Source organism: Chiloscyllium punctatum, chromosome 9 (assembly GCF_047496795.1).
Source record: "Chiloscyllium punctatum isolate Juve2018m chromosome 9, sChiPun1.3, whole genome shotgun sequence".
NCBI classification, from domain to species: Eukaryota; Metazoa; Chordata; class Chondrichthyes; order Orectolobiformes; family Hemiscylliidae; genus Chiloscyllium; species Chiloscyllium punctatum.
The window spans coordinates 43,293,965-44,421,724 of record NC_092747.1 but is presented as its reverse complement, the minus strand read 5'-3'; the positions used below and the strand labels follow the sequence as shown (position 1 = coordinate 44,421,724).

General features: G+C 41.2%; 3 protein-coding genes, 2 long non-coding RNA genes and 1 pseudogene across 25 annotated transcripts; 2 read left to right on the top strand and 4 right to left on the bottom strand.

Annotated features, from left to right (window-relative positions):
- Nucleotides 1-236,854: 236,854 nt before the first annotated feature.
- Nucleotides 236,855-246,026, bottom strand: LOC140481345 (uncharacterized). Its single transcript, XR_011961506.1, has 3 exons — nucleotides 245,890-246,026; nucleotides 243,936-244,096; nucleotides 236,855-238,459 (listed from the first exon to the last, which is right to left on the bottom strand). It is a non-coding gene; the product is annotated as an uncharacterized lncRNA (long non-coding RNA).
- Nucleotides 246,027-260,307: 14,281 nt separating this feature from the next.
- Nucleotides 260,308-952,925, top strand: sgcg (sarcoglycan, gamma). 14 transcript variants are annotated; one of them, XM_072577376.1, is made up of 9 exons: nucleotides 260,308-261,224; nucleotides 379,878-379,976; nucleotides 604,259-604,450; nucleotides 711,713-711,814; nucleotides 754,828-754,915; nucleotides 796,556-796,675; nucleotides 899,462-899,534; nucleotides 947,204-947,327; nucleotides 951,955-952,925. In XM_072577376.1, exons 3-9 carry the CDS (start codon nucleotides 604,259-604,261, stop codon nucleotides 952,126-952,128), a joined length of 873 nt encoding a protein of 290 aa, XP_072433477.1. In that variant the 5' UTR covers nucleotides 260,308-261,224; nucleotides 379,878-379,976; the 3' UTR covers nucleotides 952,129-952,925. The 14 variants fall into 14 exon arrangements, with proteins under 14 accessions (XP_072433477.1, XP_072433475.1, XP_072433474.1 ...); XM_072577374.1 differs by having other exon boundaries at nucleotides 604,256-604,450; XM_072577373.1 differs by lacking the exon at nucleotides 379,878-379,976 and adding an exon at nucleotides 261,814-262,111 and having other exon boundaries at nucleotides 604,256-604,450.
- LOC140481342 (uncharacterized) lies at nucleotides 314,950-322,306 on the top strand. The gene is made up of 2 exons (XM_072577366.1): nucleotides 314,950-315,185; nucleotides 320,455-322,306. Exons 1-2 carry the CDS (start codon nucleotides 315,161-315,163, stop codon nucleotides 321,456-321,458), a joined length of 1,029 nt encoding a protein of 342 aa, XP_072433467.1. The 5' UTR covers nucleotides 314,950-315,160; the 3' UTR covers nucleotides 321,459-322,306.
- Nucleotides 863,508-863,627, bottom strand: LOC140481712 (5S ribosomal RNA; annotated as a pseudogene).
- A 10,827-nt stretch (nucleotides 952,926-963,752) lies between the features above and the next one.
- Nucleotides 963,753-1,104,316, bottom strand: sacs (sacsin molecular chaperone). Of its 7 annotated transcripts, none has more exons than XM_072577360.1 (11): nucleotides 1,104,271-1,104,316; nucleotides 1,042,618-1,042,975; nucleotides 1,032,485-1,032,635; nucleotides 1,023,052-1,023,142; nucleotides 1,022,476-1,022,561; nucleotides 1,019,518-1,019,629; nucleotides 1,018,606-1,018,752; nucleotides 1,014,444-1,015,926; nucleotides 1,010,412-1,010,503; nucleotides 1,001,334-1,001,360; nucleotides 963,753-978,369 (listed from the first exon to the last, which is right to left on the bottom strand). In XM_072577360.1, the coding sequence occupies exons 2-11, from the start codon at nucleotides 1,042,638-1,042,640 to the stop codon at nucleotides 966,803-966,805; spliced, it is 13,779 nt and encodes a 4,592-aa protein (XP_072433461.1). In that variant the 5' UTR covers nucleotides 1,042,641-1,042,975; nucleotides 1,104,271-1,104,316; the 3' UTR covers nucleotides 963,753-966,802. The 7 variants fall into 7 exon arrangements, with proteins under 7 accessions (XP_072433461.1, XP_072433463.1, XP_072433460.1 ...); XM_072577362.1 differs by lacking the exons at nucleotides 1,001,334-1,001,360; nucleotides 1,104,271-1,104,316 and adding exons at nucleotides 1,009,142-1,009,165; nucleotides 1,073,377-1,073,612; XM_072577359.1 differs by lacking the exon at nucleotides 1,104,271-1,104,316 and adding an exon at nucleotides 1,073,377-1,073,612.
- A 4,778-nt stretch (nucleotides 1,104,317-1,109,094) lies between these two features.
- LOC140481340 (uncharacterized) lies at nucleotides 1,109,095-1,112,090 on the bottom strand. Of its 2 annotated transcripts, none has more exons than XR_011961504.1 (3): nucleotides 1,111,878-1,112,090; nucleotides 1,111,168-1,111,308; nucleotides 1,109,095-1,109,386 (listed from the first exon to the last, which is right to left on the bottom strand). It is a non-coding gene; the product is annotated as an uncharacterized lncRNA (long non-coding RNA). The 2 variants fall into 2 exon arrangements; XR_011961505.1 differs by having other exon boundaries at nucleotides 1,111,918-1,112,090.
- Nucleotides 1,112,091-1,127,760: the final 15,670 nt, after the last annotated feature.

Below are 1,127,760 nucleotides of genomic sequence, written 5' to 3'. Positions count from 1 at the left end.
GCAGGAGAAAGTGAGGACTGCAGATGCTGGAGATCAGAGTCAAGAGTGTGGTGCTGGAAAAGCACAGCAGGTCAGGCAGCATCTGAGGAGCAGGGCGAAGCGATGGTTTGGGCAAGAGCCCTTTGTCAGTTGCAGGAATGCCATTTGAGTGAGATGAGGTGCATGGGATTAATACTAGGTAGCTATACTTGTTCATAGTTGTACACATCTAGTTAATGCAAGTAGTTTTTCAAAATACGTTATTGTAATTATTGTACAAATAGCTAGGAGCTGGTGCATATAATTTGCATTCAGGTCAGTGTAAGCTGCACTGTTGATTAGAAGATTTCAAAATTTGATAAGACCTGAAAACAAGGCAAAGTGATGAATGATTAACCAATGGCCATTGTTTCTGATGAATGCAATGTGCAATCTTCACCCCTCAGGCAGGTAGTTAACTGCTTGCAGCTTTGTTTTCTAACCTTAAAGCAGGATGTCCTGGTCGACTATCAGATCTTCAGTTTCAGCAGTGTCACCAGAAGCCGAGTTAGGGCACGATGGGTGTCTTCCAGTAGGGATGGCCCTTGCCATTCAGTGGCGGGGATGAGCGATGTTTTAAGGGTAACACCATTTAATAGATTGTCTTGATTTAATTAGGACTCATCTGGCAGGCAGGACGCTCGGTCTTACTGGGCAAGTGGTCGAGATGGCAACGTGCCCCTCCATGTTCACTCGGGTGATTTAGTCTGTAGTCAGTATGCAGTGTGTTGTCAAATGGATGCATACCTGATCAGGAGTGCATGACTGTGAAAACCTACCTTGAGCTAAAGGCACTCTTCACAAACTAAAACCTGTCTTTACCTTTTAAAGGTAATGTGCATTTTAGCAGAGGTTGATGGCAAAAAAGCTGTTGGCCAGATGGCTAATGTGTGGTTGAGATAACACTGACATTGCTGGGTTTGATCCCCATTTAGTCTGGACTAGACTCAGTTTTGCTTCCTTACATTCCCATAACAAAAAAAACATGTCACTTTGCTATGAATAATTACCAAGAAACTGCCTGCAGGCAGAGAAGTTGAGAAGAAGGTGCTGGAAGGCATTGTAAAACTGAGTGCAACCTGGAAAAGACGTAGGAATGATGCCACATAGAAGGGAATGGAGCAGAAGAAGGGACCCGGGTTCAATTCCCGCCTCGGTCAACTGTCTGTGTGGAGTTTGCACATTCTCCCCGTGTCTGCGTGGGTTTCCCTTGGGTGCTCCGGTTTCCTCCCACAGTCCAACGATGTGCAGGTTCGGTGAATTGGCCATGCTAAATTGCCCACCGTGTTAGATTCATTAGTCAGGGGTAAACGTGGGAGGGTCTGGGTGGGTTGCTCTTCAGAGGGTCAGTGTGGACTTGTTGGACCGAAGGGCATGTATCCGCATTGTCGGGAATCTAATCTAATCTAAGGTATTCAGAGTATGGCGGTTCTTTCTGGGGTGGCACGGTGGCACAGTGGTTAGCACTAATGCCTCACAGCGCCAGAGACCTGGGTTCAATTCTTGCCTCAGGTGACTGAGTGTGTGGAGTTTGCACATTCTCCCCATGTCTGCGTGGGTTTCCTCCGGGCACTCCGGTTTCCTCCCACAGTCCAAAAATGTGCAGGTTAGGTGAATTGGCCATACTAAATTGCCCATAGTGTTAGGTGAAAGAGTAAATGTAAGAGAATGGGTCTGGGTAGGTTGCGCTTCGGTGGGTTGGTGTGGACTTGTTGGGCCGAAGGGCCTGTTTCCACACTGTAAGTAATCTAATCTAATCTAAAAGATCTTTTTGTTACTGGTGTCCTTTGGTGGAGAGTGAGCTAAGGATATGAAATGTAATTTATCCACATCAGGCCATAAGGTCTTTGAAGTGATCTCTTAGAAGGAAGTGGTTTCAGGCAGCGGTGGAAGTCAGTCTGTCTGCAATGCTCAAGAAGTCTCCAAAGTTGGTGAATTATCTCCTCAGATGCCAAACCTCATCAGAATGTGTGGTCCCACTGCAATTGTGCACAGAGGGCTCAGAAGAGAACTTTGATGGGCCAAGATTAAGAAGCTAACATTTATGCACACAGAAATACATGGTGTATTGCCGAGTCTACCAGAAAGCCTGTGAATAATGGCAAGGAACACAGAGGAGTTCAACACTAACTTGTTACAGGAGTTGCATGTTTGAAGGGGTAGGATAGTAGATATCTCCAAAGCCAGGTCATGGTAGTCAACACCTATGAAAGAGGATGCATGCAGTGGCTGCAGAGAAACAGAGGACAAGCTAAACATAAAGCTGCCTGAAACAGCAGGCTCTTTAAGTAATGCCCCTGCAGTAGTGTTACTGTCATCACCATGATTTATCCAGACAAAGGTCAATTACCATAATACAGCTTTTAATATTTCAGTAAGTCCTCGATATCATGGAAGAGTCTAAACCAAGATGACAGGTCTCCACCATCAAATAGGATATGTCTCCTGCTATTTTGAACATTCGGTGCTAATTTTCTCTCTGCGCAAATGAATTTGTAGGGCAATGACTCTAACTGTAAACATAAATCACTGACTGACTCAACACCTCCCTCATCTCACCCAGTCTCCTTCCTCTAATGCCACGACCAATCTGATTATGGCAAGGATATTATTTTATTTTCCAGGATCTACCTTGCTGAGATTTTGTCGATTACTATGTACTGCATTTCCATTGGCAAAGCGGGTTTAGAGTTGACCATTTAAACCATAATTCATTCATTTCCATTAGTGTAAATGATAGCATTTTACAGGACATGACACTTTTTGCGACACAGAGAGGTTAAGTAATCAGGTCACTTGAAGTTTTCTGTGTGCTTTGTAAGACTGGGCTACTTTGCTTGTGGTTTACTGAGATGGATATCTCAGGGATTCTTAAACACCCTGGAGGCAGAAAAGGCAAACTGAAGAAGCCAGGACAATTAAGAGATTGAACTTACAAATATGCCAAGGATGATATCACACGTCTTTTCTTGTCTGTTTTGACTTACATTTGGCTCCAGGCGAGATGTTAAATGTACTTTATTAAGTTAAAAGTGTTTTTTTTGAGGCACGGACTTTACCTTTTCCTGCTTCACACAATGCTGCTCAAAACCCAGACAAAAGGCAAGCCAGCCACAAGAACTTCTCAATTCTTTTTATCATAAATACATCTTTATCCACTAATTTATGTGTAAAGACACTGACAAAATAACACTTTTATGTGAGAAACACAAGATTGGCTTCATATCTTATCTCAGGGTATTACAGCATTAATGGACTTTCTTGTTTAAATTAAATGTAAAGCTTTCAATACTGAATTAAAATGTTACCATGTGATTTTACAGCAAGGGGATCATTAATATAAAAGGTATGAAAAGGACACAGTGCATTAAAGGAAGCTACGTTTTCCAGTCTAAATTCTCGTTGTTGATTCTTTGTGTCAAAAATGGATTTTGCAACATTATATGTGCCCTTTATTTTCAAAAGGAATATTTTCCTTTCTGAAAGCACTTCACCTGCTCTTTAATTTTTTTTATGTACCATCGTGTTTTTACTCATGCAGGCAACATGGTTCTGTACATCCAGAGTTCAGAAACAGTCTTTTGTGTGCCTTCTCTGCCACCATGAGGCTGTTCATGTGAACTACACTTAGCAGGAAGATGAATGATCTACTTTGATTTTTGAAACAATATTGGATTAGACGATATGGGTGGCACCAGCAAAGCAATGTTCATTGTCCTTGTCTAATTGTTCAGATAATGTAGACACTCTCCTTATTATGCTGTTGCCAATGTGATGATAGTGCATGCAACTAAGAAAGTGGAGAAAGAACAGGCAATTTCGCCCTCAGAGTGTGCTCCACTATTCAACAAGATCATCCCTCATCTGATTGTAAACTCAAATCCACATCCCTGCCCTGTCCTAATAACCTTTTACCAAGAATCTATCTAACTCTATCTTAAAAGTGTTCACGATCTCTGCTTCCACACCTTTTCAGGAGGAGAATTCAAAAGACTCACAACCCTTGAAGAGAAAAAAAAACTCCTTGATCTCTTAAATAGCAGCACTCTGTTTTAAACAGTGACCTTCGCTTCTTCATTCTCCCATAAGAGGAAATATTGTCTTCACATCGACCTTGACAAGACCCCTCAGGATCACATACATAGTCATCAACATTCCATATACTTATCTAAACACTGGGAGGTACAACCCTCACCTGCAATTCTTCATGAACATCCCTAATTGCCAGAGGCATTTCTATGGGTCTGACGTTACATGCAGACCAGATCAGGAAAGGGTAGCAGATTTCCTTCACTAATGGACATTCAGTGAAGCAGATGGGTTTTTGCACCAGTCAATGGTGATTTTATGAGACCATAAGATAGAGGAGCGGAATTAAGCCATTTGGCCTATTGAGTCTGTTCTGCCATTTGATCATAATTCAAGATGGAGGATGGGAAAACAATGTAGCTGTAAGAGCTGCTCTTTTTTTGAGGTATTTTAAGTGTTGGAGCTAATTCCCTTGAATTCCAGGAGCAGTAATTACTGTTTTATTAGCTGCTGCGTTGTTTTGGAACTTCGGGGGGAGGGAAAAGATCAAAACAACAGCACTTTTAAAAGGAGGAAGAGAACAAAGGTGGAGACCATGTGCTCAGTGTGTGTATGAGAGAGAGGGATAGAAAAAAAACCTACACCACTGTCTGACACAGCAGTGAATCTGCACAGCTACAGCCTTTGCTATTTGAGTTTAAGTACCTCTGGATATCGGAGGTTGTGAGAATAATTAACAAAAAGCAAAATTCACAGCTGACCTTGGAGGAACCTGTGTGGGAGAGCTCACAGCACAGGAGCAGATAAGTGGGAGAAAGTGAGGATTGCAGATGCTGGAGATCGAGGTCGAGAATGTGGTGCTGGAAAAGCACAGCAGGTCAGGCAGCATCAGAGGAGCAGGAGAGATGATATTTCAGGCATAAGCCCTTCATCACAAAATCTGAGGAGCAGATAAATCTGAGGTTTTTAAGTGTAAACTTGCTGTTTTTTTTAGATTGTGAATAGAGTGGGTTCTTTTTGGTTATATGTTTTATTGAGATCTGTCTCTTGATTAAAATTTAAAAATATAAAACATACATACTAACTTAGCCAGGAACAGTGTTTTTAGAGCAGTAAGGTTGTGCTATTTTCTGTAGATTGTTAAGGTGCAAAGATGGCCTTCAGTAGAGTGATATGGCAGATTGGGGAGAATTTCCATGTTGCTGATGATTATGTCTACAGGAAGTGTGTTTGGTTGCAAATACTATCAGATCACATGGATTGTTTGGAGCGGCAGTTAGAGGCAATGAAGAACTTATAGGGATTAGGGGGTGTGATGGAAGGGAGAAAAATGGAGGTACAGTCAGGTAGATGAGTTACCACCAGGAAAGGTAGAAGAGGATGGCAGATAGTGCAGGAGTCCCCTGTGGCTACCCCCATCTCAATCAAGTATGCTGTTTTGGAAAATGTCGAGAGTGATGGACTCTCAGGGGAATGTAGCATGAACAGCCAAGTTTCTGGTTTTGAGACAGGCTCTAATAGAACATAGAACATAGAACATAGAACAATACAGCACAGAACAGGCCCTTCGGCCCACGATGTTGTGCCGAACTTCTAACCTAGATTAAGCACCCATCCATGTACCCATCCAAATGCCACTTAAAGGTCGCCAATGATTCTGACTCTACCACTCCCACGGGCAGCGCATTCCATGCCCCCACCACTCTCTGGGTAAAGAACCCACCCCTGACATATCCCCTATACCTTCCACCCTTCACCTTAAATTTATGTCCCCTTGTAACACTCTGTTGTACCCGGGGAAAAAGTTTCTGACTGTCTACTCTATCTATTCCTCTGATCATCTTATAAACCTCTATCAAGTCACCCCTCATCCTTCGCCGTTCCAACGAGAAAAAGCCGAGAACTCTCAACCTATTCTCATACGACCTATTCTCCATTCCAGGCAACATCCTAGTAAATCTCCTCTGCACTCTCTCCAAAGCTTCCACATCTTTCCTAAAGTGAGGCAACCAGAACTGCACACAGTACTCCAACTGTGGCCTAACCAAAGTCCTGTACAGCTGCAACATCACTTCACGACTCTTGAATTCAATCCCTCTGCTAATGAACGATAATACTCCATAGGCCTTCTTACAAACTCTATCCACCTGAGTGGCAACTTTCAAAGATCTATGTACATAGACCCCAAGATCCCTCTGTTCCTCCACCTGACTAAGAACCCTACCATTAACCCTGTATTCCGCATTCTTATTTGTTCTTCCAAAATGGACAACCTCACACTTGGCAGGGTTGAACTCCATCTGCCACTCCTCAGCCCAGCTCTGCAACATATCTAAGTCCCTTTGCAAACGACAAATGCCCTCCTCACTGTCCACAACTCCACCTATCTTCGTATCATCTGCAAATGTCCACAACTCCACCTATCTTCGTATCATCTGCAAAATGTAACAAGGGGTATGTCAGGTTCCAAGCAATCGATTGTGATAGGGGACTCTCTAGACAGAGGCACAGGCAGATGTTTCTGTGGCCGACAGTGAGAAAGCAAAATGGTGTGTTGCCTTTCTGGTGCCAGGATCAAGGATGTCTTGGAGAGAGTGCAGAAGATTCTCAAAGGGGAGAGGATCCAGCAGCAGGTTGTTATGCACATTGGAACTTACAACATAGGAAGGGAAAAGGATGGGATACTGGAGGGAGAATAAAGGAAGTTAGGCAGGAATTTAAAAAGGAGGTCCTCAAGGGTAGTAATATTTGGATTACTCCCAGTGCTACGAGCTAGTGAGGGCAGGAATAGAAGAATGGAACAGATGAATTTGTGTCTGAGGAGCTGACGCAGGGAGAAGTGTTAACATTTTTGGATCACTTGAGTCTCTTCTGGGGTAAAAGTGACCTTTACAAGAAGGATGGACTGCACCTGAATTGGAAGGGGACTAAGATACTGGCAGGGAGATTTGCGAGAGCTGCTTGGGATGATTTAAACTAGTAAGGAGACAGGTGGGACCCAGGGAGATAGTGAGGAAAGACACCAATCTGAGACTGATATGTTTGGAAAAAGGAGTGAATCGAACAGTCAGGGCAGGCAGAAACAAAGCAGGGAATGAGGTAAATTAAACTGCATTTATTTCAATGCAGGAGGCCCAACAGGGAATGCAGATGAACTTAGGGCATAGTTAGGAACATGAGACTGGGATATCATAGCAATTACAGAAACATGGCTCAGGGATGGTCAGGACTGGCAGCTTAACGTTCCAGGATACAAAAGCTACAGGAAGGATAGAAAGTGGGGCAAGAAAGGAGGGGGTGTGGCATTTTTGATAAGAGATAACATTACGGCTGTACTTAGGAAGGTATTCCTGGGAATACAATCAGGGAAGTTATTTGGGTGGAACTGAGAAATAAGAAAGGGATGTTTACCTTATTGGCATTGTACTACAGACCCCCTCAATTGTCAGCAGGAAATTGAGAAACAAATTTGTAAGGAGATCTCAGCTATCTGTAAGAATAATAGGGTGGTTATGGTAGGGGATTTTAACTTTCCAAACAAAGACTGGGACTGCCATAGTGTTAAGGGTTCAGATGGAGAGGAATTTGTTAAGTGTGTTGTTGGAGGGAATCCTGAGGGACAGGATTTACACGTATTTGGAAAGGCAAGGACTGATTAGGGATAGTCAACATGGCTTTGTGCGTGGGAAATCATGTCTCACATACTTGATTGAGTTTTTTTTGAAAAAGTAACAAAGAGAATTGATCAGTGCAGAACAGTGGATGTGATCAATATACACTTCAGTAAAGTGTTCGACAAAGTTCCCCATAGAAGACTGGTTAGCAAGGTTTGACCAGTGGAATACAGGGAGAACTAGCCATTTGGATACAGAACTGGCTCAAAAGTATAAAACAGAGGGTGGTGATAGAGGGTCCTTTTCAGACTGGAGGCTTCTGACCAGAGGTGTCCCACAAGGATCGGTACTGAATCCACTGCTGCTCATCATTTATATAAATTATTTGGATGTGAACATAAGAGGTATTGCTAGTGAGTTTACAGATGTAGTGGACAGCGAAGAAGGTTGCCTGAGAATATAACAGGATCTTGATCAGATTTCTTTACCCCATTTAGAAAATAGTCTACACCTCTATTCTGTCTACCAAAGTGCAAAACCTCTCACTTTTCCATACTGTATTCCAACTGCCACTTTTTTGCCCACTCTCCTATCTTGTCCATGTCTTTCTGCAACCAGCACATCTCCTCAATACCACCTGCGCCTCCATCTTATCTTTGTGTCATCTGCAAACTTAGCAACAACACTCTCAATTTCTTCATCTAGACTGTTAATATATAATGTGAATACTTGCGGTCCCAATATTGACTCCTGTGGAACTCCACTTGTTGCTGGTTGCCATCCTGAAATAGACCCCTTTTTCCCCAGTCTCTGCTTTCTGCCAGTCAGCCAATCCTCTATCCATGCCAATACATTATTCCTAACACCATGGACTCTTGATTTATTGCACAACCTCATGTGTGGTACCTTGTAAAAGGCCTTCTGGAAACCTGCTAACTCTCCTTTGTCGAACTTGCTCATTACCTCCTCCAGAATTCTAACAGATTTGTCAAGCATGACCTCCCCTTGATGAAGCCAGGCTGATGCAGTTCTTTTTTTACAATGGACATTCAAGTACACTACAATCTCATCCTTAATAATGAACTCTAAAATCTTACCAACAACCGAGGTCTGGTTAACCAGTCTATATTTTCCCAACTTTTGACACCCCTCTCGATTAAACAGATGTTACATTACCAATTTTCCAATCTTCTAGGACCATCCCTGACTCCAGTGTATCCTGAAAGATTACAAAGTTTATTAAATTTATATTTCACTGACTGCCATTGTGGGATTTGAACCCATGCCCCCAAAAGATTAGCCTGGTTTTCTCGATAACGATTTCAGTGGCATTACCAGTAAGCCAGTGCCTCCTCTTAGTACTATACATGGTATTTCAGATTTGTTCTCATTGGTAACCTGTATATTTGAAAAAAAACTTTTTTTCTTCTGTGTTAAATTCCTCTTGCAGTAGACAATAACGTTCTGTTCGCTTTCCTAGTTACTTGCTGAACCTGCACTTTCGTGATTCATGCACTAGGACATCCCAGATGATTCCTGTGCATTGCAGAGCTTTCCAATCTCTTGTTGTTCAATCTCCCGCGCTTCTTCATTATTCTTCCTGCCAAAATACATATCGTCACATTTTCCCACATTTTTCCCTGGTCGCTATTTCATTGCCAACTCACCGAAACGATCTGTATCTTTTGGTATCTTTCTTATGTTATCTTTGCAACGTACTTTCCTAGTAATCATAATGTAATCAGCAAATTTCTCAAACCTTCCATGCTTTAATCCAAATCATTACTAAAAAGTGGTGAACAGTTGAATCCCTGCACTGAACCCTGTGGCACATCATTCATTACTTATTGCCTACTCTGTGCTTCCTGTTAGACAATCGCCTAACCCTCAACACCAAGATCAAGATGGCATAAGTTTAAGGTGAGAGCGGGAAAGATTTAAAAGGGACCTAACGGGGCAACTTTTTCACACAAAGAGTGGTGCACATATGGAATGAGCTGCCAAAGGAAGTAGTGGAGGTTGATACAATTACAACATTTAAAAGGCATCTGGATGGGTATATGAATAGGATAGGTTTCAAGGGATATGGGCCAAGCGCTGGCAAATGGGACTAGATTAATTCAGGATATCTGGTCAGCATGGACAAATTGGACCGAAAGGTCTGCTTCTGCGCTGTACATCTCTATGAATCATTGACTCTATATCTGCTTCTACCATTTCCCCTGACAGTATATTCCAGGTACCTACCAACCTCTATGTAAAAAAAACTTGCCTCACACACCTCCCTTAAACTTTTCCCCTCTCACCTTAAACCTATGCCCCTCTCTTCATCAGTATGCTGTCTGGAATGAAGCATTGCAGCTATGAAGAGAGGCTGGATATGCTCAGGTTGTTTCCTTTGGATCAGAGAAAGTTGAGGGTGACCTGACCTGGGTGTATAAGATTATGAGGGGCATGGACAAGGTGTATAGGAAGCAGCTGTTCCCCTTACTAGAAGGGTCAATAACAAGGGGCTTAAATTTGAAGTGAACGGCAGGAGGTTTAAAGGAGAACTGAGGATTTCTTTTTCGCCCAGAGGTGGTGGGAGGTTTGGAATGCACTGCCTGGGAGAGCATTTAAGGTGGGAGACCTTTAAAAAGAAGTTGAATGAGCAGTTGAAGTGTCATGATGTTTAAGCCTACAGGTCTAGTGCAGGAAAATGGAACTAGAATAGGCAGTGACATAGGTTTTGCGGCATAGACTCAATGGGCTGAAGAGCCTCTTCTGTATGGTATAATTCTGCATTTCTATGATTCTAGTTGTTTATATGTGATAAAATAGTAATGGTAGTGGTGGACATGATTTTAATCCAGAGAAGCTTGTAACATGAGTACAACAGTAACTGTGTCTTGTTATCTGCTAAGAATCTATGTACGTATTTGTCTAATCAACTTTTCAGCAATGTTATTACCCACATTGGAGCAGGTGGGAATTGAACCCAGGTAAATCTAATGAGCACTAATGCTGTGGAAGCTGCATTTTGGGATTTTTAGGCCTAATTTCTAGAGCAGTGCATTGATAACCCAACTAGTGAATAGGCTATTTTATACCTAACATTTTCTGACACAAAAGAGCTAAATAGTAACCTTATAAAAGACTCGTTAGGGATTACTAGCCATATTATGATAGCATTTTAAATTATGCTTGGAAGTTAAGTAGTTCAAACTGAATCTAAGGTTTTAAACTGGCAGAAAGAAAATTATGAAGATTTGAGGTAAATTGGCAAATGTGAATACTGCAAAGGGAACCTTATAGAAGCCTGAAGGCCATGAGTTATGGTAGGATTTGTCACAGAATCCTCAACACCAACTCCGTAGCCAAGAAAACCCAGCAGCGTCTCTACTTTCTGTGTAGGTTGACACTACAGAGGGTTCATTGAGAGTACCCTGAGCAGCTGCGTCACTGCCTGATTTGTGAATTGCACCATCTTGGATTGTAAGACCCTACAAAGGATAGTGAGGACAGCTCTCTCTTCCCTCCATTACAGGCATTTACACCACATGCTGCATCTGAAAGATTAACAGCATTGTGGAAGACCCAACATATCCCTCATTCAAACTCTTCTCCCTCCTGCCATCTGGCAGAAGATACTAGAACATTCGGTCTCTCACAGCCAGATTGTGCAATAGTTTCTTCCCCCAAGCCATCAGGCTCCTTAACACTGTATGATCACAGTCTATTCCATTTACAATTCTTTGCATGACTTTTCGAATTGCTGCTAAAACAATAGATTTATTAATCATCATTCATTATTGCACTGTAATTTGTCCACCACTGTGCCTATTACAGTGTTGTCTTGTGTTTTTACACATTTCTTATGCACTTTATGCTGCCCTGTATATGATTGTACTCTCATTAAGTTTGTGCTGTCCATGTAACACCTTGGTCCTGGAGGTACGCTGTCTTATTTTTACTGTATCAGCTCTAATTGGTAGAAATGACAAATAAAGCTAACCTTGGCTCTTGACTTGACTCTCGAGAATCACATAAGAATTCTCGTGGGACCTATCTCAACTTTGGGAGTAATTTGCTGCATTATTTATGCATCTGCTGGGCATTGGGGTAAGTTCCTCATGAGACTGCAGTAAATTGTCTATGAAGGAAATGTTTACCTGTTAAACACCTTAAGTACACAAGTCGCCTCATTCACATGCATCTAGTCAAGTACGCTTAAAAAAACTAGATGTCAAGAATTCTCCATCTGGAGATCAAAATAGGCACCTGGCAAAAGAGTCATAATATTGCTCATGAAACAGCATTTCAGGGTATGGTCAATGGCCACTGGTCACATGCACCCCGTGTCCATGGACATATTCTATAATCCAATGCCAAGCCCTTAGTGTTCAGGCACTTGGTGCATCTGTTTCTATCACCAGGCTGGCCAAATCCTTTTTTATATTGCTTTTCTCTATCATCAAGCTCACCCTAACTTCCCTTGGTGTCGTCCGGTAAGGAAGGAGGCTCCAAGAGGATGCTGTAGTGTAGAGCGCAATGGGAATCCGGTTGTTCCTCATGGCTGCATCCTGGTGGGTCCTTGGACTAGGCTGCTTTGATGGTTGGCTTTGAAGACGAGGTGGATCTGTGCCTGGGATTCTAAGGACTGGCTTGGCGTTCATTTTCAGCAGCTTCGGGCGGCACCTTCCATCAGCGTCATTCTGGAGCTCCTTGTGGCAGCTTTGCCTTCAGTCTGTGATTCCATGTGGCTTTTCATCAGCATCACAGGGTTCCGGCCTGGGATTCTGAGGGCTCAGGGCCTGGAGCCATGAAATGGACTAATTTCTCTCTTGTTAAAAATTTCTTTTTTTATATACTATTGTGGAAGGACTGTTATTCTGAACTTCTTATTTCTTTTTTTTATTTGTTACTGATTTTGTACTTTTGAAAGTCTGTAATGGTGGACTTTTTATTTCTTTATTTTTCTATTTTTTTCCTATGAATTTATATTCAAGAATCTGTACCTAGTTACTTTTGGACCTAACTTGGCGCCATAAGTGGTAACTTGCAAAATCTTCACTATACTCATGTGAGTACATGTGACAATAAAGCTAATTCAATTCAGTGCCAAGGGCGGCACAGCAGCACAGTGGTTAGCACTGCTGCCTCACAGTGCCAGAGACCCGGGTTCAATTCCCGCCTCAGGCGACTCTCTGTGTGGAGTTTGCACATTCTCCCCGTGTCTGCGTGGGTTTCCTCCTGGTGCTCCGGTTTCCTCCCACAGTCCAAAGATGTGCAGGTTAGGTGAATTGGCCATGCTAAATTGCCCGTAGTGTTAGGTAAGGGGTAGATGTAGGGGTATGGGTGGGTTGCGCTTCGGCGGGGCGGTGTGGACTTGTTGGGCCGAAGTAATCCACACTGTAAGTAATCTAATCTAAAAAAAAGTTCGATTCAGAATCCTCATAGCAACTCTGCAGTGCATGTGTAGAACACTGAGTAAGCACAGGCTTACATCATAGGGCACACAAGCAGTTAGCATTGAAAGGCTGCTGCAAGGACACTTTGGACAAGCTCCCAGCTCACGGATTAAACCAGAGCTGCTTGCTTGCTCTAAAAGCCCTCACTCACTTAGCACTTACCTGCATGTATGCAGCATCCATGCCTTGCCTTAACTTGCCTTGCCAGTTACTGCAATAGATTTGGGAAACATTCCAGAGAATTTGAAAACTGCCAATGTAACATTCATTCAAAAAAGGATGGAGACACAGAAAGTTGTAATTATAAGCCAATTAGCTTAACATCTGTCTTTGGGAAAATGTTTATTATAAAAGAGGAGATAGCTAAGCGTTTAGAAATGCATAAGGGAAGTCAGCATGGCTTCATAAATGGGAAATCATGTCTGAAAAATTTACTACAGTTCTTTGAGGATGTTGCAAGTAGAATAAATAGAAGGGAACAAGTAAAAATAATATATTTGGATTTCCAAAATGCATTCAGTGAGGTGGTATCACATATAAGGCCACTTAATAGACAAGAAACCTTGGTAAGCAAAGACTTGCAGATACAGGAATTCAAAAACAAAACAGAAATTGTTGTGAAACTCAGCAGATCTAGCAGTACCTATAGAGAGAAAGCAGAGTTAGTGTTTCAGGTGAGTGACCCTTCTTCAGAACTGATTTCTAGCTGGGAAAGGATTGCTATAGATATTGAAGGTGTAGTGTGGGGCTGGGGGTGGAGTAAACAAGCTCTTGATGTTTGGGTTGTAAGTTAGAAGATTGGCTAACTTGGAGAAGACAGAGAGATGGGATAAAAGTGGCATTTTCAGCATGGTAAGCTATACCATTTGACAAGGGTGCCAGAAGTGAATGTACCATCCTCAAGTTTGGAGATGACACAAAAATAAGTGATAAAGCAAGCAGTGAAAATGACACAATGAGTCTACAAAGGTTAAGACAGGGTAAGTGAATCGGTAAAATAAACTTGGTGGATGAAATGTAATGTGAGAAAGTATGGGGTTACGCATTTTGTCAGGAAGAATAGAAGAGCTGAATATTGTTTAAATAGGGAAAGACTGCAGAAAGCTGCAGCATGGCCGGTCCTCCTGCATGAGTCGCAAAAGTTCATTGGATAATAGGGAAAACAGAAACACTATTGGCTTTTATTTCAAAGGGAATGGAATATAAAAATAGGAAAGTCTTGCTAAAATTATGCAAGCCACTAGTCAGACCACAGCTCAAATATTTTGGACAATTTTACATTTCCTTAATGAAAGAAAAATAAAATGGCATTGCAGTTAGTCCTTAAAAGGTTCACTTGGTTGATCTCAGATATAGAATAAATTTCTCAGGAGGAGAGGTTGAGTATTTTGAGTTTGTACTCATTGGAGTTATTAAGAATGACAGGAGACCTTATTTAAAAACATTCAAGATTCTTAGGGGTAAGACAGATTTTGTGGAAAGATTGTGGAAGTCTAGGATGAGAGGGATATTCGAGTATGGGATAGCTCATTTAACAAGGGAAGAGGAGGATTTTTTTAAGAGTAGCAAATATTTTACAATAGAGGGCTGAGTATATTCAAGGCTGAGGTAGAAAAATGTTTAATCAATAGGGGAATCAAGGGTTATTGGGAAAAGGCAGGAGAGTGGAGTTGAGGATTCAAGCAACACAGTAGCCCAGTGCTTAGTTAGTCCTGCTGCCTCACAGCACCAGGGACCTGGGTTTGATTCCAGCTTTGAATAACTGTCTGTGTTGAATTTGTACATTCTCCCTGTATTTATGTGGGTTTCCTTCAAGAGCTCTGGTTTCCTCTCATAGTCCTAAAATGTGCAGTTTAGGTGGTTAGCTATGTTAAATTACCTATTGTGTCGAGGGATATGTAGGCTGGGTTGTTTAGCTATGATATTGTGTAGTTCGGGTGAGGGTCTGGGTGGGATGTTCTTTGGAGGATTGCTGCAGACTCAATGGGCCAAATGGCTTCTTTCAGCACACTCATTTTTAAATTCACCCTTTCTGCTGCATCTCAGAATGTAAGAGTGAATGAACACAAATCACATCACTAGGTTGGACAATTGCTCACAGGGCACGCCTTTACTGAGTGGGGGGTGTGCTGCATGTTCCAGTCTCAAGTTGCTATCAGGTAATGTACCCTGCTATTGTAATGTAGCAAAGCAAAGCACTAAACAAATATGAGGTTTTAAAGAAATTCAATTATGATGTAACCTTAAATGAAAACTTTTCATAGCAAGTTTTGAGAAGATTTGTAGCTCAGGTTGAGGTTCTTGGTGTAGGTTTGCTCACTGAGCTGGAAGGTTCATTTCCGGATGTTTTGTCACCCTACTAGATAACATCTTCAGTGGGCCTCCAGGCGAAGCACTGTACTTGATTCCTGCTTTCTATTTATATGTTTGGGTTTCTTTGGGTTGGTGATGTCATTTCTGTGGTGATGTCATTTTTTGTGGTGATGTCATTTCTTGTGGTGATGTCATTTCATGTGGTGATGTCATTTCCGGTTATTTTTCTTAGGGGTTGGTAGATGGGGTCTAACTTGATGTCTTTGTTGATAAAGTTCCGGTTGGAATGCCATGCTTCCAGGAATTCTCATACATGTTTTTGTTTGACTTGTTCTAGGATGGATGTGTTGTCCCAGCCGAAGTGGTATCCTTCCTCAGCTGTATGGAAGGATACTAGTGAGAGAGGGTCATGTCGATTTGTGGCTAGTTGGTGTTCATGTATCTTGGGGGCTATTTTTCTGCTTGTTTGTCCAATGTAGTGCTTGTTACAGTCCTTGCACGGTATTTTGTAAATGACATTAGTTTTGCTTGTTGTCTGTATAGGGTCTTTCAAGTTCATTAGCTGCTGTTTTAGTGTGTTTGTGGGTTTGTTCACTACCATGATGCCAAGGGATCTGAGTAGTCTGGCAGTCATTTATTGGCATAAAATTAACTAAAGAGGAGGAAAACAACAACAAACTAGATGTCACAGTAGAGCCAACAGTCAATGGGCACCCAATGAACACAGTCCACTGATTTCTTAGCAACAAATCCAAACAAACAGACAAAGCACGTCCAGAAACCCTAACCACTCTCCCCTACATCAAAGACATCTCAGAAATGACTGCCAGACTACTCAGACCCTTTGGCATCATAGTAGCCCACAAACCCACCAACACACTAAAACAGCACCTAATGAATTTGAAAGACCCTATACAGACAACAAGCAAAACTAATGTCATTTACAAAATACCATGCAAGAACTGTAACAAGCACTACATTGGACAAACAGGCAGAAAACTAGCCCCCAAGATACATGAACACCAACTAGCCACAAAAACAACATGACCCTCTTTCACTAGTATCATGACATAAAGATAAGGAAGAACATCACTTCGACTGGGACAACACATCCAACCTACGAAAAGCTAAACAGAAATATGCACGAGAATTCCTAGAAGCATGGCATTCCAACCAGAACTCTATCAACAAAGACATCGAGTTAGACCCCATCTACCACCCCTGAGAAAAATAATCGGAAATGACATCTCCATGTGAAATGACATCACCGACCCAAAGAACCCCAAACATATAAATAGAAAGCAGGAATCATGTACAGTGCTTCGCCTGGAGTCCCACTGAAGATGTTATCTAGTAGGGTGACAAACATCTGGAAATGAACCTTCTAGCTCAGCGAACAAAACTACACCCAGAAAACTCTTCATATTTGTTCATCAACCTGGTTTAGGGATTACTGTGCAGCCTTATTTTGACAAAATTTCCCTGCTAAATGTCTGTCTTGTTTACACCCAAATCCCTACGTATTTTTAATGCATTTTCCTTTGCTCCCCCCTTCCCTACATGTTTTAAACACATTCTTATTACTAAAAGAGGCAACCACTTTTCAAACGATTTGTGAACCACCTGTTCCACTCCTGCATTAATGTACAATCGTCTTATCTGCTCTGTACTATTGCGTCACCATTTTGTTCAAATAGATTTCCCCCCTCATTGAGTACAGGGATGAACGTAATATTGGTTAGAGGGTGCTGACGTTGTCCAGAATGCCCATTTGAATTAGCTGTTAGGCCCATTCGTTTTGGACATCGGTGAACGAATGTATATTTCAGGCACTTTTCTAAAATCAAATTGCCTGGGGAGCTTTAGGCATTGCTGCTCCGCTATTGACAGTTCATGCTTTCTGAGAGATATTCTATTACTCCTAGAACCTCCCCAGTCTTAAGCAATTCATCCTGGCTTTCAGGAATCTAGACAATGTTGTAAATTATAAAGATACTGAAATAAAGTTCTGGCATGTGTTCCAGCCATGATTCCCCAAACCTTTCTCCTTACCAGCTCACTCTCAAATATTTCTTCTAACCAAGACTCATGTTTTAATCTTTCAATCAACAATGTCTTTGTTCACTACTGAATTCCCACAGCTTTGAGCTTAACTAGTATTGTTTTCATATATATGTGGAACTTAAAACCCTCTGGAAGTCGAGTGCTCAACTTTATAAGGTTTAACTCAGCACTGTATGTTTTTCTTTCCTTAATGACTTGATGAAAATGTTGGTCAGGCCACATCCATTGCTATTTACTTTCAATTATTATTCCTTTGAATTTGACTTGATTTGATTTATTATTGTCACATGTACCAAGGTACAATGAAAAGTATTGTTTTGAATGCTATTCAAACAAATCATACCTTACTTAAGTACATCAGGGTAATAGAACAGAATGCAAAATGTAGTGTTACATCTACACAGAAGGCACTGAGAAAGATAAACTCTAATCTATGAGAGGTCCTTTCATAATTCTGATAACAGTGGGGAAGAAGCTATTCTTAAATCTGTTGGTATGTGTTTTCAAACTTTTATAACTTTTCAAACTGCCCGATGGAAGAGAGTGGAAGAGAGTATAATCGACATGGGAGAATCTTTGATTATGTTAGTTGTTTTCCAGACACAGCGGGAAATGTAGATGAAGTCAATGGAAGGAAAGCTGGTTTTCATGCTGGAATGGACTGCGTTCACAACTCTCTGTAATTTCTTGCAGTCCTGGGCAGAACAGTTGTTGTACCAAGCTGTGTTGCATCCGGATAGGTGCATCTATAAAAATTGGTGAGCATCATTGTGGACATGTCGAGTTTCCTTAGCCTTCTGAGGAAGTAGAGTGTTTTCTTGACTGCAGTGTCAGCATGGATAGGGTTTTGACGACATTTACTCCTAGGAACTTGAAGCTCTCGACCATCTCCACCTCAGCACCACTGGTACACACATGGGCGTGTCCTCCATTCTTGATTCCTGAAGTCGATGACCAGCTATTGACAGTTCATTTTGCTGACATTGAAGGAGAGATTAAAACAGAAATTATGCAGCAGCTTTCAAAAAACTGTAAATTCATTTTTAAAATGCTCAAAGGAATCGCAATAAAATACCAGAGGGATAACTTTGTTTTCTACTTTATCCAAAAATCTCCTTATAACTTTAAAAGAAACCTTTGAATAACCAGTAGTGTTGGAAACCAATGTTCAAGGTTGTGTAATGTGGAGGTGCTTAAATGGTAGAATCGGGAACTAGTATTTTTAAATTCATTCACTGACTAAGCCAGCACGTATTAAATACTCTAATTGCCCAGAGAGCAGTTGAGAGTCCATCACATTGCTTTGAGTCTGGGATCACATGTAGGCTACAGCAGGTAAGAATGATAGTTTCAATTCTTAAGGACATTAGTGAACCAGATGGGTTTTTCCTGACAACTGATATTGGTTTTGAGGTCATCAAAGGGCAGTACAGTGGCACAGCAGTTAGCACTGCTGCCTCACAGTGTCAGAGACCCGGTTCAATTCCTGCCTCAGGCAACTGGCTGTGTGGAGTTTGCACATTCTCCCCGTGTCTGCGTGGGTTTCCTCTCACAATCCAAAAATGTGCAGATTAGGTGAATTGGCCATGATAAATTGCCTGCAGTGTTAGGTGAAGGGGTAAATGAAGGAGAATTGGTCTGGGTGGGTTATTCTTCGGAGAGTCGGTGTGGACTTGTTGGGCCGAAGGGCCTGTTTCCATAGCGTAAGTAATCATTAAATAGGCTGGAATTCCAGGTTTTTATTTGAATCTAACTTCCACCATCTGGCAGAATGGGATTTGATCTGGTGTCCCCAGATCTTTACTGGACTTGTTGGATTAATAGTCTAGTAATCATTCCAACAGGCCATTCCTTCCCCCTATAATTGTCACTGCCTCTCCATATAGTTGTTGTGTGAAAGGAGTTAACCAGTTTAAACAGCTAGTTAAAACATTTAAAACCCATGGGAGCAGGTGATAACTGTAAAATAGGACATCATACCAAAAATGCAATCTCTGTGACTATTTGTGGTTTCCACTTGTACTCAGGTTTGATGTTTATGGAAGCACAGAGGTGACTCTGCCTATAACCGGAGCTGATGTTAAGACATCAGGTAAGTAATAGCAGAGATTCACATATGTTCCAAAGCTAAATCAAATGACATATTTCTGAGTAACATATATTTCACAATTTTCTGCCTATTCTGTGATTGCTTTTCATGGTTCGAACCATGTTGCTGCTTCAAACATAGTTCTTTCTACTGATCAGAGCTCACAGCAGTGAAGCCTTGGTCTTTGCATGTCCCATTTGTAAGCCATAATTATTAGCTGTATTCTGAAAGGGTGTCAAACTACCCTGACATTTTCTCCCATGATAATAGGTTGTTCTTTTGCCTTTAGCTTACTATTACCTTGAATTACAACCTGGCTGATAAAAGAAAATTGTTTTCTGCCTTTGGGCCATACTCTGTACTCTGTGAAAGGTGATAATGATGGCAATCTTAGGGTTTCCTGGAATAGATCTGACAAAGTAATTATCTCAGTGGCACATCAGGTCCAATCTCATCTGACCAAAATAACACATGTGATATTGCAGCTGTCAATGTCCAACTGATGTGGGTTTGGACCTTCAGGGCTCACTTTATGTTCGGAACTGTTTTATTACTGCAGTTGCCACATGTCTTCATTTAGAACATTCTGCCTGAGAGGGACTGTGGTAGCTGATTAATTTGTACTGCTCCTGTCTGTGCATATAGAATCTGAACCCTGGACATTATTGCAAGGCAACATATAATGATCTACATAACAGATAATATACTCGTGCAGGCCCGGATCTCACGCCCAGAGTCAGGAGAATTCCTGGATCCATACCATGAACTTTAAAAAATGGCCACAAAGTGTTTAGTTTTGGTGTTGGGAGGAGGCAGGTGTGGTGGGGATATGAGCTATGTTACAAGTTGGTGCAGGTGACCCCTGAAATATTAATGAAAATCCAATTACAGGGGTGGTCTGTGTGCAAGGTCTATTTTGGGCAGCGTAGCCAAAAAATTAAATAAAGATATAAAACATCCATCCAGCCCTCATTGCTCATATCTTTTCACCATATCCATGCCAGCCCATGTGACCACATGCCCTGTAAATCCTACTTAATTTTTCATACCATCCATGCTAATATATGCCCTTTTTTCTCACAAACCATGGCCTCTCACAACCTCAGTGACAACCAATACCTCACCATGAAGGCTCATTGCCCTCTAAGATCCTATACCACTTAGTGTCAACTCAAGCCAACCCACGGTGCCTACCTTTTGCTTTTATACCTATCATGCAAACTCATTCAGTATCCCCCATGGGCAGACTTCAGGGTCTCTGCAGCGATGATATAAAATGAAATACCATAAAATAAATTGTGAAAATCTGTTACAGATTTTAGCATATTGAGAAAAGGTATTCTCATTCATAAAGACCCATTTATTACATTTCCATGATTTCAATTACATAAATCCTCATTACAATCAATAAGTCATTGATGTGCACAATCATGATTATTAAATTTCATAGTGCCATTTCACTCATAACCACCTGGAGCTGTCAATCAAACTGTGAAATAGCAGGTAAGCTACTGTGATAATGGGTCATTGTAAAATCATTCATCCAGTGATATTGAAGAATGGAAAGCCTCAGGCTGATGTCAACAGGCAAAGTAAATTAACAAGTTAACATCCAACGGGTTGTTTCAAAAATTTAAACTGCAAAGTTTTTAAATGACTGAAGAGCTTGACAGGTCCATTTAAGAGTTGTTTTTGACAAATCCTCTTACAGATGTTAGAAGATAACCAATCCTTTTCCATCACTTGCCTCTCACTTTTCTTCATTTCAAACTTCCTTGCCTCCAACTTTCTTATCGATATTAGTGAATCTAGCTTCCCTGAATATTTGAATTATCTTCTCCAAAAGTATTTACCTTCTTCCAGGTATCCCATTGTACTCTCCTGATACACTCATTTCTCGAACTTTAAAACGATGAAACTCCGTAACTCACTCAACTTTTACTCCTCCAGAGTAATCAGTCTTTTAAATTTTTTTTTACTGTCCAGATAATCGTTTTTGAAGCACAGATAAGAGTTTGAGAAGGGGACCCTGCGGAATCCCCAGCATAACAAACTCCGAAGGAATTGCCTGGGAATTGAAGACTCCATTGGGCAATTTCTCAGTGACTAGAACCCTCTGAAAGTAACCATTTAGATCAGAAAAATTGAAGGGTTCCTGTGCTGTTAACTAAATAGTCACTTGGGAAAAGTTGGACAAATATAAACATGGTCTAATCCTTGAGTAAATATTAAACTAAACCCCAACTTATCCTTCAATTCCCCCAATTACAGTTCCTCCAGACTTATTACACCCCTTACATACTAACTTGGCACCATCTACTCCTAGACCCCGACACGCATACACCCCACGGTCAGACCTGTCACACCCCTTTCCCTCTCTACTGGACCAATAGCCCTTGTCCACTCAACACCTGACACCATTCCCTCCAACAGTTGGACCAGACCCACTTCTCCCCCATGATTCTGTCCCTCTCCCGCTAACAGACATGACACTGCCCAGTGCACCTGGGTCTCAAAGCCTCACTGGGATCTTATACTCTACATCCCTCTCGACCCTAACCTACCCTAAACACACCTTTGTTTGCCTTGCTCTTTTAACATCTTGCGGTCTGGTAGCCTCCTTACCTGGCACCCTACCAACTAACACCCTACCCCTACCCACCTGGCACTCTACAACCTGACAACATTTATACGACACCCTCCCACCTGCCTTTCCAGCACCATAACCTTACAGATACATAGTTACCCTTGTAAAGATGGCTGTCTGTGAAGTTGGACCATTAACTTACAGAATACAACAACTGACTGTTACAAAAATGGAGTATGGTTTGCCTTGACCTCCAATTATCACACACTGTCAGAATTAAAATACAGCTCTGCATTTCAGAAGGAGATCTGATCAGAATTTCCTGTTGGAACTACGGAGCTCTTTCTGAACATAAAAAAGAAGCTGACTGTAAATGTGAATATGGGCGTAACTCCTTGGAAATTCTAATCCATGAAATTGATGTCACCTAAACACCAGCGTTTGATTTACCTTGGCATATGATCATGCAGCATTCATTGGGTGCTTGACTCGCTCGTTGTGAAAGGCTCTAAAACATTCGTCTTCATTCTTTATAAATGTAATGAAGTGTCCTACCACAGGATGGAGCACTTCATACAGCAAGCAGAGACAGTCTTCAACCATGAAGTTGACACAATTTAATGACTTAATACAGGTTCTGCAAACACTTTGTAAGTAAAACACATTGGTCTGTTTTATGACTTCAGTAATGAGTCTTTATGTTGCTCCTGTGCAAACCAATTTATGTTTTACCGAACCCTGCCCTTGTTAATTTTAGCTGATGGTCTCTGTGAGTATAGAACAGAGAAAAGCACTTTATGCTTGTACCATCAAGGTCGGTATCTGAATTCCTGGATTGTAATTTTCATATTAACAGAAGTGTGTACTTACAACTCAGAAGAATAATATTTATTCTGACATGTGTTCTTTTAAAACAGTTAAAGAAAATATATGAAAACTGGTCGATTATTTTTGTGACAGACGAGAAAGTATTAATTTCTCTAGTATGCTATCTCAGACTAGAAATCTAGTATCTTGGTGTCCCTGTTCTTAGGTAATCAAAGTCTGTGATAAGATTTGTAGCTCGGGTGCTCGTTGTTATGGTTCTGTTCGCCGAGCTGGGAATTTGTGTTGCAGACGTTTCGTCCCCTGTCTAGGTGACATCCTCAGTGCTTGGGAGTCTCCTGTGAAGCGCTTCTGTGATGTTTTCTCCGGCATTTATAGTGATTTGTATCTGCTGCTTCCGGTTATCAGTTCCGGCTGTCCGCTGCAGTGGCCGGTATATTGGGTCCAGGTCGATGTGCTTATTGATTGAATCTGTGGATGAGTGCCATGCCTCTAGGAATTCCCTGGCTGTTCTCTGTTTGGCTTGTCCTATAATAGTAGTGTTGTCCTAGTCAAAGTCATGTTGCTTGTCATCTGCGTGTGTGGCTACTAAGGATAGCTGGTCATGTTGTTTCGTGGCTAGTTGGTGTTCATGGATACGGATCGTTAACTGTCTTCCTGTTTGTCCTATGTAGTGTTTTGTGCAGTCCTTGCATGGGACTTTGTACACTACATTGGTTTTGCTCTTAGATAATGTTTTTGAATGGTGAATGAGTTCATTACAAAGATGGATAAACAAGCAACTTTGTGTTTTAGTTTTAGTTATATTCATTGATGGGATGCGGATGTTGCTGGCTGGATCAGCATTTATTGCTCATCCCTACCTGCCCTTCAGAAGGTGGAGGTGAGCTGTCATCTTGAACTGCTGCAATCCATGTGCTGTATGTAAACCTACAATGCCTTTAGGGAGGGAATCCCAGGATTTTGACCCAGCAACAGTGAAGAAGTAGCAATATATTTCCAGTCAGGATGGTGAGCAGCTTGGACGAAATGTGTAGGTGGTGTAGATACCATGTTTCTGCTGCTCTAGTTCCTCTGGATGGCCAGGATTGTGGGTTTGGAAGGTGCTGTTAATGGGGTCTTGGTGAATTTCTGCAGTCTGTCTTGTAGATAGAAACTCTGCTACTACTAAACATTGGTGATAATTAGACAGAATGTTTGGGAGTGTGGTTCCACTCAAGTGTACTGCTTTATCCTGGATAATGTCATATTCCTTGAGTGTTGTTGGAGCTGCATTCATCCAGGCATGTGGGGAGTGTTCCATCACACTCCTGACATGTACGTTGTACATAGTGGACAGGATTTGGGGAGTCAAGAGGTGAGTTACTTGCTGCAGTACTTCTAGCCTCTGAACTAATTTTGTACTGTTGTGCTTATATGGTGAGTATAGTCCAGTTTTTGGTTAATATTAATAGTGAAGTATTCAGTGATGGCAATATCGTTGGATGTCAAGGGAAGATGATGAATAGATTCTCTCTTGTTGAAGATGGTAATTGTTTGGCACTCTTGTGGTGCAAATGTTATTTACCATTTGTCAGCCAAAGCCTGGATGCTATCCATCCCTTGCTGCAGTTGGACATAGCCAGTTTTAGTAGCTGAGGAGTTGCAAATGGTGCTGAACATATGCAATTAACAGTGAACATTCCCACTTCCAACATTATGATGAAGGGTAGCTCATTGATGAAGCAGCTGAAGATGGTTGGACCTAGGACATTATCCTGAGAAAAGCTTGCAGAGGTGTCCTGGAGCTATGATAACTGACTTCCAACAAAGCAACCATCTTCCTATGTGCAAGGCACGACTCCAACCTATCGAGGGTTTTCCCCCGATTGCCATTGACTCCAGTTTTGCTCAGGCTCCTTGATGTCAAACTGGAAAAGCCTCAAAGTGGGTACTGGGGAAAAGGTTGGCATGTGGGTTTTTGGGTGCCATTGGTTTTGTGTGGGGCATTAGATGGCATGTGTTGGAATGGATTGGCTATTTGGAGCAAAGTGAAATTAGGGAGGAATGTATTATGTGTTAATGTTTACTTCGGATGTAATTTTTGAGTCCTGAGGTGCCCATCTTAGCACCAAGCACCTTCCTCATGTATTCCTGGGCTGCTCACTTCTACTTCCACTCCAGTCGTAGCTCAATCTTTAATCATAGGCAGCCATTTTAAATGTCCAATTTGTGTAGGTGGGAATTTAAACTAGGAACAAAAATTAGGATGCAAAGAAAAGCTTAGAGGATGAGAAACATTTTAAGAGGATAGAAGGTCAACATTTGCATAGGAATATTCGTGAGATAACAAGTTGATAAGATTGACTACCAATGCTAATCTAAGGAGGTGCCTTAATATAGAGGAACAAATGCACAAAGGAGCGTTGGTCTGACGATGTTCTGAGTAATGTACAAACATGCAAATCAGGATCAGGAAAAGGACATTCAGGACATTGAGACTGCTCTGCCATTTAATAAGATCGTGGCTGATCTGATTCTAGCCTCAAATCCACATTCTCACATGCACCTAATACCCTTTTAACCCCTTGTTTAACACAAATCTATCTATCTCCGCATTAAAATTGTTCAGGGACTCTGCTTTCACCACCACCTTTTCAGGAAGAGGGTTCCAAAACTCTCAAACATCTAAAAAAGTACTTAATTTTTGTTTTAAGTCAATATCCCCTCCATTTTCAAAAAAGTCAACAGTTCTAGATTCTCCCTTAAGAGAAAACATAGTCTTCACATATACACTGTCAACAAGACCCTCCAGGGTTTTGTATGTTTCAATGAAGTTACTTCTTATCTCTGAACTCCAATAAATATAAGCTGAATATGTCCCAATTTCATCATCAGATAACCTGCACACTCCAGATAGTAGACTGATAAACCTTGGAACCTTTACATCATTCTATAAGTAAGGTTATGAATACTGGGCACAGCACATCAGATGTGATCAGTTGTTAATTTTAAATCTGCGATGTCTAATTTTTTGTTGTTAAGCAAACACATTCAGGGATATAGGCCAACGGCAGGTATATGGAGTTAGGCCGCAGATCAGCCATGATCTCATTGAATGGTGCAACAGACTCGAGGAGCTGAATGATCTCCTCCTGTTCCTATGATTCATATCTCACCAGTGTCCTGTGTAACTGGAGCATAACCGCTCTACTTGTGTGTTGAATTTCCCTCACAATAAATAATAAAATAACATTTTATTAGCTTTCTAAATACCTTGCTGTCCCTGCACACTAACTATTTGAGATTCAGACATGAGGACACCCAAATCTCTTTGCATTTCATTGTTCTGCAATCTCTCACCTTTTGACAATATGCTTCATTTTTAATTTTTTTCTGCTGAAATGGGCAGTTTTACATTTTCCCACATAATACTCCATTTTCCACACTCACTTAACCTGACAATATATTTTTGTAACTTTCTTATGTTCAGTTCACAACTTTCTTTCTGACCTATCTTTCTGTTATCAGCAGTTTTGACAAACATACCTTTGTCCCTTTGGCTAAGTCATTTATATAAATTGTAAACCATTGAAGTTCCAGCATCAATCCCTGTGGCAAATCACTCGTTATATGTTGCTAATCTTGAGAAGACCATTTATGCTTACTGTGTGCTTTATATTAGCCAGCCAATACTCTATCCATGTTAATATGCTGCCTCCGACACCATGAGCTTTTATTTTCCACAATAACCTCTGATGTGGCACTTTTCAAATACCATTTAGAAATTAAATACAACGACTGGTTCCCCATTATCCACAGCAGATATGTAACCTCTTCAAAGAACTCAAATAGATCGGTCAAATGTGATTATTCTCTCACAAAAACATGGTTACTTTGTCTAGTTATCTTGAAATCATCAAAGTGCCCTGTATAAATTCAATGAAAATAGCTTTGAGTATTTACTCTATGACAAGTGTTAAGCTAATTGGCCTATAGCTCCCTGCTTTTTATTTCCATCCTTTACTGAATAAACATTTGCTATTTTCCAATGTAATGGAATCATCCTCCTAATAAGGAGATTTGGAAAAATAAAACCAATGCATCATCTATCTCACTAGCCACTTCTTTTTTAAACATAGGACAAAGTCCATGAGGATCCGTGCACTTGACAGGCTAGAGCTCCAACAATATTCTAAACTGATGATTATGATTTCCCTGAGTTCTTCCCTCCCTTTCATTTCTGAATTTATCACCGCTGCTGGGATGTTAGTCATATTCTTCACGGCAAAGATTGTTTAATTCAGCTGCCATTTCCTTATTTTCCATTGTTAATTCTTCAGTCTCACTTTCTATAGGATCAACATTCACTTTATTAATTCCACTTTAATTATTTTATTGAAACTCTTAGTATCTGTGTTTATAATTCTAGCTTGTTTTCTCTTCTAATGCCATTTTCCCTCTTTTTTGTGGTTATTCTTTGTTTTTTTTCAGTATTCTGTTAATTTTCTGAACTGCCACCTGAATTTACACAATTACATGCTTTTTCTTTAAATGCTAGTTGCTCATGATACCAGGCTAAACGTTATCTGCTTGCCCACCTCCATGTGAAGATAGGTTACCATTCCTTCTAAGCAGAAAACACTTCTTATTTTCCCAAACACTGCATTCATAATAGGTAGTGTGGTGCTCAAGAAATCAGTTGTTTATGCCTGCAGCAGATTAGTAACAATAGTATCACCAATCTGATGATTCTGTAATGACCTGGGTGGATAATGTGAATCTCAATGAAGACAAACCTACCATCTCTTCAAATCTCCTCATAGTTTTTGTAACAAAATGTTTTTTCATACAAATGTGACTTGTACTTGATTAGTATTGCGCAAATAATTGCACCTTGTTGAAAACAAGAGCCTTTTCTCTACCACTCTCAGTAGAGTGGACACTGTAGATTCCAACTTAAACAGGGGATGGTAGCAATATGTCTGCCTTTAAGGGATCTAAAACCTACAAAGGGACCAGCAAAACTATCTTATGGTGACCAGCAATCCAGTTAGTTTATAGCAACAGTGGCCATCTGAAGATTTAAGTTTGCTCAACCAAAACAACAACAAGATCTACCATCAATTCTGTGAGTTTTTATTTTTGCCAACAATCTTCTGTCCAGAGTTTTGAAGTTCCTTTGGACAATACCCAGACCCACTCCACTGTTCACCATCTTAAAGACTTTGTAAAAAAAAACATTGGCAGGGCATAGCCTGCACTTCAACACTCCAGGCTATTTTGATCAGACCAACAATCCAGCCAGCTCAAACAATATGATGCTTGCAGTGGTCATCTGAAATTTTAATTTAGCTACACAACTGCAGTATGAAGAAATGGAGGACTACAGATGCTGGAGATCAGAGTCAAAAAGTGTGGTGCTGGAAAAGCTCAGCCAGTCAGGCAGCATCCGAGGAGCAGGAGAGTCAATGTGTCGCGCATAAACTCTTAATTCCTGATGAAGAGTTTATGCTCAAAACGTCGACTCTCCTGCTCCTCGGATGCTCCCTGACCGGCTGTGCTTTTCCACCACTTTTTGACACAATTGCAGTATGACAGACAGTCATGCAGAATTTGATTTCACTGTACAGAATAAAATCCAGAAAATCCAGAAGAAATATCCAGTCACAGTTTTAAGAATGATTTGGACAGATAGTCAGCATTAGAAGGAGCTGAACAAGCAAGCAGCCTTCCACAGACAAACCCGTGGTAAGGTTCAACAAGAAGGACTCCACAGTTACTGCTAAAAGTACTGCAGATCTGGTAAGAGAAGCACAGAAGAGACTGTGAGCTAGAAGCTCCATGGAACTTGAAAGGTACAGGTCACATCAGATACCAATGAATTGTAGGAACAATCATGAATTGAATTTTAGCTCCAAATTGAATGGACGTGTGCATGGGTAAAATTAAAATCCATGGTGGGTGAGAGATAATCATTGAAAATACTATACATTTACAGGCTGAAAAATCAGATGTAAGCAAAATACTTACAGTTCAAATTGTGAATCACTGCCAAAATAAATATATAATGGGAGGCCCGACACAGTAGGTGAGATGAAAGGTGTATTAGTAATTTAAACCAAGGTTACAGTGACGGGAACTCATAAAGTCAAAATTAAAATGATAAAAGAGAAACTTAGAATGTGGAGCTGTGGCTAACAGAAGACAAAAATCACAACAGTATTAGGGTTGCCATAAGTGCAGAAAATCCATAACTGGTAGCATGGTTGAGAAGGGAAGAATTCATTATGGCTAAAGAAAATGGGATTCATTTGGAAAAGCTGATACATTGAATAGAATTCTTAATTAAAATTGTAAGGCAACAGGCCTTATTAGCAAATTTGCAGACAGTCTATATCATCTAAGAAAAAGTATTAAGCAAAAGGTTTCAGGCTGCAGGCAGCTGGATTTATTCAGTAAAGCTGTTAAAAAGGAAAGGCACCATTTATTAGGCCACAAAGGATGGAAATTCTTCATTTTGATCACAAAAACCCAAGAAAATCCTTCACTGAAGCAGAATGGAGAACCATTGCTCTACTACACTCTTAACAGCCTTTAGGACAAGAAAAACTTTTATTTCAGAATTTGGCTTTTAAAGTGGAGGAAGGTAGATTTTAGTTTTCAGTGCAGTGAAAGTCTAAGTTGTTTATTGTTTAAAGTCAGAGAGTCACTTGAACATAGAGTTCATAACAGTATTTACAAGAAGTCAAGTGATTTCAGTTAAAGAATCTTCAAGCCATTTGGGAAGATAATTGCTATGGGTGTTTGTTGACCTGGGTTTTATATGACTCTCAGAGAGCGAGAGATTGAGAGACTGTGAAAGTGTGTGTGTGTGTGTGTGTGAGAGAGAGAGAGAGAGAGAGAGAGAGAAAGACAGAGTGAGAGAGAGAGAGAAAGACAGAGTGCGCGAGAGAGTGAGAGAGAGAGACAGTGTGTGTGTGTGTGTGAGAGAGAAAGACAGAGTGTGTGTGTGTGAGAGAGAGAGAGAGAGAGAGAAAGAGAACATTCAGAGAGAACAGGTCCATAACACAGAGGTGCCATTTTTAACAGTGCCCTAGAGGTCAGGACCTGAAATATACTAAAGTAGCTTACAAAATAGTGGGACTAAAGCTCCAAAAGCAGAATGCTGGGGAGGTAACAGAGAATAAGACATTCTACAAGACCATTGGAGACATGGATTCAGAGAACTCCTGTTAATTAATAATAATGAACTAAGTTAGCAATTTGTTGTAAGGATGTTAACTAAGAAAATAGCTTCAAAGAATGCAGAGAAATTTGCAGAAAGGGAACTAATTACAGCTGCGTCAGCTGAGTAAGAAAGTTTAGTGTGGAGCTAGGAATGACTCTTCGCTGAGATTTGAGTGTCTGTAAGGTTACTGCTGTGTTTAAACAGATGAATCTTTCTTTCTGATATATGTGATGAGATCCTTCCAATAGATCTTGTGTAGTGTAACTTAAATCATGTATTTTCCTTTGTTAATAAATTTTTATGTTCTTTTGTTCAAAGTACATAGCAGCTTCTTGTGGATACGTTCAGCACCCGACCTCCACATAAACACAATGAAAAAGTTATATTTATGGTCTATCAAGGCAGTTTCACTCTGGTTCCTTACTTACCCAAAATGGCCATCAGCTGGAGTCAGAACACAGAATACATTGATGTGATCATTAAGATATTAAACTGCTTGATAGGAAAGATGAGCTTCTTCTCATTGGATTCTTGGAGTGGCTTTCCCCTACCACTCTAGGCAAATCAGGTCCCCTAGATACCAAACTAAAAAGGGATCAAGATAGCAATTGTACCGAATAGTGGCCAACAATCCAGTTAGTTTATACAGCCTGATGCCAACATTGGCCATCGGAAGATTTAGGTTAACTCAACCATTGCAACAGCAACATCATCTCTAATTCTCTGTGATTTTACTTTTGCCAATAATCTTTTGTCCAGAGCCTTGAAGTTCCTTTGGACAACACCCAGGCTGTTCACCATCCTAATGACCTTCTCAAAAAATACAACTTCTCTCACCAGGCACAGCCAACACATCAAAACTCCAAGCTGTTTTTGATCAGGTCATGGAGATTCAAGTGCTCGGTCACTTTGTTGATTATAGATTTGGGTAATGCAATAATTTACAACATTAGATAAACATGTCAATGGGTTATTTGCCCCTCTATATCACATCTTAACTAATTTCACTTTTCAATCGAGAGGCTCAACTCCCTAATCCAAACAGCTTTAGACAATACTGACAAATGTATCTAAAATATTCCTCCTCATTTATTTTACTGCACTAAAGAAGAAACCATTAAATCCTAGGTGCAAAGGTTTTGAGCATAACTATATCTGAAATGTATATTAAAATCAAGAAGTTTTGGACATTAGCTTATTTTAAATATTCCCTTGTACTTCTGCAAAGTACCAAAGATCTATTTATTTAACAAGACCCCCTTTCCTTTTTAACCACTTAACTTCAAGTGGATCTGTTTTTTAACAATCCTCTTAATATGTTCATAAAATCTTTGAATGCTGACTTTGATATCGCATTCAGGTTCATCTTCACCATCCTCATTAAACCTTAATGTCCTTTACAGCACTCCCAGACTGCTGCTTTTTATTCCTTATTCTGGTATAAAATGTGGAAAACAAACAGAATGAGAGTATGGTTGACACAGTTGTGGGAAATGAAGATTAAACAAAGAACTATGGATGCTGGATATCTGAAACAGACAAAACCAGAAATTGCTGTAGAAACTCGGCACATGTGGCAGCAAGTGTGGAGAGAAAACATAGTTAACTTTTCGGGTCCAGTGACCAGTCCGGCTCTGAAGAAGAATCACTGGACTCGAAACATTAACTATGTTTTCTCTCCACAGATGCTGCCAACCCACTGAGTTTTAACAGCAAATGAAATTTGATTTTAAAAAATGTATATGATGACACATCAGTCAGCAAAAAATATTTGAAAAGTTGTTTAATATCGCCAGTAATAAGACATATCGTGTTACAATGCAATGATGGTTTTGGAATATATAGTAATCAAGGATTTATGAAAAAATAAACCATGCGTGCTATATAATTTCTGTCCCATAACTTTTCCTTAACTGTTTTATTATGTTTTCATGTTATCTCATTTTTTTCACCTGCAGGTAACTCTGAGATTCCAATCATTTCTACAAAGACAGTGTACCAGGCATAATTTATGCTGATAAAACACAGACAGTCTCTGTTGAGGCTCACATTTATCTTACTCTGCAAGCATACACAGCCAATTAATCAGCTGTTTTCTACTTTGCACCTTACTGCAGTAAGATCATCCATTGGGAGCCACTAAGCACCTTGACCTGAAACGTACATTATGAACCTGTTAAGAGATGTTGACGGCACAGGCAGATGGGATTAACCCGACCTGCCAGCAGGTGAATACAAAAGCAAGAGAGAAGAGTATTTCTACTTTCTCTAATAAATAGAATTACTTGCTTCTTGCTGTCATTTCATTTCATGACAGCTTTCATCACTACTTGAACGATAGGTTAATGTGGGATATAGTGGGAAAGAAAATCTAATGTTTTTCTAATTGTCCTGACAGATCAGATAAAATCCAAAGATCACTTGGAATTGAAAAAGGTAATTAAGCTAATGAATGTGTCAAGAATTGACTGCCACCCTGGGAGCATCCACATTTATAAAGACATCAAACTATTTTAAGCTGATCTATTTGCTTATACCCACATTAATGTCTGAAACTGAATTGTCCTACAGGTCAGCACCTGTTCTCTTAGTAGCATTGACACTCTACAACATATGCATGAAGGGGAAGTGTATTTTGGAAAATTGACAAGTTTTTCATCAAGGTCATTCTCCTAGATTTCCAATCAAAATGGTAGGTGGCAACAATTTTTACATTGTCATTGTTCACTAAATATTTAGGGTGAGGTGGAGGTAGCAGGATTGCCAATGTTCATCATCATTGATTTGATGATGGGTAGAGAAATTACAAAACTAGCCTGATATCAATAGTGTGACAAACTATCCACAATAGAGCTGAGACAGAACATCTATAAAATATTGAAGGAGTGGGTAAAGGTCGAGGAAAACATTGAATAAGCAAGAGTGGGTCATGTTAGACCTGTGGGTCCAGGAGGAACATTTTGGCTGCTTCCGGCCCTATGAAAGTAAATCGATGTGGTGCAAAATTCTCCAAGCAAGTGTTTGGAAGAAACAATTGCTTGGGAATATAGAACTTAAATGTTGCATAACAGACTGACATGTGACTGAAGCTTTTTATCTTGCACTCATCAGGCCAAATTTCAAACAATCACAATATAACTATAATACACGTTGAGTGAATTACTGCAAACAATTCTTAAGTGAGGATTTTTTGTCAATGCAGTGAAGGATTTCTTCACTTTTGCCAATATGATAGGTGATCTACATGTTGACAGGGATGCCCTGCCTATGTGCTCATTTACAAATGTCTCAAGGGTATTTGCGAACAATATTTGCACCACTTCACTGTGTCACAGCAATGTTGGCACACCTCCACCTTCTGGACTTGATTTAACTGAACTTATGAACTTACCAACTCGTACAGTCAAGCTAATTTTTAATTATACTAGGAATGCCCAAGCAGTTGGCATGGCCATATGGATTCCCTCTAGGTCTTGCTAACACTTCCATTGGTTTCCATGAGAAACATGCTTTGATCACCTGAACTCTAACCTCCAAAGGATATTTATGTCCGGTGATAATATATTCATATTCTTTGAATCTGCAGTTGGTGTGGATTTCCTATAGTTGACTACATCCCATGCTGTAATTCACCTTTGAGATGAGGGGGGTCTAACGTGCAACCTTTCTTCAATGTGTGAGTTGTGATGATATTCTGCTTTTATTGTCCGATTCTTGTAGAAGGGTTTTGTCACAGTGATGCTGAGATGTCTCTTCGAGCAGGTAGTTTGTCAATAGATTTTTTGAAAGAGGAAGACAAAAGAACCATGAGGGTGCAAGGTCAGGTTTGTACAGACTCAGAGAACTTTGGTTTTGCTTTCAGTTGTTGTTTTTTTGTTAGGTAGCTGCTGGTGCAGACAACTAGAGTCCTCTCTGCTGCTAGATTTATGACTAAGAGAGTTTTCTTTTTAGAACTCGATTGTTCCTTTTAGGATTTCTTTCTACTGAACTGGAGAGAGACAGCATATAAGAATAATAACTATTTTGCTTCATTGGATTTTTCCAAAGGGTGTGTAGATAGCATGTTGCCTATATTGGAAGAGTTGATGTTTAGGGGTTAAATGATGCATTGATGTATTAAATATGTCAATAACGTGAAGTTATGCCGATTCTTTGTTTTGTTGCATTTTAATTGCAGTGTAAGAATAATGTGTGTTCTCATTAAAACTTGGTGGTGGACTAATTGAATCTGGGACACCACACCTTACACATGTCTTTGAAATGAACTAAAAGTTATGGCTACACTATCTCCATAATGTATTTTTGTGGGAGGTTAGTCTGGTCCCAAATGTAGTTGAGAAATCCATCAGTAGGTACTCTACTCCTATCTACAGTGAGCCTACCTTCACTGGACAGTGCACATGCTGTAACTTACACAGCTCCAAATTTTCTAACATTGACCAATCAGTAATCTGTACATAGGGCACTAGTCATAAGTTCAAATTGCCATCCTAACAGAGAAATAGAGTACATCAAAGCTATTTTGTGTGACAATGGTTATCTAAATCAGATCATTGGTACTATCCATAATGGAAACTCACAAATCAGTCCTAGGCTTCTACATTAATCCTTGAAAAGTGTCCAGTCTACCTAAAATAAAATTCAAAGTACTCCAAATGTATGAACAATAGGTTAAACAAGCCATTTTAGATTAAATTACATTCCCTACAGTATGGAAACAGGCCCTTCAGCCCAACAAGTCCACACTGACCCTCCGAACAGTATCCAACCCAGACCCATTCCCCCACCCTATATTTACCCCTAACACTATGAGCAATTTAGCATGACCAATTCACCTGACCTGCACATCTTTTGGATTGTGGGAGGAAACCGGAGTACTCAGAGGAAACCCATACAGACAGAGAATGTGCAAACTCCACACAGACAGTCGCTCAAGGCTGAAATTGGACCCGGGTCCCTGGTGCTGTGAGACAGCAGTGCTAATCACTGAACCACGGTGCCACCCCACAATTTTATGCTGTTACTAGACAATGTTTATGCACAGTTTGCTTTCCACTAACAGATGTTCTGCTTCCCCACAACAAAGTGACATCACATGTGAATTTCACAGCTCAAGTGATGGCAGGTACCTAGATCTTATACCCCCAGTACCTGGTTGATCAAATGAAATGCAGATTTATCCCCTTTATCTTCCTTGAATTATGCCAAAGGGGTCCTGATAATCAGAGATATGAATTTTCGAACAAATGAAATAATACGCCACTTTGGTAGTTCATACTCAAACAGCCCATGCTTGTAAAACCTAAAACAAACCCTGTTATGTGATTTCCCAGTTAGGCAGCACTTGATGAACAATCCTGAATAGTCTAATAGCTACACTAACAACCAATTTAAGATAATCGGTTGAGTTTGTAGCATGATACATGTATGGCTTACTGGCAGCAGTGTTCATCCACATTATCTGTAAACAAAAGGAGTATGTTTAAGCTTTGCATCTCTTTTGCAAAACCCAGCAACATGAAGCCTGTTGTTCTCTGACAGTTTCTCCATGCAATACCCCCACCGACCCTTCTTCAGGAGAAGCTATGAACAGATGTTTGTATCGGAAGGAATGGTGATCACAATGATGATTATAAATCTAATGCCCATGAGAAGCATGATTTAAGGCCAGGATTGTGAAGAGTTGGAAGATTGTGCAGACATGCCTAAATCAAAGTCTGTCGATTGCCTTTAACACCAGGAACCAATCTGCAATACATGTGTCAGCTGTTTGACAAATGTCGGTTTTCAGGAAAAGGTTCTGATCGAACAGATAGTAATCAGCGTTGATTGTCTCATCATTCTAGGAGCACTAAAATACTTCACTTTCAGCAATAAAACAATTGGAACTTTTGTTAGGTTTCAGTTTGTGTATATTGGAGAGTGGTTGAAAATTCATACCTCGAACTATCAAGACCCCTTTGGTATATCTGAAGCAAGATGAAGGGGATGAATCTGCATTAGACCCTCCATGTTTCCTCCTTTAAAGACCTTATTGAAAATTGCTTCCTTGGGGAAGGTTTTTGATCATCCCTCCTAATGCCTTTTCTTTGGCTGGGAACTGATTTATTTCTGATTATTCCAGAAGGACACAACATGAAGGACATTCCTCTTCTATTTAAAATGAAGAAAGTCTGCACTGTTATCTGTGGGTTCTTACTGTCAGAAAATCAAACAACATTTTTGAGGATTTACTTTTGGGATGTGAGTCAGTTACTGGCTGACATTTATTGCCCATCTCTAGTTGCCTTTCAGAAGGTGGTCGTGAGCTGCCTTCTTGAACCATTGCAGTCCATTTTCACTGTGGTTTTTCACCAAAAACAATTCATTGCACATAAAATATTCCTCAGAAACATGATATACATTGGCCTTGCCTTTTTATAACTAAGGCCAGTGCATTTTTTATCGCAATTGTTTTGTTATTGCTTATATCAGCTCAGAAACTGACATATTTGCTCACTCTGGGACTTTCTAATGTGAATTTGGAGCACTTGGCAGTAAATAGTGCTGCACGTGTAAAGTGTAAAAATCCACAATATTTATTGCTGGATGTTGTGCCTTTCCAAGTCAATTCTTTCTTTCGATACGAGACCAGTATTTTAAGAGCCATAGCTGAAGAGTGCTATGCTGAAAAGTACTGCCTTTTTATTGTGCTGAAGCACTTTTTGTCTATTTTATAAGGTCATAGTCAACTATTCATGCCCTTCAAAATAACTGAGGTAGTGAAATTTAAATCATAATTTAGCTATGATACAAATTTAAAGCTCTTGAAGTCTTGTCATAATTTTGTGGTCAAAAATCATATCTGAAAATTTTATATAACATAATGTTCACTGCAATCAACTACAGACATCAGAGCAAATTATAATGACATTTTATTACCATCATTGGCTACTTTTAGAAATGATAACTTGGTACAAAGTTAGCAGCCCCTGGTGTTGTATGGGCATACCAGTTTACTATGCTGTATCAGCTACAACTCATGGTAAAAGTTGCTACCACCATTCTTTTTAAGTACAGGGCCTACATGGTCAAATGCTATAGAGGAAATTTACTTCTTGGTTATTGTTTATTGCATACTAGCAACTAGTTACAGACTGCACCAATTTCCTTTTATTCATTCACCGGATGTGGGCATTGCTGGCCAAGCCAGTATTTATTGCCCATCCTTAATTGCCCAGAGGGCAGTTAAGAGTCAACCACACTGATGTGATGTGGTAGACACTGTTACAGAGACTTTGATCAGGACCTGCTATTAGGCCTCGCTCCTATGAGATTCTAAGCTGTTCTGCCCATGAATATAAATGACATCATCATAGCGTATGGTGCATTCGCACTGCTCAGTATTAACTCTTTTGGATCCAAACACAACAACCTGGACCCATCTAGAATTAACCAAATAAAGTCAGCATGGCTTGCCATTGAAACAGAGAATCATACATTACAGAAGCGTTCTTTCGGCTTCTCAAGCCTGTACTGCCAAAAATATACTACTACTTTCACTCGTCCTATTCTGCCACATGAGGTCTATAGCCTTGAATAGGATGACACTTAAAGTTAATGAGACATGATTTCCCATGCTCAAAGCTAGGTCGACTATCCCTAATCAGTCCTTAGCTACTGAGGCCCTGGGGAGTGTTGCCAAACAAAGAGACCTAAGGGTGCAACTGTATAGTTCCTTGAAAGCAAAGTTGCAGGTAGATAGGGTAGTGAAGAAGGCATTTGGTACGTTTGCCTTTATTGATCAGTACATTGAGTAAAGGAGTTAGGATGTCATGTTAGGGCTCTACAGGACATTGGTGAGTCTACTTTTAGAATACCACATGCAATTCTGGTCTTTCTGCTTCAGAAAATATGTTGTCAAACCTGGAGGGTTCAGAAAAGATAGACAAGGATTTTGCCAGGGTTGGAGGGTATGGCTTCGAGGGAGAAATGGATTAGACTGGGGCTACTTTCCCTGGAGCTTCACAGGCTGAGGAGTGACCTTACAGGGGTTTATAAAATCATGAGTTGCATGGATAGGATGAATATCCAAGGTCTTTTTTCCCATGGTAAGGGAGTCCAAAACTAGAGGACATGGCTTTAAGGTGAGAGGGGAAAGATTTAAGAGTGACCAGTGGGGCAACTTTCTCATGCAGAGGGTGATATGTGCATGAATGAGCTGCCAGAGGAAGTGGCGGAGGTGGGTACAATTACAATGTTTAAAAAAATCATCTATTTGGGGAGTTGAATCGGAAGGATTTGAGGGATATGGGCCAAATGTTGAAAAATGGAACTAGATTAATTTAGGATATCTGGACAGCATGGATGGGTTAGACTGAAGGGTTTGTTTCCGTGCTTATAACTCTGTGACTCTATTACTAAGTACTTTTAAAGATTTCCCACCCCAACTACCCTCTTAGGCATTGTGTTTCAGACCCCACAACCTCTGTGTGAAAAAGCTTTTCTTCAAATCTTGCATTTCACTTTAAACATATACCCCCTTGTTACTGACCCTTCAACTAAGGAGAACATTTGCTTTCTATTCACTCTGTCCATGTCCCTCATAATCTTATACACCTCAATCAAGTCACCCCTCCACCTTTTCTGCTCCAAAAAAATAACTCAAGCTTATCGAGCCTCTTCTAGGAACTGAAATGTACCTTCTCTGGCAACATCCTGCTGAATCTCCTTTGCATCCTCTCCAGTGTAATCACATCCTTCCTATAGCGCAGTGACCAGAACTGTACACAGTACTCCAGCTATTACCAAACCAAAGTTCTGTACATGACTTCCCAGCTCTTATCACCCATGCTACAACTGATATAAGCAAGGGTCCATGTGCCTTCTTGACTAGCCTATTACCCTGTCCTGCCACCTTCATGGACCTTGGACAGGCACCCCAAGATCCCTCTGTTCTTCTGAGCTTCCTAGTGTCCTGCCATTCATTGAGTACTAATGTGTGTTGTTCCTTCTTTCAAAGTTCATCACATCACATTTATCAGGTTTAAGTTCCATCTGCCACTTATCTGTCCGTCTGACTAATTCATCCGCATCCTCCTTTAAACTAACACCTTCACTGTCAACCATTTGGCTGAGTTTTGTGTCATCTGCAAAGGTATGTAACATTCCCCCACATAGTCCCAAACTTTCACTATCTCTTTGCTTCTTCTATCAATCTGCTCAAGAACTTCACAGCTCAGGTTCTCAAATTGTGTTCTTGTATCCTCCTTCTCCAGAGCAAATTATGTTTAACTAATTTGGTTGAACTTTTTGGATGAAGTAACACAGAATATCAATGAGACTAATGCATAGTGTACATGGGCTTCCAAAAGCCACTTGATAATGTGCCAGACAATTGACTGTCAGTAAATTTGAAGCCTATGGAATTAAATATGATAGCATGGATATAAAGTCGAACAGACAGTCGTGATGGAGTGCTGGAAGAAATTAATAAATGTTGTTAGCAGTCTGGACTCCTGATCAAGGGCTATCTGCCAAAACCCCTACTGACAGCATCAAGCATAGTAAAAAGGACACTGTTGGCAAGTGTTGCCAAGCTGTCATCTGCTGAGGACATAGGAAGGATTTCGCTTTGAACTGCGTTATTGTATTATGTGAGGTGTACATAGAGTCTGGGTGTGCCATTCAACTTGAGAGATGCCATGAAGATTGAACACCAAATAATTGGCTCTCTAACATGTGATGTAATACATAAAAGCAACATTCTGTTGAGCTTCTCTTTCACTTTCTCCAGCAATTGGTGGTTTGTGATCTGATTCCATTTTGAAGTAAAATTTTAATCTCTCTTTAGGGAACTCGTGGCTGGGTCTGTATTAGGGAGCTTTCCTTCTACCTAACAGTGACAACAGTCAGACTCTTAGGGTTCCATATTCTGCTCTCCAAGGTAAGTGCATCTCTTTCTGGTACTTACTATTCTTTTTCCCTCCTCAGATGTGACTGTTATATCACCATACATATCAATATCTCATTACTCTGCAGTACAATAGGACGTGACATGCCTCAGCTCAAGGAATGTTGCTTTAATTCATTAATGAACTAGATTTGAATGTACACAGCACAATTTTGAATTCTGCACATGACAAAAAACTTGGAAACATTGTGAACTGTAAGAACAATCATGATCAGCTTCAAGAGGGCAAAAACCAATTCTAATTTATACAGTCCTCAGCGTTTTTCTTTTCTCTGCTCACTTGGAACAGGCTTGGAGGGCCGAAGGGCCTGTTGCTGTGCTGCAACGTTCTTTGTTCTTGTTCTAGCATCAGTTACCATCAAGATCTGCCAGACCTACTGAATTTCTACAACATTCTCTGCATTTGTCCCACCAGCTTATTGAAAGTTTTGGATTGTAATTCATTCTGATTGACTTATTCATACTTTCATTTGAAATTTATAGCTCAATCTTGAAGAAGGAATTCAACCGAGAGGCCGCCTCAGTAGTTTAAATGTAATAAGGAATGCTGACAGTTGTATACAGTTGTAGGCTGGACGATTCCATTACAGATTCAGAATCATGAAGTAAAACACTTCCATGAATGTAGTGGTTCTGTTCGCCGAGCTTGGAATTTGTGTTGCAGACGTTTTGTCCCCTGTCTAGGTGACATCCTCAGTGCTTGGGAGCCTCCTGTGAAGTGCTTCTGTGATCTTTCCTCCGGCATTTGTAGTGATTTGTACCTGCTGCTTCCGGTTGTCAGTTCCAGCTGTCCGCTGCAGTGGCCGGTATATTGGATCCAGGTTGATGTGCTTATTGATTGAATCTGTGGATGAGTGCCATGCCTCTAGGAATTCCCTGGCTGTTCTCTGTTTGGCTTGTCCTATGATAGTAGTATTGTCCCAGTCGAACTCATGTTGCTTGTCATCTGAGTGTGTGGCTACTAAGGATAGCTGGTCGTGTTGTTTCGTGGCTAGTTGGTGTTCATGGATGCGGACCATTAGCTGTCTTCCTGTTTGACCTATGTAGTGCTTTGTGCAGTCCTTGCGTGGAATTTTGGACAGCTGGAACTGACGACCGGAAGCAGCAGATACAAATCACTATAAATGCCGGAGGAAACATCACAGAAGCGCTTCACAGGAGACTCCCAAGCACTGAGGATGTCACCTAGACAGGGGACGAAATGTCTGCAACACAAATTCCCAGCTCAGCGAACAGAACCACAACAACGAGCACCCGAGCTACAAATCTTCTCCCAAACTTTGAACTTTCATGAATGTTTAACAGATTCTCTGTTTTAGTTTGAGGTCAAGCCAGAACTCTGGAGAAGTTTTACATTCACAAAGAACTATATTTGGGAAACAAAGATAACAGGTGAATTTTATAGTGCTGTCAGATTTGAGGACAGAGGGTTTATAAAATGAAGCATGTCTTCTGCCTGTCTGCCTTTCCCTGATTTGCTTCGCAGGTTATGGGGTGGGGAGGGTGTCTGGGCTGCTCATGCAATGAAAGAATTGGGTGGCTCACCTTTCTTTGGGTCTATTGAGACCCTTAAGTTGCCAGTAAAGTTCCCCATCTCAGTACTGTGACAGGGGGAGGTCTCCACCAAGCAGTTAGCACAGCAAAGTGTCAATCACATAGACAGCTCCCTTGTGGCCATTGTAAGAATCCTGCCCCAAGATTAGTCCTCACCCCCTTTAAAACTCCCTCCCAAGCTTCTCAAAAATGGGTGTCCATTGCTCTCACTGCTACCACACATGCACCGCTGATGCACTGGGCATAACTTCACTTCAGCTTCTATTTGCTCTTCTTCAGGGACTGGCAATGGTCTCAGCAGTGTCTGAGACCTGAACCTGGCACTGTTGGGATTATGGCACTGAGGCTAGCCATTCAATTGGATGGTCCAGCAATACTTTGCCTTCAGCAAATTAGAACAAAGAACAATGCAGCACAGGAACTGGACCTTTGGCCCTCCAAGCCTGTGCCAACACGTTTTGCCCTCCCATACTAAACCTGTCTTCACTTACAGGATCTATAGCCCCCTAGTCCCTTCCTATTCATGCATTTGTCCATTGCTTCTTGAATGCTACTATTGTGTCTGCTTCCACCACCTTCTCTGGCAAGGAGCTGCAGGCACTCACCATCCCTTGTGTGAAAAACCCTGCCTCGGATGTCTCTATTAAACTTCCTCCCTCGCACCTTGAACCTGTGTTCTCTAGTAATTGATCCCTTACCCGGGGAAAAAGCCTACTTTCCACTCAATCCAGGCCATTCACAATCTTATAAACTTCTATTAGGTTGCCCCTCAAGCTCCTGCATTCCAAGTGAAATCAAAGCCAGTCTATCCAACCTTTCTTCAGAGCTAAAATCCCTCATACCAGGCAACATCCCGGTAAACCTTTTCTGTACCCTCCCCAAAACATCCACATTCTACTGGTGGTGTGGTGACCAGAACTGTATGCAATATTCCAAGTGTGGCCTAACTAAAGTTGTATAAAGCTGCAACATAGCTAGTCTATCCTTACACTCAATGCCCCTTCCAGTGATGGTAAGCATGCCATACGCCTCTTTTTACTACCTTATCTATCTGTGCTTGCAAATTCAGTGATATGTGGGCCTGCACACCCAGATCCCTCTGCATATCAATACTCCTCAGGGTTCCGCCACTCACTATATAATTTCCAGCTGGATTCAACCTTCTGAAATGCAACACCTCACATTTGTCCAGGCTAAACTCCAATTGCCATTTTTCTGCCCATGTCTCCAACTGATCTATATCCTGCTGTATCCTTTGACAATCCTCCTCACAATCCACAGCTCCACCAATCTTTGTATCATCCCCAAACTTACTAATTAGACCAGCTACGTTTTCCTTCAAATCATTTCCACAATTAATGTCCTATTGAATGTTAAATATCGGAAAGTGTCAGTGAGTATGCATTCCTCATTAACTCTTCAGAGTGGAGGAGTAAACTCCTCCATTTGAAAAAACCCCTGGCCAAGAGGTTGATACATTTTTTTTTTAACAAGCGTGAATTCTTTTGGTTTGAATGGTTTTAACTAATTTGCAGACTGCAAGAAAAAGTGACAAATTGACATTGATTGATGAGGCCAGAGATCATTCATTTTGAAAAACTAGGAGGTAATTTACAAAAAAAGTCAGAAAGTTATGAAAATTATTTCATTCCCCGCTTATTGCTGGGTGATTGTCCATTTGGTTCCTCACAACGTATTTGTGGCTAACGGGGATATGGCCAACAGATTTATGAAATTTTCAATTTGAGTAAAGACTTCTTCTTTAGTTCTGCTGTTTAAGGCAAGTCTGATCCACAGCATCATGACCTCCACCACGGTGAGGGCAATAACGCAGGTCTCAAATGTACTCCAGCCATAGAGTTAGTCAATCCATTAGCAATCATCTTCCAAATTTCTATAGATTCCGGAATGATTCCTCCAGATTAGAAGGAAGCAAATGCCATCCGACTGTTTTGGCAGAGTGTGAGAGAGAAAACAGGGAAACACAGACGCTGTTGGCTTAACTTCTGTTGTAAGGATATTGCTAGAATCTATTCTAAAGGGTAGGATAAATAGACACTTGGTTGATAATAATTTGATTGACATAGTCAGCATGCATTAACAAATGGGAAATCATCTTTGACAAACTTGGAGATTTTTGAAGATGTTACTTTCAAGCTCAGCAAACTAACTTATAAACTTATCATCAACCTGAGCTACAAATCTCCTCAAAACTCGCTGAAGATATTACTATCAAAGTTGATAAAAGAGAGCTGGTGGAATAGAATTATGGAATGGTTACAGAACAGTGAAGTCAATCAGCTCATTGAATCATCATTGCAAGAGCAAATTATTTCATTCCACCCTCTAGCCTTTCCCCACATTCCTGCAAATGTTTTCTCTTCAGGTACTTATCAAAAAGCGACACTTGAATCTATTGTCATTGCGTACTTAGGCAGTGCATTAACCCTTTGTTTAAACGTTCTCCTCTGGTCACCATTGGTCCTTTTGTCAATCACCTTAACTCTATGGTACCCTTTGCTGTCAGCACACACTATATCTCTTTTCAAGTCAATAGATTTTAAGAAATTGGGAAAGATGTAAGATGAGCTGTCTCTGCACCTTCTCTGCAGCTATAACAATGTATAACATTCTGTTCTACTACCCTGGTGCACTTTGTGTGGTATGGTCTGCCTGTAGAGTATGCAAAACACTACCTTTCACTGTATCTCGGTACATGGGACAACAATAAATCAAATCAAATCAAATGAAAACTATTGGCACAAACTCAAAATCTATCCTACTGAGTCAAGTTCTGCAGGATTGATTGTTGCAATCCAACAATGTGGATTGTGTGCTTTCAAATGGTAAATTGAAGACAGAGGGTCCAGTTAAAGATTTTCATGTGCACCTCAATTATTTTAACATTAAGCAGAGAAATATCAGATATAAAATTTTACATTGCGAATTGCAAAGTAGTGTTTATTGATCAGAAATTATTCATCACAGGCTTACTTATGAATATTGGAACTAAGTTAATACAGGTAATCGGAGAAAGAAACTTCAGATATGTAACTTTTTATGTTTTAGTAATATGATAAGACAATTAAGTAGTGATAATGTAGCCAGAGGAAGTATGGTCTGGATTTTCACAACCAAGCAGAATAACCCTGTGTACATGCATTTGCTTTAAAGGGCCTTATTAAAGCCAATGTTTGCTCGGGTTGGGGGAGCAAAGAAGGAAGGTGGAGTCTGGCCCATAGGCCCATAAATCACAGATTAGGCAGCCATGCTTAAGAAGGAAGACCCACCTTGGTTCTTCAGGACCCAGTTTTGTATTTAAGAAGCTGTCAGGCCCTTCAGCCATCAGTCCTCACAGCACCTCAATCTCGACCAATCTGCTTGACACCTTCCATGCCAACTCAGGCCCCTATATCACCTCATATTATGTTCACCTGTCATGTTAGCACAATGTTACCTCCTAGCTCCATGCTACCTCCATAGCCATTCAAACAATATCTAACATGGGCAGATCTCAGGAATCTTGTGGTGATAACATAATACTAAACTGCTAACAATATTATAGTTTATAGACACTTGATAGTGACTAAAGTTTTTGATTTATATTCATTCATGGAACAAGGGTGACACTGGCTATGCCAGCATTTAACACTCAGCCCCAATTGCTCAGAGGACAGTTAAGAATCAACCCTACTGCTATGGGTCTGGCATCACATGTAGCCCAGATGGGTAAGGATGGCAGTTTCCTTCCCTAAAGGACATTAGTGAAGCAGGTGGGTTTTGTGCAACAATGGATTCATGGTCATCAATAGATTCTTAATTCCACAAATTTATTGAATTCAAATTCTGTCATCTACATGGCAGGATTCAAACCAGGTGCCCAGTACATTATCTAGGTCTCTGGATCAACAGTCTAGTGATATTACTACTAGGCCACCACCATCACCCCTTACTCCCAGAGTTCCCCTTGATGAAATCTATTCAAAGATTTTAATTGTCTTAAAGGTTCAATCTGTTATAAGAAATAACTTCAATTCAGTAAATATAAGGAGAGGCAATCCTTTAATAGTCACATTAAACTCTCATTCAAAATGTGAATGTATCATCGTGCTCTCCCCACTCCCGCCCCGAGGTAAATGTTTATTTTGTAGCTTGCAGCCAAGTATATGTTATGATCCCAACAATAACAACAGCACTTGGGAACTGTGAATCAGGTCGATTAAGCTTTTTCCAGCTTCTACTCAATTAGCTGTAAGCAAAACAGTCTCAGATGCTTTTCCTTTAACTCTGATACCTTCAATTTTGAAACAATTTCAGATCCTTACACTTAAATAGACCTTAACTATGCTTCACAAATATACACATGAACACCAAAAATCTGTCATTACTGGGACTGGTTTTAATTCAGTACTAAATTCAAAAGACCCAGCTAAATTTTGAGTTCCCCACATATATATTCCATCCTAATTCCTGTGCTGTCAAAAAAGCTATCTTTAGTGAACAAGGTTCTAATTATACAGATGTTATGTAAATACACTACAATACAAAATAAACTTGCGAGTTGTATTCTACTTTACCTCAAGAAATTTATCCAGGGTTTGGAAAAGCTATTTAGGATTAAAATTCACTATACTTAAGTAGTAGGAATGAATCAGAGAAGAATATTGTAATTTGAAAGACTATCTGTATACGAAGTATAATCAATGCTTTGCATAATGTCAGACAAAACACGAGAGAAGGAAACGTGTTTCAAATGCAGTTAAATGCTGAGAAATCCGAGGGGGATTATTTGGATAAAGATTTGCTTTATGGGCCAAATGACGTCAAGGCATCCTTCACTTCTTCATGAGCATGAATTCCTATATTTTTTATGTAAAGAATAAATGACTTGACATCTTTATTATTAATCATAAAACATTAGCAAACATCAAGAACCTACTGGATGTGCTGGTAGATGAAAATTGATTGCTTAATTGATGGTTTCCTCCAGCTCCACTCAAAAGTTTCTTGTCTCATCAAGTGAAAAGTTCTGTTCTCTTGTGAGTACCTGCACCAAGTATCAGTCATCACAAAGCCAATTCAGAAGATTTTGACAGATGCTAAGTGAATTCTTTTAAATAAAATTGTATTACCCTTTTAGTGACTTGTCCTACCACTTCATGAATGTGGATATGATTTTCACATACTTGATCGAGTCGCTGAGTCAGAACGTCAATGAACAATGATGGATTTGATCAGCCTGTCAATGCATTGTAGAAGATTTAGTACTGTTCTAGTTTATAAGTGATTGCTGCATGACCAAGCATTGCAATAACTAAAGATGACAAAAGAGAGTAATTGTTTTTGATGGTTTTTAGCTTGGTCAAAATCATGATCATAATTCCATTGTGTGAATTGGTGTTTGAAAATTGCTTATTGTTCAACTTCATGATTTCTTGATGCTAAAACTATTGACTGAAGTTCCTGGGTTTGTGAGTATATAGTTTAACACAGCAAAGGAACCTGGATTTGCAATGTTTCCATGCCATTTGAAAACTGGAAGGGTAAAAGGAGTACTGACAACCCTTTAGGTCGATCCAGGAAATAATATTATGCGAATGAATTAAAAACATCATCACAAAATAAATTTCCTTCACCCAAAGCCCTTGCAGGATAAGATATAACATTGATACTGACCATTTAATGGTTGGGCTTCACAGGTACTTGTGTGTTTGTTAATTTATATGTTGCAAGGTCCCTGAAGCAGCAATTAAATAAATTATAATTTGTTTTACTGTGCTATTGTTTATTTGTACATTTAGTATGCTACTAATCTTTCTTGAATTGTGTCACATAAGAAGGCAAACAATGTCTCAGTGTGATACTTCGTCTGTAAGGTTGCACTTCTGACAGTGCAACACTCTCTCAGTACTGCGCTGAAGTACTGCATTTTCGATTATGTACTGGAGTCTCTGGAGCAGGTCCTACTAACAAATAAAGAGAGAGAGAGGTGTGACAAACAGGAAGCCTGAGCTGTGAGTGTTGGTAACAAACACTTTTCTCGGGGCCATCACTTGTGAAATTGTTTAACGTATGCATAATACATACCACGACCGGGTCAGACTGAAAATGGCAACTAATAATCCCAGAATACATATTAAATTCTTGAAGTGGATGACACTCTTGTGAGTCGAGCAGTATACCATATCAAAATAACATTGACAAAGATATCAGTGGCAATAAGGCTACAACACTACAGACCTCACTTTAACAATGTTACATTAGTCGAACAATTGCCAGATGTTGACTCCTATGTCTGAACAGTTACTAAATTAATTTTGTGCAATAGATATTTTCTGCAATTATTGTTATTTTTCAGCTATGCAATTCTAGGTGACATAACCTTTTAGCAATAAATAATCACTATAGTTTTTATGAATTTAAGAAATATTCCAAAGTGTCACATCCATCAGAAGATTAGTTACACAACCAGATAAATGTCACATTCCTTATAAATATCACTCAACATCTGGTATCTACGAGTCATACTGAGGTGATGGACGGACCTGAATCAAAGCCATGAAAGATGAGTTGGTCTGTTGCCAGTGAGTAGCAATGTCTCAGCAGTCTCATTGTCCAGACAACAGTAAACTGCATGGCATGGCTGAACTTAATTGAATGGATGGAATATCTCTGTCCTGCACCAGCATAATGACTAGATATGATCTGTTTGCAAAATACTGCTCACAAAGGAGGCCATGAAATATATACCATACTCAGTATTCAGTGATTTTGTGGGAATTATATCATTTGATATTGAGAGTCCATAGACACTTTCCACTTTACAACTTGCTAATGCAGTGGAGTCAGTAGTATACATGACTATTCAATGCTCCAGCAGTAACTGATTGATTTGAAGTCAGTGATACAACTGAAGGCACAAGGTCTTCTTTTTGAGGTTAACTCTCACTTAGCCACATAATGTAAGTATGAGCACACAGCAATGCTGCACAGAGAATGTCCCATTGATTAGAGTCATAGAGTCATAGAAATGTACAGCAGGGAAACAGACCCCTCGGTCCAACCCGTCCATGCAAACCAGATATCCCAACCCAATCTAGTTCCACCTGCCAGAACCAGGCCCATATCCCTCCAAACCCTTCCTATTCATATACCCATCCAAATGCCTCTTAAGTGTTGCAATTTTACCAGCCTCCACCATATCCTCTGGCAGCTCATTCCATACACGTACCACCCTCTGCGTGAAAAAGTTGTCCCTTAGGTCTCTTTTATATCTTTCCCCTCTCACCCTAAACCTATGCCCTCCAGTTCTGGACTCCCCAACCCCAGGGAAAAGACTTTGTCTATTTATCCTATCCATGCCCCTCATAATTTTGTAAACCTCTATAAGGTCACCCCTCAGCTTCCGACGCTCCAGGGAAAACAGCCCCAGCCTGTTCAGCCTCTCCCTGTAGCTCAGATCCTCCAACCCTGGCAACATCCTTATAAAATCTTTTCTGAACCCTTTCAAATTTCACAACATCTTTCCGACAGGAACGAGACCAGAATTGAATGCAATATTCCAACAGTGGCCTAACCAATGTCCTGTACAGCTGCAACATGGCCTCCCAACTCCTGTACTCCATACTCTGACCAATAAAGGAAAGCATACCAAACGCCTTCTTCACTATCCTATCTACCTGTGACTCCACTTTCAAGGAGCTATGAACCTGCACTCCAATGTCTCTTTGTTCAGCAACACTCCCTAGGACCTTACCATTAAGTGTATAAGTCCTGCTTAGATTTGCTTTCCCAAAATGCAGCACCTCGCATTTATCTGAATTAAACTCCATCTGCCGCTTCTCAGCCCATTGGCCCATCTGGTCCAGATCCTGTTGTAATCTGAGGTAACCATCTTCGTTGTCCCCTACACCTCCAATTTTGGTGTCATCTGCAAACCTACTAACTGTACCTCTTATGCTCGCATCCAAATCATTTATGTAAATGACAAAAAGTAGAGGATCCAGCACCGATCCTTGTGGCACTCCACTGGCCACAGGTCTCCAGTCTGAAAAATAACCTTCCACCACCACCCTCTGTCTTCTACCTTTGAGCCAGTTCTGTATCCAAATGGCTAGTTCTCCCTGTATTCCATGAGATCTAACCTTGCTAATCAGTTTCCCATGGGGAACCTTGTTGAACGCCTTACTGAAGTCCATATAGATCACATCTACCGTTCTGCCCTCATCAATCTTCTTTGTTACTTCTTCAAAAAACTCAATCAAGTTTGTGAGACATGATTTCCCATACACAAAGCCATGTTGACCATCCCGAATCAGTCCTTGCCTTTCCAAATACATGTACATCCTGTCCCTCAGGATTTCCTCCAACAACTTGCCCACCACCGATGTCAGGCTCACCAGTCTATAGTTCTCTGGCTTGTCTTTACTGTCCTTCTTAAACAGTGGCACCACGTTTGCCAACCTCCAGTCTTCTGCCACCTCACCTGTGACTATTGATAATACAAATATCACAGTAAGAGGCCCAGCAATCACTCCTCTAGCTTCCCACAGAGTTCTTGGGTACACCTGATCAGGTCCTGGGGATTTATCCACCTTTAACCGTTTCAAGACATCCAGCACTTCCTCCTCTGTAATCTGGACATTTTGCAAGATGTCACCATCTATTTCCCAACAGTCTATATCTTCCTTTTCCACAGTAAATACTGATGCAAAATATTCATTTAGCATCTCTCCCATTTTCTGTGTCTCCACACAAAGGTCACCTTGCTGATCTTTGAGGGGCCCTATTCTCTCCCTAGTTACCCATTTGTCCTTAATAGATTTGTAAAAACCCTTTGGATTCTCCTTAATTCTATTAGCCAAAGCTATCTCATGTCCCCGTTTTGCCCTCCTGATTTCCCTCTTAAGTATACTCTTACTTTCTTTATACTCTTCTAAGGATTCACTCGATCTATACCTGACATATGCTTCCTTCTTTTTATTAACCAAACCCCCGATTTCTTTAGTCATCCAGCATTCCCTATACCTACCAGCCTTCCCTTTTACCCTAACAGGAATATACTTTCTCTGGATTCTTGTTATCTCATTTCTGAAGGCTTCCCATTTTCCAGCCGTTCCGTTACCTGCGAACATCTGCCTCCAATCAGCTTTTGAAAGTTCTTGCCTAGTACCATCAAAATTGGTCTTTCTCCAATTTAGAACTTCAACTTTTAGATCTGGTCCATCCTTTTCCATCACTATTTTAAAACAAGTAGAATCATGGTCGCTGGCCCCAAAGTGCTCCCCCACTGACACCTTAGTCACCTGCCCTGCCTTATTTCCCAAGAGTAGGTCAAGTTTTGCACCTTCTCTAGTAGGTACATCCACATACTGAATCAGAAAATTGTCTTGTACACACTTAAGAAATTCCTCTCCATCTAATCCTTTAACACTATGGCAGTTCCAATTGATGTTTGGAAAGTTAAAATCCCCTACCATAACTACGCTATTATTTTTACAGATAGCTGAGATCTCCTTACAAGTTTGTTTCTCAATTTCCCTCTAACTATTGGGGGGGTCTATAATACAATCCCAATAAAGTGATCATCCCTTTCTTATTTCTCAGTTCCACCCAAATAACTTCCCTGGATGTATCTCCGGGAATATCCTCCCTGAGCACAGCTGTAATGCTATCCCTTATCAAAAATGCCACTCCCCCTCCTCTCTTGCCTCCTTTTCTATCCTTCCTGTAGCATTTGTATCCTGGAACATTCAGCTGCCAGTCCTGCCCATCCCTGAGCCATGTTTCCATTATTGCTATGGTATCCCAGTCCCATGTGCCTAACCATGCCCTGAGCTCATCAGCCTTCCCTGTTAGGCCCCTTGCATTGAAATAAGTGCAGTTTAATTTATTAGTCCTACCTTGTCCCTGCCTGCCCTGACTGTTTGACTCACTTCTGTTCTCAGCTGTACCAGTCTCAGATCGATCTCTTTCCTCACTATCTCCCTGGGTCCCACCCCTCCACCTGACTAGTTTAAATCCTCCCAAGCAGTTCTAGTAAATTTCCCTGCCAGGATATTAGTCCCCTTCCAATTTAGGTGCAATCCGTCCTTCTTGTACAGGTCACTTCTACCCCAAAATAAATTCCAATGATTCAAAAATGTGAATCCTTCTCCCATACACCAGCTCCTCAGCCATGCGTTCATCTGCTCTATCCTCCTATTCCTGCCCTCACTAGCTCGTAGCACTGGGAGTAATCCAGATATTACTACCCTTGAGGGCCTCCTTTTTAAATTTCTGCCTAACTCTCTGTAATCTTCTTTCAGAGTCTCAACCTTTACCCTTCCAATGTCGTTGATTCCAATGTGGACAATGACCTCCTGCTGGCCCCTCTCCCCCGTGAGAACATTCTGCACCCTCTCTGAGACATCCTTAATCCTGGCACCAGGGAAACAACACACCATTCTGCTTTTTCTCTGCTGGCCACAGAAACGTCTGTCTGTGATGCTTCCAGCCTACCCCAAGAAAATACAACATCATGTAATCATAATATATAAAACTTCCTAATTGAAAGTCATGTAATTTCCTGGAAAAGGCCAAATCATTTCAGACAATTAAATTTGCTGAGGAGAACACATGAAGTACATGGTTGGAATAGTAACACAGTAACACAGTGGTATGTTCATGGGCTAGTAATCTAGAGGTAGAGTAATGCTTGGCTTAAAAGTTCAAGTTCTACAAAGATAATGGTTTATTTAACGTCAATTAAATATATCTGCAAAAAAGGAACTTGTGTCAGGCATTGGTCTCAGCAACATGAGCTATAGGGAAATGTGTGACAGAATTAGGCAGCAAGTATGGTAAGACCTCTCTCAACATTGAAAGAATTTCACAGCAACTTTTATACTTTTCAGGATTCTCAGTGAGATGCCAATTGACAAGGATTAGCACTTTAACACTTTGTTGTTGCCACAGTATAGCTCATTGATATGCAACCTCCTATCTCATTAAACGAGCTAAATAATCTAGATGTCAGGAAAATTTGACAAGGAAAGCTGAGTGCATACCTGCTGGATTCAACTCGCCACTTGCTCCAAATAATTACCCATGTGGCATACAACCAAAGCATTGCCCAGTGCATGATCCAGGGGCACCAGCCTCAGGCATCCTTCCTCATTGGACATTGGCATGTCCAGAACCCTCATGACCATGCTACCCCCATTATCATTTCTCTATCTGCTTTGCATGTCTCTAATTTCACTCAGAATTACCTTTTGATATCTTTCCCACTGGCTGAATTTAATAGAACATGTGCAATATTGTAATGGCACCTCTATTGTTTCTTATCTCAAACAAAATACATTGCAGGAAGAATTATAGAGGATATGCAACACAGAATTAGAACTAATAGATCGACCAGACCATGACAAAGTTTTTGCATTGATTGAACGTACTTCTATATTTGCTCATCTAATTCTATAAGCATGGTCCTTTCCCTCAGATGTTTTCCTAACCTCAGATTAAACTCATTAAAATTCTGTTTCTTGTGGTGGTGAGTTCCACATTTTCACCACTCTCTGGGGAGAAGGAGTTTCTCTTGAATTCCTTATTTGATTCCTTAGTAAAGATTTTACATTGAAAGGCTGTAGCTTTGCTTTTCCCTTAATGAAAGTTAATATACTTTCTAGAACTATTCAATTGAATCCTGTTGCAATTTGAATCATTTCTGCTCTGTCACCTCTCAGCCATCTCTTTTTGAAAGGAAAGAGATCCAACCTTTTTTTTAAAGTAGTTCTGCTCTTATCTTTGTAAATGCTTTTTGTAGCATCTCCAATGCCTCTACATCCTTTATCTAATATGATGACTCTATATATTTCAGTTCTCTCAGAGTGCTGAGTTTGCTTTTGATATACTTTATAATCTGCTTTGCTATTCTGTATTGAAGTGACCCTGCAATCCAGATTGTTAAAGAACTAATGAAACCTTTTCATGAGCATGGATACAAACTCAATGTGGAAGCCAAGATTAAACCTTGCCAAACGCAGAGCTAGAACAGATAGTATTCATGCAGTGAAGTCTTGGGAAACTTTCCATTGAAACCAGACAGGCCTGGAACTGCCTGGCTTGGTACTAATGCCCACATTGTTTCAGAACGAACCATTGCTTATTCCTCCACTGAACCTGCTTTGTTAGATGAATGTTTTGTAGACTTTGTGGCACCCAGCTCAATGGGAGACCAGTGGCATAGCATGATAGGAACAGCACTTGACAATTGAAGGTTTAAAATCATGTTCTGTGACCTCCAAATGTGTAAAGTAGTCACCTCATTGAATCTTTCTATCCCTGCCTGAATCTAGTATTGGACACAGGCTTCGAGAAGGGTATGAAGAAGGGGATAAAGGGGCAAACTGGAGCACTCCACTCACTTTGCTTTTTGCACCTCCTTCAGTGGGATTTCTCAAGACACCAACTCAGTGAGATGACCCAAAGACCAGAACCAGATTTAGATGAGAAGGAAAGTACAAATTGATAGCTGCAGATCCTGAAACATCAGCGAACTCTCAAAGGACTGGAACAACCTGTCCCAACCTGGTATTACCAATCCTTTCAGAAAAACAGTTCAAATACTGTGGTAGGGACCTGTGGATAGGGTGTAGCAAATCCTCAAAGGAATGTGTCAGACGTGCATAGCTTATGGAGATATGAGGCTGCTCATTGGAGAACCCTGTAAAGAAATTGTTAGAATTTTATAGAGTTTACTTGAAGTATAATAGTCAAGTCTGATAAGTAGTTTTTTTCCTTGGTAAAGTGTTCAATAAAGTTATGTCGGTTCTTCCCTGAAAAATGTCTCCTTTGTCCATCTCACTGCAAAATGTGCCCAAGTTAAAAGGGTTACTGCAAACTGGTCAATGTTAGTTAGGTTACATTTACCCACCTTTCACTTTGCAACACTTCATACTGAGTGAAGTGAAGCTTCTAGTGAAGCTTCTAACCTGCCTCCAATGAAATAATATCTTTCCTTGAATAAAGGGCTTAAGACTGCTCACAGTACTCCAGATGTGCTCTCAGCAGCACCTTGTACAATTGCAATAAGACTTCTATTGTCTTATATTCCAACCCTCTTGAAGAAAAGGCCAACATTCCATTAGCCTTCCTGATTACCTGCTGCACCTGTGTACTATCTATGTTTTACGCTCAAATACTCCTGATCCCTTTGTATTAGAGTGTTACCATGGACTTTTATGATAGGGATATGCACATATAATCCATCCCAATGAGAAATTTTATCCTTAATGATTTTCATCAAGTTGTTCAACCTTTGATCTTTATTTCAAGCATAGTTTTGTCATCTCTAATTTTATCTTTCAATGGCACGTGTATAAGAACCTTCTACTTGGTAAATGCTAAGGCAAAATAATTATTACAACTGCCATTTTGATATTGCTTCCTCTGATTTTATCCTGTTCATCCTTCAGCAGCCCTATTCCCATTCAGATTTCCTACATTTCAATTTTCTACTTTTAGAATATTTTACTTTTATTTTGTTTACAAGTCTTGAGAGTTTGATTTCAAAATTCTGTCATTCTTACTTGTTCTGTGTCAATCATACAAGTCTGTTCACTTTTGATATACTCTATACTTCTTTGGTGAAGCCCAAGTGCAGAATCAGAGAAAAGAAAGCAAAACAGTCGGCATGGGAAAAGAGTTGAAAGCTGGAACTGGCCAAATGGAGCAGGTATTTTGTGGCTGCAGAGATATTTTAAAAGTCCAGTGAATTAAACCTGTGCCAGGCAGGCTAGTGTCATCTCTGCATAGCTCTGGGATAAATATAGTAGATACAAATGTGGTAACGTGGATAGAGGAGAAAATGTAAGTGCATCAACTCCTCTTTTCTTCAATGGGAAATCTATCCATGCTGCAACAGCTTTTATTGGATGGCAATCTGTGTGGTCTGATTTACATTCTGCAATCGGATGTGGCTGAACATGCTCCATCTGCTGGCCTTCATCCAAATGACATTCCAAGGAAATTGGCAAAGGTTAGCAAAGAGCTTGAGCAGTTAGCAAGCTGTTAATCCATTCTTGGCCTTTTCAACATGGAACAGGAGAAGAAAATGGCTTCAATGGTTAGTGCAAATGCAAAGTATTGATGTCTAGAAGCAATCACTTGTTAAATTGTTTTGGAGATTAAAGATCTACTTGCCCTTAGCCTTTTCGATGTTAAGAGGATGTAGATAGTGAGGTTGATTCAGGAGCAGGCTGGCAGAGTCTGGTGCACAATTACAGCACGCACTGATGACACGTTTTTGGCAAAGAGTCAAAGTTGAGGTTTTCTCATAGCCTGGCAAGCTTCTCCATGGTTCTGGAATCAGTTGCTGTGGTGTTTCGATCCTCTTCCATTGTAGATTCCTCCACCACCACCATCTGTGGAAGTTAATGGTTTCTCCATTGCTTTGCATTCCAACTCCTCTTCCCTTCACAATGCAACATTGTGCGATGCATGGAAGACTATGACAATCCTGGACATCCCCTCTGTGTCATGTATGGCAAAGCTCCATCAGATCTACAGCATGCTGGGAGCTAATTCTAAGGAATCCTACAGTGTGCTCTATGAGTGTCCTTGAACTGTGTGCTGCAAGGACATTGATGAAGCCACTTCTGGAGTATTATGTACAGTTCTGGTCATCCTGCCATAAGAAGGACATTATTAAATTGGAGAGTGTTCAGAAAAGATTTATCAGGATATTGCCGGGACTTGAGGGTTTGAGTTAAAAAGAGAGGCTACATAGGCTGGGAGTTTTTTCACTGGAACATAGGAGGTTGAGGGTGTGACCTTATAGAGGTCTATAAAATCATGAGGGGTATAAATAAGGTGAATGGCAATGATTTTTACCTCGGGTGAAGGAGTTCAAAACTAGGTGCATATCTTTAAAGTGACAGGAACAAAAGATTTAAAAGGGGCATGAGGGACAACTTTTCCACACAGAGGACAGTTTATATATGGAATGAACTGTCAGAGGAAGTGGTGGATGCAGGCACAGTTACAACATTTAAAAGATATTTCGATTGGTACATGAATAGTGGGCCAAACACTGGCAAGTAGGACTGGTTTAGTTTGGGAAACTTGGTTGGCATGGACGAGTCGGACTGAAGGGTCTGTCCCTGTGGTATCTGACTCTGTGACTCACCTGCTGGACTGGGGGGATGATGTGCCGGTGTTATGAGCCATGCCTGAGGGATAGCCATTGTCACTCAGGATCCAACCCAGCAAGTGGGATGGGCCTCATGGCTCTGTCAGCTGGGAGTTACGTGAAGTGTAGAAGTAACGGGAACTCTTTGTGAAATGAGCAGAGGGCAGAATATGCTATTTGCATAGTTAAAGTATTTGTGCAGCAAGGTACATTGTTTTCACGATCATTCAAACAAATTGTTCTCACACAATCACTTGGTCTTCACTTCATTAAATTCTGCAACCAGGCACTTCAAGAACTCATGTAACAGGAAAGCTGGAAATGCTTCTCAGTGCCAGGGGCTTTTGACATTCCTGTTGGTCCAACTACCCAGTTCTTCAGATGCTGTAAACCAGGAGCTGGCCCTTAGCCTGCAGTACTAGACCATTATGGCACAGAAAGGAAAGCTCACTCACCACCTCCATCAACAATGACATGGAGCTGCTGGTGGACTGAGAGGCGGAGAGGAGGGCAACATCATCACAGGAACATGCCCTAAGAACAAGCCGTCAGGACCCAGGTAGTGATTCCGGTCAGAACAGAGGCTCTGCAGCAGAGGAGAAAGGTCAAACATCTTCTGCACTTGACAATGTTGCCATTATCTTCTCTCTGCTGTTTAACTTAGGACTAACACTTTAACCCCATCACTGCACAGATGACTCAGAAACCCTCTTGGAATACAACTCAGTATTACATTCATTATGTCAGTTCAACAGCTCTCAGTCACTTCATCCTTCCAAATTACAGTTTTTTCTTGCTTTCTATATTTACCATTCACTCACTGATGGCCCCTCACCCAGCAGTACCCAGTAAACGATGTTCTCTCTAAATTAGTTGCCCTGCTGCATGGACCTCTGAGTTCCCTGCACAGCAGTTTCCAAAAGTGGTGCATTAGTGCACTGGCTGGTATGTGGAGAACGTCCGAAAGGTTGCAATGTTGCTTAGAGGAAACAATGCCCATGATCTTCTACAGGGAGACCAGTAACCAAGGTGCTGAACTCCACTTCCATCCCAGAGGAAGAAGCCACTGAAACCTCATAGGGTATACCCACAAGCTTTCCACCTGCACCCTCCATCAACTCAGATTATCACCTTATCCCTTCAAACTTGGACTCTTTCAGTCTGGTGAGCACATCACTCCCATGTCTCCTGGTTTAGAAGGAAATGTCCCACAGCTGACACTCAGGACTTCTGGAGACTGGGCACTCGGACAGGCTAAAGTAGATGGTGATCTCAATGTGTGGGCTTCTAATGACTTTGTGAAAATGCGCCGAGAATGAAATAACAGGCAGGTTTGTCAGAGGTATTTGACAAGATGGCTTGAAGGAGGGAGGAGTGCAGAAAAGTGGTCCAGCTGGTTTCAGCGTGTGTGCTTCTATCTGTCTGTACAGACAGATTGGCAACTGCCATGGAGAACCAAGTCCAGCACACTCCCTGCCCGCTACATGTACCAACCTGCGCGCCATTATTCCAGCCTTTAGGTTCAGCATCCATGGCAAGACAAGAGAGGAACAAGAGTGCTTGATCTTATTTCAGATACCCTTCCTCCGGGAATAAGAGTGATGCCAACAGGAACATGGTGGCCAGACACAGGATCTTCCAAAACATATTTTTAGGTCACTCCAGAAGTTCCTACCCCCTCTACCTCCACCCTATCTGTGATCCCAAAGCCAGCAAGTCAAGGAGGGTGAGCCTGTTTCTGAATGAGGCCATTTTCAGCAAGCCTAGGCCTTCTGGGCCTGACAGTGATGTACACCCACTACAGAGGCCAACTACAGAGCAGGATCCTACCATCTTAGCTGTGGAAGTCAGGACTGTGCTTAGAAATAGAGGGGGAGATAGGAAGCTAAGAGACCTTACTGACACTATATATATATTTACATCGGTGAAAAGTTACATTCACTTGCATTCTTTTAATGTTTGCTGTCTTCTTCACTTTTAGACCTGAGATGGTGCATCCATGAGAGATAGAAGCACCCTCTTCAGATACCCCAAAGATAAAAGAAATTGCAATCGCCAAGCATTGCTCATCTCTCAAGCGACTGACTCTTTGACTAGAGAGAAGCTCAGAAATCACGTATCCTTAAATCATGCTGTTCCAGATTTTAGTCATAGCAATCACATAAGATTCATAAATAATTAATCAGTGGGGAATGTCAGAATGTTAACCACTGATTGAAGTCACTCCTCAGCCCTCATATTATCACAATGAAGTTAACTGTGTGGTGCATCTCCATAAAGAGCCCTGAAGTACGTGATTTTTCAGTTGCACTTTTGACAGCCAATATTTTAATGCTCCATCAGGAAGAGAAATCTGCCAATGAACCACTATTAACCACCCCCCTCCTGCAACACATCCCCTTTCAACTCCTGGAAAACTCCAAAGAAAATGTTATGTTCCTAAATCACAGATAACCTAACTCCGTACGTACTGTTCCGTATGAAAATGTGGCAATTTTGAAGCATTTGTAGGACTTGATCAAACGCTATGAAAATCCAGCACACCACATTCACTGTTTCTCCCATACTTATTCTAATATTATGTCATTAAGAAAACTCGAGTAGGTGCGGCAAGCAATGTTTATAGATCCAATTGATATTTTCCAAGTGTCCTGTTATCACATTCTTTCCAAACTTCTGATGTTATGCTAACTGGACTGTAATTCCTGGCTTTGTCCCGACCTCCATTTTTTTAAAATAATGAAATTGTATTTTTCACCCTTTTGTACCCTAAGTACACAAAAAATAAACTAATTAGTATCAATCTGATACTAATCTCCTTCAATTCCTGATTCAGAAAAGGCCCTGGATTCCCTATATTGCTGTGCCTTCTTCTGTGAAGACAAAGTAGTGATTTAATTGCTCAGCTATTTTTTATTACTTTTCATCATCAATTCTCCCATTTCCCATCATAAATTCTCCTCATTTAAAAAGGGCTATACTTGTCTGCACTAATAGAGATGTACAGCGCGTAAACAGACCCTTTGGTCCAACTCATCCATGCCAATCAGATAACTTAAATTAATCTAGCCCAGTTTGCCAGCACTTGGCCCATATCCCTCCAAACCCTTTCTATTCATATACCCATCCAGATGCCTTTCAAATGTTGTAATTGTACCAACCTCCACCACTTCCTCTGGCAGCTCATTCTAAACATGCACCATCCTCTGCGTGAAAAGTTGCCACTCAGGTCCCTTTTAAATCTTTCCTTCTCGCCCTAAACCTATAACCTCAAGTTCTGGACACCCCCCACCCCAGGGAAAAGACCTTGTCTATTTACCCTATCCATGCCCCTCATGATTTTATAAACCTCCATAAAGTCAGCCTTCAACCTCTGTCACTCCAGGGAAAACAGCCCCAGCCTATTCAACCTCTTCCTGTAGCTCAAACCCTCCAACCCTGACAACATGCTTGCAATTTTTTTTCTGAACCCTTTCAAGTTTCACAACATCTTTCCTGTAGGAGGGTGACCAGAATTGCATGCAATATTCCAAAAGTGATCAAATCAATGCAACAGGACCTCTCAAATGCAACAGGACCTCACAACTCCTATACTCACAGCACTGACAAATTAAGGAAAGCAGACCAAATGCCTTCTTCACTATCCTACCTACCCACGACTCTACTTTCAAGAAGTCATGAACTTGCATTCCGAGATGTATTATGGACGAGGCCAGACCACTCAAAACATTCTTAAGCAGGCAGCTCAGACCATAACTTTGCAATTTGTTTCAGTAAGTGTACAGTGAAAATTACCCAGCGTAAGTTAGCAAGGTTGACTACCAGATTTTAAAACAGACAAAAATTTATTCATAAAGTTACACAATGAAACGCAAAGAACAGAATAAAAAAACTCAGTCAATCCAAACTAGACGTACAAAAGCTGTTCTGAATATAGACAACAGTCCCAATAAACACATCCCCTTAACACAGAGCAAAATGAAACAAAGGTCTACAGGGTCGAATTTGGAAAGGCAGAAGGAGAGAGAGTCTAGCAGCCTGTTTCTACACAGCTCCACAGCTGAACTCCCTAACTAGCTCTGGACGGAACTGCTCAGCTAGAGAACTGGCCACCCCCTCTTGACTTGTACAGATTACTTCTAAAAACATAAAAGCTTTGGCCAAAAGACTCATCTGTTTACATATAAACAAAAAGGCCTTTCATCTCTGTACCAAATCCAGCCGTTTCAGAGCCCGACCTATTTACCACTCCTCTGAAAAAAAAAACCAAGGGCACAGTATTCTTGAGAAAAGGAACAACTTTTAGAAAGAAAGACAGGTCTTTTTGTTCAGCTCACTCCCTAGGACAGTGCAGGACAAGGCCTTCAGCCCTCAATGTTGCACCGATCTGTGGAACCAATCTGAAGCCCATCTATCCTACACTATTCCACTTTCATCCATTAGGTCCTTACCATTAAGTGCATAAGTCCTGCCCTGATTTGCTTTCCCAAAATGCAGCCCCTCACGTTTATCAAAATTAAACTAAATCTGCCACTCCTCGGCTCATTGGCCCATTTGATCAAGATCCTGTTTTACTCTCAGGCAACCTTTGTCGCTGTCCACTAGACCTCCCATTTTGGTGTCATCTGCAAACTTACTAAATATACTTAGTATGTTCATATCCAAATCATTTGTATAAATGACAAAAAGTAGAGGACCTAGCACCGATCCTTGTGGCAGACTACTGGTCACATGCCTCCAGTCTGAAAAACAACCCTCCACCACCACCCTCTGTCTTCTACCTTCAAGCCAATCCTGTATCCAAATGGTTAGTTCTCCCTGTATTCCATGTGACCTTGCTAACTAGTCTACCATGAAGAACCTTGTTGAATGCCTTACTGAAGGCCATATTGATCACGTCCATCACTCTGCCTTCATCAATCCTTTTTGTTACTTCTTCAAAAATCTCAATCAAATCCGTGACACATGATTTCCCACGTACAAAGCCATGTTGACTATCACTAATCAGCCCTCGCCTATTCAAGTACATGTAAATTCTGTCCTTCAGGATTCCCTCAAACAATTTGCCCAACCACCAATGTCAGGCTCACCGGTCTGTGGTTCTCTGGCTTGTCAGTTCCACCCTTCTTAAGTAGTGGCACCACATTAGCCAACCTCCAGACTTCTGGCACCTCATCTGTGACTATCAATGATACAAATATCTCAGCAAGGGGCCTAGTAATCACTTCTCTAGCTTCCCACAGAGTTCTAGGGTACATTTGATCAGGTCCTTGGGATTTATCTACATTTATGCATTTCAAGACATTCAACACCATCTCCTCTGTAATATGGACATTTTTCAAGAAGTCACCATCGATTTCCCCACAAACAATATCTTCCATGTCCTTCTCCACAGTAAACACTGATGCAAAATACTCATTTAGTGTCTCCCTGATCTCCTGTGGTTCCACACAAGGGCCGCTTTGCTGATCTTTAAAGGGCCCTTTTGTCTCTCTGGTTACCCTTTTGTCCTTAATGTATTTGTAGAATCCATTTGGATTCTCCTTAACCCTATTTGCTAAAGCTATCTCATGTCTCTTTTTTACCCTTCTCATTTCCCTCTTACTGTCTTTATACTCTATCTACTGTCTTTATACTCTTCTAAGGATTCACTTGATCTCTGCTATCTATACCTGACATCTGTTTCTTCTTTTCCTTGCAACTTCCCCTCCCACGTGGTCGATGATGCCCTCCAGTGCATCTCCTCCACTTCCTGCCCCTCTGCCTTTGAACCCCATCCTCCCAATCACAACAGGGCGAGAACCACCTCTCCCCCCCCCCCCCCCGATCCTTAGCTGCCACCACACCAACCTCCGAATACATCGCATCATCTGCCACCACTTCTGCAACCTAAAATAGACCCCACCACAAGAAATATATTTCCCTCCCCACCCCTATCATCTTTTCGGAGAGACAATACCCTTTGCGACTCCCTTGTCCATGCTCCCCGCCCCCACCCCCCACCTGTCCACACCCGAAACCAGCACCTACCCCTGCCACCGCAGAAAGTGCAAAACCCTGCATCCACACCTCCCTGCTCACTCCGTCCAAGACCTCAAAGGATCTTTCCACATCCGACAGAAATTTACCTGTACTTCCACGCACGTTATGTACTGTATCTGTTGCGCCCGATGTGGTCTTCTTTACATCAGGGAGACAGGACGCCAACTTGTGGATCATTTCAGAGAATATCTATGGAACACTCACCCCAACCAACTCCACCGCCCCGTGGCTGAAAGCTTCAAATCCCCCTCCCACTCTGTCAAGGACATGCAGGTCCTGGGCCTCCTCTGTCACCAACCCTTACCACCCGAAACTTGGAGAAAGAATGTCTCATCTTCTGCCCTGCAAGCACATGGGATCAATGTGGATTTCACCAGTTTCCTCACTTCCCCTCCCCCCACCTTATCCCAGTCCCAAGCCTCCAACTCAGCACCACCCCCTTGACCAGGCCTACTTGTTCAGCTTCCTTCCCACCTTTTCTGCTCCATCCTCCCTTCTGACATATCACTTCCACCTGCACTTCCATCTACCAATCACATTCCCAGCAACCTTCCCCCAGACCCACCCCCCTCCCATTTATCTCTCAGCTCCCCAACCTACAAGCCTCATTCCTAATGAAGGGCTTATGCCCGAAACATTGATTCTCCTGCTCCTTGGATGCTGCCTGACCTGCTGTGCTTTTCCAGTACCACACTCTCGACTCTGATCTCCAGCATCTGCAGTTCTCTCTTTCCCCTTTTTTCTCTCTTTCCTCTCTTTTCCTCTTTTTTCTGTCATCCAACATGCCCTATACCTGCCAGCAATGCTTTCACCCTAGCAGGGAAATACTCTCTCTGAATCTCATTCTCTCATTTTTGAAGGCCTCCCATTTTCTAGCTGTCCCTTTACCTGCAAACATCCACACCTAATGAACCTTTGAAAGTTCGTGCCTAATACTGTCAAAATTGGTCTTCCTCCAATTTATTACGTTTAGATACTATCTGTCCTTTTCCATCACTATTTTCAAGCTAATAGAATTATGGTCACTGGCCCCAAAGTGCTCCCCCACTGACACCTCAGTCACCTGCCCTGCCTTATTTCCCAAGAGTAGGTCGTGTTTTGTATTTTCTCTAGTAGGTACATCCAAATACTGAATCAGAAAAGTCTCTTGTACACATTTAACAAATTCCTCTCCATCTAAACCCTTAACACTCTGGCAGTCCCAGTCTATGTTTGGAAAGTTAAAATCCCTTGCCATTACCACCCTATTATTCTTACAGATAACTGAGATCTCCTTACAAATTTGTTTCTCAATTTCCCACTAACAATTGGGGGGGGTGGGTCTATTGTACAATAATCTTTTACCTTTTAAACATACTTCTAGAAGCTCTTACAGTTCACTCTTATGTTATTTGCAAGTTCTCAGTACAGGTCGCTCTGCTATAACGCATGTTTTGTTAATATGAATTTGCTATAACGTTAAAAATCACACAACACTAGGTTATAGTCCAACAGGTTTAATTGGAAGCACACTAGCTTTCGGAGCGACGCTCCAAAAAGTGAGTGAGCTTCCAATTAAACCTGTTGGACTATAACCTGGTGTTGTGTGATTTTTAACTTTGTACACACCAGTTCAACACCAGCATCTCCAAAATCATTGCTATAACGTGATTGACTAATGGGGTACATTGTTTCTAAAGCACAAACTTTTAATACATGTGTAACTGTAACACAATTACATCGCCAATGTTTTAAGTTCTCTTTCTAAAACATGATTTTTCTATAATGCGAGGTTGCACCATCACGACATTTGACATGCCCATAAGGACCCCCACCAACTTCTTGCTCTTCCATCAATTTCTATCAAAGACTTAGCAATATTTTCCCCTGTTTGAAATCAGTCTCACTCCTCCTATGCTGAATTCTATACTGGTCCCAGTACTTAGGCTTACCACTTTTTTCTCGTAACTTTATATGACTACTCTTTAGATCTAATGCAATCTATAATTCCTTTGCTAACCACAGTTGAGACACTTTTCAATTTGTGATCTTTGACCCAAAAGGAAAATACAACTGTTGCAATGAAGACAGTGATTCCTTAAATGCTAAACACTGCCATGACTTGAATGCATTTACCTAGTCTATCATAGTAAACTCACCCCTTATATCACTGACGTTTATTTTGTTTAAGACCTAGGTTTTGGATTTGATGGCTTTACTTTCTATCTCAATGAAGAATTATTTCACATAATGATTATCTTTTCCAAGGACATCATACATACAGTCATACAGCATGAAAACAGACTCTTTGGTCCAACTAATCCATGCTGACCATAATCCCAAATTAAACGAGCCTCGCTGGCCTGCACTTGGTCCATATTCTCTTAAACATTGTAACTGTATCCATATCCACCCCTTCCTTTGGAAATTCATTCCATATACAAACCGCTGCCGAGAAAAATTGCTCTTCATGTCCTTTTTAAATCTTTCTCATCACAGTTTGAAAATATGCCCCCTACACTTGAAATGTCCCACCCTAGGGAAAAGACACCTCCCATTCACCTTATCTATGCCCCTTATGATTTTATAAACCTGAATAAGGTTGCCCCTCAACCTTATACAGTCCAGTGAAAAAAAGTCCCAGCATATTTTTTGAAACAAAAACCCTCTATCCCCAGCACTATCTTGGTAAATCTCTTCAGAATTCCAAAGGTGAGGTGAGAGTGACAGCCCTTGAAACTCAAGACTGCATTCCACCGAATGTAGCATCAAGGAGCCCTCACAAAACTGGAACCAATGGGCATTCAGAGTGCAAACTCTCCATACCCGACACATATGAAGATGTTATGAAGATGTGGGTGTACTGTACCTTTAAGAGAGTTAAAAGCTAACAGAACTACCTGACAGCACCAAGTGTTCTAAACAAGATATAATGTAACATGTGGTTCAGTAGCTAGGGTAACTGGTTGCCTGGAAACAACAAAACATATTCGATTTAGGTCAATCAGTTTAAGTTATACCCTGAAAAATACCAAACTTCAATCAAATTTGAATTGAGTATATTGACAATCTTAAAATCCAATGACACAATCGATGTTTTGGGGGTATAAGACCAGGGAAAATTGAACAGTTGAGAGGAGAACTGCCATGCCACCAGCAGATAGAGACTGCCCAAAAAATAGCTCTCTTAAAGGTACCTCGATTGATCAGTGACCTGTGAAACAGAAATCCCTAAGAGGAAGAAACGAAGATAGAGGAAGAGAAGATTTGATGTCTGGCTGGCTTTGAAAATTTGAATTTCTGGTAAACTTAAATCGGGGGGTTTATCGGACGAGTGTTATAGAAGGGCAAGTAAAAGATAGGTTGGAGGAAGGAGTTGTAATTGGTTGTTCATTATTCTCTGTTATAGTTTAAGAAATAAAGTTGTTAATTTTTACTTTAAATTGTTCTTGGCCTCTTGAAATTTCACAGATTACTGCACAAGATAAATCTGTGTTACTGGTTTAAATTAAGCAGGCGGGTTTATCCTGTGTGGTAACAGTCATGGTTGTTGGAGGTCAGTCATCTCAGCTCTAGGACATCTCTGCAGGAGGTCATCAAGGTAGTATCTTAGGTCCAACCATCGTCAGCTGCTTCAGTGACCTTCTCTCCATCATAAAGTCAGAAATAGGAATGTTTGCTGATGATTGCACAATGCTCAGCACCATTTGTGACTCTGGAGATACTGAAGCAGTCCGTGGTCAAATACAACATGATCTGGATAACGTCTAGGCTTGGGCTGAAAAGTAGCAAATAACATTCAGGCCAGGTTGTGACCATTTCCAATGAAAGAAAATGTAACCACCACCCCATGACATTCAGTGGTGTTACTATCACTGAATCCCCCACTATCAATATTCTGGGGATTATCATTGACCAGAAAGTGGACTCACCACATAAAAACAGTGGCCAGGAAAGATCAGACATTAGGAAACATCCAATAAGGTTATAAATTAACCCATTATTGCGAATAACAAGGCTATTCCCAAGCTAGTTCTTCAGTTTACTGCTTGAAAAGATCTTGTATACACCCCAGGAATTCATCTGCCACAGTATTATTGCAAATGTGATTTGCTCAATCGAAAAAGTAGATTAATTTCACCATTACTGTACATACTTCTGTAATTTCCGATTGAATGACCTCCCTTACTTTATCAAACCACTTGGAAGCCTATAAACAATACTACCTAGTTTTAAGTTCCACCTAGACGGGATTTAATACCTAGATTCCTGCACCAACATCCTCTCACTATTTCACAGAACACTCCATTTCCACTTCTTTTTCACCTTCCTAAAGATTGAATACGTTTGAATGTTCAATTCCCAGCCTTTGTCACTGCAACCACGTCTCCATAATTGCAATCGTATTGTACTCATTTACAAGAATTTGTGTTATTAACTCACCTACCTTATTGCAAATGCTCCATGCATTCAGCTATACAGCACATTATTTATCTTTTTGACACTTTTACATTTTTTTGTTCTACAGCCTTATTTCCTGCTGGCTTTTATTTCCTTTGCCTTCCATTTTTCCTCACTACGTTCCTATCATTCATTTTCATCTTTGTTTCTGCCATTTGGATATTAACTTATAGAAAATTATCTTCCCCAGTATTGCTGCCAACATTTCAAGAATTGAATTCCATTCCTCCAAAACCATTATGCATTCAACAAGTCTATTTGCCCTTACCTGATCTTACTGGCATGCAATGCAGGGAGCAGTCCTGAGATTACTATCATTGAGGTGATGATTTTTAATTTATTTTCTTTTTTTATTCATTTGTGGGATGTGAGCATTACTGGTTAGCCAGTATTTATTGCCCATCTCTAGTTGCCCTTGAGAAGGTGGTAATGAGCTGACTTCTTGAACTGCTGTCGTCCATCTGCTGTGGGTTGACCCACAATGCCATTAGGGATGGAATTCCAGGAATTTGACCCAGCGACAATTAAGGAATGGTGATATATTTTCAGGTCAGGATAGTGATTGCCTTTAGGGAAACTTCAAGATAGTGGTGTTCCCATGTATCTGCTGCCCTTCTCCATCTAGATGGAAGTGATCATGAGGTTGGAAGGTGTTGTCTGAGGATCTTTAATGAACTTCTGCAGTGCATCTTGTAGATAGTACACATTGCTGCTACTCAGCATTGTTGGTGGATGGAATTAATGCTTATGGATATGGTGCCAATCACACAGGCTGCTATATCCTGGATGGTGTTAAGCTTCTTGAGTGTTGTTGAGCTGCACTCAGCCAGCAAGTGGGGAGTATTCCACACAATCCTGGCTTGTGCCTTGTGCACTGGCCTTTGGGAGTCAGGAGGTGAGTTACTTGTTGCAGTATTCCTAGCCTAACTACTGCAGTTATGTGGCAAGTCCAGTTGAGTTTCTGGTCAATGGTAACACTCAGGATGTTGACAGTGGGGGATTCAGTAATGTTGAATGTTAATGGGAGGTGATTAGATTGTTTCTTATTGGTGGTGGTCATTTGCTGTCATTTGTGTGGCATGAATGTTCCTTACCACTTGTCAGCCCAAACCTGACCTTATGATGGAAGGAATGTCATTGATGAAGCAGTTGAAGATGGTTGGACCCAGGACACTACCCCGATGAACGCTTGCAGAGGTGTTCTGCAGCTGAGATGTCTGATCTCCAACAACTGTGACCATCTTTGTATGTGCCAGGTAGACTCCAACCAGAGGAGAGTTTGCCCTCTGATACCCATTGATTCTAGTTTTGCTAGGGCTCTTTGATGCCACACTCTTACCAACACCTCATTTTTCTTTTTAAGTTATGGCATTGGTATTGTATGGGCCACAAACTTTGTGCATTTTCCTTCCCCCTTCAGAATGTCCTGCAGCCTTTCAGTGACAGCCTTAACTTGGCATCATGGAAATAATATGTTATCCAAGTGTCATGTATGCAGTTGCAGCTCCTTTTACAATAGGAGCCCCCACCCCAGGAACACCATTGTTGTTCTGCTCTTTTATCTCCTGCCACCCTCAACCATACAGCTGAGCCACTGCTAATGCCAGAATTCCGGCTCTCATTTAATACTCCTGAGAAAGCACCTCCTCCAATAGTAACCCAAATTGAATATTGTGGGGTGGGAGTGGGAGATAGTGGTGGGAGTTGATTTTGGAATATGGCCCCATTGGAGTTCTGCACTACCAGCCTGGTCTAGTTCCTCTCTGAAGGTCACACATTCCCCCTCTACCTGCACATTCTTTGCCTGCACTATGATCACCTCACAGAAGATGAAAATTGCAGCCTTGAAGATACTCAGCCACAATAGCTCCAGCTGCCTCTCCAGATCTTGGCTTTGGAGGGAGTACAACGTACACTTACAAGAATGATACTTGGACTTCAGGGGTTAAGTTGCAAGGAGAAATTCATAGATTAGGCCTGTTTTCTGTACAATTTAGAAGGATAAGAGTTGATCTCATCAAAGTCTCCAAGGTATTAACAGGGAAAAACTGAGTAGAAAACTATTTCCACTGGTTGGGGATTCTTGAACTGGATGACATCATCTAAGCAGTAGGGCCGGACTCTTCAGGAGAGATGTCAGGTTGCACATTTACACACAAAGGATGATAGATATTTGGAACTCTCTTCCACAAACAGCAGTGGATACAGAATCAGTTGTCAATTTTACATCAAAGGTAGACAATACCTTTGTTGGCAAAAATTGAAGGGATATAGATCAAAGGCAGATAAATGCAATTAGGCCGTACACCAGCCATGATTTCATTGAATGGTAGAACAGGCTCAAGGGCCTAATTTAGTTCCTGTATGTTTCCTCTCTGAAAGGTGGATTTCCAGTAGATGCAGCTGGGGATATTTCCTGCTCACATTGTCACCCTGGAAATAGAAGTATTCCTGCCATTCCACATGGCTGAGCTGCCTTGCCATGACTTACCTCGAAGTTACTCTCTTTCTGTCTACTTCACACTTAACGAGTATTAAAAATGTACCAGGAGCCTGACCTATTCATTATGCTTGAAACATTCCTTGTCTAAACTAAAACCTTTTTTTTTAGATTGGAGAGTAGAAATACTCAGTTGCTCTCAATTACTGAGATTGACCCTCATCTATGCTGCTTCCTGTTCGCACTTGTTAGGCTTATATTTTTTCTGTGGTACTACCTTTGAATAGTCTTAAAGTTCCCCCGTCTCATGCAGCTATTTAATTCCTGGTCTCCTTGAGGCTGAAGATAAGAAAAGAAAATGGAAACAACAAGCACCTCTCTCACTCCTCTTGTTACCAAACTCATAATGCTATCAGTGTGTACCCAAATCTCTCATAACAAGATGCAATTAATTGAGACTAAGCTTAACAGACAGTTACTGAATTGGCTAATCTCATCTGTTCTGCAGCAGAGGACTTGATTTCCCCTTATTTTTGTATATACTTTACCTATTTTTCTAATCAATATATTCAGGGATTTTATTACACACCTCTGGAGCAGGTGGGACTTCAACCTGGGTCACTTGGTCTAGGAGTACGGACACTACCATTGCACCACAAGCGGACCCCCTATCAGTTCCTTTAGGCTTAAAACAATAAGTTTATGTAAAATATTAAATTTGCTGGCTAGTAATCTTAGATTAACCAGTAAAATTTAATATTTTAATCTTTTTTCCAACCGTGTGCAGGAGGAATTTTGTTACATGTGCCAAAATAAAGCTAAAATGCAAGTGTGCGCCACTAACACTGTGAAAAAATATACTTAAATGCGGTTTGAAAAAAAATACCATATGTAAGGAAGAAAATGAATATTATTCCCAGCCACTGACACAATAGCATGTTAGTCTACAAATTGTGTAAATTGCTGAATTCGGTTTTAAATTTATTATGTTGTCATTTGAATTCGTGACCTCTACATTTATTAGTTCAGGACCGGATCCATTATTGCTTCATCCCTGAGAAAGGTATTTGTTTGTTTTTATAATGTTGCTTGTAGTTTAGTCATTTGACAGAAGAAAAGTTATATTGGTAGCAAGACTAGGTGAGCATCCCGTGTTTTAATTTGACAAGCTTTCCTCAGAGTTTGTTTTCTTTCCTATCTTCTTCTGCTCTGCTGTACCTTCAGCCTCTCCTGTGATGCGTGTCATTCTCCCAGTGCTCTGTCTTGCTTCCTTTTCAATTTTCAGGGTTTCTGCTATGCTCCTCTGTGCTCTCCTGATCGCCCGTGAACATTACCCTGGAGACATAGTCAAGTTCAGTTATTGCCATCGAATTTTAATAATTTTCTGTTGACTTCCCTAACTGTTACTCATAAATGTACAACATTTTAACACTTTTCCCTGGTGTGGGGGATTCCAGAACTAGAGGGCATAGGTTTAGGATGAGAGGGGGAGAATTTAAAAGGGACCTCAGGGGCGTTTTGTTTTGCAGAGGGTGGTGCATGTACAGAATGAGCTGCCAGAAGAAGTGGTGGAGACTGGTACAATTGCAACATTTTAAAGGCATATCAATGACTATATGAATGGGAAGGGTTTAGAGGGCTATGGGCCAAATGCTGGCAAATGGGACTAGATTAGGTTGGGATATCTGGTCGGCATGGATGAGTTAGAACGAAAGGTCTGTTTCCGGTCTGAATTGCTATGATTCTATTTATATTTATAACTTGTACATTGTTTCAGTTGGGATAAATTAGTAAGCTATTTTGTTGGACTTGTAGACCTAAATACTCAGCTTGCCTATTTACCCAATGGCTTAATAGTTGGTTCTTTTTAATGAAGGCCCCAAGTTTTTTCACTGTTCTGATCCTAAATGACTAAGACCAAAGGGAACATTCAAATCATTTGGCTCAATCTGACATATTTTTTAGTAAATGTTCACTTTGGAGAGTTTTTCACTGTGAGACCTAGTGAGATCTCTCACCATATTTTACTGAGATCATGAATGACCTCGCTTGATTCTAGCCCCACTGTGCCACTCGCTTTTCCAAGAAGAACTTGCCACTCAGCATTTATTTGCCAGAAGACTGGTATCTCTCGTGCCTGCCTATTCTTTAAATAGTCCGGGTTCACTCAGACGAGCATCGTAACCTGGCATTGTGCCTCACTGGTAGTGTAAGGGCACAGTAACCATGAAACCCAAGCTGCTCATAGCTCATAGAAGGCATGGTTTATTCTCCATCAGACATATGGCACCATTCTCTCACTATAGTCACTGATAAGACCACAAACCACACAGTTTACCTGTTCTTGATTACACTTTCGACGTGTAGTGTCATTATCCAGTAGGCGACCATTACAAACAGGAAAGCAATTGAGTAATTCCAAATATGACCTTTTACTTACAGTCACCAAAAGCAAATGTAAACAATGAGTAGACGTTTGTCCCCACAATGCTAAGCAAATGCTGGCATGATGATCAACTACCATTTGACTGTCCATGACTTGCTGCACCTAGCTCTGATCGATTGGAACTGGGTGTCAGTCATGTCCTGTCTGGCTTGTATTGCCAAATGCAGCCCAAGTTCTGTTATTCACAAGAAGAGCTTCCTTCTCCACAATGTCTTTCCCCTCTCAATTGGAAAACTGCTGCTGTTTCCCCAGTTCCTCAGCATCTATCATATCATCTTATTTGCCTGCTTCAATTGTGCAGAACACAGCACACCAGGATCATGAGGTACATTCTGACTGGACTATATTGGAGGGTCCCCCCAGGATTGGTCCGAGTAGTGGAACTGTATCTCTAGCAGCCCCCTCAGCTACTCCCCACTCCCCCTCCCCCCCCAGTCCTGATCGAAGCCTGTGCAGCATTATATCTACACTTTGCTGTAGTCAGCGAGTTGTGCAGTGCTGCTATGAGACATGATCACAGTGGGTAGCCCTTGTCCCCCAGTAATCAGCTTTGAAAGGTCCCCAGACACTGAAACTCACCAGGTACATGAAAGTGCTCCAAAACTTGGGAATCCTGGCAGTTGCCAGGTTCGTAGGTATGCACCTCCAGGAACTGGAAATAGTGATCACAGGTCATCTGAACATTCATCAAATGGTTTCGGTTGATGAATTTCGAAGCCTTGTGATATGCCTTTTCAGTGTCACATGACGTCCAGTCAATGGTCCCCTGTACCTGGGAGAATCCAGCTAGGATCCAGAATGCTGCTGCCTGAGCTGTGGCACTGCCCTCAGGATGAACTACGGGGATCCTGCACTGATCGTGTCAGTCACAGTTCTGATACATTTGAGGGTGCACACAGGTCATTCTCACTCATATAGTCATATAGCCCAGAAACAGACCTTTCAGTCCAACTCGTCTTCTGGACATCCCCACCTGACCTAGTCCCATTTGCAAGCATTTGGCCCGTATCCCTCTGAACTATTTCTATTCATATACTCAGTCAGATGCCTTTTAAATGTTGTAATTGTACCCAACTCCATCACTTCGTCTGGCAGCTTGTTCCATACATGCATCATCCTCTGTGTGAAAAAGTTACACCTCAGTTCCTTTTTAAATCTTTCCCCGCTCACTGCCAGTAGCATGCATGTTCAAAGTGAGTGTCACCTTCCACAGCCACGGGATAGATCGCGTCTAACTCCCACAGGGCTCATTCTAAGATTTCGTATAATAACATCCTGGTGTCCCAGATCATAAAAAAACACTGTTCTTTATTCATCTGCAGGTAATAGAGTCAGAAACAAAGTTAAAAATCACACTACACCAGGTTATAGTCCAACAGATTTATTTGGAAGCATTAACTTTCGGAAAGTATCTCCTTCATCAGGTAGCTGTGAAGCAGGACCATAAGACAACGAATTTATAGCAAAAGATTACGGTGTCATGCAACTGAAATGATATATTGAATGAACGTGGATTGTTGTTAGGTCTTTCATCTTTTAGAATGGGCTTCAGGTTTCAGTTCATTAATATGTAAATCCCAGAACTTCTTTTAAGTCACATCCTCAAAATAACTTAAGGTTTTATAACAAAAGGTGACATCTCAACTCAGACAATATATTAAAGGTGCAGGATCAGAATCTGTCTGTATCCCAATCTTGGGTCAGACTGGTTCTATTTCCAAAGTGGAATTCACTAAATATTACATGGATTGACCTTCTGCAGATTGTGCACCTTTTGACCAAAATAGAATGTCTGTGCAAATATACTTCTGTAAATACAAATTCACCCCATAGACTTATATGTGTCAGTGTGTGCATGAGAGTGAGAGACAGAGAGAAAATATGTATGTGAGTGTGTGCATGAGAGAGTGTGTGTTTGTGTGTGTGCAAGCTTGGTAAAGTGTGCGTGTGAGTGTGATCGAGTATAAACCTGTGATGAAGGAACAGCACTCTGAGAGCTAGTGCTTCCAAATAAACCTGTTGGACTTTAAGCTGGTGTTGTGTAATTTTTAGCTTTGTCCAACACTGGCTCAGAAACAAAGACCTCTAGCCCCCCATGGACTCCGTGAATGTTAAGGAGCCCCATGTCTGTGACCCCTCTGTGATCTGGGTGCTCGCCCGCCTCTACAGAAACTGCTACTCCTTCTGGGATTGCTTCAAGTATCAACCTTCGCCATCTTGGGAAGGTAGCTACAGTGACCAGCATGCTGTCAGTGACTGAGTGCATGACCTCTATTGGGAAGATAAGGAGTGAAACAGGCTCCTGGCTCTGAGGATAGTCAGTGGTGGAACACCCCACAGGTGAGGGCTTTAGACACTCCTATAGACAGTAGGATGTGCAGCAAGGGCTATATCTCCATATTCAGCTTCAGCCTCAGCACGTGCAGGAACCTGGTGAAGGTGACATGACAGCTGGGTGACTGACACAAAAAGGAGATGCCTGCTGAGTTATTATCTACTTCCCATCCCAGACCCACATCAACCCATGAAACCTATCAATGTACTCAGTCACCTACATGGTAATAATTACATGAGAGATTTCTCGACAACTTGTTTATTTGGAGCAGATCATAGAATGGGAAATTGCACATTACTGAGGTGGGATGTGCAGTTAATAAGATTGGTAAAAAGCAATAATCTCCTTAATCATCATCAATGGTGGTGCCTTGCAGATGGGGATAACTCTCTTCCATTCTCAGGGTGAGTCTATAGGTAGCTGTGCAGACCGATATGGCTTCCACTACACGTGGGGCAGGTGGTGGTCACATGAAGGGGTGGGGAGGTGAGGGGGGGTGATGGTGGTGGTGTTGGTGAGTACATTGGGGTGGCAGCATGCTCCTTTCACCGTTTTTGCCTGGCTTCCATTTTCTCCTGATGATAAGTCTTGAGGTACTCGATGCCTTCCTGGATGCTGCTCTTCCACTTTGGACAGTTTTGGGCCAGTGATTCCCAAGTGTCTGTGGACCAACCACACCTTTGCCTATTGAGAATCTCACTTTGATGGTCACAAGTTATTTAAAAGATGCAGTGAACTGCTCCCGATGTCAAGATAGGTATCGCTGGATTTCTTACACGATTTTGCCCCCATCATTAATGCCTGTTTAAGATTTTGCCCAATAAGCTAACTAGAAGATTCAATTAGCTGAGTCCAGAGAAGTCAAAAAGCATGAATAAGCATTTCAGCTGTGGGTGGACTGGAAAATGAACTGGGGGCAATGCTTTTACAGATGTGGGAGTACATGATCTTTCAGATAAAAAGGACTGATGGTTCACTTTGAAGCTGAACGGAATAGTGCTCAGAGAAGCCACAGAGAGAAATCAGTAAATAAAATCCCAAAGACTTGAGGAACACATCATGGTACAAAGACAGTTACAGTATAGTTTACAAAATGTAATGCATTGTATTTGAAAATAATGCTGAAGCTCTAAAATTTAAATGGACAAAGGACACTAAGAGAGGGGGCAGATGAATCCTTATAATCCTTCAACTGAATCTGCTGCATGTTCTAACTCACTCACTCAATGTGACAGCTTTATTTGGCTGGGCCAACGTTAATGCATATTTTATGAAAGTACATTCTAAATAATTCTCAACTTTAAAGGCAAAAAGAAAGAAGTCAGCTCCTTTATCTTCTTCTTAATGATCCATTGAATCAACTCTGTCATTTACATGTGTTTTATATAGGCAATTAAAATGCTCGACTTGCAGATTTGGTTGTCAACAATTATTAAACTGCCACTTGGTGCTTGAAGCACAATGCAATTTCTCTTTGAGCTGAAACTTCACAGAGCAAAACAAAAATATTAAATTGGCCCATGTGAGCAGATGTGTTAATGGATTGGGACACAGGAAGCAATAAAGAGATATTCTTTTATTTTCAATTCTTAAACATTGTTTTAATCTGCTCTAGTCTGAGCTCTTTTTTTGACATTCTGTCAGCATACTTTTACAGAATTATGCTAATGGCAAACAAATAATGTCTAACGACATTGCAAAATATCAGAAATAACTGGGTAAAGTAACTAATGAAAGAGTTTCAGTAATAGAAGATTTCTGTGATACAAAATATCACACCTTGCACTCAACAAACAATATGTTGAACTTTGTCTGAAATTAAGCCTGATTAAATACTCATAAATTTGAATTACTATTTGTATACACTATGAAAGATAATTGGTATCTGTTTCTAATTTTAAAAATGCTGTGGTGTATAGATGTAAGTTTGCAGTGCTAGCATTTCTGCTGCATTTTTCCCACAGCAGCTGTACAACAAATGGCTGGTGACTTGTGAAAAACAGAAAAATGTAGAAACAATATTTAGTTTTGCTGTTGCATCAAGGAAGGGGTGAAACATTTTGATAAAGCATTTTTATTAATAATGATTTAAATGAATTATAACATTGGATTATGTAATGTGTTGCAATTTCAATACTTTAAACAGTCTCTTCATACAATAATTATGAAGTCTTACAGTTTATAGTTTGTTTCCTATCCTGCTGACTCAGATTGATACCACATTTGGGAAAACTCTCATAGTAGGTCCAGTGGAAGTAGGTAGGGATGATGCATTTGTTCCTTTCTCAATCATGAGAACAGATGTAGGTTCTTTATGTCTGCATGATTTTTGTCACTTTATTCCACAGTGAATTGCAAATTCTGCACTTGTTAATTATGGAATTATTCAACAGTTTCTTGTTAACAGTTAGAGATGACAACTTAGGAATAGAAAACAATATTGGTGGTGATGATAGCGGAGTGATAATGTTACTGGACTTGTAATACAGAGGAGGGCAAATGCTCTGAGGACATGGTTCGAATCCCAGAGCTGCTAAAGTGTCACACTGAAAGAAATGAAACCAGATGGACTATCACGCATCAATCTAGACTCCATGAAGTGTCATGACATCAAGTCAAATATGGTGGGGAAATCTTCTGCTGATTGTTACGTATCTCGCACCCCTTGTCCCGCCCCAATCCACACCAACACTGACTGTCAGCTGATGAATCAATATCCCTGCATGCACTGAAGGTGGCTAGGTGGCAAACATACTCTGAACGAGTCACATCACTAAGAGTGAGTTGGCAGCATCACTATTGCCTAAGCTGGCTGAGTCCAAAAGGGCTAAAGCTGCTCGACTGGTCTGTAACAAGTGATGAGAAAACTAACAAGAGGGGGGAAACATTCTTGACTTCATCCTAACCAATCACTCTGTGCATTTGTCCATGACAGTATTGGTAAGAGCGACCACTGGACAGTCCTTGTGGAGCCAAAGTTCTGCCTTCAGAGTAAGGATATCCACTATCATGTTGTATGGCACTGTCACTGTACTAAATAGGATAAACTTCTAACATATTGAGTAACTCAAGACTGGGTAGCCATGAGGGTGTTAGTAAGAATTGTTTTCAAAGACAAGATCCACTACATTTGCGTAAGCATCAAGCCAGGGATTAACCCTGTTTCAATGAAGGAAAGCATGTCAAGAGCTGCACCAGATATACCTAAAAATAAGGATTCAACCTTCTAAATAGGACTACTTGCATGTCCAACAGCATAAGCAGCAAGTGATAGAGTTAAGGGAACCCACATCCAACAGACCAGATCTAAGTGCAGCAGTCCTGCCACATCAGATGTGAATGGTAGTGGACAATTAAACAGCTCACTGGAGGAGCCTTCACAAATGCCCCCATCCTCAATGTTGGGGGAGTCCAGGGCATTGGTGCAAAAGATAAGGTTGAAGTATTCACAACAATTTTCAGCTAGACATGCTGAGTGGATGATCCATTGCAGCCTCCTCCAGTGGTCCCCAGCATCACAGATGCAAGTTTTCTATTAGTTTGAGTCACTCCATGTGATATCAAAAAACAGTTGGAGGCACTGAATTGTGCAAAGACTATGGGTCATGACAACATTCCAGCAATAGAAGGCTTGTACTCCAGAACTTCCCACTTCCCTAGCAAAGCTCTTCCATTACAGTTAATTATCTGGCATCTCACAGACAATGGGGAAAATTTCCCAGATATGTCATGTATACAAAAAGCAGGACAAATCCAATTCGGCCAACTTCCACCCCACCGTCTACTCTCCAACACCAGTAAAGTGATGGTAGGGTCACCAAAAGTGCTATCAAGCAGCACCTGCTCAGCAATAACCTGTTCAGTGACGCCCAGTTTGGGTTCTGCCAGGGCCAATCAGGTCCTGACCTCATTACAGCCTTGGGTCAAGCATGGACAAAGGAGCTGAATTCAAGAGGTGAGGTGAGAGTGACAACCCTTGACATCAGGCCACATCCAACTGAGTATGGTATCATGGAGCCCTAGCAATATTGCTGTCATTGAGAATCAGGCAATAAACATACTTGGCATAAAGGAAGTTGATTTTGGTTGTTACTGGTCCGTCATCTCTGCTACTGGACATCTCTACTGGACTTCCTCAGGATAATGTCCTAAGCCCAACCATTTTCGACTACATCGTCAATGACCTACCCTCCATCATAAAGTCAGAAGTAGGGATAATCGCTGATGATTGCGTAATGTTCAGAACCATTTGTGTCTCCTCAAGTGCTGAAGCATTCCATGTCCAACTGCATCAGATCCTGGAAAATATCTAAGGTTGGGTTCAGACATGATCAATATCATTTATGCCACAGTGTTAATCAATCCTCAATCTAACCATCATCACTTAATACTCAATGGCACTACTGTTCCTGAATTCTTCGCTATCAACATCCTGAGGATAACCGTTGACCAGAACTTGGATTAGATTAGCTATATAAACACTGTGGTTGCAACAGTAGGTCAGAAGCTAGGAATTGGGCAGTGAGTAACTCATCTCCTAATTTCCCAAAGACTATCCGCCATCTTCAAGGCACATGTCAGATGTATGTTGGAATATACCCCACTTGCCTGGATGGATATAGCTCCATCAACATTCAAGAAGCTTGACCCCATTCAGAACAAAGCAACTTGCTTGATTTGCACCATATCCACAAATATCCACTCTTTCCATCACTGATGCTCAGTTACAGCAGTGTGTGGCCTCTCCAATGGCTTGGTGGATATATAGCAGGAAATGGATTACCACAGGTCAAAAGCTGGCTCACCACCACCCTTTTAAAGAGTATGTAGGAATGGGCAATAAATGCTGGTCTGTCCAATGATGACTGCATCCTGTGAATAGCTAAAAAGAAAGATGGTGGAATTTGAATTCACTTAATAACAACTGGAATTATAAAGCTAGTCTCAGCGATGAGGTCCATGAAGCTATCATCGATTTTCATTAAAACGTTTCTGGTTCATTAATGTTCTTGAGGGAAGGAAACCTGTTGTGGTCTGGCCTACATGTGACTCCAAACTGACAACAATATGTCTGACTTTTAACTGCCCTCTGAAATGGTCCAACAAGATACTCAAATCAAGACCAATTATGAATGGGCTACAAATGCTGACCTTGCTACTGATGCACACGTCACATGAGAGAAATAAACAACGACAAACTTCCAAGTCCAGCTTTCGGGTTTAAACAAGAGAGGGTGAAGATTAGCTAAGACCCACGGAAACGCGAGACAAAATATTGTCACTCCTGAAATATCCATTTTTCTGATGTTTCAATAGACCTTCAGCTGAAGTTGCAACAAACACTTCAGGAAGTCACTTCTCAAATCATTTCAAACATTTTGTCATTATAATTTTAATGCTCTTCCTGACACCATAGAGGTTGCTTAGGACTTTCCTGCTTTTGAGTCTCCATACAACTGAGCTACAACCCAATTAATTTTAACCAGGCCCAATCACGCTACCAATTCCTGATTTCCTTTGTGTAGAACTCTTTGCATGCAAAAAGTCTGATTTCTTGTAAATTATGACTCCTGCCTGCTGTGATATTATGCGTTGGGGTTGAATTCTGTTTAGTCTCTGAAAGTAAAGTTACTGGATAAGAGGATTCTGCAAAAACTTTTCATTTACAGCTTGATCTATACACACATCCTCTTCTCTTCACATTAGGCTAGAGATTCCATTCCCTCCAAACTCTATCCACTGAATCACATGTGTCTAATATCATTGCAATATGATCATCATCATTCTGTCTGGTTCTTATGCTAATTCCATTCTTCTAATCTCGGTCCAAGTTTTGAGTCTCATTACATTTGCAGTTAGCTCCTCTCAAACTTCTCAGACTTCACAGGGTTAGTGCCTGTGTTGCTAAACTCCTTGATATGGTTCGGATCTCATTTAGAGATTGAGGATATTCCCCACTCTCCCTTGTGTCATCGAGTGAGTTCCTCCCTTGGGTGGTTGTGCTTTCTGCCTCTTCAGAGAAATACTTCCAAGTTTTCAATTGGTTTCCCTTGAATAATATCAGTGCCTTGTGAGTTCTCCTTATTTCTCTTTAGGACTCCATAATCCATTTCAAACACATCTGATCGCATTTGTAATGTTCTTGCTATTATCATTCCTTCTCTGATGATTATTTACATAAGTTCCTGTCTCAGGGCTGTAGCTTTAGTAACTAATGTGACTATACTTTTGACCAGTCCAAACCCCCTCAAAATATATCAAGGAGTTAGCCTAGATCTTATTTTTTATTTTATTTACAACAATTATAAGGCATTCTGTTCCAGATGTGATTTGATTGGTCACTGTTAGGCTTTAAGCAAAACATACTTTATTCTTACACCCAGTTAAAATACAAGCCAAGCCAAACCAATGCACTGGGATAACTTTAACTCTATTGAACAACTTACTAAAAGAATATCTTATTTAACTACTTGTAATCCATTACTCCAATATAGCAGCATCCCATAAACACACCCTTGGCCAAGATAAATTCAGCAAAACAAATTTTCTCACGTACATTCTCCAGTCAAGGAGAATGGAAGACCAAAAGAAATAATCTAACAGCAGTGCGAGTTCAAGCTTTTTACTTGAGAGAGAGAGCTGCATCTATCAGCTTCTACAGCCAAAAATCCCAATTTCAAATGAAAACAGAGCTAAAACCCTGGGTCTGTGTGAACCTGACTCCGCCCACTCATGCCTCTTTTGTCAATTTTTTATAAAAACACTCAGAGAACTCAAAGCTGTTTACCCACTGCTTGTGAAGCAGATATTCTGGCTCCAGTGTGAAACACTACTCTGCAAAAGAAACAGCACAGAACAAATCCCTCTTAAAGGCACAATACCATTACATTTTCCATTGAATGCAAGTTGAGAGCCTGGTTGTCCTTTGCTGCTCCTTATGTTACTTCAGTCATATTGGGTAACTGTCAGTAATATGAGGTTTTAACATTTGAGGCAGATATGAACACTGCCTTCAAATTTATGCCCATAATTATTGTTACAATGATAACTATTCTGTAGTGATGAAGATCAGTAACTTCAGAGTGCAAGACCCAAATCTTTATTTTTCTTCAATAATGCTTTAATGTTTGCACTGCTGCCTCTGTTTCTCCAGTTACTTGAGGATATTGAGCTGGACTAGCAACTTGAATAAAATTGAAATCACTTGCAAATCTCTTAAACTACTCATTTCCAAACTGTGGACCATTGTCTCATCCCACTGCGCCGGGAATCCCATATGTTGAGCAGATTTTCCTGAATGATTTTATTACTGACTGCTATGATACTCTGCAGATGGTTGAGTTCAATCCACCTTGAGTAATAGTCCATGACAAGAATGAAGGTCTTTTTTAAACTGAATAAATCTATTCTCAGGCAGTTGCACAGCTTTGAAAGAAGAGATAAAGGTGATAGTGGTTCTTTTATCTCCTTGACTGCTTACAATACACAGATGCAGTTAGTAATCATTTCCTGCAGGGAGTGAATGATACCTGGCCAGCAGACTGATTGATTGTTGCATCGCACTTCATAATTCCCAAAATGTTGCTGATGAATTCACTGAAAAGTCTTAGGTTGTAGAGCCCTTGGATTCAGTACTCTTTTGTGGAAGATTGACAAGTTGTTTGTGAAGGGGGTGCTCATACTATTCAAGGTACCAATGTAGTTTTGGATCATTTAGGTACAAAATCAGGCCATCCTTCTGGACAGTATTCTACATCCCATTCTTGGGCTTCTCCTACCTCTGCCACTTCCTTACCGTGCCTGAGAAGTGTCTGGTAACTTCTGATTTAGGGGCTTTGGCATTTTCAATGTAGTCTAAATCATCTCTTTTTTTGTTGCGCTGAATGGTATCCTTCAAAGCGTGTCTGTTGTTATGTGGTACTTTTCCTGTACTTACAGTCATAGAACTTTGACAGCATGTAATGAAGCCCATCGTGTCCGCACTAATCATCAAACTTCCATCTCATTCTTCAGCACTTGACCTATAGCCTTGTATGCTATGGTGTTTCAAGTGTTCATCTAAACAGTTCTTAAATGTCTTGATGATTCCTGTCTGTACTACATTTTTAGGTAACGAATTCCAGATACCCACAACATTGTGGGTGAAAAAATGTTTCTTCAAACCCCCTCTCAACCTCCTGCTCCTTACCCTAAAACTGTGCCCACTGATTGTTAACAGCTCTACTTAGGGAATAGTTTCTCCCTATCCAACCTGTCTAGGTCCTTAAACCTTTGTACACCCTCCCTCCCCTCCTTCACCTTCCCTTTCCCCTCAGCCTTTTCTGCCCTAAGGATAACAAGCCCCAGCCTATGTAGTTCTTTTTTGCAGTTGTATCACTGGTGGCATAGAAGATGCAACTACTAGCATTCTGTTATATCTGCTGCCACTGTCTCTCTACATGGTAACGGTTTGAGAAGTAGTGTCTAAGGGCCTTAATGAATTTCTACAGTGTATCTTGTACTACTAAGCATAGGAATAATTTTGGGGTTCATATACCAAAATGTTGTCCATGTGGCATAATGTGCCATCAAATACTTCCTACATTTTTGTTTTATTCACATATGGCATATGGAAATTTATAACGTGGTTCCACTGGCGCTTGAGAAGGTGGTGGGGAGTTACCCTCTTGAAACTCTGCAGACCACTTGATTTGGGAAGAGTCACAGGTCCAGTAAGGAGAGATTTCATCGCTTTTGACCCAGTAACTTTGAAGGACCAGCAATATATTTCCAAATCAGGATGGTGAGTGGCTTGGAAGGAAACATATGAGTAGTGTATTCATCTTTATCTGCTGCCTTTGTCCTTCTAGATGGAAGTAGTCATGTATTTGGAAAGTGCTGTCTACTCAGCTTTAATGAATTTCTCCAGTGCATCTTGTAGATGGTATACACTGCAGCTATTGACCCTCAATGGTATAGTGACTGAATATTTGTGAAAGAGGTGCCAATCAATCAGGCTGCTTTGCCTGGATGGTGTCAAGCTTCTTGAGTATTATTGCACTCATCTAGGCAAATTGAGGGTATTCCATCACAGTCCTAAATTGTGCCTTGTAGATGGTTGTTAGTTTTTGGGGAGTCAAGCGGTGAGTTACTCACTGCAGGATCAAAGACTCTGACCTGCTCTTGTAGCCACTGTATTTATAGGGCTAGTTTAGTTCAGTTTTTGCTGAATGGTAATCCCCAAGATGTTGATAGTGAGGGATTCAGTGATAATGGTATCATTGAATGTCAAGGAATGATACCTTAGAACCCTTCTGGTTGGAGATGGTCATTACTGGCCACTTTTATGAGGCATAAATGATATTTACCACTTCTCAGGCCAAACCTGAAATTGTCCATGTCTTGTTGCATTTGGACATTGGCTGCTTTAGCATTTGAGGAGTTACAATTGATGCTGAACATTGTGCAATCATTAGCGATCATGCTCACTTCAGACCTTATAATTGTGGGAAGGCCATTATGGAGTAGCTGAAAATGGTTCAGCCTAGGACACTACCCAGTGGAACTCCTGCAGAGTTCTGTCCTGGAGTGGAAATGTCTGACTTCCAACAACCACATTTGTCTTCCTATGAGCCAGATATGACTCTAACCAGTGGGCAGTATTTCCCCTGATTCCCATTGAATCTAGTTGATGCATAATGCTATACTTGGTCAAATGCGGCTTTTATTATCAGGAGCTGTCACTCTCATCTCACTTCTGGAGTTCAGCTCTTTTATGCATGTTTGAATCAATTGAGGTCAGGAGCTCAGCAGCCCTGGTGGAACCAAAACATTCAATGTCAGCAAGTAAGTTATTGCATATTGCTGTAGGGGACTGTCAATAATCAATGACTAAGCTGTTATATTGATGGTGCAAGTTAGGCCAGGAATTCTTGCTAATTAACTTCTAATAACTCTGCAATCAAATCCAACAAAGTATAGTCGCTCTAGATAAACAATGAGGAGTATTTAGTGCCTTCTGCTGCAGGCTTTGCTGGTTAACTCATTGTAGCAACCTGCACTTTCACTCTCCAAACTGATGCTAGGTTCGTGTCATTGAGGACAATGCTTGTTTTCAGCAAACAGAAACCAGGTTGATTTGAACGCAGAAATTTCATCATGAATTTCTGTGAACATCAGACTCCTAGCTAAACAAAAGCAAAAGCTTCTTGTTAAAAATGTGACATTGTGAAAAATGCAGGATAAAAGAGATAAAAAAAGACATGAAATCTTTAGTTAAGAACAATCTAATAAACCAAAATGCTTTCATGATAAAAAGTTCAGTTTTACTATATTTTACTATAATTAATGCAACTTCTGAGTTATTGTACATGATTCTGGGTAATTTATTAAATGTTAAAAATATTTGTGTGTTCATTAATCATTGCAATTTTACACTCTTGGGTCTACTTTAACATGATGTGGAAAAAATATCTCTATTGCTGTACGTGATTGTTGACTTCAATGCAGTTATAATAGACAACCATTAAAAATATTATAGCTAAATTTAAGAGTGTTTCAGCTGTTAAAAATAATTCTTAATCCATTAGAGATATTCCTCTGCTAACCTTGAATTTAATTGAATTTATTGTCACATGTACTGAGGCACAGTGAAAAGATTTGAGGTAGCAGCCTCATCCCATTTGGCACCCACTATAACTGTGATCAGAAACTGTGGGAGAAAGTTAAAAGTAGCCCCACCAGCTGGTGTGCCAGTGCCCAGCCTTCATGCTGCCTCCATGACATTTCTATGGAAACAGTTGATACAGCCATCCACCCTAAGGCAGCAAGTAGCCAAGTTGGCAAACTAAAAGCCAGTTAAAATCAGCTTAAGGAAGCCAATTGGGATTTTCCTTCTGGCCTCCAGGTTCCCACAAGTGAAGGAAGTTCATTGGGTCTAGAGGCAGCTTCCTTATGGTTAGCTGGGAGTGGCAATAACTCCATGGATACCTAGAGACATTACTGCCCTCCGAGTTGCAGAAGCAGACACAAGCCACCATTTGACAAGGGCTTTCTCCCAACTCTAGCAACCTGAACCCTCTCATCGCCCCCTCCCCCCATGCTAACAATGCTGATCTGGCTGACAAATGCATTTGTACAATATAGTTGCAATTAGAGGGAGGGAGGGCAACTTCATCTTGAGATTCCCTCTCTCTGATTTACCTTCCATTGTAAGCTCCTGTTCCTTTCAAGCTGGAAATCTGCCAGTAGCCCTCCAGCTTCAAGAGCCTGCTCATGATTCTTAAATAGATAGAAAACCTTGCCGCATTCAAGTTAAGGGAGCATTTTTCAAATTCATTTGTGTGACATGGGCAACACTGGCTGGCCAACATATATTGTTGTCTCCAGTTCCCTTGAGAAGGTGGTGGTTATCTGCCTTCTTAAACACTGCAGTCCTGTGCTGTAGGTAGATCCACAATGTCCTTAGGGAGGCATTCCCAGCATCCCTATCAAAATTACAACAAGTAATTAATTCACCCAAGTTATGGGTTTGTCATTCAGACTCAGTCCCAATCTCTGTTTCTGTCCTCTAAGGGATAATCCTGCCCCAGAACATGAACAAAATTATCTGAAGGACTAATAGGGTAAAGTGCCAATGAAATGGGTATATTATTATTTAAGTAAGACTTAATAGAAATCTTGCACATGTGCAATTTGTTCATCAGAAGTATTAAAATTAGTGTTATTGACCAAACCAGACACTACCACCCACCCCTCCAAATATATTATGGAGCTAGCCTCACCCCTAACTTTTATTTTATTTTTAAAAAGCAAGTATAAGATGCTGTATTCCAGATATGATTTGATTAGTCTACTACAAAGCTTTAATTAAAACACATTTTATTCTTACAACACAATTAGAATGCAACAAAAAGAAGAATTAGCACAACTTTACTCTATTGAATTACTTAGCAAGACAGTGTGGCATTTTACCACCAATTATCAACTGTTCCAATATAGGCCTCATCCAGGAAACACAGCCTTGGCAAAGACAATCCAGCCACACAGATATGATTCTCACACGCTGTCTCTGTCTCCAATCCAGTGGAAAGAAACACCAAAAGAAACAATCTGCCCTTTTTGTTTTTATTCAGAGGAAACCTCCTATTTAAGACTTAACTGCAGTAACAATAAATTCAAGCTTTCAGCTCCAGCAAAAAGACCACCAAATAACTAAAAGCAAAACTAGTCTTCATTTGGGGCTGTGTAAGCCTGATCCTACTCACTCATGATTCTTTTGAATTGCTTTTAAAAAACACCTAGGGAGAACTCAAAACTGTTTTCCAACTGCCTTTCTGAAGGAGTCATGTTAGCACCACTGTGATAACACCGCTTTGCAAGAGAAACAAGATAGAACACATCTCTTAAAGGCACAGTACCAACACAATAGATACATTAACTTACTTCAGTTAGTTAGAGCAAAAGACGGGAACATCAGTAGGCAGTTCAGCATTTCAGCTCCTCATCCAAATAGATCATGGTTAATTTGTATTTTAACTTCATTTCATCAGTTTGAACATAGAACATAGAACATTACGGCGCAGTATAGGCTCTTTGGCCCTCAATGTTGCACCGCCTTGTCATACTAATCTGAAGCCCATCCCACCTACACTATTCCATGTATGTCCATATGCCTGTCCAATGAAGACTTAAATGCACTTAAAACTTGGCAAATCTACTACCATTGCAGGCAAAGCATTCCATACCCTTACTACTCTCTGAGGAAAGAAACTACCTCTGACATCTGTCTTATACCTATCTCCCCTCACTTTAAAGTTGTGTCCCCTGGTGTTTGCTGTCCCCAGGCTTGGAAAAAGGCTCTCCCTGTCCACCCTATCTAACCCTCTGATTATCTTGTATGTCTCTATTAAGTCACCTCTCAACCTTCTTCTCTCTAACGAGAACAGCCTCAAGGCCCTCAGCCTTTCCTCATAAGACATTACTTCTATACGAGGCAACATCCTAGTAAATCTCCTCTGCACCCTTTCCAAAGCTTCCACATCCTTCTTATAATGCAGTGACTAGAACTGTACACAATACTCCAAGTGTGGCTGTACCAGAGCTTTGTACAGCTGCAGCATAACCTCCTGGTTCCGGAACTCAATCCCTCTATTAATAAAGGCCAAAACACTGTATGCCTTCTTAACAACCCTGTCAATCTGGGTGGCAACTTTCAGGGATCTGTGTACATGGACACCGAGATCTCTCTGCTCATCTGCACTCCCAAGAATCCTACCATTAGCCCAGTACTTTTCATTCCGATTGCTCATCCAAAGTGTATCACCTCACACTTGTCCACATTAAACTCCATTTGTCACCTCTCAGCCCAGCTCTGCATCCTATCTATGTCTCTCTGCAACCTACTACATCCTTTGTCACTATCCACAACTCCACCGGCCTTAGTGTCGTCCGCAAATTTACTAACCCACCCTTCTAAGCCCTCATTCAGGTCATTTATAAAAATGACGAACAGCAGCGGTACGCCGCTAGTAACTGGACACCAAGATGAACATGTTCCATCAACTACAACCCTCTGTTTTCTTTCAGCAAGCCAATTACTGATCCAAACTGCTATGTCTCCCACAATCCCATTCCTCTGCATTTTGTATAATAGCCTACTGTGGGGAACTTTATCGAACACCTTGCTGAAATCCATATTCACCACATCAACCGGTTTACTCTCATCTACCTGTTTGGTCACTTTGTCAAAAAACTCAATAAGATTCGTTAGGAACAACCTACCCTTCACTAAACCGTGCTGACTGTCCCTGATCAAATTATCCTTTTCTAGATGGTTATAAATCCTATCTCTTATAACCTTTTCCAACACTTTACCAACAACTGAAGTGAGACTCACTGGTCTGTAATTACCAGGGTTGTCTCTACTAACCTTTTTTGAACAAGGGAACCACATTTGCTATCCTCCAGTCCTCAGGCACTATTCCTGTAGACAATGATGATTTGAAGATCCATAACGTACTTAATGCTCTTGCCTAACAAGGTCATTCAATCTGAGATTCCAAATTCTCAATTGACCAAACATTAACCACTGTTTTGAGTTGAACTGGAAGGTTTTCATATAAGAACATACAAACTTAAGAACTAGGAGCAGGAGTAGGCCATCTGGCTCTTTGAGCCTGCTCCGCCATTCAACAGGATCATGGCTGATCTTTTCGTAGACTCAACTCCACTTACCCACCCACTCACCATAACCCTTAATTCCTTTACTGTTCAAAAATCTATCGAGCTTTGCCTTAAAAGCATTCAGTGAGGTAGTCTCAACTGCTTCACTGGGCAGGAAATTCCACAGATTCAAAACCCTTTGGGAGGAAATGTTCCTCCTCAGCTCGGTCCTAAATCTTCCCCTTATTTTGAGGCTATGCCTCCTAGTTCTAGTTTTACATGCCAGTGGGAAAAAAAAATCTCCCTATTTCCTCCTTATCTGTTCGCTCATAATCTTATATGTATCAATGAGGTCTCCCCTCATTCTTCTAAATTGAATGAGTATAAACCTAGTCTACTCAATCTCTCCTCATGTCAGAGATGCAAATGTACAGAGACAAAGTTACTACAATAATGTCTTCAACTGACTTTAAATTATTGTAAACCCCAACAAATATTTTGATTTAGGCATAACTTTTTTTATTATTCCAAATCAAAGTTGCAGTGAAGATAAATACCAAAGATGACAAAAGCAATAAATTTTCCGTTACATCATGTTAAAATGAATCCCGGTGTGTAAAACACAATGATTAATGAACATCTTTGTATTTTTTATTATCTCATTAACAACCCAGAATCACATAAAAGAATGTTTAGGATATATTAATTGGATGTTCAGAAGAAATAGAATAAGCTGATTTATTATTTCACTGTGGTTGTATCAAAATATTGTCATAATTATCTTCTTTACTGTCAGTTATTTAATTGTCTTTTTTATTTGATTATGTGAGGAAATACTGTTCTCCCTTTCACAAATTAGCTACATTTAAAAAGCACACAGCTATAAAACATCTTAACCTTTTGTACCAAATACTGGATCAAACACTTATGGTTAATGAGCAAAGATAATTCTTCTTTTCAATAATTAATTTGGCCTTGAGAAATAAATTATAATTACCAAAAATTAGCTGAGGTGTTAAAAACAGCTTTCCCAACAGTGTCATCTGTTAAAAAGCATAAAGGACCTATTGTCCTGTAATTACACTCATTCTTCAGTCCTTGATTTTTTTATTCTATTGCCCACCTAAACCCATACATTCTTGCAAAATTACAATGAAATATATTTCGATACAGAATTTGCAGAAGGGGTCATTTGGTTCCTGAGTTTTTTTCTAAAATCCCCACCATATATTATTTGCCAGTCTATTTGTCAAAAGCTCTCTACTGAAGTGCCTTGCTGCATGGTCATACAGTAAAGCTATAACGGTGTATGTCTTTAACATCAAGCTTAGACGATAGATGACATTCAATCATGGCAGCCAGGTCAAATGGGGCTTTAAAGTTTGCGATTGGAAAATGTTGTCCAATGTTACTCAGTGCTGAAAAGGTACAGTATTGTTGCAGGGAAAGGTTCAAAAACCTGGAGCCTCAGGCTGATGTATCTGTGTGCATAATTGTATGCAGTTAAGAAATGTGAGAATTTTCTTAGTGACCTTTCTCCAAGTTCTCTGCTTAAGTTTGTTGTGAGATCACTTACTAAGATATTTCATCAATGACTTTTCCTTCGCTCTAATGTCAGAACTGAGATGTCTGCTGATGACAATAGTGTTCAGCACCAGTCACAATTATCTATGACATTCTGCAACATGTTCTGGATTATATTATGCTTGCCTGCTCAGTGGCAAGAAACATTCATGCCACACAAGTGCCAGACAATAGCAATCTACAACAATAGAGATTCTAACCATTTTCCCCTGACATTCAAGAGCATTACTGTTGCTTAATCCTACTTGCAACATCCTGAAGGTTAGCATTGAGCAGAAACTGAACTGCAAGTACAACATAAATACTGCGGCAATACAAGCAAGTCAAATATTGGGAATTCTGTGGTAAGGTATTCACCTCCTGACTTCCCAAACCTGTCTACCATCTACACTGCACATCTCAGGAGTGTAAAGGTATACAGAGGAACCTCAACTATTCAAATGACATGGGCGGGGAGTCTTTTGTTTGGATAATCGAATGTTCGGATGATTGAATGTTCGGATAATCAAATGTTGGATAACACAGCTTAGCCAAGCATCAGGAACTTGTGACTTTGTTCAGATAATCTGAAATTTGGATAAACGAATGCTGGTTAATTGAGGTTCCTCTGCACTCCCTACTTGCCCCTGATGGGTGCAACTTCCATAACATAAAATAAACTCAATATTATCCAGAGAAGAAGTGACGACTGAAGATGCTGGAGATCAGAGTTGAGAAGTACGGCAGATCAGGCAGCATCCGAGGAGCAGGGGAATCGACGTTTCGGGCATAAGTCTTTCATCAGGAATAAGGCTTGTGGGACGGGTGTCCGAGAAATAAATGGGAGGGGGTGAGGGAGGGGGGAAGGTACCTGAGAATGCGATAGACAGATGAAGAGGAGGGAGAAGGTGATAAGTCGGAGGAGGGGTGGAGTGGATAGGTGGGAAAGATGATGGACAGGTCAGGAGGGTAGCGCCGGATTGGAGATTTGGGACTCAGATAATGTGGGGGGAGTGGAAATGAGAAAACTGTTGAAATCCTCATTCATCCTGTCTGGGTGCAGGGTCCGAAGGTAGAATATGAGGCGTTCTTCCTTCAGGTGTCGGGTAGCAGTGGAAGAGGCCCAAGGCCTGCAATTCCTTGTCGGAGTAGGAGGGGGAGTTGAAGTGTTCAGCCATGCAGCAGTGGGGTTGGTAGGTGTGGGTGCAACCTCCCTCTTCAGGTCTATGCCCCCCACCAGCCCACACCCCATTCCTGACATCTTCCCCTGCCACCGCAGGAATTGCAAAACCTGTGCCCACACCACTCCCCTCACCTCCATCCAAGGCCCCAAAGGATCCTTCCACATATGACAGAAATTTACCTGTACCTCCACCAATGTCATCTACTGTATCCGTTGCACCAGATGTGGTCTTCTCTACGTCAGGGAGACAGGACGCCTTCTTGCAGATCATTTCAGAGAGCATCTCCTGGACACCCACACCCACCAATCCCACCGCCCCATGGCTGAACACTTCAGCTCCCCCTCCAATTCCGTCAAGGACATGCAGGTCCTGGGCCTCCTCCATTGCCAAACCATTACCATCTGGCGCCTGGAGGAAGAATGTCTCATATTCTGCCTTGGGACCCTCCAACCACACTGGATTAATGTGGATTTCAACTGTTTCCTCATTCCCCTCCACTCATATTATCTGAGTCCCAAGCCACCAACTTGCCACCGCCCTCTTGACTTGTCCATCATCTTTCCCATCTCTCCACTCCATCCACCCCTGAAATATCACCTTCTCCCTCACCTTCATCTACCTATCACTTTTTCAGCTACCTCCCTCCCCAACCCCATGCCCCTCCCATTTATCTCTCAGCACCCCGGCCCCTAAACCTTATTCCTTATGAAGGACTTATGCTCAGAACGTCAATTCTCCTGCTTCTTGGATGCTGCCCTGTCCTGCTGTACTTTTCCAGCACCACACTCTCAACTCAATATCATCTGGAGCAAAACAGAATACTTGATTTGTATCTTATCCACCAAGCTAAACATGTACTTTCTCCACGATCAATGTGCAGTGGCTACAGTGTGTGCTATGGCTGAGGTACACTGCAGGAGCTTTTCATGGCTTCTTCAACTACTTCCAAACCTCTAAGGTGTACAACCCAGAAAGACAAAGGCAGCAAAAATAACCATCAGCAAGATCAATTTCAAGCCTGACTTGAAACTCTAGTGCTGTCTCCTCACTGTTGTTGGATAAAAATCCTTTAGCATCCTTCCCAGCAGCCCTGTAGAAGTATCAGTGGTTGAAGAAAATTGCTCATCATCACCTTTCAGCGGTAATTCAAGATTAACATCAAATGCTGGCCTTGCCAGTGATGTCCACACCCTATGAAATTTTTACCTTGGCTTTATTCATACATGGAAAGTAAGCATCAATGGCTAGGCCAGCATTTATTGTCTGGAAACATCAAAAGTAAGGAAAACTTGTAATTACTTTAAAATACTTGGAAATCTATAATAATTATTTAATAAATGTTTGAAAATAACTTTTGGTTTCAGAGTTTGCTTTGCAAGTAAAGAGAGATATTATGATTTATGGATAGGAAGTACTAGTCCTTGTGAATTTGTGACCCTTTACCTGGAAGCAGTACCCACAGAAAGGAAGTTATAGTGGAGGCTGTGTGGAATGCAGACACAAAGAAAGCAGAGCTGGAGAATGGAGACAGTTCTGGCAGGACCATATTTCTGTGAGTGATAGTAGCTGAAGGTTGAGAAGATCCCATAAAAAAGTTACACTAGACAGTAGATTTCATGGGTTGAACTTTGCTTGCATAGCTGCAGCTATCTGCAGAGATTTGGCTAAATCCTTGAAGAAAAGGGACTAGAATGTTGTTTTGAATAACTGTTCAGTTGAAATTGAGATTAAACAGGCATTATCTTTGCCACTGTAAGATATAGTTCAAATATACCCATGTTTTACTTGTGGTTTGATCTTTAAACAAAACGCATCCCAGATGTCAATCTCACCAGGGACTCAGATAATTATGGGCTCAATCCTACTCAGATGGCTTGAGCACATAGTCTTTCTCGGGTAACATATCAAGGAATCATTAAGAGATTGCTGCATTACTGGTCATGTTGTTTCTGGATGAGACCTGTTTATTCTCTCCAGATGAATCAAGAGATGTCAAGGCACATTTAAAGGACAAGTGACAGAGTTCCTCTGGTGTCATGACCAAAATTTAATCAGTCAACTTAAATCCCAAATATACCTTATCCTTTATTTGAAAGCTGTTCATTTTATCTTAGTATAAAGAATTGACTGCTGCACTTTCTGCATCACAGTAGTGACTACACTGTAATGGCAAAGGTCCTTTCCACTCAAGTACCCTGTTTCATGAACATATCCATTTCAGACACAAATCATTACATTGTTAATGATATATATCTGCACATTACACGTAATTAATTGTAACTTCAGTATTAAATATTAAGTACTGTTTGTATCTTCAAGTTCTCTAGAAATTTTACTGGTAAGTTCACGTAATATTAATTATGTTCTCTATTCATTAACCTTTGTATCGTATCAATAAACTTTCCACAGTTTAATTGGCTTTCAAAATTTATAATTTAATGTGGGATAAAAGGCATGGCAGTGGATAAGTTAAATGTTCCACTAAAAATATCATTTTTTGTGTTTTTTACAATGATTACGCATGCAGCCAGTAAATATTTTGACACATAATTTCTCAATTTTAATTAGCATTTAGGCAGTACCATTTGGCAAATGCTTTTGAATTTGAAGTCAGTAGAGAAACAGGCATTCTGTAATAAATTCTATCAAAGACTAACGTTAAATTTCTGTTTCTGTTTTATTCATAAATTTTGGTACTAACTTTATTAAATTAATTAACAATTCAAATTTTATTTTGCTCTGAGCACTAGAATTCATACTTTGAACAAGGCCAGTGGAAGAGCCAAACATTCCAAAACAAAAAAAAAACAATGTTATAGAGAAGCAGCCTACCCTGGGTTGAGATACATCAGCTCCTTAAATCTCTTGTTACTGATGTGCAGGTCTATGGTTTGACTATTATTTGAACAATGAGTCTAGCCTATGAAACCAATACCACTATTTAACATAATGGTTTGTAGCAGCCCTAAGAGTGATCACTTCTTCAGATATGATACTGCTGCAATTTTCCTTCATTCCATTTCTGTTAAGGATTTTCCAAAACAAAAATACTAAATATTAAAAAGCTGAAGATTACCTGCCTCTTTGCTGTCTTCTTTGTTTGTTCACTTTACCATGGTTGTCTTTTCCTGCCTCCCTGGGGTTGCACATTGGAAATCAAGCTTTGTTCACTTCTTTGCAGGAGGTACTGGGTGATTAGTACACTAACTCCTGAGTCTCTTTAATATCTGGGTTAAAGGCCAAAGCTTGTAGAAACTGGGAAGGGAAAATAAACTCGCTTTCTTTAGGCATTAGAGAGTTTGCAAGAGAAAAAGACATTCCACTGCCTCGCAGCAGTATAAATGTTTACACCCACAAGAGAATCCACATTCCTTTGCAAGTATATTCATTACCTCAGAATTTTCTAATATTCCTGGTTCCCAGTTAGCCACATACTTCTTGTGTTGACAGCTTTATAGCTATTCACTCTTCTTTACAACTTCCCTTTCTCTGCCTCACTTCCCTTTACAGCTTCCCACCTCTCTTGTAGCCATTCTTTTTCCCACTTAGAGTCACGAAAACAGACCCTTTGTTCCCGCCTGATCAGAAATCCTAAATTGATCTAGTCCCATTTGCCAGCACATGGCCCATATCCCTCTAAACCCTTCCTATTCATATACCCATCCAGATGCCTTTTAAATTGTACTAACCTCTACCACTTCCTTGGGCAGCTCATTCCATACACGTACCACCCTCTGCGTGAAAATGTTATCCCTTAGGTCTCATTTAAATCTTTTCCCTCTCATCCTAAACCTATGCCCACTAGTTCTGGACTTCCCCACTCCAGGGAAAAGACCTTGTCTATTTACCATATCCATGCCCCTCATGATTTTATAAACCTCTATGAGGTCACGCCTCAGCCTCCAACGCTCCACGGAAAACAGCTCCAGCCTATTCAGCCTCTCCCTTTTGCTCAAACCCTCCAACGTTGACAACATCCTTGTGAATCTTTTCTTAATCCTTTCAAGTTTCACAACATTTTCCTACACGAGGGAGACCAGAATTGCACACAATATTCTAAAAGTGGCCTAACCAATGTCCTGTACAGTCGCAACATGACTTCCCACTTGTGGCAAACTGAGATCTTAATGTCTTAAAAAACATTAAATTTTCCTTTAATTTCAGGGGTTTCCTGCTGCCTAATGTAACATCAAATCACTAAGTTATAACAATATGTTTTTCGGCCAAGATGTTTTGTCAGATGATACAGCTGTATGTGGTTCAGATTGATCATCTTTGTCAATAGGAATGGCTGTGGTCGTTTATGATGGTCTTCTGAATAGATTCTGTTCCCTAGATTTTTCTGTACTTTTTCCAAATCTCAGTTTCAAACATAGTTTGGATAGCCTTTCCAAGTGTGAGATTTTCCTTCAATCACAAAATAACTGAAAAAGTAAATCAGAAATACTGATGAGAATTCTGACATTAATTATTGCTTGCTGTCATGCTCTGAATTCAAAAAAAATCATTGATGAAGCTGTTAACAGGTTCCCCTGGAAACTGTATTATTTTAGTGAATCTTATATTCTTTTCATATAATTATTGGTTTTTAAAGTAAAATATTTGTCAAATGCTTTTCAAATGTCAAAGGTATCAATATTTTCTCTACGATTTTCTCTATTAATAGTGTGTCTATCCCATTGTTTCAAACTATGTCCAGTTCTGGTCACCTTATTATAGGAAGGATATTATTAAGCTGGAGACGGTTCAGAAGAGATTTGCCAAGATGTTGCTGGGAATGGAGGCTGTGAGATAGAAGGAGAGACTGGATAGGCTGGGACTTTTTTCACTGGAGTGTAGGAGATTGAGGAGTGACCTAGAGGTTTAGAAAATCATGGGGATACAGATAAGGTGAGTGGCAGATGTCTTTTCCCTCAGATGGGGGATTTCAAAACTAGGGGTCATATAATTTTAAGTTGAGAAGGGAAAGATAAAAGAAACAACATGGGGCAATATAGTTTACACGGGTGTGGTTTGTACATGGAATGAACTTTCGGAGGGAGTGGTGGATGTGAGTACAGTTAACAATGTTTAAATCATGAATAAGAAATGTTTGGAGGGATATGGACCAAGCACAGGAGGGAGGGACTACTTTAGTTTGGGATTAGGATGAACATGGACTGGTTGGACCAAAGAATCTGTTTCTGTGCTGTGTGACACTATCACTCTACAAAAATCAGTGAGTTCAATTATACTGCTTGTGATTTGGTGTGTTGACCTGCAGATTGTCTGAATCTTATGAATTGCTTCTTCCATGCTGACCAAACTAACACTCTGCATGTCTCATCTGTAATCCTGAATCAGCCGGGAGGTGTAATCATTTTCTCCATTTCTTCGTTTAAAATAAATTGCACACTTAAATTTTGTAAAAACAATGTTTAATGTTTGTTTTGTAAAGATATTTCTTCAATGAAGCTTTAAATTAAGTTTGAAGTGTTTAAGGTGTGTACATCTTCTTAAATCTTTAAGAATTAGGAAATGAAAGTTCATCTTCCCATTATAAATGGTTGTTTAGTTTTTTTCAGCAAGATGGAGAATTTGCACCATTCTCTTCCTTCCTGGATACTTTGTGCCTTTTTAACTGGAAGCACTGTGTGCTCTTCACACTTTTAAACAGTTTCTGTTGCTCCATAAAGTTTCTTCATTGCATAAAGATCACCTACTTAAGCGAAGTTTTATGTTATAGAACTATCGGTTATTATATCTTATTAACCATGTTTGAAGAAATGTTAGATACAGCCCAGTTTTGAAGATCTGTTTTGCAGTGGGTATTAAGGTTAAACATGATGAAGGTAATACTCATTTCAAACAATATTTTTAGAATTCCATGTTTTCCTTGTTTTTCAGCCAGAATTGTGCCTTAAAAGTAACAATATACTGATTCTACTGGGAGCTCAACTTATCTCTGGAGTCTGATTTTGACTGCTGCTTTGCCAGATAACAATTTTGATCTATTCCTAACTGCTGTTGTGAGACTCTGCTTCATCCTTACAAGCCTTTCTCTAGGATTCTGGCTAATTTGGACCCTTTGAGAAAGGCTTCTATCAGGCTGCTGTAGCTTTTCCAGTCTGAACTGACTGGCTGGCTTGCTCTTTATTTAAAATAATATTCTCAAAGGGGTAGCTTACTTTTTTGTGCACAATTTCTTCTTGTCTCTTCTGTTCGGATCACTGAGGATTCTTTGCACTGCTGGTGTTTTCTTCACTTAAGAAAGCAGTTCACACCAAGTTGCGATCAGATCTTCTTTGGGGAGATTTATTGCCTCTGATCCTTCTCATACTATGTAATAGTATTAGGTAGTGAAGGATTAACCATTCATAAGCTTTTAGCAAAATTGGCACACACTTGAGCAAAAAGAGGAGATAGTGGTATAATGGTAGTATCAATGAAGTAGTCATTCAGAATCCTAAACTAGTGTTAATCCTAAACATCTGTTCAAATCCTACAATAACAGGTGGTAAAATTCGAACTCAATAATTAAAAATGTCTGGAATTAAAAACAATGCTAGCTTAATGTCAAACAAGTAACCACTTTTGATTGCAGCAAAAATCATCTGATTTACTAATGTCCTTTCAGGAAGCTAATTTGCTGTTTGTCCTACATGTGATTCTATACCCACAGCAATGTGCTTGACTCCTAACTGACCTCTGAGCAATTAGGGATGGGTAAGAAATGTTGGTCTAGCCAGCGACACCCACATCATGTGAAAAAATCTTTTTGAAATAGCTTACAGTAATAATAATAAGATAACAAGTTACATGAGCATAGGAGTTGGGAGGTCATGTTGCAACTGTACAGGACATTGGTCAGGTCACTTTTGGAATATTGCATGTAATTCTGATCTCCTTCCTAAGGGAAGGATGTTGTGAAACTTGAAAGGGTTAAGAAAAGATTTACAAGGATGTTGCCACGGTTGGAGGATTTGAGCTATAGGGTGAGGCTGAATAGACTGGGGCTGTTTTCCCTGGAGTGTCGAAGGTTGAGGGGTGACCTTCTAGAGGTTTACAAAATCATGAGGGGCATGGATAGGATAAATAGACAAAGTCTTTTCCCTGGGGTGGGGGAGTCCAGAACTAGCGGGCATAGGTTTAGGGTAAGAGGGGAAAAATATAAAAGAGACCTAAGGGGCAACATTTTCAGGCAGAGAGTGGTATGTGTATGGAATGAGCTTCTTGAGGAAGCGATGGAGGCATCTGGATGGGTATATGAACAGGAAGGGTTTGGAGGGATATGGGCCAAGTGCTGGCAAATGGGACTAGATTAGGTTGGAATATCTGGTCGGCAAGGACGAGTTGGAACGACTGTACTGTACATCTCTGTGAATCTTCTGACTCTATGAGCATAACACTGGATAGTTACAGTAACATTAGAGTAGAGCAAATGGGTGGAATCTTACCATTCTCCGGCTACATATGTGTTGCGTCAAGTTTTTTGAAGATCTTTCCATCATGGAGCCTTGCAAGATTTCTTGTTGTAATTTACTAAATGTGCTTCATGATTAACCTAGACTATACCTATGGTGGTCATCGCTCACTTCTGATTCCAATACAACATTATATTGAACAACTCCCCACTTAATACATATTGGCCAAAAGACAGGCATTCCTTATGCCCATGCCATCTTTAAAAAGCAGCTGCACACCTGAACAAGCACTAGAATTCTGAAGCTGCCTTTGATTGCAGCAAATATCATCTGATTTACTAATGTCCTTCCAGGAAGCAAATTTGCTGTTTGTCCTACATGTGATTCTAGACCCACAGCAATGTGCTTGACTCCGAACTGACCTCTGGGCAATTAGGGATGGGTAATAAATATGTTCCCGAGGGAGAGGAGAAGATGGCACTGTGAATCACTGACAGGAACCTGGAGTTCCTGGTTGAGGGGAACGTGGTGAAGTTAAGGACACCTCTTCCCATAGGATCCTCACAGGGGACTACTGGACCCTGGCAGCCTGAGCTGAGTCCACCTCCAAGCTCAGTGTTGTCTCCACACTTTGTAGGAATACCTAGCAGTGCCGTAAGAAGGCTAATGAAGGGTGAATGCCACACTCTTCTCTCTGCTACCTCATACTCCATTTATTGTTCTTTGCAGTGGTATTTCTTCAGAGTCTTTTGACCCAATGATATGGTGTCCCAGTTTTTGTCCCGTCATGTCATTCTCATCGTGGATCTGCTTTTTTCGAGAATGTCTTGAAACGGTGAAAGGTGGATAAATCCCCAGGACTTGATCAGGTGTACCCTAGAACCCTGTGGGAAGCTAGGGAAGTGATTGCTGGTCCTCTTGCTGAGATATTTGTATCATCGATAGTCACAGGTGAGGTGCCGGAAGACCGGAGGTTGGCTAACGTGGTGCCACTGTTTAAGAAGGGCGGTAAGGACAAGCCAGGGAACTATAGACTAGCGAGCCTGACGTCAATGGTGGGCAGGTTGTTGGAGGGAATCCTGAAGGACAGGATGTACATGTATTTGGAAAGGCAAGGACTGATTAGGGATAATCAACATGGCTTTGTGTGTGGGAAATCATGTCTCTCAAACTTGATTGAGCTTTTTGAGGAAGTAACAAAGAGGATTGATATGGGCAGAGCAGTAGATGTGATCTATATGGACTTCAGTAAGGCATTCAACAAGGTTCCCCATGGGAGACTGATTAGCAAGGTTAGATCTCATGGAATACAGGGAGAGCTAGCCATGTGGATATAGAACTGGCTCAAAGGTAGAAGGGTGGTAGTGGAGGGTTGTTTTTCAAACTGGAGGCCTGTGACCAGTGGAGTACCACAAGGATCAATGCAATGTCCTCTACTTTTTGTCATTTACATAAATGATTTGGATGCGAGCATAAGAGGTACAGTTAATAAGTTTGCAGATGACACCAAAATTGGAGGTGTAGTGGACAGCGAAGGGGTTACCTCAGATTACAACAGGATCTGGCCAGATGGGCCAATGGGCTGAAAAGTGGCAGATGGAGTTTAATTCAGATAAATGTGAGGTGCTGCATTTTGGGAAAGTAAACCTTAGCAGGACTTATACACTTAATGGTAAGGTCCCAGGGAGTGTTGCTGAACAAAGAGACCTTGGAGTGCAGGTTCATAGCTCCTTGAAAGTGGAGTCGCAGGTAGATAGGATAGTGAAGAAGGCATTTGGTATGCTTTCTTTTATTGGTCAGAGTATTGAGTACAGGAGTTGAGAGGTCATGTTGTGGCTGTACAGGACATTGGTTAGGCCACTGTTGGAATATTGCGTGCAGTTCTGGTCTCCTTCCTATCGGAAAGATGTTGTGAAACTTGAAAGGGTTCAGAAAAGATTTACAAGGATGTTGCCAGGGTTGGAGGATTTGAGCTATAGGGATAGGCTGAACAGACTGGGGCAGTCTTCCCTGGAGCATCGGAGGCTGAGAGGTTTACAAAATTATGAGGGGCATGGATAGGGTAAATAAACAAAGTCTTTTCCTTGCGGTCAGGGTGTCCAGAACTAGAGGGTATAGGTTTAAGGTGAGAGGGGAAAGAGACCTACAGGACAACTTTTTCACACAGAGGGTGGCATGTGTAAGGAATGAGCTTCCACAGGAAGTGGTGGAGGCTGGTACAATTGCAACAAGGCTGATGCTTGCCCTTTGTGGTCAGCCTACCTCCGTCCCAATTGCCCGAGCCAGTCTTCTAGCAGAAGCTTCCTCAGAGCCCTGCACATCTTCAAATAGAACATTGCTATCATTGCTCCTTCAGCGAGCACTGCTGAAGTTGCTGAGACACTTACCCTCTGAAGGGGCCAGCAACCCACTGCCCTTCATATGAGTCACAGCCTAAGTGGTCAGCAGTTAATTGGCCAACATGGGAAATGTATCTGTTGACAGGGCACCTGCCAAAATAGCTCCTAGCAGTGAAACATCATGCTTCTACTGTTTGGGTCTGCAGTGTGTGTTTTTATAATATATATATAGATATTTGTGCCCACTGTGCGTATGTGTATGAATCAGATGAGTTTAAAGTTAAATTAATGTGCAGGTTGTACATAATGTGGTACTATCACCTACTGACATGCTTTTCCATCTGTTCACAGGAGCTGCAGAGGTGAAAAGTTGAGCTAAGACAAGGAGTTAGAACTCAGATCATACTACTAGAGCATGTCACCTCTGCTTACAAATTTGTTCAAAATTTCCCTGTGGTGAAGGGAGTGCAATAAATCTACCCGTCAATTGGATCTCATCCTTTTGCAGCTTTTATCTGCAGTCAACTTTTGTTAATCAAACTGGCATGTCTACCTTTTCCTGATGACATTTTACACTCCTCCTCACTGCACATCTGCACCAGCAGAAACTTTCACAATATTGTTCCCAATACCAAATGCAAATCAACTACATGTTGAAAACAAAAGTGGATCCAGCACCAACCCTCAGACTTTAAAACATTAGCAACATCACTCCTGTTTGACCAATACTCATCTACCCTAACACAATGTTTCATGTCCATTGATTGCCTTTTTGTTCAACACTACTTTCTCTGTGTGTTTTTATTTTCCCAATGATACTAATGCTGCAAACCCTCTGCACCCAGTTACGAATGGTGGTGATCAATTGAACAGCTAACAGAAGGAGGAGGCTATATGAATATTCCCATCTTCAAAACTGGGAGAGTCAGCATTTTACCAAGTCTCTGCCCACAAAAAGGGGTGCTAATTTACTCCTGAATGCCACATCCAGGACAAGAGACAGCAACCATGCAGGGTTTTCTGGGTGCCAGATGGAGTGGCAGATGGAGTTCAACCCTGCCAAGTGTGAAGTTGTCCATTTTGGAAGAACAAATAAGAATGCGGAATACAGGGTTAATGGTAGGGTTCTTGGTCAGGTGGAGGAACAGAGGGATCTTGGGGTCTATGTACATAGATCTTTGAAGGTTGCCACTCAGGTGGATAGAGTTTGTAAGAAGGCCTATGGAGTATTATCGTTCATTAGCAGAGGGATTGAATTCAAGAGTCGTGAGGTGATGTTGCAGCTGTACAGGACTTTGGTTAGGCCACATTTGGAGTACTGTGTGCAGTTCTGGTCGCCTCACTTTAGGAAAGATGTGGAAGCTTTGGAGAGGGTGCAGAGAAGATTTACCAGGATGTTGCCTGGAATGGAGAGTAGGTCATACGAGGATAGGTTGAGAGTTCTCGGCCTTTTCTCGTTGGAACGGCGAAGGATGAGGGGTGACTTGATAGAGGTTTATAAGATGATCAGAGGAATAGATAGAGTAGACAGTCAGAAACTTTTTCCCCGGGTACAACAGAGTGTTACAAGGGGACATAAATTTAAGGTGAAGGGTGGAAGGTATAGGGGAGATGTCAGGGGTGGGTTCTTCACCCAGAGAGTGGTGGGGGCATGGAATGCGCTGCCCGTGGGAGTGGTAGAGTCAGATTCATTGGCGACCTTTAAGCGGCATTTGGATAGGTACATGGATGGGTGCTTAATCTAGGATAGAAGTTCGGCACAACATCGTGGGCCGAAGGGCCTGTTCTGTGCTGTATTGTTCTATGTTCTATGTTCTATGTTCTAACCATCCTTTTAAAGATTGTGCTGGCACCAGGGATGCCTGTCCACTCTGAAATATCTCAATAGTGCCTTCATGAATACCAATTGGGTGGATTGTTGTCACAGGATCAGGGTAGGTTGTTAATGAAAATTGGAGATTGTTTCAGCATTCAATGAGATCATGGCTGATCTACCTGTCTTTTACCCATATCTCTTCATATCTTTGCTAAACAAAAATTTACCTATCTCAGATTTAAAATTACCAACTGATTCAGCATTCACTGCATTTGTGAAAGAGAGTTTCAAACATGTATCACTATTCTTATACTGTGCCTCCTAGTTCTCAAATCCCAAACCAGTGGAAATAGTTTATCTAGGGGTAAACTTTGGCAAAATATGGCAATATGTTTCATTCAGGCTCACTGCTGGAACTCTTCCATAAGGTTTAACAAAATGGACACTACACAGCCAAAACACATAAGATTTAGCTCAATGTTTAATTTCTTGCCTCATAAATAATGTTCTCTGTAATTTTTATTTCCAGTTCATGGATGATCTTGTAAGGGGCTTGGCCTGCTAGTGCTTGCATGCTGTAATTTAAAAGATTAGGATCAATACTGAGATTCTGGAAAATGTGCATCATTTTCCATCTCTTGAGAGCTTCCAAGAAGGCAGACATGACTGACGGAATTTATCATTGCTGCTCACCCTACAGTCAGCTGAAGAAAAGAGTCCTTGGGGATCAGGATTTCAAATCAAAGGCTAAGTTCTGAATGTCTGCAGTGATCCCCATACTCCTAAATGCTTCAAACACATGGATTAACTATTGCAGGCATCTCAAAGCACAAGAGAAGTAACATCAGTAACACTACTCACTGCTGGAGGATAGCATGTCTTCAGAGCATCCTTGAAAAAAATTGAAACCTTCACCAAATTGTGTAAGTCGCTTGCTTGTGAATGATCGAGAGAAGGTTCATCTAGGAAATTTCATTCTTGGTTATCCTGGAAAATACCGAACACAGACATGTCATTGGGATCATGTGGAAATGAATATGAGGTGTTGGATAGAATGCACAAAACTCCAAATAACTTAGCTGCCTAATTCCTCAAGCATCACCTTCTCCATGTATGGCAGTGACTGTAATCCCACTTATTAACCATCTCAGAATCCACTGAACCAGAGTGGAAGCAAAACATACCCAATTCTTACGGAAATCATTATGGAACTGCCTATTGGATTTTAGTCACTAAGATTTCTGTAGTCTGATTGTCAAAGGAGATAGATAGAGGATCATATTCATATTGAGCCTTTCATGCCACTGACTCCCCAAATGCTTCACATCAGTGAACAAATTCTGAATTGTTGTCATAGTGTAGGAGGTTATACTTGCCAGTTGAGAAAATTTGCCTTTCACTAAATAGTAAATAAAATCCTTTCCAACAAAAGCTAAGCATGAACCTTCACACTTTCCTGTCACCTTACTGCCATCCAAGTGGTTGACAATTAGGTGTTTCCATATCTTCACAGGCAGACACAGACAACTATGTTGGCAACTATTCAATATTGTTCCACAAATAGCCAATGCACATTTAAGTTATAAAGATGGACACATAGCTTGATCACCGCAATCTAACTTTATGAAAAAAACTTTAACCGTGCAATGGTGAAAGGGCAGAGTTGTGGGACTAATTGTCTAGCTCAGATCTGTAACCTTCAGTCCTGAAGCCACATGAACTTCAGTAAAAGGCTTGTGAAGTTCCTGACCTTGATCAATCGACCCATTACAATGGTAATCAAATGGCCTATTTCATTTATTTTATAAACTCATTCACACTGTACTTGTAAGAAATGATCATTCGATTACCACCTTGTTTGTAAATGTCTTTAGCATATTGTTAAAATGTGTCTCAGTCTTATTTTTCAATATTATTGCCATTTAAGTGACAGTATTATAGCTCTAAAGGTATTGTGTTTTTTAGCATCTTCTTTTAAATTATATTCTTATTATTAAGATCGTCAATCTCTGAACTAATTCTTTCAAAAAGACTGTACAAGCACAATGATGAATGGTCTCCTTTGATGCAGGATCTTTCTATGAATTAAATGATCCATGCATTTGCTTAAAATCAATTGCGCTTCAGAGTAAAAAAATGCTGGAAGTTCACAGCAGGTTGGTCAACAGCTGAAAGAAAATGATGGGATTATGTTTCATTTGGACACATCAGACTTCATAGTAAAAGTATGATGCTTCAACTATAACTAACAAAGTAGTAAACGCAGAATACTAAACTGTGTTATTCTGCTAGATGCAGACTGACTTGCTGCTCATTGCTGGCACTTTCCATTTCCATGTTGATCATGTACATTAATGAACCTGTGCACATTGCTGAAGGTTGTGGATGCACACAGTACACAAAATATAATGTGGACAGCGTTCTGAATAGAATTTCCGAATGTGATGTAGCATAACTATGTGTTAGGAGTTAATAGAAATGCTAAGAAACCAATATATTGTTCAATGTAAGATGAAACTAATTTTCTTTTTTGTTGAATAAGGATGACATTTAAATTAAATTAAATTAAAATGAAAATTTGCCAGTTAGGTTGACAGCCAGATTTCTCCTATTTGGAATCATTGCTACTCAGGAGCATATAATCAATTATGTCTTAAACAATGACCTTTCTCAGCTTGCTAAAATTATAGCAATATTTGGCCAATGATTTTGAAATCTTTCGCACATATTACGGTCACAAGTTACCTTAATTCATTGGTTGCAGGATCAATGCAACTTAATTAATCTTCAAAATGTGACATATTTCTTTGCTGACTGAAAAAAAAGGTTTAAATTTCTGCTAAAGATTTCATTGCGGTATTAGAAAAGACAGGCTGATCTGTTCTTTCCATGCAATCTAAAGAGGAGGAGTGACAGGCAAAACTTCTACATTCAGAAGTTATGGCCTTAAAGCCTCTAGACTGAAGGAACCTAAAAAAAAGCTCTACCTCTCCTTTGTTGAGTGTACCTCACTTCACATTTATCAAGCCATTTAATGAAACACTTGTGAAAGTCTTCTCTTCCTGCTGTTGTGGTAGAGAAAGCAAAATATGACTCTGCTATATCTAACATTACCAGAATTCACAGTGCTGTCTAATACTCAGCCTATTTAAGACTCATCCCACCAGTTGGCTAATAAGGAACAATGTTGTCAGGTTATGCCCCACATTGTGAGCTGGCTTATTAATATCCATTTATGTTTGATTTCAATTTCAATATCAGTAGTCCTCCAGGAAGGTGAAGCATTTGATTCCTTTACTATTCCCCTATAAGAAAATGGGTCTAGAGTGTGGTGCTGGAAAAGCACAGCCAGTCAGGCAGCATCCAAGGAGCAGGAGAATCGATGTTTCGGTCATAAACCCTTCCTCAGGAATGGACCTGTGGGCCAGGGGGTGCTGAGAGATAAATGGGTGGGGAGGTGGAGCCGGTGGTAAGGTAGCTGAGAATGCGATAGGTAGATGAAGGTGGGGGGGAAGGTGATGGGTCAGAGAGGAGGGTGGAGTGGATAGATGGGAAAGGTGATGGACAGGTCAAGAGAGCGGTGCTGAATTGGAGGCTTGGGACTGGGATAATGTGGGGGGAGGGGAAATGAGGAAACTGGTGAAATCCACATTAATCCCGGGTGGTTGTGTGTCCCAAGGTGTAAAACTGCCATCCCTTACCCCAATTCCTCTTCCTCCACTGCATCTGCTCCCAGGATGACCAATTCCACCTCAGAAAATCCCAGATGGCATCCTTCTTTAAAGATTCCAATTTCTCCAGCCACATGGTTGATGATGACCTTCAGCGCATCTCATCCACTTCCCGCTCATCTGCCCTTGAAACGCACCCCTCCCAATGCAACAAGAACAGAACCCCCCTGGTCCTCACCTTCCACCCCACCAACGTCCATATACATCGCATCATCATCCGCCACTTCCACCACCTAAAAAAGACCCCACCACTAGGGATATGTTTCCCTCCCCACCAGTATCAGCATTCCAGAGAGACCATTCCCTCTGCAACTCCCTCGTCAGGTCCACGCCCCCCACCAGCCCACACCCAACTCTTGGCACCTTCCCTGCCACTGCAGTAAGTCAAAACCTGCGCCCACGCCTCACCCTCACCTCAAACCAAGGCCCCAAAGGATCCTTCCACATCTGACAGAAATTTACCTGTACCTCCACCAATGTCATTTACTGTATTCGTTGCACCCGATGTAGTCTCCTTTACATCGGGGACAGAATGCCTCCTTGCAGATCATTTCAGAGAACATCTCGGGACGCCCGCACCAACCAACCCCACTGCCAAGTGGCAGAAAACTTTAATTCCCCCTCCCACTCTGTAAAGGACATGCAGGTCCAGGGCCTCCTCCACTGTCAAACCATTACCTCTCAACAATGGAGGAAGAACGTCTCATATTCTGCCTTGGGACCCTGTAACCACACGGGATAAAGGTGGATTTCATCAGTTTCCTCTCCCCTCACATTATCCCAGTCCAAAGCCTCCAACTTGGCACCACCCTCTTAACCTGTCCATCGTCTTTCCCATCTAAATGCTCTGCCCTCCTCTCCGACCTATCTCCTTCTCCCCACCTTCATCGACCTATCATATTCCCAGCCACCTTCCCTCTAGCCCCATCCCTCTCCCCTTTATCTCTCAGCACCCCCAGCCCACAAGCCTCATTCCTGAGGAAGGGCTTATGCCCGAAACGTTGATTCTCCTGCTCCTCAGATGCTGCCTGACCAGCTATGCTTTTCCAGCATCACATCCTTGACTCTGATCTCCAGCATGTGCAGTCCTCACTTTTTCCCTATAAGAATGTGCCTTGCTTTTATCTGAACTATTTCCACCTGGAAGTTCTTCCATTCTCATTTCCTGTTGTACTTACAATTCTTTGGGTGTAATTATTTTCAGTTAAAATGTTTGATGAGTCAGAATCATGATGTTCATCCTGCGTTGGCTTGGACCAACTTTTCTCGTGCAATCTTCTGCTCTTCACTTCATCAAACATGCAACTGGACCTTTGGGCAGCTTTCTTCTGGTAATGTGAAGACAGAGAGACGAGACTGATTGCCACTATCATGATCTTCATGCCACAAGCACTGCATTTAGAGTAGTTACACATATCTTCAGATGTTGCAGGCCAGGATCTGCGGCTCACCCCCTTGTGGTGTTTGTCTGTTACCATGGCCCAAAGGGTTGGAAATCAAGCCACTAAGAATCAATACCTCTGATTATTGATCTTCCCTTTGTGTCTCTGTGGCACCTGTGACAATTCAGCATTCCCCTGTTTCTATTAAACTGTTTATATAACTATTAATACACTCACTTTACCCATGGAGTTCATGAGTTTGGAAATTTCTATGCCCTTGTTGGCCCTACACCCTCCATATGTTGAGGGTAGAGTGACTGTGACTCATTAGATCCCTATAATTCCAGAGACCACAGTCTCCTCCTATTCAATGTGATGTACTAACTTACTGTCTAACATTGTAGGCAGAGTAGGCCATAACACTTCATGATATTGGCCTAGACTGTTAATTTGGAGACCCAGGCAACATTCTGAGAACCTGAGTTTGCATCTTGCCGTTGCATGGGGTGGAATTTGAATTCAATAAAAATCTGGAATTAATAATCTAATAATGACTACAAATCCATCGTGAATTGCCAGGAAAACCCCATTTTGTTCACTAATGTTCTTTAAGTAAGGAAACTGCCACCTTTATCTGGTCTGGCTTATATGTGACTACGGCAATGTAGTTGAATCTTAACCTTCCTCTGGGCAATTAGGGATGGGCAATAAATGCTGGCCTAACCAGCAAGTGATGCCCTCATCCTGTGAATGAATAAAAAGGAGTCCTTTATCTCGGTCACCATTCCCTCAGCAACCAGCACAATGAAGCCCACCTCCAGATGAGTTGCCTGATTGGTCGTGATCCAATGGGGTCGTGATAAACCCTGAAAATTAATGACCAAATGATCCAGACTGATTGTGCTCCAGGCCATGGATTGACTCGGCAGGATAGCCCTGACTGCCCACTGCCCAGTCCCAGAATTATGTCTCTGCGGCACCTGACTGACCTACCTGTAACCCAGATTGGATGCACTGGCCCTGCAGAACTGGCTATGGCTAATTCACAGACTGCAAGGATATTAATTCCCAGACAATGATAAAAACAAGCACTGACTGACTGTGGCTAACTGTCTGGACAGGAAAAGGATAAACCAACTATTGCAGTATCTGCTGACTGACTGTAATTCCCTTTGGCTGCACCGAGGACTGCTTCCCTTTAAAATTCACACATGGTCCTTTGGTTAAAGCAACATGTTTATTATGTAAACTATGGGCACTTGCTGCATGTGTGATATTAATGTAGCACTGTGCCACACACCTGACATGCCCACTCCCTTCACTGCTCAGTGCTCTCCATCTTGGCAAACTGCCTCCTTCTTTCTCTACGCTAAAAAGCAAGGCGAGCCACAAAAACTAGCAACCTGTAACTGAGCACTAAAAACCCTTTGTGTTCAGGAAGCAACATGACTCACACAGCCTGTAAGTCAGTGCTCACCTCAGTGAGTGTGTGTTAAGAAAGAAATGTGAAGGAGGCGGATGATTGCTGCCTTGAGGTAAACACAAAGTAAGTGCTAAGAAAGCAAGCTAAGAGCCATAACTCTTCATAAAGGTTCGATTTCATGCGGTCTGATCTACTTGCTTACTTAATGGGATACATTTTGCATTAATAATGAGATGTAGTTTACCATGAGACATGGTTTATTATCATTGAAACATAAGACAGATACATATAGACAATGTTACAAAACCTGTCTTTCCCTCTAATAGCCCAAGAAACCCTATAGTTCTTAAGTGTTTACACCCACACACTACTTTAAAACCTGTTTTGGGAGTGCAATACATTACAAAATGTATGCTATCCTGATTACAACTGGTCAATCTGGAGTTGAGGCTATATTTCCTGCTCTGAAAGTTCTTGTTTCTTGTTCCTGATATTGTCTGGAGCATTTGTGAGACTCTCCTGATTTGACTGGCTTCTTTTAACTAGTTATCTGGGTCAATTCCGAATACAATGGCTCAGCAGTACTTTAATACAATGATGTAATTAATATAATTTTAATTGAGTTTCTATTTCAGGAAGGATATTGTAAGAGGCAGTATTGAATATTGTAATTTCCCATAATGATTGAGCCGACCTAGAAGCCAAACTGTCTCAAAGTCAGTGCAACTGAAACTCAGATCTATTGTTCCACCTGAAACCTTGCAGCATTGTCTCATCAACAAACCATTCAATATTCAGTCAAGGTGAATTGCTTACATTTCTGTCTGGCTTGATTCAACTTGACTCTGAATGCCACATGTTTCCTGCCTTAATATCTCAGTTCCACTGTTTCATTAACACCAATGCAATACAATCAGTTAAGATTTGCATACCTGTGTGTCTGGCCTGATCCAATTCCCAGCATGCAGTTCAGTTGACCAGTTTTCCCAGCATGTAATTCAGTTGGCCAATATTGCTTTCAGTGTCCCAAAAGAGCTGTTATTTTATTTAAAAGGGGCATTTTTCTACCTGTAAGATGTATGTGCATTCCTGCAAGCAATGCAAACAGGTAAAAACATGCAAGTCATACATGTCAGTGAGCTCCATAGTAAATGTTGATGGGCTGAAGTGGTGTGATTTGATCTGAAGCAAGCATGATAACATGGTTCTGGATGTAAGTTTGCTCGCTGAACTGAAAGGTTTATTTTCAGATGGTTCTTTTCCATACTAGGTAACATCATCACTGAGCCTCTGGTGAAGCACTGGTGTTATGACCCACTTTCTAGTTGTGTGTTTTGGTTTCCTTGGGTTGGTGATATCATTTCCTGTGGTGATGTCATTTCCTGTTCTTTTTATCAGAGGGTGGTAAATGGGGTCCAAGTTGATGTGTTTGTTGGTAGAGTTCCAGCTGGAGTACCACACACCTAGGAACTCTCATGCATGTCTCTGTTTGGCTTGTCCTAGAATGGATGTGTTTTCCAAGCTGAAGTGGTATGCTTCCTCATCTGTATGTAAGGATACTAGTGATAGTGACGGGAAAAGATATGATATGATATGATATGATATGATATCACCAACCCAAGGAAACCAAAACACATAAATAGAAAGCAGGTCATAACACCAGTGCTTCGCTGGAGGGTCACTGATGATGTTACCTAGTATGGTGATGAAACATCTGAAAATGAATATTCCAGCTCAACAAGCAAGCTTACATCCAGAACCTCAACCTGAGCTACAAATCTTCTCAAAACTCATTAACGATGATATGGTGATTTACTCTAGCCAGTCTGGGTGGACAAAGGGCCACTGAGGATGGCATCAAGCATGCGGACATAGTTGTGACAAAGCAGGTAGATGAAGCCTGGGGTAAACATTCAGGGAGCTGGAGCTGGCAGCTCCCTGCTCTGATTTAAAAGTTGGGAAGTTGCACCTTCTAGTTTCACAGGGAAGGAGACGAGAGATGGAAGTTACACAGCAACACAAGTTGGGCATTAACAAGATGTAAGTAATGTAATTGCTGTCTCATGATGATATTCTGAAGTTGCCACTTCAAGCCTGATGGTCCAATTGCAAAACAATTTCTCAATATTGATTTTTAAATTATTTGCTTATTTTCCCACCTTTCTTGCTGTTGCTCAGGCTGTACCAGAAAGGAGAAAATTCTAGCCTTTATTTCTAATCCACCTGGGTCAGACCTTTTTGCTGATAAGTACAATTTATATCCCCGATTCGTTCTTGAACTTTTCCATAATCACAGTAAATTTAATAATATTATGATCACTGTTTCCCAAAAGCTCTTAAACTGAACATATTCCAGTTGCCTCATTTCATTCACAGCAATTTAATCCAGCAGTAATTCCTTCATCATTGAGCCAGAGATACACTAATCAGGAAAGCTCTTCTGTACATATTTCATTAATTCCACACCCCAACCCTTGACCTTTACATTGTTTTAAAACCTAATTTATTTAAGACAATCAACATTGTCCATTATCACTCAAAATCACTAACCTATTGTCTTTACAGGGTTTGAAATTTGCCTTCAGATTTGTTTCTCCAACTTCCTTCCAACTATTGGCTGTTGTATCCATACAACTGTTAAAGTAATTGAGACCTGTGAATAGAAAGTGCCAAAAGCAAGCTTAAAATAAGCTTAGAATATTATACTCAATAATACTACAAGAGTCTGCTGTGTTCAGCCACATTCCAAGAAATCATGGAATGTTTTTTAAATGGGATGAAAAATTAATTAGCAAAAAGGAATGGAAAATATGTTGTATTTCTATCATTTACACTCAACAGCCTAATTAAAGAGAATTAAGTTGAAGTATAAGATGCAAGACCTGGTAAAATAGACCTCTGACCAATTTTCTCATCCGTCATGCGTGATGTACATGTATCAGTCATGGAAAATCCAAGCTGTTGCACTAAGGCTGCCAAAAAATATCATTTTCAAGAAGCTAGCATGATTCCAAGGTGGGTAGCATAAGTCTAATTCTTTCCTACTGAGTCCTATTTTCACTTTTCAAAAACATAGCAAGCAGAGAGCACAGGAGAGGTGAAGCCTCAGATGAACAGAGAGAAAAGGGACTGAAAAGCAGAATGCTTGTATTCATGGCCTTCTGGTGTAGAGACATGTAGCAGGGCCCAAGATGAAACTTCATACTATTTCCTGAATTGTGACAACATAATAGGAGAATGAGTGGATGGGTGGCTAGTCAATCGGTCTATACTTTATTTTCATTTTTATTCCTTTCTAGGATGACGGGCATAGCTGACTAGGCCAATATTTATTGCCCATTACTAGTTGCTCTTCAGAATGTAAATGGGGTCTCAGTTCTTGAACCACTGCAGTCCATTTGCTGTAGGTAGACCCTCAGTAGCACTGGGAGGGAATCCAGGATTTTGACCCAGTGATACTGAAGGAAATATATTTCCAAGTAACGATGGTGAATGGCTTGAAGGGGTACTTGCAAATGGTTGTGTTCTTATATATCTGTTGCCCTTATCCTTTTCATTGGCAGTGATTGTTCGCTTTGAAGGTGCTGTCTAAGGAGCCTTGTTGAATTTCTGCAATGCATCTTATAAATGGTACACACTGCTGCTCCTAAGCATCAGTGGTAGAGGAATGGATGTCTGTGAATGTGGTGCCAATTAAGTGGACTGGTTTGTTCTCAATTTTGTCAAAGTTCTTGAGTTTTTATAGCTGATTTCATCTAGGCAAGTGGGCAGTATTCCTTCACAGTCCTAACTTGTACCATGTAGATGGTGTATGGGCTTTGAGGAGTCAGAAAATGAGTTACCTGCTGCAGATTTCCTAGACCCTGATGTACTTTTGTAGCCACAGTATATATGTGGCTGGTCCAGTTCTGTTTCTGCTAATCCTCCAGGATGTTGACAATAGAGGAGCAATTCAGTAATGATAATGTCATTGCATGTCAAAGGACAACAGTTAGATTCTTTCTTATTGGAGGTGGTCATTGCCTGGCCCTTGTGTCGCATGAATGCTACTTGCCACTTGTTAGACACAGTATAGAAATATTAAACAGGACTCAGAAATGCTACTTGAATAAGTTGAGATCTCTGATTTGATTTATTATTGTCACATGTACCAAGGTACAATGAAAAATATTGTTTTGCGTGCTATCCAGCCAAATCAAATCTTAGTAATAGAACAGAATATAGAATATAGTGTTAGAGTTACAGAGAAGGTGCAGAGAAAGATCAACTCTAATATACGAATGGTCTGTTACAAAGCCAGAAAGAGCAGAGAAGAAGCTGTTCTTGAATCTATCAGTACTTGTTTTCAAACCTCTGATCTCAAATCTCCTGATGGAAGAGGGTGGAAGAGATGGAAGGGGTCTTTGAATATGTTGGCTGCTTTCCTGAGGCAGTGGGAAATGCAGACAGAGTCAATGGAAGGAAGGCTGCTTTTTGTGACTGGGCTGTGTTCACAACTCTTTGTCATTTCTTGTGGTCTTGAATGGCCCAGTTGCCATACTAAGCTGTGATGCATCCAGATGCATCGATAAATATTGGTAATAGTCATTATGGACATGCCGAATTTCCTTGTCCTTCTGAGGTAATAGAGGTGTTGGTGTGCAATCTAGACTGTAACATTGATGTGAGTACCCCACTATTAATTTCTGCTGTAATATCATTTACATGCAAGGAAAAGTGACATCTTAAATTACTAGAGTAAGGCAGATTTAGAATCTTGATGTTAAAAACAATTACTTACAACAGTGTCTAATTCGAACACACAATGAGGAAACTGTCTAGCTGAAAATAAATACAGCAAATGATGATCGTAGGTAAATATATAGTAATCAGAAAATTCTCATAGACCAGTTTAAGAAAACTGTGGAGAATTATTCTGCACTATTCTAATGCAGTATGCATTGCATAATAATTTGCATTGTATGTACCTATAGATGGCAGTATTACAGTAGCTTGCTGTTTAAATCTCATCTGCAAATAATTTGAAAATACACAAAAGATAATGACAAGTGTGCTGAGGCAATTTTGTCTGCTCCATGCTAATACCTCTGAGTTCAGGGATCTTTTCTTCCTTGTACCTATGTTCTCCACTTGCTGCTTCATGCTTTTGATCCAACTCTCCAGCCGATCTGTACCATCTTTCATTTTTGATTCTTTCATCTTGCCTGGTGTCTCTGCCTTTAGAAGTTGTGGGTATCAACTTTGACATCAGGAAACCCTTCCATCTCTAATAATTCCCTCCCTCCCATTCTTATCATCTAACCCCGCTGTACTCCATTCTGCGTTCCTTCTCACCCAGCACTTTGGTAACTTCCTTGCATGTCTTTTAATTTTCTGCATTGCAGTCCACTGCCTCCAATTCAGTCCAACTATTCCAGTTTCCCAGAGTGCCTAATCCATCTCCTAACATGGTGCTGGTGAGGCAGGTGAAAAGCACCAGTTTGCTTCCAGTTCATAAACACACAACCCTGGCAGCTTATATACCACCTTATCAACCTCTAAAGAGATGGAGGTACTAGCTATCATCAGATCATCAATGTCCTGCTTGAATATAGAAACATAGAAAATAGGAACAGGAAAAGGTAACTTGGTCCTTCGCACCTCCTTTACCATTCAACACTGGGTCATGATCCAAATCTATCCCTTTCCCACTTTTGCCCCATTCCTTGTAATCCATTTAGCCTCAAGACTATATCTAACTCTTTCTTGAAAATATATCACTTGTGGCTGACTCCTGCTCATATTCCTGCTATTACTCTGTTTACTTGAAAGGCAGTTTGCCAGAGGAAGTCAAGACTGACATTACAGAACCTCATTGTGGTTGTACCAGCCTGTTTTGCTTTTCTTTGTATTTCTCATGGACAGGCCAATTGACAAGGGGAGCATGGTCTGCAACTTTAAAGATGATGAGTTTGCAAGAAGAGCACTGGACCCCCAAGTTGCCAATTAAGCAAAGATGCATTATTACCAGCTTCACTCTCTGTCCCATCATTTTCAGTTGTTTAAAAACATTGCCCTCAGTGGCAGTCATTGTCATCCTTTTCAAAGCCAAGATATCAAATGATTAATAAGTTGTAATAGCATCAGCAAACATCCTATGACAGAATGTCACATGATTGAACAGCTTCAAGCCGAGGAGAAGTCCAACAAATTCCTTTGTTTGGCAAAAGTACAGGGTTCTCTCATGTTGTTGCTGCAGTGCCTGGGGAATGTGAAATAATTGCTTGAACAAGTGATCTGATTGATGCATCTGTGTTTTTCAGATCCATATGCTTTTGATGTCCTCTGTGTCATGCTGAAGTGAGCCTGAAGTGTAAAAGTTAAATGATTTGTGACCTCAACACCCACTGATAGCAGTGATCCTCTGGAGGGATTTGCCTGGAGGTCAGGTTACAGCATGCAGTATAACTCCATCAGAAACTACTTATGAATCACAGTGTGAGATCTGTCTACCTCGATGAAATCCTAGCTGCCGAGCTGCTGCCTTTTTCCATTCCTCGAAATAATAAATAGAGGCAGAGCATCTCAAAGTGCTGACATAAAAAGCATCAACCAAAATTGGCAAAGTTAGTATCTCCAGTAAAAGTAGAACTGCCTGAAATAAACAAACTGACAATAGTTACAATATTAAATTTGTGGAATTTGCATAAGTCTAAAGAATCTTTAAATTCTGATGTTTATCAAAACCAGCAACTAGCAACCTAAAATGTGCAGCTTAGTCAAAGTGCTTATCTGAAAGCATTATGTGAGGGTATTATGGACCAGCCCAAACTCCCTCAAGACATGTCAAGTAGATAGCCCAGACCTTAACTATTCTTATTTTAAAGGCAAGTGCCAGGCATTGAGTTCTGAATGCAATTTGATTGGTCAAGCTAACAGACTTGAAGCAAAACATGCTTTATTCACACACAACAGTTAAAATATGGGAAAAATAAAAAAGAAAATAATTGGCTGAACTGTAACTCTAATGAAATATTTAACAAAATAATAAACTAATTATTAACTGTTCCATTGTAGTAACAACCCACAAACACAGACTTGACAAAGGCAAAGTCAGTAAAATAGATTGTCTCACATGCAATTCTAGCAGCAGGAAGAAAACCCAAGCTTTTAGGGACAACAGAAAGAGAGAACAGAGCTTCTACATCCAACTTCAAGACCCCAGCAACTGCTGAAAGTTAAACTAAAGCTCTTGGTTCTGTGGGAGTTTGACTCCACCCATTCAGGCTGCTTCTATTGTTCCAATGTTTAAAAGAAAGCCTAAGATTTCACATGGCGTTTACTTTATTGGTTTTGACCAGACTATTTATTACCTCTGTCTCAACCTTTCTTCATAGAAAAAGGATAAAATATACTTCTTAAAGCCACAATATCTTCACAGAGGGAGTATACTAAATAATTGAAGAACTGCCTATGAGTGAAAGTTTTTCACACCAATGTTCTGTCCAAGCAGATTTGTGAACTGGCATATTACTGGAGCTGTGGAATTAAACTATTTTACCCTACTTATTCTAAAATACAACATGAATATTGAAGCTTTTATCCGTTTTCTTCCTTGTCTCCATTGGCAAGACCCTTAGGGGCAATGATATGCAGAGGTTCTTGGGGTGTAAGACCATAGCTCCCTGAAGTGAATACAAGTGAAAAAGTGGTAAAGAAGGCAAATGGCATGCTTGCCTTCACTGGTCAGGGCATTGAGTGGCAAGTCATGTTATAAAACTATTGTTAGGCTGCATTTGGAATATTGTGTAAATTTCTAGTTGCTACACTGCAGGAAGGATGTGGAGGCTTTGTAGAGGGTGCAAAAGACGTTTACCAGGATGTTGTTTGGATTGGGGTATAGTAGCCATAAGGGGAGAATGGATAAATTTGGATTGTTTTCACTAGAGGGTCAGAGGCTGTAGGGTTATCTGACAGAAGTATATAAAATTATGAGTGGCATGGACAGGGTGGATAATCAGTATTTTTCCCACGGTGGAAATGTCAAATACTAGGTGGGCGTAGAATTCCCACTGTGTGGATACAGGCTATTTAGCCCAACAAATCCACACCAACCTTCCGAACAGCATCCCATCTAGCCTATCCCTGTAACCTGCATTTTCCATGGCTAACACACCTAACCTACACATCCCTGAACACTATGAGTAATTTAGCATGGCCAATCCACCTCACTTGCACATTTTGGGCTGTGGGGGAAATCCAGAGCACTTGGTGAAAACCCACAGACATAAGGAGAACGTGCAAACTGCACACAATCACCCAAGGCAAGAATTGAACCTGGATCCTTGGCTCTGTGGGGCAACTGTACTAACTACTGAGCCTCTGTGATGGGGGAAAGTTTAAAGGAGATAGACAAGGCAATTTTTTTACACAGAGGGTGGTAAGTGGTTGGAATGTACTGATGAGGGAGGCAGTAGAAGCAGATATGATAGCAATGTTTTAGAGACATTTATATAGACACATGAATAGGATTGGAACAGAGGAATGCAGAGCATGTGCAGGCAGATGAAATTAGCATCATGTTTGGCAAAGGAATGGTTGGCCAAAGGACCTGCTTCTGTGCTGTAGTGTTCTATGTTCTATTTTTGAGCAAGATTACCATAGATCACATTATGCTGTCCTGGTTACACTCAATACATCGCAACTTATCCTTTTAATATCCTTAATTAAGTGACTGAAATCTATTACATATTTGGGTAGCACGGTGGCACAGTGGTTAGCACTGCTGCCTCATAGCATCTGAGACTTGGGTTCAATTCCTGCCTCAGGTGATTGTCTGTGTGGAGTTTGCACATTCTCCCCATGTCTGCATGGGTTTCCTCCCACAGTCCAAAGATGTGCAGGTTAGGTGAATTGGTCATGCTAAATTGCCTGTTAGGTGTTGGGGAATGGACCTGGGTGGGTTGCTCTTCAGAGGGTTGGTGTGGACTTGTTGGGCCGAAGGGCCTGTTTTCACACTGTAAGTAATCTTATCTGTTTTTCAGTGATTTATTTGGAATATTAATTTGACTGACTGCCTACATGGGAATTGGATTTGCTATATCAAAAATAGAGTTGTTTGTAATTTGTAAACCACAAACTTCAGCTTCGTTCTTTCAATCATTATCATTATCATTATTTACAAACTACAAGTTACAAATATCCCTCTGCGTTTGCTTGATGCATTTATGACTGTTTTCAAAAACAAACCTGATAGTGGCTACCGAAAGCAGTAGCTCATCCACATTTCTTTTCAATTTTGGCACCTTTAACAATAGAAAAGAACATGCCACATACTGAAACTTCATATATATAGTTAAATCAAGTAGGAGGGAGAATCGTTTATGTCCTTAACTGAAATATTTCTCTGCCAGTATAGACCAGGGCAGTCCATTAACCAATCCTTTCAATAAGGCTCACTTCGGTCTCATTAAGGATTTAATAGGAATTACCTCTGAGCTCAGGTTCCCTGTGTTATTACCTCAGGAATACTAGAATACAAAAAGATGAAGAAATTATCATTGAGCTGTACAGAGCCTTGGTGAGATGCTGTTGGAAATACTATGTTGTTTTGAGTGCCAAACCTTTGAAAAAATGTATTAACCTTGGAGGGGCTGTTAAGTAGACTAACCAAAATAGCACTGAATCTTCCACTAGGGAATTGGGTTTGTATTCCTTGAGTTTAGATGGTTGAGGGATGACTTAATCAAAGTATTTTGAATTACGAAAGGATTTAACAGGTACATACAGACAAACTATTTTCCCGATGGAAAATCTAAAGCAAAAGGCATAATCTTCAAACTGGGCAAATTTTGGAGGGAAATCAGGAAGCACATCTTCAAAGTGTTGTGGATGCCATATCAATTGAAACTTTCAAAGTAATAGATTTTTGTCAAGAAGCATATCAAGGGGTGGGTCTTGTCGTGCAATGTCCCTATCTCTGACCCAGGAGGACTCGGTTCAAAATCACTTGTTTCAGAGATCTGTAATAACATCTCTGAATGCATTGATTAAAAAATATAGGAGCCTATAAAGGGACATGCATTGTCGACATGTAAATGGAATTAAGATGATAATCACTCAGGATTTGACTGCATGGTAGTTTAAACTCCAGGGATTGAATAAATTATTCCTGCGTCTATGTGTTATCACTCAGCATTGATACTCCAGACTGATACGCAGTCATTGTTGCTGAAAGAGTAAATGACTATGAAATTGGACTTGGTAGTTCCGCGGGTGCTGCTGCTATGGAAACCAAAAAAAGAGATCATGTTGACTGGACTAATTCCAGTCGACTCTGGTACAGCTCATGCAGTGCACACTGAGTGGTGACTATGAGCATAAACCTGTCAAACCTGGAGGAAGCACACTGAGCATGTCAGGTCAGAACAGCAATCTGGCTCTGCAGCTGATACTAGGCTGTGCAGCGACCCCTCACTTGTGTTATTTAAGGAGTTGACCATCCAACCTCCAGGAAATCTACTGCTGACTTTTGTTTTCTCATGGAGTATTTATGGACAGACTGCATTCTGTTCCTGACTTTCTGGATTTTCACAGGAGTGGTGAAGCATCCTGACAGAATGGACAGGGGAGTTTTTTGGCCCTTTCAAAAGTAAGTCTGCTCCAGTAACTGAACAACAGTTGCAGTCCTTCATAGCCTGCAGGTTAATCTGAGAATAGCACTCACAAAGTCAAGAAAGGAGGCTGAAGGTGACAGGGTGAGTAGGAAGGCTCTCCATAGAATAGCCAACCTACCAAGGATCTTTGGGCAACAAATCTCCTTCTTCCATACAATGTAGTTTGTGAGGCACCTGCATTTCAAACTGGAAGAGGCCATCGACAAGTTTCAACTCTGCATCTTGACCTGAAGCATGTCAATGGGGTTAGGATGGTCCTGTTAACAGCTATCACTGTTATCATAGTGCACAATGTCTGTGTTAAGGGAATCTTTTTAATCAGGGCATGTGTCACAGTTTGTAGTGGCCTGTTATATTTGATTTGACTTGATTTATTATTGTCACATGTACGTAGGCATAGTGAAAAGCTTTGTTTTGTGTGCAGTACGGACAGGCCACACCATACAAAGTGCATTAGGATAATAGAATGGAGCGAAGAATACAAGGTTACGGCTACAGAGAAGATGCACAACGAGCGAGATCAACATTAAATTTAAAATTTGAAAGGTTCATTCAGAAATCTAATAACAGGGAGGAAGAAGCTGTTCTTGAATCTATTCAAACTTGTATATCTTCTGCCCAAGGGATAGGAGAGTGGAAGAGAGTATAACTGCAGTTGGGGGTGAGGCAGGGTGTGGGGGTGGGGGGTTGTTGGCTGGGGAGGGGGTCTTTGATTAAATTGGTTGCTTCATCAAGGCAGCAGAATGCATAGATGAAGTCAGTGGATGGAAGGCTGGTTTGTGTGATGGACTGGGCTGTGTTCATGACTCACTGTAGTTTCTTGTGGTCTTGGGAAGAACAGTTTTCAAATCACACTGTGCATGAATGCTTCACAGTGTGATTCATAACCTTGCTTTATTAAAGCATAGCCCTTGCTCCAAAAGACACATCACAGGGGATTAGGGGAAGGTGGAGGAAGATGATTAAGGGAGGAGGCATCTGAAACGCCTTCACCTTGGGCAGGATGTCTCTGAGAGGATAGGATCACTTCTGTTCCCTGATACATCAGGCCAAACGTTACATTGTGCCACACACCCCCACCTTTCAATCCAGCTGCTATTTTGCATTATCGCGTCTTCTTGGTCAAATACTGAAATAATAACCATTAACAGCTAACATGCCAGAGCAATATTATCCTGCACACCTTCAATAACACATGCAAAGCAAATTTCAACTATTCGCAATCATGCATTGCCAGAAAGAAAATGAAGCAAAGGTATCAGGGAGAAAACACACCACTGGTTGCAGTCATATCTAACAGAGAGGAAGATAGTTAGGGTAGTTGTTACAATTCCTGTAAAGACCTATAATCTTAAAAAGACCTTCCAACTTAACCTATGACCTTAAAGGTAATTCAATCTTCCAGCTGGAAGAATAGCACAACAATATTTCACCTTTTAAAAATTTACCTGTACTAATTGACTCAAAGCATTGGATGCTATTTTCATTTTTAGACAACTTCTGTCATAAACTACAAAAGAGGAAATTCCCTGTTATATTTATCAATAATTACAATTTTCAGAAATTATAGTTCTTATAAGGGACAGTCCACATGTGTTCCCAAATTCTTGTGAAACATTTGCACCAAATCACAACTTGGAGTGACTATCTCCAGGTACATAGAGCTTTTAGAGAGTTTCTTAAATCCGCCATCAAAGCTATATGAATGATACTCCTTCCCTTGGCAAGAGCAAGACATACCTCCCAGAATCTTTAGGTGACTGTGGGATGCATCTCTTAAACAGGGACCATCTCCCTCCCACTTTTTATTATTGTAGCTTGCAAAGCCAAGCCTCCTTGACTCTTTGCTGACCACTCAGATCCTCTGTTCATTCACACTCTCTTTTCCTTCTGCCCAAAAAACATGAAGCTGACCAATCTATATTACCTTACAACAGCTGGCATGGTCCTTTTTGCCAGGTGTGAGAATTATGCACATTCCAGTAAGTTCCTCGATTCAGGCCTTTTATTCCCTAGTAACAACTGGCATGTTATCAAGCAGCAATACCTTCAAGTAATACAATATGTCAGCAAGCTTTTAAGAGACATGTTTCTGATTCATCACTATTTCATAGCATATGTCCTTAGGGTATAAAGGCCTCAGGCTCCATCTCACCTTGAGAGTTACTTGAAACATTACACCTTACTGAAAATTTGCAGTTCAGTTTAATCTAAAATCGTTATAAATAACGTAGACACTGATGTGCCTGTAAATCTAATGCTTGTATGTAACACCTAATTGTAATAATTTTATTTTGGGGTTTGTCAATGCCAAGAGATTCACAGCTAATTTCTTGTGTTGTGAGGGATAACACAAACGTTGCTACATCAAACAAAACGCTGGGAGGCAAAACCACATCAAAAGGTAAGAGAAGTTCTGAGGAAGGGTCTCTCGACCCAAAGCGTTAACTTTGAGTTCTCTCCACAGATGCAGCCAGAACTTCGGAGCTTTTCCAACAATTTCTGTTTTTGTTTCGAAGGAAAGGAACCATTTCAGTTAAATTTGTTGTGGCCAACTGAGAAAGAAAGTGAATAAAGAAAGGGATCTAATTTGTCTCTCCTCATTCAGGAGCTTAATAACTTGGATAGCCAATTATAATAAATTGGGAAATACTCATAAACATGAAAAGTTGTAACATCATTGGAGGTCAGTCGGTTCAGATACAGTCAGTGCTGTATGAGGTCCTCCAGGTTATTTCCTAGCTTCAACCACGCTCAGCTGTTTCATGGATGACCTTCCCTCCATCGTAAAGTCAGAAGTGAGGATCTTCACAGAGAAGTTCAGCGTGTGCTGTACCTTTCATGAATCTTCAGATGCCGATGTTGTTCATCTTCTTACTTGGCAAGACTGGAGGGCTTTCGTGTTTTGGGCCGATCAGTTGCTAGTGACAGTTGCACCACATATGTGTCAGCTGTAATTCAACTCTTGACTCTCCAAAGGCTTTTCACCATCTCCAAGGTACAAGCCAGAAGTGTGATGAAATATTCTGCACTTGCCTGGATTATTGCCGACCCAACAATGCTATAGAAAGTAAATACAATCTACAATAAAGCAGCCTGTTTGCTTGGGTACCACGGCCGCCACATTTAATGCTCATTTCCTTGACTAGATTGCAATAGTGTGTGCCAGGTACAGCATGCAGTGCAGGAACTTACCAGAGCTTCTTTAACAGTACCTTCTACACACATAACCTCTACCTCCGAGAAGGCAGCAGATATATGGGAGCACCATAACCTACAGGTTCGCTTCCAAGGCACACATCACACTAGAACAAAGAAGAATGCAGCACAGGAACAGGCCTTTCAGCTCGCCAAGCCTGTGCCAACACATTTTGCCCTCCCTTACTAAACCTGTCTTCACTTACAGGATCTATAACCCTCTATTCCCTTCCTATTCATGTATTCATCTGATGTTTCTTGAATGTTGATATTGTGCCTGCTTCCACCACCTCCTCTGACAATACGTTCCAGGCACTCACCACTGTTTGTGTGAAAAACTTGCTTTGGATATCTCTTTTAAACTTCCCCCCTTGCACATTGAACCTGTGTCCCTTAATAACTGACGCCTCCTCCTTGGGAAAAAGCCTCATACTTTCCACTCTATCCAGCCATTCATAATCTTATAAACTTCTATTAGGTTGTCCTTCAACCTCCTGCGTTCCAGTGAAAACAAACACAGTCTATTCTACCTTTCTTCATAGCTACTGCATTCATTCTCTGAACATTTTCCTATTGATCTCTTCCCGGTGATTCCAACATTCTGCTGTTGTCTCTGGATCTCTGTTTATCCTGGTCATTCTTCCCCATTTCCCTGGTCATCACAGGAACTTGGAAAACACTAGCATGAATAGGCCACACTGCTCCACTATTCAATATCCTGTTTCATTTTCCTCCCCACATCCTCTCATCCCATAAGCCCTTGGAGGTATATCTAGCTTCTTCTAGAAAACATTCAGAGTTTGGAGCTCAGCCGCTGCCTGTTGCAAAGAATTCCACAGGTCTCCCACTCTCTGGATGAAAAGAAAATCTCCTCATCTCTGGCTAAATAGTTTTCATCTGCTTGACTTCTTTTTAATGCAGGGAGACAGTGAGGTCTGCAGATGCTGGAGAACAGAGTTGAGAGTGTGTTGCTGGAAAAGCACAGCTGGTCAGGCAGCATCCGAGGAGCAGGAAAATCGATGTTTCAGGCCAGAGCCCACTGATACTTCCTGATGAAGTCAATTTTCCTGCTCCTTGGATGCTACCTGACCTGCTGTGCTTTTCCAGCAACACACTCTCAACTTCTTTTTAATGCATCTCGCTGTTTGTCTTTACTCTGCATTCACGATTGCTAATTTCCTATTCACACCTCATCCAGACACTTCTTTTGGATCATTACCTCTCCATTGATTTCACAACATGAAACGCTTTTTCAGTGAATCCCTCCCTCCCTTCACTCAATCATTCCCTATGTTCACCTTGCATTCCATGCCCCTCCCCCTACCCCCTTTCCCACCCCCCCACCCCCACCGGCAGTTGCTCACTGAACTGAACCGTTCATCCACACATGGCCGGATTCAGAGTCCACAGCAGAGAAAAAGGCCCTTCAGCCCATTGAGTCTGTCCTGGTCAAAAAACAACTACCTGACCTTTCTAATCCTATTTCCAGCCCTTGGCCAAGAGCCATGTGTAATTTGATGTCACAGGTGTACATCTAAATATTCTTTCATGAGGATTTCTTCCTCTATCACCCTTACTGACAGTGAGTTTGAGAGTTCTACCACCTCAGGGTAAAAATCATTTCCTCAGATTCACTCTAAATCTCTGTCCTTTACCTTTAATCTATGCTGTCATTCATTGAGCCATCCACCAAGGGGAAAGGCTTCTTTCTGTTTATCCTGTCTGTGTCCCTGATAATTTCACATATTTCAATTATGCCCCTCACCTCCTCTGCTCAAAAGAAACTAACCCAAGTGTATGAGGTAAATGTGGTCCCCTGCTGATGGAGAGAGACTAGATTCTACCCTGCTGGACACTTTGGGAAGGATGTTCTGCCATTATCATCAAATACTAAACCACCTTCTGCACACCCAAACTTGCACCACCACTATTCCACATCTTGCAGAGACCCTGGAATCTGTGGCCTGTAATTGAGATTGGGATTGGGAGAAAGAGGGGGAGGGATATAATCTAACACACAGTGACCTGCAAACCTTTCGCATTACCAGGATAGGGACAGAGAGTTCTAAAACGCACCAACTCGACTCCAGTGAAATATATGCATGAGGAAAAGCTAGTTTAGAATTATATAGCTGTTCCTTCACTGTCACAGGATCAAAACCCCAGAAGTCCTTTCTAACAACGTTGCATGTATACCTACACCACAAGCGTTGTAGTGGTTCAAGAAGGTATGTCAACAATGCCTTCTCAAGATTGGTCACTAAATACTGGCCTTGCCAGCCACATTCCACCAGGAGGTAAGATAAACAAATAGCACCACTTCTGTACCTTTTCATCTCCTATTGTATTACTTGGTGCTGTGACAGTAGTGTAGCTGAAAAGTTGCTGATCTTCATTTGGAAGACTATAAATGAACTTGTAAGAATGATCTGGAGAATATGTTGGTCTTACATGCTTGGTTTTGATTGTTCCACCTCAATATGTGTGCTTGCAGTCCAGGGTGGCTGGTTCAGATCAGCATCAGCAATGGCATTGATGGAATGATAGTGCCAGAAACACAAAATCTATTATCCTGACTGCAGGTTCCTACACCATGGAGTCACGAACAATTCCCCAGGACAATACCACAGCAATTCTAGTCGTTTTTGAACAGAAAGTCGCTTGACTGCTAAAAGAACCCGAACAGTTCTTTTTAATCATTCAAAATAGCAAAATCCTGTCTGACAAGCTGCATGATGGTTTGAGTTCAGCTGCCTTAACGATGAGGCAGAACGACAACAGAGAAGAAACTAAAAGGAAGGAACTGCTGCACTCTGGATCGCACCACCCTGTCAGACTTCCTGCCCCCATGTGTGGAATGATGTGCAGGTTGAGAATCAGTAGCTGAGTCTCATGAAGACCAATGGCAAAATCTCATGATCCCGTGAAGACATCATTCTTCAGTTCAGGCACAGCAGCTGCCATTGTTGCTAGAATGCTATAGTACCTGCAATCAAATCTGTGCAAGTGTAATCAAAACAGGAAAACAAAGAGTGAGAGAGAAAAAAAACACTCGATAGATCGGAAACAGTGATGAATTGTTCTCCAAAGTAATTACCAATATTTTTCAATTGATGCAAAATCTTAATACACTAAATAGTTGTCAGAGGCAGTAAAAATGAAACTTGCTTTCACTGTTAAATTATTTGATATTCATTGCTCATTCCAGACCTTTCATTTTATCTTTTAAAGCTTCACCTTTTCCTTTAAGAGTTAATGAAGCTCTCATTGTATAATTTTAGGCTTTTTTTTCAATTTCCTCACTGAGAATGAGAGAAGTGGCATCCATGAATGCCCCCAAATTCCCTTTTGGAAATGAAAAAGGTTGATGCTTTCATAAAAAGCCTGACAGAATGATTGATAATATTGCTTTCATCCCTTCTATTCACTTCACATACCCTTGCAACAAATTTTGTAATTACGTTTTACTTAACACCTCATTAAAATAATTACTTTGGCTGGCTGCATGTTAATGACTAGTCATTGCTGTCTGTGTTATTCTTTAGAACTTGTAAACTTTTGCAGATTTCTATTTGAAGAAATACATTGTTATTTGTTGCTGACCGTAGTAAGCATTGACAATAATCTTTGAAAACATTGCTTTATGGAGGAATTGAATGGATATTTGACAACAGTACAGGTTAATATAAATGAGTAAGCAGAATGCTTCAATTTACAACAATCCAGTTTGCCTGCTTTTCTTTTGCAGTGAAATGAATGAGATTGGTTTAATGTTGTGTCACCATATGATATTGTCACCCATTAAACAACTTGATTCATACTCCTGTTCATTGAATTCAATGGAAAGCAATCAGGCTGGTGTGTTCAATGGATCTTTGCTGTGATCTGATAGTGTGCATATCACTGCTCTGCTAAAGTTGAACATTTTGCCTTTTAACTTCCTGTTTTGTTTCACTCTCAGCCTACTACATTGTTATTACAGGTCATTCTGCTATAACCCGACAGTTGTGGTCCTCTGTGACCTCGCGCTATGGAAAGCCACTATAAAAAATTAAGGTGTAGAGCATCGCGAATAGGTAATCGCTGTATTCGTTCAGTAGAAAGTTTCCATTATCTAAACAATGTTCACAATTCATCGATCGCATTATGGCCAAATTGCACTGACTAAACACACATTATAGCAGAACGACCTGTAAATGATAGAATTATACAATACAACACGAGAGAACGAGGTGTTTCACCCAACCGTGGCTCTGCCAGATCTTTGGAAGAGATCTCTGCAGCTTCAGCAAACTCATGGTGATGGCGGCATTCGTGAAGGCAAGACGGTGTTAGAGAATGGCAGCACGGTTCCAGTGGAGGCAGGGCAGCTCAATGCCATGGCTGGGCTGGGCCCCTGAGAGCAGAGGTGGTGACTTTCTGGCTATGGCAGTGTGTTTGGGGAATCCTGAGATCATGGGATGGACTTCGTGGCTTTGTTTTTCTAGTGGCAAGGACTCACCGTGAGAGTGGGGGAGTGATCTGGACATTTGCTTTTCTTTCGGCTGAATCTTTTATTTTTGGTTTTGTTTTTAATCCTGTCTTTTGGATACTAAGGTGGCACCAGAGAGTGTTGACTATGTACACTTTTCAATGTGCTCCTATATTCCTTTACTCGTGCACACTTGACAACAAAACCTAAATCTAAAATGTAAATCTGACATCCAGTTTGTCCGGCTCCACAGCACATTCCCCACAGCCCAAATCTCCTTTTCCATGAATGGAGTCAATGCAGGTATCAAGTTGCAATAGAAAGCAAAGACAATGACTCCTTTATTCGTTCATGGGGTGTGGGCATCATTGGCTCAGCCAACATTTATTGGTCAATTCAAAATGCATTTGAGAAAGTCGCGGCTATTCTGAATTATTGTAGCCCTTGAAATGTAAGTACAGCGTCAATGTTATTAGGGAGAGAGTGCCAGGGTTTTTAACCCAGGAATGACAACAAACTCCTGATTAGGGCCGTGGATAGCTTGGGGGGAATGTACCTGTTGTGCTGTTACTATGTATGTGCTGCTCTTCTCCTTCAAAATATCCTGTTTCCAGGCGCAAGTATTGGCAACACTCTGGCAGGTAGGCATTCTTCAGGATTGGAAACACACGCCAGGATCAAAGGCAGCTTCAGCATTGTAGACCAACAGATGGAAAAGCTTTTCAATACACTCCGTTTCTACCACCACATCCTTGACTGGAGCGATACCTCTGCCTCAGATTGAACCTCTTCCAACCAGTGCCAGAGTTTCCCAGGAGAGAAGTGTCCTCTCGGGATAAGACCATAAGAAATAGGAACAGGAGTCAGCTGTTCAGCCTCTCCAGTGTGCTCTGCCATTCAATAAGATCATGGCCGATCTGACATTCTTCCTGTCCACTTTCCTGCTTTTTTCCCAGTATCCTTGATTCCTCAACTGATCAAGAATCTATCTATCTGAGCCTTAAATATACTCAAGGATCTCTGACCCCACGGCTCTCTGTGGCAACAAATTCCAAAGACTCACAACTCTCCCAGAGAAGAGATTCTTCCTTATCTCAGTCTCAAATTGGCACCCCTTTATTCTGAGACTATGGTCTGTGGTTTTACACTCTCCCATGAGGGAAACATCCTCTCAGCATTTACCTCATCAGTCCTCTTAAGAATCCGACACGTTTCAATGAGATCACCTCTCATTTTTCTGAATTCCAGTGAGTTGAGTCCCAACCTGTTTAACCTTCACCCAGAAGGCAATCCCTCTATATCAAGGATCATCTTTGTGAACCTCCTCTGAACTGCCTTCAATGAAATAAAATCTTTCCTTAAATAAAGTGACCAGAACTGCTCATCGTACTCCAGCTGTGGTCTCACCAGCACCTTGTACAGTTACATTAAGACTTCCCCACTCTTATGGGCTGCACGGTGGCTCAGTGGTTAGCACTGCTGCCTCACAGCACCAGGGTCTTGGGTTCAATACATCCTCGGGGCGACTGTCTGTGTAGAGTTTGTACATGCTCCCTGTGTCTGCGTGGGTTTCCTCTGGGTGCTCCGGTTTCCTCCCACAGTACAAAGATGTGAAGGTTAGGGTGGATTGGCCATTCTAAATTGCTCCGTAGCATTAGGTGTGTCAGTCAGAGGGAAATGGGTCTGGGTGGGTTACTCTTCGTAGGGTCAGTGTGGACTGGTTGGGCCAAAGGGCCTGTTTCCACACTGTAGGGAATCTAATCTAATCTTATACTCCAATCCTTTTGAAATAAGGGCCAACATTCCATTAACCTTCCTGATTACCTGCTGCACCTGTGGGCTAGCTTTCTGTGTTTCATGCACAAGTCCCTTCGCCTTATTGCTCACTACAGTTTTTCTCCATTTAATTGGAATTCTGTTCTTTTGTTCCTCCTTCCAAAATGACCAACTTCATATTTTTCCATGTTAGACCATTCACCAACTTTTCGCCCACTTGCTTAATATCAATATTTCTCAGTAAACTGTTTGTATCCTCTTCGCAACTTGCCATTCCACTGATTTTGGTCTCTCAGGATCAGAGATCCCATGACAAGAAATGGAGTGCTCTCCAGCATCAGAGCTTCCTGTAGGACAGAGGCCCTGTTGATGATACATATAGAGTTAAATTTCCAAAGCTCGACAAGACAAGATCATCACCACTCTTCTCCATGTGGGAAACAGAACACAGTGAAGATTGGGGCTTTTATTCTTTCACTGTGATTTAAAAATCATGGAATCTCACAGGTGCTTATAGAAATGTGGGCTACACCAAAAAAGGTGAGACAGAGAATCAGGTGACAAGTGCACTGAGGCCCATCTCAACTTCAGGAATAACTCTTAAACCTTTCACAAGCAGCATGGTGAGATTCTCATTGCATACTGCCAATCGACAGAGATTCTGAACTTGTTAAACACCTTGTTGGCAGCACAACTCACTGAATTAGCATTCAGCCTATTATCTTGTGGAGCTTATTTGGCAAGTTCAGCATCAGGACAGTACAACAAGAAAACCAGAGAGAGCACCTGGCAGATTTGGCTTGCTGCTTTTTCTGAATGACCTCCATGTTGGATACTGGGCCCCAACATCTCGGGGCATGCATCATGCTCCAGCTACATGCACCCCATGCCCATGCACAGGCTTTTGACATGTGCCAACCTCTAAGAACCCTTAGGACACATCTCCTATATGTCTACAGGATGTGCCTGCACCCCAGTCTGCACTGGCAACTGCCATTGTCACACTGCAGCAAGGATACTTTGTGCTCAGGGATACAGCTAGCTCAGGGACTGGACCAGGCTGCACCTTTGTTTACTCACATTGCACTCACCCACTCTAAACCTGCCTTGATGCTCACAGCATCCCTGCCTTGCATTTATCTGTCTTGCCTTTGTGCACTTTGTCTCCTCAGCCAGAAATGCCAGGCTCATATTATCTCTGTCTTGCCTTACCATTTAATGCAGAGACAAAGCCATGAAACTTGGGTTGGTTGTCAGCAGGTCATAGTCAAGTCAAAGGGGATAGACCTCACTCTAGGCTTCTTGGCAAAGTAAGTCAGAGGCAATGTCTGAAACCAGTATGGCCCTATCCCAGGCCAGTCAAAGTCAGGATCCACTCCTTTTATAAAGAGTGAGGAGCTGAATGGTGGACAGTGCACCACCTTTCTTGTCTCTTTCTGCTCTATTATGGGCTGGAATGAGAGAGAGGCGGTTATTATGGGTGAGTAGAATAGCTATAGGCGTTGGTGCAGGTGGGGAGATGTCACCCATGAGATGGCATTGCGAACATGTGGCATTAGTGGTGTCGGCATTGGCACAGGTGACTGTGAGAGAGAGATGTTGCACGAAATAGTTGCAGGAAGTTGTAGAGCATGTTGCAAAGTGAGACCCTGATAGTAGAGACAGAGTGTGAGGCATCAGAGAGAAGATGTTGGCACTTACATTAGTTGAATGGAGAAGGGCATGATCTTCTTCCTGTTCGCTATGCATTGCTCCAGATGCCTGAGACTGTTTTAACTCTGGGGGCAACCTGGGGCCAGGCTGGCATGGTGTCCTGTCATGGTTAGTGCCGTTGGTCCTGGAAGAAGAGAAACTCCCAAGTTGGCACCACTCTGTCTACCAAGACCATCAAATCCTTCCTCCCATAGCCGGCTATCAGCTTCTCCCGGTCTACCATGTCTGAAGCAGATGTCAGCAATGTGCAGATCAGCTCTGGACTGGCAGATGAAGGGCTTTTGCCCGAAACGTTGATTTTACTGCTCGTTGGATGCTGCCTGAACTGCTGTGCTCTTCCAGCACCACTAATCCAGTATCTGGACTGGCAGTCATTGGCCAGGTATGGCAGTTAAAGATAGCGCTGGTGCAAGGGATGCTGGTGAATTCTGGGATGTCCACTGAGTGGTGAGTTCTTCTCTGACCCAGAGGTGGCAAGATGGGACAGAAATTGCATGTGAGACATTGTTGATTATTACTGAGGCAAGTTTGGTAAGATATAATAAGAGAAATCATTCAGCATTATGGCAAAGACCCTTTAAAAAAAACCTTGATTCAACTCAAGTAACAATTAATTTTGAGGGTTAAAAATTGGGAGAAATGTTATGCTTGCTTTTCAGCTATGAAGCAGGTTTGACAATAATTAATTTAGCACAGATCTTCACCTCCCAGTTAAATTCATCTTGCTCACTACGTGCTGAGCCATAGTGTAAAATACCCATTAGACTCAGAGCATTTGTTAATTCAGAGGCCTCAGGATTCACCCATGTATTTCAAATGTAGTCCTAATATAGGTTTATAATGACTTGCTAAAGCAGGTTTAAGATTAACAATTTTGATATGTGCATATAAAATATATAGGTGTCTTCACAACCTGGTAGTCTCAGCAGGTAATAGCGCTCACAGGGTGCACTCCTTGAGAAATTATGATCCAGGGCTCATGATCTTCTGTTTATTAATTTTACCAGATGGAAAATCACCAGCTGTGTGCTGTAATATCCAGTGAGTGTTTCTTTCCTGATGGAAGTGCTGGGTCAGGCAATTAAACCTTCATGAAAGTGACTCAAGATGCAGCTGAGTACTGGGTGAGCATTGCTAAGTGCATCATATTATTTGCATATTTTCAATCACACATATATAATTTATATACATATATCACTGGAGAATCACACGAAACAATGGGGCCATGTAAACTGGTCATGTTCATCACCTTCTCCTTGTGGGAGGCAGGGGGTGGAAGGGTTAGAGTGCAGGTGGGAACCAGCTATTAATCAGCCTCTTTGAAGCATTGTGCACCAACACTCACTTGCAACTGGATAACTACGTGCCGGTTACATTTGGATTAAAGGAGCAATTCTTCGTGGATACAGTTTAGATATGTTAGAGTGAAGGAAGATATATGAGTTGTGTTGAGACATTTGCTCTTTGCTAAGGAGATATAGCACAGGGCAGGGAGTTGTAGTTACTCTTAGGAAATGTGAGCTGTTCATTATCCTAAATGGGTACTGCTCCAACAGCTCTCAAGAAGCTTGACGCCATTCAGGACAAAGTAGCCCACTTGATTGGCACCACATCCACTCTCTCTACCAGTGAGGCTCAGGAGCAGCAGTGTGTATTATCTATAAGATTTACATTACGTTACCTACACTGTGGAAACAAGCTCTTCGGCCCAACCAGTCCACTGAAGAGTAACCCACCCAGAACTATTTCCCTTACACCTAACACTATGGGCAATTTAGCATGGCTAATTCACCTGACCTGCACATCTTTGGACTGTGGGAGGAAACCGGAGCACCTGGAGAAAACTCACGCAGACATGGGGAGAATGTGCAAACTCCACACAGATAGTCGCCGAAGGCTGGAATCGAACCTGGGACCCTGGTGCTGTGAGGCAGTAGTGCTAACCACTGAGCCACCGTGCTGCCATGCAGAAATTCACCAAGATTCCTTTGACATCAATTTCCAAACCAATGACCAATTCCATATAAAGAAACAAGGGCAACAGATACATGGGAATACCACCACCTGCAAGTTCCCCTCCAAGCCATTCATCATCCTGACTTGGAAATATGCTTCTGTCCCTTCACTGTTGCTGGGTCAAAATTCTGGAATTCTCTCCCAAAGGGCATTATGGGTCTAACCACAGCACATGGACTGCAACAATTCAATAAGGTAGCTCATCACCATCTTCTCAAGGGCAACTAAGGATGGGCTATATGTGTTGGCCAGCCAGCAACACCTGGGTCCCACAAGTGAATAAAAAAAGGTCAGTGGCATGGAGACTGCTTTAAGAGGGGAAAGCGTGTATGCCCAGGATGGGAAAGGAGGAAGGGTACAGAATGTCTTTACATGAAATTATTGATCCAAGATGGTGCAGTCCTTGGTTTGAGATCTTCGCATTCAGTGTCTGTGCCATCTCCATCCAGCTATAGGGCTGACATTCTCACTCCACTTGCGAATCTGGAGGGATCTGTCCCTCCCATCTTGTTCCCTTCTGGGCAGGAATATAGTCCTAATACAGGATTACAATGGATAACTAAGGCAGCTGTGAGATGATTCATTTTGATAATTCCATACATTAATATAACGAGATTACTGGTCTTCTTGAGAAAAGATCAGAGTGCTTTGGTGACTGACACCCTGGTCATGATGCCCAGTGAGTAGCATTTTCTTCCATTTCCTAGGGCTTCTGGCAGGTGGGACAGACTGAATTCACAATATCTCCTCAATTAGACTGTACTTCTACACAGTACTTCCATGTCAATTCTGCACACCAACATTTCATGGCATAAGGCATCAGCAGTGCTATGTAACATATTACTGACATTGGAATAGAAGAAACATCCAGATGTCAAGGAAACCAATCTTTGCTCTCCTTTTTTGTTTCTGTACGCTCAATGGTGATCTAATGTTAATGTATGAATGTCATTCTAGCAGTAGCTTGGAAAGACAACACAGTGTCAAAAGCGAGTCCTTCAATGATTCATGTTGAGCTTCAGACTTGTCTTTGGACTTTGTGCACAGAATCAACAGAGGAGCAGTTGATTGTTGTAACATGAAGGAACCATTACTGCTTTCAGATAAACAGACACCTAACCTCTTACTCAGAGACCAGTTGCAAAATAAATGAGAGAGACAATCCAAGACACGTTGGACTTCAGAAAATCTTGAAATCTAGGTAAATCATTTGTGAGGGTAATTTTTAATAGGCTATCTCTGTTTTCTCATCTCAGATGTTACCAGATTTGCTGACTTTCTCCAACAAGTTTCATTTCTGTTTATTTCTAAAAAAAAATCATCTCTCTGGTCACAGTCTGCTGTATGAAAATATAATTGTTGCATCTCTCGTTTCGGGGGTATTGCATTGTTTATAAGTAGTTATGATAATCAATGATCATTGATTTCAACAAGAGACTAGCACATATGAAGACAGTTCTAGCAGTATCTTTTACTGCTGTCCATTAAATAATAGACTACCAAGGATATTCATCAAATGTTCATGAAGAGCTCAGTTGAACCATTGTCTCTCTGCAGTCAATCATAGCATTTTACCTCCAAAGGTAACAATTATTTTAATGAAATGCGAAATATGTTATCTAATAGCTTCATGACAGTTCATAATGACAAAGAAAATTAACATAGACCACAAAAACATAGTGAGCTTTGTGAAGAGTTTTGTTTAATACTGAAAGTTAAAACAGATTACTCTATTCATTTTAATATCTTTTGGAGAATTCTATACATCATTTCAATGCAGATTAGTAGTCAATTTATATTAAGTTATGAATAGAAGATCGTCAGCAGCAAATTTAAGAGAATTAATGTGTAAAATGATTTTCCCTGAGCAAAGCTTGTTGCTTTATATTTTGCTGCAAAATGCAGACCTTGTTTATTTTTCTGTTATACATGGGAAGTGGGCATCACTGGCTGGTCCCATGTTTATTGTCAATCCCGAATTGCCTTTCAGAAATTGGCAGTGAGCTGCATTCTTGCCCTGCTGCTGTCCATGTGTTATAGGTAGATCCTTAATGACATGAGGGAGGGAATTCCAGGATTTAGACCCAATGACACCGAAGGAATGGCGATATACAGCCAGAGACTCATAGAGATGCGCAGCACGGAAACAGACCCTTTGGTCTACCTTGTCCATGCCGACCAGACATCCTAACCTCATCTAGTCCCATTTACCAGCATTTGGCCCATATCCCTCTAAACCTTTACTATTCATATACTTATCCAGATGTCTTTTAAATGTTGCAATTGTACCAGCCTCCATTGCTTCCTTTGGCAGCTCATTCCATACTCACACCACCCTCTGCATTAATAAGTTGCCACTTAGGTCCCTTTTATATCTTTCCCCTCTCATGTGTCTGTTTCCATGTTGTATGACTCTATCTCTCCATAATACCAGTTTGGATCACAACAAACAAACAAATTCTGCTGTGGCCTCCTACTTGATGGGAGTTTTGTATTTATTTCCCAGTTAAAGCAGAAACGTACCTTTTAACATGTTGTTTCAAAGATTTACATGACCAGAATAACATGTTTGTAACAACAATATCTCAACCAACAAATTGCAGCTGCTGCTAAACTCAAGGAAAAGAAATATTGGAATTCTTCCAGGAATTGGTCTTTGCTGATAGAGAAGAAAAAAAGTTGAGCTTTCCATGAAGAAAGACAGTTTGACGGAAACTAAATAAACTGTCTATGGGGTCAGACACAGTTGTCTCTGGAATTCTGGGCTATGAGGATTCTTGTGAACTGAGGGAGAGGAGGATTTATCAAGAAATCCCTTGCCAGTGATAACTGTATTAGAGAAAACCCAGGAGGAGTGGAGCAATTATCAAAGGACTTTGGATGTTTTGACCTGGCATGGCAGGAAGAAGTGAACTTCTGCTAGAGGGCAGAGTACAGGACAGGGTGTACATCAGGGCCTAGTATTCAGAACTCAGGGTTCTGGAGAGCCACTGTACTTGAGTCAGGGTAGGGCAGCTTGGATGGAGCTGGGAGTCTGTGTCTGGAACAACTCTGGGACCAATGGTTTCTGGCCCTGCTCCTGGCCAGATGTATCTTTATGTGGAATCTTATAGAGGCTTGAATAATTTGTAATATGACAAGAAATGTGGCAGCATCACATTGATTGTTCAGCAAAGCCTATCTTGACATTGAATACAACTCGTTGCATCTTTTAACTCAGTTTGAGCGTCACGCCAAGACTCTTGCTAAAATGGCCATGCTGAAATAAAAGAGGAAGTGGTGTTGGGTGCTTTGAAAAATATTAAGGTAAACAGGTCCCCAGGATAGATCCCCAGATGGAATCTATCCCAAAATGCTGAGGGAGGCAAGGGAGGAAATTACTTGGGCCTTGTCCAAAATCTCTGTATCCTTTTTAGTCACAGTGGAGGTCCCAGAGGACTGGAGAACAGCTAACATTGTTCCTTTGTGTAAGGAAGGCAATAGGGATAATCCAGGAAACTACAGGTCAGTGAGCCTCAGTTCAGGTTAGGGAAATTATTGGAGAAGATTCTTAGGGACAGTATTTGCTCACATTAGGAAAAATATTGATTTATTAGCAATAGGTAGCATGACTTTGTATAGGGAGGGTCATGTGTTACAAACTCAATTGAGTTTTTTGAAGAAGTGACAAAATTGATTGAAGAGGGAAGGGTGGTGGATATAGTCTACATGGCTTTAGCAAGGCCTTTGACAAGGCCCCTTATGGTTGTCTGATACAGAAGGTGAAGTCACATGGGATCTGTGATGAGTTGATAAGATGGATACAGAGAGATGGAAGGGTATTTATCTGATTAGAGGTCTGCGACCAGTAGTGTTCCACAGGGATCAGAGCTGGGGGCCCTGTTATTTGCAATATATAGAAAAGGCTTGGAGAACAATGTAGATTATCTGATGAGTAAGTTTGCAAATGACAAAGCTACAGAGAGTGAGAAGTATTGCCAAAGGATACAGCAGGATATAGATGGCCTGGAGACTCAGGCAAGAAATCACAGATGGAACTTAATGGGAAAAAAATGAATTTGGATTTTTGGAAGGTCTAATGCAGGAAGAAAGTATACAGTAAATGGCAACACATTTAAAAGCACTAACATACAGAGGGATCTAGGCATACAGGTCCACAGTTCCCTCAAAGTGGCAATGTAAGTGGATAAATTGGTCAAGAAGGCAGATAGCATGTTTTCTTTATTGGTCAGGCCAGAGTATAAAAATTGGTAAGTCATGTTCCAGCTGTTTAGAACTTTAGTTAGGCCATGTTTGGAATATTGTGTACAGTTATGGTCACCACACTACCAGAAGACATGAAGGCTTTGGAGAGGGTACGAAAATAGTTTACCAAGATGTTGCCTGGATTGGAGGGTGTTAACTATGAGGAGAGATTAGACAATCTTTTGGAGTCAAAGAGTCATACAACATGGAAACAGATCCTTCAGTCCAACTAGTCCATGCCGACAAAGTTTCCCAAATTCAACTTGTCCCACTTACCTGTGTTTGGCCCATATCCCTCTAAACCTTTCCCTCCTATGTACCTGTCCAAATGTCTTTTAAATATTGTAACTGTACCTGCATTTGCCATTTTCTCTGGCAGTTCATTCCACTTGAATGTCAGAAGCTTAGGGGGTGCCCTGATAGAAGTTCACAAATTTATGAGACATATGGATAAAATAGACAGTCAGAGTCTTTTTCCTAGGAGACATAGCTTTAATGTAAAAGCGGAAAGTTTAAAAAAGATGTGAGAGACAAGTTTTTTTAAGCGGAGCATGGGTGGGGACCTGGAGAGAGCTGAAGCTTATGGGGTACACAGGATTCGCTATCAGGAAGGGGATTTGGTTTTTTGAGACTTCAATTGAGTATATAGTGTGTAGACAGAGACTTGAAACCAATACATGGACAGCTTTCGCTATCACCTTTCATCATTCAGCAAATCGAAACTATACAGTGGGAAAGAACTCAACTGTGAAACAACTCCAGAAGACCTAGCTCTATTTTTTTAGGTTATACCCCCTACTCCTAGATTCTACAGACAGAGTAAATCTAGATTCCCTCTCTAACTATCAGATGCCACTAAAATCTTGAAGCATTAAAGCATCGTTAATCTTCTAATTTCCAAAGACTATAACTTATTTGTGCAATTTTTCCCACCGAATTAAACTCTTAAGCCTCAAAATCATTGTCTCAAATAGCTACATTCAGGCATGGCAGCAAAGTCCAATCTAGCCCAGATGTACACGGTCAAGACAGATTCATTTAGTGAAGGTGACAAAAGATTTCAAGTATATTGCTGTTCCCAAAAATAGTAACGCATGAAGGATACAAGGATAAGAACCATGGGAATGCAAGACCAATATGAAGACATCAATGGGCATATGGTTCAGTGGCATTTTATTGTGGTCTGTGCTTGATAGTTTGATAACTGGTAGAGTGAATGTACGATTATGTGAGGTAGGTGTGAGGAGAATGTGCCTCGTTTTGCATTCTAATCTATCACCTCCACAAGATGGCGGTGCACAATACCTGGTAGGAGGTGGAGGGAAGACTCAAAGCTGTGTATAGTACCTGCAGAAACTAGAAACACATGCTAACCAGTCAGTAGGTGGAGATACAGAACAAATGTGGTTATGCAAAATGAAGGTGTGGGAAAGAACGAGGGCATGGGATTGACTGCAGGGCTTTTCGTTTCAGTTCAGGCAGCAAGATGCAATAGTATGGTTTACTATGTGGTTGGGAAACAAGGTTTTTATTGGTCGAGAGCTGGCCAGCAGCTGCCAAGGTGCTGTGTGGATGCTTCACCTCATCCATCTGTCTTCAGATAAACTTACTGCAAAAGGGCAGGTGGTACAGCATGCAACATCACACAATCGAAAATAGCAACAGTAATGTGTAGTCAGTACAGAGGCATGAAAACTGGGTTGTTTTTTTGTACAAAAAGTAAAAAAAATAATAATTGCCTTGGTCATACCAGCATGTCTCTTAACACAGGTAGTGCCGAAATGGCAGCTGTTCAATTGACAGCCATCATCATTTAAGGGTTCTCTCAGTCCCTAAGCTCTATACAGTGCTTGTGGAGGAAGTTTGAGCGCAGTTATCTGACAGCTATTGCAAGAAAGTTTACATCACTGACATTTCAGGACTTAAATAGTGTACCATTGTGCTGTCTCCCAGGTCAGATGTTAATTAGTGAATCCATCTGTCTCTTCAGCTGGATATTTAAGACTCCAGTGGTAGTATTGAAAGAATACCAGAACTCTTGATTTATATTCAATGTCCTTGATCATTTCTCTCTTAACTAACAGAATCAAAACAAATAAACTGGTAATTCTTCTATAAAACCAAAGCAAAGCACTGGAGAAGCTGGAATTAAAAACAGAAAGTGATGAAAATAGCAGGCTTGGCAGTATCTGTGAAGAGACAAACAATTAATGTTTTGATTGACTATGACTTTTCTTTAGAACAGAAGATAGAAACATGATGTGTTTTAAAATGGAAGAGGCATATAAGAATAAAATAGATGGGGTGGAATGGCTATGGGTTCCTGTGTGGGTACTAATTATAGCTCTTTTTGTGGGGCATGTGGAACATTCTTTGTTCCATTCCTATTCAGCTTTCCTCCTCTACTCCCTTCCTGGTACATCAATGACTGCTTCCTGACTGGGCAAAATTAATCATTTTTGCTTCTAATTCCACCCTTCTCTTACTTTCACATGGTTCATTTCCAACACTCCCCCATCTCAACCTTATTGTCTTTATTTTAAGGGATAGGATGTTGAATAATATTCATTATAAGGCAACTGATTCCAACATCCACATCAAATACATTTCAATAAAGCCTGCCTTCGTCAAAGACTCCATTCCATTCTTCAGTTTTCTCTGCTGCCTTCCATTTCTGTTCTGGTGGTGGTAGTTTCCACATAAGCGATTATGATATGTCTTCACTTTTTTCTCAATGAGTCTCACTAGCAGCTCCACACACACCACATCCCTTGTATCCCACTCCCCAATGTTGTTGACAGGGCCCTCAACTGTGTCTGAGCCATTTATTGTGTTCCTTTTCCCACTCTTTTGTTCCTTTCTCAGAACCACAACAGTGTTCCCCTTGTCCACATTTTCCACCTCACCCGCCTCCACATTCAAAAGGTCACATTGCATCATTTCTGCCACCTTGAGTGTGATGTTAGTAACAAACACATCTGTTGGGGGAGGATATCCAAGAGGAGTCTTGAGTTCATGTTTATTTGGAGCTCCTCTGGTGGCCCTCAGGTTAAAATACCATCAGTCACTTTTCTCGAATGAGAGAACAACCCCTACTGTCTGTTAAGACAATGGTGATACAACAACAATTGTGTAACATTGACGTCAACGTAGCATCAAACGAGGCAATTGACACAACAATGGCACACACTGACCTTTCGATCCAGCAATATCCTCCTCAAGAACATCTGAAGACCATTGTCGAATTTGGCTGCGCTGTCATACAGACTAGTCAAGCAATAGCCTGACAAAGTCATACTTACCAAATCATATCTTACCAATGTCTCAGACATCATCCCTGGTTATGCCTTGTGCCACTAGTAGGACAGAACTGCCAATGACATACAGTTTAGAGAGAGTGACACTCGGTGTTCCCAATATTGACATCAAACCACATGATGGTCCTTCGGCTGATAAATCAGTGCTCTGCTTTGAATGCCACTTGAAAGACACATGTGCATAGAAAGGACATAGAACATATTCTGAGTAGGATGCTTCAGTGCTCAGTAGAATCACTACTGGCCTGAAGCACATACCTGCTGGACTGTGGCTCCACCAGGTGACCACAAAACCAACACAAGGGAAAAACCTACATGACCTCCCCCTCAGCAATCTACCTGCCAACAGGTGTATCTGTCCATGATAGTATTGGTAGGAGTAGCCACCTCACAGTGGCAAAGTCCCATATTTTCAACGAGCATCCAGTCCATTGTATTCAGTGACCCGACCACTATGCTAAATGGATACATTCAGAGGAAATGGAGCAGCTCAAAATGAGTACCCCATGAGGGATTGTGGACTCTCAAAAGGAATAGATTTGTATTCAATCACAACCTGTAACTGCATGGCATGGTAACTCCCTCATTTTACCATTACCATCAAGCTGGCAAGGATGGGAGGGGGAGACCCTGCTTCAATGAGGAGCTCAAGAGAATATATCAGAAGCAGTACAAGGTGTATCTCAAAATGAGGTGCCAACTTGACAAATCAACATGCTCTAGATAGAGATATGTGCTCACGCAACCTGAATTGATCAAGGCCCTGGCGATGTGCCATATCAATGCATAAATCATGCCGCACAGAAATAAACATCGAACTGGAAAAGGAAGCTTAATGCATGCGCCCATCTTTGGTGAGGGTGGAGTATCTCACCGAAGTTCAAAAGATAATACTGAAATATTCATAACCATCTTCAGGCAGAAATGGAGAGCAAAGGAACTACCTCAACCTTCTTCTGAGATACCAGTCATCAGTGAATTCTATTTGTTCCACAAAATATAAAGAAATAGTTGAGTGCACTGGATGCAGCAAAGAATGAAGGCCCTGAAAACATCCTGATGGCCATGCTGACATCTCCAAAACTCAATTCCTGTACAACTGTAACACTGTCATCAATCTAACTAAGTGAAACATTCCCAAGGTATGTCCTGTTCACAAAGCCAGACAACTCCATTTCAACCAGTTGCTTTCATGAATTAACAAAGTGAATGAAGGTATTGTTGACAGTACTCTTGACTGGCTGTTACTCACCAATATCCTGCTCACCAGAGCAAAGTTGGGTTCAACAGGGCCTACAGGAAATAAAGGAATGTTCGATGAATGGGATATTAAGAGCCTCTGGTAAAATTGAAGTCATTGGGAACTGGGAAGGGGATGGGATGTGGGTTGAACTCTCCCTCAGTCCTCTTTAATTGTCTGGGTGACTGCAGCTTCAAAAACACTCAGCAATCTCACTGCCATCCTGGATGAAACAATACACTCATTGATGTTCAAGAAACACCGTGTGCATTCACTCCTTTGAACACGGTACACTGTGACTGCAGTATGTATCAGATACAAATCGCACTGCAGCAAATCACCAAGAGTTCTCTAACACCACGTCTGAGAACTGCAATCATTATCTATTAGAAGGACAAGGGGAGGGTACATGGGAATGTCGTCACCTGGAAGTTCCCCTTTAAGTAACACAACATCCTGACTTGGAAGTGTATCGCGGTTCCAAATGTTGTTGTGTCAAAATCCTGGAATTAACAGCATTGTGGAACTGGCTTCAATACACAGGACTGCAGCTCATTACCACCTTCTCAAGGGCAATTTGAATGATTTATTTATTGCCACATATATCATGAAGACACAGTGAAAAGTGTTTTGTCACTACAGTCCAGCTCCATTTTGATATACAATAAGAATAAAAAGAAATTATTTAAATGAGAGTTCATCTGCTGTTCAAGTTGGGGTCTCAAGCATGGCTTCAGCATTTCAGCAAGGTCTCTACAAGGTGTTCTGGTCCTCAAGGAGTCCCACTCTGGGAACAGCAACAACGACACCAATGGCCTCGGAGACCCTGCTTCTGCTGCTGCCGTCACCTTGCTGACACTGCCAAGAGTCCAGGCTTCAGGGCCTACCTCTGCCAGGAGTCCAGGCTCTAGGCCTACTGTCATCAGGAGTCCCCGCTTCGGGTACCACCACTGCCAAGAATCCAGGCTCTGGGCCTACCACCACCAAGAGACTCATCTCCAGGCACTGCTGCCACCAAAAGTCCAGAGTCCAGGCTTTCCAATGCCAGGAGTTCCCACTCCGGACATCACCACTGCCAAGAGTCCAGGTTGTGGCCTACCAATGCCAGAAGTCCCTGGTCTGGAGATTGCCACTACCAGGAGTCCCTGCTCTGGAGATCTCCACTGCCAGGAGTCCCTGTCCTGGCCATTGCCAGGAGTCCAGGCTCTGGACTTACAGCCACTACCACCAGGTGACCTGGTCCACACCACTCCTGTTGCAGCCACTGGCCCACTGACACTGCTCCAGCCTTGAAGATGAAGAATAAAGGAAGAAGAAAAGACAAAAGACAAAAAGTACATAGAGAAAACAATGCTGTTGGCCTAGAGCGGACGGGTTCTGACAAGCCTGAACACTGCATACTGTGCCAGCGCCATCTTGGAGCAATTTGTGATGGCCAGTAAATATTAGCCTAGTCAGTGATGTCAAATCCCACAAATAAAAGATAATTCATTTTAAAAAATTAATATTAAAGATTCTTTCTAGGCTTAGTGAAATGTTTTCAACTATAAAATAAATATGATATGATCAAAAGAAAAAATTGTATTTTGGATTTAAAACTTAGCTTGTCAGAGTAATGTTACAATAATGTACAGTTCAAAATATATCATTATAAAGCTCTTTGGGATGTGCAGAGGTGTTGGAAGATGATATTAGAAATGCAGGTGTTCTTTAGCTCTTGCAGCAAATATTACTGCAGTTTACTCAACAAACAGCAAAGTTATTGGTGAAATGTTTCAAAATAATCACCTTTTCATAAAAATATTCACGGTCATTTTCTAAGAAGTACAAAGGCTGAGCAATTAAGTGTCAACCTATCTTCAACAAAATGCATATTGCCTAGACAGTGGAAAATGCCGATAAGCAGTTATGGATTATATTCATCAGCAAGTCTTGAAAACACTGATTACAATGGAGTTTGTTCTTCGTTGTTCTATTGATGCAGATGGTGTGCTGAAAGGTAGCAAGTTATAGGACAGTATTATGCAATGCAGCAAATGTTGGTGGTACTACTTACATTAAAACACTCCTCACATAGCTTCCAGAATCATTTCAGTGATCGCTGATGATAAAAGCATCTACCTGGTAACTGTAATGATTAAAATTAACACACAGCACCATTATTGCAGATAGTAGTTTCATATAATAGACAAATGCCAAAAATAGAATGCTGCTTCTCCACCAACCACTCTTTTGTCCTGTAACAGTTTGCCAGCAATTCTTCAAAGCTAAACTTGGCTAGAAGCTGAATACTTAATAGAATAGAAAAGCAGTTTGTAATTAACTTCCAACATTCTGTACATCCTCCTCTGAAGGGTTAAAATATGAGAACCTGCACTGATTAATCTCCCAATTTCAGAAACCTTTCTGGGATTTTTAAAAAACAATTAATACAGAAGATGGCGTACTGCATTTCCAACATGTTTAAAATATCAAATGTTTGAATTTAAAATAATTCACTGTTTGCAAGTTACATTACTTGGCACCTTTGCAATTTGAATGAGTAATAAGTTCTGTGCTCCAAAAGTGATAACCAGAAAAGGACATGAATATTCAGCTTTCTGAGCACTTTTCGAGTACATGCTGGATTTTAATTGAGAAGGAAAAAAGACAGTCAAGCTTTCATAGAACATCATTTGATCGCTAGGAGGTACTTTTAAAGGCTTTCAAGAGGCAAACATATATATTCCCAATTATTTATGTTAGAGAGGAAATAAACCCTTCTGCGTAGTTGAATTAACAATCAGAAATAAGCTATATGGCTCTGAGCCCACATCTAACAATCCCCATTCTCCTTTCTTGAAGCTGCTGATATATTTTCATGTCTGATTACGTAGGCATCAAGCCTAGGTTAATCTGACTAACCCACCTAACCAGGCAGATATCTGCTTGAATCTCATAAAATTATTTGGCTATAAGGATCTTCACAGCCAATAACTATAACAAGCAGTTTCCACAATCAAAATACGATCTGTTTTCACACTGCCCCTGAGCTCAGGGGTGCTATTGTGGTGCAAGTATTATTTTTTTAATTGCAAAGATATACTTTGTTCATTAAAAACGTATCTGTAAGTACACACAAAGAGTTCTCAATCTGTTCCATTCAGTCTTTGTGAAGAGGAAAAAGAAACACAAATGACATATTGGAATATGATATCCCACAAAGCTACTGTGCAGTTGCAAAAACAAAGGTATTCTTAACTCATGTAGGAATAATATTTACATACATTTTTGAGGCAATGTGTATCACAGAACTAATGGACTCCCATTAACTTTTGGCAGAAAGACCTTCGATGGAGTCTTTCCCCACCGTGCCTTGGAAGCAACTGCCCCAAGCTTTAGTACATCCATCAGCACGTGGCCATTGCCCTTAGAATATGCCAGTCTGCAACATTTGGTCGAGAGTGTGATGCTGGAAAAGCACAGCAGGTCAGGCAGCATCCAAGGAGCAGGAGAATTGACATTTCGGGCAAGAGCCCTTCATCAGGAATGAGCTACTCTGATCTCCAGCATCTGCAGTCTTCACTTTCTCCAACATTCGGTTGAGGTCAACTCTTTGCACTGGAAGACCAAATAGATTCGGGCAGGCCAAAGAGCATCTTTTACTGAATTGATGCTCCTCCAGGCACAATTGATATTTGTCTTAGTGTGCGCCCTGGCGATCAGACCATACAGCACAGAGTCCTGTGGCATGGAGCTGCTCAGGCCAAATCTGGGCAAAAACCACTGCATCTCTCTCTAGACTTCCTTTGCAAAGGCACATTCCAGAAGGGAATGTGTGATAGCCTCTCTCTCTTCCCCCCCAGCCTCTGCATCTACTTCGAGAGCAGCATGCGATGGCAGAGAGGGTCCAGGCACACATGAAGGATCTGATGGGCAGAGCCATTTTCAACACCAGCTAAGTTACTCCTTGGCACTTGTTGAAAAGTTCTGGCAATGAGGCACTCTGCCAAGTGACTGCTCAGTAAGCCACCCAACAGTGATGCAAGTATCATTGCCCCTTCTCAGTCAGATACCTCAGCATACACCATACACATATGTGCTGAGTTGCAAACAGTCATATGTTAACGAATGTGACTGTGATATTATTTTCTAACTTCTTTTAAAAAATCTGACAGGACAAACACCTAGCATCAGAAAGTTATATTTCAGAAGGACAAACTGATGCTGCAAGTTAGTTGAATCATTTGAAGACTGGTGCTAAATTTTACATTCAAAGCATATCTCAAGTCTGCAAGCCCAGTGAAAGCTGCAGGATATGATGTCTGCACAATGAAAAGATCCAGTACTGCAGCATCTGTAAAGGAGAGAATGGCGTATCTATTGTAATGTTTAAAATTTTCAGCTTCAAGCTCCCAATCCGAGATAGCAAGGAGCAGGTGTAGTATGGATGAGGCAGGCTGAATAAATTAGCTTTAACTAATTGCACTATTTACAAATAAATGAATAATTTAAGCTGAGAGCAAGTGGTTGGAATTGTTATGAATGTAGAAAATTTCTTTTCTCGATAGTTTTGTTATATCTCTGTTATATAATTTCTCTTGTAAAACATGTTATGGATTCTGTGACCATGAGTATTTCTGAAAGGACATTTTATGCTTCAACAGGACATTGCATAAAAATTATCCTAGCTTCTCGCCTTCATCTTCTGGTAATGATTTTTCCATCTTGTAGTTGATTCACTACAGAATTGTACAACAGAAACGACTGACCCCCTATTTGTCTTATCAAACACACTCATAGACACATAGTCATAGAGATGTACAGCATGGAAACAGACCCTTCAGTCCAACCTGTCCATGCTGACCAGATATCCCAAACCAATCTAGTCCCACCTGCCAGCAACCAGCCCACATCCCTCCAAACCCTTCCTATTCATATACCCATCCAAATGCCTCCTAAATGTTGCAATTGTACAAATGGGTCTGGGGAAAATACTTGGTCTATTTATCCTATCCATGACTCTCATGATTGTACAAACCTCTATAAAGTCACCAAGGAGCAGGAGAATCGACGTTTCAGGCATGAGCCCTTCTTCAGGAATGAGGAAAGTGTGTCCAACAGGCTAAGATAAAAGGTAGGGAGGAGGGACTTGGGGGAGGGGCGTTGGAAATGCGATAGGTGGAAGGAGGTCAAGGTGAGGGTGATAGGCCGGAGTGGTGGTGGGGGCAGAGAGGTCAGGAAGAAGATTGCAGGTTAGGAAGGTGGTGCTGAGTTCGAGGGATTTGACTGAGACAAGGTGGGGGGAGGGGAAATGAGGAAACTGGAGAAATCTGAGTTCATTCTTTGTGGTTGGAGGGTTCCTAGGCGGAAAATGAGGTGTTCTTCCTCCAACCGTCGTGTTGCTATGGTCTGGCGATGGAGGAGTCCAAGGACCTGCATGTCCTTGGTGGAGTGGGAGGGGGAGTCAAAGTGTTCAGCCACGGGGTGGTTGGGTTGTTTGGTCCGGGTGTCCCAGAGGTGTTCTCTGAAACGTTCAGCAAGTAGGCGGCCTGTCTCCCCAATATAGAGGAGGCCACATCGGGTGCAGCGGATGCAACAACTGATGTGTGTGGAGGTGCAGGTGAATTTGTGGTGGATATGGAAGGATCCCTTGGGGCCTTTTGGTACTTACTGTCTTTAATTTCCGATATGGCTAGGAAGAACTGTTTGTTTAGTGTATGGATTCTTCTGTGGATGAAGAACAGTAGAGGTCCTTTGCAGGTCTGTGAGAGTGTTGTCCTGAGCTGGGGTAGGTCTAATTGCAGGGAATGAAGGTAGCCCCGATGTGGCCTCCTCTATACTGGGGAGACAGGCCGCCTACTTGCGGAACGTTTCAGAGAACACCTCTGGGACACCTGGACCAACCAACTACCCCGTGGCTCAACACTTCAACTCCCCCTCCCACTCCACCAAGGACATGCAGGTCCTTGGACTCTTCCATCGCCAGACCATAGTAACATGACGGTTGGAAGAAGAGCGCCTCATCTTCCGCCTAGGAACCCTCCAACCACAAGGGATGAACTTAGATTTCTCCAGTTTCCTTATTTCCCCTCCCCCCACCTTGTCTCAGTCCCAACCCTCGAACTCAGCACCACCTTCCTAACCTGCAATCTTCTTCCTGACCTCTCCGCCCCCACCCCCACTCCGGCCTATCACCCTCACCTTGACCTCCTTCCACCTATCGCATTTCCAACTCCCCTCCCCCAAGTCCCTCCTCCCTACCTTACATCTTAGCCTGCTGGACACACTTTCCTCATTCCTGAAGACAGGCTCATGCCCAAAACGTCGATTCTCCTGTTCCTTGGATGCTGCCTGACCTGCTGCGCTTTTCCAGCAACACATTTTCAGCTCTGATCTCCAGCATCTACAGTCCTCACTTTCTCCTCTATAAAGTCACCCCTCAGCCTCCGATGCTCCAGGGAAAACAGCCCCAGTTCATTCAGTCTCTCCCTATAGCTCAACTCCTCCAACCCTGGCAACATTCTTGTAAATCTCTTCTGAACACTTTCAAGTTTCACAACATCCTTCCAATAGGAAGGAGACCAGAATTGCATGCAACATTCCAATATCCTGTACCTCGGCAACATGAATTAGAACAGCTCTTATCATATCTCCTCTTGTTCTTTTATTCATTCTCTCCTCTTAACCAAAGCACAGTTCCTCTTCTTATTTTCTGAAAGAATCTCTTCTGTACCCTCTTCATGGAGCTAAAGGTCCATAAAACATCGGAGCCAAAGTGGGCCCCCAGCCCATCTGTATCCAGTCAGCCCTTCAATGAAAGCATGGCTCATTTGATAATCCACATCTCCACTTCCACGCCTTATCCCCATAGCCCCTGATTCCGTTATTGATTTAAAATGTGCCTACCTTGGCCTTGGCTATACTTAATGACTCAGCCTCAACAGTCCTCTCTGGTAAAGAATTCCCCAGATTCTCTCAAAAAGAAAACATCTCTGTACTGACTGGGCAACTCCTTCCTCACCCTTAGACTCACTGTGAAACAACCTCTCTGGGCATCTTTCTGTCACACCCTTTAAAAATCTTACACTTCAAATGATCACCTCTTATGCTTCTAAATTCCAAAGAGTACAGCCTTACCTGCACAACCTCTCCTCATAAGACAATCCCTCCATACCTGGTATCTATCTAGTGAACTCCTTGCACTGCCTCTAACGCCGCAATAGTTTTCCTTAGTCACGGGGACCAAATCTGGATGCAACTGAGGATCCTTTGGGTCAATTGGGTTAATTAAAAGCTGCTAATCTGGTACCAGACTGAGTCTAACCCCAACGCGTATGGAAGAAGGATGGGGAGCAGGTAACCAACTTGCCCCCCCGGAAAGGATTGGCCATTTCGATATTATGATACAGCTCTGTGTTTCATGTTTTACTACCATTTTAAACTTAATCTTGGTCACTCCCACCATGAGCCTTTAATTCTTCCCACTAAGGCCTCCAACCTCTGACCTCTGTACTCACTCCTGCTCTGGACCCTGCTCTTCCCTCTGACTTTGTTACAGACAGGAGAGAGAAGATGAGATGGTTCCTTTTCTTTCCACCCCTCAACTAACAAGATGTGTTTTAGAGAAGTGTTTTAAATAACTGAGTGCTGTTTGCTACTTTGGTAAACTGTCATAATGGTATTGCACAATCTTCTTGCTGTTAAATATATTCAATGTGCAGATTGTTTAATAATTATCAGTAAACATACCAGGCTTACTGTGATGACAGGGACAGATGAAGGATTTCTGGGAGCAATTTTATCACACAAGGTGATGCCCACTCTTCATAGATCAGGACGGATGTGGAACTTGCATTGTCCTAATGCAGAGCAGATCTTTTTAGGTGAGATTCCCTACAGTCTGGAAACAGACCATTTGGCCCAACAAGTCCACACCAACCTTCCAAAGAGTAACCCACCCAGATCCATTCTCCTACCCTATACCCTGACTAATGTACCTGACACTATGGGCAATTTTACATGGCCAATTCACCTGACCTGCACACCTTTGGATTGTGGGAGGAAACCGGAGCACCCGGAGGAAGCCCATGCAGACACAGGGAGAACGTGCAAACTCCACAAAGACAGTCGCCTGAGGTGGGAATCAAACCCAAGTCCCTGGTGCTGTGAGGCAGCAGTGTTAGCCACTGAGCCATCATGCTACACTTCTCAGTGTGGCAGAGGGAAAGGAGAGGAATCCTAAATTCAAATGTGAACAAAATATGCTGGGAAAACTCAGCATTTCTGGCAGCATCTGTGGAGAGAAGTATAATGGCAGCATGGTGGCTCACAGCACCAGGGACCCGGGTTTGATTCCTGCCTCAGGCAACTGTCTGTGTGGAGTTTGCACATTCTCCCCGTGTCTGCATGGGCTTCCTCCGGATGCTCTGGTTTCCTCCCACAATCCAACGTGTGCTGGTCAGGTGAATTGGCCATGCTAAATTGCCCATAATGTTAGGTGCATTAGTTGGTGGTAAATATAGGGCAGGGGAATGGGTCTGGGTGAGTTACTCTTCAGAGGGTTGGTGTGGACTTGTAGGGCCGAAGGGCCTGTTTCCATACTGTAGGGAATATAAACTAAAAAATACAATTAGCTTATATCAGAGCACTGATAAAGGGAATTAACTTGAAACATTAACACTGTTTCTGTCCACAAATATTACCTGACATATCTGACAAATATTTCCAGCTTTTTTTCGTTATTTCAGATTGCCAGCATTCACAGGATTTAACCTTTATATTAGTCACCCTAAACACAATCTGGCCTCTGTGCCTCTGGCTGAATATCAATGTATGCTGGTTACCAATCTCTCAGGTCAAAATATAAACGAAACTCGAGAATAACTAACTATCGGCTCCTGAAATGTCCAAATGCCTCTAGACAATAATACAACACCAGTGCAGACAGCAGCTCTGACAGCCCCGAATGCTGGGCAGGTATTTTATTGATGTCACCACTCGAAATGAAACAAGATTTGCAGAGGTCTTTCATGTTCCAGCAAATGGAATGGTGACTCCAAAAAGATTTTAAAGTTTTTAAAAACTGATTCATCTATAATAAAGATAGTTGAATGTTTCAGCGCAGATTATAGATTGTGTCCTCATTTCCCCTTCTCCCACCTCACCCTAGTTCTAAACTTCCAGCTCAGTAACTGTCCCCATGACTTGTCCGGACTTGTCCTACCTGCCAATCTCCTTTTCCACCTATCCACTCCACCCTCTCCTCCTTGACCTATCACCTTCATCCCCTCCCCCACTCACCCATTGTACTCTATGCTACTTTCTCCCCACCCCCACCCTCCTCTAGCTTATCCCTCCACGCTTCAGGCTCACTGCCTTTATTCCTGATGAAGGGCTTTTGCCCGAAACCTCGATTTCGAAGCTACTTGGATGCTGCCTGAACTGCTGTGCTCTTCCAGCACCACTAATCCAGTATTTAAAGTTGAGTAGTTAGTTTCAAAATCCTTAGTTTTGTTGATTGCTTGAGGTTTTGTTGTTCTGATTCCATTCAACCATTTCAACATTTAGGATGAAAAAGTCCTTTTTCTTGCCCTGTTTTCTTTTGCCTCATTTGTGACCTAGCTGGCTTCTAACATTCAAAGTGCTACAGTCCTTTTGCCTGAAACACAGGGCTAGTTCTCTATCTATGACATTTTCAGCTCACAAACGGCTCAAACCCAGGTGAGTACACATGGGTGTCTTCGTCCACTGACAATATGAGAGCATCAATTGAACATGTATAGTCCAGTTGAATTGGATCTAGATTTTGAGCTCCTGTCCTGTGTGTTCTTCAAAGGGAAAAACACAAAATGTTTGGGTGAAAATGCACAGGGTGTAACATGCTGTTGAGCAGGGAGTCATCAGCCCTTTATCACCTTCATAGTCACACGAGATTACAATCCATTCTCTTTGATTTACCTTTTCCCACTTTGAAGGGTCATTGTTTGGAGCTCGCTTCAGGTCTTTAAATGTGACATTTTATGGGTCTCTTGCTGTCTCTCTCTGTCTGTCTTCCTCTGACAGATACAAGATTTATATCTGCGGCCATTTTTCGCTATATCAAAGCTCTTTAAAAAGCACATTTGGAATCATAAAGTAAATGTCCAAAATACTTCTGGGTTCTGACAAAGGGTCATGATACATGTTTGGAGAATGACTCACCACTTGTCTAGATGAGTGCGTATCCAAGAACACAATAAGAACTCAAAGCCATCCAAAACAAAACAGCCCACTTGATGGTCACCATATCCACTTCCCTTCCCTACTAACACACACTGGCAGATATATGTTCCATCTCCAGATGCACTGCAGTAACACATCCAGACTCCTCTGACAGTACCTTCAAAGCTTGCAACCCTGACCACTTAGAAGGGTTAACAGAGATGCAAGGAGATCTGATCATGTGCAGATTTCAAGTGCAATATTCTGTCTGGACTTGGAATTACATTGCCCGTTCCTTCACTATTCCTGGTTCAAAATCCTGGGAACTTCCCCCTTTAAATAACACCAAGCATATATCCACATCCAATTAACTACAGCAGTTCAAGAAGGCAGCTCACCATTACCATCACAGGGAGAATTAGAGTAACAAATTCTGGCCTGGTCAGGGGCATTCACAGCACATGATTAACAAAAATAATGCTGTTTCAAGGTCTATACTGCCAATACGTTGATTCAGTGGTTGCTCAATTTAATCCCACCAAGGAACAAGGCTGGAATTATTGTGAGGTTTTCAGCAAGTCACTCAAAGTAATTCATGGATTACTGAACAATCATTTTTTGTCAGTTAGTCAAAGACAGTCAAAGTAGAACGTTCAAACAATTGGTCAGTCAGATAGAGAAACTCCCTGTTGACGAAATGTTGATATAGGTCCACAAAACATAGGAGCAGAAATGGCTATTCAGCGCACTGAGCCTGCCTCTCCATTTAATGAGACCATCACTGATCAGATAATCTTTAACACCTCTTTCCTAACTTATCCTCATAACCCTTGATTCCCGGCCTTAAGTATACCTCATGATCCAACCTCTAAAGGTCTCTGCTGTAACATAGTCTACAGATTCACTAACCTTTCAGAGAATAAATTCCCCTCATCTCTGTCTTAAATGTGTGACTCCTTATTCTGGTGTTGCAGGTTCCAAACAGTTATGGCTCAGTAAAGTCCTGGGAGCCAAAAGGTGCCCCTTTGAATTGAGCTTAGGGCAAAGGAAAAGACATGGGAGCCATTAGGAGCAATTGTGGCTTGATGGAAGACCACAAGCAGTATTTGCTTGGTGCAGTTGAGAACTATTGAAGCTTGAATATGCCCAAAGGTATTTCCAGCATGGTGAAAGTAGGAGTCTGAGAGACAGCCCGAATTGCACCTGTAAGAAGGGCTGGAGTTCAGTCTCAGGAATCTAGTGGAACACAGTCTTGAGAACAGATTGAATTACTGTCATTGCTTTCATAATCAAAAATGGTGCCTTAGACATGTGACTTCAAATGTCATTATTTACATTCACATTATTTACATTCAAAGATTAATGGAGAGGGGGGAGAAATAGGTTCTGATTTATGGGACACTGGCACCAGTATTGAGGAAAGAGAGAGCTGTTCCATTGAGATTGACTTCATCTGAACAATGGTGGGACCAGTGTCTGAGTGAAACATACAATTAGCATTGTAAATAGGAGTTTAAACTAATTAGTGAAGCAGGGAGGGTTCAATTGAATTGAAGTTTTAAAAAATCAGAAAGAAATGAGAGAGCAAAGGTGTGGGATAATGAAGAGGCAAATAATTGAAGTGTGACAAGAAGGGGCAAAAGATAATGGAAATTAGAACCAGAATAGTAACGGTAAAAAGTCAAATTTTAAGGCTCTTTATCTGAATGACTGCAGCTATTGCAACAAATTCGATGAATTGATGGCACAAATAGAAATAAATGGAAATGACTTGATAGTTATTACACAGACCTAGTTGCAGGCTGATTATGACTGAAAACTAAGTATTCAAAGGTATTCAATGTTCCAGAAGAATATGTAAAAGGAAGAAAAGATGGGTAGTATTTTTAATAAAGGAAGGTTATAGTTTGGTGGTGAGTAGCGATTTAGATGCAGTGGGTGACGCTAATCAGTTTGTTGAGCAATAAGGAATGACAAGGAAAATAAGTCACAGATCAGAGTCATCTATAAATCTCTAAATGTTGCCTTACTATAGGGCAAAGTATAACTCAGGAGATAATGGAAGTGTGTAAGAAGGACACCACAATTGCCATGAGTGATCTTACTCTTCATTTTGGCTGAACAACTCAGATGGGCAAGAGTGCATCAGGGATTGTTTTTTAGAGCAATACATTGCACAACCTACATGGGAACAGACCTACAAATGTGTATTGAGGTAGTATTTATAAGAGATCTCATCTTTAAGGATACTTAACGGGGTAGCAATCACAATTCTGTAGAATTGCAAAGCAGTTTGAGGGAAAGCAATTCAGGTGTCAAACCAGTGTCATCACCTTAAATAAGGACAATTACAGAGGGTATGGTGAAAGAGCTGTCTAAAACAGGCTGGGAAATAGAGTCAGGTGAAAGTCAGTTGATGAGTTGTGGCAGATATGTAAGCAGATATTTCATCATGCTGAGCAAAAACATATTGCAGGCGAATGAAGAACTAGATGAGAAGGATATGGTTAACAAAGGTGATCAAGGAAAATATCCAAACAAAGATGAAGACATTCAAGATTGCAAAAGTGAGTGGTAGGCCACACTAGTATGATTTTTTTTATTTTTAGAAACCAAAACAAAAACGCTGAAAGGTTAAAAAAGGGGTGAAGATTGATTATGGAAGTAAACTGGCAAGAAATATAAAAACAAACAGCAAGAGCTTCTATGGCTATACAAAAAGAAGAGCAGTCAAAGTATGTGTAGTACCCTTCAAAGATGCAACTAGAGAATTGATAATGGGGAACAGGAAATGGCAGATAATTTAAACTAATATATTGGAAGGTCTTCACAGTAGAGGACTTTGTTAACATGCCAAATATATTGGTTAAGCAGGCACTAAGGTGGAGGGTTGGTCTTGTAACAGTCTCCATCACAAAATATTTAACAAACAAATTGGACTGAAGTCAGACCAGTCACTAGGATCTGACAACCTCCATTCAAATGTTTTAAATGAAATGGCTGCAGAAGTAATGGATGTACTGGTCAGAATATGCTAGAACTCTCTAGTTTGCAGGTGGGTTCCAATGAATTGGAAAGCTATTAAAGTGATGCCTCTGCCCAAGAAGGAATGGAGACAGAAAGCAGGAAATTATACGCTAATTAATCTAACATCTGTCAAGGGGAAAATGTTAGAGTCCATTATTAGGGAAGAAAAAGCAGGACATTTTGAAAAGCTTAATGCAATCAAATAGAGCCAACATGTCTTTTTGTGGAAGAGAAGTGATGTTCGATAAACTTACTGAGGATATTACATACAGTGTTGATAAAGAGGAGACAGTGGATACAATATATTTGGATTTGTATTTCATTCAATAAGGTATCATATAAAGGGCTATTACACAAACTTGGAGCTCATAGTATTGGATTAATATATCAGCATGGATTGAGGATTAATTATGACACAGAAGACAGAACGTTGGCATTAATGGTCATCTTTTCAGGATGGAAAGGTGCAACTAATAGAGTGACACAAGGATCTGTCCCAAGACCTTCACTGCTTGCCATCTATATTCTCTTGGAGAAGGGCATGGAGTGTAATGTGCCCAGATTTTCTGCTGATGTAAAAATAAGCGATGAGCATATAAAGGATTTGCTAGGAATTAGAAGAGGTTAAGTGAGTGGACAAAAACCTGACAGATGGAAGGTAATATAGAAAGGTGAGAGGTCATGCATCTGGGTAGAAAGAATCAAAAGTTAGACTAATATTTAAATGTAGTTACTCCAACAAAATGCAGGGATCTAGGTGTTCTTGTATGCAAAACATAAAAAGGCGAACATACAAATGTAGCAATTAAGAAGGAAAATGGAATTTTTGCCTGTATTACGAGAGGATTGAAATCTAAAAAGAGAGAAGTCTTGTTACACTGCATAAGGTATTTGTGAGGCTGCACCTGGAATACCATATGAAAGTTTTGGTCCCATATTTTAAAAAAAGGTTATACTGGCACTGGAGGCAGTTCAAAAGAGATTCACTGAGTTGGTTCCCAGCATGAAGGAGCTGACTGGCTAGGCATTTATTCATTAGATTTTAGAAGAATGAGGGCTGGTATTATTGAGATATTCAAGATTTGGAAGGGACTTGGCAGAATAGATGTTGAGAAGATGTTTCCACAAATAAAATACTCTCAAACTAGGAGCTGTAAATTCAGAGTGAAGAGATAGTAATTCAAACTGGAACTCCTTCTCCCAGAGAGTAGTGAATGTCTGGTATCCTCTTATACAGAGGGTTTGAAGGCTGGACCACTGAAAATATTGAAAGAGGAGATAAATCAATGTTTTAAATATTGAGGAGGTGAGTGCTGTAAGGTCCTGGCAGAAAGAGGAGCTATTGCCGATGGCAAATCAGCCACGATGTTATAGATTGGAGGGAGAGGTTTGAGGGGCTGATGGCTTCCTCTGATTTCTTATGTTCTGATGGTGTTCAGAAAGGAACCCAATGCACTGTAAAGCAGGAAGAGACCCAGTGACCAATCAGAGCTCTGTGTGATGTGACTCTCCTCCACTGTGCTCATTTTGTGGTCTCGCAGGAGATGAAGTGCCCTGTCCCCTTGTGCCAGTTGAGATGCACATGGCATCTTGGAAGTGTGTGCGGTAGCAACTCAGGAGCTACTGCACCTACATCATGGAGGGACAGCCTCGGTCTCTTGGCCTTGCTATACAGATGATCCCTCTGTTCGTGAGACCAAAGTGGTTAAAGATGTTGGTGAATGGTGCCACTTTCAACCTGCTCAGTGATGCCCTCAGCCTATGGCTAGTCTTCCAGCTGGCTGCAGAACAGAACAACTTGGAGCATAATTAACAGCCTCTCTCTGAGCATCCCTGCATCACTCACTCTATAGGTCATATGGTACAGAACACAGTCAATATACACGACACTTGCTGTCAGTATCCTAAATACTGCCATATATTTAAAACTCCTGTGAGGTTAGCTATTGCCTCTATGGAGGAGCTTATGTGCTTATATCCCTTATCCACTGAGACAAACCTGAGCTAGATGACCACCTCTATTCTGAACACATGATCCCAAACTGTCTCAAAGAAATTCAACATGTTAGAGTAATCTGTCGAGGGAATATTTACATTCCAGTGATCACTGAGCCCCTGCTTCTGTGCCCAGTTGCATTTTCTTCACTTGTCTTTGAGGAATTGATCACAGCTCGCTCTGCCTCTGGTACCTCTTTCTGCCCACTAATGTATTGTTCCTCACCTAGTGCCACCTTATCTAAATGCCAATGGCACATATCCCGTGTGGCTGACACTCCTTCACACATACAACCCTATTCTCTTGATCCAGTCACCATTTAACCACCACGTCCTACACTTTACCTGTCCATAGCTATACCCTGTCTGAACAACCTCTCATGTCAGAGTTGACCTTTCCCAAGTAGGCACTGTAGAACAGTCTGGACCATCTCAGACTCCTCCCTCCCCTTCTTAGACCTTTCCATTTCTATCTTGGGCGACCGAATCAACACGGACATTTACTATAAAACGACCGACTCCCACAGCTACCTAGACAATGCCTCCTCCCACCCTGCCCCCTGTAAAAACACCATCCCATATTCCCAATTCCTTCGTCTCTGCCGCATCTGCTTCCAGGAGGACCAGTTCCAATACCGTACAACCCAGATGGCCTCCTTCTTCAAGGACCGCAATTTCCCACCAGACGTGGTCGACGATGCCCTCCACCGCATCTCTTCCACTTCCCGCTCCTCCGCCCTTGAACCCTGCCCCTCCAACCGCCACCAGGACAGAACCCCACTGGTCCTCACCTACCACCCCACCAACCTCCATATACAGCGTATCATCCGCCGTCATTTCCGCCACCTCCAAACGGACCTCACCACCAGGGATATATTTCCCTTCCCTCCCCTATCAGCGTTCCGAAAAGACCACTCCCTCCGTGACTCCCTCGTCAGGTCCACACCCCCCACCAACCCAACCTCCACTCCCGGCACCTTCCCCTGCAACCGCAAGAAATACAAAACTTGCTTCCACACCTCCCCCCTTACTTCCCTCCAAGACCCCAAGGGATACTTCCATATCCGCCACAAATTCACCTGCACCTCCACACACATCATCTATTGCATCTGCTGCACCCGATGTGGCCTCCTCTATATTGGGGAGACAGGCCGCCAACTTGCGGAACGTTTCAGAGAACACCTCTGGGACACCCAGACCAACCAACCCAACCACCCCGTGGCTCAACACTTCAACTCCCCTTCCCACTCCACCAAGGACATGCAGGTCTTGGACTCCTCCATCGCCAGACCATAGCAACACTACGGCTGGAGGAAGAGCGCCTTATCTGCCGCCTAAGAACCCTCCAACCACAAGAGATGAATCAGATTTCTCCAGTTTCCTCATTTCCCCTCCCCCCACCTTGTCTCAGTCAAATCCCTCGAACTCAGCACCGCCTTCCTAACCTGCAATCTTCTTCCTGACCTCTCCGCCCCACCCCCACTCCGGCCTATCACCCTCACCTTGACTTCCTTCCACCTATCACATTTCCAACGCCCCTCCCCCAAGTCCCTCCTTCCTACCTTTTATCTTAGCCTGCTGGACACACTTTCCTCATTCCTGAAGAAGGGCTTATGCCCGAAACGTCGATTCTCCTGTTCCTTGGATGCTGCCTGACCTGCTGCACTTTTCCAGCAACACATTTTCAGCACTGTAGAACAGCAGCTTCTTATTGGCCAACTCCTGCTCCTAGTTCTTATGTTCTTATTCCTATGTTCCTGTCTCGTTGATCAATTTTTTAGTCATCGGTTCTAGTATTTATATTGGCCCTGTTACAAGAAGGATATTATTTAACTGGAGAGAGTTCAGAAAAGATTTATCAGGACGTTGTCAGAAATGGAGGGTTCAAGATGTAAAAGAGAATGGAAGAACTGAGACACCTCTCACTAGAGCACAGGAGGTTGAAGGGTGATCTTATTGAAGTTCATAAAATCATGAGGGACACAGATAAGGTGAATAGCAAGGGTGCGTTCCCTAGGATGGGGGAGTTCAAAATTAGGGGACACATGTTTATGCTGAGAGGTAAAACGTTTAAAAAAGACATGAAGGGCAACATTTTTACACACAGATTGGTTCATGTGTGGAATGAACTGTCAGAGAAAGTAGTGGATGTAGGTACAGTTACAGCATTTAAAAGACATTCAGTTAAGTTCATGAATAGCAAAGGTTTGGAGGGATATGGGCCAAACACAGGAGGTGGGACTAGTTTGGTTTGGGAACATGTTGTGTGTGGACTGGTTGGAAGAAAGGGTCTGTTTCCTTGCTGTATGACTCTATGACTCTCTATGACTATTTCGTTTGCAGCTCGGTGCTAAATTTTGTTGGATGACATATTTGCACAGTGCCATGGGATGATTCAATATATAAAAACATTAAATAAATACAAACTGTTGTTGTTTTGTTGTCTTCCTTAATAAAATACTTTTGACACCTGTTTTATTGCCATGTGCTCTGGTATGTGAACAGCAACAGACTTCTTTTGACTCTAACTGCAAAGAACAGAATGGTAAGTGAGGACCTCTTACTTAGAGCCCTCATGACCCCCAGTTCCATGTGATCTGATATCACTACCGCATTAGTTCCTTTTGCATATGATCAACTGTTATACTCAGAGCAAATATGATTTCCTTCTGCTACATCAGCTGCCACCTTCAGTGATTCATTTATACAAATTCCCAAGTTGCTCTATTATAACACTACTTAAACATTTACTGTTTATATTGCCTATCCTTTTCATCCTTTCAATTTGCTGTGGTGCAGATTGAAAGGATGAAAAGGATAGGCAATATAAACAAATAAAAGGGATCGAATTTTGGCAAATACAATGTCAGCAATCTAATCAATTTCTTGGAAGTTTCTCTCTCAGGGAATTCTAATTGAATTGATCCAAACTGACAATTTGCACCTCTCAAATTGTCTCATTGATGTTTTTGTATAGAATTACAGGTAACTAAAAATCCTAGTTTGTTAAGATACAAAGACGTACAACAAACAGAAAATAAAGCAATAGGATATGCTACAGTTTGATTGATTCATCACATATTCAGAGAGGAAATTCCAGTCATTTTCAGATTGGATGGATCCTTCAGGAACTACTGCACTGGATTTCCTGACAATTTGCTGATGTTGCCTCTGACATTTCTTCTACTGCAAACTGACATCAGATATACAAAGCTGCAACCCAACTATGCTTCTCTATGTCACCAAACATATCGTGGTATAGGGGAGTCGGTGTTGGATTGGGGTGGACAAAGTTAAAGATCACACAACACCAGGCTGTAATCCAACAAGTTTACTTGGAAGCACTAGCTTTCAGAGTGCCGTTCCTTCATCAGGTAGTTGTGGTGCATAACATAAGACATAGAATTTATAGCAAAAGATTATAGTGTCATGCAACTGAAATGATATATTGAACAAACCTGGATTGTTGTTCAGTCTTTCATCTTTTAGAATGGGTTACAGATTTCAGTTTATTAATATGTAAATCTCAGGACTTCATTTAAGTCACTTTCTTGAGATAACTTAAGGTTTTGTAACAAAAAGTGACATCTCAGCTTGGACAATGCATTAAAGGTGTGAGGTTAGAGTCTGTCTGTATCCCAATCTTGAGTCAGACTGGTTCTACTTCCAGAGTAGAATTTACAAATTATTGCATGGATTGACTGCCTGCAGATTGTGCATTTTTTGAGCAAAATAAAATGTATTTGCAAATATAATTCTGCAAATATAAGTTCACCCCAAAGACTTATATGTGTGTGTGCGTGTATAAGAGAGAGAGAGTGCATGTGAATGTGTGCGAGTGAGTGTGAGTGCACAAAATTAGTAACTCCTTAACAACATTGGGCACAAGAAGTGGAAATCCAGAGGTTGTGTGTGTTGCAAGGGAGCGGATTAAGAAGTTAGCATCCAGGCAATCTTTATATTTAATTCATTCATGGGACTTGAGCATCACTGGCTAGGCTGACATTTATTTTCCTCTCTTTATTGCCTGTTGCTGGGACCATTTTAAAAGGCATTTAAGAGTCAATCACATGGTTGTGGAGTCACATGGAGGCCAGATGAAGTAAAGCCAGTAGATCTCTCTCCATTAGTGAACTAGATGGGTGGTTATGACAATTGACAGTGGTTAGTTACAGTTATTGTTGGGTTTGCTTTTGATTCCAGACTTTTATTGAATTCAAATTCAATCTGCCATGGCAGGATTTGAACCCATATCTCCCTTGACCATAAGCTTGGGGGCTCTAGATTACTCAAACAATAACATTTTCCTGCACCACCACCTCCAACTTGAACAAACCTATTGATTGCATAAGATCTTTAAAGTAAAATAGTGCTTCTGTTTGCATTAATTTCCAAAGCTGTGATTGTACCACAGCGCAACAGGCACAAAACGTTACATTGCCATTCCTTGGTCATTTCAAAGTGCTTTAAAGCAAAGTCCATCCACTTATCAGAAATGTTAAAATGATCTGATCCAAGATCTTTACAGTGCATGTCTGGACCTCCCTTCTTCACACAGTCCTCTATGATTAAGGCAGAAGATCCAAAGCATTTTATCCACTTCTTATTTTCAAAGTCACTTAATTCCATAATTGCTTTTGATATGACCAACAGGTGTATCAATTCCTTCCTAGCCCCACTCCTTAATTGTTCAAGGTACATTAAAAATTTAATTAAAGTGTGATATTGCCAATTGTATATATCTGAAACTACTTGATTTAGTATTAGAATAAAAGGAACTAGGTTTCTTCTGTCAACAAAGAATAGCAAGATAATCACCACAATAAAATGATCTGGGCTGTGCAAAGATATGACTTCCCTTTTGATATCCAAAGGTTGACATGAGGCAAATATGGGAAACAAATTATGGGTGAACATCGCAGAGAATATTACAAATACCATCAAACAGGTTCCATGGATTTTACAGCAATCTCCCACAACATTGTTGATGCTGTGGGTCAGCAAATCACATTAGAAGTTCTCAAAGGATTAGATCCTTCACTATTGATGACATGGTCTTGAAACTGTTGAAAAGGTCACTTCAGCATGGACTACTCATTTTCTGAAGATGGGATGTTTCTGGGAGTACACTCTACTGGATCCTTAGAAACTGCACTCCAGTTGACCCAAAGCCAACGTTTCATTATCAATTAGCTTCACCAAGCCAGTATAATCCCAGGACACGTTCCGAAACTCTGACCTGGCTCAGACGCATAAAGCAAAAATGGAAATTTCATTTAGGATGAGTAAAGTTTTAGAAAACACCAGGAGGTGCCAGGGAAAAATGATGATTGATAACATCCTCAAGAATTGCAATAACTCAAGTGGAATATCTAACCCAAAAGGCTTTTTCTTTTGATATTTCTCTTGGAATAACTGACCTACATTAACATTTCATACTGATGTCAAATATATGCTATTTTGACTAAAATAGTAACTGTAAAATACTTCAAAACACTTGATCATTTTGAATGGCAAAGGCTGTGATGTGGCAAGCAAAAGTGTTAGCAACTTACCACTGAGACTGAAGACTATTGGCTGAGCAAAGGATCTTGATTGGCTTACTCAAATTCTCTTCTTCAGGAGACCTTTAGAAAATACTTAGAGGTCTGAAGTGGGCAGAAAGCATCTCCATTGAACCAGCCATGCATAACAGAGTGCAGCAATTTCGAAGGACTGAATGTAAGCAAAGCCCAGACAAACAACTTTATAGGAACCTCAGATCCATAACCTGGCGAGCCCAACGTTACCAATTCATCAATGCTCACCAAGTAGCAGAAAAGCAAATTAACTCTTTATTGCCTAGAAAATATGGTTGCTGATATAGAATGGTAAACAATTAAACAGCTGGTATGTTGACCCTCCAGAGATGAATCCTAAGCTTTTTTGGTGAAGTGTCAGTTTCAGTGATTTTCACGGAAGGTTTCTTGCTGCGAGTGATCAAATTGGACAGCCCTAGGCAGGAAGAGACCAGATCCTTGACTGATGCTTGCACATTTCTCCAACTGAGTTAGCCTGGGGACTGCCTGCTGTGGCAGGCCCTCTGACTGACTGGTGCTCTCTATGGATTTCACTGAGGTCTACTCCACTAAGACTTTGAGACAATTTTATTTTTGGTTATCTTTCCATGAGCTAATGAGCATATTGGAAAGCAGCTAAATGTATACCATTGTTTATCGTATTACAGGACTATTCATTAATATTATGTGTTAATATCCATCAGAACTTATAGTGTTCTGTATGGATTGCAAAAACTAAGGAATGGATTACTACACAGAACTGCGAACTTGACTGTCCATGACAACACGCTGAGGAGCTGAAACAAGCTTGAAAGGTATTACAAATGCTTCAGACAGTTAAAGGTCTATGAGACAATGTAGCACCCTAGAGATTAGGAGGGGAAGGGACAGGAAGGGATGGGGTAGGGGGGAGGCAAGGGGAGGGGATAAGAGGGGAAGGGAGGGGAGAGGAAGGAGACAGCAAGAAACATAGATGTCAGGTGTCATCACCTCCAAATATGTCAAAGTGTTCTGCAATCAATTAAGTATTTTTTGAAACTGTATTCACAGTTGTAATGGAGGAAACATTGCAGCCAATTCGTACACAGTCAGCTCCCACAAATAGCAATGTGATAATGTCCATATAAACTGCATTTTAATGATGTTGTTTAAATATAACCAGCTGCCCAGCCAGACTTTGTAAACTGTCATACACATTAAAAAACTCTTTTTACATCAATGCAAATAGAAATCTGTTGGCAGTCATTTTGCGAAGAACCACAGAAGCAGCACACACAAAGAAGAACATGAACAACAAAGATCAGATTTAGTGAGCGAGAATGTTGGATTACCCTGAACTGGGAGTTTTGAGTGATATAATTCTCGTGGTGCTAAATAACGTACATGTGTTGTGACATACATTAGTACTAACTTTGCCCTACGGTCAACATTGCATCAACATATAAATTAAAGCAAAATACTGTGGATGCTGAAAATCTAAAATGAAAAGAGAAAATGCTAGAGAAACTCAGCAGGTCTGATAGAATCTGAGGTGAATGAAATAGAGAAAATGTTTCGAGTGAGAAGGAGTGTCATATCAGACTCAAAATGTCAATGCTATTTCTCTCTTCACAGATGATACCAGACCTACTGAGTTTCTGCAGCACTTTCTGTTTTTACAACACCAATGTATTTTGAGATTACTCTACAGCTTAAATCCTTTGCATAGCTGTAAAAGACGTAAATAAATTTTATTTTCCTCACTGTCCAGAACAGGAGATTTCAAAAAAGGAATCAATGTTTATGGAATTCTCGCTCCAACACCAAACCACAATGTTTTATCTTCCATGGGCATTGCCTTTTTTGTTGCCTTTTTGGTTCAAATAATATTGTCACACAAGAAATGGGAATAGGAGTTGGAGTCAGGTGTCATTAACTCTGAGAAGACATGAGGAGAAATGGAGAAGCTAGAGAAAGATGCTGGTGAGAGATCTGGTGAGTACAGTGGATTCATCAAAGGAGGTTTGATACAGGGGATCAGGAGGAGTAGGAAGGAAGGTGGCAGAGACAAGTGAATAAATGGTTTTGTCCATGAGCTCCAACAACTTATTGCTAGATGTGAAAGTGAAAGAATCTGTGGGACACAGTTTAAGAAGTTAATTGATTGCATAGATAAGAAGCCATAGGTTATTGGAGCAATCCAGGATGATCATGGAGTATTGAAGAGCATTGGTGGAGGAGAGTTGGATGTGATAGTGGATTATGTGTCTAGACCAACCTAGAGATGAAGACTAAACCAATTGTCCACCATAAACAATCAAGTCTGCATCCCTTTGTTCTGCGAGCTATGTGTTGTGGACCAGGCCAGACATCCTTAAAATATTTTAAGAAGGTAGCCTGGAGCTTACCTTTTTCTTATTTTAAAGGCAGATGTGAAGTGGATATTCCAGGTGTGATGTATCTGGTCAAACCACACTGCTTTAAGCAACACACAATTTATTTAAACACTACAGTTGAAACACCAATGAAAGAAAACAGAATTCAGAATAACTTAGTGATTCAATAGATAAGAAGCCATAGACTATTGGAGCAACCCAGGATGATCATGGAGTAGTGAAGAGCATTGGCGGCATGGTGGCTCAGTGATTAGCACTGCTGCCTCACAGTGCCAGAGATCAGGGTTCAATTCCCACCTCAGACGACTGTCTGTGTGGAATTTGCATATTCTCCCTGTGTCTGTGTGGGGTTGCTCCGGTTTCCTCCCACATTCCAAAAATGTGCAGGTTAGTTGAATTGGCCATGTTAAATTGCCCATAGTGTTAGGTGAAGGGGTAAATGTAGGGGAATGGGTCTGGGTGGGTTGATCTTCGGAGGGTTGGTGTGGACGTGTTGGGCCGAAGGGCCTGTTTCCACACTGTAAGTAATCTAATCTGAAACTGCAACTTAACCGAGGAGTTGTTCCAATCCAGTAACATCCTATAAACGGACCCTTTGGTGAAAGGTAAATGCAAACACAGGTCCTTACTGGCAGGAGAGATTTCAGAAAGAAAAGTCAACTGAAGCAAAGACCCTTCTCTGGACTGCAGCTACAGCTTCTTTGTTACTTCGAAAAGAAACTAGAAAAAGCCTGAACTGACCACTCCCTTGCCATTTTTAAACTAGGCTCTTCCCAGACATTTCTGCATCTCTGCCTTTACAACCTTAAAAAGAGGGCAAAATAACCTTGTTAAAGGGGCAGCATTGTCACATATGGGATGTAGGAAGGAGAATGACCAGGTAAAATACAATACTTTTTTGGGATCTAAGACAATAAAGGTAAAGATGATGACATGGTTCAGCAGGTAGCAGTAGAAATACCATGGTGAGCAGAGGGCCAAAGGTTCGACAGTTGGTTAGTTGAAACTGCAGCTGCAAGTGAATCATGCAATTGTTCTTTTTGCTCCCCCAGGGACAGATGCAGGAGGGAACGTTGGGGCATGGAACAAATATATAGTAGAGAGTGTGATGAGAAGTAGGGAATCTCACTGAAAATATTTGACAAATAGAATCACTAAAACAGCCTATTTCAGAAGCTTTTGTTTAATAATTTTCTTGTATTTTCTTAACTTCCTAAGTTAAAGAGCAATAATTTCCATATTCACCCATAAGAGAAATTATGAAATCAGTTGCTTCAGAAAACCGCCAAGAAAGTAATGGGTGAAGTATCACTAAAACTGAATAGTTCAATTTTCTCTAGGACCATGGAGAATTGGAATATAAACACATATTTCTCCAAGTTTATTTGACACCTTCAGTCATTTTGTTGCTAATCGAGAGTAGATTGATAAGGCAGTAATTAGCAAGAATAGATCTGTTTTATTTTATTGAACAGGTCGTTGTTTTCTTTTATTGGACAGGTCGTTTCTAGCCAATTTTCTGTTTTCTTGGATAGTTGCCAGCGGTTGTAGTGCATTGAAATAACTTGATGCTGGGGGCAACTTGTTCTAGGGCACAAGTCTTTGGCATTCCTGCCAGAATGTTGTCAGTGCCCCTGCCCTTTGCTGTATCCAATGCATTCAGCCATTTTGTGATGCCGTGTGGAGTGAACTGAGTTGCTGAGGACTGACAGCAACGATGTTAGGCACATCTGATGAAGGCCAAGATTAACCATTCACTTTGTATTTCTGGCTGTAGATGTTATAAATGGTCATTTCCCTCCGATGTATTGGGCACCCATCATTGAGGATGGGGATTTTATGAAGCCTCTTCCTCCAGTACATTAAGTGTTTATTTCTGATAAGACAGGACCTGATGCTGTGAGATTTCATGGAATCTGGTGTCAATGTTGTGAGTAACCAGGGCTATTTCCTCCTAGTCATATCCCATAGTGTCATCACTGCTAGTGGACAAGACATACCCAGGGATGGATTCTGGGACATTGTTTGTAAGATGTGATTTTGTGAGTATGAATGTGATAGGTTGTTTCTTGACTAGTGAGTGGGAGAGCTCACTCAAGTTTTGGCACAAGTCCCTGACATATGTATTTCCTTTGCATAACTGTAAAAGACATAAATACATATTATTTTCCTCAATAAGGAGAACACAGCGAGAGTACTACATTCAGTTCTGGGCAGCAGAAAGAATTTGGTTACATTGGAAAAGGAACAGAGGAAATTTATGAAGATGTGGTTAGGCCTGGGAGAATCCAGCTACAAGGAACATTTGGGTCGGCTGCAGGTTGCTTACTTCTGAACTAGATTAAAGGGAGATTCAACTGAGGTTTAAAATATTATGACGGTCCTAGTTAGAGTTATTTGGAAGGATCTATTTCTTTTATCAGAGAAGACAATGATAAATTTGATGGAATTAGTGGAAGGATTAGAGGGGAGTTAAGAATCTTTGCCATCTGGAGTTTGGCGAGAGGTATATGCAAAACTCACTACCAAAAAGCAGTGAAGATGCAGAAACCCTCATCCTATTTCTTCTCTGAGGCAGTTCTCAGGATTGAGGATGCCTTGTTTCCCCTCCAGTGTGATGGTTCTGAGCTGGCTGGCTAAGTCACACCCAGGGCACATGGTTCTTCAAAGTTGAGTTGTTTGGAGGTTTGTGAGCTCTCTTCACCATCTCATCTTCACCTCTGGTTGCTCATAGGCCAGGAACTATTGCGGGCTGACACAAAATGTTTTACCACTTCAGGAATGCCTTGAGGACATTCCTAAAGTATTTGCATTGTTCGCCTGAAAGCTGATTCCATAGCAGAACTCCAAGTGGAGCTATCAGGCAGCTGTCTTGCCCAACAGAGCTGGTTTTGAGCATTTAGCATTCTGATACTGGGCCTATTGGCTCAGAAGAGGATTTCATAAATGCACCATAAATCTCTCAGTGCTTTGAGTTGCCAGCAAAGGTTTGTCCAAATCTCATTAGAGAATGGAAATCACATTTTTTTTTAAATCATGCACAAATGTGCACCTTACTGCCCAGGCCAGCATTTATTGCCCATTCCTAATTGCCCAGAGGACAGTTAAGATTAGATTAGATTCCCTACAGTGTGGAAACAGGCCCTTTAGCCCAACCAGTCCACACCAACCCTCCGAAGAGTAACCCACCCAGACCCATTTAATGAATCTAACACTATGGGCAATTTAGCATCACTAATTCACCTGACCTACACATCTTTGGACTGTGGGAGGAAATCGATGCAGACATGAGGAGAATGTGCAAACTCCAAACAGACAGTCGCCCAAGGCTGGAATCGAACCCGGGACCCTGGCGCTGTGAGGCAGCAGTGCTAAACACTGAGCCATCATGTCAGCAACACTGCTGTGGGTTTTGAGTCACATGGAGGCCAGAACTGGTAAGGATGTCAACTATCTTCCCCAAAGGAAGGATATTTGCAAACCAGACGCATTTTTCCTGGTAATTGTTTCAAGGGGCATTGTTTCACATTTAATTCAAGATTTTTAAAACTCAGTTCAAATTCAGCCATCTGCCACAGTGGGATTTGAACATGGACCCCTGGAACATTATCTGGGTCACTGGACTAATAGCATAAGCTACAACACCATTGGGCCATCACCTCCTGCTTAGTAGATCATGTTTCAATTTCAACTCAAAGATCCTGATGCTCAATTACTTTAACCAGCCAACAGTTAAACAGAGGTTTTCAAAATCATGAGGTGTTGGACAGAATGGATAGGGAAAAAAAAACAATTCCCACTGGTGGAAGATTTGAGATCAAGAAGACAGAGAAATGTAGCAATGGAGACATGAGGAGAAGTATTATCATGCTGTGAGTAGTTAAGATGTTGCATTCTCTGCTTTCTGCCTGAGAGAATGGTGGAGGCAGGACGATCAAAGTATTAAAATGGAATTAGATTATTATCTGAATAGGTAGAGAGTTGCCGTGAAGGCAGGACTGTGGACTAGGTGAACTCCTCATTCAATAAGCCAGTAGCTGAATGGTCCTTTTCTGTACTGTAACAACTCTGTAATTCAATCAATGAATTCAGAGCTTCCCAAAGGGCAGTTTTGCTTTGATTTGATTTATTATTGTTACATGTAGCTATGTACAGTGAAAAGGTTTGTTTGCATGCAGTACAGGCAGATTGTACCATACAAAGTGCATAAGGGTAATAGAACAGAGTGAGGAATACAATGTTACGGCTGCAGCGAAGGTGCACAGACAGCGAGATCAACATTAAATTTTAAATTTGACAGGTCCATTCAGAAGTCTACTAACAGCAGAGAAAAAGCTGTTCTTGTTTTATCCGTACACATGTACAAACTTTTATATCTTCTGCCCAACAGAAGAGGGTGGAAGAGAGTATAACTAGGATGGGAGGGGTCTTTGATTTTGTCGGCTGCTTTCCAGAGTGGGATGTATAGATGAACTCAATGGATGGGTGTCTAGCTTGCATGATGGACTAGACTAGGTTCATTACTCTAGTTTCTTGCGGTCTTGGGAAGAGCAGTTGCCATCCCATGGTGTGATGCATCCAATTAGAATGCTTCTATGGTGCATCTATAAAAGTTGGTAAGAGTCCTTGTGCACGTGAAATTTCATTTCACCTCCGGAGGAAGCAGAGACATTGTTGTGCTTTCTCGACCATTTGAGGCAACTGAATTGAAAAGCATTCACACCATTTACGGGAGGTGGTAGTATAATGGTAACGCCTTGGGAATTCTGGAGAATTTTATGCTAATATTCTGGGGGCATGAGTTCAAATCCCAATGTGGCAAATGGCGAAATTCGAATTCAACGCAAACTTGGTGTAAAACTTTAACTTAATGGTGACAACACCATCATTGTCAAATGCATGTTGAAGACCATCTGGAAGGAAATCTGCCATCCTTACCTGCTCTGGTTTCCATGTGACTTCAGACAACAACAATGTAGTTAGCTATAAATTAGGGATGGAGAGCAAATGTTGGCCTAGCCAGCAATGCCCATATTCCATAAATTAATTTTAAATAAGTCAGACTAATATATTAAGCTGTAAGGATCAGTAGCTGTGAGAGGCATTATCTGCCTGAATAGGAAGGACATTTTTTGGCCCTGCTACCAAGATAACACCATCCTGCTTAGTCAACATTGGTCACTCTCAGTCCAGTGTGGACTGACCTGTGGGAGTTTCCTGTGCTGAAGAAGCAGAAAGTAATGCACAGAAGCAGCTCTTTGAGGCTGCTGCTGCCAGTTAAAGGGATATGATTGTTGCTGTTGGAAGTGAAAGAAATGGTTGTCGGAAGGAGTAGATCAATTTCATTCTTAGATACATAGTTGGAAGTCTCCTTGGAATTATAACAAAAAGATTTCACTCTTTTCAGCCAGAATTTAGCAGCTGTCTGGCAGAAGTTGGCACTCAGGGTATAACATCACTGAATTATAAGTGCATAAGGAGGTCATTCTCCACTGCGTACCTCTTTGTAAAAGCTGTCCAATTAGTCCCAGCCCCTTGCTTTTTATATGCAGGAACATAGGAGCAGGAGTAGACCATTCAACCCCACCGAGCTTATTCCACAATTCAATTAGATCATGGACGATATGCATCTTAGCTACATCTACCCGCTTTTCAATTTAATTCAAATAAGTTCCCTTTTGAATTTTATCGTTTAAATTTCTTCCACTGCACTTTCAGGCAATGCATTCCCAATTTAACAACTCGCTGCATAAAAATATTGCTTTTTATCCCCACTCCCTCTGGATCTTCTGCCAATTATCTTAAAAAATGCAGCATCCAAATGACCTGAAGACATCTGAACAGAAGATTATTAGCCTCAAAAAAGTCTGTCAGGACAGAGCTGTTCAACATTACACTCTATAATAAGCAAACCAGTAAATTATGCAGCCCATTAACAGTTATCCATGATCCTGCTGGACCCTTACTGATATTAAGGGTTCATGAAATGCTCTTTTAACATTTTGTTTTCTGCACTGTAAGTTGAACCACAAGGGGTGTTACTTGATCTTTTGGAAAATTACCTTCCTAAGTAACTTTACCATTCAACTTACCCACTCCATGTATATTAATTTACTTATTTACGCGCTAAGTAAGAAACCAGAAAAAGGCTGGGAAAGTGCTTTTAGCAAGCTGAAATGTTCCTATGTCATTCATGCTTTTTGTTTGTTTATTTATTTTAAAAGTTCTAGGCAAATTTAAATTGCTATTGTTGCTAAAAGAAATTGTTACCATCGAGATCCGTGGCTTGAAAGAAGGAAGTCATTGGCTGATTATTCTTCAACCATATTCTTTATCAGTTCCACTAATGTGTTTTCTTACTTTTTTTCTACTTTTATGCCTTGTAGTGAATAAGCATTGTTGAGCAGTTTTTTGATTGGCACAAGCTTCTTTTAAAACTCAGGATCAGACTACTGGAGAAGGGATGTGGCCACCCAGAATAGTTTGGGTTTGACTCATTGTGAAAGTTCTGGGTTAGTGGTGCTGGAAGAGCACAGCAGTTCAGGCAGCATCCAAGGAGTTTCAAAATAGACGTTTCTTTAGCCCAAAACGTCGATTTCGAAGCTCCTTGGATGCTGCCTGAACTGCTGTGCTCTTCCAGCACCACTAATCCAGAATCTGATTTCCAGCATCTGCAGTCATTGTTTTTGCCTCATTGTGAAAGTTGTCACTCGCTCCCAGGGCCAATGTTCACACAAGCCCAGCAAGTCTGATAGCGAGGGTATAAAGCATGATCAAGAAACCATGTAGTATTGTGTCACTACCAGGAACCCAAGAAGAATGCTTCTACTAAACAGTCAGTGAGGTGGGAGCAGGTCCAAACAGATGACAGTTACAGGTATGTAAAAGAAAGTGTTCTGAACACAATAGCCAGCTGTCTGGTCAGAAGTAATTCTGTTTTGGAGTGTTAGTAAGATGGCTGCCTGCAGGGTGTGTGCCTCCTTTCAGAGATCACATGTCAAGAACAGACGTGGACATTTGTACATGATTACATTTCAATCTTAACATTGCTCCTTTTGTCCAAAAATTCATATATGTGATCATGCACATTTTGAGTTACCCAACTATACGTTATTGTTATCACGTAAAGTGTAGTGATTGAAATGAGGTCAGCTGGGCCTATCGAATAAGAGTTCCCTGATTGAGGCTGTTAATCTGGTCCAGTTAGGGAGCCCTGGCTGACATATAAAAAGGGGAATAGCAGAGATGCTGACTCTTTGGTAGCTGCTCTGAATGTGGCAATACTAAAGGCAAGGACTGTTCATAAAGGGTGACTCAGTGATGGATAGTGGCCACTGTGCAGTTATTTCACATACATTGTTCAATTTTTCATTAGACTGTAAATACGCATTTCATACATGATCTTTAAATTATACTTGTCACTTCATAGTATATACATGTGTTGTTTACCAGAATGATATTCCTTTGTCAGGAACGTTGTTTCTGTGCCATTAGTTGTAGTTGTGGTACATTTTGTTCTTCCATTTTAGCTGTGGTCCTCTGGGTTTGATGGTTGACCTGTAGACTGTGCAGATGCTGAGATTATATCTTCCTGAAACATCTACTGCAGTTAACAGAACAACTTCTCCAGTTGGATGTACGTGTCTGCACTTGTGAGAAAGTTGTACAATTCCACTGTGTATGCTCTGAGATGTCAGCTCCTCTATGCAGGTCCTTAAGTTGCCACTTGGGCTGGAATTTTTGAGAACCTTGAAAATGCGTACCCTGTCTAGCTCTCCAGTGCTCAACTCTGGCAATGGTTAATCAGTCTTGTCAAAACTAAACTTGTCTTTCTGCTATTTCACCTTGATTTTGCCAATCATATCTGTTATTACATCTGGTCTCTCATTTTTGGAAGAATAGTTTGGGTGTGCATGATATAAGCCTTTAAACTGGACAACTTTCTAAGCCTTTAGTGCATCTGTTTCTCCACATGAGGTTTGCTTTGTATTCTTCTGTGCAGGGCTTGTTTGTTTTTTTATAACTCCTTTGGTGATTTTCGATGCTGCGTTTCTATTTGACAAGAGATATCGTTGAGACGATGTATGGTATTGAATTTCTCAATGCTTTATAACATGGCTGAATTCTTCACTTTTATACAGAAGGCCACTATTGTTCATGACAATGTTAGGGGAATGCTGTAATGTGCTTTTAGGCACTTGACTCTCTCACTGGTCGTCTGCCCATTCAGTAGTCAGAATGATAGTCTGGACTGGAATGGTAATCAGTTCCTGAGATTGGAAAGGAATCTATTCTCAGCTTCAACCACAGCCTATCTGTGACATCACGTATTATCAGTGGCTCTGTAGTTTGCTTGGTACTCATTACAATCATTGCACTGGCTGATGTGGTCGTTGATCTCTTTTTGCTTGTGTTTGGTTCTCAAGCACATCTCTTGCCTTCCTCAACCTTGAATCAATTGGTAGCTTGCATTCTGGTGCTGCAGCAACACTCCATATAACTCCATAGGGACAATGGCTCTATTTCCTTTGTCAATGTATCTCTGCATACAGAGGAACCTCAATTATACGGCATTCAATTATCTGAATTTCGGATCATCCGAACATAATTGTATGGTCCCAATGTTTGGGTAAACTGTGTTATCTGGCATTGGATTATTCAAACAAAATACTCCCTGCTCATGTCGCTCGGATAATCAAGGTTCCTCTGTACCCTGAAGAACACCCCACTTGCCCCCACATCTGCAGCTGCAACAGAATTCAAGAAGCTAGACACCATCCAGGAATCAAAGCATCCCAGTTGATTGGCACCACATCACAAATATTCACTCCTTTTACCTTTTTCATAGCATAGCAACAATACACAGCAGATGTTTACCAAAGCTGGATGTAGGTTTGCTCACTGAATTGGAAGGTTCGTTTCCAGCTCAGTGAGCAAAACTACATCCAGAACCTCAACCTGAGCTACAAACCTTCTCAAAACTTGTTTACCAAAGCTGTTCAGAAAGTATCTTCAAACTCGCTACCACTTTGGTCGAGAAGGACAAGGGCACCAGTTACATGGGAATCAGTAAGTTTCTCTTCCATTACCATCCCAAACTGAGCCTATAATCCCTTTTCATAGACTCATAGAGATGTTCGGAATGGAAAGAGACCCTTCGGCCCAACTCATCCATGCCAACCAGATATCCTACTCTAATCTAGTCCCATTTTCTAGCACTTGGCCCATATCTCTTCAAACCCTTCCTATTTATATACCCGTCCAGATGTCTGTTAAATGCTGTAATTGTACCAGCCCCTACCACTTCCTCTGGCAGCTCATTCCAAATGTGCACCACTCTCTGTGTGAAAAAGTTGCCCCTTAGGTGCCTTTTATATCTTTCCCCTCTCACCCTAAACCTAGGCCCTCTAGTTCTGGACTCCCCCATCCCGGGTAAAAGACTTTGTCTATTTATCCTATCCATGCTCCCACAACCATGATTTTATTAACTTCTATAAGGTCACCCCTCAGCCTCTGATGCTCCAAGGAAAACTGCCCCAACCTATTCAGCCTCTCCCTAAAGCTCAAATTCTCCAACCCTGGCAACATCCTTGTAAGTCTTTTCTGAACCTTTTCAGATTTCACAACATCCTTCTGACAGGAAGGAGACCAGAATTGCACGCAATATTCCAAATGTGGCCTAACCAATGTCTCATACAGCTGCAACATGACCTCCCAACTCCTATACTCAATATTCTGACCAATAAAAGAAAGCATACCAAACGCCTTCTTCACTATCCTATCCACCTGTGACTCTACTTTCAAGTAACTATGAACCTACATGCCAAGGTCTCTTTGTTCAGCCACTTTCCCCAGGACCTAGTCATTAAGTGCATAAGTCCTGCCCTGATTTGCCTTTCCAAAATGCAGCACCTCATATGAATCTAAATTAAACTCGATCTGCTGCTCCTTGGCCCATTGGCCCATCTGACCATCCTATATCATTAATGGTACAGAGTCCTGGAATTCCCTTCCTAAGAGTTTTGTGGGTCTATTTGCACCAAATGGACTGCAGTCATTCAAGAAAGCAGCTCACCACTAGCTTCTCAAGATCAACTTGGGATGGGCAATAAATACTGGCCATGTGCCATGAATGAATCTGAAAAATGCACTTATAGCAACAGTTGTGGTCTTCATGTTATTGAGCAGGCATTTAATCATTACTTCTTGCCACACATGGAGATTTGCAATAAATGTAAGTAGTGCTGGAGAAACTCAACAGGTCTGTGGGAAGAGGAACAGAGTTAATGCTTTGTGTCTGGTATGACTCTTCCTCAGAACTGAAAGGGGTGGGAAATATTCCTTTTTATTATTTTGACAAAGATGGAAGCCCAGTACAAAAGACAAAGGGTTATTAATAGTGGGAAAAAGAAAAGTTAGATGGGTCGGTGTGAAAGGGAGAGTATGGGTCCTAAAAACTCAGAGCAAACTAAACAAGGCCACAAACAATAAGACTGTGGGAGGAAGAGAGGAAATGAATGCCACTCTCGAGTTGTCACTTTTGTAAATACTTCCTTCTTTTCCAGCTCTTTTATTTTGTCTTCCAGGCTGGCCTTGAGGCATCTGGAGCTTCCCTTGGTAGATGCTGAATGGGACTCCCACTCTCTTCTGCTTCCAGATGATATTCTCCAAGAAGACATTGTAATACTGCAAACACATTGCTGTGCTACTCATACACGTTTTTGGTTTAGTGTTCTATGAAATGTTGCAAATCTATTTTGGCATGTTGAGGGTTAGCAGTCAAAACTTTAGACTTGCTTTGACTGAGATGAGTGTTTTTTTTCTTGCGGTCTATGATCTAGAATTCCAGACCTTTGTTCATGTTATTGCACTGGGCTTGCAGAATAATCCGTCCTCTCAGCGTGAATATGATGACAACAGACCGCCTCAAGCTTACTTTTGAGGTCTCCATTTTTCAAACGCCATACTAAGCCACTTTGCTCAGGTCTGTGAAGGTCATGACGCTGCAAGATACATCAATATTTTTCTGACATCTTATGTTGACTTTATGTTCACATTCTACACTTATCTTTCCTATGGTCACAAACCATCGACATGACTAAATCAATCAGTTATTATGCTGTGCAAGTGATTCATTGGAATCTTCAGCTGATCTCTCTCCAGTGGCCATACATACTTGCTTTCGTGCTTCCTTCTAACTGTATACTTGAAGTGCAAAATGTTTCAGCTTCTTAAGTGAAAACACTTCTTTCCGCGCAGCTCTGATGAAGAGTTACCAGACTCGAAATGTTAACTCTATTTTCTCCCCACGGATGCGGCCAGACCAGCCAGATCTGTTTTTGTTTCACTTCTTTCCACTTGCTAAATAGGCCTTTGTCCTCTTTGCATGATATCCTCTGCACTATTTACAGCCTTCTTTTTGTCCACGATCACACTGCTGTTTGACTGGGCTATCTGTTAGTCGAATGCATGCTTTGGTTGGTTCTGCTGTGCATATGCTCTAGCTACTGATATATAACCTCAGTATTGCTGCACGTACCAACTCCTTTCCAAAGTGTAGGATTTTCATCTTTCAGTAACATTGCTCTCAATGAAGAAACGCTTGTGCCAAATGCGATCCTGTCTTTAATTTGATCATCTTTTAATGATGCAAATTCACAGGATTAAGTGAGCTGAGTTAAAGTGGTCACATGTTGATCCACAGATTTATTTTACCTGGGGCTCTAATATTGAACATATACCATTCATAAGTTAGATTCCCTTGGAATTCTAGCATGCCTTCAATGTTTTCAAAATTTCTACAGTATGTTCTTTTCAATTCTTCAGAGAGATTCAGGGTGGAATACACTTTGAAACAATTTCTTCTGGAAAAGTTGCATCCAAGTTCTCTTATCATATTGCAGTTGTGGTCTGTTGCTTTGTTACACTTTAGTTTCTTTCAATTATTTATTAGAGCCTTCACAGAAATTGAGTATTTGGTATCATTTTGTCATATTAACCAGAAGCTGTATGTGCTGGGGATCCACAAAATGGTTTTTAATTGTGGAGAGAGCATTTTAAAATTTCAGATGCAAATACTGTTAGCTCACCTTTTCTCACAATTTTGACTGCATCTCCAGGGAAAGTACATTTGTTCCAGAATGTATGGCACAGTTGTGTTGACATATTTGAACTTCCTTCACATACTCAGTCTCAGCTCCACTTCTGACACCAAGTCAGAACACCAATAGACAGCAGTCAGATCAGAACGAAGTCTTTATTAAAGTGTCAATAAGATGGCTACTTGAGTGCGTAATGGTTTGAGACCGCACCATTATGGCAGACCAGGAAGGGCATTTGAACATGATTGCATTTTAGTGCAAACAGATTTCCAAAGCAGCGAAGTCTCTAAGTGGCTTTTGAAAGCTTCTTACTTATAAATGCCTCTATCAGCCCCAAAGATTGCAATAGGCACTGCTTGTGAGTCTTGCAAACTTGGTTTAAAATAATATATCAGTCTGGGCAAAAGTAAAGTATTGTGGATTCTGGAAACCTGAAATAAAAAGAGAAAGCGCTGGAAAAACTCATTGGGTCCGGCACATCTGTTGAGCACGAGAGTTAAAGTTTTGAGTAGAGTATGAATCTTCTTTAGAAACTGTTTGAGTGACATGTATACAGGCTCTGGTCAGAAGCCAAATTGTTTCTGCAAAAATGATGCGTATCACCAAATAAGCTAGTGGGATGTTATTTCAATTTTAACCCATTTCCTTTACACCACAATCTCTTTGTGATTGGTGATTAAGGTCAATTACCATTCTTTGTTAAAACCTCACAATGTTGAATCCTCTTTTCTCCATTAATATTTGCTCTTTCACAAGTAATAAAACCTGAACTATTGTCTAATCACAACTTTTTGATTTGTCCAACCTCCTTATCAGTTTTGCACCACTGGTCTCTCAGCTGAAACAATATGGGTATGTTCAAAAGGCTTCCAGCTTGTCAGGCTGCCTATGCATGGAAGAACCCGAGAGTTATATGCTGCAGGACATCCAGAAAGTTTGCTTCTTTGATTTCATGATTTCACAATAATACTGGATAGATTGAACATGGAGAAGATATTTCTACCAGTAGGAGAAACTATGACCCACGGCACAACCTCAGAGTGAAGGGACAGCCTTTACAATGAGATGAGGAGGAGCTTTTTCATCTAGACGGTGGTGAGTCAATGGAAATCATTGCCACAGAAAGCTGTGGAGACCAAGTCATTGAGTGTATTTAAGATAGAGATAGATAGGTTCTTGATTAATAGGGAAATCAAGGTTATGAGGAGATGGCAGGAGGATGGATTTGAGAAACATACCAGCCATGATCAAATGGTGGAGCAGACTCGATAGGTTGAGTGGCCCAATTTTATATTCCTATATCTTAAGGAGAGAGGTATGAATAAAAGAAGTTGAAGGAATATGGGAAAGGAATGTCTAAGAGTATTAGATTGCTTTGCTCACATGGAGAGCTAACACTGATGGGAATGTGTCAGATCAAATGGACACTTTCTAGATTGTAACCTCAACATATTTCTGAATCCAATTAGATCAGAAAATGTTTCAATTTGCCCTGGACAGAATCCACTTCTCAGACTGGCAAATCCAATTACCCACTGACATAACTTTTAGAGGTTAGAGTATAGGAGTTGAGAGATCATGTTGCGGCTGTACAGGACACTGGTTCAGCCACTTTTGGAATATTGCATGCAATTCTGGTCTCCTTCCTATCGGAAAGATGTTGTGAAACTTGAAAGGATTCAGAAAAGATTTACAAGGATGTTGCCAGGGTTGGAGGATTTGAGCTATAGGGAGAGGTTGAAAGGATAGGGCTGTTTTCCCTGGAGTGTTGGAGGCTGAGGGTGACCTTATAGAGGTTTACAAAATTATGAGGGGCATGGATAGGATAAATAGACAAAGTCTTTTACCTGGGGTGGGGGAGTCCAGAACTAGAGGGCATAGGTTTAGGGTGAGAGGGGAAAGATATAAAAGGGACCGAAGGGGCAACTTCTTCACGCAGAGGGTGGCACATGTATGGAATGAGCTGCCAGGGGGAGTGGAGGAGGCTGGCACAATTACAATACTTAAAAAGCATCTGGATGGGTATATGAATAGGAAGGGTTTTGCAAGATACAGGCCAAGTGTTGGCAGATGGGACTGGATTAGTTTAGAATATCTGGTCGGCAAGACGAGTTGGACCTAAGGATCTGTTTCCATGCCGGACATCTCTATGACTCTATAAAAGGGGAGGATTTCTTATAAAGGAGAAACATTACATTTATCTTAATTGCTAAATAAGAAACTTGTAATTGCTTTCAGGCAACCAAGGGATTTGTCAGACCTTGTTAGAACTGACATTATGTGTGCAGTAATTGAATATTTGTGCAGTTGGTAAATTATAGTTACACACATCTATGAAAATAATGGACCCTCAACTGTGAATTCATTTCAGGATTTTACATGTCAGCAAAAGTTTGTTACTCTTTGGGGGTCTCATATTAATGTTGTCTTGTTTCAGATATTACATCCTAAATGTCCTGAATGTTTAATGATCTAACAGTTAATGATAATGATGATGGCCATGTGATATCACTGTGAAATTATTAATCCTGCAATTCTGGGGACATGGATTCGAATCCTGTCTTAGTATATGGAATTTGAGTTCAATATCTATCTGGAATTAGAAGTCTAATGATGACCAATACACCTTTTCTAACGGTTAGGAAAGCCCATCTTGTTCACTAATGTCTTTTAGGGAAGAAAGCTGCCATCCTTACCTGGTCTGGCCTACATATGACTCCAGATCCATGGCAATGTGGTTGACTCTTAACAGTCTGCTGGGTAATTAGGGGATGGGCAATAAATGCTGGCCTAGCTAGTGATGTCCTCGTCCTGTGAATGAATTAAAAATTACTAACAAGCTACCCTTAAATGAAAGAACTGGATTTTCCACTGGAATGTTCTCCAATCTTCAGGTAAGAATCTATTTTCATACCTTCAAGATATTCCACTACAACCAATGTAGTACCTTATCAGTATAGTCACTATTGCTGAAGCTTTCTAATCAACCTGTTCAGAGAGATAATTACCCACCTCTGGACCAGTTGAGGCTTGTTCCCAGCCCTCCTGGCTCAGATGCTAGCACTGTGCCACAGGTGTTCTGCTGATCACTATTGTTTTGGAGACACTATTGTTTGGGGTGGCATGATGGCTTAGTGGCTAGCTCTTCTATCTCACAGCCCCAGGATCCTGGGTTTGATTCCACCTTCAGGTGACTGTGCGGAGTTTGTCTATTGTCTCTGTAGCTTTCCTTTGGGGCAGCACGGTGGTTCAGTGGTTAGCACTGTTGCCTCACAGCACCAGGTTCGATTCCAGCTCAAGTGACTGTCTGTGTGGAGTTTGCACATTCTCCCTATGTCTGCGTGGGTTTCCTCCGGGTGCTCTGGTTTCCTCCCACAATCCAAAGATGTGCAGGTCAGGTGAATTGGCCATGCTAAATTGCCCATAGTGTTTGGTGCATTAGTCACAGAGAAATGGGTCTGGTGGGTTACTCTTTGGAGGTTCGGTGTGGACTGGTTGGGCCAAAGGGCCTGTTTCCACACTGTATGGAATCTAATCTAAAGTCTAATCAAACACTGCAGCCAACATGCACACAGCAACTTCCACCAAGCAGCAACAAGGTACGGTCCTTCTAAACACTATTTGTATGATACATTTATGGATATTAGGTTGTGTATTGCGCCAGATAGGGGGTGCAATTTTAAGGTGAGAGAAGAAAGATTTAAAAGTAATCTGAGGGGCAACATTTTCACACAGAAGACGGCTTTTATGTGGAATGAACTGCCTGAGGAAGTGAGGGATCCAAGTACCGTTACAACATTGACATACGGATAGGTACATGAATAGTAGAGGTTTAGAGGGTTATGGGCAAATGGCATTAGTTTAGTTTTTAGGAAACTTAGTCAGCATGGACTACTTGGACCAAAGGGTCTGTGGATGTGCTATATGGCTCTATGATTCTATAACAGTTCCTTGGAATTATTAATTGGCAGGAAAGGTTAATGAGGATTAGAAAAAAAGGGGCAGGAATTGGCCATTTAGCCCATTAAGACTGTCCTGCTTTTCAACACAATCATGGCAGATTTTTGGCTTCAATTCCACTTTCCTGATCTTCCCCAAATCCCTCAATTCTTGGCGAAACCAAAAATGTGGTTATCACAGTTTTTAACATATTCAAAAATGGATTAGGGAGCAACCTGGAATTAAACGAGGGAAGTATTAGTATTATCGCAGCTGCCACCAATTCCAAGATTGACTTCAACTTGACCTGATTTCACTCCTGATAGATGAAACAGAGATTGCAAGAGGGAAGGAGAATAAAGGTGGAAACATCTTGCTACAATTGTATTGAGCAATGGTGAGACAACACCTAGAATACTGTGGACAGTTTTGATCTCCTTATTTACGTACTTCTACTGGAAGCAATTCAGAGAAGGCTCACTAAGTTGCTTCCTGGTATGAAGGCGTTTTCACGTGAGAAAACATTGAGCAGATTAGGCCTGTAACCACTGGAGCTTAGAAAGCTGGGAGGTGATCTTCTTAAAATATGTTCTGTGAGGTCCTGACAGGACAGACACTGAGAGGATATTTCCCCTTTTGACAGAATCAAGGCTCGGGAAATAAAGGATTCTCCATTCAAGACAGAGATGAAGACAGCGTCTTCCCTCACAGGGTCATTAGTGTGTGGAATTGCCTCCCCCAGTGAGCAGTTGAAGCTGAGCAATTAAACATAATCATTGATAAATTTGATGGACAAAGGAATCAAGATTCATGGGGGGAGCTGGTAGACATTGGGGTGAGGGGTGACAATCAGGAAAGTGGAGTGTGGCCAGTATTCTAGAACCAGGGGGCAGAGTCTCAGAATTAGGATCAGACTGCTCAGGATAGATGTTAGGAACCACTTCCGCACAGAAAGGATGATAGATGTTTGGAGCTTTCTTCCACAAATGGCTTTGGATGCTGGATCATTTGTTAATTTTAAATCTGAGATAGATAACTTTCTGTTAAGCAAAGATATTAAGAGATATGGGCCAAAGGCAGGTATATAGAGTTAGGGCACAGATCAGCCATGACCACATTGAATATTAGAGCAGGGTAAAGGGGCTGAATGGCCTACTTCTGTTCCCATATTCCTATTACTACAACAACACAAGCTCCTTCTATGTCATTTTTTCCCCAATGCTCATAGTCCAATGATGCAGGTCATCAGATGGGCCAATGATCCGAGGAGTAACAGATAGAGTTTAATTTAGATAAATGTGAGGTGCTGCATTTTGGAAAGGCAAATCAGGGCAGGACTTGTGCACTTAGTGGTACCGTCCTGGGGAGTGTTGCTGAACAAAGGGACCTTGGAGTGCAGGTTCATAGCTCCATGAAAGTGGAGTCGCAGGTAGATAGGATAGTGAAGAAGGCGTTTGGTATGCTTTCCTTTACTGGTCAGTGCATTGAGTATAGGAGTTGGGAGGTCATGTTACAGCTGTACAGGACATTGGTTAGACCACTTTTGGAATACTGCATGCCGTTTTGATCTCCCTGCTATAGGAAGGATACTGTGAAACTTGAAAGGGTTCAGAAAAGATTGACAAGAATGTTACTAGGGTTGAAGGGTTTGAGCTATAGGGAGAAGATAAACAGGCTGGGGCTGTTTTCCCTGAAGCGTCGGAGACTGAGGAGTGAACTTAGAGAGGTTTATAAAATTATGAGGGGCATGGATGGGGTAAATGGACAAGATCTTTTTGCTAGGATGAGGGAATGCAAAACTAGAGGGCATAGGTTTAAGGTGAGAAGGGAAAGATTTAAAAGGGACCTAAGGGGCAACCTTTTCATGCAGAGGGTGGTACGTGCATGGAATTAGCTACCAGAGGAAGTGGTGGAGGCTGATACAATTACAACATTTAAAAGGCATCTGGGGGATATATGAATAGGAACGGTTTAGAGGGAAATGGGACAAATGCTTGCAAATAAGACTAGATTAATTTAGGTTATCTGGTCGGCATGGATGAGTTGGACCAAAGGGTCTGTTTCCATGCTGTACATCTCTGTGTCTCCATGACTATATGAACATTTTCTTTTTATATTTGTCAGAACTAGGCGCTCAGCCCTATGAGCCAGCTTCACCATTTAATATGATCCTGGCTGAATATACATATTATCTGTGTCATAATGTGAATGAACAGTAGTGAAACAAAATCTTCCAAAATAAAGGAAATGGGTGAAAGACATAGATGATAGCATTGAAGAAATCCTGCCGAAATAATACAGCAATAAATACCTACATTAAGACAGCTTATTGTGAAATTCACCTTCTCAGTTTTTTCACACTCCCCATCTTCACAGAACTTAGGTTATTGATTTTTTCAGAATATGTTTCCCAGCCTCCCAGACAAGCAAAATGACTTTGTTAATCAATCACTCTAACCTCCCAATTCACCAGAGTACACAGACCACTACCAAATGTCACAAAAATATTAAATGACTATCCTCATCAGAAAAAATAATAGGTCTTAAAGGCTCAAACTGAACACACAAGGACTCGGAAGTTGGACAGAGATTGCTTTCTCTATAACCCTGCTCCATATATTCTGCACATGATCTTCCAGCCTGCCTTCCAGTCCAGCCTAAAGTGCCCTCACACATTCCATGTCAACCTTCATCGATTTAGATGACTCCTCATTTTTTTTTTGCTGCATGATCTGTGTAATGTCATGTCATGCACTCTGCCAATCCACCTGCAGTGAGAACCCAAGAGTTCTTAAGGTGGCAAAGGCTGATGGTTGTGAAGTCGATTTCTCTAAAAAAATCAACTTCTTGAGTGTTGTTACTGATCTTGTTTGATTTTCTTGTATCAAAACCTGGGAAATACTTGACTTGATATGGAAGAAATAACAACAGAAATTGCTGGAAAAATTCAGCAGGTCTGACAGCATCTGTGGAGAGAAATTAGAGATAACGTTTTGAGTGCGGTGACCCTTCATCAGAACTCATAGCAGCTAAGAAGAGATGGTATATATGCCGAAGATAGTGGGTAAAGGAGTGACAGGATAGTTGAAGAGGGAGCCCAGAAGGAGAGAAAGACAGACAAGTAAAGGTATGGATAATTGTAAGCTAGGAATTTTAAAAAGCTGATAACAGAGATCATAACTAGGTGAAATAGGTTGGCTGTGTTGAATGCAGCACATGCCATAACATGGCCAGGGGTATAGAGCTCAGTAAAGGACAATACAGAAGGTGCTCGAACCCTCAAATATTTGAAATTGATATTGAGTCCTGAAGGCTGCGTGGTCCCGAAGTGTAAAATGAGATGGTATTCTTCCAGCTTGCGCTGAGCTTCACTGGAGCGCTGGAGCAATGCTACAGGCCTGAGACATAGATGTTGGCCAGGGAACATGGTGGTGTGTTGAAATGGCATGTAACCAGAAGCTCAGGGTCATTTTTGTGGACAGAACATAGGTGTTCCACAAAGCGGTCACCCAGCCTTCACTTCATCTCCCACTATAGAGGAAACCACATTGTGAGCAGCGAATACAGCAGACTAGATTTAGTCAAGTGCAAGTAAATCGCTGCTTTACCTGGAAGGAGTCTGGAGCCATGGATACTGAGAAGGGAGGAGGTAAACAGGCAGGTGTTATACCTTCCTGTGATTGTATGGGAAGATACTGTGAACTGTGGGGTGGTTTTGGGAGTGAGGGAGGAGTGGACCAGGGTTGCCCAGAGGGAACAGTCCTTGCAGGAGGTTGACAGGGGAGGGGAGTGAAGTATGTATCTGGTGGTGGCAGAAATGATGGTTTATGATCCTTTGGATATGGATGAGGTGGAAAGTAAGTGCACCGGGGGATCCTCTCATTATTGTGGGAGAGAGGAGAAGTAATGACGGCAGAAATCCTGGAGATGTGTCAGACATGGTTGAGGCCTTGTCAACCATTGTCTTGGAGAATGTTTAGTTGTGGAAAAAGGTGGACATTTCAGATGCTCCCTTGCAAAAGGTAGCGTCATTTGAACAGATGTGGTGGAGATGAAGAGACTGAGAGAATGCAATGTGGAAGCAGGGTGTCAGAATATATGGTCCAGGTAACTGTGGGAATTGGTGTATTTGTAGTGGATACTGGTAGCCAACCTATCCCCCGAAGTGGAAACAGATGTTGAGGAAAGGAAGGGAGGAGTCAGAGATAGACCAGGTGAAGTTGAGAGAGAGGTGAAAGTTAGAAGTGAAATTGATAAGCTTTTTCTAATTCCAGACGACAGAGGGAAGCAGCACTGATGATGTCAACTATATACAGGAGAAGTAGTTGTGGGGAGGGACCCCATGAGGACTGGAACAAAGAGTATTCCACAAACCCACAAAGAGACAGGCAGAACTGGGTCCATGCAAGTATCTATGGCTGCCCCTTTGAACCGAAGAAAGTGGGAGGAATTAAAGGAGAAGTTGTTTAAAACGAGGATGAGCTTGACCAGATGGAGAAGGGTGATGGATGAGGAATGTTCAGGCCTTTTTTCCAGGAAGAATGGAGGGCCCTGAGATATCCTGATGAGTTGGACATGTGAAGGAATTGTGGACCTTTGGTCTATCCTCACCCACGCCAAATGCCTATTTTCAGTATATATTCCTGGGGTGGGGGAGTTCAAAACTAGAGGGCAAATTTTTAAAGTGAGAGGAGAAAGATTGAAAAAGGAGCAAACTTTTCAAACAGGGGGTGGTTCATATGTGGAATGAACAGTGAGAGGAAGTGGTAGATGCAAGTACAGTTACAACGTTTAAAAAACATTTGGACAGGTACATGAATAGGAAAACTTTGGAGACATACGGGCCAAATGCAGGTAGATGGGTCCAGTTTAATTTGTGAACATGGTTGGCATGGCCTAGTTGAACCAAAGGGTCTGTTTCTATGCTGTATGACTCTATGACTTCTCTGACTTTAAATCAATTGGACATTTTCAATAATGTATTTCATTGTTACTAAGGGAGATCTAGTGGATGTGGTTTAATTGTATATTAAGAAGGCTTTCAGTAACTTTCCACATAAGAGGTTATCATGTAAAATTAAAGCAAATGGGATTTAGTGTAGCATGGTGACATGGACAGAAAACTGGTTTGCAGACAGGAAACAAAGAATGGGTCTAAATGGGCTTTTTTTCCAAATGGCAGGCAGTGACTAGTGGGGTACCACAGAGATCAGTGCTTGGACCATAGCCACTAATTATGTATATTCATGATGTAGATGAGGGAACCGAAGTTTTCCGATGACACAAAGCTGGGGTGGGAGGGTGAAATGTGACCAGGTTGCATAGATGCTTCAATGTGATTTGGACAAGCTGAGTAAGCGAGCAAATGCATGGTAGATGAAGTATAATGTGGATAAATATAAAGTTATCCACTTTGGTAGCAAAAGCTGGAAGGCGGATTATTATCTGAATGGTGATAGATTTGGAAAGGGGGAAGTGCAATGAGACTTGGGTATCCTACACCAGTCACTAAAATTAAGCACACAAGAGCAGCAGGCAATGAAGAAGGTACTGAGAGGATTCAAGTCCAGGAGCAGGAATGTTTTTCTGTAATTATACAGGTTGTGGTGAGACTATGCCTGGAGTATTATTTGCAGTTTGTTCTCCGTATAAGGCTATAAGCTAAAGGAGCAGAAATAGGCCATTCAACCCATTAAGACCATTTGACTATTCAGTGAGATCATCTGATAATCCTCAACTCCACTTTCCAGCCTTTTTCCCAGTACCCTCAATTTCCGTATTGATTAAAAATCTGTCTGTCTCCATCTTGAATATACTTAATGACAACAACTTCAACACCTCTCTGGGATAAAGAATTCCACAGACTCACAACCCTCAGATGAAATTCCCCTTCATCCCTATCTCCAATGTGAGACCCTTTATTCTTAGACTGTCTTCAGGTCCCAGACTTTCTCACAAAAGGAAATAACCTTTCCACATCGACTCTGTCAAGTCTGTAAGAATCTTGTATGTTGTGATGTCACCTCTCATTCTTCTATATTTTGGTGAGTACAGGTGCAATCTACTCAATCTCTCGTCATAACACAGTCCCTTCATAACTGGTTTCAGCCTAGTGAACTTTCCCTGGACTGCCTCAAATGACAGTGTACCTTTCTTTAGATAAGGAGCCCAAAACCGTTCACAGGATTCCAGCTGTGGTCTAACTAGTGCATTATATAGTTTTAGCAAAACCTTTCCATTTTTACATTCTGTTCCCTTTAAAAATGAAGGCTAACATCTCAATTGTCTGTCCTATAACCCATTGAACTTGGTTGCCATCTTTTGTGAATCATGAAGGTCTCCAAATTTCCTGTTTTGTGGTTTTCTGCAGTTTTTCTACATTCAAATAATAGCACCCTATCCTCACACTCTACTCATACTCTTTGACCTCTTTAGTCCTAATTACTATACCTAACTCCTGCTTCAAAATATTCAATGGTTTGATCTCAACTGCTTTTTGTGGCACAGAACATAGAATTCTACTCATCTCACATAATTCCGTATTCTTAGATTAGATTACTTAGATTACTTACAGTGTGGAAACAGGCCCTTCAGCCCAACCCTCTGAAGAGCAACCAATCCAGTCCCACTCCCCTACGTTTACCCCTTCACCTAACACTACGGGCAAGTTAACATGGCCAATTCACATAACCTGTACAGTGTTGGACTGTGGGAGGAAACCGGAGTACCCGGAGGAAACCCACGCAGACACGGGGAGAATGTGCAAACTCCACACAGACAGTTGCCAGAAGCAGGATATGAACCCGGGTCTCTGGCGCTGTGAGGCAGCAGTGTTAATCATGCCGCTCTATTTTTAAACTGTAACCCAAAGTTCTGGATTCCCTGGTCATTGGGAACATGCTTCCTGCATTTATCCTATTTAATCCAGCTAGAATTTTATAGAGCTCTATAAGATACCCTGTCATTCTTCTAAACTCTAGTGAACGTGGTCCTCACTAATCCAATCTTTCTTCGTACATCAGTTCTGACTACCCAAGGAATCAGTCTGGTAAACCTTTATAACATTTCCTCCATCGCAAAACATTCTTAGATAATAACACAAAAATAGCAAGGGTCATGGGCGGCATGGTGGCACAGTGGTTAGCACTGCTGCCTCACAGCGTCAGAGACTCAGGTTCAATTCCCACCTGTCTGTGTGGAGTTTGCATATTCTCCCCGTGTCTGCGTGAGTTTCCTCCGGGTGCTCCGGTTTCATCCCACAGTCCAAAAAAAATGTGCAGGTTAGGTGAACTGGCCACACTAACTTGCCTGTAGTGTTAGGTGAAGGGGTAAATGTAGGGGAATGGGTCTGGGTGGGTTACGCTTCTGAGGGCCGGTGTGGATTTGGGCCGAAGAACCTGTTTCTACACTGTAAGTAATCTAATAAAAAAAAGTAATAGAATACTCCAAGTGTGATCTCACCAAGGCATAACATCCTTCAACTTGTTCTTGAAACCTCTCACTATGAAGGACAGCATGTCATTTACCTTCTTCACCACCTGCGGTACCTGCAAGTTGACTTTCAACAACCGATATACAAGGACACCCAGGCTTTTTTGTACCTCCCCTTTTCCAAATCCTTACCATTTTATACTTCCTCTGTTATGCAGTTATCCATTCACTCAATTTATCCAAATCACACTGAAACACCTCGGCATCCTCCTCACATTTCACCCTCCCATCCAGTTTTGTGCCACCTGCAAACATTTGTCATTACTGAACGAAATAAATTAATTAAACTATATTATGATTATACTTTTTGAACACCCTCTATAAATAATGGGAATATTTTGCCCAGCATGGAATCATGTTAATGCAATTATCAATATACAAAGTTAACTGTACAGGCTAATGACTTTGCACCAAAAATTCACATCAAAAACTGAAACCTCAATAAGGAAAAGGAGACAAATGATTTTCATCTCAGCATGTGAACTGTTCTCAGGAGCACTCCTTCACTCAAATATCATCAATATCTGTAATGGTCTTCAGTCCAGAGGTCATGGAGTTCAAAGCCTTGGAGCCATTGAGGAAACAGCTGGACATTATAATGGTGTAATACTGGAATGAATTTGACAGTCTGTATCTAATTTTAATTTATCTGTAAGTAACACACGCACACAAGCACACATACACACACACTGTTCAATACTCACACACTCACACAGACCCTCTCTCATACACATGCTCTCTCTCAGACACACACACACAAGCCCCCACACTCACACCCACGCACACACCCTCTCACAGGCCTATACTCACTCATGCAACACTCTTCCAAGCACTTATACATTAATGTATCAAAAGCTGCAACCCATTCTAAAAGATGAAAGACTTAACAGCGATCTAGGTTTGTTCAATATATCATTTCAGTTGCTATAAATTCTGTGTTTTATGACACTGCTCCCCAGCTATAATGAAGGAGCAGCGTTCCAAAAGCTAGTACTTCCAAATAAACCTGTTGGACCATAAGCTGGTGGTGTAATTTTTAACTTTATCAACTGAATGAGACACCGAATGTAGTGAGCCCTCTGGACTCCTCAGTAAAGATGAAGCCATGCCAGAAACCATGCATGGTATAAAGTGTCAATGAGAACTTCAGACCTGCAAATCTCAGACTGAGCTCTTCTAAAGTAGATATTTTATCAGGGCATTGTCTCAAAGTTGTTGGCAGATCAAGATATACTCTGATAACATCCATCCTTCTTTATCATGCTTTATTGAGCTGCACCAGTCTGTGTGCTGTTGTACTCTTATTGACTCAATTTCATTCCACTTTGACCCCAAGTTCAATCCTCAATTTGTCTTTTAAGTGGACCCTGCACTTAAGTGGTGTGTTAACAGAGGGGCTGGCATTCTCCTTCAAGAGCAACATTTCAGTTCAATTGAAACCACCAATTTTATCAAACTATTCTGGATATTTTGATGTCAAGTCATGAAATGAAGTGAGGGGTGAAGCTTCTGAACTTGGTTTGTTGTCTGATCCACCTTAGGTCATGACTGGTAGACCTGAAATTGTTGGTTTTAATAGTGTTTACAAAGTAGAATAACCATGAAGTGGAGATGGATTGACAGCATCCATGCTTTGCTTACTACAGAACCTGAATGTGGAATTAGTGAACCGTTGTGACCTGAAAGTTTTACATTTCTAGGGTTTTGTCATGGCTTCCCATGTCATTGGACGTATATTGTTTTGCAGAGCACTTTGTCAATCCTAGCCAATAACAAATAGTCACCACTTCTTGGAGAACAGATAATTCAGATATTTGCAAACAGTTCAGGTTGTGTGATGATATTAATTTTTTTTGCATGAGATTGACAGTGTGAAGCATGCATTCACTGCCCTTTGGATTCTGGTTTGTCAATCACTTTAATTATTTGCCTCTGTTGGGAAATCATATACATTTACCTTAAATTGCGTGATTAATTCAAATCTGAATCGAAGCCCATAAGTGATTGAACAAATAAGGTTACATAACTGAAATGATATATTGAACTAACCTAGATTCCTCTTAATTCTTTCATCTTTTAGAATGAGTTGCAGGTTTCAGTTCATTAATATGCACGTGCTTTTAGAGTGTTGTGTGAGTATGACAGAGTAGAAGCCTGTGAGAGGGTTTGTGCGTGGCTGTGAATGTGGAGAGAGTGTCTGAGAGAGTTCTGCATGTGTGTGTGAGTATGGAAGAGTGGGTGTGTATGTGTGCTTGTGTGTGTGCAAGTGAGCAAGTGTATAGTGTATAGTTTAGTGGGGTCACCTGTAGTGTGACATGGCAGCGCAAGTGAGGACTGCAGATGCTGGAGATTAAAGTCAAGATTAGAGTGGTGCTGGAAAAGCACAGCAGGTCAGGCAGCATCCGAGGAGCAGGAAAATCGACATTTCGGGCAAAAGCCCTTCATCAGAAATGAGGCTGGAAGTGTGACCTCCCAACTCCTGTACTCAATACTCTGACCAATAAATGAAAGCATACCGAACGCCTTCTTCACTTTTCTCTCTACCTGTAACTCCACTTTCCAGGAGCTAAGAATCCTCTACCATAACCACCCTATTATTCTTACAGGTAAATGAGACCTCCTTACAAATCCATTTCTCAATTTCCTGCTGACTATTTGGGGTTCTATAGTACAATCCCAGTCAGGTGATCATCCCTTTCCTATTTCTCAGTTCCACCCAAATAACCTCCCTGGAAGTATTTCCAGGAATATCCTCCTAAGTACCACTGTAATGCTATCCCTTATCAAAAACGCCACTCCCCCTCCTCTCTTGCCTCCCTTTCTATCCTTCCTACAGCATTTGTATCCTGGAAAATTAAGCTGCCAGTCCTGTCCATCTCAGAGCCATTTCTCTGTAATTGCTATTATATCCCAGTCCCATATTCCTAACCATGCCCTGAGTTCATCTGCCTTCCCTCTTGCATTGAAATAAATGCAGTTTAGTTTATCAGTCCTACCTTGATTTCTGCCTGCCCTAACTGTTTGACCCAGTCATTTTCGCAGCTGCACCAGTCTCAGATTGATCTGTTTCTTCACTATTTCGCTGTGTCCCACTCACCCCCACACCCCCACCCCCACCTTATTAGTTTAAATTCTCCCGAGAGCAGCTCTAGCAAATCTCCCTGACAGTGTATTAGTCTTCTTCCAATTCAGATGCAATCCACCCTTCTTATACAGGTCACTTCTACCCCAGAACAGAGTCTGATGACCCAAAAATGTGAACCCTTCTCCCCTGCACCATCTCCTCAGCCACACATTCATCTGCTCTAACCTTCACTAGCTCGTAGCACTGGGAGTAATCCAGATATTGCTACTCTCAAGGACCTCCTTTTTAAATTACATTTGAGTCTGTCTTGATACCTGAAACCTGGCTGTTCATGCTACATTCCCCTGAGAAAAGCCACATTTCCCTGGGAAAGGCCAGTTTAGCAATCCACAGACGTAGAAAATAGTACCGTCTTATTGCTCTTAAGAAACCCTGCTCCAGGCTATCTTAATACTTATGGCTTACACTTTTTAAATTTAATCAAGAGACAGATCTCAATAAAACACATAATCAAGAAAGAATCCACTCTACTCACTATTGTAGATTTACAATAGGCTGCACTTAAAAACTCTGCACTTATCTGTTCCTGCGTTATGAGCTCTCCCACACAGGCTCCTCCAAAGTCAGCTATGAATTTTGCTGCTTGTTACTTTTTCCTAGATGCACTCCGATGTCCAGAGGTACTTGAACTCAAACAGCAAAACAGTAACTGTGCAGATTCACTGCTGTGTCAGATAGCAGTATAGGTTTCTTTTTTTGACCATTTAGTCATTGCCTTTACCTGTCTTCCTCCTTTATAAAGTGCCGTTAACTTGATCTTGTATCCCCCAAATTTCCAAAAACAATGCTGCTCCTGGAATTTGAGGAAATTACCTCCAACACCTAAAATACTTCAACAAAGGAGCAACTCTTACAGCCACAATTTTTTCCCGTCCTCCATCTTGGATTATCCATGTGCTGATTGTGATGAATCCATGTTCTGACATGTTGAACAAGACTTGAAGGAACCACTGATAGTGGAAAGGCTCCAAAATTTCCTCTTGGTGCTGGACAATGAAATCTACTCCAGTGTATCTTGATAGTTCTTCAACTGACCAGGCTGGCTGAGCCCTAATGGACCACCACACAGGACTTCTTACATACTAAGTCCCATCTTCACTCCTAGATATTCTCCATATTGTGTGGGGTACAACCTGGGTGGCACAGTGGTTAGCACTGCTGCCTCACAGCGCCAGAGACCTGAGTTCAATTCCCGCCTCAGGCAACTGTCTGTGTGGAGTTTGCACATTCTCTCCGTGTCTGCGTGGGTGTCCTCTGGGTGCTTCGGTTTCCTCCCACAGTCCAAAGATGTGCAGGTTAGGTGAATTGACCATGCTAAATTGCCTGTAGTGTTAGGTGAAGGGGTAAATGTAGGGGAATGGGTCTCGCTGTGTTGGTCTTCGGAGGGTCGGTGTGGACTTGTTGGGCCGAAGTAATCTAATCTAAATGGGACAGATTTCAAATAATTCCAACAACTGAAAATTGCATATCTATGAGTCAGGGCCATCAGCAGTAGCAGAATCATAGTGCAAAACAATCTGCAACCTCACGGTCCAGCGTAACCCTCACTCTACCATTACCATCAAGCCAGGGATAAACCCTGGTTCAATGAAGAGTACAGGATGGCATACCAGAAGCAGCATTAAGCATTTATATATAAGTGAAATGTCATCCTGATGAAACTTCAAAACAGGAGCGCTTGCTTTGCAAAATAGTGGAAGCAACATGCAATAGACAGATCCCACAACCAGTAGATCAGATCTTAGCTATGCAAATCTGCCATATCCAGTCATGGACTATGATAAACAATTAAACAAATAACGGGAGTGGCAGGTTCTACAACTATCTCCATCCTCAACAACGGGCAGGTCAGCAAAAGACATTGCTGAATTGTTAAACCAATGATCTATCTAGGCCTCCTTCTAAGATCCCCAGCTTCACAGATGCCAGCCTTCAAATTAATTCCACATGATGTCAAGATTTGGCTGAATACACTGGATGTCTCAAAGGTTATGAGCACTTCACACATTCTGGCAATAATACTGAAGTCTTGTGTTCTATGAGCTAGCTATACCCCAAGCCTAACCCCTAGCCATACCTCAAACTATTCCATTCCAGGTACTAAAATGGCATCTATCTAGCTATATAGAAAATTGCCCAAGTACATCCTGTACACCTACACCATGTTATATCCAGCCTAACCATTTACCAGCCTATCAGTCTATTTGCAATCATTAACATGATTGAAGGGGGTTTTCATAGTGTTATCAATGGAGTTTGAAAAGGAACAGCTAGTGCTAGGACTACACAGTTCATAACCTCATTACAGCTTAATCCACACAAGAACAAGAGAGCTGAACTCCAGTTGTTAGGTGAGAGTGACTGCATTTGTCAACAAGACAGCATTTGACCAATTATGGCATCAAGGACCCAGAGCAAAGCAGAAGTCACTGGAAATCAGACAGAAAAGTCTCTGCTGGTTGATGCCATATCTAGCACAAAGGAAGATAGTTATGGTTATTGAAGGAAAATTATCTCAGCTCTTGGTCCTTACTCCAGGAGTTACCTAGTCTACAATGTCCCAGTCTCAATGATCATTGGGGACTTCAGCAATGATCTTCCCTCCATCATATATTCAGAGTTGAAGCTCTCCACTGATGATTTCACAATGTTCCGTATTACCCACGATTCTTAAGATACTGATATAGTCTGTATACAGCTGTAGAAAGACATTAATAACTTCCAGGTCAGGGCTGGTAAGTATCAAGCAACAGTTGTATTAGACAATGATCACCTCCAACAAGAAAGAATGTAACCGTTTTCATGAAATTTAATGGCATTATGATCACTGAATCCCCTGCTGTCAACATCCTGGGATTTACCATTGACCAGAAACTGGTCAATATAAATACCTTGGCTACAACAGCAGGTCAGAGGCTAGGAATTATGTAAAAGAAACTCACCTCCTGCCTCCCCAATGCCTGACCATCATTTACAAAGCATGAATTCTGAATGTGATGGAATAGCCTCCACCTGCCTGGATGGATACAGATCCAACATAATTCAAGAAGCTTGACTTCATCCAGAGCAAAACTGATTAGTACCCAAATCACTGCCTTCAACATTTACTCCCTCCAACATAGTAACATTAACGTGTACTATTTACAAGCTGCACTATAATATCAAGACTCCTTTGACAGCACCTTCCAACCTACACTGTCTACCACCAACAGCAGCAGATTATAAGGTCAGCTTCCACATTTATATTGCAGATATTGAAGACCTTTACCTCCAACCTCGCCTCTAATCCACTCACAATCCTGATTTGGAAATATATCGCTGTTCCTTCACTGTTGCTGGGTCACAATCCTGGAACTCCCTCCACCCCAAGGAATGCTGCAGTTCAAAAGGTAGTTGACCATGTTCTCTGGGGCAATTGGAAATGGACAATAAATGCTGGCCTAGACCGCCCACATCCAACAAGCAAACTTAAAACAAAATCCCAAGAATGACAGACAACATTACACGTAGCTAAGGGAAATCAGTTGTACATTGAGATGGCTTCACTGTCTTGAGACTGCACATATCAGAAAATTGCCTGCCAGTTATAGAAACCTAAGGCTTACATATTTCAATAAAATTACCTATCATTCTTCTAAACGCCAATGGATATTGGCTTAACTTGTTCAGCCTTACTTCATAAGAAAAGCCCCGGATGAAGCAAGTGAGCATTTTCTGAACTGCTTTGAAAGCAATTTTATTTTTCAAATGAAGAGACCTATATTGGAAGCAATCCTTCAGACCAATCCTTGACAACACTCTGCTCAGCTGCAGTAAAATTTCTATATTACACTACCCCTTGCAATAAATTCCATTTGCCTTCCTAGCCACTTGTTGTACCTGTGCACTAGTTTCATATCACAGGATATCAGATCTCTTTGTATGTCAGAGATCTGCAATGGCTTGTAAGTGATAGAAACTTACAAGTAGGTACCTTGGGGCCATTGCCTGTGAAATGAACTTAAAATGGAGTGCAGTCTTTGAGCTTAGAAGTGACTGGAAGCACATTTATTCAAACTATCAACCAGACTTTTATTCATAAGTCCAGATAATTATTTTTTTAAAAACTTCTATACTAAAACCTGTGAGTTCATTAAACTGTAAAATGTTCTAGAATGGCCACAGGAAGGATTGTGTACCATCAAGGCAGTTTTACTACAGTAAAGATATTTTTCACGTTTAAACAGTGCTGCAAGTGTCTCATCTGCCCTCAATTTGTGGGAAAGAAAAACTCCAAGTGAGGTCTTAGTGAGGCGTAAACATGTCACATCTCATTATATTTGTGTGAAGCACCTCGATGAATACACTGCGAACAGGAACATCCATCTTCCACAACCATCCCCCCCCCCCACCCCACAAAAACCCACACCACTCCCCCACCCCCCACCCCCCCATCCCATTTATCTCTCCACCCTGGAGGCTCCCTGCCTTCATTCCTGATGAAGAGCTTTTGCCCGAAATGTCGATTGTCCTGCTCCTTAGATGCTGCCTGACCTGCTGTGCTTTTCCAGCACTACTCTAATCTAGACTTTGGTTTCCAGCATCTGCAGTCCTCACTTTTGCCTACATCCATCTTCCCTGCCTAGGTGAAACCAAAGGATTATGATTCAAGAAACTTTACTTATCAAGAATAAAACTGATTGTTTGGTTGATTAAGTGTAGAGTTGCTCCTTGAAATTAGGATATAAAAACAGAGAGGGTTTGCACTTTCTAGATAGTCCAGTGATTGTTAATAGTCAGAACTCAACAGTACCTATCTAGAGAATAGTAGATAAGTAAAGGTATCTTCTCTCTATTACATTGTTTTAGAAAAGTTTACATTAAATATGATCTTATTAAAGTTTGAAGGACATTCCCTTTCCTCCTCCTCTAAGAATTTTTCCAGTTGCAGTGTGTGCACTGCTGCAAGTAGAAGTATATACAGGACAGAAAGTGAGGTGAACAAAGCCAATTAGCTGCCTATGCCAGCCAGGTACATACTGACAGAAAAGTCATTTGGTTATGGAGATCAAGGAAGACGAGAGAGAATCCAGCTCAGATACTGTCAGTCATAAGTAAATTGGATTCCATTAGAGCCAACAGTCTGAAGGGCAAGGAGATTTTCTGTTCCATGTTTTAGAAACTGTCATCTCTGACCAAGACAAGGTAACAGATTGACTGCCTGCTTCCCAAAAGCACAAGGCTGTATAAGCTCTAGAATATTGTTAATGATATCCATAGAACCTAAGCTATCCAATAGGCTGTTCAAAACTGTTAACTTGTAGCTATATGAAGATGTGATTTAAATTAAACACATATTGCAACAATGCCAGATTCTGACTCCTGCAGTAATGAGCAATTAACATCCATTAATGTTGATTTGCAATAATACAGTAAGTAAAGTCAATTATTTATATTATTACTTGGTTTTACAGTGATCATCACAAAATCCATGCTTTATTTTGTTCTTTCCATCTCTGTTAAATGCATTGTGACATTTTCCTATGTTAAATATAAATCTTGCTTCAAATATAGTAAAATAAACTAAGCAACTCTACATCTTATTTAAATGACTTAAGTCAAAACCTACTTGCTGTAATTAGATTACTGTTCTGCCAGAAATATGTTTATAATCTTGATATGTGTAACAAATAAACATATCCTCCATGCTATCTCTGAAGCAAATGAGAGAAATATATAAAATTGTTACAGTCAACCTTATCAGAAGCTATCCTCTCAATGTCTGATTGACATGGACAATATAGAATTAGTTTGGAAAATGTTGAGATTCTTCTTTCTTGCTGAGCAAAAAAATGAGATACTTGATGTTGAGAAAAGAAAAGTCGAATTTTGCATCCAAGGTGAGAGAAGAATTCACTAACGAGTGTTGGAAAGGACTCTTCACTTGCTTTCCCGACACTCACCCACTTTGCATCTACTTTGCATCTCAGCATCCCTGCCTTACCCTGCATCAACTTGCATTTTTGTACTTTACTGTCTCATTCAGAATGTAAAGAAGCGCAGCACTTCTGCTTTGACTTTTAATGCAGATTCCAAGCCGGCAATCTGTCCTGTAGCACTGATTAGTGGAGGGAGTGTACACATTTCTGTACAAAACCATGCTGCGTCACTGTTACATCTGCATCATTTGCTAGCATGTTAGGTGGCCAACACACTACATCTGCTTCAAGCAACTGGCCATGTCTCAATGTCTAAGGGGAGTCGCCCTCAGTCATGTTAAGATGGACTGTTGTCAGTCATGGAGTCCCACCACAGTCAGTCAAAGACAGCATTCGATCTCAGACCATGGCCTTGAACATGGCCAGTCAGCTGCTTAAGGCTGCCAAGGACAGAGGTTTCATATGATTACAGTCCAGGGAGTGGTCCACAGTCAGACTTGCAAATTCAGGGCAACCAGTCAAGGGATTAGCAGTTAGTCAGTCAGAGAGCTGCACAGGGATCAGTCAGAGGTCTAGTCACTCATCAGTTGGGGCTGCCCTACATTGGTCAGTAGGGGCTGGGCCATGGTCAGTGCAAGAGATCTGTTCATTGAAAGTCAGGGAAGGTTACCAGGAGCCACTGCTCTGGTAGGAAATTTGAAAAAAAGAAATCAATTATAGGATTGGCAGCAGCATGTTGGATATAGGGGGAATAATAATTGCACCTCAACATACAAGAATGCGAGATAACAGTGCATTGGGGGTATATGGGTCACACTGTGAGGGAATAGATCATCAATGGCTTCAGGGGCACAGTCATTTTGGCATGGTTAAGCTGTTGGCCTGGCGTACAGGCTTTATATTATGAAATGAAGGTTTAAATTAAAGATTTAGGTGGGGAACATCTGGAAAGTCAGAACTGATAGGGTGAATAGAGAGTGCAAGGGAGAAAGGAAATGAATGACTTGGCAGTCTCCTAGATTACCAGGCTGAGCCTGTGACTCCATGAAGCACAAGTTGTGTTACTTTCCATCCTCGTCTGAATCACAAAGGCACAATGCAAATGAAAAATGGCTGCCACCATGTCCAAGTGGGCAGAGTAAGTGGTATTTTCCTGTCTGAGCACACAGGCTGTACTTGTGACCAATGTGAGGCCGTCAAGAGATGTTTACATTCATCGGGCACTTATACCATACAGAATAAAGATATTCACAATCATAGAAATCTGCATGTAAAATATACCCAGTAACCAACTGTGGTGAATATTAATCCAGGCTACAAGCAATCTTGACCATGCCATCACTCATTACAAATTGCTCATTGTCATCTCTGTGGAACAGAAGTAGTCAGAGTGCTCACAACATCCATGCCTTGCCCTGTCTTGCATTGTCTTACCTCAGCCACAGCTACCAGTCTGATGTTATTTATTTCTGGATTAGTGGTGCTGGAAGAGCACAGCAGTTCAGGCAGCATCCAAGGAGCAGCAAAATTGACGTTTCGGGCAAAAGCCCTTCATCAGGAATAAAGGCAGTGAGCCTGAAGCGTGGAGAGATAAGCTAGAGGAGGGTGGGGGTGGGGAGAAAGTAGCATAGAGTACAATGGGTGAGTGGGGGAGGGGATGAAGGTGATAGGTCAGGGAGGAGAGGGTGGAGTGGATAGGTGGAAAAGGAGATAGGCAGGTAGGACAAGTCCGGACAAGTCATGGGGACAGTGCTGAGCTGGAAGTTTAGAACTAGGGTGAGGTGGGGGATAGGGGAAATGAGGAAACTGTTGAAGTCCACATTGATGCCCTGGGGTTGAAATGTTCTGAGGCGGAAGATGAGGCGTTCTTCCTCCAGGCGTCTGGTGGTGAGGGAGCGGCGGTGAAGGAGGCCCAGGACCTCCATGTCCTCGGCAGAGAGGGAGGGGGAGTTGAAATGTTGGGGACGGGGCGGTTTGGTTGATTGGTGCAGGTGTCCCGGAGATGTTCCCTAAAGCGCTCTGCTAGGAGGCGCCCAGTTTCCCCAATGTAGAGGAGACCGCATCGGGAGCAATGGATACAATAAATGATATTAGTGGATGTGTAAGTAAAACTTTGATGGATGGGGAAAGGCTCCTTTCGGGCCTTGGATAGAGGTGAGGGCAGAGGTGTGGGCGCAGGTTTTACAGTTCCTGCGGTGGCAGGGGAAAGTGCCAGGATGGGAGGGTGGGTTGTAGGGGGGGCGTGGACCTGACCAGGTAGTCACGGAGGGAACGGACTTTGCGGAAGGCGGAAAGGGGTGGGGAGGGAAATATATCCCTGGTGGTGGGGTCTTTTTGGAGGTGGCGGAAATGTCGGCGCATGATTTGGTTTAAGCAAAGGTTGGTAGGGTGGAAGGTGAGCACCAGGGGCGTTCTGTCCTTGTTATGGTTGGAGGGGTGGGGTCTGAGGGCGGAGGTGCGGGATGTGGATGAGATGCGTTGGAGGGCATCTTTAACCATGTGGGAAGGGAAATTGCGGTCTCTAAAGAATGAGGCCATCTATTGTGTTCTGTGGTGGAACTGATCCTCCTGGGAGCAGATACGGTGGAGGCGGAGGAATTGGGAATACGGGATGGCATTTTTGCAAGAGGTAGGGTAGGAAGAGGTGTAATTCAGGTAGCTGTGGGAGTCGGTGGGTTTGTAAAAAATGTCAGTGTCAAGTCGGTTGTCATTAATGGAGATGGAGAGGTCCAGGAAGGGGAGGGAGGTGTCAGAGATGGTTCACGTAAATTTAAGGTCAGGGTGGAATGTGTTGGTGAAGTTGATGAATTGCTCAACCTCCTTGCGGGAGCACGAGGTGGCGCCAATGCAGTCATGAATGTAGCAGAGGAAGAGGTGGGGAGTGGTGCCGGTGTAATTACGGAAGATCAACTGCTCTACGTAGCCAACAAAGGGACAGGTATAGCTGGGGCCCATACGTGAGCCCATGGCTACCCCTTTGGTCTGGAGGAAGTGGGAGGATTCAAAGGAGAAATTGTTAAGGGTGAGGACCAGTTCGGCCAAACGAATGAGAGTTTCGGTGGAAGGGTACTGTTGGGGACGTCTGGAGAGGGAAAAATGAAGGGCTTGGAGGCCCTGGTCATGGTGGATGGAGGTGTAGAGGGATTGGATATCCATGGTGAAGATGAGGTGTTGGGGGCCAGGGACACGGAAGTCTTGGAGGAGGTGGAGGGCGTGGGTGGTGTCTCAAATGTATGTGGGGAGTTCCTGGACTGGGGGATAGGACAGTGTCGAGGTAGGTAGAGATGAGTTCAGTGGGGCAGGAGCATGCTGAGACAATGTGTCGGCCAGGGTGGTCAGGCTTGTGGATCTTGGGAAGGAGGTAGAACCTGGCAGTGCGGGGTTCCCGGACTATGAGGTTGGAAGCTGTGGGTGGGAGATCTCCTGAGGTGATGAGGTTCTGTATGGTCTGGGAGATGATGGCTTGGTGATGGGGAGTGGGGTCATGGTCAAGGAGGCGGTAGGAAGAGGTGTCCTCGAGTTGGCGTTTGGCTTCAGCGATGTAGAGGTCAGTGCACCAGACTACCACTGCACCCCCTTTATCCGCTGGCTTGATGGTGAGGTTGGGATTGGAGCAGAGGGATTGGACAGCTGCGTGTTGTGAGGGTGAGAGGTTGGAGTGGGGAAGGGGGGCAGACAGGTTGAGGCGGTTAATGTCCTGGTGGCAGTTGGAAACGAAGAGGTCGAGGGCAGGTAATAGGCCAGCACGGGGTGTCCACGCAGATGCAGTGTGTTGGAGGTGGACGAAGGGGTCCTCGGAAGGTGGGCGGGAGTCCTGATTGTGAAAGTAAGCTCAGAGGCGGAGGCGACGGAAGAAGTGTTCGACGTCACGGCGTGTATTAAATTCATTGATGCGTGGACGGAGGGGGATGAAGGTGAGTCCTTTGCTGAGGACTGATCGTTCGTCCTCAGTGAGGGGGAGGTCTGGAGGGATGGTGAAAACTCGGCAGGGCTGAGAGCTGGCATCTGGTGTGGGTGTAGAGCTGGGAGTGGGGGCAGAACCTGTAACTGGAGTGGGTGTGATGGTGGGGGGAATGGGGATGGAGTCATGAGCAGGAGTAGTATTCCCCTCGGGGTTCTGGGGGGTGGGGATAGTGATAGTGGGGTCTGTGGGGGGCGTGTCAGCAGAGTGCAGGTGAGTGGCGCTGGTGGGGGTGGAAGTGGTGGTGACCACGGCAGTAGGGGTGGCGGAAGTCACTGAGCATGTGGCATCAGCGATATTTATTGTCATGCCTTGCAATTTAATGAGGACTCAAAGGCAGGAAGCTCGTTGTGATTGTCAGCAGTCCTCAGTCATATCATGAATGACAGCCATCACAAATTGGGCCTGGCTCAATCAGTCAAGGAGAAAGTGAGGACTGCAGATGCTGGAGATCAGAGCTGAAAATGTGTTGCTGGAAAAGCACAGCAGGTCAGGCAGCATCCAAGGAGCAGGAGAATCAACGTTTTGATCATGAGCCCTTCCTGAAGAAGGGCTCATGCCCGAAACATCGATTCTCCTGCTCCTTGGATGCTGCCTGACCTGCTGTGCTTTTCCAGCAACATATTTTCAGCTCAGTCAGTCAAGGGCCATCTCTGATACCAGTCCATGGGTTTGGAAGTAGTCAGTCAGTCATTTGGGACCATCAGAGTCCAGAAACCCTCCTTGTAAATGATGAGAAGCCAAAGGTCAGGCAGCCCCCCCAACCATCTTAACTCTTTCTGCCCTACGGTAAAGCTGTTTTTCCTCTGGAATGAAAGAGAGGCAGGTATTATTGGGCAAGTTCCAGCAACCATGCAGAAGAGTTCAGGAGGGTTGGTGCAGACTCATTGGGCTAGATAACCCCTGTCTATACCAATTCTATGATTCTGTGATACGGAGTTGCTCAAAGAACACAGTGTAATAAAATGGGCTTGTATCAGACCAGAGGGCTGCCATAAAGGTGGGGCAGGTAATTAATGAGGCAACTGTGGTAAGATCTGGCAAGAAAACCCATTATACCCTAAGGAGAAAATAAAGGTCAAGAAAGTTCAATCAAATTGGCACTTAGCCAAAATGATGTAAAATTCAGTTCAATAATACTTTGTTTGTCTGTGTCTGTCTGTATGCCTATTTACGGGTATAAAAGGTGGTTAGAATTTTAATTTAATAAAGCCATATGTTGATAATACATAGCTATTTACTTGTGATGAGAATTTACTAATTTGTTCAAAACTAGAGTTCTCACTGAACACTGATTCCGACACAGGTGAATTATAGAATTTGCCTGCTTTGAGTAGGTCATAAACCTTTGTGGTGATCCCGGAAGTAGAGGGGCTGAAGAAACAGTGCATTTTCCTAAGTGAGAGGTGTTACTGGTGAGAACAAGACAGTGCGAGTGTGACATCACAGAGGCATGGCGTACGTGTAATGAATTATGTGAAATAACCCACTAGAACTCACAGAGAAAACCATCATGAAACTGCACAGCAGATTATTGATAAAATTCAGCTCCTAGTTTCTGTAATGCAGCCGGTGCAAGTCTTTTCATTACTCATTACAGCTAAACCAACCAAAAATTTGAGTTTGGAGTTTAGAAGTCAGCGATAATTTAGGAAACCAGTATTTTAGTTAATTGGTTAATTGCAGCCAATAACCACAGGAAGCATTGTATACATTTTAAAGCGTATTTCAAAGATATATCCAAAATGGTCATTTACATTTTAATGACTTTTTAAAGACTTCTATAAACATTCTCACAGTTCCACGTGTTTTGGCAGAGCAAGGGAAGGTCACCTGACCTTTGACTCTTAATTTTATAGGAAGTGTCTATTTAGGTTTATAATTCCTAAGTTCATATTCCTGGTGTATAAGTTTGTATTATGTGAGTGCATTTACGTTTACTCTGCATGTTCCAAGTGGACCAATCATCTCATCCATCCGCTGAGGTGCACAACATCATAGATGTCAGCGTTCAAACAATTTAGTTCATTCCACTTGACATTGAGAAATGGTCGAAGACATTGGATACAGCAAAGACCATGGAACCCAATATTGTCACAATCTTAGAAGTGAAGGCTTGTGCTACAGAATTAGCCACACTCCTAGACAAACCACCATAATATTGCAACAACACTACCATCTTCCCGATAATGTAAGAAATTGCCCAGGTAGGCTCTGGTTGTAAATAGCTAGGCACCATATGAACTTCAGCCCAATGTTGTAAATGGCGGCTGATCAGTTTATTCTCAGTTGTCAACAGAGAATTCATAGAAACCCCACAGTGAGGAAACAGGCCATTCAACCCAATGAGAACACACCAACCCTCTGAAGAGGACCCCACGCAGACCCGCCCCCATACCCTATAACCCTGCATTTCTCATGGTTAACAAACTTTTTCTGCACATTCCTGGACACTATGGATAATTTAGCTTGACCAATTCACCTAACCTGCACACCTTTGGACTATGAGAGGAAACCGGACCACAAGACAGAAACACATGCAGACAGAGGAAGAAGGTGCAAACTCCATACAGACAAATGCCTGAGGTTGGAATTGAACCCAGATCCATGGCACTGTGAGGCAGCAGTGCTAACCACTGAGCCACAGTTTGCCCTTAACCAAGCTTATCATCAATGACACAGGTAAGTGACACCTACAAGGCAATGATCTGGTCAACAATTCTCAGTATATGTGCCATCAGGACTACTTGGCTCATTACTTTCGGCATTCCAAGCTGAGCTCCTTTCTTTACTTGGCAGATCTTGTCACTGTTGCCATTGCTTTCCACTGTCAAGAGGCAAGTGAGGAATTAAATCGCTGAACTTATGCATATGCATTTTATCCGATTGACTCAGTAAGCATCTTGTTAACTTAGTAAACTGTCCTCCTTCCTCTCCCTACACCCACATAGTATTTGCCTTGTTAAAAAAGCCTGCGTGCACAGAAATGCAGAATGAAAAATTTGTGTGCAAAATTTAAGCATTAAACAGTTAGCATACAGTCTGTTGTTCCATAATTGAGAGGGCATTCTCAGCCCATATAAGAAGTAAATTTGATTTATGTTCCATCTCTCAATGTGGAAAAATCTTATTTCATTACAAGGGAACAAATTTGTCGCCATGATACTCAAGCTGAAAACATTACACCAATACTAAAATTATTGTTACGATAGGTATATACTTTTTATGTGATATACTGTTCATTTGTCCAACTCATCAAAAAAATGTAATTTAATACTTAAATATTATAAAGAAGGTGGTCTCTTAATTCACTGATCCATGAAACAATAACTCCTCGTCAGCACACTTCTGCAAAGTGAAAATTGCCATCTGTTACTGCTATGTGCTACATTTTAATCATCTGCCTGCAGCCCAAATAGAGTTTTGTGCTAATCTGGACATAAACAAGAAAATTGGAATTTCTAGCATAAGAACTTCCTTGATACTGCAAATGCATGAAATACAGTTAAGTGTGGATCTATTGTATGAAAAATAGTCCCTTTTATGAGTTCAAAGATAAACATCTTCACAATGTTTTCCAACTAAAACTTGCAATATGACCTTTCCATAGGGAATAACTTACTACAACCTTATTGAGATGTCGATCAGGTATAGTCAAAATTTTGCTTCACCTGTGTTAATGAGTTATTCACATAATCCTTTAAGAGTGTCTGGCTCTCAGTCACACATGTATAATGAGGCTTGGCTGAGAGCCCAGACTCCTATAAAACTATTAATTTTGTTGACACGGATACAGTGAAGTAAAATCTTTGCTTCACTGACAGCTTTGTGGTGTCATGATAAGGTGTATTTCTCTAATTTTGTTTCATCAATGGTTCAATATTGATTTGTACAAGATGAAGAGATGTTAAGGACATATAGTTTCTATTGCAGATATTTAATGGTCCAATTGATTGACAATTCTTTTTGGGTTATGACAATAACATTTTTTCAAAAAAATAACTTTGGATTGTTTTCATTTGGAATTCCAGACATACCATTGTTACTATAGTGTTCTTTGATTCTGTACAAACACTGGGTGATTGGGCATAGTAGTGCCATGATTTGGTATAGAGGATTTGAGAGGCAATTAGCGATAGGCATGGATTGGTACAGAGCATAGTGTGGAGACATGGCTGAAACCTTTAACCCTTATCTTTCAGAAGTTCCTGAATCCAGATTATGGTCCACCAGTCCTCTGAGAGGTCATGAGTCAGGATCCATAAAGAAACTAGTCGAATTCCATGAAAAATGCAGGGGCTAGAACATTCTTAACTACAGCTAGGTCAAGAATGCAGAGTAAGTTCTTGCTACCTATCTTGGCACTGAGAAAAAGGATGGGAATTAGCACCATGACACCATTTCAGAATGGCTTCCTGGCAAAAATGGATCAAGCAATTTCAAATAATGTCAGGCTTTAAGCATGTATGGAGGATGGGAATTGGGGAGAAGAGAAAAGAACTAAAGAAAATGTCAATGATGTCATGAAAGAAAGGAGAGATTAAATGGCAAAAGGTCACAGATAGGTGATAAAGAGACAATTAAAGAAATTGCCTGCAGGTGGTGTGGATGGGAAAATACAGAACTATTACCAACATCAACAAAGTAAAATGAAAAACAAAACAAAGCTAGATAGAAATTATGATTCAAAAGTGTTGAACTCAGTGTTAAGAGCAAAGGCTATAAAGTGCCTTTTTAACTGATAAGTTGCTGCACCCTAAACTTGTGGTAATCTTCATTAGAATACTATAAGAGGCCAACGACCGAGAGAAAAGGGTGGGAATAAAGATGGGAATTAAAATGTTAGACAAATCATAAATTCAGGGTCACACTTGCAGACCAAACACACATGTTCTACAAGGTGGGCACTCAATTTAGTTTTAGCCTCTCCAGTGTAAAATACACCACCTTAAAGAAGCAAGGACAGTTTAGCAAATTGTAAAAATAGCACTTGCATTGCACTCGGCTGAACGTTCCCATTTTTGATCAACTGTTTTCCCAACTGTGATTCATCATGACTACTGCTCCATGGCCCATGATAACTTCTCTTGCACAAGTTTCCACTGTTTAGTTTAATGATTGTGCAGTGATTAATTTCCCAGCTTTTCACTGCCTCTGCTTGTTTAAAATGTATCATACTGTAATATGTAAAGGTCATCAACCTAAAATGTTAAGGTCTTTCTGTCTCCACAGAGGCTGCTTGACCTGCTGAGTATTTCCAGTATTTTCTGTCCATACTTCAGTTTTCAAGCATCTACAATATTTTGCCTTTTGTTATAGAACAAGATGTGCCTGTTACACATATGGAAAAAAAAAACATAATTTGGTCAAAATTTAACCAGAACCAATTAATAAAAATTGTTTCACCATCTGAACACCTTTCTCATGCACTGCCTCTCAATTCATCTTCGTCATTATCTCCCACTGTGGATAGTCTCCATTGCGACTCACTTTGAGCAATATTGTGAAAAGCCTACTCGTTTGAGTAATTATAGCTTCAGATTTTTAAAAAGGTATTGTAAATAATCATAACATGATGTAAATGACACCAGTTATGTTGTTTTGGCTGCTGTACAGTCTTTTCTGTATGTTAGCACATAATCCATATTTCTATTGGATTTTCAGATAAGTTTATTCAAAACTGTTTGAAAACCATTCATGGAGAAACAGTTTGAACCCACAACCTGATGACATTTGACTTAGGTAGCAACCCTTGCTACTTCATCATTTGGACACACACAAATTTCCAGGTCAACAGCATTCTGGATGCTTCAAATCTTGGTGCAAATGAATCCACAATGCCAATTCTGTCCAAGCACCAGTATTAGTTATCCTCACCTCATTTAGTGTGGCCACAAGGAAGCTGGAAATGAAGACATTACACTTAAATAATAGACAGTACTCGCTTGAGATTCAGAGTGCAAAATCAAATTGACCATGTTCATTAGCCATTCCCAGGTTGGACATGTTCCTATGAATATTGGGCACTGAATTGAATTGCTCTCTATCATTGACACAGCCATACAAAATTTACAAATGATTTGTGAAAGCAATATTATTTTGTAGATTATATGGTACAGATTTTATACTCTATATTAAAGAAATGAATAGATACGCATGAAGGATTCTGAGATGATCTGATCCAGAGGTTCCAAATACTTTACAATTTGGAAAGTAAAGCTTGAACTGTTTTCTGTTATCACTTGAATGTCAAGCTTACTTTACAACCTTGAAATTGCCCCATGGGATCTGTTATGTTTACATTTTATGTGGAGACTTTATTCCACTTCAGTGATTGCAGCAGCTGTCAGTGCAGAAGGTAACTGTCAATGCACTCCATGGCCTTAATGGTTGATGGCAATCACATAAGGATAAGATTTGCGAACTCATTACTGCAGAAACTATCTTGAAATTGATTACTGTGAAAGAGCAGTTGGATATTAATTTACAAACAAATTCAACAATCTTTAACACATTATAAAAGTTAAAGCAAGGATATTGGGGTTTCAGTGCACTGTGCCCTGGAGTGAAACAAGGCTGCAACATTCTTTTGGATTACTAGCCTCAACTCTATTAGCATGGGGAGGCATGGACCATCGTAGAAAGGAGAGAACCATAAGGGGAGACATTCAATTTTCATGGTAAATTGTTCATTCTTCACTATTTTAAAGGTCTGATTGCTTATGTTGGGCTGGGAAATGGCTTAAGATCCATAGATATGAAAAGTCTTCAGTTTTAAAAAAAAAGTTTCAAAAGATCAATTTGTGATCCATTCCAGAAAACTGCCACCAGAAAGGTTGCATTTCAGAATTTGTCACAATAGACTAACTCACCACAAAGAAAAACAAAACTTGCCTTAGTTTACCGTATGAAAACTATTCCATACTGTTCCATTTGCAGAAGTTTTAAAAGATAGAAGTGAATTCTGGCTTATATTCACAAGTTTAGTTAATGATCAAGGGTTCCTGAATGAACAATTATGTGCATAAAGTCTTTGAGGTACATTTTCATCTGGGAACCTAAGCAGCTTGCTCTTTATTGGCAGAGGTTCTGATCTTTGTATGATTAACCTCCTCCCCGAAATGAACTATTATGTGCAAAAAGTTAGTTCTTTGCTGATTCTGCAAATCAAATCTATTTTGCCAATCTGTTTTATTCACATACCTTTAAAGTTCTAAACCTCAGTAATTCGTTCCATTGAGCGTTTATCTACAAGAATTTTTCCCTGTATGATGTGCCACTTGGAACAAAATTGCAAAAAAACACTGATTACGATCTGATAATGTCTGGCACTCAAAAAAACTTCCCTTTGTTTTTTAAAGAAACAACAGAATGCCTTTCAGTGAAGTGCATGTCTTTTAATTGTACTAGCACCAAAGGTGAATCATCAAGAGTTGCTTCACTCTTTATTCAAAAAATCACTGTGCTCAGTGATGGAAGAAATTTACCAAAGTCTAAAATCCAATGAGTAACATAATGTGAAAAGCAGGTGTGTGTCAATAGGAGCAGCTCAGGAATGAACCCTTTGGCTGTCTTCCTGCAGAGATGAAAATTAAGGCATTTGGATTTTGTTCACAAAGTGTCAGTTATACCACAACTAATCAGCACATGCATAGCATTGAACTTTTTCAAGTACAGTGACTTTTTTTTTGTTTTTGCCTAATAATTTAAGCATTAATCTGACCACACTCTTCTACTTTGCTCAGTCTTAGGAAATAATGACTGAAAATTCATCAGGGTTGCCATACTCTAAATGAGTGGAATAAAGCTAGACTCCATTGTCAAGAGAATGGACGATGGCTAAATGGAGGGAAAAAGGAATTCTGGAGCTGAATTCGAAATGAGAGCTTCTACCTTGATACAAGAAAATCAGCAGAATCTATTTTGCTCTTAAGGTACAGAAACACTAGACGCTATGAGAGGCCAGTACAGAGAATAGGCAGGACAGCAGATACTAAGAATCAAAGGCAGTGCTTTGAAGCAGCAAAACCTCACAGGCAGAATTAGTGCCCAGCTATGAATGGAATGCATTATCCTAAAGCAAAAGATAATTTCTAAAAGGTGTGTAAAAGTAAGACACAGCAAAAAGTCAAGTAGCTACCGATGCGAGGGAGCTAATGGGATAGAATAGACAAGAATAAAATAAAAAACAAAGATATTTCTCAGGGAAAGAGGCGATACAAACCAAACATTTTTGCAAGAAGATATTTGTTAATGGACACCTCACAATTTTTAACCATATGGAGAGGAAAGTGTTATTGCATTATCAAATTATATACTATAGGTGAGGAAACAGTGTTTACAGCTTTTAACAATGAAGCTTCTTGGTCCAAGAAATATTGCACTCAGTTTAAAGGTGTATTGCAAGCAACTGTGCAATAAGACAGGTTATCTGACTTGACAGAACATACATATGTTACAATCAAGAATTTTTGCTCTTGATCATGAACTCGTGCCTTTGTCTCAACTTTATTTGAGTGCCAGAAACAGGTAAACCTGCTACAGTCAACAGGGAACTGGCAGAGAAGCAATCAGTTATGCCGCTAGTGTTCATGGAACAGCCAGTCATTCAAGGAAATGGTTGTGATTGAGCAACCAGTTGGCAAAGAACCAAGCAAATGATAACGAGTAGAAGATTTCATAATGCTTCCCAGACTCATGATAGAACTCTTGAAGAGCAAAGAGACCTGGGAAGGTGATAGGTAGATGCAGGTGAAGGGTGATAGTGGTTGGGAGGTCATGTTGCAGCTGTACAGGACATTGGTTAGGCCACTGTTGGAATATTGCGTGCAATTCTGGTCTCCTTCCTATAGGGAAGATGTTGTGAAACTTGAAATGGTTCAGAAAATATTTACAAGGATGTTGCCAAGGTTGGAGGATTTGAGCTACAGGGAGAGGCTGAGCAGGCTGGGGCTGTTTTCCCTGGAGCATCAGAGGCTGAGGGGTGACTTTATAGAGGTTTACAAAATCACGAGGGGCATGGAGACAGTAAATAGACAAAGCTTTTTCCCTGGGTTGGGGAAGTCCAGAACTAGAGGGCATTGGTTTAGGTTGAGAGGGGAAAGATATAAAAGGGACCTAAGCGGCAATGATTTCATTCAAGGGTGATACGTGTCTGGAATGAGCTGCCAGAGGAAGTGGTGGTGGTTGGTCTAATTACAAAATTTAAAAAGTATCTGGATCGGTAAATGAATAGGAAGGGTTTAGAGGGATATGGGCCCAAGTGCTGGCAAATGGGACTAGATTAATTTAGGATATCTGGTAAGCATGGACGAGTTGAACAGAAGGCTCTGTTTCCATGCTGTATGTCTTACTGGCACTATGACGCTGTGTTGTATAAGGTGTCAGGTTTGAAAGGGTTAATATTTAGGTGTGCATTAAGCCCTACTCAATAAGATGATGTAAAATGGACTTGAGCCAGGAGGTAGGTCTATCATCTAGGTTTCCCTCATTATTCCTAAAACCATGTCAGTCATTTTAAGATAACTTTTATTTGATTGTTACCATGGAATAAACTGCATTTTGTTTCAGATGATCTTCTTCAGGCTAGCCTACCTAATGGTTTTCTTCAACCTCGTTAGAGCAAGTGGACTCTACAAATCCCAACCTAAAATGAGGAAAGAAGCAGCAAATGTATCTTATGGTGACAAAGAACACAGCTAGGTGATACAGAACAATACGTAGGAGAGAAAGTTCCTCTTACAATATTACCTGGATCTGGCCTCTCCCAAACTAGCTGTTGGAGTAGATTTTCATCCCTCACCTTTATTTAACATTAGATATTGCAGCCATTATGCCAGGAATGAAGTTATTATTTGCTTATTATGTAAAATCAATATCTTCTAAACAACTATTGATACAAGCTCATCAAAACGTTTGTCATGAGACAGATTTATTCATTGTCAGAATTTATCTCAGTCATTTGATTGTAAATTATATTTTTATAGAAATAACTCATTTTACTGTGGCAAATGCAACACCAAGGTGCATGACATCCGAAAGCTGAACTTTATATTTTATCCACAAATTTCGATAAGCAGTTTGCTGTCAAATGCTGGAATAATGATCACAGATCTCTAGATTAAATTTTAACAACATTTTTGGATGTGGCATTAGATAATTTCATTTATATTTTCTTGAAAAGACTTCAGATCACCTCTTGGCACAATAACTGCTATAGCACCTTCCAAAGCCATGACCTCTACCAACCAGGAGGACAGAGGCAACAGATGCATAGGAACACTGCCATCTGCAAGTCCCCCTCCAAGCTACTCACCATCCTGACTTGGAAATATATCACCATTCTTTCACTGTCACTACAGCAAAATCCTGGAACTCCCTTCTTAAAACACAGTGGGATTACAAACAGCAGATGGACTCCAGTGGTTTAAGACAGTGGCTCACTTTCAGATTCTCAAAGGCAGTGAAAGATGAGTAACAAGTGCTGACCTTGCCAGTTATGACCACATCCCACACAAGGACAAAACGAACTGTTCTGTGCAACGTTTCAGTTGAATAAGATCTTCCATTTTCAAAAGTACAATTCAATGACTGTTTGTGAATTTGATTCTGCTGTACTTGAGCCAATTGCCTTTACAAGTTTAATGGGGAGCATTGGGATAGAAAGAAAGAAAGAAATAATATTTGCAGTTATATAGCACTTTTCACAGCTATCAGATGTCTCAAAGTGCTTCACAATCAATGAATGACGTTTGGAAGTGGAATCACTGTTACAATGCAGAAAACACCTATTGACAACACAACAAATGCTCTCAAACAGCAATGTGATAATGCACATAAGAATCTAAGAACTAGGAGTAGGAGGTAGGCAATTCAAACCTGCTCCACCATTTTATATAATCAAAGCTGATCTCATCTTGAGTTCAACTCCACTTTCCTGCCCGCTCTTCGTAATCCTTCAACCTGTAACTCGTTAAAAGTCTCGGCAAAAGTGAGGACTGCAGATGCTGGAAATCACAGTCTAGATTTGAGTGGTGCTGGAAAAGCACAGCAGGTCAGGCAGCATCCGAGGAGTAGGAAAATCGACGTTTTGTGCAAAAGCCCTTCATCAAGTCCTGACAAAGTGCTTTTGCCTGAAATGTCGATTCTCATTAAAAATCTGTTCATCTCTTCCTTAAATTTACTCAATGTCCGAGCAGCCAGCATACTCTGGGATAGAGAATTCCACAAGTTCACTACCCTTTGAGAGAAATAATTTCTCTTCATTTCTGTTTTAAATCTACAACCCCTTACCCTGACTAGATAATCAGGTCTCTGTGATGTTGATTGATGTTCCTTTAACACGGGGGAGGTCCCAGAGGACTGGAGAATTGATAATGTTGCTCCTCATTTAAGAAGGATAACAGGGATAATCCAGGTAATTACAGACCTGTCTGCCATCAGTGGTAGGGAAGCTACTATAATAGATACTGAGGGATAGGATATATGCCCATTTGGAAGAAAATGGGCTTATCAGTGATAGGCAGCATGGTTTTGTGCAGGGAAAATCATGTCTTACAAACCTAATGTAATTCATTGGAGAGGTGACAAAGTTGATTGATGAGGGAAGGGATGTAGATGTCATATAAATGGACTTTAGTAAGGCATTTGATAAGATTCCCCATGATAGGCTGATGAAGAAGTAAAGTTTCATGGGGTCCAGGGCATACTAGCTAGATGGATAGAAAACTGGCTGGGCAACAGTGTTGTAGTGGAAGGGAATTTCTCAAAATGGAGACCTATGACCAGTGGTGTTCCACAGGGATCCATGCTGAGACCCTTGTTTTTTGTGATATACATAAATGACTTGGAGGAAGGTGTAGGTTGCCTCATTAGCAAGTTTGCAGATGACACTAAGATTGGTGGAGTAGCAGATGGTGAAAGGGACTGACAGAGAATACAGCAGACTATAGATAAATTGAAGAGTTGGGCAGAGAAATGGCAGATGGAATTCAATCCGGACAAATGTGAGGTGATACATTTTCGAAGATCCAATTTAAGAGTGAACTATACAGTAAATGGAAAAGCCCTAGGAAAATTGATGTACAGAGAGATCTGGGTATTGAGGCTCATTGCTCCCTGAACGTGGCAACGCAGGTCAGTAGCGTGGTCAAGAAGGCATACAGCATGCTTTCCTTCATCAGATGGGGTATTGAGTACAGGCAGGTCATGTTACATTTGTATAGGAATTTGGTTAGGCCACATTTAGAATACTTTGTATAGTTCTGGTCACCACATTATCAAAAGGATATGGATGATCTGGAGTGGGTGCAGAGGAGGTTCACCAGGATGTTGCCTGGTATAGAGGGTGCTAGCTATGAGGAGAGGTTGAGTAGATTAGGATTATTTTCATTGGAAAGAAGGAGGTTGAGGGGGAACCTGATTGAGGCCTACAAAATCATGAGAGGTGTAGATAGGATGGATAGCAAGAAGCTTTTTCCCAGAGTGCAAGACTCAATTACTAGGGGTCATGAGTTCAAAGTGGGAGGGGAAAGGTTTAGGGGAGATACTTGTGGAAAGTTCTTTATGCAGAGGGTGGTGGGTGCCTGGAATGCGTTACCAGTGGAAGTGATAAGGGCAAGAATGATGGCGTCATTTAAGATGCATCCAGACAGATACATGAATGGGCTGTGAACAAAGGGATACAGATCCTTTGAAAATAGGTGGCAGGTTTAGATAGACAATCTGGATCGGCGCAGACTTGGAGGGCCGAAGGGCCTGTTCCAGTGCTGTAATCTTCTTCCTTCTTTGTTCTTTATGTGATAAATATCGGCTGAGAAAAAAGGGTATAACTGCCTTCCCTTTCCTCAAAATGCCATGTGATTTATTTACATCAACTCAAACAAGCAAATTAGGCCTCAGTTTAACATCTGATCTGAATGATGTCATCCCTGTCATCCCAATGCCCCCTCAGTACCACACTGATGTATCAGCCTTGATTTTTGTGCTGCAGACCCGGAGAGGCATTTGAACTTAGAACCTTATGGTACCGATTGAGCCACAGTTTATATATGATAAGAAGGGGAATGGGTTGATGTGGGGATGACGGGCAGGTGAGGGTGGAATTAAATCCTTTTATCTGTTACCTAAAACAAGTGAGGACAGCAAGGTCATACAGTGATGTGCAAGATATTATGGTCCATCTGTGCTTATGGCACAGCTGTCAGGACATTGGCAAAGATGATGTGGTCCCTGGCAATTGCAAACCATTGGCTTAGGTTAGGCCGCCTACCAAAAAATGGTCAACGATTCCCTGAAAGATGCACTATACATGCTCTAACTACATTTTTCTTATTGTAACATTGCCCAATTGTTAGCCTTTAATGAGATCTCATGAGGCGGCCAAATAAAATGCCTTATGCTATTAAAAGTTATCAGCTATTAAAATTCTGAAAAGTGTTATATTCAATTCAAAACATTAATTCACACCACAGATGTTAATAAACCTGCTGAGCATTTCCACGAAACTTTGTTTTTATTTGAAATTTCCTGCATCTGCAGTATTCTGATTTAAATCATTATTATACAGTTGTTCCTATTTATTTTCAGTTTAGCTTCACGCAAGTAGCAGCTTTGCCTTTCTTCCTTGCTGCTGTTGTGTTTGGGTCCAATAACATCTGTCACTTAAGGGCCCATTCTCTCATCTGCTTCTCTTCCTCTGAAATCATCTTTGTGACTTACGGGAAAAGCAGGCCACTATTTTACTTTCAGATGCGCTTTTTTACAAGAATACTCACTGACTTCCAAATGGTAAAGTCAACAGGAATTGCTGCATGAATTTAAACCTGGCAAGTTACACTCCTGAGAGCGCCAGCTCCCACATAATTATAGTCCATGCCAGCGGCATACCTCTCATTTTAAAATTAATGCTGAAGCTAAAACTTTGTGCTGAGACAGCTCACTTCAGTTGGTTAGATGTGAATTGAGTTATACTTATGGTTGAATGAATAATCTATATTTTTAACTGACCCTGTACTTATGAATTAACTAATTAATGCATGCAACAAGAAAAATGGTATCTATGTAAACAATAGAGCTCTAAGTTAACAGACAACAAATATCTTGGTTAAAAATACTAAATTGAGAAGCTTTGGCAAAGACATTGGCTTAAGTCTTTTGATCAATCAGCATGGTTGTGTCCAGTGCTAAAAGCTAAACACAGCAGGTGCTGGAGATCTGAAGCAAATACAGAAAGTGATGCAGGATCTCAGCAGGTCTGGCAGCATCTGTGGTGAGAGAAACAAAGTTAACGTATCAAGTCCAAAGACTCTTGTTTGGAACTGAAGGAGGGTGGAAAATGAGAACTTTTATGATTTTTATAATTTTGTCAAAAGCCTTTGAGTTTAAAGGTCCAACTTGAATGCTTGTGAATGAGTGAGTGGATGAAAGGGTGGGTGAATGAAATGGAGAGGTGTGTGAGGTGGATGTGAAGGTGAGATGGGTAAGTGGCTTGGATGAGTAAATGAATAAGGGCTGAAAGTGTGTTGCTGGAAAAGCGCAGCAGGTCAGGCAGCATCAAAGGAGCAGGAGAATCGACGTTTCGGGCATGAGCCCTTCTTCAGGAACCGAAACGTCGATTCTCCTGCTCCTTTGGTGCTGCCTGACCTACTGCGCTTTTCCAGCAACACATTTTCAGCTCTGATCGCCAGCATCTGCAGTCCTCACTTTCTCCTAAATGAATAAGGCGACAGGGTGAGAGTTCAGGAGTGGTGCTTGGGTCAGGAGGCTAGTCAAGTTAGCTACACAATGGAATGAAAATAAAGAACTGCGGATGGTGGAAATCTGAAACAGAAAAGAACAGAAACTGCTGGAGGAACTCAGCAGGTCTGTCAGCAGCTGCAAGGAGAAAAATAGTGAACAACCTCAAATCCAGTTTGCCTGCATCAGAAAGATGTATGGTAGCGAAGAGATAAAGCATGTCTCTTCTGGTTAGAGGGTATTCTGGTAACATTAGGAGGGTAGTCAGTTGACTGGGAGCTTAGTTTGGATGTTGAGGAGTACTTCTATTGTGAGGTGGTCAGAGTGTATTCAGGTAGTGGGGAAGTTGGTTGGGTCAGATCCGGGAGGTCATTGTGGAGTTGAGGGAGAAGTTGGATGGCTAGGGTACTAGTCAGGAGATTGGGGAGGGTGACTGGGCACTGTTGACTAGTTATCCTGGAGCTCAAGCAGGTTTTTGTTTGGTCCCCGAAACTATCCATGCAAATGTCATGGTACTATTCCAAACCTCTGGATCCGAAGTCATTCGTGCTAGATCCCAGGGTACAGGGGATTGCTGATATAAAGTGAAAACCTTTTTTGGGTAATTCTTACATTGATCTGTGCATTAGGACTTCCAAGGTTCCTGACACACATCTGCAGTTGTATGTCTGGTCTCTAATGATGTGAAGACTAGAAGATTTCACCTGTTCCTTTTCTGTTAAGCAGAGCACTTTAGAGCATCCAACAAATACACCAATGGAGTACAATGGGCAATTTTCACTAAATAAGTCAGGTAGATAAAATGGAATCTTCAGGTAAAATGTTCAATTTAACACACATTGCCATCTGGCGGCACGGTGGCACAGTGGTTAGCACTGCTGCCTCACAGCGCCAGAGACCCGGGTTCAATTCCCGCCTCAGGCAACTCTCTGTGTGGAGTTTGCACATTCTCCCTGTGTCTGCGTGGGTTTCCTCCGGGTGCTCCGGTTTCCTCCCACACTCCAAAGATGTGCAGGTCAGGTGAATTGGCCATGCTAAATTGCCCGTAGTGTTAGGTAAGGGGTAGATGTAGGGGTATGGGTGGGTTGCGCTTCGGCGGGGCAGTGTGGACTTGTTGGGCCGAAGGGCCTGTTTTCACACTGTAAGTAATCTAATCTAATCGAAAAAATCTTTGTAAAGGAGTTAAAGCCAGCACTAGGAAAGGTTAGTCATTGACTTGATAAATAATGATTATCATTTAAAATGCCCATTAACATTCATGTCTTCTGGAACTTCAACAAATACATTGTTCCATATGTCTGGGAGACTGATGCATTGTTGACCAATACATGATTGCCAGGCAATAGTGAATGTGACAATCCAGAATATATATTCACTCAACAATTCATAGCTAGTTCTTTGTTAATAATACGTCAATGTGACATCCTTCTATATTCAAAATAATTTAATGTTTCTGTAGAAATATAACTATTCCAAATATTAAAATTTTTCTGAGAATTTGGCATTCTTTGTTCTCTGTGATGAGTTGCCATGCAGCAAAGGCAATGTTATCTTTGTTACTCCTGATGTTGTACGAGTTGTGCTGGATGTTATTGACACTGTGTCACTTGCTGGTGACACTGATATTTCACTGTTTATTGGTGAGGCTGCTCTCATTGCTTCACCAGTTATGATGCTACTGGCATTCTTGATGATCATTACTCCTGTGTAGGTCAAATATAGACGGCCTTCTCATTTGTTTACTGGTTTCAACCTCATTGATGTGTGGCCTTGGGAGTTTCAGCTTCACCAATATCTTTTGCTGGGCTACAAGTTTTCAAAACTGCATATGTATGGGTACAGTTTGTCCTTTCAATGTCTCAAGCGGGGATTTAGCATGTGCTGAAAAATGTGGTGCTGGAAAAACACAGCAGGCCAGGCAGCACCCGAGGAGCAGGAGAATCGACGTTTCGGGCATAAGCCCTTCTTCAGGAATGAGGCTGGTGTGCCAGGCGGGCTGAGATAAAAGGTAGGGGGGAGGGAATTTGGGGAAGGGGTGCTGGGAATACAATAGGTGGAAGGAAATGAGGATGAGGGTGATAGGCCGGAGAGGGGGTGGGGGCGGAGAGGTCGGGAAGAAGATTGCAGGTCAAGAGGGCGGTGCTGAATCCGGGGGTTGAGACTGAGATAAGATGGGGGGAGGGGAAATTCTCCACTTGCTGCATTCTCAGCTCATGATGGGTTTCCATAAGACCATAAGACCATAAGACATAGGAGTGGAAGTAAGGCCATTCGGCCCATCGAGTCCACTCCGCCATCCAATCGTGGCTGATGGGCATTTCAATTCCACTTACCCGCATTCTCCCCGTAGCCCTTAAGTCCTCGAGACAACAAGAATCTATCAATCTCTGCCTTGAAGACATTTAGCGTCCTGGCCTCCACTGCACTCTGCGGCAATGAATTCCACAGGCCCACCACTCTCTGGCTGAAGAAATGTCTCCGCATTTCTGTTCTGAATTGACCCCCTCTAATTCTAAGGCTGTGTCCACGGGTCCTAGTCTCCTCACCTAACGGAAACAATTTCCTAGCGTCCACCCTTTCCAAGCCATGTATTTCTTGTACGTCTCTACTAAGTCTCCCCTTAATCTTCTAAACTCCAATGAATACAATCCCAGGATCCTCAGCCGTTCCTCATATGTTAGACCAACCATTCCAGGGATCATCAGTGTGAATCTCCGCTGGACACGTTCCAGTGCCAGTATGTCCTTCCTGAGGTGTGGGGACCAAAACTGGACACAGTACTCCAAATGGGGCCTAACCAGAGCTTTATAAAGTCTCAGTAGCACAACGGTGCTTTTATATTCCAACCCTCTTGAGATAAGTGACAACATTGCATTCGCTTTCTTAATCACGGACTCAACCTGCATTAGTTTCACTCCTGAATAGACTCCTCTGTCAACTAATCACACACAACTCCCGGTGTGCCACCATTACCAGCAAAAACCAAGAGATTGCAAATGCCGCCTACTTCCTGCACACTGTCTGAAATGTGCATCTTGTTTAAAATTCTACTCCAAATGTTCCAACCAGACTTGCTTTAGCGTCCTAACAACTCAGGATTTTGCACCAAAAAAACACTCCTAGATTGATGAAAAATTAGCTGATCATTTCTTGTCTTTGAGTGTAAAATAATTGATGGACTGTAAGTGGGTAGGTAAATGTTATAAAATTCGAAGCTTCAGTTTGTAGAAAATAGAGTATTGTGATATATGTACATCGTTGTGAGGTAATAACAAAACATAATAATTGCAAAATGCATCACACTGGAGTACTTAGTAAGTGCACAAGTAGTAACTTAATGGAAATAGGCTGCCAAAAATACAGCTGAAAGTGAATTATTAGTTGCAATGAAAATGTAAGTCTAAAAGAACAACCTCCAGCAATGTCTTTGTGTTCAGTAGTCTGCACTTGACAGTTCATATCATGCAAAGTTAAAATAGGTTTCTGCAGGTCATGTTACTGTTCAGCCAAAGATTTCATTATGTTTATTCAAGCAAAAACCAATGGAGAATCTTTTCATTGGCAGATGTAATTAACTGAATAAAATCTGTTGGCCCGAAGAGTAGGAGCAAGTAATGAAATTCTTTGCACTCTCAAACCCAGCATTTGTAATCGTCTGGACTGCACTCTGCTGATTACTTCCTCCCTCTCCCATTGCTGTGATCATAACCCCTCTTCCTTGCTCCAGTGGCCTCATGACCAAGTCCTGATCATGGTAACATCCTATCAAGCCCCAATGGTGAATCTGTCTCCCTTGACCTAATTGCAGCTCCCCCTTGCTGTCTCCACATGCGCACAAAAGATGAAAAGGTTGAGATTCACTGATAATTGAGTTAGGGTACGTTACCCATGCTGAAAAACTATAGTCAGTTCTCAGATGGAAAATAAAAAGAAAAATGAAAGGTCAACAGAGTCTTGCTGTAGAATTTTTGGCAGCACTCACTTCCCCTCCAACCACAGTTTGTGATGCTTTAGCTGTTTGCAGTCTCTCCAACACCCTTCACATAATTATTGATGTCATTGTTTGTACTGAAAACTAGAAGGTGGTTATTATATTCTGACAAATTAGAAAATATTTCTCGTCCCATATATACACATTTGGAAAAAAATGTCTTTCTGATGCATTTTTTCTGTGGCAAATCTTATTGTTGACAATCTTGTTGCAGATAAATAGCATTTCACACTTGCACTTTCACAGATTTTAACATTAACTGTACAATAGAAGAATGGCTCAAGGTTATTTTGGGATTATGGTCTGTCTTTACAAAGATGAATGTCAGTTATAGAAATGTAATTTTTTATTAAACCACACAAACACTCGAGCATAATGTCATGCGTCAAGGTTGGTGGTGCAGTCGTCATTGGAAATGTGAAAATATATCAACAAACACATCCCAGAGCACTCTAGCCTAACCTGTTCAGATGAGAGTTGCATCCACAATTACCCACTAGGGCAAATTACATCAAATTTCCAGAGTAAGCTTATTTGCGTGTCCATTGGTGTAGAATGGTGGGGGCAAACACAAGAGCACCCTGAAGCTTCAATGCACTATAGCTTTGTGGGTTAAAGCATGTCTCTAATAAACAAGAGATCCCTGAGTTCAAACCTCCGTGGTGTCTTGCTTCCAAACCAAAAGCTGATATAGGTGTGACTGTTTTTTTTTTCAGATCAGCCATAATCTTAATGATAAAATGGACCCAATTGACTATTTTTATTCCTGTGTCTCCCAGTCTTCAAAAAGTATAGCTCAGTCATTCTACTGACAAGCAGGTAAGCTTGTTTATCAGCTTTGCACTTTTGTTGTTTTCTCACTCAAATACCTTCACTGCACAAATCATCAAGATTTTCAGGGAAGCTTATCACTCCAAATGAGTGCCTGCTCCAACTCTGAAAGAGCTACCCAACATTATACCACATCGCAGACTTCTCCCCAAAACAGTGCAAATTAGTTCTCTTCAAGTACATTTTGAAGTTGTCTAAAGAATCTGCTTCCACTACCTTTCTGATCCTATGTTCCAGAACTTAACTTGCTGTGTTGTAAATGTTTCCAGATTTTCACGAGGTAGGGGACTCCAAAACCAGAGGGCAAAGCTTTAAGGTAGGAGGGGGAAAATTTAAAAGGGAGCTATGGGGCAACTTTTTCACACAGAAGGTGGTTCCTTGTATGGATGAGATGCCAGAGGAAGTGGTGGAGGCTGGTGCAATTACAACATTTAAAAAGCATCTGGATGGGTGTATGAATAGGAAGGGTTTAGATGAATATGGGCCAAGTGCTGGCAAATGGGATTAGATTAGGTTAGGTTAGCTGGACGACATGGATGAGTTGGACCGAAGGATCTGTTTCCATGCTATATGACTCTATTACGCTATGACTATGCTTCCTAGGTCTTTTGTCAATTCTGTAAAATCTTGTTATGGAGCTAGTTGACAAGGGAAATGGTTTCCCTCCACTTAAATTGTCAGAAGAACTCAACTTTGACAAAGGGTTAGTTAGACTCAAAACGTCAGCTCTTTTCTCTCCTTACAGATGCTGCCAGACCTGCTGAGATTTTCCAGCATTTTCTCTTTTGGTTTCAGAATTTGGAATACCTCTAATAGGTATTCCCTCCAATATCTCTGCTCCAAGGAGAACAATTTTAGCTCTTCCAATGTCTCCATATAACCAAACTCTCTCAATTCCCATTGTTGGGATCAAGCTGATAAACTACCTCTCTACCATCTTCGATGTTTTAAACCCTTCCTAAAATGTGTGTCTAGAATTGTACACATACTTCAGCTGAGGCTTAACCAGTAGTTTATGGTTTTTCTGTATTCAGTGCTTTTGTTTATACAGCTGAGTAGTCAGGATTAAGTGATGCCCACAATCAATAGAACAGAGCTCTGCAGTCCTGCCACATCCATGCATTAGTAGGGGTGGACAAGTTAACTTCCTGGGGTTACCATTCACCCGTTGGTATAATAAATACTGTGGCTTGAAGACCAGATCAGAGGCTTGGAATTCTGCGACAAGTGACTCACCACATGACTCTCCAAAGCCTGTCACCAACTACAAGGCACAGGATGTGATAAGTATTCCCCACTTGCTTGGATGAGTGTAGCTTCATTAAGACTCAAGAAGCTTGACACCTGCAGTAGGATTAGGGTTAGGGTTAAGGTTAGGGTTAGACAACGTAGTTTACTTGATTAGCACCCATCCACCATTTTGATCATTTACTGCCCCTACCACTAATGCACAATGGCAAAGACTTGTACCCTATGCAGAATGCTCTGCAATAGGACCTCCCAAATTTGTCACTTCTACCTTCGAGAAGAACAAAGACAGTAGATGCATGGGAACACTACCACCTAAAGTTCCTCTCCAAATCTTACATTATTCTGACTTGGAAGTAAATCACCATTCTTTCACTGCAATTGGATCAAAATACTTGATCTCCCTTCTTCTTAGCTATAGATGTATCTATCCCAGATGGACTGCAGCTGATGATGATAGTGAACCAACATTTTCTCCAGGACAATGAGAGAAGGCCAGTAAGTGCCTGCACAGGAAGTACTGCCTACAGCTTGTGAGTGGATAAGATATTTAAACAGTTAATAGGAAGAGGAAGTTCAACGGACACATTTTTATCAACAATAGACAACTCTAACACTTCAATGTGAAAGATAAAGCTGACTGCAACCACTTTCCAAGTTCCAAGTGGACCGATCATCTCATCCATCCGCTGAGGTGCACAACATCATAGATGTCAGCATTCAAACAATTTAGTTCGTTCCACTTGACATTGAGAAATGGTTGAAGACATTGGAGTGAAGGCTTGTGCTACAGAATTAGCCACACTCCTAGACAAACCACCATAATATAGCAACAACACTACCATCTTCCCGATAATGTAAGAAATTGCCCAGGTAGGCTCTGGTTGTAAATAGCTGGGCACCATATGAACTTCAGCCCAATGTTGTAAATGGCGGCTGATCAGTTTATTCTCAGTTGTCAACACAGAATTCATAGAAACCCCACAGTGAGGAAACAGGCCATTCAACCCAATGAGAACACACCAACCCTCTGAAGAGGACCCCACGCAGACCCGCCCCCATACCCTATAACCCTGCATTTCTCATGGTTAACAAACTTTTTCTGCACATTCCTGGACACTATGGATAATTTAGCTTGACCAATTCACCTAACCTGCACACCTTTGGACTATGAGAGGAAACTGGACCACAAGACAGAAACACATGCAGACAGAGGAAGAAGGTGCAAACTCCATACAGACAAATGCCTGAGGTTGGAATTGAACCCAGATCCATGGCACTGTGAGGCAGCAGTGCTAACCACTGAACCACAGTTCAGCCCTTAACCAAGCTTGTCATCAATGACACAAGTAAGTGACACCTACAAGGGAATGATCTGGTCAACAATGCTCAGTTTATGTGCCATCAGGACTACCTAGCTATCTTGGCAAAACAGATAAAATAACTGATTTCCAAAGGAGAAGTGAGAGTGACTGGCATTTGTATAATGGCAACACTTAACTGAATGTGTTCCCAAGGATCCCTAGTAAAATTGAAGTCCATGGGAATCAGAGGAGGGTAAAACTCTCTGCCTGGTTAGAAATTTACCGAGCACAGATAAAGATGGCTGTAATTTTGTGAGGTCAATCATCTGTGCTGGAATACCTCAGGTACATGCAACCATCTTCATCTACTCCATCAATGAGCTTAATCTACCATAAGGTCAAAGTGGGGACATCCGCTGCAATGTTCAACATCACCCTTGGATACTGAAGCAGTCTATGTCCATATGCAGCAATATCTGGTCAACTACCAGGCATGGGTTGTTCAGTGATAAGTAACATTCATGTCTCACAAGTGTTAGGTAATTACCAACAAATGAGAAAATCTCACCATCATCCCTTGACATTCAATGGTGTTCCATCACTTAAATTCCCCAAAATTAACCAGCTAAGGTTTATCATTGATTTGAAACTGAACTGGACCTTAGCTATGTAAATACTGTAGCTAAAAGAACATGTCAGAGGCTGGGAAATTCTGTGGTGGAAAACTCACCTTTCTGACTCCCCAGTGCCTGTCAATCATAGAGTCATAGGGTCAAGCGGCATGGAAACAGACCCACCAGTCCAACTCGTCCGCGCCGACACATCACAATCTGACCTAGTTCCATTTGTCAGCATTTGACCCATATCCCTCTAAATGCTTCCTATTCAGGTACTCATCAAGATGCCTTTTAAATGTTGTAATTATACCAGCCTCCACCACTTCCTTTGGCAATTCATTCCATACATGCACCACCCTCTGCATGAAAATGTTACCCCTTAGGTCTTTCTTAAATTCCCCCCCTCACCTTAAACCTATGCTCTCTATTTTTGGACTGCCCCACCCTCAGAAAAAGAATTGACTATTTATCCTATCCATGCCCCTCGTATTTTACAAACCTCTATAAATTCACCCCTCTGCCTTCGATGCTCTAGGGAAAAAAGCCCCAGCCTATTCATCCCCTTTCTATAACTCAAACCCTCCAGTCCCAGCAACATCCTTGTAAACTTTTTCTGCTCCCTCTCAAGTTTAACAATATGCTTCCTATAGAAGGACAACCAGAATTGTATGCAGTATTCCAGAAGTATCACTAATGTCTTTATAGTCCCAACATGAAGTCCCAATTCTTATACTCAATGCGGTGATCAATAAAGGCACGCATGCCAAATGCCTTCTTCAATAGGCTGGGTAACTGAGACTCAACTTTCATGAAGCAATGCACCTGCGCCCTGAAGTCTCTTTGTTCAGCAACATTCCCCAGGGCCCTACTATTAACTGTATAAGTCCTGCTCTGCTTTGCTTTACCAAAATGCAACACCTCACATTTATCTAAATTAAATTCTATCTTCAACGGCTCTGCCCATTGGCCCATGTGATCAAGATCCTGTTGTACTCTGAGATAATCTTCTTCACTGTTCACTACATCACTTATTTTCATGTCATCTGCAAATTTACTAACTGTGCCTCCTATATTTACATCAAAAATGATTCATATAAATGGCAAAAAACAGTGGATCCAGCATCAATCCTTGCGGCACACTACTAGTCACAGGCTTCCTGTCTGAAAGGCAAACCTCTGCCATCACCCTCTGTCTCCTACATTCAAGCCAATATTGTATCCAATTGGCTAGCTCCCCCTCGATTCCATTTCGTTTATTCTTACTACCAGTCTACCATTGGAATCTGATCAAATGCTTTACTGAAATCCATATAGACACCCTCTGCCATTCTGCCTACATCACTCGTCTTTGTCATCTCTTCAAAAAACTCAATCATGTTAGTAAGACACGATTTCCCACACACAAAGCCATGTTGTCTATCCCTAATCAGTCCTTGCCTTTCCAAACGCATGTAAATCCTATCCCTCAGAATCACCTAGAAGGCACTAGTCAGGAATATAATGGCATACCCGTCAATTCATTTAATGAGTAAATCCATCATTAATTAAAACAAATTGCAAGGCGAGTAGGGAAAGGATGGTCTGTTTGGAGAAACAGAAAATATGAATTGCACCAACTAAATGCTGTTAAGTATCTGGTGTCAAGCAGCACAGAGGATTCATGGTCAGATTTTGGAGATCAGGGGAGATCTGAGCATCATGAGAGAGCCTGGTTTTGAAAAGCCCAGTGTTCCATTTGTCATGTGTGATGCAATAGAAGACAGTTTTCCAGTACTTCACTGGGGAAGTGCAAACTTCTGAAATGGATCCCTTGAGCAAAGTCCTGGCAGGGGTGCTGTGGGAGGTTGGAAATTCTTACTGCTGCCTTGTGGAGTCAGATTGGTCACATTCTGTTCCTGGCAGTGTCTTTTATGATGTATAATTCTCTTTAATCCTTAACCTCCTGCTTTTGTGTTACCACCATTAATGAAGTACAAGATAAAATCCTCATTGAGTATTTTTAGTGAAGTTTTTCTAAGCACATATATATATGCCCTTGAGATTACACGGAGGCAGGTACAGGTCATTTTGCCATTCCCCACAGCCAGCCACAGCTCCCCTCCCCAGTATGTGTCCACCCAGCACCCACCACCTCTACACTCCATGCCCCTTCCCTAGCTCCAGAATAACAAATGTTCAAAAGTCTGAAGAAAACAATTTCTTGAAAGTCACTCAGTACCTTTTAGGGTTTAAGGTCAGAACTCCATCATCATCATTGACAAGCCAGTACTGTGTGCAGAACAGATATGTGACAGATCTTAGACTGGTTACCAGATGGCCGGGGACAGGCTCACCACCCAATTAAGGAAAGCAAAAGGGATCTGAGACACAGTGATAGGGATATAACTGGCAGAATATCTGGGTTCAAGTCCCAACCATCAAGTCCCTCTCCACCCCTCTCACCCACTCCAACCTCTCACCCTCAGAATGTGCAGCCCTCCACTCTCTCCGTTCCAACCCCAAACGCACCATCAAACCGGCAGACAAGGGAGTCACCTCCCATCACCAAACCATCATCTCCCAGACCATCCATAACCTCATCACCTCAGGGGATCTCCCATCCACCGCCTCCAACCTCATAGTCTCACAACCCCGCACCGCCTGTTTCTACCTCCTGCCCAAAATCCACAAACCTGACTGCCCCGGCCGATCCATTGCCTCAGCCTGCTCCTGCCCCACCTAACTCAGCTCTGCATACCTCGACACGGTCCTGTCCCTCTTAGTCCAAGAACTCCCCAACTTCTCCATGATTTTTGTTTCCCCGGTCCCCAACACCTTATCTTCACCATGGACATCCAGTCCCTATACATCTCCATCCCCCATCACGAATGACTCAAAGCCTTCCGCTTCTTCCTTTCCCGCCGTACCAACCAGTACCCTTCCACTGACACCCTCCTTCGACTGACTGAACTGGTCCTCACTCTGAACAACTTCTCTTTCCAATCCTCCCTCTTCCTCCAAACCAAAGGAGTAGCCATGGGGCACCCAGATGGGCCCCAGCTAAGCCTGCCTCTTCGTATGTGGAACAGTCCATCTTCCGCAGCTACACTGGCACCACCCCCCACCTTTTCCTCCGCTACATTGATGACTGTATCGGTGCTGCCTCGTGCTCCCACGAGGAGGTTGAACAGTTCATCCACTTTACCAACACCTTCCACCCCGACCTCAAGTTTACCTGGACCATCTCAGACTCCTCCCTCCCCTTCCTAGACCTCTCCATTTCTATCTCAGGTGACCGAATCAACACGGACATTTACTATAAACCGACCGACTCCCACAGCTACCTAGACTACACCTTCTCCCACCCTGCCCCCTGTAAAAATGCCATCCCATATTCCCAATTCCTTCATCTCCGCCGCATCTGCTCCCAGGAGGACCAGTTCCAATACCGAACAACCCAGATAGCCTCCTTCTTCAAGGACCGCAATTTCCCCCCAGACATGATCGACGATGCTCTCCACTGCAACTCCTCCACCCTTAAGCCCCGCCCCTCCAATCGCCACCATGACAGAACCCCATTGGTCCTCACCTACCACCCCACCAACCTCCATATACATCGTATCATCCGTCGTCATTTCCGCCACCTCCAAATGGACCCCACACCAGGGATATATTTCCCTCCCCTCCCCTATCAGCGTTCCGAAAAGACCATGCCCTCTGTGACTCCCTCGTCAGGTCCACACCCCCCACCAACCCAACCTCCACTCTCGGCACCTTCCCCTGCAACCGCAAGAAATGCAAAACTTGTGCCCACACCTCTCCCCTTACTTCCCTCCAAGGCCCCAAGGGATACTTCCATATCCACCACAATTTCACCTGCACCTCCACACACATCATTTACTGCATCCGCTGCACCCAATGGGGCCTCCTCTATATTGGGGAGACAGGCCGCCTACTTGCGGAATGTTTCAGAGAACACCTCTGGGACACCCGGACCAACCAACCCAACCACCCCGTGGCTCAACACTTCAACTCCCCAACCACTCCACCAAGGACATGCAGGTCCTTGGACTCTGCCATCGCCAGATCATAACAACACGACGGCTGGAGGAAGAGCGCCTCATCTTCCGCCGAGGAACCCTCCAACCATAAGGGATGAACTCAGATTTCTCCAGTTTCCTTATTTCCCCTCCCCCCACCTTGTCTCAGTCCCAACCCTCGAACTCAGCACCACCTTCTTAACCTGCAATCTTCTTCCTGACCTCTCCGCCCCCACCCCCACTCCGGCCTATCACCCTCACCTTAACCTCCTTCCACCTATCGCATTTCCAACGCCCCTTCCCCAAGTCCCTCCTCCCTACCTTTTATCTTAGCCTGCTTGGCACACTTTCCTCATTCCTGAAGAAGGGCTCATGCCCGAAACATCGATTCTCCTGCTCCTTGGATGCTGCCTGACCTGCTGCGCTTTTTCAGCAACACATTTTCAGCTCAAGTCCCAGAGTTGTCTTGTAACATGTCCAAACATTTTTTATTTAAAAATGTTCTTTTCCAATTCAGAATTGTGGCTATCCTCATGAAGATGAAGGGACAATAGGATGCTATCCAACTGAAATGAAGCAGTAACCTGCCATTGTGGGTAAGTAAGGGTGAGTATACTTCCATCTTGGGACTAGGAGATAGTGTGGACTGCTGACGCTGAAGAAGTCAGAGTTGGTAAAGTGTGGCACTGGAAAAAGCATAACAGGTCAGGCAGCATCTGAGGAGCAAGAGATTTGATACTTCAGGCATACCCCTTCATTGGGAGTGCTGATGATGCTATGCCTGAAACATTGACTGTCTTGCTCTTTAGATGCTGCCTGACCTGCTCTGCTTTTTCCAGCGCTACACTTTATTGATTCTCGACCTTGGGGTGTCTTCTCCTCTTCTTTTTAATCTCTTCCAGTAAAAATGTTTTTTCACCATCATGGGGTTCCCTGCCACAGGACAACCTACAGCCACAGCTATGACCAGGAAAGCGGGGAAGGATGCTAAAACATAAGAAACAGAAAAAGGAGCAGGTAGTTCAATCCCTGGGTCTTTACTGCCCAATCTGATCAACATTTCAGCCTCCACTTCATGCTTCTCCCTACATCATGTATAAAAGCCTGCCAGGAGGGATGATTCCCTGTCTGCCACCAGGCACTTAGCTTCAGTCCCAATGCCTCCAGTGGGCAGATATCTGACTGGAAGATTTACTCAGCCGTTCGGCCTTACTAGATCTTCAAACTCCCCGAAATAGTTTCCAGCCATTTGTGAGTGGGTTGCTCCCCGGACCCTCATCCTGCTCTGGGCACATGACTCTTTGTAGTACAAGAATCCCTGCTCCTTATTCCAGTTTCCCATGAACATTTTTTTTAAAAAATGTGATTACATTTTATACAATACAAGACCAGTGCCATGACATGATCATGTAATGGAAACAAAATCGCTTCTGCAACATATCATTTAAATAATGTCCAACTGTTCTTTGAGGTAAACGTCCTGCTAACTGGCTACAAGCAACAGTTGAGCAGCTGGGTGTATTATTGTGTGATGAGGGACCAGCCATGAAATCAGATTGTTCTGAGTGATTTTCAAGCAGAATGGGAGCTGCTAATATGTGAAGAACACAATCCAGATGTTTAAACATTGTCACATAAACTATTGGAAGTTAAAAACATACTGGAAATAAGCAGGCAATGCTTGAGGAGAGAGAAACAGAGTTCATGTGTCAGCTTTTAATCTTTCATCAGAACTGCAAGACATTGGTGAACATGTGCTGTCCCATTTTGTTTATTACAAATCAATAGGGATACTGAATTTTGTCAGAAGGAATAATTAGGAACTAGTTGTCAGTTTTAAAGTCAAGGATGGACATATTTATATGATCAAGGTTAGAAAAGGTTAAAAAAAAGGCTTTTAGTTCTATAAATTTGAATCAGTTGCCTCAAGATTTTGTACCCAGATCTGACTGAACTTGTGAATACTGCAGTGGGAAACTGTATGCCAGCCATCCCTGAAATTGTCACATGTCTGACGATTGATGCCCCATGATTCCATGCACAGTGCAGATGATGCTAATGGATTCCTCTACAATTTGTCCTTTTTGTAGTTGTTGAAAGTGTTTGGCGCTGTGTCCAACAATTGTGTCTTATAAACCATCCTTCTTCTAACTACAGATCTTTTGAGGTGCGCACTCAGACATCTGCTGAAGACAGATGCAAACAGCTTTTCTGGCAAAAATCATGGCCTAGGAATTTGATTAGGGTTTGTGAGAGTTGGTGTGCTGCATTCCGTTGGTTACACCACCCTAACACTATTTTGTTTCTGTAAATGTTCATATCCTTGTTCCTAAAAGCTACTGATCTCTGTTTTCAAATTTTCGGATGATCTACCTTCAACAGTGTTTTGTCGAGCCAGTTTTAGATTTCCAGTCCTGTAAAGGAATATTTCTAACATCACACTTGAGTGGCCTACCTGTACTTTTAAAATTTCAGCTTCTTGTTCTGATCTACCATCATTTGACAAAGTTTCCATGCCATTTATTCTTATAGCACTTTTATGCATCTTAAACCCCGAGCTGGATCATTCCCTAACTTTCACATTCAAGGATTTACAAACCTAATATATGAAGTTTGTCCTTGCCAGTTAACCCTTTAGCCTTTGACTGCTGCAGTGACTGTGCAGAACAGCAGAGGTCAGTGCTGGCAGAGGCAGCTTAAGTTATCATTGTCCAGCTGGAGGAATATGGAAGGTGAATCCAAGTTTTATTAGCTTCAGCTGACTGAACGAGAGAGAGAGAGAGAGAGAGAGAGAGACAGATATCTACAATTAACCCATTAACAAGTGGACTGAGAATGTTGAATGAATTCATTTAGTTGTTCCACTGGTCCATGAAATACCAGAAGATGGTAGGTAGTGAATTAGTTGTGTGAGAATGGCTGTCATGGGCAGCACCGGTGGCTCAGTGGTTAGCACTGCTGCCTCACAGCACCAGGCACTCAGGTTCAGTGCCAGCCTTGGGTGACTGTCTGTGTGGAGTTTGCACATTCTCCCTGTGTCTGCATGGGCTTCCTCCGGGTGCTCCGGTTTCCTCCCACAATCCGAAGATGTGTAGGTTAGGTGAACTGGCCATATAAACTGCCCATAGTGTTCAGGGATGTGCACGTTAGGTGCATTAGTTAAGTGTAAATCTAAGGTAGGGGAACAGTCTGGGTGGGGTACTCTTCAGAGGGTCTGTGTGTAATTGTTAGGCTGAAGGGTCTTGTTCCACACTGTAGGAATTCTATGATTCACAATTGAGACTTAACTGGAGAAAGCTGAGTTAATGTGAGTGGCAGAGACAGAGACATTTACTCGCTCATTCACTTGCCCAAGATCTGAGGAGGCTTAAGTTAATGTCCCTTTCAGGAACTCTCAGTAGCTGCATAAGAAAACCCTGCTATTAAGTGTTTAAGTGGAATCAATTTCTTCAGATCCTGGTGAATATTTACCACTTGGAGTCATTTGAAACCAGTTTGGAAGTTAAATGGCTTAACGTATTCCCTCCTTTCTGTCCTATATGTGTTGTATTTAGTTTAAAGGTAAGACTCCTGGGTACATTCTTTTATGATGGAATCATTATGTTTGGAATTTCATTTTCTGTCTTCAAATATCATTTCAATATATGAGTGAATCTTTAATTCCTGAGAATAGGATTTGCTCTCTTAAATGTTTGTTCTGAAAAATAGGGAAAATTTGAAATTTGGAAATGTAATTCCCTCTGCTAAAATCTAGAAAACCAAAGTCAAAGATTTTTTTTTCCCAAACAGCTTTGAATTTCTGACTTTGCTTTTGCCCGAAACGTCGATTTTACTGCTCCTTGGATGCCGCACTGAACTGCTGTGCTCTTCCAGCACCACTAATCCAGAATTTGTTTGCAGACTTCCAGCTGTTGATTTTTGGGGTTAAAGGTGAGATGGACATCTCTCCTGATCTCGCAAAAAAATCAAAACATGCCAGACAGAAATCCATGCATCTCAGGCCGTTAGCTTGCAAGAGCAGGCAGCTAACAACGAGAATAGAGTTGACAGCATTTTCACAACTGTTCCAATTCTCCGTAATGTGGCAAGGCTGGTATGTAATGTTATCCAGGAGCTGGAAAAGGTGGTCTAAGAAATAGGACACTAATGCACAGGTAAGGAAGAGATCAGCAAGTCCCCCTACCCTAGTGAAATTAAAGAAGCCCTGTATGAAAACTGGATTGTAATCACAGAGTGTTTCCTTGTGAGTTACAATGAAAGCATTCCTACATTTGACTGAAATCAGCACTCAAACAGAAAGTAGTCCTCAACCATTCAAAATTTTGAAATCTTATTTCATTGAAAAATTTGAAAACTTTTTTTTTAACTGCTAGAAAAGATGCTGTGAGAAGGAAGATCTAGCTTGTTCTCAAAACATAGATAAATCTTTTCTGAAGACATCCAATTGAAATCAAAATTTGGAGAGAGCAATGTTTTGTCCATATTTGTATTGTTTCTTTTTGAAGATAAGCTTAAAAGAAAGGTCTAGAAAATGCTTTCTTGGAGAAAATCGAGATTTAAAATGCCAGTTTGAGATTATCAGAAGATGTTTTTCATAGTTTTGAACTGAGTACATGAAAGTACAATATAATGTCACCGAGTGACTTGGGCTCTACACATTCTCAGAGTTAATTCTTCTGATAGTTTTAAATCTTCTCATACAGCTTCTGTGTTGTGTTGTGTGGATATTATTAGTTCAATGGCTTCTTTCAGAGCCAGAATGGATATTTTTCTTTAAAAAGTGCCAAGAACACAATGAAGGAGCTAGAGGATTTGTGAAGTCCTTGAAAACAGGAGAACTCTGAATTGACTACAAGTACTTGGATCTCCAATAGAAGGACATTGCTTAAAACCACCAAACCTGGATATAACTGCTTCTGAAATTAGGATTGATTAAAATTATTTGACCAACATTGCTAGTTCAAACACAAAATGAGAAATTCAGTTGAAGTTTAAAGAGCAAATAAACTTAGATTCTTAAATTTAGTTTAAAATAAGAGCCAAAGGAAACAGTGGAAGTGGTTTTAATTTGTGAAAAAAAATGGAAAGATTGTTCGGGAAGGTATGAATTGACACCAATGAAACCTGTCAGCCCAACAACACTGCTGGAGCTATGCAGAATAAAAATCTGTTGTTGTTAATTTTGCATTTGGAATTATTTTGAAAGAAAGTCGAGTATAATCTAATGAGTTATATTTGAGAAAATTGTATATACCTTTTTGTAAGAATGACCAAAGAAGCAAAATTTGGTAATACCCCAATCCACACAAGAACAAAGTTTGTTTGTTTTTTTTAAAGCTGTTGAGAAAAACATTCTTTTTTTGTTTACTTACTCATTTTCTCCAGACCTCCTGAATTAGTTATGATGGAAATTAAAGATGGGCACACTCAGATTAAAAGAATAATGATAGGGAAAAGGAGCTACAGCATCAAATGGAAATGGGAATGACTCACCTTGACTGTAGTTAACTGGAATATGTTTAATGAATTTAAAGTGTAGATAAAATTCGATAATTAAACACTTTTCTCTTCCAAATATGTGTGCCCTTCCCTGTAAGTTATTTTTTAAAGGGGACTGATTTGGGCACACCTGGAACATTGGACCAGGTGAGGATGATACACCGGCACCTTCCACTGACTTTTGATCTTTCAAGAGATTGGCTGAAAGTCAAAAATGCATGTCATTGAGATATCGATATAAGAATGCAAATGAGATAGTTATATCTGAAGCAAGAACAAGAGGGAATACACAGTGAAAATGCACTGAAGAACAGGTCTCAGACATGTACACTGACCTGACAAATTGGTTATTGTGGCCTTAGAAGAGCACAAAAACATAATTTAAGTGATAAACTGATACGCAACCCACAGAGAAACTGACTTCAAAATAATAAAGCGGCATTAGTGAAAAAAAATTGAAGTGAAAAGGGTAAATAGCTTTTATGTCAAAATGTTATAAAACTGGAAAGACCCCTGTGGGATTTCTGGCAGGTTGAGTGGTAGGGTCCATCAGTTACACACAGTTGCCCTGTCTTTAGCAGTTGCATGATACATGTGCCCCAGTGGTGAAACCACTAGGTGAAATTGTAATGTTATTAGATAGCTCGTATATGTTGTAGAGTCATAGAGATGTACAGCATGGAAACAGATCCTTCGGTCCAACTTGTCCACACTTACCAGATATCCAAAATTATTTTAGTCCGATTGGCCAGCACTTGGTCCATATCCCTCTAAACCCTTCCTATTTATATACCCATCTCGACGCTTTTTAAATGTTCTAATTGTACCAGCCTCCACCACTTCCTCTGGCAGCTCATTCCATACACACACCACCCTCTGCATGAAAAAGTTGCCCCTTAAGTCCCTTTTAAATCTTTCCTATGCCCTCTAGATCTGGACTCCCCAACCCAGGGAGTGTTGTGTGGATATTACCCTATCCATGCCCCTCATGATTTTATAAACCTCTATAAGGTCACCCCTCAGCCTCCGACGCTCCAAGGAAAGCGCCCCCAGCTTATTCAGCCCCTCCTTGTAGCTCAAAACCTCCCAACCTTGGCAACATCCTTGTAAATCTTTTCTGTATCCTTTCAAGTTTCACAACATCCTTTCTATAGAAGAGAGACCAGAATCGCACACAATATTTCAAAAATGGCCTGACCAATGTCCTGTACAGGGCTGAGATAAGAATCAACTTCTGCAGGAGAATGGAGTAAGGAAACCCCAGGATAAAGGTAAGCAAAATGTAACACAAAACTAAATGCTTGTTGCCTTACTGAAAGCAGGAATAGGGGTGTTAAATTCTATGGAAATGGAGACCTTATAAAATAAGATTGCTAGAGTTAGACAATTAACTAGGGAAGCTATTAAATTATCTGCTGCATGGACCAAACCACTAGCACATAGAGATTTAGTAAACTGGTTTCTGACCAAAATGGTTTGGAGATTTGCTAATTTGTAAGAGCTACATGGTTTGACACAATGGCATGGACTAGCTACTTCATCACAATTGGGACATTTGTGTTTTATGGCAAACAGCTGGAAGGAAACAACCAAAGCCACCAAGAGGATGATTGTGAACAATTTTCAGAAGGCCTACTCTCCCCCTTTCACAGCCCTACCTTTAAACTATGCAAATTGCAGCATAGCACGGGTACTTGCATATGGAGGAAGCTAGCAGTCAAGGATGCAGACATTCACAAAATCATCCCTAAAATAGCATTCATGGGTAAATAGCATTCCTGCTGTTTTTCTTAATGACAAGAGAGAGTGACTACCAATCAACAAATTTAGAGAAGAAAAAATATGTTATTTGTGGTGCAATTAGACATAAACAGTACATAATCAAAGAATGGGAGGCGATAATCAGCATTGCAACACCAATCAATCAAGTAGGATTCCTACGCAAGTGGCATTTAATAAATTATGGGCCTTCTCACACAGTATCTCATTTAGCAATAGTACACTATGGCTTCTTATGGCAAGAAACTGCTATGACTTACAGCCATGATTGATTTGTTTGCTATTCAAATCATTTAGGAAACCTTACTGCGCATCATTGGTGGTACATGTTTCATGGGTGGTCACCTAAAGCTTCAGCAGTACTTTCACTTTTCTGGCATTCAGTTATTGTATTCTTGTTAATTGGTCATTTCTTGTTTTTATGCACTAATGTGATAGCCTGTAAACTGTATCACATGGATAACCAACATATAACTTTTGTGAATGAAGAAGGGTCACTGGACCCAAAATATTAACTGATTTTTCTCCACAGATGCCACCAGACCTGCTGAGCTTTTCTAGCAATTTTTGTTGTTGCTGCTTAAGCATAGAGTTGTTATGATCCAGAATTCAACATCTAAAATGGTGTTGGAAGCAGATTCAGGAATAACTTTTGAAGAGAATTGCGCAAATTCTTGAAGAAATAAGTCACACGGTTGTGGGTATAGATAGTGGGAGTGGAGTTAACTAGTTAGTTCTACAGAGATGGCTTGTGGTCTCCTATATGATATGATTTTGTGAACTGGTAGAGGGCAAGATTTAAACTATTAATTTATGAAGCTAAACCTTTTCACTTTAAATCATAACAAAGGATTTGTAGTTCACAGTAAATGCAAAACTCTATGTGCCAGATTTTCAAGCCACTCGTTATGTTTGATGTTTTCTATCATTTAAATGTACTTGCATTTATACATCAAACTGACATATTCACTCTGGTAGACAACCCATCGATCAAACTGAAGGCCACGAACTTACATTTAAGTGAATTGACTGACACAAGAAAGCCCAGTAGACTTCGTGCAAGACATTACTACAGTGATCTATTGTAAAAAAGAAAATGTAACACAATTGTGCTTTAAATTAAATTTACAATTTAGGGTTTTTACAGAAGGATCCGCTGTCTATATGGTTTAACAGCAGTTGCCACTTGTGAAATTTATCCCATGTGAACATTTATAAATTCATCTCTCACAGAAATGCACATCTGAGAAATTAACAACTGTTTTACATCTGCCTTCCTGGTCTTGACATAGCCTCACAATAGCACATACATGACTGCATAGGTTACACGTCACACACCATAGTACTTAATATATTAATGAACAAACAAAGCATAAAAGTTTAGCAAACTAAATGTTATAATATTCGGAAATGACTCCACATATCCACTCTACAATAAATCTTGCCCACTAGAATTAATAATTAGAAATCTGAGCACACACTGTGCCATTTCAGGCTCGAGCCCTTAAACCTTTAGGTCTCAAGAATCATGTTACTGTTAGCTTCCTTTGAAGTAGAATTTTCCAAATCCACTTCACAATATATCAGCCATATGAAAGGTACATCACAGTTGGTATAATCCGACTGAAATCTGCTGTAACTGTTTGATCAAAATGGCACAGATCAAACAACTCCAACTTCTTGACAATCTGTAAAGTGCAATTGTAAAATTTAGTTAGGGAATCAGAGATTATGCAAAAATGGATCAAAGTGATAGGTGGTTTTGATGCAGTCTATTAAGAGTCAATGATTGATAGACGATGCATAAGCTAAAAGGCAGAGAAGGCAGATGGCAAAAGTGAGGACTGTAGATGCTGGAAACCAGAGTTTAGATTAGAGTGGTGCTGGCAAAGCACAGCCTGTCAGGCAGCATCCGAGGAGCAGGAAAATCGATGTTTCGGGCAAAAGTCCTTCACCAAGAATGAAGACAAATGGCCCATAACAGATGAGAATGGTTCATCGTTCCAACCAGGAAAATGTCAGAAGAAACAGTGATGCTTACCTCCCCTGGCTGGTGGTAGCAGTCCCAGTACTTGGTCTTCTTGAGCTAACCCGGTTGTCATTCTACATGCAGCATGAATTTTCCTTGAAAACCTTTCAATCACCCAATATCTTCTTGAGCTAATCAAGGTTTTGGAGTGGAGTCAGCATTGGGGCATCTTGAAAAGTTCTCCCCAATCTAAAGTTTTTCTTTCTTCCTGAGTGTTGGTGTACTTTATTTCTAGAAGACCGGCTGTTGTCTGATGTCAATCTGTCATTCAGTACCCTAAAGGTATAGATATTCAAGGCAGATCCCTTCAGTTCTGTCCACCAGTCCATGAAATCATTCCATAGCTTGAATGTTGTGTTGACAATTCCCAGACTTGGTTTAAATGTGGGGCAGGACATCCTCTACCTATTCATGCTCAGGAATGTCATCTATCAGGGCTGGTGCTAGTGTCATTGCCGTGGCAGAGGTAACAAAGCTAGACTGCATGTGTCAGTATCAGCTCCGCACACTGCTTTAGAAACTTCATGGAGAAAGACGGAGAATTATTTTTACAATATTTATTACTTTCTTAGGCTGTTACATGGTAATTATAGAGCTATTTCTTACATAAATCAAAACAAAATCAAAGGTCAATTTTTAATCTTCCTTTTTTTAAGATTGCATTAATTTCAGAAACAAATTTCTGTGGTGTCATGTTTTGGAAGCTCTACAATATTAGAACATAAAACAGTACAGCACAGAACAGGCCCTTCAGCCCACGATGTTGTGCTGACCACTGATCCTCATGTATGCACCCTCAAATTTCTGTGACCACATGCATGTCCAGCAGTCTCTTAAATGTCCCCAATGACCTCGCTTCCATAACTGCCACTGGCAACGCATTCCATGCTCTCTCAATTCTCTATGTAAAGAACCTGCCTCTGACATCCCCTCTATACTTTCCTCCAACCAGCTTAAACCCCTCGTGTTAGTCATTTCTGCCTTGGGAAATAGTCTCTGACTATCGACTCTATATTGGTAAGAGTAAATTAATTTTTGTCATAAAACAATGAAATAGAGTTATCTCTCTGAACTAATGTTACAGAACAGTATGGATTCTAATCATCTCACTGCATATGTTGTGAGTCTTTCTTTTTAGTGGAACTTTGCTGGATGTTGCCGATGTTTTCTTGATCCAGGGTAATTGTCTGAACTCTGACTAGTTCCCTTCCACTAGTTTTTATACAAAGCATTCCATATCACTCTGTGAGGCATGAGCATACCAGAACTATAGTGAAAGGAAGCTCAATGATTTTCATCTTCATCATTGTGGAAAATCTTCAGTGTCTCATGGAAGGGTGAATTTGTAAATGTGAAAGACTCCTCAAAGGTAAATCTTGAGGCAACTGAGCAAGGTTGGAAGGCATGCCTCCATGAACTACCATACTAGTAGCCTAGCCTTCAAACTTGGCTTGCATATATTTACAAGGTGGATACATTCCCAAGAGATTTCTGTATGGCAACATATTTGGATTAATAAGACTAGTAAGACCCCAGATCTCCTCTTCAAAGCTTCTTGCAAGCATCACCTTTTTAAACACAAACAGAAATTGCTCAAAAACCTCAGCAGATCCGGCAACATCTGTAAAGAGAAATCAGAGTTAACGTTTTGGGTCGAGTGACCCTTCCTCAGAACTCATTTTTTAAAGTGTATACTCACATATACTTCTTCCCTTTATGAAAATAATGCAGAAATTGTGGAAGGGTTTCTAGACTGATTAACAGTCTGCTGAAATCAGCCAGGAACTTTCTTACTGCCACCACAAGTCCTGATGTGAATCTTGAACCCAAAACTTCTGACCCAAATAGCAACGCATCATTGTGCTATAAGGCTCATCTTTAAGAATGATATGAAAGCAACAACCATTCATTTTCAAACTTGAGAAACATTAGCCGATGTCAGTGGGAAATGCTGACATTATCTATGGGCTGATGAACACTGGTACCCTGACAATCATGTAGATATAAGGTTTAATGGATATGCACATGAGCTCTAAGATGTGTTGTGATGTAACTGTAACTGTGGAAATATGAGAAAGAGTCTGCTAAAAAGCTTGGAGCTAAAGCAGTTCTGGGAAGAGATACCTGCTGTTAAGTGAATATATTCTTGGTAAATACTGGGCTGGAATTTCTGAGGAGTGGCGATCTCCTGTTTTTACAGCAATCAGCAACCTGTAAATCTCCAGATCCCAGATAGCCACTTCAATAGCTGCAGTCAAATGGTATGTACATTTTGTAAAGTTAAGTGTGATTTGGAATGCCAAGTGGGTAAGATGCCAAATGGGAGGGAGCAGTGAGTCAGGAGGATAGGGTGCCTAGTAGGTTGGGGTAGGATGGCAGTTGGGTAAAATTCCAAATGGATACTAGATAGAATGCAAGCTGAGTTGATGCAAAATGGGTAAGGGGAGGTTTGCCAGAGAGTTGGAGGCCATGTGGGTAGCATGTCAAAATGCAAGGTGACAAGGGAGACAGATAAGTTATGTAGTGTTTAGGATAGATCAAGGATGGTGGGAGATATCTGGTCCAGCAGGGGGGAGGGAAAGCTGGATGTTGGGTCCAAGAGGTATCAGGAGAAAGTGAGGACTGCAGATGCTGGAGATCAGAGCTGAAAATGTGTTGCTGGAAAAGCGCAGCAGAGTTTCGGGCATGAGCCGAAACTCATTCCTGAAGAAGGGCTCATGCCCAATACGTCTATTCTCCTGCTCCTTGGATGCTGCCTGACCTGCTGCGCTTTTCCAGCAACATATTTTCAGCTCCAAGAGGTATCAGGCCCAGCAGGGAGAAGGATCTGGTTTGTTCTTGGAGGGAGGGAAGTGGCGTTCGTAGACAGATGGGGTCCAGCGTGGTGATGGAGGGTGGTGTGTAGGGCAAGTCCAGAGCAGAAAAAAAGAGGCAGTGAGTGCAGAACAGAAGGGGCAAAGCCATTTAACCATGACACTGTGTACAGGAGCAATTCAAATGGGGTATGTAAATTGAAATGTCATGTTTGTAGGAGACTGTATAGACAGGAAGATAGACACCACTCTCTGAAAACAAGAGGATGACTTTGGAAGGTTATGTCCCCTACCTCGTGCCATGTTTCAGGACACCTGCTCAGGGCTGGAGAAGAACTTGGGAGTGGGAGAGAGTGGATGCAGGTGTTGTCAATAGCACAAATAGTATGAGAAAGAGGTTCCACTTCAGCATTATGAGCAGCTATGGGGCTAAATTAAAAAGTAGCACCAGATAGGTAACAATTTCTGGATTCATAACTGAGCCTTAGGCACATGGTCATTAAGATTAAAAAGTTGAATGAGTAGCTCAAGGACTGGTGGAGGTAAAATGGGTTGGAATTGATGAGGTACTGGCCCCAGTATTAGGGAATGTGGGAGTTGTACTGTTTGACAACTTCCATCTGAATAATGCTGGGACCAGTTTCTGGTGAGTCCTCTAACTAGAACAGTGAAGAACTTTAAATTAAGTAATGGCAGATGTGATGGGAGACATAGTAACTTGAAAAGACAAAGCTAAAGAGTTGGGTGATAACCATGACCAGGATGTGGCTGGAAGGGTCAAAGCCATAAACATAAGTGCTCCAGCAGATAAGACCACAGATTATAAGAATGATTTAAAAAAAAGAATTTAAGGTTCTTTATCTGAATACATACAGCATTCATAACAAATATGAAGAAATAATGAGGACTTGTGATAAAAGGATGATCATTTTTGGATTACCCTAATTCTCAGATAAATTGGCCAAAATGGATTTTCCAAATCTTTCTCCACTCACTTATCTGTCTACATCCTTTTGTAGGCTCTTTGGGACCTTTCACACCTTATCTTCCTAGCTATTATAAAGTAGCTACCATTCATTTGGTGCAGCGATCCAAGTCATTGAAATGGATTGTAAATAATTGTGACCCAAGTGTTGATCCTTGTGGTGCTCAACTTGTAACAGTTTACCAACTTGAAAATGAAGTTTTATCCTGACCCTGTGCCTCCTGTTTACTAACTAAGTGTAAGAGTTTTCACTTTGGAAGGAGTGTAGAACTAGGGGACATATTTTAAAAATGAGGGATGTTTCCATTTTAAGACTCAGTTATGGGGATTTTATTTTACTCAGAGGCTCATTAATCTGAAGAATTCTCCATATCAAGAGGCAGTGGAGTCTGAGCCATTGAATGTATTTAAGACTGATTTAAACTTTTTTTATTGACAAGTGATCAATGACTATAAAGGATGGTAAAGAGAATAAGTGTAAGGCCACAATCAGGTTGGTTATTATCTTATTGAATGCTAGAGCAGGTTCTAGGTGTCAAATAGCCTACTCCTGCTTCTAACTGTTGTATTGTTGTGTGGTGGAGGAAAGAGAGGTGATTTACAGAGCCACTTCCAGATTCCTTCACCCACATCCATTTTGCCTGACGTATGATCTCTTTTAAAAGGGATTCATCATTTAAATTTGACCTCTGACAATTCCAACTCATATTGGGTTAAATCACATGAGAATACCATGTGAGGGTGCCAACCATTGTGCCAGTCTGTCTGGTGGAGCAGGATGAGGATGGTACCAGTCATGGTACTGGTCTCCTCTTCCTCACCAGGGGTCTATGATAAAGCTGCAGAAGCTGCTCTCACAGAGTTGGAAAGGGTACCAGCAGGAAAGTGCAGATCAAGCAAGGAGCTGAAATTACCTCTAAATTTATAGAAGTTATCTCCAAATAAGAGAAAAGACACATTCCAGAACAGGTCTTATGAGCAGCTTACAGTAGGGTTATTGAGTCATGGAGCTATGCAGCATGGAAACAGACCCTTTGGTCCAACTCATCCATGCTGACCAGATATCTTAATTTAATCTAGTCCAATTTGCTGGCATTTGGCCCCTATCCCTCAAAACCCTTCCTATTCATTTACCTGTCCAGGTGCCTTTTAAACATTGTAATTGTGCCAGCCTCCACCACTTCCTCTGGAAGTTCATTCCATTCATGCATGAAAGAAAATTGCTACTTAGGTCCCTTTTAAAGTTTTCTTCTCTCACCTGAAACTTATCCTCTCTAGTTTTGGACTCCTCTACCATGGGGAAAAGACCTTGCTTAGTCACCTTTCCATGCCCTTCATGATTTTATAAACCTCTATAAGGTGACCCCTCAGCCTCCGACGCTCCAGGGAAAACAGCCCCAGCCTACTCAGCCTCTCCCTATAGCTCAAACCCTCTAACTCTGCAACATCCTTGTAAATCTTTTCTGAACCCCTTCAAGTTTTACAGCAACTTTCAATAGGTAGCAGGTAGCTTTCAATAAACAGACATTGATGATTGTAAGTACACAGTAAGCGGGTTGCAACTTGTGATTCATCTCCCATCCAATGTACCTTGCCGTGGTGCAACCAAACAAGAATAGACATAGGCAGAGATAGTGGCATAGTGTAATGTTGCTGGATTTAGTAATCCAGAGTCCAGGCTAAAGCTATAGTGAACTTTAGGCTGACTGATCTTGCTCCATATTGCTTGTTGCAAAAATCACTTGTGACCTTTAAGAAAGAAAATCTGCACTTTACCTGGTCTGGTTGACATGTGACTCCACATCCAAATCAAGTTGACTACACTCTGAAGTGGTCTAGCACATCATTCAGTTTAAGGGCAAGAGGGGATGGGTAACAAAATAAAGATTTTTTACAAACATCAGTCCCACCTTTGTAATACAAATGAAAATGGTGAAATTAATAGAAATAGGAAACTGAAACCCAGTTTAAATGCATCCATTGCTCTGCAGAGGCAGGCCTGTGATTGCAATTTTTAAGTAAGGCTTAACTTCTCAGATTTTGGATCAAATTTAGATTGGACATTTGACAGCCGGTGTTTTCTTTTGGGGAAAAAAGACAGCTACAGGGAGGCAGGAATTATCAACTGAAGCATTGAGTATTAATAGATTAAAAGGAATAGGAATGTTTCATTTATCCTTACAAGCAAATTTGCTTACCAAAAAATGATCTTCAGAAATCCCATCCAGATCCCGTCTTGGTGTCACTTTTCCTCACACATCGTTGCCTTTGCTTTGCCCCAGTTGCCCTAGACCTTCTTGAGCAACTCTCAGGTTCCACCTTCTACCTTTCCTGCCTAGCCTCTTAATCTGACTGGCTGCTAGGAGGGAATTGAGAGGAGAGTTAGTGAAATTGTGATTGGCAGGGCATTTTAAGATTCCTCATTGTGACCCCACCCCCTGTCTGTAAATATTTGAGCTAAGCTGCAGCAATCAGCTACCTTTTATTCCAGTCAGTAATCTTCATAAAACATTTAAAAATATAAATATTCAAGTACTTGCAACTAATTTTTTGCTGTAATTACTGAATGGAAGAAAATATATGCTTATAATTTGTTAATTGAGGCAAATAACATTGATCTCTGGAGCTCTGAAATCATTCTTCACCAGGAGCAGCCTTAGAAGTCGATTATTTAGGCCACAAAGTAACTGAATCTTTATGCAAAATAAACAACAATATTTCTGCTAAGTGATCAGTCAGAAAGAAAAAGAGATGATGCTGTGGTCCTGATGATTGCTGCTTAGTTGCTTCACTGAATGTGAAATGATATTAACTTATGCTCAACATGTTTGTATTCGTTTACATCATGCCATGATTTTTAGAACATAGAAAAATACAGCGCAGTACAGGCCCTTTGGCCCTCGATGTTGCGCCGATCCAAGCCCACCTAACCTACACTAGCCAACTATCCTCCATATGCCTATCCAATGCCCGTTTAAATGCCCATAAAGAGGGAGAGTCCACCACTGCTACTGACAGGGCATTCCATGAACTCACGACTCGCTGAGCAAAGAATCTACCCCTAACATCTGTCCTATACCTACCACCCCTTAATTTAAAGCTATGCCCCCTCGTAATAGCTGACTCCATACGTGGAAAAAGGTTCTCATGGTCATCCCTATCTAAACCCCAATCATCTTGTACACCTCTATCAAGTCACCCCTAAACCTTCTTTTCTCCAATGAAAACAGCCCCAAGTGTCTCAGCCTTTCCTCATACGATCTTCCTACCATACCAGGCAACATCCTGGTAAACCTCCTCTGTACCCGTTCCACATCCTTCCTATAGCATGGTGACCAAAACTGCACACAATACTCCAAATGCGGCCGCACCAGAGTTTTATACAACTGCAACATGGCCTCAGGACTCCGGAACTCAATTCCTCTACCAATAAAAGCCAGTACGCCATATGCCTTCTTCACAGCACTATTTACCTGGGTGGCAACTTTCAGAGATCTGTGTACATGGACACCAAGATCCCACTGCTCATCCACACTACCAAGTATCCGACCATTAGCCCAGTACCCCATCTTCTTGTTACACTTACCAAAGTGAATCACTTCACACTTACCTACATTGAACTCCATTTGCCACCTTTCTGCCCAGCTCTGCAACTTATCTATATCCTGCTATAACCTGCCACATCCTTCTTCACTGTCAACAACTCCACCGATTTTTGTATCATCCGCAATTATGTTCCAAGTAATGTTAAAATTGTGGGCTAGGTTTGGAATTTGTGCCAAAAATGGGTAGCTGTTGATATAATAAGCACGGCAAAAGAATGCAATCAGCTGCCAGCCTGACATACACTTGGGTCAGTTCATTAAATAATTAACATACATTCCCAATGGATATTTGGTCTTGCACTGGGAGCCAACCTAATGCTGGATGCAGGAAGTGTAGCCAACAGCTCAAATTTCAGCACATGTGCAATGCTTAATTGACATCATATGGAAGCAAATTTCTTACAATGGCTCCAAATGGATTTTAAATGTTTTGGCAAGGATGAAATACCAGGCAAAAATGAAATGCAAGGATACACACTAAATAATCACGCAATAGAGGTCACAGGGCTAAAACATCGATACCCTTTCTACACAGATGCCACCATACCTGCTGAGTACTACAATTTTTATTTCAGATTTCCAGCAGCAGAAGGATCAGGAAGATTGAAGAGTTGTGTGCTTCTTCCTCAAATGAAGGCACAATCAGTTTCCATCCACCAATTCTTTTCATTTGTCCTCACATGCTCCATCTCTGAGTCTTCCTTTCCCTTCTGTCTCTGTGTCTAACGATAGTTTATCAACTGATATTAACTATAAGCACTGTGATTCCAACAGTTACATTCACATTATTTCCTCACACTCTGCTTGCTGTATGAATGCCAGTTGATTCTCTCAGTTTCTCCATCTCTATCTCTGTTCAGATGATGCACTCTTCCACATTAGTGCTTCTGTTGCATTGTCTTATTTTCTAAATGAGGATTCTTCCTCTGTGGTGGTTAGTAGGACCCTTAACCATGTCCATTCACGTCTGCTCTTGTCCTTTCAACTGCCTCACAGAACAATGATTGGGTCACCCCTGTTCTCATCTTCCACCCTCATCATATTTAGTGGATCATTCCCCACCATTTCTAGAATGATGTCACCACCAAACGAGGAGGGAATCATTCTCTCCTGGCAACATTTCCTTTAAGCTCCTTGTGCAGCTGCTGCGAGGGTTTGCACGTGGTGAGTGACATAAAAAGGGGAGGTGAGGAGAGAATTTGTTTGCTGGTGGCTTCTTTTTAATGTCCTTCTCTGACAGCACTGTGCCTTTTCAAACATACTTGTTTATCTTTCAATTCAGCATACCGTAATTGCTGCTCTCAATACGTCTCCTCTACATTCTGGAGACCAAATGCAAACTGACTATTTTCAGAACATAGCTTTTGATCAATTCTCTACCTTGTGTCCATGCTGATCTTTCTATCCTTGGTCATCTAAATTGTTTCAATGAAGACCAACACAAGCTTGAAGAACACCAGCTTATCTTTTGACTGAGCACTATCCAACCTTTTGGACTTGAAAATTTAATTGAACAATTTTAGATCATGGATCCGCTTTTATTTTTTTTCTCTCTTGTTCCTCTTTCTTAGTTCCATTTCATTTTTTTTTTGGACAGTAGCTATTAAGGATTCTAATATACATATCCCTTCTGAATATATCTTCTATGTCTTTATTTGTTTCATTATCACTTATTTTGCCTTTGCACTACAAACATCATTTAATCTCTCCTCCTCTCAACCCTATCAGACACTTGCCCACACATTCTTTTCCTCACCTTCCCCGTTTTTTTCAAAACCTTTTACATTGTTCAGGGAAGTCTTGTTGCACAGTAATAGTTTCCTCCAATTGAGCCAGAAACTCTGACTTCAAGTCCCATCTCAGAATAACTTGTGGCAGACTGCAACGATTTTCCAGGGTCAGTTGGCACCTACATTTCTTACATGTGGTTTTTCATTAATATCAGTGAGGAACAGGGCACAGAGTGTACAGATATGTTCAAAAATGGCCAACAGCGCTGTGTCTAGGAAATTAAGGCAGTTGTGAAGCATGCTCTGAGGTATTATTATGTGAAAAAACTCTCCTTGTATGTTTGTGTTTTTCCCACACAAGGCCTCTAACTCTGTTAACAGCCTTATCTCAAAATTGACCAATCATTGAGAATACTTTGAAGGCTACTGGTTGGCCTATTCTCTGATTTCCACTCTCCTGAACCATTCTCCCATTTCCATGTCTATCTGAGGATTTTAAGCTTCTCTTTCTGCTCAGTTAACATTACGGAAAAACAGTTATTTCATAATATATGACTACCTGGATTAGAATCATCATAGAATTCCTATAGTGTGGGAAGAGGACATTCAGCTCATTGAGTCTGCACCAACTTTTTAAAGTGCATCCCAACTAGATGTTCCCCCAATCTATCCCTGTAAACCTGCATTTCTCATAGCTAATCTACCTCGTCTATGTGCTACAGGTCAATTTAGCATGGTCAATCCACTTAACCGGAACATCTTTGGACTGTCGGAGGAAACAGGAGGACCCAGAGGAAATCCACACAGATACATGAGAACATGCAAACTCCAACAGACAGTCACCCAAAGCTGGAATCAAACCCAGGTCCCTGGTGCTGTGTGGCAATAGTGCTAACTACTGAGCAACCGTGCCACCCCATCAGGGCAAAGGATACTATTGGGAAGACTGAAAATTTGTTTTCAATCCTTGCTCCAAACTCTGTTGCAACTTCATGACTCTCTCTGACAATAGTCTAAGATTAAGCCAGTACATTCACAACTTTGGGGTCACATGAATTTGCAACTGAAGGAGAGACCAAGCAAGTGTTTAAGACTAGGTTTGACGGTTAATTTTAGGAAAGGGTATTAATAATGTTTCAGCACAAGCTAAATGGGTGGATTTAGGTCTAAAGGTGAGATATAAATATTAATTTGTTAGGATAAGCGGTCTGTTTCTATATTGTAAGTTCCACATAATTCAGGGCAAAGGAAATCATTCCATGTTTCATATCCCTGAGAGCCATCAGACAGATGAGATTTGCTAAAGTGACCTTTTCCAATGAAATTTCCACTGGAAATCACTGCTTGTGTGAAAGATGAACACAAATATGAATTGTTTGGAGTAAATGGCCTGTCTCTATGTTGTACATTATATGTAATACAATGTAAAATCATTTATTTTGTGTTTCATATCCCTTATGGCTAGCAGACAGATGAGATTTTACAAGTGAATTTTCCAATGAAATATTCAGAAAGAATTTCCTTGGGGCTTTTCTTGCTCAACTGTTGCAACTTTTGAAGAGGTTTGATCGAAAGTCTGTTCTATTTGCATACAGGATGGCATGGGTACATATAGCCAAAGGGCAATTCACTGCACTCTGAAGATAATCTTTAAGGTGGAATTTAAAGAAAATGTACAAGTCCACAATTAATATAATTTAACACAGTTGGTAATGTAGAAACTTACCTGTGACATAACTAATTTTACATTTATACTGTTGACTTATTTCAACAAGGCAAATTGACCTGGGAAGCTACCTCTTGTCTCAAGCTGACATCAATGCAGAGATTCAACATGGCATCCAATCTGTGAGCGCCACCTTTTGGACAGCTAAGGATGAGAACCTTTGATGACTGCGACATCCGTGATGATACCAAGATCCTTGTGTATAAGGCAGTCAACCTTCTGACTCTTCTACATGGCTCGCAGGCTTGGCCTACATATAGTCACAATCTCAAGATCCTTGAGAACTACCATCATGATTCTCCACATCAGCTGGCAGGTGTACTAACATCAGCGTTCTTGAAGCAATTAACAGCGCCAGTATCAAGGTCATGATCTTTCAAAACCAACTGCACTTGGCTGGCCAAGTGCTTAAGATGTCTGGTTTCTGACTACCAAAGTAAATCATCTTCACCCAGCTCAAGGCAGGCACTCCCCGGTGGTATCCCTTAAGGAATGCAACACAGATATCAACACATGGGAGATGTTTTTCAGAAAAAATGCAACTTAGAGAAGGGAAATAATTCTTTAAGAAAGTGTGACAGCAACAGAAAGTATGGAAAAGGAAGCGGAGAATTGAATGATAACAATCTCGAAGCCAAGGACCAATACCACCTCCCATAAACACCTGCCAAATGTGCTGTCGGAGATGCAGTTCTAGGATCTGACTTAACAGGACCCATGATCAGTGACGTGAAATTTCCTAGTAGACAATCATATTCGTTAGCAAGTATTTGCCAATGATAGCAACTGTAATAATGACTGTACTTGTCATCTATTTGGGTTGAAAACTCATAATTAATCAAAATTTAACAAGTAAAAAGAAACTTGTTATATCAATGACAACATATAGCAGAAGGCTTTTAGGCCATACACAAAAATGAACTACTTTGCTTGTAGTAAGATAATCATTCCTGTCTAATTGGGGATTTGAACCAGCATTACTCGATATTGCAAACCAGCCAAATGAGCTAACCGTACTTATAAAAGCTAGTCAAAAGAATCCTCTTGTCACTAAGGAGAAAAAAGGAGGGGATGTAATGATCACAATGTTCACTGGCGATACAATGGATATCCTCATCTTAGTTTAGTGCATAGAGGAAATTGATTGGTAATAAATAGGAGGAATAATGAGTGTTTGAGGAAACACAGAACAACTGAATCTAGTTTGATTACAGCCTCATTTTAACTCCTTGTGAAGTTGGTATTTACGATCTGAGACTGAATTCTCATTTGCATTTTGACATAGTGAGCCATAGTATCTCGCTGCTTATAGCTGCTCTCTCTTTTCTGGATCCTGGTGAATTTCCAGGGAAGTATTAGACCTTTCCCCTCTTAAAGCAAAAAGCATCACATGGGGGTTTGAATCCAGGTAGAAATGCTGATTAGCTGTCCTTGAGACACCAACTAGTGTTTTGTCTTGGAAATAAGTGAACAGTTTAACACTAAATGACTTGCAGCTTGACAATCTCAGCAATCCTGTGGGACTTAGAAAACCCTGGGGATGGAATATCCTGTTTTTTCCGATTGCAAGTTTGAAGACAGGAATGGTATTTAATTAATTATGAGGGTGACAGTTGAATACCCTATCCTTCACCCCGGTAGAGTCAAGTGTAGGACAGCCTACTGTCAGCCATTGCATGTCAGTGTCAATTGAGGCCCTTAAGTTGACAATTAATAACCACTTACAGGCCTCATCTATTAACCTGTCTGGAGGTGAGCCTGTCACCATGCAGGGAACATAACCTGTGCAGGTTGCCTGTCATCTCTTCGCCAGGTCTTCCTCTTTCAATTGTGCTCAGTTCTTGATTCAGAGACCCAACCTCAAGAAAAGCCAATCCCCCACATTTCACTCTGTGACTCCTATCCTAGGTAACCCTTCCTGCCATTACTTACCTCCGGTTTAGGCAGCTCCTTGATCCTGGGCCTTGATTGATACTGCTGAGCTAAGGCCCTGTCACTGCCTTATCACCTAATAGCTCAAGGAAGGTAGAACCTCTGCCCCAGAGTACTGATCCCAGGGAAGACCTGCTGTGTTTTCTCAGCTGCCAGATTGGTATGTGGTTAACTGGCTCCTGCCAGCTGGCAAGACCCTCCGTCACCTCTATGAGATTATATTCCGAGCACTGTTAGATCACAGGCTGCTGTCATTGCCACCAAATTCAAATGCATTTGTACCTTCTGCTCAGTAAAATAAGCTGCCACTTTCCCCCTTAATCTCTAGTAACACTAATACAAAAGAACTAGTGGGAGTAATGTGTTTGGATGTTCAAACAGCTTTTGATCATGTCCCCAAATAGGAGGTCAGTGAACAAGATTAGAGTACATGGGATTGGGAGAACATATTGGTTTAGATTTCAAATTGGTTAATGTATGGAAAGTAGAGTTGTGAATCAACAGCTCATCTCAGGATATCAGGCTGTCATCAGTGGGACCTGAAAGATCAGTGCTACGGCCAAAACTGTTCACAATCAATATAAATGATTTGGATGTGGGACCACCTGTAATAATTCCAAATTCACTAATAGCCCAAACTAGATGGGAACATAAGTTGTGAGGATGATGCAAGGGATCTTCAAGGACAGGGTAAACAAATGGGTAAGACCTTGCCAGATGGAATTCTGGGTAGAGTCTTACCATTTTTTGGCTAGGTGCAAGTCATGTCAAGTTTGGAGGAGTGAATCTTTACAGCGAGGCGAAGTGAGTTTTCTTGCCATATCTATTAAAGTTTGAATTGCTCTTTAAGCCCTTACACCAGGAATAGTGCCTACTCCTGCCCCATCTTACCATATGCCATTACTGGAGCGACTCGCCACTCACTGAAGATTCCAGAATGATTGGCATCACAAGTGCTTCTGTCATCTTTAGAAGGCTGTTGTCTGCCCAGCCAAATCCTGTCTGTCTGGAGCTGCTCAGCACAGTTCCTGACATTCACCCCTGACATGGCAGACAGGTGGAGACCTACATTTCCCTTTGCAGATGTGGTTGTGGACCTCCTGCTGAATGGAGTGCTGCAATGGTGGCATTCTCTCTTTCTCCAGGAGCAGCAGTACACACCAGACCATAGCAGCCTGATCCAATGTTGCCACTGCTTTGACAGTGTGTAGGAATGCCCAACACTGCAGGAAGAATATTCACCACCTTACCAGCATAAGGACTGCAATCTCTCTCTAAGATCGCTCTGTTTCTATAACTACCTCCTACCAAGGCTCATGCTGTACCCCTCTCACTATTAACTGCAACATCTCCATCTATCCTCACCAGCCCCAAACTGCTGTACCACTGACTCTACACATCCTCTGTGCTGCTATCTCACTTCCTCGGGATACCACCCCATCTGCACCAACAAGAGTAGCTGTGCCATCACATTCACCCCACGTAATAGTGTCCTCTTTCATTCCAGGAGCACATCATCCCATAATAGGGCAGGAAGAGTCCAGTCAGGTGGCATGCTGCCTGTCATTCAACTGCTCACCTCTGATGACCACAGGATCCTGACTCTGACCGATTTGAGGAAGGTCTGGATGGGAATAAGAGACTACACTCACGGTACAGGGACCCTCTGAGCGAAGGCATTCCTCCTTTGATTGGGCTTAGGCTTACTGACACCATGGCAAACCTTCCTTCTTTTGTGTCGGTGCTAAATTGCATCGTGAAATGTTAGTAATATGAGCCCAGTCTCTTTGGATAATGGCAAAGTGCAAAAGAGCAAGGCAATCTAAAGCAGCGATGCTGTGAACATTCACATTAGCTTCAGGATGAGTGAGTGCTATAACGGTGAGTGAAGAGCCTGAAAATGCAGACTGGTCCAGTCCAGAAGCTCATTTAGACAGGTTACTGGGCATGTACTGTTCTTGCTGCAGCATTACAATGATAGCTGAAGCATTGAAGTGCAGAAGTTTCCTGAAAGTGTGTCAGAGATGTCCCATGAGGATTCATAGAGGTTGGCACATGTCAAATGCCATCTCCTTGGACATGGGTGAGTGTGGCTAGTGCCCTGTGATGCGTACATAAGATGTTAGCGCCCAGTCTCTAACGTGGATGTCTTTTGAAATTGCTCTAGTTTCCATGTCAAGATTTCCCAATTTGTTTGATGCAGTTGGTAAGATCACAAACCCATGGTGAACTGAGCTGTTAACAAGCTGTTTAACAAGCAATAAACAACACCAAATGGAAACTAGCTGCACCCTGATGAGAATCTCATCACATCACTTCCGCAAAATAGGAAAGTTGTCATGAGCTGATCTTGACGAGTCTAATGATGTCAATGAATCCAATGGCAATTGTCAGAAAAAAACACCTGATTCACTAATGTCTGTAAGGGAAGGGAACTGCCATCGTTACCTCACCTGCCCTACATGTGACTCAAGAGCGACAGAAATGTGATGGTCTCTTAACTGCCATCTGGGTAATTAGGGATGGGCAATAAATGCTGGCCTGGCCAGTGATGGTCTCATCCCATTAAGGAGTAAATGTCAGGACAACCATCTTGCCCAATTTTATCATTCATCTCACCACAGGCCACACCAGTCAGAGTCCGATATGGTGCTTCCCATAATATCAATAAGTGTAACGTCATGACTTTTGATTGAAAAAAACAGTAAGGTAGTGTATTTCTTAAATGGTGAGAGGTTGGGATTGATTCATATCCAAATGGACTAGAATCCTAGTTCATAAGTCACTGAAAGCTGGCATACAGCAAGCAATTGGGCAAATACCTTTCATCTCAAGGTTATTTGAGTGCAACAATAAAGGTTACTTGCTGCAGTTATAGAGCACATTTATGTGGTCTAACCTGAAGCATTGTGTACAGTACCTTTATCTGAGGAAGCAAATACTTGCAACATATATTTCCCACTAATGTGTAGAGTGGCACGTTGTCATGTGAGGAGAGACTGAGGAAAACAGGTCTGTATTCGCTCGAGTTTAGAAGACCGGGAGGTGATCTGATTGAAACCTTACAAAGTTATTGCTGTACAGATGCAAGTTCAATATTTCCCCAGGCTGACGAGCCTAGAACCCAGGAACACAAGCTAAGGGTAAGGGGCATGTCACTTAAAACTGAGCTGAGGAGAATTTTTTTAACTTAGGGGATGTTAGTCTTTGAAATGCTGTGTACCAGATGTTTCGGGTAGTACGTTTCAAATTGTTTAAGATTAAAGACAATGACCAATCGATCTCTGGATACTAATTACATCAAGGGCTCTAGTAAGGTCTGACTTACTGGATGTCACAGATCTGTAGGAGGATGGAAAGCCTCCAGTACATTCAAAGTTTCCACCTGATTAATGCTTAAGGTGACATAACACCACTTTTATAATTACATCTATAATTCAGTGTGTAAATCTGCAGATTTGTATTCACACATGCCAACCGTCAAGGTACTTAAATGGTCATTGGATAGACAAATGGATGAAAATGGAAAAGTGCAGGTTAGATGGGCTTCAGATTGATTTTACAGGTTGGCACAACGTCAAGGGCCGAAGGGTCTGTACTGCGCTGTTATGTTATATGTCTATGTTTTTTCTATGATAGAGCAAGAAAGTTGCAATGTGGAAAATTATTAGCCATGGTCTAAATGATTGGTGAAGCAGGGTCACCAGGCTGAATGGCCTACTTTTGCTCCTGAGTTCCAATGTTTCTAAATAGGCCACTCAGTCATAGTCCCAAAGCACGTCAATCTTGTAAACCTCCATCAATGTAACAATTGGCTGTATGCGTGGTCAAGTTTGTGCCCAGGTGTCCTTGGAGAGGGAGTATGCAGTGTCCATACCTTCAGATAGAAGTTGGCACTATGGCAGATGCAGTGCTTTAGTTCTTCCTCCATTTTGATTTAGCCCCTTCCTGTCTCCCTACCTCCCCCTTACTTTTGATGGTTTGCATTGACCATAATGGACTTGCTTGTAAATCTTTAATTGGCTACACGGGTTAGTAGCTTAAAAAAAATCAAGATGATTTGGAGGGACGAAAATCACTCAGTTCTGTTTGAGAACACTTCGGGACATGAAAAAAATCAACTAATTGAGGTTCTGTTCAAGGTGGAAGTGGAGAGGCCTCAAACCGTCATGGTGGCGTGGGCGGAGACTGGGTGACCCTGTTGAACAGGAGATGGCCAGGGTAAGGCAATTTGAAACTACTAACATGATGGAGAGTGTTTCAAAAATCAAAGATTTAAGTGCAAAAAGAGTGAACAAGAGAAGAAAAAAAGTGTTATGACAGGATTAAATTAGTTTGGTTAGATAAGAACAGGTTGAACTGATGGCTTCACCAGGTCAGTCCTGTTTTTTTCGGATCTCAGGAAGGAAGTAGAAGATTGGAGGTTGTGGAGGGGAGATTGCTAGGGAGTATGAGGTCAGTGACAGTCCTGGAGATGATGGTTTGATGTTAAATTCTGTGGTTGTGGTCTAGCAGGAGGTAGGAGGAAGTGTTGGCTTCCAGTTTCACCACCTCTCAGTGCAATATTTCATGTGCACAACCTTGTTAATCTTCTCAGAAATATACATAAAGGGGACATATCAGCCACAGCCATCAGGGTTTACTTCACCACACAGAATAGGCTTCAGATTCCCTGACAGAAGAACCATTCTATCCCAAGAGATTCATGCTCAAATGAAGCAGCCAATCACCTCAAAGCTGCTGTCATTGAGGAACAGTTCAAAGTCTCCCATGGCGATAGGAACACATGGCTGTTTATGTTGATAAAAGAACTGTGGTGATTGTCAATTGGTGGAGAAAAGCCAAAGGGAATTACATATTTCTGAACTTAAAGCAATTGTTACTGGGCAATGGAGACAACTGCCAGCTAAGAATGATCAGATGGATGTTAAACAAGAGACATAAAAGCCAGGATGATGTAGTCAATGGTACAGCTGAAGGCGTCCCTTATGAAATGTGCTCACGTTTAAATGTCATCTTGTAAAGTTCCTGTTGTGCACATTTTCTCTGGAGTAAAGGATTAATGCCAGCTTTTCTTGCTGGCTTTGGTTCCCTTTCTCTATGTACTCCTCATAAAAGCCACAGGGAAATACCTTAAGGAAAAGTTACAGTCTTCTGTAGACAAAGGGCAGCCAGACATGCAAAATGAACAGGCGTTAGCAGCAGAAAGGTTTTGCACATTTAATAATTCCTGACTATCTATTAGCTTTTGATTAACACAATTTCTGCCAGTCTCTTGCCACTTACTATTCAATGACATTTACGTATTCAATTTTTGAGTCCATAGACCAGGGTAAACTAACTTTAGTTAATGCATTCACAGGATAAGGGGTGTTGCTGGCTGTGTCAACACTTATTGCCTACTGCTAATTGCCCTTGAGGACCTGAGCAGTTTATTTATTTCACATTGACATGTGGCTGCTGGGATTCTGGCAGACAGTGTGGGTTGGTCACTGTTGATTGAACACATTAGATGTTAAAAGTTAACAATCAACTTGAACTCTATAAATAATAATTGGTTCGTGGGTCAACAGACTGTTGAGGCATAAGAGAAAGAGAGGGAGAGAACTGGAGGTTGCAGTGTGTAAGTAAACAGAAATAAATTACCTTCAATTCCAGCAGTCTTCTCAGCAGCTGCAAGGGATGATCATGGAAAAAAATATGTGACTCTGGCATGAGTGATTAATGTATAACTTTAGCGATTAGTGTAACAATATCAATAGAGGGATAGTATAGAATGGATGCCTGTTATCATTTGATTAAGCAGGCTATAATTGAGAAGCTCTGGGATAGCTAAACCATGGGCTGATGGTAGTTAATCATGAAAGAGCTGATGGAGTTAGAAATCCAAAGGTGGTGTAACCCTGAAACTTAATAAGGAGGCATTCCAGAGAAACCTAGTGCTATCCTTATGCTGTATCATTTGATTACTTAAGCTAGATAAGTCGTCTATTCTGCATAGTCAAATGTGCTTACTCATAGCAGAAGCCACTGAGGGAAGAACAGTTACATAGAAAACTGTAAACCGGACATTCCAGACTGACATTTGGCAGATCAGTAGCATCAGTCAATTTGCTGTGCGCAGTGACCTGAACCAAATCACAGGTTATTTTCTTGCTACAGAAAATCCGCTTATTCATTTTCCCCATTGACAACTGACAGCAGCTTGACATGATAAAGCAATTCTACAGAATGAAAGGACTGCCCAAGGTTGAAGAGATCACAACCCTACCTGCATACATACTCAGTGACTCAACAAGAAGAAATTCCAAAACACAGAAATCGCTGGAGAAACTCAGAATGTCTGGCAGCATCTGCGGACAGAGAAACAGAGTTAACACATTGAGTCCTTCAGAACTGAAAAGTGTTGGAAGATGAGTTCATTTTTATACTTTTGACAGAGGCAGAGGAAAAGCTACAGAACAGACAGTATAATGCAAGAGACAAAGGGGTTGTTACAGCAGAGAAAGAGGGGAAAAAAGATATAAAATAGGTTTATATAAGGCATGAAAGAGAGAGAATTGGTCCTTAGTACAAATGCAAAGTAAACAAAACACAAACACAACACAGCTGCTGGGGCAAAGTGAGAAAAACATGGATAACATGCACAGTGCAGTCAGTTTCTGAAGTTATTTAATTCAATATTCTGACCTCGAGCTGGTAAAGTGCCTCAGTGGAAAATGAAGTCTTCTTCAAGTTTGCATTGTGCTTTGTTAGAACACTGTAAAGCAGGCCCATGTTAGCATGAGAGCAAGATAGTTTATTGAAGTGGCAAGCAACTGGAAGGTTGGAGTCATTCGTATGGAGCAGCGTGTTCTGCAAAATAGTCATTTAGTGTCAGTTCAGTCTCCCAGTGTGAAGGATATCGCATTGTGAGCAGTGAATGCAGAGGAGATTGAAAGAAATGCAAGTGAAATGCCATCTCACCTGGAAAGTGTGCCTTGAGGCCTTTGACAGTGAGGAGGGAGGAGTTGAATGGGCAAGTGTTGCACTTCCTTCGATTGCATGGGAAGCTGCCATGTTACAGTGTGGAAGCATTACGAGTGATGGAAGAGTGGAGCAGGGTATCATGGAGGGAACATCCCTGTGGAATACTGCCAGATGATCCTTTGAATGCCGAGACTAGTGGGGAGGAAAATAATGACAAAGGAAACCCTATTATTGTTCTGGGAAGGAGGAGAGGGAGTTAAGGGTAGATGTGTGGGAGATGGATTGCACATGGCTGAAAGGCCTGTCAACCACACTGAGTGGGAATCTTTGTTTGAGAGAAAATAAGGTTATTTCAGAGGCAGTCAGGTGGAAGGTGACCTGATCGGAACAGATGTGATAAAGATGGAGAAAGGAGAATGGAATTCAATCTTCACAAGAAGCAAGGTATGTGGTGGTGTAGTCAAGGTAACTGTGGGACCTGGGAGGTTTTTAGTAGATATTGGTGGGCAACCTATTCCCAGAAATAGAAACAGTGAAGTTCGGGAAGTGAAGGGAAGAATCTGACATGGACCAAGTGAAAGAAGGATGGAAATTGCAAGCAAAACTGATCATCTTTTTCCAATTCCGAACAACAGCAAGAAGCAGGGCTGGTGATATAATTGATAGAGAAAGAGTTGTGGGTGGGGACCCAAGAAGTGCTGAAAGAAGAAATGTTTCACATACCCCACAAAGAACAGGAAGAGCTGGTATCCATGAGGGTGTTCAACATGGCGTAAACTTTCCTGCTTAATGTAAACCTGCAACACAGAAAAGATTTATCCTGTGCAGTAATCTGTGACAGTTCAAGAGACCAAGGGCTGTTTAAAGTAAAAATTAACAGCCTTATTTCTTAAAGTTTAACAGAGAATAATTAACTAATAATTGTTTACGACTCCTTCCTCAACCTAACTTTTACTTTCTCCTCTGCAATACTAGTCCAATAAAATCCCCCGATTAAGATTTACAAAAAAAAACAAAACTTCTTATCTCAAAACCAGGCAGCTTTCATTCTTCTCTGTATTTCGGTCTTCTTTCCTTTTCCTTGGGTATATTACTTCACAGGTTACTGATCAATAAAGGTACCTTTTAAGAGAGCTTTTTTGCTTCTGGGCAGTATGTAGATGTCATTGGCTTAGTAGTTCTCCTCTCAACTATTCAATTTTCCCTGGGCTTATACTCTCAAAGCATCGGATTGCGTCGTTGGCTTTTAAGATTGTCAATATATTAAATTCAAGCTGGTTTGGTGTTTGGTATTTTTCAGGGTATAATTTAAACTGATTGGCCTAATTCAGATCTGCTTTGTCATTTCCAGGCAACCAGCTGCTGTAGCTACCCCAGTAGCTGGAGCACATGCTACATTTTTTTGTTCAGAACACTTGGTTCTGTCAGGTAGTTCTGTTGCTTTTAACTGTCTTATATCTTGATAACACAGGTATCCATTGGTACACCTATGACTTGGAGGAAATGGGATGAGTAAAAGGAGAAATTGTTCAAAGGGAGAGCATGGTCAGCCAGGCAAGAGTATTGAATGGAGACTGTTCAGGCCTCTTTTCCAGGGAAAAACAGAGACTCTTCAGACCATGCTGATGGGGACTGGACATGGAAGGGAGGTGGCTTGCACCAGAAAGCTAGAAATCATGAAACCTTTGTAAAGCATCGGAAGAATTATGAATATAAGTGGAAAGAGACTGGATGGGGGTGTAAAATACAGTCAAGATGAGAAGAAATGAGTTCAGTGGAGCAAGAGCAGGCTGAAAGCTTGAAAGGAATTCCACTTTCTCAAATGCCTATGTTGTTTGCCACCAGCAACACAGCATTATCATAGATTCAGAGTCAGCATGGAAGCAGATCCTTTGGTCGAACTAGTCCACACCAGCCATGTTCCCAAAGTACACCAATTCCACTGAAATACATTTGACTCATATCCCTCTAAACCATTCCTATTCACTTATCCAAATGTCTTTTCAATGTTATAAAAGTACCTGCATCCATCACTTCCTCTGGCAGCTCATTCCACACTCTAATCGTGCTTTGTGTAAAACAAAATTGCCCCTCATGCCCTTTGTAAAACTTTCTCCTCTCACCTTAAAAATATGACACCTCGTTTTGAACTCTCCCATCCTAGGGAAAAGACTTTTGCTATTTACCTTATCCATGCCGGCATGATTTTGTAAACCTCTATAAGGTCACCCCTCAATCTCCTACTCTCCAGCGAAAAAGTCCCAGTCTATCCAGCCTTTGCTCATCACTCAAACCCTCCATTCCCGGTGACGTCCTGGTAAATCTTTTCTGATCCATTGTGTAAAAGCATGCTTGTTTTCTTAGCAGCTGGCACAATAGCTTCAAAAAACAGCCTAAAATCGTACAAACGCTCCTTCACTCAGAGGCGTGTCTGTGGTGGGTCTGCCGGGATTAAGAAGAGCTTCCAAAGTTAGACACACCTATGCGACTTCTCACATATCAATGATGAGCGTACCACTGTGATAAGCTCATTTTCAGTGGATGACACTTACTGACTGGTGGAGAACGCTGTGATAAAACCGGTCAGCTGCTGTTAGCTTTCACTGAGTGCGAACATTCTCGCTGGAAGAAACGAGTAGCAGTGACCGTCATGGTAACTTAATTGACGAACTGTTAATGGCAAACTTGTGATCAGACAAATGGAACACATCGGGTTAAACTATTTTAAGACTTAAGCGGTTTAACAATACACCTCAGATTTAGCACAATAAAACGATTTCTGGTTTGCCAGAGAAGCAGTGGCATTGCAAAGGGGCATTTCTGGCTGCGGGTTTGCACTGTCCTTCCCCAGCCGTCCTTCAGATGCCGCTGTGGAGACTGGAGACTGTATTGCGCTTGATCCCACACTGGGGCTACCCGCGGCGTCTCTCGGAGCCTGGTGTGAGAGGCTGAACTCCACTCTCATCTCGCCTCTGAAACTGGAGGCCGGCCGATGAACTACAAAGCCCAGAGTGCCACATGAGCGCAGGCGCTGCAAAGCCTGGAGTGCTGAGCCTTCCCCGAGTGAGGGATTTACCCGTTGGATCATATGGTGCTGTGCCAATAATATGATTCAATGTTTCGCCCTACAGCGAAGGAATGAGACCTTGTTGCCGCTGTGTGTCATAAACTGGAGTGTCCAGGATTGAATTACAAACTTAGAAAAAAACTAGTTTTTTAAAAATTTAATTTGTGAGGCCACGTGTGGAAGATACCTTATTTTTAAGAGTTGATTGCCAAATGTAATTTGAGAAGGATACGTGAAAATTGCGGAGTATGAATCTTGGTACGGTTGGACAGAAATGAGCGTATCTGCCGCTAGGTAGGCCGGGTGTTACCATGTTAAAAAAAAGGCGTGGTGTGATGATGAAAATGAACTTGTCAGAATTTGTTACTGTATAACACTGTTGCGGAGCACCCTCTTACCGCTGGCTTATCCCGTAATAGCTGAGGAACTCGCTTCTCGCAGGTGACGAGAGGATTCAGGTAAGGTTTTATTTTACTATGTTTAAATATTATGAACTTGAATCATAATTGAGCTGGCGACCTAAGTAATAAACAGCTACATTTGTTACCCATCATCTTTTGGTTAAACTATAAGGAGAAAAAAACATATTTTAACATGTTACCTACATGTAGATAATACAAAAAAGAACTGATCTTTCTGTATATGAATTAGAAAGAACACCATCTGTAGATGAAAAACTTCAATTATATTTAAATAACTTTTAATAGCCAGAGGCCTCGATACAATACAGTAATCTTGCAGGTTTATATAATCGTTAGAAATTTGAACATAACCACACCCGAATTCCAGAGGGACTCTAACTTGTAAAGAGTCGATTGAACCATGAGCAGCTCATTGGTTTTAGGAGATAAGATTTACCTCCCATGTGTTGGGTTATATATATATATATATATCTTAAAAGGACGAACTGCCGTGTGTTGCCTGCACTTCGTTTGCAAGTTTACAAACCCCAGCGCTTGGGTGATCGAGGCTGGTGCTGAAGGAAACGGCATTCACAGAGGCTGTAATGTTGTTTTGATATCTCTGTTCATTTATAACGCCAAACAGTATTCTCAGCGGAACGCTGCCTGTTCAGAATATAGACGGGGCGAAAAAAAAAGGCAGATCGAATCCGACCAGAATCCCCCGCACCCGATGGAGTAGTGTACTGTTGCAAAACTAAAACCTCCCATCACCCAGGGGGCTGCCTGCCAGATGGATTCAGGAACTACCGATTCTTGCTCAGTTTTACCGTGTGTTCAACATTCCCAACAGACAACAAAGTTAAGGAGCAGTCGGCTGCTGTGTGTCCGGTTAGCCTGATGACTGACTAACAATGTGGGACTGAAACATCGTGAAATGACGGGTAAGGTGCCAGAGCGTGTTTCTGAATGATACCCAAATTCGGGTTCTCTATCCAATGTATTTCGCGTATGTAATCATCGTGTTGTTACAGTTTGTAAAACTCGGCCACGCTGTTCATTGGTGGCGGTACCAGTTATTCTTTAACGTTATGTTGACATCCCTTAATAAATGAATGACAAAAAAAATCTCAGCTCGCTTTACGTTTTGGCTGCGCTTCGTGTGTTAACTTTGGGTTAAAGATGGGAAAGCTACTGCGGGCTATGAGTGAGGGAAATTTCCTTCCGTGATGGGACTTGCAACAATTCCCAGACACACGAGCCGGCGAAAAAGAGCCAGCTCCTTTTAAAACCAACTCCTGATAACAGTGGCAGGGAATGACCTTTTTTAACCCTCGATGGAGTGCCGCTTCTTTGAATGGTTTAGCTGCTTCTAATTAGCATTCCTTCCGATTGTTTCTTAACCAAAACGTTCTTCACCCTCAGTGAAGTTTGTATCAATCCTAACTGAACCTGATGTTCCATCAACATGATCAGGATATGGGGGTGGGGGGGTTACATCTCTGTGCTCAGCCTGACTCCCTCACACGGGATCTTGGAAGATGTTGTGAGCTCGATGGCGCCTTGTGGAGAAGTCAGTCATTCTGATGTGGCCGGGGGGGTTATGTAAGCGACGCTTCACCAGCACTGAATGGTCTGGCAAACGGCTTGTTGGCAAACGACAATCCAGAGGTTTGTCCTTGAGGCCGCCTGCCCGAGACTGAGAGTGATCCCACACTCCAGGTTTCCTCTGTGTTTAGCATTTTGCTCTAAGTTCGGAAATTGGAAATTGACCTGACACATGGATTTTACCCAACCAGCGAGAGAGGAACTTTTCCACATTTGTGCCGCTAGCTGGATTAGAATCATAGAATTGGTTACAGCACAGAGGGAGGGCATTCGGCCCGTCATGCCCGCACTGTCTCTGCAAGAGTAATTCACCAGACCTTTCTCCTGCCAGCGTTTTCGGCTTCAGATACTGACTGAGAGGCATCATGGACATTGCTTGAATTAAACTCTCAGGCATCACAGTCTAGACCCTAACCGCTCATTGTAATCTAAAAGCACCATTGACTAAACGCTATTTAGTAGACAGATAAACTCCAGAAATGTTTCCCCATTTCAATTTGAAAAGGCCTGACATTTCCACGCCATGTTTATGCTGTGCCCTAAATGGATAATTTATTCTCTGAGTTCCTGCAAAGGTATTCTCAGGTCCTAACAGCTGCTTCCTTTAGCAGCTGGTAATTGAAGTTATTCGTCCAGCTTCTATTAGATCCTCATAACTTCCACCTTTTCAATCTGTGCACAAACACCTACCACCTTTTGCTTCAGCTATAGGAAGAGCTGCCTGCATTTCCTGCTCTCTCTTTCTCACAGATTCTAACAGAGTCACGTGGTTGTGTGAGGCTCAGTGACAGCTGAGAAATTTGTTGGAAAGCTAGTAGTAGAGTGGATTGGTATGGATTCTTCCCAAAGTCAATGTGAATTGCATAAGCCTTGTATCCAGTGATAAATACCAATTAGCTATTCCCTAGACCTTCAACTTTATTCTAGCCTTGGAATTAAATATGCGGTTTCAAGTATAACTATTTACAAAAGGTGACAATATCTCCCTGTGAAACTTGGAGCACACACACAGTCTGCACAAACACACTTGCCACTATTCTCTGGTCTAAATATCTGGCATCTCTTCAACAAGTCATTCAATTTTGAGCCTTCTTGTTACTGTTGCACTCAGACTTCTTGCTGGGCAGAGCAGGACACATACACCCCTCACTTTGCTGTAAATTAAAGAGGAAGTCTCAAAACATAATTTTATAAATTCTATAGTTGTAACAGTTACTTTCCCCAAAAACTCAAACAAGTTAATAAACATGGGATGGTAAGGTGGATCTGTGGTTAGCACTGCTGCCTCACAGCACCAGGGATCTGGTTTTGATTCCAGCCTTAGCCAACGGTCTATGTGGAGTTTGTACATTCTCCCCATGTCTGCATGGGTTTCTTCTTGATGCTCTGATTTTCTCTCACAGTGCAAAGATGTTAGCTTAGGTGGATTGGCCAAACTAAATTGCCCATAGCATCAAGGGAAGTGCAGGCCAGTTAGATTAGGTATGAGAAATGTAGGGAGACAGGGATCAGGTGGGGGGATTGGGTTTTGGTGGGCTGCTGTTTGGAGGGTTACTGTAGACCTCGATGGGCCGAATAACCATTATAAAAATCTGTATCAGCTTCCCTTAATTAACATGCATTTTCCCAAATTGCTACTCATTTTGTTGTGAATTATCATTTCTAAAATTTGGTGCCTCCCCCCCCCCCCCATCAAAGTTCAGCTGACTATTCAGCTGTATAGTCAGTGTGGGACTGCAGAATGAGACAAAGGGCATGTGAGTTACCAACTACTGTTGGAAATTCAACTGGTGCATCCTTTCCCAAGTTCAGTTTTTTAGAGTTAACATCAGAATGGGACAGAAATCTTCAAGTAGTTAAATAGTTTAATAAAAGAAGATAGCTACTTAATTTGGGCTGAAAGAATTCAAAAAGCATGATTCCTTTGTCAAAATGAAGTATGATTAGTGTAGCTAAATAGATTCTCTGAATGGATCTTTATAAGAAAGAGAAGTCATTCACCACACAGTTAGTAAGGAGCACGGTCAGTGTGGGACTGCAGCAACGTGTGACAAAGGCTAAATGAGTTACTGTCCCTTGTAGGAAATTTGATACAAAGTGGATGTTCAGTACAAGGGGGTAGAGGTGCTTTAATATGGGTTTACTGCAAGAAGAAACTGTGTCCAATTCTGGTCTGCCAGTCATAGGGAAGAATATCATTAAACTGGAGAGTGTTCAGAAGAGATTTACCAGGATATTGCCGGGTACGGAAGGTTTGAGTTTTAAAGAAAGGTTGGATTGACCACGACTGTTTTCATGGAGCATAGGAGGTTGAGAAGCGACCATATAGAATTTTATAAAATAATGAGGGGTATAGATTGAATAATTGGTTATTGTCTATTCCCTTTAATGGAAGATTTCAAGATTGGGGCATATTTTTAAGGTGAGATAAGAAAGATTTTAAAAAGATATGAGGGGCAAATTTCTTACACACAAGGTGGTGCGCATGTGGAATGAACTTCCAGAGGATGTCATGGATACAGGTACAGTTGCAATGTTTAAATTACACTTGGATAGATACATTCAAAGTTTGGGAGAAGATTTGTAGCTCGGGTGCTCGTTGTTGTGGTTCTGTTTGCCGAGCTGGGAATTCGTGTTGCAAACGTTTTGTCCCCTGTCCAGGTGACATCCTCAGTGCTTGGGAGCCTCCTGTGAAGCGCTTCTGTGATCTTTCCTCCGGCATTTATAGTGGTTTGTCTCTGCTGCTTCTGGTTGTCAGTTCCAGCTGTCCGCTGCAGTGACCGGTATATTGGATCCAGGTCGATGTGTTTGTTGATAGAATCTGTAGATGAGTGCCATGCCTCCAGGAATTCCCTGGCTGTTCTCTGTTTGGCTTGCCCTATAATGGTAGTGTTGTCCCAGTCGAATTCATGTTGCTTGTCATCTGCGTGTGTGGCTACTAAGGATAGCTGGTCGTGTCGTTTCGTGGCTAGTTGGTGTTCATGGATGAGGATCATTAGCTGTCTTCCTGTTTGTCCTATGTAGTGTTTTGTGCAGTCCTTGCATGGGATTTTGTACACTACATTGGTTTTGCTCATGCTGGGTATCAGGTCCTTCGTTCTGGTGAGTTGTTGCCTGAGAGTGGCTGTTGGTTTGTGTGCTGTTATGAGTCCTAGTGGTTGCAGTAGTCTGGCTGTCAGTTCGGATATGCTCCTGATGTATGGTAGTGTGGCTAGTCCTTTGGGTTATGGCATGTCCTCGTTCCGTTGTCTTTCCCTTAGGCATCTGTTGATGAAATTACGCGGGTATCCGTTTTTGGCGAATACCTTGTATAGGTGTTCCTCTTCCTCTTTTTGCAGTTCTGGTGTGCTGCAGTGTGTTGTGGCCCTTTTGAATAGTGTCTTGATGCAACTTATTTTGTGTGTGTTGGGTGGTTGCTTTCATAGTTCAGGACTTGGTCTATGTGTGTGGCTTTCCTGTATACCTTTCCTGTATACACAATGGAACGAGGACATGCCGCAACCCAAAGGACTAGCCACACTACCATACATCAAAAACATTTCCGAACTGACAGCCAGACTACTGCGACCACTAGGACTCATAACAGCACACAAACCAACAGCCACTCTCAGACAACAACTCACCAGAACGAAGGACCTGATACCCAGCATGAGCAAAACCAATGTAGTGTACAAAATCCCATGCAAGGACTGCACAAAAAAAACTACATAGGACAAACAGGAAGACAGCTAACGATCCTCATCCATTAACACCAACTAGCCACGAAACGACACGACCAGCTATCCTTAGTAGCCACACACGCAGATGACAAGCAACATGAGTTCGACTGGGACAACACTACTATTATAGGACAAGCCAAACAGAGAACAGCCAGGGAATTCCTAGGGGTATGGCACTCATCCACAGAAGCTATCAACAAACACATCGACCTGGACCCAATATACCAGCCACTACAGCGGACAGCTGGAATTGACAACCGGAAGCGGCAGAGACAAGCCACTATAAATGCCGGAGGAAAGATCACAGAAGCGCTTCACAGGAGGCTCCCAAGCACTGAGGATGTCACCCAGACAGGGGACGAAACGTTTGCAACACAAATTCCCAGCTCGGCGAACAGAACCACAATGGATAGATACATGAATAGGAATGATTTGGAGGGATATGGGCCAGGAACAGGCAGGTGGGATTAGTTTAATTTGGGATTATGTTTGGCATGGATTGATTGGACCTTTGGGTCTGTTTCCGTACTGTATGACTCCATGACTATAAGTAAACTCTCCAGAGGTAAGTGAGAGAAATGAAAAGATATGAATCAAGAAGACAACCTGTAGTGAAACCAATGATGGAGTGGTATCACAGACCAATGAGCTGTAAGTTCAGGGAAAGAAGCTGATTGGTGAGGAAGATTGGTGAATATTTCCAGTCTTTAATTTAAAAGTGATGTATTTAGTTTATGTTTAGAGTCATAGAGATGTACAGCATGGAAACAGACCCTTTGGTCCATGCTGACCAGATATCCCAACCCAATCTAGTCCCACCTGCCAGCACCCAGCCTGTATCCCTCCAAACCCTTCCTATTCATTTACCCATCCAAAAGTTTCTTAAATGTTGCAATTGTACCAGCCTCCACCACATCCTCTGGCAGCTCATTCCATACACGTATCACCCTCTGGTGAAAAAGTTGCCCCTTAGGTCTCTTTTATATCTTTCCCCTCTCACCCTAAATCTATGCCCTCTAGTTCTGGACTCCCTCACCCCATGGAAAAGACTTTGCTATTTATCCTATCCATGCCCCTCATGATTTTATAAACCTCTATAAGGTTACCCCTCAGCCTCTGATGCTCCAGGGAAAACAGCCCCAGCCTGTTCAGCCTCTCCCTATAGTTCAAATCCTCCAACCCTGGTAACATCCTTCTAAATCTTTTCTGAACCCTTTCAAGTTTCACAACATCTTTCCTATAGGAGGGCGACCAGAATTGCACACAGTATTCCAACATTGGCCTAACCAATATCCTGTACAGCTGTAGCATGACCTCCCAACCACTATCACCCTTCACCTGCATCTACCTATCACCTTCCCAGGTCTCTTTGCTCTTCAAGAATTCAGTCATGAGTCTGGGAAGCATTATAAAATTGTCTACTCATTATCATTTGCTTGGTTGTTTGCCAACTGGTTGCTCAATCACAACCGTTTCCTTGGATTATGGTTCCATGACTCCCACATCTGACAAGAAGTACATATCACTCTATTAAAGGCCATTTTTGCTCCTTTACAATCTACAGACCCAGAAATTAATACTGTCTTATTCCTCTACAAACACTGCCCCAGGTTAAATTAATAGTTATGGCTTATATTTTAAGTTTAATCAAGAGACATATCTCCAAAAACATTTAATCAAGAAAGAACCCACTCAACTCACTACTGCAGATTCTCTGTAGGCCACACTTATAACAGCAATTAACTTATCTGATTCTGTGCTGTGAACTTTGCCCAACAGTTCCTCCAAGATCAGTTGTGAATTTCACTGTTTGTTAATTTTCCCAGATGCACTCCGATGTCCAACGATACATGAATTAGGTCTCCAGTGTTTTAATTCCTCCTTTTCCTAAAATTAGCTGCTTAAGTATTAGATTGATGTTGGTGATTTTATTTTTCTCTTTAGTTTAAAAGAATAGTGCATCAGTATAGTGAAGTGTAAAGAGTAAGAAATCGAGAGTAATTCACTTATAAATTCAATCAAACATGATAATGGTGGTAGGATGAGTGATGTGGAAGCAGCTGGACATCCAGAGTGAACACATCTACAGTAAGGGTTTGCAGTTTGAGGAACTTCAGATCCGAGTTAAGAAGCTGGAATCTGAGCTGTGGATGTTATACCACGTCAGGGAAGGGGCAAATTACCTGGGCACTTTGTTCCAGAGGATGGTCATAGATTAAGAAATTTACAATTTTTCTGTGATCAGGAACAGGAACATGGAACATAGAACATTGAACAATACAGCCCACGATGTTGTGCCAAATATTTGTCCTAGTTTAAGCACCTATCCATGTACCTATCCAATTGCCGCTTAAAGGTCACCAATGATTCTGACTCTGCCACTCTCACAGGCAGCGCATTCCATGCCCCCACTCTCTGGGTAAAGAATCTACCCCTGACAACCCCCCTATACCTTCCACCCTTCACCTTAAATTTATGTCCCCTTGTAATACTCTGTTGTACCCGGTGGAAAAAATCTCTGACTGTCTACTCTATCTATTCCCCTGATCATCTTATAAACCTCTATCAAATCACCCCTCATCCTTCGCCGTTCCAATGAGAAAAGGCCTAGCACTCTCAACCTATCCTCGTACGACCTATTCTCCATTCCAGGCAACATCCTGGTAAATCTCCTCTGCACCCTCTCCAAAGCTTCCACATCTTTCCTAAAATGAGGCGACCGGAACTGCACACAGTACTCCAAATGTGGCCTTATCAAGGTCCTGTACAGCTGCAACATCACCTCACGACTCTTGAATTCAATCCCTCTGCTAGTGAACGCTAATACACCATAGGCCTTCTTACAAGCTCTATCCGCCTGAGTGGCAACTTTCAAAGATCTATGAACATAGACCCCAAGATCCCTCTGCTACTCCACCTTACTAAGAACCCTACCGTTAACCCTGTATTCCGCATTCTTATTTGTCCTTCCGAAATGGACAACTTCACACTTGACAGGGTTGAACTGCATCTGCCACTCCTCAGCCCAGCTCTGCATCATATCTAAGTCCCTTTGCAGCTGACAACAGCCCTCCTCACTATCCACAACTCCACCAATCTTCGTATTGTCTGCAAATTTACTGACCCACCCTTCAACTCCCTCTTCCAAGTCATTAATAAAAATTACAAACAGCAGAGGACCCAGAACTGATCCCTGCGGAACTCCACTTGTAACTGGGCTCCAGGCTGAATATTTACCATCTACCACCACTCTCTGACTTCAACTGGTTAGCCAGTTCTCTATCCAACTGGCCAAATTTCCCACATCCATGCCTCCGGACTTTCCGCATAAGCCTACTATGGGGAACCTTATCAAATGCCTTCCTAAAATCCATGTACAAAGGGTGTGTGACTGCAGATGAGGCAGGTATGAGGATGTAAGGGATAAAATTGAGAAGCCTCAACCTCTAAGATTGTCGAGTAGTTATGATGTTCTTGCAAGCTGTGCAGATGAGAGTGGGGACTACTGGGAGGATGAGCAAATTGACCACACACCTTGGTACAGGGAGCCATTCAAGTTGGGGGAGGAAACAGGAATGTAGTTATGGTAGGGTAAAGTATAATTAGGAGAATCACTACTGTTCTCTCCAGTCATGATTGGGAGTCCCACAGGCCATGTTGCCTACCTGGTGTCAATGTTAGTTACATCTCCTCAGGGCTGGAGAAGGAAAGCAAGGATCCTGTAGTCATTTTCCACGTACCAGCAATATTTTTGCTGAAGGTCTGTGAACAGTTAGGAACAAATTGAACCTCCAAAACAATAATTTCTGGATTACTACCCAAGCCACAGGCAAACTGGCATTGGGTAAATATAATCAAGGAGTTACCTGCATATCTCATTGTCTAATGTGGTGGAGTGGGCTTAAGCTCATGGGGAACTGGCATCATTACTAGTGTAGAAGGGACCTCTTCTGGTGGCATAAACTTCACTTCAACCATCAGTCTCCTAGTAAATTGAATAATTATGGACTGTAGAGAGAGCTTTTAACTAAATAGAGGTGAGAAGGATTTGGCAGAGGGGAAATGTAGTCTTATAAAACAATAGAGAATAGGTAGCTATTTACATAGTGATACCTAGAGTCAGAGAGGTAGGGACAGAGTATTCATTGAAAAATGTTGAAAAAAAGCAATAAATAGGGTTAAAGGAGGGGAGGGAGTGATAAAAAAGGTGAATTTAATGGTTCTTTACTTAAATGCTCACCATATTCAGCACAAAATAGATGAATTAAAGGCAAAAATACAGGTTAACAGTTACAATCTTATAGCCATTGCACAGACATGGTTACATGAGAAGTTGGGAATGAAATATTCAGGTCATGCAGGAAGGGAAGGGTAGTGGGACCACATTGCTGATACAGGATAGAGTAAGCATCATAGTAAGAAATGAACTTGAAATCAGAAGATGTAGAATACATTTGGATAGAGGGAAGAATTTAAAAAATGGGAAAGAAGACACTGGCAGGAATAGTCTGGAGGCCCCCTAACAGTAGCTGTATGTTGGGACAGATAATAAATCTGGAGATAACATGGGCATGGAACATAGGCAGTATGTTGGTAGGTAACTTTAATCTTGATGTGTATTGGGTAGTCAGATTAGCTGAGGGAAAAAAACAATCATAGATGGTATTCAAGAGATTTTCCCAGAACAATATGTTGTGGAACCAGCCAGGGATCAGGTTATTTTGGATCTGGTGATGAGGTAGGTTTAATAAATGATGTTAAAGTAAAACATCCACTAGGAAACAATGACCATAACATGGTAGAATTTAACATTCAGTTTAAGAGGGAGAAACCTGGATCAGAAAGAATTGAGCTCAGCTTAAATAAGGGTAATTACATGGGAATGAGGGCAAAGCTGGCTGAAGTGGACTGGGAAAGGAGTTTAGCAGCAAAGAGAGTTGAGGAACAGTGGCGGACATTTAAGAAAATATTTATGTCTCACAGCAAAGACATGCCCCAGTGAGGAAGAATGATTATAGGAAGGGGTAAGATATTGGAGGGACTGTCTTTTGATGAGAGCTTAAGTTGATTGGAATTGTTCCACTGGCGTTTAGATGAATAAGAGGTGAGCTTATTGAAACGTACAAGATTCACTGAGAATTTGACAGGGTAGATGCAGTCACTTCCCCTTGTGAGAAAGTCAGATGCGAAGGCAGAGTCTGAGGATAGGGATCACACATTTAAGACAGCGATGAGGAGAAATCTCTTCTGTCAGAGGGGTGCAAAGTTTTTTTAGTGCAGAAGGCTATCAAGATTGGTTTGTTAAGTGTATCAAATTTTAATCAGTAAGGGAATCAGGATTATGTTCAGGACAGACCACTGGTCCATGCTTTCTATCAACCTGGATCTGAAAATGAGGTAAATTGGGGGACTGTGGCTACTTTGTACAATCTTTATCTTTTGACTCCAGGGCAAGCAGAGCTATATTTCCAATGCACTACCCCATTGAGTCAGAGCAAAGAAAGGTGATCTTTCAAAAGATGAATAATTCTGAGGATTTTGACAAGGTAGAGATATTTGTCCTCATGGAAGATTCTGGTACTACAGGCACAATTTCACAATAAGGGGTTCTCGCATTTAAGAATGCAGATTCTTTTGTCTTTCGGAAGGTGGTTAGCCTTTGGAATTCTCTCCCACAGAAAGCATAGAGGTTGGGTCATCCAGAATATTCAAGACTGAGTTAGATAAATTCCTGATTGCCTTGGGAATTAAATCTTCTGGGGCAACAAACAGGAGAGTGGAATTGAGGCCACAATCGGATCAGCCCTGATTTTATTGAACAGCAGAACAAGCCCAAGAGGCTAATGCCTGTTCCTGCTTCTGCTTCTTTGATCTTATGAGCTGGTTCACACAGACTAGATCAGAACACAAGCATTTCACAAGTTTTCAATACTAAGACTAAATATAATTTTTAAAATGTGCCACAATATTCTTGGGTTAAAATTTAATCTGGATTGAGGATTATGGTGTTAAGAGTGTGATGGGGCAGATATGAATTGGAGATTTCCACTGGATTGCGAGCCTAGAACCAGGAGACACATTCTCAGAATAAAGGCAGGTCATTTAAGACTGGGACGAGGTGGAATTTCATTGCCCTAAGGGTGGTGAATCTTTGTAATTCTGTACCCCACAGGGCTGCAAAGCTTCAATTATTGAACATGTCCAAAATAGAAATCAATAGATTTCTGGATAGCAATGACCTCATCAGATCTGGGGATCATAGGGGAAAGTGGCATTAAGGTAGATGATCAGCCATGATCTATTTAAATGGCAGAGCCAGCTGGATGGGCATGTAGTCAACTCCTGCTCCTAAACAAATTGTACATTTCATGTCAGTGCCCAAGCTGCATTACAGCATATAGTTTCAAATTTCGCACCAATTGGTATTAATTTAGAATCTTCTTTAATAGCCAAAAACATAGATAATAGTAAATGTAAATTTCAAATCAGAAAAGCAAAGAGTAGATTTCTAGATGAGAAGGCATTATAGGAGTATAAAGGAGGAATTGTACATTTCATCTGACGTGTTATTTTATGAGAGTTGCTGTGTCATTCGTTCTAAAGTGCTAAGATTTCAATTGTCGATTTACATTTTCAATGCTAAGTACATGAATGTAAAGGAAATGCACTTTACAAATGTGAAAACATATCATTGCATCAAGAAAATAGCCTGTAAGTTATTGAGGTAGAAAATGGTTTCGATGCATAATAAATAAATAAGGCTAACTATATAATTTGAAGATCTTATTCAGCTTTCTTTCTAGCACTTTTGAATAATTCAGGTTCATGAAAAGAAACAATATTACATTCTCATTGAATATTTCAGAAATATTCAGATGCCTGAAGAAATTTGTTTAAAAATTCAGATTGACTGCTATTAATATTTGAAAGATTTTCCCTATTGGTGTATGAGTACATGTTTTGAAAAATAATTATGTTTTTGTGGAAGATGAAATGAAAACATTGTGTCAGAATTCGCTATCAACATAATGGCAAGGCAAATAATCTTTCCTGTTAGTTATGGCTAAAGGGTACAATAATTTCAGGAGGGGAGCGGATATGTGAAGAAATGTAAACATCCAAAAGTTGCTTTCTGAACTACACCAGTTCACTGTTCACTGCAGCTTTGCAAAAACAGTATCCACTGTTTGCCTTCCTATTATTTTTGGGTACAGGGTATTTGCCACAGAAGGTTAAGTCTCGAGACTGATATAAGCAGCCTTTTTACGATATGGTAAGAGTTAATGTAAGAAGGGCTATACCCGAAGCATTGACTTCTCCATCTCCTGTTACCGCCTAGCTTGCTGTGTTCTTCCAGCCTCCTGCTTGTCTACTTTGGTATCCAGCATCTGTAGTTTTGTTTTGTCTCTGAGTTAATGAATGGCAAACAACAACAACTTTGCATGACATTTTTAACATAATAAAGTGTCTTGAAATACTTCATAGGAACATTATCAGACAAATTTTGTCACTTAACATGGAGAATATTATTAAATTGGGGAGAGTGCAGAAAAGATGTTGCCAGGACTGGAGGGTTTGAGTCATAACGAGAGGCTGGATAAGCTGAGACTTTTTCATTGGAGCATAGGAGGTGGAGGGGTTACCTTTTGAAGGTTTATAAAATCATGAGGAACATAGAGTCATAGAGGTGTACAGTAAGGAAACAGACCCTTCGGTCCAACTTGTCCATGCTGACCAGATATCCCAACCCAATCTAATCCCACCTACCAGCACCTGGCTTATATCCCTCCAAACCCTTTCTATTCATATACACATCCAAATGCCTTTTAAATGTTGCAATTGTACCAGCCTCCACCACATCCTCTGGCAGCTCATTCCATACAGGTACCACCCTCTGCGTGAAAAAGTTGCCCCTTAGTTCCCTTTTATATCTTTCCCCTCTCATCCTAAACCTATGCCCTAGTTCTGGACTCCCCCACCACACGAAAAAGACTTTGTCTATTTACCCTATCCATGCCCCTCATAATTTTGTAAACCTCTATAAGGTGACTCCTCAGCCTCCGACATTCCAGGGAAAACAACCCCAGCCTGTTCAGCCTCTCCCCATAGCTCAAATCCTCCAACCCTGGCAACAGCCTTGTAAGTAGATAAGGTGAATAGCAAAGCTTTTTTTCCCAGGGCTTGGGAGTGCAAAACTGAAGGGCATAAGTTTAAGTTGAGAGGAGAAAGATTTAAAAGGGAGCTGAGGGACAATGTTTTCACACAGTATGTGGTTAAAATGTGGAGTGAACTGCTAGAGGAAGTTGTTAGATGCAGGGACAGTTACAACATTTAAAAGTCATTTGGATAGGTACATGAATGAGAAAAGGTTAGAGGTGTAAGGGCCAAATGCAAACAAATGGGACTAGTTTAGTTTGGGAAACTTGGTTGGCATGGACAGGTTGGACTGAAGGGTCTGTTTACATTCCACATGATGCTTTGACTCTAAGGTGTTAGAACAGACAATCAAAAATCCAAAGAGATTTGTTTTAGGAAGTGTTTCACAGAGGAGAAGGAGATAAAGAACTTTAGAAATGGAAGTTCAGAGCTAACTGCCTAGGAAGTTACAGAAGGTATATCTACCAGAGGTAAACAGTAAAATTGAGGATGGTGCAAGATGCCAACATTGGAGGAGTGCTGGTCGTAGAGTTGGAGATGGTTTCACAGAGAGGGTGGGGTGAACCAGTTGGAGGTTGTGAAAGCAAGCTTTAGAACGTTGACGTTGAGCTATTGCCATATTGAGATCAGTATCACCATTCAAGCATAGGGGTGATGTGAGAAAGGAGTGATCAGAGTTAGAGTTTTACTAAAGGGTTTGATGAAATTCAGTTTATTGAAGGTGGAAAATGTAAGACCAGCCGGAGGAGCATTGGAAGTCAAGTCTAGAAGTAACAAAAACAAGAATGAAGACTTCAGCAACAGATGTGTTGATACAGGATGGAGTCAGATGATATTAAAGAGGTGAAAAAAGGCATTTCACTGATGGTCTGAATATATGATCAGAAGCTCCTCTCAAGATCAAGCGTGATGTTCTGGTTACTGATATCCAAACCTAATCTTTATAAATGTGCAATCTCATAACATAGGTTTTGAATGGAGGACCGGTGGATATTTTCATACTTTAGCATTTAGTTTCTTTTTATTTTCTCTTAATTAAATCTTCATCCCCTTTCTTTATTTCTCTCATCTTATTTAATTTGATATTGACTTCACCTGTTTAATTCACCTGTCTTCTCAGTTCCAATGTGTTTATTTGCCATCCCTGAAATCTCTCAGCTGAAGCAGGTACCATGTTGTTTGTGCTGTTCACTGAGATCCCAAATACTTGGTTGTGTCACTGCATCATTAATGGTTCACACTTCCACAAATACTCAGGAAAATCTTTTTCAAGTTGAAAGTCTATCAAGTGACGGATGCAGACACAGCACTTTTTAGTTCCGTTTATAGCTGGATAATATCATTTTTGTGTGATTTTACAAAACAATACTTAAAGATACATTTAGGTCAATAAACTTATACCCAAGATTGAATGTGCTTAACTGCTTGTACTGCATCCTGATAGAACCAAGCTTGGTGCATACAAGTACTTTAGATTTCAATTAGATTACTTACAGTGTGGAAACAGGCCCTTCGGCTCAACAAGTCCACACCGCCCCGCCGAAGCGCAACCCACCCATACCCCTACATTTACCCCCTACCTAACACTACGGCAATTTAGCATGGCCAATTTACCTGACCTGCACATCTTTGGACTGTGGGAGGAAACCGGAGCACGGGGAGGACGTGCAAACTCCACACAGTCAGTCGCCTGAGGCAGGAATTGAACCCGGGTCTCTGGGGCTATAAGGCAGCAGTGCTAACCACTGTGCCACCGTGCCACCCACAAAGTACTTGGGACTTAGTGAGTTTCTAACTTAACCCATGGATCAGGTGAACAACAAGTTGTCTGATTGTACAGGGAGAGAAGAATAATCTGAGGCAAAATTATGTTTGTTTACTGATGTGTATTTCCCAATGCCCGAGTACAGTTTAGAATCAATGGCAGCTGGGAATGGCTACATTACGGGCCTCCTGACATTGGATGTCATCTGTCATGGAAATGTAATGCTTTATATTTATTATCAGTTTTGGATTTAACTCTGTGTGTACGTCACAAGGCTAGACATGACATGGTAAACATGATAATTGTCGATTTTAAAAAGAGCTGTAATTCAGGTTTACTTAACTGTTTTAATTAAATTAATAGTGCCAGGCTAGAGATCCAAACAGGATTCCTTCAGAGCCTACTATAGCAAGCTGGGTTATTGAATTTGGTTAAATTGATAGTTTGTCTTTGCGCTTGGTAAATGACCACAGACATTGGTGGATGATGATAAAATTTCAACTGGTTCACTAATAAGACCATAAGACATAGGAGTGGAAGTAAGGCCATTCGGCCCATCGAGTCCACTCCGCCATTCAATCATGGCTGATGGGCTTTTCAACTCCACTTACCCACATTCTCCCCATAGCCCTTAATTCTTTGTGACATCAAGAATTTATCAATCTCTGCCTTGAAGATATTTAGCGTCCCGGCCTCCACTGCACTCTGTGGCAATGAATTCCACAGGCCCACCACTCTCTGGCTGAAGAAATGACTCCGCATTTCTGTTCTGAATTGACCCCCTCTAATTCTAAGGCTGTGTCCACGGGTCCTAGTCTCCTCACCTAACGGAAACAATTTCCTAGTGTCCACCCTTTTCAAGCCATGTATTATCTTGTACGTCTCTAAGTCTCCCCTTAATCTTCTAAACTCCAATGAATACAATCTCAGGATCCTCAGCCATTCCTCGTATGTTAGACCTACCATTCCAGGGATTATCCGTGAGAATCTCCGCTGGACATGGTCCAGTGCCAGTATGTCTTTCCTGAGGTGTGGGGACCAAAACTGGACACAGTACTCCAAATGGGGCCTAACCAGAGCTTTATAAAGTCTCAGTAGCACAACGGTGCTTTTATAATCCAACCCTCTTGAGGTAAATGACAACATTGCATTCGCTTTCTTAATCACGGACTCAACCTGCATGTTTACCTTTAGAGAATCCTCGACTAGCACTCCCAGATCCCTTTGTACTTTGGCTTTATGAATTTTCTCACCGTTTAGAAAGTAGTCCATGCTTGTATTCCTTTTTCCAAAGTGCAAGACTTCGCATTTGCTCACATTGAATTCCATCAGCCATTTCCTGGACCACTCTCCCAAACTGTCTAGATCCTTCTGCAGCCTCCCCACTTCCTCAGTACTACCTGCCTGTCCACCTAACTTTGTATCATCGGCAAACTTCGCTAGAATGCCCCCAGTCCCTTCATCCAGATCATTAATATATAACGTGAACAGCAGCGGCCCCAACACTGAACCCTGCAGGACACCGCTTGTCACCGGCTGCCATTCCGAAAAAGAATCTTTTATCCCAACTCTCTGCCTTCTGACAGACAGCCAATCCTCAATCCATACTAGTAGCTCACCTCGAACACCATGGGCCCTCACCTTGCTCAGCAGTCTCCTATGTGGAACCTTATCAAAGGCCTTTTGGAAGTCTAGATAGACCACATCCACTGGGTTTCCCTGGTCTAACCTACTTGTCACCTCTTCAAAGAATTCTAACAGGTTTTTCAGGCATGACCTCCCCTTACTAAATCCATGTTGACTTGTTCTAATCCGACCCTGCTCTTCCAAGAATTTAGAAACCTCATCCTTAATGATGGATTCTAGAATTTTACCAACAACTGAGGTTAGGCTAATTGGTCTATAATTTTCCATCTTTTGTCTTGATCCTTTCTTGAACAAGGGGGTTACAACAGCGATCTTCCAATCATCCGGGACATTCCCTGACTCCAGTGACTTTTGAAAGATCTCAACCAACACCTCCGCTATTTCCTCAGCCACCTCCCTCAGAACTCTAGGATGTAGCCCACTGGGGCTAGGAGATTTATCAATTTTAAGACCTTTTAGCTTTTCTAACACTTTCTGTTTTGTAATGGCAACCACACTCAACTCAGCCCCCTGACTCCCTTTAATTGTTGGGATATTACTCATGTCTTCTACTGTGAAGACTGAAGCAAAGTACTTATTAAGTTTTCCAGCTATTTCCTTATCTCCCATCACTAGGCTTCCAGTATCAGTTTGAAGTGGCCCAATGTCTACTTTTGCCTGTCGTTTGTTTCTTATGTATTGAAAGATACATTTACTATCATTTCTAATATTATTGGCTAGCCTACCTTCATATTTGATCCTCTCCTTCCTTAATTCTCTCTTTGTTATCCTCTGTTTTTGTAGCCTTCCCAATCTTCTGATTTCCCAGTGCTCTTGGCCACTTTATAGGATCTCTCTTTTTCTCTAATACATTTCCTGATTTCCTTTGTCAGTCATGGCTGTCTAATCCCTCCCTGGATAATCTTTCTTTTCTTGGGGATGAACCTCTGTACAGTGTCCTCAATTAAACCCACAAACTCCTGCCATTTTTGCTTTACTGTCTTCCCTGCTAGGCTCTGCTTCCAGTCTATTTCCGTCAGTTCCTCTCTCATGCCCTCGTAATTACCTTTATTTAACTGTAACACCATTACATCCGATTTTGCCTTCTCTCTTTCAAACTGCAGACTGAACTCTACCATATTATGATCGCTGCTTCCTAAGTGTTCCCTTACTTGGAGATCTTTTATAAAGTCTGGTTCATTACATAGCACTAGGTCCAGAATAGCCTGCTCCCTTGTGGGCTCCATGACAAGCTGTTCCAAAAAGCCATCCTGTAAGCATTTCATGAATTCCCTTTCTTTGGATCCACTGGCAAAATTATTTACCCAGTCCACCTGCATATTGAAGTCTCCCATGATCACCGTGACCTGGCCTTTCTGACATGCCTTCTCTATTTCCCGGTACATGTTGCGCCCCTGGTCCTGACCACTGTTAGGAGGTCTGTACACAACTCCCATTATGGTTTTTTTACCTTTGTGGTTCCTCAATTCCACCCACACAGACTCCACATCATCCGATGCTATGTCATTCAGTGCCATAGATTTAATTTTGTTCTTAACTAACAAGGCCACCCCGCCCCCTCTCCCCACCTCCCTGTCTTTTCGATAAGTTGAAAATCCTTGGATGTTTAACTGCCTGTCCTGACCCCCCTGCAACCACATCTCTGTGATGCCTACCACATCATAATCATTCACGATGATCTGTGCCATTAGTTCATCTGCTTTGTTACGAATGCTACGAGCATTCAGGTAAAGTGTCTTAATGCTAACTTTCTTATCCATAGAGATATTGGAAGTCATAAGATGTCCTAAGTTATCCTTCCTTTTTGCTGCGTTCCCAGTCTGCCTCAAGTTTAAATCCACCTGCACACATTACTTCCCTAATTTTCTTATCCCTATGCCAATTGGCACGTGGTTCGGGCAGTAATCCAGAGATTATGACCCTTGAGGACCTGTACTTCAATTTCCTTTCTAGTGCTTGATAATCCCCAAACAGGTCCTCCACCCTAGCTTTGCCTATGTTGTTAGTCCCAACGTGGACCACAACAACTGGATCCTCCCCCTTCCGCTCCAATATCCTTTCATGCTGGTCCGAGATGTCCCGCACCCTGGCACTGGGCAGGCAACACACCATGCCAGACTCCCAATCCGGCTTGCAAAGGATACTATCCGTCCCCCTAATTATAGAATCCCCTATAACAACTATAATGTCCCTTAGAGAAATGGATCTAGTACTTCCACCTCACCTGGTCTTCATTTCTTCATAAGTTTAAATTTTCCAGTCTTGATGCTACCTATCAAGGGCATTTGGTGGTTGCCCCAGTTTCCAGCCTGTGCCAAAATGAGAGGTTATCAAGGCAACGAGAAGTAGTCACACTAACACTTGTTAGTGTTGCTCACATCCCAAGAATAATTGAAATAGAATAAAGTGTAATTCTGAGGGGTAAGGATGACTACAATGCTGCATGTGGCATACACATATGCCATCTTCAGACCCATGGAAAACAATTGTTCTCATCTGTGAGGGATAGCCAGTAATGTTGATCTGGCTTTGGAACAAGCAGTTAACTCACTTTCATAACATTCTGAGATTCAGGGGTTAGGAGATGTAATTTCAGCTTGCTACATACATGCTTTTTAACTGATACGGTCTGAACATTTTTCTTGCACACATCTTTGTTTTGTCATTGTTATTAGAGACCATGGCAAACAGCTTCAGGAGCCTGTCTATGGAAGTTGCTGTTGTACAGATAAAGATGATGTGATGTTGGCATTTGTCTTACTCCTAGTTTCAGCAGCCAAGAAGATTTTTGACAATGATTGCTTTCCACAGCATGACATTGCCTTTGCTGTGGAGTTGCCAATCAAGTAACAAATGCAATTTGTGTTGTTTCTAGGAATGAAGAAAACAAAATCAGAATAGTGTTCTTCTTGGACTTAATTGCTGTAATAAGGAAATCCAGTGATTAAAAGCATCTGATATAGTAAATAATCCTGAAGAGAATGCTAACTATGAGCCTGGGAAGTCTTAAATAAACATGCCAGTAAACCAGATAAAAATTCTTACAAGTTCTTTTTTAAGTTGCATCTGTCAAAATCAGCCAAAAGGCACAAAGACTCCACCAATGAAAATATTATATATTTTCTGCCTAGTATATGTGTTCTGTATACCTGACAAGAAAACTATCCTAAATCTATTAAGAATTTTAAAAATCAGCATTAAAAATGCATAGTGTGCACTATCCTGTTATTCGTGAACCCCGACTCTATTTTAAAGATTATCATTATTTTTTTATGCGTCAAAGTAGATTTAGAATTTTATTCAAGGTTGGCATAAACAATGGAATCTGACAAACTGAAAATTATCCACGGGTTTAGACTAATCTTGGAAAAGCAATTATGCTTTTAAAAAGGGGCAGCGGTATTTAAAACGTTGCACTTTAATTTTCAATCTTTGAACTGAGTAATCTACTCATGTGCAGCAGGGTGAAATACAAACAGTCAAACTGGTAATTATGTAAGCCTGTCTAATAATAACACCATTAATTTTTCCAAGAGGACAAGTTGAGTTAAAACTTAATAGTCATATCATTTACGAATGTTAACCAATCAAGCACAGATATTTTCTTTGCAGCTTCCAACAGATTCACCAGTTATTTGACAATTTTTGATTATTGCACTTACAAAGTTCAAAACATTTCTTAAAGCACAAAGTTCTTCAATTGCAAAATCAGTTTAAGGAAAGAAGATCTATTAAAGTTTACAATTTGCTCCAGAAATACACTTCAGTTTGTTTCTGGACATCATTCAAACTTTGCTATCTTATTTTTCTTGATTATGTTATGGAAATCCTTATTCCCATAGAGATCTTTTACGTTCATAATTGTTACTTATTTTTTATTATTTCACTTTTGTGAAGGTAACGGTGGAATCTTCCAATCGTGGAGGAGGCAAGGAGAACAGTGGGTGGTAGAACTTAATTGGGCAAGAATCAAGAATTCAGAGCCCAATTTTCTGTTCCCAGAGGAGATGTGAAGAATGGCGGGCATGAGAAATTATTTGGGTGAGAATCCAAATTTCAGATTCTAGCCATCGAGATAAGCTCTAATAGTTAAATTATTCCTCCTCCAAAGATGAACGTCCCCATCTCACCATCAGGTATCAAGAATCTGTTTTGCATGCATTTACATCTCACCACTGAAATTTATTCATCCCTCCCAATTAAGTTTTATGTTCAATTGAGATATTCACTGCTTCAGATACTCAGTCACATACCTGGAAGCTTGGTCTTCGGCCTCCAATCTAGGTAACTCTCTGCCTTGTATTCTTCTAGCGAAATGTTGCAAATATTTGAGGTTTTCACTTTTGCTGTGAACTCTGTGTCCACAGTGGACGCAACCAAAGGGACCAAGGTGACATATGTCCCTGGGCTATCATTGAACTTGACAGAAGAACAGCAGTGCAGCAGTAGCAGCTTCTGGCTGTAAGGCACAATTAAACATCAATATGAGAGGGTTTCTCTGAAGTGCACGGTGCTGCATCCATTACCAGAAGTGGTACATGTAGGTGGCAAACACAGGACATGTGCAATGGAGCCATTTGAATGGGAAATGGTGCATGGTTAGTGGGGTGAGGGTGAATGCCTGTCAGTCAAGAGTACAGACACGGTAAGTAGGCCATTTCTACTCTTGGGTGATGACCACGTTCATGATGTGTGACTGACATGGGCTGCTTCTAACTGGGGATGGCCTGGCTCTATTAATTAGCTGAGGTTATGGTCAAAGGAAGAAATTGAATGGAATAGCATGGATTCTGGTTGGTCTGAAAGGAGGTGTCGTGGAAACTCAGGGTGACTCTAGCCTGGATCTAGGGAGGGATACAGACCAACACGAAATTGGCACCTTGATTGTGAGGGTCTCGGGGTGTGGAGAGAATGGAGATACTGATCATAATGTGGTGGGATTCAACTAAAACAGAGGGAGATTAAGGATCATTGAAGAAAAATGGATCATGAAATGGAGATGCTGATCACTGGGGTGTAGAGGTGGGTGGCATAACATGGGTCATGAAAGAGACTGCAACTCAGCAATGGACACAAATTCTGAAGACCACTGCCTCAACCTGAAAGCCATTGTGCAGTGTACTTTTGATTTTAGGAAGGCTACACCCAAACTGGCAGAAGTAAGTAATATCTTCTGTATAAAGGGGCAGAAATGAAGCTGGAATGTGTAGCCAAGTAAGGTCTACTCAAGTCATCAAGAGCACAGTGATAATTCAATATTCAACATCTGCCTGCAACTCTCACTTAAGCAACAAATCAGCATAACACTTTACATTCAACTGTGACTTGATCTCTTGAGACACTGATTGACATCTTCTAATGTCTCAGGTTTGCAAAAGTCAATGGAGCAGGGACATTCAGTCAATACCTCATCTTTCCAATTGGTGATGGCAGACCTTTATAAAGACTGCAAATTATCCCAATGCAAGTGTTGTGTCCTCACATAAAAAATGAAGGTTGGTAGCAGAAGTCTGGTACGGTAAGGTTAAAGAATTTTGGGAAGGGGGCTGTTTCAAGGTAGCCATTTCATCCAAGACTATCTGGCCACTTTGAGAGTAAATAAATTACATCAGGATGACTATTATGTATGAAAAGAGGTCTTGTAAGCAGCAGATACCTCCAAGAGCCTGTGATGTTGGTGGTAAGGAGTGGTCTCTTCAGCCACAGAGCAATGTAGAATCACATGGAACATGTGCTGGTTACAATTTACCCTAGTGAGAGAATAACCTCTGAGGGCACAATTGAGAGGGTTGTCAGGGATAAAATATCCCTTTAATAGGACTGTGTGCTTTCCCTGACTGTTCTCAAGGACCTCCTGCAAGCAAAAGGAGCATGACATAGGTCAACCCAAAAACTCTTGCTTTGCTCCTACAATTCCTCTTGAAGTATCCAATGTGAACAGTGACAGCAGCAGTTGTTGCTGGCTGTCATACAGCCTGAAGATGACAACCACCATATCGTGGGAGAACTCTCTTGTAAAATAGTGTCCAGGAGCTTTGACTCATTTCTAGATGGGTTAGAGAAATGTGTGCAATACTCTAGTATGTTCTCAGGGTAGTGTCCAAGGCCCATCGATCTTAAATAAAAACAGAAATCGCTGGAGAAACTCAGCAGGTCTAGCAGCATCTGTGGAGAGAAAGCAGAGCAATCTTTCAAGTCCAGTGGTCTTTCTTTAGAACATCTTCACCAATGACCTTCCCTCCACTATAAGGTGAGAATTGGGTATGTTTAATTGCATAATATTCAGCACCATTTGCGAACTCCTCAGACACTGTAACAGTCTGTGTGCAAATTCAGCATAACCCAGACAATAGCCAGGCTTAAGTTGACAAATGGTAAGTGACATTCACGCCAGATTGTTTGGAAATAACCATCTCTAACAAAAGAGAATTTAGCCAGCACCCTTAATATTCAATGGTATTAACATCACTGAATCTATAATTATCAACATCCTGGAGGTCACCAGTGACCAGAAACTGAACTGACTGTGTTATTGGCTATAAGAGCAGATCAGAGACTAGAAATCTTGCAGCAAAAAACTCATCTCCTGACTCCCGAGCATGTGTGCACTATCTACAAGGCACAAATGGGAGTGTGAAGGAATACTCACCATTTACCTGGATGAGTACATCACCAACAACACTCAAGACATTTGATACCATCCAGAACAAAGCAGTCTGCTTGATAGGCACCACAGCTACAAACATTCAGTCACTTCGTTATCAATGCTCAGTCACAGTAGTGTGTACCATCTACAAGATGCACTGCAGCGATTCATCAAGGCTCCTTGAACATCACCTTCCAAACTCCAGCATCCACTAGCATCAAGAATGACTAGGGCAGCAAATTCATGGGATCATTTTCATCTACACATACCATTCCAAGCCACTCACCATCCTGACTTGGAAATATATTATTATTCCTTTAGTGTCACTGGCTCAAAATTCTGGAACTCCCTCCCAAAGAGCATTGTGGGTCTATCTACTGCAAATAGATTTTTAAAAGAATTAATTCACTGATCTAAGTGTCACTGGCGAGGGCAGCATTTATCACCCATTCCGAATTGCTCATAGGGCAGATAAAAATCAGGCACGTTGTTGGAGGTCTGGAGTCACATGTAGGCCAGACCAGCTAAGGATGGCAATTTCCTTTCTAAAAGGCATTAATGAGTCAGATTTGTCTTTGTGATTATCAACAATGGTTTCATGATCATCATTAGATTCTTAATTCCACTTTATTCAAACAAATTCAAATTCTACCATCTACCACCACAGGCTTCAAACCTGGGTAGCCAGAACATTTCCTGGGTCTCTCAATAAATAGTCTAGCAAATATACAACTAGCCATCACCTTCGTAGTGGTGCAGTGGTTTACAAGCCAATTCAGCATCACCTTCTCAGGGGCAACTAGGGATGGGCAATAAATGCTGGCCGAGCCCACATCCCATGAGTGAATTAAACATAAATTGTTTCATATCAAGAATCTAATGGACAAAGATTAGTAATCACATGGACTGTGTGGAAATCCTATCCCATTAGTCCTAAAGGTAATAACCTCTCTCAACTTCTATCCTAGTAGGCCATTTCAGGGAGTCACTGGGGACCTTTGTGATATTCCACTGGCATCAATTCATAAGTGCATCAGGTACTCACAGATTCTCTGTTCATACAAACCCAGCAATACATCTCCTTCATCCCTTGACATGTGGCTTGGTGTCAGGGGAGTTGGGGGGTGTTGGTTGGGGCAGGGTTGACATTAAGCTTTTCTCCCATCATTTCCATAGGTTCAAGGTGCATTCGACAACAATCATATGATGCATCAACATGGTGAACCTGTGAAACAGGATGATTCACGTGCCAAACAGCAGAGGTAGCATGCAAGGGATAGGGCTACATGGCGTAACCAATGGATCAGATTTAAGCTCTATGGCCTTCTGACATCTAGTTGTGAATGGCAGTGGACAATTAAATAACTCACTAGAAACAGAAGGTCCACAAATATTCCAATCCTCAATGATGGGAGAACCCACCATGACAGTGCAAAATACAAAGCCAAATTAATTGAATCCTTCAGCCAAAAGTGCTGAGTGGAAGATCCATCTCAGCCTCTCCCTGAAGCCCCCAGCATCACAAATGCTAGTCTTCAACCAGTTTAACTCACTCCATGATTCCTGAAGAAGGGCTTATGCCCGAAATGTCGATTCTCCTGTTCCTTGGATGCTCCCTGACCTGCTGCGCTTTTCCAGCAACACATTTTCAGCTCACTCAATGTTATATCAAGAATTGATAGACACTGGGTAATCGAAAAGCTATGGGCCCTAACAACATTCTGGCAATAGTACTGAAGAGTGTTGTTCCAGGACTAGATGTCAAGTTGTTTCAACACTACTATAACAGTGACAATCTTTCTATATACAAAAAGCATGACAAATCCAGCCCAGCTAATTACCACCCTGTCGCTCTCCTCTCAATCATCAGTAAAGTAATGGTAAGGGTCATTGACATTGCTATCAAGTGGCACTTGTAAAGAAATAACTTGCTTACTGACACTGAGTTGGGACTGTGTCAGGAGCAATCAGCTCCTGACCTCTTTTCGGCCTTGGTCCAAGGCTGGACAAACGATCTGAACTCCAGAGGTGAGCTGTGAGTGACTGTCCTTGACATTGTAGCATCATGTGACCATATATAGCATTGAGAAAGTCGAGCAAAAACCTGTGTCAACATGACTGAGGGAGAAAATTCTGCCAGTTAGAAAGTAAAATAGACAAGCACGAAGCTGGAAGAACACAGCAAGCCAGGCGGCATCAGAAGGTGGAGAAGTCGACATTTCAGGTATAACCCTTTTTCAGTTAAAATGTAGGCAAAATAAATTTATACATACGTTGCACCTTTTCAAACAAAGGGTCATGGAAACTGCAAAAATCTATTGCATCCTCATGGCAATGCCCTACCTAATGAGAACCTACTTGCCTGGTGTGAAAATTAAGATTGACAGTGAACTGTTCTTATTGTAACTCTGTGCCAATTATGGCCCAGGCCATCAATATCCTTTCTCATTCTGTATGAAATGATGTCTTTTTTCCCCCAAGTCTGCTTCTCTTGCCCGAGTTACCATGAATGCATGATGAAAAGCTTCAACTTCTAATCTCTTTTTAGCAACATTTAAGCTTTAATTATCACCCCACAAGACCTTGCAGTTAACTGTACCCTGGTATGAAGTAGACTAAAATTGTAGACTGACCAAGTTTAATTTTTAATTTCCTTCACAAAAGCATACCAACACCCATACACGCAGGATCTCCAACCAACATTATACGCCAGGTACATTGACGACATTTTCTTCCTCTGGACCCATGGCAAAGAGTCACTGATAAAACTACACAGTGATATCAACAAGTTTCATCCCACCATTAAACTCACCCTGGACTACTCTCAACTATCTGTCTCATTCTTGGACACCTGCATCTCCATCAAGGATGGGCACCTCAGCACTTCACTCTACCGCAAACCCACGGATAACCTCACAATGCTACACTTCTCCAGCTTCCACACAAAACATATTAAAACAGCCATTCCCTATGGACAAGCCCTACGTGTACACCAAATCTGCTCAGATGAGGAGGAATGTGACGAGCACCTGGAAGTACTCAGGGATGCCCTCATAAGAACGGGGTATGATGCCCAACTCATCGACTGCCAGTTCCGACGTGTCACAGCAAGGAACTGTAGTGACCTCCTCAGGAGACAGACACTTGCTGCAACTGACAAGGTACCCTTCGTTGTTCAGTACTTCCCAGGAGCTGAAAAACTACGCCATGTTCTTCGTGACCTGCAGCACATTATCAATGAGGATGAGCACCTCGCCAAGACCTTCCCCACACCTCCACTGCTCACCTTTAAACAAACGCCAAACCTCAAACAGATCATTGTTTGTAGCAAGCTGCCTAGCTCTCAGGACAACTCCATACAACCCTGTCATGGTAGGCGCTGCAAGACGTGTCAGAGTGTGGACACAGATACCGCCATTACGCGTGGGGACACCTCCCACCTTGTACATGGCAGGTACTCATGTGACTCAGCCAACGTTGTCTATCTTATACGTTGCAGGCAAGGATGCCCTGAGACATGGTACATTGGGGAAACTGAGCAAAGGCTACGACAACGGATGAATGGGCACCACACAACAATCAACAGACAGGAGGGTTCCCTCCCAGTTGGGGAACACTTCAGCAGTTCAGGACATTCGACCTTGGACCTTCAAGTAACTCTCCTCTGAGGTGGACTTCGGGAGAGGCAGCAGCGAAAAGTGGCCAGGCAGAGGCTGATAGCTCAGTTCCATAACTATAGGGAGAGCCTCAATCGGGACCTTGGGTTCATGTCACACTACAGGTGACCACCATTGCACTATATACACACACACACACACACACACACACACACAGGCACTCCTGTACACAAACGTACACACGGGCACACATGTACACAGACACTTACACAGACACTCACACGTACCCTTACAGACACACACACACACATGCATCCTCTCTTAGACCACTTTACACTCACGCACAAATGTATACACTCTCTCACAGACACTCACAACCCCCCCATCCCAGACACACACACACACACTCCCACACTCACACATGCACCCCTTCACAGACTTAAGACACTCTACACTCGTGTACACATACATATACACACTCTCTCATACTTACAACCCCCTAACCCAGACACACGCACACAAAAACCCACATACAACACATATACATATATTTTGTGGGGTGAATTTGTACTTACAGAGTTACATTGCACTTTGCTCAAAAACTGCATGAATTAATGTAAAACTCTGTTATCCCACTTTTTAGATTAGAATCAATCTAAACATCATGGCATAGACGGAGAACACAGGGGGCTAACATCTTCAACATATTGTCTAGCTAACACAATTGTTACAGTTAACCTGAGAATGTAACTTTTAAAAAAAGGTTTTGTGATTTACACATGAAAGAAGTGAAACTATCATGGTATTCGAACAGATAATCAAGGTATTTTTCAATGTATAATTTCAGTTACATCACACTGTAAATTTTTGCTATAAATTCTGTGCCTTACAATTGTGTCCTCCACAATCACCTGATGAAGGAGCATCGCTCCGAAAGCTATGTGCTTCCAATTAAACCTGTTGGACTATAACCTGGTGTTGTGTGATTTTTAACTTTGAAAACCCATATAGCACTAGTTTGAAAACTCAACTCGAAAAAACGTTTATTGTACATAAATCGTACTCCTTTCATCACAGAAGTTGTAACTCAAGTGAGCTGATTTTTTAAAATACATTTGGATTTAACTAAAACTTGCAGTTTATATCCTTTCATGTCCTGCCTTCCTACATGCTTGTGTATGTGTATGGTGTCGTAAAGCAGTTATAAATCCAACTCACTGAAATTAAGGAGAAAGTTACTGCAGGTACTGGAACCTTGTGCTGAAAGCAAAAAATGCTGGAAATCACAACGGGTCTGGCAGCATCCATGGAGAGAAAACAAGCCAACATGTCTCATCTGGATGACTCTTCATCAGAGCCATCTCGATGAAGAGTCATTTGGAGTTGAAACGTTAGCTTGCTAACTGAAATTACGTTCTTGCTCCCAAATAAGCTCTATCCAATTGAGAAATCCAATTGAGTTTCAGATACTCAAAAGTGTTGTAATTCAAATCGTCTCTGGCAACCTTCACTTCTTCCTGGAATTGCTGCTTTGCCATTATATAAGTACAGCTTCAAATAATGCTTTCATTGAGTTGCAGTGTAAGGTCTGCAAACACAATTGAAACTACTAGGAGGATGGCCTTGACTGTGAAGCAAGCTGGAGCAAAAGTGGCTAGAAGTAGGAAGGTGGTTGTTACTTTGAGCAAGATAGTTGGAAATGGTTAAAGGAGGAAGAGACAACTGACCTAAGGTGGGCGAGTAACCATCTAACTGTTGAAAGCTGGACATCGCAGCAGTTTCACTCCTGTCTTGGAAAGGTTTTAGATTAGAAAGGGGATCAAGGATTATTGGGAGAAGGTTAGGAGAACGGGGTAGAGAAATAGATCAGCCATGATCAAATGATGGAGCAGACTCAATGGCCAAATGGCCTAATTCTGCTTCCATTTCTTATGGTCTTGGGGCATTTGGGTTGATGACTGACAAGGGAGAACACAAAGAGCTGGGTGCCCAGGGTGTGGCCCTTGCTGTGGGAAGCTCCTGCTCCAGCAAAAATTTGTTCACTGATGCCCAGTTTGGCGTCTTCCAGGACCACACAGCTCCTGATCTCATTGGTTTGGTGGATTGGTAAGGTGGAAGTTGGAGAGTCATGGTCTGAGATTGCACAGTCTCAAGGAGGTTATTGAAGGCAATGGTCTGGCATTGATGATAATAGGATAGAGATTCAGGAAGGGCAATGGGAGCTGGTTGGTTAGCGGCTTACGTGGAAAAGTAGGGGAATAAACACAAACATGGACGGGCTTGGCAAGAAATGGGGGAGGTCCCAGGATGACAATGGTGACAAGCATTCCAAGGCAGTCTGGGACATAAGGAATGGTGGAATTGTGGGTGGGTCAGAGGATGGGTTGCAGATATTAATTTAACAACATTTGTAAGTCACACATTTATGAAATTGTTATCCAACATTAGTCTCAGTTTTGTAAAAGGCAAAACCCAATGTAGGAAGAGATTTATTTTCTTCTGGAGAAGGTAAGGGTGGGATTTAAGTTTATAAGTTTTGGCTGACTAAATGAACATACTGGGACTCATGAGTCAGTGGATGAAGTATTATGATCAGCTTGAATCCATTCCCAGTTCTCCAGCATAGCTTCAGAATTCATGGCATCATGTCCCAATGAGATCCTATAAAACTATGGAGCAACAGCATATTGTGGACTGATAATGTGTCCCATTGGCACATAGTAACTATTTCCAGGACTAGAAGCTCTGTATTCCCAGGAACAAGCTCATGCTAGCTTGCTCCTGGGTAGAAGAGAGGTGGAAATGGGGTTGCGGGTCTATAATGCAGTTTGGTTGTATAATGCCTGAAGGGATTTGTCTTTACTTTTTATATGACATCTTCTCATCTTGGAAAATCAATTACTTTACAGGATGCACCTATTACAATGTGTCAGTAGTAATAGCAAGCTATATTGACTGTAACGAGAGAGACACAGAAAAGCTGCAAAAATAACAGAAGTAGAGAAGTGAATCAACCAGCGTTAGAAACTGGTGTTAAAGAGCAATAATGAACTCCATTTGTATTACACCGCACTAAAGGAACTACAGAAGTAACTGTCCTTGTCTTCAGCTGCAGTTCATCCTGTGCAATAGCCTGGTACAAATCATTGGGCTCTCCATTCTCATGTAAATGTTTTTGAGGCAGCAAAGAGAATGGGCAATACTTTGTCGTGAAAGTAACTGTAATGCAATCAGCATTTGTCACTTTTTATGTACAAATTAGATACCAGCTCTTAAGGGCTGCAGATATATAATTAAGACAAATACACACACCAGTTGTTGTCCAAGATGAAATGTTCTCCTGTTGCTATCTAACCATTGGATGCCTCAATTAATTATATTGAATGGTGTAAGATTCCTTATTTCATTAATATGGACTTAACTCTTCAAAACACAGTGAGTGGGTTCGTTCATTCCAGTTTCCCATCTCCTGTCATTCTGCAACTCCAGTCATACGCGTGGTGTGTGTGTGTGTGTGTGTGTGTGTGTGTGTGTGTGTGTGTGTGTGTGTGTGTGTGTGTGTGTGTGTGTGTGTCCAACAGAACACCAGGATCAGTTGTGCTGCTATCAAACCATATTTAATGGTGGGTATTGAGTATGTTCTGTGCTATCCTCATTGCTCCTTTCGTTGGTGTGCAACATTGCGGAGCACAGGTTTGTTATCTAAGGAAAGGAGTCAGATGCAATCAACACAAGATTGCCTTTGCCTTTTCCTATTTTTGAACAGAACCAGTGATTTATGGGATTGGAGCCAAGGTTGAGCCACACCCTCCTTCCTGGTTGTGCGCTACCACAATGCAGCCAGATTCCTGTAGAATAGAATAAAGCCCAGAAGGCAGCGATTGAGATTGATGTTTCCATGCTGACTCACTGCAAGAACACTCACCTAGTCCCATTCATTTGCCTTTTCCCTGCAGCCCTATAAATATGTTCTCTTAATATAGTTTAAAATGTCATGATTGTATCTGCCTCCTCTATCAAGGATTGCATTTTCGATTGTGACCATTCACCCCCTAAAATGTTCTGGAGAAAACTTGGTCCTCTGGCTCTCAAATTTTCAGTCAATGGGAACAGTTTTCCTTTATCCACTCTGGAGTTGGGTGTGATGATTTTGGGCATCTCTTTCAAATTCCCACTCATTCCTCTCTAAGAGGTGCAGTCCCAATTTCTTTACTTTCATGCTCAAGAATCTTTAATGTAATGCACTAGGACATGTCTGTTGGGTTACGTCTCATAGCTAGAATGTCAGTACACCTTTAACATACATGCACACAATAACATCACGGTATCATAGTGTGACTTGATGAGATAAAGATGTTAGATTCCACCTTAATTGAGTCACTTGAAGCATAACATACTGATGAACACATCCTGCTCTTTGTAACCAAATAGTCTACCACTAGCTCAGGCGCCTACACGTCTGTGAATGTAATGACTGCATATAATATTGAGTTGTCATAACCATTCTGTTGGATGTTGAATTACCATGTTACTCACACCTAAGTTTTCATGTTACAAGCAGTAACATAAGTATGGCTGCATCAGAGACAAATACCCTGTTTGAGGCAACTTGCTCTTCATACCCAGGGATGACTTTGGAGGAGTCTAGGATGAAGCGTTTAAGATATGATTCATGCATATGACTATGTTGCTTAACTAAAATTTCAGACAGTTTTTCAAATTTTAATACAGATGTTAGTGAGGAGGGTACTGTAAGATAAATATTTTCAATGATGAGTGGTCTTCATCTTATTTACATTTCTTTAGGAATTTAATACAACTGAAGGGCTTTCTAGGCCATTAAAAGCATAGTTAAGCTCGAAATACATTGTGATGGGTCTGAAGACAGCAGATTTATTTTCTTGAAAGGCATGAGTGAACTGAATGGGCTTATCCAACAATTCAGTAGTTTTATGCTCATTGCTACTAGACTGATTAAAAGATTGAACTTTAAACTTACCCACAGTCTTTTTTGAGTTACATTTTGAGCCCATGTCCCTGGCACATTGGTGTGCCATTATTCTACCATTCCATTGCCTACCTGGAGACAAGCTGAATGTTGTCTTCAGGTAAAACAGAATCATAGAATGGAAGCTAATTAGATTACAGCTATTCTTACTTTTATAAATTGCTATGTTCACATTTATAATAGAGTCATAGAGATGTACCGCATGGAGACAGACCCTTTGGTCCAACCCGTCCATGCCTACCAGATATCCCAACCCAATCTAGTCCCACCTGTCAGCACCCGGCCCATATCCCCCCAAACCCTTCCTATTCATATACCCATCCAAATGCCTCTTAAATGTTGCAATTGTACCAGCCTCCAGCACATCCTCTGGCAGCTCATTCCATACACGTACCACCCTCTGTGTGAAAATGTTGCCCCTTAGGTCTCTTTTATATCTTTCCCCTCTCACCCTAAACCTATGCCCTCTAGTTCTGGACTCCCCAACTCCAGGGAAAAGGCTTTGTCTATTTATCCTACCTACGCCCCTCATAACTTTGTAAACCTCTATAAGGTCACCTCTCAGCCTCCAATGCTCCAGGGAAAACAGCCCCAGCCTGTTCAGCCTCTCCCTGCAGCTCAGATCCTCCAACCCTGGCAACGTAAATCTTTTCTGAACCCTTTCAAGTTTCACAACATCTTTCCGATAAGAAGGAGACCAGAATTGCATGCAATATTCCAACAGTGGCCTAACCAATGTCCTGTGCAGCCGCAACATGACCTCCCAACTCCTGTACTCAATACTCTGACCAATAAAGGAAAGCATACCAAACGCCTTCTTCACTATCCTATCTACCTGTGACTCCACTTTCAAGGAGCTATGAACCTGCACTCCAAGGTCGCTTTGTTCAGCAACACTCCCTCGGACCTTACCATTAAGTGTATAAGTCCTGCTAAGATTTGCTTTCCCAAAATGCAGCACCTTGCATTTATCTGAATTAAACTCCATCTGCCACTTCTCAGCCCATTGGCCCATCTGGTCCAGATCCTGTTGTAATCTGAGGTAACCCTCTTTGCTGTCCACTACACCTCCAATTTTGGTGTTATCTGCAAACTTACTAACTGTACCTCTTAGGCTCGCATCCAAATCATTTATGTAAATGACAAAAAGTAGAGGGCCCAGCACTGATCGTTGTGGCACTCCACTCGTCACAGGCCTCCAGTCTAAAAAATAACCCTCCACCACCACCCTTTGTCTTCTACCTTTGAGCCAGTTCTGTATCCAAATGGCTAGTTCTCCCTGTATTCCATGAGATCTAACCTTGCTAATTAGTCTCCCATGGGGAACCTTGTCGAACGCCTTACTGAAGTCCATATAGATCATATCTACTGCTCTGCCCTCATCAATCTTCTTTGTTACTTCTTCCAAAAACTCAATCAAGTTTGTGAGACATGATTTCCCACGCACAAAGCCATGTTGACTATCCCGAGTCAGTCCTTGCCTTTCCAAATACATGTTCATCTGGTCTATCCTTTTCCATCATTATTTTAAAATGAATAGAATTATGTCCCTCAGGATTCCCTCCAACAACTTGACCACTACCGAGGTCAGGCTCACCGGTCTATAGTTCCCTGGCTTGTCCTTACCACCCTTCTTAAACAGTGGCGCCACGTTTGCCAACCTCCAGTCTTCTGGCACCTCACCTGTGACTAACGATGATACAAATATCTCAGCAAGAGGCCCAGCAATCACTTCTCCAGCTTCCCACAGAGTTCTCGGGTACACCTGATCAGGTCCTGGGGATTTATCCCCCTTTAACCGTTTCAAGGCATCCAGCGCTTCCTCCTCTGTAATAGGGGCATTTTGCAAGATGTCACCATCTATTTCCCTACAGTCTATATCTTCCATATCCTTTTCCACAGTAAATACTGATGCAAAATATTCATTTAGTATCTCCCCCATTTTCTGTGTCTCCACACAAAGGCCACCTTACTGATCTTTGAGGGGCCCTATTCTCTCCCTAGTTACCCTTTTGTCCTTAATGTATTTGTAAAAACCCTTTGGATTCTCCTTAATTCTATTTGCCAAAGCTATATCATGTCCCTGTTTTGTCCTCCTGATTTCCCTCTTAAGTATACTCCTACTTTCTTTATACTCTTCTAAGGATTCATTCGATCTATCCTGTCTATACCTGACATATGCTTCCTTTTTCTTAACCAAACCCCCCAATTTCTTTCATCATCCAGCATTCCCTACACCTACCAGCCTTCCCTTTCAGCCTGACAGGAATATACTTTCTCTGGATTCTTGTTATCTCATTTCTGAAGGCTTCCCATTTTCCAGCCATCCCTTTACCTGCGAACATCTGCCTCCAATCAGCTTTTGAAAGTTCTTGCCTAATACCGTCAAAATTGGCCTTTCCCCAATTTAGAGCTTCAACTTTTAGATCTGGTCTATCCTTTTCCATCATTATTTTAAAATGAATAGAATTATGGTCGCTGGCCCCAAAGTGCTCCCCCACTGACACCTCAATCACCTGACCTGCCTTATTTCCCAAGAGTAGATCAAGTTTTGCACCTTCTCTAGTAGGTACATCCACATACTGAATGAGATCTATCAATAAAAATGTCTTCACCTGAAGGTAAGACGTAATCACAGTGTGGACGGTTTATATAGGCAGTTTCCATTATATATACATGGGTATAGAAAGTTATCATACAAAATATTGACAAAAGTTATACACAGGTGTTAGATTATAGGTTTGCAATTTTGCAAGTTTGAATGCTTTCTAACTTTGAAGGATGTTGGATAGTCATCAATTCACAATCCAAAACATGTGAGGAAAGCAGCTTGAAGCTGCATCTTATTTCCTTGAGCCATAGACGTAGAGACAGCTTTGGCCTATATACCCCGGTAGCTACCCAGCAGGGCTGATATGAATTTAGGATCAGTGAAGATATCAAATTTTACCCCATCAGTTTGGGTTGTGTTTGAGCATCAAGCACAGTGGTGAAAGAGTGTTGTAATGATACGCTCTGTTGCATACTCCAAATGAAAAATTCCTTAGTGGATATTTTCTGGAGGCAAAAATAGCAGGCCAGGGCTGAAGACACCAGATTGCCATTTAACTGATATGAAAAATAAGGAACAGAAAGACTTTAAGAAAATCCTTTTGGCTATGTCATCCTAGTGCACCCATTCCACTTTTTGGTTAACAAAATCAATGATTGTAGAGCTTCAGGGAAGAAGTGCTTGGTGCAATTTCCCAAGTAATTGTTTATTAATCAAAATATCAAGGACTGATAGAGATAAATGCAACCAGTTTTAGTTATTACCCCTGGAGTTAATTGTAGCAGGCAACCTTTACTAGCTGAGAGAACAGGATTTCCATTTCCTAATCTACTATAAACTTAAGGAATTTTGCATCAGTCAAACAATATATAATAATGGTGCTTCCAGTCAATATCCATGGTTAACCCATGGTGGTTTGACATCCAATTAAATTGCCTAACCATTTCTTCCTGTGTTATTGTTTTCCATGATCGGAAGATATATTATCTGCAAACCCAGAGGGGAACTAATGAGATAGCACAAGGGTGAAGAGAATTTTGCCATTCAAATGATAATTAACTGTTAAATTCTAGTGCCATTTGTTCTTTGGTTAGAATTTAATTTTGTCTTCCATCTCTCTTAAAAATACCACCTGATAAAACTGCTTTTGGCACCGGGAGATCAGTATGACATGAATTCTGATTGTGGATATGACTATGGATTTGGCTCAGAAGAAACCTTACAATCAATATTAGCTTTGCTAAAATGTTATTTGAATTGACTCTTACATCAGTTATCAAGTCCTGCATTAATTTTACAGCTTTTACAGGGAAACCAGAATACAGAAATGTTTGAAAAGAATTTGAATATAATGTACAGCAAAAGCTTCACCAAGGGAATAATAGGCTAGCCATGCTTGACAGAATTAACAAAACAGAACACACATATGGTTGTGACAAAATGATGTATTTTTGTTAACATTAGATTATTTATTGGATTCCTTCTTGCTGAATATGGCACACACAGGATTAAGATTAACAGCCTGTAGCCATTTCTGCAAGTTGAAGTCTGAATAATTTTCTGAATAATACTTCAGAAAAAATGCAGAATCATACATATTTCAGATTGTCCTTAGTCTGTATGGTTCATTATCAAATAATAGGATCTTTATAACTTTGCACAGGGAAATGCATTAAGTTACCTTATTCAATACAAACAGTCTCACTTTATTAACATACTGATGCCACTTATAAGCTGGCACCATTAATTGATAGTTGTGCTTCTGGTAAAATCAGGTATCTGAGAGGAGCATAGTCAAAAAATTTTTGGGCTGCTTTAATGGGCAATTCTGTGGCTTGAAGTTTGCAGCTGTAGATTTATGTTTGGTTATTTTCCCTTCATTAACCTCTCCAGAAGGCAACAGATTTGTGGGTTAGTGGTGCTGGAAGAGCACAGCAGTTCAGGCAGCATCCAACGAGCAGCGAAATCAACGTTTCGGGCAAAAGCCCTTCATCAGGAGGGGCTTTTGCCCGAAACGTTGATTTCGCTGCTCGTTGGATGCTGCCTGAACTGCTGTGCTCTTCCAGCACCACTAATCCAGTATTTGATTTTCAGCATCTGCAGTCATTGTTTTTACCTAACAGATTTGTGGGGTCTATCAGAGGTTTGTAGTAACATCTTGTCTTATAAACAGTGAGTGATTGTGATTCAAGGTTCATTGTTTTGTTAAGAGCAATCACAATCAAAGTATCTTCATTAGTTTTATATTCTAAGAATATTTGTAAAATATGCCATTGAATATGCAAGCAGGAGAAGTCAAGTCAGCCCTTCGGTCTGAATCTGCTGTTTCATATGATCATGGCTGATCATCCAACTCAATGCCTTGTTCCTGCTTTCTCTGCATATTCTTTGAGGCAATTAGTCCTAAGAACTATATCTACATCTTTCTTGAAAGATTTCAATGTTTTAGCCTCAACACTTTTCTGTGGCAGAGAATTTCACAGGTTCACTATAGGCTGGGTGAAGAAATTCCTGCTCACCTCCGTCCTGAAAGGCCTACCTCTTATTCTGAGACTCTTACCCCGGTTCTGCACTTTCTGATCATTGGTACATCCTTCCTGCCCTTTCCAGTTCTGTTAGAGTATTATAAGCTTCTGTGAGATTCCCCCCTCATTCATCGGAACTACATGTAAGTATAGTCCTGACCAATCCAGACTCTCCCTGTATGTCAGGAGGGCGAAAGTGAGGACTGCGGATGCTGGAGATCAGAGTCAAAGATTATGGTACTGGAAAAGCACAGCCAGTCAGGCAGCATCCGAGGAGCAGGAGATGAAGATGATGAAGAACTTATGTATGACATGTCTGCTCTCCTGCTCCTCAGATGCTGCTTGACCGGTTGTGTTTTTTCAACACCACATTCTTCGACTCTCCCTGTATGTCAGTCCTGCCAACCCAGGAATTGTCTGGTAAACCTTTTTTGCACTCCATCATTAACCAAAACATCCTTCCTCAAATAAGTAGACCAAAACTGTAGACAATACACTTGCTAATGGTGTGGTCTTGCTAATGGCCTTTATAGTTGCAGCATGACATCCCTGCTCCTGTGCTTGAGTCGTTTCCCTATGAAAGCCAACATGTTCCTCTCAGGCATCCCATTAATGTCTTCACTGCCTGCTGCATCTGCAGGCTTACTTTAAGCAACTGTTGTGTAAGGACACCCAGGTCTTGTTGTACTTACCCCTTCTTCAATCTACCGCCATCCAGATAATGATCTGCCTTCTTGTTTTTGCTAACAAAGTGCATAACCTTGCATTTATCCCCTTTATATTGCATCTGTCATGTATTTGCCCACTTACTCAACTTGTCTAAATCACACTGAAGTATCTTCATATTTTCCTCACAGCATACCTTCACATCCTGTTTTGTGTTGTTTGCAAATTTGGGAAAACAACATACAGTTTCCTCATCTAAATCATTAGAATAAACTGTAAATACCTGGGATCCAAGCACTAATCCCTATGGTACTCCATTAATCACTGCCTGCCAAAGACCTGAAAAAGACATGTTCATCACTACTCTTTGTTCCCTGTCTTTCAGCTAGTTCTCCATCCATTTCAGTACATGACCTCTAAACCCTCTGCTTTAATTTTGCGTGCTGATTTCTTTTATGGGACTTTATTGAGAGACTTCTGAAAATCCAAGTAAACCACATCCACTGGCTTCCCATTATCCACTCTATTAGCTGCATCCTGAAAAATTTCCAGCAGATTTGTCAAGCATACCCTCCCCTTTGTGAATCCACGCTGACTCTTTTTGATCCTGTCATTATCTTCCAAGTGCATGACTATTCCCGCTACCAACATCAGGCTAACCAAGTCAATAATTCTCTGTTTTATCTCTGCCTCCCATTGTACACAGTGGAGTTACACTAGCTACCCTCCAATGGATACGAACTGTTCCAAAGCCTATAAAATTTTGAAAGATAACCACTAGCTCATCAACTATTCCTAGAGTCACTTCCTTATGTCCTCTGGGATGAAACTTGTCAGGCCCTGGGGATTTTTTTGCTTTTAATCCTATTAGTTTTCCCAATGCTATTTCCTTACTAATGTTAATTTATTTCAATCCCAAACTAAATTAGTCCCACCTGCCTGTGCTTGGCCCACATCCCTCCAAACTTTCTTATTCATGTATTTATCCAAATGTCATTTAAATGTTATAACTGTACCCGTATCCACCACTTTCTCTGGAAGTTCATTCCAGACATAACCACTCTCTATTAAAAAAAATTGCCCCTCATGTACTTTTTACATCTTTCTTATCTCAGCCCCCTAGTCTTGAAATCTCCCACCCTAGGGAGAAAGTCACCTGCCATTTACCTTATCTATATCCTTCATGATTTTATAAACCTCTATAAGGTCACCCTTGAACCCTCCTACTATCCAGTGAAAAATATCCAATATATTCAGCTTCTCCTTCTCACTCAAACCCTCCATTCCTAGCAATACCTGGTAAATCTTTTCTGAACCCTCTCCAGCTTAATAACATCCTTCTTGTAACAAGGTAACCCAAACTGGACACAGTACTCCAGAAGGGCCTTACCAATATCCTGTACAATCACAACATGCAGATTAGAGTTTCCTTTTTAATCCTTCTCTAATATTACTACTATGGTTTGAAAGTCTATATGCAACCCCTGCTATTGTTTTCTGTGCCTTAATGTTTCCATGCTCAACCCATATAGATTCTACTTCACCAGAGCTAACATCCTTCCTCACAATCTTATTGATGTCTTCTTTAATCAGGAGTGCTACCCCCACCCCTCTTTTCCTTTTGCTTTGTCCTTTCTTAACCCCTGGATATTCCATTACCATTCCTGGTCACCCTTCAGCCAAATCTCTGTAATCTGTAATTTTGACCTATCTGTTTGACTGATTCATTCATTTCTTTGTAAATGCTCCACGCATTAAGGTACAAAGCCTTCAGACTTGTCTTTTAGTTTTCTTAGTCATTGCGGCTTTGCTTGATTCCAGCCCTTGTTTAAATCGTTTAAATGTTGTACCTGCACTTGAGTGCACTCCACGACTTCCTCTGGAACTTCAGTCAATACATAAACCGTTCTGTGCAAAATAATTGCCCCTCATGTCTTTTTAAAATCTTTCTCCTCTCGCTTTAAAGATATGCCCCCTCACCTTGAAACCCCTGCCCCCCCACCCCACCCCCCCCACCCCCCACCTCCCCGAGGGCAAGACACCTGCCATTCACCTTTTAAGATTTTATAAACCTCTGTAAGGTCACCCTTTGGTTCAATCCTAGGCCTCCAGGAGGGAGGACTGTGTCTCTAACACCCTGTGAAATCTATAGAAAGGGTTACACATTGCTGTCACTATTGGAACAATATCTTTATCTGAAACAAAGTAACAGTGGACTCGCTTCCACTTCAGACACAACACTAGTCAAAGTGTGATTCAAGTGTTTCTCATAATTTATTTTGGTTCATCATGCCACATAGACAATTAACCATCGCATTTATTCACCGAAACTTTCATTAAAATTAATGACTGAGCCACTCAATGAATGAGCTCAGAGCTTACAGAACCCTCTCTGCTTCATAAATATAGTTTAATTTGGTAATTTAATTTCTTGGACATGTCTAAACATCTGCTACGCATATGTTCCTTCAAAAAACATTAGGTTCTAAATTACGTTCTAAAACTTACACATTTCACAACAATTTATTAACCTTCATTCTTTTGTACGCTAGCTATAATTTCTCATTAACAATCTGAAAGATCTTCCCTGCAATGGCATACATTGCTATTTGGCAAAACTGTTTATTAATGAAGATAAAAGCACTTTATGTACTGCTTTGAACATTTGAATCTTTCAACAGTGCGTGCATAGCAGAGATTAAAGCCCAGTGATAGGAAATTTTGAACAAACACAGTGGCAGGACTATGGTAAATTGTTTCACTGGTATTGTTTACTTTTAAACAGTGCCCTGCTAATCCAGAGACAGTTTACAAGCCCTGGTTTGGGGTTGAGGTATAGTGAAGTGGGACAATATCTGTTAACTCAGATGTCAGCTGAATGTATTAGCTCCTCGGATGCTTCCTGACCTGCTGTGCTTTCCCAGCACCACACGCTCAACTGTAATATCAATGTACCAATTAAAGAATGTTCACACTGGGTTTGTTAAACTGAGGATAATTTGGATTAAGAAAGCCAAAGTTAAAAGGTATGCTGTCAACCTGCAGTAATTTTTGGATTACACCAAAAGCCTTTGAGGCAATGCTAAACAAGAAATAATGCATCAGTTACTGTTATAAAGTCTACTTGAAATTCGACCTATTAAATGTATGAACATGCAGTGGAGAGTTTAATAGGAAACTCATGGCAAAGTCAGGTTCCTACTCTTACAACTACAGCCATTACTGCTCCTTCTTGGAAGTTTATCTTGCTCAGTTGGATCTTTATTAATGGGCTTTGATCTCCTGTTTTATCTAACAATTCAACTCTGCTGTGTTATTTATATGGTATGACCTGTAATAGAATTCAGTTGAACATCAGGGCCACCCTTAAGCTGAAATATCAAATCAAAACTGAAGAAACACTTCAAACGACCATATCTCAAATGATCAAATGTGGTGACTGTTGCAACCTACATAAACTTTTTGAAAGGAATATAACTGCAAGAAATAAAATCAGCTTACTTTCAAATTGTTTCAGGAAAATTCCAAATTTTTTTTAAATGACTTTTGCTTGACCTAATTTCTCACCACAAATCCTTGAGAGTTCTTGGAAGAATAATAAAATTACAATTTTTATCAAATAATTTGCTGTTTGTCAATGCTTTTTATGATACACGTTTCCTTGGAGAATACTTTATAAAAAGCTGTTCATTTACACATTGCACTTACTCAAAATAAACAGTTTTAAACCGTAATCTTTTAAAATTCTGTTGCTTGCATTTAAATAAATTATCAAATTGCGTGCTGCCAAGTTTCATCCATCCGTATATATGTAAATCCTTCTGGTCCAAAACCCATCAGAAATACTTCATTTGTTCGGCCACAACTTCTGTTACATCCTCACTTCCTTTTCTGCACCACTGGCAGCTATTATCTTCAGCTGTCTCAAGCCCAAAAGTTTTGAATTCCCTTCTTCAATTTCTCTCTCTATCTGCTAACTTCTCCTTTAAGACACTCTTTGTAATCAATGAATTTGACAAAACTTTTAATCATCCTATCCTAATGTCTCCTATTATGGTTCAGTGTCAATTTCTGTCTAATTATGCATCTGCAAAGTACCTTAGGATGTTTTACCTGCAGGCAAAATAACAGAAATTAACAGAATACAAACTTGCTTTCTGTATTAGATGCAAGTTACAAATTTAGTCCACTTAATCTTACTTAGGGTTAATCTATGTTTTGCTGGATGGTGAAATGAAAACTGATCTCTTAGATTCAAGCAAGCATAGGAGTCCACTTAAACTTGAGGAGTGCTTTCTGTGAGAGGTATTCTTATTGGAAAATAAATTGAAAAACTCCATCAGAGTCTGGCAAAAGAGCAATCCACTTCAGAACCCTAATTGAGAAGGACGGCAGCAGACTTTATCAGAGCTCAGAAAATTGTCACTGGACAGAGACAAAAATCCTTGGCCGTTAGTCAAAGGCACAGGAGACTAACTGAACAGGAAACAATTTGATGAAAGTGAAAGGAGGCGATAGCAAAAACATAAAGTGCATAAAGTTTGGATCAGTAGCACTTCCACACACAGCACAGGGTAAGTTGGAAGACCTTCAGGTTGGATACACTATGCCTTCAGTTGTTTGTGGCTTGGCCTGTGTGGGGCCCAATGCTGAAAAGGGGACCCCTGTGTTACAAGGCTCTGAACTGACTTCACTTAGCTACGATAAAGGTTTAAGATATCTTATTAGCATTTGCGAGTTTGAATTTACAATTGATTTTAGTTTGATTAGATTTATATATAATTTCCATACTTACAGTGTGGAAACAGACCCTTTGGCCCAACAAGTCCACACCGACCCTCCATTCCCCCCTTCACCTAACACTACAGGCAATTTAGTATGGTCAATTCACCTAACCTGCACATTTTTGGACTGTGGGAGGAAACCGGAGCACCCGGAGGAAACCCACGCAGACACGGGAAGAATTTGCAAACTCCACACAGACAGATGCCTGAGGCAGGAATTGAACCCTGGTCTCTGGCACTGTGAGGCAGCAGTGCTAACCACTGTGCCATCGTGTTCTGTGAAGGAATCGTGTTGGTATAAAAAGTCAGAAAGTAATTTTTTGAAAAGTTTTGAGGAAGACTGTGACTTAAGCCAAACAGATAGATTACCTCAGAATTTATTGATGAAATGTTTCCAAAGTTGAAATTTAATTACATATCGAAAGATAGACCAGGAGCTGCAATCAGGTTTCTGTTGATGTGAACATTTGCATATCACAAATTACAGAAGGCTAGTTTAGTTTGTAGCAGGCTTTCAGTGCTGGGGAAATGCCTTAAAACTGTCTCAGCATTTTAAATAGATGAGAGGACTTTTCTTTCTGTGCAAATAGGAAAAGTTAGAGAAGTAACCAGTATCCTGGAGGAAAGACAGTGACAGAATGGATTATATTTGGTGAATGATCAGAAATTCACTGAAAGAAAATGAATGCAACCTTGTTTGCAAAATAAAAGCTTTAAGAGTTAAGAGTAATACTTGCGACAAAGCTGCTCCTTTCACAGGGTTATGCAGTACTTGGCTTTTTTTTTCAAAGAGGTCAGAAATGATACAGACTCCGAAAAGTCTGGAGTTTTGGGTTTTAGGGCAATTTGATAATAGCTAACAGACACTGCCTCAGACATAAGGTTTTCGAATAAAACAAAACTTGTACAATGAAAGGGGAGTGGCCACTTTTCACAGCTCAGCTTTTCTCTGGTTTGTTTCTTTTAGCAGTTGTGTGAAAAAGAACTGCTGGATCCACAAAATCAGGTCCAGGCTGGTACTTTGTCTCTGACTTCTATGTTGTCAGAAGTTGTGTTTGATTTTATATTTTGTGCCAAGGGGTGTTTATGGGGATTGTTGCAAGTATTTGGAACAGCATCATTAAGTTGAGATAATATGTTGGGTTTTCAGAGAAGTTAAGTTATTCGGTATTCTGTCTTCTGTTGTTTGTGTTTCATTTAGTAATCTTATAAATAAATGCTGTTTCATTTAAAACTAAGCTGTTTGACCAGCTGATTCTCTCCTGGAATATCCGCTTTACACTTGCTTAAATAACTAGCAAAGTTAGGGTCTGAGCTACTTTCTTGAAATGTTTTGAGGGAATCTGACCTGGCCCATAACATACTTCACTGGCATTGAGTTACCTGTTAAGTAAATTGCTGGAAAAAGGGTTAAAGATTTTCTTTTGCTGTTTATGCTAAGATCTTTCAAAATGGTCATACACGTTTGCTTTTTGCATAATCAACTTAACTTCTTTTGTTTATCAAACATTGGGAAGATCATGTGAGTGCGTTCAGTGATCTTACCACCATGTAAAACAACCAAGAAAAACATAATATTATGATCTACCAGGTCAGGTTTTACTCTGGAACCTGACTTGTCTGATATCACCATCAGCTGGAATCATAACATACCTACTGACTGTTCTGACACTGTATTTGCAAACTTGGACTTCACAGGTTTATTTCATATATTCACTTGTCCCTCAAAGTAATGAGCAAGATATCCCACAAGGAACTAAGTCTGTTCAGATGCAAGCCATCTCCTCCAGAGCCAGTCCCAGTGTCTTAGGAATCTAAAGCCTTCCCTCATGCACCCGTTTTTCCAACCATACATTCCTCTGCCTTATCTTCTTATTTCTGTATGCACTTGCATGTGGTATTGGGAGCAACACAGAGATTATGACTTTATAGACCCTGCCATAATTTTTCTGCTTAGCTCCTTAAATTCTGATTGCAGGACCACAATCTCCTTCCTATCAGTGTCAAGGAGACCAATGTAGACTATGAGCTCTGGCTGTTCCTTCCCAGTTAAAAGCCCTGCAGCCCTTCTGCAACATCTGTGACCATGGCACCACGGAGGCAACTCGCCATCCGAGATTCAAGTTGACAGCCATAGAAATTTCTGTCTGTTCCCTTGACTAAAGAATCTCCTGTGAGTATCACCCTTCCACTCTCCCTCTCTGTACAGCTAGGTCACCCATTAAATCCATAGAGCTGGCCCCTGCTGCTTTGCCTTAAGGATCCATCAAACTCACGGATATCCAAAACAGAAACTTAGTTTCACAAATAGAGCTCTGGGAATCCTGCAGTGCCTTCCAGTTTCTCTTGGATTGCCTGGCAGTGACCTATTCCCAATCTGCTTACTTACCCCTAACATGTAATGTGACTATCTCTCTGAAGGTGCTTAGTTCTCTGCATCAAGGATGCCCTCCAATTTACCCCAGAGTACTCAGGAGGTGCAGTTTCAGGAGTCCCAACAATTTTGCTCAGTTTCCATTGGCGTTATGTGACACCTTGACCTGCAAGGGAAGGGTAGATGTCAATGAATATTTTGCACTATATTTTGGTAATATAACTGCCCCAACTAAATAGCAGGAGGTAGGTGGAAGCAGCAGGAGCTGGGTGTGAGATTGTCTTCATTAGAATGTGTGTAAGGAGAAGTGAATTACCCCAACGATCAGTATGAGTCCTGAATACCCAGGGCTTGTAATGAATGGGTGATGGAAGTGCAGTGTGAGATCGTTCATTTAGTGGGTAGGAAATATTTTGAGAAAGTGCATTCACTTACCTCTAACCCTTCCTCCTCCTCCTGTCCATTTCCACGAGGAAGGCTTCTAGCATTGCCAGCTTGAATATGAGAAGGAGCATTCCTTCTGTCATGGCGTTCTGTGGGTCCTTGTTTAAATTTGCATCATTGATATTTAGCAGTAGCCTATTGTGATTTACTACAACTTTCCATGAAGAGGGATACACTGTTTCAAAGTGGAACCATCTGTAGTCACCATTTGCTCTCAGAAAACTGTCAGCTCCTGCTAAATGCTCAGGCAGTCAACGGCAAAGGCCTGGTTTAGACTAGTACTGGAGTCACCACAATGACAGCACAGTACCATGTATGACAGTTGCGAAGTTCATGGCAAAAGGTGCAGACTGTTTGCAAATTGTGACCTGTTCAAAAAATGTCCAATTTCTAGACTAAAATAGCTGATAGCCGGTAAAAGAATTAGGGTGATATTATTCATTATTTTATCATCTCCAAGATCATAAAAGGAAGTAAAGAACCAGTCTAAAGACCTTTAAATAGACTCATATGCTGTCCAAAATTTTTACTACTTTAAAATAGAGCTTTGTACCATCTTGTGCATATCATCAAAAGCAGATCCTAAAATGTTTTATGAGGATTCTATGTTCTTTGTCTTTAGCTCAGATGACCTTGCCACCTTATAAATTCTCATTCACTGTGGGAGTGAGACAATTGTCATTTGTTTAGTTTGTGCAGTCAGTATCTAATAGAATCATAGAATCCCTACAGTGCAGAAATATTAGAATATTAATTTAGTGTGTAGAAATGAGTGTGAAAAATGGTAAGCATTATGTTTAACTAGGAAAATAGCAGACATTCTAGAGACATTGAAACTTTTGATTACATTACAAAGACACAACTCAAGACTTTTAAGTTCATCTCATGGAGTAGGGGTCAAATCCACAACTTTTCCAGGTGTAAGAACACTACCATTTAATCTAAATATCAAAGTTACATAATGGCCAAGGAAACCTAATGGTCTATACATGTAAAATTGGTTGTTTTAGGTTCCAGGCCCTGAAGCATGAATTTTAAAAATCCTTATGTAAATGTTGTAAGTACTCCCAACACTTATTGTTGAACCATTTTGCGAAACTGTACTTCCTAGCATAAGTTATCTTGAAAGACAGACTGACCAACTGACCAATGGAGTAGTTGCTTGAAATTTAGTGGGGATCAAATACATTGCTGGTTAGCAGTGTAATCCCAAAATTGAATTTTACTTAACATGTCTTTATCCTCTACTCTTTCTTCAGATATTGCAGGAATAGCCAACTGCAAAAGGTTAGTTTCTACAAATAGTCAATCTTCCAAGATATTAAATACCAAGATTTTTTTTTAAATCCCCTGAAATTCAGTCCAGTTTACCTAAGTCACTGACTTACTCACTCTAGTGCTATTTAGATTTAATTTCTAGCCCATGTCATAGCTTAACTACTTTCACTGCAGATATCTCCTCCCCAGTTTTTGCATGACACAAATCCTGTCCCATTGTGGATTCAGTAATGCACTTTCTTAAAGGTTGAAAAGTTGCAGAAGATACACTTGATACATTGCAGGCAATTTATAAATATGAGGACTTTCGTACAGCTCCTCAGTTACTATGGCAGTTCAGGAAAAACTCACAATCAGAACAATGAGTAGAAATCACTAGCAATCACGCTGCTTCCTTTATTTCAAAACAAAACAAAATAATAATCAACATCTAGGTCTAAGCCACAGACCCTGAACCCTCTAAGCTCAGTTATTGCCTCTGCTATGTAAATATCATTTTATATTGACCTTAAACATTTACCTTAAACATTCCCCATATGACTCAAGTTCTGATTCAAGTGGCTCAGAAGTTTTTGGATTCTTAAGTGACATGGGCATTGCTGGAAAGACCTGTCCTTTTATCCATTTCTGATTACCCTTGAGAAGACATTGAATTGACTTTTTAAACAGCTGCCATCTTTGTGGTTTTACCCATACTGGATTTTTGGTGGTGTTCTTGATTTTGGTTCAGCATCAGTGGAGAAACGGTTATATATATGATCTGGTGGTGCTTCCATGAACCTTTGTCCTGCTTGAGGTGATCGTCACAGGTTTGGAACGTGATATCAAAGCGTCATTGGTGAGCAACTACTGTGCATCTTGCAGATGGTATATACTGCTGCCAAGACACACCAGTGGTAGATATTGAAGGTGATGGATGGATGCCAATCAAGCAGGATTCTTTGGCCCTCATGATGTCAATCTTCTTGCATGTTACTTGTACCATATTCACGCAAATGGGCAGAATTCCATTTCACTCCTGACTGGTGTCTTATAGATAGTGGACAAACTTTGGAAGTTCAGGAGGTAACTTACATGGCAGAGAACTTTCAGCTTCTGACATATGCTTGTAGCCACAGTAGAGAAGTCTCACTGCAACTGTACACAGTGAGACCATATCTGGAGTACTGTGAGCAGTTTTGGTTTCCTTACTTAAGGAAAGATATCATTTCATTGCAGGCAGTTCAGAGGAGGTTCAAAGGATAATTCCTGGTATGGAGGGATTGTCTTATGAACAAAACCTAAACAGAGTTGGGAGTCTACTCACTGGAATTTGGAAGAATGAGAGGTGATCTCAGGAAACATACAGGATTCCTAAGAGGCATGAAAGAGCAAATGCTGACAGGATGTTTCCCCTCATGGGAGAGTCTAGGACCATAGGGTATAGTCTCTCAATAAAGGGGTATCAATTTAAGGCTGAGATAAGGAAAAAATTATTTTCTCAGGGGCTTGTGAATCTTTGGAATTCCATGCCATAGAGAGTTGTGGGGTCAGAGTCCTTGTATATATTTAGAACTGAGATAGATGGTTTCTTGATCAGTAGGGAATCAAAAGTTACTAGGAAAGTGGGCATAACAAGGGGCGGCATGGTGGCATAGTGATTAGCTCTGCTGCCTCACAGTGTCAGGCACCTGAGTTTGATTCCAGCCTTGGGCGACTGTCTGTGTAGAGTTTGCATATTCTCCCTATATCTGCGTGGGTTTCCTTCGGGTGCTCCGGTTTCCTCCCACAAGCCAAAGATGTGCAGATTAGGTGAATTGACCATGCTAAATAGCCAAATTATTCAGGGATGTTTAGGTTAGGTGCAGGAATCAGGGGTAAATGGGTCTGGGTGGGATACTCTTCAGAGGGTCAGTGTGGACTTGTTGGGCCATACAGTAGGGAGTCTAATTCAAATGTCAGATCAACCATGGTCGTATTGAATGGTGGAGCAGGCTCGAGGGCTGAACAGTCTGCTCCTGTCGCTATTTCTTACTGTCTTATTTATGTGACTGGTCAATTCAGTCTCTGGTTAATGGTAATCCCCAGGATGTTGAAGCTGGGCTAATCAGTGATGGTAATGCTATTAAATATCAAGGGCAATGGTTGGTTTCCCTTCTTTTGGAGATTATCATTGTCTGACCTATCTGTCCGAACCTGGACGTTGTGTGCATCTTGATGCATTTGCTCACAGACTGCCTCAGTAACTGAAGTGTCGTGTATGGTGCTGAACATTATACAGCCATCAGCGAATATCTCCACTTCTGATCAAAGAATAGAAGGATGGTCATTCATGAAGCAGTTTAAGATGATTAGGCCGAGAACACTACCCTGGATGTTAAATTGTCCTGGAACGTTAGGTTATTGGCTTTCAAAACCTTCAGTCACCTTCCTTTGTACTAGGTGTGACTCCAACCAATGAAGAGCCTTCTTCCATTCAGATTGACTTCAATTTCCTCCTTGATGTCTTTACATGTCATCTGCTACCATGCTGGGGAAGAAGGAGCTGTGCCAGTGGTGTGGGTTCCACCCAAATTGGGATAGTAAAGATGGGGTGACAAAGGCTTTAAGCCAGTAAGATGGGTGTAGGAATCTACAAGGAAAGTGAACAGCCTCACTGTAGAAAAACTAGGGTTGAAAAGCAAATAAAGTAGATAACCTAAGGGATAATATTAATGGCAAGGGGATAAACAGAATTATAGAAATATAAACAGAATAAAAAGATGATTAAAGCTAAGGTGAAAACTGTTACAAGGAAAGATTAGAAGTACTTATAGCCTTTTTTTAAACGTTTAATTCCAAAATATGCTTTTATTTAAAAGGAACTGCTATAGGAAACGAAAAACTGTGGATGGAAATTTTGTGATGAGCAAGGTGTTATATGAAGCTGATACAATAGTAAGGAAACTTCAAACACTGAGAAACTTCACAAGGAGAGAACTAAGGGGCTAGCTATTCCCCTTCTCAGTAGAATGCCTTTCGTAGATATGTCTGTTTTATTCTCCAGGGGTATACAAGAAAACAAAAGTTAAAAATTGTTTGCAAGGCTTATCAATGGGTATTATTGGCCACATTTCCTAGTGTGTGGATTAGCACACTCTGAGAGGCAGGGTTTTATTAAGTCAGTTTAAACACCCCTGCTCTGCTGTTCACTCTGAGTACTGACGGTCAGTTCAAAAGGAATCAGGAATCGACCTACAAAACTAATAATTTCGAGATTGAAGGCTCAACTGCCAATGTCACTGCTATAGGCACTATCCAGAAATGGCCACACCACCTTCATACCTGGTGTTCATCAACAGCTCAGAGGCTGATTTGTATTTTTGTTAATTCAAGAAAGTCTTGTTCACTGCAAAAGTGCATTTCAGTCTGGAAGAAAGATAATTACAAGAGAAGGGATCTTTCTAAAATTAACTTTAAGATAACCAGCCATTAGAATGGCTGAATAACCGAGGGGAGCCAACTCAGCCTTCCTCATCGCTTTAATAATTTGGGATATTCCGTTTGAAACCATAACAAATGGGATATCATCTGGGAACCAGTTGTATCCAAAGGAAATTCCATTAAAAGTTACTTTAGAAATCTGGACAGTAATGCCCAGGAGATTTATCAATTTTAAGACCTTTTAGCTTTTCTAACACTTTCTGTTTTGTAATGGCAACCACACTCAACTCAGCCCCCTGACTCCCTTTAATTGTTGGGATATTACTCATGTCTTCTACTGTGAAGACTGAAGCAAAGTACTTATTAAGTTTTCCAGCTATTTCCTTATCTCCCATCACTAGGCTTCCAGTATCAGTTTGAAGTGGCCCAATGTCTACTTTTGCCTGTCGTTTGTTTCTTATGTATTGAAAGATACATTTACTATCATTTCTAATATTATTGGCTAGCCTACCTTCATATTTGATCCTCTCCTTCCTTAATTCTCTCTTTGTTATCCTCTGTTTTTGTAGCCTTCCCAATCTTCTGATTTCCCAGTGCTCTTGGCCACTTTATAGGATCTCTCTTTTTCTCTAATACATTTCCTGATTTCCTTTGTCAGTCATGGCTGTCTAATCCCTCCCTGGATAATCTTTCTTTTCTTGGGGATGAACCTCTGTACAGTGTCCTCAATTAAACCCACAAACTCCTGCCATTTTTGCTTTACTGTCTTCCCTGCTAGGCTCTGCTTCCAGTCTATTTCCGTCAGTTCCTCTCTCATGCCCTCGTAATTACCTTTATTTAACTGTAACACCATTACATCCGATTTTGCCTTCTCTCTTTCAAACTGCAGACTGAACTCTACCATATTATGATCGCTGCTTCCTAAGTGTTCCCTTACTTGGAGATCTTTTATAAAGTCTGGTTCATTACATAGCACTAGGTCCAGAATAGCCTGCTCCCTTGTGGGCTCCATGACAAGCTGTTCCAAAAAGCCATCCTGTAAGCATTTCATGAATTCCCTTTCTTTGGATCCACTGGCAAAATTATTTACCCAGTCCACCTGCATATTGAAGTCTCCCATGATCACCGTGACCTGGCCTTTCTGACATGCCTTCTCTATTTCCCGGTACATGTTGCGCCCCTGGTCCTGACCACTGTTAGGAGGTCTGTACACAACTCCCATTATGGTTTTTTTACCTTTGTGGTTCCTCAATTCCACCCACACAGACTCCACATCATCCGATGCTATGTCATTCAGTGCCATAGATTTAATTTTGTTCTTAACTAACAAGGCCACCCCGCCCCCTCTCCCCACCTCCCTGTCTTTTCGATAAGTTGAAAATCCTTGGATGTTTAACTGCCTGTCCTGACCCCCCTGCAACCACATCTCTGTGATGCCTACCACATCATAATCATTCACGATGATCTGTGCCATTAGTTCATCTGCTTTGTTACGAATGCTACGAGCATTCAGGTAAAGTGTCTTAATGCTAACTTTCTTATCCATAGAGATATTGGAAGTCATAAGATGTCCTAAGTTATCCTTCCTTTTTGCTGCGTTCCCAGTCTGCCTCAAGTTTAAATCCACCTGCACACATTACTTCCCTAATTTTCTTATCCCTATGCCAATTGGCACGTGGTTCGGGCAGTAATCCAGAGATTATGACCCTTGAGGACCTGTACTTCAATTTCCTTTCTAGTGCTTGATAATCCCCAAACAGGTCCTCCACCCTAGCTTTGCCTATGTTGTTAGTCCCAACGTGGACCACAACAACTGGATCCTCCCCCTTCCGCTCCAATATCCTTTCATGCTGGTCCGAGATGTCCCGCACCCTGGCACTGGGCAGGCAACACACCATGCCAGACTCCCAATCCGGCTTGCAAAGGATACTATCCGTCCCCCTAATTATAGAATCCCCTATAACAACTATAATGTCCCTTAGAGAAATGGATCTAGTACTTCCACCTCACCTGGTCTTCATTTCTTCATAAGTTTAAATTTTCCAGTCTTGATGCTACCTATCAAGGGCATTTGGTGGTTGCCCCAGTTTCCAGCCTGTGCCAAAATGAGAGGTTATCAAGGCAACGAGAAGTAGTCACACTAACACTTGTTAGTGTTGCTCACATCCCAAGAATAATTGAAATAGAATAAAGTGTAATTCTGAGGGGTAAGGATGACTACAATGCTGCATGTGGCATACACATATGCCATCTTCAGACCCATGGAAAACAATTGTTCTCATCTGTGAGGGATAGCCAGTAATGTTGATCTGGCTTTGGAACAAGCAGTTAACTCACTTTCATAACATTCTGAGATTCAGGGGTTAGGAGATGTAATTTCAGCTTGCTACATACATGCTTTTTAACTGATACGGTCTGAACATTTTTCTTGCACACATCTTTGTTTTGTCATTGTTATTAGAGACCATGGCAAACAGCTTCAGGAGCCTGTCTATGGAAGTTGCTGTTGTACAGATAAAGATGATGTGATGTTGGCATTTGTCTTACTCCTAGTTTCAGCAGCCAAGAAGATTTTTGACAATGATTGCTTTCCACAGCATGACATTGCCTTTGCTGTGGAGTTGCCAATCAAGTAACAAATGCAATTTGTGTTGTTTCTAGGAATGAAGAAAACAAAATCAGAATAGTGTTCTTCTTGGACTTAATTGCTGTAATAAGGAAATCCAGTGATTAAAAGCATCTGATATAGTAAATAATCCTGAAGAGAATGCTAACTATGAGCCTGGGAAGTCTTAAATAAACATGCCAGTAAACCAGATAAAAATTCTTACAAGTTCTTTTTTAAGTTGCATCTGTCAAAATCAGCCAAAAGGCACAAAGACTCCACCAATGAAAATATTATATATTTTCTGCCTAGTATATGTGTTCTGTATACCTGACAAGAAAACTATCCTAAATCTATTAAGAATTTTAAAAATCAGCATTAAAAATGCATAGTGTGCACTATCCTGTTATTCGTGAACCCCGACTCTATTTTAAAGATTATCATTATTTTTTTATGCGTCAAAGTAGATTTAGAATTTTATTCAAGGTTGGCATAAACAATGGAATCTGACAAACTGAAAATTATCCACGGGTTTAGACTAATCTTGGAAAAGCAATTATGCTTTTAAAAAGGGGCAGCGGTATTTAAAACGTTGCACTTTAATTTTCAATCTTTGAACTGAGTAATCTACTCATGTGCAGCAGGGTGAAATACAAACAGTCAAACTGGTAATTATGTAAGCCTGTCTAATAATAACACCATTAATTTTTCCAAGAGGACAAGTTGAGTTAAAACTTAATAGTCATATCATTTACGAATGTTAACCAATCAAGCACAGATATTTTCTTTGCAGCTTCCAACAGATTCACCAGTTATTTGACAATTTTTGATTATTGCACTTACAAAGTTCAAAACATTTCTTAAAGCACAAAGTTCTTCAATTGCAAAATCAGTTTAAGGAAAGAAGATCTATTAAAGTTTACAATTTGCTCCAGAAATACACTTCAGTTTGTTTCTGGACATCATTCAAACTTTGCTATCTTATTTTTCTTGATTATGTTATGGAAATCCTTATTCCCATAGAGATCTTTTACGTTCATAATTGTTACTTATTTTTTATTATTTCACTTTTGTGAAGGTAACGGTGGAATCTTCCAATCGTGGAGGAGGCAAGGAGAACAGTGGGTGGTAGAACTTAATTGGGCAAGAATCAAGAATTCAGAGCCCAATTTTCTGTTCCCAGAGGAGATGTGAAGAATGGCGGGCATGAGAAATTATTTGGGTGAGAATCCAAATTTCAGATTCTAGCCATCGAGATAAGCTCTAATAGTTAAATTATTCCTCCTCCAAAGATGAACGTCCCCATCTCACCATCAGGTATCAAGAATCTGTTTTGCATGCATTTACATCTCACCACTGAAATTTATTCATCCCTCCCAATTAAGTTTTATGTTCAATTGAGATATTCACTGCTTCAGATACTCAGTCACATACCTGGAAGCTTGGTCTTCGGCCTCCAATCTAGGTAACTCTCTGCCTTGTATTCTTCTAGCGAAATGTTGCAAATATTTGAGGTTTTCACTTTTGCTGTGAACTCTGTGTCCACAGTGGACGCAACCAAAGGGACCAAGGTGACATATGTCCCTGGGCTATCATTGAACTTGACAGAAGAACAGCAGTGCAGCAGTAGCAGCTTCTGGCTGTAAGGCACAATTAAACATCAATATGAGAGGGTTTCTCTGAAGTGCACGGTGCTGCATCCATTACCAGAAGTGGTACATGTAGGTGGCAAACACAGGACATGTGCAATGGAGCCATTTGAATGGGAAATGGTGCATGGTTAGTGGGGTGAGGGTGAATGCCTGTCAGTCAAGAGTACAGACACGGTAAGTAGGCCATTTCTACTCTTGGGTGATGACCACGTTCATGATGTGTGACTGACATGGGCTGCTTCTAACTGGGGATGGCCTGGCTCTATTAATTAGCTGAGGTTATGGTCAAAGGAAGAAATTGAATGGAATAGCATGGATTCTGGTTGGTCTGAAAGGAGGTGTCGTGGAAACTCAGGGTGACTCTAGCCTGGATCTAGGGAGGGATACAGACCAACACGAAATTGGCACCTTGATTGTGAGGGTCTCGGGGTGTGGAGAGAATGGAGATACTGATCATAATGTGGTGGGATTCAACTAAAACAGAGGGAGATTAAGGATCATTGAAGAAAAATGGATCATGAAATGGAGATGCTGATCACTGGGGTGTAGAGGTGGGTGGCATAACATGGGTCATGAAAGAGACTGCAACTCAGCAATGGACACAAATTCTGAAGACCACTGCCTCAACCTGAAAGCCATTGTGCAGTGTACTTTTGATTTTAGGAAGGCTACACCCAAACTGGCAGAAGTAAGTAATATCTTCTGTATAAAGGGGCAGAAATGAAGCTGGAATGTGTAGCCAAGTAAGGTCTACTCAAGTCATCAAGAGCACAGTGATAATTCAATATTCAACATCTGCCTGCAACTCTCACTTAAGCAACAAATCAGCATAACACTTTACATTCAACTGTGACTTGATCTCTTGAGACACTGATTGACATCTTCTAATGTCTCAGGTTTGCAAAAGTCAATGGAGCAGGGACATTCAGTCAATACCTCATCTTTCCAATTGGTGATGGCAGACCTTTATAAAGACTGCAAATTATCCCAATGCAAGTGTTGTGTCCTCACATAAAAAATGAAGGTTGGTAGCAGAAGTCTGGTACGGTAAGGTTAAAGAATTTTGGGAAGGGGGCTGTTTCAAGGTAGCCATTTCATCCAAGACTATCTGGCCACTTTGAGAGTAAATAAATTACATCAGGATGACTATTATGTATGAAAAGAGGTCTTGTAAGCAGCAGATACCTCCAAGAGCCTGTGATGTTGGTGGTAAGGAGTGGTCTCTTCAGCCACAGAGCAATGTAGAATCACATGGAACATGTGCTGGTTACAATTTACCCTAGTGAGAGAATAACCTCTGAGGGCACAATTGAGAGGGTTGTCAGGGATAAAATATCCCTTTAATAGGACTGTGTGCTTTCCCTGACTGTTCTCAAGGACCTCCTGCAAGCAAAAGGAGCATGACATAGGTCAACCCAAAAACTCTTGCTTTGCTCCTACAATTCCTCTTGAAGTATCCAATGTGAACAGTGACAGCAGCAGTTGTTGCTGGCTGTCATACAGCCTGAAGATGACAACCACCATATCGTGGGAGAACTCTCTTGTAAAATAGTGTCCAGGAGCTTTGACTCATTTCTAGATGGGTTAGAGAAATGTGTGCAATACTCTAGTATGTTCTCAGGGTAGTGTCCAAGGCCCATCGATCTTAAATAAAAACAGAAATCGCTGGAGAAACTCAGCAGGTCTAGCAGCATCTGTGGAGAGAAAGCAGAGCAATCTTTCAAGTCCAGTGGTCTTTCTTTAGAACATCTTCACCAATGACCTTCCCTCCACTATAAGGTGAGAATTGGGTATGTTTAATTGCATAATATTCAGCACCATTTGCGAACTCCTCAGACACTGTAACAGTCTGTGTGCAAATTCAGCATAACCCAGACAATAGCCAGGCTTAAGTTGACAAATGGTAAGTGACATTCACGCCAGATTGTTTGGAAATAACCATCTCTAACAAAAGAGAATTTAGCCAGCACCCTTAATATTCAATGGTATTAACATCACTGAATCTATAATTATCAACATCCTGGAGGTCACCAGTGACCAGAAACTGAACTGACTGTGTTATTGGCTATAAGAGCAGATCAGAGACTAGAAATCTTGCAGCAAAAAACTCATCTCCTGACTCCCGAGCATGTGTGCACTATCTACAAGGCACAAATGGGAGTGTGAAGGAATACTCACCATTTACCTGGATGAGTACATCACCAACAACACTCAAGACATTTGATACCATCCAGAACAAAGCAGTCTGCTTGATAGGCACCACAGCTACAAACATTCAGTCACTTCGTTATCAATGCTCAGTCACAGTAGTGTGTACCATCTACAAGATGCACTGCAGCGATTCATCAAGGCTCCTTGAACATCACCTTCCAAACTCCAGCATCCACTAGCATCAAGAATGACTAGGGCAGCAAATTCATGGGATCATTTTCATCTACACATACCATTCCAAGCCACTCACCATCCTGACTTGGAAATATATTATTATTCCTTTAGTGTCACTGGCTCAAAATTCTGGAACTCCCTCCCAAAGAGCATTGTGGGTCTATCTACTGCAAATAGATTTTTAAAAGAATTAATTCACTGATCTAAGTGTCACTGGCGAGGGCAGCATTTATCACCCATTCCGAATTGCTCATAGGGCAGATAAAAATCAGGCACGTTGTTGGAGGTCTGGAGTCACATGTAGGCCAGACCAGCTAAGGATGGCAATTTCCTTTCTAAAAGGCATTAATGAGTCAGATTTGTCTTTGTGATTATCAACAATGGTTTCATGATCATCATTAGATTCTTAATTCCACTTTATTCAAACAAATTCAAATTCTACCATCTACCACCACAGGCTTCAAACCTGGGTAGCCAGAACATTTCCTGGGTCTCTCAATAAATAGTCTAGCAAATATACAACTAGCCATCACCTTCGTAGTGGTGCAGTGGTTTACAAGCCAATTCAGCATCACCTTCTCAGGGGCAACTAGGGATGGGCAATAAATGCTGGCCGAGCCCACATCCCATGAGTGAATTAAACATAAATTGTTTCATATCAAGAATCTAATGGACAAAGATTAGTAATCACATGGACTGTGTGGAAATCCTATCCCATTAGTCCTAAAGGTAATAACCTCTCTCAACTTCTATCCTAGTAGGCCATTTCAGGGAGTCACTGGGGACCTTTGTGATATTCCACTGGCATCAATTCATAAGTGCATCAGGTACTCACAGATTCTCTGTTCATACAAACCCAGCAATACATCTCCTTCATCCCTTGACATGTGGCTTGGTGTCAGGGGAGTTGGGGGGTGTTGGTTGGGGCAGGGTTGACATTAAGCTTTTCTCCCATCATTTCCATAGGTTCAAGGTGCATTCGACAACAATCATATGATGCATCAACATGGTGAACCTGTGAAACAGGATGATTCACGTGCCAAACAGCAGAGGTAGCATGCAAGGGATAGGGCTACATGGCGTAACCAATGGATCAGATTTAAGCTCTATGGCCTTCTGACATCTAGTTGTGAATGGCAGTGGACAATTAAATAACTCACTAGAAACAGAAGGTCCACAAATATTCCAATCCTCAATGATGGGAGAACCCACCATGACAGTGCAAAATACAAAGCCAAATTAATTGAATCCTTCAGCCAAAAGTGCTGAGTGGAAGATCCATCTCAGCCTCTCCCTGAAGCCCCCAGCATCACAAATGCTAGTCTTCAACCAGTTTAACTCACTCCATGATTCCTGAAGAAGGGCTTATGCCCGAAATGTCGATTCTCCTGTTCCTTGGATGCTCCCTGACCTGCTGCGCTTTTCCAGCAACACATTTTCAGCTCACTCAATGTTATATCAAGAATTGATAGACACTGGGTAATCGAAAAGCTATGGGCCCTAACAACATTCTGGCAATAGTACTGAAGAGTGTTGTTCCAGGACTAGATGTCAAGTTGTTTCAACACTACTATAACAGTGACAATCTTTCTATATACAAAAAGCATGACAAATCCAGCCCAGCTAATTACCACCCTGTCGCTCTCCTCTCAATCATCAGTAAAGTAATGGTAAGGGTCATTGACATTGCTATCAAGTGGCACTTGTAAAGAAATAACTTGCTTACTGACACTGAGTTGGGACTGTGTCAGGAGCAATCAGCTCCTGACCTCTTTTCGGCCTTGGTCCAAGGCTGGACAAACGATCTGAACTCCAGAGGTGAGCTGTGAGTGACTGTCCTTGACATTGTAGCATCATGTGACCATATATAGCATTGAGAAAGTCGAGCAAAAACCTGTGTCAACATGACTGAGGGAGAAAATTCTGCCAGTTAGAAAGTAAAATAGACAAGCACGAAGCTGGAAGAACACAGCAAGCCAGGCGGCATCAGAAGGTGGAGAAGTCGACATTTCAGGTATAACCCTTTTTCAGTTAAAATGTAGGCAAAATAAATTTATACATACGTTGCACCTTTTCAAACAAAGGGTCATGGAAACTGCAAAAATCTATTGCATCCTCATGGCAATGCCCTACCTAATGAGAACCTACTTGCCTGGTGTGAAAATTAAGATTGACAGTGAACTGTTCTTATTGTAACTCTGTGCCAATTATGGCCCAGGCCATCAATATCCTTTCTCATTCTGTATGAAATGATGTCTTTTTTCCCCCAAGTCTGCTTCTCTTGCCCGAGTTACCATGAATGCATGATGAAAAGCTTCAACTTCTAATCTCTTTTTAGCAACATTTAAGCTTTAATTATCACCCCACAAGACCTTGCAGTTAACTGTACCCTGGTATGAAGTAGACTAAAATTGTAGACTGACCAAGTTTAATTTTTAATTTCCTTCACAAAAGCATACCAACACCCATACACGCAGGATCTCCAACCAACATTATACGCCAGGTACATTGACGACATTTTCTTCCTCTGGACCCATGGCAAAGAGTCACTGATAAAACTACACAGTGATATCAACAAGTTTCATCCCACCATTAAACTCACCCTGGACTACTCTCAACTATCTGTCTCATTCTTGGACACCTGCATCTCCATCAAGGATGGGCACCTCAGCACTTCACTCTACCGCAAACCCACGGATAACCTCACAATGCTACACTTCTCCAGCTTCCACACAAAACATATTAAAACAGCCATTCCCTATGGACAAGCCCTACGTGTACACCAAATCTGCTCAGATGAGGAGGAATGTGACGAGCACCTGGAAGTACTCAGGGATGCCCTCATAAGAACGGGGTATGATGCCCAACTCATCGACTGCCAGTTCCGACGTGTCACAGCAAGGAACTGTAGTGACCTCCTCAGGAGACAGACACTTGCTGCAACTGACAAGGTACCCTTCGTTGTTCAGTACTTCCCAGGAGCTGAAAAACTACGCCATGTTCTTCGTGACCTGCAGCACATTATCAATGAGGATGAGCACCTCGCCAAGACCTTCCCCACACCTCCACTGCTCACCTTTAAACAAACGCCAAACCTCAAACAGATCATTGTTTGTAGCAAGCTGCCTAGCTCTCAGGACAACTCCATACAACCCTGTCATGGTAGGCGCTGCAAGACGTGTCAGAGTGTGGACACAGATACCGCCATTACGCGTGGGGACACCTCCCACCTTGTACATGGCAGGTACTCATGTGACTCAGCCAACGTTGTCTATCTTATACGTTGCAGGCAAGGATGCCCTGAGACATGGTACATTGGGGAAACTGAGCAAAGGCTACGACAACGGATGAATGGGCACCACACAACAATCAACAGACAGGAGGGTTCCCTCCCAGTTGGGGAACACTTCAGCAGTTCAGGACATTCGACCTTGGACCTTCAAGTAACTCTCCTCTGAGGTGGACTTCGGGAGAGGCAGCAGCGAAAAGTGGCCAGGCAGAGGCTGATAGCTCAGTTCCATAACTATAGGGAGAGCCTCAATCGGGACCTTGGGTTCATGTCACACTACAGGTGACCACCATTGCACTATATACACACACACACACACACACACACACACACAGGCACTCCTGTACACAAACGTACACACGGGCACACATGTACACAGACACTTACACAGACACTCACACGTACCCTTACAGACACACACACACACATGCATCCTCTCTTAGACCACTTTACACTCACGCACAAATGTATACACTCTCTCACAGACACTCACAACCCCCCCATCCCAGACACACACACACACACTCCCACACTCACACATGCACCCCTTCACAGACTTAAGACACTCTACACTCGTGTACACATACATATACACACTCTCTCATACTTACAACCCCCTAACCCAGACACACGCACACAAAAACCCACATACAACACATATACATATATTTTGTGGGGTGAATTTGTACTTACAGAGTTACATTGCACTTTGCTCAAAAACTGCATGAATTAATGTAAAACTCTGTTATCCCACTTTTTAGATTAGAATCAATCTAAACATCATGGCATAGACGGAGAACACAGGGGGCTAACATCTTCAACATATTGTCTAGCTAACACAATTGTTACAGTTAACCTGAGAATGTAACTTTTAAAAAAAGGTTTTGTGATTTACACATGAAAGAAGTGAAACTATCATGGTATTCGAACAGATAATCAAGGTATTTTTCAATGTATAATTTCAGTTACATCACACTGTAAATTTTTGCTATAAATTCTGTGCCTTACAATTGTGTCCTCCACAATCACCTGATGAAGGAGCATCGCTCCGAAAGCTATGTGCTTCCAATTAAACCTGTTGGACTATAACCTGGTGTTGTGTGATTTTTAACTTTGAAAACCCATATAGCACTAGTTTGAAAACTCAACTCGAAAAAACGTTTATTGTACATAAATCGTACTCCTTTCATCACAGAAGTTGTAACTCAAGTGAGCTGATTTTTTAAAATACATTTGGATTTAACTAAAACTTGCAGTTTATATCCTTTCATGTCCTGCCTTCCTACATGCTTGTGTATGTGTATGGTGTCGTAAAGCAGTTATAAATCCAACTCACTGAAATTAAGGAGAAAGTTACTGCAGGTACTGGAACCTTGTGCTGAAAGCAAAAAATGCTGGAAATCACAACGGGTCTGGCAGCATCCATGGAGAGAAAACAAGCCAACATGTCTCATCTGGATGACTCTTCATCAGAGCCATCTCGATGAAGAGTCATTTGGAGTTGAAACGTTAGCTTGCTAACTGAAATTACGTTCTTGCTCCCAAATAAGCTCTATCCAATTGAGAAATCCAATTGAGTTTCAGATACTCAAAAGTGTTGTAATTCAAATCGTCTCTGGCAACCTTCACTTCTTCCTGGAATTGCTGCTTTGCCATTATATAAGTACAGCTTCAAATAATGCTTTCATTGAGTTGCAGTGTAAGGTCTGCAAACACAATTGAAACTACTAGGAGGATGGCCTTGACTGTGAAGCAAGCTGGAGCAAAAGTGGCTAGAAGTAGGAAGGTGGTTGTTACTTTGAGCAAGATAGTTGGAAATGGTTAAAGGAGGAAGAGACAACTGACCTAAGGTGGGCGAGTAACCATCTAACTGTTGAAAGCTGGACATCGCAGCAGTTTCACTCCTGTCTTGGAAAGGTTTTAGATTAGAAAGGGGATCAAGGATTATTGGGAGAAGGTTAGGAGAACGGGGTAGAGAAATAGATCAGCCATGATCAAATGATGGAGCAGACTCAATGGCCAAATGGCCTAATTCTGCTTCCATTTCTTATGGTCTTGGGGCATTTGGGTTGATGACTGACAAGGGAGAACACAAAGAGCTGGGTGCCCAGGGTGTGGCCCTTGCTGTGGGAAGCTCCTGCTCCAGCAAAAATTTGTTCACTGATGCCCAGTTTGGCGTCTTCCAGGACCACACAGCTCCTGATCTCATTGGTTTGGTGGATTGGTAAGGTGGAAGTTGGAGAGTCATGGTCTGAGATTGCACAGTCTCAAGGAGGTTATTGAAGGCAATGGTCTGGCATTGATGATAATAGGATAGAGATTCAGGAAGGGCAATGGGAGCTGGTTGGTTAGCGGCTTACGTGGAAAAGTAGGGGAATAAACACAAACATGGACGGGCTTGGCAAGAAATGGGGGAGGTCCCAGGATGACAATGGTGACAAGCATTCCAAGGCAGTCTGGGACATAAGGAATGGTGGAATTGTGGGTGGGTCAGAGGATGGGTTGCAGATATTAATTTAACAACATTTGTAAGTCACACATTTATGAAATTGTTATCCAACATTAGTCTCAGTTTTGTAAAAGGCAAAACCCAATGTAGGAAGAGATTTATTTTCTTCTGGAGAAGGTAAGGGTGGGATTTAAGTTTATAAGTTTTGGCTGACTAAATGAACATACTGGGACTCATGAGTCAGTGGATGAAGTATTATGATCAGCTTGAATCCATTCCCAGTTCTCCAGCATAGCTTCAGAATTCATGGCATCATGTCCCAATGAGATCCTATAAAACTATGGAGCAACAGCATATTGTGGACTGATAATGTGTCCCATTGGCACATAGTAACTATTTCCAGGACTAGAAGCTCTGTATTCCCAGGAACAAGCTCATGCTAGCTTGCTCCTGGGTAGAAGAGAGGTGGAAATGGGGTTGCGGGTCTATAATGCAGTTTGGTTGTATAATGCCTGAAGGGATTTGTCTTTACTTTTTATATGACATCTTCTCATCTTGGAAAATCAATTACTTTACAGGATGCACCTATTACAATGTGTCAGTAGTAATAGCAAGCTATATTGACTGTAACGAGAGAGACACAGAAAAGCTGCAAAAATAACAGAAGTAGAGAAGTGAATCAACCAGCGTTAGAAACTGGTGTTAAAGAGCAATAATGAACTCCATTTGTATTACACCGCACTAAAGGAACTACAGAAGTAACTGTCCTTGTCTTCAGCTGCAGTTCATCCTGTGCAATAGCCTGGTACAAATCATTGGGCTCTCCATTCTCATGTAAATGTTTTTGAGGCAGCAAAGAGAATGGGCAATACTTTGTCGTGAAAGTAACTGTAATGCAATCAGCATTTGTCACTTTTTATGTACAAATTAGATACCAGCTCTTAAGGGCTGCAGATATATAATTAAGACAAATACACACACCAGTTGTTGTCCAAGATGAAATGTTCTCCTGTTGCTATCTAACCATTGGATGCCTCAATTAATTATATTGAATGGTGTAAGATTCCTTATTTCATTAATATGGACTTAACTCTTCAAAACACAGTGAGTGGGTTCGTTCATTCCAGTTTCCCATCTCCTGTCATTCTGCAACTCCAGTCATACGCGTGGTGTGTGTGTGTGTGTGTGTGTGTGTGTGTGTGTGTGTGTGTGTGTGTGTGTGTGTGTGTGTGTGTGTGTGTGTCCAACAGAACACCAGGATCAGTTGTGCTGCTATCAAACCATATTTAATGGTGGGTATTGAGTATGTTCTGTGCTATCCTCATTGCTCCTTTCGTTGGTGTGCAACATTGCGGAGCACAGGTTTGTTATCTAAGGAAAGGAGTCAGATGCAATCAACACAAGATTGCCTTTGCCTTTTCCTATTTTTGAACAGAACCAGTGATTTATGGGATTGGAGCCAAGGTTGAGCCACACCCTCCTTCCTGGTTGTGCGCTACCACAATGCAGCCAGATTCCTGTAGAATAGAATAAAGCCCAGAAGGCAGCGATTGAGATTGATGTTTCCATGCTGACTCACTGCAAGAACACTCACCTAGTCCCATTCATTTGCCTTTTCCCTGCAGCCCTATAAATATGTTCTCTTAATATAGTTTAAAATGTCATGATTGTATCTGCCTCCTCTATCAAGGATTGCATTTTCGATTGTGACCATTCACCCCCTAAAATGTTCTGGAGAAAACTTGGTCCTCTGGCTCTCAAATTTTCAGTCAATGGGAACAGTTTTCCTTTATCCACTCTGGAGTTGGGTGTGATGATTTTGGGCATCTCTTTCAAATTCCCACTCATTCCTCTCTAAGAGGTGCAGTCCCAATTTCTTTACTTTCATGCTCAAGAATCTTTAATGTAATGCACTAGGACATGTCTGTTGGGTTACGTCTCATAGCTAGAATGTCAGTACACCTTTAACATACATGCACACAATAACATCACGGTATCATAGTGTGACTTGATGAGATAAAGATGTTAGATTCCACCTTAATTGAGTCACTTGAAGCATAACATACTGATGAACACATCCTGCTCTTTGTAACCAAATAGTCTACCACTAGCTCAGGCGCCTACACGTCTGTGAATGTAATGACTGCATATAATATTGAGTTGTCATAACCATTCTGTTGGATGTTGAATTACCATGTTACTCACACCTAAGTTTTCATGTTACAAGCAGTAACATAAGTATGGCTGCATCAGAGACAAATACCCTGTTTGAGGCAACTTGCTCTTCATACCCAGGGATGACTTTGGAGGAGTCTAGGATGAAGCGTTTAAGATATGATTCATGCATATGACTATGTTGCTTAACTAAAATTTCAGACAGTTTTTCAAATTTTAATACAGATGTTAGTGAGGAGGGTACTGTAAGATAAATATTTTCAATGATGAGTGGTCTTCATCTTATTTACATTTCTTTAGGAATTTAATACAACTGAAGGGCTTTCTAGGCCATTAAAAGCATAGTTAAGCTCGAAATACATTGTGATGGGTCTGAAGACAGCAGATTTATTTTCTTGAAAGGCATGAGTGAACTGAATGGGCTTATCCAACAATTCAGTAGTTTTATGCTCATTGCTACTAGACTGATTAAAAGATTGAACTTTAAACTTACCCACAGTCTTTTTTGAGTTACATTTTGAGCCCATGTCCCTGGCACATTGGTGTGCCATTATTCTACCATTCCATTGCCTACCTGGAGACAAGCTGAATGTTGTCTTCAGGTAAAACAGAATCATAGAATGGAAGCTAATTAGATTACAGCTATTCTTACTTTTATAAATTGCTATGTTCACATTTATAATAGAGTCATAGAGATGTACCGCATGGAGACAGACCCTTTGGTCCAACCCGTCCATGCCTACCAGATATCCCAACCCAATCTAGTCCCACCTGTCAGCACCCGGCCCATATCCCCCCAAACCCTTCCTATTCATATACCCATCCAAATGCCTCTTAAATGTTGCAATTGTACCAGCCTCCAGCACATCCTCTGGCAGCTCATTCCATACACGTACCACCCTCTGTGTGAAAATGTTGCCCCTTAGGTCTCTTTTATATCTTTCCCCTCTCACCCTAAACCTATGCCCTCTAGTTCTGGACTCCCCAACTCCAGGGAAAAGGCTTTGTCTATTTATCCTACCTACGCCCCTCATAACTTTGTAAACCTCTATAAGGTCACCTCTCAGCCTCCAATGCTCCAGGGAAAACAGCCCCAGCCTGTTCAGCCTCTCCCTGCAGCTCAGATCCTCCAACCCTGGCAACGTAAATCTTTTCTGAACCCTTTCAAGTTTCACAACATCTTTCCGATAAGAAGGAGACCAGAATTGCATGCAATATTCCAACAGTGGCCTAACCAATGTCCTGTGCAGCCGCAACATGACCTCCCAACTCCTGTACTCAATACTCTGACCAATAAAGGAAAGCATACCAAACGCCTTCTTCACTATCCTATCTACCTGTGACTCCACTTTCAAGGAGCTATGAACCTGCACTCCAAGGTCGCTTTGTTCAGCAACACTCCCTCGGACCTTACCATTAAGTGTATAAGTCCTGCTAAGATTTGCTTTCCCAAAATGCAGCACCTTGCATTTATCTGAATTAAACTCCATCTGCCACTTCTCAGCCCATTGGCCCATCTGGTCCAGATCCTGTTGTAATCTGAGGTAACCCTCTTTGCTGTCCACTACACCTCCAATTTTGGTGTTATCTGCAAACTTACTAACTGTACCTCTTAGGCTCGCATCCAAATCATTTATGTAAATGACAAAAAGTAGAGGGCCCAGCACTGATCGTTGTGGCACTCCACTCGTCACAGGCCTCCAGTCTAAAAAATAACCCTCCACCACCACCCTTTGTCTTCTACCTTTGAGCCAGTTCTGTATCCAAATGGCTAGTTCTCCCTGTATTCCATGAGATCTAACCTTGCTAATTAGTCTCCCATGGGGAACCTTGTCGAACGCCTTACTGAAGTCCATATAGATCATATCTACTGCTCTGCCCTCATCAATCTTCTTTGTTACTTCTTCCAAAAACTCAATCAAGTTTGTGAGACATGATTTCCCACGCACAAAGCCATGTTGACTATCCCGAGTCAGTCCTTGCCTTTCCAAATACATGTTCATCTGGTCTATCCTTTTCCATCATTATTTTAAAATGAATAGAATTATGTCCCTCAGGATTCCCTCCAACAACTTGACCACTACCGAGGTCAGGCTCACCGGTCTATAGTTCCCTGGCTTGTCCTTACCACCCTTCTTAAACAGTGGCGCCACGTTTGCCAACCTCCAGTCTTCTGGCACCTCACCTGTGACTAACGATGATACAAATATCTCAGCAAGAGGCCCAGCAATCACTTCTCCAGCTTCCCACAGAGTTCTCGGGTACACCTGATCAGGTCCTGGGGATTTATCCCCCTTTAACCGTTTCAAGGCATCCAGCGCTTCCTCCTCTGTAATAGGGGCATTTTGCAAGATGTCACCATCTATTTCCCTACAGTCTATATCTTCCATATCCTTTTCCACAGTAAATACTGATGCAAAATATTCATTTAGTATCTCCCCCATTTTCTGTGTCTCCACACAAAGGCCACCTTACTGATCTTTGAGGGGCCCTATTCTCTCCCTAGTTACCCTTTTGTCCTTAATGTATTTGTAAAAACCCTTTGGATTCTCCTTAATTCTATTTGCCAAAGCTATATCATGTCCCTGTTTTGTCCTCCTGATTTCCCTCTTAAGTATACTCCTACTTTCTTTATACTCTTCTAAGGATTCATTCGATCTATCCTGTCTATACCTGACATATGCTTCCTTTTTCTTAACCAAACCCCCCAATTTCTTTCATCATCCAGCATTCCCTACACCTACCAGCCTTCCCTTTCAGCCTGACAGGAATATACTTTCTCTGGATTCTTGTTATCTCATTTCTGAAGGCTTCCCATTTTCCAGCCATCCCTTTACCTGCGAACATCTGCCTCCAATCAGCTTTTGAAAGTTCTTGCCTAATACCGTCAAAATTGGCCTTTCCCCAATTTAGAGCTTCAACTTTTAGATCTGGTCTATCCTTTTCCATCATTATTTTAAAATGAATAGAATTATGGTCGCTGGCCCCAAAGTGCTCCCCCACTGACACCTCAATCACCTGACCTGCCTTATTTCCCAAGAGTAGATCAAGTTTTGCACCTTCTCTAGTAGGTACATCCACATACTGAATGAGATCTATCAATAAAAATGTCTTCACCTGAAGGTAAGACGTAATCACAGTGTGGACGGTTTATATAGGCAGTTTCCATTATATATACATGGGTATAGAAAGTTATCATACAAAATATTGACAAAAGTTATACACAGGTGTTAGATTATAGGTTTGCAATTTTGCAAGTTTGAATGCTTTCTAACTTTGAAGGATGTTGGATAGTCATCAATTCACAATCCAAAACATGTGAGGAAAGCAGCTTGAAGCTGCATCTTATTTCCTTGAGCCATAGACGTAGAGACAGCTTTGGCCTATATACCCCGGTAGCTACCCAGCAGGGCTGATATGAATTTAGGATCAGTGAAGATATCAAATTTTACCCCATCAGTTTGGGTTGTGTTTGAGCATCAAGCACAGTGGTGAAAGAGTGTTGTAATGATACGCTCTGTTGCATACTCCAAATGAAAAATTCCTTAGTGGATATTTTCTGGAGGCAAAAATAGCAGGCCAGGGCTGAAGACACCAGATTGCCATTTAACTGATATGAAAAATAAGGAACAGAAAGACTTTAAGAAAATCCTTTTGGCTATGTCATCCTAGTGCACCCATTCCACTTTTTGGTTAACAAAATCAATGATTGTAGAGCTTCAGGGAAGAAGTGCTTGGTGCAATTTCCCAAGTAATTGTTTATTAATCAAAATATCAAGGACTGATAGAGATAAATGCAACCAGTTTTAGTTATTACCCCTGGAGTTAATTGTAGCAGGCAACCTTTACTAGCTGAGAGAACAGGATTTCCATTTCCTAATCTACTATAAACTTAAGGAATTTTGCATCAGTCAAACAATATATAATAATGGTGCTTCCAGTCAATATCCATGGTTAACCCATGGTGGTTTGACATCCAATTAAATTGCCTAACCATTTCTTCCTGTGTTATTGTTTTCCATGATCGGAAGATATATTATCTGCAAACCCAGAGGGGAACTAATGAGATAGCACAAGGGTGAAGAGAATTTTGCCATTCAAATGATAATTAACTGTTAAATTCTAGTGCCATTTGTTCTTTGGTTAGAATTTAATTTTGTCTTCCATCTCTCTTAAAAATACCACCTGATAAAACTGCTTTTGGCACCGGGAGATCAGTATGACATGAATTCTGATTGTGGATATGACTATGGATTTGGCTCAGAAGAAACCTTACAATCAATATTAGCTTTGCTAAAATGTTATTTGAATTGACTCTTACATCAGTTATCAAGTCCTGCATTAATTTTACAGCTTTTACAGGGAAACCAGAATACAGAAATGTTTGAAAAGAATTTGAATATAATGTACAGCAAAAGCTTCACCAAGGGAATAATAGGCTAGCCATGCTTGACAGAATTAACAAAACAGAACACACATATGGTTGTGACAAAATGATGTATTTTTGTTAACATTAGATTATTTATTGGATTCCTTCTTGCTGAATATGGCACACACAGGATTAAGATTAACAGCCTGTAGCCATTTCTGCAAGTTGAAGTCTGAATAATTTTCTGAATAATACTTCAGAAAAAATGCAGAATCATACATATTTCAGATTGTCCTTAGTCTGTATGGTTCATTATCAAATAATAGGATCTTTATAACTTTGCACAGGGAAATGCATTAAGTTACCTTATTCAATACAAACAGTCTCACTTTATTAACATACTGATGCCACTTATAAGCTGGCACCATTAATTGATAGTTGTGCTTCTGGTAAAATCAGGTATCTGAGAGGAGCATAGTCAAAAAATTTTTGGGCTGCTTTAATGGGCAATTCTGTGGCTTGAAGTTTGCAGCTGTAGATTTATGTTTGGTTATTTTCCCTTCATTAACCTCTCCAGAAGGCAACAGATTTGTGGGTTAGTGGTGCTGGAAGAGCACAGCAGTTCAGGCAGCATCCAACGAGCAGCGAAATCAACGTTTCGGGCAAAAGCCCTTCATCAGGAGGGGCTTTTGCCCGAAACGTTGATTTCGCTGCTCGTTGGATGCTGCCTGAACTGCTGTGCTCTTCCAGCACCACTAATCCAGTATTTGATTTTCAGCATCTGCAGTCATTGTTTTTACCTAACAGATTTGTGGGGTCTATCAGAGGTTTGTAGTAACATCTTGTCTTATAAACAGTGAGTGATTGTGATTCAAGGTTCATTGTTTTGTTAAGAGCAATCACAATCAAAGTATCTTCATTAGTTTTATATTCTAAGAATATTTGTAAAATATGCCATTGAATATGCAAGCAGGAGAAGTCAAGTCAGCCCTTCGGTCTGAATCTGCTGTTTCATATGATCATGGCTGATCATCCAACTCAATGCCTTGTTCCTGCTTTCTCTGCATATTCTTTGAGGCAATTAGTCCTAAGAACTATATCTACATCTTTCTTGAAAGATTTCAATGTTTTAGCCTCAACACTTTTCTGTGGCAGAGAATTTCACAGGTTCACTATAGGCTGGGTGAAGAAATTCCTGCTCACCTCCGTCCTGAAAGGCCTACCTCTTATTCTGAGACTCTTACCCCGGTTCTGCACTTTCTGATCATTGGTACATCCTTCCTGCCCTTTCCAGTTCTGTTAGAGTATTATAAGCTTCTGTGAGATTCCCCCCTCATTCATCGGAACTACATGTAAGTATAGTCCTGACCAATCCAGACTCTCCCTGTATGTCAGGAGGGCGAAAGTGAGGACTGCGGATGCTGGAGATCAGAGTCAAAGATTATGGTACTGGAAAAGCACAGCCAGTCAGGCAGCATCCGAGGAGCAGGAGATGAAGATGATGAAGAACTTATGTATGACATGTCTGCTCTCCTGCTCCTCAGATGCTGCTTGACCGGTTGTGTTTTTTCAACACCACATTCTTCGACTCTCCCTGTATGTCAGTCCTGCCAACCCAGGAATTGTCTGGTAAACCTTTTTTGCACTCCATCATTAACCAAAACATCCTTCCTCAAATAAGTAGACCAAAACTGTAGACAATACACTTGCTAATGGTGTGGTCTTGCTAATGGCCTTTATAGTTGCAGCATGACATCCCTGCTCCTGTGCTTGAGTCGTTTCCCTATGAAAGCCAACATGTTCCTCTCAGGCATCCCATTAATGTCTTCACTGCCTGCTGCATCTGCAGGCTTACTTTAAGCAACTGTTGTGTAAGGACACCCAGGTCTTGTTGTACTTACCCCTTCTTCAATCTACCGCCATCCAGATAATGATCTGCCTTCTTGTTTTTGCTAACAAAGTGCATAACCTTGCATTTATCCCCTTTATATTGCATCTGTCATGTATTTGCCCACTTACTCAACTTGTCTAAATCACACTGAAGTATCTTCATATTTTCCTCACAGCATACCTTCACATCCTGTTTTGTGTTGTTTGCAAATTTGGGAAAACAACATACAGTTTCCTCATCTAAATCATTAGAATAAACTGTAAATACCTGGGATCCAAGCACTAATCCCTATGGTACTCCATTAATCACTGCCTGCCAAAGACCTGAAAAAGACATGTTCATCACTACTCTTTGTTCCCTGTCTTTCAGCTAGTTCTCCATCCATTTCAGTACATGACCTCTAAACCCTCTGCTTTAATTTTGCGTGCTGATTTCTTTTATGGGACTTTATTGAGAGACTTCTGAAAATCCAAGTAAACCACATCCACTGGCTTCCCATTATCCACTCTATTAGCTGCATCCTGAAAAATTTCCAGCAGATTTGTCAAGCATACCCTCCCCTTTGTGAATCCACGCTGACTCTTTTTGATCCTGTCATTATCTTCCAAGTGCATGACTATTCCCGCTACCAACATCAGGCTAACCAAGTCAATAATTCTCTGTTTTATCTCTGCCTCCCATTGTACACAGTGGAGTTACACTAGCTACCCTCCAATGGATACGAACTGTTCCAAAGCCTATAAAATTTTGAAAGATAACCACTAGCTCATCAACTATTCCTAGAGTCACTTCCTTATGTCCTCTGGGATGAAACTTGTCAGGCCCTGGGGATTTTTTTGCTTTTAATCCTATTAGTTTTCCCAATGCTATTTCCTTACTAATGTTAATTTATTTCAATCCCAAACTAAATTAGTCCCACCTGCCTGTGCTTGGCCCACATCCCTCCAAACTTTCTTATTCATGTATTTATCCAAATGTCATTTAAATGTTATAACTGTACCCGTATCCACCACTTTCTCTGGAAGTTCATTCCAGACATAACCACTCTCTATTAAAAAAAATTGCCCCTCATGTACTTTTTACATCTTTCTTATCTCAGCCCCCTAGTCTTGAAATCTCCCACCCTAGGGAGAAAGTCACCTGCCATTTACCTTATCTATATCCTTCATGATTTTATAAACCTCTATAAGGTCACCCTTGAACCCTCCTACTATCCAGTGAAAAATATCCAATATATTCAGCTTCTCCTTCTCACTCAAACCCTCCATTCCTAGCAATACCTGGTAAATCTTTTCTGAACCCTCTCCAGCTTAATAACATCCTTCTTGTAACAAGGTAACCCAAACTGGACACAGTACTCCAGAAGGGCCTTACCAATATCCTGTACAATCACAACATGCAGATTAGAGTTTCCTTTTTAATCCTTCTCTAATATTACTACTATGGTTTGAAAGTCTATATGCAACCCCTGCTATTGTTTTCTGTGCCTTAATGTTTCCATGCTCAACCCATATAGATTCTACTTCACCAGAGCTAACATCCTTCCTCACAATCTTATTGATGTCTTCTTTAATCAGGAGTGCTACCCCCACCCCTCTTTTCCTTTTGCTTTGTCCTTTCTTAACCCCTGGATATTCCATTACCATTCCTGGTCACCCTTCAGCCAAATCTCTGTAATCTGTAATTTTGACCTATCTGTTTGACTGATTCATTCATTTCTTTGTAAATGCTCCACGCATTAAGGTACAAAGCCTTCAGACTTGTCTTTTAGTTTTCTTAGTCATTGCGGCTTTGCTTGATTCCAGCCCTTGAATTTTCTGCCAGTCAGCTTTCTTATTTCCCATTCTGTCTTTGGTTTTAGTCTTTATTTCCGTGTCATCCATTTCCTTGTATATGTTCCCATCTGCCTGCCATTTTAGTTTAAATTCTCCCCAACCACATTCACAAGTACTCCCCCTAGGACATCAGCACCAGTCTTGCCAAGGTGCAACCTGTCCAACTGATACTGGTGTATCTCCCTTAGATAAAAACAATGACTGCAGATGCTGAAAATCAAATACTGGATTAGTGGTGCTGGAAGAGCACAGCAGTTCAGGCAGCATCCAACGAGCAGCGAAATCAACGTTTCGGGCAAAAGCCCTTCCTTATTCCTGATGAAGGGCTTTTGCCCGAAACGTTGATTTCGTTGCTCGTTGGATGCTGCCTAAACTGCTGTGCTCTTCCAGCACCACTAATCCAGTATCTCCCTTAGAGCCTATCCTAATGCCCCAGGAATCTGAAGCCCTCTTCCCTTGCATCATCGCTCCAGCCATATTTTCACCTGATGTGTGCTGCTATTTCTACTCTGACAAGCATGTCACACCAGTAGCAATCCTGAGATCTGTACCTTTTAAGGTCCTTTCTTTTTAACTTGCTTCCTAACTCCCTACAATCTACCATCATTATAAATATGTTGCTTGTATTGAATACTCTTAATTAACAATTTATTGTTAAATATCTTGTTCATTGGTGTGTAACTTGATAGATAGTCAATTGGAGTCCATACATGACAGTGCATGCTATATTCTAGTGACCCTGGGACTTGCTGCTGTTACCTAGATGTTGGCCAATCAAAGGCTGCGCCTGTTTCATAACAGACTGCAGGGGTAACTTCTGAGATCCCAAGGTATCTATGTAGCAAATAAACGCAAAAATGCAATAGGTACTGTTCAATAGCAACAATTTTAATGGTCCAATGTTAAGTTCTCTTCGTTCTCAGCATTGACAAAGCTCAAATGCTCAAAGCAACACACTGAACAGTTGAAAATACACCTCTAGCTCTCTACTGACTCTGCCACAATTGATTTGTTGCTTAGCTATCGCTCAAAAAAAATATAACGGGAAAACTGAGCATTTACTCAGATATGATTTGCTTGATTGAGAATCTGAATTTGGAAGACAATGTGCAAATAATCTTAGCCTAACATGCACATGGGAACCTGACGGGATCAGATTGCCTGCCTGTTTTTATATCCCAACCAATTTTACTCACTAATGAAGCCAGTGCAATGGAAATTCAGGCCCACATAGACTAGGTGCCATATCTGATTCTGTCAGCTTCCCTCAGACGTGGGTTAGGTTAAAATGACTTCCTGTATCCAATTGTTTAAACTTCTTCCAAATTTGGAAGAGCTTATTCTAAACATCCAAATGCATTTTGAAAGAATATGCACTTTATTTATGGGAATAAGAGAATGAAACAATTGTACTCAGTGCTATGATTGTTGAATAGTGTAAAACCTCATATGTAGGTCAAGGCTTCATGGGAGATTGTAACTTGTAAACTGACAGCCTGATTTATTTCTGGATTTTGTAAATTGTGTGGTCTGTACATTATTATGCAGTTAGCTGGCAGGCTTCACAGTGGATTTGGAGTGCATTAGGAAAGGTAAATTTTACTAATACACATTTTCTTGCAGGACAATATACAGTTGAAAGTTTGTGCACAAAGGTCAGCAGACTGTGCAAGATTTTCCATCTATTGAAATCAGTGTTCACAAAATCCTACGAGACTTCTATACCTCTGTGGCTAAACTCATATAGATTTCTGGAATGCAGAGCATTGTGCTGAAAGCTCAAATGTGAAACATATACTCCATCCTGCACTGAATTAAGGGTTGATTGTCATTTTGCAAGCCTTATGACTTAGTAATATCATGTCATCATGATTACCCAAGGTAGAAAAGAACAACTTGGTGGCTGCAATTTTCGAGATTTATTGTCCAAAATGGCTATTGTTCACCAGTTCACGAGTATTTACTTTCCAGTTCCAAATATGTTCAGGAGTCATATATCGTTTCTGACTTACACTCTCAATTTATTTCTCCACAAAACAAAACAGCTCTGTGACAATGCTAAATACTTCTTAAGTATATTAATACTGATACAAACTGGGCATGGTCTTTGGTAAAGAAAGATGCTTCAATTTTCTTTCCTCCATATCCTTTTTAAAACTTTCTTAGTTTTCTGATTTTTGTGAATTTCTGGTTGTATTCAGGACTGATAGGATATATCTATTATTCATTGTTTTTGTTTGGCACAAAAGCTACCTTCAGAGTTACTTTAATTTAATGTTATTCAGATTTGAGATGGTCGGCTCAGTAAAGCAGGGAAAACATGTGACCTTCAGAGTGTTTAGTATTTTGATGACACAGAATTCCAAATTCAAAAGAGGACTTCTGATATCCCATGACAGTTTTCAGCATCGACACATCCAGTTATAATCAATGATCAACACCCAATATTGACTAGTGCTGTTTCCTTTTTGGCTGTAATAAGATCAAGTGTCTGCAGTGAATTATCAATATATTTTAATAAGCATGTTTTATCAGGTTTTTTTCCCTAATGCTTGAAACTTCCCACATTAATGAATAGAAGACATTGCAAGTGACATTCTGCTTCTTATTTTCACAATAATGATTCCAAAAAGTACTTAATTGATTAATTCATTCCAAATGTGCTGCACTACCTGATGTATAAACTTCTTATAACAATCCTAAATCCATTAATTTAAAATGATTGATTATCTCATTGCAAAACTTACATTTGTCTGAAAGATATATTATCAGAAATATTAATTTAGAATACAATTGACTGGACATTTTTCTATATGTTGAACTTTTTGGGAATTACAATTTTAAAGGCAAACAAGACTGACTGACTGCAACAGGGAAATACGTGACATTTGCAAAAAGAAACTCAAGCTGCTCAACTGAGTTCTTAAAATTTTCAGAGAGAAGTTATATATCTGGTTTGTAGGTGGAGCAAAGGCATTGGATCGGAACACAGACAGTAAAGACTAGACCCAGTCAAGTATAAAACTGGCAACTGAGGAACAATCGCTGGTATCTGTGACCTGGAGACAGACAGATTTGAAGGGCATTGGAAGAGGTAAGCAAAAATGAAAATTTGTTCTGGCAGAGAAGTTGGTCGAGAGAGATCAGAGACCAGGAAATCAAACATCTTCTCAGTCCATTGCAGCAGATCTGCAGCAAATTGGAGAGGCCTCCATGCTAGACCGAGTCACACCAAGAATGCTTAACATAGAGTGAGATGGTCGCTGCAATGCAAAATTTTGTCGTACTGCCAGAATGCTACCATCAATCATTAGGTCACTCCTAAAAGTCTGTTTTCTGGAGAAGGGGAACCCTTTCTGTCAAGCCTTCCTTATATGTACATTTACACATTTCAGGTGTCACGTTCATAAATCTTCTCTGCAACCCCTCCAGCATCTCTAGATCATTTTTGTAGTATGGTAACCATAACTGCATGCAGTACACTAAGTGTGGTTTAATCAAGGTTCAAAACTTGGCTTAACTGATCATGTAAGTGCCTCAATAGGATGAGGGCCTGAGGGCTATCTCAACTGCCATCCTCTCCTGTAAAATGATAAATAGGCTGTTGTGGATGGGCTCAGGACAGGGATGGGGGGGCTCCTCAGTAATTTTACAAGCCCAATCACTTGCACACTCACTGTCAGGGGCCTGTAAAATTTGGCACTGCGTCACTACAAATAATCCAAATAGTTTCTCCCTTTTTATCTTTTCTAAGTATGTTAAACCCTGCAACGTTTAAGTCCAAGTCCTGATTTATCTGTAGCCATATCTCAACACTTCATACTATGTCTTATTCCTCCCAACATATGATTGCAACCAATTCCCCACCCATATTTCATTACACTCTGTGCATTACTGTCCAGATTTCTAAAGTAACTTTTAATGGAATTTCCTTTGGATACAACTGGTTCCCAGATGATATCCCATTTGTTATGGTTTCAAACGGAATATCCCAAATTATTAAAGCGATGAGGAAGGCTGAGTTGGCTCCCCTCGGTTATTCAGCCATTCTAATGGCTGGTTATCTTAAAGTTAATTTTAGAAAGATCCCTTCTCTTGTAATTATCTTTCTTCCAGACTGAAATGCACTTTTGCAGTGAACAAGACTTTCTTGAATTAACAAAAATACAAATCAGCCTCTGAGCTGTTGATGAACACCAGGTATGAAGGTGGTGTGGCCATTTCTGGATAGTGCCTATAGCAGTGACATTGGCAGTTGAGCCTTCAATCTCGAAATTATTAGTTTTGTAGGTCGATTCCTGATTCCTTTTGAACTGACCGTCAGTACTCAGAGTGAACAGCAGAGCAGGGGTGTTTAAACTGACTTAATAAAACCCTGCCTCTCAGAGTGTGCTAATCCACACACTAGGAAATGTGGCCAATAATACCCATTGATAAGCCTTGCAAACAATTTTTAACTTTTGTTTTCTTGTATACCCCTGGAGAATAAAACAGACATATCTACGAAAGGCATTCTACTGAGAAGGGGAATAGCTAGCCCCTTAGTTCTCTCCTTGTGAAGTTTCTCAGTGTTTGAAGTTTCCTTACTATTGTATCAGCTTCATATAACACCTTGCTCATCACAAAATTTCCATCCACAGTTTTTCGTTTCCTATAGCAGTTCCTTTTAAATAAAAGCATATTTTGGAATTAAACGTTTAAAAAAAGGCTATAAGTACTTCTAATCTTTCCTTGTAACAGTTTTCACCTTAGCTTTAATCATCTTTTTATTCTGTTTATATTTCTATAATTCTGTTTATCCCCTTGCCATTAATATTATCCCTTAGGTTATCTACTTTATTTGCTTTTCAACCCTAGTTTTTCTACAGTGAGGCTGTTCACTTTCCTTGTAGATTCCTACACCCATCTTACTGGCTTAAAGCCTTTGTCACCCCATCTTTACTATCCCAATTTGGGTGGAACCCACACCACTGGCACAGCTCCTTCTTCCCCAGCATGGTAGCAGATGACATGTAAAGACATCAAGGAGGAAATTGAAGTCAATCTGAATGGAAGAAGGCTCTTCATTGGTTGGAGTCACACCTAGTACAAAGGAAGGTGACTGAAGGTTTTGAAAGCCAATAACCTAACGTTCCAGGACAATTTAACATCCAGGGTAGTGTTCTCGGCCTAATCATCTTAAACTGCTTCATGAATGACCATCCTTCTATTCTTTGATCAGAAGTGGAGATATTCGCTGATGGCTGTATAATGTTCAGCACCATACACGACACTTCAGTTACTGAGGCAGTCTGTGAGCAAATGCATCAAGATGCACACAACGTCCAGGTTCGGACAGATAGGTCAGACAATGATAATCTCCAAAAGAAGGGAAACCAACCATTGCCCTTGATATTTAATAGCATTACCATCACTGATTAGCCCAGCTTCAACATCCTGGGGATTACCATTAACCAGAGACTGAATTGACCAGTCACATAAATAAGACAGTAAGAAATAGCGACAGGAGCAGACTGTTCAGCCCTCGAGCCTGCTCCACCATTCAATACGACCATGGTTGATCTGACATTTGAATTAGACTCCCTACTGTATGGCCCAACAAGTCCACACTGACCCTCTGAAGAGTATCCCACCCAGACCCATTTACCCCTGATTCCTGCACCTAACCTAAACATCCCTGAATAATTTGGCTATTTAGCATGGTCAATTCACCTAATCTGCACATCTTTGGCTTGTGGGAGGAAACCGGAGCACCCGAAGGAAACCCACGCAGATATAGGGAGAATATGCAAACTCTACACAGACAGTCGCCCAAGGCTGGAATCAAACTCAGGTGCCTGACACTGTGAGGCAGCAGAGCTAATCACTATGCCACCATGCCGCCCCTTGTTATGCCCACTTTCCTAGTAACTTTTGATTCCCTACTGATCAAGAAACCATCTATCTCAGTTCTAAATATATACAAGGACTCTGACCCCACAACTCTCTATGGCATGGAATTCCAAAGATTCACAAGCCCCTGAGAAAATAATTTTTTCCTTATCTCAGCCTTAAATTGATACCCCTTTATTGAGAGACTATACCCTATGGTCCTAGACTCTCCCATGAGGGGAAACATCCTGTCAGCATTTGCTCTTTCATGCCTCTTAGGAATCCTGTATGTTTCCTGAGATCACCTCTCATTCTTCCAAATTCCAGTGAGTAGACTCCCAACTCTGTTTAGGTTTTGTTCATAAGACAATCCCTCCATACCAGGAATTATCCTTTGAACCTCCTCTGAACTGCCTGCAATGAAATGATATCTTTCCTTAAGTAAGGAAACCAAAACTGCTCACAGTACTCCAGATATGGTCTCACTGTGTACAGTTGCAGTGAGACTTCTCTACTGTGGCTACAAGCATATGTCAGAAGCTGAAAGTTCTCTGCCATGTAAGTTACCTCCTGAACTTCCAAAGTTTGTCCACTATCTATAAGACACCAGTCAGGAGTGAAATGGAATTCTGCCCATTTGCGTGAATATGGTACAAGTAACATGCAAGAAGATTGACATCATGAGGGCCAAAGAATCCTGCTTGATTGGCATCCATCCATCACCTTCAATATCTACCACTGGTGTGTCTTGGCAGCAGTATATACCATCTGCAAGATGCACAGTAGTTGCTCACCAATGACGCTTTGATATCACGTTCCAAACCTGTGACGATCACCTCAAGCAGGACAAAGGTTCATGGAAGCACCACCAGATCATATATATAACCGTTTCTCCACTGATGCTGAACCAAAATCAAGAACACCACCAAAAATCCAGTATGGGTAAAACCACAAAGATGGCAGCTGTTTAAAAAGTCAATTCAATGTCTTCTCAAGGGTAATCAGAAATGGATAAAAGGACAGGTCTTTCCAGCAATGCCCATGTCACTTAAGAATCCAAAAACTTCTGAGCCACTTGAATCAGAACTTGAGTCATATGGGGAATGTTTAAGGTAAATGTTTAAGGTCAATATAAAATGATATTTACATAGCAGAGGCAATAACTGAGCTTAGAGGGTTCAGGGTCTGTGGCTTAGACCTAGATGTTGATTATTATTTTGTTTTGTTTTGAAATAAAGGAAGCAGCGTGATTGCTAGTGATTTCTACTCATTGTTCTGATTGTGAGTTTTTCCTGAACTGCCATAGTAACTGAGGAGCTGTACGAAAGTCCTCATATTTATAAATTGCCTGCAATGTATCAAGTGTATCTTCTGCAACTTTTCAACCTTTAAGAAAGTGCATTACTGAATCCACAATGGGACAGGATTTGTGTCATGCAAAAACTGGGGAGGAGATATCTGCAGTGAAAGTAGTTAAGCTATGACATGGGCTAGAAATTAAATCTAAATAGCACTAGAGTGAGTAAGTCAGTGACTTAGGTAAACTGGACTGAATTTCAGGGGATTTAAAAAAAAATCTTGGTATTTAATATCTTGGAAGATTGACTATTTGTAGAAACTAACCTTTTGCAGTTGGCTATTCCTGCAATATCTGAAGAAAGAGTAGAGGATAAAGACATGTTAAGTAAAATTCAATTTTGGGATTACACTGCTAACCAGCAATGTATTTGATCCCCACTAAATTTCAAGCAACTACTCCATTGGTCAGTTGGTCAGTCTGTCTTTCAAGATAACTTATGCTAGGAAGTACAGTTTCGCAAAATGGTTCAACAATAAGTGTTGGGAGTACTTACAACATTTACATAAGGATTTTTAAAATTCATGCTTCAGGGCCTGGAACCTAAAACAACCAATTTTACATGTATAGACCATTAGGTTTCCTTGGCCATTATGTAACTTTGATATTTAGATTAAATGGTAGTGTTCTTACACCTGGAAAAGTTGTGGATTTGACCCCTACTCCATGAGATGAACTTAAAAGTCTTGAGTTGTGTCTTTGTAATGTAATCAAAAGTTTCAATGTCTCTAGAATGTCTGCTATTTTCCTAGTTAAACATAATGCTTACCATTTTTCACACTCATTTCTACACACTAAATTAATATTCTAATATTTCTGCACTGTAGGGATTCTATGATTCTATTAGATACTGACTGCACAAACTAAACAAATGACAATTGTCTCACTCCCACAGTGAATGAGAATTTATAAGGTGGCAAGGTCATCTGAGCTAAAGACAAAGAACATAGAATCCTCATAAAACATTTTAGGATCTGCTTTTGATGATATGCACAAGATGGTACAAAGCTCTATTTTAAAGTAGTAAAAATTTTGGACAGCATATGAGTCTATTTAAAGGTCTTTAGACTGGTTCTTTACTTCCTTTTATGATCTTGGAGATGATAAAATAATGAATAATATCACCCTAATTCTTTTACCGGCTATCAGCTATTTTAGTCTAGAAATTGGACATTTTTTGAACAGGTCACAATTTGCAAACAGTCTGCACCTTTTGCCATGAACTTCGCAACTGTCATACATGGTACTGTGCTGTCATTGTGGTGACTCCAGTACTAGTCTAAACCAGGCCTTTGCCGTTGACTGCCTGAGCATTTAGCAGGAGCTGACAGTTTTCTGAGAGCAAATGGTGACTACAGATGGTTCCACTTTGAAACAGTGTATCCCTCTTCATGGAAAGTTGTAGTAAATCACAATAGGCTACTGCTAAATATCAATGATGCAAATTTAAACAAGGACCCACAGAACGCCATGACAGAAGGAATGCTCCTTCTCATATTCAAGCTGGCAATGCTAGAAGCCTTCCTCGTGGAAATGGACAGGAGGAGGAGGAAGGGTTAGAGGTAAGTGAATGCACTTTCTCAAAATATTTCCTACCCACTAAATGAACGATCTCACACTGCACTTCCATCACCCATTCATTACAAGCCCTGGGTATTCAGGACTCATACTGATCGTTGGGGTAATTCACTTCTCCTTACACACATTCTAATGAAGACAATCTCACACCCAGCTCCTGCTGCTTCCACCTACCTCCTGCTATTTAGTTGGGGCAGTTATATTACCAAAATATAGTGCAAAATATTCATTGACATCTACCCTTCCCTTGCAGGTCAAGGTGTCACATAACGCCAATGGAAACTGAGCAAAATTGTTGGGACTCCTGAAACTGCACCTCCTGAGTACTCTGGGGTAAATTGGAGGGCATCCTTGATGCAGAGAACTAAGCACCTTCAGAGAGATAGTCACATTACATGTTAGGGGTAAGTAAGCAGATTGGGAATAGGTCACTGCCAGGCAATCCAAGAGAAACTGGAAGGCACTGCAGGATTCCCAGAGCTCTATTTGTGAAACTAAGTTTCTGTTTTGGATATCCGTGAGTTTGATGGATCCTTAAGGCAAAGCAGCAGGGGCCAGCTCTATGGATTTAATGGGTGACCTAGCTGTACAGAGAGGGAGAGTGGAAGGGTGATACTCACAGGAGATTCTTTAGTCAAGGGAACAGACAGAAATTTCTATGGCTGTCAACTTGAATCTCGGATGGCGAGTTGCCTCCGTGGTGCCATGGTCACAGATGTTGCAGAAGGGCTGCAGGGCTTTTAACTGGGAAGGAACAGCCAGAGCTCATAGTCTACATTGGTCTCCTTGACACTGATAGGAAGGAGATTGTGGTCCTGCAATCAGAATTTAAGGAGCTAAGCAGAAAAATTATGGCAGGGTCTATAAAGTCATAATCTCTGTGTTGCTCCCAATACCACATGCAAGTGCATACAGAAATAAGAAGATAAGGCAGAGGAATGTATGGTTGGAAAAACGGGTGCATGAGGGAAGGCTTTAGATTCCTAAGACACTGGGACTGGCTCTGGAGGAGATGGCTTGCATCTGAACAGACTTAGTTCCTTGTGGGATATCTTGCTCATTACTTTGAGGGACAAGTGAATATATGAAATAAACCTGTGAAGTCCAAGTTTGCAAATACAGTGTCAGAACAGTCAGTAGGTATGTTATGATTCCAGCTGATGGTGATATCAGACAAGTCAGGTTCCAGAGTAAAACCTGACCTGGTAGATCATAATATTATGTTTTTCTTGGTTGTTTTACATGGTGGTAAGATCACTGAACGCACTCACATGATCTTCCCAATGTTTGATAAACAAAAGAAGTTAAGTTGATTATGCAAAAAGCAAACGTGTATGACCATTTTGAAAGATCTTAGCATAAACAGCAAAAGAAAATCTTTAACCCTTTTTCCAGCAATTTACTTAACAGGTAACTCAATGCCAGTGAAGTATGTTATGGGCCAGGTCAGATTCCCTCAAAACATTTCAAGAAAGTAGCTCAGACCCTAACTTTGCTAGTTATTTAAGCAAGTGTAAAGCGGATATTCCAGGAGAGAATCAGCTGGTCAAACAGCTTAGTTTTAAATGAAACAGCATTTATTTATAAGATTACTAAATGAAACACAAACAACAGAAGACAGAATACCGAATAACTTAACTTCTCTGAAAACCCAACATATTATCTCAACTTAATGATGCTGTTCCAAATACTTGCAACAATCCCCATAAACACCCCTTGGCACAAAATATAAAATCAAACACAACTTCTGACAACATAGAAGTCAGAGACAAAGTACCAGCCTGGACCTGATTTTGTGGATCCAGCAGTTCTTTTTCACACAACTGCTAAAAGAAACAAACCAGAGAAAAGCTGAGCTGTGAAAAGTGGCCACTCCCCTTTCATTGTACAAGTTTTGTTTTATTCGAAAACCTTATGTCTGAGGCAGTGTCTGTTAGCTATTATCAAATTGCCCTAAAACCCAAAACTCCAGACTTTTCGGAGTCTGTATCATTTCTGACCTCTTTGAAAAAAAAAGCCAAGTACTGCATAACCCTGTGAAAGGAGCAGCTTTGTCGCAAGTATTACTCTTAACTCTTAAAGCTTTTATTTTGCAAACAAGGTTGCATTCATTTTCTTTCAGTGAATTTCTGATCATTCACCAAATATAATCCATTCTGTCACTGTCTTTCCTCCAGGATACTGGTTACTTCTCTAACTTTTCCTATTTGCACAGAAAGAAAAGTCCTCTCATCTATTTAAAATGCTGAGACAGTTTTAAGGCATTTCCCCAGCACTGAAAGCCTGCTACAAACTAAACTAGCCTTCTGTAATTTGTGATATGCAAATGTTCACATCAACAGAAACCTGATTGCAGCTCCTGGTCTATCTTTCGATATGTAATTAAATTTCAACTTTGGAAACATTTCATCAATAAATTCTGAGGTAATCTATCTGTTTGGCTTAAGTCACAGTCTTCCTCAAAACTTTTCAAAAAATTACTTTCTGACTTTTTATACCAACACGATTCCTTCACAGAACACGATGGCACAGTGGTTAGCACTGCTGCCTCACAGTGCCAGAGACCAGGGTTCAATTCCTGCCTCAGGCATCTGTCTGTGTGGAGTTTGCAAATTCTTCCCGTGTCTGCGTGGGTTTCCTCCGGGTGCTCCGGTTTCCTCCCACAGTCCAAAAATGTGCAGGTTAGGTGAATTGACCATACTAAATTGCCTGTAGTGTTAGGTGAAGGGGGGAATGGAGGGTCGGTGTGGACTTGTTGGGCCAAAGGGTCTGTTTCCACACTGTAAGTATGGAAATTATATATAAATCTAATCAAACTAAAATCAATTGTAAATTCAAACTCGCAAATGCTAATAAGATATCTTAAACCTTTATCGTAGCTAAGTGAAGTCAGTTCAGAGCCTTGTAACACAGGGGTCCCCTTTTCAGCATTGGGCCCCACACAGGCCAAGCCACAAACAACTGAAGGCATAGTGTATCCAACCTGAAGGTCTTCCAACTTACCCTGTGCTGTGTGTGGAAGTGCTACTGATCCAAACTTTATGCACTTTATGTTTTTGCTATCGCCTCCTTTCACTTTCATCAAATTGTTTCCTGTTCAGTTAGTCTCCTGTGCCTTTGACTAACGGCCAAGGATTTTTGTCTCTGTCCAGTGACAATTTTCTGAGCTCTGATAAAGTCTGCTGCCGTCCTTCTCAATTAGGGTTCTGAAGTGGATTGCTCTTTTGCCAGACTCTGATGGAGTTTTTCAATTTATTTTCCAATAAGAATACCTCTCACAGAAAGCACTCCTCAAGTTTAAGTGGACTCCTATGCTTGCTTGAATCTAAGAGATCAGTTTTCATTTCACCATCCAGCAAAACATAGATTAACCCTAAGTAAGATTAAGTGGACTAAATTTGTAACTTGCATCTAATACAGAAAGCAAGTTTGTATTCTGTTAATTTCTGTTATTTTGCCTGCAGGTAAAACATCCTAAGGTACTTTGCAGATGCATAATTAGACAGAAATTGACACTGAACCATAATAGGAGACATTAGGATAGGATGATTAAAAGTTTTGTCAAATTCATTGATTACAAAGAGTGTCTTAAAGGAGAAGTTAGCAGATAGAGAGAGAAATTGAAGAAGGGAATTCAAAACTTTTGGGCTTGAGACAGCTGAAGATAATAGCTGCCAGTGGTGCAGAAAAGGAAGTGAGGATGTAACAGAAGTTGTGGCCGAACAAATGAAGTATTTCTGATGGGTTTTGGACCAGAAGGATTTACATATATACGGATGGATGAAACTTGGCAGCACGCAATTTGATAATTTATTTAAATGCAAGCAACAGAATTTTAAAAGATTACGGTTTAAAACTGTTTATTTTGAGTAAGTGCAATGTGTAAATGAACAGCTTTTTATAAAGTATTCTCCAAGGAAACGTGTATCATAAAAAGCATTGACAAACAGCAAATTATTTGATAAAAATTGTAATTTTATTATTCTTCCAAGAACTCTCAAGGATTTGTGGTGAGAAATTAGGTCAAGCAAAAGTCATTTAAAAAAAATTTGGAATTTTCCTGAAACAATTTGAAAGTAAGCTGATTTTATTTCTTGCAGTTATATTCCTTTCAAAAAGTTTATGTAGGTTGCAACAGTCACCACATTTGATCATTTGAGATATGGTCGTTTGAAGTGTTTCTTCAGTTTTGATTTGATATTTCAGCTTAAGGGTGGCCCTGATGTTCAACTGAATTCTATTACAGGTCATACCATATAAATAACACAGCAGAGTTGAATTGTTAGATAAAACAGGAGATCAAAGCCCATTAATAAAGATCCAACTGAGCAAGATAAACTTCCAAGAAGGAGCAGTAATGGCTGTAGTTGTAAGAGTAGGAACCTGACTTTGCCATGAGTTTCCTATTAAACTCTCCACTGCATGTTCATACATTTAATAGGTCGAATTTCAAGTAGACTTTATAACAGTAACTGATGCATTATTTCTTGTTTAGCATTGCCTCAAAGGCTTTTGGTGTAATCCAAAAATTACTGCAGGTTGACAGCATACCTTTTAACTTTGGCTTTCTTAATCCAAATTATCCTCAGTTTAACAAACCCAGTGTGAACATTCTTTAATTGGTACATTGATATTACAGTTGAGCGTGTGGTGCTGGGAAAGCACAGCAGGTCAGGAAGCATCCGAGGAGCTAATACATTCAGCTGACATCTGAGTTAACAGATATTGTCCCACTTCACTATACCTCAACCCCAAACCAGGGCTTGTAAACTGTCTCTGGATTAGCAGGGCACTGTTTAAAAGTAAACAATACCAGTGAAACAATTTACCATAGTCCTGCCACTGTGTTTGTTCAAAATTTCCTATCACTGGGCTTTAATCTCTGCTATGCACGCACTGTTGAAAGATTCAAATGTTCAAAGCAGTACATAAAGTGCTTTTATCTTCATTAATAAACAGTTTTGCCAAATAGCAATGTATGCCATTGCAGGGAAGATCTTTCAGATTGTTAATGAGAAATTATAGCTAGCGTACAAAAGAATGAAGGTTAATAAATTGTTGTGAAATGTGTAAGTTTTAGAACGTAATTTAGAACCTAATGTTTTTTGAAGGAACATATGCGTAGCAGATGTTTAGACATGTCCAAGAAATTAAATTACCAAATTAAACTATATTTATGAAGCAGAGAGGGTTCTGTAAGCTCTGAGCTCATTCATTGAGTGGCTCAGTCATTAATTTTAATGAAAGTTTCGGTGAATAAATGCGATGGTTAATTGTCTATGTGGCATGATGAACCAAAATAAATTATGAGAAACACTTGAATCACACTTTGACTAGTGTTGTGTCTGAAGTGGAAGCGAGTCCACTGTTACTTTGTTTCAGATAAAGATATTGTTCCAATAGTGACAGCAATGTGTAACCCTTTCTATAGATTTCACAGGGTGTTAGAGACACAGTCCTCCCTCCTGGAGGCCTAGGATTGAACCAAAGGGTGACCTTACAGAGGTTTATAAAATCTTAAAAGGTGAATGGCAGGTGTCTTGCCCTCGGGGAGGTGGGGGGTGGGGGGGTGGGGTGGGGGGGCAGGGGTTTCAAGGTGAGGGGGCATATCTTTAAAGCGAGAGGAGAAAGATTTTAAAAAGACATGAGGGGCAATTATTTTGCACAGAACGGTTTATGTATTGACTGAAGTTCCAGAGGAAGTCGTGGAGTGCACTCAAGTGCAGGTACAACATTTAAACGATTTTTGAATAAACACGTGAATAAGAAATGTTTAGAGGGATATGGGCTAAGTGCAGGTATGTGGGACTAGTTTAGTTTGGGATTATGGTCAGCATGGAATGGTTGGGCCGAAGGGTCTGTTTCTGTGCAGTATGATTGTATCTCTCTAGAAATGACCTGCCATTTGAATGCTGTTTACAGTTGTCGAGTTGTCGTAATGTAATAAATTAAGGTGGCAACATAAAAGTTTGGTTAACTGACTAATTATTCAAATCAAATAGTCATAATCAAAATCATTGTTCACTGATTTCGCCATTTTGGAAATTATTAGGTTGAATTGTCAGATGAATCACTCAAATGCAACAGGGAGATAGTACCCCGGAAAATCACACAGAAGGTAATGGTGGAAGAAGATTTAATCTGATTGCCATTTAAGGAGAGGAATGGTTGAGCATCTATTAAGGAGAGGTTCCCTGCAACCAGCCAGTTGACAGGATAAAGCGTATCCTGAAAATGGATCTATGTTGAATTTGGGGGAGGAGGGGTACTGGAGCAACTGTGCTGCTCTTCTGAATGACACAAAAATACTATTGGCAGAATCTTACAGTTTTCTGCTTAAGTGTAAGTCATATTGGGTTTGGTGGAGTGATTCTGTCACTCTGCGTTATCTTGCCAAACTTTAAATGGCCATTGCCAGTCCAATGGTGAGTGTTGTGTTGTATCACCATCTCATGTTACTATGCACTATGCCCAGAAAAACCCACCACTCACCAGGCATCCACCAGAAGACCAGCTTCCATTGGGTCTGTACCATCATCGAGAGTGCATTATGCCCTGGAGGAGCGCTGCCATCTCCCATCTGTGCTACTGATGACTGGTGACTGGATGGAGATGGCTGGCATTTGACAGGATTGTGGAGATGCTGGTTGAAGGGGTGGTGCACAGGGTTACCTTCCTCTTTCTGGAGGAGAGACAAAGGAGGCTGTACCACTGCACAATGTATGCCTGGTCAGAGATCACCACCCAGGTCAGTGCCCTGTCCAGGGTTTGGGGAACTAGGCAGCAGTGCCTACAGAAGATCAATGACCCTCTCCATGGTTTCAGGCTAAGTGCATTCTCTGCTCTCTGCTGCCACACACTTTATTTCTGTCACTACACTCACCTCCCACCAAAGTGTCTGCTCTGACACTCCCTCTGTTATGGCCAACACCTTCCCAAACTGGCTCCCCTGACTCCCCCACCACACATCCTCCCCCATCTGTATCACTTCCACACTGACTCCTCACTCCACAGGAACACCTCAACACCTTTCCTCTGCACTCACTGGCACCAACAGCAGTGCATTCCACTTGTGTCTAACTCATGCATCCTCTTTATGTCATTACAGGCAAAGACATCCCACAACAGAATGAAACAAAGACAAACTCTTCGAGAGGGGGGTGCAATGCCAGATTTCAGCATCCTTCCCCCTCCTGCCCCCCTCCCCACCAATCCTACCTTCTCCAGGAGAGAGGATTCTCATCCTGGCTGGGGAGGATTGGGACAGGTCTGGCAGAGCTGTAGAGATGTCCTTGTCTGGCAATGTATAGCAAAACTGAAACCCTGACACTCCCCAGGTGCTCAGTGTGCTGCATCTGGCACTGCACCTCATCACTAGCCATGACTCCTTCTTCTGCCTTTTGTGTCTTTCAGCTGCAGCCAGTGTGCTGAGCACATCAGCTGAGAGGCAGCTATCGAAAAGACATTCCTCGCTGTTGGAGGAAGAGACTGTTCAGGGTGTAGCATCTTCCCACTCAACCCCCCCCCCCCCCCCCCCACCAGCGGCGACACTGAAATGTCAGTGTTCTCGATCGGCGAAGGGAATGTGGGTTGAGAGGTTGTTGAGGACCACATTTCCACATCAGGCAGGTGAGTGAGGGAGAAATGGCCAAATCATTGGCACTCTGCTTCTGGTGAGCAGGAGGCTATTCAGCCTATGGAAAGAGAGGACCCTGTTATTCAGGAGGTGAGAGGTTTCATGAAGGATTGAGATCATCAGGTGGATGTTTGAGATGTTATAGCTCTCTCTCTCTCTCACTGAGAAGCTGGAGTATTGCAGCCAGTCCATTGACTGTCTGTCAGTCTTCATCGACAGGTTGGTGGTTGCCATGGAGAGACAGGCCCAGCACCTCAGGGTCTCCCGGAGTGTCACACACCTTTCAGACCATTGCCTCAGACATTGTCCTCAGGACCAAAACCAGGGCGGAGTGGAGGGTTGCGTTAACCATAGTCCAGGTGCCCTGTCCTCACAAGGAGATGGTCAGGCCAGGGGGCACCCAGATGAAGGAGGGGCCACCCATAAAACCCTCGACAGCGTGTACTTAGGAGACTGAGTCCTCCACCTCCACTGCGTCACTCCAATCCTTGGAAGGTCTGACTAGGAATGGTCACCCTGCAACAGGCTAGAAGACTCTCCGATTGTCCAGACAAAAGTGCTCCTGGTATTGCTGCAGCAAATCTTCAAGACCAAAGGACTCCATCAACTCAACACAACATGGGAGCCCATTGAGGGGTAGCAGCAAGGAAAGGGAAAGAAACGTTTTGTGAGGGCCACATAGGGGTCCTAATTGACACTTAAATACTAAACTTGAGTCTGTGATAAAGATTTATTTATCACCGTTCATGAGGTTATCTTTGTCTGCAGGTGGGGCCTAGATGCTTCATTACACCGTATGGCATCATGCCTTTGTCCCTAAGGATATCATGTGGTGTGGGGATTATACTGAACACCAATGACTTTATGTGAGAGCAGGGTTAGCAGGGCGGGTACAGTGCATTGGCTCATTCCAACCCCACCCTTCACTACTGACCACTGTTCAGCTGGCTGTGTGTGCAGGAGTGTTTATCTCAGACAGTCTCTGACAGTAACAGTGGAAAGCTCAACACCTAGTGAGAGTCAATACTATACATTGGCCAGGGAGCACACAGTCTCCATGTCTATGTCATCTACATCTCGTGTACAGTGCCAATGTCAATATTTCTGTGAATGTCCAGTGATCAGTTGTAGATGCAGCCCCCTCCCTCCCACCGTTGCTCACTTACATCTCCAGTTGTGCATTCATAGCCATCCTCCTGGACATTGCAAATGTCTATGTGCTTCATGATAAAATGGCTCTGCTGGCATTGGGCTTTCACCCTCAGCATCAATGTGTGGCAGGGACTTCAACATCACCCTGTCCTCATCAACCCCACAGGACTCACACTCTAAACCCCATCACCGAAGCCGAGGAAAGATGCCTACACCTGCCTCACTTCATCATGACAATGACTCCCTGAAAGTCAGGTGCATTGCCTGTGGTGGAAGGATGGATGTGGCTGCCCTTGTGGGTTGTACCCTGCTCTGTGATTTGGTCATGGGCAAGCAGTGAGCTAGACCCACCAAATAGCTGCTCTGATTTTTCTGTCAAGCCTTCAGGCTAGTTCGTATAGCACATTTGGTAAGATCGCACGATATGGTGAGTTGGTCTGTTAAACAGGCACATCCTAAAGGCAATCAATTGGGAGCTCACTGCTCATTGGTGAGAATCTTACCACAGCACTTGAGCAAAGCGGTGGAGACGGTGGGGGGGGGAGGGGGAAGTTGATCCCGATGATCACCTCACTCGATTCTGCTGCCCGTGTCTCTATAACACACATCAGTCAGTTGCTGATGTGATTCCATCCTATGGGTTATCAGTACTTGTGCTCTGTCTCCTCAACTTCATTACACCCTCTATTCCCATGACCTATCTGAAAGTATTGCTGGGCTCCCAGCCAGCAGACACTCCTGTGGCCCAACTTCACCAATCTGCCTTCAGGTTCCAGTCTAAAAGCTATATTTCACTGCTGTATGGCCTCGGATAAGTAACAACTTCAGGCAGATTGTTGACATTTTGGCAATTCTTTTGAAATAATTACAGCAATTCAAAATTTCTTCAGTGATTTGAAAACGATTGTATACATCCACACAAATGAATTAAATCACTAATTGAACCAAATATAAGGTTTCTACCTGACTGAAATACATTAAGTTCCAATTTTTCAGTGTATGTGTATAATACTGATTTATGCCGAACGGGTACATTTAATTGCCTACCTGTTGCTCAGTTTGTTAGTCACAGTTCTGCCACATATATATACCGATCTGAATTATACACATGAGATAACTTTGATTCATTATTGGCTAATTAATTAATCTAAGAAAAAAAACCTTTGAGAATCCAAAGCCTACTTCCTTCAAATGTATTCATCAGTGATCTGTCTAAAGGCAGGTCTTTGTCTCATGGCCAGTTAATGCTTTATCCTGAGCTGTTTTGTTGACAGCTCTTATGAGTGGTGTTCTGCCACTGTCTTTTCACACCCAGCAGCAAGAGATGAGGGAATCTCATCTGGAACAGGAATTGAACCCATGCTGTCGATTTTTTTTCTGAACCACATACTAAGCATCTAGCTAACACTGCTAACTGCTCTATCCAGCCACGTGTGTCCTACCATCCATAATAGAATTGAATTAAAAGGACAGTAACAGATATAAATGAAAATTACGCATTTTACTCCCGAGTTATTTGTTACAGAATGTCATTTAAATGAGTTAAACGTTGCTATTCAGGATTGGGGCTATGAATCATTCATTTAAGATTGATCTTGACATTATTTTTCAGCTGCACATTTTGATGTAAAGGTTTGCAGGTGGTAAATGTATATATTTAACTCAAAATAATTTGAATAGAAATGTGCAAAACCTAATATAATACAATTTTTAAAATTCATCTTTCAAATATGTGTTTTGTTGGCAAGGCTGGGATTTATCGCCCATCACTATTTCCTCTGGGAAGTTAGTGAAGGGCCTTTATTTAAACTGCTGAAAGCCTTCTGGTGAAATTTCTCTCACAGTTGTGTTGAGTTATGAACTCCAAAGTTTTGACTTTGTTGTTGCTGTGTCCCCAATGACATATTGCCTTTGATATGCAGATTCAATTGCCTTTACCCTACATGTCCCAGGAGAAGTAACAGTAATGTCTGAAATTACATTCCTCTGAATTTTCAGCATCACAGGAAGATCCAGCTTCCAAAGATTATCTGACTTTGTGGAATTTAAGCTCACTAAAGCTCTTTTAATCCCCTGCACATTGATGGCATTGTTAACAGATTGATGGAAGTTATACCTCTTACAAGACATTATGGAAACTCCTAATGTAGTCAGTTCTTGGCATATTCTTGTCTTTCTAGTCATCCTGTAACAGGTAAGCTGAGAGTGAAAGCAATTGACCTCATAGTTGCATTTGACCAAATGTAGCATCAAGAAACCCAAGCAAAACTGCTATCAATGGGAATCAGAGAAAATTCGCCACTGGTTGGAGTCATACCTCTCACATAACAAGATGGCTGTGGTTGTTGGAAGTCAGTCATCTCAGCCCAGGGCATCTCTACAGGAGTTCCTCAAGAGTGGTCTTAGACCCAACCATCTTCAGCTGCTTCATTAGTGACCTTCATTCCATCATGAGGTCAGAAGTGGAGATGTTTGCCAATGTGTGCACAATGTGCAGCAGCATTCACAACTCCTTGGATACTGATGCAGGCCATGTCTAAATGTAACATGAGCCAGACATTTTCCAGGCTTGGGCTGAAAAGTGATAAGTAACATTCACAGCACACAAATGCTAGGCAATGATGACCTCCAGGTGGAGGCAATTTAACCATCACCCTTTGATATTACATGGTACTACCATCACTGAATTCTACACTATCAACACCCTGAGGGCTCCATTGACCAGAAACTGAACTCAGCATATAAATGCAATGGCTACAAGAGTGAGTCAGAGACATGGAATCCTGCAGTAACTCACCCCTGATGCCCTAAAGACTTCTCCACAAACATTCAGTTATTCCACCACCAATGCTCAATAGCAGCAGTGTGTACCATCTACAGTAAGCATTGCAGAAATTTACCACAGACCCTTAAGACAGCACCTTCCAAACGCACGACCACATCCATTTAGAAAGACAAGGGCAACAGATATGGGAACACCACTACCCACAAGTTCCCTTCCAAACCTCTCACCATTCTCACTTGGAAATAGATTGCGTTCCTTTACTGTCATTGTGTCAGAATCCTGGAATTCCCTTCCTAAAGGCATTGTGGGTCTATCTACAGCCATAGACCGCAGAGGTTCAAGAAGGCAGCTCACTGCCACCTTCTCAAGGGTAAGTAAGCACTGACAGTACATGCTGACCAAACCAGTTATGTCCATGTCCCACAAGTGAATAAAAAAGCCTCAGTTGTTTCAGTAGAAGTGCACCAAAAATACCACACACCTTTTAATTTTAGTGTAGCTTAGATTCAGAAAGTCACCAGATCCCTAAGAGTTATGTATATAATGCAAAATGAATAGAGATTTGAAAGACCTTCATTGTCTAATATTACCTGCTTCAATGCTGTTCTTGACAACTATCAAATCACCATGGGACTGCAAATTTTGCAGAACATTTTTCTGCTGCACTTGCTTGCTGAGTCTATTTGTCAAAACTTGATTGATGTTCTCTTGGCATTTTCTATCATCTTGAATGGTGCCATTTGTGTTCTTGGCAAGTATTGTGGTGATCTTGATGACTTGACTGCAGGATGCTATGAATGATCTCAAGAAAATTTGAAGCTTGAAATCCATAGAAGATCCACTTTCCTGCTTTAACTTCAATGAAACAACCATTGACAACCCCACTCACTCTTCAAAATATTTGAAAAGAACTGGCTGTTCTGAGTCACTGCAATTTAAGATGTTTGTTGAACTCTTTCAACTTATGTAATTAGAGTGAAACCTTTGTTTGCCTCTTTCAAAGTAAATGTTGAAATGGAGAAGGGTGGAGTTAGGTTGAGAGAATTCTCTTTTGAGGAGCTTAAACTTTAGATTAGATTACTTACAGTGTGGAAACAGGCCCTTCGGCCCAACAAGTCCACACCGCCCCGCCGAAGCGTAACCCACCCATACCCCTACATCTACATCTACATTTACCCCTTACCTAAGGGTATGGGCAATTTAGCATGGCCAATTCACCTGGCCTGCACATCTTTGGACTGTGGGAGGAAACCGGAGCACCCGAAGGAAACCCACGCAGACACGGGGAGAACGTGCAAACTCCACACAGTCAGTCGCCTGAGGCGGGAATTGAACCCGGGTCTCAGGCGCTGTGAGGCGGCAGTGCTAACCAGTGTGCCACCGTGCCGCCCACATGATCTGAGAAATCTCTGGCTTGCCATGTGATTACTGAGACATACTAATCTCTAACTGAAAGTGGCCCATGCCATTCAAATCCAGCTCATGGATCCATCGTGGTATAGGCTGTTTTTAAAAACTGATATTGGTCATCTTTGTGCGTGAATGATCATTATGCATTGATGAGGCAGCCACCAGGTTAGCTACATTTCATGCTCCCCATTCAATTTCTGTCGTCCAAACAGTAACCCCCATTTCTATGATTTGCACTGGAGCACAATCTTGATATATTTACTAATTCCTGCAGATTTCCTGACGCATTGGCTTATATTATTCAACAAATTGATTATGGCTATCTAATGACTATTTTTGACTCTTTTCTGTAAATGCTATTTATATGAATCTTATTACAGAATCAATTAACTTAGTAGAATGTCATCAACATCATTTAAACTTGCTTGATTGCAGCTCATTTTAAATTTGCCCGAATCTTTTGCTGATGAGATTATCAACAAATGAACAAAACGTGTCAGATAGTGATAGTTATACTTTCAGTAAATAAAAGATGCTGGAAGATGTGATGAGTTTTTTTTAACATTAAACTGAACCATTTGTAAGTCACAAGTGACAGAAGCCCAACTGAATTGCACGATAGCTCAGTGGCTAACACTGCTGCTTCACAGCGCCAGGGATCTGGGTTTGATCCCAGTATCGCGCAACTGTCTGTGTGGACTTTGCACATTCTCCCAGCGTCTGTGTAGATTTCTCTCACAATTCAAAGATGTGCAGGTTAGGTGGATTAGCCATGATAAGTTGCCCATAGTGTCCAGGGATATGCAGGCTAGATGGGAAATGCAGGGTTACAGCTATAAGGATGATGGGCAGGAATGCTTTCCAGAGGATCGTTGTGAAGTCAATGGGTTGAATGGGCTGCTTCTGCAGAGCAGGGATTCTATGAATTCTCAGAGTTCTCTTGCCAACATTCAGCTTTTAGTCATATATGGCATATGGATAACAATGGGTAGCACACCAGCAATTCACAATCATTGTATTAATTATTTAGATGCATGCTTACAAGTAGAAGCCATATCATTCATACAGGAGGCAAATTTAATTTTCTCTTCCATGTTAAAAGGTTCAATTTGCCCTCATTAGATGCACTAAATTTGTAGGCACCAAGCAGTTTTCCCATTTCTTGCCTTATTGCTGTGAGGCTTTAAGCTAGCCTCAGCAATCTGGGATCAGGTTTCACTTCGCAAAAGCACTTAATTCTATTTAGCATCTCAAGTGAAATCAGAAACAGTGGATGGAACTACATTGTATCACTGACTTATTACTCTCAGAGGTCAACGCATCCAAAATTAAGATATCAGAGAACTAGAGATCAATGAATGAATTTCCCAGGCTCTTTGCAGGGCCACTTAGGAAAGAAACTAACGGGAGCAATTCTGTGTTAAATGCATTTCTTGTCAGTCAGTAAGTGAAGATGATGAATGGGAAGAGTTCAGCAACCCAGACTGTCACATTTAAAGAATGGCAAGAGGAATGTAGCTGTAGATAATGGGTGGAGATCTGAGGGAGTGAATGTTGTAACTAAAAATAAATGTATTCAGAAAAGAGCCAGCCCCATTGTCAATTACCAAGCGTTATTTCACACGTGAACTATTTTTTGATCTTCATATGTGGCAATTGCTTGCCCTTGCGTGGTGACAGTACCAATAATGATCAGAGCATTGGCATTTCAGTTTCTTTTTGTAAATTCTGTATTAATGAATGATAAAGATAATGATTGTAAAATGTAAAGTTGGAAGATCAGAACAGTATGCTTATTAATTATTTAAAAATAGACAAAACCGTGGCTGAGACACACATCTGAATGTTTTTCATTACCCTGTGGTAATCTTTCAAATTTCTTGTCAAGTTCTGAAGAAAATCATTAATGGGTATAAAAGTTTATTAGGAAGAGAAATGACAGGTTTTCTAAAAATAGGTTGTTAAATTAATATTGCCTGTTGAACCTTATGATCTATACTAGTGCTTATTGAACCTTTGATTCTGTAATCATGATTGTGATATTGATGAAGTGTAATTTTTCAAGTCTTAATGCTTTCAGAATCTGAAAAATGTCATAACGGGACGCTGCCACTTCAATGAAAAATAATAAGCAGCAGCATTCTGCACTAATCGAACAACAGCAGAAAAGGCTGAATATATTTAATCTACTAACTGACCTTGTTTGGCATTGTTGGAATGCATGCGACTTTTCAATGTAATATATATAATCCTAACAGATCTCCCATTACATTATTCAGAGAAAAGAAAGAATGAACATAATGTCTCTCTATAATTACGGGCTGTATTTTAATGTGGGTTTGGGTACAGTTGGGGTTGGAGTAGTGTTAAAGCCAATGAATCTGATGGCATCTCAGGAAGCAACCTCTAAACTGCTGAGTGAATTGCATATGATTCTATGTACACAGTGTTCCCAGGAGAGGCGCACTGTCAATTTCCATATGCTAATCATCCAATTAGAGCCATGTTGCCACATTGTTTCAGATTAGTCTCTTAGCCTTCCTGAACCTTGCCAGTGAAACTAAGTCAAGTACGTGAGGGGATCGAGAGGATGAAGCAATTTCAGTCAAATATGGTAATAAATGTTTAGAAATTCACAGCAGTTTTTTTTTAACCTGCTTATGGGAAGGATTTTTTTTGGTACATGTTCACAGCATTTAGACTTTGGGCCAGCATCTATTGTTCATCCCTAATTGTCCAGGGGAAAGCTGCAGGTAATCTGCCATCTTGTACTATTGCCGTCCAGTTTGTGTAAGTATGCCCCCAGTGCTGTGGTTAGGGAGTTTGAGAATTTTGACCCAGCGACACTGAAGGAATGCTGGTATGGGTTTAAGTCTAGATGGCTTTGAGGGGAACTTGCACGGTTCCCATGTGTCTGCTGCCCTTGTACTTTGAGATGTAGTTATTGTGGATTTAGAGGGTACTTGGTGAGACTTGGTGAATTTCTGCAATGCATCTTTTAGATGGTACACACTGCCAATGAACATTGATGATGGCAGGGTGATGGTGAATGTTTATGGATGTGATGCTAATCAAGCAGGCTTCTTTGTCCTGAATGATGTTAAGCTTCTTGAGTTGGAGCTGCATTCATCTAAGCAGGTAGAGAGGTTTCCATTGCACTACTGACTTGTGCTTGGAGACAGTGACCAGGTTTTTGAGAGCCATGAAAAGAGATCCTTGCTGTAGGATTCCTGGCTTCTGAAGCCACGGCATTTATGCTGCTAGTGCAGATCAGTTTTTTGTCATTGGTAACCCCTAGGATGTTGATAATGGCGGATTCAGTGATGATAGTATTATTGAATGTCAAGAGCAGCTGTTAGATTCTCTACTTGTTGTAGATGGCCATTGCCTAGCATTTGTGAGATGCAAAGTTACTTCTGCTTGTCAGCCCAAACCTGGATATTGTCCAGATCTTGCTACATTTGGACATGGACTGCTTCAGTATCTGAAGAGTCACAAGTGGTACTGAATATCGCAGTTATCAGGGAACATCTCCACAACTGATCTTCTTATGGAGAAATGGTTATTGATGAAACAGCTGAAGATGATTGGGCCTAAGACTCTAACATTGTCATAGAATCCTCAAAATGTTCAAGCTAGCCATTCACCCCATCAAGTCACACTGACCCTTCAAAAAGCATCTCTCCCCATCCCTGTAACCCTGTATTTCCCATGGCTAACCGACCTAGCCTGCACATGCCTGTACATTATGGGCAACTTAACATGGCCAAAGTATCTAACCTGCACATCTTTGGACTGTGGTAAGAAACCAGAGCACCCAGAGGAAATCCACACAGAATTGGGTAGAATGTGCAAACTCTACATAGACAGTCGCCCGAGGCTAGAATCGATCCAGGGTTCCTGATGCAGTGAGGCAGCAGTGCTAACCACTGAGCCATCATGCTACTCCTGTTATCTGAGGAACTCCTGCAGAGATGTTCTGGAGCTGAGATGACTGACCTCCAATAAACACAACCATCTTCCTTCGTGCCATGTATGATGCTAATTTATGGATGTTTTCCCACCAATTCCCATTGACATTTATTTGGCGAGACCTCCTTACTTCCATGCTTAGAATTGAGGCTTTCCAATCAAGGGCAGTCACTCTCACCTCACCTCTCAAATTCAGTGCTTCTCTCAATTTTTGCACCAAAGCTGCAATGAGGTTAGGAACTGAGTGGCCCTGAAAGGAGTCATTGAGCAGATTATTGTGAAGCAAGTGCTGCTTGATAGCACTGTTGGTGACAACTTGCACCACTTTACTGGCGATCACCAGTAGAGTAAGGGTGGTAATTGGTTGCATTGGATTTGTCCTGCTTTTGCTATACAGGATATACCTGGGCCAATTTTCTACATCGTCGGGTAGTTGCCAATCTCACAATTGCACTGGACTGCCTGGCTTAGGTTATGGTAAATTCTGGAGCATAGATTTTCAGTATTATTGAAGGAATGTTTTCTGGGTCATAGGCTTTACAGTATCCAGTGCTGACAGCTATTCGTTGATAATACAAGCAGTGAATTAAGTTGGCTGAAGACTCGCATCTGTGATGCTGGCCACTTTTGGAGAAGGCTGAATCATCCACTCGGCACTTCTGGCTGAAAATTATAGTGAATGCTATAAGCATCATCTTTGGCAGTAATGTAGTGGGCTCAACATCATTGACGATGGGCATATTTATGGAGCTTCTTTCTGCAGTGAGCTGCATAATTTTCTATTTCCATTCATGACTGGATGTGGCAGGACAGCAGAGTTTAGATCTGATCCATTGGTTGTGAAATCATTTAGCCCTAGCCATTACCTCTGTCTAATACCAAGGAAAATAGATTTAAGACAAGAGGTGGAAGGCTAAGAGCAGAGTTGAAGATTTATTTTTCATTCAGAGGTAGTATTGAGTCAGAAACTCTCATAACATTTAAGCAATTTTTAGATATGGGCTATGGGCCAAAAGCTGAAAATTTCATATTAATGTAATCAGATCTTTGTTGACCAGCACAGATGTAATGGGCCAAAAAGCCTCCTTGTGTGTTGTAAATGTCTATGAGTCTATGATCACCTGATGCTAATGCCATGGCAGTAGGTTAGTTTTGTAGCATCACCAGTTTGGCACCCTATTTTTAGGTGTCCCTAATGCTACTCCTGACATCCCTCCTGCACTCTTCGTTGAAATCGAGTTGAATGTTTGATGGTATTGACAGAGTGAGGGATATATCAGGAGAAAGTGAGGACTGCCAATGCTGGAGATCAGAGTCAAAAAGTGTAGTGCCGGAAAAGCACAGCCGGTCAGGCAGCATCCAAGGAGCAGGAAAGTAGACGTTTTGAGGGATATATCCATCTATGAAGTTGGAGATTGTGTTGGAGTATGATTCTGCTGCTGCTTACGGCCCACACTGCCAAATGGATGCTCTGTCTAGAGCTACTAAATCTGGTCAAAGTCTATCCCATTTTGTTAATAGTGTTATAAATATGAGGGAGAGTACTCTCAATGTGAATATGGGACTTTGTCTCCATAAGGATTGTGTGCAGGTTCCTCTTACCAATACTGACATGAACTGCATTTGCTGTAGACAGATTGATGGGGATGAGGTCAAGTATGTTTTTCCCTCTTGTTGTTTCTCCCACCATCTATTGAAGATGCAATCTAGCAGCAATACCCTTTAGGACTCGACCAGCTCGGTCAGTGATGGTGCTGCCGAATTACACATTGTGATGGACATTGAAGTCCCTCACCTAGACAGCATTCTGAGCTCTTGCCACCCTCAGTGATTCCTCCAGGTGATGTTCAATATGTTGTAGTGTTGATTCATTAGCTGAGGGTGGCCAGTACATGGTAATCAACAGGCGGTTTCCTTACCCATGTTTGATCTAGTGTCACGAGGTCTTGAATCAATGTTGAAGACTCACAGGGTGACTTCCTTCTCAATGCTGCCATCTACTGTCCTATGAGTGGGACAGGACATATCCAGTGATGGTGATAGTGTTGTCTGAGACATCATCTGTAAGGTATGATTCTATGAATGTAACTATATCAGGCTATTGTTTGACTCATCTATGAGACAGCTCTTTCAATGTTGGCATTAGCCCCCAAATATTAATAAGGAAAGATAAAATAGAAATTGCTGGAAAAACTCAGTAGATCTGGCTGCATGTCTGGAGAGAAAGCAGAGTTAACATTTTAAATCCAGATATTTGTGTTCAAACTTCACTTTAGAGGCTGCTGTTCAAGCCACACGTAGAGTACGGGCTATTGTTTGGATCTCCAATATCACACAGAAGCGTATCTTCATTTTGGAGACAGTTCAAAATAAATTTTCTTCAGCTGATTTCTGAGATAAAGGAGTTGACTTATCAAGGACAGCTAGACAAGTTAGGCTTTTATTCATTTGAGTTTGCGAGATTGAGAAGTGTCCTTATTGAACGATACCAGATCCTGAAGGGGCTAAAGATAGGGTGGGTATGGAGAAGATGTTTTGATTAATGGAGTCATCTCAAACTACGGGATTATAGTAACAGAATATGGAGAATTTCATTTAAAACTGAGCTGTGAATGAACTCTTCTCCCAGAGGTTTGTGAATGTCTGGAATTCTCTATCCCAGAGAGTTGTGGAAGCTGGATCACTGATAGTATTTAAACAAATAGCAGAAAGATTTTCAAAATATTGAGGAGTGGAGGGCTACAAGGAGCTGCCCATGAAAGAAGAGTTGAGAACTTGGGCAGATCAGCCATGACCTTATTGAATCCTAGAACTGGCTTGAAGGGCCTATTCCTGCTTTTCATGTCCGTATCTGCTGTAGTAGGATTTGATTCTGTTCCCAGAGCATTGGGTGGGTGTCTGGAGAAGAATCATAATGGACTGGAAATATTAACTATTGCTATCTCCCCAGGTAATGCTAGACTTGCTGTGTATCTTGAACATTCTCTCTGTTTGTTTCTGGATTATTTGTCCAGATCTATTAGCAATAGCGCAATACATTACATTTATAGAGCTTGTATATTTGTGCTACTTTACAAAAATCACAGATTACTTTTACACTTTGGAGGTTTGCTGTTCCGTAGAAGGATGGATGCTCGTTACACTGCTTTAGACTGGACATCATAAAAAGATCAAGGTGACCAACAGCGCTCTGCTGTGTATAGGCCTGTAGCTGCATTGCAGAGAGCAGAGTGGCTCAGAGGGACAGTCCCCAGGATGTATTATCCACAGAACAATGGCCACAGTCTACAAACAAGAACCAAGCCTCATGTGGCTTCAGGATATTATAATACGTGACAAAAGACAATTACAGCATCCTTGAAGAAAACTTGCTCCCTGCTGGACCTCATAGCCATGCAATACCAAAATCATCACTGCCCTCAAATATTTTGCCTCCTGAGTTTTCCAGGGGCTCTGCCGGATAACAAGTGGGAGTCTCCTGCTCACTTGCCTATTAGCCCATTAAAAAAGTGACTGAGGAGCCAATAATTGATCAGTTTGGCCAGTCATGGTGCCAGTCAGTCAAAATGAGTGAGTGGCTTTTGTGGTGCAAGCTGGCTTCCCAGACGTGCAGTGCATGGCATTTGGAGCACCCAGAAGTATTTGTCAACTCCAAGCTCTTCAACATCTTAAAACTGCAGCTGGTGTGCAGCCTCTAAATTCCCTAGCAACTGCCATCATGCTTTCATCCTGCAGCTTTGCAAATTTCCTGATCTCTGAGCCTGGAATCAGTCTTCAGGCTGTCTCCTCATCTGTCTGGGACCCTGAAGTGTAGTGATCTGGTGTTTGGAGTGACATAACTGGACCTCAGTGTTCAAGTTTCTTTGCAAGGATCATCAGTGCAGTTGCAATGAGTATAATTAAATTTATTAAGGCCCCAGTTACAAATGATTTTTCAGGTCTGCTAGTGCTATGCCAGTTACAAATAGGCCCCAAGCCCGCTATGCTTGTGGAGCTGGCTTCCTAGTGACTTTCTGCAGTTGCCACCAGAGGTTCACTCCCCACAAAGGGACTGCAGCAGGGAAAGTTAACAGCACTATTTGAAGGTGAGTTGGAGATTTACTGCCAGTTGGAGGGGCCTGTCTGTTTGACTCCTGAATTTTTAATTTTAAATAATCTCTGTGAAGGTGCCTCTATGTTGAGGTAGCTTCTTGATTCTCCAAGTGCCTGAGGAATGCCCCTTCAATTCCTGATGGGACTGCTGAGGTGCCACTGCTACCTGGGAGCCTGTCTAACCTTCTTCATTGGCAACTAATTTGGAGGTAATCACTCCAACTAACACTCCCAAGGCCAATTTTTCATCAAGTGAATGTTGTAAGTGTATCTTGCCTTTAAGAGCATTCACCTTTGAAGGGCACCATATGTTGTGTGTATAATATTGAAATTCTACCTGACCATCAGACAGCTCGGTCTACAAACCAGAAACACAGACACACACACAGACACACATGCACAGACACACACACAGAAAAATCGGCTGGTTTACAGTGATGTCGACTTCATAATCAATTGTGTTTTACTGTTTTAAAGAAGGTAACTTACAGTTTTAATCAATCCATGGTGAGCAATTAGTTATCAGTTACTGTTAACATGACAGTGTGGACACAGGGCCCCTATTTGAGCCTGACAGTCAGATCCCAAAGCCTGTGTTAAATTCAGCCCAATAAAGCAGGAAAGCAAGATAAATCTTCATAAAACATTGGTTTGGACTCCACTGAAGTATTGCGTCAAAGCCAGAGCACTGCACTTTTGAAAGGGTATGAAGGATTTAGAGGGTAGTGTATACTTTCTCACTTCTTCTGAGTCATGACTCTAAATCTTAATTGCTTTCTAATTTCTAGGAATCCTTCCTGAGTTTTTCTAATGGCACAGAGCCTTCCAACTGTTCCTGATTTCTTCCCTGCAGGACAACTGAACATTAGTCCTGCGAGCATGGAGTTTGTCCTCTGTCTCTCTAACAACCTCTGTCCACAGAACTGCTTTTCAGTGATTTCCTGCATAGCCTGTGATAAAAATCTTGCATTTTTGCAACACAGAGTGTTGCTGATGATTCTGGGAATTCTTTGTATCCTTGAATGTCACCATTTTCGCAAATTGCTGGCTTTTTATACAAAGAATGTTCACTAAAAGACAGAATCACCACAAACTGGACCTAACCCATAGCTTCTAACACTCAGGTGGTTTTTCCCAACTTCCCAGTCATATTACCTTTCATTCTTTCCTTTTGGGTACTTTGCAATCCCCAGCCTCTCTTACTTCCTACTCTTTTACCACCTTCCCAGGCTGGAGTCCCGTTGAATAAAGCTTATAGCTCCTCTCTAGTGTCTCTCTTGACTTTCTACTAAAGACCCATCAAGAATCTCATCATGCCTCTTTGCATACATTAATTATCCGCTTTCCCTCTCTTGGTAAACAATTCAGATTGCTTGCTTAATCCTGTGCCAATTCCATTTCACTCACTTTCTCCCATTTCATTCACTCTTACCTCTCATTTAGTCTACCAACAATGGAGGCTGATGAAATCACAATGGGTGTAGAATATGTGCTGGAAGCCAAAGACTCCCCACTGAAATAAAGTACAGTTTATCAAAGATTGGATGCTGGACCAGGAATTTGAAAACATAGAAGTGGTAGAGGGTTAAAGAGGTGTTGGAGAGGTAGAACAGAATGTTCGGAAGGGTACTCATGGAAGTTACTGCAGTTTGCCGGTGGTGTTCTGAAGTAAGTAAAAATATCAAAGGAGAGCAGAAGGATGAGTCAGGATGTTTAGAGAAACAGATTAGCAACCTTCATTGTCTGTTTTTAAAGATCTAAATGAAGTTCTAAACTTGACAAAGGCAGCTATTGTGAATTCTAGATGAAAATCATCGCCATTTTTTTTCTAGCCTTGAGGTTTTCTATTTTAATCAAAAGTTAACTGTTGGTTCACTAATTACACTTCTGAAGCAGCACAGTAGAAACAAATCGACCATATTATAAAGTCTGCATAGACAAAACTGAGTTCATAACCGGACTTTTGCCAGTCCTAATGTCTCTTAAAGCTTCATGTGTGTAACTATCACGTCAATCAATTGCCTTCTTTTTATTATATGTTTTTTGAAAGACCAATGATTAAGACATTTTGAGTTTTGAGTAAAGCTTTTTTTTAGATATTGCCTGGCTGACCATTGTAAAATGATGAACTCTGAAACACTTTCACATCAAATCACTTTATTATTTCCCTGTGTTAGATTTACAAAATGTTGAATCACAAGTTAATACCTAAAAAGTGAAATGTAAGCTTTTTCATGCGATTTATGCTTTTTTTTGGATGCTGGGTGAATTGCAATTGTAGGATTTTAAACTGTGATTGAATCCTCTTTCCATTTATAATTGCAGCAGCTGAATTACAAGAGGGTTCGGGATTTCAAATCTATTTCAATTGAATTTGGTTTATATGACTTTAATTAACCCCAGAAATTTGATTTTATTACCTTGTTTTGTGTTGCTTTCAGTTTTATCTTATTTTCATTAAAATAATTTGATGATTTATTAAGATTGCGGTTTTAACATATTACTGATTTTACTGTTGTAACTCAGTCTGGTGGGCATGATTATGCTTTCAATAGAAAGTTGAATTGGAGTAAGGTGTTAAGTAAACTTGAGCCTGATGTCCTGTGCTGGGCGACTGGGCAAAAATGACCTCCTTGATATCTTGTCCAGTTCCTCTTGTGTAATCTGTTGAGCTGTTTGTGAATTCCACTGTGATACAGCTTGAAGATTCTGTTTCATTTCTGAAAGCACCTCCACCCATTTCTCACGGCCTGTCATTGACGTTGATAGCACCCCCTTGCATTGTTCTTGGAGTCTGAAACAATGAGAAAGAAAAGAACCAATGGAAGTTCAAAGAGAAAAGTTAACCAATGTTCAAGTTAAGCACTGTAGTCTCAGCTTGGAATTAGAATTACATGTGGCTAAACACAAATCCTATGAGACAGACAACTCATTTTTCACTTGGTTTTAATGAATTTGCAAATCAAATGAAACACTAACGGACTTATTTTAGATCTTTTAAACCGTTTTGAACTGTTATCGTTTTTCCAGCTAATATCCATATATTTCTTCCAAATGTATCTATTGCCCGTTTCTCATCACCCTGTGATGGTGGGGGTGGTCCTACTTCCTGGAACATTGCGAATCACTCATGTTATTTAAATGATTAAACTGTTGCATAAACATTGAGTGCAGCACCACTTACATGGTCACAGACAGAACTGGGCAGATTTCCTTCAGCTTACAGTGGTGACTGACTTCAAAGCTACTTTACTGGCAGTAAGGCACTTTGAAAGGTGCTATGTAAATGCAAATCTTTCTTCCTTCTGGAGAATTGTATTGACCACACAACTAACATAATATCGGTGACAGCTCTGCTTGGAGTGGAGTACAGTTTTCAGAATAGATTCCTTATGAAAATTTCCAGGGCCTGCACATTCTATGGAATGTGATATTATGTACTATACTGTCTTCTGATATGCTGCCCTGCTCTCCTTTCATGTGTACTGTTCCTCCTGCTTTCATCCTCAACTATAATTGCATGTCTATGGGGACTCCTGTAGTTGGCACACTGAATCTCTTACTGTGGCTGCAGGGAAGAAATTTTGACAGGCTGTCAGGTGTAAGTACCACTCAAATCCAGCTGCATGGCAACAACTATCACTTTAAAAGCTCTGCTGTAACTCCATTTAAAAACATTGCCAGATTTCAGATCTCCAAAGTGAACCATATTCACCTGTATGAGCTCAGACTTGCTACAGGTATGTGTCTGATTTAATACATAGCAATTGTTTGTGCAAAAGGATTACAAATTATGAAACCACTATCTTTGCTGCTTAATTTGATATAGTTCATGTCTAAATAGCTCGAGAAGCATTGGAAGCCTGTTCCTGGAACTGCTTTCCTAACAGCACTGTCCATACCCCAAAGATTGCAGTGGTTCAAGCAGGCAGCTCATCACCACCTTCTCAAGGGCAGTTAGGGATGAGCAGAAACTGCTGGCTGAGCTAATGACATCCACATTCCATAAATTAATTCATAAATTAAATGCATTAAAGACAGATTGGGCTAGGAATCTCAACACCTCTATTCTACTGCAGAAATCTAATGGAACTACATCCCACCAAGAAACCAGTGCACAAAATTGCATAAGAGCTGATTTACCATTTGACGCTTATCAAAAACAAAGCAAACTTGAGTTCAGCATCGCAGAACCTGCAGTATGACTCTGTATTTACAGAACCTGCAATGTAACTCCCTGTAATTACCGAACCTGTAACGTAACTCCCTGCAATTACATACCCTGCAAAGTTACTCCCTGTAATTACAGATCCTGCAATGTAACTCCCTGTAATAACCGAACCTGTAATGTAACTCCCTGCAATTACATAACCTGCAAAGTTACTCCCTGTAATTACTGAACCTGCAATTTTACTCCCTGTAATTACAGAACCTGCAATTTAGCTCTTTTTAATTATAGAACTTTCAACGTGACTCCCTGTAATTACAGAACTTGCAATATAACTCACTGCAATTACATAACCTCCAATGTTACTCCCTGTAATTACAGAACCTGCAATTTAACTCGTTTTAATTATCGAACCTGTAATATGACTCCCTAAAATTACAGAACCTGTAATGTAATTCCCTGCAATTACAGAACCTGCAATGTTACTCCCAGTAATTACAGAACCTGCAATGTGACTCCCTGTAATTACAGAACCTGTAAAGATTTTCCTCCCTATAATTACAGAACCTGTAATGTGACTCCCTGTAATTACAGAACCTGTAATGTAAGTCCCTGAAATTACTTAACCTCCAATGTGACTCCCTGTAAATACATAACCTGCAATGTGATCCTGTGTAATTACAGAACCTGCAATGTGACTCCCTGTAATTACAGATCCTGCAATGTCACTCCCTGTAATTACAGAACCCGCAATGTCACTCCCTGTAATTACATAACCTCCAATGTGACTCCCTGTAATTACAGAACCTGCAGTGTGACTCCCTGTATTTACAGATCCTGCAATGTGATTCTGTGTAATTACAGAACCTGCAATGTGACTCCCTGTAATTACAGAACCTGTAATGTAACTCCCTGCAATTACAGAACCTGCAATGTGACTTCCTGTAATTACAGAACCCGCAATGTCACTCCCTGTAATTACAGAACCTCCATATGACTCCCTATAATTACAGAACCTCCAATGTCACTCCCTGTAATTACAGAGCCTGCAATGTGACTCTGTGAAAATACAGATCCTGCAATGTGACTCCCTCTCATTACAGAACCTGCAATGTGACTCGCTATAATTACAGAACCTGCAATATGACTCGCTGTGGTTAAAAATCCTGTAATGTGACTCCCTGTAGTTAAAGATCCTGTAATGTGACTCCCTGTAATGACAGAACCTGCAATGTGACTCCCAGATTCTACTGTTTGGTATACCAATTATTGAAATGCCACTGTCATAGCAGTTGCCTTGTCATTAATTAATTATAAATGACAGATCTATTACTAATAAACAGTGTCTGGCCTTGATATTCCTGTGGGATTCTGGACTCTGTCCCAGGAGTCCTGAGGCCTCACTTCCAAAGAAGCGATCTCCTAATTGGTTGCCTCTGCACTCACTATCCTGTTACGGAAGGATGGTCTCCCATCAATCAGACCCATTGCAGGGATGTACTGAGAGATGGATGCTGCTAGCAGGACCCAGACTGGAGGTACATCTAGAGGGCCACCAAGTTGGAGTTGGAATTGGGGTGAGTGATAGGGCTAGGAGCCCAAACCAAAAGCAGCTTTTGATTGTGCAGCCTTACGTTGTAGGTACAATCCTCTATTTTAAATAAATCCCAGACCTACTACTTGGAGGTTGCTTCCAATGAGTTCATCATCTTCCCATAGGGTGGAAGGCTTGGTCTCCCCATAGCAATATTTAGACAATGCAGCTAAATCACCGGTAATTAATTGCCCTAATTGGCATAGTCAGCCACTCCTGTTACCTGTCTGACCCTGGGAAAGTTCCCAATGGCAGAGGTGCATTGGAGGGGCAAAATATAAGCCTGATCCTGTTGCAAAATGTATGTCAAGAATGTGAGGCTTTAGTAGGATTGAGTACAGCTACAATTTCTTATCATAAACTCAAAAATACTGCTAATGCTTGGAATATGTATGTAGCCTGGAGAAAGGGCTAAGGGAGTACTTAGATCTACATAATTATACCTTGTCTTGAAAGCAGATTTTATAGTTTTACCAACAGATAAAAACGAGAAGAGTAGCTGAAGTAAACATTGACTCTTTAGGAACAAAGCCATGGAAAATTATTCTGAGAGATGAGAAAATGATAGACACATTGAAATAATATTTTGTATGTATTTTCACAGCTGTTATACATCACAAGTTATACATCGGAAAGGGTGAGTAATCAGGGAGGCTGATAAGGGTTTTGAACTTTAGATAATTAGCATAAACAGAGAAAACATTAATGAAACTTAAGTGACTAAAATCCGACAAGTCCCCAGGATCTGATGATGGCCTATATCTTAGGGCTATAAACAAAATTGTTGCAGATATAATGATTATAGTTTCCGAAATACTCTAAATTCTAAAACAATCTGAGTAAATTAGAATGTAACAAATGAATCTGCTATTCAAGACAGGAGGAAAGGGAAAGTAGGGACCACAGGCAAGTTAGTATACCAGCAGTCATCAGGAAAATGCTGAAAATTATTATTTAAAAAGAAGTCTTAACACTGCACTTAGAAAACCATAGTATGATCAGAAAATGTCAATATGTTGTGAATCTTTGGAATTGTGTACTCCAGATGTTGTGAATACTCTATCAGTGAATATATTTAAGGTTGCGACAGATAGACTTTTGGTTTCTCAGGAAGTGAAGTGATATGGGGAGCGGACAGTGTAGTGGAGTTGAGGCTAATGATCCATCATGGCCTTGCTGAATGATGGAGCAGGCTTGAGAGGCCATATGGTTGACTTTTGATGTTGTTTCTTATGTCCTCAAAATGAATGAAGCCTTCAAGTCAGGAAAGAAGACAGTGAACAGAAAAAAAAGGATAACTATAGAATGGATATTAATCTCTCCACATCCACTCCTCCCCATCACATACACACATGAACTTGGGAACGGTAATAGGCATTTAGCCTCTTGGGTCCTACAAGGATTGAAGTGGTAGAGAGGTTAAAATTTTAAAATTGCTAGATGTGATCCTAGCATACGGTAGGCAAATCTGCCATCATTTTCACAGCAGTGGGATATGTAATGTACCTGTATCCCATCAAGAGAAGCAGCTGCAGTGAAAAGAGGTTCTATGCTTCAACAGAGTTCTTGCCTGAACTTTCTCTCTGAAACCTCTCCTGCCTGTAAGAACCTGTGTTTGAATTTACCTTTTGCCAAGGGGTGCGTTTATGAGATGTTGCAAGGATAGGAACAGCTCCTTCATTAAGTTGCGATACAGTTGGTTGGGTTATCAAATAAGTTAAATTATTCTAAATTCTGTTTTCCTTTGTTCATGTTTCATCTGTAGTGTTTAAATAAATTCTGTTTTATTTAAAGCTCAGTGGTTTGACCAGCTGCATCACTCCTGGAATATCTACTGTACATCTGCTTAAAAAAATTAAAAACGTTAGGGTCTGGGCTCCATTTGTAAAACATTTTAAGAGCATCTGATCTGGTCTATACCAGATTGGTGGTCTGGCCTGGAGCCCCAGAGACATGTATTGGCCCTTCTCTGAATGAAGCAGTATTCCCAGAGGGACCAATATCCAACATCTTTACACGTGCAATGTGAAGGGGGTGAGTGAATGAACTTCCTCACTGCAGGCAGTGGATAGGATATTAAGGAAATGGATGCTTTTGAACTCTCTGGAAGGGGAAAAACATTCGGAAAGACTCCTTCAGATCATTAATGTTCCTGAGACTGTTGCTACTTAAGATAATCTTCCAATTGTCTTTGCCAGAAAGTGACAACTTTCCCTGCAGTATGTTGGACACTGCAATTGCATTCAGGTTCCCTCCTTCCACATTTTTTGCTGTCCATTTTAGTGTCTTAACTGAACTCCAGCATGCTTCACTCTGCCTGCTTTCAATAACAACTATAACAGTGAGTCATTTGCTTGGAAAATGAGGATGAGCTTTAGTTGGGTAGGAACATGCTTTTACAATTCCTTCAACATACTCACTTTCCAAGTGCCACCTGAGGGAGAACAATAAATAGTGTCACTTTTAATATGAGTAATTTTTCTGAGAAATTATAGCCTAGAAATTCCTTGAGGATTTCACAATATCCCTCAGTGGAGAGTTCATGGAACCACAGAGCTGTACATAAAACATTATTTTCAGTGAGGGCAATGCTGAACACCTGTCACGAGGCTGGAAGTGGGAGAGTGGGAGGACCTTGTTCATTTTGCAAATTACCACTAAGGGCAAAGAAAAGATTGAGAAAAGAAACTTAAAAAATGGTTTCAGCTTTCGATTATATTGTTTGCATCAAAAGTTTATTTTTTAAAAAAGTGCAACCAAAGCAACCTCTTCTGTTTTAATAATTCTTTTACTGTCCAAAGAATATGCTAGTTGTTAAATTGCAGAGTCGCACAGTCATTCAGTACAGAAACAACCTCTTCAGTCCAACACATCCACGCTGACCAGATATCATAAATCGCACTAGTTTCATTTGCCTAGGTTTGGTCCATATCCCTCTTAACGTTTCCTATTTATGTATCTGTCCAAGTTTCTTTTAAATGTTGTAATCGCCTCTACCACTTCCTCTGCCAGGTCATTTTATACACACACCCTCTGTGTGCAAAGCTTGCTCTTCAGGTCCCTTCTAAATGTTGCCCATCTTATCTTAAATGTATGCTCTCTAGTTTTGACCTCCCCTGCCTTGGAAAAAGACCATGACTACTCACCTCCATTCTGTCCCTCATGATTTATCAACCTTTACAAAGTCTTCCCTCAGCCACCAATGCTCCAGATAATTAAAAAAAAACACCCCGGCCTATTCAGTATATCCTTATAAGTCATGGCAACACCCTTGTAAATTTTTTCTGTACCCTTTCTGCTTTAACCACGTGCTTCCTATAGCAGGGTGACCAGAATTGTACGCCGTATTCTAAAAGTGGCCTCACCAATGTCTTCTGCTGCCGCAGCATGACTTCCCAACTCCTTTATGTAATGCTCTGACTGATGAAGGCAAGCATGACGAATCCTTCACACCACCCTGTCTACGTGTCACGCCACTTTTGAGGAACTATGAACCTGCATCCCCAGGTCCCTCTGTCTAACAGTACTCCCTAGGGTCCTACCATTAAATGTAAAGTTTGCCCTGGTTGACTTTACCAAAATACAACACCTCAAATTTATCTAAATTAAACTTCATTGGTCAATTGATCTATCTGATCAAATTCCCATTGTACTCTGATATAACTTCCTTCACAGTCCACTATAGCACCAGTTTTGATATCATCACAAGCACAATATAACTAATTTCAGGAAGACTTTTATATATTTTTCCAGAAGATTAAATCGCAATGCTTTCAATAAACAGGCTTGCATTTATCTAGCACTGTTAATAGCTACAGGTTATCCCAAAATTCCTTCCAGCCAATGAAGCAGATTTAAAGTATAGTCACTATTATACAATACTGTAAGAAGTGGAGCAATCAATGTATACATGCAAGGTAAACTCCTACTAACAGCAATTATAGAGATAATCTGTTTTGTAATGTTGATTGACGGGTCTATATTATCCAGGATATTGCAAATAAGTATCCAGCACATCATAATGTTCTAGGATAGGTTGCACCAAGTTGAGAGTTCAGAAGGAGCCTCAATTTAACATCTCATCTGAAAGATAGCTTCTTCAATAGTGCAGCACTCTCCCAGCACTGCTCTGGACTAGTAGTCCTGTGTTTCTTGTGTGCAAGTCCCACAGTATTTGGATTCAGAGGCAAGATTGCCACCAACTGAGGCAAGGCTGCCACTCCTATCAGATTGTACACAGATTTGCACATCACTCTGCCACAGAATTCATAATGTTCTGGAAACTGACAAATTAAGACAGTTATCAGTCACTTGCGATAGTTTAACCACTTTCTATTTTTCTGGGAAGGGACTCAATATTGTCTGACAGCTAGTTACTCTTCTACTCATAGCATTATGTGAGGCAATGCTTGTAGTGCCACAACACAATTTATTAGCTCTGATCATGACGGATGTCACTTGTGGCCAAGGACAGAGTTGCTGCAGTCATAGCTGCATTGCTTACTTCCTGCAATCTGGTAATGGTAATTTTGTTTTTCTCTGTTAATTTGCAAGTTATGGCTCACCCCAAGCAGACTGAAAATTTAATTTGCTAGATAAGCATATATAGGATGCAATATCAGAGGCAGCTAACAAATAAGACATTGACTCATTGCAATGCTGCGAAGACCTCTTTACACATAAATTAATCATTGCTTAAGCTGTGGTGTCTGCTGTGATGCTTGTAGAAGGAACAGTGGTGCAAATTTGAAAAAGAAATCCAGTTTTCTTGTGGACTACCCATTGTGGAACTGACTAATTGAGGAATCAAGTACAATCTTTAGTTTGTGCCGGGATCACAATAGAGCTGTTGGTAGATTAGCAGAAACAATGATTTTTCTTCTAACATCAACTCAGAAATGTCTCAAAGACACTTCCTTTGCCTGTTCCTCATTTTAAAACTGACTTTTAATGCATCTGGTGACATGTGGTCAGATTGCATATATATGTTGAAACCTGATTTACACTTCACCCCCAATTCAATCCCACTATTTCTTTGTCCTATCAAATTGAGTGCTTAAAATATAGTCTATGACAAGCCATAATTTACTGCACCTAAACATTGGGAGATCAAAGCCATTGTTCTGACCCTGTTACAAACTTCATCACCCTTCATAGTGAACTGTCTCTTGCTCCAGGAGATTGCAGCAACTTTTTTGACTCTTGAATTATTGGCCCTCCACATTCTGTACATCACAAAGATAGCCTGTCTATATCAGTATAAGATTACTTACCTCCATCAATACCTCTATCATCCATCCCTTTCAGATTGAAGAGCATAATAGCCAGCTGGCTTCAAATGTCTGTTTCAGCCTTCCCAAAATTATTCTGCTCCTCACCCATCCGACACTGAACAGGCATAACTGCGGTAGATGGAATTCAAACATAAAGTGTTGTGGACCTGGTCAGACCCCCCAATCTGCTATGGACCAGGCCAGACCCCCTCAAAATGTTTAACAAAGGTAACCCAGAACCAAACATTTTTTTTCAGCTGATGTAGAATGGATATTTCAGAAGTGATGCAGCTGGTCAAACCACACAGATTTGAACAAAACAGAATTTATTTAACCACTACGGGTGAAGCACAAACAAAAGAAAACAGAATTTAGAATAAGTTATTTGATAATCCAACCAATCTACTGCAACTTAACTAAGGAGCTGTTCCAATTTCTACAAGACCCAAAAACACTTCCCTTGGCAAAAGGTATATTCAAACACAGGTTCTTACAAGCATGAGAGATTTCAGAGAGAACGTTCAGGCAAAACCTCGGTTGAAGCATGGAATCTTGTTCACTGTAGCTGCTTCTCTAGGTCCCCAGCAGTTTTTGACTGCTTGCTAAAACAGATCAAATTAGAAAAAAGCTGAGCTAGGAGAACTGGCCACTCCCCTTTCATAGTACAACAATGTTGAAAAAACCTAAAGGCTTCCTCTGATTGTTGACTGAGACAGTGTCTGTTAGCCATTTCAGCACCACTGACTTCACAACCTTCCTTGAAAAAAACCAAGGACTACATAACCTTGTTAAAGGGGCAGCATCATTACAAAAGTAAGCAGCTACCCAACTTGGAACTGGAAAGGAAAGATCAGACATTTGTTTTTTTCTTTAAGAAGCTAGGAATTGTGGTACCACAGTGAAATTTAAGGGTCCACATACAGAAATTACTGAAAATTAGTAGGCAATTAGAAAAGAAATAATTGAAAAGGCTGATAGAATAATAAAATGATGGCCTTGACCTCAGATTGCAAAGAGGTGGAAGTTGAGCTACTGTTGAATTAAGCACCAGTTTAATCAATTTTACAGTAAAGTGCTCACAGCACAATGCAATTCAGAAGGAATTTAATGACATGGATTGAGCACTGCACAGATTCACCAGAAAGGATTAAATTATGAGGACAAGTTATATTAACTAGGAATACTGTTTTTAATGCAGACAAGGTCTCGTCCACTGTCTGAAGTGTTGGTGAGACTTCTGCGTTGCCTCCTTTGATGAAGACTCACCAAATTAAGTGCCTTTCAGGCACTCATGTAACCAACGGTGGGTCTTGTCCATGATAAAGGACCCAAGTGAAAGAAATTGCACGTCCTGAGAGCAGCTGGTCATTTGGAAACTGGCAGCTGTCCATTGTAGACAGTGCTATCAGGAGCAGTGCTAACTGTCAGCCCGGCACCCAGTGAGAGACCAAAGGACACTGAGGGGCTTTGACCACAGAGGGGTGAGGGTGGGAGAGGATCTCAGTGGGCCATCTCCTTCATGATTCTGAGTCATTTGAAGTAATACTGAGTGTCCCCACCTTAGTACCTTCCAGGAGTCAAAACCAGTAAAACTGTTAAATGAGATATATTGGTCAAATCATACACTTCAAAATGGAAGTGTATTTTCCAATATGTTCATTTCTAAGTTTTACTGCTTTTGCCTACATTTTCTTTCCCAATGGGTCAAGCAAAACTATGTGGTGAGTGTCCTGCTTGCTTTCCAATGCATACCAGCCGTGGAAGGCTGAGGCCCTTACTGGACTTTAATTCCCCCTTTTAAGGGCACAAATTGCTAGCAGAATGGAAAGACTAGACTTACTTGTGGCAGAAGCAGAAAGATTGCTGTGTCTCCACCCACTCCATTAAATGTCCTGTCCACCTCTAAACTTGTCCTAGACGTGTATTCCCTTGGGTATCGAAGATGAAGGGGAGATATTATGATGCAGAAAATGATACAGAAGTTTGATCGGGTAGATAAACAGGAAGTATTTCCTCCGGTGACGATTCCAGGATAAAAGAACAGAACCTTAAAGCTAGGCTGTGTCATTGAGGCATCAGGAAAGGTTGTAGAAAATGAAATCCAGCCCCCCAAAACTGCTGAGACTTGGTCAATTGAAATTTCGTAAAGTGAATTTTTGCAGATATTTGTCAGGTCAGACTCTATAACCTAATCTTTAACTTTCATTTGCTGACCAGCTATGTGTTCGCATCTCTTTCAGAGAGACACCTATCCCGTGAGACATGAATGGGGCCCAGGAGTTAAATGGCTCAGGCCTCAAATTAATGACATTAGGTCAGTTTCATGCTTGGGCCACCCCCTTCTGGATGAAAAGTGCATAAATTCTGTAATGAACAGTGCCTGAGAAACACTATTAATACAGCATATTTAGAAGAGTAGGTAACTCAGTAGAATAAATAAGACAAATTTGATTCAGGTAGGAGAGATTGAAATAGAAAAGCACAAAAAAGGCATCAATTAGAAGACTAAAGAAGAAATCACTGTTGACAATATTAACTTACAAACATTTAACATGTTCTTATGACATTCAGTGTCCTCTATTTTAAGGGAAACATTAAATTACTTAAATTGAAAGATTAATGATTACATTACAAAAAGCAGAGGAACATTATAAGAACCTGTTATGTGTCTGGAAACAAAGTGATTTCAGGAATGGAAAGTATCAGGGAATCTGTTAAGATTGTATTTCTCCAAGTCAGTATCTCCGATTGTGCTGCTTTGTTAAATGCTCTTCCCAACATCTATACTACTTAATTAGTTTAATTTCATTTTATTATTAAAATGAAATAAATTATTAACACTTCAGCTTTGCAAAGATGTCTTATTCACTCTTTGTATTTACACATTATCACCTTGTGGAATGTCTTCCTGTTTCACAAAATACTCCTTGATTAATTTGAAGCAGCTTTGTCTTAAGCCAAACATGTTGGTCAACCTTAATTGAACTTTCATTGATGATTGCCTTTTCTATATACAAAGTTCAGCTGACATGAATCAAGAATGTATTTTGCAGGTTCGTTATGTAACCTCCTCTTTCTTCATCAGAATTTTGATTGTTCAAATTGGAGATCAGTAAATAGTTGTTCAGTGTGGCAATAACAAATGCTCCCACCCAAACTGTTCATAGTTGAGATACAGTTTCCAAACAAAATGGTTGCAAAACATTATTTGGATAAAGTTTGTTATTGCTTGATAACTTGATATCTTTCTTCCCACTCTTGTATCAAATTGGATTACAATCATTAAGTTATAGCTAACACTATATTCAGTCTGAAATCAGGGAGTGGATATTCAACATAGGAAACTGATGGATCAGTTCCGAGTCTTCACTAAAGTTGTGCCATTCTCACAGAGGCAGGCAGCTGCCATGTTGGGGAGATGCTGATGCCTGGCCGGTTAAAATGGGCAGCTTCTTGAGGTTGACCATGATGAAAATTGATCGTAAACAAGGCTGGCAGGAGTGGTGCTCATACTGAAACTAACTGTCTCAAAAAAAAAGATGTAAGGCATTTACCTGGGCCATATGGTAAACCTGACAACCATGCAGAGGACCCTTAGCATGTTCCTTAAGGTGCTGGTAATTGGCAGCAGCTACAATTCCCAAAATCTTTCAGGGAGGCACTGGATCCTGAGATGATCATCTGGACCTCAGTTTTGAAGACTTATCCACACCTGGTTCTAAATTTTCAAATCTTGTAAAATCTGATCCCAGCTATTTGTATTTTTATGTATTTGTTTTCTTCAAATGGAAAGTACTAATGTGTGAAAGATGATTTCTCCTTATTGTTATTTTAAGCTGAGTTAAGAAGTAATGACTGGAAATCAATTGTAACTGAGCACAGGGTAGATTTAACATTGAAGTGTATCCCTTGGGTTTAGCTCCCTTTGGAGCTGATCTGACATTCTGAATTAATGGCTTTGGCACAGGAGAAACATTAAATTATCCAGCAGTGACTGGATGCACTCAAATATTCTAACATTCCTTTTGAAGTAAAAAACAAACTGAGATGTACATCAGATTAGTCAGTATCTGATAGAGAAGGTTGAGTTATTTTTTGAGTTGAAACTTGCTTCAGATTTTCATTTTAACTCCCACTCAGAGGATAAACCCATTTTCCCTTGAATTGTTCTGAGAATTAGAGAGGAATCATTGTTAAAAAAAAATGTTGAGCTTGTCTTTGGCAATGTTGGGCAGAAGTAGTTGGGCAGATGGTAAATCTTGGCATGCAAGCGCACAGGTCATAAAATGTAGCAGTACAGGTAGATAAAGTTGTAAAGGAGGCATATGGCAGAGGTATAGAATACATGAGTAGGGATATGATGATGAAACTGTATATGGCACTGGTGGGGCCATAACTGGATGATTGTGTGCAGGAAGGATGTAATTGCTTTTGCGAGACAGCAGAGACATTTTACTAGCATGTTTCCAGGGCTGGAGAATTGCAGCTCCGAGAAGAGATTGGAGTTGTTTTCCTTGGAACAGAGAAGGCTGAGGGAGTGACATGATTGAGGTATACAAAATTATGAAGGAGAGAGGTAGGGAACCAGTTTACCTTGTCTGAGAGTTCAAAAACCAAGGGCATAGATTTAAGTGAAGGTGCAGAAGGGTTGGAGAGGATGTGAGGAATATCCTTTTTATGCAGAGGGTGGCGGGTGTCTGGAATTCACTGCCTGAGTTGGTGGTGAAGACAGAGACCCTAACCTCCTTTAAAAAGAACGTGGATCTGCATCATAAGTGCTTTGAGCTGCAGGGTTGTGGGCTGAGTACAGGAAGATGGGATTAGAAAGGGTATCTGGTGGTGTTTGGGTCTGCATGGAGAAGGTAGGCTGATTAGCCCCTTCTGTGATGTATCATTTCAATGGTTCTATGGTTTTATGTTGTGCTCTTTATGTCTTTGCTGCAAAATGTTAGTATTTTAAACAAGTTATTCATTTATGTAGGATTAGAATACTGAGGACGTTTAATCTTTCTGCTGATTAAGGAGAAAGTAGAAAATGCCCACCACGTTGATAGACTCATTTTGAAGAAGATCAAAGAAGGTGAGTAGTCTCAGCTTCTTCTCACACTTTTGAAAAATGAGATGTCTTTGTAGTGTCCCTGATGTTTGGCTGTCAGCTTTCCAGTGGCTTTCCAGTTATTATTTAATTCAATTTTTACTCAGAAAGGGGAATGAGGTAAAAAATTCATCAGAAGGAAAAGTTGTTTTATTTTTACATTGTTTATGTGTGTTGCCTTCCTCTCAAAGCTGTGCATTGAGAAACACTAAGGAAGATTGATTTGCCTTTAACCCATGTCACCTCAAGCCCATTGGTGATTAATGGAAAATAGAAGGGCTGGCAACATGGTTGGGGAAAACCATGGTATGCCCACCGTTGCCATGCCATATTGTTAGTTTAACTACTCACTAAGGGCTAATTCAGTCACTTAAATTGCCAAGTAAAGGCTACTCCAACAGCCCGCTGGTATTTTATTTGCACTGGGAGGTCTCATTGCATTAGAGGACCACATGTAAAGATTATTAGGTAAATACTGGCTGTCTCCAAGTTGGTTCATGGTGTGGGGGTGGTCACTCCTTCACAGTGCTCCATGTAAAAATGGAAGGGTCACCCACAGGAACGGTACTGCCAGTGCCCCACCAACACTCCCCTCAGCTAGACGTACCTTTCTTTCAGGGTGCCGCACCATCCTGGCATTCTCTTCCTCTCCAGATGCAGTCTCAGTTATAGCACTGCAAGCAGTGGCAAGCCCTAGTGAGCCCTAATTAGACTGGGCTGGCAGAATTTGGAAGAGGGGTCAGCCTCTTTAGTCAGCCAACGCCAGGATGTCATGTAGGGTCACCTTTTAGCCCTAATGGGACTTCAGGCCCAGAACATTGACAATTGATAGCAGTGGTACAGTCCCCTGAATTTGAGAAAGATAATTCTTCTCCAGGATTCTCTGAATGTACTGATAATTACATACAAGACCATAAGAGGTAGGAACAGCAGTGGGCCATTTAGCCCCTTGATCCTGCTCCACCATTCATAGGATCTTGACTCATATCCAAATTCCTGCCCTTTCCCCATAAACCTGGGTTCCCCTATTGATCAAGAATCTACCTTTCGCAGCCTTTAAGATACACAAAGATTCTGCCCCACAGCTCTTGTGCCAAAGACTCACAACCCTCTGAGAGAAGACATTTCTCCTCATCTCAGTCTTAAATTAGTTCCCCTTAATTCTGAGACTGTGCCTTCTGGTCCTAGGTTCTCCCATGAGGAGAAACATCCTCTCAGCAGTGACCCTCTCAAACCTCTTCAGAATCCTGTATGTTTCAATCAGATCACCTCTCATTCTCCTGAACCCCAGTGAGTAAAATCCAACCTGTTTAGCTTTTGCTCACAAGAGAATTCCTCCATATCAGGAAACATCCAAGTGAACATTCTGAAATGTTCTCCAATGGAACAATATATTTTCTTAGATAAGGGGACCAAAACTGCTCACGGTACTACAGATGTGGTCTCACTGGAACCTTACATACTTGTGGTAAGATTTCCCTATCCTTATACTTCAATTGAAATTATGCTCTCCTTGAAATAAGGGCCAGCACTTTATTCACCTTCCTGATTACCTGCTGAACCTGTGTGCCAGCTTTCTGTTCAGTAATTCACTTAAAGTTTAACCAAAATTTTGCTAAATATGGTCTTCACTGAGTTTTGAAAAGATCACAAAGCCATTTATGGATGAAAGCCATTCAGTCTCTACAGCACCCAATTTATTTTTTTCTTAAATGGATCATTACATGATTCTGTGGCGCATGCCTCTGCTACCCAGTCTATACTGAAATCTATCTGTATGTTAATTTAGTTTTTTCTATGATTGACCTCACCATGTGAACTCACTACTTTGAGTTTCTCTTGCTTTACTCTTGGAGTCTGTAAGGTTATATTCGCATGATCTTTTCCAGCTTTTAGATTTGTCGGTATACTTATATAAGATCACATGTCACACACTTGCTTTCAACCTGCAAAACCCAAGCTCCATCAGTTATTTCTCAGAATGGAACTTGGTAATGCAGACCCTTAGGCTGTTTGATTCAGCATTCTGTTCGCTTTTGATGTTCAGCATGATCTTATAGAATTTTGTCACGCGTTCTCTTGAATGGTTAATGCAACTTCGTCGGTAGATTATCAGAAATCTACTAACAGACCTATCTGTTAGTTTTGTTAGACCTATCTGTTAGACCTATCTGCTTTGCTGAACTTCCATTAAAATTACAGGGGGAACTGGAGTATTCATGGCATGTGAACATTAAGTTTACTGACATAACCCAGCTTTCTTTCAACTTCAGCCTAAGCTATTTCAGCTCATTCAAGGAGCACAGTCTTCCTGTATGCAATGCAGTTGTTGTTTGTTCATCAAGAATGAACAGAAGCTCAGAATTGAGACGAGTTTAACTCTTGGTCAAACCTTAAGCACAGTCAACTGTTTTCAATTCAGTGTCACCCAGTTTGAATTCTCTGCGCATTTGAATCATTTTCAAGCAAAGAAAAGCAAAGTTCGATTCATTTAAATCACATTGTAACACAGTTTCTACAACAAACTACAGGAGTGTTCCAGTTTACCATCATCATGTGGACATACTTCACTGGCTTCTTTCCTTTTTGGCAAAAGCAGAATGTACCTCCTTCTGTGAAGTGTTGATCTGCTGTACAGGGTCGAAGAAATAGGAAACTATCAGTAAATGTCAAGAACAACAAGGTATTCAGGGAGCTAGATACAGCAAAACTGTTTTCTGTGGCTGGGCAGTCTAGGACTAAGATTTATGGGGATGGATTTTATGGGACAGCATCATCTTCACTCATATGGCTAATAAGTCAGTGAGGAGCTCAACCAGGGAAAGAACAGCTAGCTGACATTAATGGCCAGTGAACTATTAATATCCTGGAGATGAGGTCTTCTGCACGTTAAGGACAGGAGGTCTTGCCTCAGGCAGCTGCCTGTCATTTGGATGGCCAGACACTCTGTAGTCCCTGCTATACCAGGCAGGGGGAGGGACTACTTTTGAGAATATAGACAGACACCAGGAGACTGTCACTGGTGCACACCAAGGTAAGTGGAGGTGGTTTCACTAGGGCTAGACTGGCAGGGAAGCTGATGAGGGAGTTGGAACGTAGGCTTGGGAGGACAAGGGAGGATAAAGGAGGATGTGTGATCCTCAGTGAGGGTGCTTCCAATCAGCAGAGGGGATTCACAAAATCCCTGCCAGTACCTCCCAACCCCCCACCCTCCCCACCCCCTGACCCCCACCTGCCATTCCTGATAGCAACCCATGCAGCTAAAACAGTCAGGCTTTCCAGATATGGTGGTGTCCTTCTGTTGTCAGGAAAACAGCAATCAGAGCCCAAACATATGCAGGGCACCTAAACCCTCCACCACTCACTATAAAGTTTCATCCAAGTCGGGGGCAGGCAGCTAGCAGGAAGGCCTGGATTCTAAAAGCCCTCTCATTGCCTTCAGACATGCTGACAGAGGAGCAAGCAATCAAGCCCATGGTCTAAAGATTAAAACACCCTTTCAGAAATGCAATTATAAAGCACTATTACACACAAAGCCTGGGAGAAATTTCAAAATCTCTTCCACAAACAGCAACTATTGTGAGGTGAGTTGTAGTTTTCAAATCTGCAATTGATAGATTTTTATTGTCCTAAGTTATTAGGGCACAAGGGGCAAAGGCAGGTTCATGGAGTCACTTGGCAGTTGATGACTCACTGAATGATGGAATGGATGTGATGGCTAAATGGCCTCTTCCTGCTCCTATAAATAGGTCATGGTGAAAGCATTTTTAAAATGCTTACATGACAGGTTACCACATTTAACAACTAAATCTTCATGGCGTTCAGGTCAAATGTATAAACTCATCTAGCCATTGCTGTTTAGCATGTTAATAATATTGTTTCAACTGTGTAATCACACAGTTAAAATGTAGTTACTGTGCAGTTAAATTCTGAACAAAGTGTAGTTACATGCTGGTTTATGGCCTCTGAAAACCATGTAAAATTCTTTAATAAACCTTTGCCAAAATAAAATCTCATTAACATATGTGATTAATTGACGTTCTGACTTTTGAATCTTGAACAAGGATGCTGAATGTTTTGCTTTGTCATTTAGCTGCAATTCAAACTTACCCTAATAACAGCTTGCCTAAATGAAAAAAGTTAATGAACTTTAAAATTATCCACATTTCCAGAAAGTACAAGTGGGACAATAGCAGGCTGAGGATTCCATTCACATTCCTTACTGGATGAAACTTAAAATTAGCCAGCAGGATACATGAACATCAACTAGCCACAAAATGACACGACCCTCTCTCACTGGTATTCCTTACATACAGATAAGGAAGGACACCACTTCGATTGGGATAACACACCCATCCTAGGATAAGCCAAACAGAGACATGCACGAGAAATCCTAGAAGCATGGCATTCCAACCAGAACTCTATCGACAAACACATCGAGTTAGACCCCATCTACCACCACCTGAGATAAAGAACAGGAAATGACATCACCACAGGAAATGACATCACCAACCCAAAGAAACCCAAACATATAAATTGGAAGTAGGAATTAGCAGCAGTGCTTAGCCTGGAAGTCCACTGAAGATGTTACTTTGTAGGGTGACGAAACGTCTGGAAATAAACCTTCCAGCTCAGTGAGCAAACCTACATCCAGAACCTCAACCTGAGCTACAAATCTTCGCAATACTTGCTAAAATTTAAAATAAAAATTAGGAAATTGGACCTGCCAGTACAACATTAATGTGGACTTCTTTTTTAAAAATTGCCCTATCCCATTTATTTTATCAATTTTAGTCCTACCTCCCCTTTCTTCATGTCATGGAGAAATGAATGTGAAAAGTTGTTACCTCAAATTTGCCAGCCAGTTTCTCACTGCACTGGCTGCTGGAAACATATAGGATCGTTCAGTGATGAGACACATTCAGTAAGATGCACAAAGCAAATAACAGCTTGAATAGCACCCATCAGGAGAAAACACAGATCCATATGGAATTTTTCTTAAACCTTAATGGTGTCAAAACTCCCCAGTCACCCTGAGATTGCACCTGTTGGTCCCTATCCTATTTATTGACCTTGAGGAATATCTGAGGCCAGTGTGAGAGTCACTCAGTTCTTTGAGAATTTTTTTGAGAAATCTGGTGGTTCACTGTTGGGGATTTTCCTGCAGGCTTTGGGGAGCAGGTTTTCTTCCTTGGAGGAAAACATTTGATTTCTGTTTGGCTCTGTCCTGCCAATTCAAGTAGAGTCTGAGAACGCATTTTTATGGGAATTGTTCTTGGGCCTTCAAGCTGTTCCATTCTGCAGCATTGCTACATCAGCTTGCCTGGCCATTTCACCAACCTGGGATGGTGTTTCTAACTTCCTTGAAAGCTTTGTTGAGGTGGATATTGATCACCTGCAGTATCTGAATCAAGAAATCATTTTCAAAACAGAGGATTATGTTACCACCACATTACATATTTCACACAAATCTCTCCAAAAGATGTTTACACTGATAAACTTAAAGAATCCTTTTGACACAGACAACAGATGTTCTTTTTACACTGTGCTTATTCCAGGCTTATTCTCAAGCCAGTTGACAAAGGTTGGATTTGTACTGTTCCTGATTGATAAAGTATGGCCAATGAAATGACTCCACATAGGCTGGTATCCTGTCACTAATTCACCCTTTATTTATCTGTGAAAATAATTGGCATTGGTCCAGCTTCATCAGAGCCAGCTCTCAGAATGAACAGAACCTCTGACACTCCTGTTTCTATCTGTCAGCCAGGTTTCCCTGATTGTACCAGGTTGACAGCCCCAATCAGGGAACACATATTCTGTGAGGTCCACCTGGCTGACCTCCTTACCATTACTACATCCCTCCCCCTGTCAGTCTGGGAATGTTGGCCTGTTCGTTTTCCGGTAGCCTCTCCTGGGGCATTTTCACACCAGGTCCAGTTCCTCGGACTCAGCCTCAGATATGGGCAGCATGTACGGGACCTTAGCCCATTTCTTGCCTCCAGAGCATCTCAGAAGAAATTTGTTCTCTTCTTCAGGCAATAAAGGCAGTTGAGACTGCGACATCTGGTGTGTCCATCCCAGACTCTGAGGTTTCTTCGATGTTAGACGGAGAGGGAGAACGTACGGGTTCTAACAGCCTTGCTGGATGTCGTGAGGGGCTGGGGTGGTTCTGCTCCTGCCCCGTTTTCAAGTTTGCAGCTTTCATGTGATCCGCGTGCTTGTTCAGGACGGCCTCATCTACCGGAACTTTGTACTTCACAGGAAGTTACCTCATGTCCACCATGCCTCTTATCCATGCAGGGACATTCCCTCCGTTACAGCACCAAATTTCATTCCCAGAAGGAAACTGTCTCTCTCACTTAAAAGTCTCTTATTGGCTTTTCTGATGCCATTTCATCCTCCACCCCAGGTGTGGAGTCTTCTCCCCATTAGCAACTCTGCTGGAGCTGCCCCTATAGTTGCATGAGGAGTGGTCCGATAAGCAAATGGAAATGGGAGTGAAGCTGTAGGCTGTTTCTTTAAGCTTGCTGTCAAAGTTTGGACTGCTGTTTCCACCAGACGATTGGATGTTGGATGGTGTAGAGCTGTCCTTTTCTGCAGTATACCATTTGACTTTAGGAAATACTGGAATTCCCTGCTGGTAAATGATGGCCTGTTGTCTGTCACCAACTCTTTCAGAAGCTATATATTGTGAAGGATGCTTGCAGCTTTTCTATCATCATCCCCATGTTGGATGAATTAACGTTCAACCATTTTGAATGGGTGCCCACAATGACTAAGAACGTTGACCCCTTGAAAAGGCCCGCATAGACAATGCATAACTAAGTCCAGGGTTTACCCGGCCATTCTTGTGATTGTGGGGGAGCTGTTGGGAGTAATTGTTGTCCTTTTTGGCACTCTGGGCACTACCCTACCATTGCAGCTACGTCAACATCCAATTCTGGTCACTGCCTGTACCTTCTCACCAACAGTTCTATTTTGGACACCCCTGGATGACCCTGGTGGAGTTCAGCCAGTATCCGGTTGTAACCTTTGCTCAGGACAATCACTCTTGCTCCTCATAAGAAAATGCCTTCCTCCTGTGATCTGGTCTTGCTGGATGCAGAAAGGTTTCATTTCTGGTTGTGAAGGCCCTTTTATTTCCCCCATCACCAACGGCTATTATAGTGGTGCCATAATCGGATCTTTTTGCATTCACAGTCTGATATAGTCAGCAGTGCCCGTAAGACAAATGGCACTGGGCAGGCCTTGCAGAATTGTGGAATTGTTTCTTGGTCAACAGGCAAGGTGGTCTTGGTTCTTTCGGTAGTCCCTAGACCCTCCTGAAAAATGTTTAGATATTTAATTAGGATTTTTCTCAGGCAGTCCTTTTCTAATCAAAAAATGTTGATCCAATCAAGGTGAATCTTGCTCAGCTAATTTCACCCATGAGGCTTGGGCCTGAGCCTTTTACAACAATCAGTGATAACTGAACCAGCTGTTTATCACACGAGAGTGATAAGTTGTACTCTTCATCTGTAAAGGCTCCCAGTATAGATTCTCATTCTGGCTGAGGTCTTACACAAAGGGTTGGAATCCAGAACAAATTTGTTAACAACTGGTTCTGCAATTGCTGATACACCCACGCTGGTATCAACCTCCATTAGAACCAAGTGACCATTTTACCAGATGTTTATATTGATTAATTCTGATTTGGATGTTGCTGAGCAATTTAGCTGTTCCAAGTCAGATGTAGATGGACCTTTCCAGTGTATACAATCTTCTGGATACCGGCCTAGGAGTTTTGTTACTCTATTCAGGCCTAGCAGGAGACATTTGCTGTCTCAAGTCCACGTGTAGTCAGCAACTACAATGGCTTGCCAGTCTGGATCCTGAAGAAAATGTGAATCGTTTGGCTGAGGCTTGACTTCATTTGGGGTTTTGCTGTGGGTTGATGGAGAGACCTTCTGTTCAGGGTATATCCTGAGTGAGGCTATACAATTTCTTTCACTCAAATAGTGTCCCTCAAGCTCTGTTGGCCTGGCGAGGATATTCACTTCCATTGGCATACCCTATAAATCAAATGCTCCTTTTGCTGCATTTTCTAATGACAAAGCCAGTTGTAATGCCTGTTGAAGTCCAGTTGAGCTTCAGATAGTAGGCGCTTTTGCATGGTCATATCATTAGTCCCACATACCAAATGGTCTCTCAGCCTCACGTTAAGGGTTAAACCAAAGTCACAGGCCTCTGTCTTTATCTTGTCAGAAATCCCAACATGGATTCCCCTGGTTCTCAAACTGCTGAGTAAACCAGATAGCATCTGAGAATTCGAGGAGGCCTGGGGTCATAATATTCATTAACTAAGTCTGTCAACTCTTGAAAGGTTTTAGTATCTGGTGCCTCAGGGAATGTTATGTCCCTAATAACCTAAAAATGGCAGGATAATTACGCATTGCTTTTCATCTGCTCCAATGTAAATTGCCCGAAAAAAACTCAGTTTTTTCCATATACTGGGCCTAGTCTTCAACAGCAGGATTGAATGAGTCAATCTTTCCAAATGATTGCATGATACTTACCCCAACTCAAAGATGACTTTTGCAAGAGGGTTTCTTCAGGAGTGTATTTTTTTCACTCGGCACCACTGAAATAACTCAATGGAGCCAATCTTCCATCATCAAGTCACCCTTTATTTAAACGTACATAGCACTTGACACAGGTCCAGCTTCCTCAGAGTCAGCTGTCAGAATGAACAGAACCTCTGACACTCCTGTTTATATCTGTCAGCCAGGGCTCCCAGATTTGACTGCATTAACAGCCCTAATCAGGGAACTCATAACCACATTCCAATCATTATAGCTTCACTATACGTCACATTTCTTGCAAAGTTCTCAGTTAAGACAGTGAAAATAATGTGACATCAGAAAGTCAAAGCAGAGCTAAACTTGATGATATGACCACTTTAACTATATGCATCAATGTGAAGCCAAGAATTAAAGTCAGCATTTTCTGAAGTTGTTTCACTTCGTGAAAAACAATTTGTAGAACATTAATGTGTTGAGAACTTTAAGACAGACCAATGAACCGGTGACCTGGTGCCTTCAGGAACTCAGAAAGAACTCACATCAATATGTCTTAATTAGATAGCTACACCACAGTTATTGGTTTCTACTCACTTACTGGCAACTCTTGATTGGTTTGTTCTTGCTGATCAGCCATGCATTGTTTCTTTCGTCTCGACTGCTATAAATTCTGATGCTTTACACCAGTCCTATTAAACTTGTCAAGGTCCATTGCTGGACCCCATTAAACTTCAATCTAAGTCTTGGCTTTTCACCAGACCTGCTCCAACTACATTCTATTTCGAGTTTTAGCTTCAAGTTGTCACTTATATTTCTCTACCTTCCTCAGAATGTGGTGACCCATGGTGGTTGCGACCATTTAATATAACACTTCAGTGGCCACGCTTCTTGTACCAACCTAGTCAGCAAATTGTAGGATTCTGTTAAGCCATAAGGATCACTGCCATTACATAATGGCCACATTGTAAGGACCAAATGGGTTTGACCCTGAGTTTTTTCCCATTTTCTAGTATTGAAATGTCAGGAAATGTTGATGATGTTTTGGCAAGAACTTATGTTTAATATAGAGGACAAGAGATTCATTTGGGTGCTAAAGTGTACAAGGAGGCATTTGGTTGGTGAATGTTCAGTCCATGGCTCAACGTGTTCAGGGTGGCACAGTGGTTAGCACTGCTTCCTCATAATGCCTGGAACCTGGGTTCAATTCCACACTGGGGTGATTGGCTATGTGGAGTTTTCACATTCTCTGTGGATATCTGCTTAATGCTTTGTTTTCCTCCCATGATCAGAGAGTCATACAGCACAGAAACAGACCATTTGGTCCAACTTGTCCACGCTGACCAAGTTTCCCAAGCTAAACTAACCCCACTTGCCTGCATTTGGCACATATCCCTCTACCTTTCCTGTTCGTGTACCTGTCCAAATATTTTTTAAATGTTTTAATTGTACCTGCATCTAAATTTCCTCTGGCAATTCATTTCATATATGAACTGTTTGTGTGAAAAAGCTGCACCTCATGTCCCTTCTAAATTTGCATCCTGTTTCTAGCACTGGGTTCAGGGATGTGTGGGTTTGGTGGATTAGCCATGGTAAATGCAGGATTATGGGAACAGAGTCAGGGGCTGTGTTTGAGTGGATGCTGTTTGGAGGGTGAGTGCAGACTTGATGGGCCAAATGGCTTCTTTTTGCGCTGTCGGGATTCTATATGCCACATTAGTTAGAGTGTCCAGCACCCATCATTGCTTCTGCATCGGGCATTATGCTGTTTAAGCAAATCAAGAAGTTGTTGAGGTTCAATTCCCAAACTTAGTCCCTGATTCACTGAAACATAAACATTCCATTTTCAGTTAATTTCTTCAGTGTTTGTAGATGCACACCAACCAAATGGCTGTCTTTAAGGATAACGCTGGAGGTTGTCAGCAAAAGGTTAGCACTCACCTAGATGACAGAAGGGTTGGAGTTAGTATTGTGCTGTTGCTGGCCATTGTAATCCTCCTCCACCCTTACTCCCCACTTTCCCAACAATTGTCTCTCAGGATTTATCCAGTTTTACGATCTTCTTGAGTCTTTTATTCTGAAACCATTTCTTTTAATCTATCTGTACAGTCTTGCTTTACGCTGTTATGGAAGAGGGAAACTGGACTTGGAGTCGTAGAGTCATAGAGATGTACAGACCCTTCAGTCCAACCCGCCCATGCCGACCAGATATCCCAACCCAATCTAGTCCCACCTGCCAGCACCAGCCCATATCCCTCCAAACCCTTCCTATTCATTTACCCATCCAAATGCCTCTTAAATGTTGCAATTGTACCAGCCTCCACCACTTCCTCCGGCAGCTCATTCCATACACGTATCACCCTCTGCGTGAAAAAGTTGCCCTTTAAGTCTCTTTTATATCTTTCCCCTCTCACCCTTAACCAAGCCCTCTAGTTCTGGACTCCCTCACCCCAGGGAAAAGACTTTGTCTATTTATCCTATCCATTCCCCTCATAATTTTATAAACCTCTATAAGGTCTCCCCTCAGCCTCCAACGCTCCAGGAAAAACAGCCCAGCCTGTACAGCCTCTCCCTATAGCTCAAATCCTCCAACCCTGGCAACATCCTTGTAAATCTTTTCTGAATCCTTTCAAGTTTCACAACATTTTTCCAAGAGGAAAGAGACCAGAATTGCACGCAATCTTCCAACAGTGGCCTAACCAATGTCCTGTACAGCCGCAACATGACCTCCCAACTCCTGTACTCAATACTCTGGCCGATAAAGGAAAGCTTGACTAGTGAAGTTACAGGAGCTTGAGAATTGGCATTCACCTCCAATCGTCCATTTGGAAGCTGTTGCGTTCCACTATTTGGTTTGTGATTTTGTGATGTGAGGATGGGGAGAGGTGAAAGGAAGTGGGAAATTGCAGCTCTCCTTTGAAGAGGTGCTTGGTTATTTCTGAGCAGAAAGCTGTATGAGAGGAAACCTAATGTAGGTGAGAGGCTGGGAGTTTGGGGGCTTAGGACAGATTTAAATGACCAGTGAATGGAAGTGTGAGGGCAAGCCAGTTTTGACCCATTGTTTTGTTATTTTTAAGCAGAGAGCAGAAAGATGGACATAATCAGCAGCATCCAAGAATTGGGTGAGCATTATAAGTAAGTCAATGAGGAAGTCTTGCCTTTAAACTGCTTTGCCATCTTTAACTGACCTGCTCATTTGGCTACACCTCAGAAACCTAGACGTTGCTGCAGGGTGAGGGTATCTTCAGGAAACACTTCTCCTGGGTCTGGAGAAGGGGCAGTGTGTCCTCTGGGTAGCATTTTAACCCGACAGGATTGATTCAGAAGCTCTTGAATATCTCCACCCACTGACAGAAAGGTGATTGTTTCTGGGAGCAGCTAATCAATTCTAAGCTAGTTAGTTCAGTTTGAGTTGATAGTCAGTTCCGCAGTCTGCAATTATGTCGCATAGACCTAAGGCTGAATCTTAAGGAACCGGCTAAGTCTTATTTTCGGCCTGCTTCATGAAGGGCTTCTCTCTGCATGGCTTCTCACACAATCTTTCCAAACGCACCTCATTACTTATGCACCACATCTCTTGCTTATCCTTTCCTCCCATTGGTCATATGTGAAAGTTCTTCACACTGGCGGGATCCTCGGATCCCTGGCACCAGCGGCATCTTTGACTGTCAAACATACATCTGGTCAAGTGCTAACTATCAGGTTTGCCCTACATGTACATAGTAGACCAGCAGGAGGCTGGAAGAACACAGCAAGCCAGGCAGCATCAGGAGGTGAAGAAGTCGATGTTTCAGGTGTCACCCTTCTCCAGGCCCCAAATCCTGAAGAAGGGTTACACCCAATATGTTGACTTCTCCACCTCCTGTTGTTGCCTGGCTTGTTGTGTTCTTCCAGCCTACTGCTTGCCCACTTTGGACTTGAACATCTGCAGTTTTTTTGTCTGTATATGCACATAGTGGCAGTACAACTACAAGCCAAGACTTCTCTGAAGAATAAAACCACACACTTAGCCACATCCCATCCCACAATCCTGACTAAGCGAGTGCTATTCTTTTCCTTAACTTAGGATTCCCCAGCTCAGTAGCTGATGGGGCCCTTAGCCATGTCCAACACTTCTGCCTTCAGACGTTCTCTTCCCTCCCACATTACTGACAGGATCCCCCAGTCCTCACTTACCATCACACCAGCACATCCACATCCAGAGGATCATTAGCCCCCACTTCTGCCACTTCCAGTGGGATGTCACCACCAGACACATATACCCTCCCCGATGAAGGGCTTTTGCCCAAAACTTCGATTTTCCTGCTTCTTGGATGCTGCCTGACTCACTGTGCTTTTCCAGCACTACGCTCTCGCCTCTAATCTCCAGCATCTGCAGTCCTCAATTTCGCCCAGCATTTTTCAGGAACCATACCCACTGAGACACCCAGGTCCACTCCTCCTCTACTCCCCACACCCATGGAGAAGATGTAACTCATCTCTCTCCTCAGTATCCAAGGCCCCAGACACACCTTACAGGTGAAGTAGTGATTTACCTGCACTTCACTCAATCTACTCTCCCGTATTCTCTGCTCATAATGTGGTTTCTTCTACACTGGGGAGCCGAAATGCAAACTGAGTGATTGCTTTGTGGAATACCTACATTCTGTCTGTAAAAATGACCTATAATTTCCAGTTGCCTGCCCCTTCAACACACCACTGTATTCCCTGGCCAACTTCTTTGTCTTAGGCTTGCTGCAGTGCTCCAGCGAAGCTCAGTGCACACTGGAAGAACAACACCTCATTTTCCGCTTGGGGACACTGTAGCATTCAGGAGCCAATATCGAGTTCAACAATTTTAGAACATTAATACCTTCCTGTATGTCCCTGACCCACCCACACGCTTCAGGCCTTGTCATGACATGGACTATTTCCAGCACAGCCAACACATTCGCACCTACATATGGTCCCCATTGTCAGCTGTCCTTTCTCCTGGAAAGTGAGCACTGCAGATGCTGGAGATTAAAGTCGAGAGTGTGGTGCTGGAAAAGCATAGCAGGTTGGGCAGCATCCAAAGAGCTTTCTCCCTGGATTGTTATCATCAAACTTTTGCCTGCCTAACCATCAATCTCTGTGTCTGGGCTCCATTTCTACCTATCAACTCATTCCATCTTCCACCCTTTGTCTTCAACCACCTTTTTCTAGCTACTGCTAATTCTGAAGAAGGGTCACTGGATTCGAAACACTAACTCTGTTTTCTCTTGAGATGCTGCCATTCCTGCTGAGCCTCTCCACAAGTTTCTGTTCTTGTTTCTCTATCCCTGTTGCCCAGTGTAGCCCAGCATCCTGTCATTGTTCAGTGAAACCATCAGACATTGGAAAGCCTTCAAATGCTTCACAGCATTTACTTCTATACAGCAACAACAAATCGAACAGAAGAACAGAAGCCGCAATGAAAACAGAAGCTACACTTGTCTCTCAGAACAGAAACTGACTGCTTGCCTTTTGAGCACCAATAAATTTGCTGACAACCATGACAACCTGCCTGTCTTTATGTCTGTTCTAAGCAGACTGAAGTACTGTGTGCCTTTAAGCGCAAGCTGAGTGGCAATTCACTAAAAGCCAAGCTAAGACTTGGATGCTGTAATCATTGAAGTAGGTACAAAGTAAGTAAGCAAGGAGTCTTGAGAAGCAGCTGTAAATCCTGGCAGCAGCATTCTAATGAACGGTGCCGGTGAGCTTGGAAGTGTAGTATTGAACAGCAGGACTACACTGTAAGTAGATCAGAGATGTACTATGGTGGTGTGATGAGTCTGGTACCTGGTAGCCAAGGTCTGTGGATGGGGAGGTGTGTGCAGTCACTGCCCATGGAGTATGTTCCAATTTGTTAGTCTTGGTTATAGAATGGGAAATTGCATATTGATGAAGTGAGTTTCGGTAACAATGATGACGGCCATGTATGTTAGCAATTGCAAAGAAGTCTCTCGCTGCTCACTTGCAAGAATCTTGTCTCGCTGTTCAACACTTGGTTAGGAAATGGGAAATCGGAAATTTTCTCAACCTTCTTGCCATTCTTACTATTGTTCAGGGCAGGGAAGATTCTGTTCCTAGTTACTATCTCTTATGTAACACAGTCTCTTGGTATTAATATTAATGCAGTTAATCAGTATGAAATGCATCTAACCTGTTATCTTGCCATTATGTAAACTACTTCTTGATACACAACTGCATACTTCTTCTGCTGTAGAGTTGTCAGTGTTTAATCCATCACCAGGTCACAGTAGTGATCCATGGATTACAAACAGGGTTGGTAGAAGCAAATCTATCCAAAGAATGACACAAGCAAGTGCAATCTGCAGACATTTCTCACAACACCCCACAGCCCTGAATCTCCATCCTCATTCACACGTACAAAACCACTCCACAATCAGACTCAATTCCTCCTCCATTCCCTTCCCCTAGGCCTGATATTATAACCATCCCATCCCAGGACTGGATTCACCATGGAATCAGAATCCCCTCAGGAGTTAGGGTTCGAATCGCCTTTGAGGAAGCATTAGTGAACCCATCTACCTGGAGTCACAGATTAGACCCCAACCCAGGATTAGTTCACCCTCCCAGGGTCCGAACCGCTCCCTAACTGGGGTTAAAGCTACTGCGACTGGTGACTCAAACTCCACCAACCCTACTTACCATTGTCTCCTATCCTAGTTGAGGATATGCACTACTTGGTCCTTCACCATTGTTTCCTGGAAACCAAACTTTACATCAAACTTTACAAGAAGGGAGCTGGTCAGTCTTATAAGGCACACGTTAAAATCTAGACTTTACATTGAACCCCATGGAGCTAGGCTGGCTCCAGCTGCTATCAGGTCTGAACTCTTTGCTGCCAAGGAGAGTGCACAGAGTGAAGAAAATTCCTAACTCCCCAAACTTGACTGATTGGAAATCTCTCCAAATCAACAAAATAAAAATCGATCCAATACATTTAAATTCCTTCGCATTCTTAATATCTACAAAAAAAAACTGTTATTTCCAAAGACAGTTAATTCCTTTATAGAAACCTGGAGCTGTCAAGCAAATTGTGAACTTTTGTCTCTTCAACTTCGCTAATGAAAGGTTGTGGAAATAGTCAAGCAGCGCTAATTTATTATGGTAGCCCTTAAGATCCTGTCAACAAACACGCATTGAAATTCCAAGCAATGACTTCCAGTCATTTACTGTTTCAAATTTTCAAGAGCAGTGGTTTTAAATGATTTGACCGTTTGACAGTCCTTATCCACTTTCTGCACAGATTAATCCCTGCTCTTCTCAATTTCATAAGCGTGCTGGGATTTGTCCAAAAGGATAAGCAACCTTTCTAAGGAACACTTGGGAAGATTTAAATGTTTTCGTCCACTCCATAAATAGGTTGAGTTGTGTTTTGAAAATCCTAGTAACCATCCTAGTAGGTCGGTTAGTTCAGATAATTAGAGCTTGGTGTTAGTAATGCCAAGGTCGTGGGTTCAATCCACACACTGACCAGGCATAGTGCTCAGGTTTGCAAGTGAGCGATGCTTGCAGTGTCAGGGTTGCTCATTGTCTTTAGAGGGCGAGATGATGGTTCATTGATTAGCACTGCTGCCTCACAGCGCCAGGGACCTGGGTTCAATTCCCGTCTTGGGTGACTGTCTGTATGGAGTTTGCACATTCTCCCCATGTCTGCGTGGGTTTCCTCCGGGTGCTCCGATTTCCTCCCACAATCCAAAGATGTGCAGGTCAGGTAAATTGGCCATGTTAAATTGCCCATAGTGTTAGGGACGTTAGTTGGTGTAAATGTAGGGGAATGAGTCTGAGTAAAAACAATGACTGCAGATGCTGGAAACCACATTCTGGATTAGAGGTGCTGGAAAAGCACAACAGTTCAGGCAGCATGCGAGGAGCAGTAAAATCGACGTTTCGGGCAAAAGCCCTTCATCAGGAATACAGGCAGAGAGCCTGAAGGATGGAGAGATAAATGAGAGGAGGGTGGGGGTGGGGAGAAAGTAGCATAGAGTACAATAGGTGAGTGGGGGAAGGGATGAAGGTGATAGGTCGGGGAGGAGGGCGGAGTGGAGAGGTGGAAAAGAAGATAGGCAGGCAGGACAAGTCATGGGGGCAGTGCTGAGCTGGAAGTTTGGAACTGAGGGAAGGGGATATGAGGAAACTGTTGAAGTCCACATTGATGCCCTGGGTTTGAAGTGTTCTGAGGTGGAAGATGAGGCATTCTTCCTCCAGGCGTCGGGTGGTGAGGGAGCTGCGGTGAAGGAGGCCCAGGACCTCCACGTCCTCGGCAGAGTGGGAGGGTAATCCAGAATGAGTCTGAGTGGGTTACTCTTCGGAGGGTCCATATGGACATGTTGGGCCGAAGGGCCTGTTTCCATACTGTAGGGAATCTAAACTAATCAAAAAATAGTTCCGGTTCTGAAGATCGGTCATATTGTACACACAATGTTAACTCTGTTTCTCTCTACACAAATGCTGAGAGATCTGCTGAGTTTCTCCAGGTTTCTCTGTGTTTGTAACAAAAAGAGTTCCTGGTTGAAGGCAGCTGCTGACTCTATGAAACATCTCTTGCTCCCAATATCCTAATCCACAGCAAAAATATGTGGATATGGGAGTCATAGTTGCAGAATCAGGACTCCAGCGGTTTTTAGCCAAGGCATAGAGCCTTTTAAGCTTTGTGAAAATTTGTGTCAAAGTCAAAATACCATCCTAAATGTCTGAGTGTTGATGCAAAACACCATTAGTTCTGCATACTTGTTTAGAGCTGTATATGCAATCTGGAGAAAGTGGTAAGTACAAGTACAGTTACAATGTTTAAAAGGCATTTGGACAGATTATTGAATAGGAAAGGGTTGGAGGGATATGAGCCAATTGTAGGCAGATGGGACTAGTTTAGTTTGGGAACATGGTCGGAGGGGACTGGTTGGACCAAAGGGTCTGTTTCTGTGTTGTATAATTCTATGACTCTAAGTACATCAGACAATCTCCTGTTTTGAAGAACAACAGCACATTTTTAACAGGTATGAATTGTTGCACAGACTGCATCATATGGCTAAAGGATTATGAAGTTAGATGAGGAATAAAACTTAGTAGACTATGGACATTTGCATGTGTAAGAGGAGTCTGAATGACAAAATATACATGATGCATATGGTTGCTTTCACTCTGCTCATCCAGAACAGAGGTGGATAAGTGAGTTCCTCTAAATAAGCATTTCCCATTCCTCATATATCTGCCCATGCCGATGCATAACAAATTCCATTTACATCACTTGCTCCATTACCATTTGGATTATGATCCCATAAAACTGCATGACAATACAATGTATTCATGTATTCACACAAAAACTTGCAACCTTTCAACATTACTCTTCTTTCAGGATTAGAGAGAGCATGACAAGAGAGAGAAAGTTTGAATGAGAGGGGAACCAATTATTTTAGATCAGAGGATCATTTTAACTGGCTATTCTCAACATCCTCAGGCAAAGCTAGAGGCTTCTCTGCTGCTGAGGATTAATTTTACCATTTTTCTGTTGTTCCACTCACTTTCACCTACTTATACTCTGGTACTTCAGAATTGTAAGCTATGTTTGGAAGTGGGTCTTGTAGCCCACATTCCATCCACTTTTACTGTGGGGAATCTCGAAGAATCCAAAACCATGCATCATTAACTCCATTTTAAATTATTAACACAGCTTTATTTACCCAAGAGGATATAATTAATTTGAGAAAGGTCAACAGGCGATACATTAAACAAGAATGAGCAATTGATAGTGGCAGAGGAAGAGAAGGAACTTGATTGTTTGTGCTTCAATTTGCATTCATCCTCAGTTGTAGCAGACACTACATTTATCACTAGGTTTGCATCCTAAAGCAAGACACGGCTCCTGCAACATCATTTTGTTGTCGACAGGACCTTAAATCCTGCAAGATATAATGCCAGCTGCAGAAAATTAACTACTTCCTTTTGTGCAGTTTTGTGAGTGCTTAGCAAAAACAGTGGAGTTTGAGCCCCTGGACTTTGGGGAATCCTGCAATATGATTAATTCCAAGGTCCTCAAAACCTAGTGTTAGACCTCCAGGGAGATTAACTTATTTGCTTAGTGAAGAATGCCTCAGTAAGGTCTTGATGTATCTGCGCACTGTGAAATGACACATTGTTTATCTTTAATGTGGTACCTTGGAATTAGCCTAAAGTATAAAATTCTGAGGCTCCAGTGACCCTCATGCCACTGTTGTTCCTCCGGTTAGATTCACGTTGGTGGCACAGGCCTCTCAAAGCTGTCCTCCGTAAAGACAGTTAATGAACAGTTTCCCTCAGACCTCAGGATTTGGCCCAGGGCCCATTGTCTGAATGTTTAAGGGAGATATACTCAATGTTTCTTCCTCATAATCAAAACATAAATTCTGATAATTCAGAAGTCGCAAACTCAAAATTAAAGTATGTTTTTATTGCACCAGTTAAGTTTATTTTCTTTGAAACATTGACATCCTGTCAATCCTGAACCATGTTGTTGTACATCAGCAGTGATCACAACTCACATGCAGTCTATTAGGCATGAATTCTTTTGCATTGTCTTGAAGTTGTAGAATAATTTTATGGAAATGATTTCCAGGCCATGGGAGGTTTGTCCCTGTGCTATTGCTTAACCTTTGTTATCCAAACATATGCTGCTGTGTTTTGTAAAACCGAAGCAAAGCTTATCTAAGCATGTTGCCTCGTTGTCAGTGTAAATGAATGCTGGTTTAAAAAATTAATTAGCATTATGTTTCATTAACACTAGCTGGTTAAGATAGAGTGATCACTTCATTCAAAGACACTGATTTGTTGCATTGAAGTAAAAATATCAGGATTGCAGAATTTTAACAACAACAAAAACAGAAATTGCTGAAAAATCTCAGCAAGTCCGGCAGCATCTATGGAGAGAAAGCAGAGTTAGTGCTGCGGGTCCAGTTATCCTTCTTGAGAAGGATCTGTTCTTGTTTCTGATTTCCAGCATCTGTAGTTCTTTAGTTATGTTTTGCAGAATTTCAACCTGCCAGGCACAATTAAAACTGTTGGATTCTGAAATAATAGAACGTTCTTAATTGTCCATTACAAACTGTTTATCCAAAGGTGGGAAGTTGGGACCTGTAGAAGGAGGAAGGGTTGCACCTGAAGTGGAGGGGCACCAATATCCTGTGTGGGAGGTTTGCTACGACTCTTTGGGAGGGTTTAAACTAGATAAGCAGGGGCTGGGAACCAGAGCTATGCATCAGATGATGGGATAGGTAGTGAACAGCCAGATACAGCAGGCAGAGAGTCTGTGAGGCGGGATAGGCACTTGATAGGCCAAAGGTGCAGTCAGTGTGATGGGTTAAAGTGTGTCTATTTTCATGCAAGAGTATCAGGAATAAGGGTGACGCACTCAGAGCATGGATAAGTACTTGGAACTATGATGTTGTGGCCATTACGCAGACTTGGATATCACAGGGGCAGGAATGGTTGTTTGATGTTCCAGGGTTTAGATGTTTCAAAAGGAATAGGGAGGGAGTTAAAAGATGTGGGGGAGTGACATTGCTAATCAGGTATAGTATCACAGCCGGAGAAAGGGAGGAGCATTTGTCTACAGAGTCAGTATGGGTGGAAGTCAGAAGCAGGAAAGGAACAATCATTTTGTTGGGAATTTTCTACATATCACCCAATATCAACAGAGACACAGAGGAGCAGATTGGGAGGCAGGTTTTGGAGAGGTGCAGAAATAACAGGGTTGTTGTCATGGGTGACTTCAACTTCCCTAATATTGATTGGAATCTCCTTAGTTCAAATAGTTTGGATGAAGCATTTTTTGGCAGGTGTGTCCAGGAAGGTTTACTGACTCAATATGCAAACAGGCAGACTGGAGGGAGGTCATATTGGATTTGGTGTTTGGCAATGAACCATGCCAGATATCAGATCTCTCGGTGGGAGATCCTTTCGATGATAGTGATCACAACACCCTGACCTTTATTATACTCATGGAGAGGGACAGGAGCAGACGGTATGGGAAAGTATTTAATTGGGGGAGGGGGAATTACAGTGCTATTAGGCAGGAACTGGGCCACCTATTTTGGGAACAGATGTTCTCAGGGAAACGCTCAACAGAAATGTGGATGTTGTTTCAGAAGCACTTTCTGATAATGCTGGACAGATTTGTTCCACTGAGGCAAGGAAGGGATGGTAGGTTGATAGAACCTTGGGTGACAAGGGATGTGGAACATCTCGTCAAGAGGGAGAAGGAAGCTTACTTAAGGTTGAGGAGGCAAGGATCAGACAGAGCTCTGGAGGGTTATAAGGCAGCCAGGAAGGAACTGAAGAATGGACTTAGGAGAGCTAGAAGGGGACATGAAAAAGCTTTAGCAGGTAGGATTAAGGAAAACCCTAAGGCATTCTACACTTATGTGAGGAACAAGAGGATGGCCGGAGTGAGGGTAGAGCTGATCAGGAATAGTGGTGGGAACTTGCGCCTGGAGTCAGGAGAGATAGGGAAGGTCCTGAATGAATACTTTGGTTCTCTATTCACTACTGAGAGGCACCTTGAGCGTGAGGCAGACTGAAATGCTCAACAGGTTAAGAAGGAGGATGTGCTGAAAATTTTGAAAATCCTAAGAATAGATAAATCCCCTGGGCCAGACAGGATGTAGCCTGGGCTACTACAGGGAGCGAGGGAAGAGATTACTGCACCTTTGGCAATAATCCTTGTGTTGTCACTGTCCACTGGAGTATGCCAGATGATTGGAAGGTGGCAAATGTTATTCCCTTGTTCAAGAAAGGGTATAAGGATAATCCTGGGAATTACAGACCAGTCAGTCTTACATCTATGGTGGGCAAAGTATTGTCGAGGATTCTGAGGGACAGGATTTATGATTACTTGGAAAACCATAGTTTGATCAGATAGTCAGCATGGCTGTGTGAGGGGCAGGTCATGCCTCACAAACCTTATTGAATTCTCTGAGGATGTGACAAAACACGTTGATGAAGGTAGAGCAGTGGATGTAGTATGTGTGGAGTTTAGCAAGGCATTTGATAAGGCTCCCCATGGTAGGCTCATTGAGTAAGTAAAGAGACATGGGATACAGGAAAATCTGGCTATCTGGATACAGAATTAGCTGGCCCATAGAAGACAGAGGGTGATGGCAGATGATAAGCATTCAGCCTGCAGCTTGGTTCTGCAGGGATCAGTACTGGGATCTCTGCTCTTCATTATTTTTATAAATGACTTGGATGAGAAAGTGGAAGGGTGGGTCAGTAAGTTTGCAATGACACGAAGGTTGGTGGAGTGATAGATAGTGTGGAGGGCTGAAATTGGTTGCAACAGGACATTGACAGGATGCAGAACTGGGCTGATAAGTGGCAGATGGAGTTCAACCTGGAAAAGTATGAAGTGAGTCACTTTGGATGATTGAAATTGAATGCAGAGTACAGGGTTAAAGGCAGGATTCTTGGCAGTGTGGAGGAACAAAGAGATCTTGGGGTCCATGTCCATAGATCCCTGAAAGTTGCCACCCAAATTGATAGGGTTGTTAAGAAGGCATATGGTGTGTTGGCTTTCATTCGCATGGGGATTGAGTGTAAGAGCCGCGAGGCTATGCTGCAGCTCTGTAGAGCCCTGGTTAGACCAAGCGTGGAATATTGTGTTCAGTTCTGGTCTCCTCATTATAGTAAGGATGTGAAAGCTTTAGAGAGGGTGCAGAGCAGATTTACCAGGATGCTGCCTGGACTGGAGGGCATGTCTTATGAAGAATGGTTGAGGGAGCTAGGGCTTTTCTCTTTGGAGCGAAGAAGGATGAGAGGTGACTTGATGGATGAGAGGTAGAGATAGAGTGGAAAACCAGAGACTTTTTCCCAGGGTCGAAATGACTATCACGAGTGGGTATAGTGTTAAGGTGATTGAACGAAGGTTGAGGGGCAATGTTGGAGGTAGGTTCTTCACACAGAGAGTGGTGAGTATGTGGAATGCACTGCCAGTAGTGGTAGTAGCTCAGATACATTAAGACATTTAAGCAACTCTTGGATAGACACATGGGAGATAGTACAATGAAGGGTATGTAAGTTAGTCTGATCTTCGAATAGGATAAAAGGTTGGCACAACATTAAGGGCAGAAGTGCCTGTACTGTGCTGTACAGTTCTATATGCTATGTTCTATGTTCTAAATATGAAAAGACCTAATGGGTTGAAAATCCCCCAAAATAACAGGAAGAATGTCAAAATCTACCCATAAATGGAAAAATATAATTACTCTGTAACTACATATCAGTTGACCTGGATATCCACTGTTATCTATAACGAGTGCAGATCCATCCTAAACTTTCAACTGAACTGAATCTTCCTGGTTATCTTCAATCAGCTGTTTATTGCCTCTCAAACTTTAGCTGCATTTTGAGAGCTTTTTGTCATGAATACTTCATATATATCATGGAAAAGGACAAAAGAAAATTTATACTCTACTAAATACCTACAAAATATGCAAGTGCATGTTCATAGATTTTCTTTCAGTGTAATGTTTTGAAATATAATGAGGGACATTTGCACCTATTGGTCACATTTTTGCTTCATTCAGGAGTGATATAAAGACATTGTATTAGTGAAAATGGAATTTAATTGTTAGCTCAAATATAAAACACTTGAGCTAGTGCAAATGTCTTGAAAATAAAGGTTTCATTGTGTAAAACCTAACTCTGTTTAAGTATCACAGGTACATCCACTGGTAATAGTTGTGTTGGTTTTTTTCCAATAAATTCAATAATGTCACAAATTCATGAAAGGTAGTTTGAACTGCAAAGAGACTACAGCACTTATTGATATATGTAAGTCTGCACAAATATCCTGGAATACATTTTAATTAAGACATATATGTTTCAAAGTGTAATGATTTCAGATAGAGATATTCAAAGATTAAGGACAAGTAACATGGTAATGGGATATAATTAATTTAAAAAAAACAATTCTGGGATATGTTATAGACATATAATGGAGCTCATTTGCACTCAGAATATAATGCAGTCCAATTTGTTTTTAATGTAGTCTATTGCATTTTTTCTTCCAAAAGATTTAAGATACACAGGCTAATACGCCTGGTAAAGTAGCAGAAAAGTGAATGAAGCACTTCCACATTTAGTTTTGAAATGTTAATCTGCAGTACAGAACCTTGATATTTATGGAAAGGTGGGAGGGAACATGGCAGTTATTTATGATTGTAAAGGCAGATGATCTGCCACGTTTAATGGCAAGATTGAATGACAAGCTAGAATTTCTCTGTTTCATTTCTCATTAAGCAGCTCCCCAGACTGGAAAGCTTTTGACACAAGGCAAGAGCTGCTGATAGTTAAGAACACTGGACATCATGATTCGAAGGCATTTGAGTGAGGAAGGAAAGAGAGAGAGGGAGAGATGAAGGGTGTGTTATCAGCGTTATGGGTTGCTGATCACAATCAGGAGATGGTGCTGTATGTAGAGACCCTGGGGTGTGAGGAAGGTTCATTTCACTAGCCAGTGAGCTGTAATGATGCAGCTTTTGGCCCTTCAAGAGCTCAAGAACAACAAAAGCATGACAAAAAAAAGAGGTTCTGTACAGTCAGCATGACGTGCTCCGTGTCAAATTAAGAAGCAGAACCTCAAAGATCATAATCTCTCCACGACATGAACATTCGCCAAATTGGCAGAGGGCAAATCAGATTAGAGAGAGACAGCATGGTGTAAAGGCTGTTGTGAGAGAAGTAAATTCCAGCTGTGGGGCAGTGAAACCAGTGCTGGGGAAAGTGAGATATCTACCAATGGGACAGTCTCTAATGTAAAATACTGGGGATGGTATTCTTGCCAATTGCATAACTTGGAAAGTGGAGATAATTTTAAACTGAATGCTGGGGCAAGGGATCAAATTTAGCACGATGTGATAAGTCAAAAGTTAGGGCTAAGGACATAGAAATAGGTATTAATTTAAATCAGATAGGCCAATGGGCTAAGGGGTGGCAGATGGAGTTTAATTTAGATAAATGTGAGATGCTGCAATTTGGAAATGTAAATCAGGGCAGGGCTTATAAACTTAATGTAAGTGTGTTGCTGAACAAAGAGACCTTGGAGTATAGGTTCATAGTTCCTTGAAAGTAGGGTTGCAGATAGATACTATAATAAAGAAGATGTTTGGTATGCTTCCCTTTATTGGTGAGTGCATCGAGTATAGGAGTTGAGAGGTCATGTGGTTAGGTTTAAGGTGAAAGGGGAAAGATTTAAAAGGGACCTAAGGAACAATCTTTTTACGCAGAGGGTGGTGCATGTATGGAATGAGCTGCCAGAGGAAGTGGTAGAGGCCGGTACAATTATAACATTTGATATATGAATAGGAAGGATTTAGAGGGATATGGACCAAATGCTGGCAAATAGGACTAGATTTGTTTAGAATATCTGGTTGGCATGTACGAGTTGGACCAAGAGTCTGTTTCTGTGATGACTCTATAACTCTATGACTCTAAATGATATACAGACCATGACAGGAAGGGGATGGTGAGAATTAATCTAAAAGTAAACCAACAGATGAGACTACAAGTTAGTAACAGAGTAAATGCTAAAACTAAAGAATTTGTATCTGAATTCACAAGGCTTTTAAAACAAGACAGATGGACAAACAATGTAAACAGAAGTGAATAAATCCAATCTGGTATCTATTACATATGTCATTACAGGATCACATGGATTGGGACCTTGGTCTTGAAGAGTACATGACAGTTAGGAAGGACAGAAAAGTCAGTATATTTAGAGGGGTGGCTTTGTAGCTAATGAGGCACAATACAACAAGAGAGAACGATAGCCTCAGTTCCGGAATCCCACACGTGGAAACAGTTGGGTAGAAATTAGAATTGATAAAGTCAAGAAGTCACTTCTGCGAATAGTGTACAAGGCCCCTGACAATCACCATGTGGTAGGGGGAGGCTTAAAGGAAAAAAAAAGTAAGAGTTTCTCAGAAAGACTCAATAATAATCAAAGGAAATTTTAATCTGTAGTTTGACTGCTGAAGTCAGATCGGCAAACATAGCTTAGATGGAGTTCATAGAATATTTACAGAATAGTTTCATAGAGACTGGTTAACAAGGTTGGATCTCAAAGGTATACAGGGAGAACTAGCCATTTAGACACAGAACTGGCTCAAAGTAGAAGACAGAGGGTGGTGGTGGGGGGTTGTTTTTCAGGTTGGAGGCCTGTGACCAGTGGAGTGCCACAAGGATCGGTGCTGGGTCCAATGGGCTGAGAAGTGACAGATGGAGTTTAATTTAGGTAAATGCGAGATGCTGCATTTTGGGAAAGCAAATCTTAGCAGGACTTACACACTTAATGTTAAGGTCCTGCTGAACAAAGATACCTTGGAGTGCAGGTGCATGGCTTCTTCTAAGTAAAGTCGCAGGTAGATAGGATAGTGAAGAAGGTGTTTGGTATGCTTCCCTTTATTGGTCAGAGTATTGAGTACAGGAGTTGGGAGGTCATGTTGTGGCTGTACAGGACATTGGTTAGGCCACTTTTGGAATATTGCGTGCATTCCTAGTCTCCTTCATATCGGAAGGATGTTGTGAAACTTGAAAGGGTTTTGAAAAGATTAACAAGGATGTTGCCAGGGTTGCAGCATTTGAGCTGTAGAGAGAGGATGAATAGGCTAGGCTTTTTTCCCTGGAGTGTTGGAGGCTGAGGGGTGACCTTATAGAAGTTCATAAAATCATGAGGGGCATGGATAGGATAAATTGACAAGTGCCATTCGCTACGGTGGGGAGTCCAGATCTAGAGGGCATAGGTTTAGGGTGAGAGGGGAAAGATATAAAAGATACCTAAAGGACACATTTTTCACACTGAGGGTGGTGCGTGTGTGGAAAGGGCTGCCAGAGGAAGTGTTGGAGGTTGGTACAATTGCAACATTTAAAAGGCATCTGGATGGGTATTTGAATCGGAAAGGTTTGGAGTGATATGGCCGAGGTGCTGGCAGGTGGGAATAGATTGGGTTGGGATATTTGGTCAGCGTGGACGAGTCTGTTTCTGTGCGGTACATCTCATGACTGTATGATTCGAACAGCACATACTTGATCCAAGCAGCAAGCAGGCTATTCTTGAGTTTGCACTTTTCAGTGAGATAGGACTAATTAATGGTCGCATCGTAAAGATGTCTTGAGGTAGCAGCAACCATCATATGATATGAATATATGAGCAAGGATCACATATGGTCCACCATTCAATAAGATCAGGGCTGATCTGATTTTAACTTCAGCTGTAGATTCCTGCATACCCCTGACAATCTTTCATTCCCTTAGAATTTATCCATCACGGCCTTAACAATTTTTAAAGATTCTGCACCACTGCCTTTTGAGGAAAGAAATTTGAAGGACTCATAATCCTATGAGAGAACTTTTTCCCCTCATCTTTGTCTTAAAACTGTGATCCCTTACTTTTAAATAGTGATCCCTAGTTCAAGATTCTCCTGTAAGAGGAAACATCTTTACATGTCAGATCAGGCAAGTCCCCAAGGTTTCATATGTTTTAATTAAGTCACCTCTGATTCTTCGAAACAGGCCAATTTGTCTAGCCTTTCCTTATAACACAATCTGGTTGTTAAATTTTGATTGAATTTTACATTCAGTTTGAGGCAAAGAGGAGGAAGTCCAACAATATTTCATAAAGTTTAAATAAAGGCAGTTATGAGGACATGAAAGCAGAACTGGCTAAAATAATCTGGTAGATTAGTTTAAGGTTTTGGCCAATAGAGATGCATTAAATGGGATATTTCAGAATACACAGAATATTATATATTTCAATGAGTAAGAAAAATTCTAGGTATCAGACTCACCATACGTGGTTAACTAGAAATGTTAAACATAGTATCAACCTACAAGACAAAGCATATAATTGTGCAAAGATTGTGCAAAGGTCAGAAGATTGGACCAAATATGATAAATGGCAAAGAATGGCCACAAGTAAAGAGGTAAAGATTAAACGAAGAGAAGTTAGCCCGAAATATAAAAACAAACATTAAAAGTTTCTATAAAAATTTAAAGAGTTACCAAAGTGAGCAGAGTCCACATGGTTTTAAGGAAAAGAAATTGTTTGACCAATGTATTAGAGTTCTTTAAGAAGATAAAACATGTTTGTAGAATTCAAAATGACGGATGTACTGTACTTACATTTCCAAAAGGAATCTGATAAAATGCTAGGTTAGAAGTCATTGCTGAAACTAAAAGCTCATGTTACAGGGAGTAGCATATTGGCATAGATAGAAGCTTGGCTGGCGAACAGAAAGCAGAGAGAAGGTCCAATTGGATCTTTTTCAGGTTGGCAAGTTGTAACCAGTGCTGTGCCACAGACATTGGTACTAATACAATTTATACAAGTGTTTACAGTTTATACAAGTGACTTGGATAAAGGGACGGATGAAACGGCTGCCAAATTTGCTGATAACGTAAAGGTACATAAGTTGTGAAGAGGATATAAAAAGGTTACAAAAAGATATTGATCAGTTAATTGAGTGGGCAAAGATCTTGCATGTGAAATACAATGTGAGGAAATGCAAAATGTTCCATTTTGGCAGGTAGAATATAAAAGAAGCACATTATCTAAAGGTAGAGAGATTGCAGTGCTCTGAGATGCAGAGGGATCTTTTATCTTGTAAAAGGTTACTATGCATTTATAGCAACTAATTAGAATGCTAATAGAATGTTATCACTTATCGTGAGGGAAATTGAATGTAATATTAGGCAAGTTATGCTTCACATATATTGCACACCAATAAGACTGTACCTGAAGTGTTGTGCACAGTATTGGCCAACTTACTTAATCAATCTTAACAATAAAGAGATCCCTGAGCTCCTTGTATTTGTTGTTAGAGTGAGGGGAGAGGGAAAAGGGAAGAGAGATGTATGAAAATGGCTTGTACAATAGTAAAAAAAGTTAGGGTTATGTTTGCATTCCAAGATGACCTTAAGAATACTAAGGAGATCAGGGCAAGTTAAAAATCACTGCAGCCTTAAACATTTTGCCATTTCTTCACAGGAGCTTTTTTAACATGAGTCAATCTGCGAACCAACAAGAATCAACCTAGGCCTGATGTAATGTTATGCAGAACAAACACTTCCATCACCTCCTCCAAAGGCAGACTCTACCATGATTGTGGCTTTCTCAAATTCCATACATTATATATTGCAATATGCATTCCAATCTGACTCTGCTCAAGTTGCTGCTCTGTTCATCCTTTACAAGCTTTGTATCCCATCAGTGTAGCTATATCATACATCTGGTGAGATCATTGGCTTTTTCTTCTGGCACTGCAGCCTGGATCTTGGGAGTAAATAGTGACGAGGGTTCCAATTTCCTGCCAAGTTTTTCTTAACTCACTACGTAATATGCATCCATTCACAGCAAGACAATAGCCCTCCGTTTTTAAACTCATTGGCAAGGTACATATGATGTGTTGCAACAGAGAATATCAGGAAATTCTGGACAAGGCAATTTTGATTCAGAATTTCAGTCAGAAAGAATTGATTAAATAATCTGCAGAAAATTGTGCAATTCTGAAGTGGCCTTCGAATCCCAATTTTACAGAGAATATTTGCAACTTGTATTGCAGTAGAATCCATACTACGTACTATTTTGAGTGGTCCCATTTAAATCAGGATAATCCTCACTAATGCAAATTATCTAGTAAATTACAGAAGACCAGATTAATAACATTCTGAAATTTCCCTCAGACTGTCTCTGATGACAGCATTAAAATTTTGATCAAATAAGATCTGTTCATAGAAATAAGGTTTGTTCAATATGGACTGTGATGGTTGTAATATTGATGAGTATTGGAATACAATGATAACCCCAACTTTTTTACTGTTCATAGAATAGAATCCCTACAGTGTGGGAACAGGCCATTTGGCCCAACAAGTCCACAGCAACCCTTCAATGAGTATCCCAACCAGACCCATACCCCTACACAATTACTCTACATTTACCCCTGTCTAATGCATCTGACCTACATATCCCTGATGACTGTGGGCAATTTAGCTTGGCCAATTCACCTGACCTGCACAGCTTTGGACTGTGGGAAGAAACCAGAGCACCCAGAGAGAATCCACACAGACACAGGGAGAATGTGCAAACTCCACACATGCTATTGCCTGAGGTTGGAATTGAACCAAGTCCCTGGTACCGTGAGTCAGCAGAGCTAACCACTGAACCACCATGCCACCCTCTACAAGCCATTTTCATACATCTCTCTTCACTTTTCCCTCTCCCCTCTCTCCAACAACACATACAAGGAGCCCAGGAATCTCTTTGTTGTTAAGATTGATTAAGTGAGGTGCCAATATTGTGCCCAACACTCCAGGTACAGTCTTATCAGTATGCAGTATAAGTGAAGCATAACCTGCCTAATGTTAGATTCAATTCCCCTCACAATAAATGGTAAAATGCCCTGAAAGGCAGTACTTCCAAATAAACCTGTTGGACTATAACCTGGTGTGGTGTGATTTTTAACATAGTTCTAATAGGCAGTATTTACTGGAACTGACACAGATCTCACTTTCACCATCCTGCCTCACACTCCCAAGCTGTCGTACACTCAAGAGCTTCTGTCCAGTCAGAGAGTGGACCAGGATCACCTGGATGCTGTAAGAGACACAGGCCCCAGGGTGGGATGGGGAGGAGCCTCTGGGGAAATCCTCAAGCAGCATCAACGGGGTTTTCTTTTCGCACTTTGTGCATGTCCACCGTATCGTCCGCTATTGGGCAAATACCTGTTTTGGGGGAAAATAGTTATTCGGGTAAGGACCTCAATAAGTACCAGGCCATAAAAGGCAGTGTGTGATCCCTTTGTTCTGGTCGCAGAGGCAGAAAAGTCATGATGTTCCTTACTCATTACCCTCCCACCTGATTAAAAGCTCCAAATCACCCAAGTTCCTAAGCATGTGGATTCAACTTTATCATTTAACTCCCAATCTTTTACCATTCTACTTATTACTAACACACTACTATATGTGAACATTATTTTAATTAGTTCAGTTCCTGAATTTTCTTTGATTTCTATTTGCTCAACCACAACAAAGAATCTGCCTCTCTGCTCTTAGCTGTGTCACTTGACTTTTATCCTTAGCTAGGTTTGCCAGATTTTCCAGCAGATCTGTTGACCCTCATGTTAGGCCTGTACAAACTCCTGGGCCCAGACATGTCCTCTGTGCGCACACTGGTGCAACATTCTAGCCACTTCTTAATTGGCCGTATCCATGTACAGATCCTTGATGCTTTTATCATAAACGTAGGGTACGTAGATTTGTCAGGCTAGCAGCAGTAGGCTCCACTGAGGCAGGGAGAGCAACACAAAGCTGCCTCAGCACAATAGTCTCCACAGCTGCCTTCATAAAAATGACAAACCTAAAAGGTACAAAATCAGGTGATCTATCAGTCCAAGGGATAGGCTTCATGGCGTTATTCCTGCATGGGGTTATGGCCTTTCATCCTTGTGGTCATCAATTAGGGCAGAGACCATTCAAATCAGATGGTCACTCAACAAGGGAGCAGATGGAGCATGCCCACCCAGATGGTTATGTAAGCTCTCATGCTACTTTCCATTAAGTCCAGCCCATGTTCAGAATTCATCCAATGCATCGTTAAGACCAGCAATCAGTGGAAGAAATTTAACTTTCGTGCAACTAAATCCTGAACCTATGTACTTGAAGAATTTCCTTGTTGGAATTCAAAATGTCGTCAGATTCATGGCACATTGTGGCATTTATGGATAACTGATTTATTAGAAAACCATGATGGTGGCCAGTGGCAAATTATGATGAAAATGCAAATAAAACAGATCCTTTTGTCAAAGCTTTTTACCTGGCTGTCCTCAGGATAGTTTGCAAGAATACCAATGTAAAGTGAAAAATCATTTATACTATATGAGGAGACCATATTGAACTGTTGGTGAGTAGACTCAGCATGGTAGGGATATTGCTATGGAAAATGCATCTGTTACATGATGGTCTGGCTCTTTGACATTACTAATAAGCAATAAAATGCTGAATGACATTTACTACTAATAGGATGCTGCCATTAAACCAAAAAGATTTTCTGTCTATCAGGCAAATGAGTACATTAGTATACGAATTTCAGAGCCAGTGAGATGCTAGATACATAGGCCACACATCCCAAAGACTGACAGATTATACCAAACAGCATAATCCTTCAGCAACAGGCAAGGTCCTGACCATAAAAAACAAGCTCATGTTTCCAACATTAGGCATTAATCTGTAGATGGACGATATTGGCAAAATATACCTAACTACATTGACAACCAATTTTGGTTTGTTAGTCAGGGTCACAGGAGGCACACTTACATGTACTGAAAGTTATATACATTAATACACAGGATCCTGTGTATGGTATGGCCAGTATCTTGCCTTTGAATTTAACTGACAGTGAACTGCCAAGATTTATTTAAAATTGAATGCGATACGTTAACTCTGGTCAAGGAATTTACCTGAAGGTGAACCAGAGAGTGGTTGTCATCTATTTGTTCAGATGAAACATGTACAATGTGTGCAATTTGCAGACAGAAAGTACATGTGCTGAATTCAAATTTAAATAAAGCGTGGCAGTTAACTGTCAGTCATCATTGTATGGTGCTTTCTCCATGGCAATGCCTCTATCGATCAAAGTCCACTAGTCAATCAATCAGCGTATTTATCTCACAAGTATAAAAATGTTGTTTTCCTTTACAATGATAATTGGGAATGTCACGATGAAAAGCTTCGACAAAATATTTTTTCTCAGCAATGCTCAAGTTTTGTACTATCAAGCAAATGCAAATAGAATAAGTAATCATTATTTATAACATAGTTACAGATAGTTATTAAAATAAACAAATGAAAAATAATAAAAAGAATTACATAATTATGAACATTACATCAAATAATTACAAAATGTTGCAAAATGCAGGACTCCTTAATGTATAGAAATTACACTGCAGATCCAATAGTTAAGAGTTAGCTCTGCTGCCTCATAGCACCAGGGACTTGGGTTCAATTCCCGCCTGTCTGTGTGGAGTTTGCACATTCTCCCAGTGTCTGCGTGGGTTTTCTCCGTGTGTTCCAGTTTCCTCCCACAATCTAAAGATGTGCAGGCCATGCTAAATTGCCCACAGTGTTAGGTGTGTTAGTGAGAGGTAAATACAGGGTAGGGGAATGGGTCTGGGTTGGTTTCTCTTCGGAGGGACGGTGTGGACTTGTTGGGCCAAAGGGCCTGTTTCCATACGGTAGAGAATCTAGTCTAATCTAAAAACTAATAATGTTATCAATTTCAGCTGAGTAATTTCACATTTTAAGTTTGAAAATTTGCAATAATGAACTGCACATTGTAAATATGAATGGGTGGACAGTCAGATGTTTCACAAGGCACAAACTGGTGCCAAACTGAAACCAGACTACAAGGATAGATGACCAGAAACGTAATCCTCGGAGTAGGTCTTAAGCAGTATCTTAAAGGAGGGAAGAGTGATAGAAAGAGGAAAGGTTTGTGGAGCGAATTCCAGAAGTTTGACTACAATCAATTAAAGTCAGAGTTATATGAAAGGCCAGAACAGAAAAGTGCAAATATCTTGGAGGGTTGAGAGTGTTGTGCTGGAAAAGCACAGCAGGTCAGGCAGCATCCGAGGAGCAGGAAAATTGACGTTTTGGGCAAAAGACCTTCATCAAGAATGAAGCTGTGAGCCTCAGGGGTGGAGAGATAAATGGGAGGGGAGGTGTGGGGCTGGGAGGGAAAGGTAGCTGAGAGTGCAATAGGTAGATGGGGGGGTAATGGTGATGGGTCAGAGGGGAGGGTGGAGCAATGGGTGGGACCCGAAATGTCGATTCTCCTGCTCCTTGGATGCTGCCTAATCTGCTGTGCTTTTCCAGCACCACACTCTCGACTCTAATCTCCAGCATCTGCAGTCTTCACTTTCGCCTATCTTGGAGGGTTTTTGGGCAAGAGGATGTTCCAAAGATAAGGAGGATCATGGCCATCCAGGCCATCACAAAGGAAAGGTTTAAAATTCAGCTTTGTCAGATCAGGAGCCAGTGGGACAGTGTCCAGATGGGACAATGAGCACAACATGATTAGGTGAATTAGACTTCGTGCAATACCGGCAACTCAAGTTTATGTCGGATGGAAAATTTGGAAGCCAGCCAGAAGTGCACTGGAATCATTAAGTCGAGAGAGAACAGAGGCTTGGATAAGGTTTTCAGCAGCCAATGAGTTGAGTAAAGCTGAGTGATGTGACAATGTGGTTTTTGCCTTAGAATGAAATGGGTGGTTGGAATCACATCTTGGGGCCAATTGTGTGAACAGTCTTCTTTAGCCTGCATTCCCAAAGAACGGCATATAGATGAGGCTGCCATACCCCCTTTGAGATTCACCAGTGAAATTGGATAATGATTGTCTCTTTCTAGCATCTCTCACACTCCATTTAAAATGATCTTCACTTCCTTTATGCAGCATTTTCAATTCACTGACCAGCGATTTTCCTCATTGTAAATTTGCTTTGCTTAAGACCAGATTTGTACTTTGACTATTTCTAATAATATAGCACCAGGGTTTTCAGATGTCTTGCACTTTTCACAGTTCTTCTGAACTCCCTCAGTATTCCTTGTACCCACATTTACTGTCAGTGCTCTCCCTTTTGCCAAGTCAGTTCTGTTCCATCTTAACTTTAACTTGTGATCATGCCTGACAAATCTGGTAAAATTCTTTGAAGAGATGATGAGCAAGTTGGCCAAAGGGAAGGAGCCACTAGGCATATTCTATTTGGATTTCCAGAAGGCCTTTGACAATGTACCACGCAGGAGGCTGCTAAATAAGATAAGAGCCCATGATGTTAGGGAAAGGTATTGTCATGGATAAAGGATTGGCTGGCTGGCAGAAGGCAGAGAGTGGGGATAAAGGGGTATTTTTCAGGATGGCAGCTAGTGTGCAGAGGAATACTACAGGGGTTAGTTTTGTGACCTCATTATTCACATAATATATTAATGAATTAATAATTTATTGTCACATATAGTTGGGGAATTACATTGAAAAGTGTTTGGTCATTACAATCTGGCACCAATTTGAAGTACAAAAGAATAAAAGAAGGTACTTATATAGAGTACATCTTCATCGACCAGGGTCCCAAACCTGGCTCCAGGACTTATGCAAGATCCTCTCTCTGGGCCTACTGCAGCCAGGAGTCCCTGCTCTGGGCCTACCTAGCCAGATGCCCCCTCTCCGGGCCTACCAAAGGCAGGAGCCCCTGCTCTTGGACTACCGCAGCCAGATGCCCCCACTCCAGGCTTCCCATAGCCTGGACCCCTGCCCAGGGCCTACCGCAGCCAGGAGCCCCTGCTCATGACGCCAATATAGACAGGGTTGACAAACCGCTGCCAATGAAAGAGTCCATGTTCTGAACCTATGAAGCCAGAAATTCCAAATCCACCGTCACTGCATCATCCCTGCAATGTCAGTAAGATGAAGAAAAGAAAAAGATAAAGAATAAAGGACAAAAAGGAGAGAGAGAAAAAGAATGCAGCCAGCCTGGAGCAGACAGGCTTGGCCTGAACAATACCTACTGTGCCAGTGCCGCCTTCTTGTGAGAAACATTATATGGACGAAAGAATTGAGGGCATCGTTGCTACATTTACAGATGATAGAGAGAAAGGTGGAGAGACAGGCAGTGTTGAGGGAGTGGGGAGACTGCAGAAGGATTTAGGCTAGGAGAGTGGGCAAAGGTGGCAGGTGGAATACAATGTGGGAAAGTGTGTGGTAGGAAGAATAGAGGCAGAGACTATTTTCTAAAAGGGAAAATGCTTTGGACATCTGAAGCACAAAGGGACCTGGAAGTTCAGGATTCTCTTCAGGTTAACATGCAGATTCGTTTGGCAGTTCAGAAGGTAAGTGCAATGTTAGCATTCACTTCAAGAAGGTGCAATATAACAGCAGAAATTTATTGTTTAGGCTGTATAAGGTTCCGGTCAGAATATGTTTGGAATATCTTTAGCAGTTTTGGACCCTTTATCTAAAGAAAGGTGTGCTGGCATTGAAGGAGGTCCAGGGAAGGTTTACAAGAATGATCCCAGGGATGAAGTACTTGAGGACTCTGGGCCTGTAGTTGATGGAGTTTAGAAGGATGAGGAGCAATCTCATTGAAACTTACAGAATACAGAGTTGCCTGGATAGAGTGGACATGGGGAAGGTGTTTCCACTAATGAGTGAGATTAGGACCCAAGGGCACAGGCTCATCTGAAGGGATGGCCAATTAGAACTGAGATGACGTGGAATTTCTTCAGCAAGAGGGTGGTGAATCTGTGGAACTCATTGCTACAGAGGGCTTTGGAGTCCAAATCATTGAGTGTATTTAAGACAGAGATGGTTCCTGATTGGTAAGGGGATTAAGAGTTATGGGGTGAAGGTATCAGAATGGGGTTGAGAAGCATTTCAGCCATGATCGAATGATGGAGCAGGCTTGATGGGCCAAATGGCCTAATTTTGCTCCTATGTCTTATGGTCTTCAAGTGTACCACTCCTCTAACATGTCAACTGACCCTGTATGTAGTTTAAATTCCAGCTAATATTTCCAGCCACGCATGATCCACACTTCCATTCCAGCCCTAAACATTGCCTTCATCCCCTTTCGAATGGAATTTAAAAGAGAAATCTTCTTGGTTATAAAAAGTAATGTTGTAATGCTAATTGGAGGATAATTGTTTGTGCTGCTGCGTTGAAAATCACTTCTACCCACTTTAAAACAGATTAATCAGGGGCGGGGTCAAAGTAATCTGGTATGGATCAAGAACAATATTAGTTGCAAGTAGGTGAATTTCAAAACACACTAGTCATCTAATAGGCACCAAATGATTAATAATACTGAGCAAAACGTACTAAAAATTCAAAAAGAATTGAATTTGCTGAGAATATCTCAAAACGTTCTGCAACTAAGATCACTGTAAACAAAGGATACTTAAAAATGATGGTTGGAATTTATGGATAGCTTTATTCACTCAACATTTTTTCACATCTGTCTGTATTGAGGAAGATCAGGCAGGTTGACCAAGTCAACATTTAAATTACCAGAAACAGCAGAAGACACAGCAGATAGTATGCAAATGGAAAAGATCTACAAGTTATATTGATCTACAAGTTGCTTTCAAACTAATAGCAAGGCTAAGAGCACTCACCATTATTTATGTGCAGTGCCACAGTGACTTCTGGAGACATAAGATGCTAAATTTAAAGCAGAAATCAAAAACACGCTTTCAAGGATGTCCTACTCTGCCATTAACTTTGTGAAAATGGCATCTTGCTGCCTGTCCCCCCACATTGAGTGACAAATGTTCTTCATTCGTAAATAGAATGTTAAATCGCCACAGAGAGTTACGTCACATCATTTTAAGTTAAAGAACCTTCTTATTGACCTGTTAAGTATTAGTTTCTACCAGTCACCCTCTCATGGAAATTCTCTCAAAATGGAAATTAGCATTTTAAAAAAAAGATACTCAGTTCTGCATCTTTTAATCATTGTTCAAAATTTGAATACAAAAGTTTTTCTTTTCCCATTCCAAAAATATGCAGGTCAGGTGAATTGGACAATGCTAAATTGCCCATAGTGTTAGAGGTAAATATAGAGTAAGGGAGTGGATCTGGGCGGGTTACTCTTCGGAGGGTCAGTGTGGACTTGTTGGGCCGAATGGCCTGTTTCCATACTGTAGGGAATCTATTCTAATCAAATCTAATTCTTTCTTGTCTCCCTCAGCACCCAATCTCTCTCTCCCTTGCTTTATTTCTGTTTCTGTGTCTGATTTGATATTGAATTCACTATTCTCAATTGCACACATCCTGGTCAGTCTTTAAGCTGCTAATTTATTCTAATGTGGTCCAGGTAGTTGAAGATGTTGCATTGATTTAAAAAGACAGTTTGTCAAATTTTTTCATCTTGCACTCAAAAGGACCATTTGCAAGAAAACCAATATAAAGAGAAAACAACATTTATACAGTGGGAGAGGAGAGTGCTGATTGGTTGGCAAGTGGATTCTGATTGATGGCGGTGTTGTCATGGTGAATACGCCCATTAATGCTGATTGATGGTTTACTGCAAGGCATTGTTCGAATTTTAAATCAGTTGCCTCTGATTGGTCAGTTAATTACCATGAGAAATAAACTAGTGAATGATGGCTATATTTCTGTGTTGAAGCAGGTGTAATATGTCTACGTGCTCTTTATATTTGCTAAGAACAATGCCCTTTATATTAGAAATCTACAGTGTTCTGAAGAAGGGTCAGTGGACCTGAAGTGTTAATTCTGATTTCCTCCACATATACTGCAGACCCACCAAGATTTTCCAGCAATTTCTGTTTTTGTTTCAGATTTCCAGCATCTGCAGTTCCTTGGCTTTTATGACAGTCTTAACTTGGTTGTCAGTATTATTCTTCATACATTCAGGATTATCTGGCAAGTGCTGTCCAATGATATAATCACATCTAATGTAGTGCACAGTGTTGTAAGTTTTGCAAGCATAGGATGATTGAGTACAATCTTGCTTGCACTAACAGGAAAAAGAATTGCTTTTTGATGCAATCCGCCAGTCTTTGGGGAATATGGCTGACATAACTGTCATCACATTGGCAAAATCTAAAAGTAAAATATTGCAGATGCTGGAAATCTGAAACTAAAAGTAGAGAACTTTGTCAGAACTCAACAGGTTTGGCAGCATCTCTGGACAGAGCAGCTCTTAAAATTTTGAGTCCAATAAGACTCACCTTCAGAATGGAAGAAGAGTCAAGTCAGACTCAAAATATTTCCTTTTAATAGTTAATAGGCTGACAATGTCAAATGAGCACATGGATATCACATTCCTATCAATATTCAAGCTCCTGTAGAATCTTCTCAAATATGAATAAATCTTCAACTATGTCAGTGGAAAACGTGCTCAAACTGATTGTAAAAATTCACCCATCTGTTACGAATACACAAAATCTGTGCTACCAAACAACTATTAGGATGGAAAGGCTTCAAAATTATTTTGAGAAGTTGGTTATGTTCCACCATGGCAATCAACGATTGACATAGTGAATCACTGGCTAAGAAATTAACTTTACATTGATTTAAAAATTAAAATAAAGGGATGTTAAACATTTAATGTTGAAGACAAGTTTATGTCCTTTATACACCAGGGTTGATGATTGACAGCTTACAAAATACTACAAAAAATGAAGAAAATCCAACCATGTACAATTATCTGACTGATAGACAGGAAATGCAGTTCACTACAGAGGTGTATAAAGTAATTAGCGTTGAGTCAAGTGACCTAAAGAGGAAGCATGTGTTGAATAGATCATATGATAGTTTTCTATTCAGGAAAAGATCATTACATCATAACTGATAAATTTATGCAACCATCAGACCATGCTGCAGGAGCAGTAGCTATAATAGCCAACAGACAGAGTACAAAGCTGAATTGTTGTATAAGGTTTGGTTAGTCCATATCTGAATGACTGTGGAATTCTAATCACTTAATCACATGAAGATCACGTGAAGCATACAAAAGTGAGCAATGCAGATGATTGCTGACATCTGAACTTTAAGGCAGAAAATGTAAAAAGTTGGTTTATTGTTTTTGACAAAACAAGACAACTTTGTGGTGGTTGGTTGAAAGCAAGTTATGAGATTGAAACAAGAATTCTACAAGGGGATTTAGAGACATAAGTGAGTGGGCAAAAGCCTGGCAGATGGAATATGATGTGGGGAAAATGTGAGATTATGCACATTGGTGGGAAGAATAAAGCAGATAAATATAACTTTTTTATTTGATTTCTTATTGTCACATGTACCTAAGTACAGTGAAAAGGTTTGCTTTGTGTGCAGTACAGGCCGATCATACCATACAAAGGGTGAATCAACAGACCAAGGAATATAAAGTTACGGCTGCAGAGAATGTGCACAAAGAGTGAGATCAACATGAGGTTTGAAATTTGAGAGGTCCGTTCACAAGTCCAATAACAGCAGCCAAGAAGCTGTTCTTGAACCCATTAGTACATGTGATTAAGCTTTTGTATCTACTGCCTGGTAGCAGAGGTTGGAAGAGATTATAACCAAGGTGGGAGGGGTTTTTGATAACATTGGCTGCCTTTCCGCTGTAATGACAAGTGTAGATGGAATCAATGGATGGAAGGTTAGCTTGCGTGATGGGCTGGGCTATGTCCACACTTTTCTGTAGTTTGTTACGATCCTTGATAGAGCAGTTCCCATACCAAGATGTGATGCATCCTCATAGTATGCTTTCTGTGGTGCATCTGTAAAAGTATGTGCAGGTCCTTATCAACATGACAAATTTCCTCAGCCATCCAAGGAAGAACAAGTGTTGTTATGCCTTCTTGTCAGATCTACAGTCACTCCTAGGAACTTGACAGTTTCAACCATCTCTACCTTTGGAGGGTGGAGAATGGAGAAAGGGTGCAGAAGGCTACAGCACAGAGGGATATGGGTGTCATAGTGCATGAATCTCAAAAAGCGAGCAATCACATTCAGTAGCTAATAGAGAAGACAAATGGACTGTTTGTCTTTATTTAAAAGGGAATGGAATATCAAAATAGGGAGCTCTGATTAATACTATACAAAGCACTCATAAGAATGTGCAAACTCCACACCAACTGTCACCTAAGGGTGGAATCAAATCCAGGTCTGTGGTGCTGTGAGGTAGCAGTGCTAACCACTGAGCCACTGCACAGCCTGTGTCATTAAACATATTGAAGGCTGAGATCAACCGGTCCTTTTTAATCTGTAAGGAAATCAAGAATAATGGAGATAAGGCAGAAAAATAAATTTGAGGGTTATCAGATGAACCATGATGTCATTAAATGGCAGAGCATACTCAATGGACTGAAAAGCTGACTTCTTTTCCTTTGTCTCATTGTCTTTTGGTCTTAAGTAAGGAATTGATGATGATTGAATTGGGGAAAATCTACCGGTGGTAAGAGTTCAAAAGATGAAATACAAATTACTTTGAAGTGGTGAAAATGTAGGCACTATTTTATCTGAAAGGCAATAGAGACATTGAATAAGTTTCCAGGGATGGCCTATAAAACAAAGAAATAAAATAAAGTTTAAGAGACAAGATACTATTTTTGAGGAAGAAAATATTGAAATTTATCCGAAGACTATTGATGGTTCTTTGTAATTAATGATGAAGTCCTGTCAGCCGAGGTGAGTCTTCAGATGAGTTGCAAGTTTGGACATACAGTTTTATTTTGCAGTGCGAACACATTGTTGCTGGTGCAGTTGGGAATTTGAGGTGTCGGGTTATCTTATTCCTTCAAGCTTTGTTGCCAGCTGTCAATCTCATCATTGAATCCCTGAGTCTCGAAGTGATTTGATAAATTAGGAGGGGCCAGACTAAGTACATGGCAGCCTTCTCCTCCCAGTCAGTGGTGTCAATGACTCCATGCTATAGGATGGTCTTCACAGTTTTATTGTTGGCTACCCTTTTAGCACTGTCTGACAGAGAGCTGGGAAAAGAGACAAAATTCAGGCAGGCAGTTTTCAGGCAATGTAGATGCAATAATTCATCCATCGAAGTTGGGTCTTCAAAAGCAGAAATTCAATGCTGGTCAATATTGGCCCAGCCAGACCCCAGAGCCTATGCCATCCCAAATATCAAGACACACTTACTTCAGCCTCCTCCCTTCCCACTTGCTTCTGCAACCATGGGCTGATTGTCTCTGGTGTTTGCTGCTAATTGGCTCACCCAGATTTCTGATTGCAGCAGCAACTTTCGAAAGATTCTGCCTTTCACACATGAGGCTGTTCCTTCTCTGATTGGTCCTGTCCCACTACATTTTGACTGCTGTCATATTGACTCCACAGCACAGGAGCAGACCATTCAATCCAGCTGATCCATACAGTGTTTATCCTCTTCATGGGTATTCTTTTACTGCTCACTCTCTCTGTCGATCTTCTCTTTTGCTGCAGTTTAACATCCAACCTTCTGTTCCTGCAGCTGTAATCTGTAAAAGGGCTCGTATTGTTTTAATGAGCCTATATTTGAGTGAACTGCATCATGTTGATGCTTCCCTCAGCCATCAAGACTATTGTGTGCTTAGAAGGACTAATGTGAACCATATAGTATATTGGATCAAAGAAATCCAAATTCGATGTGTTTATTAAATGTTATTATATGTTAATTGCCAATTAAGTATTTTATTGGAGATAGAGCATGGTTAATATGTGTGGACATTAGAGGAACTATTCAAAAGACCATTGGCAGACAACAGGAGAGTAACACTGAGAATATCTTTTAAAATCTGCATAGACGATACCATCCTTTCCTTAGGTTAAAGAGGTCAGTCCAGAGATTAGCCTGGATATGGTGAAGAAAAGGAAGAAACTATCGTAACTAACTAGAATGATTAGATGCGGCATATTGCTGTACCAGAACAGTACATTCCTAGGTTGTTCTTCAATATGCTCTGCATTACCTCAGCCTGGATTGGAGTGGGGAGACAAATATTAGGAACTGCACTGGGTTAATAAGGAGAGAATTAGCCAGGGATCTTGCTTCTGATTGTCACATAGTGAGCACTGGGGTATATATGAGGTGGTTGAGGACTGAGGGCCTATGTTGATTTTCATTGTCCCCAATACACTGTTTGAGTTCATTATGAAAAATAAACATGCGGGCAAAGCTGGCAATGGGAGCTAGCATCTATGAACTTGGAAGCCTGTGGGAAAGGGAAAGAGAAAATATGCAAACAGTGAAAACAAAGACAAATAAAAAATGTTGACCCAGTGACAGTATTGGAATACTCTGACCCAAGGAAAAATATTCACCTTTCCAGACTTTTTAAATTAAGGAAAACAAATGGAAAAAATTGCAGATAATAGAACAGCTCTGTTAAAATGATTCATAAAGTAAGAAGTGATAAACCTATTTTGCTTCTGATTTGAAATCTTACTTGGATAGTAATAATTTAATGTAAAGGTAGAGGAGGACCTATAAACCATTACATCTTGTATTAGAGAGGGTATCTTTATTGAATGTTGGCTTCAATTCTTTTCTTAATATATAATTGTTAAATATTATATTTTTAAATTGGAGTGTCAAACAAAATCATCTTGGGACATCTTTTTCCAGTAATTAATCGGAACGAAAGCCATTATCTTTACTTATCCAATACTATATCTAGTAATCAGAAAATGATTTTCAGGATTTGTAATAAAAACCTCATGTAATATGGAAGAATTATTAAATATATATGGTATGAAGAAACAGTTTGACAGGGAAGCAGATTTTAAAATGTTAAACATTAATAAATTGCAAGGGTAGAAATTAGATATTTGGCTCTTATTCATGCACTGTTGAGGACATAAATGGAGTGTGATTTGTCAAACCTCTGTTGTTATCAGTGTAATAGAAATATACTGATCCACAGAGACCAGCAGGAGATATACTGATCTACACTGACTGCAGCAGGCAGACTGAACCATGCCAATAGACAGACTGAACAGTTGAGAAAGAGGCTGAGTGAAACACTCTGACTGGGAGATTGTTCCACATGCATCAGTAGCTGATGAACAGGCTGAAACATTGAGAGCAGCAGCAATCAGAGGGTAACAGGCCCAGTGGGGAATTTACCTTGAAGTGTCTGGGAGTAGTTGGCTGTCCATAGGGGGTCAATAGTGGTGATAGTTAATACTATGCCAGGGCTTCAATTCAAAGGTTACACAAGAGGTAGAGCAGTTGTTGGTTCCTCTACCTTTTCCAGATTCAATTGGAACTCTCTGAAGTTTCTAAGTCTAATTGAGTGTCACCTTCATGGTCTTCCACACGGCCTCAGTGATGCTGTATTGGCTAACTTTCCATCACAAGATCTGAACATTTACTGCAACTTGTTGATTAATTTGGAGTTTCTTCTTTGCCATTGGTGATTGAATTACTGGTGAAAACAAAACAACTTGATCACTTCCTCAGTTTTGTTATCTGAATAATCCTTCTTGCTTATCGCAATATTCATTGTGGTAGCTGTGGATTCATTTTTGGAAGATGAAGTCAGATATTCTACTGAATCTTGTCCCTTTCTAGTCATCTCCACATGTACTGCACTGCTTGAATTTGTCCTAGCTAGTTGTTCACTGTGCTGTGTTACAATCTGACTCAAGTCAGTCACAAATGTTACAACTATCTCGAATGGGCAATTGTATTCAGTTGCTGCCTTTTTGTTTGCTTTCACAACTGAGTTCTGAAGAAAGGTCACTAGACAGAAACATTATCTTTAATTTTTCTCCACAGATGCTATGTTTGACACTGTAGCCAACGAATGTTGAAAGTGACATTAGAATTGGAGATTTTCCAGCAATTTTTATTTTTATTTCTAATTGCTGACATCTGCAGTTCTTTCAGTTTTTTTAACAGGTTTGGAGGGACTGTCTTATGAGAGATTTAGTAGACTGGGCCTCTACTTGTTGGAATATAGAAGAATGACAGGTGATCTTATTGAAATATACAAGATTCTTAGAGGACTTGACAGAGTGAATGCAGGAAGGTTGTTATGCCCTCGTGGATAAGTCTAGGATCAAAGGGCATCGTCTCAGAACAAGGGGTCACAGCTTTAAGACAGAGATGAGGAGGAATTTCTTCTTTCAGAGAGTTGTGAATCTATGGAATTCTTTACCACACCTGGGTTAAGTATATTAAAGGCTGAGACAGACACATTCTTAATCAGTGAGGGAATCAAGTATTATGGAGAAAAGGCAGGAAACACGTCCAGAAACCCTAGCCACTGTCCCCTACATAAAAGACATCTCAGAAATGACTGCCAGACTACTCAGACCCATTGGCATCATGGTAGACCACAAACCCACCAACACCCTAAAACAGCAGCTAATGAACTTGAAAGACCCTATATAGACAATGAGCAAAACTAACGTCATTTACAAAATACCGTGCAAGGACTGTAACAAACACTACATTGGACAAACAGGCAGAAAACTAGCCACCAGGATACATGAACACCAACTAGCCACAAAAAGACATGACCCTCTCTCACTAGTACCCTCACATACGGATGAGGAAGGACACCACTTTGACTGGGACAACACACCCATCCTAGGACAAACCAAACAAAAACATGCACAAAAATTCCTAGAAGCATGGCATTCCAACCAGAACTCTATCAACAAACACATCGAGTTAGACTCCATCTACCACCCCTGAGAAAAGGACAGGAAATAACATCACCACAGGAAATTACATCACCAACTCAAAGAAACCCAAATATATGAATAGAAAGCAGGAATTTTCAGCATTGCTTCACATGAGGTCCACTGAAGATGTTAGTTAGTAAGGTAACGAAACATCTGGAAATGAACCTTTCAGCTCAGCGAGCAAACCTACATCCAAAACCTCAACCTGAGCTACAAATCTACTTACAAAACCAGTTTATCAAGTATTTTCTTATTTCTTCTTTGAATGTTGCTCAGTGTTTAAGCATCTTCTCACTAATTTTGGCCAGATCAGGATCTGTAGTTCCATTATCCTCTGTGCCAAACCTGACCAAGCACTGATCTACCTTTCAATCAATTTTGGTCTGAAAGAGGCCAGTACTTCCCACAACCTGCCTGTGTTCAGATTTGTTGATTTACTGCAATATAAGACATATCTGACAAGCTAATGAGTTGGTTATGCACTGGTCATATGGACACTCATTTAATTTGACTCATAGAGAAAGAAGGCTTTCTTTCTGTCATAATCTCGGTGAAATTATGACATTCTTTGTAAAACTGTTTTTTCTCCCCAAACATGATGTGCATTTAATATGAAGTTGTAATTCTGATTTGAACAATGAAAGGACCTAATGTATTGAATATGGATTTTTTTTTAAGTGACCCAAGACCATCTCTAACAGATCCCATCCTTTACCATGTGTTAAATCAGACAGCCCAACTTGGACATTTATTGGTGGACAACAAAATAGAGCCAATACTCATGACATACATAGGACAGTCCCAGCCCAGGACTGACAGTTCTGTAGACCCATCGCTGGGTCTGCTTTAATTTTTAAAAATTCCATAAGTACTTTTACCGCAATGAACAGTTGTCCCACCACCAAATTGCCATTGGATCTGCAATATAAAGGGCTCAGGTGATGAATTCCAACAGGACAGACCACTACATGTTACCAGGCTAATTTATACTCAATGAGCTCCAGAGGGAGATTAGTTCGTAAATCCCCGTGGCATTAAAGGGGTTATCCCCTCTGAGCCCATGAGATACCCCCTTCTCCTGTGATGACCATTTTTCTGTTCCTTTATGGGTCTGGTCGAGACTACATAATAAATAGGTGAATGTCTCTTCCATGAAGACCATTGAAGATTCACTAAAGAGGTCTCCTCCTCCATGGTGTGTCAATTGGAACAGTACCTGTGTGGGTCCCCTAGAGTTGGTCATCATATTTTCTTTTTTGCTCCCAGTTTTAACCATATACAGTGCCAGACCTGTGTTTTTAAGAAGCACTCCCAGGACACCCTGAGAGACACACCAAATTTCCTCACATTTTCTGTGTCTCCCCCAATAATTGTTGAGACCGAGGAAAATGTTGACTCCATTGTGTTCCTTGGAGTCAGAATCCTTTTTTTATGGAATTCTCCTTCTCTTTTGAGAGGGTATAATCCATCTTTGTCAATTCTGTACCCAAGGTATGTTACCTCAGTTACCTGGAACACATATTTTTCCTTTTTAGTCTGATGTTGGCTTCAGAAAAATACTAGGCAAAAGTGAGGACTGTAGATGCTGGAGATTAGAGTCAAGAGTGTGGTGCTGGAAAAGCTCAGCATGTCAGGCAGCATCTGAGGAGCAGGAAAATTGATCTTTTTGGCAAAAGCCCTTCATCAGGGATGAGGCTGGGAGCCTCGGGGGGGGGGGGGTGGGGGAAGGTGGGGGGGGAGGGCGGGAAATAAATGGGAGAGGGGTGGGGCTGGGGGGAAGGTCACTGAGAGTGCAATAAGTAGATGAAGGTGGGGGTAAAGGTGATAGGTCGGAGGGGAGGGTGGAGCGGATAGGTGGGAAAGAAGATTGGCAGATGGGACAGATCATGAGGATGGTGCTGAACTGGAAGGTTGGCATTATGGTAAGGTGGGGCAAGGGGAAATGAGGAAACTGGTGAAATCCACATTGATGCCATGGGGTTGAAGGGTCCTGAGGCGGAAGATGAGGTGTTTTTCCTCCAGGCGTTGGATGGTAAGGGAGTGGCAATGGAGGAGGCCTAGGACCTACATGTCCTTGCAGAATGGGGAGGTGGGGGTCGGGGTAGTTGGAGTGTTCAACCACGGGGCAGTGGGGTTGATTGGTGCAGGTGTCCCGGAGATATTCTGTGAAGCACTCTGCGAGTAGGCTCCTGTCTTCCCAGTTTTCAGGAGACCGCACTGGGAGCAACGGATACAGTAAATGACATGTGTGGACATGCAGGTGAAACCTTGATGGATGTGGAAGGCTCCTTTGCGACTTTGGATGGAGGGGAGGTGTGGGCACAGGTTTTGCAATTCCTATGGTGGCAAGGGAAGGTGCCGAGAGGTGAGGGTGGGTTGTTAGGAGAGGTGGACCTGACAAGTTAGTCGTGGAGGGCATGGTCTTTATGGAAAGCGGATAGGAGTGGTGGGGGAAATATATCTCTGGTGCTGGGGTCCATTTGTAGGTGGCAGAAATGGCGGAAGATGATGCAATGTATACGGAGATATACTGTAATGCCTCCCCAAACTTTCCACATATTCCTTTGCTGTAGCTCCTGAGATTAAAATGTCTTCCAGATAGACTACCACTCTGGAGGATGTTCTCCATTTCCATTTGAAAGATGACATTAGCCAAAGATACCCTAAAAGGCAAGTGAGTGTACTGATGCAGTCCTTTGTGAGTACTTACAGTCATATACTTCCTGGATGACCTCTCAAGCTCCAGTTGCGCTCACGTTCAGTTTAGAAAAGATGTGACACCTGCCAGCTTTTTTACAAGTCCTCAATGCATGGTCCAGGGTATCTATCCCATTTATCCGTAAAAAGTATCTCATTCTTTCAACATATTGGGGCCAATCCTCCACACGCTCATCATAAGGTTCCAGTTTCCCAATACTTCTCATAAATCCCTTACAGGGTATTATTTGGTTTGTTGAAAGGCAAGGCTGTCCAAAACTTTACTCTTGTCACCAATGCAACAACGCAAGAAGCCCAACTGGAAAGGAACATTGTTTATTGTTGAACACCAAAACAGACCTGGAAGTGATTATGAGATACAGATAAGTTTTGGTGAAGTTATTTCAATTATACATAACAAAACCACACTAAATGTTGCAGTTAATTGATACCTAGAGACGTCCACTCTAAAGCCCTCCTTGTTCATGTGTTGAGCTATTAGATCTAGCATTCATGGGTAATATATTTCACCTAGCTCCTGTTTAGTGTGGCATTTGATGATTTTTCATGAGTAAAAAGGTTGGAAAAACGATCATAAAATATGGTTAAAGTTTTTGTTCATATGTGCTGTTAGTTATAACACTCATGATGTACATAGACTAGCCCCGTCTATGGGTCTGCTTTTTAGTTTCATTTTTCCTATTTTTCTAATCAACCTGTTCAGTGATGTTCTTACACACCTCTGGAATAGGTGGGACATGTACCTGGGTCGCTTGTCTCAATAATAGGGACCCAACCACTGCACCACAAGAGCCCCTGAGTCCTATTTATTTCTTTTATATACAGTGAGACAGAAATTAATGACACTGTTGTGAATAGACTTTATTCTACTTTACACCAGGAAAACACCCATGTGGCCAATCCTGTTAAGGGCAATGCTGACATCAAGAAAATGAGAGGGGTTAGGGAGAGAAGGAGGGGGCTAAATCAAAATGGAGTTAGATGGGGAAATAAATCACTGTACCCCTCACAGTGCCCACTTCTCCCAGTCAGTTTGTTTGGGTCTGCTTTATAAAGGGCTCAGGTGATGAGTTCTAACTGGTCAGGCCATTACCTGTTACCAAGGGAACTCATAGCCACAAGCTCCTTCTGTAGATTAATGAGCAATTCCCCATGGGCCTCAAAGGGGTTATCACAACATATCTCCAATATGACATTGTCCTGGGCAAAAGGGAAAATGGACATTATCAGGCATCTGAAATACAAAGTTGCTGTGTTTTATGCTTTGTGGCAAAGCTGCAACACTGTTGAGGGGAAAGGGCAATTTGCTCTGGTGCTGGGAAGAAGCCTGTTCTTGTATTCATGCAAAGTATTATTTCAAATAGAATTTGTACTACTAGGTTGTGGGAGTATCAAGAGTTTAAAGGATACCATTGTGCATATCCTGTTGACAAAACCTTCGATAAAATTCAACAGCCACTCTGCAAGTATTTATTATAATCAGGTCCAGAGGCTTGAAAACCTCCCAGTATTCATATTTTTGAAGTAGTAGTAAATATTTTGTATGCAAGCAAAGAAGAGGAATCTGGATAGGGAATTTATAAAAGGCAAGGGTGACTGGTACCCACACGATTAGTTTGAACCATGACAGACCTAAATTTATAACCTGCAGCTGTTGGATGTCTGATACGAGTCTCAGCATTAAACAGCAGTGTGAAACGCAGTAAAGCAGGGAGACTTGCACAGAAAAGCAAGCCCAGCACAAGAAACTAGGGTAGGAAACAGTTCAACTTTGTAGTTAACCCTAACCTTTATTATATCCGTTACTGTATTTTTCACAAAATATTATTATTTGTACGTTACCTTTTCTTTAACAACAGATAGAATTGTTTTCAGGCAAGACTGTAATCAGAGTCTTCTATTTTTGACAAGTTTTCAGTATAATAAGTGGAAGTGATTGTTGCTTATTATGAGATACAGATAAATTTTGGTGAAGTTATTTCAATTATACATAACAAAACCATGCTAAATGTTGCAGTTAATTGATGCCTAGAGACATCCACTCTAAAGCCCTCAGAATTAATCAAGCTGCGTCCTTGTTTATGTATTGAGTTATTAGATCTAGCAGTCGTGGGTAATATATTTCACCTAGCTCCTGTTTAGTGTGGCATTTGATGATTTACCGTGAGTAAAAAGGTTGGAAAAACTATCATAAAATATGGTTAAAGTTTTTGTTCATATGTGATAGTAGTTATAACACCTAATATTAATTTACAGAGTTTTCCAGTTTCCAAAAATACAGATTCTGCTTTTAACATTTGTTGTCAAAGGGGGACCACAAGCAAATACTTTGACAAACCTAGGTGATGGACATAGACTGACAAGTTTGTCTGAGTTTTGCTGAAGCAATCTGTTAATCTAATCATGTGGCAAAAGTATCTGAGGCAGGGTGTGGCTCAAAAAGTTCCATTCTACAATTAGAGCACAGGCTTTGCATTAGAATCTGATAGCAGAGAGGAACATAATTGACAAATGATGTCATTGAACAAATTTCAGAGATTGGACAGTCTTAGACATTAAAACCTTTTAACACATGGAATGATTGCACCCCATCACTCTTCAATATTGCAGTGTACTATTCAGCAAAGCTTGCCTTTTATAACTAATTTATTTCTGATTTCTTTTGCCTAAGTATGTAAGAGAAAATGTTTCAATGACTTGATTGTTTCTAAATTGCTCTGGCCTGAATTCATGTTAAATCATCTATGTGAATCCAGGGTCATGAAGTCTGTAACATTCACAAAGTCGAACTGGATCTTAGTCTTAGGAAGAAAAATATGTCCTTAAAATCAGAACTTGTTGGCATAGTGTATCATTAAAGTTTTGCAGAACACAATTGCGTTATTTGTAAAGGAGCAATCAAAGATTCTAAGGAGTGGGCTGATGTTATGAAGCAAACTCAGCAGCCGTTTTATGGCATCAGTCTAGAGAGTCAGAATGTGATGCCTGACACACCATGTGAGTACATTTCTCTACTAATTCTTTGCCAGGCTTAAAATATCCTTGGACCAGAACACTGCAAGCACCATGTGTGAATTCCAATGTGAGTTAATATACAGCTAGAGGAGCTAGTTTGAGCACCAACACATACTTTCTTTTAATTTATGTAAAACCAAATGTGAGCTCCCAAGTTCTAAATCATCTTTTCAGTCCTGTTTCCTAACTTGGCTCTTGCATTTAATAGGACTGTCAGTCTGATAGCTTAGACCACTAGGCACCTTCAGAATAGGTTTAAATGAATTCTTATCATTTAATGAACATATATTTTTAAACTTCAAATTTAAACTTTATGATTGCTAAACAATTTTAAATATGTGAAGCACTACTAGGAGTGATTTTTTTTTCTACTGGATAATAATTCAACTGTTTATTTATTGGTCTTAAAAAAGCATTGCCAGAATTCTCTATTGCTGCTTTCCATTAACCCTCCCACTCCTCAACAAATTTGACTGCTCTGTCAGATCTTGCCAGTCTGACCTATTCTTGATCGCTCCTTAATATGTGGTAACTTATTATTGCCTCCTTTTTTTTTCCAAAGTACTGGCTGTTATTGAATAAGGTCATTGGCTCCAGTCATTGTTCTAATGTCACACAAAAGCCTGTGGGTGGGGACATGAGTTCTACACTAGCTTTAGGGCGGAGCAGATGTTACATTACTAACCTTCTTGAGTCCTAGTACCTGTGCCTGACCAAATGTTGTCGTATTTGTTACCATCATGCAAGAAACATTCTTGCTTTCCAAGAAGAATACCACTTCTATGGATACTCCACATTGCTTCACCCTTTACCATTAATCCTTTTGATAAGTCCAAGACAAAACAAAGATAAAGGTGGACTATTGGCAGTAAATTACCTAAAACAATCCTGAGCCAGTACCAGACTAGATTACTTATAGTGTGGAAACAGGCCCTTCGGCCCAACAAGTCCACACCGACCCCACCGAAGCGTAACCCACCCAGACCCATTCTCCTACATTTACCCCTTCACCTAACACTGCGGGCAATTTAGCATGGTCAATTCACCTAACCTGCACATATTTGTGTTTGTGGGAGGAAACCGGAGCAAACCCACGCAAACATGGGGAGAATGTGCAAACTCCACACAGTCAGTCGCCTGAGGCGGGAATTGAACCCAGGTCTCTGGCACTGTGAGGCAGTAGTGCTAACCACTGTGCCACCATGCTGCCCACTGCTAGAGGTGGCAAATACTGCATGTCCTAGAAGTGGTCACTGGGAAAAATATCCCAGCTCCAACTTCAAAAGCATGAAGTCTGTTCTTTCCTTAAAAATAACACCATGGCCTTTCTATCCTTTTCTCTCTAATTTAGTTTTTGTCTGCATCTCCAAGCTCCATCCTTATCTCAGTCATCACTGTGTTGTGAGCTCTTTCAGTTTAGTTTACATTTTAGTTTAGTTCCAAAAAAAACCTGACAAAATCTCAACTTCTGTAACTATATAGAATGATGGTTCCTTCTTGTCTCTCAATGCATAGCTTTCAGCATTGTTGCCCACAGTATCCTCTCAAGCTTCTTCATTGTATTCAACTCAGTGGAATTGCAATCTCGTGCTCTACTCTTAACTGTCGGGAAGGAGCCTGAAAGAATATGCAATAACACTTGGCCATACATTGCATGGTTGCTGCTCATGCATCCCAAAGATTAATTCATGCATCTCTCGTATTTTGGGTCTACATGATGACTTCAGTAGTGATGGAAGTGAACTTGCATGGAGATTCTTCTGCATATTTTTCATGACTCAGAATGCTGAAAAAATGGTGTAAAAATGTATCTGAGACATCCATAGCTTTCGTATTGAAACTATGACAGACAAACAGGAGATGCATAACGTAAGTTCATTCCTTTTGCCCATGTGTAAAAATGCCTATGTATGGAAATGTAACACTGCAGCTTTAGGTGTACATCACAATCCTTGACTATTACTGCCCTATTGAATTCTTGCTGTGAGTGAACCAGAAATTTCTTCCCCTTAAAATTGAAAGATATGTATTTGGCTTCTCTCAGATATTCCATGCCCTTCTACCTTGCTGTTCTCAGATTGATGTGAATCTCAAACTCCCTGTGAGTTGCAGATTGCCTGTCTCCACAGGCCAGGCCCTAACTCTATATTTTTTGTGTAATTTTATCTGAGGAGTGCTTCATGTCAACCATAATATTTTAGAAGATGATTAGTGACCTCCAGACATATGTTTTTTTTACAAGTGACCACCTGCAGTTTACTCCAAATGTAGATGACAAACCAAAGACAATTTTGTAATCATCTGGCCTGAAAGTCCTGGGACAGTGGCTGAGATGCTGGGAACAGGATCTATGGTCATGGAGAGCACATTGTGCTTGCAGACTTCGACCACCTTTTTCTGTCTGCCTGTAAGTGAAACACTTCAAAATCATTTCTCTAGGTAAACATATCCTGGGATTGAAGCAGAAAGAGTTTTCAGTTGAAAGTCTTCAGCTTCAAGAGACCTGTAGACCAGCTACCCATTTGAAAAAGAGGGACTTGATCCCTTCAAAAGTTGATTATTTCTCTCAGGACCTCCTTTGGCATTTTCTGGGATATTGGTGTTACTTATGTTAACTCTTAGCTGGTGTGAGTTATATTAAGGGTACATGGAAAGTCTAAAAGTGGACTCCCAAAGCAAAACTAGAAACATTCTCAGACTTGCCCTCCTGATAGTGCAAGGGGAATGCAAATTCTGCTCTTGATATTCCCTGTTGATCTGAATTTAACATTCCTGTCTAAAAGTGACAGAATCCTGAAACAACTTCCCCCCCCCCCCCCCCCCCCAACCAGCAAGAATTTATGTTTCACTCTGCTTTCTGAACCTGGGATTTAAGGATTTAAAATCCTTGCTTTCTGAGAAAACAGATCCAGTCACAGCCTTTGAAAAACGGCAACCTCAGAGGTTGCAGGTGGGCATTGTGAAATGAACAATCAGTACTGCTGCTCATCATGTTTTGTGAGCTCTCTGTTCTGTTGCCCATTATAAGGTAGGTTTGCTGCTACCACTCTCTTCAGGGTAATGGTTGGCAGGGCCAGTTTGATGGAATGCTGGAGAGGAAAATCGAGTAAAAGAGATTCTTGTCTTAAACAAGATATAGTTTATTGAATGACAGCAGCGAGGTGCAAATTATATTGATTATTGCAGAGATTATGAGGCAGATCCAGGTGGTAGGACTCTTCCCATGTCCATAAATGGCCTTGTGTGCAGCATCTTATCGAGCACCTTTTTGAAATCCATCCATATCTCTTGTTTCTCCTTTATTGATTATGTTTGTTACCTCCACAAAGAATAAACCTGTCATGCATGACTTCTCCTTCATGAAGCCAAGCTAACTGCATTTGATTTTATTATGCTTTTCAAATGCTCTGTTATTGCATCCTTTCAAATGCAGTCTAGCAATTTGCAGATGTTAAGCTAAGTGGCTATCTCTTTTTGGTCTCCTTCCCTTGTTGATAAAGGTTGACACATCGACAGTTTTCTAATCACCTGGGAATTTTCCTAAATCTAAGAGTTCTTAGAAGATTACTATCAATTATCTTCAAAAATCCAGGATACAACTCATCAAGTCCAAGAGATTTAAGAGCCTTTAGCTCCATTAGATTTCTTAGTATGTTTTCGATGGCAATAGTTATTGTCTTATTTTTCTCCCAACCTTGGATTCCTTGGTTATTTAATACTTTTGGAGTGCTATTACTGTCCTCTACCATGAAAGCTGAAGTCAAGGATTTACTTAACTTCTCTGCCGCTCCCTGGTTCCCTATGATTATATCTTTAACTTTGTTCTCCAAGGAGTCCGTACTCTCTTTTCTTTTTTATATGTTTGAAGTTCTTATTGTCCATTTTTGTTATTTGTTAGTTTGTCATCATAGTTAATTTTCTCCCTCTTAATATTTTTTGATCATCTAAATTGGGGGAGAGGAAATTATGTCCGTATTAGGCAGGAGCCAGGGAGAGTTAATTGGGACCAGCTGTTTTCGGTCAAGTCCACATTTGACAATTAGGAATTGTTTAAATGTCTACTCATCAGAGTTCAGGGCCAGTATATTCCTGTAAGGAGGGAGGACTTGGATGGCAAGTATGAGACCCTTGGATGACAGGGGAGCTTGTGAATTTAATCGAAAAGTAAAAGGAAACATATGTAAGATTTAGGAAACTAAAATTGGACAGGGTCTGTGAGGAATATAAGAACATAGGAAACAACTCAAACAAGAAATTAGGAGAGCAAGGAGGGGTCATGAAATGTCCTTGGTGAGGAGGATCAGAGAAAATCCCAAGGAGTTTTATACATATATTAAAAACAAGAGAATAACTTGGGAGAAGAGAGGACCACTCAAGGATAAAGGAGCAATTTATGCTTGGAAGTGAAGATATGGGCAAGTTCCTAAATGAGTGCTTTGCATCATTATTCACCCAGGAGAAGGATATGGAGGTTAGTGAGATTAGTGTGGGGCATGCTATAATGCTGGGGCATTTTGAGGTCAAGAAAGAAGCGGCGTTGGGTTTCTAGAAGAGCATTAAGGTAGATAAGTTCCAAGGATCCACTGGGATCTATCCCAGGTTATTGAGAGAGGCAAGAGGAGAGATGGTTGGGCCTTGACCAAGATCTTTGTAATCTCTCTAGCCACTGGAGAGGTCCCTGAGGCCTGATGAGCAGTTAATGTTGTTTCTCAGTTCAAGAAGGGAAATGGATATATAGATCGGTGAGTTTCACATCGATGGTTTGGATATTATTGGAAAGAATTGTTATGGACAGATTTACGTGCACTTGGAGAAACGTGGTCTAATTAGGGACCGTTAGTATGGCTTTGTGCCATGACTTACTAATTTGATTATTTTTGAGGAGATGCCGAGGGTGATTGAAGGGAGTAGAGCGGTGAATATTGTTTACTTGGATTTTAGTATGGCTTTTGACAAGGTCCATCATGGTAGGCTCATTGAGAAGATTAAGATGCATATGGACTTGGACTTATGGATTCAGAATTGGCTTGCCATAGACGACAGAGGGTGGTGTAGGAGGGTATTTTTCTGGCTGGAGGTCTATGACTATTGGTGTTGTGCAGAGATCCATACTGGGATCTCTGCAGTTTGTGATTTATATGAATGACTAGGATAAAAATGTAAATGGGTGGATTAATAAGTTTGCAGATGACACAAAGATCGGTGAGTTGTGGATAATGTAGAAAATTGCCAAAGGATACAGTGGGATATAGATCAGTTGCAGATATGGGCAGAGAAATGACAGATGGAGTTTAATTCAGGCAAGTGTGAGGTGCTGCATTAGGGAGATCAAATGTTAAGGGAAGGTGTACAGTTAATGGCAGGACCCTGAACACCATTGATGTATAGAGGGATCTTGTGGTCCCAACCCAAAACTCCCTGAAAGTGGCCTCACAGGTAGATAGGTAAAGAAGGCATTTAGCATGCTTGTTTTATTGGTCGGGGAATTGGGTACAAGAGTAAGGAAGTGATGTTGCAGCTTTTGAAAAGTTTGGTAAGGCCGCACTTAAAGTATTGCATTCAGTTCTGGTCACCACACTACAAGAAGGATGTGGAGGCTTTGGAGAGGGTGCAGAAGAGGTTTACCAGAATGCTACATGGATTAGAGGGTATGAGCTATAAGAAGAGGATGGACAAACCCAGGTTGTTTTCTCTGGAGTGGCAGAGGCTGAGCAGAGACTCAATAAAAATAATAAAATTATGAGATGCATAAGTATGGTTGACAGTCAGAATCTTTTTCCTAGAATTGAAATGTCTAATATTAGAAGGCATGCATTTAAGGTAAGAAGGGGAAAGTTCAAAGGAGATGGGGGGGTGGGGGGGAGGCAATTTTTAATGCAGAGAATGGTAGGTGTTTATAACAGGCTGCCAGATGGAGGCAGATGGAGGCAGATTTGAGAATAGCATTCAAGGGGCTTTTAGATAAGCACATGAATAGACAAGGAGTGGGGGGGATATGAACCATGGGCAAGCAGAAAGGATTAGTTTAACTTGATGCCATATTCAGCACAACACTGTGGGTCGAAGGGCCTGTATCTATGCTGTATTGTTCTTTGTTCCATGTTCTATCTTCTGTTTGCTTTCAGAGCTTTACAAATCCTTTGTTTTACAACTAAATTTTGCCACAATGTGTGCATTTTTTTCAATTAAATACTATCCTTAACTTCCTTGATAGATTATGATTGTTTTATCCCCTTTATGGAATCTTTCTTCCTCATTGGAATATATCTTTGCTGTGAGACATGAACTATTTTCTTGCCATTGTTTCTCAACTGACTTTTCTGCTAAAATCTTTTCCCAATCCACTCCAACTAACTCAGCCATCATCCCTATGTAATTTCTCTTCTTTTAGATGACCACAGTTTTGTTTTTCTGCCCCAAATTGCCCCAAACTGTGTGCTACATTCTACAAGGTAATGGTCACTGTGCCATAGTGGAATTCTTACTCTGAGATAGTATATTAAACGTGCTTTCTCACACATTACCAGATCAAAAATAGTCTGATCCTTGGTTGGATTCACAACATATTGTTCCAGGATGTTCTCTCAAGTACAATGTATGAATTCGTCCCCATGGCTACCTGTGTCAAAAGTCACACGACGCCAGGTTATAGTCCAACAAGTTTATTTGAAATCAGAAGCTTTCAGGGCACTGCTTCTTCATCAGGTGAAGTCCATTTTGCTTGACAAAGGAGCAGCACTCCAAAAGTTTGTGATTTCAAATAAACTTGTTGAACTATAACCTGGTGTTGTGTGACTTCTGACCTTGTTCACCCCAGTCCAACGCCGGTATCTCCACATCTTGGTTATCTATGTCACCTTGAATTTGCCAATCACATGAAGATTAAAGTCACCCATGTGTTTTACCAATTGTACATGCTCTGTTATCTTCTGATTTATTGACAGAACAACCACCATTACAGGGTCTGAGAGACACTCCCACCTGTGTCTTCTTCCCTTTTCCAATTCCATTTTATTCTTTTGAAACAAGAACAAAATAATGATTTTAGTGTAAATAACTGGAAGTATCCTAGAAAGTATCAGATAATTCTAGGTTCACTATTTTTCACTTTTTCACAATCTCAGGAACTTTGTATCAGGACAGCCTATGCTTTTACATAATATTGTTGCAGGCTAACCATGCAGATATAAAAAAATTAGACTGAAAAGCTCTGAAAGAAAGGAAAAGGATTCACTCAAAGCTTGAGCCTATCTTCCTTTTTCAGATGTGGCTCGGTTGTTCATATCCAATATAATTTATTTTCACTTCACAGAAAAAAACGCTGCTCAATTTCAAGGATCTGTTCTGAACAAATGAATTCATAAATACATAAATAAATCAGCAGAGTACTTTCCAGTCTCATGCCGTATATGGTCCTGTCAGAAGGCTGGGATGATGTGGTTATGCTGCGATTGTGTATGGTGGCTGACCCCAAAAAGTCTACATTGCTTTGATGCTGACCTTTTTGGTCATTGCTTTACAATTGTTACAAAAGCTTATGAAAAACTCACCTTAAAAACTTGAGACTGATTTTGTGCTAGGTTTTGCAGTTGGGTTGTTCCCACTCTCACCGAGGGCATTCCTAATATATTATTGATATTTCTGAATCAGTGGCTTGCTCACGGGTGGGTGTGAATAATGTATTGTGGGATTATATTTTTCCCACAATGCTTTTAATGATTTATAACATTCTGAAGTTTCACTAAATGAGTAAAGGTGTGAAACTGAGAACTTTAGGATCTAGTATCTGAATGTACCACTGACGAGGAAGAACAGGGTCATTCGTCCTGCAAGAAAATGAGTTGTGTTTATGAAGCAACTTATCAGTTCAAAGCATCTCAAAAGTGCTTCACATAATGAATTGCCTTTGCAGTGCATCAACTACAGTTGACAAATATGGGAACAGTTCTGTCCTGGCAAAGACCAATATACAACACTGAAATGGAAAGGCAATGTCTGAGTGGCATTACCACTGGACTAGTAATCCAGAGACCCATGCTCAGGGGAACCAAGTTCAAATCCCATTGTGGTAAATAGTGAAATTCAAATTTAGGGGTGGCATGGTGGCTCAATGGTTAGCACTGCTGCCTCACAGCGCCAGGGACCTGAGTTCAATTCTAGCCTCGAGTGACTGCCTGTGTGGAGTTTGCACATTCTTCCTGTGTGGGTTTCCACCAAGAGCTCTGATTTCCTCCCACAATCCAAAGATGTACGGGTTAGCTTAATTGGTCATGCTAAATTGTCCATAGTGTTGAGGGTGTATTAGTCAGGGGTAAATGTAAAGGAATGGCCTTGGGTGGGATACTCTTCGGTGGGTCAGTGTGGGCTTGTTGGGCTGTTTCCACACTGTAGGGATTCTAAGAAATAAACTTGCTTCTAATGTATCTTTGATGATATTTTTGAGGAATGAACCTTAGCTGGAAGACTAGGAAACTCTGTAGTCTTTTTCAACTAATGCCATGGGATCTTTAATCTCCATCCAGATGATTGAAAACTATTTTAGCATGGCTTCCTCTTCAAATGCCACAGCCAGACCGAGCAGCAAGCTTCAGTTCAAGAATGCAGATGATGAGATTTACATCCTGGAGAACTGAAAAACTGACATAATTAAAACAATACATAATATGAATAAGCACAGGAAGTTATGGCAGCAACCAGGCAGGAAGGTATTAATGTCTGTTCAACAGGAGGTGCCACCTTTTGTACCTGCATTTAAAAAGAATGATGATGGTAGAACATCAAGAATTGAGGCAGACTCAAAAATCTATCAGATGATATGCTGCAAAGCAGCAATGAAGTGCACAATGAAATGCAGTGTGCCATTGGGTATGGCAGTTCCATAAACATCTGTGAACAAAACCCGGTGATAGGAGCAACTGCTTCCGTTGTATCATTAATGCCAGATTGTTGAAGGCTGTCACTCCAGATCTTGACAGGCAAAATATTACCCATTTCAGTGGTGCCAGCCATTCTGTGTTCTTGCAGATCAATACCCAGAAATGGTGAACTGGCAGGAATGTGCTATGATGATGGGACTGCCTCTTTGGATCGCAGCATATGTACCTCCCCAGGAGCCACATTTCCCTTGCAGCAGCAGAAAATGTGCAGGAGGTCTTTATCAGAACTTGTCTGAGGACCACCTCAGTCCCTGGAAGTTCACATTGACACCCAGCAGACACATATCTCATGCATTCATTCAACAGGTACCTTCAGTGTAAAGCTTCTTCATCTGCTGTGCACACTGCAAATCATCTGAAAAACAGCTGACCTTGGAACATTGCAGGAAATTATCAGGGAAAAGTGGTTCACATTTTCTGGATGCATTGCTCTGAGCTGCATTTCACAAGGATGGCAGTGAGGATTCATAAGACTGTAAGAAAATGGCCCCGTCCACCAATAGCTCAAGAGGATACTTGGGCAGGGGGTGTGGTCAGCCCTAGTGAATAAGTTGAATATGACTGGGATTATCATATACAAAGCAATATTGGACCAAGAGGATGGTGGGGAAGGGTTGTGGGGGAAGGGTTTTAGAGGTTGAGCGGGTGGGTGGATGGATGGAGCCACAAAGCTGGGGAGTGAATAACATGTTGGTAAAGGTGCTCCTGTTGGGAGCTTCTGTTTCACCATGTTCTTTCTCAGTTTTTCACCCAAGTTGGTGAAAGTATGGGCTGGTCTCCTTCATTCCACCTTCACCAGCCACATGTTATAATGCACCACTTCCCATTAACTATTCAATTAAGTTCTTATTAGGCCTAAAGGTGGGCACGCTGGTTGATGTATTCCTCATCCACCATACATGGGAGTAGCTCAGGCTAGTGTCACCTTCTGTGTAACCATCTTTCAAACTCCTGCAACAAAATGCCAACTGGGAAGACATAAAATATAAACCTAAAATGGTCATTGGAGAGAAACACTGAATTGAACTTGTCTTTTCTTTGACGAGTGCCAATGTATCTGCATGGACAAGTCCTGATTTTTCTGTTTTTATTTGAAAATACAGTTTCCTACTCATTTATTCAAATAACCTTTGCTGAATTATTTTCACCAATGTAGTACATTTAGTTAATCAATTTGCACATTCTCTGAATGTTGGCAGCTTGAAATGCTATAATGCTTCCACTCATTATTTTGGTTTGAAAACCTAATACTTTCGACTGATTCGACACTGGAAGGTGTTAGTGTGCTTGGTGTATGAAAGGTGGGATTCTAGTGGCATTTGACCATTTCATGATGTGCAAGTTGACCTTTTAGTGATGTTAATTTTGACAAATTTGAGAAAGTAAGTTTCACATGAGTAAGTAAAGGCAGGAGTAAGGAAAACCAACATTAATCCTCATCCCAAAAGTGTTGGCTCAAGGATCACTTAAGATACATCTCTAGGTAGTTTACATGCAGAATATCACATCCTCTTTCTCAGTATTCAGTTACATTGTTATATAAAATGTGTTATTTAGCTGCACAGCAGTGGCCCATTGTTTACATCTTTGTTTTGGAGGTTTCACTGAAGCTTGGCTTCCCTATACGTGACTTTGATTTTCGAGACTGGGAATTTGCAGATGAGTTGAGTCAGTTCCAATTCTGATCTGGCGGTGGAAAGCCCATAATGTCGAGTAGACATTCATGCTGTTAAAGTCATTAAAACTGTTAAGATATAAAATGTTGTCTTTTCGTACTGTTTGAGGGGAAAATAAAGATCATTCCATAATGTCCTGAATGATATTCCGATATGCAAATGTTACCCAATGTTAATACTGGATAGTTTCAAAATGAAGATGATGGAATTTGGATGTTCTGGCAGCCTGAGATTACACAGAGCAGAATAATTTTATCTGCTACTGCTGTATTGCCACTCTTAACAAATTCCTGTAACGCAAAGAGCTAGAAATTAATAAGAAATTGACCTTTAAATGCAATTTCATTTTCCTATTTTGGATAAGAACCAATGAACTGTGAGTTTGTTTGAAAAAAAAACATGCACAGTCATTGGACCCACGTTAATCCATGAATGTTTATCATGCAGAGTACTTGAAAATTAATTTGACTTCCTGACTCTGACTGTTACAATCAGACAAAGTGTGCACAGAATGTCACATGCACTTGCACTACATTGTTCACTAGGTAAGTAACATTCTTTCCACATGCACCTGATGAGATTCACAAATAGCCGTAATAGAATAGTTTATGAATGTATTCTTTTTCGAGAGGCAGCAATTGAAATTAAACAGCAGAAAGGAAAGATCACTACAGCAGTTTTCCAAAATGTGTCTCTTATTTTCATTTGCATCATTTCAGGCCACGTATAATGCTCATTAAGTGAATTGGGAAATACATATCAACATGTCACTCTTAAATATCAAAATGATAGTGAGCATAGTACTCATCTAGGTGCTACTATTTCTAATTTTGAATATAAAAGACCAATGTGCCCATCCAGAATATGTCAGTATATGCAACACATGGGATGTAACTGTTCTTACTTGCAAATGCAAAAAATGTTATGTGGAAGAAACATCTTTCTTCATAAGACAGGCCCTCCAGTCCAGGCAGCATCCTGGTAAATTTGCTCTGCACCATCTCTAAAGCTTCTACATCTTTCCTATAATGAGGTGACCAGAACTGAACATAATTTTCCAAGTGTGGTCTAACCAGGGCTCTATAGAGCTACAGCATAACCTTGTGGCTGTTAAATTCAATCCCCCTGCTAATAAAAGCCAACACACCATATGCCTTCTAAATTCAGGTGGCAACTTTGAAGGATCTATGAACGTGGACCCCAATATCCCTCTGTTTCTCCACACTGCCAAGAATCCTACCTTTAACCCTGTATTCTGCATTCAAATTCGACCTTCCAAAGTGAATCACTGTACACTTTTCCAGGTTGAACTCCATCTGCCACTTCTCAGCCCAGTTCTGCATCCTGTCAATGTCCCATTGCAACTTACAACAGCCCTCCACACTATCTACAACTCCACCAACCTTCATGTCATCAGCAAAATTACTATTCCACCCTTCCACTTCCTCATCCAAGTCATTTATAAAAATCACAAACAGCAGAAGTCCCAGAACCAATCCCCCGAGAGGTCACCGAGCTCCAGGCTGAATACTTTCCACTATGGGTGGTACAGTGGCTCAGTTGTTTGCACTGCTGCCTCACAGTGCCAGGGAGCCAGATTTGATTCCAGACTGTCTGTGTGGAGTTTGCACTTTCTCCCCATGTCTAAATGGGTTTCCTCAAGATGTTCCGGTTTCCTCCCACAATCCAAAGATTATGAATTGACTATGCTAAATTGCCATAGTGTTCAGGGATGTGTGGGTTAGGTGCATTAGTCAGGGTTAAAGTAGAGTGGTAGGGGAATGGGTCTGGGTGGATTACTAGGTGGACTTGTTGGGCCAAATAGCCTGTTTCCACACTGTAGGTATTCTTTGAAATTCTACCACCACCATCTTCTATGGGCCAGCCAATTCTGTACCCAGACAGCCAGATCCCTATATCCCATTCCTTCTTACTTTCCGAATGAGCCTACGATGGAGAAACTTATCAAACACCTTGATAACATCCACATACACCACATCTACTGCTCTACCTTCATCAACATACTTTGTCACATCCTCAAAGAATTCAATAACATTTGTGAGGCATAACCTGCACCTCACAAAGCCATGCAGACTATCTCTAATCAAACAATGATTTTCCAAATAATCATAAATCCAGTCCCTCAGAATTCTCTCCAATACTTTGCCCAGCACAGACTGGTGTGTAATTCCCAGGATTATCCATATTCCCTTTTTTGAACAAAGGAATAACATTTGCCACCAGCCGCCCCCCCCCCCCCCCCCCCCCCCCCCCCAATCATCTGGCGCTACTCCAGTGGACAGTGAGGATACAAAGATCATTGCCAAAAGCACAGCAATCTCTTCCTTCTCTTCTTGAAGTAACTCAGGGTATATCTCACCTAGCCCAGGGGATTTATCTGTCATTATATTTTTCACATCCTCCTTCTTAATATCAGTAAGATGTTATCTTAATAATGTTCAAGCATATCAGTCTGGTTCATGCTGTCCTCAGAAACATCAAGGTTCCTCTCAGTAGTGAATACTGAAGCAAAGTATTCATTAAGGACCTCCTACCACTCCAGGAGCATATTCCTGCCACTATCCCTGTTCGACTCTACCCTCACTCTGGCCATCCTCTTGTTCCTCACATAAGTGTAGAATGCCTTAGGGTTTTCCTTAATCTGAGAGTCCTCACCTCCTGACCATGCTCCCATCTCTATTATAAGCTGTAAGGTATAGGCTTTGGCATTAATATGTCATTTGGCCATATGCTATCCATTGTAGAAATTTCTCAATATTAATTACTGGATGGTTGAAAATCTACTATTTTGACCCACGGGCATTCCATGCTGGGACATTTGAGCTTCAGTCTATTTCATAGAATCTTAGCATGCGTACAGCACAGAGGGGGTTATTTGGCCCATCATGTCTATGCTGGGTCTCCTCAAGAGTAATGGCCAAGTTAGCTTAAGTCCTTCTTAACAGCTCTCACAAAACGTTACAAATCCTTTTGCCAAACTCTAATTGCTTAGAATTTTTACATCACATTGTTGCATTGAGAATGGGATGCATTTCCAAATCAAATGCAGATATTTGTTGAAAGCTGTTTTGAGTGATTGCTGAATATTGACTGTCATATTGTTTCTTGTACTCCAATTCCCCGCAAATAGTTAATGACATGAGACAAGCCCACGGAGCCAAAGGAAGATTCAAGCATCTTGTCAATCATTGGTTCAAGTCTATATTATTCAAAAAAGGCATGCTAGAGGCATTGGACAGAATATTGATTTGTTGCCACTCGGTGTCAATGACAGCAGTAAATAAATATTGATTGATCTTCATCTAATTGCTTGTGTACAAGGAGCATTGGAAAATTTGAACAAAAACCCTAAAGATGTGAACATCAGCAATTTAGTAGCCAGCACATTAATATTCGATTTGTTTAATTGACTGTGTGTGTCAAAAATTATGTCTGTATTCACTTTTTAATTTGACCAACTTCAGTTTGGGTTTAATCAGTTCAAACAAATCCCTGATTTGAAATGACTGTAAACTAACTGGCAGCCACTTGTCCCTATTTCATATTTGGCATTTCTAACTGATGGGCATATATAGTAAGCTCTCAGCATGGTTAAGTATCACATATGTCAAAGTTAAAAAAAATGTTTTGGCTCAGAAGTTATTATGGATTGCATGAAGGATAACAGTAGGCACGGCATGATAGCTGTATCACTTTGAGTTGTAACCAAGCAATTCACAATGTGGAAAACAATTGCATTATCAACACAACACCTAACATTTCTATAATGCATTAAAATTAGAAAAAAATCTCCTGATGTCTTTTTGAAATATGAGGAAAGAAATAATAATGGCAAGCTAAGTGAGAAGGTAGTGCTCCTCATGGCCAGAAGCTTTTTCAGTAGTTAGTCATGGTTAGGTACAAAATCCAGATTGCAGTTTGTGTGCGTCTTTTGCTACCTGGAGTTAAAGTACAAACTCTGATGAAGGGCCATGCAGCCTATGTTCCTGACAATATTTCCTTTGTTTACATGAGTTTTGATTTGACCAGAACGAGACCTTCACATTGAAGATAACAAATACGAACTGTTTTGGAACAGACTTGAGCAATGCCTTCTGTTATCAGTCCAAAACTAACTGCGATAACATATTGTGTTAAATACAATTCACAGAACTGATCTTATCTTCATTGGATGCTTGTTAGAATGAGTTTCGCTTGGGTTTCTGAAAAAAATCAAGTCAGTGAGAGTCAGGATTCAATTTGCTGTTTTGCCTGGGAGGCTATATTCTTCCTGAATCATCATGATGCAGCTATAGTTCTGAGACATAAATTTAGTTTTACCTTCAGTTATTCAATGTTATTTGCATTGTTCAATTGAAAAGAATATATTAATACTGCAATCCCATCCATGTCTGTCACTGAATGGTAGTTTACTGCTGATTTCAGGTGAGAATTAATTACAGTCACGATAATTAACTTATAAACATGGAGTCACTGTAATTAGCAGTACATGACTTATAGTAACATATTAAAAGGCTTTCATTTTTCCTTTGACATTCTTATGACTAGTTCCCAGAATTTAGTAGTATTTTTGTTGTACTGGACAAAAGTATCATGGTAACACCTGCATTTATTACTTCACATCACTGTTCAGCTACGCTAACTATTGATAGCTATGCAGTAGGTCTGGCTGCCATTTTGTTTGTTATTTTTATTTTGTCATCTACTTTGTATATTATGATTTATTTTTGCTTCCCCAGAGGGGAGCAATAAGAATAATGCTCGGTAATGAATGTGTTGGTCAAAACAGAGCACTGTTCTGAGGCAGACAAAACAAGATGCACCAGTATCCAGTCATTTCACAAGTTTTACTGATTTTTGCTTCTGTGTGGCCAATCTTCACCTTGTTCGAAGTTCTTACCTGTAATAGCTTGGCTGGACTAGAGTCCAGGACCACTGTCACTCTTTTGTTCTCCCTGCTTCTCTCCTGATCACTAGCTGTAGGCAATGGAACCCTCATTTGACAGCCTCCTTCAGTACTATACAGCTTTATTTCCAGACTTTACTTATCACACTTTCTCTCACCTCACTCTTCCTTTCTGTCTGATCCTGTTCCTGTATGGGTTTCATCTTCTTCCTAAGTTTGATCTCATTTACCTGGCCTCGAACCCCACGAGCCCCCATCCTGGACTCAAAATTTGTGTTTCCTTTATCTCCTCCTACTGGACCTGGGGGTCCCTCTAGTCCTGAAGCAGTAGCTTTGGCCCTATTTCCAGGCATTCAGACTCAATCAGCTCCTTCTTTTACCTCAGGACTTATTAGAGATCCCACGCCCCTGTCTTGCTGCCTTAATTCAACACTACTTGCTCCTTTCTGTCTCAGCTCTAATCCCAAATGAGAATCAGCGCAAACCAACAAGTAGGTGGTGATTGCGCCGAAACATTGATACAAATTGCATTCCCACTCATTTGCCCACTTGTTAATACATTGGCATTTGGCTGTTCATTAATCTTTCTACACTGTTACCCATTGTAGTATAAATTTGTCTGGAGGTCTTGTAAATTATTGTTTCCCTCGCGCCTGATCCTATATTAATTTAATTATTTTATTAATATTCCAGTGCTTTCTACACTAGGAATTTATTGATTGCTACACCCAATGCTTCACTAATTTAGATATTTTCCCAATCCCACTGCTATATTCACTTGTGGTTCCTGTATTTCTATTAATTTATTAATCATTCCTGGTCATTGTTTTTTCAATTTGTAACTGTTTCAGCAACTGCTGCTGTATGATTCACCAATTGGCTGGTGTCCATTACTTTATGGATTTATTGATGTCTTATTCTGTTAATATTGATTTGGTGGTGGCTGGTGCTGTATTGATTCTTTCTTTTGGCATGCACCTTACTGATTTGTTCAAATGCCTTTGGTTGCATTTTCATTACAAGTGAACTTGGTTCACTTGTACCGAGTTCTGTCCCAATTGGTTATAAGTAACGATTAGTTATTGAAGCATCACGTATCAGGTTTGACATTTTTCAGGCATTATGTAGTCTCAAGAGCACATTTTGTTCAAATTTGAAATCTCCAGTTTATTCTGTTGATTTCTGATTGACTTGTGACAATAGGAGCATCTCCTGGCTATGCATAGTTTCAGGTTTATCAGCAGGAGCTTTTTCCAAATCCAAGACTGTCTGGCTGCCAGATCCAAAACCAGAGGATATATAGGTATGTTACTGCTCTTATCCTTTCCCACTCCCCATGGAGAGAATGTCAAACACCAGTGGACCCACATTCATGCTGCAGGTACTAGTAGGACTGCAACCTCTCAGTGGAAGAATGTCCCACCTTCCAGAACCAGGAGAAAGTGAGAACTGCAGATGCTGGAGAGTCAAAGTCAAAGTGTGTTGCTGGAAAAGCACAGCAGGTCAGGCAGCATCTGAGGAGCAGGAGAGTTGACGTTTCGGGCATAAGCCCTTCACGACAGCTCATGCGGCCTCAACAGTGCCAGGACTTAGAGGTGGGAGCTGCTGGGGCTCCAACAAGTCCCCAGAATAAAAACCACCATAGTGTCCAGACCCCAAATAACTCTTGGGTTTTTGACAGGAAAGAATCAGGAATCCTTGGAAGGGGTCAGGGTGGGGTGTTCGGGTGGCTAGATGGAAAGTGAAAAAAGGGAGGGTAACATCATGGACAGGTGCTCCCGATGCGCAAAAGGCACTGCTACCACCTACCCTTCCCCCCCACCCCCCAACCCCACACACCCTCCCATTGCCCTCCCAATACCACCACTGTCAGGCATACAGAAAGACAAAGACTTCCATAGGGTGGGAGGGTGGCACAATGGTTAGCAATGCTGCCTCACTGTACCAGAGAACTGGGTTTGATTCCACCCTTGGGTGGCTGTCTCTGTGGAGTTTGCACATTCTCCGTGTCCGCATGGGTTTCCACCAGTTGCTCCAGTTTCCTACCACTGTCTAAAGATCTGCCACTTAGGTGGATTGGCAATGCTAAATTGCCTATAGTGTTCAAGATGTGCAGGCTAGGTAGGTTGGCCTTGGAAAGCACAGGGTTGCAGGATAGGGAGATGGGTGTGGGTGGGATGCTGTTTGGAGGTTGGTGTGAACCAGTTAGGCCAAATAGCCTTTTTCCGCAATGTAGCTCATTCTGCTGGCTTTGAAATGTTTACCCAGTAAATATCATGATGTGGAGGTGCTAGTGTTGTACTGGGATGGACCAGGTCAGAAGTCACATGATACCAGTTATAGTCCAACGGGTTTATTTGAAATTGGAAGCTTTTGGAGCGCTCTTCCTCCGTCAGGTGAGTATCTTTTTCGCGGTCCTATTGAAACTGCTGAAAATGCCCTGTATATGAGGGTATGGACAGAACGGGCTGAGCTGAGTTTCTTCCTGAATCTGTCACCTTCCAGCTTGCATGTGGGAAGTGGCCACAGGAATATTGTAGGTATTCGAACATTAGCCAGCCCCTAAATACAGCTCAGGAGATGGAAGGGGAATAAAATTTGCTCTTGTGAAATGAGAAACATTTCATAGCCATGTGGGTGTATTTATATATTTTTTTCTTTTTGCAAAAGACTGTTACAGTAAAGCTTCCTTGCCCTTATGAGCCTGAACCTGTAAAAAGAACTCTTGTAATTCTCTGGTGACAGTACAATTTCTAATGTATAATTCACATTTAAATTGTCTTTTAAATAATACATGATACAAGTATACTGCACATAATAAAATGTGTCAAATACAAGAGACATGTAAAAATGAATTTGATTCATTTGGCCATAAAGAAATACTATCATGTCTATCTGTTTAATCATTTCCATGTAGAATATATCTAATGATTATTTTATACAATATTTCACTGTTATAACAGTCAAATTAATAAGTGCATTCTTTTATCTGCTGAGCTTTTATTTGTTCCAAGATATATTGTTTTGTCATCTTATCCTATGGTGATGGTATGGAATGCAGCTTTTTTTTATTGAACAATGCTGGATTATATTTCAAAGAGAATTCAATGCAAACACACATCTATACCTCATCAAATCAACTGCAAATACCTGAAATCAGGAATAAGAACAGTGAACAATGGGCCAAATGGCCTCCTTCTGCTTGATAATACTTCTGCAATTCTGTCAACATTAGAATTGTGCAGCAGGCAATTCTGGATCAGAAAATACTGAGTAACATTTGCAAAATAACTTTTTGTGGACTGATCTTTGCAGGTTTTGCCTCTGTGGAGTAACTGATGATGACTGATTGCTATCACTTAAATAGTCATTCCTTCCTAACCCATTTATATAACGTTTTATAAATACATATATGAGACTTCTGTGGGTTTTTTTTTTCAAGCATCAGCTGAAGTGTACAAATTTTAATCCATTTTAAATCCAGCTGGATTTTCCTTTCCGTACCCCAGTAGCACACTTATCTCCATTTGAGGTGGCATCAGTCCCAGGAAACAGGAAGAGTGAGAATTTCTTTCTGCAATATGCTCATTCTATGGCTAAAAGATTAGCATCAGGGTAAACAACTCCCAGACACAAGCTCATGTGCTCGATCAACCCTGAAAGGCGTTGATTGTTAAATTACAAACAAACTTAACAAAGCCCTGATTTTAATGCAGTGCAGAAATGGCATGTACAGGACAGTGAACTCCAATGATGATTCCATTATTGAGGTTCAGGTATTTAATGGACTGCCATTTCAACTGTGTGAGTATGCTTTGGCCTGCCCATTTGACAAGTCACGTTTCGGTTGAGATGTCCAAGGCCCATTGACAGCCAGAACAAAACAGATTTACCCTAAAATGTGACACCACCATGATTCATGCTGACTATAAGTGGCAAAGTCAATGGCAGTAACATCACTGCCAGACCCTGACTACCACGTGTACATTAGTGAAACCAATTGATTAATCGACGAGGCAAGGGTAGTCCCGAGGAAAGATTCAGAGTGTATGAGGGATTATTTCTTAGATCAACATGTCATGGAGCCAATCAGAGAACTAGCTACTTTAGATTTGGTATTATGTAATGAGGAAGGATTAATAAATGGTCTTGCAGTTAAGGATCCTCTTAGAAGGAGTGATCACAACATGCTAGAGTTTCCAATTCAGATTGAAAGAGCAAAGATGGAGTCACATGTGAGAGTTTTGGTGTGAGGCAAAGGCAATTATACAGGCCTGAGGAAGGAGTTGGCCCAAATGGACTGAGCAAAAATATTAAAGGGCAGGACAGCTGTAGAACAGTGGCAAGTGCTTAGGGAAATACTAAATACATCACATTTAAAGTATATTCCTGACAGGAAGAGGAATTGTAAAATGGTGAAAAATCATCCACAGCTTATCAAGGAAGTCAAGGGTAACACGAAGTCAAAACCTAAGGCATACCATATTGTAAATGTTAGTGGCATTGTGGAGGACTGGGAGCACTTTAAATGTCAGAAAAAAGTTGCTAAACACAAAACTAAAAGCGATAAGATGAACTACGAAAGGAAACCAGCAGAAAACATAAGCACTGCTACCAAAAGCTCCTATAAGTATATAAAAAGGAAGAGAATAACGAAAGTAAAGGTTGGACCTTTAGAGGACAAAAATAGTGAGGTCACAATGGGAAACCCGGAAATGGCCGAGGCATTAAACCAATATTTTGTCTCTGTTTTCACAGTGGAAGATAACGTCTTCCCAAAAACTGCAGTTACGACAGAGGGACTTAGTTAAATTGATATGGCTAGGGAGAAGGTATTAAGTAAACTGATTGTATTAATGCCAGATAAGTCCTGGGATCCTGATGGCTTGCACCCCAGTGTGTTAAAGGAAGTGTCAGCAGAGATCATGGGTGCATTAGTTACGATATTCCAAAATTCCCTGGATTCTGAAAAGGTACCGGTGGATTGGAAGCCTGCTAATGTGACTCACTTATTCAAAAAAGGAAATAGGAAAATAATGGGAAACTATAAAGCAGTTAGTTTGGCCTCTGTAGTGGGGAAGTTGCTGGAGTCATTCATAAAGGAGGATGTAACTGAACACTTGGAACAACAAAGCTCAATTCACCAGTGTCAGCATGGTTTCATGAAGGGCAAGTTGTGCTTGACAAACTTGCTGGAGTTCTTTGAGGATGCAACCAGCAAAGTGGATAATGGGGATTCAGTGGATGTGGTATATCTAGACTTCCAGAAGGCATTTGACAAGGTGCTGCATAAAAACCTGATCCAGGAAGTTATATCCCAGGGTGTAAGGATAGAGTATTGGCTGACCAATAAAAAGCAGAGGGTCCTTCTCTGAATGATGAACTCTAACTAGTGCAGGGTTCGGTTCTTAGACCTCAACTATTTACAAACTATATCAATGATATGCAAGCAGGGACAAAAAGTAATAAAGTAAAATCTGTGGATGACAGTAAACTAGGTGGGGAAATGGGAAATGATGAGGAGATAATGAGTTTGCGGATGGATATTGATAGCCTCAGAAAATGGGTCAGAACTGGCAGATGATGTTTAATTTTGGCTGGAAAAAGAAAAGGCAAATTATTCTTTAAATGGGAAACATTTATAGATTCAAATTGCATCTGTGCAGAGGGATCTGGGTATCTTTGTGCATGAATCGCAGGAAATACGTATGTAGATGCAGCGTATAATAAGAAAGGCAAATGGAATCCTGGCATTTATTGCAAAAGGACTGGATTATAAAAGTAAACACCCTTGTTATAATTACAGAAGGCATTGGCGAGACCACATGTTGAGTATTGTGTTCAGTTTTGGTTTCCTTACTTGAGGAAGGATGTGGTGGCACTGGAGGCCGTTCAGAGAAGTTTAACCATGTTGACTCCAGGGATGATAGGGCTGCCGGATAAAGGGCAGTTGAATAGCTAGGGCTTGTACTGGCTGTAGTTCAGAAGAATAAGGGGGATCTGATTGAGGGACATAAAATGCTAAAGATGGATATGGAACAGCTGCTCTCCCTTGTGGGAGAATCTAGAACAAAAAGGTATACATATGGAGTGAGAGGAGGTAGGTTCAAAACTGAGATGAGGAGAAAATACTTCTCTCAGAGGCTTGTGCATCAATGGAACTCACTGTCACAAAGTGCAGTGGAGGCAGATTCAACCAACAGATTCAAGAACGAAATATTTATATTTTTGATGAAATGGGGGATAAAGGACTATAGGGAGTAAGTAGGAAATTGGACTTGTGACCAGGTTAAGATCAGCCATGCCCATTTTAAATGGTGGAGTGGGTTCGAAGGGCTGAATTGTCTACTCCTGCTCCAAATTCCTAATGTTATTATGGTCCTATGAATTCCTACCTTTGTACACTTGAGGGCCAAGACTCAAATATTGAAAGGCTTCAAGCTTGTGTCTTTGAGTATATTTTTCAGTCAGGATGTCTATAATAAGTATGGATTTTAGCAAAAAAATTAATTTCTCAGTAGAACCATCACAAATAATGTGGAGTAACTTCCCTTGTTCCTAAAGTATTGTGTAGAGGAGGGCCCAAACACATTGCTGATAAGAGGCACCTCTTCAAACTGAAATAACATATTTCAATTCATTCTATAGAATTAGCCTAATGTTGTAATTAGTAACAACTTACCCAAAAACATTATTCAGCACAACAATCTAGCAGTATGATCATTTGCTAAACAAAGAGGCTGTACTTGTGTACTATGCAAGTATTCTACATGAATTGTTTGTGTCAAATTCTACAGCACCGATGTAACAACACCTTTCATTGATATATTGCAGTTTATGTCAAACAAAACCACATGGTGATAGTGGTGAGGAGTTTACAAACTAGGTGACTAAATTATTTGCGGTCAGTTTTGGTCAAGTCATCACGCACAATTAGCTGACTCCAAGAGATGGCAGAGGGGTTGATGGGAGGAGGCGGGGGTAGGGTAGACAGAGAGAAGTCCCTTATTCATGTTATCTGTACCTACCACTACTGATTTTGTTACAGTGACGTGCACAAGAACTTTAACCAGAGCATCTTACTGACTACAAAGCAACATAGTACAGATGCTGGAATTCTGAAATAAAAACAGAAATTGCTAGAAAGACTCAAGTGTAAGAGAGAAAAAAAGTTAATGTTGCAGCTCAATGGCCTTTCAAAAAGAAATCAAATGTTTCAAAAGAAAACTATAGCACAGACATAACCCAAATTCTGAACTGAAGATCAAGCAAGTTGACTGGCATGTTGAGTGAAAGACCAAAAAATATCCATATTATTGACCAAAGTATTATGCTTGATGGAAATCACCATAGCAACAAACTCAACAAAACACACATACCAGTGCACAATTAAAAATCAGTCTCACTTCATAATCATTGCAACTGAAGGCAAATCTAGGTTACTGTTTGATCTGGAGGAACATATCTGAGTTAATAACATAAATGCATTGAAAAATCTACAGGGAAAATCTATTACAGTTCTCTGATTTTACACCACAGCATGAAATGTTCATCAGTGGGTCAGCAAATGAAGGAGGTGCATTTCTGTCATTCAGGGAATGGGAATGTTGCTGACAAGACTATCATTTTGCACAGTATTCGTTGCCTTGGGAAATGGAGCCATTTATGAACAGCAACAAGGGGTTTAATCCAGCTAAATGGCTTGACCTGTCATGCCAGAGAGCTGATTGCTGTAAAGCACTTTGGTGTGAGACTGTTGTTGTGATCAGTTTTCCACCAGCAAACTGTTTAGAGTTTTTGAATATCTAACAGTTTCATGATTCCTTTTCCTGAAGCTTTTTTTATTTTTATTTTTATTTTTAAACTAAATTTAAATTCTCAATCTTCTATTTTGGGAATTTAACTCAAATTTTTTGGATTAACAGTCCTGATCCCTGAATTACCAACCTAGTAATAAACATGACACTTTTATATCCATAAATATCCACTTCCTCCTCCACTTATGCTCAAGAGCAGCAGTGCACACATTTTACAAGACACATTGCAGAGATTCACCAAACCTCAAGAAACAGCACCTTCTGAACCTATGGCCATCCAGAAGGACAAGGGCAGCAAATACATGGGAACACCATCACCTGCAAGTTCCCCTCCAAGCTACTCACCATCCTGACTGGTCAACATCCTGCCCTAAGGGCATTGTGGGTCGATCTACAGCACATGGACTGCAGTAGTTCAAGAAGGCATGTCACCACCACCTTCTCAATGGCATCTGGAATGGGCAATAAATGTCAGCCACTGTCCGACACATAAATAAAAATAGTTCAAATTCATGTACTCTGTCAGTGTCAGCAAAATATTCCTTTCAGACCCACTCATGAGCTGGTATTGCTTAGCATCGAAGTACAATGGTGGGTTGGGCCCAATCATCTTTTCTTCCGTCTTCAGGTCAGAGTGAGGAATCTCTGCTGATGTTTGCACATTGTTCAGTCTCATGCAGAACCTTCAGATATTGAAGCAGTTCATACTGATGTGCAAACAAAAATTTGGACAACACCCGACTTGGGCTGATAAAGGGCAAGTAACACTTGTATAACCCAAGCCCAAAGAAATGACCAGCAACAACAAGAAATAATCTAACCATTGAATGGTATTGTTGAATCCACCCACTATCAATAACTAAGAATTACCATTGAATTAGAATCTGACCTGGACTATCCATATAAATACTATGGTTATAAGGGCAGATCAAAATCTAACAATCTTGCAGTGAGTAATTCACCTCCTGACTCCCTAAAGACTATCAACCATCTATAATGCTTGAGTCATAGAATCAGAGAGGCCTATAGCACAGAAAAAGGCCCTTTAGCCCATTGTATCTGTGCTGGTCAAGACCAGTGACCCAGTCAGTTCCAGATTTCCACCATTTTCTGGGTGAGAAAGATTTTCCTTGTATCTCCTTTAACCTTCTGCCTCTGATCTTAAATCTATGCGCTTGGTCACTGATCCCTCCATCACAGGGAAATGTTTCTTCCTGTCTGCCCTATCTATGCCCCTCATAATTTTATATACCATAATCATGTCCCCTTCTCAATCTCCTCTGCTGTAAGGAAAACAATCCTAGTCTGTCCAATCTCTCAGTCAAGACTGTGATTAAATATTCTCCAATTGTCTGGATGAGTGTAGCTCTAACACTAAAGAAGCTTGAAACCAACCAGAAGAAGACAGCCTATTTGATTGGCTTTTAACAAACAATCCCTTTATCATCCATGCATAGACTATATCATCTACAAGCTGCACTGTAACAATGTAGCAAGGCTCCTCCCAATCCCATAAACTCTACCATCTTGAAGGATAAGGGCAATATATCTCCTACAAGTGCACCATCCTGGCTTAGAACGATAGACTTTCCTTTACTGATGCAAGGTCAGAATCTTGCAACTTCTTTGCAGTACTGTAAGCGTATGTATGCCCCAAGTACCACAGCAGTTCAAGAATGCAGCATGCCACCACCTTAGTCTGAAGGAGAAAAAATGCTTCACCAGCCTGGGATAACAATGCACCATGAACATTATTTTTTAACATTGACATTTAGATAAAATTCAACTGTGGTGAGGGCTCAAAACAAATAATAGTAGATCAGCTGTTGTGGATTCTGCCCAACTTCCAATTCGCATATGTCCCTGCCAAAGGAGGAGCAATTTGATCTTGATGAGAAAAGTGTTATGGATACTGGAAATCAGAAATTGCTGGAAAAGCGTAGCATCTGTGGAGTGAAAGCAGATTTAACATTTCATGTCCAGTGATCCTTCTTCAGAACATTAGATCTAGCCATTATGAGATTTCTACCATTGCTATTAGCTCAGCAGAAATGGGGAGATTTTGTAAAACTGCCCCTGACATATCCCTTACACCGAGTGCCTTCCAATGCAGCTGGCTGATCCTGAACCATATTACACTACCGCACAAGCACAACATAATTATAGTGTCAACACATCCTCCAATTATTTCATATTGACAATATCAAGTCAGTTTCACAAAAGTGCATTCTTAACAGATAGAATCTCATTAAGAATCTACCCACAAATTCATAATAGCACCACCGCCACTTTCTCAAGTACAATGCAGGATGAGCAATGTTGGCCCAGCCAGCAATGCCCACATCCCATAAATGAATTTTTAAACAATGTAGTTATTGTGGGTGAAGTTCCCAACTAAAGCACAATTTTCTAAAAGCTCGATATACCACAACCACTGGAAATGTTAAACCAAGTTTCTGTTTGCCCTTCCCTTGAATATAAAAGACCTCTTGAAGGTTTTTCAAAGGAGAGCATGGAAGCTCTATTCTGTATTGTGACAAATTAACCAACATTAAAAAGCCAAATTATCTCGTCATTACCCCTTTGCTATTTATGGAACCTTGCAGTTATTGAACCTCATCCAGTGTTTGTGCATTTCCTATGCTGCATTTATAACAACTTTCCCAAAGGAACTTTATTGAATAATTATGAAATATGCATGATCATCCTGAAGCCATGGGAGATTCAATATTTAAATACAACTTTTTTTAATGCTTTTGACTCTGTTCCTGACACAAAAAGCTAAAGATCCCATTATAATTTTCTGAGTCTGCTGATGGGAGGTGCTTAAATGCTAACACACTCTTGAAATATTACATTCACAGTTATGTGGTTAAAATTTATTACAACAAGTGAAAAAAAGCCAGAAAAACTTAGCAGGTCAGACAGAATCTGTGAAGAGAGAAACAGAGTCATCCTTTCGGGTCAATGAGCTTCTGCTGAGATTTTCCAGCACATTTTATTCTTATTTTAGGTTTCCAGGTTCCATATTACTTTGCCTTTGTCATAAATTATTGCATGGCTTGTGACAGTACATGGGTTCATTCAGAACAATGAACTGAGCAAAGTATAAATCTGGAGCATACGTCTGAAGAAGAGAAGGTAATGAAAAGTATGCTTTATTTATTTGAGCAGCCTAAAATAGAAATGTGTTTGGTTCACATAAACGTTATAACTGTCAAGTATGAATGCCTTTCGAGAAAGGACATCCTTCGTCTTTTAGCCAAGAACTTGTCATGGAAAAGATTAAGCAACCCTTAAACATTTTTAACAATGTTCAGGCCTTTTGCACTTTGCAAAATGCCATTGCAAACAAAATTAAAACTGTGTTCAGCATTGGCCAATCCAACAACATTAATCAGTTGTCAATGCATCATGGGGGGTGTGCCAACGCTCAAGATGAAATAAATCACGACTACACATCTCTGTTTGCTTTAAATATGTTAATTGTTATTGTTCCAATGATATAACAATGTAAATCCTTACAATGCTTAATTCTTATATGCTGACAAGTAGCCTTGGGGATGAACGAAAAGGAAAGATTTATAGTCTGGTTTCTGCTCTAAAATGGATGTTTGGATTCAAGGAACTGAAAAAAGTTAGTTAATGCTAGCGTGGAAACCTTTCAATTGCCACAATGGGGCTGAATGTTACAAAGTGCTGTAATCCATATGTTCCCTTCAGTGTCAGGGTGGATGTCCCCTCATTATCTTGAAGGCTGCCCTGTCATAATTTAATGCTGCGATTAGCCAGCAGCTGTGACCACTGCTGATACTACTGGCAGCCTCATCATGCCAAGTGGCTGAGGGAACTTCTGGGATCATTGTTTTCTGTGAACAATAGAACATCAGAAATAGGAGTAGGAGCAGGCCATTCAGCTCCTCAAAACTTGATGGGCCATGGATGTCCCATAAGATATCCGAGCTGAGCAATTTGCCCTGTTCCAAAAGAGCTCTTCATAAAGTAAACACACTCACCAAGAAAACATGATCCTTATGCTCACCACTCTTATTTTGTAGGACTGAATTCAGAAGGATAACATCTTTGTTGAGTGTTGGGTGCATAATGTTGATGAAATCAAGAATGAACAGAAAGCTTGTTACCCAGTTGAATTTCAATGGTGTCCTGACAATTCTGCAAGGTCAAACTTTGATTGGCATTTAGTAGAAAGAGTACACTATTTTAAAAGAGCTAATGTTGTCAGCTGTATGAACAGATTTGATTAATTCCAATACATCTGCTAAAACAGTTAACAGCAAAATAAATTGTTCTTGATTTTTACTTAGGAATTGGGAAGATACATTTCCAACATCAATATTAAGTAAAATTACAGTTTGGTTTTCATAATTAAGAGACTGACTACAATAATTTATTTTTATTAACATATTAATTTGTAAAGGAAAGCTGTTTTGATAATTTTAATATTAGGAGATCTCTGTAGATCCCAGTATATTATTCCCCAGAAGAGAATTTGAGAAAGATTAAATGACACTTTCTCACTAAAAAATAATTTGCAACTGAGTAATAAGATCACAACTAATTTCAATATTTTATAATTTATTTATTAATATAAATAATGTAGGTGTCATCATCAGGGAGAGACATGGTAATCAAATTCAAGAATAGAGCCTGAAATGCACATGGATTACAGCTTGTTCAGTAAACCATAAGCAGCCCAATAAAAAGCTAGGTTTCAGTTTTTCAGAGTAATGAATGAGTTATGGGAACAATGGAAAATCAAAAATGCATACTTTTTGAAAAGGTAATCTGAAATTAAAAATAAGCATATTTATTTGTAAATCTACTGACCATACTTATTTTGGCAAAGTATTAGAAATTTGCATTTTACACTTGGGACATGGTTTGAATAGCTGATCAGAAATGCTTGCATGTTGAAAGTGATGTTTACAAACAAGCATTTTCTTTCCTGAATCAGCTCCTAGCCCACGATACCAGGGTTGAATTGCACCCTTTGCATTCTTATATGGTAATATCACTTGCAATCGAGTAGGAGACAGTGAGGTCAGCGGACGCTGGAGATCAGAGTTGAGAGTGTGTGCTCGCAAAGCACTGCAGGTCAGGCAGCATCCGAGGAGCAGGAAAAGCGATGTTTTGGGCAAGAGCCCTTTGGCCACGGTCCAAAACTTTGATCTTCCTGCTCCTCGAATGCTGCCTGACCTGCTGTGCTTTTCTAGCAACACATGCTTACCTCACTTGCACTCAAGCTAGTAAATAAACCACGACCAAATTTTATTCATTGGACATTCATATCTCAATTTGGTGCCACTGGGATCAGCTGACACAGAATCATTAGGGGGCAGACAATATCTGGCAAAGTACATGTCTTCTCTCTGTGTGTGGATGTCGGATTGAAGTTACTAAGCAGAAGGGAGCAGAACACCTCCTTGGCTGTTTGACACACCTGGCATCACTCCAGAACTTTTCTTTTTCTTATGATCATGTCAGCCTGAAGGATCCCTATCGGCAAAAATTTCCAATGCAAAAAGGGGAAGCTTGCAGCAAAAACAAGTACCTACCACGGAGTCTCATGAATAACCAAGACCAGCTGAAAAAACACAGAATAAGAATACAACAATTGAATTTAAAAGACATGAAACACATGTTCTCCAAAACCTACAGAGCCGTTATTGAGTCTCCTACCTCCCATCCTTCCCGCAAGTTTCTTTGGACATGCTCGGTGGGCAAAAACTTGGCATGGCATAATTCCCAGCTCCGTTTTGCAAATGTTAATGCAGTGCTGGTTGGCTACTAGATGCTTTGTTTACACAGATATGCAATGGGATCTCATTTGGGGCGGCACGGTGGCACAGTGGTTAGCACTGCTGCCTCACAGCGCCAGAGACCCAGGTTCAATTCATGCCTCGGGCAACTGTCTGTGTGGAGTTTGCACATTCTCCCCGTGTCTGCGTGGGTTTCCTCCGGGTGCTCCGGTGTCCTCCCACAGTCCAAAGGTGTGCTGGTTAGGTGAATTGGCAACGCTAAATTGCCCATAGTGTTAGGTGAAGGGGTAAATGCAGGGGAATGGGTATAGGTGGGTTGCTCTTCGGAGGGTCGGTGTGGACTTGTTGGGCTGAAGGGCCTGTTTCCACACTGTAAGTAATCTAATCTAATCTATGAAGTTTGAAATTCCAAAAATAACTCATGAATTCAGCTTCATTAGGGGTTGTTGCCCCATGCATCCACCAGAGTCAAGCTGGGAATTTACTGGAAGTTCTGTAAAACTGAATATTGCACCAAATTTCCTGGTCTACTCTACCACTGAGGATAGGGCAGGAGGACAACCAGAGATTCCCTGTATCCTGGACTGGTTGGCAGAGATGGATCTAGTCAGAGCCAGAGCTATCCAATGATTTTAAAATATATTTTTGTATGGTTCACTCATAAAGGATTTAGCTGTAATTGTGTATCTGGAGTGCCATGGTATACTCAGACCCTCCTCATTCCTGCAGGTTTCAGCTTCCTCAGCAAATTGGAATTTCATCTTGGTGTCAAATTGGAGAAAATCTTCCTGGCAGTGAAAACCTGGAGGATCCTGATGGACCCAGTCCTAAAGTAATAGACAGGTTGTGGAGTCAAACATTTTCAGGATCTGTAATGTTGCCGCTTTCCATGAGAAACCCATGAATGCAGCATGTCTGGGGGAAGAAAAACACTGTCAGTAATATACAGTGAATAGTGGCTCCATTTCCAAGGTGTAGGAAACAAACACTGTACATCAGACTTTATATTAATCAGCACCTATGGGAGCAGGAGTGTGCCAGTTGATCAATACTCCGGAAAATCAAGAGTTACGCATAACTGCAGCAAACCCTGACCAAGCAAAGCCTCAAGGCATCAACATCCCTAAAAAATCTACGTAAAAACATCAACTCATCTCCTAAAATCAATGTAAAAGCACAGAGTAAGTAATAGGAATGTAGTGCAGAGGGTATACACGTCACTCTTATACATACAGCATAAATACGCAGACATTGCAGGAGATCGCAGTATTTGAGGGGTTTTTGCCAGCTTATCAAGAGGGACAGTTGCTAGATGACAGTTAAAACAAAGTTCACTGTATTTATAGTTGTTTGACAATACAAACCTGAAACATTGCTAAAGAAAGGTACAAATTTGAAGCTTTTCATCTTGTCCTTATCAAGACTGAAGCTATAACTAAAAGAAGTTGCAGTTATTCACACATAAGGCTCTGTTCTTTTCAGGTAGAAGGGGTATGTCCACACATTGCACCTCTTTAACTGAATGAAATGACAATGGAACTAGTCAATCCCTGCTGTATCTCCACTGCAATGCCCTGACCAACCATATTTGACCTGCTTGGCTTGAATTAAACTGAGCCAGTTAACAGCTCTCCATGGAGAAAGTGAGGACTGCAGATGCTGGAGATCAGAGTTGAAAAGCATGGCGCTGGAGAAGCACAGCTGGTCAGGCAGCTTTTCAGATGAAGTGCTTATGCCCGAAATGTCAATTCTCCTGCTCCTGGGATGCTGCCTGACCTGTTGTGCTTTTCCAGCACCACACTTTTCGACCGTTGTCTCTTCCTTCTAGCCACAACCCAACCAAAACAAACACCCTATTTTCCTATTGTATAAATTATTGCTTCTTTCTAAAGTCCTGATGAGTGCGAGGTAAAAAGCTTCAACTTTTATGACATTTTAGCAAAACAAATGCTTAATTCATCAATATCCTTGAAGTGAATTGCTGGAGGTTTGCATAGCTATGTCAGTGTCCAACTTTTTTGCAAGTAAAATAATGGGATAGTTATTTGATGAAGTCTTTTTACTCAATATAAATTTTGGCACACTGGTGGTAAAATTGCTGAACATAGTGATTCTTACTCAACCTTGGCCATAAATACATATTTCAATAGAACTCTCTTCCCTTTCATTGCACATTTATTCAAGAATGGAGTTGTTCTGTTGAGAATGTTTTGCTGATGCATTCACAATTTCCTCTTAGCAAACCCTGAAATAATTGATTATAGGTTTACATTTTACACCACAGCACTCTCTTCCTTGTCAATCCCCATTTGTAATTGACTTCTCTTTAAGATCCTCCACAGCAATCTGAGCTTCTCATGTCTAGTTTCTGAATGGGATCAAGGTGTAGGCTTTTAAAATTATGAAACAAGCATGAACTAATGTTCACTCAAATTTTGCTGGGGAAATTGATTGAAAACTAGCATTGTGAAAAAAATTAGTTAACTGCTGTGTCGGTGCAAAGTGCCTATGACATGCTTATCCGAATGGATAAAGCTTTACTTCTGAGGTATCAGAAATTAGTGTTCAACAATTTGTGAAGTTCATTCCAAGTTATTCAAGAACATCTTTTGTTATGTCCAGTAAGAATTTCTGCAAATGTATTCTGACAGTTAAGCTGGAACACACTAAGGTCACAGGCTGTTATTATTGTCCTATACTCAGAGCTCATACTTTGTTTCACAGGAATGTGTCCATCTATGGAATGTTTTTAAACTATCTGTGTTAGCAATAGTCCAGCTGTACATTAACACCCGCTAAGTCAAAATCTTTCCCCAGCTTAGCATATTCAAGCACAGAAGCAAAAAGAAAACTGATAAGAAATGAAATAAAGGTCTGTGTTTATGCAGTAGCATGAGATTTTTATTAATGTAGTGTCACCATACAGGCAGCACCACATTTGAGTCATGTTTGATAAGCCCAGTAATTGTGTTTACCTCAGGAGAGTAATCTCTCATTCCTTTATGAACAATATTGATGCATTCCCACAACAAGACGCTCTTCTGTTAATGAACAGTGAACACTTTTGCATTATTCAATAGTATTCTTTTTAAACCTGGTCATGAGTCATATTTTAGCAGAAATAAGCCATTTTCACATAATGAAAATCTGTAGGTGACCTGGTCATTTTACGGAATTAAGATATATTTATTTTGAATAACCACTTTATTTTCACCAACAGAAAAGTTCATGTCTATGACATAGGAGCACAAGATGGCTGAAGCATATTTCCATTTCTAATTATTGCCTTTAGTGTGCTGAATGATTAAGGTCTGCAGGGAGACTTCAGTGTAACAATGGAAGGGAGAAATAAAGGAAACTTTAAATGATGAAATGATTAGAATAACTATGCATGGGGTTGGTTTAGTTCAGTTGGCTGAATGGTTGGTTTGCAAAGCAGTGTTTTGTTGATAGAGTAGGTTCAGTTCCCACACTGGATAAGATTACCATGACAAACTCACCTTTTCAACCTTTCCCCTTGCCTGAGGCGTGGTGAACCTCAGGTTAAATCATGACTAGTCTCTCTTTAATGAGGGACACCCTATGGTCTAGTAAGACTAAGGTGACTTAATTTGACACATCTGTATGTACATTTCATCATTTTTTGTTGAAATTGCATAGAAAGTTAATTTAATAGAATCTGAAGAATGTAAAATGTAACAATTTTAAAAACTATGAAAGGATAACCCGTATTTAGTGTGAAAGAAAGGAACTCTGAATGTGATTTTCAATTTTTAACATGAACAGTCTGATTAAAAATTGATAATTGGTCAGTGGTCTGGGTTTGTTACTCAATATGACTTTTAAGAATTTTAGTAAATGGTGTTAATATGACACTTGTTGTCAATTTCTCTTCAAGGTTATCAGGAAAGTGCACATTACATAGTCTGGTAAGCAATGAATAATTTCTTAAAACTAATTATTAAAACTAATTCTTAAAACTAAATCTGTAAGAGGCCTAAATATGTCCAGATGTGACCTCAGCAATCACAAAGGCATTGCTGCCCTCAAGGACTGACACCAACACAGAACATGGCAGGAGGACAGCACCCAATTACAGGATAGGGTGCACTCTAAAAATGCAGAAACCAAAATAAGCTGCAGGAGGACGCTATTAAGATGTTGAAATGGTCAAAAAGGTAGCACCTGAAAATCAATGTCAACAAAATCGGGATGATATATTATGGCTGAAAGAAAAACAAGCATAAGAAGGGGAAAGTTAGTTGATATGGATGAGCTAAGGGATTTGGGAATTCAGGTTCATAAAGTATTAAAAACAACACCTCAAGTGGATAAGGCTATAAAGAAAACTAATGGAATATTGGGATTTATGGCAAGATGAATAGAGCATAAAAGGTGAGCTGAAATGATGAAGTCACATAAAACCTTGTAACACCTTATCTGGAATAACATGTACAATTTTGGGTTCCACACTATAAGGAGCAAGTTGAAGAAATTGAGAGGAGCCAGAGCAAATTCATTAGGATACTGAAAATACCAATAAGAAAGAATTGGAAAGTTTGTGTTGTTTTCATTAGAACTAGTCAAGAGCTAATGAAGTGAAGGTGGAACTTATGTGAGATGTTTGAAAATGAAGGGATATGAGAGTGAAAATAGTGAAAAAAAATGTTTCCAGTGGCTGAGGAATTTGGACCCAGTGAGCACAGATATAAGATTCAATTGAAGTAATTTTAGGCAAAGAACAGGAAAAGATTTTCACACAGAGGTTTGTGAAGCAGTGGAATGAGCATCTTGGAGTTAATAAGTGAAGCGCATACCATGTCATCATTTATGAGTCATTCAGATGTATAACCAAAGAGAATTAAGGAATGTGGGAACAAATCAGACAAAAAAGATAGGCCTAGTTCTGATAAAGTGAATAAATATTAATAACGTGTGGGTTTTTTTTATAGGAATGATATTAGCTTGATGGGAGTATACCATAACAATTCTTTATAAGGAATAAGAGACGATAGCTACATGAGAAATTGAGCTGATTTCATTGGATCAGAGAAGATTGATCTAAAAGAGGTTCAAAAATGATGAAAAAATTGAGATAGCCTAAGTGTTGAACTTTGAAGCTTCCAAAACTCATTCCAAAAATGAGTGTCAACTATGGTTCATGTAGTGGGTTTACTATCTCCTGCTTTAATTCAAAGTAACTAGGTCAGATGTCACATGACTATGGAAGGTCTTAGTATACAATTTACAAATGCATTTCCCCAATGAGTATACGAGTATACAATGTAAACCACTGGTGTGGGCGGTCACCATTTTGAAATGTTCAGAAATATATAACATGGTAATTCATATTAAATGTCTGTGCCAAGGTTTATTGAATAAATTATTTGTCCAAAGATTTAACTACAAAGTAAACACTTTAACACCAAACAAATTATTTGGGTGGAATCTTATAAATCTCTGAAGAATGTGGGCTGTGACGAGAAATCCAGGAGAACCATGTGAGAAATCCAGCCTAGATTTTCTCAACCTTGAGAGCAATACATAACTTTTTAACAACAGAATTCTGGGGGGAGAGGCAGATTCTGGCTGCGGAGCAGTGAGATGCTGATTAATAGGGATTATCGCTTATGACCATAAATGTATGAGTCAGGAACAAAGGTAGGCCACTCAGATATTTGAGCCTGCTCTGCCATTCGGTAAGATTATGGCTGATCTGATTTTAATCTCAATTCTACATTCCTACATATTCTGGTAGTCTCATCCCCTTTATAATCAAGAACATTTCTTCTTCTACCCTAAAAATGCTTAGCAATTCTGCTTCCACTGCCTTTTAAGGAAGGGAATTTCAAAGACTTTCAACCTTCTCAGAGCAAAAAAAAGCCGCATCTCTATTTTAAATGGCTGCTCCTTATTTTTAAACCATGACCTTGAGTACTAGCCTCATTCAAATGTAGCTACCTATTCTATCATAGGCCAAATAGAAAGAAAGTGACGAGGATTCCCAACATGTTAAGTCAGTGTGAGTATTTGGTGACAACGGCTGACCATATGGTCCTCCAAAGCTTCATCCTGGACATTTGGCACCAACATTTCAGAGCAAGCTGCATGGACAGCAACCCTATGTACCTTCTGCCCACATACCTTGGCATCCGATGCATGTTAACCTCATGATAAATCTCGGATGCACGCACAGTACAATTCTGCGCTTTGGACCACAGCAGCAACTCTTAATGGAATACATCTGCAAGGACACTTTGTACACACCTACCTTACAGATTGGACCAGGGTGTGTCTCAGGGATCCTCGCTTTCTCTCCTAGTGCTCACTCACATTGCACTCTCTTGGATACTCACAGCATCTTTGTTTTTGCCTGTCTCCTTACTTTGCCTTTTAGCACTGACACAAAGCCAGGAGCAACTTGTCTTGGTTGTCAGCAGTCACCAGTCCAGGGATGGACGTGTTGCTAGTTAACAGTATTACACCTGCCCTCCGTTCCAACAGCTGCCATAGCCAGCACGCTGCATGGGATTCACTCAAATGGCCAAGTCTCAAAGAGTGTGGTGCTTAGCCACATTAAGGAAGACAGCCTTCTGTCTGAGGGTCCCTAACCAGTAAGCCAAGGACAGGTTCCTGTATTAGTGTGGGAACTTGAACAAGGGCAGATGATTCCTGAGCACAGCTAGGGTCAGAAGCATCTCCTCATTAGAGAAGAGGAATTGAATGCCGAGCACTCCAACTCTCATTGTTAGTCTGCCTGCCCTATTTTGGACCATTTTCTCTTGGATTGAGAGAAAGAAGAGGATTGAGTGAGATGTAAATGGGTTGCACAGCTATTAGTGCTGATAGAAGGGAGGGTGGTGATGTGACCTGGGTGAGTGAGAACAGTTGGAAATAGTTGGAGACCAGTCCTTTGTAAGTGTAGCTGTGTTCTCTCTCTGGGCTCCATCTCCACCTATCGTTTAGTCTCCCCCCCCCCCCCACTCCCAACGCAACCTCATTCTCTAGCATATGTACCAACCTTTTCCAAACTACAATCAGTTCTGAAGAAGGGTCACTGGATCCGAAACATTAGTTTCACTCCACAGACCTGCTGAGTTTTTCCAGAAATTTCTGTTTTCGTTTCATGCCATCTGCTCAATCGCTTAGGTCCTGTTATAATGAAAATGAATTTGTGAGACAAAAGAATCAAGGCTATTAATGCAAATATGTCACAGCTGAATGGACGTGTAAACTGATATACTACGTCAATGCAAAAGCACAATTTTTGCTTGTGTTTAAATTAGTTTGCCTTATATGTTGGCTCAACTTCTAGATGTGATCTTAGGTATATGCAATCTGAGCTTTGTGTTTCCTCAGATGCCTATAAGTTTTTAAAAGTGAAAGACTGTGTTGATGTTTTGAAGGTTTGCAAGAGAGGGATTCATAATAGGGTCGTGATCTTTGTTGGAAACTGAGACCATCTTTAAAAATGTGTTCTCTTAGTGATCCATATTCAGTATTTCCCATGTAACACAAGACCTCATTTAACTGTACAGTAGTGACTAGTAAACAAAGGTAAATGAAACATATATTGGTGCCACACTACCCTGCTATGAATGCAATGTTTTGAAATAAGGAATTTTTGTTCCCGGACAGAATGAAAACTGACTTCAAATGGAAGTAGGGAAGGGGACAATGATTATCCAACATCATGAGTAACTCCCCATGAATATGGGCCAAAAGGATTCAGATCATTTATTGACACAGTGTAAGCGACTAGCCTGAATAAAAGTGTATGTCAACAAGTGCCGCAGGTTAGAGGCCAGTCCTTGTTGAATCCAGATGGGAGCTGAACAGAAGAGGAAGAGGAAGACCCAAGGAAGACATCTGTAATACTTTGACAAGAGAGCAGGAAGCTGCCTTCTCAACTTTAATAAGAACAATACATTCCCTGCCTATATATCAGCTGGATTCAGTGAACCGTGCTGAATTGTGGCATTTATGTACTTTCCTTGTCTAATTCACTAATAGACCAAATCTAAACTGTTGCTTCTTAACAAACTCAGTAAACTATCAGAAAATTACGATAAACTGTTGACTGTTTGTATTAGGTAACTGGCACAAATCTCTGCCAAAATCAACACTCTGCTTGTGATTCCTGAATAACTATCTATTTGACTATAGAATCGTGACATCACAGAATCATAGAATGGTTACAGTACAGAAATAAGTCATTTTGGCTGTGACATGGATACTGGCCATCTGTAAGAGCCATTCACCTAACATGCTTTTCTTGCATAGCCCAGCAAATTAAAAGACAAACACATATTGAGTGCTGAAGTCACATGTAACATGGCATTAGTAAACCAGTTGGGTTATTATGACATTCGATGATGTTTCACAGTCACCATTGCTGGAGATGAGCTTTCAATTCCAGATTTATTAATCAAATTCAAATTCCACCAGCTGCCATGTGATTTTTGAACCCATGTCCCCAGTGCATTAGTGTGGGCTTGATACTACAGTAATGGTACCTATTTCCCAACTTGAACCTATGTTTTTGACAGGTTTATCTTATGCTTCCTTGCTGTTGCAATCTGTGTCATTATTTTTAAAGCTTTGCTCTTGTAACCAACCCATCAGGAGAAAGTGAGGACTGCAGATGCTGGAGATCAGAGCTGAAAATGTGTTGCTGGAAAAGCACAGCAGGTCAGACAGTATCCAAGGAGCAGGAGAATCGACGTTTCAGGCATGAACCTTCCTGAAGAAGGGCTCATGCCCGAAACGTTGATTCTCCTGCTCCTTGGATGCTGCCTGACCAACCCATCAACCTACTTTCTGCGTCAATGATGGATATGTATATACCTTCAGGTCACTATGGGCATTCAGTATTGTACTCTTTACTTTTGTCTTACCACTTGCAGGGGGAGCATGGTCGCTCAGTGGTTAGCACTGCTGCCCCACAGTACCAGGGACTCAGGTTTGATTCCCACCTCGACTGTCTGTGTGGAGTTTGTACATTCTCACTGTGTCTGCATTGGTTTCCTCTCACAATCCAAAAGGTGTGCAGGTCAGGTGAATTGGCCCGTAGTGTTAGGTACCCTAATTAGGGGAATGGGTCTGGGTGGGTTACTCTTTGGAGAGTAGGTGTGCACTTGTTGGGCTGAATGGCCTGTTTCCATACTGTAGGGAATATAATCTCTCTATTCTTCATTAATTAATTCACAATTTTCTGCAATACATTTTATCAGCTGCTTGTCCACCTACTCCACCAACATGAAAAAGTCCATTTGAAGTTCCACATGATCTTTCTCACAATTCGCAATGCTTCCAAGTTTATGCCATCCACATTTTTTTAAAATAGTGTACTGTGCATAGTATAGATAATTAAAATAAATTAAGAAGCAGAAGAATTCAGACACTGATACCTGGGGAGCCCCACAATAAAACTTCTTCCAGTCCAAAAACCAAATGTTCACCACTACACTTTGTTTCTTGTCAAATTTCACATACACATTGTTGCTGTCCCTTTTAATCCATTAGCGAGAATGTTTCTTACATGTCTGGTGTGTGGCAATTTGTTAAATGCCTTTTGGAAGTTCATGTGTAACGCATTAACGGTATTAACTGCGTCAGCGCATTCCATTAGTTCAAAAAACTCAAAAGAAGTTACTGAAATACAATTTACCGTTAAAAATGTTGTGATAGCTTTCTTTAATTAACCCACATTTGTCCAATGAATATTCATTTTGTCTCAAATTAGCAACAAAAAAGCTTTATCACCACCAAAATTAAACTGGCTGGTCATTGCTGGGTTTATCCTTCTACATTTTTTAAAAAATTAGCGTTTGCAATTCTCTGTTCCTTAGGCACTGATTCTAAGGAGGATTAGAAAATTATAATCAGTGAAATCTGGAGCAACAAAGAAAATGTATGATGCTCTGCCAACATTTCAAGAGATACTGTGCACAGCTGGAGTGGTGTTAGAGACGTCAATCTTGAACATGAGTAACCTGATTTCTCAGAACTTCATACTGATGGAAAGCTTGACCATCTGTTTGAAGCATCAGAAGTTGTAGGCAACAGAGTGCCCATTGAGCCTCACCAGTAGGTTGCATGCTTAGTTAGTCAGCCTAAGCATTATATTAAGGAAAGTCTTCCCTTGGCAGTTAAGTGTAAGGTACTCTCAACTCTTCAACAGAAGGGGAGTGCAGGGGCTTCATGAGAATGAAGATTGAGAAAGGACACATGAAACTGGGCACTCTGTTAGAAGTGTTTCCACACTGATCCTTCTCCACCTCCACAATCAGAGATCTGTAAGCTGCCTCCTGCCTGAGTGGTTGAATAAGTCCGGTCCTAGGTACATCCCACACTGACTCCAAATTTCAGAGGATGTCAGCCAAATGCATCTACTCAGTCAGCAGGGATATAAACAGTCTCTTTCTACTTCTGCAGAGGGCATCACCGTAAAAAGTAATAGAAAAGGAAGAGAAAGGATTATAATTGCATGAGTAGGGTATTTAACACTGTTAAATTGAAACATTTTCATTAAATATTTTGAGTCACAAACTTTATTTGTGCGATCTTTCCCACTTGTTCCTATTATCTTCCAGATGGCCTACTTCCCCATGAAGAATGGTAGGATAGGAATTAAAGGCAAGCAATGAGAGGAATAGATAAGTGTTCTGCCATGTTAGATATTAATTTTCTCCTCCCCACACAATGTTGAGGTTATCACCTCCAGTGTGCTGGAACTCTGTGTATTCCCTTCAGTCATACAGAGTGGTTGAGGAGTACAGTTGCTGTTGTTGGTATTACTCCTGCTCCTCCCGCTCAGCATGAGCGATCACTGCACTGCAATACAGGATGGTACCTTCATGCAATCGGCTGAATACAGTGACTATAATGATGGCAAAGATGATGACTGGATATCAGTATTCTAACTTCAGATTCTTATTTTTTGGTACCATGGGAAATTGTGCATATTCTATTTCATTGTGCTTTCAAGCGCTGGACTTCCACCATGTACATCAGACCAGGCAATTGATTAGTCACTTGGCATTTACTAACATGATATTCCATGGGACTCCTAAAAGATGAATATTAGATAGACAGGTAAGTAAAAGACAAGGGAGTGTTTCTCAAAACATAGTATTGTCAAAATTAATTGAAATGGCACTAGCTTGGATGTTATTGTTATTTTGAGTTGAGACAAAATATTCACAAAGCTGTAACTAGCTCAGTTCTTCACTCTAGAGTTCAGATGGCCAGATTGAAGATCCCACAGCAGTTTCAGTTGACCTCCTTCAACTCAGTTCAAAACATATAACTATCAGTCTTCTTGTGTATTGTGTACCCTCTGTAATGTGCTAGATGCAGGGGATGCCTCAGGCAAATTGTGTTCTGATACTTCTGTTCATGTCTCCAGAACACTCTTTGCCGTGTGTATCCATGAAGACCTGTCTGCCAGTGATTAGGTGTGCACTACACAGAGTCTATGCCTGAAAGCGAGTGCAGATGATTAATCGTCCAACTCCATGTAATGCAGCTCTGAAGCAAAGCACAGTGAAGTTCCATGTGATTGGAATAAATTCTCAAAATAAGAACTGAAGACAGCAGAGGTCTGACTTGTCTTTAAATTCGTGGACTACTGAGTACTCAAGAGAAGGTGGGAGCCTCAGTTTCTTGGAAAAATTGGTGGTGTTGAGCTAATCTGAGTAAACTTGAGGTCCAATTGGACTCATACCAGTGTTAGCACCCTGTAGACTTCATTCTCTTTGTGAGGGACAGTTAAAATTGTGCGAGTTGGAAGTGAAATTGTTTGAAGAAAGCAATGTAATGTGTCTGCCTTGTATCAGTGAAGTTTGTAGGTTCAGGATTCACTGGAATAGAAAAGCCTCACGTGTCAAATCTGTCGCCGCAAGAGAGGTGCATGCTGTCCTTTGGATTGGATCTTAAACTGAGGCTGTACCTACCTAGTCAAGAGAGCATTAAAACTCCACTGCCTTGAATATGGATAATCTTATCACTTACTTAAAAGTCGTTTCTGAGACCTTACTTTGTGCAATTTGGCTATCACTTATCTTACTTTCAAAAATGACAATAATTCAAAAACATTGTCTGTTAATAGTTCTAATAGATGTGAGAATCTTGATTAAAGTGTATTTATGTTGTCTTCCTTGAACTACTTTTGATACAAATATACAATTTCTGAAGAGAGAGCTTGGTTGACCCACTGTCCTAAAGGTAGTGCTAACCATATGAATAATTTCACTAATCTATTGAACAAATATGCAAATATTACAGCTTGCGGCTTTTATACTCAAATAGATTATTTCCTGCGCATCAAGAACTGACACAAATTGATCTCCAATACTGAAGGAGGATTGACATAGACCTGTGAAATATAGATTGCAGAGACTGCCTGTAATAAACAGTTTTAATGCATCATTTTATATCCCATTAGTTTCAATTGAGTTGCCATGGTGAGGAAAAAGGGAGGAGGTGTTACAATATAAAATGGTTGTTTGTTTTTATCCATGTAGTAAGTGCCTGAAATGAGCAGGCTGTTTTGCCAGGCTACAGAAGCAGCTGGTGACCATCTTAAGATATGGGAGTGGGTCCCAGATCCAAACTTAGCACTGCACAGCCAGCTTGGACCTGAGAGAAGAGAGCTGACATTGAGAAAAATTGATCCCCAGACCTCATCAGTATATTTGGCACCAGTGCTGAATATGTATCCAAACATCCAAATTGAGGGAATTGGAGCAAGTCACAGGCTAAATGCTATAGCAGGGTATTGATTGTGACTAATTTGGCCCCTGTTGTGTATGAATCTGAAAGCATTAATGTCTGCAAGAGTGGAAGTAACCCCATTGACTATTATAATGTCAGAGCTCACAGGGGAAGGATAGCTTGCATGGATTTGAATAGAGTCAGACGAGTGAGATTGTATGTTGTTTGCAAGTATGCAGTAAATTTGTTTCTACTAATGTACAAAGACTTTGCAAGCTTGAATAGACTCCATCCCAACACTGACTGCAGCTCTGGATCATCTAAAGAAGTATTCTGTGAGTTTACCAGACTGCTCATTTCAGGCATTTATTATGTGCATTAGAATATACAACCATTTATATTGTTACACCTCCTCTCTCTTTCTTTGCCAGGTCAATTCAATTGAAATGGGATATCCAATGATGCAAGTAATGACTAGTGTAGGCGTTCCCACTGTTAGATTATGTTTCAGGCACATTTCACTCCAAAAAATTCAGGTGTAATCAAAATCAATTTTCATTCTATATTTGGTTCCATGGCTCGTTTGATCATTTTACTGAACACTATGGGACTGAGGAACATAGACCCTAAAGATTTCTTATACTGATCTGCTTTAGCTTCTCTCTGCTCACTGAAAGCAAAGGCAACACTCGATTTCTGGACTAAGGAAACAGCAAGTGAACCATTTAGGATTCCTCCTCCTGTTTGCTATCAAGTGGCTCCTGTTGGAGAATGTTTGCATATTAATCCTAAATGTAACAGGATCAGTTGCAGCTGCAAGGTCCTCCCATGATTCTGTGGCCTGGCAGCATTCACTGTACAAAAACCCACTTCACTGATTTGGATGCCGATGGTCACCCAAGTGAAACTCTACTCCCATGTAACATATCACACAGAAGACGAAGGGAGGAAATGGGGGAGGAGGGATAGACAAGTTGATTATCATTCTGGCACTTGAATGTGTATCTGCAAGTTGTAGCATTTCATGCTGCTTTAGGTTCATTGATTTTCATGGCCGTAATGACAGCAAGGACCTAGCTCTGTAATGACCATTTTTGGATGAGAAATGCTACTGTAGGCTCTGTGTACTTTGGAAAGTCTGCTTTCTTTTTGGCCAAGCAGTTATATGATGTAACACTGCTTCTAAAGCAGCCAGCCACTTACTTAAAGCATGCGATGGATCCATTCCAAATATTACATTCTACAGGTTTCCCCTCTAGCATTGTTCAATATGTTCAGCATTGCTTCTCTAAATTAATGTAATTTAGATTTCCATTTCTTCATAAGTAAAATTAAAAATTAACTTTTTTATGATGGGACATAAAAGTGTAGTTTTAGTTCTGTAATCACACAGTTAATGGCTCATATTTTTATAGCTTAATTTATTCTGAGCACCATGAATTCATTATTCACAAACTAAAAATAAAAACTCTCCACACATAGTTATCCTATAGAGGGCAATTTGTTATTAACTGGATTCCATTCATTATATATTTGGACCTGAATTTTCACGTCAAGCCACAACATGTAAGTTGAAACCTGAAATATGCCCATTCTGTCAAATTCCTCTCAAGTTTCCTACTAATTTCATTTAGATTATGTGCAAATACAAACATTGGTGTAAATCATCCATAAATAACTGGGACCCAAGTGAAGTGATAAACTTGTAATATTTATTCCTTCTTTAGTACGAAAATTAAACAAATGAGTTCAACTGACCATTATTCATGTACTTCAAGCATAGCACTTTGTAAAACTTCCAACCAGGGAGGTCAAAAGTTAGTAACGAGGCACGTAATAACATAATGCTTTGCAAGACAAAGCAAATTCTGTTCAGGGATCCGTGATAATCTTGATTAAACAATTGAAAAAAGACAATGAGAATATAGCAAATTAGTTTTGGTCTGAGTTTAATTTTACATCCATTTTGAACCAGTGTAATTTTGATTTTATTACTCTTCAGCCTGAGAGTGGAACCATTATAACAAAGGTAAGTTTAATGACCGATGTATTATTGTAAAACGGCCAAACAGATTTGGATGTATTATAAATGTGTATGTAAATTGCATACACCATTTTCTGTGATCCGGTTGCACGGGTTCCTGGGTGTAAATACACAATAAATTCCAGGCCCAGATTCCTGTTGAATGCAGAGCTACATAAAAGTTATGGAGAGAATTTTGTATTATTTATTTCAACTAATACAAAGAAACTCACAGCACAATACAGAGACCATTAAAATCACAGAGCACGTTATCCTTTGAATGTTAATGAGTTGAGCAAAAGCAGTTTCATTTGCCTTATTGATCTCAATTTTGCTTGAATTTCAGAATGGCTGTAAGTGGAGTAGTGATAATTAATGGAAAATATACTTGTTGAGAACTTTCTTTCAAGTTTACCTGGGTGCATGAGATGTATGGAAACCCATTACATGACATAAGATTCTGAAAACTAATTTTCTGGTAGAGGAGGGTTAAAGGAAAACACTTCTGTTTGTCTAACATGTGGGGCATACACTCCATCCTCCTTTGTGAACTACTCAAATTATCTGAATTATTGGGTCCTAAGTACAGATTAGCAAAGTTAAGGAAAACTGAAGTATGGACACTGTGATGCTGAAATTTACCCCTCTAAAGCCACAGAGTTTATGGGCAGATTTACCCACTACTTATTGTTGGTAGTCCGTTTCAGAATACTGAATTAGCAATCTGAAGCATATTGAAATTTCCCTGCTCTAGTGGAAGTTCTACTTTTTCAGATGTCTCCAATCAACAATGCTGTCGGTAAATTAGTTCAGTATTTGGACCCATTTAGATCATTGGGTCTGCTGAGGAGGACTGGCTCAGTATGCTGACCAATGATGACAAACAAAAATCAGTCATTCCTACAAGTAGAAAATAGATAGGACTTGCACTTATATATGCCTTTAATATAGAAAATAATCCCAATGTATCTGTACATGATCAAACAAAATTGGAAGCTGAGACAAAGAAGATGTTAAGTGAGGAGACCAAAAGCCTGTGCAAGGAGGCGGATTTAAGGAGAATGTTAAAAGAATAGAGGAAGTGCCAGGGAACCAATGATGGAGTAAAGTCCAGGGGAACATATTAAAGAGCAAAGACATTGCTTGCTGAGTTTCTCATTCCTGCACTGTGACTCAGAATGGGGTTTGTCATTTAAAGGAAGGGCAAATATTAGCACAGCAAGTGCTTATTGTCAGTGGCAGATTTAAGGGGGATGCAGCTGCATCCTCATTAACCTGACCTTGGCTGGCAACTTGAAAGGTCATTACTCATTGAATTTTTTTTTAACACAACTTTATTAATATTTCTTCAGGTGAAGTCATTTTATATACCTCACTGCAGTTGAAAATCAGATTAATTGCACATCAAACTACAATACATCAGTCACTGTCTACAAAGCATAAGTCATTCAAGAACATAGGTTGATTGTGATTAAACTATTTGAGAAACCATTAGCTTAGGAATACTTCTACATTTAAATATGCTAAAAAAGGCCATAAAGATTTTGTTCTAGCAACCGTTTCTATTTATATGTTTTTTTTCACTCCTCATTCAGAGCTTTATTGACAGCCTTTGACTGATTGATGTGTTTTTGCCTGCTGCTTTGTGCAGCTATCGCAACTTTCGGAACCTCAGTTCAATTTGCCTTCTTTTCTTCCCTTACCTCTCACTTGCTGTCTCGGTTATATAGAACCTTTTGCTTAACAATTCAGCTGTGTAACCTATTTAGGTGCTGTTTTGGGTTAAAATTCGCTTCCACATCACATGTGCCCAGTTCTGGTGTTGACAATGCCAGAAGCCATTTTGGATAAGTCATACCAACCTGGGGGTATCTGCCCTCGAGTATAACATAGATCAGGGTGCAGCAATAATGACCATCGTTAGGATTAAGATTCGTATGAACTGTTACAGTTGCAGATGTCTAAAAGGAGTAATGTGTCCCATGGTGTGCCCTTATGAGCATAGGAATAGGAATTGGCTTGTGTCCCTCTGTGGTAATAATATCTTTCCTGAGATAAGGAGACCAAAGTTGCACACAATAGGTGTGGTCTACAAGCCCCTATACAAACTGAAATAAGACCTCCTTACTCCTGTACAAAACTCCTGAAGGAATAAAGTGAACAATCCACCAGCCTCCTTAATAATCTGCTTCACCTGCATGTTAACCTTCAGTGACATATCAATAAGTTCATGTCGCTCCCTTTTATACTTTTACACTTTCCAACATATCACCGTTGAAAAAACTCTGCACATCAGCTTCTCCTTCCAAAGTGGACAACATCATATTTTTTCACATTATGTACCATCGATCATATTCTCGTGCATTCACGAAGTTTGTCCAAATTCTCCTGAAGCCACTTTATGTCTTTATCACAGCGCACATTCCCACTTAGCTTTGTATCATCCATAAATTTGGAAATATTATATTTCCTTGCTACCTAAAAGGTGAAACTGTTTTTCCTTGGGGAGAAGAAGGCTAACAGGAGATGTGAAAGAAATTTTCAAAGTCATGAGAGGGCTGTACAGAAAGGGTGAAACTATCCCTGCTCTTAGGAGAATTAAGAACTAGAGGGCATTGATTAAAATATTTTGGGAGAGAAGCAAATGCAAGGTGAGAAAAAAATACCTTTGTCACTCAGTGTGTAATTAGAATCTGGAATTCACTGTTTGGAAGCGTGTTGGGGTAGGTTCAACTGATGCATTCAAGGGTGCATTGGCCAGTTGTTCAGATAGAAACAATATGCAAGTATATGGGGAAAAGACGAGAGACTGGCCTATGGTCAAAATGCTCAGATAAACAATGCAGGCACAATGAACTGATTGGCATTCCTCTGGACCAGAACGAGTCTGTGCCCCACAGGAAGAAACATCCTCCCATTATCCACCTTGTCCAATCCTGTCAAGATTTTATCAGTTTCAATACAATCATGGAAACATAGAAATATGGAAACTAGGAGCAGGATTAAACCATTTTGCCGTGAACATGAATGTTCCACCATTTAATCTAGTCATGGCTGATCCTCTACTTCATTGCCATATTCCCATTTTCTCTCCATACCCCATGATGCTTAAGAAGTACCTATATCTTTATTGAATATATTCAGTGACTTGGCCTTCACAGCATTCTGTGTTAGGCAATTCAATGCGTTCAGTACTCTTTGAGTGAAGAAATGTTTCCTCATCTTAGCCCTATATAGTTTACCCCATATGCCAAGGCTGTGACCCTGGTTCTAGATTCCCTAACCAGGGAAACATCTCCTTGCATCTTGCTTGTCCAGTTGTCTGATCTTCTCTCAGATTTCTAAATTTCAAAGTGTGAAGACCCAACCTCCTCCTAGGATAACCCCTTCATACCAAGAATCTGTTGAGAGAATCGTTTCAGAACTGCTTCCAAATTATATTCTTTCTTTAGGAAGGAGATCCAACAGCACACAGTACTCTAAATGCAGTCTTGTTGTCACATTGTGCAGCTGTAGCAACACTCACCCACTTTCATACTCAAATACCCTTCAGTGTAAATACAAGTGTAGTGATTGGTAGAGTTTGGCCAGGTTAATTTCATTGTGTAGGAGTTCCTGATTGGGGCTGTTAACCTGGTCCACTCAGGGAGTCCTGGCTGATAGATGTAAACAGGAGCCTCAGGGTTTCTCCTCATTCTCAGGATTGGTTCTGAGTTGGCTGGTCAGAATCTATGTACTGTACATGTGTAAATAAAAGGGGACTTGGTGACAGGATATTGACCTCTGTGGAGTTATTTCAATAACTATCTGTCAATAGCCAAGCTGACTACTCTCCCAGAAAGTGGAAAAAAAGAGATCTGAAAACACTGGAAAAAAAAGCATTACAGGGACCAATTTTGTGTTTCATAGTGTTGGCAGGGTTTATTCAGTAGGAATGTAATTGTTTAAGGTGGACCTTCACGTTCCAACCTGAACGAGCACAAGCTAAAACAACTTATGAAACTTTCAGAACCTGGCCTTTGCAAGTTTTCAAAATTACTTTTCACCATACTCCCAGTATCGACCAGATAATTTCAAATCTGAAATCCAATGGAACAGTACTTCCTGTTCAGTGGGATTAGTTACTACAGTAAGGGCAACTCTCATAGAAAATTTGATACAGATATAAATTGTTCTGGATTTTCAGACCAAATTCACCTGCTAAGAATTCACTTTACATAACACACCAGGTTTAGTAAATCTAGCTGCTCTTGTATAAATTTCTTGCAGAATATAGTTGATTTAACTGTTTAATTTATAAATGGACAGTTTTTTGTTCAGTATTCATAGAAATGTAGATCTAAAGTAAATTTGTTCACTTAATACTGTTTGGCAAACTCACAGTACAAGTATGACAATGTAGTTCCATTATGGGATGTATCCCAACAGTGAAGGACATTTACTCAGATATTGCTGGATAAATAATGGTGGTTCACCAATCACACGTCACTATGAAGGCAACAAATAGTTCTACATTCAGCAGATGAAGAGAGTGCCTTTACTTCTGAATCTCAAGAACTTGCAGATCAACTTACTTTCACAGAAACAGCATCTCACCCATAACGTCTCCATTATATTCTCAGAGCTTGCTGGGCTGACACATTAGTTGTTCATTAATTGTTCACTGCAGAAGGTTAGTATTCATAATTGCTAATGTATTATTTATCAATCCCCCCGGCATGAAAAGGGAATAACTTAAACTTTTGACCCTCCACCCTACATTCAGCAATTTTTGAAAAGTTTTTCTTTCATAGGATGGGGTGTTAGTGGCGAGGCCAGCATTTGTTAATTGCCCTCAGCTAAGTGGCATGTTAGGCCATTTCACGGGGCAGTTAAAAGTCAACCAAACTGCTCTGGGTCTGGACTTACAGGTAATCCAAAAGAGCTTTCTGTTTTGTAATAAATACAGAAACAAAAAAAAAGGTTTCCTCATGTAGCTTTTGGTTTTTCAGTCAGTTTCTATAAAACCATTTCCATTAGTTATTGAACCTTTATTTGAACTGGAAACAGGGTCTGAGTGACATAGGCTAGGGTGAAGTTTGTGGTGGAATAGAACAAGAAGTCTGACAGGCTCTATCTCAAAACTGAGAATCTGTTATGTCTTTGACGAGCAGTATAGCAGTTTCCCACCAAGCTAACAGTGACTTAGCTTTATTTATTTTCTAATCCAAATTGTTCAGAAATGGTAAATGATGGTATTGGAACTCAGACCTCCTAGACTGGAGTTAGGGACAATCCTGCTGTCCCATAAGAACCCTCAGCAGTAACATACCAATTAAAGGGGATTATTGCTTGTTAAAAGACATGTGAATGGCTCAACTTGTCTCAGCAATATTCAGATTCCTATCTTGTGAAATATGCTAATCAAGCTAGTTTTCAAGAAGCCTCACCATGGAAACCACAGCCTCCATGATGCATGTGGTCATGATCCAAGGGCTCCAACTATATGCACACTTCCTCTACAGATGTTCATATCCAGCATCATCTGCAAAGCCCTCTCAGCCTTGCATTGCATGGTGCCCTGGTAACTAGCAAAAACGTGCTGCTGCATGCATTTTTTTCACACACAGATGGAAACCTAGCTGCAGGATTGGGCCAGGCTACATCTCAGGCCTGCTCACTACCTACGTGTTTATACAATATATTGTTTGTCTTGACATGCTCACAACGGCTCCGTGTGCCAGCAATTCATATGGCAAACACAGTGCACGTGTAATAAACAAGCAGCCATCTCTCAAACTGTTAGGGGATTAGGCATCACCGAAGTCCATGGAGGCACCTGTCAGTCCACAGGTCCTGGCACAGTAATTATACCAGTCAGGAAGATTGGTCATCAAATACCATCTGAAGCCTAGGGAGTCAATCATAGTTCTGTGCGCATGGTCCTGTGGCTGCATAGCAGCCAGTTGGGGATGTGGTTGTAGGGTTAATGTGGTCAGGGAGATCAGGGGTCTTGACGCTTCAAGATCATTCAAGATCATTCAAAGGGATGGGCCATGGTCAGTCTGTATGGTCCACAGAAACTAAACGGAAAGGAGGCTGGGGTGTTCTGTCAAAGAAACAATGGAGCTGCCACTGTGGGCAGGAGATTTGGCAAGTTATTCTTAGGGATTGAGGGCTGCAGGCTTTGGGGAAAGGGGGATGAAATAACTGCACAGAGGCTGGTATCCTATCACCAAGTCACCCTTTATTTACTGCTGTACAGTACGCTGTAGCCAGCCAGCTCAGATTTAGTCCCCTGAACTGAAGCACATTAGGCCAATAGCAGGGCCATGGAATGACCTTCAAAGAGATTACATCAGCCCCCTACCACCCTGTAAAGGAGAGATAATATATCATGGTCATTGTGGACATTTCTAGCAAATGGGTAGAGGCATTCCTCACTTGAATGAATATCACGAGAGTTGTAGCAAACGTCTTAATTCAACACACTTTCACGAGATGGAGTCTTCTCTGCAGTATAGATGCAGATCAGGGAACCCAAATGTTCCACGTTGCCTACCATCCTCAGTCCAGTGGGATCGTACAGAAGGTGAATCACACCTTCAAAGGGACGCTGCAAAAGGTCATCCAGCAAAACAACTCGACCTGGAACGTGGTTTTACCCGTTGCCCTCATGCTCATATGGAACTCCTGTTCAACTGGATTCACCCTAATGTTCTAACGACTAAACACCCAAGAGAGGTATTAAACCCTCAATAGGGCTGATCTTGACGGAGACTGAGATTGAAGCTTCTGCCATGAGAAACTCTATTAGAAAATGTACAGGTTGCACACAAAGCAGCAGCTCTCAGAATGGCAATGGAAAGGTGGAGCATGGTCTATTTTGATGGGAAGGTGAACCCAGTACAAGGTAGGGCAGTTAGTGATGGTACAAATTTTCCAGCCAGGAACCACCTACCCCTCCAGATAACCAGGTCCCCATTCGATGGTGGACAGAACTTTTGCTAGATATAGCAAACATTGGGAGGTATCACATTAATCAGTTAAAAGCCGACGGAGCCCAGAGCAACAGCTGCCAACTCCACGTGCTTCAAAAGAATTGGGAGAATTAAACTCTAACCTGAGTCCTGATCCAAATCCCATTGATCCCATCCAAATTCCCAATCCTAATCCAGGACCAGTCCCGGTTACTGGTCCAGCCAGGATTCTGGTCCAGCCCTGGACACTGTTCCACCTGATAAGACTCAGCCTTGAGAACTGATCCATAGCTGGACCCACCAATTCTTGCCAGAAGAGGCAGCCTCAGTGTGCAGCATCTCTGAAGCAAAAGGGCTGGCTAAAGAGAGTCCAGCCAAGAAAGTGTCCTTTTAAGCACTCTAGCCCAGAGACAAAGACAATCCCTTTATGAAAGCAGTTGTTCTGAAGCTCTCACTGAGATGTGATGGAGGAGCAAATCCCTCACAGCCAGAGCCCTCCCACCGAGGAAGCTGATTGATGTGTGTAAGGAAGAGAATTTGTGTATTGGGCTATGTACAGTGGGAACCCAGATATTAGGGAGTTAGTCTATCGGTCTGAGACTTGATATGTGTCTGCACAAGAGTGTGGTCTGAGCCTGTGATGCTTCAAGGGGTAACCAGCACGGACTGTGGTCCAGCAACTACAGATCCACAATTGGACACTCTAAATTGACCCACAGCTGGAGAAATCAGGCTTAACAGAAAATTGGGCAAACTAAGTGAAACAGCAGCCAGCATCTATCGTCTGCAGAGAACAGTGGAAACCAAGATCAAAGAGTTACAAAAGTTCAAGGGGAACCAGTTACAACTTCTGCATTGGAGAAGTGCCAGTCAGATGTTCCAGCATCTTCACTGACTGAGGATATGCATTTTACATCTTGCAGCGTGGCAACAGTGAAGAGTTGGTACAACCCCATTGGATGATTTTTACCGAGCCAAAGGCCAAAGAATATTCTGGAAGGTCACAGGTTAAGGGGGTGGGGCTAAGAACACACACCTGAACACCACCCCCTCAGTAAAGACTCAGTGAAGACTCACAGCAAAGTCTCGATTTGGCCTACCGGCAGAGTTCTGATCAGCTGCAGAGAGCAACAGAGAGAGAGTGAGAGAGAGAGCGAGAGAGAGAGAAAAGATCTACTTTAACCTGCAAGACCCACCTTCTTGGAAGTGAGCCACCAAGTAGAATATGTGGAGGCTTCTTCTCCATTTTCTGCAGAAAAGAATGTCTAGGTGTTTGGTGTTGAATTGTTGTGCCATCTTTCCCTTCTCTGACACGTTCAGATTGTGTCTGTTAGTGAACAGGGGCAGCTTTGGAATGCCAGTGCTCGTCCAGGTACACCATGGCACAAGTGCCAGGGTTATCAGTCTTTCAATGGGTGTCTGCTTAGTTGTGAGTTGCACTGGGAGTGTTGCATGGTCAGATGGGGTAGACGTCACAGGGGTGGGGTGAATAGTTAATGGATTTGGTAAGATACAGCGAAAAAACACGTTTTGTCTCAGAGTGAAAATCCATTCCAAAAATTCAACGCAACTGGAATTAGTCAAACAAGCATAAAATGGTGTCCTTCTTATTTATTTTGAGCATTATCCATCAAATCTCCTCTTAATCTTTCTACTTTAAGAAGAATAATCAAGATTTCTTTTTTGTAACATAATTGTCATCCTGCATTTTTGGTGCTTCTTGTTGATTTCTTCTTTGGTAGCCTTCTTAAAGATAGCTGTCCAGAATTAGTTCAGTGAAGCTTGGCTGTTAGCTTATAAGTATATACAACATCCCTTTTAAGTTAGATATTTCTTGCTTTTGCTTGGGTCTTGCAGGTTAAAGTAGATCTTTTCTCTCTCTCTCTCTCTCTCTGTTGCTCTCTGCAGCTGATCAGAACTCTGCCGGTAGGCCAAATTGAGACTTTGCTGTGAGTCTTCACTGAGTCTTTACTGAGGGGTGTGTTCAGGTGTGTTTGTATTATATAGATAAGGATTCCAGCCTCCTGAACCCCCATAAGAGATTTGTGTACATTAATCCAGAACTCTGTTCTTATATTCCCTGTAAGATAATACAATTTTGTTCACATTGCCACTCCTCAATTTTTCTGTCAAAGAATCCATTCACCTATTTCTGTCATGGGTTGCATCTGCCATGAGTCCACACATTTTGCCAGTTTGTCTATGTCCTCCAAAAGGCTCCCACTATCCTCCTCACTGTCTGTACATTTCTGAGTTTCATGCCATCCAGAAACATTGAAATTAAATTCTGTATGACCAAGTCTATGTCATTAATATTTCAGTGTTCCCAATACTGATCTCTGGGAGGCATAATAACACAATTTGCCTCCACTCTGAAACTCAACATTCATCACTATCTCTGCTTTCTGCCCTTAGGCAATTTTATATCCCTACTACTGCCTCTTCACTCCCATAGCTTCAACTTTGCTAACAAGTCTATTGTGTGGTACTTTTTAAAATGCTTTTTGAAAGTCCATACATACACATCAACTACCCTATCTTCGTATTTCATCTATATACCCTACTCCAGCAATATTTGACTCATTAATATACTTGTTTTATTATTGGTGTCTGTGTTTTACTTGTCCAATTGTAAGCACTATAAATCCTCAATTATTCAAATCTCCTCCAGTTGAGTTGAGTCATATTTATCTCATCTTAAATCAAAAACAAATGTTGATGTTTTATTCAGAATTTATTGAGGACATTCTAGGTCTATAACTGTAATGTCTTTTGACAATTATCGATTGTCACTGCATTTTTTTTTTGATTAAACGGAATTTGACAGAACATAAGTGGGTCCATTATAAATCTCCCTCTGGATAGAAGAACATACTGACAACTATTTCTTAATAACTTTTATGTCAGATCTGTGAAACTTCATTGTGATATTAATGATGTTTTTTTGGGAGATGGGAACTCCTCCAAACTAAAGTTATGCCGTGAAAATTGATGCTATGATAATATTGAATAAATAATTCATGGGTTTGCTGAACAAGTGGCACATTGGGTTTTGTTAAGTTGTGTGATGTTTTCATGAGCTAGTGCAGTAGTCTCGAATCACTTCAGCTTTGGATTGGCTACAGTATAACTTACATGACTTTGAAGCTACTAACTGTTTTGATTTTAAAAAATGAGCTGACTATACGAGCCAGTTCCTCTTTACCATAAAGGAGCACAGGAGAAAGAGTCCATTCAGCATGCTTGGCCTGACAATAATGCAGAGCCAGCAGTATAGCTTAGCATTGCCAAGTTTTGTTTCAAACTGCCACCCACTAGATAGCAATGATGTTAGTAACATTATCACGCGGTAACACATTCATAGCATAATATGCTAGTGTTCCAGTATTGCTATATCTCCGAGATGATAAAGGTGATATCAATTATTTTTCAGACTGACAACATTGGAATTGAAATGATCTTATTTGTTTTTTCCTGTGTGAACTTAGACAGAGTAATATCCTTTTGAACACTGGGTAATTAAAACTATGCATGTCACTTAAGATAGGTGAAGTCAGATCTGGTCTGGGGTGTTGCTGGAAGGTTTTACACACCACTGTCAATGAACATCAACAAACCTTATTAAGTATAATTACATACAGGAGATGCTAAGAGGGGATGGTAATAGAACCCTAAAAACTTAGCTCCCAAGTCCCAAAACCTTATCCGGGATAACAGATAGCCAGTCTGGATATCTAGTGCAACGCCATTACCACTATGCAAGCTCCTTTCTCTAAATATCTGCTATGTGTTACAGTTAGCCTGTACCCTAGCAATTCCAATACATCCACTTATATTTCCCTTACTTTTATCAAGGATTTATTAATCTCTAATGATATGCAGCGAACAGCAACTAAGACTTGAGGACATTGGTCTGTTTTTGTTCCTGTAATGCTCTGGCATCCCTTGCAGAAAAGAATGTCTATATCTAATTGTCATTGCTGCTGTAGTTGTTGTTAAGGTCATTGGTGTATAATGGAATGAAGATACAAATTTACCTCTTTGTTCAACAATAAAGCAATTCTCTTCAAAAGAGACAATGTAGGCTTCATGATCAAAGCCACTTGTGTCAAAGAGTATAGGGTGATCTAGGGCCACTGCCTCCACCAAGTCAAGAGCATTAGGAAGAGTTTCATTCTCTCTTACTCCTTCCTCAAAGGTAAACTAATGTCCAGAAAACTATAGCTGGTCACTGTCATTCCTGATGCTTTATTCCACTGGCTACATACAGACTCTCTTCTGGGATAAATGACTGATCTATGTTATCTTCCTGTGGTCACAGAGATTCAGTTACTGTAGTAAAGGCTGATTCACACTAAATGAACCTCAATGTCTCTCTGAATGTTAATGAAGAAGATTCAAAGCAAGCTCAGCCAGGGTTAACATCTGAAAGAATGGATACACCATCCCCTTTAAGTTAGATGTTTGCTATTAACTATGATATATGCATAACAGAATCTGTCTTGTCTGTCTGTGCAATCAGAGGAGTTGAAGTCCTGCAATAGATCTTTTTCATTCAGAAATAATTCATCCATTTATCAGTATCTTGTAATGCTTGGAAAACTAGATACTGTTGTGAACTGTTTTGAATTCTCTTTATTGCCAGATCCAGATTTAAAATGATCTCTTTCTTGGATGGACAGGGAGAGCCTTTTTCCAAGTATGGGTATGGCAAAAACGAGGGGACACAACTTTAAAGTGAGGGGAGATAGGTATAAGACAGATGTCAGAGGTAGTTTCTTTACTCAGAGAGTAATAAGGGTATGGAATGCTTTGCCTGCAATGGTAGTAGATTCGCCAAGTTTAAGTGCATTTAAGTCGTCATTGGACAGGCATATGGACGTACATGGAGTAGTGTAGGTGGGATGGGCTTCAGATTAGTATGACAGGGCGGTGCAACATCGAGGGCCGAAGGGCCTGTACTGCACTGTAATGTTCTATGTTCTATGTTCTATGTTCCTGATTTCTGTACAATGGACTGGACAACGCTCCAGCCAATGGTGACCCTTAGTGAGTTCACTTTTTCCTGTTGCTTCCCATGCTTTCTGCTGGCAGACTTTGAGTGGTCTCTTCTTTCTTATCTCTGTGAAGACCTCTGATATACAATAATATTTTCATTCACTGTGGATGATAGATTTTCCAGCTTGCTTCATCCCTGTTGCAGGTTTTCCTAAGCTTTCTCAGCACTGTGCAGCTGTTCATTCTGTGCTTGAGTCTCTAGTTGTATTATACAATCATGTTAAAAATCACACAACACCAGGTTATAGTCCAACAGGTTTAATTGGAAGCACACTAGCTTTCGGAGTGTCGCTCCTTCATCAGGTGATAGTGGAGGGCTCGATCGTAACACAGAATTTATAGCAAAAATTTACAGTGTGATGTAACTGAAATTATACATTGAAAAATCAATTGTCTGTTAAGCCTTTCATCTGTTAGAATACAGTGATAGTTTCACTTCTTTCATGTGTAAATCACAATACCTTTTTTCTAAAGTTGCATTCTCAGGTTAGCTGTTAACAATGGTGATATTGGACAATATGTTGAAGGTGTTGGCCCCCTGTGTTCTCTGTCTATGCCATGATGTTTAGATTGATTCTAATCTAAAAAGTGAGATAACAGAGTTTTACATAAATTCATACAGTTTTTGAGCTCAGAGTTCTACATGAATGCATGCAGTTTTTGAGCAAAGTGCAATGTAACTCTGCAAGTACAAATTCACCCCACAAAATATATGTGTGCATGTGGGTCTTTGTCTGTCTGTGTGTGTCTGTCTGTCTGGGTTGGGGGTTGTGAGTGTGAGAAAGTGTGTGTGTGTAGTGAGTGCAGAGTGTCTTAAGTCTGTGAGGGGGTGCATGTGTGAGTGTGGGAGTGTGTGTGTCTATAAGGGTGTGTGTGGGTGTCTGTGTGCGCGTCTGTGTGTACCTGTGTCCGTGTGTATGTGAGAGTGTGTGTGTGTAGGAATATCTGTATGTGTGTGTAGTGCAATGGTGATCACTTGTAATGTGACGTGAACCCAATTTCCCAGTTGAGGCCCTCCCTATGGGTACCGAACTTAGCTAACAGCCTCTGCTCGGCCACTTTTCTCTGCTGCCTGTCCCGAAGTCCGCCTTGGAGGATGGTCACCTGAAGGTCCGAGGCTGAATGTCCTGGACCACTGAAGTGTTCCCCAACTGGGAGGGAACCCTTTTGTCTGTTGATTGTTGTGCGGAGCCCATTCATCCGTTGTCGTAGTCTTTGCTCGGTTTCCCCAATGTACCATGCCTCCAGGCATCCTTGCCTGCAACATATAAGATAGACAAAGTTGGCTGAGTCACATGAGTACCTGCCATGTACAAGGTGGGAGGTGTTCCCACGCATAATAGTGGTATCTGTGTCCACAATCTGACACGTCTTGCAGTGTCCACCGTGACAGGATTGTGTGGAGTTGTCCTGAGAGCCGGGCAGTTTACTACGAACAATGATCTGTTTGAGGTTTGGCGATTGTTTAAAGGCAAGTAGTGGAGGTGTGGGAAAGGTCTAGGTGACAACCATGATGCTTGTCTTCAGACTTCCTCCCCTCCTCTTTGTCTGGATTATTGCGCTGGTCATGTCCTTCACTTATTTTGATGTACTGCCATAAGACTTCACTTCTAGCACTCACCTGCTGCTTGGCTCTGATTTTATGAGTTTGCTCACTGCTTGCTATCATGCACTTAGATCAGATCAGGGTTCTTGATGGAAGGTAGGCCACTCTATGGATAGTAAAGATCAACAACATTTATTGAATGTAATTACATGCGTGAGCTGATAAATGAGTATTACTCTGGAAGCCTTCGATCTTGGATCCCAGTCCTTAGTAATCTGGCATTAAGAAGGGAAGGCTCCTGATGCAGATTGCTTAGTGGTGATTATTAAAGTGTTGTTAATCTTTTACTCCATAATATGCTCTGACTCAGTGCATAATAGAACAACAAAACAACATTGAAGAAGTGGACAGAAATTAAACCTTGAGGCCTTGTCCACATAGGAGAAAGTGAAGACTGCAGATGCTCAAGATCAGAGTCGAGAATGGGGTGCTGGAGGAGCAGGAGGATTGATGTTTCGGTCATACCTGAAACATTGATGTTCCTGCTCTTTAGATGCTGCCTGATCTGCTGTGCTTTTCCAGCACCCCACTCTTGGGCTTGTCCACGTATTCAGGAAAACTGATGTCACCTGATGCGCTTCCATTGGCTGCTAGCCTCAAGGAACAAATTTACTTGATGCTTATTATGAATTGTGGCTCCCAAATATGAGGAAGAATCACATTATCTTCCACAGATCATTGGAGCTGCCGTTGAATGTGTCTCACCATCTCCTGTAGAGTGATACACTATTGCTTTGTTATGCAGACTGTCATCTGTAGTGAGTGATGCACGCTCTGGATATATGTGTCTACCTACTCATGTTAATATAGTTCCTTAAATTCTTTTGGTATCATATAACAATATGGCACCTTCTGTTTAAAAAATATATTTCCCAAACATTAACTTTTTTATGTCTAAACTAAATAAAATGAACAATTAAACATAACAACCTCAGAGTTTGCAATAGCTTATTTTCTTTTCTCGAAAACATTATACACAGTATCACTTAGGTGTTAAAGTTTTATGCCTTTTCAAAGCTAAAGTAGCAGATTGCAGTCAGTAATGTTCCTGACAACAATTCTCCTCAATCTCTGTGTTACAATTTTGCAGCATATATTTCTCCTCCAACCACTCTATGCACCTGGTTTCCACCAGGGATTCGACTTCCTGCTGTGTGTGTTCTGCTTGGCTTATTACCTTTCATTTTACCTCTATTAAATGCTTCAGTATTCCTTATAACTTTATATTGATCTCAAGTAAATCATTACCTGACAGTGAGCTTGTGTTAAGAACAGCTTCTTCCGTGCTGTTATCAGACTTCTGAATGGGACCTCCCAAATTTTTAATTTACATGTTGATCTTGCTCTTATGCACCTTCTCTGCAGCAGTAATGTTGTATTCCTTGCTCTGCTCTATTACCAGAATGCACTTTGTATGGTACAATTTACCTGAACTGCACACAAAACAAAACTTTTCACTGTACCTAGGTACATGTGCTAATAATAGATAGAATCAATTTAAGTTTTAAAAATGTGCCTTTCACTCAGTTTTGTCTGAACTTTTTCACATTTTTCACATTTCCTAATTTGATGCGGGTGCTGTTGAAGTTTGGACCTGAGATTAAGGATCTCCCCCTTGTTGACCTCCTCTCATAAGAGTACACCTGCTTTTCAACTTGCCACATTACATCCTGCTCTTCATTGGTCATTGCCAATCTGGAACTTTATTGTCTTGTTCTAACTTTCCACAGAGTCATAGAGTCACAGAGATATACAGCACAGAAACAGACCCTTTGGTCCATTTGTCCATGCCAACAAGATACCCTAAACTAATCTAGTCCCATTTGCCAGCACTTGACCCATATCCCTCTAAGCCCTTTCTATTCATATACCCAACCAGATGCCTTTTACATGCTGTAATTATACCAGTCTCCACCACTTCCTCTGGCAGCTCACTCTATACATGCACCACCCTCTGCAATAAAAAAGTTGGCTCGTAGGTACGTTTTCTATCTTTCCTCTCACCCTAAACCTACGCCCTCTAGTTCTGGACTCCCCCAACCCAAAGAAAAGATCTTGTCTATTTACCCTAACCATGCCCCTCATGATTTTCTAAACCTCTATGAGGTCACCCCGCAGTTTCCAACGCTCCAGGGTGAACAGCCCTAGCCTACTCAACCTCTTCCTATGTCTCAAATCCTCCAACCTTGGCAACACCCTTGTAAATCTTTTCTGAACCCTTTCAAGTTTCACAACTTCCTTCTGATAGGAAAGAGACCAGAATTGCATGCAATATTCCAAAAGTGGCTTAACCAATGTCCTGTACAGCTGCAACATTACCTCCCAACTCTTGTACTCAACACTTATGTTGATATTGTTTCGTGGGCGGCACGGTGGCTCAGTAGTTTGCACTGCTGCCTCACTGCACCAAGGACCTATGCTTGATTCTACCGTTGGGCAACTGTCTGCATGGGGTTTGCACATTCTCCCCATATCTGCGTGGGTTTCCTCTGGGTGCTTTGGTTTCCTCCCACAATCCAAAGATGGTGGGGGGAGGGTGGATTTTATTGAAACTTACGCAATGCTGATATGTCTCAAGACAGTGGACATGGAGGAGATATTTCCATTAGTCGGGAAGACTAGGACCCAAAAGCACAGCGTCAGAGTGATGGACAACCCTTTAAAACTGAGGTGAGGAGGAATTTCTTCAGCTGCAGGCTGATTAATCTGGAGTACTCATGGCCACAGTGACAGTGGAGGCCATGACATGAGTATATTTAAGACAGAAACAGACAGGTACTTGATGAGTAGGGGGAACAAAGGTTACAGAGACAAGGCAGGAGAATGGAGATTGAGAAATTTATTAGCCATGTTTGAATGGCTGTGTAGGCTTGATGGGCTGAATGGCCCAATTCTGTTCTTATGTCTTATGATCTTATAGTCTAATTGAGTTCTCCTGTGGGCAATTCCTCTACACTTGTAATTCTCTGAAAGTCTCCATAAAAATCAAAGACTTCTGAGGGTTCTGATGAAATTAAGTAAAATAGTTATTCAGGAATAGTTAGACTATTAATTAAGTAATCCAACTCCTAAGTAATTATTAAAGTATCACATCTTAACACACCTCACACCTGATTGATTTCTCACCATTTTTCTATCTGCTAATGTTTCAGAAGATCAAAGCTGTGAGTGAAAGCCCTGTCAGACACATCACTCCTGAAGAGTTTTCTTTCTTTGTCAATTCTCTGGTGCCCTTGTTGTGGGGTGGGGTGGGTGATGGAGGAGGATGTAGAAGATCAAAACTTGATTACAACCTTCCACTTGAAAATGTATTCCTCCAAGTCAATTCTTTGAGAGAGCAGCAGTTTTGATGATTGTAAGAATGATTTATCATACACTTCCCATGTGAATGGCTTCTCCCATGTGTTAGTATATTGCTGTATGCAGAGGGTTGATGAATTTAAGAATGTTTTGTTACACATCTCACAGATGCATGGTTTCTCCCCTGTGTGAATGTGGAAGTCTGATGACCATAAGAGTGATTTTCCATTTGCCTTACACATGGAAAGGGTACTCTCCCGTGCGAATCCACTGATGGAACAGGAAGACCTTGTGAAGACCTTGAGAAAGGTTTGTCACACACTTTGCACACAAATGTTTTCTCACTACTGTAAATCTGTTACTGTTACAAAGTGTTGATGCCTGTGTGAAGGCTCCATCACACCCCTCATAGTTGTCTCTTGTGTGGATCAGCTGATGCCTCAGATCAGAGGATTGGGTGAAAGCTTTCTCACATAAACTCAGAGAGTCCTACAGCACGGAGACAGGCCCTTTGGCCCAAACTGGTCCATACTGACCAAAATGTCCATCCACTCTAACCCCATTTCCCTGCATCTGGCCCATACCCTTCGAATCCTTTCCTATCCGTGTATTTGTCCAATGCCTTTTAAAATGTTGTTGATGTTCCTGCCTCAACCACTGGCAGCTCATCCAATATGCGTACAACCTTCTGTGTAAAAAAGTTGCCCCATAGGTTCCCTTTCATTCTTTCCCCTCTGACCTTAAGCTGATGCCCTCTAATCCTTGATTCCCCAACCCTGGGAAAAAGACTGAGTGCAGTCACCCTATTCATGTCTCTCATGATCTTATGCATCTCTATAAACAACCGCCCCCCCCTTCTCAGTCTCCTACACTTTAAAGAAAAAAAGTCATAGCTCTCGCTATAACTTAGACTGTTGAGTCCAGGCAACATTCTTGCATAATTACTTCTGCACTCTTTCCAGTTTAATAACATCCTTCCTATAGCAAGGTGACCAAACTGAACACAATACTCCACATACTTCACATCTGAATGGTTTCTCACCTATGTGAATGCATTGATGTTTGTGGACAGCCCCGACCATGAGAATGATTTTTCATACACTTTGCATGTAAATGGTTTCTCACCTGTGTGATCGTATTTGTGTACATGCAGGGACCATGAGTCAGACAGTAATTTGTCACATACCTCACATCTGAATGGTTTGTGCCCTTTGCGACTGTGTTGGTGTTTTCAGAAGGTGTGAGACCAAGAAAGTGATTTGTTGCAGACTTTACATGTGAATACTTTCTTCCCAATGTGAGAGTGTTGATGTACACAGAGGAATGATGAGCCTGAGAATGACTTGTCTCATGCCTCACACGTCAATGGTTGCTCCCCAGTGTGAAGGCCTTGTTGTTTGCAGAGGCCTGAAGACCGCAAGAAGGATTTGTCACAGACTTCACACTTGAACAACTTCTCCCCAGGGTGAATGAGTGGGTGTCTGTGAATGTTCAGTCACTCCAAGAATAACTTGTCACACACCTCACTCATGAATAGTTTCTCCCCTGTGTGTGAATGTGTTTGTGGTTGTGGAGTGATAATTAGATAACTTGATCAAGGTTTGTCACTTCTCCCCTTTAACCTTAAATCCTTTAGCCTTCTGGGAATTGTGGACTCGATTTCGACAATTCCTCTGAGAGAAAGTTTAATGGTCAAACTGACACAACTGTGAGAGAGAGAGACAGACAGACAGACAGAGTTGGAGTCAGAGAAGAATTTGCTGCACATCTTGTATGTGATTGGTTTTTCTCCAGTGTGAATGGGCCAGTGTTTAACCAGAGTTGATGATTCTGCAAAGCTCTTGTCACACACATCACACTTGAACCACTTCTCCGTGTGAATGCATCACTGTTTTCCGAGGGTGTTGACTGTCTAAAGGTTTTATAGCACATCTCACATGACACTAATTTTTGTTCCATGTGGCTGTGCTTGTTGAAGTTGGACAGCACCTTGTGTGTTTATAGATCTTATGAGCATGTGGAGGTCTCCTCAGATATCCCATGTGACTTGACACTCTCACCATGGTTGAAGTCACTCACACTTCCTCCAGGTCTGAGCCTTGATAGAAGGCTCTACGCCATTGCTCTCCCACCCAACTAGTTGCTGGCTTGACTGCCCAACCTTATTTGTGTTGAGCAGTGTTGCAAAGGAGCAATGCTGCATTGTCTTCCAACAGTTATGCAGTTGTTCTTTGGGTGATGGTCAGCATCTCTCTCGGTGGTGATTCTCTTCTCTGGTGTAGCATGGTGCAAGTATTCTGTAAAATAGAAAAAGGAAACATGACTTCGTCCAAACGCCTTTTCTTCTTTGCTAAAGGGACTGATTCGAGAGTGTGCTGCTGGAAAAGCTTGGCAGGTCAGGCAGCATCCGAGGAGCAGGAGAATCGACATTTTGGGCACAAGCCTGATGAAGGCTTATCGACTCTCGATTCTGATCTTCAGCATCTGCAGTCCTCACTTTCTCCTAAAGGGACTGATTCCTTGGTTGGTGTGACTGCCAGTCTGCTGTTCTTTACTGGGGCCAAAAGCAATTTCTAGCCCCGTCCCCACCTGCGCTTTACAGTTTCTAACAGGGACACTGGATAGTGAACAGGAAGAGACAACATGACAACTTTCTTTCTTCCGCTCAGTCCCAGTCTTCCCATTTGGGTGGTGTGTAAAATAAACTATCAATTCACTAATTCACTCTGAGTTCACATTGGCCTGGCTATGACTAGTTTTGCCCTAACATTGTGTTTAATGTTAAAAAAACTCCAATGCAATCGTCAGGGAAATTGAAAATTCCGATGGCGATCCCCTGTATCCAGAACCATCCCAAGAAGTCCCTTAAATGCAGAGAATTCAGCAGGTTCAATTCTGAGGCTTCCAACTCAATTCAGCTCAGCTTAATAGTTACTTAGTAAATGTCAGAGGGTTAGAAACCTGCTCTGACCTCTAGTGAACTCTTCAACTGGAAACCTGGTTCAACACTCACTCTTCCCCATCCCAAACAACATCTTCTTGACACCTCATGGACCTGACAACCACACTGTCTCAATACCTGAACCAGCACCCCACCCTCCGCAAACCTGACCTGACATCCCTCCCCACCTGATTAATCCCACCAGAACGGAAACAAATTCTGCACCACTCCCAACACCATCACCTCCTACATGGAGCCAACTCTCACACTCTCTCTCTCTCTCTCTCTCAGTTGTGCCACTTTGACCATCCAACTTTCCCTCAGAGGAATTGTAAAAATCAAGTCCTCAATTCCCAGAAGGCTAAAGGATTTAAGGTTAAAGGGGAGAAGTGATGAAACTGGGGGTTAAACCTTGATGCTAATTATCCAATTATACTCAGCAATTTAAAGGAGAGAATGCATCCTCACCCAGTACCAATCTCGCCTCAAGATTCTGTGATTGGAAAAACATCCCTTGCCAGCAAGGTTGACAAATGTGAGCTGAAAAATGTGTTGCTGGAAAAGCGCAGTAGGCTCAGGCAGCATCCAAGGAGCAGGAGAATTGACGGTTGACAAATGTGTCAAAATCGTCACCCTATTGCTGGTTGTTGATGGGCAGGGACCTTGTTGAATATAGCATGTGGCCTCATCATGATCCTGGTGCCAGCGCTCCAAGTGTCTCCGGGTTTACGGGGTATGTGGAGAAATTGGATGGCCCACTCGCTCACAGACTACTGGGGCCATTAACTGGACAACTAGTGGCTGAACCCCATGTGACCCAGGGCAGGCAGCCTGCAAACTTTTCCTGTGAAAGCCAGTGCCACGTAAGGAGGGGTCTCTTGTGAGGGGCTCCCCTGTCCCCTTGGAGGCATCCCCTACTCCCATTTAACCCTCCACTTTCTGGAAAAAGTCACATTGGCCAGTGGGTTGTTCTTGAATGCAAAATGTGAAGAGTGGGAGTTGGAGTCTGTTGCTCTGATGTCCTGGCAGGGACCTTAGACTAGATAGAAAAGCACAGCATAGGACAGGCCCTTAGGTCCACGATGTTGTGCCGAGACTTAATCCTAATGTAAAATATTGTAACTTAACCTACACACCCCTCAACTCACTGCTATCCATGTGCAGGTCCAGCAGTCACTTAAATGTCCCCAATGATTTTGCTTCCACCACCTCAACTGGCAACGCATTCCATGCATTCACAACTCTCTGCATAAAGAACCTACCTCTGATGTCTTCTTTATACCTTCCTCCTAATATCTTCAAACTATGACTTCTCGTACCAGTCAATCCTGCCCTGGGGAAAAGTCTCTGACTATTGACCCTATCTATTCCGCTCATTATTTTGTACACCTTGATCAGGTCTCCTCTCTTCCTCCTTCTCTCCAGAGAGAAAAGTCCGAGCTTATTCAACCTTTCTTCATACGGCAAGCCCTCCAGTCCAGGCAACCTTGGTTTGTGAACATTTGGCTGTCTTATTCCCAGTATTGCAATAGTGACCTTTTTTTTAATTGGCTGTAAAGCACTTTGGGATATTTGGCAGTCATGAAAAGCTGTAGGGAATTTGTTTCTTTATAAAGGAGGTTACGAGATAAGGTAGGGGAAAGATTTGAAAAAACACAACATGCAGACTCTCACCTGACAGGGAACTGACCATTCATAGTCCACAGGATAACAACTATATAACACACAAACACACAACCTAGCAATAGGAAATCAGTCAGAATTCTCAGACATGTTGCACCTCCCAGATAATTATACCTCTGCTTCTCATTTTCAGAAATGAGCAATCAACAAACTTCAGTCTGCAAGCCAGAAAGGAAATTCTTGCAATAAACACAATATTCAACACCTAGCTCCTGTTAAACAGTTTCAGCACAAAGCCTTCTCACAAGCTGAAGGGGCATTCCCACATTACCAAGGGTTGCTGTGGATATTATGTGATACAGTTCGTATAAAGCTGCTCCTTCAGTCACTACCTCCTTACTTGTAGGAAGTGAATCAACTCTGGAAAAGGAAGAGAGAATGGGCAGTGTGAGTGGGCTCTCTAATTGACATTTCTCACAGCCAAGCTAAATACTTCGAGTCACAGACTCATAGAGATGTACAACATGGAAACAGACTCATCGGTCCAACTCGCCCATGCCTAAATGAAACTAGTCCCATTTGCCAGCATTTCGCCCAAATCTCTCTAAACCCTTCCTATTCATATGCCTATCCAGATGTCTGTAATTGTACCAGCCTCCACCACTTCTTCTGGCAGCTCATTCTAAATGCGCATCACCTTCTGCATGAAAAAGTTGATCCTTAGGTCCCTTTAAATATTTCCCCTCTCATCTTACACCTAAGCCCCCTAGTTTTGGACTCCATCATCCCAGCAAACTACCTTGTCTATTTATCTTATCATGCCCCTCATAACTTCATAAACCTCTATAAGGTTGCCACTCAACCTCCGACGCTCCAGGGAAAACAGCCCCAGCCTATCCAGGCTTTCCCTGTAGTTCAAACTCTCCAACCCTGGCAACATCCTCGATATATTTTCTGAACCCTTTCAAGTTTCACAACATCCTTCCTTCCTATGGGAGGGAAACCAGAATTGCACAATGTATTCCAAAAGTGGCCTAATCAATGTCCTGTAGAGCTGCAACATCACTACCCAATTCTGGGGCAACCTAAGTTTCCTAAAGCTTGAGAAACTGATCAATGACGTGACTTTTAGCAGCAGATCAGATGGAGATGAGAACTTGTCTTTGTTCCATCTGAATAATACACTTATTGTGTCTCAATTCCCCGAGCAAATGTTTGACTGAAATTTCTGAGTGTAGAAATAGCATTCATTATCCTCAGAGGCTTTCAAGCTGACAACATCAGTGTGGGGTGTGTGTCCTCAGATGTATTTGACAACAGATTAGAAGAGGAGGACCCACAGCATCTAAGACAATGATGACTTGCTGTGATGGGATGAGTCGACTAGAGAGAAACATGAGAGACATATACACATGTTTGAGGTGCACAGGAGTAGAGAGAGGCTATTGATCGAGTATGAGTGGGCTATAAGTTGATATCTGACAGTCCTACCCTGTTCAGGAGTCTCCTCATGTGGAGTTGTAACTCCACATTCTGAGGTTCAGCATCCACTTCTTTGGTTCCTCTCCTGGGATGTCCCTGTCTATTGACCTTTCCCATAATGTGCTGGTCCATTAACCATTTCTGGAACATCCTGGTTCATTTGCTTCTACCAGATTCTCTCCTAGACTGTCCCAATTCAGACCTTGTTTGAGAATGATATTGTTCAGTGTTCAGTCCAGTAGGAAAATTGTGGCCATTCTCTGGGAAATGCTGAGATCCAAGTGTAGCCAATACGTGAAACAATTCCCCACCATGCCACTTGCCTTATCACAGAGAGACACAGGTGCCAATAACCAAAACCTTCTCCTCGTTGTCTGGTGCACATTGTAATCAGCCACAGAAGGAAGGGATGAACTTTATCCTGAGTCAACTTACCATCAACTCATTCACCTTCTCTGAATATGGATGAGATGTTTGGGTTCCTGCTAATGAAAGTATTGTGGGTTGGTCCAGTTGGCATGGTGTTCTCATGTAGTATTCTCAGATGCCCATTAACACTACATGAAGAATAGGAATTGCTTCTGGTTCAGGTAACTCTGTGAGTCTCCTTGGGTGACCTTCAATACCACAAAGGGGCAATCTATCACTCCCAGCATCTTCGGGAAGCAACTATTCATAAACACCTAGTGAGTTCTCCTGCTGTTCTCTAAGAGCTGTCTTCAATTTCATTATGTAATTTACTCTGCAGAGTAATTTACTCTCCTGTCATCTTCTCCTATACTTCCTCATCTCAATTATCCCTCCTTTTTATTCTCTTTCTAATTTTTCCACTTTCGTTCTCATCTTTCCCACTTCTGTTTTTTTCTCATCTGGTATCTTTCCCTCTTTCTGTCTCATGTTCTCTCCTATTTCTCTGTCATCCCATTCTCTCCTCCATTTTATTACCATGAATAGTATAGACAGCATATGCACTGTTGTAAACTCGATCATTAATGAGAAACAATGAAGCAGGTTTTTCATGTATTATTGAAGTAATCCAAAGTCTGGCTATCTGAAAACAGAGCTTCCAGGAAACTGTACGTTTTTAGTATTCCAATAAATTGGAGAAGGCTCAGCTGTTTTATAGGCATCCAACACAGAGGGCAGTGCACACAGAAACTGAGACAGACACCCACTTGCCATATTAAACGAGACCTCAAAAGAAGCCACCCAGGACTGTGCCACAAACGGGAGTTAATGTCCATGCAAGTTCTAACAGACAACAGTGCACAGACATTCAGAGGCAGATATCCACATGTCGTATTGGCTTAACCTCAAAAGAAGTCTCCCAGGGCTATGCCACAAATAGAAAAGACTGTCTCTGCACTTGCCATTTAAAGGCCTCATGCCCATATTGTGTTGTATTTATGCAATTGAATGTAGCAGCAAGGATGACACACAGATTAAGCAACAGTCTTGAAAGAGACTATTCCTAGTCTCCACCAGCAGAGGAAAACCTCTTGCCTGAACACACAGGCGACTGTTGGCCACTGGTCACCCCTGATTCTGATTGTTACTTTTTCACAGAAATGTTCCACTCTTATTATTCCCACAGTCATCTCTGCAGTTGGTACCAACTTCTGCATGATGGTTAATAAATCAGTGTTGAAGTTTGTGAAAGTTCAATTTATTCTTGATGTGACTTATATCTAAAACTCCCAATATAGTCAATTTCATAAAAAGAACTGCGGGTGCTGTAAATCAGAAACAAAGACAGACCGTTGCTGGAAAAGCTCAGCAGGTCTGACAGCATCTGTGAAATCAAAGCTAATCTTTTGGATCTGGTTACTTTCTCATCTTCTCTGACCTTTGAATTGCACATCCAGGCCACCCCTGTCTTCTAAACCTTACCAAACCTCTCAGTGATCCAACATCAATCATCACCAAGCCTCCCTGTGGATAGCCAGCAGGATTGTATGGTTTATAGGTGCCGTGACCAAAATCCAGGGTAATTCAAAATCTAACATGGTCTCATGTTTGAGAATGCAGATTTTAGATTGTAGACCTGTAATACTTATATTGGTTTTAAACAAAACATTCTTCTATGTGACACAACTGAAAGTATAATTTATGTGTTGGCTTGTATTTTTCTGAAATAATTGCTGCCCCAGCTGGTAGACTGGCATCAGGAGCCCAACTGACCATTGGTGCCTGAACACCCTAAATCCAAAGTGTAATTTGAACAGCCACCTCAAACACACTCAGTTCACAGAAATGTTCCACTCTTATTATTCCCACAGTCATCTCTGCAGTTGGTACCAACTTCTGCATGATGGTTAATAAATCAGTGTTGAAGTTTGTGAAAGTTCAATTTATTCTTGATGTGACTTATTTCTAAAACTCCCAATATAGTCAATTTCATAAAAAGAACTGCAGGTGCTGTAAATCAGAAACAAAGACAGATCGTTGCTGGAAAAGCTCAGCAGGTCTGACAGCATCTGTGAAATCAAAGTTAATCTTTTGGATCTGGTGACCCTTCCTCAGAACATCCCTGGACCCGAAAGGTTAACCTCTGATTTCTCTTCACAGATGCTGCCAGACCCCCTGAACTTTTCCAGCAGTGGAAACCCTGTAAATCTACTGTAAACCTTTGGCTACAACCTGTAAGTGTATGGCTATGCTATCAAGGAGTTTTACTGAAGAAAATATTTCAATAAAATTGGTGTGTGCCCAATTGAAGTAGTTTGGTAATTTGTGTTCCAATTGGCTTCATGATCCATGCAGTATGTAAACTTCTACTGGATACTTTCTTCACTCATTTTACAATATGTGTTTGTCTCAATAGAATGAGGGGAAGGGCAGGTTCTCCGGGGAGCCCAGCGCCTGAGGAATTCTGTGTGTGACCCCAGCAATGACATTAATTCACCTTCACAAAATAATCCATCTAGAGTCAGAGTAGAATCTACAAAGTCCTTCTCGGAGTCAGAGCCAGTGTGGTTCAGTCTCAGCTCTCTGCTTTGGGGCAAAAAAAAGGAGGTGCCAAAGTGGAAATCTGTGTGAGATTGCCACCTCTCAGAAAATCTGGCCCTATCTGTGATAATGGAACCCAATTCGCCAGCGGAGAAGTTAAAGAAGTTGTTGGAAACTTTAGGCTCATCACCTCAGCACTAAAATACTCTTGGGGACACCATCTCCTAGTTCCTCTCCATGTTATGCACCCTTCCGAGTGGTCATCACTACCTTCTCCAGGGTAATTAGAGCTGGGCAATAAATGCTGGATGAGCCAGTGATACCCACATATAATGAATGAATAAAAACATTTCTGAATATAGGCAGCCCTCCGGTTACCAATATTCTGAATTGCTGTAGTACGTTGTGTAGTGACAAAGAGCATCATTTCTGTTTACAGTTTATTCCAAGCAGCCAAAATCCCAGGTTCTGGGTTTTATTATATGTAAGTCAGCTAGTTTAAACTCTGCATCATACTGTAACATTTCTACTGGAATATGTAGCTGTGTTTCTCTAGTTGCAAAAAGTCTTTTGAAACTTTTAAAACAAGCATTTGAGTGGTTAGAAAACCAATAGAAAATTTCTGCCTTACTGAGTGACATAAAGTACCACATCTTTACTTTGACAAGACTGTGTGTCAAAGGTATTACAGCATAGAGAGCTGGTCAGAACCACCTGGAGTAGTGGGCAGTTCTGGTTACTCAGCATCATAAGGATAGCAATTGGGCTCGAGTGTGTGCAGAGAAAAGTAAGGAAGTTGATTCCAAGTTACTGGGAATGGTGATGTTTTAAGGAACAGTTAAGAAAAAAAGTTGACTCATTTTCTCTGCAAAGCCCAGAGGTGCAGCCTGGACCAATCCATGAAGTGGGGGCATGGCCCTGACCACCCAGTGTCCTTGAAGCAGGGTGACAATGAGAAGTGCAGTGTAGTCTGAGGTGCAACATTGAAGTGCAGAAGCATCGTCTCTGTGACTCAGAGGTATCTCATGAGGGTCCTTAGAAGTTGGCACATGTCAGGTGCCAATACCCATGGAAGCCAATTGTGTGTGACTGGTACCCATGGAATCTGCCCTGAGATGTTGGTGATTGGTTTCTGTCTTGGAGCAAGTTGAATCCACAAGGTGCGCTCGCTCTGGTTTCCTTGTCAAGCTTTCCCAATGCTGAACTTGGTTGGCAGGTTTGGTAAGATGGGAGGCTGAATGTTATTGAGGCAAGTTGGGCATCTAACAAGGTGTTTAACAATCAGCGATACCCAGCAATTAGCAACTTGTTGCTGCCTAGCCAGAATCTCGCCATTTTGCTTGTGTCAAGTGTAAGAGATGGCGAAAGTTGCTCCTGACATTGAGATGGGCTTGGCTGTACTTGTCACCTGATTCTGCCACATACCTCACCATAGCCCACATCATTCAGACCACCGTGAGATTCTGCCAGTAGGTTGGGTCTCAATAATACCTGTAGACCCTCAATGTCTGAATTTCAGTGAGTTCATTGCCCACTTTGTACAACAGCTTCATTACTGGTAAGGATGCACTCGTTAAGACTGCACTAAGATGGGCTGAATGGCCCCCTTCTGTGCTTTACCACTTCTACAAGGCACAAGATAACAAGAGTAAGGTTGGTGTAAGAACCCCAAAATAAAATTGAATGACATGATTGAGTACGAAATGATGAACAGCTAATACAATCACCTGAACTTCCTCTCTCCACAATAACATTTAACATTTTTCATTAAAGATTGCAACACAGTGGGTTAAAGAAGTTGAGTTAATTGTGTTGTTGTTCATCCTATTGGATTGCATATGACCTTGATATCTCAGGTCACATGTTCAGAGTGAAAGCTGGAAGTATGCGTGGATGGAAAACTCAGAAGTGTCTGTTACTTGGCCTCAGGTAACCTTTTATATTTTATTCTCCAGGTTTTCCACCAACAGCCAGCACAGAATACAACAAATCGATCATTGTCTTTAATGCAGTAAAATATCTCCTGGTTTCTTCAGAACAATGCACTCAGTTTGCAGAGTTCTCAGCCTATTTATGGAAACTACCATCAAATCAGAGACAAATTATGATGGTTGGAGCAAGGCCTGAGCTGTAAAATTAGGTGGAAATTCTACAGGGGCTCACCCAATCACTATGTATCAACAAAGGCCATGAGGAACGAGGATTTCTGCAAATCCTTTGTGAAATTACATTGTACAATTTGGATAGATCTCTCATGGAAATTCTATCCTTATACCTTTAAAACAAAAATGTTTGTTGCTACAGGGATATTGTGAATGAATTACTGAGACCACAGGATTCAACTGGAAGCAATCAAGAAATGCATGCCAAAATTTATGTGACTAAAGCACAAGGCTGAATTTTGCTAGCCCTCTCGGATAGGCTTGGAGGTGGAAGGTGGGTTGGAAAGTAGTGAGGGTAGGGTAGGAGGGAATCTCGATTGGTTCCTGATGCTATGGAATTTTATCAGCAAAAGTGCTAAAGGTAAATTGGATCACTGTTGACGTTTTACCAAAGGCTGGAGGGGCCCCAACCATGTAAACAGTCTACCCAGTAAAACCTGCCAGCCTATCTGTGGGCTTGATGTAAGGTGAGAGTGGGTTTGCACACCCACTCAATCATGGACTCTGCTGCCCTTATCAGAAGGCCCCACAAAGCAGTAAGGGCCACCTTCATAGAAATGGCACATGCAGTAACAATATGGCTACATGTAAAGTGATACACTTAAAACAGAAAGGAAGAGTGTTATTTAAATGGTGACATATTGGGAAATATGGATATATAAAAGATCTGGGTGTCCTTGAATATCAACCATTGAAAGTAGACAGATAAATGCCGCAAGCAATTAGGAAGGTAAATGGTATGTTGGCCTTTGTTGCGAGAGCATTTGAGTTTAAAAGTGGAGATGTCTATTGCAATCGGGTCTTGGTGAGCTTACTGCATGCAACACAGCTTTAGATTCACTAACTATGAAAGGATAGACTTACATTAAGGAAGTACAGTGGCAGTTCACTAGGCCCTCACCAGGGGGGCAGCATTGTCCTATGAGGACAAATTGTTTAGATATGGCCTGTATTCACTCTAGTTTAAAAGGATGAGAGAGAATCTGATTGAAATGTATGAAATGCTTTTGGACTGTACAGATATGGTGCAAGAAGGATTTTTCCTTGGTTGGGGAATCTAGAACTAGAGGACACAGTCTCAGGATACATGGTTGGCCGTTTAGGACTGAGATGAGGAACAACTTGTTTCACTCAAAGGGTAGTGAACGGTGTGGAATTCTCTATCATAGAAAACTGTGGTATATCAGTGAATATATTCAAGAAAGTGATAGGTATATTTTTGGATTTTAAAGACATTAAGGGGTACAGGCAGAAAATAGGAATCTGTCATTGAGATAGAGGATCAGCCATGATCATATTGAAGGGCCAAATGATTTATTCCTGCTCTTAGTTCCTATGTTTCTAAATATCTCCATCCAAGTTTCGCAAGGCTCCCCATTGCCCTGATTATACTAACTTGCCAGGTAAGTCAATGTTGACCTTTGACAGCCGCAGTGTGGCAGTGGCCATGGTTTCTGGTGGCATTGCTGAGCCTGGTTGGCGTCAGATTGTCCACAACTCCTGGAGACAGTCTCCCATCTTTTAAAGAGATGGGAGCACCAACAGGAGGCAGTTAATTGGCCGATTACTACAAAATGAGGCTGGGTGATCCTCAACAGCCAAGGAGATGTTTGCCATCTTTGCTATTGGCACCCTGGTATGTGAAGTGTTGTACAAAAATAAAACATATATTTAATGTTGTGCACTCCCATGTCACTGCCTCCTCACTGTATCTTTAAGAGTACTGTGTAATCAAGCATAATGCGACCATTCAGAAGGAGAGCAATTACCTGTGTCGGTATTAGTATGTTCATTTAAAGTATTCCAGACAAAATAGATTTTTGTCGTATCTTCAAATGTGTTATTTACTTTTTAAAAACAATGAAAAAGGTTTTGTTAAATATTTGCATTTTTGCTCATGACAAGATTAACTAAATAAAATCACCACTTTATTATGAGATAGATGGCTTTTGGGAATATGCAAAGATAAAAAATCACAATACATGTGGCAGTGAATAAAGCAGTGTTTTATAAAGTACCTAATGTGTACATTACAGCGTTGCTGCAGGCTCACATAATTAAACTGAGCATTTATCCTAATAGTTGCAGTAGCAGAGTATAGGACTTTCAAACCTGTAGCTTGATGAGCTTCATCCCAGGTGGAAGATACCTCCATTTAGAAAGTTGTGTTCGTTTTTGGCCAGGAAACTAAAATAGTAAAAAAAAGCACAAGGAAGGAAAGGATGATCGGATCCACCTACCCTGCTCTGCAGAAGAGATTTTCTATGATCCCTAAGTTTCCATATACAGTCCTTCATCTAATAAACCTGCCCACTTGTCCTTCATGCCCATTTACTGAGATAGCTTATATTTCTTCTGAATTTATGTATCGAATTCTTTGTAAAAATACTCTCACTACACAATTGCAAGTATTATACAGCTCATATATATCTGACAAGACCATACTGCCGACTTGTCTAAATATAGCAGAAACTTGAATGTAAAGTTGAATTGGGTACTAGATTTCTAAAACAAAGGTGTGGAAAATTATAGCTTGTTTCAAACTTGTATAATTTTAACTTTTGTAATTAACTTTGATTGTTGAATACATGAAATGTTACTTGCTCGATTACTGTTGTGCATTTCATACAGAGTAATACAATTATATCAGGTACTTCCAATTATTTTACTTTTATTTTTCTATGGGAAGACTAAGTCACAGATATATATTAAATAGTCTCTAACCTAAAGCCGACCTTAATGAATTTTGAATGCAAAATAAATAATAAATTTGGTTCCATTCCAAAGCTGCTATTTCTTTTATTGTATACTTACTGAGGACTTATACTTAATTGCAAAAAAAATCTATAAATTATCTTTGAATGAAAATGCAGCGCTGCAGAATGTAATGAGACAATAAAAAAGATTTTTAATAGTTTGAGCTGAAGTTATGATTAAATAAGGCTATAAATGCATTTTATGACACAAATCATTGAAGCAGGTTTGAGTGACTGAAGAGAGAGTGTCAACGGTTTAATGGAAACATTGCAGGCAATAAAAATATGCATTGATTGCTTTCACTTAAGCTCAATTGGCAGACAACATTCCTCTCTCTGACACTTGCTTCTCAACATGTTTCTTGACCATACGCTGGTGGAAATTGCCATTAGTTTAATTTAAAGAATTTCTGATCTTTGTTTCAAAATAAAACAAAATTAGAGGGTTTTAGGAAAAACACAGTTCCAGCTGTTATACATAGCATTGTAATGTCATGAAAATTAAAAATAACTGAAGCGAGTGGAAGTAATGTTGCAGATAGCCTGTTTTACTCAAACTTGAATAACAAATTCAGTACAAGTAAAGCTTGAGACAGTGAGCAAATCCATTATTAGTGAGCAAAACATTTAAGATGATGCAATTGCTAAGGGTTCAAATGTTGAGACAGCTTATCAAATACCCTTTAGTAAGCTACATTTTGGCTTTTAGGAGTACACAACTTCAGTTTTGTTGAGAAAAAAATACATGTTTTGTCAAAGCTTTCCATCTTGCACTCATCAGGAGCATCGCAAAGCAGTAAAGTGGCATTTTAGAAGCCTGAGCTGACAGAGTCCATTGAAAGAAGTAAGTAAGGAGCCTATTAAAGCTATTGTAAGGATGGGAGATCCATAACTGAAACTTCAGTAAAGGAAGGCACAATTTACAAAGGCTGCAGACACCAGGATTCATTTGTTGAAGCAGTTAAAGAGAACAGGAATCGTTATTAGAATTGTCGTGCAGTGGGGATTATTAGCAACACCATAGACAGTATGAATTTTCTAGGGAAGGCCTTTTTACGAGAATAGGATTCAGCTTGAAGCTGCAGATAGAGGGATTTATTCAGTAAAGCTATTAAAGAGGTTAGGAATAGTTTCTTAGGCTGTAAAAAGGTGGGAATTCTCTGTTCTAACAACAAAAGGTGGAAATCCTCTATTTTGATAGCAAAAGCATGGGTAAACCCAAGGCAGAGAAGCAGTTTTGTTATAAGCCAGGGAATAACCAACACTAATATACTGAAGAAATAAAAAAAATCTTTAAAATGAGAATAAAGCAGGATTTATATACTGCAGACTGAAAGCCTTTAAACGAAAGGGGAATAAAGTAGCATTGTTAAATTGCTGAACTAAAACTCTTTAGAGGAAGGAGAACAAAGCAGCATTAATATCATAGAGTATTAAAAACTTTTAAAAGCAGGGGAAGAATATGTAGTTACATTAGGAAGAAATGGCAGCAGAAATAATATTGCCAGGAAGACATTTTAAGATTTTTCAGTTTTCTAAAAATAGAGCTGGCCCTACCTTTACGCCTTGGCAGGTTATAACATCAGCAGCAAAAAATCCAATTGAATAGAAAAGTGCATTTACTTGTTCAGTTTCTGATTTAGTGTCTAGCTTGGAAGCAATCCCATATCTTTAAAAAAGTTCTCTCCAAGATGTCTAATGCAGTTGTTGATGTGGCCCACCATTGAAGTTAAATGTTATGTCCATAAGGTATAGGAGCAAAATTAGGTCATTTGGCAAATCAAATCTCCTTCACCAATTTATCATGGCTGTAATGTTCCTCAACCCCATTTTCCTGCCTTCTCCCCATAACCTTTGATCCCATTACCAATCAAGAACCTATCTATCTGTCTTAAAAACCCTCATGACCAAGCCTCCATAACCCTCTGCAGCAATGAGCTATACAGATTAACCTTCCTCTTGCTGAAGAAATTCCTCCTATATTCCCTCTATAACCAAAATATCCTTTCTCGGATAAAGTGACTAAAACTGCATACGACATTCCAGGTGTGATCTTATCAAGACTGACTACAATTTCAGCAACACATCCCCACTCCTGCACTGGAATTCTCTCACTATGAAGGCCAATGTACCGTTGCCTTCTTCACCATCTGCTGCACCTGCATGCTTACTTTCAGCAACTGATGTACAAAGAATCCCAGGTCTTGTTGTACCTCCCCATTTTCCAATCTATTGCCATTCAGATAATAATCTGCTTTCCCTTTTTTGCTATCGAAGTGGATAACTTCACATTTAGGATAACTCGAAATATAACTCTACATCATTATGTATCTGACATGTATTTGTCCAGTCACTCAGTTTGTCCAAATCATATTGAAGCAATTGTGCATTCCCCTCACAGTTCATCTCCCACCCAGCTTTGTGTCATCTGCAAACCTGTAGATCGTACATTCAGTTCCCTTGTTTTAACCATTAATATATATCAATATATATTGCAAATAGCTGAGGTCCAAGCACTGATCCCTGCAGTACCCCACTAGTTGCTGGTTACTTGCGGCCACTCAGAAAATGACCTTGTGATTCCTACTTTTAATTTTCTGTCTGTCAGCCAGTTCTCTATGCATGTCAGCTAAGTTTAGAGGGATTGAGTGTTATGACAGTAAACAGCAGCCAAGAGAGGTAACCTACTCCACTCCCTGAACTGGGAACATATCACTTATCACATAGTGTCCTTGCTCCAGCAGTACAATACTATAGAACATAGAACATAGAAAAATACAGCGCAGTACAGGCCCTTTGGCCCTCGATGTTGCGCCGATCCAAGCCCACCTAACCTACACTAGCCCACTATCCTCCATATGCCTATCCAATGCCCGTTTAAATGCCCATAAAGAGGGAGAGTCCACCACTGCTACTGGCAGGGCATTCCATGAACTCACGACTCGCTGAGTAAAGAATCTACCCCTAACATCTGTCCTATACCTACCACCCCTTAATTTAAAGCTATGCCCCCTCGTAATAGCTGACTCCATACGTGGAAAAAGGTTCTCATGGTCAACCCTATCTAAACCCCTAATCATCTTGTACACCTCTATCAAGTCACCCCTAAACCTTCTTTATTCCAATGAAAACAGCCCCAAGTGCCTCAGCCTTTCCTCATACGATCTTCCTACCATACCAGGCAATATCCTGGTAAACCTCCTCTGCACTCATTCCAGTGCCTCCACATCCTTCCCATAGCATGGTGACCAAAACTGCACACAATACTCCAGATGCGGCCGCACCAGAGTCTTATACAACTGCAACATGACCTCAGGACTCCGGAACTCAATTCCTCTACCAATAAAAGCCAGTACGCCATATGCCTTCTTCACTGCACTATTTACCTGGGTGGCAACTTTCAGAGATCTGTGTACATGGACACCAAGATCCCTCTGCTCATCCACGCTACCAAGTATCCGACCATTAGCCCAGTACCCCATCTTTTTGTTAGTCATACCAAAGTGAATCACTTCACACTTACCCACATTGAACTCCATTTGCCACATTTCTGCCCAGCTCTGCAGCTTATCTATATCCCACTGTAACCTGACACATCCTTCCTCACTGTCAACAACTCCACCGACTTTATCATCCGCAAACTTGCTCACCCAACCTTCTAACCTCTCCTCCAGGTCATTTATAAAAATGACAAACAGCAATGGTCCCAAAACAGATCCTTGCGGAACACCGCTATTAACTGCACTCCAAGATGAACCTTTACCATCAACTACTACCCTCTGTCTTCTTCCAGCCAGCCAATTCCTAATCCAAACCTCCAAATCACTCTCAATGCTATACCTCCGTATTTTTTGCCATAGCTTACCATGGGGAACCTTATCAAATGCCTTACTAAACTCCATATACACCACATCTACCGCTTTACCCTCATCCACCTCCTTAGTCACCTTCTCAAAGAATTCAATAAGGTTTGTGAGGCATGACCTGCCCTTCACAAAACCATGCTGACTATCCTTGATCACATTATTCCTATCCAGATGTTCATAAATCCTATCCCTTACAATTCTCTCTAAGACTTTGCCCACAACAGAAGTGAGACTCACCGGCCTATAGTTACTAGGGTTATCCCTACTCCCCTTCTTGAACAAGGGAACTCCAAGGTCTCTTTCTTCAGCAACACTTTCTAGGACCTCACCACTAAGTGTATAAGTCCTGCTAAAATTTGCATCCCAAAATGCAGCTCCTTGGATGCTGCCTGAACTGCTGTGCTATTCCAGCACCACTAATCCAGAATCTGGTTTCCAACATCTGCAGTCGTTGTTTTTACCCATCTGGTCAAGATCCTGTTGTAATCTGAGGTAACCCTCTTCGCTGTCCCCTACACCTCCAAGTTTGGTGCCATCTGCAAACTTACTAACTGTACCTCTTACGCTCGCATCCAAAACATTTATGTAAATGACAAAAAGTAGAGGACCCAGCACTGATCTTTGTGGCACTCCACTGGTCACAGGCCTCCAGTCTGAAAAACAACCCTCCACCATCACCCTCTGTCTTCTACCTTTGAGCCAGTTCTGTATCAAAATGGCAAGTTACCCCTGTATTCCATGAGATCTAACCTTGCTAATCAGTGTTCCATGGGGAACCTTGTTGAACACCTTACTGAAGTCCATGTAGATCATATCTACTGATCTGGCCTCATCAATCTTTTTTATTACTTCCTCAAAAAACTCAATCAAGTTTGTGTGACATGATTTCCCATGCACAAAGCCATGTTGAATATCCCTAATCAGTCCTTGCCTTTCCAAATACATGTACATCCTGTCCCTCAGGATTTCCTCCAACAACTTGCCCACCACCGACGTCAGGCTCACTGGTCTATAGTTCTCTGGCTTGTCCTTACCGCCCTTCTTAAACAGTGACACCATATTAGCCAACCTCCAGGCTTCCGGCACCTCACCTGTGACTATCCATGATACAAATATCTCAGCAAGAGGCCCAGCATTCATTTCTCTAGCTTCCCACAGAGCTCTCGGGTACACCTGATCAGGTCCTGGGTATTTATCCACCTTTACCCGTTTCATGACATCCAGCACATCCTCCTCTATAATCTGGACATTTTGCAAGATGCCACCATCTATTTCCCTACAGTCTATATCTTCCATATCCTTTTCCACAGTAAATACTGATGCAAAATACTCATTTAGTATCTTCCCCATTTTCTGTGGCTCCATACAAAGGCCAACTTGCTGATCTTTGAGGGGCCATATTCTCACCCTAGTTACCCTGTTCTCCTTTATGTATTTGTAAAACCCCTTTGGATTCTCCTTAATTTTATTTGCTAAAGCTATCTCATGTCCCCTTTTTGCCTTCCTGATTTCCCTCTTAAGTATACTCTTACTTCCTTTATACTCTTCTAAGGATTCTCTTGATCTATCCTGTCTATACTTTACATATGCTTCCTTCTTTTTCTTAAACAAACCCTCAATTTCTTTAGTCATTCAGCATTCCTGATATCTATCAGCCTTCCCTTTCACCCAAACAGGAATATACTTTCTCTGGATTCTCGTTATCTCATTTCTGAAGGCTTCCCATTTTCCAAATGACCTAATTTTGCCATCCCTTTACCTGCAAACATCTGCCCCCAATCAGCATATGAGAGTTCTTGCCTAATACCATCAAAATTGGTCTTCCTCCAATTTAGAACTTCAGCTTTTAAATCTGGTCTATCCTTTTCTATCATTATTTTAAATCTAATGGAATTATGGTCGTTGGGTCCAAAGTGTTCCCCCACTGACACCTCAGTCACCTGCCCTGCCTTATTTCCCAAGAGGTCAGGTTTTGCACCTTCTCTAGTAGGTACATCCATATACTGAATCAGAAAATTGTCTTGTACACATTTAACAAATCCCTCTCTATCTAAACCCTTAATACTATGGTAGTCCCAGTCTATGTTTGGAAAGTTAAAATCCCCGACCATAACCACCCTACTATTCTTACAAATTGCTGAGGTCTCCTTACAAGTTTGTTTCTCAATTTTCATCTGACTATTAGAGGATCTATAATACAATCTAAATAAGGTGATTATCCCTTTCTTATTTCTCAGTTCCACCCAAATAACTTCCCTGAATATATTTCCGGGAATACCCTCCCTCGGTACAGCTGTAATGTTATCCCTTATCAAAACCACCCCCCCCACCCCCCCCACCCCTCTCCTCGTCTCTTGCCTCCCTTTCTATCCTTCTTGTAGCGTTTGTATCCTGGAACATTAAGCTGCCAGTCCTGCCCATCCCTGAGCCATGTTTCTGTAATTGATATGATATCCCAGTCCCATGTTCCTAACCATGCCCTGAGTTCATCTGCTTTCCCTGTTAGGCCCCTGCATTGAAATAGATGCAGTTTAATTTATTCGTCCTATCTTGTCCCTGCCTGCCCTGACTGTTTGACTCGCTTCTATTCTCAACTGTCCCAGTCTCGGATTGATCTCTTTCCTCACTAACTCCCTGGGTCCCACCCCCCCATCTTACTAGTTTAAATCCTCCTGAGCTGCTCTAGCAGATTTCCCTGCCGGTATATTAGTCCCCTTCCAATTTAGGTGCAATCAATCCTTCTTGTACAAGTCACTTCTACCCCAAAAGAGATTCCAATGATCCAAAAATGTGAATCCTTCTCCCATACACTAGCTCCTCAGCCTTGCATTCATTTGCTCTATCCTTCCATTCCTGCCCTCACTAGTGCGTAGTACTGGGAGTAATCTAGTTATTACTACCCTTGAGGATGTCCTTTTTAAATTTCTGCCTAACTCTCTGTAATCTCCCTTCAGAGTCTCAACTTTTTCCCTTCCTATGTCGTTGGTTCCAATGTGGACAGTGACCTCTTGCTGGCCCCTCTCCCCTGTGAGAACATTCTACACCATCTCTGAAACATCCTTGATCCTGGCACCAGGGAAGCAATGCACCATTCTGCTTTTTTGCTGCTGGCCACAGAAACATCTGTCTGTACCTCAGACTAGAGAGTCCTCTAACGCAATTGATCTCTTGGAACCCGACGTACCCCTCGTTGCATTAGAGCCAGTCTCCATACCAGAAACTTGGCTGTTCGTGCTACGTTCCCCTGAGGATCCATTATCCCCTACATTTTCCAAAACAGCATACCTGTTTGAAATGGGTATATTCACAAGAGACTCCTGCACTAGCTACCTTCCTCTCTTACCTTCCTGGAGTTAACCCATCTATGTGACTGTATCTGAGACTTCCCCCCTTCCTATAACTGCCATCCATCACATACTGTTGCTGTTGCAAATTCTTCATTGCTTCTAACTGTCTCTCCAACTGATCTATTCGATCTGATAAGATTCTCAGCCAACAGCATTTATGGCAGACATAATCCACAGTAACCCTTAAACTCTCTTTAAACTCCCACATCTGACAAGAAGTACATATCACTTTATTAAAGGCCATTTTTGCTCCTTCACAATCTACAGACCCAGAAATTAACACCATCTTATTCCTCTCCAAACATTGCCCCGGGTTAAATTAATAATTGTGGTTTATATTTTAAGTTTAATCAAGAGACATATCTCCAAAAACATATAATCAAGAAAGAACCCACTCTACTCACTCCTGCAGATTCTCTGTAGGCCACACTTAAAACAACGATTAACTTATCTGATTCTGTGCTGTGAACTTCACCCAACAGTTCCTCCAAGATCAGTGAATTTCACTGCTTGTTAATTTTCCCAGATGCACTCCGATGTCCAACGATACATGAATTCAAACAGCAAAGGCAGTAACTGTGCAGGTTCTCTCTCTCTCTCTCTCTCTCTCCCTCTCTCTCTCTCTCCTGCACTGACCTCTCCATGTGCTTCCTTTGTCTGTTCTTCTCCCTTTTAAAACTGCTGTTAGAGTCATAGAGTCAGAAAGATGTACAGCATGGAAACAGACCTTCGGTCCAACCCGTCCATGCCAACCAGATATCCCAACCCAATTTAGTCCCACCTGCCAGCACCTGGCCCATATCCCTCCAAACCCTTCCTATTCATATACCCATCCAAATGCTTCTGAAATGTTGCAGTTGTACCAGCTTCCACCACTTCCTCTGGCAGCACATTCCATACACGTACCACCCTCTGTGTGAAAAGGTTGCCTCTTAGGTCTCTTTTCTATCTTTCCCCTCTCACCCTAAAACTATGCCCTCTAGTTCTGGACTCCCCGACCCCAGGGAAAAGACTTTGATGAATTACCCTATCCATGCCCCTCATAATTTTGTAAACCTCTATAAGATCACCCCTCAGCCTCTGACGCTCCAGGGAAAACAGCCCCCAGCCTGTTCAGCCTACCCCTATAGCTCAAATCCTCCAACCCTGGCAACATTCTTGTAAATCTTTTCTGAACCCTTTCAAATTTCACAACATCTTTCCGATAGGAAGGAGACCAGAATTGCATGCAATATTCCAACAGTGGCCTAACCAATGTCCTGTACAGTCGCAACATGACCTCCTAACTCCTGCACTCAATACTCTGACCAATAAAGGAAAGCATACCAAACGCCTTCTTCACTATCCTATCTACCTGCGACTCCACTTTCAAGGAGCTATGAACCTGCACTCCAACGTCTCTTTATTCAGCAACACTCCCTCGGACCTTAGCATTAAGTGTATAAGTATAAGTCCTGCTAAGATTTGCTTTCCCAAAATGCAGCACCTCGCATTTATCTGAATTAAACTCCATCTGCCACTTCTCAGCCCATTGGCCCATCTGGTCAAGATCTTGTTAGTAATCTGAGGTAACCCTCTTTGCTGTCCACTACACCTCCAAGTTTTGTGCCATCTGCAAACTTACTAACTGTACCTCTTATGCTCGCGTCCAAATCATTTATGTAAATGACAAAAAGTAGAGGACCCAGCAGCGATCCTTGCGGCACTCCACTGGTCACAGGCCTCCAGTCTGAAGAACAACCCCCCACCCTCTGTCTTCTACCTTTGAGCCAAATGGCTAGTTCTCCCTGTATTTTGTGGGATCTAACCTTGCTAATCAGTCCCCCATGGGGAACCTTGTCGAATGCCTTACTGAAGTCCATATAGATCACATCTACTGCTCTGCCCTCATCAATCCTGTTTGTTACTTCTTCAAAAAACTCAATCAAGTTTGTGAGACATGATTTCCCATGCACAAAGTCATGTTGACTATCCCTAATCAGTCCTTGCCTTTCCAAATACAAGTACATCCTGTCCCTCAGGATTCCCTCCAACAACTTGCCCACCACCGACATCAGGCTCACTGGTCTATAGTTCCCTGGCTTGTCCTCACCACCCTTCTTAAATAGTGGCACCACCTTTACCAACCTCCAGTCTTCCGGCACCTCACTTGTGACTATCGATGATACAAATATCTCAGCAAGAGGCTCAGCAATCACTTCTCTAGCTTCCCACAGAGTTCTCGGGTACACCTGATCAGGTCATGGGCATTTATCCACCTTTACCCGTTTCAAGTCATCCAGCACTTCCTCCTCTGTAATCTGGATACTTTGCAAGATGTCACCATTTTTTTCCCTACAGTCTATGTCTTCCATATCCATTTCTACCGTAAATACTGATGCAAGATATTCATTTAGTATCTCCCTCATTTTCTGCAGCTCCACACAAAGGCCACTTTGCTGATTTTTGAGGGGCCCTATTCTCTCCCGAGTTACCCTGTTGTCCTTTATATATTTGTGAAAACCCTTTGGATTCTCCTTAATTCTGTTTGCCAAAGCTATCTCATGTCCCCTTTTTGCCCTCCTGATTTCCCTCTTAAGTATACTCCTACTTCCTTTATACCCTTCTAAGGATTCACTCGATCTATCCTGTCTATACCTTACATATGCTTCCTTCTTTTTCTTAACCAAACCCTCAGTTTCTTTAGTCATCCAGCATTCCCTATACCTACCAGCCTTTCCTTTCACCCTGATAGGAATATACTTTTTCTGGATTCTTGTTATCTCATTTCTGAAGGCTTCTCATTTTCCAGCTGCCCCTTTACCTGCGAACATCTGCCTCCAATCAGCTTTCGAAATAACGTCAAAATTAGCCTTTCTCCAATTTAGAACTTCAACTTTTAGATCTGGTCTATCCTTTTCCATCATTATCTTAAATCTAATAGAATTATGGTCGTTGGCCCCAAAGTGCTCCTCCACTGACACCTCAGTCACCTGCCCTGCCTTATTTCCCAAGAGTAGGTCAAGTTTTGCACCTTCTCTAGTAGGAACATCCACATACTGAATCAGAAAATTGTCTTGTACGCACTTAACAAATCCCTCTCCATCTAAACCTTTAACACTATGGCAGTCCCAGTCTATATTTGGAAAGTTAAAATCCCCTCCATAACTACCATATTATTCTTACAGATAGCTGAGATCTTCTTACAAGTTTGTTTCTCAATTTCCCTCTGACTATTAGGGGGCCTATAATACAATCCCAATAAGGTGATCATCCCTTTCTTATTTCTCAGTTCCACCCAAATAACCTCCCTGAATGTATTTCTGGGAATATCCTCCCTCAGCACAGCTGTAATGCTATCCCTTATCAAAAGCACCACTCCCCTCCTGTCTTGCCTCTCTTTCTATCCTTCCTGTAGCATTAGTATCTTGGAACATTAAGCTTGTTTGACTTTTTTTTCCAAAGTTCCAAAACAATGCAACAGTATGTAAAACAGTAATTGATGCTCCTGGAATTTCAGGAAATCATCTCCAGCCCCTAAAATACCTCAAAAATGGAGTAGCTGTTACAGCCAGAAATATTTTCCGTCCTCCATCTTGGATTACCCAGAATCCCTTCTGGGCAGATTCTGCCATTCACTTCACCAGAGTCCACATCACTCAGATCCCTACCAGATTCCACCCAAAGATTCTATGGCAGTATTTTACCCAACCATGACTTTACCTTGGAGAGGTACTCCAGCTCTGAATTCTGCACAAGAGTAAAAGCAAATTACTGCGGATGCTGGAATCTGAAACCATAGAACATAGAAGAATACAGCGCAGTACAGGCCCTTCGGCCCACGATGTTGCGCCGATCAAAGCCCACCTAACCTACACTAACCCACTATCCTCCATATACCTATCCAATGCCCGCTTAAATACCCATAAAGAGGGAGAGTCCACCACTGCTACTGGCAGGGCATTCCATGAACTTACGACTCGCTGAGTGAAGAACCTACCCCTGACATCAGTCCTATATCTACCCCCCCTTAATTTAAAGCTATGCCCCCTAAACCAAAAGAGAAAATGCTGGAAAATCTCAGCAGGTCTGGCAGCATCTGTAAGGAGAGAAAAGAGCTGACGTTTCGAGTCTAACTAACCTTTTGTCAGCTCTTTTCTCTCTGTACAGATGCTGCCAGACATGCTGAGATTTTCCAGCATTTTCTCTTTTGGTTTCTGCACAAGGGTAGACTGGATGCAAACTGAACATTTCTCTACTGAGAGAGAAGTGATGTAGGCATTTCCACTGTCAAGAATCATATTCTAACTTCTTCATCATTGGCATCAGAAAGAATATTCTTATCGCACCAGAACTGAACTTTTCTGAAATACAGTTCTTTTTTGTTTTATGCTGCTGGCAGAACAAGCTAGGAATTTTACATATTCTGTTCCCAAGCAAGTTAGTTTGCAAAATTTAGAAAAGTGAAAAACACAATAGAAAATGATAGAATAAAAACCTTGTTGTAGTATTTATTTTAGCTCTTCCTGTGTTTGCATTCACTTTAAGAACGGGCCAAATTGGTTTTAAATATGTGATTTTGTTTATTTTTTTCCTTGATGCAAATATATTGAGTGAGGAGGAGAAAGTGAGGACTGCAGATGCTGGAGATCAGAGTCGAAAAGAGTGCGCTGGAAAAGCACAGCAGGTCAGGCAGCATCCGAGGAGCAGGAGAGTCGGCGTTTTGGGTATAAGCCCTGCATCAGGAATGTGAAGGCAGTCATCCTTAAGCTCCGACTAGCATGTGATGGAAGAGCAGGTCCCTGAAGGCAGAGCCCTCCCACCAGGAAGCTTATTGATGCGTGTAAGGAAGATAGTTAGTGCATTGGGTATTATTATCTATGTACAAATGGGAACCCAGGTACATAGGGAGTTAGTCTAACTGTCTGAGACTTAAGATGTCCCTGCTGTTTATCTCTTGAAGCATCACAGGCTCAGAGCACACTCTTGTGCAGACACATATCAAGTCTCAGACAGTTAAACTAACTCCCTAAGTATCTGGGTTCCCCATTGTACATAGATAATAATACCCAATACACAAATTATCTTCCTTACACGCATCAATAAGCTTCCTAGGTGGGAGGGCTCTGGATTCAGGAACTTGCTCCTCCATCACATCTCAGTCAGAGCTTCAGGGTGACTGCCTTCACATTCCTGATGAAGGGCTTATACTCAAACCGTCAACTCTCCGGCTCCTCGGATGCTGTTTTTTTCCAGTGCCAATATATTGAGTGACACAAGGCCTCACAGAGTTGAAGGTAAATAGATTAACTAGAGTGGAGGACAGAGCAGACCTGATGCATTTTCAAGTTAAAAGTCTCTAACTAATGGCGGACTGCAAGAATTGGAGCTGAGGCTTCAGCTATTTACGTATAATATTAGTGAGTTAGATGAAGAGACAGTAATTTATCTAAATTTGCTGATGATGCAAAGCCAGATTGGAAAGTATATTGTGGGATGGATGCAGAGGGTCTGCTAAAAGTTATAGACAATTTATGTGAGTAGGCAACAAAATGGCTGATGGAATAAACTGTGGGAAACCTGGGATGAATGGATTGTCTTATGAGGAGAGGCTAGTCAGGCTAGGCATTCTTTTGAGTTTAGAAGAGTCCTACTTAATTGTAACATAGCAGATCCTCAGGGGATTTGACCATGTAGCTCTGGAAAAGATGTTTCCTCTTGTGGGAGAATCTAGAACTAGGGGTCATTGTTTAAAAATAAGGTATCACTCATGCAAGACAGATGAGGATTTCTGTTTTCTCTCAGGAATTAAAAGTCTTTGGAATTTACTTCATCAAAAGATAATGGATGCAGAATCTTTAAATATATTTAAGGCAGGGGTAAATAGATTCTTGATTATCAAGAGCAAAGATTATCGAGAGTATGCAGAAATGTAGAGTTGAGGTTATAATCAGATTAACCATTATCTTAATGAATAGTGGAGTCGACTTGAAGGCCAAGTGGCCAACTTACGTTCCACGTTCATACATATGCTGGTATGAGGTTCTTTACTTTGTTAGTAAGAAGGGAAAGGCAGATATTTTATAATAGGCTTGAAACTTATAAATGTTAATGTACAGACAGACTTTGTTGTAGCCAGGCAATGAACAGAACAGTAGCATGTTCGTAAAGCAAGAAAATAGAAGGGCAAATAATAGGTTGGTCAATATTTCAAGGGGAATGGAGTGCAGGAATGAGGCTGTTTTGCGATAATGGCGGTAATTTACTGAGACAATACCTGCAGCATTTTGGTTTCTGTATTCAAGGAAGATATAATTATCTTGGAGGTGGGATAGCACAAGTTCACTAAAAAGGGGCTTGGGCTGACAGATTTGTCCTATGATGAGAGGCTGCATACATTGCATCGATAAATTGTGGAGTTTTGAAGAATGAGAGGGTATCTCATTGAATCATGCAAGGTACTGAAGAGGAGCTCAACAGAGTAGCCATCAGGAGATTATTTCCCCTGGCTGGAGAATCTAGAAGTCAGATGCACTGTCAGGAAAAATGGTTGATCCTTTTGGTTTTAGATGAAGAGCAATATCTTCAAATCTTTGGATTTGTCTATCTTAGAGAGCCATGTATCCTCCAATGTTAAGTAAATTTAGGGTCTCTCAGCAAATTGAGGGATATGGGAAGTGGGTGGGAAAGTAAAGGAATGTTAGAAAATCAAACCATAAGCATATTGACTGGCAGGGGAGAGACCAAATGGTCTGCTTCTGCTCTTGTTCTGAAGTCTGAATGTAGGCCACTCCAACCGTACACTTTCTCTAATGGATGAGCAATGGCAAGAGGAACAAGAAAATATGGTGAAGGTCAAAAAAATTTGAATCTCAACGACTACAAAAGATTTTTGATCTTCTCCTTAAAATTTCAATGTCAAGTTCTTAATTTTGCTAATAGATGCTGATTACTTTACTGACCTTACTGACTGACCTTCCCCCTCACTCTCAATCACGCAGTCAATTTTTGTGTCATCTGCAAACTGATTTATCATCCCACCCACATTCTCATTTAAATCATTTATTGAGGAGGAACTTCTTCACCCGATGGGTTGTGAATCTGTGCAATTCCTGGCCCAATAAAGCAGTTGAGGTTACGTCGTTGAATATTTCTAAGGCAAAGATAGATTATTGAACAGTGAAGTAATAAAGGGTTCTGGTAAGCGAGCAGGCAAGTGGAACTGAGCCCAAGAAAAGATCAGCCAATATCTTATTGAATGGCAGAGCAGGCTCAACAAGCCAGATGGGCCACTCCTACTCCTATTTCTTACAATCGTATGTTCTTATGAATATCACAAACAATAAGAAAACCAGAAGCGATCCTTGTGGTACACCATAGCACATTAGGCTCCAGTCACACAACAGCCTTCCACCAGGACCAGGAGAGAAGGTGATTTGTGAAAATTCACTGCTAGCCAGGATGAGATGTCCATCATGAAACTCGCCGAAAATGAAACAGCCAAATAATAGGAAATCTGGCCCTCTTTATCAAATGTCCCCAGATATCTGATGATTTTGAACACTCCTTTAGTCTCCTCTCACCTGTGCTTTCTCCTGCTTGTTCAAAGTATCAATTTCAACTGAAATCCTTTAATTCTGTACTAATCCAGTTAAATGGCTAAAATTCCTCCAGGACTGTTGACCTGGAAGAAAACTGCCCACAACAGCCAAACAATCTAGGTAGCAGAACGTGCCTCACTCAGGATTGACATAAGTGATTTTTTAATGGTTAGACTGTTCAGAGCTTATTCTATGAATCATTAGAAAAGTTATCTATGATGATAGGTTTTGTCAAAAGATATAGGCAGCTCTGAAGTGATGTTGAATCTTCACTCACAATTCATTCCCAGCAGCCTTTATTTCTAACAAATATTGTCGTAAAGGTCACCATCATTTTTTAAGAGGACTCTTCAAGTCATTCCAAACCTTTATTAAATTTCTCCAGTCTAGGAAATTCCTAGATATTTAATCTCTTTGGGAAATGTATGTGTGGAAATACCAATATTTTTTCAGGGAAAAGATTATTATATACTAAATCTGGCCACTGGACAAACTGCAGAGTACAGAGCATATTGGAATCAAAGTCCAGCTGAACTGTTGACTTTAAGTCACCTGAGGGGTTTGGATGCATGTTCTCCAGTGTATGTATGATGAAAAGTTTGAAACAATAATCTGAGAGTGCACAATAACAGAATGAAAGCAGGAACCTTTGAAATATCAGGCCTATTAAAACAAAGTAGGGTATGCATTCAGCATGGGTAACAAGAGATTTGCATTGGAACCAAAGTCTTTTTTACATAATGGAAATATTTATTTAATCATCCTCATCTATTACAATAGATTGTAGTGTCACTGCAGCAAATTGGCTCATATATTTTGTGATTGTGAATGTTCTATGAAACCATTTGTGATGTATACAGCACATTAACAGATTCAGGTGGAGAATGAATGGAGTCGGTACAGCTAAACACAATACCTCATGACTATCCCTGACTGAGATGTTTGTTCATATTTTCTACTCATTCAGGATTCTTCAACAGCAGCAGAACAAAAGCTATCATTTTTTAAAGAAAAATGCCTTTCTGTAAAGTTGAGACAAGTCACAGTGTTTCACACAGGTTACAAATGATCTGTGCCCATCACTTTTTCCCTCCTGGGACAAAACAGTTTGCAGGCTCTACAGCATGTGTGACACAATATGGGTACCTTCTGGCAACTTGTCCCAGTTAATCAGACAGGATCCAGGGACCAATTCCATTGATCTTTGGCTTCTTATGTTAAATGCACACTGCCTCTCCAACAGCAATTCTGGGGTTGAAAATAGGTCTAGATTCACTTTTACTCCATAAAATGCAGTGTTTTGATGAAAATTATAGAAACTGATAAAACATGCCTTTCCTGTGCTTTGGATGCAAGAAATACTTGATAGCCCCAGGTACCCGACAGACTCCATCACTCTCTTCAGCCACAGTCTGAAGCTGAATATTTTGTAACTGTGTTCTCCTGTTTGACCTTGATATGAGCTTCCAATACTGCAAGTCCTTGCATACAAACACTGCCCATTTCAATTTCTGAGTCATGAGATGATACTATGTTCTTTATTTAATGAAGAAAGGTTGAGTCAGAGGTAGTCTGCTCAAAGCTAATAGAATAAACAGCTTGTGAGGCCTTGAGGTTTCCATTAAAGTTGGAACAATAGAAGCAGCCTGAATGGGTGGTGGTCAAGCTCCCACAGAACCAGAAATTTTAGTTTTAGCTTATAGCAGTTGCTGGGATCCTGAATCTGGATATGAAAGCTCTTGTTGGGAAGTACGGTGGCTCACAGGTCAATTCAGCCTTTGGCTCCTGTCTGCTTGGATTTTGCAGCTGTGGTTTTCCTCCAGGTACTCCAGTTTCCTCCCACAGTCTAAAGATGTGCACGTTAGGGAGATTGGCCATGCGCAGTTATCCATTGTGTCCAGGGATGTGCAGGCTAGGTGGGCTAGTTATCTTCTCCATATATTTTTAGGGGATTTGGTCCAGTCCGTAAAAGGCATTGACATCCTGCACTCTTAGTTCAGCTGCGACAGATTTAATGCAATTCTTAGCAGCCTCCAATAATACATATTTATAAACTTGAACTCATCCAATACTCTGTTTACCATATCTGAACTTACTCAAGCTCCCATTCACTCATTCACCATGTGCTGGCTGACCTGCATTGGCTCAGGGTCCAGCAACAAACCCATTCTAAAATCCACATCCTTGTTTTGAATAATGTTCATAGCTTTTTCCCTCCCTTCCTCTGTGACCTCTGTATGGCAACCCATTTTCCATTTAAATTACAGCAATACATGGACATGTGGTAATCAGGGTTGTGCTGTGTGGGGGCAAAAAATGTTGTATGTAAGTAATGTTCCCTTTGGGATACACATATGCCAGGAGCCAGGCCAAGTTAAAACTTGCAGTTCAACAAGCCAAAAGTTAAAGTAGACATTGATTGTAATCCTCCATATGTCTGAGTTCTTGCAATTTGGGCTTTTAGCAAATCCCAGATTTTCTTTGGTTTACTTTTGATGATCAAGCTTTCAGTTATATGTGCTCTGAATATTCATCATGAACCTTGTCCACTACACAACTTCTCTCTCCTTCAATTTTGCTCTCTCTCCCGTATTTAAAAAAAGAATTCCTTAAACTCCTTGTTAAGAAAGATTTCGGTCAGCTGTCCTAATATCCTCTTCTTTTATTCATTCATGGGATATGGGCATAACTGCCAGAGCCAACATTGATTACCCATCACCAGTTGCCCTGCAGAAAGTGATGGTGAGCTGTTTTCTTCAAGTGTAGCTCTCCCACAGCGCTGTTCTTAATGGAATTCCACTGACTGTGAAGCAACGGTGATATGTCCCAAGTCAGGAGGGGAAGTTCAGTTCATAATGTTTCCATGAATCTTGCAGTCCTTGTCCTTCCAGGTGATAGAGGCTTGGAAAGTGTTAACAAAGGTTGTTGAGGAAGGTTTGTCTATTGAGTTAGTATGGGTGGAAGTTACGAATAGCAAGGGAACAGCCACTGCATTGGGGTTTTTCTACAGACCACCTAATAGCACTAGAGAGATTGAAGAACTCATAGGCAGACAGATTCTGGAAAAATGCAGATGTAGCAGGGTTGTTGTTATGGGTGATTTCAACTTTCCCAATATTGACTGGAACCTCCTAAGTGCAGATGGTTTGGATGAAGCCGTTTTGGTCAGGTGTGTTCGGGAGGGTTACCTTACTCAGTATGTAGACAGGCCGACGAGGCGAGAGGCCATTTTGGATTTGGTGCTCGGCAACAAGCCAGAACAGGTGTCAGATCTCACGGTGGGAGAGCACTTTGGTGAAAATGATCACAACTGCCTCACATTTAGCATAGTCTTGGAGAGTGAAAGGAGCAGTTACCGAGGGAAGATATTTAAATAGGGAAAAGGAAATTATGGCGCTTTCAGACAGGATTTGGGAAGTGCAGACTGGGAGCAATTGTTCCACAGAAAGGGCACAGCAGACATGTGGAGACTAATTAAGGAGCAGTGGTTGTGAGTGATGCACAAATTTGTTCCTCTGAGACAGGTAAGAAGGGATAAGATTAAGGAACCTTGGATGACGAGAACAGAGGAGCTTCTCGTCAAAAGGAAGAAGGAAGGTTACGTCAGGTGGAGGAAGCTTTACAGGATTATAGGCTTGCTAGAAAGGAGCTCAGAAATGGACTGAAGAGAGCAAGGAGGGGGCACGAAAAAAGCTTGGCAAGAAGGATTAGGAAGAACCCAAAGGCATTTTACGTGAGGAGTAAGAGAATGATCAGGGAGAAGGTAGGGCCAATCAGGGATAGCAGAGGGAATTTCTGCGTGGAGTCTGAGCAGATAGGGGAAGCCCTAAATGAGTTTTTTGCTTCGGTTTTCATGAAGGAAAGGGACCTTGTTGTGAATGAGGAGCTGGGACACAGGCTTGACCAGATCAAGGTTGATGAAGTTGATGTGCTGGAAAGTTTGGAAAACATTAAGATTGATATGTCCCCAGGGCCAGACCGGATTTATCCCAGGCTGCTCCGGGAAGCGAGAAAGGAGGTTGCTAAGCCACTGGTGAGGATATTTGCCTCCTCACTCTCCACGGGAGTCGTTCTGGAGGATTGGAAGGAGGAGAATGTTGTTCCTCTTTTCAAGAAGGGTAATAGGGAAATCCCTGGCAATTACAGACCAGTCAGTCTTACGTCTGTGGTCAGCATAGTTTTAGAAAGAATCCTGAGGGACAGGATTTATGACTATTTGGCAAAGCTTAGTGTGATTAAAGGCAGTCAGCATGGCTTTGTGAAGGGCAGGTCATGCCTCACAAATTTTACTGAGTTCTTTGAGGAGGTGTCAAGACAGGTCGATGAAGGTTAAGCTGTGGATGTGGTGTATATGGACTTCAGCAAGGCATTTGATAAGGTTCCCCATGGTAGGCTCATTCATAAAGTCAGAAAGTATGGGATTCGGGGAGATTTGGCTGTCTGGATTCAGAATTGGTTGGCTGACAGAAGACAGAGGGTAGGTGTTAATGAAAGTATTCTGCCTGGAGGTCAGTGTTGAGTGGGGTTCCGCAGGATTCTGTTCTTGGGCCTCTGCTCTTTGTAGCTTTTACAACTGACTTGGATGAGGACGTTGAGGGGTGGGTTAGTAAATTTGCAGATGACACAAAAGTTGGTGGTGCCGTCGATAATATCGAGGGGGTAATGCAGGCTGAAGCACAACATAGATAGGAGGCAGAGCTGGGCTGAGAAATGGAAAATGGAGTTCAACTTGGATAAATGCAAAGTGATGCATTTTGGAAGGTCAAACTCGAATGCTGAATATAGGATTAAAGACAGGATTCTTAGCAGATTGGAGGAACAGAGGGATCTGGGTGTGCACTTACATAGATCCCTCCAAGTTACCACCCAAGTGGATAGGGTTGTTAAGAAAGTATATGGTGTTTTGGCTTTCATTAACAAGGGAATCGAGTTTAAGAGCCGCAAGATTTTGCTATAGCTCTACAAGTCTCTGGTGAGACTACACTTGGAGTATTGTGTCCAGTTCTGGTCACCCTACTATAGGAAAGATACAGAGGCTTTGGAGAGGGTGCAAAGAAGATTTACCAGGATGCTGCCTGGACTGGAGGGCTTGCCTTATGAAGAAAGGTTGGATAAGCTCAGACTTTTCTCTCTGGAGAGAAGGAGGAAGAGAGGAGACCTGATTGAGGTATACAAGGTAATGTGTGTAATAGATGGACTCAATAGCCAGAGACTTTTCCCCAGGGCAGGATTGACTGGTATGAGGAGTCATAGTTTGAAGATATTAGGAGGAAGGTATAAAGGAGATGTCAGAGGTAGGTTCTTTACGCAGAGAGTTGTGAATGCATGGAATGCGTTGCCAACTGTGGTGGTGGAAGCAGAGTCATTGGGGACATTTAAGTGACTGTTGGACATGCACATGGATAGCAGTGAGTTGACGGGTGCATAGGTTAAGTTATTATATTTTACATTAGATTAAACCTCGGCACAACATCGTGGGCCAAAGGGCCTGTTCTGTGCTGTACTCTTCTATGTTCTATGTTCTATGAGCCTGGGTGAGTTATTGCAATACATTGTTTAAATGGTACATGCTGAAGCCACTGTGTATTGGTGGTGACAGGAATTAAAGCTGAAGGTTTGTGACTGAAATATCAATCAAATGGGCTGATGTGTCCTGGGTAGTGTTTGTTCTATAAGGAATAGTTCTGAAAGGTTTAATGCTGGAGAATGCATTAAGATCCATCCGATCTGATGATACCATATAGAATTGAGTAGTTAAAAGGTAGAATAGCTCAGGATCTTTACAATAAAGAGCTACATCGTAGGACTCTTCAAAGTCTTAGTAATCATCTTTAACTTACCAATATGACATGTACCTGATTGCTGACATGCAATACATTACACCTTGTTTCGACAAGAGTATTTTCTCATTAAGATTCATAAGGGGTTTTCCCCAGCATGGCACATCAGGCCTCTGAGTCAAGCAATGAAAACAGACAGTGACAGCAAATGACCCAGCCACAATGCAGAAGTAGTTGGCATTGTAGCACAAAGAACAATCTTAAGGATCTTGAGTGTTGTTGGAGTTGAACTTGTCCAGGCAAATGGAGAGCTTTTCATCACATTCCTGACTTGCACCTTCTGGATGGTGAACAGCCATCAAGGAGACATGAGTTGCTCATCACGGAATTCCTAGTGTCTGACTTGATCTCCTTGTATCCAAGTATTTATAGGGCCAATGGTGACCCTGAAAATGTTGATGGTGGAGGATTCGGCTATGGTAATGTGATTAGACATTAACAGGTAATGGTTAGCTTCTGTTTTGTTGGAGATGGTTGGCTGATGTTTGTGTGGTGTCTGTGTGTTACTAAAGTAGCTTGGTGTCAAGTTCTGTTTGATTAATCCTCCTGTGAATCATTTTAGGTTGTTTCTTTATACTGAAGATAATGTATAAATTCACATCCTTCCTGAAGTGTGGAGTCCAAAGATGCACACCAATTCAGGAGTCATCACAGCTTCCTCAAGATTGCGGGAGAGTAGAACGCTCCAGTTGGAACTCCTCTGCTCGCCAGTTCTTTTTTTCATTTCCCTTTTCTTTCAGCTGCCACTTCGGTTTTACCCCCCACAGATTCTTCCCCTAATACAAGTGAACCTACCAGCCTCAATTATCTCTTAATGCACTTGTTCTTTTCCATCCCAGCATGAAGTCCTACCTTCAATCCTGGATGGTGTATGGTGTATCATTGTGCCACTGTCTGGTCTCCCTCACCCAGAACATGACCAACTACATTTGTGAGTTTTCAGGGCTATCTTAGGTTCTCCCCAACACATAGATGATAATGTGAATCATATATCCAAGTAAATAGTTCTGATTTGCTATTTTTGAGACTGCCTACTCTCTTTAATCTTGAAAATGAATGAACAATTTAAAGCACAAATGTTTACAACCAGCATTTTTAACACTTTTCTGGGACTTTGGAGCTAGTTGTGATTGGTACACAGGTAGTTATAGCACAGAAGGAGGCCATTCATCATGTTAACACTGGCTCATTAACTGAACATAATTACCAATTGCCAATTTCCTGCTTTGTCCACATACCCTCGCAAATTATTTTTCATCAAATAAATGTTCAATGCCCTCTTAAATGTCTCAGTTGAATTGGCCTCCACCACATTTCCAGGCAGTACATACAACTCACTGAATCTCAAGGTTTTGCCTTGCTTCACCCTTGCTTCTTCTACTATGCTCCCTCTGGTGCAATCACATCCTTCTTTTAATGTGGTATACTCAGTACTCTAGCTGCAATAATAATGATAATAAAAATGCTTCTTTGTGTTATATGTTGAAATGTTGACAAGTTTTATCCCCTTTGGTTGCTCGCAAGCTGCACAAAGGATAGGATTGTAACTTAATAAACCCATAAACAACGGAGCTTGAGGTGGGCTGCTGCTGGGTTGTGTGCTGGGCAGCTGTTAATGAGTCTGGATCTGTTTGTCATTGAAGCAGTTTCTTCTCTTTAACTCACCCTCAGTGTTAGTATTGCACTTCCAGATTTCCAGAAAGTGAGCTGCAGCAGTGTAATTCCTTGAACCTGGAGACACTGCCCTTGGAGAATGACCTGAGGAGGTCAGGAAAGACGGGTGACAAGACAGTTTCAGTTATCACCTCCCCCCTGCCCCTTGTCTTTTTTTGACTCGCCCACTTTCTTCAGCAGAGCACTGAAATCAACCTTCTGAGGTGTTGGCGCTCATGTATAGGCTGGGTGAATCTCCAAAGTCATGTATGCTGAGGGAGCTGATCCTCCCCCTGTACACCATGTGTTCGAATCTTGCCTTCTTGGAGCGAGATCTCTCCTTCCATTCCTCTGTCCCATGGAAACAGCCTGTGGTTGAGGAGAAGGCAGCACTCCTCCAGTTCCAGTTACTTGTGCTGTTAGCATCGTTGATGTTGTCCCTGACCTTCCTTCTGTTCGTCATCAGGGGTTGGAGGTAGAGCTGTGTAAGTTACCGCCATATTCCAATGAAGGCTGAAAGCTGAGCAGCATAGTTGAAAGTGAAGAAAGTCAAACAGCTAAACTGATTTCCATAGAAAATATAATCACTTATCAAACAAGAGAAGCAACTAAAAGGAAATAGTCCAAGCACCAAACTTTCATCAGGGCACGGCAGCAACTATTCGGGTTCAATTTCTTAAAGCTTTCCTCTATGTTGTTGCCTTCCATGAATTCCAAAGCTTGGAAACCCTGGCCACTGGGTTCTGAAGTCCTGAGTTAATTGGGGTCAATGACTATTATTTATCTGACAGCTCCATGGGATTTCCATGCCTGCCTATGAATGGGTCTGGGTTCAGTCCAGAAATGGGAGTTTCATGTCAGAATCCTGATCAATGCCAACTCTCAGAATTTTAACCCACCTACCCCCAATAATTCTTCTCCACCCCAACACCCTCTGTACTTGAATCTGCCATTAACCAAGGTCGCCAACTTTTTGATTGCAGTTCATGTTGTTTACTTGAAGTTTGGACTTGCAGCATCTGCCATCAAATGTCGATTTTTTTCATTTCCTAATGACAGTAAGAATGATACAATTGGCTGAACATGTCCATCATTATTGATTTGCTGGATGTAGGTTTGCTCGCTGAGCTGGAAGGTTCATTTTTAGATGTTTCATCACCACACTAGGTAATGTAATCAGTGAGCCTCCGGATGAAGCACTGTTGGCATGGCCCGCTTTCTGTTTATGTGTTTAGGTTTCCTTGGGTTGGTGATGTCATTTTCTATGGTGATATGTTTGTTGATAGAGTTCTAGTTGGAATTGCATGCTTCTAGGAATTCTCGTGCATGTCTTTGTTTGGCTTGTCCTCGGATGGATGTGTCGTCCCAGTCAAAGTAGTGTCCTTCCTCACCTCTATGTAAGGACATTAGTGAGAGTGTTTCATGCCTTTTTGTGCCTAGTTGATGTTCATATATCCTGGTGGCTAGTTTTCTGCCTGTTTGTCCAATGTAGTGTTTGTTACAGTTCTTGCACGGTATTTTGTAAATGACATTAGATTTGCTAGTTTTTGCAAGAACTGTAACAAACATTACATTGGACAATAGAAACCTAGCCACCAGGATACATGAACATCAATTAGCCACAAAAAGACATGACCCACTCTCACTTACATGCAGATGACGAAGGACACCACTTCAACTGAGATAACACATCCATCCTAAGACAAGTCAAACAGAGACACGCACGAGAATTCATAAAAGCATGGCATTCCAACCGGAACTCTATCAACAAACACATTGACTTGAATCCCATTTGTCACCTCTGAGAAAAAGAACAGGAAATGACATCACCACAACAAGAGACATCACCACATGAAATGACATCACCAACCCAAGGAAACCTAAACACATAAACAGTACTTCACCCGGAGGTTCACTGATGATGTTAGTATGGTGACAAAACATCTGAAAACAAGCCTTCCAGCTCAGTGAGCAAAACTATATCCAGACCTCAACCTGAGCTACAAATCTTTTCAAAAATAAATTGTTGATTTGATTGATTATGAGTCCTTTCCGCACTTATACTAACACTGAAAAGAAAAAAGTTCTCCAACTACCAATTATTCTCCAAAGAAGCATTAACACACAATACTATTCTCGAAATATGTAAAATTATGCAATACTTCCCTCTTTTAGAAACGATGAAAGGTATCAGCTGTATGCTAAATTAGTACTACCATATATTATTCAGAAATAATGTTTAATCAAGTTGATAATTTGATCTAGTTTGTCAGCAGCCAAATTCGAATCAAGTATCAGATTAAGCTATTCCATACCATTTATTATTGCCCAGTTAAATCTAATATGTTCATTAGCAGTGTCGTTTTAAATGTACTTTGCAGCTAATTAATTGAAATAAATACTGACAATGTGAATTGGACTCAAAAATATTGTGAGCATGAGATAAAAAAACACAAAATTTCATCTACCACCATGGAGGTTCAAGAATCAATTCAGCATATCATCAATTCAGGCAGGAAGATCTGTAAGTACTATAGACTTCTTTTAACCAAGAAAAGTGCAGGAAAATCATTTGTACAGAGGAAATGTGACATTGAGGTAAAAAACACAGATACAATTTACTGTGAACAGAAGTCTGATAAACACATTGGGTAGAAAGAAATAGCAGGATATGCTGACAATTTTAGATGAAGGGAGTTGAAGGAGGTTTCTGTGGAATTTAAAGTCTGGTATTGATGACTTGGGCAGAATGGCCTGTTCTTGTGCTGTAGACTTATTATAACAATATATATATTTGAAGTCTGCATCCATACAATCTCTGAGATACAAATAACACAGAAGACTGAGATGATTTCTTCTATTGAAGAATTAAGAACATATTAATCAGCATTCCTTGTTTGACCTTTCTGCTCATTTTGTTTGACCTTATATACTTAGGTAAATATTTCTAATGGAATAAATATATATTCTCCCCAAGATCACTTTTACAATTAAATGCTATTCCATATTTTTAAATGAGCTGGATTTTATTACGATTATTTATCTACTGGCAGTCTGTTGTTAGATCAGGTTAAGTGACTGGAGAGGTCTTGTCATTCTGGATTTATGAAATAGTTGTATTGAGAGCAATATTGCTGCTGATCAAAGTCAATATTGTACGTGAATGTATGTAAATGGAGTGAATACTAATGACTGCAATTTCCAATTTTCTGCTTGATAAATTTAAAAATGATCTTATCATTCTAAACAAAATGCTTGAAATGTATGGCAGGTTGATCAGCAATTCAATGCAAGGTTCAGATGAAGAATTATATTTGAAATGTTAATACTTCTGGTCTACAGATCTTAATGGATTCAGTACTGATTTCTAGAATTTTCTATGACATTGCCTCAAATTTTCAGCATCCTTTAGTTAATTTTCTTCTCCTCACAAATGGGAATTTTAAATTTGCTATCACGTGGGATTGTTAGGCAATTTGCTAAAGATTCAAAGAAGGATGCATTAGGTAAACACACGATGGAGAAATGAATAGAAGGATATGGTCATGAGGTGAGATTAAACAAGGTGGAGGAGCCCCGTGTGGAGCTTAATTAGCTGCATAGACCAGTTGAACCAAATAACCTGCTCCCGTACAGAAATTTTGAAGTAATTTTGAGTAAACCTGCAAGAAGGGCATGAGATACATAGGAAACCACTATCTTCAAGTACTCCTCAAAATAGCACGCCATCCTGATAAACCACCTGTCCTCTACTGTTGCTGAGTCAAAATCCTGGAACTCCCTGACAACACTGTGGGTGTAATGGTTCAGAAAGGCAGCTAAGAGTTATGTAATAAATGCTGCCTTTAACAAAAGCTTTCACATCTCAAAAACACATGACAGTAAATGATCCAATGACCAAAAATTGTTTTTGATATAATAAGAATCATTGCATTGTTAAATTATTTGTCCTCTTTGCAACCATGCTTTGTTCTGTTGATTGAAAGGGAGAATAAGAGGGATGCAAAAAATGTAATCTGCAAGTGTAGTTAGTGTAGTTTCAAGCTGCACATAGAATCAGCATGGGATTATCCACATAGTTGGTGCATAAATGCAAATTCAGTAATCTCCAATGAAGAGTACTGTGTAAGCTGGAAATGACTATTAGTACAAGAGAATTTACAAATGCATTGAACAAATTATTTAACTTGTCTGTTGTGTCAATAGTTCTACCAACTGTTAGGTTTGAACCAATAAAGTGTTAGGATTCAGGTGCATTCAGAGAAAAATGCTTTAGTTTGTCTCGAGGCACAGTAATCTCAGAAAAAAAATTGTTCCCATTTAGCTACTCCATTCAAATATAAAGATCCTGTGGGTTGAACTTTAATATGCCCTGATTGGCAGGTCAGGTTGCATTTCTGAGACAAAGTGTTAGATTTAAATGTTCACCCCTCTAGTGGTGAGTTTGCAGACAGGGACCTGTAAAATGCCTTGGGGATTGTGCCTGCTGTGGTGGTTGCTGCCATCATTTAACAATGGCTGTCAGGTGGCCTACCTGCCAGTGAGCCCTTAAGTAGCCAAATGCACTGATTTATAGGGTTCTTCCTGTTGGCACTGTAATTAAAATAGCAGTGGCAGAGATCCCCTTCCTGTTCCCCTTCCCTACACCCTATCCACCTTAGCACTCCCATTCCTCAGTACCCCTCGCTGATGCCTGCCAGTCTGGCCATGCCCACTGCCCTCCAGTGAGACCACCACCACTTCGCTCTCACTTCAGCTCCAGCACTACATCACTGGCGATTGGATGCAATCCCAGAAGTGGCTACCACTCTGTCAGATTGTCTGGCAAGCCCCAAAATGGTGTTGAAAGCTCCTCATCAAAACATTTAACAGCCTACTGACCATTAAATATCTGCAAGGCAAGCCACCAGAGTGGAATGGCCTCAGCGCCAACCTTTGGACCTGAAAGTGGATGGAGACTCTAACACTGTGTTATATCTACCCCGTGGAACCTAATGTTAACCACAATCAGTCTTCAATAATTGAGTAGACACAGAAGAACTGAAGATGCTGGAATCCAAGGGAGACAAGCAGAAGGCTGGAAGAACACAGCAAGCCACGCGGCATCGGGAGGTGGAGAAGTCAACGTTTTGGGTGTAACCCTTTTGACATCTGTAACGGTGACTTCTCCACCTCCTGATGCTGCTTGGCTTGCTATGTTCTTCCAGCCTCCTGTTTGATAAATGAGTAGCAGTGCAAGTTAACCACTCAATTGTTACTCCTCAAATGAGGTTTTATTCTGTGCAAAATTTAAGGTTTTTAGTGAAGTTTGCAACTGTGCCGGTTGAGAATTGGCTATGAAATTGCCCAAAAATGATCTAGCCAAGAGACTGTCACCAGGAATCTTGCACCTCGCGATGGCTCAAAGGAAGTAAAAAACCACTCCACCATCTTGGCATCTTCAGGACATAATTGTACCCCCTGTTGGACTCACTGGCTTTTGAACTCAGCAGCAGGCAAGTCCCAGTGACATCATCAGAACATGAAATGTACGTGTGGCTACAGACAAGTTTGCAAGACCCTTGCTGTTCAGTCATTAAAACATAGGAAACCTCAACTCTGGCACCTCCAGGATGAATAAGCAACTGGAGTAAATTAAAGTGCTTGATTTTTTGCTGGGCAAGTGAGATTATAATTGGCCTGTCAATTTAAACATCTCTTATCTCAGTCAAATTTTGAAAAGAATGATTCAAGCTGTCATTTTTCAATCAGATATCCCAGAAGAAACAATCTGAGGGTATAAATTGACTACAAAGAACCAGCACATTTTGGTTAGCACCCTGTATTTGATGTCACTATCTTGCTGTTTATTGCCGCTAATTGAATTTCTTGTTTTCTATCTTTTGAGCAAGGATTGTAATTCTTCCAATGACTGTAAATTATGACAAGGCATTTTTTTCTATTTTCTCATTTATTTACTGTTTAAGAAATTTGTTATGTAAGTCTATAGTTTAAGCAGGGTGAAATGAATGATTAATTCTACTAAACTTCCAAAACCCAGAAAGATCAAGTGACTGCTTACAATATGAAAATGTGTTGCTGGAAAAGTGCAGCAGGTCAGGCAGCATCCAAGGAGCAGGAGAATCGATGTTTCGGGCATGAGCCCTTCTTCAGGACTTACGATATGCCCAATAAAGGAAATTGTAGTAATTGATTTTCCTGCTCCTCGGAAGCTGCCTGATCTGCTTTTTTTCCAGCACCACTCTAATCTAGACTCTGATTTCCAGCATCTGCAGTCCTCACTTTTGCAAAATTGTAGTAAGTGCTGGTCTTGCTAACAGCATTGACATTCCATGAAGAAAAAGTAGCAGTGTTTCTGTTTGATTCCCAGATGAACTATAAAATACCCAGATAGTTTGCACTCTCCAGGTCACAGAAAGCAAAGACCCATATTGGTGAAATATTTGGTACAATCTAAGAAAAGTGTACAAAATGAAAATCCAAAAACATGATCAGGGTTATATTCAATTGTAATTGACAATCAAAATCACTTCATACAAGTCGAACTGCCATAAAATATTTATCTTAGTACATCTAACAATTTTATCATTGCTTACTGTAAATCTCGATTTGATGCTTTTCATGAAATCAATTTTAACTACAACACATTCCAGCACTGTTACTCTGTTCCACCATTCCACTCACCCTCTGCCTGGTTTGGCAGATTTGTGATGTTTGGAAGGCATTCTCTGACTTTACTGACATATCCAAGTTTTTATTGTTACAACACAACTAAATTTTATCTACACTGACTTTGAATTTGCCCAAGGCTGCCACTACAGACAGGCAAAGGTCTATTTAAATTTTAAGAAGACATTCATTATCATTGTACGAAATGTGATGTTCACAATGATCTGAGGTAGAGGAGAAAGGCTTTTTCAGAATCAAAATAATCAGGGTCACTTGGCTGGCTACATCCAGGCCGTGGTAAATATTTGTTCTTAGTCGTTGAGGTTCCTTGAGGGCTTTGTCCTCAGTGGAAGGAGTAAACAACACCAAATAGCATTTTTTCTGATCTACATTTCACTCTCATTGTCAGCTTGTAATATTCCGGCAAGGTGTTGATCTTGTGTATCGGATGTCAGCAGCTCATAATTCATTACTCACATGGACTACTTAAAAATCACTAATCTCTTTAGGCTGAATATTCTCATATTTTGGCAAAGTGTCATTTATGGCGAGTTTCGTGGGAGGCTTACTCTCTGTGAGGCTGAGTGTGTTTTCTCACAATCATCTCAAACTTGTATTATTAAAGTAGGTATGCTGCCCTGTGCAGTTCTCATGTCCAATGCTGGTCCGATTCTCCCACTCGCTGTGGACAGAAGTACTCACCACCACCTGAATATCCCAGGATAGACCATCGTACCTGGTGCCTGCACCATCATTACAAGGCCCTTGTACACCCAGACAAGTGCTGGTACTGCAGTGATCCCCTTCACGGTGGCACACAGGCACAGTAGCTGTGAACCAGCATCTTTCACAGCACAGAGGCAGGGCGGCACATATACCAGCCCATCCCTACCCTAAGTGCTGTTGAAACACCAGACCGCACATCTCTGATTCTGCGGCACATCCCACCTCACACCTTCTGTTACTCTTTTCTCAAAGTCCACCATAGCACAGCATCTTATTATTGTTCTCCATGGAACCATCACATACAGGGAAGCCTTCAAATGATGTAAAAAATGCACTTTTACTTACAAACTCCAAAAACAAACAGAAATCAGACAAACAGAAGCTGCGCTTCTCTCCTGTTTGCCTGTTGAGCACCAAGTATTCTTCAATCACTGAGTGATCACTGCTCCCAGCTCTCATTGGCTGGAATTGAGCATCGATTACGTTCTGTCTGGTTAGTGGCGGTCTGACATGCACAAGGTGAGGATCCTCCTGCTCCAGATGCTCATTGTCCTCATCAGAAGATTCATCTCACCTTCCCAATTTCTCAGGACTGACCACTTTCCCCTTTTGCTTGCTTCATTTGTGTCGGGCACAGCATGCCAGTTTGATGTGGTACACTCTCTGGACTGTACTGAAGGGCCTCATTGAGACTGGTCCAAGCGGTGAAACACCATCTTCCAGAGGACTGCTCTCTGTTCCAGGATGGCCTCAGTTGATGAATGAGCTGCATTTATCTACGCTCCACCTTAGTCAGTGGTTGTGTAATGGAGTTGATCATAGTCGTAGAGAGTAACCCTAGTCCCCAAGTAACCAACCTTGCATAGCTTTGAACTCTTGAATGTAGCTGGAACATGTGAGTTCTTCAGGATGTAGCAACCATGGCAGCCCCCAGGACACAGACCTTTAGGAAGTGACAATGATCATCATAGGTCACTTACACACTGATGAATTGAAAGTCTTTCCCATTGATGATCTCAGCTGCATTGTGATATAGCCCTCCCAGCACGATGTGTGTACAGGTGATGGTGCTGTGTACCAGAGTGGGGGGTGGAGCCAGCTATGTTCCTGAGGCCTAGTGCCTGGCCTGCAGCACTGAACTCGTCACTGGGAAGGGGAACAGTATGATTGAGCACAGTGACCATTGGTCACAGCATGATGTATTTGTAGCTGGACAATTAAAAGATCTCTCTAAGCCCCGCCCCCCGCCACTCCCACTCACCATGGTTCCTTCACATAGAGGTCCATTGCAGCTGTCACCTTGACAATCACTGTGATAGGATGGCCACTCAGCTATTAGGTCCATGTCCAGTATCTGGGAAAGTTCAGTCACAGTGCCCTGGGACACTCTCAGCCTGGGAAGATGCTACACCTTGTTCATCTGGAGGAAATGGTGTTGTGGACAACAGACTCTGGCCCTCCTCGTGTCTCCAGTACATCCTGAGGGACCTTTGAGCTGTGACCTCTCATTTGGTGGATGCTGTTCAACTGCTGCCTGTTGCTGCTGGCCCAGATTTTTTGGCACATCTGTACCTCCTCTATCTCCCTGCACCTTCACTGCATGGCAGCTATAGTCCCCATAACCCCTGCTGTGGCTAGGTCCCTCAGTCAAACCAGCAATGAGCCTGTGTCAGCAGCAATAGGAACACAACAGGTTATTAGCAATGAGAGCAGTCAACAGCCACATCCCTTACCAATGACAGGTTAATATACACCTCCACAGAGTGAGACATGTTGCATTCCAACAATGAAGAATAAGGAAGGATTCAACTTCGCCATAGGACCTTACTTCAAAGAGTGCCACACTAATAATGTGGAAAAGAGGTAGAATGAGCACTGAATCCTTCCCCTCCAGTCCGAGATCACCGATGAAAGGCATCTTAGCACATACCTGGGGAGGGGATGACCTAATGGTATTATCACTGCACTGTTAATCCAGTGACCCAGATCACGTTCTGAGAAACTGCGTTCTAATCCCAGCAAGGCAGATGGTGGAATTTGAAATCAATGAAGATTTGGAATTAGGAGTCTAGTGATAACCATGAAGCAATTGTCAGGAAAAACCCATCTGGATCACTAAAGTCCTTTTGGGATGGAAACTGCCATGCTTACTTGGTCTGGTCTACATGTGTCTTCAGATCCACAGCAATGGGCAATAAATACTGACCTATCCAGTGATGCCCTCATCCTGTGAGTGAATAAAAGAAAAATTTGCTTGATTCTTACAATTCAGGCAGAGAGGGAATCAGTTCCAGGTCCCTGAGCACTCAAGCGGTTTTGCATTAGCCCGTGCACTGGGGCCCCAGGTGCCTCTTTTAAGGTTGCCTGTAACCACTCTGTATCATAGAGATGTCTCTCTGTAGTTCGCAGTGGCATGGTTGACATTGCCTGTTCTGAGCATTTCTCCCTAAATCCCTGTACACTGTCTTTCACCTGGACCATGCATGATTCTAACTAATGTAAACCTGTACTCTGAAGGCTCCTGATTGATACAATTACCCTTTGAAGGACTTCGTGTCACACAGAAATGGAGCCTATGTTTTTGACTATCAAACTGTCCTGGACCTCCCATGTAGGTGTGACAGTCAAGAAGGCACAACAACACCTCTTCTTCCTCAGGTAGCCCAGGAAATTTGGCATATCCATAAGGACCTCACCAACTTTACCGATGCACCATTGAATGCATACTATTCAAGTGCATAATGGCCTGGTATGGCAACTGCTTTGCACAGGGTCATAAATGACAGAAGCTCATGTGCACAGCCCAGACCATCATGGAAGCGAACCTCCCATCCATAGGCTCCATTTACATTTCTTGTTGCTGCAGAAAGGTTGCCAACATCATCAAAGACTCCTCCCTCCTTTGTAATGCTCTCCTACAACCTCTTCCATTAGGCAAAAGACACAGAAGCTTGAACACATGCACGGACAGGTTCAAGAACAGCTTTTTACCTGTGGTTATTAGACTACTGAATGGACCTCTCTAACTTCAAATAATGCTGATCTTGCTAATGTTGATCTTGATTCGCACACTTCCTATGCAGTGTAGCCTGTATGCCTCACTCTGTCCAAGCACCTTATGACCTATATGTCCTGCTATGATCTGCCTGTACTGCTCACAAACAAAGCTTTTCACTGTATCTGGGCACACATGACTACAATCAATCAAATCAAATCAAACTAAAACCACCTCTGCCCACCCTGGCCATGGTTGCAGCCATTTTCCAAACACAGGTCTCGTCCAGCTATCATGGGAGGAATGACAGGTCATGCTGGACACTGTGAGTCCTAGACTCAGCCTGGCAATGATGTCCCCTCCGCTGAACCTGCATGTCCCTTTCTACCTGGCATTCCCTGGACAGCCTGTCTCGTCCAAAACCCCACATGTTCCCTTCCATCACCTTGAACTACAACTCCAGCTTTCTTTCATATTCTTGAGATCTGTAACTACAGTTCAATGATGCCCACTATTGTACTGTGCAATCTTCTATCCAAGCTGTACTGATGATGATAACCAGTCCATCTTCTGCAGCATCCCATGCCCTACTAGCTCCCACCTCCTTATATATCGAAATGCCTTCCTTCAACATTCATATCCCTCTGCAGCACAAGTTGCTGCCTACACCATCAATCTTCTCCTTCCAATCCCTACAGTGTCCCTTCATATGCCCCCAAGGCAAACTCCACTGACACCCAGGGCTGACTGTGGCCCACTTGCCAACTGCACTGAGACAGACCCCTGACTGTGACCACTCGAAGAGGATAATTCAGTGTGCCTATGCACCTGCGTTGTGGATGGATACTGGTCTTGACTGACTCATTTGACTCAGTTTAGAACAATTCCCTTTAATTTTGAGATACAGTTATTTGACTGAAACACAGTATATTTGACATTCAGACATCCTGACACATGATATTGGTGTGAGACTAACATCTCACTCTGCTCTACAGCAACATGTCCATCCACTTGACTGATGGCTACTGACAAGCATAACTTGTGTCTGCACTAAACAGCAAGGCAAGCCTTTAGGCTGTACCCGCGATGTCAAGGTGCAAGAACACAAGGCAAATCAAGGTAAGACAGAGATGTTACAAGCATCCAGGTAGATGCTAACTGAGTGTGCACTCAGCAAATGAGTGAGAAGCCCCGAGAGACAGCCTGGTCTAATCTTTGAGCTGGGCACCTGTTCCTGAGTATACAGTGTTCTTGCAAAGATAGTTGATGATGCACTCCGAAGTGTGACTTTACAATGTATATTCTTCCCGATAATGGATCAAAGCCATATTGTTGTGAAGAAATGGACACATATTGGACAACATCAGTGTCATAGACTGCAGTTGTAGCCCATAGCTATTCCCTGTGATGCAGGGTATCCCAAATGGGGTCTGGGAGAGCAAGTGGTGAGCTAGAGTCACTGGATACCCGTTCAGACTTTCATGTCAGGAATTCTCAGCCTATACTTAACAGGGACCTGCATATTAATGAGGCAACATTGAGTGTTAATAAGGATGATAATGAGTAATAGTCCCTATCAATAATCATCTTGCCACTTTCTAGCGAGTATCTTGATTCAACTCTACAATTCTATTAGAAAGCATGATTTGTTCCTCCCAACATTGAGAGCGTTCTGGCTAGATTTCTGACATCATTCTCCCAGATTTCATGCAATAGCCCACATTGTTCGGGGTCTGGTAAAATTCCAGCCTTTTGTTTCAGACTACAAGCCTCTAAATCAGTGCATCCTTAATATTATATGGGACCAGGTGGAGTGAGTGCAGCTTTCAGGTTCTGTAGCTCCTTGGTGAGATGAATAAAAATGCAAAGAGAACAGAAAGAATATTGCAATATGATCAGTATAATCCTTCCAACAAACTTGCTGCATATGCTTTGTAATCATTTTGTGGTGTGTTCTGGGTTTGTAATTGATGAGATTGTGTCAGTATGTGAAAGATTAAGAAAAAACAACAATTTTGAATACTCACCTGGAGCTGTGAGATGGTGCTTTCGAAATGGCTCCACCAATGTTGAAACTATTATCTGCAGAGTAATTTTCTCAAGTTGAATTCAGGGCTTCATGTAATTAGTCCTCGAGTTGTTGTTCAATCTTCCTTGGACGTCTACTTCCTGCACTACATGCTACAACCCCATGACACTGAAGAGCCTTGTTGTTCATCACATTGTCACTCTGCCCCCTTCAGCATAAAGCCTGTGAAGGATTGGTCAGAGTGATGACAAGCATTGCGGCCATATTGAAGACACACTTCAATCTACAAACCTTCACAATGTGTTAAATAATTTCACATCTGTTCTAGTAACCTTTGTAACATATCGAACAAGGACGACTTGCTTTGTCACTTTGTACTGTGCAGCAGATTACTGAAGGTTGTGTTCTTTGAACTCAGTTCAACTCTTTTCAATTCCTTGCCACTAAACCTTCAGGACTTTCAATGTTAAAATGCAGACCTTACTGCTCCTTGCGCATTTGCTTGACTATCAACCATTTCTTGTAATGCAGTTCACATCGTTTATCCTGCTCCAAATGTGAACTGCTGAACTGTTTTTGGCACAGGTGCTTCAAATCTGCTGCTGCATCAGATGTCCTGATTCCATGGTCTACATGACTGAAATTCCTTGTGTCTACCTGCATTGGGAGAACTAAACAGCTGTTTCAATAAGCAAACCTCGCAAACTCCTGTGGGCTTCATTTTTGCCCTTGGTGTGAGATGCATTTTCCTATTTCTACATAGATAGCCATCATTTTGCCACAGCAGTATATGCCAGCCTTGCCAATCACCTGACCATTACTAAATTACTTCTGTAAAAAGTAAACCATTTGACAGTTTCCTTTATTCTACAGGATTTTTAATGAACTTGCTCATGATTCTTCAATACTATTAATGTCTTTATTATTTGATTATGTTTATTTTAAATGAGCTGATAGCAGCTATAGATGCAGTTGACGCCATTAGTGTGGATCAAATCCTTGGTCTTTTCGAAATGAAATCCTCATCATGCAGCCCCATTGAGCAGCCCCATTCTAGTCACTTATGGAATATTTATTGAGTGTTATTTTAAATGAATCAGATTTAAGGACTTCTCAGAAGGTCTGGCAGCATCTGTGAAGAGAAATCAGTGTTAACATTTCAGGTCCGGCAACCTGAAACATTTAATTCTGTTTTCTTTTCACAGATGGTGCCAGACCTGCTAAGCTTTTCCAGCAATTTCTGCTTTTCTTTCTGATTTACAGCATTTGCAGTTCTTTCGGTTTCCATTCAAACTTAAGTTTGGATCTACAGCGGAGTATAAGGCTTAGTATAAAATTGGGAAGGCTCATTTTTTATAAACAATCTGTTGTTTTCCAGTAACTGTAAAATAACCACGGGGCTTGAAGGCAGTTTTAAATTCTGTTCCAAATAAAGATATTTATTACCTGATTGTCTATGTCAAGATTTAAGGAACAGGAGAATCGACGTTTCGGATATAAGCCCTTCTTCAGGTTCCTGAAGAAGGGCTTATGACCGAAACGTCGATTCTCCTGTTCCTTTGATGCTGCCTGACCTGCTGCGCTTTTCCAGCAACACATTTTTAAGCTCTGATCTCCAGCATCTGCAGTCCTCACTTTCTCCTATGTCAAGATTTAAACTGGAATCCATACTATTTATGTGCTAAACTGAGATGTTGATCAAACCTCTGTTACCCTCCAGTTACTGGGGAATATATTCTTGTGGGATCTTTGTATCAAATTATTTGCTGATATTGCAGATAAATTTATCCATCAAAGCACCACCTAAAATTGAAGCTATGGAAAGAATTGAAATTTCTGTGGTCAGAAAGCATGAGCCAGGGTAAGTGTGGAAGTTATCTGTGCATAGGAGTAAGGACAAGATTAAGCTCAGTGGCGATATCTCCCTTGGTGATGTGGAGCAAGCTGGGTGGTATATGAAGAATAAAAGTATGAATAAGATTCCAAGAACAACTTGCTCCTTCAGTAGATGAGAAAGAATGAACAATGAATATCTATTAGGGCTGAGTAATGTCGACAAATGCAACAGTGCATTTAACACCAAACATATGTGTTACTGTTCTGCTATTTGGAAATAAACTGCTGACACCTCATCCCTGCCCAAGTCCCAACTTGTGACACACTTTGAGATACTTTACCACGTGAAAATCATTATGTATAAATGCTAATTCCTGATGCTATTTCCTATGGTAAGGAAGATATGGTAATAATGCACTCCACAATGGAAAGAAATGGCTAAACTTCTGATTGGCTCCAGTTTAAATACTATAAGCATGTATGTGGTGAATGCATTATTGGATGGAGACCCCTGTGCACAGTAATGCTGCATACTGCCGCCTTATAACCTGCCCACAACTGCATCAGAAACTGTTTAAAGAAGGTTCACTAGACTCATTCCAAAGTTTAAAGGTTTGTTTTGTGAGGAGAGATTGTATAGTTCAGTCCTTGATGTACTTATTTTTGGAAGGATGATAGGAGATCTAATTGAGGTATATAAGATACTAAAGAGGGTTGACAAAGCAGACATAGAATGGATTTTTCTACTTGTAGGGCAACCTAGAATGAGATGTCATTGTGTTAGGCTGAGGGGTGGCAGATTTAAAACAGAGATGAAGAAGAATTATTTCTCTCAAAGGTCATTCACTGTGGAATTCACTACCCCACAGTGCCATGGATGCTGGCATACAGAATGAATTTAAGGAGGAGATAGACAGATGTTTGGGTCAGCTCCTGAGAAGGGTTGAAGGGTTATCGGGTGCAGGCAGAAAATTAGAGTTGAGATTGAGATGAAATCAGCCATGAGTGCATTCAATAGTAGAGCAAGCTCGAGGGGCTAAATTGCCTACTCCTGCTCTTAGTTCTAATGTTCTTAAGAGGACAGAAGCAATAGAGGTCCTGGATTGTTCCTTTTTTTTTGCTAGTCCTACAAGCTTACCCAGGTCATTGTTCTTAAAAATAAAATAGTCTGTCATCAAAATATCAAAGTAATTTTTCCAAATAATGCACATCACAGATAGTGCTAATACAATTCATAACATTATATTAGTTTGGAAATGCAATCATAAAAATATCTAAAGCAGTTCCAGACTCGCTTGGGGCAGTCTATCCCTGATGCTGACTTGGTACTCATAAAGGAAATTTGTGTGCACAGATATTTGACACCCATTTGCATGTAAACACAGCTATTCATTTCTTATGGCATTGAAGTAAAACTGTGGGATTAAAAAAAAATTTGAGTGCCTAATGCAGCTGTCTGAAATTCCTCTCCCTGCTGTTTGAGCAAAGGTTGAAAATAAATGTTTAATGTCTGCTGCAAAATAATGGAGAATGGGATTCTGAATGATACATTAAACTAGCCTCTAACAGTGTAATTTCAGAACTCATGCAATGAGGTGGAAGACTGTTGATTTACAGAGCTGGAGTGAAGCTGATATATTCAACCCTTTTTGAATAATTCTCAGCCAGTAATTTAGGTTAGAAATTCTAAGCTTTACAATTAGAAGAATACTGTCAGTTTTATTTGCATATAATTAACCAAACACTGCAACCCTCTGTCACTATTCTAGTGAGGTTTTCAACATTTACAGTATAACGAAATGGATTTCTCATAACCTATTGCTAATTCAGTTGACTGACTATTCTACTGCTATCATCAGAAACGTTCAGTTCTCAGGAGCTGACCCAAAGAATGGTGCACTTTTAATCACTGAATCAAAATCTATGAGTGGAGTTGGATTAATAATTTTGCTTCTTCACAACCAAGTCATAATATTACCAAAAAGGCAGAGTGGACATCTTTTTAATAGCAGATACTTGACAAAATACCTTACATAACAGCCACATAGTACTCTTGGTATATGCTTTCCCCACAACAGTGTTCATATCTGGCACAGCAATGCTTATCTTAAATTCCATTACCATAAGAACTAAACATGGTCTACTGTGGTAATGAATAATCCAAAAAAAATTATTACAGCTCACTGTTATATATAAACATACAATTCACAGGCATAAAAATGTTTATGCAGGTATTAGGCTATTCAGCTGCAAAGAGGATCATGATTCCATCAATGTATTATGCTTCAATTGATCCAATAAGGTACCCATTGTTTCTACAGATTGGATACTATGATATGATGCTGGTATCATAAGCATGTTTCTTAAAGATATATTAACATGCAACAGTGAGAAATAATGAAACAGTTATTAAATATGCTCTATCAGTGTGCGTCTTTCTGATGAGAGAGCTATACTTTTGATTGTGGAGGGCTATCATTCACTAATGTTGTATTGTAAGGAATATCCTTGATGTCCTTGGCCAAGCAGAGCGAATGGATAAATACATGGCTGGTGAAGGATAATGTGAATAAATGTGAGATTATCCACTTGATAGCAAAGCAGGAAGGCAGATTATTATCTGAATGGCAATAGAATGAGACCTGGCTGTTTTTGTGCACCAGTGGCTGAAAGTAAGCATGTATGTTCAGCGGGTGGTGAAGGAGGCATGTGGTGTGCTAGCCTTGATAGCAAGGGAATTTGAATGCAGGAACAAGGGTGTCTTGTACAAGGCCTTAATAAGACCACACCCAGTATATTGTGTATAGTTTTGGTCTCCTTCTTGGAGGAAGATTCTGGTTATAGTGGGAATGCAGCAAAGATTTGCCAGACTAATTTCAAGGGTAGTAGGACTGATGTATGAAGAGAGATTAAATTGGTCAGGACCATATTTACTGGAGTTTTGAAGAATTGATGGGTGGGGGGAGACATCTCATAGAAAATTATAAAATCCTAACAGGATTAGTCAGGTAGATGCAGGAAAGATGTTTCCAGTGACGGGCACGTCTAGAACCAGGGGTCACAGTATAACGATACAGAGTAGTCCATTCAGTTCTGAGATGAGGAGAAATTGCTTAACCCAAAGAGTGATGCACCTAGGAATTCTCAGCCACAGCAAGTGGTTGATATCAATACAGTGAACATTTTCAGGAAGGAGTTGGATATATTTCTGAGGATTAAAGGGATCAAAGGGTAGAGAAAGCGGGAACAAGATATAATTCAAATGATCAATCATGATCATATTGAAAGACAGAACAAGCTCAAAGTTCTGGATGACCTACACTTGCTCTTATTTTCAATGTTTCTAAAGTTATCATTGTACCTTAAAGTAGAGCAAATGAAATTGTTAGAGCACTTCTAAATTAGGAGAATACCTAAAAAAGTATGTTTTTATCCAGGAATTGGGTAATTGCAGAAGTTAAGAAATTTCCTGATTATCTGATGTGCCTTAGTAAAACCTTTTTAAATCTTCTCAAGTGTTAAATCTCAAAGGAAAAAGGGAGACTTTTTTAGAACCTACATCAAAGAGATCTAGTCCTTAATAAACTCAACAAACTATGAATTAAACTGTAAAGTCAGGATTCTCTGCTAAGATAATTGAAACTCAGCCAAATATTCATAAAGACATTATACTAACTCTTCAGGAAATGTCAAAAAGGACATTATTGAAAAGTTTGAACTTCTATTTAATAAGAATCAATACTTACTTTCCTGACCTGCAGCAGATGACCAAACAATCAGAGCAGTGAAAGGTCACTGGACCTAAAACATTGACTCTGTTTTCTTTCCATAGATGGTGCCAGAACTGCTGTATTTCTCTAGCAGTTTATGTTAAGCAGTTAAGCATTGGTCTTAGTACATTATTGAATAAATCTTCAAAATCCTCAGTGTGCTACCACCAATGGCTATCATCCAGAACTGCCAACCTCTAATTGTCCAGCAACTGTAAGAGATGAGACCTCCTTCTGGAATAGACTGAAATTCTCAACCATAATCATTGAAAGCCTGTTACTTTAAAATTAAAGTGGACTCACTCCTGACATTTGTATTTACATGTGTAGTCCAGCCTACGGTGGGAGAATTAGATGCGAACGACATCCCAGGGTATCCTGCATGAAGAGTGGCAACATGTACTCCATGTTCACAGAAATTGGCATCTGGTATGTACCAGCCTCACCATTTCATTACAGTTTACTTTTGGACATCAATGCTGCCTTTGAAACTCGCCAGCACCTTTCATTGCAATGCTGCTGCAAGGACACTTTGAGCTCAGAAACAGAGCCCAGCTCAAGCACTGGATGAGGGAGAATTTTAGCTCAGTCTCTTCATGACCAATTACTTTGAGCTTAACTGGATGCTCACAACTTACCTCAGCTTGCCTTATCCTTCATGCTTTGATCCTTTAGCCAGATGCTTAAAGGGTCATGGTACTTCTATCTTGCCTTGCTATTTGGCACAGAAACAAAGACAGGCATCTTCTCGTGCTTTTTCTCAGTCATCAGTCAAGGGGCTGGATATGTTGCTGTATGGTACTATCCTCTTTCAATGTCACACCAACAACTTGTGCCTTCATCCTACACAGCAAACACGCTACAGGTGCATCAAGTAAGTGGCCATACATCAAGATCTAAGAGGTGTGGTCCTGAGTCAAGTCCGGTGAAGCTTCAGTTAGTCAGGGGATTCCCATGTAGTCCACAAAGAGCTTCATCCAACATCAGTCGGGAGCATGGGTACAGTCAGTCAGCCACTCAGAGTGCTCACAGTAAAGATCCTCCTTTCGTATAGAGCAAGGAGCCACATGTTGGACATCCCAGCCCCTGTATTGGCTCTCTCTTCCCTTCTATGGTTTGTTTTCTCCTGGGATGAGAAAGAAGGATTGAGATCAAAGTGACTGGTTCAGCTGTTAGAGCTAGTGCAGGTGGGAAAAATTGGTGAGGTGCCCCGAGTGAGTGAACAGGAAGCACAAAAGCCACACAGGTTCAGTGATGTGAAGGGATTGAGCCGGTGACAGTGTCTGAGAGAAGATGTTGAATGTAACAGTAAAATTAAATCACAAGACCATAGGACTTTGCAAATGTGTAAGGAGATCTCAGCTATCTGTAAGAATAATAAGGTGGTAATGGCAGGGGAATTTAGCTTTTCAAACATAGACTGGGACTGCTATCGGGTTAAGGACCTGGATGGAGAGGAATTTGTTAAGTGTCCACTGGAAAAATTTCTGATTCAATGTGGATGTACCTACTAGAGAAGGACTAAAACCTGATCTACTCTTGGGAAATAAGACAGGGCAGGCATCTGAGGTGTCAGTGGGGGACCACTTTGGCACCAGCCACCATAATTCTATTGGTTTTAAGATAATGATGGGAAAGGATAGACCAGATCTAAAAGTTACAGTTCTAAATTGGAGGAAGGCTAATTTTGATGGTATGAGGCAAGAACTTTCAAAAGCTGATTGGGGACAGATGTTCACAAAAAAAGGGATAGATAGAAAATAGGAAGCCTTCAAAAATAGGATATCTAGAGTCCAGAGACTGTATGTTCCTGTTAAGGTGAAGGGAAAGGCTGGTAGGTATAGGGAATGCTGGGTGACTAGAGAATTGAGGTTTTGGTCAAGAAAAAGAAGGAAGCATGTGTCAGGTATAGACAGGATAGATCGAGTGAATCCTTAGAAGAATATAAAGGAAGTAGGAGTATATTTAAGAGAGAAATCAGGAGGGCAAAAAAGGGGACATGAGATAGTTTTAGCAAATAGGGTTAAGGAGAATCCAAAGGGATTCTACAAATACATTAAGAATAAAAGAGTAACAAGGGAGAGAATAGAGCCCTTTACAGATCAACAAGGCAGCCTTTGCGTGGAACAACAGGAGATGGGGGACATACTAAATGAGTATTTTGTATCAGTGTTTACTGTGGAAAAGGATATGGAAGATAAAGAACTTGGGGAGATAAATAGCAACATTCTGAAAAATGTCCATATTTCAGAGGAGGAAATGTTGGATGTCTTAAAGCACATAAAGGTAGATAAATCGCCAGGACCTGATCTGGTGTATCCTCAAACTCTGTGGGAAGCTAGGGAAGTAATTTCTGGGCTCCTTGCTGAGATATTTGTATCATTGATCGTCACAGATGATGTGCCAGAAGACTAGAGGTTGGCCAACAGTGGTGCCACTGTTTAAGAAGGGTGGGAAGGAAAAGCCAGGGAATGATAGACCGGTGAGCCTGACATCAATGGTGGGCAAGTTGTTGGAAGGAATCCTGAAGGACAGGATGTACATGTATTTGGAAAGGCAGGGATTGATTAATGATAGTCAACATGCCTTTGTGTGTGGGAAATCATGTCGCACAAACTTGATTTTTTGAAGAAGTAACAAAGAGCATTGATGAGGGCAGAGTGGTGGATGTGATCTATATGGACTTCAGTAAGGTGTTCATCAAGGTTCCGCATGGTAGACTGGTTAGCAAGGTTAGATCACATGGAATACAGGGAGAACTAACCATTCGGATACAGAACTGATCAAAGGTAGTAGACAGTGAGTGATGATGGTGCTTTTCAAACTGCAGGCCTGTGGCCAGTGGAGTGCCACAAGGATCGGTGCTGGGTCCGTTGCTTTTCTTCACTTATGTAAAATTATTTGGATGTGAATATAGCAGGTATGGTCAGTAAGTTTGCAGATGACATCAAAATTTGAAGCGTAGTGGATAGTGAAGAAGGTTACCTCAGAGTACAGCAGGGCCTTGATCAGATGGGCTGATTGGCCAACGAGTGGCAGATGGAGTTTAATTTAGACAAATATGACGTGCTGCATTTTATCCCCACTCTCTACCTTCTGCCAGTCAGCCAATCCTTAACCATGCCAATTCATTAGCTCTAACACCATTGGCTATTATCTTATTGAGCAGCCTCCTCTGCAACACCTTGCCAAAGCCGTTTTGAAAAACCAAATAGATCACGTCCTCTGGCTCTCCTTTGACCAACATTACCTCATCAAAGAATTCTAGTAGATTGGTCAACTATGACAAAGGTCTTGATGAAGCCGTGCTGACTCAGCACTATTTTCCCATGCACTTCCAATTACTCTGCAATCTCATCCTTAAAACTGGTCTCTTATGGTTTTTTTAGTTGTCCTCTGCTGGTTTTTAAAGGCTTCTTTGCTTTCTCATTGATCGTCACTACATTGAATGTTTTTTTTCTTTTGCTTTAATGCTGTCCCTGACTTCTCTTGGTGGCCTTGTCCTTCTCAGTGTATTTCATCTTCTTGGTTTGAGTTTCGTCTGTGCATCCTGAATTACCCACAGGAACTCATGTCATTGATGCTCCATTGTCTTCCCTATAGGCTCCCCTTCCAATCAGCTCCTCCCACATGTCTTTGGAGATACCTTTACTCAATTGTAACACCGTTATTAATGATTCCAGCTTTCCATCTCAAACTGCAGGGTGATATTATGATCACTTTTCCCTCATCAAATTGACCTCTTCACACATCACCAAATCTAGAATTGCTTGTTCCTTAGTGAGTTGCTCCAAAAAATCATCTCATAGACATTCCATAAATTCCATTCCTTGGGATTTGTTCTCACCTAATTTCCAGCTATATATTGAAATCCCCCATGATTATTGTAATAGTGCCTTTCTTACATACCCTTTCTATGTCTTGATTTATTTTCTGCCCCACATCCTACCCACTGCTGGGAAGTCTCAACACAACTCCCATCATGGTCTTTTATCCTTTGTGGTTCCGAAACTCAACATACACAGATTCTATGCCTTCTGACCCTGTATCACTTCTTTCTATTGATTTAATTTCAGCTTACCAACAAGGTAGCCCCACCTCTTCTGCCCATCTGCCTGTCTTTTCAATAGCATATCTATCCTTGGATATTTAGCTGCCATCCCCTTGCAGCCACATCTCTGTGATACCCACATCATACACAACATTGGTACAGCACGAGCCTTGGTGGGAGGTGGCTGCAAAAGCAGAGATAGAGTGACTGTGAGATAGCAGAGAAAAGACAGTCACATTTGTTCTGGTAGAGCAGAGAAAGCCATTGATCTTCCTGTGATATTGCTGTGCATTCCTCTAGATGGTTGAGACTACACTGACCAGGATGGCAACCTTAGATCAGACTGGGGTCTGGTGTCATGGTCTCCACTGCTGGCATTGGGGAAAGAAAGCGACCCTTCATCGCACTACTCTGTTCACTAGTGTAAGATGAGAGGGTGACATGGGGATGTGGTCAGTAATTAATGAGACAGGTTTAGGAAGATTGTGCAAGCAAACTCATTAGGCCTCACAGAAAGGAAGCCTCTGTGAAACAGAGATAACTCTTAGCCAAAATATGAAAAGATTCACTCCAGAAAATGTTCATTGATTCATGCAGTCAACTCATTTTGTCTGATCTGCCAAACAGTTGCAACTTTTGTTTTATAACGACTTAGAAATCTGGATTTTCTGACACACATCCTGCTAAATATCTTGATTCTGTAGAAATGAGGGCAAAAGGCTCTATTAACAAATTTCCAACAGAGTGCCTGAGGCAATGTTCAGTCATGGTTGGTGTGGTGTAATGATACTAGCAACTTAGAACCTGAACCTACAACTGGTAAGAAAATCTACATTTCACCCAATGTTATTGAGCCTCTCAATGCAATACATGAACCTACAAATTATTGCTAGCTGTGTAGCAATGCAAGTGGTTGGACAATTGTTAAGTTTTGTATGTCATTTTTCTGTCCACTGCTGTCTCTGGACATTAATTCAGAAGTCAATTTAATTTAAGTTTTTATTGACTAATAAGACATTTTCTCACCTAACTAACTACCGACCATATCTCTATGGTACTCCTTTTCATATTTGTTCCATGTTTTGTTCCCAAATTCATAATCGACCTTACCTTATGTTGTTCTCTGCACGGATCTGGGGGACGTTGTGGCTGATCCACACTTTGCCTTGTTTCAGTTTTTAACAAAACTGATTTAGATGAATGTTAAGTAAGATCTGATTTATTGCATAAGTATATTAGCACTCTCATTAAAATGAATATTTAAACTGGGCATGGAGACAAGCACAGGAGAGAAACTAGAAATAAACTACAGATGTTGGGGAGGTTGTTTTCAGTATCTCATGTAGACAAAGTAGGCTATTCATATTTAAAACAAATTACCAGAAGCAAACAAGCTATAACAATTACTGTAGCACAAAAATATGGGACTAAGAATTAGAATTGACTGGTCAGCTAGAATATCCTGTGTGCATAATCATGAGATTGAAATAAAAATAATGCATTATTGTTCTTATTGTAACCAGACTAAACTCCAGAAAGACCAAGAGTAAGTCCAGTACAATTATCAAAGGGCTTATTCGTGATTTTATGTGGGATGATGGTAAGATGAATTTTAGCAGCAATGTACACAGCCTAATTAGATCCAGTATAGGTGAGGACTTGAAAATGGGTTTACAGCCTTAATCTGGTCAACTTCAGATTGAAATTCCTGGCATCACGAAGTCTTCCTGGATCTCCATAAATGACTTGGCTGAAATCCGATACTAAATAATACAGATCTGTAAAGCAGAACTCTAAGCAATTCGAAGATGAAATTCATGCCTTGCTATTTGAATATACTGCACCGTGGATGTGAATTCATATTCACAGGTCTCTATTTCTTAATAGCATTCTTAAGCCCGTGTGGTGACCCCTGGGAAAGAGCGACCTTTCTCCAAATGAATGGGCAAAAATCAGAGGACAAGTTGAACTCAGTAAAACATTTCCGCTATTCCCAGTGGAAGCATAAGTGTGAGCAGAGAGAGCACATTTCTGATTTTGCTGCAGCGCATGAACAGAGGAAATGTTTTCCCACGGTGTTTCCACTCATCTCTTAGCAACAAGTTATGGAACAATATAAATGCCTTAGAAGAGGTGACCTATCAGTGCTGTTAGTTGGCAATTGATACTTTGCATACAGGTCAAATCTAAGGAACCAGAGAAATATAATATTCTCAAAGAAAAGCGGGGGTGGAAATGGAGAGATTTAGTTGTATTACAGAATTGTACTATATTCACTGATGAATCCTCCTGCTACTCCACCAGTGCTGTATTTCTCAGATGTTTGTATTAGAGACATTGCAACTGCATGTTCTTCCCAAGTGCAACCTGAGCATAGACCCAATCTGGGGCGAACATAACAGATTCATTATCATATCTAAGACCTGAGAAACATCCTGAAGGTTGAGTAATCTCAATAACTGAAATCAGGCGATCTCATTCTCAAATAAAGTAGGAGTGCTGCGGGCTGGATCTTATAGTGACATGGGCAATGGCGAGTTGTGTGGCAGAATTAGGTGAGAGGTTCGGCAAGGCCTATCTTGACATCAGGAGCAATTTGTTCCCTGGTTTGTGCAAGCAGCATGGTGAGGTTCTCATGATGGAAGTGGGTGGCACAACTATTATTGTTGATGTAGGTGGAGGGGTGGGGGGTGGGGTGGGGTTGGGGGTGGTGGTGTCCCAAATGAGAGTATCGGCAGCACAGTGACCATGCAGAGTTAGTGGTATCAGGGATTTGGGGGTGTGTGACAGTGAGCGAGGGAAGATGTTGCAGGCCTGAGTGACAGTGATAGAGTGTGAGCATTGGTGGGAGGTGGATACAGAAGCAGAGATAGCATGAGTGTAGAGTATCAGAGAGAAGATGTTGCTGGCGGAATGGAGAAAATCTTTGACCATCTTTTTTGGGTTTTTCTCCAGATGCTGAGATTGTCCCAGGAGGCAACCTCGGTCCACAATGGCACAGCCTAATATTGTGGCCTCCACTCCTGGTCGTAAGGCAAGAGGTCACCCCACCTCTGCATCATCCCGAACAGCGGATCCTCCAGGTCTCTGACCCCAAAACATAACACCAATATCCTCCAGTCTGCCAGATGCAGGGCAAATATCAGAAATCATGCAGAGCAACTCTGAACTGACAGTGCATAATGGGGTAGGCACAAGCGATGTTGGTGAATTCCAAGCTATCTGATGGCGTGTTGTTCTGAGAGTGATGGATGATATGATAGGGCCAGATTCAGTCTGAGATGACATAGGGCAGGGTAAATAATTAATGTGACAACTTGGCAAATGAATCATCAAGGTTTCACAGCAGAAAATTCCACAAAGCTCAACTCAACTTGGGCTTAGTCACAAAACTGTAAGATTCAGCCCTGTAGCTTTCTATTTTTTGCTATTTTGGACCATGGACTGCAATAGGTAAAAGGAATGTTTTAAACAAAGAATTGTGAAGGAATTGCTGGATTTTTAAAAAGCAAATTAGAGAAACTCATTGTAGATCATATTTACATTGCTGCTTTTTTCAAGCAGTGGGGAGCTGTTTGTGAACTGGTTGGCCCTGGGCATATGGACAAAGTGAGACTTATCTGCCCTCAAGTTGCTTGGTTGTGGAACTGTGACCAGTTGTGAATGCCAAAGGCCATCAGCCAGACAGCAACTCTCTGATTGGTCCCTGGGTAGCTGAACAGCTTGTGGGTGTGAACAATACTGTCAGAAGCTTTCAGACTGCTGAAAGAGACATCTGTCATATTTTTCACTCCAAGAAAATACCTAAGTATAAAGAAAGTCAATTTATTTTCTCTCTGCAGTGGTTGTACGTTGCAGCCTTTAACCAGTAACTAAGAGACTTTGTATTTAGGGTGCTAATTACCTATGCATCCAGAAAAGATTAGATTACTCACAGTGTGGAAACAGGCCCATTGGCCCAACAAGTCCACACCGACCCTCTGAAGAGCAACCCACCCAGATCCATTCCCCTACTTTTACCCCTTCACCTAACACTACGGGCAATTTAGCACAGCCAATTCATCTAACCTGCACATCTTTGGACTGTGGGAGGAAACCGGAGCAAACCCACGTAGACAACATGCAAACACAGACAGTTGCCCAAGGCAGGAATTGAACCTGGATCATCTCAATGAATCCTGTGGACTAAAATTTGCCTGGTTTCTGTTTCTACTCCATTCATAATGATAATATTTTTATGTCTGATGTGTGTCTGTATGTGTGTTTTGGGGGTTTTGGGAGGAATTTAGAATGTTAACCAGCAATGTTATATGTTAATGGATCATAGTTGCTTATCTGTGATTAGAACTAAAAATGTGTTGCTGGAAAAGCGCAGCAGGTCAGGCAGCATCCAAGGAACAGGAGAATCGACGTTTCAGGCATAAGCCCTTCTTCAGGAATGAGGAAAATGTGTCCAGTAGGCTAAGATAAAAGGTAGGGAGGAGGGACTTGGGGCGGGGGCGTTGGAAATATGATAGGTGGAAGGAGGTCAAGGTCAGGGTGATAGGCCGGAGTGGGGTGGGGGCAGAAAGGTCAGGAAGAAGATTGCAGGTTAGGAAGGCAGTGCTGAGTTTGAGGGATTTGACTGAAACAAGGTGGGGGGAGGGGAAATGAGGAAATTGGAGAAATCTGAGTTAATCCCTTGTGGTTGGAGGGTTCTTAGGCGGAAGATAAGGCACTCTTCCTCCAACCGTCGTGTTGCTATGGTCTGGCGATGGAGGAGTCCAAGAACCTGCATGTCCTTGGTGGAGTGGGAGGGGGAGTTGAAGTGTTGAGCTACGGGGTGGTTGGGTTGGTACCACAAGGGATGAACTCAGATTTCTCCAGTTTCCTCATTTCCCCTCCCCCCACCTTGTCTCAGTCAAATCCCTCGAACTCAGCACCACCTTCCTAACCTGCAATCTTCTTCCTGACCTCTCCGACCCCACCCCACTCCGGCCTATCACCCTCACCTTGACCTCCTTCCACCTATCGCATTTTCAACGCCCTTCCCCCAAGTCCCTCCTCCCTACCTTTTATCTTAGCCTGCTGGACACACTTTCCTCATTCCTGAAGAAGGGCTTATGCCCGAAACGTCGATTCTCCTGTTCCTTGGATGCTGCCTGACCTGCTGCGCTTTTCCAGCAACACATTTTCAGCTCTGATCTCCAGTATCTGCAGTCCTCACTTTCTCCTATCTGTGGTTAGAATCTATTTATTTGTAATAAATAGTCGTTCTTCTTAAGTACAGAAATGTGGTTCCTGTTTTCTGTTAACCCATATCTATCCGCCAAATAAATTGGGGATTTTGCACAATTTAATACATTTAAACAACTTTTTGATGACTCTAGGAATAATGGGCCTTCATTATCTTGCTACCTCAGTGAGGCATAACAAATATTCTTCAATGTTGTGAGCATAGGTTATTAAAAACAGAGCTGTTCTTCATACCTTGCTGGATCACATACTTTGGATATGTAAAAGGTAGATAAAGCACAAGATTGAAAAAATGCCTGAATTATGTATTATGTTTTGAACTGTATCTTAACTTGAAAGATTGAAAGGGAAGCTGAAGTGGCAATGCATCATCAGCCCAAATTCATGTTCAACAGCAATGCATTTGGATGTGAATGAGCAACTCCCTCAGGCAAGACAGGTTGTTAATTTCAATGGGTTAGTCACTTACTTCCAGCTTTTGAAATTCAACTGTGTGTCCATCAGTTTCCCTGGCTTCTGGAAACTGATCAGTAAAAGCAAGTTGAGAAAACATTGGTGATTTAGGAGGCCAAGGGAAAGGTACCAGTTAATACTGAAATGTCACACCTAATTTTCAGCCTGAATATGCGAGAGGTTTTGGTCACAGTACTTGTGATGAGGAGTAAATGTTTCTACCTTAGAGATTGCTTTCACATCCTTCAAGGTATGCGCATCTGAATTTGACATTGGACTTGGTTCTATCAGATCGGCATAGCGGTGGGGTTTTTTGCTGCTTTTCAATGGACCTCAAATGAGGTAATGACTTGAAGCAATGAGAGACTGATTGAGAAGTACATGGAATTGAAGGAGAGTGATCAGAAACTGGCTTAGTGATAGGACATAAAGGATAGCGGTGGAAGGCTGAGTGATGGAGTTCGGTGTCCAGCGGTATACCACAAGGATAAGTGCTGGGACAATTATTGTTTGTTATATACATAAATGATATAAATGAAAATGTGAGGAGAACATTCAGAAAATTTGCAGATAACATCAAGATTGGTAGAGTGGTTAATAGCGAAGAAGATGGTTGTAGGCTTCAGGAAGATATAGATGGGTTAGTCAGATAGGCAAACCAGTGGCAGATGCTATTTAACCCAGATAAGTGTGAAGTGATGCACTTCGAAGAAGAAACAAGGTAAAGGAGCATATAATGAATGGCAGGACACTGGGTAGTTTAGAAGAACAGAGGGATCCTGGAGTAATTATTCACAGAACCATGAAGTCAGTAGAGCACGTGAATAAGGTAATTAAGAAGGCATATGGGACACTTTCATCAGTCATGGCATAGAGTACAAGAGCAAGGAGATAATGTTGGAGTTGAACAGAGGGTTGATCAGTTCACAGCTGGAGTTCTGGTCACCTCACTACAGGAAGGATGTGATAACACTAGAGGAGATACAGAAGAAGTTCACAAGGATGTTACCTGGGATGAAGAAGTTGAGCTATCAGCACAGACTAGATGGGCTTGGATTATTTTCTGTAGAGCAGGGAAGATTGAGGGGGGACATGATTGAGGTGTGTAAGATTGTGAGGAGTATGGACAGGGTGAATAGAGAGCAACTGTTCCCCTTGGTTGAGGGTTAATCATGAGAGGACGTAGTTTTAGAATAAGGGACAGGAAATTCAGAGAAGATTTTGTAAAAGACTTTGTAATTCAATGGGTGGTGGGAATCTGGAATGCATTGCCTGGGAAGGTAATGGAGGCTGGAAACCTTACAACCTTCAAAAAATATTTAGATAAGCACTTTAAATATCATTACATTTTAGGATATGGGACAAGTGCAGGAAATTGGGATGAGCGTGCCTTTAGTGGTAGTTATGTTGGTGCAGATTTGATGGGCCAAAGGGCTTTTTCTGTGCTCAATGAATCTATGAGCAGGAAAAAGCAACCTATATCAAGTCATCCAAAAGTGAAATTCTGTGGATGTTAGAAACATCGAGTTAAGCCAAAAATGTTAGACAAAATCAATAGGTCAGGCAGCATCTGAGAAGATAAACAAAGTTAACATTTCAGGTCTTCACTTTTCATCAAAACTGAAGAAAGATAAAAATAGACATTTGGCAGTGCCAAACTTGTCTTTCACATACTCAGACATTTCACAAGAATATAGGTTCAAGGAAAAACATTTATGTAGTGTAGGAGAGGAGGATGTTGATTGACAGTAAGTGGACTCTGACTGGGAGAACTGTTGCCATTGAGAATGCACTTATTAATGCTGATTGACAATTAACTGCCAGACTTGGCTTCAATTTTAAACCAGGTAGGTTGATACTGATTGATCCAGATACTGCCCTGAGAAATATGGAATTGAAACAGACAGAGTGAATTTATATATTCATTCTGTTTGCAATGATCAAGAACCTGTGTATTTATATATTTTATTTCCAGGACATACAAGTGTGTGACACTATGATCCTGACTGACAATCATAAATTGGTTGTCAGATAATTTTGTGCAAATTTAGGATTATCCAGTGAATGTTGACAAATTGCAGAATCACAATGATGAGTTTCAGGCTTTACAAGTATGGGCTGGTTGAATGTCTTGCTTATTGTTGAAGGGATATGCTGTTTGATACTGTTATGGATTAGGCTAGACCACTCAGAACATTCTTAAGCAGGCAGCCCTAGACCTAACTTTGCAATTTGTTTCAGTAAGTGTACAGTGAAAATCACATGGAGTAAAATAGCTAGGTTGACTACTAGATTTTAAAACAGACAAAAAATGTATTCACAAAATTGCACAATGAAACACAAAGAACAGCATGAAGAACCCCTATAGAAGTCAACCTATCCGGCTAGACTTAATTAGGCTGTTCCAAATATACAAAACAGTCCCAATAAGCAAACTCCCTTTAAAATCCAGTAAAAATGGAACATATGCTTACAGGTTGAAGGGCAGAAAAAAGAGAGTTTTTCCACACATCTCCCTGTTGAACTTGCCAGTTCAGGACTGAGCAAAAAACAGCTCAGCTCAGCTCAGCTAAAGAGCTGACCACTCCCCTCTCTTTATACAGGTCACTTCTAAAGCATGACCACTTTGGCCTGAAGTCTCATCTGCTTACATATAAACAAAAGATCTCTCAAAATCCTTTTCATCTCTGTACCAAACTAGACTGATTGGAATCCAGCCTGGTTTATTGCCCCACTGAAAAATATCTAGGACAGTGTCTCCTTAAGCCAAGGAAAAGCTTTTAGAAAAAAAGGGATTAGCTTTGTGACAATATGCTCTATCAGTCTTTGGGACATACATTCCTGGCACTACACTGGCACTGAAATTCATGTACCACATTATATATTTGTGTAATAGGCAGAACATCATTCTTAACATTACAGCAGCATCCGTTTAGGCTGAACCCTAGCAATATTACTATTTCATGGAAGCAGATAGCTTCACTCAAATATTTTGAAATATTTTGCACTTCAATGCAATCTGAAGTATCAGGACACATTTTTTTCAGAACTAAGGGTGACAGCCTTATGGCTTTCCATGTGTTTGCATGATATACAGTGAGAAATCAGGGTAGCCATTCTCTTGCAGGATGGCTTTGAGGTGCCCTATTCCAGCAACAAATTTGCATGGTGAACCAAATTGGCCAGAAGGTTCTGTACGACTATCTGCCATATATCTACACTCAACGGTCAATATACATGTTGGGATTCCTATAGTTCCATGCACTATGTGATTGCCCTAATGGCAACCTCGTAAATAGGGCTTGGGCCATTTGTTCACCATGAACTCATGGTTCTGGGAGGAAAAGGTGAGGAGCAGAAGTGCATGAAATGGATTGGGCCTGCTAGAGAGTCCCGCCAACTACACTGGGTGGGAATCCTCAATTGAGGAGAAAAGCAGACATATTGAAAGCACTGATGTGCAAGGTTGTCTAATCAGAAATGGAGGAACTGTTGGAGTGGAATACAATTCTTACAGCAATTAACATATTCTATGTAATGTGTGTTGAAGCAGAACTTCAGTAAACTGATCAATATTCTAATTTATAATCCCCTTCTTTCCCCATTTTTGAACAACAGCCTCAAATATGATTGACCAACCACCAATTGACCTCAGCTTTCATTGACTCCCATTCTAATGTAAAATCTGACCCTTTCCACTTAGACAGGAAGCTGATCAGTGAAATCAGGGACAGGCAGGGAGATAGAATATCCACAGCTAAATAAAGCACTTTGTCTAAAGTCTGCAAACATACAAAGGGAGTAAAAGTAGGCCATTTGGCCCCTTGATCCTGTGCTGTCATGCAATAAGATCATGCACATTCCCAATTACCCCTTGCCTAACAAGAAATTACTACTGCAGCCTTAATGACCCCACTTTCATTGCCTTCTGAGGCATAGAGTTTCAAAGTTGCCCAACCCTTTGAGAGAAAAAGAAGTCTTCCTTATCTTGTTATTAAAAGGGCAACCCTTAATTTTAAAACAGTGATCCTTATTCGGGTTTTACCCCAAGAAGAAACATCCTTTCTATAACCACCTTGTCAATTCCATTCAGGATCTTCTAAACTCTCATGGAAACAGGCCACTACATTTATTCTAGATATCAACTGAGGAAACCTCCTTTGAACCATTTACATTCTTCCTTAAATAAGAAACCAAAACTGCACACAACAGACTTGCCAATGCTCTAAGAACTGAAACACAGCATCCTTAGTCCTAAATTCAATTCCTTTCGGATATCATCCTGTCGGCTGTCTTGATTTCAAAATGTACCTGCATACTAATTTCTTGTGATTCATGTGCTAGAATACCTCAATCACTCTGCGTCTCAGTATTCTGCAGTCATTCTCATTTTGTTCTTTCTGCCAAAGTGAACAACTTCACATTTCCATTATTGTACTCAATCTGCCAACTCACTCAACTAATCTATTTCTGTCTGCAAACTCCTTATTTCTTCTTCACAACATTGGCCTCAATATTCCAACAGTCATTTCTGAAAAGTAATTGGGATCTGTGCCTGAGGTACCATGTGGATTCCCCACCATTGATGTCCACAACCTGAAAATGACCCCGGATCTGAATTTCTTTTCCCCAACACCCCCTCCCCCACCAATACTGCCCCACAACAGACAAAACTGCAACCACCCCATTTCTCATCTAACTCCCTCCTTCTCCCACTGTAAACCTAAATCCGTATTCCCTGTTCCAGTCCTGACACATTTGACCCAGCACTGGACCGGATCACCTCCACCACTCCCTACCCCTGTCCACTTCGCATCCTATCCCCCTGACACCTTACTCCCCTACCCGATTGGTAGCTCACCCTCCCAGAATCCTCACCTCACAGTACTCCTATGTATTTTCCTTCTGACAGAAGCTGTCAATGTGGCTGTCTGTGATTCTGAGTGTTTAGTTTTCAGAATACGACAGCTAATTACTGGGAAAAGGGGACATAGCTTGCCTTTCCTCCACAACCATTCTATACAACAAGAGGCCTGTTAGAATGTAAGTATGGTTCCTCATCTCTGAAGGAGTCCCAATTGGAATTTCCTGTTAGAAATCAAGAAACTCTTTCATGGTGTTAAAACAAAGTAATAGAATGAAAATTAGCAAGAGATTGCCATTCTTGGAAAATCCTGCTTATAACTCACCATCATTATTCTAAGTTATGGAAGATGGTTATCAGGTGTTGAAAAAAAACCGCACCATAATGTATCATAGGTGTCAGCAATGATGCAGTAGATAGCACTCTTGCCTTTCAGTCATAAAGCTGCTGGTTCAAGTGCAACTTTAGGACTTGAGCACAGAAGTCTAGGTTTACCCTTCAACACTACACTCAGGGAATGTTGCATTCTGAGGGGTAATGTCTTTTGGACAAGATGTTAAACTGAAGCAGTGTTAGTATTCTCAGGTTAAAAACATATTTTTTAAAAATCCATGGCATGTTTTCAAAGAAGAGTCACATTGATCCTAAATCAATATCAAGGAGTCAGATTATCTGGTTATTAATACATTGTTATTTATTGAAGATTGTCATGTGCAAGCCAGTTGGCAGATTTGTACATTATAATAACGATTGCATTAAGTACTTCATTGTTTTGTGATGTTGTGAAAAGCATTAGATAAATTCCAGTCCTTTTTAAATCAATATTAAAAGAAAAGTTATGAAGTATTTTACAAAAGGGTGATCATTTTACAATAGAAATGAAAGATACAACAATTTTTGTCTTCAGTCTCTGAAATTTCCAAAATAATTTTCTACATATTGTTTTGTACTGCTGCCAAACTCTAAGGGGTTTCCATTCCTGATTTTTGTTCCTTTGCTCTGTCACTCCAGACTGTGAGTTATATATAGGATATAAAAAGATAAAGTTGTTATATATTTTCCCTCATTGTAGGAACAATAGTGCAAATAATATTTTGTCTGTTCAGAGCAAGTACCAGCCAGAAACTAATGCTGCACAGTCCATTTTGTCAGCATCAGACCAAGGTTATACAACATGGAACATTACAGCGCAGTACAGGCGGTTCGGCCCTTGATGTTGCCCCGACCTGTCATACCAATCTGAAGCCCATCTAACCTACACTATTCCATGTACGTCCATATGCTTGTCCAATGATGACTTAAATGCACTTAAAGTTGGCGAATCTACTACCATTGCAGGCAAAGCATTCCATACCCTTACTACTCTGAGTAAAGAAACTACTTCTGACATCTGTCCTATATCTATCACCCCTCAATTTAAAGCTATGCCCCCTCGTGCTTGCTGTCACCATACTTGGAAAAAGGCTCTCCCTGTCCACCCTATCTAACCCTCTGATTATCTTGTATGTCTCAAAGTCACCTCCCAACCTTCTTCTCTCTAATGAAAACAGCCTCAAGTCCCTCAACCTTTCCTCGCAAGACCGTCCCTCCATACCAGGCAACATCCTAGTAAATCTCCTCTGCACCCTTTCCAAACCTTCCACATTCTTCTTATAATGCGGTGACCAGAACTGTACAGAATACTCCAAGTGCAGCCACACCAGAGTTTTGTACAGCTGTAGCATAACCTCATGGTTCCGGAACTCAATCCCTCTATTAATAAAAGCTAAAACACTGTATGCCTTCTTAACAACCCTGTCAACCTGGGTGGCAACTTTACTATGGACTGAATTTTATCAACCTAAACAGAAAAACAAACTGATCAACTTTTTCTCAAAATGCATTAATTAATGTAGTTATAATTTACATTTATAACCCATTACCAATTGCCCTTGAAAAGGTGATGGTGAGCTGCTTTCTTGAGGAAATTTGTCATTCATGGGGAATATGTACATCCACAATCCTGTTCGGAAGTTGAATTCCAGGATGTTGAAAGAATTATAATATAGTTCCAATCAGAATCGTTGATGTGGCCTGGAGGGGAACTTACAGGTTCTGGTATTCCCGTGTGTCTGCTGCCCATCTGGTTGGTAGGGGTGGCAGGTTTGGAGGGTTCTGTTGAAGGAGCCTTGGTCAGTTGATGCAGAGCATCTTGTAGATGGTACACTCAGTTGCCAGTGTGCACCATAGTGAAGGAAATGAATGTTTAATATGTTAAGGCACAAATCAAACAGGATACTTTGTTTTGGATGGTTTCAAGAGTATTATTGGAAATCCACTCATCCAGGCACATGGAGAATATTCCATCACACTGCACACTTGTGGCTTGTAGATGGTGGATGGACTCTGGTGAGTCGGGAGGTGAATTATTCATCGCAGGATTCTCGGCTTCTCAGCTGCTCCTGTAGCCTCAGTATGTGTGTGGCTGATTTAGTTCAGTTTCTGCTTAATGATAAACGTCAGGATGTTGATTGTGGAGGAATTCAGCAATGGGAATGCCACCAAATGTCAATGGGTGATGGTTGGACTCTCTCCTGATGGAGATGGTCATTGCCTGCACTCCTGTGGTTCAAATCTTACTTGCCACTTACAAGCTCGGGTCTGGATATTGTTCAGCTCTTGCTACATTTAAGCACAGATCACTTTATGATCTGAGGAATCACAAATCATGCTGAACATAGTGTACTCATCAGCAAACGTTCCCACTTCTGACTTTATGATGGAGGGAATGTCATTGATGGACATTTGAAAATAGTTGGACCAAGGACACTCCTGAAAAAATGTCCTGAAAATGAGATGATTGATCTCCAACAACCACAACCATCTTCCCCTCTTCTAGGTATTACTGCAACCAGTCTGGTATCCATTGACTCCAGATTGCTGGGGCTCCTCAAAGCCATGCTCAGTCAAATGCTGTCTTGGTCTCAAGGGCAGTCACTCTCCCCTCACGTCTGGAACTCAGTTTTGTGCACCAGGACAAAACACTTGTTCTTCAGTTAGCTAAGTTTTAACATTGACTGGTTAGGCACAATGTTTGCTTCCTCTGAACATTGAAAAAATTGGAAAATAAGGTTTTGAAGATTAAATAATATCCATTAGCTCCATATCTGTCTGAATTACATTGAGAATGAGAAGTGTAACCATGCTGAGACTACAGATGAGAAGTGGGTTTCCACCTCTTGCTTTAGTGTGCCCAGGGATCAAACCAGAACTTAACTTCTGACTTATGCTGCCTGTTTCAGTGATGCACACTGAAACTGCTTTATAATGATAAAAGAGTGACAGTAAATCTGCAGTCTAAATGCTTTAGCCTTCAAACTGATGATAATTTAGGCTGAGTGTGATATAAGAAACTGGAATAATGTCACCTTGGGCTTTTGGAAACAGCTTTTTTACTATTGCAAAATGGCTTTATAATCACCGTTAATCTATTATCCTGATATTCCCTTCCTCATTCACATTACAAAGGTTGTTGTTTATGATAGTTCATCAAATTTGGCAAAACCTCAAGAATGCCTGCTGTTGAGATAGTTTTGACTTTACAATTATCCTTGGTTATTAAAGGAGACAGTTAAAGGGCTTAAGTCTAAATTTAAAATTAAAGGTACACACAACCTCCAAGAATAGCAAATGATAAACACGTTACACAATTAACAATAACGCTGAGCAAAGTCTGAAAATGTTAGCTGAAAGCATTCTATACAGTAAAAGGGGAGGAAAAACAAATTGTGTCAGAGTGACTTGACTTCAGTAAAAATAAGCAGTACACAAGCTAACTGGAGTGGTTTAATAAAATTACTTGATGCGCAACTTTGTCATATATAACATTTAAAATGTCATTGTGTTTAAATTTATTGGTTTCCATTTATGGCTCAGAAATAAATGTAACATCATTTATGTTCTGACACCAGTGAAGTATTGCCATCTCTGCAGGTTGCATTGGTTCAAAGTGCACAGGCATTGGGGAGGGAATTAGAAATACTTGGCTCACCTGAGTATTCAATGTGTTTATTTATACAGTTATTATTTTTGTATATACCCAGGAGAGAGAGCATGAGCATGATAGTAATTCTCCTCAAACGAGGTTAAACTTTTACACAGTAATCAGCTGACCAATAAAGATCAGAAATGTCACAGGTTTGAGCAATAATCTTTGCTGGAGGAATCGGTGCTCTCAGAAAGTTATAATGGGTCTCACTATATTAGGAGGGGAAAAGCAGCCCAAGATTCTTGCTTACGATTGCCATTGAGAATGCTTAGCTTAACATCTGTAGTGGGGAATATGCTAAAATCGATTACAAAAGATGTGTAATAACAGAATACTTGGAAAGCATTAATGGTATTAGAAACATCAGCATAGGTTTGTGAAAGAGAAATCATAAATAAATCTACTACAGTTTTTTGAAGATGTAACTAGTGGAGGAGATAATGGAGAACCAGAGGGTGTGGAGTATTTGGATTTCAAGAAGGCTTTTAATAAGATTCCACATAAGAAGTTAATGGGAAAATTGAAACACACAGGATTGAGGTTAATTTGAAGAATTGTAAATCGGTTGACAAACTGGGAATACAATGGGAATAAGTGGGTCTTTTTCTGGATAGCAAGTGGTGACAAGTGCTCTGCTGCAGAGGTCAGTGCTTGGGCCCCAGCTATTCACATTATATATAAATGACTTGAATGAGGGAACCAAATTCAATATCTTCAAGATAATAAAATAATATTTTGAGTCCAGTGATCCTTCTTCAGTACCTTTTCTAAGGAAAGGTCATGGGACTTGAAATGTTAACTCTGTTTTCTTTTCACAAATGCTGTCAGACCTGCTGAGTTTCTCCAGAAATTTCCATTTTTGTTTGAAGCAATATCTCCAAGTTTGCTGATGAGCTGAAAACTAGGGGTATTGTGGGTTGTGAACAGGATGAAAGGAGGGTTCAGGATTTCTAGACAAGCATGTGGGCAAACACATGGCAGATGCAGTATAACATGGATAAGTATGATATTATACAGTTTGGTTACTAAAACAGAAAGACAGAATATTATTTAAATGGTGAGACAGGGAAAAATGTGGACTTACAAAGGAATATGAGTCTCCTGAATCAATGAAAGCAAACAGTCCGGTGCAGCAAGAAATTAAGAAGGCAAGTGGTATGTTGTGCTTCATTGCAAGGGGATTTGAATTCAGAAATAAAAATGTCTTACTGCAGTTATACAAGGTCTTGGTGAGACTACACCTGGAGTATTAAATGACAGTTTGGTCTCCCCACCAAAGAAACGATATACTTGCCACAGAAGGAGTGCAGCAAAAATTCACCAAGCTGATACCAAGGATAGCAAGACTGTCATATGAGGAGAGGTTAGTTTGACTGGACTTGTATTCACTTGAATCTGGATCCATAGACTGCCAAAGTTGTGCACTGCACAGAGATAACTTGCATATGAGCAATTGGGGATACAGATACAAATTAATGACCAGTTCCGTGAGGAGAAAGATTAAATCCCAAGGCTCCTCATTACATACTCTCTATTTAAAGACACAATGTTATTCAGAAATAATAACTGCCTGGAAAGGTGGTGAATGCAGCCACAATAAAGTAAAGTTAAATATATACTTGCAGACAGTATACTCATGGATGGAGACTGGCTTCTATTAGGTTGAATAATTGAATGAACCATAACTTCTAAAATGGATTCTAACAGTTCCAATCTAGGTAAAAATTATGATTATGAAGAACCATCTCCTTCTTACACTGTTCAAAAATAAACAAATGTAGCAGTAGGAATACTAACAGACAGGTACCAACTACTGCAGTTAACTACCAGCAGATCAGTTATATCTAACCTTCATGGACTTGATGCATAAACATCACTTTCTTCCATAGAACGTTTTAAAAATAAATTTGCGATAGGATGTGGAAATTCTGGAAAGGCTGAATTTACTGCCCATGTCAGTTACCTTGAAGGCATTAAATATCAACAATAGACAGTGGAACTGGAGTAACCTGCAGATTAAGCTGGTTCTAGGGAGCTCAGGTTCCCATCCCTGATGGTCAATGGTGAGCCGGTTGGTGTTTTATGACCACGTAGCAATGTTCAGATTCCTATTTCTTTATGATGCCTGCCCACAATTACCAGATTTATTGAATTTGATTTTACAAATTACTTTGGTGACATTTGAACCCAAGACGTCTGGTTTGATATTCCAGTAGCACAATTTCTCAGTTACCATACCCTACATAAAGACTTCATTGTCTTTCAAAATGTTTACATTTTTTTCATTCATTATAGCCTTTCATATACCTGTCCTGTTTGCCTGAAAGCTATTAAGAACATAAAGGCAAACTCACATGACAAGAGATAGATCCATTGCGAGCGATTCTGCTAAGACGATAAAATGTAGGAGCAGAATTAGGCCATTCAAACCATCAAATTTGGTCCACCATTTGATCATGGTTGATATGTTTCTCAACTTCATTCTCCTGCCTTTTTCCCATAACCTTTGATTCCCTTACCAATCAAGAACCTATCCATCTCCGTCTTAATGCACTCAATGAGTTGGCCTTCACAGTCCTCTGTGGTAGCATTCCACAGATTCTCCATCCTCTGGCTAAAGAAATTCCTCCTCTTCTCAGATCAAAAAGGTTGTCACTTCAATCTGAGGCTGTGCCCTCGAGCCCTAGTCTCTCCTACTAATGGAAACATCTCTACTTCCACTCTATCCAAGTCTATCAGTATTCTGTAAGTCTCAGCCAGATTCCCCCTCATCCTTCTAAACTCTATCAAGTAATGACCCAGAGTCCTCAGTCACTCCTCATATATCAAACCCGTCATACCAATACCAGTCTTATAAACTTCCTTTGGACCACTCCAATGAGAACATATCCTTCTTCATACGCGGGGCCCAAAACTGCTCACAGTATTCCAAATGCAGTCTGACCAGAGCCTTATACAGCCTCAGTAGTACATGTGTACGGTTGTATTCTAGCCCTCTTAAAATGAATGCAATCCAAATTTCGTTTGCCTAACTGCCAAATAAACCTGTATATTAACCTTGAGAGAATCTTGTACTTGGACTCCTAAGTCCCTTTGTGCATCAGACTTCTGAAGCCTTTCCCTGTTTAGAAAATAGTCTACACTTGCTTTCTTCCTAACAAAGCATAAGCTCACATTTTTCTACATTATATTCCATCTCTGACTTCTACCCACTCTCCTAGCCTATCCAAGTCCTTCTACAGCCTCCCCACTCTCTCAATGCTACCATCCAGCTTTGTGTCATTTGCAAAGATCGTCAATGTATAACATGAAATGTTGTGACCTCGGCAGAATTTACTTTTCATGGGCTTCCATCCTGAAAAAGATCCCTTTATCCTCACAGTCTGCCTTCTGCCAGTCAGCCAATACTCTATCCATGCCAGTACCTTGACCCTAGCACCATGGCTCTTAATTTATTCAGCAGCCTTTTATGTGGCACCTTGTCAAAGGCCTTCTGGAAATCCAAATAGATGATATCCATTGGCTGTCCAATGTTTAAATTGCTTGTTACCTCCTCAAAAAATTCTAAAAAATTTGTCAGTCATGATTTCCACTTGCTCCCCACCCCCCTCTCCTCCCCCGCACCTTGATGAAGCCATGCTGACTCAGCCCTAATTTATCCTGCATTTCCAAGTGCTCCACAATCTCACCTTTAACAATGACTCCAAAATCTTACTAACGACGAGGTCAGGCTAACCAGCCTGTAATCTCCCATCTCCTGCCTTCTTAACTAGGGATGTTACACTTGCAGCTTTCCCAGTGCCTTCTCCTTAGTGATGGCCATTGCATTCACCTATGCCCACTGACTCACTATTTAATCCCATCAGTTATAAAAGGAGAAATGTCATTTAAATCACGGTAGATTAGAAAATGTTGATCACAGATTCATGGAAATCTTAGGGTACAGAGGAGGCCATTCAACCTTTCATGCTAGCACCAGCTCATTTTATGAGCATTATTACCTCATCTTCTGGTTCTCTCCCATACCTTTGCGTGTTATTTTTACCTAAATAACCATCCAATGCCCCTTGAATGTTTCAGTTAAACCTGCCACCACCACTCTTCCAGGCAGTGCATTCCAATACCCTAACTGAACGTTGACTGAAAAGGTTTCCTTCACTTCAACCTTGCTTCTTTTGCAGACCAGTTGAAATCTGTGCCCTCTTATTCATGTTCCTCTGACAAGCAGGAATAGTTTCTTCCCATCTAATGCATCTACCCTGCTCATGATTTTGAAAATTCGATTGAATCTTCTTTTAGCTGCCTTCTCTCCAAGGGGAACAGTCCCAACTTCTTCAACAATCCTCATAATTCAAGTACTTTATTGCTGTACAGAGGGGCCTAGTTGGCCTTTTTTACACCCGTAACTGAAAGCAAGTGTGCAGATGCAGGAAGAAGTTTGGAAGGCAAATGCAATGTTCCCTCTATGGCAAGAGGATTTGAATACAGGAGTAAGAATGTTTTGCTGCAGCTGTACAGGACCTTGGTGAACACACCTCGAGTATTGTGTGCCATTTGACATTCCTTAGCTAAGAAAGGTCATATGTCAATAGATGGAGTGCAGCAAAGTTCAATAGGCTACTTCCTGGGATAGTGGTGCTGGAAGAGCACAGCAGTTCAGGCAGCATCCAACGAGCAGCGAAATCAACGTTTCGGGCAAAAGCCCTTCATCAGGAATAAAGGCAGTGAGCCTGAAGCATGGAGAGATAAGCTAGAGGAGGGTGGGGGTGGGGAGAGAGTAGCATAGAGTACAATGGGTGAGTGGGGGAGGAGATGAAGGTGATAGGTCAAGGAGGAGAGGGTGGAGTGGATAGGTGGAAAAGAAGATAGGCAGGTCGGACAAGTCAAGGAGGCAGTAACTGAGCTGGAAGTTTGAAACTAGGATGAGGTGGGGGAAGGGGAAATGAGGAAGCTGTTGAAGTCCACATTGATGCCCTGGGGTTGAAGTGTTCCGAGGCGGAAGATGAGGCGTTCTTCCTCCAGGCGTCTGGTGGTGAGGGAGCGGCGGTGAAGGAGGCCCAGGACCTCCATGTCCTCGGCAGAGTGGGAGGGGGAGTTGAAATGTTGGGCCACGGGGCAGTTTGGTTGATTGGTACGGGTGTCTCGGAGATGTTCCCTAAAGCGCTCTGCTAGGAGGCGCCCAGTCTCCCCAATGTAGAGGAGACCGCATCGGGAGCAACGGATACAATAAATGATATTGGTGGATGTGCAGGTGAAACTTTGATGGATGTGGAAGGCTCCTTTAGCGCCTTGGATAGAGGTGAGGGAGGAGGTGTGGGCACAGGTTTTACAGTGTGGACTTCAACAGCTTCCTCATTTCCCCTTCCCCCACCTCATCCTAGTTTCAAACTTCCAGCTCAGTTACTGTCTCCTTGACTTGTCCGACCTGCCTATCTTCTTTTCCACCTATCCACTCCACCCTCTCCTCCTTGACCTATCACCTTCATCTCCTCCCCCACTCACCCATTGTACTCTATGCTACTCTCTCCCCACCCCCACCCTCCTCTAGCTTATCTCTCCATGCTTCAGGCTCACTGCCTTTATTCCTGATGAAGGGCTTTTGCCCGAAACGTTGATTTCGCTGCTCGTTGGATGCTGCCTGAACTGCTGTGCTCTTCCAGCACCACTAATCCAGTATTTGATTTTCAGCATCTGCAGTCATTGTTTTTACCTTACTTCCTGGGATGTCAGGTTTGTTAAGTGAGGAGAGAATGAGTCAACTGAACCTCTACTGAGTTTAGGAGAATAAAAAGGAGTCTCATTGGAGTGTAAAGAACTCTGATAGGGCTGGGCAGATTAGATGCCGGGATGATATTTACCATGTTTATGAGAACTTGGAATCAAAAGGTCAAAGTCTCAGGACTGAGGTGTATCCTTTCAGAATTTGGTGAGTCTATGGTTGTGTACAGAATCTCACTGAATATATCCAAGGAAGATATAGATGGATGTCCCAACACTACAGACAGCAAGGTTCATGGGAAGGGAGCAGCAGTATGCAATTGATATAGATGATCAGCCCATCATCATATGTAATGGCAGAGCAATGTTGATGGGCTGAATCATCTATTACTGTACCTTTTTACTATGGTTCAACACCCAAACACACACTGCAGCACATTCACTGATACACTTCCACTCTCTTGCAGACAAAGTGACATGTGGCAGCAGTACCTCATCAGTGGAGGACCTCAGGCTCCAAGACATCATATGGAGGAGACAGTACATGTCATTATTGGAGCAGCCACAATTGAGGCTGTAACCAGGGTTGAAATGATCCAAAAGTGATGGTGTGCTGATACCTGAACCTGTTCCTCACAATGCAGTCCCTCTTCATCTCACACTGTCTTCTGGCTTTACAATGGTATGCAAAGGCATCTCTTGTTTTCCAACCTGCTACTCATCCCCAACCTAACTCTCAAGACTTTGACTTCATTTACCAAGAACTACAACCTGACCACGTAACAGGAATAACAGGAGGATGCTGATGTAAAATTACTCACTTTCAGACTTATAACTACCAACTCAGATATTAGCATTGTATAGCACAGGGACAGAATCTATACATGTTGACCCACCCAAACAGAAATGTCTTGTAGCCAGGACAGGAAACAGTGCTCAGTTGCATGTACTCTGCTACAGAAGGCTTAGAAGATCATCTTGTTGTTGTAGTCTCCAGGAAAGGCTGATGGTTAGGCTTACTGAAAGTCTTGGTGCATTGACAAACCCCTCAAGAAGACAGCAGTTAATGTGAAGGTTAATGGAAGAGTACAATCATAAAAGTGGCACAAGATTTCTCATGGAGCATAGAACCCATCCTCTCCAGCCCAAAAAGTGACAAAGTGGAGAAGAACTGAAGCCACCTGAAATAGGTGTAACCTTATTGTTTTGTAATAGTAGCTTTGTTATTGTCATGACATTGCAAACGCTATGAAGACGGAATAACTGCTGGATTTTGTTTTCTTGACGTAATTTGTTTCTGTGGTTCAACAAATATGAGGAACAGAGCCTGAAAATTAATAACTCACAATGGCTCTGTGATTGTCGTGCAGGCACCATGATTGCAATCCTGTCAAAGATATAAAATGGACCTGCTGCAGGAGAATTCTAAAGAGCTTAATATTTTCATTGTTTATATATAAACTGTAATTATAGATGGAAGAACCAAAAGAAAATGAAATGCATTGCCATTCAATCTCTGCAAATTAACTTTTACTTTTTATCTTAACTCTATAATTACATTAACAAAGAACAACTTTTAGACACTTGTAGCTAAAGAAAATTACAATTATTAAATCTCACAGTTTTGAAAAAAGGATACATAAATAGATGCTACAATGTGATCGCTCTTTACAAGAATGTATTTTGTATTTTACAAGTTCCAACATATATTTATTGTTAGGCTAAGGTCAGTGGGTGGTAAATTTATGCATGCATAAAGCATTTTATGTGTTACTTTCTACCTGTCCATCGCTAATCTCCTTCCCCAATGCCAATGGACATAACAGCATTTGATGTGAAATCATTTAAAAAGAAGATTGGAAATAAACAATTGAGTTAGCATAAAATATATGGTAAAAAGCAATTTGTAAAGTACTAAGAGTCAGTTTTTGCATTGAATACATTGAACAAAGCCAGAAAACCTCTTGGGTTTCATTTCTGAAACAATCATGGCACGTGAAACCACACCAGTCTCTGTAGCATAATAAGTAATATAACTATGACTTAATATAAACAGCTTCAACCAGTAGTTTCAAGTTCTGCCTTAAATATTATCGCAATGTGTTGGCACAAGTGGTTGTCATACAGTGAGCCTGAAAAACAAACTTAGGTGTCTTTCCTTGTGGGCTGCTGAGGTGGGCATTGTCAGGCAATTAGCATCTTTTTGGGGGAGTCAACATCAAAGTGTGGGGAGAATACTGACAGCAATTGTCCTTGATGCCAGACCACTGCCTCCAAATACCCCCAGCCTGTGATGGTCCTTCCTTTTAAGCCATTATTCATTTTGCTTTGGTTCACAGTGACTCTAGACCTGAGTAGGTATGGTATGATCAGCAACTGCTACCTTCCAGGGGGCTCTGCCAGCTTCTGAGTGGTGAGCAGGAGCTCCAACATCTCCCCTCACACTGCCACAGTTCCTAATCCTGGTGGAAGCATGACATTGCCCAGTTAAGTTTTTAATTGGCTTTGAATGCGGTAGAATCTCCTAAGAAGAGGCAAAGTGCTAATCCCTTCAGTTTTCATGTATATGAGTCAGCATGGTTGGTTTGGGTCCCCTTCCACACAGTCCCAGTGAAGTTAGACTGCAGCACCAATCTGAGCTTTATGTCTTATGACCTACAGAGAATTCTTGTTCAATTCTCTGTCCAAGGCAAAACCAACCCAAACCCTAAAATCTCCTCCAAATGCGGATCAAGTCAGCAGGTTCGGAAACCACTCAGACCAGACCTTTAATCAAGCTCAAATTATTGGAACCAGTTTGATCCACACTGGCTGTCCAGCAGCCATTCTTCTGGAATCCACGTTGTGGCAATATATATGCTGAAAGGCATCTTGTCATCAGGAACTATGAATAACATTGGTGGTGGCTCCACATTTTTTTCTATCTGGTAAACAACCAGTAATTTCTCTCTTACTGCCTATAGTTGGGTATGTGAAAGGATTTGCAGATTGTTATGCAAATCTTTGGCACATGATAAGCAAACTCAAGTCCTGGACTGGGTCTCGAACTCAGAGTTATAGTCATAGAGTCATAGAGATATACAGCATGGAAACAGACCCTTCGGTCCAACCCGTCTATGTCTACCAGATATCCCAATCCAATCTAGTCCCACCTACCAACACCCGGCCCATATCCCTCCAAACTCTTTCTATTCATATACCCATCCAAATGTCTCTTAAATGTTGTAATTGTACCAGCCTCCACCACATCCTCTGACAGTTCATTCCATACATGTACCACCCTCTGCATGAAAAAGTTGCCCCTTAGGTCTCTTTTATATCTTTCCCCTCTCACCCTAAACCTATGCCCTCTTAGTTCTGGACTCCCCGACTCCAGGGAAAAGACTTTGTCTATTTATCCTATCCAATTCTCCTCATAATTTTGTAAACCTCTATAAGGTCACCCCTCAGCCTCCGACACTCCAGGGAAAACAGCCCCAGCCTGTTCAGCCTCTCCTGTAGCTCAGATCCTCCAACCCTGGCAACATCCTTGTAAATCTTTTCTGAACTCTTTCAAGTTTCACAACATCTTTCCGATAGGATGGAGACCAGAATTGCATGCAATATTCCAACAGTGGCCAAACCAATGTCCTGTACAGCCGCAACATGGCCTCCCAACTCCTGTACTCAATACTCTGACCAATAAAGGAAAGCATACCAAACGCCTTCTTCACTATCCTATCTGCCTGCAACTCCACTTTCAAGGAGCTACGAACCTGCACTCCAAGGTCTCTTTGTTCAGCAACACTCCCTAGGACCTTACCATTAAGTGTATAAGTCCTGCTAAGATTTTGCTTTCCCAAAATGCAGCAACTCGCATTTATCTGAATTAAACTCCATCTGCCACTTCTCAACCCATTGGCCCACCTGGTCCAGATCCTGTTGTAATCTGAGGTAACCCTTTTCGTTGTCTACTACACCTCCAGTTTTGGTGTTATCTACAAACTTACTAACTGTATCTCTTATGCTCACATCCAAATCATTTATGTAAATGACAAAAAGTAGAGGACCCAGCAGCGATCCTTTGGCACTCCACTGGTCACAGGCATCCAGTCTGAAAAACAACCCTCCACCACCAACCTCTGTCTTCTACCTTTGAGCCAGTTCTGTATCCAAATGGCTAGTTCTCCCTGTATTCTATGAGATCTAACCTTGCTAATATGTCTCCCATGGGGAACCTTGGCAAATGCCTTACTGAAGTCCATATAGATCACATCTACCACTCTGCCCTCATCAATCTTCTTTGTTACTTCTTCAAAAAACTCAATCAAGTTTGTGAGACATGATTTCCCACGCACAAAGCCAGTCCAACAGTTTATTTGAAATCACAAGCTTTCAGAGTCCCCTGCTCTTTCCTCAGGCAGCTAATGAGAGAGAATTTATAGTAAAAGATCAAAGGGTCATACAACTTATACAAATGTATTGAACAAACCTAGGTGGCTTTTAAGTATTTAAGCATGACAGGGTTAAGAAAAATTACATGAAAGCAGGTCAATCAGGTGCAGGGTTCTCTGAAGACAAGTATCTCTTTTTTTAGTGCAGCCAGTGATCAATTAAAGAAAATTTAAAAAGTAAGTTCTGGTTGGTTGGTTTAGAGTGGATCGAGCATTTTTGTTTCCACATATGGAAAATTCAGATACTGTAAACAACTTAAGTCGGAGAGTTGAACAGAAATAAGATTTGGTTTCAAGTCTAGTCAAGATAGGAATGCAATGACGCAAAGCTGATTTGGAAATTTCTAAGCTTTTCTCTAAAAATTACAAATACTCAGCAAGGAAAGCTGTCAGACCCTAATTCCAAGGACTCACTGTTGCTGTTGGATATATTTTTTAACTAATAGTCATAGCAAGTGGTGTGTAATGTATTTGCTGCAGCAATTGCCTCATGGTTCACTAGCATAAAGAAAACCATGCAGAAGTGAACCGCAGGTTTTGTGCAATTTTAAATTGATATCTGTATTGTACTTTAGCGCAGAAATAATTTTCATGGAATTATCTTTTTTCACCACAAAACTAAAAGCATTTTACACAGAACCAACTTAGCATCAATGATTCTCAATGTGCAACTGCATTGCTGCAATGTTCAGTGGTATCTCAAGGCACTGAGTAACATAATCCTGCCCCACTGTAATCATCAATTGGCAGCTATGCACAGGATAATAGCTTGACCAAAAGGAGGTGTCTCTTGTGGAGTAACAGACAAGGCAGACTGTGACCTTCAGAACAGCAACACTCATTGACAGGAATAAACCAATTGAAACATCAGTACTAAACTCATTTTTAAAACTGGCTTGCCAGGCTTGCGATGATATATCCAAATTCATCCTAAATGATGGGCAGTCATGGTCTGACAGCTATATGTGAAAAATGGTAAAGCAAGAGGTCAGTGCACTTGATTGACAGAGTGAACACAAATAATATTTGCAACAAAATGCTTGAATTTCCTCTGGTTCAGACACAGGTGGGTGAAAAATCATTGAGTGTAACTGAAGCATTTAAAAGAATTCATTCTCCGTATTTTTTGAAATCTTTCACAATAGTTTAAAATTAAAATCAACTCTTACTGTAATGATTCCACTTGAGACAATTCCTGCATGGACATTACCTCAGCTGCCTTGCACAGACGCAGTGCATACCAGATAGTTTTCATGACCATTTCAAAAATACTTCAAATAACTTTAAGATTTCCTTGTAATTCATATCCATCTTGTGAAAGAGCAAAGTGGTGTTGAACAAGAACAAATCATGTCTTGATTTGCTATTCCTTTCATTTACTGAAAGTATTCCAATGTAGGTAAACTACTCATTTTCAATTAAGGAATGTTGTTCATTATTAACTGTGTATTAGTACATCAAAAGTTTAATTATTTCGCTCTTTCAACAACCACAGGGCATCCCAAAGTGCTTTACAGCTCATTATGCATTTTTAAAGTGTAGTTACTGTTGTATTCCAAAACGTGACAGCCAATTTGTGCATGGTATGCTCTTGGAAATAGCAATGGGACAATGACCAAGTAATCTAATTTAATTTTGTTGATTGGGAATAAATATTAGTCAGAGGACCATGAATAACTCCTCTGCTTTACCCAAAGTACTTTCGTGGAATACTTTATATCAACCTGTGGGAAAACGAGACCTCATTTTAACATCTTATCTAAAAGGCAGTTACATTGATAGTACCCACTATAAGGTCCTTGAAAGGCATTTTGGAGTACAAAGGATTGCATCGTTTTTGCATCAACAGCAATGGAGACAATGAACTTAAAATGATCCAATCTTTATGTGATAAAATATCATTGTCTAACGTTTCAGCAATCTTATGAAAGGATAGAAACTCCACATCTTACATTTGTTGTGTTGCTGTTCATCTGAATGCTCAAATTTATTACCGTATGCCATCATGTCTAGGCCAACCTGGAGTATGAGACAATATCATGTTTCGGCCTACACTCAGCATATAAATTCAGCCCCATTTTCAAATAAGAAATGTATTTTTAGGGATATGCTGACATTCGGAGTTAGTCTGATATTTGCAGCTTACAGTTACATGGTTACGATTACACTTTTCTTCAATTGAGTAAAGAAAGTGATCTGAGCCATGTTTCCCAAGAAGATACAGAACAAGCTCGATTATCCAAACAATTCAGGCAGGGAGTATTTTGTTCGGATAACTGATTATTCAGATAACTAATCCGATCATAGTGTGTAACATTTTTACAAGATGTTGAGATCTTGTTCAGATAATCTGAAATTCAGATGATTGATAGCAAGTTTTGTGAAGATTTGTCACTCAGGTTGAGGTTCTGGATGTAGGTTTGCTCTCTAAGTTTGAAGGTTTGTTTCATACAGTAAGTCTAAGAGCCTTGGGAAAAGTTGATGAGCAGAGAGATCTGGGAGCTCAGGTTCATTGTACCCTGAAGGTTGCTGCACAGATGGATATAGTGTTCAAGAAAGCATACAGTATCTTTGCCTTCATCAGACAGGGTATTGAGTATAAGAGCTGGCAGGTCATGTTAAAATTGTACAAGACATAGGTTCGGCCACATTTAGAATACTGTGTACAGTTCTAGTTGCCACATTACCAAAAGGATGTGGACACTTTGGAGAGGGTGCAGAGAAGGCTTACGAGGATGTTGCTTGGTATGGAAGGCGCTAACTATGAAGAGAGGTTGAGTAGGTTAAGATTGTTTTCATTAGAAAAAAGGAGATTGAGGGGACACCTGATGGAGGTTTACAAAATCATGAATGGTATAGACAGGGTGGATAGAGATAACGTTTTCCCAGGGTGAAGGATTCAATAATGAGAAGTCACACTTTCAAGGTGAGAGGTGAAAAGTTTAAGGGAGATACATGAGGCAAGAACTTTACACAGAGATTGGAAGGTGCCTGGAACGTGTTGCCAGCAGAGGTAGTAGAGGCAGGCACAGTAGATTCATTCAAAATGCGCCTGTACAGATGCATGAGCAGGTGGGGAGCAGAGGAATTGGGTAATAGGTTTAGACCATGGATTTTGATCGGCTCAGGCTTGGAGGGGTGAAGGGCCTGTTCCTGGTTTGTAAATTTTCTTTGTTCTTTGAGACATTTCATCACCGAACTAGGTAGTATCTTCAGTGAGCCTCCGGATGAAGCACTGGTGGCATGCCAGAGGCTCACTGATGATGTTACCTAGTATGGTGATGAAACATCTGAAAATGGACCTTCCAGCTCAGTGAGCAAACCCACATTCAGATGATTGATGTTCAGATAACAGAGGTTGTTCTGTACATGGGAGCTTAAGACACACCCACATTGTAAAGACTGCTTATCACAACTGAAAAACAGAACAAGGCTCTCCTGCTCTAACGCCGTTGGTTCACGTTTTAGAAGAAAGTGAGGACTGCAGATGCTGGAGATCAGCAACCTAATCAAAGGCTTTTGTACGAAACACGACTCTCCTGCACCTCAGATGCTGCCTGACCAGCTGCGCTTTTCCAGCTCCACACTCTTCGGTTCACATTTCAGACTCAGCATAGAAGTTGGTCCCCATTGGTAATGGTAGTGTCCCTACATCTAAAGCATAGAAGACCTGTGTTCAACTCCCACCTGCTCTAGGTTTATGTTGTAGCATTTCTGAGCAAGTTGATTTTAAAAAGTTATTAAAATAAAACTTTCAGGCTTTTGTGGTGCAGTGGTAGTCTCGCTAACTCTGTGCTAAGAGACTCAGGTTCAAGTCTCACCTAGAGTCATAGAGTCATAGAGATGTACAGCATGGAAACAGACCCTTCGGTCCAACCTGTCCATGCCGACCAGATATCCCAACCCAATCTAGTCCCACCTGCCAGCGCCCCGCCCATCTCCCTCCAAACCCTTCCTATTCATATACCCATCCAAATACCCAATTAGAAACATAAGTTGATCTGCTTTCAGTGGAAGTAGTTGTCAATGTTTGAAAGGTTGCTTTATGTACTACATTCTATAGATATCTATTTTATTCACACATAGGCTTTATTTTAATGTGCAGACATGTTGACCAAGAGGGACAGAGGGAAACCTTAACATAAGGAAATTTAAAAAAAACATGGAACACATATACCAGTAATATTTTTGCACTTCCAAGCGTTAATGTGATTTCTGGGTTTCTCAACCAATTAGCATAGCAGGCAGAATGATGCGACTCACGACACAATTTCATCCCCACCATTTGAAACATGCATGAGAAAACAGTTGGCATTGGAAAGTTTGACTGTCTACCTCCAATAGCTGACTGAGACTTTGAACAGAGTGGGAGAAGTTGGGTAAGTAAGGGATGTTTACACTCTGTCTATAGTTTAATTTTGCATTTATTTAACAATTAATGTTTAGCTTAAATTTACATTTTTGATTCTTCATCCAGTCTTAATAAGGGACATAAAGGTTTTCACTGGAGAACAGCTAAAATTAGTTCAGTTACAAAACTAACTTGTTTCTGTCACTGAAGCTGAGCTAATTCAGAGCACATACATAAAGACAGGGTTCTTGTGGTGCAGTGTTAGCATCCTTATCCCAGAGGCCTGGGTTAAAATCCCATTTGCTCCAGTCATGTGTATTAACATCTGTTGATTAGAACATGGGAATGGTGATAGGCAATTCAGGCTTTCAAGCCTGATTTTAACCCAGGCCTCCTGGTCTAGAGATAAGGATGCTGACACTGCACCACAATAGCCATGTCTTTATGTATAGGCTCTTTGCTTAACAAAAAAAATATACTGTGGATTTAAAACTAACAACTGATCCAGCATCCATTGCCTTTTTTTGGAAGAGAGTTCCAAACCTTTATCACTCTTTGTGCGTAGAAATGCCTCCTAACATATCTTAAATGGTTTGGCACTAATTTTTAGACTATGCCATCTAGTTTTCTTTAAATCTGTTCACTCATTGAATGTGGGCATTACTGGTGGGCCAGCAATTATTGTCCATCCCTAATTGCCCAGAGGGCAGTCAAGAGTTCCTAGCCAGTCAAAATAGTTTAATTTTAAATACCTTGTCTTTTCTTGTTAATATCTTGAAGACAATGATCTGATAACTCCTTAACCTACTAAATTCTAGAGAAAACAAGCCTAATTTGTATAAGCTCCTCTCATAACCCAAACTCTGAAATCTAAGCATCATTTTTGTAAACTTATAATGTACATCTTCCAAGGCCATTACGTCCTTCCTAAACTGTGGTGTGCAGATCTGCTCAAAGTGCTTTAAGTGGGGTTTAACCGGAGTTTCGTTTAACTGCAGCATAACATCTGCATCCTTGTACTCCACTCCTCTTGATGTAACTAAGTGCCTTTTAACATTGGGTGCAACTTTGAAAAGAATGCCAAAAGTTACGTGAAAGAAATGCTCTTTTATTTTAGTATTTCTAACATTTTCACCCTGTAGGAATTGGTTCTTAGTCTTCTACAGGGGAAGGAGCCAGATATTATTTGGTGCGTAGCTAGTAAGTTGTTAAAATCTATTTGATTCCTAAGACTTAAGGTAATCCAGGAACTAGTGGTAAGGTTAACAATATATAGAAAAAGGAAAATAAATAATTGAATTAAACAATTAAGTAGAGTCATAGAGCCATAGAGATGTACAGCATGGAAACAGACCCTTTGGTCCAACCCGTCCATGCCGACCAGATATCCCAACCCAATCTAGTCCCACCTGCCAGCACCCAGCCCATTATCCCTCCAAACCCTTCCTATTCATATACCCATCCAAATGCCTCTTAACTGTTGCAATTTTACCAGCCTCCACCACTTCCCTGGTAGTTCATTCCATACTCGTACCACCCTCTGTGTGAAAAAGTTGCCCCTTAGGTCTCTTTTATATCTTTTCCCTCTCACCCTAAACCTATGCCTTCTAGTTTTGGATTCCCCGACCCCAGAGAAAAGACTTTATCTATTTAACCTATCCATGCCCCTCATAATTTTGTAAACCTCTATAAGATCACCCCTCAGCCTCTGACGCTCCAGAGAAAATAGCCCCAGTCTGTTTAGCCTCTCCCTATAGCTCAAATCCTCCAACCCTGGCAACATCCTTGTAAATCTTTTCTGAACTCTTTCAGGTTTCACAACATCTTTCCGATAAGAAGGAGACCAGAATTGAACGCAATATTCCAACAGTGACCTAACCGATGTCTTGAATAGCCACAACATGACCTCCCAACTCCTGTACTCAGTACTCTGACCAATAAAAGAAAGCATACCAAATGCCTTCTTCACTATCCTATCTACCTGCGACTCCACTTTCAAGGAGCTATGAACCTGCACTCCAAGGTCTCTTTGTTTAGCAACACTCCCTCGGACCTTACTATTAAGTGCACATTAAGGATGATAGGACAGGGGTTGTGTCACAGCTGCAGCATGTGGGATTTCCTAGATGCCAGTGTGATCCAGAATAAACAAGTCAGCACTTGCTGTTTCAGGATATTTATTTGGAATCAGTGAGCTGGAGGCTGAGCTTGTGACACATCAGAAAAAGAAGGGGAGTTTCCTGACATTTTGTACCAGGAGTTGAATGCACTTGTTAGATTAGGGTCTTCCGATTTGTTCAGTACTCAAGGATAAAGGAGCGTGGCTGCATCTGAGGCAGTTAAGGTGACTTGGAGTACAGGTGTCTCAGCATATGCAATTGTCAATCACTTTGATATTCTATTAGTTTATTGGGACAAGAATGGAGGCTGCAGGGTGGGTGAACTAAATGACTATGGTACCCACTTCAGGAAGCCACTTCAGTAAGGGTGAGGGGCATAAAAGAATGTCACAGTACCAGGTGATAATGTAACGAGGGGGATTGACACTGCTCTCTGCCCACAGCCAGGGATTTGGACATCTGCTCACAGCTCAAGATCTAACTTACCATGGGAGGGGGAGGATCTAGTAATTTTGGCCGATGCAAGTAGAAATGACATTGGACAAAGAAAAAAAGTTCTGTGTAATCAGTATGAGTGGCTAGGCACCGCATTACTATGCAGAACCTCAAAGGTAATATTTCTGGATTATTATCTCAGTCACTTGGAATGTAACAAATAAGATTGGAGCCATAAATGTGTGGTTCAAAGACTGAGAAGGTAGAAGTGGGATATGATAGGAGGCATTGCCAGCAGGACTGGGGAGAGTGGGTCTGTACCTTGGGATGCCTACACCTGAACCATGGTAGGTCCAGTGTTTTAGTGAGCTGCATAACTAGGGAAATAGAGGCTTTTTTTTATTAGTTCAGTAATTGGGGTAAGACTTCATATTTGTGAAGATGTTGTAAAACAAGGAGTAGAGGCAAAGCGAGAGAGGAAGTTATCAACATCGAAAATATAAACAGACTGATAACAGGAAGGGAGCGACGGTAGTAATGTAAGAGTAAATCCACAGGTAACAAAACAATAAACCAATAAAACTAAAGCTCTTTGTCTGAAAGCAGGTAGCATTCCAAACAAATCAGATGAACTCATAATGTAAATGATAGCCCAGGGGTTGATGCTGCAGGATGTTATGCATTGGAACCTGAATATTGAAGGGTACATGATGTTTAGAAAGGAAGGATGCGAGGAAAATGTGAATGGGTGGCACTTTAATTAATGTTGAAATTGACACAATATACAGGAAAACCAGGATATAGAGGTGGCTTGGGTAAGACATGGAATGATAGAGGCAAGATATCATACAGGGAAGTTAATATAATGCCCCCACCAACCCCAACATCAATCACATGTTAGGACAGAATAGAAAGCAATAAATAGTGGGGGTTTGTGGAGGATTTTGATCTGCATATAGCTGGAAAAATTAGGAAGGCAAAGGTAGCTTCAATGAGCAGCTTACAGAATATTTTTTAAGCAGTTTCTTAGAACAGCACTTTGGGAGCCAACCAGAAAGCAGGAGATGTTATTCCTGGTATTGTGCAAACAGACAGGATTAATTAATGAATTCACAGCAAAGACATCCCTAGATAGCAGTGATCAGAATATAATTGAATTTTACATTCAGTTGAGGGAGAGAAGAATCAGTGTAATTCCTGTATTCTAAGCATAAATAAGAGCAATTATGAGCAAATGAGAGCAGAACTAACCGACATAAATCTGGCAACTTCGATAGTTGAAAGGACTGCAGTAGCAGATATTTAAGGGAATATTTGTGTTTAACACACAAAATAGATACATTCCAACAAGAAAGAATAATTTCAAGGGAACAACCCATTGTCCATGGGTAACTAAAACAATTAAAGATAGTTTCAAACTTGATGAAAATGTTTCTAATTCTGCAAATATAGCAAGTCAGAAAATGGGACAGAATATAAAGCACAATAAAGAATGGCTAAGGAAAGGAAAACTTAGAGCATGAGAGAAAGCTATCCAGAAATACAAAAACAGTGGGAGTTTCTGTATATAGCTTAATATCTGTCAGAGGGAGGATGTTAGAAGCTATTATTTAATATGTTATAATAGGGTTCTCAGACAAAGTTACATTTAATTAGTTTTAGTATGGAAGGGCAAAAATGTGTCAGCACAAGCTTGAAAGGCTGAAGAGCCTATTCCTATGCTGTATTGTTCTTTCTAATCAGGTAGAAACAATGTGGTTTTATAAACAGGAAATCATGCTAAACAAATTTATTGTTTTTTTGGGGAAGTGATGTGCTGTGGATAAATGGGTTGGATCAATGTATTGTACATAGATGTAAAGAAAATATTTGAGAAGATTTCACATCAAAGGCTTTTGTGAAATATTTACAGTGTAGGTGGTAACATATTGGCATGGATAAAAGATTGGTTGACATGAAAATAGAGAGTCGGCATAAGTGGGTCATTTTCTGGTTGGCAAAATATGTTGAGTGATGAGCTATAGATGACTTAGATGAAGGGACTGGAAGTATGCTTGCTAAATCTGTGACAACACCAAGGTAGGTAGAAAAATTAGTTGTGAAGAGTGCACAAAGGAATATAGATAGGTCACATGAGCAGTAAAGATTCAGCAAATGGCGTTTAATGTAGAGACATGTAAAATTGGCCATTTGGCAATAAAAATGCAAAGAGCTTTCATTTCTCGCTCATTGCCCTCTACTAGGTACCCCAAACATTGGCTTATATCCAAATAACTACATCAGCATTTAGCCTTCATAAACTTAGAAGTTTGGTCTCGAGCCTCTCAGCTAATTAGAGCAGAGATCTGGGCAGTCTGATTTTACCTTTACAGAAGCTATATTGTGTCACATAGAAGTGCTCAGAAAGGTAAGAGTAATGATTGATTAGGGATTGGATTAGGGAACACTAGGTGAATGTGTATGCATTGTTAGAATGGTATGTTTCTGTTTTCTATTCAAGTCACATAAATGCAGTCACTTTTTTGTGTTGCTTACTCAGTTAGTAGCTGTCACTTGGTCTATTCAGTTGCATGATAATGAATGGGAAGACTTGTACAGATGACAAACAATGGCGGAATGTGATGAAAAGGTGTGTTAATTTGTAGGGTTGTTATGTGCTGGTTGCACTGGGATAGACGAAACAAAGGCTGCTTTTGCAGATGGCAAAAGCAGCCCTCATTGGAATCTGCATGACCCTCTTAATAATGACAGCATCGAAGGTAGAAAGGTGCACTGCTGATGATGTATTGTCATCAGCTTCTGTTTTCTCTTCCTAAAATCTCACTTGCCTCTTTGTCCTCCCAGAATTGGCTGAAGAGGTTCTGTTTCTACACTTTATTTCTCCCACAAGTCCAAAGCTTGCTACCATGTATTATTGTGCAGAGTACAGCACACTATGGCTCTTCTGAATGCCTGGCTGATCCATTCTGAAATGCATCTCCAGTTCTGTTTAGTCACCTGAAATGCATCTCAGTATGAAGATGGTTTTGTAATGACATATCTATTGATTGTAATGAGGTCAGCCTCATAGTATATGGGTTCCCTGATTGGGGCTGTTAATCTGATCCATTAAGAACAGAAGTGTCAGAGATTCTGGTCACTCTGAGAGCTTTCTCTGAGGGAATTGTATGTGTCAAAGACCCTCCACATGTAAATAAATGGTGTCTTGGTGATAGAATTCAGGTCTCTGTGGAATTATTTCAGTCTGTCTTTCACTTTATGGCTCATTCCTTAGATTTCAGGCTGGTCTCATCAGCCATGTTTTAACTGCATATCCATGGTCTCCAGGTCAGTGAAGCTTCATCCAAGCATATTGGGAGTGAGCTTCTTCTGTGTGATGTCACTAACCTGCTGCTTCTGCTGCGATTGCTCCTCCTGCTGAGCTTCTTAGTCTTCATCACCTTCCATAGTGTCACACCATGCGAGCCACCCACGCTGGTATAAATTTATCCAAGTTTAAAGATCTAAAGTGGAGATTAGAATATCAACCCACAGAGTGTAGGTGAGATCTCCAAACTGTGTAAAGTGACCTTCCACTTCATATACTGTGAACAAAACTTTTCACACAAGAAGGTAACAAAACAATTGATGGTACTGAGTATTTATGCCATTTTTCCTTGCCATGGCTTCTGATTCCTGAATTGCCACTTCATTTCCACTTTGTTTTCACTGTTGATTTCCCAAATGACTGGGAAACATATGGAGCCAAAATTGAACTGTATTAATATTGGTCTAAGTTATTTTTAATTAATACTATTGTGCCTCAAGACCCCTGTATTCAACACTACTCTAACTGAGCATTAATCATTTTGAAATTGACAAGCTGTATCTCCCAAGGCAGCCATGCAGCCTTTACCCACTGCAGTAAAATGTAGCCGTCAGTGGGTTCGAACTAATGCACTCGGATTCTTCCAGGATTTTGCCCACCATCAACATCAGACTCACGTGCTCACTTGTATTAACACCCACCTAGCCCAACTGCCAAAGTGACTATCATGTTCTTCAAATGGATGTAATAGATTCCATAGCAAGAGTCAAAGAAACAAAGTATTCACAGCAACATTATCCCTGCACCCAAATCAGCAAAGTAAATGAACCTGCCATTGATTTCACTTTAGCTGTTGGATCTTGTAAAGTACTCACTGACTGTTGTGCCATTTGCGCAATCTACTTCCTTAGGCATTCCCTTTGGGATTGGGAAATGGGATCTCTTTGATATCCGGACATTCCAAGATGAGGGGGAGGAGTTTCTTTGGCATAGTCAGGAACCTAGTCTCTTCTAAAATACAAATAGTTTAATCAAGCTTGAATGAGGCATTGCAACAAAGAATCAAATTGCTAATGGACACTTACTAACAGATTACAGAAACTGATTAAACCCAAATGAAAATGTCATCTTACTTCATGATGCTGCACTCCAATCCCTGTGGAATCCACTGAACAGAAAAGGCTTATCCTGTGACAATGGGCTGTAGGTGCTGCCTCTCCACAGACATCCAAGTACAGACATAACCCCAGAGGAGAGCAGACAGTTGGATGTTATGACCTTTCCCCCTCCAAGTCCACTAACTGGACATCTGACACTTTGGCCAGGCCCAGCAGCAGACCCACGAGGAGATCCTCCAATCTGCCCATTCCTTGCTACACAGGGTATGGATACCAGTCTCTGTGACTTCCTATAACATTGCTGATTTCAAACAACTCTAATGTTTATAATCAAAAGGTGCACCATTTGAAACAGTGAAATATTTGGCCATTCTGAGTTCAGGCCAGAACATCATTATTCATGGCCTGTTAAGTGTACCAACCCCTAATATGAGGGACAATGAAAGGGCATAGATGTATAGCTTATTATTTTGTAGCACATCCATGTGATTCCTGCTTTTAGCTGGCAAACACTGTGCAGTTGAAAAACAATTTTTTTTCCTAAGGTTTGCAATATTTCATAAAACATCAGCCCTCATGCAACCCAATATTGGAGGTTAATGTTGTGTGCTAAAGGACCATTTTCATCTGGTGTTGTCTTCCACTTGACTGATCTTGTTACCAAGGGATGCCCAACAGAATAATCAATAACTTGATGATGCCCAACATTTTTAAATGTATCTGAAGGTTAATTAAAATCAAAAACAAAAGCTGAAGCTTGAACTTGTTTGCACGGTAACAGCTGTTATATTTTTCCCCAATGCCCAGTGTATCTGTGCTTGAATTGAATGGTTATGGCATCAGTTCCTGTATGAAAATTCCCATTATTATAACAAGGTTTTGTTCGTTGTTATTAATTTCATGCATGAACTTGTTTCTGTTTGACTTTTTTTTACTTTATGTTCTAAATAAATGATGTGGAGTTTTGGGGAAGAGGTGAGCAAAATGTCATTTTTGGCCTGTTTTGATCAAGTATCCTGACAGTCTCTATATTGAGGGGCGTAATCCACATTGAAGTTCGGTGTGAAAGATGAAAGACTATTAATAATGCCGATAGGTTTCAGGACACCACTTACTCTTTTACAACCTGTATCAGTGCTGAAGGTATTGCCTTGTGTTATCGTATATTTTCGTAGTATGTGATCTTTTTTGAAGGTGAATTGGGAATGATTGTTTATAGGCTGTGTGGTGCTTACTCTACATCAAGGCCAGCTGTAACATTCCAAAAGCACCACACACCATGTCTCACCCATCTCCCGAATTTTATACAAAAACACTTCTGCACCATCTGAAAGTCAAACTAGAAGCCAGCTGACAACTTTCTGATCCACAGCTCAAACTGCAGCATAAATTGAACACACTTAGAAGAAACAGGTTGGAGCAGTTATAAGTAGGCAGGTTACTAAGTTGCTTGTATCTATAACCCAAAACTATTCTTTATTATAACCTGTGAATGGGCAAAGTACTCTACTATAGCAGATCGAGACCTTGTGAATTTCTGCAAACTAAGGCATAAATATGGCTTTAGTTTGTATACTTTAACCGGAGCCAGTGTGGGGAAGCCACTCTGACTTTACAGCTTGACTGAAATTGTTCTGCAACTACAAGGATGAGGTGACCTTTTGAGGTAAGTGGGACACTTCCTTCTCTGGCTGCAATAAGTACAAGAGTACTCCTACTGGCTCCAAAAGGAAAATCACAGCCTCTTCTTTGCCTCTGAATCCACCATTCATTCAATGAGATTCCCCTCTCCTAGAAATCCTTCCCTGTCACATAGCCTGCAAAACTGGTGGGTGATTAAGGGATGCCCTGTCATTACCTGTTGGAAGATGCTCTTCAGCTCCTTCACACTTATTCCAGTTAAGAAATAGAACAACACGTTTTCATAAATCTCAAGGTTTAAAATATTTTGCTCCTTTCCCAATCTGTCTGAAATAAGCTTTTGTGTAAAATTGACCCCATTAACACAGGATTATAGCTATTAATGTTACACCCATTTCTACAAATATTGATATGCGTATGACTTTGGAAAATTGCAGTATCACCTCAACACAAGGACTTTATAAATTCATTTAGTCACAGATACTGTCAGCATATAGATAGGTGTCACAGTTAGTTTAGAATGGATCAGTATATGGTTTGGTATGTGATATAATTACATTTATAAATGCAGCATTCACTTTTAATTTCAGTTTTAATGCTCAAAGGCAAAAATAAATATCACTATGGTTCACATATGATCAGTACCTTTGTTCATCTACTCTCTAAATGTTCTTGTTCTTTTGACCTGTATTTCTTTTTTGTCTCTTTATGCCATTTTCACATACCTTCTTCAGTGTAATCTCAAAAATTTATTCTTGTGTGTCTGCATTTTTGTCTCTCTTCTGCCTCTCTAATATTTTTCAAATCCCCTGATTGTATTTCAATATTGAACTTCCTTTAAGGACATTCCTATGATGTCCAAATCCATGGTGGCTGAGGAAAACAAGAACTACAGTATCTCTCTATCTAGCAGATATGTCATCTGCAAGCAATGTCTCCACTCACTTCATTCAAAAAGGATATGCCAGATAGAGGCCAGGACCAGAAATTATCATAACATTGAACTTGCTCTTCCTCACATGCACTGTGCTTTCCCACGTGTGATCTTTGCAAACTAACCACCTGTATTGTATAAAAATGACATCTCTGTGATGGTACTTGACCGGTGAAGTCATGTGAACCATTGGCTTATTCAGCTGCGTAAAAGCTATGGCGTTTGATGTTGATGGGCAGATCAGAGACAGCCCTCAAGCACTTCTCTGTTACTAGACTGAGAAATGTTGTTGTGGCAGTTGACTCAGTTTGATGAGGGGAAGTTGCTTTTGGAGATCAGCAAGTATGTAGAACACCTCCTCTGAACATGAATGGGTAGATTATAGTACATGATAGGGCACATTAGTTCATGAATGAATTGAGAATATTAAGTTGAATGGTATTGTCTGACTTCATGCTTGGGTTTGCATAATTGTGAAGATAAAGTAATAATATTTCATTCTCTTCACAGCTTTAATGCGATATGACAGCAATGTCAGACATTTGACGGAAGTACAAGTATTTAGATTACAAATAGCCTCTAAAAATGCTTTGAAAGGATGGCCTTGAGTTGAGAATAAGAATTAATTGAGAATTTAGATTCCAAATTCTGATCCCCTCTGCTAAATTTAATGCCGGTGTCTTTCTCAGTGCAGCAGGGTGACAATCAGCCACTTGTTGATGTATAGGGTCTGTGCCTAAATGCACTAGATCACATGGAAGCAGCAGATTCCAGAAATTCAGTCAAAGGAATTGGAAAACTCAAATTGCAACTTTCATTACAGTTGGGAAGAAATCCACTAAATTTGAGTTTTCCAATCCTTTGACTGGTGTAATCAGAGTCTTTCTAAACTTATCACACTATTTTATTTTAGCTTTTTCATCTTCATTATATAGTAGATTGGTTTCACAATAAATCCCATGTGATCTATAATGGCTTTAAAAGGCTTTCAGCATTCTACTTAAGTGAACATTGCTGTTATATTTAATACTGAAATTTGACTGGCTTCATTACTTGCATTGGACAGCATGAGAAAATGTACATCAGTTATCAAAAGATTCCATCTCCCAAAAGATTTTCAAATCATAATACCAATATAGGAAGTGACAATAATGGTACTGTTTTTAATTGGGCACAGGCTATCATTTCCAACATGTCAGAATGTGACAGTAACATCTAATGAGGACCTGAGAGATTAATTTGGATTATCTGAAAATAGTTGGTTTAAACAATTTCCATGAATTATTATATATTAGTCTATGTAATTGTGGGCTAAAATATAATTCATGTTACCTTTTCAATCTGAATGCTTGTAATTTCAGGTGAAGGCAATATTTCAGCCATCCCCATTCACCATAGAAAATCTAAAGAGCTTTAAGAATGCATTTTACCCATGAGCACAGATGAACTGTCATGATGTGTAAGACACTGATACTAGGTATTTTGATTAATATTGTTGTCAGTACTATCATTGGTCCTATCTCTGAATAGGAAATCAACTTGTAATTTTTGTTTATCTAATCCTTTTGGGCTAAATGGAGCATTGTGTACCATAGCAAAAATTCTTTCAAAACTGAGGACAATTCAAAGATGGAAAGCAGAACATCAAAGATGTAACAAGATTTTTTAGAAGACCATTAACTTTGACAAGCTACCTCTTTTATGGGCCTCAGTCTCACCAATCTGTCAATCTCTCCCTGACAGGAATACATCCAATTATCTTGTCAATCAATTTACATGGTCTGCTTCAATGGCTGACTTGCTAAATCATCACTATGGGAATTGCAGTTCTGCAATTCAGCATAGATTTAGTATCAATAAAAATAGTTCAAAGCAGACCAACTGCAATTGGCTCATGAATCATCCATTAACTTTCTACCTTTCTAACAGCAAGAGCAGCAACCTCTGTTGCTCCTGTGCAGCCTCCAGAGGGAGAAGCTATAGGTGAGTGCTCCAAGAAGATGGGGAATGAATGGAGCTGTCAGCTCACAGGAACATGGGTGCAAATTGAGGAAACTCCAGGCCATCATCACTGACCTGTGTCATCTGCTGAAACAGGGTCTGCAATCATGATGACTGGGTAGCCATCCACTCGCAATGTCCATTGATGCTTCCTAATTCTTCAAAAGTTATGTCAGCAGCTTATTACAAAGAGCAAGTGAGGACCTGTGTGCTATCTCCCAATCCACAGCTTACAAATTACCCAGGATATCACTGATGATATTTTCTCGAGGAAAGTTTACATGTTCCTTCTGAGACAAAGAGGATCAAAGACACCGAGAAGTGAGATTCTCCATAGATTGCATTCACGTTGCATTGACAGCAACCTATCACCAAACTGCAGAGTTTGCCAACAGGAAATGCTACAACTTCCTCAATGTTCAACTTATCTGTGGCCATTGATGGCAGATTTTCGAGATGTGTGCCATAAACACTCGGTTGGTTGCCATGGAGGTCTGTAGAATCATGCTCTTCTCCTACCTCGTCTTACATTTTCTCCTTATATGGAGTAAGGGGACCTATGTCTGCCATCCTGAGCCACACAGGTACACACACACACACACACACACACACACACACACAAACCCCTCCCCCCCCCCCCCCGTCTTGACCTTTGTCACCTGATGCTATGACACAAAATGGTGCAAATGAATGGAAGAGCCATTGGTAGTGATGCAGGGACAGGAGAAAGAGTAAGGTGTCCTCATTGTGAACGTAGGAAGTGCAGAGGGCAAGACGATTAGTAGTTTGGGAGAATGAGCTGGTGAAAACCAGTGTAACAAGGATACAGAATACAAAACAGAATATGCTGGAAGTATTCAGCACATTTGCCATCATCTGGGGAATCAAAAATCATGTCAACTTTTCAGGTCAAGGACTTTGCATCAGAAAATGCAGATTGCTGATCACATGGAGTGTGTTTCTCAGATGCATTTAAAACCAGTATGAAACTGCAAGCACATACTGCCAGAACACAAAAGCAATTAAATACCTTAATAAGTGTAAAAGCAGCAATTCTCACACTATACTGACTGTTTTGGAAAGCTGTCACTTTAGGAAGAGGCCAGTTTTACTTTCTCAAATTTCAACCATCAGCAAAGACTCTGAAACACAGATTGAGATGGCTGTTCGAAAAGTGACTCCAGTATTATGACCACTCAATCAATGAGTAACTTTTCAGTGTTGGTTTGGGCCCTAGTGAACTGACACAGACTGCACTCAAAGTTGCTTGAATTGTATTTTTGTTCACACTTCAATTCAAACTCATTTGCTTATTATAGAATCCCTACAGAATGGAAGTAGGCCCTTCAACCCATTGAGTCCACACCTACTCTCTGAAAAGCATCACATCCCATCCCTGTAACTCTGCATTTTCCATGGCTAATCTACCTGGCCTGCACATCCCTAGGCACTAGGGGCAATTTAGTGTGGCCAATCCATCTAACTTCCACATCTTTGGACTGTGGGAGGAAAACTGTGCACCTGGAGGAAACCCCCACAGACACAGGGCGAATACATCAACTCCACCCAGACAGTTGCGCAACAGTGGAATTGAACCCAGGTGCCTGGTGCTGTGAGGCAGCAGTACTAACCATTAAACCACCATGCCATCCTGTTTATAGCTGCAGACATAAACTCTTCTATGAACTAGAGCAGTTAGGCAATATTTCAGAAAATAATATTTAATTTTACATTTATAATTAAAATGTATTAATTAAAGTATTTAAGAATAGTTACATGATCTATTCTTATTAATGCAGATGAAATACATATTTTATCAGTGCCCAATAAGTAATATGATTTTAAGTGCTTGCAAAAGACTTTCAATTCCTATCAGATTAATTTCCTGATTATTCCCACAGTCATTTAAACATTTCTCAACACTTTAAAGCTTCTATGTTAATGTCTTTCCACTCCCAAAGAAGCCTCATTTGTAAGAGCCTTTTTGAAGGGTCAGAAATAGGCTTGATAGTTACCATGGTGTTAATTAGATCCAAAAGCATGTGGGTGGGGTCAACCTTCAGTACAATGTTTCTTTAATACAGCTTTAAAAATCAGAGAGATTTGATTTGTACTGGATATAATCTGTGCTGAAAATTCCTCGAGCTGTAAGTAGGTTTGATGGACATGGAATAAACTGTGCTGAACAAACCAGGACAACCGAGTAGAAACAGCACCCCAACAGATTCAACAAGCTGAGAGAGTGGGAGATCAATGCAGTGGTGTAGGAGAACTGGACAAGGTGAAGGAAGGATTGGCCTGACATAATCAAAGTCAAAATTAGAGTGGTGCTAGAAAAGCACAGCAGGTCAGGCAGCATCCAAGGAGCAGGAGAATCAATGTTTCGGACAAAAGCCCTTCATCAGGACATAATCAAAGTCAAGAAGAATACAAACACTGACAAATACTGGAAACAAGTAATCAAGGAAATGTGTTCTATTCCTCGCGCCTCATGAATGAGTCAACAAAAAAAGAATTGTGAGCCATAAAATACTCCTTTTCCCAATCCGAAAAGGTGATAAAAGATTTTTCCAAATAGGGACTGGAACAATTCAACATAATTCATATGGTACAAGACTCCAAAAAATACTTGGCCCGAGTTATGGAATTTGCAGAGATTTGATAGTCCACAGTATTTGGATTTCGTTAGAACTTAGGATGTTGCCAGCATGAACAAGGAAGTTAATGAAACATCACACCTCGAATTCAAGCAGGATTTTCTTTAGTAGTTGCGGCAGTGTGAGTTTTCCAGGATGTGTAGGACTTCAAAACATCCCTTCCCATACTCTCAGATAGTTTGCTGATTGGCACATAGGATTAATAGCGCATTTGGGAGAAGCAAAAGATAGATTCCACCAAGACCTTGGGGAAGAATTAGAATAAAGGCAAGATCTTTTAAACATTTGAAAAAACAAACTTGCCAATTTCTTGGCCCTGCACGTATTTTTTTTCTTTATTTTGAAAGGATTCAACATTGCACCTATTATCTCGATAATGTTAATATATTAACACGTGAAATGTCTATCTGAATGCAATGTTTGTGCTTTAATTCCTATTTCTAATCTCTAAAATAGGAAGCCAGCAAAGTCTTGAGTTTTCTAGTGAAATGCATGTAAGGAACTGATTTTTTTTAAACAAAAATCTGATGCCTTCCCTTTTATGCAGATAAATGTGTTACTGTGCATGGAATTATGTTGATTGTTTACAGAATATTGACAGTTCTTCCACAGATGTGTGAACTTTGAATGATGAATATAAGAAACAATGCTGTCATTTGTTGCAGCTTTCTTACTTTGATTCAGAACACTTTAAAAACAGAACCCCGTTCCAATCTCATCCAGAATGGTCAACATCAAATGCAACTTCCTAACAAGTATAAGATCCCATGAAAAGGAAAAAAAAAGGAAACAGCAACAAGAATCTAATTTAGCCTTCAGCATAACCGCAGGATATATAGACTTTACAAGTGACACTGAAGAGAGATTTTAGCAATAATCCATTCCTTTAGAGATGGAGCCAAATCTGTATATGCCAGTAATAATCTGGAATTAATCATACGATAAGAAACATTGCCTTCCTGAAGTCGGAAAGTAGAAACAAGCCATTACCCTTCAAGGCATATATATTCTAATGAATAGTGGGCAGTACAGTTGAAGAAGTGAATGTGTAATTTGAAATTAGTTCAGCATTGAGCAACTATATAAGTTATACAGTGTCTAACTGATCTAAGGTGGGCATCTGGGAAAGAGGCGTGATTGGGGTCATAAAAACGTCATAAGTAGGATCAGGAATGCAACATACAACCACCTCAAACCTGCTCTCCCAATCAATAGAATCATGGTTCATCTTCTATGTCAACTTCCCTTTCACATTCTATCTGAAATGTTCCTTGATTCCTGTTGGGCCTAAACATTTATTGATCTCTGACTTCAGTATACTCAATGGTGAAGTATCCAAAGCTCTCTGAGATTTACAGAGATCCCAAAGAAAAACTCCTTAACTGAAGATATTTCTCCTTGACATCTTATCCTGAGGGATTGACTTCTAATTAATATATAAGCTCTCTAACTAGATAAAACATCCTCAGCACCTTCCTGATATGATTGAACGACAAAAAGCTTTGCTCCAAACACCCATTGATATTGGACAGCAACAATTGTTTAGGAATGTCGGATGGTGGAGGAGATATCAGTTTGAGTTAGATATCATCAGGATACATATTAAAGCTTATAGAAATTTTCACTAAGATTGGCATGAAATGTCCCATGGATGAAATCTTGAAACACACTTAGCTGAATATGTGGAAACGGGAGTAGAAACCATTGCAGGAGATCTGTTGAGTTTATGAAGACAGACACTATTGGAAGTATAGGTGCCCGGTTCCATTGAAGACAAGGGAGTAGAAGAGTGCAATGTGGTTAAATATATTGACAATGGCAGGACAATGGCAGAAGTGAGATGGTATACCTCAACATCAAACAGGAAAAAGTACCACTGGTGATATTATGTAAGATGGTCTCAATGTTGGTGGTAATGGAAAACAACACACTGAAGAGATTTCTGGATTTGAAAGGAAATAGAATTGGAGGCTTGCATGGGATTTTCAAATATTACTGGATGGTGCCCCTCTATTCTCTCTGACTTAGATCTTCTCAGAAAGGGATGACGGTAACAGGTTTAAAAGAACAGAGGATAATTTAGTGGAGTTAACCATCCAGGAAACATGAACTGTTTGTATATTTCATCTTCGGAAAACTTAAGGTCATCCAAAGCTCTCCATGTCTTGCTTTTCACTAATTCCATAATTTCCTCCAACCCCTTCACTTTCAGTTACCTGCAATGAGGAGAAACTGAGGACTGCAGATGCTGGAGATCAGAGCTGAAAATGTGTTGCTGGAAAAGTGCAGCAGGTCAGGCAGCATTCAAGGAACAGGAGAATCGACGTTTCGGGCATAAGCCCTTCTTCAGGGCATAAGCCCTTCTCCTGAAGAAGGGCTGATGCCTGAAACGTCGATTCTCCTGTTCCTTGGATGCTGCCTGACCTGCGTTACCTGCAATGATCCAATTAGGCTTTCTTTCTCATCAGCAATTTTAAACACTCCATCACTGGTCTGTGCCTTCAGCTACAAAGCCCCTAAGCTCGTGTATTCATTGCTTAAACCTCTCTATTCTCCTTCAAGTTAATCCTTCAAACCTACCACTTTAACCAAGTTTCTGGTCACCTGCCATATTATCTTCTTAAGTGACTCAGCATCAAATTTGGTTCAATAGTGCCATGTGAAACACCTTGGAACTTTTAAGCACATTAAAGGCAGCAGGCCTTTCAACTTATTATTACGTGTTCACCCACTAATGTTGACAGCTGTAATTTTTAGGGTATTTTTAAGCAAAAGTATACTTTGAATTACCCAAGCAAAAATCAGTGCATTTATTTATGCCCAAGTTACTACGCTATGCTACTCCCTCTGTGTCCCCATGGGCTGGAGAATGTCTGATACATTACCATGTGCAAAGTCAAGCAAAAATCCAGATCCAGTTCCATACACGTGCAGACAATATTCTTTGAAAAAATGTTTCCTTGCCAAACAAGTGTTTTTTGTAATTTCCCCCAGGGTAGTCGAGTCCGAAACTAGAGGGCAAAGGTTTGAGGTGAGAGCAGAAAGGTTTAAAAGGGACCTAAGAGGCAACGATTTCACGCAGAGGCTAGTGTATGTATGGAACGAGCTGCCAGAGGAAGTTGTGGAGGCTGGTACAATCACAACATTTAAAAGGCATCTGGATAGCTTCACAAGGAATTTGGTAAAATGATAGCAAATGGGATTAGATTAATTTAAAATATCTAGTCGGCATGGATGAGTTGGAACAAAGGGTCTGTTTCTATTGTGTACGTCGCTATGACTCGAAGTTAGCAAACTGGGCTAAAAATAAACTGAACCTGATCACCTGATATCTATTCTTAACACTCCACTTCCAAATACTGCTTTTATTGAGTCTACATGCAGGAACAACTGTAAAGGTAGGAGTTGACAAGTGTCTGAGAGAGGTAGGAGTATCTTGGACAATGAAATTCATTTTGAGCTTTTTTTTGTGAGAATTGGAATAAAATCCATAACATTGAGTTGCTTCTTTCAAACAGCTTGCCTTTACAGCTAGCAGCTCCCTGGACTCTTTTTCAGTTTAGCTGGCACTTTCCTCTCCATCCCTCGCATTACAAACTCCTGCCATTGCCAGCACTTCCTTTCACTCTGCCTCCACCACACCACATCCCGCCCTCACCCACCACATGCCATCACCCTGCCCCCCTCCCCTCCCTCCGCCCCCTCGGGTTCCCCCAAAACCCCACCCCGAGCCTTGCCACATATTCACTATCCCCCGACCTCAAACTCTGGAGGCCAAATGATCCATCCTCAGGGAAGGACTCACATTTGTGCCCCTCCGATCCCATGTCAACAAATTCCGTACCCGGCAAGACATGGAAATCTTCTTTTACTGCCTCGGTCTCCATACTTTCTTCTTTGACAAAAACTCCCAACCTCTCTCTGCGGACCCCTTCTCCCACCTGCAACCTTCCTCCTCCACTTGGTCACCCCCGCAGCCTTGTACCTGACTTAGAGCGCTTCATTGCTGACTGCTGACGTGACATCGGACACCTCAATTTCTCCGCCCCCCCCCCGCCCACCCACTCCAATCTCACACCCTCGGAACGTGCAGTGCTCCACTCTCTCTGCACCAACCCCCAGTTCACCATCAAATCTGCTGACAAAGGTGGGGCAGTGGTTGTCTGGAGAACAGACCTCTATGTTGCAGAGGCCGAACGCCAACACTCCGACACCACGTCATACCTCCTCCTTGCCCGTGACCCCACCGCGACCCATCAGGCCAAAATCACTCACACTGTCTGTGCCCTCATTGCCTCTGGTGATCTCCCTTCCACTGTCTCCAATCTCATAGTCCCCCAGCCCTGTACCAGCCAGTTCTATCTATTCCCCAAGATCCTGGCTGATCCATTGCCTCGACATGCTCCTGCCCCACCGAGCTCATCTTGTCCTACCTTGACTCCATCTTCACCCCCTTCGTTCAGACACTTCCTACCTACGTCCGCGATACCAACCACACCCTCCAATGACCATTCCCTTGCACTTCCCCAGCCCCAGTGCTTTATCTTCACTATGGATGTGCAGTCCTTATACACGTCCATATCCCACAAGGATGGCCTCCAAGCCTTCTGCTTCTTCCTCTCCAACAGACCCATCCAGTCCCCCTCCACCAATATTCTCCTCCGCCTCACCGAACTGGTTCTCACCTTAAATAACCTTTCCTTTAACTCCTCCCATTTCTTCCAAATCAAGGGGGTGGCCATGGGTACCTGGATGGGCCTCAGCTATGCCTGCCTCTTTGTCGGCTATGTCGAACAGTCTCTCTTCAGCACCTACAAAGGCACTGTGCTCCAACTCTTCCACCTTAACATCGATGACTACATCAGTGCAGCATCCCGTACCCAGGCTGAACTGGAGCAGTTCATCAACCTCACCCACAACTCCCACCCCACCTTCAAATTCACTTGGTCCATCTCGGACACCTTTCCTGATCTCTGCATTTCTATCTCTGGTACAGTCTCCAGACAGACATTTACTACAAACCCACAGACTCCCATAACTACCTGGACTACACCTCCTCCCACCCAGTATCCTGCAAGAACTCCATCCCGTTCTCCCAATTCCTCTGCCTCTGCTGCATCTGCTCAGATGAGGAGATATTTCACTCCCAAGCATCCTAGCTATCCATCTATTTTGAACAATATATTTTTCCCCACTCTGTCATCCAGACAGCCCTCCACCACGCCACCTCCATTCCCCATTCCACTGCTCTAAACCCCCCTTCCAAATACAATAAAGACAGAGAACCCCTTGTCCTCACCTACCACCCCTACCATCCAACGCATCATCCTTAAACACTTCTGCCAACTCCAACTAGACCCCACCACTAAGAACATCTTCCTCTCCCCATCCCTCTGTGCCTTCCACAACGACCATTCCCTTCAACAGTTCTTGGTTTGTGGCACTCTCCCCACCAACCCCCCTAAACCCCCAGGTACTTTCCACTGCAACCGGAAACGATGTAAAACCTGGCGTGACACCACCCCCCTCACCTCCATCCAGGACCCCAAACAGTCCTTCCAGGTGAGACAGAGATTCACCTGAATCTCTTCCAACGTAGTTTACTGCATCAGGTGCTCCCGGAGTGGTCTTCTCTACATCAGGGAAACCAAACATAAACTTAGGGAACGGTTCGCCGGGCACTGTGGAGGCCGACCGGACCTCCCAGTCACTGCCCATTTTAATTCCCCTTCCCACTTCCTTTCCATCATGACCATCCTTGGCCTCCTCCATTGCCATAACAAATCAAACCGCAAACTGGAGGGACTACACCTCATCTTCCGCCTGGGCAACCTACAGCCCGGAGGACTCAACATCGAGTTCTCCAATTTCAAATAACCTCTCTTCCCAACCCCCAACTCCCTTCCCAGCGCCTCCCCCTCTCTTTCACTCCTCCCAGCTGCCTACTGGATTCATTCCTCCCGTTGACCAACCAGATTATACCCTCTACATGTCTTCACCTATCCCTACTTCACCACCCTGCCCTCGTCACCCCTTTATCTGTCGCTCCCCTTAAACCCATCCCCAGTCCTGAAGAAGGGTTACACCCAAAACATCAAATTCTCCACCCCCTGGTGCTGCCCGGCTTACTGCGTTCTTCCAGCCTCCTGCCTGTCTACTTTCTTTCAAAGCAAGGATTTGGCCAAATGACAATTGTCCCTGATTCCTGCTATCTGCCTGCAAGATGACAACCCACCCAGAGTGATTTCTGCACTCACTGTCAGCTGGAGAAATGACCTCGTGAACCTACAACGAGAGAGGAAAAAATAAAAGAAAATCTCTTAACTAATATGTAGTTAAAGCAAATGAAACATTATAAATATTCTAAATGATCTTTAAAAAATCCCCAAGAGAGGCCCAATCAAATTATTTTTCTCCTGATGCCTCGTTTTGTTTTTTTTTGTTTTGAATATAACTGATGAGGTTCCAACAAAGCCACAATCCAATTGGATTTGGCTTCATTGTTCTATTCATCAACTGCATGTGTTAATTAGAGATTCAGTAATTAAATCACAAAAGAGTCCAATCCACAGAAGGTCTGGTACAAATTGACTGTTGCTTTCCTGGAACGTTTCCCTTTGTACAATAAGGTTGAGCAAATGGCAATTGCATCAGATCTCAGCCAAATCCCTCATTCAGCTTAATCACTAGCTGAGAATTGGCTCAACTTTGGGTTTCTGTTTGACTTTTTCAAACAAACAGTGTCTGAATCAATCTAAGCTTTTTTCTCATATACAGATAAACTCAGGTATCAGCTCTATCGTTGATTCAATAATAAGGAAATCAAATTTGAAAATAAATGCAAATTCCCAGGTTGTGTTCTGAACTAACTCATAAAGCCAGGGTATCAGGTCAGGTCCTTTATACATAGATAAAGTTTACACTTGTACAAATTAAAGAATGATTGAGACTTCTGTTGAATTAATTTTGAAGCGTCGGTTATTATCGGTGGATTGATGAGAGAAGAATCTGTTCCAGAACCCGTAGACATCACTGTACATGATACCTTGCAAGTCAGACATGGCCAGTAGACGAGTAGTCCAGTATGGTAAAAACAATGACTGCAGATGCTGGAAACCAGATTCTGGATTAGTGGTGCTGGAAGAACACAGCAGTTCAGGCAGCATCCAACTAGCTTCGAAATCGACGTTTCGGGCAAAAGCCCTTCATCAGGAAGTAGTCAAGTATGTCTGCCATTACTTACAATCATTTGACTTCAAATTCATTCAGACAGATCTGACAAAGTGAATCTTATTGTGGCTTATTGGTTGTCGTGTCTTCCCAGATGTTGAGTTCAGTGTTTAAGGATTTTATTGCTGCCTTTCATTTTTTATTGGCATTTCATCTGCCCACATCCATCACGATATTGAACAGCAGCTCACCAACTTTGTGAATTCAAATGATAGGCCTGCAGGGGACGTGAGAAGGTACATGCTGAAACACTGAGCAAAGCCCAGAACAAAGCCCTTGTTAATGATACCACAGATTAGAAGATCCAGAGATCTGGTCAATATGCCTGATTCATTGTATTCCCAATCTTTATACAAAATTAAGTTAGAACAAAATTAGGGAGTTTTCTTCCCTGCCAATTTTCCCAGCCTATGTTCCATACTGATGTGAATAAAGCCTCACCAAACTAACCTTCTGTATGATGTATCCTAGTAAATGTCATCATGTTCCTTTGGAATGGGCCTTATCTCCCATCAGTATGACCTTATCTACCGAGGATTAGCTGTCCACTACAGGCTTCCACTTTCAGACAAATTTGAATAAAATGGGATGTCCAATGCTCAACCTTGTTAGGGGCTCTGAAAGGTCCATGGAATATGATTCCAACAATGGCATTGGGATTGCACCCACCAAGAATCTTCACCATTTAAGGGTCAGTGGAGATTCCCCATTTATTATAGAACATGCATAGAACATAGAACGGTACAGCACAGGAATGGGCCTTTTGGCTCATGATGTTGTGCAGAACATGATGCAAATTAAACTAATCACTTTTGCCTCCCCTTGGTCCATGTCGTTCCATTCCTTGCATATTCATGCACTTATCTAAAAGTTCCTTAAATGCATGTCTCCTAATATTAGACATTTCAAAAATGTTCTGATATTCAATGCTTTTCGTGCATCTCATAATTTTGTAGACTTCTATCAAGTCTCCCCTCGGCCTCCACCACTCCAGAGAAAACAACCTAAGTTTCTCTCGCCTTTCCTTATGGCTTATATCATTGAATCCAGGCAGAATCTTGGTAAACCTCTTTTACACCCTCTCCAAAGCCTCCACATCCTTGTTTATTGGTGACCAGAATTGAGCACAGTAGTCTAAGTGTGGCCTAACCAAAGGATTATAAAACTGTATAACTGATGCACACTGTTTGGAGCACAACCTGGAGCTTGAGGCAAAGTGCAGTGTGTTGAGTTGTGGTCCTGAGGACCTGTGTTATCATAATGGTGTATTTTCTATTTAGGGAGCCTTGAATGGTGCAAAAGTCAGAGCAAATTGAAGAGCAAATGACCCCATGCTTCATTATTTCTACCAGTGTTTACATCCTGGGAATTTTGCCCATCCCAGACAATAATTGCCAAACTCAGACAATAATTATATTTTTGGATCTCATTAATATGGCTGCAAATACAATTTCCTGGAAATGAAGCAAGTGTTCATGCTGCTACCACATGGTCTGAAATAGGTGTTCAACAGCTGATGTCCAATCGGATCGGCAGCCTGTAAGATACATCCGCAAATTTGTCATTTCAGTGAAGACACCAACAAAGTGAAAATTTCTGTCTAACACCTTCTGAATGGCAGGGGGAGGAATGAACATAAAACCTGAGAGAACCTGCATTTTCAAACAAACCAGCAGTCAAATAAAAATTAAGCACTGTCTATTTAATGATCTTAAATTTCATTAATGACAATGATGCTTAACACCAGCTTTGTTTACATGAAAGGATAGTCTCAGATAAAATGGTGGCAGCCAGTAACAATGAGCTGAATTTTAGTCGAAGGATCAGATAAGAGACCACAACAAGAATCTCTGTCCGATTTGATGGAAGGCTGCACAACTGGAAGGGACAATGTGTGTGCCTGAGTTTCAATGGAAGTGGCAAACCCACCAAGTGGTGTTGGGTACTGCCACTATTGGTGGGAGTCTGTGAGGGCACATCACTGGCAGAGGGAGCCTTTCTGTAGAATGCCCAGCTGTGCCTTTTTACAGCCCAGCAGACACACCAGTCGGCTTTGCAAGATGGAAAATACCAGTCTCCACCCTCAGCATGTTCCCCAGATGACAATTATTCCATTGATGGACTCCAGCCACAATTCATTTTTCACACACTGAATGAAGACTGACTTCAATTGACCAGATGGCTATGAGCTCAGAATCACAGAAATGTTGCGGTGCAGCTGGAGACTATTTGACCCATCATGCTTGCACCGACTCTACAAACGAGCATCATTGTCTTGTGCCAATCCCCTGCTTCTCCCCCAAAACCACTGCACATTATTTCTATCCAACTAATTAGCCCCTTCCCTCTTGATGCTTCAATTCGTACCTGCCTCCACCACATTTCCAGGCAGGGCATTCCAAACTCTAACAACTCGCTGTGCGAAAAAGTTTTCACTCACATCACTCCTGCTTCATTTGCACTTCACTTTAAATTTATCCCCTGTCATTCTTGTTCCTTTTACGAGCGGGACCAGCTTCTTCCTATCAACAGTACCTTGCCCACTCAAGATTTTTAAAATCTCTATCAAACCTCCTTTGATTCCAGGGAAAACAGTCCCAACCTCTTCAATCTTTCCCCATGACTGAAATTTCCCGTTCCCGAGAACAGTTTTCTTGTAAATTGCTTCTGCATTGTCTCAATTGCACTCGCATCTCCCCTATAGTGTGGTGCCCAGAACTATACACAACACTCCAGCAGGATCTAAAAAGCTCCTTCTACAAGTTCAACATCGCTTTCTTGCTCTTGTGGTCTTTGAGCTGCTGGGTCACGGTTAGTTTTCATCACACACCTCATCTACCAACTTCACCTCATCTACCCCCTACCTATTTACTTTCAACTCCACCCCACTGATCTTCCTCCTCTCTCCCTCTCCTCTCTTTCCCACGCACTGCACTCCCTGAAGCGAGACCTTTGAAAATGGCTGCAGGGAGGAATGCACAGGCTGCCTGAATTTGCATGAATTTACTGTCGGGCCCACATCCAAACTAGTGTCTGTCTCAGGATTTATAAGGGCCAACATGCCTGTAAATGCTGGTCTGAGCTGACTACAATCAGTTGCTTTCCTACTTCATTTGAAATTTCTCCGTGAGTCACCCTCAGAGAGCACGGAGATACTGTGGAGATGAACACAGCAGGAGTTTACTGAGGAGAACTCACGGATCTTAGCAGCACAAAATCTGACAATTAAGTTGTTTAACAGTTGGAATAACTTAGTTGCAAAAGTGAAGAGATTTAATCATGTTTGTCAAATTGTTTGTGCTGAACACAGTAAATCATTATTCCCTTGTGGAGATGCAGAACTATAAATGGGCCTCACTCTGGGCCCTGTCTTCATTCGATTAAGTTCTCAGGCTGTGAATCTTGTTGTGAAAATAGCAGAGGGGAGAATTATGTAGGCTTTGTGGATGGGAGGTCTGCTGGGACTCACCTGGCTTGAATATGTAATTCTAGGGCTTGCAGAATTGCCCAGCGTCCTGACAGTTGATTAGCTTCTGCATCGGGAAGCATTGTAACAGATGTTGCCTGCTGTTAGTGTTGATAAATAGACCATGTCAACAAAATTTTAATCTCCCAGCGTAACTCAAAGCTTTTATTAATGGAATGCCCTGGGAATTCTATGCCTGATGCATTATACATTATGGGTGTTCTTTTCTTCCTGACAGTCACCTGCAGTTGATTTCTCTTTTATTAAGAAGTTATTTTGCCAGTTTCCTGACACTGATGGATCTGTCTGTGTGATGACCTTTCATTACAAAGCAGGGGGCTTGTTCGCACAGCTGGTTTGCAATACAGAATGATGCCAACGGCGAGGGTTCAACTCCTGTACTAGTTGAGGTTACTGTGAAGGTGCCATCTTCTCAATCTCACCCCATACGTTAGGCTACCACCAGTCCTGTCCAGTGACAGAGTAGGACAATGGTGACTTTGCCTTTTATTTCTAACAGATGAAACAGAACTTGAATGACATCCACCACCTTTTTGCATCAAATGAACCTTATTTAGACACTCGGTTTGTCCATTTTACAATCTCCAAGGCTTGTCAAAAATAAGATATTTTTATTTGGTTATGGAATGTAACTAATTTCCCTTCTCTCTCTCTCCCAGCAGATGGTACGGGAACAATACCTGACAACACAAGGCTGCAGCCTACAGAGGCCAGAGAACCAATATGTCTACAAGATTGGGATCTATGGCTGGAGGAAGCGCTGCCTTTATTTATTTGTGCTGCTGCTTCTCATCATCTTGGTTGTGAATTTTGCATTGACCATCTGGATTCTCAAAGTGATGTGGTTTTCTACAGTAAGTGTTACCTCGGTTTTCTAGCATCCATTTATTTTATTTTGAATGCACTTCTCGACAATGCTTTGTTAAACAGACGATTAGAAATTTTTCATCTTTTTCTCTTTATCTTTTTCTGCTCCCTTCCTAATTCTATCTGTGTGTCCATCACCATCTCCTTCATTCTCCATATTCTCTCATTCATTTTCATTCGGTGAGATTCGATTGTTCTTGATGGTTTCTCATTTTTACAACTGATTAGATTATAAATTGCGCAATCAGATTACAAGGATGATTGCAAATGTCAGCTGCTCAAGTCACAAGCTTTTAACGCTGGACTAACTGCAGCTTCAGACACATTAGTTGTGTCTTTATGCGTACAGAAAACACATGCAATAAAGGTGAATATAGTATGACCTGAAGGATGTAGATGATAATTAAGAAGAATATTATTGAGTTTTAGAGGTTATTCTTATAACTTTAACAAGTGATGGATGTAAAAATGTTCTTGAGCATCATTTACAAGGTCTTCCGAATGGCTTATTTTATATATATATATGATTCAATAAATAATAAATGATTCAGCAGAATTGTTATTCTAGCAATACAGCACGGTGCAGCCAAATCCTTGACCCAATAACAGATTAGCAATAACAAAAGCTAGACTCATTTTAGGTACCTTAATGGTTTTTCTTTTTCAAATACTGGGTGTGAAGTCAAACTACTTGAGATCACTTACTCGTCCGGGAGCTTCTGGGAGATGACAGGTTGTTATTTCCATCACATGCAACACAAATACTAACTCAAAGCTACCAGGAACTTTTTAGCTTAAATGTGATGGCTGTATCTTAATACATGGTCTGTTCTATAAATGGCAGTACATTTCTCACTAGGCCATGCCTGTGAAAGTTGGATTGAAGCCAGAAGATGCCATAACTGGGAGGATTAGTGTTCAAATCACCCTAAGTGCCCACAGAGTACAGCAACGATCTTCTAGACTGCTGAAGAATACCTTAGGCTTTCACTGCTTTAATTACACTCTTCCCTATCACCGGACTTCCTATAGACTTTTGTTCTTCTGGTCTTGCCAGCTCTTGGCAGTTGACCTCATGGTCATTTGGATCAATGTCACTTTCTAATGCACAATTTCAGAATTAAATTTTCTAGATGAATAGCAGTGTCCAAGAAATTTTACCTAAGTTGAGAAATCCTGTTTATTTCAGTCAAAAAAATGTTCTGGAACTAAAAGGAACTATTACACCTGATTGGCAATTCCTGATTTTGTGGGATTTTGTTAATGTCAACAAGACCATTTCTTCTATAAAATGGATCATAAAGGTTATGTTGAGCTAAATTTGAGTACCTGCAGCAGTCTGGCTGAGTTGATGGTCTTTTCAAAAAGAGGTGATACTTATTCAGATCCCGGATCCCTGAAACTACTTAATAAAGCACCAATTTCCATATGTGACAGTGCCTGGCAGACCTCCAAACAATCTGTGGTGGGTCATTTGAAAGAAATATCTCCTGCAAAGTGTGTCTGTATAAATTGTATCACAAGAGAAGATCTCAGAATCCATTCCATTTATCAAACAGATAATATTTATTGTTGGAAAGCCAGATGTCAGCCAAGTAGCTGAACACTAGCAATGATTCACAGTCTTATTGTTCCTCACTACATGAGCTATCTAGTTGAATCCTACTCTTTGGCTTACTCCCCATGTCCTCTGATGTTTTTTTATTCTCTCTCAAACTGGCTTTTTGTTTTTTAATAGAATTTGTGATCTCTGCTACACAAAGGATTGAGATACAGAATTCACTTTAATCAACCAAGTGACATTTCTTTTCTAATCTTCCATCTAATTAATTCTGTCATCATATCACTTGCCTGCTGTTGGCCACTGGCCCCATGCTTTGATGGTCCAGTTTCAATTAATTGTAATCTGTGAGCTGTCTGTATGATCCACATGCCAGTAGGCAGCACAGCAACATGGAAGGGCAGGAAGTCAAACAGGGCAGCCATACAGCACATGCCTGCAGCACTGTTTTAAAGGAGAGTGATGGGCTGATTTAATGATGTAGATGAGGAATGACAAAGAATTACTGCCAGCAAAGAGCAGGAAGACTTATCCTGCTCAGCTACAAGTGTAGAAAATACAATATAGTCTGACTTTCTTCTTGTCAGATCTCATTCCCACAAATCTTTTAAGACTTGAAAGTTCTGTTTTTTCCCCAACTCCTTGCATTATGATGAGATTGCATGGCATGGTATAGAACAGCCTGTCTCTAGCCAAGCAATCACAAGCTCAGTTACAAAAATGTGATGGCACAGTGACTCAGTGGTTAGCACTGCTGCCTCACAGTGCCAGGGACCATTGTTTGATTCTGGCCTCGGGTGACTGTCTTTGTGGAATTGCACATTCTCCCCGTGTCTGCGTTTCCTCCAGGTGCTCCAGTTTCCTCCCATAATCCAAAGATGTGCAGGTTAGGTGGATTAGTCATACTAAAGTGTTTAGGGATGTGTAGATGAGGTGCATTAGTCAGGTGTAAATGTAGAGTGGTAGGGGAATGGGTCTGGGTGGGTTACTCTTTGGAGGGTCGGTGAGGACCTATTGGGCCGAATGGCCTGTTTCCACACTGTAGTGATTCTAAAAAAGATCCAGTCAAAGTTCATTTGAAAACCACAGCAGCAAAGCCTCTGGAACCTGGCAGTAGGCATTTCTTGTCTTCTTGGCCTTGCTTCAACCCCTTTATCGGTGAATTATAGCTGATTGAATGACCAGAATCAGGACATGTTCCTCTCACCGTAGATTCCTCTCAAAATAGGTTCCTCTCACAATAGATTCCTCTCACAATAGATTCCTCTTACCGTACATTCCTCTCACTGTAGATTCCTCTCACCGTAGATTCCTCTCGCAATAGATTCCTCTCACTGTAGATTCCTCTCACTGTAGATTCCTCTCACCGAAGATTCCTCTCACAATAGATTCCTCTCACTGTAGATTCCTCTCATTGTATATTACTCTCAGTGTAGATTCCTCTCACCATAGATTTCAGGCAGGCAAGCCCCTCATCTTCCCCGCATCAATAGAAAGAACAGGCTCCTCTGTTCTTTATCAAAACAGACTTTATCTCTGATCATGTCTCAGTAACCCGCACTGTACCTATTTTAGTAACTTTTGTATCCTCTCTGTAATGAGTTATCTCTAAGCTGTACACGAGTGAACTCTAAGCGAGTGAATTCAGTATTGCTTTTCAATTCCATTAAATCCAAAATCAGGAATAATCCCATTCACCATTTTTGGTGGTAAATGTTAATCCACATAGCAATCTTTAATCACCAGCATATTTATAACCTTCATCTCCATTTTATATATGTTTTTGCTTGTACAGGTCGTTCTGCTATTACGTGCATTACAATAATGCGAATTCGCTGTAATGCAATTGACAAGTTGGGGACTCTGTTTATAAAGCGCAAACTTTTAATGTATGTGTTGCTTTTAGCGCGAATCCAATCCCGTTAGATTAAATGGTGCTGTTATTGCACAATTTTCTTATAACATGGGGTTGCACAAGAATGGAACCACCATGTTACAGCCAAACCAACTCTATTTAAATTGTATATCTTGTTCCTACTCTTCCTTAGAAAATGCGTTGCTTTACATTCTATGCATTACTTCTGGAGATAGCAAAGGTCAGTTTGTCTAATCCTATGAGAAACTAATGATGATGATGTAAAATATGAGGACATTTTAGTTACAATATTCATAGTATGTTATATCTACAATGGTACACGGAAATGGAAGAAGTGGTTTAAAAAAAATATGGAAGAGGTGAATCCTTAAGAATGCTCGGTGTTGTTTGTAATTGTTAACAACTTTAATTTTCGGCAAGATGCTGGAATTTATAACCCAATTTGGCATGATGCAAGAAAAACCATTCCTCCTGAAGTCATTATAAAGTAAAGCCAAGTCGATCAGTATATTTCACAAGGAAGATATTTTGTCTCTGCCAGTAATTGTAATAATGGTTCACTAATTGGAGCTATGCTTTGAATCTTGTATACAATTATGGTACACTATATTGCAGGAAGGTTTGTTGGAAGCCAAGCTGGAATTTATTCCTTCTGCTAGAAATGTCAGAGCTGTGAAACTGCACTGTAAAAGTCTCAATCCTGCCACTTGAATATACAATTGAGGCCAACCTCCTGTTTGCAGTGCAGCATTATTGTAACTCTTAGGTTTTACAAAAGACATATGCCCATCAACTTTCTCAAGTGATTGTACAAGATTCCATGCATCATATTAAAAAGAACAGAGAATTGTTATAACCAACAGTTATCCCTCTATCATTATAACTAAATCAGACTATCTAGCTATTTGACTATTGCTGTATGCAGGAACTTACTCTGCGTAAATTGGATGCTACATACTGTGTTACAAAAATGACAACAATACTTTAAAGGCCATAATAAGTTTTGGGACATGCTTAAATATAGAAAAAAGTGCACCATCTATGCAAGATATTTCTTTCTTCATTTTCCCTTCATTGCCACAACAGAATTTAAATAGTTCCTTTAATGTAGCCCTGCAGTACTTTACAGTGTTACCAAACAAACACTGACAAGGGTGGCACAGTGTGTAGCCCTTCTGCCTCACTACACCAGGGAATTGAGTTCAATTCCAGCCTTGGGCGACTGTCTGTATAGAGTTTGCACATTCTCCCTATGCCTGTGTGTCTTTCCTGCAAGTTTCCTCCCACAGTCACAAAGATGGGGTATCACGGTGGCTCAGTGGTTACCACTGATGCCTCACAGAGCCAGGGACCTGGTGCGATTCCTGCCCTGGGTGACTGTCTGTGTGGAGTTTGCACATTCTCCCAGTGTCTGCGTGGGTTTCCTCCCACAATCCAAAGGTATGCAGACCAGGTGAATTGGCCATGCTAAATTGCCCATAGTGTTCAGGGGTACGTCAGGGCATTAGTCAGGGGTAAACATGGGTAGTGGAATGGGTCACTCTTTGGAGGGTCAGTGTGGAATTGTTGGGCCAAAGGGCCTGTTTCCATACTCTAGGGAATTTAATCTTAAATGTGCAGGTTAGGTGGATTAGCCATGGGATATCATAGAATCCCTACAATATGGAAACAGGCCATTCGATCCAACAAGCCCACACTGACCCTCCGAAGAGTAACTCACCCTGACTCATTCCCCCACCCTATATTTATCCCTGATCGATGCACCAAATCTTCACATGCCTGAACACTGTGGGCAATTTAGCATGGCTGATTCTCCTAACCTGCACAGCTTTGAACTGTAGGCGGAGACCCAGGCAAAATGGGAAGAATGTGCAAACTCCACACAGACAGTTGCCTGAGACTGGAATCGAACACGGGTCCCTGGCACTGTGAGGCAGCAATGCCAACCACTGACCATCCATGCCGCCCCAAATGGAGGCTTTCCAAGTAGGGGAGTGGGATGCTGTTCCGAGGGTCGGTGTGGACTCGATGGGCTGAGTGACCTGCTTCCACACTGTAGGGATTTGAAACAGTTGCATAAAGAGATTTGAGGACACATAAATTATAGATTGGCAAGAAATGCTAGCTTAACCAATAATATTAACAACCTGTGAACAAATTTAAAGGAAAAGAATTTGATGAAGGAAGTAAGTGTTAAAGTGAAGGGATAATGAGGCAGAAAACAGATAGATTTAAGAAAGAAATTCCAGGCCTTGGAGCCTAGTCTGCTGACAGCCTGGTCACTAAGGTGAACAGATTAAAGTTGGGAATGAGAAATAGTCAAACTGGCTGTTTTGTGCACATGAGTCAGGCCAGAGGATTTCCTGCTCTGACATTTCATTCATTTTCCCCAATAGAACTGTTGATGTTTTCACTGAAATTCACCTCCAGGCTCCATAACTGCTATATTTGGAAATGATTTTAGTTCACTGAGTGACCACCAATCCACTTGCTGATCCAACTCTTCACAGAAGAATTCCTGGAGGCAACTCCACAAACAAAGGAAGCCACTTTACTGAGAACAGGAGAGAAGCACCAACTAGTGGTGGGTCAGGTTTTTATCACTGACCACAAGCTGCTGATCTTGAAAAAAATCCGACTGCCCTTGCTGCTCTCATTTGCTAGAGGTTTTTGGTTAGATTCCCTACAGTGTGGAAACAGATCCCTCGGCCCAACCAGTCCACACTGACCCTCCAAAGAGTAACCCACCCAGACCCATTTCCCTCTGACGAATGCACCCAACACTATGGGCAATTTAGCATGGCCAATTCACCTGACCAGCACATCTTTGGACTGTGGGAGGAAACCAGAGCACCCAGAGGAAATCCACGCAGACATGGGGAGAATGTTCAAACACCACACAGACAGTCACCCGAGTCTAGAATCGAACTGGAACCCTGGTGCTGTGAGGCAGCAGTGCTAGCCACCGTACCGCCCCTAACAGTTCTAACAGCTAACTTTGGAATTGGGTTTCAATACTAAGCCTAAGCAGGTTTAATATTTTACCATACAGTATGCAATTATGTTCTTATTTGTGTAGAACAGTTACCAGGCCCCACCCCTTGCACAGGTTGTAAGCTCTACCTCAAATGGCAGCATGGTGGGTCAGTAGTTAGCATTGCTGCCTCACAGTGCCAGGACCTGAGTTCGATTCCCACCTTAGGCGACTGTCTATGTGGAGTTTGCACATTCTCCCTGTGTCTGCGTGGGTTTTCTCCAGGTCCTCCAGTTTTCTCCCACAGTCCAAAGATGTGCAGGTTAGGTGAATTGGCCATGCTAAACTGTCCGTAGTATTCAGGGATGTATAGATTAAGTGCATTAGCCACGGGTAAATGTAGGGGAATGTGTTTGGGTGGGTCACTGTTCGGTGGGGGTCGGTGTAGATCTGTTGAGCCAAATGGCCTGTTTCTACACAGTAGGGATTCTATGAATTGGTCAGCAAAAATAAAAATGGAGCTGTACCTTCATTGTTTGCTATGTGTGAGTGGCAATGAGTTTTTATTGGAGAGTTTCCCACTACGAGGTGTAGTGAGATTTCTCACCATTACTCACTATGATCATATCATTAACAAGCCACCCAACCGTGTATTCAAGAGACATCAGCTGGGCTGCACAGGAGTTTGGAGTGGAAAGGAAAGATCCAATTGTTGTGGTCCACATGGATAACAATGGCATAGATAAAAAAAAGAAAGAGGTTCCGCTGAGGGAATATGAGCATCCAGAGGCTGAATTAAAAAGCAACCCAAAGGCAATAATCCCTGGATGATGATCTGAGTCACACATTATTTGGTGCAGGGTCAACAAAATTAATGAGGTAAATGCATGATTCAAAGATTGGTGTGGGAGAAATAGATTCAAATTCATGGGACATTATCACTAGTACTAGGGAGAGAAGGAGCTGTTGCACTATCATAGCTTCCAGCTAAAGCATGCTGGGGCCAGAGTCCTCGCGAATCACATAACTAGGGCTGTTGATTGGATTTTAAACTAAATCAGCAGGATGGAGGGTTCAGTTGCATGGAAAATTATGAAAAATGTTAAAATGGGGGAGGGCTAAGCAGAAGTTATTAAAGTTTCCAGAACAAGTAATGGAACTGAAAATATGGCAGGAATCTAACTTCAGCCCATGGCAGATAGGGGACAACTATGAGAAGGGGGGAGGTCAATACAGGTCTGAGGGTGTTGTCCTTAAATGCAGAAGTATACAAAACAAGCTAAATATGCTTGTAGTGCAGACCACGTTTGGCGGGTATGAAATTTTGGCTATCACTGAGACGTGATTATAAGGGGATCAGGACTGGGAACTAAATAACCAAGAATACACATCATATTAATAAGACAGGCAGATAAGTGAGGTTGCCTCATTAGTATGAACTGAAATTAGATCAATAGCAAGGGGTGGTATAGAGTCGGAAGTCATAGAATCTGTGTGAGTAGAGTTGAGGAACCACAAAGGAAAAAAGACCATGATGAAAGTTGTGTACAGGCCTCCTAGCATCATGTGGAGAAGAAAATAAATCAGGAGGTACAAAAGGCATATGAGAAAAGTACTACTACATGGTGAATTTAATATGCAGGTAGACTGTCAAAATCAGATTGATTGTAAATCTTAATAAAAGGAATTTGTGGAATGTCTATGTGATGTTATTTGGAACAGCTTGTGGTACAGATCACTAAGGAGCAGGCAGTTTTGGATTTGATGATGTGTAATGAGGGAAACTTGATTAGGAAGCTTAAGGTGAAGGCTTTGACTGAAAAAAGGAGTTAAAGGCTGGTCAAGGGTTACAGGGGGTGGACAGGAAGATTGAATCATCAAGTTGATCAGCCATGATCTTATCAAATACTGGAGCAAGTACAAGGGACTGAAAAGCCTCACTGGCTCATAGTTTGTACATTTTTCATTTGTGGTATATTTAATTACAGTTAGGAAACAAAATAGCAGTAACACTACACTACAGATCATATTCTATCAACCATTAGTCAGTAAGAAAGATACAGAAAACAAATTTGCAAGAAGGTTACAAAATGATACAAAAACTGCAAAATAAGACTATTGCAGTACTTTATTTAAAGTGTTACAAAGAGATTAGAAACAAAGACACCTGGAGGTAAGTGTACACAAGTCTCTGAAAGTAGGCATGTTGTGAGAAAAGTTACATCTAAGAATATTTGTTTTATAAATAGAAGAACAAATCACAAACAGAAGGATGCTATTCTTAATTTTTTTTAAGGTATTTGTTAGGTCTGGGGTAGATTATTGTGGACAGTTCTGGGAACCACACCTTAGGAAGGATGCCGAGACCTCAGAGAGGGTGTGGAGAAGTTTCACTGAAATGATACCAGGGATGAGAAAGCTTGATTATGCTGGACGAGTGAATGGTTGTCTTAAAAGATGACAGATTTAATAGACTTCTTCAAAATTTTGAAGGGTTTTGATGGAATACACAAAGAGGACTTGTTTCCAGAATAGCAGTGATGCAATGCATGCAACACAGAGGAGGAGGGGTCTCTCAGCAAGAGGCCATGTCCACCAAGTATCCTCAGGGATTAATTCCATTCCTTCAGCCTAAACCAGGAGAGCACTGTGTATTGCGACTCTGTTTTTCAAAAGACAAGAAAAAGGCCAGACCAATTAACTGCCATATCCTCAGGACAGGAGGATGAAATCACAGCCAATTTCAACAGCAAGTCTGGTTAAGGTGGGGCTCAGTGTTGTTAATCCCTCCAACACACATGGAAAGGGTTTCAACAGTAAACTGCTGATAATCACTCAAGAAGAATGCTTGAGGGCTTGCAGCATCTGTGCAGCCAATATTCCAGCATGAGTCACTTGCCAGTCAGAAGGTAGAAAATGGGACGATTCAGCAGTTTATGTTCTTTGAACTGTGAAGCATGGCACAAATTATTGATATCAACAATACATTATGTTGATATAAAACTCTGACTCTTAGCTGATGTAAATGTGATAAACAATTGGCATGATCTTTGCTAATTATTTAACAGAGAGCTGTTATTGCTGATGAACCTTGGTACACCATGGAATTACTCTGCAGAATGGGAGTCATGGAGTCAGACAGCATGGAAACAGACCCTTTACTCCAACCAGTCCATTATAACCATAATCCCAAACTAAACTAATCTCACCTGCCTGCGCTTGGCCCATGTCCCTCCAAACATTTCTTAATCATGTACTTATCCAAATGTCTTTTAAACATTGTAACTGTTCCTCCATCCACCACTTCCTCTAGAAGCTCTTGCCACACACAAACCACTCTCTGTGTAAAAATATTGCCTGTCATGTCCTTTTTAAATCTTTCTCCTCTCACCTTAAAAAGATGCCTCCTGCTCTTGAAATCCCCTACCCTATGGAAAAGATATCTGCTATTCCTCTTATCTATACATCTCATGATTTTATACACCTCTATAAGTCATCCTCAACCTTCTAATCTCCAGTGAAAAAGGTCATTGAGTAATAGTCATTAAGTTCACCTAAAGTTCTGCATACAGAGGATTCCTCATCTCAGCCAGGCTAACAGACAGCAAGTGTTTCCTACAACAACTAAGGACATTGAATGATTAAAATCTTCTTATTCTGCTCTGCATTCGTAACAGCCAATAATAAGTCCAAAGCTGTGGAAATAGTCTGCCTTCCTCTTTCAAGAATAGTGTAATACCATAAATCCAAAAGGAGGGCAGATAATTTTATGAAATTGAAAGAAAAGTATGAGCTTGGGCTTCAGTCATATTAACCTTCTAAAGATCATTCATTTATTTGGAAGCTCAGGCTCACATCAGGGTATTTCCTTTCTGTAAGGTAAAAGAATTTATGAACAGTTTGAAATATACATTTCCCTGTTAACACACCAAATCTCTCATTGATAGAGTGTGGGCAAGTTAAAAAGTTGCCAGGAATACCAATGATGAATGAATAATGGACAGAAATTCAATTAAATTGTGACTGTTTTTCAAAGATGCCATTAACAAATGAGAAAACGTCAGAAAAATGGCCAAACTAATTGCTCAAATAAATTATTCACATTTTTTTTGGCTGTTATTTTTCTTCTCCACTTCAATTATTATGTAAAGGAAGAAATCAGACTTATTCCTCTTACTTTGGCTGCTTGATGGTACAAACATTTAATGTTTCAAACAAGCCTTTCCATAAGACTAGATATAGTCTTAGCAGGGAGAGAGTTCAGAAGAGGTGACTGGGGGTTCAGTGAAAAGATGTGTTTTAGGAAGATTTACAAAAGACTGACAGATTTAGGGAAGACATTTTGAAAGCAGCGTTTAAGTATATGAATTGATTTGACTGAATTGGAAGGCATGAACTGATTTGTTTTTCCTCATCTCACACCTTCACTGGTCAAAACAAAGTTTGAATTTAAAAAGGGAGTTGATATTACCAACTTATATATTTTAGAATAATCAAACCACATTATAAAGTTCAGTATCTGAAACTCAATCAGTTTCCTTAAGAAACAAATTGCTGCAAACAAACTTACTTAAGTAAATATGTAAATATGATTAGCAAAAGGAGTAAACTGTGTAAAAAACATAACTACGCTTGAAAAATAACACACACTGCACCAGAAGAAAACAAATATGACTGCCCGGAGAGCTATTTTAAATGTACTTTGACCAAGGAACCGTTAAATTCAGAAAATTTTTAACTGGTAGTCCAAATGTTGGTGTACAGCCAAAATCATTTTGCAAATCAGCTATTGACTGCATGCATTCAGCTTTCTGGCAACCATTTCAAATTCTCTTTTAGGAATCTTCCACTTATGGTGATGAGCTTTTTCTGTGAGATTACAACTCCTCATCTTTGGGATGGGTTTCAGAGAAAAGAGGGTAGCAGTGGCAAAGGTGACTGCTCCATCAAGTTGTCTCTCTCTGACTGTCTCTGTTCAAAACCAGTACTTTTATTTTCAACATGCTGGGTCATGTGACCTATCTGAAAATGTTGTTGGTTTGGAATCTAAATTCATGCAGCTGTTTCCTTTGCAAATGCAACAGTAATGGTGCTGTAGCAATATTGGCTGTCTTTTGCTTTGCGAAGTGCTTTCTATCATTGATTCGAAATAGACATAAATTAATATTTTGAACAACATGTTAATAACAGAATGAATACTCTGCAACTAAATATAGGGTAAAAGGACCACATCAGAGGTAAAGGTATAGTAAAAACAAAGTAGATATGGAAGAGCAGAGGTAAAATGGAATGAGCTATGAAAGGATTTAAGGGAGTGAGGATATTGAATACAACCAATGATAGATAAAGGGGTTTATTATGCGATACAATGTGAACATCTGTATTTTGGACAAGTTGAACTTTAATGATGGTAGATAAAGGAGTCCAACAAGGACGGTAAAAGTATTAAAATAATTCTAGGAATTTTAATGCCCCAGAGAACATAGAGGATACTGGCATGTCAGAATCTCAACATGATCCCTTTTATTTCCTTGATTAATCAAGCACATATTGAGGGAAGCTTACACACTTTGGCAGGAAGGATAGAGTTCGCCAAACTGATTCCTGGGATGATAGTTTTGACGTAAAGAGAGAGTGTATTAAATGGGCTTATGTTCACTAGGCTCCAGAAGAAAGAGAGTGTATTAGTACCATATAAAATTCTGGCAGGGCTGCACAGACTGAATGCAAGAATGGTGTTTCCCCCGACTGGGGTTTCAGGACAAGGGGTCACAATCTCAGGAAGCAAGGAAGACCAGTTCAGGCCGAGCTGACAAGAAGGGTCTTTGCTCAGAGGGTGGTTGACTTGTGGAATTTTCTACCACAGAATAGCGTGGAGGCAAACTCGTCGAATATGTTTAAGAAAGAAATAGATTTCTGAAAGTTGTCAGAGTATTGTGCCAAAAGCAGGAGTATGGCATTGAGATAAAGGATGAGACAGGGTTATGTTGAGTGATGGAACCAATTTGAGTGGTCAAATGGCCTTCTGCTACACCTATTTCCATGTTTCACTTCCCTATTAACCAACAGCTGGGGGACATTTGTCTACTGTTCAGAAAGTTGCTACTTGGCCAACATAATGTTTCCCCCCATGCTAATTAAAAAGTTAAATGGAAATACATGGCATTAGTTGGAATAAACTTGATGCTTCATGTAAGGGGCCATTCTTCCAAGGTGATGGGTATTACCTGAGACATCAGGTACTCAAGCTTGAGAAAGACTCCTTAAATCTCTCTTGGAGGAAGTGCAGTGCCTCTGTTAATGTCCTCAGGACCTCACACATGTCCTGCTGCTGCTGCTCCAGAAGTGTCTTCCTTCGTGAATAACACCCAAGGCTCACTATCTCTGTCCAGAGGAAATTATATCCAACTGCAGGCCTCTGTTTTGCTCAGAAGAGTTCATAAAATTCATGAGGTCACCGAGTGCATGGTACAAATTGTTAACCATGATCCTGTTAAACAAAAGCTACACACAAATTGTTGAAAATGCCAGTTCTTTGAATCAAAAGCTCCTGATATATTTTGTTTATTTTAATGTAACACACCTCAAATTACTACATTCAGAACTAATTCTTAGAAGAAGATTTTCTTTGCTGAAGTCAAATGTACTGAAGTGAGTAAAAGAGAAACAATCCAGGCAGAAAGAGTTAAGATTGGTGTAGAACAAGAGAAAGAAGTCTGCAGTTAATCCACCCTTTTGGAAACAATACATGAAGCCCAAACACCAGATCCAATTTTGACTTGCAAAAGTAACATGGCAAATGTTCTGTAACACAGGCAGAGTTCCAACACTTCCAGTTTTCCACTTTTCAGTCAAGAAAATAAATGGCTCTTACACGGTAAACAAATAAAAAACAAATAGGTACAAGTTGCATGAAATTGAAACATTAAATAATCTTTACATTGTGGGGGGTTCTATATGAACCAACCTAACATTTCTGCTGCAAACCACCTTGACTGCGCATATATATATGAGGCCCACATATTTTCATGACTTTTCCTGGTCGTTAATTCTACATCTATTATTATGATGCGCTTTCATCTTTACTTTCTGTATCAACTGAGGAGTTCTTTCTCTCATTCTATACTAATCATATCTCTTTCTGCCTGGATTGTTTCTCTTTTATTCCCTTCAGTACATTTGACTTCAGCAATGAAAACCTTGTTCTAAGGACTAATTCTGAACATAGTAATTTGAGATGCGCTACATAAAATAAGCAAAATGTATCACAAGCTTTTGGCTCAAAGAATTGGATGAGTGTACTAATACCCTCCTGTGGCCAGGTATCTTATATGTGCATAAGCAAACTAGAATACACCAATTCAGTTAGGAATTAGAAATCCATGTGTCTGTCCGGTGTTTCTGACTGCAAAAATATCATACTCATTGGAGGAATCTTTTATTAGTCATCCAAATAAGTGAAATGGAAAAAGAAAAGTTTTAAGAAAAGATTCTTTGCAATCAGGCAAACCTGTACTGGAGGTGGGCAAAATCAAAATTATAATGTAAATGACTGGAGATGAGGTTTTGGAGAATTAATTGCACACACCACAAGTCTCTTAACCATCTTCTCCAAAGTAGTTAGGTAACAGGACAGTATTTAATGTATGTGAAACCTATGTTTTATAGTCTTAAAAAAGATTAGGCTTCTTTTTGGTTTCATTCAGTCATCTGATATATTGCTGCAGTGATTTGCTGTATTAGAGATGGAAGAATTAGGTCATGCACTGTCTTGGGCTTCTAGGACATATTAAAAACTGCACTCTATGCCCTAGTCTGCCTGTGAGCAATGTAATGTCTGAAGGCTGTTCGCGCCTTGCAGTAAATATTATGAAAGCGTTTCAGCAGATAAAAATCAGCATTCAAAAGACCCTAAAGGGCAATATAACCCTTCAGTTCCTTGGAAAACAACTGTTCCAACTTAAGTCGTTCTGATCTGCAAATGGAATTTGTGTTTAACATTCAAACTAAACTGACTGATCTTCATTTACATAAAATACATTACTGAATTTTCATCGACAAAGCACATCTCATTTGTTTCTTATTACAGAGTACATTTTTAACAACCCGAAAAGCCACTGAAGATTTTGCGCTTCTCCACAGGAACAAGTGATTCAAAATGAAAACAGATCTTTTTCTTTCTGAAAAATTCAGAACTTTAAGAGACTTACTGATTTGACTCATTATAAAAAGCAAACCAAGAAACATAAATCCATGCTCTATCATTTTTGGCCCCGACAATTAGAATAAATGTTAAAATAAATTCAATATCAGTTACATCCCCTGCATTAAATGACAGTGAAGTTGAAACATAAGATAGACAAGGAAAGAGAGTGTGACTGTTTTATTAAGTGACAAACCTCTGGGACTTTGCTATGCAGTGCACTCAGGCTGTGCACTGAGCTCAGAGACTCTGTGAGAGTAGCAGAGCAACATTCTACACCTTTTACCAGTGTGTTTTGCATGCATTATTAAATGGAAAGAAACGTTCAGAGCACTACCTTTGAAGCTTTATCTACAATAGAAATTTCTTCAGTATTTCAGGAAAAATGTAGGGTTTATTGATGTCATAAAGGTTCCGAAGCTAATTGTCTTGTCCTAGCGATGTTATCGATAGGTTTGTTGCTGTATATCTCAATGCCGTGTTGTAAGTCATCAGCCTGGCTGTGATGTAAATTAACCTTGGCACTATTCCACTCCCAATCACTAATGGAGATGAAAATTAGGCACTTTCTACAGCACACCATTGATCCCCAATTCTAGGTTTATACACAGAAACAACAAGTTAACAATTCATTCCATATGTAATGGAAAAAAGTTGAGACATACTAAATAGAATATCAACAGGAACTTGTGCTTTGCAGTGAGAAATGTTGTACAGGTGCAAGAACTGGAGGATTCTGCAGTGGATTTTTCTAGTTTCTCACATAGGTGAGAATCAGCAAATACTCCAAAGAACTAACCTAAAATATCAATTTTTTGTGGGGTTCTACTGGTCATCAATTGAAAGTACAGTGGAAACTCCAGACCCCAAGATTCTTAATGCCATAAAAATGCAGTGAGTTTTGTTTTCCTGGAGACATCGCTAATTTTTGAGACTATTTTGCCATTTGAAAAGTAACCATTCTGAGCCTGTCCTTGGCAGAACTACCTGAGTGATTTAAAAGAAATATATTTTAGCTGCACTGAGATGAAGTGCATGATTCATTAAAAGATTGAGTTTTGCAATGGACTATAAATGCAGACCAATCACCAGGGATCATGATCTGAGCTTGTTACTGTGACTTCTCCAGAAATTGCCCACAACTCATAAATCAATTCAGACTCAAAACTGGAATTTTTCTATTTGTTTGAGAAACTCATACAAAAGAAGTGTGCTTCATGTTTGCTGCAAACGAATGTCTGGACCACCTTTCTGCAATTACTGCATTCTACTCAAGGCTGGTGCTTCTGCGATTCCAAAAATTTAATAGTTCCATTTATAATGAAAATATGACTTGAAAACATAGAAGTACTGAATAATCCATTCAGGCTATCATATCTAAACCAGCCAAAAATGAGCTAGTCACCTGAACCTGTACTCTCTCATTTTGGCTTGTAGGTTACAGCAGTTCATGTACACAACCAAAATTTATTTTCTAAAATGTAATGAGACTCCTGCTGCTGTCATATTGGGCTCTGGGTAGCAACCATTGATGTCACTTCCTCCTTTCTATGTTGAGTCCAATGCCCAGTTGAATTATCAGTGGTATAGAATAAATAATTACAGAGTCTTAACAAGAAGAATTGCCTAGCTTACATAACAATGTATTTTGTTTATTGCATGATAGCAATATATATAATTAACATTAACTAATCAGGCGTAATTATAACTATCACATCTGTCTCCATGGAGACCTCATGCAAGACATTAACTGGCATCTCATGTTCTCCATGATTCAGTCTTTACTTAGTGTATCTGTTCTTCTGAGTATAGATGCTTTTCTTTTCTTTATTCCCAGCATGTGTGTTTAGTTTGCAAGTCCACGGTTCTTATACAACTCTACTTACCCTGACATGATGGTGCTTGAGATACTTTTAATGGTGGTTCTCACATGCAATTGGTTTGGACCATGCTGAAAGTTACTGATTGGAGTCATATGTAGGTCAGATCATGTGTGGGTGGTAGGTTCTTTCCTCTGAAAGGTGTTCCATCTAAGGTTGTGTTTTCAATAGGGACTTAATAGCTTTTAGAGATCAGGATATAGCAGTAATGTCCTATGGAGGCGCTGATCCTGTGACAGTTTTCATTGAGTTATTCATGTTCGCCCTGCTGAAGCTGTGGTCCATTTACCAGCAGAACATGGTGATGTGGAGATGTTAGTGCAGCAGATATTCCACTATTCCTTCTTCTCTTGGTTCTGCTTCAATACATAATATTAGGTTGGTAGGTGATGCTGTTAACTATAACAGAAATGTCACACAGCTAAGGAAACCTTTGATTACACCATCTTGTCATTATGGCTAAAGATTGGCCAAGAAATGTGGTCCTCCCAATTTCCAAGAAAACAATGTGTCTAAGGAAGTCTCATTGCCAAGAGAAGCCAGAAAGTTACCACTTCCAGATTTGCTTTGGTCACCTCTTCAAGATCATATGGAACAAATATGGGGTTGGTTATTTCAGTCGACTGGTTTGCAAATGTGGATTGATGTCAACAACATAAGTTCAAGTCCGTACCTGCTGATGTTAACATAAATGTCGTGTCTTCTTGAACTTGCCCTGTGCCTGAGGCGTGATGACCCTCAGGTTAAATTCATTGCTAGTCATCTCTCTTTAATCAGAGAGCAGCCCCATGGCCCTCTGGGTTGATGGTGAATTTCTTGTGAGATGGAACAGTTTTATAGGCCTCCCAGCATGCAGTATCCCTGTAGTCACAACCAGTGATGGAAGAAACAAATTGGGGCAAGTAGAATTTTTTAAAAAAGGAATGATATAATAGTAAGTCTGGTTTACTAATAGGCTGTGTGGTTTTAAATGAGAGCAATTAATGAAGCTAAAATGGTGGGTAATATTCTGTTTTAGATGGATGTAGGTGTGTGCATTCAAATTTATGGGAAATATTTAATCATTATTAAGTCATATGTTGATAATTGTCTGGCATTTCCCACTAAATTAACATTAATGCTGAAACATTAATCAGAAATGTAGAAGCTCATTGTATGTGTAAATTAAAATCTTCATAAGTAAATGGCTGTCTCAACCACAGCCAAGATTGTATATGCAAGGTAAATGAAAAGAAATACAAGTTATGCACTAACAGCTACTCCATGAGATCTGCAGCCATTCCATTACCAACATTAGCAAGTCTATAAAGAGCATCTGAATATTTACAAGAATGTCTTCAGGGATGAGATCTATTTTCAAAAGATTGGATATTAAGGATTTTTACAATGTTGGGTGCTTTAGCTTATTACTCAGGTAAAAAAAAATGCTGCAAATTCTGTTACATAATATCATAATGGTGTTTAAAAAAACAGGTACACAATAGCTGCTCTTATATTCTTTAGCTCAGGGGTCTTTTGCAGTCAGTGACAACATCATTATAAATCTGCCAGAATCTTTTAGATTAGCAATCAGGGAAAGTCATTCTCTCTGGGTCATTTGAGATATCCATTATAATTTGAGGCACTAGAAATAATTATTGGTGAAATACACAGATAGTTTCACTAGTGGCATCCATACATTCAGGTGATAAACTAGCAATCAACTCACACCTTCAAAGGTTGATTCAGCCTCCCAGCCATAACCAACACCAATCTGTCATAGACATCAATCTTCACTCTGATCCTCTTCATGACTTCCAACTACAAATTCATGTCTTTCTTCATGTGCTGACGACTTGACCCTGGATTGCCAGACCAAAGAAGAGCAGGGCATTAAGGAAACATTTCTCGCAGATCTATGTTCATGATGTGGAAGCCTTCTTCAGAAAATGGAGACTTCAGCCAAATGCAGCCAAGGCTGTTGTTTCAGTCTTCTATCTGAACAATGTGAAGGCCACGGAAGAACTTCATATCCTGTCTGTTGCCAACCACTGGCCTAATGATTCAATGCTAAAGTACCTATGTATTATCCTTGAATATTCATTGACCTACCCGTCAATATCTCCAGAGGGAATCTCATATGGAAACTAGCAGATAACATCTGGTTTGGCAGAATGCAGCTTCAGTCACACTTTGTTTGTTTTGATTAAATTTGATTTGATTTATTATTGTCACATATACTTGAGTACAGTGAAACGTTTTATTTTGCGTGCAGTGCAGGCAGATTATACCATACAAAGGTCATTGGGTGATTGAACAGAGCAAGGAAAACAAAGTTACAGCTGCCAATAAGGTGCACAGAAAGCAAGATCAACATTAGGTTTGAAATTTGAGAAGTCTGTTCAGAAGTCTAATAACAGCAAGGAAGAAGCTGTTCTTGAACGCGTTGTATTTTTAAGTTTTTGTATCTTCTACCTGACAGAAGAGGATGGAAGAGATAATAACCAGAGTGGGAGGGAATGATTCCAGCCTCTGTGTGGAGTTTGCACATTCTCCCTGTGTCTGCATGGGTTTCCTCCAAATACCCCAGTTTCTTCCTGTAGTCCAAAGGTGTGCAGGTTAGGTGGATTGGCAATGCTTTAAAAAAAGGCATTGCCTCGTAATGTTCAGAGATGTGCAGGTCAGCCATGGTTAAAACCCCATAGACAGGTGAGGAGGATGCTCATTGAAGGCTGAATGGTCTCTTTTTTCAATATAGGGGTTCTATGATTTTAGACGTTGTTCTCTTTTTAAAATCCTGTTTCATATAGAAATGTGCCTGCTGCTTGTTCGGCATCCTTAAAGTACTTGTTTTTTGAATGTTCAGCCATAAGTGACACTGTCATATGTAATATTCTTGTGGAACTCAGCAGCTACCACAATAAAAAAAATCACATAAATGTCTAATCAAATGAATGCTGCACTGTAAATTGAATTACATGTGGCACACTGGGCACCTTCGCATGCCCAGCATGGTATGCACACTCTATTTGTCTGACGCATTTTATCAACTAATGAACAACTTCCATCATTCTGACTTCAGTTTTGTGGTGTTGTTTAGGATTTAAATTACCATTGTAAATTATGAGTTTGTGTCTTAAACACCTGATGTACGTGGAGACACCATGCACTTGTAGATGACTAAGCACACATCTTACTGCCTAGTGCAGTATGCAAAAGTAACCCTCTAGCTCATCATTAAAATAATGAAACCATTCTTAGTAAATAATGCACTACAATCCCACTCTGCTTAGAAGATGTTATACAAGAAAGGTTATTTACTTATTACTTAGACATGAGATATCTGTCAAAGAGAAAGCAGTGCAAAAATCTTAACCATTAAATCCATTAATCAGCAGCACTATCAACTCGGGTGATGATAATTGCCTTGCATTTCACACTAAATTAGCACTAATGCTCCAGGCATATCAATATAGAAAATGTAAAGAAGCTTAGGAGTATGTACAGTATAGCCCCGCATGAATGTTAATTTACTTTACCAGAGCCAAGACCATATTTGCTATTAAGTAAAAATCTTACAACAGGACCTCATTAATTTCTACCTTATCTTTTCCACGTCTGTAAAATAGTTGATTCAATATTTCTGAATATGTTAGCTGCTTGGTTTAGCCTTCTGAGTCAGGCAAAAGATTGCTATAATTGACTTTAGTTGCCCAATTAGCAATGAGACTTAGAGATTAGAGATGAGTCAAATGTTCATGTTCTTGATCATTATCCAGCCATCTCCGTCGGGAAGTGGGTGATAGCAGAATTGATCTGAGCAACACCGTCTCATCCAGTTGAATGGACAGTAGTGCTTGCTATTGGAACTTATTCTGAAGTTATCGGTGCTTGGATAAAATGATAGAGGTTAACATTAGTGTAAAGAATCAGAGATTAACTATTGCAAGTATTTTGTTCATAAATCATGTGCTTCTATAAATGTTAGTTTTCAGAATTAAACTATATTAAATGGGATAAACATTACTGAAGTTTCTTGCTGTTCATTGCATTTAAAACATGAAGATCATATTACTTTTTGAGATTAACAGCTAAGAGAGTGAAATAACTGTACAGAGGCCGGTATCCTGTCACCAAGTCACCCTGCATTTATTTGTGCACAGTACACTGGCTGTAGCCAGCCAATTCAAAGTCAGTCCTCAACCGAGGAGATTCAAATCTCCTGATAATATTGGTCAGCCAAGGCTTTCCTGATTGGCCTGGGTAACAATCCCAATCAAGGATCTCATAGTCCACCTGGATCTGAGCATTGCAGAGGCTAAGATAATTGAAATTCCAGGTTTTTGTGATTGTCTTAACACTTAAAACAAATGGTAGTTTAGACGCCAACTGACATTTGTTAATTAGTTTCGAAGAAATGTAGCTGTAAATATGTCAGATGACATAGCTGCAACCATGGTGTTTGCAAAGATTGTAAAGACAGTTCAGATTTTTTTTTCTGGGAATTAATGCAGAATTAGTTAAAAACACTCAGTGAACTCTGAAAGACTGTGAACCCTATTAACTCAGAGCAGGTAAATGGATCTTAAGGATCTCTGGTTTCAATTCATCTGAGTGTGTGTTTGCTGGGAAAAAATACTTGCAACTTTGAGCTGAAAGAGTGCTGAAGTAGAAGTGCCGTCGTTAGCAGAATCAAATCAGTTAGTTCTGGAGAAGTGTGTGGAAGCCATAGGGATACAGTAAGAAGCATCTGCTTTGTGCAGCTGAGAAATGTTGAAGCTCAGAGAAATTCCGAGAGTAGTGTCAGTTTGGCGAAGTTAGCTAAATGCCATCAAACTGAAAATGTGACCGTAAATAGATATTGGTGTGCAATCTCAGGAATCTAATGAAATACATTCTGAAGGGAAGAGGTTGAACTACCTACTATTGAACAGTTGTTGAGGTAACTGCTGACAGAATGGGGGAGAGGTCTGAAGCTAGATTTTTGTGAGTGACATTTTGGAACTCTTCATAAAAAGGACAATGTTTTAATGTGATCTGGAAATGCATAGTTTAACTAATGCTTGGAGGAATCACTGGAGATATGGTTTTGCAAGAGTGACAGTTCAGAAAGATTATTTGTTTTGGGTTTTAATGCTAATGTCGGTAAAAGCATTCAGTGAACTCTGAAAGAGGAATTCATGGGATCTGTCTTAACCACCTTTGCTATTTTACCACAATGTCTCTGTTGCTAAGTCTCTGAAAGTAGTGTGGAGTAGTTTTGGTGAGGTTATGATAAGTTCTTGGTTTCATCAAGAAGTGTTGTCATTTCCCCACAATAAGTGGGACAATTAGGTAGCTTGTATTAAAAGGGCTGCAAGAGGAATGGGGGCAGCTGAGGCATGTTTTTTAATCAGGAGGACAACCAGGAAGATTGAAAAAAGACTGCAGACAGGGAAATGTCTCTTCAGTGTCCTCTGCTGGCTTGCATCCAGACTCCTTTTTGCTCCCTCACAATGACAGAAACCTTCTATCTGGTTAGTCAGTGTACCCAGCATCTTGCGTATATGACTATCGGCATTCTTCCCTACACTGAGGTTCTTATTTGAATCCATTGCAGCAGAACTCTACTGTGATTTTGTCCTCCTAAGGGCTGGAAAACAAACCATGCTTTGTTCCTTCTTGACCTGCTGTCCAGATGACTTTCTGTTTGTTGATTTCAACCCATATTTCCTCTCAAAACATGTGCCAATGCGTGATTTGATGGCTGCAAGTTTCAGATCACATGATAGATCATTTTCATTGGTGTCGTGTTGTTACCTTCTCTCTTCCTCATTGAGCTTCTGGGGATTAGCGGTTCCTGGGTATCTGAAATTAGGAAATCAGAAAGGCAAGTTTGGGGAAGTCCGCAATCACACCATCAACACCGATTGAATGAGATAAGGGCATGATCAGAATGGAGTAGGGATACAGTCAACAAACATGCCCTCATCCTCCATGTCATAGAACTTGGGCTCTATTTCAGCCAGCACCACGGTGATGAGGGCTTTCTCCTTATCGCCTCAGGAGGTGCTGGTGTCCTTCTCCCCGATTGGTTCTGCTTCACTGCCTTTGATTTGTTGTTCCCCTGTTCCACAATGACAGGGCAGAATGTCAAAGTTAATACAGCAGTGTGTTTAAGTGATATACCTGCTTAAAAAGATGGAAATGTATGGAGGCTGTGAGATGGGGTACGAGGCTGGTAATTGTGTGAGGTTGAGCTAGAGTGCTAGGGAATGCATTGAGCAGCACATGGGCAGTGGTGGTTTGAAATGCTATGATATATTCATATTCACTGATGGTGATCACCTATGTGAGAGGATGATACTTCTCTTGGCATTATTGGCAGATCCTCTGGTCCATACATTCCAGAATTGATCTCCCCAGTCACTTGATTCCACTTGTGTTGTGAAAGCAATCCTTGAAGAGACATGAGGTCTCTCCTCCTGCGCCCCCCCCCCATGACTGATGCCACAGAGCCACGCCCATTATCCTGGAACCCCCCCCCCACCCCCGTCTCTCTCTCTGTCTCTCTCTCTCTCTCTCTCTCTCCCCCCCCCCCCCCCAGTGCTCCATTCTCCATGTTTTAAATGGCAGCTTCCCTGTGAGAAGCAGAGGATCTTTAAGAAGAGCAGATTGGCTGCACCACATATTCTGACAAGGAAGACTCTGGCATTAACAATTTTCTATTAATTCACAAGTAGTATGTGATACCAGTCAAATAATTTGGGCATGAAGCGATCCCATCCAGGAAGATGACAGAATTCATTTCTTCTTTGACAATCAGCAATATCTATTTTGTTTCATCGGAGAGCCGGATTAGGTCATAGATTGGAGATTTATCATACTTGACAGCACCCTGCTGAATCTTTATCCTGCTACCTCTCAGCAGTGGTTATTAAATTGGTGTCTGTGGACCCCCGGAAGATCTGTAGAGACTTTTCAGGGAGGTGGCAAGCTAATGAGAATTGAGCTGGGATCCCAGTATGACTACAACATGAGAAGCTCAAAGTGGGCTGGTTACCTCCCACAGAAAGAGAGTGCTGGAGGGTCAGCAGTGAAAAACAATATCTTCTTAAAATAATTTTTCAAACATGTTTTCCACCATGTTTTCAAGGCCAATAAATTCTGGTTTTATTAGAGAAGCCCATACTCCATAAATGAATTTAAAAATTGAAACATCTGCATATTATGATAAGATATTGTGTTAGAATTAAAACATGCGGGGGTGGGGTTGGTGGAGGGTTTGTTGAGAGTGGTCTGTGACTACTAAATATTCGTCCTTGAATGAAAGATATTTTGACAGGAATGACATAAAGCTGATGTGGGCTTTCCTGTCTCAAGCTACCTTTTGAGGAAGTTGACTCACCTTCCCTAGTCTGTTCAAGATTATCCAACAGTAGTAAAACTCACATGTGTACATCCCTACCACATTCAACTTTGATAAATTTTCAGTGACCTCCAGATCGCTGCTTTACCAAAGTCAGACAAGGTAATAATTCTTGGGGAGGTCACATTGACACAGGTCACCAGACATAAGAGGGAGCAAGCAGAGAAACAGGGCTGGCGATTGTGAAGGCAATACTGTTCACTTGCTGAGGATGTGTGCTGAGTATGAGCTCTTTTATACCCCCAATCACAACAAGACAACTTTGATGCAGACCACCTCACCCAATTCTAAACCCCTGAACTATGGCCTCTTATTGACTACACCATGACCAGGGACAGGGACAAGTAGGAGATATGTATAACAGAGGTCATATGTACTTGACCACCCATTTCATCATCTCAAAGCTAAATATCATGATCTACCTTGGCCAGATACCTGCAGGATATGAAGGTCCAGAAATATCTCAAAATCTCAAAATTCAACAGGACAGAATCTCTCTCAGAGAATCATGTGAGGTTCCTGCATGTGGCAAAAATGGACACTTGCTGCATCACAGATGATTGGATAACCTTCAGTGAATTTGAGCGCTCCATTGCTTTAGATGTGGAATTTATACTCAGGTTACGTAGAAAGACAATCTGCTTCATACCGGTGAACAGAAACTAATACGCATTCTGTGATTTTTTGATATACAGAGAGAGTTAGGTGAGAAAGAGCATTCCAAAAACATGTTGGCTTTGTCCCAGTTCCACTTGTCTGGACACCAGCAGTTGTTACCAATGATATATCTGTATCATTAGTATAGTGGGATGTGACCAGTGTCCTATGTAGCCCTACTTCTGGTAATCTTTTCCTCAACGGACTTTTCTTAAATGACAAGTCATCACTATCCAAGCACAATACCGACTAAAACATCCGTAAGACTGTTTCAGGTGAGCTCGGAGAGGTGCAAAACACTTGCGTGAATCAGAAAGCAGGTGAACTGCAGTCCAATGTAAACCACAGAGACCGGAAGAGATTCTACAATGCTTTGAAATATGTAGTAGTTTACTGGGTTGGTAACAAGCCTTAGTACTGACACTGTTCACAGAAATAGCCTAAATTCTCAAAAGAACACAGAGCACTTTAATCAAATATCATTTGGCTTCACCTATTAATGAGGAAGGAATCAGCAGGTTGCCACAGGTTTGCATCAGCTGAGCTTTTGGTGAACTTCTTATTACCATCTGAATCCCCCACTATCAACATCCTGGGGATATCATGGACCAGAAACTCAACTGAACTCACTACATAAACACAATGGCTACAAGAGCAGGTCAGAGACAAAGAATACTGCGGCGAGTAATTCACCTCCTGACTCTCCAAAAGCCTGTTCATCACCTACAAGGCACAAGTCAAGAGTATGATGCAATACACCCCACTTGTCTAGATGGGTGCAGCTCCAACAGCAAGAAGCTTGACACCATCCAGCCCACTTGATTGGCACCACCTCCACAAACATCCACATCCTCCACAATTGATGCTCAATAGTAGCAATGTGAACCATTTACAAAGTACACTGCAGAAATTCATCAAAAATCCTTCGACAGCACCTTCCAAACCCATGATCACTTTCAGTTAGAAGGACAAGGGGAGCAGATAAATGCGAGCACCACCACCTGCAAGTTGCTCTCTAAAGCACGCACCATCCTGACTCGGAAACAATCACCATTCCTTCATTGTTGTTGGGTCAGAATCCTGGAATTCCCGCCCTAACAGTAGACATGCGGAACATTTCAGAGAACACCTCTGGGACACCCGGACCAACCAACCCAACCATCCCGTAGCTCAACACTTCAATTCCCCCTCCCACTCCACCAAGGACATGCAGGTCCTTGGACTCCTCCATCGCCAGACCATAGCAACACGACGGTTGGAGGAAGAGCGCCTCATCTTCTGCCTAGGAACCCTCCAACCATAAGGGATGAACTCAGATTTCTCCAGTTTCCTCATTTCCCCTCCCCCCACCTTGTCTCAATCAAATCCCTCAAACTCAGCACCGCCTTCCTAACCTGCAATCTTCTTCCTGACCTCTCCACCCCCACCCCCACTTCGGGCTATCACCCTCACCTTGACCTCCTTCCATCTATCGCATTTCCAACGCTCCTCCCCCAAGTCCCTCCTCCCTACCTTTTATCTTAGCATGCTGGACACACTTTCCTCATTCCTGAAGAAGGGCTTATGCCCGAAACGCCGATTCTCCTGTTCCTTGGATGCTGCCTGACCTGCTGCGCTTTTCCAGCAACACATTTTCAACAGTAGTTTGGGTCAACTTACAACAGCAGTTCAAGAAGGAATCTCACTACCTCCTTCTCAAGGTCAAGTAGGGACAGGCAATAAATGCTCGACAACCAGCAACACCTATGTTCCACAAATGAATTATATTTTTAAAAATTTCAGTCTGGTGGCAAAGATTAAGAGCTGATGCTTTCCGATTATTTGGAGCTCAATACCAGATCAAGAAGTTCACTGATCACTTTCAGTTTATGTGGAAACACAAAATCATTGCCTGAGAATATAAAGTTATCTCCATTGTCTACCTGTGCGGACTGAAAGGAATTCGCCAACTTTACAAAATCATAGGGCAATCTGACTCTTCATGTAATGTTCGACAGAATCCTTCTGAATTGTTTGGTAAAACGTCCAAAGCAAGATCTATGTCAGACAGACAGACGGTATGATGTTGGAAAATATCGGGAAGCCACTGGCATGTTGTTTTCAGTTGGTTAGCTCCAGATTAAATTGCCAAGAACAGAGCATGAACACCTCGGCCAGATTTATTGTCCTGACCAGGGTCCTTTGACACAGTCAGCCATGTGGCTGCACTAAAACCCTCATCACTATGTTACGCCTGTTCCATTATGATGTGCCGTCGTGTGCTTTGGATGATATTGGGTGTTCCAACCCATCCTCAGTCACTCGTGGAGTTAGGCGAGGCTGCACAATGGAGTTAACCCTCTTCAGTATTTTCTCCACCACATTCTGCGATTCCTTTCATGTTGTTGATCAAGGTATCTTAAACAGATGTTGTCTGGACAGGCGGCAGATCAACCTGCAACAATTCCAAGGTAGGACCACGGTCTCAAAGGCATACTTTATAATTTCCTATTCGTTGCCGATTATGCAAGAGATGCTGGTTCAGAAATGGTGGTACAGTACAACATGGAGTTGTTATCCATTGCTTGGGAAAATCTTGGCCTGATAATCAACACAAAGAAAATTGAGGCAACATTCCTGTTTTAAGGTAAGCTAGATTTTGAGCCCATGGTTTCAGACTATGACCTAAAGCTATCTGCAGTGGCTAAGATCCTTAATCTCAGCATTTACACCAGCTTAAACAGTCTATACAGGGTTGACAAGACAGGTGCAAGATCAGCAATAGCCTGCAGCAGAATTTGAACATCGGTTTGAGAGTGCAGTAAGTAAATCTGATTATCAAACTGAAAGTCTGTCAAGTGATAACCTGTTCAGCAGCTTTTGAAGATTAGTTAACAGGACAAAATACCAGGCACTGAGGTGCTCACCTGAACAATCATACCAAATTTCCACAATATATTGAGACAGTCACAATTGTCCTTACCCTTGCTTGCCAAAATGAATCTTCTATGGAGTGCTTGAGTATGGAGTGCACTGGTCAATGATAAATCTACAAGGTAATTTGCTGAGAGCTTCACTTACAAGTTTGGACATCAACCCACATCCTAGGAGAAGATTACACCATGGATCATTACTGCTGCAACCACCAAAAACATAGCACAGGCTCCTTTTGAGAGCAATGACACACTGGGCGTAGAGGAAATCTCAAGCCAACTATTTGACCAATAATCAATCATCGTTGGCATCCGCCCTACTTGCGGCAGAATCTTCCATATGTAGGATGCCATTGGCAGTCATCTATTTACCCACCAGGACTTTATCAGACACTGCAGATGATGAGCATTGTCATCTTCGTCTCCTAACGGAGAAGGAATTTTTCAAGGGAATTTGTCATTTATCCTCTTGCTATTTGTTGGACACAAACTGGCAGCTATGTTTGCCTCCAAAAAGACAGTTTCTGCACATCTGAAGTAATATGTTAGCTGAAACTGCTTAGGGAGATCCTGAGGATGTGAAGGGATATATAAATAAAATCATTTTTCTTCTCAAACGCCAGCTATTCTACAAAACATTACATTGCATAATCTGTCCTTGAATTCTGAGACAATCCTCGTTTATCTAATTTCGAAGACCATTTTTTTTTGCCCAACATCTTGTAAGGCAGTAATTCATCACTTGTAGGAAGTAAACTAAATTAATGCTAAATCATGTTTCCTCCCAACACATAAACTTCAAGGATTTAAACACATTTTTATGTTGAAATATTAGCTGTATTTTAAATACTGCATTGACCGTTTTACAGAAATCCCCACTCTTTTGCAAAAGTAATATTCAGATAATATTCAGATTCCTCCACGATAGTCATGTTTTAAGGCCCCCATTCTGTGCTGCCGCAGACTACATGAGAAATGAACACTTCTATCACCAACTAGAAATCTTGTCACTATCAGTTCTCCTGATACTCCAGACAGCCATGGTATATAACATTTGAGAAAGTTAAGTGATAAGTTGGTTGAAATTTATGTGTTCCGCCAGAACAACTCTAATGGATTTTCTAATTTCAGATTATTTTTTCTCTTTACTGAAGCTTACAAATATTCACCACAAAGAGGAATTATGCCTGCCCAGGAAATACAATTTTAAACACTTCTGTATACAGTCTTGTCAGTTTACTTGATGAGGATCTGCAGGGTGATTCAGTTGCATAATTTAGTCATCTCAGAATGTCAAATTATGGCATATTTATAGAAGTGAGGGAAGGAACAATGGAACTTTGCAGCTTTGGTTTAGATCAGGGCAGTATAAAAAGAAGATCTATTCCTTGACCATTCAGCAGATTTTAGAAAAAGAAGGAGATGAATTGAATCATAGAATCCATACAGTGTGGAAACAGGCCCTTTGGCCCAACATGTCCACACCGACCCACGGAAGAGTGTCCCACCCATACCCATTCATCTTCATGATCCCTGACTAATGCACCTAACCTACACATCCCTGAACACAAGGGCAATTTAGTATGGCCAATTCACCTTACCTGCACATCTTTAGATTGTGGGAGGAAACCGAACCACCCGGAGGAAACCCACACAGACACAGGGAGAATCCTAAACTCCACACAGTCGCCTGAAGCTGCATTCAAACCTGGGTCCCTGGCACTGTGAGACAGCAGTGCTAACCACTGAGCCACCGTGCTGTCCCATAGTGTAAAACAATTGCTGTAACACTGCCTCCTTAATGCTACTTCGCAAGACTGTGTGGTAGGTGTACATATGAGCACTTCAGTTATCAACCTAAACATTCACTCCTTCCATCACCAATGCTCAGTAGCAGCAATGCATACCATCTACAAGATGCACTGCAGCAAATCACCAGTGGTTCTTCAACAGCGCCTTCCATGGCCTCTAACCCTTAATGAGAGACTTTGCAGTTGGCGTATCAATCATTGGTGCCACCTACAAAGAAGTGAAAAGAACATGAAGAGAGATTAAAGAACAGAAAAGTCTGGCAAGGAAAAGACTCATCTCAGTGAACCCTGTGGACAGGCCCATTGAACTGCTTTACCAGTTTTTTTACCCATCCAATCATAACACAATTCTGTTTTTTGGCCAACTATGTCTGTCTGAATGTAGAAGGTTTTATAAGGGGTTTATATGCTAACAGTTTGTAATTATTTGTCTACAGTTGGAATTTAGTTATTTGTAACAAAGATTCATCCTTGTTAAGTACTGAAACCTGGGCGATGATTTTTGATAACATGGGTCTACCCAACAGGTAAACTGGGGAGTTCATGTACTTCTTAACTTTTGTGATGACTCCAGGCAGAGTAAGGCTTGATTTCTAGCATGTGACCCAACTGAGGTGTAACAATGAATGTGGAAATCTCCCACCCATCCAGCTTTTCCTCCCAAGTGGTGTTCAAAATACAGGTAGTTCTTGTATAACGTGATGGCTGTGTTCTTGTACAACCCTGCATTATAGAAAAATCATTCTTTAGGAACAGCGCTTTAAGCGTTGGCGATGTAATTACATTACAGCCAACACACCATTACAGCAAATTTGTATTAATGAAATGTTCCTTATAGCAGAACAAGCTGTAGAGGAATATTGATTCATCAGCCAAGGGTTGGTGGGGTTCTGGGTGCTGCATTGAGATGCTTCTGTCTCACTGTAGTGGAAGCTGAGACTGTGGACATCAGGTTCTGAATCATGGTCAGGTCCCCCACTGCTGTCATGGCCACGATTCATATGCAATCCCACCTCCAGGACCTGACATATAAACTGTGCTTTTCCCCTGGCCAGCCTAGAGTTCATTCATGCTGGGTGATTCAACTTGCTGCTGTTGACTCTATATCACCGTCTAAAGTGTATGCCACACAAATATTTGAGATGTTAGCTGCAAGTTTCAGATGAAGTGACAGAGTACCTTCTAAACTCATGTCCACTCTAAAGTCTTATTTAAACATATATAAAAAGGAAGGAAGAGATCACAAACCCCTGAGGGAATGAGGTTAAGGAAATAATAATGAGGGTCCAGAAAGTGGTAGAAGAGTTAAATAAATACATTGCATCACTCTTCATAATAGAAGACACTTCAAAAAGAAAAGCATGGCAGAAGTCAGTATTGTGTGTATTTTTTGATCTCATTATCTGGGAAAAGATGTTCAGGCTATGGAAGAAAACAACAAAAATTGACCAGAAAGATTCCTGGGATGGCAGGACTGATGTGTGAAGCGAGACTGGATAAGTTCGGAGTATATTCACTGGCATTTAAAAGAATGAGGAGAGATCTCACAGCAACTTATAACATTCTAAGATAGAGTAAATGCAGCAAGGATGTTCCTGATGACCAGGCAGTCCAGAACTAAGGTCATAGGGTAAAGCATTAAGGACTGAGGTGAGGAGGAATTTCTTCACCCAGAGAGTGGTGATCCTATGGAATTCTTCACCACATAAAGCAGTTGAACCCAAAGCACTGAGTATTTGCAAGGAGTTATATATAGTTCTTAGAGCTGAAGGGATCAATGAGTATGGGAGAAAATAGGAACAGGTCACTGAATTGGATGACCAGCCATGATTATATTGAATAAAGAGCAGGCTTGAAGGGCTGAATGATCTACTCCTGATACTAATTTCTTCGTTTCCACATCTTTTTTCAAAAAGGAAGGGAAGCACCAACAAGTATCTATCGACCAGTTAGCAGAACATCTGACATCGAGAAATATTGGTGTCCATTATAAAGTGAAAGGAAAACATTTAGAAATATAATAAATATTCAAGCAGAGTCAGCACTGCTTAAGAAGGGGAAATGATGCCTGACAAATTTCCTACAGTTCTCTGAGGAGGTAACAAGCAAGGTAGATAAAGGGGAGTAAGCAGATTCAATATATTTAGATTTCCAAAAGCCGTTTGATAATGTACTGGACATTAGACTACCTAATAAGATAATAACCCATGGTTTAGGATGTAGTAAATTGACATGGGTTGAGGTAATTTGTCAAAGCCAGCAGTTGAGATAAGAGGGGTATTTTCATGATGGCAACCTGCAGCTAATGGATTGTCACAGGGAGCCATAAATATTTACAATATATGTGAATGGCTTTGACAAGGGAAGAAGACACAAAGAGTCTTCAGAGGTATGTAGACAGGATAAGTGAGTGATCAAACACTTGGTGGATGAAATACATGGGAAAATGTGAAGTTATGTAGAAAGAATCGTTGAGCTGACTATTATCTGAATGGAGAAAGACTGCAAAAGCTGCAGCACAGAGGGATTTAGGAGTTCTTGTCTGTAAATCACAAAAAGCGACTGTACAAGTTCAGCAGGTAATAGGGAATGCAAGTGGATTGTCAGCCTTTATATAAAAGGAAGTGGAGTGTAAAAATACCATAATATTACAAAAAGTATACAAGGCGAATACTTTAAACAGTTTTGTTCCTGTTATCTAAAGAATGATACATTGGCATTGGAGGCAATCCAGACAAAGTTTAGTTTAGATTAGATTCCCTACAGTGTGGAAACAGACCCTTAGACAAGTAACTCACCCAGACTAATATCTCTCTGACTGTGGGAGTAAACCCACACAGACATGGGGAGAATATGCAAACTCCACACAGCCAGTCACCCAAGGCTGGAATTGAACCTGGGACCCGTGAGGCAGCAGTGCTAACCACTGAGCCACCGTGCCACCCTAGGCTGCTGCCAAATATTTTCTTATGAGGAGAAGTTGAATAGGTTAGGTCTGCACTCATTGGAGTTTAGCAGAATGAGCAACTTTATTGAGATATACAAGAATCTAAGAGATCTTATCATGGTAGATGAGAAGAGGCTGTTTTCCTTTGTGGGAGAGGGTCAGACCAAAGGGCAAAATCTTATAATACAGGATCATCTATTTAGGATAGAGATAAGAAGGAATTGCTTCAATTAAAAGGGTAATGACACTATGGAATTCTTTGCTGCAGTGGGTGTCGTGGTTGGATCATTAAGTATAAAGTATTCAGTGCTGAGATAGACAGATTTTTAATGAATAAGGGAATCAAGGCTTATTGGGAAAAGGCAGGGAAGTGGAGCTGATGGTTATCAGATCAACCGTGATCTCATTGAATGGCAGTGCAGATTTGATGGGCCAAATGGCCTAAATCTGTTCTTACACTTCACGATCCTTCTGTCTGGTTATGATGAAGCTGTTCAGGCAGTCGTTCTTGGTTGATTGAAAACAAAGATCAGAAAGGGAACATTGGAGTGAGGGAAGGGAGGAGCAAGTGAGGATGAAAGTAAGAGGTCCATGGTCACACTTCAGTCTAAGCCTCAGGATGAGGGTGAGAAGGTTATACACTTCGCATCATCCTGGGAGCCTTTGGAAGCACCAGAAGTCACAAATCTGTTTTTTACTGGTCTGATGTGATGCACTATTGCTCAAGGAGACTCAAAGGATATGGTTGTGCAGATCCTCTTACAATTCTGTGGCTTTTCTCTTATGCTATGTCCAAACTTCTTCTCCTGTAAAAGAGAGAATAATGTCAGTGGATGGTTGGTACTATTAATGTGCCTGCCCACAGCTGAATAGTTAAAGGACTGTTGAGTCAGCATGAGGCTGGAGGTAGAATGTCTGAATGATAGTTACAAGTTCTGAATGGAACTGATTGCTGGAAGGTGAGGGAATACGGAGTGTAGTGGGTTGGAGGTACCTTCAATGATGGTGTGTTCATTGATGTCAGCTATTCATGTGAGGCCATTAAACTTTTCTCTGCACTGCTGCCAGTTCCTCAGGAGGATTCACCAGATATTCATGTCTATGGCCCCACTCCTTCATAAATTGTTCCTCAAGGGCCTCTTGCAAACCTCTTCCCCACCACCACCCCCCCACCCCCCCTCCAAAGCCATGGAGAAACATGGCCTCTTTCCTGGATTCAACCCTTGTGGCAAGTGCCTCCAATGTGCTGTCATAGAGATCCCTATCCTTTGGCTGCTGTGCCACTTCCCTATGGATACAGACTTGCAAAATTATTGATCAGCCTTCACTTCAGGAGAACTGCTTCGTCTCAAGAAGGATCCTTTGAGAAGATCAGGCATTGTGTCAGCACAATGCTGTATGGTTCATTGCCTCATGTGGAAGCTAATGTAGGTAAAGGAGCTGCTCTGTCAGACAAATCAGATGACATGGGTACCTCATGTTCAGGTGCTGCTTTTATGTCACTAGTTCTGATTCACCACCCAAATCACTGGGACACCTGAATTGTCAGCCTGAAATTCTCTGTGGCATTAAAATGTACGTTGACATTAGCTTTGTGAATATTCGAGGATGTCAACTAGATACATACAGTAATACAGCACAGAAATGGCCCTTCAGCCCACCAAATCTGCACCGACATAACTACCACTCAAGGCATACTAATCCCAAATTCCTGCGCTTGTCCCATAATCCTTAAATGTTATATTTGAAGTGCTCATCTAAATATTTTTTTGAAGGTTGTAAGGTTTCTAGCTTAAGCCATCTTCCCAGGCAATGCATTCCTACCACCTGTTGAGTGAAAAGGTTTTTTTTCAAATCTCCTCTGAATTTCCTGTCCCTTATTCTAAAACTACGCCCTCTCATGATTAACCCCTCAACCAAGGGGAACAGCTGCTGTCAATTCACCCTGTCCATACCCCTCGTAATCTGACACACCTCAATCATGACCCCCCAAGTCTTCCCTGCTCTAGAGAAAACAATCCAAGCCTATCTAGTCTGTCCTGATAGCTCAACTTCTCCATCCCAGGTAACATCCTTGTGAACCTCTTCTGTACCTGCTCTAGTGTTATCACATCCTTCATGTAGTGAGGTGACCAGGACTCCAGCTGTGAACTGACCAACCCTCTGTACAATTCCAACGTTACCTCCTTGCTCTCATACTCTTTGCCCTGACTGATGAAAGCAAGTGTTCCATCTGCCTTCTTAACTATCCTATTCAGTGCACTGCTGACTTCAGGGATCTGTGAATAATTACCTCAAGATCTCTCTGTTCCTCTAAGCTACCCAATGTTCTGCCATTCATTAAATACTCCCTCATCTTGTTTCTTCTTCCAAACTTAACAGGGTTAAATAACATCTGCCACTGGTCTGTTCATCTGACTAGGCAAAAGTGAAGACTGCAGATGCTGGAGATTAGAGCCAAGGGTGTGGTGCTAGAAAAACACAGCAGGTCAGACAGCATCCAAGCAGCAGGAGCATCAATGAAATTCATTCCTGATGAAGGGCTTTTGCCCGAAACATCGATTCTCCTGCTCCTCGGAAGCTGCCTGACCTGCTGTGCATCACACTCTGCGCATCTGACTAACCCATCTATATCTTTCTGTAACCTACAACCATCTTAGAGTCATAGAGAGGTACAGCATGGAAACAGACCCTTCGGTCCAACCCGTCCATGCCGACCAGCTATCCCAACCCAATCTAGTCCCACCTGCCAGCACCTGGCCTTCAAACCCTTCCTATTCATAAAATCCATAAACCAGGAGCTCCCCTCAGACCCATAGTCTCACTAACCGGAACACCAACTTACAGACTGGCCAAAGAACTACACGCGAGACTGAAATACCTAGTAGAAGAGTCACAGCACTCCATCCACTCCACCCAGGAATTCCTAAAAATCATCAAAAATACCAAAATAGAGGAAGACAAAACAATGATCTCATTTGACATAACAGCACTGTTCACCTCCATCAACATCGACCTAGCAAAGGAAACACTTACCACACTTTTAGAAGAGACCATCACACACACCTCAACCACCATCAATCACATTACCAATGAAAACATCATGAAGCTAGTGGACCTGTGCCTCACCACCCACTTCACCTTCAACAATATAATCTACAAACAAATCAACGGCACACCCATGGGATCTCCGCTATCAGGATTCATAGCAGAAGCGGTAATGCAAAGACAAGAACAAACAGCCCTACCAACCATCAAACCAAAAATCTGGGTCCGCTACGTAGATGACACCTTTGTCATCACAAAACGAAACAAGATAGAAGAGACATTTAACATCATCAACAACACCCTCACAGGCATAAAGTTCACCAAGGAGGAAGAAACCGACAACAAACTCGCATTCCTGGACGTCACAGTCGAAAGAAAGGACAACGGAGAACTACAAACCTGCGTACACAGAAAACCGACAAACACTGACCAAATAGTTAACTTCACCAGCAACCATCCCAACACACACAAACGAAGCTGTATCAGAACACTATTCCAACGATCCACCTCACACTGCAGCACAGATGAACTTCGGAAAACAAAGGAGAACCATCTATACAACGTATTCAAGAAGAACGGATACTCAAAAAATACAGTCCGCAGATTCCTCAACCACGACAAGCAGACCAAACACAGCCAGAAACCCTAACCACCTTACCATACATCAAAGAAGTTTCAGAAATGACAGCCAGACTACTAAGACCCCTCGGAATCTGAGTAGCACACAAACCCACCAACACTCTCAAACAAAAACCAACAAGCTTAAAAGACCCAGTACAACCCATGGACAAAACCAATGTCATCTACAAAATTCCGTGCCACAAACACTACATAGGACAAACAGGAAGAAAGTTAGCCACCAGGATACACGAACACCAGCTAGCCACAAAAAGATACGACCTTCTCTCCCTCGTAGCCCTACACACAGATGAAAAAAAACACCAGTTTGACTGGGACAACACATCTATCCTGGGACAGGCTAAGCAAAGACATGCTAGAGAATTCCTAGAGGCCTGGCACTCCAACCACAAAGCCATAAACAAACACATAGATCTAGATGCCATCTATCAACCCCTCAGAAAACGAACAGGAAATGACATCACCACAAACCGCAGGAACCCCATCCAGAACAAACCTATAAATAGAAAGCAGGAGACAACAGCTTCGCTTGACTTGGAGGTCACCACAGATGAATTTACCTAGCCAGGTAATGAAATGTCTGGATATCAAACCTACAGCTCAGCGAGAAAACCTATACCCTAAACTTCAACCTGAGCTGCAAACCTTCACAAACCTTGCTTCCTATTCATATACCCATCTAAATGCTTCTTAAATGTTGCAATTGTACCAGCCTCCACCACTTCCTCTGGCAGCTCATTCCATACACGTACCACCCTCTGTGTGAAAATGTTGCTCCTTATGTCTCTTTTATATCTTTCCCCTCTCACCCTAAACCTATGCCATCTTATTCTGGACACCCTGACATCAGGGAAACGACTTTGCCAATTTACCCTATCCATGCCCCTCATAATTTTGTAAACCTCTATAAGGTCACCCCTCAGCCTCCGACGCTCCAGGGAAAACAGCCCCAGCCTGTTCAGCCTCTGCCGATAGCTCAAATCCTCCAACCCTGGCAACATCCTTGTAAATCTTTTCTGAACCCTCTCAAGTTTCACATCTTTCCGATAAGAAGGAGACCAGAACTGCATGCAATATTCCAACAGTGGCCTAACCAATATCCTGTACAGCCACCACATGACCTCCTAACTCCTGTACTCAATACTCTGACCAATAAAGGAAAGCATACCAAACACCTTCTTCACTATCCTATCTACCTGCGACTCCACTTTTAAGGAGCTATGAACCTGCACTCCAACGTCTCTTTATTCAGCAACACTGCCTCGGACCTTACCATGAAGTGTATAAGACCTGCTAAGATTTGCTTTCCCAAAATGCAGCACTTCGTGTTTATCTAAATTAAACTCCATCTGCCACCTCTCTGCCCTTTGGCGCAGCCGATCAAGATCCTGTTGTAATCTGAGGCAACCCTCTTCGCTGTCCACTACACCTCCAATTTTGGTGTCATCTGCAAACTTTTAACTGTACCTCTTATGCTCACATCCAAATCACTTATGTAAATGACAAAAAGGAGAGGACCCAGCACCAATCCTTGTGGCACTCCACTGGTCACAGGTCTCCAGTCTGAAAATCACCCTCCACCACCACCCTCTGTCTTCTACCTTTGAGCCAGTTCTGTATCCAAATGGCTAGTTCTCCCTGTATTCCATGAGATCTAACCTTGCTAATCAGTCCCCCATGGAGAACCTTGTCGAATGCCTTACTGAAGTCCATATAGATCACATCTACTGCTCTGCCCTCATCAATCTTCTTTGTTACTTCCTCAAAAAACTCAATCAAGTTTATGAGACATGATTTCCCATGCACAAATTCATGTTGACTAACCCGAATCAGTCCTTGCCTTTCCAAATACATATACATCCTGTCCCTCAGGATTCCCTCCAACAGCTTTCCCACCACCAATGTCAGGCTCACTGGTCTATAATTCCCTGGCTTGTCCTTACCACCCTTCTTAAAAAGTGGCACCACGTTAGCAAACCTCCAGTCTTCCGGTACCTCACCTGTGACTATCGATGATACAAATATCTCAGCAAGAGGCCCAGCAATCACTTCTGTAGCTTCCCACAAAGTTCTAGGGTACAACTGATCAGGTCCTGAGGATTTATCCACCTTTACCCATTTCAAAACATCCAGCACTTCCTCCTCTGTTATATGAACATTTTGCAAGATGTCATCATCTATTTCCCTACAGTCTATATCTTCCATATCCTTTTCCACAGTAAATACTGATGCAAAATACTCATTTAGCATCTCCCCCATTTTCTGCGGCTCCACACAAATTCCACCTTGCTGATCTTTGAGAGGCCCTACTCTCTCCCTCGTTACCCTTTTGTCCTTAATGTATTTGCAAAATCTCTTTGGATTCTCCTTAACTCTATTCGCCAAAGCTATCTCATGTCCCTGTTTTGCCCTCCTGACTTCCCTCTTAAGTATACTCCTACTTCCTTTCTCCTATTCTAAGGATTCACTCAATCTGTCCTGTCTATACCTTACATACGCTTCCTTCTTTTTCTTAACCAAACCCTCAACTTCTCTCATCATCCAGCATTCCCTATACCTACCAACCTTTCCTTTTACCCTAACAGGAATATACTTTCTCTGGATTCTCGTTATCTAATTTCTGAAGGCTTCCCATTTTCCAGCCGTCCCTTTACCTGCAAACATCTGCCTCCAATCAGCTTTTGAAAGTTCTTGCCTAATACCATCAAAATTGCTTTTCTCCAATTTAGGACTTCAACTTTTAGATCTGGTCTATCCTTTTCCATCACTATTCTAAATCTAATAGAATTAAGGTCGCTGGCCCCAAAGTGCTCCTCCACTGACACCTCAGTCACCTGCCCTGCCTTATTTTCCAAGAGTAGGTCAAGTTTTGCACCTTCTCTAGTAGGTACATCCACATACTGAATCAGAAAATGGTCTTGTACACACTTAACAAATTCTTCTCCATCTAAAACCTTAACACTATGGCAGTCCCAGTCTATGTTTGGAAAGTTAAAAATCCCCTACCATAACCACCCTACTATTCTTACAGATAGCTGAGATCTCCTTACAAATTTGTTTCTCAATTTCCCTCTGACAATTAGGGGGTCTATAATACAATCCCAATAAGGTGATCATCCCTTTCTTATTCCTCAGTTCCACCCAAATAACTTCCCTGAATGTATTTCCAGGAATATCCTTCCTCAGCACAGCTGTAATGCTGTCCCTTATCAAAAATGCCACTCCCCCTCCTCTGTTGCCTTCCTTTCTATCCTTCCTGTAGCATTTGTATCCTGGAACATTAAGCTGCCAGTCCTGCCCATCCCTGAGCCATGTTTCCATAATTGCTATGATATCCCAGTCCCATGTTCCTAGCCATGCCCTGAGTTCATCTACCTTCCCAGTTAGGCCCCTTGCATTGAAATAAAAGCAGTTTAATTTATTAGTCCTACCTTGTCCCTGCCTGCCCTGACTAGTTGAGTTCCTTCTGTTCTCAACTGTACCAGTGTCAGAATGATCTCTTTCCTCCACTATCTCCCATCTATATGACTGTATCTGAGACTTTCTCCCTTCCTATAACTGCCATCCACCACATACTGTTGCTGTTGAAAATTCCTCATCGCTTCTAACTGTCTCTCCAACCGATCCATTCGATCTAATAAGATTCGCAGCCAACAGCATTTATGGCAAATATAATCTGCAGTAACCCTTAATCTCTCTTTAAATTCCCACAGCTGACAAGAAGTACATATCACTGTACTAAAGGCCATTTTTGCTCCTTCACAATCTACAGACTCAGAAAATAACACCATCTTATTCCTGTACAAACACTGTCCCAGGTTAAATTAATAGTTATGGCTTATATTTTAAGTTTAATCAAGAGACATATCTCCACAAACATATAATCAAGAAAGAACCCACTCTACTCGGTATTGCCGATTCTCTGTAGACTACATGTAAAACAACGATTAACTTATCTGATTCTGTGCTGTGAACTTCACCCAACAGTTCCTCCAAGATCAGTTGTGAATTTCACTGTTAGTTAATTTTCCAAGATGCACTCCGATGTGCAGCGATAAATGAATTCAAACAGCAAAGTCAGTAACTGTGCAGGTTCTCTCTCTCTCTCGTGCAATGACCTCACCATGTGCTTCTTTTGTCTGTTCTTCTCCCTTTTAAAACTTCTGTTGTTTTGACTTTTTTTTCCCAAAGTTCCAAAACAATGCAACAGCACATAAAACAGTAATTGCTGCGCCTGGAATTCAAGGAAATCACCTCCAGCACCTAAAATACCTCAAAAAAGGAGCAGCTGTTACAGCCAGAAGTTTTTCCCATCCTCCATCTTGGATTACCCAGAATCCTTCTCTTCACTGTTAACCACTCGAACAATCTTGGTGTCATCTGTAAATTTGCTGAACAGTCCCCCCATATTTTCATCTACATAATTTATGTGTATAACAAACAATAAAGGTGTCAGTACTGATCCTTGTCACACACCGGGAGACAGCGGCCTCCATTCTCCCAAACAGCTTTCCATCACTGCCCTTTGTATCTTGTTACTAAGCCAGTTTCTGAATTAGCTTACGAAGTTTCCTTGAAATCCATGCACTTTAACCTTGTCCCTATTCCCATTTGCAAGTCCTTTTACACGCTCCCTTTTTGCTTTTCTAATTGCTTTCATAACTTTCCTCTATCACTTCCAGCATTTCTCTCGGGCCACAGCCCTTTGAACTTGCTAAAAACCCTATTCTTCTTCCTCATCCAGTCCTAAATTGTCCTAGACATCCAGGGTTCTCTAAACTTATTGCTCCCACGTTTCCCTCCAAAGGGGAGATGTTGGACCTGTACTCTCCCCAGCTCCTTTTTGAATGTCTCCTGTTGCTTTGTTGTAGACTGACCCACAAGAAGTGGTTCCCAGTCTACGGTGGCTAGATCCTGCATTATTTTAAAGAAATCTGCCATCCTGCAATCCAAAGCCGTCTTTTGCAGGCCATCCTTTTCCTTGTCCAGAATAAATTACTGTGTTGGGGTCACTATCGCTAAAATGATCGCTAAAATCAAGCACTTGTCTAGCTTCATTCTCCAGAACCAGATCCAGCACTGCATCATCTCTTATTGGACTTTCTATGTAGTTATATAAAAACTCCCCTGGATACATTTCAAGAAATACGCTCCATGTAAACCCTTAACACTATGATTATCCCAATTTATGTTGGGAAAGTTGAAATTCCCTCATATATGTCCTGCCAACTCTTTGGGGACCTTTAATACACTCCCAGTAAAATAGCTGTCCCCTCGTTTGAGAACTCTTCCAAAATATCATCCCTCGTTATTGCAGTAATTGCCTCCTTAATTATTAGCACTACACCACCACCTTGCTCTAACCCTGCTCTAACTTGCCTAAAGATCCCATTCACAGATTATTGAATTGTCAGTCCAGCCCTTTCCTCAACCCTCCCTCTACTGAAGACCTCTCTGTGGTGAAGTATCAATCCCTTTGGTCCCGTGACTCCCAATGCCAAGCAAGTATGTATTTGGTAGACATTTAATCGAGTCTGAGTTTACAGGAATGACCTTAGGTTTTGGATGAGCCTATGGCCGTAAAGTTCAAAACAGTTCAGTGTTTGTAATAAAATGGTTTTTACCTCAATTTATTAAGAGATCCACAAGAAAGAATTCACTATTAAACCTAGCAATTGGGAAAGAATCAGAGCAGCTTCAAGGTGTAAAAATGACAGAACATCTCAATAACAATGACAATACAATAATATGCTTGACAAAGATGATAGAAAATTATATAATATGATCAAAACTAGGTTAATAAATTAGACAAAAATTGATTTCCAGAAGGTAAGAATAGAATTTAAGAAAATATGGACAAACGTTTTTACATGAAACAATGTCTGACAGAATCCAGGGAAAACACTTTCTACTAAAATAAAAGAACAATCTGAACATTAGGGATCATTCATAGATGTATAAGAGAACAAAAAATAATTCAGGAAGAGGTATACATAAATTAAATAGATAAATAAATAGAGTGCATGATAAAATCTCAGTTTATTAAAAGAATCTGAAAAATCAGGAGTGAAAGTGAAAATAAAATCTGGAAGACGAGGTGGAACTGGAAAGTTACATTATGAAATGAACATAAGACAATGTTGTAAGGTATTTCACAAAGACATCAATTTAAAAACAAGGTAAGGCTGTGATGGCAATGAGACCATTAAGAAATAGGCAGGAGAATACCACATAATAGAGAGGTGTCAGAAATATTAAATAATTATTTTGCTTTGGTATTTACCAATGGGATAGAATGGTTAGACATGACATTGAGCAGTGAAATAAGTAATGAGGTAAACGCATTTACATAAAAAGTAAATGTATTGAACTCTGGTCCAGATGGATTGTATCCATTTAGTTTAAAATAGTCGAGGAAAACATTGAAGAAGCATTACTGATCAGATTTAATAATTCATTAGAAAAAGTGTAGTGTTAGAGAACTGGTGGATTTACTCAGATTTTCAAAAGGCCTTCAATAAAGTGCTGCAGAATAGACAAATGAATAAAGTCAGGGAATGCACAGTCAGGGATCAAGTGGCTGAAATAATTGCTTTCTAACTTCAAGATGGAAAGCAGAGAGTGGAAGCAAGGAGAGCTGCTCAGTGAGGTAGAAGGTAGGATGTGGTATTCCACAAGGATCAAGATTGTTGTTATTCACAGTTTACATTGTGCTTTGGAATCAAAAATTTGCAGATGACTTAAAATGAAGGGGGATTGTTAATGCTGAAAAGACTGCAGCAAATTATGACATTACTAAGCTTGTGGATGAAAACATAATTGTAAATTGAGATTAATATGGATAAATGTAAGGTCATTCTAGTAGGAATAATAGAGAAGTTGTAAGTCAAGGTGGTTAATGGAATAAAGGGAACTCAGATCTCAGAGTTGACGTACATCAATCAATAAATATTGCACAATAAGTTATTCAGGCTATTAAAAAAGGCAAACCAAGCACAAGATTTAATTTCCAAAAGGATAAAACTGAAAAATTGTGCTAAACCTGTATCAGACCTTGGTTGAATCAAACTTAGAGTGTGGCAAGCAGTTGTCATCACCATATGAAAAGTTTACAAAGGCATTGGAAAGGATACAGAGAAGATTTACAAAAATGATATCAGAAATGCATGGGTCTGCATATCAGGAAAAGATTGCCTTGTTAAAATGAGGCTGAATGGCAATCAGATAGAGGTCTCTAAAATGTTGAAAGGCTTTTGATCAAATGAATGCCGAAATCGTTCCCATCACAGCCTTCCCTTGTTTTTAAATTGACATCTTTGTAAAATATCTTACAACGTTGTCTTATGTTCATCTTATGTTCATTCCATCTGTCGCTAGGGATGTCGTGACGTAAAAGTAATGTTATTGGATTAGTAATTCAGGTGGCCAATCTCATGAAAGAATAAATGAAAATAAACTACAGGCCATGAATATAGCACAGTCACCAAAAAATCCAATAGGGAATTTTGAAGACACTTCCACAACAAAAATCGGTGACAATAAATGGGTGAAGTGGATGGTTTTTAAAGGAGAAGCTAGTAAAGCTTATCTTTTTCTTTGTGACACTGTGGTCTTCCCAGACCATAGGGGCTGCTCTTTCATTAGAGAGAGATGGCTGGTGCTGATTTAACCTGAGGGCCATACCTCAGGCAAGGGAAGAAGTTGAGGAGGAGAGTCCTTTGTGTTAATTTCAGCTGGTGATAGGAATTGAACCCACGCTGTTGGCAAAACACGGCTTTGAAAACCAGCTATCCAAGCTAGACAGACCCTAGTAAAGCATATAAGGGAGATAGAAATAGTGGGCTGCAGTTTTATATTTGAACAAAAAAAGATAGGAAGAGACTTGAGTAATGCACACAAACTAGCATTGATTCATTGGACCAAAATGCCTGTCTGACTACAAAGTGCTTTAATATGTTTGTGTTTGTAGAAGGTGGGGAAAAAAAGGATGTTCTTTCATTAAGCATCTGATAACAGTAAACAATGTGTACTCTGAACTCTTGGCATATAGATGTCAGTGCCACATAGTGAACTACAAGCTATAATTATATTTTAACACTGTCTACTCCATAGTCATAGAGATGTACAGCATGGAAACAGACTGTTCAGTCCAAAATGTCCATGCTGACCAGATATCCTAAATTAACCTAGTCCTATTTGCCAGCACTTGGCCCATATCCCTCTAAACCCTTCCTGTTCATATACCCATCCAAACGCCTTTTAAATGTTGGAATTGGACCAGCCTCCATCACTTCCTCTGGCAGCTCATTCCATTCACGTACCACCCTCTGCATGGAAAAGGTTGTCCCTTAGGTCCCTTTTAAACTTTTCCCCTCTCCCCCTAACCTACTCCAGCTAGCAATTGACCCTTAAAACTGCATTTTTTTAAATGTTAGATGTGCTTCCAATGTGTAGATTTTTTTTCATTACCTGAATCATTATTTAAACAATATTTAAGCATTGGCAAACAGTGTTTGAACTTAATAATATTCACCCCTAGATTACATTATTGTCTCTGATTTATTTAGATACCAAAAAGCAAAACATGAGATTCAGCACTTCCTATTTGAAGAAACCTGAGCTTTCAAAACAAATGCATGGTTTTCAATATTTGTTTTCTTTATGAATGAATGTGAAGGAGTAGAACATTTCTCATTTCATACGCAGCCAGTTTTGATGTTTTTGCTATAAGAATGTTAAACATCACTTGCATATAGTATAGGGAGAAAGACCAGATTGGAAAAACCTTTATAAATAATTCCCTCTTGCCCCCCATCATTTGAAATCAAAGCAGAAGTAAGCAAACTTTGTCATCTGTGTGCCATCCTCAAAAGCAAAACTTTCCTCTTCACACTCCACAGAGGTGATGCTTAATATCTGGTGATAAACTGGAAATCTATTCAATAATATTAGCTTTAGCACTCCCAGGTCTGATACAAATGTTAGGTACAGAGTAATGCTGACTCCACTCTACTGTAACAACATACTTCATTCCAAACATGCTACTGTGCAATTTTACCAGTTCACACTTCAGTTATATTCTGGTCTTTCTGAATGAAATTGCCGATCAGTGTCAAGGTAGGGGCAGTTTATGCAATCAGTTTATGTCCTATAACAGCATGCTAAGCTGAAATTTTCTACGTTCCTTACAAAAAAGGCTTTTGTCACATTAGTCTGGACTAGGTTTGAATTTTAATCTCAGAAGCAAGACCCCAATTACCAAAGCCCTTCCAAGTCCTCTGTTAGTGATGCATTGAGACTATATTCTGCCTGATGTATTTTGTGCAGGTAAGTGTCAAATTTTGCACATTTTGTCGGAACCTTGGACTGAATTTTGCGAAATTCGACCAAGTGTTAATTTCATGGAGAGCTCCTATCTGTGAGCTCTAGTGAGTCATCACACACAGTTGGCTGATGGATTAAATGGATAAGACTCCTGTACAGATTTGGCTCCTATTGGCACTTACCAGCTGCGAAAGTGTTCATCACTGTCAGGCCTTTTGCATTTCCTGAAGGCAATGCCATGTTTACAGTCCAACTGTACATCAGGTCAATCGCTGCCAGCCACAAATAGATCTTCTGCTCAATATCTTCCTTGTCTCCCTTGGAAGACGGCTGTCATTTTGCCAGCTCTTCTGCATTCATTGTTCACCTTGCTGCCTGCTCTAACTGCGCAGAACACAGCAAACAAGGTTGCACAGCACACTCACTCCTTTAGTATTGGGAGATTTGCCGGGCTATGATTAGATTACATTTGATTCCCTACAGTGTGGGAACATTTGGCCCAACAAGTCCACACCGACTGTCCAAAGAGTAACCCATCCAGACACATTCCCCTACCTTATATTTATCCCTGACTAATGCATCTAACAGTATGGACAATTTAGCATGGCTAATTCACCCAAACCTGCATATCTTTGGACTGTGGGAAGAAACCCACACAGACACGGGGAGAATGTGTAAACTCCATGCAGACAGTCGCCCGAGGCTGGAATCGAACCCGGGTCCCTACGCTGTGAGGCAGCAGTGCTGACCATTGAGCCACAGTGCCAACCATGATGTTCACATTCTGCAGCACCCTATGGCTGGGAAAGTGAGCTATGTCAGCAAAGCCTCCTGCCTGGGTGCAGTACTGACCTTATCGCAGTGAAATGAGTTGAAGCGCTGTGATCTGTCTCAAATTGTATCATACGACCTTGGCATTGTGAGTCAAAGATTGAGAGATACCACACAGGACCCCAGTCAATCCTGGGACAGAAGAATGTAATACAGATGCCATTTGACTGCCTATTGGGATAGGATGGCCACCTACTCCTTCAGGAAAAAGTGAGGACTGCAAATGCTGGAGATCAGAGTCGAGAGCGTGGAAAAGCACAGCAGGTCAGACAGCATCAGAGAAGCAGGGAAATCGACGTTCCAGGCAAATGCCCTTCATCTTGTCTGGTGCTGTGCTTTTCCAGCACCACACTCTTGACACCTCCTCCTTCAGTTCATCTGTCCTGCTTCAGTGTCTTGGGAATCCTCAATGTGCAGCAGCAATGCATCTCAGATGGAGGAAGTTACATCAAAGATGCAAGACTGAGGGTGTTTGTCCTTCCTTCAGCCGTGACAACTTCATATGGAGGTTATTACTACTGGTCCTATGCTTGTTGGCAAATCTATTCTCATTCAATTTCTCTGCAATTTTGTAGCATTTGCAGCCATACCAACAATAACCCCTGTTATGGCTGGATCCACTGGTGGTGGTTCCAATGAACCTATGTGGGGAATATCCTAACCAAAACAGATCATTAGTAATGTGAGCAGTTAGCATTCATATCAAACACAAATGACAACTTATTGTAGTCCACAATACAACTCCAACAAAGTGAGTCATGGAGTGTGAACATGGACCTTTGATGGAGTGGAAGAAAGTGAGGACTGCAGATGCTGGAGATCAGAGCTGAAAAATGTGTTGCTGGAAAAGCACAGCAGGTCAGGCAGCATCCAAGGAGCAGGAGAATAGATGTTTCGAGCATTAGCCCTTCTCCAGGAATGAGGAGGGAGAGCCAAGCAGGCTAAGATAAAAGGTAGGGAGGAGGGAATGCGATAGGTGGAAGGAGGTTTATGTGAAGGTGATAGGCCAGAGAGAGGGTGGGGGCAGAGAGGTCAGGAAGAAGATTGCAGGTCAAGAAAGCGGTGCTGAGTCTGAGGGTTGGGACTGAGATAAGGTGGGGGGAGGGGAAATGAGAAAGCTGGAGAAATCTGCATTCATCCCTTGTGGTTGTAGGGTTCCTAGGCGGAAGATGAGGCGCTCTTCCTCCAGGCATTGTGTTGCCATAGTCTGGCGATGGAAGAGGCCAAGGACCTGCATGTCCTTGGAAGAGTGGGAGGGGGAGTTAAAGTGTTCAGCCACGGGGTGGTTGGGTTGGTTGGTGTGGGTGTCCCAGAGGTGTTCTCTGAAATGTTCCGCAAGTAGGCGGCCTGTCTCCTCAATGTAGAGGAGGCCACACTGGGTGCAGTGGATGCAGTAAGTGATGTGTGTGGAGGTGCAGGTGAATTTGTGATGGATATGGAAGGATCCCTTGGGGCCTTGAAGGGAATTGAGGGGAGAGGTGTGGGCGCAAGTTTTGCATTTCTTGCGGTTGCAGGGGAAGGTCCCAGGATTGGAGGTTGGGTTGGTGGGGGGTGTGGACCTGACGAGGGAGTCGCGGAAGGAGTGGTCTTTCTGGAATGCTGATAGGGGAGGGGAGGGAAATATATCTCTGGTGGTGGGGTCTGTTTGGAGGTGGCGGAAATGACGAAGGATGATACGATGTATCTGGAGGTTGGTGGGGTGGTAGGTGAGGACCAGTGGGGTTCTGTCCTGGTGGGGCTTGGAGGGGCGGGTTTCAAGGGCGGAGGAGCGGGAAGTGGAGGAGATGCGGTGGAGAGCATCGTCAACCACGTCTGAGGGGAAACTGCGGTCTTTGAAGAAGGAAGCCATCTGGGTTGTTCGGTATTGGAATTGGTCCTCCTGGGGTCTGAACGTAGTCCGGAGTCCATGTGGGGTCAGTCGGTTCCATAGACAGATGCTGAGGAAGGAGATATAGCTGTGGTAGCAAGTCTGTTTGAGGACGTGGCTGAAGAGCTTCAGGGCAGAGGAGATGACCTGTGGGGTGCAGTGAGACAGGGACTCACTGAGATCCTTGTAGAGGGAGGAGGAGAGCTTCTTCAAGGTAGGCATCCTTGCAAGAGGATTCACAGTAGGTTAAAATCAACTAGGAGAAAGTGAGGACTGTAGATGCTGGAGATCAGAGCTGAAAAATGTGTTGCTGGAAAAGTGCAGCATCCAAGGAGCAGGAGAATAGACGTTTCAGGCATGTCTGAACGTAGTCCGGAGTCCATGTGGGGTGTCTGAACGTAGTCTGGAGTCCATGGGGGGGTCTGAACATAGTCCCGAGTCCATGGGGGGGTCTGAACGTAGTCCGGAGTCCATGGGGGGGTCTGAACGTAGTCCAGAGTCCATGCAGGGGTCTGAACGTAGTCCGGAGTCCATGCAGGGGGTCTGAACGTAGTCCGGAGTCCATGCGGGGGTCTGAACGTAGTCCGGAGTCCATGTGGGGGTCTGAACGTAGTCCGGAGTCCATGGGGGGGTCTGAACGTAGTCCGGAGTCCATGCGGGGGTCTGAACATAGTCCGGAGTCCATGCGGGGGTCTGAACGTTGTCCGGAGTCCATGGGGGGGTCTGAACATAGTCCGGAGTCCATGGGGGGGTCTGAACGTAGTCCGGAGTCCATGGGGGGGTCTGAACATAGTCCGGAGTCCATGGGGGGGTCTGAACATAGTCAGGAGTCCATGCAGGGGTCTGAACGTAGTCCAGAGTCCATGCGGGGTGTCTGAACGTAGTCCGGAGTCCATGCAGGGGTCTGAACGTAGTCCCGAGTCCATGGGGGGGTCTGAACGTAGTCCAGAGTCCATGGGGGGGTCTGAACGTAGTCCAGAGTCCATGGGGGGGTCTGAACATAGTCCAGAGTCCATGGGGGGGTCTGAACATAGTCCGGAGTCCATGCGGGCTTTGATGGAGTGAACCTTATTCTAATGTGATCGGCACAAGTCATGTCATGCAATTGCTGTAAGAGAATTGTAAATGCAGTAAAATTACTGAAGCCCCCAACCTGACCCCCCGAACTCATTACCCAACAAATGCAGCATTTCATATAAGAGCATGTTGCCAAATGCTTACTGTTCAATATAACAAGAAAGCAGCTCTGTGACCCTGTATAGCCTATGAGAGCTTGGTTTATGTTTTGTGAATTGTGGCCCCACTTATAAGTCCTCCTGATAACATTGATGAATTTTCAATAACCAGAGGCATCGTATGTAAAATTGCTTGCGGTCAGGGCTTGTTTTCTACATAGTTCATTACTGGATGTGGCTCATAAGCTTAATTTTGAGGTGACAGATGTCTGATCAGGCACGTACACATAACAGGTCAATGCAATTGCCCCTTGAACTCACATCACTCACAAGTAGAGCAGCCTCCACAGTCATAAAAGAAACACTAACTCTGCCAGTTCTGGGTGTGGTGGCAGTCACTTACAATTTCTATTCAGCTTTTGTAATTTGGAGGAGAGTGGAAATCAGTACTGGTCGTTCTGCTATAACATGCATTTCATCAACGCAAGTTCGCTGCAACACAATTGATGAATTGGGAACGCTGTTTCTAAAAGCATGAACTTTTGAAGCATGTGTTCAGGGATTACAGCACCAACACTTTAAGTGCTGTTTCTAAAGCATGATTTTTCTATAATGCAATGTTGCACAAGAACGTAACCATCGCAATACAGAAGAGCTAACTGTACAGATTTTCTCTCCCAAACTGAGTCCCAGCCTCAGCCTGTCAATCTAATCGCTCCTCTCTCTAAGCCTTCATTTTCCACTCTGCCTTGCAGTCCGTAGGCCCAGCTCTCTTTTATCTCTCACCCATTAAGTGACATCCCCCTCACAACCTTATTGTCCTCTCTGCAACTCAGCATGCTGCCTCCAATATCCTCAACTGACTACTCCTGCTCTGCTGCACAGCAGCAGCCCCTAATAATTCTCCTTAACATTCAGTGAACAGATGCCCAGGACTGACCAAGGCCCAACTCCCTGTCCAACTTGGGCATCCCTAACTGATTTACCTCTGAGCCTAGGACTGGTTGAACTTGATCTGCAGGACTGACCATAGTCCAATCCCTGGAATGTAATTATATGAAATCCCTGACACGGAATATCTCCAGCAGCTGATTGATTGTGTACCAGCCCTTGGACCGAGATCAGACAATGTCCTTGACTGACCATGGTTACCCTTGCTTTCTATTGATAGTCCCATAAATTTGGCTGAGGAACATGGCTATTTGGCTGAAGGATGTCCAGTGTGCTTTCTGTGTAAGCTGCTGGCATATGGTATAAATGGGACATTGACTTGTCATGTTGCCATGCAGGCCATTGGCTGATCATTGCTGGCAACCGTGACAACTTGCCTGACTGTGTCTACGCTAGAATACAAGGCAAGTCAGAAGTGCAGTGATCCTGTCATGTCTGAATGAAGGAGCCATGTTTAAATAGGCAAGACAAGGCAAGGTAGAGATACTGTGAGCATCCAAAGTGATTGGGAACTACAAGAGCAAGTTAAAATCCCAGAGATACATTCTGTTCTGATGCAAGGTGCCTGACCCTGCATGCAGAGCAGCATTGCAAAGTAAGGTGTCACTGAGTTACAAACTGTAATGTTGAAGTGCTGAACTGTATTATAATTGAGACCGTGATGTGTCATAATGATGTGGTGAGGTGGACGTTTGTCCAGTACCAACAGAAGGCGGTGGTAGTCATTGCCCATGAAACAATGTTGGAGAATGTTGGCCACGATGCAGACCAGAGAAGGCATCGACAAGCAACAACCACTGGGTGCCTTCTCTGACTTCCACTTCATGGGATGTCACTGCCTATCTTTGTTTTCCTGCCTGGAAAAATAACAAATTAAATATAACTGAGGCAAGATCATTACATACAAGTTGGCCTCTCATTGCTTACTAACAAGATTCTCACCTAGCCATTAACACTTTCGGTGGAATGTCTGACTTTTTATCCTTGATACTGAGATCTCATTTTTCTGCTTTGGGAATATTTTCACAATTAACTCACCATTGCTTCGGTTGTTCAGGAGCTGGGAAAATTCTGCGCCTTGTTTGAATTTATAAGTGAACATAATAGAAGAATCATGTACATGCATATGTTTTCTAACAAGAATAGTATAGGGTCAGGTTATAGATTCTCAATTTCTCATGGCAGAAACAATGTGGAGGCAGGACTGAAGTATGAAGACAGATTGGATAAGTTAGGCTATATTCACAGGAGTTTAGAAGAATGAGGGAGGAATCTCATTGACACCTATAAGACTTTAACACAATTAGAGAGCATAAATGCAGGAAGGCTGTTACCAATGACCAAGCTGTCCAAAATCTGTTGTTGTCTAAGAATACGAGGTAGGCCATTTAGGACTGAGATGAGGAGAAATTGTTTCATCCAGAGAGTTGTGAACCTGTGGAATTCTCTGTCACAAAAAGTGATTGAGGCCAAACATTAAATGCTTTCAAGAAAGAATGAGATTTAGTTCTTGAGCCTAAAGGGAACAAAGGTGTAGGATGAAAACAGGAGCAGGGTGCAAAGTTGGATATAGCTATGATCGTATTGAATTGCCAAATAGCCTACTCCTGCAGTCATAGAGATCTACAGCACAGAAAATGCCCTTTGCCCCATCAAGTCTGTGTCAGTCAAAAACAACCACCTCACACTTCAAATTATGTTCCTATTTTCTATGTTTAAATGTATTTTCAGAGATAATTACACTGATTTCCCTTTCATGTGGAGAATCTGAATGAGATTTTGTATATGATTTTCTATGAATGCGGGTGTGATATTAGAGTCACCCAATAGTGACATTAAAATAGTGTCCAATAACAACAGAAAATAGACTATTTACTCATGGCATGGTTCTGTTGCAGGGCTGATTTGATTTTAGTAATTGCCCTCTGGATCAAACCCCACAGTGGAGTGAAGATTTATCTTGACAGAAATTAACATTTAGCATATTAGATCTATTTCACTGTTTCATTTGTCCAATTAATTGAGCATTTTCTATTTTAACTACATAGAAAATTAGGACTTATAAAAATTAATTCAGCTAATCAAGCCCATTTGTTTTTAACTATTTATATTATATGTTAAAATAATTTGCATTTTGGTTTACTCCTGATACCTCTCTTCCTTTCCTTTATTATGACTGAAGCATTTAGTACTTGCTTTGCATTGCTGGTTTGGGTAATCATTATCAAACATCTGTTCTGTTAAGCAAATTGCAACTTGAAAGCACAATGTATTAGTATTGGGGGCCATACTATAAAAGATAAAACAAAGTGACATGCCAATTTTAGGAGCTAGTTGTCCTGTCAAACAGAAGCATTTTCCTCTGGGCTAACTTTGACAAGAAAAAGCAACTGCAGACAATCATGAGCAATTGTGGTAGAAAACGACAAGTTATTTGTCAGTTTGTATTGATACTGTTAACACGCAGTTAAAAACTAATCTCGATCAAGCTCATGAAAAAAGTATGCTGGGCTGAGATAAACAGGAGCAAATCCTTACATTACAGACTGGTGTCAGATTAACTAATAGGACTAAGTCAGAATATCTTCACAGCTTTTAGACAATGGAGGCTTAAAATACTAAATAAATAAGGTAAAGCTCCACATGAATTTTAAAAGAGCCTATATTGGTGAAATCAAATGCTTTCATTTGCATTAGTGCTCTGGGACACGTAGCTACCCTGGCCACGTCCTCCCGTCCATTCGTACAGAAGTTGCAAATTCTTCAAATCAAACTGTTTGTTTGTCAAAGTACATTTTTATTGATTATTCTCAAAGAAAAAGGTCTTACACTGGACACAAGATTCTGGACTACAGCTACATAACCCATACAATTACTGAGGAGTGTGTAATTTTATTTGACTTTATTTTAAATTGATAAAAATAACAAAGACAAGATTTATGATAAGAATGATAATGTTGTTATTGTTAATTTCCATGGCCTAATGTCAGTGCCTGATTTTCTTATTGACATGGAAACCCTTAAGTTACCACATGGCTCATTTGCTTTGGCAATTTTGAATTGCAAGTAGCATCACATAGATTTAAAATACTTCAATACAAAGCGTGAATTTTCAACTCCAAAATGGGATGAATTTCCATCTCCTAAGTGGTCTAATGGAGAAGGAGCTCATTTTTAAAACACTGCATGCCAGTGAAAACTTTGGCATTCTCCATTTGAGCCATTACTTCCTTCCAGGGAGAGTCCATGATTAATAAATAATTGCACTAAAGTTAACTTTCCCCTTAACTGCAGCAATTATGCTGCTTCAGGTGTAAAATACTGCTGACAAAATGTCATTGACCTGAAACATAATGCTGTTTCTTTCTCCAAAGCTGCTGTCAGAAGCACTGAGTATTTCCAGCATATTCTGTTATCACTTATATTTCTTCATGTCACCATTTATTTTGAGAAGTTTATTGTCTCATAAATCTAGAAACTATAATGTGTGTTGTTCAGGCAATGTTCCCAAGGGAGTCATCATTACTGTGCTTAAAGGAGAATAGGTTACTTTTAATTTGGGAGAAAAACTTAGGTGATAAATCTTCCACAGACATTAATCAAAACTTTGAAATACTGATAGGAACAAAGCACTGTGGATCTTTCAAAGCCCTTGCTTTGCTTGTCCTTCTTTTCTACATTTGCACGGTGATACATATTGACTAGCAATACACAAAGTGGAAAAGTTTCAATCAATAGAAAGTTGTGGAAGGCAAATCATGAGAAGTAAGTAATTGCAGCAATGTACCAAATATAACAAAAGTAACTGAAAAACTATAAAGCAGCTTAGACACTAAATTCAGGCTCAGATTTTGACTCTATCATTGTTAATGCCTTTGAATTGAAACCACAAAGGAGATGGTCATTTTTATGAAAGCTACAAGATGAATCAAGCGTTAACCATGATACACTTGTAAGTGCCTTACTGTGAGAAAAGAAATATTCTCACATAGTTAATATCTACAAGTGTTCTCCAAATGTTGTGCCCAATAATGACACCTTTACAAATCTCACCATCCTTGTAAAATTTGCCCAGATGTTTTTAGGAACTAATCTTGGTCAGTTTAATAGGTCCAGGTATATCTCCGTTGTCGGGACCTCCGAGGATTTGTGCCATTGGCACCGTATTTAAATCTTTGCTGTGCATGACGTCAAATGCTGCCAGTCAGGAACTGCCATCCATTGCATTGCTAGATGGCTGAGAGAGGGAAGTTGACACTCCTCTTCGCCAACAGGGACCTGGTGGTTCTGGTGGACAGGGCCATGAGGGAAGAATGGTTCTCTTTGCTCAGGTCTGCCCGAGGGGCATGTGGCACTAGGCCCGCTGCCAGCCTGGTCTGAAGTTGTGGCATTGATCAGTGCAGCATCCAAGGTCCATAAAAACGCTCAACAATACAGGAAGTTGTTTAATGACCTTCTGCACTCTGCAAGGGTAAGCACACCACCACCTTTCACTGTGACAGCTCACACTCAGTCTATCTTTGCTATTGCATACACTTCTCACTAAGCCTCATTGAATACCATTCTCACACACAGCACGTTCCTTCAATCACTTTTAACATTTCCTCTACCCCGTTATCATCAAAGGATGGCATGGTAGCTCAATGGTTAGCACTGCTGCCTCACAGCGCACGAGACTCAGGCTCAATTCTAGCCTCAGCCAACTGTCCATTTGGAGTTTGCACATTCTCCCAGTGTCTGCGTGGGTTTCCTCCGGTGGTCCGGTTTCCTCCCACAATCCAAAGATGTGCAGGTTAGGTGAATTGGCCATGTTAAATTACCCTATAATGTTAGGTGCATTAGTTACAGATAAATATATGGGAATGGTACTGGATGTGTTACTCTTCAGAAGATCGGTGTGGATTTGTTGTCCAAATGGCCTGTTTCCACATTTTAGGGAATCTAATCGAATCTAATCTCATTCAACCACTTCCTTTGTCTCATTACAAGAGACAAGAGTACACAATAGGGCAGAGATGGCCAAGGCAGATGGTGGGTGTCTCATATTCATTCCTCAATGAGTAGAGAATCCTTGTCCTAGTGGGAGAGGATGGAGACGGCTCGAGTGGCGATGCTGAAATCTACACATGCTCAGTCCTAGGCAGGAGATGACTCATAGTCCTGAATATTAATAACTTCATTCAGATGCACAGACATATAGGAGGTGGAAGAGGCAGAATTGTCAGAGACATTTGGGAAACAGGAGCAAAGTTTGGAGCAATCTCTATTGTGCTGCTTCAGAATTAATGTATCAGGCTGTCTCCATGGATTCCTGATGAAAGGCTTATGCCCAAAACGTCGATTCTCCTGCTCCTCAGATGCTGCCTGACCTGCTGTGCTTTTCCAAGACCACATTCTCAACTCTGATCTCCAGCATCTGCAGTCCTCACTTTCTCCATGGTAAGATTATTGGCTGTCATGGAAACCCAAATCCAGTACATTTGATGTTATCAAGAATGCAGAGAGATCTGCACTCCATCACTCTAGCTATTGGCGTTTGGGGTGGGGGCAACTCAGTCCAGGGGCACCTTCCTCACAAGTTGATGCCAGTAGCATCCAGATGGAGGAGGAACCATACATAGACACCCTCCTCTCAGGATGCCCCAGAGGTGAACCTCCCCACCACTCACTATACTTCCATCCTGCTGGAAATCTCCAATCCTATAGGAGATCAGGTCAGGACACTGCCAGCCTGTCTGGACCCTCAAACTGGTTTGGAACCTTAGCTTATATTACATGCCATGAAAAGCATTAAAAAAACAAGCCAAGAAGCTCCTTTTCCAGTTCGGATCAAATGTGCGGCACTCCTGTGAGAGCTCTTAGTGTAGCAGACACAGAGCCAAGCACAGCTTGGCAGTTCCAAAGAGCCCTCAAGTTAATATCAGAACCAAAGCAGATCCTCCATCCTGTGATCACTCAGCAGTTGGAGCATACGCAAAAACATTTTTACAGTAACCTCCAAACACCGGGACATGGAGGCTACCCTCAAAGAAGCCTGTGAGATGCCTCTACATGTTTCGTGCACATTGGTGACCTGATTCAGATGTAGACAATTCAAGCCATTTGACACTTGGAGGGGATTGCATCTGTGTCAATGAGTGGGAACCTCACCCCCGACCCTGAACCTTAAACTCCACATTTAGCCAAGGAAGACAGTATTCCAGATCGAATAATAATGTCACCATTCTATAGTCCAGGGTGTGAAGTGATCTGCTCTGAGACCTTGTGTGCTCATTATGGGATTACACATTCTCCCTGCGTCTGCTCAGGGCGGCACGGTGGCACAGTGGTTAGCACTGCTGCCTCACAGCGCCAGAGACCTGGGTTCAATTCCCGCCTCAGGCGACTGACTGTGTGGAGTTTGCACGTTCTCCCCGTGTCTGCGTGGGTTTCCTCCAGGTGCTCCGGTTTCCTCCCATAGTCCAAAGATGTGCAGGTCAGGTGAATTGGCCATGCTAAATTGCCCGTAGTGTTAGGTAAGGGGTAAATGTAGGGTGGGTTGCGCTTCGGCGGGGCGGTGTGGACTTGTTGGGCCGAAGGGCCTGTTTCCACACTGTAAGTAATCTAATTTCCTCCGGGTGATCCAGTTTCCTCCTACATTCCAAGACTGGTTTAGGTGCAAGTTAAGTGGATTGGCAGTGGATTGGCAGTGCTAAGCTTCCCATAGCGTCCAGCCATATGCAGGCTAGGTGGATTAGCTATGGAAAATGCAGGGTTACAGGGATAGGTCAGGAGGTTGGATATGGGTGGAATGCTCTTCAGAGGGTCAGTGTGGACTCGATGGACTGAATAGTCTGCTTCCACACTGTCGGCATTCTATGATTCTCTGACTTCATGATTCTATAATGATAACCTTTGTTGATTGTCTTCAAGATCCATCTAATTTACTGCCATCCTTACCTGGTTTGACTTACATGTGACTCAAGATCCACATTCATGTAATTAACTCCTACCTGCCTCCTGAGCAGTTAGGGGTGGGCAGTAAATACTGGCCCATGATACCAGCACTGTTTGTGTGTCTGTGAATTGAAATTGCCCCTTAAAGGGTCATCCTGCCCTCTTCCTCAAATTACTCCACCAGATATGCTGGTATTCAGTTTCCATTTCAGTTGAACACTTGCGAGGATGGAAGGTAAAATGGGTAGCATTTTACAGTGAGTTACAGACTCAGTCTGTCAATCTAGATGATGCTCCCAACACTCCAAGCCTTCATGTTCCATTCTGCCTTGCAGTCCTCATCAACCCCATTTAGGTTTCAGCTTGCACATGCTTCCACACAACTCTTTTATTGAAGTCTTCATCTCCCCACTTTACCACCAAAGCCCAGGCATACAGCTAATTTATGCCAAACTTAGTCCTGCACTGTTACCCCCCATTGAAGCCAGTGTGCTGGTGATTGTTGGTGATACTCCTACTACATAGCCCCTTGCCTTCCCTCACTGTATTGTCTCCCACCTCAATATTGAGTTGTGTCTTGAACAATGAATATCCCTTCTGCATCCCATCATGCTGTCTCCAAACCCTGTGATTGATTTCTCCTGCATCCTCGAAACTCAATTGAACCCTGATAATAACCACCACACCTTTGCCTTTCAGTGAACAGTCTCCCTGGACTGACCATGCCCCCAGCCACTGATCCACTTGTAAAATCAATCTCAACTGACCAGACACTTGACTCACTTGAGAATGTAATTTTTAAAGAAGTTTTGCGATTTACATATGAAAGAACTGAAACCAACATGGTAATTCTAAAAGATGAGAGACTTAACAAACAATCCAGGTCCTTTTCAATATATAATTTCAGTTACATCAGACTGGAAACTTTTGCTCTAGATTCTGTGCCCTACAATCTTATACTCCACAACGACCTGATGAAGGAGCAACGCTCTGAAAGCTAGTGCTTCCAAATAAACCTGTTGGACTATAACCTGGTGTTGTGTGATTTCTAACTTTGTAGCCCCAATAACAGTTTTTTATCAACCAATAAATGGGAGAAGTAGAAGAAAATCCTTCATCACACTCCCTGCTCAGCACACTTCACTTCTTGCAGAAACCTGAACAAAAAACATTCCCTTCCACCTCTGCACCACATGCTCACTTTGGACCAAATTGTCAAATATACTCCCTTGGCCTCTGTCTCATGAAGGCAAAGTCTCTCTCACACTCACAGTGCACCCTTACTCTAAAGTACCTAATTTAAAGATGAGAGCCAGTTCTAGTCATCCCTGTTATAGGAAGAACATTATTAAGCTGGAGTGGGTTCAGAAAAGATTTACTAGGATGTTGCCAGGATTGGAGGATTTGAGCTGTAATGAGATCCTGGGTAGACTGGGACTTTAATCACTGGAGCATAGAGGATTGAGGGGTGACCTTACAGAGGTTTATAAAATCATGAGGGTGCTATGACACAGGGTAAACCCTCCTGCTTAATTTAAACCAGCAACACAGAAGAGATTTATCCCATGCAGTAATCTGTGAAAATCCGAGAGGACAAGAACCATTTTAAGTAAAAGAAAATTAACAACTTTATTTCTTAAAGTATAACAGAGAATAATTAACCAAAACTATTTACAACGCCTTCCTCTAACCTACCTTTTACTTTCTCTTCTTTAATACGAGTCCGATAAAACCCCCAATTAAGGTTTACTGAAAATTTCAAATTTCAAAACCATCCAGAAGTCAAACCTCTTCTTTATCTTCCTCTGTCGAGTTACTCTCCAGGTCGGTGTTGAATTTTTCCTCTGTACAAACTCCTTCTCTAGACAAGTACCTCTCAGAGAGTCCTGACTAGCAGCCTATATGTGTTGGTCGTTTCGCAGTTCTTCAACTACCTCGAAGAATTCCAAATAAATTATTGTTTCAATTCAGTGTTTCAGACCCTGAATAGAAAAATGTCAAGTGTTGCAACTTCTACACTTGCATGAGAAGATGCCATGAAATATGGAGGAGATGTTGAGAGTGATTAAAAAGTGAACCAGGATGCCACTGAGGAAATAGTCCCTTCCAATTGCTGAAAGGGAGGATGTGTTTAATGGTGGCATCATACTCGAGGTGGTGGATGATCAACTTTTGAATTTGGTGACTTGGGAGGTGAGACAAAGGGAGCTTTATTGTCATTCAGGGAGGAAGGAATGGGGGAGAATAGAAATGCGGGACTTAGGATGCAGATGGTCAAGGCCTGTCAACCACCATTGATGGGAATCCTTGACTGACAAGGATAAAAACCAATCAATAATGTTGACATAAAAAGTGACATCATCAGAATAAACAGAAGACATGGAAAATCTGGCAGAATAAAGTCAAATCCTCAGAGGAAGCAGAAATAGGAACAAGTGTCATCATGGATGGTCACTATAGAGGCCAATGCGCTTATGGTAGATATTGGGTGATTGCCTATTCTCAAAAATAGAGAAAGAAGTTGAAGATCAGAAGAAACGAGTCATGGGTGAAGGTAAGTGATTAGTAGAAATTGGAAACCAAATTTATGGTTTGAGGTGAAAAGAGGAAATAGCATTTAATGGTTCATTTTTATACCTCAAATAGAGATGAGGGAAGACATTTTAATTCTCTTGGTAGTTCACCAGTGATTAAGTGCACATGCATGCGATATGCAATTAAGAGTTAGAGATTACATGCTCAATGATGGTGGTAATTAGGTGAGTTTTATTTACCAATCAATGATGCAGTTCATCAGATTTGAATTTTCAATTAGTTACATGTGGCACGTGATTAAAGTATCTCATAATATTGTTTTTTTGTCCAATCATAGATGAGCTGCAAATTCTTTTGTCAATGATAGGAACAACTCAAACCAACACAAATCGTGTGTATCATGTGTGTAGTACAGGTATCTTATTTTTGTCTCTTGTAGGTAGCTAACCATCGTGTATACTTTGAAATTTTCTGAATTTTCCCATCCATTTGAGCGAAGCTTATGCCAATAGCCACTCATTTATAAAGAAGCACCACAACTCGGAGAAGCTTGTTTCACTGTCACCTTTGTGTAGAGTTTCTTATCAACCCATGTGATTATTGATTTCTGTGACATACTTGGGAGCTGGGTATAAATTATCCAATATTTTTCACACAGTTGATGTTTTTTACATCTTTTTTATAATTAATTAGCAGACAATTGAGAATTACCATCACATTTCCAGACCATTTTGCAAGGATATTGCTTGCCTTATTTTCAGCTTGTAATGTTAATGAGCTTTAACTCTAGATTTTTGCTAAATTCTGTAACATTTAGCATTGCAATTGGACAAGCTATAGGTAACTGGATGTGGTACGCATATCCTAAAAGCTAAATGGCATATTTTGTGGAGTAATCTGCTTTCTCATTTATTAAATTTTGGAAGTACCACATGAGAAAAATGAAATGCCCCAAACACAGCTTTGAATCAGCTAAATACTAGGCTACCAGAGATAATCAATCCCTGCAATATGAAACCATTTTAAGCTGCAACATGGGTTTTGGTGTGTTTCATGATAATGTCACTTGGTAATGCTATCATGATCTGTTCTATGCCAACTCTGCAACTCATCACATTGCTTTAATATAGTTTGTATAAATAGCAGTCAACACAAATGAAATTTGATCTTGAATCTGATGCATAACACAATGGAAATAAAAGTCTCCATCTGAAAAGAACACCTTCAAAATGTTAAATGGAATAAAATAGCTATATTATACATAAAGCATAGCTCATAGATATACAGCCTAAGCCATTCAAAGAAGGAAAATCCCTCTCTAAATCAACTGGGCCACAGCAAAAGAATGATAGGATTGGCACAGTCAGTTTCTGCAGCCTGAACTACACAATGGAAAATATCAGCCTGTACTTGCTCGGCTGATCACAATGCGATGACTTCAGCGAGTCTGAGCCGAGGGGAAATTCAAGTCTGGTTGTCTCATAATGGCAATCAAACAATTACTTTTCTGAGCTGTGATGAAGCACAGTCAAGTTTAACTGGTGGCACACTTGTTTCAGATTTAGTGTGACCCATGAGTATTACATCAGGCTTTTATTACTTTTAATCCCAACTAATGTAGGCCTGTAACAGTATGAGCCTTTCCAACATCCCAATGTTCACTGATTTTTTTAAATATATTAATTTCTTGGGATCTGAGCACCCAAATTTATGGACCACATCTTGTTGAGTTAAGTCAGATTATGGAAAAACTAACTTTGAAGCCAGAAGTGGCCAGAAAGCTGTAAATTCTTTTGGACAGGTATTACATTTTATACATTCAGGATCTTAGCAAGCTTTATTTGATTTCTTGACTCCTTATTGATTTTCCACTCTTTGCTCAAATGCATCTATTTTATCTCTCAGCATCGATTAGAAAGTTTTTGTCTGGTAGATAAATCAAGTCACACATTCCACATATGGCAGAAAATTTGTAGATTTCACTGAATCCAGAAGTATTCAGATTAATATTTCCTAGGATGACTCTCATAACTTGTATTGTATGTTTTGATCAATTTGTTATACCCCTACGATTGTGTGATGATACTGTGGCTTCAAGAGGTTATTTTGTCCTGGTTTTTATTTTGAGCGAGGTTTTTAAGGCAGAGATGATGAGAAGTCTACCACAACTACGAGAGCAAATCGCTTGTGAGGCCTTGTTGTTTTTAAAAATTGGAATAATAGAAGTAGCATGAATGGGCATGGTCAAATGTGCACAGAACCAAGATTCATAGTTTCACTTTCAACAGTTGCTGTTGAGGTCTTGAAAAGGTGGAAGCTTTTTTTTCTCTTTCTCTTGGTTAGAGCCAAAGACTGGGGATTCTCTGTCTGCTACAGGAGTTTCCTGCAAGACAATCTGTGTTCTGAATTTATCTTTTGTCAGGAACGTGTTTATGGGAAGATACTGTATTGGAACAGTTAATTAGTAATAGTTACTGTATATATTGTTAAGTATATACTATTAAGTTTTCCAGTAGAGTTGTTATTCCAAACCCTTCTTTCTTTTGTTATATTTTAACTATAGTGGATGAATAAAGTGTGTTTTGCTTTAAATCCAGTAGTTTGACCAATCAAATTACATCTGGAATGCAACATCTTACATTTACCCTTAAAATAAGAAAAAGGGTCAAATCTATCTTCTGTATATTTTGAGGGGGTTTTGTCTGGTCCATGACAATTACATATGCATACAATTACCAAAAGGAAAATTGTCCCTTTCCTTCTTGAATAATGAATATGTGATTGCATCCCAACTCAGTGTTCCTCAATGATGTCAGTTGTAATGTTAAAATTAACAGTGCAGTACCATTGAACTATTAGTCTGTTGCTGCCTGAAATAACTCCACAGAGGGCAGTATTCTGTCACCAAGTCAACCTTTATTTACAGATGGAGAGCCCTTGACACTGATCCCGCTTCCTTACAGCCAGCTCTCAGAATGAGCAGAACCTCTGACACTCCTATTTATTTATTTTTTTTAACCTGTTTTACTCTCATTGCCACTGAAATAATTCCACAGGGGATGGTATTCTGTCACCATGTCACCCTTTATTTACAGATGGAGAGCCCTTGACACTAAACCAGCTTCCTTAGAGCCAGCTCTCAGAGTGAGTAGAACGTCTGACACTCCTATTTACTTCTGTCAGTCAGGACTCCCTGATTAGACCATATTAACAGCCCCAATCAGGGAGCTCATATTCCATTAGGTCTACCTGGTTGACTTTGTTACAATCACTACATTCCCCACATCCCCCCGAGTCTGAGGACACAGGATGGTTTTTTTTTGTGATGTTTCACATTCCTCCAGCTCAGCCTCTGATACGAGCAGTGTGTAATACACAGTGGTTCACTTTTTGTACCCAGAGTGCCGGAAAAGAAATTCATTCTCCTCTTCAGGTAGCAAAGGTGTCAAGGTGGCAATGCCTGCTGTGTCCATCTCAGATTCTGAGCTATCTTCAACACTTGACAAGCAAGTTCCGGAACAGTTGGAAAGGAGGTCGAATTGGGCATGTTTTGCCCCTGCATCGTTTACAGGTCTCCACCTTTCATATGGTTTACGTGCTTGTTCAGGACCGTTGCACGTACCCAAACTTCCGATATCACTACACCTGGTGTTGAGCATGCCTCTTACCCATGCATGGCCATTTCCATGGTTCCTACACCAAATTTTGACCCCCTGAAGTAAACTGTGTCTCTCGCTTTGTGGGGTCTTGTGTCTGGCATTGTTGTTCCTAATGCTGTTTCACTCTCCCTGTCACATCTAGGAAGATCAGATTTAACTTGATAGGGAGTCTTCTCTCATTATCAACTCTGCTGGAGCTATCCCTGTAGTTGCATGAAGGATGATCCAAAACTCAAATAGGAACCAGTACAATTTGGTATTGTGAAGCTGTGGGTTGTTGATTTAAGCCTGCCTTCAAACTTTGGATTCTCTTTCTGCCAAACCATTGGATGATGGAGTTGTCCTTATATGATGAATACCATTTGATTTTAGGAAATACCCAAATTCCCTGATGGTAAACAATGGCCTGTTACCTGTGATCAACACTTCTGGGAGTCCACATATTGCAAAAAATGTGTGAGTTTTTCTATCATCATACTCATGTTTGACTAATGAACTCTATGCACATTCAGCATTTTGAATAGGTGTCCATAATGACTAAGAACATTGAACCCATGAAGGAACCTGCACACTCGATGTGTAACCAAGTCCAGGTTTTACTAGGTCATTCCCACAAATGTGGGGGAGCTGCTGATGCTAATGTTAGTCCTTGTTGGCACTCTGGGCACTGCCCACCAACACAGCTATGTCTGCATCCAGTCCTGATCACCAGACATAACTTCTTGACAGCATCTTCATTTTGGAAACTCCCAGATGACCTTGATGGAATCCAAGCAGTATCTGGCGGCAACCTTTATTCGGGACAATCACTCTTGCTCCCCACAATAATTTGCTATCCTTGACTGAGATCTGATCTCTCAGGATCCAAACAGGTTTCAATTCTGGTTGTGATGGCCCATTGGTTTCCCCATCACTGTCAGCTGTTTCAGTTCTGCTGGAACCAGATTTGTCTGTGTGTAAAGTCTGATATTTCCTGGACATGCTTCCTGTGACTAGAAGCGTGTCCAGGAAATTTAAAACCATGACAGACTCTTCCAATGACAGTGCCACCAATGGTGCATCTGTCAGCAGAGGTGTCTCAATGCAACCTCATTTGCTACCTGCCTTCCAGACAGTGTTGCAGCTTATAATTATACACACTTAGTGTTAGAGCCCACCGATGAATTTAGCCTGAAGCTAGTGGCGGCACAGCCTTGTCCTCTTTAAGTAGCCCTAGTTGTGCTTTGTGGTCCTTTATTATTACAAATTTATATCCATAAAGGTATTGGTGCAATCTTCTGACTCCAAACACGATCGCCAAACCTACCTTCTCTACCTGAGTGTATTTACGCTCTGCATTAGCCACAGTCCTGGATGCATATGCTATTGGTCATTCCCGTCAACTGGGCCACCTATGAACTAATATTATCCCAATGTCATACAGGGAGGTGTCATATGTCAATACCGGATCTTGCTTTAGAATCATAGTGTGCCAACACCTTAGAGATTGGTAGCTGTTCCTTCACTTTCCTGAAAGCTATGATATGGCTATGTGACCATTTCCAAGGCTGACCTTTTTTTAAGAGTTGATACAAAGGTGCCAGGATGGAGGCCAGGTTATGTCTGAACTTTCCTTAATAATTCACCAGTCCAAGGAAAGATGGTTCTAAACGGACGTGAGTTGGGACACCTTTGATTGCCCTCGCTTAATCTTCAAATGGTGTAGCCCAGTCTTGTCGACTCAGTAGCCCAAGTAGGTCACTTCAGGTGGCTGGAACACACACTTTCCCTTTGTAAGGTATATGCCCATCTGGGAGAAATATCTAAGGAGTACTATTAAGGATAGTAGTGGGAAGTTGTGCGTGGCGTCAGAGGAGATAGGGGATCCACTTCCCCTATGTCCTCTACTCCAAACACAATTTCCCACTATTCTCCTTGATAGTGCTCCTTAGATATTTCCACCAGATGGGCATACACCTTCTAAAAGGAAACTGTGTGTTCCAGCCACCCGAAGTGACCTACTTGGGCTACTGAGTCGACAAGGCTGGGCTACACCCATTTGAAGATAAAGTGAGGGCAATTACTTTATGAATTAAATGAATATTTTTCATCAGTATTCACACAAGAAAAAAATAATGTTGTAGAGGAGAATACTGAGATATAGGCGACCAGACTAGACAGGATTGACGTTCATAAGGCGGAGGTGTTAGCAAATTTAGAAAGTGTGAAAATGGATAAGATCGTTGGGCTAGATAGGATTTATCCCAGGTTTCTCTGGGAAGCCAGTAAGGAGATTGCCGAGCCTTTGGCTTTGATCTTTATGTTGTCATTGTCTACAAGAGTAGTGCCAGAAGACTGCAGGATAGCAAATGTTGTTCCCTTGTTCAAGAAGGGGAGTAGAGACAACCCTGGTAATTATAGACCAGTGAGCCTTACTTCGGTGGGTAAAGTGTTGGAAAACTTTATAAGAGATAGGATTTATAATCATCTAGAAAGGAATAAGTTGATTAGGGATAGTCAACACAGTTTTGTGAAGGATAGGTTGTGCCTCACAAACCTTATTGAGTTCTTTGAGAAGGTGACCAAACAGGATGAGGGAAAGCAGTTGATGTGGTATATATGGATATCAGTAAGGCATTTGATAAGGTTCCCCACAGTAGGCTATTGCACAAAATTCAGAGGGATTGAGGGTGATTTAGTGGTTTGGATCAGAAATTGGCGAGCTGAAAAAAACACAGAGTGCGTAGTTAATGGGAAATGTTCATCCTGGAGTTCAGTTTCTAGTGGTGTACCGCAAGGATCTGTTTTGGGTCCACTGCTCTTTGTCATTTTTATAAATGACCTGGATGCGGGTGTAGAAGGATGGGTTAGTAAATTTGCAGAACACTAAGGTCATTAGAGTTGTGGATAGTGCCGAAGAATGTTGGAGGTTACAGAGGGATATAGATAAGCTGCAGAGCTAGGCTGAGAGGTGGCAAATGATATTTAATGCGGAAAAATGTGAGGTTATTCACCTTGGAAGGAGTAACAGGAATGTAGACTACTGGGCTAATGGTAAGATTCTTGGTAGTTTAGATGAGCAGAGAGATCTTGGTGTCCATGTACATAGATCTCTGAAAGTTGTCACCCAGGTTGATAGGGTTGTTAAGAAGGCATACGGTATGTTAGATTTTGTTAGTAGAGGGATTGAGTTTCGGAACTATGAAGACATGCAGCAGAAAAACAAAACTCTGGTGCGGCCGCACTTTGAGTATTGCATATAGTTCTGGTCACCGTATTAGAGGATGGATGTGGAGCCTTTGGAAAGGGTGCAGAGGAGATTTACTAGGATGGTGTCTGGTATGGAGGGAAGATCTTACGAGGAAAGGCTGAAGGACTTGAAGCTGGTTTTGTTATAGAGAAGCAGGTTGAGAGGCGACTTAATTGAGACATACAAAATAATCAGAGGGTTAGTTACAATGGACAGTGCGTGCCTTTTTTGTCGGATATTATTGACTAGCACGAGGGACATAGCTTTAAATTGAGGGGTGATAGATATAGGACAGATGTCAGAGGTAGTTTCTTTACTCAGAGAGTAGTAGGGGCATAGAATGCACTGCTTGCAATGGCAGTAGACTCACCGACTTTAAGGGCACTTAAATGGCCATTGGATAGACATATGGACAAAAATGGAATAGTGTAGGTTAGATGGGCTTCAGATTGATTTCACAGGGGTCGGCGCAACATCAAGGGCCGAAGAGCCTGTACTGTGCTGTAATGTTTTATGTTCTATGACTATGTCTAAATTGTCTAGGTGTTCTTTATTGGTCTTCCCTGTTATTAGCATGTTATCTACATAAATGGTGACCTGGAGTAACCCTTGTAAAATGTTTTCCGTCATCCGCTGAAAAATTGCACAGGCTGCCGATACCCCAAATGCCAATCTTTTTTATTGGTACAAACTTACAATATTAATTATAGCGTACTTCTGGGAATCCTCATGTCCCCACAATTGCAAGTATGCGTGGCTCATGTCCAGCTTTGTGAACGACAGACCTCTCCCCCCCACATTCCCGCAGCCAGCTTTGCATATAAATCCTCTATGCGAGGGATTGGGTATTTATCCTGCTTTGAAAAGCAGTTTATCGTGTGTTGAAAATCCCCGCAAAGGTGAATCGACCTGTTGGGTTTCACGGTCAGTACAACCAGTGCTGCCCATTCTGCAAATTGGGCTGGTTGATGATTCATTCACTTTCCGGCATTCTGATTTCGGCCTCTACTTTTTCCTGTAAGACAAATGGCACTGTCCGGGCCTGACAGAATTGTGCAATTGCTTCCTGGTCAACATGCAAGGTGGCCTTGACTCCTTTGATAGTCCCTAGAATTTCCCAGAACCTTCAGGTATTTAGTTAGGACTTCATCCAGGTATTCATTTTCTAACCAAAAAATGTTGAGCCAATCAAGTTGAATCTTTCTCAGCCAATTTTGTCCCTTCAATCTTGGGCCTGATCCTTTTACTGCAATCAGTGGTAACTGAACCCATTGCTTCTCAGAAGAGTCCAGAAGTGAAATTATACCTTTAATTTGTGAAGGTTCCCCAGTATAGGTTCTTAGTCCACCCAAGGCCTTGCACAAACCTAAGGGATGAAGTCCAGAGTAAATTTTGTTAAAGACTTGTTCTATGATCACTGAAACAGCCTGGCCGGTATCGACCTCCGTTAGAACCAGGTGACCATTCATCTACACGATTATTTTGGTTGGTTCTGATCTGGATGTTGCTAAGGAATGTAACTGTTCCAATTGAGCTGCAGGTAGATATTGCAGGGTGTGCACTCTCCTGGATACCAGCCTAGGAGTTCTCTTACTCAATTTAAATCTAGTGGGACTCTTTTTTCCACATAGTAGTAGCAACTACAATGGCTTGCCTGCACTGATCCTGAACAAATTGTTAACCATTTGGCTGAGGCTTGGCTTTGTTTTAGAGTTTTGCTGTGGGCTGACCTGGAGTCCCTCTGTTCAGGTTCTGTCCTGAGTGGGGCTATGCAATTGCCTTCATTCAAATGGTGTTCCCCAAGCTCGTTCAGCCTGGCAAGGGTCTCCACTTCCATTGACATTCATGTGTTCCGCTTGTCCCATTTTCTAATGACAAAGCCAGCTGTAATGCCTGTTTGAAGTCCAGTTGGGCTTCAGATAGAAGGTACTTTTGCACTGTTACACCATTAATCTCAAACACCAAAAGGTCTCTCAGTATCTCAATAAGGGCTTAACTGAGATCACATGCCTCTGCCAGTCATCATAACCTGGTTCTCAAATTGCCAAGCCAAACTGACAGTGTCTCAGAATTTTCAGAGGCTTGAGGTTATAATATTGCTTAACTTACTCTGTCTATTCTTGAAAGGTTTCAGAATCTGGTTCCTCAGGAAAAGCAAAGCTTTTTCTCACCGAAAAAGCTGCGGGTCTACAAGCTGTAAGGAGAATTACTCATTGCTTTTCATCTGCATCAGTGCCATTTGCCCGGAAAAAAATAACACATTCTTCCCACATACTTGGCCCAGTCTTCGACAGCAGGAGTAAACAATTCAAGCTTCCCAAATAACAGCATGATGCAGTGTGCTGGTGAAATAATCCAATGAGCTTCTCCTGAATCAAAACAGTTGCAGATATCTTTGTCAATTAACAATGTATTGTCCTCAGTTTGTCTTCCCTCTTAGTCACCTTCATAACATTGGTGTCCTGGGGTACTTCATCTTCTGTGGTTTCTATTTCTAGTTCCTTTTGTGAAGAACACTCATGATCCATGTAGCGTACTAGGTACAAGCTCAGTGAAGATTCTGATAGAATGGATTTCATTGAAGTGGTTCTCAGCTGACAATCTATGAGCGTGCACGTGCATTGCCAGCTAATAATATATAATATGATCTTGATTCTCAGGATCTAACTTGTCACTTCCTTTTCTGCTTGAAAGTGCTGCAATACAAACATTATACAATTGCATCAAGATAACTGTCAAGGAAATGAGCATTGATTTGTATGATGCTGTGTTGATTACAAATTAACCAGACATTGAGGTAGCTGTAGCTATTTTTATTAAAGTGTTGAATTGATAGTGTGATGACATGTAATTAAGATCAACTTGTGACCTTTTCAGACAAACCCATGACCCATTGTCACATTAAAATTACATTAAGCTCTCATGCTATTGCCAGACATGACCTATAGAAAATATTATGAAATGACTTAATTGAGCAAACAATGGTTACATGACTGGCCAAATACCAATGTGTACAGTCCACTGAGTAATGTTGCTGGTATCCCTCAATGGCCAGCTATGTACCAGTGTGTACAGTCCTCTGAGTAATGTTGCTGGTGTCCCTCAATGACCGGCCAAGTACCAGTGTGTACAGTCCACTGAGTAATGTTGCTGGTATCCCTCAATGACGTGCCACAAGAACTTAACACCGTATTGAGCTTTACAGTCACTGGCAATGCAATGCACATGGTGGAAATAGACTGCAGCTAAGTTGCATTGTTTTCCACTGGAAGCCATCACTGAACCAGTTTGCTCATATCCTTTCCACCTTTAGCTAACTCCAATTGAGGTGTTACCTAGGTGGAATTAGGAGGCCTTGATGAGATGAGATTTGAAGATCAGTTCAAAGAACAGAATTGTTTCACACTGAATCTAATGATACGTTTACCTCTGTGTTATTGAAATAGCAAACACCTGTTTCATAAGGAAAGCAGTTAATAATAAGACAAACAAATGCACGGTTGAGAAGTCAGTACTGTTTCGTGTACCTTTGCGTCATCAGAATGGTAAACTCCTATTTTGTAAAGAAAGCTGTTAAAATTAAGACAAACAAAAGCACGTTGGTGGGGAATGTAATCGTAGCCCTGTTACAATCGTGCTGCTGCAGGCGATTAGTGGGATGTACCAGTGGGCTGTCCTCATGCATGACATCGCTTCAGATAAAAAATTAACTCATTTTGACATAGCAAGAGACAACTTTCCGGAAAAGAAGAAAATTACAATAACCAATCTGTGTGTATTATAAGAACAGTTGATAGTGGGTGAATTCATCCTTCACTGTTATTAAGGTTTTAATCTGAAAAGCATGTACCCCCAGAACAGCCATTAAACTATGTTTATTAACAGTGTAAGTGTGGTGACAATAATTGAATAACACATTGTTATGTGCTGCACCTTGGGGATTGAAAAAACTTAATTAAATCTTTTAACCAAAAAAAATGGAAATAAGAGACACTGCTGCTTGCTTGCAATCTGCTGTTGTTCATCATCATATTTCTTATAAAGCAGTAGCATTTAACTGCTTAAAAGCAACTATCTATTTATGTATCTACCAACATAATCGAGCCATGCTGGTAGATGAAGTTTAGATTCAGATCTGTCATGACCTCATTGACTATCAGGATATCTTCAAGGGAATGAATGGCTGACTCATATTTCAACATACCTAACCATTTACAAAAGTGTTGCATTGGATACTGTGCCAATGAGATACAGCAATAAGTCTTATGCTGCAAAATATTACAATTGAATCCAATCAAAAAACTATAAAATGTAATTGCTTCTGAAGCAAAGTTCTACTTAAATCTCTCCAGTGACTTTATTGTGCCATCACCCACCTCATTATCTTCCTCCAACAATTACAATTTTTGAACATAACAAGGCTCGTAAAAGTTCAACATTTTACTCAAGTCACAAAAAGTGTCAACTGATCCAGGCTTTCCCAAATTCCAACATGCGCACGAACTCTTACCTCCAGCCCAGCATAAGCAATGTTAATGATGATGTGTAGGAATGTAGGTTTCTACCTCTGAAACCTGATACCCTCAGGACCAAACCTTAGCCATACCAGAGAATTTGCCAGACCACAATAGGTCACATGTCAGGGTCAGCACGGACGCTTTTAAACATGTTTGAAAAGCACAGGGAATCCTAAAATGCTATGAAAACCTGTTATTTTTGAGAATACAGATGATCTTGTTACTTGTCAGCACAATTCCTATTGCTTTGTCAATGTTTTAGTCCATCTTCCTGCTGGTCACAGTCTGCTTTATGTGAGTTCAATCTGAATATGTGCACATCAACACCTAAGCAGCAACTTTACATGGATCCATTATGCTGACAATCAATTGGAAACTGGCTGGAACAAATCTATTAATTGTTCCAGCCAGAAAATCATTTTGGGCAGAAAGGTATGCAGTATTGCAGGGGCTCTTGTGGAGTGATAGTGTTCCCTCCCTCTGAGCTGAAGGATCCAGGTTCAAGTCCCACCTTCTCTAGAAGTATGCAATAACATCACTGAACAGGTTGTTTAGAAAATACCTATAGAGCATTGGAAAACCAGATGTTTTATGGACCACGGAGATTACCAGCCCAGAGAATGACAGATTAGGGAGATGTGATACGTATTTGCAAGGGTTTTACAAACTTCTTTTTGGTTACTAGACAATGCAGTTTTCGTAATGGAGGTGATAGCATACTGGCAATATCATTAGACTCGCAATTTTGACGCCCAGGTTAAATACTTTGTGGACATGGGTTCAAATCCCACCTTGGCAGATGGTGTAATTTGAATTCAATAAAAATTTGGAACAGAGAGCTTATCTAATTGTGCAGTTCAATATAGATTCCTACATAGGTCCTTAAAAAAGGAGGCAGCATAGGAGTAGGATGAAGGTTGTTACAATGGCATCATATTTAAGAATTTTGGTGGATTTAAGTTTGAAGATTTGTAGATACCTACATTGTTTCTTTTTAGAATGCTAATGAAATGGCAGTGGAATTTTAAACAAGGTATTACTTATAAGTCATGCATCTTCCCTGGGTTTATGACGGAGTTGTAGATTCTGCTTTTGAAATAGTTTTGAGTTTTCAGTTGATGGCCTACTTGAGGAAACTAAAGAGTTTCCAATACTCTCACAGATTCCAGTACATTCAGAAGCCTTGACTTCAATACTCAGCTGTACCTATTGGATCTGAAGCCATCCCTGAGGGCTAACTTACAGAACTGTCTGACTGTTCTTGGTATTCTCATTGCAGTCCTGACCACAAAGGTCGTCTCAGTATCATCGCTTAACTGCAGCATTTCTTTTTGTATGAAACCTAAATCATCTGTCTGACAGGTTTGGTTGGCTCATTTGGCTGGCCATTTGGTTTGCAATGCAAAGTAATACAAACAGTAGTTTTCACATTGCTTGAGGTTACCAGAAAGATTCTCTTTCTCGACCTCTCCTTTTACCTAAGGTGTGGTGACTGTTGGGTGAAGCTACAACCAGTTACCTCTGTCTCCGAAGTGGATTCCGAAAACTTAAAGATCCTGATAGTATCTTGAAAGCAGAAGTGACCAGGCAGAGGACTTTTAATAACCAGGAAACACAGTGATTTCCCGATAGAATTATTTAACGATCTGAGGACAATCAGACCGAGACACTGTCAGGCTGCCAAGCAGGCAGGGGAATGGAGCAGAGTCTTGTCAAAGACATGGGGTGGTGGGGTCAAGGGGAAAGGATGTTGGACAGCAACATATGGAAGGGGACAGTCAGGCATTGAGAATGATCTAACCGTCTTGAGGCACATTGGACCTCAAGATGATGTGGGTGTGCAGTCAAAGCTTGTGGTGGTGGAAAACAGACAACAGAGCTGGAGGGAGTTTCAAGATCAGGGAGATATTAGACATTGGAAGGAGATGAGTAGGACATCAGAGTTTAGATGTGGCAATCAAACCCGACGGGCAGAATGGATTGAGGAAAGTGTCCTTTTAATGGCCATCTAATAAACTAAGAAATAAACTGTGGAAATAAGGTGAGGAATCTCTCCTGTTCCACAAGATGCACTCTAACAGTACTCACTTAATGGATCCAGGCATTTTCTACTCTCTATTCTCTCGAGCTGCTGGGTTTCCTGAGATCAGCAAAATTCTGCTTACGGATGTTGAGACTAATAGTGGCGTGTTACAGTTCACTCAAGGAATTGCTGTGACAATATGAGTTTTACATTAATTCACATGCATGTTGTAGTTTGGAGCAATGGGTAATGATTATAAAGACTTCAAATTCCTTTCCATCGGATAAAACCTGAAATCATAGGGACTGAAGTCAGCCATTCAATCCATCAAGTTTGCTCGGCCATCTAATGAGATCTTGGCTGAACTGATAAATCTTAATCCACCTTCCTGCCCTTTTCCCATATCCATCAATTCCTTTACTGGTTAAAAACCTGTCTTCCTCAGCCTTGAATATATTTAATGGCCCAGTCTCAACTGTCCTCTGTGGTAAAACAAAATTCACAGCCACTCAACCCTCTGAAAGAGGAAACTTCTCTTCATCTCTGTCTCCAATGGACAATCCATTTTTCTGAGATTATGCTCTCTGATCCTGGATTGTCCTACAAAGGGGAAAAAACCTTTTCCCATTGACCCTGTCAAGTCCCCTAAGAATTGTAAATGTTTCAATGAATTCTCCTTTCATTCTTCTGTATTCTAATCTAATCGGGATTGTCTTCAACTCTTATTGTATGGAATGTATGATTCATGTTGTGATCTGACACCTTCTTTGACCTTCAAGTCCTGGAGTGAGAGCAGGTCAGAGGCAGGAATATAATCCACTGGAATACAAGAACGTCCAATGTTAAGAGTATTATTTATTTTAAACAGGACATTCACAAATTCATTCAAGGATAAGGGTACTGGAGTTGGGGGCAGGGTCAGTATCCAAATTCTGATATTTTCAAAACCCACTGCCCATCTTTGTAATATTATAACATGTCACCTTGTATTGCCCTCATATTATAACTATTTGAACTTGGAATGCTTAATTGTAAATGGTTTAAACAATGGTAATTAATTAATTCCAGAATCCAAATGCTGATATTGTACAAAGATATGTCCAAAACTATTAATAGGGAAAAACTAATGCATTAACAAACAGATTTTGGCAAGCTTAAGGGCTGACAGGATTATTGTACTCTCTGCAAGCTCTTCATTAAAATCTTGTCTTTGTAATCTACCACCAAAGTAAACAATAAAGTGGTTTCATTTCATTGTTGTACTGTTGCTACAAAAACTCATTCTTTCATTATGCTGAAATAAACAAATTCCATATTTTTTTGATTACAGTGTCTGCAGTGTCTGATATTGCATTGCTTCTATCAAATTATTCATCCTGTCTTGTTCTTCCTTTCACAATTTGAATCTTTCTCTGGAATTAGTTTTTCCTTCATTGTGCAGAAATAATGTCATTTCAGCTCCAGTTTAACCAGGTTTCTGTTTACCCGATAGTGGAGTTGAACCTCTGCAGTACCCAGTAATTGTGGGATGATTAGATTTCTGTTTGCATTTCAAGCTTCTGCACTAAATTAGTATTGTTCCATTTGACTGCGTTACTTCAGTCGCAACCATTAGACTGTAATTCCATCACCCTGTCCTCAGAAATCTATTGCAGTATTAAGGATATTCAGATTCAAAAGTAGGTTGGAGAGATGCAATTTAGAATTCAGATTGCAGTTTGCAGACATGGAGAGTCTTTTTAAGGGCATTTTTCATGGTCAAATATTTAAATTTAAAGCTCTCTATCTTTAATCTGCAGTTTCATTTTTCAAGAGCATAATTTCAGCAAACAGAACTAGACAATGTCGAGCACAGCAGAATATGAGTTTCTGAAACCAACATATTTAAGAAGGCTCTTCCCACTGAAGTGTGATGAAATTATTTTTCATGTGGGATCCACCAAAACACCAACTCGCATTAATGTAGTACCTCAAATATACAAAATATCTGAAGGCTGAATGCAAAGAGATAAGGAAACAAAAGGTATCAAGTCAAAGCAAAGTGAGAAAGGGGCAACTTTACTCAATAAAAGTATTTTAAGGTGAGCCACATAAGATGAGAATAAACCAGAAAGATCATGAGGGGGGAATTAAAGGATAGGGCTGAAGAAGAAGCCAGAGGAACCAAAACAGACAATTTGTTTGCATAGCACCACATTTAACAGCATGACACAGAATTACTTCAGTTCCCTAGGAGCTCACAGTAGAGTTACTACTTCAGCAGCCCATATAACTTTTTTCATTGTATCATCAAAGTTGATAACAGAAAATGTGCAGGTAGTGGCCCACAGAATTCCCTGCCCCTGGAGATTTGACTTCAGTCTGTATTGTATTGCAAGAAGTGGCATTACACATATAAATTTCTGCCACAAAGGCCTGGGTCAGAAAATTGTAAGATTGATGGAGATTACAAGGCTGCAAGGGTGAAGGCCATTGAGGACTTTCGCAGTTTTAAAAGAATTTTAAATGTGAGGCCCCAAGGACCAGAAATCACAGTAGGTCTGAGAAAACAGAGGTGAAGAATAATGTTGCTGCAACGCTATGTGGATAGATGGGCCCAAACCAGGCTGCACGCCTTCAACAGTGATAAATATTGCATTGGTTTAGCCTGAACAAAAATTAGGTGAATGACAAAATGTTTTGAAAAAGTGGCCTTGCACAACAATGAGATAAGAAACATTGATGTTTGGTGAATGGGAGTTGGCAAAGAATAGGGAGAACAGGGTAGAGTGACCCAATGAAAAGAATTTTAACTTGGTTAGGCTCTGCTGAATGGAAAATATAGCCAGACTCTGGAAAGGGATAATGTGTTTACCACCCACAAGCTAAATAACTGACAAAGTCTGAATGTCAATTTAACATCTGCAAGGATATTGTGAATAGAAACATAGAAACAAGGTGCAGGAGTAGGCCATTCGGTCCCTTAAATCAGCACCACCGTCCAATATGATCATGGCTGATCATGTCAATTCAGTATCCCATTCCCGCTTTCTCTGCAGATCCCATGATCCCTTTAGCTCCCTCTTGAATGTATCTGATGAACTGGTCCCAACAGCTTCCTGTGGAAGAGAATTCCACAGTTTCACAATTCTCTGAGTGAAGAAATTCTTCCTTATATCAGTCCTGAGTGCTTTCCCCCATATTTTTAGACTGTGACCCCCCCCCCCCCCCCCCCCAAGTTCTGGACCTCCCTAACATCAGGAAACATTCTTCCATCAGGATTTTATATGTTTCAGTGAGATCCCCCCTTCATTCTTCTCAATTCCAGAAAGTACAAGCCTAGTCAATCCAGTCTTTCTTCATATGTCAGAATGAGAACTTAATTCTTCTGGAAGAAACCTCAGAGAGAGGTGGAAAATTTTGATTTTCCTGCTCATTTCAGGTGGATTGGATAAGTCATGAAAACGAAAGAAATAAAAGGTTCCACAGACAGGCCATCAGAAACAAAGGAGAGAAGGGCACATGAAGGGCTTTATAAAAATAAGTTTTCTCCAGTGTTGATTATCCACCGTCCTTATTCATCTCAATGACACTGAGTTCCTATTAAGAATAAATTCTTCCATTTATCAGCATTTTTTTTCATTGCCTGTCATGCTTTTAAGTTGTAAAATCACATTACTCCCTTTTAATTACAGCTATATTATGTCAACAACAATTCCTCTGCTACAGGATTTATTACAAAAGTACAAGCAGTCTAAAACTGACAATGTTGTATTCGCTATTAAAGAAGCTAGTGCATAATCAGCTAAGGCTATTGGATTCAATGGTGCAGGGACTTTAAAGTAGCAATAAACCAGTTTCTCTGTTGACATTCAGATGGTGAAGGAGCTGTAATTTTGTTTTCGCAGATTTGTACATAAAATGTGTCTCTGAGATTAGATGAAACTAGTCACAGAAGACTTTTTGACAAAAGGATGATAATTGCAAGGTGGATATTCCTTTATTTTTGGTATGAGAAGCACAATTTGACCTCATTGTTCCACTTCTCCCTGGAGAAATCTCTCTCATCTTGGTACTTTTGAATACCAGTAATAATGAGAAAACAGGATCATCAATGACATTAAATGACAATGGCTGATAATATGATTTTATTTATTCAGTCGTGGGACGTGGGATGTTGCTGCCTGGGCCGGCCATTATTTGCCTTTCCTTAATTGTTCTTCAGTGGGTGATTAGATTAGATTACTTACAGTGTGGAAACAGGCCCTTCGGCCCAACAAGTCCACACCGCCCCGCCGAAGCGTACCCACCCATACCCCTACATCTACATCAACCCCTTACCTAACACTACGGGCAATTTAGCATGGCCAATTCACCTGACCTGCACATCTTTGGACTGTGGGAGGAAACCGGAGCACCCGGAGGAAACCCACGCAGACACGGGGAGAACGTGCAAACTCCACACAGGGTCAGTTGCCTGATGTTGAGCTGCCTCTTGATCCAGTGACCCTCAAGTAAGATTGATCGATTTCTAAGTCAGGATCACAAATGGCTAGAGAGGAACATTCAAGTGGTGGTGTTCCATGTATCCGCTTACCTTGTCCTAGATGAAAATAGTCATAGATTTAGAAGGTACTGTCTAAGGAACTTTGATGAATTTCTGCAGTGCATCTTGTAGATGGCACACACTGCTGCTCCTGAGAGTCAGTGGTGGAAGGAGTGAAAAATTGTGGATGTGGTGCCAATCAAGTGGGTTATTTTGTCCTGTATGATATCAAGCTTCTTGACTATTGTTGCAGCTGCAGTCATCCAGGCAAGTGGGGAGTATTTCATCATAATCCCAACTTGTGTCTTGAAGATGGTGGACAGGCATCAGGAAGGCAGGAATGAAGTTACTTGCTGCAGGATTCTTGGACTTGACATGCATTTATAGCCACTGTATTTATATGGCTGGTCCAATTCAGTTTCCGGTCAATAGCAACCCCTAATATGTTGATAGTGGCAGATTCAGTGATGGCACTACCATTAAATTTTAAAGAGTGATTGTTGAATTCCCTCTTGTTGAAGATTATCATTGCCTTTTTTTTTGTATGGCACAAATATTACTTGCCACTTATCAGCTCAAGTTTGGATAATGTTCAGGTCTTTCTGCACTTTGACACTACTTCTGTATCTGAGGAGTTGTGAATGGTGCTGAAGATTGTACCATCACCACATCAAATCACTTCTGATCTAATGGTGGAGGGGTAATCCTTGCTGAAGCAGCTGAAGATGATTGAGCCTACGACATTACCCAGAGAACTCCTGGAGTTGAAATGACCGACCACCAGCAACCATGGGCATTATTCTAAGTGCCTCTTATGATTGCAATCAGCATAGAGTTTTACCCCTGATTCTGACTGGCTCGATTTTTGTGATGACTCCTTGATGCCACATTTGGTCAAATACAGCTTGGATGTCGAGGACAGTCACTGTCACCTCTCCTCTGGAGTTCAACTCTTTTGACCATGTTTCAACGCAGGCTATGATGAGGTCAGGAACTGAGTGATCCTGGTGAAACCCAAACTGTGTTTCACTGAGCAGCTGGAATAGCAGGAACAGTTGTGTTTGGAAGTTTGTAAAACTTTAGCATCTAACACAACCCAATCCAATCATTTCAGGGATTCAGCTTCACCTCTGTTGGCTGGTTGGTAGGTTCCTCAAGTCAACAAGGTGAAATCTCCTTGGGGAGTTGAGCCAAAATCATTGCATGTTATTAGGTTTTGTTGCTGTACAGATTTTCCTAAAGCTGACTTCATCAAAATATTCTACCTGTCTCTGTCAGCTTTTATTCGCAGATGAAGATTTTAGGAAGTTTGTATTAATCTTCTGTCGCCCTGCTGGTGGCTAGTCAGGCTTTTTGAGACAAATAGATTCTGTCATAGTGGGTACTGCTGAGGACAATGAATCTGGGGACAATGAATCTAGCTCCTCTTCTCATGCTCGTTTGTCATTCTCATATAATCCCTACAGTGTGGAAAGACACAATTCACCCCACACTGACCCTCCAAAAAACATCCCAACCACCCACCCCATAACCTGCATTTTACCATAGCTAATCCACCTAATCTACAGGGCAATTCAGCATGGCTAATACCTAAACTACAGGGCAATTCAGCATGGCTAATCCACCCAATCTACAGGGCAATTCAGCATGGCTAATCCACCTAATCTACAGGGCAATTCAGCATGGCTAATCCACTTAACAAGCACCTCTTCAGACTGTAGGAGGAAATGGAGCGCCCAGCAGAAACCCACACAGACACAGGAAGAACATGCAAACTCCACCCAAGGCTGATACTGAACCCAGGTCCTTGGCTCTGTGGGGCAATAGTGCTAACCACACATCCACCATGCTACCCTGTATCACCGTGGCACATTCTGTCTCAAAAGTATCTGTAGCTCTTCTGATCAAAGATGTTTGCCAGTTCTTAAATCACAAAATGGACATACATTACTAAACACAGTTGAATTAGTACATTCTCTGCTGGCTCAATGAACATTTGTTTGAAAGCTGAGCAGGTGAGAGCTGTTAACAATAAGACTCATAAAATATATGATTCATAGATGTTGCTCAGGAGCTTTGACATTTTGCTTGAAATGGAAGGCCGAAATATCAGCAATGCCAGTGAGTCAAGTCAGCAGTAGTAAATACTGAGCTTCAAGGGTTGGCTGAGAGCCAGCACCAATACACCTGGTGAAAACTGGCAAAGTGAGAATCATAGCAATGTGGTCCAGAACTTCATATCTTCTATACTACGGACGTGCAAAGGGCCTGATAGTTTCCTGTCCACCTTGGCTCCCGCCTGAGTGACTCCCATGGGGAACTAGAATCATGGTTTTGCAGGTGAGTGTATTAACGAAGGGCTTGAATATAAAACCATGAAGTATCCGACAGGGCTTTACAATCAGGCTGGTTTGTTGTCCTCATGCAGAAAGCGTGCATGGTGTGATGACAATTAACCTGGAAGCCATACAGTTAGAAACATTTGTGCTTTCTTTAAATGGTCTATGAAATCTGTAATTGTTTTCAAAGAAAGTTTTAAATGGACTTTTAAGAGTTTGCATTCTTTGTAAAGGGACCAATTGTGATTTTCTTGGATAATAAGGAACACTAATCCATGTGACCAGATTGGTCTTGACCTGGAAACTACCAATTGGAATGAAGGTACATATGAAAGATTAGATACTGCAAAGACAGACAAAGAGAGCTGAAGTGAACAAAGAAATCTGCTGCTGAGGTAGAACAGAGGATGAGTGTTTTTGTAATCTGTTTAAGCAGATCAGAAATCTGAAGACAGGGTTCGAGCATGGATTGTGAAGTTGACAATTTTATTGCTGGTGCTGTTACTCCTGTTTTGCCAGGGTTGACCAGACCACTTAACAGGGTTTTGTTACAGAATTTGATCAAGGAGTCTCTGGGGAATCTGGACAATCAGACTTATGTGAACCTAACTAAGGAGGTTTTGTAGGATTGTGCCATTCGGGTGATGACTGTCTCTGCATGCGGCTATTCAAATTGAATATCTCTGCCAACAGATAACACTAGAAGGCCAAATAAATTGAGTGAAAAAGTTCCAGAGGCTGAGTTCGAGAACTTTGGAACTGAACGGCATCCCATATGTCTCTATGGAATTCCGTGAATGTTTATAGTTTTGTGAGACATGCGTCTGTTGTATCACTTACTTAAAGTGTCATTTAACTTTGGTTTTAATTTGAACTACAATTTGCCTGATAAATCATGTTACTTTGGTCATGTTTCATTTAAAGTGATAGCTATAAAAAATGAAATCACATTGGTCATTTCTCCTTTCGGCATGATTCCATAAATTTGGGTGTTTTGATTTATTGTTTCTGCAAAGAGTTCATGAATGTGGGAAAAATCTGTTTATTCTGTTATATAGCTAACTAACATATTTGCTGAAAGCAGCAATAATAAATTTTATACAGCAGAAACCTTCGCAAAATTCACTGTGTTGGATTTTCACCCTGAGGCAGGTCTTTAATATTTCAGTTACAGACTGAGCTTATTCCATGGCTAGCTCTTGCCTATGTAAGAGTCGTGAAGCTTCTAAATGTAATGATTAAGGTTTTAATTAAATGATGTCTTTTTAATATCTTGCTGATTTGTGATGTAACTAATGACAAACAGCAGAGGTTCACATGCTCTTTTCACTTAATACCTCAGCTCAATGAGTTGGGCCGAGCCCATGTTACAGTTCAGTTGGTCTTGTTGTTCTGTTTTCAGTAATAATATGTGGTCCCTTTCCCAGTCATTTCATCATTTATAAATAGCTTATTATAATCATACATCATTTAAACAAATTCCATATTAATCTGTGAGATTGATTCAGTAAATGCACTGATGAAATTAAAACCTTTAAAACAAAAATTTAGCTGTGATTAATTTTTGTTTTAGTCGTGAGATTAATCACTGTTTTTGTTTTACATTGCACGGCAGCCCTGGTTCAGATGGAAATAATCAAAAGCTCTGTTGAGCATGATTGTTCCTGAGCTGCTGGAACCTTGGATATGTCATGTCAAGGGAGGCATGATGTAGGGCATAAAATTAAGGTCTTCTGGAGATTTGCTCGACTCATCATGATTAGAGCAGGAAGAAACTTTGTGAAAGCTTTATTAAGAATTGGTAAAATGAAAGAGCGAGTTCTACATGGATGACAGAATCAAAAGTCTGATGAGTTGAATAACCTTCTTCCTTATTCCTTGCTTACTTATCTTCTTATTGTAGACTGGAACTCAGACTGAGAAAGGGGAAGGAGAAAAGCGAAAGCAAGATCTTGGCTTGTACGCTTGCTTAACTTTGACATATTTTAGATTAGAGTAAATGTGATGGTGAGAGATATAGCTTGACAAAAATCTGTAAGCTTTCAGGGATATTTAATAGCTTTTATGGCTCTGCTGAATATAAATAAAAGAATAATGAAGGATTCTGAAATCTCAGATAGGCAATAAGAGGAAGTGTCACTCGGGGAAACTCACTAATGGACTGGCTTGCTTTACATTTGTTTGCTGCATGAAATGATGATAAAATTCTGTTGCAAATAAGGACTGAAGGGAAATGCCAAAAAGTATATTACAGCTTTAACTTACTGAGCTGCTTTAACTAATGACTTTACCATGTAGTGAAGTGTGAAGGGAGAATAGATTTAAATGGAAAAAACAGTGCATCTACAATGAACGAGAACGATGCAGGCACGTTGTTATGCTCAGCCTTTGGATAAAGTTTAATGTTCTTTCCTACTTGTAAAAATGTAACCTAAATATACAAATGTAGCAGCTATTGCCTGTTTTTTTGCAGGAAATGTCTTAATATAAACTCTGTGTATTTTGTGCATTAACTCTGTGGATCACCTTTCGGGCTGGGTTTTATGGGCTTCTGCACTCCTCAAACCTTGTGGGTGGAGGCAACCTGGCTATGATCCCACTGGCTGTCCAACAGCAATTTCACTTTTGGGGCACTAATTGCTTTAAAATGTGACCTTCTGCCTTTTTCCCACCACAGGAGCTTGCTGGCCAATTGATGGCTCCCAGCAGTACCAGACTGGAGAGGGGGCCAGCCTTGGAATTATAGTCCGTCCTACTATACCAGGAGTCCAAGTAAATTCAGAGTCAGGATATCAGTGAGAGGGGTGGATTGAGGCAAGGGAGAGGACAAATCAAGAGACTAGGATGAGAGTTAAATTGGGGGTGAATTTGGAGGAAACTGTCTCTGATGGCGCAGCTAAAAGTTCTCAAATTGTTTTGAGCCACATCACCACACCTCCCCCACCCCTCTGCACACCTACAAATAAGATGCAAGCAGGAACAGGATGAGGCCCTTAAGGGGCTATCATTTACTAATTTAGAGCTTACGTATATATTGAAAACTGGCAAGCAGTCCAATGCATCCCAATCTACCCAGAAAATTGCAGACAAGTCTTTGACAAGTAGGTCAGTAAGAATTGGATTTTAATGCTTATCACTTTCAAGCACACCATTTATGAAACATAAAATCCTGGCCTTTATACATCCCCCTATTAGTTCTGTGCTCAACAATCTCAGCTGACTCTCTGGTTTAGAAATTCATTATCACTATTTTCAGATCTCTCCAGGGCCTTTCCCGTTACTCCCCATGCTTATCTCTTGCAATCCAATGTCTCAGATTATGTCTTCTGGCTTTTGATGTCTACAGAATGTATGTCATTTTTATAATGGAGCTTCTTATATTTTATCACAGTAATATTTATATGAATTGTCCTAATGATGTCTGGTGGTGTCCATGCTGGCGTCATGGCACTGAAGGCAGATCATGTCTAGCATTTGTTTAGTGTGAATATTGCTAGCCACTTGTCAGCCCAAGCCTGAATATTAGACTCATAGAATCCCATTCAGCCCAACAGGTTCACACTGACTTGTCCAGGTCTTGTTGTATTTGAGCATAGATTGCTTCAGCATCTGAAGAGTCATGAGTGGTGCTGAACATTATGCAATCATCAGCTGACATCCCCACTTCTGACTTTATGATGGAGGGAAGGTCATTGAAGAAGCATTGAAGAGACTTGCATAGAGGAAAAGCTTAGTTCAGAATAATTAGGAGATAGGTTACCTCAATGAAAGGATTTTAGTGTGAAAATTCCAGGCCAGAAGTGTTTTGTTAGAACCATGAAGGGTTAATTTAAAGCTGAGAAAGTATAAGGTCAAGTATATGAAGAATCAGGGAAAGGGCATTAAGTTCTCAAAATATTGAATTGGAAAAGAAACAGTTAAGACAAATTTATAGATGTGATAGAGAAATGAACTCTGTTTCTCTCTTTTTCTCTCTCGTATTTGGATATTATAAAGTGATGGTGTTGGGATAGATGGGATTTTGTTCTGCCATTGTTCTGCCAGCTTTGATAACCTTAAATTATATATAGCCTGGTTTGTTCTGTACTATTTTCATTTATTTTATGTAATAAACTTCTGTTTTATTGTTAAGACCAATTGAAGAACCAGCTGAAAATGGGTTACACTTTTTTTATTTTAGCATTTGTCCACTATGCAAGCAAATACCTTGAATCTCATTTACCTCATTCTGCTCCTACAACTCTTCCACCATTATTCCTCCACTCACCACAATCTTCCCAGATGCATGAAATGAAACAGTAGCTTATTGGCAGTTGTAGTATCCTGTAAGCTTCTTAGTCTGGAAACTTTATTTTCTGTGGAGCTGAGTAACATGCAGTCCTTTCCTGGAATTGCATATCTGCTGCCACTTGTGCAAAGGTATTTGATGACCCAGATCTAGCATCGCAATGAGTCAATTGCCTAATCCTTGTCTCACACTTTTGAGTATTTGTCTGTCCAAGGATAGAAATAATGAACAGCCAGGAAAATTATTTTATCAGCTGGTTTGTACATGCTATGATACATCTCTGGAACAGCTGGAATATGAAAATAGACCTTCCAATCCCGTAACAGGGACACCAGCATGGTGTTACAAGCCCCTCCAACAATCAGCACCTACAATTAACTTGTATGGCTGCACTGCTTTTGCTAATTTCCTAATAATGTTTATTGTGACCTAACTGTTCTAGATGTTTTTAGCGCTGATATTTTATATATTTGTTGCAGATATACATCATCCACACTAATAGTAAATGCAGGAGAGCTGACCAAAAGCTTGGCCACAGATGTATTATTAAGGAGCATTTTGAAGGAGAAGAGTAAAGAGTCTTATGGTGCAGTGTCCGTATATCAGGGTCCAAAGGTCCTAAGTCAAGTCTTCCCTGCCCTGAAGTTGAGTCTTTGCAATTTGATTACAAATACTTTTCCTTCTAAAATGGGGTGAGTTCAAGAGGCCAGAAAATTTGCATTCTATCATTGAGGCATAAACATCTGAAGTTTCAGCTGCCAATGATGGAGTGATAAAATTAGTGGACACACAAGAGGAGAGAACTGAAGGAACACTGACATTTCGGAGTGTTTCAAAGCATGTTCCAAAAGGTCAAGACCATGGAAGGGTTTGAAAATAGGAAGGGAAGTCAGTTAGATTAGTGAACATTTCAGCGATGTGTGAAGGGTCTTGGTGCAACTTAGAATACAGCCAGCAGATTCCAGGATGGGTAAGGTGTAAGGTGGAATATTGGAGGCCACTTAGGAATATGTTAGAATGTTAGGGGCTAACAAACACAAACTTGAATAGGAGACTTTATAAAACTACATGTTCTGCCTCGTACTGGAAGCCTTAGTTTGAATGGAAGACTAGAAACATCATGGCCTAGAATTTCCTCAGCATTTCTCCCACTCTATCAATAAAGCTTCATGCAAATGAGGCAGAAACTCCATTTTTTTTTCTATCATACGGCTGATGAGGTTATGGAGAAACAACTGTAACTGCTGAAAGGAAATGTCAGGTCCATATGCTAATTTATTTTGTCACAGACCAGAAACTTTGTTGATGTCGAAGACGATATTGAGACACAGCAGTTCTCATTGGATACATTTTAATTACTTTTTTTAAACTTCAGCATGGTTTTCATAATGAAAAACAGAGAATTTCAATCAACAAATAGTCATTCTGTCACTGAGTCATGGACAGAGCAGCTCCTCTGCAGTACAATCTATTGGAAAACAACAAAGATTGAATCATTACCATTTGCATGAATGAGTTAATATTGATAGACTGATGATATATGAGATTGTGTTCTCAATTGACTTTGCCAGCATCATTAATAGGAATGCCAATATACTGGCATTCCCAAGTACTAAGTGATTGATGTAGATGGCAATATAAATGATAGTTGTTTTTGGATCAGCATTTGGCATTATAAATTATAATATCTGTCAGGATATAAACTGTTCGATCAGTGTTCAATTGAAAGGCATGTGATCAAATAAGCATTAGCTCAGTGTAAAACCAATACTGTGCTACAATTGGCTATCCGAGTGTTATAAAATGTTCAATTTGCTCAATTTCAATTGTATCCTGTATGTTGTTTAACTTGAGGACTATACCTTTTTCTCCTTAGGCAGTCAGGACCAAAGATGCCTTGCATCCACTCCAGTTCAACAGATTCTGAAATGGCTGATAAATCCAGTACCCATGCAGACTCATGCAGCTCATGGTTCTTTCAGAGCTGAGTGCACAAGTTACTGGGACATTTCAGACAATGCATTGGTTTCTGCCTATTCCCAACAAAGTCCCTTGATGTGTTTGGTACTAAATGAGCCTTCTTCACTTGCTCTTTTACTATCCAAGTCTCCCACAGGTGATGGGGATGTTTGACCTCCTCAGGGATACTTTGAGAGCATCTCTAAAGTGTTTCTGCTGTACTCCCCACAGTCTCCGGCCGTGATCAAATTCCAAATAGTTGCTCCAGGAGACTGCTGTCAGGAATGATCAACATGTCCTGTCTAGAGATGCTGGTTTTGAGTGATGAGCATCTCAAAGCTGGGGAAGCTGGTTTGGGGCGGGATGATGTTGTTTAATATCCTTTTGTGCCACCGGATTTGGAGGGTTTTACAAAGGAACCACTAGCAGTCCTTCTCCAGTGCTTTGGGTTTCCTGCTATTGGTTGTTCAACTTTCGTGAACATATGGGAACATTGCTTGGTATGCCATGACCTACATCTTGAGATCCTGGTCCTCAAATATTCTTGTGCTTAATCTGAGAAGGCTGAGCTGACACAATGGAAGCAGTGATAAATGTTGTCATCTATATCTAACTTGGTCAAGAGGAAGCTCCTAAGATATAGAAATGGTCCATTGATCTCAATCAACAGGGAGAAATGTGGTGCTGCAGGGTCTGCTTGGGATAGGATTTAATTTTCAGGGTTTTTTAAATGAAAGACATTTTCTCATGTGCTTTGGAGAAGGAGTTGACAATGACTGGGAGATCAGTTTTGGAGTGAGTGCATTGGTATGAATACATGATTTTACAAGATTTATTTTTAAGTTTTCCCTTTTAACTTGAAACAGAATGGCCTGGAAAAGAAGGATGTCGCAAATTTGTATTTGATGTAGCCAACAACAGGTCAGGTGATGGTTACCATAGGAAAGAGGATTCTAGAGTGTGACTTACTGAACACATGTTATTTTTCACATTTGAACACAAAGAGAGTTCTGTATTTTACCTTGTGAAGCCTTTCAGGGTTCCAGACAGTCTGTTTGACAAAACCCATGACACAGAGGGAGAGAAACTGAACTAGAACAGCAGTTGCTGTAAGCTACGAAGGAAAATTTTAATTTCTGTGTTAACAACCAGACAGAATGCTGGAGGAAGATTGTTTACCCCAAGGATTTAAGGACATTGGAAGATTTGCCTTGATGAGGCTGGGAGAAGTGATCAATGGAGTGGACCTTACTGTTGAAAGTCGAAGGGTGTGGTGCTGGTAAAGCACAGCCTGGCAGGCAGCATCCAAGGAGCAGGAGAATCAACGTTGAGCTTATGCTCAAAATGTCGATTCTCCTGCTCCTCAGATGCTGCCTGACCAACTGTGCTTTTCCAGCACCACATTTTTCGATTCTGATCTCCAGCATCTGCAATGCTCACTTTCTCCTTACTGTCGGAAGTCATTTTGGGAATTCTCAGAGAATTGAGGGAAATGGCCTGAATGGTCATGTGGGAGAAAGTGAGGACTGCAGATGCTGAAGACCAGAGTTGAAAAATATGGTGCTGGAAAAACACAGCAGGCTAGGCAGCATCCGAGGAGCAGGAGAATTGATGTTTCGGGCATAAGCCCTTCTTCAGGAATGAGGCTGGTGTGCCAAACGGGCTGAGGTAAAGGGTAGAGGGGAGAGAATTTGGGGGAGGGGCGCTGGGAATACGATAGGTGGAAGGAGGTGAGGGTGAGGGTGATAGGCCAAGGAGGGGGTGGGGGCGGAGAGGTCGGGAAGAAGATTGCAGGTCAAGAGGGCGGTGCTGAATCCGGGCACTGGGACTGAGATAAGGTGGGAGGAGGGGAAATGAGGAAGCTGGAGAAATCTACATTCATCCCGTGTGGTTGGAGGGTTCCTAGGCGGAAGATGAGGCGCTCTTTCTCCAGGCGTCATGTGGTCAGGGTCTGGCAATGGAGGAGGCCAAGGACCTGCATGTCCTTGGCGGAGTGGGAGGGGGAGTTAAAGTGTTCAGCCACGGGGCAGTTGAGTTGGTTGGTGCGGGTGTCCCAGAGGTGTTCCCTGAAACGTTCCGCAAGTAAGCGGCCTGTCTCCCCAATGTAGAGGAGGCCACATCGGGTGCAGCGGATACAGTAAATGATGTGTGTGGACGTGCAGATGAATTTGTGACGGATATGGAAGGATCCATTGGGGCCTTAGAGGAAGGTGGGGGTGGGGGGGGGGGGGTGGGGGCGGGGGGGGGAGGTGTGGGTGCAAGTTTTGCACTTCTTGTGGTTGCTGGGGAAGGTGCCGGGAGTGGTCATGTGGATTGACTATGGACAATTACCCACAAAGACCAACTTAGACTCATTAGAACATTAATAACTCACTGTTTCTGTCATGTAAGATATTAATTGCATACTGAGTAAAGATCAGTTGATAATTGATTTTAAGTTGGTTCCTCCATAAAAGTCTTACGTAATTTTTTTCAGTTGGTCACTTCAAGTTCAAATTTTTTTAAAGAAAAAGTTGTAATAAAATTGTAATAGGACATTAACTACATACTGGAACTCAATGACTAAAGTTAGTAGATTTTGATGGATTGAAGGGAGTGTCAGTGTACCTATGGATACTTAGATGGGGGTGTGGCGCAGTATTACAGTGACGAAGGTGAGAAGACGGTTGATACAATAACACAATCTTGTTTATCTCCAATCGTTATGGAAACTAGGTCTGTGATGATTCGATTGGTGAATATCACTGCTTAGATCATAAATAGGCCAAGTCAAACTTGTACTCTGTGATCTATGGTATCTAAATATTATACAGAAAATATACATGTTATACGGGGACTTTGGAATTTTGGCAAGGACATCTCAAAAGTAAAATGTTCAGAACTACAAGTAGGTCTCATCCTTATCACCATAACCAATTGGAATAAGTGGAAGATGTTGGCAAATTCCTGAGGGCAGCTAAGTTTACAGAAGATACTTCATAAACAATTTTTGAGAAGATTTGTAACTCAGGTTGAGGTTGAGGTTGTAAGTTTGCTGGCTGGGCTGGAAGGTTTGTTCTCAGATGTTTAGTCATGATGCTAGGTAACATCATCAGTGAGCTTCCGTTGAACTGTTGATGAATTGTCCCACTTTCTATTTATGTGTCTTGGTCTGTTGCGGTGGGTGATATCACTTCTGGTTCTTTTTCTGAGAGATTGGTAAATGGGGTCCAACTCAATGTGTTTGTTGATTGAGTTCTGGTTTGAATGCCAGGCCTCGAGGAATTCCCTTGCGTGTCTTTGTTTAGCCTGTCCCAGGATGGCTGTAATGTCCCAGTCATTTGTGTGTAAGGATGCTAGTGATAGTGGGTCGTGTCTTTTGGTGGCTAGTCGTGCTCGTGTATCCTGGTGGTCAGTTTCCTGCCAGTCTGTCTGGTGTAATGTTTGTTGTAGTCCTTGCTGGGTATTTTGTATATAATGTTCGTTCAACTGGTTGTTCGTACAGGATAGTTTAGATTCATCAAGAATTGTTTCTGTGTGTTGATAGGTTTGTGGGCTACCATGATGCCTAGGGGCCGGAATAGTCTGGTCGTCATCTCCAAGATATCTTTAATATATGATTGTGTGGCTAGAATCTCTGGGTGTAATGTGTCTTCTTGTTTAGGTTTGTTATGTAAGGCACAACACGCCCAGAGATTCTAGCCACACTACTATACATTAAAGACATCTTGGAGATGACGACCAGACTACTCCGGCCCATTGGCGTCATGGTAGCGCACAAACCTATCAACACACTAAAACAGCTACTGATGAATCTAAAGGACCCTGTACCAATAACCAGCAGAACAAACATATACAAAATACCCTGCAAGGACTGTAACAAACATTAGATCAGACAGGCTGGCAGAAAGCTAGCCACCAGGATACACAAGCACCAACTAGCCATCAAAAGACACGACCAACTATCACTAGTATCCTTACACACAGACCAACGAGGGACACCAGTTCGACTGCAACAATACACCCATCCTGGAACAGGCTAAACAAAGACACACACAGGAATTCCTAGAGGCCTGGCATTCAAGCCGCAACTCCATCAATAAACACATCAATTTGGACCTCATTTACCAACCTCTGAGAAAAAGAACTGGAAATGATATCACCCACCGTAACAGACCAAGACACATAAATAGAAAGTGGGACAGAGCACCAGCGTTTCAGCGGAGGCTCACTGATGATGTTACTTAGCATGGCGATGGAATATCTCAGTACAAATCTTCCAGCTCAGCGAGCTTATGTACAATCTATACTTCATAAACCTTTGATAGTTAACAGTCAAAATCACCTGTGCTATTAGCACATTTCACTGCATTTCAAAGCCATCAAGATTTACGTTTAGAGGTTTGAATAATGTTTGGATAATTTGGATAATGTTTAAAAACATGGAAGCGAATCGATGTTTGCTTCCAAGTGAATGGAAAGGATTTAAAACTGAAATAACAGCAAAAGACATCACACTACTTGCAGGTCTGTAAAGTATTAGAAAGACAGACAAGTTGATATTTAAAATGTGGCCTATTTGCAGCAGTTCTGAACCATTTTGCTACTGAGGTATCCTTCAAATGATGTATCAGTTGCCCAAGTGCCACCAATACATTATATATATTCTGTATTATTTTCAGTTCACCATAAATTACAATGTACAAGTTAACCCCACTTATTTACAACGAAAACTCTTCAGCCCCAATATTATGCTTTCTTCACCTATGCTTGTGTAAATAAAAAACCTTAATTTTCACCCTGCCAATGGATTGTACTTATCTTACCAAGGCAAAAGAGATTAAGCAGGCAATACTGTTGTGTACTTTTTTATTCCGTTAGACCAGGGTTGCTTAGGTTCCCTACCTGCTTGTCTGTTGCTTTAATTCTGGCTTTGCATTATCCTTAGCTCTGTTTAAATTGATTTTGTGACCCTTAATTTCCCTTGCTATAACCGTGCTTCACAGAGCTTACCTGCTATGGTAACAATGCTTGATCTGAGCTGTAAGTACTGACTGTAATTTTTAAAAATTCATTTATGGAATATGGGTGCTTAGCTGGCATTTATTGCCTGTCTCTAGTTGCCCTTGAGAAGGTGGTGGTGAGCTGCCTTTTTCAACCACACTGCAGTCCGTGTGCTATACTCGGACCCACAATGCCTTTAGGGAGGAAGTTCCAGGATTTTGACCCAGTGACAATGAAGGAAAAGCAATATATTTCCATGTTAGGATATTGAGTGACTTTGAGGTGAACTGGCAGGCATCAGTTTTCCCATTCATGTGCTGCCCTTGTCCTTCTAGGTGGAAGTGATTGTCGGTTTGAATGATACGTCCTTAGGAGCTGTGGTGAATTCTGCAGTCCTTCTTGCAGATAGTGCGCACTGCTGATACTGAGCTTCAGTGGTGGAGGGAGTAGATGTGTGTGATTGTGGTGCCAATTAAGCAGGTTGCTTTGTCCTGGATGATTTCAAGCTTCTTGAATGTTGCTGGAGCTTTAGTCATTCAAGGGGACTATTCTATCACACTCCTGACTTAAACCTTATAGATGGCTTTGGGAAATCAGGAAGTGAGTTATTCACTGCAGGATTCCTTGTCTCTGACCTGCTCTTGCAGCTACAGTATGTATAAGGCCAGTCCAGTTGAGTTTCTAGATTAGAGTAGTGCTGGAAAAGCACAGCAGGTCAGGCAGCATCCGAGGAGCAGCAAAATCGACGTTTTGGGCAAAAGCTGTTCATCAGGAATTCCCAATGAAGGGCTTTTGCCCAAAATGCCGACTTTCCTGCTCCTCAGATGCTGCCTGATCTGCTGTGCTTTCCCAGCACCACTTGAATGTTCACTCTAATCTCCAGCATCTGCAGTACCCACTTTCGCCCAGTTCAGTTTCTGGTCTATGGAAAACTTCAGGATGTTGATGCTGTGATTGATACTGTGATAATAACTCTATTGAATGTCAAGGGGCATGCTTAGATTCTGTGTTGATGGAGATGGTCATTACTCGGCATTTGTGTGACGTGACTGTTACGTACCACTTTTCAGCCCACATTTGGATATTGTCCAGATCTTGCTGCATTTGGACATAGACTGCCTCAGTATTTGAGGAGTCACAAATATTGTGCAAGCACCATTGAACACCCCCACTTCTGATATTCTGGGGGAGATAATCATTGATGAAGCAGCTGGAGATGGTTAGGCCTAGGACATTACTCTGATGAACTCCTACAGAGATGTCCTGAGACTGAGATGACTGACCTTCGACAACCACAGCACTTTCCTTTGTGCCATGTGATTCTAACCAGTGACGGTTTTGCCTCCCCTGAGTCCTCTTTACTCCAGATTGCTATGGTTTCTCGTTGCCATACTTGGTCAACTGGGGCTTTGGTGTCAAGAGGGATCACTCTCGCCTCACCAATAGAATTTAGTATCTTCATCCATGTTTGAACAAATACTGCAGGAGCTGAGTGGCCCTTGCAGAATCTAAACTGGATGTGATTATTGTTAAGCAAATGCTGCTTGCAAGCTGGGGAAGCAGCAACTGTTGGAGACAAGTCTTCAAAACTTTTGCCAGAATTTTGTCAGGGCCCACAGCCTTTTCATATCCAGTGTCTTCGGCCATTTCTTGACGGCACTGGCCTTGTCTTAGACCAGCACTTGTACCTTTAGTATTTTCACCCCATGTGCATTGTAAATCAGTGAAGAAATTATTGCCAGTCAAATGTATTTGGATTTTACAAACCTACAGTTCATGTTACTGGCCCTTCAAATTCCTAGAGTCCAATAGATGTGGATCCTATCCTTTCCCTCATTAAAATACACTTACTTTGTGCAGCATGTGATCGTGGAGAATGCAGTTCAAAATAGATTCTATCAGTACTGTGCTCTATCTGGCCAACAAGTGCACACTTTCCCTAACTCACCCCACACTAGTTCCTCCATATCCCCTTGAACCACTCACTATCACTGACAGTCCATTTCTATGCATATACTCCCACTCCCAATTGAACTTCTAGATTAGATTACTTACAGTGTGGAAACAGGCCCTTCGGCCCAACAAGTCCACACCGCCCCGCCGAAGCGCAACCCACCCATACCCCTACATCTACCCCTTACCTAACACTATGGGCAATTTAGCATGGCCAATTCACCTGACCTGCACATCTTTGGACTGTGGGAGGAAACCGGAGCACCTGGAGGAAACCCACGCAGACACAGGGAGAATGTACAAACTCCACACAGTCAGTCGCCTGAGGCGGGAATTGAACCCAGGTCTCTGGCGCTGTGAGGCAGCAGTGCTAACCACTGTGCCACCGTGCCACCCAAAACTTGGTTTTCAGCTGCCCTTCCTGCCCTCTGAGTCCTGTCACTACAACCAACCGATGCCCCCCCCAGTGCTGTTTGACTGAACACCATTCACCTTGAGGTTGCCTTCATTACTACTCTTCTCCCCATCTCTGCACATGCCTCTGCTTTCTCCACCCTTTGCTTTGTCTCCCCATTTCGTTCTAGCAGTATTGCCCCCACTGCCCATGCAACCACCTGAACAAGCAGTTCTGGCACAAACCTCATTATTGGAGGCAGTTCAGAACAAAATTACGAAATTGAAACCAGGAATGCATGGGTTCTGTTGTGAGGATTGGTTGGAGAAGCTGGGCTTACTTCTACTTGAATTCTGAAGAGTAATGGAGGCCATAATTAAAGTGCACAAAATACTGAATGCTCCTGACAAGATGGACTTGGAACGAATGTGTCCTAATACGGATAAGTCCAGAACTAGACAGCTCTGTTTTAAAATGAGGGTTCCTCTTTTAGGAAAGAAATGAGGAGAATATTTTTACCTGATGGTTGTGCAACTTTGGACCTCACTGAACAAAGAGTGGAAGAGGCGTCATTGAATTTTTTAAGGCAGCCATAGAGAAGGAGTTTTATTATCTAGAATGGATGGAAATATGGAATTTGAAACACAAAAAGACCAGCTATGATCTTACTAAATGGCTTGAAGGGCTGAACGACCTATTTCTACTCCTAATTCATATGTTCAAACGCTTTTCATCATTTGCATAAACGATTTCGGTGTGAACATAAGAGGTATGGTTAGTAATTTTGCAAATAACACCAAAATTTGAGGTGTAGTGGACAGTGAAGAAGGTTACCATAGTGTATCAGATGGACCAGTGTGCCAAGAACTGGCAGATGGAGTTTAATTCAGATAAATGAGAGTTACTCCATTTTCGAAAAGCAAATCTCAGCAGGACTTATACACTTAATGGTAAGGTCCTGGAGAGTGTTGCTGAACAAAGTGATCCTGGAGTGCAGTTCCTTGAAAGTGGAATCACAGGTAGACAGGATAATGAAGATGGTATTTGGTATGCTCACCTTTATTGGTCAGTGCACTGAGTATAGGAGTTGGGAGATCATGTTATGCAGTTCAGGACATTGGATAGGCAATTGGTTTACTGCATGCAATTCTGGTCTGCCACTATAGGAAGGCTGTTGTGAAACTTGAAAGGGTTCAAGAAAAGATTGACAAAGATATTGCCAGGGTTGGAGGGTTTGAGCCACAGGGAGAGGCTAAATAGGCTGTAGCTGTTTTCCCTGGAGTGTCAGAGGTGAGGGGTGACTTTATAGAGATTTATGGATAGGGTAAATAGACAAAGTATTTTCTCCAGGGTGGGACAAACCAAAATTAGACGGCATAAGTTTAAGGTGAGAGGGGAAAGATTTAAAAGGGACTGAAGGGGTAACTTTTTCAGGCACAGGGTGCTGCGTGTATGGAATGAGCTGTGTATGGATGAGGCCAGACCACTCAACATATTCTTAAGTATGCAGCCCCAGATCATAACTTTGCAATTTGTTTCAGTTAGTGGACAGTGAAAATTACCCGAAGTAAGGTAGTTGGGTTGACTTCGAGATTTTAAAGCAGACAAAATATTTATTCACAAAGTTATACACTGAACCACAAAGAACAGAATAAAGAACCCCAGCAGAACTCAGCCTATCCAGCTAAACTTAATTATGCTGTTCCGAATATATACAACAATCCCAATAAGCAAACTCTCTTTAAAACCCAGTAGAAATGGAGCACATGCTGACAGGTTGAAGTTGAAGGGCAGAAAAGAGAGAGAGTTTCCACACAGCTCCCTGTTGAACTTTCCAGTTCAGAACTGAACTAAAGACAGCTCAGCTCAGCTCAGCTGAAGAGCTGGCCATTCCCCTTTCATTATACAGGTCACTTCTAAAACATAACCATTTTGGCCTGAAATCTCATCTGTTTACATATAAACAAAAGGCTCTCAAAATCTTTTTCATCACTGTGCCAAACCAGACTGATCAGAGCCCAGCCCGATTTATTGCCCCTCTGAAAAAAAATCAAGGATAGAGTCTGCTTGAGCCACGGAACAGCTTTTAGAAACAAAGGGACTAGCTTTGTGACAGCTGCCAGAGGAAATGGTGGAGGTGGATACAATTACAACATTTAAAAGGCATCTGGATGGGTATATGAATAGGAATGATTTTGAGGGATTTGGGCCAAGTACTGGCAAATGGGGCGAGATTAATTTAGGAAATCTAGTCGACATGGACGAGTTGGACCGAAGGGTCTGTTTCCATGCTGTACATCTCTATGACTCTATGACTCTAAACAATCATTTATTTGACAACTGTCCTCTTCCCTGTTCTTGAGCTAAGGTGCCTTTTACCATACTTTTTAATTCTGATATGTTGGTCAAATACAAAGCCAAAATATTTCAAACCATTTTTAAAAATCAAATGAGCACTGCACAGCTGTAACCACTATGTTAAAATTTAATTATGCCTTGTAGAAATTGAACAACTTCTCTCCAAGCATTATAAGTATTTTTTACTATGTACAATGAGATAGCTAGCAAGAACTGTGAGTTTGCCTTTCAATTCAGCAACAAACAATATTAATAGAGGTCAAACTGACTTTGAACCAGAACCAATTGCCTAATATCCAAAAATCTAAATGCTTCAGGATTATTGTGCAAGGATTAATTACAGGAATGTAATATTATCCACAGTCCATTCCCGATCATGCTCAAGCAAGAAGTACTATTAAGTGAGCTTATCACTACATGCCTACTATGCAATTAACCTTTAACTTACGTTGAGCTACTGACTAGATGCCCGTTGCAACAGGGTTTATTTTGACTTGAAATTAATTGCAGCACAACTTCTACATTTTGAAAGAACATTATGGATAAAGAATATATCCAAAGAAGGATTGATATGACTCCTGCTAGGCGAGGATCTGATCTTGCAGTTTTAAACAGAGAGCAAAACACACTGTGTTAGGCCAACATACTGTCAGCTTTGTTAAATAACCAGTGAGACATTAAAAACCAAGTGAATGTTAATAGAATATGCCTGTAAAAAAAAATCTTTAGACTGTGGAAGAAAAAGAATGTCCTGTTTCTGATTCAATGAGGTACAATTGTCAGATTGAGATCATAACCATGGCTCCCTGATGAGCCACATACAAGAATTTAAGTTGATCCTGCCATGCATGCACTCACACAATATATATAAATATTTTTGATTTTTTATATTTAATTTACAAACATCTACAACTTCAAGGAGGCGAGGTGTTCACAGTTGAAAAATGTGTTGCTAGAAAAGCGCAGCAGGTCAGGCAACATCCAAGGAGCAGGAGAATCGACGTTTCAGGCATAAGCCCTTCTTCAGGAATCTGCGCTTTTCCAGCAACACATTTTTCAGCTCTGATCTCCAGCATCTGCAGTCCTCACTTTCTCCTAGAAGTATTCACAGTGACAGTAAAAAAAAGTGACTTCCACATTTCTGTTCACCAGCAACAAATATTTTACCAACAAATAAACCAAAAGTTGAAAAAGCACATACCCATATGACATAAATGTGAATACTGAGACAGTTGTCCTTGAAATGACGAAGGCTGAGAGGAGATGTGAAAGTGGTTTTCAAATTGCTAAATAAACTAGACAGAGTACTTAGGGAAAACTCATAATAGAAAAAAATGTGAGCGGGCACAGGTTTAAAGTGATGTGCAAAATAAGGAGGGGTGATGAGTGAGAAAAGTTTTTCACGCAGTGAGTTGTTATAGTATGGAATGTGCTGTTTGGAAATTTGGTGGAGGCAGGTTTAATTAAGACATTTGTAAGGGCATTGGATAATTATTTAAATACAAATGGTGTGCAGGGATATGTGGGTTAGGCAGGAGATTTCCATTGGATAATAGAATTGTTACAGGCATGATGGACTGAATGGTGTCCTCATGTGCCTTAAACATTCTGTGAGTCTGAGATATTGAATCACTTGCTTGATAATGGTGTCTATTATTCATTTTTATTCATTAGAAATGTGATTAACATCTAGATTTCCAAATAGCCACATGAGGCCGGTGTCTGGTGACCCCTTTCCAATCCATGCTTTACCGTGTCCCTCCTCGCAGACACTGTTGCTCACCCGCTGACAATTGTTATTCATTCTTGCCCTAAGCCAGCAAGAAAAGAGTCATGTCAGACTGTCAGGGGCACCCTGGTTCCAACGGAAAGCAGCGTAAAACCACACCGGTCATGGTCATCCCAAGTGCCAAGGGGATAGGTTGGCAGGTGAAAGCTCATGTCAATGGGTTGAATGGGGACCTGAAGAGGTGTGAAGGCTATATGATGTACAGGAAGGGGATCTGAATGTTTGAGACCTCACCGATATTTAGAGACAGCAGCTGGAAACCATTGGCTGTCACTTTCTATCATGCAGGAAATCCAAACTCCACAGTCAGAAAGAACACAACTGTGACTTTACCCAGAGTTGATGGGGCAAGTGTCATGACCTATGAGTAAGGGAGCTGCAAGGCCCACTGATGTAGGCCCTTTAGAAGGAAAACAAACACCACACACAAACCCCTGCACTTTACAGGTCACAGATCTGTGGGCTCCCTAATCCCTGGTCATCCTAATGCATTGACTCCCTGTGTGCTGTACATCTCCCTGCCCCAAACATCAGTGACTACCTCATTCATGCCAACACCTTTGGACACAAAGGCCAGGAGAAGAATAAGGATATTGTCAGATGTGAGGCAATGGTGTCAGCAGGATCCAATGGCCTGTATATGTCCTGTTCCTCTTGCTTACATTGAAATATAGTGAAAGCTGTTAGTCTGCTGCAATTTTCAGCATTAAAGTCAATAACTGTATTCTTAAGTAAGCTGACTTTCATGACCAAATTTTCACCATCTTGTTTCTCTCTGTCACATGTGAGAATAGCAAACTGCGTATAAATGAGGTGAGGTTGGATGATAATGAGAAATAACTGAGTGGAAATTGGCCTCTCTCAGCTCACTAGTGTCAGTCTGGTCTCCCTGTTTAGCCCTTAGGTGGAAAATGGAATGTTTCTTCCTGATTTTGAGAATCTTCAATTTTCTGATCTAAACGTATTTCCACAACTGAGTCATAATTTCCCATGTCATTCAGGGGCTGGGAAAATTCAGCCCGTGATTTTACTAAAACAGGATGAATTGACCACAATTTATTCATCAATTTCTGATGTATGCCATGGATTAAAACACCAATGATACATTAACGATATAATTTCTAAACTTTCTATTCTGTTGAGATCCGTCTAACAGTTTGCAACTAGCTGAGTGGACTTGAAATTCAATTTCTAATAAATGTTAATTTAGTCTGTTTAAAACTTGATGGGGTTGGTCATAGTGAGATACTGATTTTATCCCATGCATAAAGAAGAACGTCTTAATTTACTTGCAACTATGCAGTTGTTGAGCCATAAGGTCATCCTGACCTGTAAGAAAAATTCAATTTATGTCAAAGTTATTTCTGCTAAAAGATAGCTGAGTGCTTTACGATTTGGAAAGAAATCCAAAAGAGTTCTAGTAAAGCCGAGCTAAATTTACAGATGTGCAGCATGCCTGCTAAAAGTTCAGGTCATCCATTTTATAAATCTGCCAGACAAATAAAAAAATTAGCACACAAAGAAACACTTAGTGACCTCATTGTGCAAATAGAACTTTCAGCATCAAAATATTATAAAAGGAGTTTAAAGATAAATACTTGCCATTTTCCTCAAGTTGAATCAATCACTCTGTCAAGCGTTACAGAGGTCCTTTACTAACAACACATTTAAAATCAGTCATTTGGTAACACAGAACATGATTATTGCATCTCCATGGCAACCTCTCTACCCAATCAGAGTCCAATTGCCAACCAATTAGCCTTGCTTTCTCATACCATATAGATGTTGTCTTGAGAAAACTTGGGCAATATTTTCAAAAAATTTAAACTTATCTGTCAGGCCTGTAATGTGGCTGACTTCTTCTAGTTAGAATCATTACATAAGACTCGAAGCCTTTCAGGAAAAATGAATCTGTTGAGGCCTTATGTCTTTTTTTGAATTAAATGAAAGCATGGGGGTCAGTATTAAAGTCTCCATGGCAAGACTTTGACCAATCAGAGTCAATTCACCAACTATTCAGCAACGTAGTGTAAATTATTGCTGTCTTTGACATTGAGCATTCATGTGCCTCTCCTGATCTGTGCAAGACAAAAAGCTTTGACAGCATGTCTTATTTCTTCAGTTAGAGGGTGGTCAACTTGTGGATTTCATTGCACCAGGTTCTGGAGGCTGGGTCACTGAGTATACGCAAGAAAAACATTGATAATTTTTTAGATATTAAAGGATTCAAGGTGTATGGAGAGAAAGCAGGAATATGGCTTTGAGATAGAGGATCAACCATGATATCAAGTAACAGAGCAAACTCAAAGGGCTGAATATTTTACTTCTGCTTGTAGTTTGTAATGTTTCTCTCAATTTTCCAAAAATACTCATGTTTTATAGTGCCAAGTGTGATATAGGTGTATATAATATATTTTTACTATTTAGGAAATTGGATTTAAAAGTGGAAGAAAAATGGATTTTAGTTTTCATTTGGTGAATATTTTTGAGAGGGTAGAATTCATTTTTTAAAGTAAGTTCAAACTTCATTTCCAAGACAGTACACGACTTTGGAGAAACAGATTGTCAAGGACAACATGTAAGTTAAGTTCAGAAGAAATTTGCAATCTTTCTACAGAAGTCAGTTTAGTTTGTGGTTAAAAACTATATTCCCTCAGCAAGGGATTTGATCTATCGAGCAATCTATGGTTAGGGACTAAATAGACAGACAAGAAATTGAAAGTTACTTCACATCATTTGAAAAAGTACCTGGAAGATGAGATGGCCAAAAGATGTTTTCATAAGTCAAGTTGTGAATGTGTACACTAGTTTGTCAGAAGAATAATCTGCAGACTACAAAATGGTGACAAGGACAGTACTCTATGAGCTTGTCTCTGAAACTTATCAATTAACATTTAAGACTTTTAAGAAAAAAATCAAATCAGACATTTGTAGGATTTGTAAGAGAAAAACAAATACTGTGGGAATGGTCCATTTGATCACTGATCTTAAAAAAATATATTGAAAATATAAGGGAAATCATGCTTAGGGATAATTCCAAAATAGTAATCTGGCAACTCTGAAGATTTAGTTGGTTAAGCTCTAAGATGCATTAAAGATCTAAGATGCATTAATTCTGGCAGATGCTGATGAAATCTCATACAGATGGTTACATATGGGGAAATGATCAGATGTCAGTCACAAGGAAATTGAAGGAATAGAAAATCTGAGGATGGATAAGAGATTAATTTCAGAGAGCAAACAGAAAGATGCCAAAATGATAAAGGAGAAACACAAGAACACCTAGAAGTGATGTAAAGACATTAATATGATTTCACTGTTATAAGAGTCATAGAAAAAGTCCCTGTAGCCCATTGTGTCAGCGTCAGTGAAAAACAATCACTAACAATTCTAATTTTCCAGCACTTAGGCCATAACCTTATATGCCTTGGCATCACAAATGTACAACTAAATACTTCCTAAATGGTGTCAGGGTTTCTGCCTCCACCACCTTAACAGTTCTAGATTCCCAACACATTCTGGGTGTGTAAAAGCTTTTCCTCACAATTTCATGAATCCTTCTGCCCCTTACCTTAAACATATGCCCCCCCCCACTCCCCACTCCCCATCTCAGTCATTGATCCCTTCATCAAGGATAAAAGTCTGGAAATACAAAAGTTAATTGCTGGAAATGAAATAGGAGAGATATTGCAATAGTTGGAAAACCTAAGGAGTCCATTGAAATGCCTGCATCATGAAATAAAATGCACATAAAAACTTGTACCAGTTTAGCACGTTCCCTCTGAACTACTAGGAAGGGAGAGATGACTCAGGACAGGCAAGAAAATGTTTTCTTCATGAAGACAATTAGAAAACTGAATACTTTATTTCAAATGGAGAGATATTTTCTTATTCTTCTCTGCAGCCAGTAAAGATATTGAGAATCCCTGGTAGAAGTCAGCTAAATATAAAAGTTAGCTTCCAAATGTTATTAATCAAAGATAATGTATTAATTGTAGAGAAAGATGGTTATTACAAACTACTCCCATAATATAGCACTGGTTTAAAACTGACTTAGTAAATTCAGTTTGAATAGTGTAATAAAGCCCATTAGAAGGAAATAATTTTATCTTGAGAAATGATCTAGCTGGTTCAAAAATATGAGCCTTTATGAAGGTAATGAAGCAACCAATAGAGCAACTTTCTGTTACAGAAGGAACATCGTGGATTGTTTCCTGACTGTTATGACTAGACCTCAAGCTGATGGAATTAGATAGGAAGAAATGAAATCTATGAAAAAGGGCATGATTTGGAATTTCTGTTATCTGACACATTTTTTAAAAAATTAAACAAAAAGGATGAAGGAAAAGTGAAAATAGGCTGATGTGTTTAGCCCATCATCTTTAATAGAAATGTAACGGACAGATCCTGATTTGAGAGAGCTATATCAAACAGCCTACTCAGAAATTGAATCAAAATCAATATCTGAGTATTATTACTTGCAAGTCAAGTGCAAATAGGAAATGTAGAAAATCTCAAATACAAGCCAATGAAGAATGGGCAGTATTTTGAGTGTCACTTATACATCTATGAGTTACATAGGAAATTCCGATAGCAGGTTATTTAGCTATTAGGAAGACAAGGGCTAAAATACAAAAACAGCTTTATTGGGCAGAATTTTATAACAGCATGGTAAGTTTTGTTAGACATGTCAAAAAGTGGAGAAACCCTAACAATAAATTAAACTTGTGCCTTTTACTTCCAATACCAGTTTACAAAGAATCATTTAAAAGTCTTAATAGATTGTGTAAACTCCTACCTAAATCCAAGATTGGAAATTTGTGTTTTTAACAAGATCTGATGATTCAACAGAGTTTCCTGAAGCAGTACATTTGAGAAAAGTTCGACAGAAACAGAAGTGCAGAAGTTTGTCAAATTTATTATAAGATTTGAATTACCCAAAGAAATAAAATCAGCTCAGTTTAAAATTTTATGTCACACATATTCAAAGAAATCATGAATAATTTGGAAGTACCACAATTTACATCTTGAGCTTATCATCAATATTCTCAAAGGGCATTGGAAAGTTGTCATCAAACTTTAAAGACCATGGTTAGACATCATTGTCATAACTGTTCTAATGATTGGGATAAAAGAATTTTCTTGTTACTGTTTTCCACTAGAGATAAGCAATGAATCTACACAGTTCAGTCTTTTTGAACTGCTATATGGACTTAGGCGAGAGATTGATTATAGAAATTAGAGAAATTAATTGGATCTCAGACAGTACGTTTCCAACATATTTCTCATGTTTCTGTTCAAAACAGAATCAAAATGTGTGGGTTGTATTTGAAAAGTGTTCAACAATCAAGGAAATCATGAACAGATTCAAAGACAAAAACTCAGAATGTTGCTTGGGATAAGGTGTTAGTCGAATCCTTGGGGAACCATTGAAAGCAATTTTTCACTGGAACTTATCAAATAAAAATTGATGAGACTTATGTAGGGAGCATTGCAGACAGAATGAAAAATCAGTAATTATGTCATGTTAATATGTTAAAATGATACTATGACAAGGAGGATAGTTTGAACAGAATAGTGTTTGCAAAGGTGAATGAAATAGGGAGTGAAAGAAAAATGATCAGAACAATTAAAAAATGAATCAGAAATTGAAAATACAAAAGTTGTCCCTTTAGTAATTGGATAATATAGAATAGTATAGAATATATATATATAGAATATATATATAGAATAGTATCCTATCTCCAAGGAAACTATTGAACAAAATTTCATCCATAATCAAGAATTGATTTGTGTAAACATGCCAGGGTAAACATCTTTGGCTATAGATAATGTTAAGTAGAGAATGCATTACCCATAAAATAGCATCCTTACAGATTCAACTCAAATAAATTAGCTTAATAAAACAAAGAAATTAAGTTCATGATGAACAGTAACATTACTGAACAGAGTAATGCATGTAAAGACTGTATCTTTTTAGTTTTCTGCATTTTTAATTGGACTGAAATGAGAAGAGAACTATTTTAAAACCCAAAGATTGTTAAAGGATGATTGTACTTTTTAAGAGCAAGTACAGTCTGACACTCATTGTAAGTTTTGTTTACATAGCTGATTGTGTATGCAGTAGTTAAGCAGCAACATTAGTTGCAAGTGAATTAAAGCCAAAGGTGAGCACAAATGGAGATTTGACACACAACAAGTAGCTGTGGCATGGCAATAACTTATTAATGTCAAAGGCCTTCTGCTTGCCAACAACGTTGTGCTTAGCTCCCAGATTGTTGAACAGCTTATGGGTGTGAATGTTTGAGGGAGAAGCCATCAGACCACTGGAAGGTGAGGAACGGCTTTTGCTGTGCAGTTAAAGGCATCTCATACCTGAAGTTAACCAAATTATTTACCCTCATCAGTTACTATATGGTGTAACTTTTAAGAAATATGTCAGAGACTTTTATAAATTATGAAGCAGTTGCCCTGTGCCTCCTGAAAACCACTGAAAGTACTTGGAAGAGGAAAATTACGAAGTAGTGCTCTGATCAGCAAAAGGAAGATCTCAGCAAACGCTCTGAATAGAGACTGCTAAACTCCTTCCCTAGTCTTCCCCTCCCCCGTAAATAACATGTTTATTTGTGCTTGAGTGTATGTTTGCAGAGGGTGAGTTTATAAGTAGATTAGAGTTTCATAATTGTTTGTAGTCAGAATCTGTTTATTTGTAATAAATAGTTAGGTACAGAAAGTTGGTCCAAACTTTCTGTCATCTTGGATCGACAGGCAAAATGGGCAATTCTGCATACTTCTTAAAAATCTTTACCTCTTGTGATGCCTCCAGAAATTGTGGGACTTGATTTTCCAGCATTATCCCATGTGGCATAACAAGTAGCTGGATCTCACCTATAGTAATGATGTTGAAAGTAGATTGATCATAACGACTATGTATTAACTATCGCAAAGTCAATGTGATAACAAAGATGGATTCATTTCCAATTCCCTGATGGGATGATTATATTGATGGGATGGGAAAAATAAAATGTACTATGAAAATTGAGTATTTAAAGGAATACTGGCAAGTTCTATTGAGTGAAACAACCAAAGAAATACTAGCTTTTGTAACACTTGCTGTACTTTATCAATGTAAAGTCATGCAGTTTGGAAGATAAAATGTATCAGCAATGTTTCAATTATTAACTGGCTAAACTACTAAAAGTTGTGCAAATGTGTTGTTTAGCTTGTTTATTTGGTTGCTTTCAGTCTAACCTAGAAAGAACATTTATAACACTTGACAAACTGGCTGATCAGTTACAAATGGCTAATTTGGTCATAAATTTGGTTAAAAGTGCATTTGCCAAAGAAAAAATGACATGTTTGAATCATTACCATGGGAAAGGCTACATAACACTTAGAAAGTAAAACTAAGGGCTTTTCCATGCCAAAGTGAAATTTTGTAATATGTGTGCATTTTATCCAAGCTTCATTCCGAATTTCGACGCTATAGTATCCCCTTTGACAAGCTTATCAAAGAAAGACAAGAAATTTGAACAGGCAAAAGAATATCCAAGTGTCTTTGACAATATGAAAGCTTTGCTGACTACTGTAACAGTCCTAGGAGTACCAAAGTATCATAAGCAATTTAAACTGGCTGTTGATGCCAACAATCTCAATATTGTTGCAGCACTGTTACAAGAAATTGAGATGACCAATCGGTTATTTTTGCAGGAAATGAAATGTGTATCAACAAAAATATTAAACAGACAAGAAAAAGACACCAAGCCCTGGCATTAGTTCTACATTATTTCAAGTGTACATATCAAGTAATTCACATTTCAATACCCCCTTAGTCTAACCCCTAGCAAATATCAGTAAAGTTTATTTCAATCACAAAACAGGCAGGCTAAACCAAGAGATAAAGTGTACAAATACTAAATCATGCAGCAGGAGTGATTTTAACAACAGACCACATTATCATACATCACTGTTTATTTATTTATTTATTTGTATAGACTGTAATTATTCTTCTAATGAAACTTCTTAATAAAAATCTGAGATTGGTTTCGTTAGAGCTTAATGCCACAATAGCCCCATCATTTTAAAATGATTTCTGCAACTGATTTCTGATTTTAAAAAAAAGAGTAGGATAGCAGATATCTTGCCTAGAACAGTCATGGAAGAAAATTAACATTGGCATCAAAATAGCCTTGTGTAAAAATATGATTGTTATGCAAATCCTTGTGTGTTTAATGCTAATATCTTAATGCTGTCAAAGTAAAATACAACTAGTGATTTTCGGATATTGTCATAGCAAATTACAATGCCTCATACAGTACCTTTGTTTGAATAGGGTGATGATGAAATGTATGATGAAGGTTTACAATATATTATTTGGGAGATTGGATTCAAAAGTAGAGGAAAAAGGACCTTTAGTTTTCAGTTCTGTGACATTGATTTGTGTTTTTTTAAGAAATCAGATTTTTTTTAACAAAGTTCAAACACCATTCCCAAGAAAATTAGTGACTTAATTTAAATGACTAGCAATCTACATGGGGAGTTAATTGATGAAATGTTGACAAAGTTGTATTTTGTGACATACTGAAAAGTAATCAAACGTTGCTAGCCAATTGAGTTAGGAAGGAAAGATTAATTTCAGCAGAAAGACTGTTTACATTATGAACTTCTTCCACCTTGAAATAATTTTTAATTAGCATATCAAGGAGAAAGGCTGGGAAAGATGTTGAATATCCTTAAGTTTCTGTGAGAAAAATCAATGGGGTTAGCCTGTATTTTACTATTTCTGAGACTAAGGGAGATAATGACATCTGATGAATGTGAAGAAGCTCTGAAAGGAAATGCAAACAAACTTGTCAATTGAGTAAGACATTAAGCAGAAAAAATTGGAGGGATACTTCATTGGAGTTGAGTGTCTGTAAATTACGTTTTTGGGAAAAAGGGCTTTTTCCTTTGTTTCTGATACAATACTTTCACACTATCATAGCTTGTTTAATTCTTCTTTTAAGTGATAAGTGTAGATATGTTTTGTTCCTTAAAGGTAAAATGACAGTCTCATGTGAAGATGTTCAGTGACTGCCCAACACATCAACTAAAAGAAAATAATCTATCATGCCACGTTTCACTTTGAGATCTGACTTGTCCTGTATTACCATTGCCTGGGATTGAAATACCAGTGACAATTTTACTCACGTTCACTCACTAGGTGAGGAATCAACAGTTAAATGGGAAATTGAAATTTTTGATCCTGTCAGAATTTTACTTCCCACTAACTTTGGGCCAGCTTCAGACAATGAAGGGTAACCTATGAAAAGTTAGTCTGCTGTTAAAATCGCTCATGCTGCATGATTGAGTATCTGTGCACTTTGTCACTTGTTTTAGCCTGCCTGTCTCGTGATTGGAATAAACTTTACTGATATTTGCTTGGGGTTAGATAAAGGGGGCATTGAAATGTGAGACAAGAGCGTTTAGTAATTTTTTTTTGTTGGTTGCTTCTTGTGTTATGGTTCCACACAGGATTTTCACTATGCTGGAGATAATGGTATAGAAAACTAACCAGTGTTCAGTAATCTAAATAGCTATGATTCCACTGGGGCCTTTAATTACAATCAGAATATATAAGGCCTCTACTATGTCTCCTCTTAGATATAATTCTGAAATTCCCTATCAGTCTCTGAAGCATGGTCCAGAGTCTGATTTGTGCTTGATTTTATTTCCTGCAGGATGGAATGGGATATCTGAGAGTTACAGAAAATGGACTTCGTCTGGAAGGAGAGTCAGAATTTCTTTTCCCGTTGTATGCCAAAGAAATTCGCTCCAGAACGGTATGTAGTAGTAATCTTGTATGGAACTCCAGTGAAGTATGAGAATTTAATGTTCAATATTATTAAGTGCTGTGAAATGTTAAACGTATCAACAACTTGTGAATCCAACTGGCAATTATTGTCAGAGCTCAAGGACAATTTATCTTTCCATAAGAATAAATTTGATGATTTAATGCGTCCTTTGCAGAAGTTCCAAAATTGGGAATGCACATTGGGATTTCTGGCACACAGCAGCACACCGATTATGTGTTTACTAATGGGATGGTAATGGAGAGCATAGAAAGTTTGAAGGTGACCTTGCTAATGCTCCATGAAATGTAATAATGGGCTTATAAGCCTGGAAATTATAACTGATCATCTTATTGTGCAAACGTTGAACAGGCTTATATCAAATTCTTCTCCCTGCTATTTCATTAATGTCATTAAGTGGGCTACTGCCTATAAATTAAAGTAATAGAGCGATGAATTGATATAAAGACATAAGAACAGAAATAGGCAATTCAGGTCCTTGAGCTTTTTCTATATTAAATTAGATCATGGATGATCCGTCTATCTGTTTTGTTCTGTTACCCAAAACCTACCTACCAAATTAAAACCTTTGAAGGTCAAATTACAAATTTTTAAATGATGTGGTCTCATGGACTAATGCAGCTCCAGGAGAAAGAAAGAACAATAGCACAGCATTAATGCAGTATCTTTGTTATTTAATCTGACCGTTAACACCAAATAATGCCATTGCCTGTATCTAGAGGTAAGTATTGATTTGGCATCATTCATCGAAGGGTAAAGGTATAGGTTGTTTGCCCATTACCAGAAGCTGATATGGTAGGTGAGTACTATTACAGTTGACTCAAATAAGGATCCATGGGGCAGCCTATATTGAATAAGCAAACATATCAAGATGCCAGGTGAATTGGCAGGCATGCCAGCCAGTCTCCTGATGCTGTTAAAGAGCATGGTGAAGTCCAGCACCAACTTAGAAGGGGATTTGATTCAGACTCATTGTCTCGCTGGCCTCTGTTCCATCTCTTTGTTGTCTTGCTGACCCAGAGACTCTTCATCTGCTGCCCTCATGCCTGTTCCATTCTTTGTGTGAAGAGGTCATCAAACTCCTCTGAACAACCCTATCCCTGTGAAAATGTAGGAGCACTATCGAGGAAATCGAGAAACTCATGGCACCTCCAAAAATATTCCAAATTACTTCTAGGCTCTCTGCAAGTGAAAAAGCTCCAAAAGATTAAGCTAACAGTAATCAGACTTCTGGATCCTTGAAATGGCATTAAAACAGGGCTTAAATTTTAATATCATGTTTGTTTTCTTCCTGACTAAATAAATGCTACACTCTCTGAACAGTTTCTGCTCAGATTTAAAACCAGTTTAGAATCATATTGCATAAGTGTGGATAAACTTGTTTCAAAATCCTGGCAAAGTTGGCAAGAAGGAGCCAGAAGTGGATGGGACAGTGTTAGAATAGTTCAAGATTACCCTGGTACCATTATGTAAATAATTTATCATTTAATTGTGGAAATAAAATCTGTGCATTGACTAAAATCAGAATAAGTCAAATTATGAATTCACCTAAATGTGTGATATAATGCACCAGATTTATACCTGGTGAAATCCACATATCATTGACAGGGAGATAGGGAGAATCTGTTCCTGTACATTAAAGGATCAGGAACAAGAAGGCACAGGTTTAAAATAATTGGCAAAAAAAAGCAAAAGTGACATGAGAAAAAACATTTCCACTAATTAAGGTCAGGGACAAACTTTGAGACTGTGGTGGAGGCAGGTCAATGGAAGCACTTAATTTGAGAGCTATTGGGAAAGGAAGAGTAGCAGGGATATGGGAAGAAGGTGACAGAATGGACCTAAGTGAATTACTTATTTGGAAAGCTGGTGCAGACATGATGGCTGAATGACTTCTTTCTGCGTTTTAGGCCATTTTGGTGGACAACAAGAGTCATCTGAATTATTCATTTCCCTGAGATTATTGAGAGTTAAGCAGCCAACACTTTATAGTGGTTCATATTATTTAGCTTCAAAGAACCACCATGGTCATTTACAGTTTATCCTTACACTAAAACCCCATAGCTTCCTGTTGGCGTGCAGAGTGTTGGAGGAGCTGAGTGGTAAAAATCAAAGTTGCACCAATGGGTCCAGTCTTTCCAGGTTTAACTGGGAGCTTGGCTGGTGGTACAGTCATATAGACTGGCAGACTCTGCAGACATGCTTGACTCGAGACTAGTATTTGTTATAAGAGTCGTCAGAGATAAGTTCATAGGTGTTTTGCAGGCAAGTAACAGACTTTGAATTACAATGTGGAAAGTACTGGTGTGTTTCACTGCACTTCTACACTATTATATGGAAGAGTCCGGGGACAAATGGTCACAACATGCTCTCTCTGTCTAAGATACACGTTAGAAATAAAGCCATTTTCCATGTACAAAGAATAATCTGTAACAAATGGAAACTGCATTTACCTTTGCAATTTTATGAATGCCATAAATCATACTCCAAGACAGAAAGTATTTAAAGGAAATGTGAGTACTTAATGGCCCAATTCTGCTAACAATCGTTTCAACATCTCACAGTAAATAGGTATCTGAGGTGCCAACTTCAGTAGGAAGGAGGTGAATGGTTTATGAAAGTAGACATAATAATGGGACTGATCAAATGTTAACTTGGATCTAATCCCCTTTCTGCGCTGAGCACTTTCTCAGTGACCAATACTTTGTTGTACATCAGGCAACATCTGTAAGCCAGACCCTCACTTCCATCTGCTAATCAGTTGGTGCTTCTGTTCTGACAAGGGGACACTGAACCCGAAACATTCACTCTGCTTTCTGTCCATCTGCTGAGTTTCTCCAGCAATTTCTGTTCTTGTTTCAGATTTCCAGCAACTGCAGTTCTTGGTTTTATTTTGGTGCTTCCCATGTGCTTCGACTCATAATATGGAACAGTGACTCATGAATTACCAATAGACTGGATCTGAAATTATGCATACAGGTATATTTTGTGTGCATCCACCCTTTACTTGCCTAAAAACTTGCTGGAAGTTAAATCAACTCTGTTGTTCTGGATGAAGGTTTGCTTTTTCAATTAGAAACTCCTGTGACAACGTGCATCAAAACTGTGGATGCACATTTCCGAATAATTTATGTCCTGTCGCCATGCCAAGTCTCCGCACAAAACTGCAACTGTTTCATTGCATCCTCTGCATAATCATACCTCATTCTTGCATGGCCTATAACTTTGAGATGCAATTTACAATTGAAATCTTGCTTCATATACTTGTTTTGCAGTTAGAGCCCCGTAGGTCATCGTAAAATTACATGATGCATAATCAATGATTTAAGTTGCCGATTAAAGGTTGCGGGTTACAAATATATCAGTCAATATACATAAAAACCAGAAGAACTGTGGATACTGTAAATCAAAAATAAAAACAGAAGTTGCTGGAAAAGCTCAGCAGGTCTGGCAGCATCTGTGAAAAGAACTCAGAGTTAATGTTTCCTTTCTGAGGAAGGGTCACTGGAGCCAAAACATTAACAGTAAATATACATGTCCACCATTAACTTCCAACATTTTAAGGTGACTTTTCTACATCGACAACAAAATGTCATGTTGAATACACAGTTCTGATCTGTCCAAAGTTATACAATTGGTTGAAGACATATGACATATCACAAATCTGTTCAAAGAACCTTACAACATTTGTTGAGCTGCAACAGTGATCAGTGCAGGGATGATTCGACCCCCTTATCTCATTACAACCTCTGTCTATATGCAGGCAAAAATGCTGAGTTTCCAATAATAATGGTGAGACCGATTGCTCATGATGTCAAATCAGATGTGACTGAGTGTGTTAATGCAGAGACTTAGCTAAATTGAAAGCAATGAAAATCAGGGGAAACTCTCCACTGATTGCTAGAAAAATTGAATGGCCTGCAGGTGGATAAATCCCCTGGATCAGATGGACTCCACCCCAGAGTTCGAAGGGAGATATCTGAAGAGATAATGATAGTGTTAGTGGTGATCCTTCAGGAATTGTTAGAATCAGGAAGGTCCCAAGGGACTGGAAAATCACTAACATGACACCTCTGCTTAAAAAGGGAGTAAGGCAAAAGAAGAAAATTACAGACCCATTAGTCTAACCTTAGTTGTGGAATCTATTGTAAAGGATGAGATTTCTAAATACTTGGAAGTATATGGTAAAATGGGGCAAAGTCAGTATGGTTTCATCAAGGAGAGGTCATGCCTGACAAATCTTCTAGGATTCTTTGAAGAAGTAACAAGCAGTTTAGACCGAGGAGAGCCAATGGATGTTATCTATCTGGATTTCAAGAAGGCCTTTAGCAAGGTGCCACACAGGAGGCTACTGAGTAAGATAAGGGCAAGAGGCAAGATGCTAGCTTGGCTGTCTGACAGAAGCAGGGACTGGGGATAAAAGGGTCTTTCTCAGGGTGGCAGCTGGTGACAAGTGGTGTCCCACAAGGCTCAGTGTTAGAACCACAACTTTTCACTATATATATTAATGATCTAGATGAAGGAACTGAGGGCATTCTGGCTTTGTTTGCAGATGATACAAAGATAGGTAGCATTAAGAAGGCAGGGAGCTTGCAGAAGGATTGGGACAGGTTAGGAGAGTAGACAAAGAAGTGGCAGATGGAATACAATGTGGGAACATAAAGTCATAGAGAGGTACAGCATGGAAACAGACCCTTTGGTCCAACTTGTCCATGCCAACCAGATATCCTTACCCAATCAAGTCCCACCTGCCAGTACCCAACCCATATCCCTCCAAACCCTTCCTATTTGTATAGCCATCCAGATGCCTTTTAAATGTTGCAATTGTACCAGCCTCCACAACTTCTTCTGGTAGCTCATTCCATACACGTACCACCATCTGCATGAAAAAGTTGCCCCTTAGGTCTCTTTTATATCTTTCCCCTCTCACCCAAAACCTATGCCCTCTGGTTCTGGATTTCCCCACCCCACTTTGTCTATTTATCCTATCCATGCCCCTCATGATTTTATGAACCTCTATAAGATCACCCCTCAGCCTCTGACACTCCAGGGGGAGAACAGCCCTAGCCTATTCAACCTCTCCCTCTCAATCCTCCAACCCTGGCAATGTCCTTGTAAATCTTTTCAGAACACTCTCAAGTTTCACAACCTCTTTCCAATAGGAAGGAGACCAGAATTGCATGCAATATTCCAACAGTGGCTGAACCAATGTCGTGTACAGCCGCAACATGACCTCGCAACTCCTGTACTCAATACTCTGACCAATAAAAGAAAGCATACCAAACGCGTTCTTCACGATCCTATCTACCTGCGACTCCACTTTCAAGGAGCTATGAATCTGCACTCCAAGGTCTCTTTGTTCAGCAACACTCCCTAGGACCTTTATGAGGTCATGCACTTCAGTAGGAAAAATAGAGGCATAGACTATTTTCTAAATGGAGAGAAAATTCAGAAGTCTGAAATACAAAGTGACTTGGGAGTTCTAGTTTTGGAATCTCTCAATGTAAACTTGCAAGTTGAGTTGGGATAGCAAATGCAATGATAGCATTTATTTTGAGAGGACTTGAATATAAAAGCAGAGATGTACTTCTGAGGCTCTATAAGACTCTCGCCAGACCACATTTGGAGTATTGTTTGCAGTTTTGGGCCCCTTATCTTAGGAAGGATGTATTGGCCTTGGGGCATGTTCAAAAGAGGTTCACGAGAATGGTCCCAGGAATGAAAAGCTTAACATACGAGGAAAGTTTAAAGATTCTGGATCTATACTCAATAGAGTTTAGAAGGATGTGGGGAAACCTAAATGAAACATACAGAATACTGAATGACCTGGACAGAGAAGATGTTGGGGAGTTGCTTCCTTTGGTTGGAGAGACTAGAACCCAAGGGCACAGCCTTAGAGTAAAGGGAATGTCTTTTAGAATGGAAATAAGGAGAAATTTCTTCAGCCAGAGAGTGATGAATCTATGGAATTCATTGCCACAGAAGGTGGTAGAGGCCAGGTCATTGAGTGAGATATATAGGTTCTTGAGTATCAAGAGGATCAGGAGTTACAGGAAGAAAGTGGGAGAATGGAGTTAAGAAACTATCAATCAACTATGATTGGAGGACGGAGCAGACTTGATGGGCTGAATGGCCTAATTTCTGCTCCTATGTCTTGTGGTCTTACGGTCTTATGAAGTCATACTAACCAAGCACAAAGGGAGATTGTTGTGATTAGTGGAGATCAACAAGTTTCAGAGTCATTCACAACTCCAAAGATACTGGCATAGTCTATGCTCACATTAAGCAAATCTGGACATCTTTTAGGCTTAGACTATAAAGTGGCAAGTAATATTTCTGTCATAGCAGACCCAGGCATGGCTATCTCCAACAAGATATTCAACAGGATCATGATTGCTATATTCCCCCACAGCATTACCATTGACTAGAAAGCGAACTGGGCCTTCTCATACAGAGGGTGGTGGGAATCTGGATCTCGTTATCTTTATGGGTGGTAGAGGCAGAAACTCTCACAGCATTTATAAAGAATTTAAATGTACACTTGTGATACCAGGGCTTATAAGACTATGTGCAAAGTGCTAAAAATAGGATTAGAATCATGAGGTGATTTTGTTTTTGACTGGTGCAGACATGATGGTCTGAAGGGCCTTTTCCAAAGCTATAGATCTCTATGACTCCAAGACCAGCCATATGAATATTGTGGCTACAAGAGCTGGTAAGAGGCTAGGAGATCTGTGATCGCCTAACTCCTCAAAGATGAGGTTTTTGTAAACATTGATAGTAGTTATTAATAGGTAAGGTGAGTGTGATTGCCTGAAATTCGAGACAACATTTGACCAAGTATGGTATCAAGGAACACCAGCAAAACTGGAGTCAATGGAAATCTACATTGTTTTGAGTCCTATGCAATGTAAAAGAAGATGGTCATGTGGTTACTGGAGGTCAACCATCTCATTCTCAGGACACTTCGGCAGGAGTTCCTCACAGCGGAATTGTCAACCCAACCAAACTCAGTTGCTTTATCAATGAGCATCTAGCCATCATAAGGCTACATGTGCAGTGACAATTGAACAATGTTTGGCACCAATTTGGATTTTTCAGGTCCTGAAGTGATCTCAGTTCATATGTAGATCCATTCCACTTCATATCATTCATATGATTAAATGGAACAACATTCAGTCTTGGACTGACAAGTAGCAATTAACATTTGCACCACACAAGAGCCTGGCAATGATCATCTCCAACAAGAGAGAATATAACCAGTGTTCCTTGATGACCAATGACACCACCATGACTGAACCTCCCACTAACAACAGCCTGCAGGTTACCACTAACCAACGTTAAGATTAGATTCCCTATAGTATGGAAACAGGCCCTTAGGCCCAACAAGTCCACACTGAACCTCCGAAGAGTAACCCACCCAGACCCATTCTCCTACCCTATATTTACGCCTGACTAATGTACCTAACTCTATGGCCAATTTAGCATGGCCAATTCACCTGACCTGCACATCTTTCGATTGTGGGAGGAAACCAGAGCACTGGGAGGAAACCCACTCAGACGCGGGGAGAATGTGCAAATTCCACATAGACAGTTGCCCAAGGCAGGAATTGAACTCAGATCGTGGTGCTGTGAGGCAGCAGTGCTAACCACTGAGCCACCATGCCACCTTTGCCAGAACCAGAACCATGCCAGATAGTGAACTCCACTGGTCATATAAAAGATACAAGTACAAGTTAAAGGCTTGGAATTATGCAGAAAGTAAATCTCTTCTGCTTTTCCTAATGCCTATTCACCATATATAATGTTCTCATCACAAATATAATAGAATGCTCTCTATTTGCATGGATGAGTATACCTCCAACAGAAGGCTGACTCTATTATGGACAAGACATCCATTTGATTGCCACTCCATCCACCATCTTCAGTATTTACTCCTTCCTTCTGACACACAGAAGCAGCAATGTTTACCTTCTACAAGATGCACTGCAATAAATCACCAAGGTTCCTTCAACAGCATCTTTCAAACCATGAACTCTAACATCTAGAAGGAAAAGGGCAGCAGATGCATGAGAACACCACCACCTGCAATATCCCTATTCTGACTTGAAGATATATGACCATTCCTTCATCATGGCTGAGCCAAAATACTGAAACTCCCTTTCCAACACAGTATGGGTGTTCTTACATGCCAAGGACTGCAGAGATTGAGGAAGGTGGCTCATCAACACTTTCTCCATGGCAATTAGAGATAAGCAATAAATGCCCACATGTCCATATCACGTGACAACTGTGAAGAAAAGCTGTCTAACAATGTTGGATAAAGTACAAACAGGAAATTTGAGGTGCATGTAAGAGGGTAATGCAATAATAATGGGCACCTTAAAATCCCATTTAGACTGGCAAATCTAATGAGCACAAATGCTGTGGGGGATGAATTTCCTGGATTATATATGCAATAGGTTTCTGGAACAGTACTTAGAAGAACCAGCTACGGGTTTGGGCTCTTTTACATTTAGATTATGTGACAAGAAAGGACCAATTAATAACATTGCTAAAAATGGAACCTTAGAAAACGATGTTCATAATATGATAAAAGTTTACACTAAGTTTGAAAGTGATATAATTAATTCTGAAACTAGGGTCTTTAGTCTGAATGAAAGAAGCTAGAATATGTGAAGGGCAAGTTAACTATGATTGCTTGGAAAAATACTCAAAAGAATTGACAGAAGACAGAAAATGTTCAGTCTTTAAAGAAGCATTACATGATCTAAAACAAATGTACAGTCCTCTAGGATTTAAAAGCCCAATAGGAAAGGTGGATCAACAATCTCACAAGGGAAGTGAAAAATTGCATTAGATCAAACAAAATGGTTGATAAAGTTGGTAAAAATAAACTGATAAGCCTCAGGACTTGGAGCTATTTAAAATCCAGCAAAGGCTGATCAAGCAAATGACAAAGAAAGTGGAAAGAGAAAATGAATACAAACTAGCGATAAACATGTAAGTGTTGTAAAGTTTTTTTAGGTATCTGAAAAAGAAATCATTTGCGAGGACAAATGTGGGCCCATTTGAGGTAGATGCAGGAAAAGTTATAATGGAGAATACAAAACTGGCAGAGAAACTAAACAATTACTGTCTTCTAGAATCATTAGGAACACAAAGAAATTTGTATTAGAAGAACTGCTACTCAAAACATTAACTGGATTGAAGGATGAGAAACCTCCTGGAGTGTTGAAGAAGGTGACCAAAGTCATAATGAATGCATTGGTGGTTATCTCCCAAAATGCTATACACTTTGCGGATAATTATACTGGCTGGAAAGTAACAAACTTTTAAAGAAGGGAGGAAGAGAGAAAGTGACAATTACAGCTAACTGGTAGTTGTTAATGCTTGCTTATAGTTAAGGGAGACAAATAATTATCTGAAACATACAAGTAGTTGTGAGGGCTCTTATGATAATGACCTGCATCTGAACCACAAGGTCTGGTACCAAGTCTCATGTGCTTGAGACGTGTGTAATCCCTGAACAAATTGATTACAAAATATCTACTTCAGTGGCATGGATGTTCAACCACTCACTGGTGTGAGAAAAGGGCTAGGACTGAGAGGGGGAATAAATTCTCCACAAAGAAATGTTGTTTGTCTTGCTTTCAACCTCACACAATGGCATGCATTCTGATTCCATTAGTTTGATATCAGAAATACAGAAAATGTTGGATCCTATTATGAGAATGTTAACTCAGCACAGAAAATAATAACATGATTGGACAGAATCATGAAATTATGAAAGAGGAATCGTATTTGACAAATCTAATGAAGTATTTTGAGGATTTTATTTATAGCATAGTAAAGATGAACCAAAATATGTGGGATATTGTGGTCTAGTAGTTAGCATTCAACATGTTCACCACTGCAGCTCAGTTTTGAGTCCCAGTGAGGGACGTTTGTAGGGGGGGTGTTAGCTCGCTCAGTTGGCTTGCTGGCTTGTTTGTGATGCAGAATGATCCCAACAGAGTAGGTTCAATTCCCACACCATGTGAGGCTAACATGATGACTCTCCTTCTCAATCTCTCTTCTTGCCTGAGCTGTTGTGCTCCTTAGGTTAGCCAGTCATCTTTCTCTAATAAGTGAGCAGTCATATAGTCTGATAAGGTTCGGGCAGCTTTATCTTATTTAGATTTCCAGAAGACTCTTGATAAGACTCAGGAGTTAGTTAACAAAATCAGATCACATGGGTTTGGGGGTAATATTCTCTGGATTGAGAATTGGTTGACAGACAGAAAATAGAGAAGACAATTAAGCAGGTCATTCTCAGATTTTGAGATCTCAGGCAGGCTGTGATTCGTGGGGTTGCTACCGGGATCAATGCTGAGGCCACAGCTATTCACAATCTATGTAAATAATTTGGATAAGGGGACCGAAATATTACTTACTGATGCTGTAAACTTACCTCAGAATGAAAGCTATGGGAAGGAGACAATAAGGCTTCGAGGGAATTTAGTCGAGCTAAGGGAAGGTGCAATAACATGACAGCTGGAATATAATGTGAATAAGTTGTGAATTTAGAAAAACAGAAAGCCAGAGCATTTCTTAAATGGTGATAGATTGGGAATTGCTGTTGTCCAAAGTGACCAGATATCCTTGTTCATGAGTCAGTAAAAGCAATAATACAGGTGCAGCAAGTAATTAGAACGCAAATGGTGTGTTGGCCTTCATTGCAACGAACGTTGGAGTACAGGACTAAAGATGTCTTGTTGCAATTTTATATAGCTTTGTTGAGACTACATTTGGAGTATCATGTGAAGTTAAGGTCTCTTCATCTAAGGAAGAATGTCTTTATTATATAAGGATTGCGATGCACATTCATCAGGCTAATCTCGTGGGCGGGGGGGGGGGGGGTTATTTTTGAAGAGAGACTTTGGAAATTGGGGTGGTGAGCTCCTGGCCAATTAAGCTCAGAATAAGACACAAGCCATTAAAATGGAGATGGGGTGCAACGTCTTCATCAGAAGATCATAAGTCTTTGGAGTTCACTGTATCAGAGGGCTATGGAAGCTCAGTCAGTGGAGATATTTAATACTGAAATTGACAGATGTCTAGATACGAATTACATCAAAGGATACAGGGATGACACAGGAAATTGGCATTGAGGTAAATGATCAACTATGATCGAACCAGAGGATCTAGACTGAAGAATAGCCTATGCTTGCTCCTCTGTTCTTACATTCCTGCGGAGTTTGATGGAGTGTGACCTAAACTTGGATGAGTGTAACTCTGACAACACTCAAGAAGCTCAATAATATCCAGCACTAAGTAACCCGATTGACTGGCATAGCATTTCATTACTTTGAATAGTGAGTCCCGCCACCATTGATGCACAAAGATGGAAATATGTGCCATCTACAAGAGACAAGGCAGCAACTCATCAATCATCTTCCAAACCACATCTGTTATGACCCAGAAGAACAACAGCTACAGATGCACAGGGCATTTTCACAACAGGCAAGTTCCCACTAAGTTACACATTATTGAATTATTACCTCATTGCTGTTCCTTCACTGTTTCCTTCCTAAATCACAGTGGGGTATCCCAATTCCACATTGACTGGAACAGTTCAAGAAAGTGGCTCACCAATACCTTCACAAGGGCAATTATGAATGATCAAGAAATGCTGGGTTTACTAATACCCACAATCCATCCACAAATGAGATCCTGTCACCCATCTCAGGAACAGAAATATGAGGAGTGCCTAATGATGCATGAAAATGGTTGAAGCTTGATTAACTGTTGCAATCTGAGAACAAAATGAATAAAATAGCCAATAATTGTTACAAATCAAATGTTAAAGACAGCAAAAATGTCAAAAAATACAATTATTAGTAAAATAACTTGCTCCAGCTTCAAGAAAACATGGCCTTGCACATTGGGAATTCTTTGTTTGTGACCTATTGTTGGCACAGAACACTGTGCTATTTCTTAGACAACCTTGGGGAAATTGTGAGTCAATAAATCTTTCAGGGTTTAATAAGCCTCTCGTGCGTCATTAGTGAGAGCCCGCAATGACACAAGCATATCCTGGTGCAGACTGTATGGCACCCCCATTGTATGCCTGTCAAGTGACTCCTTGGCTGTCTTGTATTTTTATGCATTTCTCACTGAAGTTTATCACTATATCTAAAGTATCACTTTACTTTCTTAGGAAGTTAGTCTGATCACAACTTCTTTTTCAGAGTCCTTTTTAGGATCACTATCTCAGTCTTGACAGTTGCTTGACTAGTAATGCTTTGTTCCAGTACCAAAAACCTGCTTGATTCCCTCATTTTTTTCCTTTTTATGGTGTATTTTCAACTGGAAGCCTGTGAATGGAATGCTTTGATGAAAGTTTCCTTGAACTCTGTCTGAGTAGTTACTTGGCAGTTTTCCACTGATAAACTAGAAACCCAAAATCCAAGTAAATCTGCATTCTTTGGCTGGGTGGATGGAGCTGCTTAATTGTCAGGTCATTTCTTTTTGTCTGGAATTTGACTGCATGGCATGGCAGATTTTGAAGGTTAGCATTCTGGCATCATAGAGTGAAACATTAGCATTCAAATGCTGATGGAGTCTACCGAATGTTATAGTTGTGGCTGAACTTCTTCGAATAAACCAGCTAGAATACTGAAGACTGGGATTTCCAAATTAAATAATGAAATTTTCGTCTTCCATCAAGGTAATTTGGATCTTCCTTTCATTGTCTGTTGTTAAGTCATTCCAGAATGAGGAATCAGACTGTCCTATCCCAATTTTAAAATAAGGCTGTTGAAATCACCACATGGCCATTCGGTTGTACTGGTGCCATCTTGCCTGTTGCATGCTACCTACAGTATAATTATTGCTGTTATGAAGGAACTTCTTTCAATCTACTTTCCCCTGCTCAGCCTCTGCAAAAGGCAGTGCTGTAACTTGAGGAGTGTACCTTGATTTCTGGGCCGTATTAGACAGGGAAAGGATTACTTAAAGACCTTTTATCAATGTTTAACTTACTGAAACTTTGATGCAGAAGAATTTTTCATGCTTTTGCACCGTTCGCCTCCCTCAATGTACCAATGTTTTTGCAGACATTGTGAATTTTATTTCTTTGTACATTAACACACAGAACACAATTCCATTGTGTACACTCTTTCAATCTTCATTTCCTTGATGCTCTGTCTGTGGGAGGAGATTTGGCTTAATGTTTGCAGCAGAATGTGAGACTGTTTCCCTCTCCAAGAAAATGTAGAGATCGCATGGGCACTGCACTTGTCCTCAGATGGCAGCTGATGCTGAAGCAGGCACATACACTTACTATTACATAATGCAGAGAGAGAACAATTTCATTAAATAAAGGGATTTCTTTGACTATTGTGAATATTTCAGGTGAATAGAAGATAGTATTCAAGATGAAGGAAATATTAGATGGAATTTTAGCATTTCTAATATTAGATTAGTTTAAGTTCAAAGTTAAAGTGTCTGCAGGACTTTTTTTTCTTTCAAAGGCTATGTATTGCTGGCTGGGCCAGTATTTATTATCCATCCTTGATCACCCAGAGGGTATCTGAAAGTCAACCACAGTGTATTGAATTGAATTACATGTAGTTCAGATCAGGCAAGGATAGCAGCTTCCTTCTCTGAACCAGATTGTTTTTTCCAACAATTGCTAATGGTTTCAAGGTCTCATCACCAAGTCATCCTCTGTTTATTTGAACACTGTACATGGGCTACAACCAGCCAGTTCAAAGCTAATTTCTTGACTGAGGAGAACGTTTGAATCTCCTGTTCATTTTATTTTCTTTTTTTCTCTCTTTTTTTGTTTACTGCCTGTGCTGTGTGTGTATAAGGGCAGGAGTCAAATCTCCTATTTATACCTGAGCTCCCTGATTGGCTCAGGTTAACAATCCCAATCAATAATTTCCTAACCAGTGAGTTCCACATGGCCATGGTTCCAATCACTACACATGGTCATCATCTGACTCTTAACCCCAGATTTTTATTGATGCTGATGATTCTTGGAGAAGTATTTGACAGTTCAACCCACCACCTGTGAAGAGAAGGGTGGGTAGAGTTCATTCATATATATCAATATATGTTAACATCAACACAACAAGACATGTAAAAGTTCTGTATTTGAATGCACATAATATTCGTAACAAAGTAAATTAAACGACAGTGCACGTTGAGGTAAATAAATTTAACCTGATAGCCATTATGGAAACACGGTTGTATGATGATAAGGGTAGAGTCCAGTATTGAGGGGTATATAATACTCATGAAGAATACAACAATAGGTAAAAGTGAAGAGGTAGTACTGTTAATCAAGGATGGCACTGTGGAACTAGTTAGAGTCATGCCAGTATATGAGTCACAGAAGGTTAATATGCAGGTATAGCAATGATTATGAAGGATAATGTTGTAGTATCCTTTCAAACAAGATAGCTTGAACATAAGGATTAAGGTTATGCTTCAATAATACAGCGCACAAGTGAAAGCGCTTCAGGAGTACTGTGCATAGCATTGGTGACCTGATTTACACAAGGAAGTAAATGCATTGGAAGCAGTTTAGAGATCATTTGTCATCTGGAGTGGACAAGTTATCTTTTGAGAAAAAGTTGGAACAGGCTGCACCTATATCAGCTGGCATTTAGAAGAGTAAGAGGCAACTTCTGATTGAACCACATCAGATCCTGAGGATTCATGACAAGATAGCTCTGTAGAGGATAATTCCTCTTATGGGAGATTCTAAAACCAGGGCTCACTGTTGAACAAGAATGGTTGACCCGTTGAAAGAAGAAATTAATTTCTTTTTCTCACAGAGTGTCAGGAATCTTTGGCACCATCTTCCTGAAAAGGTGATGTAAGCTGAAACTTTGAACATTTTGAGGGCAGAGATAGATTCTTGGTAAGAAATGGGGTGTTATGTTATCAGGGGTAGGTGTGAATGTGGAGTTTTGGTTAAAGTCAGACCAGACATGATCTTATTGTAAGGCAGAGAAGGGTCAATGAACTGAAAGGCCTTACTCCAGTCTTTTGTTCACATGTTTATACATTTGACAAGGGAATCAAAGGTTATCAGGCTTAGATAGGAATGTAGAATTCAAAGCATAAACAAATCAGCCACATTATCAGTGAATACCAGAGCAACTTAATGGGTCAAAACAGCTTGCTTCATCTGTTTTATATATATACATATATATATATAATACACATATGCTCTTAAAAGTGATGGCCATCTTACTGATATCACTTCTTATTAGCTCCTGACTGGTTGTCTGAAGTATCAATCACTTGGAAAGGATTATACTATCTTTTCAGGGTTGCTGTTTGTTCTTCAATGATATAGGGGTGAGATGGTTTACCAGACTTCTCATTGGACCATAGCAGACCAAACCACATTGCTGAACTGAAGTGTGTTAAAACTGATGTAGTGAAGTATCATACCAAAATACACTCCATAAATACATGAAAGTCAAAATAACCATAGCTACAAAATTGATTATATAACTTATTGCAATACAATGTATAACCTTGTTACCGATGTCAAGTTATAAAACCAAATGAAGCTAAGATTTAGTAATGTCCTAGAAGTCAAAGCTGTGATTTAATATTTGCCTTTGACACAGCTATAAAATGTAACAGTTAGTTGTTTGTTGTTTACTACTTGCTTGTCTTGACCCGAAGGTAATTTACAAATCTCACTTAACATACAGACAGACAACATGGTGTGACATCAATATGTTATAAACTATATTTCAACAAAATATAATTTAGTTAGTCATTTGATTGACCATTATTATGTGTAATCAAACTCAGTGCGTTTCTGTCTAAAGTAACACTTTTTTTTAGTAATGTAGTGACAATACAGTAATTTGATGTTCTGAGTTTCAGTTGAGTGTTACCTGTTCCAGATTTACTCTGCAGCTTGCCTTTTCCCTATGCTTCTGCTCCTGGACTCAACCCCTTGGCTGTCCTCTAGTTCTTGGTCCTACTCTCAAACACTTTCCACCAACCTCTAACCACAGATTCCCCCCAAGCTCCAATCCCACTTTTTGTTCATACGTTTAAAGCCTCCAAAGTCCACTTGATCCTGGCTGCCATTCTGAACTAGCAGTGAAGTGCTGGACTCACCTAATGGCAGAGGTTTCTATCCACACTGATCAACCTCCACCATTAAATGGAGACTAATCAATTAAGACTTTATCAAGATACATTTAATTATTTTAATTGATTTCTGTGAATTGCATTTATATTCTACTTATTATTTTAAAATTTATTTTATCTTCACATTTATTTTATTTGTGAATTGTGTTTGTACATCATTTTAAACTTTATAATAGTTTAAAGTTGTTCTCTGCACATAAAAGTTCAAAGAACCACAACAAGAATGGAACCACCCTGGTCCTCACCTTCCACCTCACTAGTATCTGGATACAGTGCATTATCCTCCAACATTTCCGCCACCTACAACCACACCCTACCATTAGAGATATATTTCCCTCCCAAACCCTTAGCTACGTTCTGCAGTGATCATTCCATCCATGACTCCCTCATTAGGTCCACACCTCCCCCCACCAACCCAGCCTGCACACCTGGCAGCTTCCCTTGCCACCGCAAAAGGTGTAACACCTATACCCACATCTCCCTCACCTCTGTCCAAGGCCTCAAAGGATCTTTTCATATCTGGCAGATATTTTCCTGCATGTCTACCCACTTCACCTACTGTGTCCAATGCTGTCAATATGGTCTCCTCTACATTGGGAGACAGAATACCAACTCACGGATCATTTCAGGAAACATCTCTGGGACACACACACCCAACAACCCCACCATCCTGTGGCCAACCACTTCAACTCCTCCTCCCACTCCACCAAGGACATGCAAGTCCTGGGCCTCCTCCACCGCCAAGCCCAAGTCATGCGACGATTGGGGAAAGAACGCCTCATCTTCTCCTTTGGGACCCTTCAACAACTTGGAATCAACGTCGACATCACTAGTTTCTGAATCTCTCTGCCCCACCTCATCCCAGATCCAACCTTCCAACTCGACACCGCCCTCTTGACCTGTCCCATCTGTCCATCTTCCTTCTCACCTATCCACTCCACCCTCCCCAGTGACCTATCACAATCATGCCCCACCTGCATCTACCTATCGCCTTCCCAGCTACTTTCTTCTCATCCCCACCTCCTGTTTATCCCTCAGCCTTCTTCCCCATCCCCCGTCTACCCCCTCTTCACCCCCACCCCAAACATTCTTGATGAAGAGCTCAAGCCCAAAACATCGATTCTCTTGCCCCTTGGATGCTGCCTGACCAGCTGTGCTTTTCCAGCACCACACTTGTCAACTCAATCTTTCACATTGCCAGCCAGATGCCAGTGTTCCAGGTTCACTGGAACAGCTGGCTAAGGGAATGAGGTATCTGCATTCTGTATAACTAATTTAAAATTATTTTTATATCATATTCAGCCACTGAGTTATTGGTGATATTGTCTGCATGTGATGTAATTTTCCACAGTTATTCTGAGAGATACTTTCACATGTTATTAACATTTATGCATAGGAATTTTCCAGAAAGGGTAGAGAATGAAGCACCATAATAAATAACAAATACCAAGCATGCTTTCCACAAAAAATAGTTGATTATCATTTTAAAATAACAATTAAATTGATAATGTATATAGCATTCAATAGTTGTGGTCATGGATAAATGTGGTTTCCAGCTATAAAAGAGAGAATTTTATTTAAGGTCTTTAGCCATATAGTAATTGGCTGCATATTCTTACAAATTGAATCTTTTAGCTTTTTCTAAAAATTCTTGTCACTTTATTTCATTAGCCATAGGTTATGTCTTTTCATATATACAGGTATCTGAGCTGTAACACTAGAAAAGGGCATTAAATGAAGAGAAGTCAATATTTATAGCCTTTCAGTCAAAGAGTGGTGTCTCTGAAGCATATTCATGAAACAACTAAAATCCATTTTATATTTGGAGTTTTGTAATTGTAATTAAAGAATGATTGAAGTCTGGGTGATTTATATTGATAGATTAAATGTCAGTTTGGAAAGATTGCTGTGTTAATCGCACAGCGCTTTCGAAGTAAATCATTCTCAATTTAAACTCTGACTTTTCAAACATGGCATTTAATCCATTAATACACATAATACTGCTTTCACTAATTCCAAAATACTTTAACACAACTGGATCTCAAATGCCAATGTGCATCATGGGCTGTATCTTGTTGGCTCTGAAAATTTTCCAAATGAGGCCTGACTGCACACAGGTCAATGGTGCACCATAGAAGGAAGCTTGTAGGATGCAGCCATTTAAGAGATCAGCTTCATGTTCAGCTCCATGTTCAGTGTTTAATGAAAGAAGACATGTCTTTTCCCAAAGTGGGAACGTAGGACAATGTGGCCCACCCTAATGGATACCAGGGGAGTGTGAGGAGGCTCAGACTGATGGATCATCAGGAGACACTACAGCTTCTACTATCGTCCATGGAGCTGTAAAAAAGATAATCTACATGGTCATTGGTAACATCTGTCGCTGCCGTGTTTTCTATAACAGTAATGTTGGATATGGGAAGACAGTACCTCAGGTCCAGAATATGAAAAGACATTAACCAATTGCTCTCCAGGAGCTTCCCCAAAATGCTGCAACGTTCATGAATTAGAAGGGTTTCTATTGTCACTTGGTTTTACAGAGCTTGAGTATTCCTGAATAAAGAAGTTCAACCTGCCACACAAGTTAGTAATACAATATATGAATTCCTGTACCAGTGTCATGTCAGGTGCAAAGGCCATATATTCCTGTGTCTGGCAGATTGAATCATGTCTTTTCTGGTATTCGCAATAGGCAGAGTACAAACAACTCAACCAACCCATGCTTGCAAAACTTAAGATATAATGTCTGAAGAGATGCTACAATAGGACAGGACTCACTGAACAATTCCAAGTCTGCTAAGAATTACATAAGCAACCAATGCAATCATCAAACTCAGAACGTGGCCCACTTATGCTTGCTAGAAGCTACATATATTCATATGTAGGGAACAATCATCTGTAAGCAAAAAGAACATGTCTAGGATTGTGCCATTTTTGAACTAAATAAAAGAGTAAGGAACAATAGTTCACTGGTGTGTTCTCCCTGGCAATGGCATAATCAGACAGAATCGTGGTGCATTCTTTTCAGCATTCTTTTCTCATGTTATAGAAATTGTAGTTCATTTCAAATTTGGCAATCTTGTTTCTGTATGGATGAATGAAGGGCAAAAAGCTCCAAATGTTTGTGTCTTTTACCACCAATATCTTTCTCAACTTATCCCCTTGCCTGACTCTTGTTTTAAACCACCATCAGTCATTTCTCTAATGAGAGAGCAACCGTACAGTTTGTAAGGCTGTGGTGACTTTAGCGTATCTTTATCAGTGATATTCAAGTTAATATTGTGTTCAACTTTTTTCCAGTTTAGTAGGCCTGCCCGACATTAACTTGACCTGTGGTATTCCCAATGCAGCCTTTGCCTGTGCACTTGTTGGTATGTGGTCTTCAGCCTCAAAATGAGTTAATGTTAATTTGTGTAGCTCAAGCTTTTAAGCATTGTAAAGAACACTGTGGGATACAAATGTGAGCAATTATTTAACTTTTCTGCCTCCACCACAATTCTGCCTTTATGGTGAACTGTAGCCCTTTATGAGCTTTGTAATGTGGAAGATTAAACACGCTATCAGACCATGCCTCAGGCTACAAATTACTAGACAGATTTATTGAGCATTAAACAGGTGGATGAATCAAATTAAATGCAGCCAATAGTTTTACATCAATTACTTATTACTCCTCTCAGCACTTGCAATGACATTTTGAAACATAAAGAGCAATTATTCTGGGATTAATACCAAAATGGCTCTGGAAAATGGCTATTATGCAGAGCATCAATGGAAATCCAAATCCACATTCCCCCATCCACCAACAAACTAAATCCCCACCATGCTCCAGACAACTCCAGGCAAATCCCCAATTCTGTATTTAGATAGTTTTTCACATAGAATGGCTTACTTGTTCCTGAATAGAGCACAGCAAACTAAATAGTTGCAAATGAATAACCTACACCTCTGCACTCCAATTTCCTGTTTTACCACCAGGTGCAGGTTAGGAATAAAATGCTTCTTTTTGAAGCAAGAATTCTAACTTCAAAAACATCCATTTAGGTGTGTTCTACATTCGAGGTGCAGTCTACCCATTTGACAAAAGGTATTTATTATTGTCACTTTCAATAAGCAATGGTTCTCCAACTTTAGAAATTGTTGCTGAATGCTGTAACTCTCACTATGTTGTGCACAAATCTCTCTCAAATACCCCTACATTCGCCTTCTGCTTTCAAAGATGATTAATTTGCAAGTAGTATAAAAGCAATAGCTGCAAGCACCTCCCAAAGCTACTGAGAATATGTAACTGGACCCTCTGCAGAGACCCATCCAATGGGTTAGAAATCTAGGTTTCCATTATATCCCAATCAATATAAATCACAGTCAAATTTACAAGAACCAATTATTCCCAAATCTTCAGTGCACAGACTCACTTTCATCTTTGCTTGTTGACTGTCCACAGAAAGGCAGTAACTAATTGAGTGCAAATAGAGATTGGAAAATAGTCTTAGTGTGAATGTTCACTCCGTATTACGGGCAGGTTATGAGAGCATAGTTACTTACCCTGGAGCACCTGAGAAGTAAACCACCATGAAAGGATAGCTCAAGAAATGCCTAAGTTGTGATTTTGGAACACAGTGATAGGAATGAGATGGAAGTATTTGTAAAATGAGTCTCAGGAGGTATTACATGAGGAAATCATGCAAGTACATGAAAATGTTAGTGACAGACAAACTGAGAAGGTCATACTAAAATGACTTACTTTATATATTTTTCAGTAGTCATGTAAACCCCATCAAAGAGTCCTCAATAGTAGGTAATGCTCTGGAGCAGTGGGAATCTTATCCATTACTAAGGGTCACTCACTGCCTTCTCAAGTCTCTATGTACTCAGTGGCTTGGTGTCATTTGGTGAAAGGTCTATTCCACCACCAGAAGGTTTGCCGCTTCCTCTTATTAACAGGTGATCTTGTGTAAGATGGTGTCCTGTAAGATAAAATTAAACAAGGAATAGGATTATCTCATGCCAACAAGAAAATTCAAAGAACCCCATGTCAGAAATGGGTGATGTTACCACAACCCACTGCGAATAACCATTCACAAGTTCCTGCCCATGTCACAGACGATCCATTTTCCTTCATTTTTGCTGGGTGCAACCCTGGATCCCTCTTTCTAACGGGATTGTAGGCAACCCTGGAACACACTTTCTAACAGCACTATAGGTAATCCTGGAACCCTTTTCCTAACAAGACTGTAGGTGACCCAGTAACACACTTTCTGACAGCACCATAGGTGATTTTGGAACTTTCTTTCTTACAGCACTTTAGGTAATCCTGGAACTCTCTTTCTAACAGCACTGTGGGTAATCCTGGAGTCGTCATTCTAAAAACACTGTAGGTGACCCGGGAACCCTCTTTCTAACAACATTGTAAGTAATCCTGGAACAATCTTTCTAACAGCACTGTAGGTGATCCTCGAACCCTCATTCGAACAACTCTGTAAGTAATCCTGGAACCCTCTTTCAAACAACATTGTAGGTAATCCTGGAACCTACTTTTTGATAGCACTGTTCATGACGCTGGAGCCCTCTTTCTAACAATGTTGTAGGTAATCGTAGAACCCTCTTTCTAACATTACTGTAGGTAATTCTGGACCCTATATCTAACAGAACTGTTGATGACCCTGGAACCGTCTTTCTAACAACACAGAAGATAATCCTGGAACACTCTTTCTAACAGCACTATAGGTAATCCTGGAACCCAGTTTCTACCAGCACTGTAGGTGATCCTGGAACTCACTTTCTAGCACCACTGTAGGTGACCCTGAAACACTGTTTATAATAACACCATAGGTAATACTGGAACCTCTTTATAACAACATGATAGATAATCCTGAAGCCCTCTTTCTAACAGCACTGCAGGTCACTGTGGAGCCCTCTTTCTAACAACACTGTGGGTATTTCTGGAACCCTCTTTCTAACAGCACAATAGGTTATCCTCGAACCTTCTTTCAAATAGCACTGTAGATGGCCCTGGATCCCTTGTTCTGATGGCACTGTGGGTAATCCTGGAGCCCTCTGTCTAACAGCACTGTAGGTAATCCTGGAGCCACATTTCTAACAGCCCTGTTGGTGACCCTGAACCCTCATTCTAACAACACTATAGGTAATCCTGGAACCACCTTTCTAAGAGCACTGTAGGTGACTCTGAATCCCTCTTTATAACTACACCGTAGGTAATACTGGAACCCTTTTTCAAACAACATTGTAGGTAATCCTGGAACCTACTTTTTGACGCTGGAACCCTCTTTCTAACAACAGTGTAGGTAATCGTAGAACCCTCTTTCTAACATTACTATAGGTAATCCTGGACCCTATTTCTAACAGAACTGTTGATGACCCTGGAACCGTCTTTCTAACAACACTGTAGGTAATCCTGGAACTTACTTTTTAACAACAATGTAGGTGACCCTGAAACACTTTTTCTAAAAACACTGTAAATGACTCTAGAACCCTCTTTCTAACAACACTGTGGAGAATTCTGTAACACAGAAGATAATCCTGGAACACTCTTTCTAACAGCACTATAGGTAATCCTGGAACCCAGTTTCTACCAGCACTGTAGGTGATCCTGGAACTCACTTTCTAGCACCACTGTAGGTGACCCTGAAACACTGTTTATAATAACACCATAGGTAATACTGGAACCTCTTTATAACAACATGATAGATAATCCTGAAGCCCTCTTTCTAACAGCACTGCAGGTCACTGTGGAGCCCTCTTTCTAACAACACTGTGGGTATTTCTGGAACCCTCTTTCTAACAGCACAATAGGTTATCCTCGAACCTTCTTTCAAATAGCACTGTAGATGGCCCTGGATCCCTTGTTCTGATGGCACTGTGGGTAATCCTGGAGCCCTCTGTCTAACAGCACTGTAGGTAATCCTGGAGCCACATTTCTAACAGCCCTGTTGGTGACCATTGAACCCTCTTTCTAACAGCACTGTGGAGAATTCTGTAACCCTCTTTCTAACAACACTATAGGTAATCCTAGAACCCTCTTTCTAACAATACTGTGAGTGATCCTCGAACCTCTTTCTAACAGCATTGTAGGTAATCCTGGAACCACCTTTCTAACAGCACTGTAGATAATCCTGCTACACCCTTTCTAACAGCACTGTAGGTGACTGAGAATCCCTCTTTATAACTACACCGTAGGTAATACTGGAACCCTCTTTCTAATAGCACTGATGGTGACCCTGGAGCCCTCTTTCTAACAGCAGTATAGGTAATCCTGGAACTCTCTTTCTAACAACACTGTAGGTGACTCTAGAACCCTCTTTCTAACAACACTGTCGGTGACCCTTGAACCCTCTTTCTAACAGCACTATAGGTAATCATGGAAACCACTTTCTAACAACACTGTATGTGAACTTGGAACTCTCTTTCTAACAGCACTGTAGGTGACCTGGAAACCCTCTGTATAACAACACCATAGGTCATCCTGGAACCCTCTTTCTAACAGCAGTATAGGTTATCCTCGAACCCTCTTTCAAGTAGCATTTAGGTGGCTCTGGATCCCTCATTCTGATGGCACTGTGGGGAATCCTGGAGCCCTCTTTCTAATAGCACTGTGAGGGATCCTGGAACCCTCTTTCTAACAGCACTATAGTTCACCCTGGAGCCCTCTTTCTAACAGCACTGTAGGTAATCCTGGAGCCATATTTCTAACAGTCCTGCTGGTGACCCTGGAGCCCTCTTTCTACCAATACTATAGGTAATCCTGGAGCCCTCTTTCTAACAACACTGTTGGTAATCCTGGAACCCTCTTTCTAACAACACTGTATGTGATCCAGGTACCCTCTTTCTAACACCACGATAGGTATTCCTGGACCCTCTTTCTAACACCACGATAGGTATTCCTGGACCCTCTTTCTAACATCACGATAGGTATTCCTGGACCCTCTTTCTATCAATACAGAAGGTAATCCTGGAACCTCTTTCTAACAACACTGTAGGTGACCCTTGAACTCTCTTTCTTACAGCAATGTAGAGAATTCTTGAACCCTCTTTCGAACAACACTATAGGTAATCCTGGAACTCTCTTTCCAACAGCACTGGAGGTGACCCGGAAACCCTCTTTATAACAACACCATAGGTCACCCTGCAGCCCTCTTTCTAACAGAACTGTAGGTAATCCTGGAACCATCTTTCTAATATCACTGTGGGTAATCCTGGGACCCTCTTTGTAACAGTCCTGCCAGTGAACCTGGAACCATCTTATGAACAACACTGTGAGTAATCCTGGAACCCTCTTTCTAACAGCATTGTAGGTGACCCTAGAACTGGCTTTCTAACAACACTGACACTGGAGCCCTCTTTCTAACAACACTGTATGTGGCCAAGGTTAAAAATCACACAGCACCAGGTTATAGTCCAACAGGCTTAATTGGAAGCACACTAGCTTTCGGAGCGACACTCCTTCATCAGGTGGTATGTGATCCAGGTACCCTCTTTCTAACAGCACTGTAGGTAATCCTGGAACCTAATTTCTAACAACACTGTAGGTGACCCTGGAATCCTCTTTCTTACAGCACCATAGGTAACCATGGAACCCTCTTTCTAACAGCACTTAGGTGACCCTGAAACCCTCTTTATAACAACACTGTGGATCATCCTGGAACCTCTTTCTAGCAACATTGTAGGTGACCCTGGAACCCTCTTTCTAAAAGCACTGTTAATGACTCTAGGACCCTCTTTCTAACAACACTATAGGTGACCCTTGAACCCTTTTTCTAACAGCACTGTAGATAATTTGATTAGATTAGATTACTTTAGATTACTTACAGTGTGGAAACAGGCCCTTCGGCCCAGCAAGTCCACACCGCCCCGCCGAAGCGCAACCCACCCATACCACTACATCTACCCCTTACCTAACACTACGGGCAATTTAGCATGGCCAATTCACCTGACCTGCACATCTTTGGACTGTGGGAGGAAACCGGAGCACCCGGAGGAAACCCACGCAGACACGGGGAGAATGTGCAAACTCCACACAGAGAGTCGCCTGAGGCGGGAATTGAACCCGGGTCTCTGGCGCTGTGAGGCAACAGTGCTAACCACTGTGCCACCGTGCCGCCCAAATCCTGGAACCCTCTTTCTCACAGCACTATTGGTAATTCTGGAACCCTCTTTCTCACAGCACTATTGGTAATTCTGGAACCCTCTTTCTAACAATACTATAGGTAATTCTGGAACCCTCTTTATAACAACACTGTACGTCTTCCTAGTACCCTCTTTCTAACAGCACTATAGATAATCCTGGAGCCCTCTTTCAAACAGCACTATCGGTAATTCTGGAATGGTCTTTCTATCAACACTGTAGTTTACCTTGAAACCCTCTTTATAACTACACCGTAGGTAATCCTAGAACCTCTTTCTAACAGCACTGTGTGTAATCCTGGACCTCTCTTTCTAATAAAACCTCAGGTAATCCTGGAACTCTCTTTCTAACAGCACTATATGTAATCCTGAAACCCTCTTTCTCACTATAGGTAATCCAGGAACTCTATTTCTGACAGCACTTTAGGTATCCTTGGAACCTTATTTCTAATTGCACTGTGGGTGTCCCTGGGACCTTCTTTCTGATAGCCCTGCAGGTATCCCTCCACCCCATGGACTGCGGTACTTCCAAACGGCACCTCACCATCATCTGCACTGCAGCAATTAGGTAAGAACAATAAATTCTCAGCTAGCCAGCAATGCCCACATCCCATGAATAAGATAAAGTATAGTATTTCATTTGGTGAGACATTGTTTGTTAATTTGAGGAGACTGACAGTGTAGAAATTGGTGATGGTGAAAGCAGATTTAAAGGAATGTAGACTTCAGGATTTCAGGATACATACAAAAGAGGTTGTGAGGTGGACAATATACTGAGCTGCATGACACAGGCTGTCTTCTCTCTTGATCAGAGGTATTGCCAAAATGTGTCCTACCTTGCCTCTTCTGACTGAATTAGTGATTTCTCTGGGACTGTCTTCATATGTGGTGCAATGTCCATTTCGCTCTGCCATGGTTTCTGTCAGATATTTCATCCAGCTAGTTTTGATACATTTCTGTCTGGTGGAGGGTCCACCACTGCTGTCTACCTTCCGACAATCTTCGGCTGCTCATCAATGGTGACTTTATCAATCTGTGTAGTGTTATGGACCAGGCCAGACCCCCTCAAAATATTTGAAGAAGGTAGCCTGGACCCTAACTTTTTCTTGTTTTAGTAACAGATGTGAAGTAGACATTCCATGTGTGATGCAGCTGGGAAAACCACAGGCTTTAAGCAAAACAGAATTTATTTAAATACTCCAGTTGAAACACAAGCAAACGAAAACAGAATTTAGAATAACTCAACTACTGGAAAACTTAACCAACTCAATACTGCAACTTTACTAAGGAGGGGGTGATCCAATTCTCTTAACATCACCTAAACACATCCCTTGCCAAAATGTAAATTCAAACATAGGTTCTTACAGGTAGGAGAGATTTCAGAGAGAAGTCAGCCAGAGATCATCTGCTGAAGCATGGAACCAGATTCTCTGCTGCAACTAAACCAAACTAGAAACAAAATCTGAACTTGGAGAACCAGTCACTCCCCTGCCATTGTTGAACTAGGGCCTTTTCAGACATTTCGGCACCTCTGCCTTTATGACTTCTTTTGAAAACAACCCAAGGACAAAATAACCTTGTTGAAGTGACAGTATCATCGCAGTAGCCTTTGTTTTCCTTGCTTTATTATGTTATGCATACCTGTTATATAAGATGTAAACATAGTTGCTCCTGTGCCTAGAGATACATGAGGCCAAATAAGCATTCTATTTTCTTTAGCCGCAGCCAATGTTCTCACATTGCTCTGTGTCTGTTCACCACCTGGTGGTCCATATTGACAGTTTATCCTGGATCATCCTTTTCTTCTATATTAAGTACTAGCCCTGTGCATGGCCTGTCACAATGGTATAAGCCAGCTGCATCAGATGTACAGAAAATCAATAGTAAAGAGTATAACTTCAAAAACAGCAAGAACAAGCATTGCAGTGAAGTTGTGAATGTGGTGAAACCATCTCAAATAAACACTTTCACAAAGTTTATTCGTTCACATTTTTAAAATACTGTATCAACAGCTACAAGTCACTTACCATCTTGAAAGAAACCCAAAGCCTGTTGAAGCTGGGTATCCTCCTTTGTTCATGCCCTATGTATCTGTCAGGCCTTAAAGACCTGAGTGTACACAAATTTGTTGTTCGTAGGAATCCATCTGCACCATTACATGTGCACACAGCCAGCCCTCAATAAGCAGCTGAGATTCAGCAGGAAATTCTGGTACTTATTCATATTCCCAGGTGCAGCCTATTTCCAATGTGGTACACACACATAACCAATGTAGGAAAATCAGTCCCACAATTCATTATGTCTTACATGGCACTCTATTACCATTGAGTTCCCAGTCTGTTCTATCAGCATAGCAAAGGGCACCATAACCTGACCATCAGGCCCATGGTCCATGGTGGAGCACTTAACAAGAAGGACTGTAAAGTTGAACACTTTTTCTTTACTTCTTTATTTTTCTGCCTTTATATTCCATGTTTTGGTTTATTTTTGTGTGTTTTAAGATGGTGTTGGAGGTAGTGACACTATACAACATTTTCACTGAATTTTATAACAAAATACACATGACAATAAATAAATAAAATAAAATAAATGAATCAAATAAATCATTGTCATCTTCAGAATGAGTGGAAATTTGGTGCAGTACAACTCTGAATGCATTTTCAAATTCCTTTGATGATATTGAGAACAAAGGGAAGTAAAACATATTTATCCAATTCAGATAAGGCTGCCAATCAAACTTACACATCAAAGTGATCTACAGAATGTCAAAACAAATAAAGTTCACTTCAGAAGGAAATCTCCGGTATCATTTGAAGATAAAGCCTTATAATTGCAAGGCATTCAAATCTATTTAGGCAGCAAGCAGTAAGATGTAATGCTAAGGAATCAGACATGAGCATTTAAACCACGTTTAGTTTGTTAGAATGAAGCTGCATATGCCTATCCGAACATTAAAAAAATGTGAATTCAGAAAAAAAACTGCAGGTGGAGAAACTCTGACACAAAAACACAAAGTGTTGGAGAAACTCAGCAGGTCTGGCAGCAGCTGTAGTGAGAAGGAAACAGTTAACACTTCAAGTGCAGTGACCCTTCATAACTGGACTCGAACTTTAGTGTAGAATAACCTTTATTGTCATATTAGTTGTTAACTCTTCTTCTCTCCACAGATGCTGCCAGGCCTGCTGAGTTCCTCCACCATTTTGTTTCAGAAATAGGCCATTTTATGGCTCTGCCATTCAATTAGCATCATCAGCATGGCCAAGTCTGAGGGAAGTCATGCCCAATAAATTTGATTTAAATTTTCAAGGGTGTGACCGGCTGTGTAAGATGACAGTGGTGCAGTTGATGTAGGTCATATGAATTACAGCAAGGCATTTGACATGGTCTCACATGGGAGACTGATAAAGAAGAAAAAAGCACATAGTATCCAGTGTAACATGGCATGTTGGATCTACAATTGGTTTGGTAGAAGACAGAGTGTGTGACTAGAAGCCAGTGTCCATTGGCATGCCACAGGGATCTGTGGGGGGGCTTATTGCTTGTAATTTATATAAATAATGCAGTTGAGAATGTCTGAGGGATGATAAGTAAGTTTACGAAAGTGAGTGCAGAGGAAGGTCTTTGGTTACTGGAGGAATATAAACAGACTGGTCAAGTGGACAGATCAGTAGCAGATGGAATTTAGGTCTGAAAAGTGAGAAGTGATGCAGTTTGCAAGAAGTAACAAGGTAAGGGAGTACTCAATGAATGGCAGGACACTAGGAAGGAGCTGAAAATGTGTTGCTGGAAAAGCGCAGCAGGTCAGGCAGCATCCAAGGAGCAGGAGAATTGACGTTTCAGGCATGAGCCCTTCTTCAGGAATGAGGAAAGTGTGTCCAGCAGGCTAAGATAAAAGTATGGGAGGAGGGACTTGGGGGAGGGGCGGTGGAAATGCGATAGGTGGAAGGAGATCAAGGTGAGGGTGATAGGCCGGAGTGGGGGTGGGGGCGGAGAGGTCAGGAAGAAGATTGCAGGTTAGGAAGGCAGTGCTGAGTTCGAAGGTTGGGACTGAGACAAGGTGGGGGAAGGGGAAATGAGGAAACTGGAGAAATCTGAGTTCATCCCTTGTGGTTGGAGGGTTCCTAGGCGGAAGATGAAGCGCTCTTCCTCCAACCGTCGTGTTGCCATGGTCTGGCGATGGAGGAGTCCAAGGACCTGCATGTCCTTGGTGGAGTGGGAGGGGGAGTTGAAGTGTTGAGCCACAGGGTGGTTGGGTTGGTTGGTCTGGGTGTCCCAGATGTGTTCTCTGAAATGTTCCGCAAGTAGGCGGCCTGTCTTCCCAAGATAGAGGAGGCCACATCGGGTGCAGCGGATGCAATAAATGATGTGTGTGGAGGTGCATGTGAATTTGTGGTGGATATAGAAGTATCCCTTGGGGCCTTGGAGGGAAGTAAGGGGGGAGGTGTGGGCGCAAGTTTTGCATTTCTTGCGGTTGCAGGGGAAGGTGCCAGGAGTGGAGTTTGGGTTGGTGGGTAGTGTGGACCTGACGAGGGAGGAAGCTCAGAGGAACAGAGGGATTTTGGAGTGCTTGACCACAAATCCCTGAAGGTGGGAGGACAAGGTAATGGAGTAGTTAAGAAAGTTTATGGGGCACTTACCATTATCAGTTGACACAGATTAGACTAGAAGAGCAGTTAGGTTGTGTTTGAGCTGTACAGAACTTCGGTTTGGCCATAACCGGTGTACTAGGAGAAAGTGAGGACTGGAGATCAGGGTCGAAAGTGTGGTGCTGGAAAAGCACAGCAGGTCAGCCAGCATCTGAGGAGCAGGAGAATCGACGTTTCAGATTCCCTGATGAAGAGCTTATGCCCAAAATGTTGATTCTTCTGCTCCTCGGATGCTGCCTGACCTGCTGTGCTTTTCCAGCACCACATTCACAACTAGAGTACAGTGTGCTGTTCTGATCAATACACAATAAGAAGAATGTGATTGACTGGAGAGGGTACAGAAGAGATTCATCAGGACATTGCCTGGCTTGGAGCAGTTTAGCTATGCGGAAAGGCTGAATGGGTTATTTTATTTAAAGCAGAGGGAACTGAAGGGAGACCTGATTGAGATTTATAAGATTGTGAGGGGCATGGATAGGAAGCAGCTGTTCCATTTAGTTGAGGGTCAATAATGAGGGGATGTAATTTTAATGCCTTGGAGGATAGTAGACATGGGAAACCTCACAACCTTTAAAAAGTATTTGGGTGAGTTCTTGAAATGCCAGCACATTAAAGGCTACGGACGTAGTGTGGGAAGATGGGGCGAGTATGATGGGTTTTTGTCTTGCAGACCCATGTGCCAAAGGGCCTCTTTCGTACTGCATGTCTATGAATCTATGAGTCACAGCTAATCTGATCATGACCTCAATTCCACTTGCCTGCCTACCTCTGAGTATGGTATTTTTAACACAACAAATGTGAAAAGCATTTAAAGAGGCTCTTGGTGTGCCTTACAAATGGTAATTTTACTTATAGAAATACAATATCTATTCACTGTGTTTCTGATGGATGTGCTGATGTTATTACTGACTGAATGGCCCACATTCCTGTGACATTCAGGTCTATCTTATATTTCTTACATTTTAAAATGTGATGACAATCCCCTATTTATCAAACTCACCTGTACTTCAGCCATTTCTAAGAATTAGACATTCCAAAGTGCAAAAAATGTCCTGGATTTAGCTTCAGTAGTGACTGAAAGCCTCAACAATTTCTATTATCCATCCACTGACATTACCAACAACTTCAGAAATTTAAGCATGCAGAAGGACAGAGAAATTCAAAATGTTCAGTCAGTGAGTGCAGAAAGCTCCATAATGTGTGTTATAAACATTCCCACAAAATATATCGTCCTTTCAATCTTGATTTAATAAGTACTTCCTTTGAATGCTATATGTCTCACCACAAAAACCCTGAAAAACGTTGCACCTTATGAGATGAAACATGGTTTTTAATCATGTACTAAGTTCACTATGACTGTTAACATCTTCACTGGCCCTGAAAAGCAACTTTATGTTTGAGGGGAAATACAGTGAATGCTGGAGAAACTCTTCAGGTCTGGCATCATCTATGAGGAGAGAAACTGTTGCAAGCCCAGTATGATTCTTCTCCAGAACTGAAATTCAAACACAAGATTGTGTTTGAATCTTATGGGTTATTCACCTTCATTGCCTTTTATCTCCCTCCTAGTGTTAGATAAAGTATTTATCAAAATTCACTTTCACAGCCACATCTGCTTCCTCAGAGAATGTTCTGGGCTCTGCCTTACCCTGCATGGATTCCAACTGAAGCTCCATCCTTCATGTTACTTACCCTATCAAAATGACAGGTATCTCCGAAACAAACAACTCTCCAGAGATCCACACTCAGTGCCATTCATCTCCACATGCACACTCTTGATTTCGCTCTCCATCAGCATTGCTTCATTTTATCTTAAAACTGTCCCAGTCTCCCGTTCCATTTTATTCTTTGTCTTAATTGATGCTTTAACAAAAAGCCCCTTTTCTTCTTCTTTCAGGAGTTAAAAAATGCAACCTCCAAAACACATAAGTACCAACATCTCTCGGGATGTGGATCTTTATCCCCTTCCCTGCTCTCTAACTCTATCCCTTCATCTAGTCTCACTTCATGCCATGGACTCACTATACCCTCTGACCTTCCCCTTTCTGATGTTGAACAATCTGCATTCAGCAGAGAACTTTATGTTATCCCTTTTACACGATTTTTTTACATTCCATCTTCCCCAGAACTGGACCCTGTGACAAAGAAATCTGAAGCCCTCTCTCCTGTCCAACTCTTCAGCCACGCATTCATTTGTTCTGGCTGCCTATTCCTATATTCACTAGCATGTGGCTAAACAAGAGATTATAATCTTTGGGGTCTTGCTGTATATTATTCTGCCTGCTCCTTAAATTCTTGCTGAAGGACCGCATGCTTCTTACTATCTGTGGCATTGACCCTAATGAGAACCAGGATCACTGACTGCTCACCATCTTGGAGTCACATCTGTGGCTGGAGAAATGTCTGCCTGTACCGTCTTTATTGAGTCTCCTTCTACTACTGTTCTCCATTTGTTTCAGCTCCTCACATGTACCACCAGGCTGTGGCTGCACTCCCCAGGGGCACCATCATTGTCACCATTTTATTACACGGAAGAATGTTCCTCAGTGTGATGCACTCCTGGGGCTTTCCTGCCTGCCTCCCTTTTTCTGACTCTTGGTCATCCATTCCTTCCCTGACTGCACCTCATTAAGCTGCGGGATAACCACATCTAAAAATACACTGACGACAAAAGTCTTCAATTCCAGCTGATGCTCAAGTTCGAAAACCCAGTGCTGAAGCTGATCAAACTAATGGCACTTCATGCCGATGTAGTTATCCAGACTATAAGGAATGTCTAAGATTTCCCATGTACTGCAGGTCATGTAAAACATGGAACTGAGCTGCCTGCCATGCTTTGTCTTAGTCATAAACTTACTTCTCTTACATTAGATTTATTCTCCTTCCCTTATCCTGCTATGGCTTACTTATATTACTTTATTTTGTTACTCCTGACTTCCATTTATTTCTGGTGCTTAATAATAAACTTTTCTAATATATACCATTTACAGACAATCCCTAACAGCTGTTTCTTACAAGAAAATGTGTTCCTTACCAGTTAAGTTTATGTAAGACACAAGAAACCACATGTTTGGGACAGCTCTGTCCATAACTGCACATTATTTGTCCCAGTTAACTAGTTCTATCACTATAACATTATCATTTTTGCTGCTATGATTTCTATGATAGAATATTGTAATTTGTCAACTGTTTACATAATATTTTGAGATAACTTTATATTTGACACTGAGAATAACAGCGCCCCAAGCTATAGTTAATATGGGAAAATCAATTTCTCCACATGTAGTAATAGTTTGTACAAAAACAATTGTCACAATACACATACTATATTGATGTAGTTAACAGTGGAGAGACTGCTCTAATATTTGGCTTAAATAGCAATTTCACACCAAATTTACTGCTGTTTGGCTCTGAGTTTTATAAAAATCATTGTGTAAAACAAGAATATCTCAGTCCATTTCAACTGTCCTAGTTATACTGACATGCATCCAAATTGCTTACACAAATCCATTGGGAATCATGAAATCAGCAACAAGATGTACATTGATATCTCACTATCTAACTGGATGAGTGAATTTAATTCCTCTTTGCAGACACTTGCTAGCAAGTTGGTACAACTGTATAAGATTATAAATCTGATAGTTGTCTCCAAATACAATTGCCACCTAATATTCTAAGCTCAAGTGTTTTGTGCACAAAGATAGCCAGTTATTCTACTGACAAGAACAGTGCTTTACAATGCAGTGACACGGACTATTGTCTCCAATTTCTTGACAGTAAAACTTGCTATTCTCAATTCCTACTGTATTTTATAAATCCTCAGTTGAGAAAAGGGATAAGCATGTTGAATGTTAGTCTGCATTTCTATTTCATGGAAAATGAAAAACTAGAATTTGCTGCCTCAATATATTATGTATTGGTGCCTGAAATATGTTCCAGTAAGTATTATGTTTGGGTTGTCCAGACACCTGACCTGAAGAAAGAAAGTTAGAGACATACAGGCCCAAATCAGAAATCTTTGAATACCCTGATGCCTACAAATGTACAGTCGTTGCTTCAGAGGTTTACACTTTCAGTGACACTAGTATTGTCCCACTCTGAAGCTCTGACAAAGGGAACCAACCATCCACCTCCAAGCGGCCAGTCATTCATCCAGAATCCCACCTAATAGACCCAACTAAAAATGCCCCAAAAACTGTCCATCTCCAATCTAACTATCCAACCCCTCCCAACCTGCCCATGTACCCACTCACTCTCTGACCGACTCACTCACCCACTTACCGACCCATTAAAAACCCCAACACCATTAATAACATACACGAATGTGACAAGTAGTGTGGTAAAAAGGTGATGTAACTATCCCACAGCTCCGCTTTCCCATTGCTCCCTATAGATGACTGCACTAGGGACCTATCTGCAATGAAGGAGGAAGGTACAGCAATAAGTATTTTCACCGTCAACAATGATTGCCCTAACATTGCCATTGTGCAGAAGATCTGACCAGCGAACATTTTAGTTATGTATGAAAATAGTTTTAAAAGTTTCAAGCTATTAACAGATAAAACCAGCATTTAAATTCAGGGCAATTTGCAATGAGACCGGTGAAAATTATTAATTCCAAACAATAGCAGCATATTTAGTCACGTCATATTTTCATTCAGAAACATAATCAACATTTCTAGACTGCTTAAATTCCTGTATTCATCATCGATGGGAGATAACTATATCCCAGCACACTGCCTGAAACAATTTATTCATGAAAATGCATGGGCGTTATTGTCGTAACCCCATGGGATTTTTGAGTCAACTCTACCACATCAACAGGTTGTCTAGAAAACAGGCAAGAACTGAAAGAAAAAAACAGAAGCAACCAAATTAAATTAACAAAATGACAAAGAGAGAAAAAATCATTATGAATAAAACTGAAACAAGTTTTCAATGTAAGCTAAGTAGAAACAGAGTATTGAATTGATTGAAACATCACTGTCAAGATTTTGTAACCAGGTTTACTTCAGGTTCACTTTTATTTAAATTGTATGTTATATAATATTCCATCTAAGTCATCAAGCACACAACATGGATACTTCAGAAGTATTTTTTCAAACACAGTATAGCTAATATGCTACACCGGGGTATAATATGAAACCTGCATGAGTTGAACCTAAGAAAATGTATGATGTGTTTACAGGGTAAAGAGTTCAACATATTCAATTTATATAAGGCTTCAATTTCAAAAACTCTAAAAGACAGCCAGTCACAAAGCAATTAAAGATAGAAATCACATATGATTTAGTTTTCTTGAAAGAAAAATACCATTTATAGACAATGGAATGATTCAAGAAGCTGAAGGAAGAAAAGGATTTTAAAAAGAACAAATAAAGTGGCTGTTTGTCCTCTAGTGAGGAGTCTGGAGAATTAAATGTTGAACAGATATTTTGTGCCTTTCTTCATTGCAGAAGACACAAATAACATCCCAGAAATACTTATGAATTAGGAGTTAAAGAGGAGAGAACAATTACAATCATCAGGGAAAGGGGTTGTGAAAACAATCGAAACAAGACCAAAAGGTCTTCATTTTAGGATCTTAAAGGAAATGCTTATTATTTTGGTAGGTGAATAGTTCATAATTTTGTATAATTCAATAGACCTGTCACTCATGCAGGTGTTCAGATGTTTCAATTATCGAATGATTTTCTGGATTCCGAGCAGATCTTCAGTATGACAATTTGCCCAGACAAACATTAAATAATTAAAAGAGCTGCAATCTAGCTTGATGGACATCTCCGCCAGTCTGATGTCTATCAATTTTACAATGTTTGCGACACTTTGTCTTCTCAGAGTTTTGAAACTTTAAAGGGCCTGGATGATTAACATTTTAACAAATCAACGTTTTGAGTCTAAACACACTTATTTGGAACTGAAGTTTTTAAAAAGGAGTTTTGGCAGTAAAACAGAGTTGAGTCAATTGTTATTCAATATCCTTTCTTCTTTGGTTTCCAATGCTGACATTCAGTACAGTACAGCCTAAGTTCATATAGTGTAGTTGATGCAAGGTTTATGAAGGTTTGTAGTTGATCAATCAGTATTGTACAATGAAGTAATTTAGAGTTCTCTCATTTTAGGTCTCCAACACCTGTATTAACTTTTGTGATGCATGTACCAAGACACCCAAATCACTCTCAACCACCATAAAAATGTAAAGAGGTAAAAACAATGACTGCAGATACTGGAAACCAGATTCTGGATTAGTGATGCTGGAAGAGCACAGCAGTTCAGGCAGCATCCAAGGAGCTTCGAAATCGACGTTTTGGGCAAAAGCCCTTCATCAGGAATAAAGGTAGTAAGCCTGAAACATGGAGAGATAAGCTAGAGGAGGGTGGGGGTGGTGAGAAAGTAGCATAGAGTACAATGGGTGAGTGAGGAAGGGGATGAAGGTGATAGGTCAGGGAGGAGAGGGTGGAGTGGATAGGTGGAAAAGGAGATAGGCAGGTAGGACAAGTCCAGACAAGTCATGGGGACAGTGCTGAGCTGGAAGTTTAGAACTAGGGTGAGGTGGGGGAAGGGGAAATGAGGAAACTTTTGATGTCCACATTGATGCCCTGGGGGTGAAGTATTCCGAGGCAGAAGATGAGGCGTTCTTTCTCCAGGCGTCTGGTGATGAGGGAGCGGTGGTGAAGGAGGCCCAGGACCTCCATGTCCTCGGCAGAGTGGGAGGGTGAGTTGAAATGGGGGCCACGGGGCGGTGTGGTTGATTGGTGCGGGTGTCCCACGTCTTCCCACGACCAGATGGCCTCCTTCTTTAGAGACCGCAATTTCCCTTCCCACATGGTTAAAGATGCCCTTCAAAGCATCTCGTCTACATCCCGCACCTCCGCCCTTAGACCCTACCCCTCCAACCGTAACAAGGACAGAACGCCCCTGGTGCTCACCTTCCACCCTACCAACCTTCACATAAACCAAATCATCCGCCAACATTTCCGCCACCTCAAACAGACCCCACCACCAGGGATATATTTCCCTCCCCACCCCTTTCCACCTTCTGCAAAGACCGTTCCCTCCGTGACTACCTGGTAAGGTCCACGCCCCCAAACAACCCACCCCCCCCGATCCTGGCACTTTTCCCTGCCACCACAGGAACTGTAAAACCTGCGGCCACACCTCCTCCCTCACCTCTATCCAAGGCCCTAAAGGAGCCTTCCACATCCATCAAAGTTTTACTTACACATCCACTAATATTATTTATTGTATCCGTTGCTCCCGATGCGGTCTCCTCTACATTGGGGAGACTGGGCGCCTCCTAGCAGAGCTCTTTAGGGAACATCTCCGGGACACCTGCACCAATCAACCACACCGCCCCGTGGCCCAACATTTCAATTCACCCTCCCTCTCTGCCGAGGACATGGAGGTCCTGGGCCTCCTTCACCGCCGCTCCCACACCATCAGACGCCTGGAGGAAGAACGCCTCATCTTCTGCCTCAGAACACTTCACCCCCAGGGCATCAATGTGGACTTCAACAGTTTCCTCATTTCCCCTTTCCCCCACCTCACCCTAGTTCTAAACTTTCAGCTCAGCACTGTCCCCATGACTTGTCCGGACTTGTCCTACCTGCCTATCTCCTTTTCCACCTATCCACTCCACCCTCTCCTCCCTGACCTATCACCTTCATCCCCTTCCCCACTCACCCATTGTACTCTATGCTACTTTCTCCCCACCCCCACCCTCCTCTAGCTTATCTCTCCATGTTTCAGGCTTACTGCCTTTATTCCTGATGAAGGGCTTTTGCCCGAAACGTCGATTTCGAAGCTCCTTGGATGCTGCCTGAACTGCTGTGCTCTTCCAGCACCACTAATCCAGAATATAAATGTAAAACACAGGAGAAAATGTGGGCTATTTGGCCAATTGAGATTGCTCCACCATTCAATGAGATCTTGGCTCATCTGATGATCCTCAACTCCACATTCCTGCCTGTTCCTCATTACTATTGATTCATTTACTGATTAAAAATGCCTGTCTCAGCCTCAAATATTTTTAATAAACCTGCCTCAACAGGTCTCTATGATAAAGAACTCCACAGATTCATTACCATCTGAAAGAATAAATTCCTCATCATCTATATCATAACTAGGTGGCCTCACTTTACTCTGAGATTATTCCTCTGGTCCTAGACTCTCCCAAAGGAAAAACAACCTTTGAGTATGTAACCTCTCTAAGAATTTTACCCAGTTTCAATCATGTCTCCTTCTTCTAAACCACAATGAATATAAGCCCAAAGTACTCAAATTCTCCTCATAAGAAAACCCGTGAGTGCCTTCAATACCAATATATCTCTCCTTGCTTATCGTATTCCAGGTGTTGTCTAACTCGTGCTTTGTATATTTTTAGCAAGGCTTCCCCATTTCTGTATGCAATTGCCTTTGAAATACTGGCCAACATTCCATTTGTCGTCCCTATAACCTAATTAATTTATATCCTAGCTTTATATGATTCATGCACAAGGACTACCAAATCTCTATGCTTTGCAGCGTTTCTGAAGAATATTCAGCTCCTCTGTTCATCTGTTCACACTGCCTAACTTCACAGTTTCCCACATTATATTACATCTGCTAAAACTTAGCATACTCACTTACCCTTTATATGCACCCTTTGCAGACTCTATGTGTTGCACTGACTAGTCCCCTTCTGGCACTATTTTTCTGTCATTCGCAAACTTGGCTATAGCACATTCATCTTGTCCTCTCTCTTCCTTTTTCTATATCTAAAGATGCTTTTACTCTGCTTTTATATTACTTGCCAGTTTGCCCTCAGATTGTTTTTGCCCCCTTTATTATTCATTTGATCTCCCTTTCTTGGCTTTTAAAACTTTCTCAATCATCTGGCTTACCCACTGATATTTGCTCTACTATATGTTTGTTTTCTTTTAATTTGATACTCTCCTTAATTTCCTTGGTTAACCACAATCAGCTTATCTATCTTCCTCAAATCCTTCTTTCTCACTGAGATTTAACTCTGCTGTGAGTCTGGAACTGTTTGTCACTGTTCTCAACTATCTTTTCTGCTGAACTCTTTTCCTCATCTGCTCCAGCCAACTCTGCCCTCAGCTCCAATGTTTCTGACCCAGGTTCCTCCCTTTCAAACTGAATGCTGACTTCAATCATGTTATATTCACAGTTGCCTAGGTATCATTTACTCTGAAATTATTCATTACACTGGCCCATTATGCATTACAAAATAGTCTGATCCCTGGCTGGATCTATAACATACTGCTCAAGGAAACTGTTTACTGGCCACCCTTGCCAATTTGATTTTCTCAATCTACATGAAAATTAAAGTTACCCATGATTAATGTGCTGTATTATTTTACATGCTCTCATTATCCATAGATTTATTCTGTGTTCTGAAGAACAGCTATACTCCCACCAGAGTCTGCTTCCCCTTGTTATTTCTTACCTCTGCCCAGAAAGATTCTACATCATCCAATCCAAGACCATTTCTTGCTACTGCATTGCTTCCACCTCATACAGCAAAGCTACCCCAATACAACAAATCTATCCCAATACCCTTCCCTTCTTCCTGTCCTTTGAAAGGTCACAAACCCCTGAGTGTTCAGTTGTCAGCTTTGATTTCCTCATAACCATATCTCTGAAATGACTATAAAATTGCACCCAATAATGTGCGTTTGTGCTGTTAATTCATCTATTTTGTTCTGAACTCTGTGCACATTTAAGCAAAGAGCAATTGATTCAGCCTACTTTTCTATTTTAATCGCTGAGCCTTTAGTTCCTCATAATCCCTCAGCATAACGTCTTTCCCCTAGTTCTATCTATGTTACTGGTATCTGCATGGACCAAGACAACTAAATTCTATCCATTCCACTGCAAACCTCCCAAATCCTGGCAGGCTATTTGGACTCAAACTCTTCACAGAAAGAGAATAATATGTATTCCCTACCTATTCCCCTCCTACCTACATTCATTTTAACTCACACTGCTTGAATGGGTTTCAGACTTTGGTGGTATGATCAGTTTGCTTAATTACCCTGCAGTCACTCCTTTCATTCATACAGGTTGCAAAGACCTAGAGTCTATGGAACAACTGCAAAGGCTGAGGCACCCCGAAAAGGCACCCTCTGAATCCCTGTACCTAACTCACTCATAATCCTACCTTGCTGTCAGTGAGCACTGACCAAATCAAAATACCCCAGCCGAAGGTGTGTGACCATCTCCTGGATCAAAGTGCTTAGGTAACATTCTCCCTCCTTAATGCATCTTAGCGTCTGCCAGCTAGCCTCCAGCTGATAAATTCTAAACTCAACTTCCTGCACTTGGAAACAATTACTGCAGATGTGTCCATCCTGGATCACCTCGAAGCACCCATATTTTGCAATTGTAACTCATAACCTGCTCTACCATCCTTACTCCTCCTTGGTAAGAGTTTACTGTGTGCAAATTGACTGTCATGATAACTACATTACAATAGTGACTACACTTCAAAAATTGCTTCATTGACAGTAAAGAGCTTTGGGATGTCTAATAGTTATGAATATACTTCATTTTCATTTAGTTATTAACTCTTAACTCACCAACATGTCCAGCACTCACCACTGTTGTGAACTCGAAAAGTTGGGTTAAAATGTGAAAAAATAGAAAAGAAACATGAGTATCACATTGTTCTCATAATTCCCATCTGCAGAAGTCTTAAAAAACATCTGCATGATTTTGTTAAATAATGGTGAAACACTGAAGTTGTTAAACAGTAAAAGTTTGCCTTCATATTTTTGTCACTTTGCACGTACTGAAATTATGAAATGTCAAGTCTTATTTTTTGTTAACATGTGTCATCTGTTATTTTATTCTCCTTTTTAATAATTATATAAGATGGAGTGTGTAACTTGTTCTCGATGTCTTGGTTGAATAATAATCCACATTAAGATTTTTAAGGAATATCTCTACAAAAGGTTTAAAATCTAGTAGTAAATTGTGCTTTTACTGATAGGGTATTGCTCAGCAATTCAAGATTGAATAAGGCCAATTCATTACAATATCTGCATGGTTTTCATTTCATTTTCTCTGTTTCTCAAGGACATTTATAAGTCTCCAAAAGGGTTATGCAAGATTTAAAATTTCATGACAAGCAATTTAGAATATTGAACAAGATGCCTGTGCTTAACTCTATTGTAATTTTTGTGTTATACTTTAATACATGTTCAAAGATGGAATTGAGGTCAGAACTTCAAAGATGTTCAACAATCAAGTCTGAGAGTTTTATATATTTTTAATGGGAGATTTAAAATCGTTTCTTGTGCATTCTCATGAACAAGCCTGGGAGTAAAGGAACTAGTGAAATCATTAGCATCCAGCATTAATGTTAAATGATTGCTCTACCTCCTTTTTGAAAGCCATGCAATATTTGTCTAGGTCAAAAAGCAGACCTTTCTTTGGAGAAGGGAATCTCCCAAGTTCCATTATTCTCCCTGAAAATGAGTTGCACTTGCCTCATTGGTCACACTCTGTTCTTTGAATTAGGAGGTCATTGGTTCAAGCTTTACTTCAATGGCTTGAGCATATAATCGAGGTAGGTGGCAATAGTGAGAGAGTGCTACACTGGAAGAAGAGATAGTAACCAAGATCCTGCTGTCTCTGTCAGATGACGTTTTTTCAAACATGTCTAGTCTATTCAGTTGATAAGTTCATATAAAAAATGTCTTAACTGGCCTTCTTTCTTTGCAGATAACGGCTGCTAAGATGGAATATTTTCTATTTTTATGACACAAGTTTATTCAAATGTATTAATGCTTATAATTGCCTGAATACCTTTAAAAAGCTGACAGCTAATAAGTCAATTATTAAAATCCTACATTCAATCCACACTTGAATCCACACTTTGTAATTACAAACATTACATTTTTGCTTCTCTTCAAATTACTGCATTCTAAAATGTCATCACTGCAATAATCTATTGAGAACATTAGAGCTGAATAAAAATTGACACTTACAGTATATAGAGAATTATTTTTGAAGTATTATAATTTTGTAAAAGGACATTAGTCAGTCATGAACTTTTGATTTATTTTGACTAATCTTTCTAATCTTGGTGATGTGCTGCCTTTACATATTGCATGTTAAAAACAAAGGACAAAAGAATAAAATTAATTGGGGCAATTTTCATGCTCACCATTTTGTGGTAAATGGACTAAATGGATTTCCATTATGGAAACATTTGATAACCACTTTTATTTGTTTCAGAGCTATTGCAAATTGGATAGCTGGTATAACAAATTGGTGATCCTGACTTTAGTTAGTTTGTTGACGAAGCTGTCAAAGTCTTCCATTATTACTTTGGGGATTTACTCCCATTTGCCAGAGCAATACTCGTAACATGCACATTCATTTGAATACATTGCCATAGTGGGAATGCAATAGAGATTCAATAGGTTGATGTCAGGGATGGTAGGACTATACAATGAGGACAGGTTGGTTCAATTGGGCATGGATTCACTTGAGTTTAGAGGAATAAGAGGGGAATCTGATTGAAGTGTATAAAATTCTAACATGACAAGACAGACTAGATGCAGGGGGGATGTTTCCGTTGGTTGGGGAGTTTAGAATCAGGGGTCATAGCCTCAAGATATGGTGTAGGCTATTTAGGATTGAGATGAGGAAACATTTCTTCACTCAGAATGTGATCAACCTGTAAAATTTGATATTGCAGAAAGGTGTGGAGGCTAGGTTACTTAGTATAATCAAATAAGAGTTTGATAAATATTTAGTTCTTAAAAGCATCAAGCAGTATGGGGAGAATGCAGGAAAATGATGTTGAGATATAATACCTGCCATGATCATATTGAATTGTGGAGCAGGCTCAAGGAGCTAAATGGCCTCCTCCTGTTGCTAGTTTTGGTGTTTGTATTCTATTTCATAATTCTTTGGTAATGTTGGCCCCTGTATAAAATGCTTTGGTCAGTTCTTTTTCTCCACAAAATACCTAAATATTCAAAGCAAATGCCTTTTTTTTAATTCCTGCAGGATTCCCCCTTGCTTGTGGATTCTTCACAGAATGTGACTGTTAACGCTCGTAACTCTGAAGGACAAATCACTGGCAGATTAACAGTGGGTGAGTATTGTTTTACAATCTGCTTACAAACCTGCTCACTCAAATATGTCTCACAATTTTAAAGAACACAATCAATTCAACAATAGCCATCTTGTGATTGTCACATGAAAAGGCCAAATGGTTGGCAGGGGTAAGCAGTGCACATTGGAGTCTGCAACTAAAATGCATCATTTGGGTCATTTAAAGAAATTGTTTACATTGTACTGGTAGCCCTTAATCCAATGGAATGAAAGCTCAACCTTTATGAATTGTACTTGATAATATAAGTGCTTTGGGCTAATAGTGGATGCCAAAATATAAAAGCAAAATCATTAGCATTGATAACTCTGAAATCTTTTTGAAGTTGATGTCCAATATGGACTTAGACTGTTTAAGACCTGAAAAGTTATGCTTGAAAACTATTATATTGAATGAACTTCTGATAGGACTATCTATCCAGTTTATCACATTTTAGAATACATTTAGATGTGAAAGCCACATGACTGCTTAGGATGAATTAAGTTGATCAAATAATATTGCTTGCCTTCAAACAATAATAAATTGTTTATAACTCACCCGTACCCATGGGTTGCCCTAGCTTTTGCAATTGTTCCTTTGTGTCTACATGTAAGCTTCATACTGTGACATGACTATATGAAATTCAGCTGTAGCTCAAATATCATTTGCAAAATTTGTATTGACTTGTCTCCCTCATGATTCAGTGCGTAAATGCACCAGGTGGTACTGAAGCCATTTTTGTTTTTACACCTTAATTTTCAACTGCTAGATGTCAACAGGAAGTTACCCATTGAATTAGCTCCATGAGTAACTTCCTTTGCTAGATATGTATGCAATTATGCAATGTTACATCAAACACTGCACATTAAAAACTAAAGAGGACTGTGATTTTGTCCAGAATGTACACGGCTTCTTTAGATTCAGCAAGAATAGTCACAGGGAACTGCAACTGACCTCATTGTTCACAGATTAGGGAGGTTAAAGGTACTCCCACCTTGCTAACTAGTGACCTGAATTTTGTGTGTGTGTGTGCGTGTGTGTGTGTATGTGTGTGTGTATCCAAGATAAATTACTAGTACTTTCATTCATTCGTCCTTAGTTAATCAAACTGATAACCAGCGTAAGCTGCTATGAATTATAGGTTATGACCATTTACAGTTGCATTGAGTAATAATTGAGATTCAGCACTGAGTTGTCTCAGGCAAGTCATATTTGACATATATGAGTAGTTTCATTTTAGTAAATGACCATATGAATAAAAGTAATTGCAGCATATGTGTGTGTATAGATTTTCAGAAAGAAAGGGGACTGAAATTTATTTTGGGGACTGTCACTTTGCCAAGCAGAATATGGTAATTCCCTGCCACTTTGCCATGCACCCTACATTAATTCCCTGGAAACAGATGGTTCGATCAACTGCTCTTTCCTTCCTTCATGTGGCAATTTTCCATAATATCGACTATTAAATCAATGGACTCTGCAGGTAGTGAACCATGGCGCTGACTGTCTCTGGGGAACTAACACTGTGCTTCTGAAGCAATACCACAAGAATAAATTTCTCCCCAGTGTGTTCCAACTGAACCACTCTACCACTTCTCTCATTTTTTCCAATGTCGCTGCTCTGTTAGATTTGACACCCAGCCTTAAGCTGAATATTAGGAAACCTAAGTCATTTTTTTGGACTCTGCCATATGTACTATTCCTTCTTCACTGGTTCTATCTACTTCCCCAGCCTTTATCAAATATTTCAGGTGAGATGGTGACATAGTGATATTGTCACTGAGCTAATAGTACAGAGACCAAGGCTGGAAGGATGGGTTCAAATCTGACCATGGCAGAAGGTGAATCAGTGAAAATCTGGATTCTTCAAAAAAATGTAAGCCTAATGGTAACCATGGAGCCGTTGCTGATTGTGGTTAAAAATTCAGCTGGTTTACTAGTTCCTTTAGACAAGGAAATTTCTTATCTTTACCTAGATTGGCCTATACATGATTCCAACCCAGAGAAATGTGGTGAGCTGTTTCCTGCCCTCTGAAATAGCCATAGCAAGCCACTCAGTTGAAGCGATAATTAGGGATGGGCAATAAATGTTGGTGCAGCAAGCAACAGCCATATCCCAAGAACGAATAAAAAGAAATTTAAAAGCTTATGACTCTATTCAAATCTGTGCTGAGTTTCAGTCCAATATTATTGTTAAATAAAAGACAGCTAGCTTCCAGCTCCATAGAACTGCTGCTGATCTCACACCACTCCCTGTAGAAAACGTCTTTAAATATTTGACTTGAGCATGTCTTTACAGTCTTATTTTTTCTACCATCCTCCATAAGCTTCAACTCTTGAAAAGCTCTGGTACCACAGTTCCGTACAATATTGCACATTCTCATCGATCGTAACAAGGTCAGCCAGGTGTACCTCTTAGAATATGAGTTCCCTGATTGGGGCTGTTAATCTCGTCCAATCAGGGAGCCCTGGTTGACAGATAGAAACAGGAAAGTCCCCCTTGATGTGAAGGGCAGTGCTTGTCACTGGCCACTCGGGTGTTTTTCCTATCTTCCTGGTGGTGGAAATTGAATAAAGATTCGTGCACTTTGTGTCCTTCACTGTGTTTTACACCTGCACACACACACACCATGGGTGCTGGGGAATAAAAATAAGCACTACCGCACTTAGGCGGTAGTGTGGGGGTTAAATTTTTTTTAAAAGAAAAAAAAAGAAAAAAAAGGAAAAAATAGAAAAAAAAAATAAAAAAGAAACAGGAAAGTCAGACTCAGTCTGGGAAATGGATCTGAGGGCGCTGGATCAGTGTCAAGCACTCTCAACTTGTAAATAAAGGGTGACTTGGTCTCAGGATGCTGGTCCCTGTGGAGTTATTTCAATCATCACCTCCATCACTGTTCACCGATCTTGAATCACAGTTCAACAGTGTCTCAAAGTGAAAATTCTCGTCTTTATTCTCCAGCCCCTCCAGTTCCTTGCACCTCAAGGACATGAATTTCCAAATTTGCTATTCCTCTGATTCAGGAATTCCATCCCTTCAAGTAACTTAGCATTCACAGCCACACAGAAGTAAAATGTTCCAAGTGCTGGAAATCTGTATTAAAAACAGAAAATGCTGGAGAAAGTCAGTAGGTCTGGCTGCATCCGCGGAGAAACAGCATCAATGTTTCGAGACCAATGCTTTTATTCACAGCTATGTCTTCAGTTGCCTAAACTCCACCTTCCCAAATCCTTTCCTATGTTAAGACCTTCTTGAATACTGCCCCCTTTTCAAGCATTTTGTGACTCACTACTTATAATATCTCTCTCCTTGCCTTAACATCCATTTCTTACTGCATATCTGTGAAACACGAGGGATATTTTTCTAGTTCAGCAGCATTGTATCAATCTGAAATATTGAGTTGCTGGTGGTGTTGATTTTGGTCACCTAATTGAAAAAAGGCCGTTAAGTTCATACAGCGTGTAGATTCACAAGGATGAGGAGGCACTGATAGCAGCTAAGATAGCAGTTTCATAGCAGCTAAGATGGCTATCAGCAATCCTAATAGAGGATTTTGAGAAGGGTGAGTAGGAGAATTCTGATTGGGAAAATCAATGAAGAGAGGTCAATTGGAAAGAGAGCAAGGAGTGAAGATTGAAGAAATTCAATATACAGAGAGTTGCCACAGTCAGTAATGCTTTGCCACAGGCAGTAGTTGTGAAAGCAACAATTGCATATTTAAAGGGAAGTATGGATATGTAATTGAAGCAAAACAATACAGGTCTATGAGGAGAGAATTGGACAAAGGGGCTCAATTTAAATTGCCCTAAATCTGACACAGATATGTTGAAATTAAAAGCTTCGACTTGCATTACAAAATTGTTGTCTATATAATTCAGCATAGTTTGATGTTTTCCTAAAAGAAAAGCTCACACCAACAATAATTGCTGCTGTTTGCAAGAGCATATGGCAGTAACCATTACCAGACTTTGATTAAGTTGCCAGCTTGTCTATTGCCTTGCATGTTATCAAGATTTATGTTGAAATGTGGTCTCTTCCAGGCTTGTGAGCATTCTACTTGAGTGTCTGAATAAATCTGGCACAGTATGAGTATCCTGGGAAGTAGTTCAAGTATAAATCTATACATCATGTCACAACATACAGACACTATTCTGTGCTGCTTGTCACTGAAATTATTGAATTGATAAATTTTTTTAGAAAAATCTAAATTGTACAATAGTGTCGGCTTGTTGAGAAAGAGAAAGAACTGTCTCTGTTGTGATACATATCAGAGACTGATAGTGTATTCAAAGTATTAACTTTTTATCTAAAACATTATAAATAAATTCAAGCGACCATTTGATATGCATGATATAGAGAGCTGGAGTCACATTTGTGATAAAATGACAAGCAATATATTTTAATATCTTCGTATAGAAGGCTAGCAGTCACTTTAAATGTGACTTAATGCGAGGTGCTTTCTCAGATCACAAAGAAATGTACCTTACCTTTAGGAATGCACAAGATCATCTCATAGGGGTTTGTAATACCTCAGTTGGTGGAACTGCAAAATGCTGTGAACCTTTTTGAGCTTGTTATAGGATAGGAAGCTAGGTTTGAATCAGGTCAATGGGAGTTCAGGGGTGTCGGGGGAGTGGGTAGTTTGTAATGGCATTCTGTTTGTAGAACAAATTTTCAGGTACAAAGAGTTTGATATGGATTTATATTTGAAAGTCTATGCCCAGCTCAGTAGTTATTCTGAAGTCATCATAGATAAGAGCAGGCCAACAATGAACTGTCATTGTATTTCAAAGTTTTAATCTACCGTGTGTGATGCAAGAGAAACCATTTTATTGTTTTTAATATCCTGTGAAGATGCACTCAAGTATATAAATTTATACATCTACTATTTGTTTGTACTTATCATTCATATATTTATTTATGTTCAATAAAGCTGTCTAATAGTTTATAGTCTAAATTGTGTTATGAAAGAATGTGTTTTATTTACATTTCCATGCCTGCATTCACTCCATTACTTCCAGTGAGATAGTGGTGGAGTAGGGCTTCTGAGCCCAGGGCCCATCTGCTCTGCCGACTTTTCTTTTTGTTTGTTTTCATTTTATTCTCTCTTCTCTCGTGTCTTTTATGTTCTATTTTATTATACTCATCCTTCGGTGAAGAATTGGGTTGCGGCGATAGCATCAGCGAGTAGGCCCAACAATGCAGAGTCAAGTAGGACCAGCAGCACAGACTCAAGTAGGACTAGCAGCGCGGACTTGAGTAGGCCCAGGCAGCGCAAACTCGAGTAGGTCCAGCAGCGCGAATACGTCTAAGCCACAGTAGCAGGGACTTGAGTAGGCCTAGTAACATGGACTCACATACGCCCAGCAGCTGCAACTCGAGTAGGCCCAGCAGCGGGGGCATGTGTAGCCTCAGGAGCAAGGACTCGAGTAGCCCAACAGCAGGAACTCAAGTAGACTCAGCAGCACAGACTTGAGTAGGCTCAGCAGCATGGACACAAGTAGGTCCAGCAGTAGGGACTCATATAGGCCCAGCAGCAGGGACTTGAGTAGGCCCAGCAGCAGAGACTCAACTAGGCCCAGCAGCTGGGATTCAAGTTGGCCCAGCAGCAGGGATTCGAGTAGACCCAGCAGCAGGGACTCGAGTAGACCCAGCAGCAGGGACTCAAGTAGACTAACTAGCAAGGACTCAAGTAGTCACAGCAGCAGGGACTCGAGTAGACCCAGCAAAGGGGCTGAAGTAGGCCCAGCTGCACGAACTCAAGTTGGCCTAGCAGCAGGGCCTCAGTGCAGACCTATGGCAGCAGAATCAGAGGAGAGTTTTGGTTCCTGGCAGGTTCTTACAACGTCAAGACAGTCCTAGTACCAACTCATGGCTGCTGCGGTGGAGGTGAGCTTGGATCCTAGCACTGTGTGGTTCAGCATAGATTCGTGGAGGCGGAGATGAGTTTGGGCCCAAAGTGGACTGATGGAAGCGGCAGAGTCACGTTTGAGCTAGTTCAGGATCTGGCAGCATTGGTGATATCTGCATCGATGAGCTCCGGTGAGGACTCATAGTGACAAGGGCATTGGTGGAGGTGAAATGGCACCAAAGAGCAGTGACCTTCATTCTAATTTGGCAGCGCAGCAGAGGGGATTCATGCCTGGCCACCTGGCCCATGGCCAATGACAGAGCATTTAACAAGAAAGATTGTAAAGTTGAACACTTCCTTTATATCTTCATTTTTCAACCTTTATATTCTATGTTTTGCTTTATTATACTGTGTTTTAAGATGGCGCCAGAGCATAGTGACACCAACACTTCTCACTGTACTTTGTGGCAAGATATATGTGACAAAATTAAATCAATTCAAATCATAGCTAGAACATCCTTCCACAGGTAAGGAAACCAAAACTTCACACAATACTCCAGGTGTGGTCTCACCAAGGCCCTATACAATTGTAGCAAGACATCCCTGCTTCTGTAATCAAATCCTCTCACTGTGAAAGCCAACATACCATTTGTACACAGCACCTCTTTACTTATTTTCAGCAACTGGTGTACAAGGACACCAGGTCTCATTGCAATTGCCTCTTTCCCAATCTATTGGCTTCTTGTTTTTGCTACCAAAGTAAATAGCCTCACAATTATCCATATTATATTTCACCTGCCATGCATTTGTCCGCTCAGTCATCTTGTCCAAATCACACTAAAGCATTTGTGCATCCTGCTCACAGCTCAACACCCTGCAGAGCTTTGTATCATCTGAAAAATTGAGATATTACATTTAGCTTCTCCAATGAAATAGATAATATCAGAAATATGAAAATAGGAGCAGGAATAGGCCATTCAGCCTTTCAGACCTGCTGTGCCATACAATATGATCATATGACCAGTGCCATGTTCCCCCTTTCTCCCCATATCATTTCATCACTTTCGTCCTGAGAACTATATCTGATTCCTTCTTGAAAACGTTCAATATTTTAGGCTCAATTATGTTCGGTGATGGAGAATTCCACAGCATACCACTCTCTGAGTGAAGACATTTTTCCTCATCTCAGTCTTAAATTGCCTACCCCATATCCTTAGAATAAAAATATCAAAATATATGCCCAAGCGCCGGCTATCACTCAGAAAAAGATCCTCTTTTTCCTATTCTTTGTTTCTTGTCTGCCAACCAATTCTCTATTCATGTCAGTAAATTACGTCCAATCCCATTAGTTTTTCATGCCAATATCTTATGTGGGATCTTATTGAAAGCCTTTTCAAAGTCTAAGTAAATCACATCCACTAGCTCCCCCTTATCAATTTGGCTAGCTAAACCCTAAAAACATTCCAGTAGATTTGTCAAACATAATACCCCTTTTTAAATCCATGCTAACTCTGTCTGATCTTACACTGTTATTCAACTGCTCTGCTATTAAATCCTATTATAATGGACTCCAGCTTTTTCCCCATTACTGATGTTAAGCTAGCCAGTCTATAATTACTCAGGTTTCTCCCTATCTCCTCCTTTAAACAGGTGGCTGACATTAGCTCCACTCCAATCCAAAGAAACTATTCCAGAAATATAGAACCTTGAAAAATGGCCACCAATACATCAGTCATTTCTAAGGGCCACTTCTTTAAGTACTTTATGATGTAGATTATCACTGCCCTCCTGCCCCATTCATGGTGAAGGCTGGTAGAATTGCGCCATTTAAAGGCACCTAGATGGGTATATGAATAGGAAGAATGAGAAGGGATAAGGCCAAATGCTGGTAACAGGGACTACAGGGGAACCTCGATTATCCAAACGTGATGGGCGGGCACTATTTCGTTTGGATAATTGATTATTCGGTTAATCGATTAAAATGCCTCTCCTCTGGGGCTCGGAGCTTTTAAAGTCAGCTCCCCATTCAGGAGACTGCAGCAGCTCATGACATGTGAGGCCCCACCCCCCCCACCCCAAACTGTCCACCCACCCCCCAACCCAGTGCAACACCACCCCCCCACTCCAACCCAGTGCAACACCGCATCCCACCCCCCACACTGCCCCCAGCCCCCAACACTGCCCTGTCACAACACCACCCCCTGCCCCCAACCCTGTGCAACACCGTCCCCCGCCCCAACACCACCCGGTCTCAACACCACCCCAACCCCGTGGAACACCACCCCCCACCCCAACACCATCCCTGGCCCAAATCCGCCCCCGCCCCCAACCCCGTGCAACACTGTCCCCGCCCCAACACCGCCCCCGTACCAACACTGTGCCCCTACCCCAACCCCATGCAACACCGCCCCCCTCCCAACACCGCACCCCCACCCCCAACCCTGTGCAACACCGCCCCTCCACTCCAACCTAGTGCAACACCGCCCCCCGCACCCCATACTGCCCCCAGCCCCCAACACCGCCCCTGTCCCAACACCACCCCTGTCCCAACACCACCCCTTCCCCAACACCACCCCCTGCCCCAACACTGCCGCTGCCCCAAAATCGCCCCCCTGCCCCCAACCTTGTGCAACACCGCCCCCCCGCCCCAACCCCAACACAGTCCCCCGCCCCAACACCGCCCCTGTCCCAACACCGCCCCCCCCACTCCCAACCCCATGCAACATCTCCCCCCACTCCAACACCGCCATTGCCCCAACACCGCGCCCCACCCCCAACCCAGTGCAACACTGCCCCCTGCCCCAACACCACCCCCAACCCCATGCAACACCGCCCCCGCCCCAACACCACCCCTGACCCAACACCGCCCCCGCCCCCAACCCCATGCAACACCGCCCCCCGCCCCAACACCACTCCTGACCCAACACTGCCCCCTGCCCCAACACCGACCCCCCCAACACCGCGCCCCCCGCCCCCAACCCCATGCAACACCGCCCCCGCCCCAACACCACCCCTGACCCAACACCGCCCCCGCCCCCAACCCCGTGCAACACCGTCCCCCACCCCAACACCGCCCCCGCCCCAACACCGCGCCCCCGCCCCAACCCCGTGCAACACCACCCCCTGCCCCAAAACCGCCCCCACCCCCAACCCTGTGCAACACCGCCCCCTGCCCCAACACTGTGCCCCCGCCCCCAACCCCGTGCAACACTGCCCCCTGCCCCAACACCGCCCCCGCCCCAACACCGCGCCCCCACCCCCAACCCCATGCAACACCGCCCCACCTCAACACCGCCCCAGCCCCAACACAACCCCTGACCCAACACCGCACCCTCACCCCCAAACCCGTGCAACACCACCCCCCGCCCCAACACCGCCCGCACCCTAACACCGCCCCCCCCGGCCCCAACCCCATGCAACACCACTCCCCACCCCAACACCACCCTCACCCTAACACCACCACTGCCCCAACACCGTGCCCCACCCCCAACCCCGTTCAACACTGCCCCGAACCCAAACTGCCCCTGCCCCAACACCAACCCCCACCCGAACACCACCCCTGCCCCAACACCGCCCCCTGCCCCAACACTGCCCCCCGCCCCAACACTGCCCCCTGCCTCAACACCGCCCCACACCCCAACACCGCCCCCCACCCCAACATTGCCCCTGCCTCAACACCACCCCCCGCCCCCAACCCCATGCAACACTGCCCTCCCGCCCCCACACTGCCCCTACCCCAACACAACCCTGCCCCAACACCACCCCCCACCCCAACCCTGTGCAACACTGCCCCCCACCCCAACACCATCCCCCGCCCCCAACCCCGTGCAACATTGCCCCTCCCACCCCCACACTGCCCCCGCCCCAACACCACCCCGTCCCAACACCGCCCACCCAGCCCCTACACTGCCCCCCCAGCCCCAACACCGCCCCTGCCCCAACACCAACCCTCAGCCCCCAACACCGTCCCTGCCCCAACACCGCCCCCACCCCCACACTGCTCCCCACCCCAACACCACCCCTGCCCAACACCACCCCCTGCCCCCACACTGCCCCCCTGTCCCCAACCCCGTGCAACACCACCCCCCACCCCCAACATTGCCCTGGCCCCCACTCTGCCCCCTGCCCCCAACACTGTCCCTGCCCCAACACCGCCCCCCCAACCGCAACACTGCCCCTGCCCCAACATCGTGCCCCCGCCCCAACCCCGTGCAACACCGCCCCCACCTCCACCCCCAACCCTGCCCCCTAACTCCGTGCAACACCACCACTCAGCCCCCCTGCCCCAACATCACACTCCAACCAACAAGCCCATCCAACACTGCCCCCCCTGCCCCATGCAACACCACCCTTCCGCCCGTCCCACAACCCCGCACACACCCACACCCCTTCTCCAGAGCAGCCGGACTGTACACCAACAACAAGACTGCTGCTGCTGCTGCCTTTGTGGGGTAAGTCTCCAAATAGGACACAAACACTTTGACAGGTTCCACCTTTGCCCTGTACAGGACAACAATGTTGGAGAGATTATCTAGGGAAGGGGGGGGGTTTAGGGTACACCACTGTATAGAACTTCATCGAAAGTGTGTGGAGAGAGAGAGGGCGGGCAGACAGTCATCTGGAGAAGGTGTCTGTTTAATCATTGTAAACAAAAGACCCGATCACTGTTGGAAACACGTCTTTGATGTAATGTTTCCATCGGGACCAGGAGATCACCTTCGGATAATTCGATTTTCGGAAAATTGGTGTTCGGATAATCAAAGTTCCTCTGTAGATTAATTTAGGATATTTGGTCAGCCCAGACAAGTTGGACCAAAGGGTTTGTTTCCATCCTGGCCATCTTTATGACTCTATGTGTTTCCCAATATTTGTAGGACCTTGTTTGTGTCCTATTTTGTGAGGACTAAACTAAAGTATGTATTTAATTGGGCTTCTATTGTGTTGTTCTGACTGTATCTACATTTGTCTTCGTAAATCATAAATCAGGGTTCCACAGCTAATTCCTCATATAGTTAGCTGTGGAACATTTTGGGCCTGGCATTAGTGGTCATAGCAACTAGAACTTCACATGTGCTGATAATATTACTTATCCAACTATACTTATCTCTCATACATGTCTCAAACAGAGAAGAAAAAGCATTTTGTAAAGGTGAGGCAAGATAAGAATCATTAGTATGCTTTATTATATATCAAGTGAATAAGCAAAGCAGCAATTATCAGTCACTTAGTTCTACTGGTAAAAACATCTTGACTTAATAACATATTTTTTTTAAAAGAGTAAATTAGTGAATCATCTTAATATTCTTCTAAACAACATAGCTTCCTTTAATAATCTTGCATTTTAATACTCTCAGCATTATTACTTTCTATTTAAATAAAAGACTATCTGTCTTTTTCTGAATAGAAGTACCTCATTCAGGGGCATCTCGAAACAATGTTTATCAAATAAGAAGACAAGCTAATGAATTGGTTATTGTTTACAGCCTTTGAGAAATTAACATCAGAGTTTAACTCATTGGCATTTTTAATACCTTTTATCTCACTGCTTTTTTAACCTTGAGTGAATGCACTTTGCTTCAAAGCCCGACCTTAAAACATAATTCTTTTACTCAAATTCTTTCTGTTGAAAAATGGTCAAAAACGTTTGAAATGTGACAGTGCTATAACACTGCACGTGTCTTTATTCTTTCACATTATGCAATTGTTTGGGCAAGTATTACATTTGTCACATTATTGGAAGCCCTTGCTTATCCTTGGCAACACGTGTGATCAACCCCAGTCATCAATCTTGTGCAATCGTACAACCTATACCACAACTCATTTCCATGTAATACATTGAGATATTTGCATTTATGAGGTGCAGTTAATCATAATTCTGGAGGTAAAAGCATTGTGGCATCAGTAAATGTCACCTGAATTTAAGAGAAGATAAATCAATGATTGGATTGCTCACTGGGTTCCTGTAAACTAAAGGTCAGTTGGCAAGATCATCAGTATCCTCTTTAAAATATGTTTTTTGCACATTTTCTTGCCTGTTCTTCAGGCCTGTCACTCATCTTTTCTACTGCTGCACATAACTTTTGTGGCTGCTTTAAACACAATAATGTACTTGGCAATTTATTAAGACTTGTTTCAAATTGAAAAAGGGACGTGTAAAGAATTTCATAAGAAATTTATTCAGGTGGATGAAGTAAATCATTATTTGTATTTCGAATCATGATGATTTTAGAGGGACTAATGAGGCCAAGATTTAATCAAGAGATGTGAGAACATAATTAACAAGGAGGATGAAGTTCAAGTCACTTGCAGATTCAATCTGAACTCCAAGATTAACTCAATCCCTATCGGTTGTGTTGTGATGATGAAATAGTCAAAGAATTAGAAGCCAGTTAGCTCATTTGGCTAAGTGATTACTGTGTGGTTCAGAATAACATCAGCAGAATGTGTCCATTTCCAGTTCTGTCTGGGTTAAAATTGGGATGTGCCACTTCATTCATCTCGTCAGATTGGAATGCCATGGTAAACCAGCACAGACTAAAATCAAATGAACCATCTGCAAACAATGAGCCTGAGGCCCAGTTTTGGCTAAAGCACACTGAATAGTTGAATTGACTGATCTCCTGTTGAATTACTCACGTGTAGGTTGGGCCTGCAATGCAGTTTCTGGTCTCGAACCTTTGGTTAGCGTCAGCTGCCAAACAAGACTGGCCATGATGTGGAGGAGTCGGCATTGGACTGGGTGGACAAAGTTAAAAATCACAGGTTATAGTCCAGCAGATTTTAACTTTAACAATACTAAGTCAATCTGCAACATGACATCCATAGCTTGTGTCTGAAGCATTAAATATTCTCAGTATAATATTTAAGTAAATTGATTTACAACCAGCAAATTATAATGTTAACAATCAGTAAGAAACACTCGAGAGCACCATATACATGGTACATTCCTACATTATGCTTACTTGCTGTTTTGCCCTCTTAGGATACTACATAGCCTCTGGCACTCCCTTCAGGCTATGTGTTCTGTGATCCATGAATGGATTCTGATTTCCACTGACAATGTTGTGCTGGTGACTAGATTATTTTAGTCAAATTTGGAAGCAGTTTATCCAAGCCATGAGTCAGGCTTTGAGCTGGAAAAGGAGAGTAGGCAGGAAAGTGTGAGGGGTGTGGCACTGCGATGGAGGTCTATGTCCATAAAGAGTCTCCAGGAAGCACTTTTCCCACATTGATTTCACCAAATGGCTGTTAGCAACTTATGTTACCTACTGTAGTCACAACTTGAGCTGCAAGTTGTGACTAAAATATAACCAGGGAATGGACATCACTGGCTTTGGTCGTTGAGTTGACCATGATTCTTATTTTTCCTGCCATAGATTTACATTGCTGCAGCTGATAGTGTAGCAGTATCTCTCAATATGTAGGGCAATGCAGTATACAATTGCTGTGCAATGTTCCCTCCACCAAGGGGAACTGGAGGCCTGGAAGGTGCTGGGTCACACACACACACACACACACACACACAGTCAGTCATTATAGCCAGGGAGAATGAGCCAGATGAGCAGAAAGGAAATATTTGCTGCTGATTTTCAAACAGAGCAAATCATTCAAACATACAGAAACTGCAGTGGGATGATGCCAACATCCCACACCCCCAGTGTGTGATAATATGAGACTGACTCTTCCCTACCAATGATCATAGAGGTCAGTGATGGGCAGTTTGGCTTCATACCAGGACCAAGCACCATGGTCCCAATTTTCACTGCGTACTAATTGGCCAAGACAAATTGCGAGGGGCAACAGGATTCATACCTAGCTCACCTTAACCTGACAAAAGTGTATGTCAGAACACCAAGGAGAAAGGTGTGGGAATGTCTGAACGAAAATGGTGTCCTGGAAAGATACACGAGACTCATTTGGGACACATACAGGGACTGTTGTTGTCGGTGAGCAGTAGCGCCGGCGACTCAAGAAACTTCAAGGTAAAGGTTGGGCCTGTCAAAGCTGAGTCCTCAACCTGCTCTTCTTCACCATCATCCTCAATTCAACATCAAAAGGAGTAGAGCCAGCCCACTCTGGAGCATGATGCACCCGGATAATGTGGCGATCTTTGTGGAAATGCAACAAGCCAGTATGAGCCAATGACAGATACCCTTGAAAATAGCAGGTCAAAGTTGTGCCGCAGTATACCTGCACTGCTCCTCCAAAGGCTATTTGATTTAAATATAGCCTCAAAATCATTGATCTATACATTTCAAAGCATACCTTTTGACTATGACTTCAATCACAAATTTATGGAATTCTCTCCCTATTCCTTTGTGGATCTACCTGCAGCATGTAAACTGCAGCAGTTCAAGAAGGCAGCTCACCACCACTTTCTCAAGGGCAAATAGGGATGAACAATAAATGCTGACCCAGCCAGCGATGCACACATCCCATAACTGATAACATTTTTCAGACATTAGGTCTCTGCTGGCCTTTTCATGTTTGCCTTATACATTTACACCATCGATTCCAATTAAATCATGAATCCAATTCAAAGTCACACAGACAATATTTCCTCATACATCTGAGATTAACGGTTCCACTGCCAAGGACTAAAGAATACAGAGTAAATAATCCATTGACCACAAAGTATAAAAATGATCCAGAAATTATAAAAGTAGCTAATGTTTCCAACAGCCCCTGACTTATATCATCTTTAGCGAGTTTTGAGAAGATTTGTAGCTCAGGTTGAGGTCCTGTATGTAGGTTTGCTCACTGAGCTGGATGGTTCATTTCCAGACATTTCATCACCCTACTAGGTAACAGCTTCAGTGGGCCTCCAGTGAAGCATTGTTGATCATTCCTGCTTTCTATTTATATTTTTGGGTTTCTTTGGGTTGGTGATGTCATTTCCTATGGTAATGTCATTTCATCTTTTTCTCAGGGGGTGGTAAATGGGATCCAAGTCAATGTGCTTGTTGATAGATTTCCGGTTGGCATGCCATGCTTCTAGGAATTCTCATGTGTGTCTCTGTTTGACTTGTCCTAGCATGGATGTGTTGTCCCAGCCTAAGTGGTGTCCTTCTTCATCTGAGTGTAAGGGTACTAGTGAGAGAGGGCCATGTCGTTTTGTGGCTAGTTGATGTTCATGTATCCAAGTGGCTAGTTTTCTGCCTGTTTGCCCAATGTGATTCACACACACACACACACACACACACACACACACACACACACACACACACACACACACACACACACACACACACAGTCAGTCATTATAGCCAGGGAGAATGAGCCAGATGAGCAGAAAGGAAATATTTGCTGCTGATTTTCAAACAGAGCAAATCATTCAAACATACAGAAACTGCAGTGGGATGATGCCAACATCCCACACCCCCAGTGTGTGATAATATGAGACTGACTCTTCCCTACCAATGATCATAGAGGTCAGTGATGGGCAGTTTGGCTTCATACCAGATCACCTTCGGATAATCCGAACTGGAAATGGACACATTCTGCTGATGTTATTTTGAACCACACAGTAATCACTTAGCCAAATGAGCTAACTGGCTTCTAATTGTGCTGTTTGTTACAGTCCTTGCATGGAATTTTGTAAATAACATTAGTTTTGCTGGTTGTCTGTGTATGGTCTTTCAAGTTCATTAGCTGCTGTTTTAGTGTGTTGGTAGGTTTGTGTGCTACCATGATGCCAAAGGGTCTGAGTAGTCTGGCAGTCATTTCCAATATGTCTTTGATGTAGGGGAGAGTGGCTAGGATTTCTGGACGTGTTTTGTCTGCTTATTTGGGTTTCTTGCTGAGAAATCTGCGGATTGTGTTCATTGTATTCAAAAAGAACGGGTACCCAATGAACACAGTCCACAGATTTCTCAGCAATAAATCCAAACAAGCAGACAAAATGCATCCACTGAAGATGTTGCCGAGTAGGGTGACGAAACGTCTGAAAATGACCCTCCCAGCTCAGCGAGTAAATCATCCACTATATCATCTCTCTCCACTGCTATAATAATTTTTCTTTGTAACAATATTGCCACTCGGTCCTTTCCCTTCCCTATCTTTCCTGAGTAGCTTGTAGCCAGGAATATTTCATATCCTTCTTTGGACCAGGTCTCTGTTTTTGCTACTCGCTCAAAGAACTTTGTGGTGACTTGTACCTTTAGTTCAGCACATATTATAACAATACAGTAATCATGAGGTCCTTAATCATCATATAAACTAGGCAGATCAATTTTTCAGTACAGTTGTACTGTGGAGAATACATTAATGTAATATTCAAAAGATCACTTTCTACACCAGCATGTCAAGGATAGATCATGTGGCTTAGGAGAGAAACTTTCAGCATCAGAACACACAGAGATAGAAATGACAGTGAAAAGTTTTTTTTATATATGAATCCCAAAATTGTATTACTATTGCTAAGGACCAGACTTTCTCTTGTTGTGCAGTAAGAAATGGTTAACTGTAGTAAATTGGACCTTCAGAATGATCACAATATGAGGAATTTCATATTAAATTTCAAAGTTATTTACTTAAGTCCAAAATGATGGTGTTCAATTCAATTCAAGCTACATATGTATGTGGGGCAATTTGGCTTATCATAGATTTGGAAACTACATTAAGAGCTATGATGCTAGACAAGCAATGAAATAATTACTACATAATTTACAATCTTAATACGCATTCCTTTCAGGCACAAAATCCCAAAAGAAAAAGTAATCCAATAAGAGGAATTAAAGGTAATATTTGATCAGAAATAGAGGACTATATTATTTTTCGAAAAATTAGTATCCCTGAGTATTGGGAAAATTTTAGAATTCAGCAAAGTAGGAGTAGGAATTTTATAAGAAAAGAGAAAATGAGAGCAGACTAGCAAAAGACCAAAGCAAATTGTAATCATTTCTATAGATATTTTAACTATGAAGAGAAGAGTGAAGATAGATGCAAATACTGTGAAATTATACTAGGACTTTAAGGAAGTGGCAGATGCATAAATACTTAAATACTTTGTATGTTTTTCATGGCTGAAAGCATCAAAAAGACATCTTAGAAACAAATGGATCTGGTGAGAATGAGGAACTTCCAAGAAATCTGTATGTCAAGTGCTAGAAGAATTAATGGGCTGAAATGGTGACAAATACTCAGGGAATTTGACAACCTGCATTCTAAGGCTTTAAAAGAAGTAGCTGTTGTGACAAGTGAATGTATTTCTTCTGATCCTCCTGAAAGCCTTAGATTCTTGAACAATTTCCAAGGATTGGCATACAATAGAAAAACTGAATACTGAGGATAGTGATATTACCTGCAGCAATCCATGTGTTTGAGCTGAACTGTTGGAGCCTCCTTCACACAGGTGAGTCTTGCAGGTCAGGGCAGATACAACTCTCTCTCTTTCCTTCTCTCTCTCTCTCTCTCTCTCTCTCTCTCTCTCTCTCTCTCTCTCTCTCTCTCCCTCTCTCTCCCCCCCCACCCCCCCACCACCTCCCCAACCACTGTTCCTGGACCAGATTAGATCTTCATTGAAGAGGTGGTATCAAGGTATGTGTTCTCATCTCCCCTTGCCCCTGACCTTCTAGAATGTTCAGTGGCATTTGGCCAATAGGCTAGGTTCAAATCAGTCAATGGGGTAGTGCCAACATGGTTCATGGTTGCCATGCCAGGAGTGTAAAGTATACATACTCAGGCAGTCAAGATGCCAGAATGTCTGATTGATGCTTCTCCCATGCACAATTCTCACACTGATTGTAACTGATTTCCCTTGAATCTTTGTAACCTCTTTGATCTTGGTTTCCACTGTTTTCTGTGGCCAATAGCTGCTGTTTAATTTAGTTTGTCTAATTTTCTGTCAAGCCTGATTTCCAAGGCTGTGGGTCAATTTAGAATGTCTGATGTTTGAGCCGTAGTCAATAGAAGAAGAAATACTAGAATCTATTATTAAGTATGCGGTAAGAGAGCACTTGCAAGACCATAACATGACTAAGCATAGGCAACATGGATTTACCTAAAGGAAATTGTGTTAAGAGTTCTTTGAGGATTTAACTGGCAAGATAATAAGAGGAATATCAATGTAATGAATTTATTTTTACAAATTTGGTATATATCAAGTAAGAAGTGATTGTAAAAACAATTAGAAATCATGACATTAGACTAATATATTAGCATGGATTAAAAACTGGTTAATAGGCAGAGAACAGAGAGTAAGAATAAATTGATCATTTTCAGGTGGCAAGCTCTAAATAATGGATTATCACAAGGATCAGTACTTGAACCTGAGCAATTTAGAACCTACATTAACGATTTAGATAAGGGGACTATGTAAGCTATCCATGTTAACTGCTAACACAAAGTTTGGTGGGAAAGTCATGAGTGAGGTTAATACAAACAAGCTACAAAGGAAGAGAGTTTGGATTTTATTTGGATGTCCTTGTATGCATGAATCACAGGAAGGTAATGTGCAGGTGCACCAAGCAATTTGGAAAGTAAATGGTATGTTAACCTTTGTTTCAATGAAATTGAAATATAAGGTTAAAATAGTCTTATTAAAGTATGCAGAGCTTTGGTGAGGCCTCATCGTTGAGTACCTGGAGTACTGAATGGAATTTTGCTTTCCTTACCTATGGAAGGCATATTTGACCGAGAGGTCCATGAAATCCATTCCTGGGATGAGGGACTTCTTTCCTGAGGAGAGATTTCTAGGCTAGGCTTGGTTACTCAGGAGGTTGGAGGAAGAAAGATGGTATAATTGCCACAAATAAAATTCTTAAGAGTCTTGTTGAGGAAATGTTTCCCCTTTCTGGTGAGCTTAGAACTAGGGAGCCATAAAGTCCTACAGTAAGAATCTGTCATTCAGAATTGAGATGAGGAGACGGTTCTTATTGAAAGACTTGTGAATCTATAAAATTCTGAACCCCACAGAGCCATTGATGTATAGTGCTTGAATATGTTCAGCACAGAAGATGATAGTCTTACGGTACTACAGGAATTAAATGTGCAGGAAGGTGAAGTTGTAATAAAAGCCATCCATGATCTCACTGAATGGTGAAATAGGGTCAAAGAACTGAATGGTCTGCTGCTGCTCCAATTTATCAAGTTCTTGTGTTCTCACCAAAACTTATTTTCCATTTTATGCATTTTCATGTGCATACGCGCTGAACCATCTTAAATAATTTTGTATTTGCCAACTGTCTGAACTCTCTGAGTTCTAAATTATTCTTTTACTCCAGTTCTGTTTTTTTTACCTCCACAGTACTCTATTTCTTCTTTCTCATGTTTCCCTGGAGTACCCATTCCCTTGCAAATTCATTTAAACCCTCAACCACAGTGTGACTTAACTTGACCATTGAGGTCATTGTAGCAAGCTCAGTTTGAACAGCAATAAGAACAGGAATAGGGTCATGCAGCCTCTCAGATCTGCTCCATTTATGATCATGGTTGCCTTGATCTTGGCATCAACTCCATTTTCCTGCCTGTTCTCTAACCTTTGACTCCACTATAAATTGAAAACCTATTCATCTTAACCTCATTAATTGGCTTCAAGCTCTTCTCTAACCAATTCGGTCACTTGCAAATGAAAGTCATCCCATAGCAGTGACTGTTAATTATCCAGACATGGGGTTTTAATCTAATTTTGCATTATCAGCAGGTTTGGCTGGGCCTTTTATCCAAATCATTAACATAAATTGTAAATAGTTGAGACACCAAGACAGATTCTATGGCATTCTACTAATTATGGATTGCCAACCTGAAATGTCCTATTAATCCAAATACTTGTTTTGTGTTCGTTAAGCAATTCTCCATCCCACACTAATATATGACCAAAAACTCATATCTTGTACAGTAACCTTTAATGATGTGGAGGTGCCGATGTTGGACTGGGGTGAGCAAAGTCAGAAGTCACATGACACCAGAATATTGTCCAACAGATTTATTTGAAATCACAAGCTTTCAGAGCGCTCCTCCTTCTGACGAAGGAGCAACTCGCTAAAAGCTTGTGATTCCAAATAAACCTGTTGGACAATAATCTGGTGTCGTGTGACTTCTGACAGTAACTTTTGAAGTCATGCCTTATCAACTGTTTTCTGGAATTCTAAATAATCCACATTAGTTGGTTCCTCTTCATCTGCCCAGCTCACTACAACTTCAAAAGACCCTAATATATTTGTCACAAACATCTTAAACAAATTCTTCTTTTCTCAGAATTAGTTCCAATGCCCTAATACCTGCAGAAAGTCAGGGTTGTTCTCCTGTCTCATTTCTCTAGCTACATGTTAACCTATTTATTCCACTATTCCCACATGTATAAACATGTGACCCTGGAAATAATCCAAGAGATTATGATCCTTGAGGTCCTACGTTATAACTTCCTCCAGTAGGAACCTTTACCTTCCAATGTCATTATTATGGACTATGATGTCTGACTGTTTCCCTTCCCCAATTAAAATGCTGTATGCCCTCTCATGATAAAGTCTTTACATTCACTCAAGGTCAGAAAAAAAACAACTTTATTGCTTGCTCTTTTTGCATAGTTCTAAAGTTCTGATTTGTTGGTGTTCATAAAATTGTGACACCTTGAATATGCATGTAGCTTCCAAAGCTTTTAACTAAATACACAGTGATCAGAAGCAGTCTGACAACCCATTATCATATTATTACTCTTTTATATGATGGCATGATTCAGGCTATAACAAGGGAATGGAGTTGAAGTTTGAAAATTAAATTATAAATAAATAAAGAGCATTTTATATATATTACCAAGGACAGAATCACACCAGTCAATCAACAGTGGTTTTTTTTGACAGCATTCCCACAGGATATCAAGCTGAATTTTGCAAACCCCTTAGAGAAGGGCTAGAGAATGGAAGGGGTTGTAAAATGGTAGTGTCATTCGCCAGTGGGGAAGCCTGATGTGTTTCCACTATCGCAGAAGTAGGACTGACAGCAGCTCTGCCTCATGTCGGCTGGAGGTAGACAGCTAATTAACCAACTGATTACTGACCATTCTACAATACTCCTCAGCATTTGCCCTGCATCAGAATGAGTCATTCAGCATAAGAATAGTAGGCCAGCTTCACCAAGGACATCTGCCAAAGGCATTTCAGGATGTGGGAAGATGCCTTCCCTTTCTGGAGGCTTGATATTCCACATAGGGTGATCCATCTACCTGCTTGTCTGGCCCTAGTACAGAGAAATAGGTTTATAACTTGCCCATGACGGTGAAAGTATACTCTCTCTTCCCTTGCAGCCACAGCAATGACCACATCTCTTGTTTGTGCTGGATTGGCAGCAGAGCTGAACTGGAGATGCAGGCTGCCACCTGTAATTGGATTTTGGTCCAGGATTTTGATTTGGGCATGGTCTGTAAAAAAGGTTTCACTGTCTCATCTCTCTTGTGTTTCTTGCAGTTCTGTAGTTTTCATAATGACTGGAAGCTTCAAAATATGTTATAATGAAGGAAGTACTTCTTGAAGTGTAGTTACTGTTATAATGTAGGGAACACAGCAGCCAATTTTCACACAGTTAAACTCCTACAAACAGCAAAGTGATAATGGCCAGATAATCTCTCTCGTTGATGCAGGTTGGGAGACCAATATTGGCCACAAGTCACTCCCCTATTGTTCTTTGAAATAGGGCATTATCCTTTCAGGCAGATAAGGGTTTAACTTAATAATGGCACCTCCAGATGTGTGGAGCTCCCTCAGTACCAGCAAATCAGGCAGTGCCAGCCTTGATTTTACTACTCAAGAGGCATGGCACACTGTGCCATGGTAGACACTCAGATGCATGAGGTGGAAGTCATACAATGAATTGAGGAACTGGGTTTTGGGATAACAACCATCTTCAAATGAAGTGAGGGTGAAAAAGGGGATAAAAATGTCCATGAGAATCGAGCAGACAGAGAGAAAAAGAATGAGTGTCAGTTGGGCTGTGTGTGACAGGAAAAGTAGAGTATGAGCATCAGCCGGTTGAGAAAAGCTATCAGTGAGAAAAATAGGAGAGGAAAGAAAGATAAGTGGAATTATACAGCATTCATTGTTAGACCTCCAAACATCACATGCGTATGTGCATCTGCCTGTGTGTGTGCGTGTCTGTACATGTGTGAATGTGTGTGTGAACATGTGCCTCTATGCACACTCATAACTGTACATATTTGTATCATCGATAGTCACAGGTGAGGTGCCAGAAGACTGTAGGTTGGCTAATATGGTACTATTATTTAAGGAAGGTGGTAAGGACAAGCCAGGGAGCTATAGACCAGTGAGCTTGATGTGGTGGGCAAGTTGATAGAGGGAATCCTGAGGGACAGGATTTACCCGTATTTGGAAAGGCAAGGACAGATTAGTGACAGTCAACATGGCTTTCTATGTGGGGAAATCATGTCTCACGAACTTGATTGAGATTTTGAAGAAGTAACAAAGAGGATTGATGAGGGCAGAGCCCTGGACGTGATCTATATGGACTTCAGTAAGGTGTTCATCAAGGTTCCCTATTGGAGACTAGTTAGCAAGGTTTGATCTCATGGAATACAGGGAGAACTAGCCATTTGGATACAAAACTGGCTCGAAAGTAGAAAACAGAGGGTGGTGGTTGATGGTTGATTTTTTAGACTGGAGGCCTGTGACCTGTGGTTCCCCACAAGGATCGGTGCTGGGTCCATTACTATTCATCATTTATATAAGTGATTTGGATGGGAACATAAGAAGTATAGTTAGTAAGTTTGCAGATGATAGCAAAATTAGAGGTGTAGTGGAAAGCGAAGAAAGTTACCTCAGATTACAATGAGGTCTTGATCAGATAGGCCAGTGGGCTGAGGAGCGGCAGATGGAGTTTAATTTAGATAAATGCATTTTGGGAAAGCAAATCTTAGCTGGACATGTACATTTTATGGTAAGGTCCGAGGGAATGTTGCTGAACAAAGAGACCTTGGAGTGCAGGTTCATAGCTCCTTGAAAGTAGAGTTGCAGGTAAATGGGCTAGTAAAGAAGATGTTTGGTATGCTTTCCTTTATTGGTCAGAGCATTGAATACAAGTGTTGGGAGTTCATATTGCGGCTGTACAGGACATTGTACATAAAGTTAGGCCACTTTCAGAAAATTGTGAGACTTGAAAGGGTTCAGAAAAGATTTTCAAGGATGTTTCCAGGTTTGGAGTATTTGAGCCATAGGGAGAGGTTGAATAGGCTGGGCCTGTTTTCCCTGGAGCGTTGGAGGATGAGGGGTGACCTTATAGAGGTTTATAAAATTACGAAGGGCATGAATAGGATAAATAGACAAGGTCTTTTCCCTGAGGTGGGGGAGTCCAGAACTAGAGGGCATAGGACTAGGGTGAGAGAGGAAAGATATAAAAGAGACCTAAGGGGCAACTTTTTCACACTGAGGGTGGTACGTGTATGGAATGAGCTGCCAGAGGAAGTGGTGGAGGCTGGGACAATTGCAACATTTAAAAGGCATCTGGATGGTTATGTGAATAGGAAGGGTTTGGAGGGATATGGGCCGGGTTTTGGCAAATGGAACAAGATTAGGTTGGGATATCTGGTTGGCACGGATGAGTTGGACTGAAGCATTTGTTTCCGTGCTGTGCATCTCTGACACTATGACTCTATGTGTGTCTTGGTGTGTGTGTGTGCACCTCTGTTTGTGTGTGTGTATGCCTGTATGTGAGTACCTGAGTGTGCTTGTGTGTATCTGCGTGTGTGTATGTGTGTGAGAGAGAGAGAAAACAAGGAAATGATCATGGTATTTGACAGAGGAAGCAGAGATGCAAGGTCTGAGACTGAATGAGCCAGACACACACCAATGTTCCCAACTCTCCTCACCAAGAATCTATCCACAAAGCAGCCTGAGAGAGGAGAACAATCCCTGCCAATCCTCACTTTGCTATGAATTTTGCCGAAGACAGCATGGCATGTACACCAGCAGAGGTGAATGTAAGGTCAAAGTTAATTAAACCCAATCCCTCAAATTGACTCTGCCCTGTCTATGCCTCACTTTGCCTCCCTCATCCCCACCATCCTTCCATGTTGGTAAGTACTTGGGACCTATTCTGTCTATCTCTCTCAAGCTCTTCCAGAATCCCTATGGTCTGTAAAAATCCCAGAATGATTGAAAAACTGGCGATGTAACATTCTTATTCAAAAGGGGAAGGAGGGGGATAAAAACAGGTGATTATAGGCCATTTAACATAAGGCATTGGAAATTGTTCGACTCTGTTGTAAGGTACGTAATAGCAGAGCAATTATAAATACAAAATATAATCAAGCAGAGTCAATATGGCTTAATGAAGAGGAAATCATGCCTGACAAATTTAAAATAAAGAACCTTGAGAGTACAGAGGGTGGAAAAGCTCACTGAAGAGGGAAACGATGAGGGCAAAAAAGGGACATGAGTGAGTTTTGGCAGATAGGGTAAAGGAGAGTCCAAAAAGGTTTGACAAATATATTAAGGGCAAAAGAGCAATGAGGGAGAAAATAGGGCCCCATAAAGATCAACGATACCATCAATGTGGGATGCCACAGGAGATGGGTGAGATCCTAAACAAACATTTTACATCGGTATTTATCTTGGAGAAAGACATGGAAGCTAAGAAACTTGGAGAAGCAAATAGTGGTGGCTTAAACAGAGTCCACATTAACAGAAGAGTACGTGCTGGAGTAGGTACTGGAGGTCTTAAAATGCATAAAGGTAGATAATCCCCAGGACCTGATCAAGTTTGTCCCCGGACATTGCGGGAAGCTAGGGAAGAGTTTGTAGGGCCCCTAGTGGAGATATTTGTATCATCAACAGCCATGAAAACTGAACGATGGCTAATTTTACACCATTATTTAAGAAAGGAAATAAGAAAAGCCCGGGAACTGCAGATTGATGAGCTTTACGTCAATCATGGATAAGTTGTTGGAGGAGATTCTGAGAGACAGCATTTCCATGCATTTGGAAAGGCAAGGATTGATTAGAAATAGACAGCATGGCTTTATGTGTGAGAAATCATGTCTCACAAAGTTGATTGAGTTTTTTGAAGAAGTGACAAAGAAGATAGATGAAGGCAGAGCAGTAGACATTGTTTACATAGACTTTGGCAAGGTCTTCAATAAGGTTCAGCATGGTAGGTTAGTTAATAAGGTTAGATCAAGGGATCCAGGGAGAGCTAGCCAATTGGATACAGAGGGTTGTGGTAGGGGGTAATTGTTTGGACTGGAGGCCTGTGTTCAACAGTGTCCTGCAAGGATGGGTGCTGAGTCGAATGTTGTTCATCATTTATATAAACAATTTGGATGAGAATATTGGACACATGGTTAGTAAGTTTCCAGATGACACCAAAATAGATAGTATAGTGAACAGTGAAGATGGTTATCTAAGAGTATAATGGATCTTTATCATTTGGGCTAGTGGGCTGAGGAATGGCAGATGGAGTTTACTTCAGATAAATATTTGATGTTTAATTTTAGTAAGACAAACCAGGACATGACTTACAGAATTAATGGCAGAGCCCTAGGGAGTGTTGTCGAACAGAGAGACCTAGGGGTTCATACATAGTTCCTTGAAAATGGCATCACAGGTAGACAGAGTGGTGAAGAAGGCATTGGCACGCTTGCATTTATCGGTTAGAGCACTGGGTATCGAAGTCAGGATGTCATGTTACAGCTGTACAAGACTTTGGTAAAACCATACTTGGAGTATTGCACGCAATTCTGGTTGACCTGCTATAGGAAGAATGTTGTTAAACTGGAAAAGGGTGCAAAAAAGATTTACATGGATGTCACTGAAACTGGAAGGTCTAAGTTATAATGAAAGGCTGAATAAGCTAGGACTTTTTTTCCCTGAACCGTAAGTGGCTAAGGGATGACCTTATAGAGGTTTATAAAATCATGAGAGGCATAAATAGGTGAGGATATGACAATCCAAAACTAGATGGCATGGGTTTAAGGTGAGAGGGGAAAGATTTAAAATGGACCTGAGGGGTAACATTTTCACACAGAGGGTGGTGTGCATGTGGAATGAGGAATATGCCAGAGGAAATGGTAGATGCAGGTACAATTAGAGCATTTAAAACACATTTGGACAGATGCATGGATATGAAAGGTTTAAAGGGATATGGGCCAAACACAGGCAAATGGGACTAGTTCAGTTTGGAGAACCTGGTCGATATAGGTGACTTGGGCCAAAGGGTCTGTTTCTGTCCTGTCTGACTCTATGACTCTATCTGTGACAAGAAAGCAGAGTTAACATTTCAGATCCAGTAACCCTTCTTCGGAACTAATTGTGGCAGTGAAAATGATTTTTCGCGAAAGATGGGGTGAGAGGAAGGGGGAAAAGTAAACAACCGATGGGGATGGAGCCCGGAGAGAGAGAATAACAGTTGGACAGACTAAGGAATGGGTAAAGGTCAATCTGGCAGTATCAATAGCTGGAGGAGAAAGTGAGGACTGCAGATGCTGGAGATCAGAGCTGAAAATGTGTTGCTGGAAAAGCGCAGCAGGTCAGGCAGCATCCAAGAAGCAGGAGAACCAACGTTTCAGGCATAAGCCCCGAAATGTCGATTCTCCTGCTCCTTGGATGCTGCCTGACCTGCTGCACTTTTCCAGCAACACATTTTCAGTATCAATAGCTGCTAATGATTAGTAGCTGACAATGGGTTGTCTGTGGTATCAACCACAGCTGAATACTGTGTCCCTTGGAATAATTATATTAAAGGAGTTCCAAACTTCACCTCCCAGCATTTTTATTCCCTTGTTTTTCCTAATCTTTACCCATACTACTTCTAGTTCCCAAACACCTGAGCCAAGCTCGTTTCTTACTTCTATCTTTATGGTCAATCACCTGGCAACTGGATCTCTGTAATACCAATAAGATCAAAACTATTTATCTTTGTTTCGGACAACAGTTCATCTATCTTTCTACACATATTTCACATGTTCAGAGAAAGAACTTTTCTTTTAACTACTATTCTTTGTATGAACCTGTCCATGGATATACTAAACTTTCTACCTTCTCATTGTTCTCTACTTGTTTTTACCCAAATCAGCAACACAGCTCTGTTTCCTTAACCATTTTCTGTATATCTCAAAATTTGCTTCCATTTGATTCCTAACCAACCCAACACCCACCACCCGTGGGCGGCACGGTGGCACAGTGGTTAGCACTGCTGCCTCACAGCGCCAGAGACCCGGGTTCAATTCCCGCCTCAGGCGACTGACTGTGTGGAGTTTGCACATTCTCCCCATGTCTGTGTGGGTTTCCTCCGGGTGCTCCGGTTTCCTCCCACAGTCCAAAAGATGTGCAGGCCAGGTGAATTGGCCATGCTAAAGTGCCCGTAGTGTTAGGTTAGGGGGATGGGTGGGTTGCGCTTCGGCGGGGTGGTGTGGACTTGTTGGGCTGAAGGGCCTGTTTCCACACTGTAAATAATCTAATCACCCCTAAACCCCACCATCACTTCTCTTGTCATTAAGATCCTATCTAATTGCATGATACACCAGGACAACGATCCCAGTCTGCTTTAAATGGAACCCATTCCAATGTAACAACAGTACAAGTGCTAGTGATCCATGCATCAGAATCCACCTTCCCACTGTTCTCTTTCAGCTAGACATTTACATTTTCTAATCTACTTGACCCTATACCAATCTCAGGTAAACTCAAGTAGTCATTGAGAGATTATTACTCGAAGAATCTGCTTAGTTTCAAACCCAGGTGCTCAAACACTCTCCACCAACCTTGCTTAATTCAATGTATATTCTTAATTACTATGTGGACCACGCCTATCCCATTTTTATTCACTGATGGGATGTCGATGTCACCAGCATTTTACTTCCCATCCCTAGTTGTCCTTGAGAAGGTGATGGTGAGCTGCCTTCAGGAGGGAATAGCAGAATAGCATTCCGGTGAAGGAGTGGTGATATATTTCCAGGTCAGGATGGTGAGTGGCTTGGAGGGGAACTTGCAGGTGGTGATGTTCCCATGTAACTGCTTGCCCTTGTCCTTCTAGGTGAAGTGGCCGTTGGTTTGAAAGATGCTGTTTATGTGATGAGTCCAGTTGAGTTTCTGGTCAATGGTAACTGCAAGGATGTTGCTAGTGGGGGATTCAGTAATGGTAGCACCAGTGAATGTCAAGGGATGATGGTTAAATTGGCTTTTATTGAAGATGGCGAAAGTGAGGACTGCAGATACTGGAGATTAGAGTCGAGAGTGTGGTGTTGGAAAAGCACAGCAGGTCGGGCAGCATCCAAGGTGCAGGAGAGTTGACTTTTCAGGCAAAAGCCCTTAGGAGGAGCACTTCTTCAAGGTAGGTATCCTTAGAAGAGGCTTCGAAGTGAGGTTAAAATCAACTAAGTGAAAGTGAGGACTGCAGACACTGGAGATTAGAGATGAGAGTGTGGTGCTGGAAAAGCACAGCAGGTCAGGCAGCATCCGAGGAGCAGGAAAGTTGGCGTTTCGGGCAAAAGGGCTGCATGGGTTTCCTCCGGGTGCTCTGGATTCCTCCCACAGTCCAAAGATGTGCCGGTCAGGTGAATTTGCTATGCTAAATTGCCCGTAGTGTTAGGTTAAGGGGTAAATGTAGGGGTATGGGTGGGTTGCGCTTCGGTGGTCAGTGTGGACTTGTTGGGCCGAAGGGCCTGTTTCCACACTGTAAGTAATCTAAACTCTTATTGGAGATGGTCATTGCCTGGCTTTTGTGTGTCATAGTCATAGAGTCATAAAGATGTACAGCACAGAAACAGACCCTTCGGTCCAACCCGTCCATGCCGATCAGATATCCCAATCCCATCTAGTCCCACCTGCCAGCACCTGGCCCATATCCCTCCAAACCCTTCCTATTCATATACCCATCCAAATGCCTCTTAAATGTTGCAACTGTACCAGCCTCCACCACATCCTCTGGCAGCTCATTCCATACACATACCATCCTCTGCGTGAAAAAGTTGCCCCTTAGATCTCTTTTATATCTTTCCCCTCTCACCCTAGCACCATTGCATATTGTCCAGGTCTTGTTGCATTTGAACATGGACCGCTTCAGCTCCCAAGGAATCGTGAATGGCACTGAACATTGTGCAGTCATTGGCGAACATCACTACTTCTGACCTTATGATGGAGAGAAGGTCATTGACGAATCAAATGAAGATGGTTGGGTCTAGGACGCTATTCTAAGGAACTCCTGCAGAAATATACTGGAGTCAAGATGACTGATTTCCAGTTGCCACAATCATCTTCCTATGCATCAGGTGTATGTTTCCAACTCTCACATTCTTCCAATCAAGTTCTTCCACAGACATTTTAAACTAAATGAATGACCTTTTATTAATTAGGTGATAGAGAAGCATCGAATGTTATAATCATTCATGCATAATACTGCAAACAGTAACTTTTACAGTCAAGTCATTTTTTTTTATTACAAGCCACTAATGAGTGTTGTAAGGCTACATTCTAGACATGAGTCCAGAAATCAAGTGACTCTGAATCCAAAATCATATAAAAATATTACAATGAAATGATTTCATGTCCCTGAGACTCCTGATTTTCCACTATATTTTGGTGCATCTCAATATCTGTAGTACCTGAGAGGAAGTCCAATCTGAAACCATAATGCCTGCTGCCTCAGATGCTGCAAAATTTACTGAGTGTTTTGAATACTTTTTGGTTCAATTACACGAGGGTAATCAACATCAAGGGTTGCAATAAATGAAAATACAATTGCTTAAAGCCAACTACACAGTTACAACTTAAAATACCTGACTTCAGCAATTGCTTAGCAGGCAATTTCACTTGGTTGCAATCCAGTTAGGAACCATTAACTTTTCAAAATAAATCAAAAAGTTTTGTTGTAACCGAAAGAACTATGCCACAAGATTTCAGTTTCTTTACAAAATAAGCTTGAATGCATACAAAAGAATTAATGATAACAAGCATTATTAATTTAGTTACATGTTTTACAACTACATCTGTTATTAACTCAGGTTTGCTTCTTATCTCTCTGAGAATTCTCTTTTAAGACACATCAATCTTAAAGTTATTGATTTCTGTAGGCATCACCACAACTGTATCAGAGTTCTCTAGAGACTACCTTCCATTGTTTTCAGCTGTACCGCCTCATAGTGAATTGCAAACCTTATCAGGTCCAAATTATAACTGACTCTCTCAGTAGAATGACTTAGGAAAACTAAAACCAGAGAACCTTGTTCAGCTCTATCCAACTCCATGATAATGTAGCACGCTCTGGGCTATCCTTAAACTGACCTTTAGGATAATTATTCATTTCTCATTTAAATGTTATCTTTAATCGACCTAAATAAATGGGTTTCACAACACTTCGGCATTTATTAAATGATTTTAACTGAATTTAACCCGACCTCCCAAAATGTAAACATCTCCCTGGAATGCTATTACATTAAAGGTTGCAAAGGTCACCTCTCCAACTTTAGCTAACTCTAGTCCACCTGTTATTTTACAACTCAATCTCTACCATCAACATAGCACCACTATTTTAAGTATTGTGGAATTCAAAGCTTCTCTTAATTGCATTGTCCTATTTTCTACAGTTAAACTTCAATTCTTAAAATGGAAATAAATACATCAACCATGAGCTAGGTATTCCCAACACTGTGTACTCAAATGTGTATTTTATGGCAACCAATAGAAGTGCCAAGCACCTGGATTGGGGCTTTGGCAGTCTGAGATCCAACACGACAATGGAGTTTCCCCTGAAATCTGCAGTGAGATTGAGAGCAGGAGGGACCGAGCCAGCATGGGGAAAGCATGCCAAAGTGATGGGGAGGGAGCCTTTGTGGAAGTGCAGTCCCAGCATGGCTAAGCACTTAGGAAACATTGCAATAGTTGAACTTTTAGCTTTATTTCTTTATTTTGTGACTTAATACTAAGAAGGACTATAATGTTAACTTTTAAACTTCTTTAACGCTATATTAAGAGTGACTGTAAAATTTAAATTTTAACTTTGCTCCTTATGTCTTTCTACCGTGTTCTTAAATTTTTGTACATAGGTATTTGTACTTAAGATGGCGCTTTGTGTGGCGACATTGAAACAGTACTCCTATACTTTTGTACTTGAGGACACATGACAATAAAGTCTAAGCCTAAATCTAAAAAAATGTTTTGCAGTGTTGCATTAATTTCAGAAGCTACAAGATCCTAATTACTTGGTTATACCAATGAAAAGTTGGTTGAAGTGCCAAGATGATATCTTAGGTTCCTGGAGCATCTTCAAAATGGTGGCAATATGCATTTTTACTATTTGATATTCATCAGTGTCTTGGAGACGGTCATGCAGGTTTTCAATCCATTTGTTATATAACCTAACCACAGAGTAAAAGAGACAAGCCACTTTGCAGGAAAGTCACTAATGTGTATGAAAATCCCTCTGCCAGTGATTGCTACTGTAGCTTCATGGAGATCTGAATATCTGTAAGAAAACATTAACAGAAACTCTGTGACTCTGGCTCCAGGGGAGATAAGCAAAACAATTCATGCAGAGTTGCGTAGGAATTCATGACACAATGACATTAAAATTATGAAATTGCGTGCTTCTGATTTGTTGAGCTATATTACTTGTGTACCTTATATGTCACCACTACTCTTTCTAAACTGGGCTTTCTCACAAGACTTACAAGTCGACAAATTGCAGTAATTTTTAAGTAATAGTCAAAATTAATGGTTTGGAAAAATAAACTCCTTTTCAAGTGTCATTTCATATCACTTCACTTTAACTGCATGCTGAGGAACATGAAATAACAATAAAGTGCTTACATTCATGAAATATTTGTGCAAATGTGGCAGTAAGTAGAAATACAGAATGAAAATATGAAATTATGAAGTCAGATATGTGTGCTTCACTGAAATGGGTTGTGATAATAATCAATGACAATAAATAGACAGCGATAAGTGGACTATTATAATAATAAAATATTCCACAATTTCATTTGAGTTAAGTGCACTTATGGTTTCACGCAGTGTAACCATGTTCTTTCTAATCTCCAGACATCGACAAGTATTGCCTGATTATTTGCCACTTGATTTTATTCCTGAACTTCCCTTCATTGTCCATTCATACAGCTGAAAGAGAACCAGGTTAGAGTCAACATTTAATAAGGTTGAAAGAATTAAAGTATTCTTGTAACTGGCTGTTTTAAGTGCACAACCTTCCCACCCAGAAAAAGGTGAAACGTTTTCAGTCAGGAAGTAAAATATTGAAATTTTCAGACAGGCAGTCAAACCACCTCCAAACGCACAGTTTGGTTCTCTTGGTTTTAATGGAAGTTTTGAAGAAGAGTGGGTGATCAATCCACTCTTAATGCAACCATTAAAAAAAAGATTGAGCTCACTCCATAAGGGTCTTCTTCACCTCCATAATCTCCCCAGAATTGTGCCCATCACTGAATTCCTCCCAGGATCACCCAATGCCGTAAAACTCTTCATGATCTCCGACCTCAGTGATCTTTCCTTATAGATTCCAACACACACTCCCCACTAGATGCTGGTCCTCCCCTGCAATTGCCTGCCCATCACCACTGCAGTCCACTCAACCACCAGCTCTAGAATTGTAGAGTCATACAGTATGGAAACAGACCTTTCAGCCCAATTTGTCCATGCTGACCAGGTATCCTAAACTGAACTGATCCTATTTGCCTGCATTTGGTCCATATTCCCCTAAACATTTCCTATCTATGTACCTGTCACCCTGCTATCCAAAGGATGTTATTAAACTGGAAAGGGTGCAAAACAGATCGACAAGGATGTTACTGAGACTGGAAGGTTTGAGTTAGAAGGAGAGATTGGACAGGCTGGGACTTTTTCCACTGGAGCACGGGAGGCTGAAGAGTGATCTTAGGGGAGTTTTTAAAATCATGAGGGCAGAGATATGTTGAATAGCCAAGATCATTATCCGAGAGTAGAGTAGTCCAAAACTAGAGGGCAAAAGTTTAAGGTGAGAAGGGAAAGATTTTAAAGGGATCTGAGAAGCAACTTTTTCACACAGGCTCGTGCGTGTCTTTTAAATGTTGTAATTGTATCGACCTTTACCACTAACTCTGGCAGCTCATTCCATGCACACCATTGTTCGGTGCTTTTCTTGCTTGACGGTAGTCTAGTTTGTCAATCAGGCCAACTGTCAGGCAAGAAATATAGTGGGGGAGGTGGGGGGGAAGATAATGGTGTAGAGTTAATGTTCTGTTAAGGGAAACCCACATTTTGGATTTTGCTGCTGTAACTTGCATCTTCCTCTCTCAAAACCCATCCTTGTAACTATCAGGGCCAAGGTGTCTGTGGTAGAGGCTCATAGAGACATGGGCAAAAAATAAAGACCCCACTGATGTGTATGAAGGTGAGAACTCATAATATTTCCTGGGGAACTTTCCCACCCACCCCTGATTTTTATTTTATTCTTTCATAGTATATGGGCCTATGTGGAGATTCCAGCCTTTATTGCTCTTCCCAAATTGAGTTACGAATCAATCTTATCACAGTTGGTAAAGTCAGATATATCATGTTTAGGGCTGACCAAGTAAGGATGACAGACTCACTTCTCTCAAGGACATTAGTGAACCAGATGTGTCTTTACAGGAATTAACATGAGTGACAAGGTCTCTACTTTGGGGGGTAGGGGGCAATGGTTTCATTTGCGGGATGTGGGCGTCGCTGGCTGGCCAGCGTTTATTGTCTGTCTCTAGTTGCTCTTGAAAAGATTTTGTAGTGACTGGTACAAATGAATGAAATGGCCGAGTAAGCCAGAGGGCAATTGACAGTCAACCACATTGCAGTGGGACTGGAGTCACATATAGGCCAGACTGGCTGAGGATGTCAGATTTCCTTCCCTGAACAGCACTAGTGAATCACATGAGTTTTTCGGACAATCGACAATAATTTCATAGTCATCAGTCCATTTTTTTAATTCCAGGTTTTTTTTATTGAATTCAAATCCCAACCATCTGCTGTGACAGGATTAGAACCAGGTCCACAGCACAGCTGAGTTTCTGGCTTAATAGTCTAGTTTCCTTAATTAAACTGGGCCAGGCATGCAAAGCTAAAATTGTCCCAATTGAGAGCCTTAAGTGACTCTATAACTCTGAATTGGCCAACTATTGATATGTACTATGAGGCAGGCAACATGCTTTGCATGTCATCTGTTCTAGCCTTGGGTGGGAGGGGGGCATCTCTCTCAAATACCTCCTTTCAACTTCTGACTCCTCCTCCCCAGCATCTGTAGCTGAAAGGTACTTCTTAATACCTTGGCCTCTCTATCAAGACATCCAGTGCATTCATCCCACTCCTACCTTCTGTGTCCAATGTGAGTACCCTTCACACCTCGCGCCCATGTTCTTAAACTCTGGAATCCTGTTTATAATATATTTTTGTGCGGTCAACAGGAAATCTGGGGTGAGTATGTAGCAGAATCCTGGAAGGATGTGGAGGCAAAATATTGAGGGCAGTGGCATCTTTGACTGTCTCTGGCAGCTTATGTCCACCAGACTGAGTATGTCTTCCTCAAGTAAGCTGCAGACATTGTCACTACTTTACATGATATTCGGAATCACTTGAGATACTGCTGTTCAGGTTTGACAAGGAAACTGTCTACCTGTGGACCTTGTATAGCGTATTGTGTCACTTAGGATCTGCCTCTCTCTTCTTGCTATGTCTGTTCTAGTTTCTTCTCTGCTTTGAAACTCCAGGTCTGTGGGTAACTGCAAGTACTGTTGATGTACATTGTGGTCCTTCTGTGATACCCAATCAATGGCAATATATCTGACATCTGAACTAATCTGATAGAACAAGCCTTCGAAGTGTGGAAAGTAACCTGTAAATTGTACAATATAACCTCAAAGTAAAAAATACTGTAAATGAATCCTCTTGTGCTGCCAGGGAAGAAAACAGCTGTGAATACTGAGTGTCACTTTTGCATTGACATTGCATCTGACCCCTTAAGTGCAAGTATGTACTCAACTTGATTTCTTTGCTGAGTTTCAGAAAGCTCAGAGAAAACCCATGGACCCAACATTAAACTCAAAAGTGATGTGTAAAACCGCTTATGTTGAACAATGAACACATGACGAGTGCGTGCACACAGTCAGGTGGACTGGAGTGAAAAGTGAAAGTAATCAGGTGGCAATCTGACTCTTGAACTCCTCTCAACTTCAGTCATTTTAAGTCCCACTCACACCAAAACTATGCGTTCCTGCTGATTAAAATTCAGCCCATTTGTCTCTTTAAAGTGAAAAGCAACAACTATCATTACCATTCTCAAGAAATGATCACATAAATCCAATAAGTGTAGAAAAAATTGTAAAATGCTGAAAATACACAACCTTTGGTTATTTAATTAGCATAGGGAAAATTCTAAATTACACCCCAGTAACATCAGGCAGGGGACCTAAAATAGCTGTGCTTCATTTATTCTCCTTGCCTGCTTAGATTCCACTTAAAGCCATATTTCTAGACATTCACATGAATAAACCACCACCTGCAATATGAAAAAAGAATCTGAAACATCTTTGATCTATAGAAATTTAGCCTTTGCAGAGTAACCTTGACTTATTACCACCCTGGCAACACCAATTTATTGCTTAAAGTCATTGAAAATAAAGTCATTGCCATTGAAAATTGAAATACAGCATACCTTAAGAGCAACATGCCAATTTTTATTTTGGATAGCTTGGCTGACTCTTTCTATGTTTTTGTTTAGCTGTGCATGTGCCAGAATTTCAAGCACAGCCTTGTACATGATCTGCATGAGAAACATATGGGTTGCAACATATTCTTTCGGGAATATCGCTGCAAAGCCATCAGAGTTTGATTAAATGACAGGAATGCAGTCATATAACCTGTGTCACAGGTTCTAACCTTTTACTCCTAGAAGCTGTTTCCTGCTGGCTTTCCCAAGTTATTTAGAAATATGTCAGCACATAAAATCATATCCTGCCATGCCATGGGTTTGCAAACTGGAGTCCACAAGGTATAATCAGTGATCACTCATTGAAACATTTTAACGATAACACTGTGTAGGTACAGCACCAAAGAGGATGCCACAAAATGGCAGCAGAGGGGTTGGGCAGATTACAGACTCGATCTGATGACTGAACAAGACAAAGTGCCAGAAACAGAACGTTTAACAAATTCTTTCATGAGGTATTGGTGTCACTGGCAGGGTGAGTAATTATTGCCCATTTCTAATTGCCCTGGAAAAGGTGGTGATTAGATCAGTATTAGATACTCACCTCTGAAAGGAGTGAACTGCCCATGCAGCATCCAGCAGTGACCCAGAGAGGAAATATTGGTCCCTATTTCTCTGTTCGCAAGGCAAGATAATGAGAAATCAAAGCAAAAAGAAGGAGACCCCAGCAACGTCAGGCTGTTGGCAACATTCAAGAAAACCACGACCACAACTCTACAAATGGAGAACATTGATAAGATGAAAGCCAAGGTTTATCTCAAGCTGAGAGTTAGCACCACTTTTGCACTGTTTTTCTATCTACTCGCTTGTGCATTTACTCATTCTGACACAGGCACGTACCCAAGCCTATCAATATGGCAGCATAACGCAATGAAATCAGTGGCCGGAAGGGAATCTTTCACCAAGCAGTCTAACATATGTTCAGAAATGGATTGGTATTGGCAAAGAGGAACAAAATTGTTAGCAGTGAAGAGTTGGAACTGTAGCCTAGTGTCTGTTTGCACTCTGTTAAATGCCACACAAATTCTAGCCTTACAAATACGTTTTAAAACTCATTTGATGAAATGCATCAAATCTTATTTAAAATTATCCCTGTGAAGCACCTTAAACATTTTGTTGATACAGATTGTTAGTTTCTAAAATATAATATTATATTTCTTTGCTGTGCTTTGGACTTTGCAGACAAAAAAAAAGTCACTAAAAGCATTTTATCTGTCATAGAAAAATCTATTCACCCTTGTAGCTTGTCTGCTCACTATTTGTTATGATTAGTTTTACAACCTGGCTGGACATGGATTAAAGCTGCACAAATAATTATCTCCTTCAGCATTACAAAAATGCATGCTTTCATCTTTATCAAGCAAAGGGCTGTTTTTCTCAATGGTTTTTTTTTAATGGATGTGTTCTCAGACAACTGAAAAGAAAATGCTAATGATTTTTATGACGTTATTAATTAGCTGAACTTTGTGAAATTTGCTGCAGGGTTTCCCAGCCATGCCATTGTTAAACCCTTGCACACTTTTACAGAATGCTTCATTAGCGCTCTATTACATTTTTAATGAAACAGACTTACTTTCGAAGTGAATATCAGTGTGGTAATGACTACAGCTTTTAAAATAGATTTTCTGTAAAACAGGCAACATCGAGCAGAATTGCACCATTCTCATAGGAAGAATAATAAGGTCATAGAATCATCAGTACAGTAGAGGCTTTTCGGCCCATCAAATCTGTATCACAAAAAATACAGTAAATCCATACTACTTCCACTTTCCTGTACTAGGCCCATAGCCTTCAAAATGACATATACTTCAAATGCTCATGCACTTGTTAAACGTTGTGAAGTTACCCCAGTCAACTTTCCTCCAAAATGTACATTCCAAACCCCTATCACCTTCTGGGTGAAAATATTTTTCCTTGAGTCCCCTCTAAACCTCCTGCCTTTCATCATACAGTAATGCTCCTTTGTTATTGACCCTTCAACAAAAGGGAACAATTTCCTAACCACCCACTTCACAGTCCACGTAATCTTATACACCTCCATCAGATCACCCTCACAACCTTCTCTGCACCAAATAAATCAAATTAAGTTTATCCAGTCTCTCTTTGTGGCCAAGATGTTCCAAGACAGGCAACAACCTGGTGAATCTCCTCTGCACCCTCTCCAGTGCAATCACATTCTTCCTATAGTGTACTGATTAGAACTGCACAGAGTATTCCAGCTGTGGACATACCCAAAATCCTGTACAGATCCAATATAATCTTCTTGCTCTTATAATCTATGCCTGGACTAATAAAGGCAAGTTCCATATGCCTTCTTCACTATGTCATTAATCTGTCCTGCCACTTTCAGGGATCTATGGGCAAGCACTCCAAGCTCTCTATGTTCATCTGAGCTTCTTAATGTCCTGCCATTCATTGTATACTCCCTTGTCTTGTTTCAAAGTGCATCACCTCACACTGATCAGAGTTAAATTCCATCTGCCATTGATCTGCCCATCTGACCAATCTATTTATATCGTCCTGTAGCCTGAAATCTACTCCCTCATTGTCAGTCTTTGTGTCATCCACACTTTACTTATCATTTACCCCCACGTTCTCATCCAAATTATTTATGTATCTCAAGCAATAAGGGACCCATTATTGATCCCTATGCTATGCTACTGGATGTACCCAAATTAATTTTTGATCCAATTTGCCAATTTACTCTGGGTCCCACTTAATTTCATCTTCCTTATTCATCTCCCATGTGGGATCTTGTTGAAGGCCTTCCTAAAATCCATTATAAACTACATCAACTGTACTCCCCTTATCTACACACTTAGTCACCATATAAAAATATTCAACCAGATTTGTAAGACATGACCTCCACCTATCAAAGGTCATGCTGACTATCCCTGAGCAAACCCTTTCTCGCGAAATAAATATTGATTTCCTTCTTCCGCATTTTCTCAATGCATTTCCCTACCAGTGATGTCAGACTCCCCAATCTGTTGTTTCCAAGTTGATCTCTACCACCCTTGTTGAGAAGTGGAACCACAATAGCTAGTTTCCAGGCTTCTGGTACCTTCCCTGCCATTAGAGAGGAAGTAAAAATTTGGGTCCAAGCTCCTGTAATTTCCTTCCTTATCTCCTACGGCAGCCTGGGATACAGCTTCTCTAGACCTAGGTGGTTGTCTGCTTTTAAGCTGTCAAATCCCCCAGTACATCCTCATTCTCGATGTCAAACTGCTCAAGTTCTGTCCTTACATCTTCTTGAATTCTGTCCCTACATCCTCTTTCACCAAATTAAAGACTAATATGAAGCACTGTAACACTACATCAATATCCTCTCACTCCACGCACAGATTTCCTACTTCCTCCCTTCTCTTTCCCTAGTTACTCTCCTCTCATTGAGATACTTGTAAAATATCTTAGAGTTCACCCTAAGGTTGCCCACCAAGGATTTTCATGACCCTTCTTGTCTCTCCTAATTGCTTTCTTAAGATCCCTCCTGCACTTTCTACACTCCTCCGAGCTCCAATAGATTTACTGCCTTTGTTCCTGTTATATGCCTCTCATTTCCTCTTTATCCAGTTCTGAATATCATTTGACTTCCAGAGTTCTCTGGGCTTTCTGCTCCTGTTTTTCACCCTAATGGGAACATTTTGGGCCTATTTGCTCACCAATACCTTTTTGAATGCCTCCCCTTGTTCTGCTGCACATCTACCCCTAAATAACTGTTTCTAGTCTACTTTGGTCAGATCCTGCTTTGTTTTAATCAAACCTGCCTTCTCCCAATCCAAATTCAAACCTTCTCTTTGAGAAATCTTGTCTTGTAAGCTGAGAAATAGGCACCACTTTTTCTTAGATGGGCCCTTACAGCTTACCAAGGAATCTACCTGATTGTTCTGCTCTACACGATTTGTTTGGCTCAGATCTTTTATTTGTTCATGGGATGTGGATGTCTCAGCTGAGTCATCATATATTGTTTGTTCCTATTTGCCCAGAAGAGAGCCTCACGAGCTAGCCACATTGCTTTAGGTCTAATCACATGTGGGCCAGACCTGGTAAGGTTTGGCAGAATTCCTTCCCTAGAGAGTGTTTTTGCTCAAAGCTGGTGGAAGGGTGAACTGTGAGGAGAATGCAGAGATGGTTCAGTGTAATTTCGACACTTTAAAGGAATGGGAAAATTCATGCTAGATGAAGCCTAATGTGGATGATTATGAAGTTTTCCACAATGGTAGCAAAAACAGGAACACAAATTATGATTTAAATGGTGATAGATTGGGGAAGTGAGGAGGTGCAATAAGACGTGGGTGTCATTCTGCACCAGTCTGTGAAAATAAGCATGCAGGGGCTGCAGACAGTAAAGAAGGCAAATGATATCTTGGCCTTCATAGCGGGATGATTTGAGTACAGGAGTAGCAATATCCTGTGGCATTTGTACATGGCCTTAGGGAGACTTGAGCTGGAATGTTGTGTTTAGTTTTGGTCTCTTTATCTGAGGAAGGATATTCTGGCTTTGGATGGAGCACAATAAAGGTTTACTGGACTGATCCTGGATTGGCAGCACTGATTTATGAAGAGAGATTGGATTGGTTGGGACAATATTCACTTGAATTCAGAGGAATGATCTCCCGGAAACCTCTAAAGTTTTAACAAGGACTACATAGGGTAAACGTAGGAAGGGTGTTCCTGGTGACAGCAAAATTCAGAACTAGGGATCACTAAGGATACAGGGTGGGCCATTGAGGACTGAGATGAGGAGACAATTTCTTCATCCAGCCAGTGGTGAACCTTCAGAATTCTCTGCCACTGACAGCAGTTGAGGTCAAAATATTGAACATTTTGACTTAGATGATCAGATGTTGAATGATGGAGAAGGTTCAAAGAATCAAACAACTTACTCCTATTTTATTTGCTTCTGTGTAGTGAGTCAGGTGAGTTTATTCAACAATCAACAAGTGGTTACTTGGCCATGACTTGGCTAGCTTTCACTTCCCAATTTTATTGAATTCAAATTTCACTATCTGCCATGATGCAATACCAACCCATTTCCCAAGAACATCAGCCTGAATTCTGAAATACAAGTACCACAGCATCACTGAAAATTGGGTGGAATATTAAAAATCAAATTCAGCCAATCATGACAGTTCACACTGATGCACTGCAGCAAAATTTTAGCAAGTTCAACTTTCTTTTCTTTTGGTCCTCAGTAATGCTGGTTTAAAACAGCTATGAATTCTGCTTCGAGTCAGGCCATCCTAATGTCACAGAAATAAATCATTAATGGGGAGAGAGGAAAATGTACTGGACTTTGTTGTCTCTCCCTTTTTATATCTCTTGGCAAACCAATAAGCTGGCAGTCTTCCCCTCAGGGTGTCCTACTAATTTTATTGTGACTATAACAGCCTGAGGGGCTCTGCTATTAATTTTTCTGGAATGGCAGAGATCATAAACTCACAAATACAAGATGCAGAAGCTCCAGTATAAAATCTACCATCTGTAGCATACCGCATTGGAACCCTAATACTTCACACTGGTAGGCAGATGCCACAAAACTGAAAAAAAGCAATGTGGCAACCCAGATAAAAGTAATTTTTATACCAAACTTGAATGGTTTACGAAGAATTGGAAAAGTAAAGTTCTATGTTTGCAATAAGATGGAGGTAGAAAAAGTATTGGCAAATGTACAGAATAATATTAACTTCGAGAAATGCTTTGATAATGTTTTATGTTTCTCCTTTGTCTATATTTGCTGATTATGGAATCTCCATTCCTAATGTTCTGTCCAGCTTGTCTTTTTATTTTAATGTACACTCCAGTAAGAACCGTTCATTAGCTGACTGTAAAATCCTGTTACAGAATTTTATCCATTGCCATTTTATGACTCTTTTCTCAAGAATGCTATTAAGGTCACCATTGAAAATTGTCACTTTTTGACCATTTGTTTGGAACATCCAAGAGACAAAAAGTGAACAGAAACCTTTCAAAATATCTACTCTGAAAGCTTTGCCACTTTTTTCCATGTACATCAATAACATTCTTGAAGCATTCTCACAGGTGATTTGATATTGATTTTTATTTCTCCCTTTAGGAATACTTCATCTCACAAGCTCCTGATATTTTGATATTGTTTATCTTTTGGCTCAAGGTCCCAGTACAGTGCAAGCTCATGGAAAACATTTTGAAGTCAACTCAAACACAGGCAGAATGCTGTTTTCTGCAGACGAGAATGAGGTGGTGGTTGGTGCTGACAGACTTCGGGTCACAGGTATGGAATGTTAGAAATGACTCACTTCAGAAAGACAAAGCAGTAGGCACAGAACCTAAATCATTGAATTATAACTCTTCACGCCTTAAAGCAAGAACAGTAAACCTCATGGATAGTACACAAACCCACTGTTATATTTTTAAACCTGAGGTTTTTTTTAACCTGCTTCTGGCATTACGCTCTGTTTCTGACCTTCATAAAAGTAAGGCCTCTGCCTTCATGCAGTGATGCTAAAATTGTACCATTCATTGCCACAATTTAAAGTTGGTTCCCAATATGTTCAGGTTTAAATTCATAGGAACAAGCGTAACTGAAGGAATTTTATATTGGAGTGTGATAGACATCGCTCTTACATTAAGAATTGTGAGGGTGTTAACATACAAATTCAGGGTGAATGGATGTAGGCCCAAAATGCCCACTTCTACTCTTAGTACTGTAGTTTCACTGAAAGGGAAGCAGAGACTTGGTTTATACAATAACTTTATCCAAAATTTATTTCAGTGAGAAAAGAGAGGGCCTTAAAATCTGCTTCACAAAGTTACACGTACGTCGACTTCAATGACTTGCCAGTGATGTTCCAGTCATGCTGTACATTGATTTGAACTCAAACAAACTCCAGCAAAATACGCAAGTACAGATTTGACCAGCAAATGGTATAATACTGATGATATAGGGAAATAAGTTCCAGGTTAGATACACGAGCTACATTGCATCAAGGGCAGAAGGAAGAGCAAGTTAATTGGGATCAGTGCATTTGAATTATGCAAAAGAAAATACAATATCAGCTAGGGTTCAGATATTCTTAGTGAACCTGCTCAGGCATATCTGACATATCTCTGGAGCAGGTGGGACTTGAAATAAGGCCTCCTGGACCAAAGGTAGGGACAGTACCACTGTGCCACAAGATTCCTAAAATCATGCACCTAGACCAACCAAACAAGCATTCTAATTGGTTAAGGTTCATCGACCTCCAATACACCTTACTGGTATGTGCCTATCTTAACCAGACCAAGTAGTCTGCCAACATTTAATGCCTATAGGTTTATGTATGAAGAATGGTTCTTGAATGTATGTCACATCCTAAACAAGCAATCGCTATTAGGCTACTGCACTTTACCTTTCTGAGGGACTTGATATACCCCACCAACCCCAGTTTAACCTTAGAACAGGTTGGCACCTGCAGACTCTCGGGGTAGCAGATTGTCTCGATGCAGATGAATGATAGTCATTGTGAACAGGAGGGAAGTTTGCTAATGATGTAAGGGCTTATTTTCATTTCTAAAATGCACTGCTTGATGAAATTTAAGGTTGTTCTTGTAATATATGTATTTCTGTTGTTCTAATGGGTTCATTTCTGCTTTATTACTTTTTTTATTTCAGCATCCTGATAAGCAGCATGTAAGCAAATCTGGCAAACCAGTGAGCTCTAATGTTTCTGGAACCCACAGGCACTCTTAAAGCTTAGAGGCAAAGCAGAATTATAACAATGAATTAGAGCAAAAGAAAGCACTGCATATTTAGTTTTTTTTAAATTGGATATTTGATGAATTAAGCTGAATGAATTTAATGTTTAATGGTATGAACAGCTGAATTAGGTCAACAAAAACTTTTTAAAAATTGCAGAACATTCACAGGGGCTAATCCAGCTAGACCATATGGGTAGAGTTCAGTAATAGGAAAGGTGCAATCACTTTGATGGGATTGTATTACAGACCTCCCAAGAAACGATGGATGATAGAGGAATAGATATGTGAACAGATTATGGAAAAGTGTGAACAGGGTTGTTGTTGTGGTGGATGATTTTAACTTCCCCTATATTGACTGGCACTGGCTTAGAGCCAGGAGCCTAGATGGGTGAGAATAGGACAGTTTTTTAAAGCAATATGTAAATAATCCAACTGGAGAAAAGGCTATATAAGACCTGATATTGTTGAATTAGCCTGGCCAGGTGATTGAAGTTTCAATGGGGGAGCATTTCAGAAAAAGTTCTGTGAGTTTTAAGCTACTTATGGATAAGGATGACAGTAGTCATCTGTGGTAAGTATTAAACTGGAGGAGAGCAGGAACTGGGGAATATCAATTGTGAATGGCTGTTTGATGGTAACTCCACATCTAGCATGTGGGAAACTTTTAAAGTCCTGTTGGTTAGAGTTCAAATGAAGGATAAGAATGGCAAGATCAAGATTAGTGGGCGGCACGGTGGCACAGTGGTTAGCACTGCTGCCTCACAGCCCCAGAGACCTGGGTTCAATTCCCGCCTCAGGCGACTGTGTGGAGTTTGCACATTCTCCCCGTGCCTGCGTGCGTTTCCTCCGGGTGCTCCGGTTTCCTCCCACAGTCCAAAGATGTGCAGGTCAGGTGAATTGGCCATGCTAAATTGCCCGTAGTGTTAGGTAAGGGGTAGATGTAGGGGTATGGGTGGGTTGCGCTTCGGCGGGGCGGTGTGGACTTGTTGGGCCGAAGGGCCTGTTTCCACACTGTAAGTAAACTAATTCAAATCTAATCTAATCAAGAGGACCTTCAACAAATAGAAATTGAGAGCTTAGTCAAAAAGAAAATGGAGAGATAGGTAAGGTTTAGTAACCTGAAGACAGACACATGCTTCAAAGAATACAAAGATAGCAGGAATGAACTCAAACAAGGCATTAGGAGGGATGAAAGGACCATGAAATGATTTTAGGTGAAAGTGATGACTGCAGATGCTGGAGATCAGAGTCAAGAGTGTGGTGCTGGAAAAGCACAGCAGCTCAGACAGCATGAGAGAAGCAGCAAAATCGACGTTTCGGGCAAAAGCCCTTCATCTTCATTCCTGATGAAGGGCTTTTGCCCAAAACATCGATTTTCCTGCTTCTCCCAGGCTGCCTGAGCTGCTGTGCTTTTCCAGCACCACACTGTTGACATGAAATGATTTTGGCAAACAAAATGAAGAAAAATCTCAAGGTGTTTTATAATATATAAGGAGCAAGAGGGTAGCTAGGGAAAGGGTAGGTCCACACAAGAAATTTATGTGTGGAGCTGTAAGAAATGAGTGAGGTCCTCAATGAATACTTTGTATCAGTATTCACTGAGGAGAAGGACATGGTGGGTGGTGGATCTTGGGAGGGGTGTGCGGATATTTTGGGGCATGCTGATATAAAAAAAGGATGTGGTTTTGGGTGTTTTGAAAAGCATTAAGATAGACAAGTTCCCAGAACCTGTTGGGATCTATCCCAGCATGCTGAAGTGGCAGCTGAGGAAATTGCTGGGATCGTGTATGAAATTTTTGTGTCCTCTTTGGTCACAGGAGATGTCTCAGAGGAGTGGAGACTAGCCAATGTTGTTTTTTTATTTAAGACAGGCAATAGGGATAATCCAGGAAATTACAAGGCAATGAACCTTGTGTGAAATTATTGGAGAAAATTCTTAGAGGTAGGATTTACTCACATTTGAAAAAATATGGATTTATTAGCGGAAGGCAGCATGGCTTTGTATAGGGAAGATCCTATCTCACAAACTTGATTGAGTATTATCGCTGGACTATTCATCCAGAGACCCAGATAATATTTGGAGACCTGAGTTTGAATCCCACCACAGCAGATGGCGGAATTTGATTTCAATTAAATAATCTGGAATTAGGAGTCTAATGATGACCATAAATCCATTGTCAATTGTCAGAAAAACCTATCTAGTTCACTAATGTCCTTTAGGGAAGAAAATTACCATCATTATCTGGTCTGGCCGACATGTGACTCCAGACCCACAGCATTTTCATTGACTTTTAATCGCCCCCAGAGAAATTAGGAATGGGTAATAAATGTTGGCCTAGCCAGCAAAGTCCTCATCATGTGAATGAATTTAAAATATCACACAGGATCCACAGTGAGCTGGTCCTGGAATACAGGACTGGCTTGGTCATTGAAGACAGAGAGGAGAGGTGGAAGGGTTTTTGTCTGAGTGGAGATCTGCGAGCAGTGGTCTCCCTGTTGTGAGTCATGTATACATAAATGATTTTGAGAAGAATGTAAGTGGTTTGATTAGTAAGTTTGCAGTTGAAACAAAGATTGGTAGAGCTGTGGAAAGTGAGGAGGATTACCAGAGGATACAGCAGGGATACAAATAGGCTGGAGACTTAGGCAGAGAAATGGCAGGTAATGTTTAATCCAGACAAATATGAGGCAATGCATTTTGGAAGATCTAATGTAGGCGGGAAATATGCAATAAATGGTGGCACCTTCAGTCGCATCAACATATAGAGGTAGGTCCATAGTTCCCTGAAAGTGGTAACATAAGTGGATAAGGCAGTCAAGAAGGCACATGGAATGCTTGCTTTTATAGGTCATGGCGTCGAGTATAAAATTTGGCAAATCATGCTGCATCCATATCGAACTTTAGTTAGGACATATTTGGAATATTGCATTTAGTTCTGGTTGCCATGCTACCAGAATGATGTGGAGGCTTTGGAGAGGGTACAGAAAAGGTTTACCAGAATGTTGCCTAGTTTGAAGGGTATTAGCTTATGAGCAGAGAGTGGACAAACTAGGTTTGAACATCGAAGGATGCGAGGAGACCTGATAGAAGTTTATTGGATTATGAGATGCATAGCGATAATGGATAGTTGAAGTCTTTGTCTCAGGGTAGAGATGTCATAAGTTTAAGGTAAAAGGGGGTAAACTTTCAAGGAGATGTGAGAGGCAAGTTTTTAACACAGAGGGTGGTAAGTGCCTGGAATGAGCTGCCAGGGGAGGTGGTGGAGGTAGATACAATGACAACATTTAAGAGACATCTTGACGGATAGGCAGAGAATAGAAAGATACAGAACATGTAGAGGCAAAAGGTTTTTTTAAGTTCAGAAGACAACATGTGTCAGATTGTGGTGGGCAGAAGGACTTGCTCTTGTGCTGTACTGTTCTCTGTACTCTTTGCAATCACTAATTTTGTTGAAACATGCATTAAAATGATGGACATCAAGAAAATAAACCTATCTGTAAAATTTGGAAATTGTAAGTTTCAAATAAGAACTGCCTGCCCCTCAGGTGAAGACAATTCTCTGAAATGATGAGTAAGATAGGATGTTCTTTTGCAACTCACCTTCAGCATAATTTCACCGAGTTATTCACAACTGAACACCAAGGGAAATGGTTGATGCATTCTGCCGAAGTTGACTCACTAAAGTTCCAAATTCAAAGTACACACTACAAAAAATCTTTATGAAGAAAAGATATAGCGAGGGCTGAATCTTTCAATAATTTTGTCCAAGTGTCAATTTTAGCTGTTTTCTAGAAGGGTTACCTCTATGGACATTGAATTGTGGAGCAGACTCAATGGGCTGAATAGCCAGCTTCTGTTTCTACATCTTTTGGTCTTAATGGTTTCTACTCGCCACCACTGGGACCTTCTATGCCTTGGGTTCCATTTTTAAACTCCAGCTGCGCACAAGTTCAAACACTGTAAGCTGGAGTTAACCGTTCAAAGTGTATCCTTTGACTGCATTCAAAAAGGGATGGATGAGAACTGGAAAATGGAACCCTGCGGTTTGCCAACTGGGACCTGAAGGTTTTAATCGATGGGGTGGTTGACAGGAATGTCAACTTCTTTCCCTAGATCCACCAATAGCTATAGTAGCTACCACAACAGCAGACACTGTCAGTGTGGACAGGGATAATTACCTGGGTTGGAAGCAATGCACAGCAGTGCCATATGAAGGTCGTGACCTCCTGTGCTCTGCAAAGGTAAGTGCCATCACCTTGTCTCTACGTCCTCCCACACAGTGTAACGTTGTCACTTCATAAAGAGACGAATGGACCTGCTTGAGAAGGGCTGCAGTGTAGAAGATAGAAACTGATGGCAGACAGCCCCATCAGCCCTGTATTCACTGTGAGAGCCAAGGAGAGAGACCATAGAAAAACAGGTAAGGTAATCAGTAGACATTTATACTGTCTCTTTTGATTGGCCAATTGGCTTAAATTAGTAAATGTTCTTAGGGCAGAACTATTTAATGGCAAAACTAATTTATGAAATAGAATTTTGATGTCTGGGCAGGTAATGCATTGCAGCTGTAGCATGGGGGAGCTGGTGGACAATCCAATGATCCGTAGTGACCACATCTGCAGCTAGTGTTGACTGCTTGAGGAACATGCGCTCATAGCAGCAGACACTGCGACTCATCAAGGAGCAAGAGAGCTACTGAGATACTGTCCCAAGAGACAGTCACACCCCTTAGATCAATTACATCAAATTTTGTTTGGAGCTGCAGACGGGAGAGTGTGACTGCAAATGAAGCAGATATGGAAATCTAGAATTCACCTTTGGCAGAGCCTAAGCAAGTGTCCTTGTCCAATATGTATGGGGTTCTTGCTTCTGGTGTGGACAATGGCACAGACTGTAGGGAGGCCAAGTGAACTGACCATTACACTGTGGCCATCCAAGTCACAGATGAAAAGAATGAAAGTCATAACAATAGGGGGAAGCAGAATTTTGGAAATAGATACAGTTCTCTGCAACAAAGACAGAGAGACCCAACGGCTGTGTTGCCTAGCTGATGCTAAAGTTCAGGACAACTCTTCTGGGCTGGAGAGGAATTTGGAGTTGGGTGGGGAAGGTTTCGCATAGATACCAACAGTGTGTGTACGACTGGAAAGAGGTTCTGCTGAGGCATCAGGAGCAATTCAGGGTTAAATTAAAAGACCGTGCTTGCTGATAGGAGTGTGCCATGTGCAGTAATGCCTGGGTAATGGTAGCAGTTGTGAATAGGAGTTGGGTGAACCAAGGATTGAGCCAGGGATATGGTGGCGTATGTGGAGAGGAGAAAGAAAGGGCACCTAGTACTCTTGGGCGAAACAGCGAGGAAGGTAGGGCCCAGAAGGGAGATATCGAAAAGGCCTGGCAGGGAGGAAAACATCCTTCTCAGTCAACTCCTTTCACCTCGCAAGCTTTTTATCTCTTCCCCCTGTCCCACTATCTCTCATGGGCCTTTTCTCTACACTGTCTCCCATGCTGGGACTTTTCTTTCCACACCCACCCCATCCCAGGCTTTTGTGCTCTCCTCCCCAGTCTGCTGGGCCTTTTCTCCCCTCCCACCACACACCAGTTCCTGGGCCTTCGCTTCCTATGTGTTCACTCACCCTCCCACGTCCATGCAACACCCTGTCAAGTCCTCAATCCTCCCTCCCAGGTTTCCCCTTCCCTTGCCCACAATCAAATACCTCTGTCCCAAGTCTTCCCTCCCAACCCATGTCTTCACTGCCCCCTTCACTCTCCACTCGCCTCCTCACTTCCCCCTCTCGCATCCTCAAACACCACCTTCACCAACCATGTCACAACTGAATCCCATTTAAATTTCATGCTCCTTCTCTCTCAATGTACATAATGAGGGAGGCACTAGAGATCTTGCAGGCAAAAATCCTCTGGGGAGTAGCGATCATAACTTCAGTAGAATTTCAAATTCGGTTTGAGGGAGAAAAATTCAGGTCTCAAACAAGTGTCCAGAACATTTGAAGGTAATTACAGGGATATGAAGAAAGAATTGTCTAATGTGGGCTGGAAAATAAACAAAGAAGAAAGTCAGTGGGTTAACAGTGGCAGGTTTTTAAGCAGAAATTTCAGAACATTCAGCAAATATTTATTCTAGTTAAGGAGAAGGACTTGATGAGAAGGATGAACCACCCATGGTTAACAAAGTCTGAAGGAGAGTACTCAATCAAAGCTAAAGCATGCAAAGCAGCAGAAGCTAATAGTAGGCCAGAGAATTGAAAATATTTTAGGAACCAGCAGCAGATGACTAAAAAGTTAATCAAAAGGGAGAAAATTGATTATGGAAGTTAATTGGAAAGAAACATAAAAAATAACAGCAAGAGCTTCTGCGGGTATATACAAAGACAGGATCGAATGTCAGTTTGCCACCCTTGGAATATGCAACTGTGGAATTAATTACAAGGAATGAGGCGATGGAACATAACTTAAACCCAAACTTATAAACAAGGTGCTAACAGGAGGAAAGATCTTATAACAGTCTCTGTCATGAGGGACAAAGCATTTGACAAACTAATTGAACTGAAGAGAGGCAAGTTGCCAGGACCTGATGGTTTCATCCAAGGCTTTTAAATGAACTGGATGGAATGATGATGGGGACATTGGTCAAAATATTCTAGGACCTGCTAGATTCTGGGAAGGTTACAGTGGTTTAGAATTTGGATAATGTGACTCCCCTTTTCAAGGAAGGAACAGAAAGAGAAAGCCAGTTTGTCTAATGTCACGAGTTGGGAAAATGATAGTCCATTCCTAAGGAAGAACTAGCAGGACACCTCACAAAGTATAAGCACAATCAAACTAATGAACATTGTTTTGTGAAAGGGAAATCATGTTTGACAAATTTGCCAGAGTTCTTTTAGGATATAACAAGTCGAGTTGATAAAGGGAGACTGGTAGATGTAGAGTATTTGGACTGCTAGAATTTGTGAGATGATGGCCTAGTGGTATTATCACTTGGACATTATTCCAGCAACCCAGCTAAGGTTTGCGGGGTCCAGGTTCAAATCCCAACAAGGCAGATGGTAGAACTTGAATTCATTGATTATCTGGAATGAAGAGTCCAGTGATGATCATTGATCCGTCATTGATTGTTAGAAAACCCATTTCTTTCACTAAGGCCCTTTAGGGAAGGAAACCTCTATCCTTACCTGTGGCCTACATGTGACTCCAGACCTAGAGCAATGTGGTTGACTCTGCCATCTTGACAATTAGGGATGGGCAATAAATGCTGGCCAAGCCAGTGATGCCCACATTCTGTGAATGAATAAAAAAATGCAAATGATAAGATGTCACGTAAAAGATAATTGCAAAAGGTTTGAGTTCACAGTACTGGGGATAATGTATCAGTGTGGATTGAAAAATAGTCAGCACACTGAGGACAGAGAATTAGGATTAATGGATCTTTTTCCAGTTGGAAAGATGTAACTAATGGAAAATCACAACGTAGGCCTTCAATTATTTGCCATCTATATTAATGACTTACAGGAGGAGACAGGTGTACTGTATACAAATTTTCTGATGGTAGAAGGGCTTGTTGTAATAAGTAACAAAGGGGATATAGGTTGTTTGAGTTATTGGACGGAAGCTTGGTAGATGGAATTTAATCTAGGAAAGTGTGAGGTCATGCACTGTGGTTGAAAGAATCAAAGGCAAACCATATTAAAATGGAGAGAGACTTCCAAAAAGTACAGCACAGATGGATGTGGGTGTTCTTGTGCCTGAAGCATAAAATGCTAATGTGCAGATGCAGCAAGTAATTAAGAAGACAAATGGAATTTTGACCGTGGATGCTGGAAATCTGAAACAAGCAAAGAGAATGCTGAAGAAACTCAACATGTATGGCAACATCTGTGGAGCGAGAAACAGAGTTAATGTTTTGAAGCCAGTATGACTCAATTCTGAAGATCTATCTGATTTACTGTTCACAGTGCTGGGGATAAGGTATCAGTGTGGATTGAAAAATAGCACACTGAGGACAGAGAAGTACTGAATTAACTGGATACTATTTCAGAGTTAAACAGCCATTTCATTACATCCCAAGGAGAATTGATTTCTGAGAATGCACCTGGATAGTTACATGTTTCAGACATTCTTTATTCTTTATATTCAGTACAGCAACTGCAACCAAGACATAGTACTTTGAGGAGATTAGTGATGAAAAAATTAACGGGAACACTCTGTGAACGGTACTTGCATCCACTCATGTTTCACACTTACGGCCACTTTGTGTGTACAACTACATTTTCTAGGAATTTCCGAGGTGTACAAACGTGCTCATATTCAGCAGCAGAGCCTGAGTCCAAGTAAGGCAATGAACCTGGAGAGCGGCGAGTGAAGGAGGAAGCCTCCAACAGTGGCAGCAACAACATCAGGACAAGCCGAACATGGCGCCACACAGCCTGGGGTTTCCCAGCGAGAAAGGAGCAGGTCCCAGGCTGACCCCCCCCCCCACCCCCAGCCCAGACTCACAGGTTAGGCCCAGACTCTAGGTTTGCAGCTAGGCCCAAGCACCTGAAGTAGGAGAAATGGTGTTATGGGCCCAACTTGGCAGTCTCCTGGTGGGGCGGTCTTGACCTGGCGTGGAGGTCTCATGTCCATGCGAATGTCTTCTTCCAAGTATTCCTATGATCCGGCAGATGGTTTCATCCAGGAACGGTGATCTCATCCTGGCTGCTTCTTCAGGGTATTCCATTATTCTTTAATCAGCTTTCCATGAGCCCAGGACTCCTTAACTGAACTGTGATGAACTTTGTCTTAATTTTACTTTTTGCTTTTACTTTTTTTTTGTTAAGTATGACTTGTATCATTAATGTAGGCACCGTGGTGGGGCGACGTATAAAACTTCTCACTGTATTGTTCATGTAAAAGCACACGAGACAATAAATTTCTATTCTAAATTCTATCCCATTCATAAGCCAGTGGTTGTGAATGACAACGACTACGATTACACTTTTCTGGGAGCGAAAGTTAATTCCAGCCTTGTGTTTTCTTCTCATAAGTCTTATGGTTTTACGATGTCTTACATATTAAGGATTGCACTCTCTGGATCTGCTAAATTCCCTTCCTATCATGAGGGGATCTTCTGTTGAAGTTTCTTCATGTGGTAGCTGTATGGCATCTAGAACACTTTTGAGCTCATTGGCAATTTATATTCCAATGCTCATGCAATGCAGTTTGCATGTAAGGAAACAGACCAATCGCATGCATTGAACAGGCAGTGTTTTAGTGCTGTGAGCTTGCTTCATTAATGAGTGTAGACCAAGATCAGCCACAATGATTTGATAAAGTTGATGTTTTACTGATGCCAACTCCATGGTTGGAAGGTGGAGGCAGACATTGCCCAGGGTGTATGCCATGAGGTGGCAAGGAATGAAGCTCATTGAGAGCCCAGACAAGATACCAGCATGTGGCATCTGCCAAGTAACCGCAATTTAGATTCTCATTGGCACCTGGGAGAATCGCACACCACAAGATGGACAAGCTTAAACTAGCTAACCATTAAATGCAAGTGCATGAAATCAAGTACTTGAAGTTAGAATGTGAAATTCACACCTCTCTGATCAGATTTTAAGTGAAAAATCAGACTTCTTTTCTGAACGTCAATAATCTCATTTTTCCATTCTTTCCACATTAGAGTAATGTAGCATGGAGACAGGCCCGTTGGCCCAAACTGGTCCATGCCGACCAAATTGTCCATCCACTCTAACCCCATTTCCCTGCACTTGGCCTTTATCCTTCTAAACCTTTCCTATCCATGTATTTGTCCAAATGCCTTTTAAATGTTGTTAATGTACCCATCTCAACCACTTCTACTCCCGTGTGGTACTACCCTCTGTGTAAAAATGTCGCACCTCAGGTTTCCTTTTATTCTTTCTCCTCTAACCTTAAACTGATGCGCTCGAGTCCTCGATTGCCCAACTCTGGAAAAAAGACTGAGTGCATTCACCCTATTCATGCCTCTCATGATCTTATACACTTCAATAAGATTCACCATCAGTCTCCTATGCTCTAAAGACAAAAGTCCTAACTTGTCCAACCTCTCCCTATAACTCAGACCTTCAGTCCTGGCAATACCTTTGTAAATTACTTCTGCACTCTTTCCAGTTTCATAGCATCCTTCCTATAACAAGGTGACCAAAGCTGAACACAATGCTCCAGGTGTGGCCTCACTAATGTCACGTACAACTACAACTTCTATACTCCATGACCCGACGGATGAAGGCCACTGCGCCAAAAGCTTTCTTTATTGCCCTGTCTACCTGTGACTCCACTTTCAAAGATCTATGCACCTGAACTCCAAGGTCTATCTATTCCACTACACTCCTTAAAGCCCTATCATTCACTATGAAACTCCTACCTTGATTTGACTTTCCAAAATGCAAGACCTCACACTTAGTGTCATAAAGTCTCAGAGATGTACAGCATGGAAACAGACCCTTCGGTCCAATGCATCCATGCCGACCAGATGTCCTAACCTAGTCTAGTCCCATTGGCCAACACTTGGCCCATATCCCTCTAAACTTTTCCTATTCATGTACCCATCCAGATGCCTTTTAAATGTTGTAATTGTATCAGCCTTCACCACTTCCTCTGGCAGTTCATTCCATACACGCACCACCCTTTGCATGAAAAAGTTGACCCTTAGGTCTCTTTTAAATATTTCCCTTCTCACCTATGCCTCTAGTTCTGGACTCCCCAATCCAGGGAAAAGGCCTTGTCTACTTACCCTATCCATGCCTCTCACTATTTTATGAACCTCTATAAGGTCACCCTTCAGCATCTGACGCTCCAAGGAAAACAGCCCCAGCCTGTTCAGCCTCTCCCTATAGCTCAAATCCTCCAACCCTGGCAACATCCTTGTAAATCTTTTCTGAGCCCTTTCAAGTTTCACAACATCCTTCCGTTAGGAGGGAGTCCAGAGTTGCACTTATCTATATCAAACTCCATTTGTCATTCCTCGGTACACTTCCCCAGCTGATCAAGGTCCGGCTGCAATTTCTGATTGCCTTCCGCACTGTCCACAATAGCTCCTATTTTAGTGTCATTCGCAAACTTATTAATCGTACCTTGTGCATTCTCATCCAAATTATTGATGTACATAACAAACAGTAACGGGCCCAGCACCAACCCTTGAGGCGCTTCACTAGTCACAAGCCTCCAGTCTGGCAAGCATCCTTTCACTGTTGCCCTCTGCTTTCAACCATCAAGCCAATTGTGTTTCCAATTTTCCAACTCTCCCTGGATTCCATGAGATCTAACCTTCCAGAACAGCCTACCAATGGAACCTTACCAAAGGCCTTACTGAAATCCATGTGGATTACATCTACCATCCTGCCCTCATCAACCTTCCTGGTCACTTCATCAAACAACTCTAACAAATTTGCAAGGTGTGATCTCCCACGCACAGAGCCATGCTGACTACTCCTAATCAAACTCTGTCTTTCCAAATGCATATATGTCTTATCTCTCAGAATTTTCTCAAGTAACTTACCTCACACAGAGGTTAGGCTTACTGGTCCATAGTTCCCAGATTTTTCTTTGTAGCCCTCCTTGAATAAGGGCACAACATTCGCTATCCTCCAGGCTTCTGGGACCTCACCCATGGTTAACAATGATGCAAAAATATCAGCCAACATCCCCCCCACCGAAATTCTTCTCTAGCCTCTTGCAGTGTTCTTGGATATATCTGATCAGGACTAGGAGATTTATCCACCTTCATATATACATCCAACACCTCCTCTACTAAGATATCACCATTAACTTCCCCTAGTTCCCAAGTCTTCATGTCTTTCTCCATGGAAAACACAGAGGAGAATTATTCATTGAGTATCTCACTCATCTCCTGCAGTTCTGCACATACATATCCATGTTGGTTCTTGAGGGGCCCTATTCTCTCTCTTGTTATTCTTTCACTTAAAGGACCTTTCTGGATTCACCCTGATTTTCTCAGCTAAGGCTATCTTGAGTCCCCTTTTTGCCCTCCTGATTTCCTTCTTCAGTAAACTCATGTATCCCCTGTATACCTCCAGGCATTCCCTTGATCCCAGCTGCCTGTACCTGAGCCATACCTCCTTTTATTTGGTCAAAGCCCCAACATCTCTTGTCATCCAGGGTTCCCTATTCCTGTCAACCTTGTCCTTCACCTTCACAGGAACATATAGACCTTGAACTCTCGTTATCTTGCCTGCAAACAAACTACGCCAAACTTTTCAACATTTTCCTTGCCAATGTCTGGGGAAATTCAGCTGCCTAAATGTATAGATTTTGCCAGATATTCTTTCTTTCACATTATCAGTCCTACTGGCTTGTTTTTGTATTGCTGCAGTCAGTGTGTGTCACAGACACTGGAGTCCAGGAAGGATTTTAGCAAATGCCAAATGTTAGCCTAAAAACTCCTCTCCTTGAAAATGTAACTCCTTGTCTTTATTAAACAACAGACAAAAGCTTCACACAAGTTGGGTTGAATTCAGTGGTGATGGTGGTGACTCTATTCACCAGCCAAAACATCAGCATTGGGTCATTTTGAGGGGATTAATTTCCTAACAGGGAGCCTCCTATAATGGTCCTTGTGCCTTTAAAAGTGCAGCTCCAACTTTGAGAAGCTGCGAGCCAATAAGATGGCTGCAAACTCTTCAGTCTCGGCAGTGCCACCAGAAATGGTGGTCCCTCTAGAACTACATCAGCCCCCTCCCCTCCCCTGAGAAGCAGCGTTGATGAAAACCCTTGAAGAGAGCTTTTTTTAAGATTAAATTACTTACAGTGTGGAAACAGGCCCTTTGGCCCAACAAGTCCACACCAACCCTCGAAGAGCAGCCCACCCAGACCCATTCCCCTACATCTACCCCTTCACCTAACACTATGGGAAATTTTAACATGGCTAATTCACCTAACCTGCACATTTTTGGACTGTGGGAGGAAACCGGAGCACCCGGAGGAAACCGCGCAGACACAGCAAGAATGTGCAAACTCCACACAGACAGTTGCTTGAGGCGGGAATTGAACCCGGGTCTCTGGTGCTGTGAGGCAGCAGTGCTAACCACTGTGCCACCCATGAATGAGGCAAATTTCCCAGTGCCAGGCAGGAGGCCATATCAAGAGGTGGAGGATGTGGAGGATGACAAGAGGATTTCTATTCGTGGAGGCAGCCGTTGCCACTTGCCAAGGGTGTTCAATTCCCAGACTCAGGGCAGCTGACCGGGCAAGTCTAGGGGCCTTCCCACATTGCATATTGCCCCAGCATCGGTGAAAGACTGGCATTAACAATTTGAGACCAGTAAGTGGTCATTAATTGGACACTTAAGAACATCAGTTGGCCTAGGGGTGGGAACTTAAACTCACCCTACCTCTGATTGAGTCAGGGACACTGAAGGGGAAGGGAATCAGTAAGATGACAGACGCTATATCTCTTTCCTTTTCAGATTAGATTAGATTCCCTACAGTGTGGAAACAGGCCCTTCGGCCCAACAAGTCCACACCGACCCTCTGAAGAGCAACTCACCCAGATCCATTCCCCTACACCTAACACTATGGACAATTTAGCATGGCCAATTCACCTAGCCTGCGCATCTTTGGACTGTGGGAGGAAACCAGAGCACCCGGAGGAAACCCACGCAGACACGGGGAGGATGTGCAAACTCCACACAGTCAGTTGCCTGAGGCAGGAATTGAACCTGGGTCCCTGGCGCTGTGAGGCAGCAGTGCTAACCACTGAACCACCCTTTCTACCTTTCCTACCCAAATCTATGGATCCTGGGCTCATAGGCCATTCTTAGGGGAAGATATGCAATGTGTTCTGTCCATAATATCTAACACTGAATGGGTTTTAAATATTCTAATTGAAAATATGAATCCAATTTTAACCAGATAATAATGAGAATGACTATGGGCACAGTTAAATAGTAGTTTTGCATTCGTAGTTGTGCATGTAACACACACATTTAGCCATTTTAGTGAGATATGTTTCTTTTTAAACTCGTGACAGGTAAAACCATAAGACATAAGAGCAGAAGTAAGCCATTCAGCCCACTGAGTCTGCTCCACCTTTTAATGAGATCATTACTTGTTTTGAATCTTTCAGATAACCACCTTATCTGAATATTACTGTCACTCAATGATGATGGAAGAACACCCCTTTGTGTACTAACATGATTATTCCAGAGCAGCAACCACCCTCAATGTTAGGAAAAGTAGGGAAGAATGGAAACAACCAACTCAATACCTCAACGCTGTCCAAAAGTGGAAAAGGGCACCAGACAAGCAAAGAGATGTGATCCAGATCAGATACTACTTAATATTCCCCAACTACACTTTCCTGTATTTTCTCCATAATGTTTGGATCCTTAACTGATTAAAAATCAGTGTATAGCAGCCTTAAATATATTAAAATCAGTGTTTCATGAAATTAAGATGACAGTTAACTGAATGTTGTTAAAATACTACTAAAACCTAGCAAGACTGGTATCTTGACCTCCTGTTACCACACGTTGCAGACTGGTTCACTCTAATGTAGAATACTGAACCTTGACATCTGAGTCATGGTTTCAATCTCGCCTGGATTATTAGGGTGAAGGATGATTCTGTGTAACTGATAGAGTTCAGCAGCTAGTAATTAGGAACCTTGGTTTCAAGTGAGTGGCAAGAGAATTTATATTGGGACAACTGGGATGAAGTAAGTTCAAGTGTTCTGTGCCCCATGCTGATGTCTCCATGCTAAGGAAAACAAAATAGAACAATAGACTACTTCAGCAGAGGATCTGTTTCTGCTGATGCTAAGATGAAACTAAAAATATGATGTAATTGCACTGCAGTGTTATCCACTTTTGATGCTCTGGATAATACATTCAGGTTAAATGGAATATTGAAACAAACCAGGTTATACTTTCAGGGGAATCTTAAGGTAATTTTGTTAAAAACATGGGGCCTTTATTATGACGTGATATTTTCTGAGTCTCAAAATGATGCTGTCCTGTGATAACCTACTCTCAGCTGAAAGTTATGGCCCAAAATCTTCGATTACACAAAATAATTTGCTGCTGTAGCTTTCAAAAAAAAGCTCTTATAATTCAGCATTACTTTGTTCGGCATAATACAGGAGTGTGTTCAACACAAGGTCTTTATTAAAGTGCCGCTAAGATGGCACACTGCAGTGTGTGTGCCTCACAGTAGAGGTCACATGACTTTGGCATGTGATAAGACGAACATTTGGATGTGATAGTATTTCAATTCAAACGCCCCCTTTTTTAGATCTATAAGACCTGAAGAAATAGCAACTGGAGCAAGTTGTTCAGCCCCTCGAGCCTGCTCTGGTACTCAATCGAATCATGGCTAATTTTACATTCCTCATGTCCATTTTCCTGCCCTCTTCCCATAACAAAGAGAAAAAAAATTGTATGTACTACTTGTAACTGTTACCCAAGTTGCACATGATAAAACTAAATGCTTTTGGCCATTAACAGCTGTTTGTGTTGAGGTCATCCCAGTTTCGTCCATTTATTTACAAGCACAGTATCTTTAAAATGTTTGGGTCTTGTGATGATAAATATACAAGTTGTCAGATTATTTTTCAATATCTACTGGTAGGAATGAGTTGCTCCGTGGTACAGTTTCAAAGTCTTCTCAGCTGACTGATAATTTACATTGTTGTCTTGGAGACCTCTATCCTTTAGTTACATTAGCTTTGTCCTGCTAAGCAATCTTTTTGTTCTTTTACATTGGCATCAAGCTTAGATTGTGCTCCTGCAGTTGGGCATTCTCTGCCTTGCGCTGTTTGTTCATCTGTTTGTCAGTCCATGTGGCCTGCAGAACACTTCAAATCTCTTTAGGGGGGTTTAGAGTTGTCAGTTTGAACTTTTGTCTTTTGAATGGTTTTAGCTTCTTGTCTACCACCTGTAATACCAGATCTTCAGAATTGGTATCACATTGACCTCTTAGACTAATTTGTCCTCTCAAGGTGAGAGTTGTTCTAACACAGAGCCTCAACATTATCTTTGAGAATTTTCCTTATGGATGCTATTTGGTGGAACTTTCTGCTGGTATACAAAGCCCAAACAGTTTCAGTGTCTATTTGATACTTCATATTGATTTGATGCTCTCATTTTGCTGTCTTCAAAGCAATACTTACAAACCATTCTTCTCCTTTAGATTTGACATTTCCAACTTGCTCTAAGATGTAGATTGAATTATTTGACTCTTCATCCAAAGCACTCTGGTAATTGTTTCTATATTCTTTATAGGTTTGTTTGTCTGCGACCCAACTAAATGCTTACTTGCAAATGGTTTTGCTTCTTGCATTTGAAACCCTGAGGGATGGACTTGCCCAGCCCTGAACGACATGGGCAATGGCAAATCAGTGTTGAGAGAAAAGGTCTGATTTTCTGAATTTCACTGATGAATGACAAGAGGCTTGTTTAAATCCACAGCATTGAACATGGGCATCTCATAGGTATCTTTCACTTGGGGCTCATGGCATGTATTCAAGGCTTTCTCATTGATTTCACATTGTCTGCAATCTGCTTTTACTGTTCTTCAATCTCTACCCAAAATTGATAAAAGTGCAGTTACTCATAACTGCCCTGGCTCACTAAACAAATCAGTTGTTATTTCATAATTCTGCTATTGGACTTGGTAAAGCTGTTAGTTTTGCTTAACATCAGTTTTCATTTCAACTGGAGTCAATAGAGAAAAAGGTGCAATGATTTTCTCTAAACCAGTGTTTCAATTATGGCTTGATTTGTTGTTCTTCCTGCACTTTCTTTTAGGGGTATCTTGCATAGTTGTAAACCATTCTGTGTCTGTCCATCAGCAGCTATGCATTTTATCACCCACAGTCTCAGCTCAACCCCTGACACTATGTTTCATACGTACAACATGGCAATGTGTTCAACACAAGGTATTTTCTCAAGTGCCTCTCAAGTGGTTTCCTGCAGAGGGAGAGAGAGAGAGAGAGTTTCTTCAAAACAGTAAAACACGATAATTATGATGCTAACATCACTGTAACCAGCCAATTCTTGTGTGTGTGTGTGTGTGTGTGTGTGTGTGTGTGAGTGTGTGTGTGTGTGTGTGTGTGTGTGTTGTATGCGTTTGTGTGTGTGTGTGTGTGTGTGTCATGATGACTATGCCGAACCAAGAGGACATTTGTATCTGATCGCACTTCAATCCAAACATCACTTTTACATTCCATACTATGCACTGCAGCCAAGTCTAACTGCAATCATATTTGTGATAACTCAGCCACTCTGAAAATCCTATTGTTCATTTCTGACCTCTGCTTTGAGCTGAGCACTCAATTCAGCCATCGCCAATAAAGACACTGTTTCAACCTCTGATTGCATCAAACATAATTGTTGCTGTGATGCAGTTTTCTCCAGAAATGCAGGCAAAAGAAAATCTCTTCATGTAGCACTTGGTAGCTCTAGAAACCCCAGCACCACTTCATTTACTTTAAAGTGCTGCTGTTGAAGAAGTACCCTAATTTACAGCAGACATAAGATAGACTGTATTTTAATGGCTTTATCAGCAAGTTGATTGTAAGCCTAAAAATGTCACAGTAAGCTTCTTGAGAAAGTATTACAAGGCGGGGAATCTTTCATTAGTGACATGGCTTAGGCTTGTTCTAGTTTTCCTAAGTATACGTTATAATGGCAGTTTACTATACCAGGCACATGCAGTGATATCATTATTCCAACAGGACAGGGCCTGCTGAGTGAAAGGTATGCATCATGACCACATCAAGACAGGGCAGGTTTATTGGAAGTAACCACTAATAATAAAAATTTCCCTTTCCAGTTTTGGCTTCAAATCAACATAAAATGGGCATCATTGTAAAAGGCTTACTTTAGTGGATGTGTTCTTTATTGAAAGGTTAAATCAATCAATTTAGGTCAGAGTTTTGTGATAGCGAAGTTAAAATGGTAATAAGGGAAAACGCATAACATCAGCATTTATTTTCAGCTTCACTGATTTGAGAATGGAGCAAAATTTAATTATTATAACTTGATTAAATTAGTACACTCCACATGTAAAACTTATATTTTCTACTTCTTCAACCAGTCCACATCTGCATTATGTTCGATGTGAGATTCCTCCCATCTTTGCTCATTTAACTAGCATAACCCTCTATTCTCTTCTCTTCCATGCGGAGTGCAGCTTCCCCTGAAATGAATATACTTTGTTTTACATGTTATATTGCCATGACATGATGTGTTATGACTTACCGACAATCTGCCATCAACGCACTGTGATAATTGTGTTGGCTTCTGTAACATAAGGACAAGATATGGGTCACATACTACTGAAGAATGCAATTAAAGGACATGGTATTTATGTATGAATATTATCATCATAGGCAATTGTGTATCTGGACTTGAGCAAAGCAATTCAGATGTACTGCAGCATACTCCCTTCAGTGTGTCATGCTGCAACCAATTGGAGCTCAGAAAGATGGAGAGTGTGAGCGTCATGCCATTAGGTCACATGCCATAATATTGTAATATCATCATGAACATGTTCCTTAAAGGTATGTAACATATCTGCTGCAGGACATTATGCAACACCGTTTGTCTCAAGTATTCCTCATGGTAGCAACTTTCACATTTTCACTAATTTCGAGACAAAATTATTTGTTCTGAATTTCCTATTTGACTTTTTTTTGTGTTTATTTTATGTCGACCTCCATATTTTTGTTCTTCCCTCTGAAATGGAACAGTCTCTGTGTCTTCTGAGAAAGGTTGACATTCTTAAAAACTTATTTTAGGTTACCCGTCAGTCTTCATCTTTTTAAGGAGACATAGCTTGTTCATCCTTTCAAGAGGCATGGCCTCATAGTTTTGGGTTGTTATTATCAGTATTGTCCCTGATTTGAACCCTTTCCATTGTCTCCAGATCCCTTTTAATGAATGATGTCCAGAACTCTTGATGTAACCAAGATTTAATACAAGTCTAGCATAATTTACCTACTTATTTACTTTTTGATATACAGTATTTTGAAATAAATACCTATAATTTTTCAATGGCATAATTAGTCAAATTCCTTGCTCCTTTTCTTGATTCCTGTATTTGTGTTCATGTTTGTGTTCATGTTTGTGTTTGTATTTATATCTGTTCCTCTATCTTATTTAGTTCCTTATTTTCCAAGTAATATATGATCTCATATTTTCCTTTTTAACACTCATGTTTGTTGAAATTAATTAACAAATACATGCCCATTCTGCACATCTTCTTGTAATTAGGCACAGTCAATATTGGTCAGTATTGACTATTCCCATTCATTTATGTCCAGAAATTTCACTTTTCAGCATCTAAAGAGTAACCATAAATTATGAATAGCAGTGGTGCAACCTCTGATCCATGTCCCCCAGCACACCCATTTCCCATCTTATACCATGCTGAAAAACTACTCTTTCCATCTACTCTTTGCTTTCTGTCTTGTTGCCAGCAAGGCATCTATTCAGCTGTTCATTGCCAGACTTCACATACTCTGATCATCTTTTTAGTCTATTAAGTGGTACTTCACTGAAGTTTTTATTCAGAAATCTAGATATTAAATCTAATAAATTATCCTTGTTTACTCACCCGAATATCTCATCAAAGAATGAATTGAGGTTGATTAAGAAAGGCATTCCCTTTTTAAATCCATGTGGAATATTCAGAATTATGGTTTTGGCTTCTGTATGGTATTTCTTTGTTTGTCTTCAATGGGAATTTGATTATCTTACCACTAATATCACTTATTGTATCCGTTGCTCCCGATGCGGTCTCCTCTACATTGGGGAGACTGGGCGCCTCCTAGCAGAGCGCTTTAGGGAACATCTCTGGGACACCCACACCAATCAACCACACCGCCCCGTGGCCCAACATTTCAACTCACCCTCCCACTCTGCCGAGGTCATGGAGGTCCTGGGCCTCCTTCACCGCCACTCCCTCACCACCAGACACCTGGAGGAAGAACGCCTCATCTTCTGCCTCGGAACACTTCAACCCCAGGGCATCAATGTGGACTTCAACAGTTTCCTCATTTCCCCTTCCCCCACCTCACCCTAGTTCCAAACTTTCAGCTCAGCACTGTCCCCATGACTTGTCTGGACTTGTCCTACCTGCCTATCTCCTTTTCCACCTATCCACTCTACCCTCTCCTCCCTGACCTATCATCTTCATCCCATCCCCCACTCACCTATTGTACTCTATGCTACTTTCTCCCCACTCCCACCCTCCTCTCGCTTATCTCTCCACGCTTCAGGCTGTCTGCCTTTATTCCTGTTGAAGGGCTTTTGCCCAAACCATCGATTTCACTGCTCCTTGGATGCTGCCTGAACTGCTGTGCTCTTCCAGCACCACTAATCCAGATACCAGTACCAGAATGACAGTTCTACAAATCCCCGACCTATCTCTCATACAAAATTTTAAAAAAGTTTGTTCTTTACCAGTCCTCTGGCATTACACATTTTACTAACAATAATTAAATATGTAGAATAGTAACTCTGCTATCTCTTTCTTTGATTCTTCTAAATTGCTCTAAGCAATCTATTCACAGCAGAAGTTATCATCTTTAAATTAAATTATTTATTACATCTTCCATTCATAACAGAGGCTTATCCTCTTTGAATTAGATTATTTGTAATTTCTCTTTTTATTTTAAAATCAGTTCTATCATTTCTAATCTCATCTTCTGATGTTATGTCCAAACTTGGATCTTTATATTTGCATGAAGTATTTTCCACCTCCATGTGATAGCCATGTATAAAGAGGTAAACAATGTTTTGTTTCCCTTAAAGCCATCCATAAAAATTTGTACTTTCTACACATTTAGAGGTTTTTTTTTCATATATTTGACTAAAGTAAAACTTTATTCATTTTTAATTCATTTGTGGGTATTTCGAAGTAATCTAATTATTATTGGGCAGATACATTGCCATTTATAATTTATAAAGTCTCCCAGAATGCCAAAGAATTCTATTTGGAATTTTCAAGAACAGGAGAAGTTTGTGATATTTCCATTAAGCCCATTTTCGTCCTACTCCCACTGATAAACAAAAAGGCTGAAAATAATCTATCACAGTGTTCCATAAATACTTAATGTACTTGTGTCGAACAACTCCCTCCACTAGTTTTAGCCAATTAGATCAGATTGAGTAATGCTTCAATCAAAATAGTATGGTGAACATCTTTATAAGAATATCACTTTCGAAATAACAGCAGGAATTCCCTTCACCCTGCTCCATGATTCAATAAGGTCACAGAGAATCTTCTACTTCAATACTTGCCTGGACTATCTCACTATCCTTTGTTTCCCTTAATGTCTAAAAAAAACCCTGTCAATTACATTGATTACCAATATACTTCACTGCACAAGCTGCTCAAAAACTATCAATTTTACCAATCACAAACTTGCCTTGATAATTGCGATCTTCATTCCCTTGGTTTTGTCCCTGCTGTTCTTGAACTCAGTGTCCACTCCCTCCCCAGCAACTCCCCCCCCACCCCAACCCCACCCAAAAGATTTATTGAATCATTGGGAAGCACTTGACCCATTTCAAAAGGAAAAGTCACAACCATCAATAGTTTTCAGGATGAAATGAATCATTGCAGTTTTTTTTAGTTGTTTATGGGATGTCAGCATCTCAAGCAAGAACAGCATTTAATACTGATCCTTAATTGCCCTTTAGAAGGTGAGCTGCCTTTTTGAACCATTTCAGTCCATATGGTGTATACACCCACACAGTGCTAATAAGGAGAGGGTTCAAGGACTGTACTCAGCAGTAATGGATAAAATTGAGAGGAATGACATTTCTGCAGTCAGATTACAATGTGCCACATTGAGGCTGATGTCCTCTGGTTTTCCTTTGGAGAACATTTATTTTTTGGGTAAGCTCTGCACAAATTAGGGGAGGATATATCCAATGCCAGACTTTCATTTCCAGTTTGTTGACTAGGATTTCCACTGAGCTATTGAAACAGGGTAAGAAGCGCTGTGTAAATTAGGTGAAAAAACAGATTTATGCCTCTCCTGTTTCATTTGTCCTTTTGTTTCATTGCTGTAGCACAGTTGCTCCCAGTGGAATAGACTTTCAGAAGCACTTAAAATCAGAAAGCAAGCACACAAGTATTGAAGGGAGATGACCTTTATTTTTCAAAGATCGCTGGAGAAATGATTGATGTTGAAGGCCTAATCTCTGTTACTAATGGACAGCAGCCAAAAGGTCCTCCCTTTATCCCCAGACACTCACCGCAATTATTTTGATTAATGCTGCAGGAGACTGGTTACTTAGAGGATGTCTCTGCCTAACTTCTAGCACTGCACCCTGTCTATTGTGCATTTGTCTCAGAGGATAAGTCACATTTCCATTGTATTTGCATGTACTCCATCTGACTTAGTTTGGTCTGATATTGTCTCATATTACCTGTGTATTTCAAATCTTAAGTCTGTTGGACTAAACGTGCATTTGTATAGTGCCCTTCCTAAACCCAGGACTTTCCAAACTGCTTCACAGCCAGTAAGATACTCTTGAAGTATAGCCTCTGCTGTAAAGCAGCAAAGTGATTCAGCCAATTTGCCCAGAGGGAGATTCCATCAACAGCAATGACCAAATTGGCCAAATGCAGCAGGGCTTGGACAGCATCCAAGCATGAGCTGGCAAGTGGCAAGTAACATTCATGCTACGTAAGTTCCAGGAAATAACTATCTTCGGCAAGTGAGAATCGAACCATCACTTCTTCACTTTCAATGCATTACAGTTGTAAAACCCCCATTATAAATATACTTGGAAGTTACCATTGACCAGAAACTGAACCCAATCTGATTTATAAATACTATGGCTCCAAATGCAGGTCAGAGATTAGGAATTCTGTGGCAAGTAATTCACCTCTTGACTTCCCAGAGCTAGTCAACCAACTATAGGTCACAAGTCAGGAGTATGATAGAAACCTCTACTTTTGCTTTGATGAGTGCAGCTCCAACGACACTCAAGAAGCTTAACACAATCCAGGACAAAGCAGCAAAAGCTCCAAAAAATTTAGGACTTAATTCTTCCAGTGTCGTTATTTTGTCTGGACAACTTTTAAGGGAAAGATTGAGGTGTCTTGAATTGGAGCAAAGTTAAAAATCACACAGCAGCAGGTTATAATCCAAACAGGTTTATTTGAAAGTACAAGCTTTTGGAGCACTGCTCCTTTGTCAGGTAGCTAGTGGAGCAGGATCATAGGGAACAGAATTTATAATAAAAGATCAATGTGTCCTATAGCTGATGCAATGTATTGAATAAACCTACATTGCTGTTAAGTCTTTAATCATTTAGAATGGGGATGCAGGTTTCGATTGATTATTATGTAAATCCCAGAACTCCTTTTAAGCCACAATCCCGAGATAACCTAAGGTTTTATCAATGTAAAGAAAAAGGTGACATTCTCAGGTGACAATGTATTGAAGGTGTGAGATTAGAGTCTGCCTGTATCCCAACCTTGAGTCAGACTGGTTCTATTCCCAAAGTAGGAATTTATAAAATGTCACATGGACTGACTGCATTTGGGCATACTGTTATGGTGTTATTGTTCTTTCAAACATAGATGGAGCTATATCTATCTGATGGTTGAACTTCCTACTTATACATTTCACTCCAACTCATTCAACTTTGCTTCAAGTTTCTCCTGACTGTGAACACTGAACTTTCTGAATTAATGGGGTAGTATCATCCTCAAGATGCGAACTTGTATCAGCTTTAAAATCGCTGGTCACGTCAAATCCATCCGGGAACAGGGGTTGAGATTTGATTGCATCACATGTAGTCTGTTCTGCTACAATGGGTGTGGTTTGAATCTCATGAATTGTGACTTCACCAAGATCTGGTAGCAGTCCACTACTTAACCATTGGCATTTACCCGGTAGAAGGTTTTGGGAAGTTGAGTATTGGCACTTATGTATGGAAAGGACGATCCATTATATATCAAGAGTTGGTTTCTTATAGGCTATACCATGGAACACCACTTGCTGAAGCATATGCTTTATAGGTTGAGCCATGGTAATTTGTTGGCACTCGGTCACATGTGAATTTCAGCTTATAGTCTGTGTAGTCTTGCCTTTTAAAGACGTATAATATTCATCATTGTACAAGCTTCCATTCATCTTGAAACATTGGCTTGGCTTGTGGGATTAACAATGTGAAAATGTTGACCACCCTCTGAAATTTGTCTTTTGTTGATTAACTCTGAATTGATGTATTTGCATTTATGCACCTTCTTCACACTTGCCTTGTTACCAGCGATGTGGGATGACATGCAAATGTATGGAGTAGAAGAAGCCCACTTGGCACATCAAGCTTGCTCCACCATGTAATTAAATCATGGCTGATCTGTTGGTGTTTCAATTTTCACATTCCCACCTACCCCCAATCCCCTGCCTAACAAGAATTTATCAATCTTTGTCTTAAAATATGTTTAAAGACCCTGCCTGCACTGCCTTCTAAGGCAGAGAAATCCAAGGTCACACATGATCCTCTGAGAAAAAGGAATTCTGCTCATCTTTGTATCATCTTGTTGATCATTTGCATTTTGTTCTGGAATCTGGATTTGCCTTTGAAACAGGGTTACATGGTATCAGATTTATTCTAACCATGACAAAAAGCTGAACAGCTTTGGGTCAGTGTAACAACTTGCATCTGTTACAGATTTTGATGGTGGCGTAGTTGACTACAGCATTAGTGTTGGCTAGACTATGTCATTATTGCTGACCTGCCACAATGGCCTCATTCTTCTGTCCATCTTCAACTGAAGTCAAAGAGTGTGGCGCTGGAAAAGCACAGCCAGTCAGGCAGCACCCGAGGAGCAGGAGAGTCAACGTTTTGGGCATAAGCCCTTCATCAGGAATAAGGCTTGTGGCCCAAAGGGGCTGAGAGATAAATGGGAGGTGATCAGGCTGGAGGGAAGATAGCTGGAAATGCGATAGGTAGATGAAGGTGGGGACGAAGGTGATAGGTCAGAAAGGGTCGTGGAGTGGATAGATGGGAAGGAAGATGGGCGGGTAGGACAGTTCAAGAGGGCAGTGCCGAGTTGGGAGGTTGGATCTGGGATAAGGTGGGGGAGGGGAAATGAGAAAGCTACTGAAATCTACATTGATCCTGGTTGGAGGGTCCCTAAGGGGAAGATGAGGCATTCTTCCTCCAGGCATTGAGTGGTTAGGGTTTGGCGGTGGAGGAGGCGTAGGGCTTGCATGTCTTTAGCGGAGTGGGATGGAAGTTAAAGTGTCAATGATATGACTTTTTTTCTTACCGAAAGATCTTGCCTAGGGTTTTAATGAAAATAGAGACAATGATCTTATTGACAGTTCCTCTTTGGAAAAGTCACTCCTGCCCTTTGCCATGGCATCTTCTGGCAAACTGGTCAACAGCCCTTTGGGGTTGCTGTCCGTGTAACATGAGTTGGAGTCTGTTAATCCTGAAATTAATTCTTGCCTTGTGCTCATTTTCAATATCTTCATTGGATTTTTTTAACAAATCAAATATAACTTTATATGCTGGGAGTATACATTCAAATTTGTTTAGTATCATGACTTAATTAAAACAGTATCATGAGCAAACTGGCTTTAAGTGAATATTTCAAATTTCTGCCACAGTGATACTCAGGTTTATATGATTGTAGAGTATAAGGTTGAATAAACAGTGAGATTCCAAAGCAATAGAGAAATATAGGAAATAGGAACAGCTAGGCCATTCCACTCCTGAAGCCTGCACCACCAATCACTAAATCTAAGAACGATGTCTAACTCCTTCTTGAAAACACTCAATGTTTTGGCCTCAATCATTTTCACAGGCTCACCATTCTCTGACAAAGTTTCTCCTCACCTCAGTCCTAAATGGCCTATCCCATATCCTTCAATTCTGACTATGATTCTGGACTCCCCATCCAATGAAAACCTCTCTGCATTTACCCTGTCTACTCCTGTTCAAATTCTGTAGGTTTCTATGAGATCTTTCCCTCATTGTCTGAACTCCAGTGAATATAGTCCTTATTAACCTCATCTTTCTTCATGTGTTGGTCCTGCCATCCCAGGACATCCCAGCTCCTGTACTCAAATTCTGACTCCATAAAGGCCAACATACCATGTACCTTCTTCATCACATGCTGCACCTGCATGCTTATTTTCAGCCACTGCTGTGCAAGGGCACGCAGGTCTCATCATACTTCCCACTTTCCTAATCTATTGTCATTCAGATAAATCGTCTGGCCTTCCTGTAGTTTGTTGCCTAAGTGAATAATCTCACATTTATTCGCATTATACATAAACTGCCATGCATTTACCCACTCACGCAACTTGTCCAAATCACACTGAAGCATTTCTCACAGCTCACCCTCTCAACAGCTTTGTGACTCCTACAAATTTGGAGATATTACATTCAGTTAACATAGATTGTGAATAGTTGGTGTCCAAGCACTGATCTCTATTCTCTAAAGGTTAACATGTTGACAATTCGGAAGGCAAATGCAATGTTAGCATTCATTTGAAGAGGGCTCGAATACAAGACCAGGGATACACTCCTACGACAGTATCATAGAATCGCCACAATGTGAAAGCAGGCCATTTGGCCCATCGGGTTCACACCGGTCCTCCAAAGAGCATTCCACCCAGACAAACCCTCTTACCCTATTCCTGTAACTCTGCATTTCCTATGGCTAATCAGCTAGCCTGCACTTCCCTGGACATTATCAGCAATTTAGCATGGCAAGTGTGAAGCGGTCAATTACGAGGGGACACAGGTTCAAGGTAGGAGGAGGGAAGTTTAAAAGAGGTGTGCAAGGCACGTTTTTCACACAGAAGTTGGTGCGTGCCAGGAATGCATTGCCAGAGGAGGTGCTGGAAGCAGACGCAATAGCATTGAAGATGCACATGGCCAAATACAAGAATAGGAAGGGAGAAGAGGTGCAGAGGAACCTCGATTATCTGAACGGCAGGCACTATTTCATTCGGATAATTGATTATTCAGTTAATTGATTTCCTCTAGGGCTTGGAGTTTTCTCCCCATTCAACAGACTAGGCAAAAGCACACTGCGTGCAAGACCCTGGACACAATGGACGTGGTAAATAAGTTTCTACTGACAGGACAGACTAGGAACAGAGAACACAGCCTCAGAGTGAAGGGATGACCCTATAGAACTGAGATGAAGAGGAATTTCTTCAGCCAAGGGGTAGTGACTCTGTGGAACTTACAGTCGCTGTAGGATCTGGATACCAAGTCATTCATTGTATTTAAGACAGAGTTAGATAGGTTCTTGATTGGCAAGGGAATCAAATGTTGTGGGGAGAAGGCAGGAGACTGGGATTGAGAAACACATCAGCCATGACCATATGGTCCTGCGGTATACCAATAGTCACTAGCTGCCACTCACAAATAGACCCATTTATTCCTACTCTTTGTTCCCTGTCTGCCAGTCAGTTCTCTATCTATGTCAGTGCACTATTCCAATTCCTACTTGGTTTAATTTTACATACATGATTTAATTTTTTATACGTGATCTTATTGAAAGCCTTGTGAAAGTCCAAGTTATCTAAATCCACTGGCTCCCCCATATGACTCTACTAACCACATCCTGGAAAAACTCTAGTAGATTTGTCAAACATGAGTTCCCTTTCACAAATCCATGCCAACTCAATCCAACCTGTCACTATTTTGCATGTGCCGTGTTATTAAATATTTTATAATGGACTCGAGCATTTTACTTACTAATCATGTCAGGCCAACTGGTCTATAATTCCCTGTTTTCTCTTGACTTCCTTTTAATATAATAGTGGGATTGTATTAGCTACCCTCCAATCCATAGAAATGAGTGAGTCAGTGAGTAAATTAATAGCTGGATGCTGCCAATGTCATCAAGGCCACACTACTAAAAGTGGTAATAAAATGCTACTGTTGAACAAATAAACAATCTGGATATTGATAGAGAGTTGTTCAGTTAACTATATGGTTCAGCAATCCATTTTTTTAAACATTTCCTGGTGCATGTGGATCTGCTTAAGGCATTCAGTATTTTGTAGCTGCCATTAAGCAAGCCATCCTGCTGATTAACAATCTTAAGAGATCCATAATCCATCAGAACGGATGTAATATACAGGAGCTGGCCATTTTTCAAGACAGGGCATCTGATCTTCCTGATAGATAAAAGAGTGTCCAGGTAACAGATTCACATACAACTCCAACGGCAGCTCCAGCTCATGGACAAACTGCTTTGAGTTGAGGATCACCTCAGTCCTTTGAAGTTTGGTACAACAGGAACAGATTATCGCCTCTCGTGATACAGTCCCTTATTTTGCAACTTTAAGCAAGGCACGGTCAGGGCACCAGGTGAGGTTGATTCTTCTGCTCCTCTTGAAATGGAGTCCTGATAATTGTTTGGGTAGTCACTGGGGAACTCATGATGTGACAGTCCTCATTATGCTGCGTCCATGCTTTTTTTTGCCTTCATTTTCTGTTGACAGTCACTTCCAATAAACCTCTGTCCATACATTTTGGTATGTCAGAGTCATCGAGCTCAGTAGCAGTAGGTGTACCTTCCCTAATGGCACTGTGGGGTGTACCTACAAAACATGGACTGCAGTGGTTCAAGAAGGCTACTCACCAGTACTTTCTGGGCAATTAATGGGCCGGCCCAGACAGCAATGCACACATCCCACAAATGAATAAAAAACTTAGCTGCAGTTTTCATGCATTAACTGTAAAGCACCCTTATTAACTGTTTAGTCAAGTGCTTTCTTTTTTCATGCAAGTCTCTTAAAGATACTGCCTTTGGGGTTATCCTTCATTGGTATCTCAGTGGTTAGCACTGCTGCCTCACAGTACCAGTGGCCAGGCAACTATCAGTGTGGAGTTTACACATTCTCCCCGTGTCTGTGTGGGTTTCCTCCCAGAGTCCAAAGATGTGCTTGTTCGGTGTTTGCAGATGTTCGCAGGTAAAGGGACAGCTGGAAAATGGGAAGCCTTCAGAAATGAGATAACGAGAATTCAGAGAAAATATATTTCTGTTCGGGTGAAAGGAAAGGCTGGTAGGTATAGGGAATGCTGGATGACTAAATAAATTGAGGGTTTGGTTAAGAAAACGAAGGAAGCATATGTCAGGTAAAGACAGGAGAGATCGAGTGAATCCTTAGAAGAGTATAAAGGCAGTAGGAGTATACTTAAGAGGGAAATCAGGAGGGCAAAAAGGGGACATGAGATAGATTTGGCAAATAGAGTTAAGGAGAATCCAAAGAGTTTTTTACAAATTCATTAAGACAAAAGGGTAACGAGGGAGGGAATAGGGCCCCTCAAAGATCAGCAAGGTGGCCTTTGTGTGGAGTTGCAGAAAATGGGGGAGATACAAAACGAGTATTTTGCATCAGTATTTGCTGTGGAAAAGAACAAAGAACAAAGAAAATTTACAGCCCAGGAACAGGCCCTTCGGCCCTCCAAGCCTGAGCCGATCCCTCTAAACCTATCGGTCAATTCCTAAACGTCTGTATCCCTCTGCTCCCCACCTACTCATACATCTGTCCAGGCACACCTTAAATGAATGTACCGTGCCTGCCTCTACCACCTCTGCTGGCAACGCGTTCCAAATGCCCACCACCCTCTGTGTGAAGTACTTGCCGCGTGTATCCCCTTTAAACTTTCCACCTCTCACCTTGAAAGTGTGACCTTTCGTTATTGAATCCTTCGCCCTGGGAAAAAGCTTATCTCTTTCCACCCTGTCTATAACCTTCATGATTTTGTAAACCTCAGTTAGGTCCCCCCCCATCTCCTTTTTTCTAGGGAAAATAAACCTAATGTATTCAACCTCTCTTCATAGCTAGCACCTTCCATACCAGGCAACATCCTCGTAAACCTTCTCTGCACCCTCTCCAAAGCGTCCATATCCTTTTGGTAATGTGGCGACCAGAACTGTACACAGTATTCTAAATGCGGCCGAACCAATGCCTTGTACAATTTTAACATGACTTGCCAGCTCTTATAGTCAATACCCTGTCCAATGAAGGCAAGCATATTATATGCCTTCTTGACCGCTCTATCCACCTGTGCAGCAACCTTCAGCGTACAATGGACCTGCACTCCCAGATCTCTCTGCCCATCAACTGTTCCCAAGGCTCTTCCATTCATTGTACAATTCGCTCTAGAATTAGACTTGCCTAAATGCATCACCTCACATTTGTCTGGATTGAAAGCCATCTGCTACTTTTCCACCCAACTCTCCAGTCTATCTATATCCTCCTGTACTCTCTGACAGCCCCTTGTGCTTTCTGATACTCCACCAATCTTTGTGTCATCTGCAAACGTGCTGATCATACCAACAGTGCCGTCTTCCAGATCATTTATGTATATTACAAACAACAGTGACCCCAACACCGACCCCTGTTGAACACCACTGGTCACCTTTCTCCATTTCGAGAAACTCCCTTCAACTACTACTCTCTGTCTCCTGTTGCTCAACCAGTTCTTTATCCACCTAGCTAGAATATCCTGCACACCATGTGACTTCACTTTCTCCATTAGTCTACCATGGGGAACCTTATCAAATGCCTTACTAAAGGATATGGAAGGTATAGAATGTAGGGAAATAGATGGTGACACCTTGGAAAATGGCCATATGACAGAGGAGGAAGTGCTGGATGTCTTGAAATGCCTAAAGGTGGATAAATCCCCAGGACCTGATCAGGTGTACCTTAGAACTCTGTGGGAAGTTAGAGAAGTGATTGCTGGGCCTCTTGCTGAGATATTTGTATCATTGATAATCACAGGTGAGGTGCCAGAAGCCTGGCGGTTGGCTAACATGGTGCCACTGTTTAAGAAGGTGGTAAGGACAAGCCAGGGAACTATAGACCAGTGAGCCTGACATTGGTGATGGGCATGTTGTTGGAGGGAATCCTGAGGGACAGGATGTACATGTATTTGGAAAGGCAAGGACTGATTAGGGATAGTCAACATGGCTTTGTGCATGGGAAATCATGTCTCTCAAACTTGATTGAGTTTTTTGAAGAAGTAACAAAGAGGATTGATGAGGGCAGAGCAGTAGATGTGATCTATATGGACTTCAGTAAGGTGTTTGACAAGGTTCCCCATGGGAGACTGGTTAGCAAGGTTAGATCTCATGGAATACAGGGGGAACTAGCCATTTGGATACAGAACTGGCTCAAAGGTAGAAGACAGAAGTTGGTGGTGGAGTGTTTTTTGGACTGGAGGTCTGTGACCAGTGGAGTGCCACAAGGATCGGTGCTGGGTCCTCTACTTTTTGTCATTTACATAAATGATTTGGATGCAAGTATAAGAGGTATAGTTAGCACGTTTGCAGATGACACCAAAATTGGAGGTGTAGTGGACAGTGAAGAAGATTACTTCAGATTACAACAGGATCTGAACCAGATGGGCCAATGGGCTGAGAAGTGGCAGATGGAGTTTAATTCAGATAAATGTAAGGTGCTGCATTTTGGGAAAGCAAATCTTAGCAGGACCCATACACCTAATGGTAAGGTCCTAGGGAGTGTTGCTGAACAAAGAGACCTTGGAGTACAGGTTCATAGTTCCTTGAAAGTGGAGTCGCAGGTCGATAGGATAGTGAAGAAGGCATTTGGTATTGAGTACAGGAGTTGGGAGGTCATGTTGCGGCTGTACAGGACATTGGTTAGGACCTGTTGGAATATTGCATGCAATTCTGTTCTCCTTCCTATTGGAAAGATGTTGTGAAACTTGAAAGGGTTCAGAAAAGATTTACAAGGATGTTGCTAGGGTTGAAGGATTTGAGCTACAGGGAAAGGCTGAACAGGCTGGGACTGTTTTCCCTGGAGCGTCGGAGGCTGAGGTGTGACCTTATAGAGGTCTACAAAATTATGAGGGGCATGGATAGGGTAAATAGGCAAAGTCTTTCCCCTAGGGTTGGGGGAGTCCAGAACTAGAGGGCATAGGTTTAGGGTGAGAGGGGAAAGATAAAAGGGACCTAAAGGGCAACTGTTTCACACAGAGTGTGGTACGTGTATGGAATGAGCTGCCAGAGCAAGTGGTGGAGGCTGGTACAATTGCAACATTTAAGAGGCATTTGGATGGGTATATGAATTGGAAGGGTTTGGTGAGATATGGCCAGGTGCTGGCAGGTTGGACTAGATTGTGTTGGAATATCTGGTCCGTATGGACGGGTTGGACCGAAGGGTCTGTTTCCATGCTGTACATCTCTATGACTCTATGACTCTATGAGGTGGATTGGCAAATGCAAAATCAGCGAGGGATGTGCAGGCTAGGTGGATTAGCCATGGGAAATGCAGGGATAGGGTGGGGTGTGAGGGGAGGTGTTGAATCTGAGTGGGATGCTCTTCAGCGGGTTGGTATGGGATCGATGGGCCAAGTGGCTTGCTTCTACAGAGTGGGGATTCTATCGTTGATACCGTTCTCATCATCTTTCTGGTTCTTTTACCAATTATCTTAAAGATCTTGTTAATTTTTATAGGAACTCCAGAAGTAAAAGCAATTCCTGCAAATCAAAAAATAAGAAAGAAATATTTATTATTAAAAGCACTTTTAAACAATCACCAAAAACTGAAGACATGTTACAGCCAGATAAGAACATTTGAGAGAATGTATTGTATTATTGGAACAGATGTAACCCTGCCTTTAAGACATTAAACAAGAATTATAGACCAAACAGTTGACAACAGTCATGAAATGCTCAAGAGAGTTGTAAGCTGGAATTTTACCAGGCATTTGCCAAAGGCAAGGAAAGTGGAAAGAGTGGTCTTTGGGTTTATGGCCATCCTGGCAGCAGTTGGAAAGATGCCTGCCCGGAGAGTAAATGTGCCAGGTAAGATGCCAGTTGAAGAGTTATGTCCCGCCTTCACTGGCAAATTAGTTACATTGTGAAACTGCTGCTGGAATGGGTTCTGAAATGTCAGCCTTCCTTTTGTGATGCAGAGTGTCCAACAGGGTTGCATTCTGGTGACAATCACCAGCCAGTAACAACAAAGTGCCTTTTCCTCATGACCCCCACCTCACACACCACCTAACCGGGGTTGGGGGGGGCGGGAGCTGAAGGGCTGCCTGCCTAACTTGGAAATTCCCCAGCTCAACTTGCATCTCTTCAAGGCCATCCAGCCATTGCAGTTCCTTCTTGTTCGAACTGCAGCCTCTGTTCTGCCCATCATCAGTGGTTGCACTGCTGAGCCACTGCCCCTCTGATTGGATCAACAGCCCTTGGAGGTGGACCCCTGTCCTTAATATGGATGGCAACCCCAGCAACATCCAAATGAGGGACATTCACTGTAAATATTCCTCCTTAAGTCCCACCATCAATCACAGTAAGATCAACTCGCCCCCCCCCCCCTTTCATTCCCATCAGCAAGACTTCAGACAATGTGGGGAAAATTCAGTCTAATATTTATTTCAAACAGCATTCAAGGCAAAAATAGCTTTAGAAACAAAGATCAAGGTGGGAAGGGTGATATTGGATTTGAGCAGGGATGACAAAGTTTTGGGTATAAGATGTCCGTCATCATCTCCATCTCCTTCCCCAATTTGTCCAGTATAGCTCTCTTGCTGTTGTGTTATTATGCTTCTCAGTCATGACTTGCTTTGTCTCCCATGATCTGCCAATAGGTGGAAGACGGATGTTACTCTGCCCAGAGTGGGTGGAGCTAGTGGCAGTTTGAGATCAAAAACACAGGCTTTACTTGTGTGTGACACAAGGTCCTTCAAGGGGTAATTGTATCAATCATGAACTTGCAGAGTGTAGGTTTACATCAGTTAGAATCATCCATGGTGCAGATGAAAGACATACCGTGTGTAGGGATTTGGGGGGAAAATGCTGAGAACAGACATTATCAACCATGGCATTGCGAACCACAAAGAGACATCTCTATGATACAGAATGGTCACAGCCAACCTTAAAAGAGGCACCTGGGGCCCCAGTGTGCATGGCTAATGCAAAGCCTCCCAAGTTCTCAGGGACCTGGAACTGATTCTCTCTCTATGTTAATTGTAAGCATCAAGCAAGTCTCTCGAATGTGCAAAGATGCCTTTCATGGGTGACCTGGGGCTGGAGGGGAAGGATTCAATGCTCATACTATCTCTTTTCCACATTAATAGTACAGCACTCTTTGAACTAAGGTCCAATGGCAAAGTTGAATCCTTCCTTGGCCCTCATTGTTAGACGTTTTACCAACACCTTCCACCCCGACCTCAAATTCACCTGGACCGCCTCAGATTCCTCCCTCCCCTTCCTAGACCTTTCCATTTCTATCTCCGGCAACCGAATCAACACGGACATTTACTATAAACCGACCGACTCCCGCAGCTACCTAGACTACACCTCCTCCCACCCTGCCCCCTGTAAAAACGCCATCCCATATTCCCAATTCCTTCGTCTCCGCTGCATCTGCTCAGAGGAGGACCAGTTCCAATACCGTACAACCCAGATGGCCTCCTTCTTCAAAGACCTCAATTTCCCCTCAGACGTGGTCGATGATGCTCTCCACCGCATCTCCTCCACTTCCTGCTCCTCCGCCCTTGAGCCCCGCCCCTCCAACCGCCACCAGGACAGAACCCCACTGGTCCTCACCTACCACCCCACCAACCTCCATATACAGCGTATCATCCGCCATCATTTCCGCCACCTCCAAACGGACTCCACCACCAGGGATATATTTCCCTCCCCTCCCCTATCAGCGTTCTGAAAAGACCACTCCCTCCATGACTCCCTCGTCAGGTCCACACCCCCCACCAACCCAACCTCCACTCCCGGCGCCTTCCCCTGCAACCGCAAGAAATGCAAAACTTGCGTCTACACCTCCCCACTTACTTCCCTCCAAGGTCCCAAGGGATACTTCTATATCCACCACAAATTCACCTGCACCTCCACACACATCATTTATTGCATCCGCTGCACCCGATGTGGCCTCCTCTATATTGGGGAGACAGGCCGCCTACTTGCAGAATGTTTCAGAGAACACCTCTGGGACACCCGGACCAACCCAACCCAACCACCCCGTGGCTCAAAACTTCAACTCCCCCTCCCACTCCACCAAGGACATGCAGGTCCTTGGACTCCTCCATCGCCAGACCATAGTAACACGACGGCTGGAGGAAGAGCGCCTCATCTTCCGCCTAGGAACCCTCCAACCACAAGGGATGAACTCAGATTTCTCCAGTTTCCTCATTTCACCTCCCCCCACCTTGTCTCAGTCAAATCCCTCGAACTCAGCACCGCCTTCCTAACCTGCAATCTTCTTCCTGACCTCTCCGCCCCCACCCCCACTCCGGCCTATCACCCTCACCTTGATCTCCTTCCACCAATCACATTTCCAACGCCCCTCCCCCAAGTCCCTCCTCCCTACCTTTTATCTTAGCCTGCTGGACACACTTTCCTCATTCCTGAAGAAGGGCTTATGCCCGAAACGTCGATTCTCCTGTTCCTTGGATGCTGCCTGACTTGCTGTGCTTTTCCAGCAACACATTTTCAGCTCTGATCTCCAGCATCTGCAGTCCTCACTTTCTCCTCATTGTTAGACTATAACATGTCTCACTCTGTGGAGGTGTACATTAATCTGTCGTTGGTAAGGGACGTGACTGTTGACTGCTCTCATTGCTAATAACCTGTTCTGTTCTTCTTGCTGCTGACACAGGTTCATTGGTGGTTTGGCTGATGGACCCAGCCACAGCAGGGGTTATGGGGACTGTGGCTGCCATGCAGTGAAGGTGCAGGGAGATAGAACAGGTACAGATGTGCCAACAAATCCTGAGCCAGCAGCTACAGGCAGCAATTGAACAGCAAAAGTGAGGACTGGAGGTTAGAGTTGAGAGTGTAGTGTTGGAAAAGCACAGCAGGTCAGGCAGCATCCGAGGAACAGGAAAATCGAAAAGCCTTTCATCAGGAAGGGCTTTATCAGCAGTTGAACAGCGTCCACCACATGAGAGGTCACAGCTCAAAGGCTCCTCATGATGTACTGGAGACATGAGGAGGGCCAGAGTTTGTTGTCCACGACACCATTTCCTCCAGATGAACAAGGTGTAGCATCTTCCCAGGCTGAGGATATCCCAGGGCACTATGACTGAACTTTCCCAGCTGCTGGATAGGGATTTGATACCTGAGTAGCCATCCTATCACAGTGGTTGTCAAGGCGACACCTGCAATGGACTTCTATCTGAAGGAGCCATGGTGAGTGGGAGTGGCAGGGCTGCGGGGCTTAGTAGGATCTTTCAATTGTCCAGCTACAAATACATCGTGCTCTGACCAATGGTCATTGTGCTCAATCATACTGTTCCCCTTCCCCATGACAAGGTCAGTGCTGTAGGCCAGGCACTAGGCCTCAGGAACATAGCTGCCTCCCACCGTTCCACTCTTCCCCCACTACCCCCACTCCCCCCACACCCCCGCCCCCATACAGAGCACCATCAACTGTACACATATCATGCTGGGAGGGCTATATCACAATGCAGGTGAGATCATCAATGGGAAAGGTGTAAATGATCTGTGATCACCACTATCACTTCCTAAAGGTCTGTGTCCTGGGGGCTGCCATGGTTGCTACATCCTGAAGAACTCACATGTTCCTGCTACATTCAAAGCCATGCAAGGTTGGTTACTTGGGGACTAGGGTTACTCTCTACGACTATGATCAACTCCATTACACAACCACTGACTAAGGTGGAGCGTAGATAAATGCTCATTTATCAACTGAGGCCATCCTGCAACAGAGAGCAGTCCTCTGGAAGATGGTGTTTCACCACTTGGACCAGTCTCAATGAGGCCCTTCAGTACAGCCCAGAGAATGTACCACATCAACCTGGCATGCTGTGCCCGTCACAACTGGAGCAAGCAAAAGGGGAAAGTGATCGGTCCTGAGGAATTGGGAAGGTGAGATGAATCTTCTGACGAGGACAATGAGCATCTGGAGCAGGAGGATCCTCACCTTGTGCATGTCAGACCGCCACTAACCAGACAGAACGTAATCGATGCTCAATTCCAGCCAATGAGAGCTGGGAGCAGTGATCACTCAGTGACTGTAAAATACTTAGTGCACAACAGGCAAACAGAAGAGAAGTGCAGATTCTGTTTGCCTGATTTCTGTTTTTAAGAGTTTGTAAGTATACATTTGAAGGCTTCCCTGTATGCGAAGGTCCCGCGGTGAACAATAATAAGATGCCGTGCTGTGGTGGACGTTGAGAAAAGAGTAAAAGTGACTTACAGAAGGTGTGAGATGGGATGTACCTCAGAATCAGTGAGGTGTGCGGTCTGGTGTTTAAACAGCACTTAGGGTAGGGATGGGCTGCTATTGTGCAATGCAATGTCAGCCACCCTGCCCCTGTGCTTTGAGAGATGCTGGTTCACAGCTACTGTGCCTCTGTGCCACCGTGAAGAGGAACACTACAGTGCCAGCACTTGTCTGGGTGTACAGGGCCTTGTAGTGATGGTGCAGGCACCAAGGATGATGGTTTATTCTAGGTTAACCTTACAGGAGCAAATCCCTCTGTCTGCAGTGTGTGAGTGAATCAGGATAACATTGGACACAATGGGTGCCATGGCACATGATACCTTGTTAATGGAACAATCGTTTGAGAAAACTCGCTAGACCTGGTGGAGAGAAACACTCCATTGAAATCATCAGGGATTACATTTTGCCAAAAATAATACTCAGCCCCTAGTTTGCAAAAGACAAAAATGAAAATACTCAAATGTACTATTATTCAAATACGATGTCAGGAAAATAACTAACTTTCATATGAAGAAGACAAACAGAAACAGAGGTAGCCTATAAACGACTGTGTAATGATTTTCTTTGATTAATGCTGAGATCAGAGATCTGGGAAATGTTCCTTCAAGAATTATTCCATGGAAAGTAAACTTGTGCCCTTCATTCTGTTGCCCAAAGTTTAGCTTTCTGCAAATCAGAAGGTCATTCAATTTTACAAGTTCCACACATTCAGGGCTTATCACAATCTTCATCTGCCCACGATACTAATGGCGCAAAGTGAGACAGCACTAAGAGAACAAGCAAGCATGCTTTCAGATGCAGCCTAGTCCAGCCAGTGAGCTGGGTGCATGCGTACAGACTGCCCTTTGACTGTAATAAAAGGTGACAGAATGCTCCAAATGGCCATCTGGCAGTGCTGTAAGAAGAACAAAGAACAAGGAAAATTACAGCACAGCAACAGTCTCTTCAGCCCTCCAAGTCTGCACTAATCCAGATCCTCCATCTAAATCTGCTTCCTATTTTCTAAGTATCTGTACCTTTCTGCTCCCTGCCCATTCATGTATCTGTCTAGATACATTTAAATGACACTATCGTGCCTGCCTCTACCACCCCCACTGGCAACACGTTCCAGGCACATATCACCCGCTGCGTAAAGAACTTTCCACACATATCTCCCTTAAAATTTTCCCTTCTCACCTTGAACTCATGTCCCCATGTAATTGAGTTCCCCCACTCTGGGGAAAAAGCTTCTTGCTATCCACCCTGTCTATACCTCTCATGATTTTCTAGACCTCAATCAGGTCCCCCCTCAACCTCCGTCTTTCTAATGAAAATAATCCTAATCTACCCAATCTCTCTTTATAGCTAGAGCCCTCCATATCAGACAACATCTAGGTGAACCTCTTCTGCACCCTCTCCAAAGCATCCACATCCTTTTGATAATGTTTCAACCAGAATTGTATGCAGTATTCTCAATGTGGCCGAACCAAAGTCTTATACAACTATAACATGACCCGCCACCTCTTGTACTCAATACCCCATCCGATGAAGGGAAGCATGCCGTTTACCTTCTTGACCATATCCATCTGCGTTGGCACCTTCAGGGAACAATGGACTGAACACCCAGATCTCTCTGTACATCAATTTTCCCCAGGGCTTTTCCAGTTACCATATAGTTCACTCTTGAATTGGATCTTCCAAAATGCATCACCTCGCACTTGCCCATTTGCCATTTTTCTGACCAGCTCTCCAAATTCTAAGACACTTCCCTTCAGTAACTGCTACCCCACCAATCTTAGTGTCATCTGCAAACTTGCTAATCAGACCACCTGTACCTTCCTCCAGATCATTTATGTATATCACAAGCAATAGTGGCCCCATCAACGATCCTTGTGGAACATTACTGGTCACAGGTCTCCATTTTGAAAAAAACTCTTCCACTACTACTCTGTCTCCTGTTGCCAACCAGTTTTCTATCCATCTAGCGTGCCCTGAATCCCGTGCCGCTTCACCTTCTCCATCAGCCTACTGTGGGGATCCTTGTTAAATGCCTTACTGAAAGTCCATGTATAAGACATTTACAGGCCTTCCCTCATCAATCAACTTTGTCACTTCCTCAAAGAATTCTATTAAGTTGGTAAAACATGACCTTCTCTGCAAAACACCATGTAGCCTACCACTGGTAGACCCATTTTCTTTCAAATGGGAATAGATCCTATCCCTCAGTATCTTCTCCAGCAGCTTCTCTACCACTGATGTCAGGCTCACTGGTCTATAGTTACCTGGATTATCCCTGCTACAACATTAGCAATTTTCCAGTCCTCCAGGACCTCACCCATGTTCAAGGATGCTGCAAAGATATCTGTTAAGGCCCTAGCTTTTTCCTCTCTCACGTCTCTCAGTAACCTGAAATAGATCCAATCTGGACCTGGAGGGTTGTCCACCTTAATGCCTTTTAGAATACCCAATACTTCCTTCCTCCTTATGCTGACTTGACCTAGAGTTATCAAACACCTATCCCTAGCCTCAACACCCACCATGTCCCTCTCCTCGGTGAATACCGATGCAAAGTACTCGTGAAGAATCTCACCCATTTTCTCTGACTCCATGCATGACTTCCCTCCTTTGTCCTTGAGTGGGCCAGCCCTTTCTCTAGTTACCCTCTTGCTCCTTATATTTGAATAAAAGGCTTTGCGATTTTCTTTAACCCTGTTTGCTAAAGATATTTCCTGACCCCTTTTAGCCCTCTAAATTCCTATTTTCAGATTGGTCCTACACTCCTGATATTCTTCCAAATCTTCATTTGTCTCCAGTCTCCTAGACCTTATGTATGCTTCCTTTTTCCTCTGAGCTAGTCTCACAATTTCACCTGTCACCCATGGTTCCCTAATCTTGCCATTTCTATCCCTCTTTTTCACAGGGACATCTCTCCTGCAATCTGCTCAACCTCTCTTTAAAAGCCTCCCACATACCAAATATGGATTTATCTTCAAACAGCTGCTCCCAATCCACATTCCCCAGCTCCTGCCAAATTTTGGAATAGTTGGCCTTCCCCCAATTTACCACACTTCCTTTTGGACCGCTCTCATCTTTGTTCATGAGAATTCTAAAACATATGAAATTGTGATCACTATTCCCACAGTAATCCCCTACTGAAACAGCAACCACCTGGCCGGGCTCATTCCCCAACACCAGGTCCAGTATGGCCCCTTCCCAAGTTGGACTATTTACAAACTGCTCTGGAAAACCCTTCTGGATGCGCCTTACAAATTCTGCTCCATCCAGACCTCTAACACTCAGTGAATCCCAGTCAATGTTGGGAAAATTAAAATCTCCTATCACCACCACCTTGTTACTCCTACATCTTTCTATAATCTATTTACATATTTATACCTCTATCTTACGTTGACTGTTGGGAGGCCTGTAGTACCGCCCCAACATTGTTACTGGACCCTTCCTATTTCTGAACTCTGCCCATATTGCCTCACTGCTCGAGTCCTCATTCAGCACAGCTGTGACGTCCTCTTTGACAAGTAATGCAACTCCTCCACCCCTTTTACCTCCCTCTCTATCCCACCTGACGGATCAATATCCTGAGATATTTAGTTGCCAATCATGCCCTTCCCTCAACCAAGTCTCAGTAACAGCAATAACATCATACACTACTTGCATTAAAATAAATGCATCTCAGATGCCAGTCTCTTTGTGTTCATCATCTGCTCCCTGCCTACTCCTCCCCTTAGTCACGCTGACTTCGTTATCTAGTTCCTTACAGGCTTTAGTTACTACCTCCTTACTGTCCACTAACCTCCTCATTTGGTTCCCATCCCCCTGCCACATTAGTTTAAATCCTCGCCAACAGCGTTAGCAAAAGTACCAGCAAGGACACTGGTTCCAGTCCGGCCCGGATATAGACTGTCCTATTTATAATAGTCCCACCTCCACCAGAACCGGTCCCAATGTCCCAAAAATCTGAACCCCCTCCCTCCTGCACCATCTTTCAAGCCATGCATTCATCCTGTCAATTCTTTCATTTCTACTCTGACTAGCACGTGGCACTGGTAGCAATCCTGAGATTACTACCTCTGAGGTCCTACTTTTTAACTTGGCTCCTAATTCCCTAAATTCTTCTTGTAGGACCTCATCCCATTTTCTACCTATAATCGCTTGTGCCTATATGCACCAAGACAACTGGCTGATCACCCTTCCCCTTGAGAATGTTCTGCAGCTGATCTGAGACATCCCTGACATGGGAGGCAACATGCCATGCGGGAGTCTCGTTTTCGACCACTGAACCGCCTATCTACTCCACTTACAATTGAATCCCCTATGACTATCGCCCTTCCACTCTTTTTCCCGTCCTCTGAGCAGCATGACCAGCCATGGTGCTATAAACCTGACTACTGCTGCCTTCCCCTGGTGAGCCATCTCCCCCAACAGTATCCAAAAAGATATACCTGCTTTGAAGGGAGATGACTGCAAGGGATACCTGCACTGCCTTCCTGCTCTTTCTCTGCCTTTTGGTCACCCATTCCCTTTCTCCCTCAGCAATCCTAATCTGCGGTGTGACCAATTCATTAAATGTGCTATCCATGACCTGCTCAGCATCGCAGATGCTCCACAGTGAGTCCATCCGCAGCTCCAGAGCGGTCATGCAGTCTAACAAGAGCTGCAGCTGGACACACTTCCTGCACGTGAAGGAGTCAGGGACATCAGCCGCATCTCTGAGCTCCCACTTGAGCAAGAGGAGCGTAACACAGGTCGGAGATCTCCTGCCATTTTTAATCTTAAGCTTAACTTAGTCCAATGACACAGTAAAAAAAGAAATAGAAAACCTTACCTTATCAGCACACCACAAAGAAGAGGAGGGTGGGTAGGAGACACTACACGTGTATTGTCTTGGGTTCAGCTGCTGCCCACTCACCTTCACAGAGCACAATTCGACTGCTCCCATTCAGCTCCTCGATCTCAATACTCCCACCTATGCTGCAAATGAAGGGCGCTGACGCTTGAGCCAAATCCTTTCAGAGGGCGATTTACCTGATTCTCACTCTCACCACTCCTTCTGCTGTGAAAGTGAACTAGCTTGGAGATGAGCCACGATAAGGCACTGAAGATGGTACTTGTCAAATGCCAACTTCAGTGGACCATGCCCTGAGACATTAGTGCTAGGAGTCCAAGATAGAGCAAGCGGTGAGTCTGCTCTGATTTACATGTTAGGAATTCTCAACCTCTAGTTTCTGTGTGGTTGGTGACAGAATGGCAGTCCATATTAATCAGGCAAGCTCAAGTAGTAAAGAGAGTGATAATGAACTATATTATTGTTCATAGACCTCTCGGCCCCTACAACACCTGGGGTTGAAAATGGGATGTTTCAGTCTCATCATCAAGATTGCCCGTGTCATTCACGGCCTGGGAATATTTTGCCCCTGTGTCTTTTACCTTTCATTTTTAATCAATTACAAACCCTTCAAATGGATCAGTTTAATTATTCCGCTTCCTGACTTAGAAGACTCAAAATTTGCGAGAAACAACATATTCTAAGTTTATCAGACTTCATGCTCAACCATGAGGAAAAATTAAAGTGAGTGCTGATTTCCCCATTTTAGTAAATATTTTTGTTAAATTTAAGTGCTTATTGTGGAGGAGCTACTGAACCTGACAGTATGATGGAGTTGAATTAATGTACAGTCAAAGTGACAAGATTGCTGAAGCATCCCAAAGTTAATGACCATATCTCTACCGATGTTAATTGAGTTCAACTCCTTCACTCTGTCAAATTCAATTAATTTTTCAAAGAGTGAAAGGTCTGGTTTAAGGATGGATGAACATTCTACATGTTGGATGTTTACATATTTTAAATTCAGACATTATCAGATGCAGGTACCATAGCCATTTGGTTTAAGTGAGGTCCTTCAGCTCATATCCATTAATAATTGCCCCGGGAAAGTAAACCAAGTCACAATCTTGATGTCAAATTATAAGGTCCTGGGGAGTGTTCCTGAACAAAGAGACCTTGGAGTGCAGGTTCATAGTTTGTTGAAAGAGGAGTCTCAGGTAGATAGGATAGTGAAGAAGGTGTTTGGTATGCTTTCCTTTATTGGTCAATGCATTGAGTACAGGAGTTGAGAGGTCATATTGTGGCCGTACAGACACTTTTGGTTTGGCCACTTTTGGAATCCAATTCTGGTCTCCCTTCAATAGGAAGGATGTTGTGAAACTTGAAAGGGTTCAGAAAAGATTCACAAGAATGTCGCTAGGGTTGGAGGGTTTGAGCTATAGGGAGAGGCTGAATAGGCCGGGGCTGTTTTCCCTGGAGTGTCAGAGGCTGAGTGGTGAACTTATAGAGGTTTATAAAATCATGAGAGGCATGGATAGGGTAAATGTACATGAGCTTTTTCCTGGGGTGGGGAATCCAAAACTAGAAGGCATAAGTTGAAGGTGAGAAGGGAAAGATTTAAAAGGGACCTAAGAGGCAACGTTTTCACACAGAGGGTGGTACATGTATGGAATGAGCTGCCAGAGGAAGTGGTGGAGGCTGGTCCAATTACATCATTTAAGAGGCATCTGGATGGGCATATGAATAGGAAGGATTTGGAGGGATATGGGCTGGGTACTGGCAAATTAGGCTATCCGGTCGACATGCACGAGTTGGACCGAAGGGTCTGTTTCCGTGCTGTACACTTCTATGACTCTAGTTTGTTTCAAGTTTCAACTGTACAAAATAAGTTGCATAAATGTTTAGAGTTGGTACAGAATAACATAGAAAGTGCTGACAAAACTCAGCAAGTCTGGCAGCATCTGTGGAGAGATATCAAAGTTAATGTTTCCAGTCCAGTGATCCTTCCTCAGAATGAGGATGGTTCTGAAGGTAGGTCAATGGACCCAAAACATTAACTCTGATTTCCTCTCCCTAGATGCTGCCAGACCCACTGAACTTTTCCAGAAATTTCTGTTTTTGTATCTCATTTCCAACACCCACAGTCCTTTTGTTTTTGTAAGGTGGTTGATTCCTCAGTGAATTGGTGTTTATCTGATTCATCAGTACTGGCTTTCAAGGGAGAGAGAGAGAGAGAGAGAGAGAGAAATAGAGAGAGAGAGAAATAGATAGAGTCTTCCAATTCTTTATAAATCCAGTTTCTTCTACTGTTCTGCCAAATAGATACTGAAGTTTATCTATTCTGGAGTCTGGCTCCATTGTCTTTCCAAGCCAGCAGCTTTTTCATATCCGTCATGTACAACTTCTCGTACAAGTGTATACTACAACAAGACATACAACTTTCTTGACATTTGACTCAGTTGGCTGGTTTCCATGTCTTCTGTAAAAATTATAATTTTAGTTTAGGCAACTTGTTTATTCCACCATTGTTTCTTGAATTGGTCTCAATCCTTGTCAGGTGATCATTGCAGGATTTTGAGTCATGTTTCTTCCATTTTATAACTATTTTACTCAGTGAAAGTCTCAGGTACTAAAATACTTGTGTACATTGAAAGTTGATAGCATGTAGTTCACTAATATAGTAACACTTCATATAAATGCACTTATCTAAAGCAAAGGTTTTGTTTTCTGAAGTGATGCACATCTTAAATTAAATAAGGAAGTTAAAACTCAAAAGGCAGTTTTGCTTAGTGCACAATATACAACAGTTACAAACAAAATTATCAACAGATACTAGCTAAATATGTAATTTACTGGCATTTGTATCCTTGTGGCTTCAGTCACTAAAAATATTAGTTGCACCCAAATCCTCAGTGAAAATACAAAGCAAGTTAGTTGCAAACAAAAGTTAAAGAGTTAACTATGTTGTCCTTTTCTTTAGTTTAGTTCATCAGTTCAAAAGGCCATGCCTTTACATTGTATGTTAACTATCCATTCCTGAGTAACAATATATTGTGCTGCCTCAGCAGCACAAAAAGGAGCCTCAGGAAATAACATATAAACCATCAACTATTTATCAGCTCCAACCCCTCCACTGCTTCACCTCTGAATGCCTGGTGATAATGGCTGCAGCCTCATGGCAGGATGGTCAAGGATATAGCAGGACTTTGAGGACTTGCTCCAGCAAGACACTCACCTTTAACAGGCAACAAAGCTATTGCCTGGTCTGCTGCAAGATGTTTCTGACAGCTGCATGGCTTGCATTTACACCCATTGTCCTTTTGTGGTCCAGCAATGGAATCATATCAGTCCATTGGTCACATGTAGAGTACCCTGCAGTATGTGGGGTTTGCACATTCTCCCCACGTTTGTGTAGTTTCCGTCGGGTGCTTCAGTTTCCTCCCAGAGTTCAAAGATGTGCAGGTTAAATGGATTGGCCATGCTAAATTGCCCATAGTGTCCAGGGAAAAATAGGCTAGGTGGATTAGCATGGGAAATGCAGTGTTGTTGGGGGGTGGGGGGGGGGGTCACTCTTCGAAGAGTTAGTGTGGACTGGATGGGCTGAATGGTCTGCTTCCACACTGTACGGATTCTATGGATGTAGGTTGCCCCTGGCTGACATACGGATGTTGAAACTAGTTTCTGAAAAAGTCATGATGTGAGTGCTTTTCACTCCTTGTTCATGGAGCTGCCCTGGTCTGTAGCTGAAATGATTGATTGACCTCATGACCTAATAACAACAATGGCTCACTGAAACTTTGGTGAAAAGTTATTGTCCTGAAATATTCATTCTGTTTCTCTCTGAAGTGCTGCCTGACCTGTTGAGCTTTTCTGTCTTATTTTGTTCTTATTTCAGATCTCCAATAGGATCTGCAGTATTTCATTTTTGTATAAGACCATAAGACCATAGGGACAGAAGTAGGACATTCAGCCTATCAAGCCTGTTCACCATCACCAATGAGAACATGGTTGAGTTGATAATCCTCAATTCCCCTTTCCTTGCCTTTATCCCATAAAACCATTGAACCCTTACTGATAAAAAATTCTATCTCAGTCTTAACAATATTTAATGACCCAGCATTCACAGCATTCTGCAATAAAGATTTCATTAATTCATTACCCTCTAGGAGATGAACGTCCTCCTCATCCCTGTTTTAGATACACAGTCCTTTATTCTGAGATTATGCCTTCTGGTCCTAGACTCTCCCAAAAGGAGAAATATCCTCTCTGCATCTACCTCATCAAGTCCCCTAGGAATCTTGTATTTTTCAATAAGGTCACCTCTTAAGCTTCTAACTCCAATAAATATAAACCCAATCTATTCAACCTCTCCTCATAAACCAATCCTTCCAAACCTGGGATCAACCGAATGAACCTTCCCTGCATTTTCTCCACAGCCAGTATATCTTTCCTTTCAAAAGGGGACCAAAACTGTTCACAGTATTCCAGCTGCAGTTTTAGTGTATATTTTTAGCAAGACATCTCTATTTTTCTATTCTAATCCTTTTGGAAATAAAAACCAACATTCCATTTGATCTCTCTATTACCTGCTAAACTTGAATTACAATAATTCTCGGTTTCATCTCAATGTTTAAAATATAAAAGTCAAGCTGTTACAATAAACTTACACTAATCCTTAAAAAACCTGCAGGACTATTACAGTCAGCATTGATTTCACATTAGTGAAAATTAGCAAAAAGTTTCCAAGATTTGTGTAAATGGGAAAATACAAACATCAAAGTTTGAAAATTTTGTGTGAAATTATGGGAGATAATTGAAAGGGTTTGCTATGACAAAAGGATTGGCAGGTATGTGGAAACTGGTTCCCGATGTTTAGCCATCAAAAATAAGTGGTCTTGGATGATTAAACGTAAGTGATTTAGAACAGAGGGCAGGAGAAAAGTTTTCCAAAAGAGATGTGAAGCTGTGGAATTTACTTGCATGTTTAGTGTCTGTGCCAAATTTCAAGATTAGTCTGGAAATAGTGCATGAAGAAAAGAAGATGAAGGAACAAGACTGCAGCATGAGTGAATATTTGCTCATTTGAAATGTGAACCCTGACTGACATGGATTAATTGCCCATGGCCTGTTCCTGCAATAAAGCTTCTTTTCACTTCTATGTTTGTCCCTCAGGGGCAGTCCTGGCACTGCACCAAGACCAAGCTTAGACTCACAGACTTCGTCCATGTAAGTGGGTAGGAAGGGGCATTCCCAATCTGGTGTCACAAATCCTGCATCATGTAAAGGTCCAAGATGCGAGAAGAGGATGGCTGAATTAGCACAACGGCCTACAGAGAAACCTGAAGGGCAGGTCAAAGATCAAATAGCCTCATCTGGTATAACATACTGTCAATTTTGAAGTTTGTCATTCTCTTGAAAAATAACATTCAGGCCTTAAGGCATTCAAACTGCTGCTCTTCATGTCTAGGGCTCCCTGTGCTCGGACGGAGAGCTGCAAACTTTAGATCTATGCCTAGATATGTCTCCTGGGTTGTATATGTTAAAAACCCAACCAGCCAGCCATTCTATGCCTGCTGATCATTCTTAGCTGGAATGCCATAAAACTTTTCTTCAGTAAGTTACAAGATGTGAATGTCACTGACAAGGTCAACATTTATTGCCCATCTCTAATTGTCCATGAAAAGCTGGTGGGGAGCCACCTTCTGAAACTGCTGCAGAACATGAGGTGTGGGTACACCCACAATGCTGTTAGGAAGGGAGTTCCATGCCATTGAACCTCTGATAGTGAAGGAACTGCAATGAGTTTCCAAATCAGGATGTTGTCTGGCATGTGAAGAAACTTGCAGGTGATGATGTTCCTGTATGTCTGCGGCACCTGTCCTTCTCGGTGGTAGAAATTGCAGGTTTGCAAGATAGGAGGGTGTGGTGTAGTGTGAAGGTCACTGGATTTATATGGCTTGTTCAGTTCAGTTTCTTATCAACAGTAAGGCTGTTGAGGAATCAATAATGATAACGTCACTGAATGTAAAGGGAGACGGTTAGATACAGTGTTTGCCTGGTACTCGTGTGGCATAAATGCTACTTGCCACTTGGACATTCCATGCGTGATGATTGGCAGGCTGACACAGATCGCAGCATTGACTTCCAGTTCCAGAATTCACTGCCATGCCTATACCAGAGATCTGCAGAGATGAAAAGAAAAATTGAGGGAACATTGCTTGTCACTTATCAGCCCAAGCCTGGCTAGTAGTTTTGCTGCACATGGACATGGGCTACTTCAGTAAGTGAGAAGTCATGAATGGTGCTGAACATCGGACAATTATCGACAAGTATCCCCTCGTAATAGAGAGAAGGTCATTGATGAAGCAACTGAAAATGGTTGGGTCCAGGACACTTCCCTGAGGGACTCCTACAGACATGGCCTGGGCCTTCCATCAATTACAACAACCTTAATTTGCACTAGGTACGGCTGTATGCAGCCAATGCCCTCAACTCCTGCTTTCCAGTGACCCTGGTTTTATTAGGGCTCTTTGATGCCACCCTCATTCAAACGCAGCCTGTCAAGGGCAATGACTTTCACTTCACCTCTGGCCTTCAGCTCTTTTATCCATTTTGGACCAAGGCTGTCATGAAGTTAGGAGCTGAGAGACCCTGTCAGAAATCAACCTGAGTGTCAGTGCGCAGGTCATTAATAAGTATGTGCCACTTAATAATGCCATTTTGACAACACTTTCTGTCATTTTGCTGAAAAATGAAGTGTTTTAGGATTTTGAAATCAATTGATGTGGTAGATGGATTAAGACATTTTGTGCTGGTTAGGGGAGACTAGAATATGGAGAATGGGTTCAGATAACACTAAAATTTGACTCAGGCCTTTCAGAAGAGATTTGATCAGATTGGGATTTTGAAGCAAAAATATATGAATTTCATGAAAACTACAAAAACTGATAATATTGTCTGGTATTGTACCTCAGCCTGAATTCTTGGTTTTAGAATCTAGAAACTATCAGTAATTGATCACAAACAGACCACTGTTGTCCTGGGGACAAGCCTGTTCATCTGGAAAATTTTAATTGCCATGTTAGCGTCCTAAAACTTGTTTGCACTACTCTGCAGGCTCGTAAAATTTAGCCTATACATGGTTTGACATTACATTGAACGTAGTGTGTTTAATTATGATTCCATTTTATGCTGCTTCACTTTGCAAAAAATATATTTGTAACATTCAATTAAAATGTCATTTTAAGAGAATCTAAGATACCATCTGATTTTTAAATGTTGCAGGATATCATTTCTGCTCAAAAATCTTTCCAGTTTCATGTCTATCAGAAATCAAAAGGTACATAAAATAGACATCAATGGCTTAGTTAATCCATTATTCCCACACAACTGTCTGCAGTCCATGCTAATTCATTTAGTTAGACTAACTCTACATAGTAAAAACACAAGAGGCCCACATAATTGTTAAATATTTGACAGTAATGTATTTCCTTGAGTAGACTGATGGACTTTCTTGTATACACATCATGGGCTAAAGCTTACCAGAAATCATCTTAGTGTCATTTTTGAGGAGTTTCATGAAGCATTTCTTTCTGCAAGGCCTAGAAAGGAAAGTTTTCTCACACTATCATCCAAACTCACACTTACTTCATTAACAGGTTAGCACACACATTTGATGCCCTGCACATCCAATTCGATTTGATTGTTCCTTTCGCTGTAATGTACTTGCCGTGAGCAGGACATCCTGGGATTCCCGGCACTGGCAGCACCTTTACAAAGTCTGTGTACACCAAGCCAAGCTCTATTAGTCCACACCTGCCCTGCATGGTTCATGACTTTTGCTTTGGATATGGCACATAAGGGAAATGTGGTGACCCAGTTTGTGGAACAGAGCTGAAGATCCTGGTGGTGTACAGGAGGATCCACTTCTTCCTGGACTGACAGAGGAGGCCATGACACCAGACTTCATCAGCCTCTTTCCAGGTTACCACCCACGTCAGTATAGTCTCAAACATCCTGCCATTGGAGAGAAGTCGTCCTTCACAAGATGGCCGCAGCTGTGACACCAATGATAAATGCAGCAGCTATAAAATTGCAGGAGAGAACACAAACCTCTCCTTCACAATCTGTTGTTGAGAAGCTAGTTCTATTCACCAACCACATTATGGCCTTAGCAGGGGCTCACATGCAGAAGGAAGATCCCAGTATGTCGCAGGAGAATAGACTGAAAAGGCCCTCCCATTGGTTTAAATGGTGACTCCCTGTTTGTGTGAGGGTTGCTGTTATCACCACTGTTCTCTGCCCCCGCACATCTTCCTAAGTGATCCGGCAGTTATAGAATGCCAGCAAACTGGCACTATGTCTGGTAGCAGGAACAGGCTGGCACGCACTCCTCTGGTCTCACCCACTCATGCCCCTGGTCTCTGCTGTATTCAGCCAGAGTAGCAATAAAAACATGGTCAACGGCCTTAGCACAAGGTCTATAAAATGAACAAATGGAATCAGGCCAAAGTTGCTCAGTCTGTTTCTCGCTGTTGACCTCCAAAGCTCTCATTCAGAGCCATGGTTCTGGAGAGGGAAGCAGAGAGTGGGCGAGCAAAATTTGTCTCTTGAGATTCAAACGCCTCCTTGGCTTTGTCATCGACCCATCTCTGCATTCTCCTTCATCCCCATAACCGTCTGAGGTATCTGCAGGAAATTTAGTGACAGCAAGGACCAGTGAGAAGGAAAGTTAGAGGAGAGGCTGCAGGTTGGTGGAGGGATGTAGGGAAGGTCTATAGTCACCGAGGTGGGGGGTCAACCAAAGGGATGTGCGGTAAACAGGAGTTTCAAAGAAATAGGATCAGCAGTGGGTGGGAGGCGACTAGAAAGTTACCGGGCTGAATCTTCCATTTGTTTTGGCTATTTGTGAATTGTATTGAGTTTTCTGGAGGTTTTTTAAAGTGAGATTTCTTGTACTTTACCAAACGCCCTTCATTAACTTCCTAGCCTACCTTCAGCCAATTTGATTCCCATCTTATCGTGTGCCATTCCAAAAGAGCTCGCCACCCAGTGATATCTGCCAAAAGACTGGCATTACTTGTACCTCCACCTGTGTCAAATTTGAAAAGCCATGGCATCTGGACATGTGTTGGCAATCCAGCACTGCCCCTCCCTGGCAATGTAAAGGCACAGCAACCATAAAGCCACACTGCCCACAGCACATAACTGGCTTGGCTGACAATCCTTCGCGTACACAACCTCGTTCTCTTATCCTGTCACTGTTTAACCTCCAGGCTGCACATTTCACCTCTCCTAAGCTACATCCCATCTAAACACCCGCTCTAAGTCACTGCCACTCAATCCTCAATGCCCATTGTACACCCACAGCTTGCCATAGTCCAGGAGGGGAGCCACACATCCAGGACAATTCTAAACAGGACCTTTTATTTCCAAACAAAGGCAGCACTAACACAACCAATCAAGGCTGAAGTTCACCCCAACAATGCACAGCAAATGCTGGCATGATGACTAGCAACTGTTTAATATTCCATAATATTCTGCTGCACTCAGCTTCCATCCTGAATGACTCAATGCAACTGAGCTCCGTCATGCACAAGGAAAGCTTCCTCCTCCCCAATATCCACATCCTTCTCCTTGGAAGAATATTCCTGCTTTTTCAGTTCCTCGGCATCCGGCCTCATTATCTGCTCCAATTGTGCAGAGTACAGCACACCAGGATAATGCAGCACATTCTATACTGGAGGACCTCCCCAGACTCCTGTAAACTGTAGAACTATATTTTGAGAAGTCCCATTTTCTGCTATAACACAGCCTGGTGGCAGAATGTGTTCCGAAGGTGCAGCACCAGTTGAGTAATCAACACATTACATCATAAGGGTGTGCCTACTGGGCTCTGAACTCCTTCCCATGCCAGACCAACATCAACCATGAAATTTAGCATTGAACTCAGCATTTTTACTTAACAGGTGACATAGTGATACTTAACAAGCAAATATTTTACAAGGCATACACCAAGCTACGATCCCCATTAACTGGTGATTCCCTGCTGCCGAGTGAGAAATTTGTCACACTGCTCAGCAAATGCATAAAAGATCCAGTGAGTTACTCCCGATATTGAGATTCAAGATGGCACAGTGGTTAGCACTCCTACCTCACAGCGCCAGGGAGCTGGGTTCAATTCAAACTTCGTTTCACTGTATGGCATTTTCACATTCTCTCTGTTTCTACGTGGTTTTCCTCTGGATGCTCTGGATTCCTCCCACAGTCCAAAGATATGAAGGTTAGGTGGATTGGCCATGCTAGATTTCCCTATAATGTCCAGGGTTGTGAAGGTGTGTTAGCTGTGGAAAATGTAGGGTGGGGGGATGGATCTGGGTGGGATGCTGTTCGATGGGTCAGAGTGGACCTGTTGAGCCAAAGGGCCTATTTCCACACTGTAGGGACTCGATAAAACAAAATTCTCACCTGCTTTTGCCACAAAACTTACCATAACCCACATCATTCAAGCCCCATAAGATCCTGCCCCCTATGTCATTTTTAAAATATATTTTTAATGTTATCTTTATTGTGAAACTTGAAAGGGTTCAGAAAAGATTTGCAAGAATGTTGCCAGGGTTGGAGGATTTGAGCTACGAGGAGAGGTTGAATAGGCTGGAGCTGTTTTCCCTGGAGTGTCAGAGGCTGAGGGGTGACTTTATGGAGGTTTATAACATCATGAGGGGCATGGATAAGTTAAATAGACAAGGTCTTTTCCCGGGGTGGGGGAGTCCAGAACTAGAGGGCGTGGTTTTAGGGTGAGAGAGGAAAGATATGAAAGGGACCTAAGGGGCAACTTTTTCACGCAGAGGGTGGTACGTGTATAGAATGAACTGGCAGAGGAAGTGGTGGAGGCTGATACAATTGCAGCATTTAAAAGGCATCTGATGGGCATATGAATAGGAAGGGTTCAAAGGGATATGGGCCAAGTGCTGGCAAATGGGACTAGATTAGGTTAGGTTATCTGGTCGACATGGATGCATTGGACCAAAGGGTCTGTTTGCATGCTGTACATCGCTGTGACTCTATGACTCTAAGTTAGCACAGTAACGTCATTCAATTTGCAGGGAATAAAGTTTCAATATTATTTGCTTCAAGTCCTTTATGTTCAAGCTGAACTTTTCAGGAATGCAACTTTAAATTCATGAATATTGTACAAATGGAGGGATGCGAAGAACATGACTTCATAGAGTTAATAGAATATGGAGTACCTTGCCACATACAGTGATTGATGTAAAATGAACGGAGTATTCAGAAAAATATAAGATAATTACTGAAAGATGGAAGGTGTAAAATAGTCAGGAGAGAAAGCAGTAAATTGGAATTTGTTTTGAAATTAGTAACAGAAAATAGAGCTGCATAACATTAGTCTTTTGGTACAGCAAAATTTAGGAACAGTATGTTCATAGAGAGAGAGGAAGAGGAAGTGAGAATGGGTAAATCTTATGTAAAAAGAACAAAGCAAAAATTAAATAGTTAGCTCAGAGAAAAATGAAGATTAGAAGGAGCAGAAAATGACAGAATGAAACAATTATTTAGCTGGAATGCATAATTCGATCTTGACAAGATTTCTCTTCGGTCTTTGTTTCTGGAAATTTGGCAGTGAGTTTAATGAGGACCCTGCTGCATTCAATTTGCCAATAATCAGGAAGTAGGTTTCTCTGTAAATGTACGACTGTCCTTAAATACTTGTGGTACCCCTATTCTCCAGTTACACAGGGTGTTTGCTTTTACTAAGAGGATGAAATTGATGTTAGTTAGTGAGCTTAGTGATATGAAGTATAAAATTGACAATAAGTGGAGACGGCATGTCGGTGTTCTACCGGGAGTTGAGTTTCTATGGCTATAAATATGTTACATCTCACACTTATTTCCTGGCAGATGAAAATGGAAGTTAAAATGCATTACTTTGTTCTCAATTCTTCTAAAGAAATAACTTGATCATTTGTGAACCTTGCCATAATCATAGAGTCAGACAGCATTGAAACAGAGGCTTCAGTCCAACCAGTCCATGCCGAATATAAACTAGTACTACCTGCCTGCTCCTAGTCCATATCCCTCCAAACCTTTCCTATCCATGTATCCATCCAAATGTGTGTAACTGCTGAAAGCAATCTGCTTTGCATTAAACTGAACCATTCTCATAACAGTCTTCTCAGAGCAGCTAATCAAATGAAATGTATTTCCCTTTTCTTAGTGATCAGATTATTTTGTTAATTCAGTCTATTGAGTGAAAGTAACTTATTAAAACAAATGACAAACAAAGCCAAGTTACTTATGATCAATAGAAATGAAACCACTGAAAGTTATGAAAAACTCTCAAATAATATTAATTCTTACAAGTCATTGCCTCCAAATTATAGAAGTGACTTCAAATGTAGGAAATGGAGCCACAATTGGCACAAAATACACAGATTTAACTTCACACAAATTTCGAAAGTCTTTACATGAAATCAATGTAAACACCAGGAGCAATGGAAATCACAAAATTAATAAGATATATTTTCCTCTTTAATGATAAAAATAAGGGTTTTAACTCATTTAATGTTCACATTCGAAACATCTATCTTGGACTTACTTGGGCTAGAAATGTTTATGCAAAGTTACAGAAAATCCAGAATACAACAGAGAACTGTGAATGCTGGAAATCTAAAACGAAAACAGAGAACAGAGTAAACATTTCAAGTCCAGTGACCCTTCATCAGAATGCCAAAACTGACGATGGGTTGCTGGTCCTGTAGCACTGACTATGTTTCCTCTCCACAGATACTGCCAGACCAGCTGAATTTTCCCAGCAATTTCTGGTTTTGTAAGCGAAAATCTAGAGCAGGTATAAGTAAACTTTTAAAATGTCCCAGGAAATTGCAACACAATCTCAGAAACTGACTTTTGTTTCCTTTAGCACCCGAAATGTTTAGCAAGCAACCTCTCAGGATTCAGTTGCAGAAGACTCATACATGAATCTCTATAACTTGGAGTCGAACCCTGTTTTGGTGACGGAGGTGTGTTGAAGCAGACAGATTGACAGATGATCTCAAAAGATCAAAGAGATTCAGGAATAGTCGAGTCATGGTGGCATTGCAGGAGGAGAAATCTAGGTAATAGTTCTGAGGCGTGTGTTTAAATCACATTGTGAAACTGGAACAAGGCTGAATAATCCCATGCAGATGTGAACTAGCTTTCAAACCCCTAATATGCCTCCAATAGGAAACTAATTAGTGTCAAGGTTTTCAGTTGGGTGAGCTCTTAATTGATAAGCAGAAGAGTCTCTTGTTCCTGGGAGACAGGCAGACTCTTAAAGGTGTAAGCACAGCCAGAAACTTCCCAACTTCAGAGAAACTGCAGGTCACAGAGCAGTGTAAGTAACTGAGAGAAGGTGTCCTGTCATTTGTTTCTCTGAGACTTCAAAGAGTGTCCTACAGCTGCATTGCTATCCAAGTAGGCAGGAGGGACTGTGTACCCACCAGAAGAACTGGCACTGTGACCTGCTGCAAGATGCCTTTCTCAAGGTAGTTATTCCAGCCTCCATCATTTTGGAAAAACTGGAGAATCCTGTACCTTTAAAAAAAGGTTCTTAATGACCCTAATTGCCAAAACCCCTCAAAGGGGCAAATGGCCTTGAAGGCCTTGAATCTGGTTATAAAAAATGAGTGGTTTCTTCTTTCCTTTGGGGAAGGTCACCTACCAACGTTATGTGGTCTGGCAGTGGGTGTTTGAGCCATCTTCGCAGCTTCATGCTTTTCAGTACATGAAGAGGAAGAATGTTGGCACTAGCCCTGTATTGATTTTTGCTAAAGCATCAGCTTCTTGGGCTTCCGTGAGCATACAACTGGGGCAAAGATTTCAGGTAGCACAATCATGCCAACATGTTCAGTGATGCTGACTGAATGCAGTGCCTACCTGTGTATTAGTGCTCATTATCATCATCCATCCTTGTAGTCTGGCTGGTCATTTTGTAGACTTGCTCATTGTGATGTTTGGTATGTTTCCCTTGTTTGCTGAATTGCTATACCTACCTTGCATCTGACTCTGTCTGATCATGGTGTTACACCATCTGTTCTGGCTTTGGCTTCTGGCCTCTGATGCCACATGCCTTGTATATTTCATGGAAAGCTGAGGGATTTCTGGCTGAAACTGCCTGCTTGGGTTCAGTAGGTTTGTTGGAAATGGATACTGTGTCAATGGCGGATGTAATGAACAGCCTGGTAAAGTCTGTCAACCCGCAGACTTATTTGTGTCTTCTTTTTAGCAATGTTTCCAAGCTGTAACCTCTTTTGATGGTCCATAGGATCTACTTGACGTGCTATAATTGGGGTCAAAGATATCACAAACATCATGATTCTGTTTCTGAAGAGTCACAATCACCCTTCTTATATCTGCATCAGCTCCAAGTCCATCTTCCAGCTCAGATTTTCATTGGGTCTTTGAGGTTGTCTTTTGAGGGTTACAGATTTGTAGAATTGTAATGTTGCAGAAAGAGGCCATTTGGCCCATTGTGCCCGCACCAGCTCTTCAAATGAGCATCTTTACCTAGTTGAAGAGTGCAGCACTAGAAAAGCACAGCAGGTCAGGCAGCATCTGAGGAGCAGGAGAGACGATGTTTCAAGCATAAACCTTTCATCAGAAATATTCATTACCTAGTGGTAGTATCCTGTTTTCTCCATACTTTTTCAATCCAAATAATCATCCAATGCTGTCTTGAATACCCAATGGAATACCTAACTACTCACTGAGTGAAAAGGTTTCTTCACACGTCGCCCTCGTTCCTTTCGTCAATCAATTTAAACCTATGTCCTTTCATTCTTGTTTCTCTTAGCAGCGGGAACAGTTTGTTTCTATCTACTCCTTCTGAGATGGCTCATGATTTTGAAAACCTCTTAAGATTCATTCTGAGCCTTTTTCACTTCCAGGAGAATAGGTTTCAACTTCTTCAATGTGGTGTGTTTTATTCTGCAGAGACCTCTGTTCCTATACCTAGTCTGACTGGTTTACAGAGAGCAAAATCCAGAAAACATGGTTTCATCTGTTGCCTGAACAAATTGAACTCAGTAAGATGGCCCGCCATTGCTCAATTCTTAGATGGAGGTTTGGTAATCCTCCTGTCAGTTTTCACAGGTGTTTCAGTGGTATCAGTAGCAGCAGCAAGTACTCAGACTGTACTGCTCTTCAGAGCTTAGATTCTGTGAGTCCACTTGCTTTCTGTCAGCCAGACTCTGCACATCTGACTGTCAGAATTAGGATTGATGGTGCTGTTACTGGCACCCTGCGTTTTTTCCTAGGCCATGACCAAAAAGAAATGTTTTGGCACAGACATGCCTTGACCCTTCAAGAAATTAAGAGTGGTGATGGTTCTTTTCCAGCCAGCTGTTGGAGTTTACTGCTAGCTAGCTTCTTTTGCCTCACTTGTTGCAATCTTTTGGTCACTCCTCCCTCCCCAATTACTTTCAAACTGCAAGAGAAGCAGTCACCCCTGTTCATGGAACCCAGTCCAGTGCTGCACTTTGTTCAGTTGGTTCACTTGCAATTGTTGTACAAGCTGTTGACTCAGACTTACATTCCTTCGGACTTTTTGCTGTTTTACTAGGGCCCAACTATTGGAGAAAGGTGTGATGACCTGACCACCCAGATTTGCTTTACACTATGGATGCCTACAGTGTTGCAGAGACACAGAGCTGAAGATATAATTGTTAGCTACTCAAGCTTTTGAAATTCTGTTGCATATGGAGTGGTTCAGTGTTGCTGGTTCTGCAAAATCTTCAAATCTTCAAACACCGTCGCTGCTACCTTATTACATTTTCTACCTTACATAAAGACAGCAACCACTTAACAAGGATTGGCAACTCAAATTAGATGAGTTATTTTATTTGAAGGCATAAAACTATACATAAAATAACTGCTGGGTGACTAATTACAGTATCTTGCCTCAAGGATTGTTCCTACTCTTTGCCTGAGCACTTTTAAAATTCACTTTTGGAACATGAGCATTGTTGGTTTTCCAGCATTTATTGTCTTTGAGATGATGATGGTGAGCTGCCTTCTTGAACCGCCATGTGCTGTTGGTACACTCTGTGATGATGCAATAATTTAAGACGTGTGTTTTGTCTTGTTCTGGCCTCTTCCAACTTGGCTTGTGCTGGGCTCCTGGTTCAACTTTACTTGAACTAGAAACAGCCCAGAGAGAGAGACTGGGGGAGAGATACTGGACAGTCTGAGAGGATAATCAGCTTATGAAGCTTTGGGTATTTTTTTTCAAAAGCTGGAACAGTACAAGCAGCCTGAATGGGTGTGGTGCAACTCCCACCCAACGAACCGGGGATTTTTAGCTTTTAGTTTTTAGCACCAGTTGCTGTTGGGGTCTTGAAGAAGTAGATGCCATTTTTCCCTCGCTCGATTGCAACCAAAAGCTGGGCATTCTATCCCTAAGCTGTTGAATTACACGTAAGGCAAAATCAGTTTTCTGCATTTCCCTTTTGCCAAGGGTGTGTTTACGGGAAGTTACTACATTGGAACAGTTAATTAGTAATAGTTACTAGATCTATTCTTCTGTTAAGCTTTCCATTAGAGTTAAGTTATTCCAAGTTCTTCTTTCTTTTGTTGTATTTTAACTATAGTGTTTGAACAAATTGTGTTTTGCTGAACATTGAGTAGTTTGACCAATCAAATTGTATCTGGAACACTGCACTTAACATTTACCTTTGAATGTAAGAAAAAGTCTAGGCTACCTTCATAATATATTTTGAGGGGGTCTGGTCTAGTCCATAACAATGCACAATGTCTTTAGGGAGGTAATTCCAACTTAACCCAGTGACAAGGAAGGAATAGCAATGTATGTCCAAGTTAGGATGGTGAGTGGCTTGAAGGGGAACTTGCAGGTGGTGGTGTTCCCATGTCTTTGCTGCCCTTGTTCTTTGAGATGGAAGTGGTCATGGATTTGGAAGATGCTGTCGAAGGAGCGTTCATAAATTTCTGCAGGGCATCAAATTGCTACTTCACACTGCTGTCGTGAGTGCCAGTGGACGTGCTGCCATCAAGCAGGCAGCACTCACATTTTGTCACATTCACCTTCTGTCATGTTCTGTCTGGTGATGCCTCTCAAACGTATAACACAACTGGATGAAAGCACAAGGTGGTATGAGACTACCTGCACCAATTAGACATATATTCTCAAATTTAATTTCTTTGAAAGTCGGATCACTGAGACAGCTTCTGAGCGTATTTTTACTAATACACACTTGAAATGAATAAGCATCAACTGCATCCTTAAAATCCAAAAAAGAATGTCATTCAATGATCTGAATTTGAGTCTTCAGTATTCAAAATGCAACTAGTGTATAAAAATAAATATTACATAGACATGATGTGTTTTGCTTAGACAGTAATGATGCTCAAGATTAGCTTAGGCTGTAATTGAAGATAGGCAGTTTAATTCCCGAATGAGATTGGTGGCCAGGTCTTTCAGTCAAGCGAATTATTACTGTTTGATTTTACTTTATTGTACTTAGTACTAGAGGATTTCACCGTTTTGGGGTAATTTATTTTACCTTGGTCAGGTGAAGGGTGCAGTGGAGATTTGAGGCAGAGTCAAAGGGAGAAGTGCGACATACTAATTTTATTTGCTATTCCTTTGAAGCTCTGCTGGTGAAGTTTACTTCTTAAATATAAAAGCTTGTGAAGTGGAATCTTAACAGCTGAGTCATTGTCAGTATTAATAAAGCTGAATCTCACATGGCTGCCTCTAAGATGGTTCTGTAAATGATCAGTCACTCAAAGGGACCCTTAAATTACTGAGACTGTCAATCAAATATCAAAGACATCAATTAAGTCAGTTGGCGGTCAGCAAAAAAAAAGCCAATTATGAACTGTATATAAACTTTAAACTATGTAACTCTACACTGAAACCTTCTCTCAATATCAAGTGTCTTGCTGATTATGATGATAGAGTTGTACTGCTGGTTTGACTTCAGTACCTCCATAGGATGAAGTGCACCCACTGGTGTTCAAGTATTCAAGTTAATTATTGGCTAGTGAACATTTATCATTGTTGTGTGCATTTGGCTAGACCCATGAGAAATTTCTCGACAAAGTGTTGTTGTGTGACTTGAATAAATTCAATTTAACTGAATAATTTCAGGAATTATGTCACTGCTCCACAAAAACCAGAGGCCTCAATAATTCATAGAGTACATTTGGAAGGCTCTTGTCTCAGGGTTATATACCTGGGTTGGCCTTTGCTTTCTGCTTTCCACTGATGGTCTCAGGACTTTGCTTCCAGGGTCATTCTTCGGGAAAGAGAGAGGATTTTGGGGGGTGCTAGATGAAGAAAATTGACCTATGGTTTGCTTGCGTTCCATCCGTGTGGAACTATATATGTAAACAGTCCAACCAGGAAGGGGGTTATACTGGACTTGGTCTCAGGAAATGAGCCTAGCCAGGTGAGTGAAGTTCCAGCGGGGGAGCATTTTGGGAGTAGTAACCATAATACTGTGATTTCTAAGATACTCATGGACAGGGATAACAGCAGTCCTTGGGTGAAGGTGTTAAACTGGGGGAATGTGAACCACAACAATATTAGGCAGGAACTGGAGAAGTTTGATTGGAGACAGCAGTTTAAGGGTAAATCTACAGCGGACATGTGGTAGTATTTTAAACGGCAATTGATAAGAGTTAAGAGTGGCATGTTCCTGAGAGAATGAAGGATAGTTATGGCAAGTTACATGAACCTTGGGTGACCAGAGATGTTATGACTTTGGTCCGAAAGAATAAGGAAGCATATGTATAGTGTAGGAGAATGGGAACTGACTAAGCCCTTGAAGTACATAAGGAAAGTAGGAAAGAATTTAAACAAGGAATCAGAAGGACTGAAAAGGGCATGAAAAGTTATTGGCAAACAGGATTAAGGAAAATCCCAAGGCTTTTTCCTAAAATATATAAACAGCAAAATGGGCGACACAGTGGCTCAGTAGTTAGCAGTGCTGCCTCACAGCACCAGGGTCCTGGGTTCAATTCCCGCCTGTCTTGTGGAGTTTGCACATTCTCCTAGTGTCTGTGTGGGTTTTCTCTGGGTGCTGCAGTTTCCTCTACAATCCAAAGATGTGCAGGTCAGGTGAATTGGCCATGCTAAATTGCCCACTGTGTTAGTCACGGGTAAATGTAGGGTAGGGGAATGGGTTTGGGTGGGGTTTCTCTTCGGAGGGGCGGTGTGGACTTGTTGGGTCGAAGGGCATGTTTCCATACTGTAGAGAATCTAATCTAATCTGGAAAGGATTGGCCACTCCAGGACAAAGCAGGGAATCTATGTATGGAGCCAGAAGAGACAGGTGAGGTCCAAAATGAATACTTTGTGTTAATATTCACCAAAGAGAAGGAATTAGTGGGGGATGATCTCAGGGGAGTGTCAAGTTTCTAAGGCAAGTTTCATTTAAAAAGGAAGAGATGTTGTGCATCTTGAAGTATTAAGGTAGATAAATTCCTGGGTCCTGATGGGATCTATCCCAGAATATTGAGGGAGGCAAGAGAACAAATTGCTGAAGCATTGATAGACATCTTTGTATCCTCTCAGGCCCCAGGTGAGGTCCCAGAGGACTGAAGAATAACCAATGTTGTCCCAGTATTTAAGAAGAGTAGCAGGGATAATCCAGGAAATTACAGGTCTGTGAGTCTCACATTGATGGTAGGGAAAATATTGGAAAAGATTCTCAGGGACAAGATCCATATGCGCTGAGAGGGAAATGAACTTATTAGCAATAAACAGCAAGATTTTGTGTGGGGGAGGTGGTGCCTCACTAACTTGATCAATGTTTTGAGGGGGTGATGAATATGATTGAGGGTTGGATGTTGTCGACATGGCGTTCAGTAAAGCCTTTGACGAGTTCCCTCATGGCAGAATGGTACAAAAGGTGAAGTCACATGGTATCGGGGGATGAGCTGGCAAGATAAATGCAAAACTGGCTTAGTCATAGGAGAGAGGTAGAAGGATGCTTTTCAGAATGGAGGGCTGTGACTAGCAGTGTTCCACAGGGATCAGTGCTGGGACCTCTGCTGTTCGTGATCTACATAAATGATTGGGAAGAAAACATGGCTGGTCTAGTTAGTAAGTTTGCCAACAATACATAGATTGTTTATAGAATTGTGGATCGTGAGGAGAATTGTCAGAGGATACAGCAGGATATAGATCATGGGCAGAAAAATAGCAGATGGAGTTTAATCCAGACAAATGTGACACAATACATTTTAGAAGGTCAAGGACAGGTGGAAATTATACAGTTAATAGCAGAACCCTTAACAGTATTGATATGCAGAGGGAACTGCTTGTGCGGGTCCACAGATCACTGAAGGTGGCAGCGCAGGTAGATAAGGTAGTGAAAAAGCCCTTGGCATGTTTGCCTTCATTGGAAGGGGCATTGAGTATAAGAACAGACATGTTATGCTGCAGCTTTATAGAACTTTAGTTAGGCCATGCTTGCAATATTATATACAGTTCTGGTCACCACACTACCAGAAGGATGTGGATGCTTTGGAGAGAATATGGAAAAGGTTTACCAGGATGTTGCCTGGTATGGGGGATTTTAGGCGGCACGGAGGCACAGTGGTTAGCGCTGCTGCCTCACAGTGCCAGAGACCCGGGTTCAATTCCTGCCTCAGGCGACTAACTGTGTGGAGTTTGCACATCCTCCCAGTGTCTGCGTGGGTTTCCTCCCACAGTCCAAAGATGTGCAGGTCAGGTGAATTGGCCATGCTAAATTGCCCGTAGTGTTAGGTAAGGGGTAAATGTAGGGGTGTGGGTGGGTTGCGCTTCGGCGGGGCGGTGTGGACTTGTTGGGCCGAAGGGCCTGTTTCCACACTGTAAGTAATCTAATCTTAGCAATGAAGAAAGGTAGGATAGACTGGCTTTGTTTTCACTGGAACGGAGGAAGTTGAATGGAGGCCTAATAGAAGTTTATAAGATTGTGAATGACATGGATAGAGTGGCTTTTTCCTAGGGTGGAGGGGTTAATTACTAGGGGACACAGGTTCAAGGTGTGAGGGGGGAATCTTTAAAAGAGATGTACAAGGAAAGTTTTTCACACAAAGGGTGGCAAGTGCCTGGAACACGTTGCCAGAGGAGCTGGTTGAAGCTGACACAATGGCAGCATTCAAAAGCATCTGGCCAGATACATGAATAGGAAGAGAATAGAGGGATACAGATTCTGTAGTAAAGACAGTTTTAGTACAGAAGGGCAAAATGTGATGGCGCAGCCTTGTGGGCCAAAGGGCTTGTTCCTGTGCTGGATTATTCATTGTTCTTCTTTGGTTTCCAAAATTAGCAAACTAGGGTCACATGCTTGCTGACTTTGGGGTACCTCCATTTTTCCCAACTTGAAGATAATCAGAGACACGGATGAGGGACAAATGGGTGTCTTCTGAAAGTCATCTCTTGCCTCTGCTCTAGGAAAATCATTTGTCTTCTTGCTGTTGGATCCCCCGAAAACCAAAAGTTGACCAATGACCTTTGGAAACTGATGCTGCTGTAACTCTGAATAGCCAGCAGCACAGGTTCAGAGGTTCATTGGTCAGCTGTAAAGAAGCTGATTGGCTCAATGATTGGGGGCAGTGATTCAGTCACGGATGACTTTATCCCCCATCTCCCCACACTTAGCTTGCAAATCAGAGAATCTCCATCTGGAAACATAGGGAAGCATACTGAAACAAGCAAACAGGCAGTGTAGGTACATGCAAGAAGGTATTCTGAGGTCATGAGATGATTTCACACTGTTCACAGCTCGCAGTTAAAGCCCTGATTATTTCATCGGTTAAAATTAATAGTTAGGTTGAATGCTTCAATTATTCTACTCCTACTGAAAAATTCCTCAACCCGCACCATGGTTGGACCTCCACCAGATGAACTGAAGTAGTTCAAGAATACAGCTCACTATCACCTTCCCAAGGAAAATCAGGGATGGTGAATAAATACTGGTCGAGCTAGCAATGCTCCCATCTTGCAAATAATGTTTTTCTATAATGAGGGGCTAAAATTTATTTTTGGCCTGATTGCTTTCTACCTTATTCCATAAGCACCAATTCTGAATAAAAGTAATAGTTACAATTTCTTTTGCTGTCCTATAGTTGTACCACATACAGTGGCCACACCACAAAACTTAATCCTTTCCATCTAAATTCCTCTGAAAAATTATGGAAACTTGACTATGGCCTGAGATTTTGATCTCAATTTCTCAGAAGAGCAAATGTACCCGTCAAAGAGGGAAAGATTTGAAAGGTCCAACTAAAGTGGGCTGATCTACGAGTCTGGGCATATGATCCTAGCTTTTCTGTGAGGGTATTCATAGGGCTGAAACTTAGTAAACACTCTCCTGCTGTCAGTTCAAAGAGTATTAGGATTGCCTAAAAACACCAACCACAAATATACAGCACATTAAGTGACATATGATAGAATGTGTGAGGAGGAAAATATTTAAAATTTCCCTGTGCTATGACAATGAAAATCATAACCAGCTAGTGAACAAGTAAAGAATCCAGAGGAAATCAAGGGAAGGTCAGTCTGATGTTTGATATCCCATGTGTGGAAAAGCATTCTTCCATGATAATCCTTCTTTGGACTCAAGTAGGACCCCAATTAGTAATTAGAGATCAAGACTAGATTGTCATTCACCGCAATGAGGGAAATCGTGATTGTCAGCAATGCACTTGAAGTAGATTCTGACTTCCTTCCCTTTCGGTAAATCTGTTCAGCTTTTATGCATGAATGGGACTTGCTGAAGAGGTTTCCGAGCAATAACAATGTGTGCCGGGCTGAGCGCCTGAGGCTTTTTCTCTTTCAAAAAAATCCTTTATGGCTGTTCTAATTCTGAGGGTAAATGTTTTGCACAGAAATACCATGTTATCAGAAGGTAATCTTCAAACTACTTTGGTGGATGGCATCGGAAATGGATGTGTTTTCCTCGTCCCCTGATATTGAATGTAAAACGTGACTAACTAGATTTTGATTACTTACAGTGTGGAAACAGGCCCTTCAGCCCAACAAGTCCACACCAACCCTCCAAACAGCAACCCACCCAGACCCATTCCCCTACACCTAACACTACAGGCAATGTAGCATGGTCAATTCACCTAACCTGCACATTTTTGGACTATGGGATGAATCTGGAGCAAACCCACACAGACACAGGGAGAATGTGCAAACTCCACACACAGTTGCCTGAGGCAGGAATTGAACCCAGATCTCTGGTGCTATGAGGCAGCAGTGCTAACCATTGTGCCACCGTGCCATCCAAAGCCTACTGCACCTGGTATTCCCAGGCAGTCTCCCATCCAAGTACTAACCAGGCCTAAGTCTGCTTAGCTTCATGTAATCAGATAGGATCAGGCATTTTCAGACTAGTATGGCCATTGGCTAGGAGAGAGAATAGAAGGATATTTTATCCCGAATCTAATGCATATGTAAAAATGCCACATGCTGATATTGAAAATTCACTTCACAAATTGTTATATTTCATTACTAATATCCCTCCCCTTAATGAGAACAAATGTGCTCAAGATTTATTGAAAGGGAGAAATGAAAAAGATATAAATTCCCTGACTCATTGTCATGTCTTTCAATTTTCTTTACTTTAAAATAAGTTAGATTCCAGCCTTATCTCAGAATTTAGGCTTTAAGCCCCAGAATTATCTGATGTTCTTGTCCATATTAACACTATCTCACTGATGTCCTTTTGAAGATGGGCAGGTTTCCTAGTTATTAATCAAATCCAAAAGATCTGGAGGCTAATATCATCAACTCAGTCAAGCCTGTAGCACTAATCCACAAATGCAACTTACTAATAATACTGTTTTAATAGAAAATATAGTTGAACATATCTCTGAATTGCAATTAAGTCTTAATTCCCATTAGACCTATCTGGATAGTGAACATAACTATCTTAAATGAGATAACTAGCTTTCACTTCATTGCAAAGGCTATATTTTATCCGAGTAGTATTTGTTCTCTCTGCTAGTGTGACTCACCAATTTAATTAAAGAATGAAGAGAATAACAGGGAATGATCCATTTGTTAGACTAATACTTTGTGTTCTCTGCATCAGTGGTCTCTTCAGGTAATGAAGAAATCTCGGAGGGTTCAGAGGATTGTGTAAATATTAACATTTATATAGAGGTCGTTCATTTGGATTCAGTCCAACTTATTATCAGAATCAGATAAAAGTATGTATTGACATAGAAAGAAGGTGTAGGAAGGGTATAGATAATTGATACTGAAGTTCATTTTAATTTGTGCATTTAATCCAGATTGATTTTGAATTCTGAATAAACGTGCCAATGCTCCATCATAATTAACACATCTAATTAATGTGCTACACTGTGCATCAAAGTTTCAAAAATACTTTTGCAACAGATATAAGTTTTCTGTGGAACTGTTGATTTTTCCCATTTAATCTGACACATATACTTATTTAGGTAGGTTTCATGTTTCTCACTGCCTGTTTCCAGTGTTCTAGGCCGAGTCACAACCTTGCCAGTCCTGAACAGTTCAATGTCACAGAATCAATCACATGATTCTTACAGTGCAAAATGAAGCTATTCATGTCTGCACTGGCTCTCTGAGCATTTTAATTTAGTGCCAGTCTTCCATCTTTTCCCTATAACCCCACACACACTGTTTCTATTTAAATATTCATCTCAAACCTTCTTGAGTGCTTCACTTGAACATTCCGCCACCTTATTTTCAGGCAATTCGTTCCATACCCCAGCTACTCACTGCATGAAGGTGTTTCTTTCTCACCTCACATTTGCTGTAAAATCTAATTCTCAATCTGCTGAAGAATGGAAACAGTTTCTCCCGACCATTCTGTCCAAACCCATCATGATTTTGAAAATTTCTATCAAATCTCCTCTTACCTTTCTCCTCTCCAATGAAAATAGTCCCAATGTCTCCAGTCTTTCCTCCTGACTGAAGTGTATCATATCTGAAACCATTCTCATAAATCTCTTCTGCACTCTGTTCATGCACTCAGTCCCTTACTAAAGTGTGGCACCTTGAACTTTGCACAATATTTCAGCTGAGGTCTAACTGGTACAAATTGAAAGAACTGAAGATGCTGGAAACCAGAAACAAAAACAGAATTGGCTGGAATAGCTCAGCAGGTCAAGTAGCATTTGTGGAGAGAAATCACAGTTAATGTTTCGAGCTGAGTGATCCTTCCTCAGAACTGCCTTAGGCAGTTCCTCGGGTCTTACTTGTGCATTATATAAGTTCATCAGAAGCTCACTGCTTTTATACTCTATGCCCCACTTCATGAAGCCTAGATAAGTTTGAAAATAAGTATAGGGTTGCAATGTGTCATAAATCCACACCCCTTGATTTCTAATGCAGCCTGCACATAAAATGCCCTCTTTCCTGCCATTTACATGATTGTAGCGTGCAACTACCTCTGTTAAGGCTGAGCAATGGGAAGGATATGCAACAAAATGATGATTCCCAGGCAACTAACTTGTAAACCCTGCCTGTTCTCTTTAAAAGGGAGATGTATTTTGACAGGAGCTGTGTCTTTATAACTGATTCTTACTTGAGAAAATGCACCAATCAAATAACATGACAGAGAATGGGATTTGGGGTTTTCTGAGAGGACCTAAGCTGACTTTTGTCCACAGAGGACTCTCTGAGCAAATGTTGCAAAGACAGTGAAACTAGGTGACTGGGCCAGCCAATATCAACAGTCAAGCCCCTGAGACTCTGGATGCGGTGCTGCAACAAGTTCAATGATTTCATATAAGTTGAACTTTCTTTGTTACTCATTTGCCTCACACACAGCTAACAGCACAATATCTATCACCTATCTATCAATCAGGACTCAGACCTGGGATTAGTAGTATCATCATTGTGCTGCAAGTTCACACTAACATTTCATTGCTTGCAAACCACCAGTTTTTCAATGAATGGCAGATACCCAAATGTGGTACACTCTGACACACCTGTCTTGCAGGACAAGGTGATATATAACCAACGGCAGCAACATATAAACAATGAGGAACAATCACAGCTCCTGACATTTCTGATAGATGTTTCCGGCATGCGTCTTAACGCTCTCATCAAAACAGTGTCTGGGAATGGCCTGCACTGGCGTTGGCACATGAGCTATAATTGCAATGTTTCATGCAAAATTACACCATCAGCACTGAAAAGAAAGGTGCTACAGAGTGAAACTTCATTGCAAGATGTTTTATCCAAATACTTTGTGGGGAATTGGAGCTGCAACCTTTCAATCATGAGGCAACTACAGCATTATGCAGTGAGTAGTTCTCCTTCTGTCTCCCACCTTCTTCAAGGCACAAGTCAGGAATGTGATGGAACTTGCCTGCATGCACTCGAATGAAAGATTGCAATAATCACAGATCAATTCTACTTTGAGAGATTGCATGCCTTTTCGGTTTATGGAGAATGTTGTTGGCTATTTCCAGGCATATCTCATTCTTGACTCTGTGCGTGTACAGTCAGCTGCCCCTTGTACCTGTAAAAATCCAGCAAAAACATTAAATCCCACAGCTCAGGCCGTGATGAATCTTTTAAATTTATTGAATAAAGGTGACCTCCTTGATACTTTTGAATGGCTGACAGTGAGAAGTCACCATATTCTCCTCAAGAGACCGAGAACATTCCAGTGACATAGAAAATTAAGACTTTAAGGGCCTCTAAAACTGTTGGCATTGAGTTGTCTCCAGTGCATGGGAGCTTGGATCATCCTAAGGCTCATCGCATAGGTGAGTAGCGGAATCTCTTGATGTCTCAGCCATCTTTGATATTGCTTGTCCAGCATTTGCATATTTACTCTTCTGCCATATATTCAAGTATATGCCAATACTTGTCGTCCTAGCAGCCTTTGGTTGCTCTCATTATGAGCTACCTGCTGGTACTCCACATTCACAATTTGGCCATTGTTGTGCTTAGTTCTGGACTACCTTCAGCCAGTTCCTCTCCAGAAACAGTAAGGTCATTGGAGGTGTATGCATTTGATCCAGTTTGTCTGCCTAAGGTGAACTATGGAGGCAATGCAGGAGATATTTGGCTTGCACAGTCACTATGACTCATCCCATCCCCAGCCTGAGCACTTTAGATCTACTGAGAGTCCTATATTTTGCATTGTTCACCCCTGGCCTCCACCCACACCATTGTGGATATCTTTATCCACAATATTGTGGTTATCTCCATCCTTCAACTGCACTGCTGAAACCTCTCTGTGGTACTGCTGCTATGTCTGTGGAACTCCCACATTGACCCTGAAGCTAAAAACCATCATCCAGCAACATTAAGTAATCCAAGATGGAAGACGGGAAAAATTTCTGGCTGTAACAGGCTGCTCCTTTATTTGAGATATTTCAGGTGTTAGAGGTGATTTCCTCAAATTCCAGGAGCAGCAATCACTGTTTTATATGCTGTTGCAATTGTGTTGGAACTTCAGAGAAAAAAATCAAAGCAACAGCACTTTTTAAAGGGAGAAAGGCAGCAAGCACATGGTCTATGAGGGAGAGAGAGAAAGAAGCCCACACTGCTAATTGACAGAGCAGTGAATCTACACAGTTATTGCCTTTGCTGTTTGAATTCATGTATCACTGGACATCGGAGTGTGTCAAGGAAAACTTAACAAACAGTGAAATGCACAACTGATCTTGGAGGAACCTGTTTGGGATAGGTCACTGCACAGAATCAGATAAGTGAATAGTTTTAAGTATAACCTTGCTGTAAATCTACAATAGTGAGTAGAGTGGGTTCTTTTTTGATGATATGTTTTTAATGGGATCTGTCTCTTAATTAAATTTTTAAAAATATAAGCTGTAAGTATTAAGTTTACCTAGAACAGTGGTCTGTAGAGCAATAAGACGGTGCTACATTTTGGGTCTATAAATTGGAAGGAGCAAAATGGCCTTTAGTAGAGTAATATGTTCTTCTTGTTGGTATGTGGGAGTTTCAGGACAGTTTAAGGGTTACTGAGGAATATATCTGTAACAAATGTCATTAGTTGTGAATCCTGTCAGATCGAATGGATCAGTTGGAGCAACAGTTACAGGCAATGAGGAACTTGCAAGAGCTAGGGGATGTGGTAGATGGCAGTTATAGGAAGGGAGAAAAGCCATGGATACAGGCAGATAGATGGGTTAACTCCAAGAAAGGTAGGAGAGGTAGGTAGTACAAGTGTCTTCTGTGGCTGTCCCCATTTCAAACAAGTATGCTGTTTTGGAAAATGTAGGGGGTGATGGACTTTCAGGGGAAGGTAGCACGAATAGCCAAGTTTCTGGTATCAAGACTGACTCTACTGCAATGAGGGGTATGCCAGGTTCCAAGTGATTGATTGTGCTAAGGGACCCTCTAGTCAGAGTTACAGACAGACGTTTCTGCAGCCAACAGCGGAAAATCAGAATGGTGTATTGCCTCCCTGGTGCCGAGGATGTTCTCAAAAGGGAGAGGGACCAGCAGGAGGTCTTTGTACACATTAGTACCAACAACACAGGAAGGGAAGAAAATTTAGCTTCTGAAGGGAGAATATAGAAAGTTAGGCAGGAATTTAAAAAGGAGGTCCTGAAGGTAGTAATATCTGGATTACTCCTGGCTCGAGGAGCTAGTGAGGGTAGGAATAGGAGGATAGAGTAGATGAATGTGTGGCTGAGTTGCTGGTATTATGGGAGAAGGATTTGCATTTTTGGATCATTGGAATCTCTTTTGGGGTAGAACTGACCTGTACAAGATTGCACCTGAATTGGAAGGGCACTAATATACTGGCAGGGAGATTTTTGAGAGCTGCTCAGGAGGATTTAAATTAGTAAGGGGGGAGTGGGACCCAGGGAGATAACGAGAAAAGAGATCAATCCGAGACTGGTACAGCTGAGAAAAGAAGCGAGTGAAACAGTCAGGGCAGGCCGGGACAAAGCAGAGAACAGTGTAGGACTGAAAAATTAAAATGCATTTATTTCAATGCAAGAGGTCTAACAGGGAAGATGGATGAACTCAGGGCATGGTTAGGAACATGGGACTGGGATATCATAGCAATTACAGAAACATGGCTCAGAGATGGACAGGGCTGGCAGCTTAATGTTCCAGGATACAAATCCCATAGGAAGAATAGAAAGGGAGGCAAGAGAGGAGGGGGAGTGGCATTTTTGATAAGGGATAGTATTACAGCTGTGCTGAAGGAGGATATTCCTGGAAATACATCCAGGGAAGTTATTTAGGTGTAACTGAGAAATGAGAAAGGGATGATCACCTTATTTGGATTGTATTATAACCCCCTATAAACCCCCTAATAGTCAGTGGGAAAGTGAGAAACAAATTTGTAAGGAGATCTCAGCTATCTGTAAGAATAACAGGATGGTTATGGTAGGGGATTTTGACTTTCCAAACATAGACTGGGACTGCCATAGTGTTAAGGGGTTAGATGGAGATGAATTTGTTAAGAGTGTTCAAGAAAATTTTCTGAGTCAGGATGTGGATGTACCTCCTAAAGAAGGTGCAAAACTTGACCTACTCTTGGGAAATAAGGCAGGGCAGGTGACTGAGGTGTCAGTGGGGGAGCATTTTGGGGCCAGCGACCATAATTCAATTAGTTTAAAAATAGTGATGGAAAAGGATAGACCAGATCTAACAGTTGAAGTTCAAAATTGGAATAAGGCCAATTTTGACGGTACTAGGCGAGAACTTTCAAAAACTGATTGGGGGCAGATGTTCGCAGGTAAAGGGATGGCTGGAAAATGGGAAGCCTTCAGAAATTAAATAACGAGAATCCATAGACATGTTGAGTTTATAGATGGGAAGTCAATCATGAAACTTGAAAGAGTTCAGGAAAGATTTACAAGGATGTTGCCAGGGTTGGAGGATTGGAGCTCTCGGGAGAGGCTGAACAGGCTGGGGCTGTTTTCCCTGGAACATCGAAGGCTGAGGGATGACCTTATAGAGGTTTATAAAATTGAGAAGGGCATGGATAGGGTAAATAGACAAAGTCTTTTCCCTGGGGTGGGGGAGTCTAGAACTAGAGGGCATTGGTCTAGGGTCAAAGGGGAAAGATATTAAAGGGGCCTAAGGGGCAACTTTTTCACACAGAGGGTGGTACATGTATGGAATGAGCTGCCAGAGGAAGTGGTAGAGACTGGTACAATTACAACATTCAAAAGGCATATGGATGGGTATATGAATAGGAAGGGCTTGGAGGGATATGGGCCAAATGCTACCAAATGGAACTAGATTGGGTTGGGATATCTGGTCAGCATGGACAAATTGGACCAAAGGGTCTGATTCCATGCTGTACATTGCTATGACTCTATGACTCTATTACTCAGTCAAATATTGACCCTTGCTTCATTTATCTTGGCACTCACTCCATCCTTCCCATCTTGCATTTGCTGAACCTCAAACTATCCACCATTCTCCTTGCTGAACATTCAATCACCCTGAGCTTTTCCCTCTCTGAGCTACCCTTGATATGCCATCATCCATTGAACTTCCGTCACCTTTAACCTGATTTCTCTAACCCTCTGCTGTCAGGACCTCACCATTAACTCTTGATAGTCCTGGATCCCTCCACAATCATAGAGTCATAGAGATGTACAGCATGGAAACAGACCCTGCGGTTCAACTTGTCCATGCTGATCAGATATCCCAACCCAATCTAGTCCCACCTGCCGTACCCGGCCCATATCCTTCCAAACCCTTCCGATTCATATAGCCATCCAAATGTATCCTAAATATTGCAATTGTACCAGTCTCTACCACTTCGTCTGGCAGCTCGTTCCATATACGTACCACCCTCTGCGTGAAAAAGTTGACCCTTAGGTCCCTTTTATATCTTTCCCCTCTCACCCTAAGCCTATGCCCTCTAGTTCTGGATTCCCAGACCCCAGGGAAAAGACTTTGTCTATTTACCCTATCCATGCCCCTCATGATTTTATAAACCTCTATAAGATCACCCCTCAGCTTCCGACACTCCAGGGAAAACAGCCCCAGCCTGTACAGCCTCTCCCCATAGCTCAAATCCTCCAACCCTGGCAACATCCTTGTAAATCTTTCCTGAACTCTTTCAAGTTTCATGATTGACTTCCCATCTATAAACTCAACAAAATACAGAGCTGGAAAAGCACAGCAGGTCAGACAGCATCAGAGGTGTAGGAAAGTCAACATTTCAAATCAGAATCCTGGGGCCTGTGCTGTACTTTTCCAGCTCCACATTTTATCAACTCTGACTTCCAGCATCTACAGTCCTCACTATCTGCCATCTGTAGATATTGACTTTTTTTCTTTGAGATCCACCTTCCTCTGTCCCCCGTGAATGCTTGTATATCTGCATGAACCTACCATCCCTCCCAAAGTGATTCATGTCCCTATCCCCCAGCACCCTGCCTACTTCCCTCACTCAGTGAGCCAAGCCCCTATCCCCTTAACATCTTCCCCCTCCCTCTCTTTTCCCTCCCTTGTTTAACTATGTCTTGAACAGCCACCACCCAATCTCAATTCTTCCTCTCTTGTGGTCAAGCAAAATGCCCCATTAAAGAAAAAGACTTCTACTCATTCCAAGTTGGCCAACAATATAACATCACCGACCGTGCGCCATCATTAATCAACCGTGAGTCTGAAAGCAAGTGCTTCTAATTCACTACGATTAATTGTAAATGTACAACTTAATCTAACAAGATGGAGTTTTAATAAGCATGCATTACTTGCAAATGTATTAGAAGGAGATTTCTGCTCCTTGTCATTGGGAAACCTATCTGCCTTCTATCTGCTGTGACCTTCATCCCCTACTTTCATCCCACCCTTAGGAAGTGACATTTCACTTCCTGCACAACTAGGTGCACCTATCCATTTTGTTTCCCCCAGCTGGTTACAACACAGATTCCAGCCTTGCTTTTGGAAATATTTTCGCAATTAAATGCTGCATTACAATCCAAATTGATGGTAAAACTGGATAAGTCAAATCCTCGAATGAAAAGTGACTTGATGTGTTTCAGCTTTGCAATTGATTTACTGCAATGTTTAGTCACTGAAATCTATTCATTCGACACTGAAGGTGTTCTTTAACAATAGAGCATAAGTTTATTTCACAGACGACACAAAGATCGATGTTATGGATAGTATGGAAGATTGTCAAAAGAATACAGTGGGGTATAGATAAGTTGCAGGTATGGGCATAGAAATGGTAGATGGAGTTTAATCCGGATAAGTATGCAGTGCTGCACTTTGGGAGGTCAAATGTCCAGGGAAAGTATACAGTTAATGGCAAGACCCTGAACAGCATTGATGTACAAAAGGATCTTGGGGTTCAAGTCCATAGCTCCCTGAAAGTGGCCACACAAGTAGATAGGGTGGAAAAGAAGGCATATGCCATGCTTGCCTTTACTGGCTGGCGAAATGAGTATGAGAGTCAGGGTGTCCTGTTGCAGCTTTATCAGACTTTGGTTAGGCCACACTTAGAGTATTGCATCCAATTCTGCTCACCACATTACAGAAAGGTTATGGAGGCTTTGGAGAGGGTGCAGAAGAGGTTTACCAGAACGCAGCTTGGATTAGAAGGTATGAGCGATAAGGAGAGGCTGGACAAACTTGGGTTGTTTTCTCTGCAGCAGCAGAGGAGACTTGATAGAAGTCTACAAAATTATGCGATGCATTGATGAGGTTGATGCCTAGAATCTTTTTCCCAGAGTTGAGATGTCTAATATTAGCGGGCATGCAGAAGTAAGGGACAAGGTTTTTCCACAGAGAGTGGTAGGAGTCTGGAACATGCTCGGTGAAAGTGAGGACTACAGATACTGGAGATCAGAGTCAAGATTAGAGTTGTGCTGGAAAAGCACAGCAGGTCAGGCAGCATCCAAGAGCAGGAAAATCGACATTTCGGGCAAAAGCCCTCTCTGCAATGTGCTGCCAGGGGTTGTGGAGGAGGCAGATAGAATAGAGGTGTTCAAGGAACATTTAGGTCAGCACATGAAGATGCAAAATATGGAGGGATATGGATTAGGGTCAGACAGAAGCGATTAGTTTAATTTGGCACTATGTTCGGCACAACATCATTGGCTGAACTGTTCAATGTTCTAGTAAAGCTCCAAATGCACTGACATCAGTCTTGCATAATTCTGATGGTCCAAACCTTTTCAATTGTAACAACTTGACTTCTGTCCAAGCTCTCCCAGCTTCGAAGCTTCTAAAACTAAACTGCCCTTGGCCCAAGCATCTCATCTGCTTCTTCAATAACCTTCCCTCTATCATATGGTCAGAAGGACAAATGTTTGCTGATGACTGCACAATGTTCAGCACCATTCGCAATACCTCAGAAATTGAAGCAGTCCATGTCTAACTGTAGCAAGCCCTAGATAATACCCAGGCATGGGCTAACAAGTGGCAAATTACATTTGAGCCACACAATGACCATCTCCAATAAGAAAGAATCTAACTTGTGACATGTAATATCATCACCATCACTGAATCCCCCACTATCTATATATCCTGTGGTTACCACTGACCAGAAACTGGATTGGACTAATCATATGAAGACAGTGGCTGCAAGAACAGGCAAAAGGCGAGGAATCCTGCAGCATATAACTCACCTCTTGACTCTCTAAAGCTTGGGGAACTCCAAAAACACTCATGAAGCTTGACACCATCCTGGACAAAGTAGCCCATTAGATTGGCACCATATCGACAATCATTCAGTCCCTCCTGCCAATAGTCCCTCTTGCTGTACGAATCATCGACATGATGCATTGTAGAAGTTTTATCAGGATCCTTAGATCGCACCTTCCATACCCACAACCACTAACATTTAGAAGGACAAGGGCAGCAGATACATGGGAGAACTACAACTTGCATCTTCCCCTCTAAGTCACTCACCATCCTGACTTGGAAATATACCACCACTCCTTTACTATTGCTGGGTTAAAATCCTGGAATTCCCTCCCTCACAGTATTAATATGTCTACCTACAGCATATGAATGAAAATGGTTCAAGAAGGCGGTTCACCGCAACCTTCTCAAGGGCAATTAGAGCTGGGAAATAAATTTTGACCCTGTTTAACAAAAACCTAAAGCACTTTGGGCAAGGTGATTGGTTCCACAGATTTAAAAGATTGATTATTCTATGCAATGAGTCCTGACAAACACATGAGTAAAGTGTCTTGCTTTCTTCTGAATTGATACACTTAGGTCATTGCTTCAAATGACTCTCTGACCTGTTTTTTAAAAAAAAAAGATATTCACAGAACAACCCATATCCATCTGCCTCTATTTTAAAATCCAAATCCCAAATATTATCTGTGCATACATAATACATATATAATTCACCTCTCTTCACAACTGTTTCAACATAACATGCAACTATGCTTCATAGCAATAAAGAACAGCCATAATGAATGCCAGCAGTAGTAAAAGTCATGTTAACTTGAACTTAATAGAATTTTGGTTATAAATGAAGTTTCAATTTTCTCTGTCACAATTAAGTGCAAGTGGTCAAACTGTATTTATCCAAGAGCCGTTAATTGAATATATTCCACAATAGCCTTCTTTCCATGGCTTACCCAATCCATGCCTCATATCAGTATCTTTTTTCCAGAAAGAATTTAAACTCCAGCGCTGACTGAGTACTTCTGAAACTGAGCTGACTGAACATGTTGCTTCTGCAAAAAAAGAGCGAGTTAGAAAGAAACTATTTAGATTGGCAAAAGAGTACATAAATAGAGAGTGCCAATGGAATAAAGGTGATTGGCTTAAAAACCAAAATATCTCAAAGATAAAACACTCATACAGTGGTGTGTTTGAAGCTGCAATTTCCTGCCTGAGTGTGTGACGGAGACAGATTCAATCATTGCTTTCAAAGGAGATTGGATAAGCATCTGATAAAATTTGTAACAGTAACATGGGCATAAGGGAAATAATGGCCTTCTTCTAGCCTACAATATCCTATTAAACTGTAAAATAGTTAAAGAAAATACTTGAAGGGTTTTTAGCCTGTTGATTCAATGGAGATAGTCTCCGACTGGTGCAGTTGAGGTCAGGAAAATTATTTAAAACAGATTAAATATCCAAAATAAAACTAAAGCATTGAAATTGTTACCATGGACTGAAGAATTATTTCCCATGAATTATGTTCTAACTTTGTAGTTTTATACATTCTTGCTTTCTCTAGTATCCTCCTAGCAAAATTACCAATAAAAGACAATTATTTATGAATTAAGACCAAGATTGCAGAGTGTTGGTAGAGATACAATGAGCCCATCTGAATCATATACTTTACGTTTCACTAAGAGCAAGGTTACAGGTCTATTGCATAAATACTTCCCACTAGAGTAAGAGAAAGTGCAATTACTCTATTCAACAATAAAACATAAAATGCATCACAGCCCCATCTGCAGGTGAAGTGTAGCATTAATTGAAAAAATGCTGCATTGAATCTTTGACCAATAAATGTTTCCAATGGGAATCTTAAGAAAATTGTGATCCCAATTGCTTATTAACATGTCCAAATTTGCAATCTTAATAACCAGGACATGCCCATGGCCTATTTAAATTTTACGGGTGAGGAATTCAAAAATATTTTTCTCCTACATAACACTCATAAAGGTTTTCAGTTTATTATTTTGAAATAATTTTGAATATGGTATTACACCTGATAAGTTTGGCACCACAGTGCATCTTGTGACTAACAGAACCATTCAAAAAATCATATTTGTGATTAATATTACATCAAACATAGGTGAAGTGTAAACATCCCCAGGGCTTTGGCATGGAAGGTGTTGCGTGCAGTAGTCCTGTGTAATAAAAGATTCAGGTTCCTCCCAGACTCCAGGCCTGATTGTGATTATTCCGATCTCAAAGAGTCTGTTTGCCACATATTAACCCCGTGCAAGTTATTTTCAGTGTCTCTTTGACTCATTGAAGGAGCTGCTCCTCAAATTTTGTTTGCCCATTAGCCCCACACTTCTAACCTCTAGCCACGTGGTGCAAAGGGGCGAGTGAGGCAGATCCAAGAGCCTCCTTGTGAATCTGCTCCTGGGCCTGGTCGAGATGGCTAATGAACACGTCCCAACAGCAGGCGTATGAGGTATCGTTCAGCCTGATTGCTGGCCCATGGTAACCTCTGTATCTGTGTGTCCTGGAGGATGGAGCATGTGGTACCCACTGGAGCTCTGGAGGCTTCCTACTACTGTTGCGCAGTGCAGTGGCTGAAGTGCAGTGCTTAACTTCAAAACATCATTTTAATTTGAATGCTGTTTGTTTAACTCTGCACACTCCTGTTCCGGTGCCACTTTAATGGGCTGGCATCCCTTAACCTGGTTTAATTTGGTTTGCTTCGGCTTATTTTAAGAGCTTTTTTTTTAAGAGCTAGATGAAAATTAAAACAAGCTGCATGTGCAAGAAAGCAGAAATAAGTCAGACAATGTTGGAATTTGGTCACTCTCAGAAAACAGAGCGATTAATCATTTTTCCAGATGCTGACTGACCTGCTGTGTATTTCCTGTGTTTTCATTGATGAAAAGATATGATGTAGAGCAGGATAATGGGATTTCATTAGATTGCTGCGGTGGGAAAAATGGATCTGATCTCCTGAATCATCATTTCAATGATGATCTGTTATTAATAAGAAAAATGGTCAGCTGCCATAACTATTGATTTCAGTTGTGATGTCAATCCAGGCATCATGCAGTTACTAACTCTGCATGCTTCATCTGAGTGAGAGAAATACTCAACAATTCAATCAGACCTAAATCAAAAGGAAACAAGATATAAAATAAACAAGAAGCGAGGAACAGAAACCACCAACTCATTCCCGTGCCGCCATTCATTCAATGATAGAATATTGTTATAAGAAAACTGCTGTTGTGATATGCTGCAAATTTTATTCATAATCCAAAAGGCATGTTAGAAACGAAGGGTCAGACCTCCTTTTAGGCTGCTAAGATTAATTAATAAGTAGATTTTAACATAGCAAAGCAGAAGTCACAGAAAACACAGCAATATTTTCCTTCTCCTTTCTCCATCTTAGTCGTGTGCTAAATCATAGCTTCATAAATGAGCTAAAATAATCAAGAAAATGACTGTAATGCCTCTTAAAGACTGAAGAGAGAATTTTTGGTGTCACACTCAAAATTATTAATTAGTTTTATGGAGAAATAACTCAATTATAACTAAGATAAGTTGAGAGAATTCTGTAATTATACATTATAACTTGTTGGGTCTATATGGATGACAATGTACCATTCTCAATCACCTAATGGTGTATGCCAGCAAAATTGCGAGTATTTTCTAATATATTTTAAGACCGTAAGATATGGAAGTAAGGCCATTCAGCCCATTGAGTCCACCCCGCCATTCAGTCATGGCTGATGGACATTTCAACATCACTTACCTGCACTCTCCCTAAATTCCTTGCGAGATTAAGAATTTATCAATCTCTGCATTGAAGATACTTAATGCCCCGGTCTCCACTGCACTTCATGGCAATGAATTCCACAGGTCAACCACTCTCTGGCTGAAGAAATGTCTCCTCATTTCCGTTCTAAATTGACCCCATCTAATTCTAAGGCTGTGCCCACGGGTCCTACTATCCTTACTTAATGGAAACAAATTCCCAGCGTCCACCCTTTCTAAGCCATGCATTATCTTGTAAGTTCTATTTGATCTCCCCTAACCTTCTAAACTCTAATGAATGAAATCCCAAGATCCTCAGCTGTTCATCATATGTTAGGCGTACCATTCCAGGGATCATCTGTGTGAATCTCCACTGGACACGTTCTAGTGCCAGTATGTCCTTCCTGAGGTGTTGGAGCCCAAATTGGACACAGTACTCCAAATGGGGCCTAACCAGAGCTTTATAAAGTCTCAGTAGCACAACAGTGCTTTTATATTCCAACCCTCTTGAGATAAATGACAACATTACATTTGCTTTCTTAACCATGACTCAACCTGCAAGTCCACCTTTAGAGAATCCTGGACTAGCATTCCCAGATCCCTTTGTACTTTGGCTTTTTGAATTTTCTCACCGTTTAGAAAATAGTCCGTGCCTGTATTCTTTTTTCCAAAGTGCAAGACCTCGCATTTACTTTTTCCAGCTAGTTATCCCGATTTTTCAATAAAATAAAACTTAAGTCACAGTGAGATGATGTCTTGAGCAGACCTACAGTCCCCTCCATGGTCACTCCAATGGAGGCATGGCTGATCTTGCATTTCTCTTCTATCTAAGACCATGTGTGCCCATAGCCATCTCTCTGTTTCACTACATCTCCTATTACCAAGCTAACTAATTCAGCAGAAGTTGAAAACTTGAAAGCATTTGAAGAGATAAACATTATGACTATTTTCTGTCTAAGAAGCCTTGGTGAATTTCTGCAGTGCACCTTCTAGATAATACATCCTGCTGCTACTGAGTATCAGAGATAGAGGGAACGGATGTTTGTGGATGTGGTGTCAATTAGGCAGGCTGCTTTGTCTTGGAGGGTGTCAAGCTTCTTGAGTGTCGTTGACGTTGCACCTGTCCTAGCAAGTGGGGAGTATTCCATCACACTCCTGACTTGTGCCTTGTAGACGATGGACAGGCATTGGAGAGTCAGGAGGTGAGTTACTCCCTGCAGGATTCCTAGCCTCTGACTTGCTGTTGTAGCAATATTTACATGGCTAGTCCAGATCGGTTTCTGGTCAATGTAACAGTAGGATGAAGATAGGGGAGATTCCAGAATATTGATGTTGCTGCCATTGAATGTGAAGGGTCAGTGGTTGGATTCTCTCTTGTTGGAGATGGTCATTTTCTGCCATTTGTGTGGCACAAAGGTTACTTGCTACTTGTCAGCCCAAATTTGGATATTGTCCAAGTCCCTCTGCATTTGGACTCAGACTGCCTCATTATCTGAGGAGTCACGAATGGTGCTAAACATTTGCAGTCATCAATGAATATCCCCACTTGTCACCTTATGACATGAAGTAAGTTAGTTGGAAACTAAATACAACTTAGTAAGAAATACTTCAAATACATTTTCACTGGGAGTTTATATACCTGTAATGTGTACAAGATGCTATGGCAAAAATGTTGAGATATTCACCCACTGTGATTGATTAGGGATTGCCAGAACACCCATGGAAACAGCTCGAATGGTCAACTAACTCCAATGCCCCGAAACTTTGTTTGCCAGTCCTATCTGAGGAGCATCTGTGGCATTTCAATGCCCCACCCTACGTATTTTCAGGCTTAGGCTCCAACAAAGGAACTCAAATTACGTGAAAACATATCAGGATTGCTTCCATGTAATTAATGGAAAAGGAGCAAATTTTATTATCGTAATTCATTATTAGCTGTAAATTTGCTTCCGGGCTTACTAATGCACTTTGGTATTTGATAATATGAGAGTGAATATCTACTCTGTATTGTGCCTCCAGATGAGGTATTTTCTTATTTCAGAAGTTTTAGCACCACTCCTTAAGGACCATAAGAATAATTAATAATGTGCTACAAAAGGCTTTTTGTTTATTAATTTCCTAACGTTAGCAAAAATTGAGTTCTGTTTTATTAACATTTCTGACGTCTCAACACAAACCAGCCTTTTCGCTGGGAGAGATAAACAGAAGAAAGAATACTCACTGGCACAAAATTTTGTCAGCAGGCAGCAGTTAATCTTCTTTCAATAATTGTCAATGCAATATCTGGAGAAAATCTTACATTTCACAGCCTAGCATTTCAGTCATTGTCTGATGCACCATTTAAATTGATAAGAATCAGCACAGCGATGCTGCTGCGGAACTCATGAACAAATCATTTGAACTGAAAGGTTGCATGGCCGGATGCTGCAATATTTAACATGCACACCTAAGCCAAATACAGCATAATTACATGGATGCATGACTCATAATATTGCTTTAAGATAATTAATTTTTACCAACTACAATCAAAATGAATGAGGGGAAGTACGGTTGTTTTCATTACCAGTCGATTCACTCAAAGACCCATGATTTATTTCCACAAATTTAATAGAAGTTTCTTGCTGTTTCAAAGTCACACTAATAAAGCTAAGCATGACAATGATTTACAATGAATGTAGATTAAAATCATTCAAATTCAATTGATTTATTTAATTCATTGCATTGCAAAGTATTAATGAAGGACCTTGCTTTTTAAAATATGAATAATGTTCCAGAATCTTCATTAAAAGGTGGCCACTGAAGTGATAAAGTCAAACAAGTTTGCTGTTATCTGCATATACTTGTCAGTCAGCTTACCTCAATCTTTTGAGCACAGGAGTTGAAAAGTAATTCCTTCAAAATGAATCAATGGGAAATGTTTTAAGTGCTTAAAGGCATTGGACACCATGCATCTGCAGATTTGACATCAGGGTCTGCTATTGCGCTGTTGTTAAAATCAGAAAAAAATGCAAGTAGTAGAGGGGGAAACCATATGGCATTTGCAACCTGTTCCACCATGCAAGTTGATCAGCGCTGATCCACTGCCACAACTCCACTTTCCCACACACTTTCCAAATTCCTTTTTGCCCTGAGGGTTCTAAAATCTATCTCATCCTTAAAGGTATTCAAAGATGAGGCATTCCTCTGACATAGATGAAATCCAAAGATTCACTATACTTTGAGGCCTGATCTCAGTCATAAATGATAGGCCACCTATCCTAAGATTGTGTCCTTGTTCTATGTTATCTAGCCAGGAAGCGACCTCTGAGTGTATCCCCTGTCAAGCCCCTTTAGAATGTGATATATTTCAATGAGATTGCCTCTCAATCTTCTAAATGGCAAAGAATGTAAACTCAATTTACTCAGCCTCATTACTGGGCTACTTCTTAGCACAAGATTGAGCATACTGACTAGAGCAATAGACCTCAAAAGCAAGTAAAATCTTCCTTAGATATGTGGATTAAAACTATTCACCAAACCCCTGTTTAATTACAAAAATAGAAATTTATGGAGAAACTCAGCAGGTCTGGCAGCTGTGGAGAGAAAACAGAATTCTTGTTTTCAGTCCAGAACGACTCTTCTGCTTTTCCAAAGAAGCGTCATTGGACTTGAAACGTTTCTGTTTTATTTCAGATTTCCAGCATCCACAGTTTGTCATTTTCGCCTGTTTAATTAGCACAGCTTGTACATCAAACTCACACAATAAAGGCCAATGTACCATTTTCCTTCTTAACTGTTCATTGCACTTGTATGTTCACCAAAGTCACTGCAAATGGTAAAATGTACATGTTTTACTCCTTTTAAAAATATTCTGCTTTTCCTTTCTTACCATTAAAGTGAATAACCTCGTATGTCCCATGTTACATTCCATTTGCAAACCTTGCTGCCCATTTGTGGGGAGGTGATGGCCTACTGGCATTATTGCAGTCTGTTAATCTAGAGGCCGAAATAGTGTTCTGGACTATTCAAATCCTGCCATGACAGATGGTGGAATTTGAATTCAATAGAACAATCTGGAATTAAGAGTCTAATAATAACCATGAATTAATTGTCAGGAAAACCCCATCTGGTTCATTAATGTCCTTTAGCAAAAGGAAACCACAATTGTTCCCTGGTCTGGCCTACATGTGACTCCAGATCCACATCAATGGGGTTGACTCTTAACAGCCCTCTTGGCAATTCAGGTTGGGCAATAAATGCTGTCCGAGCCAGCGACGCTCTCATCCTGTGAATGATTGTTTTTATATTTATTTAATCTGTCCACATCTCTCCACGCCATACTTGGGCTAGATTTTCCTATTGACTTTGGAACTTAGAACTGAATGGGTGCCTCAAGCCCGCAGATTTCTGTCTGCAGAGGCCCCCACTCCATCTTACCTCATGACATGGTGCCTCTGACTTCAATGGCTCACTATGAAGATAAAGTCAGACAGTCATAGAGCATAGAAACAGGACCTTCGGCCTACTGTATCTTTGCTGACCAACAAACACCACATAACACTAATCCTTTTTAACTGCCTACTATGCCCACCATTTTAAGTACTTATCCAGATGCTTCTGAAATGTTGTAGGAGTAGCTGCCTCCACCACCCTCTTGGTTAGCACATTCCATATTTCTACCACCCTATGAATTAAACATGTTTTTCTCTGATCTTCTCTAAACTACTTGCTCCTTAGTTTAAACTTATGCCCTCTAGTCTTAGATATTTCTGCCATGAGGAAGAGATTCTCCCACTCAAGACAGAAAAAAGCTAGAAGATTTTGCAGCAATTTTTAGATGTTAAGTGGATGATCCACCTCAGCGTTATTATTGAAATCCTGTGCTTCAGAACTTGTCTTGCTTCGAGCCAAGCTGTTCCACTGTAGCAACACTGGTATCTACTGCACAATGTGAGAAATTATTTCCTGTCCACAAAAGCCAGGGCAAATTCAACTACCTTATTATCACCCTATCAGTCCACTTTCAATTATCAATAAATTGATACAAGGAGTCATGAACTGTGCTATCAAGCAGCACCTGCTCAGCAATGACCAGTTCACTAATGCTCTGCGTGGGTTCCACCAGGGCCACTCACTTCCTGACTTCATTACATCCTTGGTTCAAACATGGGCAAAAGAGGTGAACTCCAGAGGTGAGGTGAGAGCGGCTGTCCATAATACCAAGAAAGCAATGCCAAGAATGGAATCAAAGAGCCACAGAAAAACTGGAGTCAATGGATATCTGAGATAAAGTCTCCACTAATGGTGTCATATCTAGCTGAAAGGAAAATGGATGTGTTTGGTGTCAGTCATCTCCATTGCAGGATATTGCTGCAAGAGTTCCTCAGGATAGTTTCCTAGGCCCAACCATTTCAGCTGCTTCATCAATGTCCTTCCCTGCATCTTAAGGTCAGAAAAAGGGGTGTTTGCTCATGATTGCACAATGTTCAGCACTATTCATGACTCTTCAGATACTAAAGCAGTTCAAATGTTCAGATGCAGCAAGACCTGGACAATATCCAGGCTTGGTCTAACAAGTGGCAAGTAATGTTTATGATTCAGTAGTGACAAGCAATGGCCATCAGCAGGAAGAAAGAATCTAACCATCATCTCTTGACATACAATGGTTTTACCATCACTGAGATTCTGGGGTGATCATTCACCAGAAACTGAACTGCAAAGAGTAACTGACTTCCTGACTCCACAAAGCTTGTTCAATATCTACAAGGCACAAGTGTGGAATACTCCCCACTTGTCTGGATGAGTTGCAGCTTCAACAGTACTCAAGATATTTGACACCATCCAGGATTATATAGCAAAGCCACATCCACAAACATTCACCCCTTCTTTTACCAATACTCAGTAGCAGCAGTATGTACCATCTGCAGAAATTTACCAAGAGTCTTGGATAGCACCTTCCAAATCCACAACCACTTCCATCTAGAAGAGCAAGGACAACTGGTAAGTAGGAACACCACCACCAGATCCCCCCAGACAAGCCACTCACCATCCTGACCTGGAAATTTATCAATATTCCTGCAGTGTCGCTGGATCAAAATCCTAGAATTTCCTTCCTCACAACCTTGTGAGTCGATCGACATCAGAAGGACGTCAGCAGTTCAAGAAGGCAGCTGACCACCATTTTCTCGGGAATAATTAGAGATGGACAATACATGCTGCTCAGCCAGCATTACTCACATCCCTAAATGAACAGAAGAAGTGGGAGAGGTTTATTGTAGTTAACAAAATACAGTTCATTTAAAGTTAGCAACTAGTTACAGATTGCAGTGATATAATCAACATCTTAATAAAGACTTTGAAGGTGACCAGATGTCAGGGCTCACTCCTCTGTGATCCGAAAATGTTGTGCAAACAAATACATACATCACCACAGTGGATGGTGTTTATGGCACTCCTCAAACTCTCAAGTTTCAGACCCATGTACAACAAGTCATTCAAACCATTAAAGGGTGCAAGATATATTAAAAAGTAAAATGTGTAGAATGCAGTCAATGGAATTGAATATCACTGTGGATAATGGGGGCTAATTCAATACAGCCCATTTCATGCCAACACCCAAACTGAATCTCTACCCCAGAGTATTACAGTTAGTGTCAAAATGTGGGCTGATTCTATAATTGAATTTCATGCTTATACCTCGTCCCGTATTGCTCAAATGTTCAAGGTCTCATCAAGCTGTTGAAGCATGAAAGCATATGAAAGAAGAGGACATGTTTTGAAATAGTAGGACAGCACAGTGGCTCAGTTTTAGCACTACTGCCTCCCAGGGCTGGGAACCTGGGTATGATTCCGCATACGTTCGAGACACCACCCATGCCCTCCACCTCCTCCAAGACTTCCGTTTCCCCAACGCCTCATCTTCACCATGGATATCCAATCCCTCTACACCTCCATCCGCCATGACCAGGGCCTCCAAGCCCTCAAATTCTTCCTCTCCCAACATCCCCAACAGTACCCTTCCACTGACACTCTCATTCGTTTGGCCAAACTGGTCCTCACCCTCAACAATTTCTCCTTCGAATCCTCCCACTTCCTCCAGACCAAAGGGGTAGCCATGGGCACCCGTATGGGCCCCAGCTATGCCTGTCTCTTTGTTGGCTAAGTAGAACAGTCCATCTTCCGTAGTTACACCGGCACCACTCCCCACCTCTTCCTCTGCTACATTGATGATTGCATTGGCACCACCTCGTGCTCCCGCAAGGAGGTTGAGCAATTCATCAACTTCACCAACACATTCTACCCTGACCTTAAATTTATTTCCATTAATGATGACCGACTTGACACTGGCATTTTTTACAAACCCTCCGACTCCCACAGCTACCTGGATTACACCTCTTCCCACCCTACCTCCCGCAAAAATGCCATCCCGTATTCCCAATTCCTCTGCCTCCTCCGTATCTGCTCCCAGGCGGACCAGTTCCACCACAGAACACACCAGATGGTCTCCTTCTTTAGAGACCGCTATTTCCCTTCCCACGTAGTTAAAGATGCCCTCCAATGCATCTCGTCTACATCCCGCACCTTTGTCCTCAGACCCCACCCCTCCAACCGTAACAAAGACAGAGCCCCCCTGGTGCTCACCTTCCACCCTACCAACCTTCGCATAAACCAAATCATCTGACGACATTTCCGCCACCTCCAAAAAGACCCCACCACCAGGGATATATTTCCCTCCCCACCCCTTTCCACCTTTCGCAAAGACCATTCCCTCCGTGACTACCTGGTCAGGTCCACACCCCCCTACAACCCACCCTCATGTCCTGGCACCTTCCCCTCCCACCGCAGGAATTGCAAAACCTGCGCCCACACCTCCTCCCTCACCTCCATCCAAGGTCCCAAAGGAGACTTCCACATCCATCAAAGTTTTACCTGCATATCCACCAATATCATTTATTGTATCTGTTGCTCCCAATGCGGTCTCCTCTACATTGGGGAGACTGGATGCCTCCTAGCAGAGCATTTAGGGAACATGTCTGGGACACCCGCACCAATCAACCACACCGCCCCGTGGTCCAACATTTCAACTCCCCCTCCCACTCTGCCGAGGACATGGAGGTCCTGGGCCTCCTTCACAGCTGCTCCCTCACCACCCGACGCCTGGAGAAAGAACGTCTCATCTTCCGCCTCGGAACACTTCAACACCAGGGCATCAATGTGGACTTCACCAGTTTTCTCATTTCCCCTTCCCCCACCTCACCCCAGTTCCAAACTTCCAGCTCAGCACTGTCCCCATGACTAGTCCAACCTGCCTATCTTCCTTTCCACCTATCCACTCCACCCTCCTCTCTGACCTATCACCTCCATCCCGACCCCCGTTCACCTATTGTACTCTATGCTACTTTCTCCCCACTCTCCATCCTGCAGGCACTCTGCCTCTATTCCTGATGAAGGGCTTTTGCCCGAAACGTCGATTTTCCTGCTCCTTGGATGCTACCAGAACTGCTGTGTTTTTCCAGCACCACTCTAATCTAGAATCTTCCACCCTCGGGCACCTGTCTGCACATTCTCACCATGTCTGCATGGATGTCCTCTGGGGTGCTCTGGTTGAGTCCAAAGATGTGCAGGTTAGGTGTATTGGCCATTTTAAATTGTTCAGGGATATGCAGACTAGTTGGATTAGCCCTGGAAAATACATAGTTATATGTATATGTATATCTCAACCTGTTGGTCTCTATTATCAAGATCTGAAATATTTCTGCATCCTTTTTTTTTAATCACACAATCATGGCATCACTGAAACAGTCGAGGTTGGGTATGAGTGGGATGCTCTTTGGAGGGTCGGTGTGGGCTTGATGAGATGAATGACCTGTTTCTCCAGTGTAGGGATTCTGTGATATGCGTATATGTGATAATCAGTCAAATTAAAGAAGGGAGGTTTATGAATAAAGGACTTTGAAGTTTATTTTGTTAGGAAAGGCAAGGTAGGTGTGTAGTTTCTTAAAATAGAATGCTCAGGTCCTTAGATGTTTTTCCAATCAGTCACCTTAACTAATGACCAAAACCTGAATTTAAAAGATAATTCTGAGTTTAGTGACCATCTTCTGGAAAAGTTACAAGGAAATTCCACCCATTACTTCTAAAAGATACCATTTTAAGTTTCAGAAAATATTGCAAGATTTCTTACAATGTATAAATCGACACAGATTCAGACCTTCATAAGACACATTAAACCTGGGATTTACAAGTAAAATGTGTAAATGTTTACATTTAACTTTATCCAACTTTTAAAGGTCAGAGGCTTTGACATTTTCTCCAAGTTACCTTCAATGGGATTACAGTATCATTGTAATTGATTGCTTACAGTCTGTAAACATATAAAAGAGGATAAAACTGCATTGGCCTAAGTCAGGATCAATGTTAAACTGTGTGTGTGTGTGTGTGTGTGTGTCTCTGTTATCCCCCTCTCAACCTGTTGGTCTCTATTATCAAGATCTGAAATATTTCTGCATCCTTTTTTTTAATCACACAATCATGGCATCACTGAAACAAAATTTAACTTTTATCCTGTAACAATCTAAGGCAAGTCCTCTAAATTATTATCTGGCTGTGGATCAGTGACTTTTCAAGTAGGCAATGTTTGTGAACCCTAGAACATAGTAAGAAAGTAAAACAACTTGATTCCATGGGTTTGTATACACAAATTAAAATTTACTAAACAAGATTTAAAAAGTATTAAAATACACATATGCACAAGCATAAGACACATACAAATACACACGCACACAACTTGTACTCGAACATTCTGAATTAACATGAGATCATTTGAGTTTGCTTATTGAACATCTCATATCAAATAGCAGAAGCAGTCAAGACAGAATCCACATATTTGTGAGCAACTCCTCAGGCATTAGTGACACGAGGGTCATGAAATTCATTAAAACTGCCTCCTTTTGCAAAGGATTCTTTCACTTTCAAAGATCCAGCTTTGAACCTCACTCAAAAGCCAATCTATCATGAACAGCTCACATCATGTCTGCCCTAACAGTGCATTCTATTTGATTCCTGAGATTGCCTTCCAGCACCTACTCACAGCACAATTCCAGCCCTTTCATACTGCTAGTTTCACTGAGGTAGCCTGCTCCCAGCCTTCCCCAAAACTCCAATATTTCTCAAGCATTCCATGCAAATACTGCTTCTGGGATTCTTTCATGCACACTCTCAGCTACTGATCACCTCCTGGGACTTGAATTTCCAGCATCTCAGATAAACTGCTGCAAAAAACTCTTGAGCTCCCAGCTATGCAATTGCTGCTGTTGAAATTACATTCCACTGGGCTTCACAAGACCAAACTCCAGCATCTAATCAGTGGCACAACTCTCTCGCTGCATAGCACAGTACTCTACCACCAGTGGCCACCTTCTTTTCTTAACTGCATGGAATCAGCTGACAGCAACACTTTAACATCCTTCTAATTCCCTCTCTCTCACTGACAAATTAACTGCTGAACTGCTTGAACTTTGAATTATTCTGATTGATGTCTTAAAACACTCCAACAGAGTCCCTCCACTATTCCTAGTCAAAATTGAATGTAGCATTCTATCCCTGAAAGACACATTTTCCAGTTAAACCCCTTCACAGTTGCCAATTTTATACAAAAACATAGCTGAACAGAAAAATGGATCTTATGACTATACATGCCCAAATTATGATGCACGTCCTATGCTTCCTGCAATAATTGACTACACTTAGCATGGATTTCAATTAAGTCTTCACAGCTCTTGTTGCCAAGATGGTGCTATAACTCTTACTTTTCCTCTGAAGCCACTATCCAACTATATCTGAGTCTGTCCCCAGTTTCACATTGAGGACGTCTGATACCTTTTAGACAAATTAATGCTAACTTCTAAATTCACTGCTTAGATGAATGAGCCCTCTTGAACAAACCTGCAAAGTACAGTGAAGTGAGAGAAAGAGACAAACAGTATAATGAACTAAAGCAGAATTTCTTGAAGGCTAAATATGCTTGACCAGCAGTGAAGATAGTGTGTTGCTGGGAAAGCACAGCAGGTCAGGCAGCACTTGAGGAGCAGGAGACTCAATGTTTTGGGCACAAGCCCTTCATCAGGATTCTCCTGCTCCTCAGATGCTGCCTGACCTGCCGTGCTTTCTCAGCAAAACACTATCAGCTCCAGCACCTGCAGTCCTCACTTTCGCCCAGCAGTGAAGGCAGCATGGATTAATCCTCAAAGTCTAAGGACCCTGTGAACATTAATGGCACAATTCTCCTCTTTGTCTTGCTTTATTATATCTCAGGAGTATTGTCATTATAGAAGTAATGGTGATGATGATCCCCAAGATGACTTGGATTCTTTTATATTATTTCTAATTCTGACATCCTTGTGCCATGTCTGGACCTATCATAACCTTTCAATTGATTGAAAGGGCAGTCACTAGCTTTTTCTCCCACCTTCTTGGCTCAGCTGTTGTGGTCAGTAACTGGAAACAGAAGTTCATACTTTGTGCTTCACCTTACCTGTGAGACTTCCAGAAAACAAGTTTCCTCTTAGTCATACAGTATAGCTAATTAACCTTCTGAAGATGTTAAAACAGGTTAAATGGCTTCTTTTGTGGAAAAGCAGGAAAATAAATCTTAAATGTATTACTATTGAATATAACCAAATGATCTGAATGTTAGAAAACTATCCTAATTAAAAAGGTATGTGTGATTTGTATTTGTACTAGTCTTCATCATTGTAAGGAAGGAGTCACGCATAGAATCAGTTCTGTTTGAGTTTGAGTATGTGATTAAGACAATCGGATTCTGTGACTCAGTACAGACAAGCAACCATACTGAGTTCTTATCAGTAATTCAGTTCTTCTCAGAGTGTTGAGAATCTTGTATCTTGCAACTGCAGATTTCAGCGGCACAGTCTGTAACTGTTTAATTCACCACACACTCAGCAGGCAAGAACTTAAGCTTGTCTACTTAATGTGTTTAGTATGAAATCCCAAAATGCTAGTTGTAATGAATACAAAATTTTACATTAGTAAATTTTACAACTTCTCTGCCATGGTTCCAAAACACAGTAAGGGCTTTCAAATGCACCTGTCGGACTACGACCTGGTGTTGTGTGATTTTTATCTTTGACCTCACTGAAGGCATTCCCACCTTTAAGGAAGCCCAGCCTCTGCATAGAATACCCAACAATTTATAGTAGGTTCCCAGGAATCACTGGGAATATGCTATTCTTTATATGGAGATAGGATTCCCTGAAGGATTTTCATTAAATAGCAAATAGCAGTTATGCAAGTTCTGTTATTTACATAATCATAGTGATTATTGGCACTGCTATGTCAGCCATTTACATATCTCTATCATTGTTGAACAGTACATTATATGGCTACATATTAATCCTCTGCACTATGAAAACAACATGTTGGGGACAGAGTGACACAAGTGGCACATAACTGAAACTACAGTAGTCTCCTGAGTACAGTGGGATTATTTAAAATGTACTGACTGGACAATAGCTTACTAATATACATGAATTATTTACCACCAAGTTACAGCGAACTATGCTTTCTGCAGCTCAGCAAAATAAATTACTCTCGTGGTTTGTCTCTAAGCCAAGAAAGAAGTCAGAGGGCAGAAACTTCCAGGCCCTGAACAATGGGGGCTATGACAAGAAATTTGGGAAATTTTGGGGAGGTAATAAGTGAGGCATATCTCAAAGATATGACACACTTCCTGATCTGGATGTCAAGATTGGGATTCTAGACAGTGAGTGTTGAGAAGCCAATAGTTGAAGATTATCACTCATTACCACCCTCATTACTATCTGATCTCATCTCATTAATATGGACTCTCCTATTCTACCAACCACCAGATGGAAACTAGACACCAAGAGTTACTGACATGAAAGGCTCAATCGATACCTGGTCACTCCAAGGCTCACCACTTGCTCTTCCAGGTCACCATCTTGGATATCCAGCACCAACGTCTCAGGGTACACTCCATAGGCAGCAACTGAAAGCATATCATTTCCATAGACATTGATATCTGACACATATCAACCTCACCACATCACAGATCCACTTCCAGCATGGTCCTGTACTTCAATATTGTACTTTGCAGCATACCAGTACCTCTCATTGGATGCTGCTGCAAAGAGGGACAGACACTCAGCTGATGGATTAGACCAAGTTGCATTTTCAAGCTGTTCCTGCATTGCCTTTTTGGGTTTTGCCCCCTCTGCTAGAACTTAAATGTTGACAGTACTTTGGTCTTGTTGACACAAAGCCAGCAGCTTGTCACACTGATCAGTAATCATCTGTCAAGGGGCTGGCCATGTTGCTGTGTGGTACACTGCTCGGTCAACCTGATACCTGCACCATATGCCAAACACATTACATGGGCAGCAGATAGTCAGCCATGTCTGAAAGTTAGAGGGGAGTCGTATTCCGTCAAGTGCTGGGAGACATCCTTCAGTCTGGTTGTCCCTGCACAGTTAGTTAATGGCAGCCTCCTATACCAATGCAGGGGCTTTTGCACAGTCAGCTGATTGCCAGGGCAGACAGCGTCAGAGGGTCTATACCTCTTCATATAGGGAAGTGGGCCATGCTCAGTCCAATGGGTCCAGTGAACCCAATCTCAGGACGTCAAGGGTGTTATATAGATACCAGCCAGGGATCTCATCACTCATTGTTCAAGGCTCTCCAACTAAGTCATTCAAAGAGGGCAGGGGGGACACAAGGTCAATTTTGGGGGTCCGTTCGTTAAAACTCCAGAGGGAAATATCAGGTGTTAGTGCTACAGGAGGGAGACTGAGGAACTTAATTGTGGGGACTGGAGTCAAAATGCTGGGATGCAGAGTGGATTACAGTAGTGAAGGCAACAACTCAATATACAAGGAAGGGGTAATGATAAAGCACAGGAGGGAAAGGGTTAATTAATGCAGGGAGATGGGGCTTATTGACTGTAAGCAGCATCCTTACTTCCATGGAAGGACAGTACACCTCTGAGTAATACTTATTTTGTGAACCAAAGGCATTAGCCTGCTGTGTGCTGTCCAAATCCTTGCCCCATACCATGACCATGCAGTGAAGGATAATCCCCCTAATGGCTGTGACCTGACAACAATGTTTGCCTACCTAGGAAGACAGTGTTTGTTTGCCAAAGCAGCAGTCACTTGCCATTTACACATGGTGCTGGAGCGGCTCATTTTACAACTCGTACCGTTGAACTTTAAGCACTAAGATTGGGTGGGCTCTGTACCTTCAATCCTATAGTGAAAAGTGAAAATATATTTACAAACATGAAAATGTATTTCAAATGACATGTCTACCAGCCCTGTATTTCTTATGAGGAAGGGGCACCCGGAGTGATGTCAAAGCTCCCTCATCCCCCAGTCAACTTAACGCGGGTGGTGAGCACCAATGGCTTGAGCAATGCAGTGTGGGTCTACATATACATCAGGGTGCTGGGCCTGTCTATCCAAGGCAGTCACCAACCTGTCCATGGAGGTAGCTTTTGTCTCCTTGATAAACTAGCCTTGAGCAGCAATATGAAGTGCCAAAGTGCCAACAGTGTGGGATGCTCTCCTACCTGGGGTTTGAGCATGGGCCTGGTTTCTGGCAGTCACTGAATCATCTAATCATATAATACAGAAGAGACCCTTTGGCCCATTGAGCCTGTACAGACCCTACTACCTACACTAGTCCCATTTTCCTACACCAGGCCATAGTCTTGGGTGTTATCCCACTTCTCCAAGTGCCAGCAATCTGGTGAATTTCTTCCTCAGTCAATTTTGGAAATGTGCAGTGAAGAGCTCACCGACAGCTCCACTCACCTCTAATCTGGATAAAATAACCACCAAGGTGTCAGTATCTGAGTTGGTGGTAGGTGCAGAAGGCAGCCTTGCTGGTCTTTCCTCACTGGTTCCTCTACCCTCTTCCTCAGAGATGGAGGAGGGCATGGCGCATGGGGTCAGCTTCTTGATCACAAAGACCATGGGCAGGCCACTCACGCCCAAAGGTGACACAGAATCCTCTCCCCAGAGCAAGTGAGCAGACTAATATTCAGCACCCCACCTTGTGTCCCTGGCTCTTTCTCTCCTCTTATGGACTGTTTTTACTTGAAATGCAAGAAACCGTGGGATTGACTCAGATGAACGTGGATGGTACTGGTGAGGTTCGCGAAGTCCCCTCTAGTAGATTATGATTTGGAGATACCAGTGTTGAACTGAGGTGTACAAAGTTACAAACCACACAACATCAGGTTATAGACCGACAGGTTTAATTGGAAACACTAACTTTCGGAGTGCCCCTCATCAACCACCTGATGAAGAAGCAGGGCTCCGAAAGCTAGAGCTTCCAATTAAACCTATTGGACTATAACCTGGTGTTGTGTGATTTGTAACCCTCTAGTGAGTGAGTAAGCAGCGCAGCCTCCACTCAGGGTTAGTAAAATGGGGATTTTTAGGAGGGGTGTAAGACCAAGTGAGGGAAGAGCTTAGAGGTGAGAGCCTAAGTCTCAGTGGAGTTGGGTGCAGATACAGTGGGGATGAGGTAGTAGACAGAAGATGTTAGCTCTTGCTGTGTCAGAATGAGGAAGGTCCATCTCTTTCTTTAGGCCCAGCTGCTGAGCTTTTTTCAGACTATGGCACTGGCCTGGGTGGCAACCTCAGATCAGGCAGGCAGATCTGGTGTCGTGGCCCCCTCTGCCTGTCTGGGGAAAGGTGAGGACCCCCCTCTTGTACATCACCCCATCCATCAGGATCTTCAAGCAATGTTCCCTCTGAACAGCACAGCCGCTCAGAGTGTCTGCATTTGCTGATCAGCGTGCAGACACATTGATTTCCAGTTCTGGAATCTGCTGCCACATGTGAATCATGGAGGGCCGTGCAACACTAGGAAAATGAGAGGGAATGTAGTCTCCATGTCCCTGTGTGCAAAAAGGGCAGCAGTTTTCCCCATTTGCCATGTCCTGGGCAAATGTTTCCTAGGTTTCAGGGCAGTTCTGAGCTGCCAGTGTTTGACCAAAAGTGCCAGGACATTTTAACAAGAGATCTCAGGATATCCTGGCAGTGGCAAATACTTCTGGCTACAATAAATGGGAAAAATGGGCTAGCATCAGATAAGAGAGTTGCCATAGGGCATGGCATGTAGTTAATTAGAAGATTGGATGGGAAAACCTGCTACGCCTCACAAATGGAAACCCTTCATGCAACTCAATAAAACTGACGCTCTGCCAATTTCTGATAAGATTCGGCTTTTAGTCTTAAACTGAGTTTCCAAGGTGAAAGGAAAAAGAATCTGAAAATGTGGTAAACTACTAAAGGGCTTTGCAATTGGTTTAGTGATTATGCTCAGTATCCAGAGGATGTAAAGATCTTATTCTGCTGAACAATCATTCATAAGTGTGTCAAATGACTTACTTGTTGACAAATAATATGATCAGTCTCCTCAGGTGTGAAGCAAAGTGAACTGATGAAGAATGAAATGTAAAATTAACCAGACAGAGATATTCAAGAGATGAAAATACACAACAGGGAATCCAGTAGTTAGAGTCAACTGTAACTGTTCCAGTATTGCCTGTCATTTTTCAACCCTTATCGTTATTAGGCCTAAGCTACCATTGGTTTTATAGTCTATTAAATCCTTGATACCAGAGATTTAAAATGTAAGATTTGAACAGCACCAGTGATGCATTGAATACTCTGCTGGATTTATACTTCTGCAAATCAATGTTTGCAAATTAATTTGATTGAAATTTTATCTGAGCGCTATTAAATATTGTCTGTGATTCCATCCATATTTAATAACTCTTGGAATGATACAGCTTAGTATACAGTTTCAGAGCATGTCTCTATTCTTTGAATGGTGCCAAGTGCTGAGGTTCTCAAATCATGGTTTGAACCAATGATCAGGATTATGTTAACAAGTGTATGGTTCAGGTATCAGTACACAATTTAAAAACATCGTCATGGATGTCACAGAAAAAGGGAGATTGGGGGTGAACTTGAATTAGATATTTTTTCTCTCTTAAGCACAAGACTACAAAGTATTATTTAATTACTCATCTCTCCCTTTATTCCCTTTGCTTGCTAAGGTAGGCTAAAGGGATTTTCCCCAAACCCTGTTTTTTGTGTTCAAATTCTCGACATAAACTCATTGCAAAAACTTTTAAGATGATCTCAAGCCCTCAACATGACTCCCATCTGACCAACTCCAAGCCGGGGTCAGCATCTCTTATTTCTCTGCAGTTTTCATAGAGTCAGGCAGTTTAAAGTGCTAAAAGAAGCATGTGTTTCATAGAACCTTGAGATATCATGAGGCTGAGGGGTGACCTTATAGAAGTTTACAAAATTATGAGGGGCATGGATAGGATAAATAGATAAAGCCCTTTCCCTGGGGCTGGGGAGTCCAGAAGTAGAGGGCATAGCTTTAGGGTGTGAGGGGAAAGATATAAAAGAGACCTAAGGGACAACTTTTTCACACAGAAGGTGGTACGTGTATGGAATGAGCTCCCAGAGGAAGTGGTGGAGGCTGGTACAATTGCAACATTTAAAAGGCATTTGGATGGGTATAGGAAGGTTTTGGAGGGATATGGGCCAGGTGCTAGTGGGTGGGACTAAACTGGGTTGGGATATCTGGTTGGCATAAACGGGTTGGACCGAAGGGTCTGTACATCTCTATGACTCTATAAATGAGGGAATCTTTGAAAGGCAAGTTCAAAAGGTCTTGGTCATGCCCTCATTCTGAGCTTTAATACCACAACACTTCCCCAAATAACTCATCATGTCTAAGCAAGGTGAGCGAGTGTTAAGATGGCCAAGAAATAAGAGGCATATAGGAATATTCAAGAAGAACAGGAAGGCAGAAGAAGGTGGAGGATTATCAGTGCTAGTCAAAATGGTCTTTGTGCAATAGTTAGAAATGACCTTGCTCAGGAGATCAGGATGTAGAGTCAGTTTGTGTGGAGATGGAAAGAGTAGAGGAAAGTGTCGTGAAGTTGAAGGTGTATAGTGTACTTTTAAGAGAGACAGAATGCTATTGTGAACAGAGAGTTACAAGCACTCATGTAAAGGACTAGATGGCAAACCCAGAGTGTACTGGAAAATTGAAAATATGTAACATTTGGCTGTGAAATGGATACCTGAATTTTGGTTGCTGTTTTGACAACAATTTGAATTTAACCAATCAGTTTAAATTATGCCACAGGGTACTAAACCCCAATCGAATTTGAATTTATTGTTTTGCCAACATCAAACCAATGAGACAATCTGACATTGGTTGGGGGGGACCTAAAATGCAAACGTTTTGAAGATGGGTCAGACAGTAACTGCCATAAAAAAAGAAACTCATGGAGAGCTAACATCTTGCTCTCAAAGAAATTAGAAAACACTCTCTATCAAAGGTACCTTTTCATATGAAAGATAATCACAGTAAAAAGAAAGAAGACGACCCAAGGAGATCCTCAGCCAGGAGAAGAAAGACACTGAAGAAGATAGCCACTGTGTGGTTTTGAAATGAAATTGATGTAATTTTAATAAGTGTCTTATTGGAACAGCATATTGTTATAGAGTTGGAGACAGGTAATAAGCAGTTAAGAGAAAGGAGGGCTTAGAGTTGTGAGTAGTTGTTATTTGATATTTACTTTTAGAGTTAAAGAATAAATTAATATTATTTTCTTTAAATAGTGGAATTTGGGGAGTTCTCTGTCCCTCATATTTGAACAGATTACAAGGTGAGGCAAGCTTTTCTGGGTGTTTGACTTGATTAGGAGAGGGGTTCACCTCCATGTCGTAACAAAAGGGATCACTTTTGGGAGTGATCTACTGATTCAATGATGTAACCATGATGTAGGACAAAGTATACAAAAAGTGCTTGAGATATATTGGCTTAAGATAAATGGATGGCACTAATTTTTATGATTTTAATCTAAATATAAACTTATCACAGCAGCCTTGATGAAGAGACCATAGAATGTTGTTGAGAGAGTTCCTGAGAGTACAACATTCTGGAACTGACCAGAGATCAGGCTAATATAAAATCAAAAAAAAGCTGGAGAAACACAGCATGTCTGGTCGCATCTCTGAAGACAGAATCAGAGTAAACCTTTGGAATCTGATATGACTCAGCTTCAGAACACACAGGAGGTTATACTGGACTCGATTCTATGCAATGTATCAGGATTATTTAATAACCTCTGAGTAAAGTCACCTTAGGTAACAATGATCATATTATGATTGAATTTTCTATCCAGTTTAAAAGGGAGAAGAGTATGTTTAAGACTATACTTTGAACTTAAAAATGGCAACCAACTGGGCATGAAAGCTGAATTAGTTGAAGTGAATTGCAATATTAGTCCAGAAGATAGATCAGAAGAAAAGCAGCATTAGACACTTAAAGGGATATTTCAGAGAATTCAGCATAAATCTATACCTACTACCATGATAAATTCTCAGGGGGAGGACACACCATCTGTGGTTAACTGAAGAATTTAAGAATTTAAGGAGAAAGCATATAATTATGCAAAGGTGAGTGGCAGGTCAGATGACTGGCCTGAATGCAAAAAATAGCAGAGAATGATGTTAGAACCCTCATTATTTTTTCATTATATTAATATTTGTTCTTTTGTTGATTTTGGTTTGGGGGCTGAAGATGACTTGTGTACTTTGTGAAACAGCTTGTAGTAAAAGGAAAATTGTCTGTAAGGCCAGGTCTGCAGATTCATTGCAGGCTGAGCCTTAATCAAAGTGTTTTGAACTGACACAGCAAGTTATTAACCAAATCAGTTCCTCAGAATTGGTTTGACATGTCTGGATGAGATCCTATGTTCAAGCAGATGGCAGATGTTCAGTGGTAATTGAAGCCTCAAGAAAAGAAAATCAGTCTATGAGGGCAGAAGCAGAGTTAGAGTTGTCTTTCAACTGTGGTTTGTGTGAAGGAAATGACCTTGACTGTTGACAACACAACATGAAGATTTGAAAGCTCCCCACCTAATTTCCCACACAGGCCTTTGGATCTCAGAGAGGGGAAGGCTGAGTCAAAAGTATTACTACATTTATCTGAGTGAACTGAGAAGGTGACCCTGATCAACAGTTCCAGAAAGCAACCAAGGAGTTCACATCTATGCCTGTGAAACAACACATTGTGAAAAGCATTTAAGTAATCTGACCAGTTATGTTACTTTATTTATCTTTTAACTGTGTTTGGCTGTCTGTCTTTTGTGTGAATAGGGGCTGAGAACAAATGTTTTGGGTTTAAAGCATAGACATTAATCGGATTGCCTTAGTGTTTCTCTTTCTCTCTGCTAAAGTTATTGTACATTTAATAAATGGTTGAGTCTTTTGCTTGAGATGCAAAAATCAATGTCTGGAATTAAATATTTACAAGTCTGGGTTTGGATATTCTTAAATCTGATTAGGAACCTTGGGAGTAACTGTTGGGGGTCTCCAAAGGTTTAATTTTACTGTGTTGTGAATACAGAAGCAGAAAGGCTGATTTGGTTTGACTGTCTATCTCCAACTAACCATGTGTTATTGTGTTGTCCAATTATTTCCTAGCCCTATTTTATTTTCATGAATGTGAATCATACTTGACTTTGAAAAAAATATAACCCATTCTGAAGTGCTGAAGTCTTTATGGCAGCAAACAAACTCATAATTCTAATCATTTTCCCAACATGTTCTAATCACTTAATATTGCAAATTATGTGATGTTGTTCTATTTCAATTTTAGTAGAGAATTCTTGTTTGCTCACTAAAGAACCTCAGAAGCGTAGAGAGATTCCCTACCTTTGCTATTCCCGCCAAATTATAAGCGGGCTGTAAATTTTGACAGAAAACAAGAATGCAAGAAATCTTACACTGTCACTGACCCCTGTGGAGAATATGCTTGTGAAAAATGTAAGTGTTCCCTCTGCAAGAGGCTTGTAAAAAATAAATTTTGTGTAAAATATAAGGCTCAATGCTGTAGAAACCACAATCAGAGGTCATAAGGCTCAGTGTGGACCATAGGGGACGAAATGTTGCCTTAGCAAACACGTACACAAAACCACAAACAGGTCATAAGGCTCAGTGTGGGGGAGAAGTTTTGAGCTAGCAAGCATGTACACAGTTTGCAGCGAAAAGGGGCGCACGCTAACAAACGACCACAGAGAGATGTGGTGAAAAGGTCAAGCTATGTGGTAAAACAGCCAAGCTAACACCTGCACTTTGTCACATGTAAGGCCAAATAAAGCAAGAAACAAACAAGAGTAAGAAGTGACAGGCTTAGAGTAGTGGGAGAAGTAAATAGAGGAGGACTGAAGTGAGTAGCTTATGATAGGTTTGACGCTTTGCATGCTAAGCCAATAAGCTAAAAGAGGAGTACTGAGAGACTCAGCTGAACTGTATAACTTGCTATGTAACATGTTAATCGGGGTGCCTACTTGTCACCCAATCTTATAAGAATGTTTTAGTAAATACCTACTTCGGAATTTGACTCAGACTGAAATTATTGAAGAGTGAGAGCCACTTCTCACACCCCTAACAACGAAAGGAAGTTTTGGCCCTGTTTTCAGTTACATGATGATGAAGAAGGAAAACATTTGTTTTACATTGGTGACAGACTTGGAACTCAAAAAGAAAATTGTGCTCTAAAGCTGTCAGTTAACGATAACTTACTGAGCTGATGTTATGGTTAATCACAAACATTGCAGTTATTTTGGTTACAGAAAGGCCTTCGATCCATACTTGTGCAGCACTTTTAAGTTTACTCGACAGAGATTTGAAACTGTTATATTTGATGTGAAAACCAAGTTCCTCATTTGATCTTGTGCTTATGTTGTGTCATTGGTTCAACTGAATTGCATTTATTATGTCTCTCTTTATCCAGGACCAGAAGGTGCTCTCTTTGAACATTCTGTGGAGACACCAGTTGTCAGAGCTGAACCATTCAAGCAGCTCAGGTAGGAAACAAACTCATAAATAACAAAGACCAACTTGTTTTAGCTATGTGTCTGAATTCTAATGTAGTTTCAACAAGATTGCAAGTACCATTCAAAAACACACAATTGTTTTGAGTAGATTCGTAATGCTGATACAATTGTTGCAGCAATAATTTTCAAATGTTAGAGCTTAACAGGTCATTTAATTTGTGCATTACATCCTTTAATGCATTTTCTTAGACCAAACTTTAATAGACTAATGGAGGTAAGTTTTAAACTTTTGTTCATAGTAAGATTTCCGCATACAGATTTTTCAATTAATTCCTGATTACTAAAGTTAAATGAGAAATACTGATAACATATTTCAATAATTTTAGGCATTTAAGAAACATGAATCATTAACAAGATGATTATTAATCATGAATCATTAACAAGTAACAACATCTTGGCACTTTTACTTGGTATCATTGTACAAAACTTAGTGTAATAAGCCCCTGCTTATTTTAGTCCCAGAATAAGATGTTTTAAAATCATCCTTCTATAACAATCATATCCTGTACACAAAACAGTGAAAGTTCTCTATGTCCAAACACATGTAAATTCTTCAAAAGCAATGGTAACAGAATTTAATCTGATTAGCTTCTTACCATTGATTCCCTGATAATTAATTTTGATTACAAGGCAGTCAAAATCTAATAGAATAAGTAAGAAACTCCGGTTTGCTCAAAGTGAGAATAAAGTCGATCGAACCTAGTGCAATAAAAAATAATGGTTGAAAGTGTCACATCTTTTAATCTGTGCTGTACCTGAATTTCTGAATGTTTCTGTTTTGCCTCAATAAAAAATCTAAAGACTAGCTCATCATTTGATACTTTATCAAGTCAATACAGCAGTAAACCTGCACAGGTAGGTCTGTCACCAGGGACATCGGATCTTCCCATTGACTTCCAGATAACAATGAATGCTGTAAGGTCCGAGCTGCACAAGCAGCAACCAACTAATTATGTTTGTATTGTTGAACCCAAACAATAGTCCTGTGCATATTTAGTACTCAATGAAGGCTTGCTTCTTACCCATGCAGCCTGTGGTTACATTCATAGGATATAGATCAGTAGAGCACCTCGATACAGGATGAGACAGGAAAACAATAATCCACCAGCGTAGATTTATCACCAGTTTGCATTTATAATTCTTTAAGCATGGTTGTGTTTCTGTGCGTTTTTTAAAGCAGAGATATATCACAATGGTTTAGACACATTTTAGATGTTCAGTTTAGATTACTAATTGTACTTAATAATATTGAGTTGCACCACCACATTATTCCTTTTTTTCTCTAATGGATTCGGCATAAATTTCATGTGAATTTAACTAAGGAGTAAGTGCGCCTGCATTGACAAAGCAGTTTTTAACTTAGCAAAATATGCTTCTAAATATTTGGATTAGTTTTTGGAAAGTGGAGAAACAATAATTACTCCAACATATCTATACAATTATCTATGTTTTAAGAATAGTCAAAACACTTCACCTTTCAAAATAATATCAAACAAAGCAAAATAAAAAGCAAAATATGAATTAAATATGAAGTACCATTGAAAAATGTCAGGCATGTCATTGACTCCTAAATGCACTCTAAAATGACCTCGAAAGTCACTCTGTTGTATCCATACTGTTACAAAGTCAGCCAGACCGCCTGGTGTCAACCAAAAGCACCAGAAATAACATCAAACAGTTCCATAGAAGTGTTGTGTTAAATTCAAAATGTTAACTTTCTTCCTCTCACCACAGATGCTGCCAGGCTGGCAGGGTTTCTCTTGCACTTTGTATTTTTATTACAGCAAACCCAACCCTGTTGACAACTGCAACATCCTCCTTACCAACATCTGGGGGCTTGTACTAAAATCGGGAGAGTTGTCCCACAGACTAGTCAAGCAACAGCCTGACAGTCATACAGACAACATCCCAGAAAACACTATCACCTGGACGTGTCCTGTCTCATCAGCAGGCCAGATCTACCAGAGGTGGCAGCACAGGGGTATGCAGTCAGGAGGGAGTGCTCAGGCTCCATTGTGGGATAGATGCCAGAGGTGTTACTGTACTGGAAGAGTTTGGTTGGGGGAGCAGCAAGTTCTGGAGCACAAGTTTTCAGTACTGTTGCCGGAATGTCATCAGGCCTTTGCATATTCAATGCCTCCAACTGTTTTTGATATCACATGGAGAGAATACATAGAATGAAGACTGACATCTGTGATGCTAGGGACCACTGGCAGAGGCCAATATGGATTATCCACTCAGTACTTCTGGCTGAAGACTGCTGTAAATGCTTCAATCTGATCCTTTGCATTCATGTACTGAGCTCTTCCATTATTGAGAATGGGGATGTTTGTGGAGCCTCCAGTGAATTGGCCACTATCATTTACAAATTGCAGACTTAGATCTGATCCATTGGTTGTGAAATCACTTGGCTCTGTCTATCACTTGGTTACGTTGTCAGACACATAAATAATACCTAGTTGTCGTTTCACCAGGTTGAACCTCATTTTTACATATGCCTAGTCCTGCACTCTTCATTGAACCACATGGCTTGTTGGTAAATGGTTATGCGGGGATATGCCAGATCATGAGATTCCAGATTGTGTTGGAGTACAATTCTGCTGCTGCTGATGGCTCACAGCAGCTCATAGACACCCACTCCTGAGAAGCTAGATCTGTTTAGATCTTATATGTCAGAAACATGAGATAACTGTCCATCTTTTGCCACTGGTCCAGAGGGCTACTTATAGACAAGGATATTGGCTTGGATTGTATGGCCAGCATTAAAGGAATAGCATTCAATACTCACCTTGCTGACAGGTGTCAGCAAAATTCACATAGGCTTTAGAAGGACATGGAGAGCAGATGCATAGGAGTGCCTACTAGCTGCAAGTTCCCTTCCAAGGCACACACCATCCTGATGGTTAGGCCACTGTTGGAATATTGTGTGCAATTCTGGCCTCCTTCCTAGCAGAAAGATGTTGTGAAACTTGAAAAGGTTCAGAAAAGATTTACAAGGATGTGGCCAGGGTTGGAGGATTTGAGCTACAGGGAGAGGCTGAACAGGCTGGGGCTGTTTTCCCTGGAGCGTCGGAGGCTGAGGGGTGACCTTATAGAGGTTTACAAAATTATGAGGGGCATGGATAGGATAAATAGACAAAGTCTTTTCCCTGGGGTTGGGGATCTAGAACTAGAGGGCATAGGTTTAGGGTGAGAGGGGAAAGATATAAAAGAGATCTAAGGGGCAACTTTTTCACACAGAGTGGTACGTGTATGGAATGAGCTGCCAGAGGAAGTGGTGGAGGCTGGTGCAATTCCAACATTTAAGAGACATTTGGATGGGTATATGAATAGAAGGGGTTTGGAGGGATATGGGCCGGGTGCTGGCAGGCGGGACTAGATTGGGTTGGGATATCTGGTTGGCATGGACGGGTTATACCGAAGGGTCTGTTTCCATGCTGTACATATGACTCTATGACTCTATGTCATGGATTTGTCACTGTTCTGCGATCAAACCCAGGAACTCACTTCCTAACAGTACACTGTGGATGTTCCTATACCACATGACTACAGTCATACCGTAAGACAGCTCATTTCTCGGGGAGTTGTGGATGGGCAATAAATGCTGGTTCAGCCAGCAAAGTTCCATTTCTTTAATTGATTTATAAAAGGTTTATTGCACAAAGTGAAGCTCATATTATGAGGTAACATACTAGCGCCAGTAGAAGATTGGCTGGCTGGCAGAAAACAGAGAGTATGCATAAGTGGCGACCTTTTTTCAGATTAGTAGAATGTGATAAGAGGGGCAAACAAGGTGAATGCTGGAGAAACTCAGCAGGCCTGGTGGCATCTGTGGAGAGAAAGAGTTAATGTTTTGAGTCTGGTATGGTTCTTCTTCAGAAGAGTGGGGTCCTGAATTATTCTGTGCTGAGCCCTTAAATGTTTACAATTTATCAATGAATTTGATGGGGATAACAAGGTATTGTGGCTAAATTTGGTAGCAACATATGTTGTAAAGATGACAATATTAATGCAGCCAGCATAGATAAGTTAACTAAGTGGGCAATTTCTGGAAGTAGGAATTTAACGTGGGAAAATATGAAGGAAGAATTAGAAACACGGTATTGTTTAAATGGAGAAAAACTACAGAATTGTAAAGTAAAGTGGAAATTAGATGTCCTATTGATGAGCCACAAAAAGTTAGTATGCAGGTGTTGCAAGTGATTAAGAAGTTTAACAAAATACTATTCTTTAATATGAGAGAAACTGAACATAAAAGTAAAGATATTGCGCTTCTATTGAAGGGCATTGGTGAGACCAAATCTCAAATACTATCTGTAGTTTTGGTCTCCTTATGTAAGGAAGCATATACAGTAAATATATTGGAGGCAGTTCAGAGGAGGCTTAGTAGGTTAATATCTTAAATGAGAAAGTTGGCTTATGAAGAAAGATTGGACAAATTGGACTTGTTTTCATGGGAGTTTAGAAGGACGAGAGTGATTTGGTTGGTCTTGACAAGGTGGATATGGAAAGGATGTTTCTTTTGATAAATCTAGAACTGAGCAATGCTGTTTTAAAATTCGAAGTTCTTCTTTAGGACATAGACGAGAACATTTTCCTCCAAGAGTTGTGCAGCTTTGGAACTCCATCTCAAAAGGTGATGGAGCTGGGGTCATTGAATATTTTTAAAGCAGAGGTAGCTAAATTCTTTTAGGCAAAGGAACCAAGATTACCAGGAGTAGATGGGAACGTGGAATTTGGAACTCAGACCAGCGATGATCTATTTAAACGGTGCAGAAGGTTTAGAGGGCCGAATGACCTGTTTCTGCTCCTAATTCATATATTTATAAAGTCTACACACCCTGGTACACACCCTGGTAGTAGTGCAGAGGTAGACATAGCAGCTGCCAGGTGTCAAGGCTGGCTGTTCAAAAAGTGCAGCTAATGATGAAGCCTGGATAAGTTGACATGCAGGGCATATGAGGCCCTGAAGATTAAATAGAGTAGTATAGGTTTGTGTGAAGGGTATGAGTAATTGTGGAAGGCGGGTAAAGAGGCAGTGAAGGGCAGCTAGAGGTTACAGGTTGGCAATTAAGATGACAGGCCATGGGGATAAGTTGGGGGGATGAGGTGACATTGATGAGAAATGCAGTGCAAGGAATGAAGGCTAAAAGGCCCTTTTGGGAACAAAATGGACAAACTTCAGGAACCATGCTGAGACAAAGTTGCATTCAGAATATCTATTGCAGACTTCACCATATTTAAATATATATCTCTTTAATAAAAACACACTCAAGACATTTTGAATCCTTTGAAGTCCATAATTCCTTTTAACAAATATTTGCATTTATAACTTCGCATAAGACAACTAATACCTATAAAGTACTTGGAGTTGTCAAACAAACTGTAGTTACAGGCACAATGTTGTGGTAATGGTAAGTTACAGGAGCTGTCAGTTTCACTAATAATGCACAGGCTATTAGAATTGTAAGCACCACTTCCTTTGTCTGCAAGTCACTGCAAACATTTTGGTTCAACATTTAAAGGGCAGCTTATTTAAATAAATTGACAGCTTCACAGTTACCCAAGTCTTTTCCAACTTTTTCACACTACCAACAGTTCCAAAAGGGTACCGGCTTCTCCAAAGATATCTGTTGATTTAGGTCTTCTCTTAAAATTGATAAGTTGCATGAGTTATCTTCAGAAAGCGTGGTTTCCAACTTGTTTCTGAATTGAAGCAGCTGCAGTTTTAAATGTGTCACTGCCTCCATGAATTGCACAAGTGCACAATATGCCCCACTGTATGAATCCTCTCCCTCAACCTCCAGCACCAAATATGCCCAGTGAAAAATACAGGCTCTGGATTTCAGCATTTGACACTTCAGCACCCCTTTGGCTGAGAACAGAGCCCCTCTGTCTCTGGAAATTTAGACCTAACAATCTGGTCATGACTAATGTTAGATTAACTATACATTGATATCCAGTTTTTCCATTTGTCCCTGCTTGAATAAAATTGTTACAAAAATGTTTATAGTCTCTGTTAGTTCTTTCTCTGATGGCTTATCCACCTAATAACCTGGTTATTTTTCAAGAACCAATGTCTTTTCTACAGATAGATGCATAATTGTTCCACCTCCTGCTCTAGCGCATATATATATTTCATTCACATTATCCTTTATAAAATCTAATGCAGAATATTTAATTTATATTTCTGATAGTTGAACTTGCCCCTAAATCTCATCTGTTTCTTAATCTCTTTAACTTTTTTTATGAAGTTATCATTGTCTTCAATCTTTTTCTTTAAATTATTCTTATTTTTTATAATATATTAAACTCTATTCTTGAAACATATGTAATGAGCATAATCCGATAGCCTTTCAGAAAGTGGACTGCGCAGGTTTCACCAGCTCTTTGGTTTTTATTGAAAATGACATTGCTTTATGATTTCAAATACCCTGAAAGTAATATGTACACATCCATGCACTGGACAAGAAATAATTTTCAAAACAGAAACTCCGATTTGAATCTGATTAAGACCAGTCTGTGATTGGTCAAATCCCAAATAAATTTTAATTCCTGGCATCCTTTTACCAAAAGACATCACTGATCAGAGGGGCATTCAGCAAGCTGGAGGACAATGCTAGGAAGCCATGGAAATAATGAATGGAACTGCTGAAGCACACCTGGCCCATAAGGAAACCTAAACCTAATATTTTAAGGTTTTGTTTGTTGGGTGGTTTCCATTTAGTTTTCTCGCTGGTTTGGCCAGGCTAAAAAGCCACTGTACATCCCAGCACAAACCTCAAGTTAAAATGGGAAAATCACATATCAAGTCCTGATGATAGCATGGAGCTCAATCTACCCATTTAAAGAGGACCTTGTCAGCTAGCAGCACGTGATACTGCAATTCAAAATAAGGTCAAGAGAGGAACGGATTTATCCCCATGTCCTTGTTAACCGTCATCTCCTGGCAGGGTCACTATTTCAGGTGATTTTTATTTGTATCCATTCACAGGGTGAGGGCATCACTAGCTAGGTCCATTTATGGTCCATCCTTAATTGTCCAGAGGGCAGTTAAGAGTCAACCACATTGCTGTGGGTCTGGAGTCACACCTAGGCCAGACCAGGCAGGAACAGAAGTTTCCTTCACTATACCACAGGACAATAGTGAACCAAATGGGTTTTTCCAACAATTGATTCATGGTCATCATTTGACTCTTAATGCCAAGTTTGAACCTGGGTCCCCAGAAAATTACCTGAGTCTCTGAATTAGTGGCCCAGTGATAATACCATGATCCATCACCTCGTGGTATAGAGAAACACAGGCTTATCTCCCACCATGTCAACTGTTTAGAAAATTCTGGAATTAAAGAAAAAACAATCTAATGGAGATCATGTAAACATTATCAACTGTTGAAAAACCCATCTGGTTTACTACTGTCCTTTAGGGAAGACAAACTGCCATCCTTACCTGTTCTGGTCTATCAGTGACATCAGACCTACAGCAATGTGGTTGACTCTGAACAGTTATCTGAACTATTGGAAATAGGTAATAAATGCTGGCCCATCCAGTGTTGTCCTCATCCTGTAAATGGATAAAAATAAAAAACACCCTGGCAGGAGATGACAGTTAACCAGGACATGGGATAAATCCATTCCTTTCCTGCCCTTATTTTGAATTTTAGTATCACATGCTGCGAGCTGACAAGGTCCTCTTTAAATGGGTAGATTGAGCTCCATGGTATCATCAGGCATTGCTATGTGATCGCCCCCATCCTGTGAAAGAAAAGAGAAAATAATTCAAATTGGGTGTAGCAGTCGTATACGTGGCTCCCCACAACTGCTCCACTATTCAGTAAGATCATCGATGATCCAATTGCACCTCAACTCCACTCCCCTCCCTCGTCCTCTCACAACTCTTCACTCCCATGAAATTCAAACGTTTCTGTTTCGCAGCCTTGAATATGTTCAATGACCTTCTCTGTTTTCTAGGGTGAAAAAATTCCAAAGGTTAGCAAACCTAAGAAAGAAGAAATTCTTCATCTTAGCGACCTTAAATAGGTTAACCTTGAGGCTGATACTGGGTCCATTAGTTTGAGATTCCTGCACAATGGGAAAGCCTCTCTTTGCATCTACCCTGTCAAATTCCCTCAGTGAGTACATTAAGACTCCACTTAGTTCTGTTGTAGAAAGGAAATAGAATGTACAAGAAAATTCTGAGCATCTTCTAAAGATTACTTTCTATTAACCAAAGCAGACATGAATCTAAGAATTGCCATCGAAGGCAGACGACTAGTTCAGCATCGAAAATACCCTGTTCTCAAATTTCATTGCAACTCAATGCTTATTATCCTTGCTGCCAGCTGTTGGTTTTCATAAGCACTCAAGTTGCAACAAAATGCAACATTGCTTTTATTTCTCTGAAAGTTCACCTTAGATATCACGGTTCATCGTTAATTTCCGAAGATCACATTTCAGATGTTTACAGTACAGGGTATATGACGCAAAATGTGAATGACACATTTGTAGAATGCCTAACAATATACCTACCTTCACCAGGACTCCTTTAATATTCAATTAACAATGTACAAGTACTGTATCTATTATGTAATGCCTCTGGTCATACCTGTGTATATTTGAACATTCTACTTTGCAGTCAGTGATTTGAGTTTGGGCACAAAGGACAAGAAACAAAGACCATAATCCATTATAATATTAATATGATTTAAAAAAGACAACCAGTACTTTTTGAAAAGAGTGATGAGCAGTAGTATTTTGAATAGCAACGTCACCAACCTCAATTTTCATGACTGCACTGATACCGAATAAAATTAAAAGCAGCAAAAGCATATAATGATTGTGAAAAAATTTGGTATCTTCCAGAATTCTACTACTGTATTAGGAGTATCAAAAAGTGATAATAAAATTGATGCTTTAAGAAGTTCACTCATGGACTGATTAAAATGCAATATATGCTTATCACTGCTAGTAAGAGATAACTAGGGAGTAGATAACAAATAAAATAATAGAAATCTCATTTTTTTATGACAATTTGATTGAGGTTACCTTATCGAAAGCATGGAATGACTCATCCTATTGTTGGATGTCACTCATTGTTAGGAATGCTATTAAATATTGTTCTGGTTGGAAGTGCTAGCTATTTTACCTCTCCTGCTGTTTGTGTCTCTTATTATTGCTCCATTTAGACACTCAGACAAATGGTGAAATTGGGCTGGGCTTTACGGCTGTAAATCTGGCAGGCCAAGGTCACAGATTACAGCAACCTGAGATCATCCTGCCTGTTTAAAATTATACTTTCTGCCCTTCCCTCTAAAGTCAAGAAGAATGAGAGATGATCTCATTAAAACTTACAAGACTTGTAAAAGACCAAACAGGGTGGAGGCAGAAAGGATGTTTCCTTTGGCAGGGGACACAGTCTGACAAGAAGAGGAAAGTTATTTAGATCAGAGATGAGGGAGCAGCTCTTCACTCTGGGGATAGTGAATCTTTGGAATCCTCTACTCTGGAGGTCTGTGGAAACTCCATCGTTGAATATGTTCAAGATAGAGTTTATTAGATTTCTTGATACTAATGTTATCAAGGGAAAACGCAAGCAAATTGCTTATCATGAGCTATGATCTAAGTTGGTGCAGTAGGTTCAATGGTCTGCTCCTGCTCCTATGTCTTTATATGGAAGGGAAACAGGTGCCAAAATGTGAACATTGTGTGATGGAAGTTGGAACAATGCAAAATGGAGAGATCTCAAACAGATCTAGCAACTCAAGACTGAGCATCTGTGAGGCACCGTGGGACATCAGCAAAATTATACTCCAACACAATCTGCAACTTCACAGCATGGCATATCCCCCACTCCACCATTACCAACAACCCATGGGATCAATCCTGGTTAATGAACAGAAGGGCATTCCAGGAACGATGCTAGGCATCACTAACAATGAGGTTCTAACCTGGTGAAGCTACCAAACAGGACTACTTACATGCTAAACAGCATATGCAGCAAGTTTAGCATGAGCTAAATGATCCCACAATCAACAAATCAGATCCAAGCAATGCAGTCCTACCACATTCTGAGTGTGGTGATGGTAGACAATTAAATAACTCACTATAAGAGGAGGAGGCTCCACAAATAACCCCATCCTCAATGATGAAACAAGTTCAGCACAACAGTGTTAGTGAAAAGGCTGAGGTACAGAGAAATCTCGATTATCCGAAGGACAAGGATGGGAGCATTTTGTTCCATTAATCGAATGCTGGATAACATAGTTTAACTAAGCATTGGAACCTTGCAATCTTGCTGGATAATCTGATATTTGGATAATTGAATGCTGGATAATCAAGGTTCCTCTGTATTTGCAACAGTAGTTTGGTCATAAGTACCAAGTGGATGATCGATGACAAGCTCCTCCAGAGGGCGCCAGCATCACAGATGCCAGTCTTCAGCCAATTTGATTCACTCCATGTCACTACCAAAAAAATAGGTGGAGACACTGAAAATTGCGAAAGCTATGGGCCCTGACAGCATTCTGGTAATAGGGCTGAAGACTTGTGTTCCAGGACTAACTGTACCCTTAGCCAGCTGTTCTAGTCCAGCTATAATACAATGTGGAAAACTGCTCAGGTATGTCCTGGCCACACAAAACAGGACTAATCCAACCAAGCGAATTACTGCCCCATCAGTATATTCGTGATGACACGAAGATGTCATCAATAGTGCTATCAAACAGAATCTACTCAGCAATAATCTGCTCATGATTTGGAGATGCTGGTGTTGGACTGGGGTGTACAAAGTTAAAAATCACACAACACCAGGTTATAGTCCAACAGGTTTAATTGGAAGCACACTAGCTTTCGGAGCGACGCTCCATCAGGTGATCACTATCACCTGATGAAGGAGCGTCGCTCCGAAAGCTAGTGTGCTTCCAATTAAACCTGTTGGACTATAACCTGGTGTTGTGTGATTTTTAACTTAATCTGCTCAGTTATGCGCATTAACTTCCTGACCTCATTACAGCCTTGGTTCAAACATGAACGAAAGTTATGAATTCCAGAGGTGAGGTGAAAGTGACAGCCCTTCACATCAGTGAATGCATTTAATGAGTGTGTCATCAAGGAGCTCTTGAAAAACTAGTTTAGTGATTGCAACGAGACCAGCCAGCTGAGAGCTGACTCTGAAGGACTCTCCATGTGTAAGTAAAGGGTGACTTGCTGACAAGACACCAGCCTCTGTGGAGTTATTTCAGTGGCAACGAGAGTAAAGCGTGTTCCTGAAGAGACTCACTCTCAACAGTCATCTTTGAGTTGGGGTAAGCATTTTTTACATTATGCCTTTGTTAATAAAGCTTGACTCATTCAATCCTGCTGTCGAGGACTGAGCCCAGCATGTGGAAAGAATGTGTTATTTCTTCTGGGCAATCAGCATTGTGGCAGATGAAAAGCAACAAGTTATTCTCCTGACAGCTTGTGGAGTGGTAGCTTTTTCTGTTATTAGGAGCCTCACTTGCCCTGAGGCAGAAGACATGAACATTTTTCAAGAACTGACAGACACAGTGAAAGAATATTATGACCCCAAGTCTGCTCTAATACTAAGATACTATTGTTCTTACTCAGCAATTTGAGAACCGGGGAATCCATATCGGGATTTTTGACTAGGTTAAAATGACTGGCAGAAGCATGTGATTTTGGCTTAATCCATAAGAGACCATTTGCTCTGTGGGATTAATAACTATGCAAAAGTTCTACTGGTTGAAGACTGGACTTCAAACAGGCATGATAACTGGCTTTATCATTGGAAAATTGGCGAGTGGAGCATATGATTTGCAGCATATTCTAATTAATGTCGACACCTTCGCCAGTCCAACTGACCTTTGGAACACCACATGACCGCAGGCAATTGCATAGCCTCCCTCAGAACATATCCTGAACAGAGGGACTCTAGGTCAGCCCACAGCAAAACCCCAAAACAAATTCAAGCCTCGGCCAAATGGTTAAAATTGTCTTCAGGATCCTGGCTGGCAAACCATTGGAGTTGCTGCCGGTATGCGGACTCAAGACAGTGAAAGAGTCTTAATAGACCTAAATTGAGTAAGATAACTCATGGGCCAGTATCCAGGAGAGTTCGTCCCTGGAAAGACCACCTACATCTGGTTTGGAACAGTTACGTTGCTCAGCAACATCCAAATCAGAACTAGTCAAAATAAATCTCTGGTTAAATGGTCACTAAATTAAATTCATGGTTATTAAATGGTTCTAATGGAGGTCGATGCAGGTGTGGCCGTACCAATGATCGCAGAACCTGTTTTTAACAAAATTCGCACTGTACTCCAGCCCTTCAGCTTGCCAAATACCTCAGCTAGACTGAGAACCAATACCAGGGAACTGTTACAGATTAAGGGTACAATTTGTATGAAAAGCAGCTGGTTCAGTTACCACTGATTGTAATAAAAGGCTCGAGCCCAAGCTTGATGGAATGAGGTTAGTTGGAAGAGACTCACACAAAACATGTTTCAATTAGAAAGTGGCTGCCTGAGTAATTAAGTACCTGGGAGTATTCCAGGAAGATATAGGAACTATCAGAAGAGCTAAGGCCACCTTACATGTTAACCAGGAAGCAATTCAGTGGTTTTGCAAGGCCCACGTAGTGTCATTTGCCTTATGGGCAAAAGTAGAGGCAGAAATCAGAAGGTTGAAAAGTGAAGGAATCATCAAACCAGTTCAATTTGCAGAATGGGCAGCACTGGTCATATCGATTGTGAAACCCAACAGGTCGATTTGCCTTTGTGGGAATTTTAAACAAATAGTAAACCAAGATGAATGAATCCCCAATCCCTCAGCAAGGGGGGCAGTCCTTCACAAACTTGAACATGAGCCATGCAATTGTGGTTAGATCAGGATTCCCAGAAGTATGCTACAATTAATAGACATAAGGGTTTGTACTAATATACAATGCTGCCATTTGGGGTACCATCAGCCTAATCAATTTTTCAGTGGACAGAAGAGGACATTTTGCAAAGTCTACCCCAGATTGCCATTTATATAGATGATAGCAAAAACTAATCAAGAACCCTTAGAGAACTTGGACACAGCCTTAAGGTGTTTTTTCCAAGGTGAATGTATGTCTCAGAGAGGAAAAATGTGTGTTCCAGGCCCACCAAGTGACCTACCTGGGCCACAGAATTGATAAGACTGGGTGACACCCATTGGAAGATAAAGTGAGGACGATCAAAGGTGCCCAGGCTCCTACATCTGTCCAAGAGCTTAGGTCATTTCTCGGGCTGGTAAATTATTATGGAAAGTTCAAACATAACCTGGCCTCCATCCTGGCACCTTTACATCAACTCCTAGAAAAGTGTCAACCTTGAAAAAAGTTGCATAGAGAAGCCCTAGCTTTCAGTGGAGTAAAGAAACTCTCCTGTAAGGTGTTGACACACTATGAACTGAAGCGAGATCTGCCATCGATATGAGATGCCTTCCTGCACAGCATCGGGGTATTATTAGCTCATAAGTGGCCCAATGGAGAGGAACGCTCAACAGCGTATGCATCCAGAACTTTGACTAATACAGAGCGTAAATGCACCTAAGTAGGGAAAGAAGGATTGGTTGACAGGAAGTTCCACTAATACAACGCCAGGGACCCGGGTTCAATTCCCGCCTCGGGCAACTGTCTGTGTGGAGTTTGCACATTCTCCCCCTGTCTGCGTGGGTTTCCTCCAGATGCTCCGGTTTCCTCCCACAGTCCAAAGATGTACAGGTCAGGTGAATTGGCCATGCTAAATTGCCCGTGATGTTAGATGGATTAGTCAGGGGTAAATATAGGGGGGTGGGTTTCTCTTTGGAGGGTCGGTGTGGGCTTGTTGGGCCAAAGGGCCTGTTTCCACACTATAGGTAATCAAATCTAACCTGTGAACCTTTATCGACACAACTTGGTGACAATAAGAGACCACAAAACCCTAGTTGGTCATCTTAAAGAGGACAAGGCAGTGCTGCCCATAGCTTTGGCCCATGTTCAGCGGTGGGCACTAATACTAAGTGCTTATAATTACAAGTTAGAACAGTACCAGCAGGGCAGAGTAGCAAATGCAGATGCATTGAGCTGCTTCCTGCTGGCAAGTACACCACTGATGTTACCGCCACTGGAAAAATCCTTATTGGTTTTAAATTTTCTGGACACACTTCCAGTAACAGCTGGCCATATCAGACTTTGAATTCAGAAAGACCTGGTCCTGGCAAAACTGAAGCAGCTGATGGTGCTGTGGGAAACCAAAGGGCCGTCACAACTAGAATTGTAATCTCTTTGGACCCAGAGAGACCTGATCATAGTAGAGGATTGAAAATTATTATGGGGAACAAGGGTGACTGTCCCTAGCAAAAGTCACCACCAGATTCCACCAGGGCTACCTAGGGATCTCTAAAATAATGATGTTGGCAAGAAGTTATGTCTGGTAGCCAGGCCTGGATGCAGACATAGCCAATTGGTGGAGCAGTGCCCAGAGTGCCAACAAGGTCAAAATTTACTGCCAACAGCTCCTTCACATCAGTGGGAAAGACTGGGTAAACCTTGGTCTCAGGTCCTTCCATGACTCAATGTTCTTTGTCATTCTGGATGCCCACACAAAATGGCTGGACCCGCATAGAATTAATTAATCGAACGCAGGGGCAATAGAAAAACAGTGCATATGTATTTCAATACACAGAGTCCCAGAAGTGTTGATCACAGATAAAGGTCATCATTTACCAGCATTTGGGTGTTTCCTAAAGTCCAATGGGATTCAACATATAAGGTCACCTCCATACCACCCATCATCCAATGGTCTGGCAGAAATAGCAGTTCAAACTTAGCAATCTGCCTTGAAGAAACAGCCTATTGCCTCGCGAGATAACAAGCTGTCACAGTTCTTATTTGATTATAGGACTACCCCATGCAATTACAGGGAGAGCACCAGCAGAGTTGTTAATGGGTATAAGACTCCGCACTGGGTCAAGTCTGATCTTCCAAAACCTTGTTGGGGGGGATGGTGAAATGGCATCTGGAGCACCAATGCCGGATACAAGACTCTGACAAGTGAGAGAGACGGGTTACTTCAGGGGACAGAGTTTGAAGTAGAAATCATGGAAATGGCCGCACAGGGATAAGAGGCATGGTCGATGCAGGTCATGGCCAGTGATGGATCATGTTTGGGTAGATATGATGATCATGAATAAGCCCATGGGCCACGTGAAAACTGCAAATTTGCAAATGGCACAACAGTAAAACGTACCCTGCCCCTCAGAATAGTTGGAAACGCCACCAGAACCCATGGGTTCACCATCTCCATGAAGTGTTGATGTGTCCCCTGAATCAGGCTGGATGTAAGTAGCTGCCTCTATGCCTTCTCCTCCAGAAGAAGAGAATGAAATTCTTCTGAGGCACTCCTGGTGTAAGAATGAGAGTGAGCCTAATGGAGGTGTATGAGGTTATGAGGGGTGAATATCTGTGGATAGGAAGGCACTTTTCTCCATTAGTCAAGGAGTCAATAACCAGGGAGAATAGACATAAGGTGGAAAGCTAAGAGAGGAATTGAGGAGATTTCTGTTTCACCCAGGGGATAGCAGAGCCTGGAACTGACTACTTGAAAGGATGGTTCAAGCAAACAGTCCTAAAATATTTAAAAAGTATTTAGATATTCACTTGCATTGCCACAGCCTCTAGGGCTGTGAGCAAAGAGCTGGAAAATGAGATTAGTGTAGTCAGATCACTGATTACCAGCACAGATCTGAGGGCCAAATAGCATCTATGAAGATTGAAGTTTTTATACATTTGGTTTTGTTGAATAGCTTACTGTCAAAGCATCATTAAAGTTTGATTATGTGAACTGAATCAATCTTCCTGTATATTACTAGGAGAGTGCTTTTCATTTATAAATCACAAATGAATTTCTTGTGGCTTTTTTAGCTGTTTACCTGGTTCATACCTTGAGCTGGTTATTATCACTTGAAATTTTGATGAGCAAAAGTGACCTTATAAAACTTGCACATTAATAACAGAACATTAGACCAACTCTAATTAGAGTAAGCCTTTTGTAGCAGTGACACTCCAGAGTGTCTCCTTAAATGGCTTTGTAATATCTAAACTAAAAGCAGCCATGAATGTTTCCGCAGCACCTTTATTGGAAATAATGTTTGAATCTATTTCTAATAGCACGTTTGACTGTGTGTGATGCCTGGTTGTTATTTGTATCCTGCCTTCTTTGAAGAAAAAGTAAAACATGCAAATGACACATTGGTCCAATTCATCCTCTATAACTCCCAATGGAGCTCTGGTATGACCAGTGCATTCATTTCTAAGCATTGCTGTTTTGGTTTCAGCTTTTCCCTCTGGGTTGTAGTTCTTTTCTCACGTGTTCAGTCAATTCTAATTGGTAAGCATTAAATCCCAATGCAACCCTGAATAAATATTATTGGTATTAATTATCATTAAAAATGCCAATTCTCAATGGAGGCAAGCAGACTGTAGTTTAGTCCTATAAAACCAGAATGGAACATGGTTGATGTCAGCCTGTGCTGAGTTAGCTATCATCTCAGCAATGTCAACCATGGTTCAGATAAGGATTTGATCATAACTTTTGGGTCAAAGGTTGTGAGCTCTAGCCCCACTTCCAAGAAGTAGGCAAGGGTTTTAATAATCGTGTCAATTTGTGTTCAGTTCCCGCCTCAGGCGACAGTCTGTGTGAAGTTTGCACATTCTCCCCGTGTCTGCGTGGGTTTCCTCCGGGTGCTCCAGTTTCCTCCCACAGTCCAAAAATGTGCAGGTTAGGTGAATTGGCCATGCTAAATTGCCTGTAGTGTTAGGTGAAGGGGTACATGTAGGGGAATGGGTCTGGGTGGGTTGCGCTTCGGCGGGTCAGTGTGGACTTGTAGGGCCGAAGGGCCTGTTTCCACACTGTAAGTAATCTAATCTAGTCTAATCTAATCTAATTTAATACTTTTCAGGTTCAAGTCAGAGTGCTGACCTGTCACTATGGCAGAAACAATCACCAGGCAGTGGTTTCCATGAACTGGCATTATAAGCCAAAGGTCATGTTTTCTGACTGTGTTTGGGAGGTTTTTCTGGCTTCATGGAGTCATACTTTGGCCTAGTGGTGGGTGAGGATCAGGCAAGTAAGTTGCAGAGAACTCCTCCAGCGTTATTGCTGACACCATGAAGCCTTCTCCAAGGTGGGCTGCCTCTGGAATTGTAAACTTAATGAAATTGGGCAGGCTATAAAATTATTTAAGGACTTCATCAGTACCAGTTCCTGAGAATGATAACAAGTGGAAGACACTGCAGATGTGTCACACAATTGTCAGGCTAGGAAATTGTTTTTCAGCACTGATACTCAAAGCAGAGATGCTGTCTAAATTCTAGACTAAGTTGCTTAAGTGAATAATGGAAAAGAGCATGAAGAACAATGGAAATGCATTTAGATTTATTTGCTAATCTTACAGTCAATCACCCCAGACTAGTTACATCAAATGACCCATTCTGTTGCTGTACCTTCCGTAAATGCAGATCTATGTTAATATTGATAATAGGTTCTGGGGGAGAGCATTGTTATAAGAAGTAGAAAGCCTTGAAATTGCACAGGCTCCTGGCAATGAAGGACCTTGATTGGGATAACAAAAGTTTTAGGTTTGCCTTGGATACTATGTGATATCTGGAGATTTGATTGATAGTGTGTGCATGCTTGAAAAACTTCAAAATGTCAAATGAACTGGAATCTTAGATTAGATTCTGACTTGAAATAATTCCTTTGCTTCTGCGAGTCCATTGGCAACTCTGATGCTTGCTTTATTCAATCAGTTTGATACGAATCTCTGGATACTTATGAAAAAAGGAATTAATTTGATCTGAAATCACTAGGTCACTAGATGTTTAATTTTGGATCATTGGGTGTGTTTAGTGGGTACAGGCATGCACTGGTTTGGGTAACAGTGACAAATTGTGCACTCAGTTCTAGAAATACATTGCAACATCTTTAAAATGGAAATGTAATTATGCTAATAGATGGATATTGCTGCACAATCACTTCCAAATATCTTTAAGAGTTTAAGATATTCCAGGGAGTATTCATTAATTTTAAAACTTAGCTTTTATTTCATTCAAAGTCTTTCTACCACAGAGCTGTCAATATTGTAAGCATTCTCAGTGGATGATAACACTTATAAATTACTTATAGACCAAATCTAATTTGAATAATTTACTGATTGGCTGCAAAGTGCCATGGCAGTTGATTAAGCAGACTGGAGGAAATTCTAAAGAAATTTGGATCAAATCTTAAAAATGCCACATTGGCAGGCAGAGAGTTTGATGGTTGCATTGTTTTCATTTGCTAACCATTCAATCCATTCCAGCTTTGTGAGAATAGAAGGCAAGTGCACTATTTACATCTCAATCACAGCTAATATGTTTATTAGATTTTAATTTTGTATCTGATTTTGTCTACTGTGAATGTCTTTTACAGTTAGTGGTACGACATTAGAAATTAGATATTTGCCACCTGATAAAAGTAAACAAAACAGCAAAGCATCAGAACAATTATATTGTGACTGACCACTTAATCATCTTCAGCTTTCAAATATGAAAGGGTTGGTTAAATTTTTAAACTCGAAACAGCATTAGAAGAGGGGACGCAAGGTCTTTTCCCCAAGGTGAGAGAATCTAAAACCAGAGGGCGTAGGTTTAAGGTGAGAGGGGAAAGATTTAAAAGGGACCTAAGGGGAACTTTTTCATGAAGAGGATGGTGTGTGTATGGAATGAGCTGCCAGAGGAGGTGGTGGAGGCTGATATCGTTACAACATTTACACCAGGCATCCAGGTGGGTACAAGAATAGAAAGTGTTTAGAGGAATATGAGCCAAATACTGGCAAACTGGGATGAGATTAATTTAGGATATCTGGTCGGCATGGGTGAGATGGACCAAAGGGTCTGTTTCCCTGTTGTACATCTGTATGACTTTGAGAGGCTGACATGGCAAAAATTATCGAGGTATAAGCAGTATGGTAGCAAAATTCTGGATAGATAAATGTATTGGATGAATATGCTAGTTTACACAAGTTTATGGTGCACAAAATAGGGATGGAATATGACTACTTTTACCTGGCATTAACAGGGCAACTAAATGCCATGTAGCTTAGTGCATTTCACAAGGGGCCCAATGTTAGGTGTCCAAAGTGGCTGCCTGTCATTTCATCATTACAGATTCAGACTCCCTTTAATCCAGAAAGTGGGGTACTGTGACTTGGTGATGGAAACAAAGAGGTTTGCCAATAGTTAGTAGGCAGTTATTTTTGTGGGCTGCGCAACAGTAGCTATCCTGCAATTGTCTTGCCAGATTCAAGTGAGATTGCGGTTTCAAATAACTGGGACTTCTTTGCTTCCTGAAAGGGTAGCTGTGCATTTTGCAATTCACTCACTGAAAAGTGAAAAAAGCCCAATGTCCTTTGCTGCACATGTCCGCTGAACATCCTGGGGTGAATTTCCAACTTGTCTCCTGGATGTAACAATGGTGCAACAGGTAACTGTTCAATTCTTTGAACAGGAAAACTAGGTGATTTGTCAAATTGGTTGGTTAATTCTCAAAGAGAAGTTATTTCATTTTCTCCCTTATAATGATACCCAGCCCAAATATACGTGGTCACTTTTGGCAGGAAGTCCCAGAGGTGATGCCAGGAGCCAGTAAAACATTAACTGCTCCTAGATAAGTGAAGAAAAAGCAGCAGGATATAAATTTCATGATCCATGCCTGATTCCTGTGGGTCTGTGCTAGCTGTGAACAGCTGTACAAGACTGGAGATGATAAATGCATCGGATCTGTGCAGTGACTGCTGGATGGGAAACAGGTGTGTTATGAAGAAATATATTAAATGTTTTAATGTTAATAAATAATAAAATATTCATAGTTTTGAACATTCATGTCAAATCTGTGCCATATTTTACAGCAACTAAGTTAATTTCAGGTTTTACATGTCCTTTTTCGCTGGTTAACAGGCAAGATTTAAGGGCTGGTCAAGGACAGCCACAGACAGGCCACCATATGTTGCTCACTGCAAGACTTTGCAGTCATCACTTGCATTCTCACGGTGTCGTATAAGGTCCTGGTTCTGAAAGGGCTAATTTTTTACACTACATTATGTGCCACCCAATCTGATGTCACGCAATACTGGCAGAGAAGCAGAGAGTCCAGCTTTCAATCCCAATGAAGCAGATGTGTCAACTCTTGCTCCTGATCATCTTTGTGATTATGTCTAATTAGCCAATGTAAATTGTACCGGTTGCTATGATCAATGAACCACATCTTGTTGTTAAGACTGGTGCTTCTTCTTGTTAAGATCCACAAGTGGTTCATCCTCTCCAAATAACCAAATAGGCCCTTAGACATAGTTTAGAAAGAAGAATTGATTGCAGCACTCTACCTCAACCACAAAGTGCCAATGGATGGTTCCACAACTTTGAATCATCAGGAGCATTCTCTATTTTGACTCAAATGTTATCAACTGATTGTCACCTTGTTCCAAAATGATGTACTATACTAAGAAAATGACAGATGTCAGTCAGGACAGACTAGGGTGGTTTGTGAAACTCACAACTTTATCCAAGGGGACTGCAAACATCAATCATTTCCCAGTGCTGTTATAACGACTCTGGAAAGAATAAATGTCAACATGTAATACATCTCAGTCAGGCTGTCTGGTGAGACATTAAGTCACTTGTCAAGGCAGTTGATGTAATGTCAGACAAAAGTCACCAGGAGTTGTTTTTGAACATTTCGGAGAGCCTTCGTGCAGCTCTTGTCAAAGTCTGACAGCAGTTTGCTTGCTGACCATCCTCACAAAGGCATATTCCATTCTAGCAGCAAGCGCTACACACTAGCAATTGAATGATGATCAAGGCACTGATTGCTATCACAACAATGAAGAAAATAGTGCTAATTTTCAATGAATTGCCCTTTGCTGGACAGCAGTATAATCAATATATCACAGAATTGTTACGGTGAGGAACAAGGTCATTTCATCATGTGTGGACCAACTCTCCAAAAGAGCATCAGTGGCGTCTACACTGGGGAGATAAAAGGCAAACTGGGCGGCCACTTTGCAGAACATCTGTATTCTGTCCATAATAATGACCCTGAACTTCTTGTTACCTGCTACTTCAATACACCACCATGTTCCAATTTCTGACTCAGGTTTGCTGCAGTGCTCTAACAAAGCTCAGCTCAAATTAGAAGAACAGCAACTCATTTTCCACTAGGGGACTCTGCAGCCTACAGGACTCCAGATTGAGTTCAATAATTTTAGGGCCTGAGCACCTTTTCTCATGTCCTTACCCCAAGCCCATTCTACTAAGTCTTGTCATCACATGGGCTGTTAACACAAACAACCCATTGTCAACCACTAATGGTCCCCATTAGCAGCTATTCATTTTCTCAGGCTGACCTTTACCCATTCTTTTGTCTGCCCAACAATTTTCCTCTCTATCTGGGCTCCAATTCCAACCATTGTTTACTCGTGCGTGTGTCCTCCACCCACCCATCTTCAGCCAACATTATCCTAGCTGCAATCAGTTCTGAAGGAGGATCAATGGACCCAAAACATCAACTTTGCTTTCTCTCCAAAGATGCTGCCAGACCTGCTGAGTCTTTTTGCAATTTCTGTTTTTGTTGCTGTTGACCCTGACTTATTGCCAATCTTTAACTCTCCCCTGTAGCCTGGCATATTATTTCTATTTAAATTGTCATCTAATACCTTCCTGAATGCCTCAACTAGATCTGCCTTCACCACTTTTCCTGGTTGGACATTCTTGTCTTGTCTCTTTAAATGGGTAAGGGAGATTCACACACAGATCTCTCTGCTGTGACTATCTTATAATGATAAATATAAGATATTTAGACATAATCCCAGTTTTCACAAATAATTTCTTTGGTCCCTAATTGACCCTTATCCTCCTCTAACTATCCTGTTACTACTTATGTGCCTATAGAAGACTTTGGAATTCTCTCTATGTTGGCTGCCAGCCTTTACTCATATTCCTGTTTTGCTTCTTTTATTTGCTGTTACGCTTACATTCTGAACATTTTTTTATTTAGCCTGTTCGGAATTATATTGGCAAAAGTGGGTACTGCGGATGCTGGAGATCAGAGTCAAGATTAGAGTGGTGCTGGCAAAGCACAGCAGGTCAGGCAGCATCCGAGGAGCAGGAAAATAGATGTTTTGGGTCAAAGCCCTTCATCAGGAAGGGCTTTGGCCCAGAACGTTGATTTTCCCTCTGCTCGGATGCTGCTTGACCTGCTGTGTTTTGCCAGCACCACTCTAATCTTGACTCGGAATCATATTTCCTACCTGACACCTGTCATCAGCATAATTGCCCTTGAGAAGGTGGTACCCTTGTTAAGCTGCCTTCTTGAACCACTGCAATACATGAGGGATATGTACATCCACACTGCTGGGATTGAGAGAGTTCCAAGACTTTGACCCTGCGAATGAAGAAATGGTTTAATAGTCTCAAGTCAGGATGATTTGTGACTTGATGGGGAACTTGTAGATCACTGTTTTCCTATGCATCTGCTACCATTATCTTTCTAGGTGGTAGGAACTGAGGTCAGATGCATTGTCCTGGATGCTGTTGAATTTCTTGAGTGTTGGAGCTCACTCAGTCAGACAATGGAGAATACTCCGTCACACTTCTGACTTGTGCTTTATTGATGGTGAACAGGCTTTGGGAAAGTTAGGAGGTGAGTATTGTGGCAAGATCAGGACCATACTCTTGAGTGAACATTAACAAGCCTCATTACATATTACAACAGACAAGTGATATTAAGAGAGGACATCTTCTCAAACCCTCAAGGGTCAGGCTTCAGTTCCATGTGATTTGATGTCACAATGACATAGCTACTTATGGACATGCTCAGTAGTTAAAACATAGGTCAAACTCATTATTCCACCCATTCCCTGGATTTTTTTACATTCCATTAAACATTTAACTATGAACATTTAGCTCTTCACTAATGCTCCCTCAAAACTGCACAATTGTACATGTGCACAGTCACTATGATGTTCCACACAAGGGCATACCCAACACGGCACTGACTTCCAAATCTGGAAGTTTTTGCCACACATGGGCCTCAGAGGGAATAAAATTAGAGTGAATACCGGTCTTGTCTCCCACATTCCCATTAGTCTATTTTGCCTGGGGCATTAATCTGCAATAGCTCTCTTGGAGGTCATCTGTGCTCTCTTTTCATTTCAATGGAAGAGGAGGAGAGGGGTGGAGCAGGATAATAGCTTCAAAGAACAACTGATTCTTGGGCTGTACAGTAGGGAAGATCGATCAGGGAAAACATCTTCTCTTCAAGGAGTCCCATTTTCTCTGATTTATCTTCATACCTGGAGTTTCTCATTCCATTCTTACAAACAACTCCTGCAGTCATCCACTTTATCTTTCCAACTGTGTGGCACCCAGAAATGAAGGGGCAACCAGCCAGCAAGTGAACTGTCATACCCCTTGAAAGAAGAAGACAACAAACTGACATTCTTTGAGTGACAACTGACAGTAGGAGAAAGCTCCACAAAAACATTCCTATTCCTAAGGATGGAGGGGGCCAGCACATCAATGAAATAGACTAAAGAACATAGAACAGTACAGCACAGTACAAGCCCTTTGGCCCTCGATGTTGTGCAGACCTTTTATCCTACTCTAAGATCAAACTAACCTACATACCCTTAATTTTACTATCATCCTTGTGCCAATCCAAGAGTCGCTTAAATGTCCCTAATGTATCTGACTCTACTATCACTGCTGGCAGTGCATTCCACGCACACATCACTCTCTGAGTAAAGAACCTACTTCTGACATCTTCCCTAAACCTTCCTCCAATCACCTTAAAATTATGCCTCCTCATGATAGACATTTCTCCCCTGAGGAAAATGTCTCTGGCTATCCACTCTATTTATGCCCCTCAATATCTTGTACACCTTTATCTCATCCTTCTTCACTCCAGTGAGAAAAGCCCTAGCTCGCCAAACCTTTCTTCATGAGACATGCCCTCCAATCCAGGCAACATCCTGGTAAATTTCCTCTACACCCACTCTAAAGCTTCCACATCCTTCCTATAATGAGGCCACCAGGACTGAACACAATATTCCAAGTGTGGTCTAACCAGGCCTTTATACAGCTGCAGCATAACCCCATGGCTCTTAAATGCAATCCCCATGCTAATGAAAACCAACACACCATGCACCTTCTTATCAACCTTATCAACTTGGGTGACAACTTTGAGGGATCTATGGACATGGAGCCCAAGATCCCTCTGTTTCTCCACACTGCCAAGAATCCTGCCTTTAACCCTGTATTCTGCATTCAAATTCAATTTTCCAAAGTGAATCGCTTCATACTTTTCCAGGTTGAACACCATCTGCCACTTCTCAGCCCAGCTCTGCATCCTGTCAATATGCCAGCGCAACCTACAACAGCCCTCCATGCTATCCACAACGCCACCAACCTTCGTGTCATCGGCAAACTTACTAACCCACCTCCCACTTCCTCAGCCAAGTCATTTATAAAACTCACAAAAAGCAGATGTCCCGGAACTGATTCCTGCAGAACACCACCTGTCACCAAGCACTGGGCTGAATATTTTCCATCTACCATCACCCTCTGTCTTCTATGGGCCAGCCAATTCTGTATCCAGACAGACAGGTTTCCCTGTATCCCATACCTCCTAACTTACTGAACGAACTTACCATGGGGAACCTTATCAAACGCCTTGCTAAAATCCATGTACACCACATCCACTGTTCTACCTTCATCAATGCGTTTTGTCACATCCTCAAAAATTTCAATAATGTTTGTGAGGCATGACCTGCCCCTCTCAAAGCCATGCTGACTATCTCTAATCAAACTATGGTTTTCCAAATAATCATAAATCCTGTCTCTCAGAATCCTCGCCAATAATTTGCCTACCACAAATGTAAGACTGACTGGTCTCTAATTCCCAAGATTATCCCTATTCCATTTCGTGAACAAGGGAATAACATTTGCCAAACAACTGGTTGCACCCATTTTCAGCCGAATATACAGAATAGATTCATCTCCCATTTCCTCCTAAATTCACCACTCCCATAGATGCCAGTCTTCAGCCATTTTGATTCACTCCATCTTATATCAAGTAACAGCTGAGCACATTTAATATAACAAAGTCTGCAGAACCTGACAATATCTCAGCTGCAGTATTGAAATCTGCAGCAGATGTATGGGAGCACCCAGTACCTGCAAGTTCTTCTCTGAGTCATACACCATCCTGATTTGGAATTATATCATCATTCCATCACTGCTGGGTCAAAATGCTGAAACACTCCTCCCAACAGCACTCCAATATATCATCAACAAGTGTATTATGGGGTTTCAAGAACAGTTCTCACCATTGTCCTCTCGTGGGCAATTGGGGATGGTCAGTACACACTGGCCTTGTCTCCATATTTCATGAATGATTCTTCAAAGATTCCTTGGAAATTTTTATGGCAACTTCAATTGTAACTGAATATTGGGCTCAAACAGGGAAATGCTACTTGTAAAGCTAGTCAGCTTTAATTCATCCATTTTTTCGGAGCTTTTGAGCAAACATTCAATTATAAAACCTTTTTTAGAGACATTACGCATATTCTTTTTCCTTGTGAAATTACTAAAAGTTATGAACCAAATATTACTCCCAGACTACCCTCAGCCATACAATTAAGGTGTAAAACAATGTCACAGGAACAAGAAAGGAAATTTCCTTTATTGGTCAGAGCATTGAGTACAGGAGTTGGGAGGTCATGTTGCAGCTGTACCAGACATTGGTTAGGCCACTGTTGGAATATTGCATGCAATTCTGGTCTCCTTCCTATCGGAAAAATGTGAAACTTGAAAGGATTCAGAAAAGATTTACAAGGATGTTGCCAGGGTTGGAGGGGATTTGAGCTATACGGAGAGATTGAATAGGCAGGGTCTGTTTTCCCTCGAGCATTGGAGGCTGAGGGGTGACCTTATAGAGGTTTATAAAATGATGAGGGGCTTGATAGGATAAATAAACAAAGTCTTTTCCCTGTGGTGGGGGAGCCCAGAACTAGAGAGCATAGGTTTAGGGTGAGAGAGGAAAGATATAAAAGAGACCTAAGAGACAACTTTTTCATGCAGAGAGTGGTATGTGTATGGAATGAGCTGGTAGCTGAAGTGGTGGAGGCTAGTACAATTGCGACATTTAAAAGGCATCTGGATGGGTATATGTATAGGAAGGGTTTGTGGAGATATGGGCCAGGTGCTGGCAGGTGGGACTAGATTGAGTTGGGATATCTGGTCGGCATGGACGAGTTGGACCGAAGGGTCTATTTCCTAGCTGTACGTATCTATGACTCTATGACTCTATAACTGAGAGATACAGAGAGAAGTGTATAATGAGATGGCAGCTGCTTGAGGCAGTCTCCAACAAAGTCAGACATAGAAGGTTAGGAGGATTACAGTGTTCCTGAGGAACTTTGCCCTGTCACTGTGAAACAAAAATATTTTGCTACTTACTTGTCTTTTAGACTAGATTAATTACAGTGTGGAAACAGGCCCTTCGGCCCAACAAGTCCACACCGACCCATAACCCACACACCTACATTTACCCCTTCACCTAACACTACGGGCAATTTAGTATGGCCAATTCACCTAACCTGCACATTTTTGGATTGTGGGAGGAAACCAGAGCAAACCCACGCAGACACGGGGAGATCGTGCAAACTCCACATAGAGAGTCACCTGAGGTGGGAATTGAACCAGGGTCTCAGGTGCTGTGAAGCAGCAGTGCTAACCACTGTGCCACCGTGCCACCCACGCAGCTGGGCAACGTGCATAAAGAAATGTACCTATGGAATGTTTGTATAATGCAACAGTAGTAATACAAATTGCATCACAGTACTCCGTAGTTAAATAAAACAGCTTAATTTTCTCACACAAAAACATAAACTAAGAGCTGACTGTTAATTCTGCAGCCGCGCAAGCTATATTATATCACAGCAATTATCACCAGTCAACATGTAATTGTAACTAAGATGCCAAGTAACTAAAGGGAATGACTCTTTCAACTGCTGCATTTTCTCACGAACCACAATCTAAGATATATTTGCTATTTGCACCAGCTTTTAAAGTAATTGAATTTGACTTATCAGATATTTATTTCAACCACTTAGCAGAAAAATGTTCTTTGGTGGCAGAATGGAAAGGCAATAAATGCAGAATATTTATTCAAGATTAGACTGAATCCATTGGGAGACAGAAAATTGTGTAGTTAACATGAATATTTAAGATTAAAATACACATTAAGTACTCCTATTGTGGATTTAACTTATATTAGCTACCTAAAAATTAACACAACCATAGAATTCAGTGTTATACCAACTATTTTTCTGGTGTTATCCAATCCACACTGTGGCCTGTGCTAGTGGAATAGACAATCCTTTGGGAATTCCTCATCACATAGGGAAGCTTGAAGATGAAGAGAAGGTGGAAGAGAATAAGCAGGGGAATGTATGCATGTGGGTGAGTTTACCAACAAAAAAATGCAGAACCACAGATCCATGTGAGATGTTTGGGTTTGTCAGAAATGACATGTCCTTGTATCTATGCTTCACAAGGCACCCTTGACGTAACATCTTCCAGCTGAAAAATAATTCTTTTGGAGAAGTTAAAATTTGAAGCAATGTCTTTATCCATGTGTAGTAACAGCATGTCAGCAAGTGAGCCATCATTGATCAGTAACAATTACTTGTATTTTCAATTACTTGAAAAGATGTGAATGTGGCTTGGCTCTTGGCTTACATATCATGACTGGGAGGTAAACGAAGTGGCAGCTGTGCAATGAGGGATCAATGACACAACTGGAAATTTGTGACAGAGTTCTGCATGGGTGAGCAGTAAATGTGAAACAATAGCCTGAAGTATACAACATGACTAAAGGTCTTCTTCACATGTTTCCTTGATGCTGAACATAAAAGAAGATGAACAGCAAGGACCCAGATTGTGACTCACCTTGACTCAAAAGGCCAGAGGATAAAAATTGGCCCATGACATGATTTGTTGTAAAATAGGTGTAAAATCTGCAGAACAGGACTTAATTTGGGACATTGTGACTCCTATGGGCAAAGTTTCCAGCTTTGGATTGGACAAAGTCTCAGGGGTCAACTTAAAACATGAATTAAGCATATGCTAATTACAGGCCTAATCCTGTTTTACGGGCCCTTACCAGAAACTGGGCTGCAAATTTTGGGATGTGGATGTAGCCAAGACTGCTGAACAAAGGAAATTAAGAAGAACCTGAAATTGTAGTTAGACTGAGCATAATGGCAATTATCTGACCATAGGCATAGAATATAGAACATTACAGCGCAGTACAGGCTCTTCGGCCCATGAGGTTGCACTGACCTGTGAAACCAATCTGAAGCCCATCTAACCTACACTATTCCAGTATGTCTATCCAATGACCATTTAAATGCCCTTAAAGTTGGTGAGTCTGCTACTGTTGCAGGCAGTGCGTTACACACCCCTACTACTCTCTGAGTAAAGAAACTCTTGACATCTGTCCTATTTCTATCACCTCTCAATTTAAAGCTATGTCCCCTTGTGCTAGCCGTCACCATCTGAGGGAAAAGGCTTTCACTATCCACTCTTTCTAATCCTCTGATGATCTTGCATGTCTGTATTAGGTCACCTCTCAACCTCCTTTTCTCTAATGAAAATAACTCCCAAGTCCCTCAGCCTTTCCTCATAAGACCTTCCCTCCATACCAGACAACATCATGGTTGATCCCCTCTGTGCCCTTTGCAATGTTTCCACATCCTTCCTATAATGTGTCGACCAGAACTGTATGCAATACTCCAAGTGCAGCTGCACCAGAGTTTTGTACAGCTGCAACATGACCTCATGGCTCCAAAACTCAATCCCTCTACCAATAAAAGATAACACATCATATGCCTTCTTAATAACCCTATCAACCTGGGTGGAAACTTTCAGGGATCTATGTACATGGACACCAACATCTCTCTGCCCAACCACACTACCAAGAATCTTACCATTGGCCCAGTAATCTGTATTCCTGTTACTCCTTCCAAAGTGAATCACTTCACACTTTTCCACATTAAACTCCATTTGCCACCTCTCAGCCCAGCTCTGCAGCTTATCTATGTCTCTCTGTGACCTACAACATCCTTCAGCACTGTCCACAACTGTACTAACCTTCATGTCATCTGCACATTTACTAATCCATCCTTCTCCACCCTCATCCAGGTCATTTATAAAAATGACAAACAGCAGTGTTCCCAAAACAGATCCTTGCGGTACACCACTAGTAACTGAACTCCAGGATGAACATTTCCTATCAACCACCACCCTCTGTGTTTTTTTCAGCTCGCCAATTTCTGATCCAAATCACTAAATCACCCTCAATTCTATGCCTCCATATTTTCTGCAATAGCCTACCACGGGGAACCTTATCAAATGCTTTACTGAAATCCATATACACCACATCAACCACTTTACCCTCATCCACCTGATTGATCACCTTCTCAAAGAACTTAATAAAGTTTGTGAGGCACAACCTACCATTCACAAAATCGTGTTGATTATCTCAAATCAAATTATTCCTTTCTAGATTATTATAAATCCTACCTCTTATAATCCTGTCCAACACTTTACCTACAACTGAAGTAGGGCTCACTGGTCTATAATTACCAGGGTTGTCCCTACTCCCCTTCTTGAAAAAGGGGACAATATTTGCTATCCTCCAGTCTTCTGGCACTATTCCTGTAGACTGATGACACAAACATCCAAGCCAAATGTTCAGCAATCTCCTCCCTAGCTTCCCAGAGAATCCTAGGAGAAATCCCATCTGGCCCAGGTGACTTATCTATTTCACACTTTCTAGAATTGCTAACACCTCCTCCTTATGAACCTAAGTCCCATCAAATCTAGTAGCCTGTATCTTAGTATTGTCCTCAACAACATTGTCATTTTCCAGTATGAATACTGACGAAAAATATTCATTTAGTGCCATTCTTATCTCCCCAGACTCCACATAAAACTTCCCACTACTGACCTTGACTGGCCTTAACCTTACTTTAATCATTCTTTTATTCCTGTCATTGGGATCTCCATAGTTAGGGGGAGAGACAGGAGATTCTTTGGGAATGAGAGAGACTCATGGTTGGTGTGTTGCTTCCCAGATGCCAAGCAGTTATAGAGAAAGCTTTAGCGTTTTCCTTGATCCTACCTGCCAAAGACTTCTCATGTCCCCTCTTGGTCTTTCTTAGCTCTCTCTTTAGGTCCTTCCTGGCTAACTTGTATCTCTCAAGCACCCTAACTGAGCCTTCACATCTCATATTTAAGAAACCTTCTTCTTCCTCTTGACAAGAGGTTCAACTCTTTTAGTAAATCACAGCTCCCTCGCTCAACCACTTCCTCCTTGCCTGACAGGTATATACTTGTAATATACTACACGCAGTAGCTTTTTCTTGAATAAGCTCCACATTTCAATTGTGCCCATCCTCTGCAGTTTCCTTCCCCATCCTGTGCATCTTAAATCTTGCCTAATCACATCATAATTGCCTTTCCCCCAGCTTTAACTCTTGCCCTGTGGTATATACCTATCCCTTTCCAGCACTAAAGTAAACATAACCGAATTGTGGTCACTATCACCAAAGTGCTCACCTACCTCCAAATCTAACACCTGGCCTAGTTCATTACCCAATACTAAATCCAATGCGGCCTCACCCTTTATTGGCCTGTCTACATACTGTGTCAGGAAACCTTCCTGCACACATTGGACAAAAACTGACCCATCTAAAGTATTCAAACGATAGCGTTTCCAGTCAATATTTGCAAAGTCAAAGGCCCCTATAATAACTACCCTGCTACTTTCACTCCAAACCAGAATCATCCTTGCAATCCTTTTTTCAACATCTCTGGAACAGTTCGGACCTGATAGAAAACTCCCAACAGGGTAACTTTGCCTTTCCTGTTTCTAACCTCAGCCCATACTACTTCAGTAAATGAGTCCTCATCAAACATCCTTTCTGCCACCATAATGCTGTCCTTGACTAACAATGTCACACCTCCCCCTCTTTTACCACCTTCCCTGTTCTTACTGAAACATCTAAATCCTTGAAACTGCAACAACCATTACTGTCCCTGCTCTATCCATGTCTCCAAAATGGCCACAACATTGAAGTCCCAGGTACCAACCCATGCTGCAAGTTCACCCACCTTATTCCAGATGCTCCTGGGTTGAAGTAAACACACTTCAAACCAGCTTCCTGCCTGCCGGTACAATCCTGCGACCTTGAAACCTTATTTCTGACCTCATAACTCGCGACCTCCTGTACACTGGAGCTACAATTCAGGTTCCCATCCTGCTGCTGAATTAGTTTAAACCCTCCTGAAGACCATTAGCAAATTTCACCTATCCCCAGAATATTGGTACCCCTCTGGTTCAGGTGTAGACCACCCTGTTTGTAGAAGTCCCACCTACCCCAGAATGAGCCCCAATTATCCAGGTATCTGAATCCCTCCCTTTTGCACCATCCCTGTAGCCATGTGTTCAACTCCTTCCTGTTCCTTGCCTCGCTAGCATGTGGCATGGGTAACAGGCCAGTGATAACAACTCTGTTTGTTCTAACTCTAAGCTTCCACCCTAGATCCCTAAATCTCTGCCTTAAATCCCCATCCCCTTTCCTACCTATGCCGTTGGTGCCTATGTGGATCACGACTTGGGCTGCTCCCCCTCCCCCTCAAGGGTCCTGAAAACACGAACTGAGACATCACGAACCCTAGCACCTGGGTGACAACATACCAAACGTGAGTCTCTCTCGACCCCAATGACTAACGCTCTGCTCCTCTCCCCCTTCCCTTCTGAGCAACAGGGACAGACAGTGCGACAGAGACCTGTGCCCAATTGCTTACCCCAGATAAGACCCCTTCTCAACAATATCCAAATCTGTATACTTGTTATTAGGGGGAACGGCCACAAGGGATCTCTGCACTGTCTGCAGTTCCCTTTCCATTGCCTGATTGTAACCCTGAGGTTACAGTCCTGTACCTGAGGTGTGACTGCTTCCCTGTAACTCCTCTCAATAACCTCCTCAGCCTCCCAAATAATCCATAGTTCAACCAGCTCCAGTTCCAGTTCCACGGTTCTCGGGGAGCTGGAGCAGGATGTACATCCCGCAAATGAAGTCAGTGGGGACACAAGTGGTGACCCTTACCTCCACATTACTCTCTTCATTCTGCATCAAGGAAGGTAATGAGTCAGGACACTATGAATGATCATATCCAATGCAAGGATTTAACTAGACATTATTCTGCACCACACTCCTGCTATCTAGCATACTGTGCCAATATTTGATGCTCAGTGCAGTTGTAAAATCACCAATCATTAGCAGATTGATAGATAAGGGCTGCATTTTGTAATCAAGTTCAGCAGGTTAGATAACTTCCATGGCTGATGGAATAATCTGATTATCTCTCATTGAATATCTTTTTATACCAAGTCAATCGATTTAAAAATTAAACATATCAAGCTTCAAATTATTTAGTAAGAATTGAAAGTGAAATTTCTGGTGCAAAGCATTTCAATGACAAGATTTTATTCTGTGCTTCATTCAATTTGTTATTAAGTGAAATTCGGTACACTTACAAAGTGGTAAGTCAATAATGAATTGATTTTTGTGCTGGCTAATAACTGTGGTTATAAACTGTAAATGTTAAGTGATTGTTTCATAGATATTATAACATATTTCTTGTGGCTTTATACAAGTCCTTTAGTTTATTCAGGACATTGAGATCAGATTACATGGGTGTACACTACACCCATTGTACAGCTTTAAAACATGAAACCTAGAAATCAAAATGAATTAGTAGAAGTCAGTTACAATTGTAAATTCCAACCTGCTGATCGGACTCCTAGGTTTCTGCCACACAATTCCACCCAGTACAAAATCTTCCCCCATTTGCACTCCTCACCCAGCCCCACTCCTCCAACTCCCTCCATTCTATCCCATTCTTCCCTCAACCCACCACTCTTACCCTGCTCATTCTCCCCAGTCTTCTCCACCCCCAGTTCATCTCTCCCTCACTTTACCCCTTCACATGTTTCCTCCAATCTCCTCCTATTTTCCCCACTGGTCCCCATTCACCTCACCACTGCCCTACACCACACTTCTTATTGCCTCTCCTCTGTCCTCTGTTGTAGACACAGTCTGTTGTAGCCACGTCACCATATGGTAGGTTTGCTGCTACCTTTCTGTCTGAGTGCAGAAATCTACAAGGCCTGCTTTGTCTGATTTGGTAGAGGATACTACTTACGAGGCTAACTAGAAGAGGCTCTTGTGTTGTACAAGTTGTAGTTAATTGCAAGTAAGCAACTAGCTACAAGTCACATTATACGTTGTTCCAGAGACTTTGAGGAGACCTGGATGTGAGATACCACAAATCCATGTGACATCATCCTAGTGGGTGGTTCTTAAGGCACTCCTCCATATTAACCGTTTCAGACTCTTGCACACCCTTATCCAACATGCTCTATACCTCTGCCCTGCACTGCTCTACCCTATTCTGTCTTGCGCCCCACACTCATTCACCCTTACTTCTACATATTTTGACCCTCTCTCCAAGACTTGCCACTTTCTACTGAGACATCTTATGGTCTAATTTTTCCAGCAGCTAGTAATTCCATTTTCAGAAATTAAGTGTGAAAAATAATAATTTCATCACTTGGTATCTAATAACTGATCTAAAATAGAACAATACCTGTTAGAGTTAACATAACAAGTATTAAAGTTGATTTTTAACTTTCTAATTTTAATGTAAACATAGAAATAAGAACTTATATTCCTTGCACAAATTGCTAGCTTCTACATAGCCAGAGCATCAATAAAATTGGACTACTTGCAGCAAGTTATTTATACACATAACTAAAAATGAGGGGCCAACAAGGTGAAGCTACAACACAGGTCTACATGCATGCTGGCCAGTAGAGAGAGAACTAAGAATACCCGCAATAAACTGATCATATCAGCCTTAACATGTCCAGTCATGAATGGTAGTGGAAGATTAAACAACCAGAAGAGGGGGTCCAAATATAGCTCCATTCTAAAATATGGCAGAGATCAGTGTATTATTGCCCGACTAACCTCATTGTCCATCCTGAACTGTGGGATCTCCAGAGGATGCACTTTCTGGTTTATTGTCACCATCCATTGGAATGTAAGATGCCTGGCAGATGCTCAACATAACCCCTCAGGATCTAATATAAATCTAATTTACTGCCACCATCCTCTTTTCTGTTAGTGATCTACAGAACTTGGTTGACCTTGTGTGGTACCAGGACATCCACTTAATAGTCTAAAAAGAAGATGCTCTTTTGTTAAACAAGATATAATTTATTATAATGATAGCAACTCAGTGCAAATCACATTGTGTGATGGGCATAGTTACTAAGATTGTGGGTAACCTCAGTTTTAGGGATTAATCCATTGCAGTCCAAAGCTGTTCTGCTTGAGTTCATGTGACATCATAGTGTAGGGTGGTGCTTAATGCCTCCTCAGCATTAACTATTTCAGACCTTTACACATCACCCATCCCAGTCTAGGTTTTTTTTTCAACATAATTTATGACTATCCCATCTCATGCTAAGTGTTTGACATCACAATTCAGGTAGTGTGCAGGTTTCACTATTCTGTCAGAAAGTGTTCACTTCAGACTTGATATTTAGTAACCTCAAAGACCTCTGCATTGAAGGCAGTTGACTTTGACTCTGTTCTGGACAGAGTATATCCTTTTAAACTGAAAATCTCCTGGATTTCCTTTGCGAAGGACTCAATAACACTGAAATTAAGAGCAGGAGTAGGCCACTAAGGCTTTCTCCCCATACCTTTTCATCCCTTTCACCCTAAGAACTTACATCTTACTCCTTTTTGAAAATATTCAACATTTTGGCCTCAACCACTGCCTCTTCTGTGGCAGAGAATTCCATGGGCTCATGACTCTCTGGGTGAAGATATTTCTCCTTGTCTCGGTCTTAAATAGGAAAAGTGAGGACTACAGATGCTGGAGAGTCAGAGTCAAAAAGTGTGATACTGGAAAAGCACAGCAGGTCAGGCAAAATCCGAGGAGCAGGAGAGTCAACTTTTCAGGCAACATTCCTGATGAAGGGTTTATGCCTGACACGCCAACTCTCCTGCTCTTCGGATGCTGCTTGACGTGCTGTGTTTTTCCAGCGCTACATTTTTTGACTCAGTCTTAAATAGCCTGCTCAGATCCTTAAACTGTGAATAAAAAAACTGAAAGAACTGCAGTAGCTGGTAATCAGAAATTGCTGGAAAAACTGAACCTGTTCTGAGGAAGGATCACTGGACCCGAAGCATTAACTCTGCTTTCCCTCCACAGAGGGTGCCAGACATACTGAGATTTTCCAGTAATTTCTGATTTTGTTTCTTAAACAGTAACCCCCTGGATGCATCCTCCCTGGTCATTGGCCGCATCCTTCCCACATTTATCCTTGTTAGAATTTTACAGGTTTCAATGAGATTCCCATTCATTCTTCAAAACTCCATTACTTTTTGACGGTACCTTGTTCTGTGGATATTGGTTACCTCATCTCAGTGGTGGCTTTTATGGAGTTATATACATTGCAGCTTCAATCTGTAAAAACAGATTTTATTCTTAATCTGGTAGAAAATCTGTGCTGAATTGTATAATCTTTACCTCAAAGCTGGGGTTGAACATTCTCATTTACCCTTTGTGATTGGTGATTACATCACTGATGAAATCAGTATTTTCACTCCTTCCGATGTCTTATTTGGTGACTGCTTCTTGATTAGCATGATGTGTTTCAGTGAAACTGCTAATTCTCCCTGTGAAGGTAAAGAAATTATATGTTCTGCTTGAACTCACATCTTCTCTGCATCTGAATCAGACTTAAATCTGCCATTATTTCTGCTCACCAATCTGTGATAAAGAATTAGTTGAAGGTTGTTCAATAAGCTCAGGTGAGATACTCTGCTTATATGCTTTCCCATTGTTTATACTTCCTCACAAGTATTGCTGATTCTAGCAGTCTGAACTCCATTCACTGATAAGAATGGAAAGTGTTCCTGCCAATCCTGTTTGGTTGCAAGTTTCACAAAGTGTTATGAGCTCTTAGGTGATTTCAGGCCACTACATCAGGACCAATTTCTGACACTGCCAATGTAATGTCTTAACCATCACGGGTATATACTTTCCTAGATACCTAGCCAATAGTGAAGCTGGAATAAGCATTTTTCCACTATATGCCAGCAAGTCATCTATAACTGTGAAATGCTGTTGGTGCTTAAACCATATGTTTATCACCAACACCATGGACCTTTGATCTGGCTATCTTTTCACAAAATACCAAGAAGTCGTGTCATATTCTAATTTGCTTCTCTCTCTGTCTTATATTTGATGAAGCTGATTAAACTGGCTGGCCACCATCTCTCATCAACAATATGAAATAAATTTCTCATGTCAATGTAACTGTTACAATGGATTCTATCTTCTATCTGGGTTCCATGAAGAGTCTAGGAAGCCCTATGAAATATTTTACCTGTTGTCCCATGTTCAATTACTCAGGAACTGAAATGTCTTTGGCCAATACTTCCCCAACTGTTGTTCCTTGAACAGTTATGGCTTGACTGTTTAACAACTTCAGCCAGTTAAAGAGGTTTGAAGTAAAGTCATACATATGTACTGAGATAAGACTTCAAAATTCTGTACTCCCTTATCCTACATCCCTTTTTTTCGTCATGGAGACTCTTGTAGCGCACCTTTAATCTTAAGTGGTATCCCTCCTGAACCATGTAGTTGTGTAGTTACTGTTCTAGGTTGTAAGCAATGTTACTTCTATCATGTACGACAGCTGATAATATGTTGATAGTTGTTCTACATCAAGCTTAAAATCAGTGAGGTCTCCATTAACATAAATATGTTCTTGTCAAATGTTGAATTCTCGATCATCTATTTTCCCTTGTAATAGCTTTAGCTTTTTTAAAAATTGTAGCTTGTTCTATAATATGGGTTTTTGTGTGAGTAGCTGTTTAACTTCCTGTTTATCTTGACTTAGTCATACTTTGACACTTCCTGTGGAAGTGACCTCGTGACAACATTTTCCGATGACATGAAGGTTGGTGGAGTTGTGGATAGCATGGAGGGCTGTTTAGGTTGCAACGGGACAGTGACAGGGTGCATTCTTTTTTAAACCCTTTTTGGCACTGCTTGTACTTGTGAGGTGTTTTTGTTCCATATTGCAGATATTAACAGAAGTATCTGCCATCTGGCTTACACTCTTTATTGGCTTGTCATGTGGGTTCTCTGAGTTTTTATTAAGAAATGAACAGATTTTGCTGATCGATATAATCTTCTCCACTTAGGATTGATCTGTGTTGTTTCTGGACTTCTGCTTTGCTCCTCATCTGAATGCCTTTTTCCAAACTCAAGTTTTCCTTGAAATGTACTAAATCTGACAAAGATTCCCTTATCAGGAATTCCAACTACAATGAATTCTGACTTTATGGTCACTTTTCTCCACTAATTTGGAGAGATCATTAAAGATACCATCTATCGATTCCCCAAATGCTGAACTCTTCTATTAAATTCTTAATCAAGAATTTTATTTTATGTAATGTTAAAATAACAGTCTAAAACTTGCATAACTTCATCAAACATAGTCGTTGCTTCTCTTATGCCTTGGCAATTTATAATATTGTCAGCTATAATCTTATTTGGATATAAATGTTTCTTTACTTGTTCAGCTTCTGGTTTAGTATCCACTTTAAAAACAATTCTGTATCTGAACTAATAATTTTCTCCATGATATCCAACTCTATGTTTCATTTGGTTCTTCTCTGAAATTATAACTTCCTGGAAATATTATGTCGGCTGTCATAGGAAGGATGATGTGCTGAAAATTTTGAAAAACATAAGGATAGATAAATCCCCTGAGCTCGGTGGGACATACCCAAGAATACTACAGAAAGTGAGGGAAGAGATTGCTACGCCTTTGGTGATGATCTTTGAATCCTCACTGTCCATCGGAGGAGCGTCAGACCATTGGAAGATGGCAAATGTTATTCCCTTGTTCAAGAAAGGGAATAGGGATAATCCTGGGAATTAGAGACCAGTCAGTCTTACATTTGTGGTGAGCAAATTATTGGAGAGGATTCTGAGAGACAGGATTTATGATTATTTGGAAAACCATAGTTTGATTAGAGATAGTCAGCATGGCTTTGAGAGGGGCAGGTCATACCTCACAAACCTTATTGAAATTTTTGAGGATATGACAAAATGCATTAATGAAGGTAGAACAGTGGATGTGGTGTACATGGATCTTAGCAAGGCATTTGATAAGGTTCCCCATGGTAGGCTCATTCAGTAAGTAAGGAGGCACGGGATACATAGAAATTTGGCTAGATACAGAATTGGCTGACCCATAGAAGACAGAGGGTGTTCGTAGATGGAAAATATTCAGCCTGGAGCTCAGTGACCAGTGGCATTCCGCAGGGATCAGTTCTGGGACCTCTGCGTTTTGTGATTTATAGAAATGACTTGGATGAAGAAGTGGGGGGGGGGGGGGGGGGGTAAGTTTTCCAATGACATGAAAAGGTTGGTGGAGTTGTGGATTGTGTGGAGGGCTGTTGTAGGTTGCAACGGGACATTGACAGGATGCAGAGCTGGGCTAAGAAATGGCAGATGGAGTTCAACCTGGAAAAATGTGAAGTGATTCACTTTGGAAGGTCAAGTTTGAAGGTAGAATACAGGGTTAAAAGCAGGATTCTTGGCAATATGGAGGAACAGAGGGATCTTGGGCTCCATGTCCAAGATCTACCCAAGTTGCTACCCAAGTTGATAAGGTTGTTGAGAAGGCATATGGCATGTTGGCTTTCATTAGCAGGGGAATTGAGTTCAAGAGCCGTGAGGTTATGCTGCAGCTCTTTCAAGCCCTAGTTAGACTACACTTGAAATATTGTGTTCAGTTCGGGTCAGCTTATTATAGGAAGGATGTGAAAGCTTTCAAGAGGCTGCAGCGGATATTTACCAGGATGCTGCCTGGACTGGAGTCTATGTCTTATGAAGAAAGGATAAGGCTTTTCTCATTGGACTGAAGAAGGGTAAGAGGTGACTTGATAGAGGTGTACAAGATGTTCAGAGGCATAGATAGAGTGGATAGCCATAGACTTTTTCCCAGGGCAGAAACATCTATCACAAGGGGGTATAATTTAAGGTAATTGGCGGAAGGTTTAGGGTAGATGTCAGCAGGAGGTCTTTTCACACAGAGAGTGGTGGATGCATGGAATGCACCACCAGCAGTGGGAGTAGAGTCAGATACATTAGGGACATGTAAGCGAGTAGGTTAGTCTAATCTTAGAGTAGGATAAAAGGACGGCACAGCATCGAGGCCTGAAGGGTCTGTACTGTGTTGTACTGTTCTGTGTTCTATATATTCCAAATACAGTTATAATTTTGCCTTAAAGGCTTTTGATTTACAGGATAATTATGCTGCTAATGTGTACTGGAAGCTTTCCTCATGTCTATGTGATCAAATGGAAAATTCTACTTTGTGCAAAAATGGATGATTCCTGTCTTTTGCAAGCAAAAGTGATGTTTACCTTCTTTTGCGTATTCGCCAGATGAATCCCATTAATTGTGGCCCTTTGGACAATTGTCCCATTGGACAATTCCCTTTTCCTTCATTGCTTTACTGAGTGACTTCCCTTACTATGTCTTTTAATAAATGATGCCCATTCTCTTAATGGCAATACTAAATGAATCCTCCTCTTTGTATCTCAATAAGATAAATCCTGTACCTTTCACAGATTTCTTAAGATGATTTATGCTGTTTGCAGTGCTCGTAAAAACGTACTTATTCGTTCGCATTTTTTTTCTGGATGAGTCCTGCTGTGAATAGCGAAAGTAAATGCTTCCTGCCTTTAAAATGATTTGAAGTATTGGATCTCCTGCACCCTCTGAGGCCCCAATAACGTCCTAAATTTCTTATTCCATGAACTCCTACATAACTCTAATATGCCCTTTATCACTATAATTCTGGCTATGCAACAATACCAGGTCTGTGACCAGGTTTTACATTTAAATTTAGTTTTTTAAATTTAACTTACTTCCATGGCCTTTGATTTACCTGCTGCAATCAGTCCTCTTGGTGTCCAACCACGATGACAGCGACGCTGGATCCAAACTATGAGTACTTCACCTACTTCTAAACAGAACCTGTACCTGTGCTGTTTTTACCGTTTTACCCTTGCCCAACAGGGATTTTAAACTTTACTCACAAAGCCTCTGATGACTGTTTGCTCACTGACTGAACTCCAACATGGGAATACTCCCACAGACCATTGCCTGTAGCTGTTTTGCAGTTACTAATACTTCAGTATCAGGAAATTCCTAACCTTGTGGAATCAAGGGTTATGGAGATAAGGCAGGAACAGGATACTGATTAAGGATGATCAGCCATGATCATATTGAATGGTGGTGCAGGCTCGAAGGGCAGAATGGCCTACTCCTGCACCTATTGTCTATTCGCACTGCAGCATGTCTTTTACCAGGTCTGAAACAATTTTTTGCAATTGGTTCTGCCTTGAAGCATTTTGCCACAAATGTCTCTTCTGCTGGGTTCTTAAAAGCTAGAGGGCTTCCTTAAAGCTGTCTCTGAAAATTCTTTAGACCTCCACCACTTGCTATTTAATTATAAGATGAAGTCATGCCCATACTGGTACCATGTGGCATGATGGACCGTCACCACAGTTCATCACGTTATTAGGTATAACTGGTACATAGGCTGCCACCATCCTCTCTAGTGGTAGGAATGCTCAGAGCCTGGCTAGTCTAGTGTTGCACAGGAAAAGAACGTGGTAGTCTTATAAGAAGAAGCTCTTCTTATAAAAGGTGCAATTTATTACATGACTGTAAGTTGTACTGGTATGAAAGACAGTGTTACTATTGGGGTCCTTTAAAATTAGGTTTTATTGCTTTGAGGTCCAAACGTGTTCTATTGCACAAGTTGATATATCATCAGGTTAGTCAGTGCTTTGTGCACACCTCGCCACTAACCCTTACAAACACTTGCACCCTTATATCAGGAATTAAAATACTTTGGGCTTCATTTCTGGAGCAGTGCAAGCATTTCTAACTTAAATTGTTACCCACCTGTCAGAACATATTTACATTTAACCTTACTTCCTACTATTAAAAATGTATTGGGTAGCATTTTAATGTATATTCTATCATTTCCTTTTACAGCATTTTTTCATTTTAAAGGATCTGAATGATTTTCATGTATGGATCAATTTCCTTTGGCCTTGATTGCTTGTTGTTACATAGGCAAAGTGAAATATAAACATAAGCACTTAGTATTTTTGATGTCCTTATTAGCCAATTAAATCATTGCAAAGTTTTTTTTAAAACACAATGGTAATAAAGTTTAACAGTTTGCTAATAGCTTTGATTAAATTACCACTGAAAATTACACTTCACAATATGGTTTTGCTTGTTGGAATACCTGTCTTACCCTAACCCTAACCTACTGTGCATTAACGTTCTGCATTTCTCATTTTTTCCTAAAAAAAAGTTTCAGGGTCCAAACCTGGCTTCACCAAACAGCGCCATCTGATGGTTCAAGTATATATCCTTCCAGTAACAGCATTTCAAACTTAGCTCCTCATTTAATTGATTAAAATATCAATCAGTTATTATCCTGTTTGTCCCAAAACTTGCTTAATATTTCTAATGTTAATTTCATATGCTACAATTCCCTGCTTCTTTCCCTATTTGTCTCCATTCCTTTTGAATAATCACTTGGGAAAGGAATAATCAAACCCTTTGCTCCATAACACGCACGTTTTCAAACTGCTTTCTCCCATCTGTTCAACATTGTTTCTAACACCAAAGAGAGTTTGTTCATCTCTTAACATTCAGATCATCTATGCAGCTGTGGCCTGCTACCTCTCCCACCTCTATTTCCCTGACCACTGCTAACCTATCACTCACTCAAACCTTGACTTCCCATCACTTAGCACTATTTCATCCATTACAAAGCTGCTCATTGTTAGTGTTAAAGACATGACATAAATGCAACTTCAAGTTGCTGATTCGGTTATGCCATGTGTAACTGACTGTGCCCCAAGCAATCCATGTGCACAGAGGTCTGTTTACCAGAAGCCAGTTAGCAATGGCAAACTTCTTTTAAAAAAATACACTTTCTGAATTTGCATACACACTATTATGTCATACAGATAATATTAAGCGACAAATTCACTTCCACAACGTTAGTTCTAATTATCTACATAACCTATCCAGTTGTCATTCTACGCCCATTCCAGAGTCCTCATCATTGTACATTATAACTGATATAGAAACCGATATTTGGAGTCATTGCAATGGCTTAATGGATAAAGACGTTCTGTGTTATGGACCAAGAGATCCCATCAAAACAGCTCACCTTAACATCCTACCTGATTGTTTGTCCTAATTCCCAGACTATGCTGAGTGAACTAACATCAGTCAGAATATCCAGTGGTGGATAGAAAGTACTTCAGTCCCTTTAGGATAAGGATTGAACACAATGAATAATCCTTGTGTTTCGGTAGACATTGGACAGAATTTAATGTCCTGCCCTAAGGCAGGTTTGGAAGTGGAGGTATTTATGCAGCTGGGTGGGACCCCACCACTTTCCTGCCTCAGCCTCAGTGATGGCCAGTGGCAGACAGGCTCTTGGGTCTTCCTGTCCCACTGCCGTTCAATCAATAACAAACATTCATCACCTTTTTGGGGATGGAGTTCTGGAATTATACTATGTTTTGTGTGAAAATGTGCTTCCTAATTTCACACCTTACATGGATTTGCTCTAACCTCAATATTACATCCTTTCATGATCATGGATCATAACCATGGATTGCCTGTGCACTTATTGAACTTTAATTAAAACATGTTTTTTTTCCGGTCCTTTAAAACAAGGACTTACTGCAAAAGTGATTTCTGGTCAAGATTTAGTGGCTGCCTGGAGAGAGAGAGATAAAAACTTTGGAATGTCAAAGAAAGCTCAAAGGGAGAAAATATACTACAAACTGAATGTGTACACTCCTGGAGTATCTCAGATTGTGAGCATAATGTTTAAAAAAACATCAGTCTGGATGAGAGATCTGTTTCCATTTTCCCACAGGAATAGGATTTAGAAGTGAGTTTCGACCCTAATGTATGTGTGTTAATGGCCTGATGTCCTAGTATGTGGGTTAGTGTGCTGTGAAGTCTACAGTTCGAAGAACATGTAATGTTCCCGAATGCCATCAGGGAGGGAATTCCAGCATTTTGACTCAGCGACAGGGAAGAAACAGCAATATTTTTCTGAGTCAGGATGGTGAGTGACTTGGAGAGGAACTTGAAGGTGGTGGCCTGCTCCCATGTATCTGCTGTCCTTGTCCTTTCAAATGGAACTGATCATGGGTTTGGAAAGTGCTATCTGAGGATCTTTGGTGAATTTCTGCAGTGCATCTTGTACAGAGGACAGACTGCTGCTACTGAGTGTCGGCAGTGGAAGGAGTGGATGCTTGTGGATGTGGTGCCGATCAAGCGGGCAGCTTTATCCTGGATGGTGTCAAGCTTCTTGTGTTGTTGGGGCTGCCGTCCTCCAGGCAAGTGGGAAGTATTCCATCACACTCCTGACTTGTGCCTTGTAGATGGTGGGCAAGGTTTGAGGAGTCAAGAGGTGAATTAATCACATGGTGAGTCCAGTTGAGTTTCTGATCAATGGTATCCCCAGGATGTTGACGGTGGGGAATTCAATGATGGTAACACCATTGAATGTCAAGGGGCTGCATTTGAAAATGGACTGCTTCAGTAGCTGAGGAGTCGTGAATGGTGCTGAACATTGTGCAATCATCAATGAACATCCCCACTTCTGACTTTATGAAGGAGAGAAGGTCATTAAGACCATAAGACCATGAGACATAGGAGCGGAAGTAAGGCCATTCGGCCCATCGAGTCCAGTCCGCCATTCAATCATGGCTGATGGGCATTTCAACTCCACTTACCCGCATTCTCCCCGTAGCCCTTAATTCCTTGTGACATCAAGAATTTATCAATTCCAAAGTCATTGCAAGTAATACAAAAGAAAAAGATTATCTCTCACTCTGAACTGTCAAAAGAAAAGGAAAAATGAGTTTCAATCAATCTGAAAAGCCAAGAATCTCAAAATTGATTGTTCAACTGCTAATGTTAATGCTACAGGAAATCTCCACTGCAACAGCCACAATATTCCACTAAATGAACAATTCAGAGACAGTTTTTTTTTACATTTTTTACTGAACTCATATCTTTTGTCCAATCTGTGTATTTGGTTTGAATCACTCAGAGACCTGATAACATGGGCTATGGCAAGACATCTGGCAGAATTGCATGAGAAGTCCAGTGAGACCTTTCCCAATGTCAGGAGCAACATTGGACTTCAAGCTGAGATTCTGTCTAGAGAGCAACAAGATGCCTATTAAGAGAGACTATTGTTGGTTTTCAGCCTCATTTAGTGGAGATCTTGCCTCATTAATATGCAGCTTCCTATCCAAACCCCAGCCAAAAAAACTAAACACTGAGATAGTGAAGAAGATACCTTGAGATTCCAGATCACTGGTTCCATGCTTGAACCTCCATCTTGGAAACCCAGGAGAGGTACACTCAGGAGCAGTGACTGCATGCCTCCTACTTCCACACACTTTGGCATCAGATAATTGCCCACCCTCGCATCAACATGGCACATCTCCAATCCACTTGGACCATGCCGCTGCATAGCCATGCTGAACCTCAAGGTGCATCAGCCATTATCTTCACATTGCTGTCGCAAGGACATAGACCACAGATGAACAGTCACCCAGCTCACAGCTGGACTTGGCTGTATCTGTCTTCGAACTCAATGTCTTAGTGCTATTATCTTGATAAACAAAGCATCCATTCCTTGCCATGCCCTCCTTTTTTGCACATTGCAGGCTCAGCTAGAGCTACCAGGCTCACTGCTTTGCCATTTAACATGAGCACAAAACCAAGCAGCTTGTCATAGTCGGCAGCAGTCCCTAAACAAGTCAACAGACATCGCCCTCAGTCTGTATGTTCCAGTAAAGTAAGTTCAGAGCAGACTCTGATAGCAGTCCAGGGGCTTGGGGCATGGTCAGTGAGCCAATTAAAGTCACAGAGTCATAGAGATGTACAGCATGGAAACAGATCCTTTGGTCCAACTCGTCCATGCTGACCAGATATCCCAACCCAATCTAGTCCTTCCTGCCAGCACCCGGCCCATATCCCTCCAAACCCTTCCTATTCATAAATCCATTAAGATGCCTTTTAAATGTTGCAATTGTACCAGCCTCCACTATTTCCTCTGGCAGCTAATTCCATACACGTACCACCCTCTGCGTGAGCAAGTTGCCCCTTAGGTCCCTTTTATATCTTTCTCCTCTCACCCTAAACCTATGCCCTATAATTCTGGACTCCTTGACTCCAGGGAAAAGACTTTGTCTATTTATCCTATCTATGATGGTCAGGATCGTATCCTTGTAAAGGGTGAACAGCCAAATGTCAGATAGCCCACCATCTATCCTGGTCCTTCCTGCCTTTTTGTAACCTGTATTCTGGAATAAGAGAAAGGGAGATATTAAGGCAGCTGTTAGTGCTGGTACTCGCAGGGGATTGGTAGTGTGTTCATAGTGGGTACAGAGGCCAGGCATGAATGGCAGTGTGTGGGTTTGGAAAGAGGTGAGGGTGAAAGCGGGTGAGGGGATGTTGCACGTGATGGTGAGAGTGATAGAGCATGAACCTTAATCGGTGGTGGGGTCAGTAGCAGAGAGAGAGTGAGTGTAAGGAAGCAGCGAGAAGAATGGTGGTACCTACCTTTAGGAAACAGAGAAAGTCATTGACCTTCTTTGTATTTTACTGGGTATTCCTCCAGATGGCCAAGACCCCAATCACCCTGCTGGCATTCATACAGCAGGCTGGCAGGTCTGATGACACCATTTCCACTACCAGTGCAGGGGATAGGCAGGGGAAAAGGATGATCCTCCTCTGCAACTTATCATCCACCAGGCCTTCTGGGTGCCAGGCACAAAGCAAGGTGCCAATAACAATCAGCCATTGTCAAATCTGCAATATCCAGGGTAAATGTCACCACACAGGGCGGCACTAGACTGATGGTGCTTGGCTGGGTGTGCAACAACCTTTTTAAGATAGCCCCAGTGACAGGGATGCTGGGTTGTTAGGCACAGCCAAGTAATGGCATATTCTTCCAACAAGTGGAAGAATCAGGCTAGTAGCATCAGAGAAAAGGGGTGTCACAATTGAATTGAATTGAATTTGCTTTATTGTCACAAGGGCAGTGTACGAAGTTAATGAGGTAACTTTGGGATGATAGCGCCCAGCAGCATCGCCTGAGAGAAACCCTCCAGGAAATTGACACTGAGCCGAGAAACATAAAATTCAGCCTTACGTGTTGTATTACTATTTCAGCTTGCATTTAGTAATTAATAAATTCACTTTTTTGTTCAGTCAAGCAAACTTAATTAAATCGAATCCTTTCAAAATATTAGTTGTTTGAGTACAGAGAGGAAAATATCCACAAGGGATGGGATCCTGTTTATAGTCACCTTATTTTGACCAACTAAAGGGCAGGGTTCGCACCCTCATTTGGGAACTGAAAGGTTTGCGGTGTCCTGTCTGAAGCCGGAACAAACGGGGGAACCTTGCCCAGGCACCTGGTCATGACAGTCCCCTCGTTCCGGACTCACTGATAAAAGGAAATTGTTTCTCTGCATTCACCCATCAAATCCTGGACTGACTGCCAGTCTCCAGGCCTTAAGATCTTTGTCAGGACAATAGCGTTGCCTTGTTTTCGAAGGCATCCTTTGCCTGGACTCCTGACCTCCTCAGATTTTCAAAACTGAAAGAGGTTCAAGCACAAGGTTCAGAACCAGCTTCTTCAGGTACAGATGCCCCAGTTGTGTAGCGCCTGGCTACGTTGTGTTGAATTATTCTTGAACATTACCACTATGGGACTCTGCCACACCACAACCGGCCTCAGTGTCTCCTTCATGAATGTAAGGAAAGCTCTCTCCCAAATCTGCATGTCTGATCTTGACTGCTTCACAAGCCATCCTCTTCTTCTCGATTATGTGCATGGTGCAAACCTCAGGACAACTGGAAAACATTCCTCTAGAAACAAGTTTGTGAGAATAGCACTTCAGAAGCACTTTTATCATGCAATAAAAATTGCTGTTTGTTTTGTTTTATGTAACATTTATAAATTGAATGTAATGTAATCTGTGCAACTGTATGAAAGGCTGGAGCAGTAAAGATCTGAAACAGAAAACTTGCTGTCATGGGTATTTTATCTGTTAACATAGTTTTAACTTGAATTGTCAAGACAACAAAAAGCAAACTTTTCTCCAACACACTGATTTGGATTTCATTAGAGTATTATTTACAGACTGGCAAACGTGTTTCTGTTGCATTCTGTGTGAATTGAGGATATCAGCTCTCAAACATAACCTTCTTTTGCTTTCAGGCTGGAGTCTCCAACACGTTCTTTGTGCATGGATGCACCAAAAGGAATTCAGATCAAAGCAAGAGCTGGAAATGTTGAAGCCTCTTCTCAGAGGGACATTGTTTTCCATACGAGTGAAGGAATGGTGAGTTTACATTGGTACCTCCCTTTCTGGTCAGGGTATCCCTACAAAATAATAAACTTGGAAATGTTTTCAAGATGACACTGGCTTTCTGTTTCAGAATCAGGTTAAGAAGCATTTAATCAGCACAGATGTGAATTTTGTTTTTAAGTTATGGGTTTTGTGGCTGTACTGCAAAAGCTGTTTCAGTTTCATTGTTTTAACCTTGTTTGAAAGGCTCATCTATGTCTAACGATATTCTGTTGCCTATTTGAACATTCTGCTACTTAATTAAGCAGACATCTCTGAGATCTGAACCTTTGGGTTGAATTCTGTGGAACTCCGTTGCCCATTGCCAAATCCTATTTTCGCCTCTGACTCTTCTGGTATCCTTTAAGTTACAAATTATGGAGTGCCTCACATGTAAGAAACTACAAGGGAAGATCAGAGAGTGAGTTCATAGCAGCTGAGATCGCTGAATGTTTTTCTGCCCTGCAGAGGACCCCTAGTCTTCCAGAATGCAACAGCTATCTCTGTCCATTCAAACATCTTGGTAGGTTTCAAGCCCACCTCTCCCAAAATAGATCTCTGCTGCCAAAGGGATAGAACACTGAGTATATTGAGATACATGGGAAGACATGGTGTAGTTAGCTAGGCTTTCTTGGGGATTAAAAGTCCATGGCCACTACCCTTACAGAAGTAAGCATTACAGACTATATCTAGGTAAAAACAAGGACTGCAGATGCTGGAAACCAGAGTCTAGATTAGAGTGGTGCTGGAAAAGCGCAACAGGTCAGGCAGTATCCGAGGAGCAGGAAAATCAACGTTTCAGGCAAAAGCCCTTCATCAGGAATCCAGCATCACTCTAATCTAGACTCTTATGGACTATATCTGTCAATTTGGATACAGGAGCTCATCTAAGCAGCACATTGGAAGGCTATTTGACAACATTGACTTTCAGCATGGAGCAAGTAATAGCTGCAGAAACATCTCAAAGGACATTATTTGCTGCCATACAGGTTTCAGGTGATAAATAGCAGAGAGTGACTTCCTCTTGAGCATGTCTCTGAGTTGATTTGTTTGGTGCTACATTTCCCACCTCATTCAGTTCTGACTCGTCTAGAATTGTAAAGACACTACAGATGAATGTGGGATGAATGGCTACGATCTTGACAAAATAAACTAGTGACATCAGCTAAGGCTGTAGAGGATAGATTCCTTCTCCATAGAGTCACCTCTCCATCTGCATGAAGGCAGCTGGAAGTGTAGACATCCCTTATGTCAAACTATTTTTGGGAGTGAGTATTCATTGTGTAGCCTTGTTTTCTGAGTCATAACAAGTTGCGCAAACATGATGCACTTTCCTGTTGATGTGTATTTGGGCATTGATGGGGAAAGTACATGTTTGTGTGCCAACGTTGATTCCTTAGATCTCAGAGAATCCTGCCAATCGGAGATGTATCAGCACTCTGCCATGTTGCTGCAAGAAGCTGACAAAATGTCTCATTGTAGTAACCAACGTATTGATAATTTGCTCAGAGCATCAGGTCACAGCTCTTTAATCAATGATACTAATGTCCTGAGTGACAGCCTCAAATGACTTCACACAAGTGAAATGTGGTGCTGAATTTAATAGCTTCTGCTATATGGTGAGCCTGGGTTGCAGCTCCACATGTAGAATGTAGTTTGACTAAGTCACATCCTGCTTTATAAATTGTACTCTCTGCAGGCAATACTTCTTAATGAATGCGGGTCAAACCACTTCACTTGTAATCTGAGGCATTGGCAGGTATGTCTGTTGCTGTCACTGGACTGTCTACACTCTGTCTTTCCGTTTACTTCTAAGAATCAACACAAATGTGGAATCCCTAAAACAAACCTAAAGTAACCTATTTGGTAAAGGGCAAGTTAATGGCAGTCTCAAAATAATAGTATCTAGATAGCTAATAAAGTACTCACCAAGAAAAAATGACATAGTCATAAGGTTTTCACAGAAAATTTATTCATTAATCCCCTTTAAACTTGCAGTATACTGACATAAAATTACTTCAAACTAGTGTACTGTGTTCCTTGTGTAGTTTATAGTGGCGTGATTAGGCCCTGGCAAAAATGCAGTAGGAACAGCAGAAAATAAATGTATTATCTCATTACCCTGAAACCATCCAAACTTCCTCAATCTGGCAGAAATTATCACAGTAAATTGCTTGGCACTAAAGTAGGGAGGCATCCATTAGACCAGACTCTCACCTGACTTCCGATTATTGGAACAGGAGTAGATCGAGACTTTCCTGTCCAAATGTATTTGTGAAGCAGGTTAATAGGTGAATTAAGGAGGAGTTTGGGTATTAAGCAGTGTGTAAGGTTAATAGTTCAGTTGGTAGGATATAGCGTTCTAATGGACTATAACCTGGTGTTCTGTGATCTGTATCTTTACACTAACTTGGAATTTCTGATTATGTGTGGAGCCACTTGAGCACTTTCAGAACAAGCTACAGGCTGCAATCCTGGTACAGGCAGGCAGCAGGATGTTTCCAAGCTGCCAATAGCATCTTGACTAATTGTGCAAGATCATTTTATGTCTTGTGGCACTACATCCTTATTTTTGGGACTGCAATGCTGACATTGACATTGCTGATGAAGGGCTTTTGCCCAAAATGTCAATTTTCCTGCTCCTCAGATGCTGCCTGACCTGCTGTGCTTTTTCAGCACCACACTCTTGACATTGATGACTGTCTACTCTTGCTGCCAGCTCTGCTGCATCCGAGATAGTTGGAACATGCGCTTTGCCATGTTCGAACATTAGACAGTGTTCTTCGTGCACAGATACACTTTGCCATCTACGTCCATCACCAGCTCCAGAAGAATACTTCTCACTTTTTGTATAGACCAGACTTTAAGTAGTGCATAAGAAACAAGAACAGGAATGGACCATTCAAGCCTGCTTTGACATTTTATAAAATCATGTCTGATCTGACTGTAACCTTAATTCATCTTTCCTTCCAACTCCCTATAACCTTTGACTCTTTTTTTCCCAATTGAAAATGTGTCTTCCTGCTTCCTGAACATATTGAATGACCCACCCTTGTATGTTCATTTTAAACATACATTTTGTGAATAGGAATTTCTCCACGAATGGAAGCATATTCAGCATCAGCCTTGACAAGCCCCCTCAGAATCATACGTGTTTCAAATAGATATCCCCTTATTCCTTTGAGCTCCAATGAATGTTGGCCCCGAGTCTGCTGAGCCTTTCATTAGAAAACAAACCTTTCATCCCAGGAATCAATCTAGTCAACCTCTGGACTACCTCCAATGAAAACATATCGTTCTTTTACTAAGTACCAGCCCTACACTAACTTTGATGTGGAACAGTCGATGTTGGACGGGGGTGGGCAAAGTTAAAAATCACACAACGCCAACAGGTTTATCTGTAAGTTCAAGCTTTTGGAGCACTGCTCCTTCATCAGATACTGTTCAGAAAGCTTGTGCTTTCAAACAAACCTGTTGGACTATAACCTGGTGTTCTGTGATCTGTATCTTTACACTAACTTGGAATTTCTGATTATGTGTGGAGCCACTTGAGCACTTTCAGAACAAGCTACAGGCTGCAATCCTGGTACAGGCAGGCAGCAGGATGTTTCCAAGCTGCCAATAGCAGAAGGAATGGGCATAGATCAATCATCCATCCTGATCCTTGCTCCTGCTTTCAGAGATCATCCAATTTTGTGCTCTCTATAGCAAGTCCCTGGGAGACTAACATGCAGGTGCAGCAAGTTAGTAGGAAGACTGATGAAACTTTGGTTGTTATTGCAGAAGGATTTTAGTACAGGAGTAGTGAAGTCTTACTTCAGGTGCATAGCAACACTGCTAGACTGCACCTAGAGTATTGTTGGTCTCCTTACCTCAGGTAAGTATTATTACAATGGAGGGAGTGCAATAAAGGCCTATCAGACATGTTCCTGGTTGGTGGGATTGTCCTATGAAGAGAAATTGAGCAAACTGGGCCTGTATTCTCTTGGAAGAATAAGAGGTGATCTCATTGCAACCTAGAAAATACTTAAAGGGATAGACACGGTGGATGCAGATAAGATTCAATTAGATTCCCTACAGTGTGGAAACAGACTCTTCGGCCCAACCAGTCCACACTGACCCTCCAAAGAGTAACCCACCCAGACCCATTTCACTCTAACTAATGCACCTAACACTGTGGGCAATTTAGCATGGTCAATTCACCTGTCCTGCACATCTTTAGACTGTGGGCGGAAACCACAGACACAGGGTGAATGTGCAAACTCCACACAGACAGTCACCCGAGGCTGGAATCAAACCTGGGACCCTGGTGCTGCGAGGCAAAAGTGCTAAGCTCATATTTCTCCTGATTGGGGAGTCTATACCTGGGTGGCACTGTTTGAAAATAAGGGAAATTATTTTAATCAGAGTGTGGTCCACCTTTATAATTCCTGAGCTGTGGAGTATTTGAATATAGTTACAGCAGAGATTAATAATAATGGGATGGGCAAAAGGTGTTGATCAGCCATTGAATGGGGCAGGTTCAATGGGCCGAATGGCCTACTTCTCTTCTTATATTCCTACAGCCTGAAATATGTAATGCAGCGTAATTAATTTGACTTTTTGTCCCATTTTTCAACAGGTAATGTTAGATGCTGAGACTGTGAAACTACCCAAGTTGCCTCATGGGGCTCAGGGGGGATCTGGAAATCCTCAGGGACTTTATGAAGTTTGTGTCTGTCCAGATGGAAAACTGTACCTGTCTGTCGCAGGAGTGGGATCCACCTGCCAGGAATACAGCCGGGTGTGCCAGTGAGCACATCTTGGTGTCTTCTCAAATCTTCTGAGAACTTGACATTTCATCCAGCAATTTTGAAAACGTTTGAATTTTCTTCAGTAAATGCAGCTGCAAGTATCAGTGCCATATAATCTTTTTTTTTAGAAAGTGGTAAAATATTTCCCTGCACCAATACATCTAATCTGAGACATTAAACAGAAATCCCTATTGCCCCAGAAAAAACGAAATTAATCAATTTACAAATGGACAACAAGAGCACAATTCAAAACTCTAACTTCAAATAGTGGAAGCAGAAATCTAACTCGGACTCGATTGCCACTGTTGCACATACAACATTACTAAACACTCCACATAATGGACTGCAACATGATGTACTATAAACAATTGCTTCAGATGATCACCTGATTATTGAACGTTTTTATAGTAAAGCTATATGGACTCTGAATTATAAATCAACATTTTCTATCAGTGCATCAAACTAACTTCGACATCATCCAAATCGTATGCCAACATCTAAGATTCATTTTTTTAACAATTAAACTACATTGTATTAATTAAATTTTGATACACTTACAGCGGGGACTGGGTTGATTTTGACCGGTGTCCGTTTGATCTCTATGCAATAACTTTTTTTTTCCTGCAATAACACTTGAACCACAAGAGCTGTGCTTTTTGTACAAAATTACAATGTGGAATAAAATACCCAAAGCTTTACCATCTATATGTAAACCACAGTATTAAAGTTGCAGTACCCTTTCTTAGTCTTTTTATAAAAGCTATGTTGAAATGTATGAAATAAAAGTACGCAATCCCTACTTGCATTTGGGTGCTTTTTCAATCCCTATTACTTAGCGACAAGTTATATTTCATTGCTTTAACCTATACATATATTAGCTATGAGGTGATGAGAGGGTCACTGACTGCAGGATTTAAGATAATTGACAAAAGAACAAGAGGGGCAACAAGATGTTTTTCATGCAGCAAGTGGTCATTATGTGAAGTTCACTGCCTGAAAGGGAGGGGACATTTTACAGCTATCCACCTCACTACTTCCCCCCCCCTTACAATTTTGTGTCATTTGTGCATTTTGTGATCATGCCCCCTACATTTATGTTCAAATCATTAATCTAACCACAGGCAGCAAGGGCCCCCTGCACTGAGCCCTGCAGTACCCCACTGGAAATAGACTTCCAGTCCCAGAAACATCCCTCTACCATCACCTTCTACTTCCCGCCTCTCAGATAATTTTGGATCTAATGTGTCAATTTGCCTTGAATCCTGTGGCCTCTTACTTTCTTCGCCAGTTTGTCATGAAGGACCTGATTAAAGGCCTTGATAAAAATTTCTCTAACATCACTTTCTCTTAACAAATCCATGCTGACTATGCCAGGTTGGTCCATGTCTCTCCAGGTGCAGAATATTCTGTCCGAGATTTCTTTCTAATAACTTCCCCATCAGTGAGATTAGACAGACTGGCCTGTAATTTCCTGGTCTATCCCAATGGACAATATTAACAGTCCTTTAGTCTTCATGCACCTTACCTCAAAATGGCTGCCAGGACCCCTGAATTCTCCTTTCTTGCCTCCTCAACAAACTTGGATATATCTCATCCAAGCCTCTAGACTTATCCATATTTAAAGCTGCCAAACTGGCTACTGCCTCCTATTTCTCTGTTAAAGTCATCTAATATTTCACAATCCTCCCTCCTGATGCCTATACCTGCATCATCCTTTTCCATTATGAAGACCAATGCAAAGTTTTCATTGAGAACTATGCCCCTATCTTCCAGGACCACACCATATTATAGCCGTGGTACCTAATAGGTCTTTCACTAGTTAGTCTATTGCCCTTTTTTTTCTACAAAACCCCTTGTATTTTCCTTTATTCTCATTAAAGGTCAGTTTTCTAATATTGAGAAAAATTGTCCAGTTATTCCCTTATTATATTTATTTCTGTGCAGTCCACTATTTTCTCCTCCTTCCCAAAGAATCCAAATAACACCAATCCCACTGTGAAAGTCTGTGTGGTTATCTGATGGCACAGCTTGCTGTTTGCTTCTCTGAACGTTCATCCAGCTCCACCAGGACCATTTCCCTGAGTGTCCCATGGACTCTTCCCTTTGCCCAAGCACGGAGACATTGCTAAGTCAACAGCCTCACCAGGGCTGCTCAATTCTAGGAACAGATGGCATTTACACACCACCCACCACTTCTGACCTTCACTTGGAATCTCAATGGCACTTACACGCCTCTGGCAGGTCATTTTGCTTGCAGGGACATGTGCCTCTCATACACCTACACAGGATTCTTCCATGTCTGCTTACTTTGAGGCTCACAGCATCTCTGGATTGCAGTGCCTTTTCATGCTCAATGAGAGTTTACAGGCTCTCAGCATCTCTGACTTGGCTTGGCCTTCACTGCAGACAGAAAGCACCAAACAGTCAAGGGGCTGCACACGTTGCCGTTTGGTACTATGCTACATCAGTGCCACACCTAAGCACTTGCACGTACTGATGTAATAAACACAGTTCAATCAAATGGCCATGTCTGAAAGTCAAAGATGTCAAAGAAGTCAAAGGAGACACCATCATTCAGAGTCATACTGTCAGAAGCAATCAAGAGGCTTAGCTGATTATAGTGCAAGGACTTGACTACGGTCAATCAGTTAGCCATTTGGTCCTGTCATTGTCTCTGGATCATTGTTTTTACTGTCTAGGGATTGGGTTACAGTCAGTCTTGCAGGCCAAGCCTAACTAGTCGAGGAATTATAAGTAAGTCACTCAGGGAGCTGTACAGACATCAGTCTGGGGCTGGACTATGATCAGTCAGGGCTGTCTCACAGGTTATTCCAGGATTGGGTCCAAAGTAAGTCCCGGAGGTTTGGGTGACTATAGTCAGTGGTCTTATCAGAAGGCAGTCTATAGAGTAAAAAGTGAAAGAACTGCAGATGCTGTAAATCAGAAACCAAGAACAGAACTTGCTGGAAAAGCTCAGCAAGTGTGGCAGCATCTGTGAAGAAAAATCAAAGTTAGCATTACAGATCCAGTGGACAATTTTATTATTTAAATCTAACAGAGAACATTAAAACAACAACTATTTTCAATTCCTCTCTCTTGAACCTATCTTTTACTTCCCACTCTACAATACTGGTTCGATAAAAAAAAGTAAGATTTACAAAAAAAAATCACATGTCAAAACCAGTCAGCTTTGTTGATTCTCCTTTGTAGATTTTCCTCTGTATTTTCCTGGGTCATCTCTTCTTTGGTCTACTGCTGCACAACATTTCTTATGGATAGGTACCTTTTAGAGAGCCAGCTGTCTCTACTTGTTGGTGTTCTTGGCAGTTCTTCCTCTTACTGTTCAAAATGTTTTATACCACAAAACATCGGATCATTTGTCATCCCAAGCAGTAAAATTCAAATTCGATTGGATTTTGATATCTGGAGCATAATATAAACTGATTGGCTGAATTTGAATTTGTTTTTGTTCCACGGCAACACAACTCCAGCTATTTGTTTCAACCAAGTGTTACATTTTTAAATTGTTTAGCACATTCTGTGCTTTCAATCAGTCCTTGCCAGCTTCCTCTCTCTCTTAAAGATTCAGTGCACACGTACACCTTCATAACAACTTCCTACTTATGAAAACATGCATCATAATGAAAAGATGGCTTAATTTTTTTCTCTATTCCTTAACCACATTACCATGGCATACATATGACTTTAATCTAAGTTCACATCAACTTCTTCCCACATATATATAATATTGAATAGATATCAATCTCATCGACACTTTATCAGTTAAATCTGCGATAACACATCTGCAATTGCATTCTTATGACCCACATGTACGATTTATAAATCAAAAGTCTGTAACAGAAGATTCCAACAAAATAGTCTCATATTTGTGTATTTAAAGCATTCCAAGAATGTAAGAGGATTGTGATCCGTGTACACAACTGTCTCCAACACACTGTTCGTGATGTACACACTAAAATGTTGAGGCCAGTACCAAACTCAATAGTTCTTTTTCAATCGTGGAGTATTTCCTCTGCTGCATGTTGAGTTTCTTCAAAATGTAACCAACTGGCAGTTCAATCCTATCATCATCTTCCTGTAGCCGTACAGCTCCGACTCCTATGTCACTAGCATTGATGGCAACTTTGAAGGGTTTCAAGAAGTTTGCCAGAGCTAAAACTGGTGCAGTAGTTAATATTGCGTTCAAATGGTCGACTGTCTCCTGGCATTGTTCTTCAGCAAATTCATTATCAGTGCCACTACACTGCTGAAGCTTGGGACAAACTTCTGATAGAATCTGCTGAGTACCAAGAATCAAACCACCTCTTTCTTTGAGATTGGTCATGGAAATTCCTCGATGGCCTTCGTCTTTGTGGAGTCAAACTTCCATGACTGATGTTATGTTCCAAGGATGTCACCTCTACTTACGCAAATTCAGTTTTGCTATGTTTATTACCAGATTTGCTTCTCGTAGTCGTTCTAAGAACTCTGCCAACTATACCATGTGATCTTTCCAGGACTTACTAAAGATCACAACATCGTTGAAATAGACTGCACAGTTTGTTAACCCTGCCACAACTCTGTTCATAAGTCTTTGGAATGTGGCGAGTACATTCTTCATTCCAAAGAGCATCAATTTGAATTGATGTAGCCCATATGGGGTTACAAATGCAGAAATTTCTTTCACCATCTCTGATAAAGGTACTTGCCAATAACCACTCAGTAAATCCATCTTGGTGATGTAACTGGCTAGTCTAACTTTGTCAATACAGTCCTCCAATCTCGGTATTGGATATGAGTTCAATTTTGTGAGGCATTGACCTTCCGATAATCCACGCAAAATCATTGAGTCCCATCAGGTTTGGGAACTAAGACAAATGGTGAACTTCACTCACTCTGGCTCGGTTCAATGATACCCTCATTGAGCATGGGCCTCCACCTCCTTCTCGACCTGTCTGGATTTGAAAGGATTAAACTGATAGGGGTGTTGTTTTATCAAAGCAGTATTCCCTAGAGTTTCTTCATATACAATAGCGTTAGTCCTCCCCATCTGATTCCTAAATATGTCCTCGTACTGCTCTAACAAACCATTCAACTGTATTCTTTTCTCCTGAGACAGAAAGCTTACTAACCTATCCCACTCAAGGACTTCTTCATTTTTTAATATATTTTGAGGCACATCAAAATCAACAACGTCTGGATTTGATTCCTCACTCTGCGGGGCAGTAACTAATACCAGTTTCTCCAGTTCTTTCACTCTTCTAGTTCTCTGGAGGGGACCTACACACTCAGTTATAACCCATGTGAAAGGTTGATAAAAAACGGTGTTCATTTAATTACTGCCTGTGGCTTACCTACTACTGGGCATGTATGACACATACAGCAGAAGTCAACCACATCCTTGTGCATTCCAGGCCAATAAAAATGTTTTTATACCTTAGCCTGAGTCTTTTGTACCCCTAAGTGACCTCCAACAGGTAGTTCATGTGCTACCTGTAACACTTCCTGTCCGTATGTTACTGGCAACACAATCTGGTGCACTTTGGCCCATTTCTATTCTGCATTAATCTGCTGTGGTCTCCATTTCTGTCTCAGGATTCTATCGTTCAGAGAATAACCCTCAGAACTATTCTCTGCCTCCTTTTCGAAGTACGCGTCCACATATGTTTTTTTTATCATTTTGTCTTTTCGTTGCAAGTCTCTTAGCCTTTCAGGACTAAACACTTCTGTCTTACCCTCTGCCTGTTTAGGTTTTTCCTGTCAAACAGGCTATCCACTAACTGAACCTCAACACCTTCATCTTTCCCTTTAATTTTTGCTTTATGCTGTGACATGATAGTGGGATCTGGTTGCCACACAGTCTGGGAAAATACCAGGATATTTCTTTTTTCACTCCTCAGTTTCTTGATCTTCCTTGGGCTTCTCCACAAGCAGTGTCACTCCCACCCTGATCCTGCTAAATCATTCCCAAGAACAAACTGGATTCCCAGAACTGACACTCGGTCAATCACTCACACCGTTACTTCCCCAGTCTTGAGTTAGCATTCCAAACTGATCTTACATGGGGGAATGCTAAATGTCTATGCCACAAATTACCACAATGTCAGATAACAGATCAGAAAGAGTGCAAATTTGCTCATCTCTTACTATCAGCGACTGGTTAGATCCTGTATCTCTCATCATTCTAACTTCTTGCCCTTCTCCCCCTGTTCTTTCTGAGGAAACTTTACAAATAGAGGTGAATTTTTTACAGAGATCAGGCACTAACTCCATACTCAGCCAGTGTACTAGGCAATGCACTCTCCTGAAGCTCCTCAGGTCATCTTAGGGGCTCCTTTACTACTTTCACCAAAGCCACTGGCTCAGCTTCTTTCACCACATCTTTTCCCAGTGTCTTTCTTTAATCACCAGCAGTGTGACTTTACATGTCCCACTTTACCACAGGGGAAACACCTGAAGCCTTTCACCTTCTTTCCACCCTCTTGAGGTTCTTCTTTAACCTTTTGTAAACACTTACCAGTGTTCTCTACTCTTGGTTTCGTAGGGTAGGATCTCCCCTTCTCCCAACGTCTATCCCTCACAGGATGAAATTCTGGCCAGAAGCTTGTCTTCATGGATTCATCTATTAATTCTGCTGCCCTTCTCACTTCCCGAACTTTCTGTTTATCCAAATGAATTCTTATTATCCCTGGAAGTAATCTTTTAAACTCCTCCAGCAGAATAATCTCTCGTACAGCCTCATAGGTCTTATCTATCTGTAAGGCCTGCACCCATCTATCAAAATGTCTATGTTTAATTCTTTCAAACTCAGCATAAGTCTGACCTGGTTCCTCCTTTATGTCTGAGCTGCTGTCCATACACTTCTGATCCCAATTCAAAATCACTTAAAACAGTCTGTTTGACCTCTTCACAATCTCTTGAACTCTCATCTAACAGTGCGGCAGATACTTCACTAGCTCTGCCTACCAATTTAGGTAGAGTCTGAACAAGCATTACCCATAAATCCTCAGACCACTCCATCTGCCTAGCCAATTTTTCAAATGAAATAAAGGCTTTGACATCTTTCCCACCAAAATGTGACAGAGTTTTGACATACTTGTGTGTTTCACTACCTTTTCTTTGAATCTCCATCCTGTTAACTTGACTTCACTAAGTCGCAACTTTTCCAGTTCAAACTCTCTTTTTGCTCAGCTAAGAACCTTCTTTCTCTCTCCCTTCTCTCTCCCTCTTTGCTCAGCTAAGAACCTTCTCTTGTTCCTCTCTCTCTCTCTCTCTGTTTATCTTCTAACTCAATTTTCCTCAATTGTAATTTAGGTTTTTCCAACTTACTGCACTTGTCTATTTCTCTGACATACCAAAGTATTTGAGTAATTCCCTTACAATTTCAGCTTTACTTTTGTCCTTGGTTAAACCCAATTCTAACTTCTTTGCTAATTCTAAGAGTATGGTCTTTTCTTTCTCCATCTTCTTGGCAAATTTGGGAATCACCTTCAAAACCCAGAACCTCTTTTGTCATTTTAAGAGCAATTTCTCTCATTTTTAATTTAACCAACCACAACTAAACAAAAATAAAAAGTTTGTCTCACCTACATTTTATTTGAAGATCTAGGACACTAACTGGCAAGTGTGTAAATCTACTGGGCTTTTCTCGTACCCCAAATCGATTCAAATCTGTCCAAATCTCAGACTGGATCTGTCTAAACCTGTTCAAATCACAGACAAAAGCCCCCAAACTGTTATAGCACAGGTAAACCCCTCTGCTAATTTAAACCCAACACACAGAACAGCTCACCTCACGCCATAATCTGTTAAGTATCGAGAGGCAAAGACCTATCCCAGATGTCACCTTTCGAAGTAAAAATTAACAATTTTAGTCTTTAAGTCCAACACAGAACACTAAAACAACAGCTATTTATAACTCCTTTCTCTTAAACCTATCTTTTACCTCCGACTCTACAATACTGGTCTGATAAAAATCCCAATTAAGATCTATAAACAAAAAAAATCATGTTTCAAACCAGTCAGCTTTGTCAATTCTCCTTTGTAGGTTTTTCTCTGTATTTTCCTGGGTCGTCGCTTCTTCGGTCTTTGGCTGCACAACTTTGCTTATGGACAGGTACCTTTCAGAGAGCTATTTGGCTACCAGTCTGTACTTGTTGATGTTCTTGGCAATTCTCCCCCAACTGTTCAAAATGTCTGGTTTTATGTCAGATCATTTCATTGGTTTGATATCATTCCCAAACAGTAAAATTCAAATTTGATCGGATTTTGATCTCTGGGGCAAAATTTAAACTGATTAGCCGAATTTGAATTTGTTTTTGTGCCATGGCAACACAACTTCAGCCAATCATTTCCACCAAATTTTTAAATTGTTGAGCACACTCTGTGCTTTCAGTCAGTCCTTGCCAGCTTCCTCTCTTTCTCAAAGGTACAGTACACACCTAGGCCTTCATAACAAACGATACAATATAAAATGAATCCAGGCTCACTAACCAATATGCAACATAGCATTTTTCGCCTGTTGACAAACCATGCCATTTTGGACTCCACGGCATTCATTGTTTCTGCGGGCAATGAAATGTTCCCACACAAAAACAATTCATACAGAAGTAGGCAAAACTGGGAAGTAATTAGTCCTTGGTTAACACAGTAGTTACATTCCTGAAAATCACGCTAAGTGAAACTGCATTATTTTAAATACATATCCCCCAGAATATTAAACATAAACAGAATGTAAGCACAGAGTTAATAAAAAAAACAGACTAGACCTAAAAATATGCAAAAGGGGTATCTTTAAATATTTCTTGCTGCATATACAAAATCTGGAGGTAGGAAGGCTGTGGATCTTCATCTGAACCATCTGTAGTTCTTGAAGTTGAAGGGTAAGAATGATGAGTCTGCTGTGCTGTTGCTTTGTAGTTGGACGGTTGAGTGTCCTTGGGGGAAATTTTAAAAAACATCCCAGTATTCACTGAGGCAGACAATGGCCAAATCGAGCTAATTAAACTGGAAAGCTCCCAGGAATGCTAAGTTTTGTTATCCATTTATTTCTCTGTGCTGCTGGATGTCAGGCATGAACCACATTATGGAAAATCAAGTGCACATGATTAGACCCAAAGGTAGCAAAATAAAGACTGGGTTAGTGATAATGTCCCTCCCTCTGAGCCAAGAGATCCAGGTTCAAGTCCCACCTGCTCCAGTATTGTGTAATAATGTCTCTGCAGATTGGCTAAAAAAAGACTAAATTTTTGAAACCATGTTAATCAAGAACTGCCTGTGTGCATTTAGCATGACTTCAAAACAAGAATGATCAAGAGATTGTGCTACTAAACAGTCTGCAGTTGTTGAAGTTATAAAGGGGCAAAAGTTCATACAACAACTTTCCTCTGGGCTACTATTTCCTTTCCTTCAGATGTGTCAGTTGTCTTGCTGTGGTGAATCGTGTTGCACTGGTGCCACCTCCAGGCAGTTCAAAGTACTGTATAATAATTGCTCCAAGCTTGAAATGTATATATTTAAGGACATTGTAAGACAGGTTTGTAGTTGTCTCAGATGCAGTTTGAATTGCGATACTTACATTTTCAGTATGTTACTAAAAATAAACCTTTGCAGTGACCCAACAACTGTCAGCGCTTCATGTCAAAGTTATCACTCATGAGGTATCATTTTCAATTCAGTCTGAAAAGATTTTTATTTGTTTCATATAATTAAACATGTGAAATATCCTACGAAACACAAAGTGATAAACTGACCGGAATCAGAAGCAGCTAATAATGCTAATATATGTTTTTAATTCATTTTTAATAGAAAATAAATACACTTTAAATTTCTTCCCATGGTCCTCAGTTTAAATTGTGTAATTCTCAGTGTTTAGTTTAGGGATATTATTTATGCAGACTGACTGAAAATATTTGATGGGGTTCTGCAGCAGAGAGTATGAGCACAAGTGACATAATTGGAGGGAACCTTGTGGAATGGGTAAGAAATTGGCTGGGAGCTAACTGTCAGACCCACAGAGACAGGAATGGGAATGAAATTGTAAAGTAGTACATCAGCTCACCCACTAAGAGCATACCCACCTCTGAGTGATCTTGGCTGAGGTGGGGTCCATGTAACAGCAGTATCCACCTGGCTGCAGCAGGTCAGAATGAATGGACCAACTGGGGGAAGATTCATAGTGTGATGATATCTGGAGAACAGCCTTTAACCAGAGGTGGCCACCTGTCATCAGGGAGGGTGGGAGATGGGACTATTAACACCACCTCTCAGTCAACCCAGCAGAGACCCTCTGTGATACACACAGCCTTGGCTACAATCCAGCCTGTAAAGAGTTTCCTTCTCACAACAAATGCATGACCACAACTGTCAGATAATATTTGTACTTTTTCCTAATGTTACAGAGAACATCTCCTTATAGCAGCACCTTCATGGTCTTTCACCTGTTTCAATGGCATCAACCTCTCAGAGCGGAGTACCAGCTAGATCTCACTGTGAATCCTCCTACTGCAGACTCCCATCGCCCTGGTTCACAAAATAACTCCTTCACTGGTACCTATGGAAAGACTGCAGTCACTGTTCCATCATGGCCACTTCTGGCTCTAGCAGCCAATTAGTAGAATTCAGTCTAGATACTGAGGATAAAAAGTATGCAGTCTCAGGTGTCCTTGGGATCTCTTTTGAGGTCTCAACTTTTCATCACATTTTTCAAAAACTTCAATAAAATAATAAAATTTTGCATACTGAAGTTCTTTTTATTCTTTCTCAGAACTGAAAATGATTGATGGGATGAGAATATCTCATTTCCTACTTGGGTTTAAAGTTTGCCGCATCTAAATGAAGGCTAGGTTTGGGTAGATTATAACTTGAATTCATTTCATTCAACATTACTTGATGTAAATAGGAGATTAGGGACCCCAAAATGACTTACCCTCCATACTCCATAGCGTTCCAGTCACTGTAATTCTCAAACAGGGCTATCAGTTGAGTCATGATACACCAACCCAATCAGGGAATTGACTCTTTACTCTGTCAATCAAGGTCTGTGACTGACAAAAAATCCCAGTTGCAATTTTGGTGTTTATATTGGAGATACAACAGAAGAGTGATCAACAGATATGCTTCAGCATTTTTTTTGTGTGAGACCAGCAACAGCCCAAAGCCAATTTCACCCCAAGTGATTATCTGTTTGGGGCAGATATATTATTTCCCATTTTCTGCTGAATTTTGTAAAGATTACAGAATGATGTCTATCCCTCCACTCATTACTGTACAGGAACAATTTCCAATAGTTATATATCAATAAATAGCACATTATGAATTTGTTCAGCGTTGACTGCACTAACACTCTTCACCAGTGGAAAAGAAGCATTAAAGGAGGGAACCCAGTTCTTATTAAATGTGGTGGCAAGTAGTGAAGAAGCTTATTTGGAAAATAATGAGCGTCGCTCCGAAAGCTAGTGTGCTTCCAATTAAACCTGTTGGACTATAACCTGGTGTTGTGTGATTTTTAACTTTGTACACCCCAGTCCAACACCGGCATCTCCAAATCTAGAAGCAGCATAGATTATTGCATTTGTTGTTCTAGTAGTTATAATAATGAAGACAACTTTTTAATGAAGTTATTTTATTGTCATTGGTACTTGGTGCATCAGCTAACAGTGCTAACAGCTCCAAAGTCAAAAGCAGTACTAAAATCATTCTTCAAAATGCATTTCTCATCACAGCAGCCTGTACACAATTTTATCAGCTGCTGGTAAACATCACACCATAGTCTTGCAGTAACAGTTCTGTCAAATATACACAACAGCAAAATCAATTCAGACAATATGCTCTACATGTGATTATGGTACAATGTACCTAAATGGTACGGAAGTTGCTGTTGAATGTCAAGAAAGTATAATGGTTAACTTGCCACACAGTCCTGTCTGCGTTTTGATATCCCGAGTACTGAGCACAATTTTTGCTTTAAGTCACTGACATTTGTGTTAACGTAGTTGTGACAGCAGTTGTGAAATCCAAACCCAGAGAATAGAAGTGAGCAAATTACAACAAATATTCAGTGTAAATAAAGCACCCACGTGTTTCAAATGTCACTATGCATAGAAAACTTACAGACATTATATGTGTTCTTAGAAATCAGCAAAGTGTCACTTTTATAGAACATTGTGCTTAGTCAGAGATGATGGCTAACTCTGCCTCAGTTTCTTGTTACGGAAATCAAAAAATGCTTAAATTATTTCCTCAGAGAGAATGCAACACTAGGATTAGACCAACAAAAGATGACTGTTGATACACATGAAACACTAGGTAAGGGATTCACTGGGTAGTGAGAGTTAACATAAATGGACCATATCTACTGCTTTGTCATAAAATGCTGAAAACTGTGTTCTGTATGGCAAACAGAGAAGTTATCTTTTCAACAGGGGAGAAAAGACATTTTTCAGCAAAACAGCTGGAATAGTACTCAACATCGGGGAAAAAAACCCAAACAATAGTTCTAAATGTTTCCAAAATTGAAAACACATCTCACGTCAATGATCTAGGATGCCAAATAAAGTGGCTAATACATACAGAATCATAGAATCCCCCAGTGTGGAAGCAGGCCATTCTGCCCATCAAGTCCAAACCGCCCCTCCAAAAAGCATCCCACCCAAATCCACCCCTCTACTCTCTCTCTGTAACCCTACATTTCCCATAGTTAATCCACCTAGCCTGCATGTCCCTGGACACTATGGGCAATTTAGCATGGCCAATCCACCTATATTCAAAACTAAAACAAAAGCACATCTTGTTACTACATTCATTACAAACACAATAAGGCGAAAAAGTTAACCCATCTCTTCAATAAATTCTAGAAATATGAGGACGTCGTAAACAAAATACACAAAACACATTAATATATAAATGCAGACCAGCACCTTTACCATTTGTTCACTAATAAAATACAGTAATATAAAAGTAAAACTGAAAACACATTAAAACACACCTCATCTGCATAACGAATAGCAGAAACGTGCTATGAAAATGTCATGTGACGTAGTCAAAAATATATCTGTCCATTAGGCCTGACTGTTTATTTAATGAATAAAGTGTTTTTGGAAAATTAGGGACATCAAGTACTCAAACACTTTGAAGAACATAAATATTGCACAATGCTGCATATACAAAATGAGTTTTTTGTTTTCATCACACAATTAAATAGAATTTGTCCATCTAAAACCTGAAAACAGTTGCTTATATTTAATTAATTCTGTAAAACTATGGTGTGAAACACATTTTTATAGTCCACAGTTTGGACCCAGCCCATATTTGTGAATACTTATAGAATGGGTAGTGTCAAGACTTTCTACTGTATATATTTGGCAAAAATAACCTGTTTGCATAATAACAGCCATTGGGAGTTCAACTGCAAGCATTACAGAAAATTAAATCTTAACACTCTCCTTAACCCCCAAAGAGCATGGTTAAGTAATTCTTCAATTAATCTAGTGCAAGTTACCATAACCTGTCGCATGTATTTAAGGCATTAAAACAATGGAAAATAAGCTGGCCTGTATATAGGGTACAGTAGCTCAATTCCAGCAGCTGTAAATATTTCAGCTTTACCCTACACTGCTATATTCCAGATTATGAAGATACAGCAAACATCACAATGTTTCACCACTGTTACAATCAGATGATGCATAAAAAGGCTAATTCAATCATGCTTTGCCAATTGCACTGGGAAAACGGAACTATTTTGTTAAAAATAAAACTTAAACTTGTCTCTCAAGGTAAATAACAGTAGCTTGAAAAGCTTTACTCAATTCCCGAGGGCACAGAAAGGTGAGATGATCATTTGGAAGTTTTACTTGGAGCCTTAAGTCACTGAAATAATTTCATCATTAGACTGAACAGATGGCAATGACAGATAAATGATCAGAGTATTAATTAGGGTTGAAGATGTAGCTCTGCATTTAAAAAAAACTATTTTCCTTTGCTGAATCAGAATTACCTTACATAGGATGTTCTTTCTGTATGGCTTATAATTAAACATTCTGACTTTAATGAAATTACATTTACGTATAATGTGCAGCATTGAACCAATTGTGGAAAACAATCTCCTGTATCAAAGGAGGGTTGTTCTGTGTTTACATAACTTATCAGATAATTTAATTGTCTTCAAGACACTTTACATGATTAAAGCAAGTTTTTTTTAAATTTCTTATTTTACAGCAATTTCATACGTACAGTTTGTAGCAAGTAAGCTAACTAGCATTGTTTGCTGTATATATTTAAAACAACACTTTCTCCATTACTAAAGCAAATTAGGCTCAAGACCCACTGCAATGCTGTAGTGTTGAGGAAATGCAGTGTATTGCTTTACTCAGACTACAATATCGACTTTAAATTGCTCCTTTATTCTACTGAAAATTAGATATTTCTGGCTGGAGCTTTGGATCTGAGTTCAGCTTTCAAATATTATTCATTTTATTTCATTAAATAAAAATAATTTAGTAGTCTCAATGAACGTAAGTGTTAAGATTAAATAAGGAAAACATTCAGATGTTCATGTCACTCTTATCCCAGAAACAAAACTTGACTGAATTAAATGCTAGGAGCCGTCTGGAAGTTGATTATAATGAACTACTTCCCTGGTTAGAGTTCATGTATTTGTGAATTGTACTGAGTGTGATCTTATAATTTTTGCTGAATGAAATTTTCCAGTTTTATGATGATCCGAGCAGTGCACTCCATCACTCTCATCGCGACTTCAGATGTGAATTTATCATTTGGAATTAGAGGAAAAGGGAGGAGGTCTGGATACCGGGTCCTCAATCCATCAACACCATACGCTTCCAGAGTACTTACATCGGTTACAAGTCCTGCCAGACTTTGACTGTATTCCTCCACTTTCTGTGCAAGTGCAATCGGCTTGACATCTTTGTCAGACTTGCCTTTGACTGCATATTCAGCTGCTATCAAAGAGAGTTTTGCTGCTAAGTAACACTTAAAACACACCCACTCATTGGCATTTTTATGCAGGTCATTCCTGGCTGCGGAAAAATTTGCCCGAGCCTGCCTGAGCCACCTTCGCGCCTCTATAGGATTGCCCACAGTTTTATAAGTTGGAGGCACAAAAAACCGCGAGGAGTGTGATGAACCTGGTGCTGATGCAAACCTCCCTTTAAAATGCTGTCTGTCTGATTTATGGCTTGTTGCTTCTTGGTTCCATGAAGTATAAAACCTCTGAAACGAAAACTTTTCTGATTGGAACCGAGCAGATGATGAGGAATAAGCTCTCCTTGATGCTCGGTCTGAGCTAAAATCAGAACCTCCAAGCCCTTGTTTTTCTAGTCGATTGATTTCGTTTTGCAGGTGTTTAAAGACTTCTGTTGCAATCTCCAGATTCTCTGCATTTTTGTCGGGATGCCACTTGAGGTATAACCGCCGGATAATCTTTTTCCTTTCTGGTTCAGGTAGCCTCCAAGCCTGCTCTAACACTGCTGTGACCTCTCGAAGGATTTCAGGCAGAGCGTGCAGTTTTATTTTCTTTGGAGACTGGCTCTTTGAAGTTGGCAGTCTGTGGCTTTCCCTTCCAGGAAAATGGGGAGGAATTGGCCTGAGACCGGGTGAAAGGCATTCTGTGGGGCTTGTGGGCGTGGTTGGAGTACTATCTCGTCCTTGGGAACTTTCATCAGGTCTCGAAAATTTATACAGGTCAAGAGAACTTACAATTTTATACTCACTGTACCCAATATCAATTTGGAAATACTTACCCAAAAAGCTAGAATTCTCATTTCCCTCTCTTTCTACTTCTTGTACAATAATGGCATAAGTATAGGTTGGCTGGTATGATCCATAAATATCACCACCTTCAGCATCAACAAGATAGCCAACATATTCTCCTGGGTAAAATACATTCATAGGGTCCATAAGGAGTAAGTAATGAATTTCAGCTGGTATAGGTGTACCTGGCAAAGGCAGCTCAAGTTTTGAAGGTTCAGTAGAGGAATCATATTTAACACCTAAATTGTCCAGCTTTTCATTGATTCTGTAGATGTCATTACAGCCAAGCATAGCTATCAGGTAGGAGGTATCTAAAATCAAGTTGTCAGTTGCAGTTTTAAGAGTCATTGCTAGAGCTAAGAGGAAATTGATATCCTTGCTCTCTGCATGCTGGATGTACAGATGTATCACTGCGTTTCCATATCTCTTCAGGAATGCTAAGGTTTCACTCTTACTGTGAGGGATTGGGCTACATCCTTTTATTCGAAGACTTGTCTGCAACTTCTCAAAACAAGAAACTTTCAAACCCTCACGCAAGGCCTTGCAGAGTCGACTGGCTTTTTCCTCATTCGCCAGATAGGCATTGTCATTTTCATGCTTCATTATCCGGATGAGACCAGTGATGAACTGTTCAGAAGATAGCAGCAACTGAAGACGACCCTGTAACGAGCAGAGTGCTCCAAACTGACATATTTTTGGTGTTTCTTCGTCCAGGATCTCTTCCAAGATTCCGCTAAGTAACCTCGGCCTCAATTTTGAAGGAAGTAGCATGATTAATTTAGTGTGAAAAGCATGGTCTTTGCCGAGGTAACACTGGCTGAGATCCACAAGCATTAAAACACCTACATTACCTTGCATTCGGCTTTTATAATGTGGGGCGTCATCAAAAACCAATATGTTGGACTTTGTTAATCTACCATCACTACTTGGAAGATAAAGACCTAACTCTCGAACATTGTCAAGATCAAGTCTGACCTTTACTGGGTCATTCTGAAGGCTCTTAAATAGACCAGAGACAACCCTCTTGACAGTTCGCATCTCATTTGGCTCCAGCTGTTTCCCCTCAGATATTTTAAATATACGTCCAAGAACTTCAACATACTGTCGTGTTGAAACAATATCCTCTGTACCCAGAAGTTTAAACAACTGATGGAAAGTGCCCAGTTCTAAAGGCAATTTGTACAGATAAGGTTTAAAGTCAGATTCATGCTCGAGGCTTATTACAACCTCCTCAGGTTTGAGCAGCTTCCAACCATCTTCGACCATCACAAAGGCAACACCTCGAAGTTGGAAACGGAAATCTTTTTTCTCTGCATTCAAATATTCATAAGTACTGCGTAAGACTTTGACTCTTGTTTTTATCATGTCATCCTCTGGAGCTGCAATGTTACAGATGTTTTTGCAGTTGCTTATGACTTTGTCAGGTGGAGGGTCCAGACTGACATTGAGCATTGCCAGGACTTCTTCTACTTGCTCCTGGTTACTAAGTTTGCTATTTTCCTGCTCCTTAATACTTGAAGGTATTGCTTTCTCTGGGAGAATTGGACATGATGTCCACAGCAACTGCATAACATCAGTTTGCTTGAATTTGGGATTGACCTGAGAGCCATTGAACTGTATTAGAGGGAGGATCCCATTTAATTCTTGAAACTGGGGGTGAAGTTTCAATAGATCTGCTGGTGCACGTTCTGGATAGATAAACTGAACCAAGGAAAGCTCCTTCAGAAAATTTCCAGAAAACAGGTCTGTCCTTTCTTGAAATATATGATTTAACAGGACGTCAACCTTGTTCTGTATGGTCTCTTTGGACCAATTCTCTGGTTGAGCATGAGCTCCAATCTCCTTAGCAAACTGCAACAACTGCTGTTGGGAGACTGAGTACTTCAACCCTATGTTTCGGAAGAACGTTATCCACGACGTAAGGAACGCCGCACGGTTCTTAGGTTTCTCCACTTGCTCCAGTTTCCGAAAAAACTCCTGAGAAATGAAAGCGCTTTCTGGCAGCATAACTTCAAAAACATTTTCTGTTCTGTCATAAAAGTTCTTTGCAGGCTTTAAGCGGTACAATGTGTCCGGAATAATTGCGAGACTTTCAAGCTTTTCAAACAACTTTTCCCTGATTGCTGTTCCTTCCTCCAGGTTAGAAAGTTTCTTCTTCAAATGCACCAGATGTTCGATCTTAGCTGAACTGGACAGGTTATCAAACTTGGGCAGCAAGTGCTTCAAATATACTTCAAGATCATCGATAGGAGTACAATTGAGGAAAGCATACAGCTCCTTCAGGTGGGGATTGTCTGCAAGAAATGCAAAAGCAGTAGACATTGCCCATCTATCGATCCCAGTTAGAGGAATGCTCTTTGTTAGAACAAAGCATGAGCCATATTTGAAAATACTGACATAGTTGCCGTTAATTGCTTTATAAAACGGCAGGGACTTCAGAATCCTTACGTCATCTTGGGCTGTCAGTTGTTTCAAGTTGCTGTTGAAGTATATCAGAAGCACATCAAAGTCATTGTCGGACAAATGATCTGTCCTGAGTGTTGACGTTCGGATCATATAATCAAGAGCCTTCAGAATGCTAGCGGGACTCTCAACATTTGCCATGTGTAAGGACAACTGTGAAACCAATATATTATCTTTAGCACAAATTTTACTTAATGCTAGTTGAATGCAACCTGCCTTCATCAGGGTATTGAAAACCTTTTCATTCTGGCCATTCGGGTAGATAGGGACAGTCATCAAACTGAGAGGTACCAGAACATCACACTCTGGCACTAGCATCCTATTGCTGGAAACGGTGAACTTTATAGAAGGCAACAAAGCCCAGTCTTTTAATATCTCAATGATCGTTTCAAATGTTGGTCTGATCTCAGCCTCCCCTTCCTTAATAGAAATCGTGTCGCTAATAAAATGCCAGCAGTTCTTCAACCAGGATTCACTTCCAAAATTGTCTTTCCATTTCACAATAGATTTTGCTCTGTATTCTCTCGGCAGCACAAATGATAGCAACTCAGCAAAGCTGCTGACATCAAAAGCTTTTGCAACCCTGCAATTGAGCAGGATGTTATTATATTTCATGTAGAGTGTGTTCATAAACAATTCTTTACGTGATGGAACCAATTCGTGGTAGGTTGTCAGAAACTTTGGACGCTTTGCATCAAACACTTGCAGGACATTATCGAGAGTAATGAGAAGTGGGAGCCCTTCCACACGAATCTCATTCTCTTCCGAATCTTTGAAGCAGTAGTCAACCAAGAGTTTCAAATTGTGGAACAGCTTCAAGGTAGTTTGGTGCAATCGACTGGGTAACTTTCCAAGGTGACAGCTTGAATCAGGCGATGTGAACGAGTGCAAGAACTCGCGCACGTCAGCAGGTGTCACATATTGCACAGGAGCTCCCGACTCCTCAAAACAGTGGTAAATGTTGGACGTTTCATCAGAGCTGTAGACTAAGTTAAATCCTATGTCCAGAAGCAGACTTTTCAGCCTGTAAACATTCTCAGCAATGGTTTTCCGCACTGCTATATTGTATTCTGTGTTTTTCATGTGCTGCAGTTCATCTTGTAGCAAATTGTCAAAGAAAGCTCGATTTCTGTTCGTTGTGGACGTATTTACCCAGCTAATAAAAATTGTAGGCTGCAGTTCTCCACTGTCTGCATTTGGTATGCGGACTACTGGCAGAAGACGCTTGAGATCATCATGAAGACAACAATAGACAGATTTCACAAGGCAGTACCAATCTGGCTGTATGTCAGCTTTATTAGCAGCAAAGAAGGTCATATACTTTTTCATTAAATCTTTCAAAACATGAATGGGTGTATTGTGCAAGACTGTTATAGATGGGTCAGCACCTAGAAAGTAGCGTTTCCGTACCTGTACCAGCAACTCCACGTAGGCTGGAGCAATCAGCGTTGTCATAAGGTTATTGTTCCAATCGCTGCGCACTCCAATACCATTGTCATCGCGCCACAAATTTCTCCTGGCTGAATCCAGAGCAAAGTGCCCATTTACATGGACAGGCAACCCTGTCTCCAATGACAATGGCAGAAAGCAGAAAGCTCTGTAAGGTTTTTTGTAATTGTGGCTGATACAGGCAGCAACTCCTCCTCTGGGGAAAAGGGTTATGTCTTCATTTTTATGGGCTGATATAACAGACTTTGACACTTTCTCCATATCTGAGAAACCTGATCTGTTGCAAACTAACCAGCTTGTAAGGTTGCCTTCGGAATCTTCAATGTCCATAGTGTAAGTAATCTGTTGAACAGGGATTTGGCTAAGTTGTTTCCTTTTATTGACACTATCAAGTACAGATATGTGAAACTGCTTCCGTTTCAATCTGTCACCATCCGTAATTTTAGCTTTCACAGAATAGAGAACCTTTAGGTTCCCAGTTGCCTTTTCAATCTCGCAAATGGAAATTTTCTCCATGTGATTTAAAAACATTAGAAGCTCAGCTCCGTCACTACGCAGTTTGTCTAAAAGATTCTGTACCATTTGATCTGAAACAGGAACTTGACAGATTTCAGATATTTTGGCCATCTCGGCATTTCGTACTGGAAACCGAAACATGGTGGCATTTTCAAGTTTGAAAAGAGTGCCAAGAAATGGGTTCAGCACATCTGCAAACTGGGTTCTGAAGTCTGAATCCAAATCCCTAAACATACGCCCAGGACTAACATTGGTGGATCCTGGAGCATACCTTGCATGGGGATCAAATATGCAGAGTACGTCATTGTCAGAAATAAATGCTGGGCAGTCTGTTATATGATACACAGAATTGAATCCTATTCCATACTGCCCAGTTTTACCTGGATTCCCTTCCTTCGTTCCTCTCCCAAGATTCTGAATGCCTCTAATATCATCTTCTGTGAATGGCTGATTGTTGTAAACACAAATTGCAGGACCTTGGAGGGGGGCCCACTTCTCATCGAAGATTCGATCTCCTGGATGTTCTCTAGGATCGAAGATAAAGTAGATCTCAGTGGCTTTGGCATCGTCTGCATTTTGGAGTAGTTCTTTCAGCATTTCTTTCTCAGAAGGATAAGCATTGAGAATGCTCTTAATCCTGCTGGTTAGCTTCTCTTTCTGTCCAAATTCACTGCCAAGAGTTGCAAAGCAGATATTGGACGCGTAACGCTCTAAAGCTTTGTGGCGCTTCGGGAGTGCTCCAAGTTTAACCGCTACCTCTCTTGGTATGTCAGGATGGCAATATTTCACACTTTTATCACTTACTCTTATCCAAGGACAATCATTGTAACACAGGGATTTCGCTGAAACAAGGAACCGCTCGCTGTCTGGCAACAGAAGCGTTCCATACTTTCTCTTGCAATAGTCTCGATTTTTCTCTCTAATGAGACCCCACACACCTTCACTAATGATTCTTCGGCAGAGTTGAAAATTAGTCTCGCTTAAGGGCTCCTGGGCACATTCCGTTTTTAGGTCTTGAAGGACGGACGCAAAGTCTTCGACTGTGAACGAAGATTGGACGCCGAGTTTTTCAAAGAACTCACGGAAATTGTTTCGGTACTTGTTTGGGAGCTGGTACAGGTAAGGAGTTGCATCAAAGTTGAGGTGGAATGCAACCTTGGCTGACTCAACATAGGTGTTTTCGACCAGAACAAAATTAAAGTTCTGAAGTTCTTCGTTAATCTGTAACTTTGCAGTTTCATTCTTCAACATGGCCTCATGAAGGTATTTGTAACAAGCATTTGTGATGCTCTCTTGGCACAGGGTAATACCATCAGAGCAAGTGGCTACTTTCTTTAACTGATCCAACACTACAAGAATAGGTGGTTTTTTCAGTAACCCAAAGAGATCTTTAACACCAGAAGATAAGGGACCACATCCTTTACTGGGGGGATGTTCATTTAAAATAGGATGTAGAAGGCAAACTACATCCTGGTACTCGGCGGTGTAAAGCTCTTTTGCTGCAAACATGGTTTCAGGCTGAAAGTCATTTCCTTTCCACTGCAATGTGAAACCAGGAGGCTTTTTTAGAAAAGGAAAGAGGGGTATGGATTGAAATTTCTCAGCAAAGTCTTTGGCTCTGTGATCCCGAAACTTCACTTTCTCTTCAATTAAACTCAGAACGATGCTGCTACGGTGGCAAGCTGCTCCGTGGTCACTTTGATTCAGTGTTGCCACAGACTCTGCCCGCTCTAGTAAATCCTCCCATGAAATGTCATCCTTAATCATGCCAAGCTGCACCAGTTTTACTAAACGGACTGGGTTCAAATAGTCTTGCGTAGTTCCAAATGGGAATCGCCCATCGCTTGGCTCATATAACTTAGCGACTCGACCTTCTGGATGGATGAGTCTTGAGGGAACAGATAGCTGATGGTGCTCCCCTGAAGCTGGTATGCAACAGGTAACACGCAGAAACCCTGAAAGCTCCAGTACCTTTTCATCAAGAACGTAAAGCATTAAAGGATCTCGCAGCTCTGCCTCAAGCTCTTCAATGTATGGGAAAAATGCCTCTGTAAAAAACTGCCTTTCAGAAAAGGTATTCTCCAATAATATACTCTTGCATTCTGCCTCTTCAAAGCCAGCTCTGACCCAAGATGGAAGCTCCACAGCACACAATGGTTGAGGCTTTGCCTTCTTAAGGAACTTCAAAAGTATCTCAAAAGCCAGAGGTCCAACAACTGGTCTGTGAAGCAAAGCATCATCCAAAAATCTAATGTTTTCGATTGAAACCCAGGAAGTGCCATCTGAAAATACTTCTGTCAGTTTGTTTCCTCTTCCTTTAGCAATATCTTCATAGAGGCCTTGCCACACATCAGCAAAGTCATCATGAACCAAGGCAATATCAGGCCAGAGGGTATAATAATTGTAATTAACAAGTTCTCCATTAACAGCCATGTCTCGTAACACAGCGAGAGCTTCTAAATATGCTTGAACAATCACATGTCTCATAAATACCGTGTTCCACCTCCCTTTTGTGTCTGTTTTCCAGATTTCTTTTCGATTAGAGGAAACTGCAAAGCAACCGTTGATATGCACTGGTAATCCAGTTTTGATTCTCAAAGGCAAGTAACAGAACACTTCCCCATAAGCACTGCCATTTGTTTTAATGCTCCACTTGTTGTCTTCTGTTTCAGACAGCAAAACACTGACAGCCCCACATGGGACAAGTCCTAATCTTCTTCCATTTTCTTGCAGTGAAAATATCAGAGCTTCTCCAATATCCATGCATGAACATATCAACCAAGTAGTGGATTCAGTCACTTTTTGTGGTAGGTCTTCATTTACCTTTTTGTTCTCTGCTGTTTTGGCTGAAACTTCAAAGAAAGGTGTAGTTTCTTCTTCTGGACCTCTGAATAATGGCGACTGGAGATCTACAATCCGTCTGAACACCTGAAAAAATTCATCTACCACAATTTGTACTATGCAGGCACACCTCGGTGCTTCAGACGGAAGATGTCTTGTATTAGCAAGCATTTTCATCAGTTTTGCAGCCTCTTTTAAGATGTTCATAGGTGTGGTCACAGCTTTCGATGAACAAACTATTTTCTTGATGGCAATGATGGTCTGTGCCAAGGCAGGATCAGTTTCATCTGATTTTAAGTAGTTTAGGAACATGGTATTTACATTCTGAGAGAAGAGAATTAGCCTGTGGCCACACAAGCTAAACTCATTAACCAGAGAATAGATATCCTCTGTACTGTAGGACACACTGCTAATTTCACTGACTGTTGCCTCCTCTTCCATTCTGAAAGGAAGTCTAAAAAGAGTTCCCAAATAGCAGAAAGGCTTCTCAACAGTAAGTGGCAAATCACAACCAAATACATTCACAAATGGCTTGAACTGATTGGGGAATTTCCTTAACATCTTTTGGTGTTTGTTCCAATTGATCTTAATCCCAGGATTTGTTTTGTCACGGATATGCTTTCCCAAATGATTGATATTTGGATCAAACATTATCATAAACTCACGGCTTAAAATTATAGGGATGTCTGTAATATGGTACACAGAGTTGAACCCAAGTCCAAATTTCCCAACTTTGTCAACCTCGCTCCTCTTCAGTGATCCACCTAGTCTGGTTATGTTTAGAAAGTCAGAATCTGTAAAATCAGAGTTATTAAATGACCACAGAGCAGGCCCATGGCACACAGCCATTCCTGGATCCAGAAGGTTATCTCGGATATCTGCGTTTCTCCGTGTGTCAATCAGAAAGCTGCATTCAGTTGCCTCAGCATCGTCTGCATTTTGCAGCAGCTCCTTGAATATATCTGCAACTGATGGGTATTCTTCAAGAATGTTTCTGATGCGCACTGTGAGTGGCTCTCGTTGTCCAGACTGCTCAAAGCCCAGGTTCTCTGGGTTAATGAGCCTGGTACTAAGGCATGGCACTTGCAGTGCTTGAGCCATTTTCATAGGGATGTCCTCATGTACCAAGTAGATGGGGTCTAAGGAATCATCAAGCAATTCATTAAGATCATCTATTTTGATGTCACAGTAGCTACAATTGTGAATGGGTTCCATTATTAATCTGTTGCGATCTTTGCCATAATGAATAGGTATTGGAGTATCAAGGCTAACTTGGATCTGATTACTATATAACCATCTTAAGATATTCAGTACCAGAAGTAGGTTTTGTTTATTTGCCTGTTCAACAATCTCATCAACACATTGTTGTTTGACACTCTTGATAATGCTGAAGACATACTCAGTATTTACCTCTTCCAGTGCTCCAAAGAAGGTAAACAACTTGTTATATTTTGCCATGGTTTTTGGAAGGATATGTAAGTAAGGCTCCAGATCAAGATCTGGAATTGGTTTTATAGCTACCTGCTCGGGAACAGAAAAAAGCTTTCCTGTCCACACCCAGGGAAATGTCAATGATCTGAAGGCTTCTTTACCTTTCTCCAGATTGCCCTGCATATATTCATAAATATCAAGCAAAAAATGCTGAAACTGGTACCATTCGTCATCATTGAAATCCTGAGATGTGTGCCAATCGACGACATTCTTCAAGTGCCCTAAAACCTTGTTCAGACTGGGCTCCTTGGAATAACCCAACAATGTTCTAACCTCCAAGGAGATGTTCTCCACAAGGGGCACTGCAGAGCCCAATAATACAGCTTCAGATACATCTCGCATTTCACATGCCTTGTGAAAATCTAACAGATCTCCTTTCCAAGCTAGGGATTGAGGGTAATTCAAAGGACGTTTCTTACAGACTGGAACCCACTTTAACTTCTGCATTGTTGCCTTTGCTTCAGTCGAAAACAATAAACTTTTTTGTTTATGCAGAATCGCAAGTAATGTTTTAGCTTTTCTGGTCACCAGGTCTTGCTCAACTTTGTTACTGCTCTGCAGCACTTCAATTCTTTTGGCCACTTGTACAACTTCCTTTTCAGTTATCTGATCTTCATTTTTTAAACCTATTTGTCTCAGAGCGTGTAAGATATCTGGCGTTGAGGTGAAACTATCTGGAGGAAAAAATGTTTTCTCATCCGCATAAAACAAGTTCTGTAATGTTTCTATTTCAGGATCAAACAATTCATTAGCTGACATTAATCTTCCCTGAGAAGTAGATATAAATTTCAAGGACCTCAGCCATTCCACAAACAATACATTTTCTTCCTTGAGGAAAGCTAAATTGATCAGAATCCAAACCACAATATCTGTGATGTCCTTTGTAGAGTAAAAGGTTTTCTCAATGTCTTGTAATATAATCTTTAAGCAGTCTGTACTTTTTAATTGTTCAATTTTCAGTAAGGTAACAAGCCGGATTGAAGCCTCATCGCTGCAATTTACTACTGGAATGGATAGTCGGATGTTTGGTGGAAGCTTCGCAGTGTGATGCAAGACTTTACTTCCTTTTAACGCGATAAAACTGCGGCTGCTTTTCTCAGAGGATGGTTCAACTTTGTTAAAGATCATCAATTCCTGAAGAATTTTCTTGTCTCGATCATTCACTTCTGGCAAACTAGCTAGGAAACATCTCAGTGCAACTTTGTGTGTTGGAGGTAGTAACATAACCTGACTGAAAACCTTTTGTGGTGCGGCCTTATCCAAGATCTGTAACAAAGTGCTAGGCAAAGGAGAATGGATGTATCTTTTTATAAGGGGGTGCTGCAAACATGGGTCAAGTTCTTTAATGACAACTCCACCAAGTTTCTCAACTGTGTCTGGCAGGAGCTCAGGGAGTTGGGATTCATTGTCAGCCTCCATGATTATGGGAGATGGATCTCGGAGACGTAAAAGATGAACTGTGGTTTGAGTTTCGTCCAACGGCATCTTGGGGATGAATGGTAATTCTTCAAACGGAGTCAGGTCGTCAGGGAAGTTGTGGTATAAATATCTCCAGACTGTTGTCAGCCAAGACATGGGTGGGTGCTTCTTCTGTACGTTTCCTGGCAACCACTGCACCATCATCTCTCTTCCAGGCCAGCAAGTATTCATCAGTTCCTTAATAAGACGTGCTGAACGATCAGAGGTCATTATTTGCAGTTGTGTGCAGAGCCGACCTATATATTAGCAGCAGTAAAAATAAAAGAGTTAAAAGGAGCAATTCATAATTAAATTTTTTTAAAAATTAACCTAATCATACAGAAATGAGAAATTGTTACTAATGGGAACAATACATTCCAGTTTACAGTATAATTAGAGAAGAAGAGGTGCATTAACAACTTTCATCCTGTTTAAAATTATGGCAAAATCTGTAAAATGCACATAGATAATAAAATCACAAAAATGGGCAAAATTTTTAAATCCATCGATACATATATAATCCTATCAAATGGTTTTGGCAAGTGTTTCCTTCTTCAAGTCTTCACTCATTTATTATATATTTCATATCTCCTGACCTGACAAGGTCATGTCTTGACATATTCTAAAACATGGGAAAACAAACTTCTTCCATGTTACTCCTAAACCTTCTTCCGACAATATTTCAAAAAGGCTTCAGGGTAACCTGGAGTTGCTGTTATAGATTGCAGCTTATCTGTAAACAAACATCAACATTACAATATAATTCTGTGGAAATTCAACAAAGAATTGTTTGAGAAAGATGTAATTTTCATAGAAACATAGAAAATAGGAGCAAGGGTAGGCTGCTCTGCCATTCAATGTAATCATGGCTGATCATCCAGCATCCTGCTCCTACTTTCCCCTGTCCCTATATCTTTTGGTCCTTTTAGCCATGAGGACTATATCTAACTTCTTCTTGAAAATGTTCAATGTTTTAGCCTTGACTGTTTTCTGTTGCAGAGAATTCTACAGGCTCACCACTTTCTGGGTGAAAACATTTCTCCTTATCACAGTCCTAAATGGTCTACCCCAAATCCTTAAATTGTAATCCCTGACTCTGAACTTCTTGGTCATTGGGAAGATCCTTCCTACCTTTAACCTGCCTGGTCCTGTCAGAATTTTATAGGTTACTATGAGATATCAGCCCCCTCTCCCTCCACCCAAACCGCCCTCCTCACCCCAGCCCCCATCCCATTCTTCTAAACCCCTGTGAATACTGTCCTAACTGATCCAGTCTCTCTTCATATGTCAGTTTTGCCATCCCAAAAATCAATCTGGTAAAGCTATCGCTGCATTCTCTCCATAGCCACAAATTCCTTCCTTAGATAAGCAGACCAGAACTGCACACAATACTCCTGGTGTTGTCTGACTAAGGCCCTGTACAAAAAGACAGCCCTGCCCCTGTGTTTGAATCCTCTTGCTTTAAGGTCAACATATTATGTGCTTTCTTCAATGTTTGCTGCACCTGCACCTTACTTTCAGCGACTGGATAAGGATACCCAGGTCTTGTTCCACTTCCCTTTTCTCAATCAATCACCATTCATACTCTGCTGTTCTGTTTTTGTGGATAACTTCACAACTATCCACATTACACGACATCTTCGATGCATTTACCCACTCACTCAACTTGCCCAAATCACACTGAAGCATCTCTGCGACCTCCTCACGACTCAGTCTTCCACCCAGCTTTGTTCATCTGCAAACTTGGAGATATTACATTTATTTCCCTCGTCTAAATCATTAATATATATGAATAGCTGGGATCCAAACACAGATCTTTGTGGTACACCACTAGTCACCTGGCTGTCACTTGGAAAAAGACCTTTTATTCCTACTCTTTGTTTCCTGTCTGCCAACCAGTTTGTTGTCCATGCCAATCTTATCCCATGTGCTTTAATTTTATATGTTAATCTCTTGCATGGGACCTTATTAAAAGCTTTCTGAAAGTCAAACCAGACCAACAGGTTTCCCTTTTCCAACTCTACTAGATATACTCGACTTGCAAAACGTTCCAATAGATTTGTCAAACACGACTTCCCTTCCAGAAAGGCACGCTTCTTCTCTCTGATCCTGTCACTGTTTTCCAAATGCTCTGCTCTTCTATCTTTTATAATGGACTCTAGCATATTCTCCACTTCCAATGCCAGACTAACCAGTCTATAATTCCCTGCTTCCTCTGTACTTCCTTTTTCAAGAGATGGGTTACATTAGCTAGCCTCCAATCCATAGGTACAACCATGGAATCTATTGAATCTTGAAAGATGATAAATATATCCACTATTTCTAGAAACACGTCCTTAAGTACAGTGGTATATAAATTATCAGCCCCAGGGGATTTATCAGCCTTTAATCTTATCAATTTCCTGAACACCATTTCCCTACTATTACTAATTTCCCTCAGTTCAAATTTCATAAGACCCCATGTTCTGTAACATTTTTAGGATGTTATTTGTGTCTACGTTCATGACAACAGAAACAAAATATGCATTTAATTGATCTGCCAACTCTTTGTTTCCCATTATAACTTCCCCAGTTTCTGATTGTAGCGTTTTACACTTCACATAACTATAGAAGCTTTTACAGTCAGTTCGCATGCTGTTCAGAAGCTTATTCTCGTACTCTATTACCAACCCCACCACAACCACTTCCCCCCCCCCACTCCCCCCCTAATTTTAACCAATCCTCTGTTGCTGAAATCTAAACGGCTCCCAACCCTCTGGTCTACTGCACTTTTTTATCAATTTGTATGGCCCTTCCTTGGATTCAATGTTATCCATAATTTCCTTTGTTAGTCATGTTAGGGATCCCTTTTCCATTTATTTTTGTGCCAAGCAGGAATAACAATTGTTGCATGAACTCTTTAAATGTTCACCATTGCTATCCCTTTTAGTTACATTCCCTAAATTATCATAACCAGTCCACATCTCCTCTCATCACAGTTTCTTTAGCTTAAATTCAGAACCCTTTATTGCCTGTGTTACTAATTGCCTTTTGAATGTCTTCCCTGAACATTACTACTTCAGTTTGGGCATCTAACTGCAACCCCTACTGTTGTTTTCTGCCCCTTGATGTCTCTAGGTTTTACCCATACAGATTCCACTTCACTACTGCAATAATTTCCTCTTTCACCTCAATCCTTATCTTTTATGTCTGTCCTTCATAAAACTGAATATCTCTGGATATTGAGGGACAGTCAGTTATTCAATTCTCATCTCTGGTCACCTTGCAGTCGTGTCTCCATAATCTCAACTATATTACACCTGTTCATACCTATTTGCTCAACTAATTCATTCATTTTAATGTGAATTGTTATGTGCATTAAGAATCCGGGGTTGCATTGACTGCTTGAAATGTTCCAATGTATCAAAAGCATTCTACTAAACACTGATGGACACAATTCACCTTTAACCATTGCAGTGTGCTTCCATATTAGATTAGATTCCCTACAGTGTGGAAACAGGCCCTTTGGCCCAATGACCCTCCGAAGAGCAACCCACCCAGACCCATTTCCCCTCTGAGTAATGCAACTAACACAATGGGCAATTTAGCATGGCCAATGCACCTGCCCTGCACATCTTTGGATTGTGACAAGAAACCGGAGCACCCGGGAGAAACCCACACAGACACGGGGAGAACGTGCAAACTCCACATAGACAGTTGCTTGAGGCTGGAATCGAACCTTGGACCCTGGTGCTGTGAGGCAGCAATGCTAACCACTGAGCCACCCCAATGAGGAAGTTTAATATTATATATTAAACTTCCTCATTGAAATATGCAAAACTCACCCATAGACAAGATATAGTTAGCTTCAAAGAGTTGTCAATGTGGAACCAGCCAACTTACTTAAAAATTAGATTACATCCAAAATCAAAGTTGATTGAAGGAGGAGGGATTATATCAAGACATTCACCTTAGACAGTCTGGATTGTTTCCATTGTTGGGATTATCCTAAAATAGCATGCAATGGTTCGCTATAAATCAAGTTAAAATAATGGTACAATAATTGTAGCATTTAATGAAGTAGATGCAGCTTTTCTGAAAACAAGTGCTCATTTTGCGAAAATGTGATATTCAGTAACAATTTCAGTGGCTAGAGGAAAAGTACTTACTGCTTAATGCCTAAAGTGCAAGTTCTAAAAAAAGATGGTTCACATCAATAGACAACTTATAGTAGTTGGGGCAATACATTCTAAACACTGAACATCTGACTCATACAAATTTTTAAAAGACCATTGGAATTTCATTTTAAAATAAAACTTAAAGATAAATTTTGTGGGGATGATTGACATCTCTCCACTGCATGAATGCATTTCTGAGCTGCGGGCAAAATATAACTGGTGGCTGACTTTATCTGTTTACTTTCTCAGATTTTAGGGTAGCCCTTCATTGGGCCACCAAAAAAAACAAGAAAATCAAAGATAAATGCCATTCTCAAGATCACAACATCATTCTTCTCCCTGCCCATGTTGTTCCTGCCACTTCCTGCTCCTAATTGAAAACCGTGATTTGCACAAATTGAGAGACAGCCATTTACTGAGACATTTGAAGGCTTGTTATGTACAAAAATGCTCTAAATTTATTTTGGAGGCGTGGATGGATTTGGCAAACTAGGGAACCAAAAGAACTGGGAGAAGGAGGCATCATCTGGGGTGTACTAAATTCCTAAAAGGTCTCCGGCAGTGAACATTATCCTTTATGGGAAGATGATCTGAAGATTCCAATCTAGCAAGAGGAAAATGGAGCAGCAAGGAAGAGTGAACAGAGCTTCAGTCGAGAGTGAAGAGAAGAGAGAATGTTTGCAGGAATTTTTAACTTTCCAGCAGCACACAGACAGAGGAAAGCATACCTGTAGTTAATAAGAAGGTTTCATTTCTCTGGTGAAATCACAGATTTACAATTAAATGTAGGTTACTGTCACAATATTATTTCTTGCATCAAAGGTCATTGCTATCCTCAACTTATTTGCCTAAAGCTCCATTTAGGTTGCCGATAACATCAGCCAGTTTGCAGATCATGTTTGCATTAAATAGTTAATTCCTACAACTAATATTTTTGTCACTTTCCTCATGTTCATAAGGAAATATAACACTGGGTATTCTGCCAGTTCCAGAAGTACCCAAATTCAAGGCACCACAGAATGCATCCATGTTGCTCCAGAAGGCAAGTTGCAAACGACAATTTCCATTCCTTAATGTGCAACTCCTATGTAATGACCAACAGTGCAGACAAGAGCTAACCTCTGTACTCATGGTCTATGGTTCCAATCGGGAACTCAAATTCAGCAGCTGTAACGTGTTACAATCAAAACTGCCATCAAACAAAAGCCTCTGGGGGAAAAGAAGCACTGAAGACCTCAAAAGGTCCAAAGTCTGGATTGTACTGGTAGCTACTTGCAATGCAATCTAGAAAGAATAGAATTTTCACAAAAGAGGGAATCTTTGGATAGGATCGTTATCAATTGAATGAAGATGATATTGATGGAGGCAGCAAGGAAGAAGACGGCCTCCAACCTCAAAGCTGCCTGCAGCAGCGGCTGGGGATTTGAGGCCCAGCTGAAGTCCCCCGTCTATCTGGTTTCCCAGCCTGCGAAATCGATCAGAAAAGTTTGAAAGTGATTCCATTTTGTACTAAGTCTTTAAGGCAAAATGTGAAGCATTTATGTACACATGTGCATGTCACATTTGATAAGCTTGCAAACAATTAATTATGCATCTCAAACACTCATTTTTCACACAAAAACACAAATCTGCAGTGTCTGATTGCCTTCATCAGTCCAAAACCTAACAACCTATGCATCAGCAATCTGGACAGATACTAGGGAATAGTCTAAGCATCAGTACCACAATATTGGTTGGTAATGAGATTCTCCACACTGTGACATGTAGCAACCCATAAGCGCCTTCAAGAGTGTATTCATGAATCCTGGGCCCTGTTTGAAAAGATCAATACTCTAGGTGAAGATTCACCATGGCACTGTACAAATGATCAACCTTCCTCTTTTTGCTACTAAAGCGGATCACTTGAAGCTAACCACTACAGGAGTACAGAGTAAGGTGAGGGGGCAGGTGTTCAGGAACTACCATGCAGGTGTTAGCATGAGTGTTGAACCCACACTGATCATTTTATTCTGCAGTAAACTGTAGTCATCTTAGCTCAGTGGGCTAGTGACACCTCCCCCATTCACTTTAACATTCTCTAAAAGATAAGCAAATTCAGATCATGCTGAATTTTTACTAATGGATATTCGGCCCAGTTGCACAAAGTTGTATTTATGCGCATGTCCTTTTGCCTTTGTTTGGTTAATGCTATAAATTTCAATGCTCTGCTGAGCTCTTTTCTCTTGCCCCACCAAAAGTCAAAATACACCATTGTAGATTTCCTCTTCTTCCCGAGTTGCACACTATTGAAACCAGGAGCCATCACACACAGAGTGATTTCACTGATACAGCATACAGATAAAAATGGCAGGACGATCAGTGGCCACCTCTTGGACACCCAAAGCTCACCTGAGGCTATAATTGTGTCTTCAGTATGTCCACCCCCTAGTAGGTTGGACACTGACTGCATATGTAAACCTAGATCCCATGTTTCTTCCTAGTGCAAATAGACAGTGGGCATAGCCTACATGCTCTTTCCATTTGACCCAGCTGATGTGAGGTATAACCAGTCATCATTGAGGAAGTGTTGGAGTATACAGCAAATCTGGTCAGAAATATTTCTGGTTGAAAATAACCATGATCTGTTGCTGAAGGTTTGAATGGAATAAAGACACACACTATTGATCAATGCTGAGAAAGGGTCACTTGACTCAAAACATTAACTCTGATTTCGCTCCACAGATGCTGCCAGACCTACTGAGCTTTTCCAGCAAATTCCATTTTTGTTTTTGAATTAAGTATTCGCAGTTCTTTCAGATTTTACACCAAGTGAGACGGGTAGTGTAACAGTTTTGAACATAGAACAATTTTAAATGTTGTCCAACATGATCAATGTTCAGAACTGCTACACTACCCGCCTCACTTAATTTCTCCTTCTTATTACAACCTTCTAACGTTTAAAACCCATCCTTGAGATCATCCACGTTTTGATTTTCACTGTTTTCTGTCCTAATTAGTTTAAGTTGGTACAATGTACATGACTTCACTCCTTACCATTTGTACAAAAAAAAAGTAACTTTAAAGGTCAAGACACTACTTAGCTTTCAGATTTAAACTGAAACACAATTAATGATTACAAAGCAATATTATGTTCAACAAGATTTCATTTCGGAGCACCATGATTCACTTCTGAAAGTCCATGACCTTGAAATTCAGTGCCAGACTTACAGAGCAGAGCTAAACATACCAGTGTCATGACATTTATTTTTCAAATATAAACCAGCTTTCCACTTTCATTAATAAAATTCCTTGTTATTTCAGTCACTCATCATCTTCGTGTGCTATCTTGAAGGTGGATCCTTGGCTCATAGTTGTCTTTCGGAGTCTCATTATCTTGTACCATTCTTTTCACTTGCCAATAAATTGCTTCAATTTTCAAGCCATTAGCAGTGATAGTCTCTTCTTTCTGTTTCTATCTTGAGATCTCCCTTGAAACATAACTAATCTATGGAAAACTCCCTCATTTTTCTTATAACTCCATACATCCTAAAACCTGCCCTGCCCAGACTTTGCCTTGTCCTAATAACATTTACCAAATTTCTTTGATCATTAGGATAGTGAATCCGGCGTTTGGTATGCTTTCCTTTATTGGTCAGAGTATTGAGTACAGGAGTTGGGAGGTCATGTTGTGGCTGTACAGGACATTGGTTAGGTCACTGTTGGAATATTGTGTGCAATTCTGGTCTCCTTCCTGTCGGAAGGATGTTGTGGAACTTGAAGGGGTTCAGAAAAGATTTACAAGAATGTTGCCCGGGCTGAAGGATTTGAGCTTTAGGGAGAGATTAAATAGGCTGGGGCTGTTTTTCCTGGAATGTTGAACACTGAGAGGTGACCTTATAATTGTTTATAAAATCATGAGGGGCATGGATAGGATAAACAGACAAGGTCTTTTCCCTGGGGTGGGGGGAGTCCAGAACTAGAGGGCATAGGTTTAGGGTGAGATAGGAAGGATATAAAAGGGACCTAAGGGGCAACTTTTTTCATGCAGAGCATAGTGCGTGTATGTGTGGAATGGGCTGCCAAAGGAAGTGGTGGAGGCTGATACATTGCAACATTTAAAAGGCACCTAGATGGGTATATGAATAGGAAGGGTTTGGATGAATATGGGCCGGGTGCTGGCAGGTGGGACTAGATTAGGTTGGGATATCTGGTCAGCATGGACGGGTTGGACTGAAGGGTCTGTATCCGTGCTGTACATCTCGATGACGATGACTCTATTTACTCTCCACAACATTTCATCACCTGTTATTCCCAGGCGATCTCCCATCCAAGTACTAACCAGGCATGAGTCTACTGAGCTTCTGAGATCAGACGTTTTCAGACTAGTATGGCTGTAGGCGCTGGCCCAAACCGTTAACAAGGAACAAGGACATGGAGTTGCACTTGAGCCCAGTGGGGCTCGAATCGCCAATCTACTAATCAGAAGTCAGACACTTTATCCATTACGCCAGTACGCCAAGGCCACAACATTTCATTATTTGTTAGTTCACCTGATCAACTGGTCCCTTACATTCTGCTCCAAACCCACATGTCAAAACAGCTTCAATCACCAATGACACATCCAATTATAGTGGTATTTAATGGAAGTCACAAGAGTCTCATCTGTTGCCTGGAGAGCTGGCAAGAGCACCTCAGCACTTCCTTTAGGGAAGGTCCACTGTATTAAACACCACTCAGATACTTGACCAACAAACAGCTTTGGGGTCGAGGATTCCAGGCTCAGAGAGTCCAGGGTAGCCTTGACAGAATCTAGACAGACTCCCTACAGTATGGAAACAGGCTATTTGGCCCAACAAGCCCACACCAACCTTTCGAAGAGTATCCCATCCAGACCCGCACCCCTGCCCTACATTTCCCCTAACTAATGCCCCTAACCTACACATCCCTGAACACTATGGGCAACTTAGCATGGCCAATTCACCTGATCTGCACACCTTTGGACTGTAGGAGGAAACCAGAGTACCCAAAGGAGACCCACACAGACACGGAGAGAATGTACAAACTCCACACAGACAGTTGCCCAAGGCTGGACTTGAACCAGGTCCCTGGCACTGTGTGGCAGCAGTGCTAACCACTGGGCCACTGTGCCATCCTCAAATGCCTTCAAAAGCCCTATTGAATGGCATTCATCGAATGGTAGTAGTTGCCCATTTAAGAACCACTCAACTACTGACTGAGTGAGAATGTTGTCCCAGAGCTTTAGACATAATTGGGATGGAGGCAGGAAGACATTAGACCCCCATCTGCTACATTCCTGCCTTAATAAAATAACCCCCTGCCACCAAACTCACTTGAATGTGGGGTAGGGTATTAAATTCCACCGATTATCTCGAGCAGAATGCTTCATTAGTTGAAGAGCACTTCAGTTGCTCTTTAAAGAAAGCATGCTGCATAACTATGCCATAGGCCATTAGTATTCAAAGCCGAGGTACATTTGAATTAATATCCTGTGGACGCTGGTGAGATCCAACAGCCAACAAGTTAATTCAAACTTGCACAAGGTAACACTTCAGTAAGCACTTCACAAAGAAGAACATCTTCTGCTGTCAAGTGTTTGGAAGAATTGCACGGGGGAATAAATAAAAGAAACACTTGTGAATTTTGTCACAGTGCCAGCTGCTGTCCTGACCAGGCTTTCAAACATACTCAGCTGTCTCTGGAAGCTGGTTTAAGCTGCGTTAGCAGTGCACTGCAGGCCATGGTGTTATCAGCAGAAAGTGACTTATCACTCGAGGGACAGTGAAGAAAGACTTTGCGCATACTCGATACCTAGAAAGCAGATGGCTAGGCACTTTCCTATATTAGTAACAACAGGCCTGAGCAAATAAATTGAATTCTATCCACAGGCACCTGCCAACCAAACCCAAACTAAGCAAATATTTCAAACCCAAACTTTTCACAAGCAGGCAATCAGGATGAAGGATTAGTTTCAATGAGGAAAGTTAAAGGTAAACAAACCATCCTGCTCCTATGTGTTACCCACCAACCCAGAATGCATGATCAATAGTTGCAGACGGCACAATTACACTCAGCTCTGGTGTCCTCCATTGTTCACTGGTCTGTCAATGAACTCTGTTTGCACTCAAGCAACAATCAGACAGAGTACTGGAAGGAAATTGAGTGCTGAGATGGCATGGTGTCCAATCTCTCCATCAAAGTCAGCAAAATGAAGGACCTAGTCATCAACCTCAGGAAGCAGAGTGAAGGGCAGGCCCACCTGCTGAGGCTGAGTGCTTGACAGCTTCAAGTTCCTGGGAGTAAATATCACCAACAATCTATCCTGGTCCATCCAGGTTGACACCAGAGTCAAGAAAACGCCATCAATGCTTTTAATTCCTCAGAAAGCAAAGGAAAATCAGCATGTCCACAATGACGCTTACTAATTTTTATAGATGCATCTATCTGGATGCATGACAGCTTGGTATGGCAACTGTTCTGCCCAGGACTGCAAGAATTTTATAGAGTTGTGAACGCAGCCCGGTCTAGCACAGAAACCAACCTTCTTCCCACTGACTCCATCTATGCTTCCCGCTGCTTCGGGAAAGCAGCCAAAATAATCAAACACCCCTCCCAGCCACTGTCATGCTCTCTTCCACCCTCTTCCTTTGGGCAGAAGATACTAAAATTTTGAAAACATGCAAAACAGATTTAAGGGCAGCTTTTTCCCCACTGTAATCAGACTAATGAGCGGATGTCTCATATATTAAAGCTGATCTTTCTTTGCACCTTCTCTGTAGCTGTAACACTATATTCCGCATTCTGTTCTATTACCCTTATGTACTTCTGTCAGGTATGATTTCTCTGGAGGACATTTGCCATTGACAGAACTGAATTCCACCAACAGTCAATATGCTCAACAATGTAACATTGTAAAATAATATTTGTGATATAATTTCTTTCAATTTGACAAAAAAAAAGGCTGCCATGAAGAGATACTAATCAGTTGATGAATTATTCTACATGAGGAATTGCTTTGATTCTGGAGCTATTTTAGAAAATCTATTAGAGACCCTGAAAGCTTCACAGTGTAATTGATTAATACTTTGAACAAGACAGGACTGTTAACTTACATCAACTGCAGAACATCAAGCAGAGTTAACTGAAAAATGAATAAATTTTGTACAAGCTGATAGAAAATCCTACATGCTCTTTCTAAACCTGCAAAGAATGCCTATTAAGTTTCCATTCAGATGATGAATCAATGTTTTCCAAGAAATAGCAACCCAAAAGAATCTGAAAGCCTCATCTTGTGGAGGACTGACAATAGGTGAATCAGGGGGCCACGAGCTTTGAGCACTATTGAATGCAGTACATGTCTAGCCAGGCTGAAAATTTAGCCAAATGTTAGAAACCATTGCAGTTTGTAGCCAGCAATGGAACTCCGTCAATATCATATTTACATTGTTAAAACAGAAACACAACCATAATGTCAAAGGTAAAACATGGATTATAGTTTATTACAAAAACATTCTAAAGGCATGGTGCCACCCTGCCTAGCTGAATGGAAACTTGGCCCAATGGTGTGGTAGTCCTAGGTTAGATTGCTGTTCAGTACTGAGCTACATGATCTCAGCAAAGCAGCAAATATGAAACCCCAGTGAGCTCTGAATATATGGTCACATTGATCACTGACTGTTCACCTCTGCTCGACTGGATACTATAAATGACATAATCCAAAATACTCTTGTCCCAGGATTGAAGAGGAGAGAGCCATTTTCAGGCCAGAGTTATATCTGGCCAATTGATTGCCCCAGTGTGACTTGCTTCTCAATATTCTACAAGTTAGTGGCGATGGTTTGGGGGAAGAGAATTAGTCACAGCTACGTTCACAAGAATATTATGTTCAATTGTTTTTGTTTTGTTTTCAGAGCAGCCAGAAGTGACTCCTTTCAGGACTGATGCTCAGGCTACCCAAATCTATGATATATGGCCAAAGAACTCACTGCACACATTCCAACATTTCTATCGCTAAGTTACAAATCGTGTCCAATCTACAATGACTGGGATTCAATATCTTCATTTTAAAATTTCTCATGCTAAGATTTCTCCAGTGCTTTTCCTAACTGCCCCTCAGAGGGCAGTGGCAAACCAGTTTCTTGAACCACAGCAGTCTGGTTGCACCCACGCAGTGCTGGGGAGGAGGCAGTTCCAGGCAGCAATAATGGAGGAACAGGGATATTGTTCCAAGTCATAGGGTGGGGCACTTGGAGTGGAATTTGCAGGTATCAAGTGCACTATGCCCCTCCTTCCCTTGGCCCTTCGACATGCACTTATCATATTTAGATCTCAGCTCTGTGAGCAGAGGCTGCATGTTGTGGGTGGTACACATTGCAGCCACCGTAGCAAAAGAAATAGATACTGACGTTAATGATTGAGGTGACATTCAAGTGAATTGCATTCTCCAGTTTGATGCAGCTGCCTCCTCCCAGGTAAGTGAAGAGCATTTCAGCATAGTCTTGTCTGATCATGCCTTACAGGCAATAGACAGGCTTGTGTAAGCAGATGAGCTACTTGTGGGCGGCACGGTGGTTAGCACTGCTGCCTCACAGCGCCAGAGACCCGGGTTCAATTCCCGCCTCAGGCGACTGACTGTGTGGAGTTTGCACATTCTCCCCGTGTCTGCGTGGGTTTCCTCTGGGTGCTCCGGTTTCCTCCCACCGTCCAAAAATGTGCAGGTTCGGTGAATTGGCCATGCTAAATTATCCGTAGTGTTAGATGTAGGGGAATGGGTATGGGTGGGTGCGCTTCGGCGGGTCGGTGTGGACTTGTTGGGCCGAAGAGCCTGTTTCCACACTGTAAGTAATCTAATCTACTTGCCAAGAATACCCGGCCTCGGATCTGCTATAATGTCCACCTCAATTATGTGGCTGATCCAGCTAAGTCCCTGGTCAAGTTCAATTGCAAGGACAGATAAACAGGGTAGTAATAAATTAATCAGCCAGCTTAATACAAATCTTCAAATTTCTAGAACAACAAAGACGACAATTACTGCAGTGTAACTGCACTGGTAAAAATAGCTTTGGAAATATCAAGGGTACTTTATGAAATTTAACCATAACTAACAAACCAAGATAAATATATTCTCAATTCTAAATATAAATTCGGAATTTGTATGTCTTTTCAGTTGAAGTCACATTGAGAGAAAAAAAAACTGTTGACATTTAACTCTCTTCCTACTTGGTATGTAGAACTATTGAATCATAAGGAGGGTTTGTACCAAATTACATCTGAGAAAGCTCAGATCTACAGACTTGGCATGGTTTAAGTGCAGCACAGCATTAAGTTTGCAGTTTTTATGTTATTATTAGTCAAAATGGCTCTGCAGGGCCTCACAAAGAACTGGAGCTTTGTTGGATACAGATATAGATTGTTAAGATTGATCTGCACTTCATCTAATCTTATGTCAGCTGATTTGTCTTTGAAAATGAGGCTGCATTACTGCTATATTGGTCTCAATGAAATATTTTGATGATTTAAAACAGATCTGAAATTCAATTCTCAGACTTCAGTTAGGTTTTTGCTCTCAGGACGCTCCTCATCCATTAACACATTCCTGGGACTTTACCAGTTGAAGTAAACTAAGCCGCCAGAGTCACAGAGGACCATAGGGCTGCTCTCTCACCAGAAAGAAATGACTGGTGTTGAGTTTAACCTGAGGGTCACCACACTTCAGGCAATAGATAAGAGTGAGAAGGCAGGACTTTCATTGTAACCTCAGCCAGTGCAGAAATTGAACTTGTTCTGTTGAAATAAACTCCTTAAGAACCACTAACTAGTTAATCTGAATGTTAAAGGCTTGAAAGGCATGCAATAGGTTTTGTTGTACATGGAACTTGCCTTTGAGGGTTTCCTGTGTGGTGTGTACACAATGTTGCGACTCCATCTGTCAACAGTTAGTCTGCTATGGGTAATTGCAAGTTGCACATAGAGAAATCAGTTGCAATGCCCACTTCCTAACTTACTATGTGTAAGCTCCCAATAAACTACCCAACAGAGCTCATCAATCCCTGATGAACAATTGAAATTAATGTGACAGATTGAAGAATCTGCTAGTTTTTAATCTTACATTTAAATCACTAGAAAGTGCTGAAGGATATGCAGTAATCAAGGTGCACATGCTGTATGGATATGTTTTCTTGTAAATTCTAAAGGGCCAACCAACATTGGTGTAGGAACACTGTAGGATTTGCTAAACACTCAACATTATTCAAAACTTTCATTTAGCAGTACAGAACTTGCGTATCACTGAAAAGAGACACAATTAGTTGAAGCTTTTCATCAGGACAATTAAAACAAACTCCAAAGTAAAAGGAAAAACATTTACACAAGGAGAGTGTCAATTGGTTGATAGAGAATTTGGATTGGTGGAGACGTTGGTATTGAGCATACAGCATTTAGTGACGACTGACAGTTAACTGCCAAACTTTGTTTACATTTTAACCAGGCAGATTTATTGATCGATTAAGGCATTGCCCTAAAAAGTGAAGCATAGATCAGCTATCACTTATTCTGTGGAGCTGGATCAGTGCAGAATGCGTACATATTCTTGCCCAATGACAATTCCTCGAGAAGTCCACTTGCCAACCAAACACTCGCTTCTCAATCGTTTTAGCTATTGTTCTCCTCTTACTCTGATATTTAATGCGAATTGTCCTGATGACCACAAGACTATAAACATTGACAAAGCATTTTTTTTCAGAAATACTCAATTGATGAATTCCTTCACAATTATATTCATACATAGAAGACACAGAAACTACTAGGGGAAAAAGAAAGATATTGTATATTACAATTGGGTAGCTAAAAAGCAGAAAATGAATGACACATATGACTCAATGGTTCAATAAACTTTTATTTTAAAAATTGGTGAGATAACATAATACAAATCATGAAACAAGCACTTGAGAGAAGTTCATTAATGTAACACTGACATCTATTGTGTCATCTGAGTCGATACAAAACATGAAGGAATGAAGATTAGCATCAAAGCAGGATATAGGAGGACTGGTTGGTGTAACAGTTTTATTTCCAAATAAGAGAAAACATGACAATGAGAAAAATTTAACATTTTTTATAAACTGAATGCAGTTAAATTAACATTACTTGTAAACTGAAAACACAAGAATTATTTGACCAAAATAAATCAGTTAAAGAGTTGAATTATGTATTTAAATGTATGATATTAATTTGGAGAAAGATAAATCCTTTCACTAAAATTTGATTTTTCCTAAAAAATCATATTTTGTCTTGTTTAGAATTTAGAAAAAAGGTGATGAATGCCAATCTCCCATCCAGCAAAATCCCACAATTGCCCCAAGTGAATTGATGCAATATAAAATCAGATGTGAAATACAGATATCAATCTCCCTCATGTTGATATGTTGATCTTTCAGAGAAAGGGGTAAAAGGGCATCAACTGCACATTCTGAGGGAATTGTGGCCTTTTACAAGTTTCCTCCAAAAGATATTTCCACCTATGGGAGATTGTCTGTTATGTAACTGAGGTAGTGTCAGATCCTTCCCCCATCTCTTTGGTATGTAGGCCATCCTCACCCAGGCTAGTCTCTTCAAACCAAGGTTACAAATCTCATGGAACTATCTGAAAAAGTATAAAAGGATACAGTTATTCCTTCATTGTAGGGACTTTAGAGTAGCTGAAAGAGTTGAAATCACATTTTGGACCAGTTAATACATAAATATGAGAGAGAAGATTTGCAATTTTTATTGGACAGAAACACTGGATACTGTATGTGATAACTGAAATAATAAAATATGGATTTATTAAAATAATGCAGCACTTACCAGATTAGGTATCAGATCCAATCTTCAAACTGCAACAATGTTTTCCTTGTACATTTAACTCTCCATCTCTGGCACTCCAATGTGTTGATTTACTTTTTGTAACCAAGTTTTAGTCCATCATTGATGCAAGGTCAGCGCTGTTGTTACTGTGGAAATTTAACTTTTATGGGAATAATCACATTAATAGCACGCAAAAGCAGACATCTGGTGCTCTGTGCTCAGGTATACATGTGATAATTTCGTAATTTGTTTAAAGTTTGTGCAAAGCTGATGTAAAGAATTTATATTTCTGCTGCATATCACCTGTCGACTCCATTGACAGTAACCATCTAGTCACAAGTGGGAGATAATGTTAACTGCACAAGTTGTGGATTACCTCTGCTAGTTAAGGCAGCAATCAACAAGGAATACAACTGAATTCTGATTAGACCCATTAATTTTCCATATGACTGACATGACAGATTTGCTTACCATTCTCACGATATCATAATTACACAAAGACTCCACTTCCTAACACCCTACAGTCTTCAAAATAATGATAATGTTTGTGTCTGTACAACCAACAAATAGTTCTCTCTTATTTTTCTGGTTGAAACATGTTACGTTGACAGCCCTGCTTCACTAAAATACAGCTTGACTTCTTGGTCTGACTGGAAACTATAGGCAAATCCACAAGTTGAGTCTACAGAGTAACCTACACAAAATGATTTTTTTAAAGAAAGATACATTCAAGAAGTATCTTTAAAGAGGCTGCAAACCAATAATGGAGTTCTTTATTCATAATTCTCTAAAAGAAATCAAGGGGCTTAAATTAGTGGCCAGAATGCTCTGAATAGAGGAAAAAGGAAGCCAATGGGGCAAATTCACCCTTGCAACTGCAACCACCTGGGGAATTTTGCACAACTGGCTGTCAGAACGTGCCAATTGCTCCTTCTATAAATTCAACACAGACTACATCCAAAGCAAAGCAATAATCAATAAATATAGCGGAATAACAGGATTGAATCTTACACCTGAATTTTTGGAGGATTTGTCACTGTGAAGTCTAACAAGTTCCCTCTCCATATCTGATCAAATCCACCTCATTAATTACCTACCCCATCCATACAGAGTCCCTCACTTCAGAATTCTACCCCATCTTACCACACACCCATGCAAAGCCCTGACATCTTCAAAATCCCACCATGCACCCGGGTAAGCACCATCAGTCCCATGGTGCCCTGCATGGGCTCTGCACATGGCAAACAGGGGGTAAGTGGTGCCCTGCTTTTTGTGCAGGGTCTTAAGAGTGCTGCCTCTTGGAGTGGCAACAACACAGATTTTCCTGCTTTCCCAGGAGCAGCAGTGGAGACCTCAACACACGAGCACACCAGCCTGATTAGAGGTCAGCACTTGTGTTGAAGCAGTCTCAGCTGATGGAGGAATATCCAGCATTGTATGAAACTCAATGTCCTTCTCTACTCTGCCATCATCTCCTCTCCAGTACCCCACTCACTTGAAGCTATGAATTACCCTCATCAGTCCAAACCTCAGCTTTAAAAACTGAGGCAAAGGAGGAGGAATTATGCAGTGGGTGCACAGTGCCATATACATCACATCCATATCCCTAAAGTAGGGAAATGGCCCCAAGTTTCTTCACAAAGTCATAACCAAACAAAAATTAAACCCCCCAGGCTGACGAAAATATCAGGGGAAGATATCCAAACACTTTGTCACAGAGGTAAAGAGGAGTTATGGAGATATAGTTCTTTTTTTGGGCGGGGGAAAAGGGGAAGAGAGGACTCCAAATTATGGTGTTTGTGCAGTTGAAATCATGGCTGACAATAGTGGGGTTAGAGGAAAAAGAACAAGAAAACTTAAGCAAGGGGCAAGTGAGAGATAAGATCAGGATTCAGAAATAGGAGCGATAATGTCAAGGTGGGATTAAAGACAAGAATGATTATTCAGAGTCTAAAGGTACTGAAATCTTAAGAGCTAGTTTACATAATCAAGGACAGGAGTAAAAGGATGAGCAAAACTTGGTATGGGATAAGACATATCAGGGTTGGGAAATACAAAGTGGGTCTAACAGATGAGATCAGTTTGGAGAGGATGTAGTAGCTGGAATTAGTTAAGAAGCTAAGGAAGGCCATGGGATAAGGGGCAGTGTAGAGAACAACATTGTTGAAGGGAAGGGAGAGGTTTACTTGTTGGGCAATGGGAAGTGTACAAACAGCAATGATAATTGCGAAAATGGCTTTAATTTAGTGACAAACACTTACTAAGCTAATTCCACATAAGTAATCTGTGTTGTTTCTAATCATCAATTCTATTATTTTACCCGTTATTAATGTAAGACAACACTAAGTGGAATTATTCATGATATTTATTCCCCTTCTTGAAAACTGAAACTACGTTTCCTGATATCCATTGACTCCTTCAGGATAACTATGAGTGTTTTACACATTTCTTTCATCTCACTTTATGCCCTTACGTACACAGCATCTACCCATGATGATTTATTTCTTTCAGCCATTAAGCCATTCTTGGACATCCATGCAAATTTTATGCATATTATTGGTCAGTTGTAGCATCTGCTATGATAGATGGCATAACCATGATATTCTCCTTCAGTGAATACTATCACGATGCTAATATAATCACCATAAGAAGAAAGAAACGCAAATTTTCAGTTAACAGCTCAAACTCTGACATTAGCTTTATCATTTTAATAATACAGTGACTATAGAACATAGGAGCAGAAATTAGGCCATTCAGCCCATTGAGTCTGCTCAGCCATTCAATCATGGCTGACAAGTTTCTCAACCCCATTCTCCCACTTTCTCCCTATAACCCTTGATCCTCAATAACCTATCTATCTCCAGTTGAGCAGGCCTCCACAGTCTTATGTGGCAATGAATTCCATACATTCACCACTCTCTGGCTGAAGAAGTTTCTCCTTATCTCCATTCTAAAAGGGCTTCCCTTTACTCGAAGGCTGTCCGCTTGGGTCCTAGTCTCTCCTACAAAGTGCTATTCACTAGGGACTTAAAGTGCTACTCACTAAACACTACCTTTTCAACTGGGTAATGTGTACTTTAAATATGGAAGAGACTATCACCACCCCCTCTGCTCTGCCTCCCCCACCCCACCCCCGCTTTTATTATAAGCTCAACTGAAAAAAAGCAGACTTTGCAGTTATATGTTGACCTATCCTTTAAGTAAACATTGAAGTCACTCAGATATAGTCTAAAATAATTCCTTGCCCCTGACGATTTACATCTGATCTCCTCCTTTCCTAACCTGAAAGCTTTTAACTCCAAAACAGCCTATCATGTTGCATGTTTTCCTGGAAACATCTCCCTCTAACTTAAGCTAGGCAAACCTCCCAGCCTCATTTTAACTCCAGATGAATTTGGCGTCTTCAATCAGAGCAGAAGCTTCCAACCACATTGCAAAAGACTAAGACTTTCGAGGTCTAGTTCAGGAATTCCCAAATATTTTCCTACTCACTGCAATCCCTTTTTGAGGCATGAAAATTGTCCTATCCTCTCAGTGATACATATGGAGACTGGAGATTACTGCTGGAGGGTAGCTGTTAGAACTCAGTCAAAGTTCCACTGCAGCCATTGTTATTAGATTAGATTACTTACAGTGTGGAAACAGGCCCTTCGGCCCAACAAGTCCACACCGACCCGCCGAAGCGCAACCCTCCCATACCCCTACATTTACCCCTTACCTAACACTATGGGCAATTTAGCATGGCCAATTCACCTGACCTGCATATCTTTGGACGGTGGGAGGAAACCGGAGCACCTGGAGCAAACCCACGCAGACACGGGAAGAACGTGCAAACTCCACACAGTCAATCACCTAAGGTGGGAAATGAACCCGGGTCTCTGGCACTGTGAGATAGCAGTGCTAACCACTGTGTCACCGTGCCGCCCTTATCTTGGGGCTTGTGGCCCCAATTAGATTGGATTAGATTTGATTCCCTACAGTGTGGAAACAGTCCCTTAGGCTCAACCAGTCCACACTGATCCTCCGATGAGTAACCCACCCCAGACCCATTTCCCTCTGACTAATGCACCTAACACTATGGGCAATTTAGCATGGCCAATTCACTTGTCCTGCACATCTTTGGACTGTGGGAGGAAACCGGAGTACTCGGAGGAAACCCACGCAGACACTGGGAGAATGTGCAAACTCCACACAGATAGTCACTCAAATCTGGAACTGAACCTGGGACTCTGGTGTTGTGAGGCAGCAGTGCTAGCCACTGAGCCCTGTCTCAGCTTGCAACACAACTTTGAGAGGCTCTGGGGCTCTGGTCTAGCTGCTAGTGTTCTACCCAATCCTCACCATTTTCCTTGGTCTTTGGTGATTCCCAGTCAATCCACTGTTAGAGCATTGATTGCATCCATTGTTTCCAAGCACAAACACTTTGTACTTTCTTCCCGCTAAAACAATCTTCAACAAACAGACCACCCAGGCTTCTGTCAGGCAGACCTCAATTCAGATGACATGACACCTCAGGATTACCTTAAAGACAAACCTAAATCAGAACTATCTTTAAAAAAGAAACCTCATCATATATTTAGTTTTATAATACTGATCCTCAAACATATTTTTGTCCTGAAACAATCTCAAGAGTTATTTAGGCCACTACATGAAGTGATTTCAAATTAAATAGTGCACACATTTGGAAAGAGGAAGATGAGAGGGTTGCAAAACAAAATTGTCACGTTAGCTGGAAGCAAAGAACAGGAATAAATTGATCTTTTTAAGGTTGACTAGGTGTAACCAGTGGAGAGCCACAGGAAGCAGTGCAGTGGCCTCATCTTTCTACAATCTCTATCAATGACTTTGATGAAGGGAATGAATCTATGCTGGCTAATTCTGCCAATGCCACCAAGATAGCTGGAAAGTAAGTTTTCAAGAGAAGAGTATGCAAAGGGATAATGAGAGGTTTGGCAAGTGGACAAAACATTGACAGATGGAGTACAATGTGAGAAAACACAAACTTGTCCACTTGGGCAGTACGATTTGAAAAGCAGTATATCCTTTGAATAGAGGGAGATTGCAAAACTTGGTAATACAAAGGGATTTGGGTGTCCTGGTGAATCACAAAGTTAGTATGCAGATACAAAGGTGGTTAGGATTGCAAATGGAATGTTGATGTTTATTGTTGGTGGAATGGAATACAGAAGTAGTAAAGTTTACCACTTCTGGAAAGGCCGTTGGTAAGACCATATCTGTAGCACTCTGAACAGCTTTGGCCTCCTCTGGAAAAATAAAATGCATCAGAAGCAGTTCAGAGGACGTTCACTCAATACATACTGAAGGTCAACAGCATACCTTCAGAAGAAAGATTGAACAGACTGGGCTCTCACCCACTGGAGTTTAGAAGAATGAGGGGCAATTCTACTGAAACATCTAAGATCCTAAAAGGACTTAATACAATGAATACCGGGAGATTGCTTTCTCATGTGGGACGGCCAGGAGACACAATTTAAGAAAAATAAGTCTCCCTTTTATGTTGCAAACTATGACATGTTTTTGCTCTTAGAAGACTGTCAGTACGTGGAGGTCTCTTCCCCAAAAAGAAGTGGAGGTTGGGTCATGGAATTTATTCAAAACAGAATTAGATAGGCTCTGGATCAAAAAGACAGTCAACAGCTGAGGGATAGTGAGGAAAATGAAGTGATGCCACAAAGAGATCAGCTGAGCTGGTTTAAAGGGCCAAATGGCCTACTCCTGTTCCTGAGCTCATGATCTTATAACTATCGAAAACTTTACCGGCCATTATTGTTAAGATTCATAGCCCGGACTATCCAAAACACCAAGCAAACATTCTAACTGGAGACAAACAATTTATTTGCTCATTTATTTTCATTAGGTGACATGAAATACATAACCCCCAAATAGCTGAAACTGTATTACAATATAGGGATAATAATCAACTTCCATCATCAATGAACAGCCTGCATTCTCAATAGTTTCTTTGGAACAAGGTACAAAAGGGTCATCACTACTCTTGTTGGTTTTCAGTGACTGCATAGCATTGTGACCTATCAAAATTAACTTGTTATTTCATTAAGATATCAATTCACTTTCATCTGCCAAGTAAATACAGAGTATATTGTACATGAACGTGGACATTGCAGGCTTCAATTGTGAGCAACTTTGAGAAGGCCAATAGTATGTTGGCCTTCATATAGTGAGAGGATTCAAGTTCAGGAACAGGAATGCCTTGCACCAATTCGACAGTGAGACCACATCTGGAGTATTGTGTGAATTTTGGTCTCCTTATCTGAGCAAGAATGTTCTTGCTATAGAGGGAGTGCAGTGAAGACAGATTTCTGAGATGGCAGGACTGAAATATGAGGAGACATTGAATCAGTTAGGATTACAGTTACTGCAGTTCAGGGTCTCATGGACACCTATAAAATTCCCTTCCAGGGTAGATGCAAGAAGGATTGCTGAGGGAGTCCAGAACCAGGGGATCACAGCCTTATGGATATGGGATAGGCCATTTAGGACTGAGACAGGAGAAATCTTTTCACCCAGTGAGTGTTGAGTCTATGGATTTCATTACCATTAAAAATTTAGTCGAGGCTAAAACAGTGTATGATTTCATGGGGAAAGTACATGGAGCTAAAAATAATGTGGGGAAAAAAGGGAAAAGCTATTGAATTGGACGATCAGCCATGATCATAATGAATGGCCGACTCCTGGTCCTATTTTTCTAAGTTTCTAGGTTTCAGGAATCATCTAAATTATCATATTAATCAGAGTAGCTCTGAATAAATATAGAACCAACGATTTCAGTGAGCATAGTACCACGAGACCTATTTTGGACAAGTTATTTTGATATTCTATCAATTCCATCCTTCTACAGTATCATAATTAACAGTATGGTTTTCACCAAACCATGCAGTTTCCTTTACAATGAGTGCTTTACTGACAATTTTATAAAAAAAGCTGAATTAATCTAAAAAAAACTTATATTGTTAGCCTTAAAGGTCCTGCAGGATCTATCTTCACAAACCACACAAATGTCTTTCACAGCAACAATAAAGTTAAAATTAGAATTCTTTAAAAGAGTCTGTTTAATAGTTTGTTGTGTAGCATAATTACCCAAGAAAATACACACAGCAAAGGGCATGCATTTTTTTTATGCACTCTCCAATATGAACATGCATGGAAATCAGACCCCAACACAACACTGCAATCTTTCCTACCTGGACATCCCAAAAGATGCTGCTGAACTGTAATTTAAATCAAATAAAATATTAATATAGCAATGAACCTGAAACACACTATACAGGAATGTGCTCTCCAATTATTTAAGTAAACCTCACTGTTACAGTAAATATCTTATTCAAGAATATATCATTGTGTAGTTTTGTTTTTGCTTTCTATTCCTCGCTTACATATGATTTAGAGTAACTTGCTCAATTAAACTAACAATTACTAGCTGATGCTGTGAAACTCCTGAATATGTACAGACACAGCATTTGTTCTTGCTTTTGAAATCAATGAATTTTGTCAAATGAAATCATTCAAATGACCCAAGTAATGGAGTATTGGACTATTGTGTGCAGTTCTGGTCACCACATTATAGGAAGGATGTGTTTGCACTGTAGAGGGTGCAGACCAGAAATACCAGGACACTGCCTGGGCTGGAGGAACTGAGCTAGAAGGAAAGACCATAACATGTGGGAGTAGAAGCAGACCATTCAGCTCAATGAGTCCACTCCAACATTCAATTAAATCATCATGACTGATTTGATCATCCTCAACTCCACTTTCCTAGCTTTTCCCTGTAACCCTATACTTACTTATGGATTAAAAAAAAAAGTCGGTCTCAGCACTGAATGTACTTAACGATCCAGCCTGAACAGCACTCTGTGGTAAAGAATTCAACAGACTGATTAACCTCAGAGAAGAAATTTTTCATCAGTTTAAAATGAGTGATCCCTTACCAGATTATACCCTCTGGTATTAGACTCTCCCACAAGGGGAACCAACCTTTCTGCATTTACCCTGTCAAGTCTCCTAAGAATTATGTGTATTTCAGCAAAGGTGCCTCTCATTCTTCTATATTTCAATGAGTACAGGCCCAACAGATGCAACTTCTGCTCATACATAACTCTCTCCATACCTGGAATCAGAGCTTTCTGAACTTTCTCTGAACTGCATACAGTACCAATATATCTTTCTTTAGCTAAAGGGGCCCAAAACTTTTCACAGTATCTCAACTGTGATCTGAATAGTGTCTTGTATAACTTGAATAAAATCTCCCTACTTTTATACTCCATTCCTTTTGAAATAAAGGACAATATTCCATTTGCCTTCCCTATTACCCATTGAACTTGGATGCTCACTTTTTGTGCTTCATGCACAAGAACTCCCAAATCCCCTGTTCTGCAGCTTTCTATAGTTTCCCTCCATTTAAATAACATTCAGCTCCTCTATCTTCATGCCAAAGTGCATAACCTCACATTTTCCCAGATTAAATTCCATTTGCCCAGTTTTTGTTCACCTGCTTTTCCTGTTTATATTCCTCTATAAACTTTGCGTCAGCCTCACGACTTCCCACTTATTTTTGTGTCAGCCACGAACTTGGCGATAGTACATTCACTTTTCTCATCCAAGTCATTATTATATATTGTAAGCAATTGTGGCCCCAGTACTGATTCTTGTGGTACTCCACTAGTTTAAGGTTGCTATCCTTTAAATACCCTCCTTATTCTTCTATTAATTAGCTGATCCCCTATCCATGCTAATATATTATTTCCAACATTATGAGCTCATATCTTAACAAGTAACCTAATATGTATACCTTATCAAAAATCTTCTGTAAATCCAAATATATTACACCCACGGATTCCCCTTCAACTATCCTGCTAGTTACTTCCTCAAAGAATTCTAATGGATTTGTCAGGCATGATTTCCCCTTCATGAAGCTATGAAGGCTCTGTTTGAACATACTATGTATTTCAAAATGCTCCGCTATCACACTGTTTATTATAAATTCTAACATTTTCCTAATAACAGACATTAAACTAATGGCCTATAGTGAACTACTTTTTGTCTCCTTTCCTTTTTCAGTAAAAGTATTATATTGGCAGTTTTCTATTCCTCTAGAACATTTTCTGTATCTGCGGATTCTTGGAAGATTACTACCAGTGCATCTACTATTGCTGTAGCTACTTCCTTTAACATCCTAGGATGCATCCCATTAGGTCCAGGGGGTTTAATCGGTTTTTGAATCCATTAAGTTCCACAGCAATTTTTCTCTAGTGGTAGTTATTGCATTTACATCCGCTCTTCCTTTTGGCCTTAATTATTTAGTAATCCTGAAGAGCTACTAGTGCCTTCTGTTGTGAACACTGATGCAAAGTATTATTCAATTCCTCTGTTATTTGAGGATGGATATGTGGGACTATTTTGCTCCAAGCAGCAAAGGTCACAAAGGGAGCTGCTAGAGGTGTATAAACCCATGAGGGGGACAGATAGGGTGGATAGGAAGATGCTTTTTCCATTAGTAGAGGGGTCAATAACCAGATTTCATGTAACAGCTCAAAGGCGAGCAAACATGAAAGTGGAGGAGAAATTTGTCTGGAACTCACTGCCTGAAAAAACAGGAGTGAGTCAGAAACTCTTGGAGTACTTCAATATGACTGAGACATGCACTTGCATTCTCACAGCTTCCATGGCTATGGGCCAAGAACTGGAAAATGCAGATGAACTGAACAATCTCCTTTTGCTCTAAAAGAGCAGAGGATACCCTGACAGCCTCCTTGGACAAATACAACGTGCCCAGCACTGCACAAAACCGGAGAAGCAGTTGCGAAAGTGCCAACCACTTTGAGCGTGATGCACTGGAGCACATTGAGGTCACACGCAAGCAGCAGAAAGAGCAGGATCCAGAGCTTCCCATCAACCCACGAAACACCACCTGTCCTGCCTGCAGCAGAGTGTGCAGCTCAGGACCGGTCTAACTTGCCATTGTAGAACCCTACCTCCCAGAGTAGAAGCAAGTCATTACACTCCCAAACCTAAGGGACTGCTGAAGGAGAAAGAAAGCTGAAAATTGTTGAGAATGCAGCAAAGAATTTACTTCTACATGGGAAAGCAGGAGTATCTAAGTATTAGAGTAAATAAGGACTAAATGTTACTGTTGGAACTAATGCCAAAGCAAGTTATGACATCATCAGGTATAAATTGAGAAAATGGCTTGTGAGAAACTTGCCATTTAATGTGGCTGCATAGACAATTTCCTGGATGGAGTCCGAAGCATACAGCATATCAAATAAATAGTAACTCCATTAATCTCTAGTACAGGCCTACGGCAGCATTAGGAAAAAATGAGACAGGAAAGACCCAATCCAAAGTTAGGTGCCAGATGTTGACCGAAGCAGATGAATGAATGAAAAATCACTTTAAAAGTTCCATTAACACAGAGCAGTATCAGTTACACCCCCTTAGGAAAACTGTTCAGCTCGACTGTTGGCTACAAAATGACTACTTATATGGGGAACTGACAAACTGGTAAATATGGCATATTCCATCAGTAAAGAAACAATGTTGAGTCATGAGTGATAATTAATGTAAAGTAGTTACAATTGCTAACGCAGTAAGACATTTCTGTTTTTAATATACTTGAAATGTGAGATGGAATATATGCAAGGACATTCTGCTGAGAATGCATTGCTAGAAGTCACAAGACAGGTCAAATCTCAAAAATTAACTCTCAACAGCACTGTTATTGTTGCGAAGATGTAGTAATTCAATTTGATAGGGTTTGGAAACAAAGTATTTTCTAACTAATTTATTAATCCTTTATTGTGACCATTTATTATTTATCTCACAGCAATCACCCTACCCCAGACACCAAGCTCAGTCCCCGGACAAGGCACATTTACAGATTTTGTTTTACAATTCTCTGCTTGAAATGCCCAAATCATAACACTTAACACTTCAGTCCTCGGTTGACTGCAAGTGTTGCAGCGAAGCCCATGCAAGCTAGTGGAACAGCAGCTCATTTTCTGGGTAGGCACTCTACAGCCTTCAGAACTCAATGTTGAGTTCAACGTTGTCATACACTGCAGTGTATAAACTTAGTCCTCAATTTTGATTACATTCACTCTCCCACCAGGATCTGGTCTACAAGAGTTTATTCTCAGTAAGTCCAATCTATCTTCTACTATTCTCACCAACCATCCGCATCTATTAAATGCCTATATCACTGCTCCACCACAATCAGCACTCTCTTTGTCTCTTCCTCTGAGCAGCCTCACAATCAGTTCCAAATGCTCCTTCTCCCCCTTTATCAAAAACGTAAAACGTATCATTGTCCAACCTCCTTCCAGTTCAAAAGAGTCATACCAGACTGAAAATATTACTGTTGTTTCTCTCTCCATAGATGCTATCAGACCCACTGAGTTTCCACAGCATTTCTGATTTTATTTCCAATTTTCAGCATCTGCAATACTTTATTTTTATATATTGTAGATGCGTAGTTATGGTGGATGCTATATTTGCTACATCAGCTGGAATTTTCAGAGAGTCAACTGGGAATTCATAGGGCTAGTTACAGCAAATGTCAGGTCACAGAAGGGACTGCTGTTTATTAAAAATCATATTCCACAGTTAAAAGAGAAAGCAATCACAAAAAACGTCACCTCAAAGCCGTCCATCATTGTCTTATCATTTTGCATCTTTACCCAGAATCCATTAGAAGAGTAATCGTTTCTAGACCAAGTTAAAAAAAAAGATCAGAGCAAAGTGACTGATGTTGTCCCTGACTGCTCCTGTTGTCATTCACAACCTAAAAGCAGCTCGGTAAACAAATACTCTGCTCTTCTCTAAAACTATAAGCATGGAAGTGATCTGCAGCAGGGCATATGTCTTCTGGGTTTTTGAAGCATCAAGTCAAAATTCACAAGCAGATGAACAGTAGCACAAATCTTTTCCAAAAGCACAAAAAGGGATTTTTTTTTTCTCAACCTCTGCCTATTTGATTAAAACCTTGCCAATTTATTCAACCTTCTTGCAGCAGTTGAAATCCATTCTCTCAATATTGCAGTGTTGCGAGGACAAAAACTGACCGAACCCATCCTCCTAAGTAGCACAAAAAAAGAGTGAAACATACTGCGCAGAGAAGAAAATCTGGGCTGCCACCCTGCATGGACTGCTATCGTAAGGTTCCATCAAGGAGGTTAGCACCAGGAGAAGTCTGACTTCGGAAGTGAGCAGGTGCAAAATAGAATATGCTTGGACTTTTTTCACTAGAATACATTGGTTCAATCTATACATGAGGCGTACAAAGAATAATTTTGGGCCAAACGTCAAATAACTGTTGACTGCTACACAAAAGCAACTATTACTCGAGAATATACAATATCAAAATTGTTCAGTTTTACAAATATCAAACTTGAAAATCAAAGGCTCAATGCATTCTCTCAAATGTTACTTAAAAGTATTGGGTAAATGTTAAAACTCCTCTGGATGTAGGTTTGCGCACTGAGCTGCAAGGTTCATTTCCGGACATTTTGTCACCCGACTAGGTAACATCTTCAGTGGGCCTCAGGCGAAGCACTGCTGATAAGTCCTGATTTTTATTTATATGTTTGGGTTTCTTTGGGTTGGTGATGTTATTTCCTGTTCTTTTTCTCAGGAGGTGGTAGATGGGGTCTAACTCGGTGTGTTTGTTGTGTGTTATCAAGTAGGGTGACGAAACATCCGAAAATGAACCTTCCAGCTCAGTGAGAAAACCTACATCCAGAACCTCAACCTGAGCTACAAATCTTCTTATAACTCATTTAAAACTCCTAACGCAGAGCTCCACATTAAAGGGCACAATTTTTGAATTTGCGCATGTAAGCCATGGTTCTTCCAGTTCCATTCCCAATATGTTATTTTTAATTTATGGCAAATCACATAGGCACACTGAACTTAAACTCGGAACAGGAATTCCTTTCTGATAAATTCAAAAGAGAGTATTAATTCATATATGCATAATGCAGATATACAAAACATATAATTGCATGTAGAATACATTTTTGTTTTTAAGAGTGCACAATTTGAGAGTCATATTTATTGCTTCTATGTAGTGCAATTTCTGACCTGTCTTGTCACCTCAAGCTCTGGCTCCATCCTGCTCTTATTCTTCACACTGCTATCTGATTACTGAGCTTTAGGTGTGTGTTTGCCCAGGGTCTCCCTCCTTCTACAACTGTTGGCTATTTATCACATTGCCTACTGCCTCAATGTGCCATTCCATTTACAACCCCTGCTTGACATTTCTGCTACTTTACTGATTATTTTGTTTCTTTCCTCACACGCTGCTCCAGGGCCTACACTTTCTAAACCCTGGTTGCATTCTTTTGTCTTCTCTGCCTCATAGTATTTACCTGGCTCCTGTCTTGCCAATGCCATCTTCGCTATGTACCACCTTACAGTCCAGTTTCCTTGTTAACGTGCCTATTATTTTGGGAATGCCTCAGAGAGGTTTGATTCAATTTTAGGAGGCCTGGAGATATCAACCTCGGGAATCTGATCCAATGAAATATGTTACTGGGAGGTGAAGGCCCTTTCACAAACTTCTTCTCTCCACAATCTAGATTGCAAATTATAGCAGAATAAAATATTACATATCTTATATACAAGGATACACTAAATATATGGTTGAATTTCAGACCGTTAGTTACAAATCATCTGGTCATGTTTAATGTTCAAAGGGTGTCTTACACCATTGGATTTAACATCAAACTATCCACCCTTATATTCTCAAGCAAACAATTTCATCTGCAATGTGTTTTTGTCTAATCTTTGGAGGCACCATATATATAAAAAAATACATAGAGAGAGAGACTAGAGCTCCAGAAAGTGCATTGTGAAGCTTCAAAGTTTTAACATAAAAACAACAAAAGAAATTATGGAATATCAGCAAAACGATTAGGCTACAGGTACATAGTAATAAGACAAAAAGAGACCAGTCACTACAATGGACTTATAATTTAACTAAATTGATAAAAAGATTTCTAAATCCATACATGAGACATAACTGGCAAGACATATAATGGTATTGTAAATAACCATTGGTTCCATTAGTGAGTTCTGTTTGAGTATGATTTTCTATTATGAATATCATTGATCCACAGGATCCATATCAAAAACAAACACTTTTAAACCACTAAGTGAACATATAGGATCCCTGTTGGCAGGTTCTTTGCATTAATACAGAGATTAACATTTTCCCAAAAGTGCTACCAAACGCCAGTTGAAAAGTCTACTCTCACTAAGGCATGTATATATTATCAGACACTGTCCTGCAAAGAACTGAATACTCCAGGTTTTAAAATATGCTCTTATACAAAATTAATCAATTGCCCATCAAAGTTTATAGTCTGGTTTAAAACAGACCATGTCAGAAATTTCTAGGCCAGGAGCATTAAAAAAAAATCAGCTTTTTCTTTTAAAAAAAAACTAATTTGTGGGATTGCTGCCTGGGTAGGACATATTGCCTGTCCCTAGTTGCTCCTGAGAAGGTAGTGATGAGTCACCTTCTTGGACCACTGCAGTTCACCACTGCAGCATTAAAGAGACAGGCAGGCTAGAATTTGGTGCAGAGTCATGTTCGGTCTTTTTTTTATCTCATGCTGCCAAATTCTGTCACCTTAACCATCAGACACTCACAATTCATACCATTTAAATGGGCATGGTCTGAGCAGCTTTAGACTCCCTCACCACAGGTAGGCCGAGGCCTTAATGGTATTAAAATCTGATGCCATAAGGCACACCAAATTTTAGGCTAGTACTAGCCATGCAACTCAAGTACAGTATTGACTGCTCAAGGAAAACCTGATAGAAGTAAGCCTAAAGAAACCAAGAAAAGGATATTCAGTTGAAATTTCTCCTGTGGGCCTGGAAGAGAAGCTGAGCTTCTCTAGGCGCCACTATGAAACAAGAGGCTCTAAATTTCTTCTCCATCTCAGATATAGGCCGCGTTGTCAACAGAGAATCTGTTTGCCGTACCTACCCTGTACCACGTGATTCTGGATTGCTGAAACAATAAAAGATGTCCTAAAGTCACTGGACCTGAAACATTAACTCTCCTTTCTCTCCACAGATACTGCCAGACCTTTTCATTTTATACGCTACAGTATTTTATATTGGGTTGCATGGTGACTCAGTGGTTAACGCTGTTGCCTCACAGTGCTAAGGACCTTGATTTGATTTCAACCTCAAGCAACTGTCTGTGTGGAGTCTGCACCTTCTCCCCATGTCTATGTGGGCTTCCTCTGGGTGCTCCAGTTTCCTCCCATAGTCCAAGGATGTGCAGGTTAGGTGGATTGGCCATGCTAAATTGCTCTGTACTGTCGAGGGTTGCACGTTGGTGAGTTAGCCATGGGAAATGCAGGGTCACAGTGACAGGATGGGGGGGCTGGAATGCTCTTCAGAGGGTCAACGGGCTTAACTGCAGCTATCTGCATCATAGGGATTCGAGGATCCTATGACTTGTTGAGTTTCTCCAGCAATTTCTGTTTCTTCTTCAGATTTCCAGCAACCACAGTTCTTGCAGGTTTTGCTTTTTTTTAAAATAAAAGGTATTCAAACCAAGTTATACAGATTTTAAAATAAAGATAGAGCTATTAAAAAATATGCTGCACTACCTTTCAATGAGCACTTACCCCTGGGTCAAACATGTATTCCTGAGTGAAAATACACCAATATTACTTTCTAACAAAGTGCTTATAAACTACTGAGCTGAAATAAAATCCATTGAGGGGGGAGGTACAAGTGCCAGGATTCACCAACACTGAGATTCTTCTGCTGATACTGCCAGTTCGCGAGGTCAGAGAAGGTCCCTTCATTTCTCTGACGACCAAGAACGTGGAAATTCTTAGCCTAGGAATTCGCCATTTCTGGCCCAGGTCACTTCTATGAGACTGGCCTTACATGTGGAACAATAATTTGGTGCTGATCGAAACCCAAGCTTCCCACTCACAACTCACCCACCAGAGTTACAGCAGAAGTGAAGGTTCCACCCTCAACCTGATGCTTTTGGAGAAACTGTTTTGTGAACTCTTCAGCCCTTAAAGCTCATCCCAAGCAAGGAGAAAATTCCATTTAACAGAACAGCACATTTGCAAAGCAACAAGTCTCTCGCCACCTTAAGGACTGAGGGTTTGCAGACTGTTAATATGACAATCTGATAATACTCTGCTTCAATGAAGCCAAACCTGAATTTAAACCAGCCCTGTTTAAAGTTGCTGTAAATAACTGGAGTTATTTAGCAAGTGTTTTACCTCGACTTTCAGCAGCTTTCCTTAGCATAAACGACACGGATGGCTTCAGATTTTCAGCTAGCAATCTTCTCTCCAATCCGGGGAAAAGAGACCTATTGGAAAAAATCAAAGTTTAGATTCTCATATGCCCTTGTAAACAACATGCTCCAAAATCAACGTTCTGTTTCACAGTCAAAGGGACCATTGCACCTCACTGAGGCACCATACTGTTTCATCATTCATTTGGTAGGAATAAATTTTGAATAACTGATAAGAATCCATTGTGGGATCCAACAGCAACCAACAGTCACTTCTGCTTTCAGAAAATAACATAACTGAAAACAGTTATGCTACCATTTGCAAGAAGGTTGCTCTTCAGTATTCAAAGAAGTTAAATTATTGTAGCAGTACAAATAATTGCAATGAAAAAGGAACAGTGAAAATGTGACAGATAGACTATTGATATGGGTATGAGTTGCCATAAAAATTACATTTAAAGGTTTAGATCCTACTAAAACTCAACAGCATATTCAAACGATGTTTGCTTAATTTGACGCACCAATGGAATTTTCACTCCCATTGTTATTGTAGGGCTTGAGTGTTCTGTTTGATTAGTGAGTAGTTTAGGGGGCTGGATGGGTTAATAGAGGTGAAGGGTTAAAGGGTAAGGATAACGAGAGCCTTTGGGCTGATCTGAAAAATTGGGCTGATGACCGTGTGACCGTAGGCAGTTCTTTTACTTGGTCGCTTTGGCATTGGCTCACCTCTGTCTCTACATGGGTGACTGACTACATGGGTCACTCCATCTGCCAACAATCCCTCTGCTCTCCAACAACACTAATTCTTCTTCTGCATAGACTGCTATTACCATGTTTTTTTCATTATCACACATTTACATTTAAGTTTGACAGCCTTCTTTCTTTGTTAGGTTTCTCATGGATTATTGTTTTTTTTGCCACTACGCATAATAATTTAGTATTTTGACACAATTCCCTCAAGCCTATATCTAAACTTAATGATACGTTGTAAACTCAAGTTGCCCCAAAACAAAATCTTGTGGTCGTTACCAACTATAAATGGTACCTAATTCCATATCGTTTAACATTCTCGAATAAAACCTTGCATCTGAGGAAGTATTAAATCAATGTAAACTATATCCATCTATTATTCCGTTATGTATGTTACTCTCCTGAAGGATCTTCTGAGATAAATCCTGGACACTTTCAACCATTTTCTTTTCACCAAGGTATGTAATGACCTCAATGTTCTCCAAAGACAGATGCTGAGAGGCTGAAATTATTCGGATTATATAAGTCATCCTGGTTGCCTAAGAGATTCAAGCCACATTGGCCAGCCCTCAAGCTCATTACAAATTCAACAGAAATCTGTTGTAATTACTTAGGCTTAGACAATTTACTACCTTGGGATTCCAGGATGCATGTCATCTAGCCCTATTGTCTCAACTCCCTTTAGTCTAATTAGTATGGCCAAATCAAAGTTATTCATTGTTGGATTGTAATTAACTGTCAGTTATTTCAGACTTACCTCTTTTCCTCTGTAATACAGTTCTTAGAATCAAAGAGTCATTTCAGCACAGAAGCAGGTCCCTCAGACCATCACTTGCTCTCTGTAATCTCTTCAATCCCATTATCACATTCTATTCCCACAGCCTTGGACATTTATTTCCCTCCACTTTCAATCCAATTTCCTTTAAAATTAGAGATCTACTTCACTTCTAACACCTGCATAGAGAGCAAGGTCCAACTCATTATCACAGATATAAAGTTATGTGGAAGTTAAACAGCCTTTAAAGAATCTTTTATAAGGACTTTATTTTTAAAAATCTGTTCATGGATTGTGGGCTTCGCTTGCCTTGAGAAGGCCAGGGTGATCACCTCCTTGAAATGCAGCAGTCTGTGTAGGGTAGGTGCACCCACAGTAATATTAGGAAGGGAGTTTCCAAGTTTTGGTCATAAATGACAATACAGCTCAAAGTCTGGATGGAGTGCAGCTAGAAAAGGAATTTTCAGGTGGTTGTATTCCTACATAGTTTGGAATGGACTTGTGGAATGAGGCATGAACATGGAAGATGTTGTTAATACTTTGTCACACACTTTCATATGATCCATATAGATAACATCCATAGTATTTACTTCATCAAATTTCTTGAATACTTCATGAAAAAAATTCAAGTTCAATTTCATGAGATGTGAGTATTGTGGATTGCCCTTGAGAGTCGTTAAAAGTCAACCACATTGCAGTGAATCTGAAGTCACGTGTAGGCTAGGCTAGTAGGGTCAGCAGATGGGTTTTCTCCCGACAACTAACAACAGTTTTGTAGTCAACTCTTAATCACAGATTTTTATTGAATTCAAGTTCCACCATCTCTCATGGTGGGACTTGAACTCAGGCCCTAGAACATTTCCTCAGTCTCTAGATTAATAGTCTGGGACCACACCACTAGGTCATCATTTCACTTTAAGAATATGAGTGAACCATTTGGGTTTTTAAGACAATCAATGATAATTTCAGGGTCACTATTACTTATGTCAGACATTACTGATACTAACTTTCAATTCCAACTTTTTGTTCATTAATTAACTGAACTTAAAATCCACAAGCTGTCATAGTAGATTTTAAACCCATGCCCACACAGCATTACTTTAGATCTCAATTTCTCATCCAGTGACATTACCACCACCTCATCTGTCTTCTATAAATGCTGACCGTTCTTAATTCAGACCTCTCCAAGTACCTGATATTGCCCCCAAACCCCTTTACTAATGTTTACAATACCTTCCTCATCTCTGGCATTAAACTGGGCAGTGTGCAATTACTGGGAATGTCTTCATATACTTTGTATTTGCCCCTTTTCATGGGGCTGGTATCTCCCCACTCTCTATCAAGTTTGAGTCACATGTAGATAGGATGGTTAAGAAAGTGTTTTGCATGTTTTCATTCATTACTCAGACATTTGAGTATAGGAGTTGGGACAGAACATTAGGGATGCCTCTTCTGGAATGCTGCATCGAGTACTGAATGCCCGGCTATAGGAAGGATATTATTAAAATGCTTTGTCATTATAACAGGAGTGCCACAAGGATCGGTGTTGGGTCCTATACTTTTTGTCATTTACATAAATGATTTGGATGCGTGCATAAGAGGTACAGTTAGTAAGTTTGTAGATGACACCAAAATTGGAGGTGTAGTGGACAGCGGAGAAGATTACCTCAGAATATAACAGGATCTTGATCAGACTAGCCAATGGGCTGAGAAGTGGCAGATGGAATTTAATTTGGATAAATGACAGGCGCTGCATTTTGGGAAAACAAATTTTAGCAGGACTTAATGGTGAGGTCCTAGGGAGCGTTGCTGAACAAAGAGACCTTGGAGTGCAGGTTCATAGTTCCTTGAAAGTAGAGTCGCAGATAGATAGGATAGTGAAGGCGGCATTTTGCATGCTTTCCTGGATTGGTCAGTGTATTGAGGAGTTGGAAAGTCATTGTACATTGGTTAGGCCACTGTTGGAATATTGTGTGCGATTCTGATCTCCTCCCCATCGGAAGGATGTTGCAAAACTTGAAAGGTTCAGAAAAGATTTACAAGGATGTTGCCAGAGTTGGTCAATTTGAGCTATAGGGAGAGGCTGAACAGGCTGGGGCTGTTTTCTCTGGAGCATCGGAGGCTGAGGGGTGACCTTATAGAGGTTTATAAAATGATGAGGGGCATGGATATGGTAAATAGACAAAGTATTTTCCCTGGGGTCGGGGGGAGTCCAGAACTTCAGGGAATAGGTTCAAGGTGAGAGACCTAAGGGGCAATCTTTCACATGGAGGGTGGTGCGTGTATGGAATGAGCTGCCAGAGGGTGTGGTGGAGTCTGGTACAATTGCAACATTTAAAAGGCATCTGGATGGGTATATGAATAGGAAGGGTTTGGAGGGTGCTGGCGAGATTGGGTTCGGACATCTGGTCGACATGGATGAGTTGGACCAAAGGGTCTGTTTCCGTGCTGTACGTCTCTAGGACTACGTAGCATCTTGCAGAAACGTACCTGGGATGATCATCTGTGGTAATGTAAACAGCATCCTTATCTGCTACAGATGAATCAAAAGATATGAAATTCCCATTCTGTAGTGGAAGAAGCTCAAGTCCAATCAATTCACCAAAGTTGTGGTCAGTTAGCACATACTCCAGAAGCTGGAGCTTTTCCTCCGCACTGCCTCGGTGTCTGAATTTCCGAATCACCTGCCGTACCAGAGCAGGACTGACTCTCTTTAGGTTCTTCGCGTCTGAACTATAGGCCTGGACAGCATTAAAGACGTTTTCAGGCACTCGGGCTATCTGTATACCTGCTTTATTAAGGAAGTTGAGAACAGTTTCTGCACACTCCTTGCTGTTGTCTATTTCACAGAAATAAACCAAGTCAGTTTTCACCCAGCGATTGCTCATTGAATAGATGACAGGATGTTCCATCAGTTCCTTAAAGAGAGGCTCTAAAATTGGCTTCCAGTGCACTCTGATCTTGCTGACATCAGGCCATACTTTGTGAATGGCCTCAGGTGTTAATGGAGAAGTGTGGTCTTTTTCAGCTTGCATTCGCTTGACAGCTTCTAGAACCAGGGTAGCATAGGTTTTGGGAACCACGTTATTAATGAGGAGCTCATTCCAAAGCGCAGCTGGGTCTCTCCACTGGTCCACTTCCCGCCACTTAATACTCCTTCTGTTATCTGTTAATCCAAAGAAGCCGCTGATGTGTACTGGCAGGCCAGTCTGGCTTTCTTCACTGGGAGGTAAAGGAAGAAAGCAGAATGCTCGCCCTATGAACTGAGGTACAGCTCCTTTCACATCCTCGTTGCCCAGCAGAGGCATGGCAATGGCAATATTAGGAATGTACTTCAAATCTTCAGCCAAACAGTCCAATTCATTGCACATCCCTCTGCCTCCTACACTGTTGCAAACAAGCCAAGACATTTCATCTACATTCTTTGAAGCTACATCTTCAGTCACAATGTTCACATGGTATGTCACACATGTTATATTGTTGCTTGGAATATTATTGCAGTAGCGATCTGCAGCAGTCCTTAGGATTTTTAAGGAGTTTGACCTCTCGTGTTTCAGCTCTTTCCCCTCAGAGGCAGTCACTCGGAAGAGGATTTGCTCTGTGCCATTGGATTCCCTGATATATAAAGTAACACTCTGCACATTTTTCAGGAAAAGTAGAAGGGAACTTGCATCTGCTTTGAATGACTCAAACAACTCAAGAACTTTATCTTTATTATACACATTGTTGCTGATGTAGGATGGTTTCTTACGGAGAGGGAACCTGAATATGGTACCTGGAAAAAAACCATCTTTAAAGGTTTCTTTGGTGCTATCAAAGATTCCAACATATGGTGCAAACTGGTCTGGGTGCCCATTAATCTCTTCACGATCACTTGCTAAATTCCAACTCTGCCCGCTTTCATGGGATCCAAAGAGTGATTGATGTGGATCCAAAATGCCAATTTGCGCTCCACTAAATATGCAAGGTGCATCTGTGGACAAGAAATAATACTATTTAGTATATCATGGGAAATCTAAACACAACAGTACATTAAGTATTGCAACAATCGCTGACACGGATATACAAAATTAAAATATTGCAGAAGCCGGAAATCCAAAATAAATTGAAAACCTAAAATCTGAGATAAAAATAAAATTTAACTTCAAATGACTGACTCTCTCGACCAATGCTGCCTGATCTATTTTTGGAATGTTCTGTTTATATTACAGGACTTTGAATTTCTCCGAACGGGACTCCCAGTTTCTCCGAACACCAGCACAATGTCAACCCCCATGTGCAATGAAGAATATTACTGAGCAACATGGGACTCCCTGTTGCTACCATGGAGAGCTGAGCAAATAATTTTACATTAGTGGTGAGGTACACCATGCTCTCATTCTGCCTCCCACAGACTCAGCCTGGCAACAAAACCCCTCTGTGTTGTTTCGTTCAGGCATTGTGTTAAAATAGCACAGCAGGCTCCGATGATGTCAGCAGAACATAAGCAGCAGATTTAAAAAGGGATGCATCGGCTTGAATCAGATAGATGAAATTTAAAAATTGGGAGGAAAGACATGGATACGCTTTCCCTGCAAGTTTACTGCCTAACCCTCCCCCCTCAGATCCTTTTTCCCCCAAAGGCCTCCCCCTTTGCAGCATTTCATCACAACATTCCCCCTAGTTCTCCTGGCAACCTCAGTCATTCCACGCATAAACATGTGCCTTTAGAGTCACCACCAAAAATAACACTGTGTGACTACTGCTACCAGATTTTGTGAAACATCAATGTCATGGTCCTGTACAGGAAAGCTGAAGTATGACGGTTTTATGACAAATCAACCAGGTCTTCTCAGCATCATGCTTGCACCAATACTTTTGGTCCATTTTAAATCATGATGCTGCATCTGGGTGCTACCTGGAGGCCAATGTCTTGAGATGAATTTGGATGTGAAGTAGATAAAACTGGCCTCTTGGGACTGAGGAGACCCTTGCCCCATGACCACAGAACCCTCGGTCTGTTTCATGGAGCCCAAACTTAATTTTTGGCTCCAGGTTGCTTTCCTTTTTAAGAACAGAATGAATTTTTGCAAGACATCTTTTGATGCAATAATAGAAATGAACTCCAAACAACTGATACCACACAAAACCAAATCTCGAGAATCATTTAAGGCAACAACTTATATTTATATAGCACCTTTAACATAATGAAACAGCCCAAAGTGCTTCAGAGGAGCATTATCAAGCAGTGCATGACACAAAGACATGTAAGGCGATATTATTGGACGAGATGATAAAAAAACTTGGCCAAAAAAACCAAGGTTTTGGGGAGTGTCTGAACAGAGGTAGAGAGGTTTAGGAACAGAATTACAAAATTTAAGACCGTGTACTCATTACTTTGGTGATGTTCAAAACGTCAGAATTAGAAGAAGATTAGTATGACAGAGAGTTATTGAGCTGGAAAGGACTAGCATGAGAAGGGTGGGCAAGGCCATGAAGGCACTGGGGATTTATAAACAAAGATGTGAATTTAAAATGAAGATGTGAATTTAAAACGAAGATGTTACTTGACTGGATGAATCTGCCACCCCAGAACGTGCTCAGAGAGAGCGAGGGCAGAGATTGAGAGCACCTCAGGATAGAAGCAGCCTCTCAGCACTTTTTAAACTTTTGAAAATAAAAATAGTCACAGCTGTTAATCCATCATTGCGAAGGTGGTCTGTGCCTGCAGCTGTAGCCATTTATTTGCACCATCAGGGGACAGAAAATGACTTTCAATTATTCTCGAGACATGGAAAATTGCAGTAGATGTGAGAGTCAGGCCTTAACAGGCCCTCTAATTGCTTCAGTTTGGTTACCTGCAGTTTGCAGATGGGTCGTCTCCAAACGAGTCTCCTTAAAAACACCGCAGAGACAGGAAGATGCAGATACACTGACCTGCTGCCCTCCCGTGATGGTTTTTACCCAGTCACTCTAGTTCTTCCTCTGCAGCCATTCGAAATCCAGTCCAATTTGCTGCTCTCCTGTTGGCTGCTATATTTTAATGACTGGAGCATTACACCATTACTCTGTTGAGGTGTTTAACGTGGCTTGCGTCTTTCCTGCCCAAGAATCTAGATGCTGTAAATAAGCACCTCCCTAGATCTACAAGCTTCTCTTTGAATCAAAGAATGAGATTGAATAGATGGAGGCCATTCAGTTCATTGTGTATGTGCCATCTCTTTGAATGAGCTTTGTGAATAGTACCACTTTCCTACCCTTTCACCACAGCCCTGTAAATTTCTGTTTCCAAGTTTATCCAACTATCTATTGAAGTAAATTATTGAGTCTGCCTTCTCCACACCTGTATATCTTACTATGTAGTTTGTTTTCCCACGTTGGCTTTGTTTCATTTTGCCAATTACCATGAATCTTTCTGGTGAGGAGGAGGAACAGACTGGTGGATGCCTGGAAATTGTAGTTCCAAGTACAAAGAGACCATCATAAAATAAATGCTTTCCTTTCTCCTTTAAACACTTTAACGCACTGCAGGTTATCAAAAACAAACTAGATACAACGTACAACAAAATGGGGGAGAATCCTGCACCAATTCTAAATTAATCTTGCACCAAGGAGCTGTAAACTAAACAAAAGTTCTACTCAAAACACTGCAAAACACAGACACTTCACCTACCTGTGACGTGATAAACAGAATTGAAACCAATTCCAAATCGCCCAACTTTCAGGGGGTCATCTCTTTTCCTACTTCTCGCTATTTCCTGAATTCCATGCCAGTCCTCAGGAGTGAACACAGCATTGTTGTACGAGTACAAGGCTGGACCTGAAGAAATAATCAAAGTTTTTATTTAATTAAAATCTATCCATGTACTCTAGTGTCATCGAGGTGGAAAACTGTGCATACTCGTTGAAACTTACATCACAAAAGTATATTCCTGCCTGCACCTTATGAATTCAATACATTTGCAGCCAATACTGCTTTGGCAATGGATCACACTAGCTTAAGGTTTCCTTGTTTCAAGGATTAACTGAGCATCCATCTTGGGTACATTTGTGGTCAGCGACGAAGGAATGATGCTTGCTGCCTGGGCTCAAAGGAAACAGCTTACTGTGGGCTCTGCAATGTGGATATCACCTTTCCCATTGTTAATCATGTTCTGGTGACAGCTGTGGGGGATCCCTGGTAACCAGCACTGGAGAGACAAAGCAAGACAAGTGGCCAAACACTCCGTGTTCAACACCATCCAAGACAAAGCAGCCCACTTGATTGGCACCACATCCACAAACATTCAGAAGTGTTAACAGGGAACACAGCTTTACAGTTTGAATGAGTGGGGAAGGGGATCATTTGTGCTTATAATCAGCCATCTGATAGCAAACGAAGCAACAATTTCAATGATTCAGGCCTTGATCCTTCTGCAGTGGCTACTGATAAATCTAACCACATTGATTAAGATGTAAAATAATATTAAAAGGGATTGCATTCTATAATGCCCACTATTCTCCCACTGACCTTATCGACAGGATCTGCTGCAAGATGTCTCAGTTGTATTTTGAATCCATTGTTGTTGTTCAGGAGATGTCTTACCTTGATATTCCTTCAGCAACTCTGACCAGAGTGAAGTTGCTCCATATTCTGTCTCATCGTATAAAAACTTCACCTCAGTAGCTCCAGCATCTTCAGCATTTTGTATCAGCTCCTAAAAACAAAGAATTAAATGAGAATATACTTGTTATTTCTGTGGGTTTCCCAGCTGCTGCACACCTCCATAATAACTCTGGGATCCTCAGAAGAATACTGGACTTCAACCTTATCAGTCATTTCGTTGCTGCTAACGGTACTCATTATGCCAATGTCAGCATTGTAAAGCAAAGAAAACCAATTTGCATAAAGAACACAGGGGCAACAGAAGAGAAGGAAGAGGGAGAAAGAAGACGGCAGAAGGCAAAAGAGCCTGCAAGCAAGCAGAAAGATAATTAACTGTGGAAGCCAGAGAATAACAGAAATATATAAAAGCATTGCAAGAGAGTGAGAAAATGTTGGAAACCCTATTGTGTAACCCAGTTTCCAACCAAAACAATGCCATACTTTTTCAGATGGCAATATGCTATGGATTTATTGCAGCTTCTGTATTTATTCCACGGCACACAGTTGGGTATGTAACTTTTCATTGAACTCAAGTCTGTTTACAGTCCAAATGTCATCAACAAGTCCCTTCTGAAATTGACTGTGAAATTGATAAACTAGGTCAAGTGCACAAACATGAGAACTTGTGCTTCGAGCTCACATTAAAGTACGTTTCATGAATCACAACAGAACAGAGATGTTGACACCAGTCATGCTACATTGATTCTTCGTTACCAACAAATTACACATCTTATTAATCAAGGAAAATACTTAATGCAATTGATTTTTATGCACCTTGTGCAGATTGCCTATCAGAGTTCTTTAAGTATGCTTTGAGGTTTTCAGAGCATATGGCCTAGCTTTACAATCAAAAACATCCAACTGATCCAGTACTCAATTCAAAAGGTGCTACAAAAAAACTTGAAAAGTTATTCATTCCATTGTAATAACTATTTTAACCAACTTTATGTATGCGTCTAATTCCCTACTTTTAATATAAAGCAAAGTTTGCATTTATTCCAACAGTTTTTCCTGGTTCTCTCATGCATTTTCCAATAGTTTCAAAGATATTTTAAAAGTTTGGTCCAAGTTTTGTGATTAGTCTTCTTTCCCATTCTTCCATGGGACAACTGGTTGTTCAGAGGGGCTTCTCAGAGGCCCTTACATTCTTGTTGCTATACTTTCAACCTTTTCCATTATCAATATCAAAAGTTCCACATGGTAGGCTGTTGGAGAAAATGCAGAGGCATGAGACTGAGGGTGATTTAGCAGTTTGAATTAGAAACTGGCTTTCTGAAAGAAGGCAGCGAGTTGTGGTTGATGCAAAATAATCAGCCTGGAGTCTGGTTACTAGTGGCGTGCCACAAGGATGTGTTTTGGGACCACTGCTGATTGGGATTTTTATAAATGACTCGGACGCAGACATAGGTGGATGGGTCAGTAAGTTTGCAGATGACACTGAAATCGGTGGAGTAGTGGACAGTGTGAAAGAATGTTGCAGGTTGCAGGAGGACTTGGGATAAACTGCAGAATTGGGCTGAGAGGTGGCAAATGGGAGTTCAATGCAGATAAATGTGAGGTGATTCACTTTGGGAAGAATAACAGGAAAGCAGAATACTGGGTCAATGGAAAAATTCTTCGTAGTGTGCATGTGCAGAGGGATCTTGGAGTCCATGTACACAGAATCCTGAAAGTTGCCACCCAGGTTGATAGTGCTGTTAAGAAGGCAAACGGTGTGTTAGGTTTTATTGGTAGAGGGATTGAGTTCCAGAGCCACGCTGTCATGCTGCAACTATACAAAATGCTAGTGTGGCTGCACTTGGAATATTGTGTACAGTTCTGGTCACCCCATTACAGGAAGGATGTGGAAGCATTGGAAAAAGTGCAGAGGAGATTTACCAGGGTGTTGCCTGGTCTGGATGGAAGGCCTTATGAGGAAAGGCTAAGAGACTTGGGTCTGTTCTCATTGGAGAAGATAAGAAGGGATTTGATAGAGACATACAAGATGATCAGAGGATTAGATAGGGTCGACAGTGAAAGTCTTTTTCCTAGGATGATGACATTAGCTTGCATGAGGGGGCATAGCCACAAATTGAGGGGTGATAGATTTAAGACAGATGTCAGAGGCAAGTTCTTTACTCAGAATGGTAAGGGCATGGAATGCCCTGCCTGCCAATGTAGTTAACTCAGCCACATTAGGGAGACTTATACAATCCTTGGATCAGCACATGGATGATGATTGAATAGTGCAGGGGGATGGGCTTAGATTAGTACACAGTTCTGTGCAACAGTGAGGGCCGAAGGGCCTGTTCTGCACTGTATTGTTCTACGTTCTATGTCTCACTGAGTACAGTGTCCACAGGCTTCTGCAATGTTACACAAACAGAATACCAAATATCCATTTTTACTCACAGTTTGATTAAATAAAAAGGTGCTAGCCAAAAGCTGTATGACCTAATGACACAGTAGTTGAGAGTGTGGTGCTGGAAAAGCACAGCAGGTCAGGCAGCATCCAAGAACAGGAGAATCGACATTTTGGGCATAAGCCCTTCATCAGGAATTGTGCCCGAAACTTTGATTCTCCTGCTCCTCGGATGCTGCCGGACCTGCTGTGCTTTTCCAACACCACACTCTCGACTCTGATCTCCAGCATCTGCAGTCCCTACTTTCTCCTTATGGTACAGTACTCTGCAATATATTGAAGCATCTCCACTTGGCGGTCGAATGGCATAGGTTTAATTTCTTTCAATTGCTGAGTCTCTCACAAAGAGAAATGTGCAATTTTTTGGCATCTCTGGTTTGAATACTTTATCTCTGTGTTTACCAACGTTCAACCAACTGGGATGCCAGAGACATAAAACCACAAAGGACCCAATACTGTCATTTCAATAGGACCAAACAAGTAATAAAGACGCTCACCTTAAGAATCTGTCCTCCCTCTGGATACCTCCTCAGAATATCCTTAAGAAAGTCTACAAGTGGTGGTGTTGTTTGCCCAAATTTGCCTGTAAAAGCAAACATAGCTTTCAGTTCCTAATTCAAGAAGGTGGTTTCATTAGTGTTTGATCCTATCACAATTTTAAACTATGAACATTGAGTTTAAAAGAAGGCTACAACTGTAATAATATGAAGATTTACAGTTAGCCTTGTAATGACAAGAGGGGAATTTCAATTCTCCCTGTCCATCAGGAAAGGCACAGAAAATCAATGAAAATAGACCAATTCCCCAAGTACCAAGGAAAAGAAAGAACCCCATATGGAACCTTTTATTATAACCATACAAGCATTTCAGGATACCAGTGAGATTTGCTGATTTCTTGTCACTGCATTGGGATCCTCCCACTGCACCCAAGATCAATTTCAAACTATTGCAGATCAGTAATATTAAATTTACCAAGGTTAATCTGTTTCCTTTCCGACGTCCTAGTGTTAAAAGATGTTCGTATAGTTAGCCTTATACTAATGAGCATTAGACATTGTAAATCAAGTGATTACCTCCTCCCTTAAGTCCTCTTCCTTGTAAAGTCAAGTTAATCTCATGGGTTCCAGTTTGCAACAAATTCTCAATCTGTGCTGAGTCGTACAACTAACAGAGAGAACAGGATAAACAGTATGTGATTCAATTTTGAACTAATGCATTAGAATTAAGAGGCAAATTAAATGCTTGTGTGAACTTGATAATGACTATTCCGTCAAATGTGCTGGCAGGTACAATTGTAGTAATAGCTTACATTCATATAGAGAAACAAAAATAGGAAGTGCTTTATAAATAAGATATTTGATCACTCAAGACTATATTTCCCCTCAAAGAAAATCAGCTTTAATACTATTTATTCAATTACTAATTCCACAATTTCAACTATAATAACACTTGCTTGGCAATGTTTCAAAGTAAGCAGCATTCCATCAAAAAAATGAGTAATGCAAACAAACTTCCACAGAAGATTGAACCGAAATCAAAAAAGGACAGATCATGGGTACTTTCTGGAATGTATGAGGTTAAATATAGTGATTGTCCAAAGAAACTCAGGGGTTCAGGTATATAGGTCTTTAAAATATCATGAATTGGTGCAGAAAATAATCAAGAAAGCTAATGGAATGCTAGCTTTTATGTCCAGGGAACTGGAGTATAAGAACACAGAAGTTACACTGCAGTTAGACAAAACCCTGGTTGGCCATCTCTTGAAGTATTGTGAGCAGATCTGTTCATCACACCTTAGGAAGGATATAATGGACTTGGAGGGAGTACAATGTTGGTTAACAAGAATGATAACTGGCATTCAGGGGTCATGTTATGAAGAAAGATTACACAAATTAGGCCGGTTTTCTCTGGAATTTAGAAAGTCAAGTAGTGATCTGATGAAAGTCTCCCAGATATCAACAGGAAAAGACAGTAGATAAAAAATAAATTATTTCCATTGGTTGGGGTTTCTAGAACGAGGAGGCATAATCTGAGAATTAGGGCTAGACCGTTCAGGAGAGATGCGAAGGTGTTGGAACTCTTAGGGCACAGATCAGCCATGATCCCACTGAATGGCAGAACAAGCTCAAGGGGCTGAAACGTCTACTGCTGTTCCTTAGCTCTGACAGTGATTTCAGTTTGTAAATACTGGTGGGGAACAGAGAAAAAAAAACGTATATCTACTAAAAAGCTAAGAACCAACCTGTAAGCAAGATGGGAATCAAAATCCTTACTGAAATTGCCCAAAGGCTAGGATTTAAACTAATGCACAGTCTGGCTGTTGAGTCTGTTCAAGAATGTTACAGACACATTAAATTTGGACACTATTGTGCGCATCTGAAGAAGTAATTGCCCGCCTCGTATAGAATAATTGACAAGTCCAGATGCAAATTCTTTGCGCAGTCACTATTAACATGGATAAGAGAAATTAGGCAAATGGTATGATCCAAGGTGAGGTTAATATTGGACAAATCAAACCCCAGAGTGAAACTTGGCTTGATTGATCAAAGTTTTATGTTTTCTCAAACTGTAGAGGTCAGTCACTGAGCATGTTCACGCAAATCGGCATACTTCTTCTCAAAGAATAAAAACATGAGCTATATTATACTAAAAAAGGTTGAAAACATTTCATTACAAACACCAGAAAAAGAATCAAATTCACACTATTCCTTTTATCTCAGCAATACCATTAGAAACATAGAACACTATCTCCACACCAAGCCTTCTTACTTGGGCTGGCACTGTCTTAGCTGAGTTCCTACTGATGAATCTCGTACATTCACTCAACGCTTTTTCCTTCAGCTGGCACTTCTCTGTGAGACACTTAAAACAAACTGCACCACTGCTTTAACTACAGAGCAAATGCATGAGTTCCTTAAACTCAGCTTTAGTCAATATTTGTTAATGCTGGAGGAATTAATTGACACAGGCTATTATCATACTGTTTTTGACCACCTGAAAGATATAACAGCCTAACCTGGGTAATTTCTGATAATATTTGAATATAAATGGACATTTGAACTATTGGGTGCATTCTGGAATGGTTCAAGCAGGGTGAATGATTACACTCATTCACAGTTGTGTACTGTTTTGGAGGCTGAGATTAAGCTAGAAGACGAGCATCAATGTGAAGGGACCTTTACGCAACATGTAATCATATTATTGCTCATCTGGGAGTATTGATGCAGACATGACCATAAGATGTAGAAGCTGAAATAGGCTAGTCATGCCATCAAGTCATATCATTTTTACTGTGGAGAAAGAAATCGAGTCTACAGAATGCAGAAAAATAAACTTTGTTGTTTCATAAACAGATCATATTACACAAGAAAAATTATGAGAGGTCTTAAAGAATATAAAGATGGGTAAATCTCTAGGATCAGATCTAACATATCCCAGAACGTTGTGGGAAGTAAGGGAGAAAATTACAAGACCCCTTGCAGAAATATCTGGATCATCTATAACTATAGATGAGATGCCTGGTGACTGGAGATTGGCTGATGTTGCACCTTTGTTTGAGAAAGGTTGGAAGGAGAAACTAGGGAACTATTGATCTGAAAGTCAAGGTTTAGTTGTGGGTAAATTGTGGTAGGTGATTATAGAAGATAGGATTGATGGATACTTAGAAAGGCAAAAATTGATTAGGGATAGTCAACATGGTTTTGTGTGAGGAAAATTGTGTCTGAGTTTTTTGAGGAAGTTACCAAAAACATTGATGATGGCAGGGCAGTAAACATTGTTTATTTAGATTTTAGTAAAGCCTTTTGACATGTAGACTAATTAGTAAAGGTAGATCGCATGGGATTCAGGGTGAGCTTGCCAGTGGACACATAATAGACTTAACGATAGGAGAAAGAGAGTAATAGTGGAAGGTTGCTATTCCGACTGAAGGCCTGTAACCAGCGGTGTTCCACAGGGATCAGTTTAGGATCCTCTTTTGTTGGTCATTTGTATAAATGATTTGGATGACAATATAGAAAGCATGGTTAGTGGGTTTGCAGATGACACCAAAATTGCTGACACTTTAGACAGTGAATAAGGTTTTCTAAGGTTCCAAAGGGATCTTGATCAAATGGGTCAATGGGTTGAAAAATGGCCGATAGAGTTCAATCTGGATAAATGTGAGGTATTGCATTTTGGTACAACAAACAGTGTTGGGCGTTTACAATTAATGGTAGAGCCTTTGATAGTGTTGTAGAACAGAGGGACTTGGGGTGCAGGTACATAATTCTTTGAAGTTTGCATCATATATAGACAGAGTGGTTAAAAAGGCTTGCCTTCATTGCTCAGCCCTTTGAGTATAGGAGGTGGGACATAATCTTGAGGTTTTACAAAACATTGGTGAGGCCTCTTCTATAATACTGTGTCCAGTTCTGATCACCCAGCTATAGGACATTATTAAGCTGGGGAGGAATCAGAAGAGGTTTACCAGATGCTGCCGGGTATGGAACGTTTGAGTTATAAAGAAAGGCTGTATTTGCTGGGACCTTTTTCTTTGGAACATAGTAGATTGAGAGGCGACCTTATAGAAGTTTATAAAATAATAAGGGGAATAGATAGAGTTAATTGTAGTTGTCTTTTCCCTAGGATAGCAGATTTCAAGACTAGGGGGCATATTTTTAAAAGTTGAGAGGACAGAGGTTTAAAAAAAATACATAAAAGAGGCAAATTGTTTTTACACAAAGTGGTTCACATGTGGAACAAACTTTCTGAGAAAATGGTGGGGTGAGTACAATTACACTGTTTAAAAGATATTTGGATAGTTACATGAATAGGGAAGGTTTGGAGCAGGCGGGTTGGATTATGTGCGGCATGGACTGGTTGGACCGAAGAGTTTGTTTCCGTGTTATGTGACTCTATGACTGCTCCACCATTCAATAAGTGTATGACAAATCAGATAACCCTTAACTCCCACATTCCTGTCTATTCTCTTACTGCTTAAAATCTCTCTATTTCAGCTTTAAATAAACTAAATTTATTTAGGGCGGCACAGTGGCACAGTGGTTAGCACTGTTGCCTCACAGCACCAGAGACCCGGGTTCAATTCCCGTCTCAGGCGACTGACTGCGTGGAGTTTGCACATTCTCCCTGTGTCTGCGTGGGTTTCCTCCCGGTGCTCCGGTTTCCTCCCACAGTCCAAAAATGTGCAGGTTAGGTGAATTGGCCATGCTAAATTGCCCGTAGCAGTAGGTGAAGGGGTGAAATGTAGGGGAATGGGTCTGGGTGGGTTGCGCTTTGGCGGGTCGGTGTGGGCTTGTTGGGCCGACGGGCCTGCTTCCACACTGTAAGTAATCTAATCTAAATGGCCCAGCCTCCACAGCCCTCTACTGTAAATAATTCTACAAACTCACTATCTTGTGCAAGAAGGAATTCCTCCTGATCTGTCTTAAATGGGTGACTGTTTACTCTCAGGTTATGTCCTCTGATCCTAGATTCTCCCTGAAGGAGAAACAACCTCTGAGCATCTACCCTGTCAAGTCCCTTAAGAATTTCATACATCTCAACATGGTGATAAACACTGGCACTGAGCAATAAAAAGTGGAAGAAGCTCCATTTCCCATCAGTAACAGCCCTAAACTAAGTGAATAATTCACAAAGAATTCTCAGTGATTAAAACTGAATATCACGGGTTAACAATTCTCTTGGTTCATTTACACAAAACGTTTCATTCGTATGACTTACAAAAGTCAAAAGGTCCTATAAATGTGCTCATTGTACGTTGGCTGAAGCAAACATAAAGGCCTCAATTAGTAAATGGGGAGGAGGGCATCCATAAGCATTCCATTCAAGACTTAAATCAGGTGGCAGTGGGAAGGCAGCAGGTTCCCTATTGACTGACTCAGGGCTCCTCCCAGCCCAAGCCTTGAAACCTCCCATCAGGGAAATTCAAGTTCTACCCAACTTTTTCAGCACAGCCATAAAACTAGCATCTACCTGACAAAGTGGAAAAGTGTCCAGGTACATCCTGTCCACAAAAAAAAAGGAGAAATTCAATCCACCCAATTACCACCTCATCAGTCTATTCTGAGTCATTGATTGTGCTATCAAGTTGCACATATTCATCAATAAACTGACCAACTGTACTCAATCTGGGTTCTGCCTGCATCTTCGTGCTCCAGATCTCATTAAAAATATCTATAATCAAACGGTTCAGATTAGTTATGACGCATGGAGCAGGTGAGACTTGAACACAGACTGCCGAATTTACAGGTCGGGACATTATCACTTAGCTACAAGTGCATTCAAATTGTCTCAATCAAATGAAGGAACTTGTGTCAGTGAAGTAAATCTTCAGTGTAGCACTGGAATTTCAAACTAGATGGTTGTGATTATGGGAGTGAGACCCGAACCTACAGTCTTCTAACTCAGAAGCCAGGGTATGAAGTGACCCACACCTCATACAATCCAGACTAATTCTAATCTTAGTTCAGGTCTTTTTGCCAATGTTTGAATTCCAGAGGAGAAGTCTGAATGACAAAGGCAATATTTGAGTAAGTGTAATATCAGCAAGCCCTTAAAAATCAAGTCAATGGGAATTCCCGCAGGGAAATGCTATACTGCCTAGTATCTATATCTAGTATCAAGGAAGATTAGTGGTGGTCAGAGGTCAATCAGAGGACACTGCTACAGGCTGTCCTTAAATGAGTTTCCTAGGCTAATTAATTATCAGTTGCTTTATCTTCCTTCTATTATAAGACAAAAGTGGGAACATTTGCTGATGTTACCGTGTTTAGTTTTTTTAAATTTTTTGTTCAATGGGTGTGGATATTACTGGCTATGCCAGCATGTATTGTCCATCACCAATTCCCCTCAAAAAGGTGGAAATGAAGTGTGTTCTTGAACCGCTGAAGACCACAGAGGCAAAGGTGCACCCATAGCGGTGTTAGGAAGCAAACTCCAAGACTTTTAATCAGTGATACTGAAGGAACAATGGCACAGTTCCAAATCAGGGTGTGCATGCCTAACAGGGGAACATGCAAGTAAAAGTACTTCAACGCATCTACTGCCTTTGTCCCAAGTAGAAGTCTCAAGTTTGGGAGGTGCTTTCAAAAGGGACACTGTAGGTTGCTGCAGTGAATCTTGTAGATGGTTCACAAGTGCATCTGTGCTGGAGGAAGTGAATGTTGAGGGTGATGTCAATCAAATGGCTGCTTTGTCCTGGATAGTTCAAGCTTCTCGAGTGCTGTTGGAGTTACACTCATTCAAGCAGGTGGAGAGTATTCAGTTAGGCACAGATTGCGATCTGTAAAACAAATCTCCCACCCTAACATCACCCCCTATTTAAATTTCTCCTTTATTAGAAAACCACAGTGGGGCACATTCGCTCCCACTCTGTGTTTACAGGCTGTGACTTTGCAGGCAATGCAACAACATTGTGTTAACGTTAAACCAGAAACAGGTTGCATTTCACACACTCATGGGCATGGGGGAAATGTTGCAATACAAGCACAATTGCAAACTTACAAAGTAAGACAGAATCGCAACAGATAAAGGGATTATTCAATTAGTAATGACAAATAAAAAACAACTGAGAGACACCAGTTAATCAGCGTCTTTGTTTTTAAAATGCAGGCCAAAAACCAAAAATTGGAGTTTGCAGTCTCAATGTCCTTGTGGGGGTGGACTAGTTGGTTACTCAGCAGTTAAGGAATTGCAGACAGTATATTCTGATTAAATATCCCTTTGAAAGACTTCTGAGCACGGTTCGTTAAAATGAGATTCCACTGTTTTGTCAAAAGATGGCTTTTGCTCAGAGTGCATAAATACAGGTGCTGCTTTTTACAGGCTCGTAGCTTTTCTTTTGTCGCTGGTTACTGGTGTTGATTCTATCAGACAATATGGTGAGGAACAGTGCTGAACCCTTAACCATCTACTACTTCAACTGTCCCCCATGCCCAGAGGGTGAATATCCTTCATCTGCCCAGATAAATGCAGCTCTAACCTCTCTGAAGAAGTTCAATGCAACTCAAGGCAAAATATCCGATTGACAGTCATCTCTTCCACTGTTCATTGGACATGAATGGTCATTAATTATATGAAAGTGATGAGGATTAAGTGAGAATTGATTTGTGTCCTTATCCATATAGACCAGGGCTTCTCAAAGTGAGGGTCAAAACAAGGTCATGATCTCCAAGATACTCATAAGTCACCATGGAGAGGACCAGATTCAAATGCATAAAAATTTTTTACAGGGCTGGCAGATGATACTTTCCCTGGCCAGGAAGTCTAGAACCAGGAGATAGTCTCAGGATACAGGGTAGATTATTTAGGGCTGAGATGAGGAAAGATTTCTTCATTCAAACAGTGTACTGTTGGAAATCTCTGCCAGCGAAGGCTGTGTAGACCAAATCACTGAATATATTGAAGAAAAGATAGATACTTTTATATTTTATAGGCATCAAAGAGTATGGGGAGAAAGCAGGAATATGGCATTCAGCTGAGGTTCAAACAGAGATGGGGTTAGTGAATGGTGGAAAGCTTAAAGGGCCAAATGCGTAACTCTTGATTCTAGTTTCTATGTTTTTAAAAAGACTGGCACAGATCTGACAGACTGCAGCGGAGAAGCAGGACACTCTACGCTAAGCTGCTAACTTCCACCACACATGCAGAAACATAAACCAAACACATATTTAAATACTGAAGTGCTTCACTATATCACAACTTAAAAAGATATGGTAATCTTACAAACAACAAAATCCCATTATAAGCATTGCAAATTTGTCGATGGCAAAATTGCATTCAATTATCTTAATCATCACAGCGAACACATGAAACACAGTTGCTAATAGGAAATTATTATCATCTCCTTCTCGTAATTAATGCAAGTGCACAAAGACATCATAGAGATTCATTCAAAACTGAAATTCATCATGTATTATGAACAATCTCATCTGTGGTCCTCTACTTAACTGCTTATTGTTTTAATTATTTCTCCCTCCTCCATTATGAGCCTGGGGCCTTTATATTGGTTTCTCATTTTAAAAAACTAACAGTAAATATGAATGACAAATACATTTTTGTGGGACACGGGTGGTTACCGGTCTATTAGACCAGGGAGAACTACTTGAATCACTAAAGATTCCTCTGATTATTTGGATCGGTATCTCATTATTTTCTCAGACACATAGTCGAGAAATGGTCATATATAGGAACCAGGGTACAAACTGCTTTAAATACATTCCACTATTATATTAGTTCATGGTCAAGCTGTGTTTCCAACATAAGAGTGACTGTGTCAATTACAAGAATGTGGCTGGGGAGGCAGCAGATAATTGCAAGAACTGAAGTGAAAAAGAAACAAAACATTTACCATATGACGGGTTGTGGGCAGTGGAATTTTGATGAGTTGGACATTTATAGAATGATGTTCAAAGTGGCCACAGGAAAGAACATTGGAGAATCTGAGCCTGGAGATGAAAGCGTAGACTGGGTTTCAGCGATAGGATGGCAGTAAAACCAATAGTGGAAGATAACATTGTCAAGGCAGAAACATACATTTGCAATAATGGATAGGATGCTGGCAGAAAACCAGCTTGTAGTTTAGCACTACACCAAATTTTCTCACCATTAGGTTGAATCTGAGCAAGCAGCAAGACAGGAGTAGAATCCAAAACTATGATCCTAAACTTCTTGGCAGCGATGAAACAGACTGATCAGCCTTGCCAATGTTGAGCTGGAGAATGTTCAAGCAGTGAGGTGGAACTGGGAGCCAGTAACATATAAAAACTGATCTCCTGCCTACATCAGAGGGTGTCAGCAGGGACAACTTATAACTCAGGATTAGAGGCTTTCTAGAGATTAAGCTTCTAATAGCATCCAAAGTGATCATGAAGGGTTAGAAAAAGGGTGCTTGCCACATTCCTTTATATGTCCACTGTCCTCTCTCTCTTTGGGCTTTATCTCCGTCCATTGTTTTCTCTTTACCCTCTCCCCCATCCCTATCTTCTGCACAAAAACTACCATTTTCCTCACTACCATCAGTTTTGAGGAGTGGTCACTGGACCAGAAACATTAACTCTGATTTCTCTTCACAGATGTTGCCAGACCTGCTGAGCTTTACCAGCAACTTCTGTTTTCGTCTCTGATTTCCAGCATCAGCAGTTATTTTGGTTTTATTTGCTTGCTCTATTGGACAGATAGGAATGAAACTGAGCAAAGACAATGCACTCAGATGGGCCTTAAAAAGGTATAAGTGATTTAATCAAATGGTGAACCAGGACCAGGTAAGCTGGCACAGCACCATGGCAGTTAATAAAATTTAAATCTCAGGTGCACTTTGCTTCATTAAATATCTGTACTTTTACCATAAAACAAATGATTTGGTGAAAATCTGAGTCCCTCCTTGGCCATATTTTACCAATCTGAGGAGGAAAGAACTATGTTTCCCTCTATGGCTTTATAAGGATAATGAAACAAAGGAAGTCACATTGCTGCACCACTACCATTTCAACTCAAAGTCAAGATTACCTCTTTCCCATTGTATAGCAACCGCTGTTCTGAAACAGGAAAATCCGTTTCCACATAGATTAACTCCTTGATGTCTTGAACAGTTGCACATGGAACAACTTCATACACTCTTCTCCCTATATATTCATGGAGAACAGTGACCTTTGGAAGCCTTTAAAGAAAGAAAAACAAAGTTTCTCCAGCAAATGCAAGGTACAGTGAAAGAAAAGCTGCTGTTTCTACAATCAGCTTTTGTAAAATTATTTATATTGTATGTTAAATTTAGGGTCATCAGCTTTATTAAAACATTGGCATCATTTTGTTTCACCCATATATAGAGTTTAAAATAAATGGAACCAATTGGAAGCAATTCTTTTTCAGAACAGTGATTAGATAGTACGCATTTCTAACAAATACATTGTCTGTTTCATCACTGAGAAAAATATAACACAAGTTAGCTTTAGTTACTCCCTTTTCTCATGTCACATCTTCTCATGTTTTAGTTGCTAGCTTATTATCTAGTATTCTGCTTCACTTCATTCCTTAATTACAATACGGAATCATATATTAGCAACACCACAGAATGGAGGCCAAGTTCAAAACTTGTTAATTTCACATTCTCAAAGTTTCACATCAAATGGACAGCACGGTGGCAAAGTGGTTAGCACTGTTGCCTCACAGCGCCAGAGATCTGGGTTCAATTCCCACCTCCAGCAACTGTCTGTGTGGAGTTTGCTCAATCTCCCAGTGTCTGTGTCGGTTTCCTCTGGGTGCTCCGGTTTCCTCCCACAGTCCAAAGATGTGCAGGTTAGGTGAATTGGCCATGCTAAATTGCCCGTAGTGTTAGGTGAAGGGGTAAATGTAGGGGTCTGGGTGGGTTGCTCTTCAGAGGGTCGGTGTGGACTTGTTGGGCCGAAGGGCCTGTTTCCACACTAAGAAATCTAAAAAAATTATATCACACGTCTGGCTATTTACTTTTCCAAGCATCTGCAGTCATTGTTTTTAACCTATTTACTTTTTAAGCCCAATCATACTTTTTCTTACTTTCACTTTCAAACTATAGGTCATGTGCACTTAAACAGCACTTACATCGTGAAAATATTTAACCTGCACAGTGACAATTTAATGAAATCAGTTTAAAGGTATGTGTAGTCATATCTAAAGCTCTTATGTATATTTCAACATGGTACCAAGAGTACTGTACAACAGATGTATTCATGTGGGAATTTGGATAAATCTGGATTAGTCATTTCAACAACAGTCTTTAAATAGTTTCAAAAACAGGCAAACAATTAAAAAGGATTTTCAACCACGCTAAGCAAACAAACAAAAAAAACTAAACTAAATATTTGATATCCATTGAAAATACGAACCTTGAGACATCTTGAAAACAGTAATATGCTACAGTAACCAATGCAACTGGCCACAACCGATGGGTCATCAGACCAAGGACAGATGTTCTTTTAATAGATGTGAACAATACTATACTTGTCAGCATTTTAATAGCACAAACAAATCCCATAACGGAAAGTGAACATTATTATTTAATTGATGGTCCATTCAAAATACAAAAAAGGTTTATCAAACTGGTTAGTCTGGGAAGGAGTTCTAGAGCATCATTGATCCTTGTTGCACATGATTGGTGGACAATTGACACCTGGAAGGAGTGGAGTGGAGTGTCTTCTGAAGCTAGGTTGGACAGGCTAGGCTTACTTCTACTGGGGTTTAGACGATCAAGGGGTGACTTGATTAAAAGGTATACAATTCAGACTGGTGGATGTGGAAGAGATGTTTTGTTTTACAGCTGAATCTAGAACTAGGAGGTATTATTAGAAAATAGTGAAGCAGTAGTAGGCCCATCAAGTCTGCTCCACCATTCAATGAGATCATGGCTTATCTGATTTGGAGGTGCCGGTGTTGGTCTGGGGTGGACAAAGTTAAAAATTACACAACACCAGGCTATGGTCCAACAGGTTTACTTGGAGGCACTAGCTTTCGGAGCACTGCTTCTTCATCAGGTGGTTGTGGAGCAGGATCATACAACGCAGAATTTATAGCAACAGGATTGCAGTGTCATTGGAATGTAATATTAAACAAATTTAGCTTGAGTCTTTCGTCTTTCAGAGTGATCATATTAGCTTCGGTTCCTTTGTATGTAACTTCCAGAACTTTTTTTAAGAGTTACATTACACACACACACAGATACTCAAACTCTCTCACAGACACTCACACCGCAACATGCACACACACACACACACACACACACACACACACTCTCAGTCTGTCATGAGCACGCACACACAAGTTTGTGGGGTGAATTTGTACTTGCAGAATTACATTTTATTCTGCTCAAAAACTGCATAAATCCATGTAAAATTTGGCAATTCCCACTTTACAAATAGAATCAGTCTGACCCAACATTGAGACACAGACTTTAACTTCACACCTTCAATGATTATCTGAGCTGAGATGACACCTATTGTTAAAAGCTATCTTGAGAACATAACTTTAAAAAAGTTCTGGGATTTACATGTTTTTTTAAAACTATGGCTTATCTGATGATTCACAACTCTAATTTCCAGGTTTTTTTTCCCATAACCCTCAATCCCCTTCACAATTAAAGATCTCTCTATCCCAACCCTGGATATACTAAATGACTCAGGTTCAACAGCCCTCTGCGGTAAAGAATTCCACAGATTCATTACCCTCCTCATCTCAATCTTAAGTGGGCATTTTCTAATTCTGAGATTATGCCCTCTGGTCCTATACCCTTCCACAAGGGGAAACATCCTTTCCACATCTACGCTGTCAAGCCTGTATGATTCATAGATGTTTCAATAAGGTCACCACTCATTCTTCTAAACACCAATGAGTACACAGGACCAACTTAAACAATTTTTCCTCACACGCCAACCCCTCCATATCCAGGACTGCCTCAATAACATTATATATGTCCTTAGCTGTATTCCTTACACATTTCCATGGAGGAGGCAAAGGCCCAGTGGCACTATCACTTGACTATTAGCCAAGAGACCCAGGTAACAGTTTCAAATCCCACCATGGCAGATGATGGAATTTAAATTCAATAATAAAACAAATCTGGAACTAAGAGTCTCATGATGACCACGAAAGGTGCCAACTGTCAGAAAATCCAATCTGGTTCCCTAATATCCTTTAGGAAGGAATTCTGCCATCCTTACCTGTTCTCACCTACATGTGCCTCTGGACCCACAATAATGACTCTCAAGTGAGGCAATGAGGCATGGACAATAAGTGCTGGCCCAGCCAGCGATGCTCCCATCCCATCAATGAATTCTTTTTTTAAAAAAAAGGTCCAAAACTGTTCACAGTATTCCAGCTGTGGTCTGATGAGTGCTTTGGAAGGTTTTGCAAGACCTCCCTATTGTTCCCGCCTCAGGCGACTGACTGTGTGGAGTCTGCACATTCTCCCCGTGTTGGCGTGGGTTTCCTCCGGGTGCTCCGGTTTCCTCCCACAGTCCAAAGATGTGCAGGTCAGGTAAATTGGCCATGCTAAATTGCCCGTAGTGTTAGGTAAGGGGTAAATGTAGGGGTATGGGTGGGTTGTGCTTCGGCGGGACGGTGTGGACTTGTTGAGCCGAAGGGCCTGTTTCCACACTGTAATGTAATGTAATGTAATCTAATGTTATTCTCCATTTCCTTTGAAATAAAGGTCAACATTCCACTGGTCTTCCTTATGAAATGAACTTGGATGCTAGCTTTTTATGATTTATGCACAAGGACACACAAATCCCTCTGTGCTGTCGCAGTCTTTCTCCATTTAAGTAATGTTCAGCTCCTCTTTTCTTCCTGCCAAGGTGTATAAGCTCACATTTTTCAATATTATATTCCATTTGCCAAGTTCTTACCCACTTTCCTCATCGACATCCCTCTGCAGATTCTTTAACTCATCCCTACTACATTACATTGGCAGTTTTCCAACTCTCTGGTACTCTTCCAGAATCTAGGAATTGCTGGAAGATTACTACCAATCCACTTACTATTATTGTAGCTGCTTCTTGGAATATCTCAGGATTCATCCCATCAGATTCAAGGACTTGTCAATCTTTAGCCATCAATTTCTCGAACACATTCTCTTTTGTGATAGTTCTTGTATTTATTTCGTCTTCTCCTTTTGCCCCTTGATTATTTCGCACTTTTGGATTGCTAGTCGTATCTATTCCTGTGAAAGCTGATGCTAAGTGTTTATTCACTTCCTCTATCATTTCATGGTTCCCCATTATTACTTCCCTATCCCCATTCTCTATGTTCACTTTGGCATCCCTCTTCCTTGTTATATATTTTAAAAAGGTCTTGTTGCCAACTTTATGTTATTTGCAAAGTTTACCCTAAATGCTTACCTTCTCTGTCTCTATTTTTTGGTTGATTTTTTTACAACTATCCCAATCTGCTGGATTACCACTGATGTTTGCTACGTTGTATTTGTTTCTTTCAATGTGATGCTATCCTGGACTACCCTGATTAACCATCATTGGTTCATCCCCTTCTTAGAATCTTTCTTCCTCACTGGGGGATGTCTTTATTGTCAGCCAGAACTATTTTCTTAAATGTCTGTCACTGTTCCTCAGCTCCCTTTGCTGCTAAACTCCTTTCTGAGTCCACTCCAGTCAGCTGTGCCCTCATCCCTATGTAATTACCCTTATTTAAGGTTAGCTCAGATGTCTCTGACCCAAGGTTCTCTCTCTCAAAATAAATGGTAAATTCTACCATGTTATGGTCACTGTTTTCAAGGAAATCTTTTACTCTGTTATCATTAATGAAACATCACCAGACCCAAAATAGCCCAATTCCAAATTGGATTCACAATATACCGTATTAATGAGTCAGAGTCATGCAGCATGGAAACCCTTCACAGCACTGATGTATATTCACTAATCCAAATAGGAAACTGTTCCAAATACACTATGAATTCTTCATGTCACTACATCTATCAAGGACTATCCCAATCTACATGAAGATTAAAGTCAACCATGATTAATGTACTGCCTTTTTTATGTGCCTTTATTATCTCCTGATATATTCTCTATTCTACACGATTGCAACTGTTAAGGAGCCTATAGATACTCCAGTGTTTTCTTCCACTTTATAATTCTTAACTCCACCCATGCAGATTCCACACCCTCTGATCCAACATCATTTCTTGCAATTTGTACTTACTCCATCCCAAACCAATAATGCTACCCCACCACTCTTTCCTTCCTGCCTTTCCTTTCTAAAAGCTCATACACCTGAATATTTAGTTCCCAACTTCGATCGCTTTATCACCACATCTTTCTAATGGCTACAAGATCATAACCTGCAATTGTCTTAATTAATTTATTTTGTTTCAAATACTACATGCATTTGAGTGAAGTGCTATTAATTTAGCCTTTTTACCATTTCCCCACTACCACTGGCTATTTACTGTTGTTCCTCGATGTTTGCATACTCCGTCCCTTCCGGTCACATTGAGGGTATCATTTTCCAAATAGCTGCACTCATACCCTTTTCCATGCAAGACTACATATCTCCTATCCTAAACCCTCCCCCATTCCAATTAATTTAAAGCCCTCTCTGCAGCCCTAGTTATTCATTTTGCCAAGACACAGATCTCAGCAGGGTTCAAGCAAAGTGCATTCCACCAGAACAGCTCCCTTCTAGCCCAGTACGGATGCCAATGCTGCATAAACTGGAAGCCATTCCACCCACACCATTCTCTTAAATGCATGCTTAACACTTTGACTTTATTTAACCTATGCCAATTTGCCTGTGGTTCGGCTAGTAATCCAGAGATTATTACCCTGGAGATTCTGTTAATTATTGTTAAGACTTCATTGCAAATTCAAAGAATGTTGATCTCTACCAAAGTTGCCACTGTAATTCGAACTGTTTTATTTGGGAACTTTCATGTGGAGAACATATTTTAAAATCTTCAGCATTTGTTTCCCATGAATATTCGCGATTTAAATCTGAATTGAAACTTCCTCTTCAATTGCTAAAGCACAGGAAACATTTTGTTGTTTTCTTGCTGTTCCAGATTTTTATAATATTTTTTCAGACAGCTTTTAAATTAGCCAACTATCAATTTGTTACAGGAAAATAATTTTTGAATAACCTGAATGAGGTACCAAAGGGTTTAACTTTAGGACCATTGATTGTTATTTACAATTGACTGAATTGTTTAGGCAGTGCAATTTAGAAGTTTATGGATTGGATAAAACTTGAAAATATAAATAGTGAACAGAGTAAAAGATTTCAAGAATTCAAAACATGTTGAAATAGGCAGACGCAATTTAGTGTAGTTAAATGTGTGACCACCTTCATACTGATATCCACCTTGGCAAGGAGGGAATGAGAGAGGAAATGCAGAGATACTTTCAGCAGCTAACATTGTCCCTAGAGTTTCTCCATTCACAGGTAAAGCACGCCTTTGGACTACCACCCACCCCTCCACAACCTGATCCAACAGATTCAATCACCATCCCAGTCATGAGCATGAAAAGGGAAGAAGCTAACAACAGTAAAGAGGAAGTCGGTACACTTTTTGTCAGTGGCCTTCCTATGGACATTAAACCACTTGAGTTTTACCTTGTCTTTCAATCATTTAAGGGATATGAAGGTTCACTGATCAAACTAACATCACAGCAGCCAGTTAGCGTGTGTTACATTCAACAGCAGAGTGGGAGCAGAAGCAGCAAGGAATGCGGTGTTCACCTCGCCTCCAGCTGCAGCTGCTGCACTACACAGATGTGCTGGTATCCTCCATCTGAAGGATCTCTGAAAAGATGGAAGTCTCATCAGTTTTGTTAAGTATTTAATTGCCCTTATCCAAGAATTCAGATTTCTCCGAGGAGTGATGTAAGAATAGACTGAATTTTGTTTTCAGGCTGGACTTTACTAACTCGAACTCACTCGTTTCCACTCGACTTGGAGGGGCTGGAGTGGTCACTAAGGACTGAAGATTTAAAAACTTTACTGGTGAATTATTTTTTCCATATGGCAGGATTCTTCAAATTCTAATTACTGTTACGGATTAATAATGTTTGTTGTTATAATCATTGTATGCTATGTGTCAATAACTTGCTTAAATACTGGCTGTCAGAGTTTTATGAAAGCTGGTGGTGCCATCGGTTATCATGAAATGATAAAAGGAGGGAATGAGAATGGGTGCATGGTATAAGCAGGCAAGGAAAGAGTTAGTTCTGAGTTTTGTGAAACAAGAGGTTCAGCCGAGCATGACTTGGATCAGATAAGAACCTATAATTAACAATGGAGTGCTGGAGGCAAGGATAATGGGTTATCAAGATGGAAAAACATTCATTATTTGGAGTCATTTAACAAGATAAGGGAGCATTCAGTATGTGAGGACAGTTTAACAAGGTGAAAAGTATTCATTACGTGAAGTCAGTTATTCATTGTGCAACAGCAGATGGCTTAATCTTTACTATTGACACTCACTGATTCGAATTGTCACCCAATCAGTATGTACGTTGCCTTATCTGGATGCTCCTCCCTGCAGAATGACTATATAAATTCATTGAGAAACTGCTGTTCCAGAGAAGACTGTGAACTCATGTCTCTGTGCACATGGGCAATTGTTCTCTCTCCCTCCAGGGCCCAGAATAAAGATGAAGGAGGCAAAACTACACTGTGTCTCTGAGCATTTTGCTTCGACTGAGAGGGGGAACAGGATGACATGTTCCCCTAATTATCCTTTCTCCCCACACTGTTTTACGAAACTGTCACCCTTTTAGGATAGAGCTAAGAAAAATCATCTTTTGGTGGGGTCTATTACCTCAAATGCCTAGATGGCTGGTTTGTTATTCAGTTTGACATCAACAACACAGGTTCAGTTCTGATACTGGATAAAATCCTTGTACAATCTTCTTGCCTCACTCTGATTATCGTTAACTTCATTGCTATCCTGTACTATTGCCATGTCCTCTCCAATTTATGAAATCTCCGCTCATGTGAACCATCCTCTTCCCACTATTTAATTTAAAGCCCTCCTTATATGCCTAGCCAAAAGATTTGCCAGTACACTGATCCCAATTTCATCCAGACAAATATTCTCCCAGCAGTTCAGCTCTCTCTTTCGCCAGTGTCCAGTTCCCAAGAACTATAACCCATTTTTCCCACACCATTCTTTGCAACACTCATTACCCTCTTTAATTTTGTTTACTCAATGCCAATTTGCTTGTGACTCTTGTAGTCTTCCAGGAATTACCACCTTTGTGGTTTTGCTTTGTTAATTGTGTCTTAACTGCTTGTAATCCCTCAGTAGAATCTCTTTCCTTGTCCTGTCTGTGTTGTTAGTACCCATGTGGACAATGGCAACTGATTCTTCTTCTCTAACTCTAAGAAGATAAACTTAAGCATGGCCTCAAGCAGACAACACAGTCATCAGGACTGTGCTCAATGTGTCTGCCTTAATTTAGTTCTGGCCTCTTGAGCATCTCTAATTGTAATTTTTCCAGCACCGATGGCCACACCTTCAGCTCTCTTGGCCCCGGGCTCTACTTTCTCACTGATCATCCATAATCCACTCAGTTTGTGAAAGGGATGAAGGTTCAGTTTGGAAGGAAGGTTTTACAGCAGCTTACAACATGAGCCTCATTGGCTGACAGTGCTGTGACCTTAACTCATTTATCAGCTAGTTCTCCATCTGGATAAATGCAAAGTATTGCGTTTTGGTATAAGAAACTACAGTAGGGCCTTGGGTAGTGTTGTAGAACAGAGGGACCTGGGGTTCAGGTATATAATTCTTTGAAGTTTACGTCACTTATAGACAGGGTTGTTAAAAGGTATTTGGTATGCTTGCCTTCACTGCTCAGTTCTTTGTCCATAGGATTTGGGAAGTCATGTTGAGTTGTTTAGGACATTGGAGAGGCCTGTTCTGGAAGACTGTGTCCAGTTCTGGTCACCCAGTTATAGAAAGGATATTATTAAGTTGGAGAGGGATCAGAAAAGATACCCAGGATGTTGCCAGGTATGGAAGGCTTGAGTTATAAAAGAAGGCTAGAGAGGTTCAAACTTTTATCACTGGAGTACAGGAGGTTGACAGGTGACCTTATAGAAGTTTATAAAATTAATGAGAGGTAAAGATAGAGTTAGTTGTAGTTGTCTTTTCCCTAGAATGGGGGATTTCAAGACTAGGGGACACATTAAGGTGAGGAGAAAAATTTAAAAAAAAGACATGAGAGGCAGATTTTCTTACACAGGGGGTGGTTCACATGTGGCATGAACTTCCTGAGGAAGTAGTGGATGTGGATGCAATTACAACATTTAAAAGACATTTGGATAAGTACATGGGTAGGAAAGGTTTGGAGGGATATGGGCCAGGAGCAAGCAGGTGGGACTGGTTTGGTTTGGGATTATGTTCAGCATGGACTGGTTGGACCGAAGGGTCTGTTTCCGTGCTGTGTGACTCTTTACTTCTCTCCCATGAGTCAGGGGGGCTCATGGATTCAATACACTGTCAAGTTTTCCTGGCATTCAAGAAATCCCCTCCTTTCAGATGCTCCATAAAATCTATGTCTTTGAGCAAGTCTTTGGCTGCATGAATTAAAATGGCCTCGTATTGCTTTGTATAAACCCCAGATGGCATCTTGGGATGAGAATTGCCAATGCCACACCAGTGCAGCAGGGTTTTGTTTTTAACTGGGGAGAGCAATGATGTACAATGTCTGACCAGACAGTGTTCAATAGTTGTAATATCCCTCTTCTTAGAATTCATTAGAAATGAGAAACGTACATTTGTAGTTTTTAAGTGCCAAGTCACAGACTGGATATGATTTGCAAAAAGCGGGCGACAACGGTGTGTTCAACCATCAAGTATTACCATGATTAATACGCAGTATCATTTCCCCAAAGTCCCCAGGACCTGGAATACAGCGTCAAGGCACCCTGGAGAGGGACCAGGCCATTCTGTCACAAGTGGAAAAGAAGCGGCAGTGTGACAATCTAGTAAGCATTCCCCTTCTCCTCTCATTCAAACTCAAACCAGCCCGGGATTTCACTGGCTAACTGCAAGTGACGGTTTAGTTTGAAAGGGTTTTTTCTTTTGTTTTAAAACAGCAGCAGCAGCAGTAGCAGCCTCCCTGACCGGGTGGCAGTGCCTTGCTGTGACCCCCTACCTCAGTCCAAGCCGGTTCTCCATCGCTTGCCGCTTGCTCAGCTGCTAGGAGCCGGGGCCGCTCACGGACACAGTGCGCTCTAAGTGCTCCCGCAGAAAGACAGCGGTCCCTGCAGCCATCCGCCTGTAGCACCGTTATACACTGCCTTTCTCACTGAGCCTCTGCCCTTTCGTAGGTCCCACTGCAAACCATTCCACTCTCCCACCGCAATTTGTGCTTCAAATCCTTGCGAAACGAGTCCCACTTCTCTTTTTCTTTGGCTTTCGCGCCTCCAAATCAATCTCCTCGGCTCTTCATTGTAATTTCTTTTTTTGAAAAAGGACTGGTTCCGGCTCCCTCCCTCTGCGTCTGATCCGCACTATATACACAAAAAAAATTAAAAGGAAATCATTAAGAGTCAGAGGTCAGTCACTTCCTGCTACAGTAACGCTAATGCGTTACTAATTATAAATCGCTCAGTTTCAACCGCACCGGGGGAAGAGTTACTCAGCGCCTGGACTTTGCATGCTGGAAGCTGTAGTCTCCAAACCATTGCAATGTCACATCACGTCGGCCCAAACCCCATCTTCCACTCCTTCAGTTTGACAGATCCTTCTTCATGTAGGATCCTTCCAAATCCCAGTATTGTGGGCATTTTATTTTTTGTTTCCTCTCTGCAGAATGATGCATTAATTCTTGAGAATTCTATCTTCAAAGTGTAGAGGCAATGCTTGATTCAAAGTTAAAATTCACACAACACCAGGTTATAGTCCAACAGGTTTAATTGGGAGCACACTAGCTTTCGGAGCGTCGCTCCTTCATCAGGTGATAGGTGAAGGAGCGACGCTCCGAAAGCTAGTGTGCTCCCAATTAAACCTGTTGGACTATAACCTGGTGTTGTGTGAATTTTAACTTTGTACACCCCAGTCCAACACCGGCACCTCCAAACCATGATTGATTGAAAGGGAGGTTAGGGCTTTTTCACTCACACTGAGAAAGTTCACAGGTAACCTCTGGAATTTGTCAGCTCCAGCCAGACACATCCCCAGAAATGTCATCCCATGATCTCCTCCCTCCACCCACAGCCAAGCCATTGACCACCCAACATGCCCAATCTGGCAGTGGATCAGTAACTTCCCACACAAGTTGAAAGACCAGTGAGCAGACTCTTCTTTACCCAACTGATGATACATGACTGCCAGAACATAAGAATTAGGGACAGGAGGAGGCCTTTGAGCATCTTAAGCCTGCTCCATTATTCTATAAGGTTATAGCAGATCTGACTGTGGCCTTAACCCCACCTCCTGGTTTCCCTCAGGAAAATGTATTAACCAGTCATTAATATCGATTTTTTTGTGTGTGTGACTTTAATGCATCAATTGTATGCCCATATTTACAGATATAACAGTGGCATTTCAAAATAACTAAATGAATGTTAATCTTTTGACATATCTTAAGGATGTGAAAACAATTACAAAAAGGGAAATTCCTTTTAGTTGATATTTGTACATAATCTGAACGTTTCAAAAATGTTAAAATGTCACAGATTACCATACACAGATTCTTCACACCTTAATTTCATTTCATTAATAAAGCAAGTAATATGAATTTTGAAAATATACATCAAGCTTCAAACCAAAGCCTGTGTTTTGTTATTTGGAAGTTTAACTCATACACATGAAACAACTTGAGAAACCTAGAACATATCAGACAGGCAAAAGTGACAACACTCACCATCTTTCCAAATCTTAATTTGAGTTATAATTTAAGGCAAAACAAATAAATTATTTTAGCTAGCAGTGAAAAAGCTTTCATTATCACCTTATTATCGTCTGGTAGCTAGATAATGGAAACATTTGAACAATTGACACTTATGAGACACAGACAGAAGAACAAATTGTGATAAGGACCCAAATAGTCCAGAGAAACAGACACAGGAAACGATGTAGCCACTGTGTTACAAACCAGAAATCAATCACAGAACATCAAATATAATTGTTTATATGTAAGTATGAATGAGTTTTACAAGATTTTATATCCTTATCTAAGGAATAATATATTCGCGTTGGAGGGAGAGTAACTAAGGTTCACCAAATTGATTCCTGGATGATGGGATTGTCCTGTGATAAAAGATTAAATAGACCAATCCCATGTTCTCTATTGAGAGTTGATCTCACTGATAAATACAGATTTTTACAGAGTTCAACCCAGTAGATCAGGAAGGTGTTTTTCCTGGATAGATGTCTAGAACAAGGTTATATTGTCTCAGACTAATAGGTTGGCTATTTAGAACTAAAATGAAGAGCAATTTCTTTTCTCAGAGTGTGTAAATCTTTGGAATTCATGCCAAAAGAGGGTTGTTGAGGGTAATTCATTGAGGTAGATCAAGAAAAAGATGAATAGATTTCTAGATATTAAAAACATTAAGGATTTTTAAGAATCATGCAGAAAATGTTGCTGAGGTAGAAGATTAGGCATAATTTGATGAACAGCAGAGTTGGCTTAAGGGACCATATGTCCTATTCTTGCCACTAATTTCTGTGATCCTGTCTGGAACCATTCACCTTTATCCACTACTAAAAGCTGTCAAGTCCATACCTTCCATTTTAACCCCAATGAGTTTGAAAGCGCACAAGTAATTGCTCTGGAGAAGCAGCTTTACAATTATAATGTGTCACTGCTCCTGAGATTCTGACTGTTATTTGAATTTAGCATTAACCATACTGGACAAACCCAATTGCGAAAGGGAAGCACTGACAGGCAGATATACCAGGCAATTATTTTTTTTAATCGTGTTAGAATGAATTTAAACTGTAAAGGTTAAATGGAGGTTTCTACTGTAAGAGTAAAGAACAGACTTCAATTAATGAACATTCTAACATAGTGATTATAATGAGATCAGCCAGCTGGAGTTTCCCGATTGAGCTGTTAATCTGGTGAAATCAGGGAGAGCTGGCTGATATGATCCCTTGAGCCAACTCTGCTGTTCATCAAATGATGCCTAATCTTTTACCTCAGCAACACTTTCTGCATGATTCTTAAAAATCCTTAATATTTTCAATATCTAGAAATCTATTCATCTATTTTCTTGATCTGCCTCAGTGAATTACTCTCAACAACCCTCTTGAAGCATGAATTCCAAAAATTCACACACTCTGAGAAAGGAAATTGCTCTTCATCTTAGTTCTAAATAGCTAACCTATTAGTCTGAGACAATATAACCTTGTTCTAGACCCTTACCCAGGGAAAACACCATCCTGATCTACTGAGTTGAAAGAGGGCGAATGTCAGGGATATTGCGATCCCCCCCCCCCCTCCCGCCCCACGAATGCCTGACTCAGTAAGTGGTAGTGCTATTGTCAAAAACCATGTATCTGTAAATAAAGAGTGTTTGGAGAAGTAATGCTGATTTCTGAAGAATTATTTAAATAGCAGATGGACCTTATACATCCTAGCGATTACTGTCAGCAGGTATTTATAAGCAATCTTGCACAGATAGATGGTAATGCTAACAACAGCATTCTAAAGAGGCTTTGAAGCTTGAAGAGATTTAAAACAGGAGGTGACAGAATCTGATGGAGAATGAGGAAATCAATAACATTTAGGATAAGATTAATTGTTCCCTGACGAGGTGACAATGAAGTTAATAACATTAAAAATGACTTAGAATAGACTGCCTATATCATACATTACATTTAATATTTTAGATTATATTTAAGAAGTACTTTTTATATTTGTATAAAGCAAGATTGGAATTTGGACAATGAGATGCTTATGGTATAAAGGTATCCTTTTTTTTGTATTCTTCTCCCAGTCTCCCGTCTTTCACAAATACTGGTCTGACCCCCATTCCCCAAATTTAACTTCCTCAGTCCCTACCTATTGCCAGTCTGACCTCCACATCATAGTTGACAAAGTGCATTGGCTAACTTTTCTCCCTGGCAGGCAGCCAGCCTTTCAATCTAACCAGCTGCTAGGCTGGGATGGGGTTAAATAAAGGCTTAGCAACGACTAATGATAATAAGTGCCTGCCCATACTTTCAGTAAGGCTAGAAACATTCATCCCTGCTTCTGCCTCACCTTCTCATAAATATCAGGCCCCAGAAATCACCCAACTAATTCCACGCTGATGTTCCTTCTGCTGGTTCCTCCTCACAGTAATGTTAAAGGAGAGGAACTCATCCATGCTATACAACCCCAGAATTCCAATTACAGCATTTCCAAAATAATTACTCATTGCTACTGAAGCCCAGGGCTACTCCCAGAGCCATCACAGCAAGTTTCATTTGATAAGCACCCAACCTATACCTCTAGTGTATTGCACTCGCAAATCACCTTATGATCTAGAAAATCCTTCAGATTCAGTAGCAGAGATTTCCAATGGAGAGAGCTCTGAGATTTGCTCCATCATCAATTTTCAGGCCACATAGCAGGAACAAATACACTTTATTAAAAGCTCCCTATTTTTAGGGAACAACTAGTAGAAAAGTTAAAACTTTGCAGGAGGGTTGGTACAGTGGCTCAGTGGTTAGAACTGCTGCCTCACAGCACTGGGGACCCAGGTGTGATTCCAGCTTCGGGCCACTATCTGTGTGGGGTTTACACATTCTTTCCGCATCTATGTGATCTCCCTCCAGATGCTCCAGTTTCCTCCCACAGTCCAAAGATGTGCAGATTAGGTGGATTGGCCATGGGAAATGCACAGTTACAGGGTCAGGATGGGGGTGTGGGTCTGGATCTTCGGAGAGTCAGTGTGGATTTGATGGGTCGAATGGCCTGCTTCCATACTGTACGGATTCTATGATTCAGCCTAAGCAGAGGAAAATTGAAGAATCTTGTTAGTACCAACAGGAAAATTAGCTAAAGTGGAAGGCAGCCATGAGTAGTTAAGTTGCTAACTTGTTGAAATGCAGAGTTTAATACAATACAATTGATCTGCACAATGTGCAGAGTCCTGAATGCTTCATGTAACCAGGTTACCTGCACAAGCAAGAACTATTTTCAACTGTTTGCATTCAAAGTTTCTAAGTTTCAGAAGCAGCTTGCAATGTTTTGCCACATACAACAGGCTGAAAAATGCCTAGAAATATTTGGAAAGGTACTCAGTTTACATTGAGAAAATGTACAGGAGTAAGTGATCATCTGTTAGTGTACAAAGAGAAGATAGCAGTCAATCTAGGATTTTGATAATGTGGAGTTGACAAATGGGTATTCAATGTTGAATACTTATAACAATGACTAAAGCTCAGATGTAATTCCATTTGTCCTTTGTGCCAAAGGTGCTATAGTAGGATCTTATGTTAGTTCAAACTAGTTTCTGCAATTTCATTGTTAACAATTAGTGTTATACCATCTGGATGTCTTGTGACTCCCAGATGTTTACAATAATCACACTTTAATCTTGGAAAGACAAGAGTTCTTTGTCTTTGATACAACTGCCAATGCAGCCTGGTCAGAAGACTCCCTTTGACAGTAGGTAAAAACAAGGACTGCAGATGCTAGAAACCAGAGCCTAGATTAGAATGGTGCTGAAAAAGCACAGCAGGTCAGGCAGCATCCGAGGAGCAGGAAAATTGACGTTTCCGGCAAAAGCCCTTCATCAGGAATAGAGGCAGGGTGCCTGCAGAGTGAAGAGATAAATGAGAGGGAGGTGGGGTGGGGAGAAAGTAACATAGAGTACAATAGGTGAATGGGTTGGAGATGGAGGTGATAGATCAGAGAGGAGGGTGGAGTGGATAGGTGGAAAGGAAGATAGGCAGGTAGGACAGGTCATGGGGACGGTGCTGAGCTGGAAGGCTGGAGCTAGGGTGAGGTGGGGGAAGGAGAAATGAGGAAACCGGTGAAATCCACATTGATGCCATGGGGTTGAAGTGTTCTGAGGCGGAAGACCTCCAGGCGTCGGGTGGTGAGGAAGCGGCAGTGGAGGCAGCCCAGAACCTGCATGGCCTCGGCAGAGTTGGGGGGGAGGGAGGGAATGCTGGGCCACAGGGTGGTGGGGTTGATTGGTGCGGGTGTCCCAGAGATGTTCCCTAAAGCGCTCTGCTAGGATGTGTCAGTCTCCCCAATATTGAGGAGACCGTGTCGGGAGCAATGGATACAATAAATGATATTGGTGGATGTGCAGGTGAAACTTTGATGGATGTGGAAGGCTCCTTTGGGGCCTTGGATGGAGGTGAGGGAGGAGGTGCGGGCACAGGTTTTGCAATTCCTGCAGTGGCAGGGGAAAGTGCCAGGATGGGAGGGTGGGTTGTTGGGGGGCGTGGACCTGACCAGGTAGTCACGGAGGGAACGGTCTTTGCGGAAAGTGGAAATGGGTGGGGAGGGAAATATATCCCTGGTGGTGGGGTCTGTTTGGAGGTGGCAGAAATGTCTTCGGATTATGTGGTTTATGCAAAGGTTGGTAGGGTGGAAGGTGAGCACCGGGGAGGTTCTGTCCTTGTTATGGTTGGAGGGGTGGGGTTTGAGGGTGGAGGGGCTGGATGTGGCTGAGATGCGTTGGAGGGCATTTTTAACCACGTGGGAAGGAAAATTGCAGTTTTGCCAATGTCATGCTACACAAATAGTCTGACTCGCCAGTACAGCTATGAAATGTGGCTCACCAGAACACGTACACATACAATTGATTCCTGGCTAATTAGTTCCTAGTATTTTTATAGACAACAACATCTAACAGTTCAGGGGGAATAGTCAATCCTAAAAGCCTTCGTCACAAGAGATGACAGTCTCAATATCTATTTACTGAGATAGAAGGGCACTCTGCAGACTGTGGCAGGGTCATTGTTTCAGGTCAGTGCAGCTGGTGTTAGTCTTCAATGCCCAATAAGTGTCAGAAAATCAGTACCACATCACTAATTGGAAGATAGCATCAGACCACTGCACAATGTGAGGATGCAGTGGATAGGGGTTTGGGAGGAAAGGTTACATCATTTGAAAGGGAAGGTCAGAGAATAGAATCCCTACAGTGAAGAAAGAGGTCATTTGGCCCCTCAAGTCTGCATGCCAATCCATCTAACCAGCACATCTTTGGACTGTGGGAGGAAACCAGAACACCCAGTGGAAAGCCACATGGACAGAGGGAGAATGTGCAAACTCCACACAGACAGTCACCTGAGATTGGAATTGAACCCGAGTCCCTGGCACTGTGAGGCAGTAGTGATGACCACTGAGTCAACCAACGTGCCAGGTGTTGAAGATAATGTCAGAAGAGCAGGCAGGCAGAACAGCATCCAATGACTAGCACCTGTTTTTTGCAGTTGTATGCATGTGTGTGTGCGCACATATGTATGCACATACATGTGCATGTAGAGGGTGACAGAGACAGGGAGATTAGGATCATAATTCTAGATTTTTAGTTTCTGATGATGTACAGATTTTGGTTCTTGTTGCTCAGATAACAGGTAGTTTAGTTGTTTTCTACGATCATAGAAAGATGTGATTAGAGGAGAGAGATTACATGTGAGACATGGCATTTGGATATTGGTGTCGATTCTCAGCTCAGTGAATTGGAGGTAAGAGCAGTGATACCTGCTCTCATTGTTAGAGATGGAAAGCTATATAATGTCTATTTAATAGGGGCATGGTTAGTAGCTGTTATCTTTGATCCATAGTGATGAGATATGAAAATATTGCCTAATCAGTAAAATTATTAAAATAACCTCTTGGTCAAAGTTCTGAGGAATAGGGTTGTTGGTTTCAAAGGCTGCTGAATGTATGGTTTTAAATGGACAAGAGTCAGAAGGCAGTATTTTCTGCTACAAGAGGCATGTTTCTGGCGCAGAGAGAGATGTGCGTACCATGTGTTTTTCTGTTCTCATTTGTTGGCATGTCAGGCAGCAGAATTGACCAATAAAAACCAAAAGGACCACGGATACAGTAAATCAGAAACAAAAAAAGAAATTGCTGGAAAAGCTCAGCAGGTCTGGCAGCATCCGTGAACAGAAATCAGAGTTAACATTTCAGATCTAATGACCCTTCCTCAGGACTGATGGTAGGTGGGAAAATGTGGGGTTTTATGCAGAAGATGGCTGGGGGCAGGGGGTAAGGAGTAAATGATAGATGGGAAAAGAGCCCAAAGTGAGAGGAAAACAGTTGGACAGACAAAGGACTGGATAATGATCTGGCGAGGAGGGTAAATAAGCTGTTAATGGAGACTGTTAATGTGTCATAGCAGACTATGTGATTACAAGGCCTGGTATGTGGGGATAAGGACTAAGACATAGGAGAGTTGAAGCCCTAAAGTTGTTGAACTCGATATTGAGTCCAGAAGGGTGCAGGGTCACCAAGCAGAAAATGAGGTCTCTTGTTCTTCCAGCTAATGCTGAGCTTCACTGGAGCACGGCAGGAAGCCTGAGACAGGGATGTTGGCCAGGGAACAGGCTGGGGTGTTAAAGTGGCAGGCAAGTGGAAGCTCAGGGTCATTTTTGCAAGCAGACTGTGGGTGTCCTGCAAAGCAGTCACCCAGTCGACACTTCATTTCCCCAATGTAGGGAGATCACAATTTGTGCAGCGAATGCAGTATACAAGATTGTGTAAAGTGCAGTCTCACCTGGAAGTGTGTTTGGGCCCTTGGATATGCTTTCAGTGATTTCAGGGGAAGGTGCCATGGGGCTGTGGGGAGGTGTTGGGAGTGAAGGAAGAGTGGACCAGGGTGTCCCAGAGAGAATGGTCCCTGCGGAAGATGAACAAGAGAGAGGATTTGGTGGGTTTATAGTGGATATCAGTGGCCAGTCTAATCCCAGAAATAGAAACGAGAGATGTCAAGGAAGGGAGGAGTCAGAGATGGCAGGTGAGAGTGAGGGCAGAGGGGAAATTGGAAGCAAAAATCGATGAACCTTTCCAATTCCAGACAAGAAAGGAAAGTAGCACCAATGGTATCATCAAGATACCAGAGACAGAGATGTAGGTGGGGGAATAGCTTTCAATAACTTTAGGGCTTGATGGTTTGGAGATGTCAGTGTTGGACTGGGGTGTACAACGTTACAAAGCACACAACACCAGGTTCTCGTCCAACAGGTTTAATTGGAAGCACTAGCTTTCAGAGCACTGCTCCTTCATCAGGTGGTTCATCAGGCTCATCACAACCACCTGATTTTTAACTTTAGGGCTTGAACTCTCCTATGTCCTAAACCCCACTCTGACACACCAGGCCTTGTAAGCTCATACAAAAACAGGCATTGCTGAAAAAGCTCAGCAGGTCTGGCAGCATATAGTCTGCTATTACACACAACCTATTGTTCGCCATTAACAGTCTCCGGCAATTCACCCTCTTAGCCAGGTCATTACCCACTCCTTTGTCTGTCCAACTGTTTTCCTCTTTCTTTGGGTTCTATCCCCACCTACTATTTACTCATTACCCACTACCCCACACTATCTTGTGCATAAAAATCCATATCTTCCCAAGCTACCATCAGTTCTGAGGAAGGGTCACTGGACCCGAAACATTAACTTTGATTTCTCTTCACAGATACTGCCAGACCAGATTTGACCAGTAGTTGAGTAGGATAGCATAGACCTAATGTTACTACACTAATCTGGGCAACATAAATTTGAATCTAGCATGTCCATTTGGAAAACTGTATTTAGTTTAAAAGATCTGGAAATAAGAAGTTGGTAATTCAACTAATTCACTGTTTCCTTTATCAGATTGCAAAGCCCAACATCGTCACCCAGTTTGAAATCCACATTACAAGTGCAAATACACTTTAAGTACTTCATTGCTTGTAAAGCATTTTCAAACGTTCCAAGAAAGCACTATACAAATGTAGTTTATTCCCTTTCTTATCTTTGACTCCACTATCATACTATCAGTGGTTAACTGCTTCTGAAGTAGTACTCAAACAGATTGAAAGGAACTATTTTTGGTTGAAATTGGACCATTTAGCCATAACATCTCAGCCCGCTCAGCCTTATAAAGTTATCTTTGTGAATCTCAAGGGACAATGTTAATCTTGGCTGGCAGTGTCACAGATTAGTCAAGCAACTGTTTACTCACAAAACCACACTCAGCCAACACCCCAGAATCTTCCATCCATAACTCTGGTACATGCTTAGGTTTACATTAAATCAAGGGCAGCTTGTTCCTGGTAGTGACGATGTTGAGTTGGGAGCAGGAGAGTAGGGAAATGTGTGGGTGTGGAGGTAATATGCGAGAAATTAAGGAAGGACATATATTCAGGGCAAGGATACAAGAGGAATTTTAAAGGATGTTTGGCTCACTGATAATTGGAAAAGGGAGTGTTTGCAAAAGCAGAATGGATGTATAAAATATTTATGACTAGGAAGACCATGAGCTCCTCAAATTTTGTGAGATTAGGAAGAGAGAACTGGGAAAACTGACTAAAGAGATTGTTGCCTAATAACTCATGCCAAAAGAGATTCCTTGGCATATGTATTTGGTTTTAAATGTCAAATTATTTCATAACTTGCAACTTTCTATTCTATGCATTGCAGTGTACTGCCTGACCAACAAACAACATTAGTGTTAATAATATTCCCGCACTCAAACCATGTTCAAATTTGCAATATCATGTTTACAACTCAGCTAGATTTATAATTCATTTAGTATACATGCAAACTTGCAATATCCAGAAAATGGGCAATAAGATTACACTGTGGGTTGGTGCTCCAAACACTGTCTCATGTAGTGAAAGAATTGGACTGTGTTTCTAGCCTAAGATGCAGCAAAGGGGATGTATTGAAGAAAGGTTCTGCAAGTTTCAGTTGGGAGAATGGAAAATTTAACATGTGGGTAAATTTGTGATTTCAGTGCACTCCAGACAAGGAAGTCGAGAGTGCTTGTCATCTTAGTAAAGATGGTACAGAAAAACAACAGACATTAAAGACATGAAAAATTCAACAAAAACAAAATGTCTGTCTCAACCTCAGCATTTTAAGATATTTAAAGTTTTCAATTAAAATATTTTAAGTTGTCAAAATATATGATATTTCTAATACACAACTGTTGTCCAAGGCATTCACATATTCACATTAAGGAAAACATTTTCTAGCCACTCCCATTGTATAGTATTCCTCAATCATGCATAAAATGTAAATATAATCCTGACCTAGGGGCAAAATAATCCTCGCTTTTCTGTGTTTTTTTTAACCATTACATATATTTAACAGCTGCCAAAGACATCAGCACCTCTAGCTGCTCCAGTATATCCTTTCTGTGGTGTTTCATATTGTCTTTTTTTATCGACTTATTTGAATAATTAAATGGGCAATGGTACAAAAATGTGCTGACTGTGTTAATTTCATCTGGAGTTTACAGACATTCCAATCAAAGTACACAGTCTTGGCTGTGAATCATGCCAAAATATTGACGATTATTTCTGTAATTCTGTTGTATTGGCTACGTTTTAAATGTGGTACCACAAATCATACATTTCCAGCATCCCCACTTTCCTCTTGTTAACATAATTATAGAAGGCTAAAAGAAATGCAGCAAGGTAAAATATGGAGTCAGATTTGTGCTTAAATGGGAACCACAAGTACAGACAGACTGATTCAGAATGTTGATTTCAAATTTTCTATTAACTATCTTTCGAGTGAAACAACAGATGTAAACTTATGTAAAATATATATGGTGAAAGAAGTAAAGGCAAAGCACTGTTTTTCCCAAATCATTCAGGGTGTGTGGGTATCACTGTCAAGAGCAACATTTGTTGTCGATTCTAGTTGACCTTGAGAAGCTGGTGATGGACTGCCTTCTTGAACCGCTGTAGACCATGGTGCATAGGTATGTTCACAACGTTTTCAGATGTGAGCAGACAGAAATTTTGATGCAAGGGCAAGAGCTTGCATCAAAACAATCTCTAATGTGACATCACACTCACATTCCTGGTATACGTCTAATTTCAAAGAAAGCTTTTAAACTCTTGTGTCACCCTTCTTCCCAAATGTATCAGTACCTTGAAAGCCAGATGCAATTTTAAATGCACAGAGATGCCCTCACATGCAGATTCCAGCCCAGCTATTTAAAGAAGACCTAGAGTTCTCTGAGCGTCTTGGATGTCATTTATTCATCAGCTGCTGCCATGTTTCCTGAGATTATATCCATTCTTCAAAAGTCCTTCAATAGCCATAAGGTGCTTTGTGTATCCTGAGATAATGGACACTTAAAAATGAGAATAACCTTTCTTACTTCCTTCCTAAAAATGCATACTGAAAAAATATTTAAATTTCCTTGAGTGGTATGGGCAATGGAGGGAAATGTGGAAAATATAGTGGAAATGAAAAAATAAAATCAGAACGTAATGTTTAGAAAAAGGATTTTGGCTTTTCCTATTAAGGCTTAAACAGCAAGTTCAGAAACCACACTGGTAAATGACCACCAGCTTATTTCCATTTACAATGGCAGAGTGAAAGGAGGTCTGAGGAAATCCCACCTCTAAAATACCATGTGGCACCTTAAATATTTAGCTCAGGTATTGCACAAAACCACTACATTAGACCATAGTGAACTGGAAATAAGGACAAATACAAGATTAATTTCAAAGAACAAGAACAAAGAAAATTTACAGCCCAAGAACAGGCCCTTTGGCCCTACAAGCCTGAGCCGATCCAAATGTACTGTCTAAACCTGTCGGTCAATTCCTAAGCATCTGTATCCCTCTGCTCCCCACCTACTCATACATCTGTCCAGGCACACCTTAAATGAATCTACCGTGCCTGCCTCTACCACCTCTGCTGGCAACGTGTTCCAAACGCCCACCACCCTCTGTGTGAAATACTTGCCGCGTGTATCCCCCTTAAATTTTCCACCTCTCACCTTGAAAGCATGACCTCTCATTATTGAATCCTTCACCCTGGGAAAAAGCTTGTCTCCATCCACCCTGTCTATACCCTTCATGATTTTGTAAATATTGATGTTGGTCATTTTCTATTGACAGTATTTTAGCTCAACTTGAAAAGCCTCAAAATGTTGTAATTTGTGTTTTTTGAATGACTTTCACATCCTAAAGACCTGCCCATGCCTACATTGTTTTCTGTAAGATAATGTGCCTGGCTGATAAATAACAGATTATACAACTAGGGTTATTATTTGCACAATCCCAGTGGTAATGGTCATGTGCCATCATTATTCTGAAGTTAGTTTAAAAGTTAAACACAAGGAGATTCTTTCAGAAATTATAACAATGGTAGTAAAAATCATTGTTAAATAATTGTGGAGGTTGCTGCATAATTGTATGCATGAATACCAGTCTTTGAACACTTAAGCCCTATAAGTATATGGTGGCTAAAATGAGTGAAGCCAGTGATGCAATGGGGTAGAATAGCAGGACTTTTGTCTGATGAAAGTCGTTGAAATTTTGAACAAACTGATAGCACGAAACTGCCCTCTGTTGGCTAGAAATGTACGAAAAAACATTTGGGCGATTTCAACGTAAGTTCTGCAAAGACTACATCGCGCAAAAACAAGCCAATTGGACCAATGAGTCCGTCTAAACAGTGTACAGTTCATTTTGAGATATCAGCTGAAGCAGTATGAACAAGGCCTGGATGGGAAATGGAAGACAATTTGTACAGTAGTATGGTGTGTTCTTCTGTGATTAGAACTGAAAAAGCAGAATAAAGTGAGCTTCATTTTGTAGTTAACCTGCACTCTAACTGACTTAGAGTGCTTGCTAACATGAAGCACAAAAACTCAGAAGTTATTCAATCACAAGTACTTACATTCATAACCTAAAAGAAAGACTTGCATTTATTTAGCATCTTTCACAACCACTGGACATCCCCCAAAACATTTTACATCCAATAAACACATCACATACTTTACTACAATCTCCATAGATATTGATAAACTTTTTAAAAAACAAATTACTGTCTGCTATTAACTGAAAGAATTACATGGTAAAATTTCACACTTTAAAACATTTACTGTGGCAAATGACTGAAAGAACTATTAGCTAAACAATTGGTTTTGTAGTGTTGTGAAAATGTTTCATACTTAATAATATGTGTGGACTTGAGATTTGAAGGACTTGCAAAATTGATCTATTTCAAAATGTATTTGAACACTGGCTAGATTTGCAAAAGATGTCCCTGAAAAGCCTTGAGACTCTGAAATGCTTTTTTTAAAGCAAGACTTTTTAGAAATTATGTGACTTCAGGTAATTGCATGAAGTCACTATGACTGGGTTTTGTGGCTATTCTGTTTAAGGTATGCTTGCAGGCTTGGAGTTTGTGTTTGAGTTTTTCAGTTGGAGAAAGGCTCCCAGAGAACCAGTAACTCAGTTAATATCTCCTGATTCTAAAACCTTAGCTAAGAGATCAGGATCAATCTTCTCTAAGTGACTGAAGAAAACTTCTCAATATTGTGTTCACTGAACAAGCTGTGTCTGCCAAGACGACAGAGACAACTGTGTGTGATTAGTGACTTGGCCACATATGTAAGAACATCAGATTGACAAACTCCAGAATATTCTATGCCTTATTCTTCTTTTTCTTTTTCCTTCAAGTATAGCTGCCATTGACCAGAATTTTGTTTTTCTGTTTAAACCCAATATTTGCAGAATAAAGTCTATTTTCCCTTTATCTGAAATATTTGCATTAGTGTTTGTGGAACGAGGCCCAGGTGGATCTCATAGAGTATGGTTGGGGTTGTTAACCTAGGCCAAGCAGGGAGCCCTGGCTAACAGATATAAAGAGGAGTCTCAGAGATTCTCCTCATTCTGGGGACTAGCTCTGAGCTCACTGGTCAGAGTCCACGTTCTGCGTATGTGTAAATAAAGTGTGAGTTGGTGATGGGTTACCAGCCTCAATAGAGTTATTCAATATCTTCATTTTACAAACTGTGTGTTGACCAATTCTGCATCTTCCTTGAAAATGATTTTGATTATAAATCAATAAATTGAGTAAATTATTTTTATTAAAGAAACCTGGCTAATGGATCTCGTTATTCTAAGTCTCCTCAATGAGAAAGCATACAAGTGGTCTTATCAAGATTTAAGCAAAATATTTTTCATGTTATGCTGCAACCCATGGAGTAGTGGGACCATAGCACTCTCCTATTTCAGTCATAACAGTTGGCTATTGATTCTTTAAACCACCAAAAACAATCAATCACTCACTTTTATAATTGTCACACATCACACTCTCCACAAAATTATATTCCTTCGAACAAACTGTACACAGTTACTTCCAACTTCCAATGATCCCTAACTCTCTGTTTCACTCAGTCTTCAAATGCCTTCCACAGGTTTTGGAGAGTTTCTTAAATCTACCACCAGCAATAAAGCATGTTCTGATGATTTTCTGTTCCTTAGTCATGCCAGAACAAAGTTACTTTATCCATAAAAGAGTGAAGGATAGATCTCTTTCACGAGATACCATCCCTTTTCTGTACTGGCTGTAGGAGGTAGCAGCCATTTCTCTGTGCTAACCACACAGAATACTAGTCTGTGATTTATGCAGAAGCATGTAGTATTTCAAAAATGATGTCCAATGCTTTTTTCCATGTGACAGGATGATTTACATTGACATTGTAACAAAATAGAAATGCTAACTAAATATTCTTAATCCCAGCTCACTTTTAATCTTCGAAGTAAATGAATAGTTTATAGCACAACTGTTTACAACTTGGTACCATCAGCACCTTTCTGGTTCAGTCAAGCCATTGCAAACCCAGAGATAGATTTCATTGTCTCCAAGTGTCAATACCTTGTTCCTTCTCAGTAAAACAATCTATGCCTCACTTTGGTCGCTAAGAATGAAACTACATAAGTTTATTGCCAAGAAGTTCCCTCTGAGTTAAAAATTTTCACATCAACTCTCCTGTTATACTTCCAACTTTTAGCTTAAATCTAAGTCCCCTGGTTATCAATCTCTCTACTAATGGGAAAGTGCCTTTCTATCCATCCTATCTATATCCCTCACAAACTTATACACCTCTATCAAGTCCCTTTTCAAAGCAAAAAAAATCAAACAACACCAGGTTATAGTCCAACAGGTTTATTTGGAAGCACTAGCTTTCGAAGCGCTGCTCCTCCATCACAACCATCTGATGAAGAAGCAGTGCTCCAAAAGCTAGTACTTCCAAATAAACCTGTTGGAGTATAAGCTGGTGTTGTGTGATTTTTAACTTTGTCCACCCCAGTCCAACACCGGCACCTCCACCTCATGACTTTTCAAAGTACACTGTTTCAAGGAAAACAACCCAATTCTTGCTCATAGCTCAGACCCTCCCAGTATATTTCAGCTGCACCCTCTCTAACGCAATCAAATTCTTCCTATAATGTGGTGACAGAACTGCACAACACTACTCCAGTTGTGACTTAATCAGTGTTTCATATAGTTCCAGCATAACCATCTTACTCTTGTATTCTGCCAATAAAGGCTAGTATCCCATTTCGTTCTGAACCACCTTATCCACTTTTAGTAATCACTTTTCAGTAATCTACGGACGCCATGTTCCCTCTGATCATCAGTACTTCCCAGGATCTTACCATTCATGGTGTAATCCTTATCTTATTAGTCCTCTCCTCACACAATTCTTCTCATATTTCCAGTTGCATTCTATTTGCCACTGTTCTGGCAACCTGATCAGTCCAATGATATCCCCCAGACTGATATATTCCTGACAGTTATGGCTAACATGCTCACTATTTCCATCCTGCCTACTTTCAAGTCATCTGTAAATGTCTCGACCATAACCCTTACATTTAAGTCCAATTTAGTTATGTACACCACAGACAGCAAGGGTCCCAGCACCAAGCCCTGTGGAATCACAGTGCAACCAGATTTTCAGTCACAGAAACATTCCTCTACCATCATTCTCTGCTTCCTGCCTCTCAGAAAATTTTGGAGCCAAATGTTCCAACTTGCCTTGGCTCTCGTAGGCTCTTACTTTCTTGATTAGTCTGCCATGAGGGACCTTGCTAAAGTTACATAGACCCCAATGTGATCCTATTGAAAATCCGTTAACTCAGGACACTGGGAAACAAAGCTGAATTATTCAAATTGAAACGAATAAGTTTATTACTAATATAAATGATGACTTTACTAAGCTATCAAAAAAGTCAGATCAGTAAACTAAAAATCAAATTTATTTTCTGTAAAACATTTGAATGAACAGAAAACAAGTCACAGTACAATGCATCAATTTACTTATTCCGCATTACACAGAAAAATAGATGACAAAAGTGGTATTGTTTTCATGAAATTGTGGTTGGCAAACCTTTTGTTCTTTACAGAGGAGAAAGACTCATTCAGCATTTTCACCTCAAATGGCAGCATGCACATGTGATGACCTATGTATTTCGATACAATTTCCCTAAGTCACTGCTCCTCTTCACAGGAAATAAGACGAGGAGACATAAAAGGAGTGATTTATATTAAAAAGTGTTTTTTGTAACTACAGTACTGACCTATTTACATGAAACTGCAATAGCACAGATAAGCTGACTACAGTTACAAGCTGCCAAATACAAAGTCTGCTGTCACTTTGAATAATCAATTCATCAAGAAACAATATGTTACAATGACTAAAGCCAAAGGCTGTTCTTTTGTAAATGGATTCATCTCAGTGATCCAAGATTTTTGCTTTTTTTTAAATCACTCGTGGGACAAGGGCGTCGCTAGTTTGCCAGTATTTATTGTCTGTCCCTAATTGTCCTTGAGAAGATGGTGGTGAGCTGCCTTCTTGAGCCGCTGCAGTCCATGTGCAGTAGGTTGGCCCACACAGCCCTTAGGAAGGGAATTCCACGATTTTTACCCAGTAACAATGAAGGAACGATAATATATTTCCAAGTCAGGATGGCTACTGACTTGGAGGGGAACTTGAGGTCATGGTATTCCCATATATCTGCTGCGCTTGTTCTTCTAGGTGGAATGGTTATTGGTTTGGAAGATGTTGCCTGAGGATCTTTGGTGAATTTCTCCAGTGCATATTGTAGACAGTGCATACTGCTGCTACTGAGCATCTGTGGTGGATGGAGTGGATGTTTGTGGATGTGGTGCCAATAAAGCGGGCTGCTTTGTCCTGAATAGTGTCAAGCTTCTTGAGTGTGGGGAGTATTCCATCACACTCCTGCCTTGTGCATTTTTAGATGGTGGACAGGCTTTGGAGAGTCAGGAGGTGAAATAATTGCTACAGTATTCCTAACTTCTGACCTGCTCTTGTAGGCACTGTATTTAAGTGGCGAGTCCAGTTGAGTTTCTGGTCAAGGGTAACTCCTTTAATGTTGACATTGGGGAACTCAGTGATGGTAACACCATTGAAAGTGAAGGGTTTGGGGGTTAAATTGTCTCTTATTGAAAATGGTCATTGCTTGGTATTTGTGTGGAGTAAATGTTCCTTGTTACTTGTCAGCCCAAGCCTGGATATCGTCCATATCTTGTTGCATTGAAACAGGGACTGCTTCAGTATCTGAGGCGTCATGTTTACAATGTTTACAACATTGGTGAATATCCCCATTTATGACTTTATGATGGATGGAAGGTCATGGCTGGGCCTAGGACACTACCCTGAGGACCCCCTGCAAAGACATTGTAGAACTGAGATGACTGACCTCCAACAATCACAACCAAGCTATGACTCCGCCAGCAGAGAGTTTGCTCCCTGATTGCTGTTAATTCTGAGAGTTCCTTGATGCCACCTTGGTTGAATGTGGTCTTGATGTCAAGGGCTGTCACTCTCCAGAATTCAGCTGTTTTGTCCATGTTTGAACCAAAGCTGTAATGAGATCAAAAGCTGATTGGCCCTGGCAGAACCTAAATTTGGTGCCAGTGAGCAGGTTATTGCTGAGCAGGTGCTGCTTGATAGCACTGTTAATGACACCTTCCATCACTTTACTAATAATCGAGAGTTGACAGGTTGGATTGTGCTACTTTTTTTGTCCAAGACACAGCTGGACAATTTTCCACACTGTTGGATAGATGCCAGTGTTGTAACTGTACAGGAAGGGCATGTCTAGAAGAATGACAAGGTCTGGAACATGAGCCTTCAGTACTGTTGCCGGAATGTTGTCAGGGCCCATTGCCTTTATAGTATCCAGTGCCTCCAATCGTTTCTTGATTTCACGGGGAATTAATCAAATTGGTTGAAGACTGGTATCTGTATTGCTGGGGACTACCAGTTTTTGGCATACCAGCATGTAAACTGGGCCAATCGGTCCAGTCAAAAGAACATAAGGGGAGTGTATTGTCCATTTTATGATGTTCTCCATGTTTATGTTTCCCAAATTCAGCTTACGTTTCTCAGTACTGACAGCCGAAGGCAAAGTTATCCAGACAGCTCAAAGTACCTTTTCGTGCAACATTGAAAGATGCTAAAAGGTAGCTGCAGGACCAGATTACTATCTTCTCATCAAGAATAATGAGTTGTTACAGTCTAAGTGGCAGAAGCTAACAAGAAATATGTGAGTGGTTTCAGTGGGAAGAAGTTCCAGTTTTTACCATTATCTAATAACTGAGGTCAAAGCCTATTTTTCTAATCGAAATGAGGAAAATTATTTCTTGTTGAATTGTTAGAAGAAAGCAAAAGCAGGCTTTTGCAAATAGGGTTTGAATGATAGACAGTGGTGTGCAGCAATGATGTAATAGCCTAGTCCCACTGGAGAATTACACTTCAATGTGCATTTGATACTGTACATCACTTCTGCCTGAGGTCACTTGTGAAACATAAATTAATTAGACATATATGCAGCTAAAGTGCAGCTCTGTCTGCTCATTTAGCCATGGATCGAGTTTCTGAACCCTCAACGATCCTGCCAATAACCTTCATCATTATAACATCTTCATCATTAGAACATGGTAATCTTGATGATAGGATGAGAGAATATACCACAATGCACTCAATTATTCAAATGGTAATAAAAAGTCTAACAAAAATAAGTGCAGTACCTCTGAAAGTAAATACAAAGGAAATGACTTTTTAATTTGCTGAGCTGTGATTTCTACCGTTATTTTAAATTTTGTAGACAACAGTTTTTCATGGTATCATAGGATCCCTACAGTGCAAAAAGTGTCCATTCAGCCCATCAGGTCTGTACCAATCCTCCACACAGCATCTTACCCAAACCCACCTATCCCCATAACCTCGCAATAGCTATGATTAATCCACCTAACCTGCATATCCCGGGGCAAATTAGTATGGCCAATCCATTTAACCTGCACTGTGGAAGGAAGCCCATGCAGACACAGGGAGAATGTGCAAAATTGACACAAACAGTCACCCAAGGCTGGAATCAAACCCAGGTCCCTAGCACTGTGAGGCAGCAGTGCTAACCACTGTGCCACCATACTGTCATGAGCTCCTCTCTCTCTTTCTCCTGTTTATACTCACATGCCTTACATTCCAAGTAAAATCAGTTTAATTCTTTCCTGCTACTGGACTGAAAACGTACAGAATTCCTTCTTTAATTGCTTTAACATAGTAAAGTTAACAATAGAATTAAATAGATGTACTTTATGCAAATCTGTGTGAGTAATTAAACACTAATAGAAAATGTGTAATATAATTTGCAACGAAATGTAACACTTACACTTAGCCAAAGCAACTTCTTACACCATGATAAGATTGAAATTCTACAGAGACATGCTGTAGATATAATTTTCATATGATACCTCAACCAGAGGTCACATGTTCAAGGAAGTAAGAAGTAAGCCTTTGGCTGACTAGGGCATAATGAAGATGAAGGATTTTTTTAAATATTCACTTGTGGGATGTGGGCATCACTGTCTGGGTCAGCATTAATGTTTGCCCTAATTACCCTTGAAAACATGCCATTTAGAATCACTATAGTCTATGGGGAGTAGGTTAAGTCATAAGATAGGAGCCTACACTGATGTAAGGTAATATATTGGTTGGATAGAGAATTGGATCATGGGCAGGAAACAAAAGGAGAGATAAGGGGTTCCTTTTCAAGTTGGCAATCTTGACCAATGGAATTCCACAGAGATCAGCTCGGGGACTACAACCTTTTACGATATTTATATTAATGACTTGGAAAAGGGAAATGAATATACTGCAGCCAAATTTGCAGATAATGCAAAAATATTTGGAAAGACAGATACATAATTTGGAGAACAGCATAAATGCAAACAATTCACTGGTCAGTTTGGAGATGCATGCCCACACGGTTTTACTAATTGCCCAGCAAATTCTCCAAGTAAATAATCAATTGCATCCATTTACTACAAACCAATTATCCAATAGCAGTTCAAGAGTGGTCCCATCAACATTTTCTCAAAGGCAACATGGGATCTGCCATACAAGCTGATCTTGTCACCAACAGCCACATTCCCATGCTGAATGAAAGAATTTCCTGCTACACATCCATTTCAAAATCAGGTTTGTAGAATTTTAATGTGAGGCAAATCCTTCTCCAAATATATATAAAGATTTTTTAAAAGCCTTTCTGGTACTCTATTCTTCTAACTTAATACAGATACATTGTGCACGTAACTTCTCTGATTTGGTTCCAGACAGAAATGAGTCCCATCGCCAAATTCACTTCTGGATGTGTCATCACACTCAAACAGCATCCAAGGAATTTTGCAAAAATTAGTATTGTCGGAGCTACAATATGTTGTCAGAATTTCTAATTCATGGTGAAGGTAGAATATAGTTGCTCACTCTTTATGTCTGAATTCTGGAAATTTGGTCATTTTTCTACAAGAACTATACGCCAGTGACCATGAGTATTATTATTGTGTGCTTACATTCCTTTATACATAAACTTTATTTTATCTTTTATAAAGTTGAGAACACACAGCAAAAAAAGAAGCAAAATGCTGCAGAGGGCTGCCATTTAAGCACGTTGAGAGAAAAAAAACATGGGGTTCAGGAACACCAGTCCAGTCCAGGAACTTCAGAGCATTAGAAGAGGGATGAACTGTGGAGTTTGAAGACCTGAGCTAGAAGACTTAGACTTTGGAATTACTTTGGCAAATTCATTAATGGCTTTCGCAAAAAAAATGAGTTTTCTCAGAAAGAATCTCTTATCTCTTCACCTGCTGGTTGCAAAGATGGAAAGTTTATGATTTGAAGCCACCACAAGCAATGGGTTATTTTTGTGGCTGAGCCTCATTAACACAGAATTGTTGAGATATCAATATTAACTGTTTTCCTTACAAGAAGCTTGCTGATTTGGAATGGCAGATATCCAGACGACCGCAGGTGGATAGGATAGTGAAGAAGGCGTTTGATATGCTTTCCTTTATTGATCAGAGTATTGAGTACAGGAGTTGGGAGGTCATGTTGTGGCTGTACAGGACATTGGTTAGGCCACTGTTGGAATATTGCGTGCAATTCTGGTCTCCTTCCTATCGGAAAGATGTTGTGAAACTTGAAAGGGTACAGAAAAGATTTACAAGGATGTAGCCAGAGTTGGAGCATTTGAGCTATAGGGAGAGGTTGAATAGTCTAGGGTTGTTTTCCCTGCAGCGACTGAGGCTGAGGGGTGACCTTATGGAGTTTTATAAAATCATGAGGGGCATGGATAGGATAAATAGACAAAGTCTTTTCCCTAGGGTGAGGGCGTCCAGAACTAAAGGGCATAGGTTTAGGGTGAGAGGAGAAAGATATAAAAGAGACCTAAGGGACACCTTTTTCATGCAGAGGGTAGGACATGTATGGTATGAGCTGCCAGAGGAAGTGGTGGAAGTTAGTACAATTGCAACATTTAAAAGGCATTTGGATGGGTATATGAATAGGAAGGGTTTGGAGGGATATGGGCCGGGTACTGTCAGGAGAGACTAGATTGGGTTGGGATATCTGGTCAGCATGGACAAGTTGGACCGAAGGGTCTGTTTCCATGCTGTACATCTCTATGACTTTGTGACTCTAAGAGAAGCCGATCTTGATCTGCCAACAACAGCACTTGAAAGAGGAACAGCAGAAGCATGAAAAGAAAGCAGGGATTTGTAATAATAGTGGAATATCCACACAACCCAAAGCAATAAATAGACCAAGTTAAAGTGTGTAAAGGAGACTGCGTTGCTGCCAGTGACTACTCACAACACAGCAGTCTACTGCATTTGCTGCTCACAATCCACACTAGTGATACCAAATGCAATCCAGGTGACTACTTCCCAGAATATGTTTGCTCTGTCCGTAGGAACAACCCTGACCTCCCAGCTGCCTGCGTTTCCAGATTCCATCTTGCTTGGTGTATTGGTAATGTCCCTCCCCTTGTTCAAATTCCACCTACTCCAGAGGTGTGCAATAGTATCTCTGAGCAGTTTGATTAGCCAAATAGGTTTACTAAAAGCAAATGTTTGCTCCCATGCCAACATTTCTGTGCTGGGCTTGCTACAATGCTCCAATGATGCGCAGAACAGCACCTCATTTTCTACATAGGCACTTTACTGCCTTCAGGTTGCAATTTTGAATTCCATAACTTCAGAAACTGACCACATGACATCTATTTCTCTTATACTTACTTTGCTATTAGTAGAGAGGGCCCATTCTTTCCCTTTCACATCTTAATTTCCATCCATTTTAATTCTCTTTTTCATTCACCACCATCAATAACCCCTTTGACCTTTACACTGAACCTCTTCACCACCTTCCCCTTGCTCCTCATCCACCTCTGTCAAAAGTATCTAAAAAACATTTTTCACAACTCTTCAGTTCTGAACAAGAATTATTCTGGACACCATATGCTAATTCTGTTTCTCTCTCCACCGATGTTGCCAGACCTGCTGCATCTCTCCAGAATCCCCAGTTTCTGTTTCAGATTTCCAGTATCTGCAGTATTTTCTAATTTTCCAAACACTGGAAGATTTTAATTGTCAACAACCATAAGTTAATTAGACCTTCTTTCAGCTTGATATTAGACAGGACAGCAAGGATGGTTCCCTGAAAATTTTCATAACTGCCTAAGAGGATTTAAAATTTCATCCAAAAAAATGGCACTTCCAACAGATTCGCAACTTCGAGGACTGCATTTGAATATCAGCTTTAACATTTATTCTTAAGTTCTTGAATGGATCAGGAACCCAAACCTTCTGGTTCAGAGGAAGGGACAGTACCAACTAAGGTATAGCAATTCTCACAAGCAACATGCAAAAGGAACTACTTCTTGCGGAAAGAATGGTGCAATGATTGAAAAGGGCTGTTGGGAATGGTGGTCCAATCCAGTAGTCTGGGCCCATTTGTACAAAACAGCTGGATGTAAGTGAAACTCGGTTGGGTTCTTATTGTGGAAGGATGGATTCAAATGATCCAATTGTCCTTCTTTACCTCGAGTTACCATGTGGGAAGTGAATGTCTCAGTCTTTGAAAATGAAAACTGATTCTCCTGTCTTCATGTGGAAATGAAGGTCATGTACAGAAATATATTATCAAGCAGAAAAGGAGATGAATGATAAGAATAGAGAGAATTTTAAATGTTTGCTATAGAATTTCTAAGAACACACATTTAAAAAATGAGTGAGTGCATTCTAGTGAGTAAGAAAAATCCTTCTGTCTTGGAGATGAGGTCATATATAGAAATGCGTAACAGCAAGACATTTAGGTGCAGACATTATAGGGACAACTTTCAACTTAGCCACCTGACAGAAACCAGCGGTGGACTATTAAAAGGAAAATTTTCAATGGATCATATTGTCTTCGGTACATAGGCACAAAAGGTGGCCATTCAGCATCTCAAACCTGTTTCGCCCTTCAATGAGATCATGGTTGATCTGTGGCCTCAATCCATATACCTGCCTTTGGACTATATCTCTAAACAGCTTTGCTTAACAAAATACATCTATTTCAGATTTAAAATTAATAACTGATCCAGTATCCATTGCTGTTTGTAGAAGAGAGTTCCAAACATCGCATGTAGGATTGCTTCCCTACATACCCTTCCCCTGTAAGGTCTTGTCCTAAATTTTAGACTCTGCCCTATAGCTCTCGAATATCTAACCAGTTTATATTTATTTACCCTGCCTTTTCCAGTCTTCAATTTTAACCCGTTTCCCTGAGCAAGCAACAATTGCACCTATCTCCCTGACGCTACTGAGGTCTTTCTTTCAAGATGCCAGTCAGGGTTTAAGGATGTAATTGCATTTGGATTATAATTTTAGTTCTGGCCTGAGAAGGGAAGCCAGTGTGACTTGTGCCAAAGATGCCCACATTCAAAATGTTTCACTTAACAACAATAACATATATTAATACACAACCTTAAGTATGTCAAAGAATTTCACAATAAGTGTTACCAGCCACAACTATGCACAAACCCCTTAACAACGTATTAAAACCAAAGTTCAAAGCTGTCAAAGAAGTAATAGGAAGTTATAGAAAGAATATTATCCAGCTGGAGAGGGTTCAGAAGAGATCTACCAGGTTGTTGTCAGGTATGGAAGGTTTGAGTTATAAAGAAAGGCTGGATAGGCTGGGACTTCTTTCATTGGAGCTTCGGAGATTGAGAGGCGATCTGATAGGAGTTTATAAAATAATGAGAGGTATAGGTAGAGTTAATGGCTGCTGTCGTTTCCCTAAGATGTGGGATTTCAAGACTAGGAGGCATCTTTTTAAAGTGAGAGGAGAGAGTTTAAAAAAGACATAAGAGGCGAAGGTTTTATACAGAGGGTTGTTCATGAACTTGCTGAGAAAGTGGTGAATGTGGGTACAATACAACGTCTAAAAGAAATTTGGATAGATACATGAATAGGAAAGATGTGGAAGGTTATGGGCCAGAAGCAAACAGGTGGAGCTGGTTTAGTTTGGGATTATGTTCAGCAGAATGATTCTATGACTCTATGACTCTAAGTAAGTCTTAAGGAGCTCCTTGAAAGAAAAATGAGTGGTACAGAAGTTTAGTGAGCAGTTTCCAGAGCATTTGGCCTCAGCAGTTGGACACATAGCGGGTAATAATGGCACAAATAAAATCGGGGATGTTCAAGAGTCTTGCATTGAAGGGGCAAGGCCATGGACGAATTTGTAAACAAGGATGAAAATTTTAAAATCAAGTTATCATCAGACCAGAAACCAATGTAGGTCAGGAGGGTTAGTGATGACAGGTGAACAAATCTTGGTGATGTAAGACATCGGCTTATTTTTATCTCACCTTCAGTTAATGGAGAGAGGAAGATGGAAGACAACCCTGGAGTGCATTAGAATAGTCAAGTGTAGAGCAAATAAAGGCATACATGAGTAATTCAATTCTAGATGAGCTCAGGCAGGAGCTAAGTCAGGTATTTTTCATGTGAGTGCAGAAATGTGGTCAGAAGCTCAGCATGGAATCAATTCTGAAACAAGGGCCTGAAAAGTACAATCAGACAGTTGCCATGGAAAGGGATGAAGTCAATAGGAACAGGCTAGAGATGAGACAGCCAAGAATAATAGAGGTTAAGACTACCATATACGCACAAACATTATAAATTCTCATTCCACCTGCAAGGTTTCGACCATTACATGGCCATCTGCATTATAGATACTGGCTTCTGGTGATTATTGTTCAAATGGCTACATCTGACCTGACTCCAATAGATAACAAGAACAACAGCTTAACTTTTCTTCTAAAATAATTTATATTATCCAATATGGAAGCTGGAGTAATTGCAGAGTCTCCTTTTGCTTGTTCAACTATACAAGTGTAACAGCACAACACTTGTTCATGTGTTGGAGACATACCTGATGCACTTTAGAATCAGCAGAAACCTGATTGGATTCTGTCAGCAGAAGTCGTGGTGGGCTGCCACCAACAATTGTGAAAAAGGGAAGATAGGCGCATTTCACCCAAAGTACTCCCTGCGCATATACATCCAAAGTATTTCTTTCATTTATCTTGCTATCTCCAATCATTAGAGTTATAGTGACATAGAGTCATAAAGCAGTACAGCATGGAACCAGACCCTTCGGTCCAACTCATCCATGCTGACGATTTATCCTAAATTAATCTTGTCCAATTTGCCAGCACTTGGCCCATATCCCTCCAAACCCTTCCTATTCATATACCCATCCAGATGCCTTTTAAATGTTTAATTGCACCAGCCTCCACCATTTCCTCTGGCACCTCATTCCATACACACACCACCCACTGCATGAAAACATTGCCCCTTAGGAACCATTTTAATCTTTCCCCTCTCAATTTAAACTTATGCCCTCTAGTTTTGGAAATACCAGGGAAATATCTTGTTTATTTACCTTACCCATGCCCCTCATGATTTTATAAACCTCTATAAGGTCACCCCCTCAGCCTCCAATGCTCCAGGGAAAATAGCCCCAGCCTATTCAGCCTCTCCCTATATTTCTAACCCTCCAAACCTGGCAACATCCTTGTAAATCTTTTCTGAACCCTTTCAAGTTTCACAACATCCCTCCTGTAGCAGGGAGACCAGAATTGCACACAGTATTCCATAAGTGGCCTCACCAGTGTCCTCTACAACTGCAACATAAACTCTATTCTCAATGCACCTTTATTCTCTAATATAGGCAAGCATACCAAATGCCTTCATCACTATCCTAGCCACCTAAGACTCCACTTTCAAGTAAATATGTTCCTGTGCTCCAAGTTCCCTTTGTTCAGTAACACTGTCCAGAATCTTACCATTAAGTAAATAAGTCCTGTCCTGAATGGTCTTTCCAAAATGCAGCACCTCACATTTATCTAATTAAACTCCACTCTTTGGCCCATTGGCCCATCTGATGAAGGTCCCATTGCACTCTGAGGTAATCTTCTTCGCTATCCACTACACTTCCAAACTGACTGTAAACTTATGAACCATACCTCCTACGTTCACATCCAAATCATTTATATAAATGACAAAAAGCACTGGACCAACACCGATCCTTGTGGCACTCCACTGGTCACAGGCCTCCAGTCTGAAAAGCAACCCTCCAGCACCACCCTCTATCTTCTAACTTTAAGCTAGTTCTGTATCCAAATGGCTAGTTCTCCCTGTATTCCATGTGATCTAATCTTGCTAACTAGTCTACCATGAGGAACCTTATCGAACATGTTACTGAAGTCCATAAAGATTACATCCACTGCTCTGCCATCATCAATTCTCTTCATTACTTCTCCAAAAAACCCAATCAAGTTTGTGAGACACAATTTCTCATGCTGACTCTCCCTAATCAGTCCTTGCCTTTCCAAATACATGTAACTCCTGGCCCTCAGGATGCCCACCAACAATTTGCCCACCACTGACATCAGGCTCACAGGTCTCCAGTTCTCCAGCTTGTCCTTACCACCTTTCTTAAATAGTGGCACCACATTAGCCAACCTCCAGTCTTCTGGCACCTCACCTGTGGCTATCCATGATATAAGTATCTCATCAAGGGGCCCAGCAATCACTTCCCTAGCTTCCCACAGGGCTTTAGGGTACACATGATCAAGTCCTGGGGAATTACCCACCTTAAGCATTTTATGACTTGCAGCACCTCCTCCTCTATAATATTGACATTTTTCACAATGTCGATTTAATGTGAGTTCTGAATTTAATGCAAATTCTAATGCCATCTGTGCAAAAAGCACAGTTAATGAATATTATTTCTGTGAGTTTACTCCAAGTTGCAACCAGTAGCGATATCAAATGACAAGCCAATCACGTTTTCCCATTAGAATGTCTTGCTAATGTTTACCCATGTCGATGTTTTCAGAAAACTAGCACCTCATTTTCTTGTAAAGGTAACCTACGTCTCTTTAGGTCTTTAGCACCATAGTTGGAGTGTAATTACCAAGGTTGTTGGTTCAATCCTCACACTATTCAGCATCACTTGCTTTCATGTTAACCCCAAATTCTGAGGAGTCTTGCAGAACAGTATTCTCGTGTCCCTATCTCTGGGCCAGAAGTTCAAGTCTTACCAGGTGTATCATAACATGTCTAGAAAAGTTGATTAATGTAACTGGGGATACATTTCTTTAGGAAAAACAAGGCTAGGGCATACAGGATGTAAGGGAGGATACTGGGAAACATTGAGGATCAAAGGAATCTTGGTCTGCATGTACACTGGTCCTTTAAGGTAGCATGACAAGTGGATAAAGTGGTTAAGAAGCATATAGGATACTTGCCTTTGTTAGTGGAGGGACAGAGTTTCCAGCAAGGAGGTTACTGTGTAAAACATTGGTTAGGGAATAGCTAGAGTATTGTGTACAGCTCTCGAATTCACATTACAGGAGGGATGTGATAGATTTGGAGAGGCTGCAGAGGAGATTCACCAGGATGTTGCCTGGGAAGTTTCAGTTCTGAAGAGAATTTAAACAGACTGCAGTTGTTTTCCTTAAGTTCAGGGGACATGATTGAGAATGGACACATTTATGAGGGGCATAGACAGGGTAGAGAGGAAGGGACTTGTCCCCATTATGGAGAGATCAGTGACCAGGGGGCATGGAATGACAGTAAGCACAGATTAGAGGAAATATGAGGAAAAAGGTGGTTGGAATCTGGAACTAACTGCTTCTGAGGGTGATAATGACAGAAATCCTCATAATATTTAAGTAGTATTTACACGTGCACATGCAATGCAAAGGCTTACAAGGCTGTGCACCAGGTGCAGGAAAATGGGATTAGAATAGTCCAGTGATTGTTTTTGAATGGCATGGGTGCAATGGGCCAAAGGGCCTTTTCTTGTGCTGTAGATCTCTCTGACAATGCACTTTGTAAAATTGATTGGAAACTTACGATATACATCGCGGCAACTAGGCCTTTTTATTCCCTTCAATAAGAAATAAGAACCACACAAAGCAAGGCATACAACTGCATTCCATGTAATCATTAAGATAAAATGTTTTAGAACTTAAAGCCCTCCTTCTCCAAATTATACCTATTTCACAGAAAGTGCTGCTTTTCTTTTGCAAAGTTATTGACTGACTGCCTAAAGTCTTCACTTCGTTGCACCAGGTGGGTATTCTTTGCTTCTCTAATTTGACTCTGAGTTCAAGTTTACAAGCAAAACAACCTTCAAATCTCCTGGTATTTGAAGCAACAGCAGGCACTGTAATTCCAGACCGGTGGCTTAATTCAGGAAACAGCTTCAATGTTAATTGCACTGCCGAATAACCATCGTTAAATAACAAAATGTCATATTTGTGCAGAAAGCATTAGAATTTTGTTTTTGCAACAATTAGCAACATAGATCCGAAGACAATATTTCGACAGCCAGTGAAACAAATAATTCCCCAGACTCGAATAATGAAACTGATATTGGAAAAGTCAGTGGCAGTTTTAATCTTCAACGTAATCCCTTATTTCTACTTAGTAGAAAAACATTCAGACTCTTTAGAACGATGAAGATCAATGCCATTTGGGGTTAAAATATTCATTAAAATATCTGTCCTAGCAAAGATTAATTCAATTACTGTAATTGGTTTAAATATTTGAGTTGCCATCAGGCAAGACCAAACCCTCTCCACGATAAGTTGACATGTTAAATTTTAGTTTTTTTATTCTTAATTACGAGATGAAAATAATTAATTATGGTCCAGAAACGCAACGTTAACCTGTTACCTTTATAACTAGGACTTCCTAACTAACTGGCGTACATAGGTCCACCGCCGATCAGATGGCGTTTATTTCCATGCCTCAGCCATACTGCACCACATCCACGATGACTGCAGTTGGCTGCTGCGCATTGAGCATCGAGAGCTGTCATCAGAGGGTGAGAAACCCCCATGAGGTACAGCCCTGAGTACTAATCCAGTATGTAAACGTGCACAAAGGACTGCGGCGCCCGGAAAAAAAAGCAGAGGAGAGGAGCTCGCTGAGGTTCCTGTCCCTATGGACTTGGCCAGCACTGCACTAAGATCATTGTTGCTCCTCAGGGCTGATCCATTTTCCAAATTGTGCTAATGAGAACTCTAAAACATAAATATCAGTTCTGGAAATAAAGGCAGTACTTACACTTTCTGCCCCAGTTTCTCTCTGTCTTTGAGGTATCCTCAAATATCCTTTAGTCTTTAACAGTGGAGTGTTGCTTCAGGACAGATCGGTGCCGCTGCAGGTTTGGCAGGGGATCCCCGCGCTGAAACCGAACACAGTCCGGTAGAAGGTAATGTATGCTCAGGGTGCCGCAGCCTCAGCTGCAACCACATCATTAAACATCCAATGCTGCAGCATCAAACAATACCCACTCTCTCTCTCCCTTTTCCAGCACACTGCACTGCGCAGGCGTCTAGCTCATTTCAAGCAACAGGAATGACCTTTGTGTGCCGTACAGTCAAAAACATCGCAGAAGTAGCGGGAGAATTAAATCTATTACCTCAGATCATATCTCATTGACTGTCCGATTGGTCAAAACGCCTGATACCTCATAGCTAGACACTTTCACTATACTCCCGTACTTGAGTACACGTGTCAATGAAATCTAAAAGTTAAATCTAACTTTAACTGTGCACTGATACAGCCAGCCGTACGAGTGAATTATAATCACCACTGTTAATTGGTTACGTATTTCATTTTGGATGTGATGGGCCCAGAGGCCTTTGAGTCTTGAAGACTATAATTCACATTTTAAAGCGGTAAATCCTCCATTGGTAAATGGTGGATGGACATTAAAGAAGAAGCTCTACATTTTTGAGATGCTGTATTAACTACCTTTTTCTCAAGCCAGGCTAAGTTCATAAGAGATATTGAATAGTCTTCTACACTTGCTATTCAACTGTTCAAAGACAGTGACTTTCACTAAAGTTTCTCCAACGGCAGAACTGTCTTCCAGGTGAAGGAGAAAAACTTACATCTAAAGCTTATATGTCATTCAGAAGATGATTAATTAATTGGTTCTTAGCTGGACAACTTCTCTGACTTGTGTTTTGTTTTCTCTACTCCAAAAATACACATGGTTCTTCCATGAGCCAGTTCTCTGATTTATAACCTTGCTTCCTGCCTATTCCGAGTTCCCCAACTCATAACACAATCCTCGCCATTGACTCCGGCCCGTGTCATCCCGCTGGTAACTTGCTTCCCTCTAACGCGAAGGTAACCACATCAAACTCCATTATGTCTCAATTACTTCATGAGCCACCTTGATTACTGGAACTTTTCTTTGTTGACCACGTTTCTTCTTTTATCAATTCCAGTATGTCTAAATCTTGCTGCTGGCACCCTTTCATAAATTCTCATCATCACACTAACGCTCTACCTTACTGGCTCCCAGCCTTTTAACATTTCAAATTGTAATAGTCATAGAATGATATAGACGTACAGCACAGAAACAGACCCTTTGGTCCAACTCGTCCATGCCGACCAGATATCCCAACTCAATCTAGTCCCACCTGCCAGCACCTGGCCCATATTCCTCCAAACCCTTCCTATTCATATACCCATCCAAATGCCTTTTAAATGTTGCAATTGTACCAGCCTCCACCACTTCCTCTGGCAGCTCATTCCATACACACACCACACTCTATGTGAAAAAGTTGCCCCTTAGGTCTATTTTATATCTTTCCCCTCTCACCCTAAACCTATGCCCTCTAGTTCTGGACTCCCCGACCCCAGGGAAAAGACTTTGTCTATTTATCCTGTCTATCATTTTGTAAACCTCTATAAGGTCACCCCTCAGCCTCCGACACTCCAGGGAAAACAGCCCTAGTCTGTTCAGCCTCTCCCTATAGCTCAAATCCTCCAAACCTGGCAAAACCCTTGTAAATCTTTTCTGAACCCTTTCAAGTTTCACAACATCTTTCCGATAGGAAGGAGACCAGAATTGCATGCAATAGTCCAACAGTGGCCTAACAAATTACCTGTATAGTCGCAACATGACCTCCCAACTCCTGTACTCAGTACTCTGACCAATAAAGGAAAGCATACCAAACACCTTCTTCACTATCCAATCTACCTGCAACTCCACTTTCAAGGAGCTATGAACCTGCACTCCAAGGTCTCTTTGTTCAGCAACACTCCCTTGGACCTTATTATTAAGTGTATAAGTCCTGCTAAGATTTGCTTTCCCAAAATGCAGCACCTCGCATTTATCTGAATTAAACTCCATCTGCCACTTCTCAGCCCATTAGCCCATCTGGTCAAGATTCTGTTGTAATCTGCGGTAACCTTCTTTGCTGTCCACTACAAAACAATGCAACAGCATATAAATCAGTAATTGCTGCTCCCAGAATTCGAGAAAATCACGTCCAGCACCTAAAATACCTCAAAAAAAGGAGCAGCTGTTACCGCCAAAAAATTTTTCCTGTCCTCCATCTTGGATTACCCAGAATCCTCATGTTCATCTTTAAATCCCATGACAGTCTTATCCCAACCATCACTAACTTCACAATCCATATCTATCATATCCTCCAAAATCTCTTTTTGATTCAAAATACTTGGCATACCACGAGGAACAATCATAAGCTGCCTGGGATTAGTTTCCTGGTAGATCCCTCAACTTTCTTGAAAGCAACAACTTACATTATGTCTAGCCCATATAATGAAATAAAACATCCGTTGACATGTGGCATTACCTTCAGTGAAAACAAGCCCCCAACCTCAACCACTTCCCAATATCAACATCCTGTTTGTTACTATTGACCAGGAACTAAACTGGAACAGGTAAAAGTTAGGACTGCAGATGCTGGAGCCTAGAGTCGAGAGTGTGGTGCTGGAAAAGCACAGCAGGTCAGGCAGCATCTGAGGAGCAGGAAAATCGACGTTTCGGGCAAAGGCCCTTCATCAGGAATGAGGCTGGGAGCCTCGGGGGTGGAGAGATAAATGGGTGGGGGATGGGGTTGGGTGAAGGTAGTTGAAAGGTGGATAAGGGTGGGGGTAATAGGTCAGAGAGGAGGGTGGAGCGGATATGTGGGAAGGAAGATGGATAGGTGAGACAGGTCATGAGGACGGTGCTGAGCTGAGAGATTGGAACTGGAATAAGGTAGGGGGAGGTAAAATGAGGAAACTGGTGAAATCCACATTGATACCATAGGGTTGAAGGGTTCCAAAGCGGAAATTGAGGTGTCAGGTGGTGAGGGTGTGGCGATGGAGGAGGCCCCGGACCTACATGTCTTTGGCGAAGTGGAAGGGGGAGTTGAAGGGGCAGTGGGGTCGGTTCATGCGGGTGTCCCGGAGATGTTCTCTAAAGCGTTCTGCGAGTAGACATCCAGTCTTCCCAATGTAGCGGAGACCACAGATATAGTAAATGACACGTGGAAGTTCAGGTGAAAAGTTGATGGCTGTGGCTCCTTTTGGGCCTTGGACGGAGGTGTGGGCACAGGTTTTGCAATCCCTGTGGTGGCAGGGGAAGGTGCCAGGAGGGGAGAGTGGGTTGTTGGGCTGGGGGGGTGGATGCGTGGACCTGACAAGGTAGTCACGGAGGGAATGGTCTTTACGGAAAATGGATAGGGATGGGGAGGGAAATATATCTCAGGTGGTGGGGTCTGTTTGTAGGTGGCAGAATTGGCAGAGGATGATGCGATGTATATGACGGTTGGTGGGGTAGAAGGTGAGGACCAGGGAGGTTCTGTCTTTGTTGCGGTTGGAGGAGTGGGGTTCAAGGGCAGAGGTGCAGAAAGTGGATGAGATGCAGAACCATACAGATACTATAGTTACAATAGAAAGTCAGAGCTGGGAATTCTGCTGTAGGTGCCTTTGACAGCCCCTTCCAACACCACAATCACTACCAGAAGGGCAAGGGCAACAGATATACAGAACTACTTGAACCTGCAAGTTCTCATTTAAACCATACAGCATTCCAACTTGGATCAGTTTCTTCACTGCCCCCAGGTCAAAATCCCATAAGGTCCTCCCTAACAGTATTGTGGGTGCTCCTGTACATCACAGGCTGTGATGGTTCAAGTAGGGCACTCGCCATTACTATTCTCAAGGGCAATTATGGATGGACAATCAACATTTGCCAATGCAACAACATCCATGTCCTATCAAAGATTAGAAAACAAAATTGATTAGAATATATGTGTAACTAGGTGGTCTGTGTAACCTAAAGGACATGGTATCGAAGTTCTGTTTGGGGTTAACAAGAATGTTAAGATGACCACATTTACGATTTGACTTGACACAGTGCTGAGGGCAGATGGAATAAGTAGCAAGGATCTAGGTTTATGGTCAAAGATCGAAAATGTACCTTTGTTAGAATTGTAGAGAATGTCATTTAAAATTTAATTAGGGCTGTTTCACTGCCGAGGTAGGACTTTGATTGTGGATTAACGAGCAGTTTGAGCTGATGAAAGCAAATACAGCTATGATCTATGTGTGGCCATACTGTACCTCTGACTTCCAGTGGTTCACTGATTAGTCTGAATCCGTATCCTTGGTTGAAATTTCTGCATGACCTTGCTGTAATCTGCACCTGGCCAATGAATTGCTAGAACATTTGTGCTCACCTAATTCTGGTCTCTGTTGCCATCTCACCTGTGTGGTGCAATATTGGATTTTGTTCCATAATGCTCTTGTGAAGCACATTGAGATTTTTATTTACATTAAAAGCCTAAAATAGGAGTGTTATTTGTTTTAAAAACATAAGACAAGTTAACCAACCTAAGTTAAGTTGTTGAGGATTTCAGGTACTGCAATTTATTTCAGTATTTTGAGTTTGAAGGAATAGCAAAAACAAATTGCCCTGCTCACTATTTCATAACCCCTGTTGAGAAAACATCATGAATGTCACATGCTTTCATTCAATGATCAAATAGGCATGAAGGGCTGAATGGCATACTTGCGTCTGCTCCTGTTTCTTATGTTTTTAAGCCATATAGAATGGGTTTAGCCACATTGATCTCACCGTTGAATTTCATAATCATAGTTGAGTAGATTCATTGTCTGGACACTTATTAGAGAGATATCTTTACCTGCAGAACAACAATACACCAGGATGAATATATTCCCAGGACTAGAGATAAACAGGCTAATGTTCATATAGTGCGTTAGTGTAAAGTGAGTTGCCAATTCACTCATAACTGTTACACATTGTCCAAAAGGTTCAATTTATTCACAAGAAGAATAAAAATTTATGCACCTAAATACTGTCTGTGGAGTTTTTCAAATAAGTTACTGAGAGACTTTTCTGTGATTTTCCAACAATGTCAACATTCCACAGTTTTAAACTGTGTGTCTTCTTCGGGAAGATGCAAAGGATTGAATGTCTCACTGACATATTGATAAAAATAGTTTGATACAGCTGCTATCACATAGTCCATTATCTGTTCCATAAATTTGCTAGTATCTGCTGTTCTATTGAAACTGATTCCAAGGTCATAGAGAAACTTCCATTATTAAGGAAAACACTGATTTTTTTAAAAATTCAGAGTGTTTGTCATATTGCAAAATTAAACATATAGTGAATTAAATTTAATGACCAAATTCAATCTTAGGATTTCAGATCTGGATAAGATTGACTACTAATATTTTTTATATTTTTGATATTGCTGACAATGTTTATTTTTCATTGGTTTACTGCTGTAAATAACTTACATTACCAAGAGAAAAGTTGTTACAAATATAAGTTTATATTCTTATTAGGATTTCTACAACAATATTGAATCTATTTCCAAAGAGTCTCCACAGTTAAAAAAAAAGAAATGACTTATAAATTAATTAAATAGAAGATTGTCACTCTGCATGAAAAACCTGGAATGCCCTTCCAAATAATACTGAGGGTGTACCCACTGCAAGGACTGCAGTGGTTCAAGAAGATATCGTGACACCATCTTATTGAGGGCAATGAGGAGTGGGCATTAAATGCTGGCCCAGTCTGTGATGCCAAACCATCTGAATTTCTTTTTAATATTGTCATGATGTATCTGTGAACAGGTGGAAACGAGAAACGAAATTATATGAACTCCAGTACAAATCCTGAAGAAATCAATGAATGCTCGAGTGGATCCTGAGAACTGGAGAAATATGTTACCTTACATTTTCTTTTCGAATAGGAGCAAAAGTGACCCAGAAAGCTACAGGTTAATGAGCTTGATATCCATTGTGGACAAAATCAAATAAACCCTTACTGAACATGAAAGGTCTGGATAGAAATAAAGTTAAAGCCAATATGGCCCCATGACAGCAAAGGGTTACCACCCTGAGTTACTGAACATTGTTGGATAAACTCAAATGGAGCTTGATAATGATAAGACAGTGCATGCAATTTACTTGGATTTAATTAAGGTTTTTGTTACAGATCCTGGAGCTAGACTGTTCTTGAAAATAAAGGAAATGGAAATTAGTGGAAATATTTTTCAATGATCATCCGCTCGAAGCTATAGCAATTATCATCAGCCTCGGAGCATGTTATCAGTGGGGTCCTACATGAGGTTTGTTTTGGAACCTCTTTTGCTTCATTATAGAGCTAAGAGTCACGGACTAGAGTGGCTAAACCTACAGGCAGTACAATGCCAGTGAATGTTCTCAAGCCACAGTTGAACAATGGAATTGGGCAGATATGAAGCAGTTAAAATTCAAAGTAGAGAACTGCAGAGTGGATTACAGAGAACAAATCAGATCAGTAACGACTATTCTTAAAACAGAAAATAAATTAATGAACTTGAAAAATGAAACTTAACAGTGACCAGGTAAATTGAAGGTGCCACAACAATGCTCAGTGGGCTAAGTACAATAAATCAGATTATGGTATGCATTACAATATTATTTTTGAATCAGTATGAATCATTATCATTGCAAATTATTAATATAACTGTACTTAAAATACTATGTGCACATTTCATCAGAACAGTTTCATACATGCACAGTTTAATGTTATGAGGTGTGGGGAGGTTAAACACTTTCGGATAGCTTACACAGACTCTTTATTCCCCCTGGAAGTTCCAGTGCACTGTAGTTTAGGATGTACAAGGTAGAGGATGCACTGCAGTAATTCACCAAGTATGTGTCAGCACTTCCTAGCCACAGCACATCCATCACCCAGAAGGAGAAGAGTAGCATTTTCACAGGAACATCATCATTTTTCAAAGTCCCCTCCAAATAACACACAAACCTGAAATGGAGATATGCCACTGCCTATACACATCACTGAGGCAATATCCTGGAATATTATTATGGCATAAAGACTGCAGCAATTCAACAAGGGATGAAACTAGCAAGGCAGCAAAATGAAGCTCAGGGAATGTAATCAGTTAAATAATTAAATAGATGGTTTGCCATCATCTCCTAACCAGGGGTTTAGCAATGATGACAGGTGGGAAGCTTAGATGTAAAGGCTAGAGCTACAGAAACCAAAGCTACAAAAACTTAAGATGACATTTCTAGACAAGTGGACTGTACCACACCTAATAGCTAGTCTTCAGCCACTCAACAGGGCAAGGACACTGCTGCTAGTGCTGTCAAGGTCACCATGGTCTTTATTTTCACTTTCATTCAGCCTTCTGAGTAGAGAGGTGGTGTTCAATTCTCCATACATTACTAACTTAAGAAGGTGACTGAGGCCTTGTAGAGGGGTCATCATCATTTTTGTACCAGCTAGAGAGAAACAGGAGAAGAGAGCAGGTGGACAATAGCAGGAGTGTAGGGTATAATCAACTATCTGCATGTAGTTCTGAGGGCCCCCTTGTTAATGGACAGATGTACCAGAACTGCAAGGGCTATCATTGCATGCTGTGAAGAACCAGACACTGATTACTAGGTGATAATAGATACCGATTTCACACCTGTCTTGTGCCTCCCCCTCCAACTGGTGACAACAGGAGGAGGGCAGATCTACACTGAACATCGACAGCAACCAAGCAGTATATGGAACTATGATTGACATTCCAAAACAATAGTCAACAGCCTGAAGTTCTCCAGCACTCACTGGAACATGTCTCCATGTTTCTGGAGGCCTATTCCATCCTCCACAACCTTGAGGATGCAGCCCTTGCTACCAGGTCTTAAAAGACCACCTTGGAAGGAGGAGGAAAGGCTGAGACACCTGGCATCCCTCCACTGTTCCTTTGTTTTCATGCAGTTTGTCTGGTAGATATCCTGGACTCCTGCAGACAGATGACCTATCTCTTCCCCTCAACCTCTGCCCCCAAGACCTTCAGTGCAATGTTAGAATCTTGGAGCCCACTCTTGTATCCTGTTGCACCATAATTTACCCTTCACCCTGCTCTGACTATCTCCAGTAGTTTGTGCATCTGCTCCAGCCAGAATGTACCCTCACCTTAAGCAGTGAAAGCTGATTTTAAATAGTCATAACCCAGCATGAGCCATTTAGGTAGCGTGAAATTGGTCTGCTGTTTAATAAAAAAGAACAGGCATCGATAAATACGTTATTGTTTTTGGTTTTGGGGTTCATAAAATTTAACTCCCACGGACGGTCAAATGTGATTATTTGGACCTTATCTTTGAGGAAGGGAGTTGGTTAGCTGGATAGCCAGTTCATGATGCAGAGTGATGCTAACAGTATGGGTTTAATTCCTCATGTTGCTGAGGTTATCATGAAGAGCTCTCCTTCTCAACCTCTCCCTTCACCTCAGGCATGGTGACACTCAGGTGATGCCATCACCAGTCATCTCTCTGTCTCTGTCTTTCTCTCTCTCTGTCGCTCTCTCTTTTTCTGTGTGTGTCTCTCTCTCTCTCTCTGTAACGAGAGAGAAACCCAATGGCCTGGTAAGACTGTGATGACTTTAACTTTGAGGATCCTTTTATGTGTAGATCATGTTACCTTTCCTGAGCTATAGAAGTACATTCACTGAATTCAAATGCCCTAAAATATCGTTTTCACATCACAGAATGTCTCCTTCACTTTTAATTCCATTCATGCATCAATTTGCAATGCAAGTCTAAAATGTGCCTCTTCCAGGATGCAAACCTCTAAGATGACAGGCTATTCTAGATTTTTTTTTAAATTATAACTACCTAACGCAAATTAAAAAGCTGATGATTGTTCAAGACAAGGGAAGGCTGAAAGAGAGACAGAACTAGTACATAACAAGCTGAAAGGCGTGTTTTCTCTGCGTCGTTATGTCCCGTGGGGATTGAGATGGAGCTCGGTGATTGTGCAGCCTCTCTGCAGCTCTGTGCATGGCAGTCGGCATAACAACATCATGCTGCTGCAGTCACTAACCATTTTTCCAGCTGCTGCCACACAGGAACTGCAGAGCTCCACACAGCAGCTGGAGAAATAGGAGGGAGCAGAGCTTGTCAAATAGCCCAAAGATTATACTCTGAAGTACTAGTAAACCAATGAAGTTGTTTGTGAGTCTGCAATTCGAGCAGAACTCTTAATCCATTTAAAGCTGCTAAGTTTATGTCACTATTCAAGTAATGGAGAGAAGAATTTCAACAGCATCCATCAGGTTTCGTGCACCAATATTCCACGACTTCATTCACTTTGTATGAGGTTTACTGCCATCAGTCCTCCTTTGACAATCTACCTTTTTAAGCAGTCCCTCTTGGTTGATGTTGACTTGCTTCCAGATTTGAAATGAGTTGTCAGGTGCCTAAATAGTCCAACGCATGACCTGCAGTCATAGGTGGAACAGATGGTGATTGGCAGAATGGAAGGGTGAGATGCTCCTTTCTCTGTCAATATTTGAGTTCAGCTTGTTGTTGATGATGAGATTCAATATCCCTCCCATATACTTTCCCTCTACTGTTGGCAGTCTTTGAGTAAGGGTTTCCCTGTAGTCAATGGGAATGTTTTGAAGGAGGCTTTTGGTTGTTGCCAAAGTGTTTCCTCAGCCCAGCTGGGGCTCACTTGCCCTGCTGATGCATTGAGGAAAATGCTAGTGTCAGGAGTCTCATGCACCATGAGGCACACCCAGCAGAGTTGGTCAAGCATGGCCAATATTCTGATGCTGGGGCATTGAGCTGAGCAAGAACTCTGATGCTTGCACATCGATCCTGCCAAAGGATTTGCAGGATCTTAATAAGGCATCATTGGTTTGTGATGCCCACTGTATATAGTCCATATCTCTGAGCCATATAGGAGGGTGGGTATCACGGCTCAACTGTAGGCCGTAAGCTTGGTGCTATGTTTGAGCTCCTAGTTTTCAAATGCTTTCTTTCTCAGGCGTTTAAAACCTGAGTTGGCACATTGAAGGCAGTGTTAAAACTTGTCTTCAGTGTCTTCCTTTTGTTATGAAGGTGAAGGTATGTACTGTACCTTTAAGAGAGAGTGAATGCTGTTTTGCAGTGAAAGCTTGCAGGCACCTGTCATGTGACTGACTAGCAGTCTCAGGGTGTACTGCAACATTGAAAATATGTAACATCTGGCTATGAAACAAATACCTGGGTTTTGGTTGCTATTTTTACAACAATTCAAATTGAACCAATCAGTTTAAATTATGCCCCAGGATACTGGGGCATCAATTTTTAATTTATTGTTTTGCCAGACATCAAACCAATGAGACGCTCAATGCTGGGGGTATAAAGAAGCAGATATTTTGACAGTTAGACAGAGAGACAAACTGCCATCACCAGAGTAACTGCCAGCAACATACTCTCTATAAAACGTACCTTTTTCATATGAAACATCTTTGCAGCAAAAGACTGAAAATGACCCAGGGAGATCTACAGCCAGAGAAAGACAGGCACCGATGATGATAGCCGCTGTGTGGTTTTGAAATTAAGTTGATGTAATTTTAATACGGGTTTTATCAGGCCAGTATATTGTTATAGAGTGGCAGGTAGATAATAAACATTTAAGAGAAAGTAGGCTTAGAATTGTAAATAGCTGTTGTTCAATGTTCATTTTGGAGTTAAAGAATAAATTGATGTTTTTTCTTTAAATAGTGGAATTTCGGAGTTCTCTGTCACTCATACTTTAACAGATTATGGGGCAAGGTGAGCTTTTCTTGGTGTTTAGTTTAATTAGCAAAAGTGTTCACCACTGTGTCGTAACACTTAACAATAGGCGACAAGGTATGAATTGTGAGTGAAGCAATTCCACAGAGGCCAGTATCCCATCACCAAACTCCTATTTATTTACACATGGAGGGCCCTTGACACTGATATAGCTGCCTCAGAGCCAGCTCTCAGAGTGAACAGAACCTCTGACACTCCTATTTCTATCTGTCAGCCAGGGCTCACTGACTGGGCCAGGTTAACAGCCACAATCAGGGAATTCATATTCTATAAGGCCCACCTGGCTGGCCTCATTAAAACCATCACATCCCATCCCTTCAGAGTCTGAGGACAAAGGCAGGTTCTTTTTTTTTGTTCCTCCTGATGTGTTTTAGCATCGGGTCAGGTTCCTCCAACTCTGCCTCAGATATTAGATTACTTACAGTGTGGAAACAGGCCCTCTGGCCCAACAAGTCCACACCGACCCTCCAAAGAGCAACCCACCCACACCCGTTCCCCTACATTTACCCCTTCACCTAACACAATGGGCAATTTAGTATGGCCAATTCACCTAACCTGCACATCTTTGGATTGTGGGAGGAAACCGGAGCACCCGGAGGAAACCCATGCAGACACAGGAAGAATGTGCAAACTCCACACAGGCAGTTGCCTGAGGCGGGAATTGAACCTGGGTATCTGGTGATGTGAGGCAGCTGTGCTAACCACTGTGACACCGTGCTGCCCCTATATGTGTGGAGTGTAACATGTTATAGCTCATCTCTTGCATCCAGAGCATCTCGAAAGAACTTCATTCTCTTCTTCAGGCGGCAAAGGCATCAAGGCAGCACCAACACTATGTCCATCTCAGATTCCGAGATATCTTCAACGTTTGATCAAAACGGGAAACCCATGGCGCGTTTTGCAAGGTTGCAGCTTTCAAATGGCCCACGTGCTTTTTCAAGACTGTCGCACCTACCTGAACTTTATATATCACTGGACCTGACCTCTCATCGATGATGCCTTTTACCCATGCAGAGCCTTTCATAGAATCACTCCAGTGTGAAAACAGGCCATTTGGCCCAACAAGTCCACACCAACCCTCTGAAGAATATCCCACCCAGACCTATTACTCTACACTTCCCCTGACAAATGCACTATGGGCAATTTAGCATGGCCAGTCTACCTAACCTGCATATCTTTGGATTGTAGGAGGAAACCAGATCACCTGGAGGAAACCCACGCAGACACGGGGAAAATGTGCAAATTCCACACAGACAGTCGCCTGAGGCTGGAATCGAATCTGGGTCCCTAATGCTGTAAGGCAGCTCGTGTGATTCAGGAGGGTTTAAACTAGTTTGGCAGTGGGGGTGGGAATCTGAGCCACATGTCTGAGAGGGGGTCAGTTGCAGATGGGACAGGATATCTTGAATCTATCAGGAAGATTTCTCACGCGATGAAACAAAGGGATCAGTTAAAGTGTGTCTGCTTTAATGCAAGGAGTATCCGAAATAAGAGTGACGAACTTAGAGGAGAAAGTGAGGATGGCAGATGCTGGAGATCAGAGCTGAAAATGTGTTGCTGGAAAAGCGCAGCAGGCCAGGCAGCATCCAAGGAGCAGGAGCATGGCTCAGTACTTGGGGCTCTGATGTTGTGGCCATAACAGAGACGTGGGTTGCATAGGGGCAGGAATGGTTGCTTGATGTTCCAGGGTTTAGAATGTTTAAAAAGAATAGGGAGGGTGGAAAAAGAGAAGGGGGTGTAGCATTGCAAATGAGAGAGTGCATCACAGCTATAGAAACAAAGGTTGTTGAGGAAGGCTTGTCTACTGAGTCAGTATGGGTGGAAGTTAGGAACAGCAAGGGAACAGCCACCGCATTGGAGGTTTTCTACAGACCACCTAATAGCAGTAGAGAAATTGAAGATCTCATAGGCGGGCAGATTCTGGAAAATTGCAAAAGTAGCAAGGTTGTTGTTATGGGTGATTTCAACTTTCCCAATATTGACTGGAACCTCCAAAGTGCAGGTGGTTTGGAAGGAGCCATTTTTCTCAGGTGTGTTCAGGAGGGTTTCCTTAATCACTATGTAGACAGACCAATGAGGGGAGAGGCCATTTTGAATTTGGTGCTCGGCAACAAGCCAGGACAGGTGTCAGATCACGTAGTGGGAGACCACTTTGGTGAAAATGATCACAACTGCCTCACATTTAGCATAGCCTTGGAGAGTGAAAGGAGCAGTTACCGAGGGAAGATATTTAATTGGGGAATAGAAAATTATGACGCTATCAGACAGGAGTTGGGGAGTACAGACTGGGAGCAATTGTTCCATAGAAAGGGCACAGCAGACATGTGGAGACTATTTAAGGAGCAGTTATTGAAAGTGATGCAAAATTTGTTCCTCTGAGACAGGTAAGAAGGGGTAAGATTAAGGAACCTTGGATGACGAGAACAGAGGAACTTCTCGTCAAAAGGAAGAAGGCAGCGTACGTAAGGTGGAGGAAGCAAGGATCTAGCACAGCTTTATAGGATTACAGGCTTGCTAGAAAGGACCTCAGAAATGGACTGAGGAGAGCCATAAGGGGACACAAAAATGGCTTGGCAGTAAGGATTAGGGAGAACCCAAAGGCATTTTACTCATACGTGAGGAATAGGAGAATGATCAGGGAGAAGGTAAGGCTGATCAGCGATAGTGGAGGGAACTTGTGCGTGGAGTCTGAGCAGATAGGGGAAGCCTTAAATGAGCTTTTTGCTTTGGTTTTCACCAAGGAAAGGGACCTTGTTGTGATTGGAACTTTGAGGAGCTGGAATACAGTCTTGACCAGATCAAGATTGATGAAGTTGATGTGCTAGAAATTTTGGAAAACACTAAAATTGATATGTCCCCAGGGCCAGACCAGATTTATCCGAGGCTGCTCCGGGAAGCGACAAAGGAAGTTGCTAAGCCACTGGTGAGGATATTTGCCTCCTCACTCTCCACGGGAATCATACCGGAGGATTGGAAGGAGGAGAATGTTGTTCCTCTTCTCAAGAAGGGTAATAGGGAAATCCCTGGCAATTACAGACCAGTCAGTCTTACGTCTGTGGTCGGTAAAGTTTTGGAAAGAATCCTGAGGGATAGGATTTATGACTATTTGGAAAAGCATAATTAAAGGCAGTCAGCATGGTTTTGCGAGGGGCAAGTCATGCCTCACAAATCTTATTGAGTTCTTTGAGGAAGTGTCAAGATAGGTCGACGATGGTCGAGCAGTGGATGTGGTGTATATGGACTTCAGCAAGGCATTTGATAAAGTTCCCCATGGTAGGGTGATTCATAAAGTCAGGAAGTATGGGATCCAGGGAGATTTGGCTGTCTGGATTCAGAATTGATTGGCTGATAGAAGGCAGAAAGTGGTTGTAGCTGGGAAGTATTCTGCCTGGAGGACATGTTGAGTGGGGTACCGCAGGCTCTGTTCTTGAGCCTCTGCTCTTTGTAGATTTTATAAATGACTTGGATGAGGAGGTTGAGGGGTGGGTTAGTAAATTTGCAGATGACACAAAGGTTGGAGGTGTCATCGATAGTATGGAGGGCTATTGCAGGCTGCAGCGCGACATAGACAGGATGCAGAGCTGGGCTGAGAAATGGCAGATGGAGTTCAACCTGGATAAATGTGAAGTGATGCAGTTTGGAAGGTCGAACTCGAATGCTGAATATAGGGTTAAAGACAGGATTCTTGGCAGTGTGGAGGAACAGAGGGACCTGGGTGTGCAAGTACATAGATCCCTCAAACTTGCCACCCAAGTGGATAGGGCTGTTAAGAAAGCATACGGTGTTTTGGCTTTCATTAACAGGGGGATCGAGTTTAACGGCCACAAGGATTTGCTACAACTCTACAAGTCCTTGGTGAGACCACACTTGAAATATTGTGTCCAGTTCTGGTTGCCCTACTATAGGAAAGATACAGAGACTTTGGAGAGTGTGCAAAGAAGGTTTACCAGGATGCTGCCTGGACTGGAGGGCTTGCCTTATGAAGAAAGGTTGAATAAGCTGGGATTTTTCTCTCTGGAAAGAAGGAGGAAGAGAGGAGACCTGATCAAGGTGTACAAAATAATGAGAGGAATAGATAGGGTCAATAGCCAGAGACATTTCCCCAGGGCAGGATTGACTGGGACAAGAAGTTATAGTTTGAAGATATTTGGAGGAAGGGAGAAAGGAAACGTCAGAGACAGGTTCTTTAGGCAGAGTTGTGAATGTATGGAATGTGTTGCCAGCAGTGGTGGTGGAAGCAGATTCCTTGGGGACATTTAAGCGACTGCTGGACATGCACATGGATAGCTGTGAGTTGAGGGGTGCGTAGGTTAAGTTATTATATTTTACATTAGGGTTAAATCTTGGCACAACATCGTGGGCTAAAGGGCCTGTTCTGTGCTGTACTTTTCTATGTTCTATGTTCTATGTATATTGCAAATGATGCTTGCAGTTTTTCTATCCTCATCCCTGTGTTTGATGAATGAACTCCATGCATGTCAAGCCACTGTGAGTGGTTGCTCACAGTGACTAAGAACATTGAACCCATGAAAGAACCTACATAGTCAACGTATAACCGAGTCCAGGGCTTACCCAGCCATTCCCACGAAGTGAGGGGGGAGCCGCTGGCGGTAATGTTAGCCTTTGTTGGCACTCTGGGCACTGCCCCACCAACATGGCTGTGATTGCATCTGGTCACCAGACATAACTTCTCGCCAACACCTTCATTTTGTAAACCCTTGGATGACCCTGGTGAAGTTCAGCCCATATCTGGCAGCAACCTTTGCTCAGGACATCACTTACTCCCCATAATAATATGCCGTCCTCTGCTGTGAGCAGGTTTCTCTGTGTCCAAACAGGTTTCAATTCTGCTTGTGACTGCCATTTGGTTTTCCCCCATCACCACCAGCTGTTTCAGTTTTGCCAGGACCGGATCTTTCTGCATCCAAAGTCTGATATTGTCAGCTGTGACTGGAAGGGTGTCCAGAAATTTAAAAACCATTATGGACTCTTCCAGTGGTGCTGTCACCAGTGATGTATCTGCCAGTGGGAGGTAGCTCAATGCATCTGCATTTGCTACTTGGCCTCCCAGACAGTGTTCCAACTTGTAATTACATGCACTTAAAGCCCACCACTGAATTCAGCCTGAAGCTATGGGCAACACTGCCTTGTCCTTTTTAAATAGACCTAGCAGGGGTTTGTGCTCCATTACTATTACGAATTTATGTCTGTAAAGGTAAACCTAATGATGGAACCATCTGACTCCAACACTTTCCTTCTCTGTCTAGGGAGCATGTATATGCTCTGCGTTAGCCAAAGTCCTGGATGTATACACTATTGGGCATTCAGCTCCGTTGGGCCGCCTATAAGCTAATACTACCCCAATGCTGTATGGGGAGCCATTGCAAGTCAATACCAGGTTTCATTTGGGATCACAGTGTGCCCAAACTTTAAAAGATAAAGGCTATTTCTTCACTTCCCTGAAAGTTCTGGCTTAGCTAAGTGACCATTTCCAAGGCTGATCCTTTTTAAGAGTTGATGCCAAGGTGCCAGGGTGGAGGCCAGGTTATGTCTGAACTTTCTATTATAATTCACCAGCCCACAGAAAGGCCTAAGCTCTAGTACAGACCTGGGAACCAGGGCATCCTTGATTGCCCTCACTTTATCTTCTAACAAGTGTAACCTAGTCTTATTGACTCTGCAGCCCAAGCAGGTCAGTTGGGGTGCCTGGAACACATATTTTTCCCTTCTAAGGCATACACCAGCTCAGGAGAAGCATCTAAGGACTATGTCCAAGTCTCAAAATGCTCCTTATTGGTCTTCCCTGTTATTAGCCCGTCATCTAGATAAATAGTGATCTGGAGTAACGCTTATAAAATGTTTTCCATCATCCACTGAAAAATTGCACGGGCTGATGATACACCATATGGCAGTCTTGTTTATTGGTACAAACACTTATGGATATTAATTGTAGCATACTTCTGGGAATCCTCATCTAACCACAATTGCAAGTATGCATGGCCTGTATCCAGCCTCATGAAGGACAGCCCCCAGCCCCTGCCCCCTGCAGCCAGCTTTATGTATAAATCCTCTATGTGAGGGATTGGGTATTTATCCAGTTATAAAACGCGATGTACCGTTTGTTTAAAATCCCCACAAAGGCTAACTGACCTGTCAGGTTTTACAATAAGTACGACCAGTGCTGTCCATTCTGCAAAGCGGACAAGTTTAATGATTCCTTCACTTTCCAGCCTTCTGATTTCTACCTCTAATTTTTACCATAAGGCAAATAGCACTGGGTGTGCCATGCAGAATTGTGGAATTGCTTCCTGGTCAACATGCAAGGTGGCCTTGACTCCTTTGAGAGTCCAAGACCTTCCTGAAAAACTTCTAGGTATTTAATGAGGATTTCACTCAGGCAGTCAATCTTTCTCAATCAATTCCAACCCATCAAGCTTGGCCCCAAGCCTTATACTACAACCGATGGAAATATCTGCTCTCAGAAGGGACAGGAACCAAAGTAATACCCTTAATCTGTGAAAGCTCCCCGCTGTAGGTTCTCAGTCGAGCCAAGGTCTTGCACAAGCTTAAGAGATGGAGTCCAATGTGAATATTGTTAAATACTGTGTCTGCCATTACCGGAACGTCAATGCCAGTATCAACCTCCATTAGAACCGGGTCACCATTTAACCAGATGTTTATTTTATTTGGTTCTTATTTGGATGCGGCTAAGTAATTTAACCACTCCAAACCAAATGTAAATCGACTTTGCAAGGTATGCACTCTCCTGGATACTGGTCCAAGAGTTCTTGTACTCAATTGAGGTCAAGTGGGACTCTTTTGCTATCTCGAGTCCACATTTGCCTCCATTCAAGTGGTGTTCCCCAAGCTCAGTCAGCCTGGTGAGGGTGTACACTTCCATCAGAATACCCTGCAGCCATATGCTTCACATACCACATTTTCCAATGATAAAGCCAGTTCTGGTATTTGTTTGATGTCCAGTTGGGCTTCAGCTATTTAATGTTTTTGTATGGTTACATCATTACTCCCACATACCAGACGGTCTCTCAGCATCTCATTAAGCGGTAAACCAAATCATCATTGCCTTTACCAATCATCTTAACTTAATCCAAAGACCTGATACGGATTCCTCTGGCTCTCAAATTGCTGATGTCAATAACATCTCAGAATTAGAAGAGGCTTGAGGTCGTAATGTTCCTTCACTAAATCCATCAACTCTTGAAAGGTTTCAGTATCTGGTACTGCAGGGAAAATTAGGATCCCAATAACCCAAAAAGCTGCAGGTCCACAAGCTGTTAGGAGAATTACTTATTGCTTTTCATTTGCCCCAATGTCATTGTTCAGAAAAAAATAGGTCATTTTTTCCACATACTGGGCCCAGTCTTCGATGGCAGGATCGAATGATTCAAGCTTCCCCAGTGACTACATGATGCCAGAAATGCTTTCCCCAACTCAAAGACGACTGTTGTCAGTGAATTTCTTCAGGAGCCTGCTTTTCTCCCATCACCAATGAAATAACTCCACAGAGGCCAGTATCCTGTCACCAAGTCACCCTTTATTTACACGTGGAGAGTCCTCAACACTGATCCAGATCCGAAACACCCGCATCAATCAACCCCACCGCCCCATGGCTGAATATCTCAATTTCCCCCTCCCACTCTGCCGAGGACATACAGGTCCTGGGCCTCTGCCACTCCCTCACCACCCGGCACCTGGAGGAAGAATGCCTCATCTTCAGCCTCGGAACACTTCAACCCTAGGGCATCAATGTGAACTTGGGTAATGTGGCATCAGTTTCCTCATTTCCCCTCCCCCCAACCTTACCCCAGTTCCAACCTGCCAGCTCAGCACCATCCACATGACCTGTCCTATCTGCCAATCTTCCTTCCCACCTATCCGCTCCACCCTCTTCTCTGACCTATCACCTTCATCCCCACCTCCTTCCACCTACTGCACTCTTAGCTACCTTTTCCCCAGCCCCACCCCCCTCCCATTTATCTCTCCATCCCGGACACTCCCAGCCTCATTCCTGATGAAGGGCTTTTGCCCAAAACATCGATTTTCCTGCTCCCTGGATGCTGCCTGACCTGCTGTGCTTTTCCAGCACCACTCTAATATTGAAAGCTCCCTCAGAGCCAGCTCTCAGAGTGAGCAGAGCCTCTAACATTCCTGTTCTTTTTTTTATTAACCCCACACTACCGCCTAAGTGTGGTAGTGCGTATTTTTCCCCAGCACCCATGGTGTGTGTGTGTAGGTGTGAGACACAGTGAGAGACACAAAGTGCACGAATCTTTATTTAATTTCCACCACCAGGAAGATAGGAAACACCCGAGTGGCCAGTGACAAGCACTGCCCTTCACATCAAAGGGCAATGCTGTGTGATCAAAAAGGTGAAGGGGAGGGTAGGGACTAAATCAAAATAGAGTTGGAGGGGGAAATAATGCACTCCACTCCCTGCGGCGCCCACCTCTCCCTGAACAACTCCAGGGTGTTGGTGGACACCGCGTGCTCCTTCTCCAAAGACACCCGGGCTCTAACGTAACCATGGAACAGGGGCAGGCAGTCGGCCCTAACGACCCCCTCCACGGCCCGCTGCCTGGACCTGTTGATGGCCAGTTTGGCCAACATTTCTGTTCTTATCTGTCAGCCAGGGCTTCCTTACTGAAACAGATTAACAGCCCCTATCAGGGAGCTTATACTCTATGAGGTCCACCTGACTGACCTTATTATAATCACTACAATGGAATCTACATTTTCTAAGGCCTAATCATGGATTTTCATAACTGTGTCTAGGGCCTGTCTACTTATTAGTGATAGAGAATAAACAACTGATGAGCCAAAATAGTAAAGGCACTTGTCTTTGTTAACAAGAGAGTTTGTTTTATGATAACAATAGCTACAACTTATATTCTTAGATAGGCACTCTCGGGAGTTGTACAGGATACGTGAGCTCCCTTCAGGTGCTCATGCAGAACTCACTGTCTCATCCAGACTGTGTGACATCATCAGATAGGGTGGAGGTAATGCAATTTCAACATTAACTCTTTCAGAACCATTACCTTGTACAACAATCATCTACTTGCATTACTGCCTTCACTTTGAACATTAACTGCTTTGTCTCTTTACTCAAACTTCAAAATATATTTCATGGCCAGCCAAAATCTCAACACTAAGAATTAGTGACCACCAACAAAAGGTTACATTCTTCTTGCAGTTGTTATTATGCGTGTGAAAATAAATCGTATGATCTCTTGCTATTTTGAAAACATGAAGCATCCTCCAGATCCCAAGAATAATGCTGTAACTGTTTAACAAAACATATTACATTTATTTTTAGCAGGATGCAGTAAGTGTGTGCGCACGCGCGTGTGTGTGTCTGTGAGAGAGAGAGAGATCTGTTTTATACTCAACATTGGTGGTTAGCTCAGTTAGCAAGATGACTAGAGTGTGTTACAGAATAATACTATGGCTACAGTACTTCAAGAAGACCCTGCCTCTTTAGAGTCATAGAGATGTACAGCACGGAAACAGACCCTTCGGTCCAACTCATCCATGTCGACCAGATATCCCAACCTACTCTAGTCCCATTTGCCAGCATCTGGCCCGTATTCCTCTAAACCCTTCCTATTCATATATCCATCCAGATGTCTTTTAAATACTGCAATTGTACCAGCCTCCACCACTTCCTCTGGCAGTTTATTCCACGCATAACCACCCTCTGCATGAAAAAGTTGCCCCTTAGGTCTCTTTCATATCTTTCCCCTCTCACCATTAACCTATGCCTTTAGTTCTAGACTCCCCTGCCGTAGGGAATAAACCTTGTCTATTTACCCTATCCATGCCCCTCATGATTTTATAACCATCTATAAGATCACCCCTCAGCCTCTGACGCTCCAGGGAAAACAACCCCAGCCTATCTAGCCTCTCCACATAGCTCAAGTCCTCCAACCCTGGCAACATCCTTGTAAATCTACCTTACCCTCTTGAACATGTGCTCTTAAACTGCACTGTATCAATTGTCTATCTCTGTCTCTTTCTCATGGAGAGAGATAGCTCTGGTCCTTCCTGGACTGTGGCTCCTTGCTGTACTGGTCAGTCTGACTGCAGTTTGGTACTAGGTGCTTTAATGCCTGGTAGTCGATGGTTAGAACAGAAGAGTCACTTAAACAGAGATCTTTCTGAAATACTCAGACAATGCAATTTTGTGATCTGTAAGCATATAAATGAAAAGTGAGCCAGGAATATAAATGTCATGCACAATCTCCCTGCCACATTTCAATATTGTTATTTTAATGAGGCAGAGCTTTTCAATGAGCCTAATCTGGTTGTAGAGTTAGAGCTGTGTACAGCTGTTACATTGGAGAAACCAGCAATTTATGTTCCAGTAGTGAATTGTACAGCATGCACCTACTGGAAAATAACATATGCATTATAAAATGAATAACATACATGAAAATCTGTTCATAGATTTCCATTGTTGTCATCCCCAACTGACTAATGCTTACGGAAAAATCTTACATACCTCTCTTAAATCATTCAAAGCAAGTTTTCTGAGCAAACAGCTGAACATGCAGATTAGGAAGGTCATAGGTTCAATCCTTGGATTGTGCTGAGTTAGCTGATTCCAACTAATCCCTGGCTGGCATGACAACTTATTTCATTCATCCAGGGAGAAGACCATCAGCCACAATTCATGCTCTGAGCCGCCGTTCACCTCTCTGCTGGAAGTTTGTGCTGACTCATGTCAGTTGAGGACAATATCAGAGTCGGCAGAGGTTGGTTAAGGGGTGAAAATATAATAGAACATAGAACATAGAAGAATACAGCGCAGTACAGGCCCTTCGGCCCTCGATGTTGCGCCGATCAAAGCCCACCTAACCTACACTAACCCACTATCCTCCATATACCTATCCAATGCCCGCTTAAATACCCATAAAGAGGGAGAGTCCACTACTGCTACTGGCAGGGCATTCCATGAACTTACGACTCGCTGAGTGAAGAACCTACCCCTAACATCAGTCCTATATCTACCCCCCCCTTAATTTAAAGCTATGCCCCCTTGTAATAGCTGACTCCATACGTGGAAAAAGGTTCTCACTGTCAACCCTATCTAACCCCCTAATCATCTTGTACACCTCTATCAAGTCACCCCTAAACCTTCTTTTCTCCAATGAAAACAACCCCAAGCAGCCTTTCCTCATAGGATCTTCCTACCATACCAGGCAACATCCTGGTAAACTTCCTCTGCACCCGTTCCAGTGCCTCCACATCCTTCCTATAGTATGGCGACCAAAACTGCACACAATATTCCAGATGCGGCCGCACCAGAGTCTTATACAACTGCAGCATGACCTCAGGACTCCAGAACTCAATTCCTCTACCAATAAAAGCCAGTACGCCATATGCCTTCTTCACTGCACTATTTACCTGGGTGGCAACTTTCAGAGATCTGTGTACATGGACACCAAGATCCCTCTGCTCTTCCACACTACCAAGTAGTCTACCATTAGCCCAGTAATCCATCTTTTTATTACTCTTACCAAAGTGAATCACCTCACACTTAGCTACATTGAACTCCATTTGCCACCTTTCTGCCCAGCTCTGCAGCTTCTCTATATCCCGCTGTAACCTGCCATATCCTTCCTCACTGTCTACAACTCCTCTGACTTTCGTATCATCCGCAAACTTGCTCATCCAACCTTCTAACCCTTCCTCCAGGTCATTTATAAAAATGACAAACAGCAATGGTCCCATAACAGATCCTTGCGGAACACCGCTAGTGACGGCTCGCCAAGATGAACCTTTGCCATCAACTACTACCCTTTGTCTTCTTCCAGCCAGCCAATTCCTAATCCAAACCTCCAACTCACCCTCAATGCCATATCTCTGTATTTTCTGCAGTAGCCTACCATGGGGGACCTTTTCAAACGCCTTACTAAAATCCATATTTACCACATCTACCGCTTTCCCCTCATCTACCTCCTTAGTCACCTTCTCAAAGAATTCAATAAGGTTTGTGAGGCACGACCTGCCCTTCACAAAACCATGCTGACTATCCTTGATCACATCATTCTTATCCAGATGTGCATAAATCCTATCCCTTACAATTCTCTCTAAGACTTTGCCCACAACAGAAGTGAGACTCACTGGCCTATAGTTACTAGGATTATCCCTACTCCCCTTCTTGAACAAGGGAACCACGTTTGCTAGCCTCCAGTCCTCTGGCACTACTCCTGTAGACAAAGAGGACACAAAAATCAAGGCCAATGGCTCTGCAATCTCCTCCCTTGCTTCCCAGAGAATCCTAGGATAAATGCCATCAGGCCCAGGGGACTTATCTATTTTCACCCTTGCCAGGATTTCCAACACCTCTTCTCTACATATCTCAAAGCCATCCATTCTACTTATTCGTGCCTCAGTATTCATATCGACAACAATGTCCTGTTCCTGAGTGAATACTGACGAAAAGTATTCATTCAGTGCATCCCCAATCTCTTCAGCCTCCACACGCAACTTCCCATTAATATCCTTGATTGGACCTATTCCTTCCCTGGTCATTCTTTTATTCCTAACATACCTATAGAAAGCCTTGGGGTTTTCCCTAATCCTACCAACTAAGGACCTTTCATGTCCCCTCCTTGCTGCTCTTAGCTCTCTCTTCAGGTCCTTCCGGGCTACCTTATAACTCTCAATCGCCCCTATTGAACCTTCACGCCTCATCTTTACAAAGGTCGCCCTCTTCCATTTAACAAGGGATTCCAACTCCTTATTAAACCACGGCTCCCTCACACGACCCTTTCCTCCCTGCCTGGTAGGTACGTACTTATCAAGGACACTCAATAGTTGCTCCTTGAACAAGTTCCACATATCAATTACGCTCTTGCCTTGGAATCTACTTTTCCAATCCACACATCCTAAGTCATGCCTCAACGCATCATAATTTCCCTGCCCCCAGCTATAACTCTTGCCCTGTAGTACACACTTATCCCTCTCCATCACTAGAGTAAAAATCACCGAATTGTGGTCACTGTCCCCAAAGTGCTCACCTCCCTCTCGTTCTAATACCTGGCCTGGTTCGTTACCCAGAACCAAATCCAGTATGGCCTCACCTCTTGTTGGCTTATCTACATATTGTGTCAGGAAACTCTCCTGCACACATTGCACAAACACTGACCCATCTAACGAACTTGAGCTATAGCTTTCCCAATCAATATCAGGAAAGTTAAAGTCTCCCATAACAATCACCCTATTACTGTCACTCTTCTCCTGAATCATCTTCGCAATCCTTTCTTCAACGATTCTAGGACTATTAGGAGGCCTGTAAAAGACTCCTAACAGGGTGACCTCACCTCTCCTATTCCTAACCTCAACCCAAACTACCTCAGATGGCAAATCTTCGTCCATCTTCCTTTCCACCGCTGTAATACTATCTTTGACAAGCAAAGCCACACCCCCCCCTCTTTTACCCCCACCTCTGACCCTACTAAAACATTTAAACCCTGGAACCTGCAACAGCCAATCCTGTCCCTGATCTAGCCACGTCTCCGTAATAGCCACAACATCGAAGTCCCAGGTACCAACCCACGCTGCGAGTTCACCTACCTTGTTTCGTAGGTGCAGGGAAATGTAAGGTTATGCACATTGGCAGGAAGAATAGAGAAGTCAAACATTACTTGATAAATACTTGACTCAGTACACTGAATGACCAGCTCTGCTTCTAGATCTTATGCTGTTATGTATAAAATTGGTGTCAGTTATTATGTTTTCCTTTTTGCTCAACACACAAAAGAAGTTGCATCAAAAGGGCCACAACACACTGCAGTACACCAGAACTGCAAAAAGAGGAAGAAGAACACCTATACAATGTATTCGCCAAAAACAGATAACCCCGCAATTTCATCAACAGATGACTAAGGGAAAGACAATGGAACGAGGACATGCCATTACCCAAAGGACTAGCCACACTACCATACATCAAGAGCATTTCTGAACTGACAGCCAGACTACTGCGACCACTAGGACTCATAACAGCACACAAACCAACAGCCACTCTCAGACAACAACTCACCAGAACGAAGGACCAATACCCAACATGAGCAAAACCAATGTAGTGTACAAAATCCCATGCAAGGACTGCACAAAACACTATATAGGACAAACAGGAAGACAGCTAACGATCCGTATCCGTGAACACCAACTAGCCACGAAGCGACACGACCAGCTATCCTTAGTAGCCACACACTCAGATGACAAGCAACATGAATTCAATTGGGACAACACTACTATTATAGGACAAGCCAAACAGAGAACAGCCAGGGAATTCCTAGAGGCATGGCACTCATCCACAGATTCAATCAATAAGCGCATCGAGCTGGACCCAATACACTGACCACTGCAGCGAACAGCTGGAACTGACAACCGGAAACGACAGATTCAAACCATCTACAAATGCCGGAGGAAAGATCACAGAAGCACTTCACAGGAGGCTCCCAAGCACCGAGGATGTCACCTAGACAGGGGACGAAATGTCTGCAACACAAATTCCCAGCTCGGCGAACAGAACCACAACATCCTTTTCAAAACATGTTATGCTTTGAAGCCTTGCCCGATTGATTAGATTTTAGATTTAGATCTAAACTGCTGGAAAGGATATAAGAATGCACATGAGGCACCAAAATGATGCTTTCCAAATTTATATTGACATTCCTACCACTTTCCAACAGACTATTTCTTCCTCTTTCCATGGTTCAATTCCACAAGGATGGGTGGTCTTTATTACCCCCAAACAGTTTTATGCTGAAAAAAATTACTTCTGGAATTATCACACCTCAATTAACCTATAATTAATAGGATCAAAATGATGGCGTAAAATACAAAGTTTTCTTGAGTGTAAGGAGAAATTTTATTACCTACTATGTAAGGAAATAACAAAAACCTGGTGTCAAACATACATACAAGCAAAGGCGATGGCTAGTACAGGGAGGAAGGCGAAGAGAGACTGAGGAAAGCAGGTCTGTATTCACTCGAGTTTAGAAGACCGGGAGGTGATCTGATTGAAACCTTACAAAGTTATTGCTGTACAGATGCAAGTTCAATATTTCCCCAGGCTGACGAGCCTAGAACCCAGGAACATAAGCTAAGGGTAAGGGGCATGTACAGAGTGAATCAACTGGGAGACTGATCGAGGTTTCACTGTTTTTTTCTGATGATGCTAATCTTCAGCTTATTCTGATTCGTGCTTATTGAGCATTTCATGAGCTTCTCATGGCAGCCACTTTCGGTCGTATTTGTTCTTCTTAACAGTCCATGAGATCTCAAGTATCAACAACCAGATTATGGAAGTTGAACTATTGAAAGTCTCCTACCATTCTTACAACACATGGAATACCACTATGGGTAAGAATAAAGGGTTTTATTTCCCAGCTCCTCAGGAATTAGTATATTTTTATCTGGATTCTTCACGAAATATCAAAAGCTGCAGAAACGTCAAAAATGTTCTGCTCGTCAGTAATAATCTTCAAGTACAAAGTTGTATAGGTCTTAGAAAAAGTGTGTCCTTCGACAGGATCAATAGAGACTGTTTGAAATTAGGTTATTTGTAGCTTTAGCTATTGTTAAACATTCTACACACTATTTATGAGATAAAATTTACCACAATGTTAGACAGAGAAACACCTTTCTCAAGAATCTGATGTCATGTGATCTACTACAATATTACAATGCTAATTACATGGAATGACAATTTATATGAAAGCATTAATTCTTAATGCTACAGGAGGGCATGTATGGCAAGATGATGGCATAAATGATCTCAGAGCCCAGAAAGAGGGTACATGAGGGCTCAATAAACAGGAATCAAAGCTCGAAGGGGCAGGTTGTGTGCATTTCAGTGGTAGGGGAGGATCAGACCAAAAGCAGCAGTAGGATAAATGATTTCTGTCCTTGTTTTTGCCTCAAGCCACTGCCTTTTAGCCTTCGCCAAAACTATGTTCAGAGCAGAAAGGCCCCTGTATCTACCACTCTTGTCATTCAAAATGTTAGTTGTGGGTTTAGAAGATGCTATCAAAGGAGTCTATACAGTGCATCTTGTAATTTGTACACATTGCTGCTACTAAGTGTCAGTGGTGGAGGGAGTAAATGTTTGTAGATGTGACATCTATCAATCAATGTTTTGATGCTGAATATTGACAAGCCACTTGGGCATTGGAAGGGTTGCACTCATCAAAACAAAGTTAAAAATCACACAACACCAGGTTATAGTCCAACAGGTTTAATCAGAAGCACTAGCTTTCGGAGCACCTTCAATCATCTGATGAAGGAACAGTGCTCTGAAAGCTAGTGCTTCTGATTAAACTTTAGATTAGATTAGATTACTTACAGTGTGGAAACAGGCCCTTCGGCCCAACAAGTCCACACCGCCCCGCCGAAGCGTAACCCACCCATACCCCGACATCTACATTTACCCCTTACCTAACACTATGTGCAATTTAGCATGACCAATTCACCTGGCCTGCACATCTTTGGAGTGTGGGAGGAAACCGGAGCACCCGGAGGAAACCCACGCAGACACGGGGAGAACGTGCAAACTCCACACAGTCAGTCACCTGAGGCGGGAATTGAACCCGGGTCTCAGGCGCTGTGAGGCAGCAGTGCTAACCACTGTGCCACCGTGCCGCCCACCCACTGTGCCACCGTGCCGCCCACCCACTGTGCCACCGTGCCGCCTTGTTGGACTATAACCTGGTGTTGTGTGATTTTTAACTTTGTACACCCCAGTCCAACACCGGCATCTCCAAATCATCAAGATAAGCGGGGGACTTGTGACTTGTAGATGGTCACTCGCTTTGAGGAGTCAAGAGGTAAGTTACTCACTGCAGGGTTCCCAAATTCCAACCTGGTCTTGCAGCCACAGTATTTACATGGCTAGTCCAGTTCAGTTTCTGGACAATATGTCAAGGGACAATGATGAGATTCTCACTTGTTGGAGGAGATTATCATTCAAAGTTTGGGAGAAGTTGTGGTTCTGTTCGCCAAGCTGGGAATTTGTCTTGCAAATGTTTCGTCCCCTGTCTAGGTGACATCCTCAGTGCTTGGGAGCCTCCTGTGAGGCGCTTCTGTGCTGTTTCCTCCGGCATTTATAGTGGCCTGTCTCTGTCGCTTCCGGTTGTCAGTTCCAGCTGTCCGCTGTAGTGGCCGGTATATTGGGTCCAGGTCGATGTGTTTGTTGATAGAGTCTGTGGATTATCATTGCTTGGCACTTCCAGAATCATAGAATCCCTACAGTGTGGAAAAAGGCCAGTCGGCCCACCAAATCCACACCGACCCTCCAAAGAGCATTCCACCCAGGCCCAAGCCCCCACCCTATCCCTGTAACCCTGCATTTCCCATGGCTAATCCAGGTGGCATGCACCATCCTGGACACTATTGGCAAGTTAGCACAGGCGACTGTGTGGAGTTTGCACATTCTCCCCATGTCTGCGTGAGTTTCCTCCGGGTGCTCCGGTTTCCTCCCACAGTCCAAAGATGTGCAGGTCAGGTGAATTGGCCATGCTAAATTGCCCATAGTGTTAGGTAAGGGATAGATGTAGGGGTATGCGAGGGTTGCGCTTCGGCGGGGCAGTGTGGGCTTGTTGGGCCGAAGGGCCTGTTTCCACACTGTAAGTAATCTAATCTAATTACCAATCCACCTAATTCTGTCACATGAATGTTACTTGCCACTTGTCAGCCCAAGTCTGGATGTTACATTTAGGCAAGAACTGCTTTAGTACCTGAGGAGTCGTGAGTGGTGCTGCAGATTGTGCAATCCTCACACCAACTCACATTTGACCTTAAAATGGAGGGATGATCATTGATGAAGCAGCTGAAGATGATGCAGTGTAAGACACTACCTTGAAGAACTTCAGTAAGGGATATTCTGGAGCTGAGATGACTTACCTCCAACAATTAAAACCATCTTCTTTTATGACCCTCAACAGCAGAAAGTTTCCCTGATTCCCATTAACTCCAGTTTTGTTATGCTCCTTGATAATGCTCACATTTCAGCTTGATAGTCAGTCTTGCCTAACCTCTGGAAGTTCAACATTTTGTCCATGATTGAACCAATGCTGCAATGACAGCAGGTGATACCAAAAGAGAGAGTTACTCTCTGGAAAACAACCACCTCCCTAACCCCCACCCCCCACTTATTACTTAAGAGTGAGTTGGATTGCTCCATGGCGATATGATGGCAATCTGGTAGGACCCCAAAGCCTCTCAGTGGCACTTTGACCACACGAAGTGCAAGTCTCCCATTGGCCAGCAGCTCTTGGTAGGCCAGACACCATCTTAGGAGCCAATCTCTTCTTTATTCATTCAGAGGCCATGGGCATCATTGAATGGGCTATCATTTATTGCCCATCCCTAGTTGCCTTTGAGAATGTGGTGGTGACTGTCTTTTTTGAACTGATATGGTCCATTTTGTATAAGTTCACCAACAATGTTGTGAGATAGAGAGTTTCAGGATCCTGATTCAGTAATACTGAAGGAATTATGATATTTTCCAGGTGAGGGCGTTGACAGGTTTGGATTTTGATGGGCCTTCCTGAGAAGGGACAAAGTTAGTCCCTCATCAGTTCTCCAAGTTGTTGTTGAGATCTCAATGCTTCAACAAGAGTTTGTAGATTAGATTAGATTAGATTACTTACAGTGTGGAAACAGGCCCTTCGGCCCAACAAGTCCACACCGCCCCGCCGAAGCGCAACCCACCCCTATCCCTGCATCTACCTCTACCCCTTACCTAACACTATGGGCAATTTAGCATGGCCAATTCACCTGACCTGCACATCTTTGGACTGTGGGAGGAAACCGGAGCACCCGGAGGAAACCCACGCAGACACGGGGAGAATGTGCAAACTCCACACAGTCAGTTGCCTGAGGCGGGAATTGAACCCAGGTCTCTGGCGCTGTGAGGCAGCAGTGCTAACCACTGTGCCACCGTGCCACTTGTCTTTTATTACAGTAGGTTTAAAAAGAGGCAAAATATTTAACTTTTTTAGGACATTCAATTTGCTGAAAACCTTTTCTGTAAATGTAGTGTTGAATGTAGACCTATATGAGAAAACAGCTCCCAGTTGTTATTAAATAATAATCAGAGAATGGTCATGCAAATCTGACATATCAATCCATTCAGTTGGATTTATTTTCACTGCAGCTGTTCCTTCTACATTTTTATGGGATGATGTAATCCTGTAAGATCCCATAGGGTCATTTAGACACATTCCCTAAAGACTACATCAGAATTCATCAAATGCTAAAGGAATCATATTAGGTTTCTCTGTGACCCTGAAATAACATACCTGAGAAAAAGCAAGATACAAAAAGTTTAAAAATATATCAAAAAGTATAGATAAATTTACAAAGCAGAAGCAGCGATGAAATGTTTCCAGTTGTAGTGTTTGACTGCACTGTTTCAGATGTGAACAAGAGGATGGAGAGGAAATACACTTGCAAAAAAGACGACTGTTCAGTGTGTTCTACAGCCCAAGCAATGTGTGCATGGTGACCTTCTAGCTTAAATGCAGCTGTTGTGCCTGGACAATCCAGTCTACCTCAGCACAGACTGAGTAAATCAATGGGGCTCAATGGCCTCCTTCTGCACCACAACAATCACTACACTGATTCTGTGCTATATCCTTAAGCAGGCCTTTCTAACACCGATCACTATATGGTGATTCATCTCTAACACATTTTCCCTAGCCAGATCTCAGAAAATTAAAGATAACTTACATTTTTTTTCCATTTAAAAATTTTTCTTTTATTGATCACTTCAAGAGAAGGCAAATCAGTTCTTGTAAATGGAATGTTTTTCCATTTCAAATAGAAAAAAAATGGAATTTTCTCCTCCTAGTCTGGCAAGCATGATGACAGAATAAGGCAAGAATGAAAACATCAGATTCTCGGCATCACAAAAATGTTCCTGACTTTCCTCTCAATTCCTGATTAGCAACTTCAGAATCTTGCTAATAAGCATGATTACCTTATTACTGTGTATTTGCATCTCGTATTAGCCTAACTCACCTCATTTCTATGCAGCTTACAATTCTTCTCACCTTCCTTGAGACACTGGACAGGGCAACTCCTCAACAAGTAAGTCACAGTCGCAGCTGCAGCTCACCTCCTGCTTCCCCAGACTTTCAGACAGACTTTCAACACTGTCATCCTTCAGCCTTCCTTTCTGTAATTTGGCTACAGCAAGCCATCAGCATCACCACATCATCATCTTGACTCTCTGAGCAGCTCACACATCATTTCAGTTCTTCAGACTTCACTTTGGAGCTCAGGAACACCTCTGAATTGGATGGTTCAGCCAGGTCACTGTGCATCTTATACATCTGCTGTTGCACTCCCATTTACACACACATTTTATCATATTTAGCTTCATTTCCTCACACTCAATCACTTTAACACTTCATGTTGCTTTCTAAGTGCACATTGACCTTATAGAATTATAAATTCATTGAGCTTTTACATCATGGAAAAATGCCATTAGTCTATTGTGTCTGTATCGGTCATCCAGCATATGCCCTGAGTTCCAGGCTGCCAGCCTAGGTGCGAGTCATACTGTTTTTTTAGAACACAAGGTCTTCAGTGCTCAGTTATTCATCACAGAATTCCTAACATATGACCTGCTTTGTAATCACTGTATTTATAGATATATATAAATATTACTTATATAAATAAATCTACAGACAAGATTTATTAATCTTGTCAATGTAATCCCCAGGATGCTGATAATGGGGGATTCAGGAATGGTAATCCCATTAACCATCAAGGAACAATGATTGTATTCTCTTTTATTAGAGATAGTCATTGTCTGGAACTTGTGTGGTGTGAATGTTACTTGCCAGTTTTCACCCCAAGCCTGCATGTTGTTCAGGTCTTGCTGCATATGGGTCATGGCCTGCTTCAGTATCCAAGGGATCATAGATACTAACTATTTTGCAATGAGTGATCAGCATCCCTAATTTCACAAGAGGAGAGGAGGAGATGTTGTGGCAGGGTATTCCAGAGTTAGGACACAGATTATGTGATTGATACCAATACTGTGTAATTCAAACTGGGATCCACAAGAGGCCAGAATTGGAGGAACACAAAGATCTGAAAAGGTTGCATGACAGGTGAAGGTTACAGAGACAGAGTCAGCACGGCTTTAGTTACTTTAGGTTTGACTGTTCCACTTCTGGGCAGGTGATGGTGTAGCAGTAATGTCAGTGGACTAGTAAGGAGAAAGTGAGGACTGCAGATGCTGGAAATCAGAGTCAAAAAGTGTGGTGCTGGAAAAGCACAGCAGGTCAGGCAGCATCCAAGGAGCAGGAGAGTTGACATTTCGAGCATAAGTCCTTCATCAGGAACGTCGACACTCCTGCTCCTCGGATACTGCCTGATTGGCTGTTGGCTTTTCCAGCGCCACACATTTTGACACTAGACTAGTAACCCAGACACTGACAATAATGCAGTGGGGGCACGGGCTCATTACCATCTTGGGTGCTGTTGGAATTTAAACTAATGATTAAATCTGGAATATAAAGTTAGTCTCAGGGTGCATGACAATTACAACTAACTGATAACAATCTATCTAGTTTGTGAAATCTGACATCTGTACCCCATCTGACCTACATATAATTCCAGACTCACAACAATGTGTTGATTCTTAACAGTCCTCGACAATGTCTTTGTAAATCACTCAGTTCAAGGCTAACTAGGAATAGGCAACAAACCGTGTCACATCCCACGAAAGGAAACAAACTCTCGGCCCTCCACTACGCCCCCTTAAACTCATCCAAAACTGTGCTGCCAACATCAAACTCACACCATATTTCATTCACTCATCTCCGTGTCTTCACTAAGTAATCGAGCCACTGACTAATACTAATAATAATCAGTCCATTCATGTGTTACTTCAAATTCCTCCATCATTTTGGACTTCCTAATGTTTCCTTGGAGGAAATTGCTGCCTATTTAGGATCAGTAATGGTGAGATACGCAAAATGGCAAACCAATGAATGTGGTGTCTCAAGAGAATTGTTGATGAGATAGAGCTGTGTAGCACATATAGTACCTGACATTGTAAGCATAGTAATCTGTTAATTCTGTTAAACAATCCTTCACCATCCTTCTCTTTTGAATGATGTCACCATGAGGCAACGGATAGAATTGAAATAGCAGGAGGCCAAGGCTAGCTGTCATGGTCTCCAAAAGTAACAGTATGGGAGCAGGAAAAGATATTATTGCAGGTGGTTCTCCACTTACTACAGGATAGATATGGGAGTGATCCGAGAGCAGTCCTCCAGGGCTGGAGAACAGAGGAGAGGCATTGACTGGAGAGAAATCAGCAGAATTGGGTGTGGTTGTCTTTGCCAAAGGTTGTATACAAGTTCAAAAAATGATGAGAAATGGTTTAACATAGTCACCAGATGTCTATGGTTTCCTTCAGTGGTACATTGATGAATAGGTTAGCAACGTCAAATGGACATGGATGCTCAGTTGCTGTTGATATCCAACTCCTGTATGGTTTTCACAAATGTGAAGGGATCCTTCATCCTATAAGTGAAAAACTTGCTCAACATTGGTTTTAGCAAATTCATCTTACGCCAACTGGTCATAGATAAGATAGGGCATAAAGGGACTATCAAGTGTCTTGGATAGTCCAGAGATATCTCGATACAGTGAACTATGAAGATGAATCCCATTGTTTATATCACCCAGCAGCCCATTGTTCTCATTGTACTCAGCATGACTTGAAAGCAAGCTGAATAAATTAAGACCAGTATGCATTTTACTGATGTATTGTGTTTGTTAAGGATTACCTAGGGATTACTACAATTCTACGCACAATTGATGTTTTTAGTCAACCTGGCCAGGTATGTTATGTCACACTCCTGGTGTAAGTAGGACTTGAACCCAGGCCACCTGCCCCAGAGGAAGGGCCATAACTACTGTACCACAAATTTCCAATTCAGTTCAGGATAAGATTGGCTTTATCGGCAACCTTGTAAATCAGATGCAAGCTTGATGCTGAGATAGGGCCTAACAAAGCAATCCTGTGGGATAATGACTACCTTGATCAGATATTTCTTGCTAAGTATAATGCAAATACATCAAATTAGGTTCTGAAACGTGTTCTGTTTATCTCAGATTACGGTGAGAGTAAGGAATGTCAAATGTTCAAACAAGAGGTGACGATAGCTATTTCATGCTGTGATTATACAGTAGCAACACAAATGATTTTACCACTGCTCCATCAAGGAAAAAAGACATTCTGCCTATTACACACACGTGTAATGTGGTACTTGAATTTCAGTGCTGCTGTGATGTCGGTGATGCTGGCTATGTGTCCCAAACATGAGTGGACATATCAAACAGCATATATCATCAGCTGTTTGCAACAAACAAGGTATATACAGTACTGACTCTACCCAACCAGTCTATGCTTATGGAACTCAAAATATGGTGTCCAATATGAGATGTGATTTTGCATTGGGCAAAAAATATTTTTTGATGATCTTGAGTGTGTGAAAAATTACACTGACAACGAATTTGTTAGTTGTGTTTGCAGTGTAGCATGCTTACATTTACCAGAAGCTGCATGTATTAATACACAAGGCTCTGGAAAAACATGTACACATCTTATATCTGTTGCAACTCAATAAAATAGGGGTTAGCCATTTGCTGGCTCATTTCACAGGATAATATCTTGAACAATCAATTGCCTGGGATAAAATTTATAATTTAAACAAAGCTGACAATTATCCATTAATCATCATTAACTGGTACATTCTCCATAGCAACACCTCTGCCAATTAGAGTGCATTCGCAAACCAATCAGCACTCTTCTCTCCTACAATAAAATGCTGCATTTTCATTAAACTGGTATTCTAGTAAATTGACCTGATGAGTGTAAGATGTAAATCTTTGCAAAATGTGACTTTTTTAGCAATAGAACATAGTTTCTTCCATTTCTTTTACTTTATTGATCTCCATGAGGAACATGAAAGTTATAATGTAAAATTAGAAATGTTTGCTTCTTCAGTCTTAAGAAGAGGTGAATGAAAAAGTATATTTTGGAGATTTATAAAATGCCAAATAAGAAAACAGTGGTTGATTCTGAGAACCCTTACTGCAAAACAAATTATAGAATGCCTACAGTGTGGAAACAGGCCATTCGGCCCATCGAATCCACACCAACTCTCCAAAGATCATCTCACCCAGATTGTCCCCAGCTCTGTAACATTGCATTACCCATGGCTAACCCACCTAACCTCCACATCCCTGGACATTATGGGGCAATTTAGCATGGCCAATCCACCTAACCTGCACATATTTGCACCGTAGGAGGAAGCTGGAATACACCCACGCAGACTCCACTCAGACAGTTGCCCAAGGGTGGAATCAAACCCATATCCCTGGTCTGAGAGGCAGCAGTGCTAACCACTGAACTACCATGTCATGTGATCAAAGCCAAGCTGTGCCCTAATATTAGGAAGCTCTTCTTCAAATATACAGAAATCAAAGTCTAGAGCAGTCTTTTGAATTTGGTGGCGGAAGGAAAGTCTTTTGAATTATTGAAAAGGCAGGTAGGTCTCAAGTTTCTATGAAAAGATGCATCTTCAGCCCAGCTACATTTTATCTCTTACAACATATTGGTGACCCTGATAACATCAGTGAAAGAAAAAGTTAAAAAAAGCACTTTTAACAAAAGCTACAATGGAAGAACTTGGCTCACACATCATTTTTTTACTCCAAGTAAATGGAAACATAAGTACACTGTCTTATAAATCCACTAGATGGAGGCATCTTCATTGTCTTCATTGGATTTATCACAAGCAGCATGTGGGCAAGAATGAACACAATCATGTCAATGGAACAAAGCCATTCTGAAATTGTTATTCCTCGTTAAAGCTGGTATGTACCATTAATATAGCCTGTCAGTCTCATTTTGTAAAGGAAAACACTTTCCAGCTCAAAGATCTATTTTGCAGCAATTTTGAACTGAATTTTGCACATTAACATTTTATTTTTTTAGCAGACATACAACGTAATGACAAATGAATGCTGCAGTAATCTAGATGCATTGTTAGCCCTGAATCCAATTCGGCACTCTGACCACAATAGGCAGAAATCAAGTAGAGAATCACTGCAGTGAAAAGGAAACAAACATGAATCTATGTTGCATCTTATCAAGACATCAAGACATTCCAGATCACCACAAGATTAATTTTACTGTAAATAAATGCAGCATCTAATTTGTACACAGCTATGTTTCAAAAGGAGCAGACTTACATATGATTTGCCTGTGGAATGTCTGCATTTACAGATTAAGGAAAGGACAGGAATAACTCCAGAAATGTGTGAAGAAGGCATGGGAGGCCTCTGACAAAGATAATGTGTATCATGGATTGGATCTCATGAGTTCTGTCCAAAAGCAGCAATCAATAGTTTATAGCAATGAGTACTGGCCAGATAACCTAGAGAATCCCCTAGACTCTAGCCTGCTCTTGTATCCACTATGGGTTTTTCTGCAAGAATGCGCATTCGTTAATGCGAATTCGCTATAACACCATTGACGGGTTGGAGACACTGTTTCTATAGCACAAACCTTTAAAACATGTATTGATTATAACATGATCCTGGTCCCATTAGCTTAAATGGTGCTGCTATTACACGATTTTCTTATAATATGGGTTGCACAAGAACTGAACTACCGCACTATTATAGCAGAACTGACTGTATTTAAACGGCAAGTATAGTTCAGTTCCTGTTGCAGTTTCAGATCCAGTGTCGGACTATACAGTCAAATCAAAATCCACAAATCCAAACTGGTGAAAATACATCCTTAATCTTAAGGGATTGCCTAAGTGGAAGAAGATGAAGAGGGTTGAGTTGAACTGGCAATGACTGCAGATAAACATGCAGGATGGTGGTACACAGTTCTATGCCCTGTGGGTGAAGCTTCCTACTGCACCATACTGTCTGAAGGCAGCAGTCTGGATTAGCTAACTGAAAGGCAACAACAAGAATGCTAGTGGAGTAGCAATGATGGGAGCATTGGGTGTCACTGCTATTCCCCTGAGGTGACCCCTCAGCAATGCTAGTAAACTGCTGAAGCACAGCTGACTAGCCAGTTTAGAGCACATGAGGTATCCACATCCCGGCACCAAGCTGGGTTTGTATAAAGCATGGATCCCAGGGCCTCAGTCTGAACCTCCATTGCTACACTGAGACTGGATTCTGCTTCTGGTGCAATTGAAGCTGAGAAACCAACCACCACACCCTGCCTCACAGGTGGTCCACAAAACGCTGTCCTGGAGTTTGATACGACTTCTATACTGGAAATGATAGGCTCCAAGCTCTGTCTGAAACCCTATACCAACTCATGAAGCTACATTCCTGCATGATTTTGACAGCAGTGTGAGGCAGTCAGCAGTGTTTTCATACCCGTCAATGTTCTCCTGTACTCCATCCCAGAGAAGTCTTCATCACACCAGAACCTGCGTGCAACCCCTCCCTGTAAATGGACAGTCCATTCCTCCTGGCCTGGCTGTAGCCCACTTGTGCACAGTGACTTAGCACATGCTAAATCCAAATCTTTAACACCCTCTAAGGTACACACGGTGCCCAATCTCTGAGCTGGTAGCTGGGATTGTTGTTGGATTAAGTGATGATAATCCTTCATCACAGGTCAGTTATAACCATCTCCCATCATCATAACACTGTCTGGCTAGCCAGCGGCAATTCTTGGGAAACTGAAAACATAAATACTGAAAGGGAAGGTTGAGGAGAGGACACAACATGTGAAAAAGTCCATAGTCCTACCATCTGCAATTGCACTACATTCCAAATGATGAAGGTGAGGATGAAGGTGAGGAGCTGAATGTGGCACAAGGGGACAAGGGGGAACATACTATATGTTTTTACCAGTACTTCACATGATGGCCATTTTTTTACAGCTGTTCCCATGATACAGACCACGATCTGCTCCTCAGGGTTCAGGTAATACATGAGAGCATGCTCCCTGCCAACTCTGCACTGCTTCATCCTGTTATGGGATGATTTGTCCTGCAAGAAAGGGAGAAGGATATCAGTGGTTGTGTTGCACTGTCTTTGGGGTGATTCGGTCTCTGACTATGACCTTCAACAGGGATGACTATGAAACAGAGTTTGTGTCAGAGATCGAAACCTCCAATAAAATAATGCAAAGGCTGAAAACAATCCTCCCAATAGTTGATGGGAGGGAATTTTGGTTTCTCCAACCCTGGATCTGAGACAAGCAACACGTTGTTGTAAAACAAAACAGAAAATTTTGGAAATGCTCATCAAATCAGGCAGCCTCATAATCTTAGTAACTAATTACATCATACAGATTGCAGTCATGCAAAAAAACTGTAGCTTGTTTAAGAAAATAACCTTTTCTCAATAAACCATCTCCCACCTGAGAGAAAATAGATGCTGCAAATACAAACCAAAAACAGGGTGGTAACAGCAAAGGATGCTAACAGTTCATTGTCATCAAAATCCAGTTACCTCATTCAACATAGTGAGACGTGGTTAGGATTTGTCCCACAACATTGAGTTACTCATTATTTTTACTAAGATTAAAAAGGAAGAATAGGACCTTCAGCACTTACATTTCTGAAAACCAAGGAGTTACATAATATGAAAAGGTACCTTCTGCTCCATCACTTATATGCCAGCTCTTTGAAAAACAATCAATTCTCCTTCATGCTTCCACTCCTTCCGATACACCCCTGCAATGTTTTTCTCCTCCCTCCAGTTTGTGAGCACCACTGAATCTATTCCCACCACCTTATCAGATATTGCACTCCAACTCTTAGTCTTTCATTCTCCTAAAACATTTTTCCTCCTGTTGCCGCTGGTGTTTTTGCTAATCACCTTCAATTTGATGAAAGGTCATTCGACCAAAACCTGTATTTCCAGCATTCTCATTTTTTTTAACAAGAAGAATACAAAATTCCCAAAATCTGTGTGCCCCTGGCTATTGACCTTTCAAACACTGAAAACAGTTTATCCCCCTTCAATAAAAGTCAGCATATTTGCAGTGTTCCAGGTGTTAGAGAAACAGTTAAAGAAATGGAGGTAATTATTTGAGGCGCTGTTCCAACAAGTAAAATCTATATTTGAAATCATACAGGTGATAAACAGCTTTACTTAAACACAAAAACTACCTTTTGATGTTAATAGTCTCTGGGTGGAATGATTGATTAACAGGTTCATGTCAAAACTAAGACAGCTTTTCTACTGCCAAATCAGCAGTTCCTTCTATAACATTAATATACAAATGAACACAAAAAGCCTCTGTGGGGAACCCACAACTGCAGCATTATAGATCATAATTCAGGGTAAAGGTCATTGAGAGAATTACTGAAGGGCAGTACTACATTTTTCTTCCACAGGTTGAATATTTCAGACCACTCGTGTAAGTGAGAACCATCTTGTTCTGGCAAGCAATGTGCCTTCCTTTGCTCAATTACTGGGTGAGCTTGGGGTTAAAGCAGAGAATAAGAATTTACTTGGGCTAAACAGAATTAAATGGTGGCTAAATGAAAGCTGGATTGGTTTAGTGGGTGGATTTCCTGTCTTGAAGCTACCAAGGCTGGGTTCAAGGCCCACTCTCGGACTTCTTAACATGAATAGAAGTCAGACACTGGTACACGCAAGATAGTGAGTATGGTGAATGGATAAGTGGAGTGGGTTGGCAACAAGAAAGGTATCTGGCACTGGTTTAGTAATCAAGAGTTCCACATTGGGGACATGGGTTCAAACCCCATATGGATTATGGTGAAATTTTAAAGAGCTGGTTTCATGATGACCATGTCTTTTTTGTTGTAAAAACCATTGTTTCATTCACACCCTTTAGGGAAGAAATTTTGCCATTCTTACCTGGTCTGACTCCAGACAGAAAGCAATGTGATTAACTCTTAACTGCCTCTGAAATAGTCTGGCAAACCACTCAGTTCAAGGGCAATTAGGGATGGGCAATATATATTGGCCTTGACAGTGATATGGGGCACTTCTCATCAACTATTGGAAGGATTGTTTTCAGTCTTTGCATTATTTTATTGGAGGTTTCAATCTCTGACACAAACTCTGTTTCATAGTCATAGAGATGTATAGCAGGGAAACAGACCCTTTGGTCCAATTCATCCATGCCAACCAGATATCCTCATCACAGTGGCCCTGTGTTAGCACTGCTGCCTCACAGCGCCAGGGACCCAGGTTCAATTCTAACCTTGGCCAACTAACTGTGTGGAGTTTGCACATTTTCCCCGTGTTTGGGGTGGGTTTCCACCAGGTGCTCCAGTTTCCTCCCACTGTCCACTGATGTACATGTTATGTAGATTGGCCATGATAAATTGCCCTATGAAGAGAGAATGAACAACTGAGTCTGGGTGGGATGCTCTTTGGAGAGTTGGTGTAGATTTAACGGTCTGAATGGTCTCTTGTCACACTGTAGGGATGCTATGGCACCTGCATTTCAGGAATAAATATAATAAAACTGCTAACCGTGCTAAAACCAAAAGTGGTCATTGATGTGGAGGTGGTCAACCAATATTGTGGTGACTCTACATAGCATGGCACAAATTGGAAAGACAAACCAACAATGGGTGAATAATTGAACAGGAGGGTTCATAATGTAAATGTGTACCAGAAGCAGACTTCGTTATCTGGGCAAGATAGAAAATAACACAGAGAATCTTGGAAATATTCAATATCTATGGAAAGAGCAACACAGTTAACATTTTGGATGGACCACCCCTTCATCATAGCTGGAAGGTGAATAGATTTTATTATAGAGACTGTGGAAAGGAAGGAGAAAACATAGGGAAGGTTTATGATTACAGTGATGGGCAAGAGCGCCTATATAACAAAGGGGTTATGATGGAAGGCAAAATGGTAGTGGGATGCCAAAAGAAACTAGCTTAGATTGGTCAGCAATTTTTAAGCACAATGTAAATTTTTAGATTGGATACATTACATCTGAATATTGCTCATTATGTGGGAAGCTATTGTTAATTAGAGGTTTTGGGTTCAATTGGCCCACTCAATTTTAAAAAGACAGGATCAAAAACGCTGTTGAACAGGAAAAAAAATGGCTAAGGTAGTAGAAAATCTGTGGCATCATTGCAAATTGACAGCCAACTTGGTCCAATCAGGGAGCCCTGACTAACAGGGGTAAGCATCTGTATGACGCTCTGTATGAGGCTGTACTATAGTCAGCGATTGTTCATGTGTAAATAAAGGGTGACTTGGTGACAATATGCTAACATCTATTTCAGTAACCAATGATTCCCTTCTCCCTCATCCATTTGGTCTAGTTCCCCTTTGATGGACTTATATTACTTGTTTCAACCACTCCCTGGGTTAGTGAGCTCCACATCCTCCCCGCTCTTCGACTCGTTATGACCAGGTCAGGAGGGGTGTATCAGTTCCCCTCATTCCAACCTCCCTGATTGGCTGCAACAAAGTTTCAAGTTTTTTTTCAGCTTGTAGCTGTAGCTTTCTCCAATTATCCATGGGAAGGAAAAACCCATATTGTTAATTAATGTCCTTTAGAGAAGGAAACCTACTATCCTTTCCCAGTCTGGCTGATATGTGACTCCAGACGCTCAGCAATGTGGTTGACTGCTCTCTGAGATATCCTAGCAAGCCACTCAGTTCAAGGGCACTTAGGGGTGGGCAATGAATGCTGGCCTTGCCAGTGAAAACAACATTCCCATGATTGAAATAAACAAAATATTGAAATGTAATTGAAAATGTTTTCCTGTCATGGTGAACAGGCAATCACAAAGGGGCAGATTTTCCTCTAGTCAGATAACCATTATTCCAATGTCGATGGGAGGTGCTCATGGGGGCCCTGTGGAATACTCCTTGTAGCAGACTCCAAGGTAATGCCCCAGGAAAATGAAGAATCCTTTCACAGCAATTCCTGGAAATTATGGGTGGCTCCAATGAAATTAAGCAAAATAGTTGCAGAAGAAAAGTTAGACTATTTAATATATAGTCTAACTCCTGAATAAGTATTAGGAAGGCATCATAGTTATTGCACATATCTGCACTATACCTCCCTAGACCCCTTATAGACCCCAGATCCTGGACTGACGCTGTGGCATGTGTGGCCTCTCTTCCAGAACTCAAGCCTCCTGGCACCACCCTATACCCTGTGAGGGTAGGTTATCGTCTGGGGTCGAGGCTCCCCATTCCCCTTTCATCATGTTTGTCAGTCCTGAGGGCTACCAAGTGGGGCGATGAAGTGTAGGTTTGTACTAGACTGGCTCTCCACATAGCAGCCACCAACCCAGGGGGACACACAGATGCTGGAATGATTTGCTGCACTGCTGCAGGCTCTGGGCAATGAGGGCCATAATCTTCCAATACCTGCCTGCCACTGCTGTTGCCCAGCCTGGGAAGTGAGATGAAGTATGTGATTGCTGACTGCACCGGGTCCTCTCCTGTCTGAGGCTGAGCAGATATTTGGTCTCCAATCATCTTCTAAGTGCCTTGGATTGGAATATTGCTTTCTCAGCCAACTGCAGAGCTGTCACAGTGACGTGCTCACCAGTTTGTGATCCCACACTCTCTCCAAGCCTGATGTTCCCATTGAGGTGTCAACACCTGCACTGGTTGGGGAGTGCAGGAGGCAGCCTAGCTAATGCTCTCTCTGAGGCCTTAGTACTTTTGTTAACAAACATCCAGGAGAGCATTCTGGGTATATGTGCGTTACTCCACAGGGTGGCAGATGGAGTCTGCAAGACACACACAACACATGAGATTAGATTAGATTCCCTACAGTGTGGGGACAGGCCCTTCGGCCCAACAAGTTCACACCAACCCTCTGAAGAGTAACCCACCCAGACCCATTTCCCTCTAACTAATGCACCTAACACTACAGGCAATTTAGCATGGCCAATTCACCTGACCAGCACATCTTTGGACTGTGGGAGGAAACCCACACAGACACGGGGAGATTGTGCAAACTGCAACCCAAGGCTGGAATTGAACCTGGGTCCCTGGTGCTGTGAGACAGCAGTGCTAACCACTGAGCCACCATGCTGCCCTGAAATGTCATAGCCAGTGATTAGAATTGGACTGCAACAAATGAGAATGGCTGTGCTATTAATGTGAGAGTTGCAGTATTGCAGCTGTTTTCGTACGTTGGCTCAGTGGTTAGCACTGCTGCCTCACAGTGCTAGGGACCTGGGTTCAGTTCCACCCTCAGGCAACTGTGTGTGTGGAGTCTGCACATTCTCCCTGTGTCTGTGTGGGCTTGCTCCAGTTTCCTCCCACAGCCCAAAAATATGCAGGTTTGATGATTAGGCAGTGCTAAATTACCCAGAGTATCTAGGGATGTACAGGCTAGGTGGGTTAGCCATGGGAAATGCAGGGTTACTGGGATAGGGTAATGTGGTTGGTCTGGGTGGATGCTCTTTGGAGAGCCAATGTGGATTCAATGGGCTGAATATCTTACTTCCACACTGTAGGGATTCTATAATTTACACATTAGGCTGGGCATGGATATTTCAGAATTTTCAATGGAGCAATTTTATTCTCCTGTGAGGTCAAGGGTCGCTCCTCATGGGTGAGGAGCTGAATGGCCGGTTGCAGAAGCTCTTTCTGCATTTTTATGGGCCATCTTTCCCTATAATGGGAGAAAGGGAGGGACTGAGGTAAGGCAACAGTGGATGGCACCATGGTTGGTGCTGGCACAGGTGGTGGAAAGGTGATGAGGTGTTTCGAGGGCGTGAGGAGGAAGTGCAGAGGGCATGCAGGGTTAGCAGTGTGTGGTGTTGGGGTGGGTGACAGCAAATTAGGGAAAATGTTGCAGGTAATAGCAGCACTGGTAGACCATGAGCCTTGGTGGGAGGTGGGTGAACTAGCAGCAATTAGCAGAATGAGTGTGAGATAGCAGAGGGAAAAGTGCGACATTTAACTGATGCAGTAGGAAAGATCATTGACCTTCTTGCAACATGGTTTCTGGTTCTCCGCAATGTGGAGACAGCATTCATCCAAGCAGTGACCTGGGACCAACCTCCAAATAATTTTTTGTTTGGTCAGTAAAGAGAAAGGGAAGGAACATAAAGCAGTGAAGCAATGTTTGTCCAGGATTGGTTTGTAGGTCAATGGTCCATGAGGTTGGGTTGAGAGATAGTTGAAAGCAGGAAGATTGAAGGCGAGGGTGGATCGATTGAGGGTGACAGAGTTCAACAGTGTAGGGTCAATAGCTCCAGATCCTGGGTGATAATTGGATGCTCTGGAATAATTGGAAGAAGGAGCTGTTGGAAGGATTAAATGAGATGGTAGCTCAAAGGTCATCATGGAAAGGGAGGTGGATGGGCTGCAACTATAGTATCATAGTATTAACGTCTACTGTGACAAACTGCTAAGAAGACTCACTGGAGATCAGGTGTTGCTAGGAAACTTTTATCATGCAGGAGATTACATTCTGTGGGAGGGAGGCCATTAGGACATGGAAGATGTTCTGAGTGTGGCCCAGAGCAAGGTTATGCTTTCTAATTTGTCAAAAGTAGAGGCCAAGGAATGAAGACCACGTAAACAGAGGTACTCTCATTAACGCCTGGCTTCCTCACAGAGTTCACATTATGGATTCACAAAGGGGTTCACACACCTAATATTTTTGCAACCGAGGGCACTGGAGAAGAGAATTCACCAGAGGAGGGCCTTGTTCTGTCTAAACATTGAAAATAGATGAAAGGCAACCAAGCCATTTTTGTTGCCAAGGAGTTGGTTAAGAGCAGAAACCAACTACCTTCAAATGTCTGAGGGGCAATGTCAGAAATGTTTAAGGCTTTCCTGGGAGGGAAACTGGATTTGACTGGAACTGGAACTATAGTCTTTCAAGAAGAACTATAACCCTGCAGATTTTAATGTATGCAAATCATCCTCCAGGTGTACGTAGGCTTACCTTTTTCATCAATGACTAATTCATGTTGATGGTCACCAAAGCAATGTTCTAGTATCTACTTCCAATTCCTCCTGTAACAGGGGATCTATCTGAGTAACTAGTTGGTTGCTAGAGGTTTAAGGTCAGCTCCTTAAACCGCTGAAGTCCCTTTGGTATAAATAGGCCAACAATGTAATTCTTGTGGGAATATTGAGATTTTGATCCAGCAACAACAGAAGGAATGATGACATGTTTCCAAGTCAGAATGATGAATGGCTTGGAGGGAAACTTGCCAGATGTTGGTGTTGCCATATTTTGATGCCTTTGTTCTTCTCGATGGGTCATGGATTTGGAAGGTGCTGCTCACGAGCCTTGGTGAAACTCTGCAGTGCATCTTGTAGATGGTACACAGTGATATTCATGAGTGTCGATGGTGGAAGGAATAACTGTTTATGGATGTAATGCCAATCAAGTGGGCTGCTTTGTCCTGAATGGTTTCAAAATCAAGGCAAGTGAACAGTATTCCATCAGAGTTCTGACTTGTACTTTGTAGATGGTGGACACGCTTTGGGAGTCAGGAGTTGAATTATTGGCTGACAGAATTCTGGATTCTGACCTGGTGTTGTAGCTGCAATATTTATATGGTTCATTCTGTTCAGTTTCTAGTCAAAGGATGTTGATGGTGAAGGATTCAGTGATGGTGATGCCATTGAATGTCAAGGGCAGTTGTTAGATTCTCTCTTGTTGGAAACGGTCATTGCTTGACACTTGTGTGTTTCAAATGTTACTTATGACTTCTCAGTCCACATCTAGATATTGACCAGGTCTTGCTGCATTTGGACTTCAATAGCTTCAGTACCTGAGGAGTCGCAAATGGTGCTGAACATTGTGAAATCATCAGTGAACACTTTGGACCTTTATGATGGAGGGATAGTCAATGATGAAGCAGCTGAAGATGGTTGGGCACAGGACATGATCAGCGTATCATAGGATCGTGTAGTAAAGAAGAGGCCCTTCAGTCCATTGAGTCTTTACCACCAAAGCTATGCTAATCTACACTAGTCCCATTTTCCTGCACCATTACGGGCAGCACAGTGGCTCAGTGGTTAGCACTACTGAATCATAGCACCAGGGATCCGGGTTCAATTCTAACATCAGGCAACTGTCTGGATGGAGTTTGCCCATTCTCCCTGTGTCTGTGTGGGCTTCCTCCAGGTGCTCCAGTTACCTTCCACAGTCCAAGGTTGTGCAGATTAGATAGACTGGCCATGCTAAATTACACATACTTTCCAGGGATGGGTGGGTTGGATCCTCGGGGAAGGGTGGGGGTCAGTATGGACCGAATGGCCTTCTTCCACACTGTAGGGATTCTATGCCTATAGCCTTAAACGTTAGGACACTTCAAGTACTTTTTATGGTTGGTGAGGTTACCTGCCTCAAATATCACCGCATCACTACAGTGTGGAAACAGGCCATTTGCCCCAACAAGTCCACACCAACCCTGCAGGGAATATCCCACCCAGACCCATTCCCCTACCCTATTACTCTGTACTTACCCCTGACTAATGCACCTAACCTACACATCCTCAAACACTATGGGCAGTTTAGCATGGCCAATTCACCTGACCTGCATATCTTTGGACTTTGGGAGGAAACTGGAGCACCCAGAGGAAACCCACACAGACACGTGGAAAATGTGCAATCTCCACACAGACAGTCACCCGAAGTTGGAATTGAACCCGGGTCCCTGGCGCTATGAGGCAGCAGTGCTAACGACTGAGTCACCGTGCCTCCCAGACAGTACATTCCAGACCTCCACCACCCTCTGAGTGAAAAACATTTTGCTCTAGTCTCCTCTAAACTTGTGATTCATCTGAAACATGTGCCTCTTTGTTATTCACCCTTCCACTAAGAAGAACAGCTGTTTTCTCTCCATCTTGTCCATGCACCTCATAATCTTATACACTTCTACCAGATCTCCCCCCCCCCACCATCTCCCCTCCCCCCCCCCCACCCACAACCTTTTCTGCTCCAAAGAAAACAGCTCAAGCTTATGCAGCCTCTCTTATTTGCTAAGATGCTCCATCACAGACAACATCCTGGTGAATCTCCTCTGTACCTCTTCCAGTGCAATCATATCCTTTTATTGTATGATGACCAGACCTGCACTCTTGTTTTCTAGCTGTGGCCTAACCAAAGTCCTATGCAGCCCCAACATAACCTTTCTGCTCTAATAATCTATTCTTTGACTAATTAAAGGCAAATGTCTCATATGCCTTCTTAATTACCTTAACCTACCTACTGCCTGTGGGAGTCTGTGGGCAAGCACCCCAAAATCCTTCTTTTTCTCTGAGCTTCCTAGTGTCCTGCCATAACATGAGGAACTCCTGCAGAGATATCCCAGGGCTGAGATGATCAACCTCCAACAACCACAACTACCTGCCTTTGTTCCAGACTCCAACCAGCAGAGAGCTTTCCCTGTATCCCATTGACTCTTGTTTTGCCAGAGCTTCTCAACGCCACATTTGGTCAAATGTGCTTTTATGTCAAGCACGGCCACTTTCATCTCACCTCACCTCTGGTATTCAGCTCCTTTTGTCCATGCTTGGACCAAAACTAAAATGGGGTCAGTGGCGCTGGTGGAACCCAAGCTGAGTATCATCAAGCAGGTCATTACTAAGTAAGCACTGCTTGATAGTATTGTTAATTAGGCCTTCCATCATTTACTGATTATTGAGAATACACTCATGGGGCAGTAATTGGTTAAGTTGGCTTCATCCTGCTCTTCATGTACAGGACATACCTTGGCAATTTTCCACATTGTCAGCTTCATGCCAGCATTGGATTTGTAAGGAAACAAACTTGGCTAGGGGCGTGGCAAGTTCTGAAGCACACGTCTTCAGTACAAGTCTTTTCAGGAATATTGTCACGGCCCACAGCAATTGCAGTATCTTGTGTCACCAACTATTTCTTGATACCATGTGGAGTGAATTGAATTGGCTGAATACTGCTCTTGGTGATGCTGGAGACCTCTGGAGGAGGTTGAGATGGATCATCCACTCGACATTTCAGACTGAAAATTGTTGCGAAAGCCTTACCCTTTGCAATGATGGGCACCTAAAAATCCAATGAGAAGAAAAGACGAACAATTTCAATGACAGATTATGTTTTTAATAAACAGACAAAAAGTTGCACCTTTTAAGATTCAAATTGGTAAAATCAGAATAGAGTTGGTCTTTAATCTCACATTGTGCCAGTCAATTCTGTACACTGGGGAGTATCTAAAGTCCAGCAGGTGGCGCATATGTGTCAGACTGATGGTGGCAGCTGCTAAAAACTGGCATCTATTCTCTCGTCATGTTGCCAGTGAAGCACTCTGAAAGGCAGATGTTTGGAGTAAAGATCTTTGTTGATGCATTCCAGTTAAGAGTTACAGTAAAACAGTTCAAAGGCTTCCTCTCACTCTCCCAAATGAAAGTGCCAAGAGATTTAAGAAAATTGAGCCAGTGGCAAGAGCCAGACAACAAACTATTTACAAGGCAATGATAGATGTTGCTCGCAAGCCTCATTGTTTTGATTATTCCAGTATTCTGCTCTATTTATGTCAATGCTTAATTGAAAACTGGATCTTTTTCAAATCCTTCAGTATAGGGTATGGTAAAAAGATAATTTAAAACATTTCAATGATTTTGGCAACATTCTTGTGTCCTGTGGCTTTCAGCCTTTATTCAGTGGTAGTCTTCTTGTTTGAACTTTCTAACTTGACTCCACACTTCAAAGGCATGAGCATATAATGAAGGCTAAGTCTGATTCCCTTCAAGGCACATGTTGAGGAAGTGCAACATTTTGAGTAAGCTGGGGAATCACCTTGCAGCCTTGACTCCTGAACACGACAGCACAGGACACTCACAGCTACTGCCAGATAACTACAAGGGTCACCATTGGTCATTGAAAATGAGGTTTCAAAACCTCAATAAATTTGAGGGAACTTGACAACATGCTCTTTTCATTACAGTTGTCTGCTGTTCGTTGCATAACCTGGTGCCCCAGAGTGCTGTAGTGCTGGATGCAGAGGAAGAGACTGAATGAGCTGTATCCTTTTACGAGGGGAATGAGCATGGGATACCTCAACATATGTCAATTAACGAAGAAGGCACTGCAGGGTTTATCTCAATGGAAGTGATGTCCATGGGAGGGAGACTCCCATCTCTCTTATTAGCGGATACTTCAGGACAAATGCAAGGAGTCACCAAAACAAGAAGTCCTCCCCCAGAGGTAACCTTACTTGGCAGCCAAGGCTTTCTGTCAGGATCCCACTTTTACATGCCTTCCATATATTTAGCTTAACATATGGTAGCTCTCCAGTGTTGCAGGAAAATAAAAAAAATTGAATGTCAAGATCTTTAGCTCTCATTGAACATTTTGCAGCTATCAGACTGTTATCACCCAGGGAAATAATCTCAATGCTAAGCTATACATTTCCATGCTTGTTTCTATGGAGCATTCACGAAGCTGAAAGGAAGCAGCTCACATCTGCCTTGAGTTTCATGACCTCCTCCTTCTCAGCTGTTTAACAGACACATGAAAGCTCATTGATGTGAGGGTATCTTTGCCGGTGGAAGATATGGTGGAATTAGGTCTAGAGTGTCTTGGCATGGCTGTGTATGCCATGAGGTTTCCAGTGTAGCTGGAGCCCTTGTTCCTTCCTCCTCTGCTGCTGTACCTGCTGGAGAATATGCCTTCAACTATATCCGAGTGGTCAGCAACTTCCGCTGGTATTAAAGACCCACACAGGTGCCGTAGACACCCATCCTCTGAAGAGAATTGAATGCATCTAACATGTCGTGCTCTGTCCAAACCTGACTTGCCTTCAACAACAGCTTGCCCTGCTGAGTCCATCCAATTGCTATGGCCCCCGCTCCTAACAGTCTCACTGAGAGGCTCTCAACCTTCAATTTGGGAATCATTATATCTGCCAGTTGATCTTACCTGTCCAGCTATAGGTAAGCATGTGAATAAGTTGAAGAATACTTCATTTCTGGGCAATTTCACTTACCTTTGAGATGCTTGAGGATGCCCTGTTACAATCTATAATACTTACTAATAGCACTGGTTAATTTGGTATTTTCTTTTCAGGCTTGTGGTAGTGAGTATGTGCAAACTTCAATGTAATTTCACCTCAGCAAAGCTCTCCAACTCAACTCAAAGTTTGGGAGAAGATTTGTAGCTCGGGTGCTCATTGTTGTGGTTCTGTTCGCCAAGCTGGGAATTTGTGTTGCAGACGTTTCGTCCCCTGTCTCAGTGACAGTCTCAGTGCTTGGGAGCCTCCTGTGAAGCGCTTCTGTGATGTTTCCTCCGGCATTTATAGTGATTTTTATCTGCTGCTTCTGGTTGTCAGTTCCCGCTGTCCGCTGTTGTGGCCGGTATATTGGGTCCAGGTCGATGTGCTTATTGATTGAATCTGTGGATGAGTGCCATGCCTCTAGGAATTCCCTGGCTGTTCTCTGTTTGGCTTGTCCTATAATAGTAGTGTTGTCTCAGTCGAATTCATGTTGCTTGTCATCTGAGTCTGTGGCTACTAAGGATAGCTGGTCGTGTCGTTTCGTGGCGAGTTGGTGTTCATGGATGCAGATCGTTAGCTGTCTTCCTGTTTGTCCTATGTAGTGTTTTGTGCAGTCCTTGCATGGGATTTTGTACACTACATTGGTTTTGCTCATGCTGGGTATCGGGTCCTTCGTCCTGGTGAGTTGTTGTCCAAGAGTGGCTGTTGGTTTGTGTGCTGTTATGAGTCCTAGTGGTCGCAGTAGTCTGGCTGTCAGTTCAGAAATGTTTTTGATGTACGGTAGTGTAGCTAGTCCTTTGGGTTGTGGCATGTCCTCATTCCGTTGTCTTTCCCTTAGGCATCTGTTGATGAAATTGTGGGGGTATCCGTTTTAGCGAATACATTGTATAGAGAGACAACACTACTATTATAGGACAAGCCAAACAGAAAACAGCCAGGGAATTCCTAGAGGCATGACACTCATCCACAGATTCAATCAATAAGACCCAATATACCAGCCACTGCAGCAGACAGCTGGAACTGACAACCGGAAGCGGCAGATTCAAACCACTATAAATGCCGGAGGAAACATCACAGAAGCGCTTCACAGGAGGCTCCCAAGCACTGAGGATGTCACCTAGACAGGGGATGAAACGTCTGCAACACAAATTCCCAGCTCGGCGAACAGAACCGCATCTCCAACTCAATCTCAGCAGATTTTGTCAATAGCACTCTTCCATTCAACTTGTTTTATAATTTCTGGTCTGGCTTCTCTGCTCCTTCTAAGTGTGGGATCAGCCACTAATGTGAGCACTTTGCTTTGAGTTTCAGAATTTGAATCCGCCCTGTGAAATTTGAAATACTAGCACGCTGCTGTGGCCCATTAAATACTTCCCCGATTGGTGAGAACTTATTAATGTCTTTTGATCCATTCCCAAATTTTACTCTAACTACCCACAGCTTTGAGCTTCATTAGCAGCTCTTCACAAGGAACTTTATCAAATAACTTTTGGAAGCAAAAGAACACAATATTTACTGCAGGAAACGTAGGCTATCAACTCCTCAAAGAAATCCAGAATTTTTTTTTCACAGACCATCTGCATTGTGTTTTGAGTGATATTGCCAATTGAACAGGTTTATTTGGAAGCACTAGCTTCATCAGGTGATCACCTGATAAAGGAGTAGCATTCTGAAAGCTAGTGCTTCCAAATAAATCTGTTGGACCAAAACCTGGTGTTGTGAGATTTTTAACTTTGTACACCCCAGTCCAATAACGGCATCTCCCAATCATTGCTGGTTGAATAATACTCAGATTTTCTTGTTAGTGATTCAACTTAATTCAATTTGCTGTGATTCAGAGCTTGACAAATACATTTGTACCGGTCTGTGTCTGTTTCATATCAATCTGTTTTCAACTTAATAGTACTTCCCCAGTATACCACACTATTTCATTATGATTCCTTGACACACAATGAACCATTCAATATCTAATTAACAATGCAGGCAGAGATTCATAGACCTCTCCACCAAAAGGTAGGTAATGTGTGTGGCCAGGTTAATAGGACCACATATGTGAGATGTTCTGATTTTTGTCAATGCTTGGAGCAATTCCACTTGTGTGTGCAGGTATGTAAACAATTTTTCTGGCATGTTCATGCCTGTAGAGTGGAAGGTATATTGAGTTTATGGCACTTCTAAACATGTATAATTCACATTATATCCAGAAGTATAATAACCTTGAGGCATAATTTCACACTGGTTAAATTTAAACAGTGTTGTTTTGATGAATCACTTATACTAAGCTATCACAACTAAATTCATGCCAAATTAAATTTGGTAATAATGCAAATTCAACGTAAAATTTTAGCAACTCAGAGCTTATACCAAGCCAATTGCTGGTTGGGAGGGTACAGAATTTACTCCAGAAATCAAATCAAACTGAAGCTGTTTGATAAATGATCAACTATTACACAAATCAAGATAAAATAAAAGTTACAAAAATAGATTTGGCACTGTTCTAGTGTGTGCAAAATATTTCCAATTTCACTCCATACAATCAACTCCAAATTGGCAGACAGGTTTATGAATGCCTCATTATCCAAAACCCATCTGTCAGAAGTTGTTACATAGACTACAGTTATGTTACAACATCACTGGAGTTAGTCAACATGCAAAACATAATTTTGAGGTTTATTTTACTGCTTAAGTATTATTAAAATAAGACATAATGACTAATATTAACTATATGGCTGAATAGCAATCATCTTACCTTGGACTATAATTATTACCAAATACTTTCTATAATCTGTTTTCCTCAAACAATTCTCTAAGCAAGACATAAATCATTAAGTGATATTAATTTTTTACGAGTTATAGGTGAAGATGTGGACCAACTCAGTTCAATTTTAAAAGTGTAACTAATAAACCTCATATTGACTAATGGCATGTTATATTCATTACTTCAAACATGGACTTCATTCAGTGTAGAACTTTCTGGAATTGCTGTCTCTTTAAAAAATGGACATTGCAAGGCGAGACCAAAAATAAAAGAACTTGTGGATGCTGGAAATCAGAAATCAAAACAGAAATCTCAGCAGATGTGGCAATATATGTGCAGAGAAAGCAGAGTTAACATTTCAGGCCCAATGGCCCTTCTTTGGAACTGATTTTAGCTGGGGAAAAGGTTGATATACAAGCTGAACGATGGGTTGGGGATTGAGAGGATTACTGGCTGACAATGGGTTGTGTGTGGTAGCAACCATGTAATGACAGGCCTGGTGTGTGGGCATTGGAGTAAAGACATGGGATAAGATGCTCAAGCTCTAAAGTTTTTTAACTTGATATTAGGCCCAAAAGGCTGCAGGGTCCCGAAGTGGAAAGTGGCATCCTGCTGGAAGTGGCAGAAATGTGGCTATTGTTCGTTTGGATGTGGATGCTGGTCTGATTTTTGAATATTAAAAGGCTGCTGATAGTTATGTGATTTTGCAATTTAGATTAGATTCCCTATAGTGTGGAAACAGGCCCTTCAGCCCAACAAGTTCACACTGACCCTCCCGAGGATTAACCCACCCAGTCCCATTTCCCTCTGGCTAATGCACCAAACACTATGGGCAATTTAGCATGGCCAATTCACCTGACCTGCATATCCTTGGACCTGTGGGAAGAAACCGGAGCACCCGGAGGAAACCTACACAGACACGGGGAGAATGTGCAAACTCCATACAGACAGTCGCCCGAGGCTGGCATCAAACCTGGGACCCTGGTGCTGTGAGGCAGCAGTGCTAACCACTGAGCCACCATGCTGCCCATAACCACTGAGCCAATTTCTGCATAGATTACCAAAAGTAAAATTACCATAGATGGTGGAGGTGGTGCTCCCTTGAATGGGCATGCCAAAGTGAAGCCCATCTGTGGAATTCACACCTCTTACTTCTGTGGACTTAGCCAAAACTCAATATCAGTGAACTTCATGATCTATTTTATCTGAAATAGGTCTCAATGGCCAACATTTTTCTCCTGTTGTGCAACAATGGCTTTGAACTTCAATTGTCCCAATAAGAAAATTGAAATATTGATCAAGTAATTAGAATCGGTAACAACTAAAGAATCTTATTACCTCAAGAACTGTAAGGGGGTGGAACACAGCCAGACAGTCGGAGTGGGGGGGGGGGTCGGGTTGGAACTATAGACAATAGCAGAAAGAAAGGTAGCAACATTTGTGCCTTTAAAACGACACACTGCTCACCTTAAAATCTTCAAGCCTGTTTCTTTTCAAGACCACGAATACCGATAATCAAACTCCAAGTGATAAGACAAAAAGCCAGAAATGTTGTGACTTGATTCAAAATCATTTCTTTGAGTGAATTCTGCAACAATTCTGTATAATACTTTGTATTAAATTTACCTGGAATACCTATCAGGAGTGAAACACTTTTTGCTGGGCCAACAGTGTATGCTTCGTCCTTGTCAAGCCGAACATGTCAATTACAAACTATGCTCTGTTTACTCATAACAGTGCACTGTTCTATACACCTGTACTTTTCCTCAA

Bases quoted from the DNA above. Each gene is read 5' to 3' on its own strand.
- sacs (XM_072577360.1), bottom strand. From the start codon at position 1,042,640: ATGGAGAACCGGCTTGGACTGAG. The intron at 1,018,753-1,019,517 runs GTAAGACATCTC...TTATTTCTTCAG, and splicing joins GTTGCTGAAGGAATATCAAG to GTCCAGCCTTGTACTCGTAC. The intron at 1,001,361-1,010,411 runs GTAAAACACTTG...TTTAAATTACAG, and splicing joins GAAAGCTGCTGAAAGTCGAG to TTCAGCAGCATCTTTTGGGA.
- LOC140481342 (XM_072577366.1), top strand. From the start codon at position 315,161: ATGGCGGGCATGAGAAATTATTTGG. The intron at 315,186-320,454 runs GTGAGAATCCAA...CCTTCACAAAAG, and splicing joins GGGCATGAGAAATTATTTGG to CATACCAACACCCATACACG.
- sgcg (XM_072577370.1), top strand. From the start codon at position 545,889: ATGCGAACGACATCCCAGGGTATCCTGCATGAAGAGTGGCAACATGTA. The intron at 604,451-711,712 runs GTAAGTGTTACC...TATTTCCTGCAG, and splicing joins AAGTGATGTGGTTTTCTACA to GATGGAATGGGATATCTGAG. The intron at 711,815-754,827 runs GTATGTAGTAGT...TAATTCCTGCAG, and splicing joins AAGAAATTCGCTCCAGAACG to GATTCCCCCTTGCTTGTGGA.